This window comes from Schistocerca nitens, chromosome 2 (assembly GCF_023898315.1).
Source record: "Schistocerca nitens isolate TAMUIC-IGC-003100 chromosome 2, iqSchNite1.1, whole genome shotgun sequence".
Taxonomy (NCBI): Eukaryota; Metazoa; Arthropoda; class Insecta; order Orthoptera; family Acrididae; genus Schistocerca; species Schistocerca nitens.
Window position 1 is genome coordinate 745,047,867 of NC_064615.1, and position 1,153,433 is coordinate 746,201,299.

Genomic DNA, 1,153,433 nt, shown 5'->3' on the forward strand with positions numbered 1-1,153,433 from the left:
CATTTCCTAATCTAATTCCCTCAGCATCACCCGACTTAATTCGACTGCATTCCATTATCCTCGTTTTGCTTTTGTTGATGTTCATCTTATATCCTCCTTTCAAGACCCTATCCATTCTGTTCAACTGCTCTTCCAAGTCCTTTGCTGTCTCTGACAGAATTACAATGTCATCGGCGAACCTCAAAGTTTTTATTTCTTCTCCATGGATTTTAATACCTACTCCGAATTTTTCTTTTGTTTCCTTCACTGCTTGCTCAATATAGAGATTGAATAACATCGGGGAGAGACTACAACCCTGTCTCACTCCCTTCCCAACCACTGCTTCCCTTTCATGTCCCTCGACTCTTATAACTGCCATCTGGTTTCTGTACAAATTGTAAATAGCCTTTCGCTCCCTTTATTTTACCCCTGCCACCTTCAGAATTTGAAAGAGAGTATTCCAGTAAACATTGTCAAACGCTTTCTCTAAGTCTACAAATGTTAGAAATGTAGGTTTGCCCTTCCTTTATCTAGCTTCTAAGATAAGTCATAGGGTCAGTATTGCCTCAGGTATTCCAACATTTCTATGGAAACCAAGCTGATCTTCCCTGAGGTCGGCTTCTACTAGTTTTTCCATTCGTCTGTAAAGAATTCGAGTTAGTATTTTGCAGCTGTGACTTATTAAACTGATAGTTCGGTAATTTTCACATCTGTCAACACCTGCTTTCTTTGGGATTGGAATTATTATATTCTTCTTGAAGTCTGAGGGTATTTCGCCTGTTTCATACATCTTGCTCACCAGATGGTAGAGTTTTGTCAGGACTGGCTCTCCCAAGGCCGTCAGTAGTTCCAATGGAATGTTGTCTACTCCGGGGGCCTTGTTTCGACTCAGGTCTTTCAGTGCTCTGTCAAACTCTTCACGCAGTATCGTATCTCCCATTTCATCTTCATCTACATCCTCTTCCATTTCCATAATATTGTCCTCAAGAACATCGCCCTTGTATAGACCCTCTATATACTCCTTCCACCTTTCTGCTTTCCCTCCTTTGCTTAGAACTGGGTTTCCATCTGAGCTCTTGATGTTCATGCAAGTGGTTCTCTTATCTCCAAAGGTCTCTTTAATTTTCCTGTAGGCAGTATCTATCTTACCCCTAGTGAGATAAGCCTCTACATCCTTACATTTGTCCTCTAGCCATCCGTGCTTAGCCATTTTGCACTTCCTGTCGATCTCATTTTTGAGACGTTTGTATTCCTTTTTGCCTGCTTCATTTACTGCATTTTTATATTTTCTCCTTTCATCAATTAAATTCAATATTTCTTCTGTTACCCAAGGATTTCTACTAGCCCTCGTCTTTTTACCTATTTGATCCTCTGCTGGCTTCACTACTTCATCCCTCAAAGCTACCCATTCTTCTGCTGCTGTATTTCTTTCCCCAATTCCTGTCAATTGTTCCCTTATGCTCTCCCTGAAACTCTGTACAACCTCTGGTTCTTTCAGTTTATCCAGGTCTCATCTCCTTAAATTCCCACCTATTTGCAGTTTCTTCAGTTTTAATCTACAGGTCGTAACCAATAGATTGTGGACAGAGTCCACATCTGCCCCTGGAAATGTCTTACAATTTAAAACCTGGTTCCTAAATCTCTGTCTTACCATTATATAATCTATCTGAAACCTGTCAGTATCTCCAGGCTTCTTCCATGTATACAGCCTTCTTTTATGATTCTTGAACCAAGTTTTAGCTATGATTAAGTTGTGCTCTGTGCAAAATTCTACCAGGCGGCTTCCTCTTTCATTTCTTAGCCCCAATCCATATTCACCTACTACGTTTCCTTCTCTCCCTACCGAGCGAGGTGGCGCAGTGGTTAGCACTCTGGACTCGCATTCGGGAGGACGACGGTTCAATCCCGTGTCCGGCCATCCTGATTTATGTTTTCCGTGATTTCCCTAAATCGCTCCAGGCAAATGCCGGGATGGTGCCTCTGAAAGGGCACGGCCGACTTCCTTCCCTAATCCGATGAGACCGATGACCTCGCTGTTTGGTCTCTTCCCCCAAAAACCAACCAACCTTTTCTCCCTTTTCCTACTACCGAATTCCAGTCACCCATGACTTTTAAATTTTCGTCACCCTTCACTATCTGAATAATTTCTTTTATTTCATCATACATTTCTTCAATTTCTTCATCATCTGCAGAGCTAGTTGGCATATAAACTTGTACTACTGTAGTAGGTGTGGGCTTCATATCTATCTTGGCCACAATAATGCGTTCACTATGCTGTTTGTAGTAGCTTACCCGCATTCCTATTTTCCTATTCATTATTAAACCTACTCCTGCATTACCCCTATTTGATTTTGTGTTTATAACCCTGTAGTCACCTGACCAGAAGTCTTGTTCCTCCTGCCACTGAACTTCACTAATTCCCACTATATCTAACTTTAACCTATCCATTTCCCTTTTTAAATTTTCTAACCTACCTGCCCGATTAAGGGATCTGACATTCCACACTCCGATCCGTAGAACACCAGTTTTCTTTCTCCTGATAACGACATCCTCTGGAGTAGTCCCCGCCCGGAGATCCGAATGGGGGACTATTTTACCTCCGGAATATTTTACCCAAGAGGACGCCATCATCATTTAATCATACAGTAAAGCTGCATGCCCTTGGGAAAAATTACGGCCGTAGTTTCCCCTTGCTTTCAGCCGTTCGCAGTACCAGCACGGCCAGGCCATTTTGGTTATAAGTGATATAATTTGGAAAAAAATACCAACATATGTTATCATTCATGTAATGATATGCCAGAGGTCATCATCTATCACTGTTCAAACATGTCAATATACCCCTTATTTTAATTGTACCAGCTGCAGTGGTGAGTAGAAAGGAGAGTAGCTCAGCAATTGAGTGTAATTCACAAAATCTTATTACTAGAAGGTTCATAAATAAAGGCAGTTGTGAGAGGCCTACATTACTTCCCCACTTACTAGCAGTCAAATCTGAGTGCACATGCAGAACATACATTGTTCTGTGCAATGTGATCACCACTACATGAAAATGTCTGCTTGCGTCTGTGTATGTGCGGATGGATATGTGTGTGTGTGCGAGTGTATACCTGTCCTTTTTTCCCCCAAGGGAAGTCTTTCCGCTCCCGGGATTGGAATGACTCCTTACCCCCTCCCTTAAAACCCACATCCTTTCGTCTTTCCCTCTCCTTTCCTCTTTCCCGATGAAGCAACAGTTTGTTGCGAAAGCTTGAATTTCGTGTGTATGTTTGTGTTTGTTTGTGTGTCTTCCCTACCCTCTGGCTCCTACCCTTGTAACTGCCCCCGGTGTAAAACCTGTCCCATGCACCCTCCCACCACCACCTACTCCAGTCCTGCAACCCGGAAGGTGTACACGATCAAAGGCAGAGCCACGTGTGAAAGCACCCACGTGATTTACCAACTGACCTGCCTATACTGTGAAGCTTTCTATGTGGGAATGACCAGCAACAAACTGTCCATTCACATGAATGGACACAGGCAGACAGTGTTTGTTGGTACCCTTGGTGGAGTGGGGAGGATTTCATGAAGGATGGATCTCATTTCAGGGCAGGATTTGAGGAAGTCGTATTTTGTGTGTATGGGTTTGTTTGTGTGTCTATCGACCTGCCAGCGCTTTCGTATGGTAAGTCACATCATCTTTGTTTTTAGATATCTGCTTGTGTCTGTATATGTGTGGATGGATATGTGTGTGTGTGCGAGTGTATACCTGTCCTTTTTTCCCCCTAAGGTAAGTCTTTCCGCTCCCGGGATTGGAGTGACTCCTTACCCTCTCCCTTAAAACTCACATCCTTTCCTTTTTGTACAAGACTAAGTGACTTTAAATCCTTGTGTAGATTATTCTTATTTCTAGTATTGATTCCATGAATTGAGCTGTTGGTTTGAAAAAGTGATATATTTTTAATGATGAATTTCATTAAAGAATAAATATATTGGGAAGCAGTAGTTAGTATCCCTAGTTCCCTAAACAGGCTTCTGCGGGATGTTCTTGAGTTCACACCACATATAACTCTTACTGCACGTTTTTGTGCCCAGAAAACTTTAGCTTGGTTTGATGAATTACCCCAAAAAATAATCCCATATGACCTTATGGAATGAAAGTAAGCATAGTATGCCAGCTCTTTTATTTTTATATCCCCTATGTCTGACACAATTCACATTGCAAATAGAGATTTGTTAAGATGCTTCAGCAGTTCTGTGGTGTGCTTTACCCAGTTCAATTTAGTATCAAGCTGTAATACCAAGAATTTAACACTGTCCACTTCTTCTATCTGCTTGTCATCATATGTTAGGCATATACTCGTGGGATACCCCTTACAAGTTCTGAACTGTATGTAGTGTGTTTTTTCAAAGTTTAGTGACAAGGAATTGGCTAGGAACCAGTGATTAATCTCCAAAAACATTTTATTAGCTGATCTTTCTAAGACTACACTTGATTTGCTATTTATTGCAATGTTTGTATCATCGGCAAACAAAACAAACTTGGCATCTGGTAATGTTACTGATGAAAGGTCATTGATATACACAAGAAATAGTAAGGGCCCTGAAATGGAACCTTGTGGGACCACATATGTAATTAGTTTCCAGTTGGATGATGCCTGATAGCTTGATACATGTCTCCCTTGTTTCCTGCCAGAGATATAAGATTTGAACCATTTTGCAGCATTTCCTGTTACACTACAATATTCTAATTTACTTAAAAGGATATTGTGATTTACACAGTCAAATGCCTTTGACAGATCACAAAATATGCCAGTTGCCTGCCCAGAGAAAAAAGTCACATCTCCTCATTAGTTCATCGATTTCAAACCAGACAGGAATTGCTGCTGTCACTAATTGCAGGTCCAGCTCACTCTATTGCCTAGTGAACTATGTGAAGAGAACCATGTTTGGAACCGTGCACCTCACAAAAGGTCATTGCTCACAGCAACACACTGATGGCCCAGTGTGTCTTGTGTAGCTCATGTCAGAGATGGTACTGTGATGTATTTTGGGTGTTCTTTGTACCATGACTTTGGCTCATTCAAACAGGTTACTGTGAATGTGAATCACAGTGTTTGTTTCAACATGCTTGGTGACCAAATGTTGCTCTTTCTTCTGCATCTTCATCACGAGTATTCTATAGACACTTGCCACAGAAGACAACAGCTGTAATCTCTGATCTGCATACATATTGTAGTGAACTCATGAAATTATTTTGTGACATCAGGTACCATGAATGTTACCCGTGAGGTCACCTCATGTTGGGTGCCAAAAATATTGTGAACTCGGGAAATTATTTTGTGGCATCAGATACCGTGAACGTAATCAGTGAGGTCGCCCCATGTTGGGTGCTAAAAATGTAGTGAACTGTGAATTCTTCTCCCTGCTGTCAGACGTGAAGTGACGAGCAGATGACTGATGAGATTGCCCAATGTTAGGAGCCAACAATTAATTGATATCAATAATTAAATAAAATCAAACACAAATGGTACGACATTAAGGTGTTCATGTATGAATGTAAAAGATTTCCTATATGATCAAACCATGAAAGAAATATAATTATTTTCGTGCTGTTTACACAAAGCAAAACAACATTATAAGTCTCAGGGCCAGTTCGAATGGATGTGGACATGACTCAGTTATTAAAGGGAAGGAGGAGGGAACAAATTGTCTCACCGTTGTTCGTTATCGTTCATTGTATACAGCTGTCGGTGGCAGGCGCTGCATCGGTACGACATGATGGCTCGGAGCTGTGCTGTGTGAGTTGACTGCTCTCATCAGCAATTGCAGTGTTGCGGTAGGTCCCAGGTATGATCTCCATGTTGTCTCCCCATTGTTGGTTGCCTGGCCAAAGCCATGCTATTGCGGCATTGGAAGATGGATGTTGGTGATGGGTGGAAGAGTGCCCATGTCCTCTTGCTTCCGCGGTGTCTCCACGACACTCCCTTTTCGCTTCTCATCCATCTCCCAGCTCAACTTCTCTTTGAAACATTATTCCTTTTGGCGTTATTGGCGGATGAAATTTTCAATGTAGTCCAATGACAGATCGCCATTTCATTGCCACGCCTCTCCGTGCAGGGTGGAAATTTTCTGTCTGGCGTGTGCCTCGTAAAATGGCATCTTTCTCACGATTTCACATTTTTAAGATGTTTTCCTGCATTCTGAGACTATTGGGAGAGCAGCTACACAACACTTCTTTATAACCGCTCTCTCTGCATGAGTCCTGGACAGACTAATGTTTGTGCTCTGTCTCAAAATCTGCTGGCATCCATCATTTACAAGGAATGTCCTCACTGTCACGAAAAAACATCTTCTTAAGAATGCTGGCTTCTTTCACATGCCTCCTTGTGCCAATTCACTGTGCTTTTTGCATGCTGCTCCCTGTGCCCGTGGGGTGCTGGAATAGTTGGCACATCCCTGCTTTCTAAGGCAGCTGAAATGACTGTTGCCACACCAGAAGATCTCAGATGCTTTTGCTTGTACATTCTTGGCATTCCGACCATGTGGCTTTGCATCATGCCCTCCTTGAGTGAGGTGAGGACATCCATCCCGGCTTCCTACTGTGTCCTTGCAGAATGACTGCACCCGGGGGCTTGCCCCAGGGTGTCCGGCTCGGCTGGCGCGTTGGAGAAAGTGGCCGTGGTTGGACATATTACAATATTCATGTCCTGACAAACAGTCAGGCACCCTATTGTAATTTGACTAGTCCACATTACTATTTGGAATAGTGGGTGTAATGAACAACCAGCACAACCGTTATCTGTTAGCTCTGTGGATTGAATCATCAAGACATAGTTTCAGTTGAGTATGGCATACTTGAAGAAGTGGTGTTTGTATGATGCCTCCTAGGGTTTACTAACTGTCCAATATGTTTGGTTACCAGCGCTATTATTAGGCATTATTTACCCTTCACTGTTTCCACTGCTCCTAGTCCAAGCGACAGATTTATCAACACTACTAGAGATGGCACAGTGCACCATAACTTATCCACCAAGTTCATAATAATTTCATCAAGTTTTGGGAGAACTGCCTGACATGATATTTTGGCACAGAGTCTTCTGGCCATCTTCAGGTAAATACTACTTGAGCATATGTGCTTTGCATTAATGTTTGTGCTACACTCCACATTCTGCATGGTGAAAGCTTACCAGATTAATATCAGTTCAATTGTCTTCACAAGATAAAATGGCAAAATGATACTAGCTACACAGAGCAGGAAATTTTCCTATTATGGGATTCCATGTAGAATTTAACTGGAATCTGGCATCTCAATTGATAAAAGACTCAGAAAGCTATAATTCCACTGATTTATTGATGATGGAAGTCCAAAAGTTTAACATATTGGCCACAACTTTTTTGTTTCAATGTATTTTATCAAATGACCAGTGGAAGTACAATGTCTGGCAATAGTAGACTTATTGGCTTGAAGGAGGTGAGAATGACATTAGTTTTCTACAATGGGATCCTGCACAGTGTGTGTCATTTGCCCTATGTAAGATTTGCCACATTCACGTGCAGTCCTATAAACAACTGTCTTGTACAAATTGAAATTGTCTACGATGGTGTAGCACACAGACTTGCAGCAGAAGTGCATGTGCTCAAGTAGTGCATGCACAAGCCAGCTGAATACACCATGCATATGCCGGCAGGGTCTTAAATGCATCAGCTCTGAGTATTTTCATCATTATTCACCTGAAACTGACCAGAAAACTTTGCACCAAAATATTGTGGTAGAAAGTTGCAGGCATCTGGTAGTTCTCCCAAAACTTTATGGGACAATCTATATGCTGTGAAAGTTTTAAATTTCACAACTTCATAATACATTAGAAACAGTAGTGTAGCTCAGAATAACACTAAAAATATGACTGATGATACAAGCAGACTTGTTGTTAGCATTGATACATCAGACTGCCTTAGGCCAGTTTGATCTAAATACTATACTCATTATAAAGTGAATATTTGTCACTTCTACTTGAGGAATGGTTTTTCAAAAACTTCCAGAGGAACATTGTCCGTGTGATCCAGTATAGAAATGCTGCCCATGCAAGATGTATCACTTATCATCAATTCTCCATACTCTTCAGATGCAACACAATGCAGTAAGACCAGATTGATCAAAAGAGTGGCATAGCCCTATTCATCCTTGAAAATATAGCGTGCCACCTATTAATGGTATTACATATGGTATAATCCTACTCAGAGAGCACATATAAAACTACCAGGTGGCTCATTTACAATTATGTTACTTTACTGGCTGAAGGCTCAATCGTATAAAATGATTTTATAAACAAAGAACAGTCTATATCATGTATATTTATCACTATGATCAGTTTTTGACAAATTAAGATGCATTCAGATATAAAATATGGAAACCATCATAGCTAAAACTTGACAACGTAACACCAGCTGATGACAGTAGTAGCTATCGAACTTTTCACATTTTAGATCTGAGCATGGCTTAGTGTAGCTAATACTGGTCCTAGCAATAACAGGATGAGGTATAGACTGTGCTTTATTTATAAAATTATAAAATAAGTTTACTGTCTGAAGTTTCCAAGCAACAAATTCAAATGATGCAGCACTTCTTTCACTAATAGATGGCCAAATATTTTTGTTGTTAAATGACTTTCCCCTCACAATTGCAGCTTCACCTTGCTGAACAAACTCAACTATTGATATTTCAACCTGCTTTACATCTCTCACTCTGTGTGTCTCTGGAGTTTTGAAAGGCACCAAGAGGTTGAATCATTATCCCACTGTGATCACTTTCACAGCAAATTCACTTTGTGTGATTCAAAGATCTCAGCTAGGTAAATGGAACTGTGACAAAGTCAAGTGGAAAGTTCATCTGGCCCAGGTAAAACAGGAGATAATCAATTTCTCTCCCCATCTCATTGGATGTGCATTGTACAAAGAATGATTTTTAAGTAAGCATAATTTTTAAATTTGGCCACTGGAACACAGCGGTCAACAAGATGCACACACACTCTGAGTAATTGCATCTGTAGGTTATTTAAAGACACCATAAATGAAGTGTTCATCTATATTAACATTGATTTTTGATTGCTTAAAATGTGTCCATTAATTGAAAATCTACTAAGTGTGAAATACGCTTAGTGATTCTCAAGATCAGTGAAGTTTGTAGAGAAAACACTATAATTGATGGAATGATGAGAAAACTTACTAATGTACATAATAATATCCTCACCGAGGCTTAATGCAGAAAGTAGATGCAAAAGTTCAACAAAAGAGACACTTTGTGACTTCATACTTATTTAATAAGTCTCAAGTTTCAAGAAATACTCTTCATACAATTCACACTGAGTGCATGAACTGCTGGAAGTTATGCTTATGGTGAATACCAAAAATGCTAACTGAGGTGCACAGAACCAGTTGAGTAACCTGTGCTTAAAAGTATTTTTAGTGGTGCAGTAAAGGAGGTGATGCTCATAGATTTATTTGATCCATAGGAGGGTGTAACACAGGTGCTGAAGAACCTGAACAGGAAGATGTTTGAAGATAGATACCAAGTATTTCACAAAAGCCCATTTATAAGGCTTCAATGTCCAATATTAAGCAAAGAATCTAGGAATATACTAGAAACCCATAAATCACTCCTGTAGTGACCATAAAGACAGGAGTAGACTAATTATGGCGTGTACAGAGGCACTTAAGCAATTATCTTTCCTGAGTTCCATACACAAATGGAATGTGGTGCAATGGGAAGTACCCTCTGCTGTGTTCTTCAGACTGCAGACATATATGCAGATGAATTTTTGAGCTTAACTGTTACTGGGGATAAAATGTGAGTAGCTCATGTTACATAAGAGCCAAAACAACAATCCATAGAGTGGGCCTTCATATCATGAATTGTTCTTTTGATTCTGCTATAACATGGTACAGTCTCCACTTCATGGATTGTTGTTTTTGTTTTAATGTAAAATGACTCACCTCGCCAGTGACAATTCAGCTTAAAAATTTATGACCTTCATTGCTATACTGTGCACGGACATTTAAAGCAAACAGCTTTGTGCTGTGGGCACCTGCAGCTGTGGTAGTACATCTTGTGGAATGAAGACTGCAAGATCCTTTATTTGGGACCACAACCAGTTTCATAGCTTAAAGCCACATCTTCTGGGGGCATATGAACAAAAAGGGGGAATATCTATTTTAAAAATTATGTTACCCCAATCCCAAATGTTGGCAGTAATAAATAAATCCACACATAAATTACATCACATGAAACCTAAATGTACGGTGAATGAAAGACCCAACATTCACTGTCCAAATAACAGTAATACACCAAGTGAGCACACTCTCAAATTGTAAATAGGCTCAATGGTTGCCATCAACATCCCCTGAAAATTGCACTGGAATCTACAGCAAAACTGGACTGAATGTAAAAATGATGGAAATACTCACAAAAACCACACCAACTGGGTTGATGAAACGTACCAGAATTCAGGAATAAGCTCTCATCACACCACATGAGCTCCAGAAACACCATCTTAGTACTGAGCCTGCAGCAACAAACAGCAAACTCTCAAAGTGTGATGCATGTCTGCTGGCCAGGCATAGGCGATTCACTTCAATGAATATTAAATTTGAAGGAATGAACATTTCTTGAATGCCAAGTTAAATGTTAATGTGCTTCACAAAGAAGTTCTTTCCCCTTAATTAAGAGTGCCTTTAAGTGGGTATAAGATTTCAGGACTGTCCAGTTATGCCTATGTTTAATAAGTTTACTTGTATGATGTAGGATAGTACAGTCACCATAAATGATCAAATGATAACGGGATGAAGCTGTAGCCTCTGCACTCCACACCACTGTTGTTGCATGCCACTGTCCTGAAACGCTTATTTGCGTTTATTTTGCTCATTAGATGTGCATGGCCACCTACACTCGTAGCACACTCTCGGATGTATCAATGTAGTTGTCTCAGTTTTTAGGGGAGAAAATTTCAGTTCCAGTGCAAAGATGGCATATTGCGATGGAACAAGACCACACACAAGCACAGACGAACACTCAGAAAGCCTTAGAGATGAATGATTGAGAGTATATGTAAGCTTGAAGCACAAATTTCCAAAGTTGTTAAAATGACGAAATTTCTCATCTTTGAATAATATTAATTTACACAATAGTTCTCTTTAACAAAACAACTACTTCCTTATTTCTATTCACAAGATGATATGCCTTAGCATTTAAATAAACCTAATTCTCTAAGTAATTCCATAGTGGCTGCTGTGCAATAATACAATTAGATCTGCTCTGACAACATGCCTTTCTATTCCAGTATCTCATGTCATAATAAAAAGCGTTATTAATCCAGTGTCAAGGGTGCTATATCCCAAAGAATGGCATCACCTACACAGAGCTTATTCTCGCAATCACTTTCTTTTGCTGCCACCAAAATGTTAATTCTCAAGCGCACACAGTGCAGAGTTCATTGAACTAGAGTCTGTGCTATAAAACACTGTAAGCATAGCTGATATACACAATCCATTTCAAAATCAGCACATTTCTCATCTATTAAGTTGATTTGCATCATTACATGCTGCCCCATGTGTTAGCTAAATTCTTCTACCAGCAAGAACAACTAAAGACAAGCAGGCAATGTACTCATTACCAAATTCTGTGAAGAATACAACAGCAGCAGAGACAATCACTAAAGGTATCATAAGACAACAAGCTAGCACACAGTAAGGTTGGAACAACCAGTTTTCCCATGGCAGTTTAACTTAAGTGTCTCCCCATATGGGCAAGTTTCACGGGAAAACCCAGAGAAAGATCCATCAACCTCCTGTTTGTCTGACTCCAAACCAGTCACCATCATATGAATTTACAGGATACGTTTAAATGGTTGATAGGCCATGCAGGTTTTAAATAGAAAGAGTAGTAACCTTGAAATCACTGTTACAAACATACAGGTATTTTTGCATAATCAGATAAGTCTTTATAGCATTTGTCAGTGTCCATTCACATATACTGTGAGAGTTAGGTGTAATTAAAAATGCTCAAAATGTGATTCATTAACTCATCAGAGGAACTTGCAGGTGCCGTTGGTGAAACTGCATGACATTGGTAAGGGAAGGTGAAGATCTCAATGATCTAGAAGGCGTACGAAGGGAAGTCCTTCTTTGTGGACAAGCAGGTGGGATGGAACAGGAAATGGGTTAATCATCAAATCTCGGAATTTTATGGGGTGGGGTATGTGAGGCCAACAAACATATATTAGACAAAATCAGAGAATCAGTTCCTGAAAAGGAAACGGATTAGTCCACGCTTGTGAGACTGCTGCCCCTCCAACCTTCCAAATTGGAAACATAATTTGCAAATGAAGATTGTCAGAAGTCAATTCAGGTTTTACACTGTCACTGCCTCATTATCAGTACCAGACGGTTTTCTGCACAAATGTCACACCTACGTCCAGTTCTGGCCCTGGATACTTGTCCACAGACATCCACACACATGATGGCCAGGGACTTGTTCTATATTATGGGGTATAATAATCCTTTACTCCCTTGATTATGTGGTTTCATTTTCTGGCATACTTGAGAAGACTTGATTTCTTTCAACACTTTCTTTCTGATCTCAGGAAAGTAGCAATATGTTCTAATCTTATTGGCACACTTGCATATACCAAAATGGCGCCAAATGTGGTGAATATAACAAATGAGTTGAAACTTCCTGACAGATTAAAACTGTGTGCCCGACCGAGACTCGAACTCGGGACCTTTGCCTTTCGCGGGCAAGTGCTCTACCAACTGAGCTACCGAAGCACGACTCACGCCCAGTACTCACAGCTTTACTTCTGCCAGTACCTCGTCTCCTACTTTCCAAACTTTACAGAAGCTCTCCTGCGAACCTTGCAGAACTAGCACTTCTGAAAGAAAGGATATGCCAGGAAGTTTCATATCAGCACACACTCCGCTGCAGAGTGAAAATCTCATTCTGGAAACATCCCCCAGGCTGTGGCTAAGCCATGTCTCCGCAATATCCTTTCTTTCAGGAGTGCTAGTTCTGCAAGGTTCGCAGGAGAGCTTCTGTAAAGTTTGGAAAGTAGGAGACGAGGTACTGGCAGAAGTAAAGCTGTGAGTACCGGGCGTGAGTCGTGCTTCGGTAGCTCAGTTGGTAGAGCACTTGCCCACGAAAGGCAAAGGTCCCGAGTTCGAGTCTCGGTCGGGCACACAGTTTTAATCTGCCAGGAAGTTTCATATCAGTGCACACTTCGCTGCAGAGTGAAAATCTCATTCTGGAAACATCCCCCAGGCTGTGGCTAAGCCATGTCTCTGCAATATCCTTTCTTTCAGGAGTGCTAGTTCTGCAAGGTTCGCAGGAGAGCTTCTGTAAAGTTTGGAAAGTAGGAGATGAGGTACTGGCAGAAGTAAAGCTGTGAGTACCGGGCGTGAGTCGTGCTTCGGTAGCTCAGTTGGTAGAGCACTTGCCCGCGATAGGCAAAGGTCCCGAGTTCAAGTCTCGGTCGGGCACACAGTTTTAATCTGTCAGGAAGTTTCATATCAGCGCACACTCCGCTGCAGAGTGAAAATCTCACTCTGGAAACATCCCCCAGGCTGTGGCTAAGCCATGTCTCCGCCATATCCTTTCTTTCAGGAGTGCTAGTTCTGCAAGGTTCGCAGGAGAGCTTCTGTAAAGTTTGGAAAGTAGGAGACGAGGTACTGGCAGAAGTAAAGCTGTGAGTACCAGGCGTGAGTCGTGCTTCGGTAGCTCAGTTGGTAGAGCACTTGCCCGCGAAAGGCAAAGGTCCTGAGTTCGAGTCTCGGTCGGGCACACAGTTTTAATCTTCCAGGAAGTTTCATATCAGCGCACACTCCACTGCAGAGTGAAAATCTCATCCTGAAACAAATGAGTTGTTTTTTGTATCCTTGAGGAATGCACACACATCATTCTTCTACATTCTCACTATTATGATGAGTAATACTTGCTTTATGATCTTGCAAAAATTGTGCAGTCTGTGCTCTTGTTGGTGTTGCAGAGACTGACAAACCTTTGACCAACTGTCATCTTGTTCTTGCACGTAGCCACACTCTGGAAAAGTTCCAGGTAGTATCTCCTGTGTACCTGATCATTCATAAACGAGATAGGGGTGTCACCCATTTGTTCATCCACAGCTGTTTCCAGATTTAATCCTTTGGGAAGCCTCAATAGGGCAGCAGCTACTATATTCTCCTTTCTGCATATGTATTCAATTTTAAAGTTGTATACTTACAGTGCCAAAATCCATCCTGACAGTCTGGACTGAATTAACTTACAAGTTTGCAATAATGTTAGAGCTTGGTTGCCAAATATACCATTGTGTTGTCTTCAGATAGTAAATGAACTTGCGGAAAGCCCGGGCCACTGCCAGCACTTCCTATTATGTCATAGTGTACAACCTTTCACAGGGCAACAATGTTCTGCTAACAAATGCTCTTGGACAGAATGTTGACTTTCCTTCTATCATACTCGTCTGGAATAGGCAGGCTCCTAACTGACGGAAGGACATCTGTCATCAGACCAAAATCTAGTTACATGTCTGGGTGGTACAACAACTTGGAGTTTATCCTTGCAGTCACTTTCTTTCGCTGCCACAAATCCGTTAATTCTCAAGTGCACATAGCACAGAGTTCATTGAACTACAGATGTAAAACACTGTCAACACAGCTGATATATAGATTCCATCTCAAAATTAGCACATTTCTCATCTCTTAAGTCGATTTGTGTCAGTGCAATCACACCACATGAACTCCAGTAACACCATGTTAGTACTGAGCCTGTGGGAACACACAGCAAACTATCAAAGTGTGGTGCATGTACATTGGCCAGGCATACGCCATGCCACTGTGATACAGGACAAGAATCACAGATAATGTCACCCCACATGCTCATGTACCTACAGGGAAAGTTGGGTAACTTGTTATTATATCAACAAATGATGACAAGCCAGCATTACATAGTTACCACTGGGTGCAGCACCACAAGTTATTAACTTGTAACATGGTATAACTGAATAAACATCTGACCAACCTAGCAAGTGTAACACCATCCTACTAACATAAAACATTTTACTGGTAGTTATCTAAAAAAATGCATCCCACCTCTCACCCACACTAGGAATAGCTGCTTACATTTGAAGGTTACAAGTAAGATAATGTAATAAGTGGTAGTGGATTCAAGTCAGTACATAGGAATCATGAATCGAATTACAGTGGTGGAAGGATAGGTCCCCTTAGTGACATTTGGCTTTTGCTTTCTTCAATTTTTTTTTTTTCCAGTTCCTATTATTGTTTCAGTTTTTAATAAAATCATTAACAGTAGTTTGTAGAGATCTATAGGGCCTTGACACAGACAGTTTTTACCTGGTGAAACTATCCTCCAACCACAGTAATTAATTTCATGGTTCCTATGTGCTGAATCCACTGTTTCCTAGGGCAGGTCAGAGGTGGGATGGCGGGAAAAGGTAGCTACCAGTAATTACTTTATATTATTAGCTTGTTGCTACACTTCTGTATTGACCAGATGTTAATTGAGTTGTACCATGCTGTAAGTTAATAATTTTTGGGGTTGTACCCATTGGTAATTATGTAACATGGATAGTCATCATTTCCTGATTCAACAAATTTGATTTTGTAAAGAAGTTACTCAACACGAGCATTGCAGGGTGATAATGTGTGATTCTTGTGCTATGCTGCAGTAGCATGGTATGTGCCCAGCTGATGTGCATGCACCATGCTATGATAGTGTGCCATCTATTCCCACAAGCTCAGTACTGACATGGTGTTGCTGGAGCTCATATGGTGTGATGAGAACTTATTCCTGATTTTGGTAAGTTTTGTCAACATAGTCCAGTTTTGTTGTAGGTTCCAGTTCAGTTTTCAGGGCAATACTGATGGCACCATTCAGCCTACATATAATTTGACAATATACTCTCACTTGGCATATTACTATTATCTGGACAAGGAATGTTGAGTCTTCTATCCATCTGCACATTTGGTTCTCATATGACGTAATTTATGTGTGTATTTATTTTTAATTCCCACCGTTTGAGATTGGGGTAACAGAGGTTTTTTAATGGATATTCCCTCTTTTTTATTCAGATATCCACCTGAAGATGTGGCTTCAAGCTACAAAACTGGTTGTGGCTCCAGATTAAAATCTTACGTACAGCTGTTTGTGATTTTCATTGCACAAGAAGAAATTCGAAGAACTGGCTACTCAATTGGTTTTTCGCACCCCAGTTAGCATTCAAAATCACCAAAGAAAGTTGAGTTTCAGTAAAAATTTTCACTCTGCAAAACCATATGCACAATGGTTTAGGATAGGCGGGGGGTGTTGGATGTGGTTTTTTTTTGCCCGAATGTTATTGCAAATTCAGTAATGGGATTCTTTTTGCTTAATGTAAATCCCTGTCCGCATTTGGCTAAATGAATACAATATCTCTTCTCATTGTATCTTTGGGAACTGCTTGATATCCCTCTGTATAGACCTGATGCAACATCTAGTAATTGTCCGCCCCCGGTAGCTGAGTGGTCAGCGTGACAGACTGTCATTCCTAAGGGCCTGGGTTCAATTCCCGGCTGGGTCAGAGATTTTCTCCGCTCAGGGACTGGGTGTTGTGTTGTCTTAATCATCATCATTTCATCCCCATTGACGCGCAGGTCGCCGAAGTGGCGTCAACTCGAAAGGCCTGCACCAGACGAACGGTCTACCCGACGGGAGGCCCTAGCCACACGCCATTATTATATTATCTAGTAATTACCACTTGTTCCATTGTGTGTGTGTGTGTGTGGGGGGGGGGGGGGTTAAAAGCAAGGAAGGGTGGGAGGGACATTAAGATGTCAGCACCATGACATTGAAAATGATGTCAAAATGGCCATTTAACAATTATTGGCAAATCAGGTGACATTTTATGAGAAGGAATTCAGAATTGTTTTTCATTATGATGATGGTAGAAATTATGTTGCAAAGTAAATTAAGTTTTTAAAGCAAATGCTTGAGTTTGTTTAGAATGAAAATAGTACTTATGTAAAAAACATGCCTTGTCCATGGACATGTAAAGAGCAACCATTTGAAGGGAAAGTGTCCATCACAGCAGCAATGAAAAGCCTCTAATATTGTATTCATTGAAGGAAAACAGTATTATGACAATTTAGAGAGTAAATCATAGAAGAACATACCTAAAATGCAAATTTGTTGATGCCAGTGCTACGCATTTCTTGAAACAATGTAAAGAAGATCTTAGAAGTTGTTTTGTGCCTTATTCAATCATAGATCTGACATGACAGACTTATAGCAGAGTGTTAAGAAGTTTAGAAACAGGAAATGCGCCCACAACTTTAGAGACACAGCTACAGAGTGGACAGAAGACTATGCAGACACGATCGCATCACAGACATCATTTGTTACCTTTCTAGTGATTTCATTTACTGTTAAGGTGAAGGAACACTTTCTATAGACCCTTCACCACAATTTCTATTAAATAATTGCAACTGCAAACAATCAAAACCTATAACACTGCCCTGCTACCGATACTTGTTGTCTGAGGCTCACACATTTGCCATAAGAAATATTACAACACTGCTATGCTCCTTGAAGAAATGTTGTGTAAGGAATCTTCTACACTTATTTGTTACACACAAATCATACTTAAGTAGAGGAAATATCATTGCATCTTACATGGCAATTTGCCTAACCCTGTCCATCAGAAAGACTCTGGAAAGTATTATTAAAACTCAACTGAATTGGATAATTGTGCTATGTGAATAACTGGTATCATGGCTGTGTTTATCCACTGCAATTTCCTCTCCATATTCCCCTTTGATATGGTAGCAGTATGGGATAATTTATAAAAACCTACACACAATCTTCAAGTTCCCACACAATCTTCAAATTCCTGATAACTTCATCATATGTATCTGCAGGCTGTTTCACATTTGATGGGCATGCATTCAACTGACCAATGAGATGTTGAGCTCATGCTGAATATAACAGGGCCTCACTCAAAGGGCAATCTTCAGTCCAATAATGTATGCCATATGTACTGCTGACACTGCATATTAAGACAATAACTGCCTCTACTGTGGGGTCATTTTCCTCAAGGATACTGCCATAGACTAGATGATGCTATTGCAATACTAGGTGGTTATCCAATAAAAAAAGGGGGCTAAAATATCACCTTGCAGATATAAAAGAGTGTTGTTTACCCACAAAAGTCTGCTGAAGCTTGCCCAATGATTAATTTGGACGACTGTATGATATACAACCTCAGATGCTTTATTCTTTGCATAGGCAGTTAAATAGTGCATTTGCTGTCTTCAGTTTTTTCATTGAACAGTTTATTTACTGTATATCACAGTCACTCGTTCCAGGTATTTGATCCCCCTTTTCTTTCTTAGGGTATAACTTTAGCTATCGTCTACCTGAAATAATCTATTCCTCTAATTATTCTTTCATCTTGAACTATCTAATTTTGTATTGAGGTAATAAGTTTTGTACTTATCCTACTTTTTTCAATGTTTTAGGCATACAAAAAGAAGAATCAACTTGTGAGTATCCAGAGAGATGATCCGCTGCAAAGATCACGTGTTCCTTTTGGAACTCGGTACACTTTTGAGCCAGAGCAAAAAACATTTTTAAAGGAGGAGTCCATAGTATAATAAAGTTTAGTCTGTTGCCATTGACAAATATAAAATAGTTGGCATATATTACTTTGAAATTTGTCCTGTTAAATCATTCAAATGAAGAGTATGTCTTCATAGTATTAATAATAATATTTTGTGGTATTGTCATTATATCATTCAATGAAACTGATTTGTATGCCTATTAAACATTTATGAACATAATTTCTTTTGTAACTGAAATAATTTTCTTGCTGAGATAAATGCTAAAAGTGACATGGTACGTGTATAACAATAGGTTACTTGCAGAAGTTAAAAAGTATGTGATGGTTGGTAAAAACAGAGTTATTTGTAGACTCAGATGTACATGTAATTGTAATTCGCTGAGCAGAACACATTGTTACAGTTAATTCTTCAGACTTTTGATGTAAGAATTTAGCTTTATTTGAGTGAGAAAATATATTTTTATTTAATGCATTATTAATTAAAGCATGCACAGAGGCATTTAAACAATCATTCTTTCTGTGTTCCATATGTGAATGGAAAAATGAAGAAATCCTAATAACTGGTAAAATGGGATGTATCCTTTGGCATTCACATCACAGTGGCTTGCTGAGTATAGGTGATGTAGATGTAGACTCTTTTTTGTGACAATGATTTGCGAAGGTAATGATATAGGAATGTATTGAAACAATTTAGTCATCAAAATATAATGCCCTTACATGTATGAATTTACGTACTGGCTATACTGTTTATTCACTACTGTATAAATGTTTATGTCATTCATAAAGTGTAAACCATGAAAATGTCATATTATTGTGTACAGATTACCCGTGGAGTTCTAGTGGAAAAATCGTCAGTATATTTTTTTCGTATTCTTGATCTGTTTGTGGTAAACAGTCATGTGTTACACAGATCAGTAACTGGTCAAGAAATGTCATCAGCAGAGTTTCTTCCCTTGCTTGCAAGGGAACTTACTGAAACATACACATAGACCACAGATTTGATAGGGATAGCTGGTGTGATGTGATAATAATCTAGAATTCGTGGTGAGCCACTTCCAAAATGTTATAACAAATGAGCACTCCAAAAGAAGTACACTAACATGTAAATGTATGGTCTGTTGGAAGCAGAGTCTTACCACACAAAGATGAAATACTAATCATCAGCACAAGATGGATGAAACTAGACTAATAAGAATGAAATCATTACGAAACAATAAAAAATGAATACATAGAAAACAAAATAAAAATCATTTAGGCTGTAAAGACTTGGACAGCAGTTTCAAACTTAAACAAGCTCAGCAAGCACACCTATTTACATATATCCATGCAATGGTTAATTTGTGATGTCATCAGGCCACTGCCCAAGAGTGTGGTGTCACACCAATGTATGTTATGGAGCTTGTAGATGGGAAGAGTTGACACTGTTTGCTGTTTTCAACAAAACAACAGACTCACCGGAGGAGAAACACCCCTCTGAAGATGTCCAGCGCAGCTCTGGACGAAACGTTAGGAGCTGAAGAGTTTCATGGACCACGACCTTACATCCCGGAAGGTTTACCAGAAGATATGTCATCCGGTCGTGAAAGCCTTCATACTATAAAAAGAAAAAGGCTTGAAATTAGATGAATTGTTAGCCTTAGAGCTGCATACAGTAAACTGTGCCAACTCTTCCCTACTACAAGGTCTGTGAGAAATGTGGCGCAACTCCAAGAACTTATGCAGTAGTCTTATGACTCACAAACTGACTGTTGAATGGATATGTATAAACAGTTCTTCTAGCTGACCTAGTTTAAATTTGAAACTGCTATATGAGTCTTCAAAGCCTCTGATGGTACCTCCAGCATTGGAAGACAAAATGTTAGACAGCAAAATACGCCTTGTATCATGGCTAAATGCCCATGAAACAAATAATCACTAAGTATGCAAAACAAAAATCTATTTTTAATGCCACCAGTGCCATTCATAAGTCCAGATAAAAAAAAAGGATGGAAAATACACGAAACATGTGTAAAAATACTTGCACATCTACTTTAAAACTTTGAAGATTTTCTCTAGTTAAGTGCTCACAAACATAGATTGGAGATTTGGAGTGCTGTGATGTCTATTTTATTTGTGAAGAGCACAAAAGTAAAAACACAGCATAAATTGTGTCACACAGACAAAAACAATATGAGATCATATATTTAATATCAAACTATTTATACAACAAAAAATATTCATACACCTTTATTTTCATTGCTTTGAAAATTTTATTGCACAATTGCATACAAAAACATGTCATTTTTGTATGTCTCCATAAACTTTTCATGCATTTTGTGGCTGTCTATGGACAAACTGTTGTGGCAGAAAACACAAAAAAAATATATGAACATCTATGATTATGTATGCCTGATTTTGGGAAGTTACGTTACAGTTATGAAATATTACTGTGTGATAGGCAACTATCTCATCCATTTCCTATGGACATCATGTTTTGGAAATTTAAAAAGAGTGTTGCCAAATTTCTCACCAAGATGAGAGATGTGGCATAGGTGTATTGTTTACATAATATGCTTATTACAGATTGGCAATCTGTCTTCCTCCAGTCATTAAGCATTCAATTAATCAAGAGAAAAATCATTCATGAAGCTCCAAATATGTCTAATGATTCAATAAAAGTGAAGTTAAAAAGTTTTTAATGTGGTGTACAACAAATTCCAATATAAACATTAATATTTGTGAACATTGCAACACCAAGCAGGATACATGTGCCTAAAATAAACTCTGTACTACAGATTGAATTCATGACCCTATACAAATGACCAGGATTTCTCAACTGTACATGATCATTGGCTTGAAGATTCAGCAGTGTGTGGAGCTTCAATATAATAGCATGGACAGAAGTGGTACTAGATATATTTCTGGAAAAATGCCTTCTGTGTGCTAGCCCACGGGGTATTGCCAGTGACTGCTGGAGGATCATGACTGAGAAATTCGTGGCCAGTGCTTGTACATTCTTTGCCACATGTGATCAGGAATTGTCCTGTTGTAATAAAGCCTTTGGATTGCTTGAAGGGTAGTTCTTCAGGCTCCAAAACTTCTCTGATGTGGCATCCATTCTCAATACATGGGAGTTGAGATCGAAATTGTACCAAATGGTGCATCAAATCATCATTCTTCATATTTGTCCACTATGCCACCCAACAGTTCAGGTTGCCAAATTGTGGTCAGTAATGCCCTGACATCCAGGATGAATTTTCACTGTGCAGCAGAGTATACATTGATTTGAAACTTCCTGGCAGATTAAGACCGGATGCCAGGCCGGGACTCAAAACTGCAACCTTTATCATTCACAGGCAAGTGCTATACCGACTGAGCTATCCAATCATGACTCATGACATGTCCTCACAGCTTACCTCAGCCATTGCACCTCCTACCTTCTAAACTGACATGTATACAGAGCAAAACATTTTGCTACACAGATTGTTGGTAATGGCTTTAATATGCTTATTATAGTCTGAGGTATATATGGTTTCTGATGAAACTATATATATGCCACTAGTACACAGCGTAGATCTGCCAACTTGCAATATGGCTCCCATGTAAAGCCAATACTCTGAAGAAAGCTGTGTAGTCTATTACAGCCATGCAAAAAAGATGAAACAGTAGCTACTTAGTATTGTGGTCACACTGCATGTTTCAGCTCATGTTCATCTGTATGGCCCTCTTCTTGCTATTGGTTTCGCATGTGCATCATTGTCATAACAATATGCCTCATGCAAGTTAAAATACTAAGGAATGACAAACCTCCTCATGCAGACAGAAGTCTTCACTTTTTCAATTCACATACCAGCTGATATTGGTGTCTTTGATTTCACAAGTAAATACTGATTGCTTTCACATTTAATTAATATTTTTCATAGAATGAGCTTGATGTGGCACTAATATTGATGGCCGGCATAGTGTTTTACAGATCTTTTTTTAGTTGTTTCAGCTATTCTTTCTGGGTATTGGTAACAGTCACAGACATTGGTATATAACTGAGGAAGCAACAACTCTTTTCACAAAGCAGTTTTGCTGCTTATTTTACTATATTGAACACATGCAGTCTGCTGCAGTAGATAATTATTAGTATAGTTTTGTTACTTCTCTTTATTACTCTCCATTTTGAGTCAGTCCACATACCTAAAATCTTGCTTCGGGTGGGATCTACAAAATACAGTGAATGAGAATGGACCATAATTTTTGCACCATAAAATTTTCTTAAGTTTCTTGAGAGGTTCTGTGATAAGTTTTTGTATAGTAGCAGCTGGAGACTTTACTCTGGTACTCAAGATTATTTTGACTAACATCTGTTTTTCTTTGTACCTGTTGTTCAGCAGGTGCTCTTTTACAAGAAGTTTTCATACAATGAACTAGCTTACAAACCCATCATTGTCTGGGTATTCATTATACTAATTTTTTATTATGAGGGTTGACTGAAAAGTAATGCCTCCACCTTCGTAATTCTTCAACAGTTGGCAGCATTGGTATGCGGCAGGTACTGGCTTGTTCCGTAGCCTCTTCTCTACAGCTCCAGTCGGTGGGAACCCTTAACATTGAATGATTGTGTTGTTACAGTGTAAAGTATGGAACCCAGTTCGGATGGTTGGTCAATGTGATTTAAACAACGTGCAGTCACTGAATTCTTGACAGCAGAATGTGTCACCCCAAAGGAGATTCATCAGAAAATGAAAGCAGTTTATGGTGATTGTGTTGTGAGTACTGTGCGTTGTTGGGTGAATAAGTTTAAAGATGTTGAGGCGGAAACATCTGACCTGCGTGACAAAGAGTTGGACGTCCTGTGACAGCAACCACCGAGTGCACAGATCTTCCGATAGCCAAGCAGAGCAATAATGTGACCCACACATTCTTATTAAATGCTGATTGTGCTTGCAGTTTCTCTCTGAGTGATACGATGGTTGTCCTGAATCAATCTGTCAACATTTTGCTTGTGAAACTCGGTGGTTGCTGTCACAGGACGTCCAACTCTTTGTTTGTCATGGAGGTCAGATGTTCCCGCCTCAGTATCTTTAAACTTACTTTTCCAATGATGCACAATACTCACAGCAACACAATCACCATAAACTGCTTTAATTCTCCGATGAATCTCCTTTGGGTGACACCTTCTGCTGTCAAGAATTCAATGACTGTATATTGCTTAAATCACATTGACCAACTGTCTGCACAGGGTTCCATACTTTACACTGTAACAACACAACCATTCAATGCCAAGGCTTCCCGCCAATTGGAGCTGTAGAGAAGAGGCTATGGAACAAGCCAGTACCTGGCACATACCAATGTTGCCAACTGTTGAAGTGTTACGAAGGTAGAGGCATTACTTTTCAGTCAACCCTCGTACAAACGAAAACAAAAAATGAAATGTATTTGCCATGTAATATCGAAAAAATCTCATTTACCTGTATTCATTAAAACTCCTTTGATATTATGAAGTAGTTATACAAAGAAATATGCATAACGTATAAATGTATAAATAGAGTATCTCAGAAAATTTCTGTATGCTGGATACAACTGCTTCACTTGTCTGTCTATAGGCAGATATTATTTTCACCTACATCTGTTTGCGCTTCACAGGTGCAAGCTGTAAAAAGTGCTGCTAGGTATCTGGGATTTCCTTATGTTGACTAGACTGTAGAAGGATCTTAGTAGTAAGGAATAAAATGTGTTAAAACTTCATGGCTGATGTGGCAGTTTTTCATGCATCTCAGGTTTTATGACATATCTCTTGAACTGTGTGTTGTATAACTATATATATATTTGTGCAGGCACATTCAGCAGCATATTTTGATATTGTCTGCAAAATTTATTGCAGATAGAGTTAGTAGCACAGAAGTAATAAATTTAAACATTGTGCAAGATGCAGAAGTTTTTCATGCATCTAATTGTTTATGTCATGTCTCCTGAACTACAGTCTGCCTGCTTAGCTGAGTGATAATGTGTTTGCCTACTATGCAGTGGTTACAGGTTTGAATCCCAGCTGGGTTGGAGATTTTCACCATTTGCGACTGGGTGTTGTGTTGCCGTCATCATACTCTCATCATCAGCGATACACAAGTCGCTGAATGTGGCGTCAGCTGAAATAAGACTTGCAACTCGGTGTTAGAACTTCCCTGGATGAGGCCACCCGGTCACCAGTGCCACACAATTATTTCATTACATTTTCCTGAACTGTGATAGGTAGGTGGTTCTTATCCCCACAGCATTGTTGTCTGACATTAAGGTATATTGTACACCAAATTTGGTTGAAATCAATGGTTTAGGTCAAACACACACACACACACATTCACCCATTCTTATAGCATGTATGGATTCATAATGTACCTGCCATCTCCGACAAATCTTCTAGGTCTATAGTTGTAGAGTTTGATCAACTATACATTTGAACTGTAATCATGCAGTATGTCTACATGTTCCTTGTTTGATTGGAAGGTTCTAGCTTTTGTCTGAAAATGCAGTGATATCTTCCTTAATATATACATATATATATACAGCACATGTAGCATTTTCTGTCCTGTCATCTTAATCTGTTCGTAAGTTATATTAATTGTCATTGTTATTCTGTTTGTTATAAAGACTGAACACACACATTAATATATGCATGTATTTTTTAATTAAAGGAGTGTCCCTGTGTAGAGTGCGACCTTTTGAAAAACGTATTTAACAATTTCTGTTACTGTTGTTGCTGTCTTTTTAACAGAATTAACAATAATATATATGGTGGGCATGACAAAGCATCCTACAACACATTATTAAATGTGATATTACAGTGACTGTGTTGTTCAGGAGTATGATGGAAAGTTCTTTTGGACATGCATGCATCTTGGAAGAAACAGACACCGTGCTGACTATAGCCATTATGAAATACATGAAATGTATTCACATATACAAATATGGACAACTATTTTGTAAAGAGTATTCAATGGCTTTAGGCCTTTACTTAGCTTGCATTTATCATGAATTTCTCGCCCAGTGCAAAGTCCCGAGTAATTGGAAAAAAGTGCAAGGACTCCTGAATAAAGAGAAAAAAACAGATCTGCGTAATCAGAGACCAATATCCCTAACATTGGTCTGCTGCAGAATCCTTGAACGCATTCTCAGCTTGAATATAATAAATTTTCTTGACTCCCAAAAAGAATCAGCACAATTTTAGAAATCATCGCTTGTGTGAAACTCAGCTTGGCCATTTCTCACATGATATACTGTGAACTATGGATGAAGGGCAACAGGTAAATTCCATATTTCTAGATTTCTGGGAAGCATTTGGCACGGTACCCCTTTGCAGACCGTTAACGGAGGTACGAGAATGTGGAACGAGTGAGAGTGACTTGAAGACTCCTTAAGTAATAGAACCCAGTATACTGTCCTTGATGGTGAGTATTCATTAGTGACAAGCATATTGTCAGGAGTGCCCCAGGGAAATGTGATACTGTCGCTATTATATTCTACATACATAAATGATCTGACAGACAGGGTGTGCAGCAGTTTGTGGTTGTTTGCTGATGACACTGTGGTGTACAGGACAGTGTCAAAGTTGAGTGGCTGTAGGAGGTACAAGATGACTTAGAAAAATTTTCTAGATGTTGTGATAAAAGGCAGCTAACTCTAAAAGTAGAAAAATGTATGTTAATAGGGATGAGTAGAAAAACAAACCCATGATATTGGAATACAGCATTAGTAATGTGCTGCTTGACACAGTCATGTTTTAAATATCTGGACGTAGTGCAAACTGATATGAAATGGAACGAGCACGTGAGGATTTTGGTAGGGAAGACGAATGGTTGACTTTTAGGAAAGTGTCATTCACCCATAAAGGAGACCACATATAGAATACTAGTGCAATCTATTCTTCAGTACTGCTCGAGTGTTTGGAATCCGTACTATGTCAGATTAGAGGAAGACATCAAAGTAATTCACAAGCTTACTGCTAGATTTGTTACTGGTAGGTTCAAACAACACGCAAGTGTTACGGAGGTGATTCAGGAACTCAAATGAGAACTCCTGGAGGAAAGGTGACTTTGTTTTTGAGTAACACTATTGAGAAAGTTTAGAGGACTGGCAGCTGAAGCTGACTGCAGAATGATTCTACTGCTGCCAACATAAATTTCACATAGGGACCATAAGATAAGATATGAAAAAATAGGGCATATAGACAGTTTTTCCCCTGCTCTATTTCTGAGTGGAAAAGGAAAGGAAATGACCAGTAGTGGTACAGGGATATCCTCCGCCATGCACTGTACGATGGCTTGCCTGGTATGTATGTAGATGTAGGTGTAGGTCTGCCAGCTAACGAATTGTCGTATGTCCTCTGTGACATCAGCATAATTTTTGTTAAGGTATCCCCATTATTCAGTGGTGTGCCTTGCTTTTCCAAGCCAGGATGCCATAGCACTTAATAACTGCCAAGCCAGCAGGTACTGCAACATATAACAAAACTATTATTGTCACCTCACCTTCAAAATGCACAGCTTCCATATGTATCAGTTTACATGAGCAGACAAAAACAAACTTCCAAACAGTTTGTTATTCTAAACTAAATAGCTAATAATTTATTTTCAGAATAGCAATTGTCCTTTGACGGTAGGCAGACAGGTAACACATGGCTCTATCAATTGTGATACATTACACTACATTATCCTGCAACCAAAATATGAAGTACTCATTGCGATCAAACTTTTTTAATAAAGTATCAGAGTTAATGAGCCAGAAATGTTGTTTAGTAGGAAGAAAACTGATGTACATTTCAATGAACAAAGGTTGTAACACTCAGAAGCTCTGTGCTTAACCTGTGATGAGTCAGAGATGGGTGTAAAGCTCGTTATTGATATTACAGACAAGGCGCTACTCAGGAGGTCTGTCACTGTTTCTTTTCAGCTGATGCTAGTTGTTCCCTGTGAAGAAAAAATTATTGAATGAATACTATGAGTAAGAAAGGTCTGAGCTATTGTAGATGTCAGCAGAAATTAAAGGAAGGCCAAAGGTGAAAAAGATTGGTACTTAGTCTCTCTCTGTCAAAGGCCAACAAGAAATTGGCAGGTTTAATCTTCCATTAAATGGCAGTGACTACAAGAGAGCCAGCATCTATATTTTCAACAAATCCCCCATTTGTGTGTGTGTTGTGTAGTCATTAGCCACAAAGAGTTTTGTCCACAAGCAAGTTTTATACTTATCTATTTGTTGATCAACACATCATATATTTGTTGAACACTTATATTTGTTGAACAATAATCTGTACTCTTTTATGGAGTACATTATTTTAGAAGGCATATACGTTTTACACAAATTTTTAAAGTTTGTTGATGTGATTTGTACTTCTTCAAGCTGCTCATGGAAACATCACTAGTCTGTGCTCTCCTAACATTTGGATGAAACAACTACACAGTGAAGCATTTTGCAGCAAGACCAACTCTGGCTCTACATATAAATTTTTAAAACACAAGTCAGTTGATATTAAATAACATTTTCCTAGTTAAGATGCATTGTGAGCTGAGTTTTAAGTGTCAGACACTGCAATTTTCATGATTTTACCTAGTCAGTTACATCACTAGTAAATATATATGCATATTCTAAACTGTTCAGAACTGTGGCTTCTGAAGTTACCTCATGGTGAAAAGAATCAATAATTTTAAAATACGCTGCCCGACAAATAAAAGTGAAGCAAAGTCAGACACATGGTCAGATGTCAGTATAACTTCATAAACGTACACACTATTAATGGGTGTGTAAGTGATGAAAGTTGCAGTTCTCTGTGGCCTGTAGAATGGCTACCAGAGTGCATTAATGCTGTTCGTATTTAGTGTTGCTACCAGACTTGTTAGGGTATATAAAGGTGTGATCAGCATTGAGTGATCACTGTGGAGGACAAACAGATGATAATTCTATGAGACAACATTATAACATTATCAGAATCTGGCAGTTTCAAAGGGGTCTCATTGTGCCGTGCATAGGATGCTGTTAACACCACAACACGAACAGCTGCATTTGGGGTGGTGCCGTGGCTAGTGATGGGGAAACATGGAATGCTGATGAATGGTGTCGCATTGTGTTTACCAGTGAATCATGTTCTGAACTACCCCAGATGGCGACAGTTGATGAGTATGATGGTGGCCTGGGGAGAGGTCTCATTCTTCCAATATTTTGAAGAGGAAGAGCAGTGTTACTTATGGCATAATGGCATGGGGAGCCATCAGGTATTACTTAAGTTCACAGCTGCAGTGAGGGAACTCTGATGGTACAATGTACATCATGGAGATTGTGCATCCTCATGTGATACCTCTTGTGCAACAATACTGTGGTGCCATTAGTCAAGATGACAATGCTTGCCCATACTTGCTGTGTCTTCGAACTGTCAGTGTAACTTTGAGATACTCTTGTGGACAGCAAGATCCCCAGACCTGTTCTCAACAGAACATTTTTGGGATCAGCCTCAACATCAATTCTGTCCCCATGCCAGCTCCAACAGCTGTGGGTCAGCTCTCTTCAGAAGAGAATACAATGGCTGAATCAGGCCAGAGCGTTGACTTCCATTTAAAAATCAACTCCCTCCCCCCCTCAAATTCCTGATGCTGTGCCTGTTGGCACACTCCACCAGATGGAGTTTGTCTCTCTCCCCACCCGTACACTATTATCCCTATCCCTTTCCCTTCCCCTTCCCCTTCCTCACCTCTGCCAGATTACTGCTTGCATCCCACATGATGTTGCATTCTGGCCTGAGATGCTGGAGTTGCCAGTCGTGGATGTGTGAGATGTGCTTTCTTGCTTGTGTGTGTGCGTGTATCTTTTACTGATGAGGACTGTGGCCGAGAGCTATAAGAGAGTGTCTTTTAATTGGGCCTGTCTGCAACTTGACGTGTCTTCTTTACGGTAAGTAGCAGTCCGTCTTTTCCTATGTTGTTGAAATACGACAATAATTATGAACGATAATGAAAAGACGCGCAGTTCATCTTGAAGCTGATGAATGAGGTTAGGTTGCAGTGCAGCCAATGTGTGCACACCTCCATTTCTGAAGTATATTCAAAGTGGGCAGGAAACGTTTCACTACCAATGAGAAGCTTACAGCTCAGTAGGTGACCAGCAACAGGCAATCACCTCTTCAGAAGAAAGGAATGGACTCATCCAGTACTGAGAACAAGAATGTGGTTCTGCACATGGGCCAAGTAATCATGTGCGAGCTCTAATTGCTAGGTGAAGCTTCGAATTCAGCAGTGAAATTTATGGCCGTAAAAAGTTCCTTAATTTGAAGTCACTGTATTTGCAATTCCCAAAATGCGCAAACTCTGAGGCATCAAAAAATATAAAGCAGTTCACCATTTTAGGATGTACATAATGCGTTTCATGAGTCTGATCATTTCATCTTTAGTTGACTGTTTATAAATGCTATCCAGTTGTTTCTGAATACTGTATCCCCTAAAAGATGATGCTCTATCTGTGCTGTCTTATGTCTTTTGAACTGCTCATATTTCTTAATCTCCTGATTTAAGTGTCTGAGACTGTCAGTGCCTGTTAGTGTCCAGTTTGTTTCACAATCACTACTCTCTAATGCAAATAAAAAACATTGAAAACAATATAATTTGCCTCTGCGTATTGTAGCAACATATCCAGTCTACTTTCCGATAGAGACCCAGATGAATATCCATTCTATTCTTGTAATTAACATGTTTTCCAGTATTGCTCTGTCTATGGTTTTGATGTGGAGCTTATCTGCAAGTGACAGGGAAGAAAAACGGATTCCCTGAAGCCTTGGGACTGAATTTTCATTTTGTTTTCTAGGCACTAGGCTCTACAATCTGAGAACTCACATCATCAAATCCAGAATTGCATAATGAATTCTACCAAATACAGTGACTTAGTCCCATCTAAGACTGAGTAATAGCTAGTCATAGCCTCAGTAATTTAACTGCAACAAATATAGAGACAATTTATGCCTAGACTTGCTGGCTAGCCTCATGTTGTGATTTCAGTTTCAGAACTATAACTGCAGGCAGTAACCATTAACATTATAGGTATTACAGATTATAAAATTGAGGAGATACAAATTAGTTCAAAAATCTATTATTTGTGTCTCATGAATCTGCTATATATGTCTCATGTTGGTGGAACAAACGGCAAGAAAAGTTAACAAACTCTGCCAAGGTTCAGCAGCAAGAGTTGAAGCAGAAGCCATGGCAGATGCATGCGAGATTGCTTCAGTGCTCAGAATAACAACTGGAATATGGGATCAGCAAATGCACAAACAGATTTTGCACACAGGTTGAGCGGAGCAGGTAAGAATGGAGACTAGTTTCAATCATCACTGTGAACACTGGTGGGACAATTTTCAAATAAATGACTAAAAATTTTTCTGTCTTATTGTCAGAGGCAGGTGACTTTGACTTCAAAACATTTACATACAGCAAAATCTTTTCACATGTGAATATTTAATTGGGGGAGGGGGTTCATTGTTCAGTCACCCACATGATAAACTTCCACTGCATCAAAGATATTCATGTTTCCTTGTTGTGTGTGTTTGTGTGTGTGTGTGTGTGTGTGTGTGTGCGCGTGGGGAAAGACAGGCGGATGCACTGGCAGAGGGCTAAAAATAAATAGGGTGGGAGATGAGAATGGGGAGGAGACGATAGGACAGACAAGGTGAAAACTGTTGGGTGGAGGGTGTGGGGAGAGTATGTTACGGTAGGTTAAGGCTGGATAATTACACAAGTGGAGAATGTGTTGTAAGGCTAACTCCCATCTGTTCAGTTCAGAGAAGCTGATGGTGGAGGGAAGGATCCATGTGGCTCAGGTAGTGAAGCAGCCATTGAAATTAAGTGTGTTGTGTTCAGCTGCAAGTTGTGCTACAGGTTGGTCTACTTTGCTCTTGGCCACAGTTTGATGGCAGCATTCATCCTGGTGGACAGCTAGCTGGTAGTAATACCAATGTAAAAAGCTGTGCAATGATTGCAGCAGAGCTGGTAAATGACATGGCTGTGTAACGTCCCTTAGCAAAAGACATATTTTGCAGTAAAGAAAAAATATTGTACATCGTATTCTGTTATTGTATGGAATTATGTATTTTTTTATTATTATTTATTTTAGATAATATCTGTGTCGGCGAGTATGGAAACCGCACAGACGATAAATATCATACAAAGATGAAAAATGTCAATAGTATAAATAATACAGAATGAGCATTAATTTCTCTGTCTTCTTCTTGAAGTTACGGGAGTAAGATAGCCTGTGTCGCAGTTGTACATGCTAACGTAGTCTTCTTTTGTCATGGTTAATCGAGGTACGCCATTACGTACTCATTTTTAAAAAAGGTGTGTATTGTAGATAAGTTAACATATTTGAATGTTTAAATAGAGTTATTTAGATGAAAACTTGCATTATTAATTGTTATAGCTTGCTTGCCTATTATCCCATCCTGTTGAGACATTTTTCAGTTAGTTAAATATTATCCGTGGTGCAGAGCTGCGCTACGAACGAACAAGCCGCTGCCGCGGCGCATTCAAACTGCATTAAAAGAAATTGATCATACCGCAAAGAAGCGGGAAGGTAACAGTGAAATAAAAATTCTCTCTTTCAGCTTCCGGACTTGCAGAGCAGAGCAGCAGATTTTATGATGTGTTTTGCAGGTTGACGCGGGCTGCTGATAATATATTGCTAACAGTACAAAAGAGATAATTTACCTTCGTAACATAATAGGAATTTTGCTGTGCTTAGTTCTGGTCTGGCAAACCTGATAGTGAAAACGTATTTTTTCTCTAACAATAGTCTCATGTTCTTGTGCTAGTCGTGGTAATTATTGGTGTTTTACGCTTAACAAAAATCCACTGCAAAATGTTGAACAATCTTTGCGAACTGTAACATCAGTATTTCATAACAAAGTAATTTTCATTTTCAATAACTATAAAGTAGGGAAGATATGTTGATTTTTATAGTGAGTTACAGTAACCAAAAAATGTTCCTTTAATAGAAAGCCAGATACAGAACAATAAGAACCCAATATATTCTGTTTTGTTGAAAATTAATGATTATAAAGAAATTCTTGGCACAGCACTACTAAAAGGTATTTCGCGGCACTTTTCATATATGCGTTATTACGCGAACAAAACCAAAAACAAAAACAAATAGAGAAAAGAGTATTTAATTTTCAATTTACGACCATACGCGAAATTGGCACCCAAAAACGCGGGGCCCGAATTTGCAGTGGCCACGAAAATAAAAATATTTTATGTAATTTCTTTCAGTGTCTATTGTTATATATATGTATGTATTTAGTGATGAATGCTATGTATTAATGAATGTACAAAAATTTTTCATGATAAACCGCACCGCTGCAAGCAAGTTAGAGGAAACGATCCTGATAGTACTGAGAAACTGTAACGACTACATAATCCGGGGGCAGCCGAACCCCGAGATCAGATAAATAAAAGGTAAGACTACAGTGTAGTTGTCCTGTTTGTAGAAGCTTAACTCCAGTGAAGTGATCTCATATCACTAGTGGTGTGTAGTTTGATGTTAGTGTTTATGACAGGACAAAGTTGATTGTAGATAGCAATTTTTAGTGTGCAGTGCATTGTAGATAAACTAACATATTTTGTGTGCAAGTGAAAAAACTGTCAGGTCTTGTGTTCGAGTAGGTAATTTATGAATATGGTTAAATTGCGTAGTCAACGTCCGAGCAATATGGATACTGAGGAACAGCCATTAGTTAGTGCAGGAAATGTAGAAACGGGTGCATTAAGCAGTACAAGTACTCTCTTTGAGGATATATCATGCGAAAATGTGGGGGCAGAGGCACAGGAAGTAGTGCCACCGTCCACCAGTGCTCAAGGAGAGGTAGATAAAGAAATTACACCACCTCCAGAAAAGCAGGAACCAGAGAGTGGTAATCTGCCTGGTGGGTATTCACTTCAGGCGATATTAGAGCGCGTGCTGGATTACCAGGCAAAATTTGCGCAACAGCAAGCCGAGCGAGATCGCCAGCAAGCTGAGAGAGATCGCCAGCAAGCTGAGCGAGATCGCAGGCTAGAGGAAAATTTACTTGCCCAGCAGGCTGAGAGGGATCGCCAGCAAGCTGAGCGAGATCGCCAGCAAGCTGAGCGGGACCAGCAACTCGTGCAATCGTTAGAAAATATGAAAAAAGAGATTGCCTGTATGAAACAGAATTATGAGTCGATACCTAAGGCCGTGCAGGAGTTGACTGTACAGGTCAACAACCTGCAAGTAGCAAATACTAACAGGGTAGACGAAATAGGTGTCTTAGCCAACCGAGTAGAAAAGCTAGAAATAGATTCCACACAGCTTGTAGAGCAGAAGTGGAACGAACAAGCAACTAAAATTGAAACTGAATTCAAATCATGGCTAGAAGTGAAGGAGAGTGAGATTGACAAAAATATTAATTCTAAGGTACAAGCAGCCATAGCAGATAGAGATTCCGAATTGTTCAGTACCGCAGTAAATAGTCAGGTACAGAACGATGTGCAAACCATCAAACAAATACTCAGTGAGGATATTCCGCAGTGGCAAGTGAATATTAACAAACGGATATCCGACTTGGAAAAGGGCATAGCACAAAGTAGCAAACATCTTGAACATGAAACTATGTCGCCAACAGCCAATGTTTTTGGCAACGCACAAACTTATACGCGACGCAACAATAGTGAATCTTTAGGTGATAATGCGAAGAGCTGTAGCTTCGGTTCGGAGCACACAGCCTATGTCCCAGGAGCAAACCAGTACAGCCCAAAAATATTAGTTGAAGAAAGTTTAATCAAAAATAGGCAGTTTCAAACGTTTACTACTGAATGGAAGTCAGTACACCCAGTGGTATTCATAAAAAGCTTCAAAAATATCTTGCCTAGTGTGTGGAACGAAGCACAGAAGATTCAGTACGTAATGTCATACATTCAGGGTGATGCAGCGTTGTGGGCTACGGAAGTAGCAGACAGCTGCATGACATATGAACAGTTCGAGAGGGCGTTTTTGTCAAAATACTGGTCGCCTTGTATACAAGAGCGGCTAAGAAAAGAAGTATACAATCCCGAACCGTACTCACCCCGTCTTGGGAATCTGAGACGGTATTTCGAGAAGTACATAAACAAAACGCGTTACTGGGACGAGCCTATCTCACCAAGAGACATAATAAGACTTCTAAAATCACATTTACCCATTCATATCAAAGAGAAATTAATACACGTACCAGAAAGTGACATGGAACATTTCCTGTCTGTTCTAGATTCAATAGACTTAATACAGGAAAACGCAAAAGCAGCGTGTGATCACTCACGGAATAATGGATCAGGGTGTAAACATGACAGAAATAATAGTGCACAAAACCACAACCATGGAAATGGTGGGGGTGGTAACAAGCGGCAAGAGCATTCGCAAAATTGTAATAATGGTAGAAGTCAGAACGGGTATGGGCAGCCGTCCCATAATAAAAAGCGTCGATTTGACCGGTACGATTCCGGACTGCCAGGGACCAACCGCTGGAAAAATGCGCGAGGTCAGTGGCATAGCAATTACAATGACGGTAATCGTAATTGGAATCAGAATCAGCGACCAAGCCCAGAGCGGCAGGGTAATGACCGGTACGATAACGACAGACCACCACCGCAGAACGCGCCTATTGCGCAGTCGTGGCGGCCCACAAACCAAAGCGTAAACATAGTAGAGGTCGCGGACAATAGCCGTCCAAGTACCTCGCAAGCAAGCCATCCAACAAACTAGAATCGGCCTCGATATGCCCTCCATCGCTGGCCGAGGGGTGGAGTGAGAGCAACACGAATGACAAGAATATTCCTAGAGTATATATGCTGCGATACAACGACGGTATCAGTATGGATAAAGATCTACTGACCGAACCGCATGAATGTAAGAAAGATAGCAACGAAAATGTGCAAGCCATAATAGAAGCGAAAATCAATGATGTTGCAGTGAATATAATCATTGACACAGGTGCCTCAGTGAGTGTAATGAGTATAGAGTTGTTTAAAGCGCTAGGGAAGGGACGTAGTATACCGACTTTCCCGGTTAATAATTGCAAGGTGTCTGGAGCTATAAGTGCACAGAGCCAGTTAGTTAAGTACCAGGTGCAGGTGGAGATTTGTAAGGAGGGCAAAGCCATAGTGAGCTCGTTCCTCATTGTTAAAGGGTTAAAGGTGGCCTGCATTCTGGGAGTAGATTTTCTCCGTGAGAGGGACGCAGTGATCGACCTCTCCTCGGGAAAATTAAGTATAGTTAATAAAGGTAGGAGGATTGAGTTATCTATGATGAAATCGAAGGAGGTACTTGTGCCATGTTGCAATCGAATTAATATCAAAGGTAGGAACCCCTGGGTACTACACCTTAATGATTATTCACCTGTGACGGATCTCTATTATCCGAATGTAGGAGATAGAAATTTTGAACCAAATGTTGATGAATTTCAAACCAAAGTACAGGAATCTGAAAGTTTAAGCAACATACAAAAGCAACAGTTGACGCAGCTGTTTTCGGAATATACCACGGTATTTACCGACCGACCAGGAATAGTCAAAGGGTACCACTATCACATAGAGGTGATGCCTCACAAAACATACTGTCGCGCATCTTACTCCATCCCTTGGTCGAGGAGGGAGGTAGTGGCTAAAGAGATTTGAAGGATGTTGGAATGGAATAGTAAAGTTATTTATTCAGTGACATATCTGATGTAAATAGTAGTGGTAAGAAGATTTCAATTGTGTTTTAGAGTATAAGTAGGTTAGTTTTAAGAAAGAATTTGTGTAGAGTTACAATTTTGAAGAAGTGGAATCAGTAAACTGAGCAATAACATGCAAATGGAAGACTTTGTTTACGGACAGTTAGTGTCATTAAAATACTACATGCTCTTCAAGCAATGAATAATCTTTTGTTGATAAAATAATGATGAATTTCTTGAATCATTTTGTAGTAGGTAGTACAATCAATGATGAAATCTCATATAAATGTGTAGCAGATGTAATTGTGTTAGGATTAAGGAACCCTGAGAAAGAGTCTATACTAGCCAAAAATCGACTGTGTAGTACGAAATAATTATGTGATGTAATGTTTACTGCCAATAGTGATCTGAGAACGACACTGGAGCAGAATCCAATCAAAAACAAAACCATTCCGTGTAACCTATGCTTTGTATGTATTAATGCTTCAATTGAAGCCTGTGTACTTGGTACACGTTCTTGAATATTAATTACGCGGTACGCGAATCAAGTTACGCGGAAACTACACTGTAGTCCTGTAGGACAGAACGTCAAAAATAATACTAGTACTAAATGAAGTATTTATTGAACAATATGCCCAAGTCAAGCTGTCATGCACATGGTAAAATCTGTTTGCTAGATGGGTAATAACCTGGCAAGCTACACTAAAAGAGGAAAAGAAAGCTATGTACAAAAATCACACACCTTTAAATAATTACGAAAAAGCAATATATGCCGAGTAATAGTATTAAAAGTGTGTAATGAGAAGGTAACACAATGGACTCAATGTAGATGAGAGTGATTATGCTAAGAACAGTTGTTATGCATTAAAAATAAACTGTGTGCATAAACAATCTAGAAAAGGACGGAATATTGTGTGTAGCAGGGACAGAAAATGACTGTTGTATCTGCACCAATATATACGTCGGTATAAGTTAAGAGTTGAGTGACTAACTGTCATAGCGCAGCGCTCAACGAACAGTACACTGTGAATAAAAACGATAGTTAGTGATCCGTTCGGAGTCGATTCAAACAAACATCGCTCGACGGAGACATTTAGTATGTGTGTACCGAAACATTTTCGCGTGTTGAAAGACGCTCTGGCAGTGTATCAACCGTGAGAACAAGTGAAAGTGTGTAGTACAATGTGCGTGTGACGAACCCTGAATACCAGTGTCACAATGCCACAAGAAATCTGTTATCACGCCAAAACATCCTGTGCATACCAGCGAAGCGACGGCGTAATGAACAATAAATGCTTTTAACCAAAGTGCATTTTCTTCCACAGCTAATAAGTTGTATCCTTAAAGACAGTACACCGTTGTGGAATATTTGTTTCATGCGTTACGACGGGGAGCCATGCGGAGAAGCAGAGACGGGTGCCGTGCCGCCAGCCAGCCGGTCGCAGGAAACCACCGCAACACGCCGACATTGGTGAATGGTTCGGCGCAGTTCACGACTGCTCGGGCGCCACCGCAGCACGCCGTCGCTGTTGCTGCTAGCAAGTCGTCGACCTCAGCGGTCGTTGGCACGCCGCGCTCCAGACGACGCTACGCAACAATTGCTTTGCGCCGCCCGCTCCGTACGACATTGTTGACGCTCAACCGAACATTAACAACTACGTTGTTCATGTACTAATATGAAAATGATTTATTGGACACGAAATTACGTGACAAACATTTTTTCTTCCTTTTGTTTCCTGTATATAAACTCAAAACATTTACTAGTTCAATAATATATGTGATACGTTTTTGTCATATTAGTGAAACAAACTGACATGAACGCCAGACAATGGTAGAACATTTGTAGTGAGTAAGTGTAGAGACAATCCATTACATTGCTATCGAACTATTTAATGATTGACCTTAATTGTGACACAGAACACAAATGTGAAAAAGTGTAGAAGGTACGTTTTTAATAGAGAGACTAAAAGGTTTAACATTTTGACATAAATAATCATTGTTACCTGTGAACATTGGATAAAGTCCACCCTTGTTTAATGAACAAAACCGTGTGTTAAGACAAACCAGGCGAGATGACCATGGCTCCGGCGCAGTTTTCCCAGGTTTTCTGATCGCACGTAGCCCAAATGGGGGAGCCAGAAAACTGTAATGACCCTGGGACTAGGTTTACGGTCACCTCGCAAAGTGTGAAAAACTATAAAAAGTGTAATTAAAACTATAATGTAAAAGAGGAAAGAAGTGAACAGTGAATATTCCAAACAAGGTGATAGACAATGACAAAACGGACGTTAGTGGCAGCATATTGCCGAACATTCTTAACATTAGTCAATTGCTGCCAGGGGGCATTGTAACGTCCCTTAGCAAAAGACATATTTTGCAGTAAAGAAAAAATATTGTACATCGTATTCTGTTATTGTATGGAATTATGTATTTTTTTATTATTATTTATTTTAGATAATATCTGTGTCGGCGAGTATGGAAACCGCACAGACGATAAATATCATACAAAGATGAAAAATGTCAATAGTATAAATAATACAGAATGAGCATTAATTTCTCTGTCTTCTTCTTGAAGTTACGGGAGTAAGATAGCCTGTGTCGCAGTTGTACATGCTAACGTAGTCTTCTTTTGTCATGGTTAATCGAGGTACGCCATTACGTACTCATTTTTAAAAAAGGTGTGTATTGTAGATAAGTTAACATATTTGAATGTTTAAATAGAGTTATTTAGATGAAAACTTGCATTATTAATTGTTATAGCTTGCTTGCCTATTATCCCATCCTGTTGAGACATTTTTCAGTTAGTTAAATATTATCCGTGGTGCAGAGCTGCGCTACGAACGAACAAGCCGCTGCCGCGGCGCATTCAAACTGCATTAAAAGAAATTGATCATACCGCAAAGAAGCGGGAAGGTAACAGTGAAATAAAAATTATCTCTTTCAGCTTCCGGACTTGCAGAGCAGAGCAGCAGATTTTATGATGTGTTTTGCAGGTTGACGCGGGCTGCTGATAATATATTGCTAACAGTACAAAAGAGATAATTTACCTTCGTAACATAATAGGAATTTTGCTGTGCTTAGTTCTGGTCTGGCAAACCTGATAGTGAAAACGTATTTTTTCTCTAACAATAGTCTCATGTTCTTGTGCTAGTCGTGGTAATTATTGGTGTTTTACGCTTAACAAAAATCCACTGCAAAATGTTGAACAATCTTTGCGAACTGTAACATCAGTATTTCATAACAAAGTAATTTTCATTTTCAATAACTATAAAGTAGGGAAGATATGTTGATTTTTATAGTGAGTTACAGTAACCAAAAAATGTTCCTTTAATAGAAAGCCAGATACAGAACAATAAGAACCCAATATATTCTGTTTTGTTGAAAATTAATGATTATAAAGAAATTCTTGGCACAGCACTACTAAAAGGTATTTCGCGGCTCTTTTCATATATGCGTTATTACGCGAACAAAACCAAAAACAAAAACAAATAGAGAAAAGAGTATTTAATTTTCAATTTACGACCATACGCGAAAGCTGCCTTCACACGTGGCCTGGTCCCCAATGGGGTAGGATAAACTTGTGACAGGACGGGAATAAGAAGTGCTGGGTGAGTGGATTGATCAAGTTTTGCACCTGGATCTTCCACAGGTCTATGATCCTTGTGCCATGGGGCTGAGACTGGGAGTGGAACAGGGATGGACTACTATGTTGTGAAGATTGGGTTGGTGACGGAACACCACTTCAGGAGGGGTGGGAAGTATCTCGGGTAGGATGTCCCTCATTTCAGTACATCTCAGTACACCTGTGAAAGCAGCCATGTCATTTGCCAGCTTTGCTGCAATCATTGCAAAGCTTTTTATATTGGTATGAGTGTATGAGTACCAACCAGCTGTCCACCAGGATGAATGGCCACTGTCAAACTGTGGTCAAGAGCAAAGTAGACCACCCTATGGCACAACATGCAGCTGAAAATAACACTCTTGATGTCAATGGCTGCTTCACTACCCAAGCCATCTGGATCCTTCCCTCCACCAATAGCTTTTCTGAACTGCCCAGATGGGAGTTACCCTCTCAGCACATTCTCCGCTCCTGTAACAAACCCAGCCTCAACCTACGGTAACATATTGTCCTGACACCCTCTGCCCAATACATTCCACCCCATCTGCCCTATCATCTTCTCCTCACTCTTGTCTCCCACCCTGTTTATTTGCAGTCCTCTGCCAATGCATCCATCCCTCTTTTCCTGTTCCTCTCCTTTTTTGCCCCACCATCCTGCCACACAACCTCCTGACGCTGCATCTGTTGGCAGTCTAGTCCCTGCACACTCCACCAGACAGCATTCATCGCTCTCCCCACTCATACACTACTATCCCTTTCCTTCTACCTATGCGTCCCCACCCCGTCCAGACTGCTGCTTGTGCCCCATGTGATGTTGCATTCTGGCCCGAGATGCTGGAGTATTTGTTTGTTTATTTGTGTGTGTGTGTGTGTGTGTGTGTGTGTGTGTGTGTGTGTCGTGTGCTTGCTTGTGTGAGTGTGTGTGTTTTTCACTGACAGAGGCTGTGGCCAAAAGCTGTATGCGAGTGTCTTTTAATTGTGCTTGTCTGCAACGTGACATGTCTTTTTTATGATAAATAGCAAACCATCTTTTCCTACATTGTAGAGTTATTATTATTATTACATGTTTTTGCCTCCAGGACAGTGGTTAACTCGAATGTTACATGATTATTCATTTCTTCTTGTTTCCTCCTCCTTTCCTCTCTTCCCAAAACCTCTTCTTTCTTTGGCTGTGTTCCTATTTCCTTCGCTCTCTCCATATTTTGCTTGTTTTCTTCCTTTCTTTTACTTCAAATTTTGTGTTCATAGATTTTTTTCAGAATTTGTCTGTTTCATTTATCATTTCAACACTGATCCCTGCTTGTTTTAAGTTTTCTTCTATTTCTTGAAACCATCTGGTATTTTTGATTGAACTGTTTACTGCATCAGAAATCTTCTTTTTTGAGTCTGTCGTTGTTCATTCTACCTATGTGTCCACACCAGTTATACAAGATTAGATATTGGAGTAAGCCAGTGTACTTTTTTGAAATTTGTTTGCAGAATACTCCTGAGATTTTGTGTCTGTATTGAATATTTGGTACTTGACAAGTTCCTTTGAGAAGCCATTCATTCATCCATCAACAGTGTTAATCTGCTTAGATTGACAGGTGTGGGAATAACTTCTAGATCCCTTTATAGTATGATAAAAACAATTACTTTGATAAAAGCCACAGCTTTCCTTGTCAGACTACTCTGCTGATGTTTTGTCTTCCATTTCATACTGGCAATAAGCATTTAAGTACTGTTACTGACTTTAGAAAAAAAACTGTCAGCACCTTATTACTGGGGGAGGGGTGTTTGATACGTACGTTAATGTTAACCAGAATTTACATCCCAGTGTTTATATATTATGGTAAATTGTAGGACTGGTTAATTAGGTATTCCTTCACTTTGCTTAGGAATTTCCGGGGGATTTCCAGTTTTCTGCCTGATGTTACTGGTATGTTATTATATACTGTTGGGTTATGAACAGTATACAGGGATGCATAGTGTATTAACACGATTCACGTTGTCCGTCGCACTTCACATAGTGTAGACCGGGAACTGTCTGCTAGGCATGCCTGATATAAAACTGACTGGGCACGGCCCGTGCTGCCTGAGTTGTTGTTGTTCCGCCAGCAGAGGGCGCGACCGAATTCTCGTGTGCCCTCTGGTGGACGGAACTTTACTTGCGGCAACTACTGTCCGTGACGCGCCGTGCTGATGTGCGCCTCACACCATCTTTCTGGTGGCTACTGCACTCCTCCTCCTTCGGGGGGTGAAGCCACTCTGATCCACAGCGTCGGAAGGTGGAGCGTCGTGCAGTAGTGATGACCTCCATGTCTATTGGAATGCTGGAGTCGGGGGGATCTGCCAACCCTTGAGCCGGAACCTTCGAATACGGTTGGAAGTGACCCACATGAAGAGGCCCCCGTCGTCCCACCACCGGAGCCCGGGACAGAACGGGCGACAAGCTGTCGAACTCCGGATCCCGTTCCACCTCTGGAGGGGCAAGACCCAGTGGCGGGGACGATGGGGAAGGCACGACCACAGGTGAACCAGCCTCCTGAGAAACCGGGCCTGCGAGGGGGGCCGGCTCTCGCCGGGGCATCTCTAACGAAGGCGATGGCGGTGCTGGAGCTACTGGAGGCCACCAAGGCTGAGAACCATTGCAGTGTGGCGGAGTCACAGGTGGGAGGGCCGGTAGCGTCCCCTGAGAAAACAACATGGGTGCCGGCAATGGGGAAGCCGGTGCCTGAGGGGTCGGACGGTGGGTGCCCAAACGTGGACGTAGCTGATTTTGGTGACGATGTACCTCCCGGTCCCCCACCACCGCCGATATCCAACGTGGATTGCGACCAAACCCACGTGCCCAGACCAACATGCCCGGTGGAAAGCCGGGTACCCCGTTTTGCGAAGACTGGCGAGGACCAGGCCGGAGGAGGTGCAGCAGTTTCCTAGGTTGGCGCCCGTGGAGGAGCTCTGCGGGGCTGCGTTCTCCCATCAGTGTGGTCCGGTATGCTGTCAACACCTCCTCCGCAGGAAATTCGTGCACATACTTTTTCATCTGAGTCTTAAATGTGCGCACCATGCGCTCAGCTTCCCCATTCGGTTGTGGATGAAAGGGGAGAGAGAAAATGTGCCGAATACCGAATCGCCTACAAAAATCCTGGAAGATCTGTGAAATAAACTGAGGTCCATTGTCCGATACCAGGGTGACTGGCAGACCTTCCACAGAAAAGATTTTTGCGAGTGCCTAGATTGCAACTTCTGAAGTGGTTGAGGAGCAGCGAACCACATATGGGAATTGGGAATAAGCATGAATGACAATGAGTCAAAAACCATTGAGAAACGGGCCCGCAAAATCTATGTGAACATGTTCCCATGCCTGGGTTGCAGGCGGCCATGAAGAGAACGCTGACCTGAGAGACACCTGTTGGCTCGCACGCTGGGAACAGGCGGCCACCAAGTTCTCAATTTCTCTGTCAATACCGGGCCAGTACACATGTCTGCGAGCCAAGGTTTTAGTACAGGAAACACCCCAGTGCCCCTCATGTAATAACGTGAGGACCTCCCTTCGCAAACTTGCAGGAACAACCACGCAAGGAGCTGTATCATCGGTAGCCAGAAGGAGAACTCCTTCCAAGACTCGACAGGCGGTCTCGTAGAACAAAATAATTATGAAGAGGGTCCGAGGCCGGGCCTGGGGGTTGGGACGACCACCCCAGCTGAACGAGGCGAACTACTTGCCGGAGAACCGGGTCAGCTGCCGTTTCCCTGGCGACTCTAGAACTAGTGATCGGGAAACCATCAACCGCTTGATGGGATGCCACATCCAAATGAAAACACATAATCTCCTCCCGATCGAACTTAGGATCCAGGCTCACCAGAAGACGGGAAAGAGCGTCAGCGTTGGCATGCTGTCCGGCAGGGCGAAAATGAATGTCATAATGGTACTTAGAGAGGAACAAGGCCCAGCGCTGCAGTCTGTGGGCCACCCTATCTGGAATCTGAGAGGCGGGACCAAATAACGATATTAATGGCTTATGGTCAGTGATTAACTGAAACTTCGTGCCATACAAGAAAGGGTGAAACTTGGTAACAGTGTAAACAATGGCCAAAGCCTCCTTTTCCACCTGGGAGTAATGGGCCTGCACGGGAGCACGGGACTAAGAGTTTTAGACGCAAACGCCAGTGGTTGCTCGGAGCCATCCGCGTTGCGATGGGGCAGGACCGCCCCCACCCCATACTGCGAAGCATCTGTAGCCAGGACCAACGGCTTATTGGGGTCAAAAGTAGCCAAACAAGGCGCTGACGTGGGGAGGCCCTTCAACGAGGTGAACGCGCACTCGAATGCATGCAACCAATCAAAAGGAACACCCTTGCGTAGAAGGCAGTACAGGGGGCGGGCTATGGTGGAAGCCCTGGGAATGAACTGGTGGTAATAGGCAATCTTGCCTAAAAAAGCTTGTAACTCCTTCAGTGAAGCAGGTCGTGGAAGGTTGACGATATCTTGGACCAAACTTCCTAGCGGCTGGATGCCGTGCCGAGAGATGGTGTAGCCCACATTCTCAATGGACAGCTGGAAGAAGTTCGACTTACGCAGGTTGCAACGCAGGCCCACGGACCTGAATTTGAGAAAGAGGAATTGAAGGTTGTGCAAGTGTTCCTTCGAGCTGCGGCCTGTGACAATTATGTTGTCCAGGTAATTAATACAATGAGGGATTGTCGACGTGACATGCTCAAGATAATGCTGAAATGTCGCCGGGGCACTGGATATTCCGAAGGCCAACCGCTGGTATTGGTAAAGGCCAAACAGGGTGTTGACGACCGCCAACCGTTTGGAGTCCTCGTCAAGTGGTATCTGATGACAAGCCTCCATAGATCGATTTTCGAAAAATATTGGCCTCCTGCCACGTCGGAGAACAATTCATCAGAACGAGGCAAGGGATAGGTGTCCACCACCAATTGGGAATTAATGGTGGCCTTGAAATCGCCACAAAGACGTAATTTTCCCGAGGGTTTCCTGACAATAACGAGGGGCGAAGCCCACTCACTAGAAGAAATGGGAAGAACGACCCCAAGGGTTGTCAGCCGGTCTAGCTCTGCTTTTACCTGAGGGCAGAGAGCCAAGAGGATCTGCCTCGCACGTAGAAAACGTGGGCAAGCTGACGCCTTCAACATTAAGTGAGCTTCAAAGTCTGAAACATGCCCCAGGCCCTCCTCAAAGGTATCCTTAAAGTCAGAGGTCAAAGATTCCAATGATTGATAGGGAACATCTTCAGAGACCAACTGTATGGTGTCTGAAATAGAAAAACCGAAAGCTTGAAAGGCATGCAATCCAGAAAGGTTAGCGGAGGTCGCAACACTGACAACAATAAAAGTAAGAGACCGAGTGACTGATTTGTAAGTAACGTCGGTAGTGAATTGACCCAGTAGGGGAATGAACTGTTTACATAACCGCGGAGACGCTGGTAAACTGGTGCCAACGGGGGCGACCCAAGGTCGGAGTAAGTTTGTGCATTCAACAAGGAAACTGCTGCACCCGTATCTACTTGCAGTTGTAATTGGCGTGACCGAACTGACACCTTGATAAAGAGTTTGTGTGCCGATGCGTCGGGAGCCTGGCCCGATGAAACTTCCTGAATGTCAACATCCATATCCTCTATACCTGCTTCCTTCGATTCTTTTGAGGCTGAGCGGCAAACTTTAGCAATGTGTCCTTTTTTATTACATTTGCGACAAACGGCCCAACGCTGGGGGCACTCTGACCAATCAAGATGTATATAGCATGACACACAGGACAGTAAAAGGGGCCGGTGGCCGGGACTGTGTTTATGCGCCGTGTGGGAGCGCCGGAACGGCCGGATTGTGGCGCTCGCATGTCGTCCACCCCGGACGCAGTGGACGTGGCCGCGCTGCCCTGAACCGCCGCGATGTCGCACCATGCTTCCAACTGCTGACCTGCGGCATGGGAGACTTCATACGCTTGAGCAATGGACAGGACTTCCTCAAGGGAAGGGTCTTCCAACTGCAGGGCCCATTGCTGGACCTCCCTATCAGGGGCCGAACAAACAATGACGTCACGCACCATAACATGGGCATACGACTCTCACGACTGCTCCGTGACAAAATGACCCTTGTGATTAAGACCGTGCAGGTTAGCGGCCCACGCCTGGTAAGACTGATGGGGCTGTTTCTTGCATTGACAGAAATCGACCCTAGCCGCCACAACATGCGTGCGGCGGCAATAATATGAATACAGCAATGAACACAATGCGTCAAAAGACAAGGACGAGGGTTCCTGCAACGGCGCTAACTGCCGTAAAACTTGATACAGCAAGCGAGATATCCGAGACAAGAACAGAGCATGACATACCTCCACATCAGCAACATGAAATGCCTAAAAATGCTGCCGAAGGCGATGTTCATATGCGTCCCAATCCTCCGCCGTCTCATCATACGGGGGAAAGGGAGGAGGGAACGGCGCTGGAGCAGACTGCGTGGAGAGCAACGCCGGAAGCGCTTGTTTTATGGTTGCCATGAGCTCCGTCTGCTGCTCAGCCAAAACCCGCACTAAATCCTCCATTACATGGACAAGCTGCGAAACCGGAACAATGATGCAACACGCGAAAGAACGACCCTACTTGTCGCCAATTGTGTATTAACACGATTCATGTTGTCTGTCGCACTTCACATAGTGTAGACCGGGAACTGTCTGCTAGCCATGCCCAATGTAAAACTGACTGGGCACGGCCTGTGCTGCCTGAGTTGTTGTTGTTCCGCTGGCAGAGGGCGCGGCCGAATTCTCGCGTGCCCTCTGGTGGACGGAACTTTACTTGTGGCAACTACTGTCCGTGACGCACTGTTGTGATGTGCACCTCCCGCGATCTTTCTGGTGGCTACTGCACATAGTTTATATGATCACCTGCCACCCATAGTACAAAGACTCCCATCCTACATCAAAGATACCAACCATTTCCTGGATCATCTGAGATCCGTGCTCTTATCACTCTCACCACACACCTTGCTTGTCAACACTGATGACACCTTCCTCTATACCAAGATCCCCAAACATTTCTTCAGTCAGTGCCCACCTGATTCCAAATCTATGACTTTCTTGCTACTCATCTTAATCAACTTTATACTTACCAACAACTACTTCATCTTTTAGGGACAGACGTACAAACAAATCACGGGTACGACCATGGGAACCAGGACGGCTCCTTACTATGCCAACCTTTTCATGGATTGCTTGGAAGGGGCTTTCCTGGGATCCGTAAGTCTTCAGCCCCTGGTTTGGTTTATATACATTGATGACATCTTTACCATATGTACTCATGGTGAGGCTGACCTGGCAAAATTCCTGGAATCTATGAACACCTTCTCCTAATTAAATTTCACATGGTACTATTCCGAATCCCAGCCACTTTCCTTGATGCTGATCTTGTCCTCACCGAAGGAAAGCTACACACTTCCGTCCACATTAAAACTACCAACAAACAACAGTACTTACATTTTGACGGTTGCCATCCTTTCCATGACAAACGTTCCCTCCCATATAATCTTGGCATCCGAAGCAAACCTATTTCTTCAAATTCAGACACTTTACAGCAATGCACCACCATTCCCACCTCAGTCTTCACTACACATAATTACCCCACAAGCCTAGTTAAAAAGCAGTATTCTTGGGTCATCACATCCAGTCCACATACTGCTGATCCCTCCAAAAAAACAACTTCAGAGCACACCATCGGTGACTCAGTATTATCCTGGTCTGGAATTTGTTAATCAGCTACTTCATGCCCTGAAATGAGATCCATTCGGTCTGAAATTTTGCCCACCACACCTAGAATAGCTTTCCATTGCACTCCCAATCTCTGCAATATTGCTCCTTCTGCACCCATCTCCCTACCCTATAGCTCCTACCCCTGTGTCCGTCCCTGCTACAAGACTTGCCCTATGCAACCTCCTACCACCACCTACAACAGCCCTGTAACTGGCAAAACACATCCTATCAAAGGGAGACCCACCTGCGAAATGACACGTCATATACCAGCTGCTATGTAAACACTGTTCGACTGTCTACATTGGCATGACTACCACCAAATTATCAGCTAGGATGAATGGACATAGGCAGAGGGTTTATACTGGCAACTCACAGTATCCTGTTGCAACGCATGCTCAACAACATGCCATTCATGACCTCGGCGCCTGTTTCACCACACGTGCCATCTGGATTATTCCCCCAGACACCAGTTTCTCAGAACTCCGCAGGTGGGAACTAGCACTACAACATGTCCTTGGTTTTCGCCACCCACCTGACCTTAATTTACGTTAATTTCTTCGATCTCAGCATTTCTTCACTGTAACGACTATTTGCTTCACTCTGTCTTAGTTTTCTACATCTTTTATTGTCTATCCCGTCTATTTTTCACCACCACCCCCTGCCACCTCTGTTACGTACAATGCACTTAACTTTTCACTCTTATTAACTCATGAATGATGTTTAAGCAGTAATCTCTGTCTGCATATTATCCTGTCTTCCACCTTTTAAGCTCTCTGGTTTTCAAATCTTGTCTGATGCAGTCCCCAACAATTAGTTTCATTCGCATGCTGTATGGTAAGTCTACACTGACTTTCCCAAAATTTACCCCTTTTCCTAGCTAGACCTCTCCAGTCCTTTTCCTTCACCCCTCTTCCTTCACCTACAACACTTCTGCGTGAAGAAAGAGCCACTGGCTCTGAAAGCTTGTCAATTTTAATTGCCTGTCTTTTATGTGTGTGTTCTGCCACCACTTGGTGAGTCAGTTTTTATCTATCCAATTTTTGTGTGGCATTTCAGACAAACAAGTGTGTTTTTATAGAATGTGTTGAAACAGTATGGCTCATTTCATGCTACGATGTACTAAATTTTTTTGTCTTCAGTCAGAAGACTAGTTTGATGCAGATCTCAATGCCATTCTACCCGTGCAATCCCCTTCATGTTTGTATTACTGCTGTAAGTGTATGTAGATCCACTTGGACCAGCTTACTGTAGTAAAGGCTTGGTATGCATCCTCAGTTTTTGCCCCCCCCCCCCCCTGCCCCCTTTCCCACTTGCCCCATAAACATCCTTTAATGCCTCAGGATGTATCCTATCGTTAAATCACTTCTTTTACACATGTTGTGTCATAACATTCTCTCCCCAAATCGATTCAGTACCTATCCATGAATTATCTGCTCTACTGATCTAAGATCTAATCTTAAACATTCTTCTGTAACAGTATATTTGAAAAGCTTTTGTTCTATTCTTGCCTATACCACTTATTGTCCAAGTTTCATTTCAACATAAGGCTACACTCCAAATGCTTTCAGAAAGACTTCTTAGCACCTAAATTTATATTGGATGTTAACAAATCTCTCTGTCAGTAATGCTTTTCCTGATATTTACAGTCTGCATTTTATATCCTCTCTACTTTGGCCATTTTCAATTACCTTGATACTCAAACTGCAAAACTCTTCTACAACATTTCGTGTGTCATTTCCTAATCTAATTCCTCAGTATCCCCTGACTTATTTTACTACATTTCATAAACTTTTTTTTTTACTTCGTATGTGTTCAGCTTACAATCTCTTTTCAAGACACAATCCATTCCATTCAAAAATAATATATTACAAGGCCTGCTGGCATTGCACCAAGTCAAAATGGGAGAGGAGGGGAATGTATTTCACTGCTTACCTTTACAAATAAACGTTTGTGCAGGAGTAATGTGCCTGTTAATACAACTATCTGCAATGATCTTTGATTCAAACGTTGATATTATGCTTTTTTTCTCTTTTATTGTTATTATCACTCTTTTATAAAATTACAATCCTTTCCGGATAGGCACTTGAATCACAAGGAACATCATCAGTCTATTAGCACACAATCTTCATAGATGCTGAGTGAAAATTTTCTTTTTAAAATAATAGTTTTTGTCATGCAAAATTGTGGCACCATTTATACATAGGTCACACTGTTTTGTACCTTATTACTCAATTTTTAAGCTCAATAATAAATGACATCATACTGATATGATTAGTTTTCACAGTAATATATTTCTGACAGGTACACAGTGCAATATACAGAATCACAATATACAGAGATACAAATAAATAAATATATATCTATTTAAATAATGAAAGCATATTAAATGTACAACAGTTTCTTATACTGAACAGGTCAATCACACATACACAGACACAAAATAAATAAATTAGTTTTCTGTGTATTTGGAATCATTTACATGCACAGTAAATAAATTATTTATTAACAAAGGGCAAGACTTCTGCTTGTGTAAAACATTATCCTGAAATTTCAGACATATCTCTTAGAAATAGCATTTATATCATTATACATTAAATTATGTGCATCAGGGGAAAAAAGTAAATAAAAAATATTTAAACAACATGGCTTGCATACAGCCATATCCAGTTTCTTTCTCTGTCCTTGTTAGCAATTCATGGAGGTGGAATAAGCTGTGCGTATAAAAAACAGAGCCCAAATTATTGGCTTGTTCCTGCTGACACTATTTAAATATGCTCCCTCAGAAAATGTTCACATATTCACACACCCTGTTTCCTAAGAAATACATCACAACAACAATTAAATACCTGTGCCCAATTTGTAACTCTGCTGTTATTGTGCACAAGTCTTTTATAAATAGGATCCAGATTTTGTGGAAGCTCTCAGTTTCATTCACTTTAAACATTAACGACAACTAGAAAACAAAATGGCATATGAAGTATATCAGCAGATGATAAAAAGTAGACTAATGTAATGGTACATATGTTTGTCACTTGGTAGTTGTCATGATACAATATAATGTTTGTCACTTGGTAGTTGTCATGATACAATCAGCTGCAAAAAGAAGGTTACCGTGCCCAAGGTTACTTATGCAAGAATTTTCTCATTGGTAGATTAGCTATCGAAATACTTATGAGAATAATTTACAAATTAAGTTACATTGGCTGGTACTTTCATTCATCTACCTGAGTATGTTTCAAGGCAAAGACTAAAAGAAGAGTACATTCTCTTAAATTACACAAAACAGATTACATATTCATCCAGTGTCTACCATTCACTGACAAAAAAATTATTTCTTTGTACCACAGATAAAGCTGTACTCTAAACAATGAAGTGTCACCGGTCTGCAGATAATATCAGTTAAATTTTGAAATTAGTGCAGTGAATGTGGCTCGTGAACGTAATAGTGCTTAATATAAATACGAGTGCATATTTATTTCTTACAGGGAAGATGAATTCCCAATATGGTTGTTCCGCATGTAACTGCGCAAGTTATGTAGACTAAAAGCCACTCCTAATTCCTTATGAGAAACAATATTTTCTTTAATACTGAATACCAGCTTTCATGGTCTACTAACTCATAGCAGAACTGCCAAAATGGATCTATACATCTTTGGTATCTAAAAGTGCTTTATTTGAGTTTTATTTCTGGTTGTGTCCCCTCTGATGCCATGAACAATATTACACATCATGCTCCAGCTTAAAAATAAAACTCTACACTTATTATACCAGCTGACACAGCCAGTTCCTTAATAAAAATACACATACCAGATCTGAAAAATCTTCCATAAAAAGATGTGTTTCAGAACACCAATCACACAGTCTCAGTGCTGTTGAGATGTACTTTACAGAACGGTGGAAAGCTTTACACAATGTAAAAGAGACCTATATAGGCCCTGATAAGCATAAGCTAAAGTACGAAAGCACACACAGCTAACAACATAAATGATACCAGAATAGCATCTGTCTAGATATGGTACTATTTTTGGTTGAAAAATTACGTAATAAAAGATTAGTGGAACATTACAACAGTATTAAGGAATCAAATTTTGGTTATATAAAGGTAAAAATAAATATTACTTAACTGCACTGATGAGACACACTTAATGACTTTTGTACACATCGTTTATAAAATATTTTTTTACATTTTGCAACATACGCTCAGCTTTTTCGTGGTGTTCCCAATCTCAAATGCTGCTGTATTGTGTCAAACCGATCTATGTACTCTAGTAGTTGACTGGACCCTTCTCCAAGTCCAACTGGAAGCGTGGAAACTCTGAAAAAGCCATAAAATCAATCTATATTTATCTTACTATGAGACAAATAATACTAGGTACTCTAACCCTATTGTATGTAGATTCTCTCTGGCCAGAAACTAACATATACTTGCAACAACTATTATACAGTGAACTTGGAGACATTGCAATGATAAGTAGTAGATGTACAATTGAGACATAACACCAAATTTTGCTTTACCATATGATGCAATATTACCTTGAATAGTTTAGATTTAAAGTTAATGTGTTGAATGAATAAGAATCATAGCACTAACCAATGTCTATACTTTCCCCTCCTTGATCACAAATTCATATTGTGCACACCTGTTCTACATTTCTGATTGCCTCTCATTACTGTCCAGCTTTTATGTCTGATCTACCAGTTGCCCACGGCTCTAGTTGCCTACAGTTCTTTGTTATTTTGTAGTTCGACATCTGAATCTTGTGTGTTATATGCTTCTGTTGATTTATGAAATTTGCTACACGACTTTATGAGTTATCATAACATTTCCTATTTCCTGGTTTCATTCTCTCCTCGTAGGAACTACCTGCTTTAACAACTTGAAATTTTATATTTTTTTCATTTGTCTCCGTGCCATGGCATGCTCTCAATTGTCTTTCCTTATTTATTTATTTTTTAAAGAAAATTCAAATTTCCCCCTCTCTCCATCAGAAAATGGGTATGAGTGGGTGTCCAGTCCTTTATACCTTCATTTAGTGTGTACTATGAAGTTGCCTAAAAATGCTCACTTCTTTAGTGCAATTAGTATATCACACATACAGTAATATATATACCAATGACACTGTGTATGTCTCCAAGTTAATGATACCTGCTTGAATATTATCTGTACTGGAACTGTTTACTTTTGATTTTATGTTAAATCATATGTGCACCACTTGCTTGCACCAGCATTCACATAATGGTTGTGCTAACCACTGGCTGAACCACACAAAATGTAATTGGCATTCTGACATAAGTACTTTATAAAGTACAGAGACTGGATTCATTTTTTACTTACACTGATGCATTACCACAGCACATATTTGGGTCACATATGGATCACTTCAGTATTTCAAAATGTAATGTACAGGATGCCAAAATAAAACTGATCCACAAAATATTTACAATAACACTGATGCAGGACTGATCCTTGTTAATGAACATCAGAGATTATGCTGGAAATGCCTGCCATTGACATGGATGCAATGCTGTTCTTGATTATCAATGTAGCAGCTCTGCCTGAGGGGCAGTATCCAAAGTGTTTTCAGTGTTCTACTACAGCTGTCCGATTGTGTGATGACTGTTTGGGCACACCAGACCTTTCAATTTGCCTCACAGATAAAACCCAAATGGAGAGAGCAGGCAGCTGAGATTATCAGGAGGATTCTAGAACCTCTGTCGATTGCCCTCTCTTCGACAAACACTTCAAGTACTTATGACAAGATTGTCAAAGTGGTGTGTGCTGTTGCTCTGTTGTGCTGAAAATATCCATACAGTCATTTATCTTATGAAATTGGTCCACATATGGATTAAACAGTTTCTGGACTTACCAATTAGTCTTAACTGTTTGGGGAAGAAATCACATCACACATTGCACACCAAAAACCAATTTAGAGATTATACAAAAGGTTTTCAAAGTACTGGTAGGTATTTTCTGATGCATACTGATCACTAAACACATCTGTTCATCTCACTCCCTTAAACATACAGTAATGACACAACAAAGTACTAGCAATGAAGCATGTGGGAGATGTGCATGAACAGACTGCGACACCAAACAATAGGTGCATCAAAATCACTGTTACCAATATTTTATGGGTCAGTTTTATATTTGCCACCCTCCATTACGAATAAAAGTAATTACCAGCCACAAAAATGTATGTGTAAACAGTAATAAGAACACATGTGTAAGTCACAAAATCCCACTTAATATCTAGCTTCCAGGTGCCAATATGTTTCATTTTCAATTCGAGAAAAATCACATTAAATTTGAGCATAGGACAAGGTCATAAAAATTAGGACTGAAAATGGTAATTGGCTATCTTTCAGAAAATCACTAGCTCTGAATGTTTCTCAAGTTTGCCACTCATCATCACCACCACTAGGGCTTATCTCCATTAAGAATAAATTTATAAGGTAAGATTAAAATAGAAAGAAGCACACCATATTGCAGAACGTGTTTATTTAATCATTGTAACTGACCTTTGTTGGTGCCAGTGTGACAATACAGGAGAATCTCTGCTCGGTGGTGACTGAATCCCTTGACTGTGAGTCGATCCCCAGATGTTGGAAGATGCCACTGACCCCCATCGCCTAGGCCCTATATGTCAAGATTTAGTGCTTTATTCTGAGTCTTAAAGATGACAACAAGCTACGAAAGACAACATTTCAAATACATGTGAACATAAATCACTTTCCAAATTACAAACATACAGGCACTTCTTTTATCCCTTCACAACATAAGTGTGAAATTTTATGCTATTAAACCCACTTTAAATAAATATCACACTGAGGCATCTCAACAGAAATGTACAGCAGTTTGATTTTTTAAACTGATTTACTGGATGAGTAGTCAGAAAGACATTACATTTCAATGAGTGTTACTCTCATCATCTTCTGGTGAAGTTTTGAGACATCATCTGTATCATCATCTTTTTAGGCAATGTTGAGTAGTAGTTTGATACCTCATAGGAGGGTCTTGTTGTTGGGGGTAGAGTGGAGGAGGGGAGAGGGAGGGTGTACCTAAGTCCAAGTATGGGCAGTTGAGATCCACTTGGATGTCCCTCGGCTGGTTGCAACTGCTATTGTGGCCAATAATGGGTGCCAGACAGAACTTGGTTGGTACCCTCTGCCACTGTTTGCGAACCATCACTGGGTTTAAATTTAATGGTTTCATTCATTTTGCTGCCCCATATTTCATCCTCTGTAACCAGGTGTTAATGATTGGGAGAGAGAGCTGTCTTTACCTATAACATTGATGAATTCAACACTTTCACAGACAGTACCTCCCTGCCATGAGGCAACCCAAAGGAGATGATGTCATCATCATCATCATCATCTTCTTCTTCTTCCTTGCCTTTTCTCATTTCTCTATGGGCATAGAGGACAGAAGTTGTGCACACCAACTACCTGTGCCTAGAGTAAACCTCATGTTCTAGTGTGAGAAAGTCTTGTAAATGTTTGTGCAGTGTATATCTGAGGTGAGACATGGATATCAGCCCAGTATTTGCCTAGCTGGATGTGGGAAAATGCATAACAAACATATCAAGGCTGGCCTGCTCAGCAGCCCTTGTTGTCACTTGATGAGGTCGGATTTGATTCAGTACAAGGTCGCCTCACTGAATCCTGGAAGCAGCACATTATCATGCTCTGCTAGCCAAGTGGATATGAGGTGGTGTAACACAAAAGTTGTAATATTAGGATTTAATACATATGGTCTTAGTAGCAATTACCACAAAACTTCACATGAGTAAGTCAGTGCGAGTATACAAGGACTATTTTGTTAAGCAGTGCTGTAGTTTTTAGAGGAAGGGGAGGAGGAGATTAGTGTTTAATATCCCATTGACAATGAGGTCATTAGAGATGGAGCACATGCTCAGATTAGGGAAGGATGGAGAAAGGAGGCAGCCAAGCTCTTCCAAAGGAACCATCCCAGCATTTGCCTTAAGCAGTTTAGGGAAATCACAGAAACCTAAATCAGGATAGCCAGATTTAGATTTGAACTGTTGTCCTCCCAAATGGGGGGGGGGGGGGGGGGTGGGTTTAGGAGGAGGAGGAGCAGGAGGAGGAGGAGGAGGAGGTGAGTGGGTGGTTGGGGTGGAAGGGGGGGGGGGAGAGCAACAGTGCATTTTTCTTGAGAGAATGAACAGACTTCCCTGCAATGATTACACATGTTGGTAAAAACCACATGCTATTTAATGGGTGTAGTTTACTTTAGTTATTTTCAATTGAGAACTCACCCTGGTCGTAATGTGTACATGTACAAACATACACATTTTTACAATAATCTTAATCTACAATAAAATTTAATAGATAAAATCCAATCACACATGTATCTATTCAGAAGTTACTCCACAGAGTAGAGGGAATTGTAACGTAGAAATGGTTTCAATCTGGTTTTAAAGCTGTTTTCATTGTCTGTCAGAACAAGGAAGCAGATCAAGTATTTTGTGTCTGCATATTTTGGTTCTTTTTGCACAAGACCAAAGTTACATTGTGAGTAGTGGAGCCCATTTTTATTCTACTGCTAAATTTACTAATGCTACCAAGTTACAAATTGCGAATGGTTCTTCGTAACAAACTTCAGGGTGCCGACATCTTCAGTCGAAAGACTGGTTTGATGTGGATCTTCATTCAAGTCTGTCCTGTGCAAGCCTCTCCACCTCTGCATACCGTATTTACTTGAATCTAAGCCGCACTCAAATCTAAGCCGCACCTGAAAAATGAGACTCGAAATCAAGGAAAAAAATTTTTCCCGAATCTAAGCCGCACCTGAAATTTGAGACACGAAATTCAAGGGGAGAAAAAAGTTTTAGGCCGCACCTCCAAATCGAAACAATGTTGGTCCATTGTAATATGAGGCACAATTTAGGTCGAATGAATGATGATACAGCTACAGTAGTTCGGTTCGAGTCATAAGCTTAGCAGTTAAGCTATACCAGGTAGCCATTGCTATTGGTCAGGCACTCCGTCCGTATTTATACGGGTACCCTTCCTTTTTCACGTGCTTCGTCTGGTTTGAATTGATTGCTTATTTTTCTTTGATATGATAAGTGCCGTTCTCTTTGTTATAGGTGTTTACGTCACTCTAAGCTAAAAATGTATTACTATACTGTGTCATGCATTGTTTGTTGCATTCTGTGTTTACGGCCTGTCACCACTTGTGGCATGGCTTGCTTTTGTGCACGATACCGCCGCTTACAATTAAAAGAAAAAAAAAAGAGAGGAATCATCTCATTAGCGAAACAATGGCAAGAGACTGCTATTTGTTGTTACTTACACTGCTGCTTTCTTTGATAATGATCAACAAGAACCAAATAATAAAATGTGTATGATAGAAGATGTTCTGAACGAGAGTTTAGCGAAAATTTTTCTCCGTTTCAAAATCTTTGCAGACGCCTCTTTAGTACATTACATTCTGCACAGAAATTAGAGTCATCTTGGATTTAAAAATCTAGTCAATTGCCGTGCTTCATTTCTGACTGTATCACTATTAGGTACAAGAATAACACGAATATAAACATGACATGATATGTATATTCTTCTGCGTTTGCTGTTGTCTCACTCTAGTTTCGTAGTTAATTAGGCAGACAGGTTAAATCAGATAGCAGCAAACACGAAAGAATACATGGCAAAATGTTTCTATTCGTATTATTCTTACGGTGAAGAGAATATTGCATGTGATTCACAATTCATAAAAGTTCCTATTAGCAACCATCTCTTCTCACAGGTAAGAAAAAATTCAGAACATAGAGTTGGCCCCATTGACAAACATCCCAAACAGTCTCGCCAGTCGGATTTTTGTAGTACATTGAAATGCTGCTAAATTCGAAGATGAACTATACTTAATTTGTATTTACTTCGTTGGATAATGTATGAAAATGCAGTGGTCTAAACTCGGGGCGGAGAAAAAAAAAGCTCGTCTTCCACAATTTTTTTTTTCCTATGACGCAGAGGTTTTGGCGCCAGTATTTATCTTTGTGCCTGCAAAGCATGCCTGTGTAGCACTACATATATTCGACGGCAGAAGTTAGTTGTGGCGGCACCTACCAACATTTTTCAGAACTTCCGCTTACTTTGCACTCAATTCTAAGCCACAAGCAGTTTTTTGGATTACAAAAACCAGAAAAAAAGTGTGGCTTAGATTCGAGTAATATGGTAACTGTCCCAACTTACACACACCTGAACTAGCCTACCGTAGTCAAGCCTTCTTCTCACAATACAATGTTTACTCCCCAAAGTTCTTCCATTATCGAATTAAATAGTGTTGTTTGTCTCAGGATGTCTCCTATCAACTGATTCCTTCTTCTAACTAAGTTATGGCATAAATTTCTCTGATGTTCTCTGCCCAAACAGCAAAACTAATCTTATACTTTTAGTATCTCATTTCCTAATTTATGCAATCTTATCATCTGCTTTACATCAGATTTAGTTGACGTTATCCATTCAGTTCAGTTGGCCTTCCATGTACTTTGCTGACACTCATGTACTCTGCTGACACTCATGTACTTTGCTGACACTGACAGAATTACATGATCAGAAAACCATAAAGTTTTTTTCCTCCTTCCTGTAGTTCATTTCCTTCACCTAATTTCTCTTCGGATTTCTTTACTGCTTACTGAGTGTACAAAATCAATAACATGGGGAACAGGCTGCAACCCTGTCTTACTATCTTTCTAGTACTGCCTCCTTTCACCTCCTTCAACTTCTGCAAATGTTGCAGGTAACCTTTCAGTTCCTGCATGTGATACTACCTTCAGAGCCACAAAGAGTGCATTCCAGTCAACACTGTTAAAAGCATTTTTGCAATAAATGTAGATTTGCCTTTTTGCAGTCTATGATAAATCATAGGATCAGTACTGCCTTGCACTTCCCTGCATTTCTCCTGAAGCCATACTGATCTTCTTCCAGTTTGGATTCTACAGGACTTTCCACTCTTCTGTAAATAATTTGTGCTGGTATATTTCAACCATGTTTTATTAACTAATGGTTCAGTGATATTCACACCTGTCAGCAATTGCCTTCTTGGGAACTGAGATTCTTAAATTCTTCAGAATGTCTGGGAATATTTACCCTGTTACATACCTCTTACATATCAAGTGGAATAGTTTTGTTATGGTTAGTTCTATCAAGGATCTCAGTAAACGGAATGTTGTCTATTCCAGGTACCTTATTTTGCCTTACATCTTTCAGTGCTCTGTCTAATTATTCCCAGAGTAATGTATCTCTCATTTCACCTTTATCTACTTTCTGCTTCTCTTTCCTCCAAAGGTTCCTTTAATTTTCTTACAGATGGCAGCTAAATTTCTCACACATGCATCTATCTTTCTCATGGTCAAGTATTCTTGTACAGTTCTGCCAATCTGATTTTTTACACATTTGTATTAACTTTTGCCAGCTACATTTCCTGTATTTTTATGTTTTTCCTCCTTTTATCATGTAATTCAACTCACCAAACAGTGGAGGCATTAAGTCAGTGATAGGCACACAAAAGACTGAAAAAGTTGTTTGCTTTCAGACCAACACAATATAGTCAATCAGGACAGTGTAGCCATACAGTTATGTGTGTGTGTGTGTGTGTGTGTGTGTGTGTGTGTGTGTGTGTGTGTGTCCGCATGTCTGAAGAAAGATTTGTCCAAAAGTTAGCAAGCAAAAGTTCTTATTCTTTTCAAGTATCTATCAATGACTCATTGCCTATTCAGTGAGTTGTTACCTTTTCTCCTTACATTAATTACATTCCACCATGGTCTTTCTAAATAACATATGCACGCACGCGCACGCGGGAGAGAGAGAGATGTTTAATTTTGCAAGCTTCTGGAGCCAGTGGCTCCTTCTTCCAGCAGAAGAGTTGAAGGGGATGGAAGAGGGGTGAAGGAACAGGATGCGAGATGTTTAGGAAAAGGGGGTACAGTTCAGAAAAGTCCCTCAGAACCCTGGGTCAGGAGCTGCTTCTTTGGTCTTTTGTAGTCATTCATTATCTTTCTTCAGTTTCTTCTTTCAGTTAAACATCATATGTAAATAAGTTTTAACAATGCCTTTCACACTTTTCTACAAAAACTCAACCATTCATCATCCACCACCTCATCAATTTTTATTTTGTACTGTGTGTTATTTTTCCTTGGAATCTAGTATGACATATCCTGTTTTTTTTACCTCTGTTTCATTATGGTAAATAACCTAACACTTTTAAGATGTTTCAGAAATATCTCACAAACACCTACAGACTTGTTTGAACCCAAATCATCCAACAATCTTCTGTCAACCTGTGAGTCTATTATTATTTATTTCACATCTATTCCCTCCACTATCAGCTTGTGACATGGACAGTATTAGATATGCACTCTCAAAGGTTGAGTAAGTAAGTGGTTCCTGGCAATCGCCCAAATTATCAAAAAATCTCCATATCACAATGGGTGTACCATTTCTATTTTCAGCAAGATACTACAAAAACTTTAGAAAGAATGTAGATTGTTTAGTTATACATTTCTCATATGCATTAAATATAGGGAAAGTTGTGTTGCTTGATGTTTTGGCAAGAGACTGGTGGTAGATACCATCTCGCACGAGACATTGGACGTCATCATGAAATTTCCACACCATTTCATCAGCACAATTGACCGACATCTTCATGTGTGACGAACACACTGCTGGGCTGTTACAGAAGCGTCCAATTTATGCCTGGCTGGCTAAGAAGAAACCGCACATATGTGAACGTGCCAAATCTGGTGACCAATAGTGTAGATTTCCTGATCGGCAACGAGAGAGACAGTTATGCCACCTGTAAGATGATGAACTAAGAGCACTGGTGCACAAAAGCTGTAAAACATACTGTGTATTGCCATTGGTTGCTCCAGCACCCTCTGTTGGGAGCCACCTGCTGATCTACATGTCCGCACTGGCATGAGTGCCCTTCCTTGCCATTGTCATCTATGTCACCACCAAAGAATCATCTCATATATAACCAATAGTTCCCCTTTACTGGATCTCATGCTGTTCTAAGATGGTATGGTGTGTGTGTGTGTGTGTGTGTGTGTGTGTGTGTGTTCAACAGATTTGTTGAGCTGCAAATTTCCACTGCTTCTTTAATAATGCTGTCCCAGCGTGTAGACATCAACAAGAGAATTTTGGTGGTTTTGTAGAACATAATTGTGTACCGTATTGAGACAATGCTTGGCCATTGCAGATTTCTCTGACTGGTCCACATGTTTGTGCTGTCGGTGTTTGATGCATCTGTCCTCCATGGTACCACAAGTTCATCCAATGTAGGACGCCCCACGGTTACAGGGAATCTTACACACACCAGGTCTTCTTAAATCAAGATTGCCTTTCACTGAGCCTAAAAGAACTTTGGTGGATTGAAGAAACACCACCAATGTATGGCAAGATAACCTTTCCTCTTCACTCTTCACATTCCTACAGCTCTCACTTTGTCTAACATGTGTTGTGTGTAAGGCATGCTGAAGCTCTCATTCAGAATATCCATTATGTAAAAATACAGTACAGAGGTGGTTTATTTCATTGTATAAACTGCCTGAATTTGATATGGCTCATGCTCTATGGACCAACATCCTAAGCATGCCACTTTGTTGTGCAGGATTGTGACAGCTTGAGGTTTGGAAGTTTAAGTCCATGTGTTTAGGTTTACAGTAAACAGCTAAGTGCTGCTACCTTTTCTCCACACCAAGATGTCTGGGAATAGTAGTTCACCATTTTTCTCCATTTGCATCCATCCAGGGAAAGTTCATCATAGATGGAAACCATTCCACTTTAAGCTGTAAGAAATCTAAAGACATAGGAAACTACTTTTGGTAACATGTTCTGAAATGCCCACAGTTTCAAACAGGGATGGGACCAAGATTTTCAACAAATACCTAGTCACAGACTATGTAGTTACGCGTGGAAAGTCTGTATTTGAAACTAATGTATCTGCAAAGCTGACATTTTACTTGGCTGAGGCATATCTGTGTCACGTTTAGTGTCTCCTGGCCTACACAAAATGTTCTCAAGAAATCCTGAATTACTTACGGATCTATAAAGAGAGAAAGTTTTTTTTATTACACAATCAGACTTTTCAAAGTTCAAGGAACAGGGAATCCATTTGATTTACTCCAGAGAAATGTTTGGCTGAAATAGGTCACACATTCGAAATTGGAATGAGATTGTGATTGCACATCAAACAAATGCCAGCAGTATGTGATAGCAACTCTGCAGATCACTTTAGCATAACGTGATTTTGTTCTTGTGTCAATGAATAATTTATGGCTCAGCTGAAATATTGGGAGAAGCTTTAGCAATGCTGCTATGGTACTGTATTTTATCTGTAATGTAGCTGTACGTTGTAAAGGAAAACTAAATTTGTAAATGAGCCTTTCATACATACATTGATCACAGTCAGCTTTATGAGACAGCTAATAGTCAAAATATCTGATATGTAAGCTACTTCAATGGCATTAAATAGCAAGACTTGCACAATATTGTGAGTCGCATAAGTAAAGTGATGGTATTCTTTAGGCATGCCGTGGAGCAAAAGAAAAGCTGTAAATTCATACACAATCCCTAGTGATTCGTAAAAGAGATTTTAAACTGCACATTTTTATGAATGTGGATTCATCTTCAAATGAATGTGAAAAAGCATAACTGGATTGGTATTGCTCTACACTGACCAGTGAGCTATCAGGCAGCTATCAGTACACTGATGGAAAACAATCTACGATGGAAAAGAATCGCAACGCCAAAAAATTATTAATGTAGAATAATAAAATTTTGGGAATACTTTTGTCTAGGTAACATATTTAAGTGATGAATATTGCTAGATCACAGATTAATGTAAGTGTGAGGTAAATCATTGCAAATGTGAAATGCTGGTACATAAATAATCAGTGTAGCTGCCAGAATTTTGAATGCAAGCATGTAAATGTGCATGCATTGTGTTGCACAGGTGCTGGATGTCAATTTGTGGGATAAAGTACCATGCCTGTTGCATATGGATGGTCAATACAGGGAGCTTAGACGACTTTTCATGCTGAAATTAGTCAATCTTGTCCTCACGGTCCCCACAGGAGTGATACACACAGGGCTGAAATAGATTTTTAGATTTTTTTGCTTATAGCTCGTTCTTGAAATTTTGTAAGTATGCTTGTGTCTATTCTCGTATGCCAATTCAGGTTTTTCAACATTTATGTAATGTTCTCCCTTGAGTCAAACAACAGTATTTGCATTTTATTTTCTACATGTTATTGGAAAATGTCTGTTTTCTTACCATGATAAGATGATGCTCCAATAATGCTCTCACTATAAGCTCGTCCCAGCACAGTGTTGCCTCCTATCAGGCGTCCATATTTCCATCGCCTCACTAGATACTTCATTCTATGAATAGCTACTACAGCAAAGGCTGCAGATCTGCAGAACAAAACAGAAAATAAATAGGTGCACAGGTTGCCATTGAAATACAGTTTTATCTAAACCGGCTATGAAAACTGTAATCTTGTAATTAGTTCAATTTGTGGAATGCTGCAGTTTTTAAGTGATCCAAATCAATCAGTACATACGCTAATTTGTATGTCAAAATGAATATAGTGCAAATTTCTGGCAGAATGTAAATAATATAGAAGTAAGGAGACCACTCATCAAATAGCAGTGACACACACACACACACACACACACACACACACACACACACACACACTGGGGAGAGACATATATGTGTGTGTAAATAGCAAATCCTATTAGAAGATGTAGTATATATCATTTGAAATATCAAAACATGGACAACATATAGACACAAATTACAGGCTAGAGTTGTTATAGTTTCATGCAGCAGTTACGTTGGGAGGAGGCAATGTTTAGAAACAGAAAAAGCATCCTTGTGATGATGTTACATAATTACTGTGACCAACCACTGACGTGATGATTTAGTACAGTCAAGATATCACATTATATTCGTTTTTACTTGCGTCATCTTTCAGAAAAAAAGAAAAAAAAACTGGGCTTGAGGTATGAGTTATAATACCGTTATAATAAGCATCTACCATAAATTACTTGTGACAGATGCAAAAAACCAAAATGCAACTTCACTACTCCATGTCTCCCTAACACTCACTTTCACTGGCAAAATGTGATCTGTACAGTTGTTTAATATCTAAAATAAAAATGATTCTCTATATCTATAAAGACTCTCTGCAAAACGACAGAATTTCATGGCTTCCTAAGCCAATGGTGTATGGAGTGAAGGAGGAATTACTGCTTAGGCTGTCTCTGTTCACCCTGTAATTAGTCTAATCATGGCCCAACTTTAGATGTTATACAGGTAATGAAAGGAGTAAAGGTAGCCCATTACCATATAATTGAGGTGTTGAGCAGCTAACAGACACATTAATAAGGCTGAAAGCATTGCTGGGACTATGTTGTTCTTCGGAGCTAACTACTGCAACACACACACACACACACACACACAAGCAATGTTGTTCCAGCCCCAGCACAGTAGCTTATCTGAAACATGGATGATTTGTTACGAGATTGGTGGACATAAAGTTTTTACCTATACTAATTATGTCACAGATTTTCAGATTTTATTTTCTTGTTACTATGAATACTACAAAAACACAAAAAAAAGCTCTCCCGAAGGATTTTAGGAGGTCCTGTTTCAATTTCTATTCTGCCCGTGCACATACTGATCACACACTTTTACTTGGCCCCTGAGTGGTAGATACCAGAAGCAGAAGCTTGTGATCGGCTTGTAGCACATGGCTGCTGAGACAGCACTGCCTCCTTCCTCAGAGCAGACAGCACAGAGCTTATAAAAGAAACTAACAACATATAATGGACTAATGCATTTCAAAAGTGACACAAAAGTAATAGTGAGTCGTTAGAAGGACCATTTGCAGCCTCTTTGCTCATCTCTGCAACTAATATTAACAATCACTAAGAACACTACTGCATACAGATCAATGCTGTATTCACAATGGCTACATATTATTTCAGAGGGCAATACTTAATATTGTTAAGTAGCTAAGGTTGACAAAGAGCGGAAGCATTCTGGATCGGTATGAAGTCACCTGACTTCCAACCATCACAGAGGGGTCAAGTAAAAGTGTACTACCGGCAGTTTAATTTGCTTGTCACATGTCCTTCCAGAGAAATATATCATTTTCTTCTTTACAAAAATGTGAGACATAAATTTTTGTGTAATATAACTGACTAGCTATTTCTTTAAGTATTGATACCTGAAACTAATTCTGGGAATTGTCTTTTGGTGTTTTTCACTCCTCCTCTTGCATCCACTGGATTCTGCAAGTTGTGTCAATTTTCTGATTGTACTGGACTCAGTATCCTCATAACCCCCAAGAACAACTAAAAGATATCTTTTCTGCCAAATAAGAGATTTTCGATAGCTTTCTGCTCTTAGGTACTTCCCAAATAGATGGTTTACCTGAAAATTAAAAATAGTATTGAATAAAATGAATCTGTATGAAGAATTGTATATGCTTGAAATTATTGTTACTTCTATTTCCACATGAAAAAGTTAAAAATAAGCATTCTGACAGTTCAGTATCAAACGGCAATTCATTTCTGAAATAAAAAAAAATGCTACAAAAATATTACATAAGTGTTGTACATATTGAGCAAAATATAGCATTAGTCTACTTAAATAATGAAAGAATTCAGTATATTATTGTCTGTGTTTAATTAACTGATGTGTATGTACCTCTAAACTAACCTAAACTAAACTCCGCCCGAACAGGCCATGAAGGCCCAACAGTACCGACTGGGCGCTGTGGCCATCCTCAGCCCACCAGCGTCACCGGATGCAGATGCGGAGGGGCATGTAGTCAGCACACCACTCTCCCGGCCCTATGTCAGTTTACAAGACCGGAGCCACTACTTCTCAATCAAGTTCCTCAGTTTGCCTCACAGGGGCTGAGTGCACTCCGCTTGCCAATAGCACTCGGCAGACCAGAAGGTCATCCATCCAAGTGCTAGCCCAGCCCGACAGTGCTTAACTTCGGTGATCTCACGGGAAATAGTTGTTGGTCTATGTACCTCTAATACGTCTTGTATGTTGCCACATGCCCTTTGCACAGCAAGCAGCATATGCAAGGTTCATGATGAAGTGCTGCTGTTGCAACTACTATGCAAATGTAACTCCTTTCCACCATTCCCACCCGTCAGTATTTATAAACAAAGGATCATACCTTACATACGTCGGATTGGCAATGCATATTTTTCTTCCTGTTAGTTAAATTGTGCACACAAAGAAGGGTTTAGGGTATTATTATTCACTTTTAACACAATTTTAGTACTGTTTCATGCCTATATTATTATATCTAAGAGTAACTGTTTGTCACCTAGACTTATATATATACCCCCATTTTATTCAAATGTCTGGTATTGATCTGTGATGGAAATAACCATGTATATATGACCTCGTCTGTACTTGTTTGTACCACATAAATTGCTAATGTCAAGGTAAATTGCATCTTAATGAAAATGAACGAAATGTAACTACTTTTAATTAAGTCATCCTTTACATAATATGTTTATAATATATTCATTTTGTACAATAGCTCACAGACTACTGATGTCTCACATTGTTTGTTTCATGTATGGTGTGTTACATAGGGCCTATAAGTACAGCTGGAGGAGTTTCATTTTTAAGAAAAACAATAGTATTTGGTTCTTAGAAAATGGACATCAGATATTTTTTCCAAATTGCCTTATACAGAAGGAACATCAATCACCATTTATCATTTTTTTCACATTTTTCTTTAGATTAAATTAATATTTGTTCCATACATCATGAATATGACAATTTTTTGTTTAAGATTACTAATTTATATCTAAAAATTCGTCTACTGGGTAGGACGAATTGTCATTCAGAAATACTTTAAAATTTGTTTTTAAATGTTGGTTAGCTATCTGTCAGACTTTTGAGGCTATTTAGTAAGCGACCACAGACTTTTGTGGCAGCATACCCTTTCTATGCTTTTATAAATTTGTTACTTTTTGACATATTTTATATGAGTAAATAATATTATCACAACCTAAGTTTTGAATAAAGAAGCCTTATCTTATGTCAAATAGTAATTGCAAATGTGGGTCTTAACAAGTACTTTTCTGACAAGATCAGTTTTAAAAATTTTTACATCTTTTAATGGTCTTCTGCTTCTTATTACTAACCTGTCCATTTCTTGAATGTTGCTTAAATATAAATAACGGTTGTGCTCTCTCAATCTACTTTTTTCTTCTTCAAGCAGCTGTTTTCTTACCAAAGACATTAAAACTATAAGGTGGTGGTGGTGGTGGTGGTTAGTGTTTAACGTCCCGTCGAAAACTATAAGGCATCATTAGAGAAAGTAGAAGACAGCAAGCCAAATACTGTATGTTAATGAACTAAGTTAGAAAAAGGACAAAAGAAGATAGTGAAAACATGATTTTTCAAATAAGATATTAGAAAGGAGAATAATTATTTTTTGGAGAACTACCTGAAATTTAGTGATGTAAAAGGCTAAAAATGTATATTAAACAAAGGACTAATGTGAAAGAAATGGCAAAAAAGCAAAAATTATGTTGTGGAAAGAGTGTGAGCAAAAAGAGGGAAAATTACTAAACAAGAGCTGAAAGTTGTTTTATCACAAAGATAGCAAGGAAAATTCAAGAACATTCTTTGAAGCTCATAAAGTGCAAAAAATTGTAACAAATTAGAGCGAAATAATCATGAAACTGAAGAAAGAATTGAATAAATTAATGAAGGCATTTTACAGATGGATGGGGGAACAGGAAGAAATAAATAAACCAAAAGAAGATATAGCTTGAGATATACATGGCCAACTGTGGTTCTCTTTGAAATGTATACAATTTCTCTAACTATTGGAAGTGCTGTTCATTCATTCACTCAGTCTGCCACAAACACATATTAGTTTCCTCTTTTATCCCCATTTTTAGGGTAGGGAGAAGCTATGGAAATACTGACCATAGAATCAGGTTTTGGTGGAAGTAAAGCTTTGAGGTGGCAGATCTAGACTCATGCTTGAATAGCCCAGTCGGTATAGCACTTGCCTGTGAAAAGCAAAGATCCCAGATTCAAATCTCAGTCCAGCATACTGTTTGAATCTGCTAGGAAATTTCAATTCGGCGCACGCTTTGCTGCAGAGTGACAATTTATTCTGGGTTATTGTTATTACTATTAATAATAATCAAATGTGCTTCCAGCGTTCACAGAAGACACAGCTGGTGCAGTGATGCAGCCTCATGTAGCTGTATATGTAGGGAACTTGCAGCAGTCCTCAGAAATTAGGAGGCATAGGTTAGTTGCAAAGTCTAGCAGAAAGAAGGTTCTGCTGCTAGGTAGTTCCCATGGTAGAGTTGTGGGTCAGCAGTTGCAGGAAGTGTTGGGGAGTGAGTACCAGGTCACCAGCATTGTCAAACCTAGTGCAGGGTTGGCTCGGGTGACTGTAGGCATAGGGTAGTTATGTAAGAATTTTACGGAGGAGGATCAGGTAGTGATAGTGGGTGGAGCACGGAACAGTCTCGATAGGGACAGGGAATATGATGTCGGTGGTGACTTGGTTAAGATAGCTACTCAAACTGGTGGCACTAATGTGCATTTCGTGCAAGTGTTTCAGCGTCATGATCGGCCTCACCTTAATGCAGCTGTTAGGAGCGTTAACGTGGGGCTGGGGAGGGCACTGATGGCAGAGGGCTTGGATCACATCTCAGTGGTGCCAGTTGGGTCTATCAGTAGATTGGGTTTCACTAGGCATGGCCTGCACCTCAATAGGTATGGGAAGGGGAAGCTGGCTAAGCTTATAGGTGACAGTGCAGTGGGTGGTGGTGGTGGTGGTGGTGGTGGTGGTGGTGGTGGTGGTGTCACCCATGTAAAAATACCTGTATTAGTTGGTGTTAGAGCTACACTTTTTTTAGATTGAAGTCAGTTGATAGGTATACCTGCTTAAAGGAAGTCCCTCTAACTAAGGGCTCACCTTTAGAGGACGTAATGTTTCCAAGTAGGTAAGTAATTCGAATACTTCATCAAAATATAACAGGTATTAGAGATGAAGTTAGTATACTGCTAATAGATGTTAACTCAGAAATTATTGGTATATCAGAGCACCACTTAAATAATTTGATAATTCAGAGGCTTCCTTTACCAGGCTACAGACTAGCTTGCTGTTTCTCAAGGAGTTCCTTGTAGGGTGGGGTAGTGGCTCTGTACGTAAAAAACAGTATTCCATTTGAGTCCATAAATGTATCATGACACTGCACTAAACAGATATTTGAAACTTGTGCAGTGTTAGTTGAATTTAGTGAAACTAAACTTCTAATTGTTGTTGTTTATAGGTCCCCTAAGTCCGACTTCAGAGCATTTCTGCTCTAGCTAGAGAGGGTTCTTGATTCACTTTGTAGGAAGTACCAGACAGTAGTTATATGGGGTGACTTCAATACTAATTTTGTATATGATGGTGCAAGAAAAGGATGTTGGTAGATCTCCTAAATTCATATGGTATGATGCAAACTGTGTTTTTTCCAACAAAGGTGCAGGGGAACAGTAGCATAGTCTACAGTGGGAAGCACCAACTCAAACCTGGAACATACGGTGTGGTAGGAACTTCTGGGTGAAAACTGGGAGCGGACTCTGGAGACCCCAGTCGTGTTAAGGTAGCAAGGATATGGCGACGCCTTGTGGTGTCGTGAGCCTTTTGCACATCGAAGAAGGTGGTTATAACGTCTGGCAAAAGCTGTTTGGATGGCCAGATTCCAGGTAAACAAGATAATCAGTAGTGGAACAGCATTGGTGAAAACCACCCTGGAACGGAGCCAGAAGACCGCAACACTCAAGCAGCCAAAACAGCACTGGATCACCATGCGTTAAAGCAACTTATACAGAACTCCACCAGTAGGTGCTTGATCATTTGATTGTGGATGCAGTCTGGCCATGGGGCTGTATCAGAGCAATAGCCTAGGACACTGATGAATTCCCACTCACTGAATGGAGCATTACATGGCTCCGGGTGGCGTGTAGTAGAAGATAATTGCTTTCACTCCAACCATTGTTTTAGGACATGAAAGACAGGTTGATAATTCTCAGACTGAGGCTTGAGCATAGTGCAGAGCAAAATATCTGGTGACGGGCTCTGTGTAGACAGCACGTCCATTATAATTATCTGGGCTGTTATGAAGTGGTCGGTTGATGAATTCTGTGCCAATTCCCAACGTTTTGTCCCATCTGCGGAGGACATCTTCAAGGGGGTCTGTAGCTTGATGGAAAGTCCAACATACCAACTGGCTCACTACTGACTGTCAGTCAGTAGCGAGCCGGTGGGTGTGTTGGACCTTCCATTGAGCTACAGATGTGTCAGTCAGCAGTGAGCCAGTGGGTGTGTTGGACCTTCCATTGAGCTACAGACCCCCTTGAAGATGTCCTCCACAGACGGGGATGAAACATTGGGAATTGACACAGAATTTATCAACCAACCACGGCATAACAGCCCGGATAATTATAATGGACATGACATTTCTGGCTGTGAAAGTCTACATTTTAGTATGTGTAGACAGCGCCATTCATGGTAATACCAGGTACAACTGCAGATGTTTAGTATCCATACAGACATCTGATCTTAATCCAAACCTGCGAAAAAGAGTTACATGTTCCGATGCTCAAAAAGTACCATTCTCAGCATTCTTGCTTCCATCTTTTTATTAGATGTCAGGCACAGAGTCACTCAAAAGCAATGAGGTGCTCCATCGATGGGCGCTACTTATGCTGTTGGAGAGCCTGCCTATAATCTCAAATAGCCTCTGCTGCGATTTCCAAGGACAACGAAGGTACTGTCTTCTGTCAGGGTGGGCCTGAGGAACAGGGGATCGCTAAATCAGCTGCTGAAAGAATGGATGTGATTGTGTTCTGGACTGCCTCATTGATATCTCTATGCATCGGAAAGGCAAGTTCGACAGCAGAGGGGAAAGCATTCCAGTCAGCACTGTTGAGAGCCCATGGGCAGGCATCCAGTGGAGTGATACTGTAGGAAGGACAGGAAGTTCGGGAAATGGTTGCTACCACACAGGTCATTGTGGATCCTCCAGTTGATGGATGGAAGAAGACAAGGGCTGCAAATGGAAAGGTCAATGTCCAAGGAAGTTCCGTGTGCCACTTTGAAATGTGTGGAGGTACCAGTATTCAAGAGTGAAAGGTCAAGTTGTGAAAGTAAATTTTTTAGGTCTTTACCATGGTCAATTACCATGGTTCATACCCCACAAAGGGCTATGGGCGTTGAAATCACCCTACATTAGGAAAGGTGCCGGGAGCTGAGAAACCAATGCAAACTGTACGTACTGAGACATTTCACCATCAGGAGAGAGGTAAACATTGTAGATGGTAATATCCTGAAATGCCCTTATCTGAACAGTCAGAGCCTCCAAAGGTGTATTATGAGCCACAAATTTGCTATATAGAGTGTCTAGAACATATATGTAAACTCCGCCTGGAACCCTGTCATAGGCAGCATGATTTTTATAATATTCCCAGTATCCATGAAGGGCTGAGGTCTGCGTTGCCAGAAACCAAGTCTCCTGAAGGGCAATGCAGAAAGCAGGTGAAGTGCTTAATAGATGAAGCTCATACAGGTGGTGGAAAAAACTGCTACAGTTCCACTGGAGAATAATGTTATCAATGTACAGTTAGGCCATTAAGGGACCAAGGGAGCATGATGTGCCTCAGGGTCACCTGCTGCCACTGGTTGAGGGGTTGTGGCATCAATATACATGGGTTCCACATTCCATTGTGTGGTGTGAACGGGGCTGCTGGAATCTCCGCCTCAGCCACAGGGATGGAACAGGTGGGATCTATTGGCATGGGGGCCACTGGAATGTCCTTCTTGGAGGACCTTTTCTTGTCTTTGCTCTCCTTAGAGAATTTTTCCAATTGCAATGGCTTCTCTGAATCACTTTTAGATAAAGATGATGATTAATGTCATCGTAGGTGTAGCATATGACATTGTTTGACACGCTGGATGCAACCGCTCGTACTTCTTGGACTCTTAGTAACTGAGTTTGTCCAGTATTCTTGTATTTTCTTTTCTTTATGGCAAACAGTGAAATTTCATGTGCAGGGAAAAGAGCCCTTTCCTCAGCTGACACAGATGGGGGAGATGTGCAGGGAGCATCTGCATGCTGCATTGGGAGCATCTGCATGCTGCGTTCATCCACAATCTCTATATCGATGGGGAAGGGGGAGGAGTGGGGGGCCATATTGTTTCACTTTACAGTGGTATTCCATCACTTTTATCTTTTCAGGCAATGAATTGCCCTCAAAGGACAAATGAAGGCACCCGTAGCAACCCTGTGGTCCTTTGGCCCCCAATGTACACGATGGACAAAATGTACACCCCATCACTCCAACTTGGCGCATAGCTCATCATCAGATTTTAAGACTATGGAACTAAATTTAGATTGTTATGGAGAGTAACAGTCATTGGTATGTTACCCAGCTTGTTAGAAGCGAGCAGTGCCCATGACTGGGCAGGAGATGCTGTTTTGATCAAAAATGACCCACTTTTCATTTTAGTGATGGATGCCACTTCCCTGAACTTGTCTTCTAGGTTCTCCATAAAGAACAAGGGCTTTGTGAGCCAGAAGGATTCACCATCAGCCCCTGCACAAAACAAGTATTGTGGGGAGTATTGCTCTGCTTGCCACTTAGGCCTACATTCCTCCCACAGGATAGCGAGGGAAGGGAACATTGTAGGGCCCTATCTCTCTGCATTGAAACAGGATTGTCCTTTCATAGAGACGGCGGGGCCTTATGCCCATCAGCGGGAGAAAAGTTCATCTTCTTCATTTGTGGGTGATCCGCCGGTTCCACTGACAGTGAATGGGGCCTCTTCCCATGGGCACCACCAAGCCTCAGCAATGGCTACCTGGCCAATGATCTGTTGCTCGAAGTTCCCATGTCCCAGTCACAAAGGGCACATACTCCTTGGCCTACATGGGGAGTTTTCAGCTCAGGCACCAACTGTGTGATCTGTGTGGTCAGGAGGCTACAACAATGCAGGTACTTGATGAGCACCCCCCCCCCCCTACCCCCCCCATAACGGGATGGCTACCATGCTGGATTTTGGGTGTATTACAGCATTAAAGGGAAGGGTGCACAGATGGAAAGGCACAAAAGTGGAGCACACACTGCACTGGGCGACCTTCCCTGCGCAATCCGCAATTCTGGAGAATTTTGAAAATTGGTGGCAGGTTAAACCCCACAATGGGAACCATGTGTTTACTTAATGAAAAGTTGTAGAATATGTCAGAAATGGAAACTCAAGGCCAAATCATAGACCATGTCCAAGCAGGGTCAGAACTGAAAACTATCTGCTGGAGAGGTAGAAGGGGAAAGGGGTAGTGGAAGTATAAGCGTGCAGCACGGAAAAGAAGTAATGCAGCAAAGGCTGGAGCCCTATAGTAACCAAGTACAAACCCACTAAAGAGTTGTGTGCCCCCAGGGGTGGGGAAGGGGAAGGGGAGATGAACAATGGCAATAATTAAACAAACTAAGTGAAATAACAAAACATTTCAAAATTAAAACATGTGAGAGGTGGGGTGATGGACTGCCTCCATTATAATTCAATTGCATTTTGAAGAAAGTCGTACAAAAATGGAGAAAAATAACAGAAGAATCGGGAATAAATAAAGTGAAACTTGAAAAAAGAGTGAGAACTTGGAAACTGACTGGTTAGCTTCTGCTGATGATTTAGCAATCTTAACGGCAAACCTACAAGGTGTAACAAAACTGATGAACACTGTCCATGAGGTAGCAGAAAACACTGGATTACAAATTTTGTTTGAAAAAGCCATATACATAACCAATGTTCAAGGTGAACAAAAATTTATGGTATCAAAGCACAGAAAAAAAGTAAGTTTCTAATTATAACATTTGGGAGAAATAATCTAACCAATGCTCAGGACAAAGCAGCTAACATAAATACAGCCATAAAAATGAAAACAGCATTCCACTTATCAAAGAACACACAAATCCTTATCTATTAATACACAATTGAAGCATTACAATGTGGTGACTAAAAAAACCAGGTGCCTTTATGCCTCAAAATGCCTTGCCATAAACACAGCCAAACAGTTCAATGATTTGAAAAGAAAGAAAGAAGAATAATCTGAAAAATTCTGAATTCAAAGTATGAAAAATGGCATTTGGAAACTGAGAAGCAACCAATGAGGAGGTGTATGGAGATAAAAAAAAAAAAAAACCTGAGAATATAATAGATACAACCATAAAGTGGAGGATTACACTTTATTGCCAGTTAAAAAGAATGGATAACAAGAGGCTGACAAAGAAATACTCAACTTATTTGACAGAAATCCAAAACCCCAAATTTCGTAGTTTATAGAAGTTAACATAGACCTATGGGATTTGGGAATAACGGATACAGACATTGAAAACAGACATGAATTTAGGAAAAAAGGTACAAAAAATTAGGGGGTTTTCAGAAGAAAACTGAAATGAATTCAGGAAGGACATGGACAGATGAGAGAAGAGAACAACAGAGAGCAAGAATGAAGAAATACTGGAACACCCAGAAATCAGCAATTTCACATGGTTTTGAGTATGCCAATTTCAAATATAATAATAATAATAATAATAATAATAATTGAAAAAGTGAGACAAGCAGATGTTAAATAATGGAGTCACAAAATATAGCGAATGATAAAAAGAACAAGTATTCTAAACAATATATCTGTTGCTACAATAGACACAAACCAAATAAACTTACAGAATAGTCATTCTTGATAAACATCAGAACAGCTGTTGCACTGACATTACAAAGTTCCAAATTCAAAGCCAAATAACAATAAACAACATTCAATGCCCATATTAGCACAGTAATTTGTCTTAGAACTGCATGAGGAGCCACTGATTCATCATAGACAGTGGCACTTTGGGTATGTTGGCCCCTACCTGATTTAATAACCCACATAAAATCAGCTGATTATGTGGTGGTGGTTAGTGTTTAACGTCCCGTCGACAACGAGGTCATTAGAGACGGAGAGCAAGCTCGGGTTAGGGAAGGATTGGGAAGGAAATCGGCCGTGCCCTTTCAAAGGAACCATCCCGGCATTTGCCAGAAACGATTTAGGGAAATCACGGGAAACCTAAATCAAGATGGCTGGAGACGGGATTGAACCGTCGTCCTCCCGAATGCGAGTCCAGTGTGCTAACCACTGCGCCACCTCGCTCGGTAAAATCAGCTGAAATTGAGGACTTGGGAACAGGTGTTTTATGCACTTGCACAATGAGTAATGTTCACAAGTTAACACAAACAAACTAGTTTATTGTACAAACTAAACTATTATAAGGAGCACTGAAATAATCTCAAGAATTAATAGTTCTTAGCTGTTCCTGAAACCATGAGGCACAGCTTTAATGTCACTTGGTAATAGGGTGATTGTTAAAGAAAGGAGTGGCACCATGAGGCACTATAAAATTTGTGTTCTTAGTAGTGATTTGCCCAGAAAGTAAATGCTTTACACACGATCCAACATGAGTATGAAGACAGAATAAAACCACTAACTCAGCAGCTCATGCTATCAACAAATGTTTTAAGACCATAACATATCTCTTGGGAGCTTGAAATACAGACTGCACAAACACTGTTGGAGATGGTGCATATGAAAGGTAACTAGCTGCTCAGTGTATGCCAGAACCAACACAAATCTGGCACCATGAGGCATGAAACAGATAAACACCTCTCTTGGGAAAATGGCCAAGGCAGGCTTCAGTCTTCTTATGAGCACACCAGCTGTGATGGGCGGGAGCTTGAACGTCGGCGTATGGGCACTTGCTGGTTGGAGAGAATGTCTTGCAGTGCGATGCACTGCTTTATGTACTATGCTGTGTTGCAGGTGTCAAGAGGGTGAGACTTTGTGATAAGCGTCCAAGAATGGGCTATTCGAGATACAAATTCTCCTAACTATGTTCAGAGATATTCTCTGGTTCCGTCAGGCAGCAACTGTAGTAGACAGGTGTCCGGTCACATGGCAGGACAGAGTTTTGGACAGAGGAGCACCAAGTAGGACCAACAATTGGGATCTTCACTGAATAAACATGCATCACATTCAAATTTAGCCAATCACCATACATGGATCCTGGTAATGTGTTTTTTAACAAGTTTATACTGAGTACTGTTTTGTCCTAGTTTGTTGTGGGTGTGAAGGACATCAAAGAGAAAAAAAGATTGTAAGAGTCTATGGTGAAAAAATCAATTACAATGTCAATGAATATTACAGTGAATTATAAGTCAATATCAGTAATTACATAATGAAAGAAACTGTAAACAGCTACTTGCACATTTACAGCCATGCTCTTCAACCCACTGTGTTGTGCACGGCAGATGGCACTTTCCATAGCACCACACATTAGGATTTCTTTCTGTTCCATTTGTAAACTTAGCACAGGAAGGACAACTGCTGAAATGCCTCTTTGTGCACTGTAACTAGCCTGATCTTGTCTTTGCAAACCTTATGTGAGACATATATATAGGGAGCTGAAGATTGTTCCTAGGGTCCTCACTAGTTCTTGAAAATTTGTTAAGGTGCCTTTGTGGAATAATTGGTGTCTATTTTCCAGCATCTGATATGTTAAGTTTCCATAACCTTCAAATTTTACAAGAAACAGTTGTTGTCGTGCGATAAGAATGTAAGCAAACATTGTGACTGATTGAACTGATAAAATTAACTTTTGCACCTAGTATTTTCTCTGATTTGGATGATACTTCTTCCAAAGGATGATTCAATGTCTCAACTACTGCACCACCTGTCTTAATATAAATAGGTGCACGTGAGCAATTAAAGCATCATCTGAAAACAGAGCACAGGGTGCAAAATTCAGTGTCAAACATCAAGAAACTGGTAGCTGTTTATATGGAGGCTGTTTTCTTTAATTATGAGATCTAATTACCAGTCATGCAAACAAACTACAAGGGTTAGTCAAAGTTTTAATTGTCACTTTGAAAGAATAAAAATACACAATTAATTTTTTGTTTCTTTACAGGTTTCATGTCCTGGTACACAGTGTAATCTCCACATCACAGTACCGTAGCACGCTACTAGAGGATCCAAAACAAAACGGCACAGACCACTGATGATATTGAGTGTTGTGTGGTAATGCATTTTCTGCATTTGAAGAGGAACAAAGGTGCAACAATCCAGAATGAGCACACAGACGCTTACAGCAACAATGCACCATCTTATGGTAAAGTGTTTACGGGATGCACACCATCCAATGAGGTCAAACAAGTCCGAATGACAAAGTACAAAGTGGGATACCATCTATTTGTAAAAAAAAAATGGGAATTGCAAGAGGAATAGAACACCCAGGTGTTCAAAGACCGACATATCACAATTGAGGCAATAGTGGAAAAATGAACATCAGTCATATATCAGTTTTCAACAACTTGCTCCACATTCTGCACTTAAGGAACTCGATTCTGTTGATTGCTCACATCCATTCAAATAGCTCATGAATCTGTCAGGCCAACCAAAATAACTTCTTTATCCACATAAACAGCATGGACGAGTGCTGGGTGCATCACTATGACCTTTAGACAAAGGAGCGAAACAAGCAAGGGAAACGTGGATACACCACTGCCAAAAAAGGTGAAGACTCAACCACCAATACTTGTGAATTTAGGTTGACACTGTTTGATGCTATCAGATCATGATCATAATGAGGAAACTGTCATGGGAGCATGCTACTGAAATTTTCTGATGAGGTAATGGGAGAATATTAGTTGCAGGGTGATGTCTGAGGGGTATTTTGGTGCCATGACATTGCCTAACTTCTTCAGTACCAGACAACCCAGTGACTTCTTCCTCTTTTCTCAAATGAAGAAACCACTGTGTGACAGACATTTTAAGAATGACAAAAGGGTGGAACATGCAGAGTCACCCATCACTGGGAAAAATACGTCACATTCAAGGATGAATATCAATCGCATCTGCTGGCCAGGATTTGATTTTTTTTCTTTGAGGAAATAATTAATATTTTATTACTGAGCCTCACAGAGAAACAATGTGGTTATATCTCAAGTGTAATACTTACTCGCTGCTCAGTATCTTTCACTGCTTCAGCTCCCACAGGCATCTCAGACTCTGCCTTTGCCTGAGAAAGTGCCAGTTGTAACGTAGCACGCTCTTGAGTCCATGCAGCTCTCTCAGCAACCAGTTTTGCATCTGAGTTTCTCTTCTCTGCCTCACTCACCTAGTGAAAATGACATACATAATTAAACAATTACAACATACAAAACACCTACAAGCATAATATGACAGAAAATCCTTTGAATGTTATTAAAACAGTAAATCATCTTACAAAACAAAACTCATTAAGTGCCCTTTTGAGAGTTACAGAAAAAGACTTTAATGATGGAAGCAGATGACAATCTCAAGGGCAGAAAAAAAAGAAGTAGTTTTCTTTTTGATGGTGGAATCAGCATTGTGCACAATACAGACATATCTGTTGATCTGGATTGTGAGCGACTATTTAAGGCGATGATCAGAATGATTTGAATAAAAGTAATGTTGTGATGTGGAATGCAACAGAATCCCATCATATTATTTAATAGGTATTGCAACCATGGAGAGTACAGAGAATAATTTAGACATTACTGATCACACAAAACAGAAACAGAAACCAGTATGTGGTAGGGACATGATAGATGGCTCAGTTCAAAATTCATAGAAAGCATCCCGATATGAAGAAAGGGATGGGAACAGCAACACATAAGGTTAGTGCTAACAGCAGCAAAATAAGAACTCAAGATTATTATGAAGAATAATGACAATGACATTTTAGGCCAGGGTATGTAACTACCAGGAGAAAGAAAACTGGCATTCTACGGATCGGAGCGTGGAATGTCAGATCCCTTAATCGGGCAGGTAGGTTAGAAAATTTAAAAAGGGAAATGGATAGGTTAAAGTTAGATATAGTGGCAATTAGTGAAGTTCGGTGGCAGGAGGAACAAGACTTCTGGTCAAGCGAATACAGGGTTATAAATACAAAGTCAAATAGAGGTAATGCAGGAGTAGGTTTAATAATCAATAAAAAAATAGGAATGCGGGTAGGCTACTACAAACAGCATAGTGAACGCATTATTGTGGCCAAGATAGACACGAAGCCCACGCCTACTACAGTAGTACAAGTTTATATGCCAACTAAGCTCTGCAGATGATGAAGAAATTGAAGAAATGTATGATGAAATAAAAGAAGTTATTCAGATAGTGAAGGGAGACGAAAATTTAATAGTCATGGGTGACTGGAATTCGGTAGTAGGAAAAGGGAGAGAAGGAAACATAGTAGGTGAATATGGATTGGGGTTAAGAAATGAAAGAGGAAGCCGCCTGGTAGAATTTTGCACAGAGCATAACTTAATCATAGCTAACACTTGGTTCAAGAATCATAAAAGAAGGCTGTATACATGGAGGAAGCCTGGAGATACTGACAGGTTTCAGATAGATTATATAATGGTAAGACAGAGGTTTAGGAACCAGGTTTTAAATTGTAAGACATTTCCAGGGGCAGATGTGGACTCTGACCACAATCTATGGGTTATGAACTGTAGATTAAAACTGAAGAAACTGCAAAAAGGTGGGAATTTAAGGAGATGGGACCTGGATAAACTGAAAGAACCAGAGGTTGTACAGAGTTTCAGTGAGAGCGTAAGGGAACAAATGGCAGGAATGGGGGAAAGAAATACAGTAGAAGGAGAATGGGTAGCTCTGAGGGATGAAGTAGTGAAGGCAGCAGAGCATCAAGTAGGTAAAAAGACGAGGGTTAGTAGAAATCCTTGGGTAACAGACGAAATATTGAATTTAATTGATGAAAGGAGAAAATATAAAAATGCAGTAAATGAAGCAGGCAAAAAGGAATACAAACGTCTCAAAAATGAGATCGACAGGAAGTGCAAAATGGCTAAGCAGGGATGGCTAAAGTATAAATGTAAGGATGTAGAGGCTTATCTTACTAGGGGTAAGATAGATACTACCTACAGGAAAATTAAAGAGACCTTTGGAGAAAAGAGAGCCACTTGTATGAATATCAAGAGCTGAGATGGAAACCCAGTTCTAAGCAAAGAAGGGAAAGCAGAGAGGTGGAAGGAGTATATAGAGGGTCTATACAAGGGCGATGTTCTTGAGGACAATATTATGGAAATGGAAGAAGGTGTAGATGAAGATGAAATGGGAGATATGATACTGCGTGAAGAGTTTGACAGAGCACTGAAAGACCTGAGTTGAAACAAGGCCCCGAGAGTAGACAACATTCCATTAGAACTACTGACGGCCTTGGGAGAGCCAGTCCTGACAAAACTCTACCATCTGGTGAGCAAGATGTATGAAACAGGCGAAATACCCTCAGACTACAAGAAGAATATAATAATTCCAATCCCAAAGAAAGCAGGTGTTGACAGATGTGAAAATTACCGAACTATCAGTTTAATAAGCCATGGCTGCAAAATACTAACGTGAATTCTTTACCGATGAATGGAAAAACTAGTAGAAGCCGATCTCGGGGAAGATCAGTTTGGATTCCGTAGAAATATTGGAACACGTGAGGCAATACTGACCCTACGACTTATCTTAGAAGAAAGATTAAGGAAAGGCAAACCTACGTTTCTAGCATTTGTAGACTTAGAGAAAGCTTTTGACAATGTTGACTGGAATACTCTCTTTCAAATTCTGAAGGTGGCAGGGGTAAAATATAGGGAGCGAATGGCTATTTACAATTTGAATAGAAACCAAATGGCAGTTATAAGAGTTGAGAGGCATGAAAGGGAAGCAGTGGTTGGGAAGGGAGTGAGACAGGGTTGTAGCCTATCCCCGATGTTATTCAATCTCTATATTGAGCAAGCAGTGAAGGAAACAAAAGAATAGTTGGGAGTAGGTATTAAAATCCATGGAGAAGAAATAAAAACTTTGAGGTTCGCCGATGACATTGTAATTCTATCAGAGACAGCAAAGGACTTGGAAGAGCAGTTGAACAGAATGGATAGTGTCTTGAAAGGAGGATATAAGATGAACATGAACAAAAGCAAAATGAGAATAATGGAATGTAGTTGAATTAAGTTGGGTGAAGCTGAGGGTATTAGATTAGGAAATGAGACACTTAAAGTAGTAAAGGAGTTTTGCTATTTGGGGAGCAAAATAACTGATGATGGTTGAAGTAGAGAGGATATAAAATGTAGACTGGCAATGGGAAGGAAAGCGTTTCTGAAGAAGGGAAATTTGTTAACATCGAGTATCAATTTAAGTGTCAGGAAGTCGTTTCTGAAAGTATTTGTATGGAGCGTAGCCATGTATGGAAGTGAAACATGAACAATAAATAGTTTGGACAAGAAGAGAATAGAAGCTTTTGAAATGTGGTGCTACAGAAGGATGCTGAAGGTTAAATGGGTAGATCACATAACTAATGAGGAGGTGTTGAATAGGATTGGGGAGAAGAGAGGTTTGTGGCACAACTTGACTAGAAGAAGGGATTGGTTGGTAGGATATGTTCTGAGGCATGAAGGGATCACCAATTTAGTATTGGAGGGCAGCGTGGAGGGTAAAAATCGTAGAGGGAGACCAAGAGATGAATACACCAAGCAGATTCAGAAGGATGTAGGTTGCGGTAGGTACTGGGAGATGAAGAAGCTTGCACAGGATAGAGTAGCATGGAGAGCTGCATCAAACCAGTCTCAGGACTGAAGACCACAACAACAACATTAAACTATAGAAGAGATAATAAAACTGACAAACAGTAAGAACAATTATAATGAGAGATTCCAATGCTGTATGTGGCACAGTGACCCCAAAAAGAGAAGAGCAAAGAGATTGGACAAGGAAAAAGTAATAACAGAGGACAGTGTCTGTTTGAGTTTTAAGAGGAATATGCCATGGTAATAAGAAACACAACCCTCAAATTACATACAAGGAGGAGATACCATAATAAATAAGCATTCAGACAGATAAAACTACATTGTTCTGGTGCAGCAGCCTGTGCAAAAACAAGATTTGTAAGGCTTTCAGATGTGACTGTGGTCTGATGTTGGACTGCATGGGAACATGAGGGCACACATACTCATTGTCAAAGTTTCAGTCGGCCACATCTGACCACCACAAGGGAGGTGTGCCATACTGTCCACCAAGCGCATCGTAATCATTTCACACCTGAACTTGCCATGTGAGAAAAATAATGGCCACCTTGAAAATTCTGTGTCATCCCACACCATGGTCACAGAGTAGCAGCAGCTAGATGGATTGGGGAATTACCGTCCCATGTACAGGCTGTCGTTAACATCACAACACAAATAACTGTGTTTGGAATGATGCCACGACCAGGAAGCAGGGACTGCTGATGAATTGTTGTTCTGCACTATGACTAACGACCATCGTTGATGAGAATGGCAATGATGTCACAAGGGGTTTCATTCTTCCAATGTTTTGGAGATGCACAGCAGTGTTACTTACAGTATCAAGGTGTGGGAAACCATCAGATATGACTTCAGGTCATGGCTTGTAGTGACTGAGTGAAATATGACAGCACAACAGTATGTCATGGACGTTCTGCAGCCTCATGTGTTACCTCCCATGCAACAGTATTGTGGTCACTTTTTTCAATGGGATAATGCTTGTCCACATGTGGCACATGTCTCTATGAATTGTCTGCACAGTGTTGAGGTACTCCTGTAGCCAGCAAAATACCCTGATAGAACATGTGTAGAACCAGCTCTGCTGTCAACTCCATCCCAGAGCCAGTATCGACGATTATGAAAGACCATTTAAAACAGTTGTTGGCCAGTTTGCCTCACATGATGATACAATGGCGTGATGACATCCTTCCCAAAGAAATCAGTGAATACAACCAGACCAGAGGGGGTGCAATGCTATATTTCTATGAAAGTTCATACTGCCAAGTTTCTGATTTGATTTTGTACTCCCTAAAATAACATCATATACCCTCCCAACCCATGACATTTCATTTTCTTTCTTCCTCCCTGCCTGGGTACTTAACTTTTTTTGCCAGTCAGAGTATTTTTCAAAATAAGTATACCAGTCTGAGTATTATACTAGGCAGGGGATGCTGCTTGTGACACACAATGAAGAATGAAGTGGAGTGGAAGACTGATTGGGAGCGGTGGAGGAGAAGTGACAGAGTGAAGGAAGTAATAGGGATGGTAGGTATATTTTATTTATTTTTGAAGTTAATTCTAGCACTATATGGCCCAGACAAAAATATGAAACCTTAGTGTATGTGAGAGTGTGAGTACAGGAGTATGTCCCATGTTATATCTCATGAAGGAAACAAAGCTGCTGTGAATAAAAAATTTCATTGTCGGTGCCAATGCAATCACAAGTCGCTGTGGTCATTACAACATCTTTACATCTGTGTGATTCCAATTCTCTGTCAATGCTAAGTTGCTTTCCTGATGAACACAAGTGGTGGTGTTTTGTCAAAATCTCAGATTTTCATAAAGAATTAAAACAACCAGTGCACCGACAAGTTTATACAACAAATCCATTGTGAAATCCTTTATAGTTATGCAGGCTATAAACATGTACTGTATTTGATCTTTCATTGAACCACATATTTAGTAACTTGCTTTGCTTTTGTACTTTAAGCAACAGTGTGGATGTGTCTTAATGGAATGAAGGGAAAGGCATAGAGACAGCCACGGAGGTTGATTTGGGACAGCATGTAGTTTCGACTGAGGCAAGAAGGATTGAGGGATGTGTTACAAGAAACATTCCCATCTATGCAACACATAGGAGGAGGTATTAGGGAGAGTGAGGAGGGAGGGGCAGGGAAATAGGGCTGTGGGGTGAGGCGGCAGGGAAGGGTGGGGGGTTGAGTTGGCATAGGTTGCGAAGCAGCCATGGAAACTCAATACGTTGTATCTGAGGCAAGTGTTTTCACTTGGTGGTCAGCTATTCTTTCAGCCACAATTAGTCAGTGGTAATTTATTTGGGTGAAGAATTGCTTGGTCGTCATGTTCGCAGAAAAGGCTGTGCAGTAATTATAGCAGAACTGTTCTATGCATGACTACTTTCACATGTAGCCCTACCTCTGATGGGTAGGATCTCTCTGTAATGGGACAGAATTCTTGTGAGGCCAATTTAATGCTGTCCACAATCATGGTGTATTATGTGTGTATAGATAAATATATTTTATCTTTGAGGACTTTCAATCTAATGAAAAGACAAAATGCTTATCTACCAGATGATTGTAGCTAAGACCGGAACTGGTAAAGAATGAAGACTTATTTGTACAGGGCTAGTTCTTCAGGTCTGTGACAGCTACAGCAAGTAACCACAAAAATATTTGCTAAAGGTCTCACTGAGGTCTTCACAGACAGGCAATGCCCTCTAAACTGAGTATGCCAACAATGTACCATGTCATATGTGAGAGGACGCACACATGCATCATGCACTCAAGCACGCAAACACACACACACACACGCACACGCACACGCACACGCACACGCACACACACACACACACCTAACTCTTCAACCCCCCCCCCTTCCCCATCCCCATGGAATGGAACAGCTGCAAAGGAACACTTCCCTCATTATCCAATATTACCCCAGACTGGAACAATTTCACCAACATCATCTACACCAGGGGTTTGAATAGTTTTCATTGTGCACTGAAATGAGAAACAATCTTGATACTTATGTCCTCCTTAATTTCCTTCAGTTCCTCTCTGCTGAGCCATTAAGTAACAATTATGGCAATTAATGAATCATAGGAATAAGTCTGCAAATACCAGCATTGTTCTTGTTTCAAACACATTTTGATTAAATATAATTTCATGGAGCACTGCACTGAGAAGCTTATTAAAATTATTTTCCATAAGACTCTTGATGGCCAGTTGCACAACTGCAATGGAGCTATGATCAGTAACTGAAATGATTACTATACCTATATGGAAAGATTTTTATGTCTGTGTATGAAGGTAGAATAGTATGCTGATCTGCTTCTGTTTCCGAGTACATTTCTTCTCTTTCTACTTGTTGCATCCAAATGATGTGGTTTAGCTGTGTTGTGAGATCTGACTGCATTGCTAGTTAGTGTTGCATAGCAGTGTTCAGTGAGTTGTTATTTGCATCTCATTTTGTGTCAAGGAGATTCTAAATTACATCATACATACTGTGAGATGACTTCTTTCATGTTTCATTCTGTACAGTTACAGAATGTCCACCCTTACAGTCAGTAAGATAATGTTGGCCATCATCAGTCCAGTTGCTGTTAGGAAAATCTTAAGCTTCGTTAGTGCCAAGATTAATTTCAAAGTGTGTTTGCCCTGCAGAAATTATTTTGTAGACACAGTAGTAGTAGACATCATTGTAGGCAAAAGCCAGTGTTCTGTACACAGCTGTTAAAGATTATGTATTATGATTTGAAGTCATATTGGGTAGACACATTCAGTACTTTACGTAAATCTACAGTACCATTTCACTACAACCTCAACTCCCGAGGGTATTTTCTTTCCGTCGCTACAAGAAAATGTGTTTCTTTTTTTCACCAGATGCGTTTCACTTTACTGAGGTAAAGCATCATCAGTGGTCTGTAATTAAAGATATTTACAATTTGAATTGTTTTTGTGATTGAAAACAGTTCTTTAACAATTTGTTGGTTTTAACTGTTAATGAACTTTTTTCAATCTTAAAAACAAATCAAATTGTAAATATCTTTAATTACATACCACACTGATGATGCTTTGTCTCAATAAAGCAAAACAACATGCATTTTCTTGTAGGTCTAATGACAGAACAAAAATACCCTCAGGAACTGTAAACTAACTGTGGCACAGCAAAAAGTCAACCATCTAATGTTAGAATATATTGCTGAGTGTAACATGGTTGTTTCAAAACAGCACTCAATACCATCTTCTCTTAATTACATTGATGGGATCTGTCTTTTTTCCTTACAACACATCCTTCAACCCCATCTCAATCATCTTAGCTGCTGCCCAACACCCACCTCCACAAGTGGTCCCATGCCTCCAACTCCATTAATCAGAAAGCCTTTGCTAATTTCCATAAGTCATTTGAATGCACAAGTTGGATGCAATTCTTCATGATCTTCAAATAAGACACACTTAAATTAGAAACATAGGAAAACAATATTAAGCTTATGGAGAAACCAAAATATGAGGATAGACATTAATGGGGAGTAATAATGCTAAATTTACAAAATGGGACAGGATTAGGATACTCTTTGTTATCATTTGTGTTTAATGTTTTCGTCAAGAGAGTTATGGACATTTCCACTGTGAAGACATCTGGAGTTAGGGCAACCAAAATTCTCATTCACTGCATGGCATTGCTTTTAATGAAGGAGGACCTATTAATGACTAAGTGATTTTTTTTATAGAAAAGGAAAGAAAGATTGTCATTTGAAGTCTACTCTTGAGTGGCCATGAAAGCTGGACACTATTCAAAATTATTATAAATAACTGAAAAGTGGTTTTAGAGAAGGCTAATAAGAACAAGCTGGACAGAAAGAAAATTAAATGAAGATGTTCTGAATGAATTCAATGAGTGAAAAACCCTTATCGCAACTATTAAAAAAAAAAAGTCTTGTTCAACCTTTATTTAGATAGAATGATTTTTGGCAAAAATACTGAAAAAAATTGATAAAGAAAAGAAAGGAGAGGTCTAGAAGACCTATTAAAGAGAAACAAGTCAAAGTTATCAAAAATGAGGAGAAAAGCACAAAATAGAATGACTGATTGGAGCCTTTATAAGTTTATTTGATTGAGGAAAGAACATACTAAATTGACTGCACAAGGCTGTTTAGCACAGTATGCAGAACTCTTACCTTCAATTGTGACTTAATCTTCTGTAACTGAACTTGCATGTCATTGATCTGACCCTGCAACTGTTGTCGCTCCTCTAAAAGACAGGTAAGTCTTTGAGTAAGGTCTGCATTATCACTCACGTGTTTCTCCAGTATAGTGTTCACACTCTGCAAGCAAATGCATTTAAAAACAACAAAATAAAGAGTAGAACCCAAAGCACTGAACTGAAAATAAAAATAAAAATATATACTGCTTTTCCCCTTTTTGTTGGTTTTCCTTTCTTGCCTTTTTATTCAGTGTCTAGGAGAAGGTATTAAAATTTTATACAGCCCTATGGACTACAGTATAAAAGCTAAAAGAACAGTAAAAAAATCAGTGTAAATGAAAAATAAAGACATAGTCACAGCAGTAACTAGTCATGGGCGAACTGCATCTGACGACTTTGTGGCTGATGAAACCTGTGTCTTGGCCACAGCTTCAACTCAGAACTTTGCCTTTTGTGGACAATGCTCTTACCAACTAAGCTATACAGGAAAGATTCAACTCTGTCAGTATCTCTCTCCAGCTATCCAAACTTCACAGAAGCTCTCCTCCATATGTTGCTGTACTAGTGGTTCTAGAAGAAAGGATATATAAGGAAATGGCTTAGCCACAACCTAGAGACTCGTTCCAGAAAAAAACAGTTTTACTATGTGGTAGATTATATGCTGTTTTTAAACTTCCTGGCAAATTTAAGCAGCTGTTTATGAAACAATGCCACAGGTGTGTATTTCTGTGTTGATTAATCCAAGGAGGCTAAATCCCTAGATGGGACCAGTGGGGATAGCTGCAGATATCTTTCAGTGATTTTCTTTATAATTTTGTGATTTCCTGCACACCACTCTACCATCCTGTCTGGAGTAGCTATGGAAGCTATTCTGCAGTGCAAAGAGTATTTGAAGCTATCATATTCATCCACACATTTCAGTCTGTCACATGAGATCGAAGGTACCAGCAGTGTCTATCATTAATGGAATTGATTATTTGTGAGGGTGTTATTCACTATGTGGATTGGTTGATAAACACCATTAAATAACTTGCCTTGGATAAAGCAAAACTGACACCAGCTGAAGTTGGAAAATTCTCAGTAGAATGCTGAATGAAATGCATTTGGCTGTCAATAGAGCAATGCACGATGCCTTCAATGACCACTATAGCAGAATATTGTCAAATGATATTTCACAAAACCCAAAGAAATTCTGGTAATATGTGAAGGCTGTTAGTGGCATCGAAGTTAGTGTCCAATCACAAGTGAATGAGACAGGAACTGAAACTGAGGGTCGAGGGTAGCAAAGCAAACGCTGAAATGCTGAACTCTGTTTTCAAATGTTCTTTTACACAGGAAAGCCCAGAAGAATTGCCCCAATTTAATCCTCATTGCATTGAAAAGATGAATTAAATAAGTATTAGTATCCGTGGTGTTGAAAAATAACTGAAATTGTTAAAACTGAACAAAGCTCCAGGGCCCAATGGAATCTCTATCAGATTCTATACTGAATTAGTGGCTGAGTTAGTCCCTCTTCGAACTATAATCTATCATCCCTCAAACAAAGAACTGTGCCCAGTTCTTGGAATAAAGCATAGGTCACACCCATCTACAAGAAGTATACGACAAGTGATCCACAAAATTATTGTCCAATATCTTTGACATCAATTTTTTGCAGAATCTTAGAGCATAGTCTGAGCTCAAACATAATGAGGTACCTTGGACAGAATGACAACCTCAATGCCAACCAGCATGGATCCTGAAAACATCCATCATGTGAAAGCCAACTCGCACTTTTCTCACATGATGCACTGAAAGCTTTGGATCAACGCAGTCAGGTAGATGGAGTATCTCTTGATTTCCGAAAAGCATTTGACTCAGTACCACACCTAGACTTAGTGTCAACAGTACCATCATATGGCATCATATGCGGTATCAAATGAAATGTTTTTGGTAGGCAGGACGCAGATGCTGTCTTGGATGGAGAGTCATCATCAGATATAGAAGTACCTTCACGTACGTCCCAGCGGTGTGTGTTGGGATCCTTGCTATTCATGTTGCTAACAATATTAATAGAAATCTCAGACTTTTTGCAGATGATGCAGTTATCTATAATGAAGTACTATCTGAAAAAAAGCTAGATAAATATTCAGTCAGATCTCAATAAGATTTCAAAGTGGTGCAAAGATTGGCAACTTGCTGTAAATGTTCAAAAATGTAAAATTGTGCACTTCACAAAATGAAAAAAGGTTGTATCCTATGAGTCACTGTTGGAATTGGCTAACTGATACAAATACCTGGGTGTAACACTTGGTAGGGATATAAAATGGAATGATCACATAGGCTCAATCATGGGTAAGGCCGGTGGTAGACTTCAGTTTATTGGAAGAGCACTGGGGAAATGCAGTCAGTCTACAAAGGAGATTGTTTACAAATTGCTCAAGCAACTGGTTCTTGCTCAAGTATGTGGAACATGTGCCAGATAGGACTAACAGGGGAAACTGAACATAGCAGGGGATATTGAATGTACACAGAGAAGGGCAGCACAAATGGTCACAGGTTTGTTTGATCTGTGGGAGAGTGTCACAGAGAAGCTGAAGGAACTCAACTGGAAGGCTCTTGAAGATAGACGTAAACTATCCTGTGAAAGTCTGTTAAGAAAGTTTCAAGAACCAGCTTTAAATGATTATTCTAGAAATACATTACATTCCCCTATGTATTGCTCACATAGGGATTGTGAGGAAAGGGTAGAACAATAAATGCACACACAGAGGCATTCAAACAATAATTTCTCCCATTCTCCATTTGTGAATGGAACAGGGTACAGTGTGACGTACCCTCTGCCATGCACCTCACGGTGGTTTGCAGAGTGTAAATGTAGATGTAGATGTGGGATGAGTTTCTGAGCACGTTAGGTAGAGGCACCAATACATTTTCAATTTCTCTGACAAGGGAACCTCCCCATCGCACCCCCCTCAGATTTAGTTATAAGTTGGCACAGTGGACAGGCCTTGAAAAACTGAACACAGATCAATCGAGAAAACAGGAAGATGTTGTGTGGGACTATGAAAAAATAAGCAAAATATACAAACTGAAGAGTCCATGTCCAGGATAGGCGATATCAAGGATAATATGAGCTCAGGAGCGCCGTGGTCCCGTGGTTAGCGTGAGCAGCTGCGGAACAAGAGGTACTAGGTTCAAGTCTCCCCTTGAGTGAAAAGTTTACTATCTTTATTTTCGCAAAGTTATGAGCTGTCCGTTCATTCATTGACGTCGCTGTTCACTGTAATGAGTTTACTGTCTGTGTTTTGTGACCACACCGCAAAACCGTGCAATTAGTAGACGAAAGGACGTGCCTCTCCAATGGGAACCGAAAACATTTAATCGCAAGGTCATAGGTCAACCGATTCCTCCACAGGAAACCACGTCGGATAATAATAGTCTGAAAATAAAAAATTAAACTTTTCACTCGAGGCAAGACTTGAACCAAGGACAAATCTGAGGGGGGTGCGATGGGGAGGTTCCCTTGTGAGATATTTCTATGGCTTTTCTTTTTAAATACTATCCTGGTTTCGGGGCTATGTCCCAATCATAGTCATTACAAATTCAGTTAGCTATCTTAAGATGTGTAATACTAGATGCAGAAGAATCACTTTCAAGTAAATACCATCTGGACTATGGGCTTATCACTTCTTCAGGCTAGGCATAATCTATATAACCTCATACTGCACATACAATCTAATTCATTTTGTAATCTGGTCAAATTTTGTTAATTATCTGGCCTATGTGGTGGTTACTGTTACAGACAAGCACATACAACAGATGTTCCAATGTTTTAAGGTTTGAGTCATGACATTGTCAGTGTTCACATTGCTCAGTTAGGAGTTTGCATGGTAAAAAAGCAATTCTGCACTCAAGGTTAAAGGACTATGCGATGCTGACTGGCCAGTGTATCATCCTCTGCTATAGGGCATGTTCTGGATGTGGGATGGAGGGGCATGGGGTCAGCACACCACTCTCCTAGCTGTTGTCAACATTCCAGACTCTACAACCACTTCTTTTCATTCAAGTAACTTCTCAATTGGTCTAACAGGACTGAGTGTATTCTGTTCTTTTCCTTAAACCAAGCAAAAATCCCTTGCAGTACCAGGAAGTGAATGCAGGTTCTCCGCATCGCAGTCATACATGCTGAATGCTCAGCTATGGAGCTGTGGAATTTGTATGGTACTCTTCACGTAATGTAATCGTAATTAAATACTTCTGTCCTTGCAATAAACAAAAATATTTTTACTTACTTTCAAATTCTAAGCATAGGAGCAGAACATTTCCAATTTATAAGTATATTTGCTGATGGGTGAGCACATAGCATGAAAGTTTTGTAAATGTAGTCAGTGATTCTAGTCTTGTAGCAACTACTTTTTTTAACCTTTATTTAAACATGATATTTATTAACAAATGGTAATGTTGCTTACCAAATGCTGAATCATAATTTTTTAATAGAAATAACCTTTTAATTTTTAATTTCTGGTTGTGCGAAAGCAAATTAAAATTTGACAGACATGCAAAATGTGTTTTTGTTAAATAAAATAAAAAATGCATCAATAATACTGTTTAATGTCGAGAATTAAATTTTAATTTCTATTTGATATTTGGAACTAAATTAAAGTGAATACTAAAATTTTCATGCAAACAGTAATTCAAAATAAAAACATGTTGTTATCTGTATTAAATACTTATATTCAGTATTTGTTAAGCAAAATTATGATTTGTTAATAAATATTTTTGAATTTGACAGAGCACTGAAAGACCTAAGTCAGAACAAGGCTCCGGGAGTAGACAACATTCCTTTAGAACTACTGATAGCGTTGGGAGAGCCAGCCATGACCAAACTCTACCATGCGGTGAGCAAGATGTAAGAAACAAGCAAAATACCCTCAGACTTCAAGAAGAATATAATAATTCAATTCCCAAGAAAAGCAGGTGTTATCAGGTATGAAAATTACCAAATTATCAGTTTAATACACAACTGGCCATTAAAATTGCTACACCACGAAGATGACGTGCTACAGACACGAAATTTAACTGACAGGAAGAAGATGCTGTGATATGCAAATGATTAGCTTTTAAGAGCATTCACACAAGGTTGGCGCCGGTGGCGACACCTACAATGTGCTGACATGAGGAAAGTTTCCAACCGATTTCTCTTACACAAACAGCAGTTGACCGGCATTGCCTGGTGAAACATTGTTGTGATGCCTCGTGTAAGGAGGAGAAATGCATACCATCACGTTTCCGACTTTGATAAAGGTCAGATTGTAGCCTATCGCAATTGCGGTTTATCGTATCACGACATTGCTGCTCGTGTTGGTCGAGATCCAATGATTGTTAGCAGAATATGGAATTGGTGGGTTCAGGAGGGTAATACGGAACGCCATGTTGGATCCCAATGGAGTCATATCACTAGCAGTTGAGATGACAGGCATCTTATCCGCATGGCTGTAACAGATCATGCAGCCACATCTCGATCCCTACGTCAACAGATGGGGACGTTTGCAAGACACAAACCATCTGCATGAACAGTTCGACGACATTTGCAGCAGCACAGACAGGAGCGCCTGCGATGGTGTACTCAATGACAAACCTGGGTGCACGAATGGCAAAACGTCATTTTTTTGGCTGAATCCAGGTTCTGTTTACAGCATCATGATGGTCGCATCCGTGTTTGGTGACATCGCATTGAACGCACATTGGAAGTGTGTATTCGTCATCGCCATACTGGCATGTAACCCAGCATGATGGTATGGGGTGCCATTGGTTACATGTCTAGGTCACCTCTTGTTTTTCTTGACGGCACTTTGAACAGTCGATATTACATTTCAGATGTGTTACAATCCGTGGCTCTACCCTTCATTCGATCCCTGCGAAAACCTACATTTCAGCAGGATAATGCACGACCGCATGTTGCAGGTCCTGTACGGGCCTTTCTGGATACAGAAAATGTTCGACTGCTGCCCTGCCCTGCCCAGCACATTCTCCAGATCTCTCACCAATTGAAAACGCCTGACCGAGCAACTGGCTCGTCACAATATGCCAGTCACTACTCTTGATGAACTGTGGTATTGTGTTGAAGCTGCATGGGCAGCTGTACCTGTACACACCATCCAAGCTCTGTTTGACTCAATGCCCAGGCGTATCAAGGCCGTTATTACGGCTAGAGGTGGTTGTTCTGGGTACTGATTTCTCAGGATCTATGCACCCAAATTGCGTGAAAATGTAACGACATGTTAGTTCTAGTATAATATATTTGTCCAATGAATACCCGTTTACCATCTGTATTTCTTCTTGGTGTAGCAATTTTAATGGCCAGTAGTGTATGTCACAGCTGCAAAATACTAACACGAATTCTTTACAGACAAATGAAAAAACTAGTGGAAGCACACCTCGGGGAAGATAAGTTTGGTTTCCATAGAAATGTTGGAACAAGTGGGGCTATACTGACCCTACGATTTATCTTAGAAGATAGAGTAAGGAAAGGCAAATCTACGTTTCTAGAATTTGTAGACTTAGAGAAAGCTTTTGACAATGCTGACTGGAATACTCTCTTTCAAATTCTGAAGGTGGCTGGGGTCAAATACAGTGAGCAAAAGGCTATTTACAATTTTTACAGAAAGCAGATGGCAGTTATAAGAGTTGAGGGGCATGAAAGGGAAGCAGTGATTGGGAAGGGAGTGAGATAAGGTAGTAGCCTATCCCCGATGTTATTCAATCTCTATATTGAGCAAGCAGTAAAGGAAACAAAAGAAAAATTTGGAGTAAGAATTAAAATCCTTGGTGAACAAATAAAAACTTTGAAGTTTGCTGATGACATTGTAATTCTGTCAGAGACAGCAAAGGAACTGGAAGAGCAGCTGAATGGAATTGACAGTGTCTTGAAAGGAGGATATAAGATGAACATCAACAAAATCAAAACAAGGATAATGGAATGTAGTTGAATTAAATAAGGTGATGCTGAGGGAATTAGATTAGGAAATGAGACACTTAAAGTAGTAAAGGAGTTTTGCTATTTGGGGAGCAAAATAACTGATGATGGTCGAAGTAGAGAGGATATAAAATGTACACTGGCAATGGCAAGGAAAGCGTTTCTGAAGAAGAGAAATTTGTTAACATCGAGTATGGATTTAAGTGCCAGGGAGTTGTTTCTGAAAGTATTTGTATGGAATGTAACCATGTATGGAAGTGAAACATGGACGATAAATAGTTTGGACAAGAAGGGGATAGAAGCTTTTGAAATGTGGTGGTACAGAAGAATGCTGAAGATTAGATGGGTAGATCACATAACTAATGAGGAGGTATTGAATAGAATTGGGGAGAAGAGAAATTTGTGGCACAGCTTGACTAGAAGAAGGGATCGGTTGGTAGGGCATGTTCTGAGACATCAAGGGATCAACCAATTTAGTATTGGAGGGCAGCGTGGAGGGTAAAAATCACAGAGGGAGACCAAGAGATGAATACACTAAGCAGATTCAGAAGGATGTAGGTTGCAGTAGGTACTGGGAGATGAAGCAGCTTGCACAGGATAGAGTGGCATCTTTTCATGGTTGTCTACAGTCTTGGAATTAGGAAGAAGTCTTGTGGTTACAATGGCTGACGGAATATAATGGTTTTGTTTTTTGCCAAAAAAGTCATGAACAAGCATTGAGGTGTAAATGGGAGCATTATCAGGATGCAATTTACGTGAGTGGTTTTGTCAAAGTTCTTGTCATTTCCTTCACATTGCTTCACGCAAATGGCACGTAACTTCCAGGTAGTATTCCTTATTATGACCATAAGGCAGGAACTCATGATGCCCTGTCCAATTGTAACTGAAGAAAACAGTGAGGAGAACTCGCACAGTTGACTGAACTTGTCAATTTTTTTGTCTTGATTCTTCAGGCAGTTTCATTGGGACGACTGGGCTTTGGTTTTGATTTCACACCTGTATACTCATATTTTTCACCTGTTATAATCTCCTTTAGAAGTTCTAGATCATTGTCAGCTTCTTTCAGTAACTCCTGAGTGATGTCTTCATGAGATCATTTGTCGTTGAAAATCAACAATTTCAGAACAAACTCTGCTGCTACATTTCATGTCAAAAACATCAAAAAAATTGCTTGACATGTGCCAAAGGATATGCAGACGTCATTAGTAACCTCTCAGATGGTGATTCAGCAATTTTCCAGAACCGTTTTCTTTACTTCTTCCACATTGTCATCAGTAATTGATGTGATAGGGTGTCCAGGGAGTCATCTTCAATGTCTCCTCAACCCTCTTTGAAACATTTATACCACTTGCAATCACTTGTCTTACTCACAGTACATTCGCCAAAAGTGAATGTTTATACCACTTGCAAACACTTGTCTTACTCAAAGTAGATTCATCAAAAGCCACAGTCAATATTTCAAATGTGGTGCTGCACTTTATTCCATTTTCAAGCATAACTGAAAGCAACTTCTTTGATTAGGCTTTTTCAGAATTAAAAATTTGTCAAGCACTTGAAAATACGTATGAACTTTTTGGCTGTCAACAATAACCTAAATATTCAAAAGAGCTAAAAATTCATACATACATCAGGAACACGTTTACCACTGAGATAAAAAAAAAGGATTTGTAAATTGGACCTATAAAGCCCATTAAATTAAAAAATTCTCATTACTTTCTGATCACACCTCATATATACCTATTTTATCAGTTAAAATAGCATGTATTTATGTGTAGTGGCACTGTACTAATCCATTACCAATGCACTTGTCACCTACATCTTACACTTTCAACTAGCACCTCATATATTGATAACTGTAACATAATAATACGTAAGATATACAGGGTGTCTTGCCTAAGAGTTGTCAGGAGCATTTTCAAGGTATTTCAGCGGATATTTGCAATTTTGTTTTTCACTGTGTAGCTGGAGTTGGCCCAAAAAAATGCTGGTTGTCAAGTCTTTCATATAACGTCCATTGTAGATAGAAGATGTCAGTTTGTTTCCCACTACAAACAAAATGATGTTTAAAATGGAATTTTACATGTCTATTTAATAGAGCGGTCCCAAGCTAGTCTACTGTGATTTTTTTTTATCAATACCTATTAACAGGGACAGTAGAACACGAATAATAACCAGTACTCCAGCAGCAACAGCACTGCCATGGCCCATGTTGACTGCTACCACCATGCAGCAGCATTGCCCAGTTGCTTCTGGAGTGCTGCTTGTTCTTTGTGTTTTACTATCCCTGTTAGCATATACTAATAAAAGGAATGTTGCACGAGACTAGTTTGAGACCGTTCCACTGACTGAGGATGTAAAATTCTGCTTTGAAATCAATTTTGTTCATAATGGGAAGCAAACCAATGCTTTCTGTCAACACCGTGCATCACATGAAAGACGCGATAACCAGTATTTGTTTGGGCTGTCTCCAGTAACACACTGCAAAAACAATACTGCAGATAACTTCTGAAACACCAAAGTAAATGTGCCACATGCGATGTATAACATTAATTCTGAACATTACGCACATAGTGGGTACACAGAGCAAACTAAACATAATTAATGTAAGATCAAAGGTTAACAGTATAAATAAAATGATACAAATTTAGCTGGTTTGTTGTCTTGTTCAAAACAGTAAAATATATATCATTGACATTTACCTTAAGTTTGAGGAGAACTGGCTGGGGCACATCTGTTCCAGACTCCATGGCCTGAAGCCGACGGCTCAGTTCGGATGCATGAAGGCGTGAAAGATTCAACAGACGATGTAGTTCTGCATTCTCATGTTGTAACTGAGCTATTTCCTCTCCATTTGTTCCAATACCGTTGCCTGCAGATAACTGCTGTTCCATGGTCACTATCTTTTTTTCCAGTTCTAGCTGCAATGAAAAAAATAAGAACATCACAATCTGAGGAATTTGTGGGTGTAAGCACTTCATAATAAACTGCCTTAAAAAAAAAAAAAAAGAGAAGGTTGGACAGACTATCTGAAAGAATATTTTATAAATAAATATTCTGAAGTACACACAGACAAAATCTATCCATGCTTCGGAAAGTTTTTAAAAAGGTGTTTTGCACTTTTAAATTCATTTAACAAATACAAGTGATATTTATTTAAGGAAATCTTGTTTGACCATTAAAAAGGTAAAAGCAGAATGCATGCTGTCAATGATTTATTACTCTTTGGAATAATATTTTTGGGTCTTGGAATGAGATCTGTGACCCATCAGCACTGTCTGTTACAACCATAAATTGGGTAGGTATCAAATCAGGAAAGTTGATTTCTTGAATTTTAGTTTATGTTTAGGAAACAGAAAGTGATCTCAGTTGTAAAGACACAAACTGATTATGATTTATAATGACGGACAATGGATTTACAAAGTTCAGTTTCAAGATAATTCTATTATTAATGGGCTTGATTTATTTATATCATATGATTAATGTCCTGTTCTTAATCAAAACTAACAGTTTGCGTGCAATTGATTTTGCAGTGAAAAGGAAAATTCAAATATTTTCACCATCATCCTTAACATACAATGCAGATCCTCTTGTAACAGAAGGAAATTGCCACAGAATAGACTTGCTATCCATAGTTTTCATTAGTTTCTGGATAAATGAACAACTGCAGATATTTCAAAGGTGTCCTAGGAATGAAGTTGGTTAAGTCAATTATCACACAAGTTTTTTTGGTTATTGTTTGATACAATAAGTTATTTGTTCGATATTTTAAAATTTTGCTAGAAGTGACTTAGAACCTGGTAAAAGACAGGAGAATTGTTGATAATGTGCAGGTGGTTGTGCCAGGACAAACTCACCACTAGTGAGTGCAGAATGTCAACTGGGCAGCTAAAAATATTGAAGTTTCTACATCTACATCTACATCCATACTCTGCAAGCCACCCAACGGTGTGTGGCGGAGGGCACCTTACGTGCCACTGTCATTACCTCCCTTTCCTGTTCCAGACGCGTATGGTTCGCGGGAAGAACGACTGTCTGAAACCCTCCGTGCGCGCTCTAATCTCTCTAATTTTACATTCGTGATCTCCTCGGGAGGTATAAGTAGGGGGAAGCAATATATTCGATACCTCATCCAGAAACGCACCCTCTCGAAACCTGGCGAGCAAGCTACACCGCGATGCAGAGCGCCTCTCTTGCAGAGTCTGCCACTTGAGTTTATTAAACATCTCCGTAACGCTATCACGGTTACCAAATAACCCTGTGACGAAACGCGCCGCTCTTCTTTGGATCTTCTCTATCTCCTCCGTCAACCCGATCTGGTACGGATCCCACACTGATGAGCAATACTCAAGTATAGGTCGAACGAGTGTTTTGTAAGCCACCTCCTTTGTTGCTGGACTACATTTTCTAAGCACTCTCCCAATGAATCTCAACCTGGTACCCGCCTTACCAACAATTAATTTTATATGATCATTCCACTTCAAATCGTTCCGCACGCATACTCCCAGATATTTTACAGAAGTAACTGCTACCAGTGTTTGTTCCGCTATCATATAATCATACAATAAAGGATCCTTCTTTCTATGTATTCGCAATACATTACATTTGTCTATGTTAAGGGACAGTTGCCACTCCCTGCACCAAGTGCCTATCCGCTGCAGATCTTCCTGCATTTCACTACAATTTTCTGATGCTGCAACTTCTCTGTATACTACAGCATCATCCGCGAAAAGCCGCATGGAACTTCCGACACTATCTACTAGGTCATTTATATATATTGTGAAAAGCAATGGTCCCATAACGCTCCCCTGTGGCACGCCAGAGGTTACTTTAACGTCTGTAGACGTCTCTCCATTGATAACAACATGCTGTGTTCTGTTTGCTAAAAACTCTTCAATCCAGCCACACAGCTGGTCTGATATTCCGTAGGCTCTTACTTTGTTTATCAGGCGACAGTGCGGAACTGTATCGAACGCCTTCCGGAAGTCAAGAAAAATAGCATCTACCTGGGAGCCTTTATCTAATATTTTCTGGGTCTCATGAACAAATAATGTGAGTTGGGTCTCACACGATCGCTGTTTCCGGAATCCATGTTGATTCCTACATAGTAGATTCTGGGTTTCCAAAAATGACATGATACTCGAGCAAAAAACATGTTCTAAAATTCTACAACAGATCGACGTCAGAGATATAGGCCTATAGTTTTGCGCATCTGCTCGACGACCCTTCTTGAAGACTGGGACTACCTGTGCTCTTTTCCAATCATTTGGAACCCTCTGTTCCTTTAGAGACTTGCGGTACACGGCTGTTAGAAGGGGGGCAAGTTCTTTCGCGTACTCTGTGTAGAATCGAATTGGTATCCCGTCAGGTCCAGTGGACTTTCCTCTGTTGAGTGATTCCAGTTGCTTTTCTATTCCTTGGACACTTATTTCGATGTCAGCCATTTTTTCGTTTGTGCGAGGATTTAGAAAAGGAACTGCAGTGCGGTCTTCCTCTGTGAAACAGCTTTGGAAAAAGGTGTTTAGTATTTCAGCTTTACACGTGTCATCCTCTGTTTCAATGCCATCATCATCCCGGAGTGTCTGGATATGCTGTTTCGAGCCACTTACTGATTTAACGTAAGACCAGAACTTCCTAGGATTTTCTGTCAAGTCTGTACATAGAATTTTACTTTCGAATTCACTGAACACTTCTCGCATAGCCCTCCTTACGCTAACTTTGACATCGCTTAGCTTCTGTTTGTCTGAGAGGTTTTGGCTGCGTTTAAACTTGGAGTGAAGCTCTCTTTGCTTTCGCAGTAGTTTCCTAACTTTGTTGTTGTACCACGGTGGGTTTTTCCCGTCCCTCACAGTTTTACTCGGCACGTATCTGTCTAAAACGCATTTTACGATTGCCTTGAACTTTTTCCATAAACACTCAACATTGTCAGTGTCGGAACAGAAATTTTCGTTTTGATCTGTTAGGTAGTCTGAAATCTGCCTTCTATTACTCTTGCTAAACAGATAAACCTTCCTCCCTTTTTTTATATTCCTATTAACTTCCATATTCAGGGATGCTACAACGGCCCCATGATCACTGATTCCCCGTTCTGCACTTACAGAGTCGAAAAGTTCGGGTCTGTTTGTTATCAGTAGGTCCAAGATGTTATCTCCATGAGTCGGTTCTCTGTTTAATTGCTCGAGGTAATTTTCGGATAGTGCACTCAGTATAATGTCACTCGATGCTCTGTCCCTACCACCCGTCCTAAACATCTGAGTGTCCCAGTCTATATCTGGTAAATTGAAATCTCCACCTAAGACTATAACATGCTGAGGAAATTTATGTGAAATGTATTCCAAATTTTCTCTCAGTTGTTCTGCCACTAACGCTGCCACCGGTTGCATGCAATCTATCCTTCCTAAACACCGTCTGTACCTTTGTAAAAATTTCGGCAGAATTTATCTCTGGCTTAAGCCAGCTCTCTGTACCTATAACGATTTCAGCTTCGGTGCTTTCTATCAGCGCTTGAAGTTCCGGTACTTTACCAACGCAGCTTCGACAGTTTACAATTACAATACCGATTGCTACTTGGTCCCCGCATGTCCTGACTTTGTTCCGCACCCTTTGAGGCTGTTGCCCTTTCTGTACTTGCCCGAGGCCATCTAACCTAAAAAACTGCCCAGTCCAGGCCACACAACCCCTGCTACCCGTGTAGCCACTTGCTGCGTGTAGTGGACTCCTGACCTATCCAGCGGAACCCGAAACCCCACCACCCTATGGCGCAAGTCGAGGAATCTGCAGCCCACATGGTCGCAGAACCGTCTCAGCCTCTGATTCAGACCCTCCACTCGGCTCTGTACCAAAGGTCCGCAGTCAGTCCTGTCGACGATGCTGCAGATGGTGAGCTCTGCTCTCATCCCGCTAGCGAGACTGGCGGTCTTCACCAAATCAGATAGCCGCCGGAAGCCAGAGAGGATTTCCTCCGATCCATAGCGACACACATCATTGGTGCCGACATGAGCGACCACCTGCAGATGGGTGCACCCTGTACCCTTCATGGCATCCGGAAGGACCCTTTCCACATCTGGAATGACTCCCCCCGGTATGCACACGGAGTGCACATTGGTTTTCTTCCCCTCTCTTGCTGCCATTTCCCTAAGGGGCCCCATTACGCGCCTGACGTTGGAGCTCCCAACTACCAGTAAGCCCACCCTCTGCGACCGCCCGGATCTTGCAGACTGAGGGGCAACCTCTGGAACAGGACAAGCAGCCATGTCAGGCCGAAGATCAGTATCAGTCTGAGACAGAACCTGAAACCGGTTCGTCAGACAAACTGGAGAGGCCTTCCGTTCAGCCCTCCGGAATGTCTTTCGCCCCCTGCCACACCTCGAGACGACCTCCCACTCTACCACAGGTGAGGGATCAGCCTCAATGCGGGCAGTATCCCAGGCAACCACAGTCTTAGTCCGATCGGGGGATGCGTGGGACGAGCTGGCCGTCCCCGACAAACCCCCATCCGGACCCCCACAGTGATGCCCATTGGCAACAGCCTCAAGCTGTGTGACTGAAGCCAACACTGCCTGAAGCTGGGAGCGAAGGGATGCCAACTCAGCCTGCATCCGAACACAGCAGTTGCAGTCCCTATCCATGCTAAAAACTGTTTTGCAAAGAACGTCTGAACTAATCTACAGAGAGCGCAAACAAATCGACAAAACTTAAACGGTTATTAAAATACAAGATTGCCTAGTAAATGCAGTAATGCTGCTACTTGCGCACTGCTGACACACTGCTCGTCGGCGGAAGGAGACTATGCGATTTTACACTATTCAGGTACTAAAACGCGATGCTACAACTCTCAAATACTATAATACGCCCGAAATTTATGTATCAAACAATGCAAGTACCAAAAACACTCAAAGAAATTAAGAATTAAACTATGTAACAAATGAGTGAGCTAGGAGTATACGACTTGCTGCTGCAGCTGCTTATCCAACGGCGGCAGGGAGCTCATGAGTTTTATTCATCACAATGGAGAAGGGGACATGGAACACATCACGTTAATTACACTTTGGAATTGTTAACAAATGGAATGAACATGTAAATGAAGAAAGTTTGGAATCTGTTAAGTTCCTATACAGATAACCTCTGGTGTGCTTGAATCATATATGATAAAGAATTCAATTTGATAGGAATACAAATATGCTGAGAAATTTTATTTCATGAAAAGTGTTTTATTGACTCATATTGAATTTCTTCACTTCATTTACTGATGATAGTATGAACTTACAATGTTCTGCTATGAATTGGAAGACTGTTAAGTTATTGCTCCTTTACAGATTTGTGTGAAACTTAATTGCTATTTTATTAGTTACAGTATGATGTACCATCATGAAGTGGTGGTGATATTTAAAAGTAAAATTGCCTTGACAGGAAGTCAACATCAGTAAACTATGGCATCATTTCCAGAAATATGATAATTTTACCCTTGTATGGGTGTTACAGCTCTTGAATTATATAGAGGAATGATGATGACATCTTACAAGGTTTCAAGTTTTATGATTTAGCTCACCCCAGAGGTATGAGATAATAAAGAAATGCGATCATTTAAACAGAAGTGTTATTAAAAAGTGCTATTTCCTTTGCCAATTTCCATGTAGTTTTGTCCATTAATTTTTGTTGTTGCAAGGTTCGATGTTACTTTTTTGGCCAGATTCAGTGCTTGGAAATTTAGTGTATTTTTTTGCAAGTTTGGTGTTTTTTTGACAATGTTGGTGTTAGTTTTTTTAAAATTTTGGTGTTTTTTTAGCCAATTTCAGTATTATTTTTTATGTCACATGTTATGATTTCCACAAAATTTCTGGTCCTTAGTTATTACATTCCATTTTTAGAGGCTATGTGACCAAACCTAGACGAAATCCTGCTACACATATTCAGAGTCACAATACAGAGGCAACAGCAGAGATACTTTACTGATATTGACTTAGAGATCTCAGAAGACTACAGGACTTGACCCATTCTGTAGCGGTACATATTGCTATAATTGATGATGATGAGTCCCATACTTCTTTACAGAGCGTAGGGGAGCGACGCGGGAGAACTGCGCCGCCTTACTAGGCAAGGTCCTAGTGGAGGTGGTTTGCCATTGCCTTCCTCCGACCGTAACGGGAATGAATGATGATGATGAAGACGACACAATAACACCCAGTCATCTCGAGGGAGGAAAAATTCCTGACCCCGCCGGGAATCGAACCTGGGACCCCGTGCTCGGGAAGCGAGAACGCTACCGCGAGACCACCAGGGGCGGACATTGCTATAATTAGTAGTAGCCTAAAGAGCATCTGCTGTGCATGGGTTCATTGGAATTTATATGAATATGAGAGCAAGAAGAATGTGGGCACAGCACACAATGGATGTGTAATTTGGACTAGCCAGTGCAGGGTCACTTGTACTTTGCAGTCATGCTTTGGTGGTGCTGTGGACTCCAAAGAAGGAAGGGGCCTAATGACAATGAATCTTGTTATACAGACTCTATGCTATGCTATGCTATCTCAAGCTATGTATGAACTTATTGTTTTGGTCAAAAAGCACTGAAGCATCTTGTATCAACATTTCTGAAAAGCTTTGTTAATTATCAGTTGTTGTGAACTGAGAACTTATTTAAATATCAAAGAGTTAAGGAATCCATGTTTTGTGATTTTGTAGCAAGTTGTTTAAATGTAGAAGCTTTCTTATAGCCCTCTGCAATCAAAAAAGAAGTCATCCATCAAATACATGGCGCTGCATAGTAGGATCACAACATCAAGACAAAACAAGACAGCAATGGGAAATTCAGAAAAGAAGATAACTATTATTACAGGGAATGAGTAAAGACTTGGCATCGTGCAATGTATCAATCACTTAAAATCAAGCCACAATAAGAAAAACACCTCATGTGGTATCTTAAGTGAAGGATACTGACGAGAGGAAGTAAAATAAGAGACCTATAACAAGAAATTAAAATTTCATGAAAAACAGGAAAATGTTCATTATTGTCACGAGAGACGGAAATAAACAAGCCATCAAGACCGGTATGGTAAGCATATACACTGTAACGGTACAAATGACAGCACCATTATTCAAACTGAAGGGATTGTGACTTTAGTAACATCCAAGCAATTTAGACTGTCACGATCTTCAACAACAGGAATACCAGTTGGCCATAGCAACCAGGTCAACAATGAATATTATTCACATGTTGGAGTAAGTTCTTCGCACATAAATCAGGAGGAGATAAGCCCACTACACAGAAGTTTTTCGGCAAGTGGCTTTGACAATGACATGTGCTGTGACTGCTTCCAATGGCAACACTCTCATCACTTCACAGTCTGCAGTAGTGCAGCTGACTACAGCAGCAAATACACAGTGACTGACTGAGACTGCGTTATACATGTGACGACATCGGCAACGTGCTGCAGCAGCTGGTACAACAAATTAGGTGAGCTATACAGTGTACCGCCTTCAGAATTTGTATGTAGTTATTTAATCTGAAATAATTGACTGTGACAATGTTGAATAACATTGGGTGACGGTGCAAACATACTGATAAATAATGAAGGTTTTTAATGTGATATATGCTTTTAAGTTGCACGATAATTTAGATTACATGCCTGTCGCAACCGGAAGTATGGATAGTACGGTCTTAGCGGAAATTTTAGATAAACTTTAAGTACTAGAAAAACTACATGAACAAGCAAACAAAGTAGATGACATGGGGGAGCAACTAGATGAACTATCTCTAAATACTAAAAAAATAGACGATTTAGCCAAAAAAATAGATAAAATTTCCAAATTAGAGGGTACCTTAGCTAATTTACTTAAGGAGTTCGAAACGAAGATAGTAGAGCATTGTGATATAGTTAGACCAGAAGTGAAAACACAGTTTAAAAATGTAAATGATAAGATGACACAGTTAGAGAAATCATCTTCCAGCAATTATAAAACTACATTATATGCAATCAAATCTCAGAAACTCAAGGTAGGGTAGAAATATCAGAACTAAATAAAAAACGTATTGAAATTTCTAGCAATCCAAATACTTTAACTGATCTGGAGAAGCATCTAGAAGAAATAGTATAACAAAAAGTACTTGAAAACGTAGATACAAACAGCACTATCTCTAATTCTGTGGATGATACTATGAGTAATAACAGTGAGTTACAGAAATTATGGAAAGAATTAGAAGACACTAAACATACACTTAGAAGCAAAACAGCTACATCTAACATAGGATTATTGCGGGAATTACAAATAGGAAATTGAGTTAGTTTTGCTAAGCAGTTTCTACAATTTATGCTGGAAGGAGAAGTACAAACAATGTATTTGTTTATTTATTGGTTTAATTATTAGTCCAAGAATCAGTTTCGTACATTGTTTGTACAAGTGATTTAGGACAGTGGTAAACCTAGTTTGTTTACAATACAGTAGTCATTTTGACTACAGTGTTGACATAATACAAATGCATAATAATGTAGGTTGGTGTACTACATTGCTTCTACATGTGATTATAGCAGTTATTAAATGAGATTACATGATAAGCACAATGTAAACTGTATTATGAATTGACAATTAGTGAAATTTTATAAATGAGGTTTACTTATTATGATGTTCCATAAACTCACACAAAGAATAGAAGCAGTGGTCAAGCACGAACTGTTTTAACTTTATTTTAAATGCATTTAATGTTGGTATGCATTTTAGGCAAGAAGGCATATGGTTATATAACATAGATCCAGAATGATACACTCCTCTTTTGCATAAGTTTGTATTTACTGTGTTCCTGTGTACGTTCATCTTCTGTCTAGTTTCATATGTGTGTATATCATAGTTGTGTTTGAAGAGGTTTTCCTTTTTTAAGGTGCTGCCTTTTGCGAAAATTAGTATTTCATATATATACAAACAAGGCAGTGGCAATATTTTTAGAGTGTTAAAAAGGGGTCTACAGGAATCCTTACATTTAGCTTTTTTTGTCACCCTGATAATCTTTTTCTGTATTTTAAATGTTTTTGTAGTATTTGCAGAATTCCCACAAAAAATTATTCCGTACATAAGTAGCGACTGTATACTGCAATGATACGTTGTCAGCACTGATGAGCAGCTTGTATATTGAGTGAGGATCCTAATAGCATATGCTAGTGAATTCAGTCGCTTATTTAAATTGTTTAGGTGTACCTCCCACTTCAGATCTGCCTGAACATGTACACCTAGAAATTTTGTATGACTGACCTTCAACACATTTTTTCCTTCAATAGTGAAAACAGGGTTTGCAGGATGGAGGTTTTGTGTGGAATGAAAGTTAACTTCCACGGTTTTTTCAGAATTTATGACGGGCTATTGGTCTTGAACCAGTGTGTTAAGGTACGCATAACTGATACTGCAGCCTCCTGCAGATTTTCCTCATTCTGTGATTTAATTAGAATATTAGTTCATCTGCAAACACTACAGTGGGTCCATCATGTATTTTACTAGTCAAGTCATTTATATACAGCAGAAATATGACAGGTCCTAGAACTGACCCTTGTGGGACACCATACTTGATTTTCTGCTTATCACCGTAAAAACTAGGATTTTTTTTGTGTTTCACTATCTTTGTGTTTTATTTCTGTAATCTGATGACGATTACTGAGGTACGACTGGATCCACTTTTCAGACTGGCCTCTAATTCCATAATTACTCAATTTACACAAGAGAATTCCATGATCAATTATATCAAAGGCTTTACTTAGATCCAGAAATAGCCCAGATACATGTTGTTTATCATTCACTGATTTTAATACTTCATTTAAGAAGGCAAAAATTGCTGACTGAGTTGACTTTCCAGCTCTGAACCCATGTTGGGAGTCACTTATCAGCCTCTATTTATTTAAGAAAACTGTTAATCTTCTAAGGAGCATTTTTTCCATAACTTTGCTGAAGCCTGAAAAAACTGAAACTGGTATATAATTAACAATATCACTTTTTGCACCCTTCTTATGCAAAGGTGTTACTTTCGCAGTTTTTATATTATTTGGAAACACACCACTCTCAACCCCCCCATGAACCATGGACCTTGCCGTTGGTGGGGAGGCTTGCGTGCCTCAGCGATACAGATGGCCGTACCGTAGGTGCAACCACAACGGAGGGGTATCTGTTGAGAGGCCAGACAAACATGTGGTTCCTGAAGAGGGGCGCAGCAGCCTTTTCAGTAGTTGCAGGGGCAACAGTCTGGATGATTGACTGATCTGGCCTTGTAACATTAACCAAAACGGCCTTGCTGTGCTGGTACTGCGAACGGCTGAAAGCAAGGGGAAACTACAGCTGTAATTTTTCCCGAGGAAATGCAGCTGTACTGTATGATTAAATGATGATGGCGTCCTCTTGGGTAAAATATTCCGGAGGTAAAATAGTCCCCCATTCGGATCTCCGGGCGGGGACTACTCAAGAGGACGTCATTATCAGGAGAAAGAAAACTGGCGTTCTACGGATGGGAGCGTGGAATGTCAGATCCCTTAATCGGGCAGGTAGGTTAGAAAATTTAAAAAGGGAAATGGATAGGTTAAAATTAGATATAGTGGGAATTAGTGAAGTTCAGTGGCAGGAGGAACAAGACTTTTGGTCAGGTGATTACAGGGTTATAAATACAAAATCAAATAGGGGTAATGCAGGAGTAGGTTTAATAATGAATAAAAAAATAGGAGTGCGGGTTAGCTACTACAAACAGCATAGTGAACGCATTATTGTGGCCAAGATAGACACTAAGCCCATGCCTACTACAGTAGTGCAAGTTTATATGCCAACTAGCTCTGCAGATGATGAAGAAATAGATGAAATGTATGACGAGATAAAAGAAATTATTCAGGTAGTGAAGGGAGACGAAAATTTAATAGTCATGGGTGACTGGAATTCGTCAGTAGGAAAAGGGAGAGAAGGAAACATAGTAGGTGAATATGGATTGGGGGGAAGAAATGAAAGAGGAAGCCACCTTGTAGAATTTTGCACAGAGCATAACTTAATCATAGCTAACACTTGGTTCAAGAATCATAAAAGAAGGTTGTATACCTGGAAAAAGCCTGGAGATACTAAAAGGTATCAGATAGATTATATAATGGTAAGACAGAGATTTAGGAACCAGGTTTTAAATTGTAAGACATTTCCAGGGGCAGATATGGATTCTGACCACAATCTCTTGGTTATGAACTGCAGATTGAAACTGAAGAAACTGCCAAAAGGTGGGAATTTAAGGAGATGGGACCTGGATAAACTGAAAGAACGAGAGGTTGTACAGAGTTTCAGGGAGAGCATAAGGGAACAATTGACAGGAATGGGGGAAAGAAATACAGTAGAAGAAGAATGGGTAGCTCTGAGGGATGAAGTAGTGAAAGCAGCAGACGATCAAATAGGTAAAAAGACGAGGGCTAATAGAAATCCTTGGGTAACAGAAGAAATATTGAATTTAATTGATGAAAGGAGAAAATATAAAAATGCAGTAAATGAAGCAGGCAAAAAGGAATACAAACGTCTCAAAAATGAGATCGACAGGAAGTGCAAAATAGCTAAGCAGGGATGGCTAAAGTATAACTGTAAGGATGTAGAGGCTTATCTCACTAGGGGTAAGATAGATACTGCCTACAGGAAAATTAAAGAGACCTTTGGAGAAAAGAGAGCCACTTGTATGAATATCAAGAGCTCAGATGGAAACCCAGTTCTAAGCAAAGAAGGGAAAGCAGAGAGGTGGAAGGAGTATATAGAGGGTCTATACAAGGGCGATGTTCTTGAGGACAATATTATGGAAATGGAAGAAGGTGTAGATGAAGATGAAATGGGAGATATGATACTGTGTGAAGAGTTTGACAGAGCACTGAAAGACCTGAGTTGAAACAAGGCCCCGAGAGTAGACAACATTCCATTAGAACTACTGACGGCCTTGGGAGAGCCAGTCCTGACAAAACTCCACTATCTGGTGAGCAAGATGTATGAAACAGGCGAAATACCCTCAGACTTCCAATCCCAAAGAAAGCAGGTGTTGACAGATGTGAAAATTACCGAACTATCAGTTTAATAAGCCATGGCTGCAAAATACTAACGTGAATTCTTTACCGATGAATGGAAAAACTAGTAGAAGCCAATCTCGGGGAAGATCAGTTTGGATTCCGTAGAAATATTGGAACACGTGAGGCAATACTGACCCTACGACTTATCTTAGAAGAAAGATTAAGGAAAGGCAAACCTACGTTTCTAGCATTTGTAGACTTAGAGAAAGCTTTTGACAATGTTGACTGGAATACTCTCTTTCAAATTCTGAAGGTGGCAGGGGTAAAATATAGGGAGCGAATGGCTATTTACAATTTGAATAGAAACCAAATGGCAGTTATAAGAGTTGAGAGGCATGAAAGGGAAGCAGTGGTTGGGAAGGGAGTGAGACAGGGTTGCAGCCTATCCCTGATGTTATTCAATCTCTATATTGAGCAAGCAGTGAAGGAAACAAAAGAATAGTTGGGAGTAGGTATTAAAATCCATGGAGAAGAAATAAAAACTTTGCGGTTCGCCAATGACATTGTAATTCTATCAGAGACAGCAAAGGACTTGGAAGAGCAGTTGAACGGAATGGATAGTGTCTTGAAAGGAGGATATAAGATGAACATGAACAAAAGCAAAATGAGAATAATGGAATGTAGTTGAATTAAGTTGGGTGAAGCTGAGGGTATTAGATTAGGAAATGAGACACTTAAAGCAGTAAAGGAGTTTTGCTATTTGGGGAGCAAAATAACTGATGATGGTTGAAGTAGAGAGGATATAAAATGTAGACTGGCAATGGGAAGGAAAGCGTTTCTGAAGAAGGGAAATTTGTTAACGTCGAGTATCAATTTAAGTGTCAGGAAGTCGTTTCTGAAAGTATTTGTATGGAGCATAGCCATGTATGGAAGTGAAACATGAACGATAAATAGTTTGGACAAGAAGAGAATAGAAGCTTTCGAAATGTGGTGCTACAGAAGAATGCTGAAGGTTAAATGGGTAGATCACATAACTAATGAGGTGGTGTTGAATAGGATTGGGGAGAAGAGAGGTTTGTGGCACAACTTGACTAGAAGAAGATTCGGTTGGTAGGACATGTTTTGAGGCATCAAGGGATCACAAATTTAGCATTGGAGGGCAGCGTGGAGGGTAAAAATCGTAGAGGGAGACCAAGAGATGAATACACTAAGCAGATTCAGAAGGATGTAGGTTGCAGTAGGTACTGGGAGATGAAGAAGCTTGCACAGGATAGAGTAGCATGGAGAGTTGCATCAAACCAGTCTCAGGACTGAAGACCACCACAACAACAACAACCACTCTCAAAAGATCAACTTACTATGTGTGTTAGTGGTTCCAGAATAAATGTGCGCACTAGCTTTGATAATAGCATCTGGTATCTCATCAACACCCACTGAATATTTATTAGGTAATTCTTTTAGTATTCTTGACAGTTCCTTAGGTGTGGCTGGATACAGGAATAATGTGTTTCATTGGTTGGCTGTTTGTCATGGTGTGTATTTATTAACTGCTGTGCTATATTTGAGAAATAATTGTTGAAAGCACTAGCAACATGTTTGGGGTCAGTTAGTTTATATTTATTCATAATGAGCTCTATATTACTGTGATTAACTGGCCTGGTATCCATTTCTTTCCTTATAATTTGCCAGGTTGCTTTAGTTTTATTCTTGGAATCACATAATATTTTGTCATTTTCTAGTTTTTTTTGCTTTTGAAATAACTCATGTTAGTATTGTTTTGTATCTTTTGAAATATGCAATAAAGTCAGGACTGGGATTATGTGTGGAGTACTCATACAAAATTGTTTTATTTTGACATGATATCCTTATCCCTTTTGTAATCCACTTGTTTGTTTTTGAGTAGAGTTCAAGATAGTTGTTTTCTTGGGAAAAGCCATTTCAAAAAATGTTTGAATGTGGGCCATAAATTTATCGTATTTCTCATTGGTCTCATTACAGTCATATACATCTTTCCAACTTTCACCCTCTAGGGGAGAACAAAAATATACCACATTTTTTATACTGAAATTCCTTACAGTGTGTTGTATTCAACTGGGAATTTGGTGACCTGAAACATTCATTGCAAGAATTTGAGTATAGTGATCACTAAAACTCATGTTTACAACTTGTGTGTTATAGGCATATTTGCACATATTTATCAAGATCTGATCAATAATAGATGCAGAGGTAGGTGTTTCTCGAGTTGGTTCAGTTACTGTTGGACTGATGTTGAACGATTGTAGTAAATTTATAATGTCATCCCTGAATTCATTGGATTTCAAGAAATCAATATTAAAGTCACCACATATAATAATATTTTTCTTGGGAGAGTGAATTTCTTCCAAGAGTTCCTCCATGTGATTTTAAAACACTTTTTTGTCTTCATCTAGTGACCTGTATACACAAATAATAACTGTATTTTGCCTTGGTAGGTCAGCAATAGAGAGTTCTATATCTTTTTCATAGGACGGTTTATGGTATTTAGTTACACTATTGAAGTCAATATTTTCCTACAAAACATGCTTGCAAGTTTGAACTGAGGAAGGTATGTTTGCTCTGACATATCTTTTCTGAGCCAGTGTTCTGTAAAGCATACTACAGAAACATAATTTAGATCATTTAATATTATTTCTATTTCATTTAGTTTATTCGGGAGCGACTGAACATTTTGATGGAGTAATTTAAAATTTGGGGCAGGGAGGGATTCATTTCTTGGTTGAACACTTACCTCACTATTTGAGCTAGTGTACTTAGTGGAAAACAAGCCTCATGTTTTTCAGGGATGGTATTCATGGTGTTTGTCATGTGGCTTGCTGGTTCACCATTTGTGGGTTCCCGTCTTTCTTCTGTTGAAATGTTCCCAATTTTAACTTTTTTCTGTCCTTTTCCACCCATCTGTCCATTAACGACTGCCTTGTTGCTGAATTTGATGGCTTGAAATTCGACCTAGTAAGTGTGTTGTTATGACTTTCATTGGGCTTATTTTTTGTTATAAAATGGTCCATAACTGTCTGTTTTTTCATGGGTGGCAGTTTCACTTCGATACTGGCACTTTCTATCTGACTGTCCGTTTGCGTATGCTTTTTTCGTGTACCGGTACTTGGTTTTTCAGTTTTCGCCATCTGTATGAAAGAAGCAAGCCTATTACAAATGTGAATGTTTCCTTGTTTGTTTAGATGTAAACCATGAGCTGTATATTCATTTCTTTTCAGGTGTTCGATTTCAAAATTCACAGATAATCTCTTCCTACACATGCCTGTGGCAATTTTGGTTTTTTCTAACATAATGCAGTTTGCAGCTTTGATTTTTCCTTTTAGACCTTGTGCATCATGTCTAAGCAATATTGGATGAATTATTACATTTGCTTTTTAAGTATGTATTCCGAAGAATCTTTCATGTTCCTCTGCAATTCTTCCCGAGGTTTATCAATGTCATCTGTGCCACCAATAATGATTAAAGTATCATTGACAGAGAAGTTATCAGTTAATTTGTCTGCGTTTTTCACAACTTCCTTAACTGGCGCCCCACGTTTTATAGTAATTTGCACACTGAATTTTTTGCCTAATTCATCTTTTAATATACTCCCACAGTTTCTGCCATGACTGTCACTTAAAACAAGAACTTTATTTCCTTTTGTAGCAATTGTTTGAGGCCTAACAGCTTGCAAGTTTTCACAAGAAAAGTGGTTACAGTTTTTCACTGCATTTTGCTCATTATGAGGTATTTGTGCTTCTGAATTCTTGATTTTAGTCTTCACAGCACTGTTTTCTTCTTGCAACACTATCTTAAGAATATTTTCTAAATCTATGCCTCAGAAATGGGATGATGCTGAAGTATTAAGAATTTTACTGGAGAACCTCTGCTAAACTATTTAAATAGCCATAATTAAGAAATATAGATTCTGGGGAAGTTACTAAGATAGTAAATGACAACTTGAATAGGCAGGCAGAATTAAGAGTAAACAAATACAATGAAAAGGTGCAAATACCATCATTTAATATAAATGATTTGGTTCTAATAAAAGGGTATTGTCAGATTTAAAGTATAAAGAAACAGACAAGTAAGCTTTTCCTAAATTATACTGGACCTTTCAAGATAATAGGCATACCACATCCCAAAACAGTATTTCTGACGGAGCCCAAAACAGGATGCAAAAAAGGACTTTATAACATTGATACAATGGAAGTGTTTAAGCCCTCTTTGCAGATTAGGCGGGGTGACGACCACTAGGTTCTGAGTTTAATTACTTCATTTTTTTACACTTAAGTTTTCTATGAGGCAATTTCTTCCTCTTTATCTATTCTACAACCTTTCAACTTTCTCCTACTATCCCAGAAGGATTTTACCAACATGAAGCATTTAAGAAGGTACAGATACACCTATATTTCGAATACAGAAGTATAGCATACATTTCATAAGTCATTGCAGGAAGGTCAAGATTTACTATAATAACAGAAGAAAATATTAGAGTACAATAAAATTAGGCATTTATTTGTAAACTCTTACATTAGTGATGTCGTCTGGATGGGGAGGGAGGGTGGGGGGTGGAGACAGGACAGAAAGGACAGAAGAAGGTACAAATTAAGAAATTACAAAGTGATGGTCTAACGTAAGTTAAGTTATCCAAAGGCGTTTATAAAACACATAAATAATAACAGGTTGAGAGTTAGGAGTGATAAGAGGAAAGAAGGAAGTAAGAAACTAATATTTTATATAGATTTTTGGTAAGATCACAATGCTGAGGAGAAATCTTCAATATTAGAAATAAAAAGCCATATTGTCGGAGACTAGGGCATATGATTGTAAGCATGAAGGTGGAATGTTTCCAGATATGTAGAGCAGTAGGAGGATGAGAGACTAGATTAACCAAGGAAAAAGGGAACCTATATCTGATATCAGGCGAATCCAAAGAAGGAAGGACATGAAACAATTTGGTAGTAATGAGAGGGTAGGTTTACCTAGTAAGGAGGGAACCTATACCTTAGGTTAGATGAATCCAAAGAAAGAAGACCTAAAGCAATTTGGTAGGAATGAGAGGGTAGATTTACCTATGAAAGAGGGAAGCTGTACCTAAGGCCATGTGGTTCCAAGGAAGGAAGGACCTGAACCTACAAAAAGTAAACTACATGAATTAGTCTCCAAAACAGTTAGAGTAAATGGTTATACTGAGACTCGATTGATTCCTTAGACTTTCCTTCTTCAGCAAATTTTGAATGAGAACAATCCTGAGATTTGTGAATGTGGAATGTAAGATAAGATGAGGTGTCAATATATAACTCCTTAACGTATATAGCGGGGTAAATTTAGTATCTCAAGGTAATTAAAAAAACCATGTCATTAAAATAATGATCTTAAAAAAGTATAATGTGAAAGTTAGAGAGAAGGTGTGTGTGTGTGTGTGTGTGTGTGTGTGTGTGTGTGTGTGTGTGTGTGTGTGTGTGTGTGTGGTGTTTAATTAAGTTCAATGATTTTAACTATCTTTCTGAAATACAAAGACACGTATTGTTACATGGTCAGATACCAACTGTGTTTTAAGACATGGTGACGAATGTAAGAAAATTGATGACAATTGTATGTATTACTTTCATGTTGAAAGAAATGCATTGAATTTTGGTCACATGAGACCCTAATATAAGAGTGAAATTAATTTATGGATTGCTTATAAGGTAAGCCACACTGTGTCTAGTTGTGTAAGTTATTTTACATAATCTCATTCATCCTAATGGGGGAACATGTAGTGGTACATGTTGCTATCAAGCTTAGCAACAGGTCTCACTTTCCTTTTACTAGATCAGTGAAAGAGGTACGTGTGAAAAAACTTGACTTTAATTAGTAGTAGCATAAAGAGTATCCACTGTACCCAGGTTTGTTGAAATTTATGTGCATATGTGAGAAACACAAATGTGGTGACAGTGCAGAAAGCGACAACAGATGTATAATTTGGACTGGCCAGTGAGGGTCACTTGCACTTTGCAGTTGTGATTTGGGGCCTGATGACCATGGTCAAGCACTGGTGAAAAATGAATCTTGCTATACAGACTCTATGCTAAGCTCTCTCAAGTTAAGTAGGAATTTATGGTTTTGGCCAAGCAATAATGTTGTGGCCGAGTGGTTCTAGACGCTTCTGTCTGGAACCGCGCGAATCCTGCCTCGGGCATGGATGTGTGTGATGTCCCTAGGTTAGTTAGGTTTAAGTAGTTCTAAGTTCTAGGGGACTGATGACCTCAGATGTTAAGTCCCATTGTGCTCAGAGACATTTGAACCATTTTTCAAACATTGGAGCATCATGTATCAACATGTCTCAAAAGACAACTTATTTCTATATAGAATAATTATGGAAATCATGTTTTGTGATTTCATAGTGAGTTGTTTAAATGTAGAAGCTCTCTTAATGTCACTGCCCCTCTGCAACTGGAAAATAAATCAGTGGTCAAATATCTGGCACTGCATAGCAGGGCCACAACATCAAGAAAAAACATGAGAGCGACTGGGAAATTCATAAAAGAAGGTAACTGTTATTACAGGGAACAAGTAAAGACTTGGCACCTCTCAGTATATCGATCACTTAAAATCCATCCAAAACAAGAAAAAGAGCTCAGTACCTGGGATGTACAGGCGTACATTACAAGGGAGGAGACCTAGAGCTCCCAGCATTCCTCATTAATGTGCTTAATTAGATAGCAAACCTTAGCATAAAGCCGCTTAGAACTGATATGCTTCATCTGCAAAGAACGTAGCTTGATATGTAGGGCTCTTTGGTGACCCTGAACAGCTACTGAAATGTCTTTGGTCTATCATGGCACTGCCATTGGTGGATGGGATGTGAGGAAAGGGGAACTGCAGTTCCAGAAGTGTGGGCGATTGTGTCAGAGATGCCTTGCACAGTCCCGTTGATGCAATTTGACAGAGAGGGGCAAAGGTAGCAGCAGAGGGATACAACTGGGAGTTGACTCTGCAAAGCAGCCACTGTGGTAACTGATTAGTCTGAGGGGTAACAAGGAAGCAATAGGATCAATGGAAAGTGGTTGCTGTCAAACACCACTGCAAAGTGACCATGATAGTGAAACCACAAGGCTGGGGTAAGAAATCTTCAGATCGACAGCAGCAATGGTGGCTCTGAAGTAGGTAGGAGAACCAACATTGTACTTCCCCACAGGGGGTGGACTGGATTGAAATACCCAAGTAGGAAGAAAGAGGCAGAGAGGGGAGGGGTGTTGTTAGACTATGGGGGTCAATTCAAGGCAAGAATTGTCGCCTGCTTGAGGTACGTAAAAATTGCAAATGATGATGACTGAGGTCGTTTGTGGTCACATCGCTATCGTTTCGAACTTGGTACAAAGGGGACTCCACTCACGAACACATCAGTGCGAACCAATGCACATTCTATATATGCCCCTTCAAGTACATCACAGTTCTGACAAATGGGTGATAACCTTAAGAGTGTTGGAGAATGGTCATCAGTGAAGTGCACTTCTTGCAGAGCAACATGAATTGCAGAAGGGGAGGAAATAAGGTGTTGTAGTTCCGGCAGATGACAGTGATATCCATTACAGTTCCACTGAATGATCATGTTATGGGTGTCCAGGTTATGTGTGAAGGGGCAAGGAGACCTGGTCATGCCCCAGGATCCTATCATCAATAGCTGTGGAACCACATCAGTTCACATGGGTTCAGAGTCTGATGGTGTGGGGAAACTGGCACATTAATGTTAACCAGAGTAGCCTTACCCCAATTCTTGTTCTTGTTCTCTTTCTCCTTTGCAGCCTTCGGTGACTGGGATTCTTGCATGGATCTATCTGCGATGAGCAATGGGACAGATGAAGAGCGGGCAGTCCTGGGACCCACAGATCATTTTTCCTTCAACCATTGGCTGGAATCTGATCTGTGGGTTTCCAGAGAGAAGTGTCTCAAGAGGGAGCCCTATCACCGGGAGATGCTGTTCCTCCAGCCAGGGTATGGCAGTGGTTCCCAAAGATGGTGTCGTGAGAACCACAAGAGAGGAGGAGGATGGGAGAATTGGTCTCAATGAAATGAGGTGGAAGTATTGGCTGTGCGTTTCACATCATTTGATGTCATCAACAAGGTGATTTTTATGTGCCTCAGCCTATGACGTACAGTCAACAGATTTATATTCCTGTATTTTCTTTCTTTTTTTTCTGGAAGACTTGTGAATGTGAAGGATGGTGTTCCTTGTAGCTAACACACAAAGGTGGTTGTTGACAAGGAGTACTCTCATGGAGTAATTGTCTGCAGTTATCACATTTTGGGCCCTTCATACAGCTGGATGACATGTGACGAAAACGGAAGCATCAAATGCACCTCATGGGTAGTGGGACATAAGGTTTCAAGTCACAGCTGTATCCATGACTGACTACTTCTGCAAGGGCATTTCCTTCAAAGGCTACGATAAAGGCACTTGTATCTATTCTATTGTCATTACAACATCCATGGATGTGTCGGACAAAATGTATGCCTTGCCACTCAAAATTAGCCTGTAGCTATTGTCCTTACAACCCTCATGGATGTGTCAGACAAAAGGTATGGCTTGCCAATCAAAATTAGCATGTAGCTCCTCATTTGTTTGGAGTATAATGTCTCGGTACAAGATGATTCATCAGACTGTATTCAAAGTCTTATGTGGCGAAATGGTCATCAGTATAACACACAAATGTTCACATGATTGAAGAGTTGTATATTGTGCATTAGAAGAGGCTGTAACCAATGGCCATCCATTGCACATTTTCCTAATGATTCAACTTCTCCAAATTTATCTTCAATATGTTCCACAAAAAATAAAGGTTTTATTGCAATAAAATTATCTCCTTCAGTTTGAGTACATACTAAATATTAAAAACTGTTCCACTCCTAGATACCTGGCTTGCCCCTTTTGCCATTGGATATCCAGGGCAGAGAGAGCAGTGGGGTTGTAATTCTCCAAGCTGAAATTTCAATTTCTATGTGAAGAGACAGCCAGATCAGAACCTAGTCGCAGCACAGACCATCTGACACGATAGCCCTGTCTTAAATCTTGATGGCCCATGAAGACAGGGATCTCCTTGGCATGCATGGGGAACTAGTAGCTCAGCATGAGCAGTGTAATTCTTGCATTGTCAGTGGACCCAACCAAAAGAGTATGCAATGATCCCACCACATCGGATGAATACTTTGTTGGCTTTAAAGCACAAGTAAGAGCCTACGCAGGTATTGTGTGCAGGTGATCTTTAACAATGCATGCAGTAGGCACTATTTAAAAGTGTCCTTCCACAGTCAGTCCACACTAAAGAAACATATGGAAAATGAAGGTCAAACCAAAAGTGGACCACATATTACTTCAGCCAAAAGCTGGTGAATGAAAGAATATTCCAAGAAAGGAAGGCAGACCCTAGGGAATAGCCAGGTCAACATCAAAGGCTGCCAGGATGAGAAACAGAGCAAGAGAAGGCAGAATAGTCAGAGACAAGGGATTGCAGCATATGAAAGGAAGGAGGTGCTGCAAAAGTTTGGTGCCCAGTGCTCATACGCATGAAAAAGCTGTGAGCCCCCTGAGGTAAAGAGTCTCTCTCTAGTCCCGAAGTCCTACCAGCAGATCAGCTACCGCAATGTGTGTGTGTGTAGGGAGTTAAAAAAAAAGGGGGGGGAGGGTACAATGTTGAGCAGCTCCTCATAAGCATCACATTTCTGTAGTCAATACTTAGCGGCACTTGAGATGATGTAAAGAGCAACACTACTGTATGATGCATGACTGTAAACGAATGATTTCGGGATATGAATTACGGTATACCCTGTGGGAATCGCACGGGGTGGGGGGTTGGCTAACGTCTGGAGAATGTAACCTGGCACCATGTGTCACGCCAACAGTGCAGTAGGAAGGAGGTGGAGTTATGGTATAGTGTGTTTTTCATGGTTAGACTGTGATCCCTGTATTGTGCTTAATAATATGCTAAATGCAGACAGATACAAACACATTTTATGGCATTGTGTACTGTATACAGTAGAAGAACAGTTCAGAGATGATGACCATTTGTATCAGCATTACAACACATCTGTGATGCAATGGTTTGTGGACAATAATTTCCTTGAGATGAGATGGACTGGACTGGCCTATCCTGGCCAATGGAGAATCTTTGGGATGAATTACAACACTGACTTCACTCCAAAACCCAGCATTCAACGGCAAAAATGGGCTGACATCCCTCAACAGACAGACACACACCTTCCTAAAAGTGTCCCCAGCAGAGTTCAAGCCATCATAAAAGTGAAGGGTGGACACACTCCATACTGGTGTCCACCAGTGTCTAGATACTTTTGATCAGCTAGTGTGAGCGAGTTTTCAAAAACTGCTTGTTTATTAAACAAGTATACAACCATTTTGTTTGCACTGGGTAAACTTTTTATGTCTGAAACATAGGTTATAGCATCAAACTTCTTCCAGACATAACTCTTCCTCTTGTGGAAAAAATTTGCAGTTACATTCACTGCATCACTTATTTTTGTCTCATATCCTCTGCAGTCTTACAAAAAACAGCTTTGTTACTGGTTATCTGATCCTAAGAGTCAGTCATTTTTGCCTGTCAGTGACACAATACAACAGCAAGATTATACACTCAACTTTCACCTCTGCATGCTTTAGCATGAAGAAATGAGTCAACAAGAATGAGGTGACTGCAACACCACAATTCTCAGACTTACCATACCCATGGGAATTTAATAGGAAGGAAGGAAAATAATGAAGCACTGACAAAACAGTAACACTTGATTTCTAATGTATGCAACCCTCAAATTTCGATTTGAACTCCCTCCAATTCTGATCTCAATTACCCAACAGGATAGTGTTCCTTCCTTTGTTGACATGATTAGATACCCCTTGGCCATTTTCTCTGTTGGTTAGACTTGCAAGTCAATCTACAGAGCAGTGATACTCAAATTGTGGTTGGCGGAGCACTGGGACTCTGCACGGGCTCCGCCAAAACAATATCAATTTTAAGCATAAAGCACATCAAGTATTGTCATAGTCGCAAATGAGGCAACAAGCAGCATAATAAATCTACAATAATGCTATGCTCACAAACTACAAACAAAACAATTTAGCGTGTATGAGTAAGTATGTCACAACCTGATACTCCCTCCCTACTTCTCCCCTCCCCCTCCCCCCTCTCTCTAGCTCCATCTCTCACTCATCCACTAACGTCTCGAACCCCCTCAAAGTGGCTTGTCGCATTGCTATTTATGTTCACCGCCCGGAGCTACATAGATCCACACAGCACAAAGTACAGTTCCTACTCTATCTGTGACTGCAACGCAGAGTTCAATTTGACATCCGATCACTGCACTCGGATCACAGAGTATTTAATTTGTATTTGTTATTGACTATAGCTGTAAAAGACAATATCTTGTGGTTATATTATTCTATGTTTGTCACAAAGTAAAATTAAACTGTTGATTTTAAAAAGACAGAATGGAGCCTTGGTTTAAAGGTGTTACAATAAAATCCTGTATCGTGAGTTCAAAAGCAATTCGTCCTGAAGATGCAGCATCAATTTCAAAAATTTCCTATGAAGCCCATGAGATTTGAGAAGGTGATATAACAACTTGGTTTCAAACCAAGGTGTATCTAATGACTGGCTAAAAGGGAAAAAAAGAAAGTATGACGAATTTTACATCAATGTCAGATTTGCTGATACTCTCAGCTCACCTCTCTGCATGTTATGTAGCAAATTACTTCTGAATAGTTCCAGGGTAAAACTAAGATGTGCTGACATTAAGAAATTACACACCCCTTTTGCAAAGACAAGAATGAAGGATCTTTTTATATGTAAGAAAGAACAACTATTAAGAAGTTAAAAACACTATGAAATATGCGACCGAAACTGAGAATGAAAAAAAACCATACAGCCATTATATTTGGTCAGCTATCACACTGCACAAGTGGCCGAAGCACACACTATCACTGAAAATTTAATAAAACCGTGTATGGCAGACATAACACACTGTATGCTTGAGAAAAAATCTAAAGAGCATCTTCCTACAGTACCACTTTTGAATGGCACTGTTTTGCATCGAATTAACGATCTCGCAGGACATATAAAATAAGAATTATTTGGTCACCTTCTACACAACAAACTTGTCTTGCAAATGTGTGAGTCAACTAATGTTGCTGGACTGGCCATCTTGCTGATAATTGTGTGATATCCTTATAAGCATTCAAGTGAAGAAGACATGTTTATGTGTGCATTGCTGCCAACTATAACTACAGGAAAATAATTCTTTAACACAATTAACAATATTTTTTTAAAACAAAGCATCTTTAGTGGTATGATAGTATTGATATTTGTACAAATGGAGCCAGGGCAACGACTAATAATCAGGAGCGATATCACTGATAAAATGTAAAGTGCCAAACTGTTGTCCCAGCCATGGCACCCTGCACAGCCAAGCACTCCCGATACAGAAGATTGCACTATATCCAAATCTGGTTATTGATAAGCAATAAAAATAAATACTGTAATTGCATTAAATCATGCCATCTTCAGTGCCAACTGCTTTCAGTATTGTGTGAAGATTATGGTAGCAGACGTAAGTCACTGTGCTCCACACTGAGGTTAGGTGGTTACCTCAGGGTAGAATTTTAATAAACTAAGAGCTGAATTACAAACTTTTATAACTTATATGTCTTTTATGTTAAAAGACCATTTGAGCAATGTGACTGGGTTGTTCAGACTAGCTTTATTGGCAGATATACTTGGAAAAGTCAATAAATAAAATCTATCTTTAAAAGGAAAGAAGACAATATTTTCAATAGTAATAAAAAAAATAACCACCTTCAAAATAAGTCAGCTATTTGGATTGATTGTGTTGGCAAGAGAGAACTAGAACACTTTATTGGCATGAATGTGTTCATTAGTGAGACAACAGGATTACCATATGAAATATTTGAAGAATTCATCCAATTCTCTGTGATATGTGCACCTTTGGGGACATGTTTTCTGGAAGAGCAGAACACAAAACTGAAAAGCCTTTTGTATCAAATTTGCAGAAGACAGAAAATATGTCAAATGACATCTTTGAATCATTTTTTAGAAATGACATCAGATTCAAGAATGGAATCATTGTTTAAAACAATGTCAACTGATTATTTTTGGCACAGAGTTTGTGATTAATATCCACAACTTGCCACACAGGCTCCGACTGTTCATTTCCTATTTCCAACAACATACTTGAGTGAAACGGTATTCTCAGCATATGCGTTTATGAAGACAAAATACCACAATAAACTGGAGGCTTCTAACCTGACATGTGTCTCAAACTCTGTCCTCTCAAGTGTGATGTTAAACAGTTGGTTAAAAATAAAAAGTAACTTCATATCTCCCATTAAATGAAATCAATTTACAGTGGAATCAATATAGTGTTATTTTGTGTATTATATTAATGTGATGTGGGTTGTTTTTTATATTGTTGTATAACTCAGTAGCTTATAATGTACCTATTTCTGTATGATTTTCATTACATGATTATCATTAACTAATGAACATAAAGCCAATTTTTACTTATTTTATGACTTCATAAAATATTTAGTATTTCCAAAGGGTTCCATTCCTAAAAAAGTTTGATAGCCGGTGTTCTTGAGTATTTAGAGTAGATATTTGTGGCATTCTATGGATCGGATTGTGGAATGTCGGATCCCTTAATTGAGCCGGTAGGTTAGAAAATTTATAAAGGAAAATGGATAGGGTTAAGTTACATAAAGTGGGAATTAGTGAATTCACTGGCAGGAGGAACAGGACATCTGGTCAGGTGAATATAGGCTTATAAATACAAAATCAGTAGTACAGGAGTAGGTTTAATAACGAACAAAAAAATAGGAAAGTGGAAAAGCTACTATGAATAGCACAGTGAATATGATCAGCATAGTGAACACATTAGTGTAGCCAAAATATACAAGTAGCCCACACCCACCACAGTTATACAAATTTATATGCCAACTAGCTCCCCAGACAAGGAGGAGATTGAGAAAATGTATGACGAGATAAAAGAAATTATTCTGATAGTTAAGGAAGACAAAAATTTAAGTCGTGGGGGACTGGAAGTCGATAGCAGGAAATGGAAGAGATGGAAAAGTAGTAGGTGAATATGGAATGGGAGTAAGGAATGAAAGAGAAAGACACCTGGTAGAATTTTACACAGAGCGTAATTTAATCATCGTTAACACTTGGTTTGAGAATCATGAAAGAAGTTTGTATACATGGAAGAGACCTGGAGACACCAGAAGGTTTCAGACTGATTATGTAATGGTAAGACAGAAATTTTGGAACCAAATTTTAAATTGCAGGCATTTCCAGGGGCAGATGTGGACTCTGACCACAATTTATAGATTATGAACTGCAGATTAAAACTAAGAAATTGCAAAAAGATAGGACTTTAAGGACATGGGACCTGGATAAATTGAAACAATCTAGAAGAACAGGAAAAAGGAATATGGTAGAAGAAGAATGGGTAGCTCTGAGAGAGTCAAGGCAGCAGAGGATCAAGTAGATAAAAAGATGAGGGCTAGTAAAAATTCTTTGGTATCACAAGAGATATTGAATTTAATTGACAGGAAGTTCAAAATGGCTAAGTAGGATTGGCTAGAGGGCGAATGTAAGGATGTAGAAGCACATATCACTAGGGATACGGCAGATGCCGCTTACATGGAAATTAAAGATATCTATGGAGAAAAGAGAACCACCTGCATGAATATCATGAGCTCAGATGGAAAGCCATCCTAAGCAAAGAAGGGAAAGCAAAAGTGGAAGGAGTATACAGAGGGCCTATACAAGGGAGATGTACCTGAGGGTCATATTATGGAAGCAAAAAAGGACATAGATGATAGATGAAGATGACAAGGGACATATGATACTGCATGAGGACTTCGATAAAGCACTGAAAGACTTAAGTTGAAACTAGGCCCTAGGAGCAGACAACTTCCTGTTAGAGCTACTGATAGCCCTGGGAGAGCCAGCCATGACTAAAGTCTTCCACTTGGTGAGCAATATGTTTGAGATGGCTAAGTAGGTGGGAATTTGAGGAGATGGGACCTGGATAAACTGAAATCATGGAGGGAGGCCAAGAAATGAATATGGTAAGCAGATTCAGAAGGACATAGGTTGCAGAAGTTACTCAGAGATGAAGAGACTTGCACAGGATTTTCAATCTGCAGCAGAATGTGCACTTGTATGAAATATCCTGGCAGATAAAAACTGTGTGCCGGACCGAGACTTACTTGGGATGTAATTAGGAGATGAGGTCTGGCAGAAGTAAAGCTGTAAGGATGGGTCATGAGTTGTGTTTGGGTAGCTCAGTTGATAGAGAGAGCACTTGCCCACGAAAGGCAAAAAGGCACATAGTTTTAATCTTTCTGGAAGTTCTAGATATTTGTTCCTTCAATAATCTCATCTGCTCGAACACCTCACAATGAGATACAGAACAGTATGAAATGCAGTAAATTTTTCATGTTGTAATCATTGATTTCACTGGTGGTAATATACAAGCGATATTTACTGCAATATTACCACATGTCTGTGTTGCACTATTTATCTTAAGGAGAGTCATTTTCACAGATGACATCTGCTGAAGCAAACACTGGATGCTGGGGTCCCTTAAACATAATGTCTCAAGAGGAATGGTCATATTCAGGAATATGACAGGAATGATCATTTTAAGGAAAAAAAGTCTAGTACACATGGGCTCTAAAATCCATACTTTAAGAAATATGAGCGCCCCCCCCCCCCACACACACACAAGCACAGGCACAGGAACAATAGAACAGAGTATTAACTAACTTTTGAACCCTGGCTCCTCTTCTACTTCATCTTCTTCTTCACACATAGAAATATACAGACACCCAAATGACTACCAGCCATGGCAACACTGATTAAGAGAGCTGTTGTCTGGGCTGGTGGATGTGGGGAGGGACTAGGCAAGGACGTATAATGCAAGGAGGAGGTAGCAGGATAGTGCAGGGAAGGAGCAGTAAAGACAAGACGACTCAGTAGTTACCCAAGATGAAAAGAGTTCTGAAGGGGTATAGCATGTAAAGAGCTGTAGAGAGAAGAGGGTGGAGGAAGAAGAACACAGTCTTGACAGAAAAGGAATGGTGTATACAATAACAAAAAAGAAAGATAACGTGAGGCAGTGGGAAAAAAAGGCTAGTGGAAATTTAGGCCAGAGGGACTGCAAGGACGCAGCATATTCCGATGAGACAATTCCCACCTGCGTAGTTCAGAGAAACAGTGTTGAAAGGGAACGTCCAAACGGTATGCACAGTGAAACAGCTGTTGCAAATCATTGCATATTGTTAGCAGCCTGTTCGGCAACTGGATGGTTGAGTTTGCAGTTGGCCACAGGTTGGCAGTGGCCATTCATGGAAGCAGACAGTTGGTTACTGTTGTGTCTAGGAATCCTGCATACTCGGTTCGCTAGACAAACAATCAAACAACTCTTATGAATGAGTTTTACTACAACGAGACAAGTACAAATACTTAACTCTGATCTGAGAATTCTTGTAGTCCTTTACACACGATCATCCACAAGTGCAATCTCACAGATATGTTGCAAGCAAAGGGCGACATACAAAATAATCAGTCTTCTTCAGAACACAAACACAAGTAACACTTCCGGTCCTAGTGACCACTACTAACAAAAGTCTGTCAACTGAACTGCAGCAGTGACTGCTGGTCTCTAACTGTGTTATGAAGAGATTGCTAATGATGAGGCTACGATGCATCGGCTAACGAAGTGGCTAACTTTGAAGCCGATACCAAAGTGAGTGCCACCTGTTGGGCACAGTGCTTACGTCATCTTCAACCAGGGGCCGTTGCTGTTGCATTGTTGTCCTGGAGTGAGGTCGGTAAGCTGACCTCTTCTCACAGCCTTCTCTTCTCTGTGATTCCTGACTGGCGTGCCAGTGCTGACTTTATGCTGTAACAGTTACCTATCATGTACACATAGAATGCACCTTGGTTGATATATAACAAAGCTTCTTTCACATGTGGCCTTACATTTTGTTGGGTAGGATATGTCTGTGACTGGACTGCAGCAGGAGGCAGCGACTGAACTGCAATCTTGACTGTCTAGTGGCTGAATATGTTGTGCATCTCAACACAAAAGACAAACAGCTGCTGCACTACACATCCCATTTGGATACTCCTTTAAAGCCCAAGTTTCTCTGAACTATGCCGGTGGGTATTCTCTCTCCAATATATCTTGCATCCTCACGCTCCCCTGGCTTAAACCTCAGCCAACCTGTCTCTCACTGCCTCACCTCCTCTTTTCCTATGTCATTGTTCATATCATAGCTTCCCTATCCATATTATGTACTGCTCTCTAATAATCAGTGTTGTTGCGGCCTTGGTAGTGTGTGTTTGGGTATCTGTGTGTTTGTATTTGTGAATGTGTGTACTATCTGCAAGAAGAAGAGACAGGGCTCAAACACAAGTTAATTCTGTGTTCTGTTAAGTGTGCATATGCACCATACATCAGCCTGCTGAAGGTGAATGGTTGCCTCTCCTTTATTTTTCATATTTTTACTTCGAGGAATTTCTGTGAGTGTTATGCTGTGCTAATGACTAAAATGGAAAGTATGGATAGTCTGTAGGAGAGCATTTAATGAATGGTCAAACCTAACACAATTTGACTTAGTCAAGATGCCTCAGGGGAGACTTGTATATGAATGTTTCACTTCAACAATTATTCACTTTATTTACAAACATACAATTTTGTATACCTTGGTTCAGCAAGATTTTTGCTCTCTAATATGCACAATTGTCTACCACTGCAACAAACAGATGTTGCTGAACAAAACTCAGAGCTTACAGTAGTAAACAATTGGTGCTGCTGTCTCGCCACCATCTCAGTAATCCTAGCTTCAGCACACAACAAATCCAGCTATTTCTGATTGAAATACCAAGTTGTATGCCATTTAGCACCAATCAAGGCTGCATTTACCTTGTACATTACTATGGGCATGGAGAGAATTACCTCAGTATATTTAACTTTGAACTAAAGCATTAATAAATGTCTTGTTAGCATAGCAATTGTGAGCAGTGGAAAGGGCAAGCTTAAAATTATAATGGGCACTACTTTTCAATCAGTACGAAGAGTGAGCTACTATGAATGCTTGTAATTATAACAAATTATGGAAATATATAATATTGTATCAAACTAATGTACTCACCTGCTGTGAATGTGCATGTTCCAAAAGACGACGTGCTTTATCTGCTTCCTGGCATGCAGCAGTATAGCGGCCCTGAAAGGATGCTTCTATTTCCTGCAGCGAGTGTAATTTTTTTCGAAGAGTGTCGATTTCCAACTGATAAGCGCTCATTTTTTCTTGGGCAGCTAAGAGCTATCAACAAGAGATGTGGCTGTTACACACTTTAATTATTAAGTCTGACATAAAATAATTGCAGATTTTAAATCTACTCTTCTAATCAGTCACTGCTTTCAGGTAAAAGTAAGATTAGATTAGAGTTTAATGTCGCGCTGAAGATGAAGCAATGAGAGAAGGAAACTGGTCCTGTCCTTTTTGGAAATATTACTTTTGTATATTATTACTGTGCTGCACCCCGTATTAGAAAATGGGTCTTAAAGTCATACGCTTCCTTTCTGCAAGGAAATATTAGTTTTATTGAATACGTATGTACTGCATATTTTACTAGAAAATAGGTCTTAGGTTCATATGCTGCCTTCTACAGTATTGTTGATTAATAGGTCTGAGTACCTAGTTTAATAACAATTAAGTGGCGTCCTTAAGAAAACAAGCACAGGTATGGGTAATATTGTATAGCAACACTTCTGTATTGTGTTTGAACTATAGGGACTACCTGAATAAGGATAAAAATTTGCTTCAGTGAGTACAGTGTACAGTTAGATTTGGTGGTAGCGGCTAATTTGCAAGTGTGAATACACAAAGTATCAAAGTAAACAATGCATAAATCCACAGGAAACAAAACTTGTAAGTAATTATTTGCCTAGAAGTAAAGATTTGTTAACTTTTAACTATGTTTTATTGTTAACTTTTATTGAAACTGAGCCTGTCCCTTGTCGCCTTGCACTTAAAACTACAACAAGAAGAGAAAATGGTCATGTACACAAGCAAGTAAGAGGAACACAGTCTTCCCAACACAAACAAGTAAAAACTGTCAATGAGTTACAAGTTTTCAAAATAGGCTGAACAAAAAAGTAGTGGAGGGGACAAATGGGGAATATAATGAGGGAAAAATGTTACAAGGTGTACAACTTGGCTTCCGCCGTTTGCCGATAGGTGGCGACAATGGTAAGTAGCAGTCGAAAGAAACAGATCGCAGATGTCAGGCAGTTAGCTTGGACCTCGGTCAACATAACCTCTTTCAATCATTAGTCAATTTGTGTCTGCATCATAAAGTCGTTCTTGATTCAAAATTTCAGTTTACAAGCCTAATTCTCGCCATCTGCAGGAGGTGTTACTGTTTTGTTTCAATACGAAGAAAACAGCGGCTGAGTTTCATCAAATGCTCTCAAGTACGTATGGTAAGGACACTATTAGTGAAAGAACGTGTCGTGAGTGGTTTCAACATTTCTAGAATGGTGATTTTAATGCCGTAGACCAGCATAGTGGTGGAAGAGAGAATGTTTTCGAATATGCAGAATTGGAGACATTGCCGATTGAAGACTCACATCAAACTCAAGAAGAATTGGCATGATTAGTGGGACTGACACAGCAAGCCATTTCAAAACATCTTAAGCCTATGGGCATAATTCAGAAAGAAGGAACTTGGGTCCTGTGTGAGCTGAAACCAAGAGATGTTGAACAGCGTGTGTGTGTGTGTGTGTGTGTGTGTGTGTGTGTGTGTGAACAGTTGCTTCAGAGGCAAATACGGAAGGGATTTCTGCCTCGCATTGTGACCGGGGACAACAATGTGTGACCCTAAATGCAAAAAAAAATCATGGGGATATCCCGGCCATGCTTCTACGTCGATGGCCAAACCGAATATTAACGGCTCCAAGATCATGCTCTGCATCTGGTGGGACCAGCTCGGCGTCATGTACTATGAGGTGTTAAAACCAATTGAAACAATCACAGCTGCTCATTATCGAATGCAATTAATGGGTTTGAGCAGAGCATTAAAAGACAAACGGCCGCAATGCAGCGAGAGGTACGATAAAGTGATTTTGCAGTATGACAACGCTCGACACCACATTGCAAAAGAGGTCAAAACATACTTGGAAATGTTAAAATGGAAAGTCCTACCCCATCCGCCGTATTCTTCAGACATTGCTCCCTTCAGACTATCGCCTGTCTAGATTAATGGCGCATAGCTCGGCCGACCAACACTTCCGAAGTCACAAATTGTATCGATTTGTGGATCGCTTCAAAATAAGAATAATTTTTTCGACGCAGTATTCGTACACTGCCCGAAAGTGCAGGAGAAAGTAGTCGCCAGCAATGGAAAATACTTTGAATGATATATGTGTAACCAATTTGTTTCATTAAAGCCTCAAATGTTGGGGAAAAACAGCGGAAGCAAAGTTGTACAATTTGTACAAAGAGAGGCAAGATTATGATAAAAAGGAACATGTTTCTTGTATTGATTAATCTTGAAGTAGCATTTAGAAAGTTTAGGATTACAGCAGACATGACATGGTCACAATTGCAGCCTGACAATTCCCAGTGTGAAAATTCCAGCTGTCACAAATATTCAACATATATTGGAGCGCACCACAGGCCTCATGGTTATTATTATTAAATCACATAACATATTACTTCAATTAATTCCTTGAAAGCAAACATTGGTTTACTAGGATGAGAACAGAGAAGATCTTGCATACAAAGCTGGTAAATCATGGGTGAAATCTTATCAGTTGACAGAACAGATAATAACTCATTTTGTGGACAGTAGATAAGCACTTAAAACAAGAACTGGGACTTGGTAGCTTATTATATAGTTACAAAAGTTCTATTACATTGTAGAAAGAATGCCTAAATAACTATTTACGAATACAAATCTAAACTTCAAAACTATTAAATGACATGAAGTTGTATATGTAAAAAAACTCATTATTTGGTGATTATCTGTTGTTGAACAAGATTCTCAGTCATCTATATCTGTTTGAAGGACAACATTTTCATCTTGCTGCTAGTTTTATGTCACTGAACTCGATTAAAATTTTGGCTGTAGGTAAATGCCCAAGTGGAAGATTTCATGTCTACAAACACATAAAAAATTTGAATATTTTCTGGCATAAAGGAACATTTCAATCCAAAGTCAACATAGTTCCCTTAGTGGCTTAACAAAGCTGACAGTCAAATACAAACATGCTGTCCTTTGAAAAATTGTTACTTCGTGCGAGTTCCTGACCTTTGTCAGCCTGTTTCTTAAAATATCTGCCCAATTTTTTTCTAGTGTTTGACTGTAGATGTCCTCTTGTTGTTAGGAACACTATTTGGAAGTTAAACTTTTAGGATAATGTAAAACTCTACTTATAGTGTTTATATTCTTTTTTAAAAAATTACTGTAAATAATGTTTACTAAATATTGCATTTAGCTTGTCCACTTCATTACAGGAACTTTTACAAATTTTGTACACGAAAGATGCCAAGTCATTGAGGAATTGTGATCACATGAGTATTTTCAAAAAAGAAAAAAAAAAGAGTAATTGTATTCAAGTTGTTTTTACAAACTCTTCATCACACTTCCAATTCCTACCTGCTTTTCAAGGCCTTCTTTCTGAGTTTTTACAAAAACCATATCTGTTCTCAACTGATGAATTAATGATTTTTCAGATTCCAGTCTCTGTTGCCAAATCATCCTCTCTTCACTCAGAGTTGTTTGTAATTCTACCATCCTACGTTGCTCTTGACGAACAATGGCTTCCAGCTTAGCACATTTCTCCTATTATAAATTGAGTACTGATGTTAATTATAATGATTTCATGATACTGCACAAGTATTTATTAATAATGCAATTTTTGTAACTAGCAATTATTTTACAACTAGTATTATTTCTTATAATGAAGACACACACACACACACAAGCTAAAATGGTGGTAGAATGTGTAAGCAGATTGTGTCCTGTGCTGAAAATTGTTTTTAGTACTGCAAGCAGAACTGCACCTGAAGAACAATACCTAAACATACAGCCACTGATGATGTTTTCATAAACTGAGACAAAACCAACATTGCCTTTGTTCACATGCATACAGATTGTCGTAACCTAAAAATCATTAGTGTAACATTGATATGGAGATAATTTTCATTTAATAATATTGCCATTAATAAAACAGCCTATGCAGCTGAGTCCTCCAACTGAGTCTCATGAGATGGTGCACCAGTTGAGGGTAATCAACCTATTACGCTGGTAATAAAAATTTTCATTGCCATATCTGGATGGCAAGACAAGGAGAGGTGGTGCTATAACGTTCCATATCACCACATCTTCTGCAGAGGTTCTGGGTTAAATTTCCAACCTCTTTGCACCATCTCATGAATTGAAGGCGTATGTGACTGTTGATGGGTATTTTACAGTTGGTGACACCCTTGGCATTATCCATGAGAGGAAGGATACACCTCGGTACTGAGTTTCCCTCTCTGTTTTCTCTTTTGCTACCATCAACAACGTAAGAAAGACACTACTGCAGCACATGCAATCATCACAGTTGCTCATGGTTAACAGTCATGCTTATGACACCACAACAGTCATCTCACGAAAGGAAAGGTATCCAATGGACATGAATAAAGATGGCCTTTGCAATTTGTGAAACTGAAATTCAAGAAGTATCTCAATTAACATTCATTGTGCTACACTTACATTTTTAAATGCAGAACATTATTTCTTACAATTACATATAATCATCAAACGTCTTTCCGAGGCATAACCAACTTTTTTTTTTTTTTTTTTTTTTTTTTTGGGGGGGGGGGGGGGTCAGATTTTGGTGCAAGTACAACAGGCAGTGTAGTGAAGTTTGAAGTTTTTTCCAAGAAGATCAGGTTTTTATAACTGACCTACAGATTATAATAATTATAAAAGTACTACATGAACATATGCTTTTTCCACGCTTCTACAGTTGCCACTAAATCAACATAAACACTGAATTAATGAGCTAAGATTAGAAGTTCATTTAGTTGTTTAACCATCTAATATTACAGTGTAAAAAGAAAAATTTATTGAACGAAAACTTTTTGTGCTTTCCTAAGCATTCTGAAAGGCTCAAAGAATTATTCAAACAAAGACCTGTGTGGGGCCTTTCTCCAACACAATGTGCTTATTCTTAGGTTAAGAAATAAAGATGCATTTCCATTGACTCTGGCATCCATTACACAGTCTAGAGTTCACTGAGTGGTTTCTGTCCATTCCCAGAGGTCAAAGAAACTATGAGCAGGCCACATTTTGGGTCTCTTTTAAAAGCTGTATCTGCCTATGCATTAATCCTTAACAACCTCTCCATGAAATTGCAAAGTGAAGTCTTCAGCGAGTATTTAGAGAGAAAGTGCACAAAACTTGGTGGCACTACACTGAGAAGGTCTGAAGATATATGTAGAGAGAAGCAAGAACTTGCAGTGCATTCTGAAAACATTCTGAGTAGGCGTCACACATGTTATGGCTTCAAATGAAATGCAGACAGACACTGGATTTAAAAAAAGAGATGTACCATGTTACAGAAATCCTACACATTATTCCAAATACTACTGCTTTTGCAAGTCAAATGTTTCTTCAATTTTAATTATTTCTGTCATCAGCCAAATTATCCAAATTATGTGGATATGGCACAGTGATTTTTTGAGTGGTAATTTAGAACACAGCCTAATGCCCATAACACAGAAATAATCAAAGTTAACATTAATATTTTTCTATTGGTCTTAACACTAGACTGGTGGAAGGGGTCAAAATCATCCCATCATACGTTTTTCGTTCACTGTCATATCCAATTTATTTACTTCGTTAATGGAATTATATGCCTGTTTTAATTTTTTCTCCTCTTTCTGAAGATGTTTTAGCATTTATAAAATATTTTAATTTTCTTCACCGTTTCATTCAGTATACATAGAATGGCGAAATGGGTCAATTTGACCCCACTGTAATTTCTCTTCTGAATATAAGTAATTATCCAACAATACACTGGAAACATAAATTATCCAACAATACAGTCACAACAGTGAGCAGGAACGCACAGCAGTTGCTCCTCAAAAACGGTGCAGATGGCTCTAAGCACTATGGGACTTAACATCTGAGGTCATCAGTCCCCTACAATTAGAACTAGGTAAACCTAACTAACCTAAGGACATCACACACATCCATGCCCAAGGCAGGATTCGAACCTGCGAGCGTAGCAGCAGCGCAGTTCCAGGCTGAAGCGCCTAGAACCACTCAGCCACAGCGGCCAGCTAGTTGCTCCTCATTGTTGCAACTTGGCATGTGTACATTCCAGTCCACCACAGCTTATGCTGTGTCAATCATGCAGTCTTTGCCCGTGAAACACGTTTTCGAACATGTATCATCAGTGTGGGCTTTCTGATGAAGAAGTGTTACATCTCCTAGAGAATTCTGAAGTGTAATCGGAAATTGGCTTCACTGATTATTTTTATTATTATTATTTTGTACCTGACACAAATGAAGATGAAGACATTGAAAACAAGGGGTGATTAGGGTGATTGGTGGAATAGGATTCAGATGCTGATATACATCAATGATCACCTCTTTCTCCATAGAAGGTACAGTTGAAAGTATCTACAAAGATGATTGCAAGGGATGAAACAGTGTGGGAGATTGGAAATTATTCCATCTTCTGGAAGGCGGTCAGCTGTGAATGTTCTGAAGGAGAGAGGAGGTTCCACTGCTTATGCTTGCCAACGAATAGACAACTCAGTCATCAGTGCCTTCCAGCTTACTTTTGATGAAGCAATGCTACGTTTCATGAAGAAACACACACAATCAAATACTCAAAAGGTACTAAAAAACAATGACTGTGTTACTTGAGGAACTGGAGAAACTGAGAGCCATTACGTATGTTCGGGGTGTATTGTGCACAAAAGGTATGTCTGTGGATGATCTCTGGTCGATTCTTGGGGGCCCGCTTTTATTAAGGACTTTATACCAAGGGACAGATTTCAAGAGCTTCTCAGATTTCTCCATTTTGATGAAAAATCACCTGGGCTGAATGCCTGGCAGCCAACAATTTCACTCTTGTATCTGAAATTTGGGGAAAATTCATTGAAAACAGTATTTGCGCTTACTGCCCCAAAGAAAACCATTGTCGAGCAACTGCTACCAAGCAAAGCAAGATGTAGGTTTACTCAACTCATGTCCAACAAACCAGACCAATATGGACTCAAATTCTGGTTGACTGTTGATGTAATGACAAAGTAATACGTAATGCTTTCCCATACCTCAGCAAAGAGAACATGCATAGCGAGAAACAACCACTTGGAGAGTACATCTTTCTACGTCTCATGGAGCCCTTTGTAGGTCAAGGAAGAAATCTGACCACAGACAACTTCTTTACGTCACTTCAACTTGCTAAAAGACTCAAAGGAAAGAAAACTTCATTACTTGGTACAATGAACAAGATACGCTGTGACATCCCCGATGAAGTAAGGAACCCGAATGCCGATATACACTCCACCACAACATTGCACAATAGTGGCAATACAGACAGCACCTCAACTGTATACCAAGGAAAAAAAAGAATAAAACTGTCACTCTTCTGAGTATGTTGCTAGCTGAAGCAGCAATAAGCAAGGAAGGAAACAAAAAACCTGAAACCATAACATTCCACAATGCAACAAAGTATAGGGTGGGCGTGGTTGATAAAATGACCTGTAAATATACTACAAAGGTTGCATGAAGGAGATGGCCAATGCATGTCTCCTACAACATACTGGACATGGCGGCAATAAATGCATGGATCATGTATAACATAATAACGAACAAGAAATTAGAAAGGAAGAAATTCATGTTTCAACTGGCAAATGAACTCAAGGGAACGAAAGAGCAAAAACATCAGGCAAAGGAAAAGGATATGGGACTAAAATCACCTAAAAAGTGGAGGAAGAGCTAAATCAGCCTCAAGCAACAAGACCAGTGAAAACTGTGAAAAGTGCCACAAAGCCGTGTGTGGAAAATCTGCAGGTGAAACAGGAATCACCTGTGCATCTAGCAGCTTCAAATGACTTGAGTGAAAAGTAATACAGAGCTGATTGGAACACACATGTGAGAGTAAAATGGACCAAATATACTAAATGTGTCTAGAAGGTTGTATGAACAGTTAATAAATTAAAATGTATAGCTAAGAAGTAGAATTGGGGAGAAGAGGAGTTTGTGGCACAACTTGACTGGAAGAAGGGATGGGCTGGTAGGACATGTTCTGAGGCACCAAGGTATCACCAATTTAGTATTGGAGGGCAGCGTGGAGGGTAAAAATCATAGAGGGAGACCAAGAGATGAATACCCTAAGCAGATTCAGAAAGATGTAGGTTGCGGTAGGTACTGGGAGATGAAGAAGCTTGCACAGGATAGAGTAGCATGGAGAGCTTCATCAAACCAGTCTCAGGACTGAAGACCACAACAACAACAAAAAGCTAAGAAACTTGTCAGCACTAGCAGCAATAAATCTTTATGATACATTGTTGTTCAAATAAATTATTAATTATTTTTTAAAATTGTAAGTAAATGTTGTGATTACAAGAAATAAAGTATGGATTAACAAACACTAAAAAAAGTACTTATTTAAGTCAAATATGAAAATATTTTATGTGGGGTCAAAATGACCCCTTACCACTATTTTAGGGATGTAATAAACTCCACTGTCCTAGTGTTAAACTGAAGCTACCAAAAACACATATACCATTGCAGTGGTGGCTCACTCTACATGCTTTCTGCAAGAATGTGATGATCAAATACACTACATTATATACATTGGGCCAAATTCTTCACAAATAATTGAAATATTGTCTGCATTTGGAGACTGGTCAGTTTATTTTTATACTTTCAGTAGTGGGTTTTAAATAAAATTGTTGAGCATTCAGGCATTATTTTGACAGGAACAGCTCTATATTTTTTATTGACACAACAAAATTGTATTAATTTTAAGTCTTAATCTCACATTAAAATTGTCCGCAGCCTGTGGTCTAGGGGCTAGCATTGTTGCCTCTGGATCACAGCGTCCCGGGTTCAATTCCCGGCTGGGTTGGGGATTTTCTCTGCCCGGGGATTGGGTGTTTGTGTTATCCTCATTATTTCATCATCATCATCATCATCATCATCATCATCATTTGTGAGAGTGACTAGATATGACTGTGAAAAGAAAATGGACTGTGTAGAAATTGGGACCTTGTGTGGGTGCTGATGACTGCACAGTTGGGTGCCCCACAAACCAATCGTCGTCATCATCATCACCACCACCACCACCACCACCACATTCAAATTGACATAAATATGTTTATGGTGCTGAAAAAAAACCGACAACTGAAAGTTACTAAGAAGGGGATGTCACCACTGATTTAGTACAAATGAATGGTGTATGCAAAGCTTGACCAAAAATGATATTGAAAACTGGGGATCTCCAGACAGCCAAGCATTTAGGAAAAATAACGTTTTTGGCATGTCTTGCGATGTGTGACCCATTCTTGTTAGTGTAGTTTTCAGGCAGCAGTTGGCACAGAGGAAAGAGTACAGCATCTAGTCCGAGGGTCGTGGGGCACAGTCTGTTATGGGAACATCTTTTATTTTTATTTTTTATTTCAACTTTTATGTTACTTACATTGCAAATACACCAAAATAATACTCAGTATATTGTATTTATTAATATTTATTTTATTATTATCTTTAATATTTTTCAAGACTATTGTGAGAACACAGACTATTGTGAAAAATATTGAATTGACCAAAGATGTCTGTAATATTAGAGAAAATACTGTCCCGTCTGGAAAAATGTTAGAAGAAAAACAGGAGCCAGGCAATAACAGCATCTACAGCAAAGTGTTGAAACAACAACTAAAAATGGCGCTCAATTATAGTTTACATTGTTTGTCCAAAAACAGTCTAATCACATCAGAAAGTTCTACAATAATAACTGAAGGATACATTCAAAATTGAATTAAAATAGTCGAGAAAATAGCAGAGGTTTTATTCGAGTATACTTTTGTGTGCAACAACAGGCTGATATGGTCTGAAGAAGTTGACAATTGAGGGGAATATGAGGAAGTGGAGGAAGACTCTTCATGTAACATAAAAATTTAAAATAAAAAAATAAATGAAAGTAAGTATCCACATAAGGACTCAGTCCCACAATCCTCTAATTACCATTCTGTACCCATCCACTGTGCCAACCATTGCCTGGAAATTACACTAACATAAATGGCTCATGCCTCACATAATCCACACCAAATTGCTATTTTTTTCTAAATGTTTGGTAACCTGGAGCTCCCACATCTGTCACTTTCATTTCTGGCCATGCCCTGCATATGCCAATATTTGGGTGAAATCGGTGCTGACAAACAGGTGTGGTCTCTTTGTAACAATTACAATGGATTGAAATCCAGTGGCGGAAATCACAATATCTGAAAATCCAAATATAAAAAAGATGACAGAAGAAAAAAATATTGAATAAATTTCTCTAGGATCCACATATTACTAATACTGGAAAGACTAAATATAACTGCAACCCTTTTTATAATTAAATGGTAGACACGTTTCACAAACAAGATTTGGAACATTTAGATGAGCTTTATGCTACACATTGATCTTTGCCAAAGCACTGAGAGGCTAGGCTTTTGTACAATGAGCTTCTTTAGAGTTAATAAACAGTCATCAATAACCAGATACCACTATAAAGGATATTGGGAGGCTCTGGAAGATTTTTCTAGGCTGCCCAATTTGGCATATAGGAAGATGCCATGTGGGACCCTGTAGTCAAGGTTTGAATTTGTTGGGAGTAGCAGTAGTTTCGGCTTGATGTTTAGGGGGGTTTAAGGGACTAGAAGTGGGATTATCAGTCCCTCATTCAAGAGAAAACACATGTGGAGTTAATGACAACCAGAAATCTGGTCAAACAATGATAGTATGTAAGAGTGGAAAAATTGAGGCACTGAAAGTAATAAGGAATGACACAGCTGATAAATAATTTAGAGAGAGATAAAAGCACAGGGGGTGGGCTGGTGTGCAGGTCAGAGGGCAGACGAGTACTCCCCGACGCTAATCTGTGGTGAAAGGAACTTCACCCACAGCTGACTCCTGCCAAAGTGATGAAGGGCTAAAAATACGTATCCACATAGGGACTCAGTCCCATGACCCTCTAATTACCATTCTGTACCCCTCCACTGTGCCAACCATTGCCTGGAAATTACACTAACATGAATGGCTTATGCTTCACCTGATCCACACCAAACTGTTATATTGTACAGGGTTATTACAAATGATTGAAGTGATTTCACAGCTCTACAATAACTTTATTATTTGAGATATTTTCACAATGCTTTGCACACACATACAAAAACTCAAAAAGTTTTTTTAGGCATTCACAAATGTTCGATATGTGCCCCTTTAGTGATTCGGCAGACATCAAGCCGATAATCAAGTTCCTCCCACACTCGGCGCAGCATGTCCCCATCAATGAGTTCGAAAGCATCGTTGATGCGAGCTCGCAGTTCTGGCACGTTTCTTGGTAGAGGAGGTTTAAACACTGAATCTTTCATATAACCCCACAGAAAGAAATCACATGGGGTTAAGTCGGGAGAGCGTGGAGGCCATGACATGAATTGCTGATCATGATCTCCATCACGACCGATCCATCGGTTTTCCAATCTCCTGTTTAAGAAATGCCGAACATCATGATGGAAGTGCGGTGGAGCACCATCCTGTTGAAAGATGAAGTCGGCGCTGTTGGTCTCCAGTTGTGGCATGAGCCAATTTTCCAGCATGTCCAGATACACGTGTCCTGTAACGTTTTTTTCGCAGAAGAAAAAGGGGCTGTATACTTTAAACCGTGAGATTGCACAAAACACGTTAACTTTTGGTGAATTGCGAATTTGCTGCACGAATGCGTGAGGATTCTCTACCGCCCAGATTTGCACATTGTGTCTGTTCATTTCACCATTAAGAAAAAATGTTGCTTCATCACTGAAAACAAGTTTTGCACTGAACGCATCCTCTTCCATGAGCTGTTGCAACCACGCCGAAAATTCAAAGCATTTGACTTTGTCATCGGGTGTCAGGGCTTGTAACAATTGTAAATGGTAAGGCTTCTGCTTTAGCCTTTTCCGTAAGATTTTCCAAACCGTCGGCTGTGGTACGTTTAGCTCCCTGCTTGCTTTATGCGTCGACTTCCGCGGGCTACGCGTGAAACTTGCCTGCACGCGTTCAACCGTTTCTTCGCTCACTGCAGGCCGACCCGTTGATTTCCCCTTACAGAGGCATCCAGAAGCTTTAAACTGCGCATACCATCGCCGAATGGAGTTAGCAGTTGGTGGATCTTTGTTGAACTTCGTCCTGAAGTGTCGTTGCCCTGTTATGACTGACTGATGTGAGTGCATTTCAAGCACGACATACGCTTTCTCGGCTCCTGTCGCCATTTTGTCTCACTGCGCTCTCGAGCGCTCTGGCGGCAGAAACCTGAAGTGTGGCTTCAGCCGAACAAAACTTTATGGTTTTTCTACGTATCTGTAGTGTGTCGTGACCATATGTCAATGAATGGAGCTACAGTGAATTTATGAAATCGCTTCAATCATTTGTAATAGCCCTGTATTTATTAATATTTATTTTATTATTATCTTTAATATTTTTCATGACTATTGTGGGAACACAGACTATTGTGAAAAATATTGAATTGACCAAAGATGCCTGTAATATTAGAGAAAATACTGTCGCGTCTGTAAAAGTCAAATTTAATGGTAGGGTTTAACATAAGATAACCAAAAAAAGGTGTATAATACCCTTCTGATAAGGGTATTTGTAATATTAAAAGTGAGAAAGCTGAAAACACAATGAATCTAAGTTGGACTGGCAACAGTAAAATACTGTGAGAGAAATAATCATGTCACGAGAAAAGGAAGGAGTAGTGCCATATAGCCATAGTGTAGAGTTTACTGAAGAGACAGTAGCCCATCAGATGTTGTTCCATCTCCATTAAGTAGTTGTCTTGTTTGCACATGCCTTGGGACTGAAAAAAAAAGGCAACTGAAAAGGCAGTACTCAAGAATGGCAGATATCACATGGTGATCAATAAAATGGAAGCTGCTCATTGAATCACTGCAAATAATGATGCAGTTTAGGGAAGTCTGTTTGATGAAGCTTAGTCTCCATTAATTGCTATCAGCTCTGCTGCAATACCACTACACATTTTCGCCAACAAATGTTGTTCCTTAGCAGTAGGATATTTAAAAGCATATCCTATCTTATCCATGTTTTAGAGCCATCAATGTACATGACAGAAGCAGCCAGATATTGCTGAAGAACATAGAGAAACACATACCAAAAGGTCACGGGACGACTGAAGCTTTACGTCCTCAAAACAGATTGTTCCATATGTGCTAACCAAGAGAGGGAGGAGGGAGGGGGGGAGGGGGAGTGGGGGAAGGAAGCAGTGGAAAACACAGGAACACATTCTACAGAGGTTTTATGAAAGCCTCAGCACAGGGCTTCAAGGCGTAATCCAACTGGAAAGTCCACCAAAGGGCAGATGTCAGGGGGTCAATGCTCTTTGTGTGCAAAAAGAATCTGATGAGCTGGATGATTAGGAAATTTTCAGATTGTGACATAAGTGAGCATGTCTATGGAATCTTACTCCATGATGGTGGACTGGGTTAAACAATATCAAAAGCTGAAGGTACCACTAAGCCATAAACCTAGCAAACATAGTCCAATCAAGAAGAGACCAGGACCTTGTAAACATGAAGAAGAATAGCACAATCCACACCCCAAGAGGTGTGGGCAAGGAAGCACAAAGTGTTAAGCTCTCACATATGGTTTCTAGTTGACGAACATGAGGCGGCCATGTCAGCTTTTTATCAAAGAGGACTCTCAAAAACTCAGGACTTTGCAGCAATATCCAAATGCTGGTGCCCAGGTGTAGTTCTGGGATAGGATCGATTTTTATTCTCTGGCTGATTGCAGGAAGTGGTTTTGGAAGAAGGTGCCACATAATACATGAGATGGGGGAACCTACCACCCCCATGGTCAAGTTTATTTGTTCAACTAGCAGAGGTCGATGTCGAGTGAATACATACACCACATACTGCTAATGACCTGGACACAGGAGTGGCAAAAATCGTAATCATGGAGACATAATATAACCAAAACCATACTTTTCCAAATTTCAAAATTTGAAAGGCAATCAGAGACCTTCAGCTCCTCTACGTTGTGTTCCTTAATTAGTGTCTCACACTTTGTGGACCTGTACGAGGTGTTGCTCCTGCAACTGACAGATTCCTTTGGTAACACGTACGGTGAATTTTGGTGAAGTAGGTGGCCACAGTCTTCACAAATTATGCAGTGAGTAGTACACTGGGAAGACATATTATCTAATCTTTCTTTGTATGTGAATCCCCATCAAAACTGAGGATGTATGTGCTGGTGTCAATCTTGCAGGCCCTGATCTCTTACTTCTCCATGTGTTTGCCTTGTTCTTCATCCATCTTCAGTGTTAAGTCTTGGTGAAAAATTAATTATTTACCATTTTGTCCTTATGGGGTGTTATGGTAACTGGTATACCACGAAATTGTTAAGTAACTCTGAGGACTAGCTAGGACTTGATTAAGATGGAATCACTTTGTAATTTACTAAGGGAAGGGGATTAGTCAAATATATTTTCAATTCTCACCAAAAAAACATTGGCTTAGTCAAGAGGAAGGACTGTCCATCATTTTGGCTACAAACCAGGAACTGAGAGGAGTAAGTGTCTGCAAGTTGCTTGGCTTTGTTTTCTTACCATGGTATGAACAAGGAGGGAAAGTTCCTAGGGTCTTAATGATCTGCAATGAATTCCAATCCGCCCGAGGAGACTGCCAGAGCCTCCAGCCCCTGGCTGATAACTTTGATGAAAACCTGCCATGATGCCCTCTACTCCAAACAAGAGATCTCCTTATGGGCAGTACCCAGCCAGAGAAAAGGCCACCTGGCATCATGGTTAGTGCTCCAAATCCTGGTTCCCCCAAACAACCTGCACCTATTCCTCAGCATGCACAAGGTGACAGCTAAGGCATTAATAGTGTGACCTTTGTGTGGTCATAGGGTTACCATTGAACGGGTACCCAACAAACCCCACTTGGGCAAGTTACCATGCTGGATATGGGATGAGCTTCACAACACAGTCCAGACATTCTGTAAAGGAGTTTTGAAACAGTGAAAGTCAAATTCAATGGTAGGATTTAACAGAAGATAACCAAAATATATGGTGTATAATAAAAGGAATAAAGTGGAAAAAGCTGTAATCAACATACTACAAGTGAGCTAGGTTAATCAGCAGAGATTCTGTTCTAGAGAATAAGTCTGTGGAAAGAGAGTCACAGTAAAAGCGCAGGACAGGAAAGGAAAAAGTACTTCAGTGGCTTGATGCCCTGTGATCAGCATGCACATACTAACAGAAGAATTGTGAGTGCCCTGTGCAGGTGGGAAGCTGGCTTGTGGACACATGTAACCAACAGTTAATAAGTGCTACAACATAATGCAGTACAAAAATTGTGAACTGCAAAGCTGAAGGAAGCTATTCGAGCAGGCAACGAGAACAAGGCGGAATGGTAGTCCACTCTACAGTCGTGAACTGGTTAACAGCACATACTCAGCTAGCCAGAAGAGAAACTGACACATGGTCAGCATCAGTCTAAGAGAAATTAATTATCAGAGGTGAACTACAGACATATAGGAACCTGACTCTGTCAAATACATGATCCAAAGGAAGCACTGCAGTAAGAGATTATAAAATAGCTCAGACAAAAACTTGACCACACGGAATCTCTCTCTTGCCATGTTATCCCTGAAACCTGGACAAAATGGTCAATGGAAATGACACAACACAGCCAACAACAGCTCACAAAATGGATACAGTGTAAACATAGCTTCTTCTTGTTCTGAATACATGAGACAGTTAATGTGTTAAAAAAAGTGAACTGTCTTCAGTGTTAGAGGCAAACATTACAGCCAAGTACTACTTGAGGATAAAGACCAAGAGAAAAGAGTTTCCATTGTGCTGTAGAGGTTTTACAAATACAATGAAGTGACCATGGGCTGAAATAATAGTACACAGAGTGTTTCAGAAACTCATGAACTTAGTACTGAGCGGGTCATAGGCAGAAAGTTCTCATTTAACTCTTAAGAGGTAGTCATCTTTATATGTCCCTTAATTTGTAACAAAAATACACGGTACAGCTCATGCGATATTTGCAAACACACAGTATGAAATTTCAAACACAGCAGTATGAGTTTTTGAGGAAGAGACTTATCAAATTAAAACACACAATTTTATCCAGAGAATGATGCCTGACCAAGTGAAGTTGGGTGTCATCTGTAGATATCTACAGCCCAACAACATGACACAGCTAGGAGCCTTTACACAAGATATTTGATGTAGAAGTTTAGAAATATGAAACACTACAGGAAGAAGCGTATGAAAGAGTGAAAAAGAAGTTGATGAGACTGTTTACACTTATCTGGCTACTCTCAACCAACCATTCATTACCTTGTGCCAGCCATAAAGCGCTGATAGCCATTAGGGAAAAATTTGCGTGCAGCTTATGTTTTCAGAATTCTGAACAATGTGGAGCATGGCTGTGGCACCACAGAACAGACTGCCTGCAATTAGCTGGGCTACATAGTACTTCCTACAACATTCAAGATGTAAGCTGATCATGACCCTCCCTAATGTTTGGTAGTATTAGCGTAATTCACTCCTGTTTATGAAAATGATTTTCAAGCTGGAAGGGTACGGGTGTCAAATTTTATATCAAAGCAAAAGAATAATCAGGTAGCTGCTCCATTGTTTGAGATATGGGAGACGTGACAAGCGAACCTGCCATAGAAGTGTGCTGATGTTGGCTGTACATACATGGCAGTTGCCACCTCACATAGCAATATGCAGCCACGGGACAAACACAAGACAGTATTAAAAACAAAATAATTTAAATATCTCTTTTTTTCAGAGATGAATAACCTTACTAAAAATGAGACAATTCAGAAAGATATTAATTTGACTAGACTAAGTATTTTTTTACCATGCATTACAAACCTTTAGAGTAATCAATGTAGCAGTGTCTCTTGAGTTTACTCCTGATTCCGTCTTCAACTGCTGGCATTTTAACTGAGACATTAGTGCTTCCTGATTGCTTTTTGCCTGGTCTATTTGTATACGAAGTCTCATCTCATTGTCAAGAGCATTTTCCAGTTTGATTCTCATTGACTGGAAATATAAATTGCAAAAGAATATTTCACTCATATACACTCAAATAAAGTACCTTCACCACACATTTGGATTATTTATTTCTGTCAGACAACATAATAAAGTAAACATCATGAACAGTATCATCTGTGGCCCGGAGGAAGAAAAAAATAATTCTCATTGGAGGAATTACCTACCTTTGTGTCGTTGTGTGTGTGTGTGTGTGTGTGTGTGTGTGAGTAAGCATGCGTGAATGCACTACAGCACTTGGGATACTCATGAAGTGGCGTCAGGAAACAATCATCATTGAGGTAAAAGCACCACTAGTACTCCTATTTGTGATGGGGTGGAAAAGTGGTGATATGGACTTGTAACTTGGAATTCCCGGTGCAATTTCAACCAAACTTTGTATATACTTGACTTATGATCATGGAGGACTTGTGAAGGGGCTGGCATGTAAAAGCAGAAAAAAACTGATATTAGTGTTGAGTCTTTAAGTGTCAGGGTCATTGGGGCGACTGGTGACATCCCTGGTGACATTTAACTACTAGGGTTGGGGGAGATGGTAAGAAGGGGTGGCATGTAAAGCATGACTCTGGAATGCTGGGAGTAATTTCAACCAAACTTGATACACATATGACTTACTATCTGGAAAAAATTCTTTGGGACCAACGCAGGGTGGGTGGGGTTTGTGTTAGGTGAGGAATGGGGATGATGTATGTAGGTCTACAATATCTGAAGAAATCTGAACGAAACATAGTACACATAAGGCCAGGAAAAAATGGTGACCCTGAAGGAGCTGAATTGTTGTTGTTGTGGTCTTCAGTCCCGAGACTGGTTTGATGCAGCTCTCCATGCAACTCTATCCTGTGCAAGTTTCTTTATCTCGCAGTACCTACTGCAGCCTACATCCTTCTGAATCTGCTTAGTGTATTCATCTATTGGTCTCCCTCTATGACTTTTACCCTCCACACTGTCCTCCAATACTAAATTGGTGATCCCTTGATGCTTCAGATGATGTAATACCTGGAAACAAAAACTGGAGGATGGGAGTATAAGACACCCTTAGGAGTGGGGGATGAGAGGGATGTGAAATGTAAAAATAATTGTAAATGGCCCATATTAGTGCTGATCCTGTGATTTTCAGCATTTCAAGTTTGATTGCTGACACTTCCAAAGACATTTCAGCCCCAGTGGTTTGATGGGATTTAGGGTGGGAGTAGGAAGTGGTTGACAAAAATAATCACAAACAATGAATGTTTGTGTTGTATCTATAGTACTAGTGGTTGCTATGCAAAATGATAATAGTCCAGATGACAAAGTGACCCACAGGGATAGGATGGGTGCGAGTGAGGAAGGGAAGGGGGTGATATTGTAATGCGTAAGTGTGGAATGTGTGAGACAATTTCAACCAAATTTGGCACATGTATAACTTACTATCTGGAAGAACACTACGGGTAAGACCTGCCTAGCATCTGCAGATGTACGGGTTGGGATGGTAGCAACATGTTAAATAATACGAAATAACTATATTAGTGCCTTATTCAAATGCCATTCCAGTTGCCCAGTTGCTCCCGAATTGGTGACATTTTTTGTTGAACATTTCAGCCCCAGCACCAGTGTAGCAGTGGGAACTGGGTGATGAAAAATTAGGTAGCCGAGTAATGGTAGGTAATCAGCTACTTTCCATACAGGATTATTACTACATCCCCTGCCCCCTCCATGAACCATTGACCTTGCCGTTGGTAGGGAGGCTTGCGTGCCTCAGTGATACAGATAGCTCTACCGTAGGTGCAACCACAATGGAGGGTATCTGTTGAGAGACCAGACAAACGTGTGGTTCCTGAATAGGGGCTGCAGCTTTTTCAGTAGTTGCAGGGGCAACAGTCTGGATGATTGACTGATCTGGTCTTGTAACATCAACCAAAACGGTCTTGCTGTGCTGGTACTGTGAACAGCTGAAAGCAAGGGGAAACTACAGCAGTAATTTTTCCCGAGGGCATGCAGCTTTACTTTATGGTTAAATGATGATGGTATTCTCTTGGGTAAAATATTCCAGATGTAAAATAATCACCCATTTGGATCTCCAGGTGGGGACTACTCAGGACGACATCATTTTCTGCAGAAACAAAACTGGCATTATATGTACTGGAGTGTGGAATGTGGGAAGGGTGGGAAGGTAGGTTAGAAAATTTAAAAAGAGAAATGGATAGGTCAAAGGTAGATATAGTGGGAATTAGTGGATTTCAGTGGCAGGAGGAACAAGACTTCTGGTCAGGCGAATACAGGGTTATAAATACAAAATCAAATAACAGTAATGCAGGAGTAGGTTTAATGATTTAATAAAAGAAATAGGAACATGTATAAGGTACTAAGAACAGCATAGTGAACGCATTGTTGTAGCCACGATAGACATGAAGCCCATGCCTACCACAGTAGCACAAGTTTATATGCGAACTAGCTCCGCAGATGAAGAAGAAGTTGAAGAAATGTATGATGTGATAAAAGAAATTTTTCAAGTAGTTTAGGGAGATGTAAATTTAATAGACACGGGGGACTGGAACTCGATTGTAGGAAAACGAAGAGATGGAAAAGTAGTAGGTGAATATGGACTGGAAGTATGGAATGAAAGAGGAAGCCGACTGGTAGAATTTTGCACAGAGCATAATTTAATCATTGCTGACACTTGGTTTAAGAATCATGAAAGAAGTTTGTATACGTGGAAGAGACCTGGAGATACTAGAAGGTTTCAGATAGATTATATAATGGTAAGACAGAGATTTAGGAACCAGGTTTTTAATTATAAGACATTTCCAGGGGCAGATGTGGATTCTGACCGCAATTTAATGGTTATGAACTGTAGATTAAAACTGAAGACACTGCAGAAAGGTAGGAATTTAAGGAGATGGGAACTGGATGAACTGAAAGAATCAGAGGTTGTAGCAAGTTTCAGAGAGAGAATTAGGGAACAGTTGACAAGAACAGGGGATAGAAATACAGTAAAAGAAGAATGGGTAGCTTTGAGGGATGGCTGCAGAGGATCAAGTAGGCAAAAAGATGAGGGCTAATAGAAATTCTTGGGTAACAGAAGATATATAGTGAATTTAATTGAGGAAAGGAGAAAATATAAAAATACAGTAAAAGAAGCAGGTGAAAAGGAATACAAACGTCTCAAGAATGAGATCGACAGGAAGTGCAAAACAGCTAAGCAGGGATGGCTAGAGGACAAATTTAAGGATGTAGAAGCATATATCGCTATGGGTATGATAAATACTGCCTACAGGAAAATCAAAGAGGCCTTTGCACAAAAGAGAACTACCTGTATGAATACCAAGAGCTCAGATGGGAAACCAGTCCTAAGCAAAGAAGAGGCGGCAGAAAGGTGGAAGGAGTAGATAAAGGATCTATACAAGGGAGATGTACTAGAGGACAATATTATGGAAATGGAAGAGGTTGCAGATGAAGATGACAAGGGACATATGATACTGCAAGAGGAATTTGAGAAAGCATTGAAAGACTTAAGTCTAATGAGGCCCCAAGCGTAGACAACATTCTGTTAGAACTTTGGGAGAGTCAGCCATGGCAAAAGTCTTCCATCTGGTGAGCAAGATGTACGAGACAGGCGAAAGATGTTCAGACTTCAAGAAGAATATAATACTAACACAAATTCTTTACAAATTAATGCAAAAACTGGTACAAACTGACCTCGGGGAAGATCAGTTTGGATTCCGTAGAAATGTTGCAACATGCGAGGCAGCTCTGACCCTATGACTTATCTTACAAGATAGGTTAAGGAAAGGCAAACCTATGTTCTCTAGCATTTGTCGACTTAGAAAAAGCTTTTGACAATGTTGATTGGAATACTCTTTTTCAAATTTTGAAGGTGGCAGGTGTAAAATATTGGGAGCGAAAACTATTTGCAATTTGTATACAAAGCAGATGGCAGTTAGAAGAGTTGGGGGGCATGAAAGGGAAGCAGTGGTTAAGACGGGAGTGAGACAGGGTTGTAGCCTATCCCTGATGTTATTTAATCTGTATATTGAGCAAGCAGTAAAAAAACAAAAGAAAAATTTTGGAGTAGGAATTAAAATCCAAGGAAAGGAAATAATAACTTCGAGGTTTGCCAACGACATTGTGATTCTGTCAAAGCCAGCAACGGATGTGGAGGAGCAGCTGAATGGAACGGACAGTGTCTTGAAAGGAGGATATAAGATGAACATCAACAAAAGCAGAATTAGGATAATGGAATGTAGTCTAATTAAATCAGGTGAAGCTGAAGGAATTAGTTTAGGAAATGAGATACTGAAAGTAGTAAAAGAGTTTTGCTATTTGTAGGATAGTGGGACTCTTATAACCTAAGTAAACATAGTATATATTAAATAGTGTATAGAGACATAGTATATACCAAGTATGTATAAGTTGAAAAGTAGGGGAGGACTCTAGGGACCAAAGGAAGTATTAAGAATGATATACGAAGTGTATAATAGATTTGTATATTTACCAGGAAATATTTAATTATAGTGTACATAAAGATGTATACTAGGGCAATGAACCATGTGGCCTACTCATAAAGGATTAGGGCGTACCTACATGGAGGTAGGACGACCTGTGGCCTGATGAATAGGGATGTTTTAAAAAGGAGCGTACGTACAAAAACGGAAGGAGCAAGTGCACTCATAGGGTCAACCCACCTGCAAGATATACGTACTGCACCTGCATGATATACGTACTGATCGTAAGGGAAAAGGACAGTATTGTGACAGAAGTCACACATTTAACAGGAATTATTGTGGTGAGTTTGAACCCTATTTTCCATGAGCAGAATTATGTTTTATTTTATTTTGCAAGTGTCGAGAAGAACACTTTCATTTGCCCAGAATTCCTCCAGACAACAAACAGTCATTAATTAATGAAGCTATTACATACTAAAGAATCAGTACAAAGAATCAGAATAAAGAGTAAAATACTCAAGTGTCATGAACACCTGGAGCTTACAATTGGAAACCAAAGGTTTAGGCCCCACGACTCCTAGATATAAGTGAAATGACTGCAACATTGAGTGAAATACTCCCGTTTTATAATCAAAGTAAAATGAAAAAAGAAAATCTAAATAGTAAAGAAAAGGGTTACGCATGGTTAATAAAAGAATGTGGAATGTGTACTGTGGAATTATGAATTGTTATTGTATGTAATACTAATGTACATAATGAGTATGTATAAAATATTGCGTGTTCGAGCTGAGGGGAGGGATATGTAGTGATTCGAGAATTTCTGCATAAATTCTAGAACCACTCGTCCTTCTAGCGCCTCAAACACACGATATTTTAAAAATTAGTGTGAGAATGTACATACTGTGTGACACACGTTTCTGTGTGCAGGCTGGAAAGGAGTTACGAGCACAAGATAGACGCGACGGTCGAATGGCATCGACAAGTGTATGTCGCTCGTGCCACGGAAGCTGTATTGGAAGAACAAAGAGTGTTTATGTATCGTATGGTGTTTTATATTGTTGACTATTGTAATGAGAAAAAAGAACAGTTGAAAAATTGTTAATTATACTTCATGTGTTGGACTTGCTAGAAGAAAGACATGTTCATAAATTACTTGGTTGTAAAAACTATGCTATTGTAAATATATTTAATCGGATCTGACGTGAGACGAGTCAGTTGACTTGCACGAGTTTGAATAATTATAGTGGGAAATATGGAATTTGTTCTCTGTGGAAGTTGAAATTTACTATGACTGAGTTAAAAGTATTCTTCAGGTACAAAATTATTTCAAAAATAGAGAGAGAGTCTTATAAATTCCCGCAACATTTAGTAAGCCAGCACAATGTAACTCTACAGGTGTGTGTGTGTGTGTGTGTGTGTGTGTGTTTTGCTCTCTCTCTCTCTCTCTCTCTCTCTCTCACACACACACACACACACACACACACACACACACACACTGTGCTAGGACTGCAGTTCTGGACTGAAGTCAAGGCATTGAGGCACACTGAAGAAAGGTTTTCTATTCATCTGCATTAACTTACATTTTACCAAATTTCGATCAAGCTACTGTAGCGCAACACCATGTGGAAATTCTGTGTATGTTGTCCTCTATCCTCTTACAGTCACAAAACAACACTTTCCTGTACACTACAGTTTCATCAGCAAATAGTGGCAGATTGCTGCTCACCCTGTGTGAGTGAGGGAGTGAGTGACTGAGGGCCGAGAAGTACCAGTGGCAGGGAAGTGATCCACCTGTTGTTATGACCCTCAGGGTATGGTGCAGCCCTTGGCGGCGTGTAAGGAGATGGTCAGTGCAGCAGAGGTCTATTAGCGTACAAAAAAGGGCAAATGTAAACTAGCATCTGTGGTCCATAATGATAGCTGCAGACAGCCAAACTGGGCAGTCCACATGGAGAGGAAGGTGGTGACTATTATGACAGTGGTGACATCAGGTAATGACACTACTCAGGCCAGCAGGTGACACTGTCCACTATGGTGAGGAGGTAGCAGCAGCCATCAGAAGAAGCTAGAGGGCCGAAGAGGTCCATGTGAAAGTGGGCACAGCGATGTCTGATGTCTGGGAAGGTGGCGACGGGGATATATACGTGGCAGCCGACATTGGCATGCTGCCAGGCGAAGCAGGTGCGAGCCCAAGTCCTGTAATCCCTCTGAATATCTGGCTACACAAAATGCTACATCATCAGAATGACAAATGCATGCACGCCAGGAAGCGGCAGGTTTTGGTCAAATGTGGCCTTGCGGAAGGCAGCACACAGGAATGGGTGCAGTCAGCCAGTGGATACAACACACCATATACTATTGTCTGAGCTGGGAGCTGAGTACATTGAAGGCGAAGTCTAGTAACATCACCCAGACAAAGGTAGGTGAGTTCTAGATCATGCTCCTGGGCAGTGCTAAGTGCCTCATAGTCCACGGATGAGTTGATGGCACAGATGTAGCTGAGGTAGTCAGTGATGACATTGTCAATTCACACAATGTGACATATGTCGGTAGTAAATTTGGATATGGACGACAGCTGCTGGAATTCACGTGGGGTGCACTGGTCGAAGTCTTTTGCAAGGGCAAACATTGTGGGCTTCTAATTGGTGAAGACTGTAAAGTGAGAGGCCTCCACCGATGGCCGAAAGTATTCGACTGCCTCGTAGTCGTTGAGGATCTTTCTGTCGTATGCGTCCCAGCATCACTGAACAGCAGGGAGCTTGCTGGAGAAGAATGCAAGAGACTGCCAGGGGTCACTGACGTGCTGTTGCAGGACGGTGCCAATGGCCGTCTGGCTACCATCCACCACTGTGGCAAATGGGGCGATGGGATAGGGATGGGCGAGCAGGGTAGTGTCCGCCATGTTGCACTTAGTGGAAGAGAAGCTATTTTCCATTTGTGATGTACCAGCTTGCTCTCTCTTGTTTGGACGCCATGGAGTGCAGCTCCTGCATAGTGGTGGCATTCCTCAGAAGACAGTGGAAGAAGTTTAACATGCTGAGGGAATGGTGGAGGTCCTTGAACGTCTCTGGGAGTGGGAAATCGAGGACCGTTAGTACACTGTCGAGCAGGGGATGTGATCCGGCAGAGGAGATGACGTGGCCCAAGAATACCACCCCACTGACACCGAGAATGTACTTTTCTGTGTTCATGATGATGTTAGCATCTTGGAGGCATTCGAAAATACGGTGGAGGCGATCGATCGCGGTGTTCCTTGAGTGTCATGGAAAACACAAGTATGTAGTCCAGGTAGGCGAAACAGCCTTGCAACACACCATCAAGAAACGCTGCCACGTTTGGGAGGCACTATGAAGGCTGAAGATCATAAAGGTCTTCTGGATATCCTCAGGTGCTACGGGAATCTGGAGGAAAGTTTGGTGCAATCAATCGTGCTGAAAATTCAGCTGTGTTAGAACGGCAGCAGGTATCAATCAGGGATGGTGCATTGGTTCACCTTCCAGTGATCCCGCATGAGCACCTGGAACCAACCTTCTTCTCGACAAGGTGAAGGGTGGAAGTACATGGGCTCTTCCAAGGACACATCACACCAGCAGTGGGCAGCTCATCAAATGCGACCTTGACGATTTTCAGTTTGTGTGGTGGTAGGTACCGGGGCCAGCAGAAGTACGGTGTCCCAGGAGCCACGTCCATGTAGTGTACAGTTGAATGGTGGACCTCCTCAGGTGCACTGAACAGATATGTAAGAGCAGGAAACTGCACCAGTAGGTCGGCATATGCATTGAAAGACACCACTGGCTTCACGCCGAGAAGAACAGTGAAACAAGTGGTGCACTTCGTTGATCTCCCAATGTCACAGTCAATGACGCACTGGCCTTCAAAGCCAATGAGCATGCAGTAGTGTCCGATGAAGTCCATTCTGGTGATGGGGTCAGTGACGTCAGCGATGGTGAAGGTTCAAGGGAGGTGCCATTGTAGGCCAAGGTTGAGAACATGGTGATATATGCCGTAGGTGACAATGGTGGAGTTGTTTGCTGCCATGAGGAGGATGGCTGAGACAGTGCCAGATTCCCATACAAGCCGCCACAGAAAGACAGACAACAGGAAAAGTGTGGCAGAGCCAGCATTGCAGATTAACAGATGCTGGGAGATCAACTAACAGTCAGGCATGCCTAATCCTGGTGGCTGTTGGTGTTTAGGTGCCAAGAGCAGGCCTCCATGCAGTTTGCAGCATCTGTACCAAAATGCTTGCAGCACCAACAGAGGCCGTCTGTTTTGCGAGAGGTGTTAGCAGGTTGGTTGGGGCTGTGGTGGTGGTAGCCATTGTAGCACTAGTGGACTGAACTGTGCGGGTGGTGGCGACTGGAACTGAGGCGGGCCACAGTTGCTTGTAGCATTGTTATGTCAGCGCTGAGGTGGGTGAGGATATCGCTGGGCCCTATGCTGTGGGCCAGTGCGGACAGCATGTTGAGCAGTGAGGAGGGGGTTGAAACGGAGTAGTTGGAGGAATGATGACCAGCTGCCTGTGCCACATGGGGGTGGGGATGGTTTCAGGCCAGGAGACTAGCATCACGTGAACTCAGTCGGTGAGCATCAGTGTGTCTCATAGCTGTTGGTGGCTAGGAGCAACGAAATGACATCGTGGACCTCCACTTGCCTCGCACTGGCTGATCACCATAGCGAACTTGATGGCATCCTGAGTGATGCCGCAACCAACGAAGATGGTGTCCCCCAAGGAAAACCACAGGTTCAGATCCCACAGCATCAAACACAGTAGGTGAGCCACAGCATGGCTGGACGGAGTGTTAGTGGTATATGGGGCAATGGGCATCAGCGCGTCAAAGCAGGGAAGGATGGCAGTGGAGGCAACAGAAGCAGGAACCGGTGCGGGAGTTGGCTGTGGAGTCTGGTGCTGGCGGTTGGGCCACTGGTGGTCACATCGCCGCAAGGAGTGCATGCAGCTCAGCACTGCTGCCTTCCAGTTCCGTGAGACATGTGGACAGCCCAGCGATGATGTCTTGGGGTGCCAGAGCACTGTCACGTGCTATGCGGCGTCTGTTGGGAGGGAAGGAGGAAACCACTGCCGCAACGTTGCAGAAAGGACGTCAAAAGAAGAAAAATGGCTCTTGATGTGAAACAACAGTGTCTGTAGCATGAAAACTTAAGTTGCGCGTGGGATGTGGACGTGTGGGAGAATTCAAACAAGCGCTAACAGAACAAATTGGCCAATACCTTGCTGAAATAGGATATTAAGTCGACAGAGTCTATTTTTGGGTCACCAGTGTAGGAATGTTTCCTTACTTAACTTATAAGTCAATTGCCCAATGATAGAGCAAGGTATGGTCGGCTCTGTACAAAGAACAATGTTTGTACATGGTCAAGGACCAACACATGAAATAGTCTTGAAATTCATAAGTTCTGAAAAAGTCACTTGCCAGTGTGATTGGTGCTGGAAACAGGTGTAGCACTGCAGAAAAGGCGAACACCGAGGAAGATGACAGTCTCGTCCCTAAGTTTCACCAGTATAATGATATTCCGACGTGGTGTGCAAAATTAGTAGTCTTCAGCACAAGATGTGGCACAAAACAACATTTATATGCCCAGCTGCATAGCAGGGGTAGAGATGGCAGGGCATGAGTGTCTCTCAAAACGTCATGGTGCTCACCTCAATGTGGTGTGTCCGTATTGGTGCAAGCCCAAACCAGGAACTGATGTAGACACCAAGGGAAGAAGGAGACTGGTCTAGAGTAGGTCGGCAGAAGTCTCGCTATGAACTGAGCTATTTTTCTCCACCAGTAGTCAGTGATCATAATGTGCAGGTATCTGGTTATATGGCAGGAATGACAGCTTCGTATGGAAGTAACATGCGAAGGGAGAAACTGGCTGCCTTAGCAGACAGCTATTGCGAGCTAGGTCTATAAGGAACTGCTAAGACAGTTGTGTGGCAAAAGGCCACCACACTGTCAAACAAGTGGACTCGAACCTAAATATAATAAACTTACCACATACAGGTGTGTATAAAGAATGATTTCATAACAGTGACTATAATATTTTTCAAAATAAACCTCAATATATCATTCTGCTTCATGCAGAAATATTTACATAAAGACAATGAAATGCTTATTAGCTGTATTTTACCTCTATAAGCTCTGAATCTTTTCTGTTGGAGATACTAGCCCTCTGACGTTCAGCTTCAAGAAGTGACTGTAAGTGTCTAACATTATTTTTTTCTTTGTGAAGATCATTTTCAAAGTCTCTAACTTTCACTCTTTCCTTCTCCAATAGCACACTGGGAACAAACATACATGTAATGTATTTTTTAAAATTTTTATTGAGAACTACATATTGCCAAGAACACAGATATAAAATAAAACTTACATGAACTGTTGCAATCTTTCTTCATGGTACACTGTCTGTCTTTTTAGATTCTCAATTTCCATTTCTTGTTCTCTTTGCACTCTCATTAAATCATTCACTTTTTTCTCAGATTCTAAGTTACATGCTTTTTCCTTGTTCAAACTTTCAAGTAACTGCAGAACATGTTTCTTTCCGGATTCCACAGCTGCTTCAAGTTGTTCAACTGAAAAAACCATAAAAGAGTCTTTAGCAATGAATAGTGGGTTTTCTCATTCTCATGAAATCTATACTACCTGCCTCACATTCATATGCAAGAAGAAGTGGCACCATATACAAGAAGAAGTGGCGCAATAACTGTCTTACATAGAAATCAACAATGAATTCACTTTTATAATAATATGTATGTATGTATGTATGTATGTTCCACATATCCTCCTAAGCCATTGTATAAATTTCAACCAGACCTGGTACATAAATCACTTATTTTCAGGAAAGTCCCCAGTGAGTAGAGAGGGCGTAAGAACTAGCTACCTCTCAAAGATACTTTTTTCCTTGCTGACAACTCTCCTCCCCCCCTCCCCTGCACCCCCAAACACACACACATTTACGCTGTTTGTGCAGGTAAAACTAGCACATCAGGCATGACCTTTTAATTTATTACTTCGTTACTACTAACTATATCAGCATCATATATTGCAGACAGTATTCACATATACCACTGAATGTACTTGCAAAACTGTATCACTGTACGACACGCAGTTCAGGAGATACAACATCAAACACTGGGATGTGAGGAAAACTGCTGAACATGAAAATGCAGGATGAAATCTGCTGGAGACACAGGTGAAAAGTGTGTACAAATACAAGTGAAATGTACATGAAGGGTCTATCCAGGCAAAGTCGCGAGCTAAAATGCTCTTCCTAAACCCCCAGATTGATTTCAAACTTGTAGACATATTACTCACTATCTGGAAAATCCGGAAAGAAACCTCATATACGGGCGGGGGAGGGAGGGGGGTGATAAGATGGCGTGAGATGGGGAGGGGGAGGAGGAGATGGACAGACAGAGAGAAGGAAGAAGGATATGGAAACAAGATAGTGGGGAGGAGAAGATGGGACAGGGACAGGGATAGGGAAGGTGAGGGGATGAACAGAGAGAGGCAGAGGAGGAGATGGGCAGAGAAAGGCAGAGGAGGAGATGGGGAAAAACAAGATGGTCAGAGAGAGGGTGAAAAGGAGAGAAACAGAGAGGGGGGAGGAGAGAAACAGAGGGTGGGGGAAGGAGGAGATGGGTTAACAGAATTGGAATAAATATATACCCGGGTGTTGGTGCGTACTCAGTTTGTATTCAAGTAAAGCAAAACTGGGTGACACAGAAATAATCATTGAACAAAAAGACTTAATAATTGTTGTCTATGACGGAATGGCACATAAATCAATGTTATTACACACTGATCTTTTGTCTAAGGTCTCCCATTTGTTCAAAAACGTAACTGCCCGTTCCCCCCCACCCCACTACAAAAATTGAGAATAAGTGAATTTAAATTACTTATTTATTAAAATTACAAACAGAGAAACAGACGGGTCATTAGTTACCATCACAAGGCGTAATACTAACTACTGCTGACAGAAAATCTCTTAGAAAGAACACAACATTAGCATCTTTTGAAAGTATGCATTCAGTCTTAAGACAGGAATGAATGATAGCATAGGGAAGATAGGATGGATGAAGAATAAGTTATACAGGCCCAAGATTGAGCTAGATCCACTGGTTGTGAAGAGGAAAGAAGGTGTAGATGAAGAAAAGACATCTGAGTGCAGGAGGACTAAGGCAATACATTAGTAAGCAGTATGCTAGCTTCAGTCAAGAAATGAAAATGGGACTAAGTAAGAAGTAAAAATGGATTAAAAGAGGATGAGAATATGAAAAATTGAAAACATTAATCCAACTAAGGAACAGGAATAAATGGGAGAATAGAAAGGGGAAAAATACAGTGGAAAAAATGAGTAGATAACAAAATTGTACAGGTGTACCTTTGTGTTCAAGCAGCTGAGTTGTCTGCATTGCAGTACTTCCACTACAACCGCTATGAAATGTGAATTTATTTGCAGGGATACTAATATTAACTGTAGACAATCGCATACCAATATGGTTAGTTTCGTTCACACTATCCGAAGCTGGAATAAGTTGCTGCACATATGAAAGTTCCTCTGGTGACAGGACCTGCAAAACAATGGAACAAAAACAGATTATATAAAGGATTAGCATTAAGAAATACAGTATTTTGCTATGATACAGTTATTAGAATATCAACACACAGTGGAGACATTATGTAATGACAGGCACAAGAACGAGATTGAACTCATGACTAATTCGCTTAACACCTCAACTATGTGGTGAAAGGTCACCTTCATTCCTTCTATTATTATATCCCATCCAGAAATTTCCAGCGCTATATTATCATATTTTCTGTCACCCACAGTTTATATGGTCTAGTCCAGTATTGTACCATGTGTTATCTGTCAACTTTCTTTATGCTCATGAATTTTACTGCATACGGTTACAGCTGGGGAATAGATTTACAGGAAGGACCCACGGGTATGTACTAGCTGATCGCATTACAGGCCAGGATGACAAAACATATAGTACACGCGCGCTCACGCACGCACGCACGCACGCGCACACGCGCGCACGCACGCGCGCACGCACGCACGCACGCACGCACACACACACACACACACAAAAACGCCTTTCTCCCTACAATGGGCTTAGTCAACTATCAGCTCTTTACTGGTCCACGGTGAGTGTACTGCATTGAGGTGGGGGTGTGGGTGAGCGACAAAGAGTGGCAAGAGGAAGGGAAGGGTTTGGGGGAAGCATCTAGTGGCTCATGGGAGAGCGGGAAGACTTTTTATTTATTTATTTATTTATTTATTTATTTATTTATTTATTTACACTTCAAGTTCCGTAGGACCAAAGTGAGGAGCAAATCTCCAAGGTCATGGAACATGTCAGTAGATGAAATCACAACACAAAAGTAGTAAAAGATGAAAAGAAAATGTTTATGAACCCAAAAAAAGACAATCCATAAGATTAAGTAAACACAATCAACAATAGAACACGAATCAGCTTAATTTTTCACAGAACACCTCAACAGATTAGAGAGAGTGATCAATGAGGAAACTCTTCAGTTTTGATTTGAAAGCGCGTGGGTTACTACTAAGATTTTTGAATTATGGTGGTAGCTTATTGAAAATGGATGCAGCAATATACTGCACACGTTTCTGCAAAAGAGTTGAGGGAGTGTGATCCAAATGCATATTGCATTTCTGCCAAGTATTAACTGAGTGAAAGCTGCTAATTATTGAGCATAAGCTGATATCATAAAAGAAGGTTATATACATGGAAGAATCCTGCACATACTAGAAGGCGTCAGATAGATTATATAATGGTAAGATAGAGATTTAGGAACCAGATATTTCCAGGGGCAGATGTGGACTTGACCACAATCTATTGGTTATGAACTGTAGATTAAAACTGAAGAAACTGCAAAAAGGTGAGAATTTAAGGAGATGGGATCTGGATAAACTGACTAAACCAGAGGTTGTACAGAGTTTCAGGGAGAGCATCAGGGAATAATTGACAGGGATGAGGGAAAGAAATACAGTAGAAGAAGAATGGGTAGCTTTGAGAGATGAAATAGTGAAGGCAGCAGAGGATCAAGTAGGTAAAAAAGTGAGGGATAGTAGAAATCCTTGGGTAACAGAAGAAATATTGAATTTAATTGATGAAAGGAGAAAATATAAATGAAGCAGGCAAAAAGGAATACAAACGTCTCAAAAATGATGTCGACAGGAAGTGCAAAATGGTTAAGCAGGGATGGCTAAAGGACATATGTAAGGATGCAGAGGCTTATCTCACTAGGGGTAAGATAGATACTGCCTACAGGAAAATTAAAGAGACCTTCGGAGAAAGAAGAACCACTTGCATGAATATCAAAAGCTGAGATGGAAACCCAGTTCTAAGCAAAGAAGGGAAAGCAGAAAGGTGGAAGGAGTATATAGAGGGTATATACAAGGGCGATGTACTTGAGGACAATATTATGGAAATGGAAGAGGATGTAGATGAAGATGAAATGGGAGATATGATAATGCATGAAGAGTTTGACAGAGCACTGAAAGATCTGAGTCAAAACAAGGCTCCGGGAGTAGACAACATTCCATTAGAACTACTGACAGCCTTGGGAGAGCCAGTCCTGACAAAACTCTACCACCTGGTGAGCAAGATGTATGAGGCAGGCGAAATACCCTCAGACTTCAAGAAGAATATAATAATTCCAATCCCAAAGAAAGCAGGTGTTGACAGATGTGAAAATTACCGAACTATCAGTTTAATAAATCACAGCTGCAAAATACTAACATGATTTCTTTACAGGCAAATGGAAAAACTGGTAGAAGCCGACCTCGGGGAAGACCAGTTTGGATTCCGTAGAAATATTGGAACACGTGAGGCAATACTGACCCTACGACTTATCTTAGAAGGAAGATTAAAGAAAGGCAAACCTACATTTCTAGCATTCGTAGACTTAGAGAAAGCTTTTGACAATGTTGACTGGAATACTCTCTTTCAAATTCTGAAGGTGGCAGGGGTAAAATACAGGGAGCAAAAGGCTATTTACAATTTGTAAAGAAATCAGATGGCAGTTATAAGAGTCGAGGGGCACGAAAGGGAAGCAGTGGTTGGGAAGGGAGTGAGGCAGGGTTGTAGCCTCTCCCCTGCCGTTATTCAACCTGTATATGGAGCAAGCAGTAAAGAAAACAAAAGAAAAATTTGGAGTAGGTATTAAAATCCATGAAGAAGAAATAAAAGCTTTGAGGTTCGCCGATGACATTGTAATGACCACCAAAGGATATGGAAGAGCAGTTGAACGGAATGGACAGTGTCTTGAAAGGAGGATATAAGATGAACATCAACAAAAGCAAAATGAGGATAATTGAATGTAGTCTAGTTGCCTTGGGTGATGCTGAGGGAATTAGATTAGAAAATGAGACACTTAAAATAGTAGATGAGTTTTGCAATTTGGGGAGCAAAATAACTGATGATGGTCGAAGAAGAGAGGATATAAAATGTACACTGGCAATGGCAAGGAAAGCGTTTCTGAAGAAGAGAAATTTGTTAACATCGAGTATAGATTTAAGTGTCAGAAAGTTGTTTCTGAAAGTATGGAAGTGAAACATGGATGATAAATAGTTTGGACAAGAATAGAATAGAAGCTTTCGAAGTGTGGTGCTACAGAAGAATACTGAAGAGTACATGGGTAAATCACATAACTAATGAGGGAGTATTGAATAGAATTGGGGAGAAGAGGAGTTTGTGGCACAACTTGACAAGAAGAAGGGATTGGTTGGTAGGATATGTTCTGAGGCATCAAGGGATCACCAATTTAGTACTGGAGGGCAACGTTGAGGGTAAAAATTGTAGAGGGAGACCAAGAGATGAATACACTATGCAGATTCAGAAGGATGTAGGTTGCAGTAGTTACTCAGAGATGAAGAAGCTTGCACAGGACAGAGTAGCATGGAGAGCTGAATCAAACCAGTCTCAGGACTGAAGACAACAACAACAACAACAACAAGCTGATATCGTTAACATGAAAAGACAGTAAACAATATATATATATTGAGAGGCCAATGTCAAAATACCCAGACTGCTGAACAGGGGTTGACAAGAGGTTCGTGAACTTATACCACTTATTGCCCGAACTGCCCGTTTCTGCACCAAAAATATCCTTTTAGACTTGGAAGTGTTACCCCAAAATATAATATCATACAACATAAGTGAATGAAAATAAGCAAATAGACTATTTTTTGTGTCAAACGATCACTCACTTCACACCTCTTTTGAATAATAAAAATGGCAGCATTAAGACTTTGAACAAGATCCTGAAAGAGGGCTTTCCACGATAGTTTACTATCTATCTGAGCACCTAAAATTTGAACTGTTCAGTTTCATTAATCACATTCCCATTCTGTGAAATTAAAATGACGTGTTTTGTTGAATTGTGTGTTAGAAACTGTAAAAACTGAGTCTTATTGTGATTTAGTGTTAGTTTATTTTCTACAAGCCATGAACTTGAAGGTTATGAACTGCACTATTTGGAACTGGGCCAATGTTGCAAGCAACATCCTTTACTACCAAGCAAACAGAAATATTTCAATGATATTAAATTTCAGCCTCCACATGCATAAGCCAAGAAACTTTACCTAGGTTTCGGCTATAATAATGAGGCCTTCTTCAGAAATGTCACAATATAAAATTAAAATTAAAACATGCCAGACATTGGCCTTGTCAAACTTAAAATGTTAGTACTACAGTACATAAGTCATAAGACTGCGTCACTTCTACTAATGTTTTGTTGATAGGCCACACAAATGGGCCAGACAGGTGGGCCGCGGGTTCTGAGTCATAATTCAGCGCCTGGTACATGGCCTCTGCCAGTTGTCTCACAGCTCCACATATAAGCTCTGCCAGAGTGACCCCATCCCAGAAGTCCAACATAAACTCCAGTACCTGCTGAAATCCTTAGGCCCTTCCCAGAACCTCTCCCCTGAATCCATCTCCGTACTTACCACAACAACAGCTCACACACCCACCTTCTACATGCTCCCCAAAATCAACAAACCTGACAATCCTGGGTGTCTCACTGTGGCTGGTTATAGTGCCCCCAACCGAATGAATATCAGCCCTTGTTGATCAACATCTCCAACTGATCATCAAAAACTTAGCCTCCCAATACCAACCACTTTCTGCTCCTGGCTCTCCCCACATGCTTACTTCCCATACCACTACTCGTCATCATTGATGCAACCTCCCTATATACCAACATCTCCCATGCCCACGGCCTTGCCGCGATGAACGCTACCTCTTCCAACACGCTGCAGGATTCCAAATCCACCACTTCATTCCTCTTACACCCAACCAACAACAATCCCAACCATAACTACTACATCTTTGGAGGGAAAGTATACAAACAAATTCGTGGCACAGCCATGGGCACCTGTTTGGCACCCTCATATGCCAACCTCTTCATGGACCACCAAGAGGAAAAATTCCTAGTTTCCAAAAATCCTAAACCCCAGATCTGGTTCAGGTTTACTGATGACATCTTTATAATCTGGACCCAGGCCAGGATGCCTTATCTTCATTCCTTCACAACCTCAACACCTTCTCTCCCATACACTTCATCTGGTACTCCTCCGCCTATCATGCCATCTTCCTTCATGTCAATCTCCCCCTCTCAGATGGCTCCATCCACATCTCGGTCCACATCAAACCCTCTAATTATCAACAGTACCTGCATTTTGACAGCTGCCACCCCTTCCACATCAAAAAATCCCTCCCATACAGCCTGGCCACCTATGGTAGTCGCACCTACAGTGATGACAGCTCACTCACCAAGTATGCTGAAGGCCTCACAAAGGCCTTTGCAGATAGCCAATACACTCCAGATCTAATTCACAAACAGATTTTCTATACCATATCCTCACACACACCTGATTCTCACATCCATCCCAAGAACTAACCACAAAGAAGCATCCCCTTTGTAACCCTATACAAACCTGGACTGGAATGACGGAACTACATCCTTCATCAGGGCTGTGATTATCTGTCATCATGCCCTGAAATGAGAGAAATCCTACCTAAGATACTTCCCACCCCTCCCAATGTGGTGATATGCTGCCCACCCAACCTTCACAACATCATAGTCCATCCACATGCCACTCACATCCCCAATCCTCCGACAAAGAGATCATAGCCCTGTGGAACACCAAGATGCAAGACCTACCCAATCCACCCACCCAGCACCACCTACTCCAGTCCCATCAGACGCTGTGCCACCTGTGAAAGCAGCCATGTTACATACTAGTTCTGCTGCAAACATTGCATAGTGTTTATATTGATACAGGAACCAACCAGCTATGAAATAGAATGAATGGTTACCGCCAAACAGTTGCCAAAAACAAAGTGGTCCGTCCAGTGGCACAATACGTGAGATTTCAATGGCTGATCCACAGCATGTGCCGTCTGTATCCTCCCCACCAGCACCAGATTCTCTGAGTTGCACAGATGGGAGCTATCTTTACAGAACATCCTTCACTCCGGTAACCTTCCTGGCCTAAACCTAAGGTAATTTGCTGCTCCCCTCCCCCAGCCACCCAGCCAATAGTGTACACACACACACACACACACACACACACACACACACACACACATCATGCCCTGCACTAGTACCCCCATCCAATTTGTGTCCCTACATCAGCTAATTATGTGTTGTTATCTCATGCTGTAGTCTGTGAAATAGCATGCCCAGCCATCTGACACCTGCCCACTCTACCTGCACCCACACACACATCATGCCCTGCGCTAGTACCCCCATCCAATTTGTGTCCTAACGTCAGCTAATTATGTGTTGTTATCTCATGCTGTAGTCGGTGAAATAGCATGCCCAGCCATCTGACACCTGCCCACCCTACCTGCACCCACACACACATCATGCCCTGCGCTAGTACCCCCATCCAATTTGTGTCCCTACATCAGCTAATTATGTGTTGTTATCTCATGCTGTAGTCGGTGAAATAGCATGCCCAGCCATCTGACACCTGCCCACTCTACCTGCACCCCTCGCTAGCCCACAGATGGGTACCCACTCTCCCATGAGCTGCTAGTACACTAACCGTGGGCCAGTAAAGTGCTGGCAGTTGACTGAGCATGATGTAAGGAGACAAGTGTATGCATGTGAATATGTTTGTTTGTTTGTGTGTGTGTGTGTGTGTGTGTATATGCACACGCGTTTTTCCTACAGCTTGTAAAAGGAAGTGCATTCTGAAAGCTAGCCAAGCCTGTTTGTGTGCCTATCGATGATGCAGTGGTTCTGCCTTTTGGTGAGTCGTCTCCTTTATTCCTAAATAATTTGTAATTTTCGAACTTTTCTAATTGTTGTTATTTAACAGAGACTTTGGGTATTTAAAGAAGCAAATTGTTTCTGCTGCTGAGTGCCATGCATGAAGACCACTGACAACTGTGGGTCTTTTACCATACTCTGCACTTGGTTTCAACATCTTCGCCATTTTTGGCTTATGACTATTTACTACAAACAATGACCTGTGGCTAAAGAATAATGTGACAGGAAATTTGAATTCAAGTTAGTCCAGATTTTGGTGACACACACTATACATGTTTCAGCATTTTATGTGCTATCTTCAGTGGGTTTTGTTTCTTATTCTGTCACAAGTAAGGCTAACAGTTATCCTGTGCTGGTATTTCTGTATATACAAGGAGCATTCAATAAGTAATGCAACATTTTTTCTGACAGCAGGTTGGTTTTATTCATGATTCCAATACACCATATTATTCCCCACTCTTTTGGCTACAAAACCCTATTTTTCAACATAATCTCCATTCAATTAACGCCACTTTATTGGAAGGTCCTGTATGCCCACATGGTACCATTCTACTGGCCAATGTCAGATCCAATGTACTGCTTCATCAATAACATCCCCATAGTTCGTGTATTGCTTCCCATGGTGTGTATCCTTCACTGGGCCAAACAGATTGAAGTTACATGGTGCAAGATCTGCACTGTATAGTGGATGAGAGAACAGTCCAATGAAGATTTGTGAGTTCCTCTTGCATGTGCAGACTTGTGTGAGGCCTTGCGCTGTGATGGAGGAGAAGTTCTCTTGCATTTTTGTGGTGATGAATATGCTGAAGTCATTTCTTCAATTTTCTGAGAGTAGGACAATACACTTCCAAGTTGAGAATTGCACCATGAAGGAGGATATCAAACAGAAAATCTCCTTCAGAGTCCCAGAAGATTGTCACGATGACTTTACTGGTTGAGGGTGTGGCCTTGAACTTTTCTTTGGAAGAGAGGTGTGTGGCGCCTGTCAATGGATTGCTGTTTTCTTTCTGGTTCAAAGTCATGAAACCCACGTTTCATCACCTGTGATGATGATCGACAAAAAACTGTCACGATCAACCCCGTCCCCGTACTGCACAAGCAATTTCACATAGATGGTCCCTCATTGTTCTTTATGGTCTTCTGTTAGTCAGCAAGGAATCCAACATGCATGCACCTCTGAGTACAAGTGGTGGACGAGCATTGCCAAAAGAGACATCCAGCTGTGCAGCAAGATGTTTGTTTGTGATCTGTTGATCACCTCAAATGAGAGTGTCCGCAGTTTCCAACAGCTGAATGACAGCTCTCTGCTTGGAATGCACCTCCATTACAGGTGCCATTTTGAAGGCTATGTATGCAGCTGTCACCAACTGGGACTTCATGGAACTATAGGTGCTGAAGTGCAAATATTCCACGATGTCTCACAACAAATTCTGGATTTTTTCAACCAAAATTGCCTGAGGGATGGGGGAATGTGTTTCATTACATACTGAACACTTGTAGCATAATTTATTTAACTATTCATGATTTCTGGTGCTGAAGTCTTATTTACTCTTGTATTAGATGTGTTACAACACCTATAATGTTTAAGTTTCACCATTTTAACAGTCTCAAAATGCATTTTACTTGATTTTGTGAATAAAACACAATGTTTCTGCTATCAGAAAAAGATTTGTTGTAGTTATATGACAAAACAATTATCAATAGATACAATAACAATTGAGCCGACAGCAGAAACATGTTTTTGTAATATTACATGTGCGTAATTGTTAAAACTGCAACTGAAGGTTAAGAACAAGATTTCATTCAATGTACTTACTTCTGCACCAAACCTTAGTATTTTGCTCACAACTTCAGTAAAAGAAGGATCACTACATTTGCAAACTGTCTCAGGCGGTTCCAGCTTCTCAAGCAAACTAGAATCAAGACGAGCAGACAAATCCAATTCCTTTTCAACTCTTGCTGTCAAGTCATCAAGAGAATTAGCTGTAAAAATAAATTGGGATTTAACAAGTGATTGAGAGGGGAACAACTTATATTTCTTACAAAAATCTAAAATGATGGAACTCTACATACTATCCTGCTTTTCCAACTCTTTCCGAAGGCTATTATACTCATTAACTATTTTTCCGTTCAGTTCCTGAAGTCGATTTAATTCATCTTTTAGAGCTTTTCCAGATTCTTGTTCTTCTTTAAGCTGATGCAATAACAGACTTAACTCCTTAGATTCTGTTGTCCTTTGAGAAACTGGATCAACGGATGTAAAAGTCATTTTATTGTCTTCCTCCAGTTGTTTTATAATTTCATCTTTGGATATAATGATTCCTTTCAAGTAATTAATTTCAGATTGTTTCTCATCTACCAATGTTTTAAGATTAGTAATTTCGCACATTAATTTGAATTCATTTTCCTTCATTGCCTGCTTCTCTTGTTGGAATTTATTTCTCTCATCTGTTATATCTTGAATAGTAGTTACTAACTGGTTTTCCAACACTTCCTTTTCTTCTTTCAAAGATAACATATCTTGAAGTTTTTGCTCACAATCTAACAACCTTTGACCCTTTTCTTCTAAATCTTGTTTTAGTTTTTTAACAGTCTGCTTCAGCTTTTCCTGTCAAAATAGAATAACTGCAAGTCAATTCAACCCAATGGCTTCAGAACATTATTACCAGAGTTTTTAAATATTTATTAATAGGCCAGTCATGTGATAAACACAAATATCAAAGCAACACATGTGAATTAAAATTAAAAAAGCTATCAAGCTATTGAAGATTCCTGGAAAACTACTAAGCCTGAAAATGTCTCATCAAATATGAAAATAAAGGCTTACCATCAAATTTCATGCAGTATTATGAAAACTAAGCCCAATATGTGGAGGTATTACTACTTCATTGTCAAGACGGGGAGGGGGGGTAGAAGTAAAGAACACAAAAAAAAGTCTTCAGGAATTTTCATAATACTTAACAGAACTACATAAAACCACTTATTTTTGCTGCCACCAATATGAGACAACTCAAGTCAAAAGAAACAGGACTGTCTGACCACTAATAGAACATTATTTGCAACTCGAGTGAAGTGCCAAGCATTGGACAAAGACACACCGCACAAGTAAACTTGCTTATCAAAATGTGACTGAAAAGTAATTTTAATGATATGAATACGGTTTATCAAGGGAATGAAATATAAGAATGCAGAACAATGAGGAAGTCATGCAAAACTGTACTGCAACATAAATTAAAACAAAATAAAAGGCCTGTAAATCTTGACATAAGTAGAGGAAAGGTGATCAAATAGAAAAAAAAAATGGCAAACATGGTACAGAAAAGGAACAGTTCAGTGAGAAGAAAAGAATAGTACTGGTATAGAGGAGTTCGTGCAGACGTAGGAAGTGCAAATACAGGTTACTCAACTTTACACCTGCACGATAATAAAGGGTTGCAGAATCCAGCAAAACGAAATTACTGAAAATAAACAAAAATCAATAATACAACCTGGAACTACAAAATTTCAGAACGGAAATAATATCAAAAATGATTACAATGATGATTATGAGAAAATGCTGAACTGCCTCAGTCTATAAATTTTGACATTCAGTTCACCTCTGATACCACACTTTTGAGATAATTAGAACAGAGAACAATGAAAATTTAACAATAAAGTATTAGTGTCTGCAGTTATTCAGGAAAATTGTTATTGTTATGGTATGTAGAAATCATGCTCTCCAAGGTGATATGGGATTCATAAACTGTTGGAGTATATGACAAAGATTGAGATCTCATGCCTGGCAAACTGGTAAATATGTTCTCCCATGACTTCTGTCACTATATAACTGAGATCCCACTAAACACATGCAGTTAATGTTTTCCATTAGTTATTGGACAGAGTAAATAGTCATATTTTTGTAATTGTGAGTACAGGAGACAAAAGTATAAATTACTGAAGGTGATGAGAGGCCATGCATTAAGATTCCTCTATGTAGAAGAAGTTGCTGCCATTGGCAGTACAAAAGTTCAACTTCTGCAGGAAATATCACACTTAAAATGGACAATAAGACCAGAAGGGCAACAGCTGAGAGTCTGCATGCTGAAATGTACTCATCATTTTGTTGCACATCACCTATGCAGATGTTAACATTTTCTCACATTAAGACTAGCCAAATATGGACAATATTTTTTTTAATACCATGACAGAACTTGTGTAGCTTGCAGAGAGAATGACAATATTATCTTACGGTCTTCCCTCTTGTACATCTAGCCATTTTCAGTATTTGAGAGAAAGAACTAAAATCTAAGGGTTTAATTTTAATTATGTTCATGGGATACAATTTCCTTAACAAGATACCGGTGACATATGCAGTACGTATAGTACAAATAGAAGAGAAATGATGATACTTACTGTTAGAATAACCTTCAGGTGTTTTGCTTGCACTTTCTGTTTCAAACTATGTTCTTTGTCCACTGATAATAGCTCTGAATCTGTACTGAGACCGGTTACATCTGATTCAGTACCATTTCCATCTGTGTAGACGGTATCCACCTTGTCATCTGAGACTCCAGTAGCAGGCATGCTAAGATTGGAACTAGGTATCTCAATTAACAAGCTTGAGTCTGATGTTGGTTTCAAAAGTGGCTTCATTTGTATTGAACTCTCAGGGAAAAGACTAGGTGTATTTTGTGTTTCATTACATATGGCCTGAAACTAAAAGTGTGAATTATTGTAATGTACATAAATTATGTTTAAAATTAATCCTGGGTAGAACATTTTGTAAAGGGCAAAATGTAATGTGACGTATTCTGTATTCAAAGAGTAGATATAAGAAAACACAACAAACTAACTAAACTTTTATCTCAATCTAATGTAATTTACAAGGCAAGTTTACATTCTAAATTTGGTAAATAACTGTAGTACGTTTAAACGGTATTACTGATGTGTAATGTATGTAACCATTAGCTCACTGCAGAATTACTGGTGGAATTGTAAATTACAACATTGCTCTACACATGGGTCCTGCAGCAACTAAATGAAAACAACAACAATAATAAAATAATAGTGATAGTGAGGTTGACGCAGAATGTGTTCTTAATACGCAACAAAAAAGAAAAAAATGGCCAGTATCTTTGCATTATCAAGCTTTTGGTAAATTACTACTGACATTTTACACTAATAAGAACTATATGTTACACATACTGAAACTGCTTGACTGGCAAAAGTTGGTTCCTCACACGCCCTCATTTCATCCACATCATCCAGTGTCAATTTTCGTTCCAGGTTGTCAATGGATTGTTTAGTTTCAGTTGCCTCTTTCTGCTCCTGGAAGACGTAAATGACAATAAATAAGCTTAAAATACCTGAAAACAAATGTGGTAACATAACACACAGTACTCAACTGAAATGTACAACTCTATACAGGCAACTTTCAAACACATTACACTCAAAAAAATTATATACCACAAAATGGACATGTATTTATACACTTATGACCATTAAAATCACACCACCATGAAGACAACATTCATCAAATGTCAAATTGACACGAAGTGTACTACACGCTTGGATACACAAATGATCAGCATTTCAATGGAACAGAACTAAGTATGTAAGAGTAATGGTGCCATCTATATTCTGTATGTAAGGCTAGATTATGCAGTAGGATACTCCTACATAAAACACATTTGAATGTCGTTTGTTTGTGAGATTATTGTGTTATGCCATAAGCAAAAAAATTGAATGATCAACAGTACATACAGGAATTCAACAGTGGCAGGATCATGACTTACAGAGACAAATGTTCAATAGCATGCTTCTGGGTGCTCTGCCAAGTTGTTGTTGCCATTTTAAGCACAGTATTTCGGCAGCCAATCCAGCCATATTCTTCAGCTGCAGCCGAGTTTTGCTGTTATGCGTACTCACTGCCTGGACTCCAACCAGACTGTGACTACTACTGTTGGTCTTATGTTGCTACTGAGAGCAGAGTTCAATCCCCTATGCTCACTACAACATTTTGATGCTCTTTTGTTTTTCAAAGTTCGCACGGGTATTTCATGAAACAAATTCTCTCAGTGTTTTCCAACTATGGCAGATGTGATGGCTGGCAAGATTTTACTAAACTAACTGTCAAACCCCAAGTGTTATTTAAATTGAAACTGCCGACCTGTTTATTAGATTTTCTGATAGAGGCCTTATTATCCTGTCTCAGAAGCATGGCATTTGTACCACAATACTTGTCTCATCCTATTTCATTTCATGATCAGATTCAAGACAGTGCTCAGCGACAGCCGATTTTGTTTGGTGGTCTTAGTCGGGTAGTTCCTTTCATCTCTCCTCTATTGTTCTGATAGTCTGCCCCACGTAAGACATGCCCATGCCACCATAACATGGAATGCGATACACAGCCAGCTTTTGAAGACTTAGGTCGTCTTCAACATCACAAAGAATACTTTTTTCTTAGTTCAAGGGACGATAATACAGTGGATGCCATGTTTTTGTGGGAGTCTACTGGTCTTACAGGATACTAGCCAGCAAAAGGTAGATAAGTGATTTTTGGATTATCTTCCTCAGTCTCAGTATCAATCTCTTTTTCGGGTGTTTGCGGTTCTGACTGCATCACCCACTTAATTTTATGAGCTGAGTACCCATTCCTTTGGAATACTTCCTACAGATATTCAAATTCGTAGGATTAAATTTAGATAAAAATTTGAGCTGGCAGGCACACACTGACGAGAGTACCTGGTAGGGAAATGCTCTTTGCATTGATATGCACTGGCTCCAGCTGGCTGTTCTTGTACAGCATGTCATTAAGCTATATTGTCTTACTTATGTCTATGTTATGTTGGTTGTCGGTTTGTCCCAACCATGTCTTTTATTGTGTTTGAAGTTGGAACGTAATCTATTATTAGGCATGGTATTGTTTTTTGAGAAACTTGGATAACACAATGTGAATACTAAAGATACAGAAAAAAATCATTCATAATATGTGTACTGTAAATTATAAAGGAACATGTTCCCCCTTATGTAGAAAACTTCAAATATTATACATCCCATCCCTATATATTTACAAGATTATTATCTTTTTTCATGCCAAACAGGAATTATTTGAGGTAAATAATTTTGTTCATTACAGGAAACAAAGAAAACTCTGTGCTTCCTGCCCACACCTGAACCAGTATGACCAGGTACCTCGATACATGGGAATGAAAATTTATAATAAATTAAAAATGAACACATTAATGCAGACGAATTTACGTCCCTTCAAAAGAAAGCTATACAAGCATTGATACTTAAATGTTATTACTCATGGATGAATTTGTGAAGGACGAATTGGTAGAAATATCATTTTAGTGATCATTATTCATTAGTGTAAAAACATCTTAAATGTAAAGAAAATTTTAGCATGTCTCCTGTATGAAAACCATAAGGAATGCAAATGTTTGTCATGAGGTATGTAAACCATAATTCACAGTTCAGTGTTTGTTTAATAACGTACACAGGAGGGCTTTTGAAGGGTTTGGAAAATAGCAGTGAGGTAGTGACAGAACTGAAGTTCGGACGGCACACCACTAATCACCACTGGATATCTCAGCTGCTGACAGCTTTGTTCATGAGAGGTAACAATCAAGGCTAGAGTATGACACACAGCTTCAGTCTGTCAGTAAGTTTCGATCATTTTTCATGTGTCTTTTAACATGGAGATGTCATATGAAGAGCATCTCTTGCAGACCCAGTGACAAACAGTATTCCCTGTGTTGTTCTACACAAGTCCTGGATTGGTGCCATTGTTCTTAATTATTGGAACCATCTTCTGGTGAGAATTTTCTTTAACATTTTCTCCCTGCTGTGGTGAAGTGCAATCAGAGGTTGTAGAGCCCCCAGAATTTTACGAAAGTCTGGAGACACTTGTGTTCCAGGCGTTTCTAACACGCGTTATTTTAAAGCAGGGCGTAAGGATGAGCATGGGATACTGCGCCCATTTATTGTTTGTGCAGGCGAAACTGGAAGGAAGATAGTTTGTCGGGGCTGGCAAGTGTTCAGTGCGACCTGCCAAGAATAAGCAAATACTGCCCGGAAGCTCCGTGGCCGGCTGCAAAGAGTAATGCAGCATTGTACTGTTAAAAAACAAATGTAGAGACTTGAAACAGTGACTGTTTATTTGATGTTGAACTGCTGTTGAGAGTACGTGGACTCGACATGGATAGTCAGCCACGATAAAAGCTTATGTATTAATTGTGTTCAAAAATGTGTAATTAACTGATTCTGGGTGCCCGGTAATGTGTGGGCTTACGTCATAAAGTTTAGTTGTTTTTTTGTAAAAAGTGGAAATAAATATGTTCTGGTGCATTGAAGAATATTCCAAGAGTAGCGTATTTTTTAAATAAGAAGAGAGAGAGCGAGAGAGTGAAAATTTCCCCTTCCTAGCAGTGAAATCTTCGGAGAAGTGTCCGGTGCTACTAGAAGACATCGGCGCTGCAAGAAAGCAGAACCAGCGTTCTTCAACAAGTAAGTCCACGAAAATGCTTAAGCTGTATAGAGAGAGCTTAACATTACACTGGGCCACCACAAGGTAAGGTGAAACAATATTTTAAAAGCAATCAGTAACACAGAAAATATAACTAGTTACCAGCATCTAATTACGTTAAACACATTTTGGATTTCAAGAATGAAGAGTGATCTATGTTCTGCATGACCATCACTTCAGAAAAAGATGCTGATTTTCACAAAGCAATTAGTCTGCTTTAAGGAAAAGTGTCATATTTTAACATAACATGACATCAACACTTGGAAACTCCAGGTAGGAATATCAACAATGTAGGAAAAGATACATTGCCACTTGCGGTAAAGAAGGCACATCAAGTTGCAGACAGGCACGATTAAAAGACTCTTTTATTTGTTCCTGTCTGCAACTTGACATGTCTTCTTTACACTAAGTGGTAATCTATCTTTTTCTACATTGTTGACATCAACACATGTATGACCATTTTTCTGCACACTGGTATTATGACATCTGTTAATACAGATGTGACTTGGGCTCACTTCCAATAACATGGAAGCCACCCTGTTCCAGTTACTACAGCATACAATAACTATAAATGGAAAAAGCTCTTTTGAATGCTCCTTGAAGAGTCACCTCACATGAAACATTTGGCCTGCGCATTTTGCATGTGTTTACAGATGATTTCAAATGTTGCAGACATGTCTTCCTATGTGAATGCCCAAAAGTAGCATGGACAGCATCAGTGACCAAATTCCAGAACAGAAATAGGAATTTTAGCCAACAGTTTCCTACAATTAATTTAGCCAACAGCATGGTCAACACACAACAAATCAAACAAGGTCACTATATTGATGTGTAAAGGTTCTTCAGGTGCTCTGATTGTTCTGAAGACATTCAAATTTCTTGAATGCTACTCATACTGCCAGCCTCAGACCTCTGGTCTGTAAGCATGGATTTTTAAAAATTGGTGCCGCATTCTCTCTGGTGCTGCCAGCTCTATTCTTACTTCACACCTCTGTAGAATATATGTGCATTGTCCTAAAAGATAATGACACGGCACAGTATTGAAAAAAAGCAAGCAAAATATATCAGCAATTCAGTCTGCAAGTCCTCACAGTATGAAGCTTCTGAATATGATGAGCAACTACCTCACAGAAATGGTATGCAATTACTACATCACCTGAAGTTATTCCCAAGATTCATTTAAGCAGTTGCCTCAAATAGCGTACGTACTATTCACTTACTTGTTTAGATAATGATGAGAAAAGAGTTTTTGTAATATATGTAATATTTTTATTGAAATTATTTTAATTCAACTGAAATTAAAGAAAAGTATACCAACTTGCTGAGAGGGCGTGGGTTTGTAAATAGTTCTAAAAACCTAAACAGTAAAATACCACATTTGCACTAAAGTAATTCGCCATGGAAACTGAATATGAGCTACAAAGTGTTAAAATGCTAAAAATTATACATCCATTGAAAATAATGTTGTCAACATAATGAGATTAATGATATTCTGTGCTAACAAACCTTAACAGACTGTGGTCGTTGTATAAGCTTTTCAGACTCATAATCCTTTACTTGCTTATGAAGTTCTGCCAACTGTTGCATGAGGCTATCTATTTCAGCATTCTTTTCACACAAAACAGAATTTAACAATTCTGGCATAGATGTACTCATTTCTGTGCACTGTTGTGACAATGATACCTAAGCAACAAACATAAGGAAAGTTGGTTAGCAACACAGTGATAAAAAAGAACAGAAATTATAATTTTTTAGTATTTACAAAAAAGATATGAGAAAACTGATATAAACTGAAATTTATATGAAATATTCAGTTTTTTCAATATTAAGTGAACTTCTGGGTCCCTACTGAGCAATATTTACGCAAAAATCAAACCTGTCTATACAGTTGTAATTCTGCCAGTACCTGTCAGCTTAAACTTTGCACAACTACACCTACATACCTCACTGGACAAGTACTTTTGGGAGAAAGAGTTACACGGGGAAATGACCAGGGTGCAGTCCACATACTGTTGCCAGAACAAAAGCTCTGGAAAAACCAAGAGTTTAGGTCATGGTGTTCCTTAATTTCTCCAGCGCATTTACAGTGGCTTCAACAGAGAATAGATTGCACTTGGCATATAATTGTATGTGTGTGTGTGTGTGTGTGTGTGTGTGTGTGTGTGTGTGGGAGGGGGGGGAGAAGGGGGGAGGGGGGGTGCAAGAACTTAAGAACTTGCAAATGGGAACAAAAATGTATATTTACTATAATTATGATCTAATTATAAAATCTCAATGAGAGTGATTTTAAGCAGCTTTGATTTTGCATCTTAAATTTTAAGTAACTTTAACTTTCTATGTACCAATTCTTTTTTTTTCCCCCTAGAACCCTCAGCAATATAAGATTTTACCAGTATGGCATTGGTATCAACTGCTTCCTTCTTTAGAATCACTAATGAGAATTCTTGACAGTCATATTGTCCATGTTCAATAATAGTATTAATAACAAGAATGATTGAGATAAACTGAGAATGTTTACAACTGTACCTGTAACTGTTGCTTCTCTTGGAGAAGTTTTTCAGTTTGTACTTGAAGACTCAGAAACTCTTCATGCTCACTCGAAAATTTTTTCATCCATTCTGTCTCCTGTAGTGACATAGCCTCTCTCATATTTTCAAGAGTAGTTTTCAAATCCTTCACCTTTAATGGAAAGAAAACAAAAAGAAAAGATATAGTTGGTGATTTACAAAATATGTATTTCATTATAATATATCAATAATTCTTAATAAACTCTCAAGTACATGTGCACAAAATAAAGCAAATTATACTGCAATTCTGGTACTAAGTGTTAGTTGAAACTGAATGATTGGACCAAATATATTTCCACAGCTACATGAAATAAGATAGTCATATTACTGACTGCACTGATTCTAGTTTCATTTGCGAAATTACTTTTTCTGGTTATCACTTCAAGTTCTGTTAACAATAATTTACTGGCATGAAATTCAAATGAAAAAACAGCTGAAATTTTCTGCTGTTACCCTCATTAATTTTGTTACTGTGAATTTGATTTATTTCTTATCAAATAACAACCTGTGTGCATCTACATGTTTACAATTTATAAAGTATGGTTTACCAAACAAAGGTACCGTGTGTTAGTGATTCTGTTAAAACCAGTCAAAAACTTCACAAAATACATTTGTTTAACCCTAGCAATACAAACAGAGGGCAGGGTTTTGGTTAGTACTTTATGCGCACATTTTGTAAATATTGTAATCTAATTATGTACTTTATATTCTTAAATGCTGAAGAAAGTATTTGTTATTTTAAGCAAGCACTTCTACTAGATACTGTAAATGTTATAACTTTTTCAGTTAAATTTACTCCAAAAGTTGAAGTATAATTGATGTGTAGTAATTATTTATATATATATATATATATATATATATATATATATATATATATATATATATATATATATATATATATAAAAAGAAAGATGATGAGACTTACCAAACAAAAGCGCTGGCAGGTCGATAGACACACAAACAAACACAAATATACACACAAAATTCAAGCTTTCGCAACAAACTGTTGCCTCATCAGGAAAGAGGGAAGGAGAGGGAAAGACGAAAGGATGTAGGTTTTAAGGGAGAGGGTAAGGAGTCATTCCAATCCCGGGAGCGGAAAGACTTACCTTAGGGGGAAAAAAGGACAGGTATACACTCGCACACACACACATATCCATCCACACATACAGACACAAGCAGACATATTTAAATATGTCTGCTTGTGTCTGTATGTGTGGATGGATATGTGTGTGTGTGCGAGTGTATACCTGTCCTTTTTTCCCCCTAAGGTAAGTCTTTCCGCTCCCGGGATTGGAATGACTCCTTACCCTCTCCCTTAAAACCTACATCCTTTCGTCTTTCCCTCTCCTTCCCTCTTTCCTGATGAGGCAACAGTTTGTTGCGAAAGCTTGAATTTTGTGTGTATATTTGTGTTTGTTTGTGTGTCTATCGACCTGCCAGCGCTTTTGTTTGGTAAGTCTCATCATCTTTCTTTTTAGATATATTTTTTCCACGTGGAATGTTTCCCTCTGTTATATATATATATATATATATATATATATATATATATATATATATATATATATATTTATTTGTGCCGCTAATAAAGTATGCCATATATGGAAGTGAAACGTGGACGAAGAATAGTTTGGACAAGAAGAGAATAGAAGCTTTCAAAATGTGGTGCTACAGAAGAATGCTGAAGATTAGATGGGTAGATCACATAACCAATGAGGAGGTATTGAATAGAATTTGGGAGAAGATGAGTTTGTGGCACAACTTGACTAGAAGAAGGGATCAGTTGGTAGGACATGTTCTGAGGCATCAAGGGATCACCAATTTAGTATTGGAGGACAATGTGGAGGGTGAAAATCGTAGAGGGAGACCAAGGGGTGAATACACTAAGCAGATTCAGAAGGTTGTAGGTTGCAGTAGTTACTCAGAGATGAAGAAGCTTGCACAGGATAGAGTAGCATGGAGAGCTGCATCAAACCAGTCTCTGGACTGAAGACCAAAACAACAATAAAGTATGCCCCCCTCCCCTTCCCGGTACATAACATTACTGAAAATGTGTTAGTTTTGCAAAGACAGCTAAGACAGTACTTAAAGATACGAGGGTCGCTCCAAAAGAAATGCAGACTACTTTTTTAAAAATCGATCTTTTATTCTACATGTTTGAAAGTTTTACAGTGTGTAGATACATCCTTTAAGAACAATATTTTCACTTCTCCACATAATTTCCACCCCTTTCAACTACCTTACGTCATCTTAGAACCAGCACCTGTATACCTGCATGGTAAAATTCTGGAACAACCTGTGGGAGCCACTGTTTGGCAGCATGCACAAGGGAGTCATCATCTTCAAACTTTGTTCCACGAAGAGAGTCTTTCAGTTTCCCAAAGAGATGATAGTCACATGGAGCCAGGTCAGGACTGTAAGGTGGGTGTTTCAGTGTTGTCCATCGGAGTTTTGTGATCGCTTCCATGATTTTTTGACTGACTTGTGGCCATGCATTGTCGTGCAACAACAAAACATCCTGCTTTTGCTGATGTGGTCGAAAACAACTCAGTCGAGCTTGAAGTTTCTTCAGTGTCGTCACATATGCATCAGAATTTATGGTGGTTCCACTTGGCATGATGTCCACAAGCAAGAGTCCTTCAGCATCGAAAAACACCGTAGCCATAACTTTTCCAGCAGAAGGTGTGGTTTTGAATTTTTTTTTCTTGGGTGAATTTGCATGATGCCACTCCACTGATTGCCTCTTCGTCTCTGGCAAAAAATGATGCAGCCATGATTCATCACCTGTCACAATTCTTCCAAGAAATTCTTCTCCACCATTCTTGTACTGTTCCAAAAGTACGCTGCATACCGTTTTTGTTGTTTCTTTGTGAGCCACTGTCAACATCCTGGGAACCCATCTGGCACAAACCTTTTTTAACGCCAACACTTTCAGTATTCCGCAAACACTTCCTTCCCCTATCCCAACGTAACGTGACAATTCGTTCACTGTGATGCGTCTGTCAGCAGTCACCAGTTCGTTAACTCTCTGCACATTGTCTGGAGTGTGTGCAGTATGAAGCCTGCCGCTGCGAGGACAATTCTCAATATTGCTGTGCCCGCTTTCATCACGTAACCAGCTTGCCCACCGACTAACTGTACTGCGATTGACAGCAGCATCTCCATACACCTTTTTCAGCCTCTTGTGGATGTTTCCCACTGTTTCGTTTTCACAGCACAGGAGTTCTCTGACAGCACGTTGCTTCTGACGAACGTCAAGTGTAACAGTCATCTTGAAGACATGATGTGACAGCGCCACTCACAAGGACAGGTTGAACTAAGTTTGAAAACAAGCAGGAAGGATGTATCTACACACTGCATAACTTTCACACATGCAGAATGAAAACTGTATTTTTACAAAAATAGTGTGCATTTCTTTTGGAGTGACCCTCTTATTTCCAGGCTCTTGTACCCTACTTTAAAAATATGGTTCTTAATAAAAGTTAAAAACAAAAGAATACGTTATAGAAAAGGCATTGTTATTGCTAGGGTTAAATTAGATAATTTACAAATAAAGGAGAAAACTCTCCAAATAGCAGAGCGCGCACACGCACACACACACACACACACACACACACACACACACACACACACACACACACACACACAGCTAAATTGTGCCAGCTGAACACACAATGCCGGGACTGCAGTTCAGCAGGTTGACTGCCTTGAAAGATTGCTTCAGGTGAGGTGGGTAGCAGCAGACAGGAGGTGAGAAGTGGGATGAGTAGTTGAAGAAGGGTGGCTGATGCTCACAGGGAGGCAGCAGGTGTGCTAGACAGGAACATAGGAGGGACAGGCCACAGATGCAGGGGTATGGACTAATTCCAACCTTCAACCTTGCCTCTCCTATTCAATTTCAATATCCAAGCCTGATCCTCACTCTCTACGGTGTAGCCACTGCCTGGCTACCTTCCAGGAATTCCTATTCTTTACCTCCAACTTGGCCTTACCATCCTCCTGCAGGCTGCTTCCAAGCACACAAATCTCTCAACAGAAGAAAGAACAGCCATTTGAAAACTCAATGTCTGATTCCCCCACCTACAAGCTCTACTGTAGTGATTCCACCACAGACATCCAAGATGACCTCCAATTCCTACTCAAAGCCTTCAGTCCATTCCAGAATCTTGCCTCTGAATCCATATCCCCCAACACCAACCTCCTACATGCTTCCCCAACTCCATAAACTTGGACACTCCCATTATAGCTGGTTATTGTGCTCCTACTGAAAGAATATCCACTCTTGTTGACCAGCACCTCCTACCAATCGCCCTAAACCTAGGCTTTTGTATCAAAGATACTAACCACTTCCTTCATGGACTGCACCATCCCTATCCTTTTACCTCCCGGATCCCTAATCATCACTGCTGATACTACCTCCAACATCCCTCATGACAACAGCCTTGCCACTGTCAAACACTACCCCTCCCAACATCCTTTTGATTCCACCCTCCTCATACTGTATATATCTAACCAATTACATCTTCACACCAAATATATCTCCTTTGAGTGGAAGCTATGTAAACAAATTCACAACACAGCCCAGAGTACCGAGAGGTCACAGCCCTATGCTAAACTGTTTTTGAGCCATTTAGAGGAAACTTCCTTAGCCTCCCAAATCCCATATCTGCTTCAAATTAACTGAAATTTTCATGATCAGGACCCAGGGCCAACACACCCTATCCTCATTCCTCCACAACCTCAACACCTTATCTCCCATTCGCATCACCTTGTCCTCCTCAACCAAATGCGGCACCTTCCTGGTTCTTGACCTCCAATTTTCTGATGTTCCTTCCACACCTCTACCCACATTAAGCTCACTAACCACCAATAGTACCTGCATTTTGACAGCTGTCATCCTTTTTCACACTAAAACATCAGTTTCATATATCCCGGCAAGTGATGAGAATTCCCTTGCCTGTATGCTGCATGTATCACAAAGACCTTCACAGACAGGTACTATCCCCATGAACAGATTTCCTGGGCCATATTATCCTTATACCCCCCACAGTACCAGATGCAAAGCAGCAGCTCCTTCATCACCCAATATCATCCTGGAACTGCAGCAACTCTGCCAAGTCCTTTACCATACCTTTGATTATACATCATCCCACCTGGAAATAAAGGCCAACCTACTCACGATCCTTCCCAACACCTCCTAAAGTGGTATTGTCCACTCATCCACCTATACAACATCCTGATCCATCCCTATATTACTCCAACATCCAACGCCTTCCCACAGGGGTCATATCCCTGTGGAAGACCCTTGTGTGAGACCTGCCTAATTACCCACCCAACACATCTTACTTCAGGCCTGTCACAAGCTTATCCTGTTCATTACAGGAAGGGTTATCTTCAAAAGCATTCATGAGATATACCAACTCTGCTGCAATTTCTGCTTAGCAATTTATGTGGGTATGACCACTAACCATCTATCCACCAGAATGAATGGCCACTGCCAAATTGTGGCCAAAACCAGAATTGACAACCCAATGGCAGAACATGTTGCTGAGCACAACATTCTCGAATGCAATGGTTGCTTTACACTTGTGCCATCTGGATTCTTCTCCCCAGCACCGGCTTCTGAACTACACAGATGACAGTTATCCTTGCAACACATCCTTCACTCCCAAAAACTTCCTGGCCTCAGTTTCTGCTAACCCATTGCAACCCTCTGCCCAATAATCCTGTCGCCTCTTCCCAATCCACACCTCCACGTCACTCTCATTGTGTGCACATGAAATCAGTGACTCCAGTGCTCATCTGCTGCATTCCTAAACCGCGCACTTGATGCCTCTCCCTCCCACATTCCTATCCTGCACAATGGTGCCTCCCTGGAGCCATCAGCTACTCTTTGCCAACATCTCCTCTTGCTTCCCATCTACTTTCTCCCCCCCCCCCCCCCCACTTCAATCTACCAGCTAAGTCCTCATTCTTTCTTGTGTGTCCATTGATGACTGATGACTCAACACTACGCTGACTTGCCTCCTTTACGCCTAAATTATTTACATTCTGCCAGAATTTACCTTGCCATATTATCAGAAACTAGAGATTTCCTCATCAGCCAGTACATTCCACCATTCAAACAGCTGAGGAAAAAAGAATTTCCATACCTTAATGAAATAAACTGCAAAACAGTTTTCAAAAAATGTACGAAATAAATTGTAAATAATACTAACACTGAACACAAACATCTGTCACATAAATAGGCATTGTGGTTTGGAAAATCACCTAATAAAAGATACTGACATTTGTGCAGTCACCTTTCTTTTTTAAAGAAGGCATTTTTTTCTAGTCACAAACACTGTTCAAAAAGGTAGTTGAGTTGGTTGTGACACAGGCAGCAGCACTACACTCAATAAATACCTTGGTGTCACAGAAAGGAAAGAATGCATGTGCATGTACACACACACACACACACACACACACACACACACACACACACACAAGTACAAAATTAAAAACATGAAATCATGGTGCAGCATACCTCACTATCTTTTTCATCCACTGTTTCTCTAAGACTTCTCAAATTTTGTTCCATATCATATATTTTGGACTGAAGCTCAATGCTTGCTTGCTTCTGTATATTTTTTACTGTTCTCCGATGTTCATCTCTCTGAGACTCTAATGATGATATTTTTACAAGCTGCTGCTCAACTTTCTCCTGTAGCAAATCTCTCTCTGCAGTAATTTCCTACAGAGAAAGTAGACAGTCATATTAAAGAGAAGGGTTATAAGACAATTTAACTTTATGATAAAAAGACTTATGCATCCAAAAACGAATAGTAGAAATGAAGTTGCAAATGATAATGACTATGTGCAATTATTATAAAATCACATCAAATGGGTAGTGGCGCTAACTGCACATATGCTTGCACATAATACACATTTTTCAATCTGCAATAATGTCTTGTTGAACATACGAGGGTTGTTTTTTAAGTAAGGGCCGTTTTTATTTTTAAAAAAAGACACAAATACTTTTGTAAAAAAACTTTTATATTCTGATTCTACACACTTTTACCTATTTTTCTACATAGTTGCCTTGTTCATTTAAGCACTTGTCATACCGTACAACTAAGTTTTTAATTCCCTCTTCAATGAATTCGGCCGCCTGCTCCGACAGCCAAGAGTTCACGGCCGATTTCACTTCATCGTCGTCATTGTAGCGCTCCCCGCCAAGATGGTGTTTCAAGTACCGGAAAAGGTGAAAATCGCTAGGAGCAAGGTCGGGGCTGTATGGTGCATGGTTCAAAACTTCCCATCCAAAAGAATCAATCAAATCCAGAGTCTTTTGAGAGGTGTGAGGCCTAGCGTTACCGTGCAGGAGCAAAACTCCTTTCGTCAGCAAGCCGCGCCTTTTGTTTTTGAATTGCTCTGCGGAGCTTCTTTACAGTTGCACGGTAGGCATCTGAGTTGATTGTCGTTCCTCGTGGCATAAAGTCCACTGGCAAAACACCGCACCGGTCCCAGAACACAGTTGCCATAATCTTGCGCTTTGACAGCGTCTGTTTGGCTTTGACCTTGACGGGTGAGGTTGTGTGTCGCCATTCCATCGATTGTCGCTTGCTTTCGGGAGTGATATGGGATACCCATGTTTCATCTCCAGTGACAATTTGACTCAACATGTCATCCCGTTCTTCCTCGTAATGAATCAAAAAGTCCAATGAAGTGGCAAATCTCTTCCTTTTGTGGTCCTCTGGGTACCCACCGAGAACACAGTTTCTTAAGGTTTAGTTTTTCAGACACAATTTTGTACAAAACCGATCTTGAAACTTGTGGAAATTACAAAGAAAGAGTGGAAATTGTGAATCTTCTGTCCACACGAATCTTTGTTTCGACTGCAGCCACCAAATCATCAGTGATCACAGAGGGACGACCTGAGCGTTCTTCGTCATGGACGTTTTGACGGCAATTTTTAAACTCTCTAACCCATTGACGCACTTTACCTTCACTCATTGCATTCAAGCCATAAACTTCTGTTAACTGACGATGAATTTCTGCAGCTGATAGGCTTCTCGCGGTCAAAAAACGTATTACTGACCGTGTCTCACACGCGGCGGGCGATTCAATAATCGTAAACATTATAAAGTAGCACAGCGATGCGTACACGTCAGCTATAGAGCTGCAACTTGCATCAGTGTGAACGGGAAGAATGCTGGCAAGTGGGGCGGTGGCTTGTTGCTGCGTCCGCGCGAACTACGGCACTATACACGCGAACGGCCCTTACTTAAAAAACAACCCTCGTATAAAACTTAGAAACAAGATAATGAGTGTTACTAGAACATGTGTTGTTGCTGAAATGGGTAATAACTGAGACCAGTAAATTTTGTTCACATTTTGTCACAGTGTGTCTAAACTATTGAAAACTTCTCAATTGCTTTAAAAGTGATGTCCCCCCCCCTCTCCCCCTTTTCCCTTGCCACTCACATGATGGCAAAGTGGTACTTGGCAACAAATCACAAAATGATTAAAGGGATGCCAAAAACTACAAGGTGAACCAGAACTCCGTTGACAAACATTCAGTGATACCTTCTGGGTATTTTAGTATAAGTAAGCCAGGGTCTCCTGCAGTTCATTAAAGAGTTACTGCTTTGCATTTGGTTCTTGCCTCACTCAACTTTGTATCTGTACTGTGCTGAAAGTACTGCATGATGGTGCAAATGTTTACAATACGTGCTCTGTGCCTTGTTTCCATTCACTCACAGTACCCACTGTCGACAACAGTAATACCCATTTCAGTCTTTGCCTTCATGCTTGCATTCAGTACTGCTCGATTCTGTCTTTGGTTTATTTTCTTCAGCAGTGTTAGTCGTAGGTTAACAGTCATATACAGCTGTATCGATGAGTTTACTGATGAAGAGTTGGTCTATATGCACCTCGTGTATGGGTTCACTGAATTTAGTGGAAGAGAGGCACGATGCCACTACGCTAAGCTGTTCCTGCAACGATGTCACCCACACCACAGTACAGTGTTTCATCTGATTGTTGTTGCATTACTTTGTGTTGCACAACATACTTTTGTTATTGCACATTACAGGCTTCTTCAATGTTGTGACAGTATTTTCACAGAAACAAGGGTTACTACAGTAACAAATTGAACAAATCATTATTACATTATTACTCTGTCACTAGATGCTGGACTCCACAGGTCCTTATACCAAAACCTCACAAGATATCTAAAGGTTTGGCAGTGGAGTATTAGAAAACCTCAAAATTAAACAAGATGATTGTGAGGAAAGCATAACAGCTGCTTCAAACTAAGGACTTTGGCGAGTAACTAAAAAATAACTATTCTATTATTTATTATGCCCACAATTTAACAAAAGTAGATAAACATTCTATCCCATAACATTATATCCATTTTTACTGATCTCCCTTGTATTATTATTGTCACTTGCTACCAAATCAGTCTCCATCTTTTGGATATAGTCCATCTATTTAGCTGATTGATACATTCCTTTACCTCGTCATTTCACATTTCTTTCACTTTGTATCTCAACACAATTGTCAGTCTTGTCACATTTTGGTATTCTGGCACTGTAACTCATTTCTGTACATAATTCTCACACATAGAGGACTATTTGCATTGTTTACTAAATACTATTCAATCCATTAATTTTCATCGGCCAGCTGTCCAGTGACCATGTGTAACTATAGATTTTGCTCATCAATAATTAGCAGTAACTAATGAACTAAAATCAGTCTTGTATGACTAGTCCTCAGTTATTCATGTAAGCATAAACAACAGTCATATACAGAAGACCAGTTAATAATGAACAGAACCAAGAGCATAGCTGCAAGCTATGCCAGTCCAATGCTTTGCTTTAGTCACTTGTGGGCACTACTCATCACTCATACAAGAAGTGGCTATTCATTGTCTTCAACCACCTCCCACATGAAAGATTTGATGTTACTGCAATGCTTAGACTACTGGGAAAACTTTGTCCTTCAACTTGTTCTATAAAAAGTAAGTGGAGTACTGGGTGCAGATCAATGAATAAAGTGGCAAAAGGTAGTCATGAAACAAGAAAATTTATATCCTAGAAAAAAAATTATACATAATGTATTCATCCTTTGATCAGCCATATGTGCAGTTATGCTATGTTGCTGTTTACTTCTGCATCTCAGTCTTCTTACACTTGAGCTTGTGGTGATTTTGCAGAATGACAAGTTCTATTTCTAGCTTCTTAGGCCAACAAAATATGTTTGTGGAAACTGAATAAGCAGTTTAGATATTTGTTAAATGTTTGAAGTATGTGCAGAAGGATGCAAAACGGAGTCATTTCAGCACATCGACAAGGGGTGGAGGAGAATGTGTGTCTCCACATGCCATGGAGGACCACTTCTGCTTTGGATCGTGATTTGGGTACCTTGGAAGTCATGGAGAAAGGGAGTGATTAAGAATGTAAATGCCCAAACAAATGGAGAATACACGAGAACTGTCATTTAATGATTATGCTACCTTTGCATGGTCAAAATACTGCGGCTCTTTAAAATTCGCTCAGCGAGGGCCAATTCCAATAGTGACTAATTGATGTTATAGTCATAAGATATTATGTTTTTTCGTTTTGTTGAGTGCACAATTTTACATTTCTACACATTTGGAGCAAGTAGCCAATCCCTACACTAAGTTGAAATTTTATCAAGATCTGACTGACTATTTAAATTGCAGATTCTCTCAGATAGTACTTCATTATAGATAACTGCACCATCTGTAAAAAGCCTGATTTCACTATTAATATTGTCTGCAAGGTCATTAATATACAACTTGAACAACAAGGGTCACAACACAGATCCGTGGGGTACACCTGAAGTTACTTCTACATCTTGACGATGACTCTACATCCACGATAACAGGCTTTGTCCTCCCTGCCAAAAAGTCCTCAATCCAGTCACAAATTTCACTTGATACCCAATGAGCATACTTTTGACAATAAGCATATTTGCCACAGTGAGTCAAGTGCTTTTCAGAAATCAATAAACACTATATCTACCTGATTGCCTTGATCCAAAGCTTTCAGTATGTCATGTTGGGAAAGCACGAATTGGGTTTAAGATGAGCGATGTTTTCAAAAACCATGCTGGTTGGCATTGAGGAGGTCATTCTGTTCAAGATATCTCATTATGTTTTAGCTTAAAATATGTTCTAAATTTTTACAACAAAAAGATGTAAAGGACATTGGATGGTAGTTCTGTGGATCACTTCTAGATGAGGATGACCTGTGCTTTTTTCCAAGAACTGGGCACGGTTTTTTGTCCGAGGACTCTGCGATAGATTTTAGTGAGAAGAGGGGCTAACTCAGCTGCAAATTCAGTATAAAATCTGACAGGGATTCCACCGGGGCCTGGAGTTTTGTTCAATTTTAACAATTTCAACTGTTCCTCAACACCACTGACACTTAATACTTATTTCATTCATTTTTCAGTGGTACGAGGCTTAAATTGGGGCAATTCTCCTGGGTTTTCTTTGGTAAAGGAACAGTTAAAGACAGAGTTATGAATTTAAACTTTTGCTTTGTTACCCTCAATTTCAGTTCCCGTATCATTCGTTAGGGACAAGACACTAACTTTGGTGCCACTAACAGCCTTTATGTATAACCAGAATTTATTTGGATTTTGTGAAAAGTCATTTGACAATATTCTGCTACACTAGTCACTGAAGGCATCACCCATTGCTCTCCTGACAGCCAAATGTGTTTCATTCAGCATCTCTCTATCTATAGCTCTACGCTTTGTTTTACACCTGTTATGCAGTAATCTCTGTTTCTTTAGAAGTTTCTTTACAGTGACTGTATACCGTGGTGGTTCCCTCCCATTATGAACTGTTCTACTGGGTAAATATCTATCCAGTGCTTGGTCAACTATTCTTTTAAACCTGAGCCAGAGGTCCTCTACATGTTCCTGACCTGTGCTGGAAGATTCAAGTTCCTCACTGCATTATGACATTACTGATTTTTATTTAGTTTACTGAACATATATATCTTTCTGCTTGTTTTAGTTGTCCTTTGTACTTTGGTAATCATTGTTGCCACAACTGCATCAAGACACTGATACCAGTTTCGATGTGAACATCCTCAGACAGGTCAGGTCTATTTGTTGCCATTAGATCCAATATATTTCCATCATACGTGGGGCTCCTAACTATCTGTTCTAGGTAGTTTTCAGGGAAGGTATTTAGCAATGTTTCACACGATATTTTATCTCGCCCACAACTAATAAAACTTTAATTTTATCAATTGCTTGTTTGATATTTGAAGTCTCCCCCAGTGATTACAGTATGATTGGGGAACTTACATACAAGTGAACTGAGTTTTTCTGTAAAGTTTTCGGTCACACCAGGAGATGAGTCTGGTGGGTGATAGAAAGATCCAATTATCATTTTATGCCCAACCCTGGTACTGAGTGCTGCCCAAACAATCTCACACGCAGCTTCAATTTCTATTTCCATGGATTTGAGTTTCCTGTCTACTGCAACGAGTATACCACCTGCATTTCTTATTTGCCTATCCTTTCAATATACACCTTCCCCCAAAAATCTCACTGCTATCAATTTCAGGTTTCAAACAGCTTTTTGAAGCTAATATTATGTGAGTTTCACAGCTTTTCATGAGCACTTCAAACACTGGCACTTTGTTGTGAATGCTTTGGCAGTTTGCCATTAGGATTTTAATACTCTCACTTGTGGAAGGCATTTCTTTCGATCTTACACTGATCTTTCTGGGTTTCCTAAAGCTGTAATTATCTGGATTGGATGGAGAGTTGCCCCACACACAGTCAGCTGCCTCAGTAGCAGGCTCCGATGTTCAGTGCACAGTTCTGGGGACAATGCTGCAAATTTTGAGCTTTGTTGAAACTCCATGCACAGGGCTGATCTCAACCTTCTCTGCAGTCGCTGCAATGACCCTGACAGTCGCTGGAATGATGCAAGAATGAACTTGGAGCCCAGACGACAGGCATCATTTGTTCCAATATGTGCCACAATCTGCAGTTGGTTGTACCCTGTTCCCTCTATGGTTGCTGGAATAGCCTCTTCAACATGTTGAATGCTTTGGCAGCCATTTCCCTAACACACACACCATAATTCGCCACATGTTTGAACTGCCGATGATTAATAGACTCCCCCTACCATTTTGTGTTTGCCTCCTCTTGACATTGGACAAAACAGGTTTCCCCACAACACGTGGAGTGAGTCCCACTGGGTCAGTTCCAATTTCAGTGAAAGACAGCACCTCAAACTTGTTGGTTAGGGGATCAGTACAACACCCTGGTCCCTGTTCACCCTGTACAGGATGCCTAGATTTACCATTCACATGCCACTCACAGTCGAGTGGATGGGTAATGACAGATCCCGTAGTTTCTGCAGAGGAGACAGGATCCACAGGTCTTCCAACACACCTATTCGCAGCAGCTGTCAATCGTTTCACAGTAGCCAGAGTGATTTTGAGCTGCTTACAAAGGTCAACGCAACTCACCCCAGGTTTAAGAATAGCATTCACAGTTGTGCTACATTTTGGCAGGTCCAAAGTATAACAAGGCAGTGAACAAAGGACTTTAAATTAAACCTGCTGATTATCTTTCAATCTGTAGAGCTAAAAAGCTGCTAATTCCATATAGGATCTGATGCAGATACACAAAACAAGATTTATATTAAGGTAACACAAAAACCCATGGTAAAAATTATTATTTTCCTAAATCATTTTGATGTTAATTATAGTTGTTAGCAAACTCAAAAACGTAGTTAATTTGTGACAAATGCATGTAATATATGGGGCTACTCCTCTTGAGGGAAAACTAAATACAACACAAAATGTTAGTTACAAAATCTGCTACAGTAACTAAATTACAAACCCCAATTTGTTAAAAATTGCTCATAGATTATACGAACGACAATGGTAGCTTCTGAAATTTCTCAAAAACATATGTTTATTTGCATTGATTTACAATGAAATTCAGGGGTGATGTGTACTTTGGCTGAACTGTGAACCACGAATTAAATTAACATATCCAAAACACTTGTATCACTAACTTAGGAGAATATAGTTTTGTAAGTGTCCGAAAATTCTGAATCTATTTTTCATATAATTGTACAATGAAATTAGAGAAAGATTGTTTTGAATGAAAATAGGCCTACTGTCATTAAAAATTTTAAAAAGAGCACAACTGATGATAAGAATACCAGTTTGTCGCAGCACTCGTGAATTTTCGAAACTTCACATGTATCACAATACAAATGGGTATTGATACATGTTATGATCTATGGTGAGTTACAATATATTAGTGCTCTACATCATCTGCAATTGTAAATGTAATTGCATAGAGAAGACATTGTAATTACAATACAGAAGAATTGTCACAAAACAGTTTACATCATTTAGTAGTTTGCACAGATCAGAGCTCTCTTTCAGCACCCACCCCCAAACGCAAAAAGTGAAGAGCCACATGGCACAGTGTAGTGGCACTGCATAGCAGGCCCACTCAAGCAATTAACTTCAAAAATGGTTAACAAGGTATTGGCACATACACACTAGCAGATGACAGAACGTGTATGGATTGAACATATCATATAATCAAAGCCACACCAAGTAACACCCCAAGCTGTGAGATGCAAATGTTTGCAAATTGTTATCTACTGTACGCATTGGGGGTAGTGCATTGATAATTGCTGTTTAAAAAATTATTGTTTGCTAATTTGATACCACAATAAATAGGTTACTAGTCCATGCACTTGTCTAAGTTTGTTTCTAGTGCAGTATTAGCCACTCAATGAAACTGTCTAGCTGGACATCAAAATACAGTTAAGTATCTCTAATACTTTTTTGCATGTGTCACATGATTGTAAACATATGGCCTTTTGTAATTCACTAAGTTAGCACTAAACAAAACTAACAGGAAAGGTTTTAGTTAAACTTTATTTGCATAATAATTAGTTAAGACAAAAGAATATTAGTTGCTACCTGCAAAAAATAACCATTCATGCACATATAAAAAGCTGCTGGTAATGCTAATGATAGTTAAGTGATAATGCCCCAATTCATATTTGTAACATGTTACTATAATACATTGCTGACAATTTCATGAATGTACAAAGATTAAAGTAACATATTTTTTGGTCTTACCTCCCCATTTCTTCTCACTGTTTGGAGCTGCATTTCCAAATCATGGATTCTTTTCAGAGCCACTTCATCAGCCTTCGAGTGTCGATGCATTTTTTCCTGTAGCCTGTTAAGATCATCTAAAGGTAATATGAGAGGCACATCACTGCCAGTTGCTTCATCCGGCGTGTCACATCTCAAAGACTCAATCTGTTCCCTGTGAAGAAATGGATGGTTTATTAGAAATATATCATATTCAGCAAATTATGGATTCCTTGTAATAGCTCATTAGCTTACATGCTCACCAGCCTCTATTACACAATGATTATGTAAAAAAAAGCATAAACAACTGTTGTTGTTGGTTTGATGCAGCTCTCCATGCTACTCTATCCCGTGCAAGCCTCTTCAACTTCCAGTGCCTACTGCAGCCTACATCCTTCTGAATCTACTTAGTGTATTCATCTCTTGGTCTCCCTCTACAATTTTTACCCTCAATGTTGCCCTCCAGTACTAAATTGGTGATCCCTTGATGCCTCAGAACATATCCTACCAACCAATCCCTTCTTCTAGCCAAGTTGTGCCACAAACTCCTCTTCTCTCTACTTCGACCATCATCAGTTATTTTGCTCCCCAAATAGCAAAACTCCTTTACTACTTTAAGTGTCTCATTTCCTAATCTAATTCCCTCAGCATCACCCGACTTAATCAACTACATTCCATTATCCTCGTTTTGCTTTTGTTGATGTTCATCTTATATCCTGCTTTCAAGACACTGTCCATTCTGTTCAACTGCTCTTCCAAGTCCTTTGCTGTCTCTAACAGAATTACAATGTCATCAGCGAAGTTTTTATTTCTTCTCCATGGATTTTAATACCTACCCCGAACTTTTCTTTCGTTTCCTTTACTGCTTGCTCTATATACAGATTGAATAACGGCAGGGGAGAGGCTACAACCCTGTCTCACTCCCTTCCCAACCACTGCTTCCCTTTCATGTCCCTCGACTCTTATAACTGCCATCTGGTTTCTGTACAAATTGTAAATAGCCTTTTGCTCCCTGTATTTTACTCTGGCCACCTTCAGAATTTGAAAGAGAGTATTCCAGTCAACATTGTCAAAAGCTTTCTCTAAGTCTACAAATGCTAGAAACGTAGGTTTGCCTTTCCTTAACCTTTCTTCTAAGATAAGTCGTAGGGTCAGTATTGCCTCATGTGTTTCGACATTTTTACGGAATCCAAACTGATCTTCCCCGAGGTTGGCTTCTACCAGTCATAAACAACTAAGCAGATGGAAATGTATATAAATTGACCAATAAAACATTTGCATCACCCCATGATTTACACAACCCCCCACCACAGAATCCTCTTTCTGGATATTCTTTTGACCACAGGAAATCACTACATACATATCCATGAAACAGCAGTAAAGGTAAAACTTTCAATGCAATTTGGTGCCATTCCTAGCATGCTTGGACCTTCCTCAGCATTCTTTCTACAATGTTGTGAAGGCACTGACACTCGAACTCGTGCCGACCTTCACTCGCAGCCCTCCTGAGAAAGAGCTGCATTCTCAGTGCGGTTCAGTAGAGCACACTGACGATGCAGCTTGCATCACTGTCCAGTCTGCTAACATTCCACAAACAGTCCTTTCAAGCTTATACTTTGCATACATTGTCATTTTATGGCAAGAAGATTGCCGTACTGAAGTTGCCCACCAAATTGGCTTGCACCACACTGATATCATTTAACCATTCAGTCTGTATCATGAGACACAAAACACTGAACAGCTGCCTCATAGTTATCACCAATGGCCAACAACACCAGCTGATGACCATTACCTACTATTAATGGCTTATAAGCACACAAGGGAAATGCAACAGAGGTATGTGCTGCCTTTTTGGAGGCAACTGGGAGGGCTGTGATGACTGACAGTAGACGACCAACTACACACAATAAATATGACCTCTAAGTGTAATTTAAGAATAACAGTATGAACGTCCCAGCACCATGGTCTATGAAGAAGATGGACAAAGGAATGCCTGGAATGAAATCTGGATCAAAGGTATTGGGATCTCTACAGTGACAAGTGCAATCTTTCTTTACCACTTGATAATCTTTGTAGAAGAGTCTGGAGATGGGGACCAGGTACCAATCATGTCTCAGGCCTGCTGTTCCACAGGTTCAGTAGAGAGGTTGGCCAGTCCTGTTTTAGGCTAGTACTATGCATAGATGATGTATGTCTCTCGACACTATTGAGGGCAATTTGATGGCTGCACTGTATTGAGACAGCATCCTACGAACCTATTTCCCACTCCAACATTTCTGAAAAGGGTTTGTATCTTCCAGAAGGGAGAAATCAACCGAGCAGAATGTCCTGCAGTACCTGTTGTTATGAACCCAATTTATCACGATTGAGATAAAACTTGCAGTGAGTTATTGCAGCAACAAACCTCACATGTTGGAGGTCAGGAGAGCTGCCTGAAAAGTGGGACAGACTTGAGTAGCAATGTCTTTATCACACTGCAGAAAGAATGCCAAAGAAGATACAAGCATGTAAGGGGTGACACCAAATTGTATTGAATGGTACCCAACAGCAAATTGTGATATCACAGATATGCAAAGATGTATATTTTTGAGCAAATTGTCTTTAAATTATGCTAGTTTTTCTTTTTAATTCACAGTACAGTTATTTTTTTAGTTTAGTAAGTCTCATTCTTTCATTCTCTGCTCCCCTTGAATCTAAGCCCATATACATTCACAAATATGCAGATGACACAAAAATTATTTTAAGCAGTTTAGCTGATGAAATATTGACATACTTTGATATCTGCTGTCATGCTGTGAGGCAACAGAGCTGTTTACAGCAGGACAGAAACCGCTTTTTATCTTTCTACTTTCTGCTTTGCATGTGTGCAAGTGTACTGTATGGGGGTTGGGGGTAGCACCGTACTGTAAAAGTAAAAATGTTATAGAACAATAGGAAGAAAATATCATAACAGTAAGTGGAAATTAAAACATGGTGCAGATAAGAATTGTGATAAATAGAGCAAAAGAATATATGAATAAAAAAATAAAAAAAATACTTTTTGTCATGAAATCCTCACAATATATCATTTTACCCATGTTAACTTTAGAATTTCAAAGAGTGTATTCCAGTCAACATTGTCAAAAGTTTTTTCTAAGTCTACAAATGCTAAAAACACAGGTTTGCTTTTCCTTAACCTATCTTCTAAGATAAGGCACAGGGTCAAGTATTGCCTCATACGTTCCAGCATTTCTCCAGAAACCAAACTGATCTTCCTGTAAGATCAGCTTCTACCAGTTCTTCTATTCTTCTGTAAATAATCCATGTTGGTATATTGCAATCATGGCTTGTTAAACTGATAGTTCAGTAATATCCACATGTGTCAGCATCTGATTTCTTTGGAATTGGAATTATTACATTTTTGTTGAAGTCTGAGATTATATTGCCCATCATCTTGCACACCATGTGTTCTGTAATGGCTGGCTCTCCCTAAGGCATCACCGAGCGAGGTGGCGCAGTGGTTAGCACACAGGACTCGCATTCGGGAGGACGACGGTTCAATCCCGTCTCCGGCCATCCTGATTTAGGTTTTCCGTGATTTCCCTAAATCGCTACAGGCAAATGCCGGGATGGTTCATTCAAAAGGGCACGGCTGATTTCCTTCCCCATCCTTTCCTCATCCGAGCTTGCGCTCCGTCTCTAATGACCTCGTTGTCGACGGGACGTTAAACACTAATCTCCTCCTCCTCCTCCTCCCTAAGGTATCAGTAGTTCCAAAGGAATGTCGTCTCCTTCAGGGGCTCTTTCCGACTAAGGTCTTAGTGCTCTATCAAATTCTTCTCTAGTATCATATCTCTCATCTCTTCTCCACCTATGTCATCTTCCCTTTCTATAATGCTGCCTTCAAGTCTGTTTCCCCTGCATAGCCCCTCTGTTTACTCCTTCATATTTCAGTTTTCCTTCTTTGCTTCGTAATAGTTTCCACCTGGACTCTTTGATATTCATACAGCTGCTTCTTCTTCTTCTGCATAGCTGGATGTATTTCTACAACATCTAAATTATTTTAATTCTATTAAGTTTACAATGGAGATGGAGCTGAGCAATGAACTTCTGTTCCTGGATGTGCTGGTGCAGAGAAAAGGTGATGGCACCTTGGGTCACAGTATCTATTGTAAGCTCACACACACAGACTTGTACTTACAGGTAAATAGCTGTCACCATCCTTTGACACCCTTATCCATTGAGCTGCACCACTTCCGTACTTCATTCTGTCAAAATGGATATTCTGAATCGAAGATTCACTATACTTTACGTAAGGTGCCTGTCAGACAAAGTGAGAAGCTAAAAGAAAATGAAAAGCAAAGAGGAATGGCTATCTCGCTGTACGTTTATGGTACTTCTTCGAAAATAGGAAGACAAGTTTAATTCTTCTACACTCAGTGAAGTACAATCTTGGTTTTAGAAAGTCTGGTGTTAATAAGATTCCTTGTAAATGTGGGAAGTTTTAACAGAACAAACATCCTGTACCATGAAAGATATATGGGTCTAAATCAACACGCACATCTGGACCATTAAGAGAAATCTGAAGTGGCCAAGCATTGTCTCAGTATGACACACAATATGGACTACAAAAGTGCCAAAATTCTCTTGTTGAAATCTTTGGTATGGAACATTGTAATCAACAACATGGTGGAAATTCACAGTTCTATATATCTTGTGAACAGAGATACAGGTTTCCCTCTTAGCACAGCATGGATTCATTGCTGGCAATATTACAGTCACAGTGACTACAAAGGGAAACTATTAATCATTCAAGGGATGATTCTTTAGTTGCAACTTAAGTTTTTGGATGACAATGCTGAGAATGGTCATATTCCAGTGCACATGCTTACTTCGGCTTGCAAAAGAGGGCATTGGATTGGCTGAGAATAGTGTGCCTATACGCATGCTCTGAAGCCCTTCATTCTTCAACTGACAGATTGCATAGCTATCCATCCCACTACCATTCAGAGATATTTGCTACTGGACATGGAATTTGGCACCTTTACAATACTGCATTCCTTACCTTTTTGAGTCATCAGTCTTCTGACTGGCTTGATGCGGCCCACCACGAATTCCTGTCCTGTGCCAACCTTTTCACCTCAGAGTAGCACTTACAACCTACGTCCTCAATTATTTGCTGGATATATTCCAATCTCTGTCTTCCCCTACAATTTTTACCCTCTACAATTCCGTATAGTACCATGGAAGTTATTTCCTGATGCCTTCACAGGTGTCCTATCATTCTGCCCCTTCTTCTTGTCAGTCTTTTGCATATATTTCTTTCATCGCCAATTTTGTGGAGAAGCTCCTCATTCCTTATCTTATCAGACCACCTAATTTTCAACGTTCGTCTATACCACCACTTCCCAAATGCTTTGATTCTCTCCTGATCCAGTTATCCCACAGTCCATGTTTCACTACCATACAATTCTGTGCTCCATACGTACATTTTCAGAAATCTCTTCCTCAGATTAAGGTCTATGTTTGATACTAGTAGACTTGTCTTGGCCAAGAATGCCTTTTTTGCTAGTGCTAGTGTGCTTTTTATGTCCTCCTTACTTCCTTACTTCATTCATCATGGGTTATTTTGCTGCCTAGACAACAGATTTTCTTAACTGCATCTAGTTCATGATCCACAGTCTTCTGGCTGGTTTCATGGGACCTGTCACAAATTCCCTTTCTCCACCAGCCTCTTTATATCAGAATAGTACTTGCACTCTACATCTTCAATCTCTGTGTTCCTCTATAACTTTTACCCTCTACGCACCCTCTAGTACAGTGGAGGTTGTTCCTAATTCCTTAACATATTTCCTATTATCCTGCCCCTTCTTCTTGTTAGTGCTTACCAAATATTCATTTCTTCAGCCATTCTGCACATGATCTCCTCACTCCTTATCTTATCAGTCTACCTAATCTTTAATATTCTTCTGCAGCACCCCATTTCAAACTCTTAGTTCCTCTTCTATCCCAGTTTCCCCCTGTCTATGGTCCATTACCAAACAATGCTGTACTCCAAATGTACATTCTCAGAAATTTATTCTTCAAATTAAGGTCTGAATTTGATGCCAGTTGACCTCTCTTGGCAAGGAATACCCTCTTTGCCCATGCTAGTCTACTTATTATGTCCTCCTTGTTTCATACGTCATGGGTTGTTTTGCTTCCAAGGTAGCAGAATTCCTTTACAAGGTAGCAGAATACCTTAACTTCATCTACTTCAAGATCACCAATTACAATGTTATAGCTTCTCACTGTTCTCATTGCTGCTTCTTCCCACCACTTTCGTTCTTTTTTAAGTTTATTCTCAATCCATATTCTATACTGACTGTTCATTCCGCTCAACAGACCTATAATTTTTCTCCACTTTTCACTAAGGATAGCAAAGTCATCAGCAAATCTTATCATTGATATCCTTTCACTCTGAATTTTAATCCAATTTTGATCCTTCCTTTTATATCTGTCATTGCTTTTTCGATGTCTACATTGAAGAGCAGGGGTGAAAAACTGCATCCCTGCCTCACACTTTTTTTCATTCGAGCACTTTGTTCTTGATCTTCCAATCTTATTGTTACGTCTTGGTGCTTGTGCATATTGTATAATACCAGTCTTTCCCTACACCTTACTCATGTTTTTCTCAGAATTTCGAAAATCTTGCACTATTTGCCATTACTCAATACTTTTTCTAGGTGGACAAGTCTTATGAGTATATCTTGACCTTTCTTCAGTATTGCTTCCACTGTCAAGTGCAATGTTAGAACGGCCTCTCTAGTGCTTTCACCTTTCTTAAAACTAAATTCATTGATGTCTACCAGTTCCTCATTTTTCCCAACATTCTTCTTTATGTTGTTCTCGTCAGTAGCTAAGCTGAATGTGTGATAATTCTCACACTTCTTGGTTCTTGCTATATTCAGAATTGTGTGGATGATATTTTTCCAAAAGTCTGTCTCATGCTATCCAGACACAAACATGGATAGTTGTTTTGTTGTCACTTCCCCCAATGGTTCCAGAAATTCTGACGGGATGTTATCTGTCCCTTCTGCCTTATTTTATCTCAAGTCTTCCAGAGCTCTTTAAATTCTAGTTCTAATACTGGATCCCCTATGTCTTCTATATCGACTCCAATTCCTTCTATCACATCATTAGACTAGAATTCTCCCTCAGAGAGGCCTTCTGTGTATTCTGTTTAACAGTGGAATATTCACTGCAGTCTTAATGTTACCACTCTTGAATTTTGTCAATCAGGTGAAGTATTTCTTCTGTTATACAAAGTTTCTTCACAGATACCTTCTGTGTACCTATGTTTGTCGGTAAAAATGTTACCACTTTTGAAAACATCAAAGTGTTTGTAACATTGTCATGTGACAAATGGAGCATTAGTGCAACAATATACCTCTTTGTTCAATGTAACAACAGCTTCCCGCTCACTCGCTCAAAACTTGGCTTCATAAGCCAGGTGTGTAGGCAGGGTAAGCAGCCTAGCTGCTGTTCCTGCATTGACCTAATTGTTGGGTGTGGGGCCTAGCAGTTAAGAGTTGTCCTCTGTAAGCTTCTCTGGCTGTAGGGAAACTTTTTGTCGGCATCGGTACTGCGGGAGATACTACTTCTACTACTTAGCATCAGGCTCACAGACAATGTCAGAATCCAGTTGGGGGGCAGGGGGGGGGGGGTGGAACTTGTTGGTGACAATGAAGGAACCACTTGGCCGTCTGCAGGAACTTAAATCCGTCATCTTTAGGGTGGCTACAAGGCCCACTCAGTCCCGATTTCTGTGGTCATCTATGGTGGCCCGAATCTCACACCACGCCCTGTTGAGGCAGCACTTCATCTCAGGTAGCCACGTGAAGAGGCGATTCTTGTTTGTGATTGCCTCTAGGATGTGCGGCGGAAGTTGGCGTGACATCTCTCATGGTCTTTGCAGCTGCCTGGGAATGGCCACCTCTGCTGTGCCGATTGTGTGCCATGTTAAGAAGTTCAATGCCTCGTTGGCCCCTTCCACGACAGGATCGGGTGCGCCATCTACACTGTCTAGTAGTTCAACGCGTAAGTGTTCCTCGTCAATGCCACGGAAGTTACGGCGGTCAGTTGGCATGGAAGCGCCAATAATGTCCATGTCGTAGACCACCATGAGGTGGTCAGACGACACGGTGCATCGGACTGTGGCTGATGTGAAGTGCCCAACACCCTTGAGAAAGGTGATGTCGAGCACATTGTACTGGCTGCAATGGGGAAGACCAGGTTGTCAACGAGGACAACCCAGTACAGCGGCACATCACGGTGTGTGCAGGAGGACTTCACCAGGCTGGTAGACCTGATGCCAAAGTCCATGTCCTCAAGTTCCTCCCTTAGGTGGTCTGCGCCAAACTTGAGCGGAAGGTGGCAGAATAGTGCCTTCGAGAGTTTGAGTAGCTCAGATTGGTGCATGTAGCACAGGAGGCCATCTTTGCAGATGGCACCCATCACCGCGCAATAGTCTTCATTATTTGCTACCGTGACCTTGTAGAGGTCATGGCCAGCAGTTTTGACAGTAGTGGACGTATCCACCCTGTCAAGCTTCTGCTGAAACTCTTTGTAGATGATAGGTGGTGGGGGCAGAGGTTTTTTCTGGGGTGGCGCTGTCTTCTGTCTTGTCGAAGTTTGCACCTGCAAAAGCATTAGCGGTTGGCAGTGACCTCATTTTTTGCAGTGCAGCGGCAGTGTGCCACCTGCTTGGGGCAACAAAGCCACCTTCGTCAGGTTGCCAAGAGGGAGCACGTGAAGAAGTGGGCCGCTGTAGCATCTTAGATGGTTTCAATCTGTTGGTACTCCGGGAAGAGCCCGCTGCAGTCTTCCCAGCTGCTGTGGCAGTGGTGTGGGAGGCCCTGGGGCCTATGGCCTCGCAAAGTCAGAAGTCTGAGCGTAGGTGTCAGATTCATCATTCGTCATCGCCCGGCACTTCCTGGGTGCTCGGATATCGTCAAGAGTCAGTGTCGCGTCCATCGACTTCAGCAACTGCCTCTGCAAGATCTGCATTCAGCAGGTCGATGGCGTCCATCTCGGCGGTCTCTTGAGCTGTCTTTGCACCTGTCCAGACCACGAGGTTTCACCTAGCGCAGGACGGGGCATTGATTAACACAGCTACGGGCTCTTCTTTTGGCATCGGGGCCTTTGGGGCAACCCGAGGACCATCACCCTCTTGGGTGGGTGAGCCCTCTGAGGCCGCCACTGCCAGGACGATAAACTCTTGCAATGTGACCGGCGAAACTCTCGGTGGCTCACCCGACTCTTGCTGCCCCGTACTTGGTAGCACAGCAAACTTCCGGATGTTGCAGAAGGTGGAAATGGCTGGTTCATCATCATCGTCATCAGAGTATGAACCCCCACATGCGAGTTTGTTCATAAGAAAGAACACTTGGTCATGGGAGCACGAGTCAGTTTGGTAGGGTCATCCTTGTCGTAGTCATGAGTGGAAAGCTCGTTTGTCACAGGGGGGGTCCAGATGGGGTTGCCATCAGGGTCAACTCAGTCGCCCGAGCTCGCCCCACCGGACGGCGATCCACCACACCCTTTGCATGAAAAGTGACCTCTCTCATCGACATCTCGATCCACACAGCTCCCCGATTTGTGCCAGTTTCGATGTTTCATACGAATTAGATATTTAGGATATTGCAGTGCCTGTGTTGTTCAGAATTACAATGCAATGTTCCTTTGGACATGCATGAATGTGCCATTAGGCTATTCGAGCATGATCCATTAGAGGGACAACTTTTTAATTGAAAGTCACTTGCCCAATGTTGGCAGATAAATAAGATATTGCAGTGCCAGTGTTGTTTAGAACTACGATACAATGTTCCTTCAGACCTGCTTGCAAGTCAGAAAGAATAGGTACTGTAGCAACTATAGCCATTATAAAATACATGAAATGTATTTGCGGTTGTGAATATGGACAACCATCAGCTGTAAAGGTTACAGGACACTTACATTACCTGGCACAGACAGACAAACATGAAAGGCTGTGGACTAACTGAATGTAAACACAGACATCAAGATATCAGCATATAACTCTCAGAAGACATAACAAATGAAAAGCTAGCAATTTTATAAAACTCACATAAAAGAAAAAAAGTTAGGCAGTCAAATACGTTTAGGTTGCACTCTTCTGTTGCATACAGTTGAAAATAAAAGAAATCAAAAGTATGTAACTACTGGCAAAAGAATAGTTAATGACTTACCATGATATTGATTATTATGTATGTATGAAGGGAAATAAATATTGATTCCATGATGGCAAACATTTACAAATGAATTATTCTGAGATGTACTAAATATTTATTTTAGATTTCCTGGGTCATGGCACCAAACCGTAAGAGGTTTTGAAGGTCATAACAAGACAAGTCGAACATGAAAACTTGCATATTTGGAAATATGTAAATAAAGAAGAAAGAAACCCCATAGCTGGTAATCTACTTCAATGCCACTGCTGTGTTTGGTACACTGCTGTTCTAAAACGATCAATGAAGCACAGTGTAACATACATCAACAACTTATTGCCTTCCTGTATTAGCAGCAATGATTTTGAAATTAAATGTTTTAGTTGACATGAGGGACAGAAAACATACTTTAGTGATAGAAAGTGGCAATTGCAGAACTAACAGAATATTTGAACACCAACTAGAGAAGTTTCAAAATTTTGGAGCCAATTGGTTTTTCAACTGAACAGCAATAAATAAAAGTAAACAACAATAAAATTAAAAACTTCTGTACTGACAGATAAAGTATGTATCTTCTTGACACAAATTTCACTTAAGCTATGCCAAATTTCTGCTATTTATTTATTTTTTCTGTTTGTCTTCAATTACCCACTTATGAACATTTTACTTGCAAAAGATAAATGATTCTTTCATAGCAATTTCATTTTTAAGATAACATAATAATAGTCTTTGTTAGTCTGAGTCAAGTGACTGAATATTTGTGTGTACTATTGTTTGAAACCTGAAACTATTGGCTCAAAATCAAGTCAAATGTGTAATTTAACTGATTTTTCTTTTCAACACATTGTTTATAATAAATATCTTCATGGTGTCCACAACAACATAAATATAATACCTTATAGACACATCCTCTGACGGTGAACTGCAACTAATACTGCAAGATGGGACAAACAAAGATTCAAGATCTTTTGTCTTTTTGTCTATAAAGTCTCCCAATTCTTGTAACTGAAAATAAGTAAAAGATTTATTAAAGAAATTACAATTCCATGCAGCACAGAAAAAACAATTTTTCATTCATTTACTGATACATTCCATGTACATACATGTCATGATAAATACATAAAACAATACAATCACATTCCACTGCATAAATGGGATGCATACTTTGAAACCAGATAAATATAGATGACAGAATCATTAAAAAATGTCAAGCAATCAAAAGACAGGAAGTAATAAATTCAAAGAGGACATGTGACACTTGGACATGTGACACTTTGCTGTGCCCCCCCCCCCCCACCCCCCCCCCCCTACCCATACACACATGTACATCCATAGACACGTGCACGTGTGTGTGTGTGTGTGTGTGTGTTGCGTCTCCAACAGCCGATATTTTAACGAGACAGCCATTTTACTGTGCCACACATGTCTGTGTGTGCAGGAAGGACAGCTGTCACAAGGAGCCAGGAGCTGTGTCGGACAATAGGCCTCGACAAGTGGTTACAAGCAGCGCCCTAGAAGTTATATCAAAAAGTCAAAGAGTATCTGGATAATGTTCCATTGTGTATGGCGTCATAAGGATTGTTACAGAGAAAGATAAAATGTGTGTTATATAGAGACTTTTATTTTATGTCTTGGCTCTGTTTGAGGCAGAACATATGCAACTGTATGAATTTTTAGTAGATTCTGACTTTCATCTTGGAACCAGTTGGATTGCTGGAGTATGTCCAGAATAATTGTTACTTTGGGAAGAGAGTTGAAAATATATTGTTGTTTAACTGACAAGAACCAACAAGTACATAATTTATTTCAAGAATATAGAGCTGGTTAATAATATTCCCCTTAACCTGATACAGAGACGAATTAAATGGTGAGAGCAACGTAGCTCATAACCCAAGGAAGAGGATCGGCTGCAAGCACAATGTGTAAGTCAACTGGAAGAAACACGTGAGTCGTGCAACCCAACACCACACTCTCTCTTGTCGTCCAAGAAAGCTTTAGAATGTGGCAACCCAAGTGACAGGACTCGAAAAGGAGGAATTTTATGACAGAAATCGAGATAAGAAGATATTGAGTTGCCATAGCAACTGAGAGAAACAAGACAAAGTAACTGTTACGAAGAATTGGATTCTGCCTAAAAGAAAAAAGGGGTGAAAAAGTTAATAAGCACCACACAAAGGAAGATGCAGAGAATAGTTTGACTAAGAAGATTTGGTGTGTGGAAGTAAGCAGTCCTTACACATACGTCGACAAAACCGATGCAGACGCAGCAACCAGCCCCTGACGTCAATGCAGCATCCTGCCAACGATGCCGACACGGTAACCACCCGTCGTCACCGTCTGCAACTGCCGTTCACCGTTGCTGACGTTGCGTCTGCTCACCGACGCTGGTGCTGCAACCACTGTTCAACGCTGCCAGCACCCGTGCTGTTCACTGGTGCCGATTCTACACCTGTTCACCCACGCAACCTAGACCTCTACGATGGGTGAGCGAAGACCAATAACTGTTTAGTAAAGTTGAAAGAACTGCGGGACAGTAAAATGTGGATGTAGGTATGGTACACAATTTGTATTTTAGGTTAGATAACTAGGGCGAAGAAAAATAGAGAGATGGATAATATTCATAAAGCTTGGGTAACTTCTGTGCCAGCCATGGCAATGACTGTAACAAAGGAAATGCCAGACTGGACTGAGGTAGCAAATTTAATTAAAGTACTAAGCCTTAAAGTAGATAACCAGAGACAAGAACAGAGTGAAGCTCTAACTAGATTAGATGCTAAGTTAGAAACACAGAGTGTAACTTCAACTGCTCAAATTGCCTCTTTGAGAAATGAGATAAGTGCTACTTTAAGTGAAAAATTAGAAGCACAGGGTGAAGCTTTAGATTCTAAGTTTGAAGTATTAAATGATAAAGTGGAGAACCTGCGATTACATTTGAGAGATGAATTAAGTAATTCCTTAACTGTCCAGATGAATCAAATGTTTACTGAATTTAAACAGAGACAGGATGCACAACTTCAAGATTTAACTAAAAAATTAGAATTGTAATAATGTAGAAAAGGAACTTGTTGAAAAATTAGGATCATTTCAAAGTGTACGTAATGGTACCTTTGATGTGGTAAATCAGAGGTTGCACACCCTGAAAGATAGTATTGAGAAACAAGACAAGATGATTCCTTTTGTACAATCGCAAATTGCAGGTGTCAACACTCGAGTTGATGACGTGGAGAGAAAATTTAAAGAAAAACTAGCAACTTCAGACACTATAAATATAAGTGGTCTGGAGGAATAGATAGAGGAGATAAAAGATAGAAAAGTTGCTGCGAAAGTAAACTCTGACAATGTGTCTACAAAGCTATCCTATGAACTTGATGACACTAAGAGAAATGTTGATGAGTTTTGGAAAGAATTCGAACTTATGCAGGACCGAGTGGGGAACAGAGGGACTTCTACTAACGTAGTGTTAACCAGTGAGGCAATAACCAACCTCCAATGGGGAGGAGCAAATTCAGGATTATCCAGGCAGTTTCCAAAATTAAAGCCAGACAGGGATGCACACCCAACTCACTTCCTGAAGTGATTTAACCGGGCATTACCCAAGTGTTGGGAAGACACAAAAAAGGTTGAATTTTTGGTGGGGTATCGTTTGGGAGTAGCATCAGAGTGGGGCACCATAAACATTGAAAACTTTTCTTCTTGGGCAGACTTTCAATTCAAAGAAAAGTCTTTGTCAGCCAGTGCCCAGGAGAAACTACTATCGGATTTGTGGAACCCAAAATATTACAATAGTTCTTGGGGTACTATGAGGAGATATTTTTATTGGCATTTAACGAGGGTGAAGTATTTGGATAAGCCCATGGAAGAAGAAGAGTTGGTTAGGATTCTTGTAAGACATTTACCCATTTGTGATAGAAAGGATATGTTGTGTAGTGGATGGAAAACGGTAGAAGAATTATTATCCTTTGTAGATGCACTTGATGGCATAAATAGGAACCAAAATGAGAGCATACATCAAAATGAAAGTCAAAATCATTGAAGAAATAATAATAGTAGTGGTAACTTTAAGAGACACGAAGCAAATTTAGCAAGAGCCAGAATGATAGTAATGAAAATTGTCAAAAGAAACATCCACCTTCAACTACAGGCCCAGCAACATCGCAGGAATTTGTACCGAGTAATAATAGAGTCCAAAGTAGTAACACAATACCTCGATTTGGTAACCAGCCTGTGCTTACAAATAGTGAGGAAAACTTAGTGCAATCTGGACCCAAGGCCAGGGCTCAGGTCGTAGAAATACACTAGGAGGCCTAAATTATAAGAAATATGTTACTTTTGTGCATAAAGTACCCACCAAAGAGTGGTTGTTACTGGAAGAACATACCGATAACAACATTAATCCACAACCAATTATAATTGGAAGAATAGAAGATCTTGGAGCTAACATCTTTATAGATTCGGGTAGTGAAGTGTCACTTATTTCTCGGGGTTTCTTTAACACATTAAGAACTAAGCATGACTTACCTATACTACCAGTAACAGGAGTATATATAGTAGGTATACTGGAACTAAAAGTAAGGTTGTCAAATATGAAGCCCAAGTAACTTGTAACATCAGAGATATTTAGTTACATCAAATACTTCTGGTAGTAGAAAATATTAACCAGGATGTGTTATTTGGCCTAGACTGGCTATCAGAATTTAACGCCGTGTTAAATTTTGAGGAAAATTTGGTTTACTGTGGAAAAGGAGACTATAAGTGTTGTGTACCGTTTGTGACAAACAACAATAGGGGTACACAAACAACAGAAGCTCAATGTTTAAAATTATCAGCGACCACACAATTGTCACCAGAGATTGAAAATGTAAGTCACACATTACACCGGGCGAACATACAAAACAAAGTACATGAATCCCCAATATTAACCAACGACCAAACATCAGATTTAACCAAAATTCTATTAGAATATGAAATAGTATTTTCTGATAGTCCAGGTATTATTAGCAACTACATATTTAAATTGAAGGTCAAAGATGATACTCCATTCTTTTGTAAACCTTACTCGACACCCGTAAGCTTAAAGGAAGTGGTTACTGAGGAGATAGATAAAATGATAGACAATAAAATAATAGAACGCAGTACGAGTGTAATAAATAGTCCTTTAGTAGTAATGACAAAGGCTACAGCAGGGGTGCAGCTTGTACTGGACGCACGCACCCTAAACAAATATATAGAAACTGAAAGAGATAGACCTATAACATTGATGAGTTACTATCCAAATTTGAGAAAGCACAGTATTTTAGCTTGATGGACCTGACTGCTGGGTATTGGCAAATCTGGTTACATCCAGATTCATACTGATTACCTCACCCACCTGGGGCGAGCATTGCTTGATCCTGAGGAAGACCCTGAAAAGATTTAAAGAAAAAGGTATTACAATAAAACTGTCTAAATCATACTTTGCAGGGCAAGAGCTAAAATTTTTGGTACATATTGTAGGTGTACAAGAAATTAAGCCCGATCCAGAAAGTACAGAGGCCATTAAGGAGTGTCCACTACCTAGAAACATAAGACAATTGAAGGGATTTCTTGGAATGGCAGGGTATTACAGACACAATATACAAAGTCAAGAGTTAAATGACCCTCGACTTTTGTATTTATTATGGAAGGGAATACCATGGAGTTGGGACCAAGAGGCACATAATGCATTTGGAAGTGTAAAGCGGGCAGTATCAGAATCACTGATATTGCACCATCCGGTGATGGGTGAACCACTGAAGATTTCAACTGATGCATCAGATTATGGTATAGCCACAGAACTTTTACAAGGCATTTAGAAAGTATAGACCACAGGTCAATAGCTTTTGCTAGCCGGAGCCTCAACAAACGTGAATTGAATGATACAGCCACAGAAAAAGAATTATTGGCCACAGTATAGAGTATACAAAAATTCCAAACACTGATATGGGTGTCCAAAATATATATCTATACGGATCACCAAGCTCTGTCATTTTTAATGAATAGTCGATTACCACATAGTATATTGATGCCATGGATGTTGTTTCTTCAAGAATATGACATTAAAATCCAGTATATAAAGGGTTCAGAGAATATTGTACCGGACACTTTGTCTCAGCTATCAGTAGGCATGGAAGAACTAAAGTGTACAGAACGACCTTGTGCAATTTCTGCAATTAATTTTTTAACATTAGAATATCCACTTAACAATGTGCAAGAAATGGCTCAGAAAATAACAGATAACATCCAACAAGATCTCTATTTTACAGATATATTTGCTATGGGTGTTAGGAAGTCGTTACCGCCTAATCAAGATGGAAGGTGGAAGATTACAGGACGTAATTTGTTCTGGAGAGACAGTAAGACGATGCAACATTGGCATTTATGTATACCGAATTTAGTAGAAGATGAGTTAGTGTGGTACATTCATAAGGGGTATGGGCATTTCAGTATAAAGAAATGTATTGCACATACGAATAAGTTCTACTACTTTAAAAAGCTAGGGCATAGAATAGCATCAGTCGTTAAAACTTGTGAAATTTGTCAGAAGGTAAAAAGAGGATAACACTCACGTTAAATATAAAATGCATCCAATTATTCCTAAAGTATTACACGATCTAACAGCTGCAGATTTCTTTGGACCAATTCCAAAAGGAAAGGGAGGAGTGGCTTACATTTTTGTCTTCAGAGAATGTTGATCGAAGTATGTTTAGTAGTACCCTATTAAGAAAGCAAACACATCAATGATAATACACTGTCTGCAACAATACTTTCTCAAGGTAGGAAAATCAAAGCAGTTCCTTTCCGAAAATGGACCGCAGTTCACTAGTAACGAATTTAAAGAATTTCTAGATTGGGAAAATATTCATCAAATATTAATCTCCAACTATAATCCATCTTCCAACCCATGTGAAAGGGTTATGAAAGAAACTGGGAAGTTATGTCGCACATACTGCCATAAAGGACATACATAATGGGCAACGAAAATTAGGGACTTCGAGCTTATTTTGAATTGCCACATTTATTAACTGGACTAACACCTTTGGAAGTAATAGGTAAACCCTTTGTAGGTGAAACTCTTATTAAATGCTTTACTTGGCCAGAACTACCTACTACTGATTACCCACAGAACCAAACAATAGTTGCTAAGACCTTAGTTAAGAGGGCACAACAAGAAGTAAGTAAACATAACAAGAAGGCTGTCAAACCTCAGTATAAGGTCGATGATCTAGTTCTAGTAAAACAGCATCTTCAGAGCTCTGCCTTGAAGAAGGAAAAACATAATTTTTTCAAAAGTATGTGGGGCCTTACCAAGTACAATTGGTAATCCACCCAAAAACCTTATTTTTAGTGGATCCTACAACAGGAGAAGAAAAAGGGAAATATAATGTGAAGGATATAAAGTGGTATATACCCCAGAGACTTCAACATTCTGTGTTAATGGGCAGAGCGACGACCGTCGGATCCTGAGTTGTTTTCGGTGTTACTTGCACATTAGTTTTCATACACCGAATTTCCTTCGATTGTTCAACTATTCTATAATCTATTCTTGAATTCTTAAACTATCCTATAATATAAGTAATTAAAAAACAAGATTGAGACATATTTAATAAAATCATGGGTAAACAGTGATCTCTAAACATGGAAAGAAACGAATAGAAAATAGTACTAGTATAAAGGAAATATCATGGTACTATTCAAGCAAAGTAATATCTAGACATCAAAAACTGAATGAAGAACTTTATGTGTGTATGAAAAATAGTATAAACTGAATGACTAAACAATTATGTTATCATAGTGTATAATTTTCTATTTTTATAGAATAATTTTATACCTTTTGTGAGATGTAAGATACATGTGAGGGTTTGTATCACTTTTGGAAAACATGGGTAGTGTAGGAACAAACATGACTAACATTACACACACACACCACACCTTTCAGACAACCCTCGCAGATAAATGTAACTGATTCTTCCCCATTTGCTGTTCCATAGGAGTTGCTAAGATCTTTCTTCGGGGACTTCAAAGGTGAAGGTGAGAATGTCCGTTCTGTAGGAGATGTTTAACATCATACCTCCTCCGACTTCTCACTCAAGTACCAGTGAAGTAGGGATCCTGAGGAAGGGTGGTGGGAAGGGTTTTCCGGTCTTTGGGGCTATCTTCCTTCACTTCTTAGATCTTAGCAACCGTTTCTATTCTTTCCTTTCTTACTTCTCATTTGAGGACCGGTCTATTTTTCCCTTTCCATATGCATACACTTCTATCGCTGAAGTCCTTCTCAATTTCAATGGTTCATTATAACCTTCAACTTATTTTCATAAGTCGGCCGAAGAATCAGGATACCTGAAAACACATCTACATACACACAAAGGTATACTTAAGCACAAACATAAGGATTACGAGCTAGAAGCCTAAAGCGAAGTCAGAACCACCAAGGGATGTAGGGGAATAGAGATACATGTACATCTGAATCGATGCACATATTACATTGTTGATATGTGACGGTTCTGCATTGTTATTTTTGTCGCTCTAAAATATATTTACATGTGCCATGCTAGTCCTTGGAGGAAAGTTGGTAAATTCAGGTAGACATAGCATCTACTATGTGTGTGCATGACACCTGTTTATGTAGTAAAAGTGAGGAGAGAAAGAGGAATCTAGGGTATAAGATGATCTATTAGAAAGTGGAATATGGATGTAAAGTAGATTTGTGATTTTACCAGAGAGTATTTAAGAATAGTATTCATAAAGATGTATACTTGGGCAATGAACCAGGAGGCCTACTCGGAAAGGAGGAGGAGGGTGCACCCAGCATTTATTGGATAAGAAGAGCAGATAGGCAGACCCAAGAGAGTCTGACCTATACTGCGCAGACAGCAGCACTAAGAAGGGGATCGACCTGTACCATAGATTAGGAAGTTAAAAGGGGGCGTACCTACCAAAACGGAAGGAGAAAGGGTAATCCTAGGATCAACCCAAGATATAAGTACTGTTCTGAAAGGGAAAAAGGGCAGTATCGTGACAGAAGTCACACGTTTAACCCATTGAGTACTGCAGACGTGATAAGCTGTAGCGCTCCACCTTGCCACGGGGACGTTGTTTGCCGGTGAAGTGGGTTTTCCCGTGGGCCCTGCAGACGGCATTCACCGCGCGGCCTAGCCAGTACCTGAATCCTAATGACGGCTTGTACCGCAACCGGTTCCACTGCCTGTGGGCCTGCAGACATCAATAGCCACTCAGGGCTGTATGCCGGCCCGTTGTAAGTTCTTTTGTGCCGTGCACTCCCTGGGATGGTTGAATCATATTTATTGTTCTGTGCAGCTGTCCCTGTTATCTGGCAAACACTCTACTGTGGATTTCGCAGTTGCTGTTTGACATTCGTGTAAGCTGGTTCATGTGATCTGCATTCTGCTTTTGTGGTGTCATTTACGTATCTGCTGTTTCATCAGCATTTTTAGAGTTCTGTCACTTTTGAGTTCCACAGACAAATGGCACAATGGAGTCATTGCACTGACGAAGAGATACTGGAGATACTGACAAGGAGTGACAGTGACAGTGAGTGTGCATCTTCAATGAATGTAGTGACAATGAAGATTCATCATAAAAATCTCGTAGTAATACACCTCCACGTACTTCACCTAGTAGAGCTCACCAGGACAGTTCTTCTTCAGATTCTGAAAGTGAAGACGAATCGATCTGTAAAAGGCCATGCCTCAGTTCGAATGAGAAATTTGATTGGCAAAAATGTAATTTCAGTCCAGCACTTCATGCATCTGATGACTCATCTTCAGGATATAATTGCCAATTAGTGCCTGATTCAAACGTTCTATCCTTTTTCGTGGTACTTCTATCAGAAGATCTGTTGAAAATTATAGCACTTGAAACGAACCGATTTTTCACTTTCACCATGGAAAATACGTCGGAATCAGTTTGTTCTCGACTATCCACCTGAAAAAGTACAGGTTTTGAGAAAATGTATAGCTTCATAGGTATTTGACTTCTCATGGCTCATGTTAAAAAGTTGAGAATAAAGGAATATTGGTCCAGAGATGTACTTCTGGGTACTCAAATTTTTGGTGAAGTTATGTTCAGTGACCGTTTTATGTTACTTTTGAGTTTGTTGCATTTTAGTGACAACTCGGCCAATTGTGGAGATGACAGTTCGTTTAAAATTAGGAAAATAATTGATACAGTTTGTGTGGCGTTCCGCAGAGCATATAATCCATACAGAAGACTCTGTGTCGATGAAAGCCTATTATTGTTCAAAGGTTTATATCTTTTAAACAATACATTCCTTCGAAACGAAGTAAATTTGGAATCAAAACATCTGTGTTGCGTGACTGTAAAACTGGATATGTCTTGGATTTCACTGTATACACAGGTACAACAACAGAAATTGAAGTCCATAATTTGGGGAAATCTGGTGACATTGTGGCAACACTAATGAAGCCATAACTTGAACGTGGACATACCCTGTATGTCGACAATTGGTATAAAAGTCCAGCCTTGTTCCTCTGGCTTCACAATCAGAGAACAGCAGCATGTGGTACTGTATGTAGGAATAGGCACAACTCTCCGAAGCTACAATAAGAAACTGAAACAAGGAAAAGTTGAGTTTATGTCAACTGACGCAATGCTTGCCATCAAGTGGCGCAACAAGAGAGAAGTGTTCATGCTGACTACCTGAAACACTACTGAAATGAGTGACACAGGAAAGACAAACAGGACGACTGGCGAAAAAGTAATGAAGCCGCAATGTGTTGTTGATTGCAATGCAAATATGGGAGCAATAGACGACACCAATATGCTGTTAAGCTCTGTTGCATCTGTGTGTAAGTCTGTTAAATGGTACAAAAAGTATTTTTTTTATGTTGTGGTCCTTTGTGTTCTGAATGCTATGCTCACACTCTTCACAGATCGGTGACAGGGAGCAAAATATCATTAGCAGCTTTTCATTAAGTCTGGTACGAGAACTTGTGGAAAAATTTGCTACAGAATGGAGAAGAGATATGAAAGGATGGCGCTCTGATGACAAGAATCCTCTTCGCTTTACTTGGGATGCACTTTCCACATGTCATTCCAAGTGACCAGTCCAAGAAACGTGGACTATGGCGTAGATGTGCAGTCTGCTTGAAACAGAATGTGCATTGAGAAACGAAATATGAATGCAAACCATGCAATGTACCTTTGTGCATTGGCACACAAAGAAGAACTTTTAGCCAAGTTGCTACAGCTGGATGATAAAATGAAGCCCTTACTTCTGAAAAAAATTACTTAAAAATTAAAAAAATAAAATAAAAATAATTACAAAAACTAAAAAAAATTTTTTAACTTCACCAATGCTGGTCCAAAGCCCGGATGAGAAAGAAGGATGGGAAATATAGCTGAGCAAATGAATGAATTACTTTGCTGACAAACACTTTATTTACGAACATGTGAAACATCCAGTCTGTGCTGACAAACACAGACTGGATGCTTCAAATGTTCGTACATAAGGTGCAAAAATAAAAACTTAGTACAAATTTATGTATTCTTCCACAACTTCTTGGTAGAAGTTAAACCTTAAACTTAGTGCAAATATCATTAATTAAATAAAGAATTCTAACATTATTATTACTAAAAAATTGTAGCATGGGTTGCAGTAAAAGATATTTATTTAAGCAGCGACTAGTTTCGGGCAAAGTCCATTTCCAAACCACCATGTAAAACAAAGACTGTGACAACCACATTACAGCTGTTAATAAAACCATAGCAGATGGAATGCTATTGATATTCTACAGTTTTACTAACAGCTATAATGTGTTTGTCACATTCCTTTTTAACATGGTCGTTTGAAAATGGGCTTTGCCAGAAACTATTCGCTGCTTAAATAATTATCTTTTACCGCAATCCATGCTACGATTTTCTACTAATATTCAGTAATGGATTACTGTCCTATCTTTTCCAGCACACTGGATTGGTGAAAAAATTCTAGGCCTACACTTCGAAGGGGCGTCTCGGCACACGTTGGTCAGTTTCACACTCTCACCTGTTTCTGAAGCACAAAAGGTCATTAGGAATTAAAAGTGACATTTAGTTAGCTAGTTTAGAAACTTGAGTATTTCCTTATCTAATTCTTAAACAAAAGTAATAAATCATTGTTTATTTCTACTGTACAATAAAAATTGCATCCCATATAAAAAGAATTCAGAAATGTTGAATTTTTGATTTTGAAGTTTCCTTGGGGATAATCTATTGGGTTAATGCTCTCAAAATATAGCGATTAGCTTCAAAAGTGTGTCTCCGCATCTAGACAGTCGTTTGCAAGCGAATTATTGCGCTAGTACAGAAGAATGTCAACGTTTGGTCATTACAGATTCTACAGCGTTTACATCAAAGGTTGCATACAAAAATCTGATAATTAAGTATAAGTATGCCAAATAAAACACAGATGCATACTGAGACCTTATGACAATTCTCAAGAACTAATTGCAAATGAAAGAAAGCCTTTCATGAGGAGTTACATGTTAGCAGTGTAAGCAGTTTCAGTGCACATTAGGTCTATAGAACAATTCATCTCCAGATTCAAAGCTATGGAATAAGTATCCAGATATCCTGCGTTTATTTGTAACGTTGGCAATCACACTAACTGCGAGATTGTCACAACCACGGTGGTTCCAGAAATACTTAGGCCAGGGTGAGGACAGCTGAGCGGAGAGCTCAGGCACACAAAATAGTCCGCGGAAGTGGCTGCCACTGCAGGTGCATGGATTACGCGGCCCCCAAGGGCAGGCTTGACATGGGCAGCCGCACGTGCCGATGCAGCACTCAAAGGGTTAAAGGGATAAGTCTGGTAAGTTTCAGGTTTACAAATGTCCAAGAAGGGAACACTTTTATTCTAACAAGAGTTCCTCCAGATTACATTAAGTAAGGATTAGGTACATAATTAGAAAAGGTAGTATGGGAAGCAAGAACAAAGCAGCAGAATATTCATGAGTTATGTGCACCTGGAATTTACGATTGGAAGAGGAACAGAAAACAGAGCTAACTCCAACATGGATTGAAAGTTTCACAGTTTGTAATTGTGGTAAAATATGCACGGTACTGTTAAAAGATAAAGAATTATTATCCCATGTAATTGTACATGATGAATATGTATAAAATATCTTGTGTTCGAGCTAAGGGGAGGGATACATAATGGCTCGAGAATTTCGGGGAAAATTCTAGAAACACGTGGCTGTCCACCATCTTGAACACCGATATTTTAATGACAAGGATGAGAGAGACTTTTTACTGTGCCACAAATGTCTGTGTGTGCACAAAAGACAGCTGTCACAAGGAGCCAGGAGCTGTGTCGCATGAGTGGCACCGACAAGTGGTTACAAGCAGCGCCCTAGAAGTTATATAAAAAAGTCAAAGAGTATCTGGATAACGTTCCATGGTGTGTGGTGTCATGGGGATTGTTACAGAGACAGATCAAGTGTGTGTTAGACAGAGACTTTTATTTTATGTCTTTGCTCTGCATGAGGCAGAACATATGTAACTGTATGAATGTTTAGTAGATTCTGAGTTTTATCTTGGGACCAGTTGGATTGCTGCAGTTTGTACAGAATAATTGCTACTTTGGGATGAGAGTCGAAAATATATTGCTGTGTAACTGACAAGAGCCAGCGAGTACATAATTTATTTCAAGAATATAGGTCTGGTTAATAATATTCCCCTTAACCTGATACAGTCTCCGGAGATGAATTAAATGGTGAGAGCAACGTAGCTCATAACCCAAGGAAGAGGATCAGCTGCACGCACAATTTGTAAGTCAACTGGAAGACACATGTGAGCCGTGCAAACCAACACCACCGCACTGCCTCTTGTTGTCCAAGAAAGTGTGTGTGTGTGTGTGTGTGTGTGTGTGTGTGTGTGTGTGTGTGTGTGTGTGTGTGTGTTAAGACAGATTGCTACTTACCGTAAAGAAGACACGTCAAATTGCAGACAGCTGCAACTAAAAGATGCTTATATAAAGCTTTCGGCTACAGCCTTCATCAGTAAAAGAGAGACACATGCACCATTCACACACACAAGCAAGCACACCTCATGCACACATTACCACCAGCTCCGGCATCTTGGGCCGGAATGCATTCCTGGTATGTGTGTCTCCTTTACTGATGAAGGCTGTAGCCGAAGGCTTTATATAAACATCTTTTAGTAGCAGCTGTATAAAATTTTTTTTATAGGCCATCATGTCACACAAGCTTACAATGTCAATGACAGAATTAATTCTAGTGAAGATTCTAATTGTCACACACTGCAGGACACTTATAGTTGAATGTAATATCATTTTCCTAAAATATTGTATTTACGTGAGTGGACATATATTACATCACTGGAGAACACACGGTAATTTGTGAACAGTTGTCAAGTGCCAGATTTGTAAATATTTTCCATAACTAATACAAGAGTAGTTGATTGCCAGTACATGCACAAAGAGGTACGACATTTTATTTTTGATGGGTGGTAAGGTGGTGTAAGTGACCCAGAAAAGCCTTTAATTTCACTTATTTTCTTTATAAGAGGTCTACAGTGGAACAGAAGATTATCTACCATCTATCTACCATCCCATAGCAAAATTACTGATTTCAGCATGCTACACCACACTATATAGTGGTGGTTACTAATTTAGTAGCTGTTGTATGTCTTATCTAATTTATTTGTCTATAAATACTAACTGATGAATACTTAATTAAAAGTATTTGGTTTGCACACACATGTAAAATGTAAAGGGGCTCATAAGAAAGGCAATATTAGCTCTTCTAATACAGACACCTCAGCAGTGTGTTTACATTTCGCAGTGTGTGTTTCCGGCCGTAGCGGTTATAAAGCTAAGTACTGTTAAAATTGTTTTTGCACTGTATTTGAATATTAAATTTAGTAGTTTTCAATCGTGCATCCGATTATTAGCAGAGTGTTTACATTTCGTGGCGTGCAATTGCAGCTGTAGCGTTTTTTAAGTTAAGTTCTGACGAAGTTGCTTGTGCAATGTTATACAGTTATTGAATTTAGTAGTTTTCAACAGTGTCTCGTGTTGTTTGTGGCGAAACAAAGATTTAATAAACTTTTGGTAACGTTCGCTCACTGCGTTTTTTAGAGTTTTCTGTGCATTGAAGTGGTTTAGTAAATTTCTTGCGGTAGTGTTCAGCTGACGTTTCTTTGTTCCCAGTGAAATATTTCAGTAAAATTTTCATTCACTGTTTTAACTTCATTGAGTGTTCCAGTGGCTGTTTGAATTTTTGGATTTAGCTAATAAATTGTGTGAAGATTCGTTGGTAGTGGCATTAGTTGTGGTTTAGTAGTGTTAATAAAAGTTGTTGCTTTCATAGAGAGAGAATTTTGAGACCACTATTGTTAGTTCCATAAATAGTTCTACTGGTGTAATTGAACTTAAGTAATATTGACGTTTAGTTTTTTTCGGTAACTATGAAATTTTACCATGAGTGAAAAATGTGGGGTTTGTGAGTAGTGGGTTGTGGTGTGGGATTTGTTCAAAGTATTTTCATTGGGTGGGGGGGTGGGGAGGCGGGGGGGAGAGCCAGTGGGCATTCTAGTGAGACCCTCTCCTGGGAATGCAGAATCTGTAGTAGAAATAAGTTGATAGAGGAGCAGGAGGGTAAGATTTGTGACCTTCAGGTGCAGTTACAATATGCAAAGGACGAACTAGATAGATCGAGGAGGGTGATGGGTGCTGGAGAATGGGAACTGGCAGTTGGCAGAAGGCAGGTGGGAGGAGGAGGTATTCAGACACTTTTACTTTGCGTATATGCAATAAATTTGACCAACTGTAAGAGCTGAGTGGGGAGGAGCCTCTTGTAGCTGTAGGTGTAGGAAACATGCAGCAGTACTCAGCAGTTAGAAGGCCTTAGCCAGTTGCAAAGTCTAACAGAAAGAAGAAGGTTCTGCTGTTAGGTAGTTTGCATGGTACAGGTGTGGGCCAGCAGTTGCAGGATGTGTTGGGGAGTGAGTACCAGGTCACCAGCATTGTGAAGCCTAGTGCAGGACTGGCTCAGATGACTGACAGCATAGGGGAGTTAAGTAGGAACTTTGTAAAAGAGGATCAGGTAGTGATTCTGGGTGGAGCAGGGAATAGTCTTGATAGGGACGGAGAATATGATGTAGGTGGTGACCTGGTAAAGGTAGCTACTCAAACTGGTAGCACTAATGTGCATTTCGTGCAACTGTTTCGGCATCGTGATGGGCCTCATCTTAATTTGGCCATTAGGTGTGTTAACATGGGGCTGGAGAAGGCACTGATGACCGAGGGTGTGGGTCCCATTGCAGTGGTGCCAGTTGAGTCTATCAGTAGATTGGGTTTCACTAGGCATGGCCTGCTCCTCAATAGGTATGGGATGTGAAGGCTGGCACAACTTATAGGTGACAGTGTAGGGGTTGTGGTGGGCTCACTCATTGAAAAATACCTGTTTTAGTTGGTGTTAGACCTGCAATTTTTTTAGACTGAAGTCAACTGATAGGTATACCTGCTTAAAGGAAGTCCCTCTAACTAAGGAATCACTTTCAGAGGAGGTCAGGTATTCAAATAGAGAAGGAATTAGGATCCATGTACGTAAAAAAATTGTATTCTGTTTGAGTACATAGATGTATCATGGCACTGCACTGAAGAGATATTTGAATGTTGTGCAGGACCAGTTGAATTTAGAGAAACTAAACTTCTAGTCTGACTTCAGAGCATTTCTACTCAAGCTAGAGAGGGTTCTTGGTTCACTTTATAGGAAGTACCAGAAATTAATTATATTTGGTGACTTCAATATTAATTCTGTATATGATAGTGCAAGAAAATGGATGTTGGTAGATCTCCTTAAATCATATGATCTGATGCAGACTGTGTTTTTTCCAACCAGGATGCAGGGGAACAGTAGCACAGCCACAGACAATATTTTTATTCATTCTTTATTACTAGATGGGCATTCTGTTAGTAAAAGGGTGAATGGCCTTTTGGACCATGATGCACAAATTTTAACACTAAAAGTCTTTTGTACTCAAACAGATGTCACATATAATTACAAACTATGTAGGAAATCTAATCAAATGGCAATGGAGTGTTTTTTCTTAACCTCGTTAAGGAACAAGAGTGGCAGGATGTTTATAGTGCCAATAACGTAGATAACAAACATAATGCTCTCCTTGATGCATTTCTCATGCTCCTTGAGAGTTGCTTTCCTTTAGAACATTCTAAATGGGGTACTAGCAGTAAAAGGCAGCCTGGATGGCTGACTAGTGGGATAAGAATATCATGTAGAACAAAGCAGGTATTATATCAAAATGTTAGAAGTAGTCACAATCAAGCTACAGTAGCCAATTACAAACAGTATTGTAAGGTGGTTAAAAGTGTTATTAGGAAGGCAAAGAGTATTTGCAATGCAAGTAGAATAGCTAATTCACAGGGATAAAATAAAAAACCTTATGGTCAGTTGTGAAGAAGTGTCTGGTCAGCAGCACAAGCTTGGCGATACAAATTCAGTTCGTAGTAAAAATATTTCTGTTACTGATAAGTCAGAAACATGTATAGTATTTAACAATCATTTTCTGAGGATTGCTGGTGACTTAAATAAAAATTTAATTTATACAGGGAATGATGTAACACTCTTGGAAAATGCCTTTTCAAGACTGATGTCTGAAGGTGTCTGAAATACTCCTCCGTGATACAGACAAGGGCGAGATTGAGTCAAGAATTAAATTACTGACGACTAAGGACTCTCATGGATATGATGGAGTGCCTAGCAGAATATTAAAGTACTATGCTGCACATGTTAGCCCTGTACTTAGCCATATTTGTAATTTTTCCATTAAGAATGGTCAGTTACCTGGACGACTGAAGTAATCAGAAGTAAAGCCGCTTTATAAAAAGGGGGAAAGGGATAATGTAGACAATTTTAGACCTATTTTTATGCCATCAGTGTTTGTTAAAGTTATTGAAAAGGCTGTATATGTAAGGATAATTGATCATTTTGTATCACATAATTTGCTATCAACTGTACAGTTCGGCTTTAGAAGTCACAACTGAAAATGCATATTCTCTTTTCCCTGTGAGGTATTGGATGGATTAAACAAAAGGTTTCGAACGCTAGGCGCATTTTTTGATTTAACTAAGGCGTTTGATTGTGTGGGTCACAAAATATTGCTCCAGAAGTTGGGAAGTTGGACCATTACAGAATACAAGGAGTAGCTCACCTCTTTCTTTAACAACAGACAGCAAAAGATTGTCATTCAGAGTGTTGAGAATGGCTGTGATGTGGGGTGGTGTCTGAGTGGAATAAAGTCAAATTGTGTGTGTGTGTGTGGGGGGGGGGGGGGGGCACCCCAGTGATCAGTATTGGGACCACTCCTGCTCCTTATTTATTTATTTATATAAATGATACGTCCTCTAGTATTATGTGTAATTCTAAAATATTTCAGTTTGCTGATGACATTAGCTTGGTACTAAAGGATGCTGTGTGCAACACTGGCTCTGTTTCAAATAATGCAGTTCATGACATAAGTTCATAGCTTGTAGAAAATAAACTAACACTAAATCACTGTAAGACTCAGTTTTTACAGTTTCTAGCACACAATTCAACAAAAGTCATTGTTTTAATTTCACAGAATGGGCATACGATTAGTGAAACTGAACAGTTCAAATTTCTAAGTGTTCAGATAGATAGTAAACTGATGTGGAAAGCCCATGTTCAGGATCTTGTTCAAAGGCTTAATGCTGCCATTTTTGATATCTGAACGATATCTGAAGTAAGTGATCATTCGACAAGAAAATTAGTCTACTTTGCTTATTTTCATTCACTTATGTCTTATGGTATTATATTTTGGGGTAGCTCTTCCCATTCTAAACAGATTTTTTGGATCAGAAATGGGCAGTTCGGGCAATAAGTGGTGTAAGTTCGCGAACCTCTTGTCAACCTCTGTCACTACTCTGGGTATTTTGACATTGCCCTCTCAATATATATATATATATATATATATATATATATATATATATATATATTCTTTGCTGTTGTTTCTTGTTAACAATATCAGCTTATTCCCAAGAATTAGTAGCTTTCACTCAGTTAATACTCGGCATAAATCCAATATGCATTTGGATCACAAAAAATGGCTCTGAGCACTATGGGACTTAACAGCGGAGGTCATCAGTCCCCTAGAACTTAGAACTACTGAAACCTAACTAACATAAAGATATCACACACATCCATACCCAAGGCAGGATTCAAACCTGCCCCTGTAGCAGTTGCACAATTCCAGATTGAAGCGCCTAGAACCGCTCGGCCACTCCGGCCGGCATTTGGATCACACTTCCTTAACCCTTGTGCAGAAAGGTGTGCAGCATACTGTTGCAACCATTTTCAATAAACTACCACTACAATTCAAAAATCTTAGCAGTAAACCAAGAGCTTTCAAATTAGATCTGAGGAGATTCCTCGTGGATCGCTCCTTCTATTCTTGTTGAGAAGTCCCTTGAAAAATATGCTGATTCTTATGTTATATTGTTTTTGTGTTTACTTCAACTTATGGCTTGACTTTTTTGGGTTCATAAACATTTTATTTTATCTGTTATTATTTTTATGTTGTAATTTAATCTACTGGCATGTTCCATGACCACGGAGATTTGCTCCTCAATTTGGTCCTTCGGAACTAGACATGTCAATAAAATAAAAATAACAAATGTATGACTCGAAAGTATACATACATTTATAAGTTTCAGAATGAATCTTTAACTGTGCAGGGAATGCATGCTGTTCTGAAAGTCCCCAGCATTTATAACCAAATTCCAGACTGGGATTGAAAAACAGAACCTTTCCTTTCCCTGTAACATCCAGTTTTGGGCTTGAGTCCCAGCCCAGCACACATTTTTAAACCACCACAATATTTCAAAATACAGGGTGTTCAAAAAGTCTCTCTGCAGTGCCGTATGATTATTAGCCGCGCGTGCTGTATGCCGCAGTGAATATACCGAAATGGAACTCAGTGAAATACAAGTTATTAATTTATTGAATATTCGTTTTTACTTACAAATTTTCACATTAAATGTTGAAAGTGTTCCCCCCTGTTGTTAAATACACAATTCAATTAGTCTAATCATGTTTCCAAACACAAGCTGTAACATTTCTCCTGTAACAGAAGTAGTGAAAGTGGATATTGCAGTTTTCAATTCATCAATGGATTTTGGACGTTTTTTTATAGACAGTTGCTTTCACTTGCACCCCAGAAGAAAAAGTCAGGTGGTGTTAGGTCAGGTGATCATGGAGGCCAAAGTCCCTGTGAAATTATGCGATCACCAAAAACATCAGCAAGCAGTGACATTAAAACGCGAGCTGTATGCGCGGTTGCACCATCTTGTGGAAAATAACTGTTCACTACTTAACACAAGTTCTCCTATGAATGGGTACAGAATATCACTGCAGTATCATTGTGCGTTTATTGTTTCGTTGGAAAATATGGGACCCACAGTCCAACGTCTAGAAATTGCAATCCAAACTCTTATTTTCACAGAATGAAGTGGTTCCTCATGAATACACAATGGATTTGCAGTACTCCACATACGAGAATTTTGTGAGTTCATGTACCTGGATAGATGAAACCATGTCTCATCAGTGAAAAAAGTTTCATGAAGAATATCCCTTCCATTTTGTCGACCGAAATTTTTGAACCATTGGCAATAATGGTCTCTTGCCATGATCAGTATTTTTCAGTTCTTGCACAACTGTCTCTTTGTATGGGAAAAGTTATAATTTTTTCCTTACAGCTGTGTGGGCCGTTCCAACACTAACATCGATTTCCTGGGCGAGTTTTTTTACTGACTTGTTCGGACTCATGGACATTAAATCGGAAATATCGAGTAGTTTATCCTCAGACAAAATGCTAGGATGACCACTTCTCGGTGCATCTGTCACTGAACCCATACTTCAAAATTTGTTAATCAAATCTCGCACAGCATCACGGCATGGGAGTGTTGTCTCTGCGAAAACTGAATTAAATGTTTGACAAACTGAAACTGTGTATTTACTGCCAGCTTTCAACACTTGTTCGACTAAAAACACACGCTCTTCAATTGTTAGCATTTTAACAGTGACAAAAACGAAACAAACGAATGAAGGAACTAAACTTAAAAGTTCAAGTCAACATGTAACGACACACACCAATGAAACTACTGATGCTGGCTGAGATAAACAAAACAGTGGAATGCTGGGAGAGTCCCCTTGAAGGGAAGTAACCCAAGCAGGCGAACAATCATACGGCACACATGGCTAACAATCATACCGCACTGCGGAGAGACTTTTTGAACACCCGATATATGGGTAGTTGTGACCAATTAGACGCAAAAGAGTGGCGTACATGAAGTGGGAAAAAAAGAAAATTGTTTGGTACATGAATTATTGTATTTCCAGTTCATTCCAATCTTTTAGAACTTTTTAGCATAAGCTCAGACACCCTCGATCTATGACGTTCATTCAAATGAAACCTGGTCAGTGCGTCTACCTTTGCCTTACACATAAGGTGGCACCATATAACTGCGGATATGATGGTGCCATCTATTCGTAGAGAGACTGACACATGCACACCATATGACGTTGCATACTGCCAGTGTGATTTCACAAGAAGAGAAGGGGGTCACACGAGTTATCATCCACTACCGACCATGCAGGTGAGTAAGCAGTAACAACAAGGAGTGATTCGATTTTTGGTGGCAGAGGAAGTTGGAGGCCGTGAAATGTATTGATGGATGAAGGCTGTGTATGGTGAGTACAGTCCAAGTCATTTAAGTGTTGTGGGATGGCGCAAATGATTCCTTGAAGGGCGTGAGTCACTGGAAGACGATGCTCATCCTGGACAGGCTCATCATGTCATCACACCAGAAATGGTTGCGGAAGTGAATGCTTTAGTCTCGGATAACTGCAGAATCACCGTGAACGAGATCCATCGGTTACTGGGTATTAGCAATGGATGACGAAGTGTGTGACTGGGTCCAGGCCTGGATCCGACAGCAACCTACTAGCTTCTTCAAGGATGGAATCGACCAGCTAGTGTCGCAATGGGATAAATGTGCCAACAGTTTTGGTGACTATTTTTGAGTATGTGTCCTGTGTATAACTAAATTTTTGAGTTAATAAAATAGTTACCGTTACTTTACAGTAGTGACCGGGTTTCATTTGAATGCCCCTTATACATACTACAGAAAGAGATTGAACGAAATAGAATTTGACTACCATATGGAAATTTATTGGTACTTTCTGTCAAAGGGCAACATTTGGAAGAATCAAAGGTAATTATTTGGCATACCTGTGTCTTCATCTCTTGTATCGCAGTAGAATTTGACTGGAGCTGTTCAACATGGAGACGGTGTTTCTGTAGCTCATCCTCTAGGCGATTAATATGTTGTGTCAGCTCAATGCTACCACTGTCTATGCGCAACGAATCGAGCTAAATGACACATTAAAAAATATAATCACACATTTTAATTTCTGAAAACACTGATACAGAGATAATTATATGTCTGGAAGTACATGCTGTAGTAATTTAAATTTGCCATCAGTTTGTACAAACAGTATTTACAAACAATATTTTGTAGCTGTCTGAATTCAGCCTCTTCCAAATATACTGATGCATAAAATATTTATGACATAAAACTTTCTCCTTAAATTTAAATTTTTTCAGTAAAAGTATTATTCATTTATTTTTCATCTAGGCCTTATAAGAAAAACAAATAATTTCAGGGCTTCAGACTCCATTGTTCCCTCCTCCTACTCCAGTGTTCCTCCATTATCTCAGCTGGTGTCTGTGTCTTTTCTCTTTCTCTTTCTCCTCCTCCTCCTCCGACCATCTAGGGTCAGTTTTCTTCTGAATCCTACTGTGAGCTTACAGAATTTTGTTATTGTTAAATTAGAGATTTTTTAATAAATGTTAGAGGTATGGAGTTTTCTGTACCCTTCTTGTCCATAAAAGAGTTAATGCATTGTTAATTACTATTATGTTAAAGGTTATCTTTCCTTTTTATAAATTACACTTGCATGCTATCTGTGGCATTCTATTACATAGGATATTATATTTTAGTGCAAATATTTGTTTGTGTTGCATTGTAATTTGTTTGAGGTAATCCTTGGAAAGTCTGTAGTGGTTACACTTCACTAGCAGATGCCTTTAAGTCACAAGTATTTCATGGAGCTTACACCACCACTTGGACCGCATATGGAGAGCCTCAGAATAGGTGATGTCAGCTCTTCAATGAAGAGCATTCCTCAATAAGCAATATCTCAAACATTTTGTAAAATATCAGCAGAGAATTCTTGAGATTGCTAAGAATGCTTCCACAATGAAAGCTTATTTGTATAAGTTCATATAGTACATGCTCATTTTACCACCCAGAAACCTCTCAATACCTTGGAATTTTCCATTCTGATATTCATCTTTAAGGTGATTTTGATTATCTTATATTGTTTATTAGCAAATCTTTCTTTACCTCTTTAAACCATCTCATTTCTGTCTTTCCACCTAAAGATACTTAAAAATCTATTAGGTTAGCTTGTTGTCTACAATTTTGTAAAGAATTCCAAAGAACACCTATACCCCAGTTTATTATATTTTTACCGAGTCCTGGGGCTTACTAATTCAGAAGTAACGAAAACTGGAACACTGAGGGACACAAATATTTTCTCTGGCCACTACATCTGCTAAAATATAAGTAATCTAGTTTCAGCGCAATTTTTAGTTTAATTACTAATTAAGACAGAGCTATTGACCAATACTCACCTTCAGAAGGCAAAATGTTTTGCACTGCATACCCATTCATCTTCGCCTTCGTCTTCCCTCGTCCTCATTACTAGTGAGTCTCTCCCAGGGTCTGAATGACCTGTCCTTCCTTCCAACCCTCCCCAGCTCATCCCTCTCTCCTCCTTGACAAAGGCATTGTAGTAGAGTGTCACTTTTATATTTGTCTATTGGCAGCACAAAGTATTTCACCTACCAAAGGTGAGTATTAACTGTCAATTCAGTTTCCTTGGTCGTATTTTCTCACGAAATAAGCAGCTTCACACCTTCGTTCTTTCTATATCTCAGGAGGTCCTCTTATATTACATGATTTACAGACAATGAAGAATAAAGAAAAGTACACTTGAATAAGAGCACACTTTCTGAAAGCAGGATGTCTTTCTGATAGTGAAGGTCATGTCTACACAACTGTTGTAAGAGTACTGTATATATCACAAATAAGTGGGCAGTACTTTGTCATCTAAGAAAACAGAAAATGCTACAACTAATGGGAAATAATACATCATAACCTACCTCTTCCGCTAATCTTTGGTGGTTCTGGGTCTGTTGCTCTAGAATGGCCTGGAGTGATTCAACCCGCTGTTCGAGTTCTGTTTCTCGCTGACTGCGTTGCTCTACTTGATGTTCCAGTTCAGTGATGATTTCTCGCAGCACCCAAATCTAGAATCCATGAAATAGTGGATTTATCAAACAAAATTAGTACAGGGAAGAAAAATTTTTGAGTTGTATCAAAAACACTGCTTTAACTATGTAATTAGATAAAAGAAAATTGTTAAGTCTCATTAAAATGTAGTTTACAGAGCGCAAGCTCTCTTTCTGCTTATAATTTTGTTTCACAGGTTGCTCACGTTTTCTGAAGTATGAACTTATACTCACCACTAAAGGGTAAATTTCTGCATATGAGTGAGCATATATAGCAATCTCCAACAACCTGCATGACTTTCTGTCCAATTTGTGGATTATGCGTACTAAGTATTACAATTTTTGGAAATGGTGGGGAAGGGGTGGAGAGGAAGGGCAGTGAGGATAGGATGGACCAAGGAGACCAAAGTATTCTATTATAATTAGAATGAATGTTTTCCTTCATAAAACACTACCGTACACTGTGAATCACGTTTTATCCCTAGAAGATGATGTGGACCTCAGTCTCCCTATTGGATATCCCTTAAATGTTTTTTTCCATTGTTTCCTACTTTATTTTCACATAAACGTGGAGGCTCCGCTCTTCTAAAATGTCCACAATCAATTTCCTTTTTACATTGCCTGTCTAACAGTTTCACTGGAAGCTAAAGTCAATAATTTTCAACTGATTGTTTTCAGCGAGTAATGCATATGTAATGGAAGTGGCTTTCAAATGGGAGATGTGGCATGTTTTGAAAATGCAGGAAATAGCTTCTGATAAAGGAGAAGGTCTTTCTGGTCTTGATTCAGGAGATGTCAATATAGATACATTGCATGCTCTGCCAAATCTTCCTTGTTCTCTGAATTGATAGAAAAGGAAGTGTTGTTCACAAAAGAGAGGTAGCTACACAATATTTATGTCCTGAAAATTCGTAAACTGGTATCCATTTTATAGCACCATTGTGTGTTAGTTCTCAAAACAATTATTCTGTACTCCACTATGCAAAACATGGACAGCAGCAGATCACAGAAGATGAACTCCATTAGCCAGTATAACTTATGAAAGTATCGTTATGTTGATATGTGGTACTTCTTAACTATTTATGGATAATTATTTCTAGGCTGATTAAGTTATTTATTGCAGAATTCAGAAAAATATTTAGGAATATACTGTGAGGGATATGACTAAAAATTGTAAGTTGGGTTCAATTATTATCAATGCCAGTCTTTAAGCCAGTAAGAAGTTGATAACTTCTATTCTTTTGTTACTTTATTGTGCATGGTTGATATATTTCAGTGCATATTTACTGTATTGTATGCATGCTTTTTTTTTAAATATATTTTTAGTGTATATTAATCTGCCGTCTAATCATCATTTGAGTTAAGAACGTACAGGATAAATTTCAGATTTATCTACCAGCAGCTAAATGTTTGTTATACTTCAACACACTGTAATATTTGTGAAGAAAGGACTATATTAAACAATACACATTTGCGAGCTTGGTTCAGAAAATTTTCACACACGACTCACAGCCGTGGGGACACTGCTGCTCAGTCAAGAAAGGATGCAATGCTTGTTGTAGCATTCAGATTTATATGTGTTGGGCAAGTTAAGATAATTCTGCTGCAGATTTAATACAGAACCACTGGTACGAAAAATAATCAATATTTGGCATGATGGAGGAGGAGGAGATTAGTGCTTAACGTCCCGTTGACGACGAGATCATTAGAGAATGGAGCACAAGCTCAGATTAGGTAAGGATGGGGAAGGAAATCAGTCGTGCTCTTTCAAAGGACCCATCCCGGAATTCCCTGAAGTGATCTAGGGAAATCACGGGAAACCTACGTCAGGATGGCCAGACGCGGGATTGAACCATCATCCTCCTGAATGTGGGTTCAATGAGCTAACCACTGCGCCACCTCGCTCAGTTCTGACATGATGAATTGGTATCTAATGGAAGTACAATAAAACAACAAGGGGTGGCATGTTGTAAGGAAGAGATGAATATATGAGGTCTGTTTAAAAAAATCCAGAGCTTTTTCCACAATTTTTTTCTACGCTTACCTTTTACCAATTGTGCTTAGTCTCTTTTGAAATACTCTCCTCCACAACTAAAAACATTGCTCCCAATGCTGTTTCCACTTCCGGAAGTGGTCTTCGTACACCTCTTGCTGGATCACTTGAGGCACCGTCTGCAAGTTTTCTCTTATCTCATCTATCATTGCAAATCTTTGTCCTTTCAATGGGGTTTTCAACTTCGAAAATAAAGAAAAGTTCACAGGGGTCAAGTCTGGAGAGTATGGAGAATGAGGCAACATAGTGATTTCATTTTTTGTGCAATAGTCACACACCAACAGCGATGAATGTGCGGGTGCATTATCGTGGCGTAAGAGGCATGAATTGTCTTGCCATTCTTCAGGCTGTTTCCTTCTCAATTTTCTCGCAGGCTTCGCAACACGTCCCAGTAATACCACTGATTAAGAGGTTGTTCCTGTGGCACAAATTTGTGATAAACTGATCCTTCAAAGTCAAAGAAAACTATTGGCATGTCTTTGACATTTGACCTGACAAGCATTTTTTGGTCTTGGAGAACCTTTCCCGACCCATTGTGAAGACTGAATCTTGGTCTCAACATCATCACCATCCACTCACATCTCATGACCAGTTATAATTCTCTTAGGGAACAGCTTGTTCTCATTTGCATGATCCAAAAGCCCTTCACAGACTGCCGAGGTGAAGGTCTTTCTGGTCATGACTCATGAACCATGGAGCGAACTTGGCGACAATACGATGCATTCCAAAATGCTGTCAGGATTTCATGACATGATCCAACTGAAATATTACGTTCTTCTGCAATCTCTCAGACAGTCAGTCTTCAATTGGCATGCACAATTTCAGTGATGTTCCTGACATGAGCATCGTCAGTAGACATCGAAGGGTGTAGTGAAAGATGGTCATCTTTAACTTCTGTCTGCCCATTTTTAAACTGAGTGAACCATTTGTAACACTGAGTATGGTTTAAGCACTCTCACTGTAGGCTTCCTGCATCATTTGGTGTGTCTCTGTAAAGGTTTTTCTTGAATTTCATGCAAAATTTAATGCAGACCCTCCTCTGAACCTGCCATCTCAAAATTTTCAGACTGTGTGACACAACATTCTATTCAATAGAGCAATGACCAATAACTAACAGACATACAACAGCAAAACTTCCGGAAATTACACATTAAACATAGGTGTGTGCATGGATAAGAACCACATTTCACTGAAACACACTGTTGGCACAAAATTATGAATGTTCTAGAATGTTTTGAACAATCCTCATATTTAAATCATAACGAACTGCCTACAGAAGTTAAAATTACAGACAAGCAAATGCCCATAAATTTCAACATACTGTCGTCTGTAATTTGTTTCATTTATACCTTTATAAGATGCAGCTGGTTTGAAAAACTGTGTGACAAGAACTGCAATGTTAACTTTTTACATGTAACCACTGAAACATTTTTGTATGTAACAATTAACTTCCAGATTGCAACAAATGTACAATATCACATACTTTATACACAAAACTCATCTGAAATCAATTGTGCTAAGCATGTTGGTAAGACAAATCACACAGTTCAAATGTCTTTTTTTGAGACACTTAACATCTGCTACACCATCACAATACTGTATGAGGTCATTGTCTTGTGTGGTCTCACACTATGTAGGTAGTCTGCTTGTACCGTGTGAGGCAGACTGAGAACAGTCTGTAAGTGGTCATCAATAAAGGGATTTTGCAAACTATGAATGTTGTTAGGATGCAAAGCTGAAAAGTCCATGTACACACAGAAGAACCATACACACAGAAACTCATGTTCACAGTTAAACACCTTTATGAACTGTACAAGGAAGGATGGAAGAGATATTAGGGTTTTACATTAAGTAGGCAGAAAGGTCATTAGAGATGAAACACAAACTCAGATTGGGGAAAGATTAGGAAGAAATTTTCCAAGTAGGTATACCAGCTTTTGTCTGAAACGTGTTTAAGGAAACCATGAAAAACCTTAATCTGGATGGTTGGCTGGGGATTTAAACTGCTGTTCTCCCACACATGAGAACAGTAGTGAAACCAGTGGCGCACAACAAAATGTACAAAGAATCACAAGTGAAACAGGCAATTATTTTTGTGAGTTTCATCTGTTGGAGGTAACATTGCAGTTTATCTAATAAATACAAGACAACCAAGTCTTGCATGCTCATGCTGCCAAGGGATAACTAAGCAAGCCACATATCAGGGCTGCTGTGATAGTTGATGGGGAAGAGAATGACAGAAACGAAGTGTCAGCCTGTTTCTTGAAGCAATCATAAAAATGAAGCAGATACTTTAAATCATTTCATTTAGTTGTTGAGATTCAGTTGCAGGTGTAAATCGGAAGAAGTATTTAACTTTTTCTTAGGGATCATTTTCAGATTAGTTGATACATGTCCAACTGTATAGATGTCTATTTTTAATATGACCTGCAGTGAAATAAAAGAGATGCCTCTGCCTTAACATTACAACAAGAAGAGCTGGAACTTGAATTGAATTGAAACTCAAATTGAATTGAGATCAGATGACACAAATATGTTATTCCACGCAAAGAAACAAACAGTTGACAGTGGTTAGATATTTTCTGTGACACTTCTTGCATTTCAGTCATTATTCAGTATGTAATAACATTTGAAGTTCACTTTTTGTCAGTTACTTTATGCTATGTTTATGTTTCTTAAGTTCTATGTGTTACTATAACAAACACCTTAGGAGAAAGAAAAAAGTTATTCACAAAATATTGACTGTTTTAACATACATGTATAGGCAATGGAAAAAAGGGGAGGAGGGGTTGCAAATTCAGCACCTAGTAGATGACAAAGACAGGCATATCTGTGACTACCACAGTTTGTAAAAGAATTGGTGACTTTTTTGATAGGGAATATGACTGGACATCATTTTTTTACATCAATGTACAGGAAAACCTTTTTTTTTTGGCCAAAACCTACCAGTAAAAGATATTCAATTTGACACAGTTCTATTTTGCCTTACATTGTGTCATACAACAGATGATAGCTAATGTCTCAGGAAGAAATGGATGATGCACTCCTAGGAAGAGACTTTCCACACCCTTTAAAGTGCATGTCAAGGTAAGAGTTGTGTACAGAAAAAGGGACACATGTAATGTTTTACAACAATCACTACCATTTTACTTGGCACACTGAGAAAACCTGTGAGATTACTCCTGTACAAGTATTGGGCTTTAGAACAAAAGATAAGAATTCCAACATTTTATTTGGTAGAGCACTTGCCTGCGAAAGGCAAAGGTCCCGAGTTCGAGTCTCGGTCGGGCACTCAGTTTTAATCTGCCAGGAAGTTTCATAACAGCACACACTCTGCTGCAGAGTGAAAATCTCATTCTGGAAACATCCCCCAGGCTGTGGCTAAGCCATGTCTCCGCTATATCCTTTCTTTCAGGAGTGCTAGTTCTGCAAGGTTCGCAGGAGAGCTTCTGTAAAGTTTGGAAGGTAGGAGACGAGATACTGGCAGAAGTAAAGCTGTGAGTACCGGGCGTGAGTCGTGCTTCGGTAGCTCAGATGGTAGAGCACTTGCCCGCGAAAGGCAAAGGTCCCCGAGTTCGAGTCTCGGTCGGGCACACAGTTTTAATCTGCCAGGAAGTTTCATAACAGCGCACACTCCGCTGCAGAGTGAAAATCTCAATCTGGAGGCTATTCATATTTTCTTTTACACTATAATAGGGAGGGTTAGACAGTGGAAAGTATTAGGTCTTCTCCACTCCATGTTGCCATGAGGAACAACATGTAAAAAAGTGTCACCTCTTTCATACAATACTGGCAACATAATCCAAGGAAAAGCAATTGTGTTTTTACAGAACTATGCATTTAAAAATGGCCTGCACAAGAAAAAAAACACTTAAATATTTTGCATAAACTGAAACCCCAGAATACTCAACAATACATTATGAAGCGACATACAACATTTAACAATTGTGGCGCTATGGCTGCTACTGCATCATTACATTTTTTTCACTATTGTTAGCAAAACTTGGAACATGAACACCAATACTTCAGGCTCACATTGACAGCTAAATACAAAACGTGATGCGATGATTTGAAGCGATCTGTACATTATATATTACTTGACAAATACATATGTACAACATTAACTGTAGTTTGTGTACAATATGGGATATTGTTAACTGCAGTAATGGCTTTTGATTCAAAGACAAATACTGTGTCATTGCATATTAAATGTGCCATATCTTTTATCACACACAGTAATACAACAAGACATTCTGAAATGCAACAATCAATACACTCACCTTATCCACAGCTGCTTTCAATTCTCCCTCAATCTCCTCCTTTCTACTGGTCTCTTCAGAATGAAGTAAATGGGCTTCTTTCAGTTGTACTTCCAGTGCCTCAACCTGATTACAAAATTCTTTTTTCAGCATATTCCTCAAAAACTTGATATTTCTAGTGCTTTATAATTAGGGTTAATAAACACTAAAAATTATTATCTTCCATTATGCACACTGATTGAGACTGGAACAAAATAGTTGTGCACTTGCCTGTCATGCACCACAATTTGTCTACTTTAGACAGTGTAATTTTTTCAGGGAGCTCAAGGACAAAGATGAACACAAAGTCAGCTTTAAACATTAACATAACAATTAACATGTGTCAAATCAATACGCTATTCAAGCAATATTTGTGATTAAAGCAATATATTTCCCGTATTCATTTTGGTCACCTAACCAGATGACAAATATAATAAACTGAACATACAAGATAATCATGGTACAGCCACATTAACTATTCTAAGAAGAAACAATAAATTATTCAGAAATACAAAACACCAGTCACATACAATCTATTACGTCAAATTCTCTTTAATTTCCAGTACAAAATAACAATAATTAATTTTAATATTATTTATGACAGTGTGGGTTTATTTAAGGGAAAGAAAGAAGAGAGGCCAAAGTATAATGCACGCTGATGAAAGTTCTTTAGAGAATGAGCGCAGTCTCAGACTGAAATTACACACTTACATTTGCTTCGTAAATGATACACCAACTGTGTTGTGTTACTATCTCTAAAATGAGCACATTGAGTTATTTACCATATTTCTTTGTCTACTATTGTCCTCACTACAAGTGAGTCTCGCTCAGGCTGGGGTCTGAGTGACATGACCATCCTTTTTAACCCTTCCCAAACCGCCTGTCTGTCTTCTCCAAAGAAGGAACTAATAGTTGTGAAAGCTAGGTTTGCATTGCCACTTTTGTGTGTGTCTTTTGGCAGTAATAAACATTTCACCCCCTGAAGGTAAGTAATTTCCAGCAATTCTGCCTCACAACTTATTGTTACATTTCTCAATTATGATGCTTTTTCCCATTCCCTGAGCAAATTAAAAACAGTGTGCACAAAATCACATGACTTAAGATTGTGCTGTATTTTGGCATGTATTTATGCTTCTTCAGTCACTGACCATTTAGCTTCTTGTCTAAGATTTTATCAGGAACACTGGGCAACATTTTCCATTAATTGTCACTCTTCATGGCCATTGCGGGTCTGGAATTGCTTCAGCTGCTTAGATATTGCTAATATTGACATGACTTACTTTGTTACAAAAGAGGAGCCACAGCAATAATACCTAGTACAATGCCATTGAGCAATTACATGTCAATACGTAAAACCTTGTACTGCTCACATTATTGTAAGAAAATGAAATGCTTACAGCTGTCCTTATGATCTTATTTATTGTGTAGCTACCAGTTTCAGCACTTCAATGCACCATCTTCAAGCCTTAGTTGATGTTGAAGCGATTATCACGATCCATATGCATGTAGCACTCAAACCATGGTGGAGTGCTGGCATCACAGTTACAGATAGTCTGCATAAACCAGTTATGTTGACCACTGATGCAGCAGGTATATGGATAGTGATAACCCCTTCGGCAGCAAGGCCTGAAGATGGTGCACTGAAGTGCCAAAACTGGTAGCTACACAATAAATAAGATCATAAGGACGGCTGTAGGCATTTCATTTTCTTACAACAGTGAAGAGCCATTGCCCCCAAGACATCTAGTCAAAAGGATGGACATACAAGAAGTCATTATTTTCTTTTAGCACACATAATCAAGGTTGACTCTAAGATTGCTGGCTACAGGCAACAAATTGTTAAGGAATCACCAGAACCACCATTGACTGAAAAGTGTGAGGTGTATAATGAGGGTGAGAGAATATGCGTATTCCTTAATCCTGCTAATTATTGTAACTGGAAGTAGAGTACCTACTAACAGCGATACTTGGTAACTAAAGGATCATAGTTTTGCATCACATTTTATACGACTGTAAATTCGACAAAAATATTATTTAGTGTTATTCAGTTCTGCTAGTAGAGAGTAAGTAAAATGTTAATTACCACGAAAATCAAGGTCTGATCCTGTTCACACTGTACTTAAATCTCTACTACTGTGAAATGGCTTATGGAACTAATGAATATAAATATTGAGGAAGTATTTATAAATTACTATTAGATAAAAACAAGGACTAACCACACATGTCAATTAGTGAACTATGACAATATTAGTTATTCCTGAATGCCCATAGAATATAAAAATTGTCAATTAAGTGAGTATGAAATGGGCAGCCCAGACAGTGGGCACTGAGCTATAGACTAGTGATTTTTATTTAGTTTTTCTACTTTAATTTTCTCCTGATAACAACTTAGACAATAGCTTGCTGTGTTAGTGTACCCAGGGCTCTCTGAATGATTCAAAGCCTAGCTTGATAGATACAAATTTTATGGAATGTATTCTTGTCTAAACTCTCATTGGAGCTGATGAAGTGACAACAAACCATAATCATTTAGTAATTCTGTACCTAAGAATACACACTATCAGCCTCTCCTACAAATTGAGCTTGGCCAACGTCCCTAACATCCCACAGCCTTCACCACTGCCTCCCACACCAATAACAACTCATAATCACAAGAATCAGTCAAAACTGCACAGTGTTCTCAACCTCTTGTCTAAAGCACTCTACCATCCTGAATTACCTGTCCTATCCAAAGATCTCACATTCAGCCATAAACCTGCATTTAATCATTCTCCTTTGGTGCAGGATCTACTTTCCTTTACATGTAACGTTAACCAGAAATATCACTTTGCAACCCAATCCCAAAACCTTTCCAACAGCAAACATGACACTAAATCGGGCCTTGAACAGTTCTGACAACAATCCTAGCTCGACCTACCATCACTACCTCAAAATCATCCCTTACAAGCTTTCCAAGAATTCCTCAAGTCCAGCATTGCTTCACAACCCTTCCTCGGGTCCCTACAACATGATCCTAAACTGTCCTCTGCAGAACTCCAGGCACTGTGTTCCCTAAAAGCTGATGACTCCATCATTATCCTTCCAGCAGACACAGGATCTAGCACTGTGGTACTTGATGGACAGGAGTGCAGCATTGAAGGTCTATGCCAGCTGTCTGACACCTCTACATACAGCACCTGCCATCAAGATCTCATCCCTGTGATTCAAACTGAGCTGCAGTCCTTCCTAAAAACCTCAGACCTCTCTCAAGGACCTACACCTTAATCCACATAACTTCTTACCACACCCAAACCATTCACCCCCACCTTTTGCCTTCTTCCTAAGATCCACAAACCCAATCATCCTGGCTGGCCATCCCATAGTTGCTAGCTTCAAAACACCCACTGAAAGTATATCTACCTTAATTGATCAACACCTGCAAGCCGCAGTACAAAGACTTTATTCCTATATTAAAGATACCAACCATTTCCTAGATCGTCTGAAACCTGCGTCTTGCCCACTCCTGCCACACACCTTACTTATCACCATTGATGTCATCTCCCTCTACACCAACATCCCCCACGTACATGGTCTGTCTGCTGCTGAACATGCCCTCAAGCAACACCATCTGTTTCCAAACCTATGACATCCTTCTTGCTCACCTTAATCAACTTTATACTTACCAACAATTACTTCACCTCTGAGGGGCAGACATAAAAACAGATTAGGGTTAGAGCCATGGGAACCAGGATGGCTCTGTCCCATGTCAGCCTTTTCAGGGGTTGCTTGGAGGGGGCTTTCCTAGGGTCAACAAGCCTTCAGTCCCTGATTTGTTTTAGATACATTGATGACATATGTGCCATATGGACTCATCATGGGGCTGACCTGTTAAAGTTCCTGGAATCACTACGTACCTTCTCCCAATTAAATTTCACATGGTCGTAGTCTGAATCCCATGCCACTTTCCTTGGTGTTGACCCCATCCTCACCAAAGGCTAGCTACACACTTCTGTTCACATTAAACCTGCTAACAAACAGCAGTTCTTACATATTGATAATTTCCATCCATTCCATGTCAAAGATTCTCTCCCATACAGCCCTGACATTTGAGGCAAATGTATTTGTTTGGATGCAGAGTCTTTACAGCAATGCACCACCATTGTCTCCTTAGCCTTCACTGGATGTAATTACCCCACCAGCCTAGTTCAAAGGCAGATTTCCCAGGCCATCACATCCAATCCTGGTACTGCTGATCCTTCCAAAAAACAACTTTGGAGAACACCACTTGTCACTTGCAAGGGAAACTCCCCATTGTACAACCCCCAGATTTAGTGGTAAGAGTGTTCAGTGTACAGCCTGTCAGAAACTGAACACAGATCAAGCATGAAAACAGGAAGAAGGTGACTGGACTGTGAAAAAAATCAAAATAGAAACAGTGAACAGTCCAAGAACAAGAAGTGCAATATAGAGCAGCCAGATAGAGAAATGGCGTCATGGATAAGTGGTTACGGCATTTGACTGCCATGTGGGTGAGCCGTATTCAAACATCCCTCATTTTTTTTTTTTTATTTTTTGTCACACTTGTGTCTGTGACATGGTGTAACATCTGTTTGCAACAGCAAGGTATAATGACAGTTGATACTGCACTACTCTATATGCAACTGAAAGGAAGTGGGTTTCTAATGGAAACTGCAAATGTTGATGACAAGGTGTTAAGCCAACCAAATCCTCCACTGGAAAACACGTCTGGTGTGACATACACATAATTAATGACAGTATGCATGTCATATGATAGGAACCTCTTACCGACACACCTAATTTGTACAACTGGTAAGTAAGTGAGATACGCGTCCCTGCCGATATGGGTGTTCGTATGAATGTAAATGTGATCACTCCCAAGGAAATGATGAAAACATAATAGTTTATCACATAAGCTGTAACACATGAATGCAACAGTTTCACAATCACAGTTTCTCTGTGCTCTATCAAAACATATGTTTTTAATGTTTTTGAAGTTGCATTGCATTTTGGGGTCTTGACTCTTGAATTCCTTTGTTGTAACATGGTTCACATTTTTTTTTTTTTTTTTTTTTGTGAGATGTCTGCTTGGTATCTCACCTGCTTTCATTATTCATCACATTCACTTGCAATGGTAATGTATTCTTATCACACAAATCATATTCTATAACAAATGTACAGTACGACAACTGCCACGACTACAGAAAGATAGCAAACGTTTGAATGACTGGATGGACAGTTCATAATGTTGTGGGAAAAGAAGAAGAAGAAGAAGAAGAAGAAGAAGGACACGAGAGAGTTTCTAGAGTTTCTAACATGGCTTGCCTGCTTGGCAGTCCAGCACCATGACCACTTACCCACTACCTGCTCTCTAGTGCACTTCTTGTTCTTGGACCGTTCACTGCTTCTATTTGGCTTTTATTCACAGTTCAGAACACCTTCTTCCCGTTTTCATGATTGATCTGTGTTCAGTTTTTGATGGGTTATCAACTGAGCCATCTGAACACTAAATCTGCGGAGGGAGGGGGAGGGGGGGAATGCAGACGGGTGCAATGGGGAGTTTCTCTTGTCAGTATTATCCTGGCTGGTCTTGAATGTATTAATCAGGTACTTTGACAAGGCCATGACTTTGTAAAATCATGCCTTGTCCATTTTGTCTGAGATTTTGCCCACCACAGCTTGAATAGCTTTTTGTCACCCTCCCAATCTCCACAATATCTTTGTCAGACCCTATGCTCCTCCTGCACCCATCTCCCTGCCCTATGGCTCCTACCCCTGTGGCCGTCTCGGCTGCAAAACTTGCCCTACGCAACCTGCTACCACCACCTATTCTGGCCCTGTAACTGGCAAACATATACTATCAAAGGGAAAGCCATCTGTGAAATGACACCTCATAGACCAGCTGCTGCAGCTAGGATTAATGGACATTGGCAGTGGGTGTATACAGACAATACACAATATCCTGTTGCAGAGGAAGCTCTACAACATGACAGTCATGACCTTGGTGCCTGTTTCAACATTCACAACATCTGGATTCTTCCCCCAGACACCAGTTTCTCAGAACTCCACAGATGGAAACTAGCGTTATAACATGTCCTTGATCTCGACACCCACCTGACCTTGATCTACATTAATTCCTTCCAACTCCACCTTTTTTCACAGTAACTACTGCTTTCTCCACTCCATTTCAGTTTCCTACATCTTTCATTTTCTGATCTGCCTATTTTTCGCCATCCCCCCTCCCACCTCTGTTGCATACAATGCACTTAGCTTTTCACTCTTATTATTAACTCATGTACAATGTTTTAGTAGTAATCTCTGTCTTGCATATTAATCTGTCTTCCATCTTTAAGCTCTCAGGTTTTCAAATCTTGTTTGGTGTAGTCCCCAACACTCAGACTTTTCTTTCCATCTCGTCCAGTAAGTCTGCCCTTACGCGGGGTTCTGAGTAACTTTTCCAAACTGTAGAACTGTACCCCTATTTCTAAACCCCTCCTGTCCTTTTCCTTCACCCCTCTTACTTCCCCTTCAACTCTTCTTCATGGAAGAAGGAGCCAACAGCTCCGAAAGCTTGCATAAGTTAAACTTTTTTGTATGTGTCTTCTCCTGCCACCCCATGGTGAGATGATTATTTATCCATCCAGTTACATTATATTGTTAAGAATGTAACTCATCATGTTTGATCAGCACAGACACAGACACCTAAATCTGATGGCATTTATAATCACTCACTTTTCTCACTCTGTTCAGTAATTTGAGTAGATTGTGGCCAGTGTTAATATGCTGGTTTCCATGAATTAGGTGCAAAATATTTAAAACTGTAATAACGAGGGAAAGGAAAGCAGTTGTGAAACTTGAATATATCGTTCACAATAGTGTTGCACAGAACTTCCAGAGGAAATGTGTGTGTGTGTGTCATAGAGACTCACAGCAAACAACTGCATGTTAACTAGTAGAACAACAGTTGGGGCCAAAAGAGTCAGAAAAGAATGATTGGGTAGTCAACTTTCCCAAACTGCACTGACACAGCATTTCTAGATACAGCAAAATGAAGGGGTTGACAGAATGGAGACAGGGCAAACACAGACAAAAGTGGCCTGGCCAACAGAATGTTAATCCTTCTATTGTTCATGGACAGTATCAACTACTCCTAAGCTGAACAACAGCAAAGTTCAAGTAAGGACAGACAAGGACAAAGACCTGCTTTAATGAACAAAATTTTCTGTTATCGACTCAAAAGAATAGGACAGCAGACCATTCCCAATTACAGACTTTACTGACTGCCCTACTCTGAGCTATTGAATGTAATATTACTGAGTACTATCGACAAGAAGGTTTCATGAAGTACATATGTATGTCACTAAGCCAATTGTTTGTTAGTGCTTACCAATCAGGACAGATGGGATCGGTTGCAAGGGCACAACAACAAGTACACAGAACTCCTCAGATTCATACTGTTCTGAATGCATTATTGCAAGAACAATTATATTCACTTTCTACTGGGCTCCAACAATCTGTCATTACTAACATCACATAACACTGAGGTACACTAATGAGCCAAAATATTATATAATCACCTGCTTAACAGTGTAATAGTCTGCCTTTAGAATGCAACACAGCAGTGACTCAGCATGGCATCGATTTGATAAGTCCTTCGATTATTTCTAAAGGCAAGTAGAGCACCAGAAGTTTACACATAAGTCACACAATTACTGTAAATTATCGTCCAGTGGTTTGTGGGAACAGAACTGGTTCCAGATAGCATCCAAATTTGTTACACCAGGATCAGATGTGATGAATTTGGTGACCAAGATACCAATATGAATTTACTATCATGCTCCTGAAACCACTGTAGCAATTATTATGGCACTGTGACACAGTTATCCTGCTGGAAGATTTCTACATCTACATCCATACTCCGCAAGCCACCTGACGGTGTGTGGCGGAGGGTACCCTGAGTACCTCTATCGATTCTCCCTTCTATTCCAGTCTCGTATTGTTCGTGGAAAGAAGGATTGTCGGTATGCTTCTGTGTGGGCTCTAATCTCTCTGATTTTATCCTCATGGTCTCTTCGCGAGATATACGTAGAAGGGAGCAATATACTGCTTGACTCTTCGGTGAAGGTATGTTCTCGAAACTTTAACAAAAGCCCATACCGAGCTACTGAGCGTCTCTCCTGCAGAGTCTTCCACTGGAGTTTATCTATCATCTCTGTAACGCTTTCGCGATTACTAAATGATCCTGTAACGAAGCGCGCTGGTCTCCGTTGGATCTTCTCTATCTCTTCTATCAACCCTATCTGGTACAGATCCCACACTGCTGAGCAGTATTCAAGCAGTGTGCGAACAAGCGTACTGTAACCTACTTCCTTTGTTTTCGGATTGCATTTCCTTAGGATTCTTCCAATGAATCTCAGTCTGGCATCTGCTTTACAGACGATCAACTTTATATGATCATTCCATTTTAAATCACTCCTAATGCGTACTCCCAGATAATTTATGGAATTAACTGCTTCCAGTTGCTGACCTGCTATTTTGTAGCTAAATGATAAGGGATCTATCTTTCTATGTATTCGCAACACATTACACTTGTCTACATTGAGATTCAATTGCCATTCCCTGCACCATGCGTCAATTCACTGCAGATCCTCCTGCATTTCAGTACAATTTTCCCTTGTTACAACCTCTCGATACACCACAGCATCACCTGCAAAAAGCCTCAGTGAACTTCCGATGTCATCCACAAGGTCATTTATGTATATTGTGAATAGCTACGGTCCTATGACACTCCCCTGCGGCACACCTGAAATCACTCTTACTTCGGAAGACTTCTCTCCATTGAGAATAACATGCTGCATTCTGTTATCTAGGAACTCTTCAATCCAATCACACAATTGGTCTGATAGTCCATATGCTCTTACTTTGTTCATTAAACGACTGTGGAGAACTGTATCAAACGCCTTGCGGAAGTCAAGAAACACGGCATCTACCTGTGAACTCGTGTCTATGGTCCTCTGAGTCTCGTGGACGAATACCGCGAGCTGGGTTTCAAATGACTGTCTTTTTCGAAACCCATGCTGATTCCTACAGAGTAGATTTCTAGTCTCGAGAAAAGTCATTATACTCGAACATAACACGTGTTCCAAAATTCTACAACTGATCGACGTTACAGATATAGGTCTATAGTTCTGCACATCTGTTCGACGTCCCTTCTTGAAAATGGGGATGATCTGTACCCTTTTCCAATCCTTTGGAATGCTACGCTCTTCTAGACACCTACGGTACACTGCTGCAAGAAGGGGGGCAAGTTCCTTCGTGTACTCTGTGTAAAATCGAACTGGTATCCCATCAGGTCCAGCGGCCTTTCCTCTTTTGAGCGATTTAATTGTTTCTCTATCCCTCTGTCGGCTATTTTGATATCTACCATTTTGTCATCTGTACGACAATCTAGAGAAGGAACTACAGTGCAGTCTTCCTCTGTGAAACAGCTTTGGAAAAAGACATTTAGTATTTTGGCCTTTAGTCTGTCATCCTCTATTTCAGTACCATTTTGGTCACAGAGTGTCTGGACATTTTGTTTTGATCCACCTACCGCTTTGACATAAGACCAAAATTTCTTAGGATTTTCTGTCAAGTCAGTACATAGAACTTTACTTTCAAATTCATTGAACGCCTCTCGCATAGCCCTCCTCACACTACATTTTGCTTCGCGTAATTTTTGTTTGTCTGCAAGGCTTTGGCAATGTTTATGTTTGCTGTGAAGTTCCCTTTGCTTCCGCAGCAGTTTCCTAACTCGGTTGTTGTACCACGGTGGCTCTTTTCCATCTCTTACGATCTTGCTTGGCACATATTCATCTAATGCATATTGTACGATGGTTTTGAACTTTGTCCACTGATCCTCAACACTATCTGTACTTGAGACAAAACTTTTGTGTTGAGCCATCAGGTACTCGGTAATCTGCTTTTTGTCACTTTTGCTAAACAGAAAAATCTTCGTACCTTTTTTAATATTTCTATTTACGGCTGAAATCATCGATGCCGTAACCGCTTTATGATCGCTGATTCCCTGTTCTGCGTTAACTGTTTCAAATTGCTCCGGTCTGTTTGTCACCAGAAGGTCTAATATGTTATCACCATGAGTCGGTCCTCTGTTTAACTGCTCAAGGCAGTTTTCAGATAAAGCACTTAAAAAAATTTCACTGGATTGTTTGTCCCTGCCACCCGTTATGAACGTTTGAGTCTCCCAGTCTATATCTGGCAAATTAAAATCTCCACCCAGAACTATAACATAGTGGGGAAATCTACTTGAAATATTTTCCAAATTATCCTTCAGATGCTCAGCCACAACAGCTGCTGAGCCAGGGGGTCTATACAGACATCCAATTACCATGTCTGAGCCTGCTTTAACCATGACCTTCGCCCAAATCATTTCACATTTCGGATCTCCGTCAATTTCCTTCGATACTATTGCACTTCTTATCGCTATAAACACGCCTCCCCCTTCACTGTCCAGCCTGTCTCTGCGGTATACATTCCAATCTGAGTTTAGGATTTCATTACTGTTTACGTCTGGTTTCAGCCAACTTTCTGTCCCTAGTACTATATGGGCGTTGTGACCGTTTATTAATGAGAGCAGTTCTGGGACCTTTCTATAGACGCTCCTGCAGTTTACTATTAGCACATTAATATTGTTATTCCCTGTTGCATTTTGCCTACTCCTACCTTGCCACGTCTCAGGAGGCGTCTTGTCGGGCCTAGGGAGGGAATTCTCTAACCTAAAAAACCCCATGTGCACTCCACAAACTCCGCTACCCTTGTAGCCGCTTCCGGCGTGTAGTGCACACCTGACCTATTCAGGGGGACCCTACATTTCTCCACCCAATAGCGGAGGTCGAGAAATTTGCACCCCAGATCTCCGCAGAATCGTCTGAGCCTCTGGTTTAAGCCTTCCACTCGTCTCCAAACCAGAGGACCGCGATCGGTTCTGGGAACGATACTACAAATAGTTAGCTCTGATTCCACCCCATGAGCGAGGCTTTCCGCCTTCACCAATTCCGCCAACTGCCTGTACAAACTGAGGATGACCTCTGAACCCAGACAGCAGGAGTCATTGGTGCCGACATGAGCAACAATTTGCAGTCGGGTGCACCCAGTGCTCTCTATCGCCGCCAGCAGGGCCTCCTCCACATCTCGGATGAAACCCCCCGGCAAGCAGACAGAGTGAACACTGGCCTTCTTCCCCAACCTTTCCGCTATTTCCCTAAGGGGCTCCATCACCCGCCTAACGTTGGAGCTCCCAATAACTAATAGACCCCTCCCCCCGTGTGCCTGCTCGGACCTTGCTGAAGGAGCAGCCACATGTCCACTCACAGGCAGAGCGGGCGATGCCATACGGCCAGCCTCCACATTTACCCTCCGCCTCGTGCGCCGCGAACGCCGCTGAATCCGCCACTCCCCTTGGGGAGAGAGTGGCCCAACCACGCCCGGTACCCGCAAAGATGTCTCGACAGCAGGGACAGTGGGTGAAGCATGTAACACCTGGGGTGTACCACGCGATGCACCAGACTCTCCACTGCCGCTACATTCCGAGGCAGCAGCCTGAAGACGGCTGACCGCGGCCATCAACACGCTCAGCTGTTCTCGAACAGTGACCAGCTCCTCCTGTGCCCGTACACAGCAGTCACACATCCTATCCATCCTAAGGACACCTGTTCGGGAAGACATCCAGCACGAAGGAACGGAACTAGTCTGCAATAATGTTCACGCAGTCCACAGCAGGTATCGTGCTTTAGGTAATAACAATGTGGGGGAGTGCATATAGATGTCTGTGTAGTAGTTTGTGAAAGTGTGTGCATTTACTAGACAAAAAGCTCAAAAATCAAGTGTAAATACTGTTTCATGTGTGCCACATATCAGTCTACTATACGTGAGTGGTTGCCTTTTTTTTTTATTTTATGTATTACTCAGTTGAAGATTTCCATTATTGTTAAAATATTATGTTTGTCAGAGCTATTAAACCTTTTCTGATATAAACACTATTGTGTCTTCCATCTTAATTTGATATTAGAACTCAGAAAAAGTAACCTTCTAAGCTAAGGTCCTCCTCCCCCCCCCCCCCTCCCCCAAGCGAAACACTGACCCACTGGCCAATGTCCAAGGGGCATTTTGAGCAGTTCACCTGCAAGGCCACTTATCCACACGTAACCATCAAGCTGATGTAACAAGAAATGTGATTTATCTGCCAACCAGGCAACATGTTTCCATCGATTCGCGGTCCAGTCTCGATGATCCTGTTTCCACCGCAATCGTTATTCACAAAGTCATTGCATCAATATTAAAACACACAGGAATCATCTGCTGAGAATCCCAATGTTTAAAAATCAGTGCTGAACTGTGTGTTCCACAACACTTGTGCCTGCATCGGCATTGCAGACTGTCACCAGATCTGCCATAGATAGGCACATATATCCTGCTTTACATATCGGGTATAACTTCCACTTCCACATTCTGTGATGAGATGTTGAAGTCCAACACCTTGTCACCTACACATGGTGTCACCATCCTTCTGCCACTTTCCATAGCTGCTCATGACAGCAGCACATGAACAGCTGGCCAGCTTCACTGTTTCCAAGACATTCGCTCCTAGGCTCTGGGCCATAACAATCTACACTTTGTCAGAGTCACTTACATAAGTGGATTTCCCCATTTGCAGTCCATATCATTATTAGAATAATTCCCATTTATCTCTGCTGTGCTTATACTCTTTCCTTAAGCTATCATATTCCCTCAACATCAGTCTTGTGGTGGGCAGTAGTCATAATATTGTGGCTCCTCAGTGTATATTTACATATTACAACAATGGATTTAGAAATATAAGAATACAGAATGAAATGATAGTTTGAGATAACATGGGAAAAATGTGAGAGTGGTACAGAGCTGAACAAGGCACAAGTAGCAAATAAATTATGCCGTGTGACACTTGATACTGTGGAGTAACTCTTGATACATGACACTGCCTTCAGAAATAAAGAAATAATTATGAAGAAAAGAATGATAACAAGGGTGACTATTAGCCTGATATTAATAAACTATGGAAGCATAGAAGGGGATAGTCACTTTCAAAATTATGTCATGTGTTATCTTCACTACAATGTCTCCATTCTTCTACTAGCCATTTGTGATTAAGAGGAAATGGAAAATCAAAAGTGTGCAACCATGGACATCTGCAGTAAACTTTCCAAGAGGGAGGCAAGTTTGTAAAACTGCATTTGATACAACTGATAAGATGAATTTGAAAACATATCATGTCTCAAGAACTAAATATGTAAAAAAAAAAAAATCAGCACAACTGAGGAGATCCTGCTGTATATTAACAAAAAAGCCGTATTAATTCTTCTCTGATGAGTGGAGACTCACAGAATAAACTTTTAAAGGAAAGGCTTGTTCAACTTGGATGTCATTTACAACACTTGGTTTGCTTATAAAGTTTCAGATCTGATCAGGTTACTGAATTCGTTACATTACTTTCACATTTTCTGTTTTTTAGTCTTGCCTGGTATAACTGAAGTTGAACAATATGTGTTTTAAAAGGTACTTTTTAGGGGTTGTTTAAGTAAAATGCAGCCCATGGGCAGTAAAAGACTAGATGAATGTGGGAAACTGAATAAGACAACCCTCACAATTGGCAGGCAGAATCAACTTTTTGCAGCCAAGGTAATTCTTGTATTTGCTGTTTGGCACATTAACTGAAATGCAGAATTCATAGCTAGATCACTGCACGTGGTGCTGAGACGCACCCATAAACTTTCAAAAGGTCCCAATAAGACAATTTTTCCTCAAGATTGAAATTTCACACTCCTTTCTCGCTCTTCTAGTGCACAAAACTGGTACTTTCGTTTTCTGATTTATGTGTTTGGGGTCCACAGATAAAGTATAATTCTGTAGATGTGCACACCTCCATACCTCTGTCATGTAAAACTGAATGTAGAATCAGCAAGCCTTAATGAGGTTTCCTTGTCCACAAGTAAATGGTAAACTACTGTTGTGATTCTATCTTGCAGCAAGGGAATCATAGGAATTGGAGATACATAACTGGCAAGTATACTGTCACCACATTTACGATATGCTGGGAACTGACAACAGAATCAATGTGCCAGGGTTCTGGACCAGCTCCTTTCTGCAGCTGGATAAGGGCTGAAGGAGAAAGTAAGACAAAAAGATTGAAGCCATAATTCTGTGAAGGTTCGCATTCATCTTGTCTACAGAACAGCAACGAAATAGTGACCCACCAGGAATCAACATAATTCCCCATGAACAAAATTATAACTAAGAAAAGCCAAGATACTGCTAAAGCTGTATTACTTCTCACCATAGTTGGTAAAGTTTGTTAAATCTGCATTTCAGTGATGTAACAAACAATGACTGTTAGATATTCTAGAGAATTCTGTAATTACTTAAAAGGTTGTACCAGATTCCATTGTCCTCCCTTGGGGATGCCTGTGTGTGTAAAACTTTGAATGGAATAAGTTCCTTAATTAGTGGTTTCTATATTAATTCTGATAACTTGGTTTGTTTTGTCTATGAATTATTTGTAATAGCAGGTAGAATTTGGGAGACTGAATGGTACTGCTGTGATATCATAGTAAAACACAACTATTTTGCCACTTCACAGTTCCAGGTAGAAGTTGACTGGTAGTATTCAAGGAATTGATAGATTTACTGGTTTAAAAAGATGTTTATCATGTTTGTTCAACATGAATTATGGAAGAAGTAAAATGGATTGTTCCATCTGTAAAGCAATTCGTATGACTTTATATTAGTGATGAAAACAATTGATAACTTAATGACTATCATTAAACATACTAAGAAATGTTTATGACAATTATGATAATGTGAGATGACTCAGTTAAGAAAAGTATAGCAGACAAATAAGAGCCAACTGGGTTTAATTAAGTTTTGTTTTAGGTAAGTTTATGATCAAATTCAGAAAAAACCACATCAAAGCCTGATACACATGCAAGCAGTAATGAGCATAAATAAATTTAAATGTACTACCAATCAATTTTCAGTTACCAATGACAGTACAACATTATGCATAAAAACTAACAGTCACTCAAGAGTAACCAGCTGTTGCAAAATCTTGGCAGTGTATTACAATATTAATTGGACTAAACACTTGAATGTTGTTAACAAAATATAAGCTTTATAGGCCACAACGATTTGACAGACTTACAAAATATGTCATTTAAGAATTTTCGTCATAATATAAAATAAAGGAAGCTGACTGATGTGTAGTGCATAAAAACATGCAACAGAAAACAGTATTTACACTAACTTTTGAGCTCTTGCTCTTTCTTTAGTAAAAGAACACACATTCACATGCATAACCACACAGATACGAAAACACATACACCCACAGCTGCATGTTTCTATGTGCTACACATCATTTACCTACAGGTGAGTAGTTGCCTTTCCTTTATTATATTATTATTCCATCCAAGTATTTCCAGTGTTATTAAATAATTGTCAGACAGAGTTATTAAATCTTCTTCAATATAATCACTATTACAACTTCCATCTTCATTAGATATACAGAACCCAGAAAAAATAACATGTATGAAGAACACTACTTAAATTGGAGAGGGAAAAAATCATTAAATTTGAGTTAAAAATTAGTACTGCTGGATTTTCAGAAGGTGTTAAATGGTTACTGTTTAGCATAAACTGTTTTAGCACAAATGCAAACAAAGACAACAGAAACACAAATACATAGCTACAGGTAATGCCAAAGGTAGCACCCCCAATGCGTACATATGACAGTGAGTAACAGAACAATTAAGCAGGCAGCAAGGCAGATAGGTTAAGCCAAGAATTGAGACAAAACAATTACACATAAAAACTCACTGACTGAACTACGCTGAGCTGCTCAGGAGCCCACCGTTCACCCTTTTGCAAAGAGAGACAACGTGTTAGAATGCAATACAGAAACCCACAAAATTGGCTACACATTCTCACCAGCTAATACGAAACATGTATTACATCACTTACACCTCCTGTTGATGTTAGTAGAAAGAATATAATACCACATGAGTCAAGATATATACAATTTTCTTGCCTACAAAATGGTCAAGGCAAAACAGAAAGAAACCTGAGGCAAGGTGACTACTAACATAAATACCTGTACCTAGCACCATTTTTCGTGGACATACCTCAGACACATGTTAATGTATATACGTTTCTACAGTCATGGAAGCAGAGATGATGTGCTGTTTCAAAACAAAAATGTAGTAATTTTTCAAGAGTCTGGAATTGAGTCAACAGTGTCAGACCACCATTCAAATTCAACACAATTTTCACATTACACAAAGGTGAGGAAAAATTATTCAAGCTGTTATTCAAATTTCTGCCTGTTGAAGGAAACTTGTCTGGACTGTGTAGTGAAACTGTTTAAGATAATGCACTCTGTGATATGCCTTACAGTTTTCTTTTGTAAAGCAGCAGATTACTGACAGAGAAATCCACTCAAATAATTATGTTTTAAGGCAGTTACTAACCAAAGCCAGTAAATGATAATTGTATTATTTGTTGTATATAATTATTTAAGGCAGATATAAATACTCTGGAAGGTTGATGAAACCATGGGCATCTAGTTCAATAAGGGCAAAAACCAAATGACCATTTGAAATCATATAAAGGTAAATGAAATCAGCACAATCTCTGTAATATACATATTCTGTACATGTGGGGCACTTCATGCATGAAACGAAGAAGTACTATGAATCTTTGCCAAAGTTGTAAATAAGATGAAAGTGATAAAAAGAAATAGAATTCTACAGAAGACAAAATTATAATCCTTTATGGGTAGGAAATGTGTTCCTCACCTCCTTGACTACTCTTTCATAGTCATCCTTATCTTTTTCCCTATCGTGCAGCCGCTCTTGTAATTTTTTGATTTCTTGTATAAACTCATCCCTTTCCTGCTCTCGTTCTGCAGCTTGTTCTTCAAGAAACTGGCGAGTGGACCGCAGCAATTTGTCTGCTGCTTCTACCTGGTTTGAAACATACAACTTGTGTTCAGTGCTTGTCACTGTAAGTCAGCGCAAAGAGAAGTACAGTTACAATGACTGCCCTCACATCCTAACTAATTTGTTACCCATATTATGCAAAATTATACAAAACTGGAGACCGCTGCACATGTATATAAATCTGCTACTATAGTTTCCAAATAACATTTTTGTATTATGGACATATCTATGGGGATACTACTTGATACTGACAAATGTACAGTGTAGCTACACCTGCAGAAATTGCTCAAGTATAATGGACCAATCGCATAAGAAATATTGTTCAGTGCCAACCTTAGCTTCAGAGGCATCTGAAAGCAAACCAATAAGATACATGGAACACCTTTAGAAGGCCAGTGAATCTAGAAATTCTCAAGAAATTATTGATACAATTTGCCTGACATAAGGAACACAGTCTTAAACTAATGTAATCAAGCACATAAGCAAAAAGCAAAGCATGCAGATTTTAAGCAGTAGATACATGGGGTGGACAAAAATATGAAAACATAAAAAATACAATAATATAGTATAATGCCTAATATGGTAAGGAAAACTGTTGGTATTCAAAACAACTTCCAGGTCCTGTACAGTTTTCAAAGGAATCGTCTACCATTCTTTCTCCAAAACTGTAATTATGATGGAGGGGAATAATGACCACACATCCTTCCCTTCAAAGTAGACAACATGTTGTTGTTGTTGTGGTCTTCAGTCCTGAGACTGGTTTGATGCAGCTCTCCATGATATTCTATCCTGTGCAAGCTTCTTCATCTCCCAGTACCTACTGCAACCTACATCCTTCTGAATCTGCTTAGTGTATTCATCTCTTGGTCTCCCCCCTACGATTTTTACCCTCCACGCTGCCCTGCAATACTAAATTAGTGATCCCTTGATGCCTCAGAACATGGCCTACCAACCGATCCCTTCTTCTAGTCAAACTGTGACACAAATTTCTCTTCTCCCCAATTCTATTCAATACCTCCTCATTAGTTATGTGATCTACCCATCTAATCTTCAGCATTCTTCTGTAGCACCACATTTTGAAAGCTTCTATTCTCTTCTTGTCCAAACTATTTACCGTCCATGTTTCACTTCCATACATGGCTACACTCCATACAAATACTTTCAGAAATGACTTCCTGACACTTAAATCTATACCCGATGTTAACAAATTTCTCTTCTTCAGAAACGTTTTCCTTGCCATTGCCAGTCTACATTTTATATCCTCTCTACTTCTACCATCATCAGTTATTTTGCTCCCCAAATAGCAAAACTCCTTTACTACTTTAAGTGTCTCATTTCCTAATCTAATACCCTCAACATCACCCGACTTAATTCGACTACATTCCATTATCCTCGTTTTGCTTTTGTTGATGTTCATCTTATATCCTCCCTTCAAGACACCATCCATTCCGTTCAACTGCTCTTCCAAGTCCTTTGCTGTCTCTGACAGAATTACAATGTCATCGGCGAACCTCAAGGTTTTTATTTCTTCTCCATGGATTTTAATACCTACTCCAAATTTTTCTTTTGTTTCCTTTACTGCTTGCTCAATATACAGATTGAATAACATCGGGCAGAGGCTACAACCCTGTCTCACTCCCTTCCCAACCACTGCTTCCCTTTCATGTCCCTCGACTCTTATAACTGCCATCTGGTTTCTGTACAAATTGTAAATAGCCTTTCGCTCCCTGTATTTTACCCCTGCCACCTTCAGAATTTGAAAGAGAGTATTCCAGTTAACGTTGTCAAAAGCTTTCTCTAAGTATACAAATGCTAGAAACGTAGGTTTGCCTTTTCTTAATCTTTCTTCTAAGATAAGTCGTAAGGTTAGTATTGCCTCACGTGTTCCAACATTTCTACGGAATCCAAACTGATCTTCCCCGAGGTCCGCTTCTACCAGTTTTTCCATTCGTCTGTAAAGAATTCGCGTTAGTATTTTGCAACTGTGACTTATTAAACTGATAGTTCGGGAATTTTCACATCTGTCAACACCTGCTTTCTTTGGGATTGGAATTATTATATTCTTCTTGAAGTCTGTGGGTATTTCGCCTGTCTCATACATCTTGCTCACCAGATGGTTGAGTTTTGTCATGACTGGCTCTCCCAAGGCCATCAGTAGTTCTAATGGAATGTTGTCTACTCCCGGGGCCTTGTTTCGACTCAGGTCTTTCAGTGCTCTGTCAAACTCTTCACGCAGTATCTTATCTCCCATTTCATCTTTATCTACATCCTCTTCCATTTCCATAATATTGTCCTCAAGTACATCGCCCTTGTATAAACCCTCTATATACTCCTTCCACCTTTCTGCCTTCTCTTCTTTGCTTAGAACTGGGTTGCCATCTGAGCTCTTGATATTCATACAAGTGGTTCTCTTCTCTCCAAAGGTCTCTTTAATTTTCCTGTAGGCAGTATCTATCTTACCCCTAGTGAGACAAGCCTCTACATCCTTACATTTGTCCTCTAGCCATGCCTGCTTAGCCATTTTGCACTTCCTGTCAATCTCATTTTTGAGACGTTTGTATTCCTTTTTGCTTGCTTCATTTACTGCATTTTTATATTTTCTCCTTTCATCAATTAAATTCAAAATTTCTTCTGTTACCCAAGGATTTCTATTAGCCCTCGTCTTTTTACCTACTTGATCCTCTGCTGCCGTCACTACTTCATCCCCCAGAGCTACCCATTCTTCTTCTACTGTATTTCTTTCCCCCATTCCTGTCAATTGTTCCCTTATGCTCTCCCTGAAACTCTCTACAACCTCTGGTTCTTTCAGTTTATCCAGGTACCATCTCCTTAAATTCCCACCTTTTTGCAGTTTCTTCAGTTTTAATCTACAGGTCATAACCAATAGATTGTGATCAGAGTTCACATCTGCCCCTGGAAATGTCTTACAATTTAAAACCTGGTTCCTAAATCTCTGTCTTACCATTATATAATCTATCTGATACCTTTTAGTATCTCCAGGGTTCTTCCATGTATACAACCTTCTATCATGATTCTTAAACCAAGTGTTAGCTATGATTAAGTTGTGCTCTGTGCAAAATTCTACCAGGCGGCTTCCTCTTTCATTTCTTAGCCCCAATCCATATTCACCTAGACAACAAAGGCTCAATAATATCAAGATCTGGTGACTGTGATTCCATGGGAGATGCAACAATTAATCCTCATGCTCACAGAAGCATGGTGCCCATGGAATATCATGCTATGGCTACCCACATCATCACCAAAACCCTGCCATGTTTCACTCTTGGCAGAAAGTAGTCTGCATCAAAGGCTTGGAATGGTATACCATATGTAAACTCTGCCAGAACTTGGAAACAGTGTGAAAAAAAGGCTCATCTGACCAAATGACTTTCCCACATTGTTCCATAGCCCATCCCTTATGGCTTTTGCATCAAGTTTTCTTGTTACAGCCATTTGCATCACTGATGAGTGGTTTTGAAATTCCAAATCAAACTGTAATTCCCTGCTTACGGAGCTCACTTCATGTTGTTTCGGTTGAGACAGGGTTTATGAATGTAACATTCAGTTTTGCAGTGACTTTTGCAGCTGCTGCCCTCTTACTTTTTGTCACAGTCCTTTTAAATGAAGGTCTATCAGAATCGACACACACTTTCACTCACATTGTGACTTAGCTAATGATGTTTTTCCACTTTTCCTGAAAGTGGTATAAATCTTCGCTGAAGGTGACTCTCGAAACACCAAACACTTTGGCTGCCTTGGTTACAGAAGCACCCACCATAAGAGCACAAACAATTTTCCCACATTTGAGTTTACTCAATTCTTACATAATGCACTCACAGCTACACAGAAAACTGCTCTGACCATGACCGACACTTGCAACTTACGGAGGACATTGCACAGGTGCTGTTTATGGTCAAATACACCAGCGCCACTTGCAGGGCTGGCTACAATCATGTTCAAGCATGCATTTCTCACACTGTTTCCATATTTTTGTCCAACCTTTGTACATACAGCACATTATTAATACAAAATAAGGCCAACAAGTATACAAAACAGAAAAGTTTTATTGAATTAAAATTCCTTATGAACACAGGGCACTGTAGAAGACACAAGACAGTGACATTCCAAAAATTCAGCATACTTCTTACAGTACAAACCATGCAGGAATTCCCAGTCATTCTGTTTTGTCAACAGGAAACAACTAAAGCTTTTACGGATTAGTGAAGTGCTGTGATTCATATTTTCCTTTTCTTTTAATCGAGCATAGAAGAAAATTAGTTCAATGGTAGTTCTAATTCTTCTTGAGTTGCCTTATACAGTTCTATGGTGTTGTGGCATGTACTGATCAGTATCATGTTGTCTGCAAAACAAACTACTGAGTTAACATGTAACAGAGAAGGTAAATCATTAATGCCAATGATGAAAAGATGTGGACAACACACTGTGCCCTGGAGCACACCAGTCCGAATTCCCTTCAATGAAAACCGTATATTTTTAACCAACACAAATTGTCCTCTTTTGTTTAAATAGGACTTGGTTCAAATGGTTCAAATGGCTCTGAGCACTATGGGACTCAACATCTTAGGTCATAAGTCCCCTAGAACTTAGAACTACTTAAACCTAACTAACCTAAGGACATCACACACACCCATGCCCGAGGCAGGATTCGAACCTGCGACCGTAGCAGTCCCGCGGTTCCGGACTGCAGCGCCAGAACCGCTAGACCACCGCGGCCGGCTAAATAGGACTTGATTACAGCTAAATACTAATTGTTTAGGCAGTAAATTTCCAGTTTGCAAGCAGGGTATTAAAGGTTATACAGTCAAAGGCTTCACTGAGATCACAAAGTACAAAAAATACCAGATTCTTATTTTCAAATACAGTTAACAGCTCTTTAATAGTTTCAGTAACAACAGCAGAAATATTTTCACCACAATGCAATCCAAACTGTCAGTAGGAAAAAAGATCATGTTCTTTTGAAATAGTTATTTAGACATTTGTACGTAAGATACTCAAAAGCTCAGGAATAAATTGGAACAACAGAAATTGGTTGGTAAATTTAAGGCCAATACTTATTCCCATTTTGAAGATTGGTGTAATTTCAGTGGTTTTGAGTTTGTCTGGGAAACAGTTATTAAAAAGGAAAGTTAGTGGCTGACAGATTTGATGTATCTTTCTTCTTTTCTTTTGTTAAATTACAAAATTTGACAATCATTAACAGTTCACACTTGTGGACTTAGAGAAATTTGAAACAGATTTTATACCATCATTAGGAGTGATAACATTACATTGGAAAGCGTCCTCCCTAAGTGGATCAGAATCAAGCATATCTAATGCACGTGCACAATTTTGCTCAATTTTGTTTTGCAGCTTACTTACTGAGGTTACGTATTAATCATTTCCTCTTTTCGGGTCCAAAAGTACAGAATGTGTATGGATTACAAAGTTTTATTGTTTGATAAAATCCCGTGCTTTCACATTTGTTGGGAGCTCTGTCTATGTACCATTCACATGTAAGCTTTTCAGCTATGATAAGCTTTTCTTACATTTTAAATAATCTCTTAAAGCAGTGTCCTTCAGCATGTGCCCTTGTTTACAAGAAGTTTTATACATTCCGCAAATCTCCTCTTCAATCTGAGCCAGATCAACCTTATACCCGTTTAAACTTCTATTATTTTTTTTTATGCTGGCGATTAGTTTTGATTGATACCGGTTATGAGTACTGCCAATTAGTGTGGCTTTTTAAGAAAATCATGAGAAACTATTCAACAGTACCCTTACTAATTTATATGTTCCATACAAAGTCAGAAGTTCCAGCATACATTTGTTAATCCATCAATAAATAATTTAGGTGTAAAGGAGATCACACACCAAGCAGAGGAAGTGCTAAGTCATCAACAGGTACACACAAAAAAGAAAGAAAACTAGGTAACTTTTGTAAATCCTTTCTTGAGCAAGAGGGTGCGTGCACACGCTCTAGCTCAACAAAGGATATCCAAAAATTAACTAGTTTTCTTTCTCTTTTGTGTGGGCCTACTGATGACTTGGCACTTCTGCTACTTGGTGAGCAGTCCCCTTTAAGCGCATATGCACAACCGCCCAACTGCACCAGCACACGTGTGTGCATATATGCTAGTGTGTGCAAATGCACGCACACACAAACGCGCATGCGCGTGTGCAAATGCAAACACACACACACACACAAAACTGTGTGTCCATTGAGCACATGCAGACACACACTTCTCTTTTGTGTGTGCCTGTCGATGACTCAACACATCCGCTATTTGGTGACTGGTCTCCTTTACCCTGAATTATTTACATTCTACCTGAACTCTCTTACTATAAATAAACGAACTAATCTATTCTCCTTTCTATTCTCTTATCCATGTAACACTAGGCTTACTAATGATGGATGTGTCTGACTATGACCATTGTTCACAATAGAATGTGAAAGTACTGATTTGTCATCTCCAAGAGCTCCACCAGCAAGTATGGCATCAAATATAACTCTTGAAAAAATCAGCTACAATATTATCAAATAAACCCTTATACCATGTGGGGTTGAAGTTTGTAAATTCAAAGATCTTAAGATATTAAAAACTTGTATACTGTTCACCAGTGTTTGCCATTTATATGTTGAAATCACCTTGATATCAATTTTAAATTTTAATATTTTCCTAATAAACAGTTTAAATGTTTTGAAAAAGGTATATACAGCTCCACCTGGAGAACTATATAAGCTAAAAATTGTGATATTCTCAATATTCAGTCCTTGTTGTTGTTGTTGTGGTCTTCAGTTCAGAGACTGGTTTAATGCAGCTCTCCATGCTACTCTATCCTGTGCAAGCTGCTTCATCTCCCACTACCTACTGCAACCTACATCCTCCTGAATCTGCTTAGTGTATTCATCTCTTGGTCTCCCTCTATGATTTTTACTCTCCATGATGCCTTCCAATACTAAATTAGTGATCCCTTGATGTCTCAGAACATGGCCTACCAACCGATCCCTTCTTCTAGTCAAAGTGACACAAATTTCTCTTCTCCCCAATTCTATTCAATACCTCCTCATTAGTTATGTGATCTACCCATCTAATCTTCAGCATTCTTCTGTAGCACCACATTTTGAAAGCTTCTATTCTCTTCTTGTCCAAACTAGTTATCATCCATGTTTCACTTCCATACATGGCTACACTCCATACAAATACTTTCAGAAACGACTTGCTGACATTTAAATCTACACTCGATGTTAACAAATTCCTCTTCTTCAGAAATGCTTTCCTTGCATTGCCAGTTTACATTTTATATCCTCTCTACTTTGACCATTATCTGTTATTTTGCTCCCAAAATAGGAAAACTCATTTTACTACTTTAAGTGTCTCATTTCCTAATCTAATTCCTTCAGCATCACCTGACTTAATTCTACTACATTCCATTACCCTCATTTTGCTTTTGTTGATGTTCATCTTATATCCTCCTTTCAAGACACTGTCAATTCCGTTCAGCTGCTCTTCCAAGTCCTTTGCTGTCTCTGACAGAATTACAATGTCATCGGCGAACCTCAAAGTTTTTACTTCTTCTCCATGAATTTTAATACCTACTCCGAATTATTCTTTTGTTTTCTTTACTGCTTGCTCAATATAACGATTGAATAACATCGGGGAGAGGCTACAACCCTGTCTCACTCCTTTCCCAACCACTGCTTCCCTTTCATGCCCCTCGACTCTTATAACTGCCATCTGGTTTCTGTACAAATTGTAAATAGCCTTTCGCTCCCTGTATTTTACCCCTGCCACCTTCAGAATTTGAAAGAGAGTATTCCAGTTAACATTGTCAAAAGCTTTCTCTAAGTCTACAAATGCTAGAAACGTAGGTTTGCCTTTTCTTAATCTTTCTTCTAAGATAAGTCGTAAGGTTAGTATTGCCTCACGTGTTCCAACATTTCTACGGAATCCGAACTGATCTTCCCCAAGGTCCGCTTCTACCAGTTTTTCCATTCGTCTGTAAAGAATTCGCGTTAGTATTTTGCAGCCGTGACTTATTAAACTGATAGTTCAGTAATTTTCACATCTGTCAACACCTGCTTTCTTTGGTATTGGAATTATTGTATTATTCTTGAAGTCTGAGGGTATTTCGCCTGCCTCATACATCTTGCTCACCAGGTGGTAGAGTTTTGTCAGGACTGGCTCTCCCAAGACTGTCAGTAGTTCTAATGGAATGTTGTCTACTCCCAGGGCCTTAGGTCGACTTAGGTCTTTCAGTGCTCTGTCAAACTCTTCACGCAGTATCATATCTCCCATTTCATCTTCATCTACATCCTCTTCCATTTCCATAATATTGTCCTCAAGAACATCGCCCTTGTATAGACCCTCTATATACTCCTTCCACCTCTCTGCTTTCCCTTCTTTGCTTAGAACTAGGTTTCCATCTGAGCTCTTGATATTCATACAAGTGGTTCTCTTTTCTCCAAAGGTCTCTTTAATTTTCCTGTTGGCAGTATCCATCTTACCCCTAGTGAGATATGCCACTACATCCTTACATTTGTCCTCCAGCCATCCCTGCTTAGCCATTTTGCACTTCCTGTCGGTCTCATTTCTGAGATGTTTGTATTCCTTTTTGCCTGCTTCATTTATTGCATTTTTATATTTTAGCCTTTCATCAATTGAATTCAATATTTCTTTTGTTACCCAAGGATTTCTCCTAACCCTCGTCTTTTTACCAACTTCATCCTCTGCTGCCTTCACTGTTTCATCCCTCAAAGCTACCAATTCTTCTTCTACTGTATTTCTTTCCCCATTCCTGTCAATCGTTCCCTGATGCTCTCCCTGAAACTCTCTAAAACCTCTGGTTCTGTAAGTTTATCCAAGTCCCATCTCCTTAAATTCCCACCATTTTGCAGTTTCTTCAGTTTTAATCTACAGTTCATAACCCATAGATTGTGATCAGAGTCCACATCTGCCCCTGAAAATGTCTTACAATTTAAAACCTGGTTCCTAAATCTCTGTCTTACCATTATACAACCTATCTGAAACCTTCCAGTATCTCCAGGCATCTTCCATTTATACAACCTTCCTTCATGATTCTTGAACCAAGTGTTAGCTATGATTAAGTTATGCTCTGTGTGAAATTCTACCAGGCGACTTCCTCTTTCATTTCTTACCCCCATTCCATATTCACCTACTGCATTTCCTTCTCTTCCTTTTCTTACTATCGAATGCCCAGTCACCCATGACTATTAAATTTTCACCTCCCTTCACTACCTGAATAATTTCTTTTATCTCACCATACATTTCATCAATCTCTTCATCACCTGCAGAGCTAGTTGGCATATAAACTTGTATTACTGTGGTAGGCATGGGCTTCGTGTCTATCTTGGCCACAATAATGCGTCCACTAGGCTGTTTATACTAACTTACCTGCACTCCTATTCTTTTTATTCATTATTAAACCTACTCTGCATTATGTGTATTTGATTTTGTATTTAAAGCTCTGTATTCACCTGACCGGAAGTCTTGTTTCTCCTGCCGCCGAACTTCACTAATTCCCACTCTATCTAACTTTAACCTATCCATTTCCCTTTTTAAATTTTCTAACCTACGTGCCCGATTAAGCAACCTGACATTCCACGCTCCAATCCGTAGAACGCCAGTTTTCTTTCTCCTGATAATGACGTCCTCCTGAGTAGTCCCCACCCGGTGATCCGAATGGAGGACTATTTTACCTCCGGAATATTTTACCCAAGAGGATGCCACCATCATTTAATCATACAGTAAAGCTGCATGCCCTGAGGAAAAATTACGGTTGTAGTTTCCCCTTGCTTTCAGCCATTCACAGTACCAGCACAGCAAGGCCGTTTTTTAGTGTTACAAGGCCAGATCAGTCGAACATCCAGACTCTTGCCCGTGCAACTACTGAAAAGGCTGCTGCCCCTCTTCAGGAACCACATTTGTCTGGCTTCTCAACAGATACCCCTCCATTGTGGTCACACCTACAGTATGGCTATCTGTATTGCTGAGGCACGCAAGCCTCCCAACCAATGGCAAAATCCATGGTTCATGAAACTTAATTCTTCATTCAGTTTGGCACAGTAAAAGCTAAAATTTATCTACTGAAGAGAATAAAACACTGTAAGTGTTACTTGTACACTCAGCTGTTGTGAATTGGCAAACATTCAAAAAGCTATGACACCTCTGACAATATTATTTCAGTTTTATGTATACTGTGTACACTATCTGGGTCATACCAAGTTGTCAACAGTGAGAGTTCTAACATACGAAGGGCTAAATCTATTGAAACAAACGCAAGTCAGAATGAAAACAGAACACATAATGTGACAAGAGAGCAAACTGAGAAAGAGTATGCCCCCAAAACATGTAAATGTTTAAGTGGGGCAGAATACCCACAGGTCAGCCTTCTAAGCTAGGAAAAATGCAACTAAAGTGAGTCGGCAGCCATCTTAACTCCTTGCCTCGTAAACCACAGGCTCTCTCCAGTACACATGGTGTTGGTGCACCCTGCTGGCAGCCGTCATGACCAGTTTGCTGGCTGCCAGCATCACTGGCTCGAGTCCTCTGTTGCCATGGTATTATCTGCAGGTGTGGATACCAAACTGTGAAACTAAGTTTAAAAACAAATGCTACATCAAAATTGTACTTTCTTCCATCTTTTGATAGTGTACTTCCTACATAAAACATGGAAAATTAATGGTTTCCTTGACCCCCGTCATGAAACAACTGCTCTCGATGACTGAAATATATCACACTAAATAGATTTCAACTACAGAGAAGTTTTGACAACTGGATGTACAAGTAGCACTATGTTGTGAAATTGTTACTTAATAAAAAGTGCAGACTTACCTGTAGTTGCAAATCCTCTCTTTCCTTACGTGCTTCTTCTGTTAGCCTGTCACCTTCTCTACAGAGCTCTTCAATTAAGTGCAAGTAAGGAGAGTTCCTCTGGTCTGTCGAGTCACTTATTACTGAACGAGCTGAAGAAATTAGAAAAGAAATGTATTTCTGTGAGAGTAATAAAGAGCAATCAAGATAATGTTATTAAAAGTGGCACAAAAATAGGCAGTAATTTTATGAACAATGTTAGTACGCTGTCAGTAAGAATGATGCTACTTATTCATTTAAATGTTATGCCCTTCTGAAACAAGTTAATACCAATATATTTTCCTACATTTCAAAGACTGGGGGCAAGCTTATGTTCACAAATAAAACATATTCAACAAAACAGCTAACAAGTCTTCCAGTTTTCTGACTATCATCAACTTGTAATGGACCTGATATCTGTCACACTCTGGGCAGCTTTGTCTTCAAATATCCAATGGGTTTAACAGATAATGAACTAGTGGAAAAGATTTGTGCACTAGTCAATCAAAAACTACCATACTTGTTCAGGAATGATGTTAGCCTAATAAACGAAATCTGTAAGAGTGAGAACAAAGACAGAGAATAGGCTTCTAAATGAGTTTAAAAACTGAAATCAGATTCGAATAATTAAAAAGACGTAGCATGACAAAAGACTGTAACATCATTTACTTTTTAAGTTGCACAAATCATTCCAAAAGTTTCTAAGTAAATTGATTACTTCAAGTGGAAAAACCATTTTATGGAGGAAACATTTACAAAAGTAGTTCAGTTTAAGCAGATGCAGCGAACGTGTTATTTTTATAATGCAGTCCAGATCCTGAAAAAAAAAAAGCTTCCATTATAAATTCCAAGGCTACATAATGAGCCCTGATTAGCTTATTCTTCTATCAGTCACTTTGTCAATGAACTTTTATGTGTATATTATCATAATGTTAGCTTATAAGAGACCATATTCAAGTTACATAACTGTGGCTATGCCCAGCAATAATATGTACATAACAGGCTAATCCCATTTCAGTTATTATGCCGCTACCAATCACTTTACAGACGACTATTTTACGCCAAATTATATCATTTATTATAAATGTGCCCACAATTAAAGAGAGCCTAAACTGAACTTGAGCAAGTATGAGTCTAAACTGATCTTGAACACATATTCTGAATAAGCAATGATTAAAATTATTCTTAAAAATTAATATATAAAAAAGAAGAAGATCTGAAATGAATTTTTCAGTACATTTGTATTACATCTCCGATATGTGCCACATTGCTCATTGTGCCTGACTCACCAACTGTTACTGCTGCCTACTGGTAAAGAATCAATTGTAATTTTTGTTCTTTCAAAGCAAAGTTTGCTTCCATACATTAGAAATACAAATGTCATTTGGTTTTGTAAACTACATTTACTACGAAAGCATGGTCTTGCAGCCATATGAATTAATAAAATCTTCTTGGGCTTCCAGCTATGTCGGGTGGTTAAAATCCCACAAGCTTTTGACTGAACTCTCCTCGGCCATTGTCAAGTGGTAAATGATTGCCATGTCACTGTTGCTTGACATTACATAGCTGCACTGGCTGTGACATCACTGGCACCCTCTTGCTTGCCAACTGTGGTAATGTTTCCATCCTGTGCTCATCATGCATGCTCTAACCTCACAATGGCTGGGTCTTAGACTGTGCTGATCTGCAAACTGCCATCCTTGTATTTGTATTTCTACCACTTTACTGACACTATCCCAAAAGCCATTATTTCAACCAATTGGACAGTGTGGTGATGTGAAGTCATTAAGCTCCATCCCTAGTGGACCTTTTTATGCAGAAACTTGAAGTCATCACTACAGACATGGCTCCATAAGCCAAGTTGCTTTTATCGTTACACTGATGACACTTTTACTATCTGGCCCTAAAGATGTGGAAAACTGGGAGAACTCTTAGAACACCTGGATAGTATTCATGACCACATTAGGTTTATAATGGAAGTAGAGATAAATGGTGCAGTGTCCTTCCTTGGTGCCCTCATTTGCTGCAAAACCAATGGATACCTCACATACTCTTAGTCCCCACACCCAGCACAACAACACGGCATTGTGAATACCCTCGTCCAACATGCTTAAGTCATCTCAAATTCTGAAAATCTTTCACTAGGGCAAAATCACCTCCAAAAAGTTTTCCGGGAAAATGGCTACAATCACTGCCAGGTACCACAGGCTATTTCTGATGAGACACACAGGGAAAATACTACAAAAGAAGAGAACAAGAAACTTTCATTTTCGCCTTCCTGTGGCACCGTGTCAGGAAAAATTAGCCAGCGCCTGAAGAGAGACATCTTATCAGTGTTCAGGTCCCCAGCAAAACTATGACAGCTCATGAGGCCTGTGAAGGATGACCTAGCATTAGGAATGTCTGGGGTGTGTTAGTGCGGCTGCTACTATATTGGCCGAACAGTATGCACCGTGGTGCAACGCCAGATGGAACACAAGAGGTGCTTACGCCTAAGCTTTCCTGAAAAATCTGCCATGGCAGAACACGCTTTAGAAAATTGACACCACATTCTATCTGACGAAAACCTGTTATTACGAGTATGAAGGGATTTTGGGATAGTGTCATAAAAGAAGCAATAGAAATAAAAATATCTGAAAACACCATCAACAAGGACGGCAGTTTGCAGCTCAGCGCAGCCTGGCATCAGGCCATTGTGGGGTTGAAGCAGGTGTGATCAATGCAGGGTGAAAGCATTACCACAGTTGGCAAGGAAGAGGGCACCAGTGGTGTCACAGCCAGCAGTGGGGCCATGTAATGGTGAGGTCATGGCAACACAGCAGTCATTTACCACTTGACAATGCCCAAGGAGAGCTCAGGCAAAAGCTCATTGATTTTTAACCACCTGACATGGCTGGAAGCCCAAGATTTTATTCATTTACTATGACTTTTCAAGTGTAATGGTCTTTTCATGTGAAGAGGCATGCTGACCATAAACAAATTTGGTGCATATCTACTTACACAATGGCCTATCCCTTTTTCAAGCACCAGTAAAATGTGCAGAACTTAAGTATAATAATAATAATAATCAGCCACTTGACATTTACTGCTGGTTACAGGTCTCTAAACTTTTCCATGCACATCATCATCATCATCCCAATCACCAGCCCCCTTGCAAGTTTCCATCTTATTCAGTGGGTCGACAAACAAGACTTCTCCACCAACTATAGTCCTTAAATCCCCCCCCCCCCCCTCTTCAGTGCTGCCCCAGGTATGCCCTTTCTGCTTGTCAGGCTTAATCATCTCCTTGTACCTGAGTTTTGATCTTCCTCTTGGTCTCTGATATATGAATGTGAAATTATACATTAGCTGGGGTAGCCTGTTATCGTCCACGCATCATACATTTCCTTGCATATCAGTCTTCAGCTCCAGCAAAGGTTTTAACTATGTCTTTCTTTAGGTTCTAATCTTTCTGTTTATTATAATTTTTTTTAGGCAAATTGGATTTTTAAATGTTTCATAAGCCAGTAAATGCATTACCTAATAAACTGCTGATCTGCTCCAAGATGGTCTCCTGGACATGAACTTAGGTCAAATTTGTATTGAGAGAGATTAAAAATACAAAATACCCTGTACAAAACTAAATACCAGGACTAATTGGTACCAGCACAAATAAACAAAATAAGTCATCTCTCACTGCCTCTCTATTGTTCACACAACAGTTATAGGCATACTAAGGTCTTTGCTGAAAGAAGGTTGCTCTCTTTTAGAGCACAGCAGCCCCTCTGTAGGACTGAATCACTGAGTTTTTCAAAGTAATAAGGAATCTTCTTTAACATTCTGCCATAACACCTTTTAATACAAGCCATAATACAGATCGAATAAACTGGATGAACTACAAATGCTGCAAGAAAATATCACAATCACCTATTACACAAAGCAATAGCAAAACACAACTTTGTGGGTAAGAGAATGGGCTGGGGGACAGTGGGCAGGGGCCTTTTGAGATCACAGAGTTATGACATGGAATACAGGTATATGAAAACTTGTTAAAAAACATAAGTCACCAAAACACAGATTTCTTGAACTTATAATAGCACGTAACTGTTAAGACTTCTAACAACTGCTTCAACTCTTGGGACATTTTGTATCCGCTGCTTCAGCTCCATTTTCTCTGGATTGAGGAGGAGGGAAGATCAGGATTTGTAAATCATGTCCTCCATAATCAAAACCCTCCTGGCCTTAATCTCTACTGGAATTGACCGGCCCCTTCAACTACCTTGAACCTTCTCATCTCATCTTTTGCAATCCGTGTTTCCCTTTCCCATTACCATTTGTTACAAGATTCTATTTAGTGAAGATGCTGCACTGAGGTAATGTAGTGCCCCCCCCCCCCCTCTCTCTCTCTCTCGTGTGTGTGTGTGTGTGTGTGTGTGTGTGTGTGTGTGTGTGTGTGTGTGTGTGTGTGTGTGTGTGTGTGTCCACTTATCTACAAGTTCCAACTTGTTTGTGTGTCTATCTGCCACTCAATGTCATTGTTTCTATTTTCAGGATAGCACTAGCAAAGCATATGTTAATTCTACACCATTTCATCATAAGTGCATTGTACATATGTGTGTGTCCTTTTTTCCCTTTTAGGAATAAGAATGAAAGCACTGCACTCATCTACTGCTTTGTATGAAATGTATCTCAGGTTCAGCACTTTGTCTTAGGAGTGAAGTGAACTCATGTGAGTCATTGCTGTTTAAGTCTTTTTATAACTAAATGTTACATGTGGAGTTTAAATGCTGTATTTCTTAATTGTATCTGTCTTGTGCAGGCGACAGTAATAAGTATGTGCATAGCACAGTATTCTGTTTTATACATTATTATTATTATTATTATTATTACTGTTAGCATTAGTAGTAGTAGAAGAGTGCAACAACTATAACAAGACAGTTGGTCCTGAGTTTAAACAAATAAGAGCTTAGACCACCCATGGGGTCAGGAGCACAATGGGGGAACAAGCCCATCCTGCCTCTCATAGGACTAGCAGCCTACATCTATGCTCTGATATTCTGTGAAAGCAACAGTTGCTGGGGTTGCTTATCCCTTCTGGTGTTGTGAGGGTTGTACTTGAATCCTGTCATGTACCACGATTAGTCTCTTCACTCATTCCAAAATAAGAAAAGAAGACAATGAAACATAAAGCAAGCTGGAGTACACGAATCACACTGCTGGTACAGTGCAATTGTTTACTGATGTTGGCAATGATGTAAACTTATTAGTTTAGGCCTGACCTCTGCCGGTATCATACACAACCATAATTCTAACATCCCACCACACTGCTGGTACAGTGCAATTGTTTACTGATGTTGGCAATGATGTAAACTTATTAGTTTAGGCCTGACCTCTGCCGGTATCATACACAACCATAATTCTAACATCCCACCTAAAATTTCCAAGTTTAAGTGTGGTTATGGTGGTTATGGTCATAGTAGTAGTAGTAGTAGTAGTAGTAGCAGCAGCAGCAGCAGCAATTGCTGCTGTTGTTATTATTGAAGAGTGTGAAATCTGGTACCGCCACTTAGTTTATTTTTCTTCAGTAGCATGAAGGAAGTAGCTGAGCTTAATATCTTCAGCCAGCAAATGGATCATTATCAACAGTGCCACATCCCTCACTCCATAAAGCAATGGAGAGAGATTTCGGATATCACCTAGGACTTTGGCACAGTGTCCAACAATAAGGAACTATACCCCATCACCTCCTCTCACTTTAACAACAAAATGACAGTGAAAAAACTGTTTTCAGTATAGGATTTGAACTGGCTGCATTCAATCCACTGCAAAAGCACGAGTTAGTGATCTTAGACATGTTGTCAGGGAGTTATAGATGTCAGTTACAAATCTGTATGAATATTCATTATTTACATTCCATCAAGAACTTTCCAATAACCCATCAATCCTATGGATGTGATTAGAAAACGTGGAGTCCAAAATAAATATGGGTAGTTAAAAACATGGAGAACTTTAAAAAGAATAACGCTTTCAAGAATGTTTGTGCTTACTCACTCTGACCTTTCATCACAACTAATACTTATCTGAACTTCAATACTTAAATGATTAATGGATTTTTTTTACTTACCTTTATCTTGAAGTTTTGCCATGTTTTCCAACTGTCTTGTAAGACCTGAATGGACATTTTCTCCAAATCCTTCTGATACAATTTCTTTCGTCTGTCTTTCTCTTTCGAGTTCTCCAATTCTAATTTTACACAAATCTAAGTCCTTCATTAAATTTTTATTTTTTAAAATCAATTCGTTTATTTGCACAAGTAGGCCTTCTTTTTCTTGGGCTTCATTTGAAAGCTCATCACGTAAGACATCTACTTTGTCTTCCAGTGACTTTGCTTTACTGTTTGCAGTATTCAAGTGCTCTGGCAACGTAGTTGATAAACCAAACAAAGCTGATGCTTCTTTTCTTAAACGTCTCAAGCAGTTAGAAAGCTCAGTATGGATGTCAACTGACCAATCCTTATTTTCTTCAATGAACTGCATAAAGCTACTCTCATCATTAATATTAATGATACTTGAAATGTTAGGCGCAAAATGAACTTTCCGCATTACTTGTTGTTCACTGGAAACATTGTGTGCCACAGGCAACGATGGATTTTCATCGTCATCATGTAAATCCACTCTATTATCAGCAGACACATTGATATCATTCGACCCATATGAAGACTCTGAAGTTCTTGTGTGATTCAAAGAATTCATCGATACATTAGTATTTTGGAAATCAACAATGGTTTTCAACTGACTTGTCTCTCCAAATGGTAGCTGCTCCTGTGGACTGGCAGTCTTTAATTCATTTACTTTGTTCCATGATGTCAGTTTTTCAGCTAACACTATATTCAGTTCCTCTTCACATACACCAAAGTACTGCACAAGTTCCTCAACTAGGAATCGCAACTTTTCTGCCATATTTCTCAAGCTGTCTCTGAAAGATAAACAAAAATGTTAATTTGAGCAGAGTAAAGTTACAAATGTATCATCTACATCTAGTGCTCCAAAAGACAATCTGGCAGGTACTCTACTAAATCTTCATTTCTTAAAACATGCTCCTATTGAAATAAGTGCTATGCGACCACCCCATAAATTGTACGATCATCTGGTGCGATACAAAAACCCTATCTCGTCACTAAGCAATAGCAGCAGAACTGTGGCCGAAAGTTACTGAGAAGTGCTGCTGAATTCTAGTGCCAAGTACAGTTCACATAAAGGATATATCACTGGGAGAAAATCCGCAGTTATATACCAAGAAATCACCCAAAGGTATATGATTAACAGCTAGCATGTCTATAAATTGTAGCTAACGGCAGAAATATAAGAAATTTAATGTATGATAAGCTAACAACTGCTAGGCATACATGTCTGACAGCTTTAATGCAATATACAACAGTTTTTGTAAATCAAACACTAAGCAACCAATATTTCTCACAGGTAAATCTGATATTTTCAGTCATACATGCCACGGAGAAGTGCAGTTTACAGATAACGCTGCTGTACAAATTTATTTGCGCTCATTTTTGAGAATAGTTGCTAACATAGTCATTTCTTTATGTGCTACTAACTAACCACCACTACGAATTTACTACATCAGTGATACTCTGTACAGTATGCCACAATATTTCTGTTATATAAAATAGACTCAACATGCAGTTACATATCTGGCAGTGTTTACAAATTTACAATAATAAATCAAAGAACTTTTGTGATCTTATTAGACATGTTAAAGGAATAGTTTCCTTTTACTTCATTAAAAACTCTAACACTCGCATAGTCAAATAGTCAAGGCCACACAAAGACAACCAAAGAAATGTCACAATATGACTTATTCCTCAAAAGTAGAGGAAAGACCTGAATGATTGGTTTGTGATGAATTACAATAGCCAAACACAGTTTCAGTTATCAGTTTAAGAGTGCTGGGTAATTACCAATGGATAACTTAATTGAGCAACTCATTGTCACTGTAAGAAAGTTTTGTGTGTGTGTGTGTGGGGGGGGGGGGGTTGGGGGGGGGGGGGTTATGGTTCCACCAGCAAGCATACTGAGTAGTACAGAGCATCTTAACAATGGTAGTATAAAATCAAAACTGTTCTAAACCGTAAGTAAATCAGTACTATTTTGGTGTTGTGATGATTTACTCTCATCTCAGACCTTATGCTCATCCAATTATAGCAAACTGCTGGAGCCCTCCTAGCTAACGACAGACATAAATCTAGCAAGGATAGATAGACATACTTTATCTAGTATAATGACAACATACAGAGTTAATGGGAAAATAGCTACACTCATGATAAATTACAGAGAAAGCAGTGCAGTAACAATGATTGTTACATGCTATAATAGTACTGAACAGAAATGGCTAAAGAGCTCAATTATTGTTGAAGGGAACTGAATTAATCAAAACAACCAACATTGTTGTTTGTTGCTTTTGTTAAAAGTGAGCGACTGTGAAGACTTTTGATTGCATCCTTCCAACTGTCAACAATAATGAAGGTTCTATGCAGATCGTCATCAAAAGAGCTGCACCTAGAAGGATGCAACCAGTTTCAAACTGGGTGGGTATGTTGCACACCATCAGAGATGCTAATGATTAGTTTTGCATGATAAGCCGCACACTACATACAGGAGCATCCCTAACAGCCATGACAGCAAGTATGACAATAGGTAGCAACCCTAGAGCATCACCTGCATCTGTACTATGACCAGACATGTCTGGCAGTGGGTTGCCCAGTTAGACAGATTCGAGAGGGTCCCCACTGAGGAGCTCCGAGAGTCTGAGTTGTTGTATCATTGTACTGTGTGCAACACTGGTCATACGGATGCCATCAATGCCCGCTGTTGGTGGCAAAGGATACAGGAATGCTCACATGCATGATATGCAGGATCTAGATATTTGACATGCACCACATGGAGAAAGGACCAATGGATTGTCCACCATACATGAATATATCCACCATCAATAGAGCTGGTTTTCAGCGGGCTGTCCTGCCATCTATGCAACATCTCGTAAGTGTTAGTACCACCGACAGGTGGTTGTATGATGCAGGACTTGCCGCATGCTCAGCATTAAGACACCTACCACTCACACCCCCATAACATTGCACCTGAAACACTTGCTGTTGGCAAGGACAGATGTGGAGCCCTGCAGACGGGATGTGGGTCACTTTAGTGCCATGTCCCACTTCTGCCTGGAGGCAACGATCAACAGTTCTGTCTTTAGAGTTGCAGTGGAGAGCGCCATGAAGAGAAGCTTGAGGTCTTCTGTCACATGTCATGCCAGCCTGGTGTGATAGTGTGGGGATCATTACCGTATGGCGCCCATTCACTGTTAGTGCTCCTAATGGGATCTGTAACAGCCAAACGATATGTGGAAGAGGGCTCGCAACTGGTAAATCTATGTGATCGCTCCCCAATTTAAAATTTGTGGGGTGCCATGGAGCACGTCCACCCAAAACTGTGCGCGAGCTGTGCATTCAGGTGCAAGCAGAATGGGGTGGAGTATCACAGGATTACATCCAAGACCCATACAACTCCATGCCGTGACATCTGGATGCTTATATTCCCGACCATGGCGGCTTGACACCACACTAAGAGTTACATTTTGTGGCCGTGTAGCACAACAATGTTGGTCTTTCAAAGTTGAAATTGTAATCAACTTGTATGTGTGGTACCATTTATCTTCCTGCCAACAATGACTTTGTTCAACATGTAAACGTCACTACAGATATTCAGATTTAGGTTATGACATGTTCGATATGCCTGCCCACGTTCGTGATGATGTGGCGCAGAAGAATAGCAAAATTCTGCATGACCCACTGAAGTGTCAGAACATCAATGCTGTTGATCACCTCCTGAAAGGCTGTTTTCAGCTCAGCAATGGTTTTGGGGTTATCACTGGACAACTTGTCTTTAACATCGTCCCACAAAAATGAGTCGCATGTGTTCAGATGTCGGGAATATGGTGGCCAACCGAGGCCCATGCCAGTGGCCTCTGGGTACCCCAGAGACAGAATTCGGTCCACAAAGTGCTCCTCCAGGATATAAATCACTCTCCTGTTTCGATGGGGCTGAGCTCTCTCTTGTATAACCAAATATTGTTGAAATCAGGGTCACTTTGGATAATGGAGATGAAATCATATTCCTAAACCTTCACGTACCATTTAGTAGTCACGATGCCATCAAGGAATATTGCAACAATTAATCCATGAGTGGACATTGCACACCACACAGTCACCATTGGGGGTGAAGAAACTTCTCAATCATGAAACCTGGATTCTCAGTCCCCCCCAAATGTGCCAATTTTGCTTATTGACGAACCCATCCAAATGAAAGTGGGTTTCATTGCTAAACAAAACCGTGCATGCACATACTAATTCCCATCATGCCCCACAGACAATCGTGCAGTTTAAACGTTCTAACGCAAGCTGTTCAGAAGTTATGACATTTTATTTCATATAGTTCAATAATTGTCATCCTGTATGATGATCAGTGTGTAAAAGTTAGAGCTGTCATATCACAAGTTCAGTGGGTCTTAACAATGAATGTTGATAAAATCATTTTATTTTACTATGTTCATTCAGTGGAATAGGTATTGTTCTTGATCTCAATAATTTTTATTTAAACATTATTAAACCATTTTGGAACATGTTGGGGGAAAAATATCCTCCAACAGCTTCCAAAGATTGGTGGGCCAATATATGAAATGCATTGTTCTTAGGAAAATGTATGCTGATTGGAAATGAAATATGTGAGTTTGTATTATTTTCCCCAGGCCTCTATGACAGGCATGAGGAAAGGGATGTCACCGGGCACTACTTTCCCTTACATTTCCCTTTGTTACCTCTATCATTTTTCATCAGTTATTATCTTTATTTCCTTGCTTTGAGAAAGGGATCATGACATCCAAAGTATGAGATCCACGATAAACTTACAAATATTCCAGTTGGCTATCACAACTCAAACTCTTCAGAGACCATCACCTAAACTAAATAAATACATTTTCTACGTAGCTCTTAATTAATTCATTACGCTTAGTATTTTTTGCTTTCAGAAGATGATACAGAGAGATTTTCTGACTGATAAACACCCAGAGAAATCAGAAACTGTTGGGCAAACTATACATGTACGAAACAGTGAGAGGGAGGTATGATATCATAGATACTACTAATCACTTCACTTCAGACAGTAGCCACTACTGGCAGAATCATAGTGTGGTTTCCTGAGAAACAATGGGGAAAAATGCAAAAAATAGATGTTACTTGGAAGGAAGAATGAAGATTAGGGTTTTAAATCTCGGCAGTGAGATGGTTAGGCAGTCCACCAGCTCAAACTGGGAGGTGGTTAGAGAAGGAAATGCCATGTCCTTTTCAAAGAAACCAACTGAGCATCTGTTTCAAGGGAGCTGGGAAACTACGGAAAACAAATCTGGAATTGTACAACTGTCATCTCAAATGTAAGCCCACGTGCTCACCACTGTGCCTCCATGCTCAGTCCATCACACGGAGTGGCAGCAAGAGGGACAGTTGCAAGAGAGTGCACTCACAAACTATCTTCTATATAAATTTTAATATACTATATACTTTCAGCAAAGTGACATTTTACCTTTCATTTACTACTGCTTGATAATCAGCACAGACTTCATGACTGAAAGCATCAGCACAATCTTTCTTCAAAATGTTACTTGTTTCTTGGACCTGAAACAAAATGTACCTTAATTACATGAAAAAACTTTCCAGTAAACTACGGTGAGTCCATATAATAATGCACTTGAAAAATAAAGAAAGTTACTATTAATAATTAGCCCAGTCTTTTTTAAAATAAAAACTGGAATTTAATAGTTACCTTCTTGGTGGCATTAAGTTCATGAGTATTTCTTAAATTGTTGGCTTTCAACTCATCGATTACTTTTTCATATTCAGATTTTATCTCTGCAATTTCATTTGCATGCTTTTCTTTAATTTCCAGTACCTCTTTTTCATAGCATATATTCAATTTCCCTTGTAGCAGTACCAGTTCTTTTGGCTTTGGGGTATCATCATCTGATGTGAGAAGCACCTAATGTAAAGGAAAACTGATTGATAGTACAAAGAATTACACTGCAACAAAAATGCATTCATTTATTGTTTGACTACAATATTTGTGAAAAATGTAACACCAGGAAAACTTGTAACTGAACTGATCTTTATACTACACATTAGATACATAATAGCACAAAAATGAAAAACAATCACTTAAATGTATATGATCTATGATAATTCAATATGGTGCAAAGCCTCACACACTACAATCAACACCTTTCAACATATGTGGCGAAGAAAAAAAGACAGTCTAGGTATGCAACTGCAGAATCTCTCTGTATGTCATCTGTATGAGAGTTGAAAAGGATCAACTATGGTTGCTAGGGAGCCATGATGATCATGCGTGTTGGCCAATACTTGATGAGAAATATTTCAACTGAACTTGCAGGTCAGAGAGGCAGTGGTACTTATTTTCCTTTGAAGAATGCTTACGAATTCCTCAGCATATATAGCTGAGAATTGTATTATTGCAATATGACATGTGGAAATCCCCAAACAGCAGCACTTAAAAGCTGAAAGATCCTTTGTATTGCACTTGCAGGTTGGTATGTCCTCATACACAAGAGACAAAACTGCTTCATGTATTCAGTGGTGTCCCAAACAGTTACACTTTCATTTGTCCTTCATGCAATTTTACAATGGTGGCTCCTAAGCTGCAGTTACCATGGAAGTGTTAAATGCTTTGCAACCATTACTGTAGGACTGGCCGATGAAGAACCCATCCAAAAACTCCACATATGGCACTTGGTACAATTATGATAATGGTCAATGGCCAATGTACTCTGAAGTGTGTGTATTTTCTCTAAAATTGAATCTGATATAATTAAATGCATCCACCTGTTCAGCCAGCAACATATGCCATCAATCAACAGAGTCCTTGTGGATAACATTGGAAGTTCACTGAGGCTTTTGCGGATGATGCTGTGGTATCTCGAGAGGTTGTAACAATGGAAAATTGTACTGAAATGCAGGAGGATCTGCAGTGAATTGACACATGGTGCAGGGAATGGCAATCGAATCTCAATGTAGACAAGTGTAATGAGCTGTGAATACATAGAAAGAAAGATCCCCTATCATTTAGCTACAATGTAACATGTCAGCAACTGGAAGCAGTTAATTCCATAAATTATCTGGGAGTAGGCATTAGGAGCGATTTAAAATGGAATGATCATATAAGTTGATCGTCGGTAAAGCAGATGCCAGACTGAGATTCATTGGAAGAATCCTAAGGAAATGCAATCCGAAAACAAAGGAAGTAGGTTACAGTACACTTGTTTGCCCACTGCTTGAATACTGCTCACCAGTGTGGGATCCGTACCAGGTAGGGTTGATAGGAGAGAGAGAGAGAGAAGATCCAACAGAGAGCAGCGCACTTCGTTACAGAATCATTTAGTAATCACAAAAGCGTTACGGAGATAATAGATAAACTCCAGTGGGAGACTGTGCAGGAGAGACGCTCAGTAGCTCGGTACGGGCTTTTGTTGAAGTTTTGAGAACATAACTTCACCGAGGAGTCAAGCAGTATATTGCTCCCTCCTACGTATATCTTGTGAAGAGACCATGAGGATAAAATCAGAGAGATTAGAGCCCACACAGAAGCATATTGACAATCCTTCTTTCCATGAACAATACGAGACTGGAATAGAAAGGAGAACTGATAGAGGTACTCAAGGTACCCTCCGCCACACACCGTCAGGTGGCTTGCGGAGTACGGGTGTAGATGTAGATAGGCCTACACCTATTGGAGTGCTTCAGCATTGAGTCAATAGTGTGGGCAAATGATCTTTGGAGCAAGAAAGCGATTACCACATGCTATACTTATCATCATAGGGTGCAGTAATTACTCATCACTTTTTCTCCCCCCCCCCCCCCCCCCCCCGACACATCTCACTGCATATCTATGGCATTTCTGGTCACACACAAACTACTGTTGTACCTACATGTATACCACCTCCTTGCATTCTGGGTCACTCATTGCTGGTACATTTTGATACACATCTTGTCAGTTCTGAATAATTTCGGCCATTCTTCATAGATGTTAATTTTAACTTTCGGAAACGTTAGGGAACCAGTTGCCATTTGACTTTGTTTTTAAATCTATAGACCTAGTTACAGAAATGAATGGGCTAATAACGTTCAAGTTCCCTTTTGTGAGATGCTAAATCTGTGTTACATCTTGTATGCAAATTTAAGTTTCATACATGAAAAACACAATCGGAGATTTGCGTGGCAATCTGCAATTCGTACTTCAGCGTTAAAATAAACAACTATCTCTTGGAACGCCATAGATGCTTGTACAATTTACGTAATTGTTTCACCTGCATTTCGCACACCGCATTAAAAATTGTAATTTGTTTGGAACAAAGTTGATGTTAATTTCATGATAGGGGCTTGTTGGTCTGTGACGATACAACTAATTCAGATGAACAAACGTCGAGTGTTCAAATCTGTGATATGACGTTGAATTCTTGAGTTTTGTATACTGGCATGCCTGGTTCGGTATATTTTGGAATTCGCGTTACATTATGTTCTATTAAAATGACGATGTACGAGCAGGACCTAGTCAAACATTATCAGTGTTCTAACACGTTCTGCCTCACTACAATAGTCGAGTCTTATTACAAGAACTGGTATGTTGTATGGTGTGTGTAGAAAGGGTAATGGCAATGCTTCGAGAAATATTTTTCCTCTTAGTTAATATATTTTGGTTCTTCTTGTCGCACCCATCTGCTTCCAATTGTAGTTCTTTACGAATTCGTACGAAGAGCGAATTCGTCATGACGTTGGTCAAAATGGTGGTTATTGCAAGGCTGCAAAGAGAGCGATCTTTTTAGGGCACTGCGACGAAAAATTTCGCTCACCTATGAAGTAGTGGTAAATTTTTTTCCGTTTATAATATTATACGTGTTGTTATTACATCGGGATTCCAAAGGTCGGTTTTTAGACAAGTACGATAATAATATTTAAACAAATTCTTGAGCATGGGAACTGCGCGCCGTAGATCAAGAGTTGACAATGATTCAGAAGACTAATGAAACCTGCGTTACACTTGGTCATCTATAAAAAATTCCAATGTCCACGGGAAATTCAGTTTGTCACTAGCTAATACACAATTAGGCAAAGGTCAAAATAAAAATCGATATTAATACATTTCCCAAGGTCGCGTTATTGAAGACATATTTGAATAAACATGACTTGTACGTTTCCGAAGAAATATTATTATAATCTCACAAGAACTATAACTGGTACTTAAAGGATAAAATTTGGTTAAGGATTCCCGAGTCTACTCACCATGGACTTCCAGCGGCAAAGCTAAGTGGTAATAAGCGGCCAACTAAACCTTGTTTACTATCGCGTGAGTCATTTTTGGGGTCTCGTCACATGGAATGAACAGCACAAGCGCTACACAAACTTCTGTGGTACAGAGGAAAATACCGAAATTGTAACCAAGTTAAAAATAACATTAACATTAGATGAGCAAGACAGTAACTGAATGAAAGAGATTTTTCAGCACTCTCATACACGTTTGAACATTATGAAGAAGAAGCCATTAATAGCGATCTGGTAGGCCTAATACCGTGAGAAAAAGTTTGAAAACATACATATTAGACAGATGATTAAAGGTGCATTTTCTTCCGAACAATGACATAGTTGCGTACAATTAACCCTCAGAATTCATAGTTTTAGGAAAGATTCCTTGGAACTACTCGACGGTGCAACAAAAATTAATAAACTAATATTGTAAAAAGGCGTACACGTATTCTACTAAAAACATTCAAAAGCTGAACTTATGAATTGTTTTCGTTTCCAGAAAATTGTGCTTGATCTCTTCAGCAAGTTGTCTCTAATTATCCGCAAGAAACTAATTTGTGCTTGGTAATAATTTACGCATTTGTAATTTGGAAAGTGAAGCACTTTTTCACTGGGCTGCAAAAACAACTAAAACAAGTACAAATCTAATGGGCTGGTGTTTGATCCAAGTCGGCCATAGAGTTATTTCAGGCTCATCTTCTCTACAATAAGATATACACATGTACAAAAAATCAAATGGTAAATAAATTATAGGTCCCCTATAAATGCCTGAGTTCTCAGTTTAGAGGTCAATTATAGCTTACCACATTCAATGGATTCTGCAGCCACATTCGCTGAGCCAAAAAATTATGACTATCTGCTTAACAGTGCATTAGTCCACCTATGGGAAGCAATACGGCAGTACTTCTACACAGCATGGATTTGACTAGTTCTGAGTAGGTTTCTGGAGATGTGTTGCATCTGATGTCTATGCACAGGTCACACAGTTCCTGCGAATTTTGGGTTGGTAGTTTACGAGCACAGAGCTGGTGCCTGATAAGTGTCCCAGATGTTCTCCATCAGGTTCAGATCAAGTGAATCTGGTGGCCAAGATATCAATGTAAGTTCACTAACACGCTCCTCAAACCACTGTAGCATTGAAACTTCCTGGCAGATTAAAACTGTGTGCCCGACCGAGACTCGAACTCGGGACCTTTCATATCAGCGCACACTCCGCTGCAGAGTGAAAATCTCATTCTGGAAACATCCCCCAGGCTGTGGCTAAGCCATGTCTCCGCAGTATCCGTTCTTTCAGGAGTGCTAGTTCTGCAAGGTTCGCAGGAGAGCTTCTGTAAAGTTTGGAAGGTAGGAGACGAGGTACTGGCAGGAGTAAAGCTGTGAGTACCGGGCGTGAGTCGTGCTTTGGTAGCTCAGTTGGTAGAGCACTTGCCCGCGAAAGGCAAAGGTCCCGAGTTCGAGTCTCGGTCGGGCACACAGTTTTAATCTGCCAGGAAGTTTCATATCAGCGCACACTCTGCTGCAGAGTGAAAATCTCATTCTGGCACTGTAGCATTATTCTGGCCTTGTGTCAGTTATCTTGTTGGAAGATGCAGTCGCTGTTGGTGACATCTAGCATGAAGGGATGCATGTGGCCCACAACACTGTTCACATGGTCTACACCTATCATGGCGCCTTTGATTACTACCACAGGTCCTTAGCTGCCCAGTTGAACGTAGCCCATAGCAAGATACTGCCCCTACTGGTCTGAGTCTGTGGTGCAGTCCATGTTTTCAGTAGCTGTAGCCTGGCAGGTGGCACATGTGTACACAACTGTTGACATTGTGTAACAAGAAACGTGATTTGTTCAACCAGGCAACATATTTCAAATGATGCACAGTCCAATCTTGACGAGCCCATGCCCACTACAGCCATAACTGATCATGATGTTGGGCCAATGTGGAAACATGTAGGTATCATTTGCTGTGAAATCCCATTCAACAATGTGCACTGAACAATGTGTTCCAAAACATTCTTGCCTGCACCAGCACTATTTTCTGTCATCAGATCTGTCGCAGATCACCAGCTGTTCTGCTATACAGAGCTGGCAAGCCTCCAATCTCCACATTTATGAGGCGAGAACATCCAGCACCTTGTTGCTTACTCATGGTTTCATCATCCTTCAACCACTTTACACAGACTCTCACAACAATAGTATGCAAAAAGCTGACTGGTTTCACCATTTTCACAATGCTTGTTCCCATGCGTTGGGCCATGACAATCTGGCTTTCAGTTCAATTCATGGATGAAGCATGGGAAGAGCCAGTCAAACAAATCTGGACCATTCATATCACTTGTTTTCTTTAGAGCAAGTTATCAGTCTTCACAACAGCTGATTATTTGGTGAAATCTAACTAAATATAACCGTAATTTTTATCTGATAGAATTTTCTCATACATTACTGCAACATCTATAAAAAGTCTGAGACTGCAACTAAAATTAACCATTCAGTTATTATTGTATCAAATGAAATGTTACTGTTCTATTACACTCTCCAGGAGTACATCAGACATTACTTTAGTGTCCATAGATGACTTTCCACCCAGCAACCTGTCTGGTAGGAAATTTCCAATCCAAATGCAAATCTGTTTTATACATCCTGCAGAAACATATTTTCTTTGTAAGCTGTCATGTGGTACTACAGGAAAAGCTTTTTGAAAGTTTAGAAGAGCCAAATCAATCTAGTTTCCTCTGTCCACATCTCTGTGGTTAACGAAAGAGACTGGAAGCGGAGTTTTGCATGATTGGCGAAATTGAAATCCATTCTGTCTTTGACTGAGCTCATACTGTTTGAACTCTGTAATCTACCAATAACTAAATTTGAGTGACACAGTAAGGCAGATCTGTAGGGGACTTCTCCTTCTTGTTGTTGTAGATGGACATAATCTGTGGTTTCTCCACATTATTACAATAATATATCTCTTATCTCAAATTATGGTCAGGTGCAGAGCTAATTCATTTGTAAATTTCATACTGAGTTACACTGTTTTTAGATGATGTTGTCTAGATGCTTTTTCATTCAATACTGTCACCAGTACAGCTATCGAATGACAGCAACATTCCTTGGTTCTTCTTTGTGAAGGAACATTTGAGGACAGGACTCAACATTTCAGTTTTGGTTTGTTACTTTCTACTTTGGCTTGTGTCTTGTATACAAATATAGGAGGCACTCAAATGAAAATGAGCCAGATGAAAAGAGAAGTACATGAACTGTTCCTTGTACTAAAAGTGATTGAAAGTGATTGACTGTTAGTACATTCATCCCACTGTGAGAAAAGAAGGTCAATGCCTTCATGGAAGAAGGTTTGCAACTGCCTACGGACCCATGACTGTACCCAGGTGTGCACCTTTTTGTCCAAAGCAAATTGATGGGCCACAAATGTCTTTCTTCAGGGCTCCAAAAATATGGAAACTGCAAGAGATTGGGGTTGTATGGAGGACATGTAAGGGGTTTCCAGTGATAATTCTGTGCAGTGGAGCCTAAACAACCTTCACATGCATCCTGTCATGTATCAGGGCAAAACTTGCCTGATTCTTGATTCTCCTGCTTCCCACTGAATCGACATGATGAATCACATAAGCAAAGTTCAGAATTATTTAAATTACGTTTACAATTGGCCAACTTTTACTTCCTGGAGGCAGGACTGAATTGATTATGTTATTTGGTGGCAGTCAATTCCGCATATAGGAAGGCTACAGGACATCAAATATAAAAAATTTTACATCTTGCTGAAAACCATGCCTTGAGGGCCCCCACAGGACTGTCTCAATCTGACTGACATGCAGCTGACAGGCAAAACAATTTCAATTTTGTAAGAGGGGACTTAACTTTATTTCTAACCCTATGTTAACACTAGTCGTGGGAATTGTCTGCATAGTTGAGCAGGCTGCAGTGTGACTGCAGCCTTAAGCAGCTTAAGGAGTATATCCTTAAATTGTAGTTCTCTGATGATAACTATGTCTACTGAAACAAATATTACCAGCTGAATCGGCGACCATTCAGGACCTGTGAGTGCCCACAGACTGTTGAATTACTTGCTGAAAAAGACACACTGATAAGATGCAGCAGAAGGTGACAACTCCTACAAGAAGGTGGAAAACAAGACCAGAGCACATCTCAGGAGCTCAGCTTACCAGAGAAGGCTTCTCAAGAAATTGTTACCCCAAGGACCTGTACCACCAAGACTTTTTGGTCTCCCTAAGGTCTACAAAGATGGGATCTTGTTATGCCCCATTGTCAGCAACATCAGGGTTCCTACATATTTTATGGCAAAATACCTGAAACACCTCAAATTTTAGGCTGAATGCCTCACATATGCCAATGAGCTCCGATGGTGTTTCATTTTTCACCGGGGTGCCTCTACGACAGTCAGCTGAACTCTCTGGTTGCAAGTTTGAAGGGAAAACCTCCAATCTTTTCAGGCATGTTATAACCTCCATGTATTTTCTATTGAGTGGAGAATACCACGAACAAACACAGGGAGTCACAATGGGCAGCCCACTCTCGCCTGTGGTTGCTAATTTGTATACGGGGCACTTCGAAGAAGCAGCCCTGGAGTCATCCAAATGGAAATCCATTTGCTTTTTCTGCGACATGGATGACACATTCATCCAGCCCCACTGATGGGACAAACTCCATGACTTCCTCACTCATCTAAACTCCATTCATCTTAACATCAAATTCACTGTGGAGACTGAGGCAGAGGAAAGACAACCATTCCAAAAGAAGAACTGAAGGCATCCTGGGCCACAGTGTGTTCCAAAAGAAAATGTATACTGCCTACATCTTCATGCAGACATTTGCCACCACCCTGCACAAAATAATGGGGTATTAAAACATAGTAAACAGGGTGCACACCATCTCAGATGCCAAGTGTCCTCCCTGCAAACTGGAACATCTCAGAATTGTGTTCCAGCAAAATGGTTACCCAGAATGACAGATTAAGCACACACTGTGCACTCCCACTACTCTAAACTCTGTGGAGATGGTCCAGAAACTACTGTCTGAAAAATGAGATAAACTCTTAACCAGAAAGAGGCAGCCATGCCTTTCTATCATACACCAATGGGCTACCAGGAAATATCAGAAGCATACTGAAAAAACACCGAGTAAGAACTGCCTTTTGCCCATCTAATAAAATATGGGAATTATTGGGCAGCATCAAAGTTAACTTCAGTCTGCAGAAATCTGGTATATACCCGATGCTGTGGCAAGACATGTATTGGACAAATGGTGCGCACCGTCTAAGATCATAGCCGAGAACACCAGTGGCTAACTCAACCAATGTATCCTAACAAGTCAGCAGTCACAGAGTATTGTTTGTCTTAGACTCATGTGAGGGAATAGGAATGAAATGGGGTTTTGGCACAAACTTACAAATACTGGGACAATGTCATTAGAGGGGCAATCTCATAAACTAGGATTGTGCCCAAACAGGCATCAGCAGCTGGCCCGATGTTGGCAACCTCCCTGAATGCTGAAATGTTGTGCTCACTGGACACTATGGACCAGCAGTATACACATAGACTGTTTGATCTTCCTGATACTGTCTGTATATAAAGCGAGAGTCTCTATCATCTTCAATTTTTCTGATAGGTACATATTTTTCTAGAATCTGGTATTCTGTGTGCTTGAACTTAAGTCACAAATCAACGGCTGAAACAAGTGATTCTAACTACTGTCTGAAAAGTGAGATAACCTCTTAATTATCCACTTTACTGAAGTGTAGGCTTTTCTGTATATTTTGTATTCAAGGTGTCTTGCATACCTCATATAGTTGATAAATGATTTTTTATTTGTATACTGACGGAAAATCGAGTCTCAACACCAAAACATAACTCGTGTAGATTACTGAAATTTTGGGAATACATTTGTATAGGTAACATATTTAAGTGACTAATGATGCAGGATCACAGGTGAATGTAAGCATGAGAAAAGCTATTGCAAATGTGAAATCACTGTATATTAACAACTGGTGTAACCGCCAGAATGTTGAATGCAAGCATGTAAAAGTGCATGCATTGTGTCATACACGTGCCAGATGACAATTTGTGCAATGGAGTTCCAGGTCTGTTGTCCTTGGTCAGTCAATACAGGAAGGTAAATGCTGGTTATAGATGATCCAATGACAGCCCAGATAAACTTCACTGGATACAGATCTGGTGACTGTGCATGCCAAGGCAACAAGTCAACACTCTGTAGAGCATGTTGGACTACAACAGCAGCATGTTGGTGAGCATTATTCTGTTGGAAAACACTCGCTGGAATGCTGTTCATGAATGACTCAGTAGAGCATGTCGGACTACAACAGCAGCATGTTGGTGAGCATTATTCTGTTGGAAAGCACTCGCTGGAATGCTGTTCATGAATGGCAAAAACAGGGCAAATCACCAGGCTGACATATAAATTTGCATAGGATAACGACAAGAGTGCTTCTGCTGTCATACGAAATCACACCCAGAACAGAAGTCCAGTTTGTCTAGCCTGCAGATACGTTGGCTGCAGATGCTCACCTAGCCTCCTCCTAACCAACACATGGCTATCACTGGCACCAAGGCAGAGCCGGGTTTCATAGGAAAACACAACAAACCTCCACTCCGCCCTCCAATGAGCTTGACACCACTGAAGTCGCAAATGGTACAGTTTGAGGTCAGTGGATTGCACACACTACAGGGTGCCTGGCTTGGAGCCCTCCTTGAAGAACCGATTTGTCACAGTTCATTGTGTCACTGTATTGCCAACTGGTGCTTGAATTGCTGCTACAGATGCAATATGGCGTGCTATACACCACAGCCTGACATCATCAGTGTGTTCTTTAATTACTCAGTTTCACATTTATTTGTATATGTGGCTGTCTGCCTTGACACACACATATTTTTAGCAATCTTCCCTCTTGGTAGTGGCACATGGCCATATGGAGCCCAGTCTTCTTGCAACCATACCTTCAAATGACCACCACTGCCACTAATCATGAACAGTGGCTACATTCCAGCCAAGTCTTTCTGCACTATCATGGAAGGAACATCCAGCTTCTCGTAGCATTACATGATCTCATTCAAACTCAGTGAGCTGTTGATAATGGTATCTTTGATGTGTTAAAGGCATTCTTGACTAACATCAACTCACTATGTCCAGTCTCAAAGGTGCTCGTGACTGCAACAGGGTTTATTTAAAGAAAACTTAATTTGCATCCTCACAGTGGCACCATCAGTGCCACTCTTATGCAACTGCCATGAAATATAAATAGATACCACAATTCAGATGTAGAAACCCGCCTACCAACTTTTATTTAGCTCACACAACTCCTTCTTGGCAGTGGGATTTTTTTTCTGTCTCTGTATGTAAAGACAAGGCTGCCTTCTCTGTATATTTTCTAAATATAAATAGCTAGCAGCCTTGTGTTTATATAATAAAAAATGTCATTTATCAATTTTTGTGCTTTGTTTAGTAGACATTTGTACCTTGGTGCTAATAATTGCTACTACTGCGTCAGGGTCACAGATGCCTTTGTCTGTATGTTCGTCTTAAAGGGGTTATCTTAGTTTGTTACATTACATTACAGTTGTTGCCAACAAGTTTAGCAGATTTCTGTCATGGGTAAGATGCCGACCTAATCTGTTCAATGAAATTGTTAGAGAAAGCTTTCATAAGTGATTCAGAGTAAGTGTTTTCTCATGTGCCATTTATGAATTTGTAATTTTTTCAGTTAATTGTGGGATTATTAAAATATCTAGCACAACTTGGATACATTCGTTTTTAGAGATTGGAGGGTCTCTGGATTTACCAGTTACTTTTGCTGCTGAGCCTGGTGCCACATAAGTATCCAACTAAAAATTTTATCCTATTTGTGATTGTTCTTAGTAAATAACTATGATGGTCACCACCAATGTTCAAGCTGGACTCATTTTTCTTCTCTTGCATGGTAGGAAGCAACCTCTCCCTTCTATGAGTAAAAGTAAGATGCAACAGTTCACTCTTGTGATTTTCTTCTACTGTGAACATAATTGTCTATATCAGCAACAACTATCCTATGAATGCTGAAGGATTCGCACAACCATATAACTTAAGTGCTCATCCTACACTAGGTTAAAACATTTACTACAGTCGCACACATTTCCACGCTAAACATTCTTTCTTCTATAACACTCAGCTCTACTGTGATGGCATTCCATTTCCAAAATATCATTTCTTTCTTTATAGTACCATTCTAGCTGTGATTTTGTATATAAGCACAGATAATATTTCAGCCCATAACGTACAAACACAGTTTCTTCTGTTTTACTTTCTCTCAAACATGTTTTGGTGCTCTTGTGACATCATCAGTGAGTTCTTTAACTAGTGAGTTTCACATTTATTTGTATATGTGACTGTCGGCCTTGACACATACATATATTTAGCAATCTTCACCAACTGCAATGGTTCCTCAGCCAAATTTCTGTAAAAATTTATGTGATTATTGACTTAGCAAATGGGAAGTTTCAAGTCAGTGTTTCACAATCCAAAATTGGCAATATGAATGTTCCTGTTCTGTTGCTTTCTATCATGGTTATGATCTAAATATACATATACATCCCACAACTGCCTTACATTGTATGTTGGAGGGTACTTCTGGTACCACTATAAATTTCCCCCTTCCCTTCTCCATTCGTTAATGGTGTATGTCAATAAACCTCCATATGAGTTCTAATTTCTCTGATTTTCTTATAGGGGTAATTTCATGAGACATATGTTGGAGACTGTTGACTGATTCTTCTTTGACTGTACTTACATTGAATTTCAACAGTAAATCTCTTTGCAATACATACTGCCTCTCCTGGAAGGAGTGTCTTCCACTGGAGTCCACTGAGCATCTCCACAATCCTCTCACACTTACACAAACAGCCCTGTGATAAAATATGTTGGTCTTCATTGAATATTCTCTACCTCCTCTATTGATCCAATTTGGTAAGACTGATGTTGTGACGACAAATTACTGGACTGAACACAATACACTGCTCTGGCCATGCGAGAAACATGTAGAATTCTCATGGCTTATATTTCTTTTTTTTTTGTCACTGCTACTTGACTAATTTGGCTCTTGACATCTTATTTTAAATGACTGCATCTGTCCTCAGGTATTTATGGCCACTTCTTTGTTCAGAAACCTTCCCTGAATGTGTCCATCATAGATTTCATTTTCCCAAATAAACTTGTGAATATTATCTATGAAGATTTCAGAAACTATATCCACCAGCCTATACTGCAATTAGCTATACTAACCATAAATACAATGGAGTGGCTAATTTTTTCTTTCACAATCTCACCATTATATGTCTTGTGCAGTGCATTATATCTCTATTTACAGTGCTTCAAGTTCAGTTAACCAACAAAGTACATTAAATTTGCCAGAAAACAACTTGAACACTTCAACTGTGGTCAGCTGACTGGTAGAGAACAAGACTTTTTTCTTCTTTTTTTTAAAAAGTAAAAAGCTAATAAGGAACATTTAAGCTGCATCATCAGGTGCAATCTGTACAAACTGAAAGACACAGACTAATGTCAAGTAACAAGAAGACATAACGAAAACAAAAAAGTATATAAGGAATGAACATACTCACAAAATCAAATCATTTCAGATCAAACAAAGAGAATAAGATGACCTAGCATTCACAGTCAGCAAATTTTAGCTAAATAGCAGATGTCGAAAGTAAAAGACAGAATGCTTCTGTGACACCTACAAAAGAGGAAGCTAATAAAAAACAATTCCTTAAAGGGACCTACCAGGAAGATAAAAACTAATAAATTCCACTCCCTACAATCAACAGTATCTGGTGAGCTAGCAGTTTGCATATGCTGAAATGGTGATCAAAATGCAGGCCACATATGATCATCCACAGAATAATGTAAAGATTAAGCAGCTAAGGGCTCTCCACTTGCCTAAAATGGATTAGAAAACTTATTGCTGAAGACCCAGTTATTCAATATGAAACTGTAGTTCATCCCCCCAAAAGTATCCAGCATAAAACTATTTTAATGACTAGCACACAACAGACATAAAGGAAATAATGGTACTAAATATCATCTCATACCTAAATAGCTCAATAGGGAGAAATAAACGCTTTGTGAGGCTAGCTGGCAAAACTTTTCAACAGGAAGCATCCACACAGGACTGCATACTAAACAGGCAGTGTGTCAGACACAACTGCGGAAGCACATGGGCACTAGCCTGTCCAGCAATTTTCAGGTCTTACTTAGGGAAAATAAGAGCAACACTTTAAATAATCTTGAGGAAGTGGAGATTAAGTGTTCCCTGAAAGAGTTCCCTGTATGCATCATCAATGGGCAAGTTGAACTCAGACATAATAATTTATTAGCCAATTTTAACTGCATTAGTTTTTAATAATTGCTTATGCCCATGGTGAGTTGAGCCCAGTCTTTTCTTGTTTTACTATGCTTTTATGTTTTGGCAATTCAATGCTTTAAGGGCAAAAAATTGTTATTCAACAGACATGAAGGAAATAATGGTACTAAATATCATCTCATACCTAAATAGCTCAATAGGGAGAAATAAACGCTTTGTGAGGCTAGCTGGCAAAACTTTTCAACAGGAAGCATCCACACAGGACTGCATACTAAACAGGCAGTGTGTCAGACACAACTGCGGAAGCACATGGGCACTAGCCTGTCCAGCAATTTTCAGGTCTTACTTAGGGAAAATAAGAGCAACACTTTAAATAATCTTGAGGAAGTGGAGATTAAGTGTTCCCTGAAAGAGTTCCCTGTATGCATCATCAATGGGCAAGTTGAACTCAGACATAATAATTTATTAGCCAATTTTAACTGCATTAGTTTTTAATAATTGCTTATGCCCATGGTGAGTTGAGCCCAGTCTTTTCTTGTTTTACTATGCTTTTATGTTTTGGCAATTCAATGCTTTAAGGGCAAAAAATTGTTATTCACTTTCGTCCAACCCCTTATGGCCTTGATTGTGTCAGTTTGTGCGTGGTAACCAGTCGGGCGGTGCTATTTTCAAATACCTTGTCTTGTTAATGATGTTTCATGGTATTCACTGAAATTTAAATCAAGCATGATTCCTGTATGGCACAACACACTAGTCTAGATCATGGTTTATACTAGTTCTTTTTATAAATTATCATTATGTGTCATGGTTTATAACTTTTTAATAGTTGCTATCTTGAATTCGATCTGCAACCTTCATTGTGCTCCTTTTCCAGCGGCTGCCTTTTACAACATTGGCACTAATAAACACATTGTAAGGGATTACCCAGGCTTCCTATCATCTCAGCTATCATTCTACTTTTCTAGTTACTCCTGTACACAATCTCAGCTCACATCCCTTTTGGAAAGTTCTGTCAGCAGACCTCGCAATGCATTCCTTTCTTCCTATTGAGCTGTTTTAAGTATGAGACAATATTCAGTTCCGTTATTTACTTTATGTCTGTTGCATGCTACGCTTTAAAACAGTTTTAGGCTGAATACTTTTGGGAGGATGGATTAGAATTTTAGATTGAATAACTGGGTATTCATTGTATGTTTTTTAAGCCAAATGGGGGACTGTAGCTGCTACATTTTTTTACGTTATTCTGTAGATGATCATATAGGTCTGTGCTTTGATCTTTATTTCGGCATATGGTGGACCTGCCAGCAAACCAGATTCTGTTACTCATGGTGAATGGAATTCATTAGTTTTTACCTTCATGGTAGTTCCTTATTAGAAACTGATTTTTATTAGTTTAGTCCTTTCTAGGTATCACTGGAGCATTTGAGTCTGTATCTTGCCCAAATGAGGCAGCTAAAATGTGCAAAACCAGCCATGCCTATAAATAAAGTCTTACAACTAAAGCAGTTTTATTTTTTCTAAATGATATATGCAGGCTATGGCCCCCTGACTTCAAAGTCTGCTGCATAATAAGAAAAAAACAGCAAAGCATATAATAATAAAATTTACTCAGTTTCATATGTAGATTATCCTTTGTGGCACCACAGAACTCAACTGTGATACATAAAAAAGTATTTTATTCCAAAATGTGGAAAATGGCATATATGAAAGCTTCAGAAATTCTCTGAATTTTGTTGTAAAAATTTGATTGCTGTCTGTAAAAACAGTACATTAACAACTTACCCACTGGGATTAATTGCAAATTATTTACAAGTTAGTATGGGGGATGTGTCATGTTACAGCTTGAAGGAAGTCATTTTGAGAATGTTGATAAGTTTTGGAAAAAGCAGTGCTTTCAGAGAAACCACTGTGAAGAAAGACACACAAGTCATACAACTACTGGGATTTGCTTTGGTAGCAGAAACTAGTTACAGTTCTAGCTGTATGGGCAGCTACATAGTTAGCAGAGAAAAGCTCTTTATCAGCTCATCATTCGAGGTGGCTCTAATGGGAATTTTTATGGAGTATAGTGACACATTCAGCATGTATATTGTGGAGACAATATGCTAACTCTTAACGCTTTGGAGACCAAGCCTCAGCATAGCTCAGGCCACAACTTTGTGTTAAAAAGACCATACTTGAGTATAGGTCGGGCCATCTTTTTCTTGACATGCAAGCCATCTGCTGCACGAAAACTGGACTCATTTTGCATGAGAACAATACATGGTTGTCTTGCTATCTGTTAACAGGGATGGCTAGTCATATTCAAATATTACTATACAACTGACAGAAAGAAAATGAAAATTAACTTTGCAACTTGAACATATGAACACCAAAGGATACAAACATTGACAGCAGACCATAAAAATTAATGCTACATGATCTTAAGAGATTCAATATCCATATTACTGCAGTTGGTGAAATTATGTGTGCTGAATAAATCCAGTTCATGGAAGCGATGAGGTGGCTACATCTATTTCAGGAGTGTGTGCTGCTTAGCCACACATACCTGCAGACACGGGACTGGTTTTGAGATCTAATATGATTTGTACATTGTCGAGATGAACTCATATGTGGTGTAAATAGGGATTTATGACTCTTGTGTTTACAACTTGCAGATAATCAAGATGAAACTGTAATTAGTGTTATACTTCATCTCTGCTTCAAAAGAATATCAAACACAAAACGGGATTTATAAGAAATATTACTGCTCAGTAAATGACTGGAATATGATAATGATGACATGGCTGGAAGAAAGCTACATGATACTCTTCTACAGAAATATTAATATTCTGTGAAATATAAGAAATAGGAAAAGATATCAGAGAGAAAAGGAAACATGGCCACAGTAAATAAAGCAAGTGGTAATATATAAGAAAATACTAGAGAAATTTGACCAGAGGCCCATACTGATGTACTTAGTTTACAAGAAACTGACACAGTAACCAGTCATCTTAAAAATATAACACTACTTGCCCAAACTGAAGCCAGTAGAAATATAAAAGGAATGGGAAGCTACTCTGAGTGCAGACACACAAAGCTGTCACCAAGCTCTGAAACCATTCCAGTTGACTTTCAGATATGCCTTAGTAACAACCATCTACAAGATTCCTAAGCCTTTAAGGAGAAACAACTGTCTGCCACATACACACTGGTGCTGCTACTTTGTACATAATCATTTGTCATGTGCCCTTGGTGTTTACTACTGTTTACAGTTCACATGTGGTTGTCACAAATGCAGCATTAGTTCTTAGAAGAAATTTCAAATGCACATTTATTGTATGATGCAGGAAGATGTGTTAGCTTGGAAAGCCAGACAGATGCACAAAGATAAATTTCATGACAAGTGTCATCCACACTTTCTGTGGACAGAAACTAAAAAGTAATTGAGTCATTCAAACTACAGGAATTGGCCTGAGTTCTCAACAAAGAATAATCAGAATTTAAAAAGATGGTGTTGCACAATCTGGTATAAGTTTTGTCAATATGCACCTGTCAACTTAATTGTGAAATGCAAAGTTTGAAGAGTTTAGTATATGGAGTATTATGGAGTAGTAATCACACCCACATCACAAACAACACAATCATGCAATAGGGCCAAAGATTTTGACCAAGTGCTCAATGAAGCCCATACTTGATGGGAAGACTTCCGACATCTATATAAATAACTAATTATAGCTAATTCATAAAATAAGGGAAAGGCAATCACTCACCTACAGAAGATTGATGTGTGGAATGCAGAAACACTTAACAGAAAATAGCACTGACACTAGCTTTTGAACAATAGCTCTATTTCTAGCACAAATACATACACTCACTCACTCACTCATTCACTCACAGACAACCAAATGCACACTCCCATGGTACACTACTCAAACTGTGAGGGCTGCTCTTAGATTACCTTTTAAATGTGCTGTTAATTAAGACATTGTGTCTCTCAGTAGGAAAGCAGCAACATTGAAAAAAGTTACTGCTCCATTAAAGAATCAATCAAATGCGCTTCCCCCCCTCCCCTCCCCTTCCTCCAACCCTCCCCAAACACACACACACACTCACCAGCTTCATTCACAATAACAGTTAGGCCACTTCATAGATGACTGCAATCATCTAGCAAAAGCCTGAGCTTTCGACTAATATTATCAGACAATTTATCAGAATATAATGTGAATATAAGTGGTTCTGTGTAACATCTCTGGGATGCACACAAGATCATTTATTTCTCTATATCTCAAGGATACTTTGTTGTGGTTAAAATGACGTATTATGCCTGTTAAATATTTATTACATTTCTTTGCACAGAGTCATCAAATTAATGGCTTTTGCAAATGTCACTCCAGACTGATTCATAACACATACAATATCATGTAATTGTTTACCTAAGTGCCACTCAATGATTCTCTGGAGTATATGAGTTCCATTTTCCCCGCAAGACATGACCAAGCTTTTCCTTGCATGTCTCACCAGGAACTATCTCATGTGGAATGGCAACTTCTACGAACAGCTGGAAGGCATTGTCATGGATAGTCACTTGGTATAGTGGCGACCAAATTCTTCATGGAACATTCTGAAGCATAGGTGCTGGACTTGGCACCTTGTAAAGCTAAGGTGTGGTACAGCTACATCAATGATGCCTTTTTTGTGTGGAACCATGACGATGAACACCTCAGTGACTTTCTGAGATGCCTGGACAGTCTGAATGCCAATCTAAAATTTACCATGGATGTAGAAAAGGACCAACACCTAACATTACTAGATGTGCTGGTTACGAGAGATGATGAAAACCTAGGACACAGCATGTATCAAAAACTGACACACATTGACTGATACCTGCACAAGCTGTCAAATCACCATCCAAGCCAGGTAAGACACATGATTAATATTCTTGTAATGTACACAACATGAATGTGTGAGCCACAGCACCTCTGATGTGATACGCAACACCTAGAAAGCATTCTGAGGAGTAATGAGTACTCACTCTACCAGTTACATATGAAGTGTCACAGATTCAAACACTCAGAAAGTGATACATTGGAAGAAGAAATGTTAGGTATGCCCTTTCTGCCATTCTTTCCCATCGGTCATATATTGTGCAAACATGACTACTTATAAACCAATAAACAAGAGTGTCTCGTATCTGCGTAGGAGAAAAGGGTCCCACTTGCAATGTCGTGAATATATCGCATACCATATACGTGTGGGAAAGTCTATATTGGAATGCATGGATGATCAATTAACACCAGGATCACTGAACATAAGTGGCATTGCAGGTTGGGGCAGATGGAGAAATTGGACATGGCAAGGCATATCCTGTGCAAGACTGACCACATAGTACAGTTCGCTGATATGGAAGTTCTTACTGTAGAGAAGAGCTATCACGCCCGCCTTGTTCAGGGAAGCTGCAGAAATCCACAAACATGACAACAGATTCAACAAGAAAGAGGAAAGCCTCAAGCTGAACAGATCCTGGATCCCTGTGGTGCTGCAGCCAACGGCCACTGCAGGTAGCGAGAGGCCCATGGAAAAGTCCTTTGACGTTGGCGCATGAGGTAGATATAATATGTGGCCACGAGCTCGACTCCAGTCATCAACCAGCAATGGAAGGCGAAGCTTTGACAATACCAGTCACCCATGTTAGTGCAAGCTCAGAAATGTCATTGAACAAATTTTGATGAAAAACCCGAGAAAGAAGCCAACAGACAATATGTCAACAAGTGGCCACAAAAGCCTTAACGATTTTGTACAATCATATAGGACCACAGACTTCCCACTTAACAGCCTTTGAATGAATACAAACACACTTAAATTCCTTTGAATTCATATAACTATTTGTCTATCAAAAGCATTTTCCTACTGTACTGAAATCAATCCTCTTAAATGTTTTTAGTGAGACTGGGAGCTTGTAAAAACCAAATGAACCATTGATATATGAGATGCAAAATGTCAGTTTTAACTTTGATCTCTGATAAAATTAGTTATATTTTGTCCTGATATAGTGATCACATACTTGCTCCATTATATTGACTCAAAAATAAAATATTCTCATGTACTTACGTGAAACAAACACTTCGTAACAATATTCTCTGTAGCCTACAACATGTGTAAGACTTCTTGCGCTTTTCTGTAACAATATTCTGCTATAAATTTATGGCTGCTGAAATTGTCTCAATTTGTACAGTTCTTAATGTTTTGCTTCAACTGCTGTCCAAGGGGGATACAAGCCATTACTGATTTTTCCACATAAAAAATAATTTGGTTTTCCCACTGACAATTTTCAGTTGTGTGCATTCCAAGCAACTTGCAGTTACCAACCGAGGTGCCACCTTCATAGCTCATTTTGGGGGAAGTTGTTCCACCTCTTTCTTGCAATCAGATGTTCATGTAAACATGCTGTTTAGGTCATTAGCATCTACAGCATCTGCACTGTGTGAACTTTGTGATGAGATATGTGCAGAGATGCTGAAAGAAGAACTGGGACAGCACATTGCCAATCTGTGGTGGTGGCTGAGCATTTCCACCTGCTGTGAAGGGGTTGCTTTACTTTGGTGCTGCAGCTAGGCAGTGTTTTGGAATACAGAGAGAAAGAGGCACTGCCTACAATGCCAATGTCCAGAACAGACGAATGAAGCTGAAAGCGATGTTATGAGAATCACTTCGAAGATGTTGGTCTAGTTAATATGAGGCCTGTTCGCCAATGTATGTAAATGTTTCATAAGAGCAACAAAATAAAGAAGAGTTCTTTAAAAGGCACTTACATCATTTCATACCCCGGAAATTACAGAGCTCTCTTACGGCCCGTGACCCTCTGCAAGTGGAAATGAAGTCACATGGTGAGATTTGGTGGCATTCCATAGCAAATTCAACATCAAGAAACTATGAGAACGTGAGCATAAGAGAATAGTCAAGGTAAAAATTTATGAACAACATCAAAGCAACAGATTGTTAGTGAAGTTGTTGGTTCAGTTACAACACACAACCAGAGCCTTTTAACACTTAAAAAAGAAAATGGTTTCCCCACTGACTATTTTAATACATGTACACTTCAAGCAACTTGCAGTTACTAGTTAAGGTGCCATCTTCAGAGCTTATTTTGTGGAGTTTTGTCATGATGTTAATATACATGAGGAAGAGAAAACACTATGTAACGGGTGCTACACTACACCACGTGTTACTGTTTCACTGGTGGACTGAAAATTTATGATCTTGTCACCTTAGCATTAAGCAATCTAGAGGACATTTTCAAACTCCATTCCTAATTTCTCATTGTTCCTTCATTATCTCCCAGTGTTCCTTCTTGGTTCCAGAAGAGACACAGATGAATTTCTGATGTTACACAACTTCAGTTTTCTCAAATGTGATCTATGGTTTGCTGAGTTGAAAGCTTCAATCCAGTTTCAAATTCCAAAAAGATATCAAATACAAACATATGTTCATTGGTAGTTATTGCTTCAGTACTGAATTAAAAGCTGATAGATACTGAACTTCTCTATTTACCTCAATTCACTGCTTATATTATATCATTTACGAAGAACACTTCCTGTGTTATCTTGATTGATGGTTCTGAAATTTGCGTGGTTGCCACAGGGGGAAAATCATTTTGCTCAAATTAGGTCATTATATTTTTAAGTTATTATATTTACTGGAAGCAGTGTTCCACAACTTTTAAATATTTTAAGAACGTCAATATTAACCACTAAAAAGCAGCTGCAAAGATAGCTTGTTCATTGTTTACACTAGTCTCAATCCAAGGGACATCTTCAAACAATGGAAAATCCAGGATGGAATATAACACTATTATGAAAAGGAAGTCCGCAGCTCGTGGTATTGTGGTAGCGTTCTCGCTTCCCGCGCACGGGGTCCCGGGTTCGATTCCCGGCGGGGTCAGGGATTTTTCCGGCCTCGAGATGACTGGGTGTTGTGTCGTCTTCATCATCATCATTCATCCCCATTATGGTCGGAGGAAGGCAATGGCAAACCACCTCCACTAGGACCTTGAATAGTACAGCGGTGGGGGTGTCCCCGCATCATCCCCTATGCTCCTCGGAGTATGGGACCTCACCACCACCACCATGAAAAGGAAAGTTGCCACTCACAATATAGAGGAGATGCTGAGTCGCAGATACGCACAACAAAAAGTGTCACAAATAGACCACACACGCGAGCGCGCGCCCACACACACACACACACACACACACACACACACAAATGCAATTCATACATACAACTGCAGTGTCAGGCAACTGTAGCTGTAGTGTGACTACAGTTGCCTGAGACTGCAGCTGTGTGTGTGTGTGTGTGTGTGTGTGTGTGTGTGTGTGTGTCGTTAATTTGTGACAGTCTTTTTGTTGTGCCTATATGCGATGCAGCATCTCTGCTATACGGTGAGAGGGACATCTTCAGTTGGCCTGCACAAATAACAGACATGGTACGGTTTTATGTTCGCAATACTGTGTGTCTAATGATTTTTGAGTGAAAAGAAGTGTCTGCTTTAAGTGTTTGCTGTAACAATAACTTTTGAGAGTACTGTTGAGATCAAAGCTTTTCAGATAACTCCTTACATGTTTCTGAATATGTGTAGGTCAACTAAATATGATGCTTTGACCAAAAACAGTACTGAAAATAATGAACAAAAGTTTCCAGCAGTCTTTTAGGTTAATAATGATGTTTCTCAAATTAAATCATTATACAAGAACTCAAATTATGATCTAGAATTATGACACAAACAGCTGAGTATGACAGACAGTGATGTGTGCCTGTTTTGATGTCTTGTCTGTAGGTGAGTGTGACATGTGATCCCTTTCAATCAGTGGGAGAAGATTTCAGTTGGAATTAACTACCTTCCTAGCTTATTTATTTTATCAAGAATATTTTGTGTAATGAACAGTCTCATGTGACTTGGGAAGAGCACAGGTTACTCCTATTTGCAAAAGGGTAAAAGACAGGATGCACAGATTTGGAAAGGTGATCAACACTATTGTACATCTTTTTGGCTATGAACCAAGATATGATTAAATGGAGTGTCTTAGCTGACAGATGATTGGCACAATGAATATTTTACTGAAGCAACCCAGAGCACTATACTGCATGTCCAGATTTCAACATACATTAAATAGCATGGAATGTGTTTCAAGGAGGAATTACAGCAATTCTAATTTTCTCAATACACATAAATGATTTATCAGATATAGCAACAATAATATCAGATTATTCTCTGATAATGTTCCTGAATACAGGAATATATGTTCATTGGTCAATTGTAAGGAAACACGAAAGTAGCTTCTTGTAATGTAACTCCACAGCCTAGGTTCTTTAAAAGAAACATTTTCCACTTTGGACTGTAGCTGTATTTAATGCTCTATTGCAATTTCTGTCTATATTTAATTTGTCATGCGGCTAAAAAAAAAAAAAATAATCATAAAGCATGCCAGGAGAACGTAATATGAGAATAACAATATGTACAACAAAATTTGACATCTTTTAACATCTATATACTTAAAAAATTTGATGCCATGTTACGGTATGGAAACAGGTTTAGAAAATAAGCGTCTTTATAGGGCTATGTCCGCTTGATGGGGTTGGTAAATACACCAAAGGTACATATATCAAACACTGAGCCATGGATTCCAACTGCACATGAGTAGAGAGGCACCAGCAGTGAGAAGACTTACAATATAGTCAACAATTGTCATAAATGACACAAATAACTGATGCATAGCTTGTGTTACACCTGCAAGTTGAAAAACAACTCAGCCCGTACAAAGTCAGTCAATGAATGACATAGATGATAATGGTGGACATATGTACACCAAAGAATAATTAGCCAACAACATATTATTGATCATGATTCTCCAACTTTTTGGTGTCATTGACAGGACTAAAACTGTACTGGTCAGAGAGGGAGAGGGAGCGGAATAGAGAGAGGAAGAGGAATAGAGAGAGGGAGAGGGAGAAGAATACGGAGAGGGAGAGGAATAGAGAGAGGGAGAGGGAGAGGAATAGAGAGAGGGAGAGGGGTAGGCGGCGAGGGAGGGGGGGACGGGGCCAAAGGTAGGGGGAGGGAGGGGGGACGGGGCCAAAGGTAGGGGGAGGGAGGGGGGACGGCGCCAAAGGTAGGGGCAGGGAGGGGGGACGGGGCCAAAGGTAGGGGCAGGGAGGGGGGACGGGGCCAAAGGTAGGGGGAGGGAGGGGGGACGGGGCCAAAGGAAGGGGGAGGTAGGTAGGTAGGGAATAAAGGTGAATGACCTTGAAATACCAAAAATGCATATTACAACATAATGTTTACATGTTACCAAAAACAAAATGGTTATCATGTGTGGACCATAAAAGTTACTAGACGACAGTTGTTTACACACCTAAAAGTGTCTACCTAAAATGCAGAGGTCTAAAAGTCTAAAACCATCCTAAAAATCTCTTATTTCTGAGACCTGTTTGTCCACTGAGTATACCTTTTGGTTGCTCTTTGAAGGCACTACAAATCTCTATTTTCTCCATTAGTCTACCCTTCTCAACCCTATTAGTGCCTTGAAAGATTCCTCAATACTGCTGGTGTTACGACTGTAATTACACAAATGTACACTAAATAAGGAATTATAATTCTTGCTTGTGTTTGTGTGCTCAGTGGATCTGGTGCGGAACCACCTACCAGTTTCCATCAGATAGAAAGTCTCACAATCACCACATCTGATTCTATAAACTTGATGGTTGTCAGAGACAAAAGCTGTTCACTCTTTTGTAAGTATTCTCACTGCTCAAATGCAGTTTCAGTCCATGGCACTATAACTGATGCATGTACCTATGATTTATTTACAGACTATGAAGAAGAATACAGCCCTTCAAGGACTTTGTTATTTTTAACCTGCTTGCATTCCATAATAACACATCAAAATTTGGAAGTATGTAAATGTTATCAAAATGCAAATTTTGTTGTACATATACAGGGTGAAAAGTATTTAAATCGACAAACTCTGGGAGGTTGTAGGGGACATTGAAACAAATATTTTTCCCTAAAATCATGTTTTCCTATGAGGAGTATTTAAACTGGTAGAGGAAGATTTCTCTGGCAGCATATTAATTAAACCAACAAACATTTTTCCATTTTTTTATGACCAGGAGACAACAATTAGGTAGCAGATACGGTCCAATTAAACAGTCCCCAACAACACCGACCCACACATTAACGAAGAACCGCACTTGATGAGTGCTAGTAACTGTGGCATGTGGGTTATCCTCACTCCAAACATGCGAATTGTGCATGTTGAAGACTCCATTACCCCCGAACGTTGCTTCATCGGTAAACAACACAGAGGATGGAAATGTAGAATGCATTTCACACAGTTCCAGGTACCACTGCGAAAACTGTGCTCTGGGTGGATAATCAACTGGTTCCAGGTTGTGGACATGCTGTAAGTGAAATGGACCTAACAATTGCTCTCGAAGGACTGTTCTTACATTCGTCTGATTCGTCCCCATGTTACATGCAATTGCACGAGTGCTGACTGAAGGATCCCGCTCCACATGCTGCAAAACAGCTTCTTCAACTTGCAGCCGTCTTACTGTGCGACGACGTCCCTGTCCAGGTAATCTGCTATATGACCCGGTCTCACACAGACGTTGGTACACAGCAGCAAAGGTCGTATGATGCGGGATACGGCGATTAGGATATTGTTGTTGATAAACCCAATGTGCAGCTCGTCCGTTGAGGTGCGCTATGTAGTACACTCCAGGTGTATCGCTCCATTAGTAAACAGAGACAATGCACTACTGCACTGGTGGACAGCAGTTGCCTACAACTGAAGAGCGTAATATGCCATCTAACAACTGAAGGTCATTATACGGCCTCTAACAACTGAAGAGCGTAATACGGCCTCCACCGGTTTAAATAATCCTCATAGGAAAAAATGGCATTAGGGAAAAATATTTGTTTTGATGTCCCCTACAACCTCCCAGAGTTTGTCGGTTTAAATACTTTTCACCCTGTAGTTGTGCCTCCTATTGTATTTTCCTGAGGCACTGTACTACATGTCTGTAGATGCTTGATAATGTCACACAGACCAAAACTGGAATATAACAATAAAAACAGGAAATGACGTCATCTAAAGAAATGCAGAAGACCTGGACAACAATTCTGCTTGGTGTAATGATCTGCAGCTCTCTTTCAGTGTGGATATATGTAAGATAACATCTAAAACAGAGAGAGAAAGAGAGAGAGAGAGAGAGAGAGAGAGAGAGAGAGAAAAGAAAAAAAAAAAACAGTTGTATCTAGTTACAAGATTATAGGGGTGATCATCTTAAGCACATCATATTGTATAACTATTTAGGGAAGATACTAAGAAGCAATATGAAATGGGGTATTCATGTAAAATCAGTATTGGGAAAGGTGAATGAAAGATCTATACTTGCTGCAAGGATTCTGTGACAGTCCAATGCACTTGCAACGGAAATTTCATACAAGAACTAGTGACCATTCTAGAGTATTGTTACACCATCTCAGTCCTTATGAAGCAGACATGACAATGCTGAATAAATTCAGAGGTACATTGCTACGGTCATAGGAGGTTGGCATAGTCCTTAAGGAAATATAAAAGAATCTCTCAGGGAACTTAAATGGGACGGAAGAGAGATGATTAGTTCTCACAAAACAATGTTGTGTAAATTCAGAGAACCTGTATTTGAGGATGAATGGGTGACCACTCTGCTGTTGTCATCATATATCTCATGTAAATCAAGAAAAATAATCAGTTTTTAAAATTATAATTCAATTAGATGGGTAAAAACTCTACTCACTGAGTGGTGGAAGGAGAAAACACACATAAAAGATATTAAAGTCTGCAAGCTCTCCGAGTTGGTGGCTCCTTCTTCTGACATAAAGGATGAAGAGGAAGGAAGATGGGTGAAGGAAAAGGACAGGCGAGGTTTAGGAAAAGGGGTAGAGCTCAGAGAAGTCACCCAGAACCTCAGGTGAGGGGAAACCCACTGGATGGGATGAGAAGTAGAGACTTTCTGGGCGACTTTTCTGACTCTATCACTTTTCCTAAACCTCACCAGTCCTTTTCCTTCACATTTTTTCTTCCTTCCCCTTCAACCCTTCAGGCAGAATAAGAAGCCATTGGCTCTGGAAGCTTGCAAACTTTGATATTTTTCATAAGTGTGCTAGATCTTATTTAAGAATCACAAGAATAAGATAATAGAGAGTAGGGTGTACACAGAGGTATACAGACAGACATTTTCCCCTTCACTTAATACAAACATGGAATAGGAATGGGGATCACTAATATTGGTAGAGATGGTACAAAGTTGAGGTTAAAGTCAAGATATTTCAGTAGCATTTGAAGTACAATGTCTGACTGTTCAATAACCTGCTTTTAAATGAGACTGGGTGTTTTATCTGATGCCATACTAACCTATAGAGTATTGATTTACTCTCAAGAAAAGTGTTTGCGACTATGTGGCTGGCGCACCTAAACTAGAAGCACACATTTAAAATTAAATTTATAATTCTCATAAATATATAAATCAGTGAATGAACAGTAGTAGACAATAATAAGTTTTGTGTTAACACTTTGTAAGCTGTTATCTTGCATAAAATAAATAATACTTAACAGTCTATGTTCAGAATAATGACTTATATTAAATACAACTTACAGTACCAGGTTAACCTTTCTTTCTGCAAATCATTTCACACATACACTACCATTTTTTCCTGCAAAATGTACAGCACTTATATTTCCAGAAAAACTATCACCATGCACTACTCAGTTAAAAAATTTCAGCTGTTAGCTCAAGAGCAGTTTGAAGTATATTGAGAAATAGCCACACACCACAGAGCTACCCATAAAATGACAGTGGAGCATGTTAATATGACAAAGGAAAGGAATTTCTTTTCTTGCTAAGTACTTCGGACAATATATGGTATAATGGTGTAATCATGAGTGAAACTAAACATGCAGTTTTCATTAAACAGAAACCACAACCAGTGAAGATAAAAAAAAAATTATATTGCTTATACCTGTATTTGTTCTTCAAGGGCTTTTATAATTTCATGCTTAACTTGCTCAACTTCATCATGCAGTCTTCTGTCAAATGCCACTTTCAATTTTTCTACTTCACATGCATGCATCTCTTTAATTTCACAGATGGCTCTTGAATGGCTATCTTCCTACAGTAGTACACATTATGTGTTTGTCAATTAACACATATGAAACAAACATTTCTTGGTTAAAATACAACTTTACTCAAATACAGAAACCAATTTCACTTTTCATTTGTATAATACTGTTACACTGTAATTTACATAATTTAAATTACACAGAACTTTTCAGATTCCATCTCTAACATTAGCTCTAACATTAGTATTGCATTTTGAATACTGACTCCAAACATTTTCTTAACAACATATGGATTGGGCATCAAGCTTCCATCAGCTATTGCCATAGATGCAGTTTGAGATGCCAGAAATTGTGCATTTTACAACAAATTTCAGTAGTTCCTTATTCTGAGACAAAAAAATTGTACAACCTAGTGCATATATTAAGACTACCAGTGTTTCTGGTAGTGTAATGCAACTTCGAGCAAGATGAGAAAGATATCAGAAAGACAAGGAAACATGACAGCACTAAATAGGCCAAGAGTTGGGTGGGTGGGGGATGGTGGGAAGGGGTGGGGGATGGAAGGGGGGCAGCAGTAGGTTCACAGTAAACAGTAACAATAATCAACTTTCTCAGTATCATGATTCCTGCATAGGCACTTTGAAGCTTTACTATGCCTTTCTCCTAATCTTTCCTCACTTCCTAACTGGCTTTTAGCTATAAGGCTCTTTTCAGTCATATTAATATTGTATGGCTTACTGGGCAATAGTATGGAGTATCAGACTTTTAAAACTGATTTTTAATTTTGGAGTAATGATTAGCTCACCTTACCAGGATCTCAAAGGACATTAATAAATACAAACATGCACAATAAGACATCATTAAAAACACCTGCTTGTATCTGTTACAAAATTAGACCCATATTTTCCTTTTATCCATTAATCCTTAGTTTGTCTAAGAAGAACACAGAAGTTGGAAGGACAAACTAAAAACATTTCAACTTATAATAATCTGATCATCTCCTATGCCTATTTCTTGCCTCTCGATCCCTTTCGTTTCATCTTACAGTGAATGACAGTCATTGAACATGTAGATTTGTTGCCTTTTCCTAGTACACTCATGTAAACATACATCCACTTTTTAACTTTACTATACAGCATGGAGGCACAATGTTTAAGATACTGAACTCACATCCAACAGACAAGCATATTTCATGCCTCCAACTGATCATCCAGATTTCAGTTGTTCATGATTTCCCTAAATTACTTTCAGCAAACAATAAGATAGTTTCCTCAAAATGTTCACAGTGATATTAATGTCTATTGTTTTTCTCTCTGTACGTGTACTGTCTGTTTGCCAATAATCAGAATCTGATCTGACAGCACCATGTGACTGCAACTGATGTTCATGTTCTTCTCAGTTTCTTTTCCTTTCTACATTTAAAACAGAAAACAGCCTACATTTCTGAAACCCTCAAGATGCACTGCCTTTATTTAATGCCTTAAATGAATGGCTGCTAATAATTTAAAAAATCTGTAGAATATAGTAACATTTCTGCCTTTTTCCTTGAATCAGATTTATGATCCTACAACATATTTTTTTCCATTTGTTTGATATACTGTTAATTGCTACTAACCTTCCACATTCTTACTGGGACCTGATATTCCTCATATTTTATGTACTTAAGATAATTCATGATAGAAGGCGAGCTGGGTTGATTAACAGTGTTCTCAGTGCATTAAACACACTATGAAGAATTGGGAGGCCTTGACATTTTTGTAACCAGCAACATGAAATTATTTTAAAGTGATAGTCTGTAAACATTTCATAATCTTACAATTAGTAAGTGTACTTGGGCACATAGAACTAAACATTTTTGTGGGAGATATTTAAAGAAATTTAAAAGGAAAATGCCAAACTACAACAGTTACACTTAAAGAGACCAATTACCTTTACAATGTGCATAAAGAACTACATGGAAAGAATGATCTATAAATACAATATGTGCCAAAAATACATAAAAGGTAGTTATACTACAGTGTTCATTTCCAGAAGGTGTGGAATGCAAGCAACTACATCAAATACATCTATTTCTCAAATCTTTTATACGCACATCTAAATATTCTTTATTTTGCCATGTAATGTTAAAATTTTTGTCAGAGATATTTTTGCTTAATTAGATATATGTTAATGAGTTGTATGTTATGACCACATGTCCAATAGCATGTTGGTCCATCTCTGGAATGTGATACAGCAGCAGTCCCACATGGAATAGATTCGACAAGTCCTTGGTTGGTTTCCTTCGGCATGTGTCATCGGATGTCCACACACAGGATACACAATTCTAGTAAATTATATGACAGAATTTTGAGGGTGAGGAGCTTGTGTTCCTTGGCATTCCAGATGCATTTCACTGGAATCAAATCAAGCCAATCTGGTGGACAAAATGTCAATAGGTGTTCACTGTTACATGCTCAGGCCATGATTTTGGCATGTGGCACAGACAGTTATCCTTCTGGAATGTGCCTTTGCTGTCAGGGAAGATATCAAGCATGAAGGGATACAGCTGGTCCACACTCATTTTCATGTCCACAGCTGTCATGGTGTCTTCAATCACTACTATTGTTCACATGTACGACCAAGTGAATGTCCTCCTAAGCCTTCTACAGACTGTGTCTGTGGTGTGCTGCATGTTTTGAGCAACTGTTCACTGGACATGACTATCGACCTTGTGTATCAAGAAACATAATTCATCTGACCAGGTAATACATTTCTTCTGATTTATGGTCCAATGTCATTGATCCTATGCCCAGTGTGATCTTAAATAACAATACTGCTGGATCAGCATGAGAACACACAGGGTTTGGCTGCTGCAAGGCCCATGCTCAACAATGTGCACTGAACAATGTTCTCCAAAGGACTTTGGCCAGTACCAGCATTATCTTCTGTCATCAGATCTGTCACATATCACTGCCTACACTGATTTACAGCATGGCCAAGCCTTTGATTCCACATTCTGTGATGAGGCATGATCGTTTCAACATCTTGTCACCTATTTCTAGTTTTGCCATCCTTCAGGCACTTTCCATAGATGCTCACAACAGTAGCACATGAACATCTTGTCTGTATCAAAGATGCTTGTTCCCAGGCACTGGGCCATAAGATTCTACCCTTTGTCAAAGTCAGGTTTCTGTCAGTCAGTTTCCTGATTTGTGGCCCATGATGATGATGATGATGATGATGATGATGATGATAGGTTTGTGGGGCACTCAACTGCATGGTCACGAGCACCCATACAAAGTCCCAATTTTTACACAGTCCAATCTAGCCACTGTCATGAATGATAATGATGACGATGATGACGATGGTGATGGTGATGATGAAATGTTGAGGACAACACAAACAACGAGTCTCTGGACAGAGAAAGTCCCCAACCCGGCCAGGAATCGAACCCAGAATGTTGTGATCCAGAGGCAGCAACACTAGCCACGAGACCACGAGTTGCAGACGATCTGTGGCCCACGTATCTATAATATATGCATAAAAAACAGTGTCATTCACATAACAAATGTGATTCACCTATGATGCATGACATGTAACTCCTTTTTTTTACTCAGAACAAGAATCTGGAAACTTACTCTTGGATGGCCGAGGACAGTTTTGGTAGTATGGACCATCCCCGTCCTATTCCTCTTTCAGTTCTGCATTTCTCACTATTCTGATGCCTCAGTGTAATCCTTTCTACTGATAAAGAATCTTCACCAGGTGTCTCTCCTTTCTCCACACCTGAAATGACTTTACACACCTCCACTGGTGTTTCTTCCAGAACATCATTTTTTCATTATTAATTATCTGTATTCTTACTCATCTTTTGAACTATATAAATATTTTAAAAAAGCTACAAAAATCTATTTCAATGTTCTCTCCGTTGTTAATTAATGTGCTGTCTACTACTTTCACTGCTGAAAGTATGTCCACCCAACATAAGTTCCTATCTTGTTTTCTTTGTAGTTCTGTTGTTTGCAATTGTATCTATTACCATATATTCTAGTTCCATTTCCTCTCTCATCTTCAGGAGGACATTTCTGAATGCTTTGATATCACATTTCGATTACTGTTTGCTTGAAAATCTCACATTACTTCAATAATTGCCTTGTTCTATTTGAGATTTCCTTTTTTTGTTCTCTCTGTACTTTGAACATCATCTGCTGTTCGCAAGTATGACTTTAAATAACTGCCCCTTTCATCTATAACTGGGTAATCTTAATTTTCTAGGATATTCAATATGTTGCTTAATTTGATATGGTAATTATATGTATTTTTAAATAAATTATCATAACCTACAGTTTTTACTTCCTGCCTGAGGAGTCTGTTTCCTTGCAGCTTTGTACCTATTTCTAGTCGGCATCTTACAAGTCTATGAATACTTGAAATTCTATAGTGGCTTAGGACTGTCACACCCTCAAGAGTTTTGTGTTTCCTACCAAAAGTTTCCTGTTTTGAAGAAACATGTTGTTCTTGGATACTGTACTAACGATAATCTCGTTTTTTCTGGTATTGTACTGAAAGTTTCTCAATGAGGGATTGTTCTTCAGTTTTTGTCTTATTTTCAATTTAAAATATTCCATCATCAGCTTGCAATGTATTTGTTGTTACAGTGAAACCCCCACTTTTACACTTTTCAAGGGACTTCAAAAACTGATGTAAAATGGGGGAAAATGTAAAACATGGGAATAACATTTTAAGCTCTAAAAGTCGTGTATAGGATACCACATCTCATTTTTGCACTTCATGTACATGTATATAACAGGCATCAAAATACTCTTGCCAAGGACTTGTTTATTATCTAATAAAAACCTCTGACACAATGGGAACTGATAATTGGAAGTAGAAATGTTTGACCCAAATTCATGCAACATTATTGACGTTTTTGGAAAAACAGTGACACACTGCATCAGTTACACTTTTTTTCATGCTTAGCACAGTGTGTTTTGAGAATTTTTTCTGTCAAGTGCATTTACATAAGTTACAATGAAATGAACACCCTTAGCTGCTTACAGGCATTGACATACATCAACGGGGATGTAGGGTGTTGATTTAATAGTAATTTCATTCTAACGAGCTGCTTGGTCACCATCTTAGTATTTACATAAGTATTTTGTGTGGTGTTTGCATATGTGTTGTTCCATGTATCTTTGAACTGTAGTCATCTTATTGATGTTATCTGGTACTGCACTTCCTCAGTTATGTAGAAAACCACACATACGCAAACTCTCGCTCACATCGTTTTTTGGTGTAACATCACAAAAAATATGTATGCAAATATTGCACTTAACAATGAGAATAAATCCTTGAAACACGATTTGCTCTGCATGAGAATATATGTAATTCATTCTGTGTTTTAGCCAAAAACATTTGAGCAATGCAAACTGAACGAAGGTGTCAACTAGCACTACAAGCAGCAAAAAGACGAAACACACTAAATATGGTTCAACAGAGGTGTGATGATGATTACAACAATCTCAAAACTGTGCATATGCTGTAGTAACAGTTTGGAAATGGTTGTGATTGGTCACAATACCTTTATTCGTATGAACCTAGTTACTCCTATCAGCCACCAAGCACATTTGACTTGGGCAGCAGCAGGAGATAGGACATGAGTGGTTCCCACTTTGACACATTTACCTGTCTAAATCCACTAAGTATAGCACCCTGGTATCAAGAAACTTAACCATATGATGTTTGTAAACTCTACTTTATGGCCAACACTATGCCAGCGTCATTTTACATCAGTTTTTTTTTTTCCATGAACATTTTTTCATAAATTGTAAATTGTGGGAAAATTATAAATATATTGACGCAAAATCAGGTGTGAATTAATACTGTGGACATAGGAGATTTGATGGGAGCAATAAAAAATGTCGTAAACGGCAGGAAAACGTTAATTCCGGGAATGCAAAAGCGGGGTTATACTGTACGTAGCCACTTCAGCCAACTATTCATGACATTGTTCTACTTCCTCATCAGGCTGTCGATTGGTGCATAGAGTTTAATTATTTCTATGGAATATCTTTTGTATAACTTTTAAAATAATTTTTGCTAATTTGTTAGCAATCTTTAAATTTTTAATTTTCCTGTTTACTCTAAAGCCCACATGTGAATATTCCATCCACACTGCTTCTCTAATGTAAAACATAAGATATCCTAATTTTAATTCTACTTGGTGGTCTGGTGTTAATTTTTTTGCCACATATCTAATAAACCTACAATTTCATTAACATGCTTTTGGATGATTCCTTCTTCTGAGATAATAATACACACACACACACACACACACACACACACACACACAACTTACACAACTTGCACAACTGCAGCATCCCTGAAGTGCAAATAAAATGTAATTGGCTGGAACAATGCAGCCATGCACTTGTGAGTACATGTGTGCACGTGTAATCTGACTGTTATGGAGAAAGGCTCATCTGAAAGCTTAGCAGCATTTTCAGTCTTGTTAATGTGCCTCTTGACCACTCTACACCTGAACTCCTTCCATTATATACTTTCAATTACCATATTTAAACCCACAACTTCTAGTTTTTCTTATTTATTTATTTTATTTGGCATATGGAAATGCACATTATTTTATGCTTCTTACAAATGTTTAAACAGAGATATACATAAAAAACATATTAAAATATGCTATATAAGAAGGATAAAACATACAGATATTGGGCAATACAATTAAATACAAACATCAAGCTTATATATGGTCCATACAACTAAATAAAAACATCAAGATTATGTGTAAAGTCTTTTGCGGCATCTGCTGCCATCAGAAAATTACTGAACCTGCCACTGTATGCTCTTCTGTCGCACTCTTGGACAATGTGGTGGATGGTCTGTCTGTTGGCTCCAGTCACAGTTGGGAGTTGGTGGTTTTCCCCATTTGTAAAGAGTATCTGCACATCTTCCGCAATTTGTGCGTATTCTGTTAAGGGATGACCATATTTTATGCGGTAGTTCATAGCCGGGCAGTCTCTCAGTGATGCAGGGGAGGGCTTGACAATGCACAGGGCACACCTCTTGCCATTGTTCCCTCCAGGTCTTTATTGCATAAAAGTTTATACTTAGCAATTCCTTGGCTGTTATTATTGTTGGATGTCTAGACTGAAGTCCATTTGTTTCCAGATCAGGCATGTCGCAATGTATAGGGAGCTGGGCATTGTCGATTATCTTCCTATAGTCCCGGAGAAGAGCATTCTTTTGACATAGGTCCACATGTAGTACGTGGCTCAGAATTGGCAGTCAATGTGTTGGGGTTGATCTCATGGTTCTGCTGACAATTCGCATCATGCTATACAGCTGCACATCGATTTTTTTTGTGTGAACACTGTTCATCGGAGCACAGACCAGTCCGAGTGCCGACATGTGTAGCGTGTCAGCCGAAGAGGCTTCTGGAGAATATTATTCCTTGTCTTCAGTTTGGTTGCAGTACTTTTCAGACGTTGTTTATAAATGAGGTCTCTGTCTAAAGTGACTCCAACGTAGTTTGGATGCTCATTAGATTGGAGCCAATTTCCCTTGAGACGAACGTCAAGTTGTTTGCTTGCTAATTTATGATTGACATGGGAACAAGTACTTTCAGTTTTTGTAGGATTTATCTGTGATCTCCATTTACGAAAGTATGTACTTGATATATCCAAGTCAGATGTCAAGGTTGTTCCCATGACCTCAAAGTTCTTGTGTTGTGTTGCCAAGACCCAATCTTCTGCATACCCAAACCTCCACATATTGGCAAAAAACAGACTGAACAGTAGTGGAGCCAACACGAAGCCTTGTGGTAGGTCGCTGTTCAGGGTGCTTTGGATGCTCATCTGTTCTCCTGTTACTACACTCCTGGAAATGGAAAAAAGAACACATTGACACCGGTGTGTCAGACCCACCATACTTGCTCCGGACACTGCGAGAGGGCTGTACAAGCAATGATCACACGCACGGCACAGCGGACACACCAGGAACCGCGGTGTTGGCCGTCGAATGGCGCTAGCTGCGCAGCATTTGTGCACCGCCGCCGTCAGTGTCAGCCAGTTTGCCGTGGCATACGGAGCTCCATCGCAGTCTTTAACACTGGTAGCATGCCGCGACAGCGTGGACGTGAACCGTATGTGCAGTTGACAGACTTTGAGCGAGGGCGTATAGTGGGCATGCGGGAGGCCGGGTGGACGTACCGCCGAATTGCTCAACACGTGGGGCGTGAGGTCTCCACAGTACATCGATGTTGTCGCCAGTGGTCGGCGGAAGGTGCACGTGCCCGTCGACCTGAGACCGGACCGCAGTGACGCACGGATGTACGCCAAACCCGTAGGATCCTACGCAGTGCCGTAAGGGACCGCACCGCCACTTCCCAGCAAATTAGGGACACTGTTGCTCCTGGGGTATCGGCGAGGACCATTCGCAACCATCTCCATGAAGCTGGGCTACGGTCCCGCACACCGTTAGGCCGTCTTCCGCTCACGCCCCAACATCGTGCAGCCCGCCTCCAGTGGCGTCGCGACAGGCGTGAATGGAGGGACGAATGGAGACGTGTCGTCTTCAGCGATGAGAGTCGCTTCTGCCTTGGTGCCAATGATGGTCGTATGCGTGTTTGGCACCGTGCAGGTGAGCGCCACAATCAGGACTGCATACGACCGAGGCACACAGGGCCAACACCCAGCATCATGGTGTGGGGAGCGATCTCCTACACTGGCCGTACACCACTGGTGATCGTCGAAGGGACACTGAATAGTGCACGGTACATCCAAACCGTCATCGAACCCATCGTTCTACCATTCCTAGACCGGCAAGGGAACTTGCTGTTCCAACAGGACAATGCACGTCCGCATGTATCCCGTGCCACCCAACGTGCTCTAGAAGGTGTAAGTCAACTACCCTGGCCAGCAAGATCTCCGGATCTGTCCCCCATTGAGCATGTTTGGGACTGGATGAAGCGTCGTCTCACGCGGTCTGCACGTCCAGCACGAACGCTGGTCCAACTGAGGTGCCAGGTGGAAATGGCATGGCAAGCTGTTCCACAGGACTACATCCAGCATCTCTACGATCGTCTCCATGGGAGAATAGCAGCCTGCATTGCTGTGAAAGGTGGATATACACTGTACTAGTGCCGACATTGTGCATGCTTTGTTGCCTGTGTCTATGTGCCTGTGGTTCTGTCAGTGTGATCATGTGATGTATCTGACCCCAGGAATGTGTCAATAAAGTTTCCCCTTCCTGGGACAATGAATTCACGGTGTTCTTATTTCAATTTCCAGGAGTGTACTTGGAATATTCTGGAAGCAAGCATGGCATCTATAAGTCTGGCAGTTCTCAGGCAAGGGACTGTTTGCATGAATTTGTACAATAGGCCTTGTCTCCAGACAGTATCATACGCAGCAGACAGATCTATGAAAACAGCTGATGCTTTTAATTTCCTTTGGTACCCAGCCTCTACGTACGTAGTTAGTGACATAACCTGGTTTGTACAGCTGCGTGGAGGGCGGAACCCGGCTTGCTCCACATGAACTGACTCCAGAATTTTGCTGGCAATGCGGTTATAGAGAAGTCTTTCCACAAGTTTATAGACAGAGCTCAATAATGTGACTAGGCGGTAGCTCTTTGGTTCATTACTTGGCTTCCCTGGCTTTAGGAGGGCAACAATTTTTTATTGTTTCATTTGCTGAGGGACTATGTCGTGTGTTATAACATCTGTAAAGAATTCTGCTAACAATCTTTTCGCATATTTACCGCAGTTCAGAAGAAACTCCGGGTGGACTCCATAAAAATCCAGGTGCTTTTCCCAATTGTACATCTTTGAGAGCACTTGTTGTGTCTTCTGCTGAGAATGGATGCGAAAATTCCATTTGGTCATCGCAGAGAGATTTTAATGCTGTGAGCTCATTCTTAATCTGAGCGGTGTGAGCTCTATCTCGTGGAGTTTTAGAGGCTGATACTATATGGGAGACAATCTTGTTTGGATGTATCGTGTTTCTTTGTGGACGCTCTTATTGCCATCATTTAGTTTTCTTAAAAGGGACCATGCTTTTCTACTAGACATTTTGAAGTCTAGTTCTTGAACGGTTTCCATCCATCGTTCTCATTGAGCCACATCAAGATTGTGTAGTAGGTAATCATCAATTCCCTGGTTGTTGCTGCTGAGGAATGCCTGGCACTGATTTTCACATTCTTTGTTCCATCCTGGGATATATTTTTAACGGTACCCTCTAGGTATTGCCTTTTTTGCAGAGCTTATGACCACTCCAACAAACCTCATGTAGTTCTTTAGTTTAGGAGGTATCCCATCCCAGGCACTTATCCACATTGTTAGAAAACATTTCCCAGTTTTCTTTCTGGAATTCCATTGTGGGCAAGGAAAGGAAGTAACCAGGGGAATAGTTATTCCAATCTCTATTAGAGCGGGTCAATGTTGGCTGTGTGGGAAGTCTTGTAGAATATCATGAGAGATTTTCAGCTGTATCTTTTCCTTGTCTGTGGTCACGGAGCATAGGTCTGGGTTATATCCTCATCTCTATGCTGCCGAATAGAAGGAATCTCTACCCTTTGCATCAAATACGAGGTACATATTGTTTTCATCTGCCCAATTTGCAAGTGCCTCACCATTGTCATCGTTCTCTTTGTATTTCCTTTGGGTGTAAAGACTGTTGTAGTCACCTACATAGAGAGATGGATGATGCAGTAGTGATAGGACTTGTGTTGGCCATGAGATTGGAGGTTTGTATGTGTTACTTATGGTGTACCCTCCGATTTGAATAACCACTTCGTGTGTGTTGTTGTTGGTAGATGCTGAATGCAACTGAACATTTTCGATATTGGATCTCACACCAGTTGCCACACCATAAGTGTGGTGGTATGTGGCACCAACTAAGGTGTAGCTGTATATTTTACCTCTTTTTCTGAGTTGTTCCTCGTTCTCCGTGTGCGTTTCCTGAATGGCAGTGACGTCAATGTCGTTATAGTTTAGAACCTTTTGCGGGACATCACTCTTTGCCCTGCTTATTCCTTCTCTATTTAGCTGGCAAATCCTGAGGCAAGGTAATAGTTTTATTGTCAGCTGGCCATGAGAATGACCAATGGGTTTTGTCTGTGCTATTTTGATTAGGATGTGCTATTAAACAGCCAGGAGATCAATATGATTGTCTGGCTGCCAGTTAGGGCTAGTTCATTTAGTTCACATCTATAATTAGACACTATCCAGGGTACACATGTAGTAGTCTACTACGGATGCGAACTAGCCTTTTCTAAGTTAATTCCTCTTCTAATTCCACTAGTCTGCCCCCACAGGTTAGCAGTCAATGCATTTCGCTATTGTGGGAAGGACCCAGGTTGAATTCCCAATATTTCGCCAAGACTTTTTTCCTTAGTGGGAGAACTGGTATGGGAGCCACTCATACTCTTGATGCCATCTCAGGAGCTACTTGACTGAGAAGCACTGGCTCGAAGGCCTAGATAGCAGACAACAGCCAGGAAAGTGGAGTGCTGATGTAGTAGTGGCTCAAAGGACTAGATAGAACACAGCGGCCAGGAAAGTGGGCTGATGATGGAGTAGTGGCTCAAAGACCTAGATAGCTCTGGGTCAGAACATGGAGCTTCACTTTCTTTTCCAACTCCACTAAATATCTTCAAGCCCTAGAGATCTGTAATTTACTGTCCCTAAACAAAAAGCAGTAGCCAAACTGTGTGTACAAGATGAGAGACAGAAGTAAATGGGCATGTGCCATGTCCTGAAGCCACTGCCTGAGCTCCCTTTAGTCCATCACTCCCAACATTCTTTCACCCAGGCTGAAATATCAGTGGCTCTTTGCCTCAAATATGTAAGCAGGGATCTTTCAATTCTGCTCATTGTGCACTAATCTTCCAAGGCCAGAAGAATTAGATGACACTTCTGAAAAGTGCTAAATCTCAGTAAAAAGACACTCACAGCAGTATTGCTCAAAGCTGAGTAATTCTGTATTTTAGAGCCTGTGCTCACCATTATTACAGTTGTTTGCATACTTAACCAGATGCCAACAGAGTGTTTAAGGCAGTCACATTACATGTTACAAATCTCACCTGTGACTGCAGCATTTTTCTTAATGAAGGTGTATAGGCTCCCTACCTATTCCCCAAACTTCCTGAATTTAAATAAAGGTGAACACTCTGCTGTATATTATTCAATTTTTCACTTGTATTTAAGATGACAAGATAAATATATTTACTATTCTTTATCATATAATTCACATTCCCTGCACCCAAACACAATAAACTGAAAAGTTAAATAAAATTCACTGTCACATGCACTGAAGTTAGCATAACTTCACTAATAAATAGCTACATAGAGACATTAACATCTGATGGAATACACTACATTTTATTTTCAGTGCTGAGTGATAGGTAGCAATTTTACAGCAAATGCATGCTAATCATTCTACACATTCTGGATGCTTTAACAAACAGCATTCCAAAAATATAGATAATGAAACTCAACATAACAACTAATAAGCAATAAATAGCTCATTGTACACACAAAATAAGGAACACCAAGAGCACACCTTTCTACATTTTAATCGACAGTCGCAAATAAGAGTACTTCATAGGGAAGAGGTTTGCTTCTAATGACATGACTATTTACAATCATAGAATATATTTAAAAAAAAAACACATACATAAAAACAGATGGGATATGATAGTGGCTTTCACCTTCCGCTTACCTTTTGTTGAATTTCATTCTGAAGTTGGCTGATTAGACCTTCATATTTTTCTTTCGGTTCATTTGTGCACACCTCAGGTGCTATATGGGATTCACGTGACAATAATTCAACAGCAGCAATGTGATCTGGAATGTTTTTAAAAAGTAATTGCGATAAAAATTAGTTGCCAAAAATTGCATTTTTATGGCTACAATTCAGATCAACATCAAGTGAAATGGAACACTGCTACCTTTGAAAAACAATTTTGAGTGTTGGTATGTGCATGCATTTATCACAGCGCTTTACAAAGAAGTCAGGTAACCTCAGAATGCATTACTTGTTTTTCATGTAATTAGCAGTACACTGCAACCAACTTCAGATTCCCCACCTCACCATTCCTGCGCACGAGCATCTGCACGTGTGTGTGTGTGTGTGTGTGTGTGTGTGTGTGTGTGAGAGAGAGAGAGAGAGAGAGAGAGAGAGAGAGAGACAACAGCTTTTGCTATTTGCAATCATCCCTTCCTTGACATTTCCACTAACAACTTTTAATTAGCATGGGAATTGTGTAATGTGACCTAGTGTTCCCTTGTACAGTGCTTTCACTTACCAAATGGCTGGTAATGAAGTAGTATATCATCTCTCTCTTTCTCCTGCGTGAACAGTTAGGTCACTTAAAATAACTGCTTCATTTTACAAGTGTATTTACTGACAAATGGGGAACTGGAGGAGCCTCATGAGCTCAAATGGCTTTTTATTCATCCAAATCTCTGCACCATAACATGTTTACTTCCCAATTAATGTAGTAACCTAATTATTTACAAGGTAAAAGCATATGCATAAAGGTTCCTATTTATTTGTCAAAAACAAATAATATTTTATTTCACTATATCTTAATGAACTCAGAAAGTGGCTATTCTCGCAGATTAATATCATTAACAATTAAGTGATTTCACTTCTTCATAAAAAGTCAGCTGCTTGTTAGCAGGTTGTAAGACTGAAAAAATGCTTTACTTGCACCATAAGATCACCAGGCACAAAGATTTACCGTGTACAACCATGCCTACATAAGCAGAAAATAATGCTAGCCCAAGCAGTCAGTGAATTCTACTTTTGACGACAATAGTGGAGATAGCCACTGAAAGCTAGAGATTTTTGTTCAACTGATGTGGCTTGAAAATCAAGCGGATTTTACTCAAACTAATTTTTTGTCCAGTTATCTGTTAAGTATGCATGTGCTTTTTAAAAGGGAGAAGTGAACTTATGAGCAGACTTTAGCTACGCAGTATCAGAGAATACAAACAACAACAGTAATAAAACAGAGTATTTGATGTATGACATGAATGTCTCACAATAATGGTTATAAATGAAAGAGTAAAAACATTATTAAAACCGTGTTAAAATAAAACTGACTGTGAATTACCTGCGACAACCTCTCCCCCTGTGTCACTGGTATGACAGCAGTTAATATCTAGAACATTAGCCAGATCAGCCATTGTCACATCTGTCTGCTGCATGACATTTTGAACTGTCTGTCCTGCAACACTGCTCATTTGCTTTCTTAGGTCACTTATCTGTTGCTTTAAAGACTGAACTTCATTTATGTGCTTCTCTTCAAGTTGCTGACATTGGTATCTTTCATTTTTCTCTAATACATCCATCAGCGATTGCACTTCAGCTTCAAGATTTTTTCTATAGTTTGTAAAATAAGTCTCATACTGATTTAAAATATCAGCAATGGACTGTTTCTCTTCATCTCCAAAATACCCCTGAAATACAAAAGAGTTAAATATTGTACGACAATGGAGAGTTAGGTGCATACCTTAAAAATATCATCAGAGCAGCATTTAGAAGATATACAGAAGATTTTGTTTCCACATCAAACCTTTTTTTTTTTTTATCATCACATCAAAAACGCTTTAAGTGTTATATATAAATGATCCATAATAGAAACTTGTAATTACATAAGAGCTTATGAATTGTGCTCAATAATAATAATAATAATAATAATAATAATAATAATAATAATAATCAACCAAATAAATGCATATTTTAACAACAAATAACTGTGACAATGTCTTTAGAGATTTCTCAAAATTCCAGTTGGAACAAAGTCAGAGAAGAAAATCACTCTTGTCCTTTTCAAAGCAACCATCTTGGGATTTATCATACATGGTTTAGGATTATCACAGAAAACTTAACTTTTTGATTCCTGAGCTAGGATTTGAAATCCTGAATAGGAGTCCAGTGCTACTGTGGTGCAATGCTTATTATCAATAACAAACAGTTATTCTGTTTAGTACTAGTCTAAGCCAATCTATTATTCACAGAATGTTTGTTGACTGCATTGTGGGAGCAAAACTTTGCTTCCTCTTGGAGCTGGTTTGCTATCATCTTCATATGACATTTTTTTACAGGGTCAGCTATATATTTGCAGGATATGGAATGATTAATGAGTCTTGTGCAGTGCAATGTAGTGCTTCTGCTGTAGCAGATGAAAGGAACAGAGACTTTCAACCTCATGCCAAAAACAGCCTATTCCTCTTGAAGAGTGCTGATCAGATCACAAAGTTTAATGTCCTTATGTGTCAGACAGATTATCTACAGCATTACATTCCCTCCTCATTCCACAAGACATTACACAGAGGCTTGGACCTTAACCCAAGACACTGACATGAAGTCTGGCAACCTGCCATCACCTTTGATCACATTGTTTGCCAAATAATGATGATGAAAATTTGGAACAACACACCAGTGACCTCTCATAAAAGATGGGTTTTGTTTGCTATAGCACTTCTATTTGCAGAAGTGAACAATAGTGTCAGCATTTTTAATTAGTGTATACTGCCATTTGGTTTACTTATTTCATATCTTTGGTACATTACTGTTAACTGAAAAGAATAAATTTATTTTTACTTGCAGATACAAAACAAATCAATAATACAACAAACTAAAGGCATTTACAATCAGATCAACATCCTTAAGTGGCAAAATTAGATACTACTACACTGTTATTCTGTAAGTATTCTGGAGGTATTCTATATATGAGAATTACCCCGAAAATAATGCACGCCATTTTTTTTCTTCAATAATTCTTTATTGAACATAATGAGAATTATGCACACGAAAGAATGGTGTTTTATGTACACCCCCAATTTTTCCATGTAATCTCCATCCCGTTAAATGGCCTTCCTCCAGCGTGAAACACGTGTGTGTATGCCCCGTCAGTACCAATCATTGTCCTAGTGGCAGACCTAGTGCTTTACTGCGTGAATCACCTCCTGATCACCCTCAAAACATCTTCCACAAATGGTATCCTTTAATGGCCCAAACAAGTGGAAGTCTGACGGGGCTAAATCAGGTGTGACAACTGTGGATGGTCTCCCTGACCGCTGCAAGTTGTGCAACTCCACCAAACTGCCTTCTGATGACCCCACCTCTGTGCCCAGTGACTAACTGTACTTCTGTCGACAGCAGATGCTCCACAGACTTTACTAAAGCATTTGTGAATATTCCCCCCAGTTTCTTTCTCTGCAGTGAGAAATTCAATGATGGCATGTTGCTTGTAATGTATATCACCTACACACGTCATTTTGAAACTGTCCTGCAGCTACACTATCTGGCAGAAGTGACGGAAACTTAGCGCACTCAATCAGGATAATTCAAATAATACATACATTTTGCATTCATAGCATTGTTTTCGGCTGAGAAAAAAAATTGGTTACTTTCTGGTACTTCCAGTGAACCAGACAGTTTTAATAGAGAACCTTGAGGCCAAGGAAACAAAGATCTTGAGAAAAATCACGGACCCCATCAAAAAATATGGTGAGTACACAATGTGTCACAAAGTAAGTGACACGATTCAGAAAAAAAAGGAGTGGCTTTCAAGGCCATATGACATGAATCAGTGTAGGAAGAACATCTAAAACGATTTAGCCTATTTTCAAGATAAGAAAACTGAAGGGACATGATTCACAAAAGCTGACAAAGATCTACATCTACGAGTACTGGAAATTTCTCCCGGAGATATCCAGGAACGTGATCTTAAGGAAAAAATACAAAGATGAAGAGGTTTTCAGGGCGAGCTGAAGCTGAAGACAAGGAATACATAGGGGGGAGGGGGGGAGAGGGGGGGGGAGAGAGAGAGAGAGAGAGAGAGAGAGAGAGAGAGAGAGAGAGAGAGAGCAGAAATTAATGCAAGAATGTTGGCCAGCAATCAAAACAAAGGAAAAGACAGTTGTATTGACATGGTTACTATGTGGCAAAAACGTAAACAGAATATTGGTCAGTAAAGGTTGTGAGCCTAATAAAAATTACTTTATCTTGCCAAGCTACAAACTGTCTCCAATATTGATTTCTAATTATTTACTATAATGTCTTTTTACTGCAACAACACTATCAAGAGAACTACAATGCCAGCACTATGTAAACTGTGCTCCGTCCACCAAACGTTATTGTAGTTTCCACCCATGAAAAGAAAGAATGAAAATCTTCTCTAAGAGATATTTTAGATGTACTTATAAAATAGAGCAATTCCTTGTGGCGGTGTAGACCTGATAATGAAAAAAATAAATAATGAAATTTAATTATTGGACTCATCAGTGGACTTTTTCTGCTCCAAATATTTGGTAGTTTTTTTTTTCTTATTTTGGAACATGTTTGATTATAGACAACAAAAATAATAGTGACACAAACATCTAGGTATATTTTATCACTACAGTACTTTAATAAGGAAGTTTCCACATAATGCGGAATACCTTTGTATGCTTCTAGCATAAGAGTTGCATAACACATCCAGTTACAGATGGTTTTGGAATATGACCATGAAATGTGATCCATAGAGGCACTTTATTTTTTGACACAAAGAGCATTGCCAGAAGTGAAAGAACACATTTAACAGAAAAAGAGAGAAGAACTTTGGGCCAATTTGGGATCGAACTACTAGCTTCTGGTCTAGTAATGTGATAGTCAGACAGTCAGTCACCACAACCATCAAAATTATAAAATTCATAATGCACAATATTACACACAATAAACTTTCTTGCAATGAACAGTTTTCTTCTCTGTATTCTGACTACCAAGTAGCAAAGCATATATTGACACACGTGGCACTTACCTATGTCTAAAATGTTGTTAAAAGAACATTCACAACTGAGCTACATTGCTAGATTGAAAATATCGGCCCCAGTTGTGACTTTGTTTTATGATAAAATAATGAAACAAAGTCACAGCTGAAGCATATATTTTCAATCTCACTTAACCTATGTACTATCAAAACAGAACTGTGTTAAAAGTCTTACGTTCCACAATTTCTTTTGATATCACATATTCTTCTACAGTTCATATGTTATGGAAATACGTTACTGCAATTCCAAGCTATGATTATCTGATGTTGTGAATTAAGTATACCTTGCATTTAAGTTCATCTTCCCCTCCTCCTCCTCTTTTTTCTTCATTGAAGCAGAATAATATTTGTCTTTATTACTGAGATTTGTGGATTTATGAAAGTTTGCAAATACCACAGCACTGTTAATTTCTTTGTATTGAATACAATTACTTTACAGTGATGAAACATGTTACTGTTGTTGTTGTTGTTGTTGTTGTTGTTGTGGTGGTGGTGGTGGTGGTGGTGGTCTTCAGTCCAGGGACTGGTTTGATGCAGCTCTCCATGCTACTCTATCCTGTGCAAGCTTCTTCATCTCCCAGCACTTACTGCAACCTACATCCTTCTGAATCTGCTTAGTGTATTCATCTCTTGGTCTCCCACTACAACTTTTACCCTCCACACTGCCCTCCAATACTAAATTGGTGATCCCTTGATGCCTCGGAACATGTCCTACCAACCGGTCCCTTCTTCTAGTCAAGTTGTGCCACAAACTCCTCTTCTCCCCAATTCTATTCAATACCTCCTCATTAGTTATGTGCTCTACCCATCTAATCTTCAGCATTCTTTTGTAGCACCACATTTCGAAAGCTTCTAGTCTCTTCTTGTCCAAACTATTTATCATCCATGTTTCACTTCCATACATGGCTACACTCCATACAAATACTTTCAGAAATGACTTCCTGTCACTTATATCTATACTCGATGTTAACAAATTTCTCTTCTTCAGAAATGCTTTCTACATTTTATATCCTCTCTACTTCAACCATCATCAGTTATTTTGGTCCCCAAATAGCAAAACTCCTTTACTACTTTAAGTGTCTCATTTCCTAACCTACCGTATTTACTCGAATCTAAGCCTCACTTTTTTTTCAGTTTTTGTAATCCAAAATACTGCCTGCAGCTTAGAATCGAGTGCAAAGTAAGCGAAAGTTCTGAAAAATGTTGGTAGGTGTCGCCACAACTAACTTCTGCCATCAAATACATGTAGCACAACACAGGTATGCTTTGCGGGCACAAAGATAAATACTGGCGCCAAAACCTCTGTGTCAGTAAATAAATTAAAAGAAAAGGTAGAAGAATGTAAACATTATGCCATGTATTCTTTCGTGTTTGCTGCTATCTCATTTAAATCCTGTCTGCCTAATAAACTACGAAACTGGAGTGAGACAACAGCAAATGCAGAAGAATATACACATCATGTCATGTTTATATTCCTATTATTCTTATGCTGAATAGTGATACAGTCAGAAATGAAGCACGGCAACTGACTAGATTTTTAAATCTATGATGACTCTAATTTCTGTACAGAATGTAATGTACTAAAGAGGCGTCTGCAAAGATTTTCAAATGGAGAAAATTTTTCGCTAAACTCTCGTTCAGAACATCTTCTATCACAAGCAGTCTATTATTTGGTTCTTGTTGATCATTATCAAAGAAAGCAGCAATGTAAGTAACAACAAATAGCAGTCTCTTGCCATTGTTTCACTTATGTACAAATCCTCTCTTTTTTTCTTATTGTAAGCCACGGTAGCGCGCACAAAAGCAAGCCATGCCGCGAGCAACGACAGGTCGTAAACAATCATTTCAAAATGCAACAAACAATGCATGACAATAATGCATTTTCAGCTGAGAGTGATGTAAACCTCTATAACAAAGAGAATGGCACTTATCGGATCAAAGCAAAATAAGCAATCGATTCAAACCAGACGAAGCATGCGAAAAAGGAAGGGTACCCATATAAATACGGACGGAGCGCCTGACACATAGCAATGGCTGCTTGGTAAAGCTTAACTGTTAAGCTTACGACTCGAACCAAACTACTGTAGCTGTATCTTCATCCATCCGACCTCAATTGTGTTTCATATTACAATGGACCAACTTTGTTTCGATTTGGAGGGGCGGTGTAAAACTTTTCTCTCACCTTGAATTTCGAGTCTCAAATTTCAGGAGCGGCTTAGATTTGGGTAAATTTTTTTCCTTGATTTCAAGTCTCATTTTTCAGGTGCAGCTTACGATTCGAGTGCGGCTTAGATTCGAGTAAATATGGTAATTCCCTCAGCATCACCCGACTTAATTTGACTACATTCCATTATCCTCGTTTTGCTTCTGTTGATGTTCATATTATATCCTCCTTTCAAGACACTATCCATTCCGTTCAACTGCTCTTCCAAGTCCTTTGCTGTCTCTGACAGAATTACAATGTCATCGGCGAACTTCAAAGTTTTTATTTCTTCTCCATGGATTTTAATACCTACTCCGAATTTTTCTTTTGTTTCCTTTACTGTTTGCTCAATATACAGATTGAATAATGTCGGGGAGAGGCTACAACCCTGTCTCACTCCCTTCCCAACCACTGCTTCCCTTTCATGTCCCTCGACTCATAACTTCCATCTGATTTCTGTACAAATTGTAAATAGCCTTTCGCTCCCAGTATTTTACCCCTGCCACCTTCAGAATTTGAAACAGAGTATTTCAGTCAACATTGTCAAAAGCTTTCACTAAGTCTATAAATGCTAGAAACATAGGTTTGCCTTTCCTTAATCTTTCTTCTAAGATAAGTCGTGGGGTCGGTATTGCCTCACGTGTTCCAATATTTCTACGGAATCCAAACTGATCTTCCCCGAGTTGACTTCTACCAGTTTTTCCATTCGTCTGTAAAGAATTCAATTTAGTATTTTGCAGCAGTGACTTATTAAACTGATAGTTCGATAATTTTCACATCTGTCAACACCTGCTTTCTTTGGGATTGGAATTATTATATTCTTCTTGAAGTCTGAGGGTATTTTGCCTGTCTCATACATTTCGCTCACCAGATGGTAGAGTTTTGTCATGACTGGCTCTCCCAAGGCTGTCAGTAGTTCTGATGGAATGTTGTCTACTCCCGGGTCCTTGTTTCGACTCAGGTCTTTCAGTGCTCTGTCAAACTCTTCACGCAGTATCATATCTCCCATTTCATCTTCATCTACATCCTCTTCCATTTCCATAATATTGTCCTCAAGTACATCACACTTGTATAGACCCTCTATACACTCCTTCCACTTTTCTGCTTTCCCTTCTTTGCTTAGTACTGGGTTTCCATCTGAGCTCTTGATATTCATGCAAGTGGTTCTCTTTACTCCAAAGGTCTCTTTAATTTTCCTGTAAGCAGTATCTATCTCAACCCTAGTGAGATATGCCTCTACATACTTACATTTGTCCTCTAGCTGTTCTTGCTTAGCCATTTTGCACTTCCTGTCGATCTCATTTTTGAGACGTTTGTATTCCTTTTTGCCTGCTTCATTTACTGCATTTTTATATGTTCTCCTTTTATCACTTAAATTCCACATTTCTTCTGTTACCCAAGGATTTCTACTAGCCCTCATATTTTTACCTACTTGACCCTCTGCTGCCTTCACTACTCCATCCCTTAAAGCTACCCATTCTTCTTCTACTGTATTTCTTTCCCCCATTCCTGTCAATTGCTCCCTTATGCTCTCCCTGAAACACTGTACAACCTCTGGTTTAGTCAGTTATCCAGGTCAAATATCCTTAAATTTCCACCTTTTTGTAGTTTCTTCAGTTTTAACCTACAGTTCATAACCAATAGATTGTGGCCAGAGTTCACATCTGCCCCTGGGAATGTCTTACAATTTAAAACCTGGTTCCTAAATCTCTGTCTTACCATTATATACTCTATCTGATATCTTCTTGTATCTCCAGGCTTCTTCCACGATGAAACATATAAGATGCCAATTAGAATTTAAAAACATGCATCCATAAAAAGATACATTCACAAACTAAAGCTAGTTATCACATTTGGACTTATTTTTTGTTCTCTTCAAAATTATAAATTTTTGCCTTTATCAACAGTGCTCCAACTATGCTTATATCAATAACTTAAAACAGCAAGTAGTCTTCTGTTACAAGTTTTGTTAATTACTAAAACAGATGAATGCAGCAAAAGTATTGATTTTCAGAAGTTTCTGTTTAAAAAACAGAGTCAGAAGCAGTATCTCACCTGAAACAACAATGATATCTTGTATGTTGTTGGCAACTTTTAACTGGAGACAATTACATGCTTCTGCTTAAAACAAGATCTTTTGAATATTTACACATCATAGAATCATAAAAATGCCATCAGATGTTCATATCAAGGAAAAAAGTATATAAATTAGCAAATAAATAAAGTAACAATCCCAATTTACACTACTCCTGAATTTTCGGGTGAATACAGGGTGTACATAAAGACTGGGAACACTTTCAATTATTTATTGCACAAGAACCAAACATTATACAGATATCATACATGTGTCATTTTGAAGAGAAATCCTGGAAGTTTTTTTTCATGTGTGCTGCCACAGCTTAGTTTGGTAATTTGCTGACAGTCAGCACTAGTCGCAAACATGGCGAGTTCAAGTGCGGAGAGAGCTTTCTGTGTGTTCGAGTTTGGCAAAAACAAGTGTGCTACAGCTGTTTAACGGATGTTTAAAACCAAGTACAGTAAGAACTCACCAACAAGGAAGGCCATTTACCACTGGCACAACAAATTCATTCTGATGTGTTGCTTGTGCCAGGCAAAGAGAAGTGGGACATCCCAGTGTGAGTGAAGTAAATGTGGAGCGCATACAAAGAGACATTTCATAAGGAGTCCAAAGAAATCAGTGCATCATGGATCCCATGAACTCGAAATGGCTCCAACGACAGTGTGGAAAGCCATGCGGCAGAGGCTGTCTATGAAACCATTCAAACTGGAGCTAGTGCAGAAGCTCAATGACAACAACAAAGACAAGCATTTTGAGTTTCGTTCACAGTTGCAACAACTAAATGAGACTGGGGATGGCATTGTTGATTGCTTTATTTTTAGCGACGAAGCCACTTTTTACACTAATGAGAAAGTGAGCAGGCATAATTGTAGAATGTTGGGTACAAAGCATCCACACGAATGCACTGAATTTGAGCATGATTCCTCAAAGCTAAATGTTTTTTGTGCCTTGTCCTGTCAAAAACTGTACGGGCCAGTCTTCTTTGCTGAGAGTACTGTCACTGGATATTCCTACTTGGACATGTTGCAGCAATGGCTGATGCCTCAAATGCAATCGGACTCTCCATTCATCTTTCAGCAGGGTGAGGCTCCACCCCATTTTCATCATGAAGTTTGTGGGTACCTGAACATGGAGCAGTCGCATTGATGGATCGGCTGTGCTACAGAAGGGGACAGTTGTTTCATGAAATGGTCTCCCCGATCATCAGATCTCACTCCATGTGACTTTTTTCTGTGGGGACACATTAAAGATCTGGAGTATGCACTGCCTCTGCCACGTGATGTAGCACAGCTCCGGGAGAGAATAAGGGAAGCGACTGCCACAGTCGACGATGTCATGCTGGGATGGGAATGGCAAGAATTTGATTACCACACTGACGTCTGCCAGGTCACTCATGATTCGCATATCGAATGTTTGTAAAAAAAAAAAAAAAACTTTCAGAGTTTCTCTTCAAAAAGCAATATGTATGACATCTGTACAATGTTTTAGCTCTTGTGCAATAAGTAACTGAAAGTGTTCCCAGATGCAATGCACACCCTGTACTGTTGAAAATGTGAGTAGAATTTTATTAAATAAACTTTATGGTTTTATGAAGTACTGCAGAAACGTTTTTACAAATATTTTCACAGTACTTTCAAGTTAAATTATCAGTGTGGAGTACTGTAATAGCACTTCAGTTGTATACTGGGATTTAGTCTACCTAGGGAACCATTGCCCATGATACTGCACTTATAGTATTAAGATTACTGTACATAAAAATATCCCAAATAAGAGGTGAGGATAAGAAGGGCTAAAGTAAGAGAAATGTATATTTCTGTATGTTAAGACTACAGAGATAGCATCAGTGAGTTACTGACCAAGAGCAGGTCACATTTAGGAGCTATTTACAGCTGTGCTATTAGCAGAAAGTATACAAATGGTACAAGTTGTGTTATTAGCATTCAGACTGTGACGGTCACTTGCATTTTTTATGTCGTTGAAGTGTCCACAATAATATGTGAATACGCAACTAAGATTTATTATGGATGTCCATCTTATTGCATGGATGAGGGATTTTAACTGATGATATATATGAGAAAAAGTATCACCACAACTGTATCTTGAGAATGTCTTTATTGTACCACACGACTAATTTCGGCAGCACATTACTGCCATTTTCAGGTCCCACCACTGCCAAAAGAGTATTTGATTTCCTTGTCGAATTTATTGTGTGATCCTTGTAGCACATGTAGGCAAGCTTTCGTCAGGAGTCTATACTCGACACTGTGTTGAGCATGTTGTCAAGTAGACTCCTGCTGAAAGCTAGCCCACATGTGCTAATAACAAGGATCCCACAGTAAATGCACCAAATCAAATACTCTTTTGACAGTGGTGGGGTCTGAGGATGGCGGTAAAGTGTTGCCAGAACTATTTGTGTGATAGAATAAAGATATTCTCAAGATACAGCTGTGGTGGTACTTTTCTCATATTTATTACTGTATTTTATGGACTATAAGACACACATTTTTCTTCAAAAAATTGCCTCCAAAGTTCAGGTGCATCTTATACTCAAAATTAATACAATACTGTCCAGTGTTTGATTTAAAATTCCCAACAGTCTTGTAAATGGCCATGTATTCAATGCCGTGGGAAACCTATCTCTATTTGGCAACACTGGACTCAACTGGCAGCAGCAGTTCACTGATGTGAAGAACATGAGTTGTGGGATTCACAAGCTTGCTAACACAGACTCCCTCCTGCCCTGCCATCACAAACCCAGAACACTGTCTTGCCTATGATGCATTGTTGCGGTCTACGGTGCCAGTGAACTTAAATTCAAAGTAATTTGTGTTATCAGTAAGAGTACGGTAGTTTTGTTAGTAGCTGGTTTCATAATGGAAAAAAATAAAAGATATTCATATAATGTGGGCTGTAAATTGAAAGTAATATTAAGTCCATCTGAAATGATACACACTGTTTTCAGATGCTGTCATATACATGTGACTTTTCTTTCTTTGCTTAAAACCAGTTCAAATAGGTGGTTGAAACTTAAAACTACAACTGATTATTCACCAATAAAGAGAATAATGTTAGATGTACCTCCTCTTCTTCAGTACTCCTTTCCAACACTCCTGAGTTCAGTTTCAGACACACTGGAAACTCTGCTTTCAATTCACTGTTGTTGCCAGTCTTTCCAGTGTCATTATCCACACTACACACATCTGCAGTTTCCTGGTTCATATCAATCTGTTGCATATGGGAAAATATGTTAGTCTTTCAATCGTACCTCCTGACACAGTGTGTTAATATGTTATACTATGTATACAAAGCAATGCATTTATGAAATCATATGCTGTAGTCTACCAATAGACAAAACTTTGATTTCACAAGAAAAATACTTACAAAGCACTGGTTGTCATTTAAGATACTACTATTAGTGAGTGAATCAAAATTTTATCATTTTGTTAGGTAGACTTTTAAATAGCTGATGTAATCTGCAGAAAACTCAATTTTAGAACTCTAAATTAAACTTAATTTTACAGGATGCATCATAAATCTTCCACATTATTCCCTAAAGATAATGCTACGATAATTAGTTACTTTACTGAATAAGAGTATTTCTGCACTAAGATGGAATGGCTTTATCTCTTTAACAGTATTAAATGTTTCTTCCTTTTAGTTTGTTATTGATGTACACAGGCATACACCACAAGTCAAAATTTTGTGACTGACATAAATGAAATCTCACAAAATTCTGAACATGGACATAATGAGTAGACAATATACATTTTTATTATTAAACAGTGTTTACACAGAGTCCTCAAGCTGTGCAACACACATTTTAGCACCTTTTCCCATTAATTGTTATATTACCTCCAAAAAATTCTATTTTGTAAGAAAGATTCAATGCAGCTGTTTAGGCAAACTTTTTCATATCCATATTAGTTGCCCAGATTAGTCTTCTTGTTACACCGTCAAATGCACTGATGGAAGATGGGGAACTACCAGAAAGTGCCATTAGGCCAACATTCAGCAAGGGTGCTGCCAGCAAGGAAAACACTGCATCTTCAGCCAGCCAATTACACGATATCAGATAGCCAGTTGATTCAAGCCTGAGTGTCCACAGGATAACCGTCATTCCCTCTGAGTCAGCTGTTGCCATGTTCTGATGTAAACAGCACTTCCATAGATGACTATGTCTACAGATTTTTCTGGATAATGAAGCACACTGCTTGCACTGTTGTGCAGCTCCATTACATCTGCATGTGACACTGCTAGAGTGAAGTTAAAGTTTCCACCTACGTGACTGACATACTTATTCAGCCAAGAAAATTAACTAACTACTGCAGTGCTTTCCAGTGCTGCCTAACACTTTCAACACACTTGTGTTACTGTACTGTAACTGGTCTGTATTCAGTTTAAACTCATGTACATTAAATTAGTTGTGCAAATTGTTTGATTTTCTTTCAGTTTAGGACAATTATTCTATTTTATCATGAATGTATTGACTTCTGTTCCATGTTGTCACAAAAAGAACTGTCATAATGAATGCTAAACTGTTCAATTTATTTTCTGGGTAATTTATATGTGAAAACCATGTTGGGTTCCTAGAATGAATCTTTCATTCTGCAGTATGCAATACTCTTATCCAAAAAGATATCCAGCCACACTTCATAGTTCATTTCACAGATTCGATTCACAAGCACCCATCTTCCAAAACCATTACAGGCTGTTCTCAAATTTATTTCTCAGAAACTGACAAACTGATCATGATACAGAAACCCACTGCTCTAAGAATAGTGGGCCATTTTCCTCGTGAAATTGTGCATGGTAACATTTGCTATTAAGCAATTTAGTTTTCAGCAGCCATAATACGATACTACTATTCACACACAGTTTCCTCAGTGACGAATTGAGACCACTTCCCCACAATTAATGCATGTGCCATTATCAGTGACTAACCAGAACTGAACTGACACACTGTGTCCCTTTTCCAGATTCTACTGAGCACCATGTACATAGTGTGTAATCTCTAAGATATAAATGTATTAGCTCTAGAGTAGAGTTGAAATATGTTCACAGGTGCTTCCAACAGCATTCAGTTATTAATTAATTGCAGCTCTCATACAGTGCAGAGTCAATTACAGACCCATCAGGTATGCAAGCTGATTTCGTATGACAAAGTTAGTGAAACATTAGCCTAACAGGGACTGGCTAACTGAACGTCAAGTAGCGATTTTCTGTGCTGTCACAAAATAGCAGAAACTTTATTTCACTCCTATGTGCTTATTTGGCAGTGACTGTCATATTTATGTAATAATTCTTTTATTGTACCTTTCCAACCTCAGATCACAAAAATGATATCATTAGTGGTTTTGATTTCTTAGAAAGTCAGCAAAATAAAGTACGAAGCAAGCAAGCAAGGCTTGCTAGGCCAATCAGGACCAACTGACTGCCATGCTATCCTCTGCCAATGGATCATGGAATGCAGGTGCGAGGTCAGCACACCATTCTCCCATCTGCTGTTGACTTCACTGACCTTGCAGCTGCTACTTCTCACTCAAATAGCTTCTCAATTGGCCTCACGAGGCTGAGTGCACCCTGTACCAATCCTCCCACCAATTTCTGTATATGGCTAACACATACCTAAATTACACAGTCACTATATACGGACGGACAAAAATATGGGAATACCAAAAACACAACATATCACCATGCATAATACAGTGTACGAAAACTGCTGGCACTCAAAACAGTTTCTAGTCACCTCAGAATCGATAAATGCAGGCCCTATATGGTTTTCGAGGGAGTCCTACGACATTCTTCCTGCAAAATAGTGGCAAGGTCAGATAACAATGATGGAGATGAACAGTGATCACAAACGCTTCTCTCCACAGTAGACCACAAAGGCTCAGTAATACTGAGATATGGCAACAGTGATGGCCACAGGAAATATGATGTTCCACGAACAATACGAGACTGGAATAGAAGGGAGAACCGATAGAGGTACTCAGGGTATCCTCCGCCACACACCATCAGGTGGCTTGCGGAGTATGGATGTAGATGTAGATGTAGATCCTCATGCTACAGAAACAGCCGTGGATGATGAGAGCTGTGTGAACAGTGGTCCTGTCATCCTGGATCACAACATCACCACAGAGGAACAAATATTGTACTATGGGATAGATCTAATTAGCCGAAATGGTCACATAATCCTTGGCAATAATGCAACATTGCGTAGTAACAATGGGGGCCATGGGATACCATGATATGGCTGTCCAAATCATCACTAAACACAGTTCCCCATTCCCCATGTTTTACTCCTGGCAGCAACCATTCTGCATCATAGGTCATGTTGCTTTGGTCTAACAGAGTTCATGAGTTCAGTTCTGCAGTGGCTTTTATAGCTGTCGCCCTCTCATTTTTTGTCGCAATCCTTTTCAATGATCATCTGTCATGGTCACTCAACACATTCTCCCATCCACATTGTGATCTGGTGGGTAATGTTTTACCCCTTTCTCTACATGTGATATAAATCTTTGATACTGTGCCTCTTGAAACACCAAACACTTCCTCTCGAGCATCGACAACTTGCCCGCATTCAAATTCACTTAGCTCCGACACAATACACTCACAACTGCACAGAACACTGTTCTGAGCATGAGACTGAAACTTGCACCATCTTAAGGGCAGTGCACAGGTGCTGTTTGTAGTCAAATACAATAGAGCCACCAGCAAGCTTGGCTAGCACCTGCATTTATGTTCAAGCACACATTTGTTATGGTGTTTTCATACATTGGCCTAATGACTGTATATGGTACAAAGAAATAGATAAATTGTAAAAAAACAATAATGTAAATTCCTGTTTGGAGCAATACAAAAAATAAAGGAAAGGCAACCACTCAACTTTAGCAGACTGGCACGTGGTGCATACATACACACACATCAGTGTGCAAAATGTGAGTGGTTGCTTTTCTTTATTTTAAACAGTAAAAATTGTAAATAATTAGATAGAAAGTGAGGAAACATGATAAAGCTTTGTTTAAAGTTTAATGTATGCGCAACAGGACTGGAAATTGCATTAGGAATAATTTTTATAAAAAATACATTAGTCAAATGGTGTCTATTTTTCTGCACACTTTCAATAAGTTGTTACTGTGGGTTTTGCAGAGTGCAGAGGAGCAAGTCACCTTGGACACTGCTGATTTCCTCTTCAATTTGTGTCTTGAGATGAGCTAGGTTTCTTGGTCCATACTGGTAAACACACTCTCCAGATTACCCCATAAATAGAAGTCAGGGTGAAAGGTTGGCATATGGTGGTAGCTAAGCAAAGTTACTGTTCTTTGAAATAGTGTTATCCCCAAAAAAATCATTTTACTGAGGCCATAGATTGACAGTGTGTGATGTAGTTCCATCCTGTTGAAACCAGGGGGTGCTGACTGTCAAGATTTGGAAATGTACAGAATTTTGGAGCCAGAAATGTCTCTAACATGGTCAGGTATTGTGCAGACATCAGAATGACTGCAGTGCATGGTTCACCCCCCAAAAATTAAGAGCTTACTGTTCTACAATATGGCATAATACACCTTATGATAATTGTTGTACCTTGTAATGGACACTAGTAAAGTTGAGAAGGGCTTCCTGGACTCCAGTAATGGAAGTTCTGCTTATTAATGTAACTACTTCAATGAAAATGGGGTCAATGGGCACCTAGAGATTTTGCATGCCTACTTATTTTACCCAATGATTTTTCACAAATATGCGGGATTGGGACACAGTCATTAGGATTAAACTGAAGTTCATGGAATATGCTTCCAACAATCCACTACCCGACAATGTAATGACATGGCAAGTTTTCGCACTGAACGACAAGGACTATTTTCGATAGCCACTCTCACGGTATCAGTATTTCAAGGATACATACAGAGTGTACAATCCCACTACACTTTTTCTTCAAAGTTAAAACAGCCTCTTCAAAATTCCAAACACACACAGTCACTGCATGTAATGACAAAAATTGACCAGGGGGTGGGGTCTGATAGGAGACAGTTTAAACAGACACAATTTTTGACTTATTGATCAAATTTAAGTTTTTAAATTTTGCTTGTGACTTGATAACAATTTTATCATTACTAACATTCAAAGCTATATAAAAAAGAAAAGAAAAGAAAAGAAAAGAGTAGTCTGCATTTACTATCACTCACTAAAGTTCAGTACCTTTCTTCAACTGCATTTCTGTTCAAGCTGAATTAAGCAAAGAATAGTGATACAATTTGGTTGAATCTTAAATTTTCAGAGTATCCTAAAATTCCTTCATGGGGAAATGATTGGGAATAGGAGAAAGAACACACGTATAGTTTCTGAACGGAAGGAAAAGTACGTTCAAAAAGAATATCAGGAGGGTATAAAGTGCAGGAAATTAGTTGGATGTACTAATGGACTAACAAGATCTGAGAACCAAATTATCGCAAATAAACAGATATCGCTACTCACTGAGACAAAGATATTTGCTCAAAGTAAATATGTAGCAAAGAAATGACAATGTACAACTCCAAATGAACAAAACCTAAATGCAGGTAAGATATGTGGAAATACTCTATCCCGTCACATTAATGTGAAAATGCGTAAAAAGCCAGAATAACCACCTTTTGCAGTGCAGATTGCTGCAAGACATGCAGGATGAGATTCAATGAGGTTCTGAAAGGTACCAACAGAGCTGTACCGACTCCAGCGCCATAGCCAGCTGCACTGGGTTTCTTGGTTGTGGATTCATGGGGTGAACAGCCCCATCGAAGTGGTCCCACAGACTCTTGATTGGGTTTCAATTTGGGGTGTACAGTAAACTCATCCTGCTGCTCTTTGAACCACATAAATACAATGCGACTGTGTGTCATGTTGCATTGTCCTGCTGGTAGATGCTATCACGCCGAGGAAAAACAAACTGCATGTAAGTATCAAACAATTTATAATCCAGGATGGAATGTAAAAATATTAGGAAGGGAAGTTGCTACTCACCATATAGCGGAGATGCTGAGTCGTGACAGGCACAACAAAAAGATTCTTTTTGTTGTGCCTATCACGACTCAGCATCTCCGCGATATGGTGAGTAGCAACTTTCCTTCCTAATATTGTTACAAACTTCATGTAAGGGTGGACGTAGTCCCCAAGGATAAGTAGATACTTGTGTTGATTCACTGTGCCTTCCAGAGTGACATGATCACCCAGGGAGTGCTACGAAATTGTTTCCCAGACCTTAACAATCCCTCCTACCACAAGGATTCTTCCAAAGATTCTGTAATTCTATCTTGTATAAATGGAAGAATGGGAGCAACTGGTCAATGACTTGCAGCAAACAGATATCCATCAGCCACAAATTTATGGAATAATTTGCTTTCACGTTTCATGCCATAAACACCAATGGCCATTTGTTCGATGGAGCATAAAATGTGATTCATCTGAAAAACTAGATGTCCGCTCAGTTGGACACCTAGTTGCAGTGTTGGTGTGTAAATTGAAGCCTTTGTAGCCAATGAACAGCAGTCGGCAAGGTTGCATGAACCTGCACCTGTTGTGGAGGCTTGCAGACAGCAACATTCACTGAAATGGTCATTGATAAGACCCTTTGTTCATTTGAGTGGTCAGTTGCTCAACAGTTGTACATCTATTTGCCTTAACACGTCTCCACAGCCGTCATTCATCCTTGTCATCTACAGCCTGTCGTGCACAACAGTTGCCTTGGTGCATTTTGGAGACTGCCATTTTGCCATGCACAGTATACTTTAAACATGGTAGAACACAAACAGTTTTCAGTCTTAGCCATTTTGGAAATGCTTCCACCCTTGGCCTGAAAGCCAACGATCGTGCCCTTTCAGATGTCAGATACAGTGCTCTGTTTCTGCTTTACGACAACTATTATGCTGTTTTCTATCTCCCCCAATAAGCTAAAACATACTGTCCACTTGTACTGCTGCCACCTGCTATGTGTGAGTGGTTATTGCACGCTGATGCTGAACAGAGGCAATGGTCACATTAGTGTGACTGGACCATGTATGATTGGGGATTAGTCAATATGAGGAGGAAGGTGGCAAGAGTAAAAATAAATGGTAAAAAGGAGGGAAAAAAGGATAAATGAGGACAAGATAATATACATATACATAGGAAGAGGCAAAATAAAGTAGAGAGACTGCAAAATGTAACAACACAAGAAGAGGAAGGGAGACTGTGGGTGCAAACACAAAGCCTCATTATTCTTAGTTATGAAGCACTAAAGCTGGGTAGGAGGAATAAGGTTATTTAAGTGCTGAATCACATATCCGCATTCCTGCTGTAAAGTTGCACAACATTCTCATTAACAGTGACAACCGTTCATCAGTGGCTAGTTATTATAACTAATAATTTCATTGTGGTCACACCAATATTGTCACATCGTAATGAAATCAATTCCAAATCCAAACCCAGAGTTGTAAAATATTTAGAACTGAAAGCATTTTTATTATGGACATCTATGTACAGACAGAACAGAACTGCATCTCAGACAGTGTGTGTCACTATTTATTACACAAATATTGAATATTCCACAACATACAAACATTAAAAACATAAGAAACTTTGAGAACTTTTTAGAAATGATAAGATTTGGAATGGCGACGTGTAGCATGCCAACCAGTTGTGCTAACCCCACACTGCACGCAGCACAGCTCACAGCATTGCTCCCTCTCCTGCAGAAACAGTGACGTACTGTTTCAGAAGTTCTCACTGGAGCTTCCTACAGCACCCTGGATCTAGCCCTTGTCAGTGGTTGTCTGTAAGACAGACTAGAGGATCCCTGTCATCGTGTCATGTTATAGCTCACTATGATGAGCGTCAAATGCAACCCCTCTCATGTAAGTTCGCGATCACTGTGCAAGCCTTCAGTTCCCTTAACCAAGAAATCCCATCACTGATCTGCACTTCAAGACTGTAGTGCAGCTTCATATGGAGGATATGGATAAAATATTTGCACTTTTATCTTCTTGATGAAGGGTCATAATCCTTAACTTCATGAGTGATGTCCAACAAGCGACAAAGGATATGATATGGCCAGAAGTAGCATTTTAGTAACTTTTCTGATAGTTTCACATTCCAGACATGTGTAAAAATCCATACCAAGTCTACCTGGCTGTATCTCATTGGCTGGTGCTTGGCACTATAATGCTCTCGGTCCTTCTCCTGGGTGTACAGTGATTGTATGCAAGTTAGGAGGCTTGCTTCTTCAGTCCTAGTGAAGGGATGTTTTGCATAGTCGTTCTGAGTTATCCGGTTGAAATGGGGACAGTGTATCAACTGTCATTTCAGCCACACGACAGTGGGGCACAAAGAATGGTGTATATCTTCCTTCACTGAGTTATATGTGAATGTAACAACGGGAGTATTGTCTCATAATCTTCCTGTTCGATGTCGCCATACATCGAGGGCATATCTGTCAATGTCTTATTAAAGTGTTGTGTGTGATCACTCGTCTGTGGGTGGTAGGTAGTTGTCATCCTGCGGTTGACGTCACAACATGTAATTACCACTAATACTAGTACAGACTGAAAAATTTTTCCCCTATCAGAGAGCATCACAAGGGTTGCTCCTTGCTTCAAAATTCTGTGTTCTACCAGGGACCTATCAATTTCTGGAGCTTTGGCAGTCAGCACAGCTTCAGGTAAATATTACACATTGATACCTATTTGTCACCTATCAGAATCTCATGAGAGGTCAATTCCAATTTGGTGGAATAGCTCTGCACAGGCGGAATTGCTATCAAATGCCCTGAAGGTAAATGTAGTGTATGCTTCCATTGCTAGCATTCCTTACAGTGGTTCATATTGTGTGTAACAAATCAGTAGAAAACTAGCTAGCAATACTCACTTATGAATCTGTATAGTGTCTTCAAGAATCCCAGGAGACCACATGTTGGAGTGTTGTGGAAATACTTCAGGATAAGTGGCTGCAGATGAGCTGCGATGATGAGCAATCATTTATATCCCATATAATTGTAGACCCTCTAACACCTTATCAGTTGGTATTCTCCTCTGACTGGTTTCTCCTTCTTTAAGGGCTCTATGGTTTTCAGCAGTGCTGGATCTCCACTCGGTTCAGCAGCATTCATTTAAGGCAGTGATTACTGAGATTTAAATCATGTTGCTATGTTCTGACACAGGATTTCTTGATAGGCAGTTGGAATCCTTGTGCTTGCATCCGATTTTGCATTTCACTGTGGCATTGTGTTCTTGAAGCTTCAGCAGCCGTTTCGCCAATTGATGCCAGTTGACCCAATGGGTCCTTCAGGCTAGTCAGCCAGCACAGGTAACGGTAACCCATCACAATGGGGAATGGTTTACCAAATAAATACTGCCAGAACTTGTTAATAGCCCAAACAACTACAAGGTACTCTTTCTTGGTTGCAGAATAGATTATCTCAGTCATGATGAGTACCGTATTTACTCGAATGTAAACCGCACTGGAATTTAAGCTGCACCTGAAAAATGAGACTCGAAATAGAGGAAAAAAAATTTACCCAAATCTAAGCCGCTCCTGAAATTTGAGACTCGAAATTCAAGGTGAGAGAAAAGTTTTAGACCACCCCTCCAAATCGAAACGAAGTGTGTCCATTGTAGTGTGAAACACAATTGAGGTCGAATGGATGAAGATACAGCTACAGTAGTTTGGTTCGAGTCGTAAGCTTAACAGTTAAGCTTTACCAAGTAGCCTTTGCTATGTGTCAGGCGCTCTGTCCGTATTTATACGGGTACCCTTCCTATTTCACGTGCTTCGTCTGGTTTGAATCGATTGCTTATTTTGCTTTGATCTGATAAGTGCCGTTCGCTTTGTTATAGGTGTTTACGTCACTCTAAGCTGAAAATGCATTATTGTACTGTGTCATGCATTGTTTGTCACATTCTGATAACGAGTGTTTATGGCCTGTCGCCGCTCACGACATGGCTTGCTTAGTGCGCGCTACCTCCACTTACAATAAAAAAAAGAGAGAGGAATTATCTCATTAGCGAAACAATGGCAAGCAACTGCTATTTGTTGTTACTTACACAGCTGCTTTCTTTGATAATGATCAACACGAACCAAATAATAGCTGCGTATGATAGATGTTCTGAACGAGAGTTCAGCAAAAATTTTTCTCCGTTTGAAAATCTTTGCAGACGCCTCTTTAGTACATTACATTCTGCACAGAAATTAGAGTCATCATAGATTTAAAAATCTAGTCAGTTGCCGTGCTTCATTTCTGACTGTATCACTATTCAGCATAAGAATAATACCAATATAAACATGGCATGATATGTATATTCATCGGTGGTTGCTGTTTTGGTTTAGTTTCGTAGTTTATTAGAGAGGATTTAAATAAGATAGCAGCAAACACGAAAGAATACCTTCTACCCTTTCTTTTAATTTATTTACTGACGCAGAGGTTTTGGCGCCAGTATTTATCTTCGTGGCTGCAAAGCATACCTGTGTTGCGCTACATATATTTGACGGCAGAAGTTAGTTGTGGCAACACCTACCAACATTTTTCAGAACCTCCGCTTACTTTGCACTCGATTCTAAGCCGCAGGCGGTTTTTTGGATTACAAAAAGCGGAAAAAAGTGCGGCTTAGACTCGAGTAAATACGGTACTTAGAAAGCACAAGCTATAACCTTTTTTGGCAGCTTCTTGTATTTGCATTAGAACTACACCTATCTCACAACTGCTAGTGTTAGTGTGAAGTTCTGTCTCAGTATCTATGTCTTACAATGCTAGGACTGGAGAATACATCAGTGAACTCTTACAGATTCAGGCTGAGGCCTGTGGTCTTAACACAGTTCAGTAAGGTTTTCAGATGGCTTAGATGCTCTTCAAGTGGCTTTGAAAAAATGACAAAGTCATCCATATAGCAAACACATCATACATTTGATGTGTCGAAGCAGGATGTCCATCATATGCTCAAATGTGGCTGGAGCATTACATAGTCCAAATGGCAAACTGAATTTGTAGAGCCCATCAGGTGTAATGAAGACAATCCTTTTCCAGTCAGTCTCATCAGTCTTGATTTGCCAGTAGCCTATCTGCATATCCTTAGATGAGATATATTTTGTTCATTCACCGGTGCACAGCAATGATTAGACAGCTTTTTCCACCAGTTTGTTCATTCATCAGTGGTTGATGCAAAAACCGCATCCCCCTTCTTCACAAGGACCACAGAAGAGAACTAGGGACACTCTTTTAAGTTTCAAAGATTCATGCTGCAGCTTCCTCCCAAACTGTGTGTCATTTAGCCAGTGACCCGCTGTATGAGTGCTGGCTAATTTAGTGCAGGACCACCAGTGTTGATAAGGTGTTTTACCATGGGCTGCTTGGTCTGTGTTTTCTCCACTGTGGACTCTAAAGCATCCAAAAATTAGTGCAGAATGGCTAAAACTTGCCAACATCATTCCTTAGTCAGGCCAGATTCTATAGGCAATTTAATAGGAGGTTCCTCAACTGTATTATCTGAACTAATAGTGGAGCATAATTCTTTGCCAATGGCACTGAGCTGCCCACACTGGTCTGTTTTGGCTGTTCCTAGAAACATACATTTAGGGATGAGTTGCAGCTGCTTCTGACAATTAGTGATCCAAATTCTCCCTGACCACTTGCAATGCTTACTATCATCGCTGGGATGGAGATTGCTTTTGTGAGAATGAGTAGTTTTTTGCAATCGAAAAAAGCTTTACATTTTAAATGAGCACCTCATGTCTTAAATGGAAAACAAATGCCCGAGTCAATCTATTTAGTGTGCTCGTTGGAATAGCTTTGTCAGTCTGGAGCACTGATCTTCCATAATCTATGACTGTTTGTGATGCCTGCAAGAAGTTCCGTCTGAAAATAACATAGTGACCATACTCCGTTAGTGTGAATTCAAAAGGCCACATTCTGCCAGCAATACATGTAATTGTTCCTGTTGGCTGGACATATTTCCCATTTGTGACCTTCAGCCCAATAGCTTTCATATCATGGAACATAGCCTTCTTTAGCTGACAACAATAAGCATTTGACATTATAGAAAAAGAAGCCCGAGTCAACTGCCATCTGGATAGGTTCGCATCAATGAGATTTCCCAACAACTTGGTAACTGTCATCTTCCATCCTCCAAATGTCCGTTCTTCTGTGGTGCATTATACTTGACAGAAGAGTTGGTCAGATTATCAGTTGTTGTTTGATGGCTGCAGCATAAGTTTCGGCCTGGAATTTGTCCCAGCTATCGAGCTTCTCTTCACTGTTTTCGATCTACTGCAGGGTTGTGCTACCAAATACAACGTGCCATCCCACCAGTTGTATTTGGTGACTTAGTCAAATCCTTTCAGCCATCTTGTCAGGTTCTGACCAGTGTCTCCATAAAACACTGGTGGATGCCTGATGCGGTGCTGATTTAGTGCTGTTTAGGAATTTGCCTAGTTGGAAACATGCTGATACAAATGTTCTGAAGTAACTGGCATCTCCAGCAAATAATGTCACACCATAATCATAATCAAGTCCAAATCCGAAAGCAGGATCATCAATGAAGAACAACACCTAGCACTGAAATCACATTTATAACAAACACCAATGTCAGACAGAACAGAACTGCCTTTTGGATGGCGAGTGCTGTTATTAATGCAAAAGAGGGCTGATCAATAAAGACTAAGACTGATATTTTCCTGTAGCTTCCATGGGAGATTCCTTATCTTAGCATCAATATTTTAAAAGAGTGGATTTTTATGTATGATGTCTGTAGGCGGCAGCACTCTTGTATCACTGAGTTGGTAGTAATGCTCTATTTTATAGACTCTCATTGCATTTTGCATACCAATACATGGAGGTGACGTGAGAGGAACAACATGGTTTGTTTGCTTAAACCATACAGCCAATGAAATTTATGAAAAACTGCAGCAAGCATATGGTGAAGATGCACTACCTCCTGCAACAGTGTTTAGGTTGTTCAAACATTTCAAAGAAGGCTGACTTGTCTCTGTTAAGCAAGGTTTCGGCTTCTGCTGTGACTGACGTCAACATCAAAATAGCTGCTGTGATTGTCAGTGGGGATCTGTGGATAATCTCAGTGAAGTGTTGAGAATTTCGTATGGCAGTGCCTTTATGATTGGCAAGCTCCATATGACTTGTATTTGTGGCCATTGGGTGCCATGCCTGTTGACTCCCAAACAAAAGGCAGTGTGAATCGAGATAAGCTGTAAGGTGCTGCATCTCTTTGCTGATCAACAGCATATGTTTAAGGAATCAGTTATTCCCGGAGATGAGTCATGGCTTCATCGTTATTATCCTGAAGGAACATGTGCGAAAGTTGTGATGGTGATCACATTTTTTGGCTGTGGCAGAATGATTTATCAGCATACAGCTCCCCCCTCAGAATACTGTTACAGCAGCATACAACATGTCAGTTTGGCTAAACTGAGGAAGCACATTGCAACAAAACAACCAGAACTTTCTCGGACTGGGTGGTGACTTCATCATGAGAATGTGTGCCCTCGCAACGCAAATCAAGTCAAGCAGCTTCTGACTCAATTCAACATTACCTGTGCACCACTTTTGCCTTATGGCCCCGATCTTGCACCTTGCGATTCTCCCCCTGCCCCCCCCCCCCCCTTTTCCCTCACTAAAAGCAAAACTTTGGGGAATTTGATTTCTCTGAAGCAGTGCTCAAGAAAACAGGTTATTCACATGGACCTGATAAATAATATCCTGCACCATGTGTTCGAAGAGTGGGAGAGACATTATAGAAAGTACATTCAAGTAGGGGGGGTACACTTTGAAAATGATCATATAAACATTGAAATGGAGTAATTAACATCCATGAAATAAAAATCAGTTTCAGTCTTTGTTGATTAATCCTTGTACAAAAAATTTAAGAACCTTCTAGAAATGGTAAATACTAAATAAAAAATACTTGCTAGTGATTGTATTTGAAATGGCAATCTGGAGCGTACCAGCTAGTGACATTAACAGCTATTCCACACTGCGTGCAGCAAAGGATGACCAATATGAGACATGCTGTTAAAGGTAATGGGCCATTGGCATTTTAGACATGTGCTATCACAGTTTTGGTTTCCTATGAGAAAGTATCTTTTAACAATGCTGGGGGCAAGAGTACACAAACTGGCAAGTTGCACAGACTAATTTTAAAAGTAAGCCATTCACATAGTTAAGGGCCTAACATTAAGCTGACACAATTAATGAAGCCTGCAGGACTTAAGTATTATATTAAAAGAATTTGGGAAAAATTATATGCAGCATCAATTTTATTTATGGGCTTAAATTAATGAAATCTGTCCTTGGTGTAGAAACTAATTAATAAGTTCTATTCAGTAAAAAAACTAATACTTATTCCATGATCTGGAAAAACATTATTCTGTGTGGGTTGCATTATTATAGCTCAAGAAATTTTCTTTGATACATTTGTGTAATTTAAGAATTTATTAGGTTTCTGGTACCCTCATTGGAAGTGTGTCTGCTACAACAGATAAATTTCCTGTGAAGTCAAACAATGTAACAGTGGGAATTATTGGTATATGACAGGGTAGCAAACTGTCCTGCATTTTGCCACATTTCAGAGAACTTTGTTAGATATACTTCTACCTGGATATACTGCAGGAGAAATTTGTTTCTTCTTAACAACTCCTATACAACAGAGAAATTCTTGAGCACAATTAAGCAGTAATTAAGAAACCTGAAAATGGCTAATACATAGATCACATAATGAGCATTTCTTTATTATTCCACATGGAAACCATCCACAAGAATACTGAAGACTAGACAGGCAGAATGGATAAATAATGAGTACACACTGAATTGTTAAACATGAAGCAACAGCTCTATTGCTAGAGCACAGGATGGAAACTGGTTGTGACTTGAAGGAACAGTCCACCCATCTTTCTAAATCAATTCTCACATTCATATAAATCATATAGGGAAGCTACAGGAAAGCAAAACACAATAGCTTGAGTGAAATTTGTTGTCACTCCATCCAAATGAGACTGCTGAGCTTTAAAAATATTTCTCTCACACAAGGTAGTGCATTAAGAACCAGTTTTTCTTACCTTCTTCACAAAGAAATTATTTTGTTATAAAGTGGTGTCTATGCAATGAATGGACAAACGATGCAAAATTTCTTTACTTCAATGTACATAATCATATGCAAGAGCATTTTTAATTCTGTAATAGGCTAAATCATCCTATACTGTTATCAGTTAAGACGTAATGTGTGCCGTTACAATAAGTATTACTATTAAAAGTGAAAACATCTCATAGCCATTAAGAGTCAATTATCCTATCCTCGTGTTACAATTTTTGTTTACAACATTTGAAAATTTAACAGAAAAAATGAAGACAGAAACCTACCATTTTTGTGGCACTATGTGCAGAATTCTTACTTCTTTTCCGCTCTTCAAACTGAGACTTAACTGTCGTGAAAAATTTATCAAAGTAGTGTTTGACTGCCAAAAAAAGACATTCAGTTCTTTTCCTAGCATTTACTTCAAACTGTTTCCTTAACTCAGTAATTTCTTCTGCATATTTTTGCTTAAGAATATCAATTTCTTCTTGGAATTTGTCAGCATTGTTCATTAAAACAGTTTCATATCTGGCATTCGAATTATGTATTTCTGTTTCATATCTGGATTTTAAATTTTGTAATTCATCCTTGTATTTTAGTTCCAAATGTTGTATTTCTGTCTGTTGAGATGCACTTAGGTCCCTCACTAAGGTTTCAACCTTAGCCTCATAGTCCTTTTTTAATGTCTCCCGCTCATTAGAGTACTTTTTTCTTAATTCTTCTTTGATTGTTTGCAGTTGATTCTGATAATCTGTGATATGCTTCTTCGCTACATCCAGCTCTAAATCTTCTTCTAGCTCCCTGAAGACATTGAAGTGTCATCAGTATTTCAAAGAAATAGACTTTCTAAAATTACAATGTTTATCCCCTTAACCTGCACAATTCAGCTAATATAAGAAACCCTCTAAAGCAAATCAATAAAAATTATTACCTTACGAATTAGAAAAGATAAAAGACACTTAAAGATATGGAGTGTGGAAGAGGGGTACCTGTTCCCCCAAGAGAGAAAATGTGAGCATCAGAATAGCGTTAATATGCATACAAATGAAACTATATCCTGAGATTTTGAAACTTTAAAAACAGAAGAAATGGTTGAAAGAAATTAGGGAAACTTTTAGGAAGAAAACATAGGTAAATGTAGTAAATTATTTTATTGTGATCTCTGATTAGAAGAGAGAAACTGCATGTAAAGAAGAAGAAGAAACACGAATATACTGTCCACTTTTCCAGATGGCAGAAAATGTTCACAATGCATGCAAGAAAACAGAAATGAGCCTGAATAACATACAGACAGAGATAACCTTACTGGAATGCAAAAACAGAAATCTGATGCAGAATGGAGGAGTTTTCACTTAAGGGAGAGGGAGGGAGGAAGAGAGGAGAGGAGGGGAGAAGAGAGGGAGGGGGGACAGGGGGAGGGGGGACAGGGGGAGGGAGAACACGGGGAGGCGGGACAGGGGGAGGCAGGACAAGGGGAGTAAGAGGGAGAGAGTAACTGGTACATACAACACTAACGGTGAAAAAGAGAAAATTGAGGAGGGGAATATGTAGTGGAAAATAACAAATTGTCTTTTGGATAGTAAGAAGAGGGCAACAACAAGAAGCATAAAAAATATAAAATTATGACAGCTTATGTGAGTTATGCTAAAAACAGATGCATTCTTTTATGAGAAGTATAGTTAATATGATGCCTTGTCATGGTTCAGTGAAAGAATTAATTCACAAGTATGCCTGTCCAAAGGAGATACATTTAATGAAATTGGAAATGGAAGCTGACTTAATTATCAGATGGGTTAGTTTGGAAATGGAAGCTGACTTAATTATCAGCTGGATTAATTCTTTAGACAGTAAAACGTTTGTAACATTTAAGAGACTTTTTTTCATGCTTCTTATACTTGTTGGCAATGAAGTAAAATTTAATGGGGAACACAAAAGGAACAAAAGTTTCTACAAACACTATCAAGCATTGAGGTTTATTCACATGCAGACTACTGAGACCTTACAACATTCTACATTACCTACATATCTAGTTGAATTACCTCATGAATATTTTTGCATGAGCATTTCTCATTTACAGCCTCAATATATCTTACACTACAGACTACTGATAACACAAAAGGGCTTATCATAACACAGATAGTAGAACTTTCTTTAATATGAAGATTGCCTGGAAAATAGAGAATTACTGATTTTACAAAAATTACAAACAAGACTACTCTCCCTTCTACTACTCCACTTTAATTATTTTTTTTTTTTTTTTGTGGTTTAAGGAAGCAATCAAATTAATGTAAAATATAAATTATTACTTTAATTAAGATTTGGAGGCAATCATTTGAGTTCCTAAATCCACTATTATCTTGTATGGAATACAACTGCAACTCTGAGTTAAACTTGGGTCTTATGGCATTTAGATGCATTTGTGGCATTTAGATGCACATCATGTTCAGTAGTAACGGAAAAAAGTGCTCTACTGAAAGAAAGCTGTCTAGCACTACTCTCACATTACCTAAATTTATCAGTTTTTCATACACTCAAACCACAAACAATACAGTATTGTGCACATTAAGGCACAGCACACTCCACAATCCCTTAAGAACAAACAATAAACGTGTGTAAATGGGCATTTAATATGTTAACAATATTAAGAAAAGGATAGTATTAGGAAGGAAAGTTGCTACTCACCATATAGCGGAGATGCTGAGTTGGGATAGGCGCAACAAAAAGATTCATACAATTATAGCTTTCTGCCATTAAGGCCTTTGTCAGCAATGGAGACACACACACACACACACACACACACACACACACACACACAAAACTTGCACACACGTCTGCAGTTTCAGATAACTGAAACCACACTGCGAGCAGCAGTACCAGTGCATGATGGGAGTGGTGATTGGTTGGGGGTAAGGAGGAGGCTGGGGCAGGGAGGGGAAGGGATGGTATGGTGGGGTGGCGGACAGTGAGGTAACAGGGATGGGGTTAGATAGGTGAGAACAATGACTAAAGAAGGTTGAGACCAGGAGGGTTATGGGAACGTAGGATGTATTGAAGGGAAAGTTCCCACCTGCACAATTCAGAAAAGCTGGTGTTGGTGGGAAGGATCCATAAGGTACAGGTTGTGAAGCAATCATTGAGATGAGGGATATCACGTTTGGCAGCGTGTTCAGCAACAAGGTGGTCGTCTTGTTTTTTGGCCACAGTTTGTCGGTGGCCATTCATGTGGACAGTCAGCTTGTTCGTTGTCATGCCTACATAGAATGCAGCACATTGGTTGCAGCTTAGCTTGTAAATCACATGACTGGTTTCACAGGTAGCCCTGCCTTTGATGGGATAGGTGATGTTAGTGACCGGACTGGAGTAGGTGGTGGAAGGAGGATTTATGGGACAGGTCTTGCATCTAGGTCTATTACAGGGGTATGAGACATGAGGTAAGGATTTGAGAACAGGGGTTGTGTAAGGATGGACAAGTATATTGTGAAGGTTTGGTGGAGGGCGGAATACCACTGTAGGAGGGGTGGGAAGGATAGTGGGCAGGACATTTCTCATTTCAGGGCACGACAAGAAGTAACCGAAACCCTGGTGGAGAATGTAATTCAGTTGCTCCAGTCCCAGATGTTACGAGGGGAATGCTCCTCTGTGGCTGGACTGGGGGACTTTGGGAGGTGGTGGGAGTCTGGATCGATAAGGCACGAGAAATTTGTTTTTGTACAAGGTTGGGAGGATAATTACGGTTTGTGAAGGCTTCAGTGAGACCCACGGTATATTTTGAGGGACTGCTCGTCACTGCAGATGCGACAATCACTGGTGGCCGTACGGAAGGGTATTGAATGGGTGGCAGCTGTCAAAGTGGAGGTATTGCTGGTGGTTAGTAGGTTTGATATGGACGAAGGTACTGATGTAGCCATCTCTGAGGTGAAGGTCAACATCTAGGAAGGTGGCTAGTTGGGTTGAGTAGGACCAGGTGAAGCAAATGGGGGAAAAGTTGTTGAGGTTCTGGAGGAATGTGCATAGGGTGTCCTCACCTTCAATCCAGATAGCAAAGATGTCATCAATGAATCTGAACCAGGTGAGGGATTTAGGATTCTGGCTTTTTAGGAAGGATTCCTCTAGATGGCCCATGAATAGCTTGGCGTAGGATGGTGCCATGTGGGTGCTCATAGCTGTACCTCAAATTTGTTTGTAGGTAATGCCTTCAAAGGGGAAGTAATTGTGGGTGAGGATATAGTTTGTCATTGTGACTAGGAAGGAGGTTGTTGGTTTGGAATCCGTAGGCCGTTTGGAAATGTTGTGTTCAACAGTAGTATGGAAATGGACGTTAGGAATGTTAGTGTACAAGAAGGTGGCATCAACAGTGATGAGCAGGGCACCGTGTGGTAAAGGGATAGGAACTGTGGAGAGTCGGTAGAGGAAATGGTTGGTATCTTTTATATCGGAGGATACGTTCTGGGTAATAGGGTGAAGGTGTTGGTCTACGAGAGCAGAGATTCTCTCAGTTGGGGCACAGTGACTGGCCACAATGGATTGTCCTGGGTGGTTGGGTTGGTTGGTTGGTTGGATTAAAGGGACCAGACTGCGACGGTCATCAGTCCCTTTTTCCAAAAAATTAAAACCACCCAAAGAGAATAAAAACGAACAGCAGGAAAGACGTCAGACGACACAGGACAAGAAATACTCCTACAGAGATCAGACAAAACAAATTAAAATCACACAGAGTGTGATGGTGGTTGGCCAACCATAGATATAAAAAGGAAAAGCCAACCACCGAGAACACATTAAAAACTCAGCGTAAAATCGTAGGCCAATGGCCAGAATCAACACAAAAGAACAGAACAAACACTCAGAGTAAACGATAAAAACCCCCTGCCCGAATAAAACGTAAAACTAAGCCAGCCATAACAGGGTCATCAGATAAAAGGGCAGGGAGCATATCAGGCAGCGCAAATGTCTGCCAACAAAATGTGGGCCACTGTCAAAGCCACCCTGCAGCGACATAGAGGAGGGTCCTCCCGGCGCAGTAAATAACTGTGTGTCAGCCGGGAGTGGCCAATGCGGAGCCGACAAAGGACGACTGAGTCCCTGCAGTTGGCTCGCATGGATGACCGCCACACAGTCGTCGTCTCCTTAATGGCACGGAGTTTATTGGGCGTGATCCGATCGCGCCATTCAGTGTCCCAAAGCGCAAAAACTTTTCGGCAGAGGACTGCCCGCAAATCAGTTTACTCGTGGCCTCTTTCGCCAGGTGGTCAACATGTTCATTGCCCGGGATACCGACATGACCGGGGATCCACACAAAGACCACAGAGCGGCCGCAACGGGCAAGAGTAAGCAGGGACTCTTGGATAGCCATCACCAGACGAGAACGAGGGAAACACTGGTCGAGAGCTCGTAAACCACTCAGGGAATCGCTACAGATAACGAAGGACTCACCTGAGCAGGAGCGGATAAACTCTAGGGCACGAAAGATGGCGACCAGCTCAGCAGTGTAAATGCTCCAGCCATCCTGCAAGGAACGTTGTTCGGAATGGTCCCCTAGAGTGAGTGCATACCCGACACGACCAGCAACCATCGAACCGTCAGTGTAAACAATGCCAGAGCCCTGATACGTGGCCAGGATGGAATAAAAGCGGCGGCGGAAGGCCTCTGGAGGGACTGAGTCCTTCGGGTCCTGTGCCAAGTCGAGCCGAAGGCAAGGGCGAGGAACACACCATGTGGGTGTATGCAAAGTGGCCCGGAAAGGAGGTGGAACAGTGAAAACCCGAAGCCAGGAGAGAAGCTCTTTGACGCGGACCATGATTGTACAACTAGACCGGGGCCGACGTTCTGGCAGATGGACGACCAATCGCGGGAACAGGAGACGATAGTTTGGATGCCCGGGCAAGCTTAAAACATGGGCAGCATAAGCGGCCAGCAAACGTTGACGCCGTAACCGCAGGGGACGGACACCTGCCTCCACTAGTATGCTGTCCACAGGGCTGGTGCGGAAAGCACCAGTGGCAAGCCGTATGCCGCTGTGTAGGATTGGGTCCAGTACCCGCAGCGCAGATGGGGATGCTGAGCCATAAGCCAGGCTCCCATAATCCAGACGAGACTGAATTAACGCCTGGTAGAGCCGTATCAGGGTAGATCGGTCGGCGCCCCAGCGGGTGTGGCTCAAGCATCTCAGAGCATTTAGATGCCGCCAACACGCCTGTTTAAGCTGCCGAATCTGAGGCAGCCAAGTCAGCTGGGCATCAAAAACTACACCCAAAAACCTGTGGGTCTCCACCACAGCAAGGAGTTCATCGGCAAGATAAAGCCGTGGATCAGGATGGACTGTTCGGCGCCGGCAGAAATGCATAACGCGGGTCTTGGCAGCCGAAAACTGAAAACCATGCGCTACAACCCAAGACTGCGCCTTGCGGATAGCACCCTGTAGCTGATGTTCAACAGCTGCAATGCCAGTAGAGCTGTAGTAAAGGCAGAAGTCGTCAGCATACAGGGAAGCGGAGACAGAATTTCCCACGGCCGCAGTGAGCCCGTTAATGGCTATTAAAAACAGGCAGACACTTAAAACAGAACCCTGTGGCACACCGTTCTCCTGGACGTGGGAGGAACTATATGAGGCTGCGACTTGCACGCGGAAGGTACGATACGACAGAAAATTGCGGATAAAAATCGGCAGAGGACCCCAAAGACCCCATCCATGAAGCGTAGAAAGGATGTGATGACGCCATGTCGTATTGTACGCGTTCCGCATGTCGGAAAAGACAGCGACCAGGTGCTGACGGCGGGCAAAGGCAGTACGGATGGCCGACTCCAGGCTCACCAGATTGTCGGTGGCGGAGCGGCCTTTACGGAACCCACCCTGAGACGGAGCCAGAAGGCCCCGAGACTCCAGTACCCAATTCAAGTACCGGCTCACCATCTGTTCAAGCAACTTGCAAAGAACGTTGGTGAGGCTAATGGGACAGTAGCTGTCCACCTCCAGAGGGTTCTTTCCAGGTTTCAAAACAGGGATGACAATGCTTTCCCGCCACTGCGACGGAAACTCCCCCTCGACCCAAAGACGGTTGTAAAGATCGAGGAGGCGCCGCTGGCAGTCCACTGAAAGGTGTTTCAGCATCTGATAGTGGATGCCATCTGGCCCAGGAGCGGTATCAGGGCAAGCGGCTAGGGCACTGTGAAATTCCCACTCACTGAATGGAGCATTATAAGATTCTGGGTGGTGGGTGCGAAAAGAAAGGCTCCGACATTCCATCTGCTCTTTAATGGAGCGGAAGGCCAGTGGGTAATTGGAAGAAGCGGAACTAAGAGCAAAATGCTCTGCCAAGCTGTTGGCAATTTCGCCGGAGTCTGTACAAACTGCTCCATTCAGTGAGAGCGCAGGGATGCTGACAGGGGTCCGATAGCCATAGAGGCGTCGGATCTTGGCCCAGACCTGCGATGGAGAGACATGGAGGCCAATGGTGGACACATACCACTCCCAGCACTCCTGCTTGTTTTGGCGGATAAGGCGGCGGGCCCGCGCACGCAGCCGTTTGAAGGTGATGAGGTGTTCAATGCAGGGATGTCGCTTGTGACGCTGTAGCGCCCGCCGGCGATCTTTAATCGCTGCAGCGATCTCAGGCGACCACCAAGGCACAGTCCGCCGCCGAGGGGCCCAAAGGAACGGGGAATGGCAGATTCGGCGGCAGTAACGATGCCGGTGGTGACCGATTGAACCACCGCATCAATGTCATCATTAGAGAGAGGCTCAATAGCGGCAGTGGAGGAGAACAAGTCCCAGTCAGCCTTATTCATAGCCCATCTGCTAGGGCGCCCAGAAGAGTGACGCTGTGGTAGTGACAGAAAGATCGGAAAGTGGTCACTACCACACAGGTCGTCATGCACACTCCATTGGACAGACGGTAAGAGGCTAGGGCTACAGATTGAAAGGTCAATGGCGGAGTATGTGCCATGCGCCACACTGAAGTGTGTGAAGGCATCATCATTTAAAATCGAGAGATCGAGCTGCGACAATAAATGCTCAACGGTGGCGCCTCGACCTGTTGCCACTGACCCACCCCACAGAGGGCTACGGGCGTTGAAGTCGCCCAATAGCGAGAAAGGTGGCGGCAATTGGACTATCAGCGCAGCCAGGACATGCTGCGAGACATCACCATCCGGTGGAAGGTAAAGACTGCAGACGGTAACAGCCTGTGGCGTCCACACCTGAACAGCGACAGCCTCTAAAGGTGTTTGGAAAGGGACAGACTCGCTGTGCAGAGTGTGAAGGACATAGAGGCAGACGCCACCAGACACCCTTTCATATGCTGCCCAGTTCTTATAATAACCCCGACAGCCATGGAGGGCGGGGGTTCGCATTGCTGGAAACCAAGTTTCCTGAAGAGCAATGCAGAAGAAAGGGTGAAGGCTGATAAGTTGGCGGAGCTCAGCTAGATGGTGGAAGAAACCGCTGCAGTTCCACTGGAGGATGGTATTGTCCATTGCGGAGAAAGGTGTGACGGGACTGGGAAGGCAGATTACACCGCTGGGTCACCTGCTGCCTCCGATGGAGCACCCGTGCTAGTGCTATCCATTGTGTCTGAGGGATCGGCGAGATCGAGGTCCTCAGCGGACGCAAGGATCTCCACCTCATCCTCTGAAGCAGAGCTTTTAGGTAGCGGTGGAGTAGGTGCCACCGCAGGTGTCTTGGACTTACGGGTCTTCAAAGTCGTTTTCTCTCGCTGTTCCTTTGGTTGCCGTTGTTGAGAGGGCTTATTGGAGTCAGTCTCCGGGACCGAAGAGGATCGCGAAGACTGTCGACCAGCGACCTGTGGCTTCTTCTGTAAGATACTGCAGTCCGGCGAGCAAGGGGAATGAGGCTCTCCACAGTTGACAGAGACGGGAGGCGGAGCACATGGAGTATCGGGATGAGATGGGCGTCCACAATCTCGACATGTGAGGCTAGAAGTACAGCGAGAGGACATGTGACCGAACTTCCAGCACTTAAAGCACCGCATCGGGGGAGGGATATAGGGTTTGACGTCACACCGGTAGACCATCACCTTGACCTTCTCTGGTAAGGTATCACCTTCGAAGGCCAAGATGAAGGCACCGGTAGCTACCTGATTGTCCCTCGGACCCCGATGAACACGCCGGACGAAATGTACGCCTCGGCGCTCTAAATTGGTGCGCAGCTCATCATCAGACTGCAAAAGGAGGTCCCTATGGAAAATAACACCCTGGACCATATTTAAACTCTTATGTGGGGTGATGGTAACGTGAACATCCCCCAACTTGTCACAAGCAAGTAACCTGCGTGACTGGGCAGAGGATGCCGTTTCTATCAAAACTGACCCAGAGCGCATTTTGGACAAGCCCTCCACCTCCCCAAACTTGTCCTCTAAATGCTCTACAAAGAACTGAGGCTTCACGGATAGAAACGAGTCCCCATCAGCTCTGGTACAGACAAGATAACTGGGCGAATACACGTCACTGTCATTCATTGCCTTTCATTCCTCCCATGGTGTGGCCAGGGATGGGAATGATTTGGGGTCATAAACGTTGGCTTTAAAATGAGTCCTCGAACGCTTAGAGACTGCTGGTGGCTGGCTGCCAGCGAGAGATGATGTACCACGCTTCATTGCGGGTCATCCGCCCTGATGCCACCTACTCCGACCAAGGGCCCTCCCCACGGGCGCCACCCAGCCGCAGCAATAGCCACCTGGCAGGATGGCCATTGCCGGGAGTCCTGATGCCCCAGGGAGATGGGCATCTACTCCTTGGCATACGTGGGGAGTTAACGGCGCAGGCATCAGTAGAGCGATCCCTGTGTTGTCAGGGGGCTACAACCAACAGGGTACATGGCGGCCCCACCACAACGGACTGGCTACCGTGCTGGATCTTGGGTGCAAAAATGTCCAAGGTTGTCGTCGCAGTTAAAAGCAACACTGCAGAGTGCAGCGTGGTAATCGCACCCAGGGACGTATCCTCGCCCAAGAGATGGAAAACGAGCGGGACATCATTGCAACGACGAAAAAGCCGGCTAAAGGTCTCAATGCACGACGGATACAGTGCACCATGTAAGGCGCCCTTCCCCAATTGGCTCGCTCTTCGGAATAATTTAGAAAGATGGAGGTCAAACCCAAGAGGGGACCATCACATAAGGCCGAAACATTTGAGACTCCTTTTAGTCGCCTCTTACGACAGGCAGGAATACCGCGGGCCTATTCTAGCCCCCGAACCTGCAGGGGAGGGGGGGGGGGGGGGTGGTTGGGTTTATGGACTTTAGGAAGCATGTAGAAGGTGGGGGTGCAGGGAGTGGTAGAGGTAAGTAGAGAGATGGACTCTTGGGAGAGGTTCTGGGATGGACCTAAGGATTTGAGTAGTGATGGAGATCCTACTGGATTACTGGAATGGGGTCACTGTGGCAAGTTTTGTAGGTGGATGTATCTGACAGCTGATGGAGTCCTTTCACCAGGTAATCCTTGCGGTTCAAAACAATGATGGTCGAGCCTCTGTCTGCAGGTAGGATTATAAGGTCAGGATCAGTTTTTAGATGGTGGACTTAGGTTCTTTCTGCGGATGTAAGGTTAGATTGCATGTTGAGGGATTTAGGGAATGATGGTGAGGCAAAGTTAAGAAACTCTGGAAAGCTAACAGGGGTTAGTTTGGAGGCAGTGGGGGTGGATCATGGTTGGATAGAGGAGTGAACTGAGTTAGGTAAGTTTCAATAGTAGTCTTTGGTTGAGTCTGGCTGGTCGGGTTGGTGGCAAAAAAGTGTTTCCACTGTAGGGACCGGGAGTAGGAAAGAAGGTCTTTAATAAGTCCTGCATGATTGAATTTGGGAGTGAGGCAAAAGGTGAGGCCTTTGGAAAGGACTGATATTTCTGTGGGAGTAAGGCTTCTGGAGGAAAGATTCATGTCTGTGTTGCGGGTCTGTTTAGGTTCTGGGTTCTGTGTTCTGTGTTCTGTGTGGTGGTGGGAGGGAGTTTTGGAGGGTTGGGTAAGCGTAGGTCTGCGAGACAGGGTTTGTCAGCTATTAGGGGATGTGGGGGAGGTTTGGAGGTTGTTGTAGAGGTGGTGGACAGTGGTACTCTGAGGTGGGAATAGGAAGTGAGCAGGATGGAGAGCTTTTTGAGGTTGCATTGTGCATGTTGCTCAAGTTCCTGCGGGGCAAGAATTTCAATGTGTGTTATGGATTCCAGGAATTTGGGATCACATAGCAGGAGAATTTTGCGGATGGAGAGAAAGTACTGCAAGGAGGATTGGGCGTGGTTGATATGGGTTTGCAGGACTATGTTGGTGAGGGCTAAGCATTGGCAGAATCCTAACAGGTGGAGGTCATTGTGGAAGGAGGGGTGGCAACCAGAGATAGGTCATTTGATGGTAAGGCCATTAGGGGAGATTTCATGAGCCAAGCAACAATGCAGGAACAGTACGTGGCACTGGGATCTGGCTAGGGATAAGGAAACTGTCCTCACCCATATAGCCCCATCCCTGTTACCATTCCAGCACTACACAGCTGTCATTTCACCGCCACACCCAGTCTTTGAATTTCTCTTTATTTTATTTGTCTCCTTTCAGCTACCCCCTCCCCCCCCCCCCCGACCCCACCTTATCTCCTGCCCTCAACGTAAACTGCAGCACTTCACTGTCCACCGCCCCACCACACTATACCTCCTCCTCCCTGCCCCAGCCTCCTCCTTACCCCCACCCAGTCACCACTCCTATCATGCACTAATGCTGCTGCTCGGAGTGTGGTTTCAGTTATCTGAAACTGCAGACGTGTGTGTGTGTGTGTGTGTGTGTGTGTGTGTGTGTGTGTGTGTGTGTATGTGTGTGTGTGTCCATTGCTGACAAAGGCCTTAATGGCCAAAGGCTATAACTGTGTGAATCTTTTTGTTGTGCCTATCGCGATTCAGCATCTCTGCTATATGGTGAGTAGCCCCTTTCCTTCCTAATATTGTTACATTCCATCCTGGATTTTCCATTGTTTGATTTAAGAAAAGGATAGATTGCTGTTCACCATAAAAATGACCTTTTGAGCTGCAAACAGGCACATGTTACACATTAAAACTTTAGGCCAGAGCCTCCTTCAGCAAAGGCAACACACAGCACTGCTGGTGGTAGCAGTCATGTGTGCATAAGGTGTGCTTACTTGTGCGAATGAATATGTGTGTGTGTGTGTGTGTGTGTGTGTGTGTGTGTGTGTGTGTGTGTGTGTTTGCTGATGAAGACTCTGGAAAAAAGCTATAATGTGTTGTGTTTGCAATTCAATGGGTCATCCTCATGGTGTATAGCAAACTGTCCTTTTCGTAATATTGTTGGTATTCCAGCCTAGAGTTTCCATATGATTCAGCATTTTGTTAGACAGCTCATATTTTCCCCAAATTATTTTCAGCAATATCATTTCTTTTTTTCAAACTTACCTCAGAAAGATTGTCTTCAAAAGGCTACAAAGCAAAAATAATTTTACCTCCTTTCATTTAGAACAACTGCAGAATAAATTTTTACAGAACAGTGGCACCAGTAATATGGAATCAAGTTACAACACAGACCATTAACTTATGTTGCAAATACAATGACAGAACAGAACATCAACAATTTTAAGTTCTTATGCAACTGTGAACTCTAGTCGTTATAAGACATACAACGAGTAACCAACACATAATCAGGAAGATAAAATTTTAGACCAACCTAAGATGAAATCATGCATTTACAAAAGAGACACAAGTTCACTTGTTACAGTATTGGAAACGGAATGAGAATTACCTCCAGGAAGTGAAGACACTGAGATAAAAGTGTAAAAAGAAAAAAAAAAAAAAAAAAACAATCATATCTTTCAGAACTATTATTTCAATTCTCTGGGAGGAATTAGCAATATGCTGAGAGAGGTTAAAAAGAAAGGGTAGGTCACTGAAAGCCCTGGATGAGAGGGATCCATATATATATTTTTCCTCTACAGAGTAAAACAAACACATCTTATTCTGCAGCATGAGTAAACTATAACAGCAATTTGTCTTATAGACATGAGGAATGTTCTGCTCCATGCCATATATACAACAGATCTAAAGCGCCGATATGAAATTTCCTGGCAGATTAAAACTGTGTGCAGGACCGAGACTCGAACTCGAGACCTTTGCCTGTCGAGGGCAAGTGCTCTACCAACTGAGCTACCCAAGCATGAATCACGCCTCGTCCTCACAGCTTTACTTCTGCCAGTACCTCGAGTCCTATCTTCCAAATTTTACAGAAGCTCTCCTGCGAACCTAGCAGAACTAGCACTCCTGAAAGAAAGTATACTGCAGAGACATGGCTTAGCCACAGCCTGGGGGATATTTCCACAATGAGATCTCATTCTGGAAACATCCCCCAGGCTGTGGCTAAGCCATGTCTCCACAATATCCTTTCTTTCAGGAGTGCTAGTTCTGCAAGGTTCGCAGGAGAGCTTCTGTAAAGTTTGGAAGGTAGGAGACGAGTTGCTGGCAGAAGTAAAGCTGTGAGGATGGGGCGTGAGTCATGCTTGGGTAGCTCAGTGGTAGAGCACTTGCCCGCGAAAGGCAAAGGTCCCAAGTTCGAGTCTCGCTCCTGCACACAGTTTTAATCTGCCAGGAAGTTTCATATCAGCGCACACTCCGCTGCAGAGTGAAATTCTCATTCTAGATCTAAAGCATGTAACTACAGGATAATACACACATCAAAAAAAGTTTTGCATCACCTAATTCCGTGAGTTCCGGAACCTGTACAGAAAATTGGTTGGTTGGTTGGTTGACTGGTTTAAAAGAGGGAAGAAGGGACCAAGCTATGAGGTCATCAGTCCCTTATTCCTAATAAAACAATGCCACAAGTGTGAGAATAAAACGGACGAGACATATAACACAAAATGTAAAGAAAGGAAAAACCACAAGAACGAAGGAGAGGCAACGAACCCTACAAGGCACAAAAGAGGACAAGAAAACAACAGAGATGCTAGAAACAGAAGAGAGTAAAGCAAGAAAGCAGATTACAGTGGCTGGCTGGCCACGAGAACAAAAAGGAGAAGCCAGCCACTCTGCAATACATTAAAACTTCCACCCTAAAAGCACTAGGGTGGAGGACACAAAGGGACAAAGGACATGCAATAAAACCTACATAGAATTAAAAAACCCATTCTGACGGATAAAACTTAAAACTAAAGCTGCTGTTGAGGCATCGTCGCCCAACACTGAAGGTAGGGAGCTGGGAAAGTTAAAAGTCAGCCAAAGAGCGGGCAGGCATGCAAGAGGTGGATGACTGTCATTTGGGAGTCACTGCGACACATAGGTGGGTCCTTGCGACAGAGTAGGTGACCATGCGTTAGCCATGTATGGCCAATGCAGAGCCGGCAGAGGCCAGCTGATTCCCTGCGAGAGGACCGCCTGGAAGACTTCCACACATTCATTATCTCTTTAATGATACACAGCTGTCGTGCATACTGTTATGTCATTCCATCTCCCGAAGCGGTTTCCGCATCGCCTGTTTGGCCAGCTTGTCGGCAAGTTTGCTGCTTGGGATTCCGTGTCCAGGGGTCCAGACAAACACCACTGAATAACGGGACCGTTCCAGGGCATAGATGGAGTCCTGGATGGATGCTACCAGGAGATGGCGAGGGTAGCACTGGTCGATAGCTTGTAGGCTGCTCAGTGCGTCAGTACACAGCAGAAATGACATGCCAGGGCATTAGCCCCGACCTGAGCTGCTGATGCAGGAGATTGACTGCTGCTGGTGGGAAAAGGAGGCAGTAATTCGGATGCTCAGGAGAACTGTGAATGTGTGTAATGTAACTGGTGAGCAGTTGTACACGTTGGAACTACAATGGAGGGGCCCCAGCCTCCACCAATACGCTGGTCACAGGACTCATCCTGAAAGCTCCTGTCGCTAGTCGAATGCCGCAGTGGTGCACAGGGTCAAGTAAATGCAATGCTGAGGGCACTGCCGAAGCATAAACAACACTCCCATAGTCAATTTGGGATTGGACAAGGGCTCCATAGAGCTGCAGCAACATAGAGCAATCTGCACCCCAACTGGTACTGCTCAGGCAACAGAGGGCATTGAGGTGCTGCCAGCACTTCTGCTTAAGCTGACGAAGATGAGGAAGCCAAGTCAATCGAGCATCGAAAACCAGTCCTATGAATCGATATGTCTCCACTACAGTGAGTTGATCGTCATGAAGGTGAAGTTCTGGGTCCGGATGAACAGTATGACACCGACAGAAGTGCATGACACATGACTTTGTAGCTGAAAACTGGAAGCCGTGTGCTAGAGCCCATGACTGCGCATTGTGGATGGCTCCCTGTAGGCGATGCTCAGCAACATCGGTATTGGAGCAGCAGTACAAAATGCAGAAGTTGTCTGCATACAGAGAAGGTGAGACGGAGGGCCTGACAGCTGCTGCTAGACTGTTAATGGCCACTAAAAGTAGAGAGACACTCAATACAGAGCCCTGCAGGACTCCATTCTCCTGGATATGGATGGAACTATGGGAGGCACTGACTTGAGACATGGAAATTACGGAGTGACAGGAAGTTTTGGATAAAAATCGAGAGCAGGCCCCGGAGACCCCATTCATACAACCTGTCATGGATATGATGTCGCCAGGTCATGTCGTATGCTTTAAGTAAGTCAAAAAAGGCGGCAACCAGGTGATGCTGTCTGGAAAACGCTGTTTGGATGGCAGACTCAAGGGACACAAGATTATCAGTGGTAGAGCGACCCTGGTGGAAGCCACCCTGGCATGGAGCCAGTAGGCCACGTGACTCCATGACCCAATCCAACTGCCAACACACCATACATTTCAGCAGCTTTCAAAGAAAGTTGGCGAGGCTCATGGGCCGATAGCTATCCACATCAAGTGGGTTTTTACCGGGTTTGAGCACCAGAATGATGGTGGTCTCCCGCCATTGCAATGGAATAACGCCATCACACCAGATCCAGTTGAAGACGATGAGGAGATATTGCTTGTAGTTATATGAGAGATGTTTAATCATCTGGCTGTGGATCCGATCATGCCCAGGAGCTGTGTCAGGGCAATGTGCAAGGGCACTGAGGAGCTCCCACTCCGTAAATGGGGCGTTATAGGATTCACTGTGGCATGTAGTGAATAAGAGGACGTTCCCTTCCAGCCGCCGTTCAAGAGTGCGAAAGGCTGGGGGATAATTCTCCGATGCAGAGGCTCAAGCGAAGTGCTCAGCAAAGTGCTTGGCAATCGCGTTTGTGTCAGTAGATAACACGCCATTTATGGTAACACCAGGAACACCTGTTGAGGTCTAGTACCCGAAAAAACATTTGATCTTTGCCCAGACTTTGGAAGGTGATGTATGGCACCCAATGGTCAGGACCTATCTCTCATAACACTCCTGCTTCCGTCGTTTGATAACTTGGCCAACGCGGGCACGGAGCCGTTAAAAGGTTGTGAGGTGGTCCAGGGAAGGGTGCCGCTTATGCTCCTGTAGAGCTTGCCGACATTCCTTAATTGCTTCAGCGACTTCCGGCGACCACCAAGGGACTGCCTTACACCTCGGGTACCCTAAAGAGCAAGGGATCGCATTTTCTGCCATAGAAATAATTGTTGTAGTCACCTACTCAACCATCACATCGATGTTACCGTGTGGGGGAGATTCAACGGTGACATCAGAGGTGAAAGTTTCCCAGTCCACCTTGTTTAAAGCCCATCTGGGTAGGCGTCCGAGGGCCTGATGCTGGGGCAGTGACAGGAAGATGGGGAATTAGTCACTACCACACAGGTTGTCATGTGCTCTCCAGTGGATAGATGGGAGAAGTCCTGGGCTGCAAATTGATAAAGCAATGGGCGAGTAAATACCATGAGCCACACTAAAATAAGCGGCAGCCCCAGTATTTAAGAGGCAGAGGTCGAACTGAGACTGTAAAGTTTCGACATCTCTGTCTCGGGCAGTAAGCTCACTCCCACCCCACAAGGGGTTATGGGTGTTAAAATCTCCCAAAAGTAGGAAAAGTTTAGGGAGTAAATCAATCAGTGTATCTAATACATTCGGGAGTACTGCACTATCTGGAGGAAGATATTTGAGGGTCACTCCAAAATAAATGCACACTATTTTTGTAAAAATACAGTTTTCATTCTGCATATGTGAAAGTTTTACAGTGTGTAGCTACATCCTTCCCGCTTGTTTACAAACTTAGTTCAACCTGTTCCCTTGAGTGGTGCCATCACAGCATGTCTTCAAGATGGCTGCTACACTTGATGTTTGTCAGAAGCAATGTGCTGTCATAGAATTCCTGTGCTGTGAAAACGAGACAGTGGGAAACATCCATAAGAGATGGAAAAAGGTGTATGGAGATGCTGCTGTCGATCGCAGTACAGTTAGTCGGTGGGCAAGCAGGTTACGTGATGAAAGTGGGCACGGCAATATTGAGGATTGTCCTCGCAGCGGCAGGCCTCATACTGCACACACTCCAGATAATGTACAGAGAGTTAACGAATTGGTGACTGCTGACAGACGCATCACAGTGAACGAATTGTCATGCTATGTTGGGATAGGGGAAGGAAGTGTCTGCAGAATACTGAAAGCGTTGGCGTTATAAAAGGTTTGTGCCAGGTGGGTTCCCAGGATGTTGACAGTGGATCACAAAGAAACAAGAATAATGGTATGCAGCGAACTTTTGGAACAGTACGAGAATGGTGGAGATGAATTTTTTTGGAAGAATTGTGACAGGTGATGAAACATGGCTCCATCATTTTTCACCAGAGATGAAGAGGCAATCAATGGAGTGGCATCATGCAAATTCACCCAAGAAAAAAAAAATTCAAAACCACACCTTCTGCTGGAAAAGTTATGGCTATGGTGTTTTTTGATTCTGAAGGAATCTTGCATGTGGACATCATGCCAAGTGGAACCACCATAAATTCTGATGCATACAACACTGAAGACACTTCAAGCTCGACTGAGTCGTGTTCGACCACATCGGCAAAAGCAGTAAGTTTTGCTGTTGCATGACAATGCACGGCCACAAGTCAGTCAAAAAACCATGGAAGCGATCACAAAACTCAGAGATGGACAACACTGAAACACCCGCCTTACAGTCCTGACCTGGCTCCATGTGACTATCATCTCTTTGGGAAACTGAAAGACTCTCTTTCTGGAACGAGGTTTGAAGATGATGACTCCCTTGTGCACACTGCCAAACAGTGGCTCCAGGTCCAGAATTTTACCATGCGGGTATATAGGCGCTGGTTCCAAGGTGGTGTAAGGCAGTTGAGAGGGATGGAAATTATGTGGAGAAACAAAAATATTGTTCCTAAAGGATGTATCTACACACTGCAAAACTTTCAAACATGTAGAATAAAACATGGATTTAAAAAAAAAATAGTGTGCATTTCTTTTGGAGTGACCTTTGTATATTGCAGACAGTTATTTCCTGCGTCGTCCTTATACTGACAGTCACAGCTTCAAGAGGGGTTTGAAGGGGAACAGTGTCACTACAGATTGAGTTTAGGACATAAACACAAACTCCACCTGACACTCGATTATAGTCACTACGGTTCCTGTAATATCCCTTACAGCTGCGGAAGGTAGGGGTCGGGGAACCAGGTTTCATGGAAGGCAACGCAGATAGCAGGTGTAAAGCTTAACAGTTGCTGTAGCTCAGCCAGGCGGTGGAAAAACCACCACAATTCCACTGGAGGATGATGTCATCGTGAGACTGGGAAGGCATGGAACATTCAATGAGGTAGTTTACGCCTCAGAGTCACCTGCTGCCACCGACTTACTGCCTGAGCAGTTTAGATCCATTGTGTCTTGAGGGTTTGGAGAGATCTAGGTCCTCAGCGGATGCCAAAGTCTCCACCCCATCCTCAGACGCAGAGCTTGTAGGTAGCAGTGGTGTGGGTGCCACTGCAATTTCTTTGGACTTAGGAGTTTTCTTTTTGGATTTCTCTCGCTGCTCCTGGGCTTTCCCTGGCTGGGAGGACTTCACTGGCTCAGTCTCTGGGTCTGAGGATGAGCGTGAAGCCCTATGACCAGCTGCTTTTGGGCTCTTCAGCCACTGGGGGGTGTCATTTTTCCCACTAGCAGAAACCTGGGAAGGGAGCGACCCAAGGGACCCCTTCCTAGTGAGAGAAGCCGAAGAAGACTTACATTTCTCCAGCTTAGAAGTGGGGACGGACGTCCTCGATGGTTGGAGGGGTGTTGCTCTTGAAGTAGCTGGTGCAGGAGCAACAGGGAGGGAAATACCCCCCCCCCCCCCACCATCAATGGGGCAGGTGTAGTCTTCCGGATCTGAGAGGTGACTGGGGCTGGCGGAGCTGATGGTGCCAGAACTGTTGTAGCGGCGGCGTAAGACGATGTCATACGCACAGAATGCAGGCATTCAAGTTTTCTCTTAGCCTCAGTGTAGGTCAGTCAGTCCAGGGTCTTGTACTCCATGATTTTCCTTCCTTTCTGGAGAATATAGCAGTCTGGCGAGCAAGGCGAATGGTGCTCTCCGCAGTTGACACAGATGGGAGGTGGGGCACATGGAATATTGGGATGTGACGGGCATCTGCAATCTCGTCATGTGACACTGGAAGTACAGCAGGAAGACATATGGCCGAACTTCCAGCACTTAAAGCACCGCATTGGGGGAGGGATATAGGGCTTTACATCACAGTGGTAGACCATAATCTTGACCTTCTCGGGCAATGTATCACCCTTGAAGGCCAAGATGAAGGCACCGGTGACAGAAAATTGGAATAGAGATCAACATTAACATCATTTCCGCCCTTTTTACTGCTCATGAAAACCACACACTGCATATTGTACCGCCATACACCTTCCGAGGTCATGGTCCAGATTGCTATACACACCGGTACCCAGTAGCATGTCCTCTTGCATTGATGCATCATGCGGTCTATTGTGCACAGTTTGAGCCATAACACAATGTCCTGTGGCTGCACAAAAAGCATTATTCAACATGGTGGCATTGCTGTGAGGGTTCCTCCGAGCCATAATCCGTAGGTAGTGGTCCTCCACTGCAGTAGTAGCCATTGGGCAGCCTGAGCGAGGCATGTCATCAACAGTTCGTGTCTCTCTGTATCTCCTCCATGTCTGAACAACATCACTTTGGTTCACTCCGAGACAACTGGACACTTCGCTTGTTGAGAAACCTTCCTGGCACAAAGTAACAATGTGGATGCAACCGAACTGCAGTACTGACCATCTAGGCATGGTTGAACTACAGACAACATGAGCCTGGTACCTCCTCCTTGGTGAAATGATTGGAACTGATCAGTTGTTGGACCCCCTCTGTCTAATAGGCGCTGATCAAGCATGGTTGTTTACATCTTTGGGTATGTTTAGTGACATCTCTGAATGCTGAAAGAGACTGTATCTGTGATATCCACAGTTAATGTCTATCTTCAGGAGTTCTGGGAACTGGGTTGATGCAAAACTTCTTTTGATGTGTGTATCACCAAATTTTATTTTCATTTCCTTCTTTATTATCTGCAATGATTTTTTATCCTTCTTGAGTGACTTCAACTCAATGCTGATAATCAGGAAATCACATCTCGTATCTCAATTGTATTGACAGTGAACTACAGGATTTAAGAATATGAAAAATGTCGTTAGTTCTGCCACTGATATACACACACAACCAGAGATATGTCTAGGTGTGAAAGCAGCCCCATAATATACTGATTTTACTGCAATAACTATGCAATGTTCTATGAGAGCATGACAACTAGCTAAGCACTTGCATGGATGGCCACTGCCAAACTGTGGCTAAAGGCCATTTAGATAATACTGTAGTACTGAACATGACACACAGCACAAGGTGATTGACTTTAACGGCTGCATAATAACCTGTGCTGTTTGTACTTCAGAATGATATACTCCCCTTCGCCAATAACAACCCACGCTGTTTGGATTCCTCACAGTGATACAATTATTTTCCGAATTATGGAAGTGGAAATTTTTTCTGCAATATGTCTTTCACTACCCGCCCAATGCTAAAAATATAAAAAATTCTTTGCAAATGATAGCAAAATTGCAATTATACAAAAAAAACACTAGAACATGCAAATTAAATGCTGTGGGATGTCTGCAATTTGTCAATAAGCAATGAAATAATGCTGAATATAAAGACAACAAACAGAATAATTTTATACTTTCAAGTTTATAGGTGGAAGAGAGAGTACTGTTACATTAAATGTAGATCATAATTCCACAAAGTGTGTAATAAACAAAAAGTCAAAGTGGAATGAGACACAAATATACTACTAATGAGCCTGCCATCACCATTTTATGCCCTCTGAGTCCTATCATCAGTCTGAAACAACAAGTGTCTCATTGTATGCTCAGTCCTTAGCTATGGTCACATAACTAAGGACTGAGCATACAATGAGACCATAGCTAAGGTCTGAGCATACAATGAGACACTTGTTGTTTCAGACTGATGATAGGACTCAGAGGGCATAAAATGGTGATGGCAGGCTCATTAGTAGTATATTTGTGTCTCATTCCACTTTGACAAGTGTCTCATTGTATGCTCAGTCCTTAGCTATAGTACATTTTCTTTGACACCAAGTGCACAAAATATTCAGAGCAAAGAATAGGGCCATAAAAATAATAACTAAACATAGTAACTGAACTTATTGTACAACACTTTTTAAACAGTTGCAAATTCTAACTGCAACGCCTAAATAAGAAAAACGTATACATGTTAAATTAATCACAGAATCACTGCAGCACAAACACTAAGAAAAATTAAATAAAAAAACTGAAAACAATATTATCTATCAGTGAATCAAACTGCAGCCTCATTGACGTGAGAGAAGACGTGTAGGAAACGTTTCAGTGAGTTGGTAAAGGGGGGTGGGGGGTGGGTGGGGGGGGGGTCAGGGCAGATTTGGAGGAGGTGAAAGGGGCCCAACTTAATGCTTCTGCACTGGGTCCCTCAAGACTGTAGTTATACCCATGGTGCTACCTCTACTTGGTCAGCAGAGCTCTATTCCCTCTGATGTATTGATTATCTGTGTCAACAAGAGATGATTACTTCATCGAAACCAGCTGTCAATGAAAAGGTCGAGAGAGAGACTTTCAATTGTGCTTTCTCTTTCTTATTTAACCTATGTTTTATTTAAATAATTTAGGAGTAATGGTAATAACTCACCAAGCAATTGAGTCACCAACAATCATGTAAAATAGACTGAAAACATTTATAGCTTTTGGATGACTCCTCTTTCAAGCTAAAGAGACACCCTCCACCAATCCCCACCTCCCTGCACACAAACAAACATAACCACACATATGGCTATTTGGATACAATGTACCCGATCAATACACTGTGCCGGAACTGCAGTTCTGCTGCTTTACTGGGTTGAGGGGTTGTGTCACGTGGATTAGGTGAGGGCAGAAAAGAGACAGCACGAATAGGAGAGAGGGTGGGGGAAAAGTGGCAGACAGCAGGGAGGGAGGTAACAAGTGCATGGGATAGGAATGTGGGATGGAGAGGCGGCAGATGCAGAGGATAGAAGTGTAACATGGGCACCAGTGGCATTGAGTTCATGCAGCACACGGTGGTGTTCACGCATGTTTTCTTTTCAGTAGGAAGCTTTGGCCAAAAGCTAAATGTGCAAGTATTTTCTTTGTGCCTGTCTGCAATTCAGTGTGTGATCTTTATGGTGGGTAGTAATCTATTCTTTTCATAATGCTGTTGATATTTCTCTGACGAAAAAAAGGTGCAATAGCATATTGTTAAATGTGTCACCAGTACTAATATAGCAATAAGACCTGTAAGTAAAGTGTGAAAGACAGGAGGAGACAAACAAGTGTCATCGAGAGAGAGAGAGAGAGAGAGAGAGAGAGAGAGAGAGAGAGAGAGAGAGAGAGAGAGAGAGACTACCTAACTATAACATATTATACATCACTTAATCACTGAAAAAGAATGGAAGTAATGCAGAATAAATAATATAAACACTACTGTGAGAGAATTTTGTAAATCTAGTCACTACGGGCAACACTCTAATATACATATATGCAAATTGAAGGGGAGCACTGCGGTAAGTTGCAGCAGGACACTGTGTGGAATCAGTGTAAGCTAGGATTCATATAATTCAAATAACTCAAATATATGTTTTAATCATTTTACATACCTATAGTCTGGTTCGGCTACATAAGGATCACAAATATGGGTAAGTGTTGTAAGATGAGATGCATGGTCTCCCCCACCGTTATAATACATGTCAGATACCAAGTCATTTTCTGATTCACAGCTACTGCCAGACATTTTCCGACTGTGTTGGCTGACAATTTCTTCAGAGTAGCTGAAGCACAAAATGTCATTTTATAAAAAATGGATAACTACTTTTTAATTAATACCTATTTGTACCGCAACAGCCAGAAGAAACCAAAAAGATAGAATATTTCATGTAACACACTGTTTCCAGACAAAAACTGTACAATTAGTGCTATTCACAAGAAATTGATACCGGTACAGTACTGGAGACACATTTTCCCAAAACTGTAGGTTGACTAGTTCCAGTCATCCGTCAATTTTTTTTTAATCCAACAGAACAGTTACAACTTAGGAGATTAATACTTATATGTTTATCTTCTGTTTCCAGCATTTTCAAGGTTTTTATATGGAATGCTAGTTTACTTATACACCAAGCCACATACTTCAGTGTTTAGGTCAACATTTGCATATTTTTATAATAGTGATAACGATGATAGTAATAATAATAATTATTATTATTATTATAATAATAATACTATTTCATCAAAAACTGTTTTGCCTGCAAACAGTTTGGTATTAAGCTACTTGTCATTAATAAAGTTAGTATGTGTGTGTTTTATTTTCAATACTGTGCAACTATGTTCCTGTTATTATGCCACGAAATGCACTCAACACTTAAGTTTACCTTACAACATACTTTCAACAGTAGCACTGCCTACAATATTCAACTAATTTTCTTCTCCTTCTCTTGCTTGTGTTTGTCCCACATTGTCACAGTGTTGGCATGGTTAGAAACAGATTTGACATGGTTAATATAAGGTGTGGCTCGGCATCCTTCCTACCACTATCCAGTTACCTGCCCAGGATGGAATAAGTGTATCCTAATTTTATGTATGTACTACTAACCATAAGAAAGTAAGTAAAAATTTTCTAAAACTTTGTGTTTCACATAACTGACAGACTTGGGGTGTGTTTTTCAGATGATTTTCCGCATCCCACTAGGTGATTACTGGCCTGCATACACAGAACAAATATAATTGGGTGAGTAAACAATTTTTGTACTTTTCTCTGTCTCCCCCTCCTTTCCCCATTTTCCTTTTTTATAAATTGTGACAAGATATTTCATTTTCTAATCTCCTTCTAAATTAGTTTATGTCTCAAAACAGCTTATGTAATGTAAAAAGCATTTTACCAAGTACCCTGGTCCACTATTGATATTCATACCAGCTAAAGATAATTGTGACAGCAAATATTTGTTAAGTAGTGTATAAGAAAGGAGCAGATACTGTGCACCCCGGTCTGTGTTCGTACAGAGGATGTGTGGGCCATAACAATAAGAGCAGTTGCCGGCAGTCATGCGATGCGTGGCATCACTTGCTGTATGAGGCTATAAGAATGCTTTGACACTCCAATCTGGTGGTGTCTTGGACAGCTCAGGGTAAGAGGGTCACTGACAAAGTCAAAGGGGACCCAAAAATAAACGAATCACTTTTAAGTTAAAGAGAACTTTGGTGTACGGCCTATGGATCAGGCATTATGTATCAGTAGATGTTAACGTTTGAGTTTTGGTTGAACTACTTAGAGTTCTAATAACCAGGATCTCTCATTGTGAGACTTGAACACTTTAAATACAGATAAGTGTGAATAAGAGTTCAAAGTTTATTTAGTAGCTAAAAGTAGTCGTGATGCAACATTTCAGTATCACCCAGCAAATATCAAAGTTTAGAAGACAAGCAAGGTAATTCATGGTGGTGGGAAAGAATAGGGGACCATTCACAAGCAAGATTTATAAAAGGTGACTGGCAGATCTGACACTGTGAAAATGTATCACGTGCAGATAGCAGATGAAGTACACCACTGAGAAAAACCCAGCCAATACTTTTTCACTGTTTGTGATGAACAACCACTGAAACAAAGTAGGGATACTGAGATAACCATTTAAAAAATAAAATACAAAAAAAAAGTTCAAAAATTTCGACAAGATATTAAGAAGAATTAATTTGTTGCCCTTGGCAACTAATAATCATCAACAGAGCTTCAAGAGCTGAACACGGAAGTTTGTCTCAAGTTTTATTATCAAGACTGAGTACAAAAACATTCCTTTAACTTGTGAATAAACAATCTTCACGAAGAAGGAATAATTTATTGCTGGAATACTGAACACCGACCAACGTAATATTTTATGATGTGCTTGCACTGAAAGTACAAAGGAAGACCAGTGGAGTTTGCAATACGTAAGACAAGTTGGCGAGGAAGATAAATGATGTGATTGCGGCCAGCGGACAACGCACTGGTGCTCATCACACAACCATCAACTCTGAGACTTCGCACAGCACCATTATTGGTTCAACGGAAGTTGCATCAGCAGTCACCTACAGCCAAGCAAACATCAACATCATGTTGGCAATGCAGTGGCAGTTTGCAGCCAACCTGCACCTAATTTTTTTTAAAAAATAACTGGTGATAAGTGCAATTTTTTTCTAATTCCAGTCTTAACTGTTGGATGTAAGAGACTGGACAGAGTGATATTATATTGAATATTGAATTTATTGTTAATGACCAAGAAGTGAGCTATTACATCAACGTGGAAGTTTATGCCAGTGTTAATTCAAAAAATGACTACACAGGCAGAAAATGTTGATATAACAGCATCACCTGCCAAATTAATGGACAAAAATACAAAATTAATGGAAACAGTTGAGGATACTACTAACATTAAGCTGGACAAAAGTAAGAGAATCTGGAGGAAAACCTTTCTAAGAAAGCAGAAGAGACTATTAAGACCAAATTTATGTCAAGGTTCACAGAACAGGAAAACAAAATAACAGAGGTAGAAAGTAAAATAAATGTATTAACAGAAAACTTACCGTAAGAGGTACATAAAGTAGTTTGTCATGAGCTTAAGGAATATTTCAAAGATGTGACCCAAAATTTTAAATTGGTATACACCCAAATTTCAAACAAGAATGAGAGAGAACAATCATTAGGGCAACATAGGGTGTTAAGCCCAAATCTAACTTAACTAGTTTGGAAGAAAGACTAAAAGCGTTTGTTGAACCAATGTAAAACATCAACAGGAATTTCAAAAGATTTTGAATGTGTTAGAAGAAACTAAAAAAGCACTAGAGAGTAGACAAATTACCACATATCAAGAGAACAGACTTATTAGTATCAATAGTCATAAGAGTTTTGGGTTTAAGCTTTATGGTAATAAGCATGTGAACATTAATGAATACGAGGTGCATTCAAGTTCTAAGGCCTCCGATTTTTTTTCTCCGGACTGGAAAGAGATAGAAACATGCGCATTGTTTTAAAATGAGGCCGCGTTCATTGTCAATACGTCCCAGAGATGGCAGCACCGTATGGCAGATGGAATTTTACCGTCAGCGGCGAGAATGAGAACTGTTTTAAATTCTTAAAATGGCGACGTTTTCCTTACTTGAACAGCGTGCAATCATTCGTTTTCTGAATTTGCGTGGTGTGAAACCAATTGAAATTCATCGACAGTTGAAGGAGACATGTGGTGATGGCGTTATGGATGTGTCGAAAGTGCGTTCGTGGGTGCGACAGTTTAATGAAGCCAGAACATCGTGTGACAACAAACCGAAACAACCTCAGGCTCGCACAAGCCGGTCTGACGACATGATCGAGAAAGTGGAGAGAATTGTTTTGGGGGATCGCCGAATGACTGTTGAACAGATCGCCTCCAGAGTTGGCATTTCTGTGAGTTCTGTGCACACAATCCTGCATGACGACCTGAAAATGCGAAAAGTGTCATCCAGGTGGGTGCCACGAATGCTGACGGACGACCACATGGCTGCCCGTGTGGCATGTTGCCAAGCAATGTTGACGCGCAACGACAGCATGAATGGGACTTTCTTTTCGTCGGTTGTGACAATGGATGAGACGTGGATGCCATTTTTCAATCCAGAAACAAAGCGCCAGTTAGCTCAATGGAAGCACACAGATTCACCGCCACCAAAAAAATTTCTGGTAACCGCCAGTGCTGAAAAAATGATGGTGTCCATGATCTGAGACAGCGAGGGCGTAATCCTTACCCATTGCGTTCCAAAGGGCACTACGGTAACAGGTGCATCCTACGAAAATGTTTTGAAGAACAAATTCCTTCCTGCACTGCAACAAAAACGTCCGGGAAGGGCTGCGCATGTGCTGTTTCCCCAAGACAACACACCCACACATCGAGCTAACGTTACGCAACAGTTTCTTCGTGATAACAACTTTGAAGTGATTCCTCAAGCTCCCTACTCACCTGACCTGGCTCCTAGTGACTTTTGGCTTTTTCCAACAATGAAAGACACTCTCAGTGGTCGCACATTCACCAGCCATGCTGCTATTGCCTCAGCGATTTTCCAGTGGTCAAAACAGACTCCTAAAGAAGCCTTCGCCGCTGCCATGGAATCATGGCGTCAGCGTTATGAAAAATGTGTACGTCTGCAGGGCGATTATGTCAAGAAGTAACGCCAGTTTCATCGATTTAGGGTGAGTAGTTAATTAGAAAAAAAATCGGAGGCCTTAGAACTTGAATGCACCTCGTATGAAAAAGAGTTTTAAATTATGGATATGTATGTCTTAATATATTGTGTAACCATGAAAACAATCAATTATTTAATTGTATAGATAAAAAATCTACTCATCAAGTGGGGGCAGAACATTCACATAAAAGACTGTTGTGATTGGCAAGCTTTCGGAGCCAGTGACTCCTTATTCAGGCAGAAGGGATGAAGGGGAAGGAAGAATGGAGAAGGAAAAGGACTGGAGAGGTCTAGGAAAATGGGTAGTCTTTCTTTCTCATCCTGTATGGTAAGTCTCCCCTGACTTGTGGTTCTGGGTGACTTTTCCAAAATCTACCCCTTTTCCTAGACCTCTTCAGTAATTTTCCTTCACCCTTCTTCCTTCCCCTTCAACCCTTCTGCCTGAAGTAGGAGCCACTGGCTCCAAAAGCTTGCCAATCATAACAGTCTTTTATGTGTGTGTTCTGCTGCCACTTGGTGAGTAGAATTAATATATTATGCGAATTACTGTCTGTTGGATGTATTAAGTATAATGGTAGAGTATCAGGGTAAAGTCATGCTCATTGTGATAGCAAGTGAAATGTATTTATTCATAATTGGTGCACTGATAAGTGAATTGATAAAAAGCATTAGATTGAAGTGTATCTGTTCTCCTGATCCAGGTGGTAGTTTGGTTACACTATACACAGAAGGGGATGACTAGATGAGCAATTCTTTTATGAAATGATTTAAATCATTAAAGCGAAAATTGATCACCTCAAAGAAGAGGTTTCCTAAATAGTTAAGATTAAGGTTTTTCCTAATTATGGTTTGTGGGGTCCTTTTACAACTTAAAGCATATGAACACAGAAATATTTGAAATTTTCATGTGTACTCATAAGAAAGGATGTACTATAAACATATGACTCCTCTGAAAAACATGTATAAGGGAACAGATATTTAAAGAAGTCAAATTTTACACCATTTAAAGCAAATAGGTCTCTTTACTGAGATAATAGACTAAGGAAACAAATGATACTCACCTGCAAAGGGAGAGTTTAAGTATTTTCAAAGAAATGAATGTTTAGACATAACAAAAACAGCTGTGACATGGTATAATGTTCAAATATCACCCATGACACAATAAACAAAGCAGGTTTTGTTAAATATTGTTAAACATGAGATGAATTAATAGTCACTAGTGACACATATAAACGTACCTGTTGAGGAAATGAAAATACTGATGCTATAAATAAGAAATTATGTATGACATCTTCAGCTTTAGTGCAGGGATACGTGGTGTAACAGGGCATTTTATCAAATACTCTTGTCCACTATCGATATTCTTACTAGCTAAAAATGATCATGATAGCGTATATTTGTTAAGCAGTGTACACAAAGGAGCACAAGATCTGGCACTGAACCCAAGAAAATTCTGGCTGTATGTAAAATCGCTAAGCAGATCTAAGGCTTCCATTCAGTTCGTTGTTGACCACTCTGGTTTGGCAGTTGAAGACAGCAAAATGAAAGCTCAAGTTTTAAATTTCACATTCAAGAAATTGTTCACACAGGAGGATCATACAAACATACTGTCATTTGACCATAGGAAAGACTCCCATATGGACGACATAGTAATATTGTCACGTAGAAGAAGGTGTAATTAGATGAATGACAAACACTAACTTCACCTAACGAAGGTTTATTCAGCACTTGTACATACAAGAGCATGGAGCGAACTGCCTCCGGCCAGAACACGTACAGTATATATATCGCTACAGAACATTAAAGTAGAATGATTCTTGACATTTGTGGATACTTCTAGAAAGTACTCTAACCGAATATAGAAATTAAAATTGTACAGTCCAGGTGAGTTTTGAACTCACGACCCTCCTCCCAACATTTCAGTATCATAACCATTACACCACAGTGCTACTCAGCTTCTTCTGCCATAATATGCATTCCTGATATATAGAAACAACTGCATTCCTGGCATATAGAGCAACTGTAGGATTTTAAAACAAATAAATCACCACATCCTTATTTAATGCCAGTTTAATTTTACAAAGAGGACTCTACTGCATTAGTCCCTTACCTAGCTTGCATTTATCATGAATCTCTTGTCCAGCGCAAAGTCTCAAGCAACTGAAAAAAAAAAAAAAAAAAAAAAAAAAGAGAGAGAGAGAGAGAGAGAGAGAGAGAGAGAGAGAGAGAGAGCAGGTGACTCCATTATATAAGAAAGGTAAAAGAACGGACCTGCAAAATCACAGACCAATATCACTAATTTCTGTTTACTGCAGAATCCTTGAACATATTCTCAGTTTGAAAATTACACACTTTCTTGAGACAGAGAACTTTATGTGCATGAATCAGCATGGTTTTAGAAAGCGTCACCCGTCTGAAACTCAGTTTGTCCTTTTCTCACAGGATATTCTGTGAACTGTGGATGAAGGGCAACAGACAGATTCCATATTTCTAGATTTCCAGAAAGCATTTGACACTGTGCCCATTACAGGCTGTTAAAGAAGGAATGAGCATACAGAATAAGTTCACAGATATGTAAGTGGCTCGAAGACTTCTTAAATAATAGAACCCAGTATGTTGTCCTAGATGCCGAGTGCTCATCAGAGACAAAGGTATCATCAGGAGTGCCCCAGGGAAGTGTGATATGACCGCAGTTGTTCTCCATATACATAAATGATGTGGCTGACAGGGTGGGCAGCAATCTGAGGCTGTTTGCTGACGATGCTGTGGAGTACAGTAAGGTGTTGAAGTTGAGTCACTATAGGAAGATACAAGAAGACTTAAGACAAAACTTTAAGTTGTTGTGATGAATGGCAGCTAGCCCTAAATGTAAGTTAATGCAGGTGAGTAGGAATATCAAATCTGTAATGTTCGGATACAGTTTTACTAGTGTCCTACTTGACACAATCAGGTCATTTAAATATCTGGGCATAATGCTGCAAACCGATACAAGGAGGAACGAGCATGTGAGAACTGTGGTAGGGAAGGCGAATCGTTCACTTTGGGTTATTGGGAGAATTGTAGTAAAGAGTGGTTCATCTGTAAAGGAGACCACGTATAGGACACTAGTGCAAACTATTCTTCAATACTGCTTGAGTGTTTGGAATCCATACCAGATCGGACTGAAGGAAGGCCTTTGAGACGTGGCCTGCGAGATTTATTACCAGTTTGAACAATACGTAAGTGTTAATGAGATGCTTCAGGAACTCAAATGTCAATCCATGAAGGGAAGGTGACATTCTTTATGAGAAACACTATTGAGAAAATATAGAGGACTGGCATTTGGAGCTGACTGCCAAATGATTCTACTGCTGCCAACATACATTGCCCATAAGAACGACAAAGATAAGACACGAAAATTAGGGCTCATACAGAAGCATACAGACAGTCGTTTTTCGCTCACTGAATTTGCGAGTGGGATAGGAAAGGAAATGACATGTGGTGGTACAGAGTATTCTCCGCCATGCGTGATACGGTGGCTTGCAGAGTATCTATGTAGTTGTAGATGTAGATACTGAGCATCCTGGCCTGTGTTTGTACAGAGGGTGCATGCACTGTAACAACAAGGGCAGTGGCGAGCAGTCGTGTGATGTGCAATGCTCACTTGCTATATGAGGTTAATCACTTTTATGTTGAAGAGAGCTTTGATTTACGGCGCCTGAGGGTTAGATGTAATGCATCAATAGGTGTTGATGTTTCATGTTTGGTTAATATACTAAAGAACGAGACTTGAAGAGTTTTAAATTCACAGAACAGTTCATCAGTGCACCTGATAAAAGGAACGTCGTCATCTGCCGAAATATTGTGTGTGTTAGATACTGACATCCAGCAGTTCATCTTTGAAATATTTTGACACAAAATACACTGGGAGAAGCTGAAGAATCACACTATTAAATCTTGATCAGTAGATGTACTAATACAACATATAATGTAAAAGAAAGTAACAAGGATGAAATTCTCAATGAAACAGACTTATCATTTAAATAGTAAAGCCCGTTAAGTGACCATGGTGAATATGAGGGCCCTCTTTCGCTTATTATAACAACTCTCAGAGATAAACCTAATCACCCACTTGTTTTGAGAATGTTTGCATCACCTTTCTGATTCACTGGACACACTCCTCATCCCTTCCGCTAATAGTTCCCAATGTTAATATATTATTGGTTACATTATCAGCGACTGCTGGATAGACAAGTTGTAGACATATTTATGACTGATGCCTAATATAAAATATGTTTTTATTACTGCATAGCTGGAACATTTTCGATATTTTCTTTCTGAATTCTAAATACATACATATTTTTCAAAATAATTATTACATGATCAGGCATTCTTATATGTCTTCAGAGGTACAATGCTACAATGATCTTCCACTTACTGCTTTTCAACTTCTGCAACTTTCTGCTCAAAGTACCGACGAAGTTCTTCAACTTCTTTAGTGTACTTTGCTTCAAGTTCCTGTCTCACATCATCTAAGGCTGAAATGTCTCCACACTTAATTCCAGCAATTAAGTCACGCAGTTTTGAGATTTCAACATCTCGTTCATGTGATAATAAGTCAACAGCAAGCCTTTAAAAACAAATGTAAAAATGAAATAAACCAGTTAACATAAACAAAGTGAACAAAATAGAGAGCAAATAATAAATAAAGATAAATAAATGAACAAAATAAGAGTAAAATGTTACAGATGACTATTTGCAAGGCAAATCAAGCATAAATAATAATAATAATAATAATAATAATAATAATCGCTAGTGTCGGGTTACTAGCCCCCATTGAGCATCTCCCCAGTAAGCTGATGAAGGAACGTCTTCCAGCTACGGATGTCATTGGGGAAACCAAACACCTTGGCCACAGCAAAACTAGCTAAGGCAAAGAAAATCCCTGACAGGAACCCACAACTGCTTTGTGATCAACAGTGGAGGAAGACCACAGTTCATAACGAAGGAGAAGATGGATGAATCGGTCAATGATCAAGAAGTGTCTGTATCCTTTGTTAGGGACAGCCTTTTCACATCTGTTGGTAGGTATACAAGGACTGTTCAGAAAATTCTGGTACATTTGTAACTTCACACCAATGGTGTGCTGGAGCGAAATCAGATTGGCATCCCTGCACATGCCTATGTTTAATGTGTAATTGCCAGAAGTTTCATTGTTGTATGTCTGTTAGTTATTGTTCAGTACTTTATTGAGTAGAATGTTGTGTCGCACAGTTTGCGAATTTTGAGATGTCAGAGGAGCAATGTGTCTACATTAAATTTTGCATGAAACTCAAGAAAACCTTATAGAGGCACACAAATGATGCAGAAAAACTACAGTGATGAGTGCTTAAGCTGTACTCGGTGTTATAAATGGTTCACATGGTTTAAAAATAGCTGGATGGAAGTTAAAGATTACCCCCATCAGAAAGCCCTTCGACATCTACTGATGGTGCTCATGTCAGGAATGTCAATGAATTTGTGCATTACAATCAAACACTGTCGATCCACAAAATTGCAGAAGAATGTAGCATTTCAGTTGGATCACATCATAAAATCCTGACACAGCATCTTGGAATTCATTGTGTGACCATCAAGTTGGTCCCACAGTTCATGAGTCAAGACAGACACCTTCACCTCACAATATGTGTAGAACTTTTGGATTGCACAAATGTGAACTAGATGTTCCTTAATGGAATCATAACTGCTGATGGGACATGGGTGTATGGTTATGATGTTGCTTCAAGACCAAAAAAGATCATCAGGTCAGGTTGTATATCAATGCCATGCTGATAGTTTTCTTTGACTTTCAATTATTAGTTCATCAATTCATGCCACAGGGACAAGTTGTTAATCGTTGGTACTATTGGGACGTGTTGCAATGCATGTGAGAAAATATGAGAAGGAAACGTCCTGAAATGTGGTGTGACAATTCATGGCTCTTGCATCACAATAACACACCCACACATTCATCCTTGCTGATGCGTATCTATCACACAAAAAATGACATCACTGTGCTACCTCACCCTCCATACTCTCCAGACCTGGCCACTGCGGACTTTTTTTTATTTCCAAAGTTGAAAACCCCCTTTAAAAGGATGAAGATTTGCAACGATAGATGATCCACCAAGAGGTGTACCAAGACTGTTTCTGAAAGGGGAAACGGTCTTGGGAGTGGTGCATTAATTGTGAAGAGAGTATTTAAAGGACACCATGCACAATAAGTAAAAGGTATATACAGGACATTTTTGTGGAGAAAGTTCTGGAATTTTTTGAACAGACCCCATAAAACATTCAGATAATAAAATGGTGAGTCCCTCAGAAAAGAAAGCATCCTGGGGTTCACCAGAGCAACTCTGGAGCTGCAGCTGGGGGTAACAGCTTAAATGCCAGGAGTGATGAGAGGGATTCCAGAAGGCCTCACAGTGGGTCATGCAAACCAGCTACTATCATACACTAAAAGCACCCAATGTTTGCAGCTCACATTTACTTGTGAACTAGATTTGTTACTTCACAGTCAAGCGCAGCTTAGATGCCACTCACAAAAGACAGACAAACTGCTAGTGCACATGAAATGGACTGATGATACGAATGTGTTCATTATGTGCCAGTATTATTTTATCGTTAGGTTTGAGACTAAGGTCATTAATTACATAGCAGAGCTACATGTGCAGTATAGTAAGCAGTACCATTCTCTGAAAGTTACATAACAGAGACCAGCACAACAGAAACTTGCTATTCTAGTAAGGAACCTGATACCAGCACCAATACTGAACAAAATCAAATCAGAGACTGCTCAAATTACACAAATTTAAAATTTCTCACTTCACTCAGAAGGCAATTTCACCTTTGAACAGCAAAGATGATGATTATGAACCCTGGAAAAGTAGTAGCGAGATCAGTACATGAAAAGATGGTGCTAGTATATGTACACACAGTATTCATTCAGACTACAAAGCACCATGGAAAATACATTTCATCAGTGGTATAGAAAATTTGTGAAATGTATTACCAGAATAAAGAACACAAGAAAACATCCAAGCACACGTGTGCATGCACACACACACACACACACACACAACAAGATATTATACCAAAATACCTAACACAGGATATAACACACAGAAACAAAACAGACACGTCCATATACCACCCTATCACATGTTTATGCACGGTATACAGCGTTCGCATCATGTATAAGCAAACTGAGGTATAGACACTTAATGCAAATCGAAGAATTGACAAACAACAGACAGACTGCATGAAGAAATCTATAAAGGTTGTAAAGAACAATCTAGACTCTGTCACACTAGAGCAAGCAGCAGATTAAAAAAGTATCATTCTACAGCCCAAATTGATTGCAAAAATGCATCTGATTCCATTCCACATACTTTCTTTATCAAAGTTCTGCAGATTTATAAGATAAACACTTCAATCATCAGTACTCTCTCATCCATGATGAAGCACTGAAAGACACATCTACAACTCAAAGGCAACAACAAAATGATAATAACAGAGGAAATTATGGTCAAGAGACACATATTTCAAGGGAATAGTTTGAGCTGCTTACAGTTATGCTAAGTAATCAATCCACTTTCATCAATATTCAGTTCAATTAGATACGGATTTGCCATCAGAAGCAGCAATGGCTATATGTTAAATCATCCTATGTATATTTATGACATTAAAATATAAACCTCAAAAGAAACACAGATTCACCTCCTTTAAGCAGTAGAAATATGTTCCAGAACATAAGCATGTAATTTGGCACAGACAAAGCATGCTATACAATATGACAGTCATGATCTTGGTGCCTGTTTCACCACATGTGGCATATCGATTCTCCCCCTAGCCACCAGTTTCTCACAGCTCTGCACAGGTGGGAACTAGCCCTACAACATATCCTTGGTTATCACCACCCACCTGGCCTTAATTTACATTAATTCCTTCTGTCTCAGTATTTCTTCACAACAACTACTCCTTTCTTCACTACATTTTAGTTTTCTATGTCATGTCTTTCATTTTCTCACCTATTTATTTTTCACCTCCCCCTCCCACCTCTGTTGCATCCAATGCACTTAGCTCTTCACTCTTATTAGCTCATGTACAATGTTTAAATAGTAATTTTTGTCTTGCATATTATCCTGTCTTCCACCTTTAAGCTTTCAGGTTTTCAAATCTTGTCCAGTGCACTCCCCAACAATCAATCTTTCCTTCTCATCCTGTCTGTTCAAGTCTCCCCACACTTGGGGTTCTGGATGACTTTTCCGAACTGTACCCCTTTCCCTAAACCTCTCCAGCTCTTTTCCTTCACCCCTCTTCCTTCCCCTTCAACTCTTCCACTGGAAGAAGGTGCCATTGGTTCCAACAGTTTGTGCAAGTTAAACCTTTTTGTGTGTGTGTTCTCCTGCCACTGCTTGGAGAGTAGATTTTTTTATCTATCCAGTTACATTATATTGTCAATATGATAGGTTGGATTAGAAAAGAACTGCACAGAAAACATTCAATTTACATGAGTCAGAATAATGTCAATTTGCACGCATCAGACCACTGGTTAATGCAGGTTTGCATGTAGAAACAGGAATTTCTGACAGAGATACAAGATCATGTCATTTCAAGTATAAACTGAAAGAGCACACATCACACATTACATCAGTATGTGAAGCCTCGGCACCCAATGAATATCTGAAAAGGCATAAGGTCACCAAAATAACCCCCAGAAGTCGGGACAGCAGTCACAATTAATGAAAGACTTTCTTCCATACTAAAGGTACAGTCTCTCACCACTGTTATGGAAAACGAAAACTCTAAAATATCTGGAACCTGTAAAAATACACACATTACCATTGATTCCAAAATCAAAATTTGTTAAAATCAACTTTTGTTTTGTGTGTTGGCTACATGTACCAGGAGCATGCACAGTTGTCGTGATGAAGCAGCCAGTATGTCTATTAACTGTGTGAAAGCTTACAACATCTAGCGGCAGTAGCGAGAATTAATGAAGTGCTCGATTGTGCCAATACTGTGTTGTAAGGAGCAACCATCTAGTGCCAAGGACTGTGAATAATTAACTGCATACTCTATTGTGTTTTAAATTATATTTTTAATGATTAAGATGTGTAACACTTAAATTATGTCACATATAAAACAACCAATTAAATGGCATTATCAAAATATGTATGTAATTAATTAGGGAGTAACAGTTGTAGGGAAAAGAGCTATTACATCAGTTAACAGAATTACAATTGGACAAAGAACATGCAATCCTGTCTTTCTGATAGTTTCTGAGAAGACATGGACAAAGACATAGATAAACTGTGTACAAATGCTACTTTTGGAATTAACAATTATTTAGCAGTTGTACACCATCATGACAAGATGTGTTGGGTCTGTTTCTAGAAATGTTTAAAAGCCAGATTTTGCAACTCTGAAAAAAGGGCATCACAACACATATTATGGGTGGTGGCTGGCTATTTATACAATGGAAACAATCGCTTCTACGGATTACAAGCTGTTACAAGGAGCCAACTATTTACTTGACAAAAGGCTGTGAGAATTTACATAACATTTATAACAAAGGCAATATAAACTGCTCACTGAAGTAACTATAGACTTAAGTATTTTTATTACATGTGTTGTGCAATTTGTGGCCACATTTTCAGTGAGCTATATTGCGAAATTAAGTTTTCATTTTGTGAAGCCAATTCCCTCAAGTGTAGTGTTTTTTTATTTCAATAATTACCTTTCCATTCATCATAACTGGTCTCATGTGTTTCATTACATAAGTAGTGAGTGCATCCCAATCCTATTCCATGTTCCATGTTCAACAGAAAAAAAGGGGAGAGAGGGGTGGGGGTGGGGGGGTTACAAGCTGAATTTGATATATTCTTTAATCAACTAGTGCAGCATATTTATATTAATGATGAAACATCTTGCTGTACTAAAATTGCCAATTGCTGTGAAGGGTATAACACAGCTGACTTCAAAAGGTACAGGCTAAATTCACTATTAATCAGTAGAGACACTGTGGTGAACAGATTCTAGTGGAAATGATACTTTCATTTGTGTGTGAGAAACTGAGGTTTTATTTAGCATGATTAAAAGTTTATCATCATGTTCAGTTACACATTATTTTTCACATAATTACTGTAAAGTGAACAACTGCAAACTTTCATTTATAAAAATAAATGTTTTTCATACCAAAAGCCATCCACTATAGTGGACATTATGCCATCAGTGAAATGCAGATTAATCGTATATTTAATAACTCAACATTTAATAAGTAAATATTTTTTATTGTGATGTGTTTTACATGTTAACATCATTTGTGAGTGTAAACGCAAGTGGGTTAACATGTATTAAGTTTCTTGTGTTTGTGTTCAACCTTCAGTCATCTCAGAGTTCAGAAGCAATTATCAGTACAATTAGCAACTTCTCCTCTAATCAAATTAAAATTATAATAAATTATTTCATGTTTGCTGACTTGCTTGCACCATCTTGTTATTAAGTACATAGTGTAAAGGTAATTAGCAAGCAGTTACTGCATGCCATCAATACCATTTCAGCGCAATGCCTTATGGTCAAATAAATCTTATTCCTAATTAGGATGGGACTAATTAACTGAATCAAGATGGTACCATTGCAAACCGCAGCATAATAATAGATAAAATAAACCATTTTAACGGGCCTGACATAACAGTTATTAACAAAGCTGAGCACATCACATTCCTTACTGTCATCGGTGCATCCCACAAGCATAGTTTCTGAACTACCTGCAATGAAAAGAGGCCAAATACAGCGACCAGGTAGATGAGGTAAAAGCCATGTGCAAACAGGAGTCAGCACACATCATTCCTTTGGTAATATTGGACACTCCTGTTGTTCCAAAACAAACTGTGCAATGGTTAAAGGACCGAAAACTGCATCCTTTGGGGATTGCAGAAGAAAATTATACTGAACACATGCGGAGAAGTTCATTGGGTTCTTGAGAACACAGTTAATTTAGTAATAACTTGCTACATAATATACTTGCTACATAATCATACTTCGACCATCATCAGTTATTTTACTCCCTAAATAGTAAAGGAGTTTTGCTATTTAGGGAGTAAAATAACTGATGATGGTCGAAGTAGAGAGGATATAAAATGTAGACTGGCAATGGGAAGGAAATCGTTTCTGAAGAAGAGAAATTTGTTAACATCGAGTATAGATTTAAGTGTCAGGAAGTCGTTTCTGAAAGTATTTGTATGGAGTGTAGCCATGTATGGAAGTGAAACATGGACGATAACTAGTTTGGACAAGAAGAGAATAGAAGCTTTCGAAATGTGGTGCTACAGAAGAATGCTGAAGATAAGGTGGGTAGATCACGTAACTAATGAGGAGGTATTGAATAGGATTGTGGAGAAGTGAAGTTTGTGGCACAACTTGACTAGAAGAAGGGATCGGTTGGTAGGACATGTTTTGAGGCATCAAGGGATCACAAATTTAGCATTGGAGGGTAAAAATCGTAGAGGGAGACCAAGAGATCAATACACTAAGCAGATTCAGAAGGATGTAGGTTGCAGTAGGTACTGGGAGATGAAGAAGCTTGCACAGGATAGAGTAGCATGGAGAGCTGCATCAAACCAGTCTCAGGACTGAAGACCACAACAACAACAACAACAACTTGCTACATAAACAGTTGTTATATCAATTGCTTGTACAAATGAATGAGTTAATAAATAATAATAATAAATAGTAAACAGGTGATGTTTGAGAGAACAAAAAATGCCATATCTCACTCTGTAAAAAAGGGGGGGGGGGGGGGGCGATAGGAAGAGAATGGAAACAAACAATTTATAATAGACATTATATACTCCTAAAATTTTCATCTCTCTTAAATCCAGAAATAAGAATTTTTGCCTCCTAATTCTCTAAAGGGAACCTACATGCACTATAACTCTGAAATTACAAGCCTGGACATCATCATCATCATCATCATCATTATCATCATCATCGCCATTATTTTCAAGCACAATTCATGTACCAGTTTCTTTCATGTATGCTAGAGGTACATTTATTTCTTTCCTTAAGGGGCTCCGGAAAGGCTCAAAAGCATGAAAAGTTCAATTTTTACTTTTTTGCATTTTCTGAATCTGCAGACTATTACCTTTTAACAGATATATAATTTATTCAATTCCCAAGACTACAACTATTTTTAAATTTTTTTTGAAATGTGTTCTACATGGGCGTGACCCACTGTGGCGCTGTTAAACTGCTGTCAAATGGTGTTATTATTAACGTCCGTGTTCATCAGGTACATTTTAGTGATGTGAGATAAAGTATGTGTTGTGGCTAACCTGTGATGGTTCAATATATATCGCTGGTGTGATTGTCGATTGTTTCATGTTTATTTACTCTGTCGTTATCTCGAAAATATTCGTAATTAATTCTGTTTCTGGAGTCTCTGTTTTGTTGAAGTATAATAATGAGTAAAAGTAAAGTTATTAGAAATCCTCTGAAGGCTTTTAAGAAAAGGAGAAATGTTGGAAAGCCAAAGGTATGTGTTATTACTGTAAACAATAAAGACGATGAAAATCCCCAACATAGCTTGTGTCCCAAAGAAGAAGACAGTTGGTGTAAATATAACAAAGGATTGCTAACTGGTGAAGTGTACACTCATAAGCATAGTCTGCCTCATGCAATAATGGAGGTGATAAAACCTATTTTCAGAGACTTAGCAGCACCTGAACTGTTGAAAAAGTGTATTCACGGAAAAACTCAAAACCCCAATGAAAGTGTAAATAGTGTTATATGGTCGAGAATCCCCAAGACTGTATTTGTTGGAATAGAAACACTTCACTTTGGTGTGTATGATGCTGTTGCGACTTTCAATGATGGCAACATTGTAAGGTGCAAGGTATTTAGAAATATGGGAATGAAGATAGGTTCTAACATGGTACGAGCGATGCTTGCTTTAGACAAGGAACGCCTTCTGGCTGCAGACAGGGCTGTAAAGAGTCTAGAAATACAAGCAAGAGTAAACAGGAGGAGGAACAAGAGGAAGCTGGAGGAGGAGTTTGCAGAGGATGAAGATAATCCATCCTATGGACCTGGAATGCACTAAAAAGTTAATCCAATCTTTGTCGCTCGATTCCCAAAACTTTTATTTTCTCATACTAATTACATGTTTTCTAAGGATCTTCCAAACATATTTGTTTCAAACTTTCAGTAAATGTTACACAGCACCTTCTGCATAATTTAACACAGCCTTTTTCCAAAAAACTGTATATTTTTGAATATATAAATAAAAAATTGCAAAACAATGTTGTGAATTTTCATTACAATTGAAAAAAAAAATCATCTTTAATAACTGAACTAAAAATTTGTAAAATCCCTTTGTTAAGTTGTAGCCCATATTCCAATAAATAATCTGTAAAAAGTTCAACTTCCTACCTCAAATACTTTGTGAGGAAAGGTGTAATTTATAAGCGTTATTTTAACATTGCAAGTATAGGGCGTTCCGGAGCCCCTTAAGAGAAATCATCTTTTCTCTTAAGGGCATTAAATTGTTTGGAATATTTCTTGTGCATGAAATCCATATTAATGTAATAATGATTCACAGGAGCTGGTATTTTAAATTTTACTGACTGTTACCAGTTTTCAGTGATCGCTCACTCTCAAACAGTATGTTGTAAGATCTTATACTCTATTTTTCAAATATGATGTATAAGGGGCAGACAAATGAAAACTTAGCACCCATCACAATGGGACCACGGGATGGTACCATTCAAAAGTAATCACAACACTTGTTAAGACATTTATCCCACTGGGAGACAAGATGCTCAATTCCTGTTTTGTAGAAAGGTTCGATCCCTAACAGATCCACAACTGCACCCACTCCTTCATTTCCTTGTCTGACTGACAAGTTTTTTTCAGGTCAACAAAGATGTAAAAAATCATGCAGAGAAAGGTCTGGGCTGCAACGAGGATGTTGCAGCATTTCCCAAACAAATCGCTGAAGCACAGCCTTTGGTAGTGTGAGGGTAGGCATTGTCACGTAACAGGATGATTCTGCCCTACAGCATTCCTGGACATTTTCACATTATGGCACGTCGGATTTTGTGCAAAGTGTCTTCTCAGTGCTGTACAACAACTGTAGTTCCATACTCACGGAACTCAATGAACAGTTGAAGAAGGAGGCCATCACAACCTTACCAGAACTTGTGTGAACAGCTTTGGATTTCCTTGGCAGGGGAGATGTGGTATGTTCCCATTGTTGGCTTGCTGTTTGCCCTAACTCTGTCAGACACTGTCAGATGATATCATCCTATTGTACAGCAATGCCCACCACCACACTGCCAACAGCATGAAGACTATGCTTCAGCAATTTGGTTGGGAAACTTGGAAAACACTGCAATATCCTCTGTACAGCCCGGCTCTTTCATTGTATGGTTTTCACATCTTTGGTGATCTGAAGAAAGACTTCAGTTTCAGTAACACAAGAAAGTGCAACATTGGGTGCAACTGCAAAGCTGTCCAGTGGTTGACCGCATTCTATGAAAAAGGATTTAAAAAATAAATAAATAAAATAAAAAACCACTTGTTTATAAGTGTAGTTGCATGATTAGGAATAATATGACAAAGTGTTCATTAATGTTAGCTCTAATCATGTACGTATCCTGTAAACTGACTCGTTCCATGTAATTACGATAAAAGAATCATTTAAAAGACCTATGGAATATGTAACGAACTAACTAACTAACTTTTGTCTCCTAGTTGGACAAATCTCTTAATACGTGTGGTGATTATTTCAACTGGTACCATTCCACAGTTCCATTGTGGCAGGTGTTTGCATTTCATTTGACTACACCTCATACTTTTGTTTCACGATGTGCAATTGTGAAAAGCAAACATAGATCATACTTAAAAAATAACATTTAAGATCTTACTGCCTAAGAATGAGGCGTCATTCGAAACCGGTAGCACTAAATAAAATTTAAAAAAAAGCAGCTCTAGTGGATCATTATTACACTACTAAGCATTTCATAAAAGAAATTGCTTTTTGCAAAATCAAACAACGGAAAGTCCAGGTTGGAATATCAGCAATATTATGGAAAGTATAGATTGCTAATCACCATAAAGCTGACACATTGAGCTGCAGACTGTTACACATTAAAGTTTTGGGCAATCCTTCTTCAGAACAGAGAAAACACACACACACATTCACATAGGCAAGCACCTGTCATATATAAACCAGGGTTGCCACAAGTTTCCCCAAGTGAAATTCCCTGATATTTTCCTGATTTCCGGACAAGTTTCAACATTTTTCCATGACAAAATTTGTAAGTTACCTCCTCAGGGAACACTGCCTTAACGTAGCACTATCCACCTGGGTGAGGAGGTTTGCATGCTCTGGATCCAGAGGGCTATGATGGCGTTAGTGTAGCTACCAGCAGGGTCACCCATACTGGACAGACCAAAGGGGAGGAGCCAGACGAAGTGTGTCCCACAACGACCTATCATTAGCCTGTCTCCTATCCTATCCTATCCTATCCTAAACCTCTCCCTTTTCCTTACCATTATTAACCCTTGCCAGGGATATGGCGAAGTCCTTAACGGCAGCTATGGTGCAGAAGAATATCTTTGGTATGGCGCCCTTTCCCTCCTGAGGGCAAATGAGGAGTGGAACCAGTGAACTGTGGTAAAGAGAGATCTTCAAAGGCTGAGGGAGTAAACCCTGAAAGAAAATCCTCAGATGCGTTAGGCTTAGCAAGCCAGCAGGTGAGAAAAAGTTGTTACTGCTTTCAATCAAAGAATGAGCCTCGGATTAAAAATACCTAATGTAGACAGTATTTCTTGTACCCCTGGAACGAATGACAGCTCTTCACAGCCTGAAGAAAAACCAAGGAATGCAAGAAGATACACTAAACAAGAACAGGAAACTAGAACCCAACAAAAAGACAAAAACAAATTGAGAATGGGAACATTAAATGTAATAACCTTGACAGGAAAGACTAAAGAGATTGTAGACATGATGGAGAGGAGAAAGATTCATATCCTTGGATTGAGTGAGACCAAGTGGAAGGTAAAAAAACTCTAAATTGCTGAGAGGTGGGTACAAATTATTCTCGCAGGGTCACAATAAAGAGGCAAAAAATGGAGTGTAGTTTGTGTTTCACAAAGACATTGGCCCAGTTACAGATGTGAGCTTTTTAAGTGAAAGGATAATTATAGCAACAGTGAACTTGGGAAAGAATAGTTTTACTCTACTCCAAGGGTACGCACCTCAGCAAAGGTGCAGCAAGGAAGAAAAAACGAAATTCCTAGAAGAACTGGAAGACCAAGTAAGAAAAGATAACATTATGATAATTGGGGATCTGATTGCTCAGATCGGCACGGATAGAAATGGATATGAGGAGGTGATGAGCCCTTTTGGATACGGAAGACAAAATGTTGAGGGTGAAGAAATTCTAAATCTGTGCATAAGGAATCATCTTTTGGTGAAGAATACATTCTTCAAGAAACAAGATAGCCATACGATTACTAGATATGGCTGCGATGGCACATCTATAGACTATATATCAACGGACAAATTAATTGGAGGAAAAGTAAGGGACACTAAAGTCATACCAATTGAGCACTTGGATAGTGACCACAGGTTACTAGTAGCTGATCTAAAGTACAAGCTGAAAAGTTTGAATGCTGTACAAAGAATGCCTAAAATTAAGGAGTGGAAGTTGAAAGAAGAAGAAAATAAGAAAAGTTTCCATAATCTGAAAGGGGTAGTGTGGAGGAAGAGTGGAACCTATTTAAAACATCAATAGTTAACGGTGCTGTGCAGGTATGTGGCAAAACAAAGGATAAAGTGAAAGACAAAGAAACCAGTTGGTGGAACGATAGGGTAAAAGCCGCTATTAAAATATGAATATGGCAAAGAAAAACATGGAGTTTGAAAAAAGAAACCAGAACCAGGGGCTGGTTGCAAAAGATGAACACAAGGTGACAACACTGTAGAAGGAATACCAACAAAAGAAACTCCAAGCAAAGACAATTGTGAAAGAAGAAAAGGAGAAGAGTTGGGGACTGTTCACAAACAAACTAGAGCAGGATAGCAAAGGGAACCAAAAACTGCTATATGGGTTATTGAAAAGTAAAAGATCTGATAGAGAAGACATAAAAGTGACTGAAACAGAGGATAGAGATATTATCAAAAACATGGAAGGTAGCAGAGAAGAGATGTAGAATTATTTTGAAATCTTACTGAATGGATAAGGTACACAAGAGAGTGACACCAATGCCATTGAATTAGAGGAGGAGCAGGATACAATCTCTTGGTTAGAAACTGAGAATTCTCTGAAACAGTTGAAAAGTGGGAAGGTGGCTGGAGTAGATGAGCTAACAGCAGATATGATTAAAGCCGCAGGAATCCATGGAATACAATGGTTACACCAGGTGCTGGGGGTGATACGGAAAGAAAACAAAGTGCTGAATGAATGGAAAAAAGGAATTATAATACCATTGTTCAAGAAAGAAATGCACCAACTACGGAGGAATCACACTGTTATCACACTGCCTTAAGATAAAGGAAAAGGTCATAGAAAAAAAGATTCCAGAAAATTCTAGAACACCAACTAGAGGAACAAGAACATGTGTTCAGAAGTAATAGGGGAACAATATATCTCATTTTTTCCCTCCGTCAGTTAATAGAGAAGTACTGGGAAAATGGAAAGGACTTCATAGTAGTATTTGCGGATTTGGAAAAAGCATATGACAGTGTACCAAGGGATAAAATATGGGAATGCTTGAGAAAACATAATGTTCCTGATTCATTAATTTAAGAAGTCCAGATGCAGTACAATAGTTGAGAGAGCAGTGTACAAGTAGGAAAGGGGAGATCAAAATGGTTTAAGACAAAGAGAGGTGTTCAGCAAGGCAGTTCGCTCTCTCCTTTACTCTTCATTACACTTATGGACACAATCATGAAAAAAATTAAGGAAGAAGAAAATGAAGATCTCAAAGCTTTTGTTTTTGCTGATGACATCACCATTTGAGGAGAGATGGAAATGGAGGTTCAGAGGAGACTAGATTACTGGACCACAAAATTTAAAAAATTCAAGTTAACTGTGAGTAAGAACAAGACAGTGGCAATGAAGATGAGCAGAAAACGCACACCTTGTCACATCATACTGGAGGGGGAGACGGTTGAATGTGTGAAAAGCGATGGAAGTTCCAAACTAGAAGTCTTAAACTGAAGAACAAAAGGATCTAGCTTCTTCCACCAAGTATGAAATCTAATCTGGGACAAGGAAATCCCTCAAAGAGGCAAACAGACCATGTATAAAACTTATCTCCTGCCAATCATGATGTATAGTCTAGAGGCCTGAGTCATAAATAAGAGTGAATACAGTCAAATACCAGTATGTGAAATGAACTTCCTTAGGTCAGCTCTACAAAAAACTAGGGGAGAGAGAGAGAGAGAGAGAGAGAGAGAGTCAGGAATGATTATGTAAGGAGAGACCTGCAGGTGACTGACTACAGAGGAGAGGATGAGTGCTTTGATATTGAAGTGGTTCAGTCACGTGAAGTGAATGCACCCGACTCGAACTCCATGCCAGTATTTGGAGATGGATGTGCCAGGAAGAAGACCAACTGGGCAGCCTAGAAAGAGATGGGCAGACCAGGTTAAGGAAGATCTCAAGAGGAGAGGAGTGACATGGGATGTAGTGGAGAGGGAAAAGCTATACCAGGACAGAAACCAATGGAGGCATATCGTTCACCAAGTTCCTACCCGGCTTGCTGATGATGAATGGTAAGTTAAGACGCAATCTGTTTTTGCAGCTATGGTAAAAGAAACAATAGTGCAAACGAGGAAAGGTCTAAAAAAATTGCAAGCAGATGGCGTTTTCTGATGTGAGCAAAAATCTTAAGTAATAATGTCAATGTCTTCTTTAATTAACTGTTTTTAGAGGGAGAAAGCAAGCCAAATGGTATGTGTCTTTCATTAAGAAAGCTGATATTATTTTATTTCAATAAAACAAAACACACCTGGTGACAAAAATGCGCATTTCCTTGAGTCGCAAGGCAGATTTAAAATACCCCACTGGTTTCAGAAATAACCTCAGAAAAAATTAGGCATCATGAAAGAAGTGTATAAGGTGGGAAAGAATTGTGTAAACCACTATCGTAGATGACTGCCAATAAAATGTTTGTACCGTCTATGCAACTAAATTAAGGCTTTTTGTTTATTGCCCTATGCATTTCGCTTCTGTTATTTGGGAAGCATCATCAGTAGCCTGAAATACATGTTTCATTTTATACATACAATAAACATATTATGTGGTAGATATAATATGCTGTTATGTTACATTTATTGTGTTTTTCTCTTGTTTTTTAGGTTAGGAGCAACTTTTGTAACACAAATTCCGTAATGTGAACTTATCGTTCAGTGTTAGTCACAAATTCCAGTGCTGTTAACTCAGTCTCAGTTAACAGTGCTGGAAATATTCTGGAGGTAAAATAGTCCCCCATTCAGATCTCCAGGCGGGGACTACTCAGGAGGATATCGTTATCAGGAGAAAGAAAATGGATGTTCTACAGATCAACATGGAATGTCATATACCTTAACTGGGCAAGTAGGTCAGAAAATTTAAAAAAGGGAAATGGATAGGTTAAAGTTAGATATAGTGGGAATTAGTGAAGTTCGGTGGCAGGAGGAACAAGACTTTTAGTCAGGTGAATACAGGGTTATAAAAACAAAATCAAATAGGGGTAATGCAGGAATAGGTTTAATAATGAATAAAAAAATAGGAGTGCGGTTAAGCTACTAAAAACAGCATAGTGAACGCATTATTGTGGCCAAGATAGACACAAAGCCCACGCCTACTACAGTAGTACAAGTTTATATGCCAACTAGCTCTGCAGATAATGAAGAAATTGATGAAATGTATGCTGAGATGAAAGAAATTATTCAGGTAGTGAAGAGAGATGAAAATTTAATAGTCATGGGTGACTGGAATTCGACAGTGGAAAAGGAAGAGAAGGAAACATAGTAGGTGAATATGGATTGGGGCTAAGAAATGCAAGAGGAAGCCGTCTGGTAGAATTTTGCACAGAGCATAACTTAATCATAGCTAACACTTGGTTCAAGAATCATGAAAGAAGGTTGTACACATGGAAGAACCATGGAGATGCTAGAAGGTTTCAGATAGATTATATAATGGTAAGACAGAGATTTAGGAACCAGATTTTAAATTGTAAGACATTTCCAGGGGCAGATGTGGACTCTGACCACAATCTATTGGTTATGAACTGTAGATTAAAACTGAAGAAACTGCAAAAAGGTGGGAATTTAAGGAGATGGTACCTGGATAAACTGAAAGAACCAGAGGTTGTACAGAGTTTCAGGGAGAGCATAAGGGAACAATTGACAGGAATGGGGGAAAGAAATACAGTAGAAGAAGAATGGGTAGCTTTGAGGAATGAAATAGTGAAGGCAGCAGAGGATCAAGTAGGTAAAAAGACGAGGGCCAGTAGAAATCCTTGGGTAACAGAAGAGATACTGAATTTAATTGATGAGAGGAGAAAATACAAAAACGCAGTAAGTGAAGCAGGCAAAAAGGAATACAAACGTCTCAAAAATGAGATCGACAGGAAGTGCAAAATGGTTAAGCAGGAATGGCTAGAGGACAAATGTAAGGATGTAGAGGCTAATCTCACGCGCGGTGAGATAGATACTGCCTACAGGAAAATTAAAGAGACCTTTGGAGTAAAGAGAACCACTTTAATGAATATCAAGAGCTCAGATGTAAACCCAGTTCCAAGCAAAGAAAGGAAAGCAGAAAGGTGGAAGGAGTATACAGAGGGTCTATACAGGGGCGATGTTCTTGAGGACAATATTATGGAAATGGAAGAGGAGGTAGATGAAGGTGAAATGGGAGATATGATACTGCGTGAAGAGTTTGACAGAGCACTGAAAGACCTAACTCGAAACAAGGCCCCGGGAATAGACCACTGTCCATTAGAACTGCTGAGAGCATTGGGCAAGCCAGCCATGATAAAACCCTACCATCTGGTGTGCAAGATGTATAAGACAGTCGAAATACCCTCAGACTTCAAACAGATTATAATTATTCCAATCCCATAGAAAACAGGTGTTGACAGGTGTGAAAATTATCAAGCTATCAGTTTAATAAGTCATGGCTGCAAAATACTAATGTGAATACTTCACAGACAAATGGAAAAACTGGTAGAAGCTGACCTCGGGGAAGACAGTTTGGATTCCGTAGATATGTTGGAACACGTGAGGCAATACTGACCCTACGACTTATCTGAAAAGATAGGTCACATAAAGACAAACCTACATTTATACCATTTGTACACTTAGAGGAGGCTTTTGACAATGTTGACTAGAATACTCTTTTTCAAATTCTGAAGGTGGTAGGGGTCACTTACAGGGAGCAAAAGGCTATTTACAATTTTTACAGAAACCTGATGGCAGTTATAAGAGTCGAAGGAAATGAAAGGGAAGCAGTGGTTGGGAATGGAGTGAGACAGGGTTGTAGCCTATCCCCGATGTTATTCAATCTGTATATTGAGCAAGCAGTAAAGGAAACAAAAGAAAAATTGGAGTAGGAATTAAAATCCATGGTAAAGAAATAAAAACTTTGAGGTTTGGCGATGGCATTGTAATTCTGTCAGAGACAGCAAAGGATCTGGAAGAGCAGTTGAACAGAATGGACAGCATCTTGAAAGGAGAATATAAGATGAACATCAACAAAAGCAAAACGAGGGTAATGGAATGCAGTTGAATTAAATCAGGTGATGGTGAAGTAATTAGATTAGGAAGTGAGACACTTAAAGTAGAAGATGAGTTTTGCTACTTGGGCAGCAAAATAACTGATGATGGGTGAAGCACAGAGGATATAAGATGTAGATTGGCAATGGCAAGGAAAGCGTTTCTGAAGAAGAGAAATTTGTTAACATCGAGCACAGATTTAAATGTCAGGATCTCTTTTCTGAAAGTATTTGTGTGGAGTGTAGCCAAGTGTGGAAGTGAAACATGGACAATAAATAGTTTAGATAAGAAGAAAATAGAAGCTTTTGAAATATGGTGCTACAAAAGAATGCTGAAGATTAGATGGATAGATCATGTAACTAATGATGAGGTACTGAATAGAATTGGGGAGAAGAGGAATTTGTGGCACAACTTGACTAGAAGAAGGGATCGGTTGGTAGGACACGTTCTGAGGCATCAAGGGATCACCAATTTAGTATTGGAAGGAAGTGTGGAGGGTAAAAAGTGTTAGAGCGAGACCTAGGAATGAATACACTAAGCAGATTCAGAAGGATGTGGGTTGCAGTAGTTATGCGGAGATGAAGAGGCTTGCACAGTATAGAGTAGTGTGGAGAGGTGCATCAAACCAGTCTCTGGACTGAAGACCAGAAGAACAACCACCCACTGTGTTATACCTATTATTTTACAGATATTGTGTGACTTTTCTTTCGAGAAATATATGAGTAGATAGCACACAAACTGCCAGTGACTGACACAATTTTCTTCTTCTTATCATCCAAACTTTCTAACATACGAACTACTTTTGAAGTGCCAAAATGCACTAGAACAAATAAAATGTTTATAAAACACCACACTGTACAATGTACTTGCAGTGAGAGAGTCACAATTCTTGAAATCCATTGCCACCATCTCTGGCACACTGAGGGGCACCACAGTCCTGGGTCCATGTATGAACCATGAAAATCCGCTGCATTACGCCACACACAAAAGGACCCGCCCTGCGGGCAGATCAGTGAGACTAGATCCAACGGGCGGGCCTGTAGATTACTGGGAAACACTGTACAATGTACTTGCAGTGAGAGAGTCACAATTCTTGAAATCCATTGCCACCATCTCTGGCACACTGAGGGGCACCACAGTCCTGAGTCCATGTGTGAACCATGAAAATCCGCTGCATTACGCCACACACAAACGGACCCGCCCTGTGGGCAGATCAGTGAGACTAGATCCAACGGGCGGGCCTGTAGATTACTGGGAAACAAATGAATTCAGATCAGCAGGCCCGATCCATTATAGATACCCACAGCAATGGCCTCCGGTTTTGGCCCATCATAGAAATTCATTTGTGTGGCCCGCTATTCATGAGCCACAGACAGCATGTTGATGAAGTGAGACCATGGTGATCAATCCATGCAACACATAAATTGTTCAAATACTCTGAGAATCAATGATAATGAGAATAGCTAGCATCTCACCGTAACGATGATTGCTGAGCCACACACAGGCACACAGAAAAGACAATCACACTCTTACAACTAAATTTTCAGACATAGCTTTTGTCAGAAAATGAGAGCACACACACATTCACACAATCCCTCGAACACAACTCATGCACACATGACTGCTGCACCTACAGCCTCTGAGAATCAGATCCAAACAAACCACTCCTTATTCTTCCCTGCCTAGCTAGCTAGCTAGACTAGCTGCAAGAAGTGCTGGCAGCAATCTGATGGGAGTGGTAGGAAGGGGAGAAGCAGCAGGAATAAAGGAAAAAGTAAGCTGCGCATGTACTCAGCTGCCCCCAGTCAGCAATGATGCATGACACCCAAGTAAACAAATTATTTCATCTACTGAGACAAAAATGAGATTTTTCTGATTTCCCTGACGTGTTTGGAATTCACTGATTTCCAGAACCTGTAGCAACCCTGATAAACAAGCATTATCTCTGGCTGGAGCAGTCAGATATAGTAGTCGTGTGTGTGTGTGTGTGTGTGTGTGTGTGTGTGTGTGTAAGGTGCACATTCTGGTTTGAATGCGTGTTGTCCTTTCTGAAAAAGGCTTTGGCCAAAAGCTCAGTTTGTAACATTTTTTCCATTGTGGTTATCTGCAACTCAGCGTGTTATCTTTACGGTGAGTTGTAGTCCATACTTTCCATAATATTGTTACTATCATTTGTAAGACCTGAGCGTAAGGTTCAAAAACTGTCACTTCATGTTACAATAGTACAGTGAAATGGAATGATCTGTAGTTCAGTGACTGGTATGTGTATATAAAAGTAGTAGTACACAGAGCTAGACAGACAATAAAACAATAGCCATTCCTACAACATATCCCTGATGAGAAGGCATCACATATACACATATCACCATCAACATTGCATATGTTTCATAGGAAAATAGTATACCTCCTTCAACAAACAAGCAAAATGGATGATTGTTGGTGAGAATAAGTCTGCTGTTTTATCAGGCCACTGAGTTCCTCATTATGGAGATGGAACTGTGGGTGTGCAGGAGGTTTTGGGTCCTCCATCACTGAGTCCTTACTGAATGATAACACTTGTTTTGGGAGCAAGGGTAATGTTCAAAAGTAAAGAATTTATTATCTGATATCTGTAGGGTTTCCAGTACCTAAATCTCGTTACTGGTGAGGGTACATAACAACACTGCCCTGTTTTCTAAACAGCAAGGGCATATGTCAGGAAGTCAATGCATTTAACCGCCGTATATTAACTGAACTGCAAGATGCAATCTGATAATTCATTACAATGTTGCCACATCTCATCCCTCCTGTGTACATGGTGAAAGGAAGAAAGACATGGTCTGTAAGTGGTCATATTTCACTGATTACAACTGGCAAATATGAGAAAAGGACACACCCCATTTGCCACTGACTGATAAAAAGGCGTGTAGCAGATGAAATCTCTCTTAAATGGAGAACATTTAGGAAAAAAAATCTATAGTAACTAAACAACACACACATGCATTTAATTTAGTTAGCTTGAAAGCTAGCGAAATTGTCCATGCATCCAAATCAATTAACTACACAGCTGCATAAGTACAATTGCCACTTTTTCCACACTAAAATATCCATTATTATTATAATATTGATTGCAGTAATATTTATAAGTCCAAAATCTATGTAATCAATGATTCTGTTTAAAGATGAGTTATAATATCGATGGAAATTTCATTTTAGTACAGATATGTGAAATATAGCTGCACCTGTGTGTATTTTGAAGTTCCAGCTTTTCTTTCTGTAAATTATCCAGTTCTTCTTTAAGTCGTCTGACTGTTTCACCATCTTCTGTCCATTTCTCTATATTTTTAAGCTCATTAACAATTTTACCACATGAGTTGCTGAGGGAAGAGCATAATTTGGTGATTCTTTCAACAGAAGTGGCCGAAATTTGGTCATAAAAATCTGGAATGCAGGTTTCAATTAGTACATTTTCAACAGACCAAACAGCAAGTTTACATGCATGATTTTTCATCTGGTCCTTTTAAATTCTGATACTGTAAAAAAGTACATTGTATCCCTTTAGCACAAAATGGTTGCATTCATTAATTAAGTTTTATACAAGATTCCTTTCAATTTCAACAAGTGAATGAGAGAAAGAAGAAAATAAAAATCACCAAAAAAATATGAGCACAAATGCTTCCCAGCTATCAAATATTATTCTGTTACAGACCATCAAGGCAGATTAATGAGGATTCTGTTTGAAAATGGCAACTTTGCTTAGAAGAAGTAACATAACATGACCCCAAGTATCATTTGTGGTTTGCAACAATAAAAGCTACTTAGTTGTGGGGGCAATGTCATCGAATTCTAACAAAGTGAAAAGCATACGAAAGTAGTGGCATAGGGATTGTCTCCAGAAAGTATTACAATTTTGTGGGCGAAAAACCACATACACCGAATTCTCAAGAAAAGAGAAGATTAATGTTTAACATACCATCTGTGATATGATTATTAAAATTGGGATTTTGAGAGTGGATTTGAGTAAGTATGCGAGCAGAAACAAGTTGCAATGAAATAATTATGTTATTATTGCATCTGAGTCAGAAAAATAAAATGCAAAAGCATGTAACACTGCAGTAAAACAAAAATGAACAAATTTTACAACAATAATAAATTCTACACTGTAGCTTAAAGTGTACTCTAGTTTTAAAACTTAATGGCTCTCTTTTGTCAGGGGATTAAAGAAGCAAAAAAAGAATATCTTAGATCAACAGTTTGATTTATATCTTTTTTCTCTCAAAAGTAAGTACATACTGTAACATTCAGTTCTGAAAGTTTGAGTACTAAACTTTTGATGATAACTGTCTTGTCAGTCAACGTACCTCATGTTTTCTAGACAGATAGAAGTACTTTAGTTTCATTATGTCTGCATAATTTTCTAAGGTAATAAAACTACAATTTTTAAGATACTGTTAGCTGTCTGTCAGTTTAGCGTGTGTTCAGCTTTACAGAAACACACAAAAATTGAAAACAGGTTTGCTAAATTTCATAGCAATGTTACTGTTTTTCAAAAAAAGGTAACACAGCAAGACAAAACAGAAAAATACTTTGTAATACAAATGTACTGAGAAATCTCTAAAACAAACTCTAACCATACCATAAAACACCTCTCTAACCCAGAGTACATTAATAGTACTTCAAAGAAGTGTGCTCGGTCCAATACTCTTCCTGATACAAGTAAACTATCTACCCTACAATGTGAAACACAAGGAAATGTTACTGTTAGCTGAATACAGTAACATTCTAAGCTGTAATGAGTAACCAAATGTATGCAGGAAGATAGAAATTAACCCCCCCCCCCACACACACACACACACCAAACACACACAATCTGAAGTGCCAAAGAAACTGGTATAGGCATGCTTATTCAAATACAGAGATAAGTAAACAGGCAGAATAAAGCACTGCGGTCGGCAATGCCTATATAAGACAACAAGTGTCTGGTGCAGTTTTTAGATTGGTTACTGCTGCAACAATGACAGGTTATCAAGATTTAAGTGAGTTTGAACATGGTGTTATAGTTGGCGCACAAACAATGGGATACAGCATCCCTAACGTAGAGATCAAGTGAGGATTTTCCTGTACGAGCATTTCACAAATGTACTGTGAATATTAGGAATTCGGTAAAACATCAAATCTCTGACATCACTGCAATCGGAAAAAGATCCTACATGAATGGGGCCAACAATGACTGACAAGAATTGTTCTATGTGACAGAAGTGCAACCCTTCCACAAACTGCAGCAGATTTCAGTGCTGGACCATCAACAAGTGTCAGCATGCAAACCATTCAATGAAACATCATTGATATGGGCTTTCAGAGCTGAAGGCCCACTTGTGTACCCTTGATGACCCCATGACACATAGCTTTACACCTGCCCTGGACCCGTCAACACTAACATTGGACTGCTGATCACTGGAAACATGTTACCTGGTTGGACGAGTCTCATTTCAAATTGTATCGAACAGATGGACGTGTATGAGTATGGAGACAACCTCATGAAACCAGAGACCCTGCATGTCAGCAGGGGACTGTTCAAGGTGGTGGAACCTCTTTAATGGTGTGGGGTGTGTGCAGTTGTAGTGTTATGGGACCCCTGATACTTCTAGATACGACTCTGACAGGTGACACGTACGTAAGCATCCTGTCTGATCACCTGCATCCATTCATGTCCATTGTGCATTCCGATGGGCAATTGCAGCAGGACATTGTGACACCCCATTCATCCAGATTTGCTACAGAGTGGGTTCAGGAACACTCTTCTCAGTTTAAACACTTCCACTAGCCACCAAATTCCCCAGACATTAACATTATTGAGCATATCTGGGATGCCTTGCAACATGCTGTTCAGAAGAGATCTCCACCCGCTCGTATATTACAGATTTATGGACAGCCCTACAGGATTCCTGGTGTCAATTCCCTCCAGCACCACTTCAGACACAGTGGGAGTAGAAAGAGAGAAGCTGATAACAGAGATTGAGATCAGAATGATTAACTGCAGGACTGAAGAATGTGTTGGCACGACAGTTTCTGTCTATCCTATTAAAAGAAGCTGAAGTTGGGGGAAGAGTGAGAGGGAAAGTGAAGAGAAGTGGTTTCAAATGGCATAGATTGCAAAGCAGCCACTCAAAGACAACCACGTAGTGCTGAGCAACATGTTCTGCGATTTGTGATGAAGCCTGCCCTTGGCCACAATTTGGTAGTGATTACTTGAAATGGACAGCTGGAAGGTGGATTGATAAATTATTAATTATTTCCTGTTAATGGAGAAACAATAAAACATGGGAAGATGGAAAGTTAGGAGTTTAAAATATTGATATCAAAGTCAGAGTACACGGGGTGTTAGTTTTGACGTGGAATAACTAAATATGTTTCGACATGTAAGTAGGGCATTCCACTTATTATTTTAGGTAAGTAGGTCAAAAGTGGTGAGACTTAATGTGCCAAGTTAGTGAGGTAATGTGCCACATTAGTGGACGTATGTACGTAGGCCAGCAATTTGGTTGCCAGGAAATAGTATGAGGGGAGATGAAATTATTGTATGGCTGAATGCTTGTGGGCCCACGGCTCAAGGTGTGCCCAGCAGGTCCGGCTAGTTGACTGGTACAGATGAGTCCAGGTACAGAGGTGAGCAACATCACCAGAAATGGGTAAATCCCTTTTTCTGAAGGAGAAAATGTTCCATGAAAGGGAAGACTGTCAGACAAGCGAAAGACGGCTTCTTACAGCTCATCAAAAATCTATAATAATTCACAATCAAGTATTAAAGCCAATCTGTATACATCCGTGATCTCAGAAAAATTAGGCACACCCAATGACACAACAATATTTTAATATCTAAAATTACAGAAGTTAATATTTCACAGTGAATAAACATTTTCACAATGAACCCCTGAATTAACAACTTTTAATCGATATATGACATCTCAAACAAGAGAATTACACTATATAGCTACTATATCTGAAAACTATATATCTGTATCTATTTTATTTCTTGATTTATCACATTTTGTACATCTTTTCATTATGCAAATGTTTGTCAGATCATCGTATCCTCCACAATTACACAGCAAATGAATACATGATGAAGACCTCACATTTTGCCATTCTGGTGTATTTATTCAATGAACAGTTTACTATTTTGCCAGTACCTTTATTTAAATATTAATTACAATTGATAATACGCAATCATGGTAATTTAAGAAGTGGTCAAATGCATGTGTTAGCTGACACCACTATTAAAAAGAGAACCCAAAAATGCTTCTGACAAGCAGGAGTAATAACTGTTTAAACAATAGTTAACAACAACTCATTTTCATTCAATATGAGCACACTTGAGCAAGGATACTAGCTTATTTATTTCTGAATAAACCTCTATTCAAAATTATTGTGAATGATCTTATTCTGACCAAATATTTATAACATTTTTTTTAATTTAAATATTGTTATAATATATTAGTTCAGTCCAGGAAGTGCTCAGGTTGAGTCAGATCCAATCTGTAAAACTTAAGAATGATGTATTTTGGTGGGAACGGCCTTCAGCCAATGGAAAAGCAGACAGTAGTGGAACAATGCAGGAGTCAAGTGAAGACTGGGAATATTTGAGTGAGAAGCTCAAAGGAGTGATTTTGAGCACTTTTACATTGGTGTTGGAAGGAGGCAGACCTGCCTGTGGTAACGAGTGATACTTGATTGTGTAGATGATTGATTCTTGGTGGTGAACAGCTGTTACGATACTTTACCTTCCAAAGGGACTTCATGTTTCAAGAGGTCTGAATGTGCTCCAGTGTAGGACTAACTTTTTCCGCTTGTATTAAAGAACTGACACTGTTCCTATTCCTTATATCAAGGGTGATAATTTGTAAATCATGTTGAACTTTGGACTACTTTGAGCTAGTGAATATTTCATGCACTGTGATTGTGAAATGGACTTAGTTTCTGCGTAATTTCGATGGCTCTTTAGTTTGGGGATTTTGCTTCCATTCTCGCAAAGCTCTCAATGTAACTTTACTGTATTTGATAATGGTCTTTTCCATCTGCATTTTAACTGAATATAGTAGGACCACTTCACATTTATTTGAGGTGTCCTTTCTTGAATAAACATTATTCAACATAATTACCTGGTGTCTACATCAATTAAAGATGTTAGAACAGAACACTTGTTATTAAATTATTCATTTAACTTTTATTTTGTATTTCCGTTTATTTTATTAACTTGCAATTCTAACCAATGCACAGACTATTTAACAGCAGGATCACAGCAACAGATTATTATTTGCAACGAATTAGCTGCGGAGCATGAAAGCAAATGCGGAGCATGAAAGCAAATGCACACATCTCAGCCCTGTGACTACATCAAGCTATTCTTTTTTAAACAGAATCACAAAATCCTCAAGTACCTGAAGTACAAGTAACCACAGGTAAGGACACAACTGGTTTGCTCATATGGGATACTGTGCAGAAGAGCAACTATTCAGCAGTAACCTTTAAACACCATTGCAACTTCCAGTTTAAAGTGTAACCCTTGATTCTATTTATAGTGCTGTTTGCCAGCCTAATTTTGGTAGCTTCCTTTACAAAATAGTCCCAACAGTAAGATGCGGTGGCAACCATGTGTGTCTTACCCTACAGCATTCTGTGCCCCTTAGCAAGACAGTGCTTTGCCGCTTCGGATTTCTTAGGCTGCATCAAATATGCGTGGAAATGGTCAGTACACCTTGTTGAATGGTGTGAATTGTCTGGCCAACGTACGATTTCCTAAACTGGCAAGGGATTTTATAAAAACCATTCTTCCTAAATCCTATGTCATCTTTAACTTAGCCAGAATGCTCTAATGTTGACTGGTGGACAAAATAAAGTTTTGATAATATATCTTTTTAAAATTCTTCTGATTTTCGAAAATAGGCCCCCACTATATGGTACAAAGGCCACTGATCTACGAGCCTCTTCTTACGGTTCCATCGCAGGTCCAAACTCAAAGGCACCTCGGGCCTGTTTCTCTACATAACCATTCTGCTTGAACATGAGCTTAAGGTGTTCCAGCTCTTAAGTCAAGCTCTCTGCATCTGAGATGGCGTAAGACCTCTTTGCCATCTGCATGACCCCTTTGTGTTGGTATGATGGACGGTAACTTGTATGCAGATTCTAGTCCATGTGTGTTGGTTTTCAATAAACAATGTCTCTCAATGTTTCATCATCATTACCCTTTCAGTGAGATTTGGAATCCTGTTTTATCTGATGATAAAAAATACACATTGACTCAACCTGCAGAATATATTGATAGTGTTACTCGATAGTGATTTATCTTTATTGCCAACTTTCACGATCGGGACGCTGTACGTTGACTTGTGCTAGGAGGCAGCAGTGACAATTTGTGGAGAGCATGCTGTTGACCTTTCACAACATGTAAAAGGTTGCTATTTACAGTATCAATCAGTTCCGGTGAGATTAGAATACAGCATTATCAACAGAAGATGGGGATCAGGTGGACTGCTTGATCTGGCTGCAGACCAGAGAAGAATATCATCAAGACCTACTGCTGTTCAACTTCCTGCATATTATGCAATCTGCAAAAATAAAATGAGTATTGAAACGTAACAAATCATTTTATGGCAAATGATGGGTTACACTCTCAGTCCTTCTATATGATAAAAGATGATTGTGACATTTAACAAAAGGTTTTTGTTAGCAGTTAAGTTTTGGACAGAATATTGTCAGAGAAATTGTTTATTATTATGTGCAGGTAATGCAAGGTATACAAGTGCAGTATGCAAGATGGGATGATGAGTTTAGTGGGTCTACCTACCGTGGGCTGCCTGTTCTTAGACCTTGTGGCTTGGAGGTACGTTGCGGCCATGAAAGAACAGTGCTCACAATAAAAATAGTGATGACATGAAAGAAAAACAAAAGAAGTTTTGAAATTGCCATTATGTTATACATTCTGAGTAATTTTGCTCATCAAAATGTATTCTTGTTGTGCACAATATTTGTATCCAAATAGTTTTGGTACAATTGTATAAACATATCTGAGGACAATTAATTCAATGTATAAAGACTAGTGTTGAAAGAGGAAACATTATTGGTCAATGTGTAAAATTGAGAAATATTCTAGCTTTCTTTCAGCCTCTAGCACTGAAGACACTGCAAAGCCAAAGAGGTCCACTAGCAAGAAAAGAGACATGGTCACCTGGATTTTACTGACTGGTACAGAAGTAGTAAATTTCATGAAGTAGGTGACCAAGGAGAATACATTTCACAACAGTACAGAGTAAACCAAAAAATTGATAAAATACACTCCATTACACTTACATTATTTAATCATTTCTTTAAACTGAACTAGGTTACTTGTAACAATTTCATGAAAACACACATACAATATATTTAAAATAAGCACACTTACGTTTAAGTTCCTCCAGGATGAGCTCTTTAGATTTTAATGAATTCTGAAGTGACTCTTGTATCGATGACAGATCAAAATTATCAAAGGTACCCATCTGAAAGAATTGAATTGCACATTCTTCCTGCTTTTGTATCACTTCAATTTCTTGAGAAATGTTGTTCATTTTTTCTTTATCATTCTCTCTCCAGCTATCTATTAGCTTCTAATGAAGCAAATGAAGGGGAATAAAAATCATACATTGTCACTGTATAAATTCAATGGGTTGTTTGAATTCAGTTTTAAGGTACTAATAAGAAAATATATGTGAACACCAGAGGAACGTTATATTACTTACAACAAATACTACAAACAAATTCATGTTACACAATATTATTTCAATACATAAATTTTTATGGACACATGCAGAAAACTATATTAGCTACAAACTAAGGCTGTGAAGGTCTGAAAAGAAGACTGATGGAGAGACAGGAGGAATAGATATAACAGAAATCTGATTTGCAAGAACTGAAGAAAATTAAAAAAGCCTTATGTGCAATAGTAACATCATCTTTAACATTTTTGTGATTTGGTATTATCTAAAACACTGCAAACTACTTAGGTACATAATTACCTTAAGCATAACTGAATGACATGCACATAAAATGTATTCCAACTGTTTCACAGCTTGTACTATGATGGATGATGGTTCAGAATTAAGTGTGAAAAAACTATTTGGAAGACTCAAACCAGGAGAAGGAAAATATTGAAGCATTTCCACCATTTGAGATTCTAAATTTTTTTCATTCTGGCACTGAAAATGACAAAAAAAGTATTTTAATAGTATTAATACCAAAAAGCAAACACTGAATCACTAAATAGTGGTCTGAAGACATTTTGTGTAAGAAATTCATAGTTATGAACATAAGCTTTAATAATACATATTCCTGAAAGGCCTTATTTAAATTATTCTACAGAACTGTTATGAGATGATCGAGATGTTTTACAATGCAGACACAGGATAAACTATGAGTACGTATTATGCAACTGCTACATCTCTCGAAATTGATGCAGACATAAAACCTCTGTGGACTGCCAAGATAAAGGTGGCATTACCAACATCGGTGCCAACTGTACCATCCTTCGTTCATCAAGAAGGTTTGGTTTTTAACAAGTGTTCACAATTATGTTAGTAGATAATGATTATATGATACAAAATACATAAATAATCTTGCATGTAGAATGTCATCTGAGAAAGAGAGCAGTAAGTGTTTCAGAGAAAATGCAAACACATCTAGCATCACAACATTTTTAAAAATTCAACTCAATCTTTAATTTTTCAACTCATTTCACTCTCTGACTTTCTTAGCATATGAACTGTCTCTCTCTGCTTTAGAAGCAGGAAAAATCTCCTATTCATAACCACTCCTGTGATAACATTGGATTGTGTGATATAATGATTAAATATGTCCTTTAGCTAAAAGGAGGAACAATACTTATTCTTTTCATATACATCACCTTCAAGTAAGGTTGTCATATGTCCCGGAAAACCAAGATTGTCCCAGATTTGCAGTCATGTAACTAATATCCCATCTGGCCGAGTAAAAGTCCCAGATTTTTGAGAAGTAATCCCTTTACATAGATATCCAGCAAATAAATTGAAATACTGCCCAATCTCTTCAAACTTTGATTAATTTGAATGTTCATGTCTCAAAAATTATAGATTATGTTTTAAATTATTGATGAAGTAAGTAAACAATCAAATCATTGTCTCTTTTACATACTTCCAGTGTTACAGCTTCCTTTTCAAATGAAATACTACACAAGTCTTGTTCAGTATTCTATGCTTTAGGGAAAATAATCTGTACAAAGCCATTAAGTTCAGTTTGATATTCTGATAGGAGACTGATGATACGGAGTGTGAAATATTTAACATTTATATGGCCATGACACCAAAATGGAAAACACCATTTAAAGTTGAATACATCATAGAATTTCCTTCAATGGCACGAGGTTGCAGTGAACATGAAACAGAATGTAAATTCGGTAAGTAAGTATCTTCCTGTTTTATTTTTAAATTAGAAATAGAACAAATAATTTGTGAAATAAGAAGTAGGGTTCCCTTTCCATGAAGTCATACATAGTAACTTTAAAATTGTTTTTCTTTACAGTTGCTATTTTTCATTTGCACGTGGAGGGAAAAGTGACACCAAAGATCATGTAGGTACAGAGAAGCACACGAATGCCATGGGTTCTGCATCCTTCAATAGGCAACTGAGGAACTATATACATAATGACAAATCAGAAAAAAGAAAAGTAGGCCTAGCTATCACAGAGGCATTGTTAGCTTTTCATTCAGTAAGGTATAATCACTCTTACACTTCCACCATGCTTACAAGCAAATTGTTCCCAACAATGTTCAGTGATTACAGAGAACTACAAAAACATTTCCAGCTCGAAGACAAAAACTGAGGCAGTGTAAATAATGTAATTTCACCTTTAATATAAGCAGAACTAAAAGAACCTTTTCAATAGTGATTTTGTTAATATCAGTACAGATGCTAGTAATCATAAGTATCACAAGATGTTTCCTGTGATTATTCAATACTTTGGCAAAGACGAAGGTGTTTAGTCAAAACTATTAGATCTGGCTGAGAGTAAGAATGAACATTCTGATAATTTCTAAATTTAGTTCATTCTGACACAGTTTCTAAATTTATTCTTTATTTTATAGAACACAACAATATCAATGAGGAAATATGTGCATAAGGGGAAAATAATACAAATACTAATTTTGGGGATCTGGCTAGAAAAGGTCAAAACAATGATTTTACAGAATTGTAGCTAGACCAATATTTCATCAACAGTATGTTATATAGAATTGCTAATACACATTTTTGTGGAAGAGAATTATGGTAAGTCTTCAAGGTATTTGAAATGAAGTACTGATCTGACTAACAATTGTTACATGGGATTGATTAGGTACAGAGACGCAATAACATCTAGTTTGGACTGAACCATATGCTTTCTAGTTAAGAATAAAGAATGGGATTGTGCACAGACTAACTTAACAACAACAGTTTTCTCAGTAGAAAGAGAGGAGGGTCTAGGCTCTGAACAAAGTTCATCTGAAGATCAGTACTATCTCACCTTGCTCGATTTTCTAGAGTGGACACATTATTCCATTAGAAAATAAGGAAAAAGAGAAAGGTTTAGCTGATTTTGACACGAAGGTAACAGCGCATGTGCTATTAACATTAAAGAGTCAATCTAACTAAGAACTAAAAGTTGGAATAATATTTATTATTCCTTCTTATATGTTATCTTCTTTGTACTTAAGTATTGGGATGAATGTGAAACATTAACAATTTTGAGACAGAAGAGGTGAAGAGTAAGAGCCACCAAATACATGAACAACTGCAAAAAAACAAATAAATAAAAATGTTATTTCCAACTTTCGTCATCTTTCTCACAAATCACTACTCTGAAAAACTTTGTCTTTCTCAAAAATGGTTCAAATGGCTCTGAGCACTATGGGACTCAACTGCTGCGGTCATTAGTCCCCTAGAACTTAGAACTAGTTAAACCTAACTAACCTAAGGACATCACAAACATCCATGCCCGAGGCAGGATTCGAACCTGAGACCGTAGCGGTCTTGCGGTTCCAGACTGCAGCGCCTTTAACCGCACGGCCACTTCGGCCGGCTTGTCTTTCTCCATAACACTAGCAAAATTTAACATTTTTTCACAATTCTTTCCTATCATAGCCTTTTTCCTGCGAAAAGAGAACATATACATCACATTTGTACATTTGCAAATACTAATTGAGCCATTTTGTCTTGAACAGCTGCTAAGTAAATGTTCCTCTGTCTCAGACAGTGTTCAATAATGAGCACCCAGTTTTTGTCATTGAACAGTTACACTTGTTCAATAAAAATTTTCACAATAAAGATTTAAAAGATGAATCACTTCTTGCATATAACAATCAGCACCTCTTAAACTGTACTGAATGTGGAAAGGATTTTCTATTATGAATATTAATCACTACATCCTTCAGCTTCTCCATCATGAGAGTTTATGACAGTAATGTAAACAATATGAGCTACTTTGTAATTTTTGTATTCAGATTTTGTTAATGAGTTTCATGCCAGTCTGTCACATTTTCAGGTTGAGCAATAATTATATTTGTTATACTGCATTATACATGTCACTTGGGGTATGCACTTTCATATCACAGAAATTTAGTTGTATCTTGAGCAGCCTTATAGAAAGCAGAACACTATACAAGATGGTTTCATAAGTAAAGAAAACTTACGTAGTCAATTTTTGGTAGGTTGTTCATAGCTGAATGTCTGATATGTGGGTCATAGCCTGCCTGAGATAGGAAATGTTTATTATTATTACCAGTTTCAGCCTATTACCAAGTCATTATCAGATGGTCTGTTTACCCAGCTGACTACATTGTATCGGAAATGACTGCACTGTACCATAGCTGCAGCTTGCCTAGGATGAAGAATTACATCAGGTGTAATGGTTGGGGCAAGAAATGGGAGGGAGGGTTGGTGAACGGTGGCTGATTGCTGGGAGAGAGGCAGCAGATGCACAGGATGGGAATGTGTCAGCAGTGAGCTCATTTCAGCCATAGGCAGGGGCAGTTGTCAAGAGTGCACACCAAATACGGAGAAGTGCATTAGGAGGTATAAATAGGACAGGGAAAGACAAAGATTGCTGACAAGAGGGTGTGTGTGCAGCATAAGTAAAGATAAGGTCATTGGGCTGGGTGGAGGTAGGTGTGGTACAGAACACTAGTAAAAATTGAGAGTTCAGTAGATCTGCTGTAAGGATAATTGCCATCTATGTAATTGAGAAAAGTTCATGTAGGGTGGACAGATACAGAGAGTGTAGGTTACGAAGCAGCTACTGAAATCAAGTATGTTGCGTCTGATCTTGGCCACAATTTGGCGGTGCCCATCCATTTAGGTGGACAGATGGTTTGTGGTCATGTCCATGTACAATGCAGTGCAGAAACTACAGCAGAGCTGGTATAGGACATGACTCATTCCACAGATGCCTTGCCTCTGAAAGAATAAGCTTGCAATAAGACTCGGGTAGGACGTGCAGGGTGAATGTATTAGACAGGTCCTGCACCTGGGTAGTCCACAGGGATATGACTCATATATTCGAGGGTTGAAACTTTAATAGTGGCAACTACTTATTTACAGCTCGTACACTTCTGTCTCTAAGATGGTTGTTGGTTGTGCTCAAAAAATGAACAGCATAGAGACAGAAGTGATGACACTTTCTGCAGGACCTGACCATCATTTTGCAGGACACTGCTAAAGCACGTACAGTGCAAGCTGTTACTGATTTGTTTGACTGATGGGGCTGCTACGTGCTATACCACCTACTGCACTCCCCTGACTTAGCACTTGTAAGTTCAACTCAATTTCTAAACTGAAGGAAACACTTCACGGCATTCGCTTCAGAACTGCTACAAATTTGTCAGGCAATAGACCGCACCGCTCGAGCTGTCAACACAACTGGCACTGCTAAGAGTATCCTACGACTTCCACATCGCTGGCAACAGGTTATACACAATGCTGGTGACTACTTTGAAGGTCAGTAAAACTTTGAAACATGTATTTATTTTGTATGAGCTGTAAATAAATAGTTGCCACTATTAAAGTTCCAACCCTCATATTTGGAAAGATCCAGGTGATATTATTAGATACCAAACAGACATTGTTCAAACTTAGCTCCGGCCACTAGCGCCACCTGATGTCACTTGGTTCCTCAGTAAGCTGGAGGTGCTATGAGCTTGGGCAGCTTCCATGCATGCGTCATTTTCGTCCCTCCTGACTGGTGCCAAAATCTGGAGTTGTGGCTATATAACTAAAAACCATGCTGACCCCAGTAGTCATCAGTTGTTTTACTCTCAATGACGACGGTGGGGATAGCCACTGATAGCTCAAAAATTTTATTCAAATTGATGGGGCTTGAAAACTTGTTCCTGTCAACCAGATATTCAAAAACATCATTGAGATGACAAAAATCTTACCAGAAGCAGACCACAATTTACTCATAACAGATATTAGGATGAGATTCAAACATATTAAAAAAAGACATCAGATAAGGAAATGAGATGCTGGGAAATTGCAGAATGATAATTTTACGAAAGAGTCCAATCACTATGTCAGATAAGGGGAGGTTGGGGGGGGGGGGGGTAACTGAGAAGTCACTGAAAAGTTGAATACAATTAGAAATACAAAGATGGATATATCAGAGATAGAAACTGGAGAAGTGAAAAGAAAAAGAAATAAGAAAGAGTGGATGACAAGTAGTATACTGTACAAAATGGATGAGTGCAGGAAATGGAAAAATGGCAATTTGAAAGAAGGTAGAAGGCAGTACAGAAAACTTAACAATGAACTAAGAAAATTAACTGACCAGGCTAGAGAGGACTGGATGAGGAAACAATGTGAGTAAATAAAGAATTAGAAAAAATGAAATGGGAGAAAATGTACACAACAGTGAATCCTTAACAAGAAGGGAAGTAAGGAAGATAAGCAAACAAGAAATGTTAAAAAAAAATGGGAAGAATGCAAAATGTAGAGACATTTGGATGGATTGTATGGAAGAGTGCACAGAACATAACACCAGCCATGACAGGCTACTGATATTTTAGGGCCACTAAAAATTAATGATGCCAGTAGATTTACTATATGGATAGAGCTGTAGTATATAAAGTACTCCATTCTGTATTAACAGTTTACATCCAGAGGAAGTATGTTACAGTATGGCCAAAAGTTTGTTTATTTTAGTATTTGAAGTATTTTCTATTATGATGTGACATTTTTAATGAAACTCACATAGATCATGAAATTTATACACTCATATCACTCCTTTGCAGTGATTAAACTTTCTACAACAATGCCTAAAAAAACAACTGTCTTCTAAGTCCTGTTTTTGTACCATGAAAGGACATACACGAAGTGACACATGATTTATATGATCAAAATGTAATTTCTCTTAACACGTCCATCTGTAAATAGAATAAAGTCTTAAAATTGATAATGGCATGATATAAAAACTAAAATCTGCTTCAATTCCACCAGTATGTCATTTCCTACCTTCCAAGCTTCACAGAAGCTCTCCTGCAAACCTTGCAGAACTAGCACTCCTGGAAGGAAGGATATGGGGAGACATAGCTTTGCCACAGCCTGGGGGATGTTTCCAGAAAGAAATTTTCACTCTGCAGAAGGGTGTGTGCTGATATGAAACTTCCTGGTGGATTAAAACTGTGTGCTGGACTGCGACTCGAACTCCGAAGCTTTGCTTTAGTGGGCAAGTGCCCTAACAACTGAGCTACCCAAGCACGAGTCACAACCTGTCCTCACAGCACGTGCCCACGAAAGGCAAAGGTCTGGAGTTCGAGTTGTGGTCCTGCACACAGTTTTAATCTGCCAGGAAGTTTCACAACAGCGCACACTCTGCTTCAGAGTGAAAATTTCATTCTGGAAACATCCCCCAGGCTGTGGCAAAGCCATGTCTCCTCCATATCCTTCCTTCCAGCAGTGCTAGTTCTGCAAGGTTCGCAGGAGAGCTTCTGTGAAGTTTGGAAGGTAGGAGATGAGGTACTGGAGGAATTTAAGCTGTGAGGACAAGTCGTGAGTCATGCTTGGGTACCTCAGTCATTAGAGCACATGCCCGTGAAAGGCAAAGGTCCCGAGTTCGAGTCGTGGTCTGGCACACAGTTTTAAAAAATGGTTCAAATGGCTCTAAGCGCTATGGGACTTAATATCTGAGGTTATCAGTCCCCTAGACTTAGAACTACCTAAACCTAACTAACCTAAGGACATCAACACACATCCATGCCTGAGGCAGGATTTGAACCTGCGAGCGTAGCAGCAGCGCGGTTCCAGACTGAAGCGCCTAGAACTGCTCTGTCACAGCGGCCACTCACAGTTTTAATCTGCCAGGAAGTTTTCACATAAATTTCTCCCATTCTCTCCCTAGTTTATGCCACTCAGCCAATCTATAGATGCAGTTGGATACTATGTTACTCTCGATTCCATCTTATTGCATCATGGACCGTATCTCTGTAGAAGAGAGACATGAAAGAGCTTACCCATATTTTCACCCAATGCCCCCTGCTCCAGTCATAACACTAGTATTTACTACATTGCATGCGAAAGCAACCAATTCATGTGCCAATTTCATGGCGGCAACCACAGGTACAATGAGCAACCAACCAACATTCTGCATGAATGGACACAGCCAAACTACAGCCAAGAGCCAACTTTATGACCTAGTTGTGGACAACGTAGCACAGCATAATGAGGTTGGCTTTAATGGCTGGTTAACACTCGGCGCCTGTTGAATCCAATTTCCCTACACAAGCCACTCTGTACTGTGCTGCTAGGAACTGTCCTGACACATACACCATTCTCACAATCCCAATGGTATCAATTTCCACTAGTCCTTGTCCTCCACCTGCACCAACTTTCCTTCAAGCTGTTCCCAAACCATTCCATCCTCCTGCTACCAAACCACTCTCACACTCACTCTTTTACGTTTCTCCTACACCTTAGCTCACACATTTCTTCTAGCTTTTTCCCTTTCTCCCATTTCTTACTTTATCCTTGCAGCCACTCCTATTTTGCCCCATGCATTCCTGTGTAGATAGCAGCCACCTCCCAACAATGCACCTTACTGTTCCACATTGGAAAAAATTATTCTAAGCTCCTTACCATATCCTTCCATTTATTTTCTGTTTAGTTGTGTCCACAGTCCTCCAGCAGTTCAGAAATGGCACCATGTCCCACTTGGCTGTTATTTAATATATTTATTTAAACAAATATGTTGCCATTTCTGAAATACTCTAAGACTGTGGACACAACTAAATGAAAAATGTTCTTTCCTCTCCCCAATTATATCTCTTCCACATCCCCATTACCTCCCTCCCTCTACATCATGACTTGCTCAGTCATGCTACAGAGCAGTGTGAGTGTGAGTGTGTGTGTGTGTGTGTGTGTGTGTGTGTGAGAGAGAGAGAGAGAGAGAGAGAGAGAGAGAGAGAGAGAGATCATTATCCATCATGACAATATGAAGGCCTCATCCATATTCTTCAATTATAACATCAATGTCTCAAAGTTATAGCTTTCATAACACAAAATTTAATATTGCATACAGACCTTATTTTTGAGCTCCTCTTCAGAACAGAACTGTTCTTGGAGAAAATGTTTTAGTTTCAATAATACATCTGCAAGAGCATCTCTGAATTTTCCACAGAGCAAATCAAGCTTTTCTTGTTCTAAAAAGTGCCATGTTAATGTGTCACTGAACCTGACCAATTTAAGTGCATCATCAGACACAGAAACTTGTGATAAGACCTGAAAATAAAATACAGAAATACATCATTTTTATTATAATTTGATGACTTAACATCATTAAGAGGGTATCATAAAGCACGCTTTTTATATTTTTTCTTTACTTTGCATGTTCCATGCAGTTATGGTGTCTATCTTATCTTAAATCCTTCAATGTTATAAGTACAGTAACACTATTACTTTGTTAATCTCTGAACAAAACACTATCTTTGTTCTAACACAATGCTGTGCTTAAATTGATTTATCAATAAATAATATGTTACCATATCTAAAGATGTATTACAACTTATGGACAGTCTACTAGAAGACAGACACACACTGCAAAAGTTGTGATCTGCAGGATATTTATAAGTAGACGTCTACGTTACTACGATCAGGTTTAAAAAATGCTTGTCAAAACTGAGTGCATTCCTTAACGAAAGGTAATATTACAGAAAAAGTGTAAATACGGCTAGCATCTTTCTTTTGACTTAAAGATACTTTCTTTTGAAAAATTCTAGGTTTTAGTCCTTCATCAACAACTATAACAAGTTTACTAAATGATAGGAGGCAAATGATGATTGATATCTATTCGAAAACAAAGAACCACAAAAAGCTCACAAAACAGCACTAAAAATACGGTGCAAATATGGGCCCTCTCTGAAAAGGTCACAAAAATCTTTTACTAAAACAACACAAAATGATAGACAAGTATACCAGAGCAACTTGCATATTTGTTGTTGTTGTTGTTGTGGTCTTCAGTCCTGAGACTGGTTTGATGCAGCTCTCCATGCTACTCTATCCTGTGCAATCTTCTTCATCTCCCAGTACCTACTGCAGCCTACATCCTTCTGAATCTGCTTAGTGTATTGATCTCTTGGTCTCCCTCTACGATTTTTACCCTCCACGCTGCCCTCCAATGCTAAATTTGTGATCCCTTGATGCCTCAAAACATGTCCTACCAACCGATCCCTTCTTCTAGTCAAGTTGTGCCACAAACTTCTCTTCTCCCCAGTCCTATTCAATACCTCCTCATTAGTTACGTGATCTACCCACCTTATCTTCAGCATTCTTCTGTAGCACCACATTTCGAAAGCTTCTATTCTCTTCTTGTCCAAACTAGTTATCGCCCATGTTTCACTTCCATACATGGCTACACTCCATACAAATACTTTCAGAAACAACTTCCTGACACTTACATCTATACCCGATGTTAACAAATTTCTCTTCTTCAGAAATGATTTCCTTGCCATTGCCAGTCTACATTTCATATCTTCTCTACTTCGACCATCATCAGTTATTTTACTCCCTAAATAGCAAAACTCCTTTACTACTTTAAGTGTCTCATTTCCTAATCTAATTCCCTCAGCATCACCCGATTTAATTTGACTACATTCCATTATCCTCGTTTTGCTTTTGTTGATGTTCATCTTATATCCTCCTTTCAAGACACTGTCCATTCCGTTCAACTGCTCTTCCAAGTCCTTTGCTGTCTCTGACAGAATTACAATGTCATCGGCAAACCTCAAAGTTTTTACTTCTTCTCCATGAATTTTAATACCTACTCCGAATTTTTCTTTTGTTTCCTTTACTGCTTGCTCAATATACAGATTGAATAACATCAGGGAGAGGCTACAACCCTGTCTCACTCCCTTCCCAAACACTGCTTCCCTTTCATGCCCCTGGACTCTTATAACTGCCATCTGGTTTCTGTACAAATTGTAAATAGCCTTTCGCTCCCTGTATTTTACCCCTGCCACCTTCAGAATTTGAAAGAGAGTATTCCAGTTAACATTGTCAAAAGCTTTCTCTAAGTCTACAAATGCTAGAAACATAGGTTTGCCTTTTCTTAATCTTTCTTCTAAGATAAGTCGTAAGGTTAGTATTACCTCACGTGTTCCAACATTTCTACGGAATCCAAACTGATCTTCCCCGAGGTCGGCTTCTACCAGTTTTTCCATTCGTCTATAAAGAATTCGCTTTAGTATTTTGCAGCTGTGACTTATTAAACTGATAGTTCGGTAATTTTCACATCTGTCAACACCTGCTTTCTTTGGGATTGGAATTATTATATTCTTCTTGAAGTCTGAGGGTATTTCGCCTGTCTCATACATCTTGCTCACCAGATAGTAGAGTTTTGTCATGACTAGCTCTCCCAAGGCCATCAGTAGTTCTAATGGAATGTTGTCTACTCCCAGGGCCTTGTTTCGACTCAGGTCTTTCAGTGCTCTGTCAAACTCTTCACGCAGTATCCTATCTCCCATTTCGTCTTCGTCTACATCCTCTTCCATTTCCATAGTATTGTCCTCAAGTACATCGCCCTTGTATAAACCTTCTATATACTCCTTCCACCTTTCTGCCTTCCCTTCTTTGCTTAGAACTGGGTTGCCATCTGAGCTCTTGATATTCATACAAGTGGTTCTCTTCTCTCCAAAGGTCTCTTTAATTTTCCTGTAGGCAGTATCTATCTTACCCCTAGTGAGACAAGCCTCTATATCCTTACATTTGCCCTCTAGCCATCCCTGCTTAGCCATTTTGCACTTCCTGTCGATCTCATTTTTGAGACGTTTGTATTCTTTGTTGCCTGCTTCATTCACTGCATTTTTATATTTTCTCCTTTCATCAATTAAATTCAATATTTCTTCTGTTACCCAAGGATTGCTGTTAGCCCTCGTCTTTTTACCTACTTGATCGTCTGCTGCCTTCACTACTTCATCCCTCAGAGCTACCCATTCTTCTTCTACTGTATTTCTTTCCCCCATTCCTGTCAATTGTTCCCTTATGCTCTCCCTGAAACTCTCTACAACCTCTGGTTCTTTCAGTTTATCCAGGTCCCATCTCCTTAAATTCCCAACTTTTTGCAGTTTCTTCAGTTTCAATCTGCAGTTCATAACCAATAGATTGTGGTCAGCATCCACATCTGCCCCTGGAAATGTCTTACAATTTAAAACCTGGTTCCTAAATCTCTGTCTTACCATTATATAATCTATCTGATACCTTTTAGTATCTCCAGGATTCTTCCAGGTATACAACCTTCTTTTATGATTCTTGAACCAAGTGTTAGCTATGATTAAGTTATGCTCTGTGCAAAATTCTACCAGACGGCTTCCTCTTCCATTTCTTCCCCCCAAGCCATATTCACCTACTATGTTTCCTTCTCTCCCTTTTCCTACTGACGAATTCCAGTCACCCATGACTATTAAATTTTCGTCTCCCTTCACTACCTGAATAATTTCTTTTATCTCATCATACATTTCTTCAATTTCTTCATCATCTGCAGAGCTAGTTGGCATATAAACTTGTACTACTGTAGTAGGCATGGGCTTTGTGTCTATCTTGGCCACAATAATGCTTTCACTATGCTGCTTGCACTAGCTAACCCGCACTCCTATTTTTTTATTCATTATGAAACCTACTCCTGCATTACCCCTATTTGATTTTGTATTTATAACCCCGTATTCACCTGACCAACAGTCTTGTTCCTCCTGCCACCGAACTTCACTAATTCCCACTATATCTAACTTTAACCTATCCATTTCCCTTTTTAAATTTTCTAACCTACCTGCCCGATTAAGGGATCTGACATTCCACGCTCCGATCCGTAGAACGGCACTTTTCTTTCTCCTGATAATGACGTCCCCTTGAGTAGTCCCCGCCCGGAGATCCGAATGGGGGACTATTTTACCTCCGGAATATTTTACCCAAGAGGACACCATCATCATTTAATCATACAGTAAAGCTGCATGTCCTCGGGAAAAATTACGGCTGTAGTTTCCCCTTGCTTTCAGCCGTTCGCAGTACCAGCACAGCAAGACCGTTTTGGTTAATGTTACAAGGCCAGATCAGTCAATCATCCAGACTGTTGCCTCTGCAACTACTGAAAAGGCTGCTGCCCCTCTTCAGGAACCACATGCATATTTAAGCACTTTGAATGAACATCAAATCAAAAATTATTTACAAAAATAGCAAATATAATGTTTCTTTCAGTCCCATTGGAGTCTAACTGTGCCCACATTTGGCACATAACATATCTAACCTGCACTTCTTCCAGAGTGTCTCAAGAGATCTTTTCATCACAAAATATGCAGGTTGCACCACTGAGTCTGGTGTATCCCTATCACTGATATAAAGGCCATTATTTCTGTCCACAAGGGTGTGTCTTGCAGGGATTTGAGGAATAATTGGATCATTTTGTGGGTTGAATTAATTTTCTTTTCCTGAAGGCCTTTATTCTTTCCATCCAAGCCCCCTGGCCAGCAATGAGCAAAATGTGCGTAGAGAGATGGAGACCAAGTCACAGGGTGAGCCCAAACAGTACTTTCAAAGGAAAGAGAAGGCCCTTTCGAGAAAGCTTAAGTGAGAAGCAAAAAATATGTACGTAGGTAAGTAGGTGAGGGTGAGTACGGACAGAAAGTAATTAACTGTTGAAACATAACAGAAGCAGGCAGCAAGGATTGCTGGAGAGATGCAAAAAGAGCACAAGCAAAATGGAACAAGGCTAATAATATGAGCCTGAGAGGAATGGGTATGCCGAACAAAAAAAAGGTGAACAGAATGAGAGATACCCATAGCACAGGTTAGCGACCCAATGGCTGGCAAAGACAATCAGAGTTGCTGATGCACATGAGCAGGCAGCAGGCACGGCACCCAAGGGCACATAACATTAGACACTTGAGCAGAGAACAGTATAAGATGATTATTCGGAAAAGTATATCCAGAAACACAAGACAGTTGTGTCCAGAACAGCAGAAAAAACATGTTAAATTGAAAAAGCTGCAGTACTAAAGCAGTTTCATGATTCTCCCACTGGAGGTCACCAGGATGTAGGAAGAACCTACAAGGCAGTAAAAAAGTACCGAGTATGGAACAGTATGAAGAAAAATATAGAAGAATATTACCGGAAATGTGAGAGTTGTCAAAGGAATAAACTCACAAGGAAATGACATTTAAAGATGGATTTAGAGATCACAAACACACCTCAACACATTTTCGAGGTGTGACATTGATGTCGTAGGTCCATTAAACCAGGTGGAGAGAGGAGACAAGCATACCCTTACATTTCAGGATGCACTAATCAAGTTTATGGTAGCTGAGACTATAGAACAGCAAGATGCAAACCAATAGTGGGGGTGCTATTTGAAAAAATTATACTGAGATACGGAATATGATCAGTATTGTTGAGTGACATGGGAAATAATTCCATGAACAAAACCACGAGAAGTTTATGTAAAGTGTTGCATATTGAGATGATAGGGACTACTAGCTACCATTCTCAAACAAATGGAGCATTAGAGAGGGCACTTTGAACATTAACAGAGTTGCTGTGACACTAGGTAAATAGAGTGCAAACAGACTGGGACAGTTGGGTTCCATTTGCGGTTTTTGTGTGTAATACGACACTGCACAGTGCAACAGGATATACAGGACATGAATTGTTCTCTGGAAGAGAATTTAACATTCCAGGGACACTACAAAAAGATCCAGCTAGACTGAAGCATAATTTAGATGTCTATATGCTAGAGCTAAAGTGACGTATGCAAAAAATGCACCAACGTATGAGAGAACAGAAAGCGCAATGTAAAGTAAGGAATAAGGAACACTATGATAGAACCCAGAACAGTTCTGTTGTGGGGATAAGGTTCTGCTGTATGATGAGAGAGAACAGTGAGGTATGTTGTGCATGTCAGATACATACTGGTGAGGTCCATACACACTACAGTAGTATGAACAAAGGGACCGAAGGTAGTAAACTATCTGAAACAAAATAAGTATCTTACGGTTCATGCCAAAAGACTGAAGGAATTTTACTAATTCCAGATGTTGGTGTGTTACTGCACCATCGGTATTATTCTTCTGATCATTGAGGTAGAGCACACAAGACAAGAACTGTACACATACAGATAGCAAAGTTCGAGTTGTCACCTAGACTGTATTACAACAACATGGACAAAGTGAAAATTTACAGAATACTTTGGAGAACTGTGAGTTATTTTTATTTGATGAAACTGAAAGAGAAATTTGAACATACTGACATTCTCATGTGGTGAGCAACTGTATACTCTAAAGAGAGGTTGGCATTACTGAATATGGGTGAAGCAGAGTTTAAAAGAATGGTACTTGCATTAAAGTGGCATGTGGGAAAAATTGAAAAGGTACAGGGTCTAATTGGACAATCAGCATGGCATTTAGCTTGTCTAGAGGTATGAGGGATCTTAAACTTAGTTCTCAAAGTCAGTAACATTCTGTTCGGAACACTAGATGAAGATGATGCCATGTACTTCAAGATGAAGATAGATGCCTTAGAAGGGGAACAGAAGTGGCTTCTCAGACTTTCAAAGGTGAAAGTGACCATACTTAAAGCAACCTTGACGAGTTTTAATCAAACAGTAAGCTCCAGAGTGAAAAATGAAGAGATTGTCATGCATGGAATGAAACAATTGAGCTGGCATAATTAGAATATGAGAAGAGTACTGGAAAAAGGTTGCAGAAGCAGTAATTTTAATCACTGTTAATGAACATCTAGAACAACTTAAGCACATTTTCAATGAGTTAGAGTGGAATACCATATATTAATACCAGCAAATCTCAATGTTCGGAAAGGCATTCTGGAGCCACATCTAAACAAACCAGTTCAGATTGTAAAGTATGTAGAACTGATAAAGGACGGCATCAAGGAGAAGCAGTTCTCTGTCAACCTTACAGCACACAGTGGTTATCAATTGGTTGATATTACTGATCTGGATGTTTCCAATGCTGGCAACATTTTCAGTTAAGTTTTGAAGACCCTGTTAGTAGAGGATGATCTGTACAAAATATTACCATTGCTGTCTCAGACGTGGGAGGAACGAGGCATTTATTTATGTATATTGCCCCCAACAAGGAGTTACTGCTAACTGTGAAATGGCAGTATTTGAAGCTAAGTAGCAAGCAGCTGCAATGTAGAAGAGTACATTAGAGCCTCAGAATACGCAAGCAAGTATTTATACTCTACTTCTTGTATGATCATGAGAGATGTGAGGTGAAGATGCTGCAACCACTGCTAGAAGTTCCGATGGACTGTGTGAAGAAGTTAACAATGCTGAACTAAAGTCTGTGGACAGCATTATGAATGGCTCTTTGTTGCTTTAGTGGATGGGGGCATTATCACCATCTGTCATGAAGGCAGACCAGCCAATATTGTTCTTTGAGGTACATGAAATTAAAATTTTTAGGTAAATGTCAAGAATATATGGCTCAGATAGTGATACAATCTGAGTATATAATATGAACAAATGTCACCAGCATTCACATTGTGCCAGATTTGAGCACTGAAATAGATTGCTCCATAGTAAGTAATGAGAGGAGACATATAAGTGAACTTAAACTAGATTTGTCAATACAGCCAGCAGATCGGCAGTTAGATGACCTAAGACCTGCAAGCCATGAGCTGAATGAACTGCAAAGTGAGACTGAATAATGGAATAAAAGTGCCTTCAGCAACTTCTCGTTAAGTAATTTCTCTTTCTGGTGTTTCACAGGCTCTGGTGTAGTAATTGTACATACTAACTATATATTGTTGTTGTTGTGGTCCTCAGTCCTGAGACTGGTTTGATGCAGCTCTCCATGCAACTCTATCCTGTGCAAGCTTCTTCATCTCCCAGTACCTACTGCAACTTACATCCTTCTGAATCTGCTTAGTGTATTGATCTCTTGGTCTCCCTCTACGATTTTTACCCTCCATGCTGCCCTCCAATGATAATTTTGTGATCCCTTGATGCCTCAAAACATGTCCTACTATATATTTTCTATGCAAATACCGTAAACGTTGCTGAGACTGTATTAAATTTATGTTCAAAACAATGGGCGAAATTAGGGATATACTCAGATATTTTATTAGGAGGACATCTTGAGACACTGAAAAAATAATTTTTGACAGATCTTTAGTGCCTGATAGACATGTGAAAAGTGATGTTAGATATTGGAGAGATGAAGACAGAACACTCTAAGTGTCACAGCAAAAATGGACAAATGCTGAAGATCAGAACTGTAACAACTATTGTAAAATGTTTTCTCTTTCAGGTATTAAAATTGTAGATATGTTATGAAACATAAATCAATGTATGAAGTGTGAAGTTGATTGTAAAAGTATACTAGACCCATCAGAAAACAGAATCCTAATGATGATATAGAAATGTTTCATATTGTAAAGTAAAATGTATCGCTATATGAGGTATCAGAATTTTAACAATGATATGAAATGTAAGAATGTAAATATGTTTCTTTTCCAGGAAAAAGATTTGTTTATTTCGTATTTCTTTTGATGAGCATTGTAAAGCATTTATGTATGTCTTTTGAGCATTATTTTAAAGCAAAAGTCTACTTTTCCAATTAACTTAAAAAGGCCTGTGAAAAACTTGTGTAAAAATTTGTAGGCACCTACACATCCTCTCCCCAAGGATAGGTGTTGCACATTTAAAAAATGCAACATTTGAAAGGCAAAGAAGAGAAGCAAGAACAGACAAGTTTACTAGAAAGTATGAAGAAACTGCCACTAGCAGGGCACAGTTGTGTATGGCAGTATGTCAACATGGAGCTCATGTGAAATAGCAACAAGGCACAGCAAGGTGTTAGCAATGACCATGTATAGCCACACATGTGGCCTTATGAGGGAGTGGCTAGAAATGCCAATGTGGAACGGGCGATGTGGCCTGTGGCACTGTATAAAGACAGAAGCAACAGCACCCAAGGGAGAATTCAGTTTAGGCAGGCATCCGAGAGGGGGACTTTCGTAGGCTCACATTCATACTTTGCCACATATCTCCTTCCAAAGGAACTTACAGCCAAAAATAGTGTACTTTCATTCGAATCATCATTCACTTTTTGCTGAGATGAGCATTATAGATTGTTGTTGTTATTCAGGCCTTGCCTTTGGTTCATGTATTTCCTGACTGAGTGCCATAATTCCTTCAACACATTCAGTTAGCTAACTGGATCAACCTTCCTCAGCCTCCTGTACCATGAAGTGTCTAGGCTGCTCACTGGATGTGACAACACATTATCAATGTGTATCATGTGGTGTATTTTTTCCTCTTCTCCTGCTGATGTATATTTTGTGGGGTTTGTGGTGGGTCTTATACCAGCACTAGTGGGAAGTCGTGCCCCGTGCCAATATAACTGGGCAATATTTTGTCGACCCTAATACATAACCAGATGAAAGTAGCACTACCTTTATCCTCTCTTCTCAGAGTAGTTGTTTGATGGTCCAGATCCTTCCCTGCCACCTCCCTGTCGATCCAACTGAGGTGAAGATTCCTGGAATGCTTCCGCAAGTTCTCTCTACTGTGCTACTAAATAAATAGCCACACTTCTCACAAACATGGGTATATTTTGCCCAACATTTTCACTATTTCTTTTAACAACACAACAAACAATTGCTACGGTAATACCATTCCCTTGAGTACATTCAAAAACGTCCGTACATGCATACTTTAGGACCTGAGAGAACAAACCAGATAAACAACTACTGCTGTTCAATTGTTCATTACGCCCTTGTTGGTGCATCATTTACTCCATGGCGCTCAGATTTAGGCACTTACTGCACGATGGCACAAATAACTCCTGGAGAACCAGTGGCTGAAATACCATTTTCTTTTCTTTTTTTTTTTCTTTTTTCTTTTTTTACTCGTTCTCTTCTCGCCAGCTCCACCACTCTTCCACATTCACTGCACACAAGAAAGGAAAACACAGTTTCCCTTTCCCACTACATTTATTCTTGTTCAGTTTATTCACGAGCATCTTTTGTCGACGGCTTCCCAATGGTGTGTTGGGATGTTAACAAATATCCCAAAACACTACACATCCCACCACTCAGACAAGAGATCTCATGTTCAACTCTCTAGTTACATACACATTTTAGTTAACAATTCTATTATTGCTAGCCTACTCTTACATCTTAAAGCTGCCTTTACATAATCTCTCCAATATAACTTTTTATAATCGCTGATGATCACTCGTGACCATGTCCACTTAATCACTTAACTACTGTGTTCCTGTTTGGCTAATTCATTCATTTTCTTCTACTTGTAATATTATTTCTCATATCTTATTACTTTCTTTAACACCATGGCTAGCTTTACTAGACTGTCCAAAGTATTTGAGGAATGTGCATAGTAATACAAACATATTACTTGTCATTAATATTGTTCTTAAGTTCCTTTTAATTTGTGATCCTCTTGACCTCATAACCAATTAACAATTTTCATTTTTTTACTATCTATTTACTGGATAATTGTGAGACATTTATTCTGATATACTTAGACATCATAATATTATTCGTCTTTAAATAGGTAAAGCAATATTGACCTTCTTTACATAGATAGCGCATCTTTCATTATTATACTGACTATAAACTTCCTGAGTTTCCATTATATTGACATCTAAGTCTTTTCTTCTTAGAGAACTTAACTTCCTTAATACCCCACCCCCCAAGAGTACGGACTTGTATTGCAAAGCCTTTGTGCGCAATAATGTGGAGGTGTAAATTGTCTCCACAACTGCACTCACATCTTTCCACCTCTTTACTATAAACCATTTGGAAAAACCTCTTGTTATTTATTACCAATTTTAAGAATAATCTATGGATTATCCTTTTAACAAAACTTATTCCCCCTTCCACCAAAGACCACTTCTGTGTCTTAGTACAGTAAAATATATCTATTTCATTCAGTGTGGTAGTGCCCCATATTAATTGCTAGTCAACTATGGTACAGGTCAATCCCCTTCTTGGTGACCCTGCCCGCACAGTATAGGTCAGCCTTTTTTAGGCCTGCCTATCTGCCTTTTATTCATCATTCCTAATTAGAGAGTAAACTCCACATTTCAGATATATTTATATCTTCCATTACTTTTTCTTCTACTTTCTCCCATATTACTTTGAGGTTCCCTTTTGATTTCCATGTCTGCACTCTATTTCAGATGTTGAGTCTTTTGTTTACTACCTTCTCCATATCTTAACTCATCTATTGACAACACTACATGTCTAAGTATTCGTAATTGCACTCTATTCTTTCTTTTGTTCTCTATTTTCTTAAAACCCATGCTCCAGCTACATTACCAATTCAAAAATGTACTGTTTCTAGGAAAGGAGTGAGACAGGGTTGTAGCCTCTCCCCGATGTTATTCAATCTGTATATTGAGCAAGCAGTAAAGGAAACAAAAGAAAAATTCGGAGTAGGTATTAAAATTCATGGAGAAGAAGTAAAAACTTTGAGGTTTGCCGATGACATTGTAATTCTGTCAGAGACAGCAAAGGACTTGGAAGAGCAGTTGAACGGAATGGACAGTGTCTTGAAAGGAGGATATAAGATGAACATCAACAAAAGCGAAATGAGGATAATGGAATGTAGTTGAATTAAGTCGGGTGAAGCTGAGGGTATTAGATTAGGAAATGAGACACTTAAAGTAGTAAAGGAGTTTTGCTATTTGAGGAGCAAAATAACTGATGATGGTCGGAGTAGAGAGGATATAAAATGTAGACTGGCAATCGCAAGGAAAGCGTTTCTGAAGAAGAGAAATTTGTTAACATCGAGTATAGATTTAAGTGTCAGGAAGTCGTTTCTGAAAGTATTTGTATAGAGTGTAGCCATGTATGGAAGTGAAACATGGACGATAACCAGTTTGGACAAGAAGAGAATAGAAGCTTTCGAAATGTGGTGCTACAGAAGAATGCTGAAGATAAGGTGGGTAGATCACGTAACTAATGAGGAGGTATTGAATAGGACTGGGGAGAAGAGAAGTTTGTGGCACAACTTGACTAGAAGAAGGGATCGGTTGGTAGGACATGTTTTGAGGCATCAAGGGATCACAAATTTAGCATTGGAGGGCAGCATGGAGGGTAAAAATCGTAGAGGGAGACCAAGAGATCAATACACTAAGCAGATTCAGAAGGATGTAGGTTGCAGTAGGTACTGGGAGATGAAGAAGCTTGCACAGGATAGAGTAGCATGGAGAGCTGCATCACACCAGTCTCAGGACTGAAGACCACAACAACAACAACTGTTTCTACTGCCACCTTCTATTAATCCATTTTCTGTACCTGTACCCTATCTTTCTATTTGTCATCCTATTATTATAGTCACGTCAAATACTATTTAGTACTTGGTTCCTTGTCCTCTCTCCCGTCCTAATTTATGACATGCTTTCTTTAAGTTTATTTAGTGAACTCTTGGATTATATGTCATTAGTTCGTCGGCATTATATAAACCTTTCTCCTGACCAGTATGTGGGTCAATTAAATAGTATGCTTTCAGGTGTGGACTATCCACGATGTTAAATGGTCCTGCATATTTCAGTAAAAATTTCTGCGTTTCCTTTTTATGATTAGAACTATGATGTTCTTCTTTTACCAACACAAGATTGTTTATTTCAAATGTTGCAATTATTGCTGATGTATTATAATTTTCTAATCTTTTATTAGCTGATCTACGCAACTGATTTTCTACTATTTTGCCTACATTAGCACTTTCTTCCTGTTGTACATCTGACCATTTGAAGAATTTTAACAGTGGTTCCCCTATAAATTTTCTTCATAGCATTTCTACAGGAGACAATTCCGTAGACAAATGGGGTAGTTCATTCAAAACCGTTTGAAATTCTGGCAATAAGTCTGCCCAAGTTGTATGTCTCGGTGAACAGTAAGTTCTGCATAAATGTCATATCTCCTTCATAACTCTTTCACATGGATTCAATTTTGGAATATATTTTGATATCATGACATGCCTTACGTTCTCCCAAGCTAGAAACTCTTTAAATGATTGACTCACAAACTGTGAACCATTATCTGTTAATAATCTCTTAGGTTTTCCTACCTCTACAAAATATTTGTGCATACATTTTATAACTGTCTCTGTGTTAGCTTGTTTAATTGGATATAATGTAATATATTTAGACCAACACTCTAATAGAACGTAAATATATCTGACGCCTCCTTGACTTGATGGTAATGGTCCATAAAATCTGAAGCTGTTAAATCATGTAAAGCTCTATGTATTATAGGATACATTGTGTAACATGTTGCTTTATTATTTTCCTTCACCTTTTGACAGACTTGACATGTCCACAGTAATCTAAAAACTTTCTTACCTAGGTGTTTAAAATGGTAAAACTTTATCATATGTTTTGTTGTTGTTGTGGTCTTCAGTTCAGAGACTGGTATGATGCAGCTCTCCATGCTACTCTATCCTGTGCAAACTTCTTCATCTCCCAGTACCTACTGCAACCTACATCCTTCTGAATCTGCTTGGTGTATTCATCTCTTGGTCTCCCTCTATGATTTTTACCATCCACACTGCCCTCCAATACTAAATAGGTGATCCCTTCATGCCTGAGAACATGTCCTACCAACCGATCCCTTCTACTCGACAAGTTGTGCCACAAACATCTCTTCTCCCCAATCCTATTCAACACCTCTTCAAAGTTTTTATTTCTTCTCCACGGATTTTAATACCTACTCCGAACTTTTCTTTTGTTTCCTTTACTGCTTGCTCAATATACAGATTGAATAACATCGGGGAGAGGCTACAACCCTGTCTCACTCCCTTCCCAAACACTGCTTCCCTTTCATGCCCCTCAACTCTTATAACTGCCATTTGGTTTCTATACAAATTGTAAATAGCCTTTCGCTTCCTATATTTTACCCCTGCCACCTTCAGAATTTGAAAGAGAGTATTCAAGTCAACATTGTCAAAAGCTTTCTCTAAGTCTACAAATGCTAGAGATGTAGGTTTGCCTTTCCTTAATCTAGCTTCTAAGATAAGTCGTAGGGTCAGTATTGCCTCACGTGTTCCAATATTTCTACAGAATCCAAACTGATCTTCGCCGAGGTCGGCTTCTACAAGTTTTTCCATTCGTCTGTAAAGAATTCGTGTTAGTATTTTGCAGCTGTGGCTTATTAAACTGATAGTTCGGTAATTTTCACATCTATCAACACCTGCTTTCTTTGGGATTGGAATTATCATATTCTTCTTGAAGTCTGAGGGTATTTCGCCTGTTTCATACATCTTGCTCACCAGATGGTAGAGTTTAGTCAGAAATGGCTCTCCCAAGGCTGTCAGTAGTTCTAATGGAATGTTGTCTACTCCCAGGGCCTTGTTTCGACTTAAGTCTTTCAGTGCTCTGTCAAACTCTTCACGCAGTATCAGATCTCCCATTTCATCTTCATCTACATCCTCTTCCATTTCCATAGTATTGTCCTCAAGTACATAGCCCTTGTATAGACCCTCTATATACTCCTTCCACCTTTCTGCTTTCCCTTCTTTGCTTAGAACTGGGTTTCCATCTGAGCTCTTAATATTCATACAAGTGGTTCTCTTGTCTCCAAAGGCTCTTTAATTTTCCTGTAGGCAGTATCTATCTTACCCCTAGTGAGATAAGCCTCTACATCCTTACATTTATCCTCTAGCCATCCCTGCTTAGCCATTTTGCACTTCCTGTCGATCTCATTTTTGAGACGTTTGTATTCTTTGTTGCCTGCTTCATTTACTGCATTTTTATATTTTCTCCTTTCATCAATTAAATTCAATATTTCTTCTGTTACCCAAGGATTTCTACTGGCCCTCGTCTTTTTACCTACTTGATTCTCTGCTGCCTTCACTATTTCATTCCTCAAAGCTACCCATTCTTCTTCTACTGTATTTCTTTCCCCCATTCCTGCCATTTGTTCCCTTACGCTCTCCCTGAAACTCTGTACAACCTCTGGTTTAGTCAGTTTATGCAGGTCCCATCTCCCACCTTTTTGCAGTTTCTTCAGTTTTAATCTACAATTCATAACCAATAGATTGTGGTCAGAGTCTACATCTGCCCCTGGAAATGTCTTACAATTTAAAACCTGGTTCCTAAATCTCTGTCTTACCATTATATAATCTATCTGAAATCTGTCAGTATCTCCAGGCTTCTTCCATGTATACAACCTTATTTTATGATTCTTGTTTATGTTTTATACACTTCCTTATTCCAAAATCCCCATAACCTTTATGTATAAACTAAATTAAATCATTTTGTGCATGTCAGGTACACATAATTTCCAATATGATGTACTTGCATTTGCTCTCCAAAACACCACTTGATTGATCACTGTCCAAAGTTTGTCCTCTGTGGGATCTAACTCATTTTTCTCATACTTCAACATTTAAAGATTTAACTCTACTTTGTCTTTCATTCCTTCCCTGATTTTATTAGTTAACACACATACTTCGTCTTTCGTATAGCTTATTTTCATAAAATTTATATTAAAAAATCATTCCTGGTCCAGTAGTTCTCTGAGAATTACTCATTCCTAATGGCAATCGTGATAAAGCATATGGTACACAATTTAATGTTCCCTTGATGTATACTATTTGTATCTGAAACTGTTGTAAAAACAATATCCACCTCATGGGCCTCCTATGTAATATACGACTTTCCATTAAGAATATCACTGCTTGGTGATCTGTATAAATAACAATATCTGAACCCCAAATCAGTGTTTCGAATTTCTTTAAGCTGCATACCACAGCAAGTAATTCTTTCTCCACTGCTGTATAATTCAGCTGATGTTTGTCTAGGCTGCGACTAGCAAAAGCAATGGTTTTATGTTCTTCCTCTTCTGGGTCCCATGCCAAATGGTCCATGAAGACTCTGATGGTCTAAAATAGGAGTATTGACTAGGTATCCTTTTACTTACTGGAATGCCTTTTCTGCATTTTCATCCCATATCCAAATGGCTCTGAGCGCTATGGGACTTAACATCTGAGGTCATCAGTCCCCTAGAACTGACAACTACTTAAACCTAACTAACCGAAGGACATCGCACACATCCACGCCCGAGGCAGGATTCGAACCTGCGACCCGCGAAGTTCCAGACAGAAGCGCCTAGAACTGTTCGGCCACAACGGCCGGCCATCCCATATCCATTTCGTCTTTTGCTTTAATAGCGATAGTAGATGTGGATTATTCATGACTTGTCCTTGTATATACCGCCTATAAAATCCCACTAATCCAAAAAAGGAGCATAACTGTTTCACATTCTGTGGATGTGGACAGTCTCTCTAATGAGTTCTGGATCTGGCTTAATTCCTCTTATTCCTATGAGATGTCCCAAAAATTTTAGTTCCTCTAGCCCGAAATGTTATTTAGTGAGCTTAATAGTTATTCCCTTGGTGTAGAATTTCTCTAGTGCTCTTGCAAGCAAATCACAATGTTCCTCCCAGGTTTCTGAAACAATCAGTATTCATCTACATAAATCAATAGCTCTTGTAACAACTTTCTCCCTAATGCTTGATCTAATGCTCTTACGAACACTTATACTGATATGTTTAACCCAAATGGCAAAATTTTAAACTGGTATGACTTTCCATCATATAGGAATGCAGTACAAAGTGTAGATATTTTAGCTAATTTCACCTGCCAGTACCCAACTGTGAGGTCCACAGAACTAAAAAATTTGCTTTTGTAACATGGGACGATTCAAGATTCTTGCGACTAGTACTAGGCACACTCCTCCTGTTGCCTTTCTGACAACTAACAGTGGATTGTTGTATACGCTTCTACTTCTTTTTATAACATTATTATCTAACATTTTATCTATTTCTTCCTGTACTTCCTGTTTTACATTGATAAGTACAGGGTAAAGTCTACACTAAAAAGGTTACTTGCTTTTGATCTTAAAACTACTCCCTGGTTTGTCTGAAAATACATCTGAATATCTGCATAAAATTCCATATAGCTCTTCCTTTTGAGTAGGTTTAACAGTTATGATTCATAAGCCTTTGTATACAAATCAGCTTTATTTGCAGTTTGTTGTAGATTACTTACATCCTTCTCCATTAAACTCATATTCACTATTAACCATAAATTATTACTCCAATTTAGTCCTTGACATCGATCTGTCTTAAACAAGATCTCTTTATTATAGTTATCTACAATGCACTTCAAAGAACCACTCTGAAAACCTATTACTACTGCATATTTCATTAACCAATCTACTCCTAGTAATACTCGCGTATTTATTTTAGGGACTATTAATATGGTTTGTTCAAACACCAGTTGATCTGTTTCAAATATAATCCTTGTTTCCCATTTCACTACATTGCTCTCAGAACCTGTAATACCTACAATATGTACTCCTGTAACAGATAACTTAGGAAATTCCTTTATTCTTCCACTTTCCTCCGAAACTATTGATACTTCGCTTCCTGAACCAATGTATATTTCCACTCCTTTATTTCCTATTCTTCCGATTACAATTGGTTTGCATTGCACTTTTTCTAAATTCTCCTCTTCCGCTAGTAACCAATCGTTAATAGGTGATGTTTTACTATAAGCAATCATTTTACTTATATATGGGCCGAGTATTGTTCTGTGACATCCTGTATTCGGGCCCTTGACATAGGATTGTTCTCGTTTTCCATCACTATGACGGGATACCAGTTGGAACTTACTTCAACAATACCCTGATTTGCCCCTGTGTCATTATTTCATGGCATATTTATTTGTTGATTTTGAGGTTTAAACACCTGAGAGTTGATGTTATCAGTCTGAATTCTTTCCCCTCTAGGGTTATTATGATTTAGACCATTATCCCTGCTGTGAACAGTTTCATTACTACTTACTCTAAAATAATTGGAATCCTTCTTCCGTGGTAAGGAATTAGGAACAGATTTGATATGCCTATTCCCTGTATTTTGGCCATTCACTGAATATTTTTCATTTATTTCAGTATTCAGTGTGTCTAAACCTTCAATAAATGTTAATAACTCATTCACGGTTTTCCACCCTTCTTGTCAAGCATGGTATGGTAAACGTCTAATGAGTACTTTTACTAAGTGTATTACATCTATTGGATCATCTAAGTACTTTGATTTTGTCAAATGCCATTCTATGTACTTTTTATATGTGCCCCATGAATTATTGTATGGAGTAGGGTCTAATAACTTTAAGATTAATTTTTCCTGAGTACTTGAAGACCAGTACTTTCTCTTAAAGCTTTCTTCAAAATCTTTCCAAGACATAAATTCTTCTGCATGAGCATTTCCCTATTCCGCCGCGTCTCCCATTAAATATCCTAATGCGAAATTATTTTCTTTAAGTCATCACAATTTTTAGGTATAGATCTGGCAAACACTAGTAAAAAATAAATTGGGTGTACATCACCGTCTGGTTTATACTTTGGAAACTGTTTTGCTAAATTAAACGCATTACCTATAGATAAATCCTCTGTTACATCTTTGGTTACTCCTGTCATAGTTTCAGGTTTACTATTTTCTAATTTCTTTTTATTATTGTCTATTGCTTTCCATATTCGGTCACGTTCTTGTTTACTGTTAATTGTACCTTCCCAGAAGTGATTTTGTCATTATTTATTTCTGTTTCGTCTTTTACTTCTTTTTCTACGAATAACTGTAAACGTTTTTCAAAATTTTTATAGCTCAGGTGTCCCTGTTAAAGCATTTTCATGTACGGACATAATACACTTATTTATGTTTGAAATACTAGCTCGTACTGCTTGGAATCAGGAATTCACATTATCTACATAGCCCATCCACTGTTGGGTTGTTAATCTAAAATGATCTGTTAACATTTGTTTAGCTACTTGTTGCACCTCTATTGGCACTGATTCTCATAACTCACTTACTCCAGAATTTATTTCCATTATTTTAATGTTTTGATAATTAATTTGTGTGTTAAAGTTAGATTCTAAGTTAGCTTTAACCTCTTGTATTTTATGGTTGAGTATGTCATCGATTGATTCAGTAACTTGTTCCTTAATGGACTCAACTAATTCTACTTGTTCTGCTCTCCGTCCTTTCCTATCCTTCTCTGCTTGTTCTTTAATTATACCTTGTAGTATCGCCTTATCCTTCTCTGTTGTTCTTTCATTATACCTCCTAGTATTGCCTTATCCTTCCCTGTTTGTTCTTTAATTATACCTTCTAGTGTCAATCTTAACTCCCCGTTTAGCAGTGCCATCTTTCTTGTGATCGGCATACACTATTTATTACCAATCGACAATATTAATATTGAAACCTATACTCACAGAAATGTCTCTACTTTTTTAAATGTTCACGGCTCACCCTTCTGCAGAACTGTGAACTGTGTGCTGGTTGTAGAACAGCATAAAAGTATCTCACTCAAGCAGTCCTGTTTGCAATATACTTGTGGTTCACTGAAATGGCTGGTAACTGGCTTTTACAGTATTCCGATATACAACATACTATCAAAAGAGTTCCTGATACAGATAAATGTCATGTTTTACTACACTTTAATAATACTAATAGTCTGTTATTTATTTCTTTTGATTAGGAACACAATGTAAGAATACAGGAAGCAATTTATTGCCTGTTTCATGTGTGCGAGTAGTACTTGTGTGAATGTGTATATGTGTTTCCTATTTTGGAATAGGCCTCTTGGCAGAAAACTTAAATATATAGCAGTCTTTTGGTTGTGCCTGTCTGCAAGTCATTGTCTCCTGTATATGGTGAATATTAGTGTGAATAACATGGTGAATAATCCTTTTCATAATAATGTATAAGACCACATTTCACATTTTAGGAACAGTTAATAAGTGTCTGAATGTGAGGCTCAAAGCAACTACAAGATGTTTACAAACACATTTTGTGTGAATGACGTTCACAATAATAATTTAGTCATTTTTATTGTAGAGAGGGCCATTACAGCATGAATGTATATAGACATGGTGAACGAATATGACCTTTACCTTTCTCAATCGCTTACGCCTGCAACAACAATGTTATTTCAGTGGAATGGTACTCCAGTTCACTGGGGACTGGAAGTGTGTGTCCTCTTGCTCAAACTTTTCCAATGTTATGAGTGTGAGAAGGCAGACACCTACCACAGACACCACATTCCCTGGACACCATATTTCTTGATTTCTTCATCTAAAGTTCCATGACAGATCAAATTTATCCCACTAAAGTGCCCAATCCATAAGATGTCAGGGCCCCAACCGTTAATGTCATCACTCCAGAGATGAAGTATATGTTGTTGGAAACTGAGTACATGAAGGAAGTCATCCTTGCAACCAAACCACTAGGATTAAAGTGTTGGGATTGTTATCGTGTAATAAACTTTAAACACCAATATGTTACTTCAAATTTTTACTGGTTTGGATCCTGAGAACACAATGAAGTCATGAAACTGTGTGCCCGACTCATTCCCTCCCCCATCCAAACACCTTCATGTCTGTGTAAATAGGAAAGGGAAGAGATGGAAGTGGATAAATGAACAAAGGATAATACTATCTTGATAAATTTCATAAATGCCATAGTAAGTCCAGGATGGAATAACAATTATATCTTTTCTGTATCACAGTAAACATATTTACTTCTATCTCCTCTCCTCTTGTATTGCATTAACCTTTTACAAGGAACTATGAATATTATGTTGAAGGCTAAGATGTTGAAAAATAACTGATACCTGTGACTCCAGAAACTTTAACTGCCACTGCTGTATACACAAATCTCGATTACGAATCTCTGCTTGGAACAACATTTTCTGTTCTTGATACTTTTCTTTCTCCTTCTGCAAACAGTTACATGTATCCTTCAGATCAGCCTCTAGTTTCTGCTTTTCATTATTCAACAGCTGTGGATAATGAGATAAAATAATTAGTTTCCACCAAAATTGTTTGTCAAGATTTTTCATGTTGTATTTAAGTGCTGCACAATGCTTAATGTGAAATAAAATGACTCCATATTCTGACAAATTTGTTTTCAAATTACGTATTTTACCTCTCATACATTACACTGAACATTATTCTCCGATTTGGAGACTATACTTCATGACTCATGAACACTTGAAATTTATCAATAATTTTTTACCACATTTTATGAACAAGCTCATTTTTACTTTTTTCTTGGTTGCAAATTATTACTGGAAAGTAGGTTAGGCTGTATCAAAGATTGTCAGGTTCAGCCAAAGCTGCTTTTAGTGCTTACTTCATGGATTAGTTACCATTACTTACTTTCTTTTGAAATGAAGGTCTACAATTTACCAAATTCAAGTTCTCATTTTATGACTTAGAGATTAAGACGCTGGACTCATATTCGTAGGTTCAGTGAAATTCAAATGCCTGTTTGTCCTACTTTAATTTTTTTGTGTTTTATAAACTCACTTGAGGCAAACACCAGTATAATTTTCAGAAAGGCCACAACTGAGTTTCTGCCCAAGGTTTGCTTCTAATGAGCCCACTTTCATTAAATTTTAAATGTCTTTTCTTCTTTCAACCTGTAATTCCACAACTATTTCCCTGATTGTGCTTCACACCTTTCGGTCATCTCCTCATATTCTCTCTCTCTCTCTCTCTCTCTCTCTCTCTCTCTCTCTCTCTCTAAACAGCCTTCTCTTCACCAGTGATTCTTACTTTTTAAGAGACTACAAGGGAAGAAGCAAAGTGCGATTTGAACACCCTGATTACTGACAGCAGAGTACCATTTCAGTTGGACAATGAAAGCAGAAGACCATGCTCATGAGCTTGTTCAAAGCAACATCACTTGCCAGAAATGGTTTGGTGAAGTTAAAAATTAAAAACAGAAAAACTAACAGAGAAATGCCAGGCAGGGATCTGTACAACGCTTCTATGGATTCAGTTTCTTAATCAGTAAGCCGCTCTTGTCAGTTTCTGGACCATAAAGTTGCCTGTTGCTTGCATTTTGTTAATTTTCATTCAAAATGTTTTGAATGTCTTTGTTAACTCAAATTTTGATTTCCATTTTTGTTACATTTTCATTACATTTTGAGTCTCCTTCCCCCTGTATCTATGTATAGATAAAAGAAGTTTTTTTGATTGTGAGAATATTTGCTCTTATGTTGCAGTTACCCATATAAAATATAAGTAGTGGACATTCTGATAATTCATTAAACTAATAGGAATGTGATATAGGGATAGCAGAAATATAGTCACTGCTAAGGTAGGTGTTTGTCAACACCACTGACAGAATTGATCCATAGAATGTCCACAGTTATAGTTCAATTCATTAAGTGGCCATTAATACAGGGTACAGAAAGAACTGCACAGTATACACCATACAACATAATACCAACAAATAATGTGGTCAGGTTGCATCTTTTACAAGTCGATCCTTATTTGGATGATCAGCCTATGTGATGCGGTGTGTGCAGAGAGGTAGTACCTTCTTCAACTGCTCACTCTCCATCAGTTCTGCATCCAAACCGCAGCTGACAGCCAGGGATACTGAAGAAAAGCTTTTAATTATTTATTTTCATTTTCTAACGCCAAGTGTTTACAGCTTCCTGGAAGGATAGTTTTTTCACATACTTTTGCAGGTTTCTGTTCTTATTATGGTTTTTGTTATAACATAGCACTGTGCCCTCCATTAATTATTATGAACAAATACAACAATTTTAGTTTTAAAAATATGCATGATGTCTTCTCCTATCTTAATGTAAAAAAGAAGAAGAAGAAAGGAAGGATGAAAAGGTGGTGCTATTTCAGTTTGTAAAATACATTGACTGTATGAGTATAAAATGACTTGAACATGGGGTCTCGTGTTAAAGAGATAATTAGCATTGCTTCGAGGAAGACAATACATACCATTTGAATTTTCTCTCTCCCTGCAATTTCAGTCTTCAGCAACTGAAGTTCCATTTCTAATTTCTTTTTCTCAGTTTGTTCTTGATTCAGTTTCTCTCCAATTACATTGTTATCCTAAAAATGGAACGACGTATTAACACATGACCAGCTGAAAATAATAATGGTTCAAAAAATCATTGCTCTATTTATAATAAGCCTGAGGATTCACTTCACTACTTCCTGTGAAATGTATGGATCAGTATGCAAGATATTGCTACACAGTCAAACCAATCTTCTCACTCTGCAGCAGTCCAATACTAGTAATTAAACAAATTTGTATTATTGTGAACATAGTTTCAGGGCAAACTTTTAAGGAGTGTCAAATTCAGAAAATTTATTCAGTTTACAAAGTGTGGGAAATTGATGGAACCTTTTCCCAGCACAATCCTGTTCATCACTTCATGCATAAATTTGTGAACCATTATTTTAACAAAATTTTCAGACATACAAATAGATTTAATATTTAAAAACTGTTGCTCCCAGATATAAAGGAAAAATTGGGAATTACCATAACAAAACAAATTAATCGATATGGAATGTTTGTATTCATGTGATTATTCCTGCAAATGAGAAACATTCAACTGAACCAAATACAATACTATCAAACCAAATACTGTCAAACAACAGATTATCTACTTCACTCAGTGGTATGAAAGGTTGTCTCTCTCTTCCTTAACCCTTGCCCTTCTTTTCCCTCACTTCTTCATTCTTCATCAAAACCACTCCACCCAAACTCTCTCTTCCTCAATGTAACACCATAACACTATATACCACTATTACTGAATGTGTATTTGTGTGTCCATGTGCTCCAAAGAACAAAAGTTTAGAAGCTGATATACCACATTCCAGTTTCTGTTTATACACCTAACTACCATTCCATGCCTCCATTAAACAGCAAGTGACTATCCCAACACATTAGAATAGAACATAACTCGTACACTGCTTGTGCCATTCACCCATGGTGAAGAGATGTGTCTGTAATGATGATGATGATGATGATGATGATGATGATGATGGTCACAACAGCATAGTCTGTGCACATGGCATCAAGGTCTTTAGCATCTACATTAAAATTTGATTAAATACATACAGCTTATGTTGTATATTGACCTAGGATGACTATGCTGCAAGTCCGATATCTTCACCCTGCGGGTTTGCCTACCCGTCGCTCGCAGCTGTCTCACCTCCGGAGAATAATTGTAATACAACAAGGAAATCACGTTATGGGTACTACAAAATATATAAACAGCTCATTGATACAATGTCATGGACTCTACACTGTATATGAACAGCCCACTGATACACTGTCTGTTACAGGTGCCACTAGAGGGCACACACCATGCTTCTGAGTAGCCCACGCTTCAGGAAACCAACTACACTATCATCAAGGAAACAAGTACCATCTGCACACCAAGATGTCATGGACATACTTCTGTCCGCTGGATACCTAAGGCCAAGCACAGCCTCCAGCAGACAGTTAGTTGCTCACTCAGTTCCAGACTAGGAACCAGCTACACTTACAACCCATCAATCTGAATATGCCAAGACCAGCCGCACCATTCTGCTCCACTCTGCACCACCTCTTTACAACTTCAGGTTATACTACATGGTGCGGCCCCCACGGACACTGCCTTATGGCCACTCTGGATGAGGCTTCCCACAGATCTCGTATCACACCAGTGAGCTTTGTTTCTGTTGTTGTCAAGTGATCATGAACGACCTTTCAGTAGTTCTTGGAAATAACTTATTTGAAAACTTTTACTGAGAACAAAGTGCTCTTAATCCAACATGGAAATAATCATTTTCTTCGGCATGCATCACCAAGAAGTAGGATACTAAATTGGTGACAAATTTTATTCTCAAATCGGCACTTTCTTCAAGTTGGTTTTTCTTTCCTCTTCAGCTGTACACAAACTAGTGATGCGGAAGGAGGTTTTGTGTGTCAAAGTTTTCAGTCCATGCAATCTCCACCCATGGTTCTTGATAGTTCTTTTTCTGGCAGTCTGTCCATGTGTTGTTACAAAAGTAATTCCCTTCTCTGAGGCTGCTGGTCTGCAGTTTTCAGTGATTATTTGGGTGACATTTCAAGTTCTCAACTGGCAGTGTATTTTTCTGTACAGCTTGAGAGTCCTTTTACATTACGATGTCTGTCCCATCGGCGGAGCTGTCCTTGATTCAAATTGTTCAATTACAGTAGCAACAAATTTAGAAACTACTGCAGGGACTCACTTAGGCTTTAACTGTGACAGCAGCATCATAGCACACTACTCCCACTTCTGCGCCTATTTCAGGTGTCCGACGGGCAGGAGGAGAACTGGACCACTTACTGTCAACAATTGGATTTACACTTCACAACATATGGCATACAATGTTCACAGTGCAGGGTTCATTTGCAGAACTCGGTTTTGCATTCAGAGGGTTCTACAGTAGCAGTCCCACCACTCTCGGTCCAGCCCTTGCCTGGGACACTATCAGAAGCCGCCTCTCTCATCATCAGCATCAGTCCTATTAGCACTGGCCCTGTCATGGCTGGCCCTTCCGTCGGTATGGGCCCAGTTATGGCCGACCGGCCCTCTTTCAGCCAGCCTTTCAGTCATCTCCAAGCAAGTCTGCAGAGATATCAGCCCTGTTGTCAGTCTGCACATCACGGCCCTGTCCTAGCTGGCTCTCTTACCATTGCCAAGCCTGTCAGGGACCGTCATTCCTATGATAAGTCTTCATGTTGCTGGCACTGTCCCGCCTGCACTCTGGTTACTGCCAAGTCTCTCTATGTGACAACACCAATCCACTCGTCATTCTTCTTGCTGCTGGCCTATTCTAGCTGCCTCTCCTGCCATCACCAGCCCTGTCACTGCCGATGCCCACTGTCTTGTCAGTGTGTTCATCATCTTCACTGCCACAGCTAGTCTTCCCACCATCAATGCTGATGCCAATCCAGTAGCCAGCACAATTGTCCCTGCTGGCATCACCGCAGCTGCTTCCAGTCTCACCAGGCCCTGGGTTGCACCTTCATGGAAATTTTGCTTCAAGCTCTGACGATTTCCGGCCAGCTCCACCATCACATGCAGAGGCCACTTGCCATTCTCCTATGAGGATACGGCATCCTTGTTCTGTTGAGAGCATTTTCTTGTGTTAATTAATGGGTGAGTTCTACATTCGTGTGGCTTCCACTGAGCTTTTGGAAGTTGTTAAGCAATATTTGTGTGCTTTTTCTACTCTTGTGTAGTCACAGGTCCTACACCCATTGCTCAGCACTCTTGTTCACTAAATCTTGAATTCTTATGCAGAGGTTCATGTCAATTCAGCACTGGGAGACTTGGATGTCAGTTGTTTGTTTACAATTACTCTAGAGTTTCTGGAGGACACCACCAGTGGCAAAATAATGTGAAGAAATACGGTTCATCTATGGTGTCGCACCCTGTGGTGAAACAATGTCAAGAAGAATGATAGCTGGTGTCACTTGCCCACATGTCTGGGCTAGTCCAGTGCCTTGTCATCTGGCTCCAGCACTTTCACGGGCCCTAGCACCATCTCCTGTCCAAATCCACATGCTACTCTCCCATGGGGCATCCGCCATGGTGTGCTGCCAATCCACCACACACCCTCCAGTCACCTGTGTTCAATGCTGCCCTGCCACTTCACTATGAAGCCACAGCCATGGCAAGCCTGCATCATGAGGGTGGCATAGCCCAGGACATGTCATCCAGCTCCTCAGACACCCCTCCAACGCACTGCATCCGGCCCCACCCATTGCCGACTTCCTTGGAGATGACTTCGCCACCTCCTTGGTAAGGGGGAATGGGTGTTGAATATCTACTGTAAGTCACCTAAATGTGCTGCCAGTCAGACGTCTCTGCCATGTGGGTTCAACTATTCATTGCCCAGAGGCATCCTGCTCTGGAGAATATTTACTGATACATCAAGGGCATCACATGTTATTGACACAGTTCTGTATATAAACAGCCCTTTGGCACACTGTCTGTTACAGGTGCACTAGAGGGCACCTGCCATGCTTCCGAGCAGCCACTGCATCAGGAAACAAGTATCATCTACACATCACATGTCGTGGATGTACTTCCGTCTGCTGGGTACCTAAAGCCAAGCACAGCCTCAAGTGGACGGTCAGTTGCTCACTCAGTTCTAGGCCAGGAGATGGCTACACACATAAATCATCAATTGGAACTTGCCAGGAGCAGTCACGATGCTCTGCTCCACTCGGCACTGTCTCCATACAGCTCCACATTGTTCTGCATGGCAAGGAGCCCATGGATGCCAGCATACAGCCACTCAAGATGAGGCTGCCCGTGAATCTGTATCGTACCAGTGAACTTTGTTTCTATTGTTGTCCAGTGATCACAAGCAATCTTTCAATTGTTCTTCAAACTAACATATCTGAGACATTGTGCTGTGAATAAAGTGTTCTTACTTCAACTTGGATATCATAATTTAATTGTCATGTATCAGAAACAAGTAGGATACTACAGCTAAAATGGCTGAAAAAATAAATATTTGTACTACAATAGACATTAAAACATTTCCTTAAAAATTAAAAGTAAATATTTGTGGATTAAAACAGACCATTCACCGAAAAGCAGAAGCATTGAATTTTCAATCGGCACACACAAAAGAAAGAAAACTTGCCAGATTTCAGATTCGACAACTCAAAACTTCTGCTTTTCGGTGATTGTCTCCTTCATCCAAAAGTATTTATATTCTAGAACTTTCCTACAAAATTTAGGCCTAAATGTAAGAACATTCAAGTGCAAAACCCCTTCCCATGGATGTGCTCAACATCGGTTCTTAAAAAACTGTTTACAATATTAAAGAACATAGTGAAGATGAATGATAAGGCAGATACATGTGGCTGGCTGACCACAGGGCTACAATAAAAGAATAACCCAGTCATTTCACAGCACACTAAAACCTAAGGAAGATACGTGTGGTTGGCTAATCACTGGACTACAAAAAAGGATGACCCATTCATTCCACAATGCATTAAAACCTATGGAGTACAGGTAATTTTCAAAACTTCAAGGCTTTGCTACATTCATAATAAAGTTAAAATAGAGGGCACGTTGTCACTTTAATTTACTGCTGTTCTCTTGTCATATTATGAAGTTAAATCTGTTAAAATGTGGCATATAGTAAACTGTACACTATGAGCACCACAGGCGGGAAGTCCTCTCACTGAAGATGATGCCATGCATTAATGGGCATTGTCCATTTGTAGGTGTATTAATGTAGCTCTGCCCCTTCTGAATGACATGTAATGTATTACATAGCCAGTCAGTTGCTTTCAGAATCTGCAGCTTCTTGTTGATTGCTGTAAGCCAGTCCTCCTCCTCCCTAAAGCTCAAGGTAGCTCTGACCCTTCTGAATGACTGAGGTAAGGTATAACATGGCCAGCCAGTTGGTTTCAGAATCTGCAGCTTCTTGTTGCTTGCTGTAAGCCATTCCTCCTCTCCTCTACAGTTTTCACTAATTATTGATTCAACAATCCTAAGGGAAAATGGCCATTGCATCACACAGGCCTCTGTGATTGCTATATTTGCTAGATAAGTTCCCTGAATTCCTACGTATCCCAATACCCAGCATAAATATATATACTGCTAGTCCTGTTGCAGTGGAAGAAGTGAGTCTCATATTCTGTACAGTTCTCTTCTGGACACATTAGTTATAGGACAGTCCGCAGCTCGTAGTCTTGCGGTAGCGTTCTCGTTTCCCGTGCACGGGGTGCTGGGTTCGATTCCCGGCGGGGTCATGGAATTTTCTCTGCCTCGAGATGACTGGGTGTTGCGTGTCTTTCATCATCATTGACTCGCAAGCTGCCGAAGTGGCATGAGCTAAAAAGGACTTGCATTTCTGGTGGCCGAATACCCCGCATGGGGTCTCCCGGCCAACAATGCTGTATGATCATTTCATTTCAGTTATAGGACAGTAAGTGAATCAGAACAGAAGAGAATTTTTTCCATCTTGATGGATGGTGCCCCACCTGCTCCAGTGCCTTCAAGTTCACACTAAATATTATAAAGCTGGGAAGTAAAAACTAAAGACATAGTAAGGTAATAGTACTGAGCAGCCAGGGGTCTCCTTGTTGTGAGTTGTCAATATATATTTCAATAATATTATCATGCTATATTAAATATTATTAAAACACTTAAATTATATCTGGAGCCCCTTATTTTTTGTACAGTTACTTCTAAAATAATTCTGCGCAAGTCCAGAAGCCATAGATAGTTTTTAGTCCACACTTTTTTTAAAAAACATTCTTTGCATGAATCCTGAATGACCCCCATTACTCACCGACAACTGTTAAATAGTCATTCGAATTGTGGGCAAGCAACAAAGTGATATGGAAAAGTCTTCCATGGAGAAGGAATACTGAATGTGGCTCCTTAGAACAGTCTTAATACTGTTAAAAGCAACTGCAAACAATGTTATACTTAAAACACTATCTTGAGGGATGCTATTCTCTTGTACCACGTGATCAGACTAGATACTGCCAACTCTATATCTAAATTAATTCAGGGAAAGGCTCGCAGTGGTGGTCACAAGAATGCACAGTCACAACAAGACTGTACTCTGGATGGCCACATGGCACTACCAAGTGGGAATATCACTGTGTTTGGTGTATGGATCTTCCACATTGTAGTGCATCTGTAGTGACAATTTGAGCAGCAGTTGGCACCACAGTGAAGCAAACTGTAACAAATTGGCTACTTTAATGACAGCTCTGAGTCAGAAGCCCTGTAGCGTGCTTTCCACTGACACCAAATCACCACCATTTGCAGCTTCAGTGGTGTCCAGCAGGAGCTCAATGGAGGCACGGCTGAGGTATGTTGTATGAGGGTTGACTGAAAAGTAATGTCTCCACCTTCGTAACTCTTCAACAGTTGGCAGCATTGGTATGCAACAGGTACTGGTTTGTTCTTTAGCCTCTTCTCTACAGCTCCAGTTGGTGGGAAGCCTTAGCATTGAACGGTTGTGTTGTTACAGTGTAAAGAATGAAACCCTGCGCAGACGTTCGGTCAACGCGATTTAAGCAACGTGCAGTCATTGAATTCTTGACAGCAAAAGGAGATTCATCAGACAATGAAAGCAGTTTATGGTGACTGTGTTGATGTGAGTACTGTGCATCATTGGGTGAGTGAGTTTAAAGATGTTGAGGCGGGAACATCTGACCTGCGTGAAAAACAAAGAGTTGGATGTCCTGTGACAGCAACCACCGAGTTTCAAAAGCAAAATTTTGACAGATTGATTCAGGATGATCGTCATATCACTCAAAGAGAAATTGGAAGCACAATTGGCATTTCACAAGAACGTATGGGTCACATTATTGCTTTGCTTGGCTATCGGAAGATCTGTGCACGATGGGTACCCCGGATGCTGACTCCTGAAATGAAAGTGCACAGACTTGAAATTTGCCAGGCACTCTTGGTGCCAGTGATGGCCATGTCTTGGTTAGAAGGAGGCCAGTTGAGGGCCTGCAACCAACTTCTCTATGTGCTTCACACACTGGACCAACACCTGGAGTTACGGTCTCTGACACAATTTAGCATGATAGCAGGGGCACTCACATGGTTATCCCAGGTACCCTGACTGCAAATTTGTACGTCAGTCTGGTGATTCAACCTGCTGTGCTGCCATTCATGAACAGCATTCCAGGGGGTGTTTTCCAGAAGGACAACACTCATCCACTTACTGAAGCTGTAAACCAGCATGTTCTACAGAGTGTTGACATGTTGCCTCGGCCTGCTCGATCACCAGATCTGTCTCCAGCCAAGCAAATATGGGACATCATCAGGTAACAACTCCGGCGTCATCCACAAACAGCATTAACCATCCCCATATTGACCAACCACATACAACAGGCACAGAACTCCATCCTACAAATTGACATCCAGCATCTGCACGCCACAATGCATGCACATTTGTGGGCTTGCATTCAATATTCTGGCTGTTACACTGGTTATTAATGTACCAGCATTTTGCTTTTGAAATGGCTTACCTCGTACTTAAATTAATCCATGATCTTGCAATGTTAGTCACTTAAAGATATTACCCAGGCCAATGTATTCCTGAACTTTCATTACTATCTCACATTAACTAATTTTTTGGTTTTGCAATTCTTTTTTCCCGTCAGTATACAATAAGTTGGCTGTGGCTTTTCTTTGAGTATGGCTTTGTCAAACAATTGTATGCAAACTGGGAAATGGTAACTGGAGTGCAGATTATCTATACTACCCACTGGAAGGCACGCACAGAGGCAGATCATATCAAAATATAATTTGATATGTAGTAATGTTGCAGAATGGCTCATCAGCAGTACTGGAAGGAATGCACTGCTCCATGATGAGAAGAAATAGATCTCATGTCAACAAGAGGTTCTTGACACATCTATCCTGGGAACAGATGACAGTGAAGCTCCATAACGCATTGTGCGTTTGAAAGTTGTCTATATTTGAGGAAAGGTTGGCTGAGGTTGACAAGAGCATCCTCATCTACTGATTGCTGAGAGGGCAGAGAGAGATATCCTATGATGTATATATATACCATTGCATCACTTAATTGTAATTTGATGGTAACAAACAGATTGAAAGGTCAATTAAAAGATAACATTCTATGAATTGGAGCATCGAATATCAGAAGTAGAAATGAAATAAAAATTTTTGCCATAATAATGTGATGCTGAATCAGAATAAAACACATTCCAAAACAAGGAAGTAAATGCACTCATGCTGAGGGAGGATAGAGGATAGGTTAGATCATTTGATACTGTATACTCATTTCCAGCACAAGGATAGCAGCATCTGCCTAACCTCTGAGCATGAAGCTTTTTGTCTGTTCTCATCCTGTTGTCCAGAAATTACCTGAATAATTATCTACTGTACAGAGGTCTATATGTTGACTATTACAATTCAAGCTATCATCTACCTACTGTTAATAGTAGTGGGTACAATTTTAGCCAAATTGGCAGACCACTGTAACAGTGGCCTTTGTAAAACCAGGTGGCTGCACATCTTTTTATATAAAATACACCACATTTCAAGTCATTATGATTTGGTCATGATCAAAGGCTCTCTGAGGTTACCTCTGCTAAAGTGTCTGTAAGTGATCAGCGGAAAATCCAATCCTATCACAATGAGTATCATCCAGGGTGTTTCAAAAAGATTCATCAAGTTTCACAAGACTCTGTCTTCTATGTGGATGTAGACAGAAACTTGAGGTGTATTTTAACCTATTCAAAGAACTATAAAGCTTTTGTTTTAAAAAAGAACCATCTGATCTTACAAGGACTAATCTTTTACATGCTTTCAGATACAACCTTGGGGTTCTCATTACCATTACATTTAGAACCAAAGTTTTCAATTACCTTTCACTAATGTTCACAGTATTCCCCACTGGACACATGACCAATATCCAGATGAGAAAAAAACTCATCTCTTACTTTTGCAGCATGTCTGGAGTTATTGCATTCACTGTTGTTGTTATCCTGTGTCACAGTTCACTCAAGATTGTTGGCTGGGGAGAAGCACAGATGTAGCCTTTCACAAAAAAGTGATACACCTTGAGATTAGGCCAACCTCGGAGACCAACAGTGCAATACGAAACCTATACACCCTTTAAGACTGATCAATTGTTCATTGTTGAGGCAGCACATTATGAAAAATACTCATACATCCAGTTGGTCAGTGCAATGGTGCTCTGCCTTAATGAAAAATGAAATTTCTGGCATGTTTTTGCAATTGTGAGAAAAATCTTGTCTCCAGCATGTACTGGTACATGACTCCTGTAACTGTCTTTCCATGAAAAAAATGGTCCATAAATCTTTTCTGAGGAGATAATGCAAAACACATTAAGCTTAAGAGAGTCTGTCATGCTTAACTACAGTAAGTGACTGCTGAGGCAGCTCACTTTTCCACTTAAATGGAATGTCACTTTAACACTGAACACTAAATTTTTCAAAGGAAATCATCTTCAAAATCCATATTCAAAATAAATTCAGACAGGCATAAACATTGTTGTTTATCACCATTACTGAATCCTATATGGTTCGAAACACAAACTTCATTGTAAAACCCTGCCACTCAGGACACACAAGGAATAGTTAATTCTCAGCTGGCATGATGAGATGACTTCTGTGGACTACACGCTGAACTGTTGAATGCTCTCTCCATCTTGAACAAGCATGCGGGGCTGACCTGAGGGTATCCCCTTACAAGACCAACCATTGACTTGAAACTACTGGTGCCGTTGTCAAATGCTTTGAGCTGCAGGATGTGCAGATCCATACTTTCAATAAAAATCACGCTACACAGTTGTAAACGAATTGCAAGTGTTGAAATGAAGCCGATCTAACAACATTTGTTGCACATTAGGTAAGAAATGAGTGAGTGAGTGAGTTAGCTGCAAAGTCAAGTACACAAACTAGTAATTTACAACTCGTACCAAAGATCAACTTCTAGTTTCAATGCATAAGTTAAAATTTATTTGAAGGTTTTATATTCATTTATGGAGGTGAGGTTGAGAGTGAAATAGGATGAATCTTTTTGACTCTGTAGCCTATTCCATAATACTCCATTTTCGAAGGAATCTACACTATTTTCTTTCCAATATCGTAGTTATATCTAATTAAACCACCCACCACTAACATGCAGCAGTTATTCTCCATTTAAGGTTTATTAACGAAACTGTTAGATCGACTGATGTTATTTGTTCAAACTGTATGCATAGGTGAGGTGACTCATCATCTGTCCCTATACAGATCTTTCATAATTTTTGTTTTTCCTATCTTGCTCACAACTAATGGATTGCAAGGAGAAACAATGGGCTGCAGGTTTTCTGAAATCCATAAAACACTACAGATTGTGTAAGGAGAAGTCACCATGGACAAAGTAATGGGCACAGACAGAGACTGTATGGATGGCAGATAAGTTGAAGGTCTCTGTGACTGACTGTGTGGATATAATATCTAGTACCTGACTTTTACAAAGAGGATTCGAGAGTTGTGTAAAATAATGGTGCAAATTCACTGTGTTTAATGGAAACCATATTGTGCAACAACATCCATAAGAGGAACAATCACCCCAACTACAGAATGAGATTTTTCACTCTACAGCGGAATGTGTACTGACATGAAACTTACTGGCAGATTAAAACTGTTTGCGCGACTGCGACTCGAACTCGGGACCTTTGCCTCTTGTGGGCAAGTGCTTTACCACCTGACCTACCCAAGAATGACTCACAACCCATCCTCACATCTTTACTTCTGCCAGTACCTTGTCTCCTACCTTCCACACTTCACTTCACAGAAGTTCTCCTGTGAAACTTGCGGGACTAGCACTTCTGGAAGAAAGGATAATGCAGAGATGTGGCTTAGCCACAGCCTGTGGGATGTTTTGCTGGTGGTTGGTTTGTGGGTGTTGAAGCGACCAGACTACAAAGGCCATTGGTCCCTGGGGGACGTTTCCAGAATGAGAATGAGATTTTCACTCTGCAGTGGAGTGTGCACTGATATGATACTTCCCAGCAGATTAAAACTTTATGCCAGCCCGAGACTCGAAATTGGGACCTTTTAACTTTCACAGGCAGCTCCCCCCTAACAATATTCACAACCTGCCCTCAAAACTTTACTTCCACTAGTTTTATAGGAGAACTTCTGTGGTGTCTGTAAGGTAGGAGACAAGGTACAAGCGAAAGTAAATCTGTGAGGACAGGTTGTGAAGCATGCTTTGGGTATAGCTGGCACAGGATACGGTTGATGATGCGTAGTGACCAGTTTTCATCCAAAGAGCTGGGCGAGTTCACTCATTTGTTCAGAATGGGAGGCCAACAAGCATTTGCCACCTTTCGGGTGGTAGTTGATGACAGAATTGATGCTCACACACTGCGATCTTTCTCAAGCAACTTTACAGAAACTATTCAATAAAAAAAATCATTTTTGCTTTACTTCTAACTTTATATGTCACATTCATTATGATGTGGCCATCATTTTGTTAATGCTTATAGTTAATGGGATATTTATGTGCAAGAAAGACACTTCGTGAAATCTGAAAATGTTTGCAATGAAAAATAAGGGTTGCTATGATTTTGCATCTGGGCACATTACGTAATATGCTTCTGTGTATGAAATTTCACTAACATATTGAATTTTTCTTTAGATTTGGTTGGAGTCGCTACCTGTCACCAATCTCGAGAAAACTGATCTGACATAGCACACTCATTTGCAATTGCAGTAGGCCAGCAATAAAGCCAGAGTGAAATACCCACAACATTTCTCATATTTCATAAATGGTTTGGAATACTGAAATAGCAGTAGTAGCCGACCGAGACAGACACAGCAACAGGGAAGTAACCGCTTTTGTGACATTTACAAGTTCCTTACCAGGAGCGAATTTTATTATATCATGTGTGTGCTTTAATAATTTAGTTTCTTGAGTTTCTGCATGTAGATTTAATATCTAATAGCCACAGTTCTTGCGTTTTTGTTTGCGTCAGAAAGTAAACCAATTTTGTGACATATTACAAGTTCCTAATCAGGGGCGAATTATTTAGTTTCATCTGAGTGCTTCAATAGTTAGGTTTTTGAATATCAGTATATTATTAGACAAAGTTCCTGCATTTTCTTTAGGGTCTACAGTAGAGTTGCGCAGCACGTGCCGATAGTCTGTTTATCTGCATAGTTTAGTTTTCCACGATCTTTAGTATGGACAGGGACTGCGATTGTTGTGTGCGGATGCGAGCCGAGTTGGTGACACTTCGCTCTCAGCTTCAGGCTGTGATGGCTTCGGTTACACAACTTGAGGCTGCAGTGGATGGGCACCACTGTTGTGGGCCAGCCATGGGGATCCAACAGACGTCCAGCATGTCCGAGTCCTCCGATCGGTCCTCACCGGTGGCCAACCCAGTTACTGCTCGCACTGAGGTTGACCCCTCACCTGTGGTCGAGTGGGAGGTCGCCCGGAGGCGAAAGACTTCCCAGGCGGCTGCACATAAGGCCTCCCAGGTTTGCCTGACAAATAGGTTCCAGGTGCTATCTGTGGCTGACACTGGCTCTGAGCCAGATACTGTCGCCTGTCCTGTTTCAGAGGAAACTAGTCAGCCTGCAAGATCCGGGCAATCACAGAGAGTGGGATTATTGGTAGTTGGGAGCTCCAACATTAGACGCATTATGGGGGCCCTTAGGGGCTTGGCTGACAAGAAGGGTAAGAAAATCAATGTGCACTTTGTACGTGTCATTCCATATGTGGAAAGGGTCCTCCCAGAAGCCATGAAGAGCACATATTGCAGCCAACTGCAGGTGGTTGCTCACGTCGGTACCAATGATGTGTGTCACTCTGGATCATAAGAGGTTCTCTCTGGTTTTGAGCGGCGAACAGAAGTGGTAAAGGCTGCCAGTCTTGCTGGCAATATGAAAACAGAGCTGACCATTTGCAGCAGAGTCGACAGGACCGATTGCGGACCTCTGGTACAGAGCCGAGTGGAGGGTCTGAATCAGAGACTCAGATGATTCTATGACCATGTAGGCTGCAGATTCCTCGACTTGCGCCAAAGGGTGGTTGGGTTTCGGGTTCCACTGAACAGGTCAGGTGTCCACTATACGCAGGAGGCGGCTACACGGGAAGCAGGGGCTGTGTGGCGTGGACTGGGCTGTTTTTTAAGTTAGAGGGTCTCAGGAAAACACAAGAAGGGCTTCAGTCACAAAGGTTGCAGACTGAACACAGGACAAATGTAGATACAGGAACCATTGGTAAAACAGTTGTAAACTGTCGTAGCTGTGTTGGGAAAGCACCAGAGCTCCAAGTGCTAATAGAAAGCACTGATGCTCAAATCGTTACAGGTGCTGAAAGCTGGCTAAAGCCAAATGTAAGCTCAGCTGAAATTTTTGAAAAGAACCTAACGGTGTTCCAAAAGGATAGGCTAAACACGGTTGGCGGTGGCGGGTTTGTTGTTGTTAGGAGTAGTTTAACTTGTCCCAAAATTGAAGTAAGTACTTTCTGTGAGTTAGTATGGGCAGAGGTTATTTTTGGCAACCAGAATAAAATAATAATCGGATCCTTTTACCAACCTCCCAATTCAGATACAGTTGCTGAAAGGTTCAAAGAAAACTTGAGTTTGATTTCAAACACGTACCCAACTCATACGATAATCGTTGGTGGTGACTTTAATTTAGCCTTGATATGTTGGCAAAGATACATGTTTAATTCCAGAGGTATGCATAAAATATCATCCGAAATTGTGCTAAATGCATTCTCTGACAATTATTTCGAGCAGTTAGTTCATGAGCCCACGCGAATAGTAAATGGTTGTGAAAACACGCTTTACCTCTTAGCAACAAATAATCCTGAGTTAATAACAAGCAATTCAGGGATTAGTGTACACAGGGCTGTCGTAGCGAGACTGAATACTGTAATCCCCAAAGCCTCGAAAAATAATCGAAAAATATACCCATTCAAAAAAGGAGATAAAAATTCACTTGATGCCTTCCTGAGAGACAATCTCCACTGATTCCAAATTAATAATATAAGTGTAGACCAGATGTCGCTTTAATTCAAAGAAATAGTATCAGCAGCAATTGAGAGATTTATATCAAATAAATTAACAAACAACAGAGCTGATCCTCCTTGGTACACAAAACAGAATAAAACACTGTTGCAGAAACAACAAAACAAACATGCCAAATTTAAACAGATGCAAAATCCCCAAGATTGGCAATCTTTTACAGAAGCTCGAAATTTAGCATGGACTTCAATACGAGATGCTTATAACAGTTTCCACAATGAAACTTTGTCTCAAAACCTGGCAGAAAATCCAAAGAGATTCTGATCGTATGTGAAGTATGTTAGCGGCAAGAAACAATCAATGCCTTCTCTGCACGATAGCAATGGAGATACTATCAAAGACAGTGCTGCCTGCCAAAGCAGAGTAATTAAACAAAGCCTTCCAAAATGCCTTCACTAAAGAAGACGAAGTAAATATTCCAGAATTCGAATTGAGAACAGGTGCCAACATGAGTAATGTAGAAGTAAATACCCTCGGAGTAGTGAAGCTACTTAAATCGCTTAATAAATGCAAGTCTTCTGGTCCAGACTGTATACCAATTAGGTTCCTTTCGGAATATGCTGATGATTTAGCTCCATACTTAACAATCATATACAACCATTCGCTCGACGAAAGATCCGTACACAAAGACAGGAAAGTCGCACAGGTCACACCAATATTCAAGAAAGGTAGTAGGAGTAATCCACTAAATTACAGGCCCATATCGTTAACGTCGATATGCAGCAGCATTTTGGTACATATGTTGTGTTTGAACATTATGAATTATGTCAAAGAAAACAGTTTATTGACACACAGTCAACATGGGTTTAGAAAACATCATTCCTGTGAAACACAACTAGCTCTTTATTCACATGAAGTGTTGAGTGCTATTGACAAGGGATTTCAGATCGATTCCGTATTTCTGGATTTCCGGAAGGCTTTTCACATTGTACCACACAAGCGGCTCATAGTGACATTGCGTGCTTATGGAATATCATCCCCATTATGTGACTGGATTTGTGATTTCCTGTCAGAGAGGTCACAGTTTGTAGTAACTGATGGAAAGTCATTGGATAAAATTGGCATTCCCCAAGGTAGTGTTACAGACCCTTTGCAGTTCCTTACCTACATAAACAATTTGGGAGATTATCTGAGCAGCCACCTTCGGTTGTTTCCAGATGACGCAGTCATTTATCGACTAATAAAGGTCATCAGAAGGTCAAAACAAACTGCAAAATGATATAGAAAAAATATCTGAGTGGTGCAAAAAGTGGCAGCTGACCCTAAATAACGGAAAGTGTGACGTCGTCCACATGAGTGCTAAAAGGAACTCAAACTTCGGTTACATGATAAATCAGTCTAATCTAAAAGCCATAAATTCAACCTAATACCTGGGTATTACAATTACGAACGACTTAAATTGGAAGGAACACATAGAAAATGTTGTGGGGAAGGCTAACCAAAGACTGTGCTTTATTGGCAGGACACTTAGAAAATGTAACGGACCTACTAAGGAGACTGCCTACACTATGCTTGTCCATCCTCTTTTAGAATACTGCTGCATGGTGTGGGATCCTTACCAGATAGGACTGGCGGAGAACATCAAAAAAGTTCAAAGAAAAGCAGCACATTTTGTACTATCGCGAAATATGGGGGAGACTGTCACAGAAGTGATACAGGATTTGGGCTGGACATCATTAAAAGAAAGGCATTTTTCTTTGTGACGGAATCTTCTCACAAAACTCCAGTCATCAACTTTCTCCTCCAAATGCGAAAATATTTTGTTGACACCGACCTACATAGGGGAGAATGATCACCACGATAAAATAAGGGAAATCAGAGCTCGTACAGAAAGATATAGGTGTTCATTCTTTCCGCGCACTATATGAGATTGGAATAATAGAGAATTGTGAGGGTGGTTCGATGAACCCTCTGCCAGACACTTAAATGTGCTTTGCTTAGTATCCATGTAGATGTTGATGAATGATATTTTGGCAAATGATAGTACACAAAGAGGAGAGTATTTTGCTGTATGGTTAGTACACAAAAGTTCATTATCTTCCGTGTTATTCCACTACAGACTTTTCCAATAAACGAATGTAACTTTTATGGACCATCGATAGCTGGTGAAACGAAAAATGATATGGGTTTTGGAACAACATATGTGAAGTCACTACAAGTTCATGTTGAACTGAGGATGTCCTTTTTCATAAGATGCTGACCTTACTTTTCCTCAGTTCATCACTTAATAAACCACTGTTTCAGAATTCTCTCACAACTGCATCTGCACAAAATATTAGTGAGGTGAGACTGTGTAAACTCCACTGAGTTTCGGCAAAGGAAGCAACTTTCAACATGGTAAAAAGAGAAATGTGTGTGTTTTACTCAAAATCTCCCACTCATGACTCTCTTATGAAAGTTATAAATGGTTAATGAACCTGATGAAAATAAATCGTCGCATTTTTGGCGGCCTCCCCCCATGAACCATGGACTTTGCCGTTGATGGGGAGGCTTGCGTGCCTCAACGATTCAGATAGCCGTACCGTAGGTGCAACCACAATGGAGGGGTATCTGTTGAGAGGCCAGACAAACGTGTGGTTACTGAAGAGGGACAGCAGCCTTTTCAGTAGTTGCAGGGGTAACAGTCTAGATGATTGACTGATCTGGCCCTGCAACAATAACCAAAACGGTCTTGCTGTGCTGGTACTGCGAACGGCTGAAAGCAAGTGGAAACTACAGCCGTAATTTTTCCCGAGGGCATGCAGCTTTACTGTATGATTAAATGATGATGGCGTCCTCTTGGGTAAAATATTCCGGAGGTAAAATAGTCCCCCATTCGGACCTCCAGGCGGGGACTACTCAAGAGGACGTCGTTATCAGGAGAAAGAAAACTGGCATTCTACAGATCGGAGCGTGGAATGTCAGATCCCTTAATCGGGCAGGTAAGTTAGAAAATTTAAAAAGGGAAATAAATAGGTTAAAGTTAGATATAGTGGGAATTAGTGTAGTTCCGTGGCAGGAGGAACAAGACTTTTGGTCAGGTGAATACAGGGTTATAAAAACAAAATCAAATAGGGGTAATGCAGGAGTAGGTTCAATAATGAATAAAAAAATAGGAGTGCGGGTAAGCTACTACAAACAGCATAGTGAACGCACTATTGTGGCCAAGATAGACACGAAGCCCACGCATACTACAGTAGTACAAGTTTATATGCCAACTAGCTCTACAGATGATGAAGAAATTGATGAAATGTATGCTGAGATGAAAGAAATTATTCAGGTAGTGAAGAGAGATGAAAATTTAATAGTCATGGGTGACTGGAATTCATCAGTAGGAAAAGGAAGAGAAGGAAATATAGTAGGTGAATATGGATTGGGGATAAGAAATGAAAGAGGAAGCCGTCTGGTAGAATTTTGCACAGACCATAACTTAATCATAGCTAAAACTTGGTTCAAGAATCATAAAAGAAGCTTGTATACATGAAAGAATCCTGGAGATACTGACAGGTTTCAGATAGATTATATAATGGTAAGACAGAGATTTAGGAACCAGATTTTAAATTGTAAGACATTTCCAGGGGCAGATGTGGACTCCACAATCTATTGGTTATGAACTGTAGATTAAAACTGAAGAAACTGCAAAAAAGTGGGAATTTAAGGAGATGGGACCTGGATAAACTGAAAGAACCAGAGGTTGTACAGAGTTTCAGGGAGAGCATAAGGGAACAATTGACAGGAATGGGGGAAAGAAATACAGAAGAAGAAGAATGGGTAGCTTTGAGGAATGAAATAGCGAAGGCAGCAGAGGATCAAGTAGGTAAAAAGACGAGGCCCAGTAGAAATCCTTGGGTAACAGAAGAAATATTGAATTTAATTGATGAAAGGAGAAAATATAAAAATGCAGTAAATGAAGCAGGCAACAAAGAATACAAACGTCTCAAAAATGAGATCGACAGGAAGTGCAAAATGGCTAAGCAGGGATGGCTAGAGGATAAATGTAAGGATGTAGAGGCTTATCTCATGAGGGGTAAGATAGATACTGCCTACAGGAAAATTAAAGAGACCTTTGGAGAAAAGAGAACCACTTGTATGAATATCAAGAGCTCAGATGGAAACCCAGTTCTAAGCAAAGAAGGGAAAGCAGAAAGGTGGAAGGAGTATATAGAGGATCTATACAGGGGCGATGTTCTTGAGGAAAATATTATGGAAATGGAAGAGGATGTAGATGAAGATGAAATGGGAGATATGATACTGCGTGAAGAGTTTGACAGAGCACTGAAAGACCTAAGTCGAAACAAGGCCCCAGGAGTAGACAACATTCCACTAGAACTACTGACAGCCTTGGGAGAGCCAGTCCTGACAAAACTCTACCATCTGGTGAGCAAGATGTATGAGACAGGCGATATTCCCTCAGACTGCAAGAAGAATATAATAATTCCAATCCCAAAGAAAGCAGGTGTTGACAGATGCGAAAATTACCGAACTATCAGTTTAATAAGTCACAGCTGCAAAATACTAACGTGAATTCTTTACAGACGAATGGAAAAAGTAGTAGAAGCCGACCTAGGGGAAGATCAGTTTGGATTCCGTAGAAATGTTGGAACACGTGAGGCAATACTGACCCTACGACTTATCTTAGAAGAAAGATTAAGGAAAGGCAAACCTACGTTTCTAGCATTTGTAGAGTTAGAGAAAGCTTTTGACAATGTTGACTGGAATACTCTCTTTCAAATTCTGAAGGTGGCAGGGGTAAAATATAGGGAGCGAAAGGCTATTTACAATTTATACACAAACCAGATGGCAGTTATAAGAGTCGAGGGGCATGAAAGGGAAGCAGTGGTTGGGAAGGGAGTGAGACAGGGTTGTAGCCTATCCCCAATGTTATTCAATCTGTATATAGAACAAGCAGTAAAGGAAACGAAAGAAAAGTTCAGAGTAGGTATTAAAATCCATGGAGAAGAAATAAAAACTTTGAGGTTTGCCGATGACATTGTAATTCTGTCAGAGACAGCAAAGGACTTGGAAGAGCAGTTGAACGGAATGGACAGTGTCTTTAAAGGAGGATATAAGATGAACATCAACAAAAGCAAAATGAGGATAATGGAATGTAGTCACATTAAGTCGGGTGATGCTGAGGGAATTAGATTAGGAAATGAGACGCTTATAGTAGTAAAGGAGTTTTGCTATTTGGGGAGCAAAATAACTGATTATGGTCGAAGTAGAGAGGATATAAAATGTAGACTGGCAATGAGAAGGAAAGCGTTTCTGAAGAAGAGAAATTTGTTAACATTGAGTATTTATTTAAGTGTCAGGAAGTCATTTCTGAAAGTATTTGTATGGAGTGTAGCCTTGTATGGAAGTGAAACATGGACGATAAATAGTTTGGACAAGAAGAGAATAGAAGCTTTCGAAATGTTGTGCTACAGAAGAATGCTGAAGATTAGATGGGTAGATCACATAACTAATGAGGAGGTATTGAACAGAATTGGGGAGAAGAGGAGTTTGTGGCACAACTTGACTAGAAGAAGGGATCGGTTGGTAGGACATGTTCTGAGGCATCAAGGGATCACTAATTTAGTACTGGAGGGCAGTGTGGAGGGTAAAAATCCGAGAGGGAGGCCAAGAGCTGAATACACTAAGCAGATTCAGAAGGATGTAGGCTGCAGTAGGTACTGGGAGATGAAGAAGCTTGCACAGGATAGAGTAGCATGGAGAGCTGCATCAAACCAGTCTCAGGATTGAAGACAACAACAAACAACATTTTTGGCGGAATTCTTTTTCAATCCTAAATGTTTAACGAACCTGATGAAAATAAATCGCTGCATTTTTGGCAGAATTCTTTTTCGATACTAACCAAAGAACACGTGACAACTTCTGTTTAGAATGCCATTTCTGATACAGCACCCTGAGCGACCCACCACCACTGCCGCTTTCCCCACTCTTCCCCAGCTGACTGCGCATCTAGCAGCCATGGCATTTTGCGCACGCAATAACTCAGATGGTAGAGCAATTATCCGCCAAAGACAAAGGTCCCGGGTTTGAGTCTCACTTGGCACACAGTTTTAATCTACCAGGAAGTTTCACTCCCACTGTACACGCAATATGAATAACCTACACTGTTAATGAAGAAGTTATAAATATTTTTATTACACAACTTGCACATAACTATCTGGCAATTTTACTGCTAGTGATATTTAATATATAGTCTTCATTTTCAAATTCGGAATGATTGAGAGTGAAATAAAATACTGGGTGGTTATAATTAAACTTTCCCTATTTAACACGTTATAACATGGAAACTAATTACCGTACAAGTACCAAACATGGTAGTATTAATGTCAAGGACATGGGGAAGAGAAATAATGCAGAATCAGTTCAATTGAAACACTTTTAATGTGCTGCTACAGTACATCATACCATTACGTACTGGTACCATTACTGCTACAAAAGGGGGCTCAATATGGTGCCCATCAGTATCCAGACGAGTCTGAAAGCACAAGATTGCATTCTGCACAGCACAGCAGAATGATTCCTATGGATATGTTGGCTGTCTCTCTTGATATGCTGTGCTTCACATCTGCACACACGTGAATGTCCCCTAGTAAATCTTGTCCTTCAGGTAGCCCACAACCAGAAATCACAGAGGTGAGATCAGTTGATCATGCCGGCCAAGCATTTGGAAATGATCGGCTGATAATTCGATCATTTCCAAATATGTTTCGGAGAAGCGTGTGAACTTCATGAGCGATGTGTGGTGGAGCCCCATCTTACTTGAAACTGTTGAGTTCAATGTGTCTCTCTCCTGTAGAGCAGGTATGACAATGCTGGCGAGGCATATTGCTGTAACACTGGCCAGTCACACTGCATGTCATTGGTCCTTGAGTGCCAACCTTTTCAAAAACGAATGGGCCAATGATGACCGTAGTTGTGAACTCACACCATATGGTGAAACGTTCACCAAACAGAGGAACTTCATACACAGTGACTGGACTTGTCTGTCTACAGGATGGTCCAGGGCCAGCCCTCGTCAACTTCAATCCTTGAGAGAAAGTGAAGAGCGAAGTCAACTAGTTGTTGTGCATCCTGTGGTGCAAGCTGCTGCATGATACGGATCTTATACAATACCATTTGAGAATGGTTCGAAGCACCTTCTGTACTGTAGACCAAGCGATGTTCGACTGTTGTGACACAGCACATGCACTGCCAGATGATTGGAAACTGCGCGCAGCATTGTCTGCCATAGAAAGAGTGAATTCATCAACCATCTGTGGTGCAACGGGTCGTCGGCCTCTTCCCAGAGCGACGCCCAGTTCTCCAGTTGATTAGAACTCCTTCATCATGCTCCGCACAGCTGGTGGAGAAAGAGTACCATTCCGTAACTCCTTCCAACTGGCAATATTCTTGGTGCAGCTGCGGCATTACTGTTCTTTTGATAATAGAGCTCCTTTTGTCCAAGCTCATGTTGACGCATCAATAAGTGCACTGTGACTGGTCAGGTGTGTGAGACTATGAATCACCGACGACTGATCATGGCACTGGTGGCCATAGTTGGTACTGGACGGTGGTGCTGAGATGCATGGAAATCATGTACCCCATATTCTGGACATTAATGCTACCAAGCTTGGTACTTATATGGTAATTAGCTTCTGCGTTAAACGTGTTAAATAGGGGAAGTTTAGTTACAACCACCTGGAATGTACATCTCTCTTTATGTTGAACAATTTGATCTACTTCCATACTTCCTTTCACAATATCAGCATCAAATACTGATTGAAAAAAAGAGTCCTATTTTAAAGAACTACAAAAATAATTTACTTATTTCATATAAACTATCTTCAGACGCAGTAAAAACTGATTTTATCACAAGTGACCAAGTAAAGCTGTGAGAACAGGCTGTGAGTTGTGCTTGGGTAGCTCAGAGGGTAAAGCAATTACCCACCAAGGGCAAAGTTCCTGAGTTAGAGTCTCATCCGGCACACAGTTTTAATCTACCAAGAAGTTTAACTTTCACTGTACATGTAATTTGAATAACCTACACTATTAATGAAGAAGTTGTAAATATTTTTTATTGCACACCTTTCATATAACTGGAGATTTTACTGCTAGTGGTATTTAAAATATAGTCTTTTATTTTTCAAATTTGGAAAAACAGAGAGAGGGAGAGGGAGAGGGAGAGGGAGAGGGAGAGGGAGAGGGAGAGGGAGAGGGAGAGGGATAATGTGCATGTACATTCTGGAGTAAAATAAAATATGTAAATCTCTCTCTCTCTCTCTCTCTCTCTCTCTCTCTCTCTCTGTCTGTCTATGTTGAACAATTTGATCTACTTCTGTACTTGCTTTCACAATATCAGCATCAAATACTGATAAGGAGAGTCCTATTTTAAGGGATTACAAAATTAAATTAGGTATTTCATACAAAATATCTTTAATTTCACACACACAGCAAAACCTGATTTTATCGTAATGATCCAGCTATTTTTGTACACATGAAAAGATTCATTCACAGTCTCAAATTTGTTATTAAATTTACAAAATCTGATTTTTTCAAATTTTTTACGTCTTAAGAGCACCAACACCATAAAAAAACGTACTTTCTCAGATGAGGAAAATAGGAAATAGTCAAGATGTGTGCAGGAAGGAAGCCAAGAACTTTTTGTGATTTTTCTACCAGTATCTTAAAATCATATCCTAAAGACAAAGTAATACCACTACAGAACTGCACCCAATTTTAACCGTACTACTCAGTTGTGTCATCAACACATCTACAGACATAAATGCGTACACCATTGCTTTCCAACACAGTACTTTCACTAGGCAGATGATATGCACACAAAACTGAACCTGAATTCCTGAAAACAGACTCAATTATGATTGGATAACTGATACACAACTGGAAACTTAAAAGAGTAGAATAACAGTGTAAAAATAATAATAATTATAAAATGCAAAATAAGCTTCAGCTTAATAAAGACAGATGAACTGTTCACACATAAAATGGATGAATCTTAAGAGAGAGAGAGAGAGAGAGAGAGAGAGAGAGAGAAAAGGCAGCTTAACATTACATGAAACAAAATAGTGTCACCTTACTCTGTAACAAAGTAAATTGTTTATGTTTCATCAAATGATAAATAAACACTGTTCCTCTCTCTTCTGTAATGGCCAATATGATATGATATCTACATTACAATGTCTTTTTAGCTTATACTTTTACCTTCAGTTTTAGTAATAACTCCTCTTTCTGTTCATTAACAGTTTCAAGCAGTGTACATGTTGATCCTAGAAGTTCCGAAATATTGAAGTTCTGTTCTCGATCAGCTGATAACTGTGATGTAAGTTCATTTTGATACAAATGCAATGACGACATCCATGAATCAATTTTATTTGAATCTTCTATTGCCTAAGAAAAAGAAAAGCCGGTCCTTAAAAAATCAAGTCGCACATACAAATTTGTGATACAACTTACAAAAGACAATACATTTAATGTTTACTCCATGACTTCTTTGACAAAAAGCAACTTCTAATAAAATATTTTCTTTACTCCAGAGGTCTACATTTGGTGTATTATAAATGAAAGCATTACATTTTTCCATATGTTTATTCTCTTCTGATAACTATTCACCTACAAAAAAGTCAACAAAAAATTGAATCTACCACTCAAATGCTGCCTTTCCCATACACGCATGCATTTATATATGTTGATCCTAGACGTTTCGAAAAACTGAAGTTCTGTTCTTGATTGGCTGATAACTGCGATGTAAGTTCATTTTGATACAAATGCAATGACAACATCCATGAATCAATTTTATTTGAATCTACACACACACACACACACACACACACACACACACACACACACACACACACACACACCCCTAAATGTTGTATTATGTTCAAAATAGAAGCACATATCAATACCGAGCCACTTGTTTAATGTAGTGGCTGCAATATACTGACATGAATTATTTACAGAAGAATGGAAATGATGGCGAAGCCGGCCTCAGGGAAGGCTTGTTTAGTTTCCGGAGAAATGTAGGAACACACGGAGGCTATGCAGACTACGTCACTTATCCTATGAGATAGCCTGAAGAAAGTGAGGTCTATGTTGATAGCATTTGTAGTTTTAGGAAGTTTTTGACAATGTTGATTGGACTAAATTCTTTGAAATGTGGAATGAAGAAGGGACAACATATAAGGAGCAAACGGTTACTTATAATTTGCACAGAAACCAGAGTGCAGTTATAAGAGCCAAAGTATATGAAAGGGAAGCAGCAGTCTAGAAGGGAGTGAGAAAGGGTTATAGCTTTTCCCTACAGCTATTCAATCTGCATATTTAGCAAGCTATGAAGGAAGCCAAGATGAAACTTGTGGATGGAATTAAAAGTTCAAGGAGAAGAAATAAAAAATTTTGAAGTTTATTAATGACTTTGTAATTCTGTTAGAGACTGTAAAGGGCTAGGAAGAACAATTGAATGGAAAATACAGCGCCTTTAAAAAAGTTTGTAAGGTGAACGTCAACAAGAGTAGAACCATGGTGATGGAATGTAGTTGAATTAAATGAGGCAATGGTGAGGTAAGAGGCAATTAAAGTAGTATATGAGTTTTACTATTTGGGCTGCAAATAACACTATGGCTGAAGTTGAGAGGATATAAAATGCGGTTGGCAAGAGCAAGAAAATCATTTCGAAAAAGAGAAATTTGTTAACATCGTATATCAATTTAAGTGTTAGGAAGTATTTTTTGAAGATATTTACCTGGAGTGTAGCATTGTAGAGACAAGAAATGTGGACAACAAGCAGTTCAGAAAAGAAGAGAATAAAAGCTTTTGGGGTGTGGTTCTAAAAAAGAATGCTAAAGGTTAGTTACTCGATCCACTCATTTAATGAGGAGGTACTGAAGAGAACTGAGGAAAAAATAAATTTATGGCACAACTTGCCTAAAGGAAGGGACTGATTGATGGGACATCTTATGAGGAACCAAGGAATTGTCAATTTGGTAATGGAGGGAAGTGTAAGAGGTCAAAATTATAGAGAAAGACCAAGGAATGAATATAGTAATTAGGTTCAAATGGACGTAGGTTTCAGTAGTGATACAGAGATGAAAAGGCTTGCACAAGGTAGAGTAGCAAGGACAGCTGCATCTTCAGACTAAAGACCACAACAAAACCCATTCAGTACTAAATGTACAAATTGGTGATCCTACATGGTAAGATAAAATATCAGTGATGTTTATCCTAAGAACTACTGAATTCACATATTTGTAATTACAATTTAAACTGCAGTGTCAGTTGTATCTGCAGACATTGCTGATCAATCATCTAAGGCTTCACTACTGAAAACAGGACCTGAATGGAAATTAAGACTTATACTTAATTTTTTAAACAAAGAAAAACCAGTTGCTCGTCCAGGATGTAAGGTCCAAAGGATGTCAACTGGTTGCTGTGTCATCCTCTGCCTTGTGGCACCATGTGATTTGGTATGCAGTGGCGTGAGGTCAGCACACCGCTCTCCTGGCCATTTCACAGATTTTCCATGCAATGCAACCACTACTAGTCAGTCAAATGGCTCCTCAATTGGCATTACGATACTAAGCATACCCCAATACCAACCCCCCACCAAGAAAAAAATCCTTGGCAGCACTGGGAATTGAACCCAGGTCTTCCACGTGGCCAACCATCTACTCTGACCACTCAGCTACAGAGACAGATGCTTTATACTTCAGCTTCATTATTTAGTAATGTAAAGTCAAAAGCAATTAAGAAACACATTGCTGCCTTTTTCCTTGCTATTCAGATCAACAGGCAAGATTTGGTAAAACAGATCTGCCACCTCTGCTAGCAACAACAGCTCTAGCCTGGCTGGGCATCAAGTCGAACTGAGCTTGGGTAACAGATACAGGTATATCATTCCATGGTGCTTCAACTCCGAGCTAGACTTGGCATAGCAGTTGGCAAATGTTGACAAAGTAATCTCTCAGTAACCCATGAATAGATGTTCCTAATGGGTGAGAAATCTGTAGAATGTGCTGGCCAAGACTATGGTCAAACATCCATTGTATCGAGGTAGGTCAGGAAAGCATGGGATACATGCGATCTAGCATTATGTTGTTGAAAGATAATGCCATGGAGACTGAAAAGATAGGCCACCAGTCATAACACATCAGAAATGTACTGCCTAATGTCCAAATTATCAGCTATGCAAACCAGAGGTGATTGTGTTATCTACCCAATGGCATCTGACACCAGTACTGGGCCCTATAATGACAACAAATGGAATCTGGCAGTGTTTATTCTCCTTGGTGTCTCCATACTTGGATAACTCCATCGTGATGCTTTGTAGAGAACTGGGACAAACCCGAAAAGTTAACACAGCGCAATTCCTGTGTCCAGTTTTGTCGTCTGGCCACACCACCTGTGTGCCTCTCTCTGGTGTTGTGTCAAGAGAAGTCGCAACAGTCTCCGCAGAGACAGTCTGTTGAACTCTGAATGTCATCACAGTATCTGAGTGAATACTTGTCTTGCTGCAAACATGCCAGTTCCCTGATTTGAAATGCATTCTATGGCTGTATGATCCTGCAGGGTCCTAGTAACAAGAGTCTGTTGCAACTCTGCACGGTATCAAGCACAGGCCTCCTGAACCTGTCGTCTACTTATTTGATTGGCAGTCTACAGATCTCGACAAAACATAGTATTGTGAACCAAGAGTCTGCAGACTCAGCAGGCTACTGTCCACAGTTTTCCTTCTACCACAAGGAGTAACACGATCTTCTGACACATAAACAACATTCAAATGTGATTTCTGAATGAGAAACTCACTGTGAAATCTTTCCTTATGTGCAGAATGAATGTTGCTTTACTGCATCCTATTTTTTGTGATTACACTTAAAAGTTGATAACTTACATGTTGAAGAATACAGTACACTTCATACCAATTTGACTTTTTTGCATGTCACTCTCACAGTGTTTCAATATTACTGGAAAGCGGCATATTTACCTTCTGACAAATAATAATAATAATATCACTAAATTTTTTTTAAAAAAAGTCAGGTGTGATTAGGGCTTGTGCACTGAAGGTTCTGTACAAACTTAATTATGTATATAGACAGTTTATCCATTTTGGGAATTGAGGATACTGATGATTTTTGCCTGTTATCGACACTGATACTCACAATACATGGGTCCCAGGGATTCAAAGACTTTAGAGTATGCTTTAATTTCAAGTCTGAAGTCAGACAACGAATGACAAAACAAACAGTTTTTTTGCATTATATAATTACAAATTAAGATGTTTTGGATTTTTCCCTTTACTTAAACTGCGGCATCTTGCTTCTTGCCAAATTTCATTATTTTAGGTCACAAAATATGTTACACAAATGACTGTATTCTTTGACTGCACTGATTTAGAAGCTTACAATTTTTACTCTGCCAAGGGACCATCAACCTTAGTATGTGAATAAATTTGAACCTCATAGTCAATCTGTTCCAGAGAATAGGATCTTAACAGATGGGCACACAAATGGATAGATGGAAAAAACATGACCTTATTTTTATTTTATTTTTTTTTTCGTGTTGTATAATTACAAATAAGAATTTTTGGGTTCTTTTCCTTTACTTATATTATGCAACCTTGCTTCTTGCTAAATTTCATGATTCTAGATCAACAGCAAGTATCCTACAGATTTTGATAAGTGATTCTTTGAGTATAAAAATATGTGACATAAATGACCATATCTTTTGCTGTATTGATTTAGAAGCTTAAATTTTCTAAACTGCCAAGAGACCATAGAATTGAATATTTGACATCAATTTAGGCTTTATCCGTCTATTCATCCCCAAGAAAAAGGGTTCTTAACTGTCCAACAGACAGATAGATGCACAACGACATGATCTACTGTATAAGGGTTCCATTTTTACAGATTGAGGCATGGAACCCTAAAAAGGCAGGAATTGCAGTCAATGCAACACAACTAAGTTTTAGAAGATGATTTACAATCTTAATACAAGATATACAATTCTTCTACCATTGATCTATAACAATCACAGTAAATAAATAGTAAAAGCAGACAAAGGCACACTAGTCCTTACAACTAGTTTTTATCAAATTTACTATTAATGCCACTAGTTATAATTACAACCTCTGGAACTACTAAGCAGATTCATTCTATTGACTGATGGTGTGACTGTGATGAAAATCAACTTTAACTGGCTCATTAAGATAATATAATGATGCAGCACGAAGTGCCTGGAATCAGTTCAATTATGTACACACTACAGAAACATTGTGGCGGGCCAGGTCTGATTTTGACTTTGCTTCAAATAGACAATTATTCTATCAAATAATTTATAGTACTACTTCCAAAGAACAGAGTACTGTAGTGCAGCAAACCACTACAGGCAGAGTCTAACTTTACAGAAACATAACACATTAATTAATGGCATTAACTTGATAGATCCTGTTATTACAGTAGTGCACTTAACTATAAAAACAGGAAAAATATTAGACATAGTCACACACTGACTTCATCAGTAACAAAAGACAGCTGATTACAAAATAACAATTCTCTTTAACAGTAATAAATACAACACAGGACATCATTCTACAGATTGTCTTCTTTCTTCTAAAATCACTGAAACTTGTATAAATATGAACATGAAATGACCCCATACACTTACCATAATCCCCGATAATAGCAGAAAGAGCTGTACAGTAGATTCAAATGAATCCAAACCCTTAATGACAAACAAAATGTGGATGAAATCAAAACAATCATAAGAATAACTGCCTGTGGAGCAAATGCAAGGGTCCCTGCCATTTTTCAGCACTATCGAGGACAACTTGTACATGGTATTCTACATACTACTATTCAATACGGTGATTCCAGTGTAATGTATACCATGCAGGAGCAACATTTACTAACCTTCAAAACTTTGTTTCATATTACTGAGACAAAGAGTATAGAGTGCAATCTTTCCATGATAGTGTGGAATCATAAGACCACATCCTGACTAGTCAAGATCTCAATCCAATAAAGAATCATGTAAAGCCACATTTAAATTATCTGTAGTAACTGGTATCAATGATTTGAATCATTTCTTGGTACAGGAATTTATCTCTAACAATGCACAAATTTTGCATCACTTAAACAGACTATGAAAGAAAGGCATCAAATCTGAATGATCCAGTATTTGGCAAAAACTTCTCAGATATCTTTACTCCACTGTCACATGTTGCAGCATGGTACTGATACCATTTTCTCTCACAAAACTGCTGATGGCATGGAGCAGCCAATTAAGATAATATAAAGAGTCATAAAAGTTAATATATATGGAACAAATTCTATCTTATCACAAAATACTCTTGGCTATGTCGGAGCCTGCAACAACAGTGTGCACACTTTGACATTAATCATTGTTATGCAATCCATTGTCATCTGACAAGCCAACACACCAAGACCAATGTGATGTGAATTTAAAAAATAAATTGACAATTTTCCTATTATATAACAGTTCATCCTAAGCATCTGCTGATGACTTCCTGATCACTACATCATGTTTATTTATTTAGTTTATGGACTCTACGTACATTTCAATTCTGAATTACACTACTTTATTTCTAAACATTTAATACTTAATATATCTAAAAACAAAGATGATGTGACTTACCAAATGAAAGTGCTGGCAGGTCGAAAGACACACAAACAAACACAAACATACACACAAAATTCAAGCTTTCGCAACAAACTGTTGCCTCATCAGGAAAGAGGGAAGGAGAGGGAAAGACGAAAGGATGTGGGTTTTAAGGGAGAGGGTAAGGATTCATTCCAATCCCGGGAGCGGAAAGACTTACCTTAGGGGGAAAAAAGGACGGGTATACACTCGCACACACACACATATCCATCCACACATATACAGACACAAGCAGACATATTTAAAGACAATGTGTCTGTATATGTGTGGATGGATATGTGTGTGTGTGTGTGCGCGCGCGAGTGTATACCCGTCCTTTTTTCCCCCTAAGGTAAGTCTTTCCGCTCCCGGGATTGGAATGACTCCTTACCCTCTCCCTTAAAACCCACATCCTTTCGTCTTTCCCTCTCCTTCCCTCTTTCCCGATGAGGCAACAGTTTGTTGCGAAAGTTTGAATTTTGTGTGTATGTTTGTGTTTGTTTGTGTGTCTTTCGACCTGCCAGCACTTTCATTTGGTAAGTCACATCATCTTTGTTTTTAGATATATTTTTCCTACGTGGAATGTTTCCCTCTATTATAACCATATCATTTAATACTTAATCACAACAAAAACATCTAGTCCTTGAATATACAAAATGTTTATAAATTAATTACACAAAAGTACCATTAATTGTAAAAAAAAGGTAAATAACTTACAGAAATGTTTGATACAGCACTCAATGCAGTATGTCTTCTAGTTTTATTTACAAATGTTCAATTTGACTACCTTTGCCACGACACTATCCCATCTGCAATCAATTTCCTGGCAAATCCTACAAACCATGTATCAATGTATGGTGGCAAATGTTTGTGTTATCCGTTGTCATAGCTCACTGACATTTCCTAGAAGCAGAACAACAAACACTCTCTCTTTAAATGTAACCCCATACACAGAAGTAATCTTCGGTATTCATTTTGTTAAAAATTTCTACACAAAACTCAGTTCATTTTTCTTTGTCACTTTCTCTTAAAGCTTCCAAAAGTTTCAGTTTGTAGGGTTTGAATGACAAGACATTTCCGCAGTACCTACCACATTGAAACACTAGGCATATTCAGTTCTATGTTGGCACTTCTTGTTGATATACCCAGGTTACAAACATAGCACTGCTGCAGTTGTTCAACTGCTGAGTCAGAGACTGCTGGCTGACTCTGGCCTGGCATCCTATGTGATGCACAGCTAGTTTCAGTGAAATGATTGTCCCAATTAATAACAGCTTGTTTTTGAGGTGGTGGCTTGCGATATTTATTCCTGACCTATTTGTGAACTGTAGTAGCAGATTTGGATTCATGAAACCGTAAACAACATTGTCATAAACTTGAAGATACACTGCATTCAGTGCTTTATCAAACATTTCAATTAGTTATTTACCCTTTTCACAATTAGAAGCTACTTTTGTGTAATTAATTTTAAACAACCTGTATCTGATGGAGTTTGGGTTGCCATCAGGAATTTCTCATAACCCCCTCTATATGCTTTGGTGCCGCATTCTCACCTGATAGGTTGGGCAGTCTGGTTCAGTACACTACAGTTGCCTGCTGGTGAGGACACGAATTCCCATTTAAAAAGTGAATCTGCACATCTTCCATGCCCCATTCTAAGAAGGTTGAAAGTTGACTATGTCTTATGGGGTTTATCTAACTCACGGATTGTCTCAGTAATACAAGGTAAGAACTGGCACACTCCTGAGGCATTACAGAGCCATTCTCTACTCCAGGGATTGGTGATGTTCATCCCAGTGAGACTGCCTGCAGGTGCAAGAGGAGGATACTCAAAATGAAGTCAACTGAATCTGAGATCATGGCTGTCAGAATGCAATGGTAGTCCCTGATCAGGGCTTCTTTCCTTTGCAGAACAGGCAGCCTGATGGTCGGAATAGACCTAATTGTTCCCAAAATGCTAAACATAGTACTATTAAGCTATTAATTTTGTTTACACGACTGCCGTTCATTCATGCCAGTGCACCGTACTCCACTGCAGAGTATACCAAGCTCAATGCAAAAGTGTGCAGAATTGTCGCTGATGATCCCTATGTGGTTCCACAAAGTTTCTGAACAAGATTATTTCTTATCCTCGACTCAGCAGCCGTTTTGAGAGGTGTGATTTAAAAGACAATGTTCTATCTAGCATGATACCCAAATATATTGGCTCCTTATTGTAATTAAAGTATGTGTCACCAACACAGACTTCTAGAGCCCTATTTGACTGTTTATTATTAAGTTGGAAGCAAGTCACTTCTGTCTTAGCAGCATTAGGTCTAAGACTACATTTTCAGGAGCAGTCTGCCACAACAGACAAAGCAGATGACATTATTTTTCCACAGTTTCAAAATGAGTGAGCCTTGTTGCTATGGCCCAATCATCAGCATAACCAAATTTCTTACAAACTGTTTCTGGCATATCGGCAATGTAAAGGCCAAAGTGCAGTGGAGCTAATACCGAGCCTTGAGGTAAGCCGTTCTGGAGGAATTTCGGGCTGCTGATTTTGTTTCCCAAGATAACCTGGTATCCTCTGTTATCAATAACATTGTCAGTAAGCTTAGTAACTTTTTGACATGGTATCATCTTCATCAATGTGGGTAGCTCGAGCAACTCTTGGCTGCCATCCCTCCAGCACTGCATATTATCTTTTTTTCTGTCATTGATTGAACAATTTTCATGAGGCCCTCTTACTATCCACTGAAAATGAAGAATTTAGGGTTGGTATTCCCTAATCCCTTCATGTGAACATCCTGGAATTACTGCACCAATCCCACACGTGAATACCACAGATTATGTTGCTAGCAAGATGACATGCTTACTGGGTAAGGGTTGGCACCAATACATAGCAAGCAATCTCAATCTCCACCTATTAGGCCTTTGCTCATAAACAAGTAGAGCCCATATGGAGTCTCTACCATTGTCCCACGGCCTAAGTTCCAGTAGCTGTGTGATTATATCCACGTTGATTTTGCAGGCACCTGCTTTATGGCCACACAGCTTATCATTACTGAAGATTTGTCAAACTTGCTGTAAGCGGTATGCATAGTATAATACCATAACTACAACATTGTTACTGAACTGACAAATATTTCAACCAACATCACACAGCAGATGCCAATTTACCTCTTATTCAATTGTGAACTTACGTCACATACAATGTTACCCATATCTCTCACTCGGTAGCAATAAAATTAATCCTAAGGTCCACCATTACCTGAAAGCTATTCACAGAGTAGAGCATTAACCCTTTAACTGCTCTGGACATGTTAATGTGCACCTTTGTACCTGGCCCTGTTTGCTCTGAATGTGTTTATGCATGCCACCGGTACTCTGAATGTGTCTACATGTGCCACCTTAATGGCACCTGTGTCCTCCTGACGTGTTGAGACGTGCTGCCACTTCTTCCCCTGTGGTCTCTGGCCACATTACGTGCCCAGCCGTATACTTGTGCTGAGTGCCTAGTAGCTGTTCAGCCTTCCGCCGGCACAGTTGAAGTTTCGTGAGCATTTGCTGCTGTGTTCTTGTGTTGCAGTTTTCATCTGGGCTTTTACTGACTGTTGACGCCCTCAGCATTTTGAGCAGAAAATGGCATGCTGTCATGGTTGTACAGATGAAGAAATCATCAAAATTCTCACTAGAAGCGACAGTATGAAATTTTCGACAGCGATGGTAGTGATTATTCTTCGACTGAATCTTGAAGTGACAGTCCTGTGCTGTGTACTTCAGCTGGAACAACACATCTGTCAACAAGGGAGGGATATCATTCCGAATCTGATGGGTCTGAGCATGATAGTGAAGGGCCAGTGAAAAGAGCTCGCTTTAGCGACATATTTGACTGGAAGAAAAGTGATTTAGGGCCAGATTTAAGTGGTTTTTCATGTTTCCTGATTCAGAGTATTCTCGTTTGTCCAGATGGAAAGAAACAGGTTTCGAGGAACTGTATTCCTTCGTCACTGTTTGTATACTAATGGCTCCTGTGAAAAAGCTGAAAATCAGTGACTAATGGTCCACAGACGTATGTTTGAACACTCCTGTTTTAGCAAATTATGTCCAGGGTCCATTCTCTGTTAATTTTAAGAATGCTTCACTTTGGTGATAACTCTATCAGCAATGAAGGACACAGGTTATTTAAAATTAGGTATATTGTTGATAAAATTCATGCAACATTTTGCAACACATTTCATCCATACCAAAACCTCTGCATTGACAAAAGCTTCTTGTTGTTCAAAGAATGATTATCATTCAAACAGTACAGTCCCTCCAAAAGAAGTAGGTTCGGAATAAAAACATTCATACTATGTGACTGCCAGACGGGTTATATCCTGGATTTCATTGTTTACACGTGCAAAAATACTGAAATTTGCATCCACAATCTGGGGAAAAGTGGCGACATAGTAGCAACATTGATGAAACCACTTTTAGGAATGGGTCAAACGCTCTAATGTCGGTAATTGGTATTCAAGCCCAGACCTGTTCCTCTGGATTAATAACCACAGAACATAGGCATGTGGTACTGTTCGCAAAAACAGATGCAACATGCCAAAATTACAGAACAAACTAACATAAGGAGAAATACAGTTTATGTCCACTGACACAATCCTTGCGATGAAATGGTGTGACAAGAGAGAAGTGTGGATGCTGACTACTTGTAATACTGCAGAAATGGTTCAGATGAAAAAGACAAACAGAAAGACAGGTGAAAGATAAAGGAAACCACAATGTGTTGCAGATTACAACAAGAGTATGGGTGTTGTTGACCACTGTGACATGCTGCCAAGTTCAGTGCAATCAGTACGAAATACTGTCAAGTGGTAGAAAAAGTTCTTTTTCCACGTACTGGATCTGTGCATTTTAAATGACCATGTTCTCCACAGAGTAGTAACAAGATGAAAAATGCAACTAGCGGAATTTCATTTGTATCTGGTAAGAGAGCATGTTGAAGCTTACGCAAAAGAACGGAGGAAAGCTGGCAGAGGAAGGCGCTCTGGAGACGAGGATCCTCTACGACTTACTGGGAGGCATTTTCCAAAGGTCATTGAGATGGAAAACATGAAGAAAGGTCCGCCAATGCGTTGGTGCGCAGTATACTCGAAGTAGAAAGTGCACCAAGAAACAAGATATTAATGTAGAGCATGCAACATAGCACAATGTGTAGTGCCATATTTTGAGGCCTATCACACTAAACAGAACTATTAACCATCTATAATCACTCAGAAGTCCGCATCTCGTGGTCTTGTGGTAGCGTTCTCACTTCCCACGCACGGGGTCCCGGGTTCGATTCCCGGCGGGGCCAGGGATTTTCTCTGCCTCGTGATGACTGGGTGTTGTGTGTCTTTCATCATCATTTCATCCCCATCGACACGCAAGTCGCCGAAGAGGCGTCAACTCGAAAGACTTGCACCAGGCGAACGGTCTACCCAACGGGAGGCCCTAGCCACACGGCATTTCCATTATTTATCACTCAGAAAAAATGACAACAAAAAGGGAATGAAAATTATTAAAAAATACAAAAATTGTATACAAAATAAAATAAAAACAAAAAAATATATTTTTAACTTTGCCAGTGTCGGTCCAAACCCCGGATCAAAAAGAAGGATGGAAAATATATTCATAAGGTGTAAGACTGAGGCAATTTTACAGAAGTATTACTGCACTCTCAAAAACACGAACTGCATTTCTCAGACGCCATTAAATCTATTACATATGTTAAGCATAAAATTAAAACAAGCATAGTGCTACATTGCTGATTTAAACAAACATCATGTTTGTTTGCATGACCATCTTCTGCAGCAGATCTAACAATTAATTATTGTTAGCTTTGCCATCTTAATCTTACTGCAATTAATGAAGAAGAATTTCACACTAGGCGCGTTTCACTCTTATTTACAAAGCATCTTCTGTGGTCATTGGTGTTCCCGTTTCATGTTTACATCCTTTGCACACCACTGCTTTCTCTCTCTTCATTAGCGGAGGTTGGGAGGTTGACATCTAAAGACATCTTTGTATACATATAGCTGGCAGTTCCTCCTCCCCCCTCCCCCCCCCCCCTTAAAGTTTTGAGCTTTTTCTTCCACAGCACTGGCACTGTAGTTCACTTCACTTATGGAACTCAAGTTAATAATTTATCATTATAGCCTTTCCTACACCTGCTGGCTAATACATTAACACTTCATTGTCAAAATGAGAAGGCACTGAAAATCAAACAGATTTTACATTATCCCACCTCAGTTGAAGATATGAATTCCTTTATTACAAAATTAAATTTCAGGGTGAAAGAACCACTTCCTTGTTGCCGCTATCACATTTTCTGTTTGCAATTAGTTTTACTTTCCCTACTATTCCATTTTACTGGAACATTAAATACCCTAACTTTGCAATTGCTCTTTTGCACTTACATCATGGGGACAAACAACACTTCACTAACATCAGCAACTGTCCTAGTTGTCCTTTACTGTCAATAGCTCTTGGTAATTATTGCAGAATATACAAAAATGCAATAAAAAGGATATTATGAAATAAAAGCACACACTGCAAAGGGATCGCTACCTAATTATTCCAGTCTGCTTCCAATGAGCATGATAGTGAATAGTGCAGACCTTTTAAGTTGCAAATGAAAAGAGATTGTGTGCTGCCTCCACAGACACTGAAATGTCCATGGCCAACTGCACTGAAAACTGCTACCCCTGTTCCAGCTCTGTCTGTGAGCACTGGACTCTCAGCTGTAATCTTTCAATGTACCCACTGGCAACTGACATCCACAAACCACCAATTCTGTTCATCACCGATAACATATCAATTCAACTAACAATCCCATGCTGACCACTGACTCACTGCACAAGAACCCACCATCTTCCATTACAGAGTCCAAATGGGAGCCAAACACAACTGCTCCCCTTCCACACTGGTCCCATCATAAGCTTGACTACTTACATATCTGTGAGCCAATTAAAGGAAAGAGGCATCTAATACCCCCATCAGATGAACAGGTGACATTCAACTCAGACTATGTGATTGATTGAGATGGGACATACGGCACTGCCTATTTGGTTCAGATCTTCTATAAACAAGACATCAGGGAAACAAAAAGAAAGGTGTTCATCATATATGAGGGTAATCAATCCAGTGTTGTTAATTCAAAAAAGAAAAAAAAAAAATACCCACCCACTCAAAGAAATTCGCCATCTACTCTTCAGATAGTACTGTCTGCACTTATACTCTTCAAGCGGCAGTGCATAAACATCAAGAATAGGTCTGCATTCACAGTTTCATTCACTTCAGTAATACAATTCTTAGTTATGTTTCAAATCTAATTAATATAAATGAAGATCTAGTGTAAAATAGTTGCTTATACTTGCCTTTAATTGTTCAAAATATTTCTCCTGCTTATGAACAGTACTCAACAATGTCTCCTTTTCAAAAATTAGCTGTTCATTATTTTGCATTATCATCTTCATCTTTTCTTGTACATTTCTGCCAGTATCAATAATTTGTTGCAATGACTGTTCTAAATTTTTGCATTTTTGCTGCCAACGCAATTCCTCACTAACAGTCAACTTTCTATCAATAACTTGTCTTAAGGAAATAATCTCATCTCCAAGTTCCTCGACTACTTTTTTCACTTCATTATTTATGAGTGAAGAAACAACATCATTGCTTGAATCACTGTTGTCTAGAAACCTTTTATGTTCTGTTTCTAAATTATCTTTGTACATATGATGAAAAGTCAGTTCTTTTCTAATTTTTTCAAGTTCATTCTCCTTAATAAGAGCTTCATTACAACTGAAATCAAGTCTTTTTTGCATTGCAAAAAGCTCATTGTGAAATTTATCAATATTTTTGGCATGCATTTCTTGCAAAAGTTCCAGTTCCTTACGTAGTGTGGAAATAACGTGTTCCTGAAGCAAGAACTTTTCTTTTAAAGTTATAATTTCTTGAGTTTTTCCAAAAGAGTCCATCACACTTTCCACAACAATACTGTTCAGAAGTTGCACATCAGCAGATAAACTTGATTTGAAATTCAATATCTGGTCTTCAAGTTTCTGCAATCTGTTAAGAGTGTCTTGTTTGCTCTCACTGACTTTTTCTCTGAAAGAAGTATTTGTGTATTCCAACAAGCCGATTTTATTCTCCAATTCCATTTTCTCTTCAATAAGAGTCTGAATATTTGTCTCACTTGATACGAGTTTTTGCTTTTCATCATTGAATTGTTCATTTAATACTTTAATTTGGTCTTCCAAAATAGTTTTTGAGACTTCTAGCTCTTGCAATTTTAGCTTCAAATTCTGGTACTCATTTTTAAGATGATTATTCTCCCTACAAAGCTTCTTGTAATCATCTCCCATCTTTAAAAACTGAAGGCATCTATTTACACTCTCAGCATGGTTGCCACTTGTGCCAAACCCCACATCATCATCATCATCATCATCATCATCACCATCATCATAAGTGGTCATAGCAGATAGTTTTGAAGTTCTCTCCTCTTCAGCTGAATATAAGTGTGATTTATATCCAACAATCTCATCTCTCAGTTTTTGTAATTCCAATTCCAAATCATTCAACTCTTTTCCTTTAAGTTCATTTTCTGCAGAAAGAGTGTCATTTTCTTGCCTTAGAAGGTAGTTATCTTTTTTAAGTGCTTTCATTTCCTTTTGTAATTTATCAGACATTTCTTTAGCTTCAGTGACTTTAGTAATCATTTTTACACTTTCATGTTTTATAGTGTCAGATTCTTCATTTACTTGCTGCAATGCGCTTTCCAGGTGTTGAATGCGTTTCAGTAGCTGATCTACATAATTTTCTTGAAACAGATGACTAAACTGTATGTAGTCAACACAAAGATGTGCATTATTACAGAACATTTCATCAAGATGCTGAAAAATTTGTTTAGCTTCTTTTAATAAGACTTCCTTAAATCCCTCTTCTTTTATTTTCTTGTTAATTTTGTTTACACATGCAACCATTAATTGAAGATTCATGTTTTCAGACTGTGTTTTACTCAGTTTGACTCTAACTTCACTTAATTCTTTTTCTAACTCTTTTATGTAATGTTTCAGCTGGGACTCCATTTCCTCCCTTGCTGCAAGGAGTCCCTGATCTGTAAGATGCTTAACTGCAAACTCTTCCACGTTACTGAAGTGAGTGAACTTCACTGCACGATAAATATTTGATTCCAGTTGTGAGTTAACAACATTGAGACCTTGCAAATCATTTTTGAGAGAAGACATTTCTTTTTTTACATGATTAACACATTTCAATTGGTCTAAACTCCAGCTTGGGGAATCCTGTGGGCACTGATCATTCTTTGTACTATTCTCAGATAGTTCATTGTTTACTGCAGTACGTCTGCGCATTTCTATCTGAACAGTGCTGTTTATTTCTTCACCTATAGCAGCTCCTTTTACATTGGTTACCCAGTGAAGATCAGTCTCTAGTTCCACCACTGTGCTTTCTTCAGTGTGATGTACAGGACTGTCTTGACATTCTGCGCAGCTGCCTTTTGATGTACTTCCCGGGATAGTAGTACTTTCTGTATTATGTACTACTGAAGGTAAATAAGCTCTTTGGGATGTTAGCTCTGAGAGAAGATCATGCTGAGGAGTTACTGACTTAGTACCAGAGGACAAGACATTTGTGCACCAATCGTTTATCTTCAATAAAAATTCTTTATGGTTTCTCAGCTCCATCTGGCAAGCTTGTATATCTGACAAAATATTGTTCTCATTCATTATTGCCTCTGTAGAACTGATGCGAGTTTCACATACATCTATCACTGATTCATCTCCATGTTCTGGCTCAATTCTACAAGGTGTGAAACTTACTACTGGCATGTCACCAGGAGAAGGCACTCCCCTATTTACTCCAACTATTAGTTTATTAAACTGTTCATCATTTCTGTTATCCAACACCAATGATGCAGGCAATGAATGCTCACTAGAACTCAGAGATTCAGTCTTTTCTTTATTCACTGTGAACTGAAGATCATCAACATTTACTTCTTTTCTTGTTATATAATTTCCTCTGGCTAGCTTCTCAAATTCTGTTTCATCTGTGTGTTCAACACCACTATTCAAATTCTTAGACTCAGCAGAATTCTGAAGAAGTATCTGTTTTTCCTTTTCAAACTGCATCCTAGAAATAAAAGAAAATAATTTATATTTTCATTTCATAATAATGAAAAAATACTGTTATCAGAAGCAAAATTCTCTTGAGAAAACTGTAAAATTACATGAAACAGAAAGGCTGGCCAGTGGGCAGTATGGAGGCCTCCTCCCATACCCAGGGGCAAGGGGGGAGGGGGGCACAGGAGGATTTGCAGACCTTCTCCCCCCCTCTCACCCCCCCTCCCCCACCCACATACAGCTTTCAGAGATAGGAAAAAAATATATTCGAGTCACATGTTTTCCTTTCAAGAAAGTCATTTAAAAGTCGGTATTTCGCAGTTTTTTTAACAGGGTCAGAAGTGGAACTTTTTTCTGGCTATTTACAAGTCACCATTTGCCTTCCAAAATGTTAAACTGCTCCATACCCCGAGGACTAACTGACCACGCAACTGCCCCCCTCCTTCCCACAATCTGTTTTATGGGCACCCTTGGGCATTACTCAACACTTTCTCGAAAGGAAAGAACTAATGACAGGCATAGGGACTTGGTATTCTGTCTCCCCCCCCTGCCCCCTAAAGGGACATACTGGCGAGTAATTCCGTCAGCTCAAAATATATTGTATGGCACACCACACATAAATGTAAGAAGTTAATGTTAATTTACCTCAGCTCCTCTTTGATTTGAACAAGTTGTAGGCCAAAATTTTCTTCCATGTTTATCCTCAACTTAGACAAAGCTGCTTCATGGCTTTCCTTCTGACTCTGTAAGCTGTGTAATGCTGATGTCTTAGCTTTATGTTCCTCTTCAATACTGTGCATTAAACTTCTGATCTAATTGGCAGAACATGTCAGTATCAGTATACAAATACATCAAAAGCAAAGTACAGTATTGTATTTTCAGTACTATACTGAGATTTACCTCTTCTGCTGCTCTTCTTTTTTCTTCTGTTAATTCCATGCATTTTCTTTGCAATTCCATCTCTTTTGCTTTCAGAGCATCATCTTTTTCCATAATGTTTTTATTTAATTCCTTTATTATTGCGTCTTTCATTTGGACTGCAATTTCTAATCCACATTTCTGTAAAAAGAAAGAAATTAGCACTCAAGTTCAGCAAAAGCAACTTTTTTCTACCTCAGAAAAATACTGCTGTAGTATAAAAAAATGATGTGATTTTAATATAGATTTTCCCACCCACAACAGAAACAGGGAGACATTGATTAACATTTCAAAAACTTATAATCTGCATGGTCTTTTAAACGAGCCCACTAGAATAACACCCACATCCAAGACAGCTCTAGATCAAATTTTTGTAAATAGAAATAAACTTAAACCAACTATAGAAGTATACAATGCAGGATTCAGCGACCACCAAGCTGTCTTTCTAATGGTTGATGTTTGCAAAGATACCTCAAACCCAGTCCCACCTAAAACTTTACGAAGGTTTTTCACCCAAGATAACCTGAACAAGCTAAATGCCCTCCTTAGTAAACAAAAGTGGACAGAGATGTACACAAACAATGATGTCAACATGAAATTCAACATATTTCTTGACAAAATGATCCACCACTTTGAAGAGGCTTTTCCACAAAAACCAGTAAGAATAAATAATAATAATAATAATAATAATAAAAAGAGAAACAAGAGTTGGATTATACCAGCAATAAAAATCTCTTGCAAACATAAAAGAATGCTCCACATGTTATGTGGTGAACTCTTTCAACAATTTCTTTACAAGCATAGCTGAAAAATTGGTCAAAAATAATCCTAACACAAATTACCAACCAGCAAACCAAAAATATCACACATGTGCAGAGTCAATTTTCATTAGCAAAGTCACTAAAAATGATGTTGCAAAAGCCCTCAGAGAGTTAAAAAATTCATATTCAGCTGGAATTGATGGTATTCCAGCAGCTGTAATCAAAAATTGTGAACACACAATTGCAGTACCAATAACTCACTTCTGTGACTGTTCTTTCCAGGCAGGTTTTTTTCCCTGAAGCTCTGAAACTTTCTAAAGTAATTCCTGTCTTCAAAAAAGGTGATAATAAAGATATGAATAACTATAGGCCTATCTCAATCTCATCCTGCTTTTCTAAAGTTTTTGAAAAAATAATGTACAAAAAAATGATGGACTTCATTGAAAAAAAAAAAAAAAAAAAAAAAAGATTTACTAAGTTTAGCTCAACATGGGTTGAGAAGCAACAAATCTACTGAACCTGCAGTATATGATTGCATAAATACGCTGTTAGAACTGTTAGATACAAAACAATCCATAACAGGCATCTTTCTGGATCTGTCAAAGGCTTTTGACACTGTTGACCACAAAACATTGCTGGAAAAAAATAGAACACTATAGTATCAGAGGAATTGCAAACAATTGGATTGCTACATTCCTAACCAATCGGATGCAGAGAGTCAGCATGAAATACACTAATACACAAAGCAACTCAATAATCGAAATACTATCAAGTAATAAAACTGTAAAGCAAGGTGTTCCACAGGGCTCAGTATTGGGACCCCTACATTTCCTCCTGTATATTAATGACTTGAGCCTGAATGTTGATGCACACAAAGCAATAATATTTGCTGATGACACAACTGTACTCCTCAAAGGGGAGAACACAGAGGCTGTGCAAAAAGCTGTGAACTTGGCCACTGAACAACTCAGCAAGTGGGCTCAAATCAACAAATCAACTATCACCACCAAAAAGACAGCTTCCATGAACTTTCACACAACACAAAATGCAAATTCCTCTCAGCCATTTGTCACTGTAAATAACCAACCAATAGATACCGACACTGTTTTCAAGTTCCTGGGTCTGTGGGTTCAAGATAACCTGAAATGGAATACACATACAGAAAAGGTAAATGCCAGAATTAGTACTGGCTGTTATGTATTGAGTGTACTGAAATCATGTGCTAGCCTGAAAACATTAACCAGCGCGTACTATGCTTACACACAAGTTCACCTAAAATATGGTGTGATATTCTGGGGAAATTCTCCAACTGCTCTGAGCACATTCAGAATCCAGAAAAGAGCAATGAGGATTATTACTGGGAGCAAACCCAGAGACTCCTGCAACCCATCTTCAGAAAGTTGGAAATCCTTACACTGCCTTGCCTATACATTCTCAAGACTCTAAATTTTTTCAGAAACCACATAGTGCCAACTGACATCAGAGTCATAAAAAAAATAAAAGACATGAACACAACATGAGGAAAAATGCAAATCTGCATGTTTTACGTACAAACACTCAACTGTGTAAAAAGGGAGCTTTCCACATGGGCCTCCAACTGTTCAACAATCTTCCCACTAGTATTAAGTACATCGAAGACAACATAAAATTTAGCAAAGCCGTGAAGTCATATTTGTTGTGTCACTGTTTTTACTCTGTAAATGAATACTTAGAACAGTAATCTTGCTATTTGTGTTAAATTGAAAACACTGAGCAATATAATACATTAAGATACTGTAGGCCTACGTTAATATATGTTAACAATGTTAACTGATATATTCCGACATCTGCAACACACTGTGTACCATCAGATCACATGGAATAGATAAATAAATAAACAAATAATCATAAACTAAATTTTTATTAAAGTCCTCTATGGGAGTACACATTAACTCACAAGGGGTTTACTTCAAACTTGGTACACTTTCAATGGTGCATTAGGACAACAAAATGTGCAAGTAGTAAGACGTACTACTAAGGCAATTTCAAGAAAATCGCAAGGTAAATTTCACACATCAGTGACATACTGGTGTGTTGTGACCTTGAGCAGTAGATGGCAGTGGTCATGTGGTTAGCTTTCAAGCTCTGTAATCCTAGTCATATTATTTCATACATATTACATTTGAAAGGTAATATGATAAAAAGAAACACCTCATTGATGCCAACCTGTCCGAGTGGTAGTTGGCATTTATTTGCCTGAACTTTTATTGACTTTCCAACGTTATTTTGTTGTTTGCTAATTTTTATTATCACAACAAATATTATATTTACAATCACTGTAAATGACCAAACACAAAGTTTTCCTGCCTGTTGTGATTTCTGAAATCCCTTATGCATGTAATTGGAAAAGGTATTGATAACTGGTTTGCACCTGGACACTTTCATTTGCAGACACAGGTTTCAAGTAAAACGGACAGGCATGGAAAGCACACGTAAAAAGATTGGTAAATAAAGGAGTAAGTAACTTTATTCACCAATACAGTGAGTTACAATATGCTGGAATATGATGATATAGTACAAATAATAGTCAGGTGTGGTTTAGACATTACAAGTTGCAAGATGATCTTTTTCATACAGACACAGAATACATAATTAAAATGGCATCTACTATAGCAAATGAATACAGTTTTCCAACAAGAAAAGGAATCTTCAGAGTTTCTCAGGAAAAATGAGGCTCACTGATATTTTGAAACATTCCTTTCTTGGGACATTTTCCGATGCAAGCCATGTGTAACACATTTTCGTTAATATCGGTATCAAAAATTCACGAAGTATGTCTGGATGTACTTTAATGACAAAAATAATCAATTTTAGGCAATATAATGTAACTGAATAGATAAAAAAATCTACTCACCAAGAGGTGGCACAAGAACACAAATATAGAAAGAAAGTTTTTACTTATGCAAGCTTTCTTCCAGCAGAAAGGTTGAAGGGGAAGAACGAGGGGTGAAGGGAGTGGAACTAGAGAGGTTTAGGAAAAGGGATAGAGTTCAGAAAAATCACCCAGAACCCAGGGTCAAGGGAGCATTACCAGATGGGATGAAATGGCCTATAGAGACGTCCCTTCTAGAAAACGGGGGTGACCTGTGCCCTTTTCCAATCCTTTGGAACGCTACGCTCTTCTAGAGACCTACGGTACTCCGCTGCAAGAAGGGAGGCAAGTTCCTTCACGTACTCTGTGTAAAATCGAACTGGTATCCCAACAGGTCCAGTGGTCTTTTCTCTTTTGAGTGATTTTAATTGTTTCTCTATCCCTCTGTCATCTATTTCGATATCTACCATTTTGTCATCTGTGCGACAATCTAGAGAAGGAACTACAGTGCAGTCTTCCTCTGTGAAACAGCTTTGGAAAAGACATTTAGTATTTCACCCTTTAGTCTGTCATCCTCTGTTTCAGTACCATTTTGGTCACAGAGTGTATGGACATTTTTTTTTGATCCACCTACCGCTTTGACACAAGATCAAAATTTCTTAGGATTTTCTGCCAAGTCAGTACATAGAACTTTACTTACGAATTCACAGAACGCCTCTCGCATAGCCCTCCTCACACTACATTTCGCTTTGCGTAATTTTTGATTGTCTGCAAGGCTTTGGCTATATTTATGTTTGCTGTGAAGTTCACTTTCCTTCCGCAGCAGTTTTCTAACTCGGTTTTTGTACCATGGTGCCTCTTTTCCATCTCTTACGATCTTGCTTGGCACATACTTATCTAACGCATATTGTACGATGGTTCTGAACTTTGTCCACTGATCCTCAACACTATCTGTACTTGAGACAAAACTTTTGTGTTGAGCCACCAGGTACTCTGAAATCTGCTTTTTGTCACTTTTGCTAAACAGGAAAATCTTCCAACCTTTTTTAATATTTCTATTTACGGCTGAAATCATCGATGCAGTAACCGCTTTATGATCGCTGATTCCCTGTTCTGCATTAACTGTTTCAAATAGTTCGGGTCTGTTTGTCACCAGAAGGTTTTATATGTTATTGCCATGAGTTGGTTCTCTGTTTAACTGCTCAAGGTAGTTTTCAGAAAAAGCACTTAAAAAAATTTCACTGGTTTCTTTGTCCCTGCCACCCCTTGTGAACGTTTGAGTCTCCCCGTCTTATCGGGCAAATTAAAATCTCCACCCAGAACTATAATATGGTGGGGAAATCTACTCGAAAATTTTCCAAATTATCCTTCAGGTGCTCAGCCACAACAGCTGCTGAGCCAGGGGGCCTATGGAGACATCCAATTACCATGTCTGAGCCTGCTTTAACCGTGACCTTCACCCAAATTATTTCACATTTCGGATCTCCATCAATTTCCTTTGATGCTATTGCACTTCTTATCGCTATAAACACGCCTCCCCCTTCACTGTCCAGCCTGTCTCTGCGGTATAAATTCCAATCTGAGTTTAGAATTTCATTACTGTTTACATCTGGTTTCAGCCAACTTTCTGTCCCGTTTTCAAGAAGGGAAGTCGAACAGATGTGCAGAACTATAGACCTATATCTCTAACGTTGATCAGTTGTAGAATATTGGAACACGTATTATGTTCGAGTACAATGACTTTTCTGGAGACTAGAAATCTACTCTGTAGGAATCAGCATGGGTTTTGAAAAAGACGATCGTGCGAAACCCAGCTCGTGCTATTTGTCCACGAGACTCAGAGGGCCATAGACATGGGTTCCCAGGTAGATGCCATGTTTCTTGACTTCTGCAAGGCATTCGATACAGTTCCCCAGAGTCGTTTAATGAACAAAGTAAGAGCATATGGACTACCAGACGAATTGTGTGATTGGATTGAAGAGTTTCTAGATAACAGAACGCAGCATGTCATTCTCAATGGAGAGAAGTCTTCCGAAGTAAGGGTGATTTCAGGTGTGCCGCAGGGGAGTGTCGTAGACTGTTGCTATTCACAATATACATAAATGACCTTGTGGATGACATCGGAAGTTCACCGGGGCTTTTTGCGGATGTTGCTGTGGTATATCGAGAGGTTGTAACAATGGAAAATTGTACTGAAATGCAGGAGGATCTGCAGTGAATTGACGCATGGCGCAGGGAATGGCAATTGAACCTCAATGTAGACAAGTGTAATGTGCTGCGAATACATAGAAAGATAGATCTCTTATCATTTAGCTACAAAATAGCATGTCAGCAACTGGAAGCAGTTAATTCCATAAATTATCTGGGAGTACGCATTATGAGTGATTTAAAATGGAATGATCATACAAAGTTGATCGTCGGTAAAGCAGATGCCAGACTGAGATTCATTGGAAGAATCCTAAGGAAATGCAATCTGAAAACAAAGGAAGTAGGTTACAGTACACTTGTTCGCCCACTGCTTGAATACTGCTCAGCAGTGTGGGATCCATACCAGATAGGGTTGATAGACGAGAGAGAGAAGATCCAACAGCGAGCAGCACGCTTCATTACAGGATCATTTAGTAATCGCGAAAGCGTTACGGAGATGATAGATAAACTCCAGTGGAAGACTCTGCAGGAGAGACACTCAGTAGCTCGGTACGGTCTTTTGTTGAAGTTTCGAGAACATACCTTCACGGAGGAATCAAGCAGTATATTGCTCCCTCCTACGTATATCTCGCGAAGAGACCATGAGGATAAAATCTGAGAGATTAGAGCCCACACAGAGGCATACCGACAATCCTACTTTCCACGAACAATATGAGACTGGAATAGAAGGGAGAACCGATAGAGGTACTCAAGGTACCCTCCGCCACACACCGTCAGGTGGCTTGCGGAGTATGGATGTAGATGTAGATGTAGATGTAGATGTAGAAAGGAAAGACTGATTGTTGGGGAACTCATCAGACGAGATTTGAGAACGTGAGAGCTTAAATGTGGAAGACAGGGTTCGTATGAAACAAGTCAATGCCATAAAGAAACACACTATTCCACTTCAACAGGAAGAGGAATTACAGCACAAATTATGTAATAAATAATATCGCACATTTGGAGAGATCTAAATCACCTTCAACACTTTTTGCACTGAACCATTTTTGAACATGTTTTGTCCCTTCAGACTGACACTTTTCAAGCAATTTCATGGAGTTTTTATAGATATGAAGAAAATACAACTATTTACATTAAAGTATGAACCTTCTTCTTTCTTTTGCTGTTATACATTTTTTCTGAATGTAAATGATGTTTTTTCTATATTCCTGATAGTCAAACATTTTACCAAGAAAGAAGAAATTCTAACTTCTAAAACTCATTATTTTTAATATTTGAAAGAAATAAGCACGCACAAAAAAATATATTTTATTGAAAAAAATGTGCATAGAAGAAAAATTCAAGACAGAAGTGCAGTTTCTTTCTTTTTCTTTTTTTTTTTTTTAATCAAGCATAATGTATTCAGGTATGGTAATATTTGAAATAGTCAGGTAAGCAAAGACCATCATTACACTGCTCGCACCACCATCCCATTTCTTTTCTTACTCTTTTTCCTGTTTCTTTTTTCCCCGTATCTGGGATCTTTCCTGGAAAGTGTCACACAAACACTCTGTATGCGCTTGGTGATGGTCCTTCTTGTGAATCCTGAAGCCCCTCCACACCACCAGCAGTTGCTAGCTGCTTACCTATGGCCTTAATGAAGGACACCAGAGATGTTGTCTTTTTGGTTGGTTGGATGTACACAACCCAATTATTCACTACTGCTAAAAGAAATAAGCGAAAAAAAATTTTTTTCCACAATTTCAATATCTTCCGACAGAAAGGATGATGGCTCGATAGCTGGTCAACCCTGCCTACCCCAGTTTTACCCTTGTTATAGTCTATTACAACATCTGGTTTACATCTCTCTACTTGTTCTTCTTTGTTTCTGGTACCAGGAACAGTTGAAGTTGCTCAATGTTTGGCTGAAAGATGCTACACATCCCTGGCTGATTTTCATTTTACTGCAAGTAAATATTCCTACCTCCAAAAACATGATTTCCTCCTTCCCATGCCTCACAGTCTTCATTTCATCAGGTAGACCCTTCCTGTTTTTCATTACAGCGCCTACATCCAAGGTTTTATTCTGCCACAGATAGTCCAACATGTAAAGGCTTGTATAGAACCTATCCATGTAAATGCAGTGTGCTCTGCCAAAATACTCTCCATGCTACCTCCCAATTACTGACAAGATAGAGTTATGTACATTGTTTGCTTTAACTGTGTAAATCCCACAATTCAAAACATAACATGTTGTTGAGTCACACAGTAGATAAATCTTCATTCCATATTTATTTTGTTTGCTTTTCATATACATTCTGATTCCTATTCTGCCTCTGAAGGGGCATATTCCTTCATCAATTGTGAGCTTCACCTGTGGTTTCAAGTTATTCTTGTACTTTGTGACGAAAGAACTGAAGAAAGGCCTAATTTTGTGGAGTGGATCATGTCCTCAGTGACCTTGTTTTATGAATATCATGTTGTCATTAAAGTGCAATGTCAGGGTTGCCACGAATTTCCCTGAGCAAAATTCCCTGATTTCCAGACGAGTTTCAGCATTTTTCCCTGACAAATTTTGAGATCTCAACGGTACATTAAGACATAAGTATCTGTCTTTGCAGCTATGGTATAAAAAACAATAGTGAAAACAAGGAAATATCTAAGAAACTTGGAAGCAGGTGGTGTTTCCCGGTGCGAGCAAAAATATTAAGTACTAACATCAGCATCTTTTGTAATGAACTGTTTTTAGATGGAGAAAGCAACCCAAATGATATATGTGTTTCATTAAGACCACTTATGTTTTTTATGTCAATAAAATGAAACACATTTGGTGACAAAAATACTCATTTTTTGGAGTCGCAAGGCAGATTTAAAATACCTTCACCGATTTCAGAAATAACCTCAGAAAACAGTAGGCCTCTTAAAAGAAGTGTATAAGGTGAGGCAGAACTGTGTAAAATGAGACTGTAGGTGCCCACTGATAAATGATGGTTCCACTATGTTCATTATTGTCAGTTATTACTCACTGTGTTATATCTATTATGTTACAGGTATTTGTGATTTTTCTTTTGAGAAATATATGAGTACAAACTGTACAAACCACTGACTGACAATTTTCTTCTCCTTATCATCCATACTTTCTAACATATAAACTACTTTTGAAGTGCCAAAATGTACTAGAACAAATAAAATGTCTATAAAGCACCACACTGTACAACCTACTTGTGGTCAGACAGTCACAGTTCCTGAAATCCATCATTCACGGCCTCTGGCCTGCTGAGGAGCATGGCAATCCTGAGCCCATGGATAAACCACGAAAATACACTGCATTATGCCACACACAACAGACCCGGGCTGTGTGCAGATTGATGAGACCAGATCTAACAGGCAGGGCCTGCACATTAATGGGAACCCAATGTGCTACAGATCAGCAGGCCCAATCATTACAGATAGCCACAGAAATGGCCTGCAGTTTTGGCCCGTCACAGAAATCCACTCATGTGGCCAGCTACTCATGAGTCACAGACAACATGTTGATGAAACGATACCACAGTGTTCAATCCATGCAACAGATAACTTGTTCAAATACTTTGACAATCAATAATAATGAGGATAGGTAGCACCTCACTGTATCAATGATTGCTGAGCCACAAAAAGGCACATAGAAAAGACAACTATACTCTTACAACTAAATTTTCAGCCATAGTTTTTGTCAGAAAATGAGAGCACACACATATTCACACAATCACTCAGACACAACTCAGGCACACATGACCGCCGTCTCCAGCCACTGCGTCTATAGTCTCTGAGAATCAGATCCAAACAAACCACTCCTCATGCCTCCTTGCCTCTCGTTGGCAGCTGCTAGACTACTGCCAAGAAGTGGTGGCAGCACTGACTGCAAGTGAGGGGATTGGTAGGAAGGAGAGAAGCAGTAGTAATGAGGGAGCAGGGAAGAGTGCACGTACTCAGCTGGATCCAGCCAGCAACAGTGCATGACACCTCAGTAAACAAACCATTTCATCCACTGACACAAAAACAAGATAGTTCCAGTGTTTTTTATTTATTTATTTCAAATTTCCTTGGTTTCCCTTTCGTGTTAAAAATTCTCTGATTTCCAGAACCTGTGGCAACCCTGAACATAAACAAAATTGAAGTAAATCTGTCTCTGATTAGCTCGCTTATCCATGAAGTATTTATAAATGCATCCTTTGACCACTAGTCACTTATTTTTGGCAACTTTACTACACTCATATGCTAAATAATAGTGAAAAACAAGTACATTTTATGTACCTTTACTATTGACTACTGTTGCCACATAGACCTCCTTTTCATAGACTACTTCTTATTCATTTTGTAAAATTTTAGTCCTGCATACATGTTTGTTTCAACTTCTATTGTTTTTATCATCTCATTGTCAAAAAAACACCATGTTTGAATCAACTCTTCTGCAGTCAGGAATTCAATTACAGCACACTGTTTCTCATGTGTCGACATAATTATGTTGCACAATGCTATGTTTCATGCTACAATTGGGATCCCTCTAGTGGCAGAGGGCTGCAACTTGCATCAGCGAAGCAGGAAAGTAGACTAACCTAACATCAACTGATACTGAGAACAGAATAAATATGTGGAGGTATTACTTCCAGCACAACCTTGTAAATTTATAGGTTAAGTATACTGAGCCACTCAATAGTGGAACCAGCCATCACCCAAGGGATGGTCTCTCACAATTACTATTTAACAGTGCACTGGAGAAAGTCATGAGAGAATGGAATAAGAAATGTCAACCAAACATCAAAATTGGAAAAAATACCAAAGTTAATTGCCTGGCATTCGCAGACAATCTTGCACTACTGATAAATAACGCACAACAGGCTAAATTTCAAAATGGAGTAGTTTAAAAAATAGCAGCAAAAGTTAGATTGCAAATTTCACTTGAAGAAATGGAAATAATGCCAAACATGAAGGTTGAAACACAGACTGTTCAATTGAATAACAACAAATAAAGTAAGATTGTACGTAAGTTAAAATATCTTGGTGGATAACAACCTGGAACACAAACAAGAAACCAACAACAGAAAGCAGAACAACTAAATCAAAGCAAGCACAATGAAATACCTGGCCAACCTACAAGAAGAGAACACTTGCAATGAAGACCAAATTTAAACACTCCTACTCCATTATTAAACCTGAAGCAACATACAAAAGCAAAACATTGTTCAAGTTGAGCAGCATACCAATAACAGACAAACAATTTTGGAAAAATAAAACCAGGAATAATTTGTTCAAAGAGATCTGGTATGACTTAAATTAATTAAATATAACAATGCAACAATGAGAATAGAAAAGAAACGACAATTCTGAGAAACTGAAACGACTCTCAAACTAATACCATTTAAATGAAAAAATACATTATAACCAACAAAGAATAGGCAGCACAGTCTAAAAAAATGAAAAAGTTTTGGCAGCAGAAGAGGAAGCTGAACAGCCACTTTTTCTGCGAAAGACTTAAATGAAAACACACACACACAAATGTTTTAGTGCTGTATGACATGTTCAAGGTTTTTAACTATAATCTTCAAGTAGTTCTGGTCTACATTTGATCCAAGGCATATCTGTTCATGTTCCCCTGCATGATGAGTTCATGGTCTAAAGTGAGGTGGTTGTGTGTCTGGCTGCATCTTTCAATGAAAACCAGAGCGTTCTGTTGTAACACCATTATATCTTCATTCAAATGGATTTCAACACATATGCTATAGGACACACATATGCTATAGGACTACTTAAGATGTATGATATACAATGGAAAATCCTGGATGGAATGTAACAATATTATGAAAAGGATACTTGATACCATCTCTGCTATATGGTGGGTAGCAAATATCCTTTTCATAATACTGTTACATAGTATTATTAAAACTATTTATGAATGATTATGGATATCAATTGTTTTTATATTCTTGTATTGTCCAACCATGGTAGAGCTAAACTAAAACTGACAACTTTCAAACTTGAGTGCTACTGACTCATCTAAAGTGAAGTTAGTAACAGAAATGTGACTCGTAAACAGGAGCTCAGTCCCTTTTGCCTTGTCATACATACTTCTGGTCATATAAACGGTTCCTACAGTTAATGTTCTAAGGTGACAGTGTTACAAACTGTATTTACCAACATTTGTTAATGTCATCAGTATACCAAATCACAAGTGTGAAATCAAATTTATGTGTCTTACAACAAGAAATAACTGATTCCGTTAACTGACAGTTCCTGCCTGACTCTTTATTCTTCTGAATTATGTGAACTGTGGAGCAAACTTCAGCAATTCATACTAAATTCAATGACATTATAGGGCTCATTTGTCTCAACAACTAGTATTCTCAATATGACTTTCAACTGCAAAAGAATGGTCATCATGAACTGTTTATGGTTTGTATATTTTTATTTGTTACTTTCCAAAAACTACTCTTTCTTTATAGAAATGGAGGACGTGCATGGCCCATAGGCATTTAAAAACCACAACTATTTTGATCTGCAAATGCAGGACTTTTTACTCAATATGTAAGATATTCAAGGTATATTACTAAGTACACAGCACTTCTTTCTTTTAATTCCTTTCATAACTGTATTTACTACTGCTTGTTACTATTTTATACTTATAGTCATTATTTCCAGAAACTCTAACTTCTCCTCCTTTCTAGATCTAAAGATGATATGCAGAAAAACTAAGTAATGAAAGGATCTTATACTAATAAGATCAGTAACATCAGAGTAATGCACATGAAAATAAAAGCAAAAATAAACTGTAACCAGTCCCTTCATTTGCAACTTCACTACACATTTCACAGGATCATACCTCCATCATGTGCACTCACTTAAAATTTTGTACTACATGTACTTTGTACATATGGTATTTCTGGGCAATCTGTAGGTCTGTCTGGGAACTAAAGGGAAAACAAGTTGCTTTAGTACATGGATCTAAAACTTTATAGTGATTGGAGTGGTTTTATTGGATAGATAAAAAGCAAAATAAATAACTTTCAGTTGTCATGGGCTGCTTTTACAATGACATATACATATATCACTTTTTATGGACGATTTTTCTTGGAGATTGCACACCACAGGGCAAGAAGAACAGACACTGTCTTACATTGCAGGAGAGAGATGAGAGTTGGAGGCAGTATCATTTGCACGTGGATGGAGAGAGGAGGGAAGGAGGGAGACAGTGTGCATCGCTGGTTTATGGTAATACTGCATGGAACAAAATTAACTTTTAAAATATGAACCTATAAATATATTTTCTGGAGTCAGTATGCACTGTTGATTGGCATTGAACCATTATTGCTGTTATTTATTAGAAATGTAATAGAAATACAAAGTCCAAGTTTTCAAGAAAATAAATGAAATATAGTCCTTAACTTTTTTTGAACGAAATTTAATGTTTAGGGGAGTAAGAGCATTATTTATGACAAAGTTATCTTAATTAAATATAATTTCCACTACTGGATGATGAACTTGTCACTTCTTGTCACTAAGAGCACTACTCACACTTCGGAACTTTTTAGAGGTGTCCAGATGGCATATATCTACAATATGATGACAAGAAATGCTGTAAAACCCAGGATGGAATAACAGCAATATGAAGTGCTAGATGGCTACTCACTCCACAGAGGAGACATCGAATGGCAGACAGGCACAATGAAAAAGATGTAGATATTATTCGGCTATCGGTACTAAGTCGTTCATCAGACACGAGACAACAAAACTCTCACATATTCACACAACTACAACTCACACACACATTGCCACTGGTATCTCTGGTTGCTAACACCTGACTGTGACTGCATCTGACGTGAGCAGTGGTCTTTGCTGGAGTTGGTAGTGGGAGTACAGAGGAAGCACAAGGTATAAGGAATAGCATGGTAGGAGTGAAGAAAGATGCTTCTGTTTACTCGTGCTAGTGTTTGGGGGGTGGGGGGGCGGGGGGGGGGGGGGTGCAGGGATGTGGTGTATGCAGGATAACGGGCTAGTAGGTGCAGCATTGGGAGGTTGTGCTAGGGATAAAGGGGAGAGATGAGAAACAGAGAAGGGTAATAGACTACGCAGTTGATCCGGGAAGATAGTGAGCACGTATAGGACTGGAGTGGGCACAGGGAAGGAGACAGAGGACAGGGACTAGTGAAGGTTGTGACCAGGGGGATTGCAAGAACAAAAGATATATTGCAGGGAGAGTTATCACCTGTGTAACTTAGAAAATCTGGTGTTAGTGGGAAAAATTCAGATGGCACAGTTGTTGCAGTCAAGCACATAATATTGGATGGCACAGTCAGGAACCAGGTGGTCCCACTGTCTCTTGGATACAGCTTGGCACTGAAAATTTATGTGCACAGATGGCTTGTTAGTTGACAGAATGAGATTTTCACTCTGCAGCAGAGTGTGCACTGATATGAAACTTCCTGGCAGATTAAAACTGTGTGCCGGACCGAGACTTGAACTCAGGACCTTTGCCTTTTGTGGGCAAGTGCTTGGGTAGCTCAGATGGTAGAGCACTTGCCTGCAAAACGCAAAGGTCCCGAGTTTGAGTCTCAGTCCAGCACACAGTTTTAATCTGCCAAGAAGTTTCAGCTTGTTAGTTGATATGCCCACTTAGAAGTGGCACAGAGGTTGAAGACAAGTTGGAAGATCATATGGTTGCTTCCACAAGTTGCCTTGTCTTTGATGGGATAGGAGATTTCTGTGACAGGAGGATCTAGGTCAATTGTAGGGACATGGGTTGGGAGGGGGGGGGGGTATAGTGGAGTGCAATAGGGATGGACAAGGATATTGCATACATTGGTTGGATGGCAGAACACCACTGTGGGAGTGGTGGGGACGAAGTTACGATGTGTAACAGGACAATGTTTGTTACAACCTTTGACACTGCTGGCACCCCCTGAATGATTCAACCCTCCTCTAAGGAACCAAGGGGCAGCAAACCTATTGAGCATGATCTCACCCCTTTGGAGTGTACTGTGACCACAAGGGATCCACTACGGACTGTTCAAAACCATTCAACGAAGTCCAAACATGATTGGAAGCAGAAAATTGTGTTTATGCTTTTTAGTGTCGTTATGTGACGTTTGCACCAGGTTGTGTGACAATGACATGTGCATGAATAAAATAGGGAAATATCCCTCTGAGACACCCCAGCCCCTCCCAGCATCCATTTCGGCAATTCAATAACAGCCTAAGTGGCACAAAGCAATCCTCTCGACAGTAGTGTGTGCTGACTGTACGCAAAGTCTAAGGGTGTCAAAAGAGTTGCCTATCCCTCTGACGAGTAGAGATTGGTGTCTCAATGAAGAGACATTTGCAAAGTGCACCGACAGGTTTGCAGGTTGCACCAAGGTGCTACCAAACTGCAGTGTCTTACAGGTTCCTTTTGTATTTTTATTCACACATGTGTCAATGCTGCACCCCACCCATGCATTCATCACAGGAGGATGTGAAAAAGGACCTTTCCTGTTTTGTTTTACGTTCAGATTTCATCAAATGGTTTTGAACAGTTCCTGGTGGTACCACCCTGTATACCAAAGCAAAAATTGTTGTCACGTTACATTCCAAAGGGAGATGACATCATGTTCAATTGGACTGCATCCCCTTACGTCCTTAAAGAAAGGCAGAATCATTCTGGGGGTGTCAGCAGTGTCAAAGGTTACCAACCTCACCATATTGCACATCACACTCCAAACTGTCATTTTCGAATGTAAAAAGTGCACAAATGAATGCCCCATGGGAAGGGGTGGTTTGATTCATGCTCTTTATGACACCTCTTGAGGCCTTTGCACGTTGATTACGAGCAGCGGTGTCACCAAATTGTTTTCTTTGGCCCTATATAAGAAAATTGCATGATATCAATGCTGGTCATCGCAGTTCTGACCTTTGTCGCAGAAGCATGAGATGTAGGTAAGGGGAGGTTAGATTACCTACCCATGGTGTGGGGCAAAACTATGATGAAAATCTGGTGACAACGTGACATCATTAACTCACCTTACACCTTGAATGAACTTCTGAGTTCTGGCCCCTTTTTTTATGTGTCAACATCTTGCTTTCTGAAGCTTCACCAAGCCTGAGGGTGACGTTGCAGGGTGCCACACTTTTACACCATCACAATCACCTTTGAGCTAAATTGTGAAGTTCTGTGTAGCAGTGGGAGAAAATGACAAGGTTTCAAAAAAGTGAACCTTTAATTTTGTTGTGCAGTGTATATTCAGTCCAAAAGAGCCAACAACAAAAATGCTGAATTGCTTAAGGGAATCTTACTTGGAATGTGGATCCCTCTTTTCAAGTTCTGTAACCTACCTATCTGACACAGGAATCTGACATTTCACACTCCAGCACACAGAACACTACATTTATTTTTGTCAATACCAACATCCTCCTGAGTAGTGCTCACTCAGAGATCCACATCAGTGACTGTTTTGCCTCTCGAATATTTTTTCCAAGTTTTACCCTTATAATTAAACTTGTCAGTCCTTATGTAGTATACATGCTACATCCAACTTTTATTCTATTCTATTTTTTTCTAGCTCCAGCATTTAACTAAACTTGCTGTGCCCGACTGTAGTGTGCATGTTACATTATGTGCTTTCTGTGCATCACTTGTTTTCTTTTGTGCAAGCTCCCAGTAGGTTTCAGCATCTGATTGAAGAAAGCTGTTTATCGCAGATCAGCATGGCTTTGAGAAATAAAGGTAATTACTGTTTTTTCAGTCACTTTAAACTTGAATGTGTTTTGAAGACACTGCAATATGCTAATATATGCTGTCGAATAAGTGATTGTTTATATCCTCACAACAAAACTGCGATATACTGTTTTTTTTTCTTCATTATAGCACTGGGTCTACATTCAGCAATGACCTATACTTCCACATTCGCAAGAGAGAGTGCACGTGGAAGAAAAGGAGAAATTATGACAAAGATTATGCAGTTCCAGCAACAAAACACGCCAGAACACAAAAGCCCATGCCATCACCAATAACAAGGATGTTCTATGCCAAGCATCTCTACTTGAGATGATGAATAACACCCACAAAAATTATGTCAGATGCTGACTGCCTCGGTTTCACTTTTTTGCTGTGCTCTAAATGTTAAATTGACTCATTTCACACAAAAAATGAACAGTTTTTTAGCAGTTCCATAGAAATAGCAGAATGAAGAAAACTTTTCTGATTGTTTTTTCATATAATGGAAAATCCAGGATGGAATGTAACAATATTATCAAAAGGAAAGTTGCTACTCACCATATAGTGGAGATGCTGAGTCGCACATAGGCAAAACAAAAAGATTCTCATAACTATAGCTTTTGGCCATTAAGGCCTTTGTCAACAATACACACACACACACACACACACACACACACACACACACGCGCACGCCCAACTCACACACACGACTGAGACCGCATTGCGAGCAGTATCACCAGTGCATGATGGGTGTGGTGAATGGGTGGGGGTAAGGAGGAGGCTGGGGTGGAGACGGCCATGGATGGTATGGTGGTGGTGGAGGACAGTGAAGTGTTGCAGGTTAGATGGAGGGCTGGGGAGAGGTGGGGAGGGGGAAGGGGAAGTAGCGAAAAAGGAGATAAAAAAAAAATTAAATTAAATTAAAAAAAGGTGTCAGCGAATTGACAGATTTTTTCTTTTTTTCCTTTCTTTTTATTTCTCTCCTTTTCTGCTACCTCACCCCCCCCCCCTCCCTCCCACCTCTCCCCTGCCCACCATCTAAACTGCAACACTTCACCTTCCACCACCCTCACCATACTATCCCTCTACCTCCCCACCCCAGCCTCCTCCTTACCCCCACCCAGTCGCCACTCCCATCATGCACTGGTGCTACTGCTCGCAGTGTGGTTTCAGTTGCCTGAGACTGCAGTCATGTATGTGAGTTGCGTTTGTCTGTGACTCAGCATCTCCGCTATATCGTGAATAGCGACATTCCTTCTAATAATAATGTTTTTTTCATATATTACTATATAATAACAACATTTTGAGGTACTTACATCAGTATAGTTATGTACTTCAGTTGCCAGTTTATAATAAGAATCTGTTGAAGCAATTCCTGAAAACATGTTATGACTAGGATAAAAACACAATGGAGCCCTGATGTAACATGTCCTCACGTCCAAAGTCCTACATCTCCTAATATTTTGGTGAATCACTACAATTTTTAAAATTTTGTATTTTAGCCTTATTCTGTCCCAGGACAATGCATTAACCACCAACAAATACTTTTTATTCGCAAAATTTAAGCTCAAGACTGAGGAGGGTAAACAGAGCAGCAGAGCCTACGGAAATCTAATGGCTACAGTTTCCCCTTACTTTTACCCCTTTGCAGTTTCAAATAGCACGGACATTATAGTTAACATTACTGGGTCTGATCAGTCCATTGCCCCTGCAATGTTGTAAAACATGACTTACACTACATCAGTTTATTACAGTAGTAGCCACTAGCTTTACAACCACTACTACATACTGCTCCAACATCAGAACCCTCACAACTTAAGATTAAATCATGATTATTTTATGTGCACCATACTAGACGATAAAATGGCACTGACTGGGCATTGATTTTGTCAATTTTGTATTAGAAACTACAACAAACAAAAAAAATATACATAATATATAAATGTATAAGTACAGTATCCAGATGAAGTTTCTGTATGCTAAGCGTAGCTGCTTCACATGTTTGCAACACGATTCTGTAAATGTCTCTACAGCCCTATAGATGAATACCAGTTTCACCTGCAGCCATTTGCACTTCACAGTTGAGAGCTGTCAAAAGCACTGCCATTTGTCAGGGACTTCCTTAAGTTGACTTGACTGTAGGAGTGCCTTAGTAGTAAAGAATATACACTCCTGGAAATGGAAAAAAGAACACATTGACACCGGTGTGTCAGACCCACCATACTTGCTCCGGACACTGCGAGAGGGCTGTACAAGCAATGATCACACGCACGGCACAGCGGACACACCAGGAACCGCGGTGTTGGCCGTCGAATGGCGCTAGCTGCGCAGCATTTGTGCACCGCCGCCGTCAGTGTCAGCCAGTTTGCCGTGGCATACGGAGCTCCATCGCAGTCTTTAACACTGGTAGCATGCCACGACAGCGTGGACGTGAACCGTATGTGCAGTTGACGGACTTTGAGCGAGGGCGTATAGTGGGCATGCGGGAGGCCGGGTGGACGTACCGCTGAATTGCTCAACACGTGGGGCGTGAGGTCTCCACAGTACATTGATGTTGTCGCCAGTGGTCGGCGGAAGGTGCACGTGCCCGTCGACCTGGGACCGGACCGCAGCGACGCACGGATGCACGCCAAGACCGTAGGATCCTACGCAGTGCCGTAGGGGACCGCACCGCCACTTCCCAGCAAATTAGGCACACTGTTGCTCCTGGGGTATCGGCGAGGACCATTCGCAACCGTCTCCATGAAGCTGGGCTACGGTCCCGCACACCGTTAGGCCGTCTTCTGCTCACGCCCCAACATCGTGCAGCCCGCCTCCAGTGGTGTCGCGACAGGCGTGAATGGAGGGACGAATGGAGACGTGTCGTCTTCAGCGATGAGAGTCGCTTCTGCCTTGGTGCCAATGATGGTCGTATGCGTGTTTGGCGCCGTGCAGGTGAGTGCCACAATCAGGACTGCATACGACCGAGGCACACAGGGCCAACACCCGGCATCATGCTGTGGGGAGCGATCTCCTACACTGGCCGTACACCACTGGTGATCGTCGAGGGGACACTGAATAGTACACGGTACATCCAAACCGTGATCGAACCCATCGTTCTACCATTCCTAGACCGGCAAGGGAACTTGCTGTTCCAACAGGACAATGCACGTCCGCATGTATCCCGTGCCACCCAACGTGCTCTAGAAGGTGTAAGTCAACTACCCTGGCCAGCACGATCTCCGGATCTGTCCCCCATTGAGCTTGTTTGGGACTGGATGAAGCGTCGTCTCACGCGGTCTGCACGTCCAGCACGAACGCTGGTCCAACTGAGGCGCCAGATGGAAATGGCATGGCAAGCCGTTCCACAGGACTACATCCAGCATCTCTACGATCGTCTCCATGGGAGAATAGCAGCCTGCATTGCTGCGAAAGGTGGATATACACTGTACTAGTGCCGACATTGTGCATGCTCTGTTGCCTGTGTCTATGTGCCTGTGGTTCTGTCAGTGTGATCATGTGATGTATCTGACCCCAGGAATGTGTCAATAAAGTTTCCCCTTCCTGGGACAATGAATTCACGGTGTTCTTATTTCAATTTCCAGGAGTGTATGTATTAAAACTTGAAGCACGGTGTAGCATTTTTACACTTATCTCAGTGCTTATGACATCATATCTCTTCAACTGTGTAACAACATTAAGGAAAGGATAACTGCTACTCACCATATAATAAGAGATGCTGAGTCACAGATAGGCACAACAAAAAGACTCTCACAAAATAAACTTTTGGTCAACAAGGCTTTTGTCAAAAATAGATGACAGATGGACACACACACACACACACACACACACACACACACACACACACACACACACACACACACAAATGCAACCCCCACACACACGACCACAGTCTCTGGCAGCTGAAGCAAGAGTCTGGCCTCAGCTATGAGAAACTGTGGTCATGTGTGCGTGAGTTGCATGCATGCGTGTGTGCGTGCGTGCGTGTTGCTGACAAAGGCCTTGATGGCCGAAAGCTTATTTTGTGATAGTCTTTTTGTTGTGCCTATCTGTGACTCAGCATCTCTGTTATATGGTGAGTAGCAACATCCTTTTCACAATATTGTTACATTCCATCCAGCATTTTCTCTTTCACTGTGTGTCATAAAATGATATACTTATGTAAGTACATTAAACGGCATATGTGCATACTGTTAGAGAGAGATGTCATGAATAGAGTTAGTAGCAAAGAAGTAATATATATAACTGTTACACACGATGTGGCAGTTTTTCATGCACTTCAGTGTATGTGGCATCATACCCTGTGATCTACAAGTCAAACACTGATATAATTTTGTAGGTACATTTAGCGGTATATGTGCATACTGTCTGCAAAATGTGTTGCTAATAGGGTTAGAGCTATATGCAACAAAAGCTAGCTCTCTCTCTCTCTCTCTCTCTCTCTCTCTCTCTCTCTGCTCATCCTCTTTCACCTCACCCCAGCTCTGCCCCCAACACAATCTACTCATCTCCAGCCTAGCACTTTTTTTTTTTTTTTCTACATTTCGCAATCCACCCCCCACCCCCCTCCCCCCCTTCCACTTTTCCACACACACAAAATATTAAAACAAAAGTGCTTATTACATAATTTACCACTGTTGGCATCATAATCACAACACAAAATCTTTCCATTTTATGAAAGAATGCAGTCACATGGGATGAGAATATACCTATCTGTGCAGATCAGACACTATGCAGTCATGGAGGGTGTACTGTTTGTCCATAAAACCAAATTACTTGTGCTTCAAAATCAGGAGTGTTTCACTTCTAATGGCTTTCCTTGAACCTGACTTAACAGGAAATATTGTGTGAATAAGTGTAAGATCTCAGAAAACTGCAACAAGTTATTCCTGTTCCACAACACTAATGTTCTGAAAGATGAAACACTATCAGTTTTCCAATCTAAGTTTTACCGTAGCCACATATTATGTTCATCTTCGTAACATATAGAAAATCTAACACATAGAAAATTTGTTAAACAAATCTGGACAACTGCATTACAAATATCACCTCATTTTTTAGTAGAATACAATCATCAGGTTTGATTCCTGTGTTCCATTGCTGATTCTGTATAAGTTCCTTTGTAGACTGAAGCTGGTGATTTAATGATGCTACTTCAAGAGCTAGATGTTCTCCTTTTAACTGTAACTCATCACGGCTTCTTAGTGCATCTTTTAGTGAATCTGACAATTTCTGCACAATATTATCCCTCTGTTCCAATGCAGCCTTGAACTCAAGCATCTGAAAAATATACAACAAAAGCATATGTAACTGCATAAACGCACTATTAAGAAAATCAACAAATGGTGTATATTTAAATAATGCCATTATCTAAACCAGGAAACCACTCGTTAGTATGACACAATTACACATAAACTGTGAATAAGCATTTTGTTTTAAAAATAATAAAGTCTTTAACATAAGAAAATATATCCTACAGTATATTTCAATTGTGAAATTACTTCATAAACAAACCCATGGCACACTTTAGTTACAGATTGGCAAGAGATAAATCATAGTTGCTGACAGGAGGAAAGTAAATGCTACAAAATAAGTTCCCATCTCTCAAGTTCACAGGCACTGGTAACACTCCAAACTGAATGGTAGAATGGCTGTCGGGCCAGATCTTATTGTAAGGTGAATGTATAAATGTCTACAGCAATGTTTTACCCTCAGAAAACAATGCTGAGTGCAAATTTGATACTCCCAAATTAAGCCTGTGAAGAATTTATTGACTTGACACCAAATACTGATACTCCTTTTCCTGGGTTAGGCAAATTATGACAATTATTTCAGCTCGTTCCAGTTAACACATAACCACTGAGATCACTGTAGATGAAGACATAATTGACATAACACTAAAATACAAAATGAATGTGACAGAAGGAGCAATCAGCAACCTCACAACTCTTCTTGTAAAGATAAAAAATATTTTTGTGCATTACAAATGTTGCTGATTATCCAGACTGGATTTCATGGCACAGAGAATTTGAGTGTTTGAAATCACTGAATCAGTGAAAGACTGGCTATGGAGGATTATTGTACCTCTGATGATGCATTTTTTGTAACTGACAAATTTACATTTTATGTTCTCTCTCAAATACTCAATCACCACTTTCTATAAAGACGATAAGCTCAATGAGCTTAACTACTGGGAAATTTTAGTCTTTCTATTTTTTGAATGAGACTAGCTTCATCCTTATGTAAAGTGAGAAATTTTATGAACATCATCAGATACATTCCTGAGAAAGTCAAGAATCTAGTTTGTGGGACAGATGAGAAAGAATGTTTTGCTTGCAGTTTTTAGTCCAAAGATTGGTGTGATATTGTTCTCAGTGTTAGTCTTGTACAAATCTCTTTGTTTCTGCATAACTACTACACTGTTCACACATTTGAAACAGCCAAGAAGGATACAACTCTTAATGTTTCTTAAAATATATCACTAGAGACCAAATTCTTTCTCCTCGTAACTGTGCACTGCACCATTCTTTTTCTGTTAACTTACAATACTAAACAATTGCCAAATTTAAAGATTGGATAATTGCTATGATTTGGCATTAGAAACATGTGTGGTAGTGTCGTCGGTGGCTGTGGCAATCGTGGCAGTGGTCTCGTCTCTCAGTGCTGTCATCTGACTGGAGAGGTTTCCTCAATCATGTAGAGGTGGGGCTGGGATGACACAATAAAAAAAAGGATACAGAAAGGTGAAAGGGAATGAAAGCCTGATATGTCGGCAAAGGAGTAGAAATGTAATGAAGGAAAATGGGGAAAGGGAAGTGGGGGACTGGGACAGTGGAAGATTAAGTTCCAAAGGCATACACAAAGGTGGAGAGAATCCAAATGTTACTGCTTGTGAAGCAGCTGCTGAAGTCAGTCACAATGTATTACTCATAATGCTTAGAAACATAGTTACCTAGCTGGTCTTTTCCCATAGCTTGTTAGTGTAGAAAAAACTGCCATTCAGCATTGCAAAACTGATCATGACTTGAACTGCAGTTCCTTCTTGTACTGCAAAAGCCCTTCCAAAAACCTCTCTATGGAATCTGTCTCCCTAGTTGCACCCATCAAATCCTTGACACCTGCACTCTACATGATATGTGAAATTTTTTAATCTCCGCCACACACAAAATCCAACTGTGGCTTGACAGAGTAGAAATTCTTTCAGTAATGACCAACAACATCTACTGTCTGCGGTCTCTATCCCCCAAATTGCCCTTACACAAAGCTACTTGCTGGTTCACCTTTCACATTCCTTCCCCTCTCCACTTTAAGGTCCCCCTCCACCTCGTTTACCTATCAGCTGCCCTACTCAAGAGTGCTACTTGCCCCAGTCAGATGGCAGTCTCAGGTGACAATAGTGGCACAAGGTCCACTATTCACTGCCCCTTCCATTTGGTAAGCAGTGATCTACTCTTTTCTACACATTTTCTTACATCTTGGATTTAAAACTGTGCACTGTACCTTCTTACGGTATTCCTCCACTTGGATATGATTTTCAGTTTCTCCATACTCAGAACATGTTTTGCACATATCTTCTGTTGGCTGGGATTCATTCTGTGAATCGAGTTGAAGTCGGACTGCTTCTAGTGCTGCATCTTTACCTGAAAGATGAAAACAACAAATGTGGAGACATTATTCATGTTTCAATAAAATCAAACCTGCATGTACATGTGTTATCCCCAGGCTTTTTGCCTTACTCAATCATCAGAATTTCTATGCAACATTCATAACACATTTTACAGATGAGCTGTATGTGTTCAGACAACAACAAAGCTAACCACACACACTACAAATGTTGATCAGCTTTTGCCACTTCACTTTCCACACTTACTACAAAGCATGTAACTTCATAGCTCATATGTGTAATTTTAATGTTAGATCACAAGCAGTAATAGCTAAAAGGCTATTTTTGTAGGGAAAAGATTCAACAAAGATTGCGAGAGACAACAATTCAGGTTGTTCGTTAGAGCATAATTCTGTACTCATTGACATAGTCACTTACTTATGAAAAGTGTAAAGTTATACACCAGGTTTATTGTAGCAGGGACTGAAATAATTGTTCACCAGGCTACAAACTCATCTCTTTGTTATGGTGCTTACGCCAGTGAAATTTCATTATGGCTGCATACTCACTTTGTCACACTTTAGAAAACAAAGAGAACGAGAAAGAGAAATAAAGAAAGAGAAAGAGAGAGAGAACATAGAGAGATAAACATTTGCAGTTCCTGTTTCTCATTGTAAGTAGAACTGATGATGATGATGATGATGATGATGATGATGATGAGGGCCAAGTATATTAAAACAAACTTCCATTCTGTCAACCAGATTCAGAACATTGTCATCCACTAAAAGCAAATTGTCATAAATTTTTGACTACACTGGTGTCCAAAATTAAAGCAACAAACGGAAATTTTGCAAGGTTGTGTTTATTTTGCCACAAAACAGTACAAACAGGTGATTGTAAAGTAGAAACAGTGTAAAGAATACAGAGTGTAATCAGCTGCAACATGCATAATAGGAGACAAAAATTTCTTCATTTTTTTTCATCTTAACAGATTTGCACACACATTCTGACAACTGGTTAACGTGCTTAGTATGGGATGTGACCACCTATGGCACCAATACAGGCCTGACAACAATGTGACACGCTGTAAAGGATGTCATCAATCTCATGTTGAGGAAATAGTGACCATTCTTCCTGCAGAGCTGCTCGCAGGTCTTGGAGAGTGGTTGGTTGATGCTGACATGATGCAACCCATCTCCCTAATTCATCTCAAACATGCTCTGTGGGATTCAAATTGGAGAGCAACCAGGCAACGCTATGCATGCAGTATCTTCTGTTTCCAAAAAAACATCAACCACGCATGCTCTATGACGTCGAGCATTATCGTCCTTCAATATGAAGTCTGGCCCCACAGTACCTTGCAACAAGAGTGCATGAGATCCCAAGATCTCCTCACGATACCTGACAGCAGTTAAATCTTGCTGATTCACCCATACAATTGCAGGAAGAGGTGTTCGAATGGTCAACATAACCCCTGCCCACACCATTACGGATCCTCCTTGGCATTGGTCTCTTTCCACAATGTTTGGGTCCCGAAATCGTGTTCCACATGCATTCCAGATGCGAATCCATCAAGAATCACTCTCCAGACCAAATAGGGACTCATTTGTGAAAAGAACAATCAACCATCCAGGTAGCATGCTGACTGTTCCTCTCTAGACGTTTTCTTCTGTGAAGACACGCCAGAGGTAAACAGACTGCAGGTCTCCAACAATAAAAGCTACTCTTCTGAAGCCTTCTGTACACCATTTGCCTCAATGCAACACGTTCAGGAGATGCTGTGAGGTCAGATGCCAGTTGCAGTGCAGTACTAACGTGGTGCCGTCGTGCAGTTCCAGCCAAATAATGGTCCACTCTTTCTGATGTCACACGTGGTTGGCCCTGTCGTGGTCTCTGGGATATAGTTCCAGTCTCTTTAAACTGTTACCTCTTCTGAGAAAGAACAGAACAATTCACATTAAGCCGCTGGGCCACATCAGTTTGTGAATCTCCTGCTTCTATTCTTTCTATGGCCCTCTACAGCAGAGAGTCTGTAGACGTCTTCTCTGTGTCACACTGCATCGTCTGTGACAGTGTACACAGCGGTTGTGGGAGTCGGACTACCCCGCAAACACTACCCTGCTTGATAGGTGCCCTGACGTCATTGCTGGCGCAGTTGTCTGTTGAAAGGAATGCCATCTTCCATGCAGAACACTATCGTAATGACATCTGTTGAGAGTTTGTAAGATTATATTGTGAATTAGACACAGGACAGGGAAATAGTAGTTTGTTGCTTTAATTTTGCATACCAGAGTATTTCTGTAGTTGTTGGACCTCAAAACAATTTTATGGGGAGGTACAGGGCGATGTGAAAACAGATCACTTATCAGTCAAAGTTACTTCAAACACCTTGTGGCAAGAAGAGCTTTGGAGAGTTATGTCAGTGACAAAATGAAATCTAATGACTGGGCATTCACCAACATTAATTCATCCAACACCACTATGAGTGCAAAACTACAATCAGAATCAGGCTCTGACAGCCAGTAGTAAATGCATGTGGTTACTAACTTGGTGCAAGCCTTGGGGCCTGCGTGTTATTTTCACTGTTTGTTTATCCAAGCAGCTTCCCATCCGATCTGATGAAGCTGGTTAGGCTCCATTCCAGGATTTTCCACTACAGAAAAATTAGAGGTGGGCACTGGGAATCAAACCTAGAACATTTGCATCAGCAGCCAGCAGCATTAACCATCGGACTATGGAAGATTGCAGGGAATAGTGTGTTGGAACACATAGTCCCGTGACATTTGATATTTTCTCCTTCCACAGAATTAAGTAATTGGTGATGATAGCTGGTCCTCATCACAGAAAGTCAGATTTGCTCTCACTACATGTCAGTAGTAAAATTTCTACACTTTGTTACCACAGAAAAATCTACTCAGAGGTATCTTGGGTTCAGTGATGCACTCAGGCAGACTCCCTCATAATTTATTACAAAAGAAAGAACTTAGAACTGACCATACCACAAATGGCGCACATCGCATGTTGGAAATGCATTACACTGAATTTTATGTGAAAAGTAAATAGGGATATTTAATGAACAACTGAACAATGTGTCAAGATAAAAAGACAATTGGTACAACAGTTTGGAGTCAACTGAAACATAAGGTATCGGGGTTTAGATTTAACTTGTGATATTACGATATAGTGTTATGTGACATCATGGCTGGGTGGTAACTTTGAAGAAGGTGTTTGGTAATATGTGGAGGTGCACTCTAGTGTGGACTTTTAATGTTTTTATAATAATTTGTCATGTTTTATCTTTTTATAGTCAGTAGATGCAGCTGAAGTTAGAAAGTGGAGAGTACTTTGTTTTATGGTTTGGAATTGTTAGTAGTTGCTGTGGAAATGATATGACCAGCATCATTAAATTTTGCAGCTCTATGATGTGCTGGCTGAATATATGCATTGCTATAAATATGGCAGGTGCACAAAATTGACAAATGTTGCTGCCAGATTTTGTTTATTCTTGTTTATTTTGAAAGACTATATGATGATTTTATTTGTGTTAATTTTACTGTTATTTGCATTTTTTTAAGTTGCTGGGTGAGTCGTTTTTGGAGGACAGGTGGTGGTTTAGGGAGTGTGGGTGGATTTTTTTAGTTTCTTAGAGTTTTGTTTGTTAATGAATGGTGGCTTTATGACTAAACTGAAGTATTAGTCTGGACCAGAGGCGAGATGGCAATGCTAACTGGAGACTGCAATAACATCTCTTGCAAAATATTTAGAAACTAGTGCCACAAACTGAAGAATGTAGCACATCTTTCAGTAAATGTGCAAAATAGCACAGAAGAAATGTGAATGTGGTGACACCGTAATTCATAGCATAGTCAGAGGTCTAGATTAAACTGGAATGTTATAGATTGGTTGCAAGTTAGCAAATGCAAAAAATGTGAATCGAAAATAACTGGCTACAGTACAGACGGATTTGTAACACAGACTGAGGTCTAGATTAAGTTGCAATTTGGACTGATATACAATGGTTGTGATTTTATGAAGCCAATGAACATAAATGCAAGAAAGCTCACTATTATAACAGACAGATCTACAGTGAGGTGACAGAAGTCTTGAGATAGTGATATGCACATATACAGATGGTAGTAGTATTGCACATGCAAGGTATAAAAGGGCAGTGCATCTGTGGAGTTGTCATTTGTACTCAGGTGATTCATGTGAAAAGGTTTCCGACACAATAAGGGCCACAGGATGGGAATTAACGGACTGTGAATGCAGACTTGTACTTGGAGCTAGATACACGGGACATTCCATTTCGGAAATTCAATATTCTTAGATCAATGGTATACCGAGAAAACTGAATTTCAGACATTACCTCTAACCACAGACAGCCCAGTGGCTGATGGCCTTCACTTAGTGAGCAAGAGTGCAGTGCCATTTGCGTAGAGTCGTCAGTGCTAGCAAACAAGCAACACTGCGTGACATTAGCTTATAAATCAATTCAGGATGTATGAAAAATGTAACCATTAGATGAGTACAGTGAAATTTGGCATTAATGGATTATGGCAGCAGACACCCAATGCAAGTGCCTTTGCTAATAGCACGACATCACCTGCAATACCTCTCCTGGGTTTGTGACCATATCGGTTGGACCCTAGATGACTGAAAAACTGTAGTCTGGTCACACGAATCCAGATTTCAGTTGGTAAGAGCTGATGGCAGGGCTCGAGTGTGGCAAGACCTACAAAGACATGTTAACAAAGCACTGTGGAGGGTTGTGGTTGCTCCATAATGGTGTGGGTTGTGTTCACATGGACCTGAACCAATCACTGACTAGAAATGGTTATACACAGCTACTTGGACATCATTTGTAGCCAATCACGGACTTCATTTTCCCAAACAATGAGAGAATTTTTTGTGGATGACAATGCACAATGTCAATGGGCCACAATTGTTCATGACTAGTTTGAAGAATATTTTGAACAATCTGAGTGAATGATTTGGCCATCCGGATTGCCTGACATGAACTGCATTGAACATTTGCTGGAGTGTTTTTAGAATATTCCTATTTCTATGATGGTTGTTAGACAAGCAGCTAACATTACAGTTTACATTTACACAACAGTCCGTTTTATGTTACAGCATTCTGCACAATATTTCCCTATGCTGCTGCATATTTTCAGTTGCTTGTGTGATGGCATATCAACAGCTACATTCTCATCTTTTCTAATTAGTCAATGCTACCCACTAACACCTACTATCCAATTTTTGTGTGTTTCTCTTAAAACATAATTTTCAGTGCACTCTACGGAAATTTAAATGATTTATATTAGTAGATGTACTTATTATCTACATTTCAGTATGGTATTTATGATTCTGGCAAATGCCAATCTCTTTTAACTGGCTTCAGATACATTCATTAGTTTTACCTTTTTCTGCTAAATCAGACTTTTTTGTAAGGTGGGTTTTGGTTGGATAGTATATTTTTAAGAAGTATTTTTATTTGGTGTAGTGTCCTGTGATTTAGTTGCATATGTGAGTTACTGTTAATGAAAATTACATATGGACTAGAGTTTTGTTTTCTTTGGTCTGGAAATTAATAGTGTTTACTTATGGTTTGTGGGTATCACGGAGTTTGTTCTAGCTATGTAGGACAAGTGAAATTTTCGATGCCAGTTTTGACAATGAACTTTGGTTTCTTGAAATAGTTAACTTTGTTCTAGCTATATAAACCAAGTGAAGCAGTTTTTGCAGTGAGTTTTGGTTTCTAGACAAACGGTTCAATTGAAGTTTTATGTACCAGAATTTGCAGCAAGGTTTGGTTTTTTGATTACTGATTTTTTTATACTATTTTTTGTGGGTTTATTCATTCACTGGTATCATAAAATTCAATTTACCAACATAGGTTAATGGAAGATGATGATAATGAATTGTGTTCCCTCACCCCAGAATGAAGACTGTAGAGTGACCTCTACACGATCCAGTTCTGTTCGATGCTCATGTGGGAGGGTTTCCGAAGGGTGAGACCAGGCAGAATTGTTTTCATGCTTTGCCTGCTCTTCTTTACAACACTGGAATGGTCTTGAGGAAGCTACTACTGGACCTCAATATCATGGCTGCTGGAACTTGTCCATGTAGTGAGCGGATGATTTTCTCCATGTTAGCAGATACTTCAGATGTTTTACAAGTGGTGTAGATTTCAGACAACCTGAAAGAAGCCTACATGTTTTGTTTATTATCTTGTACACTATGATTGCATGGGTGGATTTATAGCAAACTGTGCATGCATACTCTGCAGCACTGTAACATGTTGCTCGTGCCGTCGTTCTTAGGATTTGTGTTCACGAGCCCCACATACTACCAGTGATCTTATGAAGGATATTATTTCTGGCTCCCACCTTCATTCCTGTATTCTCGAAATGCTGTTTGGGAGTCAGAGTATGATCCAGAGTTACTTCCATATATTTTCGATGTGTCATATTTACTAACTGTATCCGTTGGCATGTGATATCAAGTTTGTAATGTGCTTGTTTGTGCTTAATATGAAACAAATACAGTAATGTTTTAGTTGGCTTTGGACGAGGTTGGTTGTTAAGAGTAATAGGCACTCAACTCCCTCATGCACCTGTCTTTTCAGAGCCAAAACTGACCACCATCTCAATCAAGAGGTTAACTTTCAGACCTACAGCACATTACAGTGTACAAAACTTTAAAACCCAATAAAGTGATCCCAAATTGAGAAAAATTAGTGTAACTTGTACAGATCACCCCCTCCCCCCAACTCTCCAAATATTAGTATGTTTGCTGAATGTTATGGCATCTTTGAGACCAAATTCTGATTTTGAAACCATGAATGGGCCCAAAACCACCTAAAATTTTGAATTCACAAGACCTCCAAAAACAAATAACCAAGATCTCCAATTTTTTAGTGGTCAAAGGATTTGATTTTCTATTTCTAAAATACTTGTGTCTAAAAGGATTCAAGATGATTGACAAACAGCATTTTCATCTCTGTTTCTTTTGTTCTGGAATATCTGGCTGGTAAGTTTCTCTCTCAGGATTCTCATTGCCACTGACTTGAGGATCTTGTTTCACTCCAGAATTCAGAATGTCTTTGTATTACTTTTTGCAATACATCCTGATGTTTTTAACAAGATAATCTCTTCATTGTTTTGTCAGCCCTTTTGGAATTTCTGCATCAGCAAACCCAATGGGTCCATTTTCTTCGGGGAAGACACAGTGTACAAATTCATTTCCACTAACGCCCATTTGCAATGTACACTACCTTTGTAGCTAACAATGAACTCGAAGGGGATATATTTAATTGTGTGAGATACTTTATTAGCATTATTATTCTCCAAGGCATTTACCGAATCATATGTATTCACAGCAGCTTCACTTTTTTTTCATTTCTAGCAGAAACATCAGAGTTAAGATGTGTTGTTGGTGTAGGTTTTCATTGCTATAGTAATGTTAACTGGCATTTTAGGGCTATTAACTGCAAACTGGTAACATCTGTAGGGATTTATAACTCTGTATGGATTTATAACTCTCAAATAAGGGACTGATGACCATAGATGTTAAGTCCCATAGTGCTCAGAGCCAATTCTCAAATAAAATCAGACCACTTGTCTGGTTTGGCATTACTGTATTCACAAAATGTTTTCCTTTAACGCAAACCTACTCCTTAAAATACCTATAAAATTTAGAACATACTTTTTTTGTAAAGCAATGCCCATGCAGAACTCAAAATTATAAAAGATCATTTAGAATGTGAATGAAAAGGACGCCTTCATTTTCATTTCAGGTTTTTATTGTTCATAAGGTTCTTTTGTAATTTGTTGAACACAATACAATTACAAAACTTCAGAACATACAATACTTTAATTTTTTGAATACTGTCTGGTCAGAGTACGAAGTGGTTTTTTGAATTACCAGTACATGATAGGGCAACGTACAACTGACCATGCAAAATCCACTCTGATCATAAATCAGTTCAACATATTTAAATGTCTCACCTTGACCCTAGTTTATTGTTACTGCAAATGAGATTTTAATTGGTAATAGAAGTCACTTAAAATGGATGAGTAAATCATTTGGGATCATTAGTATACAGGCTATGGTAGTGATCTTTCCAGCTGCTGAACCTGTGAGGATAGTAGCTTCAATGACTTGACTTGTCGTAGTTTTAGTCCGCAAATGGGTACAGCACAGTGTTGTGTATACAATGTTTGCTTAAAATTATATGTATGTAAAGGTACAGGGAGATAAGGTATTTGGGGGAAACAATACACACTAATGGAAAAAAAATCTCAACATCAAAAAATAATTAATGTTGTTGTTGTTGTGGTCTTCAGTCCTGAGACTGATTTGATGCAGCTCTCCATGCTATTCTATCCTGTGCAAGCTTCTTCATCTCCCAGTACCTACTGCAACCTACATCCTTCTGAATCTGCTTAGTGTATTGATCTCTTGGTCGCCCTCTACGATTTTTACCCTCCACGCTGCCCTCCAATGCTAAATTTGTGATCCCTTGATGCCTCAAAACATGTCCTACCAACCGATCCCTTCTTCTAGTCAAGTTGTGCCACAAACTTCTCTTCTCCCCAATCCTATTCAGTACCTCCTCATTAGTTACGTGATCTACCCACCTTATCTTCAGCATTCTTCTGTAGCACCACATTTCGAAAGCTTCTATTCTCTTCTTGTCCAAACCGGTTATCGTCCATGTTTCACTTCCATACATGGCTACACTCCATACAAATACTTTCAGAAACGACTTCCTCACACTTAAATCTATACTCGATGTTAACAAATTTCTCTTCTTCAGAAACGATTTCCTTGCCAATGCCAGTCTACATTTTATATCCTCTCTACTTCGACCATCATCAGTTATTTTGCTCCCTAAATAGCAAAACTCCTTTACTACTTTAAGTGTCTCATTTCCTAATCTAATCCCCTCAGCATCACCCGATTTAATTTGACTACATTCCATTATCCTTGTCTTGCTTTTGTTGATATTCATCTTATATCCTCCTTTCAAGACACTGTCCATTCCGATCAACTGCTCTTCCAAGTCCTTTGCTGTCTCTGACAGAATTACAATGTCATCGGCGAACCTCAAAGTTTTTACTTCTTCTCCATGAATTTTAATACCTACTCCGAATTTTTCTTTTGTTTCCTTTACTGCTTGCTCAATATACAGATTGAATAACATCGGGGAGAGGCTACAACCCTGTCTCACTCCCTTCCCAACCACTGATTCCCTTTCATGCCCCTCGACTCTTATAACCGCCATCTGGTTTCTGTACAAATTGTAAATAGCCTTTCGCTCCCTGTATTTTACCCCTGCCACCTTCAGAATTTGAAAGAGAGTATTCCAGTTAACGTTGTCAAAAGCTTTCTCTCCGTCTACAAATGTTAGAAACGTAGGTTTGCCTTTTCTTAATCTTACTTCTAAGATAAGTCGTAAGGTTAGTATTGCCTCACGTGTTCCAACATTTATACGGAATCCAAACTGATCTTCCCCGAGGTCCGCTTCTACCAGTTTTTCCATTCGCCTGTAAACAATTTGCGTTAGTATTTTGCAGCTGAGACTTATTAAACTGATAGTTCGGTAATTTTCACATCTGTCAACACCAGCTTTCTTTGGGATTGGAATTATTATATTCTTCTTGAAGTCTGTGGGTATTACGCCTGTCTCATACATCTTGCTCACCAGGTGGTAGAGTTTTGTCATGACTGGCTCTCCCAAGGCCATCAGTAGTTCTAATGGAATGTTGTCTACTCCCGGGGCCTTGTTTCGAGTCAGGTCTTTCAGTGCTCTGTCAAACTCTTCATGCAGTATCTTATCTCCAATTTCATCTTCATCTACATCCTCTTCCATTTCCATAATATTGTCCTCAAGTACATCGCCCTTGTATAGACCCTCTATATACTCCTTCCACCTTTCTGCCTTCCCTTCTTTGCTTAGAACTGGGTTGCCATCTGAGCTCTTGATATTCATACAAGTGGTTCTCTTATCTCCAAAGGTCTCTTTAATTTTCCTGTAGGCAGTATCTATCTTACCCCTAGTGAGATAAGCCTCTACATCCTTACATTTGTCCTCTAGCCATCCCTGCTTAGCCATTTTGCACTTCCTGTCGATCTCATTTTTGAGATGTTTGTATTCCTTTTTGCCTGCTTCATTTACTGCATTTTTATATTTTCTCCTTTCATCAATTAAATTCAATATTTCTTCTGTTACCCAAGGATTTCTATTAGCCCTCGTCTTTTTACCTACTTGATCCTCTGCTGCCTTCACTACTTCATCCCTCAGAGCTACCCATTCTTCTTCTACTGTATTTCTTTCCCCCATTCCTGTCAATTGTTCCCTTATGCTCTCCCTGAAACTCTCTACAACCTCTGGTTCTTTCAGTTTATCCAGGTCCCATCTCCTTAAATTCCCACCTTTTTGCAGTTTCTTCAGTTTCAATCTGCAGTTCATAACCAATAGATTGTGGTCAGAATCCACATCTGCCCCTGGAAATGTCTTACAATTTAAAACCTGGTTCCTAAATCTCTGTCTTACCATTATATAATCTATCTGATACCTTTTAGTATCTCCAGGATTCTTCCATGTATACAACCTTCTTTTATGATTCTTGATCCAAGTTTTAATTAATGTAGAAAAATGAAATTTAAGAAATATGTTCATCTGGGTAACATATTTAAGTGACTAACATTGCAAGATCACAGGTTAATGCAAGCACAAAAGCTATTGCAAATGTGAAATGCTGGCACATTAACAAATCATGTAACTGACAGACTGTTGAATGATAGCATGAAAAAGTGCATGCATTGTGTTGTATGGGGGCCAAGTGTCAGCTTGTGGGATTGAGTTCCTTCCCTGTTGCATTTGGTCAGTGAATACAAGGACGGTTAATGTGTTTTGTTTGTCAATGATGCTGGCATTGCCGTACAATGATGTCCCATATGTGCTTGATGGGAAACAGATTTCGTGATCGAGTGGGCCAAGTGAACTATCTGTAGAGCACATTGGGTTACAACAGTGACATGTGGGTAAGAATTATCTTGTTGGCAAACATCCCCAAAAATGCCATTCAAGAATGGCAGCACAACAGGTTGAATCACCAGACTTACACACAATTTTGCAATCGGGGTGCATGGGACAACCACGAGAGAGCTTCTGCTCTCATACGAAATTGCACTCCAGACAATAGCACCATGTGCAGGTCCAGTGTGTACAACATACAGACAGGATGGTTTCAGGCCCCAACTGGACTCCTTCTAACCATCACACAGCCATCACTCGCATCAAGGCAGCATTCAAACTCTGTAAGGTGTTGATAATGGTGTCTTTGTCACCTTAAAGGCATTCTTGACTAACATCAGCTCATCACATCCAATCTCAAAGGTAACCTAAGCTAATGACTGTTACAGCATGTATTTAAAGCAAACCTGATTTGCATTCTCATAGTGACCCTACTAGCACTACTCTTACACGACTAGTGCAAAATCTGAGTAGGAATCTTTTAGATGTAGAAGCATGCCTACCAACTTTTATGTATGTCATACAACTTCTTCTTGGTGTAGTAATTTTTTCTGCAACAATGTATAGGGAAGAAACAATCTGTCTAATGGTTTAACACTCTGCCATCATAATTAACACCAACTGCGAGAAACAAAATGAAACTGCACATTTTTACAGAACAGTACAGCATTTTCTTTCTCACAGCCAGTTTTAAAAGAAAATCTGCACAGTAATACTGCACAGTAGTTTGCAAAATATAGAGCCTAAGTCTATCCGAAGTTTATTACAGCACTGCGTAAAAATCTGAAGTAAATTGGTCAAGTACTTTTTGAGATTTTTGATAACAATGTGTCATCTTTCTCCATTAGCGCACATTACAAACCGCATATTACATCAATGGCTGTAGCTACTCAATGTATTATAAATCCATTTAGCAAACAGGCTCAGTGACTAAAGCAAACTAAAGACAATTATTGTCAACAGCAGGCATTTTCAATGGCAAGCAGCTCTTCAGCGATAACAATTCGGAGCGGGGAAACATTAAATATGGTGTCCCACATGGTTCAGTACTTGCCCCACTCCAGTTCTTGACCTGCAGTAATCATTTACCAAATACATCTAAGGAACTTCTAAATGTTTGGCATTTACTGACAAAATGAATACACTGATAAACAGCACAAATACATCCACAATACAAAAAGAGCTGTGAGTAATGAAAGAGGTTTACAACTAGTAAGCAGAAAATCTTGGAACACTTCACTTAATGCAATTCCAAAAATAAAAAATAAAGAAGAACAGTAAAACCAAGATACAGTTCCAGTGTTTGAAATTTCTCGGTATCCAGATACAACAAACTAATGTGGGTTTAACACATGGGTAAGTTAATCAAAAATCTCAGTTCTGCCTGCTCTGGTGTTTTTGAATTAGAAATCTCTCTCACCCTACTGATCTGCAGGTGGGATTGCTAACACACTTTACATAATCTCACTGAGTGCTGTCCTATGATAAAATGCATGAAAGGTCAAACAATTAACTGTTCTAGAAAAGGATGCAATGAGAATATTATGTTGAAATCACGACCAAACACCTCCCAGAAGGCTCTTTTGGAACATTGGGATTCTCTCACCCATGTGTCAATATATTCGCTTACTAAAGAAACTTGTGGTTAAAAATAAGAGTGAATTTAGGATGAACTCTGATATTCTCAACAAAACTCAGAAAAATATTACTTCCCAAATACATTATATGACCCTGGCTATGCCCAGAATAGAGTTTTATATTCTGGTACAAAAGTCTTTAACAGGTTGTTGGTAAACATCAGAAAGGAAATTGGAATTCCCCTGATATTCATCAACAAAGTAGGAGAGTATCTTACCAGCCACATGTTCTATAAGGCAAATTCCCATTAATATTAACATTCATATTCCATGTTTTTAAATTTTCCAGTAAACAAATAGCTATGTATGTACTATTTTCTCCTACTGCATACATAAAGTAGTGTAGTAACTAATAATTATCAGGGTGCACAGATCAGCAATGGTCATAACTTACTGTCAGTGTACATTTACAGAAGCAGCCGAGCAGAAGCTGCTTCTGCCTTCTAACATACAGCTTGACACTTCCACATCCCAGAAGGCTCTCTTTCATGATGGAATTTATGGAACCCAATGACAAATTGCACCAAAATATCAGCTGTACTGCAGTCAACAAACATCTACATTAACAACAGAAGGGGCTACTAAGGTACATATTTTGTTAAAATGTTAGGAATACAATTGCCACACCCTAAAATTATATGTATTAATTCGAAAATGTTTCCTTTTATTTGACACAAAACAAAGGGAACCCACTGATGAAGGTGAAACTGCAATGAAATATGTATGGGTGAAAAAGGAAGAAAATTACACTTGCTCAAGGCAGAATCATTTCCCAAAAATAAATCAAGATGGCAGAGAAGACCAAGATGCATCTCGATACTACCCTGTCACAAATAGTAAATATAGTGGAAGGAAGCAGTTACCTGAAAAAATAATCCAAGGAAACTCTGCACAGCACCGTGAGTGACATCCGAAACTTATTTGCATATCTACAATCAGCCTTAGAGGCAATTGAAAAGGCAACAAAGAATCTTCAAAATGAGGTTAAAACAGGCAAAAGAACAGAAACAGAGGAAGACTACAGTTACACAGCAGGACAACTAGCTACATCTAGCGACCCGAAACATGAAACAGTGTACGGAAACCAGATGCCACCGACACCTGCTGGACAGCACGGCACTCACGGCAGTCAGGAGGCAACACCAAGTAGCCCCACACACACAAACAGTCGGGCAGCAACCTACCAGTGCCGACGCCTAGCAGCCACCAGGGCAACCCATTCAGCAAAGACAGCAAGAAGATATGACACGATACTCTACAACCCGCGAAAACAAACGAGTTGGAAAGAGAAGATGAAGACAAGCTAGAAGAAAAAATTTCACAAAAACTAACACCAAAAATGGAAGCCATGACGGAACATCTCACCAACAATCTAAGAAATTTAATAGATGAAAAAATCAGAACCAAAATTACACACTTAGCTGGGCCCGGGGCCACAGTAAAAACGACAGCTGAGACCATACCAAGTGGAACCAAACCAAAAGAAACAATGTGAAAAGTCCTCAACCCGCCAACCACACAAGGAGTCATAATCAATGACAAGAAAGACAAGGAGATCACACCAAGGGATGACAAAAATGAAGCAGACTCCGACAAAACAACCGGTGAAGAAAACAATCAAGCATGGATTGAAGTCATGCGGAGGAACTGCCGAAGGAATCAACAGACAATGACCCCAACAGTAGTGGGCATGCAGCAACAACCTCAACAAGAAACGGACTCAACAGAAGACTCACTCCAGGCACCAGTATGCAGTGCGTGGCTCTACATAGGACGGCTACACTGAAACTCTACACTGGAAAAACTTATCCGAGACCTCGAAAGGTGATGGAAATAATAGAATGTGAGGAAATAAAATCCAGAGGAACACTAAAAGCCTACAACATAGGCATGACACTAAATGGGCTTCACAAAATCACAGATCCAGAAAAATGGTCTGAAGGTGGTCTAATTACAAGATACTGGTTTTTCCACCCCCAAATCCGAGATGCCGAACTAAAAGTTTAACCTACTTCTTTAGAATGTAGAAGGACTAAGAAGCGCTTTAGATTTGATGGAAGGCGAGCTTCTAGGAAGCCATGACATACTCATCCTGACAGAGACACTTGCAATGGACAATATAGAAATCCCCGGTTTCCACTCAAAACACATTCCTGCAAAAAAAAAAAAAAAAAAAAAAAAAAAAAAAAGGACCTAAAGGAAACCCTACGAAAGGAATATCCTGCTTCTACAAGCCAGCAATAGGAATAGCATCTTGCATATATGAACAAGAAGACACTGTAATAATGGAGACTGAGAGAGTGACTTTCATAGGCCTCTACACTGAACGCCCCACCCTGATTGAGGATGTCATAACAACCGTGATAACCTCTCTAGAAAAGACAGCACTGGGAAATAGTATTATTATAGTGGGAGACCTAAACTGCAGACTAAATAAGAACGACTGCAGAAGTAAGGAACTACTACAGATGGTGGCTGAAGAGGGATTCACACTGGTTAACAAGAGACAAAACAATGCATACTTCACACATACAATGGTAGCAGCACCATAGACATAATCCTTTACAAAGGCAACAATCTCGAAATAACAGACCACAAGGTGATATATTCTGCTGCAGAGACAACAATAAACACTGTCTAGTGACATCTACCTTCAAAATGAAAGGACCTAAATGCACACAATGGAAAACAAAGCACATGAGAAGAAACTCCAGAAAGATAGATGAGAATAAAACAGCCAAAAATGGAGACAAGCTTACCGTCTTTAAAAACAAAATACAGGAAAAGTACCTAGATGCTGCAGAAACAGCTCTAGAAGACTTAATTAAAGACACAACCACCACAACCAACATGAGAAAGGCAAAGAGGTGGTTCAATCAACAATGCTACACAGCGAGAAAGAGTGTCTTATTAGCCCTCCATGTGATTAAACACACACAAAAACAGGATGATCTAATCACATTAGCAGACTCAAAGAATATAAGAACCCCATAAAGAAAAAACGGGACAATTTCACGGAACTTGAGGCTAGAAGAGTGGTGAAAGAACCAAATGAAAACTCCTACATAGCTCTAAAGCCACAAGTCACAGACAATGGGGAAAATAGAGATGCCAGTCTGGGAGGACTACTTCACCAACAACCTAAATCAACAAAGAGTCAACAAAGCTCATGAAACAACAAGAAAATACGAAAACATCAGGAGATTCACGGCAGAGGAAATTAGAAACACTAATCAACAATAAAGAACAAGAAGGCAGCAGGGCTGGACGGGATATTCAATGAACACATCCAGCAACTATGGACATGATGAACTTATGTCTGCACACTGGACGAATCCCGAAGAGATGGAGAACCTAGACAATCAGAATGCTGTACAGCGGGCAAGGAGAACCACATGACGCAAACTTGTACCGGGGAATCGCACTAGAGAACAACCTCCTCAAAATACTGACGAGCCTAATGAATGTAAGAGTAGCAGAAGTAATCGACAAGATTCCAGAGGAACAATTTGAATTCAGGAAAGGCCGATGCACCCAACATGCAGTCAAACACCTCATACATGACATAGAGGAGAAAATGAGACTCCCGAAAGGAAAATTCCACACAGTATTCATCAATTTCACAAAGGCGTTAGACAATCTCAACAGTACTATAACACGTACCAAATTGGAACAGATGGTAGAACAAAACAAGGAACTAAGCATCTTGACACGTAACATCCTGAGCAAAAACACTATCATAATATCAGACAATGTACCAACCCCACAAGAAATTACACAGACAAATGGAGTGTTACAAGGAGACCCCCTCAGCCCCCTTCTCTTCAATGTAGCCACACACAAGATGGTCCTAGCAATAAGAACTTTGGCTCCATCCCTCAACATCTATATACATGCAGATGACATGGTGATGGGATCACATGATACAAATGAACTACAGAAAGGAATAAATGTTCTTGGAACATGGGCTGATCGCAATGTATTGGAGATAAATGCAGAAAAGACTGTACACATGGTCTTCACAAAAGGAGGACGCCTATCCACGAAGGACAAAATATACCTCAAACAAGAAACTCTACAAACTATGAACAGCTTCAAATATCTGGGTGTAACGGTTCAGACAACAGCACACTCATACAGAATCCACAAACACAACGAGCAGCACCCACAACCAAGGCCATGTATGACATTAAGTCCTTAAGCAAATTATCGCTGGATACAGCCATGGCCCTATTCAAAGCCAAAATCATTCCTATTCTAACATATGGAATAGAGATAACATGGGAAAAGCTAAGCTATGGAAACCTACTACGAATGGAAAAACTGGAAGCCAGATTCCTGGAGGCAGCCCTCGGAATTTCCAAGTACACCAAGCCAAGACTAGCATGCAAACTCGCGAGAGAAACATTTCCAATAGAAGACCTGAGATGGAAATTCAACTTGCCCTACACAGACAACTGGAATAAACTACAGCTAGCAAGGGTGAAGAAAAAGGAGGAGATAGGGCCAGAGTTCAACTCTTCAGAGGCCATGATGAACAGAGCATGGACCGGCACAAACCAGGAGCTGAGACACTTCATAAATTCCATGGTGGTACATGGCTACCATCACATAATCTGCAGGATGAAGACATACCACGACCCAAACTCGATATGCACATGTGAACTCTGTGAAAAACATTGGGACCGATACAATGTACTAATGTGTACAATCAATCACAGACAGCTGTATGCGTAACTTGTGCGCAATAAAGTTTATTATAAAAATATTTATTTACCTGGAAGCCATTAACTTCTTAAGTCATTTCCTGAAAGAACATTAGCATCACAAAAAATCTCCTTGGCCCCCTTTCTGCATATCCCACAGTAATTTGCCCCATTCATCCACCCATTCCCACCTACTCTAGCCTGACCAACAGCAAATCATATAACATCAGAAGAAGCGCAACATGTGAAATGACTCCTGTAGTTTACTAAGAAAAGTATGGTCACTGGATGGTTTTCCACACATAGCTTGAGAGTGGTGGAATGGACACAGAACTGCCCATCTTCATTATGACCACTACCCAGTTGCTGAGCATACACTGCCTGAAGGTAAGTACAGTATTTATTCGAATCTAAGCCACACTCGAATCGAAACCGCACCTGAAAAATGAGCATCGAAATCAAGGAAAAAAAATTTTCCCGAATCTAAGCCGCACCTGAAATTTGAGACTCAAAATTCAAGGGGAGAGAAAAGTTTTATACCACACCTCCAAATCAAAACCATGTTGGTCCATTGTAACATGAGACACAATTTAGGTCAAATGGATGACATTCAGCTACAGTAGTTTGGTTCGAGTCGTAAGCTTAACAGTTAAGCTTTACCAAGTAGCCATTGCTATGTGTCAGGCCTCCATCCGTATTTATATGGGTATCCTTTCTTTTTCACGTGTTTTGTCTGGTTTGATACGATTGCTTATTTTGCTTCGTTCTCTTTGTTATAGGTGTTTACGTCACTATAAGCTGAAAATGCATTATTGTACTGTGTCATGCATTGTTTGTCGCGTTCTGATAATGAGTGTTTACGACCTGTCGCCGCTCGCGGCATGGCTTGCTGTTGTGCGCAGCTTTTTTTTTTTTAAAAAAAAAAAAAGGGCAAGAGACTGCTATTTGTTGTTACTTACACTGCTGCTTTCTTTGATAATGATCAACAAGAACCAAGTAATAGACTGTGTATGATAGAAGATGTTCTGAACGAGAGTTTAGCGAAAATTTTTCTCCATTTGAAAATCTTTGCAGACGGCTCTTTAGGACATTACATTCTGCACAGAAATTAGAGTCATCTTAGATTTAAAAATCTAGTCAGTTGCCGGGCTTCGTTTCTGACTGTATCACTATTCAGCATAAGAATAATATGAATATAAACATGACATGATATGTATATTCTTCCATGTTTGCTGTTGCCGCACTCTAGTTTCGTAGTTTATTAGGCATACAGGATTTAAATGAGATAGCAGCAAACATGAAAGAATACATGGCATAATGTTTACATTCTTCTACCTTTTCTTTTAATTTATTTGCTGACGCAGAGGTTTTGGTGCCAGTATGTATCTCTGTGCCTGCAAAGCATGCCTGTGTAGCGCTACATATATTCGACAGCAGAAGTTAGTTGTGGCGGCATCTACCAACATTTTTTAGAACTTTCGCTTACTTTGCACTCAATTCTAAGCCGCAGGTGGTTTTTCGGATTACGAAAACCGGAAAAAAGTGCAGCTTAGATTCGAATAAATACGGTAATGGCCCGATGTTCTGTCCCTCTGTGATTTCACAATTTTCTAAATTTAATTTTCCTTTTTAGAAAACTATTCACTGTTAATGTTCATTTTAAAATTGCAAGCTATCCAGAATTGCTTGTTATGTTATATTGCCCTAAATCATTGTGAACTGTTCCATACTCAAACTGTACACTTAATATTGATGACTATCAGCTCTAACCCAAATACCAAAAGGCAAGTAACAAGATGGTCAACATCATACCTTCAACTATTTCCTCCAATTCTCTTATGCGTGTCTGTAACCTATTTAAAACATGTGAATCATGCACATTGTCTGGAGTTCCATAATTTATATCTGTGGGCGTGTTTTGGTTGCAGGCACCACTTTTCTCACTTCTCTCAAGTTCATCCTGCACAAAAGCAATGGAAAATAAAACAGAGTAACTTTGATAATATTACAACAAACATAAGCTACAAAACAAAAAATATATCTTAGTATGAACAAAACATATTTCAAAGCAATCAAATATGACTCAAACAAAATTAAAATATACCAACTGCAAATACATGGGTAAAAGACATGATAAATGTACAAGTTTTACTTTTTACTTCATTATACCCCTATCTCTCTCATTCCATGCCTTCTTTTCCAGTCTAAACTTTCCCTTTGAATACTGCCACAGAAACCTTCAGTTCTGCAGGTTTGTGATGCACTATGACTTTCGAGGGATCTGTTACTCAGGTCAGAAGCTGGTTAGCCTATTCTTTGTAATTTTTGTTTTAAGTTTTTAGAAACAAAAATCTAATACTATGGAAGTACTGACAACTAATCTTTATCTAAGGTTATCACCTGAAAAATAAAGCAGCTGTCACAAACATAGTTAACTACAGCTGTAAATTGGGAAATTCACATTTTAGTAGTACTAGGTCTGCTGTTCTCACAGTCACACACCAAGAACATCACACTTTGATTTTGTCTTTTTTCCACTTTCAGTCATCATCTCAAATTAATACCGTAAATTTTCATCCACAACAGAAATCAAAATTTCTTTCCTCATGACTTTATTATAAGAGTTTTGCACATTTCTACACCCTTGAGAGTTGTTGTTGCTGTTTTCAATCCATAGATTCATTTAATTCAGCTCTCCATTCTAATCTGTCACATAATCATAATACTCTCTTCATTTTTATATAACTACTGCAACCTACATCCATTCAAGCCTTCATATCCAACTACAATTTTTACTCCACCTCCCCCCCCCTACCCCCTCCACATACACTTCCCTTTATCACAAAACCGATAATTTCTTAATGCCTCTGTGTGTGTCCTATCCACTGATCCCTTCTTTAGTTAAGTTGCACCATAAATTTCCCCCTCCCCTCCCCCCACCACCACCACATTTTAACTCAGTGTATCATCATCAGTTACTCAATCCATCCATCTAATCTTCAACATTCCTCTGTAGCACAAAATTTCAAAGGATTCAATGCTCTTCTCGTCTGAACTCTTTACTGCCCACATTTCACTTCTTTACAAGATTTCATTCGATATAACTACCTTCAGAAAAGGCTCTCTAAAACTTAAATTCAGTGTTAACAATATCCTCTTTTTCAGAAACACTTTTCTCGTTATTGCCAGTGTGCATTTTATATCTACTCTAGTTTGGGCATAAGTAAGTTTTTGCTGTTCAAATGGCAAAATTCATCTACTACTTATTGTGTCTCATTTCCTGATTGAATTTCCACAGCATCACTTAATTTAATCTGAATATGCACCATCACCATTATTTTACTTTTTTAAATGTACATCTCGTACACTCTTTTCAAGACACCATCCACTCTATTCAACTGCTCTTCCAAATTCTTTGCCATTTCTGAAAGAATTACGATGTCCTCAGCAAACCTAAAAGTTTTTATCTCTTCTCCACGAACTTCATCTCATTTTCCAAATGTGTCCTTCATTTCCATTATTGCTTGCTTAATGTACAGATTTAGTAACATCAGGGATAGTATTACATGGCAGTTTAAGCCCAAACTGTCATTAAACCTATTTTATAATGTATGAGGGTCACTCCAAAAAAAATGCACACTATTTTTTTTAAATCCATCTTTTAAGCTATATGTTTGAAAGTTTTACAGGGTGTAGATACATCCTCTAGGAACAATATTTTCATTCCTCCACATAATTTCCATCCCTCTCAACTGCCTTACACCATCTTGGAACCAACGCCTGTATACCTGCACGGTAAAATTCTGGACCAAACTGTTGGAGCCACTGTTTGGCAGTGTGCACAAGGGAGTCATCATCTTCAAACCTTGTTCCACAAAGAGAGTCTTTCAGTTTCCCAAAGAGATGATAGTCACATGGAGCCAGGTCAGGACTTTAAGGCGGGTGTTTCGGTATTGTTCATCCGAGTTTTGTGATCGCTTCCATGGTTTTTTGACTGACATGTGGCTAGGCATTGTTATGCAGCAGCAAAACATCCTGCTTTTGCCGATGTGGTTGAACATGACTCAGTAGAGCTTGATGTTTCTTCAGTGTCGTCACATATGCATCAGAATTTGTGGTGGTTCCACTTGGCATGATGTCTACAAGCAAGAGTCCTTTGGAATCGAAAAACACCGTAGCCATAACTTTTCCAGCAGAAGGTGTGGTTTTGAATTTTTTTTTTTTTTCTTGGGTGAATTTGCATGATGCCACTCCACTGATTGCCTCTTCGTCTCTGGTGAAAAATGATGGAGCCATGTTTCATCACCTGTCACAATTCTTCCAAGAAATTTATCTCCACCATTCTCGTACTGTTCCAAAAGTTTGCTGCATATCGTTTTTCTTGTTTCTTTGTGATCCACTGTCAACATCCTGGGAACCCACCTGGCACAAACTTTTTTTAATGCCAACACTTTCAGTATTCTGCAAACACTTCCTTCCCCTATCCCAACGTAGCATGACAATTCGTTCACTGTGATGCGTCTGTCAGCAATCACCAATTCGTTAACTCTCTGCACTTTGTCTGGAGTGTGTGCAGTATGAGGCCTCCTGCTGCGAGGACAATCCTCAATATTGCCATGCCCACTTTCATCACGTAACCTGCTTGCCCACCAACTAACTGTACTGCGATCGATAGCAACATCTCCATACATCTTTTTCAACCTCTTGTGGATGTTTTCCACTGTCTCATTTTCACAGCACAGGAATTCTTTGATAGCATGTTGCTTCTGACGAACGTAAAGTGTGGGAGCCATCTTGAAGACCTGTTGTGACAGCGCCACTCACGAGAACAGATCGAACTACGTTTGAAAATAAGTGGGAAGGACGTATCTACACACTGTAAAACTTTCACACATGCAGAATGAAAACTGTATTTTTTCAAAAATAGTGTGCATTTCTTTTGGAGTGACCCTCGTAATATGACATCCCAATAGTGTACAGTTGATTCTTTACTGTTGCATGAAAACTGCAGACAATACTCACTATTGCCAATGTGTCACAAACTTGTTTGGTGCTGAACACAGCCCCCGAGCATGTAGAGAACAGGGAAGTCACAGAGTCCCGTCTCTGCACAGACGGTGTAAGAGGCAGCCTGCCGTCCTTTTTATATTATCTAACCTGCTTACTTGATTAAAGAATCTAACATTCCATACTTCAATCTGTACAATGCCAGTTTTGTTTTTCTTGATGACAACATCCACCTGAATAGACACTATCAAGATCAGTCTGGGGAGACTATTTTACCTCCAGAATATTTTATCAAAGTGAATACCGTCATCATTAAGCCATACAGTAGAGTTGCAAGTCTTCAGGAAGGATAACAGCTGTAGTTTCCTCTCGCTGTTAGCTGTTTGCAATACTAACACAGCAAGGTCATGTTAGCTAATATTAAAAGTCATTCACCAGCCTAGATTGCATAAAATATTTCTTTATTCAAGACAACCAGTTTTGACTGAGTTTGCTGTCATCTTCAGATTTTAAAAATCTTTTTGTTATGAAAGCACCTAGTGCAAAAGGCCATGTCCATATACAGTATGTATCGCTCACAGATGTTTGTTACATCACAAAAATGCAGTACACACTAGCACATCTGTCAGCTTACAGATGTGGTAATGTGTACTATGTTTTTTGTGATGTAAGAAGCGTCTGTGAGAGAGAAACATCTGGACATGGCCTTTTGCACAAGGTGTTTTATATTTTTAAATATTCTGGTTATGACAAACCTTTTATCCATTTGACAACTTGGTGTGAGGTTCAACAAAAAATGAACACATTAAAAAAAAAAAAAAGGGGGTTTTAAGATCGGAAGATGATGGCAAAGTCTGTTGAAATCAGTTGTCTTAGATAAAGAAATATTTTATGGGACGTAGGCTGTTGAATGATTTATAGTAAGTCAGACAGATTGTGCCTTCAGTACTCTCAAATGAGAAAATTCGAAGCCAAATCAGTCACTCATCTAGACTGTTACCTCTGCGACTGCTGAAAAGGCTGATCCTCTCTCCAGGAAACACCGGTTAGTCTAGCCAGCCCCCCCCCCCCCCCCAGTCACCCTTCTGTTGTGATGCCACCTACAATATGGCTATGTGTGTTGTTGAAGCATGTAAGTCATCTCACTTTGGGAAGCTCCAAGGTTTTTAGAGGGAGAATCAGCCCTACATTTGTATTATTTGTAGAAATAAACTCCTTAATTGGCATTTACAGTATGGTTATGGTCTTTCGCAGTACACCCCTAAGTCCCAAAGTTAACACATCTCCGAGATCCACAAGCTAACAAACATTTTGAGACCCATGAGAAAGGTGTCGTGGTAAGACTTTGTCAACAGGCCTATGTCAGTATAACATGGAAAAATGTGATATTCACTCTGTCTTCAACAGTCCTTCAACAGTTCTTTATAAATGTTTCTAATTGTGTGATGCATATGTTTAGCACACAACATTTGAATTCTATGGAAGTAAGGTGGTAGAGACAACACATTTTGATGGCATAACACTGGTCAGATAACAGGAGGAGATGAACATCACCCGGAGATGAATGTCAACCAGGGATAAATGAATGAATGCCACGAGTAACTAGTGGCTTTATTTCAAGGCTATGGTGAATATTCCAGGAGACATCCAAAGGCAGTATTGATTATTATCTTGTCTCAAGTGCACAAAAATGTCCAACTGACACATCATGTGTTGTACAGATACTTCACAGTACAAATTCGCCAGTAACACATCTCCCATCAGACTGTGTACTATAAGCTCCAAGAGAATGCTTTGTATGATCAGAGATCTGTATTATACATTCCCCTTACGTAAGGGCACCACATGACTCAGCAAACGTGGTCTCTTGCCCACTGTTAGTGGACCCAGGATCACTAGTGTAGAGTCCAGTTAAAGAAAGAGTTACAGTTTAGCTTGCAGACTGATATCCACTGTTTAGCTGAACCAGGAATGGTAAGTGCACTTTTTTTATGGTTCATGCGGATATGATTTCCATGCAATGGATGAACATGCCTGACAACATAAATGAATACCTGCTCCATGTTCATATGTCAAATCTGCAAAGGCACATTGGTTCTTTCAACTTAAATCTGAGTGAGATGCAGAATACATTTTAGAGAGTGCAATACTGACATGTACATGTTGTTTCACACATCTCAATCACCACGTAAATTGCAGGCATGAGATTAAATCACAACCACAGAGGTTTATTAAAAATCATATCTTTACACTTTAAGTTGGGGAGGAAAATAAAGAATCAGATAAACCACACTGACAATGACAATACTAAAAGTTTAGCATAAGTCCAGCACACAGAATGCAGAAACATACTGGTTTTGGTCTGCTGTGAGGGAATTGTTCTGGCAATTTCTTGAGGTGAATTAGGAAAAGCATGGAAGAAAGAGGTGGGGGTGGGGAGTGAGGGGTGGGGGAGGGAGGGAGGGAGGGAGGGGGAGAGGAAAGAGAGAGGCGAGAGAGAGAGGCGAGAGAGAGAGAGAGAGAGAGAGAGAGAGAGAGAGAGAGAGAGAGAAACTGAACATCCTAGCAATGGCACAGTCAGAAGAGAGAGAAAAATTGGATAAGGATGCTGTAGAAAATCAGTCATGTTTTTAGGGTCATCTAATGGTGGAACTACAGAAAACCTAAATCAGGATGGCCAGATGGAGACTTAAATGTTATTGTTCTTTGATGCAAGGGCAGTGTCTTGACCACTGTATGAACTGACTTAAGTGAAAATGAGACCAGTGTCTTAAACTATCTGACTCATTCATTACTGGATGTTTGCTTACTTTTAATGTGGATCATTCTCTGGTACAAGCCTTTCAACTGAGTGTAATTTTGACTGCATGTACGTCAGGGTTTTAACTGTATAGTATTCAAGACTATGACGGGTGCAAGTAGTATTCAGTGTTTTGTTTGTATCGTAAATGATAAAAGGAGTAACGTAAACCTGGTGCTGGCACACAGCCTATTGCTCTTGAAGCACATCACAGGAACAACTGAGTTTCACATAACAATCCAACAAACAGATTACCATCAGCAGTGTCATGTCTCCCCACTCCTGCTAAGGGGTTTGGGACTTAATACAGGTCATTTACAAAAAGTCGGTGGTCAGAAACTTTAAGACATCATGTTGCGCTGCTGCTGACCAGTTACTAATGATGAAAATTTCTCCAACCTCCAGGAATCAATCAGCTACCATCTAATCAAGCACCACTGCAAAAAAAAATACATTAAGTACAGTCAATCAGTACCTCCTGACTCATCAGTATCTAAGACTGTATGACTCATGTATAGCAGATACATGTTTTGTAAGACAACAATGTTGCTGCTAATTTAGTTAATGTAGTATATGCAATCACACATTATGTCTAAAGAACCTGACTAACAAATCATTTACACACATGGTTAGAAGATTGGAAGAAGAGAAACTGGCTATATAAGGTGAGTCCATTGCTCTGAACACTCTGAAAAAATCCCACACATTCAAAATACCTCATAAAATTACAATAAAGATCAACCATACAACCATGGTATTTTACAACTGACATGTTTTTATTAACATTTCCAGAATTCAACAAAAATTTTAATTCAAGCAATGACATTATGTTTGCCATACTGGCAAGGTTATACACAGTGATGGGCTTTCAGAAACTCATTCATTTATGTGTCCGCAATTACGCTGCCTGATAAAAAAAGTGAAGCACCCAGAAGACATGGTCAGATGTCAATGTAACTTTCTACAAGTACATACAGGGTGACAATTATTGAACTAGATGAGAAAAAACATAAATTAGTTAGAAACTATGGCATGTATACACTTTATTCAACATGTAAACATCACTACAGATATTCAGATATAGGTTATGACATGTTTGATATGTCTGGCATCATTGGTGGTAATATGGCGCAGATGAATAGCGAAATTCTGCATGACCCGTAGAAGTGTCAGAACGGCGATGTTGTCGATGGCCTCCTGAATGGCTGTTTTCAGCTCAGCAATGGTTTTGAGTTTATTGCTGTATACCTTGTCTTTACTACTTCCCACAAAAAGGAGTCACATGTGTTGAGATCTGGACAGTATGGCGGCCAAACAGCGCCCATGCCAGTGGCCTCTGGGTACCCCAGAGCCAGAATGTGGTCCCCAAAGTGCTCCTCCTGGACATCAAACACATTCCTGCTTTGATGGGGTTGAGCCCCATCTTGTATGAACCACATCTTGTCGAAATCAGGGTCATTTTGGATAATGGGGATGAAATCATCTTCCAAAACCTTCACATACCGTTTGATAGGAATATTGCACAAATTATTCCGTGACTGGACATTGTACACCACACAGTCCCCACTGAGGCAGAAGAGACTTTTTAATTGCAAAATGCAGATTCTCAGTCCTCCGAATGCACAAATTTTGCTTACTGATGAACCCACCCAAATGAAAGAGGACTTCGTCGCTAAACCAAACCATATTCACATCAGGGTCCTATACGTCAATTCTATGGACAATAGTGTTGGCGAAACACAACTACTGTTCCATGGCCCTGCAGCTTGAGGGCTGATGGGTTTGAATTTTGTATGGGAAGAGATGTAGGTCTTCTATAACAATTTGTCGCAGTGTCTCCTGGTTGATTCCCAACTGTTGTGCATCTCATCTGATCCATTTCCAGAGGTTAGTTTGACTCAAAGCACGTGTCTTCTCAATGTTTTCAGGTGCTTTCACCCTTTCTGGCCAACCAATATTGCCAACACGGGCATCACGAACACTAACCACTCTCTCAAACATGTGAATCAAATTTCTGATTGTTAGCACACTTGTACTGGTTGTCTTCAGTTTGAACTTGTTGCAAACTTTCTTTGAGCCGCAGTTGGGCTGTTATTGCTCGCATAGTAGGCCATCACAAGTGCTACACACTCACGCAAACTGTACAGTGACATTTTCACATGCAAATGGCCAACAACAACAAGGCACATGTGCACACTAAATCCCATTGTAGTGATGCAACGAGCACCAAATTTGTTATAAAAGTCAGTAAATTACTCAATGGACAGTATTTTTCAGTACAGGTATTTCGTTCATTCAAAGCAAGTGTCGACTCGTGACGTCATCATCCAGACATCAGGCGATAAAATGTTATTGATTATGAAATACAAGTTCTTGAAGTTTATTCAGAATCGGAAATGTTTGAATAGTAATTACATGCCATAATTTATTTGTCTAATATAGAAAGGTGTTTTGAATTTTGTGTGCATAAAAAAAAGTGTGAATTTATGTGTGGCTTTTACTCCGAGATGAATTATCACTCAGAGTGCTAAAAGTGCACGTGTACAGTTCACTGACCTATGTGGTGAATTTTATTTTATGAACTTGATGTGATTGAAGAGTAAATTCAGTTTCATTTAAACTTTTTGTGAGATAAACACATCACGTTATTACAAGAGAGTCATTTAGCCCATTAGGGAAAACTGAAACCTGCACGCTCGATTTGAAATACGTTACACACCAGTGCGAGATCGAGCTGTCCAGAAAATTAGGTACAATAGTTGCAAATGCGTTTGAACTTAATGCACAAGGTTGGAAATTAATTTTGAGACAAGCGCTGATCTTGACAAACAATGAACCGAAAGATTTTCACTCTGCAGCCGAGTGTGCGCTGATATGAAACTTCCTGACAGATTAAAACTGTGTGCCCGACCGAGACTCGAACTCGGGAGCTCAGTTGGTAGAGGAAAGGCAAAGGTCCCGAGTTCGAGTCTCGTTTGGGCACACAGTTTTAATCTGCCAGGAAGTTTCAATGAACCGAAAGTTTATTCAAAATATTGAGGTCCAGTTTTAATTGAGACACGTATCACCTTGTTGATTACGTTGCCTAGCAACACTGTAAAATAGCTTAATTAATTCATTAGAACAATTTGTGTCATAGTAAGGCCCATTACACGCACGAAATGTTACACGAAGCTTGCTGAGAGTGTTTTTCTTTCCATAAATGCAAATAAACCAGCAGTTTCAAAAGTTAAATTATTAACTGTTGTGTAACTTCACTGATTGTCCTACACCACTATGGAACTTGTTGTATCGTGCCTCTGCACAAGAGATCTCAAGAAGCCAGGATAAACACGAAGAAGAAGAAGAAGAAGAAGAAGAAAAAGACTAATGAAGAGCATCAGTATATTTGGTGCCACAAGTTGGGGCTTGAAAAAGATATACTAACAACTTCAGGCCCAAGACACGAACAACTTCAACTCATTGGAAAGGATAAGTACACATAGCTAATGTGAGATACTCGCAGGTATGAGTAGGATAGACATAGCGTAAAAGAACAGTTCTACGGTCGGTGAAAGTATATTTTGAGTTGATATTGATATTTTAACTGTGTATGAAGATATTAGGAAAAATGACACCCAAACAAGGAGAGCGCGAGATAATGCAACCCAGAGTTTGGAAGTGACAGGTGAGGGGAGTGAAAGTGGATATAATCCTTATGAGGACTTAACTAGGGAACCAATTATGGACCAGCAGTCACATAACTTGAGTGAGGAAAATCTTGGTGAAAGAGTGCCACATGTAATAAATGTAGGACAGCAATCACATAATTTAAGTGATAGTAGTATCACTGATGTGAAGGTGATAGCAGAAGCAGACCCGAGCACAAGTAGAAGTAGTAATATACAGGAGTCTATCAATACCAAAGCTACACAGGAAAGTGTGAATCTTACATCAAATGTTACAGAGCTTGAAGATGATATTATAAAAATTCATGGGGAGTATGCAACGTCAGTTAACTGACAACATGCGATGTTTAAATGTTAAGTTTGATACTGAATTTGATTCCCAAACTGAAAATTTCAACACCCAAATAGGTTTACTCAATGAAAAATTTGAAAATAAGTTCGAGTCACTTAAATATGATAATAGACAATTAAATGAAAAATTCAATACCTTAAAAGTAGAGTGGGAAGAACGATTAAATACTCAATTTAGTGAATTAGAAACAAAAGTTCCCATTGATATGACTAACCTACACACTGAATTTATGGGTAAAATTAATGAGATGGAGAATAAATGTGAAACTATTTCAAAGGGGCATAGTGATTTGTCAGATAAAATCTGTAACTGTGAAAGTAGTTACTTGAAGGCTACAGTGCAAATTGAGGATCTGTCTAAAAAGATGTCAGAATTCCAAATAAATACTTGCAAGGGCATAGATAAATATTTAAAGGACCAAACTAAGAAATTAGATGATGATCTTTCTGAGTGGATAGAAGTTAAAAATCAGGAAATCAAAGAGAAAGTCAATACCACTCTCGAGTTGAAACTAGCTGAGGTAGTTAAGGAAAAACAGATGGCAAATGATGAACTTATCGAGTTATTTACTACTGAGTTTCAGGCTATTAAAGATAAAGTAACTGAAGAATTACCTAAGTGGCAAAGTGAAACAAATTGTGAATTGTCAGAATTAGAACAAAAATCTTCACGAAATGTACTGACTAAAAACAACTATTCAGAAGACAGGCCTAGGAATAAAATATCCTGTAGTGAAGTAAAATGTAACTGTTGTGGGGATACACCCAATAAATTTTGTGACTGTTATGGAAATGAAAATGACACTTTTGTCCAAAGGGGGTACTTGTCATCTTTAAAGGTTGAGACAAGCACATTCTAAAGCAGACAGTTTCCTACCTTTTCGACTGAAAAAGATGACATCCATTCAAAAATTTTCATCAACAATGTTAAGCGTATTTTTCCTCACATTTGGTCTGAACATGACAGACTTCAAATTTATTGTGTCCAAGATCACAGGTGAAGCAGCACTGTGGGCTGCAGAAGCGAGTGAGAATTGTAATAAATGTGCGGAGTTTGAACAACTTTTCTTGGCGAAATACTGGTCGAGTAGCAAACAAGATAGGCTACGAAAGGAGGTATATCAACCAGAATTTTATAATAATAAACGAGGTTCATTAAGACAGTAATAAAACGAGGTACTGGAGTGATCCTATTTTCCATATAGAAGTGATATGTATTTTGAAAGAAAGATTACCTATTCATATACGTGAGAAACTTATAAATGTCCTTGACTATGACGTGGAACAGTTCCTGTCTGTGGTCGATTAGATCAATATGATACTAGAAGATGCCCAAGTATGGAATAATAATCAAATGTCTACCTCACAATGTAATAATAATAATAGTACTAACAATAACGACAACCGAAATAAAAATACTAAACCTATACTATACGAAGGAGGACAAGCAACATCTTATGGCTATAGTAAAGCCAATAATAACAATAAATATAAATGTAACACCTATTATACTACAGAAACCTATGGAAATAATAATAATCAGGTGAATCAGATTAGTACAGGAAAACCAAATCGCAACCGCAGACAGAATGATTCGAATAATCAGTATGGTAATTCACGCAGACGTGATACATACCCAGAAGACAATCCTGATAGTATACAACCTTGGAAAGACCCTTCGACACCTGAAGTTCGTTGGGTAGATGCAAATGTAACTCAACAAGCACAACAACCACAAGGACCAATACCACTTGGTAACAGAGCAATAAAGTCGCGAAGGGAACAACTACCAAATTCTGGCCATACTGTACATATTGTTGAAGTACATGAACCACTGAATATGACATCTACCGAAAGATTATACTAGAACCGGTCACTGAAAGCCTTCCTAGGATGACTGCAGAGGATGAGGAGGGCAGGCATCATTTTAAAGTGAATGTACTGAGGTATGATGATGATTTGGATCTAAGGGCGGAATTGATTGAAGAAAAACCTTACATTTCGAATAAGTGTGGACGAATTTTGCAGGCAGTAGTTCAAGCAGTAATAAACGGTATTGATGTTGTAATTTTGATTGATACTGGAGCAACTATTAACATAATGAAGCAAGATTGTTTTAAAGAAATTAGTCGAGGAGCAAAAGTGTTTACATTTCCTGTTACTGGATGTACTGTATCTGGAGCATTTACCACGAAAGCGCAAAAGGTCTCAAAACAGGCATGAGTCAACATTATAATGTGGAGAGCTTCAACAGAACATATCTTCTTGATTGTTCCAAGAATGTCCGAAGCAAGTGTTTGGGGTCTAGATTTTTTGTGTAATGCTGGAGCAGTCATCAATTTAAAAGAAGGAACACGTACCTTGGGCTCCGAAGGTGACGTTTTGACAGTCTCTATGACAAAGGGCAAAATAGTTCTGGATCAGTATTGCATGAAGTTAATGGTTAGCTATATTGGTACTGACTGTAATTTAGTTGGTAATATTTTCTATATTGAATATACTGGAGAAGAAATAAGTCAAGTTACACTTCAGGAGAAAATTCCGAATCTGAATACCTATCTGCAAGTCAAAGAGATGATTTGTGTTGCTTGTTAAGTAATTATCTGCCCGTATTTAGCAAATGTCCGGGAATAATCATAGGTTTTGAATACGACAGTAAGACATATCCACACGGATCTTTTTGTCGCACTTCCAATTCTGCTCCTTGGTCAAAGAGAGAGGCAGTCAAGAAAGAAATTAACAAAATGCTAGAGTGGGGAATTATAGAGCCATCGCATTCTGAATATTGTAGCCTTCTTTTGGTGGGTCTCAAAGCAAATGGTGACATCATGATTAGTTCTAGACACCAGAGAGATAAACAAGATAATCATACTGATACAGACAAGACCTGAGAATTTGGATGAGTTAATTCAGAAATTTTGTGGTGCCCGCTCCCTGACATACCTTGATATGAGAAATTCATACTGGGAAACTAAAATCTCTATCGAATCTCAAAAGTATACTGCTTTTATTTTTATGGACAGAAGTTACCAATTCACTGTTATGCCATTTGAACTAAATATTAGTGGAGGTGTATTTATGTCGGTGGTAGACAATGTACTTGGATGAGATTTGCTCAATAGAGTTACCTTGTATGTGAACAACTTAACTGATTGCTACCATACATCGGAGAAGCATCTTGATCTGCTTGATAAAGTATCTGCGAAATTCTTAGAGTATGGAGTGTAACAGTAAATTTAATGAAATCTAGATTCACCAGAAGTGTAACTGAAGTTCCTAGGACATATAATTACGCCAGATGGTATTATAACAAATCCTAAGAAAATGAGTGCTATCAGAGTATCCCTATCCTAAAAATAAAAAGAAATTAAAATCTTTCATGGGATTAGCCTCATTTTTCTGCCAATTTTTGCATAATCAATTATTCAGCCAAGAATGTTTACTACAGTTATTGCAAAAGAACATCTTGTGGAAATGGACCCCTGAGTGTAGTCAAGAGTTTCACAAAATCCGAGACGCTTTAGTTGACGCCCAGTTGTTACATCATCCGAAACTTGAACAAAACTTTTGCATTGCCACTGATGCTTCTGAAACAGGCCTAGGTGCTACGCTTTTCCAAATGGATGATCCACAAGATATGAATACCATTAAGCTTATAGGATTCGCAAGTACAACGCTCTCTAAATGTGAAAGGGATTACTGTACCACAGAGTTAGAGGTACCAGCTGTGGTATGGGCACTTAAAAAGTTTAGATATATTGTCTATGGAAAAAGAATAACCATATTTTGTGAACATAAAGCTTTGTCTTATATTTTTAACAGGAAGAATGTTTCACTCAAGGTTAACCAGATGGGCCTTGTTACTAAAGGAATATAACATTTCAGTGCAATATATAAAAGGGAAGGACAATGTTGTAGCAGATGCTCTATGTTGTTTGCCTAGAAGACAGGATATTGAAGAATTTGAGGAACAGACTTTAGGTTTCAAAGTAATGAATCTGTCCATTGCATTTTGTGAGAAACAAATTCCAAAGTTGTGTCACAATATGTCGCAGTTGCAAGAAAAAGATCCTTAATGGAAATCTATTCAAGATGTAATCAGCCAAAGAGCTATGAATCATTCTGGTAGTCTATATACTTTACAATCTAATATATTATTTTGAAGAAAAACTCATGATGAACCATGGAAAGTATGTGTCCCAAAGGAACTTCTGGAATCTTTACTGTGGCATACATATCTGAAGTGGAGACACTTTGGATCTTTAAAATACAAAGCCAAGTTAGCCCAATATTGCCACCATCCGAACTTAGAACGCTTGGCTAGTGACATTCTAGAGAAATGCAAGATTTTCCAGAAAACTAAACCCATCAACTAATGCCGAAAAATTGAATTACATTCAATCATACCACACCAACCTTTGACATTGATATCTTGTGATGTGTGTGGACCTTGTCCTACTACTCATGGAAGATTTAAGCATATTCTGGCATTCTCTGATATTTTTTCGAAGTATCTGAAATTGTATCCTTTGAGGAATCTACATGTGCATCCTATGTTAAAGAAATTTGTCAATGATTTCATAACACGAGATTGAAAAACCGAAGATGATATTGACAGATAATGCTGCCTATTACACCAACAGAATCTGGAGAGAGACTACGAAGGAATACACATCGAAAGATTTTTCCACAAATTAAATTGATTTCTACGTACCTATACCACACACCAACCTTTCAAATGGATCGAGTGTTTATCAGAATTTAAAAGGATTTACAACGACTTGCCTCATACTTCTACAGGATGTGTGGCAAGGATGTATGGCACTAACCACTTTATGACTGCATCTTTCATTCAAGAATAAGCAATGAACTCCCTGCAACATTATGTCTGATCATGTCCAGATCTGGGAACTACAGTGCCTTGTGCAGACTACCATGAACATGACAAAAGAAATGGCTGCGTTTGGAGTGGTGGCCTGACTGGGAAGCATGGGGTGTTGATGAATAGCATCGCTTTACATTCAGTGATGAATCATCATTCTGCATTACCTTGGCTGATCGTCATTGTCAAATATGGCAGCAACCTGAGGAGACATTCCATTTTTTCAATGTTTTAGAGAGGGATGCCAGTGTTACTCTAGGCACCATGGTGTAGGGAGCCATCGGGTATGACTTAGGGCATAGGTGGTAGTGACTGAGGGTTTTCTGACAGCACAATGGTGCACCGCAGGCACCCTGCATCCTCGTGTAACAGTATCGTGGTGTCATTTTTAACAGCACAGTGCTCGCCCACACAAGGCATGTGTGTCTATGAACCGTCTGTGTGATGTCACTCTCACGGCCACGAAGCTTCCCCAGTCTGTCCCTAACTGAACATGTGTGGGACCACCTTAGATGTCAATTTCAACCCAGTCCCAGTATACAGGAAATCAATGAACAGTTACAACAATAGTGGGCCATCTTGCTTCAGAAGATGACATAATGACTTTATAACATCCTTTCCAACCAAATCAGTGCATGCATCAATGCCATAGAGGATGCATCATACTGACAAGCTGGCTCATCTTTGTAAAATTGAGTAGATACTATAATCACTGAAATAACCCACTCAGCATTGAAGTTTCATTTTATTTCCTACTCCACTTTTAGGTGCTTCACTTATTTTGTCAGGCAGTGTAGTATAATAGCATCTGTGCATATAAAAGGAGAACTGCACACAGTAAAAGTGAATGGCATATCTACTGAGGATTGGAGTTTAGGATAGGACTTTTAGAATAAAGAAGAATGAAGAAATCCAAGCTTGCCTTAACAGTTTGTGCATGGTATTCACAGTTCACTTCTTTACAGGATTAAAATCTCCCCCTTCTTAGCAGCCACTGGACACAAATCGTAGTAGCGATTGTGTTATTTACATTTAACACACATAACTGCAGTCTCAGGCCGCCGAGGCCACACTGCAAGCAGCAGTGCATGATGGAAGATGCAAGCAGGTGGGGAGGGGGGGGGGGGGGGTAAGGAGGAGTCTGAGGCAGAGAGAGGGAGGGATAGCAGGGTAGGGGTATAGGATGGTAAAGTGTAGCCTGCGGGAGCATACTGGGATGAAGTGGAGAGAGGGTCAAGCAGTTAGGTGCAGTTGGAAGGTTAGACAGAGGGTGATGGAGGTTTAGTCAAAAAGGAGAGAGGTAAAAAGACTGTGGGTACATTAGTAGAATAGAGGACTGTGTAGTGCTGGAGTGGGAACAGGCAAGAGGCTAGAGGGTAAGGGCAAAGACTAAAAAAGGTTGAGGCCAGGAGAGTTACGGGAAAGTAGGATCAACTGCAGGGAGTGTTCTCATCTGAGTAATCCAGAAAAGTTGGTGTTGATGGGGCTGTGAAGCAGACACTGAAATAAAGAATGTTGTGTTGAGTGACTTGCTCAGCACTGGGGTGGTCCAGCTGTTTCTTGGCCAAAGGGTGCCAGTGCCCATTCACGCAGACAGACAGCTCGTTGGTTGTCATGCCCATCTATAATGCAGCACAGTGGTTGCCGCTTAGCTTGTATATCACATGACTGGTTTCACAGTTTTCCCTGCCTTTGATACGATAGATGATACTTGTGACCAGACTGGAGTAGGTGATGATGGAGCCTTTGACAGTAGGTAGGCTTCATCACAGTTGTTTTGAACCACAAGGATTAACTGCTGGAAGCACTCCATCAGCTGTCAGATTCAGCCACCTACAAACCCTGCCGCAGTGAACCTGCCCCAGAAATCCAGAAGGCTCTTCAGTCTTCCCTCAAATCCTTAAGCCCATTCCAGAATCCCTCCCCCAAATCCATCACTCTCCTCACTCCTACCATACCTGGCACTCCTACCTTCTGCATGCGTCCTAAGTCCATAAACCCAATCACCCAGGCTGCCTCATTGTGGCTAGTTACTGTGCCCCCACTGACAGAATCTCTGCTCTCATAGATTAATGCCTTCAGCCTATTACAGGCAACCTACACTGGTATATAAAAGACACCAACCATATTCTCTACAGACTCTCCATAATTCCTGTTCCTTTACCACATGGTGCCCTGCTCATCACTACTGATGCCACCTTCCTTTGCACTAACATCCCTAATGACCATGGACTTACCGCTATTGAACGCTACCTTTTGCAATGCCTGATGGACTCTAAACCCACACCCTACTTCCTAGTTGCCATGACCAACTACACTCCTGGAAATTGAAATAAGAACACCGTGAATTCATTGTCCCAGGAAGGGGAAACTTTATTGACACATTCCTGGGGTCAGATACATCACATGATCACACTGACAGAACCACAGGCACATAGACACAGGCAACAGAGCATGCACAATGTCGGCACTAGTACAGTGTATATCCACCTTTCGCAGCAATGCAGGCTGCTATTCTCCCATGGAGACGATCGTAGAGATGCTGGATGTAGTCCTGTGGAACGGCTTGCCATGTCATTTCCACCTGGCGCCACAGTTGGACCAGCATTCGTGCTGGACGTGCAGACCGCGTGAGACAACGCTTCATCCAGTCCCAAACATGCTCAATGGGGGACAGATCCGGAGATCTTGCTGGCCAGGGTAGTTGACTTACACCTTCTAGAGCACGTTGGGTGGCACGGGATACATGCGGACGTGCATTGTCCTGTTGGAACAGCAAGTTCCCTTGCCGGTCTAGGAATGGTAGAACGATGGGTTCGATGACGGTTTGGATGTACCGTGCACTATTCAGTGTCCCCTCGACGATCACCAGTGGTGTACGGCCAGTGTAGGAGATCGCTCCCCACAACATGATGCCGGGTGTTGGCCCTGTGTGCCTCGGTCGTATGCAGTCCTGATTGTGGCACTCACCTGCACGGCGCCAAACACGCATACGACCATCATTGGCACCAAGGCAGAAGCGACTCTCATCGCTGAAGACGACACGTCTCCATTCGTCCCTCCATTCACGCCTGTCGCGACACCACTGGAGGCGGGCTGCACGATGTTGGGGCGTGAGCGGAAGACGGCCTAACGGTGTGCGGGACCGTAGCCCAGCTTCATGGAGATGGTTGCGAATGGTCCTCGCCGATACCCCAGGAGCAACAGTGTCCCTAATTTGCTGGGAAGTGGCGGTGCGGTCCCCTACGGCACTGCGTAGGATCCTACGGTCGACGGGCACGTGCACCTTCCGCCGACCACTGGCGACAACATCAATGTACTGTGGAGACCTCACGCCCCACGTGTTGAGCAATTCGGCGGTACGTCCACCCGGCCTCCCGCATGCCCACTATACGCCCTCGCTCAAAGTCCGTCAACTGCACATACGGTTCACGTCCACGCTGTCGCGGCATGCTACCAGTGTTAAAGACTGCGATGGAGCTCCGTATGCTACGGCAAACTGGCTGACACTGACGGCGGTGGTGCACAAATGCTGCGCAGCTAGCGCCATTCGACGGCCAACACCGCGGTTCCTGGTGTGTCCGCTGTGCCGTGCGTGTGATCATTGCTTGTACAGCCCTCTCGCAGTGTCCGGAGCAAGTATGGTGGGTCTGACACACCGGTGTCAATGTGTTCTTTTATCCATTTCCAGGAGTGTATATCCTCGCCCACAATTACTTTTCTTTTGAAGGCATTACCTACAAAAAACATCCAGGGTTCAGCTATGGGCACTCGCATGGCACCATCCTTTACTAACCTATATATGGTCCATCTAGAGGAATCTTTCCTTAACACCCAGAATCCCAAACCCCCTCACCTGATTCATACTCACTGATGACATCTTCGTGATCTGAATCGTGTGTGAGAATAACCTGTCAACATTCTTCCAGAAACTCAACGCCTCCTACCCATTCACTTCACCTCAACCCAACAAGCCACCTTCCTCGATGTTGACCTCCACCTCAAAGATGGCTACATCAGCACCTCTGTCTATATCAAACCTGCTTACCACTAGCAGTACCTCCACTTTGACATCTGCCACCAACTCCATACCATGAAGTCCCTTCCACTCAACCTAGCTACCTGTGGCCTTCACATCTGTAGTGATAAGTTGTCCCTCTCAAAATACACCCAGGGTCCCACTGAGGCTTTTACAAACAGGAATTACCCTCCCAACCTTGTACAGAAATTGATCCCCGGTCCCTTATCTCTCCAGTCACCCGCCACCTCCCAAAGTCCCACTGTCCTACCACAGAGGAGTATTTCCCTTGTGACTGAGTACTACCCAGGACTGGAGCAACTGAACCACATTTTCCACCAAGGTTTTGACTACCTCTCGTTGTGTCCTAAAATGAGGAATGTTCTGCCCACTATCCTTCCCATCCCTCCCACAATGGTATTCTGCCTCATTGCAGTCCAGTCACAAGCATCACCTATCCCAACATAGATGGGGCTACTTGTGAAACCAGTCATGTGATCTACAAGCTAAGCTGTGACCACTATGTTGCATTATACATGAACATGATACCCAACAAGCTGTCTGTCCACATGCATGGCCACAGACAAACTGTGGGCAAGAAACAGCCGGACCAGCCCATTGCTGAGCACACCTCTCAACACAATTTTCTTCAATGACTGCTTCACAACCTATGCCATCTGGATACTTCCCATCAACACCAACTTTTCTGAAATGCACAGGTGGGAGCTCCCCTGCAATATACCCTACGTTCCCATAACCCTCCAGGCCTCAACCTTCATTAGTGTGTTTCCTTATCCTCTAACCCCCTCCCTGTTCCCATTCCAGCACTAAACAGTCCTCTATTCCACCAACCCACCCAAAGTCTTTTTACCTCTCTGCCTTTGTGCTAACACCCCCGATTGCACCTAGCTGCCCAGCCTTCTCTCCACTCTGTCCCTGTATGCTCCTGCAACCAGCACTTTATCATCCCCCACCCCCACTCTGTTGTCCCTCCCTCTCCCCTCCCTGCCCCAACCTCCTCCTTACTCCCACCACCAAGTTGTGGCCTCAGCAGTCTGAGATAATGGTCACGTGTATGTGAGTTGCATTTGTGTGAGTGTGTGCATGTATGTTCTGTCTCCAACAAAGGACTTGTTAGCCAATAGCTCATTTTATGGCAGTCTTTTTGTTGTGCCTATCTGTGACTCTGCATCTCTGCTATATGGAGAGTAGCAACAATCCTTTTCATTATACTATCACATTCCATCCTGGATCTTCTGTTGTGATATTAACATTTCACAGTCTACAAATGCCACTAGTCAAATGCAAGGTAAAATGATTCAACCAAATTTTGTTTTAACTGTGATTACATTTGGACAAATTAATATACCACTTCTCTGAATACATTTCTATGATAAAGGGGTTGTTCTCAAACAGTGGTCTCTGTCAGTTGGTTTCTGTCTATACTGCAGAAGATTAGCCTTCCACCACGTAATATTCAGCTCTCTCCATTAGTGAACAACAGAAATATTTGTGATACATTAGCAAAAATATTAAATGACCCTCTCCCTACACCTTTGCTTTCCTCTGTGTATATGTGTGTAGGAGGGGAAGTGGAGAGGGGGGAGGGAGGGGGAGAGGGGGGGAGGGAGGGGGAGGGGGAGGGAGGGGGGAGGGAGGGGGGAGGGAGGGGGGAGGGAGGGGGGGAGAGGAATGGAAAGGAAGGCATGTATGTGCTGCAGATTTTCAAGAAATAAATAAGTTTGAATCTGTGATTATTTTTCTCTCTACTATCTGATACCTCTTTTCTTGTAGAAAAAGCGTATTTGCTGATGCCGCTTTTCATAAAAACCACATCACATACTCAAAATTAAGAGTCTGCTTACTAACACGTCTGCAGAGAAAGCTAATGTTGCAACATCTCATTCTCTAGATCATACAATAACCCTCAGATCTTATAGGCTACATCCTTTAAAATGGAGGGAAGTTACAAAGCATTAATTTTGTAGCCATACAGAGTAGTTTGTGTAGCCTAAGAAATCAAAATCTGAAAAACACCACATAGGCAAACTGAAATAAGGATCACACACTAAAAACCCTTCTTATATGCAAAATCCATAACCTTAATATCTATATACTGGCTGCAATTTATTTACCATAGGAAAACTTTCAGCTATTGACTGCTCCGAAATCTCTCCAGAAGTCTCTTTCTTTTCTTTCTCTGCCTTTTCACCCACATTTTCCAAATTTTTCGTCTTGTTCTTAGCATTTGAAGCTTGTTTCTTCTTCAAAAATGCGGCAAACTGGAAAATACCAAAACAGAAAAAAGATTACTACATATGTATCATTTAACATGTAAAAAGATGGAACTTGACACACAGTCATGATTTTCTTCGCAAAAGCATAGCAACAGCATTGTGAATTGCATACAAGAAAGTTACTGCCCAAAATGAAATATGAATAATGGTCTGTCACATGGATTCTTCACAAATAGAAATTTATCAATAACATATGGTTAATCTTATAAAATCCAAACAGCTTTTAGACCTGTGAAATTAAGACTTTGTCAAATGGCTCTGAGCACTATGGTACTTAACATTTGAAGTCACCACTCCCCTTGAATTAGAACTACTTAAACCTAACTAAACTAAGGACATCACACATCCATGCCCAAGACAGGATTCGAACATGCAACTGTAGCAGCAGCGCGGTTCTGGACTGATGTGCCTAGAACAGCTTGGCCACAGCAGCTGGCTAAGACTTTGTCCTGAAAACTTCTTAATCTCACTATGATAAACTATTGGAGCCCATGGGATACATAAGAACACATACTTTCAATATTATATTAATATCAACAAAAATACTAAATTTGTTCACGCCAACAAGAAAACAAAAAACGCAGTTTTTAATTTCCGCTTAAATGTATTACTCTCCCCAGATGAAAAATTTCAACAGAGAAAAGACCACACAGATATATATGCAAAATTTCAAACAACATCCAAACACCTGGCATATGTTTATAAAAAAAATGGCATACATTGTACAAGCTCTTATCAATCGCTAATCACCTATACTATGTACAATATGTACATATTTTCTGCAGGCAACAATTAGACCAGCTGATGTCAATAAAACCAGCAGACTAGAATTGCAGCAATCACAGGTGAGCCTACATAATTTGGCAAGCTGTTCTTGCTCTAAAGCTGTCTTTAGTTGACATTATAGGACGAGCCAGCTTCACCTCTCTCCATGGTACTACTACACATGAAGGGTAACTTCTTGGGGTAAAAACTTTATAGCAAATTTAGCTGGAAGGAGTACACAACAGAACTGATGACAGGTCCAAACAAATCTTTGTTTGATATGCAAATGTTGTCAGATAGGTGAAGCAATAACCAAAAATAAATAAATAAATGTGGACTGATTTGCCTAATTTTAATTCATAATGTCATATAATGTTATATTCCAGGATGACCCACTGAGCTGTCTTAAAATTTTCCATGAGAAAAAGCATGTAATACAAATTAATTGAGGTCAAACAAATCTTTAGGCCAAGCAGGCCTTCATCACAATTACATAACACACACACACACACACACACACACACACGAGACCACAGTCTCTGGTGGCCAAAAACAGACTGTGAACAGCAGTGCACACAGAGAGAAGCAAACTGTGTGGTTGGGGTAAGGAGGAAGCAAGGGCAGGCAGTGGGAGCAATAGTACAGTAGGGGTGGGGGATGGTAAAGTGCTGCCTGTGGGAGCATGCAGGGATTAGGTGGGGAGATGGTAGGGTGGCTAGATGCAGCCGGGAGGTTAGGTGAAGGGCAGGGAAGTGGGGGTGGGGCAGCAGAAAAGGAGCGTATTAAAAAGACAGTGGTGCATTTGTGGAACAGAGGGATCTGTAGTGCTGGAAAGGGAACAGAGAAGAGGATAGTTGGGTAAAGGACAATGACTAACGAAAGTTGAGGCCAGGAGTGTTATGGGAATGTAGGACATATTGTAGGGAGAGTAACCACCCACACAATTCAGAAAAGCTCATGTTGGTTGGAACAATTCAGATGGCACAGACTGTGAAGCTTCATTGAAATGATGAACACAGTAGGTGCAGCGTGCTGAGCAACTGCGTTGTCCAGCTGTTTCTTGGCCACAATTTGTTGGCAGTCATTCATGACAGCTGTTTCTTGGCAACAGTTTGTTGATGGCCATTCATGAGGACAGACAGTTTGTTGGCTGTCATGGCCATGTAGAGTGCCAGAGGCAGTGGAGGAAATGGTTGGTATCTTTTATATGGGAGGGTAGGTCTTGGGTAATAGGCTGGAGGTGTTGCTCTACAGGTGCAGTGGTTGCAGTTTAGCTTGTACAGATGGGGGATAGGTGATGCTTGTGACCAGACTGAAGTAGGTGGTGATGGGAGGATGTATGTGACAGGACTTGGATCTACATCTATTACAGAGCCATGAAGCAAGTGGTTGGGGCAGGAGTGGAGTAGGACGAGGATATTGTGTAAATAACAATACCACTATGGGAGGGATGGGAAGGACAGTGGGTAAGACATTCCTCATTTCAGGGCACAACAAGAGGTAGTCGAAACCCTGACAGAGAATATAATTCAGTTGCTCCAGTCCTGGTTGGTACTGAGTTATGAGGGGAATGCTCCTCTGTGACCATATGGAGAGACTTTGGGAAGTTGTGGGTGGCTGGAGAGAAAAGGGACAGGAGGTCCATTTTTATACAAAGTTGGGGAGCTAATTAGGGTGATGGCCTCAGTGAGACATATGGTATATTTCAAGAGGGACTCAATGCAGATCATGAAGATGTCATCAATGAATTTGAATCAGATGAGGCGTTTGGGATTCTGGGTGGTCAGAAAGGATTCCTCCAGATGGCCCATTAATAGGCTGGCATAGGATGGTACAACGCGGGTGCTCATAGCCGTACCCTGGATTTGTTTGTAGGTGATGCCTTCAAAAGAGAAGTAGTTGTGGGTATGATATAGTTGATCATGACAACTACGTTGATGGTTTGGAATCCATCAGGCATTGGAAAGGTAGTGTTCAACAGTGGCAAAGCCATGGTCATTATGGTTGTTAGTGTACAGGGATGTGGCATCAATAGTGACGAGCAGGGCATCCTGTAATAATGGCACAGGAACTGTGGAGAGTCAGTGGAGGAAATGGTTGGTATCCTTTATATAGGAGGGTAGGTCATGGGTAATATGGTGGAGACACTGGTCTCTGAGAGCAGAGATTCTCTCAGTGGAGGCACAGTATCTGGTCACATTGGGGCATCCTGGGTGGTTGGGATTATGAAACTTAGGTAGCATGCAGACGGTAGGAATGAGGGAAGTGGTAGGAGTAAGGAGAGAGAGATGGACTCCAGGGAAAAGTTCTGAAATTGGCCTAAGGATTTGGGGACACTCTGGAGAGTCTCCTGGATTTCTGGAATGGGGCACTGTAGCACAGTTTGTAGGTGGATGAATCTGACAGCTGCTGGAACCCTTCTACCAGATAATCCTGGCAATTCAAAACAACAGTGGTGGATCCTTTGTCAGCAGGTGGGATTATAAGGTCAGGATCAGTTGTCAGGTAGTGGATTGTGGTTCCTGGGGTTGGATGTAATGTTAGTTTGCATGAAGAGGGATTTGGGGAATTATGGTGATGCCAGGTTCAAGGTTACAAAATTCTAGAAAGTTAACAGAGGGTGATTTAGGGGCTGTGGTGGTGAATCACAGCTGGATGGAGGAGTCCACTAAGTCATGCAGCATTCAACATTGGTCTTTGGTTGAGTCTGATTGGTACGGTTGGTAACAGAAAAATGTTTCTACTGTAAGGACAGGAAAAGGAGAGAAGGTCTTTATCAAGTACTGCATAATTGGATTTGGGAGTGGGGTAAAAGGTGAGTCCTTTGGAAGGGACTGATACTTCTGTGGGGCTACTTCTGTGGGGCTAAGGCTTTTGGAGAAAAGGTTCATGATTGAGTTTTGGGTCTATTTAGGTTCTGGATCCAGTATGGTGGTGGAAGGAAGGTTTTGAGAGTGGGGTAAATGTAGTAGATCTGCAAGGCAGGGTTTGTCAGTTATGAGAGACTGTGGGGGAGGTTTGAAGGTCATTGTAGAAGTAGTGGATAACAGTAGTCTGTGGTGGGAGTAGGAAGTGAACAGGGTGGAGAGTTTTTTGAGATCGGGTTGTGCATGCTGCTCTAGTTCTTGGAGGGCAGGAGTTTCAATGTGTGATATGGGATATAAGAATTTGGGATTGCATAACAGGAAATTTTATGGATAAAGAGGAGGTATTTCGAGGAGGTTTGGGCCTGACTGACATGGTTTTGCGGGACTGTGTTGGTGTGGATTAAGGGCTGGCGCAATCTGAACAGATGCTGGTCATTATGGAAGGTGGGGTTGTAGCTGGAGACATGCAATTTGACGGTAAGGCTATTTGGAGGGATTCCATGAGCCAAGCAACAATGAAGGAAAAGTATGTGGGACTGGGTTCTGGATACAGATAAGGAAACATTTCTGTATTGACACAGATGGCAGGAACAAGGATTCATGATGTAGGATAAAAATGCGTAAAAATATGTAAATAATGCAGAAATAAGTCTGAAAATATTCACAAAAATACATCTAAACATGTAGGAAAAATCACGAATTGGATGGAATGGATGAAGTACAGAGAAACAATATGACATCTGAGGAAGTAAGCCGATAGTAAAAGTTGAAAACCATCTGAAATTGACATTAAAACACTATGAGAAACAGAAGAAATAAATAAAAAGATTGTGATGTGGGTTGCAGGTGGATAAGTGTGAAGGGGGACCACAGATGTGAGTAGATTAGGTGAAGTTAGCATGTGTCAACTGGAACAGAGAGGAGAAGGAGTAGGTGGTGGAGAGGGATTGATAGTGTGAGATACCAGTTCATGTGGCACAGGAAGGTACTGAAAATAAAAACCTGAAAATACGCAAGAGTGATGCAGGAAGAGTGATTAATTTGAAGGTCTAGGATTAATGGTACTGGTGGGAAAAATGTGGAACATGAGATGCTGCACCAACAATCAGCACAGTCCTGTAGCTGTCAGTTGCGCATGGTCGAGATGGTTGATACAGTGTGGCTCATAAGTAGAGCATGCAGTGCAGTCTGGAAAGCGACAAATGAAACAAAGTACAGAAGAGGATAAACGAAGGACACTGAATATGGTATGTGTTAGAAAATAGCAACAAAAGAAAACAGCACTGGGTTATGGGATGGAGGAAAAGCAGTCAGGAAAAATCAAACAATGGAAAATTCAGAACGGAATTATGAAAATATTAGGAAAAAGATAGTTGCTACTCACCATAAAGCAGAGATTTTGCATATAGGCACAACAAAAAGACTGTCAAACGAAACTTTCAGCCAAACAGGCATTCATTAACAGTAGGCCAACCCCCCCTCCCACACACCACCACCACCACCACCACCACCACCACCTCCTCCTCCTCTGGCTGCCAAGGCCAGACTGCGAGCAGCAGCACATCATGGCAGAAGCAAACTGAGTAGTGGAGGTAGTAAGGAGGAAGTTAGGGCAGGGAGGGGGACGGATAGCAGAGTGGAGGGAGTGGGGAGACAGTAAAGTGCTGCTTGTGGGAGCAGACAGGGATGAGGTGGGGGGAGGGTAGGGCAGTTAGGTACAGTCTGAAAAATGGGTTCATCTGTACCTCCATCCATATTAAATCTACAAACCACCATCACGACCTCCACTTCGATAGTTGCCACACATTCCATACCAAGAAGTCCCTTACAAACAGCCTAACCACCAGTGGCCATCGCATCTGTAGTGACGAGCAGTCCCTCTCGAAATATCCCAAGCCAGAATCCAATCTCACATACTGTTCCTGCCCTGAAGTGAGGGACATCCTACTCACTATCCTTCCCGTCCCTTCCACAGTGGTATTCTGCCACCAACCATACTTACACAAAATCCTCATTCATCCCTATGCAACTCCTGCTCCCAACCCCTTGCCTCGTATACCTATAATAGACCTAGATGCAACACCTGCCCCATACATCCTCCCGTCACCACCAACTCCAGTCTGGTCACAAGCATCACCTATCCCATCAAAGGCAGGGCTATCTGAAACCAGTCAAGTGATCTACAACCTAAGCTGCAACCACTTTGCTGCATTATACATCAGCATGACAACCAGTAAGCTATCTCTCCGCATGAATGACCACTGACAAACTATGTACTAGAAACAGTTGGATCACCCAGTTGCTCAGTACACTACGTTCTTCATCAGTACCTCCATCCATATGAAACCTACAAACCACCATCACGACCTCCACTGCGCATTATGCACGTCTCTGGCACATTTGCATCTGTGGCCACATGCGCAGTCGCGCGGTACAGCAGTATAAAGGGACAAAGCGAGCACTGGAGCGGCAGTCTTGCGGTTCACTCTGAAGATGGCTGAACGTTATACAACCGAAATATTAGAAGAAGAAGGAGATTTCTTGCGGCTGCACACCCGAAACTTAATGGAACAACTACGTTCTTCGTTCAATGACTGCTTCACAGTCTGTGCCATCTGGATCCTTCTGACTATCACCAGCTTTTCTGAATCGTGCATGTGGGAACGTTCCTTACAATATATCCTACATTCCCGAAACCCTTCTGGCCACAACTTTCATTAGTCACTGTCCTTCATCCACCTATCCCCTTCCCTGTTCCCATTCCATCACTACACAGCCCTCTATTCCACAAACATACCCACAGTCTTTTTGTTTCTCTCCTTTTCTGCTGCCTCCCCCTCCCCCTGCCCTCCCTCTAACCTCCTGGTTGTACCCAGTTCCCCTACCCTTTCTCCACCTTGTCTCTGTATGCTCCCAGAAACAGCACTTTGATGTTCCCCACCCCTACCCTGCTATCCCTCTCCCTCCCAGCCTCAGCCTTCTCCTCACCCCCAGTTTGCTTCTTCATCATGCACGGCTGCTTGCAGTCTGGCCTTGAGAGCCAGAGACAGTGGTTGTGTGTTTGAGTTGTGTTTGCCTGAGTGTGTGTGAGTAAGTTGTTAATTCTGATGATGGCTTGCTTGTCTGAAAGCTTTGCCTGACAGTTTTTCCGTTGTGCCTACCTGCAATTCAGTGTATCCGCTATATGGTGAGTAGCAACTGTCCTTTTCATAATACTGTCATTATTCCATCTTGGATTTTTCACTGTTTAAATTAATTGTGGTGTATTACAGGGTCCTTTTCATAGAACATAGTATTGTAACTAATGCTACTCAGTAAACTTATCCCTCAATTAAATTTGCTCTAAGTAATATATCCCTCTTCAAACCAATAGCTAACTTCACTGAATCAATGCTATAAACAAGATAAATCTTCATAAAGAGTCACCTTTCTTAATCCAGAAAGATAACCATTATACTTAAGAACACACATTTGCAATAGCTTTTCTGCAAGCACTAAAAGTTTAGCTACTAATGAAGGACAGTTTTTAAAGAAGAACAAAATATTCACTGGTAGCCAACAATGCATGTATTAGTAGTATCATTTAATGTACCTATAATTAACTCTACCCCCAAATATGAATGCTGTGTTACACCCGAATAAGCAGAGCTGCTGTGCAGTAATGGGATCTGTGTAAGCAAGCCATGCCAACTTTTTGTTTTTGGCAATGCCTGACTGGAATGGCCTCGTTATTAATCTAAGCCCTTGTTCTTTGATGTGTATACTGATTGGAGCCTGAAATGAAAATCACATCATGTTCTCAAACACTTGTGCTTAGCAACATTTGCTCTACACGTAATTACTTAGTTCAGTGAAGAAAGCATTCCAAAATTATCACTCAGTGTGTACTTTTATTCACAGATGCATACCTCTACCTTCAAAAATCCAAAATCAAGAGATCCAGTCTTAAAAATCAGGAGGTGCATATGATCAAAAACTGCAGCTCATTCTCAGTACAATCTTGAGAGAACTGATGTGAGTAAAGTTAAATGGCTAGTATGCAATCACATTTTCACACAGATAATTTATCTTATTTGTAAACCTATTGACACATTCCACACAGTGACAACTTGTTCTGAATATAATCCACGGAACATGGGGAAAAAAAAGAGCCAAATCTGGTTAACTGTATCAAACTTTTAAAATGATGTAATACTTGAAAAGCTACTCAAAGTGCAATGAGGTATCATAGCATAGCAGTCCTAAAAATGCATATATGTGGTAAATGTAAATACCACTCAAGAATTAGGTCTTAGACCTGTTCTGACTGGCCATCTGCTGCCAACAAGGCAGAACAAGGTGTGATCTTTGATCATAGCACACATGATCAGAATGTCTTCAATCAATATGAGGTTAAAGTTTTATTTTCTAGCAGAATATACATTATAATAAGCATCTGTAACAAATTAAAAATTCATCATGTTTGGCTCCATGACAATGATTGTGCCCCATGACCACGATGTAATCCAGAGCAGAAAGAATATCAGCATTGGTCTTAATGTCATCTGTCTTTTTTTTTTTTTTATTGCACTGCAGATCTTGGTTGGTTGGTTTGTGGGATTAAAGGGACCAGACTGCTACGGTCATCGGTCCCTTTTTTCCAAGTACTAAAAACAACCACAGAGAATAAAAACGATTAACAGAAGAGAGCACAGACGGCACAGAACAAGAGAAACTGAGACAAAGACCAGACAAAACGAACTAAAATCACACAGAGTGTGACGGTGGTTGGCCGACCATAGAAATAAAAAAGGAAAAGCCAATCACTTGAAACACGTTAAAAAATCAGTTTAAAACCGGAGGCCAAAGGCTAGAATCAACACAAAACTATAAGATAAAACAGAAACACTTAGATTAAATGATAAAAACCCCCTGCCCGAATAAAACGTAAAACTAAGTCAGCCGCAGCAGAGTCATCTGTTAAAAGGGCAGGGAGCGTGTCAGGCAGTGCGAATGACTGCCTGAGCACAGCTAAATGCGGACACTCCAATAAAATATGGACCACAGAGAAAACGGAGCGGCAGCGACACAGAGGTGCGTCCTCACGGCGCAATAAGTGGCCGTGCGTAAGCCGAGTGTGCCCAATGCGCAGCCGGCATAGGACAACAGACTCCTTGCGGGAGACCTGCATGGACGACAGCCACACAGTCGTCGTCGCCTTGATTGGACGGAGTTTGTTGGGCGTGGGCAGATTGCGCCATTCAGCGTCCCAAACCGAAAGAACTTCGCGGCATAAGACTGCCCGCAAATCAGTCTCCGGGAGGCCAATCTCCAGAGATGATTTACTAGTGGCCTCTTTCGCCAGGCGGTCAACATTCTCATTGCCAGGTATCCCAACATGGCCTGGGGTCTACACGAAGACCACAGAGCGGCCGCAACGCGCAAGAGTATGCAGGGACTCATGGATAGCCATCACCAGACGAGAACGTGGGAAACACTGGTCGAGAGCTCGTAAACCGCTCAGGGAATCGCTACAGATAACGAAGGACTCACCTGAGCAGGAGCGGATATACTCTAGGGCACGAAAGATGGCAACCAGCTCAGCAGTGTAAACGCTGCAGCCATCCTGCAAGGAACGTTGTTCGGAATGGTCCCCTAGAGTTAGCGCATACCCGACATGACCAGCAACCATCGAACCGTCAATGTAAACAATTCCAGAGCCCTGATACGTGGCCAGGATGGAATAAAAGCGGCGGCGGAAGGCCTCTGGAGGGACTGAGTCCTTCGAGCCCTGTGCCAAGTCGAGCCGAAGGCAAGGGCGAGGAACACACCACGGGGGTGTACGCAGAGGTGCCTGGAAAGGAGGTGGAACAGGGAAAAACCCAAGCCCGGAGAGAAGCTCCTTGACACGTACGGCGATCGGACAACCCGACCGGGGCCGACGGTCTGGCAGATGGACGACTGACTGCGGGAACAGGACACGGTAATTTGGATGCCCGGGCAAGCTAAAAACATGGGCAGCATAAGCAGCCAGTAATTGTTGGCGTCGTAACCGCAGTGGAGGGACACCTGCCTCCACTAGTATGCTGTCCACAGGGCTGGTGCGGAAAGCAACAGGGGCAAGGCGTATCCCGCTATGGAGGATTGGGTCCAGCACCCGCAACGCAGATGGGAAAGCTGAGCCATAAGCCAGGCTCCCATAATCCAGACAAGACTGGATTAAAGCCTGGTATAGCTGGAACAGGGTAGATCGTCGGCGCCCCAGCGGGTGTGGCTCAAACAAAGCAGAGCATTGAGATGCCGCCAACACGCCTGTTTGAGCTGCCGGATATGAGGCAGCCAAGTCAACTGGGCATCGAAAACCACCCCCAAAAACCTGTGTGATTCCACCACTGAAAGAAGTTCGCCGTTAAGAGAAAGCTGCGGCTCCGGGTGGAGAGTACGTCGCCGGCAGAAATGCATAATGCAGGTCTTGGCTGCCGGAAACTGGAACCCATGAGCTACAGCCCAGGACTGCGCCTTGCGGATTGCGCCCTGTAGCTGACGTTCAGCAGCTGCAATGCCAATAGAGCTGTAGTAAAGGCAGAAGTCGTCAGCATACAGGGAAGCGGAGACAGAACTTCTCACGGCCGCAGCGAGCCCGTTAATGGCTATTAAAAACAGGCAGACACTTAAAACAGAACCCTGTGGCACGCCGTTCTCCTGGATGTGGGAGGAACTATATGAGGCTGCGACTTGCACGCGGAAGGTACGATATGACAGGAAATTGCGAATAAAGATCGGCAGAGGGCCCCGAAGATCCCATCCATGAAGCGTAGAAAGGATGTGATGACGCCATGTCGTATCGTACGCCTTCCGCATGTCGAAAAAGACAGCGACTAGGTGCTGACGGCGGGCAAAGGCAGTACGGATGGCCGACTCCAGGCTCACCAGATTGTCGGCGGCGGAGCGGTCTTTACAGAACCCACCCTGAGACGGAGCCAGAAGGCCCCGAGACTCCAGTACCCAATTCAAGCGCCGGCTCACCATCCGTTCGAGAAACTTGCAAAGAACGTTGGTGAGGCTAATGGGGCGGTAGCTGTCCACCTCCAAAGGGTTCTTTCCAGGTTTCAGAATGGGGATAACAATACTTTCTCGCCATTGCGATGGAAACTCACCCTCGATCCAAATGCGGTTGTAAAGGTCGAGGAAGCGTCGCTTGCAGGCCACTGAAAGGTGTTTCAGCATCTGACAGTGGATGCCATCTGGCCCGGGAGCGGTATCAGGGCAAGCGGCAAGGGCACTGTGAAATTCCCACTCACTGAATGAAGCATTGTAGGATTCAGAAGTGTGGGTGTGAAAAGAAAGGCTCCGACGTTCCATCTGCTCTTTGATGGAGCGGAAGGCCTGGGGGTAGTTCGCAGAAGCGGAACTCAGAGCAAAATGCTCTGCTAAGTGGGTGGCAATGACGTCGGAGTCAGTACAAACTGCTCCATTCAGTGACAGCGCAGGGACGCTGACAGGGGTCTGATAGCCGTAGACGCGTCGAATCTTGGCCCAGACCTGCGATGGAGTGACATGGAGGCCAATGGTGGACACATACCGCTCCCAGCACTCCTTCTTGCCTTGGCGGATAAGGAGGCGGGCCCGCGCACGCAGCCGTTTGAACGCGATAAGGTGGGCTATGGAGGGATGTCGCTTGTGACGCTGTAGTGCCTGCCGGCGATCTTTAATCGCTTCAGCGATCTCAGGCGACCACCAAGGCACAGTCCGCTGCCGAGGGGACCCAGAGGAACGGGGAATGGCAGATTCGGCGGCAGTAACGATGCCGGTGGTGACCGATTGAACCACCGCATCAATGTCATCATTAGAGAGAGGCTCAAGAGCGGTAGTGGAGGAGAACAAGTCCCAGTCAGCCTTATTCATAGCCCATCTGCTAGGGCGCCCAGAAGAGTGACGCTGTGGTAGTGACAGAAAGATCGGAAAGTGGTCACTACCACACAGGTCGTCATGCACACTCCATTGGACAGACGGTAAGAGGCTAGGGCTACAGATTGAAAGGTCAATGGCGGAGTATGTGCCATGCGCCACACTGAAGTGTGTGAAGGCACCATCATTTAAAATCGAGAGATCGAGCTGCGACAATAAATGCTCAATGGTGGCGCCTCGACCTGTTGTCACTGACCCACCCCACACAGGGTTATGGGTGTTGAAGTCGCCCAATAGCAAGAAAGGTGGCGGCAATTGGGCTATCAGCGCAGCCAGGACATGCTGCGAGACATCACCATCCGGTGGAAGGTAAAGACTGCAGACGGTAACAGCCTGTGGCGTCCACACCCGGACAGCAACAGCATCTAAAGGTGTTTGGAGAGGGACAGACTCGCTGTGCAGAGTGTGAAGGACATAGAGGCAGACGCCACCAGACACCCATTCATATGCTGCCCGGTTCTTATAATAACCCCGATAGCCACGGAGGGCGGGGGTTCGCATTGCTGGAAACCAAGTTTCCTGAAGAGCAATGCAGAAGAAAGGGTGAAGGCTGATAAGGTGTCGGAGCTCAGCTAGATGTTGGAAGAAACCGCTGCAGTTACACTGAAGGATGATATTGTCCATGGCTGAGAAAGGCGTGAAAGGACTGGGAAGGCAATTTACGCCGCTTGTTCACTCACTGCCACCGATTCAGTACCCGTACGAGTGGCATCCATGGCGTCTGAGGGACCAGCAAGATCAAGGTCCTCAGCGGACGCTAGAATCTCGACCTCATCCTCAGACGCAGAGCGTGAAGGGTGCGGTGGGGTTGGTGTCACCGCAAGTTCTTTGGCCTTAGAGGTCTTTCTCTTGGACTTCTCTCGCTGAACCTTGGGTTTCACCGGCTGGGAAGGCTTCACCGATTCAGTCTCCGGGACAGAGGAGGATCATGAAGCCCTACGCCCGGCCGCTGGTGAGGACTTATGCCACTGTCGGCCGTCATCCTTCCCGCTGGTGGAACCCTGGGAAGGGAGGGTCCCAAGGGAACTCTTACAGGCGAGAGTAGCCGAAGAAGTTAGACGCTTCTCCGGCTGAGAAGCGGGGACGGACGTCCCTGATGGGTGGGAGGAGGTTGCTCCTGAGGTAGGTGGTGCAGGAGCAACCGGTTGGGTAGATCCCCCCACGGGCAAGGGGGCAGGAGGAGTCTTACTGCTTATCGAGCTGGCTGGAAGTATCGAAACTGATGGGGCTAGCACAGTTGTTGTAGCAGCTGCATAAGAAGATGTCATTCTCACAGGATGGAGTCTGTCATATTTCCTTTTGGCCTCAGTATAGGTCAGCCGGTCCAGGGTCTTATATTCCATGATTTTGCGCTCTTTCTGAAAGACTTTGCAGTCAGGCGAGCAAGGGGAATGATGCTCTCCTCAGTTGACACAGATGGGAGGCGGGGCACATGGAGTATCGGGATGAGATGGGCGTCCACAATCTCGACATGTGAGGCTAGAAGTACAGCGAGAGGACATATGCCCAAACTTCCAGCACTTAAAGCACCGCATCGGGGGAGGGATATAGGGCTTGACGTCACAACGGTAGACCATCACCTTGACCTTCTCCGGTAATGTATCACCCTCGAAGGCCAAGATGAAGGCACCGGTAGCAACCTGATTGTCCTTTGGACCCCGATGAACGCGCCGGACGAAATGAACACCTCTACGCTCTAAGTTGGCGCGCAGCTCGTCGTCAGACTGCAAAAGTAGGTCCCTTTGGAAAATAACTCCCTGGACCATATTTAAACTCTTATGTGATGTAATGGTAACGTGAACATCCCCCAACTTGTCACAAGCAAGTAACCTGCGTGACTGGGCGGAGGATGCCGTTTGTATCAGTACTGACCCAGAGCGCATTTTGGACAAGCCCTCCACCTCCCCAAACTTGTCCTCTAAATGCTCTACAAAGAACTGAGGCTTTGTGGATAGAAAAGACTCCCCATCAGCACTCATGCAAACTAAGAATCGGGGCGAATAACTATTACCTCCATCCTGAGACTTACGCTCCTCCCACGGCGTGGCCAGAGAGGGGAACATTTTCGGATCGTACTTTTGAGCATTAAATTGAGCCCGAGAATGCTTAGAGACTGCTGGCGGCTGGCCGCCAGCGAGAGATGATGTACCATGCTTCATTGCGGGTCATCCGCCCTGATGCCACCTACTCCGACCAAGGGCCCTCCCCATGGGCGCCACCCAGCCGCAGCAATAGCCACCTGGCAGGATGTCCATTGCCGGGAGTCCTGATGCCCCAGGGAGACGGGCATCTACTCCTTGGCATACGTGGAGAGTTAACGGCGCAGGCATCAGTAGAGCGATCCCTGTGTTGTCAGGGGGCTACAACCAACAGGGTACATGGCGGCCCCACCACAATGGACTGGCTACCGTGCTGGATCTTAGGTGCAAAAATGTCCAAGGTCGTCGGCGCAGTTAAAAGCAACATTGCAGAGTGCAGCGTGGTAATCGCACCCAGTGACGTATCCTCGCCCAAGAGACGGAAAACGAGCGGGACACCATCGCAACGACGAAAAAGGCGGCTAAAGGTCTCAATGCACGACGGATACAGTGCACCATGTAAGGCGCCCTTCCCCAATTGGCTCGCTCTTCGGAACAATTTAGAAAGATGGAAGTCAAACCCGAGAGGGGACCATCATATAAGGCCGAAACATTTGAGACTCCTTTTAGTCGCCTCTTACGACAGGCAGGAATACCACGGGCCTATTCTAACCCCCGAACCCGCAGGGGGGTGCAGATCTAGGTTTTAATTGCAGCTATCAGTGCATTATAAGTGGTCATGGAGACTGAATGTAATTATTATGACACATTCAAATCTAAGCTAGCCATGTTCTAGAATTAACCCAAATTGTACATGCCTGAGTTAGACTGGAATGTGTGATTATAATTCTTTTCAGTCTACACGACTACTTAGAACACACTAATGGTAGCTGCATTGTCAGTTGAAATCTAGATCTGCAATGCAATATAAAAGACATATGACTTATGACTGATGCTGGCCTTCTTTCTGTCCTAAATTTTAACTTTGTTACCACCCTGGTACTTAAACCAATATATCTGCTTTTTGTGGGGGGTCTCTTAGTAATTATGCCACCTGTGCACACTTCACAGATTCACTTGTCACTAGTTCCTCTCTACATTTTCTGGGTTTTAGCTTCTCACAAATGTAAACAAATGTAAAGCCATCAATTATGGGAATCAAAGAAAAACCAATTCACACACAAGAAGAACACAAAACAGGCCACAATGCACACTAGACTAGCATGATTTTGCATAAATGCACTCGTAGGACTGTCTGCCACAAAAATGAGTAACACTAACTGACCAATTCATATTAAAATTGTGTAATACATATGATAAGATTTACTACAAAACACATATCTTCCACAGGAAGCTCTTTGCTCTCCTTATTTTTGGATGAGATAGAATGGACTAAAATAAGAACAAATTGTCTAGTAATCATAGGCTCTAAAATTCATACCTTAAGAGCTGTGAATACTTGTTCAGGAAAAGAGATGTGTTTTACAGTAGCGAAGATAAACAAATGCTCACAGCTCTTACGGTATGCTTTTTAGAGCCCATGTTTACTGGACATTTTGTGGTTATTTTGGTTTATACTAATCACCTTTCACAATATGGAAAGCAAAAAGCCTGCAGTAGAAGAGACTTGTGTGCTCATAGCTCGTAAGGTATGTATTTTAGGGCCCATGCTTACTAGACTTCTTCACTCCGAATGATTGTTAAATCTGGTGAAAGTCATTACTAACAAATCCGAACGATTGTTAAATCTGGTGACAGTCATTACTAACAATAAGACTTATCAAATCAAAAATTGCTTTATAGCATCAGACCAGTAACGAAACATACTGCAGTAATGAAACATACTGTAAATGTTCCGAAAGGATAACATCCTGCGTTAGCCCAAACATCATCTCGAAGAATATAGCTCATACAAACAGCTACCAAATGACACCTTGATTAGCTCTCAACAAGTAATCACTACAATATTATGACTAACTAATTATGGATTCACAGTTGTTGCTAATATTGTTGGGTTCATCAATCCAGTGCAGACACTGGTTTGGTGCAGCTCTCTATGCTAATGTACCTTGTGCTGAGGCAAGCAACAAAGGCAACACTGTTTCCTTTATGATATGCCTACCACTAGGCAACTAAAGCAGTTGCTGGTTTCAAGATGAAATTAATAACATCTGTTGAGTATTTTAAATGTGCCATTTAATAACTTTCATACTGCAATAACGCGTGCAATTCACACATAAGTAGTTCAGAAAGTTTCATAGCACTTATTTGGATTTCATACAATTAATAAGAAGAATCAAAGTGATAAAATAATAATTAAGTGGTTTCTCAAAGGTAAATTTCAATGCTGCATCAAGCATGACACACAAAATGCACAGAAAGAAGTGTGTATGGCAAATGTACAATATCACAAACCTTAGTCACCAGTGCAACTTAGCCACAGATCAACACAAATCACAAAAAGTTGAAGTAGATGAAAATAAGAAAAGAGTGGACAGTATTATTTCAAAGTAACTGAATTACTCATTACACGTGGGAAAAATATGTCTAAAAACAAAGATGATGTAACTTACCAAACGAAAGCAATGGTATGTTGATAGACACACAAACAAACACACAAAATTCAAGCTTTCGCAACCCACGGTTGCTTCATCAGGAAAGAGGGAAGGAGAGGGAAAGACGGAAGGATGTGGGTTTTAAGGGAGAGGGTAAGGAGTCATTCCAATGCCGGGAGCGGAAAGACTTACCTTAGGGGGAAAAAGGGACAGGTAGTCACTCGCACACACACACATATCCATCCGCACATATACAGACACAAGCAGACTTATGTAAAGGCCTTTACATATGCCTGCTGGTGTCTGTATATGTGCGGATGGATATGTGTGTGTGTGCGCGAGTGTATACCTGTCCCTTTTTCCCCCTAAGGTAAGTCTTTCCGCTCACGGGATTGGAATGACTCCTTACCCTCTCCCTTAAAACCCACATCCTTTCGTCTTTCCCTCTCCTTCCCTCTTTCCTGATGAAGCAACCATGGGTTGCGAAAGCTTGAATTTTGTATGTTTGTTTGTGTTTGTTTGAGTGTCTATCAACATACCAACACTTTCGTTTGGTAAGTCACATCATCTTTGTTTTTAGATAAATTACTCATTAGAAAGAAAAGTTGTTAGGAGAGTAGTGAAGGACATACTTTCTTTTTTTACTCTTCCTAATGTTGTACTTAGGATCCCTTACCACTTGCCACACAATGTGTATTGGGTTTACTGGTTATAATTTAATGTTTCTATCTTTCAGTTCTTTATTGTTCCTAATACAAAGCACCGAAGTAAGAACGGGATCTGAAGTAGAACGCATGAAACATTTCACTCCATATCAATTAAGGTCAATGGCCAAGGCCATACTGTATGCTAGCTGTTCCAAGATTGATGTACACAAATAAAGCTGTTCTAAACATCTACATATTTCCTATCTTCTTCTTGCAGTCATCTGGATCACCACACAATTAACAAGTGTGTTTCTTTTTTAACAATGAAGACACATTAGGCCCACTGCTTTTACATGAACATATGCCAATCTTTATCATGGTTCATCCGTATCCCAATTGTCGAAGAATTTTTAGAAGTTTGTGACCCTTCTTTCATCTCTTAAAATGTGTGTTCTGCCAGAAAACAGATTTTTTCATCTTAAACGAAGTGTAACCATACAGATCTCACACCAGTTGTGCAAGCGAAATAACAATAAGTGATTCAAACATATATACATCAACAACTGCATATATGCTCCACAAGCCACTATATAGTGCCTGATGAAATGGACTTCATGCTGGTATTAGCACTTTTCTGTCTTATTCATGTACTGCGCAAAGTAAAAATGATTTTACAGGACTGTGCATGTAACCTAGTCATTCTAATATCTCATTAACTTCATGTGATATAAAACATGTAAAAATACTATGTATACATATTTGTACAGTAATTAAGTGAGATAAAAAGAAACACTTCTATTTCATGACACGAATATTACATGTGCAACATTTCCCTGCTACAGGTCCGTGAAGGCTCTGAAGCTGGAGTTCCTTTCAACCAACATTCAAATGTGTTTAGACTGCTTTGTAAGAGAAACGCTGACATTGGAATCTGATCTGCAACACAATTACATCTTACTGACAGGAAGGGCAAATTTCATTACTACTATTTGTGACCATCCCTGGATAAACAATTACATTATAATTTGTTTATGTTATACTGTGTTTAAATGAAAGTTTCTGCTAACAGGTACTCAATGGCTGAGTTAGCTGATATGAGTCTCATTTATGAGGAGGGAGGATGTGACAGTCAAGGAACGTGGCACCTGTACGTAGAACAATTTTCAGGGAAGGAAGAAAGACTAATGTTTAATGTTCCATCTATAACGAGGCCATTAGATGATAAAGCACAAGCTAAGATTAGGGCAAAATGTGAAAGGAAATCAGTCACACCCTTTCAGAGGAGCCATTCAAGCATTTGCCTTAAGTGATTTACGGAAATCACAGAAAATTTAAATCTGGGTAACTGGATGAGGATTTAAACTGTCATCCTCCCAAATACAAGTCCAGTTTGTTAACCACTGCCCCACCTTTGATGGTGATTTTCAGGGAAGAGGTTATAAATTGTGTCACATTTCAAGAAGTGATGGCCATTGTAATACCCCAACTCCTTTTTGGAATCCTATATCCTATTCCAGTCTCGTCTCCTCTCTCTGAAGAGGGCATATATTTAATACTAATAATTTACACCAATTTAAACTGTTGCTTTGACATTGTTTACACTGTGTCCCACCAATGTACAGAATAAAGGAGGCATGTTTCTGATCATCTGGTTTCGAATATTGTGATACACTGAAGATTCTTCATGTAGCAAATTAGTAATTTACTCTAATTTAAACTGTTGTTTTGGCAATGTTTACATCGGGCCTCACCAGTACATAGAATGAAGGAAACATATTGGATTAAAAACTAATGTACCATTATAATTTACATACACAATACAAACTACAGACACATGGTAGGAAGAAATTTGCTACTGTAATTATGTAGCAATTAACAATTAAAGTTCTGACATTTCAATCATTGAGAGATAGCTAATTTTATGTTTTTTAAGTCAGAAATTGTTTGTTCTCCTAACAGAAATATGACACAATAATTTTTCAGTCAGAATCAAACATGCTAATGTTGTAATTGGTTTTAGTTAATTGAACTGTAATTATGACCACATAGAAATGTAAAATTTTATCATACAAAACTTAATTAACTGAATCAAAGCCTTTCATTCAATAAAACTAATCGCTCGGTTCACCTGAAAATGATAGGATAATTTTCCTTTAAGTCAGTAAAATAATATATGCAAATAAACTAAATATATTGTCTTAATAGAAACAGATTCTTCCCTGTCTTTGTATGAAGTAATTCACTGTTATTACATGTAATTTTCTATGTAATTTGGGAAGATGTATGTAAAAACTTTAATTGTTAATATGCAAAATTCAATACAAAACCATATAAACAGAGGTGATTTGTACACCACCATAGGTCAGTCTTAGACCGAATTTAGTATCAACAGCATGTGGTCAGACTTTGTACATTCACTGCCAAACATCTAGCGTGCAAAATAAAATTCTCTGTGAACAAGAAGTACTGAAACTTATTTAAATCATTACATAAATCCCTCGTGGCAATGCAGTAACATCAAAATGAACCTACGGCAGCATCAAGAAGCAGCACCCCGGATTACACAAGATACGTATAATTTTTTTGGCGGAAAATATCCGTAATAAGATTTGGAATATTGAACACTGTTTTTCTTGTGTTAAACAACGATTCACATCCCAAAATTCATCACAAAAACATTTTCGACATGTTTTATTACATCATCTTCATGAAACAAGATCACGTGGTCCAATCATTTTCTTTGTGTAGCGTACCACAGCCATGAATCTGTTAAAGGCTATTGCTTAATTAACAAGTACTTAGTTTACTATGTTTTACACAATTTACCAAATCTGGTCTTATAGGTCATTTTCTACTGTTATAGGTACCAACATGTCATAACATATCTGACCCTAAGCAACGGATATGAAAGTTCTGAAGGTGACAACAGATACATGTGCAAGTGTCCATTCTAAAATATAATATTTACTGTATACAACAATCCTTCTCTGTTAAGTACTACTAGAAATGTTGGAGAATGTCCCACAAACAGTCATGCAATGATTATGATTCCAGCAATATAGGGCCCAACTGTGCTTCTCCATCAATGTCACAGAACATTTAGAAAAACTTTTTGCAAATGTTGGAGTGGGAGGGGTGAGCAAGTACTGTTGCCACAACTTTCTCCTGGCCACATTCCTATGGCTTTCCTTCTGTTGGGGAGGGGGGCAGGGAGGGGAGGGCTGGGTGGGGGAGGTGAAACATTTGGTATACAAGACACAGACAGATATTCCAGAAGAGCTGGTTGCCTGTTTGGCTGAAGCTGCAGCAATTAATGATGAAACCCCTGGTTATTTTGAGTGTGTTACACAAACATTAACAAGAATAAGTCAGCTGTGCATTAATGTAAATGGATGACACATTCAGCAACATCTTTAAAACAATTTTCTTCACACTGCAATTTGAACACAATCTCTGTACATTACCACTGTCAAAACCTACATAGACCTCTGTCAGAGATACTGGACACCTGTTACATTTTTATCTCATAAAAAAGTGTTTATTTTTAATTCTACTAAACACTCTACAATTTTGTATCAGTAATATTTTTACTTCCTATTTTTTATACATACCACTAAAAGCTACTATTAAATAAAACTTTATTTGCTGCAATTTTGTTTACTCATTGTCATCTGGCAGACTCTCCAGCATGAAGTAGTACAAACTACATGCCTATGATTACAATGTATGTCAAATACACCGACTGCAAAAACTGCAACATTAAAAAATAGAGTAGAGTAATGAAATTCCTGGAATACATTTACGGGAACCTATTTAAGTGATTAACACTGCAAGATCACATGTTTAAGTAAGTGTGAGATAAACAACCACAAATGTGAAATGATGGTACATTATAACCAGTTTAATCACCAGAACGTTGAATAAAAGCATGAAAATATGCATGCATTGTGTTGTATAGGTACGAGATGTCAGTCTGTGGGATGGAGTTCCATTCCTGTTTCACTTGGTTTGTCAATACTATGACAGTTAATGCTGCTTGTGGTGGACTGACAGTTAATGATGTTTGTGGTTGACACTGGAGTTGTCACCTGATGCTATCCCAAATTTGCTTGGCTCGAGACAGATCTGGTGATCGAGCAGGCCAAGGAAACATGTCGACAATCTGTAGAGCATGTTGGGTTGTTTTTTGTTGTTGTTGTTGTGGTCTTCAGTCCTGAGACTGGTTTGATGCAGCTCTCTATGCTACCCTACCCTGTGCAAGCTTCTTCATCTCCCAGTACCTACTGCAACCTACATCCTGGGTTACAACACTGGTATGTGGACGAACACTGTCCTGTTGGAAAACACACCCTGGAATGCTGTTCATGAGCGGGCAGCACAATAGACTGAATCACCAGATTGACCTATAAATTTGCACTCAGGGTGTGTAGGATAACCAGGAGAGTGCTCCTGCTGGCACACAAAGTCACATCACAGACCATAACTCCAAGTGTAGATCTACTGTGACTAGCACCTCATACTGGTTGCAGGCCCTCCTCCTAACAAACACATTGCCATGCTGGCACCGATTCAGAACCAGCTTTCATAAGAGAACACAACAGACATACACTCTGCACTCCAATGAGCTCTCACTTGATACCACTGAAGTCACAAATGGTGATGGTTTGTGGTCAGTAGAATGCATGCTACAGGATGTCTGGCTTGGAGCTGTCCTCGAAATTTGTAACCAATCGTTGTGTCACTGTGGTGCCAACTGTTGTTAATGCTGCTGTTACAGATGCAGTACAATGTACTAGAGCCATAAGCTGAATAGGATGGTCTTCCTCTCAGTAGTGCCATGTGGCCATCCAGAGCCTGCTCCTCTCGTGACCGTACATTCTCGTGACCACTGCTGCCAGCTGTCATGTGCAGTGGCTACATTCCCGCCAAGCCTTTCCACAATTCCGCAGAAGGAACTTCCAGTTTCTCATAGCCCTATTACACAACCACATTCAAACTCAGTGACGTGTAGGTAATGGCATCTTTGCCACGTTAAAGGTATTCCTGACTAACATCGACACACTACATACAATCTCAAAGGTATCTAACTCTTATGACCATTACAGTGTATATTTAAAACAAACCTGACCTGTGTCCTCATAGTGGCACTACTAGCACCATTCATATGAGACTGATGTGCAACTGGAATATACATAATTTCTTAGAAACATGCCTAGCAACTTTTGTTTATGTCGCACAGTTCCTCCTTGGTGTCATGATTTTTTTCTTCCAGTGTATATAGCTAATACTGTGGAGGCAATGTCATGGCATCATCCAGTACACAACACAAGTTAACACTTAAGGTGATAAAAATGAAATTTTAATTACTACCAACTTTCAGTGGCATATATAAAAAATTTCTTTCACGCAACATATCGAAGTATACTTGAAGAAGACATATGATATACTGGAAGCAGAATGGCAGAAAGAGTTCCTATTTAAGTTACATGAGCGCCTGAATTACACTGATTGATTGATTAATTGAGAGGGTTTATGGGATCAAATGGTGAGGTCATCAGTCGCATGATTCCGAAGGTAGTCACAGAAGAAAGAGGGTCCATTAAAAGTGGACAGATACAGACAGAAGAGTCAAATTATAAAATAATGAAGGTAAAACACACACAGTAAAAGGCATAAAAGGTGAGACCAAATCTACAAACTGGAAAATCAGAGGGGGTAAAGCAGCAATCTTTCCATGGGGGAGTGGTCATGGGGTCCCAGACTGAGAAGACACAAAGAGAGCCAGCAATGGAAACCACAACCACCCTGCCACAGCTTCAAGAGTAAAGTAAGACCTTATATCTGGAAATAAAAACCACTTTCATCGAGGAAACTTAGGACCAGATCAACCATCCGTGAATAGTCTGCTAATATTAAATTTAAGGAATCAGGAAGACTATAGTTAGCACGAAAGGCCAAAAGCAGGGGCCATTCCACCAATATGTGGGATACCATCAGTCAGGCTCCACAACCACATTGTGGGGGCAGTTCGTTACGTAGGAGGAAACAGTGGGTGAGCCTGGTATGACCAATGCATAGACAGCATAAAATAGTGGATTCCTTCTGACAGGAGTGGAAGGAAGAGCACCAAACTGAAGCAGAATCCTTGATTGTGAAGAGTTTCTTACTGTGAACAGTAGCGCACCAGATGTAGTTCCATTTTTGGGGAAAGAGGGATTTGACATAGATTCGCATTTCAACAGCTGGAATCATGAAAGAAAATGGGGGGTAAGTATCTGCTCCTCTAGCCAAATGGTCAGCCAGTTCATTCCCTAGGATGACCACATGACTTGGGACTCAGAGAAAGACAACTGAGCAGGGGGTGTAGCCAAAGCAAAGGGAATGTCATGGATAGCAGAGACCAATGGGTGACGAGAGTGGCATCTGTCAATAGCCTGCACGCTGCTCATGAATCTCAAAATATTAAAATACTGTGGATGCAGGCTTGAAAAACAAAATGAAAGGCTCTGTGAATGGCTAGAAGCTCTGATGTGAACACACTACATGATCACGACAATGAATGGTGTTCTAAGCCAGTAGGAAACATGAAAGCATATCCCATTTTATCTATAGTCTTAGAACCATCAGTGTAAAACATGGTGGCACCCTGGACCTCTGCAAGGACAGCACGTACAGGACACCAGAAAACCATAGGGTGACAGAGACCTTAGGACCCTGGAACAGATTGGTTCTAATCCATGGTCTAGGTACCATCTGGTGGGGGAGGGAGGGGGGGGGGGGAGGGGGGTTACGGGAGGAAAGACACATGGTGAATTCCAGTCAGTAGAGATGGAGATCCTGACAGAGGGAAGTGAGATGCATGCCAACCTGCAATCCCACCCGTGGGCAGGTGTCAGGAGTGAGACATCCCTCATTGGCAAAGAGCACAAGGTAAACGGGATGGTCAGGGAATTGTCGTAGGGCAATTGCATAAGAAATCAGGAGTTGGCTCAGTCATATTCCTAGAGAGGGAGACTGTCGACAGGACTAGTACAAAAGCCACCAATAGCCAGACACACCCCACAATAGTGAACAGGGTCAAGCAGTTTCAAAGTGGAATGAGCCACTGAGCCATCAACTGACTACCATAACATAGTCTGGACAAGACCAGAGCACAGTAAAGATGGAGAAGAGTGGTATGGTCTGCACCACAAGATGTGTGGGCCAGGAGGTGGAGAGCATTAAGCTTCTGCATGCTTGTAGTCTTTATGTGGTGAATATGGGGCAGCCATGTCAGCTTTTTATCAAAAATAATGCCCAAGAAACAGGACTATGCTACAACATTGAGGAGCTGATCGCCTAAACATAGTTCGGCATAACGGTGTACTGTGAGTAAACAACAAAAATGCATAACCCATGTTTTGGAGGGACAAATCTGCAAACCATGGAAAGTGGCCCAGAGGTCCATTGGATGGCGCAATGGAGACAGCACTCAGTAGTTGGTACCAAGTGGGAGCTATACCAGATGCAAAAATGATCAACGTACAATGTCAGGGTAACCATGAGGCCTAACACAGGCTACAAGCCCGTTGATGGCTATGAGGAAGAGTGTGACACTTAGCACAGAACCCTCTGTGGGGAGCTGAGTGAAGTGCCAACTCGAACCTGGAAGAACTGGTGAGATAAGAAGTCATGGATAAAAATATGAAGGGGTCCACAGAAGCCCCAGTCATGAAGAGTAACTACAAGAATAATCCCAAAAGTAAGGTCTCCTATTTTTTTATAAGTACATAGTTTATTTCTACAATGGTTTACATCAGTTTACAGCTTGAACATTTAGCTATTTTTTGACATAATCACCATTTCTGTTGATGCATTTTTGTAGATGCTGTGGCAGTTTTAGTACATCCTGGTCATACCAGCTCACCGCCATGCTGTTCAGAAAGTTATGAACCTCTTCTTTCACCTTGTCGTCGGAGCTGAATTGCTTTCTGGCCAAATGTTCTTTTAATTTAGGGAACAGGTGATAGTCACTGGGTGCCAAGTCAGGACTGTAGGGTAGGTGGGTGATTACGTTCCACTGAAACTGTTGTAGGAGAGCAACGGTTTGCCGAGCAATGTGTGGGCGAGCGTTGTCATGGAGAATGTGTACGCCCTTGCTCAACATTCCTCTTCTCTGGTTCTGAATTGCCCGTTTGAGTTTTTTCAGAGTATCACAGTACCTGTCAGCGTTAATTGTGGTCCCAGTGGGCATGAAGTCAACCAACAATACCCCTTTCCTATCCCAAAAAACGGTTGTCATGACTTTACCGGCAGACTGTGTTTGTTTGAATTTCAGCGGCTTTGGTGAAGAAGGATGCTGCCACTGGCGTGATTGTTGCTTGGTCTCAGGTGTAAAGTCGTATGCCCAGGATTCGTCTCCTGTGACAATTGAGTCCAGAAAGTTGTCCGGTTCAGCTGCAAGGCAGTGAAGAAATGCATGAGAAGCATCAACTCATTGCCACATGTGGTCCTCAGTCAGCATGTGTGGCACCCATCTTGCACACACCCTCCGGTAGTTCACTGTTTCCATTAAAATTCTGTGAGCAGTGCATCGGGAAACCTCAGGAACCAACATGCAGAGATCATCCAGGGTGGTCCGCCAAACTTCACGCATGCTTTGCTCAAACTTCAACACTGTCTCCTCAGAAACCGACGGTCTCCCGCTCCTTTGTTCATCGTGAATATTGGTCCAACCAGCTGCAAATTCTCTACACCAATTAAGAACATTTTTGATATCCATGTACAACTCACCATACACTTCCGTCAATTGGTGATGGATTTCAATTGGCGCAGTGCCCTTTGCATTCAAAAACCAAATAACTGTCTGCAATTCGCACTTGGTAGTAACATCCAACGGGAGCAGCATTCTCAACAGCTGCCAAGCCAAGACTGAGCGGTTCAGCGCGGTGTACGCATGTTTACACACAGCGCGTGAAGCACTCTTCATAACAGTGTGACCAACTGTCACACAAACATAGTTCAGTACTTACAAAAAAAATTGGAGACCTTACTTTTGAGATTACCCTCGTAAAATGTGATGCACCAAGCTATGTAATATGCCCTATGTAGGTCAAAGAAGACCACAACAAGGTGCCGGTGGTTACTAAAAGCCTGTCAGATGGCTATTTCCAATCTGAGTAAATGGTCAGTTGGAGATCATCCTGCCTGGAAGCCAAACTGGTACAGGGACAAAAGGCCCCGAGATTTGAGTACCCAACATAATCTGAAGCGGACCATCCCTTTGAGCGGTTTACAAAGTACATTTGTCGGGTTAATTGGGCAGTAGCTATTGAGAGACGTTAGGTTCTTCCCGTACTTAATGGCAGGGATAGCAATACTGTCTCACCACTGTGATGAAAAAGCACCCATGAGCCAAATGCAGTTGAAGAACCTGACGAGATGTTGCCTCCAGGGAACGTCCAAATGTTGGATCATCTGGTTCTTGGTGGAATCCGGGCCTGGGGCCATGTCTCATGAAAAGGTATGAGCCATCAAGAATTCCCACTCATTGAAGGGTTCATTAAAGGGCTCAGCATGGTGTGAGATGAAACAGAGGGGGGCCTGTTCAACTCTGCATTTCAGCTGGAGAAAGGTAGCAGGATAGAAAGAAGATGCCGATGGTGTCGCAAAGTGTGTCGCGAGGTGTTTTGCAAGGACCAATGGATCACTGCACAGAGCATCTTGGAGGTTACGAGCCTGGACAGTTGACTTTGACTTGGACTGGTGGCTCAGAAGGCTACAGAGTTTGGACCAAACCTGTGATGAAGAGGCATATGTCCCCAGGGAGGAAACATAGTGCTCCCAGCATTCGTTTTTACTCTGCTTAGTAAGGTAACAAGCCTTAGCACAGAGACACTCAAAAGTGAGGAGATTGGTCTGTGAAGGGTGTTGTTTAAATCGCTGGACTGGCCATCAGTGGTCCTGGATAGCGACTGCGACATCCTTGGTCCACCATGGTACCAGTTGACGACAAGGGGGACCTGTGGATTGGGAGACAGCAGTGCCAGCAGAGTGAAGAATAGTGACAGAGACGCCTTGCACAGCTGCATCAATGAAATTCAAGAGGGAGGTGTTGAAGTGCACATCAGACATGTATATATAAAGGCCAATTAGCCCTGCAGATTGCCCAATGTGGGGGCCTGTCTGCCTGGCGGCAGGAGGGGAACGATATGATCACTGGAAAGTGGTCACTGTCACAAAGGTCATCATGGGATTACCAATGTAAGGAAGCCACGAGAGCAGAGGAGGAGTCATGAGATTAATAGCAGTAAATGTGTCATGAGTGGCATTGAAGGGGGTATGGAAACCATCATTGATGAGACACTACTGAGGTCTGTAATAAGTTGGTCAATTTGCTGGATTAAAGTAGACAGCGCAACGTAAGGAAGTAGCCTACCTGGAGGGAGATAGACATTGCAAATGGTGATTCTCTGAGTCGTTTGCACTTTAACCACTACTGTTTCCAGGTTGGTACTAAGGGGGATCCAGTCACTAATGACATTGGAGCGAACCAAAGTGCAGACCCCGCCAGATCCTACCCAAGGGCCGGCACAGTTCCAACAGAACACCTGATAACCATGAAAAGGTTGAGGAGTGGTCATCACAGAAGTGCGTTTCTTGAAGAACAACACAGAACGCAAAATAGGAGGAGACAAGAATTGTATTTCCAGTAGGTGACGATAGTATCCGTTGCAGTTCCACTGGATGACCGTGTGGTGAGAGTCCAGGTTAGACATAAAGAAGCAGAGAGATCATGTCACTCTGTCAGTGATCATCATCAACAAGGATGGAGTGACATCCATAAATAAGATGTCAGACTCAGGATGCGTGGGGCGAGATGGCAACTCCGTGGGCACTGGGGGGCTGTCTTGGTACTTATGTTTGTCCTTCTTCGTTTTCAGATGTGGAGGAGGGCTGGGCACAGAGAGAGTACACACGTCTGCAAATCTGCAACCTCGAGGTGCACAGATGGTGTGTCCCATGGCCGAGTGGTGGTAGAAGGGCCTGAGAGACAGTGGGGAGAGGGGTCCCGTGAGAGAGCCCGATCACTGGCACGTGCCGAAGAAGGGGGCCACTTCTTCGACTGGAGAGTGGGGCTGCTGCTCCTTGATGGGAGGTCGTGGGAACTGCAGGGGAGAGGGAGGGGAGAAGGGGACGGTGCTGGGGTTAAGAGATAGGAGGGGTAAGGATGTATCAGAGGCAAAAGTGGAAGATAGTGACACTGGATGGAGTCTCTCATACTTTTGGCAAGCTTCAGTGTAAGACAGGCAATCCAGGGACCTGTACTCTTGGATCTTCTTTTCTCTCTTGTAAGCAGGGCAATCTGGTGAGTGAGGGGACTGGCGGTCATGACAATTGATACACACAGGTGGCGGAACACAGGGGCTTCGATTCCTGGCTGGGTTGAAGATTTTCTCCATTCAGGGACTGGGTGTTTGTGACATCTCCATCATCATCATCATCATCATCATCATTTCATCCTCATCGACGCACAGTTGTCAGATAATGTATTTAGTATTTTCCCGCTAGGCTTTTTGTCCTTACTGCCAATAACATAAGCGAAATTTAAAGCCCTTGTGCACTACTACAGTACACTAGGGATATTCACATGTTACCAGTGTTAGATGGTGTTCATATTAATCAATAATTAATGCATCTGAATATGGTGGTCGCTAGAAACATTTTATTAGTGTGCAACCAGATTCATTTTGAGCTTTGCTAGAACCAAAGTTTCTGCTTGTCATTATAAACACTCCTCTTCCTGGGCAATCTAATTCATCTTTCTGATATACATTCCACATGTTGTCAAAAATTTTCAAACCTTATACTTCAGGGTTAAGACATCTTTTGGTTCCCTGTACAGTCAGTTGGTAAGGGGGCCAATGTTCAAGGAGAGACACGATTTCTTGGTCTGTGATGTGAATTCTCTGGCACTTAACAACTAACACATTAAGATTCTCTCTCACTCTGCATTTGGTATTTGGTCTATTGTAATAATTGTTTTATCTGATGTTGGTCTTCAACTGAGGATCTAACAAGTTCTGGTTAAATTAAAACAATGCGCAATCCACACGTACTATGCCACCTGAGTTGTCCCTCAAGGCATATTAGAGTATAGTACACTTGTGGGGAATTTGCATGCCTATGTTTAGCACAGATGAAGGAATCTTCATCTGAGGTAATTACAGAACCATCAAAGCCTCTGCTTTAGACCAAACACTCAGCTACATATCAGAGGGCTCCAGTCCGTCTTCTGAATGACACTGCAAATCGAGAATTTGTGCAGAGACTTCATGAATGTGACTAGCAATTTTCACCAGTCCCACATATCTCTGGAAAAAAACTGAGAATGATCCAAGAAGAATCCAGGTGATAGATATCATTCATGTCAATGTGTGTGACAACCTAACTGTGGTCCCAGTAGCTCCTAGGATGTTCTTTTTTGTCTGGCAGACAATTCATCGCAGAAGACACACCTATTTGGTTTTTTCTCCTCTTGTGACTCTGATTCCCTGACAGAGGCCATCATGCACCTAAAACTGGAACTCCTAAGCTAACAATACCTGCTTTCCCATGGTTGTGTGCCCAAATATAAGCAGAGGAGAGATCACTGCCAGCCACCACTACCCAGTAGAAGAGCAGAATTCTCTGCAGGCGATACAAGCAACAAAATTAGCTGGCAAGCTCTGTGCACCTTCACACCAGGAATTGCCCTGGCACTCCAATACCGGTGCAATTCACAATCACCAAAGCAGTTTAGAGCTGTTCATGAACAAAAGCTAATTCCTTCATAACAATCTTGCAATGTCCACAATTCCTAGATGATGGCAATGTCTCAGTGTCGGCACACTACTATGGCTTTCCATCAGTGTTGTGGTAGCTGATTGCATTTTGTGGCTGAAAGCTAGCAACAGAGCTGCTAGCTGCCGAAGATTTTCTTTCACCATGCAGGCTAAAGTGCTGAAGCCATGGGATCTCCATCACTACTTTTATTTAACAGTTGCTGATCCAAATTGAATCAGATAACAGTGGCACCAACAGCAGCATTCAAATACACTAGTAAATTAAATTTGTGAGTGTGTCAGTTTGGTGAATTTAAAACAAGTCGCTATATTAAAAAGCACTACAATCAAGACAAACAGTTTGCTGCTTAAAAAGCACATAAGGAAAACTAAACAATTAGTGCAATACAAAAACTATGGCTCTAGCTGCTGCAAATGTCACTGTATATAGTGCTGACACCACAGAATCTAATGCACATACCATGTTTTTTTACAATACCAGAAATATTTATTGTGCACATAACGATCAAAGAAAGTCTATGTGTTTGCCAATGTTTTCTTTAAAATATAAAGAGGATCTACTACTTTATTTTACTGAAAGAAGGGCAACGCACATGTAATAAAATGGCATGTGAATCATTACTGCTGTCAAGAACATGTATCAATAACATCAATAATCAATACAATGGAAAATAATTATTTCAAACTCCTCGGGAATAAGTCCAACAATGCACAAAAAAGAAAAATCTGGGAACTAAATACTAAATTAATGACTCCAACACAACTCTGACATCAATCATCTCACAACCCATTCAGCACATACAAAAGAAGTGAGGTAGTTAAAAATTAGTTTGTAATTCAAAGCATTCCATCCATTAAGGGCACATTACAGAGCTTGGATGTGCATGTTAAGACATGAAAATTACAAAACAAGGATTTGTCTTAAGCCACACAGTTCTGAAAATTTCAAATCGTTTAACACCCATACCCGCTCCATTCCAAAGAAGGCGGCCTTCTGTAGGAGGTTCAACTGCTGATAAATTTATTCTATAATAAAATAAAGAAAAATAATTGCTGCAGTAGTAATGACAGAATATGTTACAATAAAAAGAATAAAATATTTAGCCTATCTTATATGTATTGTTAAAACTGCATGAGACAGTAAAGGAATGTCTGCTGGACAGTTACTTCGTCAATGATAGTTACAGAGAAAACACTGAATTCAGACTGTAAAAATAGTAATTCTGTAAGCAGAAAGGCAGGCCACAGGAGTGAAAAGATAAAAACAAAAGTGTAACTGAAGGACAACACAGAGAGTCTCTCAGAACTATCAGCAAGAGGAAAGATAATCAGCTTTTGAACAGGTAGAAACAATACTGCATGTACATAGAAAATTTCAAATTATAGAGTGCTACAAGTGAGTTATCCCCTTGACAGATGATGTCACTGCCATATCTACCCACTCCTAAGCGATCCAGATCCTGATACTGAAAGAAATTCTTGAGGTCTGGTGTGCAAAGGGTTTTGTACATAATTTCTAATCATCAAACTGTGATTTCCTGGAATGCATTCAAAAACCTCTCCCAAACGTATCACCTTGAGGGCATTGGGAAAACTGATGGTGACATGCTATATGCCGAATCTGGGGATCGCTCGCGGGACCGCTCGCTCGCGGGATCGCTCGTGGGACTGCTCGCTCGCGCTCGCGCTCTCTCTCTCTCTCTCTCTCTCTCTCTCTCTCTCTCTATCTCTCTCTCTCGTCCTCTTCCCCCCCCCCCCCCCGCCTTGCTCTTCCTACCATTTCCATAATGCTTCATGAAAAGACAAATATAGCACTTCACTTCATAAGCATTTTTCATGCTCATCCACTGAACACAAAGACATTGTAGGATGAAGAGAGAAGTAATATCTTAGTTCAGTATGATGAACAACATTGATATTGTGGCAAGAGTCAAATTTGAACTTAAGATATGTTTTATGTAATTGCAAAGAGAAGGAAAGATAGGAATAAAAAATTAAAAAAAAGAGGACTTGAAATGTGGAAAGGAACCGACAAGAGAAAAGGGAAATTGTAAACTGGGATACAAGCATATAGAGTGAATGTCACAAGCAAGTACCAGGTGCTATTCCTGAAGATTGAAAGTAGTTTTGTTAGGATAGGATTCAAATGGCTCTATGGATATAGAAAACACCTCAATCAATAGGTTACATTTTCTCTGACGTTTTCTTTCCTTTTTCATACACTGTAGGCAGCTTCCAAATACATTTCTATCTTCAATATTGCATTTCGAAATATCCATCTGCAAATATTGAATGGGAGGGATAAAAATTTAATTTACAAACCTAAAGACTAAAGTTCACTAATTTAATAAGTAGTTGTTAGCTCGAACTTATAGACCAACCAAGAAGAGGATGTTAAAAAATAAGGAACATATGTATGACTCTCGCGAGCTGCCGGAACAGCGAGATTGTATAAATGTGAGCCTTCTTGGGCAAATATGAAGTATATGGTGGAGATACACAACAGGTGAATAATATAACCTGGAATGGTAAGCTCTATTCAAAGTAAAAGTTTACCAGTGTGTTGCATTGTAGGGGCATATAAAGCCTGTTTATGCATATTTAGGATACAATTAAGGTCTTTCACTAAAAAACATGGGCAGATTAATGTATATGATAGTTAACTGTTAGTGGAGAATGGGAACATAGTATACAATGGCCGCCTCTTTCTGCCAATTGCATGCCCCTCAAGGTTCTCTGCCATAGTGGGAACTACGGTGTGAGTCAGGTCAGTATCTAAACTGTGAATGGGTATATTCTCAATACTTTTGAAATGGTGAAGGAAGTTAAATTTATATGGCATTAAGAACATCCATTTTTATAGACGGACAAGACTCAACACGTTCCAGGTTTTTAGAAAACCCACTGAGAGTCACTGATTACAAAGTCAACACGGAAGGAGAAAATCGGTCTAAGAGCAAAGATAAGCTAAGGAAGAGGGGCAAGAAATAAAACCAGCATAATATCATAATTACTTTGTCAAATACACCTCTGCACAAAGAAAAACTAGAATTTAATACCTTTCTAATAAAACGTGTGATCTCTCTAACAGTTGGATCCACTATACAGAAATCCGTATGTGGTACAAGTAGGCCTAATGGATCCACGAATGGGGAGATTAGGATTTAACATCCAATGAAAAATGAGTTGTGAAAAAAGAATTATAATTACAAAGGTTGGTTGTAAGGGTTATTGATCAATGTTGTTAGCATCTCACTTAGACAATGAACTGCAATCATTTAGTACCAGTAAGATGGGTGTAGAGGAATTATGGACAAATTTTTAACAGATTGTAAATCATGCTCTGGACAAATATGTGTCTAGTAAGTGAATTAAGGATCAAAAAGACCTACCGTGGTTTAGCAACAAACTTCAGAAAATGCTGAGGAAGTAAAGGCTGTTGCACTAATGGTTCAAAAGAGAAAGCACAAATGATGACAGGCAATGGTTAGTACAGATTCAAGTTTCTGTGAAAAGATCTACGTGCAAAGCATACAATGACAACCACTGTCATTGTTGTTGTTGTGGCCTTCAGTCCTGAGACTGGTTTGATGCAGCTCTCCATGCTACCCTATCCTGTGCAAGTTTCTTCATCTCCCAGTACCTACTGCAACCTACATCCTTCTGAATCTGCTTAACTGTCGTACCTTAGCAAAATATCTGGGCAAGAACCTGAGAAAATTATGGTCCTATGTAAAATCGCCAAGTGGGTCTCAAGTTTCCATCCAGTCATTCATTGACCAGACTGACGTGGCAGTTGGAGATAGTGCAATGAATGCCAAAATTTTGAATTTACATTTAGGAAATCATTCACGCAGGAGAATTTTACAAACGTACCATAATTTGACCATCACACAGGCTCCTGAGTGGATGACATAGTAATAAACATCCCTGACTTAGACAAAAAACTGAAAGTGTTGGAAAAAAATAAAGCACGAGGTACAGATGAAATCCCAATTCAGTTTTATAAAGAGTGGTCTATGGCACTGAACTCTTACTTAGCTTGCACTTATTGTGAATCTCTCACATAGCATAAAGTCCCAAGTAATTGGAAAAAGCGAAAGTGCCTCCTGCATATAAGAAGGGTAAAAGAATGGACCGTAAAATTCCAGCCCAATAGCCTTAACATAGGTTTGCTGCACAATTCTAGAGCATATTCAGAGTTTGAATACAATAAATTTCCTAGAGACCAAAAATTGTATGTCCATGAATCAGTGTGGTTTTAGAAAGCATTGCTCATTTAAAATTCAGCTTGCCCTTTTCTGACATGATACACTGTGAAGTGTGAATGAAAGGCAACAAGCAGATTCCATACTTCTCGATTTCTGAAAAGCATTTGACACGGTACCTGATTGCAAAGTTATCAAATATATGAGAATACAAAAGAGGTTCCCAGATATGCAAGTGTCTCGAAGACTTCTAAAGTAATAGAATCCAGTATGTTGTCCCTGATGGCGAATATTCAACAGAGACAAGGGTATCGTCAGGGGTGACCAACAGAAGTGCGACAGGACTGCTATTATTTTCTATATATATAAATTATCTGGTGGACAGGGGGCACTGCAATCTGCAGCTGTTTGCTGATAGTACTTTGATGTATGGGAAGCTGTTGTCATTGAGTCACTTTAGGGTGATACAAGATGACTTAGAAAAAATTTCTAGTTGGTGTGATGAATGGCAGCTAGCTCCAAATGTACAAAAATCTAAGTTAATGTAGATGAGTAGGAAAAACAAGCCCATAATGTTCAGATACAGTTTAAATAATGTCCCACTTGACATAGTCACATCATTTAAATATCTGGGTTTAACATTGCAAAGTGATATGAAACAAAATGACCATGATTTCAGTTTATTGGGAGTTTTAGAAAGTATGATTCACCTGTAAAAGAGATCGCATATAGGATGCTAGTGTGACCTGTACTTGAGTATTGTTTCAGTGTTTGGGACCCACACCAAGACAGAGGCAATTCAGAGTCGGGCTGCTAGATTTGTTACTGGTAGGTTCGAACGAGATGCAAGTATTGTAGAAATGCTTCAGCAACTCAAATGGGAATCACTGGAGAGAAAGCGATGTTCTTTTCAAAGAACATTACTGAAAAAATTTAGAGAACTGGCATTTGAAGCTGATTGCAGAACAATACTATTGCTGCCAACATAGGTTTTGTGTAAGGACCACAATACAAGAAGTTAAGACTCATACGGAGGCATATGGACAGTCTTTTTTCTCTGCCATGGAACAGGAAAGGAAACATCCAGTAGTGTTACAGGGGACTCTCTGTCATGCACCACACGGTGGAGTATAGATGTAGATGTAGATGTAAATAATCAGGAGATGGGTCATCTGGTGTTAGTGACATCGACCAAAAATTTGATCGAATTGTGAAAGTATATTATAAGTGGTAAAATTCAGGCAGTGAAAGCAATATTATTGCCAGAGCTACAAAATAACTTAAAGAGAGGTAACAGTTTATGCACCAGGCCTGTATGCAGGTCAGAGAGCAGATGAAGGCTCCTACTGGGCCCATTTGTGGCAAGAGAGACCTCACTCACACCTGACAACATGATTAAAGACTAGGACAGTTGCGAAGGAATGATGGCGTTCTAGCCAGTCAAGAGCTCCATGATAACAATATGACTTGGGACCCAGAGAAATACAACGCAACAGGCAGTACGACCAAAGGGTGACGAAAGTAGCATCGGTCAATAACCTACATGCTGCTCATTGAGTTTGAACAAATTAAAACACTGTGGAGGGAAGTGTCCGAGAAACAAAAACGAGGGCTTTGTGAATGGATAGAAGCTCCGCTGTGAACACACTACATGATCCCGGCAAAAAATGGTGTTCTAAGCCAGTAGGAGACATGAAAGAGTACCCCACCTTATCGACTGTCTTAGAGCCATCAGTGTAAATGATGGTGGCACCCTGCAACTCTGCAAGGATGGCACATACAAGACACTGGAAAACCATAGGAGCAACAGAGATCTTAGGACCCTGCAATAGACCATCCAAGGGGTGGAGGTATGGTAGGAAAAACACGGGGTGCATTCCAGTAAGTGGAAATGGAGATCCTGACAGAGGGAAGTGGGACATAAGCCAAACGGCAATCCCACCCATGGGCAGGTGTCAGGAGGGAGACATCCCTCGTGGGCAAAGAGCACAGGGTACACGGGATGGTCAGGGAATTGGCGAATGGCGATTGCATAAGAAAACAAGAGTTGGCTCTATCATATGTGTTGGTGGGGTGGGGGTGGGGGGGAATCCCCACTCTCTGTGAAAAGACTATCAACAGGACTAGTGTAAAAGGCACCAACAGCCAGATGCACCCCACAATGGTGAACAGGGACAAGCAGTTTCAAAGCGGAAGGAGCCACTGAGCAATAAACCTCACTACCATAATCTAGCCTGGACAAGACCAGAGCACCGTATAGATGGAGAAGAGTGGTACAGTCTGCACCACAATATGTGTGGGCCAGGAGGCACAGAGCATTAAACTTTCACATACTTGTAGTCTTTCAGTGGCGAATGTGGGGGCAGCCATGTCAGATTGTGATAAAAAAATAGGGCCCAAGAAACGAGACTGTGCTACAACTTCGAGGAGCTGTTCACCTAAATAAATTTCTGGATCGGGGTGTACTGTGGGTCAACGACAAAAATGCATAACCTGCATTTTGGAGGGACAAAACTGGAACGCATGGGAGGTGGCCCATGCACAGGCCTGTGAGATGGCGCTTAGGAGCCGGTGCTCAGTAGATGCTACCGAGTGGGAGCTGCCCCACATGCAAAAATCATTGACATCACGAGCCCATTGATGGCTATGAGGAAGAGTGTGATACTTAGCACACAATCCTGTGGGATATCATTCTCCTGAGGGGTGCTGAGTAAAGTGTCAGTAAGATAAAAACTCAGGGATAAAAATAGGAAGGGGACCACGGAAGCCCCAGTCATGGAGGGTAACTAACATGTGATGGTGTGAAGCCATGTCGTATGCCTTATGTAGGTCAAAGGAGACTGCGACAAGGTGCTGGCGGTTACGAAAAGCCTGTCAGATGGCCAGTTCCAATTGGAGTAAATGGTCAGTTGGAGATCATCCTGCCCAGAAGGCACACTGATGCGGGGACAAAAGACCCCAAGATTTGAGTACCCAACATAATCTGAAGCAGAGCATCCTTTAGAGCAATTTACAAAGTACATTTGTCATGCTAATGGGGCGGTAGCTGTCTAGAGACGTTAGGTTCTTCCCGGTCTTAAGGATGGGGATAACTATACTGTCTCACCATTGTGACAGAAAAGCACCCGTGAGCCAAAACCAGTTGAAGACCCTCAGGAGATGTTGCCCCTGGGGAACATCCAAGTGTTGGATCATCTGGTTGTGGATGGAATCCAGGCCTGGAGCCGTGTCTCATGAAGAGCTACGAGCCTGCAACAATTTCCATTCAGTGAGGGTTCATTATAGAGATCAGCGTGGTGCGGGATGAAACAGAGGGATGTCTGTTCAACTCTGAATTTCTGCTGGAGAAAGGTAGAGTATGAAGAGGATGCTGATGGCATTGCAAAGAGTTTTGCGAGGTTTTCAGTGAGGACCAATGGATCAGTGCACAGAGCACCTTGGAGGTTAAGACTCTGGACAATTGACTGTCGTTGGCAACCCAGAGGGCTATGGAGCTTAGATCAATCTGCGATGAACAGACATATGTCCTCAGGGAGGAAACATAGCACTCCCAGCATTCCTTTGTACTCTGCTTAATAAGCTAACGAACCTTAGCATGGACACACTTAAAAGCAAGAAGGTTGGTCTGTGAAGGGTGTTGCTTAAATCACTGCAGTGCCCAACAGCAGTCCTAAAAAGCGACTGTAACATCCTTGGTCTGCCACAGTACCGATGGACAAGGAGGGGGACCTATGGATAAGGGGACAGCAGTGGCAGCAGCACAAAGAACAGTGGCAGAGAAGCCTTGCATGACTACATCAATGGAATTCAAGAGGGAGGTGTCAAAGTGTACAACAGACATACATAAAGGTCAATCGGCAATGCGGTATGCCCAACATGGGGGCCTGTCTGCCTGGTAGCAGCAGGGGAACGATAGAATCACCGGAAAGTGGTGACTGTCACAGAGGTCACCATGGGACTACCAATGTAGGGAAGCCATGAGAGCAGGTGAGGAGATCACGAGATTGATAGCAGAGAAGATGCCATGAGCAGCACTGAAATGGGTAGGGGAACCATCAAGTGCAACATAAGGAAGCAGCCTACCTGGAGGGAGGTAGACATTGCAAATGGTTATTGCCAAGAGTCGTTTGCACTCCAACCACTATTTCTTCCAAGTTGGTACATAGGGGGATCCAGTCACTAATGACATTGGAGCAAACCAATGTGCAGACCACACCAGATGCTACCTTGGGGCCAGCACGGTTCCAACAGAATGTCTGATAACTATGAAATGTTGGTCATCATGGAAATGAGTTTCTTGAATAACAAGACCGAACGACGACAAGTAGGAGACAATAGGTTGCATTTCCAGTAGGTAACAATAGTATCCATTGCAATTCCACTAGATGATTGTGTAGCGAGAGCCCAGGTTAGACAAAAAGAAGCCGAGAGTCATATCACTCACTCAGTACTCGTCACCGTCAAGGATGGGGTGACATCCATAAATAAGATGTCAGACTCAGGTTGCGAGGGGGGAGATGGCACCTCCGGGTGCACCAGCAGGAGGGGGGGGGGGGGGGCCTTGTCTTGAGATTAATGTTTCTTCTTCTTCTCTTTCAGAGGTGGAGGAGGGCAGGACACAGTGAGAATACAGGCTTCTGCAAGATCTGGATTCGAAAGAGAGCGGGTGACCTTGTGGTGCACAGATGGTGCGTCTCGTGGACCAGTGGTGGTATGAGTCTTCTGGCCTGAGGGACGCCAGTGAGAAGGGTGCTGAAGAAGGGGGATACTTCTTTGGCCAGGGAGGGGTTTGCTCCCGGACGGGAGGGCATGGGAACCTCAGGGGACGGGGCGGGGAGAGGGGGACAGTGCTGGGGTAAGGAAGAGGTAGTAGGAGGAAATGAAGTAACAGAGGCAAAAGTTGAAGATAGTGACACTGGATGGAGTCTCTCATACTTCAGGCTAACCTCAGCATACGACAGGTGATCCAGGGACTTGTATTCCTGGAATTTCTTCTCTCTCTTGTAAGCCGGGCAATATGGAGAGTGATGGGATTGGCAGTCAGCACAATTGACACACAGGGGCTTCCTTCATGGAGTGGGTGGCCCAGTTACCACACAGAGGGTCCTCTGTACAACAGAAAGAAATATGCCCAAAACGCAAATACCAAAATCACGGAATAAGTGGACGGATGTATGGCTCAACATCACATCTGTAGCATGTAATCTTGAACTTCTCTGGGATGGTATCCCCCTCGAAAACCAGAATGAAGGTACCAGTATCGGTGCAGCTGTCTTTGAGACCCTTCTGTACATGTCGAACAAAATGAACGCCACGCCGCTCCAGATTAGCCCAGAGTTCCTCATCTGTTTGCAGGATGAGGTCCCTACGAAAAATCACTCTCTGGACTATCTTCAGAGATTGGTAAGGTGTAATAGACACTGGGACATTGCCAAGATGATCACAGGCATGAAGAATTGCAGATTGGGTGGCAGAAGAAGCTTTGATCAACAGGGAGCCCGACCGCATCTTACTAAGAGACTCCACTTCACCAAACTTGTCCTTGATATTCTCCACAAAAAACAATGGCTTTTGGGTAGTGAATGTATCCCCATCCATCCTAGTACAGACAAGGCAGCGGGGAAAGTGTTTCATCCCAAGTCAGTGAGCCTGGGCCTTCTCCCATGGTGTAGCCAGGGAAGAGAAGGTTGCCGGGTCATATGAAGCAGCATTCAATGATCCCTCATCATTTGAAGATATGGCCATTTCAGAACGGCCAGAGTTTTGCAGCTTGACATGCTTGATGAGCCAAGATTCCGTCCTGATACCACCCACTCTGACCAGGGGCTCTCCCCATGGGCGCCACCCAGCCACAGCGAGGGCCATCTGGGATGGTGGCTGTTGCCAAGATTTCCGATGCTCCAAAAAGATAAGCAAGCACTCCCTGGCATAAATGGGGAGGGAACAGCTCAGGTATCAGTAGTGTGATCCCTGTGTTGTGAGGGGGCTCAGCCATATAAGTACGTAACAGCCCCACCACACGGACTGGTTACACATGCTGGTGACCTAGCAGGGTGGAAGGGTGTTACAGTGGAGAAAGGAGAGGGTAAGGAAGGAGAGGGAGAGGAATCCACACTGTAGATGTAGATACTAGGGAGGGAGGTCTTCCCCAAATATCTAACACTAAAAACAGGAAATTTTGAAGTGGACATCAAATCTCAAGTTGGGACCTAAACGCCCAAAAAAGGATGAAAGAATAGGCAAGGAACAAAATTGCAACCAATACAGGAAACCAAATGGATAGCCAGGTCTACATAAATCAGAACACTGAGAGAGGGGAAAGGAAGGGGCAATGGGGAAGGAGTGAAGAGAGGGAGGGAGGGCAGGGTGAAAGAACGAAGAACAAGTCATTCTCATGGAAACCTAGTGATTCTAGCATTCCTCTTAACTGTGTTTAATTAGATAGAGAGCCTTAGCATGCAGCCATTTAAAAGTGATGTTGGTGTCTGTGAATGACAGCCCCCCCCCCCCTTTTTTTTTTTTTTTTTTTTTTTTTTTTTTTTTTTTTTTTTTAAATCTGACCCTTACATATGCTATGCTGACAAATGTGGGGTGCAGGTTGTGGAGTAATGTAATCTTATATAGCTGTCACAATGTATTTAGCCCGCCATGCAAGGGGCTGGCAACAGAGGGAACCTGCGGAAAGAGGAATAGCAGTTCTTGTGATTGAGGTGATCACATCAGATACATCTGCCGCAACCTTGTTGATGTAAGAGAGAGAGGAGAAAGATGATAGCAGAGATATACAACTACCAAATAACTCTTTAAAGACCCCATCATGGTAATTAGTTTCTCAGTTGGTGACGTGGATGGACAGAATCAGTGGAAAATAGCCACTATTACAAAGATCATGCTGTAGTGACCATTGTAGAGAACCCAAGAGATTGGGGGAAGAGATCAGTGGTCAGTAGCTGAAAGGTGAGATAGGTGGCACTTAAGTGGGTAGGATTATCATCACTGCGGAGATACAGAGCAATCAGAAAGATACTGGCAGTCAGAAGGCCCCTATCAGATGACATGGTACTTCCCTGCAGAGGGTGGTTCACTCTGAAATACCCAAGTAGGAGGAAAAGGAGGGAGTGGGGGGCACAGTTTTTGGATTAAGGTGGTCATTTCAAGGTATAATGGATGTAAATGGCCTGCCTGGAGGTTGGTTGGTTGGTTGGTTAGGTGGTTTGGGGGCGGGGACCAAACAACGAGGTCATCAGTCCCATCGGATTAGGGAACGATGGAGAAGGAAATTGGCCGCGCCCTTTCAAAGGGACCATCTCAGTATTTACCTGAAGCAATTTAAGGAAATCATGGAAAACCTAAACCAGGACGGCCAGACACGTGTTTGAAACATGGACTAACCAGTGTGCCACATTACTTGATCTACCAGGAGACAAGTTAATGTTACGAACATTGATTACTGGAGTTGTTTCCACTTGCACTGCTATAGTTCCCAATGGGGTACACAGGGGAACCCACTCACTGATGATATCTGTACAAATAGATGTATACACCCCTACAGATGCTCTCTCAAGACAAGTATGGCTTCCACAGAATTTATGGTAACTGCAAAGAGTGTGAGAATGGTTGTCAGTGAAATGTGAATCTTGGACAGAACAGATGGAAATTAGATGGAGTGTTGGCATGTGACGGTAATATCCATTGTGGTTACATTGAGTTATCATGTTAAGGGTGTCATGATTAGGTGCGACAGGACCAAGATGACAGGTCACAACCCAAGATCATGGTCTGTCGCTGGTGGCAGTGGAACAACACCAAGGAGCACCTGTTTGCAGGCTAATAATGTGTGGAGCTCTGTCACATTGGCAGTCACCTTCTCCTGAGACTACTACTTTTTCTTTTTCACAACTTCTGGTGTCCAAGAAAAATCCACTGTGGACATAGGAGACAAGAAGGAGGCAGCCCTGCGACTCACAGTTGGTGGCTCCTTCAGCCACTGACTGGTGTCTCGTCACTGCTCTGTAGATTTCTGAGGAGAAGGGTTTGCAAAAGGAAGTCCTGTCACCTGTAGACACTGGAGGTGGAAGCTGCTTCTTTGGCTGAGTGCAGAGAGTGGTTCCTGAAGATGGCGTTGCAGGAAACATAATTTGTGTGACTACCAGATGTCGACATTGAGGGAGTAAATACGCTAGGTACTGTCAACAAACTGGGAAGACATATGCACAAAGCACTGCCATTTTAAGCGACACATCAGGGGTGAGAAATACAGTTCCACACTACAGCAGCGATTTTGACCTCCTCTGTAAATGAATCTTCCTCAAAACTGAAGATGAATGCTCCGGTGTCAACCCTGTTGTCTGGTGGGCCGCAACGTACAAAGCAGATCTCTTACTTCTCCAAGTATTGACATGGTATTCCAACTACCAGTGTTAGGTTTCAATGTATAGGGCAATATGGTAACAAGTATATCGCCAAGTTGTTTACAAGAGAGTAACACCCAAGACTGGGTAAGATCTGTAATCTTAATTAAGATGGAACCCCTTTGTTATTTACTAAGGGAAGAAAGTTCACCAAACATGTTTTCAATGTTCTCCACAAAGAACAAGAGGAAAAGGATCCTCTACCTGTCTGGGTGCAAACTAGGAATTGAGAGCAGTAAGGGTTTGCAAATTGCTTGGCTTTGGGTTCCTCCAATGGCATGGCCAAGGAGGGAAGTTCCTAGGGTCGTAATGATCTGCACTGATTGTGGGCTGCCTGAAGAGACTGCCAAAGCCTTGTGGCTACTGGACAGTAACTTATTTCATGACGCCAGATATCCACCATGCTGCCACCTCCATGAACAAGGGCTCTTCCCATGAGTACCACAATGCCAGGGCAAGGGCCACTTGGCTTGATGGCCAGTGGTATGGAGTTCAGCGTCCCCAAACGGACAAGTACCTACCCTTCAGCATGCACAGGGTAGTGACAGTGCGACCATCAGTAGTGCGTATCCTGCATTTTCAGGGGGTTACCACTGTAAGGGAACCTTACAACCCCCAACATGGACAAGCTAACATGCTGGGTAATGATAATGAGTGACGACCAACCCCCCCCCCCCACACCCAACCCCCAACCACCTAATGGCCCATACTTCTGTAAAAAAAAAAAAAAAAAAAAAAAAAAAAAAAAAAAAAAAAAAAAATTGAAAAGGTGGGCCCAAATTTACTTGTGGGGACTAATCGCAAGTTAATCACAACATTTTGTGTAAAATAAAGGAATGAAGTGCAAAAAGTCGTTATCTACATACTAAAAGCATGCTAGGCTGTCAGCAGAGAATGTGTCCTAGAGACCAAGTCTGAGAAAAAATACAATCAGAGAGTAAAACTACAGTAGGGCCTACAAGAAAAGAAGAAGTACTGCAATAGCTTGGAGCTAATGCTCACCATCTGTGTACCCATGAAAGAGTTGTGAGCTCCTTAGGAGGTCAGTAATTACTAAAGCACATACTTAGATTGGATCTGAATGTGGTAGGAAATCAGCTGTGACACTTGAAGAGGAATTATAGACAACTGAAACCTGGATGGCCAGCTGGGAACTAGAAATCCACTCCTCCCAGTTAAGAGTACACTTTCTTAATCACTGTGCCACCCGGCTCGCTTCAATCATTACAATCCATTTCAAAACTGAAACACATTTAGCAGCTGAAACACTGGAGAACCAATGGGATATCCTGAGAAGGGCTAAAGTATCTTCCCAATCACCTGAGAAAGGTGAAAGAAATGACATGTAACACCCATTCCTTGCATGGCACAATTCTTAACAGATATGGTCCTTACCAATTCAGTTCAATCAAATGTATATAAAGAGGTACAAATTGGTCGAGCAATGAACCTGTCAGATGGAGCAACTGGAACTGCCTACTATAATTATTACTGGTATTATTATTATTATTATTACTAGCAGCAGCAGCAGCTGTATTAGAAGTACTGTCAGTATTAACTTTATTAGTTCATAGTCAGCATTATTTACTAACATTGTCTCTACAGAAACTCAAATCATTTTAATACTATTTTTCATATTAAAGTTGTTATTTCTTAGGTGGTTGTTATGTAAAAAAAGGTACTGTATTGTGTGAAACCTCAGTCTGGTGTAAGAGAGCACCTGAAGGCCCTAATTTGATCAGGTTAAATAAACAAACATGTAGATGTAGAATGTAACTTGAATGACTTTCATTGTACTGCATTAACACCTATTAATTGGAGAAACATGATATGACAAGGTTCTGCTGCCTGCAGCACAGTAAATGGAATCCTTAGAAATATCTCTGCACAGCTGCTAGAGGAGTATCAGAGTGAACACCACAGATCTCAATCATTCTCTTTTTATCCTGGCCTTATCTTGTACCTTCACTCGGACTGGCATGCTAAATTGGATTCGGCAATGTTAGTGGAGGGTGGCTGCATGCCCTTCTTGTCAGTGACGTCAATATTGCACGGTATTTTTGAGTTTGTTATGTTTGCAGATGTCATGTTGTATTTCATAGTGCCATCTGAGAGTGGCTATGGACAAGCTGAGTTTAACGTGTGGTATTGGGTTCATTTGAATTTTGGTCTCATCGTGCTAACGTGGTTTTAAGTTTAAGTAGTTGGTGCAGTAACGTGGGTGAGTTTGTGTGCACGTGTGCATGCATATGTATGCTTGAGTATATGTTTGCCAACCTTGGCAGTACTGTCAGAGGCTTTTGTTGGTAAGTAATTTTTGTTTTGATTGAATTCTATAGTAATTGTGATATTTTGCTGTTGTATATTTATGAATGTTGATTGTGTTTTAATTCATGTATTAAATATGGGGTATTTGGGATTTTGAACTGTTGGGGTTTTGGTTCCACTTTTTGGAGTTGTACGTGTTGTTTTTTTGGTACTGGTAGCAGTTGTTGAGCTATATAGGTCAAGGGAAATGTCCGACTCCACATTTTGGAGAAGTAGGTGTTGTTTTTTGGTATCAACAGCTGGGGTTGAGATATATAGGTCAGGGGAAATGTCCGTTTTCAATTTTTGGAGTTGTAGGTGTTGGTTTTTTGGTGTCGATAGTTGTGATTGATCTATATAGGTTAAGGAAATGTCCAATTCCTATGGTTTTGTTGGTACAGCAGAATGTTGTAATTTAATTTTTTTCAATATTATTTGTTTTAGGATGGTGCAGTGCTTTTTACTGTTGTATATTTGGTTTGTCCCTGCTCTAAAGCCCCAATTTTCCGTGGTTGTTCCATAAGTTCCATTTTATTTTTTAAGTGAGATATTATGTTATTTATATTAGTATGTGTATGTTGAGATATCATTGTTACCATATTGTATACCCTGGAAGTAGACGTTTCCGCCATACTGACGACGTCATGTGTCATAGCAGACACGTGGAATCGGACACTTCTGTACTGACGAATGGGTTGTACTAGTGTCTTATATGTGATCTTCTTTACAGATGAACCACACTTACCCAATAGCTTCACAATAAACTAAAGCCAATAATTTGCCTTCTCTATTACAATCCCTTCATGTTCGTTCGATTTCATATTGTTTTGCAATGTTACACCCAGATATTAAATCAATGTGACTGTGTCACGCAGCACGCTACTAACACTATGTCTAAACATTATGGGATTGCTACTCATCTGCATTAACATTACATGTAGGAACAAGCTGACAGCATGCAAGGCTTCATGTAATTATGAGGTAGTACTCACTAATGGCAATGGTAGGGTGGCGCTTCCCCTTTCTTCAACTATCTTCTAAGTCTATCATCAACAAGTGCATTAGGAAGGAGCACAAATTCAGACTGGAGAAGGACAGGGAAGAGAACTGAACAGGTTTTCCAAATAAATCATCCTGACATTTGTTGAAAGTTACAAACTGTCGAAGACCTAAATCTACATATGCGGACAAGAATGTAAACATTAGTTTATGTAAATGGGAGCCCAGTGTAGCTATATTCTATCCTTAACCTGCTTTTAATTTATAAGCTAGTATTTCAAACAAATACCATCACCTTTGTCATTAAATAAGACTAGGCTATATGCAAACTACAGTAGCAAAGAACTGTTAGCCTAACTTACATATAAAATGTATTCAGTTAGACTTATTAATAACATAATGCCAGGAAAAAAAATTACAGCTTAGATTCTCAGTAGCAATGAAGAATGATAGTCAATCAAGACTCCATACATTAGGACAAAATTTAAAAAAGTGTTTTTATGTGGAAGTATATCAGTTCCCACTGTCAAACACAACAGTCTAATTTAAAAAGTCCTACACTGGTCCCATACTTAAATCATATTCCTCTCTCCATACTCGGTTTGATTTAGCTCTGCTTGGTTCATGGTTAAAAAGCGTTTAAAGATCTGTTGGAATACGGTGACTTGTTAAAGCAACTCCATATTTGAAAAGCTTATGTAATATGAAATCCACATCAGGATTCACGTTTAGGAGGACAATTACCTGAATACTAGAAAACAAGGGCTAGATGGCTATTCACATGTACCACTGATGTGCCGAAATCTCATTATGATGTGAAACAAAAATCAGCACCTTCTTCATTAAATGCCGTGTGTTTATAAATTCTCCTTACAAACTGTTGGAATGTTGGAATCAGTTAAATCTATCGATACCAGGAGTCAACTTATACCCACGAAACAACGATGTGGCTTGTAATAAGTGCACAAACAGAAAGCAGAAAGATTTGCACTGTGCCGTTGAGTCACACAATATAACATAGTTATTTGACAGGTACAAGCAGACAGGTGGGACCGGAATCTTCCCCATAATATGAAATAATACCGATAAACATTGAGGATTTTAACTACATCAGCTGAGTACATTCAGTTAAGCACATCAAGAATAATATTGATAATTGCCGCACAAATAGTACTGTCCAGGACCATGGTACAAGATATACTATATTGTGTTATAAACTGTCTAAGAAGGTTAAATGACGGATTACAAAAAAAAAAAAAAAAAAAAAAAAAAAAATTCAAAAAATAATTAAACAGCACATATTAAGTTACACATTCTACAAAGGGTAGAATTACTCGGGTAATAGTGAGCAGGGGTTTGGTTAAAAATGAAACACAAGTAAACAACAATACAATTCTGCTATACACTGATAAATCTTAATTCAGAACTCTGCAATGAATAACATTTCATCCTCTTTCTGAGCTCAACTCTTCACATATTGTGGAAAGATGCCGACTATTTACTGTGCAAGCAATTAGAAAGCTTTGGTACAGAAAATAAAGCCAAATATTACTGCCAGTCTTGAAGACTGCTAATAGCATGTGTAGGGGTCTATAGTGTGCAGTGATTGGTGTTGAGAACTGAATGAACAGTGTAGCCTACCACCAGAGAGTTACATTATGAAATCTGTGTTTATTAAATGTGCATTATTAGTGTTGAGTAATGAATTAACAATGTAACACTAGCTTTTTACATTATTAAATAATTTCCTCACGAGAACACATTACCACAACAGTGTTGTACACTACAGAAAAACCAACTGAGGTTGTACTGTCTCAAGCTAACTAACCTTGTATTGAGGAGGATGGAGGCTCTAATCCCTACCATGCTTTAGATTTTGCTAATTATTTCGGGCAAATGACAACAAAGTTTCTGCTACAAGGCCACGACAGGCTACCTTGCCCATACTTGACAAGCAACACCCATAAGAATTTAAAGATCTATCAATGATTTATACTTTTTTTCTTAAACTATAACAACACAATATCAATGTGCAATATCACTGCAAAAGTAATTCACAGATAAATAATAAAACTACTACTACTACTACATCTACTACTATTACAACTCCCCAGGCGTCAGATGTACACAGACTAAAGCTGCCTGCAACTGATTAAACGAATAGTAATGGGATCTCTTACGGTCAGGTGTAGTTGTGAATATCAAAAAACGTAGAAAAATATTTATAAACGAATTTTCTGTATGACAATAAAATGAGAATGATTTGTACGTATTGCGGTAGCATAAATTCTAAAGTGTTAGTCACAGCACAATAACTTAATGTAAATTTAATTACACTAATTTCAGTTATTTTCGGCACTTTACTTCTTAACTGACCTTCTCTCTTCCGATGTCCACTTTTCTTTGCCTTTCTTCATCATCCATTCTACTAGCTAAATTTACTTTCTATCGAAGATCTACACTTAGGAGGTCCTGTCATTCTTGATATACAATTAACACCCGCCCTCATTCACTATGACATTACTCACTACTCCAGCATTCAAACGCTACACTTTTCTAAACAAACTTTCACTCGAATATACAAACACGAATGCCAAGCCTTCATCTCCTGCAAGCATCCTATCCCACGTACTTCGCTGTCCGTAACCAAACTACGCACAGTGATTATTTACAAATTGCTTGCACAGATCCAAGCACTTTACAGCAAAACTATTTTATCTGTGGAAATGTGAATATCTTTGACAAGCGCGGTAATTCTGTCAAGACTGTCAAGTATTGAGATGAGGGATGTGATGTAAACACAGTGAAATTGTGGTAAACGTGCTTGTTAGAGAGAATACCAGCAATGATCAAGAAAAAGAGGCCTGTTGAAGATAATGGATTTGCTAGTTGGGTCTGTTATGAATTATTATATTACTTTACATATTTCGTCATTGTGTTGTAATTACCTTGTGTAATTGTAATGAAAAGTTCGCACAGCACAAAATAATATTTCAGGGCGGATATATGGAAGCAAAAAAGTCGAAGCTTCTTGAGCAATTCAAGGATGAATCGAAGAAGTTAAAAGGGACAACAAGCGATATATTCAGAGGTGTTTCCATATACGTTAATGGCTATACAAGTACGTACAGTCTTATCAAACCTATTATGCCCTTCCTTCCATGTGCTGTTATTTGCTAGTATGTATGACACTTCTTCGTTTCTATTTCATGAAGAATTGCCTTTGCTGCGTTAGAAAGTGTCCTTTCGGTCATGTTATTCATTTCCACATCGTGTTCCATAAATGTCACCATACCTTCAGGGCTATAACATAAGTTATGTTTTACATTAACCTGCAGATACAGCCCCTTATATTAACAAGAAGCCTTGATATTACTAATCTGCTTGCAGTGACAATTTTATAAACAGCTTATTCAGATGAAACGCAACAGCTCTTACTATTACATTGTTCAGGTGATATTTTTGTCTAATACTACAAAAAAATTTTTAAGTCTGTAGAACACATTTCAGCCACCTATATTTTGGAGAAATTAAAACTTGCTTTATACAAACCTTAATGCTATCTTGAATTTACAGCGCAGTGTCCAGATATTCTGATAAATTATAGAAGTTCCCAAGTAAGGTACTCTTTTAGTTTAATTTCTGGGGCTGTCCAACTTCCTGTATGAAGATTCTAGCAGCCAGTTAATAAGTTTCAAATAAGAAAACAAGGCTCCATTCTGAAATGTAACACAAAGGCTACGTGGACATTATTTTTAGTGTAATATTAATTATTAATTACAAATTTCAGAGGTCACGTTGATTTCCCAGGTATTATTAACCATAGACAGTCTAAGAAAGTAAAGATATTGGCAAATGAATATAAAAATCCAAGGTATCTGCCAAGCATACTGCAAAACTTTTGGTCATCAACTTTTATTTGCTTATTTATTGATTAGCTCATATAGGCCTACAGCTTTTAAGTTGCATAGGGCATCATCCACAGTTACATACATGTGAAATGTTTTACCTTTTTAAATACAAGTTGTGTTGGCCAGTACATAAGCGCATAATTACATATTTATACAAGCAAAGACACTTTTCAATTACACATAGGCAAAATTTAGTTGCACTATCCATAATTGGTATATAAACAGCCTTAAGAATAGCAGGGTTGGAAGTTGTTTGTCTACAGTTAAATTCATAATCAGTGTAGAGAGCTGTTTCTTTCAGCCAGCTGCCTCTTATGACCTCATTGTCAACTAGATGTTAAACACTCATCTTCTCCTCCATTCAGTCAGGATTCTATTGCCTTTATCTAAGCTTACTAATTTTCAATTCTCTCACCTCACTTTAATGAATGATTTTCCCATATGCAGAAAGTTTATTTGTGTTTTTATTTTATTTACTCATCAACTTCCGTAGGACCAAATTGAGGAGCAAATCTCCAAGGTCATTGAATGTGTCAGTTCATGAAATTACAACATAAAAGTAATAACAGATAAAAAAATAAAATGTTTATGAACCCAAAAAGTCAATCCATAAGCTTAAGTAAACATAATCAACTATACAACAAGAATCAGCTTACTCTTACTTTTTCAAGGAACTCCTCAACAGAATGGGAGGAGTGACCCATTAGGAAACTTTTCAGTTTCGATTTGAAAGTGCGTGGATTACTGCTAAGATTTTTGAATTCGAGTGATAGCTTATTCAAAATGGATGCAGCAGTATACTGCACACCTTGCTGCACAAGAGTTAAGGAAGTCCGATGCAAATGTAAGTTTGATTTCTGCCAAGTATTAACTGAGTAAAAGCTGCTTATTCTTGGGAATAAGCTAATATTGTTAACAAGAAATGACAGTAAGGAATATATATATATTGAGAAGCCAATGTCAAAATACCCAAACTCGTGAACAGGGGTCGACAAGAGGTTAGTGGACTTATCACTTAATGGCCGAACCGCCCATTTCTGATTCAAAAATATCCTTTTAGAATGGGAAGAGTTACCCCAGAATATAACACCATATGACATAAGCGAATGAAAATAAGCCAAGTAGAATAATTTTTGTGTAGAACAATCACTCACTTGCGATAACATTCGAATAGTAAAAATGGCAGCATTAAGTCTTTGAACAAGATCCTGAATGTGGTCTTTCCACAACAGTTTACTATCTATATGAACACCTGGAAATTTGAACTGTTCAGTTTCACTAATCATATGCCCATTCTGTGAAATTAAAACGTCAGGTTTTGTTGAATTGTGTGTTAGAAACTGCAAAAACTGAGTCTTACTGTGATGTAGTGTTAGTTTATTTTCTACAAGCCCGGAACTTAGCTCATGAACTGCACTATTTGTAACCGAGCCAATGTTGCACACAACAGTCTTTACTACCAATCTAGTGTCATCAGCAACAGAAATATTTTAGAGTTACCCGTAATACGAGAGGGCATATCATTTATATAAATAAGAAAATTACCCATCTCTGGTTGCCACCCCTCCTGCCACAATGACATCAACCTGTTCAGATTCCGCCAATCCTGAGCCCTCACCAACATAGTGTGCAAAACCATATCAACCATGCCAAATCCTCCTATCAGTACCTTCTCTCCACCCGCAAAATTCTCCTGCTATGTAATCCCAAATTCCTGGAACCCATAACACACACTGAAACACTTGCCCTTCAACAACTTGATCAACATGCACAACGCCACCTCAGAAAGCTCTCCATCCTGCTCACTTCCTGTTCCCGCCTCGGAGTACCACTTTCCACCACCTCTACAACAACCTCCAAACCTCCCCCACATAGCTGACAAACCCTGTCTTGCAGACCTACTACACTTACCCCTCCGTCCAAAACTCCCTCCCACCACCACACAGAACCCAGAACCTAAACAGACCCGCAACACAGTTATGAACCTTTCCTCCAGAAACCTTAGTCCCACAGAAATATCAGTCCTTTCCAAAGGCCTCACCTTTTGCCCCACTCCCAAATTCAGCCATGCAGGACTAGTTAAAGACCTTCTCTCCTTCTCCCGGTCCCTACAGTGGAAACAATTTTTTGCCATCTACCTAACCAATGAGACTCAACCAAAGACCAATATTCAACCTTGCCTGTCTCAGTTCACTCCTCCATCCAACCGTGATCCACCCGCCTCCAAACCACCCCCTGTGAACTTTCCAGAATTTCTTAATCTCGAACCTTGCCTCAACATCATTCCCCAAATCCCTCAACATGCAAACTAACCTTACACCTGCAGAAAAAACCGCTGTCCACCATCTAAAAACTGACCCCGACCTTATAATCCTACCTGCTGTCAAAGGCTCCACCACTGTTGTTTTGATCCGTAAGGATTATGTGTCAGAAGGACTCCGTCAGCTGTCAGATACTTCCACCTACAAACCATGCCACAGTGATCCCATTCCAGTAATCCAGCAGGATCTCCAATCACTACTCAAATCCTTAGGCCCATCCCAGAATCTCTCCCCAGAGTCTATCTCTCTACTTACCCCTGCCACTCCCCGCACTCCCACCTTCTACATGCTTCCTAAAGTCCATAAAACCAACCACCCAGGATGCCCCATTGTGGCCAGTTACTGTGCCCCCGCTGAGAGAATCTCTGTTCCTGTAGACCAACACCTTCAACCTATTACCCAGAACCTATCCTCCTATATAAAAGATACCAACCATTTCCTCCACCGACTCTCCACAGTTCCTGTCACTTTACCACATGGTGCCCTGCTCATCACTATTGATGTCACCTCCCTGTACACTAACATTCCTAATGCCCATGGCCTTACTGCAATCGAACACTACCTTTCCAGATGCCCTGTGGATTCCAAACCAACCACCTCCTTCCTAGTCCCCATGACCAACTATATCCTCATCCACAATTACTTCTCCTTTGAAGGCATTACCTACAAACAGATCCACAGTACGGCTATGGGTACCCACATGGCACCATCCTATGCTAACCTATTCATGGGCTATCTAGAGGAATAATTCCTAAAACCCAGAATACTAAACCCCTTACCTGGTTCAGATTCAATGATGACAACTTTACTATCTGAATTGAGGGTGAGGGCACCTTCTTCACATTCCTCCAGGACCTCAACAACTTCTCCCCCATTTGCTTCACCTGGTCCTACCCAACCCAAAAAGCCACCTTCCTAGATGTTGACCTTCACCTCAGAGATGGTTACATCAGTACCTCCGTCCATATCAAACCTACTAACCACCGACAACACCTCCACTTCGACAGCTGCCACCCATACCTTACCAAGAAGTCCCTTCTGTACAGCCTAATCACCCGTGGTTGTCGCATCTGCAGTGACGAGCAGTCCCTCTCAAAATATACCGAGAGTCTCACTGACACCTTCACTGACAGTAATTATCCTCCCATCCTTGTACAAAAACAAATTTCCTGCACCTTATCTTTCCAGTCTCCCACCACCTCCCAAAGTCCCACAGAGGAGCATTTCCCTCGTAACTCAGTACCATGCGGGACTGGAGCAACTGAATTACATTTCCCGCCAGGATATTTGATTACCTCTTGCCGTGCCCCGAAATGAGAAATGTACTGCCCACTATCCTTCCCACCCCTCCTACAGTAGTATTCCGCCATCCACCTAACCTTCACAATATACTCATCCATCCTTACACAACCCCTGCTCCCAAACCCTTACCTCATGGCTCATACCCCTGTAACAGACATGGATGCAAGACCTGTCCCATACATCCTCCTACCACCACCTACTCCAGTCCGGTCACTAACATCACCTATTCCATCAAAGGCAGGGCTACCTGTGAAACCAGTCATGTGATTTACAAGCTAAGCTGCAACCATTGTACTGCATTCTATGTAGGCATGACAACAAGCTGTCTGTCCGCATGAACGGCCACCAACAAACTGTGGCCAAAAAACAAGTGGACCACCCTGTTGCTGAACATGCTGCCAAACATGATATCCCTCATCTCAATGACTGCTTGACAGCCTGTGCCATGTGGATCCTTCCCACCAACACCAGCTTTTCTGAATTGCGCAGGTGGGAACTTTCCCTGCAATACATCCTATGTTCCCGTAACCCTCCTGTCCTCAAACTTCGTTAGTCACTGTCCTCACCCATCCAGCCCCCTCCCTGTTCCCATTCCAGCACTACATAGCCGTCATTTCACTGCCACACCCAGTCTTTTAATTTCTTTTTATTTCTCTCCTTTCCACTACGTACTCCCTCCCCCTCCTAACCTTCTCCCCTTCCCTCTGTCTCAACTGCAACACTTCACTGTCTGCCACTCCCACCATACTATCCCTCCCGCTCCCTGCCCCAGCCTCCTCCTTAACCCCACCCAGTCGCCACTCCCATCATGCACTGGTGCTGGTGCTCTCAGTGTGGTTTCAGCTCTCTGAGACTACAGATATGTGTGCAAGTTGCGTTTGTGCGAGTGTGTGTGTGTCTACTGCTGACAAAGACCTTGATGGCCGAAAGCTATAATTGTGTGAATCTTTTTATTGTGCCTATCGTGACTCAGCATGTCCGCTATATGATGAGTAGCAACTTTCCTTCTCTGGATTGTCACAGAGGAGTATTGCAGACATCAATCTCGGAAAGGCATTTGCCAAAACCATTATATGATTCCCTGTAGAAGCTAATTTTTTATTTAATTCAACAGCAATGCTCAGAAAATGATTGTTAAATACTGTACATATATCTGATTTGTCAGTAACAGAAATATTTTTACTACGAACTGACTTTATATTGTCAACCTTGTGCTTCTGACCAGACACTTCCTTCACAACTGACCATGTGGTTTTAATTTTATACTGTGAATTAGCTATTCTATTTGCATACCACATACTCTTTACCTTCCTAATAACATTTTTAGCGCCTTACAATACTGTTTGTAATGGATTACTGCAGCTTGATTGTGACTACTTCTTAACATTTTGATATAATTCCCACTTTGTTCTACGTGATATCCTTATCCCATTTGTCAGCCACCTGGGCTGCCTATTACTGCTAGTATCCTGTTTAGAATGTTCTTATGGAAAGCCACTCTAAAAGAGCATGAAAAGTGTGTTAAGGAAAGCATTATATTTATCATCTATGTTATCGGCACTAAAACATCCTGCCACTCGTGTTCCTTGACAAGGTTTAAAAAACTCTGTTGCTGTTGGACTAACTTTCCTACATAGTTTGTAATTACATGTGACATTTGTTTGAGTACAAAAGGCTTTTAATGTTAAAATTTGTGCATCATAGTCTGAAAGGCCATTCACACTTTTACTAACAGAATGCCCATCTAGTAATGAAGAATAAATAAAAATATTGTCTATGGCTGTGCTACTGTTGTTCCCCTACAACCTAGTTGGAAAAAACACAATCTGCATCAGATCATATGAATTTAGGAGATCTACCAACACCCTTTTTTTTTTGTACCACCATGCACAAAATTTATATAGAAGTCACCACATATAATTAATTTCTGGTACTTCCTACAAAGTGAATCAAGAGCCCCCTCTAGCTTGAGTGGAAATGCTCTGAAGTCAGAGTTAGGGGACCTATAAACAACACTAATTAGAAGTTTAGTTTCATTAAATTCAACTGCCCCTGCACATCATTCAAATATCTGTTCAGTGCAGTGCCGTGATAGGTCTATGGACTCAATTGGAAAACTTTTTCTTACATACATAGCCACTCCTCCACCCCGCAAGGAACTGTATCCTGCTGAAGGAACCCTCTGAATTGTCAAATTATTTAAGTAGTGCTATGACATACTAATAATTTCAGAGTCAACATCAGTAAGCAGTTCACTAACGTGTATTTTTGTTAGTTTAACCCAAACAATATTTAGAGTTCCTGTTCATGATTCTGTAAGGCCAAATTACAGTACCGCCTGACCACTTTGACCCATGGCATCGTCAAAATGGTGGGTACCCTATTTCAAGTGTATACAATGTGGTGACCATAATGTCGCACATGCGAACACAAAAATAATGTGGGAAATATTTAACAACAGAAACACAATGAAACTAACGGGACAACGGCAGGAATTTTAAGGTTTTGATCAGTGACAGACTAAGTATATGACAATCCTAATGATGAAGGCACACCAAAACAAGAACTAATCCAAAAATCAAGCAAACGAAATCCTCGGGAATCAACAAAACCACAATTTAAAAAAAAAAATATACTGCTATGGGATCAGAAATTTCCCTTGACCTATATTACTCAAACAAAGAGCAGGATGTATGAATTCATGCATAACTCCACAACCCAATACCAGAAATTTCATTTTACCTGCATAGGTGAAACAAAATCCATAAAACCACACACAACTTGACAAATTTGACATCTAACACTCCATGTGATCTCTACAGCTACATCAGAACCACAAAAATGCAGAACCACAAAAATGAAAACTCTCTCACGTAACTAATGTTGAAACCCTAACCTCACTTATGGAGGTAAAACAAACTCTGATACCTAACGATCACAAGCCAAAGTAATTATCAAGAGCACTATATATATATATATAAAAATTGCATTAACAATAGTTTTGGTTTTGATAGACGAGAAACACACAGTCATTCTCACAAACAGACATACCATACATACTAAAACACACACACACACACACACACACACACACACACACACACACACTCTCTCTCTCTCTCTCTCTCTCTCTCTCTCTCTCTCTCTCTCTCTCTCTCTTCCTACCAAGTCAGGCGACACACAAATCTACCGATATCAGAAATGATGTCTCATAAACACAATTTCTTGAACCACCATCCTAGACTTTCCAAATGGCAAACCGCTCTGGACAGGATGCCATATGTTGTCCTGCTGACAACGCCACAGATACAGGTCTCTAATCTGAGATGCAGCAGCTTTGGTCAACCTCTTATCCTTTCCACAAACATAACACTTCATATACTCGGCAGTTAAATCCAATAACTGTGGCAATTTAACTGCAGTCAACTTGTCATCCTCACTGCGGTGTGCAGGGACCTACTCATGAACTTCGTTGTCATATCCATAGCTAGCAAAAAAGAAACATAAAATGAAATACCCAACCATAAAAAATGCACCGCGCTAATAATTTCAAACGTAAAAACTACCAATAACTACCAACATAAAAATAACCCACAAAAAACTGCTACAAACTCTTTCAATATTATTCTCACAGAGTCTAATGAACACTAACATCACATAACACTCGCAAACAATTTAGAAACATCCCACCCTAGAGTGCTACCACATACTCCAGCACATCCTCTGCAAGCATAATCCATTTCAAATATGCTGTGCCACTATGATGTTGCACAACACAGCACAATTATGTCAGAGGTCAAAGCAAATGCTCAATACTGCAAACTTCCCTCTGTATGAATAAATGGATATCACATCTTGTATTGTGTTCATCCTAATGATATTGGTGTCATAAGGGTGTGAAAAATGTATATATTCAATACACCTAATATTTTGTTTTCAATTAAGCATCTTTTGAAGAGAGTGTTTACTCATAGACCATATGTACAATGGATGGCATCCTTTCTGCCAAAGAAAACTCGTCATGTGGCTCCAGAAGAATTACTCCACAACATTGTATCATAGTTTAGATGTGTGCTGAAAAGGACTCAGTATGCAAGGAGCAACTATTTTCCACTAACACAAGTTTTTTGGTTTTCTAATGAGTTGCACATCCCGCCCCCCCCATGAACCATGGACCTTGCCGTTGGTGGGAGGCTTGCGTGCCTCAGCGATACAGATGGCCGTACCGTAGGTGCAACCACAACGGAGGGTTATCTGTTGAGAGGCCAGACAAACATGTGGCTCCTGAAGAGGGGCAGCAGCCTTTTCAGTAGTTGCAGGGGCAACAGTCTGGATGATTGACTGATCTGGCCTTGTAACATTAACCAAAACTGCCTTGCTGTGCTGGTACTGCGAACGGCTGAAAGCAAGGGGAAACTACAGCTGTAATTTTTCCCGAGGAAATGCAGCTGTACTGTATGATTAAATGATGATGGCGTCCTCTTGGGTAAAATATTCCGGAGGTAAAATAGTCCCCCATTCGGATCTCCGGGCGGGGACTACTCAAGAGGACGTCGTTATCAGGAGAAAGAAAACTGGCGTTCTACGGATCGGAGCGTGGAATGTCAGATCCCTTAATCGGGCAGGTAGGTTAGAAAATTTAAAAAGGGAAATGGATAGGTTAAAATTAGATATAGTGGCAATTAGTGAAGTTCGGTGGCAGGAGGAACAAGACTTTTGGTCAGGTGATTACAGGGTTATAAATACAAAATCAAATAGGGGTAATGCAGGAGTAGGTTTAATAATGAATAAAAAAATAGGAGTGCGGGTTAGCTACTGCAAACAGCATAGTGAACGCATTATTGTGGCCAAGATAGACACAAAGCCCATGCCTACTACAGTAGTACAAGTTTATATGCCAACTAGCTCTGCAGATGATGAAGAAATAGATGAAATGTATGACGAGATAAAAGAAATTATTCAGGTAGTGAAGGGAGACGAAAATTTAATAGTCATGGGTGACTGGAATTCGTCAGTAGGAAAAGGGAGAGAAGGAAACATAGTAGGTGAATATGGATTGGGGGGAAGAAATGAAAGAGGAAGCCGCCTTGTAGAATTTTGCACAGAGCATGACTTAATCATAGCTAACACTTGGTTCAAGAATCATAAAAGAAGGTTGTATACGTGGAAGAATCCTGGAGATACTAAAAGGTATCAGATAGATTATATAATGGTAAGACAGAGATTTAGGAACCAGGTTTTAAATTGTAAGACATTTCCAGGGGCAGATGTGGATTCTGACCACAATCTATTGGTTATGAACTGCAGATTGAAACTGAAGAAACTGCAAAAAGGTGGGAATTTAAGGAGATGGGACCTGGATAAACTGACTAAACCAGAGGTCGTACAGAGTTTCAGGGAGAGCATAAGGGAACAATTGACAGGAATGGGGGAAAGAAATACAGTAGAAGAAGAATGGGTAGCTCTGAGAGATGAAATAGTGAAGGTAGCAGACGATCAAGTAGGTAAAAAGACGAGGGGTAATAGAAATCCTTGGGTAACAGAAGAAATATTGAATTTAATTGATGAAAGGAGAAAATATAAAAATGCAGTAAATGAAGCAGGCAAAAAGGAATACAAACGTGTTGCTTGAGGCTTTCCCGACGGACATGTTGCATGTATGGTTCTCGGGCGAGACGTCGGATGTTATAGTGAAAACTCCACAATATTTCGTCAGCGCAACTGGCCGACATCTTCAGGTGCGATGAACACACTGCTAAGGCAGCACCAGGGCCCCCTATTTATGCCAGTTTTAGGCAGGAAGTGCGTATGCGTGGAGGCGCCAAATTCGATGGCCAATAGCGATGATATCAACAGATAGCTGGAAGGACAGTAACGCCACCTACAGGATGAAGGACCAAATACTTCGGCGCACGCGCGAAGGCTGCCGCCGCTGCTCTGCACTGCCATCGGCAGCCCCAGCGACCTCTGTCGGAAGCCGCAAGGGCGGAGGCTGCCGCTGTTACTCTGCGCTGCCATCGGCCGCCCCAGCGACCTCCGTCGGAAGCCGCAAGCAAAACTGCACGTCCACGTAGGCGCCTTGATTATCCTCCCATTGTCAACAGAATATATATGTTGCTGGCGAATCGTCATCCGTATTATGACCAATAGTATTTCTCTCTGCTCGAAGCGACTTCAATATGGCCAGTGCAGGATCCCATGCTGAACTAAGCTGAAAGCCCGTGTCTCTGTTTACAAGATTCGTCGAGCTACGTATTTCCACTGCTTCCTTAATAACACTGTCCCAGTATGAACTCGTCGATGTGAGAATTTTTGTATGTTGATAATTCATAGAATGTCCTGTACTGAGACAATGCTCGGCCACTGCAGACTTTTCTGGTTGCTCCAGACGAGTGTAGCGTCGGTGTTCAGTGCATCTCTCTTCCACAGTGCGACAAGTTTGTCCGATGTACGACATGACGCAGCTACAAGGAATCTCGTAAACACCGGGTCTTCTTAGGCCAAGGCTGTCCTTAGATGAGCCCAAGAGAGCTCTGAGTTTTGCTGGCGGACGAAAAACACATTTAACTTTATGCCTCTTCAATAGTCTTCCTATTTTTGAAGAGACACCGCCGATGTATGGCAAGATGACCATTCCCCTTTGTTCTTCGTCTTCTTCCACTTCCTCACGTTGGGTAACCCGCTTTGGTTGTAAGGCACAGCGAATCTCCCGTTCGGAATATCCATTTTGTTGGAAAATGGTACGCAGATGGAGTAGCTCATTGGATAAGCTGTCTGAGTCTGATATGGTTCGTGCTCTGTGGACCAACGCCCTCAGTACGCCACTTCGTTGCGAAGGATGGTGACAGCTGGTGGCCTGTAAGTATAAGTCCGTGTGCGTTGGTTTACGGTACACTGCGTGACCTAATGTGCCATCTTCTTTTCTCCGTACCAACACGTCCAGGAATGGAAGTTCGCCGTTTTTCTCCATCTCCATCGTGAACTTGATGTTGGGATGAAGCAAGTTAAGATGCTCAAGAAAAACATTCAGCGATGCAATGCCGTGAGGCCAGATAACAAAGGTGTCGTCCACATATAGCCAAAAACACGTAGGTTTCAAATCCGACGTCTGGAGCGCTCTCTTAGTTCAGCATGGGATCCTGCATTGGCCATATTGAAGTTGCTTCGAGCACAGAGGAATACTATTGGTCATAATACGGACGACGATTCGCCAGCAACATAAATATTCTGTTGACAACGGGAGGATAATCAAGGCGCCTACGTGGACGTGCAGTTTTGCTTGCGGCTTCCGACGGAGGTCTCTGGGGCGGCCGATGGCAGCGCAGAGCAGCGGCAGCAGCCTCCGCGCGTGCGCCGAAGTATTTGGTCCTTCATCCTGTAGGTGGCGTTACTGTCCTTCCAGCTATCTGTTGATATCGTCGCTATTGGCCATCGAATTTGGCGCCTCCACGCATGCGCACTTCCTGCCTAAAACTGGCATAAATAGGGGGCCGTGGTGCTTCCTTAGCAGTGTGTTCGTCGCACCTGAAGATGTCGGCCAGTTGCGCTGACGAAATATTGTGGAGTTTTCACTATAACATCCGACGTCTTGCCCGAGAACCATACATGCAGGAATACAAACGTTTCAAAAATGAGATCGACAGGAAGTGCAAAATGGCTAAGCAGGGATGGCTAGAGGACAAATGTAAGGATGTAGAGGCTTGTCTCACTAGGGGTAAGATAGATACTGCCTACAGGAAAATTAAAGAGACCTTTGGAGAGAAGAGAACCACTTGTATGAATATCAAGAGCTCAGATGGCAACCCAGTTCTAAGCAAAGAAGGGAAGGCAGAAAGGTGGAAGGAGTATATAGAGGGTTTATACAAGGGCGAAGTACTTGAGGACAATATTATGGAAATGGAAGAGTATGTAGATGAAGACGAAATGGGAGATAAGATACTGCGTGAAGAGTTTGACAGAGCACTGAAAGACCTGAGTCGAAACAAGGCCCCGGGAGTAGACAACATTCCATTAGAACTACTGTTGGCCTTGGGAGAGCCAGTCATGACAAAACTCTACCATCTGGTGAGCAAGATGTATGAGACAGGCGAAATACCCTCAGACTTCAAGAAGAATATAATAATTCCAATCCCAAAGAAAGCAGGTGTTGACAGATGTGAAAATTACCGAACTATCAGTTTAATAAGTCACAGCTGCAAAATACTAACGCGAATTGTTTACAGACGAATGGAAAAACTGGCAGAAGCCGACCTCGGGGAAGATCAGTTTGGATTCCGTAGAAATGTTGGAACACGTGAGGCAATACTGACCTTACGGCTTATCTTAGAAGAAAGATTAAGAAAAGGCAAACCTACGTTTCTAACATTTGTAGACTTAGAGAAAGCTTTTGACAATGTTGACTGGAATACTCTCTTTCAAATTCTAAAGGTGGCAGGGGTAAAATACAGGGAGCGAAAGGCTATTTACAATTTGTACAGAAACCAGATGGCAGTTATAAGAGTCGAGGGGCATGAAAGGGAAGCAGTGGTTGGGAAAGGAGTGAGACAGGGTTGTAGCCTCTCCCCGATATTATTCAATCTGTATATTGAGCAAGCAGTAAAGGAAACAAAAGAAAAATTCGGAGTAGGTATTAAAATTCATGGAGAAGAAGTAAAAACTTTGAGGTTCGCCGATGACATTGTAATTCTGTCAGAGACAGCAAAGGACTTGGAAGAGCAGTTGAACGGAATGGACAGTGTCTTGAAAGGAGGATATAAGATTAACATCAACAAAAGCAAAACGAGGATAATGGAATGTAGTCAAATTAAATCGGGCGATGCTGAGGGAATTAGATTTAGGAAATGAGACACTTAAAGTAGTAAAGGAGTTTTGCTATTTAGGGAGTAAAATAACTGACGATGGTCGAAGTAGAGAGGATATAAAATGTAGACTGGCAATGGCAAGGAAATCGTTTCTGAAGAAGAGGAATTTGTTAACATCGAGTATAGATTTAAGTGTCAGGAAGTCGTTTCTGAAAGTATTTGTATGGATTGTAGCCATGCATGGAAGTGAAACATGGACGATAACTAGTTTGGACAAGAAGAGAATAGAAGCTTTCGAAATGTGGTGCTACAGAAGAATGCTGAAGATAAGGTGGGTAGATCACGTAACTAATGAGGAGGTATTGAATAGGAGTGGGGAGAAGAGAAGTTTGTGGCACAACTTGACTAGAAGAAGGGATCGATTGGTAGGACATGTTTTGAGGCATCAAGGGATCACAAATTTAGCATTGGGGTGCAGCGTGGAGGGTAAAAATCGTAGAGGGAGACCAAGAGATGAATACACTAACCAGATTCAGAAGGATGTAGGTTGCAGTAGGTACTGGGAGATGAAGAAGCTTGCACAGGATAGAGCAGCATGGAGAGCTTCATCAAACCAGTCTCAGAACTGAAGCCCACAACAACAATGAGTTGCAATGCACAGGATAGTTGATTGCATAAGTTTTGTGTGTGAGCATTCCATTTCACTTTAGTGTCAAGGTCAATACCAGTAATTTGTCAGTTTTTCCATTATAGTCATTATCTGCAATTTTTAAGGAGAATACTATGTTCCCAGTTTTACTCTTATTTAATGTTAATTCATTCACTTGAGACCATGAAGGTGCCTTCTCCATACCAAGTTCATTCATTAGTTCCATAACGTTTGTCTTGTTATAGTATGTGATAAATGTTTCATCAGCATACACTACTACTTTGAAAGGTAGCAAGCTAGGTAGATCATTAACACAAAAAATTAACAGATACATCTGAGCACTGATTGCTGAGTTACAGCTTTTATGACATTTTATTTTTGAGTCAGTTAGAATCATTTGTTTCCTATTGCAAAAATAAGCTATTAATAACATAAGTCGTTTGTCTGTTATTCTTTATTGTTTAAGTTTAATTACAAAAATATTATGCGATATTGCGTCAGAGGCCTTTGTTAGATCAACCAGTGTGGTGCATTTTACTTGTTTTCATTCACATTCCTCCTAGACAGATAAAACAATATCTTGCACTGCTTTTATTGTGAACAGAAAGTGAAGTGAAAGGATACTAGCAATTCCAGAAGCAGATCAACAACATGAGAGAGAATTACACGTGCGAAGGTGGTAAAACTGATATTTTTTGTTAACTTATCTGTGGGCTTGTGTCACCTAAGTTTGTTCTTCATGTGAATGCCTAGGAATTTCACTCAAGGAATTCCATAAGGTACTTGCTCATTGATGTCTACTACTGGTACATGTAAGCAGCTGCACAATTTGAGTGTTTGTATGAATAAGTGTTTAGCTATTAACTGAGGACCAGTTGTAAGCCTGTTCCACTATTCTCCTGGATGTGTCTTATGCCTGCGCTTGGTTCCTTTTTCTGTATATTTTTCAACAATTTGTAATAGATATCATGTGTAATGGCTCACCTTGCTCCCTGGGCCTCAGGTTTGAGCTGTGACATGATGATATTGCATTATGTGACAATGTGGCTGGGCTGTGTATTTACAGAGAGCATTTGGTATTATGTGGTGGCACTCTCTACTGTTGAATTTCCATGTTTATAAACTTATCCACTGTATTAGGTATGTAGTGGCAAGTGCATTGTTTTGTGGTTTGGATTTGTAGTAATTGTCATGGATTTGACAAAGAGATTCAACAGTCGTTCAATAAATGGTGCTAGGGGTGATGATAGGACTAGCACCTTTTTTGTTTAAGGAATGATGACTTTTTGGCTGAACTTATATTTAGTCTAGACCAAAGGATAATGCATGAAACTATACATCCCAGACATTTTCAAGTCTCAAACATCTATAATGTGTGTATGCAGACTGAAGCTACAAATGAAAATGTGTACAAAGGCTGAGATTCTCCCCCTGCAGGTCCAGGGGTTAGAATAGGCCTGAGGTATCCCTGCCTGTCGTAAGAGGTGACTAAAAGGAGTCTCTCACTTTTTGGCCCTATAAGTTCAGGTCCCATTTTATGGTTTGACCTGCCACATTCCAAATTCTACAGAAGTGCAGGCCATACAGGGAAGGACACCTCACGTGGTGCACGAGTTATCCATAGTGCCCTTGGATGCAGTCTCCTGAACCTCTTGTCATGGCTTTCTGCAATTTTGCTATTTGGGTGAGGACACTTTCTGGGGTATGTCATCTTCTTCTGTTGTCTCCTGCCCCATTTTGCCCCCATGACAGTATTGGATTTCTCTGTGCCCAATATCCAGCATGGTAGCCAGCCTTTTGTGGTGGGGCTGTCACGTACCCGTTTGGTGGTAGCCCCCTGACAACATAGAGGTTGCACTGCTGATGCCTGAGCTGTAAACTCCCCACATATACTGAGGAATAGATGCCTGTCTCCCTGGGGCATCAGGACTCCCGGCAATGGCCATCATGCCAGGTGGACTTTGCTGTAGGTGGGTGGTGTCCGTGGGGAGAGTCCCTGGTCGAAGTGGGTGGCATCAGGGCGGATGACCTGCAATGAAGCGGACTAAATCATTTCTTGCTGGTGACCATACAGTGCCAGCAGTCTAAGAAGGGCAAGATTGAGTACAATGCTGACAGATATGACCCTAAATCGTTCCCTGCCTCGCTACACCATGAGAGGAACATAGGGCTACAGAAAGAAGTGAGCCGTATTCGCCTCGGTATTTAGTCTGTAGCAGAATGGACGGGGACTCCTTTCTACCTATGAACCCTCAGTTTTATGTTGAACATCTTGAGGGTAAGTCTGGGGAAGTGACAGTGCTGTCAAAGATGAGAAGCAGTGCAGTCTTGATTCAGACAGCATCCCCAGCCCAGTCCTGGGCATTACTCGCTTGTCTCGCTTGTGATATTCCTGTTTCCGTCACTCCCCATAAAAGCCTCAACATGGTCTAGGTGATTATTTTACATCACGACCTCCTCTTGCAGCCTCACAAGAAGCTCCACACCAATCTAAAATGGCAGGGTGTTAATTTCATCAAATGCGTTTACAGGGGACCTAAAGACAACAGGGTTGCTATCAGTGCCTTCATCTTGGCCTTTGAGGGTGATTCATTGCCTGAAAAGGTCAAGGTGATGATTTACCACTGTGACGTTAAACCATACATCCCTCCTCCTAGGCGGTGCTTTAAGTGCTGGAAATTCGTGCATGTCTTCCCACTGCGCTTCCAACGCCACATGTCAAGACTGTGGATGTCCACTGCATCCAGATACTCCCTGTGCGCCTCCTCCTACTTGTATCAAGTGCGGAGAGCAGCACTCCCTCTGCTTGCCAGACTTCTAAAGGAGTGGTTGCCTTACCAAGAGGCTAAATGTAAATTTGAATTATTACACCCCGTTCGTTTGATGTCCTCATACACTGCAGCTACATTACCATCGTCATCACAAGTACTCGTCGTACCACACTCTGTGCCATGAACAGTGGGTCCTCCGGGCCTCCTGAATACATCTACCCCCTTGGTGGTAAGGGGGAAAATCTCCTTCCATCGCTCCCAAAGTACCTACTTTGGGAGCAAGGCCACCCCCAACGCGGGGGACATTGGTCCCCTCCCGCCAGCCAGAGAAGCAACAGCCTCCTCTGGCTCCTCTCATGTGGAAGGGGTCCCTTGGGACCCTCTCTCCCAAGGTATCCACTAATGCCATACCGGGCACTCGCCATTGGCTAAAGGAGCCGAAAGCTGCTGGATGAAGAGCTTCATGGTCTTCCTCCGTGCCTGAAGCTACTTCAGAGAAGTCCTCCTAGTAAGCCCCTAAAGAGAAGCGAGAGGGCAGGCAAACAAAGAAGTCTGCTAAGAAAAAGGACACTCCAGTGGCCCCAACACCACCACTCCCTACCAATTCTGCACCTGCGGATGAGGTGGAGATCTCAGAATCCCCTGAGGACCTGGATCTCAGTGATGCCTTTTACAATAGGAATGGATACAAATCCTCAACTGGTGGCAGCAGATGACCCTGAGGCGTAACCTGCCTCCTGTCCCAACTCGACGTCTGCCGCTTAAATCCTGGGCCCCCCACACATTTCAGTGTGGTTCATGGCACTTACTCAGCCATTGATTTATCCCTCTGCAACCCAGTACTTCCCCCAACTGTCAACTGGAGAGCCCACAATGACTTGTGTGGTAGTGACCACTTTCCCATCTTCCTGTCACTCCCCCAGCACCAGTCACGCGGACATCTACCAAGGTGGGCTTTAAACAAGGCAGACTGGGAAGCTTTCACCTCTGCTGTCACTGTTGAATCTCCCTCACAGGGTACCATAGATGTGGTAGTTGAACAAGTCACTAGAATGATCGTTTCAATGGTGGAAAACACGATCCCTTGTTCTTTAGGGTGTTCCTGGTGAATGTCAGTACCTTGGTGGTCGCCGGAAATCGCTGAGGCCGTTAAAGAGCATTGGCAAGCTCTACAGCGACATAAGCGGCACCCTTCCCTAGAGCACCTAATAACTTTTAAATGGCTCTGTGTCCACATTTGCAAGCTTATAAAAAGACGGGAACAGGTGTGTTGGGAGAGGTACGTCTCGACCATTGGGTGCCATATGTCACCTTCCCAAGTGTGGACGAAGATCAGACGTGTTTGTGAGTACCAGACGCTGACAGGTGTTACTGGCCTTAACATCAATGGTGTGTTATCTACCAATCCAAACACAACTGCCAAGCGCTTAGCTGACCACTATGCTCGAGCCTCTACATCAGAGAATTATCCCCCAACATTTCGCACCGTCAAACAGCGGATGGAGAGGAAAGCCCTCTCGTCCACTGAATGTCGAAATGAACGCTATAATGCTCCATTTACAGAGTGGGAGCTCTTCAGCGTCCTTGCACATTGTCCCAACGCAGCACCTGGGCCAGATCGGATCCACAGTCAGATGATCAAACATCTCTTGTCTGACTACAAGCAACATATCTTTCCATTGCAATGGCAGGAGAGCATCATCATTCCAGTGCTCAAACGTGGTAAAATCCCGCTTGATATGGATAGCTATCAGCCCATTAGTCTCACCAACGTTTTTTGTAAGCTGTTAGAACGTATGATAAGTCGGCAGTTGTGTTGGGTCATGGAGTAACGTGCCATACTGGCTCCGTGCCAGGGTGGTTTCCGCCAGGATCACTCTACCATTGATAATGTAGTTTCTCTTGAGTCTGCCATCTGAACAGCCTTTTCCAGGTACCAACACCTGGTTACTATCTTTTTTTTTATTTACGAAATGCTTACGGCAGAACCTGGCGACATCACATCCTTGCCACATTATATGAGTGGGGTCTCCGGGGCCCACTCCCAATTTTTATCCAAAATTTCCTATCATTCCATACTTTCCATGCCCAATTCAGTGCCTCCCATATTTCCCCACATATCCAGGAGAATGAGGTCCCATAGGGCTCTGTATTGAGTGTATATTTTTAGCGGCCATTAAAGGTCTAGCAGCAACTGTCAGGCCTTCGGTCTCACTTCTCTATATGCAGACAATTTCCGAATTTCATACTGCAACTCCAGTACTGGTGTTGCCGAGTGGCACCTAGAGGGAGCCATCCACAAGGCGCAATCATGGGCTCTAGCCCACGGCTACCAGTTTTCAGCCGTGAAGTCATGTGTCGTGCACTTCTGTCAGAGTCATACGATTCATCTGGAACCAGAACTTTACCTTAATGATGATACACTCACTGTAGTGGAAACATATTGATTCTTAGGACTGGTTTTCGACGCCCAATTGGCGTGGCTTCCTCATCTTCGTGAGCTGAAGTGGAAGTACTGGTAGCACCTCAGTGTCCTCCGCTGCCTGAGCAACACCAACTGAGGTGCAGATCGCTCTGCGTTGATGCAACTACAGAGCCCTTGTTCAATCCTGCCTTGACTATGGGAATCTGGTTTATAGTTCGGCGGCACCCTCAACATTGTGTTTACTCGATCCAGTGCACCACTGTGACATTTGACTGGCAACAGGAGCTTTTAGGACAAGTCCGGTGACCAGCGTCCTGGTGGAGGCCAGAGTCCCTCCATTGAAGGTTAGCTGTGCACAACTGCTCACCAGTTACGTTGCACACATTTGTAGTTCTCGTGAGCATCTGAATGACCGTCTCCTTTTCCCATCCACGGCAGTTCACCTCCCAGGTCAGGACTTAAGATTGAGGTTCATGTCCGATCTCTTCTGTGTGAAGTGGAGTCCTTGCCTTTACCACCTATACTCGAGGTCCATTCATGTACACCTCCATGGTGTACACCTAGGCCGAAGCTTCGCCTGGACCCTTCACATGGTCCTAAGGACTCAGTTAACCCCGCAACACTCTGCTGTCACTTCCTCTCAATTCTTGACATGTACCAGGACCATGAAGTGGTTTACTCATCACCTCGATGGCTGATGGTCACGTTGGCTTCACGTACATTCATGGAGGACATATTGAACAGCATTCCTTGCCATGTGGCTGCAGTGTTTTCACTGCAGAGCTGGCGGCCATTTCTCGTGCTGTTGAGTGCATCTGCTCATGCCATGGTGAGTCCTTTCTTCTCTGCACTGACTCCTTTAGCAGCCTTCAAGCTATCAACCAGTGCTACCCCCTCCATCCTTTGGTAGCAACCATCCATCTATGCCCTGGAATGGTCCAGTCATTCTGTGGTGTTTGTGTGGACCCCAGGCCATGTTGGAATCCCAGGAAATGAACTTGCCGGCAGGCTGGCCAAACAGGCGATGTGGAAACTGCTCCTGGAGATCGGTATCCCTGTAACTGACCTGCGATCATTATTACACTGCAAGGTTTTTCAGCTTTGGGATACGGAATGCCATAATCTCAGTACGCACAACAAACTGCATACCCTTAACGAGACTACGAATTTGTGGAATACCTGCATGCAGGCCTCTTGCATGGACTCTGTGGTTCTCTCCTGGCTCCGCATTGATCATACGTGGCTAACACATGGCTACCTCCTATGTCGCGAGGACCCACCTCAGTGTCACTATGGCTCACATTTGACTGTCATCCTCATCTTGCTGGACTGCGCACTTTTAACCACTCTGCGGCGGACTTTTAACGTTCCCAGCAGCCTACCTTTGGTTTTGGGTGACAATGCCTCAACAGCAGAGTTAGTTTTATGTTGCGGACTTTTAACGTTCCCAGCAGCCTACCATCGGTTTTGGGTGACAATGCCTCAACAGCAGAGTTAGTTTTACGTTTTATACGTGAGCGGGTTTTTATCGTTCCATCTAAGGGTGAGCATTTAGCCTTCTCTCTGAAGTCACTACCCGCCCTCCATTTTAACTCTGTCGCACTTTCTTTGCATTTGTTTGTCTTTTCCCTGCATGTGTTCATCTCGCCTTGTGTTCGTGGGATGGACATTTTAATGTGTTGCAGAGTGGCTGGCTCATCCTCTTTTATTATTGTTATCAGCCAGCCCAGACCATATGCTTTATGGTTTTAATGCCTTCTTCTACTTTTCCTTGTGGTGTATGCTTTCCCTGTTTTTTGTTCATTCCATTCATTTTCTTTTTAGGTGTGGTGTTGGGTGTTTCTGTACGTTGAGCCTTGCTTGCATCAGGAAAAAGGGACTGATGACCCTGCAGTTTGGTCCCTTTATACCCCAAACCAACCAACCGAGATTCGAACCCAGGTCTCCTGTTCACTAGGCAGATGCACTAACCACTGTTTTCCACAGCTGCATGGACTACCTTAGCACAGTGTGGCTCCTCAATCCAAATTCCCATTCACATCTCATCTTGCTTGGTATTCCCCCTACAGTTGAACGTCATATCAGATTCTCTCCAACTGAATTGCAATAGCACCTCAGCATTAAACAAAATGGGGGATCCTGCTTGAAACCCAGGGATAGGTGCTTCAATCATATTAAGTTTTTGGTTAAAGCATCACTGCCTGTGTTTCAGGCAGGATCTGTCATTTCATTCAATGCTGGGGTGCCATTCCAATACAGTTGGAGAGCCTCTGCCATGCTGTTTGATTTTAGGGGGAATACCAAGTGGGCTGATCTGTGAATGGGGATTTGGACTGAGGAGGGGGCATGTTGCGGTAGTCCATGTAGTTGTGCAAAGTCATTGTGCCGGGATGGTGCAGTGCTAGCTCATCTACCTAGTGAGCAGGAGACCTGGGTTCAAATCCGAGCCTTGTTACAACTTTTCATTCATCACTTCAGTCTGCATATATAAGTCAAAGGATAATAGTCAACACTTAACTGAAGTCTGCAGTAATGCCCCTAGTGGAATAGGTACAAAGTAGTGTCACAGACTGACGGAAGTAGTGCCTCTTCCGGTAAATGTACAAACTAACATGGAAGAAAGTGGATGGAGTAATGACATGATCTATTGTGTAGCCTGCAGTCTATATTAAGTTGGAATGTGGTAGTTTGTGTGTTGGTGAAGCTGACCAACTTGAATAGAAGAAAACTGGCTATGGTGACAAGACTGATCTGAAGCATAGCCTGAGTTTGAGATCCATTGGCAGCAGTCGGTTGTAAAATGATTGTTTCAAAAACTTGACGTGATGTTTTCTATTCCAGTTTCCAAGGTGGTACTTAGGCAAGAACCTAATAGAACAGCTTACACTTTATATAACATTGCATTTTATATTACAGCATTCTGCACAACTGTTTTTCATTATAGCACTGCATACTTTCACGTAGTCATCAAGACAACATTTATTAGACACAATTTCCTCATTGGTGCCGCCATGTTTCATTAGTTGACACCACTTGTTGCCAGCTAGTACCCTGTATTTCATAGAGTTTTCATAAAATATAATTTTTTGCACTCTATGGTATTTTTTCTGATTTATATTAGTAGGCATACATCTTACTTACTTTTCAATATCCCACATATGATTGTAATGTATGCTAGTCTCTTCTTATTAGCTTTGGATGTATTTGTGAATTTTACCTGGGCTTTCCCTTCTCCAGAGTCCAGATTATTTTGGTCTGACAGTGGATCTTGGTCGATAAACACATTTTTTTTAATTTCTTGTTTCTGTTAAGAAGTGTGTCATTTGTATTTGTGTGACATATCAGCATGTGATTTAGTTGTATGTATAAATTAATGTTAATGAAACTTCTTATGAATTAGTGATTTGCTTTGATATTACTAATGTTTATGTATGAATGATGAGTATCATTGTGTTTTTCTAGCCATAGATTCATATGATGTTTTTGGCACCAGTTTTTGCAGCAAGCTATGGCTTCTTGATAGTGTTAATTTTTTTCTATCTGTATGAGTTAAGTAGTTGTTTGGTGGTTAATGATATCAAGGACTTCATTCTAGTTATATAGGTCAAGTAAAGTCTTCGATACCAGTTTGTGCAGGAAGTTTTGATTTCTTGGTATTGTTGACTTGGTTCTAGCTTTGTAGGTCAATTGAAGTTTTTGATACTAGTATTCACAATGATGTTTGAGCTTTTTCTTAGTGGCCACACCGATACCATTTTTTGTAGATTTGTTCATTCATTGATATGTTAACTCTTTTGAAAGAAACATTACATTTTGTATAAAAGGCCGTTCCTCCCTTCCGCAATGAATGCCTTGTATAGAAATCAGATAACATGTATCCAACCATTGCCGCATTCAATGGAAGACAGAGAGGCATAAAATCTCTACTCTAAATATTGTGTGGTTTGTGAACCCACTGTTCCAGTGCATGAAGCCAACAAACATGCAGAATCATCATTACAAACAGTAGTGCCATTGAAACTTCCTTCCAGTTCAAGTCTTGGTCCAGCATACAGTTTTGATCTGCCAGGAAGTTTCATATCAGCACACATTCCGCTGCAGTGTGAAAATCTCATTCTAGTAGTGCCATTCACCAGGTTCCTGATTGACCATCTGTAACATTCAGCCTCTAAATCTGTGACATACACTGTCCAGTAACATCGATATTACCACCTGTCAAAAGCCTGAATAACTGTCTTTCGCAATGTGGACCACTGCAAGACGTGCAGGAGGTCCTGGAAGGTACCGACAGGCATGTGGAGTCACACCGACTCCAGTGCCATGGCCAGCTGCGATAGTTTCTCAGTTGAGTATTCAGGGCGCAAACAGCCTGAGCAAGGTGGTCCCACAGACTCTCAATTGGGTTTAAATCCAGGGAGTTTAGTGGCCAGGGGAGTGTGGTAAACTCATCTTGGTGCTCCTTGATCATGTGACGTCGTGCCTTGTCCTCTCGGTAGGTGCCATTTTGCCGAGGAAAAACAAATTGCATGTAGGATGGACATGGTCCCCAAGGGTAGATGTATACTTGTGTTGATCCATTGTACCTTCCAGAATGGTGAAAACACTCCCCAGACCATAATGTGCCCTTCTCTGGCCTGAATCTTCTGACTGCTGTTGCAGGGTGTTTGCTTTCAGACATTTCATGCCGTACATACGAACAGCCATCTGTTCAATTGGGCATAAAACATGGTTAATCAGAAAAGGCCACTTGTTGCCATTCAGCAGATATCCAGTTGCAGTATTAGCATGTAAATTTCAGTCTTCGCCCCCTGTGAACACCAGTCAGCATGGCTGCATGAATGAGGTGCCCACCGACCCCTCTCCCCCCACTGACCCATCTCTCCCAAGGACATGGGGGGGGGGGGGAGGTATCCAAATCCCACTCCCCCCCATCTCCTCCCCCCCCCCCCCCCCCGCCCAATCATCTATATCAAATTACACGCAACCTAGTTGCCATCTAGTGTAATTGATAGATATTTTAGATTTAAGCTGCTGATATGTCAATAGCATTCCAATATGGAACAATGGGGAGGGGTTCATGAAGAGCGGAAGGAGTATGTGGTGACAGCACATTGTATAGTTCATTCATTATTGAAGCATTTTTTCAGAGGGCTGCATGAATTTGCCAGAGCCGACTGCACCCTGTAAACCTCCTCCTCCCCCTCCCCCTCCCCTCCCCCTCCCCCCCCAAATCCTCCTTTCATCCAAAATCTAGTTACTATCTTGTGATGCTATAATAACTGAAGCCAGGAATTCTATGCACAAGTAAATCTTAAAATTTGCATCCTTTCTTGCAATATTAGAGTTCCATCTTCTGTAGTGATGCATTTTACTTTATAACAATGTACAACACTAGTTTTTCAAAATTCTCCAGCAACAGGGGTAGCCCTATGTGTTGAGGCACTGAGCTAACAATACCTGAATTCAAAAGGAGAGGTGGTTCTAATCCATCCACTGGCAAACTTAAAAATGGGTTGCTGTGGTTCCCCATTTTCAGTATAGGCAAAAGGCCAATGTTGTTCCCTAGCTATAATCCACAGCCAATTTCTTTGAATTGCTTTTTTTTCGTGACAGATTCTAGCTGTCTTAAAGATGAGCCTCACTGTCAAAATGAAAAGATCTGCAGCAAAGGCAAGGAGAATCTCTGTACGGTGACTCCCAGCACTAAAAGTCACACAATAAATAAATAATAATCCTAATTCTACTCATTTACAATGATGTGTTTATCTGCTGGGTTATTCTTTAATGCAGAAAATGATCTTTCTGCATTTCAAGAAGGGACAGGTGAATAGTTAAATTAGGAAATTTTGGAAAGTGTAAGGCTGTTTATTCCAACAACCCTGTCAGAAATAATTAGGGTGTCCCAAAAAATTCACACTCACCCATTTCTGATCACTTCGTCAGCTCAAATCCATATTGAAAGAAGTAGAGTGCAAAAGACGTTGGAAGAAGGGAGAGTAGAGTATGTCTTTTTCATAGTTGTTTGACAAAATACAACGCTCGTAAGTGACAAGATTATGTCTCAGCTTGGTGAAAACTCCAGGATCATTGTCAAATGGAATAGTTTGTAGTTGTTTACGGAAATTCCATATTTTCTGGAGCAATATTGGGAAAATGCACTGTTATGCACAACAGCGTAATATTGTGTACTACAGGTAAGAAAAATCGATTAATATGCAGTATTAAAATATAGCATATTATCTATAAAAAAAATTAAAATATGCGATATGCATGAGTTTACTTCCTAAAAGGTGAAAATATGCAACCATGCTTGAGAAAACCCTGAGGCTAACTGTTGCAGTGATATGGCACAAATGGTATCAATTTCTTCAATATGACTGAAATTTTATCCAACCCACAAGGATAGCCACGCCCATTAGCATGCCGCTTCTAAGGTTCAGGGAATTTTTGGTGAACCTTATTATAGAACACTGAATTGTGTTTTGAGAACAAAGAGCCAGTACATTATATTAGAATTATAATTCATTTGGCAATATAGTGAAATTAACAAATTGTAAAATAAAGAAATATTTAATTGTCCATTTCTGTATTTCTATCATACTACTGAGAGTAATGTTTTACTATTCGATGAGTTTATCTTGCTTTGTTTTATGGACTAAATATTATTTGCATAAAGACCCACCAAAAGCCAATTAGGTGCATAAAATAAATAAAAAATAAACATGTTTTCAGAAGAAATGAAAACATGAGCCATTTTAAGATCATCTTTAACAAATGAGGCCCTTCCCCTTTCACAAAACCCTGGCTACATCCTTCTCCCCCCCCCCCTCTCTCTCTCTCTCTCTCTCTCTCTCTCTCCCCCCACCCCCCCTCTCTCTCCCCCTCCCCCCACCCCCCTCTCTCTCCCCCTCCCCCCCACCCCCTCTCTCTCCCCCTCCCCCCACCCCCTCTCTCTCCCCCTCCCCCCACCCTCCTCTCTCTCCCCCTCCCCCACCCCCCTCTCTCTCCCCCTCACCCCCCACCCCCTCTCTCCCCCTCCCCCCACCCCCTCTCTCTCCCTCCCCCCCACGCCCCTCTCTCTCCCCCTCCCCCCACCCCCCTCTCTCTCCCCCGCCCCCCTCTCTCACCCCACCCCCCTCTCTCACCCCACCCCCCTCTCTATCCCCCACCCCCCTCTCTCAACCCACCCCTCTCTCCCCCACCCCTCTCTTTCCCCCACCCCTCTCTGTCTTCCCCACCCCTCTCTCTCCCCCCACCCGTCTCTCTCCCCCACCCATCTCTCTCCCCCCACCCATCTCCCCCACCCCTCTCTCTCCCCCACTCCTCTCCCCCACCCCTCTCTCTCCCCCCACCCTCTCCCCCACCCCTCTCCCCCACCCCTCTCTCTCCCCCCCACCCCTCTCTCTCCCCCCCACCCCTCTCCCCCACCCCTCTCTCTCTCCCCCCACCCCTCCCCCCCGCCCCCCTCTCTCCCCCCACCCCTCTCCACCACCCCTCTCCCCCACCCCTCTCCCCCACCACCTCCCTCCCCCCACCCCCTCCCTCCCCCCGCCCCCTCTCTCCCCCCGACCCCTCTCTCCCCTCGCCCCCTCTCTCCCCCACCCCCTCCCTCCCCCCACCCCCTCCCTCCCCCCGCCCCCTCTCTACCCCCGCCCCCTCTCTACCCCCCGCCCCCTCTCTACCCCCCGCCCCCTCTCTCCCCCCGCCCCCTCTCCCCCCCCGCCCCCTCTCTCCCCCCGCCCCCTCTCCCCCCCGCCCCCTCTCTACCCCCCGGCCCCCTCTCTCCCCCCGCCCCCTATCTCCCCCCGCCCCCTATCTCCCCCCGCCCCCTATCTCCCCCCGCCCCCTATCTCCCCCCGCCCCCTATCTCCCCCCGCCCCCTATCTCCCCCCGCCCCCTATCTCCCCCCGCCCCCTATCTCCCCCCGCCCCCTATCTCCCCCCGCCCCCTATCTCCCCCCGCCCCCTATCTCCCCCCGCCCCCTATCTCCCCCCGCCCCCTATCTCCCCCCGCCCCCTATCTCCCCCCGCCCCCTATCTCCCCCCGCCCCCTCTCCCCCCGCCCCCTCTCCCACCGCCCCCCTCTCCCCCCGCCCCCCTCTCCCGCCGCCCCCCTCTCCCGCCGCCCCCCCTCTCCCCACGCCCCCCCTCTCCCCCCGCCCCCCCCTCTCCCCCCGCCCCCTCTCTCCCCCGCCCTCCTCTCCCCCACCCCCTCTCCCCCCATTTTTCCCCCACCCCTCTCCCCCCCCCAACCCCTCTCTCCCCACCCCAAACAGTGTGTGTGTGTGTGTGTGTGTGTGTGTGTGTGTGAGAGAGAGAGAGAGAGAGAGAGAGAGAGAGAGAGAGAGGGGGGGGGGGGGGGGGGACTCACTTTTAGAATGACTATGTCATGAAGAACAGTTACCCCTCCACCTCCATAACTGAGATCACTAATGAATGGTTGTGTTAACCCTGATGGAAAATTATTTACCAGATTTGGCTAGCAACAGGATGAAGGGTGGTTTCATAAAATTCTAGATCACCACACTTGATGCCAATGCCCTTGGTTAAATTCCAAACTTCTGTCCTCTCTCACGAAGTAAAATTGTATGACACTATTATTGATTGTGATTCATTCATTTGATGGGGACATAGGTTTGGCAGTCCTCTCTTTTCTCTCATCTTCGTCATAATCATGAGGCCATAAGTCACACAAGTAAGGCAATAAGTATCACCTTTCGCTTCATGCATGTTTGCTGTGTAGCACCTCTCTTATTTGATGGAGGGTGATCTACCATATACATGTTTACAAGATGTATTCTACAAGTTAGAAATTGAAAATAGTTGTTTGTGATAGAATTACTATGTTATTTTTAAAATTACTCGTGACTCACTTGCCACTATGTATTGCTTCTCCGTGCTTGTTATGTACTTGTCATTTAATCTTTTATATGGTGTGAAGTTCATAATATTTCAATTTCAGAACCATCAGCTGATGAACTGAAGAGAATCATGGCCATGTATGGAGGAGAGTATCACCAGTATGAATCCCATCGAACAACACACATAATTGCCTCAAATCTTCCTGATTGTAAGATAAAAAAACTGAAGGTTTTGAATGTTGTCAAGCCAGAGTGGATAACAGACAGCATAAAAGCTAAAAAACTACTTGATTATCGGATGTACTTACTCTACTCTAAACAATCAAAGACACAGCCTGCACTGAATTTCCTGCCTAATCAACATTCAAGTGAAAGTAATTCTCTGTGTGAGAATTCTGTGGATGAAAATTTGGCAGAGGATACCACTAGAGGTGATTACGAAAAGAATAAAATAAACAAAGATGACTTAAACTCAAATAGAAGCAATTTTCTAACAGAAACACACACTAATGGAAATTTCTGTAATGAAAGTGAATTAACTGGTGAGTCAGCCACTTCTGTTCATTATGCTACTACAAATGACTTACCTGTACTTAATAATCCAATACCAGCAACAGGAAAGGACATTTACGTGGAAACAAAAGAGAAAGGAGAATTGAGTTTACCAGATAATAGAAGAATAACCCGTACAGCAGTGGATTCTGAGTTCTTATCAGAGTTTTATAATAATTCTCGCTTACATCATATCTCTACAATGGGTGCACTATTTAAACAGTATATTTGTAAATTGCGGGAAGAGTCAAACAAATCATATCCTGGAAGAATGAAACTCAAGAATTTAAAAAAGAATGGGTTAAAACTTCCAGCAGAGTGTAGTTTACCTGTAAATGAAACATTATTTGACAACATGAATGATGACGAACTGTTAGCTGAAGAAGGTTCCTTGGCAGATGAAAATATGAAATACAAGAAAATTATTATGCACATTGATATGGACTGTTTCTTTGTTTCTGTTGGCCTCAGAAATAGACCTGAGCTGAGGACACACCCAGTCGCTGTAACACATGCTAAAGGAAATCCTAGAAATGGACCACAAAATAATTCTAGCAGAAAGTTTGAATTTGCATATTATAAAGAACGAAAGGAACAGAAATTTAAACAATCTAAAAATAGTAATGAAGTTAATAATAATCCAGTCGTAGAAAAAGGAACTGATGCTGCTGATTCTGATGATAATATGTGGTATGATAATATTGGAGACGGAGACTCCATGTCTGAAATAGCCTCGTGCAATTATGAAGCACGAAAGGCAGGTGTATGTAATGGAATGTTCCTTGGGAGTGCTCTTAAAGTGTGTCCAAATTTAAAAACTATTCCGTATGATTTTGAAGGTTACAAGGAAGTCTCATACACACTTTACAATACTGTAGCAAGGTAAGATACAGAAAACTTATTTTAAAATCCCTTGCCTTCATTGAGTTCCTTAGATACTTTCAAAAAGGAGAACCTTCAGGGATGTGGAACAAATCAAGCCATACTTTAACAGAAGAAAAGTAAATCATATAAACTTAATTTGTATTCTATTTTTAATAATAAATCCTCAGTATACTACCTGATGCTATTCACAGAAATCACCAACTTTGGAATAAGCTCTTGCCTCCTCCGTTATAATAAATAAAATGATGCTGTTTATCTCATATCGGTACCCTAATATTTACTAGATTAAATTGGCATTTATGTACAGCTATAAGTACTGGGCCTTGTTTGCAGTGCATTACTACTAGTTGTTTGACTTTACAACAAACACTGCTACTTGCTTGTACCTGAACATTTCAATCCATAAATCTACATTTTCATGTATGTTATACAAAAAGTAGCTAATGGGGTGTGCTTTTAACTTATATTTGACTGGTAGGAGTTCCCATTTTCTCATTTAATGTTATATGAGAGTAAGTTGATATCTTTGCACTTCACTCTTAATCTTATTAAACAATGGTAACTTCATGTACGAATATCGACAATGTAGGAAAAGATAGATTGTTGCTTACAATAAAGAAGAAATGTTAAGTCACAGACAGACACAATTAAAAGACACTTAAATAAAGCTTTCTACCAAAGCATTCATCAGCAAAAGAGGACACACACAAACAAGAACACCCCATGCACACATGACCACCAACTCCAGCATGTTGTGCCAGAATGTAACTATCACATGGGATGCAAGCAACAGTCTGGAGGGGGTGGGGAAGGGGAAGGGATTGTAGTGTACAGAAGAGGGTTGGGGGGGGGGGGGTGGGAGGGAGATATACGCTGTCTGGTGGTGTGTGCAGGGACTAGATTGCCAGTGGTGCAGCGTCGGGAGGCTGTGGGGTAATGAGGTGGGACAAAAGGACAAATGCGGGGAAAGATAGGTAGGTGTATTGCCAGTGGGCAGCAAATAAACAGTGTGGGAGACAAGATTGGGGAGGAGCAAATAGGACAGAGTGGGTGATAATGTTGGATGGAGGGTGTGGGGGCAGTATGTTACCAAAGGATGAGCCTGGGATAGTTATGAGAGTGGATGATGTGTCATAATAATATCTCCCTTCTGCACCTTCAGAAAAGCTGGTGGTGAAGGGAAGGATCCAAATGGCTCAGGTAGAGAAGCAGCCATTGAAATCGAGCATGTTGTGTTCAGCTGCATGTTGTGCCACAGGGTGGTCAACTTTGCTCTTGGCCACAGTTTGGCAGTGGCCATTCATCCTGGCGGTCAGGGGGTTGGTAGTCATACCGATATAAAAAGCTGTGCGATGATTGCAGCAGAGCTGGTAAATGAGATGGCTGCTTTCAGAGGTAGCCCGACCACTGGTGGGGTAGGATAAACCTATGGCAAGAGTGGATTAACAAGTCCTGGGTGGATGGACTGGGCACGTCTTGCACCTGGGTCTTCCACAGGGATACGGTTGGGATTGGGAGTGGCGTAGGGATGCACTAGGATGTTGTGAAGGTTGGGTGGGTGATGGAACAATACTTTGTGAGGGGTGGGAAGTATCTTGGGTAGGATGTTACTCATTTCAAGGCATGATGATAGGTAATCAGAGCCTTGGCAAAAGATGTGGCTCAGTTGTTCCAGTCTGGGAAGGCACTGGATGACAAAGAGGGCACACCTTTGTGACCGTTTCTTGGGGATGGTGGGAGGATTGAGGGTGTGAGGGGAAATGGCACGTGAGATTTGTTGGCGGACAGGTCTGGGGGATAGTGCTGGCCTGTGAAGGACTTGGTGAGGCCCTCAACATACTGATCAAGGGAGTTTTTGTCACTGCAGATATGCTTTCCCCCCATGGCCCGGATGTATAGGAGCGTTTTTTTGGTGTGGTAGGTATGACAGCTGCCAAAATCCAGGTACTGTTCGTGGTTGGAGGGTTTAAATTGGAGATATGTGCAGATGGAGCCATCAGAGAGGAGAAAGTCAAAATAGAGGAAGAGGACAAGGTGCTGAGGTTGTGAAGGAATGAAGGTAGACTGTCTTGGCCCTGAGCCCAGTTCTTGAAGATATCATCAATGAATCTGAACCAGAGTAAGGGTTTGGCATTTTGGGAGGCTAGGAAGGTACCTAGAATTCCCATAAACAGGTTGGCGTAAGAGGGTAACTTGTGGTTCCCCATGGCTGTGCCGCAAATTTGTTTGTATACCTTCCTTTCAGATGAGGAGTAGTTGTGGGTTAAGATAATGTTAGTAATGTGTATGAGGAATGAGGTATTGGGTTTGGAGTCAGGAGGATGTTGGGAAAGGTAGTGTTCATTAGAGGTAAGTCCATGGCTTGAGGGACATTGGTGTATAGGGCGCTGACATCAGCAGTGACGAGTAGGGATCCAGGAGGTAAAGGGGTGTGGATGGTCGAGAATCGGTGAAGGAAATGGTTGGTATCTTTGATGTGTCAGGCTAGATTATGGGCAGTTGGTTGAAAGTGTTGGTCAATGAGGGCCAAAATTCTTTCAGTGGAACAGAATAACCATCTGCAATGGGGTGTCCAGGATTGTTGGGTTTGTGGATTTTGGAGAGCATATGAAAGATGTGTGTGTGTGGGGTGTCATAGAGGTGAGGAGGGAAATGGATACAGGGCAGAGTTTCTGGGAAGGGCAATGATTGAAGGTTGTGTTAGACTAGTGCGATGAGATCACTCTGGCAGGATTTACATGTGGAGAGTCAGGTAAATGGCAGAGTCCTTCTGCCAGGTAGTGACTGTGATTCATAACAACAGTGGTGGAACCTTTGTGTGCAGATAGGATGATTAGGTCAGGATTTGTTTTGAGGTTGTTTATGGCTATACTTCCTTATAGTGAGAGAGAGGGACCTGGGGAAGCTAAGTTGGAGGTAAGGAATTCCTGAATGGTGACCAGTGGGTGGTTAGATGGGAGGCTCATGGCTGGGTGGTGGTATGAACTGGAAGATGGTGGTGGTTAGTGTTTAACGTCCCGTTGACAACGAGGTCATTAGAGACGGAGCGCAAGCTTGGGTTAGGGAAGGATTGGGAAGGAAATCGGCCGTGCCCTTTCAAAGGAACCATCCCGGCATTTGCCTGAAACGATTTAGGGAAATCACGGAAAACCTAAATCAGGATGGCCAGAGACGGGATTGAACCGTCGTCCTCCCGAATGCGAGTCCAGTGTGCTAACCACTGCGCCACCTCGCTCGGTTGAACTGGAAGAGGCAGGGTTTAGTGTTGGAATTTGTGTGATTATGGTTGGAGGGACTGGCGATAAAGAAGTGCTTTCACTGCAGGGAGTGGGAGGATGAGAGTAGGTCTTTGGTCTTTGATAAGTCCAGTGTGGTTAAGTTTGGATGTAGGGCTAAAGGTGAGGTGGAGATGACTGAAATTTCTGTGGAGCTGAGAGTTTTGGTGGAAAGGTTAACAACTGTGTGAAGGGCATGTTTTGACTCTGAATTTGATAGAGAGTTGATAGGAAGTTTTTGGGGGATGTGGCAAGTTGGAAAGGTCAGCTAGGCAGGGTGTGCCTGCTATGAGGGGTGGAAGGGGAGGAACACTGTGGGTATGATAGTAGTGCCCGGAGGTGGCAGTAGTATGTCAGCTGCTTGGATAACTTAGGGAGGTGGTGTCAGGAAAGCTCCTCCAGGTGCTCAAGAGCAAGGGTTCAGTTTCAGAGAAGTGATGTATGGAGCAGGGATTGCACAGTAATAATATCTTGCAGAGGGAGCAGAGGTGGTTCTTGGGATGCCTGTGGCATGGAGATATATTTTTGCAGTACCAGGTTTAAGAGGGCCAGGGATTGGCAGAATCAGAAAAATTGTTGTAAGGAGGGGTGGGATTCAGAGAAAGGACTCTTTTCAGTTAGGCCATTTTAGGAGACTCCGTGGTTCAGGCAGCATTTGAGAAACAGTATATGGGAGTGAATTTTAGCCAGGGATAGGGATACTTCCCTGAACTGGTGCAGAAAGATGGAGCAGAGGTCCATTGTGGCAGTAATGGTGTAAAGGAAATTGGAATTATGCAGAAATGGGCAAAATAAGTGTTGATGATTGTGAGAAGAGTTGGGTAAGTGTTAAAAAAAGTGTAAAATCTTAAAAAGCATATAAAGACACACAGAAACGTGCACAGATATGCAAAAGTACACACAGATACCTAAGAATACACACAAATGCGTAAAAGTCTGCAAAACTACATGACACAGCATGAAACCAAGTAAAAATATACACAAATATGCAAAAAACTTGTACACAAACATGGGAGAAAAGAAACGATGAGGTGTGTGTGTGTGTGTGTGTGTGTGTGTGTGTGTGTGTGTTTGTTTTGCTATAAGCAAAGAGAAAGGGAGAAGAGTGGACTACTTTGAGGATCAGAAGTTCATGAGGTGTGGGCAGATGTGGAAAATAAAATGCTGAAGTATGTCAGGATGAGGAATGAAGTGGGATCAGTAGGAATATAATCACCAGCGGAAAGAGTCTAGGAGACCAGTTGCTGCATCAGTGGCCCTACTGTCACGAAATCTGTGTTGTATGTGGGCAATCATTGATACAGTGTGGCTTAGAAGTAGATGCAGTTTGGAAGGCTGTGGATAAATGCAGGAAAGAAGAGAAAAAATGGACACTGAGAAGAGTAATGCTCAGACACAAGTGACAGGAAAATATCACAGGGTCGTAGGATAGAAAAAAAGCCGTTTGGCAGACTCAAACAGTGGTAACTCCCGGTAGGAATATAAAAAATGTAGGAAAATAAATTTTGCTACTTACCATAAAGAACACATTAAGTTGCAGACAGGCACAAATAAAGCTTTCAACCACACCCTTCATCAGCAAAAGAGAAATACAATGAACCTTTCATACACACAAGCAGACACACCTCATGCACATGACCGCCAACTCCAGCATATTGTGCCAGAATGCAACTATCGTGTTGTGTGTAAGCAGCAATCCGGAGGGGGAGGGAAGGGGAAGGGATAGTAGTGTATGGGTGGGGGAACAGAGGAACACTGTCTGGTAGTGTGCAAGGACTGGAATGCCAACAGGTGCAGTGTCAGGAGGTTGTTGGACAGGGAGGTGAGAAAAAAGGAGAGGAGCATGGATGGGTGCATTGGCAGAGAACGGCAAATAAACAGGTTGGGAGATGAGAAAGTGGAGGGGACGATATGACAAGAAAGTGGAGGGGACGATATGACAGAGGCAGTGGAAACTGTTGGGTGGAGGGCGTGGGTGCAGTACATTACCTTAGGTTGACACCGGGATAATTATGGGAGCGGGGAATGTGTTGTAAGAATAACTCCCATCAGCAACCTCGGAAAAGCTGATGATGTAGGGAAGGATCCAGATGGCTCGGCTAGTGGAGCAGCCATTGAAATCAAGTATGTTATGTTGAGTTGCATGCTGTGCCACAGTTTGGCGGTGGCTGTTCATCCTGGTGGACAGGTGGTTGGTAGTCATATCAGTGTAAAAAGCTGGGCAATGGTTGCAGCAGAGCTGCAGTGACGTCACATGGCTACTTTCACAGGTGGCCCGGCTCCTGAATGGGTAGGAAAGCCTGTGACAGCACTGGAATAGGAAGTGCTGGGTGAACAGACTGGGCAGGTCTTGCATGTGGGTCTTTCACAGGGATATGATCCTTGTGGCAAGGGGTTGGGACTGGGAGTGGCATAGAGATGGAGTAGGATGTTGTGGAGGTTGGGTAGGCAATGGAACAACACTTTAGGAGGGTTGGGAAGCATCTCAGGTAGGATATCCCTCATTTTAGTTCATAATGATAGGTAATCAAAGCCCTGGCCTAGTATATGGTTCAGTTGTTCCACTCCAGTGTGGTGCTGGGTATTTATCACTGCTTCCACAATGCAGCAACTGTTCTACCATCCTCATAACACTTCATTGAACTATCCCAGTCCATGTCAATACAGAAAAATCCATCCTCTGGTTCTGTATCTAATTGTCATTGTAAATCAACATAATCAGAAATTGAGTCCACCTTGATGCAAAACATGTTGGTATTTGTTTACTTATTCATTTCCCAAACTAGTTTTGGTGACAAATATCACCATTGTCAGTGGTTTTTTTTTTCAAATGTAAAACATGCAGAAAATAGTGTAGTTATACAAACACAATAACACATTATTACATTTTTACTGTTCTTCTTCTTCTTCTTCTTCTTCAATATAGTTTTCTATGAATACTTTCATATTAGCTTATTTATTGTATGTCATGCCATGTTTTTGTGAATTATTGTCACTGTTTGCAACATATTTTCTGTGCTTTTTTCTGTTGACCTTTTTTCTCAGAAAACATAAACATCATGTCATCTGCAACTGTGTGAGTGGCTGTTAGTAAACAAATACTAAAAGGTGAATTTTGTATGTCAGCAAAATACGCTTGGGGTTGCGGTAGTTTCGTGGAATCCAGTTTTTTTGTGTGTACTGGGTTGTTACTTAGTTATTCGTGTACTAACATTCATTGGATGGGATGTAGCTGATTCTATACACAGAAAAAAGATCTTATAATTATATGTTTTGTTTGGCACTGTATAACATTCAATTTATTGGTTATGAAATGCAGACTAAAGCTGAATAAATTGCAAAACACTTAGGAAATTAAGAAATGGGACTTGAATAAATTGAAACATGCAGAGATTGTTGAGAGTTTCAAATAGAGCATTTGGCAATGACTAACTAAAACAAGGGAAATTAACGCAAAACATGAAGTAGTGCAGGCAACAGTGGGAAAACTAGGCAAAAATACACGGCCAAGCAGAAATCCTAGGATTTACCAGAAGATATTAAATTTAATTAATGGAAGGAGAAAATATAAAAATGCAGCAAATGAAACTTGAAAATTGAAGTACACACACACAAAACTTGAAGAATGATGAAAAGAGCAATGTACCAGAGAAGGAATAGCTAGAGGATAAATGCAAAGCTGTAGAAGCATGAACAACCATAAGAAAGGTAGATGCTGCTTTTAGGGAAATTAAAGAATCCTATGTAGAATGATTATATAAATTAAAGAAACTCGTCGACAATGTTACGGGAAGAGGAAATGGATGAAGATGAGATGAGTGATGTGATCTACATCTATACTGTGCAAGCCACATTACAGTGTAATGGAGGGTACTTTGTGTACCAGCAAGGTATAGCTGTTCCAGTTGTGATTGGTTTGTGGGAAGAATGATTTGCTAGTAAGCCTCCGTCTAGGCTCAAATCTCTCTCTTATTTGATCTTCTTGGTGTTTTCACAGGAATATGTAAGAAGAAGCAGTATACTGGCTGACACTTCTGTGAATGTACACCCTCAAAAATTTACCAGTAAACTACATTGCGATGCAGAATATCTATCTTGCAGTGTCTGTGCCACTAGAGTTGTCTGAACACCTCTGTGATGGTTTTTGCACTTACTAAGGTAACCTGTAATGAAATGTACTGCTCTTCTTTGAATCTTCTCTAATTCCTGTTTGAAACCCATCTGGTGTGGACACTACAAAAATTTGACAAAGCACTGAATGATCTAAAGTGAAACAAGGTCACCTGGAGTAGGTTAAATTCCTTCAGAATTATTAATCTCCTTGGGACAACTAACCATGACCGAAATATTCCACATGGTATGCTACGTATATGAGACTGACTTCAAGAAGAATGTAACAATCCCAATACCAAAGGAAGCAAGTGGTAACAAGTGTGAATAGTACTGAGTCATTCGTTTAATAAGCCTTGGTTGTAACTATCATCATCATCATCATCATCATCATCATCATCATCTTGAACAGTTTTCAGCCCTGGGCTTGTTCTGTTTGGAACATAACCTTCACCATCTAATCTCATTTTCGCACGAGCTCTCTGGGTTCACTCTGGTCCAGTCCTCAACTCGTTTTTCAGCACACTCCTCCACAACCTTCAGCCATTTATCCCTCAGTCTTCCTCTTAGGCATTTCCTTTGCTTCTTCACTTCATGTATCTTTTTGGGAATCCTCATGTTTTCCATTCTCTTTGAGTGTCCATACCATCTTAGCCTTGAAGTTTCTATGCTGCTCTGCAAGGGTTCCTCTCTTACTATTTCCCTTTTCCTTTCATGCCTCATCCTATTGTACTTTTGACGAACTTTGGTTCATATTATTGTAATATGCTTACATCTCTTTTCTTCATTACCCATGTTCTGATGCAAATATCAGTATTGGGTTGTAGTAAATTATATATATTATTTCCTATCTTTTTTGTGGGACAGATCATAAAGTCATCTGCAAACATCATTGTTCTCATTTTGTCTTCTCCAGTTTTTTCTGCCACATGATCTCATCCAAGACCACAATGAAGAGTGGAGATGACAGTGCACTGTCCTGTTTCACACCACTTGTTAGCTGGAACCAATCTGCCCTTTCATTTCCCACTTTCACATAACTCTGACTTCCTTAATAAATCTTCTCCATTTCCTTCTTTTCTTGTTATTTCCAGACCTTTTCTCTACAGACACTGTCAAATACGTTTTCTATATCAAGAAAGATCATCACAAGATCTTCCTCAGATTCATGGTGGTGCTCCTGGAGCTGCCTCTTTGCAAATGTGAGGTCAACAGGTGACCTGCCAGGCCTGAAGCCCTGCTGCTCTGCTCTCAATTTGTTCTCAACCCTTGTTCGGAACTTGCACTCCAGGATCTTCGTATACCTTGGAGCAGTTTGGTATCAGTGTGACTCCCTTGTAGTTTCTGTAATTTTCCCTATTCTCTTTCTTGAATGTAGGGACAGTTAGTGCCCTTTTCCACTCTTCTGGAGTTTTCTTATCATTCCATACCACTCTCATCACACAGTACAGTCACTGTTTCCCAATCTCCCATGCTGCCTTCACCATTTCATGAGACATACTTCGTCCATACCTGGTGCCTTTCATCTTGTCCAGAACCATTTCCATTTCTTCTACTTCTTACTTCTAGCACCTTAAGTTTCACAATTGCGAATATAGACAACCATCAACTGTGTAATGGAATGGCGACAATGAAAGTTTTGCCAGACTGGGATTCAAGCCCGTATTACCTGTATATTGTGAGCAATTGCTTACCATTAGGCTATCTGGTTTTTACTCATGGCTAGACCCAAGCTTCCATATGTCGTGAACCATGTATCTGTAACATGCACTCTTGTATTTTTCCATACACGGGAGGCTTTTAATTGAAACTCGCTTGCCTATTGTCGGCAGATAAATATATTGCAGAGCCTATGTTGTTCAGAAATATACAATGCAATGTTCCTTCAGGCATGCATGCATATCTGAAGGAACAGGCACTGTAGCAACTACAGCCATTATGAAATACATGAAATGTATTTGCAGTTGCGAATATGGACAACCATCAGCTGTATAATGGAATGATGTCAATGAAAATTTGAGCTGGACCAGAACTCAAATTCAGATTTCCTGCTTATTGTGAGTGTCACCTTACCATTACAGTTTTCAAGTATGACTCATAGCCATACCCAAGGTTCCATATGTCATCAACTATGTGTCTACAACCTGCACTTGTGCATACATTACATAAATTCCTGTACAGGAAAAACATTTTAATTGAAATTTCTTGCCCGGTGTCGGTGCATAAATACAATATTGCAGTGCCTATGTTGTTCTGAAATACAGTGCAATGTCATATTTATCCATTGACATTTGGCGAGCGACTTTCCATTAAAATGCCTCCCCTGTACAGGAATGTACATAATGGATATATGAGTGCAGGTTATAGACACTTGGTTGACAACATATACAAGTTTGGGTCTGACTGTGAATCATGCTCGGGTAGCCTAGTGGTGAGGTGACCACTCTCATTAAGTGGGAAATCTGGGTTTGAGTCCTGGTCTGGCACAAATTTTCATTGTTGTCATTCCATTACATAGTCGTCTGTATTCACAATTGTGAATATGTTTTACGTACTATGTAATGGCTGTAGTCACCGCAATACTTGTTCCTTTGGACACACACGCATGTCCGAAGTAACATTGCATTGTAGTTCTGGACAACACAGGCACTGCAATATCTTATTGTATCCATCATTCTTGTCCATTCTTCCATCCACTTATGTCTCTCCTCAGCAACTGTCTTATTTTCTTATTTCTTCTTTTTCTTATACTCGTCTGTTGCTATTTCCATACTTTCCTTGAACAACAATCTGAAGGTCTTGTTATTCATTCCTACTACTTCGAGTCTTGCATCCACCTTTGTCTGCCTTCGGCTCGACTTGGCACAGGGCTCGAAGGACTCGGTCCCTCCAGAGGCCTTCCGCCGCCGCTTTTATTCCATCCTGGCCACGTATCAGGGCTCTGGCATTGTTTACACCAACAGTTCGATGGTTGCTGGTCGTGTCAGGTATGCACTAACTCTAGGGGACCATTCCGAACAACGTTCCTTGCCGGATGGCTGCAGCGTTTACACTGCTGAGCTGGTCGCCATCTTTCGTGCCCTAGAGTATATCTGCTCCTGCTCAGGTGAGTCCTTCGTTATCTGTAGCGATTCCCTGAGCGGTTTACGAGCTCTCGACCAGTGTTTTCCTCGTTCTCGTCTGGTGCTGGCTATCCATGAGTCCCTGCATACTCTTGTGCGTTGCGGCCGCTCTGTGGTCTTCGTGTGGACCCCCGGTCACGTTGGTATCCCGGGCAATGAGAATGTTGGTCGCCTGGCCAAACAGGCCACCACTGAACCCACCCTGGACATTGGCCTCCCGGAGACTGATTTGCGGACAGTCTTCCGCCGTGAAGTTCTCTCGCTTTGGGACACTGAATGGCGCAATCTGCCCATGCCAAACAAACTCCGTTCTCTCAAGGCGACGACGCGTGTGTGGCAGTCATCCATGCGAGCCACTCGCAGAGATTCAGTTGTTCTTTGTCGGCTCCACATTGGCCACACCCGACTGTCTCACAGTTATTTATTGCGTCGTGAGGACCCGCCTCTCTGTCGCTGTGGGGCGGTTTTGACGGTGGTGCACATTTTATTAACTTGTCCGCTTTTAACTGTGCTTAGGCAGACATTTGCGCTGCCTGATACGCTCCCTGCCCTTTTACTAGATGACTCCGCCATGGTGGACTTAGTTTTGCGTTTTATTCGGGCAGGGGGTTTTTACAGTTTAATCTGAGTGTTTGTTTTTTGGTGTTGATTCTGGCTTTTAGCCTCTGATATCAAACTGAGTTTTTTAATGTGTTCTTGGTGGTTGGCTTTTCCTCTTTTTTTCTCTATGGTCGGCCAACCACTGTCACACTTTGTGTGTTTTACTTTGTTTTGTCTGCTCTCTGTCGGAGTCTTTCTCGTCCTGTGTCGTCTGACGTCTTTCCTGCTGTTCGTTTTTTTTTTTTTTTATGCTCCTTGGGCGGTTTTACTTTTTTGGAAAAAGGGACCGATGACCATTGCAGTCTGGTCCCTTTAATCCCACAAACCAACCAACCACCTTTGTCTCTCCTTCCACCGTTTTCTGCCACTTGTCTTTCCACATACAGCTACTGCAGCTTCCGCCATAGCACTTGTAAAATACTAACATGAATTATCTAAAGAAGAATGGAATGACTGCTAGAAACTAATTTGGGGGATGATCAGTCTTACTTCTGGTGAAATATAGGAATACATAACCTAGGTTGAACATAGGTTGAAGAAGGCAAATGCACATTGATAGTGTTTGTAGATTTAGGTAATGCTTCTGACAAAGTTGAATTTAATATATTATTTGAAATTCTGAAATGAAAGATTATTTATAAGTGGTACAGAAGCAAAAGTGCAGTTTTAAGAGTCAAATGACGCAAAAGCTGGCAGTAACTGAGAAAGGAGTGAGACAGAGCTGTAGCCTATCCCTCATGTTGTTCAGTCTATGTGGCAAGCAGTAAGGGAAACTAAGAAGAAATCTGGAAAGAGAATTAAAGCTCAGAAGAAAATAAAAACTTTATTCGCTGATGATACTGTAATTCAATCAAAGATGGCAAAGTAATTTAAAGATCAGCTGAACAGAATGGATAGAATCTTGAGAAATAGTAGACGATGAAGGCTTGACTGTAGTTAGATGTGTCAAGTGGACACAGGGTGCAATAGTTATACATACGTGAAAATACTTGCATGGGAAAGTCCAACATGGAGAGCTGCATCAGACCAGTCATCGGACTAATGACTACAGCCACATGTCTATAAAATATATGTATTGCTATTATATTTCATTTCCTTATCATTATTTTTTTAATGGTCATCCAATAGTCTCTCTCTCTCTCTCTCTCTCTCTCTCTCTCTCTCTCTGTGTGTGTGTGTGTGTGTGTGTGTGTGTGTGTGTTTGTGCGCGCGCGGAATCTATTGATACTGAAATTTGTGTGTGTGTGTGTGTGTGTGTGTGTGTGTGTGTGCGCGCGCGTGTGCGTGGAATCTATTGATACTGAAATTTGTGTCATGTTGCTGTGAGAACAGCATCATTAATTCATTGATATTATGCATCTCTTTTTTCCAGTTACACACTAAATATTGAAGCCGTGAGCTGTGATGAGATGTATGTAGACTGTACAGATATAGTAAATGAGATGAATATAACACCATTGGAATTTGCAGATGTTTTGCGAAGAGAGATAAAGGTAGATCACTGTACTTAATATGTGCAAAATGCTTTGGATTAATAAAGATCATGATGTTCCCAATTTTTATAGTTACAGTGGCATAAGAAATGAGTTTTAATTAAATTTCCTTGTGTAAGTATGTTTTACATTTCTGGCGTGGGAGGGGAAAGAAAATTCTGAGACAAGGCATGAAGTCTATAAGGTCACTTACAAATAGTGCAAGTTCCTTGTGGAAGAATTTTCATTCAATATGTAACATATTAAAAAACAATCATTGGTTGTTCTTTGATGTAATTGCTACTGCAATACCTTCATGTGTGTTATCAGATGACCATAGCTACATGGCATACTTTAGTAGTTTCAGTAGTTACTTATATGTACTATTGTGTATTTTGACATATCATCCTGAAAGGTTCTGTAAGGATTGGATATATGGAACAAGTGAATGAATTAAGGTCCAGTCAAATTTTGCAGCTGAGGCACCTTCCAATTTCATGTAATTAATTAGCTACATTACAGATCAAACTATCAATTAGAGGGAGAAACAGTGCTCTTCTTGATACTAACACCAATATAATCCAACTGTCTCTTCTTCCAAAAGAAAACAAGGTGTTTCATTGTTGTAGGATATTATATAAGTTTCTAATCAGATATATTCACAGAAAATTTATTTTATAGCTCATATATTTTAATTATAGCCCATTTACATGTTCTATATAAACTTTCAGTACAGTTACAAGTGATATATTATCATATTGGCTTTATAAGTGTGCCCACCCACACAGCTTCAGATTTTGGCTTTTGCTTCTGTATTAGAAGTACTTCTCAACGTTTGTAATTAGTTGATGATGTGTGTTGTATTATAGGGTAGTATTGAGATGTTACTCATGTTTTGCTTATTATAAAAAAATATTAGGAAGACTAATCTCATTATATGCTCACATGTTTTATATAATTATCAAGAGAAATGTGTAGAAATACTTTCCATCCCTACGTCTCTACGGTGGTTTAATATCCACTAATTTTCACTATTTCTACATTTATTCAGGGATGCAGATGACATATTTTCTACTAGTTGATGTAGTCAGAATGTAAAAAGTTCAAGAAACATGGGTAGGTGTGCCGTTCCCCTTCCAACCTCCCTTACCCACCACCATATTCATCCATGAGGATACTAATTGCACTAGAAACCAATATTTGCTCTGCTGTTAGATAAAGCATATTGTTCTAATGCATTTCAATATTGCTTTTCCTGTCCTGTGAAATACATGCAGCAGTCTTGCCCTTGTCTGATTCCAAGCTCCACATTTTTCACTGTATTCCATTTAGCCCATTTTGCCTTTCCTCCATTTCGTCATTATTCATTTGTCAAGCCCCATAGTCCCGTCAAAAAGGAGAAGTTTACAGGGATCTGAAATAAGTCAAAGATGGAACATATTACATACACATCCAATTTAGTTTTTATGTATTATGTTGTAAATATACCTGTAACCTCCACCCCTGATTCTTTAAAACATTGAAGTCCAATGTATAAAATGTCATATTTCCTGAACTATATGTTGTACAGTGATATAATTTTGCCGATACATTCAGGGTTACGTGTGGATATTGTCTGCAAAATGTTTTGCAGATAGAGTTATTAATAAATAAGTAAGAAATTAAAACATCATACGTGATGCTGATTTTTTTCCCTTTCATTATTTTGTGTGTGTGTGTGGGGGGGGGGGGATTGACAGCAAAGAAAATATGTTTAAAGTTTATGGAAGCTGGTAAGTGCTCAATTTGTACCCTGTGTGTTAAGGTGCCTCAAGACATACCGTATTTACTCGAATCTAAGCCGCACCTGAAAAGTGAGACTCGAAATCAAGGAAAAAAAAATTTCACGAATCCAAGCCGCACCTGAAATTTGAGACTCAAAATTCAAGGGGAGAGAAAAGTTTTAGGCTGCACCTCCAAATCGAAACAAAGTTGGTCCATTGTAATACGAGACACAATGTAGGTCGAATGAATGACGATACAGCTACAGTAGTTTGGTTCGAGTTGTAAGCTTAGCAGTTAAGCTTTACCAGATAGCCATTGCTATGCGTCAGGCGCTCCATCCGTATTTATACGGGTACCCTTCCTTTTTCACATACTTCGTCTGGTTTGAATTGATTGCTTATTTTTCTTTGATCTGGTAAGTGCTGTTCTCTTTGTTATAGGTATTTACGTCACTCTAAGCTGAAAATGAATTACTGTACTGTGTCATGCATTGTTTGTCGCATTCTGATAATGAGTGTTTACGGCCTGTCGCCGCTCGCGGCATGGCTTGCTTTAGTGCACACTACCGCCGCTTACAATTAAAAAAAAAAAAAGAAAGAAAGAGAGAGAGAGAGAGAGAGAGAGAGAGAGAGAGAGAGAGAGGAATCGTCTCATTAGTGAAACGATGGCAAGAGACTGCTATTCGTTGTTAATTACACTGCTGCTTTCTTTGATAATGATCAACAAGAACCAAATAATAGACTGTGTATGATAGAAGATGTTCTGAATGAGAGTTTAGTGAAAATTTTTCTCCGTTTGAAAATCTTTGCAGGCGCCTCTTTAGTACATTACATTCTGCACAGAAATTAGAGTAATCTTAGATTTAAAAGTCTAGTCAATTGCCGTGCTTCATTTTTGACTGTATCACTATTAGGCATGAGAATAATACGAATATAAACATGACATGATATGTATTTTCTTCCGCGTTTGCTGTTGTCTCACTCTAGTTTCATAGTTTATTAGGCAAACAGAATTTAAATGAGATAGCAGCAAACACGAAAGAATACATGGCAAAATGTTTATATTCGTATTATTCTTATGGTGAAGAGAATACTGCATGTGATTCACAATTCATAAAAGTTCCTATTAGCAACCATCTCTTCTCACAGGTAGGAAAAAATTCAGAACATAGAGTTGGCCATATTGACAAACATCCCAAACAGTCTTGCCAGTCGGATTTTCGTAGTATATTGAAATGCTGCTACATTCGAAGATGAATTATACAGAATTTGTATTTACTTCATTGGATAATGTATGAAAATGCAGTGGTCGAAACTCGGGGCGGAGAAAAAGCTCGTCTTCCACCTTTTTTTTTTTTTAATTTATTTACTGACGCAGAGGTTATGGCGCCAGTATTTATCTTTGTGCCTGCAAAGCATGCCTGTGTAGCGCAACATATATTTGACGGCAGAAGTTGGTTGTGGCAGCACCTACCAACATTTTTCAGAACTTCCGCTTGTTTGCACTCGATTCTAAGCCGCAGGCAGTTTTTTGGATTACAAAAACCGGAAAAAAAGTGCGGCTTAGATTCAAGTAAATACGGTAAACATAGTTTCTAACTTCTAGTTAGAATTTGGTTATTGTGGGGTCCACAACAGCCTCCAAGTGCTTAATAAAAGGAAACATGCTCTGTAGCAGGCGATTACCTGATTTCGATGATGTGTTATTATCAGGCACATTTGTAATATTACATATTATATATCATACAATGGAAAATCTAGGATAGAATGTAACAATATAATGAAAAAGATAGTTGCTACTAATCATATAGCGGAGGGGCTGAGTCGCAGGAAGGCACAACAAAAAAAAAAAAAACTGTTGCAACATTAGCTTTCAGCCAACAAGGCCTTTACTAAAAATAAACGACACACACACACACACACACACACACACACACACACACACACACACACGACCAATCTCTGGCAGTGGGAGCCAGACTGTGAGTAGCAGTGCGTTATGGTAGAGGCAACCATGTGGGGGTAAGGAGGAGATTGTGGTGGATGGGGGAGGGGGAGGGATAGCAGTGTAGGGGTGGAGGACAGTGAAGTGCTGCTGGGAGCGTGCAGGGGTGAGGTGGAGAGGTGTAGATGAGAGGTTAGGTGAAGGGTGTGAGAGGGGAGGTGGATAGCGGAAAAGGAGAGAAGTAAAAAGACTGAGTACATTGGTGGAATGGAGGGCTGTGTAGTGCTGGAATGGGAACAGGGAAGAGGCTAGATGGGTAAGGACAAAGACACAGAGGTGGAGGCCAGGAGGGTTACAGGGACCTAGGATGTATTACAGGGAGAGTTCCTATCTGGGCAATTCGGAAAAGCTGGTGTTGGTGGGAAGGACCCAGATGGCACAGGCTGTGAAGCCTCTCCCTGCAATATATCCTATGTTCCTGTAACCATCCTAGCCTCAACCTTTGTTAGTCATTGTTCTTATCCATCTAGCCTCTTCCCTGTTCTCATTCCAGCACTAAACAGCCCTCTGTTCCACCAATGCACCCAGCCTTTTTACATCGATCCTTTCCCACTAACCCCCTCTCTCCCCTGCCCTCCCCTTAACCTCCTGTCTGCACCTAGCTGCCCTACTCTCCACCTTGTCCTGCATGGTCCCAGCAGCACCTCACCATTCCCCTCACCTACTCTGCTATCCTATCCCCTTCCCACACCAGCCTCATTACTCCATCTGGTTGCCTCTCCCATAATGTGCTACTACTCACAGTCTGGCTCCAGCTGTCAGAGACTGTCGTCGTGTGTGTGTGTGTGGGGGGGGGGGGGGGAGGGGGGGGCAGAGCATGTCACGTGTTTGCATGTGAGAGAGAGTTGCATTTGCGTGCGAACCTGTTTGTGTGTGTGTGTGTGTGTGTGTGTGTGTGTGTTGTCTACTGCTGGAACCATGCAATGTTTTAGTCATTTAATAATACAGATTTTGTTATTAAGTGTTATGATTATATTTGTCACTGAAGATAAAAATAAAGTCAGCTGAAGAATTTCCTAATAAAATTTTTTTGTTCAATAAAGTAAGGACAGTTTGTAGTATGAATGTTTGCAGGAAAAGACTGGGTGCCCAGCATCAGCAGGATTTGGTCCTAATCCATTGATGGCTCGCCTTGCAACAAAGAAAGCAAAGCCTGATGGACAGTATTTTATTGAGCCATCTCGTGTTTTGGAATTTGTTCAAGATATTAAAGTTGATGACCTACCAGGTATTTTGTTCAGAAATTCACAAGAGAAATTAAAATATAATCACTTGTTTAGAGATACTTACTGTCATGAAATTTTTGTTGCACATCCTAAAGAAATAAATTATGACAGAACGAAGTTAAATGTATGCTGGAAACATTTTTGGCCCTAGTTTATTAAATCCAGTTAATTTTGAAAAGGTTCCCAAGTGGAGTAAAGAAACAGAACATCCTTATAGCATTGTTGTTCTCAGAGAAACTTATTTGCAGTGACAGGCTAAGGTTATTAGCTGAGTTTCATAACCTTAGTCAGACGTTCCGACTGGTACTGATGGAATTCACACATTACAGTAACAACTCTGTTTATTAACCATAAACCAAACTCAGTACAGTTTCAGAAGATGAAAGTCCACACTCAAATATAACTGGAAAGTTCATCTTGATGATTTGTAGCAAGTGTCTACTATGACAAAGTCCGTGATTGTCAGAAGTGGTGATGGGCCAGGAGGTACTGTACGATCAGTGGCACTGTACCTTGACGCTGTGAGCTTGTGGGCCATTGAGATGCAGGCCCAGGTGCGGGAGCGACTGATGATGCTGGTGAAAGCATGAGGCAATGCGCTCTGATGGGTAGCAGCAGCAGGCATTGTGGTCTGAAGCGTATACCTGAGGGCTGAGCAGTGCTCTAAGTACCCATCAGTGGAGGAATACAGGTGCACTGTCATGTGGACGCATGGCTGTGCAGATGCTGATAGGTGCCTTTGACTGCAATGCTGATTACTGCAACCTGCATGGCACATATCGATTCAGTTTGCACCCCCTGATGCTGTTTCGGCTGCAATAGGCTTGGCAGTAAACAGCACAGTGAATCTTCTTTGACAAACAACTTCCTAACATAAAGTAGGGACTGTACCTGGCTTGCAAAGCACATCTGTGAATGTGGTAGCTGAATATGTAGGGGCCCAGCCCTGCATGTACTACACTAAGTCCAACTCTGCCCTTTTATACTATGTTTTCCTATCAGAGAAAGTGAAAATGCCCTACCCCTTCAGACTAGGCCTTTACAACATGTTAAAAAAAAGTGTACTGCTTGTATTACATCTCAGACTCCTGAATGTGACTGAAAGAAAGTAAACCATATTTCACAACTGTGCGTGTGTGGGCGAAAAATCTGAAACATCCAATAATGTGTGACTGCAGCTTTAACATTAAGTCAGAGGCTGTCACTATAGCCAGATAAATGTGGTCGTTATCAACTCGAGATGCAACAGTCAGCAAATCTTGTTGAGAAAGTAGATTTTGTGCTGGTATTCATATAAAAATTGTATGTGGTCTCTGTATTATGTTGTGCGTATAAGGTCAATACATACAAAATAATGGAGATACTGAACTGTGAACAGCTGGAAAATGCTCAACTTTAATACAATCCTTCATCTAAACTTTTAAAATACACACACACACACACACACACCAGTTAGGAATAATAGACAGATACGATTTCAGTTTTTGTTTAAAGTTAAAAATGGAAACATCCCAAATCAAAAGCATAAGCATGAAGGCCATAGATCCAAAGAAAGCCATTCCAATCAATTTTTGTATCAGTCAGATATTGTGTTGGTTTCTGGAAGTGTAATGTGAGTGAAAGCAGCTAGTAGTGTGTCATTAATCATTCTGGTATGAATTGCTAAACTGTTCTCTGTACCCAGACACCAATTGGCTTGCTTAAATCTCTTCAACCACATGCAGATGCCCTAAATTATGGAGATGATAAATGGTTCTTCAATACATATTCTGTTCTCCACATCCAAATGCGCTTGACTGCAACACATCTTTCACATTACATTACTCCAGTATGTTCTTTTACACCAACAATAGTCATGAGCAGATTAGATTGAGGTGAAAGGGATTTTGAAAAATTTGCATTGATGTGACCATGGTAACTAGTATTTTAAAGCATAACTGCAACTTTATGGTAGGATGTAGGTAACCTTGGAATCTCCACAACAACAGACAATAATTATATTAATTTAATTAAAGTAGTTGCCTCAACATATTACTTCCATCAATTTCATATTTAAATTTTATAGATTGTTTGTCCAATGACAGAAATTTACACAAGGAGGGGGGGGTGGGTGTCACAGAAGCCCACTGCTTTTATTTATTAAAAAATTACTTTTTTGTATAGCTTTTTTTCTCCGAAGTAGTACGAACAGCCTTTTATTATTTTCATTATTCCTCTGTTCATTTTTTACAGGTGTGGGATACACACTTTCACACAGACTCCGTGCAATGGGAATCAGAACATGTGGTGATCTCCAGACACAGTCTTTAGCAAATTTGAAGTCAGAATTTGGTGTTAAAACAGGAGAAACACTTTATAACCATTGCAGAGGTATTGACAACAGGGAGTTGGATACTGAACATAAACGCAAATCAGTTTCGGCAGAAGTCAACTATGGCATTCGATTTACAAAACTAGAAGAGGCAGAAAAATTTCTGAAGCAATTGTCCAATGAAGTAGCAATACGGCTTCAGAGCACTGGGATGAAGGGAAGATGTGTCACACTTAAACTTTTGGTATGTATGAAGCTATGGCATTTGTAAGTTGCATGTTGATCTCTCATATTGTTCATACTTTTTGTAACACAAACCTTAATTTTTTTATTTATTATTTGTATTTTATGTGTGGTTTTCCTTGAGCATCATGTTTGTTGATGAGTCGTGTTAGTAAAAATATTGTTTTGTTTCCTGCCTTGGCATCCAGAATTGTAGCAAGGGGTGCTGTGTGCACTGGCTACCTGATCCATGTGGGTGTTGAAACTTACTAGCTTCTATGGCATGAACTGAAAAAAATTTTCTCATCATTTCACTCCTAACACTTATGAGAGTGGTCCCGGCGGAGGCTCGAGTCCTCCCTCTGGCATGGGTGTGTGTGTTTGTTCTTAGGATAATTTAGGTTAAGTAGTGTGTAAGCTTAGGGACTGATGACCTTAGCAGTTAAGTCCCATAAGATTTCACACCCATTTGAACATTTTTTTAACTTATGAGAGTGTGAGAGAGACTGGAGAGCATATTGACTGGGCATCCTTGCTTGCATTATACTGTGTGTAAACAAAAACAGTGTATTTTCTGTTAGAGTCTACATGTGTGGAATACTGTCAATCATTTTTGTGATATTATGTAACATTAAACTGCCATTATTGGGCATCTTATGTGGATTAAGTGTTGGCTTTCTTCTATTACTGTGCATGACCAGACGCAAGTGTTTTCTTCGGCAGTATACACTGTACAGAAAATCAAATGAAATACTTATTCATTTTTAACTAAGTAAATGAACTTATTTATGAAAAGATTTTATATATCTTTAGGAATAGAGAGATGACTCACTGGAAAGCAGAAGCAGTGCATTGTCTGTAGATACACAATCGGAAGGTACAGACCTTAGCTTTACTAGCTTTTGGAATGAAATTCCTTTCTCAAGCTGTAGAAGAAAAACACACACACACACACACACAGGCCTTTCTATGAGCATAGTGTTGGGAGATAAGTGTGCAAGTGCGAGTGTGCGCAGTGCTTCTGCCATCTGGTGAGTCATCTCTTTATTCCTAAATAATGCATTGTTCTCAACCAGAATTTTCAGTGCATTATTTTACATATCTTTTATATTATTTTATATGTCTTCTTGCCTTAGTTATATGTCTTCTTGCCTTAGTTGTTTCTTGATGCAAAATTACACTGTGATGATGATTATGAATCTGTTGGATTTCCCTGAGCTTAAACATGATAAGTTTTCTAAAAAAATTGAATGTGATACTCATTCCAATATTACCCTTACTTTACATGAATAATGGTGTTTTTTTGTCTGAACAGTAAAACCAAATTAAATAAGCATCCATTTAGCCAAAGGAGCACTGCTAAACAAACTCAATAATACTATCACAAAATGCTTAGATGCACAGAAGCAGGACCTAACGACTAGTTTAGAATAAAACTTGAGATGTTTCCTGCTGTAGGTACCAGTATTGTACAATATATTGTTTAGTTTAGCATAAGACATTGAAAATTACAAGAAAATACAATATGGGTTGATTATTTAATGGAAGTGTGACATCAAATATTATTTGTCCAAAAATCCAAAGAAATTTGGTATAGCAGTACAGTGGAATATAGTAATTTTTATTTTCACACAGTTGAGGTGTGTGCAGGAATGCAGTGAGATGGCTCATTTAGGCAGCCTTATCATCTTTCATGCGTTCTTAAACAACTTGTTACTCACCTAGAAGGTTTAGGAGAAACATAACATTTGATAATGTTATAACATCAAGTTGAACACATATATTTCAAAACGACACAACACATGTAAGTCACAGAGCAAGTTGACAAAGCAAGACATGTGAACACGGTAACATTCAAATTAGCGCTGAGTCCAAGTCTGGCGGCCGCTGGCTGCTTGGCCGCTGGCTGCTTGGCCGCTTAGGTGGCGCAGCTGCTGCATGGCTGGCAGGCAGCACCGCATATAGAGGATGCGCGTAACTGCGCGGCGGCACTTTGAAAGATCGACGAGTCACAACACTTTTCCCCCTTTGAGTTTTTTGCACTGGTCTTGATGGAGGTGGCCTGTAGATTGCTAACGTCCATAGGTGTTGTTTGACTGACCGTAAAGTCTCGAGGAGGAGGCTTCCCGAATGGACGGAAGTGTCCCCGATGATAACGGGTCGAGATGACAGGAGACGTAGGGGTCGAATCTGCTGGGGCCCTGTGCACCAATCTGCCCGTTGCAGCAAGTCTGGTTGATATAACGGGAGACATGGGCGATGTGTCGGCATCCATAGCAGAAGGAGGCTAGTAGAGTTGTTCCGACAGATGATGGTCATCCGGTTCCTGCATGGGCACGTTTGCTGGTGGCGTCATTTCTTGTGCTGCCACCGAGATGACGGTGAGAGGGGTGCGTTGTGAGTAATGAGAGATGCCAAGATCCCGAGCGTCAGGTGGAGCCGAAGGTGGTGGACGGCATTCAGAACAGACGTTGCCAGCACACGAGGCCGAAGCTGGTCCGAATGACGCACTGCAACACCCGTGTCCATCTGGATTTCATACAGGCATCGGCCACGGTGTCGTAAGATGCGGACCAGACTCCATTTTGGCCGCCTGCCATATCCCCGTACCCATGCAAGGTCGCCGGCGGTGAACCGTCCAAGCGAAGGCACCCGCGGCTGTGAGGTGGAAGGCCACAGAAGGTGAAGTAGCGTATGGGGCTGTCAGCCATGTAAGAGCTCAGCCGGGCTGTGGTCGCCCATGGGGGTGAAACGGTAAGAAGCCAGAAATTGGAGAAGTGCATCATCAGCAGCAGAAGAAGTCAGGAGTTTCCTCATCTGAGCCTTAAATGTGCAGACCAGTCGTTCAGCCTCACCGTTTGATTGGGGATGGAATGGAGGGGCCGTGACACACATGACACCATGATGAGCACAAAAATCCACAAATTCGGAAGAGGCAAATTGCGGACGATTATCAGTAACAAGAGTAGAGGGAAGGCTAGAGCACTTGTGGTTGCCGCGGTGGTAGGTGACGTGCAACGGACAATGAAAGGAAAGCTAGAGTAGGCATCAATTATGAGTAGCCAATAAGTACCTAAAAAAGGTCCCGCGAAGTCAGCATGAATGCACTCCCAGGGCTTCTCAGACGAAGGCCATGGTGACAAAGATGGCTTCGGGGCGGCAGCCTGTGACGCACAAGGGCCGCAGGCAGTGACTATGTGCGCTATTTCAGAGTTGATGCCGGGCCAGTACACATGACGGCGTGCCAGAGATTTTGTGCGAGAGACACCCCTGTGCCCTTGGTGAAGGAGGCGCAAGACCGAAGCATGCAAAGACGCAGGTACCACAACACGCGGCGAAGCATTTTCGGTGGAAAGAAGGATAACACCATCCCTATCTGTGAGGCGGTAATGCAAAGCGTAGTAGTTCCGCAACTGATCAGAAGTCTTAGCGGATGGATGATATGGCCAACCCTTGTGAATACAGCGTAAAACCCGGGAGAGGGTAGGGTCAGAACCCGTAGCAGCCGCCAGCCTGTCCCCGGTGATGGAAAACCCATCCACAACCTGCTGCTCGGCAACATCCAGATGGAAACACAAAAGTTCGTCCCTATCGAATGCCAGATCAGGACCCATGGGAAGGCGAGACAGTGCATCAGCATTCACATGTTGCGCCGTCGGCCAGAAATGAATCTCTTAATTGAAACGAGACAAGTAAAGAGCCCAATGCTGGAGGCGGTGTGCTGCCTTGTTGGGAAGTGATGTTGATGGATGAAACAAGGAAACATGTGGTTTGTGATCCGTAACAAGATGAAATTTGGATCCATAGAGAAAAACACCAAACTTATGAAGAGCATAAATAATGGCCTAAGCTTCTTTTTCAATTTGAGAATACTTTTGTTGGGCATCCGTGAGCATTTTGGAGGCATAAGCAATGGGTTGTTCAGAACTGTCAGAAAAATGGTGTGCAAGGACTGCACCAACCCCGTATTGAGAGGTGTCCGTGGCAAGAACGAGATGCTGGCCAGGTCGATAAGTAGCCAGGCACGGGGCCTGTTTCAGCATAGTCTTCAATTTCTGGAAAGCCGCATCGCATGATGCGCACCAGTGAAAAGGCACGTTTTTATGCAACAGGCGATGCAACGACTGAGCCACTGAAGCAGCAGACGGTAAAAACCTGTGATAGTATGCTATTTTCCCCAAGAAGGCCTGCAGTTTCTTAACAGAGTAGGGAGAGGAAGGGCGTCGATCGCAGTGACAGTTTGCTGAAATGGACGAATACCATCCCGAGAGAGTTGGAAACCCAAGTACGTGATAGATACCTGAAAAAATTGTGATTTCTGAAGATTACACTTAAGACCGGCAGTCTGTAAGACATGAAAAAGTGTGCAGAGATTCTGAAGATGTTCTTCAGTGGTGGAGCCAGTGACACGCCTCTATTTGCGCCCCAGCAGCGCGAGAAATTTCAAAAGACTGCGCGATGGATAGGACATCATCTAGAGTCGGATTTCCCAACTGAAGGGCACGTTGCTTCTCTTCTTTGTCGGGCGCCGACCGGATAATAGCATCCTGTACCATGGAATCTGCATAGGATTCTTTGTGAACGTCAGTAACAAATTGACACTTTCGACTGAGGCTGTGAAGCTCAGCAGCCCAAGCGCGATAGGATTGATTCGGTTGTTTTTGACAACGATAAAAGGCAACACGAGAGGCTACCACATGCGTGTGCTTATGAAAATATACAGACAGAAGTGAGTACATTTCAGCAAAGGACAAAGACGCAGGATCTTTCAAAGGAGCCAATTGCGACAACAATCGATACATTTGAGGTGAAATGCATGAAAGGAACAGAGACTTACATGTTTGTTCGTCCGTGACATGAAATGCCAAGAAGTGCTGTCGAAGACGTTTTTCGTAATCAGACCAGTCTTCCGCCGTCTCATTGTGAGGAGGAGAAGGAGGTATAGCCAACGACGAGAAACGGCCCGCATTGGATGCCACGACAAAATCGCGAATCGCCAATGTGAGGACCGTTTGCTGTTCAATGAGACCTTGCAATAGTTGCTCTAAAGTAGCCATGGAAACCTGTGGGTCAATGATGAAAGGAAAAATCCCACCCTCGTCGCCAATTGTTATAATGTCAAGTTGAACACACATATTTCAAAACGACACAACACATGTAAGTCACAGAGCAAGTTGACAAAGCAAGGCATGTGAACACGGTAACATTCAAATCAGTACTGAGTCCAAGTCTGGCGGCCGCTCGCTGCTTGGCCGCTTAGGTGGTGTGGCTGCTGCATGGCTGGCAGGCAGCGCCGCATATAGAGGACGCGCGTAACTGCGCGGCGGCACTTTGAAAGATCGACGAGTCACAACAGATAACTTTCACACCAGCATCCTACTTACCAGAATATTGATCCGTGGTGAAGGTCACTTCAGTAGGAGTATTACGCAAAAATAAAGGTGAATTCCTGCTGAGCTCCTGCCCAACAGACACAGAGATGTTGACTTCAATATTGTTTGGTTTTAGTGGACAAATGTGAATCACATTGCAAGGAAGTCCCACTGATTACTTGTAATGTAAGCAATGCAAAGTGATGTCAGTATAAATGAAGATACATGTGCCTATAAGAATATGTGACTTTCTACAACTGCATTAATGGGGGACTGGACACATGTGAGAACCTGTGCAACAAGTGTAGTGTTGGGTGCAGAAAAAGCACATATCACCTTGCTGTATTTTAATTTTTAAATGTCTGCACCATAAACTCCTACATTAATTACAAAATGAACACTAATAAAAAGATACAAAGAAGAATATTTTTCAATGAGCTTGAAATAACATGAAAAGCATTGTCACAGAGTTGGTAATAGCCATATTATTAGAGAGATGAAAGCAGCAGGAGGAGCAACAAAAACAGGAGAACAGCAGCACCAACCTTGTAGCCTAGCGCAAATGTTAACCATCACTCAACGTAAGTATACTACTTGCAAAGCAAATATAAAACGCATTCTATAGATTTAACCAAATATTTAGTGAACCGAAGTATTTTAATGTTAAAAAACATTTTGTGATATAATGCTGAAATGCATTAAGTGATTATAAGTAAATACTGTTTATACTTAAGGAATTAATAGTTTTTATAATTATTTCATTTTTATCAGTGGGCAGTAATTGTTCTTGTTGACTAAATTAAATAAAGTTTTAGATAAAATTTGTTTCTGTTTGCAGAAATATATTTTAAAATATATACATGGACACAAAATGACACTGCCCAATTGGAGCACAGAGCACTGTCAAGACAGGTATTCCAAAATCACCAAACCAAATTGACATGGAAGGAAATGTCATAAAATTGTCTCAATGTGAGAGTGAATTTGTAGATATCGAAAAAAACTGACAGAAGTAACAAAGTGAAGAACCAGTTAGAGAGAAGATTCACAAAGAAACGGAGGATATCAAACAAAACATCGAAAATCTTGTAGTTACCTGTCATATAAACAAAAATAGGTTGGAGGACAGTGCACCAGATGGAGGTGTGAATTAAGAAGAAATAAGTGAAAGTAGTAGTGATATTTTGTTCTGTTACATCTGTCAGTGGTATTTTCCTGTTCCAGAATGTCTAAGACTTGACTTAATTTAAATAAGAAGTGAAGCATTTCAAAACAAATATGGGCACTTTTTTCTGTTAACAGAGAAGGCAGTAAGGATAAGACTGAAGGTGCTAACTGACAGTTGATATCTGCTTGGTTCTGTATCAATCAACCATATGTTGAGAAAATTCTAAGGCCCTAGGTGGGATACTCAACTAAAAACCAGAGTTGATCATGTTTTTGCTGTAGGCTTTTTAGCTCAGATGCAAGTTTGAATAATATCTAAATTTGCTACTGATTTTCAAGCTTGGTGGAAACTTAGTCTGAAAGTTTACAACCATGAAATCTCAGAGAATCATCAAGCTTGTTTTGAAAATTGGAAAACATTAAGAATGAGTTTAATTGCCAATAGACCGACTGATTATGCTACCCAGACACCACCTAAAACAGAAAAAAGAAATGTATTTTCAAAAGCCTGATAAATGTCGTTACATTTTTGGCTGAACTAAATTTTCCATTTGTGATCATTGAAAGCATATGCTGGCAGAAAACAAAAGAAATTTTCTGCTGCTGATTAGACTGTTATCTAAATATGACACTGGACTAAGAAAACACTTGACCAAACTAAAACAGTGCACCCAGGCACAGTGAGGCCAAATATTTACAAGTTTTTATCCCTCACTATGCAAAATGAATTTATCTCACTGCTGGGCAGAATTGTTAAGGAAAAGATTTTAAATGATATAAAAAATTTAAATGATACAAGAAATTTGAGTTTTGACAGCACTCCAAACATCTCGCTCATAGATCAAATTAGTGAAATCATATGCTGCATTGAGAGGCAAAAAGTAGAAGTAAAGGAGTAATTTTTAAGTTAATTCCAGCAAACTGAGAAGAAAGCTGCTTACTTCATGGAAGATATTTTACAAGTTATTGAACGGGATGGTTTGGATATGGCAGTGTGCCGAGCACAAGGATTCAACAACACTTCTACAATGGCTGGAGTGCATTCAGGATTTCAAGCAGAAATTTGTGAACTTAATCCTAAGGTGTTGTTCGTACCCTGTAAACCACTGATTCAATCTGTGTGGATTATATGCTGTTGCAGAAGTTTCACTATGTGTGACTTTTTCCAGAACCTTAAAATGTTTGTACTGGTTTTTACTCAAGTTCTACCCACAGATGGACAATTTTTCCAAAAAATATTGAAGTTACAGTTAAGAGACTGTCAGATAAACTATGGAGTGCTCGCTGCAAAGTTGTTAAATGTGTGTTTTGGTGCATTAAAAAGGTTATTGATGCTGCTGAGATACTGTCTCATTCTTCAGAAACCACAGAAACGAGAGGAGCTGCTCTTACTCTGTTGCTTACATTTTATGATTTCTCATTTTTGTGTTTATGGAATACTGCCTTAGAAGAAGAACCATGCTAGAAAGTGTTTAAAGATGTTTGGAGTCAGCTTCACAATGTGAATTAATAAGATAAGAAGTTTAAAGCTCATTTTGAAAGACAATAAATTATCTTGTTGATGAAGCACTTTGATTTGCAAAGGACACATGTGGAAAGATAGGCATTCTTGTGGAAAAGTAGAAATATCAGTAGAAGGATGCTGACAAGATGCTGACTTGACACCAGCAACTGAGTACATCAATGTCAAATTGTCCTGGCATTTTTCTACGAGAAGTTAATACATGTTGTTTCAGAGCCCAGCAACCAGATTAAAACCTCAGAAAAGGAACTTCCCATGATTATAAAATATTCGACAGTTTGATGAGATTTCGGAAGATATATCCTTGCAGAAATTCCGTGACTGAGGAGATACCTGCAAGTTGCCAAAGTTCCAAAAGAAGAATCTTTTGGTTGGACATCTTTAAGATTCTTACAGTTTGTCATTGAATGTGAATGTGCTGAATCTGTTCCCAACCTCATTATGGTGTAAGATTTTCATTAACTTTGTATTTCTTAATCAGTTTTGTCAATTGAAAATAGTTGTAGCTGAAGATATCAGTTTTGAAGATGCAATTTCAAAATTTGCTGCAGAAAAAGTTAGAAAGAAGAAATTTGAAGCTGCATGTTAAACTCATCCGTCACTAAAATAATCTTCTCTTATTTTTACTGCTTAGTTAATAATCAATTAAACTATGTTATTTATACAGGGTGTACATAAAGTCCAGGAACACATTCAATTATTTATTGCACAAGAACTAAACATTGTACAGATGTCATACATATTGCATTTTGAAGAGAAACTCTGAAAGTTTTTTTACAAACATTCAATATGCGAACCATGAGTGACCCGCCAGACATCAGTATGGTAATCAAATTCTTTCCATACTCATCCCAGCATGGCATCATCGACTGTGGCAGTCGCTTCCCCTATTCTCTCCCGGAGCTCTGCTACATCACGTGGTAGAGGCAGTACATACACCAGATCTTTAATGTGTCCCCACAGACAAAAGCCGCACAGATTGAGATCTGGTGATCGGAGAGGCCATTTCATGAAACAGCTGTCCCCTTCTGTAGCACGACTGATCCATCAATGCGGCAGCTCCATGTTCAGGTGCCCATGAACTTCACGATGAAAATGGGGTGGAGCCCCATCCTGCTGAAAGATGAATGGAGAGTCCGATTGCATTTGAGGCATGAGCCATTGCTGCAACACATCCAAGTAGGCATATCCAGTGACAGTGCTCTTGGCGAAGAAGAATGGCCCATACAGTTTTTGACATGACAAGGCACAACAAAATTTACCTTCGGGGAATGACGCTCAAATTAAATACATTTCTGTGGGTGCTTTGTACCCCATATTCGACAGTTATGCCTGTTCACTTTCCCATTAGTGTGAAAAGTGGTTTTGTCGCTAAAAATTAAGCGATCAACAATGCCATCCCCATCCTCATTCAGTTGTTGCAACTTTGAACAAAACTCAAAGCACTTGTCTTTGTTGTCATCATGGAGCTTCTGCACTAGCTCCAGTTTGAATAGTTTCATAGACAGCTTCTGTCGCAGGACTTTTCACACTATCATTGGAGCCATTTTGGGTTCACAGGACGCACGACGCACTGGTTTCTTTGGATTCCTTGTGAATGTGTCTCGTACGCACTCAACATTCACTTCACTCACACTGGGACGCCCGCTTTTCTTTGCTGAGCACAAGCAACCCATCGTAACGAATTTGTTGTGTCAGTGGTAAATGGTCTTCCTTATTGGTGGCTTCGTACCATACTTGGTTCTAAACATCTGTTGAGCAGCTGTAGCACACTTCAAAATCCGACACACAAAAAGCTCGCAGCTGAACTTGCCATGTTTGCAACTAGTGCTATCGGCAAATTACTAAACTACGCTGTGGCAGTATAGATGAAAAAAAAACTTTCAGTGTTTCTCTTCTAAATGACATATGTATGATATCTGTACAATGTTTTGTTCTTGTGCAATAAATAATTGAAAGTTTTCCTGGACTGTACGTACACCCTATATAAATGAGTTATACATATTTGTTTCTATTTATTAAAACTGTTGACAGAATACTTAACAGTATATTTTGCTTCCGTATCCACTTGGCAAAAAATGTTCCCAACCAGAAATACGCTATGTGATCTAAAGTATCCGGACACCTAGCTGAAAAAGACTTACAAGTTCGTGGTGCCCTCCATTGGTAACGCTGGAATTCAGTATGAAGTTGGCCCACTCTTAGCCTTGATGACAGCTTCCACTCTAGCAGGCATACATTGTCAGGTGCTGGAAGGTTTCTTGTGGAATGGCAGCCCATTCTTCACGGAGTGCTGCAATGAGGAGAGGTATTGATGACGGTCAGTGAGGTCTGGCATGAAGTCGGCATTCCAAAACATCCCAAAGGTGTACTATAGGGTTCAGGTCAGAACTCTGTGCAGGCCAGTCTATTACAGGTATGTTATTGTCATGTAACCACTCCGCCACAGGCCATGCATTATGAACAGGTGCTCGATCGGGTTGAAAGATGCAGTCGCCATCTCTGAATTGCTCTTTAACAATGGGAAGCAAGAAGGTGCTTAAAACATCAGTGGAGACCTGTGCTGTGATAGTGCCAGGCAAAACAACAAGGAGTGCAAGCCCCCTTCATGAAAAACACAGCCACTCCATAACACCACTGCCTCCAAATTTTACTGTTAGCATTACACACGCTGGCAGATGACATTCACAGGGCATTCGCCATACCCACACCCACACCCTGACACTGAATCGTCACTCTCTATACTGTGTTTTGTCACTCCACAAAACATTTTTCCACTCTTCAATTGTCCAATGTTTACGTCCCTTACACCAAGTGAGGCATCGTTTGGCATTTACCGGCATGATGTGTGGCTTATGAGCAGCTGCTCGACCGTGAAATCCAAATTTTCTCACCTCTTGCCTAACTGTCCTAGTACTTGCAGTGGACCCTGATGCACTTTGGAATTCCTGTGTGATGTTCTGGATAAATGTCTGCCTATTACACATTATGACCCTCTTCAAATTCGGCAGTCTCTTTCAATCAACAGACGAGGTCAGCGTGTACACTTCAGTGCTGTATGTGTCCCTTCACGTTTCCATTTCACTATCACGTCAGAAACAGTGGAGCTAGGGATGTTTAGGAGAGTGGAAATCTCCTGTACAGACATATGACACAAGTGACACCCAATCACCTGACCACATCTGAAATCTGTGAGTTCCGCGGAGCACCCCATTCTGCTCTCATAAAGTCTAATGACTACTGAGGTCGCTGATATGGAGTGCCTGGCAGTAGGTGGCAGCTCAAAGCACGTAATATGAAAATTGATCACATGGTGTGATGTTTAATGTTCTTGTTCGGTTGGTGACGGTGGTGGGGGGGGGGGGGGGAGGGGGGTTGGAAAGGGACCAAAAATTGTTCAACGGCAAACTGCTTGTCACAGAGTATGTTTTAGTATTCCGTGACATTTCAGGGCCCGTGAATTCTTTTATGTGCTTAAAGAACGAAAGCAGGAAAACAATGCCTGTATTGGGATCTTCTTCCCCTTCCCCACCCCCACCCCCCTGTAATCCTCCTTGTGTCAGTTTCCATTGGAAGACTTCCTTTGAACGTCTTGTGTGTCCTCCATTCTTAGGACATTCCCAGCAAGGCTTTTACTTTTAATTAGCCTTACAATATCAGTTACATGTGTAAGACAATCCCACTCATTGGTCATTGCTCTGCAGCACCATCATTATTTTGAATCCCTCCATAGATTTTCTATAGTATTCTTTGCTGAAATATTCTAAGTTGTTGTTTATCAGTACTGGTTAGCACCCACACTTCACATCCATATATAACCATTGCCCTTATCATAACTTTGTGTACAAAATCAAACAATGGAAACTCCACATAGGAATATTAACAATGTAGGAAAAGATAGAGTGCAACTAAAAGATACTTACACAAAGCTTTTTGTCACAGCCTTCACCAGCAAACCAGAAACAGACGCCAACCATACACACAAGCAAGCTCACCTCATGCACACATGACCACCAACCTTATCAACTCAGGCCAGAATGCAGCTCTCACATTGAATGGCAGTAACAATCTAGAGGGGACAAGAAAGGGGAAAGGACAGTGGTATATGGGGAGGGGGGGGGGGGGTGAGGACAGAGGAATGCTGTCTGGTAGCGTTTGCAGTAGGAACTAGAATGCCAAAAGGCACAGCATCACGAGGTTGTTGCGCAGGGAGGTTAGGAAAAAAAGGAGTGAAATGTAGAGGAGAGGAGAAAGATGGGCAGGTGTGTTGGCAGAGGGTGGGAAACAGAGAGACTGTGAGATGAGAATGGGAAGGAGATGATTGGACAGAGGGGATGGGAACTGTTGGGTGGAGGGTTTGGGGACAGTATGTTACGGTAGAGTGAGGATGGGATAATTACACGAGTGGAGATTGTGTTTTAAGGATAGCTCCCATCTGCACAGTTCAGAAAAGCTGGTGGTGGAGGGCAGTATCCAGATGGCTCAGGTAGTGAAGCAGCCATTGAAATCAAGCATGTTATGCTCAGCTGTATATTGTGCCACAGGGTGGTTGTCTCTGCTCTTGGCCACAGTTTGATGGCAGAGTTCATCCTGGTTGGGCAGCTGGTTGGTAGTCATACCAGTATAAAAAGCTGTGCAATGGTTGCAGTAGAGCTGGTAAATGACATGGCTGATTTCTCAGGTAGCCCAGCCCCTGATGGGGCTGGGCTGCCTGTGACAGGACTGGCATAGGAAGTATTGGGTAGGTGGATTGGGCAGGTCTTGCACCTGTGTCTTCTACAGGGATATGATTCTCGTAGCAAGGGTTTGGGACTGGGAGTATTGTTTGTGGTTGAAGGGATTAATGTGGACAGAGGTGTGGATGGATCCATCAGAGAGGAGAAAGTCAACATAGAGGAAGATGGCACACTGGTTTGGAGAGGACCAGGTGAAGCAGACGGGAGAGAAGGTGCTGAGGTTTTGAAGGAACGAAAGCAGGGTGTCTTGGCCCTGAGTCCAGTTCTTGAAGGTATCATCAATGAACCTTAACCAGACTAAGTGTTTGGCATTTTGGGAGGCCGGGAAGGTACCTAGAATGCCCATGAAGTGGTTGGCGTAAGAGGGTAACTTGTGGTTTCCCATGGCTGTGCTGCAGATTTGTTTATATACCTTCCCTTCAGAGGAGAAGTAGTTGTGGGTTAAGATAAAGTTAGTAAGGTGAATGAGGAGTGAGGTATTGGGTTTGGACTCTGAAGGATATAGGGAACGGTAGTGTTCATTAGAGGTAAGATCGTGGGCATTGAGGGAATATGATGTATAGGGAGGTGATGTTAGCAGTGATGGGTAGGGGTCCAGAAGATAAAGGGGTGGGATGGTGGAGAGTTGGTGAAGGAAATGGTTGGTATCTTTGATGTGGCAGGCTAGATTATGGGCAATTGGTTGGAAGTGTTGGTCATTGAGGGCCAAAATTCTTTCAGCGGGACAGAATAACCACCCACAGTGGAGTGTCAAGGATTGTTGGGTTTGTGGATTTTGGGGAGCATGTGGAAGGTGTGTGTGCACTGGGTATCACAGGGGTGAGGAGGGAAATGGATTCAGAATAGAGTTTCTGGGAAGGGCCTAAGGCTTTAAGCAGTAATTGAAGGTTGTGTTAGCTTGAGCAATGAGATCACTCTGGCAGAGTTTATATGTGGAGAGTCAGGTAAATGGTGGAGTCCTTCTGCCGCGTAGTGACTGTGATTCATAACAACAGTGGTGGAACCTTTGTGTGCAGATAGGATGATTAGGTCAGGATTTGTTTTGAGGTTGTTTATGGCTATTTTTTCTTGTACTGAAAGGTTTGTGTTCTGAGGAAAGGACCTGGGCAAGAATGGTGTAGCTAAGTTGGAGGTAAGGAATTCCTGGATGGTGACCAGTGGGTGGTTAGATGGGAGGCTCAGTGATGGATGGTGCCTTGAAGGTCTCAACATTCGTTTGCTGTGTACGGGCTTGGCAACCCCGGGGTTCCTGAGATGGGGACTGATAAATGCCGCCAGTCTCCTGTTACTGTAAGCTCTATGCATGCTTCAACGACCACTCTATGGTGAGGCAGTGCAATGTTGTGTCTCGCAGGGAATGGGAATCTTGGCCTCACTGCCTGGATCACAAGAATGCTAAAAACCTCTATGAACCCCCCCCCCCCCCCCCCCAATCTCAAGATTTGCTGCGTGCTGATGAGATGCATGGCTGTTGAGGTGGAAGAGTCATAGTGGGCAACCTCTGGGGAACCAGCTGCACCTCAGTTGTATAAGGCTTACTCGGGCACACAGGGCTCTTTCTGAGTGGACCCTTGTTTCCCTAGCTGCTCGTGGGACCAAGATGGAACACTCGGAATCATCTTCGTCTCCCCCCCCCCCCCCCCCCCAGTGCGAAGGATGTTCCACCTGGGAGTGTTCCCACCCAATCCTCCAAACGGATGAGGGAGGCTAGCTCTGCTGGTAATCTGCATGTGTTGAATTATAGTAACAGGGCTCAAGGAGTCATAAATCAAAATGTGTTTTTCATCATTAAGAGGAAGGAGGGGTGTTTGAAAAAGAGTACCCCTTCTACATCGATAAAGGATTGGAAGGACTTGCTGGAAGCCTGAAGTCTATTAAGCGGCTTTGGAATGGTTCTTTCACATCTGACTGATGAGAAGGACGTCATGGATTTAGATGCCTTGGATCCAAACAACCCCTCCATTTCCCCTCATTCTGCATAGGCTTCTCCTCCGTGGTGCAAAGATAGGGGTAAATTAAAACCACATCGATGAAAAGGCTCCCATCCACCTCAGTGTAGATCACTGTGTCTCTGTCTCCAGGAGACTAATTTCCATCAATCGTACACCCCTGAACTACGAAGCTATGTACTCCACAAAAAGGACTACCTAAGTGAAGAGGAGGCATGGGTATTTTTGTCAGTACCAACAACCACTTCTTTCTCTCCCACTTACAATGACTTTACAAGCAGTTGCTACAGTAGTGCACGTGCGTCATCCATTGACAATGTGTTCCCTTTACTTGCCCCCACATGATGCCCTTGATGAAGTGGCCCTAACCGACCTTATTACACAGCTCCATTGCCCCTTCATCCTCTGTGGTGATTTTAATGCACACAATGTGCTTTGGGGCTTTGCAACTACCTGCCCCAGAGGTAGAGCAATTGAGAGGCTTCTTGTGTCATCATGCGCATACTTGCTAAAGGTGGGACAGAGCACTCATTTTTGCACAGCAACAGGGTTGTTCTCTGTCATTGATCTCTCTCTTTGCTCTCCAGCTCTTGCTCACACTGGTCAATGGGAAGTGGTTGATAACTTGCATGGACATGATTACTTCGCAGTCTTGATTCACCTGCCAGATGGGGTGGAACCTGAAAGAAAACCATTGCGATGGGTGCTCGGTAGAGCTGACTGGATACTTTATAGTTCGTTGACAAAGTTCGAACATTGTGTGAATGTTGGGGTGTGGGTGGATCATATTGCCAAAATGATTCACCATGCCGCTGCAGCATCCATTCCACAGTCTATTGGACAATAGAAGAGTTAACCTGTCCCTTGGTGGAGTGCCGAATGCCACTCTGCAAGCAGGACCAGGCACATGGCTCTGCATAGGTTCAAGAGTCAGCCAACTGCAGAGAATGTTGCAGCCTTCTGAGTCGTGAGGGTAAAGTGTCGCCAAATTATTCGAGTGAGCAAGAAGGTATTGTGGCAACAGTTTCTGAACACCATTAATCATTCCACCAAAAGTTCCGTTGTATGGGAGACCATCAGGAGAATTTCTGGGAGAGGAGGCAGGTGCCCCATGGCTGCTGTAATGGGGAACGGCATTCTCCAAACCAGTCTGTGAGACATTGCCCAGACTATGGCGGCATATTGTGCCACAGCTATTGCAACAGCCAATCAGGATCCAGGTTTCCAGCACCATAACGCGGTTGCTGAGAGCTGTAGTTTGGACTTCTGATCCACCTCTGATGAAGATTACAACTGCCCATTTTCCATGTGGAAGCTAGAGTCTGCATTGTGTGTGGTTCGTGACACATTCCCTGGTCATGACAAGACCCATTACAGTATGATGCGGCACCTCACAAGGTGAAAAAACTAACTTCCTTGCACTTTTTAATATCATTTGGGTGTCAGGTCACTTTCCTGACTTGTGGCATGAGGCATTTTTAATTCCTCTTTTAAAACCTGGGAAAGGTCATACATTCCCAAGTAGTTACCATAGTGTTGCCCTCACAGCAACAACACTTCAGTTGTATGGGGAAGAGCGGATGGTCAACAGTCATCTTTTCTGGATCTTAGAATCTGGGCAACTCCTTAGTCACTTTCAGTGTGGGTTCAGGAGGTATTGCTCCATCTTTGATAACCTTGCCCTCCTGGAGGCAGCTATACAACAGGCTTTCCTACACCAGCATCACCTAGCTCTATTTTTTGACATCAAAAGGCCTACGATACTACTTGGAGACTCCTTATCCTGGAGCAGCTTCATGAATGGGGTTTTTGTGGTTGTCTTCCCATTTTTATTAATTTCTTCCTCTCGCCACAGTATTTTAGATACCGAGTCAGTGATGTCCTGTCTGATTGCTTTGAGCAGGAGAACAGTGTCCCTCAAGGTAGCGTTTTAAGTGTAACTGTCTTTAGCATAGCTATTAATAGCATTACATCCATAGTGAAAAGTCCTGTCCACTGTTCTTTGTTTGTGGATGATTTCTCTGTGTTTTGCTCTTCTTCAAGCCTCACAGCAACAACACTTCAGTTGCAAGTTACTCTTCGACATTTGGATGAATGGGTGCAGAAGTGTGGTTTTTTGTTTTCCACTGAGAAGTCTGTGTGTTCTTTTTAGCCGTTCTTGTTCTATTTTGAACTCGCCTGAGTTGAGGGTGAGGGACACTGTCCTTACTTTTTAAAGACACAGTAAATTTTCTGGGCCTCATATTTGACGCTAAGCTTATGTGGTTACCACATCTTAAGGACATGAAAAACAGTCACTTAAGGCTTCAAGTATTTTAAAATGTCTTAGCCACAGTACAAAGGGAGCAGACAGGACTTGTCTGCTCTGGTTTTACAGGGCCTTTGTGCGATCTTGGCTCAATTGTGGGTGCATGGTGTATGGGTCTGCAAGACCCTATTGTTTAAAGATGTTGGACATGGTGCGCCATGAAGGGATTTGGTTGGACACTGGGGCATTCAGAACAAGCCCCATACCAAGCCTCTGGGTAGAGGTTGGTGAACTGCCACTTCACGTCAGGCGACAGCTACTTACGGTGTGTCAGGCATATAAAACACTGTCCATACCCTACCTACCCACCTACCATACCATTGCTCAGCCTGCAAAAAAAGGCTTTTTCATAATCGACAACAGGCAGTGAGGCCCTATGGCATTCGTGCATAGGACCCCCTTCCAGAGATGGGTGTGACTGGTTGTTATGTTTTGCATCGCGGTGGGAGGAGATTTTCACCGTGGCTTCTCTGGAGATCCGGACTTATTTTAGACTTGATGAATCTTAAGAAAGATTGTATGTCAGATTTTACATTTCAGCCTGTGTTTTCTTAACATTTTAGATATGCATCACAGTTTCACAGTAGTGTAGACTGCTGGCTCCAAGAAAGGAATACCCTTGGCTGCTCTGTCACATTCCCCGACCATGTATCCAGGATTCGCCTTCCTGATGAGCATACCGTTTTCTCAGCAGAGCTCCACACTATCCTTAAGGCACTGGAGCAGATGCATCGCATTCTGTTCAAATGGTTTCTCATTTGCTCAGATTCCCTTAGTGCCTTACAATCGTTACAGAACCTGTACCCAGCTGAGGGGTTGGTCCGGCTGGTATATGATCAACTGTACTTGCTCCAACGGCAGGGTAAGCAGGTGTCATTGTGCTGGGTGCCACATCATGTAGGGATATGGGGAAATGAGCAGGCCGATTGGGCTGCCAAGGAGGCCTGCAGAGGACAGGATGTGGCATAGTGCTCTGTTCCCTTGCAGGCTGTCGTTTCTGTACTACACAGGAAGTGTATGCAGTTGTGGGATGAGGAACGGCTGGCTGTGACGGCCAATAAATTGCGTTTGGTGAAGTCAACAACCCAGCCATGGCGTTCCTCCTGCCAGTTGCTCAGGCAGGATGAAGTGACCCTAACGTGTCTTAGAATTGGACACTGCCCTCTCACACCTTTGCTATGGTGAGAGGATCCCTCGTTTTGTGTTGCTTGTGGCATGCACATCTCTCTCCTCCATATTTTAGCGGAGTGCATTTTATATTGTGATGCAAGGGCAGATGCAAATATTGTAGGGGATCTGCCCTCTATTTTAACTGATGATGAGACGAATGTGACTAAGGTTTTAAAGTTGTGTGATGTGCCTGGACTCTGGTCTAAACTTTTAGGCTGTTTTAGTGTGTTGCAGAGTAGCTGGCCTCTCCTTTCTTTATTCTCGTGGTCAGGCAGCCACATCAATCTGCTGTATTGTTTTAGCTCCTTATACCACTTTCTTCCTTTGTTGTTAATGTTTTACTACTGACACAATACTTCGTTCCGCGGATCTGTACTGGTGCGCAAGTAGTTTTCCAGCTTTGGTTACCTGTGTTTTACGTGCTGTTTTATCTTTGTGTTTTGTGTATTTTACTGACACTCATCTCAATCTGTTTTTGCATGGGTGCTAAAGATCTTGTTGTCGTGTTCCCGTACAAACGTGTCCTTGTCACGTGCCATGTTGAGTAGTGGTATGAACTGGAGGGGGCAGGGTTTAATGTTGGAATTAGTGTGGTTGGAGGGATTGGCGATTAAGAAGTGCTTCCACTGCAGGGATTGAGAGGAGGAGAGTAGGTCTTTGACAAGTCCAGCATGGTTAAGTTTGGGTGTAGGGCTAAGTGTAAGGCCTTTGGATAGGACTGAAACTCCTGTGGAGCTGAGGGTATTGGTGAAAAGGTTAACAACAATGTTAAGGGAATGTTTTGGCTCCGGATTTTTTGGAGAGTTGGTAGGAAGTTGCGGGGGATGCGGCAAGTTGAAAAGGTCAGATAGCCAGGGTTTAGCTGCTGTAAGGGGTGGACAAGGAGGAACACTGTGGGTACGATAGGGGTTGGATGGTAGAGTCCTGAGATGGCAGTAGTATGTCAGCCCATGGTCATGCCCATGACCTTACCATTATTGAGCACTACCTTTCCCAAGTCCTTCAGACTCCAAACTCACTACCTCATTCCTCATGCACCTGACTAACTTTATCCTATTCCACAACTACTTCCCCTTTGAAGGGATGGTATACGAATGAAGTGGTGTTCCATCGGCCAACCAACCTCCTCAACATCTCTATGCCACTCCTAATCACAACCCCGTGCCACAAAGATAATATCCCTGTGGAAGATCCATGCGCAAGATATGCCCAATCCACCTACCCAGCACTTCCTATTCCACTCCTGTCACAGGTTTATCCTACCCCATCAGGGGCCGAGCCACCTGTGAAAGCAGCCATGTCATTTACCAGCTCTGCTGCAACCATTGCACAGCTTTTTATATTGGTATGACTACCAACCAGCAGCCCACCAGGATGAACTCTGCCGTCAAACTGTGGCCGAGAGCAGAGTCGACCACCCTGTGGCACAATATGCAGCTGAGAATAACATGCTTGATTTCAATGGCTGCCTGAGCCACCTGGACCCTGCCCTCCACCACCAGCTTTTCTGAACTGCACAGATGGGAGCTATCCTTAAAACAAAATCTTCACTCGTGTAATTTTCCCAGCCTCAACCTACGGTAACGTACTGTTCCCACACCCTCCACCCAACAGTTTCCACCCCCTCAGTCCTATCATCTTCTCCCCATTCTCATCTCCCAGCCTCTTTGTTTGCCACCCTCTGTTAACATGTCTCTCCCTTTCTCTCATTTCCTCAGCCCACTGCCTAACAACTTCCTGATGCTGTGCCTGTTGGTATTCTAGTCCCTGCATGCTCCATCAGACAGCATTCATCTATTCCCCACCCGTACATTACTGTCCCTTCCCCTTTCCTCCCCCCTCCAGACTTCTGCTGCCATTCCATGTGATAGATACATTCTGGCCTGAGCTGTGGAAGTTGGCAGTAATGTGTGCATGAGGTGTGGTTGCTTGTGTGTATGAATGGTGAGTGTTTCTCTGTTTCTCTTTTGTTGGTGAAGGCTGTGGCCAAAAGCTTTGTGTAAATGCTTTTAATTGTGCCTGTCTGCAACTTAACATGTTCTCTTTATGGTAAGTAGTAGTCTATCTTGTTGCACATTGTTTGCTTTATATTCAGTCATTTTGAGCTGTCAATTTACTATCCTAGATGTTATTAGCTTTTTAAATGTATAATAGTAACTATTTCCACTTAAAATATGGGCTTTTATTTTGGTTGATATGGATTTTTCTTTATTAACATTAGCCCCTATGTATTCAAAATCCTCTATATGCTCAAAATTAATTGAGATCAAAACTGTGTGCCGGACGGGTCTGGCACACAGTTTTAATCTGCCAGGAAGTTTCATATCAGTGCACACTCCACAGCAGAGTGAAAATCTCATTCTGGTAATTGAGATCACTTTGCAATAAAACAATCATATGGATAGTGGATTCATGCCACAACTGTTCTTTTGGTAGTGAGAACTCCAGGCATAACTAAACTTTTATTCTTTACTGTTTCATGCAGTTTTTACAATACTTAGTGTTGAGGCAGTCTTCAAACGTGTAGGAGGTATCTAGTATATCTGCATCTGTACTCTCCATATTACTGTTTGCTGTGATGGGAGGGCAGTATACCAGAATAACTGCCCCCCTTCCCCCCTGTCCTCTTTATTCCTTGTTCCTTTCCCTATTTTTCAAAGGAAGAATAATTATTAGTATATCCATGTATCGGCTTTTCTGCTTATGCTATAACATTTTTACAGCTTTTCTGAAGTAACATTTTTTGTTAAGTTTCTCTCTCTCTGAAGTTGTGTGAGTATATTTATTCCCTAACAAATTATGCCACTATGCTTTTTCAGATTTTTTATTTAATGTAATTTCCAGAATGTTTACACCTTATGCAACTATGAACTTTTAGCTTTTTTATTTATTGGAAGTTCCAGGATGTTTACACCTTATTTTTCCCCATATTAATATTTATTCTTCCTGTTACTAAATAATCAGGACTAAGATTTGTTTCCCACACCCGGGTTCCCGGGTTCGATTCCCGGCAGGGTCAGGGATTTTCTCTGCCTCGTGATGACTGGGTGTTGTGTGATGTCCTTAGGTTAGTTAGGTTTAAGTAGTTCTAAGTTCTAGGGGACTGATGACCAAAGCTGTTAAGTCCCATAGTGCTCAGAGCCATTTTTAAGATTTGTTTCTGAGCAACCACAAATTCTTTCTTATGTACCGTACAATTTTTTGTACTCTTGCAACGCAGTGAAGACAGCTGATTGTATAAAGAGTAATTTACAGTGTATCTGGTTATATTTATAAAATTTATTATTCTTATAACCCTGCAGATATAATTTTTGCTGCTGTCACTTTTGTTGACCCACATTAGCCAACAGTGTGTGTTTCATTTTTAAAAATTCTGTATCTGTTTGACATGCAAGTTATCAAAATAGCTGTCTACTTAGTGATTGATGATTTGAACCAAAGGTGGAGTTCAGAAACGAAAATAGATGAGGAGTCATTGTTGCGAAGTCAGTGGCCACTTGCGATAAATATACCATGAGCCGTTGCTCAGCAAAATGTGTCAAATCAGTAGAGATTATGACCTGGTGGAATATCTTCTTCAAAGAAAATGGAGAAAACCATAAGATGATTTCCTCCAATGACTTTTCAACATTTATATTAAGGACCAGTCTTTTTCTGACAGTAGAAAGAAATTAATGTGTGCTGATGACTTACATCTAACAAAACAGTGTCCAAAATTCGAAGAAGTGGAAATATACTTTGTAATGTGTGAACAACCTAACTGAATATTGAAATAGAATCAAAATAAATGGCTGAGAGCTGGAGTATTGTTTTACCACAAAATATGTGTGTGTAACCCTACACTATACATTGGCCTGCAGGAGACACTGCCTTAATACCAAGAAACAGATTTCTGCGAGAAACAACCTTGTTCACAGGTTGTCAGGAGCTACCTATGAAAGTGATTGTCCTCAAACATTGAGAACTACAGTGTCGTCCATGTGCTACACAGGAGATGAATATTTCAGTCCTTTGTAGTATTTGTTAGCACATGCCCAAAGGCTGATGTATTGATTGATCCCTGCAGATACTACTACTACTACTACTACTACTACTACTACTACTACGTGATCAGGCCCAGTGGACCACACGCATCTACAAGTTTCCTCCTCCACTGTATTCTGTCCATTGCTGCTATCCGCCATTCGTCCACATCTATTGACATTTGTTTTAAATCTACATGGAGTCCATCCCTCCAACGCTTCTTGGGTCTCCCTGGTGGTCTCTTTCCTGTAGGTGTGAAATCCAGGAGCTTCCGAGGCCATCTGTGATCCTCCATCCGGGCCACATGGCCGGCCCACTGCATTCGTTTGGCTTTGACAGTTCCTGCTATGTTGGGCTGCTGGTATAGTTCCTCAAGCTCTTGGTTGTATCTGATCCTCCATTCCCCCGCATCTGCATCCAGAACTGGACCGAAGATCTTCCGAAGCACTTTTCTCTCAAAAACAAGGGGCTTATGGAAGTCCTGTTTCCGGATACTCCATGTCTCACAGCCATGTAGAACAACAGGCTGGATCAGGGTTTTGTACAGTCGAATCTTGAATTGTCTGGAGAGAGATTTGGACCGAAGCAGTTGTGCTAGGCTGTGGTAAGATTGGTTTCCTGCTTGTATTCTGGCATTGATCTCTGCTTCACATGACGAGTTCTCAGTGAAAAGTGCCCCTAGGTATTTGAATTCGTGGACTCTCTTGTAGGAATGGTCCCCAACCTGCAGTGATTGTAGATGATCAGCAGTCTGACAATGAGCACGCGTCATAACGAGGTACTCTGTCTTAGCTTTGTTTATGTTTAGCCCAAATTTGCTGGCAGCCTCCTTTAGTGCTTTGGTCATTTGCTACAACTCCTCTTCCGACCTAGAGAGTAAACAGATGTCGTCTGCATAGGCTAAGTATGCCAGTCTCTTTCCTTCGATTTCAATCCCTTCGTTCTCTTGGAAGGTCTTGGGTATGATCTTCTCGAGGGCAAAGTTGAACAGGATAGGGGACAACCCATCCCCTTGCCTGAGTCCTGTCACAATTTCAAATTCCTCAGTTATGCGATTTCCCATCTTCACCTTTGCATGTGTTTCGTTCAGACAGATCTTTATCAGATTGATGAGTTTCTCTGCTATGCCAAACTCCCTTAAACAGTTGAGCAGGCTCTTGTGATGTATGCAATCATAGGCCTTCTTAAAATCAACGAATAAAATATGCAAATCTTTACCATATTCACCCAGTTTCTCAGTGAGCTGCCGGAGACTGAAGATGTGATCTACAGTTGACCGTCCTGGCTGGAAACCTCCCTGGTACTCCCCAATCACTGATTCTGCCACTGGCTGAATTCTATGTATGAGGCAATTGGACAGGATCTTATAGCAGATGTTAAGCAGGGCGATTCCTCGATAGTTGTTACATTTCAGTTTGTCGCCCTTCTTATGTATTGGACAAATCAGAGCTGTTTTCCATTCTCCTGGTAGTTCTTCTTTGGTCCATATTGCCTGTATCAGTCGGTGTATTTTTTCTGCAAGTTTCTCTCCTCCTGCCAGGATCATTTCAGCCTGTATTCCATCTTCACCTGGACTCTTATTCTGTTTAAGGTGTCTGATTCTTGTTTTTATCTCATCCAGGGTAGGTGGGGGATAGTCTGCATCTGCTGTAATTGAGTACTGGAAATCAAACTGCAGTTCGGGTTCATCACAATTTAGTAGCTGTCGAAAGTACTCTTTCCATCTCTCAGCTATGTCCCTATCGTTCGTCAGGATCTTATCACGGGAATCTTTGACAAATTTCTGCTTGGCCTGGTGACCTTTGCAGAGGTACTTCACCGTCAGAAACATTTCCCTCGTCTTTTGTCCTCTGAAGTTTGTTTCTGCTTCAGTGATGATATTCGTTATGTATTTCCTCTTTACTCTTCTCAGAATTGCTTTTGTAGTCTTTCGGACCTCCCTCAAATTGTGCTTTGGCCTGTGCCAGATTTGTCCCCTTCAGCCATTTGTTCCTGGCTTCCTTTCTCCTTTCCAGAGCATCTGCACATTCCTTTCCAAACCAGATCTTCTTGCCCACTGGGTTTCCCATGAGTGTTTCCTTTGCTGTATCCCTAACTGAGCTCTGGATGTTTCCCCACATTAGTTCGAGATCCTGATTCGCGTCCACTTCACTGAGTGCTTCAAAGCGGTTACTAAGTTGCAACTGGTATCTGGTCTTCGTTGCCTCATCTTTCAGTTTCTCCACATGGTACCTTTCCACTCTTTTTAACTTAGGCCCCGTTCTTCCTTTACACTGTATGTTTAAATGGCCTCTGACCAGGAAATGATCACTCCCACCTTCGGCACCCCGCGCTGTCTTAACGTCTAACACCCATCTCTTGGCTCTGAGATCAACGGCAACATGGTCTATTTGATTTACAGTTCTCCCATCTGGTGATACCCACGTTCCTTTATGTATGTTTTTCCGCTGGAAGTTTGTGCTGGAGATGAACAACCCTAATGATGTAGCGAAGCTGATGAACCTAACTCCATTGTCATTGCTTAGGTTGTGTAGACTGTGCCTACCTGTTGTGTCTTGGAATATTTGTTCTTTCCCAACCTTGGCATTCATATCACCAAGGAGAATCCTCAGGTGTCCATTTGGTATAGGGTCCATCACTGCCTCTAGCTGTGCATAGAACTCGTCTTTCACTTCACATTCGCTGTCCTCCGTAGGAACATGACAGTTCACAAAAGTCGCCTTAATATGCTTTACTTCCAGTGTTAGAACAGATATTCTTGGGTTGACTGAAATGAATTCTGAAACATTAGTGGCCAACGTCTTACTGACGCAGAAACCAGTGCCTAACAGATGACCTCGTTCACAAGCTCCATACAGAATTGTACAGTTTTCAACATCAATGCTCCCAGCATCGTCCCACCAGATTTCTTGCAGTGCAACTAGGTCTAGTTCGTACCTCTGAATTTCATTGACCACACTGATTGCAGCTCCTGTCTTGTACAGACTCCTTACATTCCACGTTCCAAATCGTATACCGTTTCTTTGCCATTGACGTCGTGTATTTTTGTCAGTAATGTTCTGAGGCTTACTTGTAGTCTGCAGATGGATATTTGAAATTTATACTCATTTATAAGCTTTCTTTATTATAAGTGACTCATTGTTGAAAAACGTAGTCGTCCAAAACTCCAAAAGTGATGTTCGACTATGAATTAGGATGCATCAATTACATACACACCTAAACAGCATCTTAAACTCAAGAGAGAACGTGGCAGATAAGTGTAGCAGAAACCCAAAACGTGTTTTTGTCCATATGGGAACAAATTTGCTCTGAAACAACAGCGAAGAAGAAATTGTAAACCACGCAAGGAACCTTATCCAAACGGCCAGAAGATTCTACATGAATTCCAGGATAATAATCAGTGGCATTGTGTACAGATCGGTGAGTGACAGCTATGTGCCGAGAATAAACGGCAGTATTAGAGAACAGTGCAATAAACTAGGAGTCATTTTTATTGATCTCGACAAAGTTCTAAGTGCAAAGTCTCTTGCCAAAGAAAGACAAAACCAATCCATTATCTGGCAAGAAATGTGCCAAAGTCTATAAGTAATAGTCAAAGTAGATATGTCATCCACTAGAATATAAATGGTTTAAACTGATGCTTCAAATAATAAAAGCTCCAAAATAGACGAATTGGAAATCATTCTGTCAGAATGTGCAAATATTAAAGTTGTTTGTTTAAATGAACACTGTTTTACTGAGGTCACAATTAAAATTTTTAACAAAATAGGGAACTTCAGATTAGCAAGTAGCTTTTGCAGAAGAAAAAAGTCGCGTGGAGGCTGATGTATACTCCTACATAGTGGTATAAATTATGAGACCAGAAATTGTTTTAATTATTTAAATGAAGAATGTGTGTTTGAGAGCTGTTGCATGGAAGTAGTGGACTCACTAACAAAGGTTATAATAATCTCAATATACAGAATTCCAGGGACGTCAATAACAGAACTACTCTTATGTAAGCCTCAAATTAAGCTAGAAGACCTTTGTAGAGAAAAAAAGTAATAGCTGCTGATTTTAATATTGATATCACATGTGATAGTAGCCACGCTTCAAGATACACTGACTTAGTCAAGAAATATGGTTTCAAATTGAATTTCTTTGAATCTAGCAGAGACAATGGCCAATCAGCAACCTGTATCGGCAATGTTCTAACTAATTATATGTATGAAGATGTGTATAAATTTTGCCTGGATCTAGGTATTTCAGACATTGTGCATTGTTCGTTGAGCTGCCACAAACAGATTGGAACATTTCACGTATAAGAACCCTTATGAGCAGGAACTTTAGCAAAGAAAACTTGCTAATATTTAGTAATAAGCTAAAAGAGAACACAAGGCCTTTTGATCATTGTGACTCAAGTGATGAAAACTTTGAGAAGTTCCTAAATAGTGTTCTTGGCGTCTTTAATGAAACATTTCCATCTAGACTCTGCAGCAATAAAATGACAAATAAATTAAAGTGGATTACCTAGGGCATACAAATTACCAGTGTAAGGAAAAGGCAACTGCACAGAGAACTAAAATATAATAAAGATATTGATTTCATTGAATATGGTAGACTGTATAAAACCATATTTAAAAGAGTTATCAAGGCAGCAAAACAACTGGCAAATAACAGGCTAATATTAAATCATAAAAGTAAGACAACGGCTGTGTGGTCAATCATCAAATCGGAGCTAGGTGTTAAATCCTGTAACCAAGAAATTTAAAAAATATTAAATCTGTCATTCCTATACATGTATGAGATTATTATATTTTTGTACACCAGACATGAATTATTTGAGGGAAACCATTTTGTCCATTCACATGATACTAGAAACAAAGAAATTGTATGCTCCCCTCCCACCGCCTCAGACTGTATGCCCTGGGACCACAATACATGGGAATGAAAATTTGTAATCAATTAAAAGGGAACAAGTTGATGCAGACGAATTTAGGTCCACTTAAAAGAAAGCTGTATGAGGTACTGACACTGAAATGTTGTTACTCAGTAGATGAATTCATGGAGGACACACTGGAAATTTGAGTTTGATACAATGTGTTACATATTCCAAGAAATATCGTTATACTGTTACTATTTATTGTTGTGCTATTATTTATTAGTTTAAAAATCATTGTAGCTGTATTATAAATTTTTGACGTCTCCTGTACGCAAACCAAATGGATTGCAAATGTACGTATTGAGATGAATAAAACACAATCCAATTCACAATTCTTCATTATCTAGCTGGTATAGCGTGATCATATATACAGCGGAACATTACAGTTCTGTATGAATGAACAAGGGCAACCAACAATGAATAGGGACAGGAAAAAATCATTTTATTTTATGGTCAAAATCGGTGTTATTTGTCAGATTCAGTTTAATGTGTTTGCAAAATTCAGCATTTCTTTTTTTTTTTTTCAAAATTTGCTGCTGTTTATTTTACCAAATTTGGTTTGTTTGTCAAATCTGATAATTTTTTGTCAGATCTGGTGTTTTTTGGAAAATTCCATGTTATTTTTGCCAAATTTGGTATTGTAGTTTGCCTATTTCAGTGCTGTTTTCATCCTCTCAACAAAATTTGTTACGTGAGAAGTGCACTGTCATTTTAAGATTATACAACGACCTCAGCCTTGAGGAAATTAGAAGTCAAATGCAGTTTTAACATTCAATAACCATCACTTAATAATATTAGTAACATACCACCCCCAGTGTATAACATTTTTATGCAACAAAATACAATTTTCGTGCTATCTCGTAAAAATCACTGATTCCATATTATTTTGCTAAAAGCCCCTAATCTATTGTTTCTGCAAAATATTCCAATCCCTAGACATGAACTGCAAAAGACATGGCTACTGATAGATGGGCTGGTAGTCTTGCTAACACAGTAGTTGCAGCCAAGTTAGTAGATTACTTGGATGCTTTTCCCATCTTGATGGGAATAGGAAATACATGTGACAGACTGGAGTAGATGATAGTAGGCAGATGTTATTATACAGGTCTTGCATCTAGGTCTTTCACAGGGAGTTGGGAACAGGTGTGGATAAGGACTTACAAAGATATTGATAGATGATATTGCAGAGATGGGGTGGCTGATGGGTTACCATTCTGGGAAGTATTCTGCATTCCTGGATATGACAAGGTGTTGTAATTGTAGCAGATAATATGATTCAGTTGCTCCAGTCCTGGGTAGTAGTAAGTCACAAGAGATACTCCTTTGTGGCCTATCAGGGTGTATGTGAGAGGCGATTGATAACTGGGGAGTCAAGGCATTAGATATCTGTTTCTGGAGAGGGTGTCATTCTCCATCCTTTGTTAAATATTTTTTTGTGAGACAACTGTCTTCTGAATTTTAAATCTGTAATAAGTCCTCGTGTTAGATATCTTATTGATATCTAATGCTGTACTTCCAGTTCTAGTTCATTCCTCCCACACATCTGTATTTTCTGTTTTCTTTCTTGGCTCCTTCTCGTTTAAATTTTCAAGTCTCTGCTGTTGTTACCAGTTAATATTTGATTTTCTTCTCATTTTGCCTTGTACATTTCCTGTGCTGCAGGGTCCTTGTGTTGGCCCTACATAAGCAGTGAATAGTCTCATTTATAGATGGCGACATTGCATCAGCATTTTCAATATTTCATTTTAACAACATTGCTGATGTTTACACATATATGCCAGTGTATCAATAATATTTACATATTCGCATGATATACCGGTACCAGTTTTTGTAATTCTACTTCCTACAATCTTTGCTATGTGTTGGAGGTAAGTAATGACAGTATTTCACACACCCTTTCAAATAAATGTCACAAAACATATGTTCATTAAGTACTTGTAGTATCAGATTAAAATATGAAATTTAATGTAGAATATTAGAGACATTGTTAAAGTCTTAATGTCGGTAAATACCAGATATCATTTGAGACAACATCAAACAATTAGAGGAATTCTCAAAGGAAAAACATTGAAAGTTGCATTACATGTGAAGACACGTTGAAATTCCGCAGTCTACATGAAGAAATGGTATTTGTTTCCTCAAACTTTGCTAGCAGCGTTCTTGTGTACTGGCCACAGTCTTTTCCCATGCTGACTTCCATGGAGCCGGAACTATTAAACAAAAGAGCCGTTCTTTATTAGTGTGTTTGATAGAATTATCAGGCAAATCCTGGATCATAATGGATGCAGTGAATGTGCTATTAAACTGTTTCCGCCAGTCAGTATCTGCATACTCTCCAAAATTAAGCTTTACTGCCAACTCTGAAAGCTGCTATTCAGAAGCAATGTAACATTAACTTTAAAGACACATATTAAATTGCTCTGCCTGTGTTTTTGGTTCCAAGGTTCAAAATTATTTTTTGACCCAAATTTATCATTGAAAGCTCTAAATAGATTAATAACATCACTGCAGAGCTTTCTGTTTCCTAAGATTGGATCTTAGTCTGCAACTGAGAACTCAAATGATTTGTCACCTGGTGTACTCCATTTTCCTCGTTGGGTGCAAAAACTGAACCCTTGACCAATATCTAGAGAAAAGAATTGATGTTTTTGAAGTGTACCTGTAATGTCTTCTCTTACGCATACCATGTGTGCTGAAAATTTCAAATGTAGTAGTTCATCATTGGGATGGAAAAAATACACATATATAGTGTGTGTGTGTGTGTGTGTGTGTGTGTGTGTGTGTGTGTCAATCAATACTTTGCCTCAATATATTTTCAGCATCTATGTCACACAGATGATTTATAGAAGAAGAAAATTTTTCTATTAGGTCTACAACTTTGCTTCCGCCGTTTTTCAATAGACGGCAGTAGCGGCAAATGGGGTTCAGGTGGTTGGTCATGTGTGTAATACAGTAAGGTTAGGCATCTGTAAACATAATGCCATAAGAATATTAGTCGATTTGTGATTGCATCATAAGGTTATTCTCGATTAAGTACGTCAACTCATGTACCCATTTCTTGCCATTTGCGGGAAGTTTTAATTTTCTGCTTTAACATGAAGAAATGTGTGGCTGTGTCTCTTAAAATGCTGGGTAAGACCAATGTTTTGAACGCCTTAAGAACAGTGATTTTGATGTCGAGGACTGGCTTGGCAGTGGAAGACAGAATGTTTTCGTAGCTACTGAAACAGATGAAGACAGTCATAGGACATCATCATTGAAAGCAATTGATGCGTTCGAGCCCAGCACTGAAACACAAATGGCCGCAATATAGTGATAGACATGTAAAGGTAATTTTGTAGTCGGTCAGTGCTGGACCCCATGTCGCAAAACCCATCAAAATATACATGGAAAAGTTGAAATGAGAAGTCCTGTCCCTCCCGCCGTATTCTCCAAATGTTGCTCTCTCTGACTACCACCTTTTTCAGTCAGTGGCATACAGTCTGTCTGACCAGCACTTCCGATCATATGAACAAGTGCAAAATTGAATCGATTCATGGATCCTGACAAAAGACGCCAAGTTCTTCTGCCACAGGATTCATATGCTATCCGAAAGATGAGAGAATGTAGTGGCCACCAATGGGCAATACTTTGAATCATAATTTTTCGTAAGTTTTTCTCAATAAAAGCCCCAAACTTCGGGAAAAACTGGCGGAAGCAAAGTTGTAGACCTAGTATATGTAGTCCCATTTCTTCCAACTCATTTCCCTCTCCTGCCACATGAAGATACCTCTATTTTCAATAGCTATCATTTTTGCCACATCTTGTTTTTGCATATTTCCTCTGTTGCTGGGTAAGTAGAAGTTTCTCTTGCCTACATTATCTACTGCAGCATTCTCAAAATGAGACAGACATTTATTAGTCTTGTATCATTTCAGATTCGAGCTAATGAAGCTCCTGTTGAAACAGCGAAGTTCATGGGACACGGTGTTTGTGACCATGTAACAAGATCATCTACAGTACCAATTCCTGTAGATGGTGGTGATGCAATTGCCAAGTGAGTGTCTTTGTAGTGCTTCTCTTTTGTTTTCATGCTGTGTACGTTGTGTGTTCAGTGCAGTTCACACAAAATGTGTCTTATATGTGGTTACAGTGTGCAGTTTTCAGGGGAAATTTACTTACACAATTTGAAAAATCATTATTTCTTTCAGGGAGGTATTAAATATCTTCAGACAAATTCAAGCGAAACCAAATGATCTCAGAGGTGTTGGCATACAAATATCTCGACTGCAGAAAAGCTTGGGATCTAAATCTGTTGAGATTTCTAAATTTTTAGCACCAAAGTCAACAAGTAAAAATTCTATTAATGATTGCAGGAAACAAATTTCTATCAATGACAGTAAACCAAACAAGAATGTGTCAGTTGTAGGAAGTCCTAATCTTAATGAAGAAAACGTGATGCAGGAAAGTCTCAAAGACTGTGTGTGTAAAAGAGCAGTGACCGATGTGCCTGGTGGTAAAATTGACACATATTTTAAAGAAAAAAGTAAAGGAAGCATTATCAGAAGCAGTCCTGAAATTTGCAGCACTCCCTCATCAATGTTGTCCAATGTCGACAAGAACGTTCTTGCAGAGCTACCAGAGGATATTCAGCAAGAAATTTTGATGTATTCAAGGCACGTAACTGACGCAAAAACAAAAGATAAGCATCTTGTTTCTCCGAAACATTCTGCAGAAGGAAAACTAAAGGATTTATCTGTGAATGAAGAGGTGTATCAGGTACATATGAAAAACAAATTTTGGTAACCTGCTTTAATAACTGCCTTAAAATATTTGGTACATGTGTGTGTGTGTGTGTGTGTGTGTGTGTGTGTGTGTCGGAGGAGGAACTGACTGACTGTAAGAAATAAATATACTGTTATTTAATTACTTTATAGAATCCAGTCCATTAAAAGTGCAAAAAGAAAATAAGAAGCAAACATTAATATTTGTGCCATATCAAATTATTGTCAGTTCTACTGTTAACATCAACTATATGTATTTAAGATAGTATATATGTTTTCAAAATTTTTGCAACTGGATGATAACTAACTCGTAACAGTTTGATCCCGTACTCGGAAACATAGTGACAGTGGATAGCATTCAAATACACTGTGCTCAGACTAGTATGGTGTAGTATGTCATTGTTGAATTTTTGTGCAGTAATTTTGTATGAAGCCTAGCATATTTTATGATGAGATTTGATATTGTGTTGTCCTTTAACTAACTGTTAATGCACTGACTTTTTCTTGCTTCTGTTTATCGGGCTGCAGGAATTGTTTAACAGTACAACAAATAAATAAAGAATGACAGTTGCAGGTAGTATCAAATCATTTTAAAAAATTAACTGGATTTTCAGTCAGTGCTTGGCAAAGAATGATAATAGTTTTAAATAGGAAATATTTTCAAATGTGCTTCAAAATTTAACATAACATTAGAAAGTATTTCCTATGTAATACTGAAATCATTTAATATCACTTACATTTCCTCAATATATGATTATGTGCTTGACACGTCATGTGGTTTGCTGGATATGCTGAGTATGTTTCAGGCTGCAAGTCTCAAAATTTGGAGTTCAGTCCTTCTGTGTTACTAGGATTTTTTCCTGTCATTTATCACTTCTTTCATCTCTGACAATAATTTGTATAAGTGCAAAATTTCAAGTTTCACCATTGTTCAGGATCCATAGTAAACTGTAGGTACTTGTATGACTGGCAGTGTGTCATTTCAGAGGTCAAAGGAAGGCAAGGGCTTACCAACTCCAATAGAAAGTGCTTAGTAAAGCACTGTGATGTTCAAATTAGCTTTTGAGCTGAGAACAGCTTTACTGTACCTTCACCTCTTCTAATCTAGTACACTGCTTTTGGTACAACATAATAATCTTGTTATGGATGTATGAAATTACTACCATGTTGAAAAACCCCATATTGATGGCACAACATTAAGAGAATTGTGTGATATTGTACATTTTGCTTTAGAATTTCAGTTTAATGTACTGACACTGATTTACCAAGATATACCCATGAAAACAAGCCTACACTGTTATGTTCTTTATTCATTAATGCACCTCTCAACCATCTGCCATTCTCTGGAAAACTTATATATGCCTAGCGTAGAAAGAAATGGAAGTGAATTATGTTCACTAGCAAACATATAATGGTGTGTAGTTGTCATCTTGACAACATAATCATAGACTTATATAACATCAGATTTGCATTTTTTTATGCAATTGTAGATAAAGACTGTTCTATTAGGACAAATAGGGAAACATCATAATGTAACTCCTATTTCCAGTAATGTTTATTATTTATTACAATGTCTTATTGGCCGTTCATATGCCTTGTCAGCATCAATCTCCAGCTACAAAATTATTTGACTTAGCCATTGACCATTTTTGCAATAAATGTAACTCTGTGGAAAATGCGTTTAACGTCCAACTAACACTGTTTGCAACAAAATTCAGTGTCAGTATAAATTTTTCTTGCAAATCTAATATTGTTTTTCTGCTGAGAGAAAGAAAATTTAAATATTAACTGTGTTTTTATTTCTTGTTACTTCTTTTACCTTGTGTTTTAGATTTTAGGAAGCTTTAATTTTCGAGTACTAGTAATAGTGTTCCATAGATTTCGTGTTTGTTTTGAATACAGTCCAGAGACAGTTAGTGCTTATTTTCATTGTTTCCAACAAGAAGTGTCTAGGAACCACAGTTTAGTCAGCTGTCAGCCGCCTTTAGTAAATAAGCAGTCTAGTTAAAAGTTGATTACTTATCTCTCTACAGTAAATTGTTGATTGCTTAGAATGGATAGGATGTGTGACTGCTGTGTATGGATGCAGGAGGAGCTGGCTACTGTTCGCGAACAGCTGAACGTGCTGATGGCTACATTCAGCCATCTTCAGGCTGCTGCCTCGGAGTGCAGCGACAGAGGGGAGTCTGGTGCGTCGCACGGTACACCCCAGGTGTTACATGCTTCACCCACAGTCCTTGCTGTCGAGACATCTTCGCGAGTACCAGGCGTGGTTGGGCCACCCTCTCCCCAAGGGGAGTTGCAGGTTCAACGGCGTTCGCGTCGCACGAGATGGAAGGCAATGTGGAGGCTGGCCATGTGGCATCGCCCGCTCTGCCTGTGAGTGGACATGTGGCCGCTCCTTCAGCAAGATCCGAGCAGGCACATGGGGGGAGGGGTTTATTGGTGATTGGGTGCTCCAATGTTAGGCGGGTGATGGATCCTCTTAGGGAAATAGTGGAATGGTTGGGGAAGAAGGCCAGTGTTCAATCTGTCTGCTTGCCGGGAGGTCTCATCCGAGATGTGGAGGAGGCCCTGCCAGCGGCGATAGAGAGCAGTGGGTGCACCCGACTGCAAATTGTTGCTTATGTCGGCACCAATGACTCCTGTCGTCAGGGTTCAGAGGTCATTCTCAGTTCATAGAGGTGGTTGGCGGAGTTGGTGAAGGCGGAAAGCCTCACTCACCAGCAGGAATCTGAGCTAACTATTTGTAGTGTCGTTCCCAGAACCAATTGCGGTCCTCTCGTTTGGAGCTGAGTGGAAGGCTTAAACCAGAAGCTCAGACGATTCTGCAGAGATCTGGGGTGAAAATTTCTCGACCTCCACTATCGGATAGAGAAATGTAGGGTCTCCCTGAATAGGTCAGGCGTGCACTACACACAGGAAGCGGCTACAAGGGTAGCAGAGTATGTGTGGAGTGCACATGTGGGTTTTTTAGGTTAGAGAATTCCCTCCCTAGGCCTGACAAGACACCTCCTGAGACGCGACAAGGTAGCAGTAGGCAAAATGCAACAGGGAATGACAATATTAATGTGTTAATAGTAAACTGCAGGAGTGTCTATAGAAAGGTCCAGAACTGCTGTCACAATGCCCACATAGTACTTGGGATGGAAAGTTGGCTGAAACTAGATGTAAACAGTAATGAAATTCTAAACTCAGATTGGAATGTATACCGCAGAGACAGGCTGGACAGTGAAGGGGGAGGCGTGTTTATAGTGATAAAAAGTGCAATAGTGTCGAAGGAAATTGACGGAGATCAGAAGTGTGAAATAATTTGGGTGAAGGTCACGGTTAAAGCAGGTTCAAACATGGTAATTGGATGTCTCTGTAGGCCCCCTGGCTCAGCAGCTGTTGTGGCAGAACACCTGAAGGAAAATTTGGAAAATATTTCGAGTAGATTTCCCGACCATGTTATAGTTTTGGGTGTAGATTCTAATTTACCAGATATAGACTGGTAGACTCAAATGTTCACAAGGGGTGGCAGGGACAAAGAAACCAGTGAAATTTGTTTAAGTGTTTTATCTGAAAACTACCTTGAGCAGTTAAACAGAGAACCGACTCGTGGCAATAACATATTAGACCTTTTTGGTGACAAACAGACCCAAACTATTTGAAACAGTTAACACAGAACAGGGCATCAGCCATCATAAAGCGGTTACAGCATCAGTGATCTCAGCCATAAATAGAAATATTAAAAAAGGTAGGAAGATTTTTATGTTTAGCAAAAGTGACAAAAAGCAGATTTCAGAGTACTTGATGGCTCAACTCAAAAGTTTTATCTCAAGTACAGATAGTGTCGAGGATCAGTGGACAAAGTTCAAAACCATTGTACAGTACTCATTAGATGAGTATGTGCCAGGCAAGATCATAAGAGATGGAAAAGAGCCACCGTGATACAACAACCAAGTTAGAAAACTGCTACGGAAGCAAAGGGAACTTCACAGCAAACATAAACATAGCCTAAGCCTTGCAGACAAACAAAAATTACGCGAAGCGAAATGGAGTGTGAGGAGGGCTATGCGAGAGCCATTCAATGAGTTCGAAAGTAAAGTGCAATGTGCTGACTTGGCAGAAAATCGTAAGAAATTTTGGTCTTATGTCAAAACGGTAGGTGGATCAAAACAAAATGTCCATACACTCTGTGACCAAAATGGTACTGAAACAGAGGATGACAGGCTAAAGGCCGAAATAGTAAATGTCTTTTTCCAAAGCCATTTCACGGAGGAAGACTGCACTGTAGTTCCTTCTCTAGATTGTCGCACAAATGACAAAATGGTAGATATCAAAATAGATAACAGAGGGGTAGAAAAATAATTAAAATCGCTCAAAAGAGGAAAGGCCGCTGGACCTGATGAGATACCAGTTCAATTTTACACAGAATACGCGAAGGAACTTGCCCCCCTTCTTGCAGCGGTGTACCGTAGGTCTCTAGAAGAGTGTAGCGTTCCAAAAGATTGGAAAAGGGCCAGGTCATTCCCGTCTTCAAGAAGGGATGTCGAACAGATGTGCAAAACTATAGACCTGTATCTCTAACGTTGATCAGTTGTAGAATTTTGGAACACGTATTATGTTAGAGTACAATGACTTTTCTGGAGACTAGAAATCTACTCTGTAGGAATCAGCATGGGTTTCGAAAAAGACGGTCGTGTGAAACCCAGCTCGCGCTATTCGTCCACAAGACTCAGAGGGCCATAGACACAGGTTCCCAGGTAGATGCTGTGTTTTTTGACTTCCGCAAGGCATTTGATACAGTTCCCCACAGTCGTTTAATGAACAAAGTAAGAGCATATGGACTATCAGACCAATTTTGTGATTGGATTGAAGAGTTCCTAGATAACAGAATGCAGCATGTCATTCTCAATGGAGAGAAGCCTTCCGAAGTAAGAGTGATTTCAGGTGTGCCGCAGGGGAGTTTCATAGGACCGTTGCTATTCACAATATATAGAAATGACCTTGTGGATAACATCGGAAGTTCACTGAGGCTATTTGCGGATGATGCTGTAGTATACCAAGAGGTTGTAACAATGGAAAATTGTACTGAAATACGGGAGGATCTGCAACAAATTGATGAATGGTGCAGAGAATGGCAATTGAATCTCAATGTAGACAAGTGTAATGTGTTGCGAATACATATAAAGATAGATCCCTTATCATTTAGCTATAAAATAGCAGGTCAGCAACTGGAAGCAGTTAATTCCATAAATTATCTGGGAGTACGCATTAGGAGTGATTTAAAATGGAATGATCATATAAAGTTGATCGTCTGTAAAGCAGATGCCAGACTGAGATTCATTGGAAGAATCCTAAGGAAATGCAGTCCGAAAAGAAAGGGAGTGGGTTACAGTACACTTGTTCACCCACTGCTTGAATACTGCTCACCGGTGTGGGATCTGTACCAGATTGGGTTGATAGAAGAGATTGAGAAGATCCAATAGAGAGCAGTGTGCTTCGTTACAGGATCATTTAGTAATCACAAAAGCGTTATGAAGATGATAGATTAAGTCCAGTGGAAAACTCTGCAAGAGAGATGCTCAGTAGGTCGGTATGGGCTTTTGTTGAAGTTTTGAGAACATACCTTTACGGAAGAGTCAAGCAGTATATTGCTCCCTCCTACGTATATCTTGCGAAAAGACCTTGAGGATAAAATCAGAGAGATTAGAGCCCACACAGAGGCATACCAACAATCTTCCTTTCCACGAACAATATGAGACTGGAATAGAAGAGAGAACCGACAGAAGTACTCAAGGTACCTTCCGCCACACACCATCAGGTGGCTTGCGGACTATGGATGTAGATGTAGATGTAGATGAGGAGCTAAAGTGAACAATCATTTTCTGCAGACCATATCACCAGAAAAATTGCTGACTGAATTCAGATAACCCCTCTCATTTCTCTCACTCACCTATAGTGTTCTCTCTCATTTTGGAATGAAATAGTTACCTCATAAGTATCATTTTTCTGCTTTTAGAACAAAAAGTTTAATTTTTTTAAAGTCTGTATTTTGAAACAAACAGAATATATAAAAGTGCTCCTCTGCTGAATTAAGCACTGTCTAATTAGTTTCAGCTTGTGATATTAAGGTTCAGTCCAAGAAAATAATTTCACAAACGACAAAGGATTTAAAGTATTTCGATAACATCATTTCTAGTGCAACATGCTTGGTTTGCTAATGCACTTTATTATTGTAAGTATATGTATTTGTAACTTTTATATGTTTTTATGAGCTGTAGTGTTGTTTTTTCTCTTTTCTTCAGGTCGATCCAAATTTTCTGTCCGCTCTTCCTGATGATGTTCGCATGGAGATAGAGGAAGATTTAAAGTATCAGAAGTGTCGGCAGCAGAAAATAGATCTTGTTATCCATCCAGTTAAGGGAAATAATGGTTTGTGAAGTTCTCTGCTGTTTTTTTGTAGAAGTACACCAAAATTATTCCATCCAGTTTTTTAGGTTTTTTGTAGCAAGCATACATTTGCTTTTAAAATTTTTTCTCTTGCTTGTTGTTGTCGTCGCAGAATTGCAATGATGATGATGATGATGATGATGATGAAAATAGTAATGCAATATACTTGTTGGCAGCAACTTGTTATTTTTGGGAGTTTGCTGGTCATCTCATATGACATTTTGTTTATTCATCATAGTTGTTATTATGACACTGTCTCATGGTACATTTCTAAGCTTGATAAATGTGAAATGTTCAGTTATTAGAATCCATAAATGTCAAAATCTCTTCTCAAACATTTTTATGTATTTTATGTTCAAGTGTTTACCTCCAGAAAAATCTTGTGTGGCAAGGAATGTAGTTAAGACTATAAGGAGTACTGTTGTGTACTACTTCATACACAACGGTAAGGAGAGGTGGGCTTCAGAGTGGTGCAGCGTCTGACATCATATTGAAGCTGGAAAGGAGCAGACATGATTAACAAACACATAATAAGAACAAACAGCAATACAGTCCAGCTATCAAAAGAACCAAACACAGGTGCCGTGCTGTGTGAGGCTCCTGTTACTAATGCACAAGCAAACTGTCAAAGACTGGCAAATACTGAAGACTGTCAAAGACTGCGACAGAGGCTGGGGTCTGTAGCTGCTGCTGCCCATCCTATATTGCAGTGGCAGCAGGCACTTGTAGTCGGAGCATTGAAGACACGGCACAGTGAGCACACACCATTGGATCCACTGGGTTCCTGCACAACCTCTTATCAGTGATTGTCAGAAACGTGCATTTCCTTTGCCAGCTGTGTGACGCCAGTGGACGGTATCAATCTATGGTACCATATCCCTCCCACCTACCCTCCAACCTCCTGACCCTCACCATGTAATGTGGATGAAAGAACAACAAGGGAGGGGCAGGGGAGCGAGGGGGGGGGGGGGGGAGGTGATGGCTGGATGCAACTGGCATTGAGGAGACTGCAGTCGAAGGCTGGTGCCAAGCTGCTACCCATGCCCCAGCATATGCCCTGAGCCCTCCCGAGAACACCAGCTGAAAATTGGGCAGAGGGCATGCACCCACAATCAGAGACGGAGGAGCAAATGAAGTTGGAGGTATCTTGATGACTGCAGAGAGATTCAAGGCAGCATGTGGGAAAACCACTGAGAAGAGGGGTCCATCTCCAGGCGATGATGGCTGTTGAGATGGCGATGACTGTGAAAGGGTGTCAACTTGCATTGGCTCCAGGTCCAGCACCAATAGCATGGGGCCCCTTGTAGCTGGATGCAACGAGGCGTGCGACAGGATCATGCAATTAACATGGACGAATTTGATTCTGGTGGCATCTTAGCAATCCTCTCAGTCCCTGCAGTAAAACCATAGTATGTTCAATAAGTTCTACAATGATGCCTCACTCCCAGTGCCTCCGTCTGCCCCATGCAATCTGTAAAAGACTGATTTGTTTGTGTGATAATTTGCCTGAGTGGACAGAGTGGGCACCACCTCCTCTGGCAGGCACAGCAAGTAAAGCAAAGTGCAATGGCTCTGCCCATGTAACAACTGTGCCGACGATGGTCCGTCACATGGCAGGGAACAGTAGGAAAACAAGAAGAGCTTCTGTTGCTTAAATGTATGTGAAGATCATTCAACTTCACCAGTGGATTGCGGAACAGCCCACTCATGATGAGGTTGATGCCTTAGGTGGTGCAAAACTGTTCAAACTTGGCAGAGACAAATTGAGGTCGATTGTCAGTCACAATCATTTCAGGCAATCTCTCAAGGCAAAAGATTGACTACAAGGCCTGGACTGTTGAACGAGCTGTAATAGTGTGCATAGGAACCATGAAGGGAAATTCGCTGAAAGCATCAATGGTGATGACCCAACTTACATTCCAGTAAGAACCTACAAAACCCAAGTGTAGACCTTGTCAAGGTGTTTGAGGTTTGGGCCATTCAAAAAACTGCTGAGGTGCAGCTGACTGATTTTCAGCATAGGCTTGGCACTGAGAAGTCAGCTGTTCAGTTTGAGCATAGATAGTGCCAAGTGTAATGACATCACGCCACCTGTTTGGTGCGAATGATGCCCCAGTGACTGTGGTGTAGCAAATGAAGTACATCAGGCTGGATAACCAAGGAAACCACAACATGTGACCCTGTCATTATGGGTGCCGAGCAATGGCACATTGGTGAACTGCAAGGGTGTGCCAATGAGCAAAATATCGGCGAACCACAAAGCTACAAATTTGTCTGGCTGAACACGGCCAACCAGTGCAGGTGTAGCACAACCGAGTCTGCAAATCGAGATCTGCAGCTGTGGCCTGGGCAATTATCCAGTGATTAAGCGGAAAGCTATGGAAAGCATTTGTGTGTTGTGCATCAGTGTAGCAACAAGAAGCAAAGGACTTGTCAAATCCTGAATCAGGGCCAACGGAGAGGCGAGAAGGAGCATCTGTGTTGGCATGCTTAGAAGTAGGCTGATATACAATCTCATATTGGTAATTTGACAAAACAAGAGTCCACCATTGCAGCTTGTGCACTGTGCGAGTTGAGACTGACTGAGAAATACTAAAAAAAGATTAAAAAGGTTTATTTTCAGTCACTAAGTAAAATTTTCTGCCGAAGAGATTTTGGTGAGACTTTGTTATGCCATATACAATGGCATTTTCAATTTGCAAATAATTGAACTGAGCTTTGGTCAACAACTTTGAAGCAAAGTCTGTTGGCCTGTCAACAGAACAAAATTTATTGAAAAAAATGGCACCAGTGCCATAAAAGGAAGTTTCCACAACTACGACCACAAATTTGGCTGGGTCAAAATGAACAAGGCATTGATCACCAAGCACATCATCTTTCAACTTGCAAAACGCAGACTGACATTCTTGTGACCAAACAAAAAGAACATTCCTCCTGTGCAAGCAATGTGAAGGAGCCGCAACCTACGTGGCATTAGGAATAAACAGAATGTAGTATGATAACTTCACTAACACAGACTGCCGTTTCTGTAAATTTTGTGGGAGTGAAATGTCACAGATAACAAGGAAACGTGACTGCAGTGGGTGAACAACCTGGCTATTAATGACATGTCCTAAGGACTCAAGTTCTGTCTGAAAAAACACACATTTGTCTTTGTCACACTTGAGACTGGATGCAGACAACATTTGAAACGGAGTACGAAGATTGCTAATGTGTTCTTCAGGAATGTGATCTGAGATGACAATGTCATCTAAATAATTCAAGCAAAAAGGACCTATTGCAGTCAGTTGCTTCAGAAAGTGATGAAATATGGTGGGTGTGGAAGTGCTACCAAATGGCAGTCTCAAAAATTTGAAGAGACCCAGATGAGTATTAATGACAAAGACCTGTTGTGAGTGCTCATCCAGATGTATCTGCAAGTAAGTGCCGTGTGAGTCAGTTTTGGAAAAGTAACATCCAGCACTCAATTTGTCAATCAGTAATTTCGGGCATAGCAGATGTCAATGACTGACTGAGGATTCACAGTTTCCTTAAACTTGGGCTCAGTTGGAGTCTGCCAGGAGGCTTCTTTAGAATAACAGAAGCACCCTTCACTGACTGACAGTAATGGGTGCTACAACCTCATCGTCTTGCAAAGCGGTAAGTCCATGAGCAACCTGTTCTCGAAGAGCATGAAGAACAGAATGAGCTCAAACAAAATATGCCTGTGCATTGTCCTTCATTGCAACATGGGCAACAAAATTATTGGCTTTGCCTAAACCCTCAAAAGACAAATCCTGAAATTCTGCGCATAACTTAGCAACACTGTCCGGAGGATCAAAGGAAGTAACAGAAAGTACATTGTCCTGAACGACTAATCCAAACGCCTAATACTAACAAATCAAAAGAGTCTAGATCAAAAATATTAGCACTGTCCAAGGAGCAAAGCAGTGTTAATGGCACTGTCTTTGTCAGATTTTGGAAAGTTGCAAGAAGTCTAAAAGTGCCCAAGACAGGAATGTCTTGGCCGTTATACCCCATGAATGTATGGCATGAGGTGCACAACTTAGGTTTGTGAAGCAATTGATGACTGAAACTTCCTGGCAGATTAAAACTGTGTGCCGGACCGAGACTCAAACTCGGGACCTTTGCCTTTCACGGGCAAGTGCTCTACCAACTGAGCTACCCAAACACGACTCACGCCCCGTCCTCACAGCTTTACTTCTGCCAGTACCTCGTCTCCTTAAAGCTGTGGGGACGGGTCGTGAGTCGTGCTTGGGTAGCTCAGATGGTAGAGCACTTGCCCGCGAAAGGCAAAGGTCCCGAGTTCGAGTCTCAGTCCGGCACATAGTTTTAATCTGCCAGGAAGTTTCATATCAGCGCACACTCTGCTGCAGAGTGAAAATCTTGTTCTGGAAATGTCCCCTAGGCTGTGGCTAAGCCATGTCTCCACAATATTCTTTCTTTCAGGAGTGCTAGTTCTGCAAGGTTGGTAGGAGATGAGGTACTGGCAGAAGTAAAGCTGTGAGGATGGGGCATGAGTCGTGCTTAGGTAGCTCAGTTGGTAGAGCACTTGCCTGCGAAAGGCAAAGGTCCCGAGTTCAAGTCTCGGTCCGGCACACAGTTTTAATCTGCCAGGAAGTTTCATATCAGCACACACTCCGCTGCAGAGTGAAAATCTCGTTCTGAATTGATGACTGCTTGAACAAAGTCACTGAAGCTCTAGTGTCAAGTTGAAAATCGACTGACTGTCCAGCAGTGGTAAGAGATACAAAAAGTTTGTTGTCCTTACATAGCACTGCAGGAAAACCTTTTCTAAATGGCCATTACACTGTTTTTTGCACTAGTGACAGTTTTGGGCTTTGAAAACACACTACACACTGTGAGTTAGATTTATGTGAAGGAGTAGCAGAAGGCTGTGCGTTACATTTCTGTAAGCACACAGACTGTACATGACCCCATTTGCCACAAAAAAAAGCAAGTTGCTTCATGCGAGGCGCAAAATCAGTGATCACATGCAGTAGTACACTGAGGGCATGACTTCATGCATTGTGCCAGATTCGGACACTAGTTTACATGAAAACTGTGGTTGTGACCATCCGGGTCACAAGGCCTATTTGTCTTGTCTATCTACAAAACAAACAGTTGCTACCTCATAACTTTCTGCTGCGTTTTCTCAGGTATCTGGACAACCAAGAATCTGCAGAACCTGTTGAAAGTAATGTTCTGGGTATGTTGAGATTTAACTACGTTGTGCATGATCACGTCACGAATCATTGAATCACTGTAGTATTTGCCACAGTCACATTTGAATCTGCACTGCCTAGTAAGGCCCTGCAATTCATTTACCCACTGAAGGTATGTATGTCCTTGTTGCTTTCGCAACCTAAAGAATTTGTAACAGGCAGCTGCCACTTGCACTCTGTCCTCATAATACTATGTAAGCGCCTGTAATAGTTCCTCATCTTTGCATGTTCTGGGTGCTAAGTGAGAGAGTGTTTGGTGCACAACCTATTAACAGTCACTCCTCCCAAGTCAAGAAGTAAGAACGTTTGTCAGGACCTTGTATATAATGTACTGCAATGTTCATGTTGAACTGTGCATGGTATTCATTCCAGTCTTCTATTGTACCTTTAAGTTCATGAAATGGCAGCACAAATGCAGCGTATGGGCGAGGGCACTGCCATTGGTTCCAGTGTCATTTTCGAAACAATCTGTGCCATCATGAAGTGAATCATCACTTCAAGTAGTTGTGCCATTTGTTTGCTCTGAAACTGAATAACCTGAGTTAAGATCAATGGTATGTGGTGCAGCAGGCAATTGTGGTATGGTAGACATTTTGAACTAAGCAATGCACAAAGATGGAAAAAGCAATACAAAATAGCACTGAAAAAACCGGAGGCCAATGCAGCAACCTCAGAACCTAGACCATAAATAGCACAAGCAAAACAAACACAGGGGAATACAAGCCCACAGCAGATAAAAGCAATGAAAAATATGACAGTAAAGTAAGAAGTCATGAGACTTGAAGACTGTGACACATGGAAATGAAAATATCTTGTCACCGTGTTTGTTGTGTACTACTTTGTACACAGTGGTAAGGAGAGGTGGGCTACGGACTGGTGCTGCTGCACCTGTCATTGTAGGGAAGCTGGACAGAAGCAGAAATGATTATCAAACACGTAATATAGCAAACAGAAGTTTTACTTAACTTGTAGGTCTCTCCAAGTGTTGAAAAGAAATTAACAGCAATAAGTTCAGTTATCACATGAAGCAAATGGAAGTAGCATGTGGTGTGAGGCTCCCCCTAATGCGTGGGTGAACTGTCAAAGGCTGAAGACTGTCAAAGACTGCGACAGAGACTAGAGTGTGTAGCTGCTGCTAGCAGCGGGAGAGGGCCCTCATAGTTGTAGCAGCTGAAGCCATGGCCCAGTGGGTGGGCGTCTTTCGATGCACCGGGTACCTGTGCAACTGATGTCAGTGTCTGTCAGAAACATGCATTTCCATTGCCAGCTGTGAGATGCTAGTGGGTGGTATCACTCCATGGTACCACAGTTCTGACTGCAGAACAGATGTAAATGTGTACATAATATCATTGCCAATGTCTGCTCAGTGGAGCATGTGGGGAGACTAAATGATTGGCGATGTGAGTGCGTGGAACTTCAAACAGTAAACCGGTACTGCATCATTCTCGGCATCCAGGAACTAAGTGATGTTTCTAACTTTAGTTTTGTCTTCTATTAGGTCTTCTTTCATTCACACACACAAACAAGGAGATAAATAGATTGTGATAAAGCTCAAAATTAATCCTTCTTCATAATAAAAGAATATTATGTAAGACATTTTTTAAATGTGATTTGTGGGTTGAATTCTTCTCATGACATTTATTAGAAATGTTGAAATATTTGTAGCTTGTATGTGAAAGAAATTGAATTGAATGAACAAATCCAAAATATTAAACAAGGCAGTGCAAGAGTATGACACAGTAAATTGTATCATTCAATAAAGCACCTAATATTGTGGAAATAAGAACCATAATTTTAAATCAAAACACTGCAGCTCTCAGTCAGTCACAGGTTTACATTTGAATCATCATCATCATCAACAACAACAACAACAACAACACAGCCTGGGTCTGTTTGGAACATAAATGTCACCATCTAGCCCTGTTTCCCCACCATCTCTCTGTGTTCACTCTGATCCAATCCTCGCCTCTTTTTTTCAACTCTCTCCTCAAAATCTTTCAGCCATCTATTCCTTGGTCTTCCTCATGGTCATTTCCTTTGTGTCTCCATTTCACGCTTCTGCTTTGGAATCCTCTCATGTAGAGTAGGATTGAAACATCAAGACTAAGATGGTAGGTGCACTTAAAAAAAGTTCACCTACCATCTTAGTCTTGATGTTTCTACTCTGCAAGGGTTCCTCTTTCACTATTTCCCTTACCCGTTTATTTCTCATCCTGTCTCTCCTTGTTACTTGTATCCTATTTCTGAGGAACTTCATTTTACATGACTGTAATATGCTTACATCTCTTATCTTCACTATCAATGTTTGAGATGCATAGGTCAGTATTTGGGTGTAGTAGATTCTTTGCTTTTTTGTGGATTGTATTTGTTCCAAACCAGGCTCCTAACACTTCACAGGAATGCTTGTGCCTGTCTGCCATGTTCACTGATCTTCCTCTCATTTCTTCCAATTTCCTCTGTCACACTTCCCAAGTACTTAACACTTCCCACCTTCTTCAATTGCTCACCTCCAGTCCTTACTCCACTATTTGGTCTAGCTCTCTTTCTAGTTGTAACCAGGATCTCACATTTGTTTACACTAAATATCATCCTCCCAAGCACCCAACTGTTCCTGAATCTCCTCCTCCCTGTTTCTCCAGATCATCAAGTCATCCATGAGCATCATTGCTTTCATTTTTCATCTCCAGTTCTTTTTTTTTCCCCCGTCATCTTGTCATCTCCAGTTGTCCCCCCCCCCTCCCCCCCTCCACCTTAAAAGTTATTTCATCCAAGACCACAGTGAATAGGAAAGGTGACAATGCACTGCCCCATTTCACATCACTTGTTTGATGGAATTAAACTGTCCTTTCATTTTGCACTTTCACACAACTCAGACTTCCACAGTCCATCTCTCCCAATATTCTTGATGTCTCTTTTTCCACACACTTCTTTTGTGGTGACTGCCAGACCTTTCTTCTGTAGAAGATTTCTATATCATAAAAGGCCATCACATGGTCTTCCCAAAATTCATAGTGGTACACCTGGAGCTACCTCACTGCAAATATGAGGACAACAATTGACCTCCCTAGTTTGAAGCCATGTGCTGTTCCTCTCTCACTTTGTTCTTGACCTTGTTTGGATTCTGACTCCAGGATATTTTTGTATAACTTGGCACAATGTGATAACACTGTGACTCCCCTGTAGTTTCTACGATCTTTCCTACTTCCTTTCTTGAATATAGGGACATTTAGCACCTTCTTCCAGTCTTCTGGAGTCTTCACATTCCAAACCACCCACATCACAAGGTACAACCAGTTTCCCGGCCTCTCCTCCTGCCTTCACCATTTTGACACTTACCACCGTCGTCACGTGATAAGGCCGCTCTTTCCCAGCCTCTCCTGCTGCCTGTCCTCCTTTCATCTTGTCCAGTACCATTTTCATTTCTTTCAATGTCAAGTCCTCTCCCTCCCTCTCCGCCCCCCTCCTCCTCCCCGGGCCACTCCTTACACCTCTGAGTTAACTGTTAGTTCAACACCATATTCAGTGTCTCTTCGTTATTAAGCTCCTCCACATTTCTGTCTGTCCATTGTGGTTGCATGGGGGGGGGGGGGGGGCTGCCTCCTACCTCTAATGACTTCAAAACTGTGATGTGAATCAAAATTTCAGACATGTAACAACATTATTTTTAAAAAAATCTGATTCATAAAATGGGTTTTATTTCGTTTTCAAATTGGGAAGTTATGCTGCCACACCCTGTACTTCAGAACCAACAGGATGAAAGTGACAGTGGCTGTATATGCAAAAATTGAAATTAACTGGCAGATCTTGTGGGTTAACTAATACTGTGTCCAACAACTCTGTAAATGTTGTGCCACAGTAGTGGTAGAAAAAACACAAATTAGTACTATTGACAGCTTACAGACAGCCAATAGGAAATCTCAGAAGCTTCATAAAGTGTAAGACAGTTTTAATAAACAGAGAATCATTGTTTGTGGAGACTGTACTGATTGAGAGCAGCTAGAGTAGTTGTCATCCAGTTTTGGACTGTTTGCCACAGAAAAGTTCCCATCGAGGACTAAAAAATGAAGTGCAACAGCCATTGACAGTTTGTTTCTAGATCCAACTACCTTAAGTGATTTAGATGTAAAAGTGGTAGTCCATGCTTTATTTGACAATCATGGTGAAACATTAACAACAACATATGGTGACCAATTAGCATCCATATCGTAGAAGTGAAGTATAGTGTAATATAACAGAATCATGAATGAAATGATAATTAAATGGACACCCTAGCTGCAAACAGGCGTTGATGTACTTCATTGGGGACATGTTGAAAATGTGTGCCCCGACCGGGACTCGAACCCGGGATCTCCTGCTTACGTGGCAGACGCTCTATCCATCTGAGCCACTGCGGGGACAGGAGGATAGTGCGTCTGCAGGGCCTTATCCCTTGCATGCTCCTCGTGAGATCCACATTCCCAACATGTCCACACCACTACATTCGTAGTGCGCCTAATAGATGTTTGCCCATCATACTCATTACTCGTGGCAGATTAATCTACCAAGTCCCGTACGTGTTCGGGCATAGCGCGTGCGTTCGCACAAGAAGATCAATGGCCGGGAAGCCATATTTTAACTATATATGACGGTAGTATCTGTCCCCGAAAGAACAGTTACCGTGGATGACCATGCAGCTTTGCTAGAAATGAAATGATAATTAAATGGACACCCTAGCTGCAAACAGGTACAATGAAGTACATCAACGCCTGTTTGCAGGTAGGGTGTCCATTTAATTATCATTTCATTTCTAGCAAAGCTGCATGGTCATCCACAGTAACTGTTCTTTCGGGGACAGATACTACCGTCATATATAGTTAAAATATGGCTTCCCGGCCATTGACCTTCTTGTGCGAACGCACACGCTATGCTCGAACTCGTACGGGACTTGGTAGATTAATCTGCCACGAGTAATGAGTATGATGGGCAAACATCTATTAGGTGCACTATGAATGTAGTGGTGTGGACATGTTGGGAATGTGGATCTCACGGGGAGCGTGCAAGGGATAAGGCCCTGCAGACGCACTATCCTCCTGTCCCCGCGGTGTCTCAGATGGATAGAGCGTCTGCCATGTAAGCAGGAGATCCCGGGTTCGAGTCCCGGTCGGGGCACACATTTTCAACATGTCCCCAATGAAGTACATCAATGCCTGTTTGCAGCTAGGGTGTCCATTTAATTATCATTTCATTTCTAGCAAAGCTGCATGGTCATCCACGGTAACTGTTCTTTCAGGGACAGATACTACCGTCATATATAGAATCATGAATAATGAAATTTTCTGTCCCAGCTGTTTCAGAATTACGTTATTTACACCAGCCGAAATCAACTGATTATTGTGTAAGAAATAGTGATTCTAAAACAGCCAAGGTGTCCTTCAATAAAACCTACCGAAGTGGCGCAGTTGTTAGCACACTAGTCTTGCATTCTCGTGGACATCAGGTCAAATACGCATCCAGCCATCCTGATTTAGGTTTCCATTATTTCTCTACATCACTCCAGGCGAATGCCAAGATGGTTCCTTTGAAAGGGCACACCTGACTTCCTTTATCATTGTTCCCTAATCCGAAGGGACCAATGACCTCGCTGTTTGGTCCTCTTCCCCATATCAACCAACCAACCAACCTTCAATAAATTTGCCTCTGTGGCGCCCAAAATGAAAAGCTAACATCAACAGTGCCTCAAGCACAGTTTTTAGAGAGAAATTATAGGAAGAGATTGGCTGTTTTTGAATCACTGTTTCTTACACAATAATCAGTTGATTTCAGCTAGTGTAAATAACTGTAATTCTGTAACAGCTGGGACAGAAAATGTCATTGTTCATGATTCTGTTATATTACACTATACTTCACTTCACTTCTGCTGTGGTTCTAAGTTAATCATTAAAAGTGTTTACTAAAGGAATTGATGAGAGCAGCAGTTTTCTAAGGAAAGACCAGAGTTCTAATAAAGAAAATGATTTGAATAAAAATCAAACTTCAAAATCAGCATATCTGGTTTTTGCAGTCAGTTATTAATAGGGTGATGCTAAACTGCATATCATGATGCTAAACCGCATATCAGTAATAAAGATTTGAATCACCACTGCTGGCATGCATAAAAATGCGTGTAAGAAATTGTAATCAGATTGTGTAAATGATGAAAAGACAATGAAGGCAGGTGGTAAGACTGATCATGCGAATTTCCATATATACTGCCACAATGGAGGCCAATCAGTTGCATCACCTTTTCAAGACTTGCATGTCACCTCATCTGAGATTAATGCTGATACAGATAAATAAGGTTAGGGGAAGGTAGAGGCAGTAATTCACTTTAAATAAGTACATTTCAGAGTCTAACTGATATATTGACATAGAATCTGTACTTTAGGATACTGCACCACCTATCAAAGCATGCATCTTCATTGGAAGCAAAGACAGAAGAGATTGAGGGATATAAGATCTCTCGCTAGTTGTTGTTGTTGTTGTTGTTGTGGTCTTCAGTCCTGAGACTGGTTTGATGCAGCTCTCCATGCTACTCTATCCTGTGCAAGCTTCTTCATCTCCCAGTAACTACTGCAACCTACATCCTTCTGAATCTGCTTGGTGTATTCATCTCTTGGTCTCCCTCTACGATTTTTACCCTCCACGCTGCCCTCCAATACTAAATTGGTGATCCCTTGATGCCTCCGAATATGCCCTACCAACCAATCCCTTCTTCTAGTCAAGTTGTGCCACAAATTTCTCTTCTCTTCAATTCTATTCAATACCTCCTCATTAGTTATGTTATCTACCCATCTAATCTTCAGCATTCTTCTGTAGCACCACATTTCGAAAGCTTCTATTCTCTTCTTGTCCAAACTGGTTATCGTCCATGTTTCACTTCCATACATGGCTACACTCCATACAAATACTTTCAGAAACGACTTCCTGACACTTAAATCTACACTCGATGTTAACAAATTCCTCTTCCTCAGAAATGCTTTCCTTGCCATTGCCAGTCTACATTTTATATCCTCTCTACTTCGACCATCATCAGTTATTTTGCTCCCCAGTCTACATTTTATATCCTCTCTACTTCGACCATCATCAGTTATTTTGCTCCCCAAATAGCAAAACTCCTTTACTACTTTAAGAGTCTCATTTCCTAATCTAATTCCCTCAGGATCACCCGATTTAATTCAACTACACTCCATTATCCTCATTTTGCTTTTGTTGATGATAATCTTATATCCACTTCTCTCGCTAGAGAAACTAGAATTATTTGTTTCAACAGATAGTAGTTCCCATTTGAAGAACCACAGATAACTTTTACATAATTTTTTACTGCATTGCATCATTCTACCTGTGGAGTGATAGGGTGTCCAACTAATTTAGAAAAAAGGGGTATTAGAAGATTTACACAGAGGACAGTGTAGGTTAAAAATTTAACTCTTTCTTAAACATATTTCTACATGATTTTTGAGTCACATTTTCTCATAAAAGAAACAAGAGTCATGTTGAACAGAAACGAGGACAAGGATGGACAATTCTAATGATCTTGTCTCTCTAATTCAGATGACAATGTGTAGTCAGTAGATGAAAATCCAATAGGACTAGTTTTGCAAATTCCTCCCGTATGTTGTTAGAAGAATGAAACACATGGCTACAAACGATAAATAAAAGACTCCGAATATAAAGCAAAAAGTATTTGAAAACATATTATACAGGAAACTAAGAGGAATATATTTGGCTCAGTCATCTGAGCTACGCGAGCACATCGCTTAACATCCCCTCACAGCTTTACTTCCACTGATATCTCATCTCCTACCATCAAAACTTCACAGAAGTTCTGCAAAGTTGCAGGACTAGCACATCTTGAAGAAATGATAGTGCAGAGACTTGGCTTAGCCACAGCCTAGAGGATGTTTCCAGAATGATTTCTTCACTCAGAGCATGACTCACAACCCATCGTTACAGCTTTACTTCCACCAGTACCTCATCCTACCTTCCAAATTTCACACAAGTTCTCCTGCAAAGGATGGGTATTGGTTTATTATGCATAATCTCACTCCCTGTTATCTTTTGGAATTATCTTCTCTGACAGCACGCTTAACGTAAACAAAGTATTTTGTTCTGGAAACGTTAACAGTAAGAATATTGTTTTCAGTAAGTAACCACTGTAAGCTCTCATTGCATAGATCTGACTGCAATTCTAATGGTTAGCTATTGTATTATAGGGTAAGAGACTTACTTCAGCTATGTTCACGCAAGACATTAAACTACACCCTGACTGTACTTGGCTCTGAGCACTATGGGACTTAACTTCTGGGCTCATCAGTCCCCTAGAACTTAGAACTACTTAAACCTAACTAACCTAAGGACATCACACACATCCATGCCCGAGGCAGGATTCGAACCTGCGACCGTCATGGTCGCACGGTTCCAGACTTTAGCGCCTAGAAGCGCTCGGCTACTCCGGCCGGTGACTGTACTTGTCATAAGTGTAATTATTTACTACAAAATTAATCATAGGAGATGATAATGTTCCTCTGAACTAAAAGTTGATGTCTTTAACTTAATTTATTCATCTTCAAGCAGTGGAAAACACACCTGACTATATTGCACTCATTCACTTTGATTAAACTGACAAATTTCAAAAGGCATTCACTCTGAAGAAGCCCTGGACAATTTAACATTCTTATCTCAATGAAATACTCTTCTCAGTATGCTGTTAATCACATTTATCTTAGTTCTGCATATTTCTGACCCAGGACTCTTTCAGTACATGTTCACTCAACCGAGACTGCTCCATTACTGCTTCGTGTGCTCTCTAGTAACTCGCATTATTGGCACCACACAATGATGTCCTCTCCATCATAAAAGGTAAGAAATTATAGAGAGCTCTAGAAGCTAAGGCTTGCAAGCTAGTGCTTGCTGCTAGGAGACTCATTTGAAAGGATTTCGATTAGGGTATCCTTACACCACCCTTCTCGAACCGACCTCTTTCAGGGTCTTGGAACACTCCTACCCACTTCTCAGTATCTTTACTCCCTGATTGTTTCTGGGGCAGGTAATAAAAATCAGTTTCAGATGAACAGTGATTTTCACTGTCATAACACAATGAACAAAATAATTTTCACATTCACTGTGCTTTTTTGTCTAGAGTTCAAAGCTTCAAAGGTATTTGTTAGATTCCCATCTCATGTAAACCAAAATTTTTTAAGATACCTGATAATACCAGAGTAAATTAAAAACATAAGTCTTCAGCTATTCTTTCTACACATAATCTTAATATCTTGATTGAAGGATTGAAGATTATTGTCACCTACTTATTAAGTAGCTGTGGTTGTTAGAAAGCTACCTGATAAGACTATCAATTTTTTGGATGTGAGATAGTTGTTGTTATACTTTATCTGTAATAATTGGTAGCATTTAATAAGTTTAGTCATACTTAACACAGCAACAATGCATTTTGAGAGACACTGCTCTCGTTGTCAGGTTGTCAACATACAGAACATATGATTACAACTTTAACAACATCTATGTGGAATTGCAAAATACATTAAATACCCTGTAGAGAGTGGGTGCTTATCGTACATTAAAATCTTCCACTTCTGCCCTTAACCATGACAACACACGCCACGACGACGTACCAGGTGTTGCTTTCATCAACTGTCAGCTCCATGTCCAGCCTATGTTTCTCCTGTTGTCGGGGTGTTGTTGTGGCAGCTATGCCCCAGATGCCTGTGGATGTGTAGCTACTGGCAGAGGAAATATGAAAAGTCAGCTTTAGGTGGCCATGTGTACGAAACAGGCCACTCTTAAAGGGAATAGAGGACTACTTAGGATTCTACACATGGAAAAGAAAGGAAGAAATCTCAACTTTCTGAGTGAGTTAGAAATACCTATTCATAAAAATAAATATGATGGTGTTTTCAACCTGCAAATGAGAGATAACAGAATGAGCTTTGTCTATTTTAATTCAGATACATACTTGTATTAAGTACTTTGTTGGTCTGGAGGTTGGCAGTATTTGGAAACAAGGCAAAGCAGGTGACCAACAGTATTGCATTATGGTTCATTCAGTAACTGCACATCCAATGATACCTAGGATATAACAGCTCACCTACACCCAGACACTAGAAAAAGATATAGCTGAACACATTTAGTGTACACAGCTAATTAAGATGACATGTCTTGGTGCATGGTTGCTGTGTGTGATGGTGCAATTAAGGATGGAAGCAGAAGATTTTAACATAAGACGAGGACCTATAGCCCAGTATGTTGTTACTGTATTTTATGAACACTGCAATTCAGAGTCATTAGAGGTTTAACTACATGTGCCGATTTTTGACAACCTGACGAGAGTATTATCTGTTGTAACACAGTTTGTAATAGTGTTAAGTATGCTGAAGGGGTTAAATGCTACCAGTTACTACTGGGCTGCATGACAAGCAGTAGTGTATTGTAGAGAGGCCTCTATTGTTACATATGTCAATAACTGCTGTGTTTTCTTTTAAATGTAAATGCAAATAAATTTTAGTCTACCAATAGAAGAGAAAGGAAACTATTTACATAACTGAGAAAATAGTAGTTGTTTTTCTGGGGATAGTGGCTTTCCTTCCAAATTTGCTATTTAACATGAGGTGGCATAAGAAGTATAGTGATAGTGTATTGTTAATACAATGCACATATTGAATCTTTAAGAGTTTCTTATCTTTTGTTAATGTGCAATTTGACTCATTCCATGTCCCTGAAGATTCACATTTCTCGATAGGATCTACAGAATTCAATGAATGAAGAATAAATGAGTGCTAAAAGCTACTCTGTTTTGCTTCAGAGTGCAACTTGATTAGCTATGCAACTGCAACAATAGTGAATTTGTAATGTGACAAAATTGATTTATATGTTATCCTATTACTCCATATCCTTGCTGTTTTCTGTCCATTTTATTTCCCCCCTGCTATTTTTTCCCTCATCCTACTTGTTCCCTCATTACACTTGTCCTTAGCTTCACCATAACCTGTCTTTTTTTTTTTTTTTTTTTTTTTTTTCCCCCTTCTGTATCTGCTCCTGCTTAATACATTTGTATCGCCATAATTACATCATCTACTCTTCTCTTCCACACTGGCTTCATTCTATTATTTGCGCACTTCTTAACTCTTTCTCCATTTACAACCATCGCCGCACCTCCACATCCCCTCCCACTTCTACTCTGCTATCCTATTACTCCATGTCTCCTATTTGTGTATATCTTCTCTCCATTTCTCCTTTACTCTTTGACCTTGACCCACATTGTTCCTTGTCATGCCCTCTGCCTCATGCTGTCCATCCCCTTCCTTCACCAGTCTGTCATACTCTCTCTCTTTCTGGCTCCACATAGAGTTCTTTGCATTTCCCCTGCTGCTCTGTATCTTGTACACACTGATTAATTTACTGTTTCCTCCATTTAGGACTCACAGTGAACTGTTCACCAAGAATTAGTTCTTTACACTTTTTTAGCATAAACGCAATGCATTTAAGTAGTCAGTGTATAATTAAAAACTGTACAAAATCAAGTTACAATTATTTCTCCTTGTAGATTCTGGAAAGTCAACAGACAGAGTGCTTCCAGTTCCTGATTCCATTGCGCATATTGAGGGGGGTTTCAGTGATGAAAATCAGAATACACATAATGTAAGTATTTACATAATTTGTCATTTACATAATTCGTCTATTCATTTTTTGTGGCTACATAATGCTCAGACAATCACACATTAAATAACATATTTATTCCAGAATGTATATTTACTCTGCAGTGGCGTGTGCACTGATTTGAAACTTCCTGGCAGATTAAAACTGTGTGCCTAGCTGGGACTCTAACCTGGGCCCTTTGCCTTTCACAGACAAGTGTTGTACTTACTGAGTTATCAAAGCATTACTCATGACCTTCCTCACAGCGAGCTGAGGCACTGGCGGAAGCAAAGCTGTGAGTGCTGGTTGTGAGTTGCACTTTGTTAGCTCAGTCACTAGAGTACTTTGGAGAACTTCTGTGAAATTTTGAAGGTAGGAGACTGAGTGAGATGGCACAGTGGTTAGCACCCTGGACTCGCACTTGGGAGGACGATGGCTCAAACCCGCATCCGGCCATTGAGATTTAGGTTTTCCGTGATTTCCCTAAATCGCTCCAGGCAAATGTCAGGATGGTTCCTTTGAAATGGCACACAGCTGGTTTTCTTCCCCATTGTTGACACTGTCTAAGCTAGTGCTCCATCTCTAATAACTTCGGTGTCAACAGGACGTTAAACAGAATCTTCCTTCCTTTAGAAGGTAGGAGACATACAGGCAGAAGTAAGGCTGTGATGCATGTCGTGAGTCATGCTTTGATAGCTCTATTCACAGAGCGTATGCTCTTGGAAAAATGTCGGGTTTGAGTCCCAGTTCAGCAAACAGTTACAATTTGCCAGGAAGTTTTAAAATCTTTATTTATCACAACATGTGGTTTTCCCTCTAATTTATTATTATTATTATTATTTGCTCAGACTGTATTTCAGTATTAGTTTAGGTCCTCCAACATCTGAGGATATTATCATTAACCATAATTTTACCTTGGAACTCTTCCATTTGGTCCGTGTTTGCATAGAATAACAATAATATCAGAAACTGAGTCCGCCTTGATGCGAAACACTCTCTGAATTCTGTATTCCCCTTATTTTTATTTGTTCAGAAAGATTTTCAATGTGCGTCCAGGTCAGGGTTGCATGTAAATGCACTCTAAATAAAAACGTTTCCACAGTAATATTTGTTTTCTAAATAAAAACTGCCTTTTCCTGCTGTATTGTATTTTATTTCTTCCAGGCTTAAAGGCATGTTCTGTGGAAACTGGAATGATAAAATTTCGTTTTGATACGCAATCTTTCTAGATTATAAACCAGTTCACATACTATTTTTTACATAAATAAGTGATTACTTACAGTTCTTCGGTTTTTGGCTGGCATCTTCATTTCCTCTCACTTGGTCATATGCGGGAGGTCGCACTGTAATTTCACTTACGAAAAAGAAGCATGTTTTCATGTTAAGAACTTTTTTTCTTTGCAGTTTTCATATTGTTTGCAGTAATTGCTGTGGAGCACCATTACTCTTCTATCACTATTTATAGATATTTTACCGATAATTGTGATTCAAAGTCATAACTATATCTACAACTAGTGTCAGAAGACTAAGAGTGCTCCACAGCAGTTAGCACAAACAGTATGAAAATTGTAAAGAAAAAAGTTTGTAACGTGAAAACATGCCTATGTTTTTCAATTGAAGCTGTAGTGCTACCTCCACCATATGATCAGATGAGAGAAAACACAGATGCCAGTCAAAAACACAAGGAACTGTAAGTAATCACTTATTTACGTAAAAAAATAAGATGTGAACTGTGTTATAATCTACAAATATTGCATATTGAAACAAAACTGTATCATCCTAGATTCCGCTGAAGATGCCTTAAAGTAGAAGAAATAAAATACAGTGGAGCAAAAAGGTGATTTTTATTTAAAAGATGAATATTTCTGAGCTTGCTGTGGATGAAGGCCACACAAACGTGTCACTTCCACAGTGTTTGTTCAGATAAATCTTGTATCACAGTTTCTTGAATTTCAGATAAACATATGAACTGTTTTTGGAATGTATGTTATTAGAGACACTATTCTTTCTCAGCTGTTATCTGAAACCTGCTTTCTTTGATGTCTGACAATAAATGAACATTTTCATCTTGTTGTTGCTGACTGTCAGCTAATACAACATGGTGATCAGCACTGCAAAGCTCTGCATCACTCAAAAAGAACAGTAACACTCTATCACACTCTTGTAAACTTGACTTGAAACAGAAACAAATTCATGTGATGATACTAAATTAATCTAATTTGAACACATCATCATGATCGTCAGTTTTCTGCCATATTAGCAGGTCCTTTGTGTGTCTGTTCCTTCCTGCCATCCATTGCTTCCTTCTTAATGTTGCTGTGTATGTAGCCGTCCATCATATCATCCAGAATCAGAAGTCTCTTCCTACCTCACCTTGTTTTCTCTTCTGTGTACCTCTTTAAGACATCTTTCTATAAGGCTCTCCTTTTTATGATTCCATGCCTCAGTCAGTAAAATGGAACAGTTACAGGATTGCTCTGTTGGTCGTCCATCTGTCTGACTGTTAAGAATCCTTTTGCTGAGGAATGAGTAGATGTATTAAGTTGAAATTTACATACTAATGTTTGCCTTGACAGTGTAAAAACTTTGAGCTTCTGAGTCATTGCAATCAAAAGATACAGTTATTTATGTCACATATTTTGATGCTCACAAACTCCCTCATTGAAACCTATAGTGTCTTCCTGTTGACCTAGAATCATGAAATTTGGCAAGAAGCAATGTTTCACAGGACATATAAAGGGAAACAGTGAAAATTGCTGATCTGTTATTGCATCATACAAGAAAAGTTTTTTGTTTTTTTTGTCACTTGTTACCTGAATGTACATTTGTCCATCTGTTAAATGCCCCTTTTTCTCAGGAATTACAATAGCAAATCTGAAATTACACAAAACATTTAAACTTAAATTAAAACATTCTCAAAAGTCTAGGAATTTCCTATACTAATGTCTTGTCAGTGTCAACCTCGATAACTGGCAAAAATAATTGAGAGTCTCGATTCACACGATGGACGAATCATCTATACACATATTTAAGTTTATACAGAATCCTCACTGCGTGAGTCATATTAGACTTGGCCAATTTTTTCTCTTAATATATTTGCATTGCAGTTTCTTTTCCTTCTTTTTGTTGTGTTCAGTAATTGTCTTTGCTCTCCTATAGTTCTTAGGACCTCTTGATTTTTCACTCTATCAATCTAACTTATTCTTCCCATCCTCTGTCATGTCTAAATCTCAAGAGCCTCCAGCCTTATTCTATCTTTCTTCCTCAGTGTCAATCTTCACCACCATACAACAGGACATTCAATACAAAAATCTTATTAGTATTTTCCTCAAAACTTTGTCCACATTGTAGCAGAATACAAAGTGTGTGAAAAAAGTAATGTGACTGATTTTTTTATCTACCAAAGTTTTTGTCCCCAAATGAGAATACTGTCCCCTTCATAGTAGTTCCCTTCAGCCTGTAACATGTCAGTCACATTATTTTGAGTGTTCTCCAGAGTCCCAAAATTACATCCTTTTAAGACCTTTTTCAGTTTTGGGAAAAGAAAAAGGTCACAAGGACTCAGATCAAGTGAATAATGAGGGTCTGTGGACCAACAAAAGCAAAACGAGGATAATGGAATGTAATCGAATTAAGTCGGGTGATGCCCAGGGAATTAGATTAGGAAATGAGACACTTAATGTAGTAAAGGAGTTTTGCTATTTGGAGAGCAAAATAACTGATGATGGTCGAAGTAGAGAGGATATAAAATGTAGACTGGCAATGGCAAGGAAAGCGTTTCTGGAGTTTGTTAACATCGAGTATAGATTTAAGTGTCAGGAAGTCATTTCTGAAAGTATTTGTATGGAATGTAGCCATGTATGGAAGTGAAACATGGATGATAAATAGTTTGGACAAGAAGAGAATAGAAGCTTTCAAAATGTGGTGCTATAGAAGAAAGCTAAAGATTAGATGGGTAGATCACATAACTAATGAGGAGGTATTGAATAGAATTGGGGAGAAGAGGAGTTTGTGGCACAACTTGACAAGAAGAAGGAACCGGTTGGTAGGACATGTTCTGAGACATCAGGAGATCACATATTTAGCATTGGAGGGCAGTGTGGAGGGTAAAAATCGTAAGGGAGACCAAGAGATGAATACACTAAGCAGATTCAGAAGGATGTAGGTTGCAGTAAGTACTGGGAGATGAGGAGGCTTGCACAGGATAGAGTAGCATGGAGAGCTGCATCAAACCAGTCTCAGGACTGATGACAACAACAACAACATGGATCAACAGGAATGCCTTTTGAGGTTAAAAATTCCATGTTGGAAGCAGCTGTGTGACATGGGGCATTGTCATGATGCAGCATCCATTTGTTTGCAATGTCCAATCTCATTTGATCCACCCTTTTCCTGAGACTTCCAAGGACATCTTTGTAAAACAAGTGCCGGCTGAAGTGGCCGTGCGGTTAAAGGCGCTGCAGTCTGGAACCGCACGACCGCTACGGTCGCAGGTTCGAATCCTGCCTCGGGCATGGATGTTTGTGATGTCCTTAGGTTTAACTAGTTCTAAGTTCTAGGGGACTAATGACCTCAGCAGTTGAGTCCCATAGTGCTCAGAGCCATTTGAACCATTTTGTAAAACAAGTGGTTGACAGTATGACCTGGACAAACAAATTCTTTAAGCATTATATCCCTACTGTCAAAAGAGCAAATCAGCATTTCTTTTTATCTTCCTAAGTGAGATTCATCTTCAACATGTTCTGAACCTTCCAAAAATAATTTGTGCAGACGAAAAACTTGTAAATCTTGATGAGGAATGTTCCCCATAACATTTCAAAAGTTACACTTACAGAGTCCCCAAGTTTAGTGTTAAACTTGATTTAGCATAACGTTGCTCTAAATTTTACTGTTTCGTTTTTGTAACACACAACAGACATGCAACTTCACTGATGGTGCCCTCAAAAATCACATGACAGCTGTACAGAGCTGAAACTCAGACTGCGCATCTTAAAAGGATGAATGTAGTGGTCTACACAAGTAGAACAATACAGTGTTGCCACATCACTCGCAGTGTTGTCAATCTCATTACTTTCCTCACACACACATCGTATTCTCCTTTTCTTGCAGTATGGTTCTTCCATGGTTTTAATTACTGTGCTGCTTTTCCAGCTGGTTTGTATTTTTCTTCCTAGGTATTTAAAGTTCTGTAGACATTCTAATCTTTCTCCATTCAGCATTATAATTAACTTTTTATTTCCTCGTAGTTTCATTACTTTTGTTTTCTTTGTATTGATTTTCATTCCATAAATCTTTCATTTAGCTTCAGTGTATCCATGTTATCCTGTAATTCTTTTTCATCATTTGCCAGAAGGACTATGTCATCTGCAAACCTTGAACACTATGTTCTTCCTCTAACTTTTACAGCTTGTAATTTTGCTGGCAATCATATTTTTTAGGTACAACTGAGAAGGGTATGAGACAGACCGCAGCCTTGTCTTAATTGTTTTCCTGGTTCTAACCATTTTGCGCTTTCTCCTCTCACTTTCACTGACACTTTTTGATTTAAATATTATTATTATTATTACTGTTGTTGTTGTTGTTGTTGTTGTTGTTGTTGCTACAGGATCAAATAATGGCATATAAGGATGGAATAATGACAATATTATCAAAAGGATAGATTGCTACCCACCATATACCGGAAATGTCAAGTGGTAAACAGCAACAACAAAAAGACTACTAAACACATTATCTTTCAGCCAGAAGGCCTTCTTATGAAATTGACACCATACATATACACACATTCATGCAAACACAGCTCCCACATACATGACCACTGCCTCTGGCTGCTGATAACAGATTGTGAGCATCTGCACACGATGGGAGAAGCAATTCAGGTGGTGGGGGAAGGAGGAGGCTGCAATGAGGAGGGGAAGGACAAAAGGGTAGGGGTGGAGGAAGTAAAATGCCTCTTGTGGCAGCTGTACAGTAATGAGGTGGAAAGAGTTTAGGTCAGCTAGGTGCAGTTGGGAGGTTAGATGGTGGGCACGGGGTAGCGGGAAAGGAGACAAGTAAAAAGACTGTGGGTGCGCATGTGGAACAGAAGGCTGTGTAGTGCTGCTGTGGGAACAGTGAAGGAGACAGGTGGCTGAAGGACAACAACCAACAAAGACTGAGGCCAGGAGGATTATGGGAATGTAGTTCCCAGCTGAGCAATTCATAAAAGCTGGTGTTGGTAGGAAGGATCCATATGGCACAGGCTGTGAAGCAGTCATTAAAATGAAGAACGTTGTTCTGGGTAGTATGCTTGGCAACTGGGTAGTTCAGCTGTTTCTTGACCACAATTTTTTGGTGGTCGTTCATGCAGACATAAGCTTGTGGGTTGTCAAAGCCCACATAGGATGGAGCACAGTGTTTGCAGCTCAGCTTGCTGCTATCTAGAGGAATCCTTGCTAATCACCCGGAATCCCAAACCCGTCATCTGGTTTAGATTCATTGATGACATCTTCGTGATCTGGATTGATGGTGAGGATGCCCTATCCACATTCCTCCAGAACCTCAACACCTTCTCCCCCATTCACTTCACCTGGTCCTCTTCAACCCAACAAGCCACCTTCTTCGATGTTGACCTTTACTACAAAGATGGCTACATCAGTACCTCTGAAATATCAAACATACCAATCATCAGCAATACCTCCACTTCGATAGCTGACATCTACTCCATACCAAGGAGTCCCTTCCGTATAGTCTAGGCACCCATGGCCGTCAAATGTGTAGTGACAAGCAGTCCCTCTTGAAATATACTGTGGGTCTCACTAAGGCCTTCACAGATCGTAATTATCCTCCCAACCTTGTACAGAAACAGATCCCCCGTCCCTTATCTCTCTGGTCACCCACCACCTCCCAAAGTCCCACTGCCCTGCCACAGAGGAGCATTCACCTTGTGACTGAGTTCTACCCAGGACTGGAGCAACTTAATCACATTCTCCGCCAGGATTTCGACTGCCATTCGTCGTGCCCTGAAATGAAGAATGTGCTACCCACTATCCTGCCCACCCATCCCACAGTGGTATTCCGCCACCCACCTACACAATATCTACGTCCGTCCCTACACAATCCCTGCTGCCACCTTTTTGCCTCATGGGTCATATAACTGTAATAGACCTAGATGCAAGACAAAGACCTGTCATGTGTGTCCTCTCGCCACCACATAGTCCAGACTGGTCACAAGCATCGCCTACCCATCAAAGGCAGGGCTACCTATGAAACCAATCATGTGGTCTATGAGCTAAGTTGCAGCCACTGTATTTCATTCTACATGAGCATGGCAACCATCAACCTGATGTCCACATGAATAGCCACTGACAAACCGTGGCCTAGAAACAACTGGACCACCAGTTTCTCAGCACAGTGCCCAACACAATGTTCTTCATTTTAATCACTGCTTCACAGTTTGTTGCCATTTGGATCCTTCCTGCAAACACCAGCTTTTATGAATTGCTCAGTTGGAACTCTCCCTGCAATATATCCTACATTCCCATAACCCTTGTTGTCTCACCCGTTGTTAATCATTGTCCTTCACCCACCTATTCCCATCCCTGTCCCCACTCCAGCACTACACAGCCTTCTATCCATCCACCCCCACACCCCCTTCCCAGCCTCCATCCAACCTAAGGACTGCACCTAGCTGCCCTATCTTCTCTCCATCTTGTGTCTGTGTGCTCCCACAAGCAGTGCTTTACCATCCCCAACCCCAATCCTGCTATCCCTTCCCCTCCTCACCTCAGCCTCCTCTACACCCCCACCATCCAGATTGCTTCTCCCAACATGTGCAGTCGCTCACAGTCTGACCTCGGCAGCCAGAGACATTGGTCATATATGTGTGTGTGTGTGTGTGTGTGTGTGTGTGTGTGTGTGTGTTCATACACGTTATCTATTTCAGAAGAAGACATTCTGGCCGAAAGCTAATGTGTTTAGTAGTCTCTTTGTGCCTCTCTGCAACTCACCATCTCCGCTATGTGGTGGGTAGCAATCTATTTTTATTATTAGATTAATTAATACAGAGATCACTTAATAATTACATTTTGCTGTATTCCTGTTATCTTCTGACAAACTTCTCTATTCAGTGAATCCTCCTTGTGTACACTGTGATGCTCCATTATTTCATTATATATTTTTTTCAAGAAATTTGTGTCTGTTGGAGTCAAATCTGCCAACAGCTTCCACTGAAAAATTTTCTTTGGCCACTATGGCCTGGCATTCTCAAGAAATAACCATATCACTCTTCTCCAGAACCTGCAAAACTTCTCCCTCATTTTCTTCACCTCGTCCTACTCAACCCAACGAGCCACCTTTCTAGATTTTGACCTCCACCCAAAGATGGCTACATTCGTACCTCCATCCATATCAAACCTACTAACCACTCCCATCATGCACTGATGCTCCTGCTCGCAGTGTGGATTCAGTTGCCTGAGACTGCAGTCGTGTGTGTGTGTGTGTGTGTGTGTGTGTGTGTGTGTGTGTGTGTGTGTGTGTGTGTTGTTGATGACGGCCAGTGGCTGAAAGTTTTAATTGTGAGTGTCTTTTTGTTGTGCCTATCTGCAACTGAGCATCTCCGTTATATGTTGAGTAGCAACTTTTCTTCTCATAACATTGTTACATTCCATCCTGGATTTTCCATTGTTTCATTTGAATACATAGTTAAAAATATCAGCATTTGCTTTGCTATCTTCAATTTCAATTCCTGTCTCATTTGCTGGGGTGTGGACACTAACTTTAGTGCCACTAACAGCCTTTACATACAACCAGAATTTCTTTGGGTTTTGTGAAAGATCATTTCACAGTTTCGTCCTACAGTAGTCATTGAAGGCTTCACACATTGTTCTCGTGACAGTCAAACATATTTCATTCAGCATCTCTATCTATAGCCCTGTGCTTTGTATTACACCTATTATGCAGCAATATCTTTTTCTACAGAAGTATCTTTTCAGTGACTGTATACCAGGGAGGGTGACTCCCATTATGAACAATTGTACTGGGTACACATTTGTCTAGCATATCGTCAACTATTCTTTTAAGCTTGAGTCATACTCTACATTCTCATGCCCTGCCTGAAAGTTTCAAGTTCCTCATTGAGATCTGACACTACTGATTTTTTTTATCTAATTTGCTGAACATATATTTTTCTGCATGTTTTAGTATTTTGGTAATCATTGTTGCCACAACCATGTCATGGTCATTGATACCAGCTTCGATGTGGACATCTTCAAAGATGTCACATCTATTTTTTGCCTTTAGATCCTATATATTTCCATTGTGAATGGGCTTTCTATCTACCTGTTCTAGGTAGGTTTCAGAGAAGGCATTTAACAATGTTTCACAGGATGTCCCGTATCATGCCCACCACTAACAAAACTAATTTTACCAATTAATTGTTGGATGATTAAAGTCTCTTCCACAGATGCCAGTAAGAGTGGGGAACTTACGTACAAGTGAACTGAGGTTTTATCCAAAGTTTTTGATTACATCAGGAGATGAGTCTGGTGGGTTATAGAAGGATCCAGTTACCATTTATGCCCATCTCTGACACTGAGTCTTACCAACATAGTCTCAATTGCAGCTTCACTTTCTGTCTCTGTGGATTTGAGTTTCTTGTCTACTGCGACAAATACACTATCTCCATTGTGATATACAATTAAATTTCCCCCCAAAATTTCTCTGCTATCAATTTCAGGGGCCAACCAGCCTTCTGTACCTAGTATTATATGTGAGCTTCCCTGCTTTTCAGGAGCACTTCAAACTCTGGTTCTTGGTTGCTTATGCATCAGCAGTTAACTGATAGAATTTTAATACTCTCATCAAGGGGTCACTATTCATTTCAGATTTTTGGTTTTTGCTAGACTCATTTGTCATATTCATGATATAAATATTGTTGAATCATGAACTCAAAAGTCGTCTTGTTCTGGAATGGCTTGACCATCAACAAAACTTATAAAAGCACTTGTACATCATTAATAATTATTTTCATTTCTCCACAGCTGTTCTTCTATCTTCAGAGAGCCACTTCTACGTATAAACTCAACAAGATGTGTGACATACTGCAACTTTGTCTCAGCCCTTTTGTGGCATTAATGGGTCTAGATAACTTTGACTCTGTCTTAATCCATACACCATCATCTATGTACGAGGGCCGTTCAGAAAGTAACCTCCGGTTGATTTAAAAAAATACACCAAGTTAAATAAAAATATTTTAATATATACATCTTACAACTACATCTTTGCACTATTTTTCTACATAGTCTCCATAGCGATTGAGCCACTTATCGTATCTCTTCACAGTCTCCATAGCGATTGAGCCACTTATCGTATCTCTTCACAAGCTTTGAAATTCCTTCTGCATAAAAATCACCCGCTTGTGCCTGGAGCCAGCCTGTGACCACATCTTTGAGCTCTTTGTCATCATCAAACCGCTGTGACCCGAGCCATTTCTTCAAATGCATGAAGAGGTGATAATCACTTGGCGCCAGGTCTGGGCTGTAAGGTGGATGGTTGATAACGTCCCACTTGAAGGACTCAAGAAGGGCCGTTGTTCTGCGAGCAGAGTGAGGACGGGTGTTATCGTGCAAAAAAACGATACCGGAAGTCAGCATACCACGGCGTTTGTTCTGTATAGCCCGTCGTAACTTTTTTATTGTTTCACAGTACACGTCTTGATTAATGGTCGTACCACGTTCCATGAATTCAACCAACAACACCCCTTTGGCATCCCAAAGCACCGTTGCCATCAGTTTTCTGGCAGAAAAATCTTGCGAGGCTTTTCTTGGTTTGGTAGGCGAATTTGAATGTGCCCACATCTTTGATTGTTCTTTTGTCTCAGGGTTCACGTACTTAATCCAGGTTTCGTCACCGGTCACGATTCTGTTTAACAATGGTTCTCCTTCGTCCTCATAACGTGACAGAAAGTCTAATGCAGAGGCCATTCTTTGAGTTTTGTGGTGGTCGGTAAGAATTTTGGGCACCCATCGTGCACAGAACTTACGGTAACCAAATCTTGCTGTCACTATCTCGTACAAGAGAGTCTTAGAAATCTGTGGAAAACCAGTAGACAACTCCGACATTGAGAAACGTCGATTTTCACGAACTTTTGCATCAACTGTCTGAACGAGTTCGTCAGTCACCAGTGAGGGTCTACCACTCCTCTCTTCATCATGAACGTTTTCTCGTCCACTTTTAAATAAACGTACCTATTCACGGACAACTCCTTCACTCATAACTCTTGGTCTGTACACGGCACAAAGCTCACGATGAATAGCTGCTGCAGAATATCCTTTGGCTGTAAAAAACCTTATGACAGCACGCACTTCACATTTGGCGGGGTTTTCTATTGCAGCACACATTTCAAACTGCACAAAAACTAAACTAGCGCAGGTACGACGTTCACTCGACCACGGCTTGATGCCGACTGACCTGTTGAGTGCGTGAACGCACAGATGGCGTCGCTACTCCCCCCACAACCCGCACTGTGACCAATCGGAGGTTACTTTCTGAACCGCCCTCGTACATTTCAGTAATAATCTGTAAAAGATGGCCATCCATATCTATATCGTTTATGGCTTGCCTCAGTTTTGTTTCGGAACAGTGTCATCAGCTTTTGCTAAATCTACAAAAGGCAATGTGCAACTCTTCCCTACTGCTATAAATTTCTTCAACAGACATTGTAAAATAGATTATCTGTACAAGATCTATTCTGTCTAAGCCTATGCTGGCCTTCCCCTGTGTGGTGGCCAACATTCTGTCATATTGTCTTATATATGGTTTTGCCAAATAAGAGCCTCATTGTGCAGTTCACGCTAATGGTTTATAGCAGTTAGTTTCTCTTCTATTCACTTTCTTGAAAATGGAAGTCGTTTATGATATTCTCTGTTCTGATGGAATTACAATCTATTCACAGCAGTTGTTTGTAAGATGTATTATTATTTTCTTCAGATGATTGACCATTCTACTTGTTAGGTAATGCCATATTCAGTTCCTCTGTTGTAATGGTCATATTGCAAATAGTTTCTTCAGTCAGTTAGATCATCTGCATAATGTCTGTAATTGTCCACCACACTTCTGTAGTGTGTGATCTCTTATTAAACTCACTTTCAATGCATTTCTGTTCCCACATCTAGTTCTTCTCTGATTTAATCCTGTTCCTTAACTCCTGATTTATTGTTTGTTAATTTTATGTATCTTGAGATGATTTGGTTGATAACCACTTTTGTATAAATTTTTCGTTTTTCCAAATCAGCTTTTTAATGTCATCTGATAGTCAGGTATCTCATTATGCATAGTGAAGCCAAGACTCCTAGGAGAGTAAAACGAGATGTCAAATGATAGCCATAAAAGCTTTCTCAGTTTTGAGAAAATAAAGTGAAGCCCTAGAACTTGGGATTTAAATATAATGAGTTTTTAAGGTGTCTACTTTAATGTGAATACACTGAAACCTAAAATTTTACATGTTTACCATATATTGTTCATGCAGGAAAGATACCAGTGTTACTGGCACTGTTTATACAAGTGTCAAACTCTGTCAGAATCTTACTAAGAAATTATCTTTCTAGCTATTACTGAAGTCGGAGATGGCACAGAAAACATCCTTAGAGAAAGAAGCAGAATCAGATGAAGAAAAACAGCAGATTTCACATGAAACCAAATGGGATATTTTTGATGTTACTTTAAATGTAAATGAGCTGAGAACATTGATACGTGAATGGGTAGCCACGGAGAGAGAGCCAAAGAGTATTGATATCAGACTGTTCACAGATCTTCTTTGCCAAATGGTCAAGGAGAAAAATATAGAAACTGTGGATTTGTTGTTCAGATGTTTGTACAGGTAAGTAAATATTGCAATGAAAAGAACATTTCTTATCAAGTTACCTAATAATGAATCAGAATGAAAGACTAATTACACCCTAATGAACAACTAACTTTGTCTCCATAAGATGCACAGAACAGTTTGATTTTGCATGCAGCTGTATTATTGTGAGACTGGCTGGAGGACTTACGACACAAAGGATATACTGATGACCCAAAACATCTAATATTTTTTGGACGACAAGAGACAGCGTCATATTGAGTTCCAAGGCTTACACGTCTCTCTCCCAAAAGCTTCTTCTCCGAAGACTATAGCTGGTTAAAGGAATTTGTTAAACTACTTCTCTATTCTTGAAATAATTTGGGTACTCATAGAATACTTTTCAGTTCACTCACTTTATATTTTCAACTTTCACAGACAATAACTTCTGCAAGCTAACTTATACCTTAAACATTAGACTCATTTACACATATTCAAATAGCATACATGTGTCTTGCTTCGTTCATAGCCAAGGCATGAAGTAATTCAAAAGTCTCTAGTCTCAAGCAAGTCCAATACATGAATGAACATAGAAATCTATATTCAATTGTTCACTAGTCTTTTTACAATCAACACAGACACTAAAGAGCACAGAATACTACATAAACTTTCCTTGTTCTTCTCGACCCATACACGGAAACTCTGTGGACCGTACAGCAGGTACTTTTCTGCCACCGTTCATCTTGTTTGAAACAGTGGAAGGCCAAGTGGTTTTAGAATTTACTCTGAAATTCTCGAAGCACTACATATCCCCCCCACCTTAAATTGAACACACGATATTTTATACAATCATTATGTAAATTTATATCACACACTGCTGCAACAGTATACATAGCAACATAGATCTTTGTACTCATTTAGAATAAACTCTAGCCAATCTTTCATTTATTCTATTCTCCCTCTATTTTGACATCAAACTCAAATAAATATTCAATGGCGACCTGGTAAGTTTTCCTAATATTTTGGATTCGTTAGGACTCTGTCTCAATTTCCAACCGCAAACTCCAGGTATTCATGAGGTTTGAGTACTTTATTCTTTGTTCGGATTCTTTATTCTGCTTCTTTATTACGCAGTGGTCTTATTATTTATAAACTTTTTGTAGTCTGGAGGAACTCTGGGCAAAATAAAAGTGTTTCTATAGACACTCATAACACATAATAATGCTAGTGAAGTATAGAGTTCAAACGTACCAGAATAATTACTACAAAATTTTGTGACTTTTGTCACGATACTGTCCTTTCCCCTCTAGCAACAGTTCCTGTACCTCACATATGGGTTGATCCTATGAGTACCCTTTCTGCTTCCGTTTTGGTAGGTACACCCCATTTTTAAATCCTATTTTCCTATGGTACATGTCAATCTCCTTCTTGGTGTCGCTGTCCGCACAGTATAGGTCAGCCTTTCTTAGGTCTGCCTATCTGCCCTTTTCATCCAATACATGCTGGGTGCAACCCCCCTCCCCCCCTCCCCCCTTACCCTTCTTGAGTAGGCCTTATGTTTCATTGCCCTAGTATACACCTTTGTGTACACTATAATTAGATATTACCTGGTAAAATTAAAATCTACTTCACAGTTCACACTTGCTTTTTCATACTTCTCTTTTATACCCTATGCTCGTGACAGTATTACACAAACAGCCGATCAGCTTTGCCATTTCCAAGGTGCTTATACTCAGGCACCAGCCTGTGACAGTTTGCCCTTTGTCGAAGTTGCTTATTGCTGTGGATTTCCCCATTTGTGACCTGTATTGTCATTAGAATGATTTCCCATTTGCTTCTGTCCCTCTTATACATTTTCCTTACCACATCAGGTGCCCACAACACCACTAATCGGCACTTGGTTTTGTGGTGGATAATGGTCATAACGTTTCGACTCGTCAGTATAAGATCTCAGCAGCCAGAGCAGTGAAGCAGACTTAGTGTCAATTATTTATTTTTAATACATGAGTTTGGGTTAGCAGAGGGGACTGCCTTGGTTAATAAATCACTGTATAATTTTCAAATGCAGTGCCAAACAATATTAAGCTGGTAGTTACCACACCTTGCAGAAATATTTTCCCACTATGAGATACAGAAGCTCTGTCCAGTGCTCGTACCTCAAAGGCAACTTGTATGCCGCACAGAATTTAGAACTGGTGTATGAATTGCGCTATCACATTGACATATATAATCTAAAGACACTGTATGGTACATGGTAGAGAATACTTCATACTATTATTATTGGTTGTCTGTTCTGTAGCGTTCAGTTGTGGAGTGGAGTGAAAACTCAGAGTTACATGTTCTAATCTGCCTTTATCTCATGCTCCCTATGTACTATATACAATGGTCGAAGCAGAATTGTTGTACAGTCTTCCTGGAATACCAGTTCTAAATTCACGCAACTGGATTTTCTGAGAACAGTATCGCCTTTCTTTCAGAGATTCCCACTGAGGTCCTCTGAGTGTGTCTGTTACATTTACACCTGAATGATACTGACCTGTTACAAACCTAGGAGCACATTTTTAAATTTGTTCCATGTTTGTAAGACTGAACTTATGTAGATTCCTTGAGAGACAGTTTTTTTCCTCCATGAATGTCTTAATATTTAATCTTGGAATATTCTCCAGAACTCCATAGCAATGGAAATTGGTGATATACGTCTGAAATTCAGCTCACCTGTACATTTACCCTACTTTATGAACAGGAGTCACCTGCATGCTTTTCCCGTTACAGGACACTGTTTGCCACATGAGGGGTTCTCAATAAACTTGAGCCACAAAAAGGCCTAATTAAGCTACAAAAAGGGCATAGTTTTTCAACATATTCAATTTAAAACTAACAGTTATTATTATTTTTGAGCAGTCTTAATTTTTTCTCAATTCTGGGAGTACTTATTTCAATACCTCCTTGTGTGTGTGTGTGTGTGTGTGTGTGTGTGTGTGTGTGTGTGTGTGTGTTTTTATGTGTACACATGCACACATGTGCAGTCGGTCTTAGGCATGCACAAGTATCTAAGCAGGGGGGTGAGTGGTCTATTGTCTTCAGCTTCAACACCAGACTGCCTCTTAAATGGCAAAATTTAAGTTAACAGCTTAACAATTGAGGTGGGCACTTAGGTTTGGATACTGGGTTAGCATTCGAGAAGTGCACAATTCAAACTCCCATCCAGCCAATGAGATCTATATTTTTGTTGGTTTCCCAAAATCTCTTGCAAATGATCCTTCTCTTGAAAAAGCATTCTGCTAATTTCCTCCTCCTTTGTGTGCTAACCAAACTTGTGTGCCACCTCAAATGACGTTTTTGTCAATAGGACATTACACGTTAACCTTTCTTTCTTCTTTGGATCAGAACTTTCTATGATTAAATTTTCTCTGTCAATTACCTTGCATTTTCTTTCACAACAAGGGTATAATAGCCTCAGTCTTCACAGCCTTCAGTGAATGTTATCATTAAACCAGAGTTGGACTCGCTATCTGTTATAAATTGCACTTTGTTCAAACACATACCTGTTTAGATAATGGCATGTTTCAGTATCACTTACAACCTATAACATCATTATCTCTGGTACCTGCCAGTTTGGTGACACTTTCAAAAATTCGGATTTGTTTATAGCCAGGAGATTTAAATTTTTTTTTTTTGCACGTGAATTGCCATAGTAGATGCTCAAATCAGTTTACCTATAAACCATTCAGTATAATTTTTCCTATCTGATATAAGGAGAATTAATATAATCCCTAAGTGTTTCTGTGCTACCAAAATTTAGCCTGTCTTCAACTCTGTAAGCAATGTATCTGGATGTGACAGCCAGTATAAACATCCGATTACTAATAAAAGCCCACCACTGCAGGTTATTCTTTTCCATATAAATGCCCCACTTGGATTCATTTTGGACATCACTTGTACTACAGTAGTACAAGTTTATATGCCAATTAGCTCTGCAGATGATGAAAAAATTGATGAAATGTATGACGAGATAAAAGAAATTATTCAGGTAGTGAAGGGAGTTGAAAATTTAATAGTCATGGATGACTGGAATTCGTCAGTAGGAAAAGGGAGAGAAGGAAACATAGTAGGTGAATATGGATTGGGGGGAAGAAATGAAAGAGGAAGCCGCCTTGTAGAATTTTGCACAGAGCATAACTTAATCATAGCTAACACTTGGTTCAAGAATCATAAAAGAAGGTTGTATACCTGGAAGAATCCTGGAGATACTAAAAGGTATCAGATAGATTATATAATGGTAAGAAAGAGATTTAGGAACCAGGTTTTAAACTGTAAGACATTTCCAGGGGCAGATGTGGATTCTGACCACAATCTATTGGTTATGAACTGCAGATTGAAACTGAAGAAACTGCAAAAAGGTGGGAATTTAAGGAGATGGGACCTGGATAAACTGAAAGAACCAGAGGTTGTAGAGAGTTTGAGGGAGAGCATAAGGGAACAATTGACAGGAATGGGGGAAAGAAATACAGTAGAAGAAGAATGGGTAGCTCTGAGGGATGAAGTAGTGAAGGCAGCAGAGGATCAAGTAGGTAAAAAGACGAGGGCTAGTAGAAATCCTTGGGTAACAGAAGAAATATTGCATTTAATTGATGAAAGGAGAAAATATAAAAATGCAGTAAATGAAGCAGGCAAAAAGGAATACAAACGTCTCAAAAATGAGATCGACAGGAAGTGCAAAATGGCTAAGCAGGGATGGCTAGAGGACAAATATAAGGATGTAGAGGCTTATCTCACTAGGGGTAAGATAGATACTGCCTACAGGAAAATTAAAGAGACCTTTGGAGAGAAGAGAACCACTTGTATGAATATCAAGAGCTCAGATGGCAACTCAGTTCTAAGCAAAGAAGGGAAGGCAGGAAGGTGGAAGGAGTATATAGAGGGTTTATACTAGGGCGATGTACTTGAGGACAATATTATGGAAATGGAAGAGGATGTAGATGAAGACGAAATGGGAGATAAGATACTGCGTGAAGAGTTTGACAGAGCACTGAAAGACCTGAGTCGAAACAAGGCCCCGGGAATACACAACATTCCATTAGAACTACTGATGGCCTTGGGAGAGCCAGTCATGACAAAACTCTACCATCTGGTGAGCAAGATGTATGAGACAGGCGAAATACCCTCAGAAGAATATAATAATTCCAATCCCAAAGAAGGCAGGTGTTGACAGATGTGAAAATTACTGAACTATCAGTTTAATAAGTCACAGCAGCAAAATACTAACACGAATTCTTTACAGACGAATGGAAAAACTGGTAGAAGCGGACCTCGGGGAAGATCAGTTTGGATTCCGTAGAAATGTTGGAACACGTGAGGCAATACTAACCTTACGACTTATCTTAGAAGAAAGATTAAGAAAAGGCAAACCTACGTTTCTAGCATTTGTAGACTTAGAGAAAGCTTTTGACAATGTTAACTGGAATACTCTCTTTCAAATTCTGAAGGTGGCAGGGGTAGAATACAGGGAGCGAAAGGCTATTTACAATTTGTACAGAAACCAGATGGCAGTTATAAGAGTCGAGGGGCATGAAAGGGAAGCAGTGGTTGGGAAGGGAGTGAGACAGGGTTGTAGCCTGTCCCCGATGTTATTCAATCTGTATATTGAGCAAGCAGTAAAGGAAACAAAAGAAAAATTCGGAGTAGGTATTAAAATTCATGGAGAAGAAGTAAAAACTTTGAGGTTGGCCGATGACATTGTAATTCTGTCAGAGACAGCAAAGGACTTGGAAGAGCAGTTGAACGGAATGGACAGTGTCTTGAAAGGAGGATATAAGATGAACATCAACAAAAGCAAAATGAGGATAATGGAATGTAGTTGAATTAAGTCGGGTGAAGCTGAGGGTATTAGATTAGGAAATGAGACACTTAAAGTAGTAAAGGAGTTTTGCTATTTGGGGAGCAAAATAACTGATGATGGTCGGAGTAGAGAGGATATAAAATGTAGACTGGCAATCGCAAGGAAAGCGTTTATGAAGAAGAGAAATTTGATAACATCGAGTATAGATTTAAATGTCAGGAAGTCGTTTCTGAAAGTATTTGTATGGAGTGTAGCCATGTATGGAAGTGAAACATGGACGATAACTAGTGTGGACAAGAAGAGAATAGAAGCTTTTGAAATGTGGTGCTACAGAAGAATGCTGAAGATAAGGTGGGTAGATCACGTAACTAATGAGGAGGTATTGAATAGGATTGGGGAGAAGAGAAGTTTGTGGCACAACTTGACTAGAAGAAGGGATCGGTTGGTAGGACATGTTTTGAGGCATGAAGGGATCACAAATTTAGCATTGGAGGGCAGCGTGGAGGGTAAAAATCGTAGAGGGAGACCAAGAGATGAATACACTAAGCAGATTCAGAAGGATGTAGGTTGCAGTAGGTACTGGGAGATGAAGAAGCTTGCACAGGATAGAGTAGCATGGAGAGCTGCATCAAACCAGTCTCAGGACTGAAGACCACAACAACAACAACATAGACTTATTGTTTCTTTTTGTTGCTATAAACCTTCACTTTCTGCGGCACCAATCTATTTTTTGATATATGTTCCATGTTTTGTTGAAAATTTCTCTGCATTTTACATAAGGTTTCAACCAATGTCAGAGCACAGTAATATGTTACAGTCGCTTTTATCAACAGGATAGGTGGGGTAGGGGAATAATAAATAACTTAGTAACTAGTGTTATAATGTTATCAGAATACACACATGATAATTTTTAATAATTGGTTTCTCTTGTGACAGGCATTTTGATATCTCCATCTGCATTCAAAGAAAGTTGCCTACCACATCAGGTGTTTCCAGTGTATAGGCACACCGGACCTATCCAGAGCAACTCTTCTGTACCATCACTGTGAAGCACTATTTGAGGGACCAAGTCCTAGTTCACTGTAGAACCAAAACCCCTGGTGTAGATCCTCCACTTCTTTTAATAGCAAACAACATTGATTAGTTCCCAGAATGTAAATCAACGGGCGTTCTGAACTTCCAACAAATGATACACAGATAGTGCACAATGCGTTCGCTCTTGTCTTGTTCCGCTTGTACATCTCTCTTCCAACGCTATTCCATTCCAGTAACTTCTGACATGAGTTTGGTCCCCTATTTTTGACAGGTTTGAAGGTGACAAAGGATTTCAGGGCTCACATCACTCTCAAACCATGGGCACTGATGACTGCACAGTTGAGCACCCAGCAAAACCAAACATCATCACCCTCAAACCAATGGCCACACCTAACTTTTGCTGTGCTTGGCCTCACCCTGAGATCAGCAGTCAGGAGGAACTGAGCCATATGACGTGTCTCCACTGATCAGCCATCCAGGGCTTATGCTCCTGAAACCATGTTTTACGCTTCTTTTTGTTACTTGTTGGCACTAATGGTTTCGGTATAGCAGCCCGTCCATGAATATTCACTTTATGGAGTTCTCGGCAGACAGTATTGGTACGATTGGGGTCTCAAAGTCACTTCAGCCACAGTAGTTTTGTGTTGTTTTGACACTATTCGTATTAGCGTTTGATGATCTCTGTCATTTAGTTTTGATTTGCATCCAGTATTATGTTTATACAATGAGGTCTTTCCATGGTTTGTGTAGGGTGTCATGACTGTTGAAACAGTTGCTCTTGAAACATTCAATAAGTTGGCTGTCTTGGTTACTGATGCTCCAGCTAATCGAGCCCCCACAATCTACCCTCTTCGTAACTCTGTTAGGTCTTTCATTGCATGTCAGCCTCGGCCTCTGAATGCAAATACGAAGTGTGCACTACTCATAAACAACCTGCATTGATGCTTAGTCCACACTGAACACTCACAGTCCAGCGTGACAAATGCCTTACCTGCATTGCTGACTGTCAAACACAGCCATCCCATTACTACCACTTTTCACATTATTTTGCCTATCCCCTTTACATCTGTACTCTGCAAATCACCATGAGATGCATGGCAGAGGCTACGTCCCATTGCAGCAGTTATTTTTGGAATGCCTCTGTGCTTGCAGTAATTATTCTAATCTTATCTTCATGATCACAATGTGAGAGATACGTGGGGGGTTGTAGTATAGTCCCAGGGTAATCATTTAAAGCCGGTTAATCTACTTCCTCGGGTAGTTTACGTCTATCTTCAAGAGTCTTCCAGGTCAATCCTTCAGTATCTCTGTGACACTCTCCCACAGATTAAACAAACTTGTGACCATTTGTGCTGCCCTTCTCTGTATACATCCAGTATCTTGTGTTAGTCCTATCTGCTATGGGTCCCACACACTTGAGTAATATTCTAGACTCGGTCATATGAGTGATTTGTAAGTAATCTCCTTTATAGATTGGTTACACTTCCCTAGTGTTCTACCAATAAGCCAAAGTCTACCACCTGCTTTACCCGCAACTTAGCTTGTCTGATCATTCCATTTCATATCCCTACGAAGTGTTACATCCATACTTTGTTTTTTATTTTGTGAAAAATTTTACATTTCTGAATATTTAGAGCAAGTTGCCAATCTCTTATCAAGATCTTTATGCAGCTTCTTTCATATAGTACCTCGTTATAGATAACTGCATCATCTGCAAAAAGCCTGATTACACTATTAGTATTGTTTGCAAGGCCATTAATATACAACATGAACAGCAAAGGCACACCCAAAATTACTTATACGTCTGATGATGACACTCCATCCAAGAAGACATCCATACTCCAGTCACAAATTTCACTTGATACCCCATATGTTCATACTTTTGACAATAAGCGTAGGTGCGGTACTGGGTCAAATGCTTCTTGAAAATCAAGAAGTACTGCATCTACCTGGTTGCTTTGATCCAAAGCTTTCAGTACATCATGTGAGAAATGTGCGAGTTGGGTTACATACGATCTTTTTTTTTTTTTTTCTAAATCCGTGCTGGTTGGCATTGAGGAGGTCACTCTATTCAAGATACCTCTTAGTGTTTGCACCCAGAATATGTTCAAAAAGTCTGCAACAAATCGAGGCCAAATATATTGGACGGTAGTTTTGTGGACTACATCTACTACCCCCCCCCATGAACCATGGACCTTGCCGTTGGTGGGGAGGCTTGCGTGCCTCAGCGATACAGATGGCCGTACCGTAGGTGCAACCACAACGGAGGGGTATCTGTTGAGAGGCCAGACAAACATGTGGTTCCTGAAGAGGGGCAGCAGCCTTTTCAGTAGTTGCAGGGGCAACAGTCTGGATGATTGACTGATCTGGCCTTGTAACATTAACCAAAACGGCCTTGCTGTGCTGGTACTGCGAACGGCTGAAAGCAAGGGGAAACTACAGCCGTAATTTTTCCCGAGGACATGCAGCTCTACTGTATGATTAAATGATGATGGCGTCGTCTTGGGTAAAATATTCCGGAGGTAAAATAGTCCCCCATTCGGATCTCCGGGCGGGGACTACTCAAGAGGACGTCGTTATCAGGAGAAAGAAAACTGGCGTTCTACGGATCGGAGCGTGGAATGTCAGATCCCTTAATCGGGCAGGTAGGTTAGAAAATTTAAAAAGGGAAATGGATAGGTTAAAGTTAGATATAGTGGGAATTAGTGATGTTCGGTGGCAGGAGGAACAAGACTTTTGGTCAGGTGATTACAGGGTTATAAATACAAAATCAAATAGGGGTAATGCAGGAGTAGGTTTAATAATGAATAAAAAAATAGGAGTGCGGGTTAGCTACTACAAACAGCATAGTGAACGCATTATTGTGGCCAAGATAGACACAAAGCCCATGCCTACTACAGTAGTACAAGTTTATATGCCAACTAGCTCTGCAGATGATGAAGAAATAGATGAAATGTATGACGAGATAAAAGAAATTATTAAGGTAGTGAAGGGAGACGAAAATTTAATAGTCATGGGTGACTGGAATTCGTCAGTAGGAAAAGGGAGAGAAGGAAACATAGTAGGTGAATATGGATTGGGGGGAAGGAATGAAAGAGGAAGCCGCCTTGTAGAATTTTGCACAGAGCATAACTTAATCATAGCTAACACTTGGTTCAAGAATCATGAAAGGAGGCTGTATACATGGAAGAAGCCAGGAGATACTGACAGGTTTCAGATAGATTATATAATGGTAAGACAGAGATTTAGGAACCAGGTTTTAAATTGTAAGACATTTCCTGGGGCAGATGTGGATTCTGACCACAATCTATTGGTTATGAACTGCAGATTGAAACTGAAGAAACTGCAAAAAGGTGGGAATTTAAGGAGATGGGACCTGGATAAACTGAAAGAACCAGAGGTTGTAGAGAGTTTCAGGGAGAGCATAAGGGAACAATTGACAGGAATGGGGGAAAGAAATACAGTAGAAGAAGAATGGGTAGCTCTGAGGGATGAAGTGGTGAAGGCAGCAGACGATCAAGTAGGTAAAAAGACGAGGGCTAATAGAAATCCTTGGGTAACAGAAGAAATATTGAATTTAATTGATGAAAGGAGAAAATATAAAAATGCAGTAAATGAAGCAGGCAAAAAGGAATACAAACGTCTCAAAAATGAGATCGACAGAAAGTGCAAAATGGCTAAGCAGGGATGGCTAGAGGACAAATGTAAGGATGTAGAGGCTTGTCTCACTAGGGGTAAGATAGATACTGCCTACAGGAAAATTAAAGAGACCTTTGGAGAGAAGAGAACCACTTGTATGAATATCAAGAGCTCAGATGGAAACCCAGTTCTAAGCAAAGAAGGGAAGGCAGAAAGGTGGAAGGAGTATATAGAGGGTTTATACAAGGGAGATGTACTTGAGGACAATATTATGGAAATGGAAGAGGATGTAGATGAAGACGAAATGGGAGATAAGATACTGCGTGAAGAGTTTGACAGAGCACTGAAAGACCTGAGTCGAAACAAGGCCCCGGGAGTAGACAACATTCCACTAGAACTACTGATGGCCTCGGGAGAGCCAGTCATGACAAAACTCTACCATCTGGTGAGCACGATGTATGAGACAGGCGAAATACCCTCAGACTTCAAGAAGAATATAATAATTCCAATCCCAAAGAAAGCAGGTGTTGACAGATGTGAAAATTACCGAACTATCAGTTTAATAAGTCACAGCTGCAAAATACTAACGCGAATTCTTTACAGACGAATGGAAAAACTGGTAGAAGCCGACCTCGGGGAAGATCAGTTTGGATTCCGTAGAAATGTTGGAACACGTGAGGCAATACTAACCTTACGACTTATCTTAGAAGAAAGATTAAGAAAAGGCAAACCTACGTTTCTAGTGCCGGCCGAAGGGGCCGTGCGGTTAAAGGCGCTGCAGTCTGGAACCGCAAGACCGCTACGGTCGCAGGTTCGAATCCTGCCTCGGGCATGGATGTTTGTGATGTCCTTAGGTTAGTTAGGTTTAACTAGTTCTAAGTTCTAGGGGACTAATGACCTCAGCAGTTGAGTCCCATAGTGCTCAGAGCCATTACGTTTCTAGCATTTGTAGACTTAGAGAAAGCTTTTGACAATGTTAACTGGAATACTCTCTTTCAAATTCTGAAGGTGGCAGGGGTAAAATACAGGGAGCGAAAGGCTATTTACAATTTGTACAGAAACCAGATGGCAGTTGTAAGAGTCGAGGGGCATGAAATGGAAGCAGTGGTTGGGAAAGGAGTGAGACAGGGTTGTAGCCTCTCCCCGATGTTATTCAATCTGTATATTGAGCAAGCAGTAAAGGAAACAAAAGAAAAATTCGGAGTAGGTATTAAAATTCATGGAGAAGAAATAAAAAGTTTGAGGTTCGCCGATGACATTGTAATTCTGTCAGAGACAGCAAAGGACTTGGAAGAGCAGTTGAACGGAATGGACAGTGTCTTGAAAGGAGGATATAAGATGAACATCAACAAAAGCAAAACGAGGATAATGGAATGTAGTCAAATTAAGTCGGGTGATGCTGAGGGAATTAGATTAGGAAATGAGACACTTAAAGTAGTAAAGGAGTTTTGCTATTTAGGGAGTAAAATAACCGATGATGGTCGAAGTAGAGAGGATATAAAATGTAGACTGGCAATGGCAAGGAAAGCGTTTCTCAAGAAGAGAAATTTGTTAACATCGAGTATAGATTTAGGTGTCAGGAAGTCGTTTCTGAAAGTATTTGTATGGAGTGTAGCCATGTATGGAAGTGAAACATGGACGATAACTAGTTTGGACAAGAGGAGAATAGAAGCTTTCGAAATGTGGTGCTACAGAAGAATGCTGAAGATAAGGTGGGTAGATCACGTAACTAATGAGGAGGTATTGAATAGGATTGGGGAGAAGAGAAGTTTGTGGCACAACTTGACTAGAAGAAGGGATCGGTTGGTAGGACATGTTTTGAGGCATCAAGGGATCACAAATTTAGCATTGGAGGGCAGCGTGGAGGGAAAAAATCGTAGAGGGAGACCAAGAGATCAATACACTAAGCAGATTCAGAAGGATGTAGGTTGCAGTAGGTACTGGGAGATGAAGAAGCTTGCACAGGATAGAGTAGCATGGAGAGCTGCATCAAACCAGTCTCAGGACTGAAGACCACAACAACAACAACAACATCTACTACCCTTCTTCTCGGCGGGTGTGAGCCCGCATCTCGTGGTCGTGCGGTAGCGTTCTCGCTTCCCACGCCCGGGTTCGATTCCCAGCGGGGTCAGGGATTTTCTCTGCCTCGTGATGGCTGGGTGTTGTGTGCTGTCCTTAGGTTAGTTAGGTTGAAGTAGTTCTAAGTTCTAGGGGACTTATGACCACAGCAGTTGAGTCCCATAGTGCTCAGAGCCATTTGAACCATTTCGGCGGGTGTGACCTGTGCTTTTTTCTAAGAACGGGGCATGGTTGTGTTTTTTTTTGTTTTTTTTAGGGTTATCTGTGATAGATTATAATTAAAAGAGGGGATAACTCAGCATAGAGTCTGACATGGATTCCATCAGGGTCTTGAGCTTTGTTCAATTTTAACAATTTCAGCTGTTTCTCAACACCATTGTTACAAATACCCATTTCATTCATTGTCTCAGTGATACGAGGATTAAATTGGAGCAATTTTCCTAGGTTTTCCTTTGTAATGGTACATTTGAAAATGGAGTAAAGCATTTCAGCTTTTGTTTGGTACCATCAATTTCAGTTCCTCTCTGTCACTTTGGAATGGACACTAACTTTGGTGCCACTAACAGCCTTTTCATATGAGCAGAATTTCTTCGGGTTCTGTAAAAGATTATTGCACAATATTTTGCTAAAGTAGCCACTGAAGGCATCGCACATTGCTCTCTTGATGGCCAAACGCGTTTCATTCAGCATCTCTCTCTCTCTCTGCTTTGTTTACACTTTTTATGCACTAATATCTGTTTCTACAGAAGTTTGTTTACAGTGACTGTATACCACGGAGGGTGCCTCTGATTATGAACTGTTCTGCTGGGTACATATCTATCTAGTGTATGATCAAGTATTTCTTTAAACTTGAGCCATAGTTCCTCTACATGTTCCTGTCCCGTGCTGAAAGTTTCAAGTTTCTCATTGAGATACGACACTGCTGATTTTTATCTAGTTTACTGAATATGTATATCTTTCTGCTTGATTCAGTTGTCCCTTGTACTTTGGTAATCATTGTTGCCAGAACTGTGTCATTGTCACTGATACCATTTTCAATGTGGACATCCTGAAAGAGGTCAGGTCTTTTTGTTGCCAATAGATCCAATATACACTCCTGGAAATGGAAAAAAGAACACATTGACACCGGTGTGTCAGACCCACCATACTTGCTCCGGACACTGCGAGAGGGCTGTACAAGCAATGATCACATGCACGGCACAGCGGACACACCAGGAACCGTGGTGTTGGCCGTCGAATGGCGCTAGCTGCGCAGCATTTGTGCACCGCCGCCGTCAGTGTCGGCCAGTTTGCCGTGGCATACGGAGCTCCATCGCAGTCTTTAACACTGGTAGCATGCCGCGACAGCGTGGACGTGAACCGTATGTGCAGTTGACGGACTTTGAGCGAGGGCGTATAGTGGGCATGCGGGAGGCCGGGTGGACGTACCGCCGAATTGCTCAACACGTGGGGCGTGAGGTCTCCACAGTACATCAATGTTGTCGCCAGTGGTCGGCGGAAGGTGCACGTGCCCGTCGACCTGGGACCGGACCGCAGCGACGCGCGGATGCACGCCAAGACCGTAGGATCCTACGCAGTGCCGTAGGGGACCGCACCGCCACTTCCCAGCAAATTAGGGACACTGTTGCTCCTGGGGTATCGGCGAGGACCATTCGCAACCGTCTCCATGAAGCTGGGCTACGGTCCCGCACACCGTTAGGCCGTCTTCCGCTCACGCCCCAACATCGTGCAGCCCGCCTCCAGTGGTGTCGCGACAGGCGTGAATGGAGGGACGAATGGAGACGTGTCGTCTTCAGCGATGAGAGTCGCTTCTGCCTTGGTGCCAATGATGGTCGTATGCGTGTTTGGCGCCGTGCAGGTGAGCGCCACAATCAGGACTGCATACCACCGAGGCACACAGGGCCAACACCCGGCATCATGGTGTGGGGAGCGATCTCCTACACTGGCCGTACACCACTGGTGATCGTCGAGGGGACACTGAATAGTGCACGGTACATCCAAACCGTCATCGAACCCATCGTTCTACCATTCCTAGACCGGCAAGGGAACTTGCTGTTCCAACAGGACAATGCACGTCCGCATGTATCCCGTGCCACCCAACGTGCTCTAGAAGGTGTAAGTCAACTACCCTGGCCAGCAAGATCTCCGGATCTGTCCCCCATTGAGCATGTTTGGGACTGGATGAAGCGTCGTCTCACGCGGTCTGCACGTCCAGCACGAACGCTGGTCCAACTGAGGTGCCAGGTGGAAATGGCATGGCAAGCCGTTCCACAGGACTACATCCAGCATCTCTACGATCGTCTCCATGGGAGAATAGCAGCCTGCATTGCTGCGAAAGGTGGATATACACTGTACTAGTGCCGACATTGTGCGTGCTCTGTTGGCTGTGTCTATGTGCCTGTGGTTCTGTCAGTGTGATCATGTGATGTATCTGACCCCAGGAATGTGTCAATAAAGTTTCCCCTTCCTGGGACAATGAATTCACGGTGTTCTTATTTCAATTTCCAGGAGTGTATTTCCATCATGAGTGGGGTTCCTGACTATCCGTTCAGAGAAGGGATTTAGTCAAGTTTCACAAGATGTCTTATCACGCCAACTACAAACAAAACTGTAATTTTCCCAATTGTTGGATGACTAAAGTCTCCACCATTGATTACAGTATGATTGAGGAACTTGCATGCTTATGAACTGAGGTTTTCTCTAAAGTTTTCTGTTACATCACAAGAAGAGTATCGTGGGCAATAGAATGATACAATTACCTCTTTATGCCCACCCCTGATACCTAGTCTTGCCTAAACAGTCTCACATGCAGCTTCATTTTCTATCTCAGTGGATTTGAGTTTCATGTCTATTGTGACAAATACCCCACCTTCATTTCCCGTTAGCCTAGCCTTTCGATATAAACTTCACTTTTCTGCAAAAATCTCACTGCTGCTAATTTCTGGTTCTATCCAGCTTCGTGTACCTAGTACTATGCAAGCTGCACTGTTTTTTTCATAAGCACTTCAAATTCTAGCACTTTGTCATTAATGCTTTCGCAGTTTACCACTAGGATTTTAATACTCTCATTTGTTGGAGGTATTTCTTCCGATCTTACACTGATACTTCTGGATTTCCTAAAGCTATCGTTATCTGGATTGGATGGAGAGTTGCCTAATCTAAAAAAAAAACGCTTTTGCAAACCCCACATACAGTCAGGTACCTGTGTAGCAGCCTCTGATGGGTAGTGCACACCTGAGCTATTTCGGGGGACCCTACAGTTCTCAACACTATGGCGAAAGTTCAGGAAGTCGCAGCCTAGCTTGTCACAAAACATATGAAGTTTCTGGTTCAGTCCTTCCACTCAACTCAGAACCAAAGGGCCAAGATCAGTTCTGGGGACAATGTTGCAAATTGTGAGATTTGTTGGAACTCCATGCACAAGGCAAATCTTTTCAACCTTCTCTCTGTCACTGGTATGACCCAAGAATGAGCTCAGAGCCCAGATGACAGCCATAGTTTGTTCCAACATGCACCACAATCTGCAGTTGGTTGCACCCTGTTCCCTCAGTGGCTGCTGGAGTAGCCTCTTCAACATGTTGAATGAGGACCCCAAGCATACATACAGAGTGCATCTGGTGTTCTTTCCTGTCCATTACTGCCTTTTCCCTAAGAGATCATTTGCTGTACATTTGAATTGCCGACAATTAACAGACACCTACCCTTTTGCTTTTGCCCCCTCCTGACACCGGGCAAAACAGGTTTCTCCAAAACAGGTGAAGTGAGTCCCATTGGCTGTTTCAGTGAAAGGTAGCACATCAGACTTGTTGATTAAGGGGAGTGGTACAACACCTTGAGTCGCCATCCATCCTGTACTGGATGCCCAGATTTACCATCGACATGCCAGTCTCAGTCAACTGGATGGGTAATGACAAATCGTGTGCTTTCTGCAGAGGAGACAGGATCCACAGGAGAGGATGGTACTTGAGGTACTTTTTCTGCAGGTGTCACATGTACACGACTCATGGGAGCTTTTCCAACACAGTGATTTGCAGGCACTGCCAATTTTTTGACAGTAGTCAAATCAGGGCAATTTCCAGCTGCTTACGAACATCAACCAACTTATCCAATGTTTGAGAACAGCATACACAGTGGGCTGCATTTCGGCTGGTGCAATGTATTACAAGGCACTGAAAACATAACTTCAAATTAAGTCCACTGATTGTCTTTTAATCTGTTGAGCTAAAAAGTTGCCAATTCCCTATAAGAACTAAATCAGGTACACAAACTGAAATTTCTATTAAGGCAACACAAAAACATATAGGAAAAATTAGTAGTGTACTAAATGTTTATTTTAATTATAGTTGTTAGCAAACTCGAAAACAGAGTTAATTTGCAATAAAAGCAGATAACATATAGGGCAGCTCCTCTTTTAATGGAAAACTAGATGTAACACAATATGTTAGTTAGAAAATCTTGTGCAGTAACTGATTTGCTACAAGTTGCTCGTAGATTATGCAAAGAAAAGTCTCAAAAATGCACGTTTGTTTGTATTGATATACAGTGAAATTCAGGGTTGAGTTATTGTTTGGCTGCACTGTGAACCACAAACAGTAATTTGCTACGAAATAAATGACATATCCAAAACACTCATACCAGTAACTTATGAAAATATACTTTTGTAAGCATCCAAAAATTCCCAAACTAACGTATTTATCAGGTCCAGTTGCCTTTTGTAACATTACAGGCAAAGTGTGGAAATGAAGATGTCTCTAATGTTATAGATAAACACCTTAAATCATGGTCTAACGAACAAAATTGGCTGCGACACAATAAATATGAACCAGTACAGCTGTGGTGGTTCTCATTGATTGTTAGTTTTAGCATCGATCAACTGTGGAGCTCAAAATGATAAAAGTTGTTGATAGTTTAGTATTAATACACTATACGGGTTAAGTTTCTATGATTTCCTTGTCTGTAGCTCAGTCAGTAGTGGACTTGCCCGAAAAAGGTAAAGATCCTGAGTTCGAGTCCCAGTCTGGCTCACAGTTTTAATTTGCCAGGAATTTTCATACCAGTGCACAGTCTGCTGCAGAGTGAAAAATTCATTCTGAACATGTAAAAATCTTTATCTCAATAAATATCCTACAAAAGTAGCTGATTAACGAATAACTTTATTGGTTTCTACTTAATCATTCATTCTACTGTATTAACTTTGATGATAAATTATGTGAAGCTACTGTAACATCTGGGAGGCAAATTTGGTGAGAAAATAACATTCTCTTTAAAAAAAAAAAATTTTTTTTTGATAAAATCTGTCTCTCTATGGTCTGAAAACTTATGGCAATACAGATACATCCTGAAGTACGTACTGTTTCTGTTTCTCATTTTTTGTAAACAATTTCTTAGAATTTATTATTTTCAGTTAAATAACTATGTGTGGATTGTTAATGATTTCTTCATTTTCATGCCACTGTGAGGACCCTGTCTTAAAAAACTCATCAGCCAAGTCAAATCTGATAAAAATGGTCTTATTTTATTAGAAACAAAATATGCAATGCCATTATTAATAATTTCAGAGATCTGATAAGTTACTTGTATTCTTACTATATTTTCATCTGCCAGTTTTGCTTCACCCTTTGTAGTAACACTGTTCACGTTACGTCGCACTTCACTTAGCGTAGTCCGGGACTGTGTCCTAGGCATTCCCGATGTTAACAGACTGGGCACGGCCCGTGCTGCCGGAGTTGTTGTTGTTACGCCAGCAGAGGTCGCGTCCGAATTCTCACGTGCCCTCTGGTGGACGGGACTCTACTTGCGGCAACTACCATCCGTGACGCGCCGTGCCAATGTGCGCCTCCCGCGATCTTTCTGGTGGCTACTACACTCCTCCTTCGGGGGGTGAAGCCACTGTGATCCACTGCGTCGGAAGGTGGAGTGTCGGGCAGGAGCGATGACCTCCACATCCATTGGATGGCCGGAGTCGAGGGGATCTGCCAACCCTCGAGCCGGAACCTTCGAATACGGCTGGAAGTGACCCACACGAAGAGGCCCCCGTCATCCCACAACCGGAGCCCGGGACAGAACGGGCGACAAGCTGTCGAACTCCGGATCCTGTTCCACCTCAGGAGGGGCAAGACCCAGTGGTGGGGACGAAGGGGAAGGGACGACCACAGGTGAACTAGCCCCCTGAGAAACCGGGCCCACTAGGGGGGCCGGCTCTCGCTGGGGCATCTCGAATGATGGCAATGCCGGTGCTGGAGCTACTGGAGGCTGCCAAGGCGGAGAACCATTGCAGTGCAGCAGAGTCACAGCGGGGAGAGGAGGTAACGTCCCCTGTGAAACCAATACAGGTGCCGGCAATGGGGAAGCCGGTGTCCGAGAGGTCGGAGGGTGGGTGCCCGAACGTGGACGTAGCTGATTTTGGTGAGGACGGACCACCCGATCCCCCGCCTGCAAGGTATAGAGCCGGCGGCCATTTCGGCGCAGGACCACCGCCGGTATCCAACGTGGATTGCGACCAAACCCATGGGCCCAGACCGACGTACCCAGTGGAAAGCCAGGTACTCCGTTTTGTGAAGACTGGCGAGGACCAGGCCGGAGGAGGTGCAGCAGAGTCCTAGGTTGATGCCCATGGAGGAGCTCGGCGGGGCTGCGTTCTCTCATTGGTGTGGTCCGGTATGCCGTCAAGAAAAACGTCAATGCTTCCTCTGCAGGAAATTCGTGCACATACTTTTTCATCTGCGTCTTAAATGTGGGCACCATGCGCTCGGCTTCCCCATTCGATTGTGGATGGAAGGGGGGAGAGCAAACGTGCAGAATACCAAAGCGCCTACAAAAATCCTGGAAGGTCTGCGAAATAAACTGCGGTCCATTGTCCGAGACCAGGGTGATTGGCAGACCTTCCACAGAAAAGATTTTTGCTAGTGCCTGGATTGCAACTTCTGAAGTGGTTGAGGAGCAGCGAACCACATATGGGAATCGGGAATAAGCATCAATGACAATGAGCCAAAAGCCATTGAGAAACGGGCCCGCAAAATCGATGTGAACACGTTCCCATGCTTGGGTTGCCGGCGGCCATGAAGAGAACGCTGCCCTGGGAGATGCTTGTTGGCTCGCACACTGGGAACAGGCGGCCATCAAGTGCTCAATTTCTCTGTCAATACCGGGCCAGTACACATGTCTGCGAGCCAAAGTTTTAGTACGGGAAACACCCCAGTGCCCTGCATGTAATAACGTGAGGACCTCCCTGCGTAAACCTGCAGGAACAACCACGCGAGGAGCTGTATCATCGGTAGCCAGAAGGAGAACTCCTTCCAAGACTGAGAGGCGGTCTCGCAGAAGAAAATAATTACGAAGAGGGTCCGAGGCCCGGCCCGGAGGGCGGGATGACCACCCCAGCTGAATGAGGCAAACGACTTGCCGGAAAACCGGGTCAGCCGCCGTTTCCCGGGCGACTCGAGAACTAGTGATCGGAAAGCCATCAACCGCTTGGCGGGACGCCACATCCAAATGAAAACACATAATCTCCTCTCGATCGAACGTAGGATCTGGGCCCACCGGAAGACGGGAAAGAGCGTCGGCGTTGGCATGCTGTCCTGTAGGGCGAAAATGAATGTCATAATGGTACTTAGAGAGGAACAAGGCCCAGCGCTGTAGTCTGTGGGCCGCCCTATCCGGAATCTGAGAGGCGGGGCCAAATAACGATATTAAAGGCTTATGGTCAGTGATTAACTGAAACTTCGTGCCATACAAGAAAGGGTGAAACTTGGTAACAGCGTATACAATGGCCAAAGCCTCTTTTTCCACCTGGGAGTAATGGGCTTGCGCGGGACTAAGCGTTTTCGACGCAAACGCCAGTGGTTGCTCGGAACCATCTGCGTTGCGATGGGCCAGGACCGCCCCCACCCCATACTGCGAAGCATCTGTAGCCAAGACCAATGGCTTATGGGGATCAAAAGTAGCCAAACAAGGGGCTGACGTGAGGAGGCCCTTCAACAAGGCGAACGCTTGCTCGCATGCAGGCGACCAATCAAAAGGAACACCCTTGTGCAGAAGGCAGTACAGGGGGTGGGCTATAGTGGAAGCCCTGGGAATGAACCGGTGGTAATAGGCTATCTTGCCTAAAAAAGCTTGTAACTCTTTCAGCAAAGTGGGCCGAGGAAGGTTGATGATACCTTGGGCCAAACTTCCTAGTGGCTGGATGCCATGCCGAGATATGGTGTAGCCCACATACTCAATGGACGGTTGGAAGAAGGTTGACTTATGCAGGTTGCAACGCAAGCCCACAGACCTGAATTTGAGAAAAAGGGTGCGAAGGTTGTGCAAGTGTTACTTCGTGCTGCAGCCTGTGACAATTATGTCATGCAGGTAATTAATACAATGAGGGATTGTCGACGTGACATGCTCAGGATAACGCTGGAATATCGCCGGGGCACTGGATATTCCAAAGGCCAACCGCTGGTATTGGTAAAGGCCAAACGGGGTGTTGACTACCGCCAGCCGTTTGGAGTCCTCATCAAGTGGTATCTGATGATAAGCCTCCGACAGATCGATTTTCGAAAAATATTGGCCTCCCGCCACGGCAGAGAACAATTCATCAGCACGAGGCAAAGTATAGGTGTCCACCACCAATTGGGAATTAATGGTGGCCTTGAAATCGCCACAAAGACGTAATTTTCCCGAGGGCTTCTTGACAATAACGAGGGGCGAAGCCCACTCACTGGAAGAAACGGGAAGAACGACCCCTAGGGCTGTCAGCCGGTCGAGCTCTTCCTTTACCTGAGGGCGGAGAGCCAAGGGGATCTGCCTCGCACGTAGAAAACGCGGGCGAGCCGACGCATTCAACGTTAAGTGAGCTTCAAAATCGGAAACACGCCCCAGGCCCCCCTCAAAAATATCTGAAAGTCTGAGATCAAAGATTCCAATGAGTGATAGGGAACGTCTTCGGAGACCAACTGTATGGTGTCAGCGATAGAAAAACCGAAAGCTTGAAAGGCATCCAGGCCAAAAAGGTTAGCGGAGCTCGCGTCACTGACAATAAAAGTAATAGGCCAAGTGACTGATTTGTAAGTCACGTCGGTAGTGAATTGACCCAGTAGGGGAATGAACTGTTTACCATAACCGCGTAGACGCCGGTAAACTGGCGCCAACGGGGGCGATCCAAGGTCGGAATAAGTTTATGCATTCAACAACGAAACTGCCGCACCCGTATCGACTTGCAGTTGTAACCGGCGTGACCGAACCGACACCTCGATAAAGAGTTTGCGTGCCGATGGGTCGGGAGCCTGGCCCGATGAAACTTCCTGAATGTCAACGTCCATGTCCTCTGTACTTGCTTCCTTCGATGCTTTTGAGGCTGAGCGGCAAACTTTAGCAATGTGGCCTTTTTTATTACATTTGCGACAAACGGCCCAACGCTGGGGGCACTCTGACCGATCATGATGTATATAGCACGACGCACAGGACGGCAACGGGCCGGTGGCCGGAATTCTGTTTACGCGCCGTGCGGGAGCAGCCGTAACGGCCGGATTGTACCACTCGCACGTCGTCGACCCCGGACACAGTGGACGCGGCCGCGCCGCCCTAGAGATGGGCAAAACTGTTCTTTTCAGAGATCGGATCAGAACTGTTCACTCCCTGAAATGAACTAGCTCTTTTTCATGACTCACCACTCATTCACAATAGAAAATAAATGGAAGGCACATTGCCCTTTAAACTTGGTTTATTCCAGTACTATACCTGTATTTTGATCTTATTTGATCCTATTTTGAAGTAACACAGATAATGAGTAAGAATTTTGTATTGTTTATTGAAATTTCCACGATATGACAAAGTTTTTGATTATTGATTTATTTTGCACTATCGTGGTTTTATGGGTGATTGGAAAATGTTGTAACTTGGGATTTACATTAACAATATATTTGGCTATAATGTATTAAAATTTCATTAACCTCGTACAAATACATCGCGAGCCATATATTTTTAAAGTGAACGTTTCCTTCCGAAGACGCCTAAAATCGCAAAATCCGTACCAGAATAAGAAAAAAAATATATATATATAAATTTGACTGTAAGATTAAAGTGCTGCATATAGCCTTACGCAGAATAAAACAAGGAAAATATTGGTGTATCACATTTTGCGATGCATTTATCGGTTCGCTCGTAATTAAAGCGTAAATTCGAGTGTCCATAATAAAAATCCTATAGTAAGAGGAGTCGTCAGGAACCTAATCTGATCAGTTTAAACAAATAAAAATAAAATAAAAACAAATGATGTATACATAACATAATAATGTAATATACATAGCGGTATTACTACGAAGAACAATATCCAGTAGAGACGAACTCCTATGCAGAGGCGCTGAGTCAAGCAGGTCGAGCCGCGAGCTGTATTACTGCATGAGTTAAGACCGCAGAGACCAGAGTGACACCTGAGTTGCTTTGCTCAACGCTCTGGCTAGAGTCGAGAACGGTGGGATGAGCGTTGAGCGGGCGAGTTCCGAGGGTGGGGGGAGCGGTGAACGGCCACCAGTCACCCGCTCCGAGACAAATCGTCTGTTCTCTTGCGAGCAGGTTGTTGCAAGTAGTTCTTATGTTCTCCGCTAGGAGGCTCTCTGTCCTGTTGCTCGCATCAACTGCCCAGAGGGCAGGACGTGCGACTGAAACGATCGCCGACAGAGTGCGATGCTAAGTTAAGCTGCGCCAGACACTGCACGCGGCAGATGAAGCACAGAGACGGCACGGCATGGCACGGCATATGTGAAACACAAAATCCAATGGGGCACTGCATAATGCAGGCAGCCAAGGTAGAAGCAGGGCAGAGGCCGGCGCTGGCTGTGTTGTGTGGCGTGCAGTGTGCTCTGACCAGCAGAGGCCCCGCTGATATGCTCTCTCTCTCTCTCTCTCTCTCTCTCTCTCTCTCTCTCTCTCTCTCTCTCTCTCTCTCTCTCTATCTGCCGTGGGAAACGTTTGGAGCTACCATTCTTTTTTTCTGAATCACTGATTGTTCACTCCTTTGAAAGATTCAACTCTATGAATCAGTTCAGGAGCGGATCCCCCATCTCTACGCCGCCCTGAACCTCCGCGATGTCGCACCACGCTTCCAGCTGTTGACCTGCTGCGTGAGAGACTTCATACGATTGAGCAATGGACAGGACTTCCTCGAGGGAAGGGTCTTCTAACTGCAGGGCCCGTTGCCAGACATCCCTATCAGGGGCCGAACGAACAATGACGTCGCGTACCATAACGTGGGCATACGACTCTCGCGACTGCTCCGTGACAAAATGACACTTGCGACTAAGACCGGTAAGACTGATGGGGCTGTTTCTTGCATTGATAGAACTCGACCCTAGCCGCCACAACATGCGTGCGGCGGCGATAATATGAAGACAGCAATGAACACAATGCGTCAAGACAAGGACGAGGGTTCCTGCAACGGCGCTAGCTGCCGCAAAACTTGATACAGCGAGGGAGATATCCAAGACAAGAAGAGAGCACAACATACCTCCGCATCGGCAACATGAAACGCCTGGAAATGCTGCCGAAGGCGATGTTCATATGCGTCCCAATCCTCCGCCGTCTCGTCATACGGGGGAAAGGGAGGAGGGAACTGCGCCGGAGCAGACGGCGTGGAGAGCAACGCCGGAAGCACTTGTTTCATGGTGGCCATGAGCTCCGTCTGCTGCACCACCAAAACCCGCACCAAATCCTCCATGCCGTGGAGAAGCTGCGAAACCGGAACGACGACGCAACACGCGAAAGAACGACCCTACTCGTCGCCAATTGTGTAGTAACACTGTTCACGTTACGTCGCACTTCACTTAGCGTAGTCTGGGACTGTGTCCTAGGCATTCCCGATGTTAACAGACTGGGCACGGCCCGTGCTGCCGGAGTTGTTGTTGTTGTTCTTGTTTTTACGCCAGCAGAGGTCGCGTCCGAATTCTCGCGTGCCCTCTGGTGGACGGGACTCTACTTGCGGCAACTACCGTCCGTGACGCGCTGTGCCAATGTGCGCCTCCTGCGATCTTTCTGGTGGCTACTACACCCTTCAATGCAATGAGTGTTTTCATTTTTCTATTCAGAAGACTATAGGATCACAGGTGGCCAAAGCAACAGAATATGAGACAGGTGCCATAAAATATTTTTTTTTTTTTAGATTTGTAAAGCAACACCAAACACATGTCAAACACAGCCTGGTGTGTATAAACTTTTGGAAGAACTGAAATTTTAAATATGGTACTTTAAGTTCAAAAGTACCCACAGAATCATGCTGCTACATACACAGTTAATGAGAAAATACAAATATGATAAACTGCATTTTCTTCTTGTGGTGGTGATAATTAAAATTCAGCATGGAACATAAATGTGTTCAAGTCATAAACATCTCTTTCACATTATAAGACAGTCTCTAGAGCATGGGAAGATACTGTGATATTACTGTTCTTAAACTGTCTTGAACAAATGAAGGATTTGAGATACATCAGTTTAATCTGAATATTCCTTGACTTTATAGAGTTGAATTCTAATATGGAGTTTATCCAAATAGATTGCAAATGAAGAAATTTGCATTTTTCAAGAAAGGTACAAGTTCTCAAAAAAAAAATTATGCTCCCATATTTGAGTTTCAGGTGCCAAAAGAAAGCACTGAAGTACAAATCGTTACAGGTACTGAAAGCTGGCTAAAGCCGGAGTTAAGAAGGTTGTTCAGGACCAATAGATGAAATACGGTTGGTGGTGTGTGGTGGTAGTAGTCTAACTTGTAGTGAAATTGAAGTAGATAGTTCCTGTGAGTTAGTATGGGTAGAAGTTATACTTGACAACAGGAATACATTAATAACTATTTCCTTTTACTGATCCCCGACTTAGTTGATATAGTTGCTGAAAAGTTTTTTGAACGCTTGAGTCTCATTTCAAATAGGCACCCTACTCATACAGTTGTAGTTGGTGATTATTTTGATCTACCCTCAATATATTACCAAAAATACATGTTTAAAATCGGCGGTACACATGAAATGCCATCCAACATTGTACTGAATGCTTTCTCTGAAAATTATTTTGAATGATTAGGTCTGGAGCGAACTTTTAGTGTAAACGGTTGCGAAAACTACTTGACCTCTTTGCAACAAATAATCCTGAGCAAAGAGGAAGCATCATGATGGATACAGTGATTAATGACCACATGGTCATTGTAGCAGGATTGAATAGCTTAACATCTAAATGTATCAAAAATAAATGCAAAATATATCTGTTTAAAAAAGCAGATAAAAATTCACATGATGCCTTCCTAAGAGACAGTCTCCAATCTGACTATGGAAGGGTTGACGGCCTTCGAGAGATATATACCAAATAAAGAAATAATAGATGGTACTAATCCCACATGGTACATGAAACAGGTCAGAACGCTGTTGTGGAAACAACGAGAAAAGCTTACCAATATTAAAAGAATGAAAAAATCTCCAAGATAGGTGACGTTTTACTGAAGCTCAAAACCCAATGCGGACTTCAATGCAAGGTGCTTTATGATAGTTTTCTAAACAAAATTCATCTCTTGAAATCTTGTATGTAAAGTACACCAGTGGCAAGACAGTCAATATATTCACTGTGCAATAGCCATGGTAATGTTACCGATGGCTGTGCTACTCATGCAGAGTTACTAAACATGGTTTTCAAAAATTTGAATCAAGGGCAACCTCAAGGTAGTGAAGCAGCTTAAATCACTTAGTAAAGATGAGGGCCTCCACTCCAGATAGTATACCAGTTTGGTTCGTTTCAGAGTACACTGATACAATAGCTCCATACTTAACCATCAAATACAACCGCTCGCTCGGAAAAAGGTCCATACCTAAAGACTGAAAAGTTGCACAGGTCACACCAGTACTCAATAAAGAAAATAGAAGTAATCTGCTGAATTACAGACCCAAATCATTAATTCTGATTTGCAGCAGAATTCTGCAACACATTAAGTGTTAAAATATTGTGAATTACCTCGAAGAAAATTATTTGTTGACAGATTGTCCACACGGATTCAGAAAATGAGTGCTATCGACAGGGGATCTCAGATTGTTTTCATATTTTTAGACTTCCAGAAGGCTTTTGACACCATAACTCACAAGTGACTTCAAATCAGATTGTTTGCATATGGAGTATTATTTCAGTTGTGTTACTGGATTCATGATTATCTGTCAAAAAAGGCGTAGTTCATAGTAATTGACAGAAAGTCATTGAGTAAAACAGAAGTAATATTTTGGGACCCCCAAGGAACTGTTGTAGGCCCTCTGATGTTCCTGGTCTATATGAACGAGTTAGGAGACAACTGGAGTAGCACTCAGACTGTTTGTAGATGATGCTGTCATTTACAGTCAAAACCAATTGCAAAATGATTGAGAGAAGATACGGTGAAAAAGTGGCAGTAGACTCTATATAATGAAAAGTGTGAATTCGTCCTAAGTTTCGGTTACACAAATCTTACGGCCATCAGTTTAACTAAATATTTGCGGCTTACAGTTACAAATAACTTAAACTGTAATGCTCACGTAGATAATGGTATGGGGAAAGCAAACCAAAGACTGCATTTTATTGGCAGAACAACTAAAGAATGCATCAGTTCTACTAAAGAGACAGCTGCACTACACTTGTCTACCCTCTTTTGGAGTGTTGATGTATGGTATGGGATCTGCATCTGCTAGGATTGATGAAGGACATCGAAAAAGCTCAAAAGGACAGCTTGTTTTATATTATTGTGAAAAAGGGGAGAATGTACCACAACTATGATTGCCACCCCAATTTGTGTATCATTAAAACAGAAGTGTGTTATTTTTTCCCAGCAGGATCTTCTCATGAAATATCAATAACGAACTCTCTCTTCCAAATGTGAAAATATTCTGTTAGTGCCTATCAATGTAGGGAGAAATGTTCACTGTCATGAAATAAGAGCTACCACAGAGAGATTTAAGTGCTCATTTTTCCCGAATGCTGTTCAAGACTGGAATGGTAGGGAAATACTTGAAGGTGGTTCTATGAACCATCTCCAAGGCACTTAATTGTGCACCAAATAGTAATCATGTAGATATAGACATACTAACTATGTAACCTTACTCACTTCAGTTAATGGTAACAGTAAATCTGCAGTTTATAAGAACAGACCCACTTCCCCCAATGTTACAAACCATATGGAAAGTGCATTAGCCTGCAAATTTGTGGTCAAAGGGAATGCCAAGGATTGATATTGTCATTGATGATCCACAAGGCCAGTGCTGGGTCCATTCCACCATTGTGCCGATTGAAATGGTGATCACGTGAGGTAAATCTTTGTCAAGTTGAGGAGACTAAGAAGAGATTGTGGGGCAGTTATGATTTGATGTTCAGACCATTTTTATCTGCACATTTTTAAATGCAGTATTTACTAGTGGAAAAATGCTCCCATTTAAAGGGCTGACAGAAAAATTGAGTACCAGCTGCATCATTCTGGCTTCCTCAACACCTTTAAAAACTTTCCCATGCAAACATATTCGCACTCATTTGAACATGCAGCTCACATCTCACTCCCAAGAGCTCTCGTAACTGTAAGTTGCTCATGCCGAGGTATGAACTCCAGAAAAATCCCATTTGTGTGTGTGGAATTTTGGAACATATGCTGTACATTAACTTGTTGCATGCATACCGATTTAGATGTGTGATAATAAGTGCACTGTCATGTGCCCTTTGCTTTCCAATCTTTGACAGGTTGTTAAGTTTTGAAAATGAAAATACTATTGATAGAGTTTCAAACAATATTCATATTGAAACTGCTTTACAGGTTAAAACTATGTAGCCAGTCAGAACTTGACCTCATAGAATTGCATTTTACAGGCAGTGTTCTTACTCAAGACAGAATAGCCCTTGTGTGCATTTAGAAAGTAGGGAAGATTCACTAGCAGGTGGTTACTTGAGAATTGTCCAAATAGGTCACTGCATAAGAGTGTTGCCCAAGCTACAGTCCAAACAAGCATATAATTTTAAGAACTTTGATTTTGAGAAGACTTTTATTCACATTGATATGGTGTTTATCTTTCTTTTCAGGTGCGTATCCAGGAAAAAGAATTGCATGTGGCAAAATGCCTATCTTGGTATTCTAAAAGGCGTGCAGAAAGTAATAATAGAAATATACAAAGTGAAACTGAAATTACCAAAGGATTTTTTGTGTGAAGATGGATGCACAAACAAAAGTAATAACCTGTCTTAATGTCAGTGCGAGGGGGTGGGGGTAGGAGGAGGTGGATCCATCCAATATGTGTCAATGTCCTAGTCTGAATGCTTATTTTCACCCTCTGTTTTAAATAAAGATAATCTCTTTTAAATAGAATTTGGTGGCTCATTTTTTATACAAAAACTCAGTAACTACCAATTGAAGCAGTACTCTGTTCGTTGCTTTATTTTAAAAATGGATCATCCAACCTGATGATAAAATCTTTCACATTGAAGAGTATGACCTGACATAAAAATTCAAAATTTTTACCATTTATGACAGATTGCTACAAAAGCCTGCTAACAAAAAGACTAATCTATTTACAAAATTATACTTTTGTAAAGGAAGTTATTTTCCTATATAGGTTGTTCTTTCATTTTGAAATAAATATTATGTAATGATTTGAAGATGCAGACCATGTCTCTTGTGTTTCCGTTTCAGTAGTTATAGTATCACATTTTAAGTTGGCACTTTTTTCAATTGTACATATGGACTTTGTATTTTGGATAGTTGTGCTTGCACCCACTACGGTTAGGCGAAATTCTAATGAGAAGCACTATCATGTGTTGCTTCCCCCTTCCCCACGGATGTGTGGAATATAACATGGTGTAAGCATAACAGTTTTTATTGATATTACCCAATGGGGTGAAATTACCAAATAATGAGGTAAAGTGTTTATTTCAAAATAAAAGAACAACCTATGCAGGAAAAGGACTTCCTTCAAGAATTTTACAATGGCTGTGAACCAATACAATTCATATTCATTGTAGTAAACAATCATTCTCAAAGTTGGATGAAATTTGCTGCTAGTTTAATCATCACTTTTCTTGTCCAGTTTATCCCATGTACCAGTGATATATGTGGAATTTACTAAAAGAGAAGAAAACTTACATTTCATAGCATAATACCTCAACAAGATTCTTGATGTTTATAGTGTCATCAAACACATCTAAACAACTATTGTTTGGAAAGGGGGGGGGGGGGGGGGTGAAGGAAAGGTTTTTGTAGAATAAAAATGAGAAAAATATGAAGGATTTGGACAACCAAATAGGCAGAAAAAGGTCAGAAATAAAATCTTAAAAATGATTGAGTAAGCTATTTTCAAATGCTGACATCAAAACAAATACATGGGATCATCATTAATGAGAGATTAAAACCTAATATTTCTTCCCTTCTTTGGAACTAAGAATTTCAAATCACTATTAGAGCTACAGTTCATGAAACAAAAAATAATATTAAAAACTTGAATACACAGTATTAATGTTCCACAATAATATTTATTTAATATTAGAACATTAATATTATTCAAGTTTTTTATATGTTTATATTCCTCCAATAACTGATGGAATATTCCATAAACATTGCCAAAATATTACTTGTAGAAGACTGCAAAAGCAGTTCTGCACTGTCACCTAGTATATTTACTTGTTACTTGTAGAAAGTCGTGAATGTGAAGACTTCTTGGGAGATGAAACCCAATACTGTTATCATTCTTAATGTGGCAATACAATAATGCGCAGAAAAATTATTATCATTGCACATTGAAAGATCGAATGCACCTTGTGTCATTGTGGGCATGTGGAACAGCAAGGGAAATATGTAAATCGAGTCGAGCAGAGATGAATGGGGAATTATTCTAGCCACAAAATGAAAAATCCACTGACATAAGCAACTCTGGCAAAGGGCAGATTGTTATGGTCATGTGCCAGGGAACAAATGTCTCAGAAACAGCAAAGCTGTTCTTGCGCTACTGTCTATCACCTATGTAAAATAGTCAAAGGATGGTGAAGCCATGAGTAGGGGACAATATTTTGCACATTTATGCCCCATCACATTATGTGGATGCTTGCCCACTATGTAAAGGTAGTAGGTGTAGATTTGGGCGGATCTGATGATGGAGTACGGTGATTGTGCAGGTACAACTGTTTTGCAGCCCATATTCAGTGCACATTGTTGAACATGGAGCTCAACAGTAGACAACCCACATGTGTTATAATATTGGTCCAAAGAGTTTGTCAATTATGATCGCAGCAATGGGCACAGAATCGTGGATCAATGAAAACATGTTGCCTAGTTGGAAGAATCCGGTTTCTTGTTACATAAGTTTGATGGTTGTGTCCGGATATGCTGTCAACCAGGCGAACAGCTGTTCAAAACATGCGTCAGGCTATGAGAGACAATGTACTGTGCTTTCAGAGGATCTGCAGCAGTAATCAAAGACACACCTGTGGACTACATGAACATTATTAGAAATCACCTGCATCTCTTCATGCTAAATATCTTTTGCGGCAGTGCTGACATCATCCAGCAAGACAATTATTATTATTGATTCAAGCCCACTAAGGATCACTTATGACTAGTTCTTCTTCAATGCTCTCTTCCATTCCCAATATCTCTTGAGCCCTGCTGATAATTTCTCCTTCCTCTCCTGTGAAAGCAGCTTCCGATGTTTAGGGGCTCTAGGTGGTGGGGTCCAAGACTCTACCATAGCACAAAATTTGGAACGATCTTCTACCTCAAGATCAGAGATCTCAGCCGAATCCAAGTTCTTTAGTACTTCATTAAGCCACAGGCTTCCAGTCTTGTAGCTTTTAACCAATTAGATCTTCTTGGTAAGCCTATTGTTATTCATTCGTTGTAGGTGCCCACAGAACTTGAGCCTCCCACGCCTCACACAGGTGTTGCCTGATTCTAACTGTTGATACAGTTCAGAATTAGACTTCAATCAGTAGGTTCCATCTTGAAGCAATCTCGGGCCATGCATGTTTCTGAGAATACGTCTTTCAGCTTTCTCCAGGTCATCCATTGCACATTTTCTGTTCATCAAGAGGGTCTCTGCAGCATACAGAAACTGTGGTCTGGCAGCAGTTCTGCAATTACAGACCTTAGCATTCTTCGAAATGCACTTGTTGTACAGATTGTGGGACAGATGATTTGCTGCATTGTGTTTGTTACGCCTTTCTAAGATGGAGGTACCACCTCTACCATTGGGGTGGATCCATTCACCAAGATAACAAAAGCGATTGAACCTCCCAATTGTTCCATGTTTAGTCGTCAAACGGGTGTTACTGGAGTGATGGTTCTCAAAGTGTTTGGTCTTGTCATACGATTTTTGTAACCCTCACTCCACTGCTATCTCGTGCAGGGCTTGGACAGCAATGACAGCATGTTGGGTAAGACTGCAATGTCGTCTGCAAAAGTAACACACCTTATCTCTATTCTTGGGGTTCCAGCTCCAATGGTAACTAGTTTAGTTTGATTCCTAAATTCCTCAGTGTACATTCCCAGGGTTTCATGATTTTATCAAGTACCAGATTAAACAGAATGGGTGATAGACCATCACCCTGCCATACTCCCGTTTTGATGTTCTAACTCTGAGATAGTTCTCTGAACTTCATCTTAGAGGTTGTATCTGTGAGTGTCTATTTGATGAGGGTGTGTGTGTCGTAATCCACACCTCGTTCTTGGAGTACTAAGAAGAGTGTTTGGCAGTTGACGGAATCATAAGCTTTCGTAAAGTCGACGAAAACCACTGTTATGTTCATACTCCTTTTTTATTTTAGTAGGAGAAAGGTTTTCACATTGAAGATCTACTCGGTACAGGACCTCCCACGTCGAAATCATCCTTGATATTCACCAATTGTTTGATCACATTGACTTTCTATAGCACTTTGTGTCCTATTGGCAGCAGAGAAATCCCCTGATAGTCGCTCACATCGCTCGATTGCCTTTCTTATGTCAAGGGTGTATGATAGCTGATTTCTAGTCATGAGGGTTCCTGTCAGTCTCCCGACAGTCGAGCAAGATCCTGTGTAGGGCCTCTGTGATCTTATTTCCACCTTTTGAATGCATTACGGGAACAGCAGTGATCAATGTCTTATAAATAATTACTATTAAAAACAGTCTTGATCACGATTTATTTAACAAGGTGACCGGTTTCGACCACTACTGTGGTCATCTTCAGACCTATAAGTTGTATACAAAGCTCTAATTAGAGGGCTACATACATTAAACAAAATACATAAAGTTATAAAGCTGTAAAACGTTGAATTACCATTGAGTAGGAACTTTATGTATTTTGTTTAATGTATGTAGCCCTCTAATTAGAGCTTTGTATACAACTTATAGGTCTGAAGATGACCACAGTAGTGGTCGAAACCGGTCACCTTGTTAAATAAATCGTGATCAAGACTGTTTTTAATAGTAATTATTTCCACCTGCTTTCAGAGCTCCTGCAATGATGCCATCTTCCCCACTGCCTTGCAGTTCATAAGATGGTTGATGGCATTAGCAACTTGTATAGTTGGTGGGTTAGATGGTAGGTGGATCTCTTGAGGATCTTCAGCAGGGAGTCTTTCTGTGGGCTCTTCACAATTAAGCAATTGCTCAAAATAGTTTGCAAAAAGTTCCACGTTCTCACAGTTATTAGTGACCAGCTCCCAGGCCATATTCTTAAAGTGAAGGCATTGTGGTTTATACCCTGAGAGTTCTTCTTTGAAGGCCCGATAAAAGTTTCTGGTGTTGTACATTATAAATTCTTCATCAAACTTTTCCAGTCTTGATCAGTCATAAGATCTCTTCACACACCTGATGGTCTTGCTTGTCAGTTTCCGCACCATTGTGAAACTCCCTCAGTCTTCTTGTCGTTTAATCGTGTGGCACAATCATCAACTGCAAGGTCACATTCAGAATTCCACCATCTATGACGCCGCTTCCGTTGAGGTTGTCCCACATTATTGGGACCTCAGTTGGTTCCAGTCTTCCATTTCTTTTTGCACGATGTCAGTTTTAAAGTGTTCTTTATTCTCTGTAAGGAATTGGGGATCAATACTTGGTGGAATCGCGGTAGGAGGTACCTTACAATTAGGTAGTAGTCTGGTCTTTTATTTGTGTGAAGGAATGGTCCGAGTCAACATTCCAATCTTTGCGTACTATGACATTCATTCATAATCTCTCTCCTACGTTTTACGCTGATTGCAACACGATCAATTTGAAAAGACCCAATAGCAGCACTTGGTTACTGCCAAGTGGTCTGGTATCTTGCCTTTCTAGGGAATACTGTGGACATGATCTTCAACTGATACAACCTACCTACACAGTTCAATTAAGCGTTTGCCGTTAGCATTTGTTTGTCTATCTGCTGTGTAAGGCCCCAGTATGTCTTAGTACTGTCATTCTTTCCCGAGTTGAGCGTTGAAGTCACTTGCCAGTAGTTTGATGTGGTGGTCTGAGATCTTACTGATCTTGTCTTCTAGCATCTGCCAAAAACTTTGGACTTTTCAGGGTTCTTCTCGATGTCATCATTAACTGGAGCACATGCATTTACAATAGAGTAGCCCTTGTTGCCGCATCTTAGAGATAACACAGAGGTGCGTTCGCTAGACGATGTGAATCCGACAATAGAAACCATCATATCACGTCTTATTAAAAAGGCTGTTCCAAAAAAACACTGGAGCCATGGGTTTTCTTAGACACTGGCTTCCTTTTAATTATCCTATAACCTTCAGACTCAAAAGCCATGCTGTCAGTGAATCTGGTTTTTTGGATACCCGTTATTGACAATGTGTGTTTATTCAGGATATTAGTCAATTGCATGAGTTTTCCAGTCTTACAGAGGGTTTGAATTTTGATAGTTCCAAAGTGTGTGAGATCGTTTTGGGTCTCAATCGATTGGTGGTTTTAGCGAACTCAACTTTCCCCACACGATGAGTAAGATAATTGTATGCCACAAGGCCAGAAAGCACTGGCCCACAAGTTGCAGGGATTGCATAAACTATGCAAAGATGTGTGGTGCCACATAACTTCAACAAAATTAAAGGATCACATTTTTGAAACCACATAACTGTCTCCCTTTCCAATGCGTAAGTTCAAAATTTGCCTGGCCTACGGCCTTCCTCTGTAATTGTGCAAAAGCATGGCATCCTGCAAACTCACCCTCTGACTCAGCAGTTCCTCAAACAGCAATGTATCAACAAATGCTTAAAAAAAAAGACATAGAAGTTCATGTGAGCTTTAAGGTGGGTTAGTGATGCGCATTGGCACCTAATTCCACCATAATTCTTCCCAATGTTAGCTTGGTCTTCTCACATACTGAATTCATTGTTTGCTGTTCGAAGCATCACCGAGTCTGAGGTCGTCATGTTTTTGCACGATTACAAAGGGAAGTTGTAGGCATCTTTGAGCCAAATTTCAAACTTTTGTGTCTCAATGGGAGACAGCTATGGAGTTCAAAAGAAATGATTCTTTAATGTTGTTGCTTGATGTTGTTGTTGTCTTCCGTCCAGAGACTGGTTTGATGCAGCTCTCCATGCTACACGATCCTGTGCGAGCCTCTTCATCTCCCAGTGCCTACTGCAACCTACATCCTTCTGAATCTGCTTAGTGTATTCATCTGTTTGTCTCCTTCTACGATTTTTACCCTCCATGCTGCCCTCCAATACTAAATTGGTGATCCCTTGATGACTCAGAATATGCCCTACCAATCCATCCCTTCTTCTAGTCAAGTTGCGCCACCAATTTCTCTTCTCTCCAATTCTATTCAATACCTCCTCATTAGTTACGTGATCTACCCTTCTAATCTTCAGCATTCTTCTGTAGCACCACATTTCGAAAGCTTCCATACAAATACTTTCAGAAACGCTTTCCTTGCCAGTGCCAGTCTACATTTCATATCCTCTCTACTTCGACTATCATCAGTTATTTTGCTCCCCAAACAGCAAAACTCGTTTACTACATGAAGCGTATCATTTCCTAATCTAATTCCCACAGCATCACCCGATTTAATTCGACTACATTCCATTATCCTTGTTTTGCCTTTGTTCATGTTCATCTTATATCTCCTTTCAAGACACTGTCCATTCCGTTCAGCTGTTTTTCCTGGTCCTTTGCTGTCTCTCACAGAATTACAATGTCATCGGCAAACCGCAAAGTTTTTATTTCTTCTCCATGGATTTTAATAACTACTCTGAACTTTTCTTTTGTTTCCTTTGCTGCTTGCTCAATATACAGATTGAATAACATTGGGGGGAGGCTACAACCCTGTCTCACTCCCTTCCCAAACACTGCTTCCCATTCATGTCCCTCGACTCTTGTAACTGCCATCTGCTTTCTGTACAAATTGTAAATAGCCTTTCTCTCCCTGTATTTTACCCCTGCCACCTTCAGAATTTGAAAGAGAGTATTCCAGTCAACATTGTCAAAAGCCTTCTCTAAGTCTACAAATGCTAGAAACGTAGGTTTGCCTTTCCCTAATCTTTCTTCTAAGATAAGTCGTAGGGTCAGTATTGCCTCACGTTTTCTAACATTTCTACAGAATCCAAACTGATCTTCCCCAAGGTCGGCTTCTACCAGTTTTTCCATACGTCTGTAAAGAATTCGCGTTAGTATTTTGCAGCCATGGCTTATTAAACTGATAGTTCGGTAATTTTCAAATCTGTCAACACCTGTTTTCTTTGGGATTGGAATTATTATATTCTTCTTGAAGTCTGAGGGTATTTCACCTGCCTCATACATCTTGCTCACCAGGTGGTAGAGTTTTGTTAGGCCTGGCTCTCCCACGGTTGTCAGTAGTTCTAATGGAATGTTGTCTACTCCTGGGGCCTTGTTTCGAGTTAGGTCTTTCGGTGCTCTGTCAAACTCTTCATGCAGTATCATATCTCCCATTTCCATAATATTGTCCTCAAGTACATCATACTTGTATAGACCCTCTATATACTCCATCCACCTCTTTGCTTAGAACCGGGTTTCCATCTGAGCTCTTGATATTCGTACAAGTGGTTCTCTTTTCTCCAAAGGTCTCTCAAATTTTCCTGTAGGCAGTATCTATCTTAACCCCCAGTGATATGCGCATCTCTACATCCTTACATTTGTCCTCTAGCCATCCCTGCTTAGCCATTTTGCACTTCCTTGTATTAATTTTTGCCTGCTTCATTTACTGCATTTTTATATTTTCTCCTTTCATCAATTAAATGCAATATTTCTTCTGTTACCCAAGGATTTCTATTAGCCCTCGTCTTTTTACCTACTTGATCCTCTGCTGCCTTCACTACTTCATCCCTCAGAGCTACCCATTCTTCTTCTACTGTATTTCTTTCCCCCATTCCTGTCAATTGTTCCCTTATGCTCTCCCTGAAACTCTGTACAACCTCTCGTTCTTTCAGTTTATCCAGGTCCCATCTCCTTAAATTCCCACTTTTTTGCAGTTTCTTCGGTTTTAATCTACAGTTCATGACCAATAGATTGTGGTCAGAGTCCACATCTGCCCCATGAAATGTTTTACAATTTAAAACCTGGTTGCTGAATCTGTGTCTTACCATTATATAATCTATCTGAGACCTTCCAGTATCTCCAGGCTTTTTCCATGTATACAACCTTCTTCTATGATTCTTGAATTAGCTATGATTAAGTTACGCTCTGTGCAAAATTCTACCTGGCGGCTTCCTCTTTCATTCACACTGTATATAATCATTAGCATTCATAGACGTCGCCAATTGCAGTAAAATATTCTATTACACATGGCTTGGTGGCAGTTTGGCACTGTCTTATGATTAAGATGGATACAGGCCTTTGCAGAATATTGTCAATATACGGTTTCCAGGCTTTTCCTCTGCACTTTTCATGTGTGAGGATCAATTTCTCTGCAGAAAACACCATCCTAAAACCCTGCTGCTTGAGGTCTGTCACCAATTCCGATGACTCTCGTCCTCACCAAACCAACAAACGTGGCTCCAATATAGATAGCCATAATCTCATGCCGATTCCTTGAAGGATATACCCCAACCTTCCTTGCTTAATTTAATAATACACATTTTGTTTGTGCTTAAGCTAAACTTGTGCTAACTTTCTGGAACAACAATTTATCTTACATGGCAAATTCACTATAACAGAATACAGCCATGTTACACAGTAGATGTGCTCTTCTGTGCTTCATTGTAGACCCAGATGCATCTCTTGGAAACTGAACATGTTTCCTCTGTTAAAAGTGAAAAATAAAACAGCATGTAAAGCAGAATTACAAATTTTGCAATCCACAAACCTAGCTGTACATTAATGTTAAAATGCGGATACAAGGAATGCAGGTTGTTAAAGTTGGCTCTTTTTCTATTTTTAGTCATCAGTCTTCTCACTGGTTTGATGTGATCTGCCACAAATTCCTCTCCTGCACTAATCTCGTCGTCTCAGAGTAGCACTTGCATGTCCTCAATTATTTGTTGGGTGCATTCCAATCTGTCTTCCCTACAGTTTCTACCCTCTACCATTCCCTCTAGTACCATGGAGATTATTCCCTGATGTCAAGACACATGGTTCTACATGTCAATTTTAAATTGGTCTTTGGATATTTACTGTATGTAGATGAATGCTGGGTCTGGGTCACACACAAAAATGATCTAAAACATGTACCTTATAACACACATTCATTAAAGTTTAATTGTGAAATTCATCATTAGAATATGAAGATTTGGAAGTGTGTGGCCTCAGCTGCCAGAGACTGCAGTCATGTGTGTGAGTTGCATTTGCATGAGTAAGTGTGTGTATATTGTCTATTTGACAAAGGCTTTATTGCCCGAAAGCCCACTTTCTGACAGTCCTTTTGTTGTGCCTTTCTGCGACCCAGCATCTCTGCTATATGGTGAGTAGCAACTATCCTTTTCATAATATTGCTACATTCCATCCTGGATTTTCCCTTGTTTGAAGATGTGGAAGTATTGCATAACCAAATGTGATGTTTTGTAAGCAAATAAGTTCATATACAGATGCTTCCAAAATTACTTTATTTTTTAGTTATTGATAAAGCTTCTTCCACATCCTAAGGTCAGAAACTGCTAGATGACCCAAATGTCCTCCACTTGCTTCTAGACATGCGTGCACTAGTGGACTACAGCACACTTTCAGATGCCCTTGGATGCTGTCAAATGGTTCAGAGTCTTCTATGGCACATTAAGAGTGTGTGCATCATGAAAGACAGCTTGATAAAACGATTGTCTTTGGTGGCCTTTCATGGAATGAACAATTTGACTTAAAAGTGCACTTCATATACAACCACATTTTTAAGGATGGATCCTGTAGCTTGACTGGAAAACTGTGGCGATTGTATCCAAGCTTGACTGGTGGTGCCAGTGTTTTCAAAGGCATGCAAGCAATTTACTCCATTTCTCTCTGTCTTCTCAGTATTGAGAGCTTGCGTCTACGCAACACTGAGACTGTAGCCATTAACCTGGCTGAAGTTCTTGCACATTATAATTTTTACTGCTTCTTTAATAACAAAATCTCTGTATCTAGAAGAGTAGCTAGATTTATTATTCTGTATTTATTTCTGGAACAGGTGTTCAGATAATTACTAATTTCTTAATTTTTAACATGTCTTTGGTTGTCTGCACAGCAGTTGATAAGGGTACAGAGAGACCGACAGATTTAGTTGCTTCTGCACTTATGAATCACAGTGAATGAGACATCGCACATCTCCTTTATCTTCTTGAGTGATGAAAAAATTGCTCTCATGCTGCTTCTTCCAAGGACCCTACCTATTTTTGTTATGTAGCACCTCAGACACAGAGGACAATAGGTAGATCGTCAACCCAACAGCCATTGTTTCATAACATGTACTTCACGATTAATCTTGGAATCTGGTTGGTACTTTTCACAAACAGTTTTAACTCTATATACAAATCTATTTAAATCAGCTCTCTTATGGACTGAGTCATGAAAACTCTGTGTGTTGAGATATTTATCATTGTGCATCAGCATGCAGTAGACAGAGTGGTCGAACCGCCCCTCTGAGGGGTAAAACGAAGACAAATTTAATGTGCATTCCACAGAAGAGCCTGCCTCACAAATGTAAGTTCAGTGACAGCAGTTGGATGACTGCTGCTTTCTTTCTTTCTTTCTGGAAACAGCCATGCTGCTTCACGTCTATTAATATTCATGTGATGTAATATAGTTATGTAATAAAGTTCCCATGTGCCTCCTCAGAAATTGAATATCCTACCACAATTAAACAGGACACTTATCTGATAAGATAGGGTGCACTCTGCCTCATGATGCCAACTGAGAAACTACTTGAATGAGAAGCAGCGACTCCGACATCTGCAAAGCCAGGAGAGTGGTCTGCTGACTACATGCCCCCCCTTAACACGACCAAATGATGAATGATGACATCAGTAGAGGATGACTCAGTGGCTAGTCACCATTGAAAGACCTGACAGGGGTAGTTGACAGAGCTTTAGCTATATATGTGACCGACTGACAATGTTAAGCATAAAAATGTCTCCTTAGCAACACATTGCCAACAAGGATATAATGAGTGCATAAGCTTTTTGAGTTACATCAATATTATTGCTCAATTATGAAACAAAATGGATCTTAATACATACGAATGATATCAAATGGCAGATGTTCAACATGCTGCTCTCTGAAGCTGGCAGAATGTATATCAACATGAGAAAGTGGGGATATGCTTGTGACTACATTATGTGAATGTGGCGAAGAAGAGAGAATGAACCATCTGCTTGTCTGCAAGTTGTGGTCAACTGCGTGTTCTTCCCAACGCATGAAGATGCCATGCCACCAAGGAAACATGGGAATTAGCTGCATACTGGTCACACCATACCTGCATAATATGTATTTGTGCAGCAATAATTATCAATGCCATTAATTGTTAGTAGAAAAGATAACTCTTACAGTTCCAATCCATAAGCAGTATGTTAGTAATATTCTGTAAATTATAGTGTATGTTTTTACCATAAATAAAAATGTGTACCTTTAGGTAATCTGCCTACAAAAAAATACTGAGTTATTAACTATCAATCCTTTGGCATGTTATAAGTTTTGTATATTTCTTTTGATGCCTCCATCAACAGACATACAATCCAAGGCTTTATGGTTGAGTATTTCACTCCTTTCTGTGTTGTGCTAAAGCTGCATAAACATGTACAGTAAGTAATTTCGACTAGGCAGATGTCTGGAAGCGCACTGTCAATATTAAGTGAGTCATAAAATATCGAAGTGTATACAACAAGAGTGAAGTCATAACTTCTGTTGATTTTTTTTAAAAAAAGGGTTTGCGGTGCGAAGGGGGGGGGGGGGGGGGGAGGCAGCTGTGTGGGGCTACAGAGACAGACAGAACATAACCGTTTCCAATGGGAGCTGTTACCAAAAACTTTGCAATCTTATCGGGATCATACACAAGGGTAATAACACAAAAGTTTAAATCTCGAGGTGAGTTGTCTGAACCATTTAGTCAAATTAAACTTCACCAGGTGTGGATTTACCAGTGCTGTTTAGTGAGAACTGGATAACATTATATGAAATGAAATGTCCAATAAACTTCATGATTGATAGAAATATAAAAGGTAACTGTGTTGGTTGTGCTGATGATCTTGCACTACCGACAAACAACATGAATGGGGCTAAATAACAAATTGAACAACTAGGAAATAGTAACAAAAGTGGGAGTAGAAATTTTGTTTGGAAAGACAGTAATGCTTCAAACCTTCAAGACAAACTCTTTACATCTGACCACGAAAGGCCATGGTTTTAACTGTGGCAACATGTTGGGAGAGGGAGTGGCATAGCACTTCAGGAGGAGTGGAAAGGATCTTGAGTACAAGGCACGATGATTGATACTCTAAGAACGGGCGAAGGATATTTTCAGTTGCTCCATTCCATAGTTACATTGTGTACAATGCAGGTGTTGTTGGTGGTTGCAGAGATGTGTAAAGAGCCAGTAAATGATTCAATGAAAATACTGGTACTGAATGGAAGATGACAAAGAGAAGACTGAAATAATGAATTTAACCTCCAAAATTATTTCACTGCAGTACACTTCTATACAGTTCCTCCTTTCATTCTTTGCATAATGGCCAAAATGGACACACACTGAGAAGGTATTGATGAACAGACATTCAATTAACCACTAAATAGAGAAAGCACATCTGCACATGATGATATAAATGTGCAATTCCATATAGATTATGGGGAAGAACTTTCTTCCCTTCTAAAAGCAGTTTATGACAGGTTAATGTAGCAACAGAAGAGTTCGAAGTGATTGGAAAAATATGCAGATCACTTTACTTTACTTTTCAAGAAGTTCTTCAGACATATGCACATATACACCTTATTGCTAATACTGGATAAAATATTAAGATGCAGCAGAAGAAGCAAGAAAAATTGACATACACATCTAAAAACTTGTACTGAAATAAAGTGAAAACTGGCAAATTGGGGAATGCTTGAGGAGAAATATATAGCTGTATTAGTACGCATGACTACAAGAATGATAGACACAGCATATAGGAAAACTGAAAACAGAAAGGAAAGTAAACCTTTTAAGAGATGAGAAGAGGGAGAAAGGTGGAACAAAAAAGGGAAGAAAATCTTGGACACTATTATGGAAAGCAAAGAGGAAGGATAGGAAGACAAGACTGCAATTTGACACTGCAGATCCTAAATTAAAAGAATGCACCTTCAGTTAACAACTTTCACGCAAAATTAAGATCTTTGAGAGAACCAAACATGATAAAACTATTCCCCATGGTGTGCAAGATGTGAAACAGGCAAAATACTACTGATTTCAGAAAGGACATAACAATTTCAATTCCACAGCTGGCAGGTGCGAATATTATTGAAGTACCGGTTTTGCGAGTCGTAGTAGTAGTTGTAACAAGAACATTTCATATGGCTCAACACCATGGTGAAAGTCTTTCAATTTTATGCCAGTTCATTGACTTGCATGTTCCTAATCTACAAGGTGTGATTGGAAAGTTTTAAGAATGGATCCGCTACTGCTTACTGGTTTGGCGGGCAGGTACACGGAGGGTGGGGAGCGAGTCATTGCCTTGTCCTTGAACACCATCTAACAGGAAACTGTGTTTCCTTTATCCAGTTCGTTGTGGCAGCTGGTTGAGTGCGGGTCTGTTAGAGCTTGCTGCCAGATTCTGTCTGCATGAAAATGGACATAAAAATGGAGCAACGAGTTTGTGTGAAATTTTGTTTTAAAACCGGGAAATCAGCTTCTGTGACTTACAAACTGTTAAAAACAGCTTTTGGAGATAATTGCATGAGCCAGTCAAATGTTTTTGTCTGGTTCAAAAGATTTAAAAATGACCGCAAATCATTTGAAGATGAACCACGCTCCGGCCGTCCTCCCCCTCAAAAACAAATTAAAATGTGAAAGTTTGTGACTTAGAGCGCTGTGATCGTAGACTTACAATTAGGGAGATGGCTGATTAACTTAAGTTTCTATGTAGTTCAGTCAATTTTAACTGAAGATCTGAACATGCGTAGTATGTCCGCAAAATTCATTCCAAAAGTGTTGTCAAGTGACCAGAGAAAATACAGACTTGAAGTGTGCCAAGAACTCAGTAATAAGACTAAAAATGACCCAGATTTGTTAAATAGGGTAATTACAGGTGACAAATTGTGGGTACATGGATATGAGCCTGAAACCGAAGTGCAGTCTTCGCAGTGGAAGACTCCAGGTTCACCAGGACCGAAAAAGCATGCAAAGTTGGTTGAAGGTGAAGACAATGTTGGTGACTTTTTTGAATTCTACCAGTATTGTGCATCATGAATTTACCCCTGGAGGACATACAATTAAACAGGAATACTACAAATGTGTTCTTGAGTGTTTGCGCGAAAAGGTGTGGAAGAAAAGGCCAACATTGTGGAAAGACAGGAGTTGGGTGCTACACCATGACAATGCTCCGGCTCATCGTGCCTTCTCCATCGTTCAATGTTTGACAAAATTCCTGTGCTTCCACAACCACCATATTCCCCTGATTTGGCCCCTGTGGACTTCTACCCGTTTCCTAAACTGAAATTTTCAGTAAAAGGAAAACGATTTGACTCGACTGAAACATCCAGGCAAATACGGAGTGTCCTTAACACACTTCAGGAAAAAAAATTCCAGGAATTTTTCCAAAAGTGGAAACACCGTTGTAGTCTGTGTGTTTAGTCAGAAGGGGACTATTTTGAAGGAGATGCATCACAGTAGCATGTAAGTACCACCACTGTACAATTACAAGCCCATTCTTAAAACTTTCCAATCACACCCACGTACCATTAATCCTATTGGGAATAGGGAACCTACAGTTCAACATGCAATGTGACCCGTGTGTCGTTCCTGGCAAATCTTCACATCACTTAGACATGAAGACTGTGTTATGGGGAGACTGAAACAGCACTTAGTCAGACTGTGGTTCAATCCCACAAACTTCTGGTTTCTTGACAGGCTCTTTACTGCTAGACTACCAGGCCTGACATAAGCCATGTCAGTATTCTGCAGCAATAATAAGCTGTAGTTTCAAAATACTGATATGAAGTATTATAGAGGAATAGAAATAGTGATATAATTTAACCTCAGGAGACATAAATTCAGGTCCCACAGAATTGCAGAAACATGCAAGACAATACAGACATTTCAACTTACCATAGATAATCGGCTGAAGTAAGGGAAACTTATATTAGAGTATTTGCAAGTTTAGATAAAGCTTTCGCCTGCGTTGACTGGAATACACTCTTTGAAATCCTAAAGGTATCAGGGATAAAATACACGGAACAAAAGCTTATCTAAAACTTCTACTGAAACTGGATTGCAGTGAAAGTGTGGAAAGACATGAAAGAGGCAGTAATTGAGAAGAGAGTGAGACAGGTTTGTAACCTGTTCCCAAACTTATTCAACTGTACACTGAGCAAGCAGTAACGCAAGCCAATTTTTGAAGGACGATTTGCCTAATTTCACACCACACTTAAAAATGAAAACAAATATGGCCCATCATATGATGATAAAGTATAACATGGCCTCATCTCTCAGGGATTTGCAGGAAACTTGAAATTATTGTTAACATCACAAACTCTAATGGCCATGAGAATTCACAATCAAAATATTCTGGACCTACACAGAGGTGAGTTGTGATGTCACAGGCGAGCTCACTGCATTGCAAACCAGAATATATTCAGGATTACTTTTCATGATCGGTGAAACGATAGTATAAAGCCTCCTAAGGACATCAACCTCTTTCACCATCTGTGTGTCCCCCTACCCTCACACCCTCGCCCCCCAGAGGCTCACACACTCTTCGACTGTGATATGGAGAAACTCCCAATAATGAGGAAAACAAGAATACATATTTCCAACACACAACAGAAGAAAACGACGTAAATAACAACTACATAAACATGTACATAAGGAACTGATTTGATACTGTCACATATCTACAAATAAAATGACTTAGAAATGAGAAGTGAAAGTACAAAATAGAAATTTTATTGAACTATCGTAAATGCATGCATATTGGTTTTAATCATTAGCCGAATGATTCTAACTCTTAGTGACTTGAGTCACTGTCGCTATTTTCATAGAGTGCATTGTCCTCTGTGCCATCACACACATTAGAAAAACAGCATTTTTTTAAATGCGTGATGAAGAGTTTTACTAATGATATATTTCCACAATTGATCAGTCCATTTGCACACTTAACATGTCATGTAGGCGTTAACAACCTATCTTCTTTAGTTAGACATTGGGTGTACGTACTTCGAAGCTTGTCCTTAAATGGTCTGTTTACACAAACACTTAATTGCTGTTTAATTAAGGACATCCCTCCTGGAATTACAACCAAGCCCGTTCCAACTTACATTAATTTTTTCTATATAGCTAGAGTAAGTACAACCTGCATACAAATCTAATACATGCATGTTTGGCAACCCTAGCAAGGCACCAGGATGATGTTGCCATATAAGGCTGACCCACTCTAATACCATGTCCTCTGTGAATCAGCCATTTTAGTTAGCAAGTATAATAACTTCGTTCAGAAATACCTTTGACTTCAGTAACATCTCCCACTTAAGAATAAATGGTGGCAGTTTATGGCCATCAGCTGTGCACGCATGACAGACATGCACTGTTTTTCACCATCTGTGGAAGTTATCTCAATGTCTTTCTCCCATTTTGCCTCTATTGTGTAATTTTTTGGCACATCCAAATACACAGGAGTTTGATCCCCAGTACCTGTCTGATCACAAAGATCATTATTTTCAACGTGCAATATGAAGCACTGAAATTCGATAGGTTTTTCCCCATAGTTTTCTGGCAGGTTCTACGCAACTAAAGTGCACCTACAAACAGAAAATACCCAACATTTCATGAAACGGGCAAGCTAACAGCAGCTTCCATTGAAATCTTATATTTTCTGCTGTAGATCAACATCCTGCACTTTGACTTGTATAATTTCTGCACTCACGGGTAAGCACTGCTGTTGCCACTCATTAATAAAATCATTCAGCATGACTTCTAAGGTGTAGTAGCAGCCACGTTTTGGACCAGAAAATATTTTTTTTGTATCTGGAACAAGCTAAACATTGTTCCTTTTGCCGTGTCCATAATCTCACATTATTCTCGCTGATCCCATATCACTGACCTGCAGCACAATTTGATTTTGTCTCAGCAAGAGAAATCACTTCTTTTTTCAACTTCGAGGCATAGTGAAAACACTTCATCATGACAGACTACAACCTGGCACTTCACGAAACTTCAGAAATATGAGGGTCATCCAAGAATTAAGTTCCGTTTCTATTTCTATCAGTAGCAGCGCTACGATTGCAGTTCCGAGCATGTGCGACATTTACCCTGACTCCCATTTTCAGATCCTGCTGCCGACGTGTGCTTTGTAGTGCTTCTTTACAATGTCAGTCATAATTGAAAATGCCACTGCGTGTGAGATCAGATCTATGATTCGTTTTCTAAATGCAAAAAAAGTTAAACCACAGGAAATTCATCAGCAAATTTGCGATGTTTATGGACAAAATGCTATGAGTAATTCAATGGTTAGAAGATGGGTCAGACAGTTCAATGAATGCCCGACCTCACACAGTGAATGTGACCAAACAACTCTTACGGGAATTTCACTGGGACAAATTTTATCATCCTCCATACAGCCCAGACCACGCTACTAGCGACTTTCATCTCTTCTTACACCTAAAATCTGTCCTTGGTGGTCAACACTTCAACGATGGTGATGAGCTGAAAGAACAGTCACCACATGGTTGAATACACAAGCGGCAATCTTCGACGAAGAAGGCATACAAAAACTTGTGCCACTCTATGACAAGTGCCTACAAAATTTCGGAAGCTATGTAGAAAAGTAGTTTAACAGATTTAGATTTTTGTACATTAAATATTTTTTCTGTATCTGTACACGTTTGTTTTATATAACCAAATGACACTTACTTTAAGGACATAACTCGTATACTGAAACGAAAGATGAAATGTTTTTGGCAGCATTGCTCTCATTGGCTGGAGCTGTCAAAATGTTAAACCAAACTTAATCAATTCTGCAAGTTTCTTAAAAACTAGCATTTTTATTGCTATGAATATTTGAAAAATTGCTAAATTCAAAGATAAACACTATTAAATTTGAATTTACCCATGATAAAAAATAATTAACATTCAATACTTGAAATACTAACACAATGGCTTCTGGACATAATACCTACTTGTGGCAGCTTCTAGCGGCATTTTTCAGAACTTCCTTAGGCTTTGCATGGGGGGCAGCTATGGGCTAAGATATACTAGGTCTCCAAGCACAATGAGATGAGGTTGACATTCTGGGGGGGAGGGGGGAGGGGTTACATTTTGCAAGAACAGGATGGCAATGAGATGTAAGGCTTGTACTGATAGTACTGCATTTGTTTACATTTTCAAAAAGTCTTTTAGTGTCAAGAGAAGATATGATGTGAAGAACGCTCTTCTGAATAACTCTTGCTTCCCACTGCAACTGTGGTGCTCACAGGAGGAGTGGACCTTTTTGCGTGGAATGAGTGATAGCTGTCAAAATGAATGTACCCTTGGAAGTTGGTGCACGAGAGGTTGTTTGATGGGCTATAGTACTCCCAGGAGAGTCTAAAGAAATTATGTAATTAAACAATTTTCTGATATAAGTGTTACAGATGTTGAAGTGCAAGTCTTGAACTCAGAAATGGAATACAGGAAGTTAAAGAATGCCTTACCATGATAAATGCTGATTTGCAGAGCATCCAAGTCACCCCAGGCCATTGCAAACAAGCAATTTAGCTGTGAACATTATCAGATGAGGTATGGTGAAATAATAATTTTGTCTCAAGTCACATATTTCTGGGATAGTGTAATAAAGGTTTCTACTGAGATTAGACTGGCAGAAACTGTTATTAATATAGAGGCAGGAAACCAGTTCAGCAAGTTTGAGATAGATCCTATACACAGCCTATTAGGGGAGCAGAGTTGCAGGTGCAACAGCACGGGAATTAACACAGAAGGGACCATCTACTCATCTCTCACCAGCAGCGACAGTAATCAAGAGCAGTATGACTGGGATGACCTTTTATTTTTCCTCTGCAGTTGAATGTGCACCAAGATGAAACTTCCTGGCAGATTGAAACTGCGTGCTTCCTGTGGACCATTGCCCCTGAAAGGTAAAACTCTTGGGTCCCAGTCCCGTCCAGCACACAGTTTAAACCTGCCAGGAAGTTTCATGAATGCTCATGTACATACAATTTCAACACTCTGGAGCAGACACAGTTAAAGTTACTGGCCTCCATGTTTGCAATAGGACTGGGATGCAGACGGAACAGTCAACAGCTGGGGAGTGGACTGCCAATACGCTTGAGGCAGGAGCAGATCAACATTTGTATACAACTCAGAAACATCTGAGTAGAACATACATAGATTATCACAACATATGGAAACATACAATAGGTGTCACTATGAGAACAAACTATGAGGGGATGGTCACAGACATCTAAGATGGGACCAAATGCAGAACACACTGAACTGATGGATAACCGCTGTATACAGACAAGGAGTACATTGTTAACACAAGTAGCACCCCTGACAGCATGCCTGGAAATTTGTTTTCCCGCAACTTCTTTCTTAATGCACTTGGCCAACCACATTCCAAATTTATTTCTTCTTTGAAGACCATCTCTACTAGAATAAGGAGTAAACAGGGCATCGTAGGGGAAAAATTAAATAAATAGAAAAATGCAAGAGAAATAAACTTGGGAAAACCTGTTGCCAAAAGATAAAAAACAGAGGCAGTGGAGTGAACACTTTGAGGTAACAGGGCAGGAAGTAAAAGTTTTAGAGAAACAATCACCTGTGTACATTAGTGGCATGATATGTGAGGTCTCCTGTGCCGAGCAGACTGTTCTGAACTAGGGGCAGAATTTGTCCTTGGCCATAGGTTGTTGCTGTGTCTTTTTGCATTTCAACACAACTCAGCTTTATGTCATATGATACTGTGGTTTTACATCCACATAAATCATACTCCACGTGCCACTGTGCACTGAAAAGTTGCCGTAAATTTTGCATAAGATATAGGTGCTCTACTTGTTTTAGGGTCAAGTCATGGGTGTAATAGGTGTAGGTGGTGTATGGGGCACATACCCACCTCTTGGGAAGCATACCTGTGAAAACAAAGAGTACACACTTAACAATTAGCCACCTCAGATTGAAACTGCGTGCTTCCTGTGGACCATTGCCCCTGAAAGGTAAAACTCTTGGGTCCCAGTCCCGTCCAGCACACAGTTTAAACCTGCCAGGAAGTTTCATGAATGCTCATGTACATACAATTTCAACACTCTGGAGCAGACACAGTTAAAGTTACTGGCCTCCATGTTTGCAATAGGACTGGGATGCAGACGGAACAGTCAACAGCTGGGGAGTGGACTGCCAATACGCTTGAGGCAGGAGCAGATCAACATTTGTATACAACTCAGAAACATCTGAGTAGAACATACATAGATTATCACAACATATGGAAACATACAATAGGTGTCACTATGAGAACAAACTATGAGGGGATGGTCACAGACATCTAAGATGGGACCAAATGCAGAACACACTGAACTGATGGATAACCGCTGTATACAGACAAGGAGTACATTGTTAACACAAGTAGCACCCCTGACAGCATGCCTGGAAATTTGTTTTCCCGCAACTTCTTTCTTAATGCACTTGGCCAACCACATTCCAAATTTATTTCTTCTTTGAAGACCATCTCTACTAGAATAAGGAGTAAACAGGGCATCGTAGGGGAAAAATTAAATAAATAGAAAAATGCAAGAGAAATAAACTTGGGAAAACCTGTTGCCAAAAGATAAAAAACAGAGGCAGTGGAGTGAACACTTTGAGGTAACAGGGCAGGAAGTAAAAGTTTTAGAGAAACAATCACCTGTGTACATTAGTGGCATGATATGTGAGGTCTCCTGTGCCGAGCAGACTGTTCTGAACTAGGGGCAGAATTTGTCCTTGGCCATAGGTTGTTGCTGTGTCTTTTTGCATTTCAACACAACTCAGCTTTATGTCATATGATACTGTGGTTTTACATCCACATAAATCATACTCCACGTGCCACTGTGCACTGAAAAGTTGCCGTAAATTTTGCATAAGATATAGGTGCTCTACTTGTTTTAGGGTCAAGTCATGGGTGTAATAGGTGTAGGTGGTGTATGGGGCACATACCCACCTCTTGGGAAGCATACCTGTGAAAACAAAGAGTACACACTTAACAATTAGCCACCTCAGCATTTTATGTGACAATTACCACTTGCAACTTAGTTTTTTAAGTTGCACATATCTTTCCATTCTCGCAGTATGTTTGCCTTGCTCAGAAACTTTTTAATATAAATGCTTACTCAAGAAATTAACTGTTTTATGGAACATTATTGTCAATTCCTTTTATAAAACTGTCTATTATTGAAGTATTTAATAATGTGGACTACTGAATGGTAGCCTTAATGAAGACAGCAGAGGTTTAACACTACTTACAAAAAAATTAGGAATATGTAAAAATTCCTACTTTGCACTTATTACGAAGGCTGTTTGTGTCAGCAGAAACGCATGGCTCAACAAAACCTAAGGACCAAAGAATTAACAGGCTTGCAAACACAAGACAATACAAATTTATAATGCTTCTTTGTATTACACTGATAAAAGCTGTCAGATAAAAAATTCTTCAGTCATAATTATTTATAACAAATGATATCCTGAACAGTCACACTATCACATTCACAATCTCAATTAAGTTTCGCTTAAAAATTACAACTTCAACAATCAGGCCCAGGAAATCATTATCTCTGCTTATCTATTTGAAATATGTACATAGCTTGTGCATGGCATAGATCACTTTTTCCTTCCTGATTTATACGGGAGCAAATGTCTGAACACTGTTATCCACAAAAAAAAATCTGTCACATGAACACATATTTACAAGCACTTGTGACTCCAAATGTTAACAGTTATTGCAATAACACTGTGCAGATGATGCACCATGGTACAACACAAACACAACCAATGTAACAGAAATCATTCCCATTCAGTTGTTCCAGGAGGTTTCGTTGTCAAATCATAGAGCACTCTTGAAATGCCAGGCACTGTAAGGATTTCTGTTATCATTCTTGCTACAACCTAGAGAGAGAGAAAAAAACTGGTATTATAATGCAGTAATTGATTTTAATACAGGGAAACATTCCACGTGGGAAAAATATATACAAAAAACAAAGATGCTGTAACTTACCAAACTAGAAAGCGCTGGTGGATAGACAATAAAAATATACAAACACACACACAAATTTCAAGCTTTCGCAACCCAAGGTTGCTTCATCAGGAAAGAGGGAAGGAGAGGGAAAGACTAAAGGATGTGGATTTTAAGGGAGATGGTAAGGAGTCATTCCAATCCCGGGAGCAGAAAGACTTACCTTAGGGGGAAAAAAGGACAGGTATACACTGGCGCGCACGCGCACACACACACACACACACACACACACACACACACACACACACACACAGGCAGACATGTGTAAATTCAAAGAGGTTGGGCAGAGATGTCAGTCGAGGCGGAGTACGCAGGTAAAGATGTTGTTGAATGACAGGTGATGTACAAGGGGCGGCAACTTGAAATTAGCGGAGGTTGAGGCCTGGTGGGTAAGGGGAATACAGAATATATTGAAGGGCGAGTTCCCAGAAAATAGCCATACCACAATGGAGGGGTATGGTATAGACCACACAAATGTGAGGTTTCTAAGGAGGGAAACAGGTTTTTCTGTAGTTGCAGGGCAACAGTCTGAATGGCTGACTGATCTGGCCTTTTAACATCAGCCAAAATGACCTTGCTGTGCTTGCACAGCAGACAACTGAAAGAAAGGGGAAAGTACAGCTATAATTTTTCATGAGGACATGTAGCTCTACTGTATGGTTACGAGGGTGTCACCATCAAGAGAAGCAAAACTGAAATTCTACAAGTTGTAACATGGAATTTTAGACCCCTTAATCGAGCAGCTAGGTTAGAAAATTTAAAAAGTGAAACGGATAGGTTGAAGTTAGATATAGTGGGTATTAGCAAAGTTCGACAGCTCGAGGAACGGGACTTCTGCTCCAATAAGTACTGGGTTATAAACACAAATTCAAATGAGGTAACCCAGGAATTGGTCTAATAATGAATGAGAAAATACTAATGCAGGTAAACTATTATAAACAGCCTAGCAAACGCCCTGCCGTAGCCAAGACGGACACAAAGCCAACGCCCACCGCAGTAGTACAAGTTCTTATGTTAGCTTCGCAGATGAATTTTAGGACAACATGAAAGAAGGTATTTAGACAGTTAGGGGAGACAAAAATTTAATTGTTTTGGGAGCTTGAATTCAATAGTGGGAGAAGGAAAATTAGGTGAATTTGGACTGGGAGAAAGGAATGAAAGAGAAAGCCACCAGCTAGCATTTTGCACAGAGCATAATTTAATCATCGTTAACACTTTCTTAATGAATCTTGAAAGAAGGCTGTGTATGTTGTAATGGATCTGGGAGATGTGTTATTTTCTACCGGATTTGTCGATACCAAATTGTAAATGTTTTCTTATATTTTTGTCAGAATTTTTTTATTGTAATTTGCCTTATCTATGTTAATTTACTTATATTTTTGAGAGTGACAGCATATTGATTACTATTAGTAAATGTGACGAAGAATATCAAAGAGACTGGTTACAAGTGGAAGCTTGTGTGTTGTGTAAAATGTCTTTGACGCTGGAGTCGTCTTTGACTGTAGTGAGTCGGCAGTTAACTCTTTGTGTGTGTTGACGGTAGAACAATGTGCAGGTCGCCGTCATAAATAATTTGCTAGTGAACAGAAAAAAAAATGAATTATGTTACTATTTTTTTATATAAACTTTAAGAAGGAACTACATTCGAAGAAATGGTATTTGAAGCACCAAAAATGAGGCAAACACATTGAACCAGGTCATTTCTGCAGCCGACAAAGATGCATTGTGGAATCATACTTCCACTAGACAACTGAAGCCAAGACAAATATTGCCTTGTAAACATTATACGGAAAAGGTACTGTCACGAAATATGCCAAATTTAAGTAAATAAAAAAAAGTGAGCATATTTCAACTGGGGGCTCAGCCGGGATACCATATTTCAACTGGGGACTGTAGCCGGGATATTGTGTTCACGTGATCTTCGACAGTGCTATGAGGGAGAAAATTTTTTTCCGAATGTGTGTTACAGTATTTGTGTTCATCGGGAAGTAAAAGTTTTGGAGAAGAAACGTTTCAGCAAAAAATATAAATTTTCAACAGAAGAAAAAATTTCAAGAATTTTGGTCAACAATCACATGGATGGAAAATGTGGATTTGCAACAGTAGAAGATAAGTCACAAAACCCTCGTATTTTGTTAAAACAATATTTTTATCTTGTTTTGTATTGTTGTGTATAATTTTTTTTTCCTTCACAATGACTTATGAGATTTTCGAGAGTATTGTGCCTAAAGTAGAAAGTAGTAATTTAATAGAGTTCGAAAATCAGGACAGGTCAAATGAAACAGAAAGAACCGATCAATTTGATTTAAAAAGTTTTCTTGTAAATTTCACGAAAGAAATTAAACAATCAGTTGACGACAATAAGACTTACTGGGATGAAAAAATGGATAATATTTTGTTGCAAGTCCAAGCAGTCAATACCCAAGTGGGTGATCTTTCGAACAGAGTTAGCAGTGTTGAGGAAAAAATAGAATCTGTGGAAGCAAAAGTAAATGAAATTGATGCTAAATTGAGCGATGAAATTAATACTGTAAAAAATGAGTTACTGGCAGATAGGAAAAGAAATTTAATTGATTTTAATGAGATAAAAGGGGAAATTAAAAATTTGAACGAGAACACAAAAGTTTTAGTAAAAAATGTGGAACAAAAAACTGACAATCATTTGGTTACTCTAGAATAAAAAGTAGAATGCAGTGATTTAGAAAACAAAAAATCTGTCAAAGACCTTAGCGAAAAACGTGAAAGTTTTGACATTGAATTTCAAAGCAAAAATCACAATGTCAACACATGCAATCTTGTATCTAATATTCCAGTGAAGCACTTTTCGGTAGATGGACCCTTACATCCCGTTGATTTTATACAGTATTGTAAGGATTGTTTTTTACCTCACTCACCAGATGAAATGAAAATTAAATTTGTGAAAAAATTCTTGGAAGTGGAAGCATTGACTTGGGAAAACCAGATTGTAACTGTGGGGATGACCTTTTCAGAATTTGAATCAAAATTTCTGGAAAATTTTTGGGATGATCTTAAACAAACTAGAATCAAAAGTGAATTTTTGAATGGGAGAAACTATAGAGAATCATATGGGAGCATGAAACAATTTTGCAAAAGTGAACTTCAAAAACTTATTCACTTAACAAAACCTTTGGATGACTTGATCAAAACTGATACCTTAAAGAGAAGATTGCCATCAGAAATGCAGTTGAGTTTAGTTCATCGTCCTGATAGTAATGTTGAGCAGTTTCTCAATTATATTGAAAAGTTGGATAGGGTAACAATAAGAACACACAGTGGGTTTACTCAGAAAGGTAATGATCAAAATTGGGGAAATGATAACTTTCAAAAAAGGGAACAAAACAATTATTATGGTGTCAGTCAAAATTCAGGGGGATATAACAATTTTCAAAAGAAGGACCATAATTTTCATCCAAAACAAGAACATTTTCACGGAAATAATCAACAAAATAGAGAACACTTTATGGATCAAAATCACAGAAATTTTGCTAGAGATCAGTACAATAGAAACTACCAACAATCAGGTAATGTTTGGCATAGAAATGTGAACAGAAATGTTGATCAGAGACATTGGCAGAACCACAATCAGCAGTTCAAACAGGAACCAGTTGTAATTCAGGAAATAAAAAACGAGTAGACGCCCCCTTGAAGGTCCGCAAGATTGAGGCAGGAGGTGAGCATGATTAAAGGACCAATGGATGTGACTATCATAAACCCAAACATGACAGTTCCAAACCTAAGCTATCACATGAGGTTATTAGTTGTTACTTATTGAAAAAATTTCAAGAGGAAAATAATGATGATATTGATAAAGATAAAATTTTCAGTACACAAGAACGTACAGTAGATAAAAGTAATTGTGATTCATTTAATTTAACAGAGTTTTACACTTGGGCAGAAAAGAGCAACACTTTGTCAGATGATGTAATTTGTAGTAGTTCAGAGATGTGTGTGAATGAAAGAGAGAATGCACGCTGTGAGAATGAAAATATTGGTGAAAGGGATCTGGTAACTTTAGAAAGGGGAAATTATATTTTGGGGGATAATTTGAATGTGTATGACCTGAATATGTATAATGATAATGATGTTGATGATAAAGTTGATGATGATGGTAATGGTATTGATGATAATGTTGAGTAAAGGTGTTTCATTAGTTTAAATAGGGAGTTGGGTATACACATGGTTGAAAATGGATTAAATAGTGAGAATATTATAGAAATTCCCAGGGATGTTACCAGGATGAATAAGGCTCGCAAGCAGGGTGTATGTAAAAGTGTGAATTTTAATGTTGTTGGTAAAGAATCTGACTTCACAAATAATGATGACACATGTATAACTTCTAGCTTAAGTGAAACTTTTACAGATACTAATGACACACACACATTTCTTAATAATCTATGGCTGAACAGTGAATCTATTTCTTTTGACAAGAACTTTAGAAAGATGCTTATTAATGTATGTGAAACTATATGTCCTGAGTGGTGGAAAAAGATGAGATATTTTATTTTTGAAAAGCTGAAGGATAAGTACTTCAATAGTATACAATGTGATTTGGATGAAAATTCTTGGCTATTTGAGATAATAGAGAGTACTAATGACAATTTTGTATCTAGTGCAAATTTTATAACTGTAACAAATAATACATGTAATGATATACCATATGATTCTGATAAGTATAGGTTTGGGGAAATTGAAAGTGATTTATTACATGAGGATACAGGTTCTGAGAAAAGTGATCAATTTTGCAGTCCTTATATAGAAGTTCAAATTGGGTCATGGATTGGTAAATGTTTAATTGATACAGGAAGTGAGGTCTCGGGAATATCTGAAAGGTTAAGCAAGAAATTGAAAGCCGGGAAAGATTATGTTGAAATGCCAGTTGTTGGGATAAAGATAAAAGGTGCTACTGGGAAGAGCAGTAAATTGGTAAAAAGCCAGGCATTAGTGACATTTTTAATTGAAGGCAAGTTGTTCACACATGGATGTTTTGTAATTCAGGAATTTAATGAGGATTTTCTTTTGGGTATGAATTGGATAGTAAAAGTAAATACAGCATTTGATTGGGTTGGAAGAAAACTTTTGATAGAAACTAGTGAAAGGGAATACATTCAGACAAATTTTGTAAACACACTTGGTGATCAGAGTAATGGAAATTTTGACAGTATCAATTTACTAAAAGAAAATAGATTGGAGAATATTGAAATTCATAGATTTGATACTGATGAAGTTGAATTTGGGAATTTAGTAAATTTGAAAATTTCAGAAACACAAAATTTATCTGGGGAGCAAAAACAACAGTTAGGAAATCTGCTGTGGGAATACAGTGATGTTTTCAGTGACATACCTGGTAGGGTAAAGGGTTATCAGTGTGAGCTTCAGGTAAAACCTCATGACCCATTTTTCATAAAACCATACAGTATTGCAATATCAAAAAGACCTGCTGTTGAGAAAGAGCTGAAAAAGATGGAAGGATGTAATATAATAGAAAGGAGTATCAGTGCATATAATAATCCTCTAGTAGTAGTTTCGAAAAAAGATGGTGGAGTAAGATTGGTTTTGGACTCTAGACACTTAAACAAAATTTTGTTCAGACAGACAGACCATCCCAAAAATATTGATGAGTTACTCTATAAATTTACAGATATAAAATATATGTCAAGTTTGGATCTAACTTCGGGTTTTCATCAGGTACCACTTTCGGTTAACTCTAGAAAATATACTGCTTTCTTGTACAATGGTAAGAGTTACCAATATTGTGTTGTGCCATTTGGGTTAAATTCTTCTGTTTCCGAATTTATAAGAGCTTTGGATCATGTACTGGGGCAAGAACTTGCATCTAAACTGATAATTTATGTAGATGACATTTTGGATACAGGGCAAAATTGGGAGGAACATTTTTCGATTTTGAAGTCAGTTTGTGAAAAACTTAAAAAAGGGGGGATGACATTGAAATTAGAGAAATGTAAGTTTGCAGTTTCTGAATTAAAATTTTTGGGTCATGTTGTCACAGACAAGGGAATTTTGGCAGATCCAGAAAAAATTAAAGCAATTTCAGAAATTCCTATTCCTAAGACTAAAAAACAATTAAAGTCATTCTTTGGGTTATGCGGTTATTACCGAAAACATATAAGTGATCAGAGTCTGAATGCACCATGTTTAAGTCAGTTACTTAAGAAAAACACTGTTTGGGTTTGGGATAAAAGTTGTCAGGAAGAGTTTGATAATATTAAGCAAGAGTTGAGGAAGCAACACTTATTACACAGACCTGATTTTAATTTACCATTTTGTTTGAACACTGATAGCAGTAATCATAGGCTTGGAGCAGAGTTATTTCAAGAAAGAGTAGAGAATGGAGTTAAGATACATTGTACCATAGCATTTGCAAGCAGAATGTTGCTCAAGCATGAGAAAAATTAATCAGTCACAGAGAAGGAACTTTTGGCAATTCATTGGGCTTTTACAAAATTTAGAATTTACCTTATTGGACATAAAACCATAGTATTTTCAGATCACAAAGCTTTGAGTTACTTACAAGAGTGCAAGTTATACCACAGTAGACTGACCAGATGGGCAATATTTCTGCAACAGTTTGACTTTGAAATCAAGCACATAAAAGGTTCTGAGAATGTAGTAGCTGATTCACTTTCAAGGTTACCAATTGGGGGGGGGGGGGGGAGATTTTTGAAAAAGGGGAGGAAAAGCAATTCAAAATTAGATACCTGAAAGGGGTGGAAAATGAGAAAACAATTAGAGCTATATGTAACAAAATTAGAAAAAAATCAAAATTTAGATCAAAGTTGGAAATTAATCAAAGAATGTCTAGGCAAGAAGGGGTATGAGAAACTTTATAAATTTTACAAATTGCATAAGGGGATTTTATTTCGGAGAATAGATGTAGATTCTGATAATTGGAAACTGTGTTGGCCAGAGGCAGATGCTGAAAAGCTGATCACTTACATACATGAAAGTTTTGGTCATTGTGGGATACAGAAGTGCATTCAAAAGATACTAGAAAACGTTTATTTTTACAATATTGGAAAGAAGGTAAGAAAAGAATTGGCAACCTGTGACAAATGTCAGAGAGTTAAAGTGAGCAATCAAAGATGTGGTGGAGAGATGCAAAACATTATTCCGGAAAAACCTTTAGATCTTATCGCTGTGGACTTATATGGAATGTTACCAAAGAGTAAAGGTGGTCACTGTTACATATTTGTTATGGTAGATGTATTTTCAAAATTAATTAAACTATATCCAGTGAAAAAAGCTACTAGGAATGAAATTATAATAAAAATTGAAAGAGATTATTTCGCACAGGTGGGTAAATCAAAAGCTATATTATCAGATAATGGTTCACAGTTCACCTCTAAAATTTGGAAAAAGTTTATTGAAAGATCAAAATTGAAGCATATACTTATATCTGTTTATTCTCTATCCACCAATCCTGCAGAAAGATATATGAGGGAAATTGGGAGACTTTGTAGAACCTATTGTAGCCATAAACATCCAACCTGGTTTGAGCACATTCGAAATTTTGAAGATATTATGAATAGCCTACAACATAGTTCCACAGGATTTTCATCGTATGAGATAATGTTTAATATTAGACCTCCTAATCTTATATCAGAACTTATTGAATTTCCTAAATGTACACCTTTAACCATGCAAGAGAGAGAAGATATTGTCAGGGAAACAAGGGGAAAAGAGGAATAAAAGACATAACAACAGGGTAAAATTAACCACTTTCAAAATTGGGGATCTTGTTCTGGTCAAATCTCATGAAAAATCAAAAATGTTAACTTCAGAAGAAAAAAAAATTCTTTGATATCTATATTGGGCCTTTTGAAGTCATAGAAAATCCACACCCTAATGCTTATCGTTTGGTGTACCCTAAGTCAAAGAAATTATTTGGTCTCAGGAATGTTGTCTCTTTGAAACTGTATAAACAGAAATCAATTTCAAAAATTTAAATAACCTATTATCATCTAAAACAAAAGTCCTCCACTGGAATATGCTTGCTGGAACAAAAAACTACCTGTACAACCAAGTATGTATATTTGCATGTATAAATTAATAATTTGAAGTCACATGTTAATTGATACTGATGAAAAAACACTGTTGTAACAAAGAATGAGAGAAAGATTTATTTTTACTTTTTTTCAAAAAAAAAAAAAAAAGTCTCCATAGTGAGCATTTCCGAATTTTTTTTAATTTTTGGAAGCTAAGTCTTCCCTGTGGGTGAAGGCATGCATGTGAGGACATGCATGCAAAGGTATAAGTTTCAAAACCAATTTTAGATAAAGCCTCATGATATATGAGCAATTTATTGTTCTTTATACTGATGTTGTGGGGAGCGAAAGTACTCTTCACAAGAATGTGACTTGTAGTAATATTGTAGTAGAGAGGCAAGTGTACATAAATAATTGCAAAAAAATTTAGATAATAGTGATGTATCTTTAGCTGTACTAAAAAAAAGAAAATCAATAGAAAAAAATATACAAAATAAGAAAAAACCATGGCTAAAAATATAAAATTAAAAAAAATCAGAAGTAAAAAATATATAAAAGGCAAATATATATATTTAAAAAAAAAACACTACACTGTATATGTTCATGAGCCAGTTGGCACAGTGTGACCAAAGAAGTGGTTGTAGATATCTTATTCTAGCAAAGAAGTTTTATCTTACTATTATTTTCAATCTGTATGCTGTATTTTAGAATATTTCTCATGTATGTTTTATGCCACGTATATTTGTCATGTTAAATAATTTCTTTACTTGAATTTTTTGTGTATGACATTGATGGGGAACTATCATTGCAACAACAGCCAGTAACAAGTCCACAGATTCAAAGAGTCCATTTTTGGAAGAGGTTATCAGACTGCATCATTAATGTACTAACTGTGTAATACAGATCCATCACTGAGTGTGGTCGGGATTTTGTTGTATATGTTCATAACAACAAAAGCCCTAGGGAGCAGTTGTAATGGATATGGGAGATGTGTTATTTTCTACCGGATTTGTCGATACCAAATTGTAAATGTTTTCTTATATTTTTGTCAGAATTTTTTTATTGTAATTTGCCTTATCTATGTTAATTTACTTATATTTTTGAGAGTGACAGCATATTGATTACTATTAGTAAATGTGACGAAGAATATCAGAGAGACTGGTTACAAGTGGAAGCTTGTGTGTTGTGTAAAATGTCTTTGACGCTGGAGTCGTCTTTGACTGTAGTGAGTTGGCAGTTAACTCTTGGTGTGTGTTGACGGTAGAACATTGTGCAGGTCGCCGTCATAAATAATTTGCTAGTGAACAGAAAAAAAAAAGAACTATGTTACTATTTTTTTTATATAAACTTTAAGAAGAAACTACATTCGAAGAAATGGTATTTGAAGCACCAAAAATGAGGCAAACGCATTGAACCAGGTCATTTCTGCAGCCGACAAAGATGCATTGTGGAATCATACTTCCACTAGACAACTGAAGCCAAGACAAATATCGCCTTGTAAACATTATACGGAAAAGGTACTGTCACGAAATATGCCAAATTTAAGTAAATAAAAAAAAGTGAGCATATTTCAATGTGGACGAGACCTGGAGACACCGGAAGATTTCGAATTGATTACACAGGGTGGTCAGGAACAGTGAAAAGCTGGTAAGAGTGCTGAAGAGAAGGTTGTGCTGAGAAATAATTGTTAAGAAAATGATTTGATATGCTGCACTGTTTCCAAGTTATTTGGCTTCAATGTTTGCCAATCACATTGTTGCACATACAAATCAAGCACTTGCACAGTGGTAATGGTGGTAACGCACTGACATCTGTGGCTCCATGGTTTACCACTTACTGAAATGCTCATTACCAGTTAAATTGTGCCTTTTTTGAAAGAGATACATTTAAGCTGCGTGAGCAAAAGCAATGTTTGTTCTGATTGAGGAAACCCAGGGAAGAGCACATTCGGGGACATCACCTCTGGTAGGCTGCTTGAATGGGCAAGCGCAACAATCTGATTGGCTATCTTCAATGCTAAGTGACTGAAATGGGGCAACACATCAGGTGTTTTTTTTTATTATTATTTTTAACAATTATTTCTCAGCACAACCTCACCTGCAACACCCTTGCAATCTTTTCATGCTGTTTCTGACAACTCTGTATAATGGTAAGACAGATCTTGGAACCAGATTTTCACTCTAAGACATTTGCATGGGCAGATGTGGAGTCTGACCAAAGTTGGTTGTTTATGAACTGTAGATTAAAACCGATGAAAGTACAAAAAAGTAGGAAATTAAGGACATGGGACTTATTTAAGTTGAAGGTGTTTGAAAGTTTCAGAGGGAACATTAGGTAACAACTGACAACAACAAGGCAAAGGAATAGAGTAGGAGACTAATGAGTAGCTTTGAGAGATGAAATAGTGAAAGCAGCAATGGATTGAATACATGAAAGACAAAGCGTAGGAGAAATCCTTGGATATCACGGGAGATAGTGAAATTAATAGATGAATGTACAAAATAAAAAATGCAGCTAATGAAGCAGGTGAAAAGTTTGTACTAATTTCTAAAAAATGAGACTAGACAGAAAGTGCAAAATGACTAAACAGGAATGACTAGTGGACAAATTAAACACTTTGGAACCCAACCACTTAGAAGAATATTGGGCCTAGGATACAGGCCATTTATGACGTTATTTACAGCCTTACTGGAATGTATATAATTGATGTATCTTCAAGATAAGAGTCTAGCTTCAATTTTTGTTTTTCATGTCTACTTTAGTTCTCTGATAGGTCACAAATTTGAAAATAATGCTAAAAATGCAAGTATAACTGTCCTCACAAGAAAAAAGTGCAAGGTGTATTACTGACACAGTCTTTTTAACACAATGTTGCTGCCCAAGCTATGGTTGGGCTTGGTCTCCAAAGTGTTAAGGATACATAAGCGTATAAAACTAGATGAAAAGTAGACTGCCTATAGGAAAATTAAAGATGCTTTTGGAGAAAAGAGAAGCATCTGTGTGAATATCAGGAGCTCAGATGGAGTATCAGTAAGCAAAGAAGGGAAAGGAGAAAGAGGGACCAAATATATAAAGGGGTTATACAAGGGAAATGAGCTTAAAGGCAAGATTAGGAAGGGAAGAGTATGTGGATGAGGATGAAATGGGAGATATGATACTGTATGAAGAATTTGACACAGCACTGAAAGACCTAAGTTGAAATAAGGATCCTGGAGTACAGCACATTCTGTCAGAACTGCTGACGTCCTTGGGAGAGCCAGTCATGACAAAACTATTGCATCTGGTGTACAAGATTTATGAGAGAGGCAAAATACCCTCGTACTTCAAAATAATGCAATAATTCCAACTTCAAAGAAAGCATGCGCTGATGCATGCAATTCCAATTACAAAATGATCTAGAGAGAATTTCTGTATGGTGTGAAAAGTGGCAAATGGCACTAAACAAAGAAAAGTGCGAGGTCATCCACATGGGTACTAAAAGAAATCCGACAAATGTTGGGTATACGATAAATCGCACAAATCTAAGAGCTGTCAATTCGACTGAATACCTAGGAATTACAATTACGAGCAACTTAAATTGGAAAGACCACATAGGTAATATTGTGGGGAAGGCGAAACAAAGACTGCGCTTTGGTGGAAGAACACTTAGAAGATGTGACAAACCCACTAAAGAGACAGCCTACATTACACTTGCCCGTCCTCTGCTGGAATATTGCTGCGCATTGTGGGATCCTTACTAGATAGGATTGACAGAGGGCATCGAAAAAGTGCAAAGAAAGGCAGCTTGTTTCGTGGGACTGCACAATAGGAGTGAGAGTGTCACTGATATGATACGCGAGTTTGGGTAGCAGTCACTGAAACAAAGGCGGTTTTCTTTGCGGCGAGATCTATTTATGAAATTTCAATCACCAACTTCCTCTTCTGAATGCGAAAATATTTTGTTGGCACCACCTATGTAGGGAGAAATGATCATCATAATAAAATAAGAGAAATCAGAGCTTGAACGGAAAGATTTAGGTGTTCCTTTTTCCCACACGCCATTCGAGAGTGGAATGGTAGAGAAGTAGTATGAAAATGGTTCGATGAACCCTCTGCCAGGCACTTAAGTGTGAATTGCAGAGTAACCATATAGATGTAGATGTAGAATATTATGGACTATAAGTTTAATAAGTCATGGAACAACAGAATGGAAAATCTGCTATAAGATGACTTCAGATAAGATAATTTGGGTTTGCAGAAATGTAGGAACACATGATGCAATACTGACACCATGAAGTATCTTAGAAGATAGATTAAGGAGAGGCACACCTACATTTACAGCATTTGTATACTTACAGAAATCTTATAACAACGTTGACTGGAATACATTATTTGCAATTCTGAAGATAGCAGCGGTAAAACAAATAGAGCGAAAGGCTATTTACAAACTGTACACGAACCAGACGGCAGCTGTAAAAAATTGAGTGGCATGAAAGGGAAGCAGTGGTTGAGAAGTGAGTGAGATAGGGCTGTAACCTATTCCCAATCCTATTCAATCAGTACACTGAGGAAGGAGGAAGGGAAACCAAAGAAAATTTTTGTGAAAATCCAGTGAGAAGAAATTATAACTTCGAGGTTTGTCAATTATGGCAGAGACAGCAAAGGACTTGGAAGAACAGTTGAATGGAATGGACAGTGTCTTGAAACGACAATATAAGGTTAACATCAACAGAAGCAAAACAAGGGTAATGGAATGTAGTAGAATTAAATAAGGTGATGCTGAAGGAATTAGGTTAGGAAACAAGACACTACAAATAGCAAATGAATTTTGCTATTTAGGCAGTATAACAACTTATGATGCCTGAAGTAGAGAGAATCTAAAATGCAGACTGGCAATGGCAAGAAAATGTTTCTGAAAACGAGATTTGTTGACATCGAATATGAATCTGTGTGTTAGAAAGTCTTTTCTTAAGTTATCTGTATGGAGTATAGCCTTGTATGGAAGTGAAATGTTGTCGATAAGGCAAGATGAGTAGAGAAGCTTTTGAAGTGTGATCCTATAGAAGAATGCTGAAGATTAGATGGGTAGATTGTGTATCTAGTGAAGCGGCACTGAACGGAATTGGGGAGGACAAAAATCTGTAGCATGATTTGACTAGAAGAAGTAATAAGTTGACAAGACTCGATCATAAGTTGACAAGACTCGATCATAAGTTGACAAGACTCGATCATAAGTTGACAAGACTCGATCATAAGTTGACAGGACTCGATCATAAGTTGACAGGACTCGATCATAAGTTGACAGGACTCGATCTGAGCCATCAAGGTATCACCAGTTTAGTACTGGAGCGAAGGGTGTGGGGTAAAAATTGTTGAGGGGGATAAAGAGATGAATACAGCAAGCAAGTTCAAGGTTGCAGTACCTATTTGGAGATGAAGAGCCAAGAGGATAGAGTAGCCCTGAGGGCTGCATCAAATCAGTCTTTGGACAGACGACGATGATGATCACCACCACCACCACCACCACCACCACCACCACCACCAACAACAACAACAACAACATTGGATTTGCAGTCTGGCACTTACACACTGAGCAATTCTTTTCAGTTTATAAGCACTCATTAACTACTGTAGTTGTTAAGGCTGTAAACAGACATACTGTAAAAACTAACAAACTCCACACATTGAAGACTATCTGTTCAGTATAGAATTAGTTATTGGAACACATCTAAAAGTATCTCAACGTGATTTCAGCACTAACTCACATCAAGAGGTAGATCTCTTCCAGGAATAGCAGGAACACCTGTCATGAAGTCGTGGGTACAGAATGGCCTCAGAACAACAGAACGCTGACATGATGGAATCCGAGATACTTGGTCTCTGTCGAAATGTATTGGTATCAACACCACTGGCATTTGGCTGATGGCATTGGTGTACCCTGATGCTGCAAGAACCTGGAAATAGTGAATACTGTAAGTGAATGGTTAATGCCGAGTTCTTGCATATGATAATACTTCCATATTTTAGAAACCAAGTATAATATTATTACCATATTACAAAATATTGAAAAACTGTGGAAAAAATATAATGTTATCATAACACAATATTTTGGCAGAAGTAGCACACCTACTAAAGGAAATTTTAGCCATGATAATACATAGTAACTAATGGTGATGTGTGTTCTTTACTATCTAACACCACTGGTACTATATTGAATACTACCATCATTAGTTCAGATAATGAGGAACAGAAATCCGTGAACAGGTGACTACACAATTTGAACACACAAATAAACATATAAGAAAGCTAAAGTGAAATGAGTGCAGACATGTGTTTGTTCTAGAGTGTCTCTGTGGGTGGTCAGCATTTGAACCTCCACAATGGCACTTTTCTGGCCCTGATTAAAGATATGATACTTGTCACTCCACCGAGACAGCGCTTAGTTCTTAAAGTGGCCAAAGGTCTGAGAACCACATTTGTATAGTGATCCACCACATCTTGGACTCTGTCCTGGTGTCTGGGAATAGCTAATAGCTAAGAATCACCCTGAAGCAATACTGAAATCAGTACTTTATCAATACTGATGATGCACAATGGTTTGGACTGGTGGATACTCTTAACAAGTAGAACTGCAGCTAGGAAGCAGGGGACTGCAGATAGCTGGCACTCTGTGGGAGTGTGGGTAGGCCAGGAGGCATGCCAAGATAGTCAACGCAATTGTGATGACCTCTGTGTCCAGATGGTGCACTGGTTACTGCAACTGCCCAGTAAGCAAGAGACACCATGTTAGAGTCCCAGTTCAGCAAACATTTTCACTTGTCACCGCTGATTCCACATAAAGTCCTGACACAGCTGACAGCAGTAATTCCTGCCCTTTCCTTTCTCCCCTCCAACCCCCCCCCCCCCCCAGCCCCCTCTCCACCTGCAATTTACATAATACGTATCACAACTGCAGTTTCAATGAGGTGTCTGTTCCTTCGGAAATGTCTGAAAGAACTGACACCATGCATTCGTATTATATTCTCACAGCAACTGCTTCCGAATCCACAATAAGAAAAGACAGCTGAGGCATTCTATTTGTGTCTGCTGTAAACTATCATCTTCCTCCGTCCTTCTTGTTGAGGTTGTAACACTCTAATACTGATATATTACGAGAGTAAGAGTGCATCTTGAACACACTGGTACAAATATTATGTCATCGTTTTATGAGATTAATCCCTCCGTGTGAGCTCTGAACCCCAAATATCAACTGTTTTGACTCGCCAACGATCAATCTTATTAGCATGTAGCTCACCTTGAAATTATGTGTTCCTTATTTTTATTCTTTTTTTCTAATTATTAGTTTGTTAGTTTGTACCATTCTTGGAATCCAACCACTAACCCAAGATGATCTTTCTGAAGCAGACAACATTCCACCGCCACAGGTGGTCACTGGTGTATCTCAAGACAATTGGCAGCATTGACCATTTCCTGAAGTTTGGGAACCTTGGGTTTACCGAACCTGTTGACAGGACTCTGAATCCAGATCTTCCTTCCTTCTTCCATTCTTTCAGTTCTTTATGCAAATGGAACCATAAAGAGTTCCTCAACATGCACATTATTTAGAACAATCAAAATAAGTCATTTAGTACCTTAAATAACTGCAACTCTCTGCAGACACCTCTAAACAAGAGTCCATGACTTTCAAATCAACACTGAAGATTTAATGGGCATGAATTCTTACCTCACAGGCAAAGCGACTAAATATGAGGACTTTTCATAGTGAGACTAACAAATGAAAATATCATATTGTATACTGTATGTGGTTTTCTTTTTCCAAGGAAATAAACATAATTAAAACAAGGATGCGGAACTCACCAAAAAAGCATACATATAACTGAGAAAAAACACAAGAAGGATCAAGGAGGAAATCTGGCATAGAAAATTTATATAATAGTGATAGTAATTGTGAACCGCTCCTTGCATGTTAATAATCTGAATTGCTGCTGCTGGTATTACATTTTCACAATGAATTACTTTTGGATTTAAATTAAAATTTAGTTTTCTTTTCTGAATTTTATTTATTTCTCATTCGAATAAAGAGCCATTCCAATGCACATCTACCCCATTATTTCACGACAGAGTGTTTTAAGTTTTAATATTAACTGGAATCTGGAATTACCATATGAAAATTTTCATAAAATACCTCATGGGTGTGATCTCTTCCCATATAACTTAAAAATGAAAAGTAAATGTACATTTACATACCTGGTGTGCCACATAATCTGCCTGACGTAATGTACTCAGTACATTTGACGTAAGGAAAGTTGGCGTTATATCAAGTACTTGATCACGCACTAAGCCACTAAATATGTAACAAACTCTATTTACATTATGACACACTCTAGGAATAAGTCTTGCAAGAAATAGTAAATCATCCCAATCCGGTTCTTTCTCACTAGAGAGTCCAACAACATAGCTATAGCTACGACAGTCACCCTGGAAAAAAAAAAAAAAAGAAACACAAAATAAAATATTTTATACTAATTAATGTATTTTGTTAAAATACAATCAGATTATAATGAATGATTAAATCCTTGTCTGTTTGACAAATTATATCGCAGACACTATTATAACAGGCTTAACTATCTCTCCGACTTCTGTTAGACGACAGTGACAAGACTATTACTTACAAATTGCAGTTCCAGCAATTTGTAACAACTATTTATATGCACAAAAAGAACCAGAGCATAACACAGTTACAAAGCTGTTCTCCATGATATTTTAACACACAGAAAATGAAAGAATGAGGAGACATTGTCAATTCAAGGCAGATATTAGGTGAGAGCTATCCTCCAACATAAGACTGGAAAACTCACACAAGTGACTCAGAGGGCTGATGAAGTTTATCCCAAATGTGCTGCAACAGCACTTAGTATGTTGCAAGCAAGAGTATAACCTGTTACCCAACTAAGAACTCAAAATCTGCATTAGCAAATGTGGCTGAGGTGTACAGTTTCACAGACATGTTACTGTTTGCTATGATGAGTAAACTTGTCACATACATAATTCAAGCTTCAGTAGCACGGTAACTTCACACTATGTACTGAATCATAAAGCTTACTCTCTTAAAACGGCATAACAAAATGGTTACTGTTTTACATTTCTTCTTGAGGCAATAGTATTAGATGCCACACGCTGAATAACAAAATGTTGAAGTCATTGTTGCTTCCTCATTAAAAGTTCTCATCATTATTATACAGCAAGTAGGACACTCATCAGATTGGTAGAGATAAATGTAATTGTTTACATGTGATCAAACACTGAATGGGACAATGCTGCACATTTTCCTACCAACTGTTTCCCACTGCAGTTAAACAATCAATCTTTCTAGCATAAAGAGCCTCTCATTCAAGATTGGATACTGTAGTGCCTTCAAAAAATTGTTTAAAGCCTGTACTTCAAAAAGACCGAACAGTCAGAGTACCAAGTAGGTTGATTCAATAGAGGACAAGACTGAGAAGAGTGGATATATCAGAAATAAGAGGACTGAAATGTTCGGAAAAACATGCAAAAAGGCAACTGACCGCACAAGGTATTATCACCTTCCTTCAATAATCCCCATATCACTCCTCTCTCTCCACCTTTAGTTCACTACTGAATACAATACTCCAACTACCATAACTGACGTAGCTGCCTGTTTCCTCCTACTGAAGTTATAATTTCAAATATTTGAATTATTGACAAGGCACTTGCAGAGATTTGCTTCTATGGTATTGTTACTGTGGTAGAGCGATGCAAATCCATCCTTAAACCCTGCTGCAGCTACAAACTGCCTAAAGGGAGGTCAATTCTTGTTTACAAATGACAGTGTTGCAACAGCTTTATGGGATAAAATGATCTTTACATCAACTGGCATCATAATATCAATTACAGTCTGTCACACAATTACATCAAATCCTTTGGTTATAGTCTTTGCATTATATAAGGTGGGAAGGATATAGTAAAAAGTTATACAAAGGTGGCATTTTTTTATTCCTTCAATAAAAATTGGTTACAGATGACTTTTTAACATAGGTTTAGATTACAACTCGTAATTTCCTACACCCTCACTACAGGCGCCCCCACTCAATACTTCGTCCATGTAATCCTAATTGAGTTAGTTTACAATGCCTAGTTCTTGGCAGTGACTGTCATCATGTCTGCAAGAGCTCCACAAATCAATTTACTCCACTTATTTCTTCTGGATTAATTTTTCCCTGATGAAAGTATGCCTGATATGAATGCTCTTAGTGTGACATTTACAGCAATTTGCCTTTGATAGGACAACTGCACTTTTGTTGTTGTTGTTGTTTTACAACAATTTAACTGGCAACTCTTTTGGCAAAGGTGATATTGCATACTGCCGACAATATATCACAATGTTTTCTGGCAACACTGCAGATAGAAGCATTGCAGCCACATGGATTAAGAGCCAATATTACCCAGCAATGTCTGTGGCAATACATTTCCAGGCTCAAAGTATTTAAAAGGGGCCATAGTCCCCCAACCAACTAGTCTTCTCACTGGTTTGATGCAGCCCAACACAAATTATTCTCCTGCGCCAACCTATTCGTCTTAGAGTAGCACTTGCACTGTGCATCCTCAATTATTTGCTGAATGTATTCCAATTGTTGGCTTCCATTACCGTTTTTACCCTTTACAGTTCTCTATTGTAACATAGTGGTTAATTCCTGATGCCTTAATATTGGGTTGGTGCAGAAGTTCATAGAGTTTTTTCAGAAGTTTAATAAGCACAACAGATACACGTAACAGAGAGTTTAGTCATCAATAATACGAGGTCTGTTCACAAAATTCTGGAAGTTTGACCACAACATTTTTCTACACTTATCTTTCACTTATTGTACATGGTCTCCTTCGAAATACTCTCCTCCACAATTAATACACTGCTCCAAATGCCATTTCCACTTCTGGAAGCAGTCTTGGTACACTTCTTGCTGGATCGTACAAAGCGCCACCTGTGGATTTTTCTTTTATCTCATCTATTGTTGCAAACTTTCATCCTTTCAATGGGGTTTCTAATTCTGGAATTAAAAAAAAATTCCATGTGGGCCAGAACTGGAATATGGAGCATGAGTCAGCAGATTGATTTCATTTTTTGTGCATCAGTCACTCACTAACAGGGACGAATATGCAGGCGGGTTGTCATGGTGCAAAAGCCATGAATATTCTCGCCACATTTCAGGCTGTTTCCTTCTCACATTTTTTCGCATGCATTGCAAACATCCCGATAGTACCATCGATTAACAGTTTGCCTCTGTGGCATGAATTTATGATGAGCTAATCCTTCAAACTCAAAGAAAACTATCAGCATAGCTTTGACATTTGACCATGATAACCATATACCCACGTCTCATCACCAGTTACAATTCTCTTAAAGAACACCTCATTCTCATTCTCATTTGCCCAATCCAAAAGCTCGTCACAGAATGCAAGACGAATGTCTTTCTGATCTTGACTCATGAGGCGTGGGACAATGCAAGATGCTGTGTCAGGAAATATTCCATTCTTCTGCAATGTCTCCGATGGTCAGTCTTTGACTGGCATGCATAATTTTGTTGATGTTCCTGACATGAGCACCATCGATAGACATCAAAGGGTGTCCTGAAGAAGGATCATCTTTAACTTACGTCTGTCCATTTTTAAACCATGTGACCCATTCATAACACTGAGTACAGCTTAAGCACTCATCACCGTAGGCTTCCTGCATCATTTGGTGTCTGTAAAGGTTAAGTGAAACATGGACGATAAATAGTTTGGACAAGAAGAGAATAGAAGCTTTCGAAGTGTGGTGCTACAGAAGAATGCTGAAGATTAGATGGGTAGATCACATAACTAATGAGGAGGTATTGAATAGAATTGGGGAGAAGAGGAGTTTGTGGGACAAGTTGACCAGAAGAAGGGATCGGTTGGTAGGACATGTTCTGCGGCATCAAGGGATCACCAATTTAGCATTGGAGGGCAGCGTGGAGGGTAAAAATCATAGAGGGAGACCAAGAGATGAATACACTAAGCAGATTCAGAAGGATGTAGGTTGCAGTAAGTACTGGGAGATGAAGAAGCTTGCACAGGATAGAGTAGCATGGAGAGTTGCATCAAACCAGTCTCAGGACTGAAGACCACAACAACAAAAAAGTTTCCTCGAGTTTCAAAATTTAATGCAGATGCATTGCTCCTCTAACTCTGTCTTCTCTAAATTCACAAACTGTGCAACAACATTCTACCCAATACAGCACTGAACAATAATTAGCAGATGGACAACAATGAAACTTCTGGCAGTTACACACTAAATACTGGCACATGCAGGGATGTTAACGCATTTTGCTCCAACACGCCATTGGCGCGAAATTACGAATTTTCTGGAGTTTTTTGAACAGATCGTGTATATTATCCTTCACTATTCACAACAGTCTGCCAACACTGGGGTAACTTTTCAACTCCATGACAGTAGGAATCGCATGGTTTTTAGGCAAGGAACTCTTTGTACCACGTTTGGAGCACATTTCTATCCAGAAAGGAAGTTCCTTGAGGGTTATTTGATAGAGGGCGAAAAAGGTGAAAATCTGAGGGTGCAAGAACACACAAATAAGGTGGGTGCAGAGTGACTTCCAAACCCGACTCCTGCATAGTGTTTTTTGTCAGTCTAGCAGAATGTGGGCAGGCGTAAGTACTAGCATCACTTCACGCAGTCTTCCTGGTCACTATTCCTGAACTGAGTCTGCAAGACATCTTAGTTATTGACAATAAATGTCTGCAGTGATGGTTACACATCTGGGGAAGTAATGCATAGTACATCACACCATCACTGTTCCACCAGATGCATAAAATTATCTTTCGTAGTCACACGCAGACCTTTGTACAGGGAGTTGCTGCTTTCTTTGGGCTCAACCATACTTTTCTTTCTCTTATGTTAGCATAAATACATCATTTTCCTCATTTCTCATCAACAGCAACAATACACGATGGGAATGGTCAGTGTTGTTTATGATCCAATTGATGAAGAGCAAGCAGAGATGCGCATATGGCCATCCACTGGTTTTTGTGATTTTGGCATAGAGCATGCAGTACCATACACCTAATTTTTGGACCTTCCCCATTGCATGCAAATGTCACATGGTGGTGGAATGATCACACTTCATCGCATTTGCCAGTTCTTGAGTGCACCGACATGGATGGTTTTGGATTAACGTGTTTAAACAATCTTCATCAAAATCCCCGAAGGTCTTCCTGAACATGGGGAGCACTAATGTCAATACGATCCTCCTTGAAATGAGAGAACGGATTTTCTTGGTCTGTTCTGCCCAATGGCATTTTCCCCATACACGGTACAAACAATTCTAGCTGCCACTACCACCGTCACCCCTCTATTAAACTGAAACAGAAGAATATGTGAGAAATGTTTGGATTTCTACACTTGGCACTTCATTTTCTAGCATCCATGGCTCCACTCACAACCTCCAGATGACAAAATGACAATATGTAAACTCAAATAGCAAGAAGTGAATTACAAATAAAAAATGACAATCGATAAAGAAACCCATAGCAACCGGAACAGCGACTGTCAAAACAAAAATGCTACCAACTTATGCATCAACCTTATACACGATCTATCAACCAGTTCCTTTTTCTTGTCAGTTTTGTGTGTGTTCCTTTCTTTGCCGATTCTGCGGAGAACTTCCTCATTCCCTATTTCATCAGCCCAGCTGATTTTTGACATTCCTCTGTAGCACCGCATCTCAAACATTTTGATTCTCTTCTGTTCAGTTTTCACACTGTCGCTGATTCACTACTATACAATACTGTGCTTCATATGCGCATTACCAGAAATTTCTCCCTTAGATTAAAGCAGATGTTTGATAATAATAGATTTCTTTTTGCAAGGCATGCCCTCTTAGCTTGTGCTTGTCTGCTTTTTATGTCATTCGTACTTCATATATCATGGGTTATTTTGCTTCCATGGTAGCAGAATTCCTTAACTTTGTCTACTTTGTAACCACCTATTTTGAAATTTTTCACTATTCTCATTTCTGATACTTCTCATTACTTTCGTCCTTTTCCAGTTTACAATCAGTCCATATTTTGTACATAATAGACTTCACTCCATTCAACAGATCCTGTAATTATTCTTCATTTTCACTGAGAATAGTAATGTCATCATCACTGACATCCTTTCACATTTTAATCCCACTCTTGAACCTTTCTTTTATTTCCCTCATTGCTCCTTCATTGAATGAACTGAACAGTAGGAGTGAAATACTACATTTCTGTCTCGCATACTTTATAATCTGAAACATCATTCTTGGTCTTCCAACCTTATTGTTCCCTCTTGGTTCTAGGCCATGCTGTGTATCAGCCATATTCCCATGTATCTTATTCCTATCTTTCTCACGTTATTTCCACAAAATGGATGAATAGATGCTAGCAGAAGTGATTGCAGCTCCGCTACTTTTACATCACATAAGGAATACAATTAGAAAGAACTATATAAACCGGGCCTTTTTTTTTCTAAAATAGAATTTTACCAGAATATCTAAACACGATTTTGAATATTTTGAGCAAGCAATTGCCTTGATAATTGCAAAAACTGATACAAATATGGGAGTGTGTAGCAGTCACAACCACTACTGGTTGCATATTCATCTATAAGCCTCTTTGTACCGAAGTATGTAATGCTTTGGTACAATGCCTAAAGGATTTCATTAACATATGTTTGAAGTTAAGAACATAGCCTGTGTGTGTCTCTGGTATTGCCTCCTAAACTCCTGGATTAATTTTAGCAAGATTTGGCACAGGAACAGTAGGCCTTAAGTATCAGCACTGCGGAGTTTATAACATCCTAGCTCTAATAGGAGCAGAGATAACAGGTAAAAGCTTGTCTTTTTATTCAGCCCCTGGCATTTAGGCTGCCTGCATAACAGGTGGAAACAGTATCAGCCTGCCACATAAACCTGCTTTGCGGGGAAGCCTATGTATCAGGAGCAAGAAAAGGTTCTTCTGGACCCTGTCATGTAAGGCGCATGTATGACAGGTGTTGTGTTGTGGTAGTATCGATTTGCTGTCTACCCACTCTGCATGGCGGCCTATACATCAGGGGCAAATAAATGATTTTTCAAGCCCCTGATGAGTAGTTTGCATTGCATGACAGGTATGTTGTGAGAGTAGAATTGGCCTGCTTTATTGAACTGTACTGAAGAAACTACACACGCCAATGAGCATGGCTGGGGACAAGTTGAGATGGATAGAGGAGGGGATAGACAGAAAGAGGGTATGGAGGAAATGGACATAAAGAGGAGGGGGAGTTGTATGAGGCTGGTGGAAGGTGCAGAGGGGTAGTTCGCAAGTGGGAAAGGAAAAGGGGGAGGTGGAGATGGTTAAAGGGAGGGGAGGAGGGAAAGATATGGTCAGAGAGATTGGGTGGACTGGTTGGTTTGGGGTATAAAGGGACCAAATTACAAGGTGGGGAACCACACCAGAAAAAGGGGGAGGGGGGGGGATATACCACAAGAGGAAGAAGAAGGTATTAAAACCATAGAGCTGATAGTCTGGGCTGGCTGATCACAATAATAGAATAGAATGAGCCAGCCACTCTGCAACACATTAATATGTCCACCTCAAAGGGACAAGGCGAGAGGAACACATGTAGGGAAAAGATGGCCACCAAGACAAACAAATGCAAAAAAGTGCGACAGAGTTAAAAATGGAGGGAGGGTGGCGGCCTCAGCAAGAATGCTAAATTCCCAACCTTGTATGGTACGATAAAAGAAAACCTCACCAATAAAACATAAAACTAAATCTACTGTTGAGGCATTGTCACCCAACACCAAAGGTAGAGTGCTGGGAAGCTTAAAAGTGTGTTAGCCACATATGGCTGATGCAGAGTCAGCAGAGAACCACAGAGTCCCTGCGATAGGCCCGCATGGAGGTCTTCCAGACATTTGTACTCTCCTTAATGGCACGCAGTTAGTTGTGTGTACTGAGATTATGCCATTCCGTCTCCCAAAGCTGAAAAACCTTGCAGTGTAATAATGATCGCAGGTCAGTTACAGAGATTCCGATCTCCAGAAGCGGTTTCCATGTAGCTTGTTGGCAAGTTCATTTCCTGGGATTCTGACATGGCCTGGGGTCCACACAAACACCACGGAACGACTGCACCGTTCCAGAGCATGGGTGGACTCCTAGATGGTTGCTACCATAGGATGGCGGGGGTAGCACTGGTTGATAGCTTGTAGGCTGCTCAAGGAGTCAGTACAGAGAAGAAACGACTCGCTAGGGCATGAGAGGATATGCTCAAGAGCACAAGAAATGGCCGCCAGCTCTGCAGTGAAAACACTGCAGCCATCAAGCAGAGGAGTGCTGTTCAATATGTCCTCCGTGAACATACGCGAGGCCAACATGACCATCAGCCATCGAGCTGTCTGTGTAAACCACTTCATGGTCCCGATACATGTCGGGAATTGAGAGGAAGTGACAGCAGGGAGCTGCGGGGTTAACTGAGTCCTTAGGACCACGGGAACAGTCCAGGCAAAGCTTCAGCCTAGGTGTACACCATGGAGGTGTACGTGAATGGACCTTGAGTATAAGTGGTAAAGGCAAGTACTCCACTTCAGCCAGAAGAGATCAGACGCGAACCGCAATCGACCTGGGCCTCTGATGCGGGAGATAAACTGCTGTGGATGAGAAAAGGAGACGGTAATTGGGATGCTCAGGAGAATTACAAATGGCTGCAATGTAACTGGTGAGCAATTGTGCACGCCTAACCTTCAGTGCTGGGACACCACCATGACGCTCGTCCTAAAAGCTCCCGTTACCAGTCCAATGCCATAGTGGTGCACTAGATTGAGTAAACGCAAAACTGAGGGTGCCGCCAAACCATAAACCAGACTCCCATGGTCAAGACAGGATTGAAAAAGGGCTCTGTAGAGCTGCAGCAGCATAGAGCGATCTGCACCCCAGTCGGTGTTGTGTTGCTCAGGCAGCGGACGGCATTGAGGTACTGCCAGCAGCTCCGCTTCAGCAGACAAAGATGAGGAAACCACGTCAATCGGGCATTGAAAACCAGACTTAAGAATCGATATGTTACCAGTACAGTGAGGTCACTGGTACAGTACGGTTCCGGTTATGGATAAACAGTACAATGCTGACAGAAGTGCAAGACACACAACTGTGCGGCTGGAATCTTGAAGCCGTGGGCTAGAGCCCGTGACTGCACCTTGCGGGTGGCTCCCTCGAGGCGCCGCTCGGCAACACCAATACCGGAGGAGCAGTACAAAACGCAGAAGTCGTCTGCATACAGAGAAGGTGAGACGGACGGCCCGACAGCTGCTGCTAGACCATTAATGGCCACTAAAAATAGAGATAAACTCAATACAGAGTCCTGGAGGACCCCATTCTCCTGGATATGGGGGAAACTATGGGAGGCACCAACTTGAACATGGAAAGTACGGAGAAATAGGAAATTTTGGATAAAAACCGGGAACGGGCTCTGTACACCCAACTCATATAATGGGGCAAGGATATGATGTGTGATGTGGCCAGGCCATGTCGTAAGTTTTTCGTAAATCAAAAAAGATTGCAACCAGGTGTTAACGCCTGGAAAAGGCTGTTCAGATGGCAGACTCGAGGGAAACTAGATTACCAGTGGTAGCGTGACCCTGGCGGTAACCGCCCTGGCATGGAGCCAGTAGGCCACGTGACTCGAGGACCCAACACAACCGCTGACTTACCTTATGTTCTAACAGCTTACAAAGAACAATTGTGATGGAAAGACGCCATCGCACGAGATCCGATTGAAGATGACGAGGAGATGTCACTTGTAGTTGGACGAGAGATGTATGATATCTGACTGTGGATCAGATCTGGCCCAAGAGCTGTGTCTGCAGATGGAGCATTACAGGGTTCACTGAGACGTTCAGTGAATGAGAGAGCTTTCCTTTCCATCCGCTGGTTGAGGGTGCGAAATGCAGGGGAATAATTCTCGGATGGGAGGCTCAAGCATAGTGCTCAGCAATAGTGTTCGAATTGGTAGATAACACGCCATTGATGTTAATGCCAGTAAAACCTGTCGGGGTCTGGTACCCACAAACATGTCTGATGTTTGTCCAGACTTGGGAAGGTGACGTATGGCACCCAATGCTCAAGATGTACCTCTCCCAACACTCCTGTTTCCGTCTTTTCATAAGCTGGGGAATACAGGCACGGAGCTGTTTAAAAGCTATCAAGTGCTCTAGGGAAGGGTGCCACTTATGTCTCTGTAGAGCTCTCCGACACTCTTTAATGGCATCCGCGATTTCTAGCGACCACCAAGATACTGACTTTCGCCGAGGGCACCCTATAGAATAAGGGAACGTGTTTCTACCGCAGAAACAATCATTCTAGTGACCTGCGCAACTACCACATTGATGGGACCATGTGGGGGAGATTAAATGGTAGCAGCAGAGGTGAAAGCTTCCCAGTCTGCCCTGTTTAAAGCCCATCTTGGTAGACACCTGGGGAAATGGCACTGAGGGAGTGACAGAAAGATGGGAAAGTTGTCACTATCACACAATTCATTGTGGGCTCTCCGGTGGACAGATGGGAGAAGTACTGGGCTGCAGAAGGATAAAACAATGGCCGAGTAAGTGCCATTAACCACACTGAAATGTGTGGGGGCCCAAGTATTTAAAAGGCAAAGATCAAGTTGGGACAGGAGAGTTTCGACATTTCTACCTCGGCCAGTAAGTGTGGCGCCACCCCATAAGGGGTTATGGGTGTTAAAATCTTTCAAAAGTAGGATAGGTTTAGGTTGTGCGGGGGCGGGAGGGACGACACCGATGTCCCCTGAATTTGGGGGTACCTTGCTCCTGAAGTAGGTACCTTGGGAGCAATGGAAGGAGATTTTCCCCCTATCACCAAGGGGCGGATGTGTTCTGGAGGCCCGGAGGGCCCACTGTTCGTGGCATAGAGTGTGGTATGACTGGTACTTGTGACAGCGATGGTAATGTAGCTACAGCGTATGTGGACATCAACCAAACGGGGTGTAATCATTGAAATTTATGTTCAACCTCTTGGTAAGTCAACTGCTCCACAGTCTTGTACTCTATAATTTTCCACTCCTTTTGGAGTACAGTGCAGTGCTCTCCACAGTTGATACAAGTGGGAGGAGGCACATACTGAGTATATGGATGCAGTGGACGTCCGCAGTCTTGACATGTGGCGCTGGAAGTGCAGCGGGAGGACATGTGCCTGAATTTCCAGCACTTATAGCACCACGTAGGGGGAGGGATGTATGGTTTAATGTCACAGCATAAACCATCACCTTCACTTTTTCAGCCAATGAATCAGCCTCAAAGGCCAAGATGAACGCACCGGTAGCAACCCTGTTGTCTTTGGGTCCCCCGTAAATGCGCTGGATGAAATCAACACTGCCATTCTACATTGGCATGGAACTCATTGTCAGACTGCAAGAGGAGGTCGGGATGGAAAATACTCCGCTCGACCATGTTGAGGCTTTTCTGGGGAGTGACGAAAACAGGAATATCACCCAGCTGGTCACAAGCGAGTAACACCCATGATGGGCTGGGGATGCTGTCTGAATCAAGACTGCATCGCTTCTTATCTTGGACAGCGCTGTCACTTCCACAAATTTATCCTCAAGAAGTTCAACAAAAAAATTGGGGCTTTGTATGTAGAAAAGAATCCCTGTCCATTCTGCTGCAGACTAAATACTTGAGGCGAATGTGGCTCTTCTTTCTGTAGTCCTACGTTCCTCCCATGGCGTAGCGAGCGAGGGAAATAATTTAGGGTCGTATCTGTCAGCATTGTACTCGAACTTGCCCTTTTTAGAGACTGCTGGTGCCATACGGTCACCAGCAAGAGATGACTTTTATCATGGGCTCTCCCCACGGGCACCACTCAGCCACAACAATGGCCACCTGGCATGATGGCTATTGCTGGGAGTCCTGATGCCCCAGGAAGACAGGCATCTACTCCTTGGCATACGTGGGGAGTTTACAGCTCCGGCATCAGCAGTGCGATGCCTGTGTTGTAAGGGGGTTACCACCAAATGGGTACATGACAGCCCCACCACAACAGACTGGCTACCGTGCTGGATATTGGGCGCAGAGAAATCCATTACTGTCATGGGGGTGAAAGAGGACAGGAGACGACAAAAGAAGATGACATACCCCGTAAAGTTTCTTCACCCAAACAGTTGAACTGCAGGTGGAGATGCAAAGCCATGACGAGAGGTTCGAGAGATCGAATCTAACGGCACTATGGATAACTCGTGCACCACGTAAGGCGTCCTTCCCCATATGGCCTGCACTTCTGTAGAATTTGTAAAGTTGCAGGTCAAACCATAAAATGGGACCTGAACTTACAGTGCCGAAAAGTGTGACACTCCATTTAGTCACCTCTTACGACAGGTGGGGATACCTCGGGCCTATTCTAACCCTCGGACCTGACGGGGGTGGAGATTGGGTGAAGGAAATGGACAGTGAGAGGGAGAGGAGGAGATGTGATCAATATGTGTGTCGAACACACATGCAAGCGAAGCCACAAAGAAAATGCTAGTTTTTATTATTTCTCTCTTTGTTCACTAGCATACAGAAACACAAATGATAAAGCTCACAACAAAATCAAGAGTGTTTCTGACCTCATTGGAAAAAGTTTACCCACTGTCTTTTTCAGACTGCGATCTTTGCATACATAATGACTGAAGTCCAGTAGCTCTTGTCATACATGAAGAGCATTTATGAAATTGGTTGGTTGGTTTGGGGGATTAAAGGGACCAGACTGCGACGGTCATCGGTCCCTTTTTCCAAAAAAAAAAAAAAAAACTAAAACCACCCAAAGAGGTGAAAAAACGGAAAACAGGAAAGACGGCAGACGACACAGAACAAGAAATACTCAGACAGAGATGAGACAAAACAAATTAAAACCACACAGAGTGTGATGGTAGTTGGCCGACCATAGAGATAAAAAGGAAAAGCCAACCATCAAGAACACATTAAAAACTCAGCTTAAAATCGTAGGCCAAACACTCAGATTAAATGATAAAAAACCCCTGCCCGAATAAAACGTAAAACTAAGCCAGCCATAGCAGGGTCATCAGTTAAAAGGGCAGGGAGCATATCAGGCAGCGCAAATGTCTGCCTCAGCACAGCTAAAAGCGGACAAGTTAATAAAATGTGCACCACCGTAAAAACCGCCCCGCAGCGACAGAGAGGCGGGTCCTCACGACGCAATAAATAACTGTGTGTCAGTCGGGTGTGGCCAATGCGGAGCCGACAAAGAACAACTGAACCTCTACAAGTGGCTCGCATGGATGACTGCCACATACGCGTCGTCGCCTTGAGAGAACGGAGTTTGTTTGGCGTGGGCAGATTGCACCATTCAGTGTCCCAAAGCAAGAGAACTTCGCGGCGTAAGACTGCCCGCAAATCAGTCTCCGGGAGGCCAATCTCCAGAGATGGTTTACTGGTGGCCTCTTTCGCCAGGCGGTCAACATGTTCATTGCCCGGGATACCGACATGACCGGGGGTCCACACGAAGACCACAGAACGGCCGCAATGGGCAAGAGTATACAGGGACTCCTGGATAGCCATCACCAAACGAGAATGAGGGAAACACTGGTCGAGAGCTCGTAAACCGCTCAAGCAATCTCTACAGATAACGAAGGACTCACCTGAGCGAGAGCGCATCGCTAGCTCCTGCTACTACTAAGGCGAGTACACCGTTTGCTTCTTACATATTTTACAAACAGCAGCGACTTATTTTCAGTTATCTGTGTAATTACTAGTTTATTTTTGTAATTTCTTGCGTGTTCGAGTGCTTACTAGGTAGAACCTTTTATTTCAATAACAGTGTTTTTGTACTTATTTGCTGCGCTTAGCTTTTAAATAGTTTTTCTGGGAAAACCTAGCGTAGTTTTCGCGTCTCGTATTTCAGTGAGTGTTTCTTGATTATCAGAGTAGCTCATCAGAAGATTATCTTGGGAATTTGTCACCGTATAGAGTAGGGTAAACATAGTCATGTGTAGGGACTGTGGTTGTTGTGAGCGGACGCAAGGAGAATTGGCCACTCTTCGGGGACAGGTGGAGGCTTTGTCTGTTAGGCTCATCGAGCTCGAGGCGCAGGCGTCGGCTCGTAGTGGCGTTGGGGCAACTGTGGTGAGACCTATGCCTACTTCGGTGGCCTTGGAATCACATGGAACCCCTGATGTCGCTGCGTCTTCCGGCAGTGAGCATCTTACCGGTCAGCCATCACTCCAGGGTGAATGGCGGACAGTGGTGGGCTCGCGCGTGCCTGGCCGAAAGGCGAAGGTGGGATCTGGCCGCGTGGCGGCTGCCTTACCCCTTTCCAACAGGTACGGGGTGCTTCCTAGTGGTGATGACATCGTTTCCGAGCCACCACAGGATGCCTCGCCTGTTGGGCCAGTGGCCGATTCTCCGGCAAGGTCCCGACAGTCACAGAGGGCGGGCCTATTAGTTATAGGGAGCTCCAACGTTAGGCGGGTTATGGAGCCCCTCAGGAAAATAGCGGGTAGGTCGGGGAAGAATGCCAGTGTGCACTCGGTGTGCTTGCCGGGGGGTCTCGTCCGTAATGTGGAGGAGGCCCTTCCGGCAGCTATTGAACGCACTGGGTGTGACCGGCTGCAGATAGTAGCACATGTCGGAACGAATGACGCCTGCCGCTTGGGTTCTGAGGCCATCCTTGGTTCCTTCCGGCGGCTGGCTGATTTGGTGAAGACAACCAGCATCGCACGCGGAGTGCAAGCTGAGCTTAATATCTGCAGCATAGTGCCCAGAGTCGATCGCGGTCCTCTGGTTTGGAGCCGTGTGGAGGGTCTAAACCAGAGGCTCAGACGACTCTGCGACTATAATGGTTGCAAATTCATCGACCTCCGTTATTGGGTGGAGAACTGTAGGGCCCCCCTAGACAGGTCAGGCGTGCACTACACACCGGAAGCAGCTACTAGGGTAGCAGAGTACGTGTGGCGTGCACACGGGGGTTTTTTAGGTTAGAGGGACCCCCCCTTGGGCGAAACGATAAAATACCTGACGGCTTACCAGAGAGAACATTATCATCGTTGATAAAGAACGTCCGTCCTCAGAGACCAAAAACAGGAAAAGTTAACGTAATATTGGTAAACTGCAGGAGTATCCAGGGCAAGGTTCCTGAATTAGTATCTCTTATTGAAGGAAATAGTGCGCATATAGTATTAGGAACGGAAAGTTGGTTAAAACCGGAAGTGAACAGTAACGAAATCCTAGACACAGAATGGAATATATACCGCAAGGATAGGATAAACGCCAATGGTGGAGGAGTATTTATAGCAGTAAAGAATTCAATAATATCCAGTGAAGTTATTAGCGAATGCGAATGTGAAATAATCTGGGTTAAGTTAAGTATCAAAGGTGGGTCAGATATGATAGTCGGATGCTTCTATAGGCCACCTGCATCAGCAACCGTAGTAGTTGAGCGCCTCAGAGAGAACCTGCAGAACGTCGTGAAGAAGTTTCGTGATCATACTATTGTAATAGGGGGAGACTTCAATCTACCAGGTATAGAATGGGATAGTCACACAATCAGAACTGGAGCCAGGGACAGAGACTCTTGTGACATTATCCTGACTGCCTTGTCCGAGAATTACTTCGAGCAGATAGTTAGAGAACCAACTCGTGAAGCTAACGTTTTAGACCTCATAGCAACAAATAGACCGGAACTTTTCGACTCCGTGAATGTAGAAGAGGGTATCAGTGATCATAAGTCAGTGGTTGCATCAATGACTACAAGTGTAATAAGAAATGCCAAGAAAGGAAGGAAAATCTATTTGCTTAACAAGAGTGATAGGGCACAAATCGCAGAATATCTGAGTGACCACCATCAAACGTTCATTTCTGAGGAAGAGGATGTGGAACAAAAATGGAAAAAATTCAGAAACATCGTCCAGTACGCCTTAGATAAGTTCGTACCGACTAAGGTCCAAAGCGAGGGGAAAGATCCACCGTGGTATAACAATCATGTACGAAAGGTACTACGGAAACAAAGAAAGCTTCACCATAGGTTTAAGAGTAGTCGAATCATAGCTGATAAGGAAAAGCTGAACGAAGCGAAAAAGAGCGTAAAGAGAGCAATGAGAGAAGCATTCAACGAATTCGAACATAAAACATTGGCAAACAGTCTAAACAAGAACCCTAAAAAGTTTTGGTCATATGTAAAATCGGTAAGCGGATCTAAATCCCCTATTCAGTCACTCGTTGACCACGATGGCACCGAAACAGAGGACGACCGAAGAAAGGCAGAAATACTGAATTCAGTGTTCCGAAACTGTTTCACTGCGGAAAATCGTAACACGGTCCCTGACTTCAGCCGTCGCACGGACGCCAAAATGGAAAATATTGAAATAAACGATATCGGAATTGAAAAACAACTGCTATCACTTAGTAGCGGAAAAGCATCCGGACCAGACGAGATACCCGTAAGGTTCTACAGTGATTATGCTAAAGAACTTGCCCCCTTTCTATCAGCAATTTATCGTAGATCTCTGGAAGAACGTAAAGTACCTAGCGACTGGAAGAAAGCGCAGGTCGTTCCCATTTTCAAGAAGGGTCATAAATCAGATGCGAATAATTATAGGCCTATTTCGCTTACGTCAATCTGTTGTAGAATAATGGAACATGTTTTATGTTCTCGTATTATGACGTTCTTAGATAATACAAATCTCCTTCATCATAACCAACATGGATTCCGCAAACAGAGATCATGTGAAACTCAGCTCGCCCTATTTGTCCAAGAAATTCACAGTGCCGTAGACACTGGCGAGCAGATTGATGCCGTATTCCTGGACTTCAGGAAGGCATTTGATACGGTTCCGCACTTACGTTTAGTGAAAAAAATACGTGCTTACGGAATATCGGACCAGGTTTGTGATTGGATTCAGGATTTCCTAGAAGAAAGAACACAACATGTCATTCTTAACGGTTCAAAATCTGCAGATGTAGAGGTAATTTCGGGAGTACCGCAAGGAAGCGTGATAGGACCTTTATTGTTTACAATATACATAAATGACTTAGTTGACAACATCGGTAGCTCCGTGAGGCTATTTGCAGATGACACGGTTGTCTACAAGAAAGTAGCAACATCAGAAGACTCGTACGTACTCCAGGAAGACCTGCAGAGGATTAATGAATGGTGCGACAGCTGGCAGCTTTCCCTAAACGTAGATAAATGTAATATAATGCGCATACATAGGGGCAGAAATCCATTCCAGTACGATTATGCCATAGGTGGTAAATCATTGGAAGCGGTAACGACCGTAAAATACTTAGGAGTTACTATCCGGAGCGATCTGAAGTGGAATGATCACATAAAACAAATAGTGGGAAAAGCAGGCGCCAGGTTGAGATTCATAGGAAGAATTCTAAGAAAATGTGACTCATCGACGAAAGAAGTAGCTTACAAAACGCTTGTTCGTCCGATTCTTGAGTATTGCTCATCAGTATGGGACCCTTACCAGGTTGGATTAATAGAAGAGATAGACATGATCCAGCGAAAAGCAGCGCGATTCGTCATGGGGACATTTAGTCAGCGCGAGAGCGTTACGGAGATGCTGAACAAGCTCCAGTGGCGGACACTTCAAGAAAGGCGTTACGCAATACGGAGAGGTTTATTATCGAAATTACGAGAGAGCACATTCCGGGAAGAGATGGGCAACATATTACTACCGCCCACATATATCTCGCGTAATGATCACAACGAAAAGATCCGAGAAATTAGAGCAAATACGGAGACTTACAAGCAGTCGTTCTTCCCACGCACAATTCGTGAATGGAACAGGGAAGGGGGGATCAGATAGTGGTACAATAAGTACCCTCCGCCACACACCGTAAGGTGGCTCGCGGAGTATAGATGTAGATGTAGATGTAGATGTAGATGTAGACTCTAGGGTACGAAAGATGGCAACCAGCTCAGCAGTGTAAACGCTGCAGCCAGCCGGCAAAGAACTTTGTTCGGAATGCTCCCCTAGAGTTAGCGCATAACCGACCCGACCAGCAACCATCGAACCGTCAGTGTAAACAACGCCAGAGCCCTGATACGTGGCCAGGATGGAATAAAAGCGGCGGCGGAAGGCCTCTGGAGGGACTGAGTCCTTCGGGCCCCGAGCCAAGTCGAGCCGAAGGCAAGGGCGAGGAACACACCATGGGGGTGTACGCAAAGTGGCCCGAAAAGGAGGGGGAACAGTGAAAACCCTAAGCCCGGACAGAAGCTCTTTAACGCGGATCGCGATCGTACAACCTGACTGGGGCCGACGTTCTGGCAGATAGACAACTGATTGCGGGAATAGGAGACGACAGTTTGGATGCCCGGGAAAGCTAAATACATGGGCAGCATAAGCGGCCAGTAAATTTTGGTGCCCCAATCGCAGTGGAGGGACACCAGCCTCCACAAGTATGCTGTCCACAGGGCTGGTTCGGAAGGCACCAGTGGCCAGTCATATCCCGCTGTGGAGGATGGGTTCCAGCACCCACAACACAGATGGGGATGCTGAGCCATAAGCCAGGCTCCCATAATCCAGACAGGACTGGATTAACACCTGGTAGAGCCGTAACAGGGTAGATCGGTCGGCACCCCAGCGGGTGTGGCTCAAGCATCTCAGAGCATTTAGATGCCGCCAACACGCCTGTTTAAGCTGCCGAATATGAGGCAGCCAAGTCAGCCGGGCATCAAAAACTACACCCGAAAACCTGTGGGTCTCCACCACAGCAAGGAGTTCGTCAGCAAGATAAAGCCGCGGTTCAGGAAGACCGCTCGGTGCCGGCAGAAATGCATAACGCGGGTCTTGGCAGCCGAAAACTGAAAACCATGCGCTACAGCCCAAGACTGCGCCTTGCGGATAGCGCCCTGTAGCTGACGTTCAACAGCTGCAATGCCAGTAGAGCTGTAGTAAAGGCAGAAGTCGTCAGCATACAGGGAAGCGGAGACAGAATTTCCCACCGCTGCAGCGAGCCCGTTTATTGCGATTAAAAACAGGCAGACACTGAGGACAGATCCCTGTGGTACCCCGTTCTTCTGGACTCAGGAGGAACTATGAGAGGCTGCGACTTGCACGCAGAAAGTACGATACAACAGAAAATTTCGGATAAAGATCGGCAGAGGGCCCCGAAAACCCCATCCATGAAGCGTAGAAAGGATGTGATGACGCCATGTCGTATCGTACGCCTTCCGCATGTCGAAGAAAACAGCGACCAGGTGCTGACGGCGGGCAAAGGCAGTACGGATGGCCGACTCCAGACTCACCAGATTGTCGGTGGCGGAGCGGCCTTTACGGGACCCACCCTGAGACGGAGCCAGAAGGCCCTGAAACTCCAGTACCCAATTCAAGCGCCGGCTCACCATCCGTTCGAGAAGCTTGCAAAGAATGTTGGTGAGGCTAATGGGGCGGTAGCTGTCCACCTCCAAAGGGCTCTTGCCCGGTTTCAAAACGGGGATGACAATGCTTTCCCGCCACTGCGACGGAAACTCACCCTCGACCCAGAGACGGTTGTAAAGGTCGAAGAGGCGTCGCTTGCAGTCCACTGAAAGGTGTTTCAGCATTTGAAGTGAATGCGATCTGGCCCAAGAGTGGTATTAGGGCAAGTGGCAAGGGTGCTGTGAAATTCCCACTCACTGAATGGAGCATTGTAGGATTCAGAATGGTGGGTGCGAAAAGAAAGGCTCCGACGTTCCATCCGCTCTTTAATGGAGCGGAAGGCCAGTGGGTAACTGGAAGAAGCGGAACTAAGAGCAAAATGCTCTGCCAAGCTGTTGGCAATTTCGTCGGAGTCTGTACAAACTGCTCCATTCAGTGAGAGCACAGGGACGCTGACAGGGGTCCGATCCATCGTCATTCTTCCCGCGGACAAGGGTTCCACGACTGTGGTACTTGATCGTCGGGAGTATGTGGCTGAGGGACTGCGTCAGCTTTCAGAAAACACCACATACAAAGTTTACCAAGGTAATCCCATTCCTGATGTCCAGGAGGAGCTTCAAGGAATCCTCAGAACCTTAGGCCCCCTACAAAACCTTTCACCAGACTCCATCAACCTCCTGACCCCACAGACACCCCGCACCCCTGCCTTCTACCTTCTTCCCAAAATTCATAAACCCAATCATCCCGGCCGCCCCATTGTAGCTGGTTACCAAGCCCCCACAGAACGTATCTCTGCCTACGTAGATCAACACCTTCAACCCATTACATGCAGTCTCCCATCCTTCATCAAAGACACCAACCACTTTCTCGAACGCCTGGAATCCTTACCCAATCTGTTACCCCCAGAAACCATCCTTGTAACCATTGATGCCACTTCCTTATACACAAATATTCCGAACGTCCAGGGCCTCGCTGCGATGGAGCACTTCCTTTCACGCCAATCACCTGCCACCCTACCTAAAACCTCTTTCCTCATCACCTTAGCCAGCTTCATCCTGACCCACAACTTCTTCACTTTTGAAGGCCAGACATACCAACAATTAAAGGGAACAGCCATGGGTACCAGGATGGCCCCCTCGTACGCCAACCTATTCATGGGTCGCTTAGAGGAAGCCTTCTTGGTTACCCAGGCCTGCCAACCCAAAGTTTGGTACAGATTTATTGATGACATCTTCATGATCTGGACTCACAGTGAAGAAGAACTCCAGAATTTCCTCTCCAACCTCAACTCCTTTGGTTCCATCAGATTCACCTGGTCCTACTCCAATCCCATGCCACTTTCCTTTATGTTGACCTCCATTTGTCCAACGGCCAGCTTCACACGTCCGACCACATCAAACCCACCAACAAGCAACAGTACCTCCATTATGACAGCTGCCATCCATTCCACATCAAACGGTCCCTTCCCTACAGCCTAGGTCTTTGTGGCAAATGAATCTGCTCCAGTCCGGAATCCCTGAATCATTACACCAACAACCTGAAAACAGCTTTCACATCCCGCAACTACCCTCCCGACCTGGTACAGAAGCAAATAACCAGAGCCACTTCCTCATCCCCTCAAACCCAGAACCTCCCACAGAAGAACCACCAAAGTGCCCCACTTGTGACATGATACTTTCCGGGACTGGATCAGACTCTGAATGTGGCTCTCCAGCAGGGATACGACTTCCTCAAATCCTGCCCTGAAATGAGATCCATCCTTCATGAAATCCTCCCCACTCCACCAAGAGTGTCTTTCCGCCATCCACCTAACCCTCATAACCTCTTAGTTCATCCCTATGATATCCCCAAACCACCTTCCCTACCGTCTGGCTCCTACCCTTGTAACCACCCCCGGTGTAAAACCTGTCCCATGCACCCTCCCACCACCACCTAGTCCAGTCCTGTAACCCGGAAGGTGTACACGACCAAAGGCAGAGCCACGTGTGAAAGCACCCATGTGACCTACCAACTGACCTGCCTACACTGTGAAGCTTTCTATGTGGGAATGACCAGCAACAAACTGTCCATTCGCATGAATGGACACAGGCAGACAGTGTTTGTTGGTAATGAGGATCACCCTGTGGCTAAACATGCCTTGGTGCACGGCCAGCACATCTTGGCACAGTGTTACACCGTCCGGGTTATCTGGATACTTCCCACTAACACCAACCTGTCAGAACTCCGGAGATGGGAACTTGCCCTTCAGTATATCCTCTCCTCTCGTTATCCGCCAGGCCTCAACCTCCGCTAATTTCAAGTTGCCGCCAGTCATACCTCACCTGTCTTTCAACATCTTTGCCTCTGTACTTCCGCCTCGACTGACATCTCTGCCGAATCTCTTTGCCTTTACAAATTTCTGTTTGTGTCTGTGTATGTGCGGATGGATGTGTGTGTGTGTGTGTGTGTGTGTGTGTGTGTGTGTTTGTGTGTGTGCGAGTGTATACCTGTCCTATTTTCCCCCTAAGGTAAGTCTTTCCGCTCCCGGGATTGGAATGACTCCTTACCCTCTCCCTTAAAACCCACATCCTTTCGTCTTTCCCTCTCCTTCCCTCTTTCCTGATGATGCAACCGTTTGTTGCAGCAGTTAAATTGTTCAGATGGCTCTGAGCACTATGGGACTTAACATCTGAGGTCATCAGTCCCCTAGAACTTCAAACTACTTAAACCTAACTAAGCTAAGGATATCACACACATCCATGCCTGAGGCAGGATTCGAACCTGCGACCGTAATGGTCACATGGTTCCAGACTGAAGCGCCTAGAACCACTAGGCCACTAGCAGCCGGCATTTTGCAGTTAAAACCATGGTCTTTCTAATGAGCCCAGTTTGTAAAGTTTAGACAGTTTTTATCTTTTTAGTAAAATCTTCAACTTTGCACTTAATTTATTCAGTATTGGAAAGTAATACATAAATGAAACTTTATGTTTGAGAGCTTTTGTTATGTTACTACAAGCCAAGTCTCACATTTGTCATACATCTAGTTTCCGAGATATAAGAAGTCGAACTTTGAAATTTTTTCAGGTGATTTTGCTAAAAATGTACTGGCTGAATATAGCTCATAAAATTTTAATTTTTATTCTTAAGAAAATGCATAAAGTTATCTGTTGAGAGAGTAATGAGCTATGTAGTAAGAATCTTTGCTTTGCGCTCCGAGCTGTTTACGTCAAGTTCGGTTATACAAGTAGTTGTATTTGAGAGTTCGGAGTTTATATAATTTCTAGGGGAGAAAGGACATCTGTGGATAATTGTAAAGATGTAAGTTTATATATCTGTCAATTAGAATACATATAATATTGAAAAATCTGTTTGTGACACATATGGCCCAAATGCATTATTGGTGGCATAGAGTAAAACATTCATCATAACCTAACTTTCGTACTAAAATATATCTTTTCTTTTCAGCTGTGTTAGTACAATGAATGTAAAAATACTTTCACTCTGCCACAATAAGAGTTATTGAGGAAATGTTAGTGAAGACCCAGATATGTCAAATGATGAAACATTTTCTGCAGAACAATATTTTCAAAATGAAGATGTGCTTTGTTCAGTCAGATAGTGATGATCATGGTGTCAGATCTAAGAGCTATAATATAACAAAGAAAAGAACTGTGATCCCAGAATCGGAATCAGAGTCAAAAGATTACAAGTGAGATGAGGCTTACTGCTGAGTTAACCCTGATGATAATTGTGTTGCAGATAGGGTTATAGCAAAGCAACAGATTTCAAAACTTCCTACTAAGGTGGAGAAACCTACAATACAGTGGAAAGTAGAACACTGGATTAGAAAAGAAGAAAAGACAAAATTCACAGGTAATACTAATATTACTGAGGGAATATTGGATCTTGACACTCCTGCGGAATATTTTCAGTATTTCTTTACTGAAGACATACTGCATTACATAACCAAACAAAGTAATTTGTATTTTGTACAATGCCAACCCAATAAAAGTGTAAATGTTGATGTAGAAGAAGTGGAACAATTTATTGGTGCGACCATGCTTATGTCCATTATTCAACTCCCAGCAATAGGGTATTACTGGTCTCAACATCTGGGCCACCCTGCTGGTGACATAATGAGCTGTAACTGATGGGAAGACATAAAATGCTTCATACACTTCTGTGATAACAGTAATCTAGTCCCTGATAGTGACCTCAACCATGACAAACTTTTCAAAATTCACCCACTGCTAGATCAGTTGCGTGAAAGACTGTTACAAGTACCGTGCCAGAAGAGGAATTTTTAGCTGTGAATGAACAGATTATTCCAATGAAGTGCAGATCTTCACTATAACAATACAATCCTAGTAAACCACATAAATGGGAGTTCAAAGCTTTTGTACTTAGTGGGGGTGTCAGGATTCAGCTACGATTACGAAATTTTTGCTGGAGCTCAGAATAATGTTATAATACCTGGTGCTGTAGAACTAGGAGCAATGTTGTTGTGCATCTCACACAAACAGTCCCACAACATGTGAACCACAAGTTTGTTTTTTGACAATTGGTTCACTAGTATACCGTCGGAAGTGTATTTGCATAAGGAAGGAATAAACTCACAATGAACAGTCCGTACCAATTGTGTACCTGGTTGCATTTTTCCTAGGCAAGAATGAAGAAGAATGGCCACGGTAGCATGAAGTAAAAGGTAGCAACAGTAGATGGTATACAAGTCCCAGTAGTATCCTGATTTGACAACAGAGTAGTCAACAATTTGTCCACATATGTTGGATCCAAGCCAGAAGGCAAAAATAAGAGGCTTTTCAGAAAGGAAAAGAAATACAAAATGATACCTTGTCCGCACTCTGTGATGATCAACAATGACTACATGGCTGGTGTCGATCTGTTAAGATTCTATGCTTGGATATTACAGAATTCAAATCAGATCCAAAAAATGGTACCTGGAAATATTCTTCCATCGAACTGATCTAGCTTGTGTTAACAGCTGGCTACTATGGAGAAGGAGAAATACAGACTACATGCCCCTAGTGGATTTCAAGTTAGCAGTTGCAGATGCAGATGCCCTCTGCAAAAAGGGCAAAACATTATCCAAGAAACAAGGTAGGTCAAGCAACGAAGCCCAAAAACAGCTGGACAGTAAGAAGAAGGAACGTCCTGTGTCAGATCTTCCACAGTGTCAGGTACAACAGGGGGGGCATAGATCAGATGCCAGTCTGGCTCGAAAACCGTGGTTGATTCAAGTATCCATATTGCAATGGAAAATCCTACATAGCATGTCTTAAGTGCAGTGCATCTTTATGTTTGAATATGGAGATAAACTGTTTCATGAAATTTCATAAGGAATAGACTAAATGATAAATAATTTTGTTTGATTTCTGATAAACATGTACATTAATCAACATAAATTGTAATTATTTAAAAAATAAACTTAGTTCTGCTAATGTATGTTTATATCTTCTTGTATATCTTTAAGAGTTTTCTCATCCAGCCTGAAACTAGTACCACAAAATGTTAGCCGCAACTGCATATATGCCATATATGGCACAAATACTTAAATCAAAGCTAATGGACTACACATAAGAGAGATAATTTTTTAAGTATTTTTCCGAACATCAGGACACTGAAATTAACATGTGACATTTTTTCGCAACAATAAAAAAATTCATGCATTAATTTCATAAAAATTCGAAGGCTTCTGATATGAAAAATCTTTAATACCAAGCACTCAACACAGTACACACCAATTTCTATCACTAACCATATCTAATTTCATCTCACAGCATCATAAAGTAAGTCAATGCAATTTTTAGCAACATTCAAGAAACTGTATGATTTCATTCAGTTAGACACATGACCTACAAAGTATTGAAACTTTGGTAAGCGTGATTTGCTCGTTTCTGTTTTGGTCTTCAGTCCTAAGCCTGGTTTGATGCAGCTCTCTGTGCTACTCTATCCTGCGCAAGCTTCTTCGTTACAAATCAAATACAGTCAATATGTTATGATTATAATATACATTTTAATCATCAGCTGTTTATTTGTCCCATTAGTAAGTGTTCATCTTGTTTTTCCTGTGATGTCTGTCTATTTGGCATGAGATATGACTGGCAGTATTCTAAGACAAATTACGTTGGGTGTTTGTGCAATTTCACTGGATAATTTCAATAGCGTTCAGCTTCAAAGGAATATGTGATGCTTTTAACTAATATGTTGTACCTTACATCCTGGATGATGGTTAATAACCACAACAGATAGATGACTAATGGGACAAATAAACAGTTGATGGTTAAAATGCATATTATAAAATACTTTACGGCTGTTGAGCTTCACCTTATGGAAACATAACAAAATATGTTATGAAGTTTGACCTTCACTGGAATAACAGGGCTGTCATAAAAGTGATAGTGTCATTCGTGTGGAGGATTCCCATGTGTTTTAGGTCTTCATTACTAAGAAATTAAAAGCATTCCTCCACCATCTGTCAGCCATAAATCAGATCATACATACTACTAACAAATGCAAAATCGCTCACTTATCTTTCAAATCATCATCACATTTTTCGGATTCCTAATGGAATCATTTTCATACAAACAATTACTATAGTAATAACACTATCTACACTAATTTAAGGAGATGTGACCTGGATAAACTGAAAGAAGCAGAGGTTTTAGAGATTTTCAGGGAGAGCATAAGGGAACAATTGACAGGAATGGGGGAAACCAATACAGTAGAAGAAGAATGGGTAGCTTTGAGGGATGAAATAGTGAAGGCAGCAGAGGATCAAGTAGGTAAAAAGACGAGAGCTAGTAGAAATCCTTGGGTAACAAAAGAGATACTGAATTTAATTGAGGAAAGAAGAAAATACAAAAATGCAGTAAGTGAAACAGGCAAAAAGGAATACAAACGTCTCAAAAATGAGATCGACAGGAAGTGCAAAATGGCTAAGCAGGGATGGCTAGAGGACAAATGTAAGGATGTAGAGGCTTATCTCACGAGGGTTAAGATAGATACTGCCTACAGGAAAATTAAAGAAACCTTTGGAGAAAAGTGAACCACTTGCATGAATATCAAGAGCTCAGATGGAAACCCAGTTCTAAGTAAAGAAGGGAAAGCAGAAAGGTGGAAGGAGTATATAGAGGGTCTATACAGGGGTGATGTTCTTGAGGACAATATTATGGAAATGGAAGAGGATGTAAATGAAGATGAAATGGGAGATACGATACTGTGTGAAGAGTTTGACAGAGCACTGAAAGACCTGAGTCAAAACAAGGCCCCGGGAGTAGACAGCATTCCATTAGAACTACTGACAGCCTTGGGAGAGCCAGTCCTGACAGAACTCTACCATTTGGTGAGCAAGACGTATGAGACAGGCAAAATTCCCTCAGACTTCAAGAAGAATATAATAATTCCAATCCCAAAGAAAGCAGATGTTGACAGATGTGAAAATTACCGAACTATCAGTTTAATTAGTCACGGCTGCAAAATACTAACATGAATTCTTTACAGACGAATGGAAAAACTGGTAGAAGCTGACCTCGGGAAAGATCAGTTTGGTTTCTGTAGAAATGTTGGAACACTTGAGGCAATACTGACCCTACGACTTATCTTAGAAGAAAGATTAAGGAAAGGCAAACCTACGTTTCTAGCATTTGTAGACTTAGAGAAGGCTTTTGTCAATGTTGACTGGAATACTCTCTTTCAAATTCTGAAGGTGGCAGGGTAAAATACAGGGAGCGAAAGGCTATTTACAATTTGTACAGAAATCAGATGGCAGTTATAAGAGTCAATGGGCATGAAAGGGAAGTAGTGGTTGGGAATGGAGTGAGGCAGGGTTGTAGCGTATCCCCGATGTTATTCAATCTGTATATTGAGCAAGCAGTAAAGGAAACAAAAGAAAAGTTCGAAGTAGGTATTAAAATCCATGGAGAAGAAATAAAAACTTTGAGGTTCGCCGACGACATTGTAATGCTGTCAGAGACAGCAAAAGACTTGGAAGAGCAGTTGAACGGAATGGACAGTGTCTTGAAACGAGGATATAAGATGAACATCAACAAAAGCAAAACGAGGATAATGGCATGTATTCGAATTAAGTCGGGTGATGCTGAGGGAATTAGATTAGGAAATGAGACACTTAAAGTAGTAAAGGAGTTTTGCTATTTGGGGAGCAAAATAACTGATGATGGTCGAAGTAGAGAGGATATAAAATGTAGACTGGCAATGGCAAGGAAAGTTTCTGAAGAAGAGAAATTTGTTAACATCGAGTATTGCTTTAAGCGTCAGGAAGTCATTTCTGAAAGTATTTGTATGGAGTGTAGCCATGTATGGAAGTGAAACATGGACGATAAATAGTTTAGACAAGAAGAGAATAGAAGCTTTCGAAATGTGGTGCTACAGAAGAATGCTGAAGATTAGATGGGCAGATCACATAACTAATGAGGAGGTACTGAATAGAATTGGGGAGGTAGGACATGTTCTGAGGCATCAAGGGATTACCAATTTAGTACTGGAGGGCAGTGTGGAGGGTAAAAATCATAGAGGGAGACCAAGAGATGAATACACTAAGCAGATTCAGAAGGATGTAGGCTGCAATAGGTACTGGGAAATGAAGAAGGTTGCACAGGATAGAGTAGCATGGAGAGCTGCTTCAAACCAGTCTCAGGACTGAAGACCACAACAACAACAACAACAACAACAACACTAATACAATTACTTTTTAAAGGGTGGGTGATGTACTCAATACTGCAGCTAATAAAAATTTATCATCATAAATTAAATATTCAATTCACTGAATTTACAATTTTTGAAGATGTTAACCTACCTGCACTCCAACACTTCTGATCGGTAAGAGTGTTGCAGCAAGATGTTGTTTACTGGAAACTTTACAAAGTTCAGATCTTTCATCATCACTAGTTACACTTTCAACTCTATTGAGCAAAGCATGTTTCTGAAAGAAAGAAAAAATAATAAAAGCAACCTTACTTTCGCATTTATAAATTAATACAAAAAACAACCGTATTCATAAAAATTATAGAAAAATCATATCAAATAATCTTCACACTTTTCTCCTAATCAATATTTGCTTTTACATTACTTTCACCAGAATGCTACAATATATTTACATACACACAACCAAATATTTTATTTTGTGCTACTTTTGTCAAAAATTTGCAGTTTGAGAGAGTAGCCATGTAGAAAATACATTTTTGAAATGGAGAAAACCGCAACCAGTCAGTGTTAATAATGCTATTCATTTATAAATGAAAAAAAAATTATAAATAAATAATTTCTGCCAAACACACAATATTGTGTTTTTCATTTTTATAATTATGTTGTTTTACCAAGAAGCAAAGAATGAATAAGTTAATATGCTATTTATTTACACAAATAGCACCATTACCGTTTGTGAACTGACAGGGCCATCTTCAGAGAGCTGTTCACGTTCATAATACATTTGATGTTTACATTATGTTCTGGCTGTTTTCCACCCTTTGTGATGAAAATTCATAGAAGTGATGGCACCCCATACCAAAAAACAATACAAAAAAGAAACAATACGAGAAATGTCCTGCTAATTGTGATCATACCTAGTAACAAATTAAAGCAATGTAAGAGATCTGTTTACACTGTTTTCATTCGTTATTAGTTACAGCTACAGTTAAATAAGCCACTTTTCAAATCACTTTCTGTGGTAAGTAAGTAAAGTCGTATGGCATGAATGGCTGGCAGATCCTAAGGGGGAGGTGGAGCCGTCTAGCCAAACCCCCAGGCACCTTTCCTCTGCGAAGTATTAGAGTTGTGTGGGTAAGTGTATCTGTTAAGTATAGGTGACTGTAATGTTTGTGTGTGGAGTGCAACATCATGTTCATGTTGCAGTAAGACACCTTCACCCACGGAATTTTCGTCACAAGGGTTACAGAACAGCCAACAAGTAATGTTTAACGTGACAAATCTAACATAAAAGTGAACAAACAACTGAAGGCGAACCTGTCAGTTTGAAATTGGTAATGGCACTATGTGTACAAATAAACAGCATTATCAACAATGGCTGGTTCCTGTTCTCTTCTTTTCAAGCACTGTATTTTGTATTTGTCATGGTTAAGAATCTCGCTTTTCCAGATGGTGCAAACACAATTTTATAAGTTACTGCTTGTCAATATGGAGTGACCATAGTGTTTATGTTGCCATCAAAATAAGAATAGAGCTAGTGTTTTATTCAGTGTTTGTGCAAGTTAACAATATCACATTACTTGTCTGAACATGATGCATATCAATGGTTTGTCACTTTATTAATGCGGAACAAATAAACAATTCTGAAAGATACGAAACTTCCTGACAAACTGAAACTGTGTGCCGGACCAGGACTTGAACTCAGGACATTTGCCTTTCATGGGCAAGTGCTCTACTAGCTGAGCTACACAAGCACGACTCACGATCCATCCTCATGAAGGACAGGTCATGAGTTGCGCTCAGGTAGCTCAGCTGGTAGAGCTCTTGCCCATGAAAGTTCCCATGTTCCCATGTTCAAGTTCCAATATGGCACACCTTTTTAATCTGCCAGGCTATTTCACATTAGGGCACGTACCACTGCAGAGTGAAAAAGTTCCCATGTTCAAGTTCCAATATGGCACACCTTTTTAATCTGCCAGGCTATTTCACATTAGGGCACGTACCACTGCAGAGTGAAAAACTCATTCTGGACTTCCGAAAGAAGCTTTTGATCTCCATGTTAAGATCTCTTTTGAGAGGCATGTGGAAATCAAGATGTCTGCTCAGATACGGATAAATATTTTTGAAAACAATCTCTCAATGTTAATAATTTAATTTTCTAGTACATTTAAGTGATTTGCAAATTATTGAAATATCAATGCTACAAATAATTTTGTTGACTACTTACGTAGTTTTGCGAATCTGGTAAGTGTCAAACATCATAATGTACAAAACAACATTCCCTTGCACTGCTGCGCGCGCACGCACGCACGCACGCACGCACACACACACACACACACACACACACACACACGAGCGCTTGTGCAACACTTCAGTCAACTACAGGCGAGTGGTTGCCTTTCCTTTATTTTAAGTATTATTCCATCTAGTAATTTCCATTGCTGCTATCTATTATTGATTGTATTTCTCCAAAAAGCATGTGCCATTGGAGCAGACAACTCTGTGAACTTTTGAATACGAGCTTTATCATTTTTCGATTAAAACTGGATGGCTTTGAAGTATTAGGATACAAATGATATAACTGAATGTGACGAAACAGTTTAATGCTGATAAAGGAAGTACCTATAAAATTACATACCTACAAAGAATTATTTGGGCTCCAGAAGTAACAGGCAACACATTTATTATAGGTAATAAGACTGAATTGTGGAGTGGTAGTATGAAAGATTATTATTATTATTATTATTATTTTATTTTTATTATTATTCCAATTCACATCTCAGCAGAGGACAAGCGAATCTCAGACACTTCAAGTAATTTGCTGTAGGTTTTCATGCTTTAGTGACATTGTGGCTGCTACAAATGATGATTCATAAGCATCTCTGACGTATCTAAAGCATCTGCACTCACTTTACTTACTGCTAAATTCTGAGTTTTGTCAAAAGATAATTTTTTGGCTACACTAGTAACTGTACTACATCAGATATCATCATCATCATCATCATCATCATCATCATCATCATCATCATCTCATCAGTGATGGCATGATTCAGGAGTAAGAGCCCATGCCACTAATTTCACAACTCAATGTAGTCAGAAGCACTTGCTAAGTGTTGTAAATTACAACACATGAGTGGCTTGCATTCTTGTTTCCTTTTCCCCAATCCCTCTATTACTAGTGTGCTTTCTTGCACATGCAAAAAATGATGAAAGCTACTTCAACATATTATATGGAACCACTTATAGCATAGGTTTTTCACATGGTTTTCTGCACCATCTCTGAAGGAAATCAAACTCTTCACTACACTATAGCCAGCACAGTGCACTCTCTATGGTCTAAGTTGCTAACTCATCATACTATAGCCTAAACTAACTAATAATCAAGCAGCATAAAGGATCATTTTTAAGCAGACATGAAACAAAATCTACATCTATTGAAATGAAATCTAAAATACTTGCTCTTACACGCCAGTGATCGAGTGGGAATGAAATGTATGGGCTTCACTAAACCTAGGAATGCATTCTTAATCGTCTTCATAAAGTAATGATCAATAGTAAATATAAAAACATCAATACCACAAAATCAGGAAACACACACAATAGATAAATGAAACCTATCAGCAAATTATGTAAGGTTAATCATATCCTCATATTGAAAAAACTGTAGAACACCAACAAAAATTGCTAAGAACTTTTTATGAAGGCAAAAACAGAGTGGAAAGTGTCTGGAATTATGCAAACACTGGATTATGTAAAAAGGAGTGAGTTTTGTTAACACATCCAATTTCAAATAACTGAGCAACAGAAACAGATCAATAATGAAGTATATATGAACTGTAATGAGAGAAACATTCAACAAATTGTAACCCATTATTAATCGAACAAAGTTGTGGACGAATGTGTTGTTGCATTACTCACCCACTGTCAACAGGACTTAGGTCTTCAGTTAAGAGGTATTGTTAAGACGATCATGTGCCTCAAACTAAAATAGCAGCAATAAGGGGACTCTAAACACATCTGCTGCTTACCAAATCAAAAACTTAATAAAAATAGTCATGTTTCAGTCAGTGGACTACATTCTGCCTCTGCTTCCTCTTCTTTCTTCTTTCATTTTTCTCATTTTCTCTACATAAAACAATAAAGCAACACAGCTCTTATTTCTCTCTCTCCTCTTTCCCTCCTGCCTGTGATACAACAAAACTGTTGCTTCAACCAATAAGGTGTTGTGCATAGGCTTTTAAACTATTTTGGTGGGCTAATGCACTCAAGTACATATTGGACTGCATATTGTCACATTATTCATGCCCAACAAAATTTATGTTACTTCCATGTTTTAATGGCTGAAAAGTCCACCGGATTATTTGAGCCCACTGTTGTTCTTGGCAACAGGAATGATAACAAAATACCTGCAACGAAGGCAATTACTGTGCTTGTTAAATCTACTTTTTAGTCTAATCTCTCAATAAGAAAGATAAAATTTTAAGATTTTTAATCACTTGTAAATAAAAATTTATCCATCTCAATAGTGATTTTTAAGTTACGAATAAAAATCTAAATTCTGTTGTTCCTTAATGGCTCCTGCAGTAGAATCTCGAGAACACGTTTCAAATTTACAGCAGAGAGAAATCTGTAGAGAATACAATAAAATCACATTTGAATGCACCATATGATTCTTAAGTAGATACCTCTTAAGCAGAAGGGTGTAACAACTAGTAACTGACTTCACACCTCCATCACTTACTCTCCACTTTATCACAAGCGACTGACACCAAGAATGGAACACAGTTTTAGGTTGCAATCATTTACGTGCTGCACATGGATCATTCAAATTAGGATAACAGTCCTCATAAATTAAAAACAGCATGCCAAATCAGCCTCTGAAATGGATCTTAGCCATTCTGGGATAATATCTTAGGAACAGAGCTATTTGAGAAAGTTTTATGTGCTGATTGACAGATTCACTCTGCTTTTAAGGCTATCCTATTTTGCTATTTTGGTAACCACATGCTAATGATCCTCCTGGGGCGAGATGTGGTGGACACAGCATTTTCACAGTCTAGCTGTTGGCTATATAATGAAATTCAGACCAAATTGGACCAAAATTAAATTTGTTTCAGATTAAAGCTGTTCTTATAACCAGTGGCTGATACAGTCCTCCTCTTTTCACAGGTCTTCCCTATTTCTTCCTGATTTTACATCTTTTACTTTTCATTTTACTATCTTCTCTCATTAGTGCAATTTCCTTCATCTTCTTTAGCAATTACAGGTTTTGTACACTAGTAAGCAAAAGTTCCACATAATTAAGAAATGTGGGCATGAGGTGTGCATATGAACGGTTACAAAGAAAAGCAAAGTTCAAATTCAAAACATTTAGCATACAACAGTATCCAAAACATGTTAATCAGAATAGTTCTGAAAAAAAAAACTGTTAATAGTGGATATGGTGGCAGCTAACTGGCCACAATGTCTTTTCCCAATGCATCCTATATATGCTCTATATGCTTCAGCTCAGCAGATATCACTGCCTCCCCCTCCCATTTTTTGAGATGGATGTTTTCAGCTGGGAGAAATCCACACATCAGAACTGCTCTCCATGGATGGGGCTTATTGTTAACACCGAGGATGTCTAGCCAAAATGTGCATTTGAAAAGTCACATGTTGTTGTGATACTTAGTCTCTGTGGCTCTGAGTGCCAAAAATATGACACTGACCACAAACAAAGATCTGATCATTTCTCGTTTTCGGTCTAAGCAGTCATCTTTTTACCATGCTGTTAAACAAGAAGTGATTAAGCATCTTTATATGTGAGTGTGAGATACTGTGAAATTAGTGGTCTTTAATATTCAAAATTGAGACTGTTGCTCTTGCATCCATGTGCTGAAATGGCAGACTTGAAACACTGCATACCATCTGCCGTGCCATGGTTATTGTTGCAGTTCCTGGCAATTTTCGTTAAGACGCGTGTGAAATGAGTGTGCCTTTCTTATTTGAACATAGCTAAACTTGCCAGTGTCTGATGCTGATGAAACTTGGCTGACATGTTTTTTTGATGATCTAATATTCTTGAAAGGTGTGATACCTCTAGAAATACATGCCTTTATGTAACAGTACTTTACAAAATTGGCAGAAGTATCTAGTTCCACTTCTTTCACAGTTCGCTGCGCAAAACTCTGCAATGTCATGCAAGACATTTCTTTTTTCTACTTCCCACAATAATTCGAACAGTATGCACATTCATGTTCCCTGACAATCGACCCGGTGTATCCTTAAAAGGTGCTTGCTTTGCATGTTGAAGTGCTTCTCTTTCCTCCACAGTTTCTGCATCAACTTGTTGATCACTTGTCCAGAGTCTTGCAACTTCTTTTCAGAAATGTTTTATATTCTTTTCATATATCTGGGTTTAAATTTCTGTACATTTTATACATGTTAAACGAAGCACAATTTATTAGATATAAAACTACTTTCTTTGTCCATTTATTGGTTTTCTGCTTTATCCCACAATACAAAAGATATTGATCAGCCCTGTCCCGATCTTTCATAAATTTATTGTACATCACAATGTTATGATTCACACATCTCTTTTATCTTTCCATACGTGCAGGAAAACGTCACCTTGTCTTCGAAATGTAGTATCACCTTTCTTTAGAGGTTTTGCTTCTGTTTGTAGACATTGAGGGAGACCTCTACTAATTCAAATTCTACCAAAAACTCTTGTTTTCCTTTCTAGAAGTGTATGGGCAATAGCTGTACTGTTGTAATAATTGTTTTGAAAAACGTGGTGCCACATGCCAAGGTGAGGTGAATGTATAGAAAGAATAGTATCTTGAAGCTTTTTCCTCCCACAGTGTATATTTCTAGACTGGATATTTATCCACTTAACACTTTTGCCAACGATACAAACAAGCAAATCACGTCAGATAAGGTTTCCAGTATTGTGAGTCCAGAAACAAAGCTGCCCTCTCGGCGGTGTCATTGCTTCATCAAGAGGAAGCTCCTGTTCAGGTTTGTATACTGTTTGAAATATATCTTGGAGATACTTTAGCACGGGTTCAATTTTGTAGAGTGTTTTTCTAACCACTCTGTAATAAATTGTCATTGAAATGCCACGATTTCCATATCTGCTCAAATCGATTTCTGCTCATTAGCTTGCCAAAAATAGCCCGTCAAATAGTACTTTTTTATTTGCTCCATTAAGATCATCATGCCCAGAAAATTCTTCAGTTCAACAGCAGTGATATTCATAACTTTGGGAGACTGGAGATTCATTATAATGGTTTATGTTTTGTTCATAATACAAGTTTGATTGTGTTGACATCTGACTGAACAATTCATCCCCTACAAATAATTCCACAGCGTTTATAATGCTAATGATTTCACTGGGAAGGGTTTTCACAACTGGAATTCCTCTAAACATTTCCAAAATAAAGATCTTGTCCTTCTTTAGCCATCTTCTACTGTCAGAAGCTTTGTCCTCTCAATCGTTCGTAATTATCTCACTTTGGTGATTATAGCCTTTTTTCCAGTAACACCATCCGAATCACTTGGAACATCAGAACAATTGTCCGCAAACAGTTCAGCAAGACATTCTCTCTCTGACAACTGTTTTCGTGACATACCACACAAGGCAACAACTACAATACTGACTATAGTGTGGTACTGATTGCTGGTGGTAAAACAAAAGATAAAAATAAGTTCATACTGTTGTTCATTGCACTGAACCCACAGTTCATATATAACCTTTGTTAAATTGAAACAGTAACTGCTATGATGAACAGGTCTCAGAATACATGCACTGAACGCACACAGTTGGACCTGGAAACACACAAATCTACATGAGCCATACAGAATGTGTTAAATAACATAAATGTCATAGTATGGCTAATGACTGGCCAGCTGCAATATGGCTACCACACCATATTTATATATGATGATGCTACACAGATGTGAACACTACACAAATGCCTGATTCTACAAACACGCACCACAAAAGATTTTATCACTGAAAAAGTCATCAGTATTGCATGTGATTTTGCAGGTGACTAACAACAGAAACCATTTTCCACCTGCACACAAGAACTAAAATGAGAAAATAAAACTAATAAAAGCTAACATTTTCAAAATCATAATCTCCCAGTCTATGTCCAACTGGTAAATTGATGGTACAGAACAAGGATCGACTGCCAACATGAGAGAGTACGACAGCACTCCACCCTTACATCCATCATAATGCTTCCCCACATACAGGTCCCATTACCCAAACTGGTCTCTTCCTTATAAGTTTCTTTGATTGTAACAGTTAGCATATTTCCTCTAGAGCAGCGGCTCTCAAACTGTGGGGCACAACCTGCAGAGGTACGGTGTGGGGTTGGGAGCGAATGGCATGCAAGGGGTGCATGGTATACTAAAAGAGGAAAAAATATTTCTTAGTAACAAACAATTATATTAATCTCTTCCTCCGAACAAACAAGGTGCCATTGATCTGTACTCAATTTCACCTGACGGTGTTATGCCAGACGCGGTCAGTGACAATGAAACTGCAGTTATATTTTTAGTGCTGTCTGAAATGATTGGGGTGGCTGGATGACACTGGCCATCGGCAGAATTGCCTGTTGTTGGTTGAACTGTGACTATATCCTTAACTATCGCACACTCTGCAAGCTTTTGCTCAACCATCTCGACACCCCCTTACAGTCTAAAGAACATCTGCAGTGTGTAATTTGTTCAACCATTTTAGCTGCTGATAGCCTAAAGTCTAACAAGTTAGACAGACATCTTGAAACCAAACAACCTGAATTAACACAAAGACAAAGCATTTTTTGTCAAGAAACTGCACTGAAGTATGCACAGATGGAGCACATTCAATGACCGGATTTCATGGTGGATCACACACGAAACTTAAAGCTGTAGTTCAATATGGACACACTGTTTGACACATCAGCAGACTCTGGTTGCTAAAGAACTTATCCCAATCATTCACGAAGTGCTCCAAACACTTAATATCACAATGGCAAAATCTATAAATTTAAGGCATTTTAAAGTATTATGTGAGAAGTTGGGTGCTAAACAAACTAAACTGCTGTTATTAGTAATAATCAATGGCTTTCAATTGATAAAGAACTAAAAAATATGTTTGAAGCGAGGACTGACGTATTGTATTTCTTAAAGGAGGAAAGTCACACACTGCCAGAGTGTTTCAAGCAAGGGTGATTTTCTACTGAAAATGGCTTACCTCAATAACATTTTTGAGAAAATAAATATTCTTAACACTTCACTTCAAGGTAATCAGGCAACTGTACTATCTTGGTATGAAAAAGTGAAGGCATTCATAAAGAAATTAGAGCAGTAGCAAAACAATATGTAAAATGGCATGTTAAACATGTTCCCTGATTCAGTGTCCTGTTGGAGGACACAGGTAATCCAATACTTCCAATAGTGAGAAAAGCCTGCCTTTGTTCTTTATTTTCATTATAGTCATGCATGTAGTTTTGGTTTCTGTTGCATAAAAGCTTTTTAAATTGAATTTGGAGAAACAGATAAGCCAAATAAAACATAAAAAAAAAATTACTTTTTTCTTAATAAAATGGTCTGGGGTGGGGCTGACACTATTTTTCCTTGTGGAGGGGGTGGTAGGGCAGAAGAAAAATGTTTGAGAACCAGTACTCTAGAGAAATGTGTGAAAAGAATGCTCTGCAGACTTTCAGAATTTATTTGTAAAAAGTACATTCCTTCCCTATTCCTAGACTGTTTATGTTACTGACATCAAAATAAAAATGCCAGTCTCTGTAACAGCCATGAGTGGGTCCCATTCCGTCAGATGTCTGCATACATAGGAATTGTTCAAGGGCTCTTCTTTCGAAAACTAACTCCTGAGGCAATTGTAATCTTTTACGAAAATCATGCTACATACATAACTAGATTCTGTTGTGGAGTTACAATGAGGTGACTAAAGTCACGGCATATCTCCTAATATATATTACTGCCATCTGTATATGTGCATATCACTATCACACAACTTTATCACCTCAGTGTAAGGCCACGATATGCAAGTCGTAGGCAGCAACTTGATGTGGCATGGGCTCCACAAGCTGTTGGCAGTTCCTTGCAGAAATATTGAGCCATGCTGCCTCTATAGCTGTCCATAACTCCAGAAGTGTTGCCGGTGCAGGATTTTATGCACAAAGTGACCCTTTGATTATGTCCCATAAATGTTCAATGGGATTCATGTTGGGCAATCTGGGTGGTCAAATCATTCACTCTTAATTGTCCAGCTCTTACCATCCGAAATCGGTCTCATCTGACCAGGCTATGGTTTTCCAGTCATCCAGGGTACAACTGATATAGTCATCAGCCCAGGAGAGGTGCTGCAGGTGATGTTATGCTGTTAGCAAAAGCACTTGGGTTTGCCACCTGCTGCCACAGCCCATTAACACCGAATTTTGCTGCACTGTCCTAATGGGTACATTCATCATACGTCTCATATTGATTTCTGTGTTTATTTCATGCAGTGTTGCTTGTCTGTTAGCACTGACAACTCTACCAAACACTGCTGCTCTTGGTTGTCAAGTGATGTGTTGTCATTGCACAGTCTGTGAAGAGAGGTAGTGTCTGAAATTTGGTATTCTTGGCATATTCTTGACACTGTGGATCTCAGAATACTGAATTCTTTAATGATTTCCAAAATGGAATATACCACGTGTCTAGCTCCAACTACCATTCTGAGTTCACAGTCTTATTTCCTGTTGTGCAGTCATAATGATGTTGGAAACCTTTTCACATGAATCACCAAAGTACCAATGACAGCTCCGCCAGCGCACTGCGCTTTTATATCTTGCATAATCGGTATTACCGCCATTTATATATGGGCTTATCACTATGCCATGACTTTGTCACTTCAGTGTAAGACCAGATAATCTTGCAGAGTAGTTAGTGTCAGCTAATTTTACACTAACCTCTTAGTAGTAAGATGTAAGAGGTATCGGAAGATTTCACTAGGTGCACACCAAATCAATAAACATGACAAGCATTACAGATCTAAGTAAATACTTTTCTTTTTTTCTTAGGTCACATGCCTATTCAAAACAGGGAATATTATTTCACAATATTTTGGAAAAACTACCAGATGTCTGTAGCTTGCCACAACAATATTTTGGTACAGTGCTTTTGAATATCTGAGGTATGAGATGCAACCACAAATGAACTGGTTTTATAAATGCAAGTAGTTCCAATATTCCTGCAGATCTGAATCCTTTGTACATTTTTTCCACAGTCCGTGTTACATTTTCCTGTAGGCAAGTTCAGACTAGTGATGCAGACCTGCTTAATGTATCAATACAAACAAACAAGTAATTCAAATAATCAAAAAGGGACTTCTTATCTACATTTAATAACTGATAGATCAGGAATGATAAACTAAGATCTAACCGGAAGTGCTTGTATGAAGAAAGGTAAGCAGAAAAAGAAAATTCTATAAAACTAAATAGTGTCTTACATGTTTAAGATAGCTCACCTTTTGTAACATTTGATCATATTCAGCTATTATTTTTACAAGAACCTGGGTTTCCGAGAAGTCTCGTTTCATGTATGCCTCTTCAGCACAAAGTATGCGAATAGCAAGGCCAGGACCAGGAAAGGGATGTCTCATTACCAAATCAACAGGAAGACCCAGTTCTTTTCCAAGAATGCGCACCTGTTAAACATTACACAACTAATAACACTCAAATACATTTTTGTGAGCAAGAAAAAAATTTAAAATGTCACAAGACTACGTGAAAATATTACTTTGTTCTGGCCTTAAAAAAGGTGATTCCTTGGCAGATTGTACTTGTTCATAACAACGGTAATTTTAATTAACCAGCTGCAACAGCACACAACCTATATCATCTTTTATAGTTCTACTTTGTGTTGTTCTAGAAATGTCGAGAAAGCGATAATTACCATCTTTCATGCTATATTCATAAAAAGAAAAGAATTTAATATCCTATTGAAATCAGGGTCATCAAAAACATAACACTACGTCATATAGGAAAATTATATAAGAAGAAATCTACTATAGAGCTACTGATTGTGTCATACTGGGTTTGGGGGCGGGGGGGGGGGGGGGGGGGGCGGGGCGGGGGCAGGGGGGGAGGAGGTGTATGGTTAATTTTTTAAGCATGGGTGTACGGGGTTTTGAATTCTACTCTCCTGTACAATTACAATGTTGTGATCGCCTCACTCTGTCTGTTCCCACATGCAGCATACAAATTTATTTTGCACAAAGGCTATACTAATAATATGACAGATGTAATACTCAAATTATATATAAAAAAAAAAAATTTAAGACTTTTTCGTACCACTATTCAAAGATCAGATGTTCCATGGTAACTGAGGTTACTACGTGATGTAAAGAAAAGTAACGTGATCAAATGATCTTCAACAATACATTCACTCTTGACAATAAGTACCAATGGCAATGGCTGTTCCAACACTGAGTAAGCCAAGAACATATACATATATGGCTTAGATATAATGATAAATATTATTTGATTTGCCTACACTCTCCTTATTAATTGACATGCCCTGACCAATGATTGAAGCTCTTTTAGAGGATTCTATGATCAAGTATAGTGTTTAACAGAACTGTTACCTGAAATTAATTTCCCGCAACTCTTGTAAAAGTCAAAGTAATAGATTTAAAATGTTTGAGATGTCCAGTTGTAATTTTCTGTTTGCAGTACATTTTGTCAACTACTATAGTTGCTTTCAGTGGATGTTGAGAGCAATTTTGTAACTCACTGTTTGGATTCCAAACAAATTGAACAAGTACACAATATCCACTGCCCTGGCAATCAGTCCTGGTGCTATTAAACAATAAAACAGTTAACATAAATTCGGATAGAACAGAATAGCCATGGGGTGGAAAAAAAAGAAAACAGGAAAAAAAATTAAGCAGGGAAAATTAAATAGGATCAATCACTCCTATGAAATTAATATGTCTACTATGTCGTGTGAAACAAAATCCAGGGCTCCGAAAAAGGGGGCGTACATCACATAACTTGCAAATGTGGAGGTTAAATGTTGTGAAGGTTCTAAGGATTACCGTACGAAGATGGTAACAATGCAAGCATCACACCCGATTCAAGTAATTAACTAAATCAGCTGTTGCTTAACACTGTCCCACGTGTGAGCATAAAACAATGTACGAAGATATCGGCAATGTGAAACACATGACAAATTTCTTAAATACTGAATTAAAAGACACAATTAAGATGAGAGCTATGAGTAATTCAATAAACAGTGACAGGATTAACTTTTAACAATGTAGGAAAAGACAGAGTGCTACTTATCGTGAAGAGGACACATCAAGTTGCAAGACAGGCACAATTAAAAGACACTTCCATAAAACTTTCAGCCGTAGCCTTCATCAGTAAAAGAGAGACACACACCATTCACACAAACAAGCAAGCAAGCACACCTCGTGCACACACGACTACCACCTCCCACAACTCGGGCCAGAATGCAACTATCATGCGGGATGCAAGCAGCAGTCTGGAGGGGGCAGGGAAGGGGAAGAGGAAGTGATAGTAATGTACAGGTGGGGAGAAAGACAAACACTGTCTGGCAGATTGTGCTGGGACTAGAATGCCAACAAGCACACCATCAGGAGATTGTGGGGCAGGGAGGTAGGGAAAAAAGGAGCAAAACCAGAGAGGAGCAGGGAAAGATTGGTGGATGCGTAGGCAGAAGGCTGCAAATAAACATGCTGGGAGATGAGAATGGGGAGGAGATGATACAACAGAGAGGCTGGAAACTGTTGGATGGAGGGCTTGGGGACAGTATGTCACCATAGCTTGAAGTTTCGGTGGGAGGCACTGTCCCCAAGACCTAGACCACAAACAGATCTCCCATACCATTTCCCCTCACCCCCAAGTACCAGCGACAAAGTGGTGTCGCCTTCATCAGCCCCGACTGGAACAAATGAACCACACCCTTTGCCAGGTCTTTGATTGCCTATCACCATGCCTTGAAATACGGGACATCCTACCTGAGATACTTCCCACTCCTCCTAAACTGGCACTCTGTCACCCTCCCAACCTCCACAACACCCAAGTAAATTACTATGCCAGTCACAATCCCAGCCCCTTGCCACAAGGATCATATCCCTGTGGAAGACCAAGGTGTAAAACCTGCCAAGTTACCCACCCAGAACTTCCTATTCCAGTTCTGCCCCATCAGGGCTGGGCCACCTCTGAAAGTAGCCTGTCTTTTAACAGCTATGCTGCTATCATTGCACAGCTTTTTATGTCAGTATGACTAACAACCACCTGCCCACCAGGATGAACAGCTACCACCAAACTGTGGCCAGGACCAAAGTAGACTACGACATGCAGCTGAACACAATACATTGACTTCAATGGCTGCTTCACTATCCAAGCCATCTGGATCCTTCCCTCCACCACCAGCTTTCTTGAACTGCACAGGTGGGAGGTATACTTACAACACAATCTCCACTGCCGTAATTATCCCGACCTCTACCTAGAGTAACATGCTGTCCCTACCCTCCATCCTACAGCTTCCATCTCCTCTCCCCTACTATCTCCTCCCCATTCTTATTTCCCAACATGTTTATTTGCAGCCCTCTGCTAATGCATCCGCCCACCTTTCCTTGCTCCTCTCCTGTTATCCTCCTTTTTTCCCCCACCTGCCTGCCACACAACTTCCTGATGCTGTGCCTGTTGGCATTCTAGTCCCTGCACAATCCACCAGAGAGCATTCATCTCTCCCCCAACTGGAAAATACTATCCATCCCCCTCCCCGGCCCCTCCAGACTGCTTCTTGCATTCCACATAATAGCTGCATTCTGACCCGAGATATTGGAGTTTGCAGTCGTGTGCACACGAGGCGTGTGTGTGTGTGTGTGTGTGTGTGTGTGTGTGTGTGTGTGTGTGTGTGTTCACTGATGAAGGCTGTGGCCGAAAGCTTTATATAAGTGTCTTTTAATCGTACCTATGTGCAACTAAACATTTCTCCTTTACAGTAAGTAGCAATCTCTTTTTCCTACAGTGTTGACATTTCTACGTAGAGTTAGCTTTTGTAATGTATGGAATTCAGCACCCTGTCTATTTAAACCACATTTGTAAACTTCAATTCATTCTCTCTCTCTCTCTCTCTCTCTCTCTCTCTCTCTCTCTCTCTCTCTGTGTGTGTGTGTGTGTGTGTGTGTGTGTGTGTGTGTGTGTGTGTGTCCATAAATAAATGCATGTCAAGAGATTGTTCAGCACTCCCGTGCGGTATCATGTGTTCACATGAGGTTTCACTATTGCATGAAAAGGTGCACTGACCTGTGTTTCGTAGCAAGCATAAAGGGTGAAAAAGACACTTGAAAATGAACTAAAATGTCTTATGAAACATACTGAAGCTTTTTTTTTTCTTTTACTGCTGTGGCCAACAATGAAGAAACCAGGTATAATATATCTTTTGTGCAAATACATAAACTGATAGCAAAAGCTTGTAGTAGTTTGGAATCGACTGTATGCTGTATTAGCAGCCCCATAACATCGGCAGAATCTCCAGATGTGCCCATGTGTTTTGACTCTCCAAGAAAGGTATATAAAAGAAAACAGAAATCTACACCATTTGAAAATTTTAACGAAACGTTAGTGTGCAGAATTGCAATATTTCATTATTATGACAGAGGAAGGAAATCCAGTGGCTAGAAGAATACCAAATGATCTCTGTGAAAAAATTAATTATTCTGGCTGAGTGATCTTTGTTGTTCATGCTTAACTTACTTAACTTTCAATTCTGAGGGACAAAAATTTTTAAGCAAATGCAGAGATATTGCAGCAGCAAGACTGAAGCTTTTGCATACAATGCACTTATTGGGTGCTGAGGAGAACAGGCCTGTAGCATCCTTACAACGTGAGGCCACATTTGGGTCATGCATTTACTTCCAACTTTGTACACTCTTAATAGTCCATTACCACAACATAATGTGGAAGTAATAAGGCAGACTACATAGGTGATTCTGAGATAATTGCAAGAGAAGTTTTACGTGTCAGTGATGTATCTGTACGGTGCAAAACTGAACACGAGCTGGCGGCAGTCCATAATCGGTGGACCACTGGATCATGTATTGCTCATGGGCTCCCTGCCCCCCAACCCCTTCCCACTAGTCATATTATTTCATACATATTACATCTGAAAGGAAATGTGATGAAAAGATGTGTGTATTTACATGAACTTTCTTTGACTTTCCAATGCTATTTGACTGTTAATTAATTTTTATGATTATAACAAATCTTACGTGACTTTTATTTCTATAGACACATTAAAAACTTTATCAAGCACCTTCAAACTTGTACATATTTGGCTGACAACGAATGAGAAATTGCTTCTCATGAAGCTGCTACTGAAGTACTTTTGATCATACATCACTGATTTTTGGCAACAATATTTATGAAAATTTTGCATTATGTGTGGTTTGCATTTAAATTTTTGGAAGAAAGAGAAATTTTTCCAAATGTCAATGAGTTTTGTTTTTCCTTAGAAATCTGAAGATTCCTTCTGCATGACAGCAAACTGCATTCATCTGATGTAGTAGCTGTCATTTTAATTTTTGTTTTGTGTGTCTGTATGAAAAATATAATTGTGAAACTTGTAATGTTGTAAATTACTCTCATATTCTGGTATACTGCATATTATTGTATGATTGAATCAAGTTATTTACACCTTTATTTATAGTCTTGAATTGGGCTTTCCAAGACCGCCCCTTACCCTTAAAACTTGTGTCTGCAGATCAAAGCATCCAGGTACAAAGCAGTTCTCTGTACCTTTCCCAACTTAAGGTATAAGAGATTTCGGAAATCACAACAGGCTTACATTTACAGAAAAACTTCATGTGTTTGGTCATTTATTTGTTGATAACACTGTTCGACATGGGTTCTATTTCTGATATTAAAGTATGTGCTTCTAGACCATTTTACTGTGGGAAATTCAAATATGTAAACAAAATATCGTTGTCAGGGATACTTTTTATGTAATATGTATATATATATGTATATTCACAATTCATGGCAAACACAGAGACGTTATAGAGAAATACGGGTATGTTGCCGCATCCAGTAGTGATAGAACGTGATAATTTCTTATGCAACAGCAGGTGGGAAGAATCAGACATCATTAGGTTATCCCCCGCCACACCTATGTCATTAAGACCACCTGAAACATCTCATTAACTCGAATGGCAACTGCAGGTCGCTGCCTCGGCAGTAAAGCTTCACGCCTCCTAGGGGCAGGTGCGTCGAGTTTACAACAGTGGTGTTAGCCGCAATTTGTGTCAGTCTTAACGAGTGGGTGTTTTGGCTGACAAGAAACTGTCTGTCATATTTCCAAGCACGGTTGAATTTTTTAGTTCCCGTGTGTAAACTGATTGAGCCTGGTGCTGAAGGTAAAACTACTGCTTGTTTTTACACATCAGCGTACCTCTAGTTCCCTACTATTAATTTATAACAGGTGTATTATCAAAGTGGTATTTTTAAATTTGCAGAAATGCCACGTCGTCTTGGATATGGATATAAGCCGGACTACTTCTGCTACATCTGTGGGAAGTTCACTTTTGCCAGAAATAGGAAGAAAATTTCTTCAGTCATAAAGAAAGCATATAAACATTACTTTGTAGTAGAGGCAGGAGACCAAGATAAAGAATGGGCACCACATTTCTGTTGTGCTACATGTTACTACAAACTAATTCAGTGGTGGAAAGGTAAAGAGAATGTGGCGTTGTTTGCTGTTCCCATGGTGTGGAGGGAGCCTAAGGACCATGTTACTGATTCTTATTTCTGTCTAACAAAAATTCAGGGTTTTACAAACAAAACGTCGAAGAGGCACATTGTTTACCCAGATCTGCCTTCAGCGAGAATGCCAGTGCAGCATTCCGACAACCTTCCAGTACCTTCAAGAGCTCGAGGTCAAATTCCGAGTGACAGTGAAATAAGTAGTACTGAAGAAATCACAGATGATGATTCTTTATATCACTGCACAAGTGAGTCATCGCCACATGTGTTAACACGGGCAGATTTAAATGATTTAGTACGTGATCTAGGACTAAGTAAACAAAAGGCGCAACTGCTTGGTTCAAGATTACAAGAGTATAATCTACTGCAACAAAGTACTAAAATCAGTGTGTTCAGGCACAGAGAACATGCCTTTATTTCTTATTTTTCAACTGACGAAGCACTGACATTTTGCAATGACGTTGCTGGCCTGATGAAAGTGCTGAACTTCACTTATACTTCACAGGAGTAGAGACTTTTCATAGGTGCATCGAAAACAAGTCTGAAGGGTGTTTTGCTCCATAACGGGAATAAAATACCCTCTGTTCCAGTAGCTTACGCTAGTTTGACAAAAGAGAATTACGAATTCGTACAAAGGATGCTAAATTCATTAAAATACAATGAACACAAATGGAAAATATGTGCAGATTTCAAGAATTGCTATGGTACTGGGAATGCAACAAGGCTACACAAAGTATGCCTGTTTTCTTTGCGAGTGGGATAGTCGAGAACGAAATTCTCACTACGTGAAAAAGAAATGGCCTAGGCGAAGATGAAAAAGTTAGCGAAAAGAATGTACAACGTGAAACTCTGGTAGCTCCTGAATATATACTACTTCCACCGCTTCACATCAAACTTAGCCTGATGAAACAATTCGTGAAGGCCATGGATCCAACAGGCTGTGGGTTTGCATATCTAGCTACCAAATTCCCCCGTCTTTCAGCTTCAAAAATAAAGGAAGGTGTATTTGTGGGCCCACAAATCAGGGAGCTGCAGAAAGATGCAAATTTCGAAGCATGTTTAACTGATAAAGAAAAAACCGCATGGGACTGTTTCAAGATGGTGTCGGAAAACTTCCTTGGAAGAAGAAGAGCTACTAACTACAAAGCAATGGTGAAGGATATGATCAAAGCATATTAGGATTTGGGGTGCAATATGTCTTTGAAGGTACATATGATGGACTCTCATCTGGACTACTTCACAGAGAGTTGTAGTGACGTATCGAATGAACTTGGGGAAAGATTCCATAAAGACATTTCTACCGTAGAAAGGCGCTATGAAGGGAAGTGGATACCTTCTATGTTAGCAGATTATTGCTGGAATATCATTCGAGAGAAGAAAGATTCACAATACAAGAGAAAAAAGTGATGTGCATTAGAAGGCAGTGGCTCATTGTTTGTCAATTTTCTGTAATTTCTCATGTCAAATAAATGCTTCAAAGTGTATACACAAAGGTTACTGTGTTATATGTTAGATCCCACCCTCCGTTAATGTGATGAACTTATAACATCATAAAGATGTGCATTTGTTTGTCAAATTTCACCTCACGTTTGCTGCCCTATATCAGAAACTGAAAAGAGAAATGAAATTGTGATTACTCATAAACTATCCCTGACAGAAAAAAACCAAAAACAGTTTTCAATTCAGCACTCAAAATACAACTAGGATCACAATATTTTTTATCAGAAATAGAAAAAAAAATTTTTTTTGTAGAACAGTGATAATTATACATATACTTGTTGTGATTATAAAAATTAGCAAACAACCAAATGACACTGCAAAATCAATAAAAGTTCATGCAAATACATGTCTTTTCATCATATTACTTTTCAAATGTAACATAACGGTATATGAAACAACACAACTAGTGTTGAGGAGGGGGAAAAAAAACACTCATGAGAAAGACTGTCCAGCAATTCACACGACAATTGCCATCTCAAACTCAGGGTCATAATGTACTGGTACATCACAGATGCGTAACACTTCTCTTGTGATTTTCTCAAAATTACGTCAGTAGTATGCGTCATTACTTGCAACTTATGTCATACCAATGGACTACTAAAAGAGTACAATGGCTGAAGCAAATCTGTGATTCAAATGTCATGGCCTCCCCGTCTTGGATAAAACTTGGGTTCCTCAAAACCATATGAACAGAACATCAGTCTTTGTTCCAGTACCTGTAGTTACTTTTCTACAACTTATATCGGCATTTTGTGTAATGGGTGCAATAATAAGGCATCTGTGATAGCTGCAAATAAAAGCTTTTAGGGTATTAGGGAATATTCTTGGTCTTACTAATGCAAGCTGTCAGAATAAAAATCCTGGTGGTGGCACACAAGTACTCCCGCATTGCCATGCACAGATTCTATCATAAATAAATCTGCATTCATAGGTGACAAAATACAATAATGATATTTTGTGTGTTTCCAAAATTAATATTACAGTTTCCTTACTGATTTTCTCACTGGAAGTTTCTACAAGGTCCAACAGAATGCAAATTCATCAATGGCGAAATTTTTCATTACACTAGTGGAACAGGTAAAAGCAAAATATTGTTATCATAATTTCTAGTGAAATAATCAATACTCCCATTAATTCACAATGCTTTATGTGATTTACTGCTGATAACAGAATTGTTTATGAACTGGTATATGTTTGACACCCAAGTACATCTGAGAATATGCTGTCACCTCAGATGTGTTCAATGACATATTAATATAGGATACGTGCAAGGGAAAGCTCCTTACTATGAATGAGCTTTCATTTAGCACTATCCAGTTAATTATCACGGGGAAGGAGGAAAATGTTAAATGTACAATCAAAATAGTAAGTACATATAGCTTTCAAGGTGTGGCTATAAAATAAATCAACTGATGATGTCTCAGCGTATGTTTACATGCAAAGAATGGCTGTGAAGTGTTAAGCCTTCTTGTTCAAATGCAGAGCTGTTATTTTGTTTTGTCAGAAAAATGATAAGTGTAATAACAGAGCAACACATTATCATGGAGTTTCATCTGAAACTTGGAAAAACTGCAACCAAAACTTGATCTTTTACTATAAAGTGTATTATGAAGACTGTTTATCATGTATGTGAGTTTTTGAGAGATTCAAGTGTTTCCCAGATGGTCAGGAACACATTGGAGATGACTCATGCCTGCGACACCCTTCAACATCATAAACAGATTAAAATATCGAAAAAGTAGGTAGCCTGATTTGATCTGACCATTAGTTGCATATTTGGAAAATTGCTAAAACTTTAAGAATTGACAAACAATGCATAAGGCAAATTTTACATATCTAATTTCGTATGAGAAAATAATGTGTTACACTGGTGCCAAAAATTCTCATGACCTATAGATAAAAAAAAGAAACTTGTGAAAATGTTTGTGCTGACACTTTGAATACCACTCAAAATGGTCCTTATGTCTTGGAAAAAGTGAAAAATTGTGACAAATCTTGGTTTTTCACTTATGATTCAACTAATCACCAACCCATTCATTGGAAGGGCCCAACTTCACTGAGAGTGATGAAAACTCAAATGAACAAATGAAGATTCAAAGCAATGATTATTGTTTGTTTGTTTGTTTGTTTTTTTCAATATTTATGGAGCTGTGTTTATTCTCTGGGTTTCTGAAAGTCAGACTATTATCCAACGTTACTACCTTGAGGTTCTTGTTCAATTCTGTGAGAAAATAAGAAAAAAACAATCCGAATTGTAGAAGAACAAGTCATAGTCAAGACAATGCACTGGCTCATATTGAATTGTCTGTTAAGAGGTTTCTCAGCAAAGTGCAACATCCCAGTGTTACACCACCCACCTTATTTGCCTGACCTAGCACCACGTGACTTATCTATTCCCCATGGTCAAATCTGCATTAAAAGGAACAAGATTTCAGTCTGCTGAAGCAGTGAAAGGAAAAGCAGCATGTATCATCAAGGAGCTCACAAAAAAGACTCCAGCATTGTTTCCATCTATGGAAAATTCTCATGGAGCATTGTACGGATAGAGGACAAGGGTGAAAATAAGTAAATATGTATGTTTTTGAAAAGCATAAAGTTTTACAGCAACAGTTCTGTTATTTTACAGCCACACCTCATACATTGGGAAAAACAGGCACTGGCACTCTATGGCTACATTATATTTAGTTCTAAAATATTACAATTGGTGTGAATGTCATTCATTAAAATTAATTTTATGTTGAAATCTGGCAAGAAACTATACAGATTTATTTGTTACCTGTGCAATTCATGTAAAGTCATGACACTTCAAGTGGATGCCTTCAGGAACACATTAATGTGTGGATTAAGATGAAACAAAAAAGGTCACTAACTAAAAGTCAAACAGAACAAGTTTTTCAAGATTTTAGGGTGGCGACATCCTTGAGCAATTATGAAGCAAGTGCCCCATAAATTACTCAATTTTCTTCACACAAACACTTTTCAATGCAACGTCTTGCATATGACACACACACACACACACACACACACACACACACACACACACACACAGAGAGAGAGAGAGAGAGGGGGGGGGGGGGGTAGTAATGGTTTTGTTCTTATAACATAGATACAGTACCTCATCTTTATGAAAATCTCTCAGTGGCTCAACAACTCTTCCTTCTTCCCTTAACTGTCGTATGAGCTCACTGTCGTTGTGATGTGTTTTTATTGTATCAGCTTTTGAGCTGACTAAATGTGAGGCAGATTCAATCAGATCTGGTCTAAGTGTGCCTTGACCCAGGAAAACCTCCTCTGGTTTTAAGTTTAGTTCAGAGATAACATCATTCGCAACCTACAGCATAAAACAGTATGAATAAAAATACAGAATAAATTAGCTTCATTACAAATTCGAGATATAATTTAATTAACAACTGCATGTAATAACAAATGTTTAATACTTACTGTGTATACCTTTCGAAACTCTCACATCTTGATTACTGTGTGTGTGTGTGTGTGTTTGTGTGTGCGCGCGCACACGTTTGTTTGGGGGCAGAGGGCAGGGTGGGCCACTGTGTAAGTATAACTTACCATAATTACACATAATTACATTTTAACTTACCATGGTTACACTGCATTACCTGTCTCCTGTTACCTCTCTCTGTCCATTTCAAGATAAGTGGGACTTATTTACATTTATCTAACCTATACCACCGTTCATCTCTCTGTGACAAGCAGGCAACCCCAAAAATCTCTAGATATTTTATGTTCCTCTTTTGGGGGTTGTGAAGATAAATTTTGTTTATAGTTATAATACGCATAAATAGTAATTTATCATTAAAAAAGAGCATAGTGACTTTAAATGACAAAGCTTGGAAGGAAAGCAGAAGGGAAGGCAGAGTGTGCCAGCAGAAATTTTTGAAAATCTTCAATTTGCCAGTGCATCACATCACAGACCAGAAGAGCGCTCTATTCAGTTAACAGAAGCTTTATCCGTGGGGCCAAGGTAGGAGACAGCACTTTCTGTACATGTGTCACTACGGATAAATGCTCACCTATTCATCAAATATGTAGTCATAAATCTGAGTCTGGCTGGAGAAAGTGACACTACTAAGGGACTAATTTTGAAAGTTACCAGGGACTCCCAAATCAAGGTGGGAACCAACAAGCTGAGATAAAAATTAAGAATGAAATGTCAGCAACAAACGATATTTTTAGAAATTGAAAGAAGTATGGAAAAGCCACAAGGGAAAGTTTGACACTGACTTGACAACTGCCCTTGCTGCAGTACCCAATTTAACATGTTTTCAAATGTTTCCTGTTTCTGGCACACTGGAAAATCACGAAAGAGGACAATAGAAAAATAAAGTCATTCTGTAACTCGTTGCAAAATAACCCCATTTTCTGCAGACCTTTCACTCATGCTGGATGGCAAGAATTCCGAACCTGAAATTATGCCTGAACCTCTCCATATTTGTGTAACTGTTCTTACATCTCTTTGAACCTACTTACTGTAGTAGAACCTTGCTGTCGTTGTCCCTCCCTCCTACATTTTCCTCCATCACCTAGTTGTTAATTCCTTGACACTTCAGGATGTGTCCTAACAGCTGATCCTTTCATATATAAGGGGCGTTCAAAATGAAACGAGCCGGAGGCACAATTACAGAAACCAGTGCCTGTATGTTAGAAGTATTGACCCTGGCTGTTGAGACACTTGTCCCAATGTGGCAAGGCGGTAAACAGCTGTCTCATAAAATTCCTGGGGCAACGATGTTAACCAGTTCCGCACGTACAGCTGGACATCATCATCGGAGGTGAATCGTTTGCCTCTCACAGCCTTTTAAGGGGATCAAAACTGGCCTAATCACAGGGAGATAGGTCCAGAATGTATAGAGGGTGGATGAGAACCTCCCACTGAATTTCTGCAGGAGTGCTGCGACTGTGTTGGCCGTATGAGGCTTTGCATTGTCGTGGAGCAGAATGACCCCACAGGTGAGATTGTCTGGTCGTTTTGATTTGATCACTTGGCGAAGGGTGGTCAAGGTTTGTGAGTAACGCTGAGCATTCACTGTTGTCCCATGCTGCAGGAAGTGAATCAGAAGGGGGCCATCCTGTCAAAGAAGAATGTCAGCATAACCTTTCCTGCACTTCCTCGGACAACGACATCCAGCTGTAAGTGTGGAACTTGTTAACTTTGCAGCCCCCAGAATTTTATGAGACAGTCATTCACCGCCTTGTGTCAAGGTGGGACAAGGGTCTCAACGGCCAGGGTCAGTACTTCTAACATACAAATACTGGTTTCTGTAATTATGCCTCCAGCTCGTTTCTTTTTGAACGCTCCTTATAATACTCAAGTTGTGTAATAAATTTCTTTTCTCCCATGCTTGATTCAGTACATCTTTGTTAGTTATTCAATGTAGCTATGTAATCTTCAGCAGGCTTCTGCAGCACCAAGACTCAAAAGTTTCTATTCTCTTCTTGTCTAAACAGTTTATCAACCATGTTCCAGTTCCATAAAAGATTACACCCCAGAAAAATACAATAAGAAAAGAAATCCTTTTTTTTTTTCAGCAATACTTTTCTTGTTATTACTCATCTTTTTGAATCTGTTGTACTTTGGCCACTGTCAGTTATTTTGATTCATAAATAGCAAAACACACATACAACTACCTTTAGTGTCTCGTTTCCTTATAAAACCCTGTTAGCTTTGTTTGATTTAATTCAACCACATTCCAATACTCTTGTATATCTTTCATTGATATCCAAGTTATAACCTCTTTCAAAGGCACTATCCAATCTGTTCAACTAATCTTCCAAGACCTCCATCTCTCAGGTTTGCCAATGGCATTCTCATTCTGTCAAAGTTTATATTTTTTTTTCTCCCTAAACATTAATTGGGTTTTTATTTACTCTTTGATCATTGTACAGACTGCATAACACCAGTGTTAATTAAAACAAAGTCTCACTTGATCACTGTAAAGACTGAATAACACCAGAGAAAAGTTGGAACCAAATCTCACTCTCATCTCGACTACTGCTTCCCTTTCACACATCTTTTGGTTCTTATCACCACATTCTGGTTTCTGTAAAAGTTGTGGATTACCAACGACCTAAATGATTTTAAAAAGTGTATTGCAAAACAGTCAAGAGCTTTCTCTAAATCTACATTTGCCTGTCTTCTAAGATAAGTCACAGAATCATTGTTGCCACATATATTCCTACATTTCTCTGAAATTCAAACTGATCTTCCCAGAGATCTGCTTCCACCAGTCTTTCCATTCTTCTGTAAATAATCCATGCCAGTATCTTGCAGTTAGGATTTCTTGAACTGCTGGGTCTGTAATATTCACAATTTTTAGTAATAACTTTACTTGGAATTGGGATTACATTTTTCATGACATTTCAGGGTACTTCGTCAGTCTCGTATTTTGCATACTAAATGGAGTAGTTTTGTCATTGTTAGTTCTCCCACAGATTCAAGTAATTTTGAGAGAATGTCACCTATTCCACAAGCCTTGTTTCGACATAAGTCTTCCTTTCAGTGTATAGAATTGCTTCTCCCACATAATCAATTTTGTCTTCTTTTACCATAATACTTTCTTCCAATTTATTCCTTTATGTAGCACTCCATCTTAGATCTTTCTATTCTGTCCTCTTAAAACACACTTATATATTCAAACAACGGAAAGTCCATATTATGAAAAAGATAGCTGCTAATCACCATCTAGCAGAGATGCTGGGTAACAGATAGACACGGCAAAAGACTGTCAGAAAGTGAGCTTTCGGTCAGAAAACAAATACACACATGCTTGCGTGCGCAAACATTTTGTGTGTGTGTGTGTCCCCCCCCCCCCCACCAAAAAAAAAAAAAAAAAAAAAAAAAAAAAAAAAAAAAAAAAAAAAAAAAAAAACAGTCAACACAGTGGAGAACTGTTGGAAGTGCTGGGAGCTTGAGGAACTAGCCTCTTGCCCAGCCTTTCTGCTTTCTTGCAGACACTGTACCGATGATAGCTATTTAACTGAAGGTACAGACATTAGTCAACAGCTCTATGACATCATATGAATGTTGGAGAAGTGTTTAACACATCATGTTCTTGAAACTTTTTGAAGGGAAAATAATGCTTAGAGAGCTTTGAAAATGCAGAATACCGAGGCAATTCTGTGGCACCTGAAAGTGAACACCTTCACAAGGAGTACAACTAGGCAGATCATAAATGACAGTGCTGGGTCCTCCTCCACTGGCAGTCCTGAGTAACAGATCATTACAAATGCTGTACTGGTACATAGCCTGTCACCTTGACACCACTCAACTCACATGGCAAGATGGATTATCGTGAGCACGAATGTCGCATCAGCATGTTAGGTCGTCAGATATGAGAATCCCCGTAAGTAGTTGGGATACATACTTGCAGTCTATTGGCATATGCTCAGATCCACAGCTCATTTATTACTCCGGGATACATACTTGCAGTCTATTGGCATATGCTCAGATCCACAGCTCATTTATTACTCCATCTAACATACAATCGGCTGCCTTAGGTAATTAATAGGTGAAACAACCATTTGGTACTATGTTAGAACACATGAGCAGTTAATTTCATTCTCTTCCTTTAACTCCGTCTGATGTGCAGTAGCTTCTAGTGAAACTATGTTCAACATTGTAAAGCATCATTTTTAATTTATTTATATTTTGTGATCAATTAAGATACCATAAGTTTATTTTTATGGTAATAAACCAGTTAGTTAGAATTTGTGCCTACCTTATTCCATTAGTGAATTTTCATTTGCAAGAAATTCAATAGTTAAATTGTGATTCCCCACCGTAAGTTCCAATGCTTAGGCGACAATATTTTTTGTGTTTTTCTTTTTTTAATCTGCTGTGCATATCTCATCCCCACTGAATATTAAGATTGTGTTTGCATTAGGACCATGAGGTTTTGCAAAGAGAAAACGTCTGTCTGGCAAACCACCTGTTACAAATGGAACTAAAGCGGTAAGATTCGACTTTGTTCCCAAGGCAAGGTGACTTTCATACAGAGTTTATGTTGTCGTTTTGTATAATTAGTGAGTAATAATGATGACAGGAAAACACAGTGAATATTTGTTTGTGTCTAATTATTGAATGCCGTTTCGAGAATATGAACCATTATAACACTCAAGTCTCCAACACTGAATTCGTAAACAAGGGGAAAAAGAGAAATGGACTGGAAATAGGTACAGTTCCAAATACACAGGTACCTTCTGTTTCAATAATCATCCTTGGGGTGAATGTTGATAGCCTTTGGGAATAAATGTTACTGCTCCTTAATTACTGTTGTGCAAGTGCATTATACCAAAAAGCTCATAAATTTGCCAGATATGACAACATTTACATCAAATCATTCATCTACAGAGTATGTTTGTTGAATCTTGTTCAGCTGCAACTTGGCTCACATTGGAAAACAGACCTAGTGATTAACGAAAATTATCAGGGTTGCCACAAGTTTCCCCAAGCGAAATTCCCTGATTTCCAGACATGTTTTAGCAGTTTTCCCTGACAAATTTAGAGATCTCAAGGGTAAATTAAGACGTAAGTTGCTAATCTGTCTTTACAGCTATGGTACAAGAAACAATAGTGTAAACGAGGAAATATCTATATTTAAAAAACACCTTGCAAGCTGGTGGCATTTCCTGATGTGAGCAAAACTCTTAAGCACTAACATCAACATCTTTTGTAATGAACTGTTTTTAGATGGAGAAAGTAATCCAAATGGTATGTGTGTTTCATTAAGACCATTATTTCAATAAAATGAAACACATTTGGTGGAAAAAACACACATTTCCTCGGAGTCACAAGACATATTTAAAATACCTTCACTGATTTCAGAAATAACCTCAGAAAAAAGTAGGCCTCTTGAAAGAAGTGTATAAGGCAGAGAAGAATTGTGTAAACCAACACTGTAGGTGACCACCAATAAAATTTTGGTTCTACTTTGTTATTGTCATTGTTACCCACTGTGTTACGTCTATTATTTTACTGGTATTTTGTGATTTTTCTTTTGAGAAATATAAGAGTACATAGCATACAAACCGCCAGAGACTGACAATTTTTTTCTTCTTATTGTCTATACCTTCTAACATATAAACTACTTTTTAAGTGCCAAAATGTGCTAGAACAAATAAAATGCCTATAGAACACCACACTGTGTAACATTCTTGTGGTGAGGCAGTTGCAATTCTTGAAATCCATCACCTGTGGCCTATGGCCTGCTGAGGAGCACTGCAGTCCTGGGTCCATGGATAAACCATGAAAATTCACTTCACTACGCCTCACACAAACAGATCTGGACTGCAGGCAGATCGGTGAGACTACATCCAATGTGCAGGGCCTGCACATTAGTGGGAACCGAATGGCTTCAGATCGGCAAGCCTGATCCATCTGCAGAAATGGTCTGTGGTATTGGCCCATTATGGAAATCCACTTGTGTGGCCAGCTAATCGTGAGCCACAGACAGCATGTTGATGAAATGAGAACAAGGTAAGCAATCCATGCAACAGATAACTTGTTCAAATATTCTGAGAATAAATAATAATGAGGACAGGTAGCAACTCACCATAAAGATGGTTGCTGAGCCGCAGACAGGCACGCAGAAAAACAATCACACTCTCACGACTCAATTTTCAGCCATAGCTTTTGTCAGAAAACGAGAGCACACACATTCACACAACCACTCAGACACAACTCGTGAACACACGACTGCCATCCCTGGCAGCTGCGTCTATGGTCTTTCAGAATAAGATAGGAAAAAAACTACTCATGGCTCCCTGACTCTTGTCGGCAGCTGCTAGGCTAGTGGCAAGAAGTGGTGGCAGCACTAACCACAAGCTGAGAGGAATGGTAGGAAGGGGAAAAGCAGTAGTAATGAAAGCAGTAGTAATGAGGAAGTAGGGAAGTGGTGTACTCAGCTGCACCCAGCCAACGATGATGCACAACACCTCAGTAAACAAACCATTTCATCTACTGAGACAAAAATGAGATTTTTCCAATTTTATTTTTTTCAAATTTCCCTGATATTTCCCTTATTTGCTTGGCGTGTTTGAAATTCCTTGATAATCCCTGATTTTCAGAAACTGTGGCAGCCCTGATCATTTTAAACACCTTCACAAGCATGGCGAGAGAGAAATCAACATCAGCTCAATATGCTATGTCTTTTGTAAGTCATAAACCTCTTTGACATCTCTAACATGGGCATTAGTAATGACATCCAGTGGAGAGTTCATTTGTTTGTCTATGTTTATCTGTTATGTTTCTTGCTAGTAACTATTTCTCCACTACTTTTTGAATGCCTCTCTTTGTTTGCTCCACTGTTCTGAGTCCCATACTACTATTGCCTTGGTGATTCACCACACAATTACAGCTCATCTTGCCATCTTATTCCTCATTTTCTCCTTCTGGTTTTTCCTTTTAGGGGGAGTAACTATTTTTTTTAATTTATTTCTGAATAATCATAGACACAGTCACACGATATACAGCATCAAAGAATTTGCATCCAAAACTAACTGTGTATGATGCGATCATCAATATTATTATGAACCTCATGAAGAAACAATTATTCTTTTTTTTTTGCATACAGAGGATTGTGGAACTGTATTCCACAATGGCACCGTTGTACTAGATCCTGTTGTTGTGGTCTCCAGTCCAGAGACTGGTTTGATGCAGCTCTCCATGCTACTCTATCCTGTGCAAGCTTCTTCATCTCCCAGTACTTACTGCAACCTACATCCTTCTGAATCTGCTTAGTGTATTCATCTATTGGCCTCCCTCTACGATTTTTACCCTCCACGCTGCCCTCCAATACTAAATTGGTGATCTCTTGATACCTCAGAACATGCCCTAAAAATCGATCCCTTCTTCTAGTCAAGTTGTGCCACAAATTTCTCTTCTCCACAATTCTATTCAATACCTCCTCATTAGTTATGTGATCTACCCACATAATCTTCAGCATTCTTTTGAAACACCACATTTCAAAAGCTTCTATTCTCTTCTTGTCCAAACTATTTATCGTCCATGTTTCACTTCCATACATGGCTACACTCCATACAAATACTTCGAAAAAAGACTTCCTGACACTTAAATCTATACTCAATGTTAAATTTCTCTTCTTCAGAAACACTTTCCTTGCCACTGCCAGTCTACATTTTATATCCTCCCTACTTCGACCATCATCAGTTATTTTGCTCCACAAATAGCAAAACTCATTTACTACTTTAAGTGTCTCATTTCCTAATCTAATTCTCTCAGCATCACCTGATTCAATTCGTATACATTCCACTATCTTCGTTTTGCTTTTATTGATGTTCATGTTATATTTTCCTTGCAAGACACTGTCCATTCCGTTCAGCTGCTCTTCCAGGTCCTTTGCTGTCTCTGACAAAATTACGTCATTGGCGAACCTTAAAGTTTTTATTTCTTCTCCATCGATTTTAATATCTATTCTGAATTTTTCTTTTGTTTCCTTTACTGCTTGCTCAATACACAGATTGAATAACATTGGGGGGGGGGGGGGGGGGGGGATAGGCTACAACCCTGTCTCACTCCCTTCCCAACCACTGCTTCCCTTTCGCGCCCCTCGACTCTTGTAACTGCCATCTGGTCTCTGTACGAATTGTAAATAGCCTTTCACTCCCTGAATTTTACCCCTGCCACCTTCAGAATTTGAAAGAGTGTATTCCAGTCAACATTGTCAAAAGCTTTCTCTTGAGTCTACAAATGTTAGAAACGTAGGTTTGCCATTACTTAATCTATTTTCTAAGCTAAGTCGTAGGGTCAGTATTGCCTCACGTGTTACAACATATTTACGGAATCCAAACTGATCTTCCCCAAGGTCAGCTTCTACCAGTTTTTCCATTCGCTTGTGAAGTATTCGCGTTAATATTTTGCAGCCATGACTTATTAAACTGATAGTTTGGTAATTTTCACACCTGTCAACACCTGTTTTCTTTGGGAATGGAATTATTATATTCTTCTTGAAGTCTGAGGGTATTTCGCCTGTTTCACATCTTGCTCACCAAATGGTATGAGTTTTGTTACGCCTGGCTCACCCAAGGCTATCAGTAGTTCTAATGGAATGTTCTATACTCCTGAGGCCTTAGGTCAACTTAGGTCTTTCAGTGTTCTGTCAAACTATTCGTGCAGTACCATATCTCCCATTTCATCTTCATCTACATCCTCTTCCATTTGCATTATATTGTCCTCAAGTACATCATATACTCCTTCCACCTTTCTGCTTTCCCTTCTTTGCTTAGAACTGCGTTTCCATCTGAGCTCTTGACATTCATGCAAGTGGTGCTCTTTTCTCCAAATGTCTCTTTAATTTTCCTGAGGCAGTATCTATCTTACCCCTAATGATATGTGCACCTCTACATCCTTACATTTGTCCTCTAGCCGTACCTACTTAGCCATTTTGCACTTCCTGTCGGTCTCATTTTGGAGATATTTGTATTCCTTTTTACCTGCTTCATTTACTGCATTTTTGTATTTTCTCCTTTCATCAATTAAATTCAATATATCTTCTGTTACACAAGGATTTCTACTAGCCTTCGTCTTTTTACCTACTTGATCCTCTGCTGCCTTCACTACTTCATCCCTCAGAACTACCCATTCTGCTTCTACTGTACTTCTTTCCCCCATTCCTGTCCAATGTTCACTTATGCTCTCCCTGAAACTCTCTACAACCTCTGGTTCTTTCAGTTTATCCAGGTCCCATCTCCTTAAATTCCCACCTTTTTGCAGTTTCTTCAGTTTTAATCTACAGTTCATAACCAATAGATTGCGGTCAGAGTCCACATCTGCCCCTGGAAATGTCTTACAATTTAAAACCTGTTTCCTAAATCTCTGTCTTACCATTATATAATCTATCTGAGACCTTCCAGTATCTCCAGGCTTCTTCCATGTATACAACCTTCTTTTATGATTCTTGAACCAAGTGTTAGCTATGATTAAGTTATGCTCTGTGCAAAATACTACCAGGCGGCTTCCTCTTTCATTTCTTACCCCCCATTCCATATTCACCTACTATGTTTCCTTCTCTTCCTTTTCCTACTATCGAATTCCAGTCACCCATGACTATCAAATTTTCGTCTCCCTTCACTATCTGAATAATTTCTTTTATCCCATCATATATTTCATCAATCTCTTTGTCATCTGCAGAGCTATTTGGCATATAAACTTTTACTACTCTGGTAGGTGTGGGCTTCGTGTCTATCTTGGCCAGAATAATGTGTTTACTAGGCTGTTTGTAGTAGCTTACCCGCACTCCTATTTTTTTATTCATTATTAAACCTACTCTGCATTACCCCTATTTCATTTTGTATTTATAACCCTGTATTCACCTAACCAGAAGTCCCATTCCTCCTGCCACCAAACTTCACTAATTCCCACTATATCTAACTTTAACCAATTCATTTCCCTTTTTAAATTTTTTAACCTTCCTGCCCGATTAAGGGATTGACATTCCACGCTCCCATCCATAGAATGTCAGTTTTCTTTGTCTCGATAATGACGTCCTCCTAAGTAGCCCTGCCCGGAGATGTTAATGGGGGACTATTTTACCTCCGGAATATTTTATCCAAGAGAACACCATCATCATTTAACCATACAGTACAGGTGCATGCCCTCGGGAAAAATTACGGCTGTAGTTTCCCCTTGCTTTCAGCTGTTCGCAGTACCAGCACAGCAAGGCCGTTTTGGTTAGTGTTACAAGACCAGATCAGACTATAATCCAGACTGTTGCCACCGCAACTACTGAAAAGGCTGCTGCCCCTCTTCAGGAACCATGTTTTTCTGGCTTCTCAACAGATACCCCTCTGTTGTGGTTGCACCTACGGTACGGCTCTCTGCATCACTGAGGCACACAAGCTTCCCCACCAATGGCAAGGTCCGTGGTTCATGGAGGGGGGAGGAGGATTGTACTTATTCCTACGCAAGCATTTTGGTCATGAGAATGGAAAATGGAATAATATTCCGTTACATCATTTTGCCTAACTAGAACTGTGACAGGAAGACACAGCAAATCAAGATATTTTCACTGTTTTCCTGCTTTTACCATGATGTTTTGTTTGTATTTAACAAAATATACCAAACTAAATACCCAAAAATTGCACTTATCTGCTTAATCAAGACGTGGAAGTATGAATTCCTTTGAATTGTGGACGTAATTTATTTCCAGATGTCCGCAATTGACTTCATATATTACAGTTATTATTTTCTGACATGTAGGTGATCCAGTAATGTTCCGTTACTAATCTGACAATACCGTCCATTCATGAGAGCTTTAGTTGCTGTTTGTAGGCAGTCATCACTGCTGCTAAGCTTAGGGATAATAACTATTAGCTGTAGCTGCACAAATTTGTAGAACTTCTTATGATGAACTGGCAAAGGTTTCATGTTTGTGGCTCTCCAAAATTGCTTTTGTGGTATGATATTTTCTCTAACATAATGCACCATATTTCTCGCAAATTTAACTACCTACAGAAAAATATTTGAAATCCAATGAAGCCAATATGCAGTGAGGCCTGCTATTTCATTACTCTCATGCTCAGTTTCATAACTTGGGTAAACACTGTCCGACATTTTACTGCCATTTCCATTTTAGTGAATTCGTACAGAGGGAAATACACAGTATTGAACTCTGCATCTCCATACTACCACTCCACTCTAGCCATTGCTCCACAAGAGACTAATGTAACAGCAGCTCCTTGAACACTTGAGTCCCAAGGATGACTATGGGAACAGAAGGTACCTGTGTATTTCGAATTGTAACTATTTCCAGTACACTTCTCTTCTTACTTTTGTTTTTTAATTCAATGTTGGAGACTTGAGCATTACAATGGTTCATATTCTCAAAATGGCATTTGACAATTAGGCCAAACAAAGATTCAATGTTTTATTGTAGTCATTATCACTCACTAATAATACAAAATTACAACATAAACCCTGCACAAAAAATCGCCTTGCCTTGGGAACAAAGTCGAATCTTACCACCTTTGTTCCATCTCCAACAGGTGGTCTGCCAGACAGACATTATCTCCTTGTGCAACCTCAATGAGTTGGTATGGCTAGTGAACAGTACCTGGTCCTAATCCAGACACAATTTTAATATCCAGTGGTGGTGGTGAGATATGCACAGCAGAATGAAGAAGGAAACAAAAAAGATATTGTTGCCCTAGCACTGGAACTTATGGTGGGGAATCACAATTTTATGGAAGGTAATTATGTGGCTTTTATATTAATTCAAAATAAGCAATGTTACCATTTGAGGTTGCAAAAATTGAATATGAGCAATTTTAGAAAAAAAAAAAGAAAGAAAAAAAGCTTGTAAAATAAGTCTTTCATTCAGTTAAGTATGAATGGTGGATAGTGAGCCCTTGTAAGCACATTCTTAAACATTTTATAGCCTCTGGGACTCATATTTGTTGCTGTGATTCGAACATTCATTTAGGACCATAACTTGTGTTATAAAGTTAGCAATGTTTAGCACATGGGAATAGGTGAAAACAAATTAAGTGTTGAATATCTCTTATTTTCTGAATCAATGACCCACTTCATTTGTCTGACATCACGCCTTGCTCTGGTTTTTATGCTCCTACTGTCACACGGCCTTACTTTCCTACTGTTTTGTCTACAGTAGCCCAGGTTTTTTTCACTGTTGAGTCTACATTATTAAGCATTACTGAAGAAACTACTAGTAACCCAACTGCTGTAAAGTTGGTATAACCTTCTGTACTGATACTAGTAAACACTGAATTTCAACAGCAACTTTTGACATCCAAAATTTGCCTGAAATGCAAAATTTATGATTTTCTGTTATAAATAGCTTCCTGGCACATTAATATGCTTTGTGTGAAAGTTGGTACAGAACTCTTAACTACATACCTGATCATTAAACAATGGAGTAAATAATTTTTTGATGAACTCTTAAAATTTACACAATAATGTTATTTACAGACTGCTGGCTGATATTGTTTTCATTTGCTGTGTTGTTTGATTGAACAAGGGAATTAATGTGATGTATGAATCATTGAAATTGTGAAGAACTAAGTTTGAAAGAATGGGACTCAAGTTGTGCTGGCTTGGTGCGACACGTACATGGGGAAAAATGATAATTGTAAAGCAGCAACCCATTTTTGTGAGATTTAGAAATATAATACTTACTTCAGTCAATTAAATATGGGGTAATTGGACTGAGCTTTGTGAATGCATTATTTGGTAAGTACACTGTAAACTGATTTTGGAACTGGGGTTGGTCCAAACAGGCAGAGTACGAGTTCATGTGAATCTGAAGATGAAGCTGATTGGCTACTGTGTTATTTGGCCAATCAGAAAAAAGAGAGATATTTCACAAGCTTTGGGTACTGGGAGCAGAATTTCATGCATATCAGCAGGAATCTGGTTTGTTCCTATGATGTGGTCCAGTATCACAGAGCTCTACACGTTTTCATTAAAACTGAGTAACAGATAATTTATGAATGACGTCTAGAGAAATTTCCAGTTCTTTTGTGAGAATCAAGATGTTATTTCGTTGGGTATAAATTCCCCATGGTATATTATGCAGTCACAGTTGTAAAAATTTAATGAACTAGAAGTGATGATCTGCACAGTATTTTAGTGAGCATTCTAAACCGTTAAGCAACGACTTTTTGCAAACGACTTACTAATTGATGAAAAGTTTAGATTTTTCAGTACAAACCTGAGTTCAAATCCTAAACATCACATATTTCAATATATTCAATGTGCATACAACTGGAAAAAAAGTGAAAAGTGCATGCAATTCTCAATATAACATGAATATTGTAACTGTTGTAAGTTTCTGTGTCATATTTTGGAATGGAAACCTCTGGAAGCAACTCATGCAAAAATATGAAACACACATGACAAGTTGTTCTGTCACTAAACATTCTAAATCATTACAATTACAGAAAACAGCTTTCTCTACATTGTTACAAAAATATTATGCAATTTTTCTCTGTTATGAAATTCTTACTTTGTGAAATTTTTTGATAACTGAAGACCAATTTCATGCTTTGTTCACATTTGTCACTAAAAGTTAACAGATGAGACATTGGATACTATGAAATCATACCTAATCTGTGCAAACCAGAAAATATATTCTCAGTCCAGTTACATTTTGTGACACTGTAAATGTCCTATGAACTCAAACAAAACATCATGCTTAACGAAACCACACTACCTTTCAGATGAAAAACGCTAAAACAATAGAAATGTTTGAAAATTTTAATGGATGGTTACTTATGTCAACAATATACAAAAGACAACATGGTAATGATCTTTAAATATTTCTGGTATTCACATCAGATAATTTCTAAAACATTTGCACTGATTTTAAAAATCACAATGGCATCTGTTACGAAGAGCATTCATATGGAGTCATGGTAAATGATGACCAAGTAAAGCAAGGCCATGTTGACCATCTATCCTATCCTCATAGACCACCTGTCGTATCCTCACAAAGCATGTTATGGACTCTGTACTGGGTTAGCCTAAAGATTTGTCAGGTTTGAAAGAACTATTTATTGGAAAGTATATGACATACTAAGACAGGTGATAAATTAAAAGATAGATGCACCCACCAAATTTAAAACGCCTGCCTCTTGGGTCACATGCACGCTAAGATTGTAAGCCTGTGACGGCACTCAACAAGACGGTGGCCACGCAGGAGAAGAATTTCTGTGTGTCAGAATATGTGATGTGGTCATTGGTTACGAGTGTTCAGCATGCATTCATACACAAATACGAGAGAGCTGCATTGCGTCACCAGAGCATTTTGTGTTGGTTTTGCTAGTTTCATGACACTGGTTGTCTGTGTAAAGGGAAAAGCATGAGGTAACTGCATGCCTCAGAGAAAATCATTGAGTACTGAGACAGAACTTTTTGCCCAAATGACGAAAATGAACCTTTTGTGCTAGTTGTGAATAGCACATTCCACAGGAAACAGTGTGGAGTGTTTTGCAGCAGCATATACATTTGAAACCCTACCATTTGCCACTGTTACAACATCTGATGCCAAATGTTTATGCCCTCTGATTGGAATTTTGCCCGAATGCTGCAAGCTATGGAAGATCATGATGATGTTCACGATGACGACGACAACTTTGCGCAGACATTGATATTCAATGATGAGATGACTTTCCATGTGTTGGGAAACACGAATTGCCACAATGTGAGAATGTGAAGTACTGAATTGCAACATTTCCTTGTGGAATTTGAAAGGGATTCACAAAATATAAATGTCTTTTGTGCCATATCCAAGATGAAGGTATAAGGCCCCTTTTTCTTCATCAAGTGGGCAGTGACAAGTTCTGTGGCCCTGGATATGTTGCAGTGTGGTTGTTGCCACAGCTCACTGGAGCTGACTTCACAACTTCCCTGTCTGAACAAGGTGAAGGTCCTCCTCTGGAGCACAATTCTCTGCACTTTTCATAACAGTGAACTGCCACATCACTGGATACGGTGTATTGGTCCAGTGGAAGTTCCTGTGTTGCCATGATCCCCGCAGGTAACCAGACCTCATGCCATGAGATTTCTTCCTGTAAAGTGTATGTACCCCCAATCCCAACAATGCTACAACAACTGCAGCAATGCATTACTGTTGCTGTGGTGGTCATTGAAGGTAACATCTCAGTGAACATACTGACAGAAATGGGATTTCAGTTTGGATGTATGCCTGGTGACCAAGGGTGCACACACACAATATTTGTTAAATGTTCAGAAACATGGTGAGTGTATACACATGTAAACAGTGCTTTTAAATCTGTTGAATCATTTCACCAACCCCTGTAACTTGACAATTCAGATAACATTGTGAAATGATCCATGAATGATTGAAGACTAATTAATTAATTAATTAATTTCAGATAGTTTCAAGTGCTAATGTTTTAGCTCCATGTCTAAAATAATAATATAAAACACCAAACATCACACAAGCTTCCTCAATAAACTAACAATAAACCCAAATATATGCTAATCAACTTAAAGCAGGATACTTTATGAAATTTAAAAGAAGACGACAGAACCAGAAGTTGCAGGACAAAACAAGGAAGACTTTCACGTTATGCCGAAGGCATTAATAGAACTAAGATAAAAATTGAAACTCACTTTCACAAAAATATCACCAATGATTTTCCTTTTCTCTTCAGGGTTTGAGGTCATGCAAAGCATTTTTGTAATTCGAGTTCTTGATGTAGGATCCTTCTTATCCATTGGAATTGTCGTTGTCCCATGTAGAAACTGATGGCTAGCATTGATGACTGGAAAGCAATTAGAGCATATCCGTTATACTTAGAATTTAAGCAGTGTTTGTAAATTTAGACTCATTACAAAAATTGACTTGCTTAGGTAACAGTGACAGTTTACTTGTCTTCATTCAGAAAAATTAAACAGTTGTAGAAACAATTTTAATTAATTTAAGTCAGTACTTTCAACTTTCTCGTGCTTTTTTAAATGTCATTCACTTTTCATCAAGTACATTATTTCTACAATCTTCCAAATTTCGCATTCACTGCACTGTTCCGACGTTGCAACAAAATTCAGTTTGTAGAACCATCACAATGTAATCACTCTGAATCTTCCACTGACCACTGTCCACTATACAGCTGTCAAGTAGATGCACAATGGTGCATTTATTGCAATTATTATGTCACTGTAGTTTTATCTTTGAGTATATAAATTGAAGTACGCTGCTCAGTTCTTTTTGTATATTCAGGCTAATCTCAGGAACTAATGTGTAGATTTTGATACTATTTTTATTGACAGGTAGCATGATTGATAAGGAAAATTTGTGTTTATAATTTATAAATATTTTTTGGCAGATTTCCAGAACTATGAAGAGGTAGTCAACTGAAAACAATGTCATTGCAATCTAGTGGTGAACAGCAGAAATCACTAGACCCACAGCTCTGCATGGCACACAACTCCTACTTTCATGTACCAACAACTGGCAGAATGTGTTCCATGCAGTGCGCTTAGTGTAAGTGCACCGTAACGTATTCAGATATTATTTGCAACGACACTTTCAAATCATACAGAAGACTGATAAATGAATCTCCAATGGTGAGAAAGATATTTACGCCTTATAAAAAATCATAAAGACATGGGCATGATAATCTTGATTTCTTGCAGGTGATTTCAAAATACTGAGGCTGAGGAATGCATTTCAAAATATGACAACAATTTCAGACTACCAATTTCTGCTCCCCCATAGATTAATAATAACACTTCACACTCTTAACCATCCTGGTCCATTCACTTTTACTATACAAATATACTGTTCAGGTCAATATCACACATATTAGTAGTAAGCCAACAACACTTTTGTTGTATTACATCATATTATTAATAATATTGGCAGTGGTGGTGGTGGTGGTGGTGGTGGTGGTGATAATGATAATAATAATAACAACAACACATAGAGCCTCGCCAAGAAAATGTATTATTTTAATATACATACAGTGCAAATTCAAAACGACAGACAGCTCCATCAAAAAGTCATTCCCAACATCCACCCATGTGACACTCTTTGCTTCTTACTCACTGCAGTTTGGATCAGAAGTTGATAATGTGTGTTTTGCATATATGTTTATTACACTTTCCACACAACACATTTGTTTTATGCGTGTATTACACTTTCCACACAACACATTTGTTTTATGCGTGTATTACACTTTCCGCACAACATACTTGTTTTATTGTCTTTGCTTGAAAGACAGAACTTACAGCATGCTTGTTTAATAGGGTTTCTTGTTGTTAATGATTTGAGCACACCTGCCACTCATTCAGGGTCTAGGATGCTCCTGACCATTCTTATAGAATCTTCTGCTCTTGGAAAATGCTTCCCTGATGCTATGTGCTCTATTACCAGTACCTTTTCAAGTTCCTCCAAAAATATTCTCCTAGTCCATTTTCTTGCATTCCAATTAGGGAGAATCAAATTCCACAACACATATTCCTTATAAGCAGCAACATCAAGAACACTGCAGAAAAATATCACGGACAATCTACTGGTTTTTCGTTTGCATGAACCATGGACCTTGCCGTTGGCGGGGAGGCTTCCATGCCTCAGTAATGCAGAGAGCCGTACCGTAGGTGCAACCGCAATGGAGGGGTATCTGTTGAGAGGCCAGACAAACGCATGGTTCCTGAAGATGGACAGCAGCCTTTTCAGTAGTTGTAAGGGCAATATTCTAGATAATTGACTGATCTGGCCTTGTAACATCAACCAAAGCAGCCTTGCTGTGCTGCTACTGCAAATAGCTAAAAGCAGGTGTGACGTATAATTTTATATATATAAATTTTCAGTGCCTACAGTGTCACGTCTTTCAGTGTCACACAAATTTTCATTTTTAAAGGGGATCACTTAAGACTATGTCCCTGGGTTCGCCCCTCAAATTTCTCCCTCATATCACAAAACTGTCGTCTGATGTAGTACAAACTGAACAAATAAATTCCTTTTAAAGCACAGTTTCGTATATAATTTATATTCAAAACCTTACACCTGTGTCACAGAACAAATTCTACATCGAGAATACTTTACACAAGTTTAAGGGAAGAAATGCTTCCAATAATTATTACAGTATTTAAAGAACATCAAAATATGAAGAGGCTGAAATGAACAAACAGTGCATGAGACTATGTTAATCAAATCAACTGTAAAAAGCTAAGGATCATATTATTAGCAAAATGAGAAATATGCAAAAGTGAAATGCCAAAATGAGCACTTCTCAATTGGGAGTAAATCAAAACAATCAGAATGGCTGAAAGAGAGCACAATAACATGAGCCATAAACAAATAAGAGCTAAGCAATTAAGCAAATAAGAGACTAGGCAAAAACGAGATGCTAACAAAATGAGAGCTGGCCGAACTCTGTCAGCACTTATATATGGTTGCACTTGTGGCGGCACCTTGTGGCCCGTACGCAACACACATGCGCGCGCGGCGTCTAGCGGCCCGTACATAGGTTGTGCAATTGCTGTCGCAGGTCGACCCTTAATCTATGATGTTACACAGGACAAACTACAGTTGTAATTTGTCCTGAGGGCATGCAGCTCTACTGTATGGTTAAATGATGATGGTGTACTCTTCGGTAAAATATTCTAGAGATAAAATAGTCCCTCATTCAGATCTCCGCATGGGGACTATTCAGGAGAACATCATTATCAGGAGAAACAAAACTGGTGTTCCACAGATCAGAGTGTGAAATGTCAGATCCCATAATCGCGTAGGTAGGGGCCAAACGGCACAATAACCCTGAAAGAGGGGGTCGGAGGGGTGAAATGGACTGTGGTTGTTGTCGTCGGGTTGTGGACCACTGCGGCTGCATCGGGGACGGAGCCTCTCCATCGTTTCTAGGCCCCCAGTTAACATAAAATACAATGCAATACAGTAAATACAATACAAATCAATAAATACAATACAATCTGCATGAATAACAAGAGTTCAGATGGAAAAGCAGCTCTAAGCAAAGAAGAGAAAGTATAAATGTGGAAAAAGTATATAGAGGATTTATACAAGTGAGATGTAGCTGAGGGCAATATTATGGAAATGGAAGAGGACTTAGATGAAGATGAAGATGAAATGGGAGACATGGTACTGCGCAAAGAATTTGACAGAGCACTGAAAGACTTAAATCGAAATAAGACGCTGGGAGTAGGTGACATTCAACTGGAACTACTGATGGTCTTGGGAGAGCCAACCATGACTAAACTATTCCAACTGGCGTGCTAGATGTATGAGACAGGCAAAATACCCTCAGACTTCAAGAAGAATATAATAATTCCAGTTGCAAAGGAAGTAAATGCTGACAGGTGTGAAAATTACCGAACTATCAGTTTAATAAGTTGTGGTTGCAAAATACTAACACAAATCCTTTACAGAAGAGTGGAAAAACTGTTAAAGCCGACCTCGGGGAAGATTAGTTTGGATTCCAGAGAAATGTAGGAACATGTGAGGCAATACTGGCCCTACGACTTCTCACAGAAGATAGGTTAAGGAAGGACAAACCTACGTTTCTAGCATTTGTAGACTTTCAGAAATGCTTTTGACAATGTTGACTGGAATACTCTCTTTCAAATTCAAAAGGAGGCAGGGGACAAATATAGAGAGTGAAAGGCAATTTACAATTCGTACAGAAACCAGATGGCAGTTATAACGAGTCAAGAGGCATGAAACAGAAGCAGTGATTGGGAAGGGAATGTGCCAGGGTTGTAGCCTATCCCCGATGTTATTCAATCTGTATATTGAGCAAGCAGTAAAGGAAACAAAAGAAAAATTCAGAGTAGGAATTAAAGTAAAGGGAGATGAAATGAAAACTGAGGTTTGCCGGTTAAATTGTAATTCTGTCACAGACAGCAAAGGACTTGGAAGAGCAGGTGAACGGAATGGACAGTGCCTCAAAAGGAGGATATAAGAGGAACATCAACAAAAGCAAAATGAGGACAATGGAATGTAGTCAAATTACATCAGGTGATGCTGAGGGAATAAGATTAGGAAATGACACACTTAAAGTAGTAAATGAGTTTTGTTATTTGGGAAGCAAAATAACTAATGATGGTCGAAGCAGGGAGGATATAAAATGTAGACTAGCAATGGCAAGAAAAGCATTTATGAAGAAGAGAAATTTGTTAACATAGAGATTTAAGCATCAGGAAGTCCTTTCTGAAAGTATTTGTGTGGAGTGTAGCCATGTATGAAAGTGAAACATGGACAATAAACAGTTTAGACAAGAAGAGAAGAGAAGAGAAGCTTTTGAAATGTGGCGCTACAGAAGAATGCTGTAGATCAGATGGGTAGATCATGCAACTAATGAGATGGTACTGAATGTAATAGAGGAGAAGATAATTTTGTAGCACAATCTGACTAGAAAAAGGGATCAGTTGGTAGGACACTTTCTGAGGCATCAAGGGATCACCAGTTTAGTACTGGAAGGAAGCGTAGGGGATAAAAGTCAGAGAGGGAGACCAAGAGATGAATACAGTAAGCAGGTTCAAAAGGATGTAGGTTGCAGTAGTTACTCGGAGAGGAAGAGGTTTGTACAGGATAAATTATCATGAAGAGCTGTATCAAATCAGTCTTTGGACTGAAGACAAGAACAAAAACAACAATAACAACATATATGTACATGTTATCTGATCAGGTGTTCTATAGCTCCTTTGACTGAATTACAGCCTAAAATCATTTTTAGCTTCTTATCAGCCCTGTCACTGATTTCCATATCATTGTTGAGAGTGCTCATAAGTACAACATTCTCATTTCCCTTGGGAATATAATTGACCACTGTAGAGTCATTTGTTAAATAAAATCAAAAGTTATTAACCTTCTTGTTGGTCATATTTTGTGCAAGCTCTGGTTTATTTTTCCAAATGGTTTCTAACATTGTCAGTTTCCTCTTCAGGAGCAGCTGTTCCAAATTTTATGATTGTAAAGTTGCCACATGTTACTTTCCGATCTTGCAAATCAGAGAGGAGCTCATCAACTATTCTCATTCCCAGATTTTTTTCTAGTACCGCTCTGCTCTGTATAAACTGGGCTTTCAGAACATATGAAGATTTGCTGTCACACAGAGTCCATACTTCGATCCAGTATTTTGTCAGTTTGCTTGGGATGTACTGCTTGAATGGACAGCAGCCTATGAATGCTACTAACTGCTTATCGATGGTCACATTTTCTCCTGTGTAATACAGTTTAGGAAGGACTTCAAACCACTTCTCCCAAATACTACAAACTGCAGCAAGTTTATCAGTACGTCATCATCTTATCGAATCGCAAAACACACAGTATTTTACAGATTGTTTCTAGGGACATGGTTGCTTGAAATATGTTCTGCCCAATTCCCTTATCCCACAAACTTTTTGTGGACTCCCCATGTGATTATTATACACACTCAAGGAATAAGTGTCCTACATACAGGTGAAAAACAGAATCATCGATGTTTGTTCATTGTTGACCATAAACTCATTGGCCCTTAATATTTGAAACCTCTAACTATTTCATTCTTAAGTGTTGTACAAAATACTACTTCAAATGAACAGCAATTGTTCTGCTGCTTGAATATCTGGTAACTCCCGGGGTAATCTCAATGACGTTCAAAGCAGGTGAGAGGTTGTGTTGAGCTGTTGGTTGCAACTGTCATTCTGAATTCCCATTTTTCGAAACAGAAGATTGTACACTGATTTCAAACAAGCCGTGGACTGTTGTCACTGTCACAAGAACACTCGCTTTCAGCTGCATTACTGACATGATCCTACGCTTGTTAAGGTATTTACTAATTCTTCCAACTCCGCATCAGTGAACGGTGTAATCACCATTATGTCGCAATTCAGACTGATCACAAATGGCAGATAATTCAAATTTCAATTCAAACTAAGCAGGAACAATGGATAACTAACAGTTTACAAGTGCTAACGACAAGTCCATTATTGTAGACACAGAGCCTCTGTTGAATGCTGAGAATAAGTATGAACAATGAAAGTCATTATTAGTACAAAATATAATAGAAAATCAGAAAGTATTTGATGTTACAGTAATCATATTTATGTCGGGTCACTGTGAAACAAATGATACATATGCAACTATTAAAGTTTATGATGAAATAGCTTAAAATATTTTAAAACTTTTCTAAACACATACTGCTCTTGCATTTTCAGACAAGGTCACGAAATTTCATAAAGTTATATTGATATTTATATAACAAGAAGGAAAACCATTTTGGGTCATATAGACCTGAACAGAACAGCACGATTAATTTAATGCAAATTCTTCAAACAATGGGTAGCGAGTTACTCAACTTTGAGGTATCGTAATAAATATGACAAATAACAAAATAAATACCATCAGGTAGTGATACATATAATTTGAATGAATCAAATTTGTTTAAGCAATAGTTTCCCTGCCTTCGCACAAGAACAACTGCATACAAAGAAAAAACCATACAAATCCAAAATACATGATATATTATTTTTTATGCTACAAATAAAACATTTTTCGAAAAACTACTTCAGGAGCTTAACCCACTACATGCCAAAACTTTATAATCTTTTCAACATTTTTTGACTTTAGTGTGACACCCTGATTGATAAATGAAAGAAAAAGGTGTTTTGAAAAAATTCTATATCTTAGTTCAAAAACTATACACTTTCCATTTTTGGTATGGTTGCAAAATTAGCTATCAAACATAAAGTATTAATGACAATGAAGAGAACTATAAAAACTTCATGAACAAAATAAAAACACTGTTTGTAATATTATACTGTCTCTCTTCAGTCTGAAATGAAACAAAACACGTGTCGTGTACACCAATTTTGAACCTATCACAAATTTTTGTCTTTTTTTTTATTTGCAGTATGCACATCTCTTCTGTGTTTTACTAGACACAATAATGTGGTTTCCTGGATCTAGTCATACATCTCTGTTCACCAGACATCACATCAGTTTGCTTGCTTGAGATCCTCTATATTTCAGCATTGATCCTGTTTTCTTTGAAATTTACATCTCTATTCTCCTTTGAACATTCAAAAGTGAGAGCTTCTGATTTGGGTTATCAGTTTGATATGCACACCTTGTGTTTACTATGCAGATATCAGTCCTCTGGATGAATAATGTCCACCACTACTTCTTTTATTTTGCCCTCGTCCTATAAAATATCTGCTTGTCCAGTAGATCAACACTTGTTCGCAGTACATACTCTCATGGGAAAGCTTCTGATACCTACTCAGAAGCAGTAAGCCTACAAAGGACTTTAGCTCTTCTTTGGTTAGAAGAAAATGTATGTTGTTCTGTTGGCAAATAAAGATTTTGCTTTGTTCTGTAATAATATTCACTAGCTCCACAGGAGAAAATTCCTCAACACCTGACACACTGTCATATTTGGTAGACATTCTGCAACAATTTTCGTTGCTCTAATTCGAGTCATTAGTGTTTGCGTATGTTGGTTCACATTATACAACGTACATTAGTGCTTTTTTCCCCCTTTTCTTTGCTTAGCTTCTGGAGGTAAATTGGTAACTTCAGCTTCATTCCTTCTGGTTAGAAGTACCTGCTATATCTTGTACAATATAATCATTGTTCCGTGCACTCTCTTCAGTGTCTTCTTATGTTATTTCATATACATTGAGGAGAATAATCACCAATTTTAAGTCATAAGCATCATCTTTACTCGCTCTATGGATCACCAGTTCTGCTAGTACTTCTTCAATTGTAAGGCCATGCAGCATGTCTTTATCCAATTGGCATCTTAAAACGTGAGAGGGAATATTTCATTATACTACCTACCCTTGAGAAACACTCATACAATGAAAAGAGAGCAGATCTCAACATGTGTGTACAGATAGGCACACCTACAAAGCAGTGATAATGTAGTCTGCCATTGCCCCACTATTGGCATGCGTAAAATAAACTGATATTACGCTTACTTCAGGAAATCTGAAATATACAGAATCTTGCATGGGTATCAGTATGTTCATAGCACAAACACTCAGACAACTAAATCACATTCATTGTTGTAAAGAAATTACTTTCAGGCATACAGTTCAGCCAAATGCGAAAATAGAAAATAGGCAAATTAGTTCCTTTCCTAAATTAAGCTTATTAAAGAAAAATTATTTCTTTTCAATTTGCAGCCACTGCGGCAATCATTTGAGCCTTTAGGTACAACAATCAAAGCTAAAAGTTTTATTGCTTATGTAGAAATAAATAAAATATTTGTGTCCCAAAAAATGAACAATGGTAAATAATGGTTAAAGCAACTTTGCTTCGCTTACATGCAGTATGTTCCTTTAGCTGCGCAGAAGATTGACTATTTTTCAGCTTTCTGCTTTCCTTGAATAAAACTTAGATGTGGACACAGTTCTTCACATGACATTTAGAAGTAGTCTGCCACATAGTTTCCACAACAACAAATTGTGGCAATGAGTCAACAACGCATCAGTGTTTACTAACCTTCACAAGAGGAGTGCTATAGCCCAAGCTAAACATGTAGATTATGCATGGATTTTCTTTTTTTTTACACTTTGTTTATGCCACCTCAGCCAATCTCCAATACGTGCTCAGTCACACACACACACATCCATAATCAGCACATAATAATAATGATGATGATGATTATGATTATGCATTTAAGGGACAAAACAATGGGGTCGTCAGTCCCTCCCTATCATGTCAAAATGTACATAGCGAAAACAATGGAGACTAAGCAGCTCAAACAATACAGGCATGTCAAAGGATTTAAAAGGGTGTGACAGTAGTTGTACCACAATAGGTAAAAGAAAAAGAGATAAATTAGGCAGCATCTACCATAAACGGGGAGGGGGGGGGCTAAAAGCATGACAAGGTGAGAGGTGAAGAAAGGAACCTGTAGTTGCTTGGTGGGTATCCGCCACATGGGGAGGCTCTCACCCTCACAATCATCTCACCCTCACAATCATCTCACCCTCACAATCATCTCACCCTCACAATCATCTCACCCTCACAATCATCTCACCCTCACAATCATCTCACCCTCACAATCACCCCTAATAATGGAAGTGGAAGAGTATTATAGGTTAGGGTAAAGTCCGCTCCCCCTCAGGAAAAGCAGTGCTTTGGTAGTGGCTCTTACACATCATCCGCAAGCACCTGAGGTAGTGAGGTAGGCAAGCTGAGAGTGTGGCAGTAGGGCACACTCGACAAGAGGCCTGCAACGATGTATGACCCTTTAAGTGCTCTCAACTTCTTTTGGGTCGTAGTAGCACGCCACACCAATTTCCAGAGCCTCAAAATATTGCACTAGAGTTGTAATCATAAGCCTGGGGCCGGTATCCCAATGTCAATTTGATCTACTGTAGTTGCATCTTTAGCTAGTCGGTTGAGAAGTTCATTTACTGGAATGCCTATATGGCTCAGTGTCCAGAGCTGTAGAGGTTAGCCAGTAGATCCTGGATTTTTGTGACAAAAAGATTTTTGGGATAGCACAGGGCTATGCCTTTTAAGTGACTCCTAGAATCACTACAGATCAGAAAGTTCATCATGACCCGGGATTTGACATACCGCAAAGCCTGTGCAAAAGCGTAACAGACCCTGTCGCTGACTTTCAACCCATCTGTGAAGATGCATATTGAATAAAAGCAATCATGAAGGATTGAAAGAAACAGGTGTCAGAGAAGGATAGGATAAGCCTCCTTTTTGGGGCCACAAGAAAGGTCCATCCTTATGACACGACATGCATGGTACAGCCCATAGGGGATGTCGAGAGGGAGCTCTAGGAACACAGACTAACAGAGCCTGTTGGAGGTCCTTCAGTAGAAAATCGAGTCAGACCCTAGCTGGTCTTCCCAGTTCTGGGCAATGTGCAAACAATCTGAACTGCTTGTTGTGGAAGTGTTGAGCGACGTAGGTGGGTACGCATCTAACATACTGTGACTGGGTAACTTGCCAGAAGCTGCCGTCATCTAACCCGCAGCAGCGAGACACAGGATTACGCCAGAAGGCTGTCAACAGAGCCGAGGTCCCCATCGGCAACCGCACACCAATGCGACGAACAGAGTCCAGCAGGCTCAGTATGGACGGTGCTGCCAACACACATGCAATGCCAACCCATAGGCAACACATCTATAGTCAAAGCAGGATAAAATAAGCCCTCTGAAAAATCTCAGAAGAACTATGCGGTTCATGCCCCATGAGGAGTGGCTAAGAAAATGAAGAGCATTTAGCTGCTTCATGTAAGCTACCTTGATCCAATGGACATGCAGCAGGCAAGTTAGCTTGTGGTCAAATACACTCCTGGAAATGGAAAAAAGAACACATTGACACCGGTGTGTCAGACCCACCACACTTGCTCCGGACACTGCGAGAGGGCTGTACAAGCAATGATCACACGCACGGCACAGCGGACACTCCAGGAACCGCGGTGTTGGCCGTCGAATGGCGCTAGCTGCGCAGCATTTGTGCACCGCCGCCGTCAGTGTCAGCCAGTTTGCCGTGGCATACAGAGCTCCATCGCAGTCTTTAACACTGGTAGCATGCCGCGACAGCGTGGACGTGAACCGTATGTGCAGTTGACGGACTTTGAGCGAGGGCGTATAGTGGGCATGCGGGAGGCCGGGTGGACGTACCGCCGAATTGCTCAACACGTGTGGCGTGAGGTCTCCACAGTACATCGATGTTGTCGCCAGTGGTCGGCGGAAGGTGCACGTGCCCGTCGACCTGGGACCGGACCGCAGCGACGCACGGATGCACGCCAAGACCGTAGGATCCTACGCAGTGCCATAGGGGACCGCACCGCCACTTCCCAGCAAATTAAGGACACTGTTGCTCCTGGGGTATCGGCGAGGACCATTCGCAACCGTCTCCATGAAGCTGGGCTACGGTCCCGCACACCGTTAGGCCGTCTTCCGCTCACGCCCCAACATCGTGCAGCCCGCCTCCAGTGGTGTCGCGACAGGCGTGAATGGAGGGACGAATGGAGACGTGTCGTCTTCAGCGATGAGAGTCGCTTCTGCCTTGGTGCCAATGATGGTCGTATGCGTGTTTGGCGCCGTGCAGGTGAGCGCCACAATCAGGACTGCATACGACCGAGGCACACAGGGCCAACACCCGGCATCATGGTGTGGGGAGCGATCTCCTACACTGGCCGTACACCACTGGTGATCGTCAAGGGGACACTGAATAGTGCACGGTACATCCAAACCGTCATCGAACCCATCGTTCTACCATTCCTAGACCGGCAAGGGAACTTGCTGTTCCAACAGGACAATGCACGTCCGCATGTATCCCGTGCCACCCAACGTGCTCTAGAAGGTGTAAGTCAACTACCCTGGCCAGCAAGATCTCCGGATCTGTCCCCCATTGAGCATGTTTGGGACTGGATGAAGCGTCGTCTCACGCGGTCTGCACGTCCAGCACGAACGCTGGTCCAACTGAGGCGCCAGGTGGAAATGGCATGGCAAGCCGTTCCACAGGACTACATCCAGCATCTCTACGATCGTCTCCATGGGAGAATAGCAGCCTGCATTGCTGCGAAAGGTGGATGTACACTGTACTAGTGCCGACATTGTGCATGCTCTGTTGCCTGTGTCTATGTGCCTGTGGTTCTGTCAGTGTGATCATGTGATGTATCTGACCCCAGGAATGTGTCAATAAAGTTTCCCCTTCCTGGGACAATGAATTCACGGTGTTCTTATTTCAATTTCCAGGAGTGTAAAATACTGAAAAACTGGAAAATGTCATTGACTTCAAGTAACTGGTCACCAAGATAAATGTCTGGGTGCAGGTGCGAAGTTCGGAGTAGACAAAAAATGCATAACTTATGATTTTGCAGAGGAAAATTGATAGCCATGGTTCAAGGCCCAATCACGGACTCTCCAGACAACCTCCTGAAGCTGGCATTCAGCACTGTGCAGTGATGAAGAGGCATAGTACAGGCAGAGATCATCCACGTACCATGACAGAGAGACTGTGGGAACCACTGCATTTGCGAAACCATTGATGGAGATAACAGACAACGTTACGCTCAGAACCAATCCCTGAGGGACTCCAGTTTCCTGTACAAAGTGGTTGTTGAGAGTTGAAACTATCCGCATCCAAAAAAACTGGAGAGATAGGAATTTCTGGATAAAAATAGATAAACTGCCCCGAAAACCCCACTCATGCAGTGTAGAGAGGATGTGATGTCACCAGGTAGTATTGTATGCCTTCTGTAGGTCAAGGAACACAGCAATCAGATGTTCGTGATGCACAAAAGCACTGCGCACTCCAAACGAATCAGGTAACTTGTGGTCGACCGGAAAGCCCGAAAGCTGCATTGGAATATTGATATCTGCCCTCCGGTTTCAAGTCATAAACAACATCTATGAATTATCCTAGTCCTTTCTTATTAATTAATTAAGTCATAGGTAAAAGAGCATATATCCCTAGATAATATTGTGGGAGTTCAGTTCAGTAAATAGGGGGAGAATGCAATAGTGCGGGATTCAAAGATACCATTTTGAGGATGTGACTAAGAGAGAATCTGTAGACATGAAATTTACAGAAGTTGGAGTGAGCAAAATCTAGAGGGGACCCCACTTAATAGCAGAGCCCAGCGTCAACCACCTCCTGGTATAAGTCAGTTGGATATGATAGCACTACTGAATTCAGCAAATGAAATCACAAAGGACAGTAAAGAGAAAACCGTAGGAATTAAAGGAGGTAATTATAACACAAGTAAAGGAGAGTCACGAAAAAACCACACCAGAATTTTAACTATTTGAAGAAATAAAGAGAAGTTAATTGGAAACTTTCAAGAAAATCAACAATTGGTAATCAGGAAACAGAAAAGAAAAACACAGCCATGAGACAAAAGATTACTGAAGTCAATGGCTCACATAATGTGTGTATATGTAAGGTACAACTAGACATGGAAAGATATGCGAAAAAAGTAGCTGAGAATGGAAGTACATTTGAAAATCAGGAAGTAGTAGTTCTACAGGTAAATGATATGATAGGAAAAGCAGATACACCGATCATTGTAGATCAAAGGAAGTACAACAGAATATCAATAGCAGTCTTGAGCAAACAATTAGCAATAAGACAAATTCATCTGTAACTGCAGTAAAATCAATCCAAGTCGCAAACCACGCCCAATTTCTTTCATACTCAATTTTTGTGGAAAATAAGATCAAAATCCCTTATGTTGTAAATGAGATGAACAATGAAGATTTTGACTTATAGCTATACGACCAATACCATATAAAATCAATACATTCAATCACCCTAAACAAAAAAAAAATACTAATCTCAGAAAAATTTTGCGACACACAGGATCTGACCGCATTTTCAAAAATTTCAACAAATTTTACAGAATTGTATCATAGCACTCTGATTTTTGGGTAGATGAATGATATACGAGAGGGAATAAAATATAAATTGGAATTTTTGTTTTACACTTTTTGTAATGGAGATTGGCATGACATCTGCTCATTGTTTCTTTCATTTCCACTGAAGTTAAACTGAAGTCCATAAAATGAGTTTGAAAGGCAAGAAACAAAATGCTTGGGGCACGTAATTAGGCCGGAAGGTGTGAAAGTGGGCAGTTCATGGTTTTCCAACATCTAGTTGCAAGAAAAAACTTAAGGGCTTTAAGGCTTTTGCAGCTCCTATCACTAAATCAAAGACAGCTGGGTAGTATACAATAAATACTTGCACAACCTACTTAAGAAAAATAGAGTGTAGTCACAGAAAGGATAGAAGATTAAAACATCATTTATCGAAATGCTGATATTGTCCCACCCACATACCAAGAAAATCTAATTATCCTGTGATGGATATGATAATGATGTGGAATTGCATCTGATATCAAGCACTGGCAACCCTATATGAATTCCTAAAATTTCGCTTTTATCTACATGGTTGATAATCTGCATTGGTAATGGATCACTGGGCTTTGCCATTCCTATTAACAAGTTAACTACGACATGGTAGATTAGCAAGACTGGCTTTAGCTCTACAAGAATTTGATTTTGAAGTAGAGTATGATCCAGCAGAACAGTATTTGGTTGCTAATGCGCACTTGCACTTACCTGTGGGCCTGAAAAGGCAAAAGCACAACTACCGACACCGGAAGACAGGATACTAAGGAACAAAAAGGACATACACCACAAATAAAACACTGGTGCATATGGGAATCAGAACACAAAATAGATTATCTCGTATGGTACACACATTTTAGATACCAACTCTTTGGACCCAGAAGTATGGGGAAAAATAGACAGAATTGTTTATTTTTCAATATAACAAAGAAGATATGACATTTACTGACAACGTGTAAAATTTGCCAGAAAAACAAGACTACTGGCATTAAGCACTAAGGTTTCATGCACCCTGTGGTGACAAAATGGTTTAAAGTGACAGTAGCAGTCTATCTACTAGTTCCTTTAGTTAGATCAACAGGAAGAGCAACCCACTTTTTTTTAACTATCAAGCTTTTCTCGAAATATGTAAAAATGTTCCCAATGAAAAATGCCACTGGCAGTAAAGTAACTGAAAAATGGAAAGAAAATATTTTCAAAATATATAGACTGAACCAAGTTATGAGTGACAACGGAAGTCAGTTTGCATGAAAGAAATGGGCAGAGACTGTAACAGAGGTTTATTTCATGTTAAAGACCTACCTCACACCAGAGGAAAGACAAAAATTGCACATGTTGGGTGTTCTGCCATAACAGACATGGAAAATGGGATTAGTTAATAGGCAATTTTGAGGATGTAACCAACATTATACACAATTCCACAGGGTACACAACAGCAGAAATTTCATTTAACGGGAAACCTGACTGACTGATCAGAGAACTCCTAAAGAACCTGCCTGATGAAGACACGTGGGAGGAGAAGGTCGTTGAGATGAAACAAACACTAGTCAAAAAGATCGATGCCAGAAAGATGCAGTATGATGATCTGTTGTCCCTGATTGCATGTAGGAAGGAAGATCTCATTTTGGTCATGATATACATTCAATCCAAGAGGGCTACAATAACCACAATATTAAGAAATTCCATCACCCTTACAATACTGTTGAAATTAGGTACAGATAGACAGGGCAGGGGAGATAGGTGGGTGAAGAACATACAGCTTGCTGCCAAGAGGATTCCAGGGACATGAAATATATTACAGGGAGAGTTCCCACCTGCGCAATTCTGAAAAACTGGTGTTGGTAGGAAGAAGCCAAATGACAAAGGTTGTGAAGTAGTCATTGAAATGAAAAACTTTGTATTGGGCATCCAGCTGCTGAGCTTGCTGCCCAACATAACATTCTTAATTTCAGTGACTGCTTCACACACTGTGCCATCTGGATCCTATTTACCAACATCAGTTTTTCTGAATTGCGCAAGTGGGAACACTCCCTACATTCCCGTAACCCTCTGGGCCTCAATCTTTGTTGCTCACTGTCTTTCAGTCACCTATCCCCTTCTATTCCAGCACTACACAGCCTTTTATTCCAACACTGCACCCAAAGTCATTTTACTTCTCTCCTTTCTCACACACCCCACACTCTGTCAAATCTCCCAACTGCACCTAGCCATCCTATACTCTCCCCACCTCATCTTCGTCAGACGAACGCTTACTTGTTTAACATACGCTCTTTTTGTGTCTGCAACTCAACATCTCTACAATATGGTAAGTGGTTATGTTGTTGTTGTGATCTTCACTCCAGAGACTGGTTTGATGTAGCCCTCCATGCTACTCTATCCTGCGCAAGCTTCTTCATCTCTAAGTAATTATTGCAACCTACATCCTTCTGAATCTGCTTAGTGTATTCATCTCTTGGTCTCCCTCTACGATTTTTACCCTCCATGCTCCAATACTAAATTGATGATCTCTTGATGCCTCAGAACATGTCCTACCAACTGATCCCTTCTAGTCAAGTTGTGCCACAAATTCCTCTTCTCCCCAAGTGTAGTCGATACCTCCTCATTAGTTACAGGATCTACCCATCTAATCTTCAGCATTCTTCTGTAGCACCATATTTCGAAAGCTTCTATTCTCTTCTTATCTAAACTAGTTATCATCCATGTTTCACTTCCATACATGGCTACATTCCATAAAAATACTAACGGTAAGTAGTAATCTATCCTTTTTATAATAAGGTACAGTGGAAAAAAGAGACAGAGGAAGACAGTGACGATGTCAACAATGATAGTTTAGGACAATATAGACCAGCAAGAAGACTGAATACAGCCCAAAAAAGGAAAGGAACTATCAACTTTAAGAACAGTTATTTATATAGCTTTTTAGTGCTTTTATTAGTATACTGCATGTGTAGTGTTTTCACCAACGTAGACACTTTTGTGCACAATGGGCGTCCCCCCTCCCCCTTGGTATTTGGCATTGCAACACTTAAGCTTACAGTAATGAAGATTATAGGAGCATTACCAAACTGCACTTACTTAGTTCTTTGTTGCACATACAGATGCCTAACTGTTCTTCTGTTTGCTACAGCAGCAAAAGAGTGGGCCTACACAGTTCCCCCTTCACTTTGCCACATTCGCTACTAGTGATGGTGGAGCTGGAGGTATGCTTCAACGAGGCTGATACTAGTAGGGCCACAGAGAATCAATGCACAGTAGGGCTGCACAGTCGTCCTGTTTCACTTTCCATGTGTCATCTACATCACTTGCACAACTGACCATAAAGCTGACTGCTGGGAGCCTGCTTGCCATGCTGCAGTGGAGCACCCAAACCAACGCACACTAGCCCAAGTTATCTCAAAAGGTAGCCGATCAACATCTCTTAGGCACATCTGTCACTGTGTGTGTGTGTGTGTGTGTGTGTGTGTGTGTGTGTGTGTGTGTGTGAAAAGGTAGCCGATCAACATCTGTTAGGCACATCTGTCACTGTGTGTGTGTGTGTTTGGTTTAAAATACTGTGTGGCCATGAAAAACAGTGTTTTATTTCAGGAGACTAATCTTACAAGGTTTACTAACTATGAATGCCTTTTTTGTCTGTCTTTCTTACATTACTTATATAGTTTATTCATCAGGTACATATTTTCACTTTTGCTTGTGTGCCATTAGATGTAGCAATCAACAGTAGAATTTTTCATCTCTTTAAGTAGAAGTATTGAGCTAGGATAGTAAATTTGTCTTGTGCTTTGTTTTCTATTTTATCCCTTGACGTACAAATAAACTGATTTCATTTTCAAAAGAGGAAGAATATTTTACTATGTTAGGTGAACTATTCATAATTAATTAGCTTCCAGTTTGATGAAATGTAATGTTTCGCCTTTAAACTGCTCCAAGAAAATTAACAATAGAGGTAGTTTCAACATTTTATTATTGTTCAGTTTAAATATAGAACCAGATAAATTCCTTGTATGTCACACGTCTACACATCGCATATATAACAAAATGGTAAACGGAACATACCCTCAAATATAGGGCTAAGAAAATGCAGAGTACACATGATATTTTTCTTGTATTACAGTTTTGATGACTTACAAGGAGGGCGTCATTGCTGGGTTGTTTGTTAAAGTACAGTTATTTATTTTTCTGGGGATCCTGTTGTTGGACCAAGAACTTTTGGCGAGTTTTCTGGTTTCTTTTTGGAATTTCAAAAAACTTTTGGCATTTAAAAAGAAAACCTGTAATGGGGCACTACTATTGATAGTGGTATGATGTAGTAACTCTCCCATAAGACACAGACTTCTAGAAGGCACCTTCAGTGCCAGGCAAGAGGGTTTGCATGCTCCAGCGAAGTCTAGGGCGATGCTGACAGTAGGGTAGCATAGCTGCTGGCAGGGTCACACAAAACAGACAGGCCTCAAAGACCAGTCAGAGGAATTGTGTCTCTCATAATGCATTGGAGAAGGGGGGGGGGGGGGGGGGGTCTCTAAGGCAAAGGAAAGCCAACTTTCCAAAATAGTAAAACCCTGGGAAAATCCTGGTCCTCCAGGTTGGGATTGGGCATGGGGCTAACAACTCCACCTCCAAAATGGAATTGTTGCAGATAGCACATATAAATTACAGAATAATGACAAGGCAAAGAAAAAGGTTAACAAGAAGGAAAATGGATAACACGATAGTCGTATTGAGGAAATGTTTGCTTACAGATCAGTAGGAGCACCTCAAAACAATGGGCGTCAGGAATTGGAGAAGGAAAGTGACGAAGAGAGAAAAATGGAGGCAGGTGACAAAGGAGGCTAAGGTTCAGCATTATTTGAACAGTTATAAAAAGGCTACATGGTCAGTTATAACATGTATGATTAATTCAGAATGCAATACAGCAAAGGCAAATGTGAAAGTGGAATACATTTAACTGTTAACACAAGAATGGTTGTGTCTAGGCATTGTCAGGAAGTGTGCTACTTGCAAAAAGTCAAACGAAATAAAATAATCAGAGCTCTTATCCTTTCAAAGCAAATTTTTTCCAACTACAATCTTGAGGAACTGTACTATTCATAAAGCAAAAAAAGACACATTTTTGTACTGGGCAATATAGTCAAATTTAGGTTACAATGAAGCATGTTCTCCCTGTTTACCTGATGGTTTTTTTTTGCAGCCATTCGCCTTAAATCCCCTTCGCTTCCAATTAAATTCATTCTTATGTGACTTAGCTTGCTGTGTATGTTTCTTTTCCTGAAGGTGTATTTTCTTCTTTCCTCAATCAGTTGATATATTTCTCCTGTTATCCAAGATTTATTTGTAGTTACTTTCCTTGTACCTACATTTGTTTGTCTGGAATGCTTCTACAACTGCCCTTTTTAATACTTTCTATCACTGTTCAAATTAACTGCTTTGTGTCCATTACCACAGTATCTGCAGCATTGTAAAATTTACAATATACAACTATTACATATACTAAGGAGCCAAAACATGATGACCACCTGCTTAATAGCTTGTTGGTCTGTCTTTGGAATGAAATACACCCCTGATTCTGCATATCAGGGATCCGACAGTTTGTTGGTAGGTTAGTGCAGGGATGTGGCATTAGATGTCTAAGCACAGGTCACGCAATTCACATAAATAGCAGGCCAGTGATTAGCATACACGGTGATGGCGCCCAACAGTGACCCAATAGGATTTACATCAGGTGGATTTTTATGCCAAGACCTCAATGTGTGTTCACTATAATGCTCCTCAAACCACTGTAGGACGGTTCTGTCTACAAGACATGGACAATTATACTGCTGAAGAATGACATCACCATTGGGGAACGCATCAAGCATAAAGGGATGCAGTTGGTTCACAGTTTCAGCATGTCTTCGATTACTATCACAGGTACCATGCAAGTGCAGAAGAATGTCTCCCATAACATAAAACCATTCCCAGCAGCCTGCATCCATGGCGTGCTCCACGTTTCAAGCTACCACTCACCTTGGTTGGTTGGTTTGTGGGATTGAAGGGACCACACTGCTACGGACATCGGTCCCTTTTTCCAAAACTTCAAACACCCACACAGAATAAAAACGAACAATGGATATGACAACAGACGACACAGGACAAGAAAGACGCAGACAGAGACCAGACAAAAGGAATTAAAATAACACAGAGTGTGACAGTGGTTGGCCGACCATAGAGACAAAAAAGGAAAAGCCAACCACCTTTAAAAAAAAAAAAAAAAAAAAAAACAGTCTAAAATCGTAGGTCAAAGGACAGACTCAAAACAAAAAAATGACAAACACTCATATTAAGTGATAAAAAAAAAACCTGCCCGAATAAAACGCAAAACTAAGCCTGCCATGGCAGTGTCATCTGTTAAAAGGGCAGGGAGCATACGTCTGCCTGAGCACAGCTAAAAGGGCAGGGAGCATATGTCTGTCTGAGCACAGCTAAAAGGGGACACTCCAACAAAATGTGGACCACTGTCAAAACGGATCCGCAGTGACTCAGAGGTGGGTCCTCACAGCGCAATAAGTGGCCGTGCGTCATCCGCGTGTGCCCAATGCGCAGCCGGCAGACGACAACAGACTCCTTGCAAGAGACCCGCAAGGAGGACTGCCACACACCGGTAGCCTCCTCGATGACCCAAAGTTAGTTTGGTGAAGGCAGGGTGCGCCATTCTTCACCCCCAGGTGCGAAGTACATTCTGCCGCAAAACTGCCATAAGGTCACTCTCCGAAAGCCCAATCGATAAGGCTGGTGCACTGACAGCCTGTTTGGCCAGCATGTCAACACGTTCATTGCCCGGGATGCCGACACGACCAGGGGTCCACACAAAGACCACAGAGCGGCCGCAACGGGCAAGAGTATGGAGGGACTCCTGGACAGCCATCATCAGACGAGAGCAAGGGAAACACTGGTCGATAGCTTGTAAACCGCTCAGGGAGTCACTACACATAACGAAGGACTCACCTGAGCAGGAGTGGATATACTCTAGGGCACGAGAGATGGCGACCAGCTCAGCAATGAAAACGCTGCAGCCAGCCGGAAATGAGTGTTGTTCGTAATGGTCCCCTAGAGAGAGCATAACCGGCACGACCAGCAACCATCGAACCGTCAGTGTAGACAACACCAGAGCCCTGATACGTGGCAAGGATGGAAAGAAAGTGGCGGCAGAAGGCCTCAGGAGGGACCGAGTCCTTCGGGCCCTGTGCCAATTTGAGCCGAAGGCATGGGCGGGGCACACACCACGGGGGTGTACGTAGAGGGGCCCGGAAAAGAGGTGGAAGAGGGAAAACCCCAAGCCTGGAGAGGAGCTCTCCGACACGAACTGCAATTGTACAACCCGACCGCGGCCGACGTTCTGGGAGATGGACGACAGACTGAGGGAACAGGAGATGATAGTTGGGATGCTCAGGCAAGCTACAAACGTGTGTAGCATAAGTGGCCAGTAAACGTTGGTGCTGTAACCACAGTGGAGGGACACCTGCCTCCACAAGTATGCTGTTCACAGGGCTGGTTCGGAAAGCTCCAGTGGCAAGTCTGATCCCGCTGTGAAGGATGGGGTCCAGCACCCGCAAGGCAGAAGGGGATGCTGAACCATAAGCCAGGCTCCGATAATCCAGACGGGACTGAATTAATGCCTGGTAGAGCCTTAAGAGGGTAGACTGGTCGACTCCCCATCTGGTGTGGCTCAAGCAACGCAGAGCATTAAGATGTCGCCAACAAATCTGTTTAAGCTGCCAAATGTGAGGGAGCCAAGTCAATCGGGAATCAAAAACCACACCAAAAAACCGATGGGTCTCCACCACAGCAAGAGGTTCGCTGGCAAGATAAAGCCTTGGCTCAGGGTGAACAGTGCATCGCCAGCAGAAACGCATAACGCAGGTCTTGGCAGCCAAAAACTGGAAGCCATGCGCTACAGCCCAAGACTGCGCCTTGCAGATAGTGCCCTGCAGCTGACATTCAGCAGCTGCAATGCCAATGGAGCTATAGTAGAGGCAGAAGTCATCAGCATACAAGGACACTGAGACAGATGTTCCCACCGCCGCAGCGAGCACATTAATTGCAATTAAAAACAGTCAGACACTTAAAACAGATCCCTGCAGTACCCCGTTCTCCTGAACTCGGGGGGAACTATAGGAGGCCGCAACTTGCACGCGGAAGGTACGATGCGACAGAAAATTTCGTATGAAAATCGGCAGCGGAACCCGAAGACCCCAACCATGAAGCGTAGAGAGGATGTGATGATGCCATGTCGTATCGTATGCCTTCCGCATGTCAAAAAAGACAGCGACAAGGTGCTGACGGCGGGCAAAGGCTGTACGGATGTCAGACTCCAGGCTCACCAGATTATCAGTGGCAGAGCGGCCCTTACGGAACCCACCCTGAGACGGAGCCAGAAGGCCCCGAGACTCGAATACCCAACTCAGCCGCCGGCTCACCATGCATTCGAGCAACTTGCAAAGAACGTTGGTGAGGCTAATGGGGTGGTAGCTGTCCACCTCCAGTGGGTTCTTGCCAGGTTTCAAAACAGGGATTACGATGCTTTCCTGCCATTGCGACGGGAACTCAACCCTTGACCCAGATACGGTTGTAAAGGTCTAGGAGTCGTCGCTGGCAGTCCGCCGAGACGTGTTTGAGCATCTGACAGTGGATGTTATCTGGCACGGGAGCCATATCAGGGCAAGCGGCTAGGACACTTTGGAATTCCCACTCACTGAATGGAACATTGTAGGATTCAGGTTGGCGTGTGTGAAAGGAAAGGCTCCGACGTTCCAACCGCTCTTTCAGGGAGCGGAAGGCCAGTGGGTAATTTCCAGAAGCGGAACTCAGAGCAAAATGCTCTGCCAAGCAGTTTGCAATTATGTTGGAGTCAGAACAAACTGCTCCATTCAGTGAGAGCGCAGGGACGCTGACAGGGGTCCTATAGCCTACAGGCACCTAATCTTGGCCCAAACCTGTGATGGAGAGATATGGAGGCCAATGGTTGAGACATACCTTTCTCAGCACTCCTGCCTGTGATGGCGAATGATGCGGTAGGCCCGCACACGCAGCTGTTTAAAGGCGATGAGGTGTTCTAATGAGGGATGTCACTTGTGACACTGGAGCACCCGCCGGCAATCTTTAATCGCCTCAGCGATCTCAGGCGACCACCAAGGCACAGTCCTCTGCCGAGGGGACCCAGAAGAATGGGGAACCGCAGATTCTGCGGCAGTAATGATGCCGGTGGTGACAGAGTCAACCACCGCATCAATGGCTTCATTGGAAAGAGGCTCAATAGTTACAATGGAGGAGGACAAGTCCCAGTCAGCTTTATTCATAGCCCATCTGCAGGGGCACCCAGAAGAGTGACGCTGTGGCAGTGACAGAAAGATCGGAAAGTGGTCACTACCACACAAGTCGTCATGCACACTCCATTGGACAGACGGTAAGAGACCAGGGCTGCAGATCAAAAATTCGATGGCTGAGTACGTGCCATGGGCCACACTGAAATGCGTGAAGGCACCATCATTTAAAACAGAAAGGTCGAGCTGTGCCAATACACGCTCAACGGTGCTGCCTCTGTCCGTTGCCACTGATCCACCCCACAGAGGGTTATGGGCTTTGAAGTTGCCCAGTAACAGAAAAGGTGGTGGCAATTGGGCTATCAGCGCAGCCAGGACATAATGCGGGACATCACCATCTGGTGGAAGATACAGACTGCAGACAGTAACAGCCTGAGGCGTCCACACCCGAACAGTGACAGATTCTAAAGGTGTTTGTAGAGGGACAGACTCGCTATGAAGAGAGTGAAGGACGTAGATGCAGACGCCACCAGATACCCTCTCATAAGCTGCCCGGTTCTTATAATAACCCCGATAGCCACATAGGGCGGGGGTTCGCATCGCTGGAAACCAAGTTTTTTGAAGAGCAATGCAAAAGAAAGGGTGAAGGCTGAGAAGTTGTCGGAGCCCAGCAAGATGGTGTAAGAAACCGCTGCAGTTCCACTGGAGAATGACATTGTCCATTGCCGAGAAAGGCATGAAGGGACTGAGGAGGCAAATAATGTTGCTGGGTCACCTGCTGCCACTGATTGAGTGCCGCCAGGAGTGACATCCATCATGTCCGAGGGACCGGCGAGATCGAGGTCCTCGGCGGACGCAAGAATCTCCACCTCATCCTCAGACGCAGAGCTTGTAGGTAGCAGTGGAGTAGGTGCCACCGCAGGTGCCTTGGTCTTAGGGGTCTCCAATTTCGCTTTCTGTTCCTTTGGTTGCCCTTGCTGGGAGGGCTTTTTTGAGTCAGTCTCCAGGACCAAAGAGGATCGCGAAGCTCGACGACCAGCGACCTGTGGCTTCTTCAGCCACTGGTGGGTGTCTGCTGTGCCGCTGGTAGGAATCTGGCAAGCGAGTGACCCAAGGGATCCCTTCCTAGCGAGAGAAGCCGAAGAAGACTTATGCTTCTCCGACTTAGAAGTGGGGACTGGTGTCCCCGGTGGTTGAGGGGGTGCTGCTCCTGAGGTAGGTGATGCGGGAGCAACAGAGAGAAAAGTGGTCCCCACTATCAAGGCGGCAGGTGTGGTCCTCTGGCTCTGAGAGCTGTTGGTATGTGGTGCAGCTATGGGAACTGTAGCAGGAATGACAGTGGCGGCAGAAGATGACGTCATGCGTACTGGATGAAGTCATTCAAATTTCCGCTTAGCCTCAGTGTAGGTCAGTCGGTCCAGGGTCTTGTTTTTCCATTATTTTCCATTCCTTCTGTAGAATCTTACAGTCCGGCAAGCAAGGGGTATGGTGCTCTCCGCAGTTGACACAGATGGGAGGCGGGGCACATGGAGTATCAGGATGGGATGGACGACCAGAATCGCGACATCTGAGGCTGGAAGCACAGCGGGAAGACATAAGGCCGAACTTCCAACACTTGAAGCACCGCATCGGGGAGGGATATATGACTTGACATGACAGCGGTAGACCATCACCTTGACCTTCTCAGGTAATGTGTCACCCTCGAAGGCCAAGATGAAGGCACCGGTGGCAACTTTATGATCCCTCGGACCCTGGTGGACGCGCCGGACGAAATGGACACCTCGTCGCTCTAAGTTGGCGCGCAGATCGTCATCGGACTGTAAAAGAAGATCCCTGTGGAAAATAATGCCCTGGACCATATTTAAGCTTTTATGGGGGGTGACAGTAACAGAAACATCCCCCAGCTTCTTACAAGCGAGCAAGGCTTGTGACTGGGCAGAGGATGCTGTTTTTATCAAGACTGACCCTGACCGCATTTTGGACAAGCCTTCCACCTCCCCGAATTGTCTTCTAAATGCTCTACAAAGAACTGAGGCTTCACGGACAGAAAAGATTCCCCGTCAGCTCTGGTACAGATGAGATACCGGGGCGAATACGTTTCGCTGTCATTCATAGCCTTTTGTTCCTCCCATGGTGTGGCCAGGGTGGGTAACGATTTGGGGTCATACATGTTAGCTTTAAAGTGAGCCCTCGAACGCTTAGAGACTGCTGGTGGCTGGCCACCAGCAAGAGATGATGTGCCACGCTTCACTGCATGTCATCCACCATGATGCCACCTACTCCGACCATGGGCCCTCCCCACGAGTGCCACCCAGCCACAGCAAGGGCCACCTGGCAGGATGGCTATTGCTGGGAGTCCTGATGCTCCTGGGAGATGGGCATCTACTCCTTGGCACACGTGGGGAGTTAACGGCGCAGGCAACAGTAGAGCGATCCCTGTGTTGTCAGGGGGCTACAACCAACAGGTTACACGGTGGTCCCACAACAACAGGCTGACTACCATGCTGGATATTAGATGCTATAAAGTCCATGGTCGTCGCCTCTGCAAAAAGCAACACTGCACAGTGCATAGTGGAAATTGCACCCAGGAACGTATCCTTGCCCAAGAGATGGAGAACGAGCGGGACAGCAATGCGACAATGATATATCCGGCTAGAGGTCTCAATGCACGATGGACAAAATGCACCATGTAAGGCGCCCTTCCCCAATTGGCTCGCTCTGCGGGAGAATTTGGAAAGATGGAGGTCAAACCCGAGAGGGGACCATCATATATAAGCCAAAATGTTTGAGACTCCTTTTAGTCGCCTCTTACGACAGGCAGGAATACCGCGGGCCTATTCTAACCTCCGAACCCGCAGGGGGTCCACTCACCTTGGTGATGACATATGTGGAGATGACCAGCAACCTAGTGTAGCAAAAATGTAACTCACCCAAAGTTCTGACATATTTCCACTGATCGACGGCTGAATCCCAATGGTCCTGTACCCACTGCAATCGTAATTGATGATGTTGGTCAGCGTGTGAACACGTAGAAGTATTATGTAGTGGAGCTCCATGTTAAACAATGTATGACACTGGCATTTATACCAGAAATATTGTTATTTGCAATGGATTGTTGTTGGTTCTGATGAGAATAATCCTATCACTAAACTGTCCACAGTAATCCACTCTGTCTTAGCTTCACATTCATAATGAATCCTACCCCTGTTGTATCATTTTATGCTGCTGCTGCTATCGACCTATATTTATATGACCAAAAATCCTGATCTTCTTACCATTTCTCTTCACTGATTTCTACTGTATCTAGACTGCCTCTGCACTTCTTTTCTAAGTTCTCTACCACATAGACTTCTGACAGTCCACACCCCCAACAATGTTACAGTGGCACAAATTTTTCCATCTTTTCCTCATGGTCATAACCTCCTTGGCAGCTCTCCTGAATATCTGAAGGACCACTAATGCATAATCTTTTGCTAATGGGCAGATCATCATGATACCTTCCCAACTAAAGCCACATTTCCTGTAGATACACTATGTGTTATTGATCCAGTTGTTGCCATTGCCTTCTGCATCCTCTTGTTTATTATTGCTGATTCTTCCACCCTTGGAGGAAGTTTTCCATCTCAATGACAAGATGCTGTCATGAGTATTTATCCATTCCTCTGCCATCTTTTATTTGCAGAATGAAGGCTACTCCTTAAACCCTATCTCAATGACCACCACTGCTGACAATTTTTATTGAGAATCTAGTCAGTTGTTGGAATCAAACCTGGACTCTAAGTTTTGATTAGCAGTCAACCATGCTATACCTAGATACTGCACTGTGCTATGCTATGCTATGCTATACTATACTATACAATATCATACCATACCACAGCAGTGAATTGTTACCCACACTCATTCCATTATTTATATTCTGCCTTTTTTTATTCTTTAATACTTACATTTTTTGAATGAATGAAACTGGATTTGTGTGTAATAAGGTTAATTCTTTCTACCCTAGTGTCCAGTTTTACTGTGCATCTTACTAGTCTGTGACCATTAGAAATCCTGTTCCAATTTAAAGCTGAAATATTTTGCATAAATTGTTTATTATTTGGCAGCAAGTAACTAGTCTCATTTTTAATTCAGCTTGCTTCTTTCCATGTCTATTTCCAGCCTACATTTTCCCTGAAAAAAATCGTTTACTATGTATGTTCAGTTTGTTCCTCATAAAATTCCAGTATCGTATGTCTCTTCTTGTTCCTCATATCAAAACAAATGTTCTCTAACAAACAGTAATTTTTTAGCTTTGTTCCCACTTTTGCATTAAAGTCATCCATTAATCTTGTTTAGGATGTCTTGCAATTCCTCATAAATTCCCGAGTGCCGGAGACAGTGGTTTTGTATGAGATAGTTGTACGCCAAAAGCTTAAATGTACAGCAGTCTTTTCTTTGACACAAGGTCTTCTGTATATGGCGAGTGGCAATCTACCCTTTCATAATACTGTTACTCGATCCTGGATTTTCCACTGTTCATTGAATCTTTGGTAGTTGTAATCACTGTCACACAATACTGGTCTTGTCTTGCAACAGTTATGTATGCCATTGTCAGCTTAGACACAACTACTCTTGATACTGTTAACAAACAAGCTGCCTTCAATTAATTCATTCTAAGAAACTGCACTTCAATCTATAGCACTCATGAGTACTATCTTATCACAGTTTTCTCCAAGTGATAAACTGCAACAAACAATTAAATCATTGCCTGAAAGAAAAAGTGAAACAACCAGAAGATATGGTCAGATGTCATAACTTTGTGCATATACACATCACCAACAGAAATTTAAACAATTAAGAGTTGCAATTCTCCGTGACAGGCAGAATAATCACCAGATTGCATTACTACTGTTCATGTTTAGTGTTGTTAGTAAGCCTGGTAGGCTATATGTAATTGGCATGAACAGAGTGAGATGTTAAATGAACATTGTGACTGACATGGAGATGCCACTTGTAAGAAGCAGCATTATCAATAGTGTCTTTGACAACTGGTCAAATCTACAATATCCAGATTTGTGGGCCATTTGGAGGTGACAATGGTATGGTGATGGACTGCATGGGACGTAAGAGCATGCAGATTCTGGTCAACCATGCATGACCACCATAACGAAGGATTGCTGCACTGTGCACCAAGTACGTAGTGCATAATGCTGCACCCTTGGTCTGAAACTAGCAGTAGTTTGGTCAAACTAGGGAATTACTGTCCAATGTATAAGCTGCAGTTAGCACCACCAAACAGCTGCTTTTAGAGTAGTGCCATGACAGAAGCATGGGCTGCCAATGAATGGCATCACATTGCGTTCAGTGATGAATCGCGGTTCTATACTACCACAGATGATCATCGTGAGTGATAACTGGGCAAGTAGTCTCCTTCTTCCAATGTTCTGGAGAGGCACAGCAATGTTACTCCAGGTGACATCGCGTAAGGAGGAATTGGGCAGAAATTTACATCATAGTTCTTAGAGATTGAGGGAACTCTGACAGTACAACAATATTTCGAGGAAATCCTGAATCTTCATTTGTTACCTCTCATGTAAAAGTACCTTTGTGCCATTTTTTCCACTTTGCATAATTTTCTATGAACAGCCTGTGTGACATTAAGGTACTCCCTTGGACAGCAGTGTCCTCGGATCTGACACCACAGCACATGAGACCAGCTCAGACATCAACTTCACTCCAGTACCAGTATCTAGGACATGAAGGACCGGTTACAACAGTTGTGGGTCAACATGCCTCAGGAGATGATCAAATGGCTTTATGACACAATTTCCAACCAAATCAGTGCAAGCATCCAAGCCAGATGGGTTGCAGTGACACACTGATAAGTGGACTGATATTGCCATGTTCTTTATAAATCTGACTCCATATTGTAATCCCTGCAATAACATCACATACCCTCTCAAGCCATGAAGTTTTATTTCATTTCCTCCTTCCCTTCCAGGTGCTTAATTTGTCAGGCAGTATAAATTACGATGTATAAATACAAGTATGAAAATGAGTGGTGATTACCTTTCAATCTCAGGCCCAGTTTTTCTAACGACTGCTCAACTCTCTGGCTTTCATTCTTCCTCATAAACCCATTATCAATGTGAACAGCAATGACTTGATCTTCGTGCAACGCTTTATGGAGCAGAGCAGCACATACTGTAGAGTCCACACCACCACTGACTAACAACTGTAAAAGGATGTGCATCAATTACTAATACTAAATAATTTCTCATACACACACACACACACACACACACACACACACACACACACACACACACACTTACCAGTACTTTGTTGTTTCCCACAGTTTCTTTTATGTACTTAATGCATTCTATTTCTCTTCCTTGTAGAGTGTAGTTGCCAGTACAACCCGTAATATCAAACAGAAAATTTTTCAACATTACATTTCCATTTGGTGTGAGATCTACCTATAATAATGATAATTGTAATCAACAACATGAGAAGAGCTTTCAGTTTCTATCATGCTAACTAAAAATATGTACATTCAGACAAACAAATCAAACAATTCGAGGTGCATAAGTAGGAAAATGAGTCACAAGAAGGGGGGAGAGATAGAAAGAGACAGAGAGGGGGGACAGGTGGAGAGAGGGGGGACAGGTGGAAGATAGAGGGAAGAGAGAGGGGAACAGAGGGGAAGAGAGGGGAACAGAGGGGAACAGAGGGGAAGAGAGGGGAACAGAGGGGAAGAGATGGGAAGAGATGGGAAGAGAGGGGAACAGAGGGGAAGAGAGGGGAACAGAGGGGAAGAGATGGGAAGAGAGGGGAACAGAGGGGAAGAGATGGGAAGAGAGGGGAACAGAGGGGAAGAGAGGGGAACAGAGGGGAAGAGATGGGAAGAGAGGGGAACAGAGGGGAAGAGATGGGAACAGAGGGGAACAGAGGGGAAGAGATGGGAACAGAGGGGAACAGAGGGGAAGAGATGGGAACAGAGGGGAAGAGATGGGAACAGAGGGGAACAGAGGGGAAGAGATGGGAACAGAGGGGAAGAGATGGGAACAGAGGGGAACAGAGGGGAAGAGAGGGGGAAGAGAGGGGGGAGAGAGGGGGGAAGAGAGGGGGGAGAGAGGGGGGGAGAGAGGGGGGAAGAGAGGGGGGAGAGAGGGGGGAAGAGAGGGGGGAGAGGGGGCAGAGGGGGAGAGGGGGTAGAGGGGGAAAGGGGAGAGGGGGTAGAGGGGAGAGGGGGGAGGGGGAAGATGGGGGAGATGGGGAGATGGGGGAGAGGGGGAGAGGGGGAGAGGGGGAGAGGGGGGAGAGGGGGGAGAGGGGGGAGAGGGGGGAGAGGGGGGAGAGGGGGGAGAGGGGGGAGAGGGGGGAGAGGGGGGAGAGGGGGGAGAGGGGGGAGAGGGGGAGAGGGGGAGAGGGGGGAGAGGGGGAGAGGGGGGAGAGGGGGAGAGGGGGGAGAGGGGGAGAGGGGGGAAAGGGGGAGAGGGGGAGAGGGGGAGAGGGGGGAGAGGGGGGAGAGGGGGGAGAGGGGGAAAGGGGGAGAGGGGGAGAGGGGGAGAGGGGGAGAGGTGGAGAGGGGGAGAGGGGGAGAGGGGGAGAGGAGGAGAGGGGGAGAGGAGGAGAGGGGGAGAGGGGGAGAGGGGGAGAGGGGGAGAGGGGGAGAGGGGGGAGAGGGGGGAGAGGGGGGGGAAAGAAGGGGGAGAGATAGAGGGGGAGAGGGGGAAAGAGAGAGGGGAGAGATAGAGGAGAGGGGGGTAAAGAGAGGGGGGGTGAGAGGGGGTGAGAGGGGGTGAGAGGGGGGAGAGAGGGGGAGAGAGGGGGAGAGAGGGGGGAGAGAGGGGGAGAGAGGGGGAGCGAGGGGGGAGAGAGGGGGAGAGAGGGGGGAGGGAGAGAGGGGGGAGGTAGAGAGGGGGGAGGGAGAGAGGGGGAAGGAGAGAGGGGGGAGGGAGAGAGGGGGGAGGGAGAGGGGGGAGGGAGAGAGGGGGGAGGGAGAGAGGGGGAGGGAGAGAGGGGGAGGGAGAGAGGGGGAGGGAGAGAGGGGGAGGGAGAGAGGGGGAGGGAGAGAGGGGGAGGGAGAGAGGGGGAGGGAGAGAGGGGGAGGGAGAGAGAGGGAGGGAGAGGGAGGGAGAGAGAGGGAGGGAGAGGGGGGGAGAGAGAGGGAGGGAGAGAGAGGGAGGGAGAGAGGGGGAGGGAGAGAGGGGGAGGGAGAGAGGGGGAGGGAGAGGGAAGGCAAACTCAAAGGTGGGCAAATGCAAACACAAACAAAGGAAAATTGAGGATGCAATAACAACAAGATTATTAAAAGGGTGGATTGCAATTCACCATATACTGGAGATGTTAAGCTGCAGACAGGCACAGCAAAAATACTGCTATATATCTGAGCTATCAGCCAAAATCGTTTCTCCTGAAGTAGCTCGTGTGTGCGTCCAAACAAACAAACAAACAAAATATACACACACACACACACACAAAATCCATACTAGCACAACTCACACACACTTAAGCACTAAGACAATTATCCCTGGCTGAACTGCTAGCTACTGCCCCTGATGGGAGATGCAATCTGTGGATTCTGGGGCTAAGGAGGAAGCTGGAGCAGGGAGAGAGATGGGGAGGGACAGCAGGGTAGGGTGGGAGAGGACGTAATGCTGCTTCTGGTAGCATACAAGGACATGGTCGGAACAGGGTATGGCAGTTGGGCGGTTTGTGAGAAGAGGGGGAGGGGGAGGGAAGAGGAGCAGAAAAAGAAGAGAAATAGAGGAGAGGGAAAAGACTAGTGGGTGTGTTGGTGGAATGGAAGGTTCTGGAGTGCGGGAGTGGGAGCAGGAATGGGGATAGGTGGGTGAAAGACAAGGACTAGTGAAGGCCGAGGCCAAGGGGATTATGGGACCATAGAATATATTGTAGGGAGAGTTCTCATCCACACAATTCAGAAAAGACGGTGCTGGTACAGAGAACGCACATGGTGCAGGGTTTCAAGCAGTTACTTTGGTGAAGCACATTCTGTTGGGTGGCATGTTCAGCAACTGTGTGGTCCAGCTGTCACATGGCCACAGTTTATCGATGGCCATTCTTGCGGACAGACAGTTGGGTAAAGAAAGCAGCACAATTGTTGCAGCTTAGTTTGTAGATCACATGACTGCTTTCACAGGTTAGTGTGCCTTAGATGGGATAGGCGATGACTTCGGCCGGACTGGTCATCATGACCAACTATACGCTCAGCCACAATTACTTCATCTGTGAAGGCATCACCTACAAACAAATCTGTGACCCAACAATGGGCAACCAAATGGCACCATCTCATGCCAACCTATACATGAGCCATATTAGCAGGGTGCTCTAAAATTCCCTTAGAAACATCTAGCAATTATAGAGGGGACTGAGTAGATAATATTTTGAACTGGAACCCATGTCCAGAAACATACAGTTTCCACACTACAACCATTTGAAAACATGCTGGTAATGTGAACATTGTTACAAGTTATTTATTAGGTGTGATCCAGAACATACTAGACAGTGCTGAGGGTAACATCTATTGCCTGTGCAATTGCTTGTGTACTTGTTGATGGGTTCTCTTCAATGTGATGCAGTAACGCAGTACGGCCTCTTCCAATTCGGCTGTGCAATACCACCTCAGAGCAGTCACGCTTTCTTATACTGAAGGTATACATTTCTCAAAACCGTTGTGCAATTGTGGCAAAAAGGGTATGCGATGGAGTTGGACATTGTGGATAACAATCTCGATAAAGGCAATGAGGAGCTCTTCCATTAGCATGTGATTTGCCATACAGAAGCATCATGTCAATATATTCTGCAAATGTGTATTCAACCATGTTGCTCTAACACTCACAGAAAAATGACAGGCTCGAACAAGGTCAGAGAGGTAGGACAGATGTCAAATTACATCATCCAATCTGACGTAAGCACCGCCCCCCCCCCCCCTCCATGACTACCTTGTTGCATACCTATCTAGTAACTTGTTTTCAAACAGATGTAGCATGGGAATGGTATTTTCTGGACATGGGTTCCAATTCAAAATATTGTCTACTCACTCCCCTCTACAAGTCCTAGAAGATTGTAAGCGGAATTTCAGAGAACCCTTTAGAGCAATCCTTCCTATGCACCCAGAATCCCAAATCCCTCAGCTAGTTCTGATTCGTTAATGACGTCTATGTGATCTGGATGGAGAGTGAGGACACCCAGATTCCTCCAGAACCACACCACCTTCTCTTCAATGTGATGCAGTAACACAGTACAGCCTCTTCCAATTCGGCTGTGCAACACCACCTTAGAGCACCACAGTCACACTTTCTTATACTGAAGGTATACATTTCTCAAAACTGAGGAGTCAGGGGACTCAATTGACATTGTCCTCCTCAACCCAACAAGCCACATTCATCGATGCTGACCTCCACTTTAAAGATGGCTACATCAGTACCTCTGTCCATATCAAACCTACCAAGCACCAGCAATAACCCCCACTTTGACAGCTGCCACCCATTCCACATCAAGAAGTTCCTTCCACACAGCCCAGCCACCTGTAGCTGTCACATCTGTAGTGACAAGCAGACCCTCTCAATATATACCAAGGGTATCACTGAGGCTTCACAGACCGAATTTGCCATCCCAACCTTGTATGAAAACTGATCTCTGTGCCTTGTCTCTCCAGTCATCTAACACCTATCACAGTCCCAATGTCTGGCCACAAAGAAGCACTTCCCTTGTGACCCTGTACCACCCAGGACTGGAGCAACTGAATCACATTCTGACAGGGTTTCGACTACCTCTCATTGTGCCCCAAAATGAGGCATGTCCTTCCCACTATCCTTCCAACTCTTTCCAAAGTAGCATTCCACCGAACCTACACAACATCCTTGATTGTTCCTACCCTACCCCTGCTCCCTACCACCATCCTCAAGGCCCACATCCCTGCAATAGACCTAGATGCAAGACCTGCCCCATACATCTTCCCACCACAACCTACTCCAGCCCAGACACAAGCATTACCTATCCCATCAGAAGGTACAGCTACCTGTGAAAGTAGTTATGTAATCTACAAACTAAGCTGCAACCACTGTGCTGCTTTCTACGTGGGCAGTCTGTCCGCATGAACACCCCTTACAAACTGTGGCCAAAAGACAGCTGGACCACCCAGTTGCTGAAAATGCTGCCCAGCACAACGTGCTTCCCTTCAACAAATGCTTCACAGCCTGTGCCATCTGGATCGTTCCTAACACCACCAGCTTTTCTGAATTGCGCAAGTGAAAACTCTCCCTGCAATATGTCCTATGTTATTCTAACCCCCTTGGCCTCAACCTTCCCAAGTCTCTGTCTTTTACCCACACACCTCCCTCCCTGCTCGCACAGTCTTGTATTCCATCAATACACCCAACTAGTCTTTCCCCCCTCTATTTCTCTCCTTCTCTACTCTCCATCCTCCCTCCTCACTGCTAACAGTCCTATGCCATCCCCACCATGCTCCCACTAGCAGCATTACACCCTCTCCCACATCTACCTTGCTATCCCACCCCTCCCCAACCTCCTCCTTACCCCCACTTCCAACAGATTGCTTCTCCCATCAGCTGCAGCTCCTTACAGTCCGACCACAGTGGCCAGAGAAAGTCATCATAGTGGTGTGTGTGTGTGTGTGTGTGTGTGTGTGTGTGTGTGTGTGTGTGTTTCCTACTTTTAGAAGAAAGCCTTTTGTCCAAAAGCTCAAATATATTGCAGTGTTCTTGTTGTGCCTGTCTGCAACTCAACAAATCTATATGAAGAGTAGCAATCTAACTTTTTTATAATACAGTGGAACTTCAATTTCATGTTCTCCAATTTTATATTTTATCTGATTCTACGCAATAAATTCACGGCCCCTGCTAAAAACACATGCGACCAATGATAAAAATTCACATATTCTCGATTTCTTCCTAGTCAGCTTTACCTCGATTCTATGTTCTTGCTCAACATCTCACTTGACTTCTTCACACTTTCATCCTACTGATGTTTAATGTGACTGAACAAGTTATAGGTGGCACAAAAGACAGACGGTTCACACTGCAAGTGATAGCGGAGTTAAAGGAATATTTTAGGCCTCTTGCGGAGGGGGAAAGGGGCGGGGAGGGGGGGGGGGGACATGTTACAGGAAATACTGACTGAATCCACAAACAGCGTCACCAACACAAGTTGCAACATTTAGCTTCACTGCACAATTATACAATTATGAAACAACTACTGCTAGGTTGGGGCAGCAATTTAAAAACAGGACATTCAACGCGAAGTGTTCTGGACCGAGGCAATAAGTGCAATATGTGATCAATGGGCCCAGCTGCCACATCATCTTGTGCCGCTTATAGCTCTGTCTTGTCTTTTTTAATATATTTCCGATGTACAGTATTAAGCAACAATATCGATCATCACTCTTTTAAATTCAAACATCAAGTCTCAAAAACTTATGCTTGGTCAGAATACAAGAAACGTCGGCCATTTCCGGCTAGTGAGCTCTTACTGGCTGGCAATTTGTTACATCACCCAATAGCCAGCGCAGCCACCACACCACACTAACAAATGTAAAATGAGCTCACCTACTGAATGTGTGGAGTGGAGAGGGGTAGTGGTCCTTGAACAATGGTAATGGCAGGTAGGGTGAAAGCATTTTGTGAAGTGCTGAAAATATACTTTTCGTACAGGTCAAGTGCCATGGCAGAGATGTCACACAGAAATAGAACAATGGTTCTGCGATAGCACGTTTTAAAAGACTTTTGTTTACAAATCTGATACAATACAATTATAGCAACTGTATACACTACTCACGAATACACTTTGCACCACACACTGTAGACTGTAAAGATTCACAGCAATGACAGATGTCATGAAGAGAAACTGTGGTGCTTGAGCTTTCTTTTAAATTTACACTTTACACAGTGTAGAGAAACACACTGAGCAAACTTCAAATAAGTTTGTAACGTCAATTGGTGAAGTAACCTCATTTTTTCACATCTCTGTTTCTCTCATCGACAGAACCCACCCCACACATCAGATTCCGACGCCATTCACTGTACTTCACAGTTTAATTCACCACGTTCATCAATTTTTGCTTTTTTCTGGGTGAGCACAAATGAAACATCTTTTGAAAAACACATGTTTTGACATATAATTTGTGGTCATAGCATGTCAGAAAACAGCTCCATTACCTTGTATCCAGATACCAATTTCAATTTTTTGACAAGTTTTTACTTGCTGTTACACACCTGTGATTTTTTAAGAACTGATGAAATTAATTACCACAAATTACTGTATAAACATTGCACTGTAGATTAAATTTCCTTCTTTTTTACAGATTTTATACGATGTATTGGAGAAGATAATGAATTTTAATCAGATACTCCAATTACACACATTTTTGCTCGTATTTGGGAGGTTTCAATGTTTTCCTCGACACTGCATTTTTCTCGATTTTGCATTTTTTAAGTCTGAACTGTACAATAACATAAAATAGGGGTTTCACTGTATTGTGAGCTGCTGAAACAGCATCATAAACAGGGATGGGAGTTACAGAAAAATTGGGATAAAAGCAAAAACACCCATGTTAAAGTATTTAACCCATAGACAAGTGAACAATACATAACTGGAAAATTTCAACAAAGAATTAAATCCAACAAGGAAACCACAATACAATATAGATTATAAAAAAAGTGCTATCAGATGCAGGTGCACTAACTTTACTAATTTTCACAGACAGAGCAGTCAACATACTGCAAATAAGGTGAAAATACAACTGGACATAACTAGGTAAAAAAGGAAAATTCGTCATAGAAACGCAGCTGAATCTAAATAGAATTCTGTCTAATCTTGAAAAGCTCTACATTTTTATTTTATAATGAAAGACAAATTCCCAATCTGACCTTACAGATTATACTAAGCTAGTACACATTTTAATTTTAAATGGACTACTGTAATTTAATGGGGGCTTACATCTAATATATTAAATTCCTGTTGTAAGACTAATAACATTCTTCTCGGTATAAGAATCTTTGAGTGTAAAAATGATGCCAAAAATGTGAAGGGGTACATAATGTAGCAAGTCGGCCCACAAAGCAGTGCTTGTGAAAAAAATGTTTTTAAAATTTTGTTTTTGTCCATTTTTCAGAACCGTTTGAAAAACATTCAGCTCAAGAGGCAACTAATATCAACTGGTAAGTATGCTAATCACATTATCAACATTAATGTATTACCTCAGGATGAAATTGCACACCATACAGTCGCATTTTGTCATTAGCTATTGCTGCTGTACAAACACTTGAAGCAGCAACTATTCTAAAGCTCTCTGCCACTTTTTCTATACTATCACCATGAGTTAAGAGAACTTTTTGGACTTTTTCTAAGCCTCTGAAACAAAATAACAACTGTAATTCATAAAGCACTAGCATACTGGGTCCAACAATTTAAAATATTCAACCAAAATTTACTAACATTGTATACAAAGTGAAGTTGACACACTTAAGACAAAACCACACTCATTTGTAACAGATAAATTAATGGGAGAACAGTTATCTGCACAGCGGAAAGACAGATCATCATTAATAAACAAGTCACTGTTGAAATCAGTCAACTCACACAGCACCTAGGTGTGACAATTTGTAGGTAAATGAAATGGAATCATTACACTGACTTAACTATAGATAAAACTGGTGGCAGACTTCATTTAATTGTTAAGAGTGTAATCAGTCCACAGAGGGAACTGCTTACAAAACACTTGTGCACTTCATTCCAGACTATTGCTCAAGTGGGTGGTATCTGTACCAAATAGGACTAATAGGAGATATTGAATTTATACAGAGAAGGGAAGCATGAATGGTCACAAGATTTGTTTGACCCAACAGGGAATGTCATGTAGGTGCTGAAAGAACTGAACTGGCAAGCAGTTGAAGACAGACACAAATTATCCCATGAAAGTCATGCTTAGAGTGTTCCAAAACCCGAATGTAAGTCAGTAATCTGGGAATATCCCCTACAAAATTGCTCCCATAGGGACAGCAAAGACAAGTGTAGACTACCGTATTTACTCGAATCTAAGCCGCACTTGAAAAATGAGACTCGACATCCAGGAAAAAAAAATTCCCAAATCTAAGCTGCACCTGAAATTTGACACTCGAAATTCAAGGGGAGAGAAAAGTTTTAGGCCGCACCTCCAAATCGAAACAAAGTTGGTCAATTGTAATATGAGACACAATTTAGGTCGAATGAATGATGATACAGCTACAGTAGTTTGGTTCGAGTCGTAAGCTTAGCAGTTAAGCTTTACCAGGCAGCCATTACTATGCGTCAGGCACTCCGTCCGTATTTGTTAAGCTTTACCAGGCAGCCATTACTATGAGTCAGGCGCTCCGTCCGTATTTATACGCTTCCGTTTATGTCACTCTAAGCTGAAAATGCATTATTGTACTGTGTCGTGCATTGTTTGTCACATTCTGATAATGAGTGTTTACGGCCTGTCGCCTCTCGTGGCATGGCTTGCTTTTGTGCACGCTACCGCCACTTACAATTTTAAAAAATGAGAGAGAAATCTTCTCATTAGCAAAACAATGGCAAGAGACTGCTATTTGTTGTTACTTACACTGCTGCTTTCTTTGATAATGATCAACACGAGCTAAATAATAGACTGTGTGTGATAGAAGATGTTCTGAACAAGAGTTTAGCGAAAATTTTTCTCCGTTTGAAAATCTTTGCAGACGCCTCTTTAGTACATTAGATTCTGCACAGAAATTAGAGTCATCTTAGATTTAAAAATCTAGTCAATTGCTGTGCTTCATTTCTGACTATATCTGTATTATTCTTATGCCTAATAGAGATACAAACATGACATGATATGATATGTATATTCTTCCGCGTTTGCCGTTGTCTCACTCTAGTTTTGTAGTTTATTAGGCAGACAGAATTTAAATGAGATAGCAGCAAACATGAAACAATACATGGCAAAATGTTTATATTCGTGTTATTCTTATGGTGAAGAGAATACTGCATGTGATTCACAATTCAAAAAAGGAAAAAATTCAGAACGTAGAGTTGGCCATATTGACAAACATCCCAAACAGTCTTGCCAATCGGATTTTCATAGTACATTGAAATGCTGCTACATTCGAAGATGAACAATACGGAATTTGTATTTACTTCGTTGGATACTGTATGAAAATGCAGTGGTCGAAACTCGGGGCGGAGAAAAAAAGCTCGTCTTCCACCTTTTTTTTTTTTTAATTCGTTTACTGACGCAGAGGTTTTGGCGCCAGTATTTATCATTGTGCCTGCAAAACATGCTTGTGTAGCGCTACATATATTTGACGGCAGAAGTTAGTTGTGGCGGCACCTACCAACATTTTTCAGAACTTCCGCTTACTTTGCACTCGATTCTAAGCTAAAGGCGGTTTTTTGGATTACAAAAACTGGAAAAAAAGTACGGCTTAGATTCGAGTAAATACGGTAATTACAGAGCACACAGAGCATTTAAGCAATCATTACACTGGGCAACAACCAAAAAAACGTCATGGGTTTCTCAGCTGATTTAGACTAATTTTGGTGTTCTGAGTCCGAATATCACATTGATTTTGCTCTATCAGGTCAACTTTTTGAGATACAGCCATAGGCCTACAAGACCATTTTTCCCTGAAATGTAAGCCTTTTTATAGGCTTCAATATGCTAATATTAGGGGTTTTAAGGGGATTATTCAGGACATGTGAAAACAAAAGAAGCCTTTAAGATTGTAACAGTTAATCATTCCAATAGATGCCTTTTTTTCTTACTATAGTATAAAATTTATTCTAATTTTTATTGTCTGACAGTCAACTACATATTTCTATTACTATTTCAGATTGATATGGCTTCTGCGCGACGTTCATGCATGAATAATCCAGACGTTTTCTGCTACATCTGCGGAGAATACACGCTTTCAGTGGACAGGAAGAACATCACGGGATTTGTGAAGAACGCCTACAAGGCTTACTTTCAAGTCAAGCTGGGTGACCAAGATAAGCCCTGGGCACCGCACACGGTCTGCAAGAAGTGTGTGGAATACCTCCGGCGGTGGACGAAGGGCACGAAAACTTCACTGAAGTTTGGGATTCCGATGATTTGGAGGGAGCCCTTTGACCATGCATCGGATTGTTACTTCTGCGCCATCAATACTACTGGCATCAACCGGAAGAATCGGCACAGCCTCCAGTACCCCGACCTTCCATCTGCCCGCCGTCCAGTTGCTCACTGCGAAGAAATTCCTGTACCAGCGTTCACAGAGCTTCCTAACATCGACGACGAGGCCACCACTGCAGACGAGGGAGGATATATAGCAGACGAGGAGTATGAAGCACAAGATGGTCGGCAGCTCTTTTCACAATGTGAGCTTAATGATCTTGTTCGGGATCTCAGCTTGTCGAAGACTTCATCCGAGCTGTTGGCCTCCAGACTCAAAGAGAAAAATCTACTTGGCGAGGACGCGCGTATCACTTTCTTTCGTAGAAGGCATGAGGACTACATGGGCTACTTCTGCCAGGAGGAAGACCTAGTGTACTGCCGAGATGTCGCCGGTCTTCTTGTTAAACTCGGGGCTCCTACATGCGATCCGAGAGATTGGCGACTCTTTATTGACAGCTGCAAGCGCTCTTTGAAGTGTGTGCTCCTCCACAACGGGAACGAGTTCGCCTCAATCCCTCTTGCTCACTCCACAACTCTCGTAGAGAAATATGAAGCAGTGAAGTACGTGCTCGACAAAATCCAATATGAGCAGCACCAATGGATCATCTGCGTCGACTTCAAGATGGTGAACTTTCTACTTGGTCAGCAGTCCGGGTTCACGAAATACCCATGCTTTATATGTATGTGGGACAGTCGAGACAGAGCCCAGCACTATGTAAAGAAAGTGTGGCCGCCACGAGAGCAGTTAGTACCTGGTGCGAGAAACATCATAAACGAACCTCTTGTTGACTGGGAGAAGATATTGATCCCACCGCTACACATGAAGCTTGGGTTAATGAAACAGTTCACGCGTGCTCTGGACAAGGATGGGAGGTGCTTCCACTACCTGTGCCGAGCCTTTCCGCGACTGACCATTGAGAAGCTGAAGGCCGGCATTTTCGATGGGCCACAGATACGGCAGCTCATAAAGGACACAGAGTTCGAAAACTCCATGAACACGTTAGACTGCGCCGCGTGTAAATCGTTTGTGCAGGTGGTGAACAACTTCCTGGGGAACACGAAGGCAGCAAACCACGCCAGACTCATCAGCAGCATGATAGAGGCCTTTCAAAAGCTCGGGTGTTTGATGAGTATAAAGATGCACTTCCTGTACTCACACATGGAGAAGTTTCCTGAAAACCTTGGGGCGATGAGCGACGAGCAGGGAGAAAGGTTCCATCAGGACATGCGCCAAATGGAGGATAGGTACCAGGGGAGGTGGGACGCAGTCATGATGGCGGACTACTGCTGGATGCTGAAGAGAGACAACCCAGCAGCTGCTCACAAACAGGAATCGAAGAAACGCCGATTCATGCCGTGAACTCTGAACTTTTGTGTCACGTAACGCTCATTGTTATACTAATATTATGATAAATATGCTTATTTAATTTGATGGAGTAAATAAAAACTTAATGAATTTGCATACGTTGACTTTTATTTCTTGAGGAAAACGGAAAAAATCTTCCGGGGTTTCTCAGCAGATGATACAAAGAAATTTGTTTTTTTACGAAAAATCGATTTTTAAAAATTTCTGTAGCAAAAAATCCTGACCTGATAGAACAAAATCAAGGTCATTTTCGGACTCAGGGCATCAAAATTAGTCTAATTCAGCGGGAAAACCCTAGACTTTTTTAAAAAAATCTTTTTTTGTTGCCCAGTGTTATTTCTACACACCACACTTGAATGGAATGGAATGGAAAGCAGCCCTAATAACTGGTTCAGTGGAAGGAACCACTGCCATGCACTTCATAGTTTGCAGGGTACAGATATGACAAATGTGAATGAGACAATCTGCATTGTCAGTCTAGGCAAGAGAATCAAGAGTGTGACTGATTTGGATATGGTGTAGTATCGAGAGAGAGAAGAAGCAAGCTGTAGGGAGAGGAAGTGATGGAATGAGAATTAGAATGAGGGAGGGAGAGAGAGAGAGAGGGAGAGAGAGAGAGAGAGAGAGAGAGAGAACCAGTGAGCAGTGGAATGGAGGGTGCGGGGGAGGAAGGAAAATTAGAATTTTGGGTTTGGGTGTCTAATGCATTGTGTAAGGGGAGGGGAGTGTGGGGGGAGTAAGGAGAGGAGTAGAAGTTTTTTCAATAGCATAAAGCTGCAATAAGATATGGGATCTTAGGATAAGAAAAGTCTGAGTAGTGAAATTCCAGGCACTGAGAAAGTTATTGGCAAAAGAGGGTTAACAGCTTTGATCACTAAAAGTGATTTTCAAACAACACAGAACTTCACACAACCAAAGACAAGGATATTTATCCCATTGCCTCTCCAAAGATAAATTCAAAGACAATTCGAATTAATTCCTGCCCCCCCCCCCCCCTCCCCCCATCAAATGTAATAAGATTATTCCAAAAAGGTTTGCAACAGAGCTTTTGTGAAGTTTGGAAAGCAAGAGAGGTAACCAGATAAAGTGAAGTTATGAGGGTGGGTAGTGCCTCATTCCTTGATCTCTCAGTCTGTAATAATAATGCCACAAAAAGCAACATGCAGAGTTTGACTTGTTCAGCAACACAGTTTTTGATCTTTCAAGTTATTTCGAATCAGAGTACACACAGCTGCAGAATGTAAAAGCATTGTGGAGACATAGGAATAATCTGTCACATCATTACAAACTTATCTCACAAGCATCTTTAGGACAGTGGACTTTTGTGTCAAGTGAAAACTTTACATTACACTACGAGTCAAGTACAGATGTTCGTTTTGCAGATACCAGTATTTCTCTTTTCACAGATTTCTTTTGAAAAGAAATATGGTACAATGACATCATTGGTCACTTCAATGCATTACAGGAAGTTTATGGTAAGATGTTTTGAAATACTGAAGAACTCAACTCACTGCAGTTTCCTTCTTTCAATATTTTTAATTCCAGTCTGACGTGCTGAAACTCATTTTTTAAATGTTGACATGTGGCTAGTCAAGACTTGTATTAGAATGATGCCTTAAACACAAATCAACGTTCTGCTCTAGGAAGCAGCACAAATGGCTCTTCATATGTTGTGCCAGTAGCACATGGATATGCAGTTGTGGAGACTCCAAACTCTGGAGTCCACAATTATTCAGAAGTTATGTAACATAATGGAGCTTCTTTGTGTAAATTATTGTTTCCCCAATGAAACTAAACAATTTCAAAATACCAGCTGTTTTGACAGGGGCATTGGGGTCAATCCTTATGAAATCACTCCATTAAAAAAAAAATTAAAAAATTGACAATTTAGAATTTTGCAATTCTTTTTCATTTTATTTTACCTATCAAAATTATGTAAAATATAAAATCATAGATCTTTTGGAATTCCACTTTGTAATTTTAATTTTTAAAGTTTTTGCCATGTCTGAAATGTTTAAGTGATCATACATCAAAAACTATTTGACATACAGACCTAAATTTTATAGCATTTTATTCAGCTTATTATAAGCTTTAAAATATCTTCTACTTGGCACAAATCATTAAAATGTTAAAAGTTACCGAATCACACCTTGTTTTAAATTTTGAAAATTCCATTTTTTGTTTTTTTCCCAAACAAAGAAATTCTAACATATGTTACTCATAAACTATTTGTTAATGCGCGTGACAAATTTCACGATGGTATTAATAAGGGAACACATTGAAATAATTATATTTTACTGCAATTCCCAATGCCAACTATGCCTCGACTGCACCAAATTTGCAAGCTGGTTCATGAAACTAATAGTTAAAAGGAAATTATTGATTACTAATTAAGTACACTTCAATTTATCATTTTAAAATTATACTTAGCCATTATTTACAAAACCACTAAACCATAAATTAACAGAAATAATCTAAGCAATAGTATGCGTTTTCCATTTTATATGCCTTTTTATTTCTAATTAAGATATAGTTTATATTTTTAGAACAGATATTTACATTACCACTATAGAGGATGTCCATAATTAACCCCTAGTTTCAAAATGCTGGAGAAAGAGAACCACTGCTCAGAGGAATGACTTCAAAATTGAATAGCATATTATTGACAAAGGGGGAAATGTCATGGATGTAAAAAAATGTATGAGTTTCAACATAAATGTGGTCAGGTATAAGTGACAGATGAATCGCAATACAGTGGCTATGATTCGAATTGCGCATACACCATCCATACTGTTCAACATGCCTGATTGCACAAGTTCGGAAGTCAACATTTGTCGCACTGTTGGTTAGGTGAGCCCACACACCATGGCAAGATCATACCACACTGGATGGGAAAAATCTGTTTTTAACTGTCCTGGGGCCCAGAACTGGATAAAAAGCAAAATGACATCAATTTCTAATTGTTGTGAGATAGACAGAAGACATATTCAATATGCTGTCATCATTTTCTGCCACATGTTGAAATAGAGAAACAGCACATTCCACAACAGATCAGAGTGCCTCGGGGGTCACGTTCACAATGTATTGTGCAATGTATGCCTTCAGTTCAGCTACATATGTAACTGGAGCACAGAACACCTTACAAGTAACCCAATAGTCAGAAGTCACGCAGATTAAGACAAGGTGATCTGGATGATCAGGTCGTGTAAGGAAATGATGACTGATAATTCTAGCATTTGCAAAATGTCTCTACAACAGCTGCTTCACTGGCTGTGTGGAGGATTACCATCTTGCACAAAAAAGATCCCCCAAACGTGTGCGGTGTGCGGTTGAAGGGATGGAAGGGATGGAATGATGGTGCGCAAAAGACTCTCACAGTGTTTATCAGTGACGGTATGGGTAACAGGCACCACAGGACTCATCTCCAGAAAGAATACAGTCCTATGATAAACAATGCAATCAGCCTGCACCTTATTCACCTTTTCAGAATGATGTGGTAGCAGCTGGTGTGCATGCGGATTCTCTATTCCCTATATTTTGCAATTTTTTGTATAGGCATGTACATGGAGGTGGAAATGGGCTTCGACTGTCCACAAAATATTCCATGCCCATTCGCTGCCTATTTCCATAAGAGCAAGGAATTCCAGAATGAATGACTATCTTGCTGGTGGGTCAGCAGGAAGCAACTCCTGTACTGGTGGACTTCATATAGATAGCAGTTGCAGGACGTTTCATAGGATTTTATGCACTGTGCTTGGAGACACATCAACGTTCGGGCAATTTCCCATGCACTGAATGTTTGCACACCACCACTCAATTTCTCCTTCTATGCTATGGCTACATCTTCAACATACATTGGATCAACTGCTTTCCTCCCTCTGCCACATTGCACCTCAAATGAACCTGTCTTTTCAGATTTTGTATCACTTTTTCCAGACCCTTAACAGATATCTGACCAACACTTTTTTTCATATCCTTGAGTACGCAGGGCTACTGGCGCACAGTCACCACTCTTGTTAAAGAATGTTAACAACAGCATGCAATCCTTCATGGAGATATTCATGGTGGGCATTTCGGTTGCAAACTGAAGAACTGCCATGTGCTGTACATCTGTTGGTGTGCATATTCTGACACTTATAGCACCATCTATTGGTCAAATTTTCATTACACTTTTGTTGTTCCATGATGTTTCTCCCTGCATTAATAACATGCTGTTCAAATTTGACATCATTCTAAGCAGTGATTCTCTTTCTACAGAATTTTTAAACTGGAATTTTTGTTATGGACACCCTATGTAATTAAAGAAAAACAATTTCTATTGACACTAAGTCACTTCAGTAGATATGAACTGCTGAGATAAAATTAGCAAAGCACTCATTATGGAAAAAGGAGCACATTGGTGCATGCATGTAAAGAAGTGGGATATTGTATTTGTGTATTCGAACATTTGCCTTCCAATGTTTTATTATGAAATTAAGCATTTTAAATCATGACATTGGCACATTTTTGTCACTTATTCACCTGAGGATGTTCATACAGAATGAAACAACTGCCTTAACAAATGCACCTAAAATAAAAGTCACGGTAGTTTACTTAACGTTCATATCAATCAATTGTGGAAGCACAATGTTATAAACAGTAACTTACTTCCAATTGTTTCAGTGGGGTAGAGCATATATCCCATCAGTCTCTTTTCCTACAGCATAAAAAGGAGCATTCCACAATGTTTTTGGAAAGGCATAGCACTTGCAGGGAATAGGAAGTAAGACACATACTGTTTCCAATTTTACAGATTTTGATGTCTGTAACATTTAAGTGTGTCCAGATGCACACAATACTCTTTTGAACAGATTGTGTGCTATCAAGAGATCACAAATAAATAAAAACCTTTGTACATTAAATCCCACAACTGCCATTGGAAAAATATATAGACTATCAGACAAAGAGCTGCAAAGAGCCTCACAGACTACATTGGAAAAGAAAGTGTTGTTACATCAATAATATGTCATTACTGCTTGGGAAAAGTAGGTTATGTATATTTTTTAATATATAGTCTTATACTTCAGTAAGACTTTTACTGGACCACCATTATGTCTTTCTTGTGGAAGGCAAGTAAAAAGTTACTCATTACAAAGCACTTGAACAACACATTGTTAAACAATAACAGCTGCATCACTATTTAATTAATAATATTAGTTAATACCAATGTATTTTTAAAATGAAAATATAGAAAATAAATTATTCAGCCCTTTTTTTAGCATATATTGTTATGGTGTATGTTAAAATATCTTCACAGTTAACATGAAAAAGCCAAACATGAATTCAAATTTCACTCTACATGGAGGTGACAAAAGTCATGGGATAGAGATATTCACGTACAGGGTGACAATTATCGAACTATATGAAATAAAATTGTCATAACTCCTGAATGGTTTGCATTACGACGTTCAAACTGCATGGTCGGCCACAGGGAATGGTGGGAATTAGTATGCGCATTATTGTTTGGTTTAGCAACGAAGCCCATTTTCATTTGGATGGGTCTGTCATTAAGCAAAGTTGGCACATGTGGGGGATTGAGAATCCACATTTTGTATTTGAGATGTCTCTTCACTCTCAACAGGTGACTGTGTGGTGTATAATGTCCAGCCATGGAATAATCGGTGCGATATTCCTTGATGGCATGGTGACTACCAAGCGGCACATGAAGGTTTTGGAAGTTGGTTTCATTCCCATTATTCAAAGTTACCCCGATTTTGACAAGACGAGGTTCGTGCAAGATGGAACTAACCTCATCAAAACAGGAGTGTGTTTGATGTTCTGGAGAAGTACTTTGGGGACTGCATTCTGTCTCTGGGGTATGCGGAGGCCACTGGCATGGGCCTCAACTGGCCGCCATATTCTCTGTATCTGAAAACATGCGACTCCTTTTTATGGGAGCTATATTAAAGACAAGATGTACAGCAATAATTCCAAAATCATTGCTGGGCTGAAAACAGCCATTCAGGAGGTCATTAACAGCATTGATGTTCTGACATTTCAGCAGGTCATATAGAATTTTGCTATTCATCTGTGCCATATCATCACCAATGATGGCAGGTATATCAAACATTTCATAACTTACATCCGAATACTTGTAGTGACGTTTACAAGTTGAATAAACTTTGTGCAAACTGAAGTTTGTAACTAATTTACATTTTTGCTCATATAGTTCAGTAATTGTCACCCTGTATATAAATGGTGGTAGAACTGTGTACACAAGGTATAAAAGGGCAGTGCATTCACAGAGCTGTCATTTGTACTCAGATGATTCATGTGAAAAGGTTTTCGTTATGATTGTGGCCGAGTGATAGGAATTGACACAGTTTGAATGTGGAGCGGTAGTTGGAGCTACATGCATGCAACATTCCATTTTGGAAATCATTAGGGAATTCAGTATTCCTAGATCCACAGTGTCAACAGTGTGCCGAGAATACCATATTTCCAGCATTATCTCTCACCACAGACAACACAGTGGTTGATGGCCTTTACTTAACAACCTAGAGGTGTTTGCATGGAGTTATCAGTGTTAATAGACAAGCAACACTGTATAAAATAACCACAGAAATCAGTGTGGGATGTACATCGAACGTATCAATTAGGACAGTGGGGGAAAATCTGGTGTTAATGGGCTATGGCAGCAGAAGACCAAAGCAAGTGCCTTTGCGAACAGCACATCAGCTGCAGCACCTCTTCTAGGCTCACGACCTTATCAGTTGGACCCCAAATGACTGGAGAACTGGGGCCCTGCTCAGATGACTCCCAATTTCAGTTGGTAAGAGCCGACGGTTAAGTTCGAGTGTGGCGCAGACCCCACGAAGCCATGGACCCAAGTTGTCAACAAGGCACTGTGCAAGCTGTGTGGGCTGTGTTTACACGGAATAGACTGGGCACCCTGGTCCAACTGAACCGATCACTGACTGGAAATCGTTATTTCAGCTGTCTGGAGACTGTTTGCAGCCATTCATGGACTTCATGTTCCCAAACAACAATGGAATTTTTATGGATGGCAATGCACCATGTCACCGGGTGACAATTATCCATGACTGGTTTGAAGAACATTCTGGACAAGTCAAAAGAATAATATTCCCACTCAGATCACCATACATGAATCTCACTGAACAATGATGGGATATAATCAAGAGATCAGTTTGTGCACGAAATCCTGCACCACCAACACTTTCGCAATTATGGTCAGCTATGGGAGCAGCATGGCTCAATATTTCTGTGGGAGAATTCCAACGACTTGTGCAGTACATGTAATGTCGAGTTGCTACACTACGCCGTGCGAAAGGAGGTCCGACACGATATTTGGGGGTATCCCATGACTTTTTTCATGTGATGAGCATAATGCTGAAGGTGGCTGAGCTAAAACAACATGAAGCTTCAATGGACATTCTCAGAATACCAGCACATTGAACAAAAATATTATGTAGAGCACTTCTCAATAAATGATTAGCAGTTGCTTCATACCAATTACAACACTTCCAATCACATCCCCTAACTATGAGTAAGAGCATATAACAAATGGAAATAAATATGGCAGCAAAGGCCACCAGTACTATGAACTACAAATTACTTTACTGAGATCACGGCTTACACGAGATCATGGCTTACACCTTACATCTATCCTAAGGATGAATTTCCATCATGGCAATTTCTCTGCAGCATAGGTGCATGAGTGTCCCCAATTCATTCATCCTACTCAAAATCAGTTTAAATCACCTATTCTTTTTGTGTGGGTAGCAGTGTGACAAGCAAACCACTTCATGTGAGAGACTACTGAATTTGAAACTCTAATTTCCCTCAAATATCACCACAATCCTAGCATCAGAAAATACAGTCTACACAATCATTAGGGACTTTATAACAGAACTTAAGCTGCATATACATAATTAAACATCTATTCATGCTGACATCATCTGTAATTTCCCACAGACTGATATACCATCTTATGAAATTCTTCATATAACCAGAAGACTAGGTGGCAATTTCACTGCAGAACAAATTAGAATATCTTAACTATTTTCTCAGTAACTTTAAAGAATTTTCTTTGCTGTCAGTTATCAAGAAGTGCTACAATGATTTGTTATCTATTATTAGGTGCTCAGTATGTTTTCTCATAAAGCTTTCTCTGTATCACCTGTACAATAAAGAAGTTTGTGGTATGTACGCAAAATGCCAAAACTTAAAACTAAATAAAATGTTTCTGTCTTTACAGGAGCATCAGTGTGTGTTTCCAGTTTCAGTTTAATAGAAGCAAAATCTGGGACAAAATCAAAAATGAAATAACTATAAAGATGCATAGGAACTGATAGGCAAGGCATAGAACAGGGTGATTCAAAAAGAATACCACAAATTTAGGAATTTAAAACTCTGCAACGACAAAAGGCAGAGCTAAGCACTATCTGTCGGCGAATTAAGGGAGCTATAAAGTTTCATTTAGTTGTACATTTGTTCGCCTAAGGTGAACGTTTTCTGTGCCATTTCAGCCAATAAAGTTTTTGGTCCCTTTTTCTTCGAAGGTGCTATTGTAACTGGACTACAGTATCTGGAGATGTTAGAGAATTGGCTGTTCCCTCAGCTCAAACAAGAAGCACAACAATTCATATTTCAGCAGGATGGAGCGCCACCACATTGGCACTTATCTGTCCGTAACTACCTGAACGTCAACTACCCGAGGCGATGGATCGGCCGCCAGGCAGCCCGTGACAGAGCACTTCATCACTGGCCTCCAAGAAGCCCTGATCTTACCCCCTGCGATTTTTTCTTATGGGGGTATGTTAAGGATATGGTGTTTCGGCCACCTCTCCCAGCCACCATTGATGATTTGAAACGAGAAATAACAGCAGCTATCCAAACTGTTACGCCTGATATGCTACAGAGAGTGTGGAACGAGTTGGAGTATCGGGTTGATATTGCTCGAGTGTCTGGAGGGGGCCATATTGAACATCTCTGAACTTGTTTTTGAGTGAAAAAAAAAACTTTTTAAATACTCTTTGTAATGATGTATAACAGAAGGTTATATTATGTTTCTTTCATTAAATACACATTTTTAAAGTTGTGGTATTCTTTTTGAATCACCCTGTACTTTAAGGCATGCAGATTACTTTGAATTTGATTTTGCAGTCCTGGACAACTCAAATTTTGGCATATTATGAAATACAGTTAACAGCAGGAAGACAATTACCAACACGCCAGCGGCAATTCTTTTGACTTGTCATATTATAGGTTTTTATTTTGGCTTCCATAGCTCTTTATCAGGTAAAGACTAAATTTCTTAAATTTAATTAAAATTACATTTTTAATCATGCCCCTATAACACAGAGGATTGTCTGACACTACCACGGGCAAGTTCATGAGACACCTATATTCTGGTCTTGGTAAAAGAAGACTGAACTCTTGACAAAAAAATTAATAATAGCAAGCCACACTGCACAACCTAACATTCGAACTAACGAAGCTTCAGGAAACAAAAATGAAATGTGCTTCAAAACATGTATTGGTGAAAAAAAACCTTAACAACATTTTTTTCACAGGTGGCAGAGGTTTTTAAAACTAATTTTAATTCACAAACAGACTAAAAAAAAAGAAACAGGAGCTTCTTGCTTCAGCATGACAGCTGTTTTCAGAGGAGGAAAAAAATTCCTTGAATGCAATAATTATTAGAGTTTATAAGAGAAGAGAAACACAAGAAACAATTATAGACTTATCACACTCTTCTCCAAACACGACAGTTGTTAAGATTTTAATGAGGTAAAGTAAAAAAGATGACTTTAGAAGGGGATCTACCACAATGGACAATTTGCAAGTTGTGAATGAAATTACAGCACTGAACAGTGAGTATGAATTACTTTGTGTCTGGGATTCAATCACAGGAGAGCTTTCAACTTGTTTCCAACAAAAGCAGTTTAAGTGGCCTCATGTTCCCTTTCTTTCTAAGAGAAAACGAGAACCCTCTGCCCTAGTTTGGCTTGGTTCGTGATTGAGCGTATACTGTTGCTAAAATGTCATTTCTGCCACACATACCATTAATAAAATATCATAGAAAAAGATGACTACTGAAAACATATCATTAACAGTGTTACTATGCTAACATTGTGCTTCATTCATGGTGCCACCGGCACAACTCTGCAATAGCTGCCAGATTCAGTTCCACAAGTGTGGGCCAAAGGCTTCAGACTTGTGATGACTGAACTGTAATGCAGGAACACTATGGGGAAAGTGTGCAAAAAAAGGTGTAGGTGGGTCCTTCTATACTTGTCCCTCCAGTCACCAGTTTTGTTGCTCTCTAGCACTTTACAAACACAGCAACCAATCAACTTATGTTAGTATGCTCACAAATGCATATGTAACTGCAACAGCTTCTATTAACTATCATCACCAAAGTGGGAAATCCACAATTTAAAGTCGGGTCATGAAAAAGGATTCCATACTCCTGAACTATTCTATAAGGGATGTTCAAAAAGAAACGAGTCGGAGGCATAATTACTGAAACCAGTACCTGTACTTTAGAAGTACTGACCCTGGCTGTTGAGACACTTGTACCACTGTGACACAAGGCGGTGAATGGCTGTCGCATAAAATTCCGGGGCTGCGATGTTAACCAGTTCTGCACATACAACTGGACGTCGTCGTCCGAGGTGAATCGTTTGCCCCTCAGAGCCTTTTTAGGGGGTCCAAAAATGGAGTAATCACAGGGAGAGAGGTCCGGACTGTATGGAGGGTGGCCGAGAATCTCCCATTTGAATTTATGCAGGAGTGCCGTGACTGTGTTGGCCATATGAGGCTTTGAATTGTCGTGGAGCAGAATGACCCCAAGGGGGAGATTGCTTGGCAGTTTTGATTTGATCACTCAGCGAAAGGTGGTCAAGGTTTGCAAGTAATGCTGGGCATTCACTGTTGCCCCGTGCTGCGGGAAGTTAATCAGAAGGGGGCTGTCTTCTTCAAAGAAGAATGTCAGGATAACTTTTCCTGCATGTATGTGGATGGCCTTGGCTTTTTTTGCTGGTGGTAACCCTAGATGCTTCCACTGGAGACTTTTTTCGTCATTTTGATTCTGGTTTGAAGTGATGATAACATGACTCATCTCCAGCCACCACTCGTGCCAGGAATGCATTCCCTTCCCGAGCATCAAGCTACAGATGACCAAGACAGTGGGCCATTCAACATGCTTCGTGGTGTGGTTGAAGACTGTGGGGCACACACTTTGCACATGTGCAGTTGTTCCCTCATGATGGTGTGAACACTTACAATGCTCAATCCGACCATGGCAGCTATGGCTTTCGCTGTCACTCAGCGGTCCTGGGTAATGAGTACATTCACCAACTGGACGATGTCATAGGTAATGCAGTGTGGTGCTCCAGACCATGCATCATCGGTTAATGACACCAGTCCTTCCCTGAAGCGCTTGTGCCACGCCTTGACCCTTGCAAGGGACATGCAGTATTCAGCATACACTTGTGGCATTCGTCGATGAATGTCCATTCCTCCTACTCCCTCCGCTGTCAGAAATCGAACAACACCTCTTTGCTCTTCTGTTAACGCCTCCATGTCAGTGCTTGCAATGCTACTGGCAGCATTGGACGATTGATGCATGCTGCTGCTAGCTCTGTATAGTCACATGATATGCATGCGTGCCCTCTAGCGACGGGCTGTGAACTTCCACAGCTTTGGTTGGAACCACCCCTCATTACACACACCATATCACCCCCCAGTCACCGGTCTGCGCATTCCAGACACCGGATGGTTTCTGTTTGAACGCCACTTATAAGCGGTCTTAAAGGGAGTTTTCAGTAATATAGTCAAACTTTTGTGAATCACCAGTAGCACAATCATTCTGATCAGAAACATTGTGTGGATGTTTTTACACTGCTTAAATAATAAGTTATCTATAGATACTCAATGGAGTGTCACAAAAATGTCCATCACAGATGGTTTGGCAAAAATAACTTTTCATTAGTATTCACAACTACCACAGAGCATTTTACCAAAGTAACAAGTTTCCTAGTGTAATAAGATTCATTACACGGTAAATGTCAATCTTGTTATGCAATACACACAAATGTGTCAGGTTTTCCCCACCACTAAAAACTACAAATCAAAGAGGCAACAGGCCAAAGTTGAAAAACCTTATTTAGTACTGTCACTAACTTGAATAATAAGCATTTATTGTCGACATCAATGCTAAACTGCCCATCTTCTCTGCTATCCTTTCGAATAACTTGTCCACCAAATTCTTTGTTCATCATCTGCATTCCATAACATATTCCTGTAAAAAAGGCAAATTCAATTTACTTTATGTAAATTCAAATCTTAAATGTATTTATTAACTAGAACACTACTTACCAAGAACAGGAATTCCTATCCTAAATATGTCTGCATCATACCGAGGAGCATCTTCAGCATATACAGAGTTTGGACCACCAGATATTATGACTGCCCTGAAATCAGATGTAGATTTTACTGGCAACAAGAATTCAAAGAGCAATATTCCAATGAAATTTGAATTATCCATTTTGAGCAAGACTTCTATTTGAAATACACTATTTATTCACAAATGTTTTTATCACTTTTTGTAATATATTTCAGTTGACCAGTTTCGACTCTTCATGAGTCCTCATCAGAACTGAAAATCTACAAAAGACAAAAATGCAAAATGACTATTAAATATCTACAGTTATCCAAATATCAGTAGTACTTTCTTGTTTTTCTCTTCTGAAGAATTTTAGTTCTGATGATGACTCATCTGAGTCGGAACTGATTAACGGTAACATATCTATCTAATGATATTAACACATTTGTGAGCAAAAGAGGGGTATTTCAGAAATATCAAGAAGAATTATAAGTTTTCTTTTTGTTTAACAGAAGCAAATATCATAAAATGTTAAACAAATCACATCCAGACAAAAGTGCAATGTGTCCTTCATAATATGAACTTTCATGGATGGTAGGGAGGACTGACAGGTGTTGGTGAAAACCCATTACACAGCAACTATACTTGAATCAGAATAACGCAAAATGATTGCTGTCCAGCTGTTTATGGTGCCGTTACCATAGCTACAACCTGAGAATGCATTTGGTTGCGCATCCTGTTCCATTCAACACTGTCAGATCAGGTCCCGAGTTCGAGTCTCGGTCCGGCACAGTTTTGATCTGCCAGGAAGTTTCACTGTCAAATCACTTTACAACTGCAAGCACACAGTTTTGATCTGCCAGGAAGTTTCACTGTCAAATCACTTTACAACTGCAAGCAGAAGTTACTGGCCAGCTGCAGATGATGCTTTCAGCTGGTAAGTTAACAGGTGCTAACCATTTTTGTCGTGTGCTTTTTTCCTCTGAGTGGCGAGTTTACTCTGTGCTACAGAATGTCTGAAGCTTGCAGCAGAAGTGAGCAGAAAAGTATGGTTACTGAATGAAGTTTCAGTGATATGCTCAAGTTTTGCATGGTCAGACACATTAGTTTGTGTGCTCGGTGTGCAAATATTTTGAGGAGAAAAAATGCCGTGGCTGTACTGCCTCCAATGAAGGTAATCAAAAGAACTCCACATGCCTTGAAGATAGAAACATGTCATGAATGTATGTGACAATAAAAACTGCACAGAACAATAAGGGGCTGTTTTGTCCACGGTACAGACACCTGGCAAAAGCAGGAAGACAGGACAATGACCAATTAAATGGACTCGCTGTTTGTCATCACGTATGTAGATATTACAAGAGAAAACACCCATTTTAGCACCCCTTTCATGCTGCTAGAGCCACACTACACACTCACACACCAGCAAACATCACCCCCTTCCACGTTCAGTTGTGCTTAATCGCTTTGTAATTCTGATCCAGGTATGATGGGCACATTTGTCACCAAATATCAAGAGAATATCAACTGAAATTTCAAATTAAGTTTATGAGCAACAACCCCCTTCCACTTTGTAATTCTGATCCAGGTATAGACTTCTATGCAGATGATGCCATGTGTGATGGGCGTATTTGTCACCAAATAACAATAGAATATCAACTGAAATTTCAAATTAAGTTCATGAGCAACAAGATATGTTCGGTATCAAATAATATTATTTAACATTTCTGCTAGTTAATAAAAATGAAGATTGCAAAATTGTGACTATAAACTAAAGTTGGTAAGCATATACCATTTCATTTGGTCTTTCAAAATAGACCATTGAAATGAAATGTCGTGTGACGAGGGCCTCCCGTCAGGTAGACCGTTCGCCTGGTGCAAGTCTTTCGATTTGATGCCACTTCGGCGACTTGCGCGTCGATGGGGATGAAAAGATGATGATGAGGACAACACAACACCCAGTCCCTGAGCGGAGAAAATCTCCAACCCAACCGGGAATCGCACTCGGGCGCTTAGGATTGACAGTCTGTCGCGCTGACTACTCAGCTACCGTGGCGGACAAAATAGACAGAGAACCACTGACGCCAAAAAGAGACTAATATACAAAGTTAGCAGCCATTTTATTCATTGCCACTCGCTTGCTTCTACTTTTCCTTCAAGAACTCAATAACTTACTCAAAATAAAGGCATCACAATTTTGTTTATGGCATTTGGCCTATGTGAGCAATTAAAAATTCTGATAATGCAGCCATTCTTACAGCTGTGTATTCTAAGGAGTATATTTTTCAGTTATACAACTTCAGGAACTACCTGGCTGAATGACTGTGGAAATAAATAATTGTATTTTGATTATATCTGCATTAGTTCTATGTTACATTTCTTGATAGTTACTCTAATTTTTCACCCTTTTAACAATATGCTCTAAGTTAATATTACTTGTATCCTTTTTCTTTCAGTGTGAATGCTGGTGTGTCCAATGGCAATATTTCACTCTCAACACAAAGTTCTCGCACTTTACGATCTATCACTTTTCCATATTGTGCTCCTGCATCCAAAATAGCAACACGTTCTTGATTATGGGTCCCATTGGCACGGTAGTGCCCCTCTGGACTTGTGTTGTGCATTTCACTTGATGTCCAGCAGCACTGTGGAAAAATTCAAAGCCATTAGTCCCAGGAAACAAAACACTGAAAATTGGTTGCAAAATAATGACAAAAGGTTCTTTCATTGCCATTCAATTAAGCTAGATTCAATTAAAAATGAGATTCAAAGTAACAACAGAGGTACATGTCAGAATCATTCAATTTAGTTAAAGTCATCTTTCCTGCTACGCATGTGAATAGGAAAGCACAACAATAGAACTAAACACATTAGAAAACTATATTTTAAAACTAAGAAACTACAACTCTGAAGAATAATGTTTCCACTGAAATCTTACATGCAAACACACTTCATTCTTCCTAAGACTGCAGTTGGCAGGTAAACTGATCATGAAATAGTGCTTGACTCCAAGCCACACTATTTTATAAAAATTATTTTACACACACACATACATACTCACAAATTGCATTAGCTAGGGCTGTTTTAAAAAATTTGTATCTAACAACACTGCCTACAGACACTGCCATCAGGCCTACTGAGTGCCAAGCACTTGCTGTGTGTGTGCGCACACACTGAACTATATTTAGACCAATGAAGGAAGGGAGGGTGTGGAGGGGGAGGGAGGGGGTGGAGGGGGAGGGGGGAGGGAGAGAGAGAGAGAGAGAGAGAGAGAGAGAGAGAGAGAGGTGTGCTGTCTTTGGTATAGCTGAGCCCCATGTTTTCTCCATGTGGTGGTGGGATGGGATCAAATATCAAATTAGTGTGTTTAGTGTGTCCGTACAATTGGTAGCTTCAAGTGACTCATGTTGTCTTCATTCCAAAACATGTTCATAGTGTTATGTTGCATAAAAGCCTTATATCATTGTTATTGTTTAGTAGGAAGACTCATGTGCAGCTGCATTCCCCTTCTCTAAGTGAAGCCCAACAATTATACTGTATAAATTTACTGTCTATATTAAACCAGATTGCAACCTATTCCCACTTACTTCAACTACCTCATGATGTTTTACGTGATTGAGAGCCACAAAACTACTCAGGTACAATGTCACTGTAGATAATTAATTCACATCACTATGAAACTGTTGCAAATGCAGGCAAACCTGTAGAATACCAAATGAACCAACAGATGACCCTCATCAGAACCAACTGTAACACACTCCTCACAAATCAGCGGAAAGACCCATTAATGTTTGATTATAGCAAAGAAGATCACTGAAAATAGTTACAATCATTAGCAACTGGGATTGTGTATCCAGAAAAGTGTAAGATGAAATGATCGCATGACTAGTAGTAAAAAAGGCATAAGCCAGATCTGTTGCAAGAACCAAAACAAAATGTGATTCATCCTGGAAGGAGGCAGCTTTCTACACTAGATCTACCAGTGTACATCATCAGCTGGGGACCTCTATCGAGTAAGATAAATAAAAGAGTTAAAAACAATTTGCGCACAAATCACATCCCACACATACAGAAGCTCTTTCAGTCAAGGTCTCACTTACAGAAACAATATGAAATCATTTTAGGTAAGACCATAACTACGGGGTCAAAAACTATGAACTTTGAAGCCTACAGCTGCTAAATTAGCATCAGAAACTTTTGGTGGATGTGATGTAGAGCTGCCATGATGAAGAAAGGAACTGCCGCATCTTGGTCTTGGGCATATAGTTTAGAAGGGATCCTTATATCTCTGACTGTTTGTTTTTCTTAACACAAAATCTAGCACCCCATGCTACAACACTGCAACCAAGAGTCTCAGCCTATAACAGGAGCAGTACCACTCTCATACACACATTTCTTATTTTGTAGCTCTGAGGGGAAATCACAGAACTGAGCCAAGGTTCCATATTTCTCAAAGTGAGAAGCACTAGTTTTGAAGGGAAAAAAAAACAGTGGCACAGTACCTGAGTAGTTTCGTGGCTCTCAATCACGTAAATCACACACACACACACACACACACACACACACACACACACACACACACACACACACTTACTTCTTTGCAGCCCATTCATCTGCACCTTTGTCAAGAACTGGTGTACCCACAACCAACTTTTCCCACTTTCATGGAGACTCACAGAATTATACAATTATCTAGTAATATGCCACAGACTAATAACCTTCCACCACTTTCTGTGTTGCAACTACCTTCCTTTCAGTGACCACTGACTGTTGTCACAGAACATCTTGGAGGCGCACTTTAATCCTCAGAAGCTCATGCACACGGTACAAAGAAATGTGGATAATTTTCTCCAAGCACTCCTGATATTTCTCAAAATCAATTATCCCCTTTCCACACTGAAGAGAAATTGTGCTGCTGGGCTGCTTTCCACAATTTTTCTTCTACTGGGACACATCAGACAGCAAATGATCAAGAGCTGTATTATAACTTAAATGAACTTCAGTTTGAGGCTACAACGTATATATAGGGTGCCCGAGAAGAAACAATCAATATTCAGGGATTTGACAGGAACAATCATTCAAACCAAAGTGTGCTCTAAAATGCACACCTAAGGAGCTATGAGTACTTTCTCAGTAAAAAAGACATGTTACACAGTAATGAGGATGAACAAGTCCTCACAGCACCTAAGGTATGCATTTTAGAGTCCATGTTTACTAGACTTCTATATCTAGTATGATGGTTTCTATCATATCCCTGCATACTGACCATTCCTCCTGGAACACTCTCTATAGACAGAACCAAACAAACCTAAATTACGATCATCCATATGGGGATCTAACTGCAAACATTCCCTCCCTTCACATTTAATATTAAAAATTACCAATGTTATCCGCTTTGTCGTAATTAGTAAAATTTGCCTTCAGCCACAATTTCTTATTCTCATACAATGCATTTCAAAACATAGCACTCACTTATATGTTTTGGTCATTTCTATATCCACTGAAAAAATATCCTTACATTGCTACTACTTTTCACATCAATTTAAAATGTAGGCTGAAGATATCTTAATGTATGGCTGATAGTAAACTTAATGCGAAGAATTACAACTAGATCCTTAAGACTCTTTAGATGCACAGCACTTAAACATGAGTGGATTTTTTTCAGTAGTGATGACCTGTATCACAGATAAATTGCACAACAAATTGCTGCCATGCTTTTTCTGTTGCTGTTTGTTTAGAATCATACTTTGCTGTCAGCTTGTTCCAAAGATATTTCATTTTGTAAACAGTCTTTTGTGCTTTTGTCTTGTTTCAAAATATCCCCAAGAAACTGCTAAACCACTGATAGTTCTTTTTTTCACTAAACTTCTCTTTATATTTTTGGAAAATGTAGATACATTTTTGGTTCTCCCAAAAAATTGGAGTTCTTACTTCTTGTGTGTTAAATTCTGAAGGTATTCTTGTACCGTTTGTGATATCGAATGCCACATATACATAACTGCTAACTAATGTAAATTATTCCAATGAAATGCACCAAAGTGTGATTGGAAACATTGTGAAAGCTTTTACTTGTTTGGCTGATGTAATAGGCAGGGCAGCATTGCAACACTCTCTAAATATGCCATTGTTTACTTGGGCAGTAGCTGTAACCCGTGATCTAGGGAGTAGCATCTTTGATTAGTAATCAAAATGTCTCGGGTCCTCAATTCATCCCAGCCAAAGCTTAAATTTTGAATAAAATCATCAGCAAAGGTGGAAAAAGACTTTCGGCATGAAGAGCCACCCTCATTCTGTCCATGGTTTGTCAAAGAGAGTGGGTGTGTGGACAGAGTTTCAGGTCAACTTCTTGCCACCGGGGTGGGAAACTGATGCTAAAAGGTGGAAGAATCACCAATGATCAACAGCATGAAGATGCAGAAGGTAATACAAACTACTGCATTAAAAGTACAAAATTTGCATCCACAGGACATGTGACGATCTCAATGCTGGCAAAAAAAAAATCCACATTAGTCACCAATTCGGATCTCTGAGGGTAACTGCCAAGGAGGAGTGACCACAAGAACAAGACTGAGTAGCCGGCAAATGAGTCAGCGCATGGAATGTCAACGGTGGGTAACTAGAAAATCTGAAATGAGATATGCAAAGGCTCAATCTAGATATAGTGGGGGCCACTGAAGTGAAATGGAAAGATAAGGCACAGTAAATGCTACAACAGGAATAGGATTCATTGTGAACAGGACAGTAGGGCAGAGAGTGAGCTACTGTGAACAGTATTATTCTCCTCAGACTCAGCAGGAAACCAATGTCAACAACAATGGTTCAGGTATACATGCCGACATCACAAGCAGAAGATGAAGAAATAGAGAACATGTATGACAATACCTAATGCATAATCCACTACATAAAGAGAGATAAAAATGTAATAAACTTGGATGACGAACATGGTAATATGAGAAGGAAAAGAGGTGGTGCTATATTAGGAAAATGCCTGGAGACATGGGAAGATTCCAGATGGATTACATCATGGTCAGATAGAAAATTCTAAACAGATACTGACACTACACGGGCTGCAATAACAAATACTACAGTGGGCAGTTCGATTGAAGAGGAATGGACACCTATAAAATGACAATCACTAAAGTTGGACATTCAAATGTAGGTTCAAGAAAGATACTGGCAAAGAAACCTCGGGTAACAGAAGAATTACTCTGAGGCACCTTTCAGTGTACCTCATACAGGGGAACCGCCCTCATCGCAGGGAGGGTGACAGGTTTTGTTGCATTCATGATGTTCCAGGCAGAGTGTCAACTTGGAGGCTGGCCATCTGGCCTCGCCCTTTCATTATGTGTATGGTAGGTGACCATTCATGCAGCAGGGTCCGAGCACAAGATGGGGACAGAAGTTTGCTAGGTATCAGGAGCTCAAGTGTTAGGCATGTTATGAAGCCCCTTAAGGAAATAGCATTATGGGCTGGAAAGAAGTCCAATGTGTGCTCAGTACATCTACCAAAAGGCCTCATCTGAAACGTGGAGAAGGCCTTGCCTACGGCTCTTGAAGGCGCAGGGTGCAGTCTTCCGCAAGTTGTGACTCATGTCGGCACCAATGACATCTGTTGCTTTGGTTCTGAGGCCTCACTCAAGGGGAAAAAGCCGAGCTTACAATCTGTAGCGTCGTATCAGGGTTGATTGGGAACCCAAAACAGAAAGCTCTGAAATATTTAGCAATGCATGGAACATAAATAAAAAAAAAATTAAAAAAGAAGACAGATTAGATGCCATAGGAAGAGGAGTTCACTGCAGTTGACAAAAATATTGTCTATCGAGTTCAAAGCTGACTAAACCTGTGAAGCTATCTGGACATGACTAACAAGCTTAGACGAACTCAAGTTAATTATTCGATGTTTTTACCAACCACCTGATTTTGCGTGACAGTTTTGGAGTCATTTAAAGAAAGTCTATGCTCAATAGCGCAGCTCATGCAATATTAGTTGTAGGCAACTTTAACCCACTGCGTATAGAACAGGAATCATTGCAGGTGATATGGACAGAGTCTTGTGAATATCTTGAGTAGCTAGGTCAACAGCCCACACACAATGGAAATATTTTAGACCTTGTAACTACAAACAAGCCTAACTTTATTGATTAGTGATCATGATGATATCGCGATGATGGTTACTGAGGTTAAAAACTCCATCAAGAAAGCTAATGAGTATTTTTGCTAGTAAGTGCAAACAGGCAGTTGTTACTATCCCACTGAAGACAATGAATGGACATTATTTAGTTATAATATGACAGGTGTAGAACAATTACAGACCAAGTTTAAACTGATTGTGAAGTGCAGTCTGGAGAAGTATGTGCTGGGTAACTAAATTAAGGGCAGAAATGACATCATTAATTGATCATAAAATTCTGAAAATGGTGAGGAAGCAGAGACTGTTGCACTCTTCACGTAAAAAATAAATAAATAAAAATAAAAAAAATGCACAAATGATGGCAGGCATGCTAGTAGAATTTTGTGAGCCAATAAAAAGATTGACGTATAAAGCGTACAATAACTTCCACCACCATACCTTAGAAAAACATGTTGCCGAGAACACAAGAAAATTCTGGTCCTACGTAAAATCGCCAAGCAGATCAAACAAAGGCTTCTATCGAGTCAAACATTGACCACAACAGAAGACAGCAACAGGAAAGCAGATTTTTTAAATTTCACCTTTAAGAAATTACTTGCACACAGGGTTCATACTAACGAACTGTTGTTCGACTGCTGCACAGACTCCTGTATGAATCACTCCTGGCTTAGAGAAGCAACTCAAATAAAGTCACTAGGTCCAGAAAGAATCCCAATTCAGTTTTAGAGACAGTACTCTAGGGTATTGGCCCCTTACTTAGTTTACATTTACCATGAATCTCTCATCCAAAATGAAGTTCCAAGTGACCAGAAAATAGAGCAGGTGACTCCAGTATATAAGAACGGTAAAAGAATGCAAAATTACATATCAACACCCTTCACATCATTCAAAGTGCTGGCAGGTCGATAGACACACAAACAAACACACAAAATTCAAGCTTTCGCAACAAACTGTTGCCTCATCAGGAGAGAGGGAAGGAGAGGGAAAGACGAAAGGATGTGGGTTTTAAGGGAGAGGGTAAGGAGTCATTCCAATCCCGGGAGCGGAAAGACTTACCTTAGGGGGATAAAAGAACGGGTATACACTCGCGCGCGCACACACACACACACACACACACACACACACACACACACATATACAGACACAAGCAGACATATTTAAAGACAAAGAGTTTGGGCAGAGATGTCAGTCGAGGCAGAAGTGCAGAGGCAAAGATGTTGTTGAATGACAGGTGAGGTATGGGTGGCGGCAACTTGAAATTAGCGGAGATTGAGGCCTGGTGGATAACGGGAAGAGAGGATATATTGAAGAGCAAGTTCCCATCTCCGGAGTTCGGATAGGTTGGTGTTAGTGGGAAGTATCCAGATAACCCGGACGGTGTAACACTGTGCCAAGATGTGCTGGCCGTGCACCAAGGCATGTTTAGCCACAGGGTGATCCTCATTACCAACAAACACTGTCTGCCTGTGTCCATTCTTGCGAATGGACAGTTTGTTGCTGGTCATTCCCACATAGAATGCGTCACAGTGTAGGCAGGTCAGTTGGTAGATCACGTGGGTGCTTTCACACGTGGCTCTGCCTTTGATCGTGTACACCTTCCGGGTTGCAGGACTGGAGTAGGTGGTGGTGGGAGAGTGCATGGGGACAGGTTTTACACCGGGGGTGGTTACAAGGGTAGGAGCCAGAGGGTAGGGAAGGTGGTTTGGGGATTTCATAGGGATGAACTAAGAGGTTACGAAGGTTAGGTGGACGGCAGAAAGACACTCTTGGTGGAGTGGGGAGGATTTCATGAAGGATGGATCTCATTTCAGGCCAGGATTTGAGGAAGTCGTATCCCTGCTGGAGAGCCACATTCAGAATCTTATCCAGTCCTGGAATGTATCCTGTCACAAGTGGGGCACATCTCAATCCTTCTTAAAAAACCTTGATCCTACTCCCAACATCACCACTGCTGAAGCCCAGGCTATCCGTGATCTGAAGGCTGACCGATCCATCGTCATTCTTCCGGCGGACAAGAGTTACACGACTGTGGTACTTGATCGTCGGGAGTATGTGGCTGAGGGACTGCGTCAGCTTTCAGACAACACCACATACAAAGTTTGCCAATGTTTCCGATGTCCAGGCGGAGCTTCAAGGAATCCTCAGAACCTTAGGCCCCCTGCAAAACCTTTCACCTGACTCCATCAACCTCCTGACCCCACCGACACCCCGCACCCCTGCCTTCTACCTTCTTCCTAAAATCCACAAACCCAATCATCCCGGCTGCCCCATTGTAGCTGGTTACCAAGCCCCCACAGAACGGATCTCTGCCTATGTAGATCAACACCTTCAACCCATTACATGCAGTCTCCCATCCTTCATCAAAGACACCAACCACTTTCTCGAACGCCTGGAATCCTTACCCAATCTGTTACCCCCGGAAACCATCCTTGTAACCATTGATGCCACTTCCTTATACACAAATATTCCGCACGTCCAGGGCCTCGCTGCGATGGAGCACTTCCTTTCACGCCAATCACCTGCCACCCTACCTAAAACCTCTTTCCTCATCACCTTAGCCAGCTTCATCCTGACCCACAACTTCTTCACTTTTGAAGGCCAGACATACCAACAATTAAAGGGAACAGCCATGGGTACCAGGATGGCCCCCTCGTACGCCTACCTATTCATGGGTCGCTTAGAGGAAGCCTTCTTGGTTACCCAGGCCTGCCAACCCAAAGTTTGGTACAGATTTATTAATGACATCTTCATGATCTGGACTCACAGTGAAGAAAAACTCCAGAATTTCCTCTCCAACCTCAACTCCTTTGGTTCCATCAGATTCACCTGGTCCTACTCCAAATCCCATGCCACTTTCCTTGACGTTGACCTCCACCTGTCCAATGGCCAGCTTCACACGTCCGTCCACATCAAACCCACCAACAAGCAACAGTACCTCCATTACGACAGCTGCCACCCATTCCACATCAAACGGTCCCTTCCCTACAGCCTAGGTCTTTGTGGCAAATGAATCTGCTCCAGTCCGGAATCCCTGAAGCATTACACCAACAACCTGACAACAGCTTTCGCATCCCGCAACTACCCTCCCGACCTGGTACAGAAGCAAATAACCAGAGCCACTTCCTCATCCTCTCAAACCCAGAACCTCCCACAGAAGAACCACAAAAGTGCCCCACTTGTGACAGGATACTTTCCAGGACTGGATCAGATTCTGAATGTGGCTCTCCAGCAGGGATACGACTTCCTCAAATCCTGGCCTGAAATGAGATCCATCCTTCATGAAATCCTCCCCACTCCACCAAGAGTGTCTTTCTGCCGTCCACCTAACCTTCGTAACCTCTTAGTTCATCCCTATGAAATCCCCAAACCACCTTCCCTACCGTCTGGCTCCTACCCTTGTAACCGCCCCCGGTGTAAAACCTGTCCCATGCACCCTCCCACCACCACCTACTCCAGTCCTGTAATCCGGAAGGTGTACACGATCAAAGGCAGAGCCACGTGTGAAAGCACCCACGTGATCTATCAACTGACCTGCCTACACTGTGACGCATTCTATGTGGGAATGACCAGCAACAAACTGTCCATTCGCAAGAATGGACACAGGCAGACAGTGTTTGTTGGTAATGAGGATCACCCTGTGGCTAAACATGCCTTGGTGCACGGCCAGCACATCTTGGCACAGTGTTACACCGTCCGGGTTATCTGGATACTTCCCACTAACACCAACCTATCCGAACTCCGGAGATGGGAACTTGCTCTTCAAGATATCCTCTCTTCCCGTTATCCACCAGGCCTCAATCTCCGCTAATTTCAAGTTGCCGCCACCCATACCTCACCTGTCATTCAACAACATCTTTGCCTCTGCACTTCTGCCTCAACTGACATCTCTGCCCAAACTCTTTGTCTTTAAATATGTCTGCTTGTGTCTGTATATGTGTGGATGGATATATGTGTGTGTGTGTGTGTGTGTGCGCGCGAGTGTATACCCGTCCTTTTATCCCCCTAAGGTAAGTCTTTCCGCTCCCGGGATTGGAATGACTCCTTACCCTCTCCCTTAAAACCCACATCCTTTCGTCTTTCCCTCTCCTTCCCTCTTTCCTGATGAGGCAACAGTTTGTTGCGAAAGCTTGAATTTTGTGTGTGTGTTTGTGTTTGTTTGTGTGTCTATCGACCTGCCAGCACTTTCGTTCGGTAAGTCACATCATCTTTGTTTTTAGATATATTTTTCCCACATGGAATGTTTCCCTCTATTATATAAAATTATATATACGAAAATTATAGAGGATGACAGAAACCTACAGCTGGCTGGTCGCTGGAAGAAAAGGCATGAGCCATCCGCTCTGCAACACACAAATCTCCAGCCTGAAAACTCAGGTCAGAATCCAGACTCATCACAAAATTACAAAAGCTTGAACACAGTTGTCTTGTTATCCGCTAAAATATATGTACATCCCACCTAAACTGGCTTCAGCCTGTTTATCACAAAAGAAAATTCACTCAGTTAAAATTTGACCTACAGTGTTTCGCAATTCAAATATAATGAATTTCACTGGAATGTAAAAGCTTAAGTCCACAAATCAGCACGGATTTATAAAGTCTCACTTGTGCAAAATTCAGCTTGTCCTTTTCTCACATATCCTGCGAACCATGGATGAAGGGCAACAGGCAGGTTCTGTATTCCTAGAATTGAAGAAAGCATTTGATACAGTGCCCCACTGCAGACTAACAGGGGTCTTAGCATACAGATTATGTTTCCTGACTGGCAAGTGGCTCAAATGCTTAATAAGTAATACAACCCAGAACATTGACTTCAATGGTGAATGTTCATCAGAGACTAGGGTATCACCAGGAGTGACAAAAGAAAGTGTTGTAGGACCACTTTTTATTTGCTGTATACATAAATGATTGAATGGACAGCATGAGCAGCAGTGTGTGGTTGCGAACTGATGAAGTAGTGGTGTATGGTAAAGTGTTGTCATTAAGCAACAACAGGATGATACAAGATGACAGACAAAATTTCTAGTTGTTGTGGTGAATGGTTGCTTGCTGTATATAAAGGAAAAATGCAGGGTAATACAAATAATAAGAAAAACAATATCATAGTATTCAAATACAGCATTAATAGTATGCTGTCTCACGGTCTGATTAATTAGATATCTAAGTGTAATGTTGTGAAGTAATATGAAATGGAAAGAGCACATAAGAACAGTAGTGGGGAAGACAGATGTTTGGCTTTGGTTCATTAGGAGAATTTCAGGAAAGTGTAGCTCATCCAGAAAAGACATACAATACAGAACACTCGTGCAACCCATTCTTGAGTACTGCTGATGTGTATGGGATTCCCACCAGGTCAGATTAAAGGAAAACATCCAAGCCATACTGAGGTGTGATGCTAAATTTGTTACCGGTAGGTTCAATCAGCACATAAGTATTACAGAGATGCTTCGCGAACTCAAATGGGAATCCCTAGAGGGAAAATCACATTCTTGTCGCGGAACACTGTTGAGAAAATGGAAAGAACTAGTATTTAAAGCTGACTGAAGAATGATTCTACTATCACCAAGATATATTTTGTGTATGGATCAAGAGAGATTAGGGCTCATACAGAGGCACATATTTTTTCCCTTACTCTGTTTGTGAGCAGAACAAGAAAGGAAGTGACTAGCAACGGCACAAAGTACCTTCTGGCACGCATCGGTTGGTGGCCTGGAGAGTACATATGTAGATGAGGATAACCGACAAACAACTGAAGTACAAAAATGCTCAGGAAAATTCAAGAAAAACAGAAATACATCACTTAGAAATGAAATAAACATGAAGTGCAGGGGAAGCCAAAGCAACATGGCTGCAGGAAAATGTGAAGAAATCTAAACAGAAATAGTCATCAGAAGGGCTGATTCAGAGTATAGAAAAGTCAAAACAGCTTTTGATGAAATGAAAAGCAAGGGTATCAACACTGAAAGTGCAATGGGAATGCCACTCTTCAACATAACAGGGAGAGCAGATATGACATGATTAATGAAGAAATGAGAATCAGTATGGAATACATAGGAGATTCAGTATGAGAGTCAGAGTTAAATGAGCTTTGGAAGACAATTTCTGAAATCGTTGGAGAAAGTGGAAACCACACAACTGTTCAAGTTGGTGTTTAGAATCCGTAGGTCTTGGAACATACCATCAGGCTTGGAAATACTTCACCGACACATTCTTGAAGATAGCAAGGGCAGATAAGTGCAACAACTATTGCACTATCAACCTAACAGCTCGTGCATCTATGTTGCTGGGGGGGGGGGGGGGGGACCACTATACACATGAATAAAAAAGAAAACTGAGGAGTTGTTAGATGATCAGTTTGGTTTAGGAGATGTAAAGGCATCAAAGGTGGTCCTGACATTGCAAAGGACTTTTTGACAATGTTGACTGGTGCAAGATGTTCGAAATCCTGAGAAAAATAGGATGGAGCAGCAAAGAAATGCGTACAAGAACCAAGAAGAGGCAATAAGATGGGGAAAACGAAGAATAAATTGCTCAGATTAAAAAAGGTGTAAGGCAGGGAAGCATTCGTTCACCCCTAATGTTCAGTCTATACACAGAAGAAGCAATGGCAGAAATAAAAGAAAGGCTCAAAAGTACAATTAAAACTCAGGGTGAAAGGGTATCAACAATAAAACTGGCCGGTGGAATTGCTATTCTCAATGAAAGTCAAGAACAATTACAAAACCTGTTGAATGGAATGAAGTTCAAAGAGCACAGAGTATGGAATGAGAGCAAACCAAACACTAAAGTAATGAGAATTAGCAGAAATGAGATGGCAATAAACTTAACAACAAAATTTGTGACCACAGAGTACAGGAAATTAAGGAATTCTGCTAACATGGAAGCAAAACAGCACATACTGGTGGAAGCAAGGATGACATAAAAGCACACTAGCACAAGCAAAGAGGACATTTCTTCCCAAGAAAAGTCTTCTACTATTAAACATTGGCATTAATTTGAGGAAGGATTTTCTAATAATGTACATTTGGAACTCAATTTTGTATGGTAGTGCATCATGGACAATGGAAAACCTACAACAGAAGAGAATCGAAGCATTTGAGACGCAGTGGCGTGGCAGAAGAATGTTGAAAGTCAGGTGGACTAATAAGATAAGGAATGAGGTGGTGCTCTGCAGAATTGCCCAGTCAGATGATGTAATTTTTTGTCTTTTAAAAAGAACCTCTGCATATCAAATATGTGCATTCATACATGTGGTAGTGATAATTAACTCTGTTTGTACAAGAACTGCATCAATGATTTATCAGGACACAAACAGTAGCCCATTTCCTCGCACTGTTTTACTCCATATTCCATTTCTGGCATGAAACAGATAGGCCCACATCTCATCCATAGTAATGAACTCGCACATAAAATTAGTTGTATTATTTTTCAAATGGCCTAAAAATGTTGAGGAATTCATTTTCACATTTACTTTTGATCAGAAAAATAATTCAGAATGTATCTTTCACACAGCATTCTCACAGTCGATTCTTCAACTAAAATATGGCATCCACTTTTTTTCTGTTGTACAGATAGCATCAACTGTTCGACATACCTGTAATTCAATACTATACTATGCACTCTCTTTGTTTTATTTATGGTTATTGTATGATGACAATGATGATGATGACTAATGAGGTTTTCAAGGGCTCTCATAATAATAGGCCAACAGAAGAGATTTGCGAGGAATGTGAACAGAGTGCTGCTTTTGCAAGAAATGACTTATGGAGAACAGTGAACAGAATCAATAAAAGAAGATGTAGAACACGCCCAGGTGGAGGTATAGCAGTGAGAGGGACTGTGCAGCCAAAGGTTTTTCCAGAATAAGACACACATCCTGAAACTCCCTTTCTGTCTCTCCATTTGCACTGAGACACTAGGAGAGAATATCATAAAAAAGAGAAGTCATCAGTACAATGTGAGTGATAAGTTCAAACAACATAGATTTCATGTATAGGAGGGGGCGGCAGAGAGATCTGGACTTCAGATGTGCCTTCCCCCCCCCCCCTGCAAAACAAGTGGAGGATGTGTCACCTCCCTACTCCACCCCGTGAGTCATCCACTAAAGTGGATTCTTTAAATCAAATGGAAATATTCATTTTCCCTTAGGAAGATTGAAACACAAGCTGCTTTTGTTATACTGTCAGACAGGATCTGTTGCAATTCAGTGTTATATGTGGATACTTTCTGAAAATGTGTTGTGAATAGAGATAGTAGTAAACAAGTCATAAAATAAAATGTCATGCCTGATGCTGTAGTTTTACTGCATGAACAGCAAAAACATAGTAAGCAATGAACTTTTTTTTTCTTTCATCATTTTGCAGTTGGAGGGGGTGGGGTGGTGAGGGTGTTACTGAGAAAAACTTTCAAAAAGCTTTAAAATTACATGTAAAGCTTCTTGAAAGCTGTTAAGTGCTCTCATTCTCAAATACTGAATGAATAGTGTAGGCAATTTGCACACCACGAGTTATGCTCCTCAAAAAATGTACACAGTTTCTAACTTTAATACTATCTGTATTGTGTTAAATCTTTTAACATAAGACTGTACCTCTTTTATTGTGAAGGTCACATAAAAGTTCTTGAAAGCTGGGCGCCACAGGGTAAGTCGGTGAGTAATTTTGTCCCCTTCAAACTACTGTGGAGGTTACTGCACAGGAGAATATCTGTGATAGGTTGAGGCTTTACGTGTGTGAGAGCTCTGTGTACTGCTATTAACTCCACTGTGTACATGCTGCATACAGTAGAATGAGAAACTTTTTCATAAACATTTTTGTTGAAAAATGTACAGGCTACTTTCTCATTATTTATGGAGCCATTGGTATTACACGATCTGCAGTGTTAATGTCAACCACACACAATGCTGTCATCGTGCCACACCAAGATCAGCTGGATATAGTAACTTCAGGCTTGCTGCCATAGGACACTTTGCTGGGTGCAGAATCTCCAGCACTCGTTGTGAGATTGACAGGTGGCACGAAGTATGCAAACAGCAGTGGCTGCTAAAGGCCACACTCCCAACATAGCAAAAGGTATTCATCCATGCCTCATTAGTTTGTGCATGTGGAAAACTGGGGATGGGGTGGGGGAGGCGGGTGGGGGAAGACACAGCATCGAGATAGTCATACTTGCTCGCAATCATCACTATACCAGAAGCTACAAACCAGTAAGCCAAGAACATTATACAGTTAGATGTACAACATACAGTTCAATAGAGAAACATAAGTATTTTCTGTTACAGCTTTTGCCACGTTGGTTACATGGAACACTGTAAATAAAATTGTGTAAACTTTACCCATGCTGAAACTGGGAAGCAATGTGATCAGAGTTGGCTACTGCACCAAGCAGGGCCCTCAAGCCAGACTCAGTAGTTATACCCAGCAAGACAGGCCAATGCTACAATGATAAAACTCATTTCTTATGCGACATAAGATACGAAGTCAGCTATGGTTTTTTCTTGTGAAACAATGGCATATACTAGCTTCCATTGCCATTTCAAGAACATTTGTTTGACATACGTCATATAAAAATAGCATTTCCCCTCATTAGTATACCTGTCTGCATGTAAGAAATGTTGAAGCACAAATGACCTGCCAGTAGACAACACGGTGCCTGCTAGTTCTGCAGTGGAGACAAGTAAACAGTTGAAACACTTAATATGATAACATAGCCTGGCATGAGTGTGTTTACAGTGCAATAGCCAATTTTGGCTGACTTGCTTTTCAATTTCAGAATATTTTTTGGATTCTTCTGCAAAGAGTTTCAAGCTCAAAAGTAACCAGCACTATATATCAATATCACTGCACTCATCTTTTCAAGCACTTTTGGGTGTCGTTAAAGAAAGAATGTCACATCATACTTGCTTCCATATCTTGATCGATACCAGAGTTAAGACATTAAGATTCTTTATTACATACAAAAAAAGTGCCCTTCGGTGTACTATCACTTGCTAAAAACCTGATTTCAATATCTAAAACCACTGACAAAATAAAAGGTGAGTTATGTTTTGTGCATGATGCACCCTATATATCAGAGTAAAGATGCTCGTCGTGGAGGACCGAATAGAGCCTGTGGTGATGAATATTAGTGTCTGTGTGAACCCTGATGTCACACCAGAGATACATAAATATCACAGGTCATGGAATATATCGTGTGTGAAGCTCCACATGCAGTTAGCAAGCAAGTTACAATGAGAAAAAACAGTTCTCAGTTCACATCTTTTAACCTAACTGCTGCTATTCTCCCTTTTTCCAAACAATTCATAAGAAGACAGATGTTGAGGTTCTCAAAAAACATTGTGTAACAGTGATTTTTGGCCTACAGTACATCTTAACCATATTCTCAACTAACAGTTGTTGGTGGCATACCTTTAAAATTGGAATATCTGCTTGAACAAGGAGACTATCAAAAGGGCTCGTGCAGAATGTTCCAATTACAAGGTGGACTGTGCTGTGGTGCTCAGGGTCTAGTAGGACTGAAACAGAAGGTGCTGCTGACCCATAAATAGCACATCCTTAGTCTAATTGGGCTAAAATCAATGGCTGCTAAAAATTTATAAGAGTCTTTCTGAGGAAGCTAAGACCGTTTAACTTCTACATATGGATTGTCTTGAGCTGCTTTATGTGCAGTACCCATGTAAGTTTGCACGAGAACAGCAGTCATAAAAAGCTTAAGTAGTTTACCACTTCTAACCATCGGTTATCAAGTTATAATCTAGGTTGTGGGTGGGTGGACTGAACTCTGAAAAAGTTAATTACCTGATAAGCGAACCCATGTCTTCTGGACAGCACCTAAAGATGTTATAATGATCTGTTGAGCACAATGACTTGGAACTATAGTGTAGACAAATGTTTGTGAAGATACACAGTTGAAAATAAATTTCATCCTGCAATGGCAGCAATTCCATTTTTGGCAACTGCGAAGAGGGTAGATCTCAAGATTGAAACATGTGAAACACCGTTTTTTTTCTGTACATGTTGATTACTGGATTCTCCCACCCTTGCCAAATATTTTTAAGCACATGAGGATAGTTAGTTTGTTATAATAGTCACTAAGGTGGCGAATCATTGGCTTGTGTACGATATCTGGGTCTGGGCAGGTACCAGTATCTTTGTACTGTGTTAGTGAATTACTGAATTCTCAATCTGCAGAAAGGGCATTATAGGTCTGTATGTGTTGAGAATTCTATGTTCTGTTTAAATTCTACACTGAGTGAGCAAAATCTAGGTGACAATTGTTTTAAGCTGATATTTTAGCACAGCACATCATCAGGAATTTGGCTATGTCATAACAATTGGTATGAATTACTCTCAGTCTAAAACTATAACTATTCCATTTGGGAATTGATTCATCACAGTTGAGCTTACACTTAGGCATTTGCTGTATATGCCTTCACTGAAACAACATATCGTTCCCCAACAGTACCGCTTCACATGAATTAAATAATGTGATTTTGCTCATGGTCTTTTCTACACAATTACATTGTCAGCAGAGGAATGACTACTTCGTTGTCGTTATGCTTATTACCTGTTTCCGTTGCCCACAGCTATTTTGTGAGAGTAAGTTATCAAATTGTGTGTGGTATGGCTAATCAGATTCATTGCCTCCTGCTCTGTCTCTTGTCAGTGTCCTTTCCTTGGGATTCTGTGACATAAGCTTTAGAGGAGTAAGTTTCCCAACTGATTTTTCACAGGGACCATCTTGGTAGAATGCCAATGGGCATTGAATACAGTACTGATAACATAACTGGTTATGGTCACTGTCAGGCAAATCACTGCTGGGCACACCATTTAAATGGTGTAACAATTCTTCCATCTCCTGGTAGGAGGCAGCTCTGTCTAGCAGGAGGTGTAAGTTTCAAATCATTACTAGTGTACACAGTTGGATTTCAACAGCTACAGCCTCGAGTATGGTGTTCCGAAGTACCTGCTCACTGAAAGTAACAATGTGCAAATGCCTCCTGAATCCCTCATTGCCTTAGTTTGACTGTTACTAAAACATGATAGTTTCTCACTGTAGGCAGGTGACTTCCAATCGCCATGACTTTTGCAGTTAAACACATATGGATGAAAATAAGAGTATCAACTGAACTGAGTTCAGCAAGGAGACTGTAATAGTCATTACAATTTCATTCTATCATCATTAAAGGAGGAAGTTTAAGGGCAGCAGAAGTTAAAAGGGTTTTGTTTAAGCCACTATTCCTTCCCTGGCTTCCTGTACCAATGGTGTAATTATTACCTACAGCTACACTAGTCATTCTGCAGGAAGAAGATTCAACTTTGGCAGTGCAATCAAGGGAAGTTTTTCATTTGCGTCTCATCTTTTTCTCCTGTTTCTTTAGATGATTTTAGTTCTTGTGGGGACCTGTTGGGTGTGCATTTGAATAGGAGGATGATTGGGCTGTTTTAAGTCCAATGCTCTTACTCATTTCTCCCACTGACTGTTATTTGTGTGCATCAGTTAAAATACAGGATGTCCCAGGGGCTGTCCCTCTCCAGCAACATTGTACATGGATGGAAAAATCATGGCTGCATCAGAAGGAAATCCAAAGACACAGTATAGGTTGTGTTGCTCCCAATTTTTTTCCAGTCTTTGAAGTATGACAGATGATCAAAAGTCATATTTCTGTGTCTACCTTTCCTTTTTAAAGAAAGTCAGGAAAACTTGCAACCAGAGACCCTGGTGGTCTAAGCAGTTTGTGCGCAGTGAAGGTAGTTCCAAAGAGCAACCACAGTGCAGAGTTCTGTCATTGTTTGCAAAAACATGTTCCAAAGTACAGCAAGACAATGTGACCTATCAGAAACTTCAGAAGCACCTTGTGGGTGGTGGGAAGTAAGTCTTGACTTCAGATCTGCATACCATGACAATTTTTTTCTTGTAAGGCATGTCATTCAAATGCCAATGTGGTAGTACCTCTATCAACAGTTTTCCTTTGGCGCTTACTGTATGTATAATGCAAAATGAATGTGATGATGTTCCAGGTATTCTGCTAGTTCATCAGATTTAAATGTTACGAGTTCTGAGAAAAACAATGCCTCAAAATATACAACCTCTGACAAAGTTCAGTGAATGGTGTCAGAAAGGTCAATTGGGCAACACTGGTGACTCACAATGCTGCACCTGTGTAGCGGCCGGTGTTGACAACCTGCCACCATCATAGTTCAGTTGAGCATCATGTGTGTTCCATGTTAGACCTGTTGGATGAAGTGCTTGTTTAGTGTGTTGGTTCTGAACTGAGAACAGGAAAATGAACTAGCAGAGGATCAATTTAGAGTTTTGTTTTAAGTTTGGCAAGACACTGAAAGAAAGGCACACAATGCTAGTACGTGTTTGTGGGGATCAAGCACTGTCCATGAAGTGTGTGTACGAGTGGTTCGCCCATTTTCGGGGAGGCCGGGAAAGTGATTCTGACAATCCCCGTAGCAGATGACCAGTGACTGCCATAAGTGATGAAAACATTGAGAAAGTGAGGACATTAATAATGAATAACCACCGATTAACTGTGTGCTTGACAGTGGATGAATTGCAGATTAACCGTGAATCTGTGCAACAGATCCTTACCCAGTAGTTAGGGAAGAGGAAAACGTGTTGTATTGTGCCACATCACTTGACTGACGGTCAGAAGCATGCACGTTTAGAGGCTTCACAGGATTTTGTTGAAAACGGTGGATGCTACACCCAATTTCTTGAACCGTATTGTCACTGAGGATGAAACCTGGTGTCTCTGGTACAGCCCTGAAACAAAACGGCAAAGCATGGAATGGTGTTCTCCGACATCACCTCATCGGAAAAAAGTCAAAGCCGAAAAATCATGCATCAAAACGATGCTCATCACGTTTTTCGATATTCAAGGCCTTATCCACAAGGTACTTCTACCTCAGGGAACAACATTGAGCGTTGCACGGTAAGTTGAAATTTTGACCAGTTCCATGCAACATCCATACAGAGCACGACCCCAGTTCCCACAACAAGGTTTCCGTGTTTTCTGCTAATGACAATGCTTGCCACACACAGCCAATATCGTCAAACATTTCCTGGCAAAAGACAGGGTGGTGCAACTTGAACATCCACCATACTCGCCAGATCTCAACCCTCCAGACTTCTCCCTATACCCTTGACTTAAACTCGCTTTGAAAGGAAAGAGATTTGACGATATTCCTGGCATCCAACGAAATGTGACACGGCTTTTGAACACCATCTCAAAGGAAGACTTTTTGCAAAGTTTCTAGGCCACGTATCGCAGAACTCAGCAATGCATAGTTATGGGAGGTGACTATTTCAATGGACAGCAAGGTAACTAGTTCATAGTTCATCTACGTTAATTGTACAGGGCTATTCACCAAACTTTGTCAGAGGTTGCATTCAGGCATTTATAAGGGGTAATGCTTAGAAGAAGCTCAGAGTGTCTGAGCTTGTGTTTTAGTTACTGCTTTCATCAATAAGGATCTATTTCACATTTTTTCTATAACAGCTGCTTTGCCAAACTTATCTCTAATGTCCTCCCCCCCCCCCCAAAAAAAAAAAAGCCATATGTTTCACTGTCATGAAGGAATCACCATCTCTCCTAGTGTAAACTACATATTGAGCAAACTGTCTGATTCCTCTTTTCCTGAAGTGTCCCTTGTCCCGCAGTGTGGCTATGGAAACTGAAGGCTGAGGCATCCCGAGCAGTTCTACAAGGCCATTATATGGTGAAGTTGAATCCTTTTAATTTGTTATGTGTCTACCATGACACCACTACTCTTCAGCTTATGTGGGGAGAGCAACACAATGGCAACACAGGCATCATTCATGTGAGCCCAGCAGTGTCAGGGGGCTACAGTAGAAAGAGTACATGATGACCCCACCATATTGGACTGGCTACTGCATTAGATTTTTGGCGTTGAGTATTGTACATGTTCTGGGGATACATACCACCTCAATGGTAGGCTGAGGAGTTTCTCCACTATCTACTTTTCCTGCCTTGATGCTTCAGAAGAAATTTCCTTTACCATGTTTATTATTCTGTTAACCGCCCCTCTCATTTTTGTACGTCTCTCTAAAACCTGCCAAACTGGCTAAGATGGGGTGTGAGATCCACAATGTATGACAAATTTAAGAATTCTGATATAAAAATGATTATGTACTTACTATACCTGACAGCACAAAAACTTTAAAATCTGGCACACAATACAATAAGGATTGCAAGAATATTCTATAATAGAAATAATATGGAGAAAGGGATACTCCTGAATATAAAAGTGGAAGACATCTTTAACATAATCCCCACCCTATCCATCCCCTCCTCTTAATCCCGGAATTGACACTGAATCCTATAATAATAATGTTCAGGACATTAATTTTTGTAAAAATCTTAAACCTGGCTGTGAAACAGCAACTGTGTAATTCAAAATACATTGAAAAATCAGCCAACCAGTTACGAATAAAGGTTTATTATCCTCTTACCATGGTTTCGATATTTGTAAAAATATCTTCTTCAGAAGTATTGGTCTTATTACATCCCATGATGCAACAGGGATCACAAGATAAAATATTTGCATAAGTTACATGTACATTATGTCAGAGACTGAGGCTTACTATCAAAGGCACATCATCTGATGTAATGAGGCCAATACTTCCGAAGAAGATATTTTTACAAATATTGAAAACATAGTCAAGATTTAATAAACCTTTATTTGTAACTGGTTGGCTGATTTTTCAATCTATTATTAATTTTTGTGCCTGACAGCCTAAATACATGAACATGATTCTTACAGGATTTACAAAGAAGTTTCAAACGGGTTTTTGGTGTGGCCCTTACTTCTTACTCAACACTTCCTCCACTGTCCTTCTGGTAATCAACATATACCTACTCACAGGTTTATAGTTCTTTTTCTGTGTGTGTTGTGTGGGGGGGGAGGGGGGGGGCAGGGATAGCAAGCGATCATGCATGTGTGCAGGATAGATAAGTTACTCAGTTCTCAGTATTATGAAGAGGTATTTCTACCCAAGTTATTCTTCACTTAGTATGCTTAGTTACACAAAAAGTACACAATCTGAGGTGGTTAGTTGACCGTGTATCAACAGTTTTCCTTGCACCTGTATTATTTATTGTTATTTTAACTTCATATTGCTGTTGATTTTGATATATTCAAAATGAAAATTGTTTGTAAAGGGTAATTATTCTTGTTCTTCCCTGAGAAATTACGCTGTCTATCATCACACTTTTCTGCTTATTTGTGTTGCCCTCCACACTTTGGTGACCATACCAGCTACAACTGCATCACAATCACAAATTATAATCTATGCAAACATCCTTAATGGGAGCCGGAACGATCCATCTCCTTCATGTTAATTTTAGCAAATAGAAGGAACATTTTTTCTAAAACCATTAAACATATTGCTCTGAATTTTGGACCACGTGTTCAGTGAATATTTCTCTACAAAGTTATAAAGCCATGTTAAGAAATATTTATTGGTTTTTGTTTTACAATTTTTTTAAACAGGCGCCTTTTTTCCTCTAAAATTTTGTACTTTTTCTTCTATAACTCTTGAACTATACAATTTTTTTTTTTTACAATTTGTTATAAAAATGAAGGAAAAGAAGTAAACAATACTGTGTATAAATTTCATTGATATACTGTTAGCAGTTTTTGAGAAAATGTTCCTCAAAGATGAAAATTTTAAAGTTATGGGAAATGGCTTCCAAAGTTTTTTAATACATTCCTGCCCCATATGATGGATTATCAGCATCCTCTTCTTTTGCCAGTGTTAGTTTCCTTTTCACTAGTCTTTTCTTCCTTATCGCTGCATGTTGAAGGCTTTTGTCTCTTCTTCCTGCACCTCTTAGTCTTTCATCACAATTAGGCAGATTGTGGAAATGGTGTTGTGTACTGGTTGGAAACCTAAATGTTTCAGCACATCACATTTGATGCTTCCTTCATTATATGTTGCCACTGCATCATACACTCCAAAATGCAATTTTTTTATCTGTACAAACACTCTTTTGGGAACCCAAATCCAAATTAAATTATTTTCACTTTCATTTGGATTTTGTGTTTCCCCATATAAACACTTTTCCAATAAACTTGGCTGTGATAAATCTCTGAATATGGGCTTAATTACACCCATTACAGCATTTGGCAAACTGTTTTATGGGCATATTTCTTTCCTGATAGGTACTTACACCACGAGTTATCACCTATGGGGCACAGTGCATGTTGTGGGTGCTCATTTGTTGATACAGTATGAAAAAATAATGCCCATACTGCTCTCCTCATATGCTCAATGCTTCTTGTATTTTGCCTAATTGCACACCCATAATACACCTGCAATCTATCAATTGCTTCATCGGTCAATCTTCCTCTTCCTCCAAGGGTCTTACCACCACTAAGCTTCCGAGAACCTAATGTCTGCTTTAGTTTGCGCAAGCGAGCCCCCATGTGCTTCTGCGCATGTCCAATGCACTCCTGTTTTTAATGTGAATTTCATTGCCATAAGGTTTGAATTCCTCTACAGCTTTATATCCCTTAGAATCAACATCTCCTAGATAGTTAGCGTATCATACATTATACCACTCCTGTGATCTGGAAAAAATTGTTTTCACTCCCTCTACTTCCATCGCTCCACTCGTGTCATGAAAATTTGCTTCACAACTTTCACTATGTTCGTCCTTGGTATTGCCCTTACATCTAAAATGTTTTGACAGAATAGCAACAGCAATTACTTTGCAACTGTCTCCACCGGTAGCTGTCACAACTACATTTAGAAATTTATGACCTCTACGTTGCCATGATCCATCTAAAGCAACAGTTAAATCTCTACAATTCCCATTATCTGTCACAGCTTCTTCAACTGCTTTCTTCAGTGTTGCTTGAGCAATATCTTCAGCAGAAGATCCCACGAATTCATTATAAAATCTAAACTTGGTTGGTGGTTTTGGAAAGTTCATAATTCCACATAACATTGTCCCTGCAGCACTGCCCTTGCCAATGCAACGCAAGCCATACACTAGCCTAACATTTGTATAATACATCCTCTTTCCACTATTACCACTACGAGGAATACTATTAGAATTAGAAAACGAAACTTCTGCAACACATTTGTTACACTTCAATAACATTTTACATGCCAAACCAGTGTATGAAGTTATTTTCAATTCCAGTCCTCTTTCTTTGCAAATTTGGCATAATACGTTATGTTTCAAAATATTAGAGAGCAAGGATATGTTAATTATTTCATTCACATCATTACTGTCACTTTCATAGTTTTCAAATTTTTCTTTGCTGTCACAAAGTTTCTTGCTGGAAGTAGTTCTATCAGACTGATTTGGAGTAGTCAGTGAAGCAGCCTGAGCAGCATATCCCTTCGAAACAAAATATTTCTTCTTCCACTCATTGTGACTTTTCTTAAACACTCGATTGCTGAAACGGGGCCTACTGATATCCACAAAGCAAATACGTATGAGCAAAATTCGTCAAATATGCAAAATTGAACAGCTAAACAACACAAAGCAAACTCTACAAGTCAACACACACGGTATAGCATTTATGTTTACTGATACGAACAGTCACTTGTCACAGAGATAAAGCCATACAACGTTGGAAAACAAAACACTGTCTAATTCCAGAAAGATACCCTGCTTGCAACCAGTGAGCGGTGCCGTCAGAGGTGACACACCAAGTCGCTACAACCGTTTATGCGGCGCGTCAACTTTGCAGCGATAAAAAACGCACTTAGAATTCACTTATAAGGGTGAAACTTTATTTGTTTTACTCAGAAAACACCAAATAATTTTATAATGAAAAACCAAAAAACGTTAATTTTTGTCATTTTCATCGTTCAGGCTCCCCTTAAAGACGCCAAAGTCCTCATCAACAATAAATCTAATATAAACCCGGGCAGACTCCCAAATTACCAGTTTTCAAAAAATTTTAACAGATCCTTCAAAAGTTTAGTCTCTAATGCTGATTAGATTATGATTTTCTTTATTTACTATGAGGTGGTCAAATCTGTGCCTGTTGATAGCATGACAGAGAAACACACATACTAGACAATTGAGGTATCTTCTGAAATTGTCAGTTACTTCTGCAGATGAGTTCAGTGCTTGGTGCAAGAATTCAACTACACCTTTAAGCCAGTTGTTTGTAGTTAACGAGTCCCAAATCATTTTTATGCTCTTTAATAAAGATCACAGTTTATACAAATTCCTTGTACACTGTCACAAATATGTTACTTAACTCCCGTGTGAATGTGTTTTTGGTGAACACTTAGATTTATTTCAAATATGTCACTGTTGTCAATTTCTGGTTTTAACAACCTCTAAATACTAAGTATTATGTGATCCCACCACTTTCCATAAGTTCTTCAAACTACACAGCAGATTAATACCACCAAACACCTTGGGGTTCTAATACCATTACAATGGACCCATATGCTGTTGTATAACAGGCATTCAATAAGTAACACAACACTTTTATTCTGAAAGGTTGGTTGGTTTTATTAAGAATTCCAGTGCACCATATTATCTCTCACTCTTTTGGATACAAAACCCTAATTATCATCCTAATCTCCGTTCAATGTGATGGCCTTATGCCCCCTTACTGGGGGGGACCTGTATGCCCACACAGTACCACTCTACTTGTCTACGTCGGAGCCGACGTCTTGCTGCATCAATAATCTCCCAATCATTCACGTACAGATTCCCACGGAGCGCATGTTTCATTGGGCCAAACAGATGGGAGTCTGAAGGTGTGAGATCCAGGCTGTAGGGTGAATGATGAACAATCCAACGAAGTGTGGGGCTTGCATTATCATGGAGAAGAACAGTTCATTTGCATTTTTTGTGGCAACGAACAAGCTGAAGTTGTTTCTCCAGTTCCCTGAAGGTAGCACAATACACTTCAGAGTTCGTCATTGCACCATGAAGGAGGACATTGAACAGAATAAACTCTTCAGTCCCACAAAACTGGCGCCATGACTTTACTAGCTGAATATGTGGACTTGAACTGTCCTTCATTGTGTGGCACCATTCCACGGATTACCATTTTGTTTTCAGCTCGAAGTCATGAACCTATGTTTCATCACCTGTGATGGTGTTTGACAGAAAAATTGTCACAATTAGCCTCGTAAAGTGCATGTAATTCCCCACAGATGGTCCTTCGTTGTTCTTCAAGGTCTTCTGTTAGGTGGCAGAGAGCCAGTGGGCGCACACATTTGAGCACCCCAACTAGTGGACAAATGTGTCAACCCTACCAACAGATACTTCCAGATGAGCAGCAAGGTGTCTGTTTGTGATCCACAGTTCACCTCGAATGAGTGTGTCTGCATATTCCAACATTGCAGGAGTCACAGCTGTGTGCAGCTGGCTGGCACACAGGAGACAGGACAAGTTTGCACGACCTTGTTGCGATGTGACAGATGCCTCGCCTAACAACTCATCATGCTTTTGTTCACAGGCAGACATTCTGCACGTGCCTATGACTATCTGCAACATTCTGGTTTTCTGCCAAAAGAAACTCAATAACAGCTCTCTGCTTGGAACATACCTCCATTATAGGCATCATTTTGGAGGCTACATACAGCACCGCCAAGTGTTGGTATCTTATGGAACTATAGGAGCTGAAGTGCAGATACTCCATGCTGTGCCACAACAAATTCCACATTTTTTTCAACCAAAATCGGCCAAGAAAAAGTGTTGCATTACTTATTGAATGCCCCTTGTATTATTCTGACTAGTCAATGTGCGACCAAATCTGAAACACCTCTAGGGCATAATGTACTTTTGAGTCATTAAGTGTCACCCTGCACTTTCAACCGCATGATTCAAATATAAGCAGTAAAAGCCTAGAATTTTACAGAATTGCTGAAAGCACAGTTTCAGCACTCATGTGAAACACTGTATGCACAGCTGACTGTTTCAGCCTACTCTATCAGTTGTAAACATGTTGGTATAATGTAAAAACTTAAGTGAAGGATATCACAAGTTGCAATATGAGCCACAGTCTCAAAATGGTTTCATCCAGTGCTTTGACTTTTGCTGGAAGAACTACTTTAATAGTTCTGGGCATTCTGGAATTCAGTATTCAATGTTTTTGCAAAAAACGGGCTGCAAGACAAGTGGAAAAAATGAATGAGCTACCCATTCTGAAACATGCTGAAACCTCCTCTTTACTATTTTGGTAAGAAGCCTTGACTCTTAACAAAAATTTAAAGCTTATGTCACATTCACCTCAGCAACCAAAATGAATGACATGCACCATTTTCCAAATCATTTCTGGTAAAAAATTATAAGTATTATGTGGAGTACTTACTGTCATTCATCAATATTTTTCTTCCTATAGTGATACGAATGCAACATTTACATTTAGAAAGCAACTGCAATTTCCTCACTCTGCTTTATTTACTCACTTAAAGTGAGTCTGCTATTGTGGCATGACTAGTTTTAATGAAGTGTTAACTAGGATTGGAAAGTGTTAACTGGGATTGGAGAGGAGAATTATCTATTAGGTCAATGCATAAGTTCATAGTGTTTTTGTTTTGCATGTTGGTATTGCAGTTGTTATGGGTTCATCTATTGACAGTCTTTTTTATTTGCAGATCACTGTTGCCATTTGAGTTTATGTATCGCCATTCTGTCATTTTTAGATAGCTAGTGGAGCTGTGAATGATCAAAAATGGAGTGCCAAAGTGGAGTAATCTGAACATTTAAGACATATTCTTCTGTTTGAGTTTAATAGGGGGCGACAACAGTGGAGGCACCCAGAAATGTTCGCACCATGTGTGGGAATAATGTCATTTGACAGAACACAACAAGAAAATGTTTTTCTCATTTTCAGGAATATCATTTTGACACTAGTAGTAATGCTTCATATTCAGGAGGCCCTTCAGGGTTGGATGAAGATAGTTTAAATGTTCCATGTCAGTGTACTCAAGGAAGGGCAACTTGATGAACTGTGACCGTTCACCTATCGTGCAACATTTGCACACAATGGTAAAGGTTCAAAATTCAAGTGTATGAATACCGCACATTTTACGCCAAAAAAACCAAGATCAACTGGTGGCTTTATGTGCATCTCTGCTTGCTAGTCATCAATTGGCTCAGGAAAAACACCAACTATCACTATACTGTATCATTACTCGTGACTAGAAATGGTGTCTTTATGCTAACATAAGGAAAAGAAAGGAATGGTTGAGCTCAAACAAAGCAGCAACTCCTCGTACATGGAACTGCACACATCCACTAAAGATAATTTATGCCTCAGGCAGAACAGCGACATTATGGAATACTGGTTGGTTCAGGGGGGTTGAAGGGACCAGACTACAAAGGCCGCCAGTCCCTTTTTCCATGATCATGAAACACCCACAAGGAACAAAAACAATCAACGGCGACGACAAGGGATGACACAGAACAACAAAGCCATAGACAAAGACCAGAAAAGAGGAATTACAAATACACAGAGTATTACAGTGGTTGGCCGACCATGGAAACAAAAAAGGGAAAGCCAACCATCAAGAGAGACACTAAAAAGCCCAATCTAAAACCATAGGCCAAAGGCCAGACTCAACACAAAAGAAAGAGACAAACCCTAAGATCAAGCAATAAAAGCCCCCTGCACGAATAAAACTCAAAACTAAGCCTGTCATGGCAGCATCATCTGTTAAAAGTGCAGGGAGCGTATCAGGCAGCGTAAACTTGTGGCTGAGTGCAGTTAAAAGTGGACAGACCAACGAAATGTGGACCACCGCCAATGCTGAACCACAGTGACAGAGGTGGGTCCTCGCAGCACAATAAATAACCGTGCGTTATCAAGGTGTGGCAAACACGCAGCCGGCAGAGTACAACAGAGTCCTTGCGAGAGGCCCGCAAGGAGGAGCGCCACACACTGGTAGTCTCCTTGATGATCCGAAGTTTGTTGGGTGAAGGCAGGGTGCGCCATTCGTCACCCCAGGTACCAAGGACCTTCTGCGGCAAAACTGAACGGAGATCACACTCCAAAAGGCCAATCTCCAAAGCCGGTTCACCGACAGTATGTTTGGCCAGTGTGTAGACAAGTTTATTACCCGGGATGACGACAGGACACGCGGTTCACATAAAAACCATGGAGCAGCCACTACGGGCAAGAGTATGGATGGACTCCTGAATAACCATCACCAGATGAGAGCAAGGAAAACACTGGTTGATAGCTCGTAAACCACTCATGGAGTGACTACAGATAACAAAGGACTCATCTGAGCAGGAGCGGATATACTCTAGGGCGCGAGAGATGGCAACCAGCTCGGCAGCCGGCAATGAGCGTTGTTCAGAATTATCTCCAAGAGTAAGAGCATAACCAACTTGACCAGCAACCATCGAACCATCGGTACAGACCGTGTCAGAGCTGTGAAACGTGGGAAGGATGGAAAGAAAGCGGCGGCGGAGGGCCTCAGGAGGGACCGAGCCCTTCGGGCCCTGTGCCAAATACAGCCCACGGCATAGACGGGGCACACACCACGGGGGTATATGTATATGGGCCCGGAAAATAGGTGGGAGAGGGAAAAACTCAAGCCCAGAAAGAAGAGCTCAGATGCGAACTGCGATCATACAACCTGACCGGGGCAACCGTTCTGGAAGATGGACAACCGAGTTGGGGAACAGGAGATGGTAATTTGAATGCCCAGGCAAATTACAAACACCCAGCACAAGCTGCCAAGTCGTTGGCACCGGATTTGCAATGGAGGGACATCAGCCTCCACAAGTAGGCTATTTACAGGGCTTGTGCGGAAAGCTCCAGGTTGGTTGGTTGGTTGGTTGGTTTGGGGGGTTAAAGGGACCAGACTGCGACGGTCATCGGTCCCTTTTTCCAGAAAATTAAAACCACCCAATGAGAATAAAAACGAACAGCAGGAAAGACGTCAGACGACACAGGACAAGAAATACTCCTACAGAGATCAGACAAAACAAATTAAAATCACACAGAGTGTGACGGTGGTTGGCCGACCATAGAGATAAAAAGGAAAAGCCAACCACCGAGAACACATTAAAAACTCAGCGTAAAATCGTAGGCCAATGGCCAGAATCAACACAAAAGAACAGAACAAACACTCAGAGTAAACGATAAAAACCCCCTGCCCGAATAAAACGTAAAACTAAGCCAGCCATAACAGGGTCATCAGATAAAAGGGCAGGGAGCGTATCAGGCAGCGCAAATGTCTGCCTGACCACAGCTAAAAGGGGGCAGGCCAACAAAATGTGGGCCACTGTCAAAGCCGCCCCACAGCGACATAGAGGAGGGTCCTCCCAGCGCAGTAAATAACTGTGTGTCAGCCGGGAGTGGCCAATGCGGAGCCGACAAAGGACGACTGAGTCCCTGCGGTTGGCTCGCATGGATGATCGCCACACAGTCGTCGTCTCCTTAATGGCACGGAGTTTATTGGGCGTGATCCGATTGCGCCATTCAGCGTCCCAAAGCGCAAAAACTTTTCGGTGGAGGACTGCCCACAAATCAGTCTCTTGGAGGCCAACATCCAGAGGTGGTTTACTCGTGGCCTCTTTCGCCAGGCGGTCAACATGTTCATTGCCCGGGATACCGACATGACCCGAGGTCCACACAAAGACCAAAGAGCAGCCGCAACAGGCAAGAGTATGAAGGGACTCTTGGATAGCCATCACCAGACGAGAACGAGGGAAACACTGGTCGAGAGCTCGTAAACCGCTCAGGGAATCGCTACAGTTAACGAAGGACTCACCTAAGCAGGAGCGGATATACTCTAGGGCACGAAAGATGGCGACCAGCTCAGCAGTGTAAACGCTGCAGCCATCCTGCAAGGAACGTTGTTCGGAATGGTCCCCTAGAGTGAGCGCATACCCGACACGACCAGCAACCATCGAACCGTCAGTGTAAACAATGCCGAAGCCCTGATACGTGGCCAGGATGGAATAAAAGTGGCGGCGGAAGGCCTCTGGAGGGACTGAGTCCTTCGGGCCCTGTGCCAAGTCGAGCCGAAGGCAAGGGCGAGGAACACACCATGGGGGTGTACGCAAAGTGGCCCGGAAAGGAGGTGGAACAGTGAAAACCCGAAGCCCGGAGAGAAGCTCTTTGACGCGGACTGCGATTGTACAACCAGACCGGGGCCGACGTTCTGGCAGATGGACGACCGATCGCGGGAACAGGAGACGATAGTTTGGATGCCCGGGCAAGCTTAAAACATGGGCAGCATAAGCGGCCAGCAAACGTTGGCGCCGTAACCGCAGGGGAGGTACACCTGCCTCCACTAGTATGCTGTCCACAGGGCTGGTGCGAAAAGCACCAGTGGCAAGCCGTATGCCGCTGTGGAGGATTGGGTCCAGTACCCGCAGCGCAGATGGGGATGCTGAGCCATAAGCCAGGCTCCCATAATCCAGACGAAACTGAATTAACGCCTGGTAGAGCCGTATCAGGATAGATCGGTCGGCGCCCCAGCGGGTGTGGCTCAAGCATCTCAGAGCATTTAGATGCCGCCAACACACCTGTTTAAGCTGCCGAATCTGAGGCAGCCAAGTCAGCCGGGCATCAAAAACTACACCCAAAAACCTGTAGGTCTCCACCACAGCAAGGAGTTCGTCGGCAAGATAAAGCCGCGGATCAGGATGGACTGTTCGGCGCCGGCAGAAATGCATAACGCGGGTCTTGGCAGCCGAAAACTGAAAACCATGCGCTACAGCCCAAGACTGCGCCTTGCGGATAGCGCCCTGTAGCTGACGTTCAACAGCTGCAATGCCAGTAGAGCTGTAGTAAAGGCAGAAGTCGTCAGCATACAGGGAAGCGGAGACAGAATTTCCCACGGCTGCAGCGAGCCCGTTAATGGCTATTAAAAACAGGCAGACACTTAAAACAGAACCCTGTGGCACACCCTTCTCCTGGACGTGGGAGGAACTATACGAGGCCGCGACTTGCACACGGAAGGTACGATACGACAGAAAATTGCGGATAAAAATCAGCAGAGGATCCCGAAGACCCCACCCATGAGGCGTAGAAAGGATGTGATGACGCCATGTCGTATTGTACGCCTTCCGCATGTCGAAAAAGACAGCGACCAGGTGCTGACGGCGGGCAAAGGCAGTACGGATGGCCGACTCCAGGTTCACCAGATTGTCGGTGGTGGAGCGGCCTTTACGGAACCCACCCTGAGACGGAGCCAGAAGGCCCTGAGACCCCAGTACCCAATTCAAGCGCCGGCTCACCATCCGTTCAAGCAACTTGCAAAGAACGTTGGTGAGGCTAATGGGACGGTAGCTATCCACCTCCAGAGGGTTCTTTCCAGGTTTCAAAACGGGGATGACAATGCTTTCCCGCCATTGCGACGGAAACTCCCCCTCGACCCAAAGACGGTTGTAAAGATCGAGGAGGCGCCGCTGGCAGTCCACTGAAAGGTGTTTCAGCATCTGACAGTGGATGCCATCTGGCACAGGAGCGGTATCAGGGCAAGCGGCTAGGGCACTGCGAAATTCCCACTCACTGAATGGAGCATTGTAAGATTCTGGATGGTGGGTGCGAAAAGAAAGGCTCCGACAGTCCATCCGCTCTTTAATGGAGCGGAAGGCCAGTGGGTAATTGGAAGAAGCGGAAGTAAGAGCAAAATGCTCTGCCAAGCTGTTGGCAATTTCGCCGGAGTCTGTACAAACTGCTCCATTCAGTGAGAGCGCAGGGATGCTGACAGGGGTCCGATAGCCATAGAGGCGTCGGATCTTGGCCCAGACCTGCGATGGAGAGACATGGAGGCCAATGGTGGACACATACCGCTCCCAGCACTCCTGCTTGCTTTGGCGGATAAGGCGGCGGGCCCGCGCACGCAGCCGTTTGAAGGTGATGAGGTGTTCAATGCAGGGATGTCGCTTGTGACGCTGTAGTGCCTGCCAGCGATCTTTAATCGCTGCAGCGATCTCAGGCGACCACCAAGGCACAGTCCGCCGCCAGGGGACCCAGAGGAACGGGGAATGGCAGATTCGGCGGCAGTAACGATGCCGGTGGTGACCGATTGAACCACCGCATCAATGTCATCATTAGAGAGAGGCTCAATAGCGGCAGTGGAGGAGAACAAGTCCCAGTCAGCCTTATTCATAGCCCACCTGCTAGGGCGCCCAGAAGAGTGACGCTGTGGTAGTGACAGAAAGATCGGAAAGTGGTCACTACCACACAGGTCGTCATGCACACTCCATTGGACAGACGGTAAAAGGCTAGGGCTACAGATTGAAAGGTCAATGGCGGAGTATGTGCCATGCGCCACACTGAAGTGTGTGAAGGCACCATCATTTAAAATCGAGAGATCGAGCTGCGACAATAAATGCTCAACGGTGGCGCCTCGACCTGTTGCCACTGACCCACCCCACAGAGGGCTATGGGCGTTGAAGTCACCCAATAGCAAGAAAGGTGGCGGCAATTGGGCTATCAGCGCAGCCAGGACATGCTGCGAGACATCACCATCCGGTGGAAGGTAAAGACTGCAGACGGTAACAGCCTGTGGCGTCCACACCCGGACAGCGACAGCCTCTAAAGGTGTTTGGAGAGGGACAGACTCGCTGTGCAGAGTGTGAAGGACATAGAGGCAGACACCCTTTCATATGCTGCCCAGTTCTTATAATAACCCCGATAGCCACGGAGGGCGGGGGTTCGCATTGCTGGAAACCAAGTTTCCTGAAGAGCAACGCAGAAGAAAGGGTGAAGGCTGATAAGTTGGCGGAGCTCAGCTAGATGGTGGAAGAAACTGCTGCAGTTCCACTGGAGGATGGTATTGTCCATTGCGGAGAAAGGCGTGACGGGACTGGGAAGGCAGATTACGCCGATGGGTCACCTGCTGCCTCCGATGGAGCACCCGTGCAAGTGCGATCCATTGCGTCTGAGGGATCGGCGAGATCGAGGTCCTCAGCGGACGTAAGGATCTCCACCTCATCCTCAGACGCAGAGCTTTTAGATAGCGGTGGAGTAGGTGCCACCGCAGGTGTCTTGGACTTACGGGTCTTCAAAGTCGTTTTCTCTCACTGTTCCTTCGGTGGAGTAGGTGCCACCGCAGGTGTCTTGGACTTACGGGTCTTCAAAGTCGTTTTCTCTCACTGTTCCTTTGGTTGCCGTTGTTGAGAGGGCTTATTGGAGTCAGTCTCTGGGACCGACGAGGATCGCGAAGCCCGTCGACCAGCGACCTGTGGCTTCTTCAGCCACTGGTTGGTGTCTGCTGTGCCGCTGGTAGCAACCTGGGAAGGGAGTGACCCAAGGGATCCCTTCCGAGCGAGAGAAGCCGAAGAAGACTTACGCTTCTCCGGCTTAGAAGTGGGGACTGGTGTCCCCGGTGGTTTAGTGGGTGCTGCTCCCGAGGTAGATGGTGTGGGAGCAACAGCGGGAGAAGGGGCCCCCATCGTCAAGGGGGCAGGTGAGGTCCTCTGACTCTGAGAGCTGACTGTATATCTTGCAGCTGAAGGAGCTGGAGCAGGAGTGACAGTGGAGGCATAAGCTGACATCATGCGCACGGGATGTAGCCGTTCAAATTTCCGCTTAGCCTCGGTGTAAGTCAGTTGGTCCAGGGTCTTATATTCCATGATTTTGCGTTCTTTCTGTGAGATACTGCAGTCCGGCAAGCAAGGGGAATGAGGCTCCCAACAGTTGACACAGACGGGAGGGCGGAGCACATGGAGTATCGGGATGAGATGGGTGTCCACAATCTCGACATGTGAGGCTAGAAGTACAGCGAGAGGACATGTGACCGAACTTCCAGCACTTAAAGCACCACATCGGGGGAGGGATATAGGGTTTGTCGTCACACCGGTAGACCATCACCTTGACCTTCTCTGGTAAGGTATCACCTTCGAAGGCCAAGATGAAGGCACCGGTAGCTACGTGATTGTCCCTCGGACCCCGATGAACACGCCGGTCGAAATGACCACCCCGGCACTCTAAATTGGCGCGCAGCTCGTCATCAGACTGCAAAAGGAGGTCCCTATGGAAAATAACACCCTGGACCATATTTAAACTCTTATGTGGGGTGATGGTAACCTGAACATCCCCCCAACTTGTCACAAGCAAGTAACCTGCGTGACTAGGCAGAGGATGCCGTCTTTATCAAAACTGACCCAGAGCGCATTTTGGACAAGCCCTCCACCTCCCCAAACTTGTCCTCTAAATGCTCTACAAAGAACTGAGGCTTGAAGGATAGAAACGAGTCCCCATCAGCTCTGGTACAGACGAGATACCTGGGCGAATACACGTCACTGTCATTCATTGCCTTTCATTCCTCCCACGGTGTGGCCAGGGATGGGAACGATTTGGGGTCATAAACGTTAGCTTTAAAATGAGCCCTCGAACGCTTAGAGACTGCTGGTGGCTGGCCGCCAGCGAGAGATGATGTACCACGCTTCATTGTGGGTCATCCGCCCTGATGCCACCTACTCCGACCAAGGGCCCTCCCCACGGGCGCCACCCAGCCGCAGCAATAGCCACCTGGCAGGATGGCCATTGCCGGGAGTCCTGATGCCCCAGGGAGATGGGCATCTACTCCTTGGCATACGTGGGGAGTTAACGGCGCAGGCATCAGTAGAGCGATCCCAGTGTTGTCAGGGGGTTACAACCAACAGGGTACATGGCGGCCCCACCACAACGGACTGGCTACCGTGCTGGATCTTGGGTGCAAAAATGTCCAAGGTCGTCGTCGCAGTTAAAAGCAACACTGCAGAGTGCAGCGTGGTCATCGCACCCAGGGACGTATCCTCGCCCAAGAGATGGAAAACGAGCGGGACACCATTGCAATGACGAAAAAGCCGGCTAAAGGTCTCAATGCACGACGGATACAGTGCACCATGTAAGGCGCCCTTCCCCAATTGGCTCGCTCTTCGGAATAATTTAGAAAGATGGAGGTCAAACCCGAGAGGGGACCATCACATAAGGCCGAAACATTTGAGACTCCTTTTAGTCACCTCTTACGACAGGCAGGAATACCACGGGCCTATTCTAACCCCCGAACCCGCAGGGGGGGGGGGGGGGGGGGGGGGGAAGCTCCAGTTGCAAGTTGGATCCCGTAGTGCAGTATGGGGTCACGCAACCGCAATGCGGAAGGCGATGCCGAACCATACGCCAGGCTCCCATAATCGAGGCGGAACTGAATCAATGCCTGATACAGTCGTAGAAGTGTAGACCAATCGGCACACCAGCTGGTGTGACTCAAGCAATGAAGAACATTAAGATGGTGCCAAAACGTTTGTTTAAGCTGCCGAATATGAGGGAGCCAAGTCAACCAGGCATCAAAAAGCAAGCCCAAAAACCAATGCACCTCCACCACAGCAAGAGGTTCACCGTCAAGATAAAGCTGTGGCTCAGTGTGAACAGTGTGACGCTGGCAGAAATGCATGACGCAGGTCTTGGCAGCCGAGAACTGGAAGCCGTGCATGACGGTCCAAGACTGTGCCCTGCAGATAGTGACCTGTAGCCACCATTCAGCAACTGCAATGCCAGTGGAGCTATAGTACAGGCACAAGTCATCAGCATACAAAGAAGCCGATATGGACGTTCCCACAGCTGCAGCTAGCCCATTTACAGCAACTAAAAAGAGGCAGACACTCAAGACAGAGCCTTGCAGGACCCTGTTCTCCTGGACTCAGGAGGAGCTATGGGAGGAACCAACTCGCATGCGCAAGGAACAAATCGACAGAAAATTTTGAATAAAAAGCGGGAGCTGGCCCCTAAGACCCCACCCATGAAGCGTGGTGAGGATGTGATGTCGCCATGTCTTATTGTACGCCTTCCGCATGTCAAAGAAGACGGCAACCAGATGCTGACGGTGGGCAAATGCCATGCGGATGGCAAATGCCGTGTGAATGGCAGACCAGATTATCGGTGACAGAGCGGCCCTTACGGAACCTACCCTGGGACAGAGCCAAAAGGCCCTGAGATTCAAGTAGCCAACTCAACCTCCGGCTCACCATGCGTACGAGCAACTTGCACATAACGTTGGTGAGGCTAATGTGGCGGTAGCTGTCCACCTCCAGGGGGTTCTTGCCTAGCTGCAATACTGGAGTGATAATGCTTTCTCACCACTGAGAGGGGAACTCACCCTCCATCCAGATACGGTTGAAAAGGTCGAGGAGGTGTCGCTGGAGAGGTGTCTGAGCATCTGATAGTGGATGCGCTCCAGCCCGGGAGATGTATCAGGGCAAGTGGCTAGGGCACTGTGGAATTCCCACTCACAGAATGGATTCGGGATGGCGCGTATGGAGTGAAAGGCTCCGACTTTCCAACTGCTCTTGCAGGGAGCGGAAGGCCAGTGGGTAATTCGTAGAAGCATAATGCCGAGCATAATGCTCTGCTAAACGTTCTGCAATCATATATGATTTCGTACAGACTGCTCCATTCAGGGAAAGCCTAGGTATGCTGACGGGTGTCTGATACCCATAGAGTCACCTAATCGTGCACCAAATCTGCGATGGAGAGGTACGGATGCCAATGGTGGAGACATGCTGTTCCCAGCACTCCTGCTTCCGTCGGCGAATAAGGCGTCGGGCTCAGGCACAGAGCCATTTAAAGGTACTGAGGTGTTCCAATGATGGGTGCCATTTATGATGCTGGAGGGACCACCGGCAATCTCTAATCGCCTCAGAGATCTCCAGTGACCACCAAGGCCGAAGGGACCCAGAAGAACAGGTAATTGCAGGTTCTGTGGCAGAAACGATGCCAGTGGTGATCGTGTGAACCACCACATCAATGGTGCTATGAGAAAGAGGTTCAAGAGTGGCAACAGAGGCGAATGAGTCCCAGTCAGCCTTATTCAAAGCCCATCTGGGGAGGTGTCCAGGTGAGCGACACTGGGGTAGTGACAAAAAGATCGGAAAGTGGTCACTACCGCACAAGTCATCATGCACACTCCATTGGACAAATGATAGAAGGCCAGGGCTGCAGACCGAAAGGTCGATGTCTGAGTACGTGCCATGCGCCACACTGCAATGTGTGGAGGCACCATTATTTAAGAAAGAAAGGTCGAGATGTGCCAACACTTGCTCAACAACAATGCCTCTGCCTGTTTCCACTAATCCACCCCACAAAGGCTTATGGGTGTTAAAGACCGCCAGTAACAGAAAAGGTGACGGCAATTGGGCTATCAGTGCAACCAATACATACTGTGGGACATCACCATCGAGTGGAAGATAGAGACTGCAGACAGTAACAGCCCCTGAGTCATCCACACATGAACAGCGATAGCCTCTAAAGGTGTTTGAAGAGGGACACACTTGATGTAAAGAGAGTTAAGGACGTAGGCCCAGACTCCACCAGATACCCTCTCATAAGATGCCCGATTCTTATAAAAACCCTGATAGTCAGGGAGAGCAGGGGTTCGCATAATCGGAAACCAAATTTCCTGGAGAGCAATGCAGAAGGAAGAGTGAAGGCTGAGAAGTTGTCAGAGCTCAGCAAGGTGGTGGAAAAAACCACTGCAGTTCAACAGGGATAGCCATCACAGCTAACATTTACAACAGGCATGTCTTGTAGACACAATCCAACACCAACAACCAGGAAGACTATGTAAAGTAATGATTCTCCATGATAATGGCCCCTAGCATGCTGCTAGATTGAAAAAAGAAAAACACCTTATTCACCTGCTCTTGTGCCCTCAAGATTTCCACCTTTTCCACTCTCTATCGACCAACATTCAAGGAACTTCCTTTCCGGATGAAGACACGCGAAACACATGGCTCAACAACTTCTTGGTCTCAAAATCAAATGATTTCTACAGTTGCAGAATTGGAAAGTTACCCCAGTGTTGGCAGACTGCTGTAAATAGTGAAGGAGAATACATTACTGATAGCTAAAGCCTCTGTTATGTGCCTTTGCTGTATTTGTTAAACTTATGGAAAAATTAAGTTTATCCATTAGGGATGTTTTAGAACTCTTGACTGTTAATTGAATGTAAATACATAAAACTGCAACCAGTCACTTTTTTGAATAGTTATTATTATTCCATGAACCAGTTTTTGAACCTTTTCACATTCATCTCCAGGTGGTTTTCTGGAAGTTACACATCTGTTTCTAGTGTTAACACTGGGTGCTGGCTCTGTGACAAGAAGATGGAACATGCTTCAATGTATTGCCACGAGTACTGTTTATCTGTCAATATGGATGCAAAATTTTAGCTCTGCTCTTACTGCAACAGCATGGGCTCCTTTTTTGTTAGCGTCCATCTGCCTTCTTCCGTTCTGATGGCCAGATGGTACATCACTTCACACACTTTTACACAATCCGTATGCATTTGCACTGTGGTAGTGAAACTCTGCCAGCATCCGGCATGCTGCTTGCTACAAAGATCTTGACAGAAAGGTATGACATAGGCGTACTTTGCTCAGTTCCTTTGTTTGCATGTATTAAAGTCGATATATGGGCAAGTACTTTAATCAGACTGGTGTTAACATGAGAGTGCACAATAAAATAAATAAATGAATTACTGCAAGAACAAACTTCAAATGATCTGATGTCTTATTTCAATTCATATATTAACATATAAAGCAGAGCCAGCAACCAGCATTATTCTAGTAATAGGTACATAACTTCCGGTAAACCATCTGAAGATGAACCTGAAAAGGCTCGTAAACTGATTCTTGGAATAATAAATAATTATTTAAAGTAGTGACTGGTTGCAGTTGTACGTATTTACATTATGGAAAAATGCCATAAACTTATGTACCAACCCAAAATTATTCACAAATGGAGCTTTCCCACTTTTCCCTGACACCTTAAAATTATCCCAATTTTATGCATCTGTTGCCCCCTTAGCATATGTTCACAAACCTATTAAAAATATCTCTGCATAAATATAGAACCTACTGATATTTCACTGAACTGTGGGGTCCGTTTTATTGGCGAGGTTTCTCTTTATTCTTATATAAACTTTCAAAGGCTTGGTATATGATGATGTATTCTCATGGCTGAAAAGCCACCGAGATTGCAAAAGATTAATAAAGCAACAGACCTCAAAATTCTCATCTCTCTGAAAACGGTCTCAAATCATTGGAAAACAGTTCAGTCACTCACATGTTGGGACTAATATCATTAATGTCTATACGTTGCACAACAGCTTCTTGATAATAATATGGTGGCATACCTTAAACAGAAAATCTTTCTAATTGAAGCTCCAAAGCTTTTCACATTATGGTGCACGTAATGTATTTAGGTGAACAAGTAATTTCCATACTACCATATTTCTGGAAGGTTTTTAAAATTGTGAGAGTTGTGACTGATAGAGAGTACACGACAGCTTCACAAACCTGCAACTGGCTTGAATTTTTCACTGATGGAATTCATTATATTATCCAGTATAACAAGTGTTCATTAGAAACAAATATTGTCAGTGAGCATGTGTGTAGTAAATACGCACGGCCAATTGGGTGGTTTGCCACAGTAAGACATGGCACAGCTATGTACATGAAAGTAACTACACCTGCATCAGCACTCCAAAAGCCATGCCATACGATACATGGTGGAGGGTACCTTGTACTACTAATAGTCACTTCCTTTCCTCTCCCACCTGCAAAAAGAGCAAGGGAAAAAACAAATGCTGACATGCCTCTGTACAAGCTCTAATTTCTCTTACCTCTGACATCCTTTAGTGAAATGTACACTGGTGGCAGTGAAATTGTTCTGCTGTCACCTTCAAATACTCAATAGCGTTTCACGAAAAGAATGAACTCTTCCCTCCAGGTGGTCCCACACAACTTCACAAAGCATCTCTAATACTCAAATGTTGATTGAATCTACCACTAACAAAGTATTAAATTGCTTTGATGTCACCCTTTGATTAGACCTGGTGGGGATCCCAAACACTTGAGCAGTACCCAAGAAAAAGGTTACAATAATAGTGTCATTTCTAGATGAGCTACATTTCCGTAAAATTCTCAATAAACCAAAGTCTACCATTTGTCTTCCCTACTATCTATCCTTCTGTTCTTGTTCCCACTTCACATGGCTCTGCAATATTACATTTAGACCTTTAATCAAAATGACTGTATCAACCAGCACACTACTAATGCTGTATTCGAACATCATGAGATTCTTTTTCCTCCTCACCTGGATTAACTTACACTCTTCTATATTTAGAGTAAGCAGCTATCCATCACATAAATTATAAATTTTGACCGAGTAATCTTACATCCTCCTACAATCACTCCACAACATCACCTTACTGTACACGTCATCAACAAATACCAACAGATTGCTGTTCATCTTGTCCATCAAATCATCTATGTATACAAAATACGAGCACTCCTATCACACTTCCTTGGGGCACTCCCGACAATATTCTTGTCTCTGACAAACACTCACCATAAATAACAGTGCACTGGATTCTATTACTTAAGAAGTTGTTAAACCACTGTCATATCTGGGAACATAATCTCTATGCTTGGACCTCCGTTAACTGTCTGCAATGAGGCACTGTGTAAAACACTTTTCGAGAAGTCTAGGAATATGGAATCTGCCCGTTGCCCTACATCCATGTTTTGAAGGATATCATGTAAGAAAAGGAGAAGCCGAGTTTCGTACAAGCTATGCTTTCTAAATCCATGCTGTAGCCAGAAGCTTTTGTGACTCAAGAAAACCTTGTTATATTCAGACACAAACTCAGAATATGTTCCAGAATACTGCAGCAAACAGATGTTAAGGATAGTGATCTGTAATTTTGTGTTCTTTTACCTTTCTTCCATACATGAGCCGCATAAGCTTTTTTCAAGTCGCTTGGGACTTTGCACCGTGTGAGAGATTCACAGCGAGTTAAAGCTAGGTAAGGGGCCAATGCCACAGAGTACTTCTAAATGCTGCAACCATTTTGAAAACCACCACAGGCTGTCAGTTTTATTATGCAAGATGCCTTTATTGCACCATATACAGATATAATATACTGTAAGTTTTAGCCTTTGGCACAATTTAAAAACAGTTAGCTTCCTGGTCCCTGCAGAATAATTTGTCTGTAGCGTAAAGGGTAGGTAGATGGGTGAAGAAAAGAGATCAGTTTTTATTGTCAAAAAGTAACAACATCTTCACTCTTAATCATACAGGCATAGGCACCGCCAACATATACGCATGGGTGGCCAATTGCAAACTTCAGTTCAGTCAAGTGGACAATAATTTTTTTTCATCTCACATTTCAACATTCCGTTGACTATACAGAGGGGTCCAAAAAAATGATCAACTGTTTGAAACTCCATAACTGGCAAACTAATTGACGGGGTTGGCTCATCTTTGGTAGCGTAATAGTTTGTAGTTCCGGCAATCGCCACACAAGCGTTTTATTGTGTTGTTTTGTTTTATCAGATGACAGTCGCCAGATAGCCAGTGTTTTGTTCTTAGTTGCACCTAGTTACTCGAGTAAACATGGCCTGCGTAAGACTTACATTCGATGAAAGGAAGTCAGTTTTGAAGTGCTATTTTAAGTACAAAAACATTAATGGGGTTCAACGGCAATGGCGAAATGAGTATCAAACAGAGCCACCGACACGTTTAATGATTCGTAGCATTCGAGACAAATTTGAAGCCGAAGGCTGTGTTAAAGATGTACACAAACAATGATCTGGACAACCTGTAACAGTAACACGTCCAGCTAACTCCTGTCGTGTGTTACAACAATTCACTCGTTCACCACAGAAGTCTGTGAGACAGTGTGCCTGTGAAACTGGAGTGAGTCGCTCAGGTGTTCGGCGAATTTTGAAGACAGCAAAGTGGAAGTGCTACATCTCACGACTGCTACACGCAATGAACGAGGACGAACCAGATCGTAGAATGGAGTACTGCGAGTGGTTTACTAACATGGTGCGCAACGATGAAGAGTTTGCAGAGATGATTGTGTGGTCTGATGAGGCACAGTTCAAATTCAATGGTATAGTAAATCGCCACAATTGCATCTACTGGACCACCGAAAATCCGAAAGCCCATGTAGACAAAGCCGTGAATTTGCCAGTAATAAATGTGTGGTGTGGGTTGTCTTATCGGGGCTTGATTGCGCCATTCTTCTTGACGGCACAGTTACCGGTGAGGTGTACCTTCAGAAGCTTCAGACATACATTTTACCTGCCATCCGAGACTTGCATGCAGACAGAAGAGTTTACTTTCAACAGATGGTGCCCCAGCCCATTACCAAAATCGTGTTAGGGCGTATCTCGATGAAAGTCTATCAGGAAGATGAACAGGCCGTAGAGGTGCTGTGGAGTATCCACCACATTCCCCAGACCTAACTCCTCTAGACTTTTACCTGTGGGCAACACTAAAGGACGTTGTTTATCGACAAAAGCCATGCACATTGGATGAACTTCGAGAATCCATCGTACATTCATGTGCAAATATCCAACAGAACACGTTGCAGTCAGTAGTTTTGCTGCAGTTCGGCGGCATCGTTTGTGTATGATGAAGCTAGTTACTACACTAAGACAGCAAAACCCACGAAATGAAATATTTGAAACTTTAATACAAATTAGGCCCCTAGATGACACTATCTGACACAACACAGGAAAAGTTTAGAAGTTAGAAACCCATTGCAGTTTTGTACTGTAGTTTACGTACGATACAGGAACACAATACACATCAAATACTCACTGAACACTTGCCCATTATCTAATACATATGATTTCTGGATTTACCTCGCAGTTTTAGTTTTGATGCGAAAAAGTGTGCTGAATATTGCGTGGATGTAACCATTACGCCACATTACAGAATAATCTGTCAGCACACTTATTTCACTCTGATTAGTTGGCTTCACAAACTCAACCAAATTATCACCTGCCACGCAAACCAAGAACTTGGGCTACACTACAGATCAGTGTCACCAAACAACTTCTCAGGAGGAGTCCACTACCACACTCTAGGCCAAACATTACATACTATATCACAACTTGACTTGGACATTTCTGGGAGCCAAGAAATCCGTGAGTCATGTGACTTCGGGCTGGTATGGAATGCTTCCACTTGTTGGCAATCTCAACTACCAACCAATACAGCACATCCTGAGCTGCAACAGGCACTGGGCATGCAATGTCGATTCCAGCAAGGTAGCTTGTTTTGCCTTCACCTCTGCCCCTCTCGCAGCAGTCCACATGCTAGTTGGTGATTTGAGTCAACTGAAGAATGAGATACAACCCGTCGGTTATGACCAAAGGCATCATAGGTTACTCATAGATAATGTCTTTACTTCAGAGACATAGATTATAAATCGATTGTCTGCTGTGAATAAGCACTATCATTGTAAAATGAAATAAATGAACGTGTTTCTAAAAGACAGCGCTAGACGTTGCGAAGGATTTTTTTCGTCTGCAGTGACTTACAGAATTGGTTCTTTCCAATTCATTCGGTTCTTAATTTCATTCTTAGTGAGTTTGATATAAATTGGGAGAATAGCTTTTCATTTAGAAGAATTTTTAGTTTTTGATTTTCGTTTGTAGGTATGGATTTATCTATTCCCATGAATAAGGAAGACTTAAAGCAGGCTTTGAGCTTAGACATGATGGCAACCATTCAATTTTTGCAAATGTCTGGTCTTCTTGCTGATTATATTCAATGTCTTGAGTGCAGCGAACATACGCGCCTGTAAATGTGTGTGGTGGTTGTACTCACGATTTATTCATATGGAGGTGCAGCAAGGATCGACTATGGCATTCAATTAGACGAGGAACATGGCTTGAGAAATCAAAGCTAGTCATGAGGGATATAATAAAAATTAAATACCGTTGTTGTCTGAGGTATCCTGTGTGGTTGTGTGTGCAAGAACGTCATGTGAGTGAGCCCACTGTTTTAGACTGGTATTCATTTTGAATGGAAGTTTGTGGCGAATATACAAAGTACAGGTGGTGTTTGGGGGGAGGGGGGGGTTTACAGTCGAATACGATGAGTCTTAATTTTGGCAAAACCAAATACAACAGGGAGGCTACCTGCGGTGGGATGGTTTGGGGTACTATAATTTCAGGTCCATAATGTGATGATGTAGTTTTTAAAGTAGTTCCTAATCGAACGAAGAACCTGTTGGTGAAATTAATTGAAGATCATGTTGCACAGGGCTTGCTTCATATAGGGATTTGGGGAATAGGGGTTTCCACCATCTTGCCTTCACTCACAATATTGAATTCATATCTTCATCAACTGGGACTTGTGCAAATAGTACAGGTTACTGGTCAGCCATAAAATCTGTTGTAGGGAGGGGGAAACAATGCATTTCGACACTACAGAGCAGTTTAGATGAATATTCATGGAGGCATAGTGTACCCAATACATACTGCCTGTTTAAGTGTTTCCTTAAATGTGTTAAGCAAATGCATCCTCCAAAATTTGCTAGTTAATTTCAGGTTGTGATGCAGAGGGGGCTAACTGATAGGTCAACTGAAGAACAGCAAACAAATATTACGTATGTTGCCATTTTTCATGTTACTAGTAATAGTATCCTATTCTTCAGTTGATACACATGTTATAAAAGTCGTCATTTTCCATTCGCTAGTACCAGTAACCTGCTCTTCAGTTGACCTACATAGCTCAACTGAAGAATGGGATACAAATTTTACTGATGTCCATTTTTTTTGTCATCGCCAGCAAGACTATGATAATTCTCAGTCGTTATTATTAGTATCGAAGACAAATATTATATGTAGATCTTTTCACCTTCACTATCAACGTAAGAATATAATGCTAGTAGCAGCGGAAGCGAAAGAAGCAACTTCTGTAAAATTTGTATCCCGTATAGGTATATAGGTCAACTGAAGAATAGGATACTAATGCTAACAAAAATGGAGAAATCAACATACATTAAATTTGTATCCCATACTGCAGTTAACCTATATAGATTGACTGAAGTTCGAGATACAACACACACACACACACACACACACACACACACACACACACACACACACACACACTCTCTCTCTCTCTCTCTCTCTCTGAGGTATTCCATGCTAGCATTACTTTTTTTTATTTTTTTTACAGAAGTGCTATCCTTAACATTATGTTTGAAATATTAATGGATGTGACATTTGTCTACCATCTGTTTTCTCTCCTGCATTCTTTTTTTTTTTTTTGAGCACTCGTCTTTGCTGTGTAATAAATCATCTCTGCCAAATTCTAATGTCATCGCTCAAAGCCGACAGGTTGTATCCCGTTCTTCAGTAGCAAAACTAAGTTAACTAAATAATTGTTTCTATTTGTAAATTCTGTTTTGCATTTACAATTTATTGTAAGTTGAAAGAAATACCCAGGCCATTATATCATAGAAGTGCACATTCTCACCACAATTTAAGGTATTGTACCTTTTGATAACTGCTAACAAAAACATTCTTCAATATCCAGGACATTCAGATTTTTTAAAAATTGCTGCAATGAAAATTAAAATGCTAATCAGCTAGACAACATAACATGTACACACTTCCCCCATAGCATAGTAAGGGGTTTAAAAAGCTATAAAACTATGACTAAATTTTATTGCCATTTATTTGCCTCTAGTATTAGTGACGGATATTTGGATTTTGTTTCCCATACAGCAATTTTCTTCTGTCGGTAGAGTAAGAACTGCACGAATTTTGACTACATTCAAATTTCACAGTGTATCATAACCACAGTTTCGTCATAATTTACAAATCTCCTATACTAAAAGACTACTACAATAGCAAGTGTTTTTTTAAAAATGTATCTGTGAGTGAGTGCAGTGGGTAGCATAAAAGAGAGTTTAACATGATAATCATAAGAAGAAAATACTATAAACAGATTTCATGACAACATACGATATTTCCCATTATATACCTCTTTCTACAGTGGAGTGCATACCATTAGTATCATTGCTAACATAGCAAAAGCAGTAACAAAACCAAAATCGGACCTATACATACTACAATACGTGGTTAAAGTTTGTCAGGAATGCTCAAGTTATGGGTTCAACGAGTGCTGCTACAGGCAATGTAAACAAAATAAGGTGAAACCAAATTATAACACTGCGGTAGTGATGGTTCCGTTTCGCATGTATTACTTAATGATGATTTTCATGGCCATAATCGGTATATGAGCAAACAGCACTATAAAACAATACAAAACATGGAAAAATTACATGGCACCACTTCATACAGAGAAACAAGTGTTGGATACCAATCACACACGTTAGTGTTTCAACAAGGACCTCGCCACAGAAACAAAACGTCCGCAGTAGAAAAGACAATCCTTTATAAAGTGCGGGACGTAAGCCACGTGTGGTTAGATAATGTAATAAAAACAAAAAATCCCTAGTTCATTACGTAACGCTGCGACTTGACCGATTCGTGACAGTTTTTTTGGTGCTGTATTTCGCATTTCGAAACATGCCATACGTCATTCCGTATATAATTAAACATGCCGCTGATATGCGCCCTATCAACAATTCTATCAAATCTAGACTATGAAATAAAACTGAAATACCGGGTGCCTTGCTGAGCATCACTTATATGTATCAGAAGACACATTTCAGTAACAGAAACGGCTGTAGCCAAAAGAAACATTCACAATCAATAATAAACATTGCAGAGGATGATAAATACTCGAGACAGACGAAGTGTATATATTTTTCATGCAAACCTGAAATTCAAATCGCCACGTTTCACGCAACGGACGGCACCGCAACTGCAATGATCCCATGAGAACACAATAACAATAACAACAAAAACGGCTGCACTCATTTATCACAAAAAACTACTATATTACTCACCAAATACAGCGAGATTTTACAACAGATTATCAAATACAACACTCAAATACGGCTCTATGACATCGACCATCGACCACATACAACCACAGACACAACTCTCGCTATCAGAGATTATATTGACGAAAGTACTATCACCTGCATTTGAAGATACTAATTTAAATCAGTTAGCGAAATTTGACTGTACGTGCAATAAATTGAAAATGTGAAATGCAATAAATTTCACATCGTTTGACATAGTAGATTATAATTTTTTATTAGAAGGTATTACTGAGGCGCTGCTTATACAAAACGGTAGTATCAGACAACGCAACAATTAAGAAACAGTACCTGTTTAATCCTCCGTCAGGCGGAAATCTGGGACTCCTATGTTCGGGACAATGAACTTCCCAGATACAGACTTTGAAATCACCTATTATCTCATATTTTTCAACTTTAGTGTCATATACGTAATAAGCAGCTTTCATGGGAAAGTGTAGAAAAAGCACAGATGAAAACGGAAGCTAAAAAACCTTTAGTTAAACAGAAAAGATACATAAAGAATTTCTTTTACTGGGTTAATAATGATGCTTGTATCATCAGAAAACAGTGTCACGTCAGCTTCCTGTTTCAGATAGGAAGGGAGATCGTTCAAGAACAGAAGGGGACCCATGATTGAACCCTGTGGAACACCTAATGTAATTTCACCCCAGTTAGATGAAGTGGCAAACTTACTTAAATCACTTGACCCATATAAGGAAACTTTTTGCTTCCTGTTCTGTAGGTATGACTTAAACCAATCATATGGTATTCCATTTATACCATAGAACTGTAATATCTGTAATATAATGTCATGTTTCACACAATCAAATGCTTTGGAAAAGTCACAGAAAATTCCTATTGGTGACATTCTACCATTTAAAGACTCTATTATGTGGACAGTGAAATTGTATATTGCTGTCTCAGTGGAACAGCATTTTTGAAATCCGAACTGTGATTTACTAAGTATCCCATTACTGTTGAGATGGCTAACCACTCTTCAGTACAGTACTTTCTCAAAGATTTTTGAAAATGTTATAAGCAACTATACTGGCTGATAATTATTGACATCTGTGGTATCCCCCTTTTTGTAGAGCAGCCTTACAATGGCATATTTTAATCTGTCTGGGAAAATACCTTGAATTAGTGATGCATTATATATTTGACTCAGAGCATCAGCTGTAATTGCTCCACATTGTTTTAATATCTTATTAGAGATGTCATCTACTCTAACAGAACATATATTTTTCAAAGATTTAATAATTTTACTTATTTCACTAGGGGTTGTTAGGTGAAACTTAATCTGACTAATTTTTTTTTAAACAGAACCCTCCATGTAATGCCTGGATGTCAATGTTTGATGTATTTGTTCTTTGTATTAGTGATCTGTGAAGTTTTTTTAAAAAAATTTATCGTTGTTCTGTTGTTGATCTTAGGTTAAGTTCTGGCACTTTAATAAATCTTTTGGCAATCGTTTAGCGGTTGGAAATACCGAGTGATCAAAAAGTCAGTATAAATTTGAAAACTGTATAAATTACGGAATAATGTAGATAGAGAGGTACAAATTGACACACATGCTTGGAATGACATGGAGTTTTATTAGAACCGAAAAGATACAAACGTTCAAAAAATGTCCGACAGGTGGCGCTTCATCTGATCAGAATAGCAGTAATTAGCATAACAAAGTAAGACAAAGCAAAGATGATGTTCTTTACAGGAAATGCTCAATATGTCCACCATCATTCCTCAACAATAGCTGTAGTCGAGGAATAATGTTGTGAACAGCACTGTAAAGCATGTCCAGAGTTATGGTGAGGCATTGGCGTCGGATGTTGTCTTTCAGCATCCCTAGAGATGTCGCTCGATCATGATACACTTGCGACTTCAGGTAACCCCAAAGCCAATAATCGCACAGACTGAGGTCTGGGGATCTGGGAGACCAAGCATGACGAAAGTGGCGGCTGAGCACACGATCATCACCAAACGACGCGCGCAAGAGATCATTCACGCGCCTAGCAATATGGAGTGGAGCGCCGTCCTGCGTAAACATCGTATATTCCAGCAGGTGTTAATCTGCCAGGCTGGGGATAATGCGATTCTGTAACATATCGGCGTACTCATCTGTCACAGTAGCAGTTACAAAACCAGAATCACGCATTTCCTCGAAGAAAAAAGGCCCGATAACGGCAGATGTGGTAAATCCAACCCATACCGTGAGTTTCCCGTCGTGCACTGGAGTTTCTACGATAGTGCTAGGATTTTCGCTAGCCCAAATTCTGCAGGTATTGGCGTTGACAGACCCTCGAAGCGTGAAATGAGCTACGTCGGTCCACAACACGTTACTCAACCAATCGCCATCTTCCGCCATCTTTTGAAACGCCCACACTGCAAATGCCCTCCGCTTCACTAAATCGCCAGGTAACAGTTCATGATGCCGATGGATTTCGTAGGGATAGCATCGGAGGGTACGCCTCAGTGCCAACCAAATATATATATATATAGCAAATATTTTAAAAATGTAGCCTACACCTGTCTGAATGTTTATTAGACTATTGCGTAAAAATCTATTGTAAATCACTCAAGAACTTTACGAGAATTTTACTAAGATTTCCCCTTTGTACAGTGTATTCACTGAAGGGCCAAAGAAACTGGTATAAAAATGCTTATTCAAATACAAATATTTGTAAACAAGCAGAATACGGTGCTAACGTCGGCAACTCCTAAATAAGACAACAAGTGTCTCACGCAGTTATTAGATCGCTTACTGCAACAACAATGGCAGGTTATCAAGATTTAAGTGAGTTTGAACGTCGTGTTATAGTCGGTACACGAGCAATAGGGCACAGCATCTCCGAGGTAGTGACAAAGTGCGGATTTTCCGATACGACCGTTTCACAAGTATACTATGAATATCAGGAATCCCATAAAACATCAAATCTCTGACATCACTGCAGCTGGAAAAAGAATGGGAGCAACGACGACTGAAGAGAATCGTGCAACGTGACAGAAGTGTAACCCTTCCACAAATTGCTGCAGATTTCAATGTTGGGCCATCAACAAGTGTCAGCATTTGAAGCATTCAACAAAACATCATGGGTACGGACTTTTGAAGCCAAAGGCCCACTCGTGTACCCTTGATGACTGCACAAAACAAGGCTTTTCGCCTCGCCTGGGCACGTCAACACCGACATGCCTGGTTCGACGAGTCTCGTTTCAAATTGTATAGAGCAGATGAACGCAGATGAACGAGTATGGGTATGGAGACAACCTCATGAATCCATGGACTCTGCATGTCAGCAGGGGACCGTTCAAGCTGGTGGGGGCTCTGTAATGGTATAGTGCATGTGCAGTTGGAGTGGTATGGGACCCTTGATACGTCTAGATATAATTGTGACAGGTGAAACGAACATAAACATCCTGTTTGATCACCAGTATCCATTCACGTCCATTGTGAATTCCGACGGACTTGGGCAATTCCAGCAGGACAATGTGACAGCCCACACGCCCAGAATAAGTACAGAGTGGCTCCAGGAACATTCTTCTGAGTTTAAACACTTCCACTGGCCATCAAATTCCCCAGAAATGAACATTATTGAGCATAAGAGAGATGCCTTGCAACATGTTGTTCAGAAGAGATCTCCACCCCCTCGTCCTCTTACGGTTTTATGGATAGCCCTGCTGTGTCAATTCCCTCCAGCACTACTTCAGACATTAGCCGAGTCCATGCCACCTCATGTTGTGGCACTTCTGGGTGCACGCGGGGGCCCTGCACGATATTAGGCAGGGGTACCAGTTTCTTTGGTTCTTCAGTGTATATTTATATACCATATGCGTATTGTAAGTCAAGAAACGACTCACTACGGAGTTATACAAATTAGTCACAAATTGATATACACATAGGTATCGATGGAAAAGGAAAAACTGTAAACTTTGATCGATCATGGATGAGATTGTGATGCTGCAGTACAATTTTTCCATGCAGCTGACAAGGATAGTAAACAGGGGACATGTTGATATAAGGAAACAAAGTTTCTGCGAATTTCGTTCTGAGTACTCAGTTGGACAGTAAATATGTTCTGCAGACAAGCACTTGAACACTATATGCTGATGTTAGCATTTGAAAGAGGACGTGTACTTGGGCTCAAAGAAGCCAGTTGGAGTAATTGGTGAATTCCTCAACAGTTGAATAGGAGCATGCCGCTATTCGACAGTGTTGGCAGATATGTGTGAACCATGAGCGAACATAGCCTAAAGCAGGAAGCAGTCGACCTAGAGAGACGACAGAATGTGAGAACCGAGCAGTCGTCAGAGAGGCATTCATAGCCCCAGATTCATCATTATCGTCAATCCGACTTGCAATTGTTGCATCAGTGACCATAAGGTCCATTAATAGGCTTCTCACCAAGAAGAGACTAAGCTCATGGTGTTCCTTACACCTACTGTCATTGACCTCTGTACACCGATAAGCCCATTTTCATTGTTGTCAGACACATTCAGCCTGGAATCTCATTGACTGGAGTAGAATTGCTTCAGTGATGAGTCTCGCTTCGAACTGACCCCTCATGACCAGCGAAGATGTGTTTGGAGACACCTGGACAGTGGTGAGATACCAACCAGACCATTGCCCGCCATATGTCCCGACAACCAGGAGTGATGGTCTGGGCTACCATATCATTTCATAGCAGAACTTCTTTGGTTGTCATCCACAGCACCCTTACAGCACAGTGGTACATCGACGTAATTCTACACCCCGTTTTGTTGCCCTCATGGCAAGCCATTCTGGGCTTACATTTCAAATAGGTCGCCGGATCTCTCCTCAATTGAGAATGTTTGGAGCATTATGGGCAGTACCCTCCAACCACCTCAGGATTTTGAGAATCTACTGCGCCAATTGTACAGAATTTAGCACGATATCCATCAGGAGTAGATCCAGCAATACTGTCAATCAACACAAAGCTAATAACTGCTTACACAAGTGCCAGAGGTGGGCCAACATGTTACTGACTTGCTCAATTTTTGAAGATGTTTCTCTTGAATTAACCATTCAGTTTTTCTGAAATGGTAATCATTCGTTTGTCTGTACCTGTACATCACATATACAGATTTCCACCCCATCTGGATAATTCCTTCATGGTGCATCGTTTCTTTGTCTTAGAGTGTATTAAAAATATGTTGTTTATGTCTGTATATTGGTCAAGAACTTTCCGAGATTTTTTCTTACAAGCTTTTGCCTTATATACATACATACTTACACATACTTACACACACACACACACACACACACACACATATATATATATATATATATATATATATATATATATATATATATATATATATGTGTGTGTGTGTGTGTGTGTGTGTGTGTGTGTGTGTGTGTGTGTGAACTTTTCGAGATATTTGCCAACAAAATTTATGTATTATTATATACTTATTTATATAACATCCACATTAAAAACATATTTTCGACACACTTTTTGGTAAGGAAAGCTTACATGCAGAAACGAGTACCATCACACTGACAGCTGTCCAGTTTGAAGCTACCAGTGATCGAAAAGGAGTAAGCACATATTTCCAAAGAAAAAAATATTTCAAAACGAACCAGGAAAATTTCAGGAACGAATAATGGAAATCAAACTGACCCTGTGTTGATATCCAAAAGGTAGACAAATGACTGGAGATGGACACACGTTGTCAGGAGCAAACTCAGACTTGGGCTACTACCTTGCAGCTACAAAAATGAGGCAAAGGATTGCTGTGGCATATAAAGGGAAAATGGAGGAATTCTCAAATTTAATATAGACAAATTGTAAGGTAGAGATACACCTTTTTAATATCAGATTAAATTGAAACAGAGATTACAGTTAGTGGAATGGAGTAATGACATAGATAAGGAATGGAACTGTATTAACAATAATATCACTACCTTGGCATAGGACATATTAGGGGTTTCCAGAAGGCCTTGGAATGAGAAGTGGTATGATGATGAATACAGACAGGTGGTGAAACTGAAGAAAAGAGCAAGACTAAAATGTCTCCAACGAAATACGAGAATTAACTGTTCTACATACACTCCTGGAAATGGAAAAAAGAACACATTGACACCGGTGTGTCAGACCCACCATACTTGCTCCGGACACTGCGAGAGGGCTGTACAAGCAATGATCACACGCACGGCACAGCAGACACACCAGGAACCGCGGTGTTGGCCGTCGAATGGCGCTAGCTGCGCAGCATTTGTGCACCGCCGCCGTCAGTGTCAGCCAGTTTGCCGTGGCATACGGAGCTCCATCGCAGTCTTTAACACTGGTAGCATGCCGCGACAGCGTGGACGTGAACCGTATGTGCAGTTGACGGACTTTGAGCGAGGGCGTATAGTGGGCATGCGGGAGGCCGGGTGGACGTACCGCCGAATTGCTCAACACGTGGGGCGTGAGGTCTCCACAGTACATCGATGTTGTCGCCAGTGGTCGGCGGAAGGTGCACGTGCCCGTCGACCTGGGACCGGACCGCAGCGACGCACGGATGCACGCCAAGACCGTAGGATCCTACGCAGTGCCGTATGGGACCGCACCGCCACTTGCCAGCAAATTAGGGACACTGTTGCTCCTGGGGTATCGGCGAGGACCATTCGCAACCGTCTCCATGAAGCTGGGCTACGGTCCCGCACACCGTTAGGCCGTCTTCCGCTCACGCCCCAACATCATGCAGCCCGCCTCCAGTGGTGTCGGGACAGGCGTGAATGGAGGGACGAATGGAGACGTGTCGTCTTCAGCGATGAGAGTCGCTTCTTCCTTGGTGCCAATGATGGTCGTATGCGTGTTTGGCGCCGTGCAGGTGAGCGCCACAATCAGGACTGCATACGACCGAGGCACACAGGGCCAACACCCGGCATCATGGTGTGGGGAGCGATTTCCTACACTGGCCGTACACCACTGGTGATCGTCGAGGGGACACTGAATAGTGCACGGTACATCCAAACCGTCATCGAACCCATCGTTCTACCATTCCTAGACCGGCAAGGGAACTTGCTGTTCCAACAGGACAATGCACGTTCGCATGTATCACGTGCCACCCAACGTGCTCTAGAAGGTGTAAGTCAACTACCCTGGCCAGCAAGATCTCCGGATCTGTCCCCCATTGAGCATGTTTGGGACTGGATGAAGCGTCGTCTCACGCGGTCTGCACGTCCAGCACGAACGCTGGTCCAACTGAGGCGCCAGGTGGAAATGGCATGGCAAGCCGTTCCACAGGACTACATCCAGCATCTCTACGATCGTCTCCATGGGAGAATAGCAGCCTGCATTGCTGCGAAAGGTGGATATACACTGTACTAGTGCCGACATTGTGCATGCTCTGTTGCCTGTGTCTATGTGCCTGTGGTTCTGTCAGTGTGATCATGTGATGTATCTGACCCCAGGAATGTGTCAATAAAGTTTCCCCTTCCTGGGACAATGAATTCACGGTGTTCTTATTTCAATTTCCAGGAGTGTATAACGAAAAGAGGATAGAAGGGCAAGTGTGTACAGCAGAAAGAAAAGAGAAGTCTTAAAAAGAGAGACAGAAGATATGAAAGGGCGATATAGTATGAGTGAGTGTAGACAGTTTTATAATAAATTAAAAGAAGGAAAACAAGGGTACAGACATAAAATAATAGGCTGCAAGGATAAGGATGGAAACCTGCTGACAGGAGAGAGTGAAATGATGAATAGATGGAGGAAATATTTTAAAGAAATGCTGGAGGGTGATCGTGACAGTTATACCATAAAGTAGAATCAAAAATAGAAGAGCCTACACTTGCAGAAGTACAGAAGGTCGTGAACTGTCAACATTATGACAAATCTCCAGGAAATGATGGTATAGTTGCCAAGCTTCTAAAGAGAGGAGACTTTACTTTAGACAAACGGATATGTAAACTTATCTTTTCAATCTGGAATAAATAAATAATTCCAGACCAATGGGCTATAGGTATAGTACATCTCATACATAATAGGTATCACTATGTAAATGTGACAAAAAAGTTTCATCCAAATTCCTACATAATAGACTAAGTCCATATTTGGAAGATATATTAGGTGATTATCAGTGTGGCTTTAAGCCAGTAGAGTAAATTTTGACCAAATATTCATACTGAAAAAATACAGGAAAATGAATATGAATATAATGTAGAACTCAGTTATATCTATGTAGACTCCAAGCAGAGCTTAAGTAATCTAATAGGGAAAGACTTGTTAGAAGCTATAAAACTGCTTGGCATGCCCTCCAAATATATTTTGGTTGTTAAGGCAAGCTTGGCTGGTTCCAATGCAATATTGAGAGTGGATGGCAAATTAACGGACTGTCTTTAACATCAGTAAAGGTAATGCTCTTTCCACAATGGTTTTCAATTTGATCTTGCTAGCAGTTACTCGAAAACTGCAAATATTTGGGCACATAGATATAAGGGCCTTGCGGTTGGCTGCATATGCTGATGATGTTGCAGTTATTGGTAGATGAAAGACATCATTGTAGAGAGTACTTGTGGAGCTGAAGAAACGGTAATACACAAACAACTGGGAATTGACAATCAAAAACTAAATATATGAGACTCCATAGAACAGGTGATAATAATCTGGATAGCTGGTCAGCAGAAGGTTTTAATTTACAGCATGTAGATTATTTTGTGTACTAGGGGCTAAGCGAATTCCATGTCCACTGAAATAAAAGTCCTCATTTCAAATGGTAACAGGTGTCATCACACATTTAAAAAGCTAATAACATCTAGGATGGAAAAACAACAGCTCAAAACGACTATATACAGTATAAGGTTATGATTAGGCTGTTTGTTACTTAAGGATGGGGAGCATGGACGGTAACTGGCATTGATGAACATTAACTCAGAATAAGTTAATGAAGAACACTATGGAACATTTGTAGAGGGATTCGAAATAACGATGGTACCTGGACAGCAAGGACCATTTACGAGTTGGATCATCTCATAAAAACTGATATTCAAGGCTAATTAAAAGTAAAAGAATAGGATGGCTGGAGAATGTCCTAAGGATGGACGACGCAAGAACTACAAAGAAAATCTTCGAATGAAAACCGAAAGGAAGACCATATAAATGATGGCTTGACATTGTGCAAGAAAACATCAGAGTCTTGGAAATCGGAGTATGGGGATGTTAAGTAAATGAGAGGGCAGAATGTAAAGAAATTATTAGGAAGGCAAAGATTCATGCAGGGTTGTGAAGCCAAAAGAAGAACATGTATGTCTTTATGTACCACATAAGTTAAAAATAACTTGCCTGTGTCCATCTGAACGTTTAGTAGAGTATTGTGTAAAAATTTGAAGAAAATTGATTCAGCGCTTTTCGCAATTTTTGCTAACAGTTTATCCCTGTTATATGACACATATATTTATATACCACATATGTTAAAAATACCTGTACCCAGTGTCTACTCAAATGTTTATTTGAGAACCGTGGAAAAATTAGAAGTAAATCAGTCAAGAACTTCTTGAGATTTGTGCTAACAACTTTTCTTGTTTATACATTACTTGGATAAATTCTAGTGTCCGATACCACCCATTGGCTTTGACCAATGACGTCATACGTAAGGCAAAGATGCTGCAATGGACAATCTATGAAAGGAACAGATCATACTCTTAAACAAACGAATGTAGAATGCCGTAAAATAATACATTTAACGCGACTATTATTTACGCGCGAATTTCATTAAAACGAGTTGAAGATGACTGAAATAAATAAGAACACGAGCGCATATATTATATTTTACATGTGTACTGAAAAAAATATCTAAATAATGAACCGTCGTATAGTTGGAATCGGTAACTAGAAGCAACCTATGAAGGAGGTCGTTTCTAATTACTATAATTCATATATATACTTGTATACCACATGTATTAAAATATGTAAACCACATCTCTCCAAATGTTTGTTAGAGTATCAGGTAAATATTTGATTAGCTCAGTGATTTATCCTGCATGGTCCATCTCAGTAGTGGTTTTTCAATAATATTTACAGATTTATCATTTAATGTACACTTAATATGTTACTGAAAACTTAATGTTTATCAGATCTCATAAAATTTTCGTTTACATCACTATGATACATTTACAGGATTACCTACAGTTACTTTGCATAGCAACCCTCTTTCTAGGTGTACTCATACACTTTCTAAGCTATTATCCACCATAGATGATAAAGGAACCCAACGCAGACCGTGTGTCGTAACTATAATGTAGAGCATGTGAGGAGTGCCAGTATTGCAAAAAACAGGGCAACGACCATATCTCAATACTACATAGGAAGCAGAGCTATACCAAGGAGTGCAAATGCTGCAATATGCTGCTCCCAGAATGTCGTTCTGTAAGCTCTACAGTACAGAGTAATACGTGTAACATGCAATGTGCAGGCTCCTACACCCGAAGCAATGCAAGTACTAATCGTAAATGAAGAAGCAGGGAAAACTGTCCATATATTAGACACCATGGTGTGAACAGGATCGCTGACACCTCTCTTCAAACTAGAGCAAATGGCCCCCTAACCCACAACAATGACAACGATATTTGACTTTAGATTCCTCTGTATCAGACAGCATGTTCTCAGTGTGTCTATTCATTCCATCTGCATTATCATACCGTAAGGAATAAGAGTTTCGCTAGTTACAGGTTAGTGCTACGAACAGACCACGATATGCCGCTTCCTGCTTTTCTGAACAGCCTGCCAGCTGTCGGTGGATTTTGTCGCTCCACGTAGTCGCTCCTGATAATTCGTAGCCATGAATGACACAAGATACGGATCTAAGGGATCTGTGGTGAAGAGCCTACATCTTTTTTATGTCCTTTATTTTATAGTGTTCTAATGTCTCTCCTTTTACTTCTTACGTGATATCTATGCAACCACTCTACTTGTTTGTTTCTTTTCTGTATTCAAACACTCTGATAACTTTTTGCACTTATTGTTCAACTAAATTCATATATCGTACTATGTTCATTCGTATGGTGTGTTCCTAACTGTTGTCTTTTTGTTGGATGTAACTTAGACTATACCCTTTTATGTATTTTAATTCTGAATTTTTTCTTGCAATATTGAAGTTCAGTTCAATATAATCATATAAACAATAGAGCGATTCGCTCTACCACATATCACTTTCTCTTACGTTTTTGAATTAATTGTCTGAGAGGACTTTCTCACTATCAACATTTTGCATTTCTGGATATTTTCGATATTATATAGACGTTTGTATTCTTCTGTAAGCAGATCCTTTAGTGTTACTGTCTTATGATGTTTAACTGCCATGACTTCCCAAGGTCCATGGTTTCTTGAGTAAAAATGTTTAATTTTGACACTACTTCCTGTGCTCACACCATTGCTATATCTCCAACACCAAACTTCAGTATCTTCACTACCTTGTTATGCGCTTTTACTTGTTTCTGTGCACTTTGTTTCAATCGTTGTTAAATTATATCATGAGTAATAGCTATCTCTCTTTTACATTGGGATGGCAAATTTAAATTGTTTACTAAAGCCTCCCCTGTTATATGACTGTCCAAGATTTTTATTGGTACTAATACTGTACCTTTAGTAAAATCTCGAACTCTTTAAGTTCATTTACTATACCTATACCTGTTGTTGTTGTTGTCTTCAGTCCTGAGACTGGTTTGATGCAGCTCTCCATGCTACTCTATCCTGTGCAAGCTTCTTCATCTCCCAGTACCTACTGCAACCTACATCCTTCTTAATCTGTTTAGTGTATTCATCTCTCGGTCTCCCTCTACGATTTTTGCCCTCCGTGCTACCCTCCAATACTAAATTGGTGATCCCTTAATGCCTCAGAATATGCCCTACCAACCGATCCCTTCTTCTAGTCAAGTTGTGCTACAAATTTCTCCTCTTCCCAATTCTATTCAATACCTCCTCATTAGTTATGTGATCTACCCATCTAATCTTCAGCATTCTTCTGTAGCACCACATTTCGAAAGCTTCTATTCTCTTCTTGTCTAAACTATTTGTCGTCCACGTTTCACTTCCATACATGGCAACACTCCATACAAATACCTTCAGAAAAGACTTCCTGACCCCTAAACCTATACCCGATGTTAACAAATTTCTCTTCTTCAGAAACGCCTTCCTTGCCATTGCGAGTCTACATTTTATATCCTCTCTACTTTGACCATCATCAGTTATTTTGCTCCCGAAATAGCAGAACTCCTTTACTACTTCAAGTGTCTCATTTCCAAATCTAATTACCTCAGCATCACCCAACTTAATTCGACTACATTCCATTATCCTCGTTTTGCTTTTGTTGATGTTCATCTTATATCCTCCTTTCAAGACACTGTCCATTCCGTTCAACTGCTCCTCAAGGGCCTTTGCTGTCTCTGACAGAATTACAATGTCATCGGCGAACCTCAAAGTTTTTATTTCTTCTCCATGGATTTTAATTCCTACTCCAAATTTTTCTTTTGTTTCCTTTACTGCTTGCTCAATATACAGATTGAATAACATTGGGGATAGGATACAATCCTGTCTCACTCCTTTCCCAACCACTGTTTCCCTTTCATGTCCCTCGACTCTTATAACTGCCATCTGGTTTCTGTACAAATTCTAAATAGCCTTTCGTTCCCTGTATTTTACCCCTGCCACCTTCAGAATGTGAAAGAGTCAACATTGTCAAAAGCTTTCTCTAAGTCTACAAAAGCTAGAGACGTGGATTTGCCTTTCCTTAATCTAAGTTCACATAGCTTCTACCAGTTACTTTCCAAATCACTTCTCCAGTATAATATGTTGTGGAAACTTAGCCAATGACCACTTTTCTCTCTTGATTAACGGTAATTCTCCAAAGTATGAAACACCTGGAGTAAATGAGGATCTGTACTTTGCACACTCATTATCGCTTTTGCTAGAGTTTTTCATTACTATGTTTCACAAAATATTTTAAAAAATAAAAATACAATAGTTTTCCTTCTTTGTTACTAAGCAGGACACAATGCACACCTATCGATAATCGTGAGATAGTGTCTGCAATTATGTTCTGTTTTCCTTCCATGTACACTACCAAAAGTCAAAATCTTGCAGAGAGAGTATCTACCACTTCAGTCGATTCTGTAACAATTTGATGTTCATAAACAGTAACAGAGCTGTTTTATCCATATAAATAATCGTTGTGTACCCAGCTAGGAGATGATACAACTATTTGAGACTCGAAATGATGACGAGAGCCTCCTTCTCAGTCATTGTATAATTATATCCATGCTTGTTCAACATGTAACTTGCAAAGCAATGCTTCCAAGGTTCCTACGAACCTCGAAATCTCCCTAGAATATTTCACAAGAAAACTTGTAACACAATGCATTAGAAGCCATTTTAAATACCTCATTAAAGTTTGGATGATGTGAAATGCTACGAATAATAATAATGTTCTGTGGTGCACCATCCTGGTGCAAGTCTTTGAATTGGACAGCACTTTGGCGACTTGCATGTCCGTCAGCCAATGTCACCTGGATTTCACGTGGCAAAGGCGTTGGCATGTGAAGCACTGACATTTATTAATTCCGTTTTTACATTGACAAAAACCTCCTTTTCTCGCTCACCCCATATACACTTATTGTTTTTATCTCAATTAATGTAACATCTCTGGTTGTACTGCGGTAATACCCGTTAGATATCGCCAATAGAATGCTACTATGCTGAGAAACGATTTTAATTGTTTTTTTGCTTCAGATAAGGACAATTAACAATAGCTTCAATCCTTTTCAGGTCAGATCTTATACCTGCTCTGCTGACAATATAACCTAAATATTTAACATCTTGGACTTCAAATGAAGATTTGCTCAATTTTATAGCAACACCTCTTTCCAAAAATCTGCCCATTGTTTCTTCCAGTCTTTCTTTGTGCTCTTAGCACAGCACTAATCATCATCATCTATGTATGTGGGGAGTTTTTGCGCTAAATGTGAACCCTAAGAACTCTCATAAATGCACTTACTGACACATTCAGGCCGAATGGTGAAATGGTGTATTGAAATGATCTACCTTTAAAGAAGACACCTGCTATAGATCTAGATCTTGGATAGTACAGAACCTGAAAATATCCATCAGTGAAACCCATACAGTTCATATAGTTCACTTCTAATTTTGCCAAAATTCTTCTATCAGTATGTTGTATATTGGTTTAGAGTATGTGCCTTGAGAACTAGATGAATATGTGCATAGTGTCTTTTTTACCACTAAGAGAGCATTGTCTGAACTTTTCAAAGTTCGATTATTCTTCGTATTAGCATCATACTAATTTTCTTGGTGGTAGGTTCGTTCAGTGCAAAGGGTATTGGATAAAGCTTCACAAAAAAAATTATCTCTTTAATTTTAAATTGACATTCATAACCAGGCTGATGTGAGAATACTTTAGTACATCACTTAAGTAGATCTGAACCTCTCCCATTTTCGAAGCCACTTAAGAGCTCACTATATCGAACCTTCTTTGTTATTTTCTGGTCAAGTTCTTTATCCTCACTCTCTATTACCTTATTTTCTGTAGTTTTATCCACAGTCTCCTTATCACAGGAGTTTCAGAAAATCACCTTCCTGTTTTTCCTTGTTTCTCATTTTGTTCCACTTCCAAAATACTGAGTTTTAATTACATTGCCTGGATTTTTCAGAATGAACTTCTCATAGTTAAAATCCAATACTGATGTGTACCTTTCTAACCTATCCAGTCCACTGATACTTTAAGGCAAGGTACTACTAAGATGTTTTGATCACATTTGAGTGGTTCATTTAAGATAGATAATAATACCTCCTCACTTAAAGGCTTCACCTGAACACCCCTAACTCTGATAACGTGTACTCTCTGTGTTTGGTAAGACAGAGAACGCGATTTGATCTTCAGTTTTTCAAAAAACTCCTTACTTATGACACGAAACTCGCTGTCTGCTCTAGAATCACATTCACACTGTATCCCCTCACATTTCCTACTATTGTATGTTTCGTAGGTTCATTTTCTGGGTAAACTTCTCCTTCTTCTAATAATTCCTCTCTTAATTGTCATTCTTGGCCTAAGGTGAGATTCTTAGCTTCTTGGGCTTATAATTCATAAGTCTTGGTCCTGAGGAATGGCCCCTCCTGTAGGACCGTCTCCATTTTCTGTGTACGCAGTTACTGCAATTATGATTTGCTGCTGATTGTTGACATGCTACAAGAATTCTGACCTTAATAGTTATAATTAGTCTAGTTTCTAGTTCCTCAGTTATTTAACTTCATTGTTTGTTTCACAAAACTGACTACAAACTATTTCCGCCTCTCTCTTCGAATGTCCTCGGTTATCTGAAAACCGATTCTTTTTTCTACAGGTCCATTCCTTTTCTTCCTTTTCATGGAGAGTGTCTGACTGTCCTAAACAATCTAACTGTTTGTTAATTTTGGTACAGCCCTTCGCAAATAACTTGGGCTGCATTGAGATATCCAGGTAATTAGTTAATACACGAATCAAATGTTCTCCATCTGCTGGTTTATCTAGGAATTTCGCTCTGGGTAAATGCTACTTAAAATAGCACATACAGGATGTTTCGGGTGGAACGGTAAATATTTTGGAGATGGTACTACTGACGAATTGCAATAAATATGCTGTATAGCATGTATCCAGTTTTTATTGAGTACAGAGATACAGCTGAGTTTAATACATTTTCGTTTCATGTGTTGGTACACCGGCTGCTATGGTCGTGTTTAACGAATTTTAGCAATAGAGTGTTGATGTTTACGCTGTGAAGTTGTGCTTTAGTTTACATTGAAGTTTTCATTGTGACTTGTTGGTCAAGTCTACTGCACTGTAGCATGGTAACATGCCACACATGTTTACACATAGTGAGTATGCCGATATGGTATTTGTGTATGTGGCTGACTGTAGAGAATATAGCATACGATTTCCTAACTTCAGAATATCAGATTCAAAAATGTTTACTCGTGTGTTCAATACACTGTGTGACACTGGTAGAGTGCCCAGCAATCATATTGCGTATGACCGTGTAAATGAACAGACTGTCAATGAAGAAGAGGACATTATTCAGTCGGTAGAACGCAGTCCTTCAACAATCTCAGGTAGAATTTCTGCACGTATTGGTGTTCCACATACAAGAGTATGGCAGACATTACGTATACATGGGTTCCATCCGTATCATTTACAGTTCATTCAGCACCTTGGAGCAGGAGATCAAGATAGGCGAGTGAAATTTTGTTACTGGATACTTGAAGATCGCCGGGTAATCACCATAGTTGACTTATCTGTGTCCCTCGATATTCCTTTCCTAAGAATATAAACTTTCAATCGACTGTATCCTTTTCCTTGCTCCTGAGAAAGATATAGGCTCTTAACCTGAATTCTTATATTCTCTAGATCAATTCTGTCGCTTTCATTTTATAGTTTTATGCTCTCCACTTGCCACTGTAAATAATCTAGGGCATCTCCAATTTTTTCCATGCTGTTCTCTTTTAGCTAAGCATGATCAGCTTTAATATTATTCAATGACGTATTGATTTCGTTTCTAAGACCTTGTATCTTATTATCAATTTGTTGTTGGACCTCCTTAAGCTTCTCTGTGAGATTTGCACTAGACATAAACTCAAAGCTACTCAACTCTTCAGCTAACTTATCTATTTCCTTATTCATTACGTCCTTTTCTAGTTTGGATTGCCCCAATATGATGGTCCAGCCTTGCAGCATTGTCATCTATCTTCCCTGAAAGCTCTCCCTTAAATTGTTTTATCTGTATTTTAATAGCTTCCTTTTCTATTCATATTTCATTAATATGAACACTTAAGTCTTTGCTTACAGTCAATAGTCTATAATTCATCTCTTTGAAACTACTGTCCATATGACCATTCACTTCATTGAAATTACCGTCCATATTTGCATCATTTGAAGCTAAACTATCATTCATCTCTTTTAAAGTATGGTCCATGTTAGCATTAGTTAGGACTAGGCTATCATTCATCTCGGTTAAACTATGGTCCAACTTAGTATTCACTTCTTCTCCATATTAACATTACTTGAAAGTAAACTATGTCTTTTAAATTAAGAAACATATTAACATTACTTCAGGTTAAACTATCACTCATCTCTCTTAAACTGGGTCCATGTTAGCGTTAATTATGGCTAAGTGATCATTCATGTCTTTTACGCTACGGTCCATGTTAGCATTACTTGAAGCTAAACTATCATTTATCTCTTTTATACTTGTATGCACTGGTCCCAAACTAGTGGTTAATAATTCCTCCATGTCCTTAACAATGCGTTCATACTCACGCAAGACCCTCTAGTCTCCATGATAAACGTATAATTATTACTGATATGAGATCTACCTTTACTTTATAAGTTCATCCAAGCAGGTCTCAGAAGGCCCAACAATACTGACCAACTGTAGTGTCAATCTGACCAATGACTTCGCTGTTTGGTGCCCTCCCCCAAATCAACCAACCAGTGTCATTCTGAGCCTATTGGCGTCACTGGATGCGGATATCGAGGGACATGTGGTCAGCACACTGCTCTCCAGACTGTCGTTAGTTTTCGTGAGCAGAGACGTTGCTTCTCGATCAAGTAGCTCTTCAACTTACCTCACAGGGCTGAGTGCACCCAGGTCGCCAACAGTGCTCGGCAGACCACACGGTCAGCCATCCGAGTGCTAGCCAAGCGCCACAGCGCTCAACTTCGGTGATCTGAAGGGAATCGGTGTTACCATTGATGCAAGGCCTTTGGCATTTCCTTTACAACTATTATTTGTAAATACTGAAATGACGAATGTCGCTCTTGAGAAACCTCCTTTAGCAGTCATGAATTATTATTATTATTCATCAAATTTCATTAATTCTCATCAACACTAGTCACTTTTACAATCACAGTGTTTTCTCGTCAAAACACAAGTTTCAGCAATTGATAGAATTCATCCCAACTGTTACAAAGTGAAGTTATTTCTCCATCTACAGACGACATTAAATGCTGTGGAAATGTCCTGTCGATTTGAGGCAGCTACTGTAACTCACCCTATAAGAAAGAGAGGGTAGGTAGAGATGGAAGCTAAAATGATTTATATTTTTTCATGGATTGACAAATTTAATGATGTAGCATTCTTCCAAATCTTAATTGTTCGGTTGTCAGGATGAGTCACAGCGAGCATCACAGGAATTTGAAGAAGTCACGGATTTTACATGAAGTTCCTCATCTTTAATTCATTTTTGTTTGATTTTTACGGTCTATTAGGTCAGATATATGTTGTTATATGTAGATTTGCAATGACTCATAATTATCGTGGAACAAGGCTAAGATTATATTGATACACAAGAAAGGAAGTATTCACAATATTAAAAACTACCATGCTATCAGCTTGCTCTCAATTTTGTACAAAATTTGCACAAAGATCTTGTTAAACCGAATTAGTTCCACCCTAGACTCAGCCCAACCTATAGAACAAGCAGGATTCCGAAGCAATTTTAGCACTATTGACCACATTCTGACCGTTAATGAAGTGATAAGCAGAGCGAATGAATACCAACTGCCTCTCTGCATTGCCTTTGTTGACTTTGAAAAGGCATTTGACTCTGTTAGCCATGTAGTTGTCCTCCAAGCTTTGAGTGAGCAAGGAGTGGGAGCAGCATACATTGAAGTGCTCAGGAAAATCTACGAGAATTCTTCAGCTTATGTTAACATCGGCGAATCAACTCAAGAATTCCGCATCATGAGGGGTGTCAAGCAAGGCGATCCCATCTCCCCAAAACTGTTATCTGCTGTATTGGAAATGGCTATGTCAAAGTTGAGGTGGGAAGGTAAGGGAATTAGAGTTAATGGAAGAAGGCTTACCAACTTGAGATTTGCTGATGATGTGAACCTTACTGGCCAAAGACTTCGCAGAGCTCCAAAACTTAGTTACAGATCTTGCATCGGAATGTCAGCTGGTTGGCTTGAACATGAACCTTTCCGAAACAAAAGTAATGTCCAACAAATGGGTCCCAAGTGGAGATGTGAATGTCAAGGACAGTCTACTAGAAGAGGTCAGTGAATATGTCTACCTTGGCCAGATTATAAATATGAAGGGAGACATAAGGCCAGAAATCTATCGACGCTTCAAGCTTGGCTGGCAAGCATTTGGGAAGAATTCAAAAGTATTCGGATCAAAAATACCAGTAAATTTGAAGAAAGCAGTATTTGATCAATGCATTCTTCCTGTGATGACGTATGGCTGCGAGACATGGACACTGAACTCATTTACAAAAGGGAAACTTAGGACAGCACAGAGAGCCATGGAGAGATCAATGCTGGGCTATACAAGAAAGGACAGGAAAAGGACAGATGACATCCGGTCTGTGACGAAGGTTAATGACATCTTAGAGACAGTAGGTTCCTTGAAATGGCAGTGGGCTGGCCACGTCGCAAGAAGAAAAGACAACAGATGGACGAAGCTAGTACTGGAGTGGAGTCCGAGAGAGCACTGGAGGCCTAGAGGAAGACCACCAGACAGATGGGACAAAGACATCAAGAAGGTCGCTGGTAACACCTGGCAGAGAACTGCCCAAGACCGTCCCACTTGGAGAAGACTGCTGAAAGCCTACCTGAATCCACGACTCGAAGAGGCCACATCATTTAATGATTGAATTGGCTGATGATGATGATGATGATGATGATGATGAATGACTCCTAAACATCTAGACAACGAATACGCATATATTTTCTCTTCTGTATGTTAGGAACTTCATTTTTTAAATTCTTATTAAAACTGTAGCTTGCCATCACAGTGTACTTAGGGATTAACTTACAAGTGTAGAATGTTCTCGTCACAGCTGAGTGGTATAGGAACAAGGGATGCATTCTTCACAATTGACAGAGCGAGCCGTGGTCACTGGCCTGACGGACTGCTGGAAAGCGGCCACCCATCCATCCATGGCACTGAGAATGAATGGGACACAACTTCTTGCTCCTTGACTAACAATTGGCTTCAGAGCATGAGAAACATAGAAAGGCTCCCCTCTATCTACACAGGGTAGACAACTCTGTCAGCAGATTGGAATCTCCGAAGTATGGACACATGGAAGAATATCGTCAACCACCCACTTCTAAATTGTTTTTCTTTTTTAGGTCGCAGCATTCAGAGAGCGCAGTTCTTATTGGCGGAGATGTTGTCACATCAGCAGGGCCGCTGTTGTGTTCCCCATCTGTACGATAAGACTGAAACTAAGCATTCGATTAGATAACATTGTTTTTTCTTTTTGTAGTAAGGAGACTCTCCTGGCGCTCAGCCTTGTGACTGGAGAAGACATATGGTAAAGACATTAATATAGTGGGGGTGCAAGGTTTCGTAATTCCCACCAGGAGAAATATGTATCACTTCTCTTCTTCATTGCACACCCTCTATACTCTGACACCGGACTGATCAAGCCATGTGGTTTTCAGACTCACCAGATCAAACAGTCGTCTACTTGACCCTTTGTGATTGCTGGAAAACTTCTGCCTTGGCATACGGTCATGGACAACTTCTGCTTGGTTCTACGCAATTGCGAAATGACCTTGTGCATTAGCAATCATCCAAGTACACAGATTTATGTATAATCACCCCCTGCTTTCTCAGATTAAAGTTTTTCATTAGACATGGGATTTAATGGACGTCTGGTTCAGACTTCTGAAGGCGTAGAGTACTTATATTTCTTGACATTGGTACGGACACGTACTGTCGTTCACATTAACGTAAATTGAACAAGAATTTTTCCGCACTTATTTCAGAAAATGGCGGGATTAGTCTATTTTCGCCACCAGCCACCAGATGTGTTCTTACAAACAGACCCATCAAGCAGCACATGAGCCACCCCATTACACCAGCTGATGCAGTCATAATGATGCAGCACGCATGCTTGATACTGTTCAGTATAGGGCAGCTCCTTCAGTTTAGGGAATCTCGATGTCTACTCCTGTCAATTTTAGTTGTATAATGCACATTCGTTGTTGATTAGGAACGGCATAGCTTTCCGTAAATGGGCAGTAGGAAAACTGTTAGGTCACTCCATTCCTTTTCGCTTGCTTTATAAACATTCATCGACTAGTTAAATGAGTTTATTTTTGTTTTTCAATAATTATTGCTAATATTTATATTCCAATCAATAGTGTTGCTGGAACATGCTCAATGTACCCCTTTTTTGTTTGTTCGAAACAAATGACATTCATTTGACATAATACCTTTCCTTTAGCGATTAGTATCAGACACCATTTACATTTGTATATGATTCTTAAGCCCCCCCCCCCCCCATGAACCAATGACCTTGCCGTTGATGAGGCTTGCTTGACTGAGCAATACAGCTGTAACGTTAAGTGCAGCCACAACAGAGGGGTGTCTGTTGAGAATCCAGACAAACGTGGTTCCTGAAGAGGGGCAGCAGCCTTTTCAGTAGTTGCAGGGGCAACAGTCTGGATGATTGACTGATCTGGCCTTGTAACACTAACCAAAACAATCTTGCTGTGCTTGTACTGCAAACAGCTGAAAGCAAGGGGAAACTACAGTCGTAATTTTTCCCGAGGGCATGCAGCTTTACTGTATGATTAAATGATGATGGCATCCTCTTGGGTAAAATATTCCGGAGGTAAAACAGTCCCCCATTCGGATCTCTGGGTGGGGACTACTCAGGAGGACGTCGTTATCAGAAGAAACAAAACTGGGGTTCTACAGATCGGAGTGTGGAATGTCAGATCCCTTAATTGGGCAGGTTGGTTAGAATATTTAAGAAAGGTAATGGATAGGTTATAGTTAAATAGAGTGGGAATTAGTGAAGTTTGGTGGCAGGAGGAACGAGATTTCTGGTCAGGTGAATACAGGGTTATAAATACAAAATCAAATAGGCATAATGCAGAGTAGGTTTAGTAATGAATAGCCGGCCGAAGTGGCCGTGCGGTTAAAGGCGCTGCAGTCTGGAACCGCAAGACCGCTACGCTCACAGGTTCGAATCCTGCCTCGGGCATGGACGTTTGTGATGTCCTTAGGTTAGTTAGGTTTAACTAGTTTTAAGTTCTAGGGGACCAATGACCTCAGCAGTTGAGTCCCATAGTGCTGAGAGCCATTTTTTTAGTAATGAATAAAAAGAATAGGAGAGCAGGTAATCTAGTATAAACAGCTTAGTGAACGCATTATTGTGGCCAAGATAGACACGAATCCCACGACTACCACAGTAATACAAGTTTATATGCCCACTAGCTCCACATATCATGAAGAGATCGATGAAATGTATTGTGAGATAAATGAAATTATTCAAATAGTGAAGGGAGGTGAAAATTTAATAGTCGTGGGTGACTGGGCATGGAATGGGGGTAAGGAATGAGAGAGGAATCCGCCTGGTAGCATTATGCACAGAGCTTAACTTACTCATTGCTAACAGTTGATTTAAGAGTCATGAAAGAAGGTTGTATACATGGAGGAAGCTTGGAGATACTAGAAAGTTGCAGATAGATTATATAATGGTGAGAAAGAGATTTAGGAACCAGATTTCAAATTGTAATGCATTTCCAGGGGCAGATATGGTCATGAACTGTAGATTAAAACTGAAGAAACTGTAAAAAGGTGGGAATTTAAGGAGATGGGATCTGGATAAACTGACAGAACCAGTGGTTGTAGAGAGCTTCAGAGAAACCATTAGGGAACGATTGACAAGAACCGGGGAAATACATATAGTAGAATAAGAATGGGTAGATTTGAGAGATGAAATAGAGAAGGCAGCAGAGGATCAAGTAGGTAAAAAGACGAGGGCTAGTAGATTTCCTTGGGTAACAGAGAAGACATTGACTTTAATTGATTGAAGGAGAAAATATAAAAATGCAGTAAATGAAGCAGGCAAAAAGGAATACAAACATCTCAAAAATGAGATCGACAGGGAGTGCAAAATGGCTAAGCAGGGATGGTTAGAGGGCAAATGCAATGATGTAGAGGCATACCAGTATATCACTAGGAGTAAGATAGATACTGCCTACAGGAAAGTTAAAGACACCTTTGGAGAAAAGAGAACCACTTGTATGAATATCAAGAGCTCAGATGGAAACCCAGTTTTAAGCAAAGAAGGGAAAGCAGAAAGGTGGAAGGAGTATTTAGAGAGCCTATACGAGGGTGATGTTCTTGAGGTCAATATTATAGAAATGAAAGAGATTGTAGATGAAGATGAAATAAGAGATATGATACTGCGTGAAGAGTTTGAAAGAGCACTGAAAGACCTAAGTCGAAACAAGGCCCCGGGAGTAGACAACATTCCATTAGAACTACTGATAGACTTGGAAGAGCCAGTCCTGACAAAACTCTACCGTCTGGTGAGCAAGATGTATGAGACTGGCGAAATACCCTCAGATTTCAAAAAGAATACAATAATTCCAATCCCAAAGAAAGCAGGTGTTGACAGGTGTGGAAATTACCGAACTATCAGTTTTACAAGTGACGGCTGCAAAATACTGACACAAATTCCTTACAGATGAATGGAAAAACTGGTAGAAGCCGACCTTTGGAAAGATCATTTTGGATTCTGTAGAAACGTTGACACACGTGAGGCTATACTGACCCTACCACTTATCTTAGAAGATAGATTAAGGAAAGGCAAACCTACGTTTCTAGCATTTGTAGACTTAAGAGATAGGTTTTGACAATTTTGACTGGAATACTCTCTTTCACATTCTGAAGGTGGCAGGGGTCAAATACAGGGAGAGAAAGGCTATTTACGATTTGTACAGAAACCTGTTGGCAGGGAAGCAGTGGTAGACAAGGGAGTGAGACAGGGTTGCAGCCTATCCCTGATGTTATTCAATCTGTATATTGAGCAAGCAGTAAATGAAACAAAAGAAAAATTCGGAGTAGGTGTTAAAATCCATTGAGAAGAAATAAAAACTTTGATGTTTGCCAATGACATTGTAATTCTGTCGGAGACCCCAAAGGGCCTGGAAGAGCAATTTAACGGAATGGAGATTGTCTTGAAAGGAGGGTATAAGATGAACATCAACAAAAGCAAAACGAGGCTAATGGCTCAAATGGCTCTGAGCACTATGGGACTCAACTTCTGAGGTCATTAGTCCCCTAGAACTTAGAACTAGTCAAACCTAACTAACCTAAGGACACCACAAACATCCATGCCCGAGGCAGGACTCGAACCTGCGAACGTAGCGGTCTCGCGGTTCCAGACTGCAGCGCCTTTAACCGCACGGCCACTTCGGCCCGAGGCTAATGGAATGTAGTCGAATTAAGCCGGGTGATGCTGAGGGAATTAGATTAGGTAATGAGACAGTTAAAGTAGTAAAGGAGTTTTGCTATCTGAGGAGCCAAATAAATGATAATGGTCGAAGTAGGGAGGATATAAAATGTAGACTGGCAATGGCAAGAAAAGCGTTTCTGAAGAAGAGAAATTTTTAAACGTCGAGTATAGATTTAAGTGCCAGGAAGTCTTTTCTCAAAGTATTTGTATGAAGTGTAGCCATGTATTGATGTGAAAAGTGGACGATAAATAGTTTAGACAGGAAGAGAAAAGAAGCTTTCGAAATGTGGTGCTACAGAACAATGTTGAAGATTAGATGGGTAGGTCATGTAACTAATGAGAAGGTGCTGAATGGAATTGGGGAGAAGAAGAATTTGTGGCACAACTTGACTAGAAGAAGGGATCGGTTGGTAGGACATGTTCTGGCGCCTCAAGGGATAGCCAATTATGTATTGGAAGACAGTGTGGAGGGTAAAAATCGTAGAGGGACACCTAGAGATGAATACACCAAGCAGATTCTGAAGGATGTAGGGTGCACTAGTTACTTGGAAATGAAGAAGCTTGCACAGTATAGAGTAGTATGGAGAGCTGCATCAAACCAGTCTCTGCACTGAAGACCACCACAACAACAACATGATTCTTAGGGATGAGAGAACCAGATGCGTCATTTTTCTAAGTTTGTAGAAAGAGATTATTCATATGTAAAGGTTTCCAACGTTGGCTTGAACGCCACAGGGCTAATCTACTTCTCGCATTATCCAATATCTGTTGCGTAATTTTGTCAGGCATTTAACTTAAGGGGAGCAGTGTTGTGTTTTACGTATGTCACATAATTCCAAAAACGCTGAATGAACTACATTCGTGGTGTCTTGCGTAAAGAATAGGAAAGTTATAATAGAACCAAGTAAATTACGATCTGATATAATTTTTACTGCAGATGGTCTGTTGTGATTAATTTTCTTACCTGCTTTGCTGGTTGTCAGGCTCACAATCGTTGTTGGCGGGCAGATAAGATTGGTGATGGTGGACACTGCTTGTTTTAAGTACAATGCAACAAATGGTTTTGCATAATGTTGAGTAACATAGATCGAACTTTGTGTAGTTAACTTTGATTACAAAGTTCGACTTTTCGATGGTGTGCAATTCTGCTTTTCTTGGCATGTGGCTGACGCGCAAATAAATACGTCACCAAAACGAACCAACTAAAATTATACTGAAACACAGAAACATTTTATATCGTTAGTGACAAGTTGCAACAACAGCGCTCTTTAACTCAAGCGTGGACAAAAGCAGAGATTACAGCATCAGCATCAGCAGGGTATAAAAATGTAGTTTTACTTTGCTATCGAAGTATTTACTTACACTTCCTCTTGAATGGGGGGGGGGGGACATATTGCCAACAATATTGGAGCAGCCATTCAGTTATAATCTTTTGCAGATTTACCTTCACATAGCATGGCACGAGTTGTAATAGTTGTTCCATCATGCCATTTCATTAATCGTGAAGTTACACATCTTTTATCCTTCTTGCATTAATATGCAAAATCAAATACAGTTGATACAAATAATACAATCGTTTTGTTTGACTAATAGCTTTCAAGAGAGTCATTACTAGGTACAGTTTAGCACTTCCATCAGTATCACATCATTTGCCTAGGACTTATTTAACAACAAAAATTCAGTGCACTCCAGATAGTTTAAACAAGTAATGGTTGTAGAACCGTAGTTTTTTCAACAAGTTATGATTCAAGTAAAGTTGATTAATTTTAACAATTTTTGTTAATGTTGTATCCTTACACCGGCGATTTCAAGGGTTCAATATTATGGGTTTCAGTTTTGCTTTACAAAATTGAGTTGGAACGGTTCAAATTGGAGATCAGACCCAGGTGAATGGTTAGATTTAGGGCAATAAAGTTCAAAATCGAACAGTAGGAGTGATAATTCGGCCAGAGTTTCTTCTCTCTCTCTCTCTCTCTCTCTCTCTCGCTCTCGCTCTCATGTTGCCTCAAACAGCACTGCATCTTCAGATCACAGGAAACAATAATACAATTGGATTACTGCTACATAGAAGAACACTTAAACAAGTTTTACTAAAAGAAAGTTTCATTAGACTATAAAAAGAGTTTTTTATTTATACTGAACGCAATAATGGTATAAATTCCCGGCACATGTAATGGATTCGGTTTTATTAAAACTGTGTGCCCGACTGAGACTCGAACTCGGGACCTTTGCCTTTTGCGGGCAAACGCTCTACCGGTAGAGCCCGCGAAAGGCAAAGGTCTCGAGTTCGAGTCTCGGTCGGGCACACAGATTTAATCTGCCAGGAAGTTTCATATCAGCGCACACTCCGCTGCAGAGTGAAAATCTCATTCTGGATTCGGTTTTACTTGGCAAGGAAGAAAATTCTCTTACATTTCGCATTTTCAGAGTGTCATGTTTGCTTACATATGTGTATATTACATGTTGTAGATCGGTAATAACACACTTTACCTGTGGAACGAACATTTATTTAAGCACACAACAAGGCGGTACAACATGGCTGTAAAAAAATAGCGCGCTCAGAAGACATAGCCAAAGGAAATCAAAGATCCTTGGGTCCAAAGAAATGGCGCTTAACGACAGAGGCGCCACCTAGCCCCCTCCCCCCTTCCTTGCTGCAGTGCGGCGGACAGCGGAGGGGAGCTTTCTCACTTGAGCACAAAATCTTCGTGCCACCATGGCGGTTGAAGGCGGCGTCCAGCGAACAAGTGGGCGCCATGTAAGCTGTGCCAATAGGGTCATGTGTGTCAGACTGCTGCGCAGGCAGTGGAGCGTGGCTGGATGTCACGTCAGCGGGCGACGCGGCGGCAATGGCAGGCAGACCAGAGGCGTTGGAACGCGGTTGAGTGAGTGACCACGCCGGTTTAATCGGTTAACCAAAGCCATATTGGGTCATCCCTTGAGAAGTACCACGAAAGGGTTTGCTCCGCAGCGTAAGACGTGGTGTGGACCCGAGTGTAGTGGTTGCAAGGATGCATATATGGAGTCATTGTGCGGCATTACGTATTCGCACGATGTAAGGTCTTTGTGTACAAACACTGACAGCGAGGAATGAGTGAGAGGCAGGGATGGTCAAAAGCAGGCGACGTGTGCAGGCACTCGTTCTACGAGGGCCGGAAGGTCGATTGTGTCAGTCAGGGGTGCATCCTTGACGAATTCAGTTGCCAGGAGGAAGCGTTCTCCAAATAAGTCGCCAGGAGGAAGGGTTCTCCAGAGAAGACCTCCACCAGTGAAGCATTCAGGTCCTCTTTGTGGGTGGAACGGATGCCGAGTAAGACCCAAGGAAGTGCCTCAGACCAAAGCCCACCATGGCACATCAGAGCAGCTTCTAGACTTCGGTGTCATTGTTCAGCCAGGTGGTTTGCCTGCGGGTGATAGGCAGTAGTGTAGGATTTTGCAACTCCGCATGGCTCACACAGTCGAGCGAAAAGCGTGGACTCGAGTTGTCGGCCTTGATCTCTAGTAAGTGAAAGGGGCAGCCAAATATCGCTACCCATACAGATAGGAAAGCGTGAGCTGTGGTCTCTGCCGTTATGTTGACAAGAGGGATCGCATCAAACCAAAGAGGTGCGCGATCGATCGCAGACAATATGTCTTTATATGCGTCTGAAGAGGGGAGAGGACTGACCACGACAATATGCACATGCCAAAGGCGACACCTGCGGACATCGAACTGTCATAAAGGAGGCTGCACATATCTGCCCACTTTACTACGTTGGCAAGGGACACAAGCACGGGTCCAGGAGCAGCAATCATGCTGTACGCTGGGCCAGACAAAACGTTCAGTGTCTAGTCTCGTTGTTGCCCACATTCTGGGGTGGGCCAGGTTGTGTAAAAGTATCAAAGATCCCGCGGCGAGGAGCGGACAGCAGCAACGGGTTGGGGGAGCCCATAGAAACGTCGCAAAGGACTGGAGTCTTCGACTTGTGCAGGACAACAGGTTTAATAGCGAGCGAAGACTCGTTGATCGAAACCAACCGCTGTGTCTCTGCATCTTCAGTCTGGAGTTGGGCGAGGTCGTCTAAGTTCAAGGGTGTGGAGACCACCGAGATATGGGATTAGATAGTCAGCTACAACATTTTCCGCACCACGGATGTAACAAGTGTCTGAGAAATGTTGGCAAATAAAGTCCATGTGCCGGAAGAGTCGCGGGGCGAGGTCCTTCACTGGGTTGCATATTGCGTCAACGAGAGGTGAAAGGACGCCCCACCAGGTTGCTACGGAAGAATTTTACTGCCTTATAAACCACGATAAGCTCACGGTCGAAAGCCGACCACTTAAATTGACTCCTGGTTAGTTTTTTTTTTTTTTTTTTAAAGAAACAGAGCGACTGAGCGGTGTCCACAGTGTGCTGTTGTAAGACAGCACCCACAGCTGACTCGCCAGTATTGGTTGTAATAGAAATACGGGCCTCGGGGTCAGGGTGGGCGAGAGTGACCGCTTTTGCGATCACAGTTTTCAGATGATCTAATGTGTCGAACATGGACATAGTCCAGTCCAATTTTCGCTTCCCTGTGGTAATTTTACAGAGAGGGCGTCAATAAGGGCCAATTGGACAGAGGCAGCCCAAAGGATATGGCACTGGTAAAAGTTTTGCCATAACCAGAAACCGACAGTATTGGGCATAATCCACAGGTAGAGGCAGTGCAAGAATGGTTTTGACACGAGAATCCATTGGTCGCAGGCCGTTGGCTGAGACCGTATGGCCAAGGAATGTAACTAATGTAGAACAGAGTTGAGATTTGTCATGGTTGCTCACCACACCGTTGGCTGCAAGAGCGGAATCAACTGCACTGAGGTGAAACTGGTGCTCGTCAGCAGACGAGGAAAAAATCAGGATGTCATCCAAATAAGTGAAAGCGAAAGGCAGAGGTGGAAAAATGGAATCAATGAACCATTGCCACGTCTGTGCAGCATTTTTCATGCTGTAAGGCATGTAACAGTATTCAAATAAGCCAAAGGGTCTGATGGCTCCGAGCACTATGGGACTTAATATCTATGGTCATCAGTCCCCTAGAACTTAGAACTACTTAAACCTAACTAACCTAAGGACATCACACAACACCCAGTCATCACGAGGCAGAGAAAATCCCTGACCCCGCAGGGAATCGAACCCGGGAACCTGGGCACAAAGGGTCTGATGATGGCCATCTTCAGAATATCTGGTGGGTCCATGGGAATTTGGTGATATGCCTTTGAACAATCTAAGACAGAGAAGAACTTCGAGCAATGCAGTAATTGTGTGAAATCCTGTATATAAGGAATGGGATAGTTACCTGTAATCGTCTGAGCATTAAGGGCTCTGTAGCCCCCGCACATGTGTAACGAGGCGTCCCTCTTAGGAACAAGGTGGATAGGTGAAGAACAGTTGCTATCCTATGGTCGAAGCACGCCGGAAGCCAATAAATCCTGAACAATTTCTTTTGCTCGCACAAGTTTGGAAGCGTTAAGACGTCTACCTTTATAACGTACAGGTTGGACATCCTTCGTGCGGATTTATGACAAGTGCCGTTGCTGATGGCCGATACCCCGCGAAGGGAGGCAGGCAGGAGGGGCGAGAGGGGGACAGGAGCGGTTCACTGACCTTGCCGGGCTGGAATAGCGTGGGCGGGGCGTTGGCCGCAGACGACGATGGAGGACGTGGCATGGCAGCCACGAGATTCGAGGGATCTCAAAAGCGAGAACATGAGCGTCTTTTAGAATCACCTGCGACGGCGCGGAACCGGCAGCAGGAGGAGGGAAACTCAGCACAGGTGCGATGCTGTGTGAAGATGCATTAGAAGTGAATGACGGTTCCAAATGATGCAGCTCTACAGACAGACTGCGAATCGTACTCCGTGCTTGAGCCAATTCAGCAGAGGCCGTGGCAATTTGGGTGTGTAACTTCTCATTATGTGTGCAGAGCTCATCAATCTGTGTTCGCACGTCCGATAAATCAGATAGTTGTGCATTATTACCCTTGAGCAGAGATGCACACGTGGAAAGCATAGCCAAGGGGGCAGAGAGCGGAGTCGTGCTGAATTTGTTCGAGCACGGAACAGTAGAAGCACACGCATGGCGGAGTGTTGCAGCATGCAGGTCTGGCGAAAGTTCGTAATGGTGTAGAAAGCCCAACCCAATCACAGGTTCATCCACATCAGCGACATGGAAAGTCCAAGGAGAGGTGTCTACTGCTGATAGGCGAAGCGACATCTTGATGGAGCCAAGGAGCGCGATAGGAGAGTGATTTGCAGCGATCAAAGTGAGGTTAGCAGGAGAAAGCATTTTGCCCACGTGCTTGGCCAGGATAACACTGAAGTCGGCGCTGGAGTCGACGAGAAAGCGAGTGACTGATGACAAGTCCGTGACATAGAGGTGTCCCGCCACTGGAGCAAGTGGTGCGGCATCAGATAGTATGCGCCATGGAAGATCGTGGCGTGACGTGGCACCTAAACGTACCCACCATTATCGTTTGGGTACACACAAGGCGAGCAGCATCCCCTAACTGGCATGGTACCATCATAGCAGTGTGGAGTGGGTAGGTGAGGCATCTGACTGCGCCAATGCCTGAGACCGCTCAGGCTGCTGCTTGGGTGGGGTCGGCTACTGTCGGGAGGTAGCATGCAGTACCTCCTGTAGGCCGCCAGGTGGCAGCTCCTGACAGGCTGCTGAGCTGCTGAAGCACGCGCATTGGCACCTGCTATCAGGGTGCGGAACCAAAGGTGCAGGCGTGCCAACTGAAGCCGATGGTGATGTCCTACATGACAGGCGGTGTCGGTGACGAATGATTGCATAGGCCTGATTGGCCATGCATAGATGAACCTCATGGGGGCCAGCTACGTGAGATAGCACGTGAAGTTTGATCATCCACAAGGTCCACAGCACGGTGTCTGGTACTGCTTGATCATCAGTTAATGCACAAAGGCGCCGCCAGAGCTGTGAAGGTGTGCAGTCGTCTAGGTGCTCGCCATGGATGATGCTAGTGTTGGGTGTGCGAGAATGGAGTTTGATGCGCAATGTTTCCATCAATTCATTTACCATTGGCATTTGCTAATTCAGATTCAACACATAATTAATAGTTACAATCAATATTAAATCTTAATAAAACGGATAATATCCTTTTTTGCTTGTGTAAGGTATTTCTTCATTCTGCCACCTGCAGTTACAATTAAAATGCAAGTGAAGTCCAATGGCCAAAAGACACAAATAAGCACACAACATTTTAATAATGCAATCGTATTATATTCTCCAAAAATGTGTCTTCACACGCATAGTCAAAAATATTTAGTAATATTTATTAATTTATTTATTCTTTTTTTTATTACAGCTGTCAACCTGCGTGCTAGGATTTCAGGGCACCAGTTGTTAGTAGTGTTTGTTAACTATTGTTATAGTAAGAAATTTCTATGACATTGTAATGAGTCATAAAAACTAATTGCCTGTATTTTCTGTTTGCGTGAATCACGACGGGGAGCAAGTAAAGCAAAAAGGAAAAATTTTAGGAGAAATTTTGGAAAGGAATAAGAATTGGACGTAAAAATTTTAAATAGTACGCTGTTTTTTTTTCGGCGCATCAAATGTAGGAGGGCTACGCAAGTTGCTTGCTTGGTAACACATGATAGCGCTTCCTTTTTTGAAGTAAATACAAACCTTTTCCTCATTATTCCCTTCCTTGAATTTTATTTGCGAAAAATTTACAGAAATTTTTCAGTGTGATACATATTGTCAGTAAAACATAAGGAATTGTGACACAATAGTTTGCACATCATAATAGATGTAAAACAGGCCTTGACATTACGTGAATTGCATGTATCAAGTGTAATGGTCAGCTTATGAAGTTTGTAACATTTTTGTGTGAATTTTATTATTTGCATATTCATACAGAATGTCCGAAAAATATAAGCCTGTTGTTGAAAACAACAGCGAAAATGCAATCAGCCAAGATGGTGTAGAATTACGAGATCGAAGAACTGACATTCAGGAGCCATGCATGTCTACTACAGAAAGTTTAAATAGATCAATGATGAGTGTTGCAGGAGTGACAAATGATAGCGACGCTTCACAACAGAACAACCTTGATGACACAATGTTTACAATGGACAAGACAATGTCATGCATTTCCCGGAGTGACATACTGCTTGTGAATGAAACATTGGAGAGTGATGCAAATATGAATTTTGACAACATGTTACAAACACCACTTGGTCACAACACAAACGCTAACTTGGAAAGTACAGCTGACAGCAACTATAGTGGTACAACTGAAGCACTGATATGGCAGTTATTATCTTTCAGTGATATGAAACAAGTTATGAATACCAAAATTGATAGTTTGACATACATTCTGAACACCGTCACACAAGATCTAAATACAATGAAACAAGAACAAAAACAAGTATTCAAGGATTTGTAAGACACGGTCGCACAGAAATTCGATGACTTGGCCAAAAATTTTCGCACTGAAATCGACGAAAAATTGAATGATACGAAAACACATGTAAAGCATGAAGTGCTTTCTGAAGTTAACAGTAACATCATAGTGTTAAAACAGAATGTAGATTATTTTAACAACAATAATGATCTGGTAGAACAACAGATAAAGAAAATCACAGATGCAAATACAAACATTGAAGGCACACAAAACCATTTGTGTTCGACAGTAATAAAGGTAATCACTGTCATTAACATACTAAATAAAGACTATGAAGATGCACCAGTAGCTATAGAAGAGCTTAATTTAAGGGTATCAACATTAGAAGTTGACTCAGCATGTGCTAAGAAGGAGAGAGAGAAGATCAATGAAAATTTGAGTGATGTCATTAGTCAAGCTGAAGCAGGTACGTTAGATAAAAGGTAATACCACTGCAGAGAAGTTAGTAACAGACTGTAGCTTATACACAAATGTAGTAGAAAAGGCTATTCAGAAAAAATAAAATGAAATAGTGAACAAGGTAAACATTAATCTACAAGCTGCAGAAAATAGGATCGAAAAACTTTTAGAAGAAAATATTACTGGATCTCGAAATATGCACATAAATAATACACAGGCTACAGTGAACAAACCACAACCTGATGGTATTTATCTATAAATTGTCACGAGCCCCACAGCAGATACCAGTGACAGTTGTAGAATGCAAAATGTAAACCTAATTATTCAGACAACCTACGCATCACCCCACTCTGCATTGTTGCCAAATTTATTCAAGATGGCGGTGATAGATATGGCAATGTCACAACGGTGTCATGGCGGGAAGTTAAAATTTTCGGGGCAAAGTAGGTCAATTGGGCTACCTCCACTAACCTAACCTAACCCCCTCCCCTCCCCTCCAACCACCCCTCTCTCAGAGAATGGCAGGAAGTTCAAATTTTGGCGGAAAAAGGTCACTTGGGTTACCTCCACTAGCCTAAGAAAGTGGCGGGAAAATAGGTCACTTGGGTTACCTCCACTAACCTAAGTCATCCGACCGCCACTTCTTCCTTGGGATTGGTGGAAAAAGGACCCAGCCGCTGCTGGGCTGCTGGATGGGATGGACATAAGTCTTTATTTTGCAGGCAGTCTTTATTTAAACAATTTGAGGCAGTAGCTCCATCCAGTAAGTCCACCATGAGGTCCAAAGTCCAATTGACCTACTACACAGTACTGCCACCAGAGGGCACTATCGTCTCATGGCGGTCTGGGAAAAAATGGCGCGAAAAGGACTAAATCTGTGCTGGGCAGCTGAAGAGAGGAAGGAGTGTACTTTATTTATTTTGGAACAATTTATTTAGGGACGGATTTCATGTAGTGCATTTATTACACTGATACAAAACACTCGCTCTGACGTGCTTGGGGTCACAACACACAGCTTACAGACGTGCAAACTACTCGTAAACTATCTAAATACTGCAGTACACTGGTGTACAGACAGTCAAACAACTCGTAAATTACCGAAATAATGCAGCACACTGAAGTACAGACCTGCAAACCACTCGTAAATTATCTAAGTAATGAAGTACACAATGTACAGACCTGCAAACTACTTGTAAATCACCGAAATAATGCAGTACACTGAAGTGCAGACATGAAAACAACTCGTAAGTTACCGAAATAAAGCAGTACACAGCATACAGACCTGGAAACTACTCGTAAATCACCGAAATACTGCAGCACACTGATGTGCAGACATGAAAACAACTCGTACATTATCAACATAACGCATGTTAAACGCACTGCAGACACGCTCACTGATTCTAAACTGTCCATATAATGCATTACACAGCATACAGACTCGCAAACTACTCGAAATTTACCGAAATAAATTGTCAAAACAATGTATGCAAAAGGCTCTGCTAACACACTCTCAACGCTTAAACAGCTGAAAATAAAGCACTGCACAAACACTTAGTGCACTTAAAAACGCTTTTGAACTATCGTCAATGGCGACCCTTACAAAGGTTCCAACGCCACCGACTCCAAATGCGAGCCACTGCCAGAGAGGCGAATGCAGGAGCATCAGGCATTGCTCACAGGCCATTGGCGCCTTCAGCTAGCATGTGAAAGTCATGTCTATTTTTGGGTATACAGTTAGAATCCTTCAGGTGTTATAATGATGTCACATGTCTATGTAAATAAAGCCAAGTCACCCTCTGGATGCCTAACCACCGTGGCTGAGGCGTACATGCCGGTCCAGTGAAGCCCTAATTGGAAAGAGCGAGATGTTTGCATAGCAGCTCACCCTCGCAGACTGAGCTAAAAGTTACTCAGTGTTATACTCTCGTCACAGGTCGTGCTGTAGAAATCTGTTCCTATGCTTCCTAGAATAGCACAGGGTGCATTCTTACTAGAGATCCTAGTGGGACATGCGAGCTGCGTCTAGCTGTGCACGCGCTTACATGCCCAGCGTGGCTGACGCACTGCCGCGAAATGTTCGTGTAGCGACTCACCATCACAGGCGCATTTAAAAGATTATCAATGTTATACTGACATCACATGGATGTGCAAATAAGAGCCAAGTCTACCTCTCGAAAATTGCAAAGTGTCGCAGAAATAGTAAACAGTCACTTTTGTAGGAACTTTCGTGATGTCGCAACTTGTCCGCATGGAAATTCTTGTCCTAACGGAACCTGTTTACGAAAATAGCCCAGAATAACGCCGCTTGCATTCCTCCTGATGGTCATAACGTGGTACACTGTCCATCACTTGTTACGCTTCCCAGTAATCGTTAAGGCCTGCTTTCAACAAACATCTCCAAAACACAAACATTCTCACCGCTATGTAGAGGCTAGTATGTCCCAGCACAAAGGAGTGAATGGAGCATTATGGTTTGCTCTTACTGAATTTACCCACCAAACTACTGATATTGCCGGTGTTGAAGCACTGTCCGCCTTTTTCTTTCTGCAGACGAGACTTTCAGCAGCAAAACTATTTTGTACAGATCGCCATATTGCACTCTCAGCTAAACACTGCAAAAGTGGCATACAGATCGTCAAAAAGTTGAAGGACTCTTACTCAATTACACTGCTCTGGCACTGAGGATGGAAGCTTGAATAATAGAGCGTGGAACCGATCTACAACTCGAAAATATATCGCCATCTAGCGTGTTGATGTAGTAAACAAACAATTCGTACCCTGCGCCATACAAAATCCTCCCTTCTGCATCATTCATGTAGCTATCGACTGCCAAACACTCGTACATATACCGCGAAGAGAGACTGCATAAGGACATGCACCGTATATACTCCTTGCAGCACTAGATATTTTCCCGCCAGGTTGAGCAGTCATCCACCGCAACCGATCCGCTCCTGACCTGCAACCAAAGTGCCCTCAGTAGATCGAAGTCACTTTCCGAACTGTTGTACAAAGATGGACTCGTTTCCCCTTGGCACAAAGGCGTTACTGTTTCTGGCCTCGACCAGCTTGCTTGCTTGCTTTGTGCGCACGTCTCCAGACTCTGGGATTAAAAGAACATGTGTATTTTCACGTGGTTTGCCAGGATATTATACCATTTACGCGAGACTCCCCGATATCAAGCACACAGCAATATCGCTTGCACAGCAGTATCGCTTGCGCATTATAATTCTAAAGATATGGACTGGAAATAATTTCTCTAGAAACCTGGAACTTTAGCGAGGAGCAGCGTGCTGTAAACCACTGAGTAACTATAAACTTATCCCGTCTGCGAAGACCTTCACGTTAAAACTCGAAAAAAATAGAGGAACCTGATATTTCCACTCGTGAATACCGATATCGGTGAAGTAACAGATTCCAAATCATTCATATAATTTACAAAGTCAACAAAGGTGTTTCTCATGTCTAGAAAACCAGCAAACGAATCTTTCACCCGTCTTTTACCTGATAGATGTTCACACCACAATCGATGTCCCCTCAACTAAATAAAGGCGCGAAATGTGTACAAGCAGTCAACCGGACAATTTACGTGGGAGGGAATAATGGCCCAGCACAAACACACCCCCTTATTGAATCTTCTCAAATTTCCAGGTGATAACAAAAGCTGTCCAACACATACTAAGTATTAGTTCATTATTCGACCATCTAGAGGACGACACGGTTAACTCAGCTACATTCCTACACCCCAACAGGTCTCTCCATTCGGACAGATTCTACTGTTAAGGCCCGTCCACACGTTACGATCTGTCTGCGCAAATGTCTGCGCACATCACATCTGCGCAGACAGATCGTTGCGTGTGGACAGAAGATTTGCACCAACCTGAGGTGTGTGCAAACCTGGAAGTTGGTGTTGGAGGTTTGAGCGAAACCTCTCAAATCTGTGGGTTCAAACCACATCTGCGCAGACAAGTTGGAGCGTGTGGACAGGAGATCGCCGCAAATCTGGCGCGAAACAGCTGTTTGCTCAGTCTAGTGTTTGTGTGCACAGGGCGTTAAATTGGCTGATACTCGCCAGTGTTTTCGAGAGTTTGTAAGTGAATTCATTGAAATATGTAGAAACCACCCATGTTTGTGGAAGATTAAAAGTAAAGAATATAGTGACCGAGGCAAAAAGACTGCAACATAGAATGCTCTAATTGAGTTATCCAAAGTTCAGAAATCTATATCTGGTGTAGGAGTAGATCACGTATACCAGCCAACGTTATGGTATTTTGATCAAGAAACGCCAAGACCTGTCAATGTTACCGCCAGCCGTTCATGAGGAGAAATTGCCCTTCTCATACAAGTATTTTTTCTCATAATATGAAGGGTTACAAGCTTTAAGAGATAATTATAAGTTTCGACATCCATCCGCAAATAATTTCGCCAGTCGTTAGGTTCGTCCTGCAACTCTCTCAGTAAATTTACGTGAGAAAACTGCTTTCGCTTTAGCAGCCACTGTCTACACCATTTTGCCCGCTTTCTCTGTTTCCTGCGGTTGGTCTGAATGTTTTTTGCAACGCAAGTTGCGAACACAGACCACAACAGAACTTCCTCCATTTCTATATTTCAAAATAATTGAATTAAATGTTTGACGTTTACGGGGAGCGTAGTCGCTTGCCACTGATATTTCTTTTCTACACCGACAGATGGCGGGCGAGTAGTAGATTGGGGTTTGTGTCGTGTGAACACACCACATTTGCAGCGATCTTTTGCATGTACAGACATCTGCACCGATGTCTGCGCAGACAGATCGTTGCGTGTGGACCGGGCCTTAGCCGGAAACGTGAATCATCCCCGCCAAACGTGACCAGCACAGACAAAATCATCCTAGGAAACCGGTCAGATATATATTTTATCACTGTACATACAATTAAATATTACCATTCCGGTCTCAATTGGATGAGCAAAGTATCATAAATACACCCTACTGACGGCTGTGGCTCTGGAAATAGAAATATCTGTACCATTCTTATGACTTGACATACTGTCCCCTTTTGCTATCACAGTATTCCACGTCAAATACATACCTTCCTTACGACTCGACATAGCCTACCCTTTGCACGTGTCGAAACACACATACATACTTCATAAGCTTGATGCTCAAGGTGAGCCTGTCACGCATCCCCTTCTACTAAGTATAATTAATCGCCAATTACTGATTGCTGGCGATACGAAATAAAACCGACCGAAAATCGGCGATGGGTGGACATGTAAGTTTTTCTTGCGAGTGGTACCATTGTGTCTTAGAAAGAGAAAGTTAATCATCTTACAAACCGCCAGATGTTAAAAAACACGACCATATTACTGTCACGAGCGGTCTTGCTTCTAAAGGTGCACACAAGTACCCATGGTTGAAGCTATATTGGCTTTGTAAATCGAGGTATGGCATTACCTCTTGATGAAGTGTTTTTTTCCAGACCAATACCGTGACACTGAGTATAGACGGTGATCGCCGTAGTGTATAACATCAGACCAACAGTGCGGTTACACATCGCCAACAGTGCAACCTCGTAATAAAATTACTGAATTTAGAAAGTAGTTCGGCTAAGGAACGTGGTATGAAACCGGTATCTGCGACTCCCTCATGCCGCCACTAGATATTTCTCCAGTATTTGTAACAAATTCTGTCTCGATGCCATGTCAGAGGTTCGGTGATATATCCTGGGTTGTAGGCGATGGTTGATTGAGAAGGATCACTAACAGAGACTGTGTGCTGATTGAGGTCGTAAGAAATGTACACAAGCTTTTCAGATCTCTAGTGATACACTTCGCAGTAGAAATGATGTCTATGATTTGGAATCAAGTCTTTCCATTCAACCACATACCTGCATTGTATCCGATGGAGAAGTCCTGTAATGATTACATCCGCTAGTGAATCATATTTCTGGCACTCTCATATCTCGACACGTGTCACCGTTTTCGAACCTATCTGCTACAGTAAAATTTTAAATAGTCCCTACGTCTCCTGCAACTACCGCCATTTCTTCAGCTTTGTGCATGTGATCGTTCCAATTTAAGTCGGAACTGAGCAGAAGTCGGAAGAGCTATGTCCACCACCTTCTGTAACACTTGTAGGTACTGTGTGACCTGAGTTAGTGCGACAGGACCGTGTTTTGACCATTCGGTGGAAATCTGAATAAGTTGTTGTAGCTCCGCCAACAGTGTACAATGTGTAAGGTCAGCGCCAAACGAAGCCTACTCCTGCAACACGAAATAGTATAAAAGACAGTACGGGAATTGGGAGTAGGTCGAGGATTTTGCTACTGCATTGTGGTGCAGATACTACATTCCAAAGCAGATCTGCGTCCCTCAGGGCCCATTCACGTCTGTCACCCCAACATGTTGTCATCGTTATTCTGTACCATCCAACACAAACAAATTACGAACTATAAAAGCTCCACTAACTTCATCCGATAGAGAACTCCGATTTTCACATGTTCTGCCAGTGTTTGTCACCTTACACAAACACACACATAAATATTGTCTTTAACCATGTTGCAGCCATTTGACTGCAACAATTTTTATTTTACTGTCATACAGTTCCGATTTCGCTATATTTCATACCAGTCTGATATCTTTTGACATATAAATAAATTACTGTACTTGAAAATTACCTGTTCCCGAACTCTAGACCGTATAACAACGAAATAAAAATTATTACCGTCAAATGGGGGTAACATCTTTAAAAAAAATTACCATGACTACGGTTACAGCCAAAATAAAAATTACACACAATCAAATTTTCAACGTTAACAAGATAAAGCAAATTGCATACATTTTACTTGTAAAATATCGAATAAGGACGTTACTTCTGTTTTTCGTGCGGGAGAACAGAAACCCCAAGATCACTGTCATCTGATTGGTCATCTATTGTCACGACCACGTAGCCTTCATATCTTCGCTGCTGCTGTCCTCATTGTCTGATAAAGAAACTACAGTATTATGAACAGATTCTTCTCTTACACCTTCTTCTATGTTTGATCTTGTAATCTCTTTCCACACATGGTTCACGACGTTCTTCCAATTTTCTGGAGTTATTCATGTGACAGCCTCATTTACAAGCCTCTGTGTGTCTCGCAACGTAAAGGTTTTGTTTCGCTTCGCAACATCTGCTTTTATTTGAGCCCAGATGAGTTCAATTGTGTTGTAATGGCAGTGGTATGGAGGAAGACGTATAACTTTGTGGTCGTGGTTCTCTGCTATTGTTTTAATAACATAATGCGTCTTCTGTGGTTTGTTTCATTTCACTAATTCCAGAAGTTCCGCTTTCCGAATATTCTGTTGAAAGCCTATTTCATTATCTTTCAACCGGCTGACTATTTCATCTCTTCTTGCAGCAGCCGTTGGTGACTTACTTAATTGTACAGAATGGTATGACGCATTGTACATTACAAAAACACTACCAGAACTGATGTCTGGCAGCAAACGAGTAACGAACCAGTCTTTGAATGTATCTGCATTCGTCTCCTCGTGGTAGTCAACAGTTCTTTTTTTTGACTGATACATTATCCTAGCACCGGGCGCAAAACCGTTCATAGGGTCAGCCTGAACTATGATTAGTCGCCGTCCCTTACCAGTTGGCACACTCATAGTTCCGTGCCGCGTGTCATCTGTCCATGTGACGGAACGTGAATGACACACGTTGGCCCTTGTTTCTTCAATCCATATTACATTTTCCGGATTGACTGCTAGTAACTCGCGCAGGAAACAACATCTCCATTAATTCTTTTCATCCTGAGAACTTTTTCCAATGGAAGCCACTTTTTTTTAAAACAATGGAGAGACTTGTCGTTTTACCAGTGAACAAACTACTGTCTGACAGTGATGGCATCAACTTTTTAAGTGTTGGATACTCCTTCCTGCTGTGGTATGCATATATGTGTTGCCTGATAGCAGTTTCGTCAAAGTTGTCTATTTCAGTCACACGACACGATCTCTTCCTTGACAATCCAGGCGTCACGATCACAGGCTCGCAGATGAATTGGCAGCCTCTTGATCATTTGTTACTCTCTTCACTGTTGCTGTAGAGATGTTCAATGCTTCTGCCACTCTGTCAACCACTTTACCCACTGATATCAAAGGACCTCCTTTTCCGTTTCAAAGTAAACACGCATTATGTATTTACATTAGCGTGCTTGGGATTTCAGCATAGCTCCTTTCCCAAAAGACCTCTTCTTTGCACTACAGGCTCATTTACCACGAATACACACTTATAAACACTTTTACACTTATACACATGGCATGAAACTCACAGAAGTAGCAGAATGCACACGTATACTCACAGACCTACATGTAGCACGTGACACAACTGACTGAAAGCAGCGGTCGCCCGGCAATGCAGCAAAACTGGGGCATTGCCACGGTAATGTAAACAAAAGCTTACGATCTGACTGGCCATCGTGGATGCATGAAGCACGTGCACCAAGGCCGCATCAACTGTCAGAGCTCTTCTCTCACTGTATGGGGTATAGCACTGAAGCATATATAAAGCATTTCAGAATACTCATAAAGAGAGCAGCCATTGTTGGAATGCGGAAACAGAGCTAATTACTTGACGTCCTAAAGATCATGATCACCGGATTTTGGGCCAATGGTGGGTACAGTTACTAAATGACTAAATTTGTATTATTTATTTTATTCATTTACACGTCAAGTTCCGTAGGGCTATATTGAGGGGCAAATCTCCAAGGTCATGGAATGTGTGATAGCATGAAATTTCAACACAAAAGTAATAACAGATAAAAATAAAATGTTTACGAACTCAAAAAAAGTCAATCCATAATTTTAAGGAAACGCAATCAACAATACAACAAGGTTCGTCTTAATTTTTCAAGGAACTCCTCGACTGAGTAGAAGGAGTGACCCATGAGAAAACCCTTCAGTTTGAAAGCGCGTTGATTACTGTTAAGATTTTTGAATTCTAGCGGTAGCTTATTGAAAATGGATGCAGCAGTATACTGCACACCTTTCTGCACAAGAGTTAAGGAAGTCCGATCGAAATGCAGGTTTGATTTCTGCCAAGTATTAACTGAGTGAAAGCTGCTTATTCTTGGGATTAAGGTAATATTGTTAACAAGAAATGACAGTAAGGAATATATATGTTGAGAGGCCAATATCAAGATACCCAGACTTGTGAACAGGTGTTGACAAGAGGCTCGTGAACTTACACACTTACTGCCTGAACCACCCATTTCTGAGCCAAAACTATCCTTTTGTAATGGGAAGAATTACTCCAAAATATAATACTATACGACATAATTGAATTAAAATAAGCAAAGTAGACTAATTTTCGTGTCGAGCGATCACTCGCTTAAGATACCGTTCGAGTAGTAAAAATGGCAGGATCCTGAATGTGGGCTTTCCATGACAGTTTACTATCTATCTGAATGGGTGTTCAGTTTCATTAATCACAAGCCCATTCTGTGACAGTAAAACGTCAGGTTTTGTTGAATTGTGTGTTAGAAACTGTAAAAACTGAGTCTTACTGTGATTTAGCGTTACTTTATTTTCTACAAGCCATGAACTTAGGTTATGAACTGCACTATTTGAAATCGAGCCGACGTTGCACACAACATCCTTTACTACCAAGCTGGTGTCATCAGCAAACAGAAATATTTCTGACTTACTCATAATACTAAAGGGCATATCATTTATATAAATAAGTAATAGGAGTGGCCCCAACACTGATCCCTGGGGCACCCCCACTTGATCGTACCCCACCCAGACCCCACATCACAGCCAGTCTCATCATAGTGAATAATGACCTTTTGCTGTCTGTTGCTAAAGTGAGAGGTGAACCAATTGTAAAATACTCCCCATATTCCATAATGATCCAAATTCTGGAGCAATATTTTGTGATTAACACAATCAAACGCCTTAGTCAAATCAAAAAATATGCCTGTCGCTCGAAACCTTGTGTTTGACCCATCCAGTACCTCACAGAGAAAAGAGAATATAGTATTTTCAGTTGTTAAATGACTTCTAAAGCCGAACTGTACATTTGATAGCAAATCGTGTGATATAAAATGATCAATTATCCTTACATACACAGCCTTTTCAATAACTTTAGCAAACACTGATGGCATAGAAACAGGACAAAAATTATTTACATTATACCTTTCTCCTTTTTATAAAGTGGCTTTACTATTGAGTACTTTAATCATTCAGGAAACTGACCATTCCTAAAGGAAAAATTACAAATATGGCTAAATACAGGGCTAACATGTGCAGCACAGTATTTAATATTCTGCTAGGAACCCCATCATAAACATGAGAGTCCTTAGTCTTCAGTGATTTAATTATTGACTCAATCTTCCCCCTGTCTGTATCACAGAGGAGTATTTCAGACATCAATCTTGGAAAGGCATTTGCCAAGAAAGTTATATGATTCCCTGTAGAAACTAATTTTTTATTTAATTCACTGGCAATGCTCAGAAAATTATTGTTACAAACTGTACATATATCTGATTTATCAGTAACAGAAATACACTCCTGGAAATTGAAATAAGAACACCGTGAATTCATTGTCCCAGGAAGGGGAAACTTTATTGACACATTCCTGGGGTCAGATACATCACATGATCACACTGACAGAACCACAGGCACATAGACACAGGCAACAGAGCATGCACAATGTCGGCACTAGTACAGTGTATATCCACCTTTCGCAGCAATGCAGGCTGCTATTCTCCCATGGAGACGATCGTAGAGATGCTGGATGTAGTCCTGTGGAACGGCTTGCCATGCCATTTCCACCTGGCGCCTCAGTTGGACCAGCGTTCGTGCTGGACGTGCAGACCGCGTGAGACGACGCTTCATCCAGTCCCAAACATGCTCAATGGGGGACAGATCCGGAGATCTTGCTGGCCAGGGTAGTTGACTTACACCTTCTAGAGCACGTTGGGTGGCACGGGATACATGCGGACGTGCATTGTCCTGTTGGAACAGCCAGTTCCCTTGCCGGTCTAGGAATGGTAGAATGATGGGTTCGATGACGGTTTGGATGTACCGTGCACTATTCAGTGTCCCCTCGACGATCACCAGTGGTGTACGGCCAGTGTAGGAGATCGCTCCCCACACCATGATGCCGGGTGTTGGCCCTGTGTGCCTCGGTCATATGCAGTCCTGATTGTGGCGCTCACCTGCACGGCGCCAAACACGCATACGACCATCATTGGCACCAAGGCAGAAGCGACTCTCATCGCTGAAGACGACACGTCTCCATTCGTCCCTCCATTCACGCCTGTCGCGACACCACTGGAGGCGGGCTGCTCGATGCTGGGGCGTGAGCGGAAGACGGCCTAACGGTGTGCGGGACCACGGCCCAGCTTCATGGAGACGGTTGCGAATGGTCCTCGCCGATACCCCAGGAGCAACAGTGTCCCTAATTTGCTGGGAAGTGGCGGTGCGGTCCCCTACGGCACTGCGTAGGATCCTACGGTCTTGGCTTGCATCCGTGCGTCGCTGCGGTCCGGTCCCAGGTCGACGGGCACGTGCACCTTCCGCCGACCACTGGCGACAACATCGATGTACTGTGGAGACCTCACGCCCCACGTGTTGAGCAATTCGGCGGTACGTCCACCCGGCCTCCCGCATGCCCACTATACGCCCTCGCTCAAAGTCCGTCAACTGCACATACGGTTCACGTCCACGCTGTCGCGGCATGCTACCAGTGTTAAAGACTGCGATGGAGCTCCGTATGCCACGGCAAACTGGCTGACACTGACGGCGGCGGTGCGCAAATGCTGCGCAGCTAGCGCCATTCGACGGCCAACACCGCGGTTCCTGGTGTGTCCGCTGTGCCGTGCGTGTGATCATTGCTTGTACAGCCCTCTCGCAGTGTCCGGAGCAAGTATGGTGGGTCTGACACACCGGCGTCAATGTGTTCTTTTTTCCATTTCCAGGAGTGTATTTTTAGTACAAACTGACTTTATATCATCAACATTGTGCTGCTGACCAGATACTTCCTTCACATCTGATCATATGGTTTTAATTTTATCCTGTGAATTAGCTATTCTATTTGCATACCACATACTCTTTGCCTTCATAATAACATTTTAAGCAACTTACAATACTGTTTGTAATGGGCTACTGTAGCTTGATTGTGACTATTTGTAACATTTTGATATAATTCCAGATTTGTTCTACATGATATCCTTATCCCACTAGTCAGCCACCCGGGCTGCCTATTACTGCTAGTACCCCCTTTAGAACGTTCTAATGGAAAACAACTCTCAAACAGCATGAGAAATGTGCTAAGGAAAGCATTATATTTATCATCCATGTAATCAATACTATAAATATCCTGCCATTCTTGTTCCTTGACAAGGTTTAAAAACGTCTCTATTGCTGTTGGGTTAACTTTCCTACATAGTTTTTAATTATATGTGACATTTGTTTGAGTACAAAAGCCTTTTAGTGTAAAAGTTTGTGCATCAAGGTCTGAAAGACCATTCATCTTTTTACTAACAGAATGTTCATCTAGTAACGAAGAATGAATAAAAATATTGTCTATGGCTGTGCTACTGTTCCCCTGCAACCTAGTTGGAAAACACATAGTCTGTATCAGATCATATGAATTTAGGAGATCTACCAACATCCTTTTTCTTGCTCCATCATAGACAATATTTATATTGAAGTCACCACATATAACTACTATTTAGTAGTTCCCACAAAGTGAATTAAGTGAAATTGTAAACTGTTCACATGCTGCCATGGTTAAAGTATGCCATGGGTGGCAAAATGGCTCCATCCAGAGCCAGCGCCAGGCAACTGTGGTGCATCACAGGCCATAGATGATTGGGGTGAACAATAACTGAGGAAATGTGTACGAGTGATTAGAATAAAACAAAAACAGAAAAAAGCACATATGGAGTTGAAACAGTTATACATCAAAATTCTGTATGTGCTAATGAGGTTGACCAATTTGGCATGAAGGGGTGGATGTTGTAACAATACGAGATTGATAACAACTCAACAGATAGTTCCAAGCATTGCAAATAAATCTTTGTCACAGGGGTGGCTTCTGAGGTAGTGCCACTGAGCCATGGCACCACTTGTATGATAAAGAAAGAAAAAGAAATCAATGCAAATTGCACATATTGTTTCAGAGTGCGTATTCTCTAATTTGAAGAGGCACATTCCGCCACATGTGCTCTTGCGGTAGTTTTCTGAAGCTTGGAGCCAACAGCAGATTGGTACCACCTGCCATCATAAGCACTGTGTGAAAGGCTCGGCTGTCGATTTCTACCAGTGAGCTGAAAACTAAACTGGAGAGACTACTACAAGAAACAGAGTCATGACATGTGACGTCACAGTCGCCATGATAAACTAGGGAAAGGTGGCAAATTGTTCTGCTACATAGATAAAATGCACCTATATTTACGTACACTATAGAGGTTGTGTGTGTTTAGTTTATAGTTCACTTTTAGCTATTGTCTTGTACAGTCTAACCCTTCCCTGCAAAATCAATTTCACAGTTATTCTGTTGTGTTTACATATGTTATTTCTGTACTGCCGTTAAGGCTGCTGACAAATTATGCTTCTCAAAAATCTTACCTCTGTGCAACAGATTTTTTGCTTTCACTGTCCGCATTTTCTGTCGAGAATGACTATATAGTGATACAAAATGACCAAAACATTGACATGAAAAATTTCTTATTATAGTTACCTCTTCAGATATGTGACGAACTTTCACACAATAATGCATTAATGGAAAGTGCATTTCTCTCTACACCTAATGAGAAACGTTCTGTACACATCATTATGCAACAACACTGCTAAACTATACTTTTGTTTCTAATTTAAGCTGCCAACAGAGGAAAAGTCTTTAATGTTAATATGAATCACTTTACAGGTCGTTATTTTAAAAATTTGCAGGACAGAATTTTGGGAAACGAAGGATGTGGTCAAATTACAACAATTAAACATCAAATTTTAATATATTGTTTTGCTTCATTCAATATATTTTCACATGCCATACTTTGACAAATGTAATTAGCTTCCCCAGCCTCTGCCTCATTCCAGAATAGTTACCCTGAGCAGCAGTTGCTGCTTTTTTGTGTGTGCCTTTAATCTAATCTGAAGGTACGCAGTAGCAATATGTTGTATTAACTGTGACTCATACATGTCTTCACAGTCAATGGCAGAGACTAGCATACGTGCTTTGACAAATACATTGCCTTGTACACCAAAGAAACAACAAACAGAATTAATAAGTCTGTCACAAAAATGGTTTAACTTCAAAGCAAATCTCACTAGAGCAGAACAAAAGCATTGTTTGTAAGTTGTTTTATTTTAAACACTGTTATCCATAGGTGAAGCAAAGCACTTCTGTCAACCTTCATGGTCAAGGCAGCTGGATTTGCTACAGGAGTCTTGCGTAAGTGTGATCATTTGGGCATATCTAGGGAACAGTAATAATTTCTTTGCACTCAGCACATCTTAATATTTACATAATCTCTTACACAACATATCCTCAGACATAATAAATAATATTCTCCTGGTATTCACTGAGTAGTGTTCAATCAATAGCCTCAAAGTAGTTAGTATATTCACTATCATCATTAAACTTATCACTTTGCTTCTTATGGCACATGAATTCATGAGTATTGAAAGAGCTCACTTTCTCAATGTCATCTACACTACTCTTGTCACTTGCAGTAACGTTGTTGTTGAGCAACATGATTATCAGAGCATACTGGAACTGTGATGTGGTGGGATTATTCTTCCAATCAAATCTATATCTGATGCAAGAAAAAAAGAGTTCTACATGATCCTGTGAGAGTTTGTTTCTTCAAAATTACCTTAGAGGTTCAGTATCCCGAAACAGAAACTCATAGGTTTTTATATTGGTAACGCCACGTAGCGCTCTGTATGAAAATCACTGGCTGTGCTGTGTGCAGTCTGCGGCTGGTTGGCATTGTTGAAATATTCTCTATTGTAGTGTTGGGCAGTTGGATATGAACAGTGCATAGTGTTGCGCAGTTGGAGGTGAGCCGCCAGCAGTGGTGGATGCGGGGAGAGAGATGGCGGAGTTTTGAGAGCGGATGATCTGGACATGTGTCCATCAGAGACAGTAACTTTGTAAGACTGGATGTCATGAACTGATATATATATATTATGACTTTTGAACACTATTAAGGTAAATACACTCCTGGAAATGGAAAAAAGAACACATTGACACCGGTGTGTCAGACCCACCATACTTGCTCCGGACACTGCGAGAGGGCTGTACAAGCAATGATCACACGCACGGCACAGCGGACACACCAGGAACCGCGGTGTTGGCCGTCGAATGGCGCTAGCTGCGCAGCATTTGTGCACCGCCGCCGTCAGTGTCAGCCAGTTTGCCGTGGCATACGGAGCTCCATCGCAGTCTTTAACACTGGTAGCATGCCGCGACAGCGTGGACGTGAACCGTATGTGCAGTTGACGGACTTTGAGCGAGGGCGTATAGTGGGCATGCGGGAGGCCGGGTGGACGTACCGCCGAATTGCTCAACACGTGGGGCGTGAGGTCTCCACAGTACATCGATGTTGTCGCCAGTGGTCGGCGGAAGGTGCACGTGCCCGTCGACCTGGGACCGGACCGCAGCGACGCACGGATGCACGCCAAGACCGTAGGATCCTACGCAGTGCCGTAGGGGACCACACCGCCACTTCCCAGCAAATTAGGGACACTGTTGCTCCTGGGGTATCGGCGAGGACCATTCGCAACCGTCTCCATGAAGCTGGGCTACGGTCCCGCACACCGTTAGGCCGTCTTCCGCTCACGCCCCAACATCGTGCAGCCCGCCTCCAGTGGTGTCGCGACAGGCGTGAATGGAGGGACGAATGGAGACGTGTCGTCTTCAGCGATGAGAGTCGCTTCTGCCTTGGTGCCAATGATGGTCGTATGCGTGTTTGGCGCCGTGCAGGTGAGCGCCACAATCAGGACTGCGTACAACCGAGGCACACAGGGCCAACACCCGGCATCATGGTGTGGGGAGCGATCTCCTACACTGGCCGTACACCACTGGTGATCGTCGAGGGGACACTGAATAGTGCACGGTACATCCAAACCGTCATCGAACCCATCGTTCTACCATTCCTAGACCGGCAAGGGAACTTGCTGTTCCAACAGGATAATGCACGTCCGCATGTATCCCGTGCCACCCAACGTGCTCTAGAAGGTGTAAGTCAACTACCCTGGCCAGCAAGATCTCCGGATCTGTCCCCCATTGAGCATGTTTGGGACTGGATGAAGTGTCATCTCACGCGGTCTGCACGTCCAGCACGAACGCTGGTCCAACTGAGGCGCCAGGTGGAAATGGCATGGCAAGCCGTTCCACAGGACTACATCCAGCATCTCTACGATCGTCTCCATGGGAGAATAGCAGCCTGCATTGCTGCGAAAGGTGGATATACACTGTACTAGTGCCGACATTGTGCATGCTCTGTTGCCTGTGTCTATGTGCCTGTGGTTCTGTCAGTGTGATCATGTGATGTATCTGACCCCAGGAATGTGTCAATAAAGTTTCCCCTTCCTGGGACAATGAATTCACGGTGTTCTTATTTCAATTTCCAGGAGTGTACATTGTTTGTTCTCTATCAAAATCGTTCATTTGCTAAGTATGCCTATCAGTAGTTAGTGACTTCAGTAGCTGGCAGTATTGGCGCTTGCTGTATTTCAGTAGTTCGAGTAACGAAGATTTTTGTGAGGTAAGTGTTCATGAAAGGTATAGGTTATTGTTAGTCAGGGCCATTCTTTTTTAGGGATTATTGAAAGTCAGACTGTGTTGCGCTAAAAATATTGTGTGTCAGTTTAGTGATATCAAAATAAGTAAAGAGAGAAATGGCTGAGTACGTTCAGTTTTGCTCATCTGTTTGAAAATCAAATAACATAAGAGGTTTATCAGCAAAATCATTCATAAATTTTTCTAAGGGGACGTTTCACCATGATGTAATGGTGACGTTGTGTATGATGTCACTAGAGTGCAGTGTTTTAGAGTTGGTTGCATTTGTAGGTATTGTGTTGTTGTATTTGATGATCCCCTCTGGTGGTGGATGTGAATGTGCTGAGTCTAACATATGGTATTGGATTCATTTGACTTTTGGTCATCAACATGCTAATGTGGTTTTTAATTTAAGTAGTTGGTGTGGTAACCTGGGTTGTATAAGTGTTTTCAGTGAGTTACTAAGGCTTTTTGAGTTTGATGTTTTTATTAGGTCTGATCAGTTTGGTGTTTGTTGAGCAGAAATAAGTCTAATTCTTCTTTATTGCTTCTTAGTTAGGTATGGATATGACAGTGAAGCTCACAAGTGGGTGTTTTAGGAGGCGTTTTGTTTCTGGTGTGTGTGTGTGTCTGTGTGTGTGTGTGTGTGTGTGTGTGTGTGTGTGTGTGCGTGTGTGCATGTGCACACAGTGGCCAACCTAGGAACTATTGCTGGAGGCTTTTGTTGGTAAGTACTTTTTGTTTTGGTTTTATTCTGTAGTAATTGTGAGGTTCCGTCTGCCTTATATTTATGGTAGCTCGATTGTGTTTTAAGTCATCTAGTGAATATGATGCATTTGCGTTTCTGAGTTCTGGGGTATTGATTCCACTTTTGGGAGTTGTAGGTGTTGGTTTTTTGGCATCGATAGCTGTGGTTGAGCTATATAGGTCAAGGGAAATGTCCCATTCCTGTGGTTTTGTAGGTGTAGCAGAATGTTGTAACTTTAATTTTTGAGGGATATTATTTGTTTTAGGGTGGTGGGATGATTTTTTTATTGTTGTATATTTAGCTTGTACCCGCCCTAAATACTCAATTTTACACTTACGTCCCATTAGTTTCATTTTATTTTTGGAGTGAACATTATTGTGTCATTTTTATTTTTGTTTGCTTGTTGGTGCGTGTATGTAGTGACATCATTGTCGCCATGTTGTATACGCTGGAACTATTGATGTTGTCATGGGTTAAAGGAGGTAGGTGGAATCGGACTCTTCTGTAATGCCAAACTCCCACCACAAATGTTTTTTGTGGATGTGCTAATGCACACGCACCATCAATCCTTCATGTTTGAAGGAAGTTTCCTGCATGATAAAGAAATTCAGTCTAATAATTTACCTTTTTGGTTTTCATTGGTTGTTTAAGGCCCTTAGAATGAACATTGCTAGTTATCATGAACATTTCTAGTTAGTTATCACTAATTCAGATAAATTCTACAGTGGCAGAGGCATCCTGAAGATCTGTGTGCTGGGGACTCTCTAGAAATTTAGTGGCATCAGCAAAATTGGAGCTCATTGTCTGGGCTGCTAAAGAGACATTCATTTTCTTACTATAGGAATTCACATGTGAACCACAGAGTGAATTGGCATATTTTAAAGATTCTTGCAGGTAATTTAACTTCAAAATAATGTCTGACTTCAGATCTCCAGCTTCACAGTTAATAATTTTCTTTTCAGCTAAAGTATTACTAATTAATTTCTGCATATGGCATGGATCAAGAACTGCATGAACATTGCTGTTATTGGCAGGATGGCTGAAGTAAGGGCAAAATTTTTCAGGTTCAGTGAGCACTCAAGATTCTTCAGTGCCAGACTATTTACAGCAACACCATCACGTCATTGACCTCACAAGAACACCTACAGAAAACAGTTTCAGTATCCAAATTGCCACAGTTTCGGTCATTACGTGTGATGACAGTTTATTCACAGAGAAATATGCAATTGGGCACTTAAGCTTTTCAGCATATGACACTACCTGAAAAACTAAAGCTTCAGTGCCCAGTTCTTCTACATCTATATTCACAATGTTGCCCAAATCAACATAGCCTGCATACATTTTTTTGTTGTTGTTCCACACAAGTTGCTTCCTAATTGACATTCAATCAAAAATAAATACACACTCCTTAATATATCGTTTTTCACTGGTATTATGTTTCAGATAGTTGAAAACCTCTTGTAGACAGCTGGGTTCACAATTTACTGATGACATTCAACCACGAAGAAGACTGGTGTCGGGCAAAACATAGAGCATACAATAGAAATGCAGAGCAAAGGCAAATTGTTTGGCTAGTTCACTCTACCGTCTGGATTGTACTTTCCACCACTATTTTTCAATTCGGTAACAATAACGTCTAAAGAAAGGCTACTAAAGTGTTCCTGAAGAACACTTTCCAAGCTGTCATTTACACGGTTTCTTTTTTTCACCACTGTAATCAATTCTGCCATTGTTTCCACCTTTCTTTCATACTTCTTCAGTTCAATCTGCAATCGTCTCACTTTTTTCCTAAGGGCCACAATTCTGTAAGAGACATGATTATGAACACTTGCATCAAACTTCTCATGATTGCCATCTGGTTCACACAACGTATTTGTCATTTGGATCTCATACATTTCCTGAAACAAAATTAAAAGAATCCATCAGCAACAATTATGTGCTACTAGAAATTCAGAAAGGTACCTTAACAGCAATATGTATCCTTATTGCTAGTTAAATACATGGTTTTCTCTTAGAAACTGGTGATTTGTTCCGAATATGTTGATTTTCATTTGCAACTGGCTTGAAAAACTGAATAAACCTTTCATAGTGTCGCTCCTAATCAAAACATGTAGTTGTCTTTTGTAAAATCAGAGCTACAAATGACGCTACGTTTCAATGGAGTCCAGTATTCCCTTTGTACTACAAGCGCCGATTTCTTTAAAAGTTCTCGACATGAGTGAGGAAAACTGAACAGATTTTAGATATCTTTTTACAGTACTTGAATTTCTCGAATACTCTTTCCTTTACCATCTATTAAACGATATGTACCCTACAAGTGGAACTGAATATCACTTATTGTTGTCCATCGATTACTTCATTCGTATGCAGCACAACTCTTGAACATGTATGTTAATAAAAGAAACAGAATCACTTTAAAAGTCCAAACAAAAGAACGACAAGATGTATTACTGCCCAGTTTCAATATGGTGACTTCACCAAAGAGTGTCATGATTGGCTAAGTAAAGGCGCCTTTGAGTAGTCTCTCCAGTTACTATTGAGCTCAGTAGTTCCTACATGCTTCTGAAGCTGGGCTCACACATGCAGCTAACATGGCACCACAGCTTATGACTTTCTGTAGTTGCATGATGAGCTACTGTTCACATAGGACGCTACAAATTCTGTGTAGTTGCACAGCTTTCCGTTTGGCGGCAACCGAAATCATATGGACCGATATTAATGGTATAGCACAAGCTGTAGCATTAGTGCTGTGACAAAAGTTAAATATAAGTAAGACGAAATTCAAATACTGGATCCGAAAATAGGTTTCACACAGGGATAAATCAGGGGCCACAAACACATATATAAAAGAAAGAAAACTCGAAGATGAAAATACTATTTGCAATGGAAACTAACCAACAGCTGGCAGACATGCCACTCTGCAAGATGTTAGAATCTCGTTATATTCGTTTATGTAGGAAATTCGAATAACTAATTTTTAGTTTGACAGCTGTCACATCACACTCAGGAGCTGTTTCCTCCATATAATCCACAATTTGTACAATTTTTTGTCCCACAAATCACGAAGTTTATACAGCTCGCCTTTTTGGTTACATGTATTAAGTTCATATTTTTATTCATACAAAAATCTTTTAAGATTGTGGAACAGGTCATTTGTTTGCAAACACACACACACACACACACACACACACACACACACACACACACACTGCTGCACAAAATCAAATATAGGTTGCTGTCCTTGCTGTTCCAGGAGCACTGAAATTGTACCTCATAACAGCAACAGAATGCTTGTGTTTCGAAGTAGTGCCACCAGGGATCAGTGTTGGAAGGAAAGTGGTGCAACAAAGTACAACCAAGTTGAACTTCTTGTGGCATGACAAAACTGGCGTCTATAAGTTGTGCCACTAAAATCCGGGAGTTCACAGTTGCAACAGCATTAAAACTGCATTGTGCCACTAGCTGTGGCGACATTTTTGTTGCGTGTGTGAACCCCGCTTTATGGCAGAGGTGGAGCCACAGCTGCTCTGACTCAGATCTTTACATTCCTCCCACCAGAGAACAGTAAAGTGCAGAACCTATAGCAGCACAATCTGTTATCTAGCAACCATGTTAGAATACGTCTGGGGTCAAACTTCTTGTGATCCAGTCTTACAATCTTTGTGCACGTTAATGCTAATGCATTCATAAACTCAAATTAATGCTTAATTAAATCAAATACAGAAATAATACACTTAAATATTGTTATAAATAGCCATATATAATTTGAATATAATTATCCCTGAGCGTTTATTTTGTGAACAACAATGTATTTCAGTTTATACTCATTATGTTCACATAATACAGTTCTCTACAAACACGTTGTAGTTGGTGTGAGGTCAGGTAAATCAAAAAGTACAGCTTTGTGCACAGTGTTATCTGTAATCGAAAATGCATTTGACTGCATTAGTAGCAAACATGAACAAAATTAGCGAGTTATTAAAAATGCATTTAGCGACAGGACTCTCAGTAAAAATACTCAGATAAAAATACTGGTTAGGCTGTTCTCGAATCTGAATCTGCAACAGAAAACAAAAAACCGATTCTGTACGTTCAGTCCAGAACTTTACCGAAAGAAAAACTGGATTTGTGGCTGTGAAGAAAACAATGCTGTCTTTTTGTTTCCCTTGTGTGTTAATTGGGGGAGATGTTCATTGGTGTAAGACCAGAATAACTGATATTGGGCATATATGTTCTAAAATGAAAGTACATGAAATGTCAAAGCGAGATGAGTAATGTACTTAATCTTTCATTTCTAGGAAAACCATCATCCAGCAAAAATTAGATTCGCAATGTAGATGAACAAGTGACAGCCACAGCGAAAGGGTTAGGTTCTGTGGCGCTTTGAAACTGTCCCTCAGGTGCCATGATGAATCTGATGCCTCTCAAAATAAAGGGGTTTTTCGTGAGCTAATTCAGTTCAGTTTCTAAAAGTGTTCATAACGAACTACTGCAGTGCATGTTGGAAGTGTACCATGACAAAGGTCATAAAGAAATAAAACCTGCCGATTAGGTTGTAATAATAGCTGATGAAACCACAGATGCGTTTCGCAATTTTAATTGGTTATTGTTTTGCATTATGATGTTAAGGGAAAACCCCTTGAAAGATTTTGGAATTTCGTTAATCCAGAAAGTCAGAATGCTTGTACTATATCTGAGAGTATTCTGAAAGAAATTGAACCATTAATTGATGAAGACTTAGGAAAAGCTAATAGCTCAGAGTTACGATGGTGCTGTAGCGACCGCTGCTCACGTCGACTCCTGCGCACGCACACTTTAGTTCCGTTCGCGCCATCCATAGATACAGCTCTGTCGCGAAGTCTATGACTGCACGGCAACAAATGAATGGCGTAAACTGCCAAGTTTGAATCCGCCACTTGGAGCGCTGAATACTGTTGTTGCATACTTCTTGGAGTTATAACTTTTGTTTTTATGTTTATTCTGTTCTTTGGTTATTGTTTTGTTGTTTGCAAGTTAGATACAGCAACGGTGCTTCTTTTTCTGTAATACCAAGTAATAAACCGTTCAAGTATATTCTCAGTGCATGTTTGAATATTTATTAAGCACAGATAGCTCTACACGACCAAAATATACTCGTCAGTGGTGACCCCGACGTGATCCGCGCTGAGAAAACCGGTCCTGCGCCAAAATTGATTACAGAATGGAATCGCCTACAGTATCAAGACTGGCTGTTCGCCTCTCACCGTTTTGGCCACATAATCCAGTTATATGGATCGCTCAGGTTGAGGCCAGCTTTTACTATGCCAGAATTACAGCGAATACGACTAAGTTTACATTAATAGTGAGTCAGCTCGAGCAACGCTACGCTTCCGAAGGTCAAGATATAATCACGGCACCACCGACGGAGAATGCATACGAAAGATTAAAGACTGAGCTTATTCGTAGAGTTGCAGCATCGCAGGAAGACGATATTAGACAAGTGCTGACTGTGGAAGATATAGGCGACAGAAAACCGTCTCAGTGCCTCCGTCACCTCCGCAACATGGTGGACATCGGTACGTTGCCCGACAATCTTCTGCGTACGCTACAGAGCAGACGTCTGCCGCCGCAGGTGAAGGCGATCGGCGCATCGCAGACAGAGATGTTCTCGACGCTGTTGCGGAACTGGCCGACCGCATCCAAGGTGCCATCGCTCCGCACCAACAGGTTAGTGCTGTGACAATGTCTGGTAGTGTCGCGTCCGTGTCCCTTCCCGTTTACGCGCAGATTACGACGCTCTGTCCGCCAAAGTTGCACTGAGCGCACAGATTGGCACACTGTTGTCACAAGGAGGTCCTAGCGCTACAGAGGACGTAGCCGCAAAGGAGCCGTTCCTCGACTCAGTCCGTATCAAATGCTGGTCCAACCACTTATTGGTACCACAGAAGATTTGGTGAGCAGGCTAAAAAGTGCACTAGCCCCTGCTACACCCAAATTCAAACGGCGGTCGGATGTGGGCGCCACCGACTGCTCAACTACATCCCGGCGCCGATTCATTACTGACAGGGTATCAGGCCGGAAGTATTTAGTAGACACAGGATCCGACCTTAGTATCCTCCCCAGAGCACCACTGCACTGTTGCAGGCCACCCACTGCATTTAGCTCGTCTGCTGCAAATAATTCAGCAATTGCGACGTATAGCACGCAGCATGAAGAACTGAATTTGGGGCTCCGCCGTCAATTCACATCGGACTTTACTGTAGCAGACGTGGCCGAAGCAATAATCGGTGCCGATTTATCAGCTCACTATCAGCTCCTGCCGGATATAGCGAATTCACGCCTAATAGACAATGTTAATTGACTTACAACCACTGGATACCATCGTTATGCCAGAACACACAACGTCAAGGTTATACAGGTTGCAGACGAGGAGTATCGCTCGCTGCTGCATGAGTTCCCGACCTTAACGAGGCCTCCAGCAGCGCACCAGCAAGTTTTGCACGATACGGTCCACCACATAAAAACTACAGATGGGCCACCTGTGTCTTGCCGGCCGAGACGATTGGCTCCAGGACGCCTCGCCATTGCTAAAACAGAATTCGACACGATGTTACGAGAAGGTATCATCTGACCCTCAAGAAGTCCATGGTCATCTGCACTGCATTTAGTACCCAAAAAGGGAGGAGCCTGTCGCCTGTACGGCGATTACAGAGCGCTCAACTCACGGACCATGTCTGATCGCTACCCAGTGCCACTATTAAAAGACTATAGCCATGCACTGGATGGAGCCACTGTATTCAGAGTTACAGACTGCACAAAAGTGTATACCCCTATTCCCATGGCAACAGAGGACATTCCAAAGACGGCTATTATTACGCCATTTGGACTGTATGAAAGCATTTTTATGACCTTCAGCCTGCGAAATGCTGCTCAAACCTGGCAGAGGTTCATCGATTCTGTCTTGCGTGGGTTGAACTTTTGTTTTTCATAATCTGGACGATGTGTTAGTGTATACATCGTCCAAGGAGCAATATTGCCAGCCCCTGAGAGAACTTTTTGAGCGTTTCGAGAAGTATGGCGTGGTGTTAAATACAGCTAAATATGTGTTTGGCCAACATCAAGTCGATTTCCTGGGTCATCGAATATCTTCATCAGACTCATTACTACTCACTGAGAAGGCTGAACCCATATTGCAATTATCCAAGGCATCTACAATAAAAGAGCTATGCAGATACTTAGGAATGCTCAATTTTTACTGCCGTCATTTACCTCGCATTGCCGAACAACAGGCGCCATTGAACGCAACACTGGCTGGTCCCAAGGTTAAGAGCAGTTCTCCTGTGCAGTGGACCGAGGAGATGAATGCGGCTTTCGAAGTAACCAAAAAGAGCGGAGCACAAGTAGCACTGCTGGCGCACTCCAAGGTCAAAGCTCCATTGACATTAGTGGTGGATGCCAGTCAGTTAGCTATTGGTGCAGCCCTCCAACAATGGGTGGACGATGACTGGAAGCCGCTGGCTTATTTCTCGCACAAGCTGTCACCTGCACAACAAAGATGGAGCACATATGATCGGGAACCTTCAGCCATATATCAAGCAATCAACTACTTTCGACCACAGGTTGAGGCACGAGAGTTTATGATATACACTGACCACAAGGCTTTAACATATGCCTTCAAGAAAAACAGCAACACTTGCTCTTCACAGCAGTACAGCCAATTGGAATTTATTAGCCAATTTAGCACGGACATCCGCCATATATCAGGCATCACTAATGTGGTTGCGGACTGCCTCTCTAGAGTGGCCAGTGTCTCACAGCCTGTCGACATGACGGCGCTTGCTAGGGCGCCACAAGAAGGTTCAAATGGCTCTGAGCACTATGGGACTCAACATCTTAGGTCATAAGTCCCCTAGAACTTAGAACTACTTAAACCTAACTAACCTAAGGACATCACACACACCCATGCCCGAGGCAGGATTCGAACCTGCGACCGTAGCAGTCCCGCGGTTCCGGACTGCAGCGCCAGAACCGCTAGACCACCGCGGCCGGCCGCCACGAGAAGATTCCGAGCTACACACCATACTGCATGACGACACTGCAGCACTGAAGTTACAGCAAGTCGACATTCCTGGCAAGAACATGAAATTGTACTGTGAAGAGTCACATGGCAGATTACGCCCTTTTGTTCCCGTTGCATTTCGCAGGCCAGTGCTCGAGTCCTTACATAATCTTTGCCACCCAGGAGTCCAGTCGACATTCAAGCTAGTGTCTCAAAGGTTCGTGTGGCCATGGATAGAAAGAGACTGCCGCGAATGGACGAGAACTTGCCAGCGTTGTCAACTTTGCAAAAATCACTCGCCACATTCATCCCCCAATAGGAGAGTTCCTGGACACTTCTTCACGCTTCGCCCGTGTTCATCTTGATGTGGTGGGACCACTTCCTCCATCGGATGGCCAGAGGTACATATTCACAATGACTGACAGATATACGCGATGGCCATGAAGCAGTACCTACAGACAACATCTCCGCGGAGACACTAGCAACTGCTTTCACATTAACGTGGCTGGCGAGATTCGGCTGTCCTTCCATATCTCCACCGACAAAGGCCAACAGTTCGAGTCAGATTTGTTCACACAGTTGGCGAAGTTCTGTGGCTATGTTGCTGGCATTGAAAGCTGAAAGCTGCACTAATTTGCCATGAGACATCTTGGACGTCGGCACTTCCCATAGTCTTGCTGGGTCTACGAGCCACATAAAAACCAGATATAGAGTCCTCGGCAGCTGAATTGGTTTATGGCGAGACTCAGCGCCTACCAAGGGAGTTTGTTGCCACAGGCCTAATGTCAGAAACGGACGACCAACCAGAGTTCCTTCGCAAGTTACGGGAACATGTAAGCCAAATCAAACCCACAAAGGGGGTCAGGCATTGTCGTCCAACAACTTTTGTGCATAAAGATCTCGAAAGCTGTTCGCATGTTATGTTACGTACAGACTGCATCAAGCCACCTCTGCAGCCACTGTATACTGGACGCCATCGCGTCTTATGCAGAGAGACACACACGATGGCCATCGTAGTAAATGGAAAACAGGCCACCGTGTCTCTTAGCAGAGTGAAGCCGGCTTACATTTTCAAGGAGGCAACACCCAGCTTATGGTCAAGAACTCAACGCCCGACAAATGCAACACCTCGACTTTCAGCACCGCCGCCACAACAGGTCGATGCAGAACCTACACGCACCACCCGTTCCGTGCGACATGTCCACTTCCCAGACAGGTTCATAGAAGACGCACAATGCTCCGCTTTCACCGAGGGGGCTCCTGTAGCGATGGCTACTCACGTCGACTGCTGTGTCCGCACACGTTAGTTCCATTCGCGCCATCCATAGACAAAGTCATGTCGCGAATTCAGTGACTTCGCGGCAACAAATGAATGGCGTAAACCGCCAAGTTTGAATCCGCTGCTTGGAGCGCTGAATAATGTTGTTGCCTACTCCTTGGAGTTATAACTTTTGTTTTTATGTTCATTCTGTTCCTTGGTTACTGTTCTGTTGTTTACAAGTTAAATATAGCAACTGTGCTTCTTTTTCTGTAATACCGAGTAATAAACCGATCAAGTATATTCTCAGTGCGTATTTGAATATTTATTTAGTATGGGTAGCGCTACACGACGAAAATAAACCCGTCAGTGCAAACGTTATGAGTGGCGAGTCGAATGTGGTTCAGAAATTAATTGAAAACAAATACCCAAATGCAAACGACATCCAGTGCTATGCACACCAGTTCAACCTTATTATGTCTATTGCAGCTCTGCTAATCGCAAAGCCCGCATTCTTTTTTTTTTTTTTTTTTTTACAGAACTTTCGGCTATTTCTTCTTTCTTTTCTAACTCATCACAGAGATCAAAAGTGTCGCAAAGCATTAGTCAAAAAACGTTGCCTCGTGTGTGCGTCACGAGATGGAATTACCATTTGTGAGTAATGAAAGATGTTTATGAAAACAGGGGAAATCTTATTACTGTGAGAGGATAAAACTCTCTTCTGCTATTGAGAAAGTTGGTTCATACAAACAAAGACTGCTAGATAACAAATTCATTTTCTCGCTATTATTTTCTATAAGATAATGCCCATACAAACATCCTTTTTATCAGCTTCAGAAGAAAATTGCGAAACCTACCAAAGCAATACGAGACATTCAGAACTTTGAACCGGTAATGAAAAACATCAGAGATGACATTGACTCCATTGTTAGCGAGCTTAGTTTCGAAAATGACGAAACATTGCCTGCCAAGGAGTCACGGATTCTTGATGAGTATAAAAAAAAACAGATGCTTTGGAAATTACGATGCCATCCTTCTGAAATAAAATTGTGGTTTCAGTTCACAAGTCACCTCATTGCAGCGAACTTATTTGACGTAAATCAGTTTGACCAATACATCACAGATTTTCCAGGCAGATACCTTGAAGTTACAGACACATATACATTTCAGGAAAAATGAAAGTTGAAGGACGAATCTCAAGTCTTCTATGCTAGGCTTGAATTGACAGCAGTTTCTGGCGTAGTTCCGCTTGTTTTGCTGAGTCTAGAGGATGAGCTTTGTGCCACTTTTGAAGAGACTGCTCAAGTTTTGAAACTGCTAATCACCATGCCTATCTCGACAACAGAAGGTGAGTGGTGCTTTTCAATGCTCAAGAGAATAAAACGTTTCTACGAAACACCGTGAAAGAATAACGACTGGGTGCATTAGCGATGCTATCCAGTGAAAAGTCATTCGTGTGTAAAATTGAAGATTTCAATTCTAGAGTTATGGATTTATTTGCCAACGAGAAGCAGCGACAAATGGATTCCCAATACCGTTTCTGCTAATTATTTTGGAGCTCTCTTCACAAAATCATGGAGTTGCTGCTTTTGACGAGTCCAATGCTTTTAGTTTTAAATAGTGGTAATTTGATTAAATTTACTTCCTAAAATCTAGATTACAAGTTCGAATACTTTATGCTTGCTCTATTACTTCTTGTACTGGCACTCATGTTGTATCGGAAACTTTTCTGGCAGTCGGATGCGAGTGTAAACAAACCAGGAGCTCTGGCTGTCGAGGGGAGAAGAGTGGTGTGGGGGCATAAGCCACGCAGCCCTCTCCCAGTGCTGGCAGCCTACGTGCGTGGTTCTGTGCTCCTGGAAAGGCAGAACCGACGTAATAACTGGCATATGGGTCGCTTATTCCATCTGGTGTGAGAGTCGTATTCGAACCATGTGACAGAGAAAGATTGCTCTCTGCAAACATATCAAAATAAGGAAAGGAAACAACCAGCAAGCACAACTCAAAGCAAAGCGGAGTACACAACTCATTCGGTAACGGCTAGAGGCCAATTGTTAGCTGAGCTTGGCCGTGTCGTAAACGTGGTAGTTCAGGTCCGACCTTCGCCAGTATCTTACGCAACCATACATCAAAACACCCCCTACTTGCGACTGCCACGTAGAAGCGTGCGCACATATTCTGCGTGCAGTGAAGAATTGTGCTGTTGACGTGTGGGCGCGTGCGTACATTTGTGTGTGCGAGAGAGATTTTTGGAGTTCGTGTTACGTTCTATATTTCATGCAGACATACGAAAAAGATAGGTAAAGCAACCCCTCTCTCTCTCTCTCTCTCTCTCTCTGTGCCTAAATCTTATACAAATGCTTGCTGTTATGTCCTCCAGGAATATATCAAACTCTTATAGTGCATTAGAAGGGCACTGTTGTAATAAGTGATTATTTGTTTCCCTATACGTTTTGTTTTATCTTATGAAATAAATCAATTATTGACAAAATTTCCTAATACGTTCGACGCTACCAAGCCTTTTTTTTTTTTTTTTTTTTTTTTAGGCACCGTCAGTGGAATGCCCCAGCGGCCGCTAAGCATCGTAACTTCATTTATCTCGAGCGTCCGCCAGGCACCAAAGGATGCTCAAATATAGCCGGCAGCGAGGCGACAATGAGCGCCTGCCCTAGTCATCTGCCATCTAGCGGCCAAGGTATAGAACTAAACAAAATGAATATAAGTGGCTGAAGGGTGCTGCCACCTAAACAAAAAGTGTTAACTAAATGCTGACGGCTATTTAGAAACAATATTGTTTAAATAATCAGTTTTCTAATGTGTAATGAGATTTGTAAAAGAGTTTTTCTATTTTTAAATGTATTATGACTATGTAAACAATTATGTAAGCGTTTGTGGATTTAATATTAAGTTGTGGAGATGAGGGGAAACGCCGCATATGAAACTGGCGACAAGAAAGGTTACCACTGCTTTCGTCTAAGAGGACAGTCTTTGTACTGACTACTGTTCGAGTGTGGCTTTATGACAGTGAATACGGAAAACTGTATTTAGTCGTCAAGTGAGTTTTTGAAGAACACATCGGATGAACAAGTTAAAAGTAGCTACTGACAGTACTGCAGTGAAATACAATAAAGGAAAAAAAAATCACCCCATTTTTTGTCTATTGCCTTCCATGATGTTCCCCCTTTTTTATATCTATGTTCACCTTATTCTCTCCTTTGCTGTTTTTAAATGTCTTCTATTGTTTTGTTCTATGTCTTTCGGCTGAAGAGCAGCGCCTATGCTGCTGCCAGCCCGCCCCGATGGGGAATTGAAATACAATAAAGGAAAAAAAAGTACTGCAGTGCATTTTGAGCATCTGAATTCCAAATAAGAAGAAGTGGCTACATTTGTTGACCTATTTGGAAATAGTGTGTACTGGCTTGCTGAACATACTACTCCACTTCAAGTAACGTTATACTGGCCAAGGACAGTAACAATAAATACTGCAATTGTGGAGCCACTATTATTTGGTGCTAATCATTTCGGGGTGATAAACTGTGCTCAGAAACAAGTAAAAGACTTAAGTATAATTTCATTTGTGAATCTTACTAGGGGAGCCGCCAATTGTGAAATTCAGATCCGATTCATACTGCGCATAATAAAAGCTCATGGCCAGAGGTGTAATGTGACAAAGCACCAAGATGCACTTCTCAGCCGTTGTCGAGAAAATCGACAGTTAAAAGAAACCGTTGCGCTGAAATACTCTCTACGACCAATAGTTTTCTACAGCGTCGTGGCGCAGCGGTAAGCGCCCGGGTTCGTAATCCGAAGGTGCCGGATCGAATCTCGCGGTATGCAATTTTTTTTTTTTTAGTATTTGCTTTTTGTAATTCAAATGTGTGTGTGTACACACACACACACACACACACACACACATATATATATATATATATATATATATATATATATATATATATATATATATACAAAGATGATGTGACTTACCAAATGAAAGTGCTGGCAGGTCGACAGACACACAAACAAACACAAACACACACACAAACAAAACCCACATCCTTTTGTCTTTCCCTCTCCTTCTCTTTCCTGATGAGGCAGCGGTTTGTTGCGAAAGCTTGAATTTTGTGTGTGTTTGTGTTTGTTTGTGTGTCTGTCGACCAGCCAGCACTTTCATTTGGTAAGTCACATCATCTTTGTTTTTAGATATATTTTTCCTACATGGAATGTTTCCCTCTATTATAACTATATATATATATATATATATATATATATATATATATATACTCCTGGAAATTGAAATAAGAACACCGTGAATTCATTGTCCCAGGAAGGGGAAACTTTATTGACACATTCCTGGGGTCAGATACATCACATGATCACACTGACAGAACCACAGGCACATAGACACAGGCAACAGAGCATGCACAATGTCGGCACTAGTACAGTGTATATCCACCTTTCGCAGCAATGCAGGCTGCTATTCTCCCATGGAGACGATCGTAGAGATGCTGGATGTAGTCCTGTGGAACGGCTTGCCATGCCATTTCCACCTGGCGCCTCAGTTGGACCAGCGTTCGTGCTGGACGTGCAGACCGCGTGAGACGACGCTTCATCCAGTCCCAAACATGCTCAATGGGGGACAGATCCGGAGGTCTTGCTGGCCAGCGTAGTTGACTTACACCTTCTAGAGCACGTTGGGTGGCACGGGATACATGCGGACGTGCATTGTCCTGTTGGAACAGCAAGTTCCCTTGCCGGTCTAGGAATGGTAGAACGATGGGTTCGATGACGGTTTGGATGTACCGTGCACTATTCAGTGTCCCCTCGACGATCACCAGTGGTGTACGGCCAGTGTAGGATATCGCTCCCCACACCATGATGCTGGGTGTTAGCCCTGTGTACCTCGGTCGTATGCAGTCCTGATTGTGGCGCTCACCTGCACGGCGCCAAACACGGATACGACCATCATTGGCACCAAGGCAGAAGCGACTCTCATCGCTGAAGACGACACGTCTCCATTCGTCCCTCCATTCACGCCTGTCGCGACACCACTGGAGGCGGGCTGCACGATGTTGGGGCGTGAGCGGAAGACGGCCTAACGGTGTGCGGGACCGTAGCCCAGCTTCATGGAGACGGTTGCGAATGGTCCTCGCCGATACCCCAGGAGCAACAGTGTCCCTAATTTGCTGGGAATTGGCGGTGCGGTCCCCTACGGCACTGCGTAGGATCCTACGGTCTTGGCGTGCATCCGTGCGTCGCAGCGGTCCGGTCCCAGGTCGACGGGCACGTGCACCTTCCGCCGACCACTGGCGACAACATCGATGTACTGTGGAGACCTCACGCCCCACGTGTTGAGCAATTCGGCGGTACGTCCACCCGGCCTCCCGCATGCCCACTATACGCCCTCGCTCAAAGTCCGTCAACTGCACATACGGTTCACGTCCACGCTGTCGCGGCATGCTACCAGTGTTAAAGACTGCGATGGAGCTCCGTATGCCACGGCAAACTGGCTGACACTGACGGCGGCGGTGCACAAATGCTGCGCAGCTAGCGCCATTCGACGGCCAACACCGCGGTTCCTGGTGTGTCCGCTGTGCCGTGCGTGTGATCATTGCTTGTACAGCCGTCTCGCAGTGTCCGGAGCAAGTATGGTGGGTCTGACACACCGGTGTCAATGTGTTCTTTTTTCCATTTCCAGGAGTATATATATATATATATATATATATATATATATATATATATATATATATATATATATATATATATATATATATATATATATATATATTAAATTCCTGGCAATCAGTTGCAGCAATTATGCATATAATAAGTTGTTGAAAGTCGTTTGTCTTGGAAAAACTGGCTACTTCGAACATCATTATGTTTTCCGCAAACAGAGTTGTATTTCACAAATGTTATTAACTGTCTTCATAATGTTAACCATGTATAGTTAACGGAAGACGTAGAAACGATATTCCGAAACGAATAAGTATAGCGTAAGTCAAACGTTCGAATTAGAATAGAGACCCCACGAACACAAATTTGCTGTGGCAGGTATGAAATATAAACTCCGTTACTCGCTCGTTACACTTGAAGGACAGATGCTGAATGGGCCGAAACGAGCCGCCTTATAACAGTGTAGTTGCCTGCTAACTTCGAAAGAAGGTAGATGCGGCCTCTAGCGCAACTTATAACATCGTCGAAAATCAGTGCGGACGTGAGAGCTTTGGTACACCCTGTTAAACAAACGGAAAAATGGAGGCGGTACAATTGGAGAGCGACCCGCCTTCACCAACATGCATAAGCAATTCATTAATATATATATATATATATATATATATATATATATATATATATATATATATATATATATATATATATATATATATATATATATATTTGAATTACAAAAAACTAATAATAAAAAAAAATTTCATGGCGCGAGATTCGATCCGGCAACCATCGGATTACGAACCCGAGCGCTTACCGCTGCGCCACGACGCTGACGAAAAGTTTTAATCGTAGAGAGTATTTCACCGCAACGGTTTCTTTTAACTGTCGATTTTCTCGACAACGGCTGAGAAGTGTATCTTGGTGCTTTGCCACATTACACCTCTGGCCATGAGTTTTTATTATGCGCAGTATGAATCGAATCTGAATTTCACAATTGGCGGCCTCCCCTTGTTAGTGTATTATACACTGTGTGATAGGCACCCATCTTGCAACTTTTATACAAAACAAACGGCTTTACCAATCTGCTTATTTAATTAAAACGTTGAGTGCACCAATAAGTGTTTCCTAAACTGTATAATTATAGCAGAGTACTTTTTAGACAAATTAGCTGGTTGAATGTGAGTTATATCATTAATTATTTATGTCAATGCATGGAACGAAAATTTAAGATAAGTGAATAATATTTACCGGCTAAAATCTCTAGAACATGCTACAGCAAAAGGACGCTGTGTAGCAGGCAAAGACACAAAAGGTATTGTGAGTATTTTTGTACTAAGGAAAGTAACTACTGTGGTGGATATTCCAGTTACAGACACAATTTTACAAGACGTTTTTGCATGTGATGACCTTTTCCCTCAAAGCTATAGTGATATTATTTCTCAAAAGTACAGATCTACTGCATAAAAGATCACATCTGGGTAATTACTGAAAACTGCCTTCAAACTAATATGAGCAAATTATGTCAGAGGTTTATATCCAACAGCTGTACACTTTTCAAAATTTACCACCACAGGTTTTTATATTACAGTAATTTTGCAGTGGACATTTGCATGATTAATGTATTTTGTCATCGAATATATGTTTTGATGCTTACGTCTTTGCTAGGTAGTTTTATATCTGTTGCCCATCCATATTAGTCACCAAAGGGGTAAGTATCGTAGTCTCAAAGTTGGTTACAAGTAGTTGTGCATACATCTTTATGGTATTGACTTTACAACAGTAATTATTCAGTTCCTTTTGCAACAACAATTTTCGCGCAGTAAAGTACTTGACCTGATTTTGGTAAGGTGAGTAACATTGGTTTTAGGCTGAGTACTGTACTATACATGATTGTCTGCCTACATTTCATCTGATCACCACTCATGGTCACTTTTAGGAGCAAAACAACTATCCATATTAGGTTAAAACTGAATGGAGCATTCTAAACTGTCTGGATGCCGCCTTCCCTTTTTTGATTCTCAACATAGCTGGTATCTCTTTCTTTCTATACTGAGTGATAGTGAGTGCAAACGACTAAACTGTACAAATGTAGTACGTGCAATAACTAAACAGCTACTGCTGCAGGTCGAAAGAACAGGCTGCAGATGGTGACAGAACTACTGGAAAATTCCTAATGTGTCAGGCTGCAAAGATGCTCACCTTACACAGCTGCTCTCAAGAGTAGCTCCATGCTCGCTGCTGTACATATACAAGTGCATGACTAGCGTGCTGATGGTCTCTACTGCGATCACCACTGCCTGAGCGACTGCTACTGTTTTGATCCTCTCACCATGTTGTCCTTGCACAGACAATCCATACCAATGTCTTTGAACGAATTCCCAGCAAAATTTTCTCGAAAAGACCCATTGTCCCAAAATACGCTCCATGTGGAGCATCACAGAAAGTATACTCTGCCAATTTACACATGAGAGGCTCTCTCTGCATCAGTTATGTAAACATATTCTGACTCACGACCTCTCTTCATAACATGGGCAAAATCACTTCCCCAACGAAGTGGCTTGACGCTAAACATTAAGCGCGCCCATGGTTCATCTTCTGATGTCACCATCCCATTTCCAATCATGGCGCTTACTTGGCATGGGAAACTAAAGAGCTCTAAAAAAAACACTGACTCTGCTGGTAAATCAGCGTTGGACACCCAGCAGAGTGGGGCTATTTCGGACTCTGAGTAGAAATGTTTTATATGTTAAGCATGTACGCTTCTCTAAAAAAAAAAAAAAGGCCAACTGAAAGCCAGCCCACAAGCATCTACAAATCCCAAAGAAGTTCTTTCTGCTCACAGGGCACAGTCTCCTGGATGCTGACCCATTATGCATCATGGCCTGAGAGTTGTAAAAAATCCCAGCAGCTAGCATTAGGGACAATTCACAAGAGTGCATCAATGACAGGAAATTCCTCAGTGGTGCGTCAACTTTTCAAAGATCTGCTAGCCACCCCCATGATGCAAAAGCAGCGACTGGTTACATCACTGCCCCTGGATTTGTACCAGCGTCCCGATGCTTCCACCTTCCCAGAACTACAGCCAACTGAGACATCCCTGCAGTGACTCTCCACGTAGTGTGTTTCTCCAGACACAATGACAATACAAATAGTTCTTAAGATTACATGACAGAAAGAAAGACCCATCATGTCTAATTCTAGAGCAATGACACTGAAACATCAAAGAAACTGGTACAGGCATGCATTCTCAAGTAGAAAGATACGTAAACAGGCAGAATACAGCACTGCGGTTGGCAACACCTATATAAGACAACAAGTGTCTGGGTGCAGTTGTTAGATAGGTTATTGCTACTACAATGGCAGGTTAGCAAGATTTGAGTTTGAACATGGCGTTATATCGGCACATGAGCAATGGGACACAGCATTTCTGAGATAGCTATGAAGTGGGCTTTTCCCTTATGACCATTTGATGAGCGTATCATGAACGTCAGGAATCTGGTAAAACATCAAATCACTGACATCTCTGAGGCTGGAAAAAAGAGCGAACCAATGACGACAGAAGAAAATCGTTCAACATGACAGAAGTGCAATCCTTCTGCAAATTCCTGCAGATTTTAATACTGGACCATCAACAAGTGTCAGTGTGTAAACCATTCAATGAAACATCATCGTTATGGGCTTTCAGAGCTGAAGGCCCACTCTTATACCCTTGATGACTGCATTACACAAACCAGTCTATCAGCACCGACATTTGACTGTTGATGGCTGGGAACATGTTGCCTGGTCAGACTAGTCGCACTTCAAATTGCATCGAGTCAATGGATGTGTATGGGTATGGAGATAACCTCAAGAATCCATGAACTTTCCATGTCAGTAGGGGACTATTCAAGCTGGTGGAGGCTCTGTAATGGTGTGGGGTGTGTGCAGTTAGAGTGATATGGGATCCCTGATACGTCTATACGATACTGACAGGTGACCCATGTGTAACCACCCTGTCTAAACAACTGCATCCATTCATGTCCCTTCTGAGTTCTGACAGACTTGGTCAATTCCAGCAGGACAATACGACACTTCACATGTCCAGAATTGCTACAGAGTAGCTCCAGGAACACTCTTCCAAGTTTAAACACTTCCATTGGCAACCAAACTCCCCAGACATGAACATTATTGAGCATGTCTGGGATGCCTTGCAATGTGCTGTTGAGAACAGCTCTCCCCCTCCTCATACCCTTACGTATTTATGGATAGCCCTGCAGGATTCATGGTGTCAGTTCCCTCCAGTAATACTTCAGACATTAGTTGAGTGCATGCCACGTCATATTGTGGCACTTCTATGTGCTCATGGAAGCTCTACACGATATCAGGCAGTTGTACCAGTCTCTTTGGCTCTTCAGTGTAGATGCCATGGCAAACAGTAAGGAATCACTGTTGACACAATTCATTAAATGTCATACTGTCCTGGTTCCCTCCCATTTAGATAATCATGTATTAAATGTGTATGTACGTATGACTGATTTAATTAAAAATGAAAGGAGGCCAGCCTTCATGACTTAGTCTTTCACTACCCTCCACGTGTTGTAAATTTTTGTGTGGGTTATGTCGTACTTAAATTATGATAGTGGGGTATAGACAAGCAAACATTTTGTATGTGATATCGATATTATGCTTAATTGTGTTAAACAGCAATGGAAATTTGGCCTCAACATTGCCAACTCCTACCCAAAAGCAATACATAGCAAACCAGTATCCAACACAAACATCCCGAAGGTCACCAACACAATCATCCACAGTCAATTTACGGCTGGACCTGAAAGTTAAGGCTGGACTGGGTGTTGTTGTCATTTAATATATAAATATAATATTCAGAAAACCATAAACCTCAAGTGAACAAGTAAGTGGGAACAAGATGTGAATCAAGGTGTGTTGTGGGGCATGAACGAATGTACGAATAAATTACTGCCACAACAAATATGTGTTACATATTTAACGGTATATTGTATCAGAAAAAAATAATTTTAACTGCATGGCAACAGTGACAAGGTGTGAAATTTCCAAAGTATCAAAAATAGACAAAAATATGTGTTACAACAATCATTTGCACAGCTGACACAAAGGAGGAGCTTGAGAAGGAAGCAATTCTGAATATCGAAAATGCAAATATATATCTAACACAAAACAACCTGTTTATGAATCAGTCTAAAACAATGAATGTAGTATTTCAGAACAAGACTAGTGAAAATTATAATATAAATGGAAAGACTATTAAAGAAGTAACCAGCACAAACTCTAGGAACTATAATAGACAAACATTTGGCATGGGGGGAGCACATAGATGCACTGTGTAAAAAGATAAACAAACAGATCTTCAGCATGTATAAAACAGCTAAGATTGTGGATGATAAAGTCCTCAGATCAATGTATTATGGACTTGTCTTCCCACATTTGTCTTATTCAGTTCATATATGGGGAAGTGCACAAACTGGCTACTTAAAAAGAATATTCACAATTCAGAAAAGGGCAGTGAGATGCATTGCAAAAATACCACCAAGACAGACCTGTAGGCAAGCTTTTGTACACTATAATATTGTGACAGTATATTCACTGTACATATACCAAAGCATAATGTCGGTAAGGTCAAGTGATAAACACCTCCTAAATAAAGATGTATACAAACACGGTACAAGATGAAATGAAAATTACTACATGATAAACAGAAATGTAAAACTGTCTATGACTGCCCCTGAAGAAGCAGGCAAAAGGTTTTTTAATAAACTCCCCAAAATCATTAAAAAAGAAACAGACCTAAAAGGTTTTAAAAATCATTTGAAACTATATCTCACAGAGAAATGTATATACAGTTTGAGTGAATACTAAGATGTTGTTTAAATGTGTTATATCATACTGAAATGTACCTTTAAAAATTATTGTTTCTGTATGTTGTGTGGATTTGTGTGCATAAATAATGTGAAGCATGTAATACCTTTGTATGCTTATAGACTATTTCTGTTTAATTATTTGTTCATTTATATATAATGAAATCAAGTTTGATGTTAATAGCCAATTGTATGACACACCCAATACTCTCAGCTGGATTTTCAGCTGGAGTCCATGGGCAAAGAATAAATAAATAAACATGTGTGAAGGTACATTGTATCAACAAAAACAAGTATTTTTAACTGTGTGGCGACAAAAACAAGGTATGAACTTTGTGAATAATGCACAACAGTCAAAAATATGTGTTACATGTGTGAAGGAACATTGTGTCAAGTTATGGAACTTTTGTGCTCCAAGATCAACCAGAAACCATGAGAATCTAAAATAATTTATCAAAAGGGTGGTGTATATGTATATCCAGTGTGAACAAAATGTGAGCACAAAAAAATACCATGTATCACATGAGTTACCAAATACAAAATCTACAATAATACTTATTGCAAGAACAATAACATATAAAGACAAATTGTTATGGAAACACAAATAGGATTATATAAAACTGAGGCAAGATACATAAGACATACTTGTAAGTGGAAGTCAGATGATACGAAATGTAAAAAAAAACTAAACCTAGCGACTGTTGCACCAGTTGTGCATCCCACAGTTACAGAGAGCATACACTATTGCTTTAACTCTTCAAGCCTCACTTTCAGTCAAAACTGTCTGGGGAGGCTGGTATGGCTTTATTGGTTGTATGAAGAGTATGGAGCTGGCAGGCAGTGGCAAGAACCAATTTTAAGTTGTATGTCTGGGTACTGAAAAGCAATAGGCGGTTCCAGACATCCTTCCTAACATGGTAGTGGCAGCATGGGCTGGACTTTGTGGCTCTCGATGGTGAAATGTCAGCTCATGACATCATGTGGCACAGTAATGACTGTCTGGTGGGCACAAGGGTGGTTCCACAAAAAGGTCTTTTGACAATAACACAACAAAGGCGATTTCTTGACATGGAACTCCTCATCTCTGGTTTTAGATGACAATTTTGTTGCTTAGCTGTTAGCTAGCAGAGAGATTTTTGTAGCTTTATATTGAAAAAAGTGGAGATGGGAAATGTATTAGCACAACTGGTGTTTCGTTACCATCCATACGCTAACTAAAGATGAGGTGGTGCTTATTGCTATCACTGTAAGGTTTTCGTATGTTTTCTACCATTGTAAGTAATTCAAATTTACTACACTCGGGCCAAAGATGCACGAGCACAATGCATGAGTAGTGGATGAGATCCTTAACTTTGTATTTAATGTAAGCTTTGCTGCACTTGGTCACCAGTCTTGTGCAGCATTGGAGCGTTCTTGTTAGAGGCATGGTAGCGAGCAGTTGAATTTTAGAGAAGGAGATCTGATATTTGTGAATCTGCAAGAAATTATCTTTAATACTTTATTACAGAGATAAAAAACTTTTTTATAAAGCTATTTTATTGATGGAATTGCTGGCGAAAAGTTTTGTAGGAATATTCCAAGGTAATCCATGCAAGCATGAGAATGAAATATTTGTTTGTCAGAACTATTAATAGAGGGAAATCTTTGTTCCTTAGCTAACTAATAATATTCATGACTTGTGTTAATTTGATCTTTTTGTTTTCATTATGTCATAAATTTTGAAATGTCTGTGACTTTTGAAATGAGAGAATTTCATTATTGTTAGAGTCTTCTTATGTTGTACTGTTTTTTAGACAATAATCAAAGTTTAATTTTTCAATAACGTTTTTCTTTAAACTAAAGCTATTCTGCACTATTCTTAGTAAAATTTAAAACATTTTGTCATGTGTACATTGCACCTCCTGCCACATGCAGCCACAGATTGTTTCTGGCCAGCAAAGAAAAATTTAAAGTAAACTGATTTTCTTTAGCTGCCACATTTGTCGACTTCAAATTGCTTTTAAGAACATCAGTATGCCAGACACGAAATAGCATGCTGAGCAAGAGGTAAGTTACTTTTCTTTTGAGGAAGATCTCACTTTGCATTCTTGTAAGCAAACAGTATGTAATCAGAATTTTCAGATATTGTACTAAGTAAGCAGAATAACTTATAGTGAACACTGAAGATAATATTAAACAGTTTTTCTTCCATGTTGAGCAGTATTTTATTGTGTGGGTACTTCAAGTCAGATGTTACATAACTTTCTTAATGTACTTCAGTATCGAACATCAGTTAAATAGTTTTCACTGAGGATACAATTAGTTTACTTTGGCATTTAATTAGATTCATTTTCATTATTTTAAATTCAGCATTTCATTAATATTTCATGACACTGTTCACATGTGCAACACAGGGCCAGCCAACAGTCAGTTTTGTTCAGAGCTGAATAAGATATCTAAAGCACATGTTACACAAGAAGAAAGATTTTTGAAGAAGAATGCTCAGTATTTCACATATAGATAAATTACATAGAAAGCTTACACTTTGTTTATGAATGATAGCAGACTGCCATTCTCATAATGAGAGAGAGAGGGAGAGAAAACAACTAAATGTGATTGACAATTTCTTAACACAGAACTGTATATGGCAACAGTCTGAATGAATAGTTGAGCAACGTGAACTTGAAGATTAAGAAGGTATTACTAGGGGTTGCAGTGTCACCACGGGAGATGTTCCTGCAGTGGACCATTAGGAGTACTTCATGACAAAGCAGAATTAATCCTCATTTGTATTTCTTGCTTGCTTGCGAAATGTTGGGTGGCACATTGAATCAGCATCTGTCCAGAGGCTAGGATGTCAACCACCTCTCATGTTTGCAAACAGCATGCCACCAAATCATGGTGCTGTCCATCCTTCAGGTGTCGCTGTGGTACTGGCCCAGTAGACGAGACACTGCTGTAAGGAACTCCCCTTGCTAGGACGACTGCTGTAATCTGATTAGAATGTGGGACACTGGCCCTCCATCAGAAGCGTTGTCACCTGCTCCACTGTCACTGCTGCAAATATCCCTGCCCAAATGTGCTCTTCGGAAACCATGTATGTCACTTGCTTGTGCTGTGCCACCTCTGATCTGGGCCTGCACATCCCTCATATTATGCCAACCCAGTGATCCTCCGAAACATTACACAAGACTTACATGAAGTATGGTAAATGTAACAACACACAAAATCAACATAAACAATAACATATTTGATAATATATATAGATGCAAGTCATAGTACAAGGAGTTTCTGGTCCTATATTTAATACGTATTAATTATGACATGTAAATCTGTGGCCACAAGTACGAAGAGAGTATGCATTTAGCATGGCAGTAAGAGCCTGACTTTTGAGAGTAACATTAGTAGCTTAGCGCACACAAATAACCCTATTGGGCCCAACTACTGTCTCTCTAGCAGCATTTATACAAGTTTGTAAAGTCTCTTACACTTACTAATTGTAACCATCACCTCTAAAAAGAACATAGCATAACTATAACCTGTCACCACCGAAAGTCGACATGGCTTAAGCTGACATGCTGAATAAATACTTAAAGAAACTAGAAGATAAGCTAACACCAAAATACAATCCAGTATTCTATACAATATCTATGTGATTATCAATATAGTTCCTCAAGTCGAATGCCATACATAGCAATGAATGCATGTTCATCGATCGACTGGATAACCTGTGAACATCTCTGTAATCACACAACTGCTACAAATAGAAAGATTTCATCTTTACCTTCATGAGTAGAGCAAATAAAATCTCAAATACATTGGTGTATCCACACAGGATCAAAAATGCGTGGTCACGTACCTTCCATAAATGAGTACTCATGACCTTTGAATGGTTGGTTTTCTCCATCTCTTATCACTTTTTCTCCATCTCTTGCCACTTTTTCTCCATCTCTTATCACATTGTGGAGGTGAAATATTTCCTAGCACAAAATAATGTAATTTTCTATCCTCTCACCTTCTAATACCTATAACTCAAGTGCATGCATCAATTTTACTATACACACTGACAATTGATACAGAATTAGATTTATTATGCACATGATCGTTAAAAGATAAGATAATAGTTGCTCACAGGGTGTGATCTGCATGATTTCTACTCTTAGTCGAACCTTTCCTGTGATACTCATACAGTAGGCAGAGTTGCTACTGACAGCACCTTGCGCTGTCTATGTAACATTACACATCAGGTTCTTATGAGCTCACTTGCACTCTACTTAACTAATAATAACATTCTGATGACACTCATTATTAACTAGAAGATAACCATGTACACTGACCATATTCCCATTCAATTTATTATTATACCACAACAAATTGAAACATAACAGTCCTAGCATAATTGAACCTACATCCTATTACTTCACTCAATATGTAGTTAAACAAGAGACATCTGATGTACTCCAATCAATTTCTTAGTTTTCATGGATTCCAGTTCCACTGCATTTGGACACGCGATCCTCCAGATACACATAGATCCTTTGTAAATTAAGCAGAATTTGTCACACAGTGGTTGTTGCTCACTTCAGAGTAAAAAGAAAGGACTTTACTAGAACATTCTGACCAACATGGGAGATGTATACTCAAGCCTTCTTGTCCAACCCCTCCTTCCATTTCCTGGTCACAATTTGGATCTTGTGGTGTGCTTGCTCAGCTATCTTTTTATGTTGCTGTCTTGTCCTTGGTGAAAAGTCAACAAACTCCCTGATAAGATCTCTTGGCTGATGGTTCCTTAATACTGTAACTGGTGCCAGCATCGTGATACCACTGGACACCTCATTCTTCTCTCAGGAAAATATCCCACATACTATGCTGCTTTGCACAGTATATTCTTCATAAACTGCCTAGTTCTTTCATTATTGGAGTTCGAGATGAAGTGACAGTACGAGATGTAGGTATGTATGTAGGTTCTATCCTGTGCCTCTTTGGAAAATTTGTGGTAAGGTCTTATGGGACAAACTGCTGAGGTCATCGGTCCATAAGCCTACACTCTACTCAATCTAACTTAAACTAACTTACACTATGGACAACACACACCCATGGCCTAGGGAGGACCCGAACCTCCAATGGGGGGAGCCGCATGGACTGTGAGAAGGTGCCTCAGACCACTTAGCTACCCTGCACAGCGGTGCCTTCCATCTCTCCAAACTAAATTGAGGACCATTATTTGATCTCATCTTATCAACATGTCCTAATTTTGGCAAGAATTCCTTGCGTAAAGTTCTTGACACACTCAAAGCTGTAACGTTCTTCAGTGGCATGAGAGTGACGAATTTAGATGTTAGCTCTGCAACTACCGTTATGTAGCAGAATCCTCTGTGTGTGCATGGGAGAGGTCTTATTAAGTAAGTCATGGGTTATTATTTTAGTTTCTTAGGCATGATAGTGTACAATGCTACCTGTATTGTTATTGTTAAATACTTTTCTTTCTGGTAAGACTTACAGACAGATAAGTCCCTCCAGAATGTTCTCTCCATATTATTAAAATAACAAAGCGCCCTCAGTTTTAAGAGACTTTTCTGGGTCCAGAATGATCATAGCTAAGACGTTTGTGCTAGTGAGTTGTTGATCAGATCTACAGGGATACACAGGTGCCAAGACGAAACTCTCATATTACTGCAGTGGAATAAAATTCCTGTGTGCTATAGATAAAACTGACTAATGGCTGTTTGGCTTCAGTCTTTCCACTTACATTTTAATTCAAGAGGCGCCAGATGCCTGTCCTGCTTTTTTCCGACATCATTCATACTGGTGGTCACATACCATTCAAACGCAACTACAGACAAATAAACTGAAATCATACCTCTCAATCCCTTTATCTATATCCTCTACCAATCCGACAGGTGAGTATGACAACATATCTGTTATGGTGTTAATTTTTCCTGGTACGTATGTGACAGTAAAGTCATATTCCTGGAGGTAAAGTACCCATCTTGAAAATCTGTTATGCGACAATGTGGGTGCTAATAGGAATAACAGTGCTCTATGGTCTGTGAAAATTCTCGTCTTTCTATCTAATACAAACAATGTAAACTTCTTTAACCTCAGATCATAGGCAGAGCCTCCAACTTGGTGACTGAATAGTTCTTCTTGCTCTTTATTGGAACTTGACTACCAAAAGCAATCGTTTTGTGTACTATACTCCAATTTTCTTCACACTCCTGAAAGATTGTAGCACCCAATTCAGTATAGGCACTGCCATCCAGCAGTCCTGTGATATAGCCAGATATGACAGTGTCAGTGCTCTTATTAATGTTGACTTCAGGGAATGGAATACACATTCTCCCACAGTATCCCAAGCCTATGGAGACTTCTTAGTTGTAAGTTGGTAAAGTCGAGGTGCTACCAGAGTGTCTACATTTAAAATATTTTATAAAAATTCATTATTGCAAGGAATCCTCTTAATTGTTTCTCTATGGTCGACATCGCAAATTCTGCAATGGCCCCGATCTTATCTGGGTCCTGAGATTCCCCATCCACCGTGATAATGTGCTCTACAGTGTGTTAACTGTAAGACGGCAGAGTTGTGAGGGGAGTGCGGGGAGAGGAGGAAGCAAGTATTGGCTGGCGAGGTGAGGGGAGTGGACCCTTTTTTCTGAGGGGGGGGGGACAAGGCACGCCTACCAGTTGCAGTGCTGACACTACAATTTGCGCGTCATGCTTACACGAAAGCAGCGAAAGGCTTCTTCTAATCGTAGGCCTACCGGTAGGGGTTGTTGGCGACTCCCGAGATGGGCCAGCAACTGCCTCTTCACTCATTTTGATAATGTATAGCAGAACTGCACAATAAAAACACGCAGAACAGTACAGCGCAAAACAATAACGAAGCAGACGACAATGGCTACCTTGTACAACACAGTCAGCTACGTAATGTTGGCAGCAGTCTAAACTGCATGCCTACCGAAGCCTCCCGACGTTTACCGACTTCTACCGATTCAGGACTAGGGAGAGGTCTGCCATCTAAAAGTTAACACACTGTACAAATTTCGATGTAAGCTGTGACACAGTGTTCTTTGAAAGTTCGTAGTACTGTGCTCAGAAGTTGATTATGATCCTCCAAAGACTTCACCTTATTAGCATGTCATCCACTTAGCTAGAACATGCTGTCTGATAGAATCGTTCAATATGCTGTCTAATCCGCAATTAAAGTGAGATAACAATGTATTCAAGCCAAAAGGTAGGCGCTTAAATTGGTAACACCCATCAAATGCTAGGAACGCAGTGTACTTCCTGCACTCTGGATGTAATTCTATCTGCCAGAAACTGTTTCGTAAATCGATAGGTGAGAAGACAATGACTCCTTTAAAATTGTAAAAAAGTTCAATTATCTTGGACCTGTGAGTTTCTGGGTTTATAATTGTGTTTATCTGCCATGAATCTAAAACAAAGCAAATGCAACCATCTTCTCAGCCACTCTGAGTGGTCTATAATGTGTCAACCTGACAGGTTCAATTACACCATTGTCTAACATCCGACGATTCTCGAACAATACCTAGTATCTGTAGGCGAGTGGAATGGTGTACAGTGGTATGAAGAATTTCAGTAATACCTCTCTCTGTAGGTCTAAGATCCTGCATTTTCATGCCTTCTCTTCAGTCATATCATTTATTTGTTTCTTCATTTCCTCCTCTTCTTGCTCCCAATTTTCTTAGACATACTGTCTGGATCTGCCATCGTCTCCATCTTCACTGCTAATGTAACTCAGCTTCAAACAGTGAGCTGGAAAGTGCGCTCAGATAGCATGCTCTTCAAAGCGTATGCAACTCGCTGAACACTTCTGCAGTATGACTTTGCCTCTTCCAAGGTTTAGTGCTGCTTGGTGTTTCGTCAGAGAATTCATACCAGTAATCAGATCAATTGCTAAGTTCGGCATGTCCAGAAAGTTTGCTTCAAACATATGTCCCTGACACATAAATTCTAAATGAGTCTCGAGGTTTACCTCCGTATGTTTGCCTACTAGTTCCCTTATGAGTCTTGTCTTCCTAAGTGACAGTGTTGGCCAACAATGATTTTCTGTACGTCTCTGGTATGCCGCCTGTGACATGGCGGTGATATGACTGCCTAAAATCCCTTTAAAATGAACTTCTCCTGCAGTGACTTGTGTAATGGGATGTAAGTCCAATCATGTAACTTCATCTTTTTCTTCTAGAAACAACTTTGGTATATCTTCACAGTCCAGCATGTGTCCAGCATGTTGATTTGACTCATTCTGATTACCGCTGTGATTGTATTGTCAGCCTTTCCTGAATCTGTACATTCTGTCAGTTACAAGAAGAGCTACCATTATGATGCTCCCTTATTGGATTTGGTGACCAAATCTCTATGACAGCCGCCAGTTGACGGCTCCTTTCAGGTTTACTCCAGTTACATTGAAACCTGAGGACCGCTGTTTCCCCAGTGAAAATTGTCTCAACTGTCTCTCCTCTCTGGTTCTGGTTTGATGTGGCCATGTCCTCCTGATGTTCTATTCCGCCATTTCCTTTGTGATTATTTCTGCGTGACAGTTTTTAATAGTTTCCTTCTTTCTCACATTATACACTCCTGGAAATGGAAAATAGAACACATTGACACCGGTGTGTCAGACCCACCATACTTGCTCCGGACACTGCGAGAGGGCTGTACAAGCAATGATCACACGCACGGCACAGCGGACACACCAGGAACCGCGGTGTTGGCCGTCGAATGGCGCTAGCTGCGCAGCATTTGTGCACCGCCGCCGTCAGTGTCAGCCAGTTTGCCGTGGCATACGGAGCTCCATCGCAGTCTTTAACACTGGTAGCATGCCGCGACAGCGTGGACGTGAACCGTATGTGCAGTTGACGGACTTTGAGCGAGGGCGTATAGTGGGCATGCGGGAGGCCGGGTGGACGTACCGCCGAATTGCTTAACACGTGGGGCGTGAGGTCTCCACAGTACATCGATGTTGTCGCCAGTGGTCGGCGGAAGGTGCACGTGCCCGTCGACCTGGGACTGGACCGCAGCGACGCATGGATGCACGCCAAGACCGTAGGATCCTACGCAGTGCCGTAGGGGACCGCACCGCCACTTCCCAGCAAATTAGGGACACTGTTGCTCCTGGGGTATCGGCGAGGACCATTCGCAACCGTCTCCATGAAGCTGGGCTACGGTCCCGCACACCGATAGGCCGTCTTCCGCTCACGCCCCAACATCGTGCAGCCCGCCTCCAGTGGTGTCGCGACAGGCGTGAATGGAGGGACGAATGGAGACGTGTCGTCTTCAGCGATGAGAGTCGCTTCTGCCTTGGTGCCAATGATGGTCGTATGCGTGTTTGGCGCCGTGCAGGTGAGCGCCACAATCAGAACTGCATACGACCGAGGCACACAGGGCCAACACCCGGCATCATGGTGTGGGGAGCGATCTCCTACACTGGCCGTACACCACTGGTGATCGTCGAGGGGACACTGAATAGTGCACGGTACATCCAAACCGTCATCGAACCCATCGTTCTACCATTCCTAGACCGGCAAGGGAACTTGCTGTTCCAACAGGACAATGCACGTCCGCATGTATCCCGTGCCACCCAACGTGCTCTAGAAGGTGTAAGTCAACTACCCTGGCCAGCAAGACCTCCGGATCTGTCCCCCATTGAGCATGTTTGGGACTGGATGAAGCGTCGTCTCACGCGGTCTGCACGTCCAGCACGAACGCTGGTCCAACTGAGGCGCCAGGTGGAAATGGCATGGCAAGCCGTTCCACAGGACTACATCCAGCATCTCTACGATCGTCTCCATGGGAGAATAGCAGCCTGCATTGCTGCGAAAGGTGGATATACACTGTACTAGTGCCGACATTGTGCATGCTCTGTTGCCTGTGTCTATGTGCCTGTGGTTCTGTCAGTGTGATCATGTGATGTATCTGACCCCAGGAATGTGTCAATAAAGTTTCCCCTTCCTGGGACAATGAATTCACGGTGTTCTTATTTCAATTTCCAGGAGTGTATGTCTCATATGCGAACTCTAACTCATGGAGAATGCTCTTGAAAGCTGTCACGTTATCTCCACATCTGATTGCAAGTACCTATTGGTAGTTAATAGTTTCATATAGCAGAATCTGATTATTTCACTTGCACCACACGGCGTGTTCAGGAGCAGATTCTTCTTAACCAAAGACACAAAAAGTTTCACTGGGCTTCTGAATCCTGAAAATTCCAAACTTCTACACATAATAATTTCCTGTTTAATCCGATCCTACATCTCATGTGACCAATAACTGACAAGATAAGGTATTCTTAACCCTCTGTATGATATGCAAGTGGCCGCAATACATCGCATTTTCTTTGCAACTGATTCTTCCATGTGTCCACAAACAACTCTAATTTATGTTTTAGTGGTCAGGATGGTGGTATTGATCTATCAGACGGAGCGATCCAAGTCTTTGGGTGTAGTATATTCCCACTATGCCAATAATTTTGGAAGTTCTGCACCGACATAAAGTGTTTGTAGTCGAACGTCAGTCCTCTCTTGCACTAGTTCTCAGTCCCAGTCCGAACACTCTTACCTTCTTCAGACAGTGTCTAACGTTGAGACTCGAGTTGTTACAACTTGGTCCTGCATATTTTTCATAACTGACGTGCATATCGCTTCGTCTGAGCTGTATACGATAGTTCAATTGGTCAGTCTCCAATGTGGCGGCTTGCGCCTTGTGGTGTATCGAATTGTGGCGAAATGCATGCACAGATCGACCTAGCAGAGCTCCACTATATGTACCAGATTATTATCTCGGATCACAATCCTCCCTTTCTTTTTTCCTTCTCCCGCGTTTTAGACGCTCGTCGTTTCCTTTGAAACTTTTTACCACTTGGTCTTCCACTTGCTCTACTCGACCCCTCATTGCTTTAAGATCGTTATATATTTCAACTTGCTGTGTATCTACCTTATCTATTCTTTCTGAGTTCTTTGACATATTGACCTGAATTTTCCCCATTATCTTCTGACCCTGATCTTACAGAGCAGCCATAACTTCCTCAGTTTAACTCACAGCATTGTTGGTTAGCTTTGCATGTTCCCTGGCTTCTAGCGCCCTTTCTTGGCTCTGTTCGCCTCTATGCTGGCTACGTGTGCATCTTTCTTGGCTTCAGTCTCTACTTGTTTAGCCTTAGTTGACATCTTCTTAACTTCCGTTATCTCTCCTTTGATTTTCATCATGTTTTCTGTCAACCTTCATACGGATTCCTTAAATTCCGTTTGCCTATTTCTTTCTATCTCTTCCGCGTTTTCTCTCAACCTCTTTTCCAAGTCCATAGTTTCTTCCTGCCTCCTCTCTTCTACATGCTTTAAGAATTCTTATCGTATCCATCTCACAAGGGAATGGTCCAATCCAACATGTCGAAACCTGCCCTGAAATTTTTATATATGGGAAGAATACAGAAAGAAACACAGTGTCAGGATTTTAGCTGCTAAGACACTCTGCAACTACTTAAAAGAATATCGAAAATTGGCAAATTCATATCATAGCTCGCTCACGTTTGTAGCAGGAGGATCCACAACATGGTGGGCACATAACATTGGTTGGTGGCACTTGTGTAAACAGATAGCATGGCACAACATGTTCGTAATTAGAAAAGCGAATTTCATTTTCCGTTGATGATTTCTTTCTGAAAATTGTTCACTGTTTATATTTGCCCGCATTTGCACTCATCTCATTTAATATCCACAATAATTAGCAGTTGTCTTTGGGGTATGACAATGTGTTAACAACAGAGGTAACATTGAATTCATTTCTTTGTGATTTCTTTGTACATGCTTGCTAATAGCGTCTGTCATTGTGCAGGTTGTAGAGTTTCACAGTAGTGTGGAATCTAGTTACTGTTTTCAAGTTGCAAATGCGAAATATTAAGAACATGGTATGCAACTGAAATCACCTGCTTCTCCTGAAGACCTACGTGTCTATTATTTATTAGATAACTTCATGGACATACATTCAAATGATCGTCACCATTTCATTAGAAATTGTGAAAATGTTTGCAGAAACAAGAAACAACTCGGATCATTCCATCAATTGTGGTTCAAATGATGACTATTGTGCTAATTAAAGTCCAGAACAAAAATGCAATACCTTCCAAGCCAAAAGAAAACATATAGGCTCTACAATAATAGCTTTCAGTGACACAGAAATGATTAAACAAAAGCGGGAAGAAAATGCTTAAACTTAAGCAGAGTGCAAAGCTAGTTTCATTTCGTAAAATCTGAATGTGAGCTATATAAATGGAAAAGAGATTTATAGGAAGTATGAAAAATATGCCAGAATGAGCCTCACATAAGCGTGAAAAAAAAAACTATTCGAAAGATTTAGAAGTGATCTTGAAGAGTCAAACCGAGGGAGATCTACGAGACTGAGCGCTCTGGACTGCAAGTAAGATGGACTTTACTGATTTTCAGGCTTCTTACACCTGGTTAAACATATTCAGGGTATTATTCGTAAAAGAAAGTCGCAAAATTACGAAATGTATCTCAAGTAAGCTATCGGTAGAACTATAAAGAGATTCGTAGCTGACTTGAAGACAAAACTTCTTGTTATCCCCTAAAATGTTCTGTATAAAGCGAATCATCCAGGTTTCGTGCAAGAACTGCATGCAAATTGCACTTAACCAAAAAATGACAAAAGCACTTCTGCCATCGATAAATGCTATGTCACATTCATATGCAACAATGCAAGTGATAAGTATCAGTGAATTACTGTTTTCCGCAGTTTCATACCTGTCTTCACTAATCTCAAGACAAATTAGGACCAAACAATAAAAAAAGGAGTGTTTATTTGCAAAAATCCTGCAATCGATGTAGCAAAACCTGGAAAAATGGGAGAGAATAATTTTCAGTGTTATACCTGAAATGTCTTCTTGCCATTTGCAGAACATAATTCATTATTTTTGTTGGATTCTTGGCCTGGTAATAACGACATATCTGTCTTTAGGAGGACTACGAAAAGATTTGAATTCCACCAGGAACTAATAGTGTGATTCAGTCTCCCGATAAAAAAATATTTCGACGGTATAAAACATTTTTCAGAAAATTATTTGACAATATAATTTCCCATAGCTCTCTGCAATTTCAGGTTTAGGAGTGGAACAGTATTGTTACACTGCAGTCATTTCTGTATCGTAAGTTTGCATTAGCACATTTTACAAATTTGATGAAATATACTTGGTACACTGCAAAATATGTAGAACAATGCCCAAGACCATTTCTTACTCCATTACAGCTGTGTCTAAGTAAAACTATTAATAACTGAGAAGTGCCTGAATGCATAATTTAACTTTAAGAAATAAGGCATAATTTTGCTTTTACCAGGTATGCCTGGTGGAAGGAAAATGTGTTTTCATCATACAACAGACACTTCGCAGATTTTTGACATCTACAGGGATTGAACAAGGAACTATTTCAGTGTCAGTAAAGTGTACACATATTGTCATAAGATCTATGGTATGAGAACTGTTGTAAAATATTTTACTTGTAATGTCAACAAATTAAAGTACCAGTTGATGGAAGTCGCCTGTAATACATTATACACTGCCTTACTAAGGTAAGATGGCGCCGAATGAAAATGACGAGTGCAATAGCTTCATAAGTAAAATTAAAAATTACGATGGAAAGAGCATAATGTGCGGAAAAGTCAGTACTTATTGTGATAATACTTGTCTGGCTTGCTATATTATTAAAAAAGTTGACAAAAGAAGCGCAAACACTGAAAAATACGAAGTTGAACTTGTGTGCGCAGCATCATCGACCAACACGGAACATTTGCAAGAAAATGGGACGTCTTACAACTGCTATTGTGAAAAACGCGCCGACAAAGGAATAATGTGTCTAAAATGTAAATCAGTTTACCACTATAAATGTGCAAATGTAAGTTCAAAAGGAAAGACTCGGTACTGTTTGAATTGCTGCAAAGACGAAACGCACGAAAATGTAAACAGCAAAGACACTAAAGACGATATTATAGCGTTTCTATTAGATGAAATTCTTAGTTTACAACTAAAAAATGGTGAACTTAAACAGCAGTGCGAATCTCCATTGTACAGTGACGTGGTAACAGAAAACTTGACTAGTAAAAACACTGTCGAAAATGCCAGAAAATTGTGAGAAGCGGTGTTGAGTGCACGGAATGTGGAAACATTTTCATCATTTTAGATGTGGAAAAGTATATCCCTCACTAAAGGGACAGTAATTTGTCAAGGAGTAACTTAGCAGTTCTTATAGGTGGTTCCAATGATGTATACCATAATGAAACAGCTGCAGCGACAACAGCTCTGAAGACTACACTGCGCAGGTTAACAAACACAAATGTTACATTATTTAAAATACCTCATCGTTACGATTTAATTGAAGCATCATAAGTAAACAGAGAAATACCCAAAGCTAACAGATATTTTTAAACAATCTGCAAACAGTTTAAAAATGTTATGCTTTTAGATATTAAGAAATGTATCAGTTGTAACCATGAACCCTCTGATAATTGTAACTGCTCGAGAACTTGTCATACAAGACATGGTCAAGGCCTAAGTGGAATAGGAAAGACACTGCTGGCCCAAAAAATACTTAGCATGGTAAGTAACAAATTATCTTGTATCAGCAATTTGGAACACATGTCTCAAAACTCAGAACCAGTTCAGACCTGAAGGGGACACTAAAGTGAGCTGTGCACCAAATGTAGGTGGCTTGACTTTGCTATATCAGAATGTACAAGGACTAGGCAACAAAATGTGTGAGCTGGAAGTAATTTTAAACTGTAACCTTAAGGAGGTTTCTGTGCTGTGTATCAGTGAGCACTGGCTTTCGGACCCTCAGATCTGTGCAGCAAATATGCCAGACTTTGATTAAGTAAGTAGCTTTTGCAGGGTAGCTTATAAATGTGGAGGTGTATGCATCTATGTTAGAAGTAATGTTAAATCTAATGAGATAAAACTCAGCAAGGTGAAGTGAACAGAAAAAGATTTTGAATGTTGTATTTGGGAACTTACAGACTGTCAAACTATCATTGCTTGAATCTATAGGTCCCCATCAGGTGACGTTACCCAATTCTTATATTATATAGATGATCTTTTAAATGAATTGAGAGGCAGGTCAAAATGCACAACAGTTCTCGGTGATTTTAACATTAATTTTAACAAAAGTAATAAGAACAAGGTACAATTATTAAATCTGTTTAACACATACAACATGCAACCTACAGTGCAGGAAATTACCAGATATGGGGATAGGTCTGAAACAACACTTGATCAGATATTTACCAACAAACACAGCTGTGAGTACAGTGTTGAAGTAACAGATACAGGTTCTTCTGACCACATGGCTTTAAAAATGATGATAAGGAATGAGAACAATAAGAAATACACAGTCACCGAAAAATATGTACAAAGAAGACTTATTAATGCAAACAACATAAGGGTATTTAATAGTATGCTAAAAAGGGTGCAGTGGGGCATAGAACAAACTGATGATGTAGACAAAAAGTATGACAGTTTTCTCACTGATTATAAATATTGCTACAATGTAGCATTCCCGTTAAAAAGAATTAAAGTCAGTGAGAAGACAAACACATGGGTAACACAAGGTATTAAAAAATCAGCAACCACCCTTAGAAACCTAAGCAAACATGCAAAATAAATACAACAATAAAACCATACTATAGGAAATATAGAAGGGTCTATAGGAAAGTTTTACAGGCAGCAAAAAGGCTAAGCAGTGATTCATACATTAATAATGGAAGCAATAAATCAAAAGCGATTTCGAAGGTTATACACAATATCATAGGAAAATGTAAAACCAAGACCCATAATTTCAAAATTAAAAGCGAGGGTAAAATGATAGAAGATGAATAAATAAATCTCGGGTGAACAGCCTGGTATGAGTGTGCATAGGACACAACATTTCGGCAATCGACCACGTTGCCATCATCAGGTGCGCTGATGTACTGACAGGCCTGAGGGAGGAGGGGGATTGTCCCATATATACCTGGCGCTGGCCCACTGCTAGTCGGTACATCAGTGCACCTGATGATCGCAACATGGTCGATTGCCGAAATATTGTTTCCTGTGCACACTCATACTAGGCTGTTCACCTGAGATTTATTTCATCATAAAATACGCCTGGAGAAATTGAAGAATCACATGATAGAAGATGCTCAACAGGTAGCCAATATATTCAATGAACATTACGTAAACATAGCACTGAACCTAATTAAAAGTCTCTGCAATTAAACAACAAAAACATAAAAGTACCAACTTCTGAAAAGACAATGTTCCTGTACCCAGTAACAGAATGTGAAGTTACAAATGCTATTAATAAACTAAAAAATAAAATGTCTTGTGGTATTGACAGAATTCTAGACAAGGTAATCAAACATAGTTATACCGGTATAGATACTCACCTAACTGACATTATTAATACTTCTTTGAGGACAGGGGTGTTCCCAGCAAAACTAAAACTCCCCATAATAAAGCCCCTTCACAAAAAGGATAGTACAGCTGACATAAATAATTATAGGCCAGTGTCATTATTTTCAGGTTTCTCTAAAGTAATTGAAAGAGTGATGTATTAAAGGCTAGCTGACTTCCTGAATAAAAATGTATTAATGTCTAATGCTGAAAATGGGTTAAGAAAGAACAGATCCACAGAAACGTCAGTCTTCCAATTCATGAAAATAGTTCTAAATGCCTTGGACGAGAACGAATTAAGCTGTGGAATGTTCTTAGGTTTATCTAAAGCATTTGATTTAATCAACCATGACTTATTGCTTATGAAACTAGGATGTTATGGGGTTCACGGACTTGCCTTCAAATGATTCAAGTCTTATCTCTCTGATAGACAACAGAAAGTACAACTATGTCATGAAGGCAAAGAGTATCTTTCAGATTAAAAAAAACTAGCTATAGAGTGCCCCAGGGTTCTGTGTTAGGCCCTTTGTTGTTTTTGGTGTACATTAACGATTTGCCAAACCATCTGACAGTTGCAGAAACTGTGATGTTCGCTGATGACAGTAGCATTTTTACAAAAGGATACACTGAGGATGATCTACAGCAGAGTGTCTCTAGGACAATAAATGAGACAGGAAAATGGTTTAGTGATAATGCTTTGATCATAAACAAGGATAAAACGGTAATGATGAATTTAGGTAATATTAAAAGTAAAGCTAGAAGAAGGGTAAAAGCTGAGTTAGGGAACTATGTTATTCCACAAGCTCCATACACAAAATTCCTCAGTATATGGGTGGATGATCACTTGAGATGGGAAAAGCATCTAGAAGTTTTGAGTAAAAAATTAAGTAAATGCTGCAATGTGCTAATAATGCTTTCGTAGTGTCGCAACACTGAATCTTTGCTGTGTGCCTATTATGCTTACATGAACAGTTTGATTAGATATTGTGGGATCTTCTGGAGAAATACAGGTACAGCAAAACAAGCTTTCAAACTTAAAAAAGGGGTATTAGAATAATGAAATGGGTTCCCTGCAGAGTGTCATGCAGAGAAATATTTAAAGAATTTAAAATAATGACTCTTCCTGGCTTATACATCTATGAATGTGTATGATTTTTGATAACTCATCAGGAATTTTCAACATTAAAAAATCAGGTTCATAACCATGAAACAAGGGACAGGGATGATTTTCACAGAGACACCCACAAAGGAGCACTCTACCAAAAAAGTGTAAACTACCAGCCCAAAATACTTTTTAGTGCATTGCCTTCTACAATAAAGAAAATTAAAGAATTTCACAAATTCAAGATAGATCTTAAACAATTTTTACTAACACATAGTTTTTATAGCATTGAAGAATATCTGAATATGGAAAACTAATATTATTTATGTATACAGATATAAAATATTTGTATTTTATTATTTACCAAGTTTTTGAAACAAATTAAAGATAATAAACTATATTGTAATTGACTACATCCATACAATGTATATTGTTAATTGATTGATTGGTTGATTGACTTATTCTCTTTGCTCTGGTAGTAACTAGTACAACAATTTCATCTGCAAAAGCTTAGCTGTCAATATGAACAGCAATTTGTTCAAAAAGTTAATGATCTGAGACATTCTTGGTACGGTTAACCTCTCAAAACTCACGTATGTGCACTTCGGACTTCGCTCGCTACGTTCTCTTACCATAGCTGTGTCCGCTTATTCCCGACTCGTACGCTATGCAGGAAGGACTGTGGCAAAACTTAATAGCTTTATATGTTTATAAATATTTGCAGGTCCCCGTAGTATCTAAAATTTTTACTGTATATTCTTCATATGTGAAAACTTTGAGGGTAGATTTCGACATGTTGGACTGGACCATTCCCTTGTGTGTATTTTTTGCTGTAATAGATTCTGGTGTCGAGGTAGATGAACGAACTGCAGAATGGCACTTCACTGTCGTGACCGGCTTATCGTAATGCCCCACTGGGACGTTTCGTATTGCTACCATAGCGTCAATGTGTCGAAAATTGGCTGCATGTTCATCTTCATTTACATCGTCCTATTCGTCTTGTTCCTATAATCTGATGCTGCTCTCTCCATATCGTCTATGCTGACTGTTCCATGGGAAAGTTAATCACCTCCTCTCCAGACTCGTGCATAGATAATCAGCCCTTCCAAAAATTGTGCAACACTGTCACTGTCTCTGTTATACCAAATGGACATGGAACAGAATCCATGGAAAAACAGAAACAACACTGAAATAAGTGCATGTATTAGTTATCAGGTGCCAGCAATCATACAACTACCATGGCTCTAAAAAGAAACTTTTAATGTTTTTCGAAGTCGAGTTATTAAACCGATGGAAGAAGTGAGAAAAGTTTTATCTCACTGTGAATGAGAATCCTTCTAACTGAGCAACACTGGCATAGGCTCCACCAATTTATACAAGATGCTAGGTGGTGTGGTGATGTGAGAATTACCTGTGATTAATTTATGCCCTAAAATGACTCTCGACACAGAACCACACTGAAGAAATACTACTGTAAACAGTGCACAGCGTACTATAGAAAAGTGAATAAAGTGTCTGGTTCTAGCACTGACTTCTGATAAGTACTTCTGAGGTTGACCAAGTTGGCAGGAAGTGGTGGAACTGTCAGGAAGACACCTTCCCTTTTTTGAGTATCAATGTAACTGCTACCTTTTTGTTTCTATACTAGGTGACAGTGAATGTAAACGACTAAACTGTACGAACACGGTATGTGCATTAATTCAACAGTTGCTGCTGGAGGTCGAATGTTCATGCTACAGATGGTGATATAACATCCTCTCGTGAGTGGCTCCATGCCCGCCACTGCAAATCTGCAAGTGTGTGAATAGCACTCTGACAGACTCTGCAATGATCACCACACCCCAGCGACTGCTGCTGTTTCGATCCTCTCTCCATGCTGTTCTTGGACCAATCATCCAGACCAACATCCTTAAATGCATTCCCAGTAAAATTCTCTCGAAAAGGCCCACTCCCCCAAATACACTGAACGTAGAGCTCCACGGAAATATACTCTACCAATGACACATGGCAGGCTCTCTCTGCACGAGTCACATAAACATATTCTGCCTCACAGCCTCCCTCCATGAAATAGGCGAAATCACTTCCCCAATAGATTGGCTTGAGGCCAAAAATTACAGATTCCCCTTGTACGTCTTCTGACATCATTATCTGATTTCCAACTGTGACACTTATTTTTTGCGCACATAGGAAATTGCTTGGTGTGGGCAACTAAAAGCTCTAAAAGATACGCTGGCTGTGCTGGTGACACGATATTGGGCATCTAGCAGTGTGAGGCTATTTCAGACTCTGAGAAGAAACGTTTTAAAAGAACAGATATGAGTCTCCCAAAGAAAGGTCATCCGAAAGCCAGCCCACAAACACCGATAAATTGCAAAGAAGTTCTTTCCATTCGCATAGAACAATATCCTGAATGACATCCCATCGTGCATTATGGCCTGAAAGTTGTAAAAAGGCCATGCAATTAGCATTAGGAACAATTCACTCTAGTGCATTAATGGCAAAATGTTCCTCAGGGGGTGGCCGGCATCCTGTCAGCATGGGTCTTCTGCTAGCCACCTCCATGATGTGAAGGCAGCGACAAGTTCCAGCACTGCCCCTGCCATTCTATATGCGTCCCCGTACTTCTGTCTTCCCAGAACTGTGGCCTGTTAAGGTGTTCCTACAATGGCTCTCCGAGAAGTATGTTCTCCCCACACAATGACAACACAGACAGTTCTCAAGATTACTCGAGAGAAAGAAAGATATGTCACATCTAATTACACAGACCAATTAGATGCCTGACAAGAAGTATCCAATCGTGGTTAGCCCAATTTATTAAAAGTCATACTCCCTAGTGCATTCCTATTTAGATGACCATGACTGAATTAATTAAAAACGAAAGGAGGCCAGCCTTTGTGACTTCCTGTCTTTCAACATGAAGAATAAAGATGTAGAACGTTGATAACGTTTGTTTTATTTAAAAAGCTTTAAGAGTTTTCACATAAAAATTAGTAGGCATTATCATTCACCAGTCTCTAGTAATTACTGCACAATATGTATTGCTTGTCCTCTCTGTAATGTGCAGAGCCCGACTTACACTGTCATCGAGTGGTATACTTCTAATACTTCTATGAAAGCCAAAGTTACACAGGCTAAGCTCGCACAGCTCTTTGTGATATTGAAGATAGTTGCATAGTAAAAGCCCCTGAACTCAAGTCTAGGTGGTTATTAAGCAAATCTAACGCTGTTCGCTGTAAATCTGCGAGGAATACTGATGTGGATGAGCAGTGCTCCATTAGCGTCAGCAGGCCAGTTTTCCTGTTTACTTTGCGTGTGGTGATGACAGTAAAATTTAAGTTTCTCTCAGCAAAGTTAACGAGCATGATTGTTTCAAAGGTAGTGATCCGAACAGCGATAACAGTCAGGTACCAACGATAGAGCCAAATGCTATAATAGAGGTAGCCTTAAATACTGTGAATAGAGTCGACAATATCCCAGCGCAAGATGAAATCGTCAACATGACTAGCCCTGAGAAGGACTCAGAGGAACCATCAATGAACGACAGTGATAATGAGCAGTACAGATCAGTACCGAGAAAATGCTGCACATGGATGCATAAAAACAGAATGGACATCGTTCTAATGCTACTGCCAGATGTAACAGAGAAGCTGCAGCAGAACATGCAGAACCAGTGACAGAGCTCATAATGTACAGTAGATAAAAACAAGGTTGTTATAAATGATTGAAGCCATTACGCAGATTTGCTGTAGCTATATTTTTTGGCATATTGTAATCATATTACAAGTGTTCTACAGAGGATCGATCGGAGACATCTCTGCATGAAGTTAGGACAGATGTTGGAAACCTATGAAGCATCAATGATGCTAGTAAAACATTATTAGAGTTCAATCTTTTATTCTCAATTTTTACAAGACGTCGTTCTTCCGCCCCAGCCACAGCTGTTGCTCATTAAGCTGCGTGTTGGGGTACTGGATTCCAGCTGATATCCATCAGATCAGCTCAGTAGTTGTGCGCCCAGATGTCAGCGACCCTCGCGTCATGGTGGACTGCCAGTGAGCAGGTGTGTCTGTTGTCTGGCGTGAAGTGTTTTTCAAGCCGGCTGCTAGAGTGTATTCATTCCCACTCCGAATTCTATGATGACCCTTGATGACCCATGCGCGTTGTACAAGGAGCGTTTGAAAAGTCCATGCAAAGTCCGAGAGATGGCATCACCGGCGCGTATCGAGGTCATGTTTAATTACTAGCATCTTTGGAAAGAACGCACACCAAGTTTCAGCCATATTGGTCTATTTCTTTGTGTTTGTCATTCGTGTGAATCACGGAAGTAAAGTGATTGTCAAAAAATGAACGAAAAAGAATTTCGTGTGGTGATTACACATTACTTTATGAAAGACAAAATGCCTCAGGAGACTAAAGAGAAGCTTGATAAACATTACGATGACTCTGCACCTTCGATTAGAACAGTTTATAAGTAGATTCAAAATCTTCAGAGTGGCCATATGGGCACAAGTGATGCTGAACGTTCTCGACGCCCTATGGAGGTTACGACTCCAGAAATCATTGATATAATCCATGATACGGTGGTGGATGACAGAAGAGTTAAGGTGCGTGAGATTACTAGTGCTGTGGGCATCTCGAATGAATGGGTACATAATATTTCGCATAAACATTTGGACATGAGAAAGCTATCCGCAAGATGGGTTCCGCGATTGTTCACGCTTGACCAAAAACGGAATCGTGTGAAGTGTTGCAAGGATGGTTTGCAGCTGTTCAGGAAGAATCCGCAGGACTTTAAGCATCGTTTCGTCACTGCGGATGAAACATGGATACATTGCTATACTCCTGAGACCAAAGAACAATCTAAACAATGGGTTACCAGGTGAGAATCTACACCATAAAAGGCGAATACCATTCCTTCAGCTGGCGATTGTCTTTTGGGATTCACAAGAGATTATCCTCATCGACTATCTGGAAAAGGGTAAAACTATTACAGGTGCGTATTATTCATCGTTATTAGACCGTTTGAAAACCGAGCTGCAAGAAAAACGCCGGCAACTGGACCGCAAAAAAATCCTTTTCAATCACGACAATGCACCAGGACACACCTCAGTAATTGTGGTCGCAACATTAATGGAAATAGGATTCCAACTCGTTTCACATCCCCCTTATTCTCCAGACTTGGCTCCCACGGACTACCACTTGTTCCCCAATTTGAAGAAATGGTTGGTAGGACAGAGATTTCATTAAAACGAGAAGGTTATTGCAGCAACTAATAGCTATTTTGCAGACTTGGACAATTCCTATTATTCGGAATGGATCAACAAATTAGAGCAGCATTGGACAAAGCGTATAAGTCTAAAAGGAGAATATGTTGAAAAATAAAAAAGGTTTACACCAAACACGTAAATAGTTTTTATTTTTGCACGGATTTTTCAAGCGCCTCTCGTACCTGGTATCAGTATTCGTGTGGTCGGTTGTTGTCCACCTACCTTGTAGGTGTCAGCACCCAGAGCCGCCTGAGTGTTGAACAGGAACTTGGGCCCCAAGAAGCCCTGTTGCTGGCTTCTGTGTTGAAGTCCAGTACTGATAGCATTCTGCGATGTGGTGTTGTCAGAGGACAGTCAGTTTCTCTGTCAATATGTGGTAGGTGTTGAGCAGCGCGAAGTTCATCAGGTTAATGTCATCATCTTGAGTATATCTTTTGCTAGTTCACAGACTGTGCTGGAGCACCTAGGACGCAGATTCACTACAGTATCGTAATCATGAAATTGAGTGCTATTAGTGTGAATGCCATTGATCACAATGATCAATTCATGACGAGTGCTAGAGTGAGGCTATGACCACATGTGTCCTCCTTATTCTCATGTACTCATTTAGTAGGCTGTTATCTGCTGTGTCAGTTCCTCATTATGTACTCTTGTGAAAGAGATAGAGTTCCTTGCGACATGTCCTACAGGGTAACGAATATCCTTGTCTCGTTTCCCTTTGTTTTCTGCCTCAGTGTCCTTCCTGCTGAATATTTATCTTCACTCAGCAGATAGTGTCGTAATGTGTTGATGACCTGGCCCACATGTGACACACTGGTTTGCTTCCCGCTTTTACCTCTGTCTCCAGCATGACTAGAGTTTACCTGTGGCAAGGTGATTGAGTACTAATAAATTTTTATAATTTCTCCCCTTTACTATTCTGTGCTTTAACAGCTGCATATGTGCACCCCTACTGTTTCTGCAGATATTAAGTCGATAACCATGTTTGGCGGAGCGTGCCGCTATCAACCTGTTCAAAAGATCTGTTGATGAGAACTCGCAGTTCTCGTAGGCTTGTTGCTAAAGGAGGCAAATCACTGGACTGTTCACATAACTCCACACACGAAAATCGCTTGTGGTTAGGTCAGGAGCACATGGAGGCTATGACGTGAATTGTTGATAATCAATCCCACCACGTCTGATACATTGTTTTTTTTTTTTTAATTTCCTGTTTAAGAATTGAAGAGCATCATGACAGAAGTGGGATGGAGCATCACCTTTCTGGCAGATGAAGTCCACACTGTCAGTCTACAATTGTGGCGTGAGCCAGTTTTCCAGAATGTCCAGATAAACATGTTTTCTAACAGTATTTTCACAAAAGGAAAAGGAACAATAAACTTTAAACCATGAGGCTGCACAGAACACATTAGCTTTTGGTAAATCTCGAATGTGGGGATTCTCTGACTCCCAGATTCACACATTGTGTCTGTTCACTGAGCCGTTCACAAAAAATGTTGCTTCATCACTGAAGGTGAGTTTCTCACAAAACTCATCCTGCTCCATGAGTTGCTACAGCTGTGCTGACAATTAAAAGGGCCTGACTTTGTCATTGGGAATTAGAGTTTATGCCAATTGAAGGCGGCAAGGCTTCAGCTTCAGTCGTTTCCTTAAGATATTCCAGATAGTCGATTGTGGTATGTTCAGCTATCTGCTTGCTCTGTTCGTAAATAGGCTACATGCGAAACTCGCCACATGCACTCAACCATTTCTTCACTGACTGCAGGCCGACCCATTGATTTCTCTTTGCAGAGGACTCCTGAAACTTTAAACTGTGCAGCCCGTCACGAATGGAGTTGTCAGTTGGTGGACCTTTGCTGAACTTCGTTCTGAAGCGTCTTGTACTGTTACAGCAGAGTGAAATGAACGCATTTCAAGCTTTCTTGGCGCCTGTCGCCATCTTGCTTAACTGCTCACTGCTGCACACTCGTAGAAGAAATATGAAGTACAGCTGCAACAATAAAGGACTTTTGAGTTCTTTTATATGAATGTTGCACTTTGTGACAATACAACAGATACTGAAGCTACAGTGAATTTATGAAATCGCTTCAATCATTTATAACACATATGAATGTACAATGAATCTGATAACGATATATTTCAAGTCTTTATTAAAAGAAAGGATATGAACGCTGTTGGCGTGCATCCTATGTCTTTGGGTAAACTATTACAGCATGAGTGAACAGGTATAACTAAATATATCATTAACACAACATCCCTCTCTTGGGGACACCACCTTGAAGTTGCACTGTCCATGCAGGAGGAGAGGCTTGTGTGTTCACGTGAAGTGGAGGGCTATGCCGGCTGTGGGAACCTATGGTCGGTAACGTCTTGGCCGATGGACCAGACTAAGTGTGTCCCATAACGACCTGTCATCCCACGTTCATTCCTTGTCTTTTACCAACTCCTCAATACCAAACCCAAGGTGTGATGCGATCCATGCTGAGGGGTGTGTGGCACATGGGAAGATGTGTCATAAACAGAGCCTCAGGGATACCAGGCGACCTCCCTGAGTAATTAGCCTTGCACCGTGTGGGGTTTCTGTGGTGTGGACTGATTAGATCCCCAACTCCTGTGGGACTAAAATGGACACAAAAGAAAATAGATATACTGAGAGGCACCTCAGACACACAAACATCGGGGCTGGAACCGATGGAAAACATCCTCTCATCTGGGCACGGGGACAGACCTATTCAAGAAGTGGGAATGGTTACTAAGAAGTTGGACCAGATTAAGATCAAAGATATGTCTGGGGCTCAGAGGAGGAAACTTCTTAGAGAACAAAAGCTAAAGGAAGGAAAAGAGTGGCTTCCTAAACAAAAGTGGAGAGAACTAAAAGAGCTTAAGCCCAAGACCTCCAAGAAAAGACTGTCCTAGGGCGAACGGGGTGTACAAACCCCTTCTACATAGACGGCATGCAGTGAGAGAACAATGAAGGAATCTAAGACTCCCACTTCTCAGGATAAGCGTATCCAGTTGAGGCAAGAAATAGGGAAACAGACCTATAGTACTGCAGTCTCGATTTTTAGGATGGTGGTTATCCAGCAAGGCTATCCACTGGTCAAGATCACCTCACAGCAGGAGGAGCTCATGCAGATGGCTCTCTTTGAGAAGATTAGGGGGGGGGGCGATGGTGCAGGGGACCCAAAGTCAGAAGTCTATCTGGATCACATCGCTCTTATCTTTGTCTGTGAGGGGGTGGGTACAATGGACTGGCTTAAGGAAAAGGTGCCCCTAATATCACCATGGGAGGATGCGAAGCTGCTGGTAAAGACAGTGGCTGAGCTCTTAAAGACCGAAAAGATGTTAATCAGGGTGCCAAAACTCTCCAGAGACTTTGCTTAAGGAAATAGGGTCTCAAAAACCGAAAGTCTCGACAGAGGATTGGAAGGTAATCAACTGTAAGGTTGCACCAAACAACCAAACCCTTGTGGTCGAACTCAGAGAGAAGTCCCTAAAGGCAATGCGGAAACAGGACCCAAGACTATTCTTGGGGTTCTCGCATGTTGCAGTCAGGGTAATCAAAGACATCAGAAGCGACAATGACGGCAAGATGGAGACTGAATGTGCTGCAGATAAATCTGCAATACTGTAAAGAGACCAGTGCTGCCCTGAGTCGTCTTCTGGGAAGACAAGAAGTGGACATGGCCCAGATTCAGGTACCCTATTTCCACAAAGGGGGTGTATCAGGCCTTGGCAGCACTGGAGGTAAGCTGGTTTATGCTAGAAATATAAGAAACTCCAGAATGTGAATTTATGTAAAAAATGGAATCCCCTTCATGCCGATGGTGGACTTTTGTTCTAGGGACTTAGTGACCATCAGGGTGGGGCAACATGAGGAAGGTACCACGAGGGAGTTTGTAATGGCCTCGGCATACCTTGCTTATGAGGACAGTGCTCCTCCTTCTCAGGAGGTGAGGATACTGATGGAAGCCTGTGCACAACAGGGGGACCAACTATTGGTTGGATGCGATGCCAATGCCCACAACTAAGTGTGGGGCAGTACTGACACCAACAGTAGAGGTAAGTACCTTCTAGAATTTCTTTTAGGTAATAACTTAGAAATCCTTAATAGGGGCACGGAACCTACATTTAGGAATATAAGAAGAGAAGAGGTAATTGACGTAACCTTCGGTTCCACTTTGATGGGTAGTTATGTCAAACGATGGCATGTGGCTTTAGAACCATCCTCATCAGACCAAATGTATATTAAGTTCGAGTTTGAAATGGGCGTTAGACAGACCATGTGCTATAGGAATAGCAGGATAACAGGCTGGGGGGTGTATAGGAGGGACCTCGACTCAAGGCTATCAGAAGTCAGTACTTCGATAAGGAATCCAGTAGAGTTTGAGGAGGTAGTTGAGGCAGTGACCTCTGCCATCATGACCTTATACCATGACAACTGCTCAGTTACCAAAAAGTGCACGAATAGGAATCTATCTTGGTGGAACAACAATGGGGAATCACAGAGAAAACAGGTACGAAGACTGTTTAACCTTGTGAGAAGGAAAGGAAATGAGCAGAATATCAGGAATCCCTTATGAAATACAATCTTACAACTAAGCAAGTGAAGCAGGCGTCCTGGAAGGTATTCTGTGAGGAGGTAGAGGGTACGGCTGTTCAGGCCACTAGGTTACCAATGAATCCAGAAGGAACTTTAAGGAAAGAGAATGGGGAGTATACAAGGACAGCACATGAAACGCTGGAACTACTCCTCAAGACTCATTTTCTTCAATGTACTCTGACAAATAACGTAGACCAGGACGAGATCCCCGTGAGATATCGGTTGTCATGTATTCGAAGGGAGAACTGGGAATCTGCCAGAGAATGAGCTGACCATACTAAAGTCCAGTGGGTGGTGGCATTCCAACTGTTCCAAGTCACCTGGCCCAGATGGAATTTTTCCAGCGCTCCTGCAACAAGCAGGAGTGAACTTAATAAGATTCCATGCAGGTTATTTAGGGTTATCCTAGTAGCAGGAATCATTCCTAACGTCTGGAGGGCAGTGAAGGTTGTCTTCTTTCCAAAGCCAGGGAGAAATGATCATACCAAGGCCAAGGATATGGAACCAATCAGTCTATCCTCCTTTCTTCTTAAAACGTTAGAAAAACTGGTCAATGTGCATGTGCATGGGAGAGGAGGTTAACGAGTGTCCCTCTACACATAAACCAACATGCATACCAACCATGAAAATCGTGTAAAAATGCACTCCACCAATTTGTTGGGAAGGTGGAGAAAGTACTATACTTTCAGGAGATAGCCATCTGCATCTTCTTGGACACCAAAGGGGCTTTTAGCAACATGACCTTCGAATCCATGGTTAAGGCAGCAAAGATGCCTGGCTTGGAGACCACCATTTGCAGGTGGATTAGAGCCATGCTTAGTGGTAGAAAGCTACCATGATGCAAGAAAAATGGTAATAAACACCACCAGAGGCTGTCCACAAGGAGGGGTCCTGTCCCCTCTTCTGTGGAACCTTGTGGTGAATGAACTCACTGTAGAATTAAACTCTAGACAGTACTTCCCCTAGGGATACGCAGACGATATTGTCATAGTAATATTTGGCAAATTTTCAAGTACAGTCAGAGCTATGGCTCAAGGGCATTGAACATTGTGAAAAACTGGTGGAGGAAACAGGATCTAAGGGTAAGCCCTAAGACTGTTGTAGTACCATTTACGAGGAAGCAGATCCAACACACATATTGGAATCTCAAGTTTCTTGATGAAACTCTACCAGTGAAGAGGGTAGTGAAATATCTAGGGGTAGCCCTGAATCAGAAACTATTGTGGACTCCACACGTAAGGAGCACGTGTTCCAAGGCGAAAGGTACTCTAATGAGTACCAGGAGAGATTATGGTAAAGACTGGGGCCTAAGCCCCAATAGTATGTACTGGATATACACCATGGTAGTAAGACCTATGATTACTTATGGGGCCACAGTGTAGTGGAAATAGGTAGAACAGCAGGTAGCTACTAAGGTGATGACTAAGTTGCAGATATTGGTCTGCTTAGCCATTACAGGTAGAATTAGCAGCACACCCACTGCTGGGCTGGAAACCATCCTGGACATGCTCCCAATACATCTGTAAGTAAAGATGGAGGCAGCAGCTAGAGTACACAGCTTAAAGACTGGCAGAAACTGGAAATCACTGGGGTGTCCAGGATCTCACACTAACATACTGAGTGAGGTAGACATAGGTATGGTTGGAGAAATGCTGGCTGACTACATAATAACACCCGGCTGCTTCAACAAGTCTTTCAGTGTAGTAATCGGAAGTAGAGAGCTCTGGGAGAACAAATTTCGACACTGTACTGGGGACATATCCTGATTCACTGACAGTTCGAAAACAGACCAAGATGTTGGGGCCAGGGTATATAGGGTGTTGCCAAGAATTGAGAGTGCAATCTCTCTAGGGAAGATGGCCAACATGTTTCAAGTAGAAATATCTGCTATCAGGGTATACGTGGAGGAGAATTTGCGGAAGTGCTACAGAGGTCATAGCATTTTCATTTATTCGGACAGCCAAGCGGCCCTGAAAGCACTGGCAGCCTCTGCAACAAGATCAAAGATTGTGGCAGAATGCCACAAAGTCCTTGAGGAGATAGGGGAAAGCAGTAGGGTTAACCTATTATGAGTCACTCAGGGATTAGTGGTAAAGAGCAAGCTAATAGGTTGGCCAGGACAATCACCAAGGCGATAATCAAAATAAAACTATGAGACTGGACAAGGAGACAGCATGTAAAATATTGAGCTAAGGTCCAAAAGCAAAGGCACAGCAAGGTGTTGATGCCAAAGCCATATTCTAAGAGATGTCTCTCAATTCTGGGCTGCAACAGGACAGAAATAAGACTCATGGTTGGACTATTGACAGGCCATGGGAATTTCAGAAAACACCTACATGCAATGAGGATAATAGAACAAGACCCCAAATGTAGGATGTATGATGTAGGATGAGGAAACCACATCACATTTGATCTTCTAATGCAAGGCATTGGAGATTAAAAGACACAGAATGTTAGGATCAACCAGACCTGAAGAAATTGTGCCTAGCAAAGCACTGGTAAAGGATCTCCTTGCACTATTCAAGGGCATTGGTTGGCTTTACCAGAGACACAGGGAACAATACCGCACAATAAACCCCTTTCAGTGGGAGCAGCAGCGGGCTTGACCAATGTTGTTTTTGCTTCCCTGATAAAATCAAATCAAGTCCAACATAACATCACCTGGTGCAAGTCGTGTAAAAAAGGAAACTTGCTCTGGTTAAGCCTATTTCAGTATGTCTAAAAACAGCAGAGTCCCAAAAAAGACCAGACTATGCTACTATCTTTGGAGTATGATTCTAAGCGAAGTCCTTTATACTACATGTCTTTCAGTGTCTGATCTGTTTGAGATTTATACACAGAAGTAACCAGCGTCTTACCAAACCTACATGTTTTCATTGCTGATGTCCTCATAAGGGTAATGAATGTGATCATGATACAGATACCTCCTACAGGCATTTACTGAGGAGCACATCACAGAACTAAAGACAAAAATTCCAGAATTCACAATATAAAGAAAAATAAACACAAAAAGAGGTGAGCTGAATCTAGCCCAACAAGAAATTGTGGCTCTGGAGGGTTAGAGAGGCTATGCTGCTTTTGCTACAGGGAAATATCCTTCTTATATGTCATCCACCCCCACCCCTGCCTGTGTTAACCCGTTCATGACGTAGTTGCAGTGGATGCTCTACTCATTTAACCAACATTTTTCACGCCTGCAATTGTGCCTGCCCCATTGTGGTCTGCATGGTGAACACAACAGCTTGCATACACACCAATGGCCCCTTTCGCACAATTCATGTCTATTGGGTCCGACTGAATTGAATAGCAGGCAACCCAACTTGGGATGCAGCAGACTGCAAGCCATGAGTGTCAAGCCTGCGATGGCTATGTAGCAGACTGCTTTTCAATGACATCAGCAAATGCACCCATAGTTCATTATCTGTATTTGCCTCAGTACCATCAAATAGCACACCAAGTAACACCAATGAGTACCTGGAAAATACTATATTGTATGTTATTGTGACTGTTGTGGGAGGTATGCCAACTATAGCAAGAATCAACGATTGAATGTAAAATAATGACTTGAAAGATCTTATTTATAACATGCTAACTCCAGTTTTACTTTACAATATAATGTTATGGAATGCACCCTCAGTATGGAGTAACAAATATAGTTTACTTTCATTTATGAATAAGCAACATATAACAATTTGCACACTAAGAGTGCCGTTTTTAGTTCCAATGACGGAAACCTCCATATCTGATTGTTACGTCACGGACAATGACAGAGATGATGGGTATGGAGGAACAGCACTTTCAATTAAACATGGGATATTTTGAATTTAGTGCTTACTAATGCTCTATTTCAATATCCAGATGTCTTCATTCTCTGATACTGGAAACATTGACATAATTTCGATATATGGAGCACCAAATACATACTGTCTTCAATTCCAGTGCTAAACCAAAACTGATGATGGAGAACTTCAATGCACATCATCCTGTATAGGACCCAGGTCATGAGGATTGTTCTGGGATATTAACTATAGAGATAATTGACGAAAGTAACTTGGTGATACTCAGCAATTGGAGATCACCGATAATCAATCGTTCAGCACTCTCACATGTAAAAACTTGAGCTGTGAAAAGCGACACAAAACACAGGTTGACAATACCCAGGCGACTGGTGTTTTCTGTTCCTATTCATGGCTACAGTTTTACATGGGAACTGGTGAAGTATTAGCTAGACTCAGCCCATTTACCAGTTTCTCTCGGGTGTACACCAACAAGATATGATGGGTCGATTGTATATTCAGCTACCCATGGAAAATATGCAAGGCATATTGGAGACAATATACAATGGTTATAGCATCCACAGCAAATAGATTTAAAGTTTGATTCAAGCCAGTAACAGATTATATAAATTTCAGAAAAAATATTGAAGGTGTGGCAAAGATGTCCATTCCACAGAATGTTCCAAGAAAACGGAAACCATCAGACTGGTGGGACAAAGAATGTAAAATCGTGGTGGAAGGACGTAATAATGAGCTGAAATTATACAAACGACAAGTAACAGAAAAAAATAACATTGTTTAACAGAATGTAGGCAAAAGTGAAAGCACTCTTAATGGAAAAGAAAAGAAGTAATTGGAAGCAATTTTATGGGCGTTTAAACACAAGTACACCAGCTTCAACTACGAAACAAATTAAACACATCACGAGCGTTCAGGTACAGATGTCCAGCCCCATAACTTTCCCAATTAGTACGATGGAACTGTTTCTACAACATCCTACAGCTGACTGTGTGAATTATGTTGTTAATGAAACTGATGTAGTTGTACATTTCTTGGACGAACCCATAAAAATAAGAGAACTAAATCGAGAGCTGTCAGATGGTGCAAATACACAATGAGCAGTGACAACATCTCTTTTACCCCACACTGAATAATTTGACAGGACAACGAAAAAATCATTGAGCAATCCATGGTCCAATAGGAACTACACCCATAAACTGAAGACTGAAAGTTGTTCCAGGTTTGAAGTCTGGAAAACTCCTGGATGATTTGTCACCATATACACCTATAACACTGCAGTCATTTTCCTTGAGCTACACAGATGGATTTCTAAAGAGGAAGTGGAACCTGTGAAACATTAGCACAATGTACTACAGATATCCAGCTTTGCCCCAGCAAAGACCAGTTCCTAATTCTATTTATATGGACAATGAGAACGTCTGTGATGCCCTTGACCTTTGGTTACTATTGAGGAAGATGAAGCAGCACAATATTTCTCAAAACTTAATCAGCAATCTCATTTCTATACTTAAGAACAAACAATTTTGCATGAAAATCGATAAAGGAATCACGCAAGGATTCGTTCTATCACCAGTACTGTTTAATATCCAATCAGCAGACATGTACACCATTTTTAACAGTGGCATTAATATACTACAATATGCTGACGATTTCTATATATATATATACAAGTGACAGCTTTGAAGCACATCATAAACTGGATTCAGCGATGACAGCTCTCAGCTACTGGCTGGAGGAAAATGGACTAACCATTTCACATAGCAACTCTATGCTATGAGCATCTATACCAGACACCAGATGCAAGAAACCCCATCTGTGACAGCAAAAATGTATTATGATATCCGACTGAAGCCAGTGGTGAAATACCTTGGAGTAAATAACTATTGTAAACTAAAAAATGTATGGCATATAAAAATTAGGTAGTAGTAAAATGGGAGAGAAACATTCATGTGTTAAGAGTAGTAGCAGGCAAAAGATAGGGTGTGGGCTACAATGCCTACATGAACATGTATTGAGGCCCAATATTACCACATCTGGACTACTAGACATATACTGCAGATCAGCAATGGACATCCTACTACAAAACTTAACAAGATAAATGAAACTAAAGGCTTGGCATATGTTTTGGCACCATGAATTCTTAAGCAGATGCTCTGTTAAAAACTTTAGGCCACTTCATCAGGTTGCAGAGAGAACAGGGATCCTTTGATGTAGCTCCTGAGAGATTAGATTCATTAATGCAACTTCATTATAATAAAGATTTCGTTTCTTGGTACCTAAGGTTACTTGCCAGTGAACAGCTGGAAAAACAGTAATAAGTTTCGTAACATTTATGAGGGTCTAACTACATAAAGTGACGTCTGAATACAAAGAAATTTTAGGACAATGAAAGTGTTTTGAGGATGAAGATTTGTGTATTAGAACAATAAGAATAGCTTCGATATAATCTTTATTATATAAACATTTATGAAGTTCAGTAATTTAAATTTTTTCCTGCCGGTCTATGTTTGAAGTCTATAGACTTATTAACTACTTTTCCTAAATGCTTAAAATCTTGTGCACACACTTATGACATTGTTATCTAAAGATTAGACTACAATCAAATGATTTCAATCCATAGTTTTTATACTATAAATACATAAATTAGACAATCAAACTTAAGGTAATTTTTTATAATTAATAATGGTATATTTTTCCTCCTGGTGATAGTAAGATGGTGTCTGTAGTCTACTTTTCTCCAAATGATAGCCTGAAATATCACAAAAAATTTCAGACCTCTAGCTCAATTTTTTTCCATAAAATAAAAATTTCAGAAAATTTGATTCTTGGGAAATTCAGTTATAAACACGCCAGAAGTTGTTCTTAAGCCCTCCAGTTACATAATACTCTTGGTTTGTGTCTTCCTCATTTTCTCTTTTCCTTTTCTTGCTCCTCTGCACTATTCTGGTCTCTTTGGTTGCCTCAGGATCCCATTTGTCATGCTGATTTTTCGTTTCGCCTCTTCCCTGAAGAGACTATGCTCCGCTGGTACCTGCACAATTGAAGGAGGAGAAAGATCCTCGTCTGGTGGCGAAGTTCTAGCGCACGAAGCGCTTCACCTTCTGGCATGACTGTTGGGGTATAAAATTGCATGTTTATTTAGTGCTGTTTGGCTCTTTTGTGCATTTTTTTTAAATAAAAGAAAGATTAAAGCATAGTAAGAGGGACAGTGAGAGAAATGGAAAACGAACGGCCGAAGTGACTGGCCGGTGGGTTTTTTTCATTGCTCTCCACTACAGTGGTGATGGCCTCGCATGGTTGTCGTTACTGAACTGTCGTTGTTGACGTGCAATGTCTTCCATGGCTTCCATAGCTTCGCTGGTCATCTTCCTCCTACCAGACCAGTATTCTTCCCTCACAAATACGTCTAAAACGTCTATTAAGTCATCCCATTGAGAAGGGGTGAAGATGGGGTGTGAATTTATCATGGCTAACTCCTTTCTCGTGAGCACCTCCATTAACGCGTCATGGTATCTGTACGTGCGCATTGGGATCGGTCGATGGGGGAGGGGTGGTATATGCTGGTCTGGTGGGGTGAAGGGGTATGGTTGGTCAGAATAGGGGTAGGACCCGTCCTTCAGTGCCGCGGCAATGTTCATCAGCATGACCTGTACGTTGTGCACGTCGGGGAATGGTAGGCTAATCCTCCTCTTCTTCATTGGCTTCTCGGCTTGCGAGGAGTCAGGAGGCGCCTTAGAGCCTTTGCTTGCGGCTGCCACCTTAGAGGGGGGCAACCCAGGCGGTACATCCTCTGTTTCCATGGGCGCCACCTCCTGCATTGCTGCGAGAGAGGGAGCGGCGGTGGTTTGCGTGGCCGCGTCGACCCCCACCGGACGGCTCACGGCGGGGGCGGCGGCAGGAACTGGCGGCTTCTTCTTGAGAGCCCGCAGCTCATCGCGCAGCCGTTGGAGCTGGCGATGGACCGCTGCGAGCTCCTCCTTCAGTGCGGCCCTTTCGGCCGCAAAGGCAGCTTGAAAGCCAGCCAGAGCGTCATCGGTAGCGGCCTCAAGGCGGCGCGGCTCGCACCCCACGCCGGAGCGGGGGGGCGGGGCGGCCGTCGAGGCGCTTGACGGCACCGCAGGGCGTGGTGCGGCGAGGAGACGGCGTGACTCGCGGAGGTAGCCGCAGCGACGCGAGTTAGCGGCGTGTGTTCCACCGCAGTTCGCGCAGCTGTAGGCCACCCCACGAGGTTTCGTGCAGCTGCGGGTGTCGTGAGCCGCCGCGCACTTCAAGCACGCGACGGCGTTCTTACACCCGCGCGCGGTGTGCCCCAGCTGCTGACAGTTGTAGCACTGGAGCTTCGTCCCGTTCCGCTTCGGTCGTTTGCGCCTTGGCTGCCGTTGGCGGCCGCCGGTGAAACCCATCGCGTTGATGAGGACTTCCAATGCGGCGGCAATCTGCTTCCCAGCCATAGCGTTGCGTGTGCGATGACGAGGTGCGTCGAAGCAGTCTAACAGCGGAATACTAACTCGGAATCAGGGACTGTGCTCCGCTTGCTAGCTGTCCCGTTATAACGGGACAACTCCTAAAAAGTGACAGTGAGAGAATCGCATAAATTAGACACATCGCGAACGCATAAATTACCCTAACTCCTCGCTGCCTTCACTTACGAGCTTCAAACTTTGACACTGCCAAGCGACCACCGACCTCAGTATGTGATATCAATTTTAACTTGATACACACTTACTTTCTCAGGGAAAAACGCTCTCAAAGACGGAAATACAAACCGAAAAACGGATTAAAGGAAATCAGAGGAAAAGCTATTTTTTCGTCTTATGTAATTACAAATTAAACACTTTTCGTTACTTTCCTTCAGTTCTACAATAAAACTTTGTTTCATTCCATGGCTCTCGCTTCTAGGTCAACGGAAGTAATAATGACGCCATTTGACATCCGAACGCAGCGGAAACATGGTCGTTGCGGCTTACTGACATATTTCAATTTGTTTTTAAAGATGTTCCCGATGTCCGAATCGATTCATTTAACTACCATTTTGTTCACAACACTCTAAATATTGATTTAATAAGGAAAAAAATCGGTTTGTTGAAGAAGATTTACTAGAAAGTGACCTTAAAATACACATTAGTAAAATTTCAGCTCCATAACAACATTCATTTAAAGGAAACACACTGGACCAAATCACAGTAATATTAAAAATGATAAGACAATGAAATATTCATGAAAAGTTATTAGGCTAGGGCTACCTTCTCATCTTTTCTTAATAAAAAAGGGCAATTTCTTTAACTGCTTGTAAATCAAACCACATAAGATATTTTACATTAAACAATTGTTGTGGGACCTCCATCCATAATATAAATTACTGCCAGAATTTCAAGCCACTGGCTTGTCAACAAACATTTACAGATCACCTTGTGAGGTAAGCATAAATTATCTTTTAAATAATACCTTACAGTAGAGTTTAGAAAACGCATAAATAGCAATCTAAGAACTATATGTAGACATTAACCAAAACTTCTAATCACTGACAAATAGTTCCGCTATCATTAAAGAAATAAATCTTTCTAGAGATTTTAATCCTGGGAGATTCGGTACCACCACTACAGAACTGCAGCCAAAAAATTCAGCATTCCATCACCTCGACTAGAGTGGTCAAAGCCTGTCCCAGGCCACTTCCAGTTACAAGAAATCCTGTACTAGCATGAGAACCAATGCTCAAGGTATTATCAGGCTTCTGTGACAAACAAACAAGTGAAATTATTTATCTGAAATGACATACACTTCCAGACGTGCACTTATTATTGGGTGCAATTTGCCCTATAGATAATAACACAGGGGACCAGAACAGTCTTATAACTGTTTCTAAAAATTTTAAATTGCAGATAAACATGTTCATGCTGCCAAAACAGCTTCTTTCTGAATTTCAAAAATTAACAAAGAAATGTGCCCTTGGCCAAGGATCTAATTGACAATAAGATTTTAAAGTGATACAAGACTGGCATCTTACTTTAACGTTCGTAAATGCAAGACCTTTACCTTAAAAAAAAGCAGTGAGGTAACTTAAGGAATGGCGTATGGAAGTTTGCTGGGATCCTTGCTGTTCTTGTATTATATTAATGACCTTGCAGTCAATATCAACAGTAACCTCAGAATTTTTGCAGATGAATATTATTTATAACGAAGTACTTTCTGGAGAAATGTTGCAAAAATATTCACTCAAACCCTGATAAGACTTTAAAGTGATGCTAGACTGGCATCTTAATTTAACGTTCATAAATGTAAGACCTTTGCCTTCACAAAACGAAAAAAACGTAGCGTTCTGTAACCACTAAAACTGTGAGTCACAATTAGAATCAGTCAACGCATACAAATACCAGGGTGTAATATGAGGAAAACTGAATCAGTCTACAAAGGAAATTGCTTGCAAAGCACTTGTGCAACCTATCCTAGAACACTGATCAAGTTTACGGGGCCTGTTTCACACAGGATAACAGGGGATCCTGAACGAATAAAAAGTATGGTGACAGGTTTTTTTTACCTATGGGACTTTGCTATAGTGTTTCTAAAAAAACTAGTTTTGCAGATGTTTGAAGATAGACGCAAGCTATAACATTAATGTCTACTTATAAAATTTTAAGAATCATTTTTAATGACGAAAATACTACAACCTTGCTCCCACTGGAATACCAACAAGCTTTGGCTAATTACAGTGCCTGTAGCGCAACTTTAGCAACCATTCTTCCCTCGTTCCAAAGCGAATTGTATAGGAAGAGACCGTAGTAACTGGTACAATGGGAAGTACACTCTGTGATGGAGTTCATAGTGGTATGCAGAGTACGTATGTAGTTGTAGAAACAAAACGATTCAACACCACTGCTGTTGAACGAAATAAAGTATAATGAGAGCAACAGGTCCCTATCATTTAGTGGCAATTGCTAAAGCTCTTGGGCATTGATTGGACGAGCTCGTGAGTCCAATAAGTTGAAGGATTTCAACCTTTCTGGTATTCATTCCTCCTAGCATGACAGTGTCTGTTATGTAAGGCACGTTGGCTGACATGACAGCTGACGAAGCTATGCGCTTGGAAGTTTTAAACATCAGAGGAAACACATCTTAAATTAAACGGATTCTAACTTTCCAGTTTCCATGATGCTTTAGTGACAGTAGGATCTACATCTGTCTCCATCTACATTTACACTCTGCAAAACACCATGAGGTGCATGGCAGAGGTTACATCCTATTGTACCATTTATTAGGATTTCTTCCTGTTCCATTCATGTATGGAGTGCGGGAAAAAAATGTTGTTTGAGTGCCTCTGTGGTTGCAGTAATTATTCTTATCTTATCCTCACGATTCCTAGGTGAGCGATACTCAGGGGAGTGTAGTATATTCCTAGAGTCTTCATTTAAAGCTGGTTCTTCAAACTTTGTTAATAGACTTTCTCCGGATAGTTTACATCTATCTCCAAGAATCTTCCATTTCAGTTCCTTCAGTATCTCTGTGACCTTCTCCCACAGATTAAACATACCTGTGACCATTTGAGCTACCCTTCTCTGTATATATTCAATATCCCCTGTTAGTCCTATTTGGTAAGGGAAATACTCTAGAATGAGTCACATGACTGATTTGTAAACTATCTCTTTTGCAGACTGATTGAACTTTCTCAGTATTCTACCAATAAACGGAAGTCTATCACCTGTTTTATCCATGACTGAACCTATGTGATCATTCCATTTCATATCCCTACAAAGTACTACACTCAGGTACAGGGCACAGCATGTAAAACCGGCCCATATGTTCAACACATGAACATAAAATGAAATTAAGAGAATTGAGTATGATTACTCACCTTCACAGTATGTGCTGAAAGTGCCCTCTTCCTGTTCAGCACACATGTTAGGACGCTTGAGGAGATTCATATATACCCTTGTCAGTTCTTGTGTTGTGATACCATTGATGGCATCCACGATCCTGGGCTTGAGTTCTTCAATTGTGTGTGGATCTGTGTCCCATATTCTTCCCTTTAACAGTCCCCGGAAGTAAAAGTCACAAGTGGACAAATCTGGAGACCATGGAGGCCACAAGCCTTTGCTGATTTTCCTCTCTGGTGTAAACACCTCATGCACATGGGACAATGATGCAGCTGATGTGTGGCATGTTGCACCATTCTGCTGAAAGTAACACAACTGCCACTCCTCTCCTGTCAAGTTCCCAAATACACATAACTGTTCACCATCGTATCAAAGAATTTGGGCCTCATAACACGTGTGGCGGAAATGGCACACCAAATACCAATCTTCTCGTCATACATGGGTACCTGGTAGATTGCGTGTGGATTTTCTGTCGACCAGTATTGGTTGTCATGGGAATTTATGCACCCAGACAGGTCGAACCACGCCTCATCACTCATGATGACACTTAGAGGGTACCAGACGCTGCTGGCAACATTTCTCAAGAGCCATGATCAGAAATGCACTCTCTTCTGCAGGTCAGATTCCTTCAGTTCTTGCACAACACCTATCTGGTACAGTTCTAACTTCTGTCCCTTTCAAACACGTCTGCAACATCCCTCACTCACTTGAACCTGTTGACTCTATTTCCTGGTCCACTTACGAGGACTTCTTGTCATTATCTCCTGCACCTGCCTCTTTCATTCAGGTGTGCAGACAGGTGGTGGTCTGTTCCTGGAAGAATTTTAAACCGATCGTGTACGCTGCCAGTTTTCAATCAGTTCCTATATGGTGTTTATGCTGGGGCAGAAAGTCCTGGAAATTTCTCCCCAAACAAATTTTTTGTTTGCGCAAAATATCCAGTGCGAATGAACGCTTCAACACTGGCAGAACGCTCAGGTAGCGGATACATTATCACACACACACACTAATCCGACTTCACACTGTGAGGCCTTTTTCTCAACTGGCTTTGACAATCTTCACTGGCTGTGGCCGCAGCTGCCTTACACAACAAAAAAATTCCATGCAGTGTAGGTGCGTCAGAGCAAATGGTTAGTTTTGAGTTGCATATGTTGGACTAGTTTTACGTTCAGCATACTGTATTTGTGCGAGTTGGATGATTCCAAAAGTGACTCATTAATATTATAGTCACAAAGTACTACGTTTTTCCGTTTTGTGAAAAGCATAATTTGCATTTCCAACATTTAAAGGAAGGTGCCAATCTTTGCACCACTTTGAAATCATACTGTGGTGTGCGTACTGTAAGACCTTCGGTACACACACCATCAGATTATATGACTTGTCGCTCTAACGAAGTAGGCGAGTGTCAGTAATATGTCTCGTGGTCTTATCGTGGCGTGTTTATCTTCTGCCATTAGGTCAGACGATAGAAATGCCACTTGCACGCTTAGAGTAGCAGATTGACGGTGACCAACTTTAAACAGAACTTGATTAATTTTAACACACATTTATTAAAATAATAAGAATCATAGACATTACGTAACTTGATTCTGGATGCTGTTTACAACTGACAATCTGAAGTTCCTTTGGTCTTGGTATGTTAATCTTACTCTCACATATCTCTGATACTTGACAAAGTGTCTATACATTTCTCTTCATGGCTATGTACAGGAATATGATAATCTTATTAGGTGCTGACTGAGACTTGAGTATAGACTGGTACAGACTAATGCAGACTGATGCAGACTGACTGATCGGAGGTCTGTCCACTCGTTATAATACCTCGAGTGTTCAGGTATCACTGTGCGAGTGTGATCTGCGAGGAGAAAAGGTTCTACGTTAGCAGCAATCTCATTGGCTGCGTTACATATTAATACGTGGATCGGCGGAAGCAGAATTTGGTCCATCTCTAAGACAGCGCCATCTCGTAGTGCGGAGATGGACGAGCGCTGCGCCTGAGCTGTTGTGCTTAGTGGGGCGCGCTGTAGTGGGAAAGTTGTGTACGCGCTGACTATGCGGAATTATGTACACAACACATACCAAGGTCTTACTGAACATTTATGTAGCTTCTTTCAGATAGTACTTCATTATAGATAACTGCATCATCTGCAAAAAGTCTGAGATTGCTATTAATTTTGTCCAAAAGTTCTTTAATGTACAACATGAACAGCAACGGTCCCAACACACTGCCCTCGGGAATACCTGAAGTTACTTCTACATCTGACAGTGACGTTCCATCCAATATAACATGCTGTGTCCTTCCTACCAAAAATTCCTCACTCCAGTCTTTTTTTCTCTTGATACCCCATTTTATCTTACTTGTGACAAGGAGCGTAGGCGTGGTACTAAGACAAATACTTTACAGAAATCAAGAAATACTGTATCAACCTGACTGCCTTTATCCAAAGCCTTCAGTATGACATGTGAAAAAGAGGTACTTGAGTTTCACTTGATCGATGTTTACGGAATCCATGCTAGTTGGTATTGAGGAGGTCATACTGTTCAAGACACCTCATTAAGTTTGAGCTCAGAATATGTTATAAGATCCTACAACAAATCCATGTCAAGGATACTGGACGGTGCCTTTGTGGATGAGTTCTACAACGTGTCTTGTAGATGTGTATGACCTGTCCTTTTTCCAAGAACTGGGCATAGTTTTTTCTTCGAGGGCTCTACAGCACATTACAGTTACAAGAGGGCCTAACTCAGTTACAATTTTAGTATAGAATCTGACAGGCATTCCATTGGGCCCTGAAGCTTTGTTCAACTTCAGCGATTTCAGCTGTTTCTCAACGCCACTGACACTAGTGCATACTTCATTCATCCTTTCAGTGGTATGAGTATTAAATTGGGGCAGTCCTCCTGTGTTTTCATTTTAAAGGGACATTTGAAGACAGAGTTAAGCATTTCAGCTTTTGCTTTGCGAACTTCAATTTCAGTTCCTGTCTCATTCACTAGGGACTGGACATTAACTTTGGTGACACTAATGGCCTTTACATGCGACCAGAATTTCTTTGGGTTCTGTGACAGATCACTTGACAATATTCTGCTGCAGTAACCACTGAAGGCATCACACATTGCTCTCTTGACAGTCAAATGCATATCATTTGGCGTCACTCTATCTATAGCATTATGCTTTGTTTTACACCTAATATGTATTCTATTTCTGTAGAAGTTTCTTTAGAGTGACTGTATACCATGGAGGATCTATCCCATTATGAACTGTTCTACTGCGTACGTATCTATCCAGCACTTGCATGGTCAACTATTCTCTTAAACTTGATCCATAGTTCCTCTACATGCCCCTGCCCTATGCTAAAAGTATCAAGTTCCTCATTGAGCTATGACTCTACTGATTTTTTAAACTAGTTTACTGAAAATATATATATATATATATATATATATATATATATATATATATATATATATATATACTTGTTTTAGTTGTCCTTTGTACTTTGGTAATCATTGTTGCCACAATCACTTCACGGTCACTGATACCAGTTTCGATGTGGACATCCTAAAGAGGTCAGGTCTATTTGTTGCATGTTCATGCAATACATTTCCATCATGTGTGGGGTTCCTAACTATCTGCTCTAGGTAGTTTTCAGAGAAAGCATTTAGTAAAGTTTCACAGGATGTCTTAGCACACTCACCACTAACAAAACAATTTTCTCAATTAATTGTTGGATGAGTAAAGTCTCCACCAATGATTACAGATTGATTATGGAAGTTACGTACAAGGGAACTAAGATTTTCTCTACAGTTTTTGGTTATATTAGGAGATGAGTCTGGTGGGCTATAGAAGGATCCAATTATCATTTTATGGCCCCTCTGATCCTGAGTCTTACGCGAACCATCTCACGTGTAGCTTCAGTTTTTATCTTGGTGGATTTGATTTTCTTGTCTAATGTGACAAATACACAGCCTCCATTTCCCATTCTTTCGACATACACTTAAATTTCCCCCAAAAATCTCACTGTTATCAATTTCCAGTTTCAACCAGCTTTCTGTACCTAATACAGGATGTATCAAAAAGAATCATCCAATTTGGCTCGTCTATATTTCTGAAACTAATAAACATATACAATGAATTTTTGATGAATGGGAAACTCAAATAGCTTTATTTTCATGTTGTTGTTGTTGTGGTCTTCAGTCCTGAGACTGGTTTGATGCAGCTCTCCATGCTACTCTATCCTGTGCAATCGTCTTCATCTCCCAGTACCTACTGCAGCCTACATCCTTCTGAATCTGCTTAGTGTATTCATCTCTTGGTCTACCTCTACGATTTTTACCCTCCACACTGCCCTCCAACGCTAAATTTGTGATCCCTTGATGCCTCAAAACATGTCCTACCAACCGATCCCTTCTTCTAGTCAAGTTGTGCCACAAACTTCTCTTCTCCCCAATCCTATTCAATACCTCCTCATTAGTTATGTGATCTACCCACCTTATCTTCAGCATTCTTCTGTAGCACCACATTTCGAAAGCTTCTATTCTCTTCTTGTCCAAACTAGTTATCGTCCATGTTTCACTTCCATACATGGCTACACTCCATACAAATACTTTCAGAAACGACTTCCTGACACTTAAATCTTTACCCGATGTTAACAAATTTCTCTTCTTCAGAAACGATTTCCTTGCCATTGCCAGTCTACATTTTATATCCTCTCTACTTCGACCATCATCAGTTATTTTACTCCCTAAATAGCAAAACTCCTTTACTACTTTAAGTGTCTCATTTCCTAATCTAATTCCCTCAGCATCACCTGATTTAATTTGACTACATTCCATTATCCTCGTTTTGCTTTTGTTGATGTTCATCTTATATCCTTCTTTCAAGACACTGTCCATTCCGTTCAACTGCTCTTCCAAGTCCTTTGCTGTCTCTGACAGAATTACAATGTCATCGGCAAACCTCAAAGTTTTTACTTCTTCTCCATGAATTTTAATACCTACTCCGAATTTTTCTTTTGTTTCCTTTACTGCTTCTTCAATATACAGATTGAATAACATCGGGGAGAGGCTACAACCCTGTCTCACTCCTTTCCCAACCACTGCTTCCCTTTCATGCCCCTCGACTCTTATAACTGCCATCTGGTTTCTATACAAATTGTAAATAGCCTTTCGCTCCCTGTATTTTACCCCTGTCACCTTCAGAATTTGAACGAGAGTATTCCAGTTAACATTGTCAAAAGCTTTCTCTAAGTCTACAAATGCTAGAAACGTAGGTTTGCCTTTTCTTAATCTTTCTTCTAAGATAAGTCGTAAGGTTAGTATTGCCTCACGTGTTCCAACATTTCTACGGAATCCAAACTGATCTTCCCCGAGGTCCGCTTCTACCAATTTTTCCATTCGCCTGTACAGAATTCGCGTTAGTATTTTGCAGCTGTGACTTATTAAACTGATAGTTCGGTAATTTTCACATCTGTCAACACCTGATTTCTTTGGGATTGGAATTATTATACCCTTCTCTTTATTTTCATACCTTCTCATAGTTGTACAATATGCCTCCCTTGGGATGCAAGGCATATGTCAATGCGGTATTCAAATTGTTCCCACACTACAGTCAGCATGTCTTGAGTTACAGCTTCCACAGCTGCTGTTACGTGATGCCTCGGTTTATTCATTGTTGTTGGTAACCGAGGCATATAAACAGTCTTTTATAAAGCCCCACAAGAAATAATCACATACAATCAGATCCGATGACCTTGGAGGCCAGTAATGTAAGGTTGAATCATTTGGTCCAGTGTGACCAATCTGCCATTCAATAATCCTTTGATTTAAAAATCCCTGCACTTCCAAATGCCAGTATGGCAGTGCCCCATCTTGTTGGTAAATGAAGTCGTTCGGATCAGTCTCTAACTGTGGGAAAGGAAAGTTCTCAAACATATCGAGATATGTGCTTCCTGTAACAGTGTTCTTGACAAAGAAAAATGGACCATATACCTTTTCCCTTGAAAGTGCACAAAACAGATTAAATTTTGGAGAGTCCCTGTCATGTTGTACAACTACATGTGGTTGTTCTATACCCCATTTTATCACATTATGACAGTTCACCTTTCCATTCATATGGAATTTTGCCTCATCACTAAACACTAAGCATGGAAGAAAACTATCATTCTCCATCTTGCCAAGAACGAAATTACAGAACTCGACATGTCGTTGTTTGTTACCATCAGGAAGAGCTTGCAGGAGCTGAATTTTGTATGGTTTCATGTGTAAACGTCGACACAACACGTGCCAGATGGACATCAGTGGCATGTTGAGCTGTCGAGCTGCATGACGAACAGATTTCTGTAGACTCCTTGTGAAACTATGGCGGATGCGTTCTACATCTGTGTCAGACACTTGAGGATGGTCTGGCGATTTGCCTTTACACAAACAACCTGTTTCTCGGAATTGTTCAAGGCATCGTCTAATACTCTGTGCTGTAGGAAGATCCACACCATACCTAGTACGAAAGTCACACTGAACAGTTGTTACTGACCCGCACTGCATAAAACATAGAACACAAAATGCTTTCTATTTTTCTGACATTATTTTTACTAGAACTGAAGTGGCACACACTGCTGCTGCTTGGCGGGAACCATGTAAAACTTGAGAGTGCTCTCTTTCCAACAGTATGTTGTTCATGCACATATATAAAATAACATTATAGTTATCATTTTTTTAAATCAAATGATTCTTTTTGATACAGCCTGTATCATGTACGCGTCACTGCTTTTCATGAGCATTTCAAACTCTGGCAACATGTTAATACTCTCACCTGTGGGAGGCATTTCCTTCGATCATACACTGATACTTCTAGGTTTCCTATAGCTATCGTTATCTGGATTGGATGGAGAGTCACCGAATCTAACAAATCCTTGACCCATTTAGAGGAACCCTATAGTTTTCAACCCTATGGCGCAAGTCCACGTAGTCATAATCTAGCTCATGACAGTAGTTTCAAAGCCTCTTGTTCAATCCTTCCACTTGAGTCAGAACCAAAGGGCCATGATCAGTTCAGTGATCTATGGTGCAAACTGTGAGCTTTGTTGAAAATCTATGCACAAGGCCGGTCTTCGCAACCTTCTCTGCCAGTCACTGGAATGACCCACATTTGACCAAAGAACCCAGATGGCACACATCATATGTGCCAACGTGTGCCACGATTTGCAGATGGTTGCACCCTGTTCCCTCAATGAATGCTGGAATAGGGTGTCCTTTCCTGTCCCTTGCTGCTATTTCCCTTAGGGGTACTATCATTTGCCGGATGTTCGAACTGCTGACGATTAATAGACCCCTCCTCTTTGTACCAGACAAAACAGGTTTGGATCTCAAACTGTTTGGTTAGCACGATTGGTGCGACACTCTGAGTCCTCCCTGGTCCCCATCCACCCTGTACAGAATGCCTAGATCTATCATTGACAAGCCACTCACATTCAAGTGAACGAGTAATGGCAGATCCTTTACTTTCTGCAGAGGTGACAGGATCCACAGGAGAGGATAGTACTTGAGGTACCTATGGTACCGGTGTCACAGGTACATGACTCTCGGGAGCTCTTCCAATACATCGATTCAAAGCAACAGTCAATCGTTTGACACTAGTCAGGGCGATTTGCAGCTGCCTATGAATGTCAACCAATTTATCCCATGCTTGAGAACAGCATTCACAGTGGGGCTTTATTTTGGCTTGTGCAATGTATTACAAGGTAATAAAAAATAACCTAAAATTAAGGCCGCTGATTATCTTCTAATCTGTTGAGCTAAAAGTTGCTATTTTCCTATAAGAACTGAAGCAAATACACAAAACAAGAGTTCTGTTAAAGCAAGACAAAAGCTTGTGGTAAAAATTTCTAGTTTCCTAAAACGTTTTGAGGTTAATTATAGTTGTTTGCAAACTCGAATACAGAGTTAATTTACGTTAAAGGCAGATAATATATAGGACAACTTCTCTTTAAGGACAAACGAGATGCAACATAATATGTTAGCTAGAATCTCTACTACACTAACTAAATCACAAACCCCGATTTACTACAAATTTCTCGTAGACTATGCAAAGGACAATGGTAGCTTCCGAAAATTCTGGAAAACGCACGTTTATTTGCATTGATATACAATGAAATTCAGATACAATGTATTCTTTGGCAGAACTGTGAACCACAAACGCTGATTTGCTACGAAATAAATTATGTATCCAAAACACTCGTACCGGTAACTTACGAAAATATAGTGTTGTAAGCGTCCGAAAATTTTCAAAAATAACCTGTTTCTCACATAATTGTTCAATCACATTAGAAAACATCTGTTTCGAACGAGGATAAGCCTACTGTTTTCAAAAATCTTAAAAGAGTAAAATTAACTGTAAGCTTATAATTGACAATAACAGTACGATTTTAACGCACCATTCACGAAAGTTTGATGTTTCACAGTATATCACAATACAAACGGGTATTGGTACAATTAATGAAAGACTATGCAGAAGCGACGCGAACAGTAAAATAAGTGAATCTAGAGCTTCAAATCGGTACACGGTTCTTCTACATGCGATCTCACACAAAAGAAAATTCCGAAATCGGCTTTTAAATATAAATAAACGTGCGTATTGCACGGATTTTCTCTTGGGTGATACTGTGCATACTTCTGCGCTGGCGTGCCGAAGTAGAACATAGAACACTGTCTCTAGAGGCAAGCACGGAGGGTTATGTACAAGTTTTCAAGGACATTAGGAAGGTGGCCTATGTTTGTGGCGGTTACTGTAATGACATGACTTATAGCATCGTTGACATTTTCTGCTTTTAAATCTCTAGTGTGTTAAAATGCGTTGTTTTGTGTGCCAATGTTTTGTGTAATGTGTACAATGTGTCAGATCAGTTGGACACCTGTTTGGAAATCGTTATGAAGTGAATCGAAATGTTAATGTTTTTTAACTTTCGGGTGGTGTCACAAGAAGCTTGTGCGTTAACAATACCGTCTTCAAACGCAGCTTAAACATCAACACATTTATCAAAATGACTGTAACATGTCAATAACCATTTAAAACTTGACGATGACTTAAACATTTCAGAACTGTAATAATTTCTTGTAGGTAAGCTTGATTGTACATGCCTCTGTTAGTTTGCACTTGCAACTTTCATTACGCTTGTGATAAGTGATTGTGAACTAAATCATCGTTTAGTTCAATCCTGATTACGTGTGCCGAAGTAAAGGGATTCTTGTCGTCAAGCCTTGAAAGTATTACTGTGTGAGGCAGCGCAATTATTAAGTCATCGGATATTGGTTCGGGAACCGGTTTTCAAACTCCCGTCCGTCCACCCCTTTTTTTTTTTTTTTAAAGTTCCCTCGAGTAAATTAAGGCGAACGCAGGGATGGTTCATTTGTAAAGGTAACAGTCATTTCCCGCCCCGTTTCTTATGACATTCAAGCTAGAATTGCGTTTCTAATACTCTGGTAGTGGACGGGAAAGCGTAGTTACAAATAATAAGAATCAGTTTTAGTGAAGAAAATACTATAGCGTCCTACATATTGCTCCCATTGGGATCCCAAATACAAGCTTAGACAAATTACAGCGTATATTGTTATAGAGTGTATATAAATATAGTATATACAGCTTTCTGTCCTTGTGCACCTCTAAGTTGTGTAGTTGGCTTTTAACAGAACAATTCGAGATCGAAGAAACCATGAGTATAGGAGCTTGTTTCCAATGTAGCTTTTGAAATTTGCTGTGCCAGCTAAACATTCTACTGAGTTTTACAGTTACTCGTGATTTTGTATTGGACAATATAGCCCGGAAGATGTAGTGATGTAAATTGCGTTTCAGAAGTCTAGAAAATCATGTATCGCGACAGTTATTAATAGCTGGTATCGCCCACTTCATAGTGTCCAACTTGATCAGCCATATAACAGCAACGAAGTACAGTTACTAGGTTGTGATTCGAGAAGCTGACATTTCTCTGGATTGCTGATTCACTTGAGTCCCTTCCATAGGTTGGGGTGTATCTGCACTGAAGCTGCTACAACATATCTCTTCCAGGTGTCCCTTCTGTCACACCTGAGGCACATCACTCGCTGCTGTAGGCATGTCCTGTGTGTGTGGCGAAGGAAACTCTTAACAGTCAGGCAATGACGCTGCTCCTGATGACGCAACATGACATAGTTAGTGTGTTTGCCTATGACATTACAGAGTGGGCGGGGGTCCTGCTGAAGCTGGCATTATATCCTGCGTAATGAGTCCAGATAGGTGACTGTTGCAACATCTTCCGCCATCAGAAATGAGCTCTGGGTTATGTGGGCAGTTTTATGGACTTGAGCTAATTGCATAATTTCCAACACAAACAGATTTGATTTCGTCTGTACGTGGTTCCTTACTTTAGAGTCGGGGTGTAAACCACACTGTAACGTCCCTGATTAGAGTGTCCACATAGTCTTGTCCACATCGCTGTAAGCCCAGTTCACATGTGATTGATTGCGGCCCATTTTTCGCTGCCAGGTTTCTGACTTGGCTGCAACAATTTGCTTCTTGTCCTTGTCTTGTGCCTTAGTCCCACATCTGCATGAGATTGGCATAGTTGTGAATGGATTTGCCTTGATTAATGGTGAAGGATGGCTAGATGCTCTTCCTGTTGCCATCCCCTTACCCTTGGGACGAAATGTGTGTATCCCAACTGTCTGCGTAGCGTGAGTCGTAAAAGTTTGTGAAAGATTTTGAAATGTTTACAAAGCATGTAACTGAAGCATGACTTGGGCACCAGCCCAGTATTCATGTAGGCAGATGTGGGAAACCACCTAAAAGCCACATCCAGGCATGCTGTGACACTGACCCTCGTCATTAATAATCCGCAGGACGGATTCATACCGTGGACAGTGCACCTCCCTGTCCCAGAAACAGTGCTTTAACATGCGTAGTTATCTAGCAGGTGGCTGCAATAATTTGTTTCTCTGTTGAAAAATGTTATTGCAATAAAGAAAGCACTGTAGAAAACTGAAGTTCTGCCAAGTTCATTAATGGCTCTGGTTTTTGTATTAGCTAATACAATTCAGGATTTCATCGCAAGAATATGACTTTTCTTCTTTCAGTATCAGAAATCACAGAAATTTAACAAGCTGTAAAATATAGCTACTGCAAGTATTGGCGGTAAGCATCCCATTCTCCATGTTGTTCATTAAATACCGTAGTTGAAAAGCCATAAACAGGGGTAATGCGAGAAATGTATCTGCAACATTAGCAAATGCTTGCAATGCCTGTAGTATAGCTATTGCTAGTTCCTGATAACTCTGTGATTTGTGGTAGGTGTTGTTGTAAATTTTTCATGATTGAAAGCCCGTACCCTTGCCTAATTGCAAAACTGTTTGAAGTCCTGTTTGCACAAGTCACAGGTCTCAAGTCATTGCCACGCTGAAACAATGGAGTTTATTCACAATATTGTATTCCAGAGTTCCGTTTGTTACAAGTAGAATCCACCAGAATGACACCATAGATGGTACGATAACATTTGTGACAGTTGCTGGAAGAGTCGCCTCTGCATCTTGATATCTGCATCAGATCTTAAGCAACCAATAAAATAGTTTGTCTAAGGAAATGTCAGAATGGTGACTAACTACAGATCCATGGACAGGCAGCATTTGTAGCAATGGGAAATGTAAAGACAAGGTTAAAAGAAAAACAACTTGTGATTAATTTCAGTAGGTAAATATTTGTGGGGACTAGAGGGTTGTATACTGTGCTGTTTTACAGTCCACCTCAGCACAGGTTTGTTTTTTGATTTCCTCTTAAATTGTGCCAAAGGTTTAAGGTAAAATTGTTTATTTCCCAATGTGAGTGGAATGAAGTTATGAAGTTAACAGTGTAGAGTATCAGTAATTTGAGAGTGGACCAAGAGATGACAGTTCTTCACTAAATTGTGGCTTGAGTGGTCAACTCTAGTGGGGCACAGCCTTATCATAGGCGCATCCAACACCAGGTGGGAGGGTTTGCCTGCCTCAGTGACACTGAGGGCTGTGCCAGCAGTAATGTAACTTCTGGCAAGCTGGACAGTCTCAGCAGAGGAGCCTGACGAAGAGTACCCCACAACTTACGGATGGTAGGGTTATGTTTTCAACCCTGGGTTTCCCTGAGCTGAATAGCCAGTGCCACCAGACCTCGTGTTGTGGAAACATATGTCACCTTAAATCTAGACTTTGATGGAGATTGTGATATATTTTCCCACAAGTTGTTGATTTTTCAAAGTGTCATTTGGTTCGTGTTCCTTCCCTCTGCATATACTTCAGGGACCATTGTTAGAAGCAGCGGTGGAATGTTGTGTGTTTCAGAGAATGGAGGCCTTCACTTCACCACCTGGACTGGAAGGAAGATACACATCTCTATGCAAGAAAAACCTCAGTCTTATGGTGTGCTGCATGTTGATGGGGTGAATGGCTGTTGAGGTAAATCAATAGGTCAACCTCTGAGGCACCTGCGAACCCCCCCCCCCCCTTCCCCTACTTCGCCAGTTGTGTAAGGCTTGTTAAGGCACACAGGGCCCTACCTGGGTCAACGTTTATTTCCCTAGTGGCTCTTGGGATCCCTGTGGAATGACATTAATTCACATCTGCTCCTGATGGGATGGGTGTAACATCAGGTAGTACGTACACAAAAAGATCTTGGTTGGTCAGTCCATTCAAGAAGAAGTCTCTTAATTATAGCAACAGGCACTAATCTACAAAAGCACTTTCATGAAAACCAAGAGAGGAGAGGGAACCTTTGGGAATATAGCAACCACCTCAGATGGCGGCGTGCACCTTGATAGAATGAAGAATGTTGCTCGGAAAGCAGAGCCTGATACACAGCTTTGTGGCAATTGAAACACCATCCAACTACAGAAAACCTTTGTACCTTCATGTTTTCAAGAGCACAAGCGAGGCAAGTGATAAAAGAATAGAAGAGGAACTCCTGCAAGGAATCTGTAGCTTCCAGTTATCGGTCCACTTTCACTCCATGTGTTTGGGACTCAATAAGGCAGATTTCAGGAAGTGCACTACACCTCGCCTTATGCCCTTGTTGAGAAATGGGGTCTTGGTGGAGGACACACCTAAAGACATGGCTCAGATTTTAGTTGTTTTTGCTGTCACTGTATCACCCAGACAAGCTCCTTACTTTCAGATGTTCCATAGGACTGTGGAGATGACAAGGCCCCGCTTCTTTTTGTATAATGGGAAGGTTTACAATTTTCTATTCTCTGTGTGGGAATGGGAGTCAGCTTCTCTGCGGCCAGACACACTGCTCCAGGATCAGATCAAATCCATTATGCCATGCTCTGATTTCTGTGCCCTGGAGGCAAAGACAAGCTTCCACCTTGTTTCAATCTTATCTGGTTTGGTAGACAGTACCCCTCACTTAGAAGGAAGCAAAAGTAATTCCCTTATGGAACCCAGGTAAGGATTAGTTACCAGACTTTAGCCCGCACCAGCTGTATGGGTAACACTCTCGATCACCTGGTCAATTGCTGCCTAGTCTTTTTCCTCGAATCCTGGTGTCACCTAAGCCACTCCCAGTGCAGTTTCAGGTGCTACCATTCTGCCCTTGAAAACTTAATTCTATCATTAAGGACAGCAGTACAGTAGTCTTTCTTACAACCAATTAGTTGCTGTGCTTTTTGATCTCGAAAGAAAATACGCGCAACTTGGGGATGAAACATCCTTCCCCAGCTTCATGAATGAGGACTATGTAGTTGTCTGCCACTTCTTATTCAATCCTTCTTTGAGGTCAGGTGCTTTCATATCTGCTTTGTTCAGAAGAATGAAGTCCCCCAAGGCCATGTACTCAGTGTCACACTATTTGCAGTCACTATCAGTGGCATCTCTTCTGCAGTCAGAAGTCTAGTTAAAAGTTCATTGTTTGTGGATGACTTCATGATCTTGTGCTATTCCTCTGATGTCACAATGACAATGAGGCAATTTTATCTTACTATAAAAAGGCTGGAAACTTGGGCCAGTAAAACTTTCACTTGTGAGGACTACTTGTGTCAACATTAAAACTCATCACAGTTTTCACAATGTGTACTTTTCAGGACTCTTTGACTTGAAATTAATCTGGCTTCTGTACCTGAAAGACCGGTGAGGTAAGGACTTCAAAGGGATTTGTGGATGATCTTACAGTGACAATGAGGCAATGTCATCTGGCTATAAAAAGGCTGGAAACTTGGGCCAGTAAAACTTTATCTTGAGAAGACTGCTTTTTATTTGCTTTAGTGGAAAGGCATGGGGAGCTAGATAGGACCTGCTTCGTGCAGTTTCATGGGGCATTTGTCAGATTGTGGTTAGATTACGGCAGTAGGGTTTACAGATCAGCCCGTTATTTCCTACTTCAAGATGTTAGACGCTGTCTACCATGAGGCCATTCTGATAATGATTGGAGACTTTCAGACCAGCTCAGTTCAGAATCTGTGCTCAGAGGCTGGTGAACCACTCCTCTTGATTCAGCATCACCCCCTTTTGGCTTGACAGGCTCTCAAAATCTTAGCATTGCCACAGCCTTTGGTAATTAGTGCAGCAGTTCACCCCAAATTTGAGTGGATGTTCAGGAATCACACCTCATGACCAAGCCATTAGAAATACATGCTACCCCTGTCTTGCAGATCTGGACACGTCAGACCACCGAATACACAGCTAGGTGTGTAATAAATTGCCATCCTGGTAGCTTCAGAGGCTCAAAGTTATTTTAAGCCTGACACAGTACAAGAAACTTGCACTCAAGATTATTTTTTGCAACACTGTTCCTCTTCAATTTTAAGTATGTATCACAGTTTTATCGTTATTAATACAGATGGATCTCAGCAAGGGAAAACTCTCATGTTCCTCTTGAGTTCTCAGCTGTTTATCATGATAGGGTTTTTCATATGCCCCTTCGAGAACAATTTGCAAATTATGATGTGGAGTTGTATGGCATTTTGAGGGGGTCTACATCTACATGATTACTCTGCAATTCACATTTAAGTGCTTAGCAGAGGGTTTATTGAACCACAATCATATTATCTCCTACCATTCCACTCCCGAACAGCGCGCGGGAAAAACGAACACCTAAACCTTTCTGTTCGAGCTCTGATTTCGCTTATTTTATTTTGATGATCATTCGTACCTATGTAGGTTGGCCTCAACATTCGGAAGAGAAAGTTGGTGACTGAAATTTCATAAATAGATCTCGCCGCGCTGAAAAAGTCTTTGCTTTAATGACTTCCATCCCAACTCGCGTATCATATCTGCCACACTCTCTCCCCTATTATGTGATAATACAAAACGAGCTGCCCTTTTTTGCACCCTTTCGATGTCCTCCTTCAATCCCACCTGGTAAGGATTCCACACCGTGCAGCAATATTCTAACAGAGGACGAATGAGTGTAGTGTAAGCTGTCTCTTTGGTGGACTTGTTGCATCTTCTAAGTGTCCTGCCAATGAAACGCAACCTTTGGCTAGCCTTCCCCACAGTATTATCTATGTGGTCTTTCCAACTGAAGTTGTTCATAATTTTTACACCCAGGTACTTGACAGGTTGAATTGACAGCCTTGAGAATTGTACTATTTATTGAGTAATCGAATTCCAACGTATTTCTTTTGGAACTCATGTGGATCACCTCACAGTTCTCGTTATTTAGTGCCACCTGCCACACCATACAGCAATCTTTTCTAAATCACTTTGCAACTGATACTGGTCTTCGGATGACCTTACTAGACGGTAAATTATGGCATCATCTGCGAACAACCTAAGAGAACTGCTCAAATTGTCACCCAGGTCATTTATATCCAGATCAGGAACAGCAGAGGTCCCAGGACGCTTCCCTGGGGAACACCTGATATCACTTCAGATTTACTCGTTGCGTCGCACAAGAACGATGTTTTCTGAAACCATGCTGATTACGTATCAATAGATTGTTCCCTTCGAGGTGACTCATAATGTCTGAATACAGTATATGCTCCAAAACCCTACTGCAAACCGACGTCAATGATATAGGTCTGTAGTTCGATGGATTACTCCTACTACCCTTCTTAAACACTGGTGTGATCTGCGCAATTTTCCAATCTGTAGGTACAGATCGATCGGTGAGCAAGCGGTTGTATATGATTGCTAAGTAGGGAGCTATTGTATCAACGTAATCTGAAAGGAGCCTAATCGGTGTACAATCTGGACCTGAAGACTTGCCCGTATCAAGCGATTTGAGTTGCTTCATGCTAGCAGCTGTTCGTGTTTCAAATTCTGGAATATTCCATTTGTCTTCCCTGGTGAAGGAATTTCGGAAAACTGCGTTCAATAACTTGGCTTTAGCGGCACAGTCGTCAGTAACAGTACCATCGGCACTGCGCAGCAAAGGTATTGACTGCGTCTTGCCGCTTGTGTACTTTACATATGACCAGAATTTCTTCGGATTTTCTACCAAATTTCGAGACAGTGTTTTGTTGTGAAACCTATTAAAGGCATCTCGCATTGAAGTCCGTGCCAAACTTCACGCGTCTGTAAATTTTAGCCAATCTTCGGGATTTCGCGTTCTTCTGAACTTCGCATGCTTTTTCTGTTGCTTCTGCAACAGCGTTCGGACCTGTTTTGGGGGATCAGTTGCATCTCTTACCAATTTATGAGTAACCTGCCTCCTTGCATGCTTCATGCCTTCCCAGCCTCACGATAACGTCATCCTCCAGTGGAATTGCTGCGGTTTCTTCCACCACCTGTCTGAGCTACGGCAACTGTTAAGCTTTACTCCTGCTTTCCGCATTGTCCTCCAGGAAACATGGTTCCCGGCAATGCGGACCTCTGCCCTTCGCGGCTATAGAGGATATTATAAGAACCGTAGTACCTATAATAGAGTGTCAGGTGGAGTTTGTGTCTTTGTCCTGAACTCAGTATGCAGTGAACCTGTGCCCCTTCAAACCCCTCTTGAAGCTGTGGCTGTCAGTATAAGGATGACAGGGAATAACTGTCTGCAACGGATATCTTCCTCCAGATGGTGCAGTACGCCTGAATGCATTGGCTGCACTGATTCATCAACTCCATAAACCTTTCCTACTTTTGGGAGATTTTAACGCCCATAACCTCTTGTGGGGTGGCACTGTGCTTACTGGCCGAGGTAGAGATGTCGAAACTTTCCTGTCTCAACTCGAACTCTGCGTCTTAAATACTGGGGCACCCACACATTTCAGTGTGGCTCATGGCACGTACTCTGCCATTGATTTATCCTTCCGCAGTCCTGGCCTTCTCCCATTTATACACTGGAGAGCACGTGACGACCTGTGTGGTAGTGACCACTTCCCCATCTTCCTGTCACTCCCACTGTGCCATGCCCACAGACACCTACCCATATGGGCATTAGACAAGGTAGACTGGGAATTCTTCACCTCTGCTGTCACCGCTGAATCTCCCTCGCATGGTGCCGTCGATGTTGTTGAGCAGGTCACTACAACGATCGTTTCTGTGGCGGAGAACGCGATCCCTCGTTCTTTAGGGTGCCCTGGCAATAGACAGTCCTTTGGTGGTCGCTGGTGTCGCTGAGGCCATTAAAGATCATTGGCGAACTCTACAGCGACATAAGCGGCACCCTTCCCTAGAGAACCTAATAGCCTGTAAGCGGCTCTGTGCCCGTGTTTGCGAGCTTATAAAATGGCGGAAACAGTAGTGTTGGGAGAGGTACCTGTCGACCATTGGGTGCCATACTCACCTTCCCTAGCCTGGACGAAGATCAGACCCAACAGGTTTCCCTGGAATTAACATCTGACGCAAAGGCGATTGCCAAACACTTTGCTGAGCACTATGCTTGACCTCTGCGTTGGAGAACTATCCCCCAGCCTTTTGCATCCTCAAACAGTGGATGGAAAGGAAAGTCCTCTCGTTCACTACACACCACAGTGAACCTTATAACACCCCATTTACAGAGTGGGAGCTCCTCAGCACCCTTACACATTGCCCCGACACAGCTCCTAGACCGGACCGGATCCACAGTCAGATGATTAAACATATCTCGTCTGAATACAAGCGACACCTCCTTGTCATCTTCAACCCGATCTGGTGCGATGGCGTCATTCGATCACAATAGCAGGAGAGCACCAGCTTTCCGGTGCTCAAAGCCAGTCAAAACCCACTTGAAGTGGATAGCTACTGGCCCACAGCCTCCCCAACTTTCTTTGTAAGTTGTTGAAACGTATGGTGTGTCCACATTTAGGTTGGGTCCTGGAGTCACGTGGCCTGCTGGCTCCATGTCAGGATGGCTTCCGCCAGGGTCGCTCTACCACTGATAATCTTGTGTCCCTCGTGTCTGCCATCCAAACAGTCTTTTCCAGACGTCAACAACTGGTTGCCATCCTTTTTACTTATGCAAAGCATACTACCTAGCGACATCATATCCTTGCCACGTTGTATGAGTGGGGTCTCCGGGGCCCCTCTCCCGAGTTTTATCCAAAACTTCCTGTCGCTCCGTGATTTCTGTGTCCAAGTTGGTGCCTCCCATAGTTTCACAGGCGTCTGTATTGAGTGTCTCTATTTTTAGTGGCTATTAATGGTCTAGCAGCAGCTGTAGGGCCGTCAGTCTCACCTTCCGTGTATGCGGATGACTTCTGCATTTTGTACTGCTCCTCCAGTACTGCTGTTACTGAGCGGCACCTACAGGGAGCCATTCACAAGGCTCCGGCCCATGGCTTCCAGTTTTCAGCCGTGAAGTCGTGTGTCATGCATTTCTGTCAGCGTTGCACCGTTCATCCAGAACCACTCACTGTAGTGGAGACAAGCTATCGACTAGTGCCTCCCTCGCCATCCTTCAATAGCGTCCATTCAGGAGTCCATCTATGTCCTGGAACGGTCCCATCATTCAGTGGTGTTTGTGTGGTCCCCAGGACACTTCGGAATCCCAGGCAACGAACTTGCCAATAGGCTGGCAAAACAGGCTACGCAGAAACCGCTTCTGGAAATGGTCAGCTCTGAAACTGACCTGTGTTCTGTCTTATGCCGCAGGGTTTTTCGACTTTGGGAGACTGAACGACATAACAGTATGCACAACAAACTTCGTGTTGTTAAGGAGACTACCAATGTGTGAAGTGTTCCATGTAGTCCTCTCGCAGGGAATCAGTTGTCCTCTGCCGGCTCCGCATCGGCCATACGTAGCTAACGCATGGTTACTTCCTCCGTTGCTAGGACCCACCTCAGTGACACTGTGGCTCACAAATGACGGACATCCACCTCTTGCTGGACGCTCTATGGTGACTTTTAACTTTCCCAGCACTCTACCTTCAGTGTTGGCGACAATGCCTCAACTGCAGCTTTAGTTTCATGTTTTATTCGTGAGGATTTTATCGTTTGATCTAAGTGTTAGCACATGTCTTTTGTCCCTCTGTGTCCCCCACCGTAGAGCTTTCAGGGTGGAGGTTTTAATGTGTTGTAGAGTGGCTGTCTTTTCCATTTTATTCTCATGGTCAGCCAGCCATGGTAATCTCCTCTCTTGTTTTGATCTCTTCTACATGTTTCTTGTGTGTCTCTATGGTCTTGTCCGATTTTGTCCATTTTAGTGTTTGTTGCCCTTCTGTCATTCTTGTGATTTTCTCCTTTCTTCCAGCTGTGTTTTGTATGTCTCGATTATTTTATTCCCACCCTTGTGGAATTATTTTAATCGGAACGTGAGACTGATGACCTGACAGTTTGGCCCCTCCCCTTTCTTTTAAACCAACCAACCAGTCATGTTGCCTCCCCCCTCCCAACCCCCTCCCCCACAAGATCCCCCTGCTGGTCTGGGGTTTAGAAATGGCCCAAGGTATTCCTGCCTGTTGTAAGGGGCGAATAAAAGGAGTGTCCCACTTTTTGGCCATATAAGTTCAGGTCACATTTTATTATTTGACCTGCTTTCCAAATTCTACAGAAGTGCAGGCCATTTGGGGAAGGGCACCTTACATGTTGCATCAGTTTTCCACTGTGCCATTAGATTCTATCTCCTGCACCTTTTCTTGTCATGGCTTTGCATTTCCACCTGCAATTCAACTATTTGGGTGAGGACACCTTCCGGGGTACGTCACCTTCTTCTGTCGTCTACTGTCCTCTTTCGCCCCCACGACAGTATCGGATTTCTCAGTACCCAGTATCCAGCACAGAAACCAGTCTGTTTTGGTGGGTCCGTTATGTCCCCATTTGGTGGTAGCCCCCTGACAACACAAGCATCACACTACTGATGTCTAAGCTGCAAACTCCCCACGTATGGCGAAGAGTAGATGCCAGTCTTCCTGGGGTATCAGGGCTCCCGACAATGGCCATTGTGCCAGGTGGCCTTTGCTGTGGCTGGGTGGCACCTAGGGGGAGAGCCCCTATTGGAGTGGGTGGCAGCAGGGTGGATGACCCGCAATGAAGTGGACCAAGCCATCTTTTACTGGGGTCCGAAAGGCCCCAGCAGCCCCCAAAAAAGGAAAAGTTGACTTTAATGCTGAGAGATATGACGTCAAATCGTTCCCCTCTCTAGCCACACCATTGAAGGAACGTAGATCTATGGACAAGAGAGAGACTAATTCTCCAAGGTATTTGGTCTGCGGAAGAATGGATGGGGACTCCTTTCTGGCTACAAAGCCTCAACTTTTGTGAAACACTTGGAGGACAAATTTGGGGAAGTGGCTGCGCTATCAAAAATGAAAAGTGGGGGCAGTCCTCATACAAAAGCATCTCCAGCCCAATCTCGGGCATTGCCCGCCTGTGACCACTTGGGTGATATTCCCATTTCCATCATTCCCCATAAAAGCCTCAACATGGTCCAGGGGATTCTTTCCCATTGCGATCTGCTCTTGCCATCTGATGAAGAGCTCTGTGCCAATTTAGAATAGGGCGGTGTTCGTTTCATCCGGTGCGTGTATACAGGTGACCCAAAATCAATAAGGTTGCTACCGGTGCCTTCATCTTGGCCTTTGAAGGTGATTCATTGCCTGAAAAGGTCAAAGTGATGGTTTACCGCTGTGACGTCAAACCTTACGTCCCTCCTCCCCCTATGCGGTGCCTTAAGTGCTGGAAATTCGGGAACATGTCTTCTCGCTGCAATTCCGGCGCCACATGTCGAGAGTACGGATGTCCACTGCATGCAAATACTCCATATGCACCTCCTCCCACTTGTGTCAACTGTGGAGAGCAACACTCCCCCTGTCACCAGACTGCACAGTACTCCAAAAGGAGTAGAAACTTATGGAGTACAAGACTGTGGATCGGCTGACTTATCAAGAGGCTAAACGTAAATTTGAGCAATTGCACCCCATTTGGCTGACATTCACATATGCTGCAACTATGTCAACATCACACTCTCAAGTGACGGTAGTTCCACACTCTCTGCTGCGTACAGTGGTCCCTCCAGGTCGCCCAAATACATCCACACCTTGGTGGTAGGGAGCACATCTTCTTTCATTATTCCCAAAGCACCTACTTCAGGTTGCCAGGACACTGGTCCCCTCCCCCCAGCTGGAGAAGCAACAGCCAGCTCTGGCTCCTCTTAAGTGGAAGGGGTCCCTTGGGACTCTCCCTTCCAAGGTCTCCACTATTGCCACAGCAGACACTCACCAATGGCTAAAGGAGCCACAATCTGCTGGATGACGAGCTTCATGGTCTTCCTCCGTGTCTGAAGCTACTTCAGAGAAGTCCTCCCAGCAAGCCCTAAAGAGAAGCAAGAGGGCAAGCAAACCAAGACGTAGTCTGGTCAGAAACAGGACCCTCCGATGGCCCCTACACCACCACTCCCTATCGGTTCTGCGTCTGAGGTTGAGGTGGAGATTTTAGTGTCCCCTAAGGACCTGGATCTCACCGATGCCTCATCCGCAATGGCAATGGATGCAAATACTCAACGAGCAGCAGCAGCAGGTGATACTGAGGCATAACCTGGCTCCTCGGTCACTACATGTTTCCCCTGATCCCCGTTCTCTGTGGCTATCGGGAGTACTACAAAAAACTGTCCCGCCTGTGACAAACCATACGGTGGAGTTTGTATCTTTGTCCTTACCTGTTTCTGTAGTGAACCTGTGTCCTTTCAAACATCTTTAGAAGCTGTGGCTGTCAGGGTGAGGACAACGTAGGAAATAACCATCTGTAACCTCTACCTCCCTCCAGACGGTGACACACCGAGCCATGTATTGGCTGCACCCATTTCGCATCCCCCCCACCTTTTCTGCTTCTGGGTGATTTTAATGCCCATAATCTTTTGTGAGGTGGAACCAAGTTTATTGGCCATGGCATAGACATTGAGAGCATACTAACTCAACTCGAGCTTTGCCTCCTAAACACAGGTGCCCCCGCACATTTCAGTGTGGCACATGTTACATACTTGGCCATTGATCTCTTGGTGTACAGTCCTGCCCTTCTCCCATCTACAAGGGTGGATCAAATATAAACGGGATTTTACTTTTTATTTTAATTCATTTATTGAAAAACTCAAGGCAATTATAATTTATTTTTCAACATAGTCTCCTGCTTTGGAAATGCATTTGACCCAGCTTATGGGCAGCTTTTTGATGTCCTCATCATAAAAAGAACTGGGTCGTGTCACCAGCTAGTTGCGCATGAAGTTTTCCACACTCTCGTCATCTTCAAATCATCGCCCTCCTAGAGCTTCTTTAAGCAGCCCGAATAAATGGAAATCACAGGGTGGTAAGTCCGGGCTGTAAGGAGAATGATCAAGTGTAGTCCAGTGCATTTCCTATAGCTTGGAGACAGTTAGAGCTGCAATATGGGGTCAGGAGAAGGATGTCAAATCGATTGGTCTCGTCTTTTGCAGCGATATGCAACTCTCGCCATGTTCAAAAGTTCACAGTAGTAAGCAGCATTGATTGTGCATCGCTCATGCAAAAAAGTCAATCAGCAAAATGCCTTGCTGATTAAAAAAAAGGGTTGAAAGAACCTTGCCTGCTGACAGTCGAGTCTTGGCTTTCACTGGTGCTGTCTCTCCTTCCCTCTGCCATTCCTTACTGGCTTGTTTGGATTTTATCAGATTTTCGGTCAAAAGTTTAGGGACCCATCTGGAACACACTTTATGGAGCTCTTTATGGAACTGTAGGTCATCTGTGATGATTGCTTGACAGCTCCCATAACTGATTCCGACTTTTTGTGCAATTTCTGATACTTTCAACCATTGATCTTCATCAATAATGTCTTTAACTGCACAAATGTTTTTGTCTGTAATGCTGGTCAGAGGATGGCGACCATGTTGCTGATTTTCCACGTGTTTTTGTCCTTCCTTGAACTTTTTATGCCAGGCAAACACACTTGTCCTTGATAATGTTTTATCACTGAACTGTGCAGTCAATCTTTGCAAATTTCCGCTGTTGTAACTCCTTCATGAGCAAGAAATTTGATAATTATGCATTACGCAATGGAGGGGTGCACCTGTTGCTCAGACATCATGAGTGTTACTGACGAAACGGTGGGAAATATCTAACAGCATGCTCTCCTCACTTCTAACGGTCCCACTTAAGCATAGCAGAAGCCCAGGGCCAGTGCTACCAACTGTTAATGTTCAGGAACAAAAATCCCATTTATATTTGATCCCTCCCTTGTATCCACTGGAGAGCTCATGATGACTTGTGTGGTAATGACCACTTTCCACTCTTCCTGTCTCTACCCCAGTTCGCTCATCTCAATGCTTGCCCAGGTGGGCTCTTCCCAAGGCTGACTGGCAAACTTTGACCTCCACTACCACCATTGACTCTCTGTTGTATGCCACCATCGAAGAGGTGATCCACACCATCACTAATATCATTATTGCTGGAGCTGAATCAGCAATCCCTTGTTCCTCCAGTTGCCCCTGGTGGAAGTCAGTGCCTTGGTGGTTGCCGGAAGCTGCTGCGGCCATTGGAGACTGTAGGCAGGCCCTCCAATGTAATAAGCACCACCCCTCCCTGGAGAACCTCATTCAAACGACTCCATGCCCAGATTTGCCTAATAATCAGACAATGGAAGCAGGAGTGTTGGAATTGCTATGTCTCTACCATTGGGACACGAACCTCTCCTTCCCAGGTTTGGACCAAGCTCCACCGACTTTACGGATATCAGCCTCCTGCAGGTATACTTGGAATTTCCACAAATGGCACTTTAGCTGCTAATCCAGACATAATCGCAGAGCATCTTGCCAAACATTATCCTCACACCTCTGAGTCTGAGAATTACCACCCCGCTTTTCGTCTCCTCAAACAGCGGGTGGAATGAGAACCCTTCTTGTTTGCTCCACGCCTCCCTGAGCCATACAGTGCTCCATTCAGTGAGTAGGAATTTCTCTGTGCCCTTGCCAACTGTCGTGACACATGTCCTGGCCCAGACTGCATCCATTCCCTAGTGCTTAAACGTGTGTCAGCGGATTCCCAGTGCCACCTCCTTGCCATCTTCAACCACATCTGGAGCGATGGTGAATTCCCGTCACAATCGCGGGAGAGCATCATCGTCCCAGTGCTAAAGCCTGGTAAGAACCCACTAGATGTTGATAACTATCGTCCTATCAGCCTCACAAATGTTCTGTGAAAGCTTCTTGAACGTATGGTGAGCCTGCGGTTGTGTTGGCTCCTTGAGTCTCGGGGTCTTCTGGCTCCATCCCAGGGCAGTTATCACCAACGGTACTTCACCATCAACACCTCGGTGCACCTGGAGTCTGCCATTCAATTGGCCTTTTCCTGGCGACAACACCTTAGCGCCATCTTTTTCGACCTGACGAAGGCCTACGATACCAATTGGTGACACCACATCCTTGCAACTCTGCATGAGTGGGGTCTCTGAGGCTCGCTCCCCATTTTTATACAGAACTTTTTGTTGCTCCGCACTTTCAGAGTTTGCGTCGGTGCTTCCCACAGTGCAGTCCATACACAAGAGAATGGGGTCCCGTGGGGCTCTGTCCCGAGTGTCTCACTCTTTTTAATTGCCGTCAATGATCTCGCATTACCATTAGGGTCGTCAGTATCCCCCCAACCTCTAGGCTGATGATTTTTGTATTTCCTTCTGCTCCTCTTCTATTGGTGTGGCTGAAAGCCTGTGGCAGGGAGCTGTAAGGAAGGCGCAGTAGTGGGCCCTCACTCATGGCTTTCAGTTTTCGACCACCAAGACTTGTGTCATGCACTTCTGTTATCATCGTACTGCCCATCCCCATCCAGCACTTTACCTCGATGACCAACTACTAGATATAGTAGAGTCTTACCGCTGTTTGGGACTGGTCTTCAATGCTTGCTTAACTTGGCTTCCCCACATTCGTCAGCTTAAGGACAAATGCTGGCGGCATCTTAATATTGTTCAATGCCTGAGCCACACCGACTGGGGTGCTATTCATCCTACACTGCTGCAGTTGTACAAAGCCCTCATACGGTCCCTTACTGATTATGGGAGCCTGGTTTATGGTTCAGCATCGCCCTCCGCACTGCATCTGCTGGATCCTATCCACCACTGTGGAGTTCGGATTGTGACAGGAGCCTTCCGAATGAGCCCTGTGAACAGCCTGCTCGTGGAAGCTGGCATTCCTCCATTGTGGCTCCAGCGGCAACTACGGCTTGCAAATTATGCTGCCCACATTCAGTGTTTGCCCCACCATCCAAACTACCATCTCATTTTCCCTAAAACAGTAATCCATCTCCCGCAAAGGTGGCCCAGAACTGGGAATCCCCTTGCAATCCATGTCTGGTTGCGTCTTACTGAAGTTGATGCTTCCCCTCTACCACCTGTTCTGTGGGTCCACTTATGTACACTCCCATGGTTCATAACTCAGCCACGGCTTCGATGGACCTATCGCACGGCCCAAAAGGCTCCTTTCCCTCTCAAGCTCTCCACTGGCAATTTCTCTCTCTCCTTAGTGAGTTTAAGGGCTCAGAAATAGTCTACACAGATGGATCAGTGGTCGACAGTCTGTTGGGTTCGCCTACACTCAAGTTGGCCATACAGAACAGTGCTCCTTGCTGGATGGGTGCAGTGTTTTCACTGCAGAGTTGGTAGCCATCTATTGCATTCTTGAGCATATCCGCTCCTGCGTCAGTGAGTCCTCCATCATCTGTAATGACTCCTTAAACAGCCTACAACCTCTCGACCAGTGCTTCCCTCGATATCCTTTGGTAATGACTATCCAGGAGTCTCTTTATGCCCTCTGCAACAGTGGGCGTTCAGTGACCTTCATTTGGACCCCAGGACATGTCGGGATACTGGGCAATGAACTTGCTGACTACCTGGCCAAACAACTACCAGTAAACCATCTCTGGAAATTGGCCTGCCAGAGACAGATTTGTAATTGGTCATCTGCTGCAAAGTTTTTGCAATCTGGGATACTGAATGGCACACCTTTGGTACACCAAATAAACTCCGTCTTATCAAGGAGACAACGAATGTGTGAGCCACTGGCAGGGAATCTGTTGTCCTTTGCTGGCTCCGCATTGGCCTTACGTGGCTAACACGTGGTCACCTTCTCCATCGCGAGGACCCACGTCAGTGTCGCTATGGCTCCCATATGACTGTTGTCCACATCTTGTTGGACTGCCCAATTTTAGCCACTGTGTGGTGGACTCTTTTAACCTTTCCAGCACTCTACCTATGGTGCTGGGTGACAATGCCTCAACAGCAGATTTAGTTTTATGTTTTATTTGTGGGGTTTTTATCAGGCAATCTAAGGGTGGGTGTCTAGCCTTCTCTCCAAGGCCTCCACTCTCCCTCCATTTTAACTCTCTGTCACCCTTTCTTTGCATTTTGTTTGCCTTGGTGTTCATCTTTTCCCTATGTGTGTTCCTCTCACCTTGCCTTTTAGGATGGACATTTTAGTGTGTTGCAGAGTGGCTGGCTCATCCTTTTTATTCTTGTGATCAGCCAGCCCAGACCATTTGCTTGATGATTTTAATACCTTCCTCTATTTTTCCTTGTGGTGTACGCCCCCCTCCCCCCTTTTGTACATTTCTTTCATTTTCTTCTTAGGTGTGGTTTCCCACTCCTTTCACACCCTTTTACTTTCCCAGACTAATTTTGGGAGTTGTTTTATCTTGAACCTCATTTGCATCAGCGAAAAGGGCTGGTGACCCTTCCCTGTAGTTTGGTCCCTTTACACCCCAACCCCCCCCCCCCTCCCTCCCTCAAAAGAATGGCTTACTGACTCTTTGTAAGGACACTGATCACTAAGCTGTTTAATGCCCCACATCCAGAATCACGACCACCAGTTGAGTGATCAATGCAATTAAGCAAGTGGCAGTGAAATGGGTGCTTGTTGACTTTATCATCCCCCTGGTTTAACTTAATATTTTTTTATGTTGGCAATGACAGAGAATTGAAAGTCAGGGCTGTAGGTTGGCTTCAGTCAAAGGTGAAAGAATTCTGTGATTGCAGAATGTCAAAGCTCTTCACATGCCACAACAGATGTCTCAGTGCAGCTGGAAACTATGTGGAAAAATAAATTAAAGTGTGTACTTTTACAGTGTTGTAAAACAAATTCTGTAACTCCATTCACATTTTTTTTAAAATAAATAGAACTTACTTTACGAATAGCCCCCTTATGATTTAATCTGTGTGGAATTGGAAACAAAGTGAGCTCTGTAGAACTCGACTAAAACCTCCCATTGGGACACATGTGACATCTAAGGGGCATCAATCCCCAAGCAACAGACAATCCTGTGACCAGTCCTCTTCATGACACTTCTGCAGAGTAGTGGAATGAATACTGTCATACATATACTTCTTGTACTTCAAAAGAATGAGGGGTTGTTTAAGAAAGTAGTTTTTTTATGTGTACGTGGACTAGCGTGTAAGCTGAAATCTACTGTAATACAGAATTTACCATCTCAGGGGCACCCACTCAATTTATGTGTGTGTGTGTGTGGCGGGAGGCTCATGATGTTGTAGCAGTAGTCTTGGTGGCAGTGGTGATTTATTCTTACAAAGGATCATTCTGCAATGATATAGGAACTATCAACTCAGTACAAGGAAAACATCAGTCGTGTGCATCTGTGCTCTGAAAAATCATTGGGAAGTTTGTGGCAGAGACCACTTCCCTATTTTACTGTGTATTCATTTTTCTTCAAACTGTGGGTAGAATGATTGCTTAAATATCTCTGTGTGTACAGTAGTTAGTCTACTATCATCTGCATGGTAAGTATGGGAGTGATATACTAGAGGCTGTAGTATATTCCTTGATTACTCTCTTAATACTGTTTCTTGAAACTTGTAAGAAGGCTTTCGGAGAAAATGGATGTCTATCTTTAAAGAGTCTCGGTGGCACTCTCCTGTTGATGTAAGAAACCTATGATCATCTGTGCTAACCTTACGTAGATACATTCAGTTCCCTTGTTAGTTCTCTGTGGGATGTCTCTCACACACTTAGTAATACTTTAAGATGAGATGCTTGAGTCCTTTGTATGCAAGTTCCTTAGTAGAGTAATTGCTTTTTCCCAGTATCTTTCGTTACAGATAAATGCATCATCTGCAAAAAGTCTGAGCTTACTGTTAATGTGGTCTGCCATGAATAGCATGGGTCCTATCACACTTTCCTGTGCCATATCCAGGCATATGAATATGTACACCTGTGAAATGGTGAGAGGACAGATCACTGGTCACCATCTTGTTGACGTACAGTATTTCCCTGAAGTGATTTAAGAAAACCTAATTCCATATGGCTGGACAGAGCATGTGTGCCCCTCCTCCAGAATCTATCTTAACAAATGCACTATCTCATTGATCATACCTATTGTAAAATTATCTTACGTTGTACACACTTGGAAGAAGTTAGCGTAAATGAAAAAAAGAATTATAGACTCTCATGTAGTCTCTCAACACTGTTCACTGCACACACCCCACATATTTACAGATGACTTTAGGATCATGACCATTCTGCAACACCTCTGTTCCTTCTACAATTTCTTCTCTTTTGTGTTTCTAAATAGTGAGTCAGCATGATAGGTATGTTGAACTCAGAAGAATGTTGAGACATTAATATTGTTCACTAGCAATCACTGATTATTATTATTCCTGTTTATTGTACTGTTACAATTACTATTATTTTTATTAACCCTTTAACTGCTCTGGATGTGTTAACGCATGCACTTTTGTACCTGTTCCTGTGTGCTCTGAACGTGTTTACGCATGCCACCAGTCCTTCTACCTGGTACTCTGAACGTGTCTACATGTAAACACATTCAGAGCACACAGGGACAGGTACAAAGGCGCGCACATTAACATGTCCAGAGCAGTTAAAGGGTTAATATTATGAAAAAGAAATTTGCTACTCAACATATGGCAGAGGTGCTGAGTCACAGATAGGCACAACACAAAGACTGTCACAAATAAACTTTCAGCCAGTAAGGCCTTCGTAAAATATAGATGAGAGACACACACACACACACACACACACACACACACACACACACACACACACACACAAATACAACTCGCACACACTTGACTGCGGTCTCTGGCAACTGAAGCCACATTGCGAACAGCAGCACAATTGCATGATGGGAGAGGTGACGGGGTGGGGGTAAGGAGGAGGCTGCGGTGGGGAGTGGGAGGGATAATAGGGTAGGGGTGGCGGACATTGGAGTACTGCTGGGGAGTGCACAGGGACGAGGTGGAGAGAGTGCAGTCGGGAGATTAGAAAGTGGGCAAGGGAGAGGAGAGGGGGGGGGGAGGGATAGTGGAAAAGGGGAGAAGTAAAAAGACTGGATGCGATGGTGAAATGAGGGTTGTGTTCTACTGTAAAGGGAACATGGAAGGGACTGGATGGGTGAGGACAATGACTTAACTAAGGTCGAGGCCAGGATGGTTACAGGGATGTAGGATATATTGGAGGGAAAGTTTCCACCTGCACAGTTCAGAAAAGCTGGTACTGGTGGGAAGGATCCATATGGCACAGGCTGTGATGCAGTCATTGAAATGAAGGATGTCATGTTGGGCAGTGTGCTCAGCAACAGGGTGGTCCACTTATTTCTTACCGTAGTTTGTTGGTGACCACTCATGTGAACAGACAGCTTATTGGTTGTCATACCCACATAAAATGCAGCACAATGGTTGCAGCTTAGCTTGTAGGTCACATGACTGGTTTCACATGTAGCCCTGCATTTGATGGGGTAGGTAATGTTTGTGACCGGACTGGAGTAGGTGGTGGTGGGAGGATGTATGGGACAGGTCTTGCATCTAGGTCTACTACAAGGATAATAGCCATGAGGTAAGGGGGTGGGAGCAGCGGTTGTGTAGGGATGGACAAGTATATTGTGTAGGTTCATTGGATGGTGGAATACCGTTGTGGGAGGGGTGGGAAGGATAGTGGACAGGAGATTTCTCATTTCAGGGCATGACGAGAGGTAGTCAAAACACTGGCGGAGAATGTAATTCAGTTGCTCCAGTCCTGGGCGGTACTGAATTACGAGGGGAATGCTCGTCTGTGGCCAGACAGTGAGACTTCGAGAAGTGGTGAGAGACTGGAAAGATAAGGCACGGGAGATTTGGTTTTTTATAAGATTGGGAGGATAATTACGGTCTGTGAAATCTTCAGTGAGACCTTTGGTATATTTTGAGAGGGACCGCTCATCACCATCGGTAGCTAGGCTGTATGGAAAGGACTTCTTGGTGTGGAACGGGTGGCAGCTGTCGAAGTGGAGGTATTACTGGTGGTTAGTAGGTTTGATATGGATGGAAGTACTGATGTAGCCATCTTTAAGGTGAGGGTCAACATCTAGGGAGGTGGCTTGTTGGGTTGAGTAGGACCAGGTGAAGCAAATGGGGGTGATGTTGTTAAGGTTCTGGAGGAATGTGGATAGGGTGCCTCACCCTCGATCCAGATCGCAAAGATGTCATCAATGAATCTGAACCAGGAGGGGGTTTAGGATTCTGGGTGTTTAGGAAGGATTCCTCTAAATGGTTCATGAATAGATTGGCAGATGGTGCCATGCAGGTGCCCACAGCCATACCCTGGATTTGTTTGTATGTAATGTCTTCCAAGGAGAAGTAATTGTGGGTGAAGATATAGTTGGTGATGGCGATTAGGAAGGATGTTGTCGGTTTAGAACCCGTTGGGCATTGGGAAAGGTAGTGTTCAATAGTGGTAAGGTCATGGGCATTAGGGATGTTAGTGTACAGGGAGGAGGCATCAATAGTGACGAGCAAGGCACCGTGTAGTAAACGGACAGGAACTGTGGAGAGTCAGTGGAGGAAATGGTTGGTATCTTTTATACAGGAGGTTAGGTTCCGGGTAATAGGCTGAATGTTTTAAACTACAAGAGCAGAGATTCTCTCAGTGGGGGCACAGTAACTGGCCACCATGGGACGTCCTGGGTGGTTAGGTTTATGGACTTCAGGAAGCATTTAGTAGATATGAGTGCGGGGAGTGGTAGGGTTGAGCAGGGAGATGGTCTCCAGGGAGAGGTTCTGGGCTGGGCCTAAGGATTTGAGGAGTGACTAGAGATCCTGCTGAATTTCTGGAATGGGGTCTTTGTGGCGAGGTTTCTAGGAGGATGTATCTGACAGCTGGTGGAGTCCTTCTACAGGTAATCATAGCGGTTCAAAACAACAATGGTGGAGCCTTTGCCCACAGGTAGGATTATAGGGTCAGGATCAGTTTTTAGAAGGTGGACTGCAGTTCTTTTTGCGAATGTAAGGTTAGTTTGCATGTTGATTTGGGAAATAATGGTGAAGCAAAGTTTGAGGTCAATAAATTCTGGAAAGATAATAGGGGGTGATTTTGGGGCAGTGGGGATCGATCACAGTTGGGTGGAGGAGTGAACTGAGTTAGGCAGGGTTCAACATTGGTCTTTAGTAGAATGATTGATAGGGCTGGTGGCGCAAAAGTGTTTCCATTGTAGGGCTGGGAGAAGGTCTTTAACAAGTCCTGCATGATTGAATTTGGGAGTGGGGCAAAAGGTGAGGTTTCTGGTAAGAACTGATATTTCTGTGGGACTAAGGCTTCTGGAGGAAAGGTTTGTTTCAGGTCTGTTTAGTTTCTGGATTCTGTGTGGTGGTGGTGGGAGGGGGTTTTGGAGGGAAGGGTAAATGTACGAGTGTGGTTTAAAAAGTTCTCAGATTTTCCACGAGAGGTCAGCGCTAGCACAACAGGTTGTTCACGTGATATTCATTGGACTGTTGCCTGTAAACATGTGCCACGTCAATGCTCTTGGAAGAGAGCTGTGGCGGTGATGTAGCTCTGTTGTTGTTCACGCATAGTGCTTTGTGAAGATGGAAAAAATCAAGATTCAAGCCTTGATTAAGTATCTTGTAAAGATCGGTATGAAAGCAAAGGACATCCACGCCAATTTCCAGAATACACTGGGGGACTCTGCTCCTTCATATTCAACTGTTGCCAAGTGGACAAATAAATTTAAATTTGGTTGGGAGAGCTTAAATGATGATCCGTGCTATGGTCGGCCAAAATGTGTCACTACTCCAGAAATTATTGCAGAAGCGCACAAAACGGTCATGGAAGATCACCGATTGAAAGTGCGTGAAATTGCTCACACTTGCCAGACACCATCTGAAATGGTATATCACATTTTAACTGAAGAATCTGAAATGAAAAAAATTATCTGCAAGATAGGTGCCGCAATTCTTGACGCGCGCCCAGACACGTCGTCGCCATGGCAAAATTACACGAACTAAGGTATGAATTGTTGCCACAACTGCCTTATTCACCTGATATGGCTCCATAAGACTTCCATCTCTTCCCAAAACTGAAAATTTTTCGTGGTGGACAAAGATTCACTTCAAACGAAGAATTGATAGCCAGAGTCGACAACTATTTTGCAGGCCTGGAGGAAACTCATTTTCAAAATGGGATCAAGGCACTGGAACATTGTTGGACCAAGTGCATTAATCTACAAGGAGACTACATTGAAAGGTAAAAAAGTTTTAGTTATGTAAGTACTTATTTCTATTCTGTTCTGAGAATTTTTCAAACCACCCTCATAGTAGGCCTGCAGGAAAGGGTTTGTCAGCTATGAGGGGACGTGGGGGAGGTTTGGAGGTTGTTTTTGAGGTGGTGCACAGTGGTACTCCAAGGCAGGAGAAGGAATTGAGCAGGGTGGAGAGCTTGTTGTGCATGTTGCTCTAGTCCATGGATGGCAGGAGTTTCAGTGTGTGTTATGGGTTCCAGGAACTTAGGATTACATAGCAGGAGAATTTTGCTGATGGAGAGAAGGTACTGCAAGGAGGTTTTGGCTTGGCCGATATGGTTTTGCAGGGCATTGTTGGTGAGGGCTAAGGATTAGTGGAATCTGAACAGATGGAGGTCGTTGTGGAAAGAGGGGTCGCAGCCGGAGATGGGTAATTTGATGGTAAGACCATTTTGTGGGATTCCATGAACCAAGCAATGATGCAGGAACAGTATGAGGGACTGGGTTTGGGCTAGGGATAAGGAAACTTTTCTGTATTGACGCAGATGGATGGAGCAAGGATCCATGGTGGTGGAAAAAATACAAAAAAATATGTAAATAATGTAGAATTATGTATGAAAAAGAGGAAGAAACAGATGCAAAACGGTGAAATAAGATAAAATCTGAAGGAGTCGACGATAGCGAAAGGCGAAAACTCACTAAACTTGGTGTGTGGCCACAATGAGATCAAAGAAAAGATATAAATAATAAAAATGTATTTATTATTGTGGGTAGCAGGTCTGGGTGTGGATAAATATGAGGAAGGGCAGTGGCAATGTGACTGGATGAGGTGGAATTAGTGGGAGTGAACTGGGATAGAATGGAGAAAGAGCGGGGGGTTGGGAGGGGTTCGTAGTATGAGATACAAGATCACGTGGCAGAAGGACTCCACCAGCTGTCAGATACATCCTCATACAAACCTTGTCACAATGACCCCATTCCAAAAATCAGCAGGATCTCCAGTCACTCCTCAAATCCTTAGGCCTGTCCCAGAACCTCTTCCTGGAATCCATCTCTCTGCTCACCCCTACCACTCCCTTCACTCCTATCTCCTACATGCTTCCTAAAGTCCATAAACCCAACCACCCAGGACACCCCATTTTGGCCTGTTACTGTGCTTCCACTGAGAGAATCTCTGTTCTTGTAGACCAACACATTCAGCCTATTACTCAGAACCTACCCTCCTGTATAAAAGATACCAACTATTTACTCTACCAACTCTCCACAGTTCCTGTCCCTTTACTGCATGGTGCCCTGCTCGCCTCTATTGATGCCACCTCTGTTTACATTAATGTCCCTAATGCCCATGGCCTTACCGCTATTGAACACTACCTTTCCCAACACCCAACGGATTCCAAGCCAACAACCTCCTTTCTAGTCACCATGACCAACCATATCCTCACCCACAATTATTTTTCCTTTGAAGGCATTACCTACCAACAAATCTGGGGTATGGCTATGGGCACCCGCATGACACCATCCTATACCAATCTATTCATGGACCATCTGGAGGAATCCTTCCTAAAAACCCAGAATCTTAAATCCCCTCCTAGTTTAGATTCATTGATGACATCTTTGCGATCTGGATCAAGGGTGAGGACACCCCATCCACATTCCTCCAGAACCTCAACAACTTCTCCCTCATTTGCTTCACCTGGTCCCTTCTCGCACATTTGTTTCACCTGGTCCTATTCAACCCAACAAGCCACTTTCCTAGATGTTGACCTCCATCTCAAAGATGGATACATCAGTACCTCCATCCACATCAAACCCACAAACTCCAGAAATACCTCCACTTTGATAGTTGCCACCCATTCCATACCAAGAAGTCGTTTCCATACAACCTAGCCACTCGTGGTCATCGCATCTGCAGTGATGAGCATTCCCCTTCAAAACCTGTGCCATATGGATCCTTCCACCAGTACCAGCTTTTCTGAATTTGCAGGTCGGAACTTTCCCTGCAATATATCCTATGTTCCCAGAACCCTCCTGGCCTCAACCTTCATTAGTCATTGTCCTCACCCATCCAGTCCCTTCCCTGTTCCCTTTACAGCACTACACAACCCTCATTTCACCATTGCACCCAGTCTTTTTACTTCTTCCCTTTTCCTCTATCCCTCCCTCCTCCCCACCTCTCCCCTGCCCTCTGTCTAATGTCCCGACTACACTCTCTCCACCTCGTCCTTGCGTGCTCCCCGGCAGGAAGTCACTGTTCGCCACCCCCTATCATACTATTCGCCCCCTCCTCACCACAGCCTCCTCCTTAGCCCCACCCAGTCACCATTCCCATCATGCAGTGGTGCTGCTGCTCACAGTGTGACTTCAGTTGCCAGAGACTGCAGTCGTGTGTGTGTGTGTGTGTGTGTGTGTGTGTGTGTGTGTGTGTGTGTGGTGTTTTCATGATGTGTGTGTGTCATCCTTATGTATGGCTAAAAGCTTATTTGTGACAGTCTTTTTGTTGTGCCTGTCAGCGACCCAGCATCTCTGCTATGTGGTGAGTAGCAACTTTCTTCTTTATAATATTGTTAGATTCCATCCTGGATTTTCCTGTTTGATATTATTATTATTAAAACATATGCATTATTTATGAGGTACCCAGTGACTACTTCTTTAGATAAATGTATTCTAGTTAAATCTCTAATCTCCTTGGGGAAATAACTGCATAGTTTTAACTCTTTTTGGAAAATGATGTTCTGAGTTTTTTTATTTGTTCTTTCTATTCACATGTAATATAGTCTTTTTTTTTTTAAAAAAAATAGGTGAACTCACTTGATGCCTTAAGGGTGCCAATTTTTTTAAATATTTCCTGATAGTGGGCTGGGTTACATTTAGTTATTAGTCTTATGGCCCTTTACACAATCATTAATCAGTGACTTCATGGATCTCACTCATTTGGGTTTTTGGGCAGGGGAGACGTATTTACTTATTCAAGTGAAATTTAAGTGTGCAAATGTTTTTTTCAGTTGTTAGACATGGCCACATTGACACCGGAACAGCTGCAGAGAATTGAAGAAAACAAACGAAGAGCACAGGAACTGAGAAGAAGTAAACTTTTGAACCAGCAGAGTGCCTCAGCAACTGTTTATCAGAATAATAAGAATAGTTTCTCAGATACGCATCATAAAAGGGCTCCAGATGTCGTCACAGTGGGACAAGATACATTCAAGCGTAGTTCGTCAAGTACCGTTCCGTGTCCTGAAGCACAATCTCCTAAGAGAGTAGCTTCTGAAACAGGAAATAACAGACTTCAAGGAGTTAAAACAGTGTTGCCTTTTTATGGTAACATACAAGCTAGTTCACATAAAAACAGTACGTCTTCTACTGATCTGTGGATTAATAATGCCGCTCACACTAACGTGCGTGCTGACAGTGATCAGAACTTTTTTGGCAAATCACAATCTTCCAATAAAATTACAGGATATTGTAAACTTGTTTCAAAAGATAGGTTTGTTATAGATGTTGGCTACCATAAGCGTATGATAGACATTTTCAAAACTATGGGAAGTGCAAAATATGGTACGTAAAAAAAACCTTTCTTTCATTGTCTGTAATTTGTTAAGATAAATAATTAAAAATGAATTAAAGGCATAGGAGAGGAATTCGTGGTGGGCTGCATCATATCAGTCAGAAGACTTTTGGCTCAAAAATGGTTCTATGAAGGTAAATCTTGGCATTTGTTTGGGCATTCAAGCATTTCACTGAGATGCAATGGAACAAAAGATTAACAGCTTTCATGTCATGGAATAGTCAGTACTGTGTCATAGTATTCAAATTGTCAGCCAACAATGTAGATACAGATAGGAATGATGTGAATTAGTCATGAAAGCAGTGTACCATAATAATTTTGTAGTGCTGTTTCTAAGTCTCCAGTCTGCCTAACCAGTTATTAACATTCATAATATACTGCCAGTTACTTAAGTTCACTGATATAATTATGAATTATGGTGAGGAGAAGGAGACCAGAAGAGATGCTCGTGCTGTCTACAAGTATAAATTACGTAGTGGAAGACTTCCTCACTATGGAACATTAAGGCATCATACCTGTTAGATATCCCCAGCAAATGTTTTCTGTGCTTGTTTGCCATGGAATGATGTGTAAGCGTTTTGCAAAACCTATACATCTGCTAGTACAATTTTCTATAGCAGCTTACCCACAATTTATGCATACTAAATCTACAAAACAGCTGGGTACAGTACTACTTATTGAGCATGACAACTTTTGTTTCCAGCATGTTAAAGCCATTTCTCATTTCAGTGCCAATGCAGAAGCACTGCTAAATGACAGCTTTGGGGCACATTGGATAGGCCGAGCTGTTGTGTGACCGTCACATTTGCACGATTCAAGTGTGGTGTACATCACTTCGGTTGCCACCAGAGCTGAGCTGATTGTGCAAATCAAAGCACATTCCATGTCAAGAAATAGAACCATGCCATGATTGATAGTCCCCCCCCCCCCCCTTCCCAATTGCCCTCACCAGGCAGGCACTACAATCAGTTTCTACCACTGATGGCAGAAATTTTGTCATTTGAGGAGTTTTATGGTTATTGCTGTGAGAGCAGCAAACGTGTAATAAAGAGTTTTTCAAGTCATACTGTTTGGACATCTATTAAGTTATTCAAATATACTTTTAATAGAAAGTAATTTGTGTTTGTTTCTATCTATTTTCAGAGCTTTGTGGCTTTCTTGCGTGCATAACTTATAAACGTAAGATTAAAAAGATGGTTTTTGAACAAAAAGTAATCATGTATATGTGACCTATGGTTCCTCAGTTTTGTTGGTGAAGTCCTGATACAACCTAAACATTACTTTGTTCTTACTGTAAATTCATTGTTAATGTGGATCTCTTGTCATTACCAATTTTACAGACTAAATTTTCTTCAGCTCACCACAGCTATAGCTGCAAATTTTATGAATAATTGTTTACTTTTGAGAAGTGTGTCATTTAGTTTATAGATTTATCTTTTCTTCTGTTTAGGATTCATCAATATTGTGGCACAGTCACAACTGTGCTTCCATTGCAATACTAACTTTGTGGGATTGTAACATGCTGATCATTTCCATCTCTAATGGCCCACATACCAATGAGATGCAAAATTCTTAGCTTTTTCATTGATTGTTACCCAAACAACAATTCCTATTAAAAATCTTACTTTTTATTGTATGCTGATGTTATAATATGGATAATGAGTGCTTTGTTATTATTTTATTATGATGTAATAATATGGATAATGAGTGCTTTGTTATTATTGTAATTAATTGCAGATGCACCTTCCAAAAGATGGAGTTTCCATATAAAAGACCACAATTTGTTGTTGAAAGTACTGGATGCGGAGCCTGACTTGTCTATATCAAAGTTACCAGACATTGTTTTAAGGGTAGGATATTTAGAGTTTTCCCACGTTACTTGTGGTACATTATTTTGTTTCTTGTGGCTTTTTACAATTTCTATTAATGTGCTTTCATATGTGTATGTATAACATTTCTTACTTTTATGCTACTTTAATTTCATTTAGAAATCTGATGATTCCAGTACCTGGAATACTGCAGTAAATAAAAATACGTTATCTAACATAGGCAGCATTATTCATTAAAAAAATTCATAATAAGTGCAGACTTATTTAAGCAGTTTCATGCCTGTATCAATACGGCTGACAAGTGGGAACAAACTTCTTTAGTTCATGCCAATTTGGCAGCTTGCATGTCAGATTTCTTAATTTTAATTGTGTAAGTCATATGATACTGATGGGTGCATATAGACTATAATGCTGTTTGTGTATTGTTCATGAAGACTAGAGAAAGGGGAAACACTGTCAGCACAAATCCTACTGTCCTTAAACAGCATTAAATGTTAAATTTAAAATAACATCCCCATCCGAGAAATTGATAACTGCCTACGTCCCAAGTATTTCATTCCATGAGAAAAGATGTAAAGCCTTAGGATAATACCAGTCCCAGATATTGGAACATGTACACAATAACCCCTCCATTCTCAAATGTACAAACTTCTTTGTCTACATGTTATCATCGTTTCAGCTATTTCACACATTTATAGCTATATTTGTATTTTCTACCATAACATTTCATCATATTTCCATCCCTGCGCAACATTTTTCTTTTTCCATCAGTGAGAGCCACTTTTGGAATGATGTAAATGTGACAATTTGTTGTCCTCCTCATTCCGTGATCACATTCAGAAACAAACAAAAAAGTTTGAATGCAAAAGTGAATCATGACACCTAGGAACAGGAACTTTCAAAGAAAAGAAATTGTATTTGTGCAGTATCAATTTGGTTGAAAGGTTATGCAAGAGTGATATTTTTGAATTTTCATTCAGAATGCTTGACCCAAAAACTGTTGGCAAGTTGTCTGTACTTCCTTTATTCCAAGTCAACTTACTATTGCACTTGTGATTTATTTTGATGTGACAGTAACTATGCTGAATTATTCCCTCTTAAACTTTTTTTTAAGAATCCACAGATGGGGTGAAAGGCAAGCCTGGGGCTTTCTTTGTCTGTTTTTAATAGTTATACCCTGCACACCACTTCACAGCACATGGTGGACAAAAAACATATCTCTAAATTTCCTTAACATCTTCTGCTACACTGACTTTGTATAGACTTAAAATCATTATAAATAAATTAACTTGCTTAGAAACACAAGCAAATAAAAAGCAAAGTCTGCTGTCATATCCTAAGTTGTCAAGTTTGGAGGGAGGGATGTACCTTACACGGCTGCAAAGGGCCTTGGTTTGAAGAGATGCTCTTCCTAGTTGTTACGATCAGAAAGCAAGTGAGCAGTTTTCAGAGAAATACTTTAGTTACTGGATTAGGATTTAAGCCTCAGGCAAGCAAGGATAATCATCCAATATACTCTAGATTATTTTACTGAAACAAAAAACCTGACTTAATGATATTTGGAATCTGGGTTATGGAAGTGCCTTCCCATCACCTTTGCTGTTTTATCTCATCTGGGCTCATTTGGCATTGCTTGCCTCAGCTACTGATGGCAACATGTTTTGGGAACCGGCAATGTCTTCTTGACCACTCGCGAGTGATTGGCTTCCGTGGAATTGGGGGTATGTAATGTGTTTTAGAGGTCGTTTCCATGGTAACTGTGGAACCCTCTTGTTGCAGATGGCTGTGTTGTAATGCAAGAGCTGATTTATGTTGGTGATTTCCTATTGTGTTGGGGCTAGTAGCAAACTGATGGCAGTGGTTGCAATCTTTGAAAACAAACTTGCATTAGGAACAAGGACAGAAGTTGCTGGAATACGATACCTTTAATGTGTTGTGTACACCAACCTTCACTCCCACCTCCCACGCCGCTCTCCTTGCTCTCTTTTTAGTGAAAGTAAAGGTAAATGATTTGCCTGGATGCATGTATCTTTTACTTGTAGAGCTCTTGTTTTTGTTTTTCTAATGGTTTACAGTAGTAGGCTTTTTTAAACTGAGATGTGAGTACATTAAGTACAGTAACCTGCAATCCTTGTGGTGCATTTTGTTTTTTTGGGCAGCTATCATGCGTTTGTGGTGATGACTGCTTTGGTTGCTGAGAGTGGTTCATACATTGTGCTCTTCCAGCAGCTGCTTAATGGCTAGTAGCGTTGTGGGCTCAGGGTTGGCCTGGTAAGCTTTCTTCTGATGTGTGATGCCTTGCTTAGATTATTATGTAGTGGCAGCACATGATGCTTTCTCTGAAACACTTTGTGCATTATGACTGAGAGTAAGAAAGTGGTAATGATGGTGATTGATAAGATGGTGTGATTCTGTCAGATGCAGGTCTGCTTCTTCAGTGGTAGTCATGTCAGTCAATTGATGAATTCCTTCTGCTTTATATTGAAATTGTAATTACTCTTAGCCCTTTCGTTGGATCTGATTTTAACCCTTTGCCTTACGATTTAAGTTCCATTAGCGTGAGCCATAAGTGGCTGCAAGGTATGGATGTGCCTTACGATTCCCGGCGCTTACACACGTGAAGGCTGCGGTGCACTAAGCTTGGTGGCATCCGAAGTCGTGCAGACGCCCTCCGGATTTGTAAGTACATGTGTGAGATACCAGTAACGTGACATTTCTACAGGTATCATAAATAATGATGAATAGTTGCCCGTTGGAAACGAAACATTCATTGTCTCAAAAGCAACGATATATTCACAAACGTTTTATTTCCCTTTATGAGCAAACATAAATTGATGAAATACATCTTAATAATAATATACACAACAATGCAATGATCTAAGGCTGTATAATATTTTGTTCAAAACTTTCTGGGACCTGTTACGTTAGTACTTTGGCAAACATATTTTCAAACGCAATGTCTTCACAATGACATGTACACGAATTTAATAGATCGAAGGATTGTATGATATCGTTCAAAACAATCTGGCACATGTAATGCAACCCTGCACTTTTTGTCTTCCAACGTTGTTTCGCTGCATCGTTTATGCTTTCTGCACACTACACAAGCTCTCGCAGGATTTACATTTGATGGTGTTGGATCAATATGTTTGGGAAAATGTGCCCAATGTTGCACATCCAGTCTTTGTGGTTATCATATATATTTTCTTTAATGTCATTTGTTGTTAGCAATATTAGCTTATTCCCAAGAGTTAGCAGGTTTCACTCAGTTAATACTAGGCAGAAATCAAATCTGCATGTGGAATGCACTTCCTTGACTCTTGTGCAGAAAGGAGTGCAGTATTCTGCTGCATCCATTTTCAATAAGCTACCACAAGAACTCAAAAATCTTAGCAGTAGCCCAAACACTTTTAAGTCCAAACTGAAGAGTTTACTCATGGCTCACTCCTTCTATTCTGTCGAGGAGCTCTTGGAAGAGCTGAAAAATTAAGCAAATTCCAGTGTTACATTGTTGATTTTCTTTATTTAAACTTACGGATTGTCGCCTGAATATGTTTCTTATATTTCATTTTATCTGTTTCCACTATCGTGTTATAATTTCATGTATTGACTCGTTCCATGACCATGGAGACTTCTCCTTAATGTGGTCCCACAGAACAACAAATAAATAAACTAAAAAATAAATAAATCGCCGGATGCTAATCGTGCCTTCTGATTATATTCCGGTACAGGTGTAGTTTTCAACAACGATTCTGCAATGTAAATCCTATATTTTGCGTAGCTCTATCGTTTGCCGCAATGTATTTTGTAATACAAAATGTACGTGTTAAATAAAGCAACATCAAATAGGTAAAAGAATATCTTGCGGTATCCTTTCATACATTTTCTCATCACAGGGAAACATGCGAGCATCTGATCTTGGCGATCAATTCCAATCATGCCTGTATTGTATTCGACGACACGTTTTGGTTTCCACGACGCATTGCGGAGAGGTGTATCTGTGGCAATCATTTCTGCTGTTGAATGTTTTGTGGAAAGCATGTAAACGTCTTGTTTATATTTCCATTTTAGTGCCAATATTCCATTATAACTACTCACTGTATATTCTCCCTTCTTTAATTTTGCCTTCAGGAAGTCTGTGGGCATATTTTTGCTGTTTGAGCACATCGTTCCAATCACATTAGTTTTATTGGTAAGGTGAGTTTTGAAAAGTTTCGGTGAAGAAAACCAGTTATCTAAATATAGAGTGTGCCCTTTGTGTAATACCGACTGTGGTAGTTTTAGAACTACACTTTCAGAGGCACTACCACTAGCATCACGTTTGTCACTACCCATGTATATCTTAAAATCATAGCAGTATCCTGAACTTGACTCGCACAATTTATAAATTTTAATAGCAAACCTCACTCTTTTTGATGGGTTAAATTGTTTGTAGAATAAGCGCCCCTTAAATTTCATTAATGATTCATCAATGGCAATATTCTCTTGCATTGTGACACTTCCTTAAATGTTTGATTCAACATATCTATGACTGGCCTTAGTTTGCACAGCTTATGTGTGCTGTTGGCTAAACTGTTATTCGCTAGATGCAGAAATCTCCTGAATGGCATCGTCTTCCTAAATATTGGCGTTTCTATAACGGCCCTCCTAGACCAATACATCTGAATCGATGGTTTCCTTACTTCAGTCACGATTATACATAGCGCAATGTATATTTTTATTTCATTACAGCCGATAGGAGACCACTTTTGGTCTATTTTTCATCTCTTCTGTTCATTAAACAGTATGTATTGTGCATATCTATTCATCTCAGTTATGATGTTTTCCCAAAATGTACTATTAAATATTACATAGAAAACGTCTAATTTTCTTATGCCTGTACTCATGTGCTGTAAAGCTGCTTCCTTTATTCCGGGAATTTCCGTATACATCCAGATTGTTGGTTCATTGTCTTCCTTTTGCCACATCCATGACTCTGATTGTTGCTGGTAGGTTTGCTCTTCTTCGTCAGTATCATCTTCCATCACCAGACACTTACACCGTTTTCGTACAGGAGGTAAAACATCGCTACCACTTTCGCTGCCGCTGTCAAACTATCCTGCAAAGTCATTGTTGGCTATGCCACCACATGTCTGCCTTTCCTTGTGAACACGTTTGCTACACATCGGGAACATTGTGAAAGTATTTTTGTAATGTTGGCAGGTCTGAATGCGGCGAAGAAAACTTTGTGTATGCCATGTGTACTCAATCAGCTCCGCAACGTGTCAGAGACATTCTGTTTACATTTGGCGCGGCTGACTGAAGATGTCTCTCACATGACATGCACTTGTTCGGCGCGGTAAACGTACTACGTCTCTGATAGGTCTAGTTGATCTTTGGCCAGGTCGGCATGCTACGTCTCTCACACGACATTGTCAGCTAAGGGGTTAATCACAGTGTCAAAATTTTTATCCTAGATATGCTACTTCATTTAGAGAAACTCACATTTATCTATTTGTAATTAGAGGCTTCATTCTCTTATTAACTCTACAACTCCTGTCAATTGATATTTTCATGTAGAGAGGACTCGAATACTACTTTGTCATCAACGTAATGAAGAACTTTCCTTGTGGTCCAATTGCTATGGAATTCTTAAACTTTTTGAATGTAGTGAATACTGTCTTAAATCACAATAACCATTCTCTTATATTTATGTTTTTGTTGTTGTTATTTTCAGTCTGAACACTGGTTTGATGTTACCGCTATGGTAGTCTATCCTGTGCAACCTTCTTTATCTGCACAACTACTGTATCGTACATCCACTTGAACACACCTCCTGTATTCAAGCCTTGATCTTCCTCTACAGTTTTTAGCCCACCCCCACACTTACTTCTGTAACCCCCCCCCCGTCCCCCCCATGAACCATGGACCTCGCAGTTGGTGGGGAGGCTTGACCTTGCAGTTGGTGGGGAGGCTTGCGTGCTTCAGCGATACAGATAGCCGTACCGTAGGTGCAACCACAACGGAGGGATATCTGTTGAGAGGCCAGACTAATGCTTGGTTCCTGAAGAGGGGCAGCAGCCTTTTCAGTAGTTGCAGGGGCAACAATCTGGATGATTGACTGATCTGGCCTTGTAACACTAGCCAAACTGACCTTGATGTGCTGGTTCTGCAAATGGCTGAAAGCAAGCGGAAACTACAGCCGTAATTTTCCCCAAGGGCATGCAGCTTTACTGTATGGTTAGATGATGATGGCATCTTCTTGGGTAAAATATTCCGGAGGTAAAATAGCCCCCATTCGGATCTCCAGGCGGGGGCTACTCAAGAGGACGTCGTTATCATGAGAAAGAAAACTGGCATTCTACGGATCGGAGCGTGGAATGTCAGATCACTTAATCGGGCAGGTAGGTTAGAAAATTTAAAAATGGAAATGGATAGGTTAAAGTTAGATATAGTGGGAATTAGTGAAGTTCGGTGGTAGGATGAACAAGACTTTTGGTCAGGCGAATACAGGGTTATTAATACAAAATCAGATAGGGGTAATGCAGGAGTAGGTTTAATAATGAATAAAAAAAATAGGAGTGTGGGTAAGCTACTACAAACAGCATAGTGAATGCATTATTGTGGCCAAGATAGACATGAAGTCGATGCCTACTACAGTAGTACAAGTTTATATGCCAACTAGCTCTGCAGATGATGAAGAAATGTATGATGAAATAAAAGAAATTATTCAGATAGTGAAGGGAGACGAAAATATAATAGTCATGGGTGACTGGAATTCGGTAGTAGGAAAAGGGAGAGAAGGAAACGTAGTAGGTGATATGGAACGGGGTTAAGGAAAGAAAGGGGAAGCTGCCTGGTAGAATTTTGCATAGAGCACAACTTAATCATAGCTAACACTTGGTTCAAGAATCATAAAAGAAGGTTGTATACATGGAAGAAGCCTGGAGATACTGACAGGTTTCATATAGATTATATAATGGTAAGGCAGAGATTTAGGAACCAGGTTTTAAATTGTAAGACATTTCCAGGGGCAGATGTGGACTCTGACCACAATCTATTGGTTATGAACTGTAGATTAAAACTGAAGAAACTGCAAAAAGGTGGGAATTTGAGGAGATGGGACATGGATAAACCGAAAGAACCAGAGGTTGTAGAGAGCTTCAGGGAGAGCACAAGGGAACAATTGACAGAAATGGGGGAAAGAAATACAGTAGAAGAAGAATGGGTAGCTTTGAGGGATGAAGTAGTGAAGGCAGCAGAGGATCAAGTAGGTAAACAGACGAGGGCTAGTAGAAATCCTTGGGTAACAGAAGAAATATTGAATTTAATTGATGAAAGGAGAAAATATAAAAATGCAGTAAATGAAGCAGGCAAAAAGGAATACAAACATCTCAACAATGAGATCGACAGGAAGTGCAAAATGGCTAAGCAGGGATGGCTAGAGGGCAAATGTAAGGATGTAGAGGCTTATCTCAGTAGGGGTAAGATAGATACTGCCTACAGGAAAATTAGAGAGACCTTTGGAGAAGAGAGAGCCACTTGCATGAATATCAAGAGCTCAGATGGAAACCCAGTTCTAAGCAAAGAAGGGAAAGCAGAAAGGTGGAAGGAGTATATAGAGGATCTATACAAGTGCGATGTACTTGAGGACAATATTATGGAAATGGAAGAGGATGTAGATGAAGATGAAATGGGAGATATGGTACTGTGTGAAGAGTTTGACAGAGCACTGAAAGACCTAAGTCGAAACAAGGCCCCAGGAGAAGACAACATTCCATTAGAACTGCTGACAGTCTTGGGAGAGCCAGTCATGACAAAACTCTACCATCAGGTGAGCAAGATGTATGAGACAGGCGAAATACCCTCAGAGTTCAAGAAGAATATAATAATTCCAATCCCAAAGAAAGCAGGTGTTGACAGATGTGAAAATTACCGAACTATCATTTTAATAAGTCACAGCTGCAAAATACTGATTCGAATTCTTTACAAACGAATGGAAAAACTGGTAGAAGCCGACCTCGGGGAAGATCAGTTTGGATTCCATAGAAATATTGGAACATGTGAGGCAATACTGACCCTACGACTTATCTTAGAAGCTAGATTAAGGAAAGGCAAATCTACGTTTCTAGCTTGTGTAGACTTAGATAAAGCTTTTGACAATGTTGACTGGAATACTCAATTTCAGATTCTGAAGGTGGCAGGGGTAAAATACAGGGAGCGAAAGGCTATTTACAATTTGTACAGAAACCAGATGGCAGTTATAAGAGTCGAGGGACGTAAAAGAGAAGCAGTGATTGGGAAGGGAGTGAGACAGGGTTGTAGCCTTTCCCCGATGTTACTCAATCTGTATATTGAGCAAGCGGTGAAGGAAACAAAAGAAAAATTCGGAGTAGGTATTAAAATCCATGGAGAAGAAATAATAACTTTGAGGTTTGCTGATGACATTGTAATTCTGTCAGAGACAGCAAAGGACTTGGAAGAGCAGTTGAACGGAATGGATGTCTTGAAAGGAGGATATAAGATGAACATGAACATAAGCAAAACGAGGATAATGGAATGTAGTCAGATTAAGTTGGGTGATGCTGAGGGAATTAGATTAGGAAATGAGACACTTAAAGTAGTAAAGGAGTTTTGCTATTTGGGGAGCAAAATAACTGATGATGGTCGAAGTAGAGAGGTTATAAAATGGAGACTGGCAGTGGCAAGGAAAGCCTTTCTGAAGAAGAGAAATTTGTTAACATTGAGTATAGAGTTAAGCGTCAGGAAGTCATTTCTGAAAGTATTTGTATGGAGTGTAGCCATGTATGGAAGTGAAACATGGAAGATAAATAGTTTGGACACAAAGAGAATAGAAGCTTTCGAAATGTGGTGCTACAGAAGAATGCTGAACATTAGATGGGTAGATCACATAACTAATGAGGAGATATTGAATAAGATTGGAGAGAAGAGAAGTTTGTAGCACAACTTGACAAGAAGAAGGGACCGGTTGGTAGGACATGTTCTGAGGCATCAGGGGATCACAAAGTTAGCATTGGAGGGCAGCGTGGAGGGTAAAAACCGTAGAGGGAGACCAAGAGATGAATACACAAAGCAGATTCAGAAGGATGTAGGTTGCAGTAGGTACTGGGAGATGAAGAAGCTTGCACAGGATAGAGTAGCATGGAGAGCTGCATCAAACCAATCTCAGGACTGAAGACCACAACAACAACAAAATACTTTCTAACAATTAAATTAATAGTTGATGTTCACAAATCCCTCTATTTCAGAAGCTCATTTCTTGCTATTGACAGTGTGCATGTGCCAGTTCAATTATCATAAGCTATCCCAAATAGCAAAACTTATTTAGTACTGCTACTAATCTAATTTACTCAGCATAATCTGATTTAATTCATCTACATTCCATTACCCTTGTCCTACTTTTGTTGATATCCATATTATGTCCACTTTCAAAGTCACCATCTATTCCGGTCAATTGCTCTTCAAAGTCATGTGCCATGTCTGAGAGAATTGCATCATCCAGGAAGCTCAGTGTTTTCATTTCTTTTCCCTGCTCTCTAATCCCCCCAAGGGGCTCACCACTCTTTGGCAAGTGTGTGCTTGGCTACTAAGGGGCTCAGCATTTGTCCCATCTTTTTCTTTCCATGCTGCATGTCTATCCTCTTGCTATTCTTTTTCCGCTCCCTTGGGGAACATTTCTGTTATGTTCTTGGGAATGTATTCTGCATTTTCCATAGACCAATATCAGAACAGTCCCTCTCACTGTTTTTTCATTCTTTCCTTTTTTGTTCCCCTTCTCCTGTCCTTCCTCCACTTTGGCATTTGAGGTTTCTCTTTTTCTTCTTCCTTCTTGTGTGCTCCTAAAGGCCAGCCCATGCATCTGATGCATAACAGGTGACTGGGTAACGTGTAATTCACAGCCCTGGGTTTACAGGTAGAGTTTGCAGAGTGCACCATTGGAGATGCTGGCAATCATGGGGGATTTTCTCGCAATGAGCCAAACATTTTCTTCTCAGTCCACATCTACTAAATGTAAACGGAATAAGGCTAACGAATCAAAGACCCTCCCATCTACACTTTGGTTCCTAGTGGATTATGTGCTGAAGATGGCCATTCATTTGCTGTTGTTAATCCATTTATTATTCAGAAAGATGGTGCAATTGCTGGCCCTGTGAAATCCTTGGTACTTTCCTTTTGGAGACTAGTTGTGATTCTCAAACACAACTACTATTAGCAGCTTTGCTCCTCCAGGCTATTCTGTTTGTGTTGAGGCCCATCAGACACAGAGTTCTTCACGTGATGTTATTTGCAGTAGGCTGCTTGATGGTCTGACTGAGGCAGAAATCCAAACTTACCTCTCCGATCAGGGTGTCGTTGCAGTCCATCAGGTGATGGAAAAGATAGATGCATCCTTAGTGCCCACATGGACACTGTTTATCACATTTGATAGAGCAGTGCTTCCATGCAAGATCAAAGCAGGCTATGAAGTTATCACGGTCCGTCCGTACATTCCAAACCCGATGCGCTGCTACCAGTGTCTTCATTACAACCGCATTCAAGTGTCCTGTCATCACCTGGCCAAATGTGTAACCTGTGGCAGAGATTCTCATGAGGACAACTGTCCACATCCTTCTTCCTGTTGCATCAGTTGCAAGTAGGACCATACAGTGTCCCCTCAAGATTGTCCTGTGTATGTCAATGAGCAGGCCGTGCAGGTGATCCGGGTGAAGGAAAAAGTGTCTTACCCTGTTGCTCGCAAGTTGTTGGCTAATTGGAAACCATGCTTTTTACCATCTGGCACTTACAATATCGTTCTTACTACATCTTGCTCCAAGATGGACATGGCCACTCAGACATTCAACCTCAAATTCAGCACCGCACTTGTAAAATCGCCCATTGTTATGGTTGCAGCCGCGTCTTCTTCTCCTCCAGCTGTGCAACAAGCCACTCAGTTTTTGCCTCAAATGGCATAATCACCTGCTACATTACCAGCAGGCCAGAAAGGACAGAAGGAATACTCCCCAGAACACTTTTTAATGTCCCTCCAGCCAACAAACATCTGAATCTCTAGCAGAGAGTCTTCTCAGCCTTGTGGGGTAGCTGTGGGGTCTGAGGTGCCTTGCCACACTGTGCTCGGCTTCCCCCGTCGGAGGTTTGAGTCCTCCCTGGGCCGTGTGTGTGTGTGTGTGTGTGTGTGTGTGTGTGTGTGTGTGTGTGTGTGTGTTCCTTAGTGTAAGTTAGTTTAAGTTAGATTAAGTAGTGTGTAAGAGTCTTTGAAGGCTGCCACTCGGCAAGGAGGGATTATCTGTGCTCTTGGAATTTCAGGGTCCATTTGTTTTCTGCCTCCAGGAAACAAAATGGCATCCTCGTGACCACTTTGACCTCTCGCATTTCTTTCTGATCTGTTTTGATCTTCCCCCTGAGGATGGCATTCCCTTTCATGGGGGAGTCGTGCTGCTCATCTGAGATGATGCTCATAGTCATAGTCACATCGTCTCCCTGAACACGCAGCTGTAAGCTGTTGTTCTTCGCATTTTCCTTCCTCACTTCATCTTTTCCCTTTGTACCGTTTACATCCCTCTGTCATTTGTTGTCACCAGGGCAGACTTTCTCCAGCTTATTGGGCAACTGTCTCACCTCCTTTTGCTACTCGGTGACTTAAATGCACACCATCCCCTTTGGGGCTCTCCCTGAACCTGTCAGATAGTTGCCCTCTTGCTTGACCGTCTCAATCTCATCCACCTGAACCGTGAAGCACACATGTTCCTTTCAGACTCTATGCACACCTATTTCCATTTGGAACTCTTGTTCTGCACTGCCCAGCTCGCCCGTCATCTTGAGTGGTCCGTTCTCTCTGACACATATTTGAGCATCCATTTCCTGTGTGCTATCTGTTTGGTGATTCTACCCCACCTACGTGCAAACCCAAATGGCGGCTTTCTCAGGTAGACTGGAGGCTTTACTTCTCCCTGGTGACCTTCGACGAATGACTTTCCCCCAGTTGTGATGACCAGGTAGAATACCTTATCAACATTATCCTTACCACCGCAGAATGTTCCATTCCTGGTATTTCATCCTTACTGCACTGTGTTCCAGTCCCTTGGTGGACTGAGACATGCTGAAATGCAGCTCACATGTGGACATGTGTTCTCTGTGGTTTTAACTGTCATCATACGATGACAAACTACAATTGTTATAAATATTTGTGTGCACAGTGTCATTGCAATCTTTGGGATAGGAAAAAAGTTAGCTGGATTTCATTTACTAGTTCTCTTACTCTTCTGTCGTGTGGGCCAACCTCCAATGGCTCTCTGGGAGCAACGTCCATTCCCCAGTTTCCAGCATGACTGTAGCAGATGATGTCGTTAGGTCGCAATTTTGCAGAGACTTTGAGCTCCACCCACTATCACCCTGCCTTCTCCATCAAAAACAAGTGGAGGCAGATCAGGCGATACCCTTCTCTTCTCAGAATCATGAGTGCTACAAAGCTGCTTTTACTATGAAGGAGCTAGATCGTGCTCTCACTTCATCGATCCTCTGCCCCAGGACTGGACAGTGTTCACATTCAGAGGTTGCAGAACCTTTTTTTGCAGGCAAGCACTTACTCCTTCATATGTGCAATCACATCTAGGCCAAGAGCACGTTTCCCAGATGCTGGCAGAGAAGCACTGCCATACCCATATCTAAGCCTCGTAAGGACAAACATCTTCCTTCTAGCTACCGCCCCATTTCTCTCACCAGCTGTTTTTTCAAGGTGTTGGAACATACGATTTGTGCCTGTCTGGTATCATGGCTCAAGTTTTGCAATTTACTAACCCCTGCACAATGTGGATTTCGAGCGCGCTGTTCTGCAGTTGACCATCTCGTCACTTTGTCAACCCATGTCATGAATGTTTTTCAGCATAAATACCAGACTTTGGCTGTGTTTTTTTTTTGTTTGAAGAAAACCTATGACACCTGTTGGAGGACTGTTAACCTATGTATGCTCTACACATGGGGCTCCTGAGGTCACCTGGCCTGTTTCCTCCAGGAATTTTTAAAAGACCGAGTTTTCAAGGTATGTATGGGTTCTGCCTTGTTGGACACCTTTGTCCAGGAAAATGATGTGCCTCAGGGTTCCATACTAAGTGTCGCTCTCTTTGGTATCGCCATTAACCCTATTACGGCCTGCCTCCCGCTCCCTTTTCATTTACGATTTTGCCATCTATTGCCGTTCTCCACAGACTTGCCTCCTTAGTGCATCTTCAGTGTTGTCTCAATCACCTTTACTCATGGAACATTGACAGTGACTTACACTTTTCCTCTGACAAAACTTTGCATAAATTTCTGGCCGTGAATCGGTTTTTTCTACTGTCTTTACATCTTGGCGTATTCCTCTTACCTTCTTTGAAACTACAATATTCCTGGGGCTCATGCTCGACAGGAAACTCCCTTGGTCCTCACACATATCTTACCTTGCTGGCTGCAGTACGCGGTACCTCAACATCCTGCGTGTCCACAGCGGTACTTCCTGGGGAGCAGATTGGGCCACCCTCCTCTGTTTGTACAATTCCCTTGTCTGTTTGAAACTAAACTATGGGTTACTTTTGAATGCATTACGGGAACAGCAGTGATCAATGTCTTATAAATAATTACTATTAAAAACAGTCAGAAAGAGGTTCCTACTCAATGGTCTGAAGATGACCACAGTAGTGGTCGAAACCGGTCACCTTGTTAAATAAATCGTGATCAAGACTGTTTTTAATAGTAATTAAACTATGGGTGTTTTGTTTATGCATCTGCATGTCTGTCCATCATATGCCATCTCAATACATTCCACCATCATGGCATCTGTTTGGCCAGTGGCGTCTTTTACCCTAGCCCAGTTGAAGAACCTGTATGCAGAAGCTGCCGAACTACCATTGTCAAACTGCCATGATTTTCTCCTGTTTGTCTGCCATGCTTGGCCAGCCATCCTTGCCTCCTCCTTTGATCACCAGTATGGGGCGCATCCCTCAGTGCCTTTCAGAGCCTCTGTGTGCCGTCACTGTCCATCCCTTAGTACAATGGGTCCAGGAAAGCTTTCACTTGCTCATTCTAGGTGGAGTCACTGTGATGTTTATGTGGGTCCCTGGTTAAACTGGTCTGAATGGAATCAAGACCGCTGATGTTGCTGCCAAGGCTGCAGTCCTCGTACATCGGCACACTGGTTCTTCCATTCCCTCTGATGATCTCTGTGTTGCTTTCTGTCAGCAGGTGGTGTCACTTTGGCATCACCACTGGTCTTCCCTTCATGGGAACAAGCTCTGGGGGATTAAACCTCTCCCAGTGGCTTGGCCAATCTCCTCTCAGCCCTCTCACCACAAGGAGATCATATTAGCTAGGTTGTGTATTGGGCACTGTCTTTTTAGCCATCGCCGTTTGTTAGGTGGTGATCCCCCACCACTTTGTGCTCATTGTCCTCAGCTTTTGATGGTTCGTCATTTTCTGACCAAATGCCCTTTCTTTAACCACTTACGTTCTAATTTGTGTTTGCCGTCCGAGTTATCTGCTGTTTTAGCAAATGATGCGCAGGCTGTTGGTCATGTTTTACTTTCTATACGTCGTAGCAATATGGCGAAGGACATTTAATCTTTATTTCAGGACCTCTGTTGTCTTTATTGTGTATTTTATGGCCCTTTCTCCTAGAGAAAGCCCCTGTTTGTATCTGTCTTTCCTTCCATCGATTGTGTTGTACGGTTCTGAGATAGGCGTGTATGACCTTAGTTGTTTTTGTGCGCTAAAATAAAACAAACTGATCTCTGATTCCTTTTTGCAACTTTCTCTTTGGTTTTCACTATGGCTTGCTCGATAAACAGTTGAATAATAGCTGTATAGATTACAGGCCACAATCATGCCTTGCTTCTTTCTCAACTACTGCTTCCTTTTCATGTCCTCTTAACTTTTATAACCACAGTGTGGTTTCTATAAAAGTTGTAGATAGTCCTTTGCTCCCTGTATTTTATTCCTACTGCCTTCAGGTTTCAAATAATTTGTTCCAGTCACCATTGTCAAAAGCTTTGCCTAAATCTAAAAATGCTATATACATAGGTCTGCTGTTCTTCAACTTATCTTATAAATAAAAAAAGTCGTATAGTGACTATTGCCTTGTGTGTTTGTACATTTTTCCAGAAATAAACCTGATCTTCCGTGAGGTCAACTGCTTTTAGGTTTTACGTAATGATTCATGCCAATGTTTTGCAACAATGACTTATCAGAGTAATAGTTCAATAATAATCACAACTATCAGCACCTGCCGTGTTTGGAATTGGAGTTGTTATATTCTTCTTAAGTCTGAGGGTAATTGGCCTGGTATGTATATCTTGCTCACCAGGTGGAGTATTTTTGTCATGGCTGCCTCTCCTGATAATCCCAATGATTGTGACAGAATGTCACGTACTCTAGGTGCCTTGTTTTGCTTTAAGTATTTCAGGGCTTTGGTAAATTCTTGTCACAGTATCGCATCTCCAGTCCCAGGTTCATCTAATTTCTCTTATTTTTCTATAAATTTCCCATGTATAGCCCATCTGTACATTGCTTCTATCTTTCAGGTTTCCCTTGTTTACTTAGTACTGACTTGCCATCTGAGCTGTTGATATTCATACAATTGCTTATCTTTTAACTAAAAGTCTCTCTAAGTTCCCTATCTTTCCCCTGGTCTGCATGCTTCTGCATCCTTGCACTTGTCTTTCAGGCATATGTGCTTATCCATTATGCACTTTCTGTCAGTCTCATTGTTTATACATGTTTATTCCTCTTTGCCTGCTTCATTTGCTGCAATGTTATATTTTCTCGTTGGGCAATTACATTCAATCACTGGTTGGTTATAATTCATCATTTTCTCTGTTTTCTGCTATCTATCCTTTCAGATACCATTACAAGAACAAAATTAAGGGACTTATGACATTTTTGTGGTATATGATACCCTCATTAACATAGCCTAGATTTCTTGCTGAAAAATCTGATCTGTACATTTATTAGTTTTTGGTGTACATTACACACAACCAACACAATATTGTGTAAGTGGGACATCAGAGTATTAAAACAAGTTCATGTAAGTTTGTACAGAGTACATAGCAAATACTAGCAGATCATAATAACACCTAATAATAAAAAGGCAACAAATAAAATTCTTGTGATTTTACAGTGGCTCCCATAAGGTGAAGCTTTAGCAGTAAGGTGATTCTGCACTATTGCCTTACAGTCAGTGTTATGATACTATAGTTTAACGTGGAAATGAACTCAATACATGTGCATGCTATAATCTCTTAATAAGCCTGTGCCAGTTTTGTAATTTATTGTGTTTTATGGTGCAAGGGTAATGGTAGAATCAGTAATAAATTGGTGTTTCAAGTTGCTTAGTCTATTGCACACAGTGAACTGCTGATTGTGATACAATCATGCAAAAAAGTACATGATTTAAAGCAGTGTCTTAAGTCACATAAACAAGTTAAAGAATTTCTGATAACTATTCTATGGATATTGTTGGGGTAGTTTCCGTGGAAATGCATTTTAATGATACGTTACAGACTTCCTGCCACTTTTCCAATTCATAAACTATGATCGTCTTGGTGCAATAGGTCGCAGAGTATAGTCCTGGTGATATCTGTCGTAGTGTTTCTTCCCAACCTTCTTGCCATTGTATGCCATTTTAAATTTAGGCACTTCCAAACCAGTGATATGTAAGTGCCCATAGCACACTGTATCCTTTGTGAGGTGGTATACATACCTTTTTAAGCATTGGTGGACTAGTACTAAAGGAGGTCACCGTAGTTCCATATTGTTGTACCTCAGTCACTACCTGTGTTACGTTACGAAGATGAGTGTTGTTGTTCCGTCATATTAGTTGGGTATTGAGAGCGGATATTACACTTAATGATCAAGTATTAACCAAGATCTTGTTCAGTCAATCAGCCTGATGAACAGCAGATTTTTCTTCACGCTCTTCTCCATTATCTTTGAAGGAGAATTCTGTTTGGGTGTGTGTAGTTGCTAAAGCATTTGCTTTTTAAACATAAGTTCCACAGCTACATTTTGTTTTAATGTGTGGAGCTTCTGTATCCAAAGTGAATGGTTTATCACCTACAACACCCCCCAACTTTTCCCCTCAAAATAGAATTCTCTATCGAAAATAATGAAGACTAGCATAGTTCTCTCTCTCTCTCTCTCTCTCTCTCTCTCTCTCTCTCTGTCTTTCATTTTCCACTGCTGCCAAGAACAGAGTATCGATTGGTATTGAAGTCCTTGCTCTGGTACAGAGTGTAAATCAGCGGTACCATTATATGACAGCTGATAATTTGATGCCACTGTGGTAAAAGGTCACACCATGGCTGTTGACTGGTCATAAATTAAGTTAGACGATGCCATTTTCACTTTTGTTCATTGTGGTTCACAAGATGAAGCAAGTAAGTTTTTGACCACTTAGATCAATTCTTACAATGTTTGTGATGTTAAATTTTACACATTTTTCCATTACTAAATTCACCTCCGTGAAGGAACTGATGTTCCCACCAATTACTCCAAATCACTTGACAGTCCTTGACACTTAAAAATGATCAGGTAAAATCATTTTTGCTCCCTAATTATCATCACAGTTTGTGCAGACACTACAGCCTGCCCTCTGCAAGGCCCATCACTGACTGTCTCTCCACATTGACTGATGTACGGAACGCAATAGCTGCATTTGGCATGAAGTGCAACAAACCACAGTGTTCTAGAAAACCAGAGATATCTGTAGCCCCAGCAGAGAGCTTCATTGTTGAACGTTGAATAAGGGTGTCAATTATGCTACACTTGCAAGGATGAGCATTATTGTAGGATGTATGCTCTCCAGATTTGGGACAAAGCACAGAGAATAACTTTTACTTGGTCTAACATCTGAAGATGGTATATGAAGCTTGTAAACTATGTCCACTGTAAGACATTTATTAGACTTGTCTCAACCTGATTTTGTAGGTCAAATTGTCATTTAATAGGTGGAATAGGTCTTATTCAGCTGTATATAATACTACATTCCTGGAGATAGCCAAACGAGCTAATGCGCCTCTTCTGGGACACAGGGAGGTGACCCAGCCAAGAATTGAATCAGCCTCATACATTAATGAAAAGGACTGGTAAGCCAGCCAGCCTGGATACAGTTTTTAGGTGGTTTTCCACATCTAACAATGTAAATTCTAAGCAGTTATCCACGTTCCTCCTCAGTTACACTCTATGCAAACTTAGAAACCATTATCACTCATGTACTTGAGATCTACACTAGATGCAGACAGATGATGTACGTAGATTCCTTCTCAGGGGGAATGGTGGCAGCAGGAAGAGCATCTGGCCACCAGCTTCCACTAAAATTGGCAACATTGATATAACAATACCAACTCACAGTGAAATGGGAAAAAGACGAAGATGAAGAAGAAGCTGTATATAATCCTATTATGGTCAGCCTTTCTTCTATTTTCATGTGGCATACTCTGAGAGCCCCTCTTCCTTTGATTGTTACTGAGTTTGCACTATGTATCTGCCTGTTAATTCTTTCTCTTGTTTCTTGTAACATTCTTGAGGTGACTCAACCTTAGTAATGTTGACAACGAGGTCTCCTAAAAGCAATGCCGCCTCATTGATATGTAGGGTATTTATGAGGAACATTCAGCTTGCTACCCTTATCCTAAGTCAAGTAAGTATAATCACTTAAGATATTCCTTATCTGGTGACAAGGCCTTTTAGCTTTATGCAATTAATTCAGCTCTGTAGATTGTTTTTTCCCTAGTTTGTTGCACTACTCACAACTCTGTTTTCATTGTGGAATACATACTTGGCTCCACATTTGTATCTAATACCTGCAGTGTTTTGTTCGCTTATTACTTCTTGTTTGTTATCTTTTCTTTACACTCCTTGTTTTCTTTGTATGGAGTCTGATACATAATCTCCTTGAATTGACTGCAGGCTCCTTTCCAGCAGAGTTTTTGGAGGCCATCTTGTCCAGCCCAGTTACTTTCATATCTTATTCCAATATATTTCTGCTTATTCGTTTGCCTAAACTATAATGAGATGTATTGTAGTTCTGTCTAAACCAGAATTTGCTGCCCATTGTTTCACATTTTCCCTATGACCATAATTTATTACAAAATTGTATACTGTGTAAAGAAGTCAGGTCCAGTTAACTCATTAAATGGTAAATCCATCATATCTACAATTAAATGAAAGTGTTTAGGATGTCATCTTTTATTTCTTTTATTCATCCTGCATTTACTGTTGTGGACTCATACCTAATGTGTCAGACAGCCATTTTTCTTTTAATTAATTTGTGCTTTACTCTCTAATAATGATTTCAGTTTTTCTCATGCTAACATCTATATCTCCTGAGCCTCAGCTTATCTGTAGCTTTTACATCTTAATATTATAATCCCGATATTTAAGTAAATGTCTAGTGTGTCAGTTGCAGAAACATTATCTTGAAGGGGGATGAAGTTGGAGGTTACTTCTCCGAACACTGTGGTACAAGGGCTCGTAATGGTATTCTTAAATGTTTTGTGAAACCTCTACATACAGTTCTTAATGTATATACAACATTTAAAAATGGTTGGTCACGACAATATATGTGCAATTGTGAAACCTGTGGGGCAGCTGAAATTGGTGACAAATGCAGATGTCTGCTTACCTAGTTGTATTGAGGTGGTAGATGTTGCAGACAGCTGATTCCAGAGTAGTAGCTCCTAAACTGTTATAACTTGATGATATTGCTCAAACAGTACTACTGATTCATGTTGGAATAAGATGATGATTGACTGTTGCATCAAGTCAGTATTCCATTCCTTTCTTGAAACTGAATGTACTGAATCTCTTCAGATTTTCTACTTTTGCGGAAGTTTGGTTACTCTTCTGCTGACGTTCATCTGTATTTGAATGTAAGTTTTGTGGGGGAAAGAGATCTTTCTGTATCCTCTTGTGCTGACACATGTTTTGATGGCTTTCAGTTAGCCAGTTGTGAGTCTCCTATACAGAAAGATTTTTAAAAAATGCTGAACTTTTGCAGCGTAAGGGACAGTATGTCATCTTCTTTGCGATCTGGTTGTACTAACTTTTTCAACAGCTTCAGTAATGTCGTGGTCAAGCACTAATATGGCCACTGTTTGGGGTTTCTGTTGACACACTGATGCAGCATGTGGTGCCATTGTGCTCTGTGGCTACACGTTAATCTTAATGTGTGTGAAATAGTCCTCAAACTATTTTGACAGAATTTCCAGCTTCTCTAATCCTGTCATTCTCAGTGCTTATAATATTGTGGTATGTCGATAATTATTATTTTGGGGCTGTCTAATCACAGCTGAATAAAATATAGTTTTGAATCGTGCGTGTTCCACCTTTATTCATTGCAAGGCAACATAGAAAAACAAAAAGTGCCAGAACTGTTTATAACCTATATACACAAAATCCTAAATGTAAAATAAATAATATAAACAAAATATGTACATACTCCAGGCTACTGAAGATGCCATGCAACTGTGTATACTCTTCAGCACTTTGATTTCTTCATAATTCATTAAAACTAAACTAAACTCCGTCCGAACAGGCCATGAAGGTCCAACGGTACCGACCGGCCGCCATGTCATCCTCGGCCCACAGGTGTCATTGGATGCGGATATGGAGGGGCATGAGGTCAACACACCACACTCCCAGCCGTATGTCAGTTTATGAGACCGGAGCCGCTACTTCTCAATCAAGTAGCTCCTCAGTTTGCCTCACAAGGGGTGAGTGCACCCTGCTTGCCAACAGCGCTCGGCAGACCGGATGGTTACCCATCCTAGTGCTAGCCCAGCCCGACAGCCCTTAACTTTGGTGATCTGACGGGAACCGGTGTTACCACTGCGGCAAGGCCGTTGGCTCTTCACATTCATTTAAGTTTGCTTTTTGTGTTAATGAACTGTGAAGTGATGGGTGGTGATTAGTTGAAAAACTGAAAAAGAAAATCAAAATGGATTGACCTTGAGCCTGTTTATTAATTTTTGTGTGTAGCAGAAGTCTTTGTGATTTTTTTTCAATAGGTAAAATTTTTGATGTTTGGAAGGTAGTTTATTTAGTTATTTCCAGCAACGATTATCAATTACTGTATACTTTTCTTGGATGCTGTCCTTTCTCAGAAGAATAATTCCTTATTAATATTTCTTTTCTCAAGTGACAATTGTATAAATATCTGACACCAGTCAGAAGTGTTTCCTGCAGCTTATTTACCTCTTGATCCAGGGCTTAGTGTAAATTTTTCTTCTCATTAGCAGCTGCACATTCAAATCTTTTTTCCCTATTTGATATATTTCCTCTGATGCTGCAGAAATTTTGGGAAAATCTTAATGCTAGCCTTGAAACAGTATTTTAAAATTGATATTTTGCCAGTTCTACTCCAGTTTTTCTTGCTTCAATGAATGTCATGTAATGCTACACCGCCAAAAAAATTTTGTAAGTTTTATATTTTTTTGATTTAATTTTGAATAAAAATAATTGTGAAACTATAAAAGACAATTATTATGTTTGTAGTAAAAACTTAAATGATGATTCTCATGTTTCAGACATTTTTATCTGCACCTCCTGCACCAGTAAATTATGAGATCGACTTGAGTCGAATAGATAAACAATTAGTCGAGAACTTGATGCCATTTCAAAGAGAAGGTATATGGTAAGTTGAAATCAAGCAGATTATTTCACTCTTTAATATAAACTAATATTCACTCGTACATGTATGAAGCACCTAATTTTTTTCCTCTAGAGAAGGAGGGCAACATATAATGTAGGAGAAGATGTAACAAGCTAACCAAGTTATGACAATTAATGTGGAATGATAGGTTTTTGGAAATTAGTCAGATGAAATCAAATACAGAGAGAAGAAATGATAATATTTAAAATTCCTATGCCAGTGACTAATGAGAGTGGAAATATGTGTAATACCTGTGTCAGTAACTAATGAGAGCTGAGTCAGACCTGTGCAGAAAGTAAATAGGTAATTTAAAACTGTGTACCAGACCTAGACTTGAATCAGAATTCCTGCATTTTAAACGAATTTTGCAAAATGCGTGATATCCTATTTTGGATTTCCGCCCTGCCAATGGTTTAATTGCTTGATACTGTCGTCATAGTTCTATACAGTTATCATGCCAGTACTAAAAGAATTCCATGTCACTGAAGAGGGAAGTTATGATGTATTAAATTTGTGCTGTGATTTTATTATTATTGTTATTACTATTATTGTTATTATTATTGCAGTGATATTGGTACAGCAGCAGTTAGTAGTGAGTATAATCAGAAGTAAAGTACAGGTATAGACAGCTGTAATCACAATTGTAGATATAGAGAGACAAATAGTTAATTGTTAGAGAGAAGCTTTTAAGTGCAGAAAATCCAGAAACAGATTCATTTTTATTCCTTGCTGATATTAGAGATTTGTGAATATTAATTGTAAGCATCCAAGTCACTCCTTGAGTGATAAAAACAATGTCACAAAATACCAGCGCACAGTATTACTATGCCAAAAGTGACACAGTTTCACCCAAGCCTTCCCGGCCCAGCAAATGATTTGATGATTCCTGTGAACATATTATGACCGATTTTCTTTACCAGTATTACCAAACTGAGCTAGTTTCCATCTTTTGTGACTGTCATGTTAGCTACTGGACATTAAACTTCAAATGTTTCTTTCTTTTATTCAGGTAGTCAGATGCGAACCTACTCCATATATCTGTCAAAGTATGATACTATACTGGAATCGGAAGCTACAAGGGTGTAAACAAGAAAATATGTATAATAGTTATGTCAGATGTGGTATAAGGGCAGTTTGTGTTCTTTTATCTCTCTGTGAAATGCCTTTTCCTTTGTATCGGTCTTGGTCTGTACAAAAAGTTGACAAACTTTCCAGTTTTCATTGGAATTGTGGCACCACTGCTCAATTAAGTAGTGTTGTCATGTGGGGTCATGTGCATATGTTTACAAACACCGCACTTTCAAACATTTTGTGCCAGACACCAGAGGCACTGTGTTATATGTGTTTCAGTATTATTTAGATTTTCCGTTGCTCAGTTTTGTTATTATTTGATTATGCTTTTTATATTTTGTATCTTCCATGCACGTAATTAGGTTGTGCATAGTAATGAGATAAATCTGATGTTTTTTGTTCCCTGCATGTTATCTGAGGTTGAATTGAAAGTGTAGATCAATTAAACAATCCATTGTATTTTTTGTCGTCTCCTGCAGCTGCGATCAATAAAGCTGCCATTAATTGTCTGAGGGGCTTTTTGTGTAGTTTGGTTCAGTGTATCAAGTACATGCAGATTCTAACTGTTGAACAACAGTCTGCACAGCTTGTACTGACAGTGTGGTGACCCCACACAATATACCTGCATAGTATCATTGGATTAATGAGTGCATATGAAAGAGATTTGTAAAATGACTGACATTAATCCCATCATGTCACAATTGACTGTAAGACTACCACCTTTCTGGCCACACAATCCAGCTTTGTGGCTTGTGCAGGTGGAGACCAATTTTTTTCTATTCTTTAATTCAGTGGACATTACCAACTTTGTGCAGGCAGTAAGCCATTAGACTACCAGTAAACCGTGGAAGTGCAAGATATAATTACCTCACCGACAGAGGCTAATTACTATGACTGGCTTAAAGCATAATTGGTGTGACATGTGTCAGCATCACAGGAAGAGTGAATCTGTCAAGTTCTCACTCAGGAAGATATTGGAGACAGAAAGCATTCACATTACTTGCAGCACCTAAGAAGCAAAGTAGATATGAGAACCGTTCCAGACAGGTTACCGTGCACAATATGGAGCTGTCGTTTGCCATCATCCGTCAAAGCAGTCATAGCGTCACAGGCTGGCACACTTCTTGACTCAGTAGTGGAGATGGCAGATATCCAAGACTTGATGACACTAGCTCCTGTCAGCACAGTCACCACGTAGTGTGCTGGCGCAACGCCAACTGTTTCATGTGTAGGTTACAAGGCCTTGGTGGCCGAGATAAATCTGTTGATGCAGCAAATTGGTGAACTGTTACCTTGACATGACCTGAGCAGTGACAGAGGCCAGAATTGATACTGCTGATGCTCGCACGGCAGATCATTGATGACCTCTTCCACAGCTGACCCTGAGTAGCAATGTACCTGCTGGTATCACCAGAAATTTGGGAAGCAAGTGTGCAGATGCACAACTTCCTACTCCGGTGATCGGAAGGAGGTGTCTCCTCTTATTGCTGATCAGTGTCTCTGCGCCTGTTTGTTAGTGATCAGCTGCCCTGCCAGAAATATTTAATACACTGGTCAAAACAATTGTTTGTTCCATGGAGTGGATACAACAATATTATGGTCACCGAGATAGTGGTAATAACGGAAAGTTGCTGCAGAGGAGGCTGGTGTTGATTTGTGTTTATTCTACCAAAAAAATTACACAAGCGGTTGGGTTCAGATATTGTAGTGAGCAGGTAGTGCAATGCAACAACAATGTGACTTACCTGAAGCTATGGCATGGAGAGCCATAGGACAGTTGGAAGTGGGACAGACACAGCTATTGGAGTGTCCCAAAGTGTAATTTCCAGGACCTGGATGTGATTTCAGACAACAGGAACTGTTAAAAGAAACAAGGCTAAGGTCGCTCATGGGTAAAGTCAGCAGGAGATGACCGTTATCTCCAGTTAACAGACCGTCGAGGCAGAAGGCTGAATGCAACTCGGCTGCAATGCATCCTCCAGGCAGCAACAGGACACACAATATCAACACACAGTCCAAAATCACCTTCAGGAATGTGGCCTCTACGCACGGAGGCCTATGGTGTGTGTCCCCTTAAAACCACATCACCGTTTAGCCCGCAGAAACTGGGCAGTGGAACATCAGGATTGGAGTCGTAATGCACGGCGCCGAGTGCAGTTCACAGATGAGTCAAGATTTTGAGTTCAGCCAGACAGTCGTTTCCTCATCTGGAGAGAATGTGGCACTTGGAACAATCCTGCTTATGTGCAGGAAATATCACCATATCATGGTGGTGGACGAATGGTGTGGGCAGGAGTCAGTAGTGGCGAACATACGGACCTCTGTGCCATTCAGATTGGCACTTTGATTGCTCAGAGGTATAGAGACGACCTTTTGGTGCCATAGGAGAAGGGTTCCATCTGGTGGTCGATAATGCTTGTCCCCACGGAGCTGCACTGGTGGACAACATGTTTGAAGCTGAGGGAATTAGTACAAATGGAGTGGCCAGCTTGTTCACCAGACTTAAACCTGATTGAGCATGTCCGTAACACACTTGGCAGACTCATTGGAGCCAGACCAGCACCTCACACCACGATTGCAGAGCTGGATATTGCATTCATGGAAGAATAGCCAAATATCCCTCAAGAGCTGATTGATAACCTCATACTGTCCATGCCACACAGGTGTGCAACTGTACTGGCTGTCCGAGGTGATCACACACCACATTAGAGGGCAACAAGAATGACTTTCACTATTGTGGTAGCCCCATGGTGCCTCGCTCTATGTAAACGCCATGTAAACCTCAAGTAAAGCGTTGAGATAGCAAAATATCGTACTCTATCACACACAAATTATAATTGTAACCAATATCTGAATAAAATATGGTACCATCTGTCTATTGTGTATGATATCTCACCTGATCCCCTAACTGTTCTGAGAAGTGTAGATACTGGTTCCATTTTGTCCATGCATCCGTGGACTACGTTGAGTAGGAAGCAAGCGCCCATATTATTATGTCTGACTGCTGCAAACAACATGGTTGAAACAGTGTACTGTCCTCTGCACTTGGAACTAGACTGTGGTTTATGTCAAGCCTTCACATGGGATTCTACATTGCAGATATTGCCAAACCTATCATCGTGACTCACTTTCCTGCTTGTTACAATCTGCTGCTGGACATGAAGAACTTATTCCTAGTTGACAACACAACAAACGTAACACCATCCAGATTTCAGTGGGGCATGGCCGTTCATACAGCCTAAGTAATTCAGGTGGCAGATGGCAAGTACATGGAGCTGCCACATGAATTCCCTGCTCTTGACACAACCATTTGAAGTGACTAAGGAGGTAAGGCACGACACAGTCCGATACATCAAGGCGATTGACGGTCCCCCCCATGTTTTGCAGACCATAATGTTTGGCTCCAGATCGTCTTAAAATTGCAAAGGCAGAGTTTGACAGTGTGATTTGTAAAGGTGTAATTTGGTCTTCCCACAGTCCCTGGTCTTCAACACTACATTTGATCCCGAAGAAGGGTGGTGTATGGTGGCCTTACGGTGGCTACAGAGCTCTAAATGCCAGAACAATACCGGACAGATATCCAAGTTACTTTGAGTGTCCTAGACTGCATAGAAGTGTACACACAGATCTGCAGTCATCACTCCACTTGACCTGTTGGAGATCAAATTTATGACTTTTGGACTTGGGAATGCTGCTTAAATATAGCAGTGCTTCATTGACTCAGTGCTACAGGGCCTAACTTTTTCTTTCACTTTCCTGGATGCTATTTTAGTTCTTTTATCATTGGCAGAGCAACACCAGCAGCATTTGACAGAAGTGTTCAAGCGGTTGTGATTCTCAGGTCGGAAACATTGCTAGTACGATCAATTATACCAAACTTGCTGCTGCTCAACAATCAGATCAAGAACTTCAAGGACATTTATCAACAGGAACATTTGGCATTGGATATACAACTTATCCAAATTCCAGGAAGTGACGTCATGTTGTGTCATGACATGATCATGTCAAAATCGCAGTCATTCCTACCTTTTGTATTCAGAAGGGCCATCTTCAATATGCTATTTGACCTGTGTCACCCTGGCATTCATTTGACTACTTGCCTAATAACGAATCGTGTGTTGCTGAGAATACAGAGAGACTGCTGTGAATGGGTGAGGTGTTACCTGAAATGCCAATGGAGTAAGGTACGCTGCCCCACGTGTCCGATCATGACAACCTATTTCAATCATATCTACATTGGCAGTGTTTATATGTTGCCATTGTATGACAGCCAGCATTACATACTTTCAATGATAGATTGTTACACCTGTTGGCCGGAAGCTGCTCCAATGGACAACTTTCGCTTTTGTGTCATATTTGGTGATGCATTTTGGCCATCTGTTACACGTCGTGACAGATATGGTTCCAATGTCCACTTTCTAGCCCCTGTTTGGAGTAATGCTCCGCTTCCACTATGGGGCTGATGTGGTGACATCATGCAGTTATGTAGTGTCAGGTGCATGTGTTTACAAATGCACTGCCAGTCATTTCATGCCAGACACCAGAGGTACCCTGTCTTACATACATGTGTTCTGGTTTCGTTATTCTTTATTATGCGTTTTGTATTTTGTATCTTATGAAATAAACCTGATGTTTTTGTTCCCTGCATGTTATACAATGTTGAACTGCAAGCTCGGATGATTGAGCAAATTAGTGTAAGCTCATTGTGTGTCAGACTTATTTGGATTTCATTGCTTCAGAATTAAAATAGTTACACCATTTTCTGATTGAAGATCACTTTACTCTACCTAAAGTTAAGTAAATCTGTAGGTTTTTTCTGATTGATAACTCCGTAGAATGTGGGCATGAAGTCTCTTATTTGAATTGACCCAAAATTCAAATTAAGATTCTGCATAATGTTAGTGGAACTGATTTTCTGTAACCATAGAGACCAGTGATAATCCAGTGCTGTGGCACTGCAGCTAGTGTTACTTTCTGTATGCTGATCAACATATTCCAAAATATGTTTAGATTGTAATTTGAAGATTTGATTTTCATTCTGAGCACTTTCAGTAATAATAATAATAGTAATAATAACACAGCTCTACAAAATAAATTTTTTTTTTCGTTGCCAGGGAAGTTTGAACGAAAATGGGATATTGTTATGATACTCATTCCGAGTATATTTGTACTTTTTCCAAATTGGCTCTGGTTTTTGAGATATAGGTTATTTGTGGAAATGAGAGTTTCATGTGGATAATATCGACTGCAGGGTCCATATATGGTGTAATGTATTTGCTACCTGTTTTTTAATTAGTGATATTGTACTATCTTTATTAAACAATTGTGCTCAGGGAGTGCATCTGTGTGGTAGAGGATTACATCATGCAAACATCACACTGTCAGCATGTGTTCAGTGCTGTTGTGCGGTGCGTGTGTTGAAGATATTGAGGGTTGTGCAGATTTGAATTCGGCGGTACTCGACATTCATTTGTTGGCCGAGGTAATCCCCGCAACAGCCGATAGGTAACGTTCAGTGTAAACAAGAAAAATGGCGATGGTCGAAAGTCACACACATGTGCAGTGCAGCTTCAAGGAGATAGAACCTTTTCATCGTGACGTAGCAAATAAGAGGTGAGTATTCATTTCACACAAAACAATTAATGATGTTTGTTGGATGTGATTGACATGCAAATACAAGAAAGTTCTGCATAATATGTAGTATTTGTGCAATTTTGTTTTAGGAAAACATGAGTTTTTCACGCCGTCTTTGCGTGAACCATCCAGATGAGTTCTGCTACATTTGTGGTGAATACGTTCTTCAAAAGAACAGGAAGAATATCACTCCTTTTGTGAAGGAAGCGTATCTGGCATATTTCGGAAATAAACTTGGAGATCAAGACAAGGCGTGGGCACCCCATAAAGTTTGTAAATGCTGTGTGGAGTGCTTACGGCAGTGGACAAAACGAAAAAGGAAAAGCTTAAACTTCGGAGTGCCTATGGTATGGCAAGAGCAGAAGAACCATACAGATGATTGCTATTTTTGCATTGTTAATGTGAAAGGTTTTAATAGGTTCAAAAAACGAAAGTGGGAATATCCCGATTTGGAGTCAGCAAGAAGACCGGTGGTGCACAGCAACGATGCTCCTGTACCAACCTTCACAACATTACCCACGCTAACATCATCAGATGACGATGTGCACGGCGAGGAATGTACAAGTAGTGGTTCGGAATACGAAGGACGTGAGACACAACCCCAGCAGTTCGACCAGAAGGAGCTCAGTGACTTGATACGAGAACTCAATCTTTCAAAGCAAGCATCAGAACTCTTAGCATCCAGGCTTAAGGAAAAGAACTGTCTTCATCCAAGTGTTAAAATAACAGCTTACCGGACGAGAGAAGAAAACCTTCTTCCATACTTCAACCAAGAAGAGGTTATAGTTTATTGCAGCAATATACCTGGACTTTTACTTGAACTGGGGCTGCCGGAATATAGACCAGAGGACTGGCGTCTCTTCATAGACAGTTCCACTAGAAGTTTAAAATGTGTTCTCCTACACAATGGCAATCGTTACGCACCTATTCCAATTGCCCACTCAACAAAACTTTGTGAAGCATATGCTAACATCAAGATGGTTCTGCAGAAAATTCAGTATATGCAGCACCAGTGGTTGATTTGTGTTGATTTGAAAATGGTGAACTTCTTGCTTGGACAACAAAGTGGATACACAAAGCACCCATGTTTTATCTGCATGTGGGATAGTAGGGCAAAGCACGAACATTGGAAGCAGAAAACATGGCCTCCTAGGGAACATATGGCTGTTGGTGAAGCAAACATCATTAATGAACCTCTGGTTAGTAGGGACAAGATTGTTCTTCCACCATTACATATTAAGTTAGGACTAATGAAGCAATTCACCAAAGCTTTAGACAGAAATGGTAATTGCTTCGCATACATCTGAAATACGTTCCCTGGACTCAGTAGTGAAATACTTAAGGCAGGAATATTTGATGGTCCTCAAATTCGCAGGCTCATCAACAATACCAATTTTACAAGTGTCATGACTGTCACTGAAGCATCGGCCTGGAACAGTTTTGTCGCTGTTGTAAAATGTTTTTTGGGCAATCATAAAGCTCCCAATTACGAGGAACTGGTCAAAAACATGCTCACTAACTTTCAAAACTTAGGAGCTAACATGAGCATAAAATTGCACTTCCTTCACAGCCACTTGGATCGATTTCCTCGTAATCTAGGTGATTTCAGTGAGGAACAAGGAGAGCGGTTCCATCAAGATATGAAAGGAATAGAGGAAAGATATAAAGGAAGATGGGACAGGCATATGATGGCAGATTATTGCTGGAATCTGCAACGTGACTGTTCTGAAGAGACCTATAAAATGAAAGCGTGCAGGAAGCGGTTCGTCATGGACGGAAAATGATATACTTATAGAGAAACTTTTCAATTATGTTTTATACATGGACAAATGCCTATCAGGTTTTCATAGAAGCTATTTATAAAGATTATTTTCTTTTTTCATTGTAGTTTGTAGCGCTCGAGTTCAGTATTAGCAATTTTTTCTAATTTTTTGAATAAATCATGCATTATCTCAAAAACTAGAGCCAAACTGCATAAATGGTTGCTATATTCGTCCTCAGCACCACTAACCCATCCTAAAGCCACTCAAATATCCTTGGCAAGAAAATGAGTGTTGACCAGTGTAATCGATAGTGTACTTTTCAATGTTATATCACTTACAGCATCCTTCTTTTAATAAAATATTAAACAATCTATCACAAATTTATTCCATCACAGTACAGCAAAATCGGAGGTCTTATTAGCTTTGTCTTTTCCCTAGGATTTGCTATTACATTCACTTTTCTTTTCAAAATAATCCATTTTCATTTAAGTATCCAGGAGAGCATAATTAGAAATAAAGGTTTCTGAATTCTGTCTACTTTCAGAAATTCAAATACTCTAAATACTTGAAACTGTACTATATGTGCCATGAAATTCATTTTTGTATAAGCTAGCATGGTCAAACATGGACAGATACAGAGTGATATTGAAAATTTTACCTTACATCCATGGTTTTATTTATTTTTTAACCTCTTAAAATGATGGGCATAGCGATGGAATGCAGCCTCTCGCTTATTTTTGCAGTACGTGGTTGTGAACCTAATAAAGATTTCATCAGGCAACAAAAAATCCTTGCACAGCAAAGAAAAATAGACAAAGCACTTATTAGTTTTTTTGTATTAAATTACTACTACCTAAAAATCATCTGCGAGCACAAAATAAATTATAAATGTATCTTACCATATGTATGAAGGTGGCCAGACTACTGAGTGGTACATCCTGACATGACATCACAAACCTTGAAATCTCAATTGACTATACTACTGCAGATGATGCGTAATTTTCAGTGGGGTCATATTAAGTAAGTGTTGCCTCTGTGTCCATTTTATAGTTTATTGAGGAATGTGACTGTCATCATAACCTAGATGAAAGCCAGGGCCTTTGTCAATAATGAAACTACCATCCTTTGCTGATCTGAAGCGTTAGACTACCTTTAAAGAAAAGAATTTTTAGTAGCGTGAGTTTTGGATGTCATTTTTATTAAGGAAAGCTCCATGTTCATGGAAAATTTTAAATTTTCTCAATGCCACAACAGAATTTAACACATTTTGGCAACATGAGATGAATGCAAGAACTAATATTTTAGTGTCCTCACCTGATGTTAACATTGTTTCAGACCAAAAAGCCATTGATATCATTGTGAGGGTGTCACCTGCAAGTAATGTGAAGCTCTGGTCAGAGGCCGCCAGTAGCACGTCACATAGACAGAATTAGAAAGTTTATTGTCTGCTGTTAGATAAATTTTTTTCAAAATTGGCCTTGTTGACATGAAAGGCATTGTTATAGTTAATGGTACAGCTCTATGAGCAAATAAAAGTTCTTACAAACAGAGGACGATGCAGGTTCCAAGTACATGTATTAGCAGCTATATGTAGGTTACGAGGACACTTGTTTACTCATATATAAATGCTTAGTTACAATGGCATGCTAATAACACTCATTTCCATATTAATGTCATATGTTTCCAATTTATCAATATTTAAAGTTACCTGAAGCAATGTAAAATACTAGTATACTTATTTACAAATATATATAAATGCATGATTGTAATCGTATGATTATTAATACAATTTCACTGATAATTACAGATCCTCAGGACACAACTCTTGAAAAGTCACACTCCATATACTCATCAACAAAGTTTAATTCATCCTCTTTTAGTGAAGTTTCTAAAAAATTTTTAAACGTGTGTAAGGGAACCAAGTGGGCTGCTCTTGGGAACTTGTTGAAGAATTTCCAGCTCATTTGTTTATAGCTATTCCTTTTGACAAAGTCTTGTGTATGGTAAATGTCAACATTGTTCCTTGAAACTACATTATCAATTTATGAGGTGCCATTGTATGAAGACGAACAAATGATATTTTTAAAGCGTGAGTAATATCACATTTCAATTGTGTCATCTGGTAGTCAATAGTGGAAAGGCAAAGGTTGCCTTATCTATAACTGACAAGATATATTTCTTATTGAATTGAATTTGATGTACAGCCCATAGAGGATAAACATCTTTTGTTTATGTGTGATACTGTATGAGGAAGGGGCTTGTAAAGTAGTAAGGTTAATTAGAGCTTTGACAGTACACATTTATTGATCGTATGCCCCGTCCCCTCCCTCCAACTGTTGCACTTGTTAAATTATTGTTGCAGCTGTTTTTTCTGGTCATATTTGGCCAGGTCAGAGCTGAATGGGAGGGTAATTGGCTGATTGCAAATATAGGCCTTCAGCTTTGCAGCTACAACATAGGACAAATACTTAAGTCCTGCAACAAAAAGAGCTTTTTTTCTCAAAATTTTTCATCATAATTGCCAATTTCAGGGTGTCAGACTAGTTTCTTGGCAGATTTTAGGGCATTGGAAAAGCGTCTTTGCCACTTTCAGGGTGCGCAACTTCTGTTGCGAGAACTCACTGTGATGCCATTCTTTTGACTGTTCCTTGATTTTGCGATCATGCAGCCAGGTTTCACCCTCAGTCTCTTATATAATCGCCGGCCGCGGTGGTCTCGCGGTTCTAGGCGCGCAGTCCGGAACTGCGTGACTGCTACGGTCGCAGGTTCGAATCCTGCCTCGGGCATGGGTGTGTGTGATGTCCTTAGGTTAGTTAGGTTTAAGTAGTTCTAAGTTCTAGGGGACTTATGACCTAAGATGTTGAGTCCCATAGTGCTCAGAGCCATTTTCTGTTACATAATCAAAAATTCTTTTGTAACACCAGAGTAAATCAAAACGCCTTCACATGTCTCAACTCATGCGTTCTGGTCACTGTTCAAATATTTTAACACCCTTCCAGAGGAATCGCCCCGTGTCTAGCATATTGTTAATGATGAAAACAGTATGTTCCCAGGAGATGTACAATATCGTTGCTTTTTAGTGAATTTTTGCAGGTCCGTAAGAATCATCTTGTGGGTAGTATAGACTGTTGCTGGGTCTGTTGGTGTTGTTGGCTGTGCTCTGCAGAGTTCATCTTCAACAGCGAAATGTTTAGTTTCAGAATTATAGAACCAGGTTTTTACAGTGCTGAAGGAAAAACAGTTCCCCCTTACTGTTTGTAACATGTGTGGATGTCCTGCACATATTTCCCTTGAAGAAACAAAACCTTGTATAAGTGTAGGAAACCTGTAATATTCATACAGTTACATATCAAGATATAAAACTTTACTGTGAGACCAAATTCATTTTTTAGTTTGAACTGGATGGGACCATACCCAGAATGTTAAAAAGTCCCCCCCCCCCCCTCCCCCGCCCCCCCCACCTCTCATTGCCTTTCCATTCCAGTATTGTACAGTTGTCTCTAAGAAAATTTCTAAGGTCATCATGGTTGCTCTCTCATCCATTTAGTGATGTTCTACCTGATTGCTGACTGCTGGGTTGCCACTGTAACTCAGCATCTGTTATTGTCATAAATCAAAAGTGCTTGAAACAGGAAAGAAGTATCCGTCTGCCTGCGGGTGAAGTTTGAACAATTGCATTATACCCAACAGAGATGTAAATTAAGAGAGATTAATTTCTGGTTTTGGTATTGTAAGTAGTTCGTTGGTAAGGCCGGTATTACACTATAAAATTTCTTTGTCAAAGATTTGATCAAAGATGTGATCCAATATTCCGTCCAATATATTTGACAAAGATCTTTGACGTAGCGCTACAAGGGGTATTACACTGTCATCAAATTTTTCGTCAAAGTTCAAGATGGCTGACAACAACTTGTTATTAACCGCAGCAGTTGTACGTACCCCAATTGCATTGTGTGCACATGCGGAAAAGAAGTGGGGGGAAAAATGGAACCATACATACGAGGTTGACAGTCTTAAAAGTCCTGGGATTACAACTTGATAATAAATTCAGTTGGGAGGAGCACACCACAGAACTGCAGAAAGGCCTTAACAAATCTGTATTTGCAATTCGAGTGTTAGCAGACATAGGCAACATAAAAATGAAAAAGCTTGCATACTTTCATTCCATAATGTCATATGGGATAATATTTTGGGGTAAATCTTGAAGTCAAACAAAAGTTTTCAAGGTCCAAAAGCGTGTAATACGTATTATTTGTGGAGTAAATTCACGGACCTCCTGCAGAAACCTCTTCAAATAACCGGGTATACTAACTACTGCCTCTCAGTATATTTACTTCTTAATGAAATTTGTCGTAAATAATATATCTCTTTTTCCAACAAACAACTCAGTTCATACATACAATACCAGGAACAAAAATGATCTGCACAAGGACTTAAAAGCACTTACTTTAGTTAAAAAAGGGGTCCACTACTCAGGAACACTCATGTTCAATAATTTGCAAGGAAACATAAAAAATTTAGTTAGAAATAAAGATCAGTTTAAAAGGAGCCTGAAAGACTTACTACTGGCCAACTCCTTCTACTCCATTGGTGAAATTTTTAATAGAAACAAATGATGTATTGTATTTATTCATACTATTAGTATTGTTATATCAGCTTAAAAAAAATCGACATGTTCCACATCCACGAGGATCTCCTCAGCACGGATCTATGGAACGAAAAACTAATCTAATCTGTGTGAAGCTGTGGGTTTTACGACGACACGATAAAAGCATTCAACAAAACTTGTTACGTGAGCTTACAGTGGAAGACGTCATGTCGTACATCAATTACTTAAGAATGGATGAGCATACATTTCTGTATATGCTCAATGAAGTGTATCCTCATATCACAAAGCACAATATTCACTTAAGAACTGCTACATCTTCAGAAGACAGGCTCACTATAACACTCCGATTCCTTGCTACAGGAGGGGGTTATGTATAGGTTAGGTTAGGTCAGGTTAGGTCTCCAATCTTCTTAATCTATTTTTGTATTCAGGGTGCCTCACGTTGTAAAGCGCATCAGCTTCAGACATCTCTATTAATTTTGTAGTTGTCGGCACACACCAATTGTATTTACTGGCAATGGTTATAAAAACACTACAGACGACAGAACGCTGCAGCGATGCTAGCGCTCCATGTGGTAACATGTCACATTGCAGTGAACAGAAGACAAGCGGTTTCTTTGATCAAATATACAGCGAGGCCCTAGATTTGATCAAATATTGGACGACAATTGACAAAGTCCCTATTACACTATCAAAGATATTGGACAAAGAAATTTGATAGTGTAATACCGGCCTAAGGAGAAGGCAGGTTACTATATCAGGAAAAAATTAAGTGTAACATTTGCAGGTGCTAGAGGGAAGGAATAGCCACTTCAAATCTTGATCAGACAAGACACCAAGTGCAAGAAAGGAAAGAAATTTGGTAATAGATTCATTGCCATGATTCAAATACTAAAATGACCTGTGCCAGTTCATAGATGCTGATTGGGGGCTAGATTTAAAAGTAGTAGAAAAGATGTAAATGAAATCAAATTAACTGTGTTTGGATGAACTGATCTTCTTTCGGAACTCTTGTATTTCACGTGAAGATTGTAAAGGGAAACTTTTTTTGTGCTGAGAGAGAGAGAGAGAGAGAGAGAGAGAGAGAGAGAGAACCTCTCTCCCCTGTTACTCTCATTACCTGATGAACAGTCTTGGTCTTTCTATGCTTTTTCAAACCAGTCCAAGGAACTTCAGCACATTTGAGATAGTTTTGTTCTTAACATCAGTGTTGACTTTCACAGAGAGCTGGCTGTGCACATACAAAAAGAAGTCAATGCTCTTCATAGATAGGTTGATTAACTGTTATTTTAGGTGGATTGCTGGTACTGGCTTTCATAAAATGTAAGATTCATCACTATTTATAGCTCTAATTTGTTATATGCCTCAGAGAACACATACAGACTTATCCCCAATAAACTGGTGATGACAATGTGGTCTTCGTATTCTATGGTTGCATTTAAATGATCAAGGCATATATGAGGGTGGTTTGTTATTCATTTCCAGAAAAAATATGAAAATTAACAGGTCATACTTCACCCTGACAACAACTGATTTTCTTTTCCACCCTTGTGTTATTGAAATTCCTCACCTCTAGTGGCTTGATCGGTAATGAGTCAAACTCTACCCTTCCTTCCCTGCCATAAGGCAATCTTGATTTCAAATGTTCTACAAAGTTTGCCGTTTGTGATGACTCCCTGTCACGTCATCACAAAATTGGTTTTGGACAGCTGTGAAGAGCAAGAATTTTTCACGGAGTGCGATGGTCCAATGCTTTCACTTGATTTATGAAAACAGTGTCCCTCTTTGTTCATAACACTTCTTTAGCTCACACAATATGCATTGCAAGTTGTCAGAGAAAGAACAGGTTTGTAAGTGTTTCACCACTCAAACCATAGGAGTCATTTTGGCCTGCCTCATATTATAGAATATTATTAGTTTGTCAGGACCAAACCAGAAATTCGTATTTCCAACTTTTTTCTCTTTACATTATTATTCTTTCCTTTTTTTTCCCTGATCTTATGGCTCAGTATGCAGTGCACTAACTTTTGAGCCAAGGATGTGAACCAAACATGGATCGAATCCTTGAGACAGACTATTAACTTTCAGTTAGCCATCCTGAGTCTAGTTTTAGACAGTTTATGTAGATGGGCCGATCCCCAATCTCTGCCTCAGAAAATACAATACACGGTAAAATATGACAACAGAGACAACAAAATTTACATGACTCTCCTCCTTAACTGATGGCTGTCGTGATACAAAGGGCATCTGGCCACAGCGTTAAATAAATAAATTTTGCCAAATTATGAATACAGTAGACACCCTACAACAAATTTTGCAAAATTATGAATACGCTTGACCCCCAATAATGGGATAAATTATACGAAAGAGACGTTACTATGTTTTTTTATTGTTTTGTAAAAGGAAGTTTTAATGTTTAAATGTTATTAATAACTCTAACAATAATCTGTTTGTTGTCTTTGTGATGTTGCAGTTTTGGAATATCAAGAAAAGGCAGATGTCTCATAGCAGATGATATGGGACTTGGAAAGACTGTTCAAGGTCTTGGCATAGCTCATTATTACTATTCTGACTGGCCTCTTCTAATTGTCACTCCATCTTCAGTTAGGTATGTCTAATTTAATGTGACATTACATCTGTCATATTAGCTGTGAAGTAAATTGTACCAATCCTCTTGCTCTTGGGGTGGGAGATGGGCCCTAAATGCAGCGCGGAATCGGCAGTGATCAATGACAAGATGATACAGAAGACTCTGGAAAGGAAATTCTGCACTGAAGACATGTAAAGTATATCCATTGGACATGAGGCCTGTAATTGAAAAAAGAGTAGAAATGATCTCCATTGGCAAATGGTATTCCAAGCCTCTATGCTGACACTGTTGAACCATCACTTCTTGTCAAGTAGCAACTTCTCATGGTGTGGGAAGTATACAGGACATTCTCCCTACAGCAATCACATGTACACCATGCTGTTGCTCACTTGGAACAACTTTTTAATTATTATTTTCAAGCAACGGATGCTCTTTTAGATTCCTGCAAGAGCTATCTTTTAGAAATTGAAGTTGCAAATATTAATATTTTATGCCGAGGTTGGAGCAATTTTCCACAATGCCCATTGAAAAATGTACCATATTTTGTGTATGTAAATCATCTTTTAACAAGTTCATTTCAGTGTAGGCTCGTGGATCTAAGCAGGTTGACTCTCTTGTTAGTTCAGCTGTTTTTCCTGACCTTGCTTTTAGGATTCACTTATAAAATAAACTCGCAGCCTACAGTGCAAAACTGTATACTGTCCTGAAGAATTAGATGTGATTGAGGGAAGAATTTTCTCATCTCTTCAGTCCCTCAGGATTGTCCAGATGATTTCACATCTTATTCAGTGGAGAAAATATTCAGATAATTCAGACTGTGTTATACAACTGCATGAATTGAGAAATGTTATAGTTTTCTGCTGGGTACTAGGGCATGTCAGTCCAGGGAAATGAGGAAGGTGAGAAAGCACAGAAGGAAGTTAGGGGAGACACTGTGCAGAAATTTGTCATTTCTATGCAAGTTATTTCCTCACTATTGAGCCAGAAGGGTATAAACCATTGGGAGGAAGAACGGCTGGAAGTGACAGAAGATAAGCTGTGATCAGCAAAACCTACTGTCCGGTTGCAGCAGTTCTTCCAGTTGCAGAGGGAATCCTCCAGTTTGTGCAGCCTGTAGATTACACATTTCAGAATACCACATTTTAACTGGGTGTGTTTTATACTCTGACAAGTTGGCATCAGTAAACTTAATCAAGGACGTGCCATCTGTTTTAGCTGATGACTAGATGAGTGTGTGTGTGTGTGTGTGTGTGTGTGTGTGTGTGTCTTCTCATGTAAGAAGTTCTAGGAAAATATTTAATTTTTTTACTTGAGGACAGTTTTTTAATACTGCATCATTGTAACCACTTACATCTTGGCAGACTTAATTATTATCTGAAATAACCTCAATGCTGTGTCCTCTAAACAATTCTATCACCACAATAAAGCAAGTTCTGCAAGAAATCTTGCTTTTAAATTATATTTTTCAGTAATTCTTCGTTGTGACTCAATAAGCAAATGGGTGTTAGATTTCTAGTGCTGTAGAGTATTGCATGTATTGCAGTACTATTCTAAGGTGCAGTTCACACAGCTGATAACAAAAGGTGACACAATGCATAGCAATATAGGTTGCACAACATGACACTTATCACTGTTAAACTGGTGTTCCACTGGGATGATACAATATGCGATATGATGCGCAATGGGCTCGCCTTGTGACGAGCAACAAGGCAGCACGAATCATGTTTCAGTTTCAATAATGAGCTCTTCTGAAGTACTGTGTGCATGCATTCAGTGCTATAAATATCAAACATAGTTCAACTGTGGTTTCTTATGCTCTCTCCCGACACAAACACAAATTTATCTACATCTACATGGATACTCTGCAAATCACATTAAAGTGCCTGGCAGAGAGGGTTTATTGAACTACCTTCACAATTCTCTGTTATTCCAATCGCGTATAGCGCATGGAAAGAATGAACACCTATATCTTTCTGTACGAGCTCTGATTTCCCTTATTTTATTGTGGTGATTGTTCCTCCCTATGTAGGTCGGTGTCAAAAAAATATTTTTGCATTCAGAGGAGAAAGTTGGTGACTGGAATTTTGTGAGAAGATTCCGTCACAATGAAAAACGCCTTTCTTTTAATGATTTCCAGCCCAAATCCTGTATCATTTCTGTGATACTCTCTCCCATATTTCGTGATAATACAAATCGTGCTGCCTTTCTTTGAACTTTTTTGATGTACTCCGTCAGTCCTATCAGGTAAGGATCCCACACCGCACAGCAGTATTCTAAAAGAGGACGGACAAGCGTAGTGTAGGCAGTCTCCTTAGTAGGTCTGTTAAATTTCTAAGTGTCCTGCCAATAAAACACCGTCTTTGGTTAGCCTTCCCCACAACAATTTCTATGTGTTCCTTCCAATTTAAGTTGTTCGTAATTGTAATACTTAGGTATTTAGTTGAATTTATGGCTTTTAGATTAGACTCATTTATCATGTAACCTAAGTTCAACGAGTTCCTTTTAGCACTCATGTGGATGACCTCACACTTTTCGTTATTTAGGGTCAATTGCCACTTTTCGCGCCATTCCGATATTTCTTCTAAATCGTTTTGCAATTTGTTTTGATCTTCTTCTGAGTTTATTAGTCCAGAATGAGATTTTCACCCTGCAGCGGAGTGTGCGCTGATATGAAACTTCCTGGCAGATTAAAACTGTGTGCCGGACCGAGACTCGAACTCGGGACCTTTGCCTTTCGTAGGCAAGTGCTCTACCAACTGAGCTACCCTAGCACGACCACACCCCGTCCTCACAGCTTTACTTCTGCCAGTACTGCATCTCCTACTTTCCAAACTGGCAGACAGGACACCTGTTGTGAAGATTGACAGGAAAATACCCTTGTGTCGCATCATCACAACAGGTGGGGCACTCTCATTGTAGAGGAAAGAATTAATTGTTTTGGAAGCTGGGATTAGTGTTTCCACATTTGTTTGTGTTTTAGCAGTACTGAAATTTTGTCTCCCGTCTCTTTGTAATTTTATAATTGCACATACAAGTTGATATGACCACATTTATTGATTGTTGCAGGTATCTGTGGTTAGAGGCTGTTCTGTCTTGGTTACCCTCTGTACCACTTCACCATGTCGAAGTAATGAACACTGGAAAAGATTATGTTGGTGATGCCAGAGTTGTGATACTGTCTTATGACCTGTTAGCAAGGCATCACAAAGACCTTAATCTGTCAAGATTTGGAATCGTAATTTTGGTATGATTTGATGGTACATAATTTAAAGTTTTATTTGTAAGGAAAAGAACACATACATGTAATTATACTGAAATAGGTAGAACAAATTTCTACTTACTAAGTAAGAGCGAAGTCTTATCACAGTCACAACATATAACCACAAAATTTTTTGTTATCATTAGAATATCTTGACATGAAATTGTTATTTTCAAATTATGGTAGCTGTCTTCAATTTAACCAAAACTGTCATTGAGGTCACATGACATTTTGCACTCCCCTACTAAATGTCCTGTAAAGCCATGCATTTTTTGCATCTGTGATTCCAGATTGTTTTTAACAAGTAAGTAATTAGCTCTCTGACTGTGACCAATTTGAGTCAAAGAAGTAAGCGCACTGTAGCTGTAAACAGCCAACTAGTGTGTCTGAAATCTGTTACCAGAAATGGAAAACCAAAGAGAGAAAGCTGCTCCAACATTATCGTATGCAGATATATGTAAGCAAACTAAAGTGGGAAGTGAATGAGCCACAGGAGTAACCTTGCATTTAGACCTAATTTTGGGTCAAGAAATAGGCCCATGTTTGACATCATTTGAGCATCTCTGGGCTCATGATGCTGTTTGTACATAATTGATTTCCATGCTTTCCCATACATTATCTGAATTGCTCTATGTCTGGAACTCTCTCTCTCTCTCTCTCTCTCTCTCTCTCTCTCTCTCTCTCTCTCTCTCTCTCTCTCTCTGAGTTAATTTTATCTTTGGAATTTTTAATTTCTGTTGCAAATATTTTATTTTTAACAAGATTTCTTGGGTGGTATGTGCTTGTTTATCAGGTATTAGTTGCACTTTTTTGTGCATTCAGTCTGTTTTATATAGTCCCACTTTCATGTTATAGAAATTATTATTTTTGTAATTGCTAGTTTCTGTAATGTTCATTTAGTACCACAATATTACTTATTTGGGGGAACAACTGTTAATACTAGAGACAGTCTGTGAATACTTTGATGTGAAGTTGATGTCCAACACATTACACGTACCTTTCCAGCTCACACTGAAGATATTAATTGTATTCATTATGCTATAACTAATGTCAGTGTTAGTATGGTTTTATTCTCTGTAGTCATAGTTTTTAAAATTTAAAATAGAATGAAATTTTTTAGATTATTTTAGATAATATTTGTTATTTTTTTTGTTTGAATGAGTAAAATATTTAAGCAAATTGCTATTTGCTTATTTGTGCCCCATAAGTAGTGTAAAAATGGTGCAATTTCTTCTCTAAAAATTTTAAAATTGAGAATTTATTAACTGTAGCAATTTTGTAAGGTATGCTGATAATAGTTAAAAGCACACCAGCAGTTTTATGGGTTGCTGTCAGTATGGGCAATGCATGACCATAAACTGTTGGCTTGATTTGTACTAATCTGAGGGGTCAGTTGTGTATCTTTGCTTTAAATTCTATACATTTTAACACAGAACTTGAAACACTTTTAGCATTTAAGTGAATTATCAAAAAATAGAAATAAATAAGCACAGTGACTGGGTAAAACCTGGGTAAAACCCGTAGGATTATTATATGTTGATGAAACCAGAATATTACATTTTAAACCAAATAAATATTTTTAAATCTTTATTTAAACAAAGTTCACGCAAATAACAATAATGCACTCACATGGATTGCACATTTAAATAAAAAAATTAAACAGTAATTAATTATGTAGTACGTCATGTGAACAGACAATTGAATACAGAAATGAGTGCAAGCAAATTTCATTTAACTACCCAATAATTCAGGAATGCCCCTGCAAACATTCGAAGTCTGAAAGCACATTCTTCCCACTATTACTTGCAATGTAAGCTAACATTCATTGTACTGAATAGTCATTGTCAAAAAACATCAAGTCTATCAAAGACACAAATTTACGTATTAATTGCAGCAAATTGTTCACATCTGCCTCAAATCCTGTAAGGAAGATTAAAAGATTGTGTAGTCGCACAAAATCGATCACCGTAAAACACGGTCAAATAATGTAAGCCCCATGATAACCTAGAGTCCACTCAAATATTAAAGTATTTAACTCGCATTTGGATGCTCGGCTGTATAGTCTTTTGACCAAAACACACTCATCAACACCAACAAGAAACCACAAACAAAAGAAGCTGCATTTCCAAGTGCTTGCGCCTCAATTGTCTTATAAAAATAAGACACATTACTGAATCCAAATTAGTTACTTAAATAATGACCACAATTTAAATGTAAATCTAATTACAAATACATACATGATACTATAAAACAACATTATTGTGGTCATTTTGCAACATCTCATTGAAATATCAGCTCAGTATTAAAGTTATGATAAAGTTCAGAATGCTTGTCTGCATCCAGTTTTGCAACTCCACAAAACTTACGGGAAATTATAAATATTTATGAAACATTAAATTTTGGTTACTCATCCACTAGGAATATTAAGTAAAGATCTGGGAAACTCATGCTGCCTTCATATTACATGTTAAAGTGGAGGATTAGTTGCATTGGCACATTTGTATATAAATTTGTAATAAACTCGTCCATAGCCTGATTTGAAATGTAGCTTGTTGTGGTGTTTAGTGAGATCATCAGCTTCCATATGATGCAGCGTATGCTTATAATTGCCTCACTGGTTTAATTGTTACTGATTTTATAATCTGCCGTAATTAAAACCAATATTAACTTTTGTAATATTCATTCTGGAGTTGTACTTGACTCTGCAATGAGCTAATCTCATCGCTGGAATTTTTCTGGTGTACTTGGTTTTTCTATGCTGTGTGTGGGTGTGTAGTGTAATTACATTGAAAATATATACATTTTGTCGTAAGTTTCATCCATTGTAGCTGACATTGTCTAATCCTCCTTTGTCAGTGTGCACACTATCGTCTCAGGGAAAAACTGTTATCTGGTCTCCTAGGCAATTGGATGCCTTGCATTCCAAACCCAGCCTGGCCTGGTTACTCTCTTATCCCCCCCTTGACTGGTTATCCGCACTGTTAAATACGTGCCAGTGTCTGCCATCCTGCAAGCCAGCTGCTTATAATGTCACAAGTTTCGCACCTGCATCAATGTCAGGTTTGTCAGAGACCAAGCTGCAGCTCATCTGGTCAAAGGTGGGGAAGAAATCCACCATATCCCCTTCCTTTTAAGGAACTCTACTGGCATTCAGCTTATGTGATTTTGGAAAATATAAATCAGAAACACCTGGCTGGTATATGAATTCCACAACTCCCAAAAGTGATACCAGTATCTTAACATTGTACCAGTTCATTCATTGTTATTAATGAAGAGTGCTCTTAGAGACAAGTAATTCACACACCTCTTGTGCTGTTTCGGTTAAAAATTGTTGCTATTGGTGCTTTTAATTATAGCAGTTGAATTAAACCAGTGGTCAGTAAATTGATACAGTAACATCAGCTGGCAATAGTCTCTAAGAAAACAGTGCTAAGCTGAAAGAAATGGAGATTCATGATCACAGGCCAGAGAGAAAGGAAGTAAGGAAATAATCTGGCTCTATAAAAGGTATTAAAGTTTCTTAATAGAATGAATTTAAATAGTACATGTATCAGGTGAGATTTAATTTTTAAGCCATTAATGTAGTGAGAAGAAAGTGATAACTAAGTATAAATATAAAATACTACCAATCAGTAATATTTAAACTTTGTATCCAGTTTTAAGTAATGAGAGTTGGTTTCTTTCCAGTTGCATGGTTCCTTATTTGTGATGAATCTCTCTTTATGCAGCTTCCCATGAGTAGAAGTGTGCATCCCTGTGTGTTACAATCTATTTTGTTTCCTGCTTTCCTCCAGCAACAGAATTACATAGATTTCTGAATGCATGATACGTAACGTATCTATGTTTTTTTTTTTTTTTTTTTTCCCCCTCCACTAATTATGCATTTTATTTTCCACTTCTTAGGATGAATCACATTTTTTGAAGAACATAAAAACAGCTAGAACAAAGGCAGCATTATTTGTAGCTAGGGGGTGTAGAAGAGTAGTGCTGCTAAGTGGAACTCCGGCACTTTCCCGACCATGTGAGCTATACACCCAGATTGCTGCCATTGAACATAACGCATTCCCAAGGTAGATATGCTACAGTGTCTTTTGATAATTGCTATTTTTATGAACTTCCAGCATGCTGGAATAATTGCAGGTCAGAAACTTCTGTTAATCAGTACAATTAAAAGCCAGACAGAGTTGCAAATTTCACTTTCTTTATTTGCTTGATGACTAGTTTCGGGTCTGGACCCATTTTCAGATCATCCTACAGGACAGAAAACCAGATTTACACTCACGTACAATGCAAGTATTACTTAATTTTTAAGTGTGTGCCTAAAATACAGACAATATCACTTCAAGACTTATGTAACACATAGTCGAAATGGTATACCTGAAAATGCAAAAACCATGTCAAAATATATATATGTATTATGAAGTGCAAATGAATAGTTACAGCGTGCACAGGTAAGTGGCAGTCTACTCTTCTTGCTGCTATAAGGAAATCTTCGGAAAGGGGGCATCCAATTAGGATGCAGGAACCCTTTTTTATTTATTACAGTATTCTCCAACCTTAAAAAGTACAACAATTAATACCATAACAGAACAAGTCAACAATAAAATTAATACTTTTAAAATTTTTACCAAAAACAGTTACTTAAAATCACTGAACAGTAAAATATAGCAGCACCACATACAATGCATTTAACAAAGTTGTATGACTAGTTGGCGCATAAAAAATCATTAAATGTGAACCACAACATTAGTATTTTAAAAAAATAACAATAAGGCATTAAAAAATTCATCATCACTTCCAACCCTTTACAAATATAAAAACTTTACCATAACAAACGTTACAAAATATATCAAGATAAAACTGTTGTTTCTGACATGCTCTAGGTAAAAACAGACATTAAAACTATAAAGTTGTTTTTCACAAAGTGCCAAAAATGTACTTGCCCTCCTGGGAGAAGACGTAGTAGCATAAACACACTCGTAGGCATATAGGGTGGGAGTGGGGCTGTAGAGGGAGTGGAAGGGCAATAAGAGATAGATGGGAGGGGGGGGGGATGGAAGGTGAGGAAATGGGTTGGAGGAAGGAGGGGGGAGGGGTGGAGAAGCATGAAGATGAAGTCAAATGGACAACATGGCAAGAATGGAAATGATGTATTATCAGTAGCAGAAAAACAGACATACTGAAATTGGACTGGAAATGACTGTTTGCCATTTTTATAATCAAATAAATAAGAACTACTATAGACTAACACATTCAATAGAGAAAGCATACACCTTATGTTACTCAGAAGTATCCGATAGATAGTATATGCTAACAAAAAGGAACAGAAACAATATTTTTTTTAATAATTTAGGAAGACCACATAATCAACCAGTAAACAGAACTTCATAATCTACAACACACATCATACCGCATATACAGAGTAAAAGTTCAACAAAAACAGAAACCGTATCCAACCAGCAGCGTTCTATAGGCACCACAGACAATAGTGCATCCTGAGATCAAAATGTTATACTCCTCAGTATATCAGCAACGGAACAGAAACTGAACTCAGTGCATGACAATCAACCTGGGGAACAAAATGTCACTATGAGAATATTAGAAAAGGAGAGCTGAGGAGGGGGGGGGGGAGGGGGATTGAGGAGAGGGAGGACCAGGTGTACAGGAGCGTGTGATCAAGGGTTGGTGGTAAGGGAAGGGAACATGAACTATACATCATTTTGGAACAGAGCAAAGAACTTGCTAAACCGAAAATTGGCTTGTTTGTTCAGAATTTTATCCAGCTCCTTTATTTTGCTCTTCAAAATCTCAAGTTCCTCCAAAATATCCAACTGCATATCTTTTGATGCATGCTGCAAAACCATCAAATGTGTTATCTTTAATACCAACCTGGTGACCACTTTTTAAATGCTTTCCAAACACAATCCTATTAGAGGAGCCCACATGTTCTTTAAAACAGGTGACAAAACTTCTGCCCATTTGTCCAATATAAAATGATTTGCAGGATCTGCATTGTAACTTATATATGCCTGATGAATTATATTTACCATCCCCCTGACCCCCACCCCAATTGCTGAGCCTATGTTTCAACTTATACCTTAGTTGCCCACTTGTACGGTATCCTATCCTAAATCTTTTTGGGAAGGAGTCCCCTATATTGCAACATTAGGTACTTTTTTGTATGATCTGTCCACGGTGGTTTCATCTGCCTGTCCTTTCTGCACAAAACGGAAACCAGCAATTGCTTACAGCCATTAGTCACCACAACCTGCTTCAAAATGTTTAACTCTTTTATTAACTTGGCTCTTCTTTAGAGGAAAACTCGACAGTCGTGCTACCATAGTACGAATGTAGGCTACCTTATGTCTAATGGGACGAGTGGAATCAGTGCATAGTATAGCATTAGAGTGGGTTAGCTTCCAAAAAATAGAGAAGCCAAGACTCTCATCACTTTTCATAGTAAGATGATCCAGAAAACTCAATTTCCTATCCACTTCAACTTCCATTGTCTACTTAATCTTCGGATGCTGCTCATTGACTGGACACAATCTTATCATAAGTGCCCTTCACAATCATGAAAACATCAACAACATTAGACTTTTCAGGCTTTCCCTATGGATCTGTTGCAAATACACTTCTCGTGTTGGCTGCCAGATCGTAATCTGTAAATCGCACAATATTTCATCGATGCAACTGCTAGACATCTTCGGATGGTGGTAGTTGCTGCTGTCACTGCTGCAGGATATGACTGATGATAATCGCACAATGGCGGTGAAATTTATGATGCCAGGAGCAGGTAATACGCGTGTGTGGGAAAATGCTTACAAATGGCTCTGAGCACTATGGGACTCAACTGCTGAGGACATTAGTCCCCTAGAACTTAGAACTAGTTAAACCTAACTAACCTAAGGACATCACAAACATCCATGCCCGAGGCAGGATTCGAACCTGACCGTAGCGGTCTTGCGGTTCCAGACTGCAGCGCCTTTAACCGCACGGCCACTTCGGCCGGCCAAAATGCTTACAGTTAAATGAAAGCAGTGCTCCTAGTGCCTCCTGATTGGAGCCACAGAAAGATCTTCCTTGCATGCACTGTGGGCAACGACTATGCTGCCGGCGCTCCTGTAGTTAAAAGCCGAATTAAATCTCAGAAGTGCATTGTGTCAAATCATGAAACAGAAGTTATTGTTTTCCCTTTTTTTTTTTATGTAATGGCTGCCAATGCTGGATCCAGGTGGCACTTAAATTGAAAACCGGCATCCCTCTTGTATTGTTAATATTGTCTGCTCTATGGATATTTACAGCTTCCTTTACATCACAGTCCCAGAAATATGGTGCTGGGGATAAAATTTCAGTCTTTTCAGAAAACATAGTGCCTCATGTTCAGCAAATTCTTTGCTATCACTGATTTTTCAGTTTCCCCCAGGCATGTATGACGATGGTGTTCGACACAACATTCTTGCATGACTCGGCATGTAGTTCCATATAAGATTTATCCACATTGGCATGGGATCTTACACATGCCATGTTTCCTAAGGCCTAAGCCATTTTAGACAAAGCACAATAAATTCCTCAATTTTGCTGGTGGCTGAAAAACACAATTGATGTCATGCCTTTTGAGGATTCTCTCTATTCTTGAGGATATTCTGCCAAAAAAGGGCAAGGACACCATTGCAATGGGTGTCTCCACATCTTCGTTTACATCCCTGCTTTGAATTCGCTTAGAATGGAATGCGTGGTGTATCTGTCTGTCAGAATAGCCATTCTGTTGGAATATCATTCTTAGGTATTGTAGCTCACCAGGTAGACTGTTGGCATCTCAGACCACAAGTGCTCTATGCACCAAAGAACGTAAGACACTATCACATTCTGCAGGGTGATGACAACTTGTGGCCTGCAAATATAGCTCTGTGTGAGTTGATTTGCACTAGAGACTTTGTCCCAGTGTGCACCATTGGCTTTCTTTCTGACCAAGACATCCAGGAGTGGTAAATGCCATCATTTTCCACTTCCATTGTGAACTGTATATTCGGATAGAGTGAGTACATATGCCGAAGAAACACAGGTAATGTCTCTGTTCCTTGGGGCCACACCACAAATATATCATATACCTACCACCGGAAGCAGGAAGGTTTGTGACTTGGAAAGTGCAGTGCTTTTTCCACAAAGTCTTACATAAAATTGTTGGCCACCATGGGAGACAAAGGACTTCCCATGGAGACACTGTCCACCTGCTCAGTATACTGAACACTGAATAAGAAATAAGTTGAAGTAAGCAGTTGTTTAAAAAATGCCACTGTGTCTTTCTCAAACTGGCTGCTGACAAGCTCTTAAAAGTCCTGCTGAGATACTTTCGTAAATAAAGATACAATGTCAAAGCTAACCAAAAGATCTGATGGTTGTAGCTTAAGTGTCTTCTGGCAACCCATGAAGTCCTCTGAATTCCAGATATTGTGGTCATGCTTGTTTGTAAGAGGCCCAACAGTGTAGTAAGATGTTTGGCCAGAAAATAAGTAGGAGCTCCAATGTTGCCCAGTATCTTTGGTAGCCCGTAGAGTTTTTGGGGAACTGCAGCCTGTTGGCATAAGCTCTTAATGACTTTAGAAGGAGAAGACTCTTCTTAAAAAGACCTGATGTTTATCTCTGGATTTTGGCATTTAGATCCTCTCTTAGCTTGCAATAAGCAGGATCGTCAAGCTGTGCCTCCATCTTGCTGTTGTATTCAGCTTGTGGCAGAAGGACGGTGGTGTTCTCCTTGCCATCAGGTAAAATGATGAGGTCTTTGTCTGCTCTCAAGTCTTGCAGAGCCTTCCTTTCTGCTGAACTGATGTTAAACTTCCTTTGTGGGGCTCGTGTTAAAATTTCGAAAGTGTCCCTCCTAATCTCTTCTGCAACTTCACTGGACTGCTTCAAAATTGCTTGCTCTTTGCCAGATGCAACATCTTAGACTGGAGCTGACTGTGATGGTATTGCATAGTTCAGACCTTTCTTGAGCGCTGCAATGGTCACATTGTCCCGGATACTATCTGTGAGGTTAAACATGGTGTGTTGGTGTGGTGTATTCCCTTCTTGCTGTTGCGCCTCGAGATGAGTATACTTTGATATGTGGCAAGTCTTGACTTGTTGTTTTGACCAGTCAGCTATCCCAGGACATAGCTGAGAGTTTAAAGAGATCTTCAGATGCAGTGATAGGAATTTCATGGACACAATGTACAGTACTCATTGTGTATAACGTACCCTCTCTTTCACTAGGGCTGGTTAAAATTTGGTAGGTGTCCCTCCTAATCTCTTCTGCAATTTCACTGAGGAGCTTCAAAATTGCCCGTTCTTTGCCAGATATGATATCTCAGACTGGAGATGTGTGTGGTGGTGTTGCATAGTTCAAACCTTTCTCACGCACTGCAACAGTCATGTTCTGGATTCCACCTGCACGATTAAACATGGTGTGTTGGTGTGGTGCATTTCCTTCTTGCTGTTGGGCCTCAAGATGAGTATACTTTGATATGTGGCGAACCTTGGCTTGTTGTTTTGACCAGATGCTATGTCCCAGTGTACCATCAGCTTTTCTTCTGACCATGACATCCAGGAATGGAAATATGTCATTTTTTCCACTTCTATTGTGAACTGAATATTTGGCCACCTGATTGCTATCTGACTGGTCAAAACAACAAGCCAAGCTTCAACAAATTTCAATTTTTTCGTGTCTCAAGAACCCAGCCCCAAGAAGGGGTTGCACCAGGTCGATGCACTAAGTTTAATCTCACAGATAGAATCCTGGACAATGTAGCCATTGCAGTGCTCCAGTCTGAGATGTCATACCTGGCATAGAACAGGCAATTTTGAAGCTTTCCATTGACTTTGCAGAAGAGATTAGGAGGGACATCTGGCAAATTTTAACACGAGCCTCACAAAGAAAGTTTAACACAAGCTCAGCAGAAAGGAAGACTCTGGAAGACTTGAGCAGACAAAGACCTCACCATTTTACCTGCTGGCAAGGGGAAAGCCACCGTTCTGAATACAACAGCAAGATGGAGGCATTGCTTGATGATCCTGCTTATAGCAAGCTAAGAGAGAAACATTAAGCCTTCTCAAGAAGAGTTCTAATACTTTTAAAGTCTTCAAAAGCCTATGCCAACAAGCTGCAGTTACCCAAAGGCTGTACGGACTCTGAAGATACATATGGATGGGACAACTCTTTGCCCAGTACTGAGCAACATTGGAGCTCCTACCTATTTTCTGGGCAAATATCTTACTATGCTGCTGGGACACCTCATAGGCAAGTATGACCACCATGCCCGGAATTCAGAGGACTTCATGGGTTTCCTGAAGACACTTAAGCTAAAACCATGAGATCTTTTGGTTAGCTTTGACGTTCTATCTTTATTTACAAAAGTATCTCTGCAACACTTGTTGGGCTTGTCAGCAGTCACTTTGAGAAAGACACTGTGGTACTGTTTAAGCATGTGCGTACCTCACCTTATTTCTTATTCAGTGTCCAGTATTTTGAGCAAATGTACAGTGTTGCAGTGGGAAGTCCTCTGTCTCCCATGGTGGCCAACTATTTTACGCAAAACTTTGAGGAAAAAGCACTGCAATTGGCAAGTCACAAACATTCCTGTCTCTGGTGGTATTTACACCATACATTTATAGCGTGGCCCCACGGAATTGAGACATTACCTGTGTTTCTCTGGTATCTGCACTCACTCCATCTGAATATACAATTCACAATGGAAGTGGAAAAAGATGATATTTTACCATTCCTGAATGTCACGGTCTACAGGAAAGCTGGTGGTACACTGGAACATAGTATCTAGTCAAAACAACAAGCCAAGTCTCGACAAATCCCAATGTGTACTTGTGTTTTGGCCCAGCCGCAAGAAGGGAATGCACCATGTCGATGCACCAGGTTGATCTCACAGATAGAATCCTGCACGACAGAGCTGTTACAGTGCTCGACAAAGATTTGAACTATGCAACAACACCACAGACAGCTCCAGTCTGAGATGTCATAACGTGGCATAGAACAGTCAATTTTGAAGCTTTCCATTGATGTTGCAGAAGAAATTAGGAGGGACACCTGCCAAATTGTAACATGAGCCCCACAAAGGAAGTTTAACATCAACTCAGCAGAAAGGAAGGCTGTGCGGGACTTGAGAGCAGGCAGAGATCTCTTCATTTTACCTGCTGGTGAGGGGAATGCCACTGTCCTTCTCTCACAAGATGAATACAACAGCAAGATGGATTTGCTGCTTGACGAACCTGCTTATTGCAAGCTAAGAGAGGATCCAACTGGCAAAATCCAGAGGAAAAAAAAATCAGGTCTTCTCAAGAAAAGTTCTTGTTCCTTCTAAAATCTTGAAAAGCCTATGTCAACAGGCTGCTGTTCCCCAAAGACTGTTCGACCTGCCGAAGATACATAAGGATGAAACAACTCTTCGCCCAGTAGTGAGCAACGTTGGAGCTCCTATCTGTTTTCTGACTAAACAATTACTACATGTTGGACCTCTCATAGGCAAGTACGACCACCATATCCAGAATTCAGAGGACTTCACAGGATGCCTGAAGGCACTTAAGCTACAACCATCAGATCTTTTGGTTAGCTTTGCCATTATATCTTTATTTATGAAAGTATCTCTGCAGGACTCATTAGGGCTTGTCAGCAATCAGTTTCAGAAAGACACAATGGCATGGTATAAACAACTGCTTACCTCAACTTATTTCTTATTCAGTGTACAGTATTTTAAGCAAGTAGATGGTGTTGCCATGGGAAGTCTCCTGTCTCCCATGGTGGCAACTATTTTAAGATAGACTTTGAGGAAAAAGCACTGCATACGGCAAGTCACAAGCCTTCCTGCCTCTGGCAGTATGTAGATGATAAATTTGTCGTGTGGCCCCATGGAATAGAGACATTACCTATGATTCTTTGGCATCTGCACTCACTCTGTCCAAATATACAGTTCACAGTGGAAGCGGAAAAAAATGTTATTTCCAATCCTGGACATCTTGGTCAGAGGAAAAGCTGATGGTACACTGGGACATAGGGTCTATCGCAAATCAGCTCACACAGAGCTATATTTGCAGGCTGCAAGTTGTCATCACCCAGCACACTGTGGTAGTGTCTTACACTTTTTGTTGCAGAGAGCACATACGGACTCAGATGCCAACAGTCTCGCTAATGAGCTAAAATACCTAAGACCGGTATTCCAGCAGAAGGGCAATTCCAACAGACAGATACTCTATGGATCCCGATCCAAGCAAATTCAAACCAGTGAAGTAAACAAAGTTGCGGAGGCACCCATTGCGATGGCGTCCTTGCCCTTTTTTGGCAGCATGCCTTCAAGAATAGAAAGAATCCTCAAAAGGCACAATATCACGTGTGTTTTTGTGGCACCATCATAACTGAGGAATTTATTGTGCTCGGTCAAAGACGACCTTGGCCTAAGGAAACATTGTGTGTATAATATACTCTGCAAATGTGGAAAAATCTTATATTGGGCAGTCATGCTGAACTGTGCAAGAACAATGTATCAAACACAATCGTCATACATGCCTATGGCACTCTGATAAATGAGTGGTAGCAGAGCATTCCTTGGACAGGGGGCATCACATGTTTTACCTGAAATTTTATCTTCAGCATCATATTTCTGGAACTGTGTTGTTATGAAGGCCATATATATCCCTACAGTGGACATCTTTATCAGCAGGGATGCAGGATTTCAATGAAGCGCCGCCCGGAATCCAGCACTGGCTGCCATTAAATCAAAACAGGAATAACAAGTACTTCCAATTGATGATTCAATGCAGTGCAATGCTGAGATTTAATTCAGCTTTTAACTACAGGAGTGTCTGGCAGCACTGTCATTGCTAACAGTGTACATGCAGAAGGCCGTCCTGTGGCTCCCAGCATGGGACACTGGGGCGCCACTTTCCTCCAGCTGCAGTTGTCTTTGCATGCACATGTATCCTGCTCCTGGCTTGATGAATTTTGACACCACCGTGTGGTTATCATCAGTCGCGTCTTGCAGCAGTGACAGCAGCATCTACCATCACCCAAGGAGGTCGAGCAGTTTCATTGACGAAATATAGTGCGACTTATACAATACGAGCCGATAGCAATCTGATTAGTGTATTTGCATCAACAACATATCTTTTATAAAAAATCAATATCGTCAGAGAGATCCAAATTCAGACTAAAAATTCTGCTCTTCATATTATTAATAAAAATGTCAGTCAGTAAACCTGAGAGGCAGTTGCCCATAGCAAGATCATCTAGCTGTTGGTAGACATCATCAAAACACTCATTGTGGCAAGGCAAAGGGTTTCCTTGATTGATATACTAGTCTAAAAATTCACAATATCAAAAGATGTTATTACTATATCAATTGACATTTTAAGTTTTTGGCATTCAGCTGCAAAAACTGCGCTATTTAGTACGCTATGATTACTGCGGAACTTATATATGCCTTTCAGTTTCTGCAAAAAAACTTGTTAAGAGGGGTAAGTGGAGAACCTCCGCTGTTAATTGTAACACACGTGCTTTTTTTTTTCAGCTTTGTGTAACTTTATTTGTGGCTTAAGAAGACACAAATTTGGATTCATACATATAGGACCCCGATTTTCCCTTGGTGTCATCAAGAAATGCAAACTACAAACTTTCTTTTGTAAAGCTACATTCACAAACTTTGACCTTTATCAATCTTTTGCAAGCCATTATTCGTCAAAAAATCCAGGACCTGATCCATGTACATTACTTATGATAAAACAACTAACATATTTCTTTTATTGACCCTTATTATCAAAGCATTCCCTCTATTTAATTTACAGTTCATGCCCGCTGAAACCTGTGGCTCACAATGCCTACCATTATTGCCCTCTGTGCTGACACACTCCTTAAGTAACAGTTCTCATGTTTTGAAAGAAACAGATGTCTCCTTAAAACAATCCAGTTTGCTATATGCATGCTGCCTTAACTTCAGCAATCAAATATGCAATATTGCTCTCAGATGTAGATAGCTGAAGTGAATAACCTGGCCTCTTGTTAAGAAGTAGCATATCCTCATCTGTAAACTGGGTATTGGTCAAATTAACAACCCTTTCGGCAAAAGTATATGACTCGGGTACAGTACTATTTATAGCCGTATCCAGACTTAATCATCTACGCTTATTGTTCTGTATCCTGGGCAACTAAGGTATAAGGTGAAACATAGGCTTGGCAATCAGGGAGGGGGTCAGTGGGGTGCTAAATATAATTCTTCAGTCATACATAAGTTGCAATGTGGAGCCTGTGAATCATTTTATATTGGACAAATGGGTAATAGTTTTTTCACCTTTTTTAAAGAACATGTGGGTCCTTCTAATAGGACCTCGTTTGGATGGCATTTATAAAATGAGTCACCAGGTTGATATTATAGACAACACATTGAAGATTTTGCACCACACATCGGAAGGTATGGAGTTGATTATTTTTAAGGAACTTGAGATTTTGAAGTACAAAATAAAGGAGGCGGATAAAGTTCTGAACATGCAAGTCAATTTTTGCTTTAGCCCAGTTCTTTGCTCTGTTCCAAAATGATTCATACTCTTTTTCCCTACCACCAACCTCATTGTCATTTCCACCAACCCCTTGATCACAAGCTCCTGTATACCTGGTCTGCCCCCTCCCCAATTCCCTCAACCCCCTTCCCTCCCTCCCTCACCTCTCCTTTTCTAATATTCTCATAGTAACATTTTGCTCCCCGAGTTGATTGTCATGTAAAAGTTCAGTTTCTGGTTTTTTTATCCATCTGACTACAGCCTGCAACTCATGTCCTCCCCCCAGGTCACCTCTTCCTTCTTTCCCTGACCATTTCATAAAAATAAATTGCATATTTTGCTGTCTGTAGTTCAGTTCCTGCAGTTACTGTGGGTCTGTCATGTGCTCTCTGTCACTATTGTGTTCCATTGCTGATATACTGAGGAGAACAATGTTTTGATTTCAGTGCATCTCCCTTTCCTTTCCGGGCTGCATACATTCCTTTTCCACATCCCTCCCCATCCCCGATCCTTCCCCACCCCTTCCCTTCCCCTTCTCCCTCTCTTTCGGAGTATGTTTTATGCCTACGTCCAGAGACTGACGCTTGTGACTGTAAGACATAATTTCTCTTCTTTGCTCTCTCCACTGGAAAGTCTCTGTCCTCCCTTTGTCCCTCTCTTTTCCTTGCCTCATCTCTTTACCCTCTTCTCCACTGTGGCATTTGAGACCTCTCTTCTTTCCTTTTCTTTGTTCCTCCCTTTCTCTCTCTTTCCTGCCTGTGCATGTCTGAAGGCCGACCCACACGTTCCCACGTGTAGCTGGTGACGGGGTAACATGTAATTCCCCACCCCAGGCAGACAGGTGGAACATGTACGTACCCCCGGGTAAAGGCCAGGCCCAGGGAGGGATGATTACCTGAGCTGGTACCTTCTGAACATGCCGATTGGTCTCTCTGTCCGTTTCTCGGGAGGTGTGACCTGAGGTGTAGACAATCACCTAAGGCGGGAGTGCCCTCAGAGAGGGCTCCCAAGAGGAAGGAGTGTGCGTCAGAGACGCCGGTAATCATGGAGCATATTTTTGCAATGGTTTCCTCTGTGTCTACTACTTCTGCCCACAAGAGAAAGATAGATGAGTCTCAGCCACAGACAGTTCTTCCATCAGTGCCAAAGTTCCTAGTTGTTTCTCGATCTGATGAAAGTCAAGACTTCTCCACAGTCAACCCTTTCATTATTAAGAAAGGTGTCGATGCAATTGCAGGTCGTATAAAGTCTTGTTCCCGATTACGAAATGTCACCTTGTTGTTAGAAACAATCAGTGCCCTCCAGGCAAAAAAATTGCTGCGAACTACACTGCTACGCACCTTCCCTGTCTGGGTAGAAGCGCACCATACTTTAAATTCATCATGCGGGGTGGTTTATACACATTCACTCAATGGATTATCCGATGAGGACATTTAAAATTACCCATCTGACCAGGGTGTGATTGCTGCACATTGAGTCATGAAATGAGGTGACAAGGATTTGGTACCGACTCGTACTCTCTTCTTGATGTTTGACAGAGTTCAACTTTCATCTAACATTAAAGTGGGCTATGAAATAATTTCCATTCATCCCTACATCCCCAACCCTACGCGTTGCTATTGGTGTCAGCAATTTAATCATACCAGCCAGTCGTGTTCCAATACGGCCAAATGTGTTACATGTAGCAGGGATGCCTATGAGGGTGATATTCCACCTCCATCCCCTCATTGCATCAACTGTATGGGCGACCATGCTGCTTTGTCTCGAGATTGCCCTATTTTCAAAGATGAACAAATTATTCAGGAAATCCGAGTGAAGGAAAAGGTGTCTACATTTACCGATCGTAAGTTATTCACCAGTGGAAAGCCCACTGTGCCCACAGCAGGTAAATATATCATTGTCCTTGCATCTCCTCGGCCTACTAAGGAGGTAGCTATGCGATCTCACCTTTATTGCCACGGTCGTCAGATTGGCCAGCCCAAAGATCACCCGTTCAACCTCCCCACTATCACCTGCTCACTCTAAGACTTACCCCTCATCGGCTCCTGCTAAATCAAGGCCCCAAAATCAGACGCCCGGACTTCCAAAAAAGAGCCCACGTGCAAAAGATTTTTTACATGCCCCGACCTCACAACCATCGATTCCTCCCTCATCTCAACATCCTGCTTCCAAGAATGCTCATACGAAACAAAGTTCCTCTCCTTCTCCGCCACAGCGTCTTTACTGTCCAGCACTACCCAGCAGTAGCTACCCTTGGCCATCTTCCATGTCGCCAAGACGCACCGCTGGCAGCTGATCAAACAGCCAATCCCTGGCAGCAGGAGCTGCTCCTGAACAACATATGGATCAGGATCTTTTGCATTTGGCTGAATGCCGTTCCATGCTGTCGGCCGCTGACTCTCAGTGGTCATTGAGTTGACGGCAACTGTGACGAGATTTTTCCCTTTTCTGTCCGTCCTGTCATTGGAATATCCGTGGAATTCGCTGCAGTCGGAATGAATTGTTGATCCTATGAGGATCCTACTCCGCGGTCGTCTTCTGTCTTCAGGAAACAAAGCTACATCCCTATGATAGCTTTGTCTTCCCTCTTTTCCAATCGGTTCAGTTTGATATCCCCTCTGTTGAAGGCACTCCGGCACACCACCATCATTGACATCAGTGGCTAGAGCCGATCTCCTTGGTCAGCTGCCCCCCCCCCCCCCCCCCCCCCCGATTTACTGGTTCGGGACACCAATGCCCACCACCCGCTTTGGGAACCTCCGCATCTTTGTCCACGAGGCACCCTATTGATTGACCTCTTCCACCAAGTGGATCTTGTTTGCCTGAACACTGGGGAACATACATTTTTGTCTGCCTCCATGTCAAACTTCTCTCATTGGGACCTTTTGGTTGGTACTGTTCAGCTAGTTCGGCACTTTGAATGGTTCGTTTTTGCTGATACACAATCGAGTAACTATGTTCCATGTGTCCTTCGATTACAGCCACAACTGCCATCTATGCGCCCAAGACGCTGGAAGTTTTCCCAAGATGATTGGACACTTTTCTCGTCTCTAGTGACATTCGATCACCTTCAGTTTCCTAGCAGTGACGATCAGGTCACTCATGTTAAGCCGCAGGACATTCAATACCTCGTACCTCCTCTGTGCCCCAGTGCCCCCAATACCTTGGTGCAACGAGACGTACCTTGACGCAGTACACGAGCGGAGACGTGCTCTTCGCGTTTTCTGCCACCATCCTACATTGGCCAACGGTGTCCGCCCTAAGCAGTTACGTGTGCGATGCCATCACATCATCCGCAATAGCAACAAGGCAAGCTGGTACTTCTTTAACAGCTCCTTTAACACCTTCACACCCTCCTCTGTAGTTTGGAGTCATATTCGACAGTTATCCGGCACGTCTAGTTTCTCCCCAATGTCTGGGTTACTGTCGCGCATGATACCTTAGTGAACCCAGTCACAATTTGTAACTCTTTGGCTCAACACTTTGCTGAGATTTCGAGGTCAACAAATTACCCAACAGTCTTTCTCCCGAAGAAACAAGAAGCAGAAGTGTGACCTCTTGCTTTCTCCTCTCAAAATAGCGAAAGCTATAATCCTGTTTTCTCTGTGCGGGAACTCCAACACGTGCTCTCTTCCTCTCGCTCTTCTCACTCAGGACCAGATGGCATCCACGTGCAAATGTTGCTGCATTTATCATACTGTATTGTGCGTTACCTCCTTCGCCTTTATAATCGAATTTGGACCGACAGTACGTATCCCAGAAGATGGCAGGAAGCTATTGTCATTCCTGTTGCGAAACCTGGAAAGGACAAACATCTCCCCTCTAGCTATTGCCCCATATCTCTCATTAGTAGTGTATGTAAGGTTTTGAAGCGTATGGTGAATTGCCGTTTAGGCTGGTGGCTGGAGTCCCGAAACCTTTTAACACCCGTACAATGCGGTTTCTGAAAGCATCGTTCTGCAGTTGACCATCTTGTTGCTCTTTCCACTTACATCGTGAACAATTTTCACAGGAAACACCAAACGGTAGCAATATTTTTTGATGTGGAGAGGGCATACGATACCTGTTGGAGGACAGGCGTCCTCCGCACACTGTTCTCTTGGGGCCTTCGAGGTCGGCTAGCCCTTTTTCTTCATGAATTTATGACAGACCGCACATTTAAGGTGTGAGTGAACACTACTCTCTCCCGTACTTCCTCCCAAGAAAATGGGGTGCCCCAGGCCTCCGTGCTAAGTGTAGTACTGTTTGCCATTGCCATAAATCCAGTTATGGTTTGTCTCCTCCCCGATATCTCGGGTCCCTCTTTGTCAACGATATTGCGATCTACTACAACTCTCAACGGACCAGCCTTCTTGAACGACTTCTTTAAGGATGTCTCAAACGCCTCCGTTCATTGAGCATCGAAACAGGCTTCCGCTTTTCTCCGAGTAAGACCATCTGTGTAAATTTTTGGCATCATATGGAGTTTCCTCCACCTTCCCATCAAGCCCTGTTGACCTTCCATTTGCGGACGTTGCCAAATTCTTGGGCCTTATGTTTGACAGAAAACTGTGCAAGTCTTCTCACATTTCATATTTTTCAGCTGGCTGTCTGCGATCCCTTAACACCCTCCGTGTTCTGAGTGGTACCTCCTGGGGAGTGGACTGAGTGGTCCTCCTCCGTCTATATCGCGCCTTAGTGCACTCGAAATGGGACTATGGAAGCGTAGTTTACTCCTTTGCACAGCCGTCTATTCTTCAGCGTCTCGACTGTCTCCACCACCATGGATTGCCTTTAGCGTCTGGAGATTTTTACACCAGCCCCATGCAGAGCCTTTACGCTGAGACTGCTGAACCTCTGCTGTCCTACTGAGTCGTTACAGTAGTCATCTGTCTTCCAAGCCTGCTCATTCGACCCATGCCCTTTTTTTCGACGCCTCCTTGGATTTAGGGTATGCAGACCGCCTTCCTCTCTACTACCACTGGGAGTCCACTTCCGTCATCTGCTATATTCTCTTTCCTAAAACTTTCTTGACAAGTGTGGGTAAGGCGCCACCTTGGCTTTGTCCCCGGACCTGCCTGCTGCGAGACCTTTGTCAGGTTACCAAGGGTATTTGCTGCTCTATGTGCACAAATGGAGGATGCCACATTTATCTAAACTGACGGTTCAAAAACCACATTTGGTGTTGGGAATGCCTATATTGTTGGCGACACCCCTAATCGATTTCGACTTCCCAAACTTCGGTTTTTATTATGGAGCTTTACACTGTTCTCCAGGCTGTCCAATACATCTGTCGTCATAAGTGGCTACAGTAAATTATATGAATCGGATTCCCTCAGCTCTCTCCTCAACCTCCAAGCTCTTTATCCCGTCCACCCTCTGGTTCACCGGATTCAGGACTGCCTCCACTTGCTCCACTTGGTGACTTGGGGAGGGGGGTGGGGGGGGGGGCAGCCAATCTAGCGGCTGAGGCTTCAGTCTCTCTTCCTCGGCCCACTATATGCATGGTTCCCTTAGCCGATCTACAGAGCTTTTTATGTCATCGTGTTGCTCTTTTATGGCACACACATTGGTCTACACTTCCCGATAATAAATTATGGGACATAAAACCAGGGTGTATATGACCCGGGACAACCGGGAAATACGGGAAAAACCCGGGAATTTTTTCATCCGGGAGAAAACCGGGAAAAACCCGGGAATTTTTTGGAATTCCGCGAATTTTTCATTGTTTTAGCTTTCAGTTAAATTTTTGTAATTTTGACTGCAGAATTGATTCTCTAGCAAAGAATGTTATTGTATCCTGTTACTGGATAATGATACTGCAGCAATAAAATATAAACGAGAGGGAAAAAAATAAAACTTTAGTGACAAAGGAAATGTACAATTTACAACAACAAAAAACTGTGCACGCACAAGCGTCTGCAAATAGCAAAAATATATCAAAGGCCGTAGGGCACAGACTGTAATTCTTCGTAACAATAAACTGCTTGCTATGAGCAGCCGGCCGGGGTGGCCGAGCTGTTCTAGGCCCTACAGTCTGGAACCGCCGCGCGACCGCTACGGTCGCAGGTTCGAATCCTGCCTCGGGCATGGGTGTGTGTGATGTCCTTAGGTTAGTTAGGTTTAAGTAGTTCTAAGTTGTAGGGGACTGATGACCTCTGAAGTTAAGTCCCATAGTGCTCAGAGCCATTTGAACCAATTTTGCTATGAGCATGATGTCACAACTGTTCACATTAGGTTCTTTTGACCAATTGCCAGCAGTCTGTTGCGCATGCGCATTTGACTCCGGTAGTAGCAGCAAGCAGCCAGATGCAAACGAGAAAATTTTTTCTCGCGCGCCCTAGCTGCCAGATTCACGCTTGCACAGAATTGTCTGAGTTGTAGTGGGGAGGGGGTTAACCTCCACGTGACCCGTGTTTCCGGTAAGTGATTTCGCTGCTTTTCTTCGGGTACAGCTCCGACATCAAATGAAAACAAAACGGATTTCTGTGGCCGGGAGCTATCAAGTGAATTAAAATACATTCACATAATTACGGAGGGCAAAAATATATAATTAATTTCAGTTTTCTGATTTTATTTTATTTCCAAGATAGTAGCAGTCAAGCATTAATCGCCTAGCAGAACAGTGAAGTTATTTTTGCAAGTTTGCTAAAGAAATTTGGCTTTATTAATCATTGTGCCGAGGCAATCATTTTATTTGAAAGAAGTGTTTTATTCTACAGTATTGGCTAGTTCCAACTGTTAGCTGAATTTCAAGTGCACGTTATCATCTTCTGCCATATATGGCATTATACCATAATAAAGAACCAAAAATGAGATCGTAGAGTACTGGAACTCCAAGAAAATTTACATCCCAAAAACCACACTGAAAAGGTTAATATCAGATGGGACCTACTTCATTGTAAATCTGGAAAAAGCCAATTTGCACTTCAAGCCGAATTATGCATTTTAGTATGGTTTACGAAATTCCTATGCTCTTTGGAGTATCCTCTGATGTCCTGTTTCTTTTATGGTGTAATGTACGCTCTCTTAGTGCTTTATACACACGAACATATGGGCTTCCTACACCACTGCCTGTTTTCTGGCGCTCTCTGGCAACTGGTAAATCGAACCTATTTCTAACAGTCTCTGGATAGTATTGCGAACGGTGGTTAGAAAAGCATTACTTTCAAAGTAAATTTCTTTTTACGCAAGATGAATTATGTTACGTGTGAGAAAGTGGGATGGATATCTAAATCACAGAGCGTTCGAAACTGAACAGTTTGAGGACCAGCCACTTACAAGCATTTCGAGCAGGTACATTTATGTCATAATTTTAAATTTACTGGCACATTTGTGTGATGTGTCTTAAAGTATAACACACGCAAAAAAAAATCAATATTACATGTTGAAGCTTAGCTTCTGTTGTAGCGTGTTAATCTTAGAGACTAATATTATATGTGAAAGCTTGGCTTTTCTTGTAGATATACGGTACTGTGTACATTAATGTAAACCGTTAACTTTTCCTCTTGTGTGTTCGCACAATGTAACCAGTGACCTTGCTTTTGGTTGAATATAACACGTGTCCTATGCTCTGAATAGCTGCTGTCATCGGCTGAGGAGATCTCGTGGCTTGAGATGTGACTCGCTTACAAAAGGACATCGCAACCTTGGTTTCAACGCTCCGGAAACTAACGCGCTGTGTTTGGTGCAATTCAAATTTATACTTTCGTAATAATGTGCAGTGTATATGTTGCTGCAAATCAAAGGTCTTTCCAAAACTTCTCTCCTTTTTTTCTTTTTTTATTAAAAGTCTCTTCAAAACTTCTTTGCCCCGTCTTTTCCTTTTTTTCTGGGAAGTTATACACGATTGTATAAAACGTTAACCATTCAAAGGATTGGTAAGTTTTACAGTCCCGAGGGAAAATCTACGGAAAACCTACTGTCACTTAGCACAGAAAAAGTGTATTTTCGCCTGGGGGAAAAGCATATATTTTAAACGGGATATCCGGGAGAAATCCGGGAATAATCCGGGAATTTTTTTTCCTTGTCCCCGTATACACCCTGAAAACCTCTACCCTGTGCTTGGACCTCTTCCTCCTGGCCTCGTCATCGGGAGGAGGAAATTTTAACTAGACTCAGGATAGGGCACTGTCTTTTTAGCCATTGACATCTTTTAAGTGGTGATCCTCCCCTGCTTTGTCCCCATTGCTCTCAACCATGGATGGTGAAACACCTTTTACTTCAGTGCCCCTTTTTTAAATCCACTACACGCTCAATCACAGCTGTTGCCTGATATATCTTCCCTTTTAGCAGATGACATGCACTCAGATGATCGCATCCTTGGGTTTATCAGTGTCAGTGAGATGACATCGGTGACTTGAAGCTCTTTTTTAGGGACAACAACCCCCCTTCAATAGTAGTTTTCTAAGATTTCCTTCCGTTTTTAGTTTCGTCCCTTCCTTTTGGGTTTTGCTCCCATTGCTGCTGATTTAACATTAGGTTTTTTTACCCGTCCCTAAGTCACAGAATGGGCGCTTATGACCGTAGCAGTTTTGCACCCTAAACCATAAAAATGGTATGATGTGTATGGCAGATTATGAAGCTCAGTTTACTGGTTAATTATGTTGTCTTCCTAAATTGTTAAAAAAATATTGTTTGGGTTCCTTTTTGTTAGCATATTAGCATATATTATCTGTTGGATACATCTAAGTAACATGTGGTGTATGGTAACTATATTGAATCCATTAATCTATAGTAGTTCTTATTTATTTGATTATAAAAATGACAAATAGTCGTTTCCTGTCTAGTTTCAGTAAGTCTGTTTTACTGATACCGAAAAAGTGTTATTTCCATTCTTGCCATGTTGTCCATTTGACTTCATCTTCATGCTTCTCCACCTCCCTCCCCCCCCCCCCCCCCGCCCCCGCCCCAACCCATTTCCCAGCCCTCCATACTCCTCCAAACCCCCAATCACTCTCTTCTTCCCCCTCCCCTCCCTCTACAGCCCTACTCCCACCCTATATGCCTATTAGTGTGTTTAAGTTTGTTGTTGTTGTTGTTGTGGTCTTCAGTCCTGAGACTGGTTTGATGCAGCTCTCCATGCTACTCTATCCTGTGCAAGCTTCTTCATCTCCCAGTACCTACTGCAACCTACATCCTTCTGAATCTGCTTA

At 40.8% G+C, this 1,153,433-nt stretch overlaps 4 protein-coding genes and 1 pseudogene across 14 annotated transcripts in view; 2 read left to right on the forward strand and 3 right to left on the reverse strand.

Annotated features, from left to right (window-relative positions):
- Positions 1 to 49,704: 49,704 nt before the first annotated feature.
- LOC126236970 (golgin subfamily B member 1-like) lies at positions 49,705 to 584,822 on the reverse strand. Its single transcript, XM_049946677.1, has 53 exons — positions 584,553 to 584,822; positions 536,407 to 536,553; positions 515,358 to 515,505; positions 496,056 to 496,195; positions 493,605 to 493,835; positions 472,076 to 472,234; positions 471,821 to 471,987; positions 468,403 to 471,185; positions 454,569 to 454,744; positions 430,779 to 430,892; positions 428,642 to 428,809; positions 408,020 to 408,217; positions 399,460 to 399,639; positions 398,850 to 399,051; positions 391,654 to 391,852; positions 371,057 to 371,248; positions 362,064 to 362,234; positions 339,259 to 339,772; positions 323,973 to 324,119; positions 312,910 to 313,255; positions 311,511 to 311,635; positions 298,692 to 298,841; positions 270,727 to 270,939; positions 270,487 to 270,578; positions 264,966 to 265,816; positions 258,845 to 258,975; positions 247,848 to 248,015; positions 246,871 to 246,912; positions 230,953 to 231,057; positions 224,491 to 224,637; positions 222,493 to 222,633; positions 201,062 to 201,171; positions 189,944 to 190,136; positions 181,315 to 181,521; positions 174,748 to 174,900; positions 173,728 to 173,904; positions 168,897 to 169,019; positions 168,105 to 168,407; positions 165,786 to 166,320; positions 165,529 to 165,695; positions 156,784 to 156,973; positions 154,771 to 154,972; positions 154,531 to 154,681; positions 143,795 to 143,965; positions 130,291 to 130,476; positions 126,780 to 126,950; positions 96,251 to 96,469; positions 86,568 to 86,714; positions 77,812 to 77,970; positions 64,937 to 65,142; positions 62,974 to 63,113; positions 54,198 to 54,315; positions 49,705 to 51,993 (listed from the first exon to the last, which is right to left on the reverse strand). The coding sequence occupies exons 1-53, from the start codon at positions 584,598 to 584,600 to the stop codon at positions 51,879 to 51,881; spliced, it is 12,738 nt and encodes a 4,245-aa protein (XP_049802634.1). The 5' UTR covers positions 584,601 to 584,822; the 3' UTR covers positions 49,705 to 51,878.
- A 109-nt stretch (positions 584,823 to 584,931) lies between these two features.
- Positions 584,932 to 731,707, forward strand: LOC126236971 (DNA repair protein REV1). 3 transcript variants are annotated; one of them, XM_049946678.1, is made up of 12 exons: positions 584,932 to 585,069; positions 585,174 to 585,297; positions 613,318 to 614,650; positions 627,133 to 627,253; positions 632,075 to 632,228; positions 634,459 to 634,781; positions 665,845 to 665,963; positions 666,118 to 666,685; positions 672,984 to 673,110; positions 689,929 to 690,023; positions 702,602 to 702,873; positions 731,465 to 731,707. In XM_049946678.1, the coding sequence occupies exons 1-12, from the start codon at positions 585,022 to 585,024 to the stop codon at positions 731,625 to 731,627; spliced, it is 3,447 nt and encodes a 1,148-aa protein (XP_049802635.1). In that variant the 5' UTR covers positions 584,932 to 585,021; the 3' UTR covers positions 731,628 to 731,707. The 3 variants fall into 3 exon arrangements, with proteins under 3 accessions (XP_049802635.1, XP_049802637.1, XP_049802636.1); XM_049946680.1 differs by lacking the exon at positions 702,602 to 702,873; XM_049946679.1 differs by lacking the exon at positions 585,174 to 585,297 and having other exon boundaries at positions 584,933 to 585,069.
- Positions 731,708 to 753,545: 21,838 nt separating this feature from the next.
- LOC126236972 (GMP synthase [glutamine-hydrolyzing]) lies at positions 753,546 to 940,556 on the reverse strand. Of its 7 annotated transcripts, none has more exons than XM_049946685.1 (15): positions 940,454 to 940,556; positions 940,324 to 940,368; positions 893,068 to 893,276; positions 890,625 to 890,719; positions 890,430 to 890,547; positions 873,924 to 874,077; positions 866,016 to 866,159; positions 865,750 to 865,915; positions 836,693 to 836,844; positions 820,679 to 820,894; positions 809,796 to 809,975; positions 798,441 to 798,566; positions 770,446 to 770,676; positions 767,964 to 768,152; positions 753,546 to 754,068 (listed from the first exon to the last, which is right to left on the reverse strand). In XM_049946685.1, exons 3-15 carry the CDS (start codon positions 893,253 to 893,255, stop codon positions 753,967 to 753,969), a joined length of 2,061 nt encoding a protein of 686 aa, XP_049802642.1. In that variant the 5' UTR covers positions 893,256 to 893,276; positions 940,324 to 940,368; positions 940,454 to 940,556; the 3' UTR covers positions 753,546 to 753,966. The 7 variants fall into 7 exon arrangements, with proteins under 7 accessions (XP_049802642.1, XP_049802644.1, XP_049802643.1 ...); XM_049946687.1 differs by lacking the exons at positions 940,324 to 940,368; positions 940,454 to 940,556 and adding exons at positions 893,570 to 893,597; positions 893,693 to 893,742; XM_049946686.1 differs by lacking the exon at positions 940,324 to 940,368 and having other exon boundaries at positions 940,454 to 940,554.
- Positions 940,557 to 1,059,762: 119,206 nt separating this feature from the next.
- The window catches only part of LOC126236973 (SWI/SNF-related matrix-associated actin-dependent regulator of chromatin subfamily A-like protein 1), a 149,596-nt gene continuing 55,925 nt past the window's right edge, over positions 1,059,763 to 1,153,433 (forward strand). Inside the window, exons 1-8 of one of the 3 annotated variants that reach the window (XM_049946690.1) lie at positions 1,059,763 to 1,060,082; positions 1,063,304 to 1,063,417; positions 1,086,774 to 1,087,326; positions 1,089,074 to 1,089,186; positions 1,110,717 to 1,110,823; positions 1,126,392 to 1,126,526; positions 1,129,575 to 1,129,752; positions 1,133,671 to 1,133,837. In XM_049946690.1, the coding sequence (XP_049802647.1) occupies positions 1,063,406 to 1,063,417; positions 1,086,774 to 1,087,326; positions 1,089,074 to 1,089,186; positions 1,110,717 to 1,110,823; positions 1,126,392 to 1,126,526; positions 1,129,575 to 1,129,752; positions 1,133,671 to 1,133,837 (1,265 nt within the window). In that variant the 5' untranslated portion in view covers positions 1,059,763 to 1,060,082; positions 1,063,304 to 1,063,405. Of the gene's footprint in view, positions 1,060,083 to 1,063,303; positions 1,063,418 to 1,079,370; positions 1,079,486 to 1,086,773; positions 1,087,327 to 1,089,073; positions 1,089,187 to 1,110,716; positions 1,110,824 to 1,126,391; positions 1,126,527 to 1,129,574; positions 1,129,753 to 1,133,670; positions 1,133,838 to 1,153,433 lie in introns of those variants that run through there. The other 2 variants (XM_049946691.1, XM_049946689.1) reach the window with 2 other exon arrangements.
- LOC126237769 (5S ribosomal RNA) lies at positions 1,109,920 to 1,110,037 on the reverse strand (annotated as a pseudogene).

What these genes read in the sequence shown, in the direction of transcription:
- LOC126236970 (XM_049946677.1), bottom strand. Translation starts at nt 584,600, where the DNA reads ATGGATGATGAAGAAAGGCAAAGAAAAGTGGACATCGGAAGAGAGAAG. An exon ending in AACTTAATGCCACCAAGAAG is followed by an intron (nt 270,579 to 270,726) that starts GTAACTATTAAA and finishes ATTTTGTTTCAG; the next exon opens with GTCCAAGAAACAAGTAACAT. An exon ending in AGATTAAGTCACAATTGAAG is followed by an intron (nt 77,971 to 86,567) that starts GTAAGAGTTCTG and finishes CATTTTCACTAG; the next exon opens with GTGAGTGAGGCAGAGAAGAG.
- LOC126236972 (XM_049946682.1), bottom strand. Translation starts at nt 893,623, where the DNA reads ATGATCAGTTTACCTGCCAACTGCAGTCTTAGGAAGAATGAAGTGTGT. An exon ending in GATAGGAATTCCTGTTCTTG is followed by an intron (nt 890,548 to 890,624) that starts GTAAGTAGTGTT and finishes CCTTTTTTACAG; the next exon opens with GAATATGTTATGGAATGCAG. An exon ending in GTGTGCAATTTCATCCTGAG is followed by an intron (nt 866,160 to 873,923) that starts GTAATACATTAA and finishes TCATTATTATAG; the next exon opens with GTAGATCTCACACCAAATGG.
- LOC126236971 (XM_049946678.1), top strand. Translation starts at nt 585,022, where the DNA reads ATGATCAAGAAAAAGAGGCCTGTTGAAGATAATGGATTTGCTAGTTGG. An exon ending in ATACGTTAATGGCTATACAA is followed by an intron (nt 585,298 to 613,317) that starts GTACGTACAGTC and finishes TTTCAATTTCAG; the next exon opens with AACCATCAGCTGATGAACTG. An exon ending in GTGTCACACTTAAACTTTTG is followed by an intron (nt 634,782 to 665,844) that starts GTATGTATGAAG and finishes GTATCATTTCAG; the next exon opens with ATTCGAGCTAATGAAGCTCC.